Source organism: Necator americanus, chromosome V, assembly GCF_031761385.1.
Source record: "Necator americanus strain Aroian chromosome V, whole genome shotgun sequence".
NCBI classification, from domain to species: domain Eukaryota; kingdom Metazoa; phylum Nematoda; class Chromadorea; order Rhabditida; family Ancylostomatidae; genus Necator; species Necator americanus.
This window is the reverse complement of record NC_087375.1, coordinates 25,707,691-26,545,190: the sequence shown is the minus strand read 5'-3', so window position 1 is coordinate 26,545,190 and position 837,500 is coordinate 25,707,691. Positions and strand designations below refer to the sequence as shown.

The 837,500-nt window shown below is 41.4% G+C and overlaps 109 protein-coding genes across 179 annotated transcripts in view; 55 read left to right on the top strand and 54 right to left on the bottom strand.

The window, feature by feature from the left end:
* Window positions 1-1,670, top strand: part of RB195_015304 (uncharacterized protein) — a gene marked incomplete at both ends in the record, with an annotated part of 22,338 nt that extends 20,668 nt beyond the window's left edge. For 2 of the 3 annotated variants that reach the window (XM_064205952.1, XM_064205954.1), the window contains 5 exons: window positions 639-729; window positions 795-904; window positions 958-1,104; window positions 1,158-1,246; window positions 1,550-1,670. In XM_064205952.1, the coding sequence (XP_064061833.1) occupies window positions 639-729; window positions 795-904; window positions 958-1,104; window positions 1,158-1,246; window positions 1,550-1,670 (558 nt within the window). The remainder of the gene's footprint in view (window positions 1-638; window positions 730-794; window positions 905-957; window positions 1,105-1,157; window positions 1,247-1,549) is intronic. The other variant, XM_064205953.1, reaches the window with a different exon arrangement.
* A 12,643-nt stretch (window positions 1,671-14,313) lies between these two features.
* Window positions 14,314-45,176, top strand: RB195_015303 (uncharacterized protein; the record flags this gene model as incomplete). Its single annotated transcript, XM_064205951.1, has 33 exons — window positions 14,314-14,482; window positions 16,903-16,972; window positions 17,172-17,226; window positions 20,363-20,497; window positions 21,659-21,754; window positions 21,816-21,949; window positions 22,020-22,191; window positions 23,440-23,562; window positions 25,160-25,278; window positions 26,584-26,663; window positions 26,872-26,963; window positions 28,479-28,570; window positions 28,638-28,731; window positions 30,276-30,371; window positions 30,431-30,577; window positions 31,086-31,241; window positions 32,117-32,234; window positions 33,174-33,294; window positions 33,547-33,661; window positions 34,744-34,902; window positions 35,861-35,944; window positions 35,999-36,160; window positions 36,622-36,822; window positions 40,082-40,195; window positions 40,330-40,457; window positions 40,599-40,743; window positions 43,126-43,191; window positions 43,703-43,831; window positions 43,961-44,051; window positions 44,119-44,228; window positions 44,285-44,431; window positions 44,912-45,000; window positions 45,059-45,176. The coding sequence occupies 33 exons, from the start codon at window positions 14,314-14,316 to the stop codon at window positions 45,174-45,176; spliced, it is 3,927 nt and encodes a 1,308-aa protein (XP_064061832.1).
* A 3,215-nt stretch (window positions 45,177-48,391) lies between these two features.
* On the top strand, window positions 48,392-49,416 carry RB195_015302 (uncharacterized protein; the record flags this gene model as incomplete). Its single annotated transcript, XM_064205950.1, has 2 exons — window positions 48,392-49,079; window positions 49,202-49,416. The coding sequence occupies 2 exons, from the start codon at window positions 48,392-48,394 to the stop codon at window positions 49,414-49,416; spliced, it is 903 nt and encodes a 300-aa protein (XP_064061831.1).
* Window positions 48,392-53,825, top strand: RB195_015301 (uncharacterized protein; the record flags this gene model as incomplete). 2 transcript variants are annotated; one of them, XM_064205949.1, is made up of 5 exons in its annotated part: window positions 48,392-49,571; window positions 49,885-50,750; window positions 50,821-51,907; window positions 52,045-53,467; window positions 53,534-53,825. In XM_064205949.1, 5 exons carry the CDS (start codon window positions 48,392-48,394, stop codon window positions 53,823-53,825), a joined length of 4,848 nt encoding a protein of 1,615 aa, XP_064061829.1. The 2 variants fall into 2 exon arrangements, with proteins under 2 accessions (XP_064061829.1, XP_064061830.1); XM_064205948.1 differs by lacking the exon at window positions 48,392-49,571 and having other exon boundaries at window positions 49,803-50,702.
* A 3,246-nt stretch (window positions 53,826-57,071) lies between these two features.
* Window positions 57,072-67,289, bottom strand: RB195_015299 (uncharacterized protein; the record flags this gene model as incomplete). The annotated part of the gene is made up of 8 exons (XM_064205946.1): window positions 57,072-57,116; window positions 57,167-57,257; window positions 57,528-57,583; window positions 60,151-60,200; window positions 61,778-61,792; window positions 61,892-61,936; window positions 67,078-67,135; window positions 67,227-67,289. 8 exons carry the CDS (start codon window positions 67,287-67,289, stop codon window positions 57,072-57,074), a joined length of 423 nt encoding a protein of 140 aa, XP_064061827.1.
* Window positions 64,999-65,592, top strand: RB195_015300 (uncharacterized protein; the record flags this gene model as incomplete). Its single annotated transcript, XM_064205947.1, has 1 exon — window positions 64,999-65,592. The coding sequence occupies one exon, from the start codon at window positions 64,999-65,001 to the stop codon at window positions 65,590-65,592; it is 594 nt and encodes a 197-aa protein (XP_064061828.1).
* A 1,139-nt stretch (window positions 67,290-68,428) lies between the features above and the next one.
* On the bottom strand, window positions 68,429-69,709 carry RB195_015298 (uncharacterized protein; the record flags this gene model as incomplete). 2 transcript variants are annotated; one of them, XM_064205944.1, is made up of 1 exon in its annotated part: window positions 68,429-69,709. In XM_064205944.1, the coding sequence occupies one exon, from the start codon at window positions 69,707-69,709 to the stop codon at window positions 68,429-68,431; it is 1,281 nt and encodes a 426-aa protein (XP_064061825.1). The 2 variants fall into 2 exon arrangements, with proteins under 2 accessions (XP_064061825.1, XP_064061826.1); XM_064205945.1 differs by having other exon boundaries at window positions 68,429-69,700.
* A 193-nt stretch (window positions 69,710-69,902) lies between these two features.
* RB195_015297 (uncharacterized protein) lies at window positions 69,903-70,151 on the bottom strand (the record flags this gene model as incomplete). The annotated part of the gene is made up of 1 exon (XM_064205943.1): window positions 69,903-70,151. One exon carries the CDS (start codon window positions 70,149-70,151, stop codon window positions 69,903-69,905), a length of 249 nt encoding a protein of 82 aa, XP_064061824.1.
* A 98-nt stretch (window positions 70,152-70,249) lies between these two features.
* RB195_015296 (uncharacterized protein) lies at window positions 70,250-70,653 on the bottom strand (the record flags this gene model as incomplete). Its single annotated transcript, XM_064205942.1, has 2 exons — window positions 70,250-70,415; window positions 70,493-70,653. 2 exons carry the CDS (start codon window positions 70,651-70,653, stop codon window positions 70,250-70,252), a joined length of 327 nt encoding a protein of 108 aa, XP_064061823.1.
* Window positions 70,654-71,040: 387 nt separating this feature from the next.
* Window positions 71,041-74,800, top strand: RB195_015295 (uncharacterized protein; the record flags this gene model as incomplete). 3 transcript variants are annotated; one of them, XM_064205940.1, is made up of 8 exons in its annotated part: window positions 71,041-71,090; window positions 71,669-71,718; window positions 72,796-72,879; window positions 72,930-73,051; window positions 73,117-73,210; window positions 73,292-73,371; window positions 74,601-74,678; window positions 74,741-74,800. In XM_064205940.1, the coding sequence occupies 8 exons, from the start codon at window positions 71,041-71,043 to the stop codon at window positions 74,798-74,800; spliced, it is 618 nt and encodes a 205-aa protein (XP_064061820.1). The 3 variants fall into 3 exon arrangements, with proteins under 3 accessions (XP_064061820.1, XP_064061821.1, XP_064061822.1); XM_064205941.1 differs by having other exon boundaries at window positions 71,669-71,733; XM_064205939.1 differs by lacking the exon at window positions 71,041-71,090 and having other exon boundaries at window positions 71,685-71,733.
* Window positions 74,801-75,605: 805 nt separating this feature from the next.
* RB195_015294 (uncharacterized protein) lies at window positions 75,606-76,079 on the bottom strand (the record flags this gene model as incomplete). Of its 2 annotated transcripts, none has more annotated exons than XM_064205938.1 (1): window positions 75,606-76,079. In XM_064205938.1, one exon carries the CDS (start codon window positions 76,077-76,079, stop codon window positions 75,606-75,608), a length of 474 nt encoding a protein of 157 aa, XP_064061818.1. The 2 variants fall into 2 exon arrangements, with proteins under 2 accessions (XP_064061818.1, XP_064061819.1); XM_064205937.1 differs by having other exon boundaries at window positions 75,606-75,950.
* A 2,646-nt stretch (window positions 76,080-78,725) lies between these two features.
* Window positions 78,726-83,369, bottom strand: RB195_015292 (uncharacterized protein; the record flags this gene model as incomplete). Its single annotated transcript, XM_064205935.1, has 4 exons — window positions 78,726-78,860; window positions 78,955-78,976; window positions 79,215-79,297; window positions 83,367-83,369. 4 exons carry the CDS (start codon window positions 83,367-83,369, stop codon window positions 78,726-78,728), a joined length of 243 nt encoding a protein of 80 aa, XP_064061816.1.
* On the top strand, window positions 81,320-81,971 carry RB195_015293 (uncharacterized protein; the record flags this gene model as incomplete). Its single annotated transcript, XM_064205936.1, has 2 exons — window positions 81,320-81,421; window positions 81,840-81,971. 2 exons carry the CDS (start codon window positions 81,320-81,322, stop codon window positions 81,969-81,971), a joined length of 234 nt encoding a protein of 77 aa, XP_064061817.1.
* A 2,182-nt stretch (window positions 83,370-85,551) lies between the features above and the next one.
* RB195_015289 (uncharacterized protein) lies at window positions 85,552-98,425 on the top strand (the record flags this gene model as incomplete). 2 transcript variants are annotated; one of them, XM_064205930.1, is made up of 9 exons in its annotated part: window positions 85,552-85,602; window positions 87,113-87,120; window positions 87,175-87,244; window positions 91,412-91,463; window positions 93,185-93,253; window positions 94,930-95,003; window positions 98,076-98,131; window positions 98,190-98,280; window positions 98,342-98,425. In XM_064205930.1, the coding sequence occupies 9 exons, from the start codon at window positions 85,552-85,554 to the stop codon at window positions 98,423-98,425; spliced, it is 555 nt and encodes a 184-aa protein (XP_064061810.1). The 2 variants fall into 2 exon arrangements, with proteins under 2 accessions (XP_064061810.1, XP_064061811.1); XM_064205929.1 differs by lacking the exons at window positions 85,552-85,602; window positions 87,113-87,120; window positions 87,175-87,244 and adding exons at window positions 90,407-90,449; window positions 90,502-90,584.
* On the bottom strand, window positions 88,271-88,996 carry RB195_015291 (uncharacterized protein; the record flags this gene model as incomplete). 2 transcript variants are annotated; one of them, XM_064205933.1, is made up of 1 exon in its annotated part: window positions 88,271-88,996. In XM_064205933.1, one exon carries the CDS (start codon window positions 88,994-88,996, stop codon window positions 88,271-88,273), a length of 726 nt encoding a protein of 241 aa, XP_064061814.1. The 2 variants fall into 2 exon arrangements, with proteins under 2 accessions (XP_064061814.1, XP_064061815.1); XM_064205934.1 differs by having other exon boundaries at window positions 88,271-88,987.
* Window positions 89,453-90,099, bottom strand: RB195_015290 (uncharacterized protein; the record flags this gene model as incomplete). Of its 2 annotated transcripts, XM_064205932.1 has the most annotated exons (2): window positions 89,453-89,682; window positions 89,733-90,099. In XM_064205932.1, the coding sequence occupies 2 exons, from the start codon at window positions 90,097-90,099 to the stop codon at window positions 89,453-89,455; spliced, it is 597 nt and encodes a 198-aa protein (XP_064061812.1). The 2 variants fall into 2 exon arrangements, with proteins under 2 accessions (XP_064061812.1, XP_064061813.1); XM_064205931.1 differs by having other exon boundaries at window positions 89,647-90,099.
* A 6,142-nt stretch (window positions 98,426-104,567) lies between the features above and the next one.
* Window positions 104,568-120,503, top strand: RB195_015288 (uncharacterized protein; the record flags this gene model as incomplete). 3 transcript variants are annotated; one of them, XM_064205927.1, is made up of 12 exons in its annotated part: window positions 104,568-104,570; window positions 111,039-111,196; window positions 115,455-115,543; window positions 115,610-115,665; window positions 115,722-115,787; window positions 115,978-116,055; window positions 116,425-116,503; window positions 118,416-118,515; window positions 118,579-118,722; window positions 119,278-119,428; window positions 119,494-119,565; window positions 120,306-120,503. In XM_064205927.1, 12 exons carry the CDS (start codon window positions 104,568-104,570, stop codon window positions 120,501-120,503), a joined length of 1,194 nt encoding a protein of 397 aa, XP_064061807.1. The 3 variants fall into 3 exon arrangements, with proteins under 3 accessions (XP_064061807.1, XP_064061808.1, XP_064061809.1); XM_064205928.1 differs by lacking the exon at window positions 104,568-104,570 and adding an exon at window positions 108,466-108,597; XM_064205926.1 differs by lacking the exon at window positions 104,568-104,570 and having other exon boundaries at window positions 111,042-111,196.
* A 9,894-nt stretch (window positions 120,504-130,397) lies between these two features.
* Window positions 130,398-130,760, top strand: RB195_015287 (uncharacterized protein; the record flags this gene model as incomplete). Its single annotated transcript, XM_064205925.1, has 1 exon — window positions 130,398-130,760. One exon carries the CDS (start codon window positions 130,398-130,400, stop codon window positions 130,758-130,760), a length of 363 nt encoding a protein of 120 aa, XP_064061806.1.
* A 7,211-nt stretch (window positions 130,761-137,971) lies between these two features.
* RB195_015282 (uncharacterized protein) lies at window positions 137,972-147,583 on the top strand (the record flags this gene model as incomplete). Its single annotated transcript, XM_013445790.2, has 10 exons — window positions 137,972-138,031; window positions 138,088-138,192; window positions 138,256-138,329; window positions 138,400-138,479; window positions 138,536-138,741; window positions 144,773-144,908; window positions 145,091-145,216; window positions 146,523-146,587; window positions 147,320-147,382; window positions 147,446-147,583. The coding sequence occupies 10 exons, from the start codon at window positions 137,972-137,974 to the stop codon at window positions 147,581-147,583; spliced, it is 1,053 nt and encodes a 350-aa protein (XP_013301244.2).
* Window positions 139,596-139,928, bottom strand: RB195_015286 (uncharacterized protein; the record flags this gene model as incomplete). Its single annotated transcript, XM_064205924.1, has 1 exon — window positions 139,596-139,928. One exon carries the CDS (start codon window positions 139,926-139,928, stop codon window positions 139,596-139,598), a length of 333 nt encoding a protein of 110 aa, XP_064061805.1.
* Window positions 140,138-140,749, bottom strand: RB195_015285 (uncharacterized protein; the record flags this gene model as incomplete). Its single annotated transcript, XM_064205923.1, has 1 exon — window positions 140,138-140,749. The coding sequence occupies one exon, from the start codon at window positions 140,747-140,749 to the stop codon at window positions 140,138-140,140; it is 612 nt and encodes a 203-aa protein (XP_064061804.1).
* RB195_015284 (uncharacterized protein) lies at window positions 140,926-141,144 on the bottom strand (the record flags this gene model as incomplete). The annotated part of the gene is made up of 1 exon (XM_064205922.1): window positions 140,926-141,144. The coding sequence occupies one exon, from the start codon at window positions 141,142-141,144 to the stop codon at window positions 140,926-140,928; it is 219 nt and encodes a 72-aa protein (XP_064061803.1).
* RB195_015283 (uncharacterized protein) lies at window positions 141,259-141,588 on the bottom strand (the record flags this gene model as incomplete). Its single annotated transcript, XM_064205921.1, has 1 exon — window positions 141,259-141,588. One exon carries the CDS (start codon window positions 141,586-141,588, stop codon window positions 141,259-141,261), a length of 330 nt encoding a protein of 109 aa, XP_064061802.1.
* Window positions 147,584-151,019: 3,436 nt separating the features above from the next.
* On the top strand, window positions 151,020-151,772 carry RB195_015281 (uncharacterized protein; the record flags this gene model as incomplete). The annotated part of the gene is made up of 1 exon (XM_064205920.1): window positions 151,020-151,772. The coding sequence occupies one exon, from the start codon at window positions 151,020-151,022 to the stop codon at window positions 151,770-151,772; it is 753 nt and encodes a 250-aa protein (XP_064061801.1).
* A 12-nt stretch (window positions 151,773-151,784) lies between these two features.
* Window positions 151,785-154,034, top strand: RB195_015280 (uncharacterized protein; the record flags this gene model as incomplete). 4 transcript variants are annotated; one of them, XM_064205918.1, is made up of 2 exons in its annotated part: window positions 151,785-153,565; window positions 153,623-154,034. In XM_064205918.1, the coding sequence occupies 2 exons, from the start codon at window positions 151,785-151,787 to the stop codon at window positions 154,032-154,034; spliced, it is 2,193 nt and encodes a 730-aa protein (XP_064061797.1). The 4 variants fall into 4 exon arrangements, with proteins under 4 accessions (XP_064061797.1, XP_064061800.1, XP_064061798.1 ...); XM_064205919.1 differs by having other exon boundaries at window positions 153,045-153,565; XM_064205916.1 differs by lacking the exon at window positions 151,785-153,565 and having other exon boundaries at window positions 153,605-153,663; window positions 153,743-154,034.
* A 7,039-nt stretch (window positions 154,035-161,073) lies between these two features.
* RB195_015279 (uncharacterized protein) lies at window positions 161,074-171,452 on the top strand (the record flags this gene model as incomplete). 2 transcript variants are annotated; one of them, XM_064205915.1, is made up of 11 exons in its annotated part: window positions 161,074-161,133; window positions 161,192-161,293; window positions 161,358-161,431; window positions 161,497-161,579; window positions 161,666-161,871; window positions 164,342-164,477; window positions 164,611-164,736; window positions 169,910-169,974; window positions 170,884-171,018; window positions 171,189-171,251; window positions 171,315-171,452. In XM_064205915.1, 11 exons carry the CDS (start codon window positions 161,074-161,076, stop codon window positions 171,450-171,452), a joined length of 1,188 nt encoding a protein of 395 aa, XP_064061796.1. The 2 variants fall into 2 exon arrangements, with proteins under 2 accessions (XP_064061796.1, XP_064061795.1); XM_064205914.1 differs by lacking the exon at window positions 170,884-171,018.
* A 37,122-nt stretch (window positions 171,453-208,574) lies between these two features.
* RB195_015278 (uncharacterized protein) lies at window positions 208,575-235,604 on the bottom strand (the record flags this gene model as incomplete). Of its 2 annotated transcripts, XM_064205912.1 has the most annotated exons (11): window positions 208,575-208,721; window positions 208,813-208,881; window positions 209,729-209,881; window positions 209,969-210,073; window positions 210,136-210,303; window positions 210,367-210,478; window positions 211,530-211,624; window positions 211,708-211,782; window positions 211,841-212,007; window positions 213,328-213,451; window positions 227,616-227,660. In XM_064205912.1, 11 exons carry the CDS (start codon window positions 227,658-227,660, stop codon window positions 208,575-208,577), a joined length of 1,260 nt encoding a protein of 419 aa, XP_064061794.1. The 2 variants fall into 2 exon arrangements, with proteins under 2 accessions (XP_064061794.1, XP_064061793.1); XM_064205913.1 differs by lacking the exons at window positions 208,575-208,721; window positions 208,813-208,881; window positions 209,729-209,881; ... (5 more) ...; window positions 211,841-212,007; window positions 213,328-213,451 and adding exons at window positions 227,063-227,178; window positions 229,429-229,525; window positions 234,719-234,781; window positions 235,595-235,604 and having other exon boundaries at window positions 227,616-227,704.
* A 34-nt stretch (window positions 235,605-235,638) lies between these two features.
* On the bottom strand, window positions 235,639-247,440 carry RB195_015277 (uncharacterized protein; the record flags this gene model as incomplete). Of its 2 annotated transcripts, XM_064205910.1 has the most annotated exons (22): window positions 235,639-235,727; window positions 236,034-236,124; window positions 236,251-236,321; window positions 236,897-237,009; window positions 237,088-237,203; window positions 238,286-238,345; window positions 238,397-238,498; window positions 239,649-239,741; window positions 240,227-240,373; window positions 240,472-240,591; window positions 240,699-240,791; window positions 240,855-240,986; window positions 241,171-241,306; window positions 241,470-241,588; window positions 241,732-241,861; window positions 241,931-242,001; window positions 242,373-242,502; window positions 242,631-242,777; window positions 242,833-243,002; window positions 243,183-243,279; window positions 246,555-246,597; window positions 247,395-247,440. In XM_064205910.1, 22 exons carry the CDS (start codon window positions 247,438-247,440, stop codon window positions 235,639-235,641), a joined length of 2,316 nt encoding a protein of 771 aa, XP_064061791.1. The 2 variants fall into 2 exon arrangements, with proteins under 2 accessions (XP_064061791.1, XP_064061792.1); XM_064205911.1 differs by lacking the exons at window positions 246,555-246,597; window positions 247,395-247,440 and having other exon boundaries at window positions 243,183-243,260.
* Window positions 247,441-255,562: 8,122 nt separating this feature from the next.
* Window positions 255,563-290,072, top strand: RB195_015276 (uncharacterized protein; the record flags this gene model as incomplete). Of its 2 annotated transcripts, XM_064205908.1 has the most annotated exons (12): window positions 255,563-255,657; window positions 268,401-268,473; window positions 268,551-268,669; window positions 274,927-275,035; window positions 283,885-284,037; window positions 285,480-285,633; window positions 286,876-286,899; window positions 288,648-288,750; window positions 288,810-288,915; window positions 289,661-289,763; window positions 289,845-289,910; window positions 290,044-290,072. In XM_064205908.1, 12 exons carry the CDS (start codon window positions 255,563-255,565, stop codon window positions 290,070-290,072), a joined length of 1,134 nt encoding a protein of 377 aa, XP_064061789.1. The 2 variants fall into 2 exon arrangements, with proteins under 2 accessions (XP_064061789.1, XP_064061790.1); XM_064205909.1 differs by lacking the exon at window positions 286,876-286,899 and having other exon boundaries at window positions 255,575-255,657.
* Window positions 290,073-290,949: 877 nt separating this feature from the next.
* RB195_015275 (uncharacterized protein) lies at window positions 290,950-291,171 on the bottom strand (the record flags this gene model as incomplete). The annotated part of the gene is made up of 1 exon (XM_064205907.1): window positions 290,950-291,171. One exon carries the CDS (start codon window positions 291,169-291,171, stop codon window positions 290,950-290,952), a length of 222 nt encoding a protein of 73 aa, XP_064061788.1.
* Window positions 291,172-291,811: 640 nt separating this feature from the next.
* Window positions 291,812-296,213, bottom strand: RB195_015274 (uncharacterized protein; the record flags this gene model as incomplete). The annotated part of the gene is made up of 9 exons (XM_064205906.1): window positions 291,812-292,019; window positions 292,169-292,283; window positions 292,355-292,487; window positions 292,568-292,724; window positions 293,492-293,615; window positions 293,769-293,932; window positions 293,985-294,133; window positions 295,081-295,204; window positions 296,140-296,213. 9 exons carry the CDS (start codon window positions 296,211-296,213, stop codon window positions 291,812-291,814), a joined length of 1,248 nt encoding a protein of 415 aa, XP_064061787.1.
* A 181-nt stretch (window positions 296,214-296,394) lies between these two features.
* On the top strand, window positions 296,395-302,491 carry RB195_015273 (uncharacterized protein; the record flags this gene model as incomplete). 3 transcript variants are annotated; one of them, XM_064205905.1, is made up of 7 exons in its annotated part: window positions 296,395-296,517; window positions 296,574-296,728; window positions 300,556-300,631; window positions 301,604-301,680; window positions 301,748-301,900; window positions 302,144-302,308; window positions 302,389-302,491. In XM_064205905.1, the coding sequence occupies 7 exons, from the start codon at window positions 296,395-296,397 to the stop codon at window positions 302,489-302,491; spliced, it is 852 nt and encodes a 283-aa protein (XP_064061784.1). The 3 variants fall into 3 exon arrangements, with proteins under 3 accessions (XP_064061784.1, XP_064061786.1, XP_064061785.1); XM_064205903.1 differs by lacking the exons at window positions 296,395-296,517; window positions 296,574-296,728; window positions 300,556-300,631 and adding exons at window positions 301,289-301,326; window positions 301,398-301,509; XM_064205904.1 differs by lacking the exons at window positions 301,604-301,680; window positions 301,748-301,900; window positions 302,144-302,308; window positions 302,389-302,491 and adding an exon at window positions 300,812-300,829.
* Window positions 302,492-317,205: 14,714 nt separating this feature from the next.
* Window positions 317,206-317,529, top strand: RB195_015272 (uncharacterized protein; the record flags this gene model as incomplete). Its single annotated transcript, XM_064205902.1, has 1 exon — window positions 317,206-317,529. The coding sequence occupies one exon, from the start codon at window positions 317,206-317,208 to the stop codon at window positions 317,527-317,529; it is 324 nt and encodes a 107-aa protein (XP_064061783.1).
* Window positions 317,530-317,590: 61 nt separating this feature from the next.
* Window positions 317,591-317,860, bottom strand: RB195_015271 (uncharacterized protein; the record flags this gene model as incomplete). The annotated part of the gene is made up of 1 exon (XM_064205901.1): window positions 317,591-317,860. The coding sequence occupies one exon, from the start codon at window positions 317,858-317,860 to the stop codon at window positions 317,591-317,593; it is 270 nt and encodes an 89-aa protein (XP_064061782.1).
* A 1,401-nt stretch (window positions 317,861-319,261) lies between these two features.
* RB195_015270 (uncharacterized protein) lies at window positions 319,262-332,654 on the top strand (the record flags this gene model as incomplete). 2 transcript variants are annotated; one of them, XM_064205899.1, is made up of 8 exons in its annotated part: window positions 319,262-319,412; window positions 322,409-322,501; window positions 322,585-322,682; window positions 322,742-322,930; window positions 324,354-324,437; window positions 324,499-324,630; window positions 324,693-324,854; window positions 332,502-332,654. In XM_064205899.1, 8 exons carry the CDS (start codon window positions 319,262-319,264, stop codon window positions 332,652-332,654), a joined length of 1,062 nt encoding a protein of 353 aa, XP_064061780.1. The 2 variants fall into 2 exon arrangements, with proteins under 2 accessions (XP_064061780.1, XP_064061781.1); XM_064205900.1 differs by lacking the exon at window positions 332,502-332,654 and adding an exon at window positions 327,344-327,502.
* A 4,278-nt stretch (window positions 332,655-336,932) lies between these two features.
* RB195_015269 (uncharacterized protein) lies at window positions 336,933-341,639 on the top strand (the record flags this gene model as incomplete). 2 transcript variants are annotated; one of them, XM_064205897.1, is made up of 9 exons in its annotated part: window positions 336,933-336,949; window positions 337,007-337,057; window positions 337,112-337,204; window positions 338,966-339,069; window positions 339,136-339,276; window positions 339,330-339,402; window positions 340,819-340,900; window positions 340,974-341,042; window positions 341,580-341,639. In XM_064205897.1, the coding sequence occupies 9 exons, from the start codon at window positions 336,933-336,935 to the stop codon at window positions 341,637-341,639; spliced, it is 690 nt and encodes a 229-aa protein (XP_064061778.1). The 2 variants fall into 2 exon arrangements, with proteins under 2 accessions (XP_064061778.1, XP_064061779.1); XM_064205898.1 differs by lacking the exon at window positions 341,580-341,639 and having other exon boundaries at window positions 340,974-341,066.
* Window positions 341,626-342,240, top strand: RB195_015268 (uncharacterized protein; the record flags this gene model as incomplete). 2 transcript variants are annotated; one of them, XM_064205896.1, is made up of 1 exon in its annotated part: window positions 341,626-342,240. In XM_064205896.1, the coding sequence occupies one exon, from the start codon at window positions 341,626-341,628 to the stop codon at window positions 342,238-342,240; it is 615 nt and encodes a 204-aa protein (XP_064061776.1). The 2 variants fall into 2 exon arrangements, with proteins under 2 accessions (XP_064061776.1, XP_064061777.1); XM_064205895.1 differs by having other exon boundaries at window positions 341,860-342,240.
* Window positions 342,241-342,313: 73 nt separating this feature from the next.
* Window positions 342,314-343,406, top strand: RB195_015267 (uncharacterized protein; the record flags this gene model as incomplete). The annotated part of the gene is made up of 3 exons (XM_064205894.1): window positions 342,314-342,373; window positions 342,458-342,549; window positions 342,605-343,406. 3 exons carry the CDS (start codon window positions 342,314-342,316, stop codon window positions 343,404-343,406), a joined length of 954 nt encoding a protein of 317 aa, XP_064061775.1.
* A 48-nt stretch (window positions 343,407-343,454) lies between these two features.
* Window positions 343,455-344,156, top strand: RB195_015266 (uncharacterized protein; the record flags this gene model as incomplete). Its single annotated transcript, XM_064205893.1, has 1 exon — window positions 343,455-344,156. The coding sequence occupies one exon, from the start codon at window positions 343,455-343,457 to the stop codon at window positions 344,154-344,156; it is 702 nt and encodes a 233-aa protein (XP_064061774.1).
* Window positions 344,157-344,518: 362 nt separating this feature from the next.
* Window positions 344,519-346,152, top strand: RB195_015265 (uncharacterized protein; the record flags this gene model as incomplete). The annotated part of the gene is made up of 4 exons (XM_064205892.1): window positions 344,519-344,578; window positions 345,045-345,136; window positions 345,875-345,941; window positions 346,036-346,152. 4 exons carry the CDS (start codon window positions 344,519-344,521, stop codon window positions 346,150-346,152), a joined length of 336 nt encoding a protein of 111 aa, XP_064061773.1.
* Window positions 346,153-350,029: 3,877 nt separating this feature from the next.
* Window positions 350,030-360,400, top strand: RB195_015264 (uncharacterized protein; the record flags this gene model as incomplete). Of its 2 annotated transcripts, XM_064205890.1 has the most annotated exons (12): window positions 350,030-350,219; window positions 350,287-350,489; window positions 350,920-350,988; window positions 351,047-351,146; window positions 351,768-351,913; window positions 352,056-352,187; window positions 352,962-353,026; window positions 353,539-354,319; window positions 355,141-355,276; window positions 356,044-356,156; window positions 358,785-358,913; window positions 360,134-360,400. In XM_064205890.1, the coding sequence occupies 12 exons, from the start codon at window positions 350,030-350,032 to the stop codon at window positions 360,398-360,400; spliced, it is 2,331 nt and encodes a 776-aa protein (XP_064061771.1). The 2 variants fall into 2 exon arrangements, with proteins under 2 accessions (XP_064061771.1, XP_064061772.1); XM_064205891.1 differs by lacking the exons at window positions 352,962-353,026; window positions 353,539-354,319 and having other exon boundaries at window positions 360,134-360,244; window positions 360,292-360,333.
* A 1,750-nt stretch (window positions 360,401-362,150) lies between these two features.
* Window positions 362,151-372,890, bottom strand: RB195_015263 (uncharacterized protein; the record flags this gene model as incomplete). Of its 2 annotated transcripts, XM_064205888.1 has the most annotated exons (6): window positions 362,151-362,434; window positions 362,494-362,598; window positions 362,659-362,736; window positions 364,112-364,234; window positions 371,596-371,661; window positions 372,821-372,890. In XM_064205888.1, the coding sequence occupies 6 exons, from the start codon at window positions 372,888-372,890 to the stop codon at window positions 362,151-362,153; spliced, it is 726 nt and encodes a 241-aa protein (XP_064061769.1). The 2 variants fall into 2 exon arrangements, with proteins under 2 accessions (XP_064061769.1, XP_064061770.1); XM_064205889.1 differs by lacking the exons at window positions 364,112-364,234; window positions 371,596-371,661; window positions 372,821-372,890 and adding an exon at window positions 363,158-363,176.
* A 2,044-nt stretch (window positions 372,891-374,934) lies between these two features.
* Window positions 374,935-381,451, bottom strand: RB195_015262 (uncharacterized protein; the record flags this gene model as incomplete). Of its 2 annotated transcripts, XM_064205886.1 has the most annotated exons (7): window positions 374,935-375,004; window positions 375,224-375,346; window positions 375,488-375,605; window positions 378,839-378,925; window positions 378,988-379,073; window positions 380,737-380,829; window positions 381,429-381,451. In XM_064205886.1, 7 exons carry the CDS (start codon window positions 381,449-381,451, stop codon window positions 374,935-374,937), a joined length of 600 nt encoding a protein of 199 aa, XP_064061767.1. The 2 variants fall into 2 exon arrangements, with proteins under 2 accessions (XP_064061767.1, XP_064061768.1); XM_064205887.1 differs by lacking the exon at window positions 381,429-381,451 and having other exon boundaries at window positions 380,737-380,801.
* A 162-nt stretch (window positions 381,452-381,613) lies between these two features.
* RB195_015261 (uncharacterized protein) lies at window positions 381,614-382,513 on the top strand (the record flags this gene model as incomplete). 2 transcript variants are annotated; one of them, XM_064205884.1, is made up of 1 exon in its annotated part: window positions 381,614-382,513. In XM_064205884.1, the coding sequence occupies one exon, from the start codon at window positions 381,614-381,616 to the stop codon at window positions 382,511-382,513; it is 900 nt and encodes a 299-aa protein (XP_064061765.1). The 2 variants fall into 2 exon arrangements, with proteins under 2 accessions (XP_064061765.1, XP_064061766.1); XM_064205885.1 differs by having other exon boundaries at window positions 381,686-382,513.
* An 81-nt stretch (window positions 382,514-382,594) lies between these two features.
* RB195_015260 (uncharacterized protein) lies at window positions 382,595-382,869 on the top strand (the record flags this gene model as incomplete). The annotated part of the gene is made up of 2 exons (XM_064205883.1): window positions 382,595-382,659; window positions 382,710-382,869. 2 exons carry the CDS (start codon window positions 382,595-382,597, stop codon window positions 382,867-382,869), a joined length of 225 nt encoding a protein of 74 aa, XP_064061764.1.
* Window positions 382,870-382,943: 74 nt separating this feature from the next.
* On the top strand, window positions 382,944-383,870 carry RB195_015259 (uncharacterized protein; the record flags this gene model as incomplete). Its single annotated transcript, XM_013445807.2, has 1 exon — window positions 382,944-383,870. One exon carries the CDS (start codon window positions 382,944-382,946, stop codon window positions 383,868-383,870), a length of 927 nt encoding a protein of 308 aa, XP_013301261.2.
* Window positions 383,871-383,924: 54 nt separating this feature from the next.
* Window positions 383,925-384,581, top strand: RB195_015257 (uncharacterized protein; the record flags this gene model as incomplete). Its single annotated transcript, XM_064205881.1, has 1 exon — window positions 383,925-384,581. One exon carries the CDS (start codon window positions 383,925-383,927, stop codon window positions 384,579-384,581), a length of 657 nt encoding a protein of 218 aa, XP_064061762.1.
* On the top strand, window positions 384,071-384,328 carry RB195_015258 (uncharacterized protein; the record flags this gene model as incomplete). Its single annotated transcript, XM_064205882.1, has 1 exon — window positions 384,071-384,328. The coding sequence occupies one exon, from the start codon at window positions 384,071-384,073 to the stop codon at window positions 384,326-384,328; it is 258 nt and encodes an 85-aa protein (XP_064061763.1).
* Window positions 384,495-386,391, bottom strand: RB195_015256 (uncharacterized protein; the record flags this gene model as incomplete). 2 transcript variants are annotated; one of them, XM_064205879.1, is made up of 7 exons in its annotated part: window positions 384,495-384,555; window positions 384,621-384,733; window positions 384,792-384,888; window positions 384,975-385,096; window positions 385,607-385,675; window positions 386,034-386,115; window positions 386,267-386,391. In XM_064205879.1, 7 exons carry the CDS (start codon window positions 386,389-386,391, stop codon window positions 384,495-384,497), a joined length of 669 nt encoding a protein of 222 aa, XP_064061760.1. The 2 variants fall into 2 exon arrangements, with proteins under 2 accessions (XP_064061760.1, XP_064061761.1); XM_064205880.1 differs by lacking the exon at window positions 384,495-384,555 and having other exon boundaries at window positions 384,617-384,733.
* A 656-nt stretch (window positions 386,392-387,047) lies between these two features.
* RB195_015255 (uncharacterized protein) lies at window positions 387,048-391,955 on the top strand (the record flags this gene model as incomplete). 3 transcript variants are annotated; one of them, XM_064205877.1, is made up of 18 exons in its annotated part: window positions 387,048-387,219; window positions 387,279-387,398; window positions 387,464-387,594; window positions 387,659-387,811; window positions 388,090-388,217; window positions 389,034-389,130; window positions 389,211-389,270; window positions 389,351-389,514; window positions 389,582-389,684; window positions 390,063-390,136; window positions 390,204-390,389; window positions 390,701-390,847; window positions 390,978-391,103; window positions 391,156-391,279; window positions 391,405-391,497; window positions 391,614-391,691; window positions 391,826-391,869; window positions 391,928-391,955. In XM_064205877.1, 18 exons carry the CDS (start codon window positions 387,048-387,050, stop codon window positions 391,953-391,955), a joined length of 2,028 nt encoding a protein of 675 aa, XP_064061757.1. The 3 variants fall into 3 exon arrangements, with proteins under 3 accessions (XP_064061757.1, XP_064061758.1, XP_064061759.1); XM_064205878.1 differs by lacking the exons at window positions 391,826-391,869; window positions 391,928-391,955 and adding an exon at window positions 391,760-391,825; XM_064205876.1 differs by lacking the exons at window positions 391,826-391,869; window positions 391,928-391,955 and having other exon boundaries at window positions 391,614-391,703.
* A 6,702-nt stretch (window positions 391,956-398,657) lies between these two features.
* RB195_015254 (uncharacterized protein) lies at window positions 398,658-408,166 on the top strand (the record flags this gene model as incomplete). 2 transcript variants are annotated; one of them, XM_064205875.1, is made up of 8 exons in its annotated part: window positions 399,014-399,068; window positions 400,293-400,415; window positions 400,476-400,582; window positions 402,018-402,107; window positions 405,883-406,004; window positions 406,062-406,133; window positions 406,993-407,067; window positions 408,088-408,166. In XM_064205875.1, the coding sequence occupies 8 exons, from the start codon at window positions 399,014-399,016 to the stop codon at window positions 408,164-408,166; spliced, it is 723 nt and encodes a 240-aa protein (XP_064061755.1). The 2 variants fall into 2 exon arrangements, with proteins under 2 accessions (XP_064061756.1, XP_064061755.1); XM_064205874.1 differs by lacking the exons at window positions 400,476-400,582; window positions 402,018-402,107; window positions 405,883-406,004; ... (1 more) ...; window positions 406,993-407,067; window positions 408,088-408,166 and adding an exon at window positions 398,658-398,823 and having other exon boundaries at window positions 398,973-399,068; window positions 400,293-400,456.
* An 83-nt stretch (window positions 408,167-408,249) lies between these two features.
* Window positions 408,250-418,737, top strand: RB195_015253 (uncharacterized protein; the record flags this gene model as incomplete). Of its 2 annotated transcripts, XM_064205873.1 has the most annotated exons (23): window positions 408,259-408,315; window positions 408,704-408,822; window positions 408,911-408,985; window positions 409,043-409,211; window positions 409,263-409,370; window positions 410,924-411,038; window positions 411,097-411,229; window positions 411,985-412,139; window positions 412,214-412,300; window positions 412,361-412,454; window positions 412,890-413,055; window positions 414,035-414,121; window positions 414,210-414,312; window positions 414,367-414,485; window positions 414,884-414,960; window positions 416,195-416,243; window positions 416,310-416,428; window positions 416,481-416,592; window positions 416,647-416,724; window positions 417,228-417,335; window positions 418,323-418,388; window positions 418,451-418,578; window positions 418,695-418,737. In XM_064205873.1, the coding sequence occupies 23 exons, from the start codon at window positions 408,259-408,261 to the stop codon at window positions 418,735-418,737; spliced, it is 2,367 nt and encodes a 788-aa protein (XP_064061753.1). The 2 variants fall into 2 exon arrangements, with proteins under 2 accessions (XP_064061754.1, XP_064061753.1); XM_064205872.1 differs by lacking the exons at window positions 414,884-414,960; window positions 416,195-416,243; window positions 418,695-418,737 and having other exon boundaries at window positions 408,250-408,315; window positions 414,020-414,121; window positions 418,323-418,565.
* A 5,091-nt stretch (window positions 418,738-423,828) lies between these two features.
* On the bottom strand, window positions 423,829-424,071 carry RB195_015252 (uncharacterized protein; the record flags this gene model as incomplete). Its single annotated transcript, XM_064205871.1, has 1 exon — window positions 423,829-424,071. The coding sequence occupies one exon, from the start codon at window positions 424,069-424,071 to the stop codon at window positions 423,829-423,831; it is 243 nt and encodes an 80-aa protein (XP_064061752.1).
* Window positions 424,072-447,976: 23,905 nt separating this feature from the next.
* RB195_015251 (uncharacterized protein) lies at window positions 447,977-454,653 on the top strand (the record flags this gene model as incomplete). Of its 2 annotated transcripts, XM_064205869.1 has the most annotated exons (5): window positions 453,733-453,917; window positions 453,988-454,096; window positions 454,280-454,372; window positions 454,466-454,591; window positions 454,651-454,653. In XM_064205869.1, 5 exons carry the CDS (start codon window positions 453,733-453,735, stop codon window positions 454,651-454,653), a joined length of 516 nt encoding a protein of 171 aa, XP_064061750.1. The 2 variants fall into 2 exon arrangements, with proteins under 2 accessions (XP_064061751.1, XP_064061750.1); XM_064205870.1 differs by lacking the exons at window positions 454,280-454,372; window positions 454,651-454,653 and adding an exon at window positions 447,977-448,195 and having other exon boundaries at window positions 453,727-453,917; window positions 454,466-454,597.
* A 582-nt stretch (window positions 454,654-455,235) lies between these two features.
* RB195_015250 (uncharacterized protein) lies at window positions 455,236-456,030 on the bottom strand (the record flags this gene model as incomplete). The annotated part of the gene is made up of 1 exon (XM_064205868.1): window positions 455,236-456,030. One exon carries the CDS (start codon window positions 456,028-456,030, stop codon window positions 455,236-455,238), a length of 795 nt encoding a protein of 264 aa, XP_064061749.1.
* A 261-nt stretch (window positions 456,031-456,291) lies between these two features.
* RB195_015249 (uncharacterized protein) lies at window positions 456,292-457,020 on the bottom strand (the record flags this gene model as incomplete). Its single annotated transcript, XM_064205867.1, has 1 exon — window positions 456,292-457,020. The coding sequence occupies one exon, from the start codon at window positions 457,018-457,020 to the stop codon at window positions 456,292-456,294; it is 729 nt and encodes a 242-aa protein (XP_064061748.1).
* Window positions 457,021-457,145: 125 nt separating this feature from the next.
* On the bottom strand, window positions 457,146-457,418 carry RB195_015248 (uncharacterized protein; the record flags this gene model as incomplete). Its single annotated transcript, XM_064205866.1, has 1 exon — window positions 457,146-457,418. The coding sequence occupies one exon, from the start codon at window positions 457,416-457,418 to the stop codon at window positions 457,146-457,148; it is 273 nt and encodes a 90-aa protein (XP_064061747.1).
* An 18-nt stretch (window positions 457,419-457,436) lies between these two features.
* Window positions 457,437-457,742, bottom strand: RB195_015247 (uncharacterized protein; the record flags this gene model as incomplete). The annotated part of the gene is made up of 1 exon (XM_064205865.1): window positions 457,437-457,742. The coding sequence occupies one exon, from the start codon at window positions 457,740-457,742 to the stop codon at window positions 457,437-457,439; it is 306 nt and encodes a 101-aa protein (XP_064061746.1).
* Window positions 457,743-457,907: 165 nt separating this feature from the next.
* On the top strand, window positions 457,908-464,202 carry RB195_015246 (uncharacterized protein; the record flags this gene model as incomplete). 2 transcript variants are annotated; one of them, XM_064205864.1, is made up of 9 exons in its annotated part: window positions 457,908-457,982; window positions 458,801-458,952; window positions 461,348-461,467; window positions 461,532-461,625; window positions 461,684-461,787; window positions 462,924-463,086; window positions 463,761-463,829; window positions 463,897-463,989; window positions 464,077-464,202. In XM_064205864.1, the coding sequence occupies 9 exons, from the start codon at window positions 457,908-457,910 to the stop codon at window positions 464,200-464,202; spliced, it is 996 nt and encodes a 331-aa protein (XP_064061745.1). The 2 variants fall into 2 exon arrangements, with proteins under 2 accessions (XP_064061745.1, XP_013301270.2); XM_013445816.2 differs by lacking the exons at window positions 457,908-457,982; window positions 458,801-458,952; window positions 461,348-461,467; window positions 461,532-461,625; window positions 461,684-461,787 and having other exon boundaries at window positions 463,069-463,086.
* An 818-nt stretch (window positions 464,203-465,020) lies between these two features.
* Window positions 465,021-465,590, bottom strand: RB195_015245 (uncharacterized protein; the record flags this gene model as incomplete). The annotated part of the gene is made up of 1 exon (XM_064205863.1): window positions 465,021-465,590. The coding sequence occupies one exon, from the start codon at window positions 465,588-465,590 to the stop codon at window positions 465,021-465,023; it is 570 nt and encodes a 189-aa protein (XP_064061744.1).
* Window positions 465,591-465,616: 26 nt separating this feature from the next.
* RB195_015244 (uncharacterized protein) lies at window positions 465,617-472,587 on the bottom strand (the record flags this gene model as incomplete). 2 transcript variants are annotated; one of them, XM_064205862.1, is made up of 6 exons in its annotated part: window positions 465,617-466,505; window positions 466,872-467,431; window positions 468,911-469,087; window positions 469,141-469,174; window positions 469,861-470,697; window positions 472,454-472,587. In XM_064205862.1, 6 exons carry the CDS (start codon window positions 472,585-472,587, stop codon window positions 465,617-465,619), a joined length of 2,631 nt encoding a protein of 876 aa, XP_064061742.1. The 2 variants fall into 2 exon arrangements, with proteins under 2 accessions (XP_064061742.1, XP_064061743.1); XM_064205861.1 differs by lacking the exons at window positions 469,141-469,174; window positions 472,454-472,587 and having other exon boundaries at window positions 466,872-467,422; window positions 470,232-470,612.
* Window positions 472,588-474,315: 1,728 nt separating this feature from the next.
* RB195_015243 (uncharacterized protein) lies at window positions 474,316-476,424 on the top strand (the record flags this gene model as incomplete). The annotated part of the gene is made up of 7 exons (XM_013445819.2): window positions 474,316-474,379; window positions 474,511-474,598; window positions 474,791-474,873; window positions 474,940-475,032; window positions 475,090-475,220; window positions 475,291-475,368; window positions 476,368-476,424. 7 exons carry the CDS (start codon window positions 474,316-474,318, stop codon window positions 476,422-476,424), a joined length of 594 nt encoding a protein of 197 aa, XP_013301273.2.
* A 3,508-nt stretch (window positions 476,425-479,932) lies between these two features.
* RB195_015242 (uncharacterized protein) lies at window positions 479,933-485,960 on the bottom strand (the record flags this gene model as incomplete). 2 transcript variants are annotated; one of them, XM_064205860.1, is made up of 7 exons in its annotated part: window positions 479,933-480,013; window positions 480,066-480,161; window positions 480,218-480,315; window positions 480,829-480,916; window positions 480,968-481,110; window positions 481,170-481,221; window positions 485,952-485,960. In XM_064205860.1, 7 exons carry the CDS (start codon window positions 485,958-485,960, stop codon window positions 479,933-479,935), a joined length of 567 nt encoding a protein of 188 aa, XP_064061740.1. The 2 variants fall into 2 exon arrangements, with proteins under 2 accessions (XP_064061740.1, XP_064061741.1); XM_064205859.1 differs by lacking the exon at window positions 485,952-485,960 and adding an exon at window positions 484,356-484,526.
* Window positions 485,961-486,833: 873 nt separating this feature from the next.
* On the top strand, window positions 486,834-494,919 carry RB195_015241 (uncharacterized protein; the record flags this gene model as incomplete). Of its 3 annotated transcripts, none has more annotated exons than XM_064205858.1 (15): window positions 486,834-486,921; window positions 487,026-487,096; window positions 487,304-487,441; window positions 487,547-487,639; window positions 489,331-489,399; window positions 489,556-489,637; window positions 490,102-490,232; window positions 490,360-490,482; window positions 491,380-491,498; window positions 492,570-492,679; window positions 492,762-492,880; window positions 494,597-494,609; window positions 494,662-494,732; window positions 494,800-494,825; window positions 494,883-494,919. In XM_064205858.1, the coding sequence occupies 15 exons, from the start codon at window positions 486,834-486,836 to the stop codon at window positions 494,917-494,919; spliced, it is 1,290 nt and encodes a 429-aa protein (XP_064061737.1). The 3 variants fall into 3 exon arrangements, with proteins under 3 accessions (XP_064061737.1, XP_064061738.1, XP_064061739.1); XM_064205857.1 differs by having other exon boundaries at window positions 489,331-489,420; XM_064205856.1 differs by lacking the exons at window positions 494,662-494,732; window positions 494,800-494,825; window positions 494,883-494,919 and adding an exon at window positions 492,954-493,042 and having other exon boundaries at window positions 487,026-487,077; window positions 487,270-487,441; window positions 494,597-494,624.
* Window positions 494,920-497,456: 2,537 nt separating this feature from the next.
* On the top strand, window positions 497,457-506,446 carry RB195_015240 (uncharacterized protein; the record flags this gene model as incomplete). 2 transcript variants are annotated; one of them, XM_064205855.1, is made up of 9 exons in its annotated part: window positions 497,457-497,520; window positions 498,056-498,153; window positions 502,244-502,360; window positions 502,412-502,525; window positions 503,961-504,182; window positions 504,350-504,451; window positions 504,528-504,696; window positions 506,148-506,310; window positions 506,362-506,446. In XM_064205855.1, the coding sequence occupies 9 exons, from the start codon at window positions 497,457-497,459 to the stop codon at window positions 506,444-506,446; spliced, it is 1,134 nt and encodes a 377-aa protein (XP_064061735.1). The 2 variants fall into 2 exon arrangements, with proteins under 2 accessions (XP_064061735.1, XP_064061736.1); XM_064205854.1 differs by lacking the exons at window positions 506,148-506,310; window positions 506,362-506,446 and having other exon boundaries at window positions 504,528-504,740.
* RB195_015239 (uncharacterized protein) lies at window positions 506,256-507,918 on the top strand (the record flags this gene model as incomplete). Of its 2 annotated transcripts, XM_064205853.1 has the most annotated exons (3): window positions 506,860-506,920; window positions 506,988-507,607; window positions 507,724-507,918. In XM_064205853.1, the coding sequence occupies 3 exons, from the start codon at window positions 506,860-506,862 to the stop codon at window positions 507,916-507,918; spliced, it is 876 nt and encodes a 291-aa protein (XP_064061733.1). The 2 variants fall into 2 exon arrangements, with proteins under 2 accessions (XP_064061734.1, XP_064061733.1); XM_064205852.1 differs by lacking the exon at window positions 506,860-506,920 and adding an exon at window positions 506,256-506,310 and having other exon boundaries at window positions 506,988-507,766.
* Window positions 507,919-509,278: 1,360 nt separating this feature from the next.
* Window positions 509,279-510,406, top strand: RB195_015238 (uncharacterized protein; the record flags this gene model as incomplete). Its single annotated transcript, XM_064205851.1, has 2 exons — window positions 509,279-509,489; window positions 510,201-510,406. The coding sequence occupies 2 exons, from the start codon at window positions 509,279-509,281 to the stop codon at window positions 510,404-510,406; spliced, it is 417 nt and encodes a 138-aa protein (XP_064061732.1).
* Window positions 510,407-511,963: 1,557 nt separating this feature from the next.
* Window positions 511,964-532,354, bottom strand: RB195_015237 (uncharacterized protein; the record flags this gene model as incomplete). 2 transcript variants are annotated; one of them, XM_064205850.1, is made up of 13 exons in its annotated part: window positions 511,964-512,079; window positions 515,204-515,339; window positions 516,305-516,433; window positions 522,086-522,183; window positions 522,459-522,594; window positions 522,729-522,860; window positions 523,449-523,591; window positions 527,170-527,269; window positions 527,338-527,406; window positions 528,570-528,781; window positions 529,873-529,903; window positions 531,635-531,736; window positions 531,800-532,354. In XM_064205850.1, the coding sequence occupies 13 exons, from the start codon at window positions 532,352-532,354 to the stop codon at window positions 511,964-511,966; spliced, it is 1,959 nt and encodes a 652-aa protein (XP_064061730.1). The 2 variants fall into 2 exon arrangements, with proteins under 2 accessions (XP_064061730.1, XP_064061731.1); XM_064205849.1 differs by lacking the exons at window positions 511,964-512,079; window positions 529,873-529,903; window positions 531,635-531,736; window positions 531,800-532,354 and having other exon boundaries at window positions 515,073-515,339; window positions 528,570-528,767.
* Window positions 532,355-534,526: 2,172 nt separating this feature from the next.
* Window positions 534,527-541,134, bottom strand: RB195_015236 (uncharacterized protein; the record flags this gene model as incomplete). 2 transcript variants are annotated; one of them, XM_013445825.2, is made up of 9 exons in its annotated part: window positions 534,527-534,787; window positions 535,622-535,750; window positions 537,052-537,164; window positions 537,258-537,393; window positions 537,968-538,099; window positions 538,179-538,321; window positions 540,466-540,565; window positions 540,641-540,709; window positions 540,940-541,134. In XM_013445825.2, 9 exons carry the CDS (start codon window positions 541,132-541,134, stop codon window positions 534,527-534,529), a joined length of 1,278 nt encoding a protein of 425 aa, XP_013301279.2. The 2 variants fall into 2 exon arrangements, with proteins under 2 accessions (XP_013301279.2, XP_064061729.1); XM_064205848.1 differs by having other exon boundaries at window positions 540,940-541,044.
* Window positions 541,135-547,958: 6,824 nt separating this feature from the next.
* RB195_015235 (uncharacterized protein) lies at window positions 547,959-558,878 on the bottom strand (the record flags this gene model as incomplete). 2 transcript variants are annotated; one of them, XM_064205847.1, is made up of 11 exons in its annotated part: window positions 547,959-548,225; window positions 549,549-549,677; window positions 549,838-549,950; window positions 550,125-550,260; window positions 551,586-551,717; window positions 551,838-551,986; window positions 553,434-553,533; window positions 553,625-553,693; window positions 554,323-554,524; window positions 557,474-557,492; window positions 558,770-558,878. In XM_064205847.1, the coding sequence occupies 11 exons, from the start codon at window positions 558,876-558,878 to the stop codon at window positions 547,959-547,961; spliced, it is 1,425 nt and encodes a 474-aa protein (XP_064061728.1). The 2 variants fall into 2 exon arrangements, with proteins under 2 accessions (XP_064061728.1, XP_013301280.2); XM_013445826.2 differs by lacking the exons at window positions 557,474-557,492; window positions 558,770-558,878 and having other exon boundaries at window positions 554,323-554,520.
* Window positions 558,879-559,788: 910 nt separating this feature from the next.
* On the top strand, window positions 559,789-560,193 carry RB195_015234 (uncharacterized protein; the record flags this gene model as incomplete). The annotated part of the gene is made up of 1 exon (XM_064205846.1): window positions 559,789-560,193. One exon carries the CDS (start codon window positions 559,789-559,791, stop codon window positions 560,191-560,193), a length of 405 nt encoding a protein of 134 aa, XP_064061727.1.
* A 279-nt stretch (window positions 560,194-560,472) lies between these two features.
* On the bottom strand, window positions 560,473-560,895 carry RB195_015233 (uncharacterized protein; the record flags this gene model as incomplete). The annotated part of the gene is made up of 1 exon (XM_064205845.1): window positions 560,473-560,895. The coding sequence occupies one exon, from the start codon at window positions 560,893-560,895 to the stop codon at window positions 560,473-560,475; it is 423 nt and encodes a 140-aa protein (XP_064061726.1).
* Window positions 560,896-561,583: 688 nt separating this feature from the next.
* On the top strand, window positions 561,584-562,739 carry RB195_015232 (uncharacterized protein; the record flags this gene model as incomplete). Of its 2 annotated transcripts, none has more annotated exons than XM_064205843.1 (4): window positions 561,584-561,665; window positions 561,773-561,948; window positions 562,246-562,320; window positions 562,659-562,739. In XM_064205843.1, the coding sequence occupies 4 exons, from the start codon at window positions 561,584-561,586 to the stop codon at window positions 562,737-562,739; spliced, it is 414 nt and encodes a 137-aa protein (XP_064061724.1). The 2 variants fall into 2 exon arrangements, with proteins under 2 accessions (XP_064061724.1, XP_064061725.1); XM_064205844.1 differs by having other exon boundaries at window positions 561,593-561,665.
* A 169-nt stretch (window positions 562,740-562,908) lies between these two features.
* On the bottom strand, window positions 562,909-563,554 carry RB195_015231 (uncharacterized protein; the record flags this gene model as incomplete). 2 transcript variants are annotated; one of them, XM_064205841.1, is made up of 3 exons in its annotated part: window positions 562,909-563,053; window positions 563,139-563,251; window positions 563,309-563,554. In XM_064205841.1, 3 exons carry the CDS (start codon window positions 563,552-563,554, stop codon window positions 562,909-562,911), a joined length of 504 nt encoding a protein of 167 aa, XP_064061722.1. The 2 variants fall into 2 exon arrangements, with proteins under 2 accessions (XP_064061722.1, XP_064061723.1); XM_064205842.1 differs by having other exon boundaries at window positions 563,025-563,083; window positions 563,309-563,493.
* A 275-nt stretch (window positions 563,555-563,829) lies between these two features.
* On the bottom strand, window positions 563,830-569,871 carry RB195_015230 (uncharacterized protein; the record flags this gene model as incomplete). Of its 2 annotated transcripts, XM_064205840.1 has the most annotated exons (10): window positions 563,830-563,841; window positions 563,905-563,981; window positions 567,133-567,373; window positions 567,468-567,596; window positions 567,666-567,778; window positions 567,996-568,131; window positions 569,010-569,141; window positions 569,215-569,352; window positions 569,405-569,473; window positions 569,689-569,871. In XM_064205840.1, the coding sequence occupies 10 exons, from the start codon at window positions 569,869-569,871 to the stop codon at window positions 563,830-563,832; spliced, it is 1,230 nt and encodes a 409-aa protein (XP_064061721.1). The 2 variants fall into 2 exon arrangements, with proteins under 2 accessions (XP_064061721.1, XP_013307499.2); XM_013452045.2 differs by lacking the exons at window positions 563,830-563,841; window positions 563,905-563,981 and having other exon boundaries at window positions 567,107-567,373.
* A 2,385-nt stretch (window positions 569,872-572,256) lies between these two features.
* RB195_015229 (uncharacterized protein) lies at window positions 572,257-573,273 on the top strand (the record flags this gene model as incomplete). Its single annotated transcript, XM_064205839.1, has 2 exons — window positions 572,257-572,306; window positions 573,099-573,273. 2 exons carry the CDS (start codon window positions 572,257-572,259, stop codon window positions 573,271-573,273), a joined length of 225 nt encoding a protein of 74 aa, XP_064061720.1.
* A 2,544-nt stretch (window positions 573,274-575,817) lies between these two features.
* Window positions 575,818-576,081, bottom strand: RB195_015228 (uncharacterized protein; the record flags this gene model as incomplete). The annotated part of the gene is made up of 1 exon (XM_064205838.1): window positions 575,818-576,081. The coding sequence occupies one exon, from the start codon at window positions 576,079-576,081 to the stop codon at window positions 575,818-575,820; it is 264 nt and encodes an 87-aa protein (XP_064061719.1).
* Window positions 576,082-580,139: 4,058 nt separating this feature from the next.
* RB195_015227 (uncharacterized protein) lies at window positions 580,140-582,404 on the bottom strand (the record flags this gene model as incomplete). Its single annotated transcript, XM_064205837.1, has 8 exons — window positions 580,140-580,418; window positions 580,499-580,627; window positions 580,681-580,793; window positions 580,909-581,044; window positions 581,648-581,779; window positions 581,847-581,984; window positions 582,037-582,105; window positions 582,225-582,404. The coding sequence occupies 8 exons, from the start codon at window positions 582,402-582,404 to the stop codon at window positions 580,140-580,142; spliced, it is 1,176 nt and encodes a 391-aa protein (XP_064061718.1).
* Window positions 582,405-586,723: 4,319 nt separating this feature from the next.
* On the top strand, window positions 586,724-590,448 carry RB195_015226 (uncharacterized protein; the record flags this gene model as incomplete). The annotated part of the gene is made up of 9 exons (XM_064205836.1): window positions 586,724-586,972; window positions 588,179-588,361; window positions 588,481-588,549; window positions 588,602-588,739; window positions 588,808-588,939; window positions 589,543-589,678; window positions 589,794-589,906; window positions 589,960-590,038; window positions 590,213-590,448. The coding sequence occupies 9 exons, from the start codon at window positions 586,724-586,726 to the stop codon at window positions 590,446-590,448; spliced, it is 1,335 nt and encodes a 444-aa protein (XP_064061717.1).
* A 5,260-nt stretch (window positions 590,449-595,708) lies between these two features.
* Window positions 595,709-596,052, top strand: RB195_015225 (uncharacterized protein; the record flags this gene model as incomplete). The annotated part of the gene is made up of 2 exons (XM_064205835.1): window positions 595,709-595,803; window positions 595,851-596,052. The coding sequence occupies 2 exons, from the start codon at window positions 595,709-595,711 to the stop codon at window positions 596,050-596,052; spliced, it is 297 nt and encodes a 98-aa protein (XP_064061716.1).
* Window positions 596,053-599,022: 2,970 nt separating this feature from the next.
* On the bottom strand, window positions 599,023-599,343 carry RB195_015224 (uncharacterized protein; the record flags this gene model as incomplete). Its single annotated transcript, XM_064205834.1, has 1 exon — window positions 599,023-599,343. One exon carries the CDS (start codon window positions 599,341-599,343, stop codon window positions 599,023-599,025), a length of 321 nt encoding a protein of 106 aa, XP_064061715.1.
* Window positions 599,344-603,689: 4,346 nt separating this feature from the next.
* On the bottom strand, window positions 603,690-607,840 carry RB195_015223 (uncharacterized protein; the record flags this gene model as incomplete). 3 transcript variants are annotated; one of them, XM_013452041.2, is made up of 9 exons in its annotated part: window positions 603,690-603,956; window positions 604,051-604,179; window positions 604,233-604,345; window positions 604,483-604,618; window positions 606,423-606,554; window positions 607,010-607,143; window positions 607,201-607,300; window positions 607,353-607,421; window positions 607,640-607,798. In XM_013452041.2, the coding sequence occupies 9 exons, from the start codon at window positions 607,796-607,798 to the stop codon at window positions 603,690-603,692; spliced, it is 1,239 nt and encodes a 412-aa protein (XP_013307495.2). The 3 variants fall into 3 exon arrangements, with proteins under 3 accessions (XP_013307495.2, XP_064061714.1, XP_064061713.1); XM_064205832.1 differs by lacking the exons at window positions 603,690-603,956; window positions 604,051-604,179 and having other exon boundaries at window positions 604,218-604,345; window positions 607,640-607,840; XM_064205833.1 differs by lacking the exons at window positions 604,233-604,345; window positions 604,483-604,618; window positions 606,423-606,554; ... (2 more) ...; window positions 607,353-607,421; window positions 607,640-607,798 and having other exon boundaries at window positions 604,051-604,104.
* Window positions 607,837-611,358, bottom strand: RB195_015222 (uncharacterized protein; the record flags this gene model as incomplete). The annotated part of the gene is made up of 4 exons (XM_064205831.1): window positions 607,837-607,843; window positions 610,512-610,626; window positions 610,695-610,736; window positions 611,229-611,358. The coding sequence occupies 4 exons, from the start codon at window positions 611,356-611,358 to the stop codon at window positions 607,837-607,839; spliced, it is 294 nt and encodes a 97-aa protein (XP_064061712.1).
* Window positions 611,359-611,486: 128 nt separating this feature from the next.
* Window positions 611,487-612,709, bottom strand: RB195_015221 (uncharacterized protein; the record flags this gene model as incomplete). Its single annotated transcript, XM_064205830.1, has 2 exons — window positions 611,487-611,677; window positions 612,643-612,709. The coding sequence occupies 2 exons, from the start codon at window positions 612,707-612,709 to the stop codon at window positions 611,487-611,489; spliced, it is 258 nt and encodes an 85-aa protein (XP_064061711.1).
* A 545-nt stretch (window positions 612,710-613,254) lies between these two features.
* RB195_015220 (uncharacterized protein) lies at window positions 613,255-627,805 on the bottom strand (the record flags this gene model as incomplete). Of its 2 annotated transcripts, XM_064205829.1 has the most annotated exons (10): window positions 613,255-613,358; window positions 613,458-613,524; window positions 619,075-619,203; window positions 619,264-619,376; window positions 621,084-621,216; window positions 623,456-623,587; window positions 623,676-623,830; window positions 623,945-624,047; window positions 624,120-624,188; window positions 627,614-627,805. In XM_064205829.1, 10 exons carry the CDS (start codon window positions 627,803-627,805, stop codon window positions 613,255-613,257), a joined length of 1,197 nt encoding a protein of 398 aa, XP_064061710.1. The 2 variants fall into 2 exon arrangements, with proteins under 2 accessions (XP_064061710.1, XP_064061709.1); XM_064205828.1 differs by having other exon boundaries at window positions 613,255-613,524.
* Window positions 627,806-628,757: 952 nt separating this feature from the next.
* Window positions 628,758-630,340, top strand: RB195_015219 (uncharacterized protein; the record flags this gene model as incomplete). Its single annotated transcript, XM_064205827.1, has 3 exons — window positions 628,758-628,833; window positions 630,112-630,209; window positions 630,314-630,340. The coding sequence occupies 3 exons, from the start codon at window positions 628,758-628,760 to the stop codon at window positions 630,338-630,340; spliced, it is 201 nt and encodes a 66-aa protein (XP_064061708.1).
* A 766-nt stretch (window positions 630,341-631,106) lies between these two features.
* Window positions 631,107-645,844, bottom strand: RB195_015217 (uncharacterized protein; the record flags this gene model as incomplete). Of its 2 annotated transcripts, XM_013452039.2 has the most annotated exons (9): window positions 631,107-631,203; window positions 631,261-631,344; window positions 633,402-633,574; window positions 638,090-638,174; window positions 638,226-638,320; window positions 641,873-642,040; window positions 642,109-642,203; window positions 642,543-642,656; window positions 645,757-645,844. In XM_013452039.2, 9 exons carry the CDS (start codon window positions 645,842-645,844, stop codon window positions 631,107-631,109), a joined length of 999 nt encoding a protein of 332 aa, XP_013307493.2. The 2 variants fall into 2 exon arrangements, with proteins under 2 accessions (XP_013307493.2, XP_064061706.1); XM_064205825.1 differs by lacking the exons at window positions 631,107-631,203; window positions 631,261-631,344; window positions 633,402-633,574; ... (2 more) ...; window positions 642,543-642,656; window positions 645,757-645,844 and adding an exon at window positions 640,433-640,543 and having other exon boundaries at window positions 642,109-642,159.
* On the top strand, window positions 632,193-636,619 carry RB195_015218 (uncharacterized protein; the record flags this gene model as incomplete). Its single annotated transcript, XM_064205826.1, has 2 exons — window positions 632,193-632,248; window positions 636,436-636,619. 2 exons carry the CDS (start codon window positions 632,193-632,195, stop codon window positions 636,617-636,619), a joined length of 240 nt encoding a protein of 79 aa, XP_064061707.1.
* Window positions 645,845-652,350: 6,506 nt separating the features above from the next.
* RB195_015215 (uncharacterized protein) lies at window positions 652,351-677,688 on the bottom strand (the record flags this gene model as incomplete). 3 transcript variants are annotated; one of them, XM_064205823.1, is made up of 12 exons in its annotated part: window positions 652,351-652,361; window positions 652,414-652,472; window positions 654,778-654,862; window positions 655,123-655,210; window positions 660,671-660,761; window positions 660,883-660,966; window positions 662,652-662,824; window positions 671,722-671,806; window positions 672,025-672,119; window positions 675,946-676,113; window positions 676,178-676,272; window positions 677,538-677,688. In XM_064205823.1, the coding sequence occupies 12 exons, from the start codon at window positions 677,686-677,688 to the stop codon at window positions 652,351-652,353; spliced, it is 1,185 nt and encodes a 394-aa protein (XP_064061702.1). The 3 variants fall into 3 exon arrangements, with proteins under 3 accessions (XP_064061702.1, XP_064061703.1, XP_064061704.1); XM_064205821.1 differs by lacking the exons at window positions 652,351-652,361; window positions 652,414-652,472; window positions 654,778-654,862; window positions 655,123-655,210 and having other exon boundaries at window positions 660,542-660,761; XM_064205822.1 differs by lacking the exons at window positions 652,351-652,361; window positions 652,414-652,472; window positions 654,778-654,862; ... (2 more) ...; window positions 660,883-660,966; window positions 662,652-662,824 and adding exons at window positions 670,747-670,836; window positions 671,634-671,666.
* On the bottom strand, window positions 663,892-665,160 carry RB195_015216 (uncharacterized protein; the record flags this gene model as incomplete). Its single annotated transcript, XM_064205824.1, has 2 exons — window positions 663,892-664,568; window positions 664,980-665,160. 2 exons carry the CDS (start codon window positions 665,158-665,160, stop codon window positions 663,892-663,894), a joined length of 858 nt encoding a protein of 285 aa, XP_064061705.1.
* Window positions 677,689-678,214: 526 nt separating the features above from the next.
* RB195_015214 (uncharacterized protein) lies at window positions 678,215-679,006 on the top strand (the record flags this gene model as incomplete). The annotated part of the gene is made up of 1 exon (XM_064205820.1): window positions 678,215-679,006. The coding sequence occupies one exon, from the start codon at window positions 678,215-678,217 to the stop codon at window positions 679,004-679,006; it is 792 nt and encodes a 263-aa protein (XP_064061701.1).
* A 759-nt stretch (window positions 679,007-679,765) lies between these two features.
* On the top strand, window positions 679,766-680,327 carry RB195_015213 (uncharacterized protein; the record flags this gene model as incomplete). 2 transcript variants are annotated; one of them, XM_064205819.1, is made up of 2 exons in its annotated part: window positions 679,766-679,879; window positions 680,073-680,327. In XM_064205819.1, the coding sequence occupies 2 exons, from the start codon at window positions 679,766-679,768 to the stop codon at window positions 680,325-680,327; spliced, it is 369 nt and encodes a 122-aa protein (XP_064061699.1). The 2 variants fall into 2 exon arrangements, with proteins under 2 accessions (XP_064061699.1, XP_064061700.1); XM_064205818.1 differs by lacking the exon at window positions 680,073-680,327 and having other exon boundaries at window positions 679,766-679,975.
* Window positions 680,328-682,958: 2,631 nt separating this feature from the next.
* RB195_015212 (uncharacterized protein) lies at window positions 682,959-685,466 on the bottom strand (the record flags this gene model as incomplete). 4 transcript variants are annotated; one of them, XM_064205815.1, is made up of 3 exons in its annotated part: window positions 682,959-683,859; window positions 683,932-684,596; window positions 684,657-684,812. In XM_064205815.1, the coding sequence occupies 3 exons, from the start codon at window positions 684,810-684,812 to the stop codon at window positions 682,959-682,961; spliced, it is 1,722 nt and encodes a 573-aa protein (XP_064061697.1). The 4 variants fall into 4 exon arrangements, with proteins under 4 accessions (XP_064061697.1, XP_064061698.1, XP_064061695.1 ...); XM_064205817.1 differs by lacking the exon at window positions 684,657-684,812 and having other exon boundaries at window positions 683,896-684,542; XM_064205816.1 differs by lacking the exons at window positions 682,959-683,859; window positions 683,932-684,596 and adding an exon at window positions 685,063-685,466 and having other exon boundaries at window positions 684,670-684,907.
* Window positions 685,467-687,251: 1,785 nt separating this feature from the next.
* On the bottom strand, window positions 687,252-705,514 carry RB195_015211 (uncharacterized protein; the record flags this gene model as incomplete). Of its 3 annotated transcripts, XM_064205813.1 has the most annotated exons (15): window positions 687,404-687,543; window positions 687,742-687,820; window positions 700,189-700,276; window positions 700,376-700,542; window positions 701,854-701,963; window positions 702,051-702,219; window positions 702,278-702,388; window positions 702,446-702,536; window positions 702,590-702,680; window positions 703,606-703,670; window positions 703,731-703,866; window positions 703,949-704,015; window positions 704,089-704,162; window positions 704,220-704,343; window positions 705,425-705,514. In XM_064205813.1, 15 exons carry the CDS (start codon window positions 705,512-705,514, stop codon window positions 687,404-687,406), a joined length of 1,602 nt encoding a protein of 533 aa, XP_064061692.1. The 3 variants fall into 3 exon arrangements, with proteins under 3 accessions (XP_064061694.1, XP_064061692.1, XP_064061693.1); XM_064205811.1 differs by lacking the exons at window positions 687,404-687,543; window positions 687,742-687,820 and having other exon boundaries at window positions 699,973-700,276; XM_064205812.1 differs by lacking the exons at window positions 700,189-700,276; window positions 700,376-700,542; window positions 701,854-701,963; ... (8 more) ...; window positions 704,220-704,343; window positions 705,425-705,514 and adding exons at window positions 687,252-687,322; window positions 689,358-689,432 and having other exon boundaries at window positions 687,430-687,543.
* Window positions 705,515-711,354: 5,840 nt separating this feature from the next.
* Window positions 711,355-727,430, top strand: RB195_015210 (uncharacterized protein; the record flags this gene model as incomplete). 4 transcript variants are annotated; one of them, XM_064205810.1, is made up of 28 exons in its annotated part: window positions 711,355-711,367; window positions 711,568-711,668; window positions 712,076-712,201; window positions 712,549-712,643; window positions 712,724-712,772; window positions 712,846-712,889; window positions 712,966-713,054; window positions 716,452-716,590; window positions 717,009-717,130; window positions 717,365-717,535; window positions 717,596-717,660; window positions 717,734-717,889; window positions 718,870-718,961; window positions 719,044-719,169; window positions 719,240-719,341; window positions 719,506-719,611; window positions 720,726-720,857; window positions 721,313-721,380; window positions 721,459-721,642; window positions 721,708-721,836; window positions 723,241-723,311; window positions 723,397-723,542; window positions 723,603-723,694; window positions 723,770-723,843; window positions 726,747-726,858; window positions 726,918-727,082; window positions 727,135-727,226; window positions 727,355-727,430. In XM_064205810.1, the coding sequence occupies 28 exons, from the start codon at window positions 711,355-711,357 to the stop codon at window positions 727,428-727,430; spliced, it is 2,937 nt and encodes a 978-aa protein (XP_064061688.1). The 4 variants fall into 4 exon arrangements, with proteins under 4 accessions (XP_064061688.1, XP_064061689.1, XP_064061691.1 ...); XM_064205809.1 differs by lacking the exon at window positions 711,355-711,367 and adding an exon at window positions 711,447-711,510; XM_064205807.1 differs by lacking the exons at window positions 711,355-711,367; window positions 711,568-711,668; window positions 712,076-712,201; ... (4 more) ...; window positions 716,452-716,590; window positions 720,726-720,857 and adding an exon at window positions 715,715-715,860.
* Window positions 727,431-728,726: 1,296 nt separating this feature from the next.
* Window positions 728,727-729,786, bottom strand: RB195_015209 (uncharacterized protein; the record flags this gene model as incomplete). Of its 2 annotated transcripts, none has more annotated exons than XM_064205806.1 (3): window positions 728,727-729,319; window positions 729,388-729,640; window positions 729,730-729,786. In XM_064205806.1, 3 exons carry the CDS (start codon window positions 729,784-729,786, stop codon window positions 728,727-728,729), a joined length of 903 nt encoding a protein of 300 aa, XP_064061687.1. The 2 variants fall into 2 exon arrangements, with proteins under 2 accessions (XP_064061687.1, XP_013307488.2); XM_013452034.2 differs by having other exon boundaries at window positions 729,730-729,753.
* Window positions 729,787-734,246: 4,460 nt separating this feature from the next.
* RB195_015206 (uncharacterized protein) lies at window positions 734,247-741,918 on the bottom strand (the record flags this gene model as incomplete). Of its 3 annotated transcripts, XM_064205801.1 has the most annotated exons (7): window positions 734,247-734,301; window positions 734,790-734,869; window positions 737,582-737,652; window positions 737,807-737,859; window positions 738,931-739,028; window positions 739,408-739,575; window positions 739,676-739,798. In XM_064205801.1, the coding sequence occupies 7 exons, from the start codon at window positions 739,796-739,798 to the stop codon at window positions 734,247-734,249; spliced, it is 648 nt and encodes a 215-aa protein (XP_064061684.1). The 3 variants fall into 3 exon arrangements, with proteins under 3 accessions (XP_064061684.1, XP_064061686.1, XP_064061682.1); XM_064205803.1 differs by lacking the exons at window positions 737,582-737,652; window positions 737,807-737,859; window positions 738,931-739,028; window positions 739,408-739,575; window positions 739,676-739,798 and adding exons at window positions 734,945-735,033; window positions 736,465-736,618; XM_064205802.1 differs by lacking the exons at window positions 734,247-734,301; window positions 734,790-734,869; window positions 737,582-737,652; ... (1 more) ...; window positions 738,931-739,028; window positions 739,676-739,798 and adding exons at window positions 739,224-739,238; window positions 741,334-741,406; window positions 741,755-741,918.
* Window positions 737,469-737,696, top strand: RB195_015208 (uncharacterized protein; the record flags this gene model as incomplete). Its single annotated transcript, XM_064205805.1, has 1 exon — window positions 737,469-737,696. The coding sequence occupies one exon, from the start codon at window positions 737,469-737,471 to the stop codon at window positions 737,694-737,696; it is 228 nt and encodes a 75-aa protein (XP_064061685.1).
* RB195_015207 (uncharacterized protein) lies at window positions 740,958-741,257 on the top strand (the record flags this gene model as incomplete). The annotated part of the gene is made up of 1 exon (XM_064205804.1): window positions 740,958-741,257. The coding sequence occupies one exon, from the start codon at window positions 740,958-740,960 to the stop codon at window positions 741,255-741,257; it is 300 nt and encodes a 99-aa protein (XP_064061683.1).
* A 1,115-nt stretch (window positions 741,919-743,033) lies between the features above and the next one.
* RB195_015205 (uncharacterized protein) lies at window positions 743,034-749,894 on the bottom strand (the record flags this gene model as incomplete). 2 transcript variants are annotated; one of them, XM_064205800.1, is made up of 4 exons in its annotated part: window positions 743,034-743,137; window positions 745,355-745,468; window positions 745,523-745,597; window positions 749,852-749,894. In XM_064205800.1, 4 exons carry the CDS (start codon window positions 749,892-749,894, stop codon window positions 743,034-743,036), a joined length of 336 nt encoding a protein of 111 aa, XP_064061681.1. The 2 variants fall into 2 exon arrangements, with proteins under 2 accessions (XP_064061681.1, XP_013307487.2); XM_013452033.2 differs by lacking the exon at window positions 749,852-749,894 and having other exon boundaries at window positions 745,523-745,586.
* Window positions 749,895-750,376: 482 nt separating this feature from the next.
* On the bottom strand, window positions 750,377-750,961 carry RB195_015204 (uncharacterized protein; the record flags this gene model as incomplete). Its single annotated transcript, XM_064205799.1, has 1 exon — window positions 750,377-750,961. The coding sequence occupies one exon, from the start codon at window positions 750,959-750,961 to the stop codon at window positions 750,377-750,379; it is 585 nt and encodes a 194-aa protein (XP_064061680.1).
* Window positions 750,962-751,437: 476 nt separating this feature from the next.
* RB195_015203 (uncharacterized protein) lies at window positions 751,438-751,812 on the bottom strand (the record flags this gene model as incomplete). The annotated part of the gene is made up of 1 exon (XM_064205798.1): window positions 751,438-751,812. The coding sequence occupies one exon, from the start codon at window positions 751,810-751,812 to the stop codon at window positions 751,438-751,440; it is 375 nt and encodes a 124-aa protein (XP_064061679.1).
* A 26,661-nt stretch (window positions 751,813-778,473) lies between these two features.
* Window positions 778,474-790,226, top strand: RB195_015202 (uncharacterized protein; the record flags this gene model as incomplete). The annotated part of the gene is made up of 3 exons (XM_064205797.1): window positions 778,474-778,533; window positions 789,142-789,243; window positions 789,894-790,226. The coding sequence occupies 3 exons, from the start codon at window positions 778,474-778,476 to the stop codon at window positions 790,224-790,226; spliced, it is 495 nt and encodes a 164-aa protein (XP_064061678.1).
* A 4,965-nt stretch (window positions 790,227-795,191) lies between these two features.
* RB195_015201 (uncharacterized protein) lies at window positions 795,192-800,144 on the bottom strand (the record flags this gene model as incomplete). The annotated part of the gene is made up of 11 exons (XM_013452029.2): window positions 795,192-795,347; window positions 795,461-795,595; window positions 795,735-795,841; window positions 796,505-796,631; window positions 796,792-796,890; window positions 797,093-797,194; window positions 797,490-797,597; window positions 797,651-797,792; window positions 798,247-798,385; window positions 798,533-798,652; window positions 800,084-800,144. 11 exons carry the CDS (start codon window positions 800,142-800,144, stop codon window positions 795,192-795,194), a joined length of 1,296 nt encoding a protein of 431 aa, XP_013307483.2.
* A 521-nt stretch (window positions 800,145-800,665) lies between these two features.
* Window positions 800,666-806,216, bottom strand: RB195_015200 (uncharacterized protein; the record flags this gene model as incomplete). Of its 2 annotated transcripts, XM_064205796.1 has the most annotated exons (19): window positions 800,666-800,675; window positions 800,904-801,001; window positions 801,052-801,174; window positions 802,308-802,406; window positions 802,496-802,653; window positions 802,762-802,858; window positions 803,117-803,223; window positions 803,387-803,497; window positions 803,621-803,771; window positions 803,833-803,968; window positions 804,239-804,306; window positions 804,428-804,523; window positions 804,584-804,730; window positions 804,901-805,016; window positions 805,080-805,181; window positions 805,238-805,383; window positions 805,835-805,952; window positions 806,009-806,107; window positions 806,174-806,216. In XM_064205796.1, 19 exons carry the CDS (start codon window positions 806,214-806,216, stop codon window positions 800,666-800,668), a joined length of 2,025 nt encoding a protein of 674 aa, XP_064061676.1. The 2 variants fall into 2 exon arrangements, with proteins under 2 accessions (XP_064061676.1, XP_064061677.1); XM_064205795.1 differs by lacking the exon at window positions 800,666-800,675 and having other exon boundaries at window positions 800,876-801,001; window positions 806,009-806,216.
* Window positions 806,217-814,170: 7,954 nt separating this feature from the next.
* Window positions 814,171-814,503, bottom strand: RB195_015199 (uncharacterized protein; the record flags this gene model as incomplete). Its single annotated transcript, XM_064205794.1, has 1 exon — window positions 814,171-814,503. The coding sequence occupies one exon, from the start codon at window positions 814,501-814,503 to the stop codon at window positions 814,171-814,173; it is 333 nt and encodes a 110-aa protein (XP_064061675.1).
* A 17-nt stretch (window positions 814,504-814,520) lies between these two features.
* Window positions 814,521-814,805, top strand: RB195_015198 (uncharacterized protein; the record flags this gene model as incomplete). The annotated part of the gene is made up of 1 exon (XM_064205793.1): window positions 814,521-814,805. The coding sequence occupies one exon, from the start codon at window positions 814,521-814,523 to the stop codon at window positions 814,803-814,805; it is 285 nt and encodes a 94-aa protein (XP_064061674.1).
* A 595-nt stretch (window positions 814,806-815,400) lies between these two features.
* On the top strand, window positions 815,401-817,354 carry RB195_015197 (uncharacterized protein; the record flags this gene model as incomplete). 3 transcript variants are annotated; one of them, XM_064205790.1, is made up of 2 exons in its annotated part: window positions 815,401-815,537; window positions 816,703-817,354. In XM_064205790.1, 2 exons carry the CDS (start codon window positions 815,401-815,403, stop codon window positions 817,352-817,354), a joined length of 789 nt encoding a protein of 262 aa, XP_064061671.1. The 3 variants fall into 3 exon arrangements, with proteins under 3 accessions (XP_064061671.1, XP_064061673.1, XP_064061672.1); XM_064205791.1 differs by lacking the exon at window positions 815,401-815,537 and adding an exon at window positions 815,942-816,321; XM_064205792.1 differs by lacking the exon at window positions 816,703-817,354 and having other exon boundaries at window positions 815,401-815,751.
* Window positions 817,355-832,376: 15,022 nt separating this feature from the next.
* RB195_015196 (uncharacterized protein) overlaps window positions 832,377-837,500 on the top strand; it is a gene marked incomplete at both ends in the record, with an annotated part of 45,358 nt that continues 40,234 nt past the window's right edge. For both annotated transcript variants that reach the window (XM_064205788.1, XM_064205789.1), the window contains 6 exons: window positions 832,377-832,536; window positions 834,275-834,478; window positions 834,565-834,673; window positions 834,823-834,925; window positions 837,072-837,188; window positions 837,484-837,500. The exon at window positions 837,484-837,500 is cut by the window's right edge and continues 68 nt beyond it. In XM_064205788.1, coding sequence (XP_064061669.1) covers window positions 832,377-832,536; window positions 834,275-834,478; window positions 834,565-834,673; window positions 834,823-834,925; window positions 837,072-837,188; window positions 837,484-837,500 — 710 coding nt within the window. The remainder of the gene's footprint in view (window positions 832,537-834,274; window positions 834,479-834,564; window positions 834,674-834,822; window positions 834,926-837,071; window positions 837,189-837,483) is intronic.

The window sequence follows — 837,500 nt, the reverse complement described above, 5'->3', positions numbered from 1 at the left end:
ATGCCATAGAGGGGAACCATCGCTAGCTCCACCCATCTCTGAAGTGCAATAGGAATGGTTGCTTCGAGCGCCGCCGGTTACACAACTGTCCACGGTTTCAGACCGTTTGACCCGGATATAAATTTGAATATATAACGTTGGTATAATATGTGTGTACCACGTCATTTTTATCTGACGTACCATTTCATGCAATGCTAGTTCACATTCGGGTCAATATGACCTGGTTTGTTTGCCATTTGCTTAGGCTATTGCTCTCGCAGTCGCACCCTAGTTATGACTGGATTGCAGAGTTGAGCGAGGATCCGATCGTGAAATTCTGAGCGTGTATTATACTGAGGGGTGGGGGTAGTGTAGCAGTTGGGGCTTCCTCTACGATCGATCAGAGGTTCGAATCTCCCTGGTGTTCACCAAGCCCTTCATCCCTCCGGGGTCGATAAATTGGTATCAGACTTGTCTGGGAGGACAAAACACTGACTTGATACGTATCCGCCAGCAACCGCAAGTCATTGTAAAAACTTCAATCGATTCTGAATTGAAGTGAACGTGGGGGCACATCCCAAGCGGATTGATTAACGCCAGACACTTTACCCACTTTATTATAATGAGTTCTGATTATTCTCCAATCTCAACCTTTTCAGAAAATTGACAACAACGAATTAGACAAAATGTGTAGAGTCCATCTTCGAAAGAATATTGCTTTAGTAGGTCAAGAGCCGGTTCTCTTCAAAGGTAAGTTGTCGGGATCACAAATTATTCCTTCTCTGGTTTTATGAATGTTATCTCTGTGAATATAGGATCGATTTACGAAAATATCACGCTTGGAGTGGACAACATTAGTTTGGATGATGTTCGGGAAGTGTGCAAGCAGGCCAATGCCTCCAACTTTATTGAAGCGTTTCCGGAAGTGACAAGCATAACTAATAGAAACATTTAAATATATGTTGTTTCCTACTTAAGGGTTACGAAACTGATGTAGGAGAAAAGGGCGGAAATCTCTCAGGAGGCCAGAAACAACGAATTGCAATAGCTAGGGCGTTAATTCGCAATCCCAGGATCATATTACTCGATGAAGCTACGAGTGCCCTTGATACTGAAAGTGAAAAGGTGCGTTTTGTTTTTCTTAGAATCGGTCGTAGGTTTTCATGAGATCTTTTTAGGTGGTTCAAGCAGCATTAAACGAAGCAAGTCATGGTAGGACTTCGATAACAATAGCCCATCGGTTGAGCACAGTCAGGGACGCAGACAGGTACGAAACTTTGGGCTGACCTAATGTTCAATTGTCCAACACAACAGCTCCAACCCGCCTGGGTTATTAGTAAATCTAAAATATCCTACGCATATAGAAGTATTGATAATTGCTCCACATATATGAAATAAAATCGATTAGTTTCTAACTATGCAATACGAAATATTTCTACTGGAGAGGATAAGATTTCAATATTCCCATCTCTAGATTATTTCTTCTTCGAATTTATTCTCATGATGGATTTCTACATCCTTCTAAGTTTGTGAGACCAGCTATTCTAGTGAAATTCCTCTTTTCTTTCAGAATATACTACATTGAAAATGGCTCAGTTGTGGAGTATGGTACTCATGAAGAACTAATTGAAGCTGAAGGGAAATATGCTTCATTGGTGAAGGCACAACAACTAGCCAGAGCCGAGGAATGATTATCAAATGTGCCTTATTCTGTGTACATCCGGAATAAATCTGTTCTTTAATAATATGTATTGTACACAAAGAGTATCAGATAGACCATAACGGTAAATACGAGAGACGAAATAATTTTGGAGTGCTAGACATTGTAAGTTTTTAATTCGAGTAACGGCTGCGTCGCTAGCATCCTTTAAAATACATATTTCTGGTAAGCAGTATCGTGAAACAAAAAAATAACATTTCAGAAATTTTTGGTAGGAAACAAGAAAAGTCTCCGCATCAAATGTTTGTGGTTAGAAGATGAAAGTGGTGACTTACGATGGTTGTTTCCTATGCTACGAGTGCCAACAAACTATCAATGATATAATTGTGGTATAGAGAGACTTTAAAATGGCTCGATGATGATTACACGTAAGCTTCTTCCTGTTCTGGTCCGACAATCTCCGCACGTGTTCTCGTAAAATACTTTTCTTAAGCTAGAATAGTGTGAGCTTTCAGCGAATCAGTCAATAGCAACTGGATTCCTTGCTAAGGCAGTCAACAGCGACTATTCTGTTCTAGAAGTCGAGAAAAGGAGAAAATCATGGCGTGAGATCCCGGCATTGTGTGTCACTTTAATACATTGAAGATACTTTTCAATCTTCGTGGGATGTGATCAGAAGTGCGGGTGTAGCGCAGTCAACAAGAGGATCTACCGTGAATGCACGATCTGTGGTTAGAGCTCGCCTTAGCGATACACACGGCGGATAACCCCGTGAATGTCTAGGCTGCACATGAGTTCATAAACTCCAAACTGCTCTGAGTTGGAGTCGAACGCGAAGAGGCACCCGCGTAGCGACTGATCAATGCCGTGCACTTTATGCACTTTTTACGTTATTTTTGATCTCTGGCGTATATGGGTAATATTGTTCTCACAGTTTCTCTTTTTTCAGTTTTTTTTTTATTATTCCCACATGGACATCTTTACCTAAGTAACTGCATACCGGCTCACCCACTAAAATACATAGGGCCCATGACTAAGTCACATTGTCATCAATATGTTAAGAAAACACTCTAGCCTAAGTTAAACAAGCATGAAATGCTAAACAATGCTTGAGGATAAGAGAACTCTTTTTTCGATAAGAACGAAAATAGAGTAGAATAACATCAAAGTTTCGCCACACAAACTTCGATTGTTATCGATCTTCATTTTTGCTGACGTTTCGGAGTCGTCGCCTTCTTAGCTTGGAAAATCAAGGACATATGTAATCTACCGACGTACCCCTCCCAAAAGCCTCTTTATCCCACAAGATATGACTTAGCAAACAGATTACTCAAAAACAATGTCTGAGAAGCAGACCAAAGCAGTGGTGACCTTGATAGGCATAAAACCGTGACATTAACGGAAGACAGTTCGGTAGAGTTGTGCCGCTAATGGTAACTTATAACGGTACTCCTTGCACGTGAACCCGGTAGGTCAAAACCCGCAAAAGTCTTAATACAGCGCCAGCTCGTTGGGTGCAACGATGCATTCCTCTTTACGATTAATGATTTGATTTTTGGGTGTTACATAGAACGCTTCACTGTTTTTCGGCCATGATTGTGACTGCTATCCTGAAAGAAGTGTTGCCATGACACTGTCTGCGGTGAGCACCTGAAGGAATTGGCGGTTTTGATTTTAGGAGCCGATCTAGGTGCTCCTTGACCCGGTGCATAGCGACACTGACAGGTGAAAACATAGATAATTCCTGAGACCGCGCAATCCCTTGCTTACGTACAAACGACGCAGTTAGCCGTTTCATAAAGCCTGTCATAGACACGATTGCGGACTAGATGTTTCTGCAAATTCGTAGGTGGTATGTCCACTACTCTGACTGAGTCTTGTAGACACGAATGTCGTAGGTTTGCCCGCCATGCATAGTACATTTTATTCAAAATAAAAGAAAGGAATAAAAGCATCTTTGTTCGTACAATGTGGTACCGAGGCTCTGTTACATGGCTCCGTTTTGAATTGGATACCTTTGCTATGTACCCGTTTGACTAAGCAATGTGGTTAGCCATGTTCACAGAGGCGATACGCCCTTGATTCTCATATGACACCGTTGCGGCTGTTTTAAACATATTTCAATGACTTTTTGGTTTTCCAAAAGGTTGTCGGGTGCGGCGAATGCTAATGAATGAGAACATTCTTACAACTTGGTTTTCGATACCACTTGGTTTTCAAAAAGAAAAGAAAAAGTTTTTTTTTTTCCCCTCTACAGATGAACATGGACATTGAGGAACGGCAGCCAGTTGTCTATAGTTTTTATCCTCGTAAACTGTACCGAGACTGTTTATTCAAGAAATCGAAGCAATTGTCCATTTTGGCTTGCGTTGAGCTACTATAATCTATGTATCGGCAGCACAAAAGAGGTTTACGTTCAAATAGTGGTTTTTCCACCTTAGACATGAAAGCAACGGCTAATGTATGAGCAGCTCTTTGTCCCAAGCCCAAGACTCTAATCTGCTTATGGTATTGCCTAGACCAGCGAAATACTGAACATCTCAGACATTTGCTTAACAGCGCCATTATTTGTTGCATCGCGAACCCGTACATATTCAGAGACCTTTGGTCAGGGTTAAGCGTACTGATGGGCTGAGGCAAATTTTTGCAAAAGAGATAGAAATTTGAAACAACTTCTAAAGAATGAGGATTTTAATTCCACGTAGCATACAGCAGTTTAAAAATGAATTGAACAAAATTGAGTGGCTAAAAAAGCTCAGATTCTGTGCACACTGTGTCATAAGAGGACTAAAACAAAAAGTTTAGATAGTTTCTAGGAGAAGAAAGTCTGCCCTAAAAACGGTAATTTTGCTGTACTTTGTCACCCCTAGTCTTTCTGAAATTTTGATGGGACGAAGTTTGAAATTTTCAGCCTTTTTTTGGATTTGTCCCATCTAAATTTTGAGAAAGCCAGACGGTCCGGAGAAGGGAAATTTTGAAATTCTGCATCTTTTAGAAGTTGTTCCAAATTACTACCTTTTTCGCAAAAAATTGCCTCAGTTGGGAAAATTCGGAACCTGCGAGTATATATCGTCATATTTGAGTACTGTATCATGGCCGGTACGGTACCGTGGGGCGGGTGTAGTGTAGCGGTTGGAGGTTCCGCTTCCTGCACGATCAATCGGAGGTTCGAATCCGCCCTAGTGCTCACCAAGCCCTTCATCCCTCCGGGGTCGATAAATTAGTACCAGGCATCCCAAACGGATTGATTAACGCCAGAAAATTTATCCTTTATCCTTTTATCATGGTCGATTGAAAACTGACCATTCTTCACGCCCTGGGAAACTCTCAACATCTGAAAAGGATGGGAGCCTGATGAAAGAAGTCAAAGATGCCCTCGCCACTTGTGCATTCTGCTCAAAGCTGGACATTTTCTTCTCAACGATTGTTTTCTACTAAAGTGATGTGGATTACTTGTGGATTACTTATGGCTGTATTGGACGTCCGACGATGTAGCATGGGATGGGAGAATCCCATCACACGCTCGACCCTGCCTTTGGTGTTAGAGGAGAATCTCTGATGTTGGTTGCAAAACGGCATCGCTGGAGGAGGAAGGAGGTGTCCTATGAACATGCTTGTTTTCGAGAGATGAGCAGAAACGGGTTGTAGTAGTCGATTGAGAATGGTTATAAAGAAATATTCTGTCGGCGAGACCTCCAATATTGCTTATGATAGGTCTCATCTTATAGTCACATTTGTTGTTTAAACTAAATTCGGCAGCGGAAAGCTTGTGGATCTTGATTAGAACGTAAAGAACTGGACAGCTGGGCCGGTCACATTTTAGGCGCGTGATAGTTGTATTTGGTAGTCCAACTGATTTTGTAGTTTCCGTCGAAATCCTATTCAGGCGGCGGTATTGTCTGCTAAACTCATGTGCAGGTGAAGGGTGGCATGGGCTGTCCTCCCCAAGGTAAAGCTTTTTAATAGCTGTGTCCATTTCACGTGAGATTATTACCAATTCCCATCCATTATCACTGACAGAAATTCTGATCTTATTCTGGAAGCAAATTTCATGTAAATTTGCGCAAACGCTTGCGTTCCGTGGGTATCAGATTTCCTAAAGGCTGTTTGCGACAGTATCGGGAGAGAATTGAGAAAACGGACTTAGCAAGCAAGCGAAACTTAGCAACTCCCACCGAATTTGCCTCCTGCGGCTTGTACAATAGCGCAGGAAAAATAATAGAAGAAAGAATAGAATAAGAATAATAGGAAAACTGCAACTTTACAGTTTTCTTGCCCTCTTTCTTGCTATTCCTCTTCAGCTCTCAATCGCGGACGTTCATGAAGCAATTGTAGGATGCCTAGGATAGCTTGCGCGATGGCATGGGGCGTATTAATTGGGATGGAGCGAAAATGAGGGCTCTGTCAGAAACTGATAGCACGTTCTTAGAAAGAAATACATCACCCATAAGTGACACACGAGGTTGTAAGTGAGCATTTTCTGATGCGGCGTTCGAATTTTGGTGGTTCATACCAGAATGGTTTGTGATAATTGGTAACTACTTTGCCTGACCTTACCTATGATCTACCAGTCTGCTGAATTTCTCCTGCAGTCTTAACCTCGCCTTAGAGCGAATGGAATCACATATGTTCTTTGACTCGTCCACGATTTTCCATCAAAAAAGGTCCGGCATCAAGCGTTGATAAAACTGTTCTTTGAACACAGATTTGGTCAGTATAGAAAACAAATATTCTTGTTTAGTCTTCAATGCCGCTCCCAAATAGTGGTATGGAATACTCATTAGTTTTAGAAAATAAATTATGGATTGATTACTGACTTTTGCATTTTCTCCGTATAAATACAGTTGGTAAGTAATCATCATTCAATGTCCAATTATCATAATGTTTTATTCTTTCTATTTGTCATTATATATCTTCCATTTGTGCTATTTGACGAGCATTCGATATATCTCCACACTCAACAAATCGATGCCTTCAAACACGGCCGTAAAGTCAGCTTAATGATGAATACCTGTTGAACTATCCATAATGTCCCTGTGCCTGCGGTGATACTTTGGTCCCACCAGCAATTTTTCGCACCTTATTTGACGAATAGTAGCAGAAAATCAATTGAAAAAGAATACCTAGTAACTTACTAGTCCATTAATTGTAATATACCAGGAAGTATAAGAAGAATTCAAATGGGAAAATAAGTGTCTGAATAAGAAGTTAAAGAACGAACAAAAGATAACACAAGTATTTCAAACTTCACCCATAGCGGTCAAAACGACATGAACCACGATGCAGTTGCGTAGCGCAGCCTCGGAGCAGCGCTGTGGAGACAACAGTTGGAACCGAGGACCATCCCGAAATGTAATGGTGGAAGTTGCTAGCCGCAGTCGCAACCGCTGACGCAACTGCACCGTTATTCATGTAGTTTTGAACCGACTATAGAAGACGGTGATGTAGAGGAGAAGGTGGGTTCCGATAAATGCGATGCGATCATTATTATGAAAATATTCGGAGGTGACTATATTTCGCACCGTGCGGTCTCTCTCCGTTCTTCCCTGGAGTTTGTGACCAAATAACTGTGAGAGAATTTTTGCTTTTTAAAGGCTTTACCTCAATAACTTTTCCATGACAATCCGCCGCTTTCGTGAGCGTACTTATCTCAACGGAAAATGTTCACATGTCAGCTTGAACTCCCGAAAAATTTCAAAAAACAGAAACTTTGACAATAATGCGATTTATTGCTTTTTCTTACAGGTTCAATAACGAAATTTTGAAAGTTCTCTGAAGTCATTAAGTAACATGCAGATTCGATTTCTGCTCGTTGTTTGCGGATGGATTTTCATCTCTATGCACTAAAAAAAACCCGCTTTCATTGAAAACGTTAGAATTGGTTTGACATAATCTGTTTTAGTGCATAACATCACAGACAATTCATTGCACTCAGGCATAGGCGAGAGTCATTTCAACACTGTGCCGTCACAGTTTTTGCACTGGACTGTTCACTTGACTCTCTCTCTGAGCGATGAGATGGTTTTCTGTTCAGATGTTTTGCTCTCTCGACTTTGTACTTCCGCATTTAACTGCGTTTATTCGCCAAACTTACTCCGAACTCACGCAACGGTAACGAAGAGCAGACAATGACACCATTTTGAAACCGATTTTCCTAGATGCAGTGATGTTTACTTACTTCTTACCAGAACTGTTTGCGTTGCAATCCAGTCTGGTATTTCCTTCAGCTGGTATGTAAACAGTAAAGAGGGCTGCTCATCAGAAAGTTCATTTTCTCGTCTTAAGACATACGTAATGTCATAAATTTTCTATACTCAATCAAGGTTCGACATGCTTTTTGAAATCGGTTCTATTATAAAATATCATTGTATTTGAATTATCTCTTTTCTTCATGTGATTAAATGTTATAACATCTGAGCTTTGGTTTAAGGACAGAAACTAGGTAAAGAGCTTCTTTTTTTCAATGCTTTTCGATCTCACGTTGAGAAATTATCACTATCTTATTCCACGAAGAACGGTTAGCAATTTCCTCACTTTCTCTTCGTATTCCAAGGAAATTTCGGCCCACATAAATCGCTGTGGTTTCTTATCGAATTAGCTTGACGCTTATCTTTATTTTGTGAATAATGCCTCCTCTAGGGCAATACTTTTATCCATTTTATCGTATATCGATTGAGTTGCAGAAAGGCAAACATGTCTAAAGATCGGAAGCGCACTAGTCTACTCTGCTGGGAATGGAAAACAATAAAACCTTGCTCTTGCATTCAACTCCTGCAACGGTTTGACGATCCCTAATGAATTTGCCGCGAAGGCGATTGCATTCGACCGTACATTGCTGGTGATCGAGTTTATCTTTTTGATCGGAAGCTCTGCTCGTCCAAGTCAAAACAAAATCATTGCGTAAAACAGCTGCTAATCCGCTGTAAATAAAGCCACATGATAAAGGGAATTCAGTTTTGAATTCAGTGTTGAATTTTCAGTGTATTGTTATAGAGTTCATGTTGTAGATTGGAATCCAGCGTAGGTCGTCCGGTCATCGTCCCCTAAACGTCCTGAAGAAGCAGGGAATTGCAGCATGCTTCATCTCGTTTTGACCCTACTATAAGTTGAAACGCACCAATCCTTGACCGTGAGCCGCTTCAACGAGCGAGCGGTAAAAGATCAACGATGCCTCCTCATTAGGCTTTTCAAAGAAAATTAATAAATAGTGTGCTGAGGGGACCAGAACGTATACAAGTACAAGTGCTCCAACATGCAAGAACAAACGCCGCTTCTAAACAGTTTTTTTTTACGACGGTTAAAGAAAGTTAAGCGAGCCACCCTTAGTCCCGTAGTCTATGACCCGAACTCTACGGGTTCCCTGGAGCTTCCGTATTACCTTAGTTTCGTGAGACGCTGTCTTTAAAGGCATCACCCCACGAATCTGAGGTAGATTATGGAGAGTAGGGGAACGATAAAGAGGGTCCCGGCGGATTCTCCGCGAATGCCTCCGAGACATAATGTGCCCGGTGGATATGCCGGCGGATACGCGAGTATACCTCGAAGAGGTCACGCTCCAGTAGTTCATGAAGACGCAGACAACCGTCTTAGATATTCTTCTAGCCACAGAGACGCAGAAAACTGCCTAGTTACAAGAAAATATGCAAAGAAGAGTGGTATGAGCTGTCGAAATCACCGTATAAGTCAAAGAATAACAGAGTTTGATAGGAGTATAAGGCATTTTGTATGATGTCTTAATAAAGAAAGGGAGTGAGTTTGTCTTTATATCACCTTCAGAAAGTCTAGAAATCTTACCAAATTTGAACTCTTTTCCTTCCTGTAAGTTCCAAGAAGTCAGAGATACACAAGGTTCCTCTGCCCAGAAATAAATTAGGCTACAAAAAAGCTTGCGAGTTACAGGATAACGATAGTTCTCATTACCGTTACTTTCGAAAGCTGGAATTTTTCGTTTTAACGAAAAATTTTGTGCACGTAATTTGAAGCTATTAGGTACATCCTTAACTCATTTTTTACGTGAGGATTTCTCTTGCTTCTGGTGCGATTACTAAATTGAGTGAATTATATCCTCGCCGGTGATGCAGCGTATGATTAGCGGTAGGTAAGCAGAGTCAGCTATTTAGATGCTAACGAAAGTGAATATCTTTAGGATACGCACCATTGCTGATTGCTCTGACGAGGCATGACCGGGGCATGCTCGAAATTCCGCCGGGACCCTCTTTACACGCACCCAGAATTAGGGAAGAGATCTTCTAAGCTCTTTACCAGTTGATAGACCGTTACCGTGGAATTTTCTACTTGGGTACAGCTTATTTAACACAGAAGACTTCGTCGGAACCGCGATTATAAATAAAAATTGCTATTATTTCAAAATGGGGATCTTTTATCGTCAAACCATCACCTCATAAAAACGTTCTAATAGCTTATCATACCTGATGAAAGATGGAAGAAAAAGCCAAGCAAAGTTAGATGGTAAATTCTCTTCAGATCAACTGATGTGCTCCAACGAAAGGTTGTAGGAGACAAAGACTATTTCCTATTTTTTAGACTATTTTTTTAATATCGTTCTTACGCTTACACATCTCACACTTAAGTCGCAGTTCAAATTCATTCTTATCGATAGTCAAACTCAAGCAACACCCAAGATTGTAAACAAACTTTATTACGGCTAACGTTTCGGCGTTGTCGCCTTCGTCAGAGCCTCAGTAGCCGCTCAGCAGAGCGATTGCACCACGCGGATGTCCGCCAACATCACGGCAACGCGGCTGCTGAGGTCTGACGAAGGCGGCAACACCGAAACGTTAGCCGTAATAAAGTTTCAATTCATTCTATCGTAAAACTTTAATTAGCATCACTGACAAGCTTCTGGAGCTGTAGATAGTTCACATTCACCGTGCTGTTCGGTTCGGTCCCCGCAGTAACCATTATTTCTGCAAAATGGAAAAAACAGCTGGAACCGACGAAGAACACGCTTAATACAGGTGAAAAGAGATTACGGCAGCGCGGTTGAAAAATTTGATGGCATATTCTGATAGAGCATCAAGAAAACTCTTGACTGCAAATTTTGGTTAATAAATTGGTCCTTGTCGGATGAGAAATGTGCTCTCTTAAATCTCGTACACAAAATGCAAGAACACGACTTTTATCAGGAATCGATCCCTGACAGTCGCAATATCTTCAGTGTTCGACCTCTCGCTCTTGGATGCGCTGCAACTGAAATCGTAAAAAACGGCGTCTTCAACGTCGTTTTTTACGACGATCAGGAGGAGATGAGCAGGCCTATCCCCGGATCCCGCAATCTACAACCCCATCTCTAGCTTCTCTCGTGGGTTCCCTCACCATGTCCGATTCGTGGTATGTTGGCTTTAACACAGCGCGTCTCACGGAAACTCCGAGTCCGAAAAAACTTACTCCGAATCCAAGCAGCGAAATCGAAAAAAAATCGGAGGTTTTGTTTTGTAAAACCTTTATGTGACGGAGGAATAGTTCAAAAATTGCTATGGTAAAAGTTTGGTAAGATAAGAAGTCTTTTAATTTTTAGTGACAGACATCAAACTGTTATCAGATATGAAAAAATATGCATATGATATGAGTGGAAATTCAGTGGAACAGATAAGGAGAAAAATCAGTGAAGAAGTGAAATGCGAAATATTGTGCAATCTCTTCTAATTCATGTAGGTCTTGCTAATAATTGGTTTCTGTACGCAACTTTCCTTTTCTTTCTGCTCACAACTTAGTGAGGAGGATAACAGTACAGCTTTGAACAATCTTTTCGAGATGCGCTTAGGTGTTCGTTGTTTTGTTTTGTTTGTTGTTTGTTCCAATTCATAATCGCCTAACTTACTGTCAACCATGAACATCCCTTTTTACTCCGTAATACTTTGTTAGCTACAACGATAATTAATTGCCTTGACACTAGAATAGAAGCGTCTCGAAGTTTGAATTGCATTTAAGAATTCTTAGTAGAATGCGTGGATAGAGGATATAAACTGGCGTGCGAAACTTAAGGAAAGGTAGGGTAAGGTATAGTAACACAAAATTGTATAAACAACTCGGTGCAAATGAGTGGAAGTGTGGGAATATGTTGCTTGAGATCTTCCAGTCGTGCACAGGAAGCTGGATGTCACATGCCATGAGGTTCGTGTGACCGTTGTACGACTATAGAATGCGTCCTACTAAAAGAACTCTTTATCGACTTTGTGGCCATCATGAGGGCCACGTTGTAGAGAATGTTTTGCTTTTTGTGATGATCACACTGCCTATTAAGAACCATGTACAGCCTTTCCCAATGTCATGGGTGGCACTATAAATTGCGCTGACTTCAGGTGTGATTATTGCCTCTGAATAAAAGTGTCATTTCTATTCGTCACAATGCGCATTTCTTCCAGTTACCTTCTGTACTGTGCTCTAACAGTTGTTTCCATGCATGGTCTTCATCCAACTGTGTTTCTTGGCAATGACACACAGTGCGAAAGTTACTTTGGTCCTTAAGTTTTTTTTTTGTTTTACCGCTTTGGAATATTCTCGTGTAGTTTTTATTCCGCTTTCTGTCTTTTGCAAAAGCCGGTAGCATTGATGAATGCCATCGCGTTACTGCAGTGACGATCACGACTCTGAACAATAACTTTGCTAATTTGATTTTGATTTAATCGCCGCGCTTGCAGTTGCACGCATCTTCGCCGAGGCGTAGCGTCTTTGAACATAGTTGTGCCAAACTTTCTCGAACCACAGCAGGAGTTCAAACAGAATCCACCCATTGGTCATTGTGCCATCGCATGAACTGCCTGTCGACACCGAGTGACACTGCGTGCCTAAGATCGACAATATCCGGCATTTCAGCGTAACGAAATGGAGAGTTGTTACCAAAGATTCCACGCTTCTTATTTGACTTATACGGGTTGGGCTTTAGGGGTGTACTGGGAAAAACTTCTGTTTTGTAATATCGGAGTAACTTAAGCCATACAATTCCGTAAGTTATAAAGTTTGTACAAGTCCAGAATGTAGACTTGAATGTCTGATTGCAACTAGTATGAGACAGACCACCGCGAGCACGTAGCAATTAGACACATATACGCTGCCCCGCTGCTTTGATTTTTTTTTTGAAATTAGTCTTCTTTCAATTGTTTCTGTCAAAAACCCCACATAAGATCGACGTTAGTTTGAATTCAATCCGAACTTTTGTAAGAGCATGCATCTATAACAACAACGTGTTGAAAGCCTGGAAGGTCATTGTACTTTTTTCGCAAAATTCCTATCCCGCTGCTTTTGCTATAGAGAGAGCTGTAGCACTGGTGAAATGACAGTACACTAGCAATATATTGATGAAGGGATAAAGGATAAAGTGTATGGCGTTAATCAATCCGCTTGGGATGCGCCCCCACGTTCACTTCAATTCAGAATCGTTTGAGGTTTACGAACGTGTAAGCGGCCTATACACTGACTTGCGGTGGTTGGCCTATGTGCCAAAGTCAGTGTTTTTATCCTCCCAGACTAGTCTGGCACCAATTTATCGATCCCGGAGGGATGAAAGGCTTAGTGAGCACTAGGGGGATTCAAACCTCCCATCGATCGTGCAGGAAGCGGAACCTCTAACTACATCGGCCCTCTCATTGATATATTGAATAATCCTATAAACAGTTCCACCGCATTCAAGGAGTATTTTCCATCAAGTGGATTTTGAAAGAAAAGTATTAAATGTTTGTTAGAAAGATGGAAGTAGATGAGGAAGGAAAGTGTAGATTCTAAATAACCCTTGTTTACGTCGATTTTCAAAGGTGGTCAGTTGGGATCTAACCCTCAGTATCGTTCGGTTTTATTCAGCAAATCATAGTACGAAAGTAAAGAGGAACACCATCAATAAACCCCACACCGCACTCTGATTTCCACTTTCTCACGCGCCTTCCATCATAAAAAGTTTAAGTCCACAGAACAATTACATTATCAGTAGAGGAAAAATGTCCTCAAAAAAGGAATAGCTTCGTTTACTCAAGATATCTAACGGGGACCGAATGCAGAGACACAGGTGGATCCTACTCTATTCCCTTGCGAACTCTCAAAGATTACAAGTTGATCTTCCTTCTGCAAGGAGCTCAGTTTTAAGGATGCTCTAGTTTGGGGTGGCCTTGAATTCGCTAATTCGATGACTGCCTCACACCGTCCTACGCATTCCAGCTCCAAAAGTTAATCGAAAACACTTAAAGGCACCACCCCACGAGTCTGAGGTGGTATAGATTTCAGGTGGAGTATTCGTATACGGGATAGTAGATTATGGAGAGGGGTGTGATTCCGTCCATTCCTTCCTAATTGCCGTAAAAAACGGCCCAGAAGATGCAGTGCCGCACAGGGCTGGCGCGAACTCGTTTTAGAAAATAGCGCGCCGGAACGCTCGAAACCATATCTTCCGGGCCGTTTTCTACGGCAACTAGGAAGAAACGGAATCACTTTCCTCCCCATAGTCTACGACCCCGTATACGAATCCTCCACCGGAAATCCGCACCACTCCAGATTCGTGAGGTGATGCCATTAAGGTGCAACATTCAAGTTCCATCAAATATTCTAAGTGCATCCCTGCTCTACAAAACTATAAAGAAATTCTCAATGATTATAGCAGTGCATGCTATCTCAATTACAGGCCAATGAACAACCTTTATTAGCACCACTCATCGCTGCAGTTCGCGATGATCTTACCTCGATTCCAGCCGTTAGCTCCAGCTCATCGCTTAGAACGCCGTTTATGCAACTGTATCGAGCTTGATATCGTTCGAATCCAACCATGGCACTTCCACTTTGCCAGAGGTTCTGGAAACACCGGAAAAATCTCTCAACAACCAGGAAGGAAAGAACTTAGTAGGTGTGCGTCCCAGCCAACGTAGCGTGTTACATGGCCACTTCTTATACCGTGTATGCTTTTATTAGCCTATGTATAGTAGGGTCAAAACCATACATAGGACAGTCCCATCGTGAAGCACGTGCGCAATTGCGTACGCGGCTTTTTTCGAGGCGCTTCGGTAGAGCGCAGCGGGTAGGAGCGTGGTAAAATCCTTGCTGGCATCACCCATCGCTGCAGTTTGCGACGGTTCCAACACGGTTCCAACTGCTGCCTCCACCGCACCGTTTCGAGTGCGTACGCAAATGCACCGCAACTACACTAGTGATTCATGTCGTTTTGACCCGACTATACCATGATAGTTCCAGAAGCAGGGTGCGTTAAGAGTTTCTCAACAGGGAGTCGTAAGAGGAATGTGGGAAAAGGAGGAGAGCCGTAAGGGTTGTCAGCAGAGAAGAAGAAAATGAAACAGTAAGGAGAAAAAGATGGGGAGATTGTCGATATGGAGTAAACTCATATTAGGGGACGAAAAATGTTAGAAAAATAGATGGCGTGAAGTGTTTTTAAAGATTTTGCTGGTACAATTTCACACTTTTTGGTCCGGGACTAGTTTGGGAAAGTAGCAAATGAATGAAGGACATCCAGATTAACATGAACGCGAGGGGTCATGAGTACGAAGGCAAGCAAAAGAGTGTAAATTCAACAATGTGCTCTGAACGAGAGCTTTGTGGCCTTGCTTTTAAGTGAGTTGTTTTTAAAAAAAGTTTCGCCAAGAAAATATAAATTATTGAGTATGAAAAAAGGAATCAAAGAGTGAGTATCCGGTTCACATAGTCGGCTGAATCTGATTTATTAAGTATTCCTGTAATACTCTTCGGCGCAGCGTTATGTGTCGTCGTTTTTATTGCGACTGTCAGGGATCGATTCCTGATAAAAGTCGTGTTCTTGCATTTTGTGTACGAGATTTAAGAGAGCACATTTCTCATCCGACAAGGACGAATTTATTAACCAAAATTTGCAGTCAAGAGTTTTCTTGATGCTCTATCAGAATATGCCATCAAATTTTTCAACCGCGCTGCCGTAATCTCTTTTCACCTGTATTAAGCGTGTTCTTCGTCGGTTCCAGCTGTTTTTTCCATTTTGCAGAAATAATGGTTACTGCGGGGACCGAACCGAACAGCACTGTAAATGTGAACTATCTACAGCTCCAGAAGCTTGTCAGTGATGCTAATTAAAGTTTTACGATAGAATGAATTGAAACTTTATTACGGCTAACGTTTCGGCGTTGCCGCCTTCGTCAGACCTCAGCAGCCGCATTGTCGTGATGTTGACGGACATCCGCGTGGTGCAATCGCTCTGTTGAGCGGCTACTGAGGCTCTGACGAAGGCGACAACGCCGAAACGTTAGCCGTAATAAAGTTTGTTTACAATCTTGGGTGTTGCTTGAATTTGACTATCGATAAGAATGAATCTGAACTGCGACTTAAGTGTGAGATGTGTAAGCGTAAGAACGATATTGAAAAAAATAGTCTAAAAAAATAGGAAATAGTCGTTGTCTCCTACAACCTTTCGTTGGAGCACATCAGTTGATCTGAAGAGAATTTACCATCTAACATTGCATGGCTTTTTCTTCCATCTTTCATCGGGTATGATAAGCTATTAGAACGTTTTTATGAGGTGATGGTTTGACTTGGTTTGATAAAAGATCCCCATTTTGGAATAATAGCAATTTTTATTTATAACTAATCGCGGTTCCGACGAAATCTTGTGTGTTAAATAAGCTGTACCCAAGTAGAAAATTCCACGGTAACGGACTATCAACTGGTAAAAAGCTTAGAAGATCTCTTCCCTAATTCTAGAACATTTTGAACGATTTGGATGTCCTCTGGTACTGCTAACGAAAAAGCAATATGGATGTTTGCAAAAACGATTAACTGTGAGCGATTGATAACCGACTACTAAGAACGAACTATTTCTTCTTAATCTTCTCGTAAGAAATACTTCACTAACTTTGAAAGTGTTTGAATGAATGTGTTTAACTGGAATGACAAAAACTGCGATAGAGGAAAAAATCACGAAACATTGATTTGAAATTCTTGCAAACTGCATTTCTTTCGTCCTTATGTACTTTTACTACTGTTGTTTCTTCGAATAATAAAAATGGAACGGAATTAGTGTTGAGAATTGTAAAAAGTAGGCGGCATTGCGATTATAATGTCTAGGTTTAAGAGCTATCGTTCTAAGTTCATCAATGCACGGCGGAAGTCTTTGAGGAAATATCTAATCTCCCGTGCCTCATTTAAGGGTAACCTTATCGGTGAAGTATAAGTTACTGCAACTGTTCTTTTGTCATTAGTACAAAAAAAGACGCATCTTATCGCATTTATCGTGTTTTACTATAGATAACTTTAGCACTAAGAGTATTTGTTCTTTTTTTCAGGACCTTTACTCCTTGTCCTTCAAATTTGTACACCCATGGGTACGGGTAAAGATGGAACGGAATCAAAAACGTAAGTTGAAAATACAAGGAATAGTTTCGAATGTAAATTTGCTCTGTCCTTTTTTACCTATTAACTTCAATGATGGTGTGTCCATTGACAGAAAGAAACGGTGAATAGAGACTCTTCTTGAATATAGGGTTTATATTTTGCCGAAATTTTCTTTATTACTGTGTAGACTCCCTGGAGATCGAAGCTTCATGCTTTTCAGAGACAAACAGGACGGAGAAGATTCGGGAAAGGAGCCGGTTTCGTATTCAGAATTGGTATATTTAAACCATCTGTTGAATTTATGAATAGAATTTATAAGGTGATAAAAATAATCCCAAATAGCCTCAATAAACTTTGTTCTCATAATTATAAGCATACATATGATAAGCATAGCAAAGCCTGCATAGTTCTGATTAGTTTAAAGTTAGTATGAAAATCGAAAATGTGATATCTTCACTTCACTTTAGGGCATATTCACACCACCATCCATTTCGATGTAACCTTGTCGGAAGCTAAATTCTGCATAGGTTCTGTGAGAAAGTCTAGCTTCTGCTTATCTCTGAGTTTTGGTTTCAGTCAGCTTTCCGCACTGAAGTCTGTATTTGTTATGAGATACATATGCGAAACGAATGGAAACAGACGAGCACAGATACATACAATCTATTTATTTTATCTATTTACTTTGTTAGTTGTGTTATTATTCACTATAATTCTACGACGACATTAAGTCAGCATATCATTAATTGATGTGGTGAAGCAATCCGCGGGTAAAGCTAGAGACGGGGTTGTAGATTGCAGGGAAAAGTTGTATCTTAGTAGTGTATCCGCGAGTAAAGCTAGAGACGGGGTTGTAGATTGATTGGTTTAGCAATTGGCTAATGTCCTCACAGAAGAGACGTTCACACCTTGATCGACCAGCGCTGCCAGTATTGCATTCGTTTCTACGCTGTCCTAGGCTTTCTCATAGTCGACGAAGGTTAGAACAAGGGACAGGCGGCATCTCCGGCAAATATCTATGACCCTCGACAAGGTCTGGCTGTGGTCCAAGCAGCTTCGGAAGGTCCCCTCGATCAGACCTCGGTCCCCTTTCTTATGGATAAGAACGGTTCGCAAGGTATTCCACTGGTCTGGGATCCTTTTTTTCTGAAGGCAGAATGTCATGTGCGCTGCTAATATTGCATGAAGCGGATGGCCACCAGCCCGAAGAAAGTCGGCTGATATAAAATCTGGTCCGGGGGCTGTGCCAGGTTTTATGCTCTTGATAGTGGCTCGCACTTCCGAAGGGAGAATACGTGTTCACAAGTGGGGATGATCGGGCTTGACACGGGAGTTGATGAACGGAAAAGGTTCGAGTAGAACCTCTCCGTAATGATTTCCATCTCACGACGAGAAGAGGTCCCGTCTTCGCTCAGCAAGGAATATTATATTCGCGGAAATCCCTGCGGCACTTCTTTAGACTCGTTCTTCTTTGTGCTGCTTCCAGAATCTTCTTCTGCCTCTATTTCGAAATATCCTTCTGCAACGCTTTTCTGTAGCTAGTGTTTGCTACCAACCCGTTCAATGAGCGACGCATTTGAATCAAGCCTCCTTCTTCTTTCAACAACTCCTTGGTGGTCTTCGAAATTCAATCCAGTTTTGTCGTGCGCAGCTTCGAGGCACGCTCAGTACAGGGTCGTAATCTTCTGAGCAGCATCTCGCAGTCCACGTTTGGGTCGTCCTCGATGTGCCAGTCTCCTTGGGACACGGAGTCCTCAAGTATGCGATCGTCGTAGACTTTTTTTCTCCTCCGTTGCCGATAGCAAATGTTCTTTTCCATCGTGTGGCTAAGTCGTATTTTCGCACGAAGAAGACGGTGATCAGAACCACTACAAAAGTATAGTACTACTGAGACGTCAAGTAGACACCACCTCCGGTTGGTGAGTATGTGGTCGACCTCCGAACGAGTCGCGCCATTGGGCGATTCCCATTTCCACCGACGATGATGTTTCTTCTTGAAAGAAGAGTTCTCATGGAAGAGGCGAGAGGCGAACAACAGCTCGGTGAGACGATTGCCATTTTCATTCCGGTCCCCTAGTCCAAATTTTCCTATCCTGTATTCCTCTTCTCTGGTCTTTCCTAGTTTTGCGTTGAAGTCTCCGACAACGAATTTCTAGAAGGAATTCTAATTGCGGATTGCTTCCTCCAGCTCCTCATAGAACGCGTCCCACTCGGATTCATCAGCTTCTGATATTGGTGAGTAGCAGCTCATGATACTGATGAGTTTTGGCGCAGAGGGCGGAGGCGAGGAATGGCCAGACGAGGTGACAGGATTTCGTGAGAATCGACAAGATGGACGACAGATGGGTGTAGAGCGAAACCAGCACCGCCTACACTTCGCGACGGAACCTTCCCCCTCGAATGACGAGTGTACGCTCATTCATCTGCCGTATGTCGCTCCTTCTGCACTTGATCTCCTGCAGAGCAATCACGTGAAATTTGATTCTGCAGCTCCGAGAAGGGCATGCGGGTTAGCGTCTGTGGAAACTGTTCTCGCGTTGTAAGTACACAGTCTGAGACAGTCTCCATGGCGAGTCGTGCGTGTGTCGCCTTGGTCCAGTATCAAAGATGTCCTGAGCAACCTAAGATTTGATCGCCTCTCACCGGTCGCCATACCGTCCGACGTCTGAGACGGCAGGGCCCAGTGTGCAGGGTAATGGGGCAGTGGATATGCTGAAGTGGCAAAAAGACTTTTCTTCATACTAAATAGCCCTGCCACGGCGAGCTTAGCTTCCTCACAGGTTGCCGCCCAACCTATATGGATCAGGGAGCCTTGCGACATTTTGCCTAGACAGTGGTGAATCTTAGAAGCCTTCACAACGGTTTACTGCCTCATAATGGCGTGGAGGTGACTCTTAGCGTCGAACTGCAATGCACAGCGTAGGTTCGTCCTCCGGCAGGGTCTCCCAAGCTGAGAAGGAGTTCGACCCATTCGACACTCCGACTTCTCGGAATCGGAAGGCTAGCTAAGAGTAAACCACTGCTAAGATTCACAGCCGTCTAGTACAAATAATGCAGAGTATTATAGTATCAAGTTATGACAGCCAGTATTTTCTCAAAGTATAAGTTGAAGATTGTTAGCACTGCAGAAAGAAATTCTTGGGGTGGACCTGCCTTAGTTGGCCTTATCAAATCCTTTAGAACAACCCTTGAGTAATTTACTCCACCTACGCTCCTTTTATGTGTTCCACTGCTTCTATAGAATAATGGAATGTATAGTGGTCATTTTCAGTCACTTTGATTGGATTCTTATCCCGTAACTTTTTAATCTTCTCCCACTGCAACTAGGAGAAATATCAATAAACGATTTAACAGAAGCAAAACTGCAGGAGTTCTGTGGTTAATGGATCTGTGTGTTTCACCCGCCTTTTTCAGTTTCGGTACGCTACCAAAAAGGACAGATTTTACATTTCTTCTGGATTTATACTATCCATAATGGTTGGAATCCTCTTGCCACTCACCTCTGTTGCTGATGGCTTGTATTCGAACAACTACTTGACCGACAATGACGTAAGTAGAAGTCTCATTAATCAAAGATTTCATAGTAGCACGACCAATATAATTGGTTTATAAATGGGTTGATTATCCTTCCAGAATATTTTAGAGATTGTTCCATCATTGTTGGAAAGCTTGCAAAGACGCGCAAGTCAGAGCGTCTCTAGAATTTAAAAACAAAACGGAGATCTTGCTATAAGAAGAATGTAAGACAGGAATAGGTGTTGCGAAATGAGGCTCCGAAAACAAAGTAGAATAAAGTTGAAGGTGACGTTGTAAGGAGCGCTGACACCGGATTGCGAAAGCTGTCGCCATGTCATGACACGACAGAATGTTTTTTTTTTGGATGGCTGACAACGGTCGAAGAAAAGAGAGTCTGAACGGAAGTCTACAAATCCATCAAGTTTTATTCTGTCATCTCATCGATTTCATAGGCCAGAGAACACTAAGAGATGATACAACGAGTGAAGGAAGTCTTAAATTCAACATTACTTTAAGATTCTGGTGTATGATAAATGTCGGCAGAAACGAGTCATCCTGGAGGGTGTAGACAACAAAAGCTAACTTCCAACAGCGTATTGAAGAGATCCTGAAACAATATCCAGAGTGATAAGTCAGGGGATTGAAGTGTTACCTCAGAACAAGAAGAAGTGCGTCTGTATTGATGGATGTAGATTCAACCTTCACTTGGGAAACTCTCAGGCTTGTTCAAAGAAGAAAACGCATCCCAACGTTCATAGACCAACGATCAAACGACAGCTTTTTCAATAGAAATTTTTATTCCTTACAGATTCAAGTTTTATACGTTTAAAATTCATCTCATCGGATCTATTAGTGAATGGCGCCACCTTGATTCGTTAAAGCGTCCATTTCATTTGATATGAAAATCGTGTATTTGTGTATTTCCAAAATTTGGCACAGCTGACATAGCAATTGTGAGTGACAAAAGCTTGTTGCTCTTTTTATATACATTTATGGTTCTGTCTCATCTATGAGTAGAACAAGAACCCCGTGAGTTATGAAGGCAGGGAGAAAACGCTACATCCCCTTCTAATAAACGTCCATTCTGGAACCAACAGAAAGCCTCAGTGAGCTTCAGTGAAGACAATATCTGACACACTTTCACCACTACAATACAAAAAAAATCAAGCAAAAGAAAAACACCTATATTTCCAGCATATTGGTAATAAAACACTGCTGGCGTATTCCCTATACATTGCCGCTGCTTTCCTCGGCCTAGGAGCATTATTATTTATTTGCTGTTTTCTGCAGGTAAGTTTGTACTTCGAACTATCGCTCATATACTCGTTCGAAATATTTCTGAATGGTTCAGCACTATCTTTTCTCGACTGCCAGTCGAAACATGGCAAATCGAATTAAGAAGGAATTTGTCAAAGCAGTTCTTCGGCAAAACGCCACGTGGTTTGCAGAGAACAATGCTGGGATGATTACAACTAAGTTGTCCGAGTAAGCGTTGCTGCTGCTGGAAAAATAGATGTTTTATTGTCAGAAAATATCCATGAGCTCCTGCTTCCAGAAACATCACACAAATCGAGGATGGAGTAGGCGACAAGATGGGAATGCTTGCAAGAGGAATAACCACATTCATTGCAAGCGCAGTAGTTGCATTCATTTACAGTTGGAGAATCACCCTCCTCTGTGTTGGTGTTGGTCCGATGAGCGCCGCCACTATGATGTTAATGGCGTGGGTATGTGACTTTCAAATCTATCGTAAAAATTTCAGATGCCGGCATTCGGTGTTATCAACGATTAGCAATGGGTTGGTTATAGTATCAGTATCATGGAACAATTTTTTTTCGCTCTATTTTTCTTTTTTTTTACCAATTTCCATTTGAATTTTCATGTATTAGATTTAAATTCTCTTGGTTCAAATATGAAAGTGCTATTTATTTTTTGAAAATCATTTTCTTCAGTTTATCTTGTTAATTTCATGAATGAGAAATGCATGCACTTTTTTTCCTTACAGCTCCACTATCTATTATTTGCAAGTTTGAATGTCCGGGTAAGGTCGGAGATCAGACTTTTTATGATGCTCTTTTCGCCCTCCTTCAGTTATCACTAAAAATTTAGATCTGGGCGCTTCCTGTAACTTCCTGTCATAGAATTAAAATTGTTTTTTCAAATGATGTTTTCTTCGCTCTTTTTTCTAGGAACATGCGCATTGATGGAAGATTTCATCGATTACTCCTTGTAGTCATTTACTATAGGTGTCTGAATGTTCTACATTTGGAGAAAATTCCAGTTTGATTTCACATTTATATTCCTTCGATGCCCTAGCAGTTTGAAAACATACTCGGAGGTATTAAATTCCAACAAAGTACAAAGTAGTACAAAGTTCACGTTTTCCTACTCAGCAATGAATTACGTGAACTGTTAACTGCTACTAAAGCAGCTACTAATGCATGTATCCATTCTTTGAAGAACAAATCCTTCAAATATTTGGAGAGTAACTAAAAGCAGATGTACATACGGAGCAGCAATACGGTGGATGCAGTTATCACGAGAAGGGGTCTCACTTATTTTTCACAAACCTGCTTGGAATTATCATTGAGTCCGCAGTGTCGTGCGGCGCCATTGCACGTGCAGTGCTCCGTGAAACCCGTCTGTCTCCATCCGAACGCCTTTTCGCTCTGGCCCACCATTTCGTCACCGGGGGCCCGTCTCACTGCTTTTTAAAATTTTCTGACACACAGACAAACACACATATACGGACTAAGTCCCTTGTTAGAGAGCATCATCATTTGATGTGGGAAATGGACTGGTACGTCAAGCTGAGATCATGGAAATGCGCGTTATCGTCAAACTGCTGGAGAAGTCCGCCGAAATGTGATTGATGTGGTTGTGAGAATCACTTCAATCAAGTAATATAATCTTGTTTTGTTATTTGCTTATTTACTGCCATTAGCCTTTAAAATCCTTCCTGAATATATTTGCAGTTGTCGTCATCCACAATGAAGAAAATGATGTCGGTTTCGGAAGAGGCTGGGTGTATTGCTGAGGAGGCTATTATGAATGCAAAAACTGTAGCGGCTTGTAATGGACAGGACTACATGGTTAAGGTTAATTGGTTTGCTATACGCGAAACAAACAATTTAAATTAAAGTTCGGAACTCGAACAGGCGGAAATTCAAAGGGTTGGAAAAGTTATTCCAAAGTAGAAAAGCCCGTAGGAAAGTTGCAGCAGAAAAATCACGGCGGGTCGCGTCGTCGCGAATGCTGAAGTTGCAGGCAAGTGTGACGGCGATTTTTTTTTGAGGGTGTGCAGTTTTGAGTGACGCTTCTTAATGTGATGCAATTTAAAGGCATCACCCAAGGAATCTGAGGTGGTACGTATTTCAGGCGGGTAGTGCCTATACGGGGTCGTAGATTGTGGGGCAGACAGTGATTCCGTTTATCTCAATGTATCAATGTAAACGGACAACTCCGGAGCGCTCTTGCTTACGACGGCTTCTTCTGCAATGCACAACCCTTGCGCCACACTCCCATCAGCGATCCGTCGAAAATCCATTAGGACGCCACGATAGGCAATTCATTTCATCCGACGAATCGCGAGCGGGGGCGGGACGCAAGTGCTGTGCATCGCAACAGAAACCGTCTTAATAAACATCGTTCTGGGGTCATCCGTTTACACTGATACAAGGAGAGATGAACGGAGTCACATTCTTCCTCACAATTTACGACCCCCTATAGGCATTACCCGCCTGAAACCCACCCCGGATTCGTGAGGTAATGCCTTTAAGAGGACGTAGCTGAAGAATGCTTTCTTCAATACAGTATATGAGCATAACGTGTGCACTGTGCACGATATGAGATGACAATTGTGATTCCTTTACAGAATTATTTGGAAAATCCCCCTCTTTCCACTGCGAGTGAAAGTAGCTGATTTCAAAGGGCACTCGGCTGTGTTTCGCTGTTTGACTAGAAAGTTATAATAGTGTAACAGAAACAACTCTCTGTATGCATATGCACATACTTTTAGTAGTAAAGAAAGGAAAAAAAAAAACTCCGCAAACTAAAAGTATGCAGCTGTTAGGATTAAAGACATCACTCCACGAATCTGAGGTGGTACGGATTTCAGGTGGAGTATTCGTATACGGCATAGTTGATTATGGGTATTAGAGTGATTCCGTCCAAATCAAATTTTTGAAATGAAAAACGTGGGATTTGAAATTTTTTTTTTTCAAATCGCACGTAAAATCGGCCGTATTCGTTTGGGAGGCACCTCAGGTACAAAAAGGGGGGGGGCGAAAGTTTAGCCTTATCTCACCGAGCTTTCGCTCCAGTTTCTCAGTTTCGAACTTTATATTGTCAAAAATGATGTAAGAAATGCAGTTCTGTTCAAAATGACGAAGACAAAAAAAAGCGGAAAAATTGACGCGCGTTTTCCAGAGCACAGAAGTAACTTCCAAAGAGTTTGGAAAATGGGATTGGTTCTTCCAGAGATCTTTTCACCTCTCCGCATGAGAATGAATGGTTGTCAAACACTCCTTACCGAAAGCATAGCAAAATCCAAAAGTAAGGGAATGCTCATCTCCTCTTCTTCCCTTTAAAAACATTTGAGTGGATCAAGTGAACAAACAAACAGAAGTTAAATGCTTTTGGAATGGACTGGAGCAATTTACCAGGATATACTGATCGAAAACGCTTCATTTTCAGAAGTACGAAAGAAAACGGAAAGGAAACCTGCCATTCGCCATTCAATACAGTTTCATCACTGGATTCTTCGAAGGATTCACCTATTTTCAATTCTACATATTCTACTCCGGTGCTTACCTGTGAGCACTTTAAGAATGAATTAGTATACTTTTTTCCCTTACATTTCTGTACTTCACCAGTTACAACGGCAAGACACTTCTGCGCAGAATCTTGCATCCCCATTACACGAATCTGGGGTGGTGCGGGTTTCAGGTGGGTTATGCCTATACGGGGTCGTAGATTATGGAGAGAAGGGTTATTCCGTCTATTTCTTCCTAATTGCCCTAAAAAATGGCCCGGAAGATGCGACTTTGAGCGTTCCGGCGTGCCATTTTCCACGAGTTCGATTGGAGCGCAGCAGCCCAGACTCGTGGGCTGATGCCTTTAAAAACAAAAGCGAGTGTCGTGAACTTGCCATCTGTAGAAAAGAACAGTTCAGGGGTCATAGCTCCGCCTCATCCGTCTCCTCTCCAAGGACTCTAGGATTATCCGTGTCCCCAACTTTCCCTTCCTTCAAGTGTTGCTGCTAGGCCTTTCCGGCCTAGTGTTTCATGCACTCACAGTGTTTACGGATACTACGAACCTGACGGAGTGAGAAAAATGCTGGAAAAACCAGAGATGAGGTTGTAGAGCCGTTTTTTTCCGGATGATTAGGAAGGTGTGAGCGGAGACACCCCTGATCCCGCATTCTACAGCCCTATCCTTCTGCGCGGATTTCCTCACCACCTCAGATTCGTGGTAAGCTGCCTGGTTCATTGTGGGTGCAAGTGATAAAATAATAGAATAAAATCAATCCAAAAAAACAAAGTTATAATAGATAGTCATATATACAACACGCTCATTTGAGAATGGGGTGTACGATGAAGCGACCTTGGTCGTGGAGGCGGGGAATGAGGACCTCAAACTCGACTGCTCATACCCGTAATGGCAGACATTTCTTTTTGTCCCACTGGTTGCTCAGTAGAATTGATACTTGTGCGATAAGAAAATCAAACCTCAACCCCGGATACTGGCACAAATTAAGCTATACTTTCATTGATTTGCTTGAGCTTCAGCAAAGACTGTTATTGATCTCTACTAACAGGTAAAGTCTCGGCTGTTAATAAAGATTTTAAACTCTTTTAGCTGTTAATAAAGAACTTAAACTAAGTTTATCGAGAACTTTGATATGATGATATAGAAAGAACTAACAAGAAAGAGATCAGTGTAAGGGCCGTGCCAAAAGTTTCAAACAGTCTAGCAGGTCTCATTAATGAAAATACGATCAAGATTTGCCTGTTCACAATTTTAGAGGCATAGACAAGAGGAAACAACACACTCAGTGGATGTTTTCGTTACTAGAATCTCCTCAGTGAAGTTTTTATTTTTCAATGCTGCGTTTTCAGATATGGAGTCATCAGCTACTATAATGGAATCACTTCAAGCCCTGGTGCCGTTTTCATATCGACTGGAGCAGTTTTGATGGGTTGGGAGAAGTTTCTTCGAGAAAACTTTATTTTGTAGCTAAAATGTGCAGTTAAGGAGTAAACCGCAAATGAAAATGTGGTTTTTTTTTTCGGAATTAGAATGTACATAAAGAAAAAATCAATGGTTCAATTTGTTAAACAAAAACGAATGAGTAGAAAGGAAACATTTAATCTTCGTCTCAAAATATACTTCTGAGTTAAATTCAGGGTCATATTTATTTGGGCTCCTTGGTCCTCATATGCTGGCCATATCGAAGGCAAGAGTTGCCGCAGCTGTTATTTACGAAACAATTGATAAGGTAAGTATGTTGAGCTGTTTAGCTTCTATTACGCATGGTCAGTCACAATGTTAAGAACGTCCGCGCGTGAAGTTAAAGTTGATCAAAAATTTGAAAAAAAAAATTATGCAAATTGAAGTTATGGAAAGTTTCAGTTGGTTCGAATGACTGGAAATTTTATAAGTGTATAAGTGCGAGATAAAACTCGCACTTGTACACTTATACAATTGTCCCCGTCACCTACACAGTACACTTAGATACACGCCTGCACATACACAGATGAGATGTTATCATCCGCATTACCTTCACCTATGCTTGGAGTTCACCGATGTGCAGAAATAAAATTCACGTATGAAGTCCACTTTCAGCATATATGTGCCATACCTATTTACGCATTCAGTGGATAAATTGAAATATTACGTTGTGCAACGAGTTTTCGCCCATTTTACTAGTTACTTCATTTTCTTACTCCTCCTTCCTTTGAGTAAGGAGACATAACATTAAAGAAGTGACTTAACTTCTATCTACATTTCTGACATCATCTTCTAATTTTTTGGAAGATGAAATCACCTGAAATTACAGGCTGAGATCGTCTGTCTTTGGGTCTTTAGAAATGTTTGTCCCCTAGAATATCTATATAAAGAGATTGTAGTTACAATAAAATCTAGTTATGAACGAGAAAAAAGATGACAAGGGTAAATGGGCTTTCTTTTCTGAATTTTCTTTTCTTGTTTCGGTGGAACTTTATTTATGGCCCAACGTTTCGACATCTCGTCTTTATCCTGGAAAATCTGAAAATGGTTTTTGTTGTCATGCATATACTATCATCGAACTTCTCCTCCTTCCCTGCCAAGCTATGATACAGTTCTAAGTACGCCACTCAAGAACTCCAAACAACAACAAACAAACAGTCTCACCGACACGCGGGGCTGGTGAACCTCCGCGTTCTTACAAATTGTTACGAAATGGGAATGAGATCTATGCATTATACAGTTTCCTTAAAGGCATCACCTCACGAATCTGAGGTGGTACGGATTTCAGGTGGAATATTTGTATACGGGATAGTAGAGTATGGGGGAGAGGGGTGATTCCGTCCATTTCTCCCTAATTGTCGTAAAAAAAAACGGTTCAGAAGATTCGGCGCGTGCACAAGGCTGGCGCACTCCAATCAGATTCGTGGTAGAAAATAGCGTGCCGGAACGCTCGAAGCCATATCTTTTTCGTTTTTTAGGGTAATTAGGAAGAAATGGACGATACAGCTTGTTTACAACTTGAGGATTTTTCAGAAACTTTCCACATTTGTTAAAAAAAGGGCTCGAATAAAATCACACTGGTCTGTTTGACTCCATGAATCTTGAGGAAGAATTCGTGAGGACAGAAGACGGAAAAGAAAGGCTACTTCCCAAATTCTTCTCATAGAATTGTTTTGCATCAATTTTTTGAACAGCAGTACTGAAAACAACAGCAACAAGGAATTTCGTCTTCATTCGTGTGCAATTTCTCAGATGAGTATTTCTTTAAACTTTATTGACTCAGGGTGAGGAAAACGCCAGAGAGGAAGGGGAAGAGCTAACAGAATGTAAAGGCTATGTAGAATTCAAAGACGTATATTTCAAATATCCGAAGAGGTAAGGAAACTGTTGGGTTGAATAATGGATGATAATGAGTAACCAACGCTCATTGATTTTCTTGTAGAGAATCACCGATCCTGAGAGGAATTAGCTGGATAGCAGAACCTGGTGAAACTGTCGCATTTGTGGGAAAGAGCGGATGTGGAAAGAGTACAAGCGTAAGTGCAGCTTTTCAAACTGTGAGCATTCCCAGAAACACATAAATATGTGTACAATTGTGAAACACTGAACAATTTCACTTCAGATGATTATGACATATACATGGGAAATGCATGCATATGTGTTTTAGTGAATACGTTCATTGCATATTTGGCAAAGAAATTTTCGATCTTGTGGAATAATATTCTGTCGTCCTTGGACAGCTACCATTGTGTCAACATTAGAGGCTTTCCATCGACAATGTTATTGTTTTATGTAGAAATAGTTGATCCCGTACATGAATGGTAGGCATTGCGACTTGGGTCAAAAACGCTGGCCCTGGCGATTTCGGCATCTCATCGCTACTTCTCTTCCTTTCTCACTCTACCGTGGAGGTGCTTGTGCTTGCGTGCTTGAAGAGAGAAGTGAGTGCCGCTTGTCACTTCGCAATCCGGAAGCGTCGCGCTACTTCTTCGTTGCAAGTCGCTCCTCCTCGAAAACTTTGATAGTGAGCACGGGAGTTGCGCTGATGCTCTTAACTGAAATGAGACTGCTTCCGCTCTTTATGCCACATTTGTGTTGACCAAAGGATTTTGTCCTTCAAGCGAATCACTGATACTTGCGTCAAAAACATTGCCCCTGAGGATATCGGAATCTCATCGCTACTACTCTTCCTTCCTCCTCGAAAAAGAGAGAACACCCTCAGATGCTGCATTGACGAAGCCGCACGTAGTTGCAACATATGTGATGAATTGGTGTTTTTTTTATCCTTTGAATACATGATGAAATCATTTCTCTGCACGAGAATGGGAAACGAAGGTACTCCTTGCCAGAACAGAACCGTTTCTTTCGCCCTGATGTTGCTCGCAATAAGATTTTTTTATTTTCTACGTGTTTCTCTTAATTTTTTCTCATTTTTCAAAGTGTATTCTACTTTTTTACTTGGTAAATAAGATGTTCAACGCTGATGAAGGGAATCACTTACTCCCAAAATGAAAGGGACGCTGCAATTATCGCACTTCGCACGCGAAAAGAAAGCCACATAGTTTGCAAATATGCATTTATCAGTGTTTTATATGAGGATCTCTCGTTCTTGGGTAAGTTTTATACCATAGCCAGCTTTCTGCGGCAAACTCCGAATCTCCTATCACTAATGACTTCCCCTGCACACGGTATTTTTTATGCTTCTAATGATACGATTCCATTATGCAGATCTACTTCTGCGCTCACCGATTACTAGTGCTTGTTAAGATCACTGGAACAGTAGGAAAGGTCTCGTCTGATTGTATGAATCACAAATAGGACATACTCATTATTTTTTTATATTTGTTTCTGACGTATTCAGGGCAGAACACTCACTAAACTCCCCCTGCGCCATATCTCGATCATTGTGCAACGATGACAGAATCCCAGCGTCAATACAGTGCAGGAATAAATAAATTTGTGAAATTGCAGACAAAAATTTGTGAACTCATTCAGTACTATAAGTTCTCAAAAATAATTTGAAAGATTGCAGAAAATATGGCAGGTGTCCATCGCTTTTCTCACAACTGCACCTATTCAGATTGCAATACTTACCCGGCTGTATGATTGTGACTCTGAATCCGTATTTTTGGATGGACGCGATATTCGAACGATCAGGAGAAGTAGTCTTAGAAAAGTATTAATCCTTAGAACGTTCACTAAATATGACATGATATTTTCCGTGATATTTTGCAGATGATCGGTATCGTACAGCAAGAACCATGTTTGTTCAACGGCACAATACGAGAAAATATTGATCTCGGACGATCGATAAATGAAGTAAATATTGAAAAGGCAGCTCGAATAGCAAATGCACACGATTTTATTATGAAATTAGAAAAGGTAGGATTGCGTCATTGTCGAGAAACCATTGACAACATTACTGTATACAGCATTCTTCAAATGCAATTATACAGCATTGTTGTTTGCAGTCTTGAACATTAATAGGCAATTAAACTTACGAGAGTCGAAAAAAAAACGGTAGGGAATTGACGGTAGTTCTATCTCATTGGTGTTCCTAGATCCTTAAACCTTTCTTTACAGTACTATGCTTTTAGAAAGAGCCAGTTGAAAAAGAATGGCATCAGAAGAATTTTTTATTCTGTGTGTGTAAATAAGGCTGAAAGTATTAATAATGATAATCTTTCGCGAAGAGAGAAAAGGAATAAAATTTCTTAACGTGCGTCTCTTCAAAACTTTACTGCTTGTGAATCTTACGTTGAAAATTTTAACCAGCCCTACTTCTCGATAACCTAAATTACTATGGTTTTTATTTTTATGGATTCCAAAACGTATGAATGAAGGAAGATAGGAAGAAGATGTCTCACGTTTTTTGCACATACATTGATAGGGTTACGACACACTTATCGGTGCAGGAGGGATTGCATTGTCTGGAGGTCAAAAACAACGTATAGCAATAGCTCGAGCACTTGCAACACAACCGCGGATCCTTCTTCTTGATGAAGCCACCAGTGCATTGGATTCAGAAAGCGAGAAAATAGTGCAGGCGAGTCGATGTTTGAATGCATCACCCTACGAGAAGGGTGATTTGGTCCGTTTCTTTCTAATTGCCAAAAAAAACGGCCCGGAAGATACGGCTTCGAGCGTTCCGGCGCGCTACTTGCGAGTTCGACTGGAGCGCGCCACCTTTGTGCACGCGCCGCATCTTCCGGGCCGTTTTTTACGAGAAAGAATGGGACGGAATCACCATCCTCTCCATAATCTACTATCCCTTAGAAGAATACTCCACATGAAATCCGTACCACCTCAAATTCTGGGGTGATGCCTTTAATAGCTTGAACTAAGTGGACATGAAGAGATTTAGTGATCCACTTGCATCCGATTGACTCAAATAAGACGTTTTCCTAATTATGATGGAAAGAATAAACTAGAAGATGTTTAATACCAAGTTTTTGACTCTCTAGGAATCCACCTCAAAGTATAGAAAATGGTCTATCAAGGGTTGAACTGTTAAAAAAGGGACAACGGGAAAAATCTCATACTCCTATCCAATCTTATTAGTCAAATAATAAAGTACTTCAAGTGCAAGTACAAATTTTTGAATTTCACTCGACACGACTAAACAGCTCAAGCCTTAGGATTCACTCCAAGATGTATTTTTCTTGTTGGAACATCATCATCCTTTCATTATGAAGTTAATATGTAAAATAACTACCACTAAATCCCTATCTAATTTGACTTTGCTATTCTTTTTACACCAAGATTAAAGGAGTGGGAATGTAGTAGTAGTTGTTGTTGTTGTGGAAATGCATGATGAAAGTGCAATGCCCAAACTCTCAAAAAGTTTGTTTGTAGCTTAGAAAAAGTTTTACGTACATAAACCTTACTAAGTCTCGATATTAAATGTTTCATGTTTTCCAGCAAGCACTAAATCAAGCAGCGCATGGGCGAACAACTATTGTGGTTGCTCACCGACTAAGCACTTTGAAGGACGTTCAAAGGATTTACGCAATCGATGAGGGAAGAGTTGTCGAATACGGTGACACTTTTTACCATTTCCATGTTTTGCAAGTATTTCTGCAAACTAGTTCGTAAAAATAAACGTGAGTTTCTCGTGCGAGGAGTTCACAAAACTTCCGATAGTCCTAGTGCAGTTTTTTTTTCTAGTTTTGAAATTCAGTCTCAATGAGGAACCGAAATTTAAATTTGGAGTCAAAATAATACTTCAAAAGTTATTCTAGAAGGAAGCTGACTGTGCACAGTTACACAAAAGGTAGGGTAGAAGTGCAATTCTCACAAACTCATGCCTTTGAGGAAATGCCCTGGATTTAAAAGAGACTGCTGTTGAAGTACGACATCTAAATTCTTAGGGACTCCTCTAGGAGCAAAACAAACCACAAAACCAAAAAAAGAAGGAAAAAGGAAAAAAAAAGGAAGAAAAAGAAAAGAAGAAAAAAAGACATCGCTAGGACTGCGTGGTCCTATTCATGCAGCACAATGCGAAAAAGTAAAAATAGTGAAAACCATAAAAAGCAAGGACAAAGGGAGTCTTGGAAGTTCTCCGTAAGTTGTAGAGGAAGCTCAGTGTACGCCTTTACTGAGGATGCGTCGCGTCATGCCGATGCACCACGTTTCACTCCGACTGCAGCTACACCTTATTCTTAGAAAAAAAATAGAGGTCGATAAACATTTTCAGTAATATGTAGATGATATGCACATAATTATCGTTCGATACAACCCATTTTTGCAGCGCTTGAGGATTCAAGCAGGAAATTTTGCATTTCCTGTGCTCTAATAATGTCAAAAAAAAACGGCAGCAAAATGAAAATGTGTTTTGTTTAAAGCGAAACCACCAACTGAGAACATAGATAAGTATAATTCTTACCAGTACTGCTTGATCTTGAGCATTTAACATGAAATTTTGGGCTTATTCCGTAATTCTTAGAATTTGAGATCTTAGGATCAAACAATACTTTAGGGACACACTTTGACCTACTCAAGAAAGGCGGGCTCTACAGCAGTTTTGCCAAAGCACAGGAAGTTGGGACTGATACAGATGAAAAACGAAAACAAGTCACGGAAACCGAAGCAGTTGAGCGGTAACACTGCACACAATTTCTTGTCTTTACATTATACACCCTTTTTTTTAGTGACAACAACCCTGTGAGACTGTGAGATGTGAGCCACATCCATACGGAAATGTTGTTGACAAGAAAATCTTTTAATCTAGAAAAAAAACGGTGCTGAATGTAAACCAAGCATTTGACGCATACTTGTTGAGCTACTTATCAAACAACATCATGCTTCATAGCTAAGAGCTCAGACCTAAAATCAACGCTCGGCTGTTTCAGCATTCCGCTGATGGTTCGACAGGATGTTAGAACGAGCGGAGTGGTAAGACGATCTGTGACATCTTTGGCTGTACAGCAGATCGAAACCACAGGACAAGTGCTAGAAAGCGATGAGGCAAGCACACGAAAAATTTTTTCACGTTCAGTCATACATGCTTTTCTTGGTTTTTTTTTAAATTTTTTCGCAAACATTGCTTTTTCCTGACTATATGTTGGTAAAAAAAATTATCCTTTGTTTTTTTTTATGAAGAAAGGTGTATTGCGAACCTTTCTCCATTAGTACGTTCAGATAAGATTTTTTTATGAAGTTCCGGTTACTTCGAAAACCGATCTCAAGTCTATCTTGCAAATTTATAGCGAGCCACTTTGGGTTTAACCACGTACGCTTCAGACAGGAAAGTTTTGGTATGTGATTAACACGTCTGGAAGATATAACAGCGCAAAGAAAAGAGTTTTTTAACCCAATATTCCGGGCTCCTATTTGACCAATTTGGGTTGGGCTTTGGTGGTGTGCTTGATGAAATTACCTCTTGCAATATGTAGGTAACTTTTGCCCTATAACTGATCATATTTTTTGCACTATAACTGTATTACATAGCTCGTAAGTGCGGGTGGCGTACTCTTAAATGCATGATTGCACTTGGTGTGCGTTACAGCTGATTGGTGGATCGGTATTAGTAGATCCAAAAATCTTGCATAAAATCTCACGGTTTTATTCGAATAAATGAAAAATTACTAGTCATAGACATCAATCAACAAAATAATGACCATCATGATTCACTACGTATGTACAGCGACGTACTAGACTTTCAATTCCAAATGTTCAGAACTCTGGCGGCTGCGAGTCGAAGAAACTCGGGATCTCACTTATCAATAAGATCATTGAAGTTCTAGAAATTTTCAATGCAACAAGTAGATTATTTACCGTAGGATACCTAAACGTACCAAACAAATTCACTTTCAATTTTAAATTATTTGCATTTTAGCTGGGAAACTATCATGTCACACTCATAATCTAAAGCGAGACCACTTGCGACAAGAAAACTTGAAATAATTTTATTTTACAATCTTCGTTTTGAATTAAATGAACCTAATACGTTGCGAGCATACGAGCGGAACAGTAAACATAGTTTTCCACATCTGTTTTCTTCCCACAGAATTATTCTATTTATTCTTTTTTTGCATATTTACTTTCAGAACGAACAAGGAGCAGGTATACTAAGGGTGTACTGTACGTGCCTACGTTCTCGCGTTGTGTTCTGGATTGCTCTGGTGGCAGGAATTCTAAGAGGAATGGAAATGCCGCTCTCATCATTCTTCGTCGGCTTCATGTTCCGCGCTTTGAATCAGACGAAGGTATTATACATACCACGATTTGGTTGAGATTTCTACTTCTAAATTTGATTTTGTTCAGAAGCTAAAATTTTACGGTTTCTTGAAAGTATTGCTACTGAACGGTGATCAGAGGGGGATTGCATTCGGATTTTATGATATAATAGATAGTTCTATTAACAGGATAACTTCTAGGTCACTGCTAATTTACAACATCATATGAGGTGGTAATTAGAGATATATGAGGTCGCAGATTGTGGGGAAGAGGGTGATCCCGTCCATTTCTTCCGAATTGCCGTAAAAAAACGGCCCAAGGGTTGCGGCGCGTGCGCAACGTTGGTGCACTCCAATAGAACTTGATGTAGAAAATAGCTCCCCGGAACGCTCGAGGCTGCATCTTTCGGGCCGTTTTTACAGCGATTAGGAGGAAATGAGCGAGATCCCATCCGTTTCTGCAATCTACAATACCCGCATAGTCTTTGACCATCGGAAATCCATATCACGTCGGATTTGTGGGATGAAGCCTTTAAATATCACGATGACAAATCAATGCAGAGGGGAATTCTCTATCTAAAGGTGTGTAATGCTGTCTTCTGCCAACGATTCTATTATTATCCTTAGGTAAAGAAATGCTCGTGAGTTATTCCTCAACCATGTACTTGGTGTTGAACAATCTCTATAGAGGAAAAAACTTTAACTGAAAAATTGTAGGGGTTTATGAACACAGACGCGACTGACACGACAACGACGTGACAACGACCTATGATGTCTAGGCAACTGCTTTAGATGAATAATAGCAGTGACCATTTGCTGTCGTTCTACGCTCGTTTGACAACGCGCGGGAAATACTTGAAAAATTTTTTTGAACGTTTTTTTAATGTTTACTTCTAATAATTTACGTTTTTAAAAAGTTGAGTCGTATCTTCCTATTTGATACTCTACCACTCCTCAAATGATTTTACTGTACAAGGGATTGTTTCAGGACACGTACGTGCCAACAATGTGGGTGGCTGTTGCTGTGTTCATTGGCCTTGGAGTTTACTCATGGATTTTTCTATCAACTTCTGTGTGTGTTTATGTTCCGCAGCTGCATGAACATGAGCAACAGTTTTTTGTTCAGGTTTCCTTTGGAGGGTGGACAGGAGAAGTGGTTACATCAGAAATGTGCGTTGGAGTGCTTAAAAGTCTTCTGAGCCAGGATGCCGAATTTTTCGACAGGCCGAAGAGAAGTAATGCTGCATGCGTAGCTGAACTCGTTTCAAAGGCTCAGGATGTTCAAGCTGTGCGTTTCCACAGTAGAATAACTGTAGTGTTTCGTGAGTTGCCGGTCTTGGAGAGGTGTACTTTAAGCTACTTTAAAGGCATCACTCCACGAATCTGAGCTGGTACGGATCTCAGATAGAGTATTCTTATAAGGGACAGTAGATTATGGAGAGGAGGGTGATTCCGTCCATTTCTTCCTAATTGCCGTAAAAACCGGCCCGGAAAGTACGGCTTTAGGCGTCCGCGCACACTATTTTCTACAGGGAGTTCGACTGGAGGGCGCCAGCCTTGTGCGGCGCCGCATCTTCACCCTCCTCTCCATAATCTACTATCCCTTATAACAATACTCCACCTCAGATTTGTGGGATGATGCCTTTAACTGCAAAAAAGGTAGGAGAAACACTGGCTCTGAAAAGTTCTTGCATCTAGAAACTTACAATAGCTTCTGTGAGTCTGCTCCTGGATACTGAATTCTTTCAGTGCCTTGACTACCGTTTCATGCTTATGCTGAACAATCTCGTCGCGCTTATCGCATGCATTATTCTGTCGTTAGTAGCTTGTTGGCCAAGTGGTGTGGCGAACACAATAATGATCGTATTAGTCACCGCCGGCTTATGGGTTGCGGCAAAGACAGTGTCGATGAATCTTATCAAGAAATCGGAACTTGACAAAACGACAGAGGTTGGTTCCTTTCCGTTATACTCGTCCACATCCAGAAACGCTTGTTTATCGCTGCTTCACACATTGAGAATTTGAAGTAAACCCGCAGAAATCCTGATTCTACAACTATAGAATTTTGAGACTTCACTAATGATACGAATAATCTCGGAGAACTTCAGTGTTCCGAACAAAAAACAACGTTTTATGTCTGTCTTACCCGTTAAAAGCGCTCTTTTGCTTTGCTTAAATCCAAAACATTCAATTATTGAATTAGATATCCATTTATTATGTCTATTATTAGCTTGAAAAAAAAATTGAAGAAAAGAAATGTATTTGTGTATGAGGAACGCTACGATATTCAATATTTACTAGAAACGAGAGAAAGGGAAGTGGAGGTTAGTTGGCGTCGAAGAGTAATGACCAGCCGTAGAGCTTCACCCTTCATAGTCATACAGCTAGTGATACCAATTTGAGTGTCCGCAATTAGAACAAATTTTGACCACCATGGCGACGGACTTTGAGGAAAAGGGCTTAGCCAAGCGCAAACCATTGCTAATGAAACAAATTGAGTAAATATCAATACTATCGGGTTGTCTGAAAATTGAGGACGCACTTCCCAACAAATGATGCAAGCGGATTTTTAAAAGAAATAGAGTCATTTGCATGCATTTTATCGTTATGTCATTCGATAACTGACAGTTCCATTTTCATTTTTTAAAAATCAGGTGAGTTTTCCAGATTTTACGGCAAGTTAACTTAAAGACCAAACTGCGCATTTTTGCTATATTCTACTGTCTTATTTCCGTAAAGGGAAAAACGGTGGCCAACCACTTGGAAAGTAACATAAAGTTTACGGTGACAATGCTCTACAGGAACGTCAGTGTCAACAATGTTTCGAAAAATTCCGTGCTAGTGATTTTGATCTCAACGACACTCCTCAGGGAGACCAGCCGAGGTTGATGAGGAGAAAAAAGGGCATTGATAGTGAAAAGCCATGTTACACGACATTAGAGGTTGCAGAAACATTAAACACCCTTTGCTCAAGTGTTTACGACCACCTGAAAGAAATGAGGTACGAGGCAAGCTCGATATCTGAGTTATCGAACAAAACGCACAGCATATCATTGATTCATCTTTGTTCTTTAAACATAAACAAATGACCTTTGGAAAACATGGAAGAACTACGTCGAACGTCTTTATTTTTCCGATAGGGTTTTTCTGATAGTTACCATTAACATTAACATTAAATTACCATTAACATCAACATTAAATTAGCAGTTCGGGTGCGTGAACGAACTAAACTGAGAGAAAAAGTGAAAGTGATGAGCCTTATTTTTACGTGTGTTTGGATGCAACATCTGAAAGAAAAACTGCAACAAGCTATAACCGATCTCAAATTATGTTCATTAAAGGGATCTTCATTCTTTGAGGTGCTTTTCCAGCTTGACACTGAACGTTGCGAAGATCCAGCAACGATTGACGGGAGCTTATTTCATGTTCTTGGAATGGATGAATTGTTGAACTGTTACGTGTGCGCTTTCGGTGAAGTCTCCGTCTTGAACTGATTTCGAAAGAAAAAGTAAAGAGAGCACTTATGTCCTTATCGATATCGCCAAAACAACACATCACAGACGACTTAGGTGAAAGATATATCGTCAAAGTAACAATCTGCCAGTGCTTAAACCCGTTCTTCTAACCCGTAGGGCATTAAAAACAAAATGCCACAAAGTTGACGGTGTTGGAATCTCTCCACAAAATGATTATGTTAGGAGTGTAGGCCTTGATTATCTGCTCTCTAGCCGTTTTGAAAAACGACGTAGAAAAAACCCTTGCCGATCGAATTTTTCTGCGAGGCACTTAACGGCATGTCACATGTGCAGGCATACTCACAAGGTCTGCAGTCTATAGGTGGTGAGCGCCCCCGCAGCCGCGGTGCGCATGTCTGCACACGCCCGCATACGTGATGCGTCGCTAGGAGCCTTGTAGGGAAATTATGCTGATGAAACAACTTTCTACCTCGTCTTCAGGTTAATTAAAAGTAAATGAACGTGATCCATACTCCTAACACTATTTTGTCGTGAAGGGACCTTAACACCATCAATTTTGTAATATGCTACCACCAAAAAGGTACATTGTGAATTGAGAAGGTTGCTTCCAACGGCGATGTGTCCTGCGAACTGCCTCTGAACGTTTTGAATGCACTTTCAGGTTTTTATTCGAAACAAGAAAACAGCAAGCTAGAATCTCCTAATCCTTGCTCAAATTTTTCAAACAATTATTTTGGGTGGGTCAATCGGTACTCGGTGAGAGATTTGGCTTCAACTACACACTCGATTCTTCGGAACCTTCTTAGCCATTCTTCCTTTCAGAATCCTGGCACTAGATTTGTGAACGAAAACAATGACCGATATCGACTGTCCTTCGCAGGTCTTTGTCTAGGCTGTAGAAGCGCCCACAAACCTCAAATGAGTCTCATGCGAAGTCGAACGTATATGCGCATCCCGAAGAGATTGATAAGCGGATCCTTTATGTTTTATGCTTTTATTAGGGCAGCTTTATCCGTTCAAATTCCCAACTCTTGCGAGATGCAATTCTTTACTTTCATTCGGGGACACAGCTCCTCGTATTGCGAATAACTGTGCTCCTGAGTGAAATCTAAAAAAAAAAGAAAACAGCGATACGAAGTGGAGTGGAAGTTGGGATAAATTTCCAAGAGTCCGCGGAACCTTTTTCTGTTTTGTTGGGTTAGCACTCGATGTCGCTGGTTCAGAAAATAAGAAGAAGAAGCTTCGCATTTCAAGTGGAGATATCGCATTCTATCCTTCCCAACTTCTCTATTTTTATTATAGCTGCGACAACAAAGCACCGAAAGTTCCTATAACCTCTCGTCCATCATCCAGAACCGCTAAACTCCCAGTTTGGATAAGCAGAACAAAAATCAACACAGTGTTAGTCACATGGTAGGCTTGAAAATCTCGAGCTGCCTCCAAGATCGCACTACCTCTCGATTTCACTTCACGCATGAGGAGGCCCCTCAGCAAGGTAGATAGAGAGGTAGAAACACAAAGCAGGGAAACAACAACAAAGGGCATAGGTTAAAAAAAATTGGCGGAACATCGGAAACACTTTGAGGCAGTATCTGAATGCATCCTTAGCGGTCGTAAAAAACAAAACACATACTAGAAAAGCCACAAATCCCTCAGGAAATATAATTAATTTATGAAGAGTTTGGATCATTCGCTTTTTCAGTAAACCTAATTTCTACCATATTTTACTTTAGCTTTCTATCGAAATTTTTGAACATGCACAAACAATTCAAGTACTTGCTGCAGAAAATTATTTTGTGGAAAAGTTTGAAGATTACCAGAATGCAGTGAAGTCACAAGAGATAAAGGTATGTTTCGCCATTTTCTGGTCTAACCTTTTTTGGTGTCAGTTACTCTGTAAACCGGCACAAAAAGTATTCCACCATATTTTGGACCCTTTCAATACAGTTGTTTGATTGAATAGATATTACAAGATATTTAGACCGCATTTTATCGAGCCCTGCAGTTCGCTCTTACCCAAAGCTACGTCTATTTTTCAAATATGGCGACTTATGGGTTCGGCGCACTTATGATATACTTTGGGCACGTCCAGGCGCAAGATGCAGTGGTGTGAGTTCGCTCAAGTGGATACTCTTGTCATGCTGTACCACTACTCTTAAATCTTAGCTAACAATTTATGTCATAAACAACTTATGTAGGCAAAAGTTATTGAGGGTCGGAACCTGATATAAGATGGCTAGCTATAACTAGGGCATCCACGAGTGCAAGTCTTGCTGGATGGGCAGTGATTCTGGCCTCGGAGGCTTTCGGAGACTTTGCTCGATCACACGTGGCTGCAAAAGCGCTATATAAGCTCATCGATTGCCTTAAGGAGCATGAGGAGGGAATGAGACAGGTGCGCAAACTTATAGTCTGAGTATAAAAGTCGAATTTTTTAACAGGATTATTATCCATTAGTTGACCGAAATCCCGCTGTGAAGATGTAATTGAAGTTTTGTAAAAGAAATAAGCGCTGGATATTTGTAGCACGCACGAGGTTTTTTTTTAACTTTTCGGGAAGCGCTTTTCTCCTTGGATTGGAGATTGTGCCTGCGTTTGGCAAAAAGATTTACCAGACTCGCATGAAGTAAATATTAGGTTGGACATTGTGTTAATTAGGAGCGACAAAGTTATTATTAGAAAAAGGGTACTTAGCACGAGAAGCAGAACTTAGCATGAGAACTTTGCATAGGACGCACCGTTAATGGTTACGATTAATCGCCAGTGTTTGACGATGCTCGGTGGCTTCTCTTCTTTCGAAGGGCTTGAAGAGCATAACATTTTCTTAGGACTTCACGAAGAAGTCCATCCGAGTCAAACAGGCGGTCTTCCTGCAGTGCGTTCGATACCGCTCATGGCTCTGGTCCAGCGACTTTCGATAAAACACACCACGTGTTCGACTTAACTGATTTTACTTTACTTGTCATATGTGGCATCCTTAACTGTTGTCCTCAAATTTCACTTTCATGTTGTCCCAATTCCATTCCTCGGATGACTTTGTCAAGAGTAGCACTAAATATTTTGTTCGAGATTGTCGTCCTATCGAACCGCTCCTCTCACATCAATTGCGATATCGTTATAGATTGGGGAATAACTAACGATAACTACCTAACTAAACTAAACTAATAACTGTGTGGAGTACGAATGCATTGGTTGTCTAACCCTTATATGACCGCTTCCTTCTCAATTGAGCTGAGGGAGGAAAGACACAGCGTTAGTTTTATTTCATCAAACACGTTTTCAAGCTTGCTACCAATCAATCACTCTTGTAAAGAACCTATAGATGACGGATAGTAGGCAGATTGGGCAATAGTTATCGATGTCATGAGTAAAGAGCCTCGCCAGAGTGTGGACAAAAACTGGCAGGAGGTTCTTCTGATGTTGATAATATCCCGTAGTGACCAGGTGCCATATAATTAGTAATTAATTAGGTGAGATGATAGTTCGTACTACGGAGGGGAGAACCTCTGGAAGGATGTCCGTAAGACCTTCTTCGAAGGAGACTTTGGTTCGATCTTTTGTAGAAGTGTAGTGTTACAACAGCGACATCCGTCAGGCAAAACCTTTTACTGAGGATGATGTGGTCTGTCTGGTTATGGGGGTTTACCACCATAACCAATCCCTCGTTCAGGAGATGAGATCTTTCGAAATTGCGAGTTTCTATGGATGGTTTTGCAGCCGTGATAAATCCGGAAACCTCTCTCCCTTCACATTCCATTGTAGCTCATGGATCTGATGTAAAGTATTTCTTTCAGAGTTTAATTTTGGCGTTAAAATCACTAACAATAACCTTCTTGAAGGTATGACTTCTTCTGTAGAACTTCTCTAAACCGTGTTCGACTTTTCCTTTGCTTCATGATGTTGGCGACGAAGATGTTCAAAGCTGGCGTAGAACCACACCTTCTCATTTGCAGAAGTCTGATTCAGTCTGTAAGTTGGTTGGAAACTTAGGCGTTGTTCTTTGCCATAGTCGTCTTTGACAAGGAAGCAATTCCCCTTCTGTCGCATGCTTCTAAGGAGGCTTTTTCTCCAGCTTGATACATGGCGTTCAATGGGAAGTGTCGCCCGTCTCGATCAGTCCATTGATATCGTGCTTAAGCTTTTTGGTTCTCGCTTTAAGATCTTCTTTGGTCGCTTTCATAGGCACAAGCGTACGTACTTTGTATGGACATCTGTCATCCTACTCCTACTTTTCTGCAGCCTAGTCCTACCTGGCGCTACCAAGCCTCCCTCCAGTGTCAAGAGACCTTTCTCATTAGTGTAGCTTGAGTATAATTTAGGAACTCATAAGCACGGCTAAAGCCTTGACGCTTCAACCCAATAACAAGGGATCCAACTCCTGAATCCGATCGCGTTTCAAGTCGCGCAAAATGTCGTTTTTTCTACGGTTGGTCCTCCCAATCTATCCGCCACCTGAGGACGCGCCACGAAACCTCGCCACTTACCGGCTGTGATTCCTTTAGTGACAAAATCTCTAATGTGGGAGATACGTGGACAATGCTCAATAAGAACCTTTACAAGTCGACAAATTAATTAAAAGATCATGAGAAAAAAACCCCGAGAAGATCCCGAGAAGTATCCGGTTCGGTTTCGGATTTTCGTTCTACCCTCCACAGCAGGGAATGTTTTAACTACTAACTTATTATACTCCACATTATCTGAATAAAAAGTTTCTACTTAAAACTAATTGCGGAGGTCTCTACCAACAAGCTAACAAGTTATTTCAAAATTATTTCAGACAATTAATGGATCAATCAAGGTGGAAAAAGTGAACTTTTGCTATCCTTCACGACCTGAAGTTAAGGTGAATTTGATTATATAGATTCCAAAACTTCCAAAAAGAAATTATCGTTCCAGAACACATCAGATCATTTGTGGATTGATACTGCAGAAATACACATGTACGAAAACGTAGAAGGAAAATCCTAGTGAAAGTGTTTATGCCACTCAGAACATTGAAAAACCACAAGAACTCTGACCATTAAGTCTTGTTCCCTAATTGTAGTAACAGATAGAAGAAAAGCAAGAGAAATTAGAATGCGTTCTTTTCAATCTTTTATGAATTTCTTCTTTTCTTCCCTCAACTAATGGTAAGAAGAGGTTCCCGGCCTCATCGAACGCGTATCACGCTGCAAACGTTTTAATACATCATCGTGTAAGATGCAGGGTGTTACGTTGGTCTTGAATTAGGATTTTGTTCTTCCAAAACTACGCCCAAAAATTATGTTTTGAACGATCAGTAAGTGTATTCTGTTCGTGAAATTTTGATTGAACTTACGAACTTTCAAAGAAAAAAAGCATTGCTGAATTTTAAGGTTGCTCGCAATCTCAACCTTGTTGCTCGAAGTGGAGAAATGATCGCGTTAGTAGGCGCATCTGGCTGTGGAAAGAGCACCGTTGTTCAACTCCTGGAGAGGTTTTACACTCCAAATAGTGGCACTATTGTAAGCTAATAATATTTAGTTGTCAAGATGTAAGCTAAAGAAAAATACGGGTGTAATTCACTTGAAAGATCCAATGAATATATGTATACTAATAGGAATACACTAGAGAGTGCCTCGAGCAAATTTTAGAAAGTTGACGATTACGACATACAGAAGATCAACCTTGCTCATCTAAGAAACAACATTGGTCTTGTCGGACAAGAACCAGTCTTGTTTAGAGGTTTATTTTCTTCTTTTTCAAAAATCGATTTCCTGTCTGACTTTTAATTAGAGTCTCATTTTGAAAGGGACGATTCTGGAGAATATAACACTAGGAATGACTGGTGTCCGTATCGAAGATGTTCGTGAAATATGTAGGAAAGCGAATGCTGCTAGTTTCATCGAAGGCTTTCCAGAGGTGACGACATACGTGCTCGTTGTTAGCTGGCCTCACGTTTTTATAATTATTTACAGGGCTACGAAACTGATGTCGGTGAAAAAGGAAGCAATTTATCAGGCGGCCAGAAACAACGCATAGCGATCGCAAGAGCACTGATTCGGAAACCAAAAATTTTGTTACTTGACGAGGCCACAAGTGCTCTTGACACCGAAAGTGAGAAGGTGACGTTGCGCAAATCTACTCACAATACCAGATATTTCGCTTCCATACATCGACGGCATTCAGCGTTCATTAGTGCAAGGAAGCACAGCGAAAGTTGAGAAAGTAGAAAGAATTTAGAAAAAATTAATAGTATTATGATGTGTGAGAACTTCGGACGAGTTGAGGCTAAAATCAATCTACCACACTTTTCCGCAAACAAACAAACCAGTAATGAAATACTATGATTTAGCAAGTAATATTTTGTTAGATGTGTTTCCGAAATATTTCGCTTTGATTCTCCTTTTTTTCTTCTTCTCACATCACAGGAAGTTTCTGTTTGAAGAGAACTAAAGTTTTACGGTGGGATTGCCTACTAGTCTCTGAAGATCTATCATTGGAAAAGTTAATCTTACATCCTCATTCTGATCAATCGAGAATTATCGATTTACGAAAAATTGATGGACTTGCACTTCGTTTCAGCCGTGAACCTTTCTTTTCAGATCATACAATCAGCACTAAATGAAATTAGTCATGGTAGGGCCACAATATCAATCGCTCATAGGTTAAGCACCATTAGAGACGCAGACAGGTAAGCACAGATTCTCATATTTTGGAAACGTGCGCAGATTTCTGTTTTTTATTTTTAGAATATACTACATTGAAAACGGCTCAGTCGTCGAATACGGAACTCACGAAGAACTAATTGAAGCTGATGGAAAATATGCGGCTCTTGTGAAAGTTCAAACGCTAAGTAAAAACGAGTAGCCCATACTGATATTGTTCTGAAACACTGTAGTGCAAGATTTTATAGTTTTCAACCTATACATACATTTATAACTCATATACATATACATATACTCACAGTGTTCATCTCGTCGATTTGTTGGTGCACACTTCATCCCTGAATCCTTTCTTTTTTTGTGTTGTTCTGGTTAAGCTCTCGAATATTATCACATGTTCCCTCTGCAACCACATTTAAAAGATTTAACTGTTATTTTTAAATATGTTATTGCAGCAAGCCTGCAAAACAATGTTAGAAGAAGCGGTGGCTAGAAATAAATCAAAAACCATAATTTGTTAGCTTTCTGATGCTGCAAGAAAGGAGCTCCACTTTGAAAACCTTCCGAAGAAAGCATTTTGAAAGAGAATGTGATGATTTTATGTTTGCGAATGAGCTAAGCGGAAACGATGAATGATAAAAAATGCGCCTGAAATTTTCAAGCTTTGCTGCAGACAGACAGACAGACATATATCATATTGATAGACATCGCATAGACATATATTTTTCCTATGACGTCCGTCCGTCTTACACACGACTGCTGTCTGTGGCTCAGTAGTAGAGTGCTATGTCGCCGGTCCGAGATCGGGAGCAATTTTCGTTTTTGTTTAGTAGTTTTCTGACACCCTCATTTTGCTATAATAGCAATGTTTATAACAGATTCGTTTCAGTTTCTAGCTATGTTCTTACTTATCTTCATGAAGGTACCAAATTTTCGATAGAAGGAAATCTTATTTCTTAGAAATCGGCTGCTGAACGGAAATAAGTATGTCCTGTAAAGAACGTATGATACATTGAACACAGAGCTCATGAGCAGATTTATTCTCCATTACTAGGAAATAGTTTTCATAGCTCTAACACAGTTGTAAGGGAGCCAGAAACAAACCAATCGTTTTAAAATGACTCAGCAGCGCATTAAGGATGTTGCAGTAACACCCAGACATTATGCAGTAGTACCAGCAAACCTTGGACAACCAACTAGAAGCCGGGATAATCGAGATCATCGCCAACGATCGTCTACGAGAAGGACACACCTTTCATAATATTCCACACCAAGCGGTCATCACATCATCCACGGAAAGAGATGATGATATTACGCATTCTACGTGACGCCTCCTCCCACTTCAAAGAGGCGCCATCGCTTAATGATGTCCTTTATCAAGGACCATTCAAGTTGCCAGAAATTTACGCAGTTTGACCTAGGTTTCGAACAAGTTGTTACGTGGCAACAGCAGACGTGGAGAAAGCATTTCTTCAGGTGCTTTTTCATGAGCTTGATAGAGAACCAGCAAGGTTTTTCTGGGTACGAGACAAAACAAAACCACAAAACTACGGACACATGTTAGCATCATCAGTTACCAAGCGAAGTTCGCGAGAATCTACATGCCAACAACCTTGTTCTCGCCGCTAACTCACATAACTCCGAGATAAGGCACTCCGGTCCCGTCATAGTTTTGCCGATATGAACACGAGCCTTCGACAGTCTCCTACTAACAGTATCGCTTTATCCCGTGAGTTTCCAGAAGAAGCGTACACCCAAAGCTCTTTCTAAGAGATACTCTTAGTGCAGTGGAAGTCAGAGGAAGGCAGCCTCAGTATACACTATTCGGTACAGACGAACCAGACTCTCACGAAAAGAATTGTCGCACGTAGAATCGCTTCGATATACGACCACTTCGGCTGGGTAGTAGCGCTCGCAAAATGCTTCCAGCAGTCACGGTGGAAAGAAAAGTTCCTCTAGTATACGGAACTTTTGCACCGATTGCAAGAGGAGTGGAAAACCATTACGCACTTAGAGGAATACGCAGTTGTCGTGCCCGGCACGACTTTCCCAGCCAGCCGGCCGCGTGGGAAACATTGCCAATGGCAACATATTACGGTAGCGTTCCCACGCGGCCGCCATATATAAGGGCTGGCACCGAGCAGTCGGGGTTCCAGTTTTTTCTTTCGCCACTCTCCCGATTTCGGACCAGTCTCTTATCCGCATTGATCGTGGTGTCGTGTTGCGTCGTGTTGTATTCCGCCTCGTTCGATAGCCGCACCACCACACCACCGCAACAACCCTATCCCTGGCTGGCTGCCCACGGGGTCCGAACCGCAACCCTAATCCATCTGCCGCCGAGAACCACTTAACCATCTAGCCATGACTGGCCCCTTTATTGATCCACCTTTATGTCGTGTATATTTGTGCGTGCCGTGTCGTGTATTGATGTCTTAAGGATAAACCCTATTTGTAAAACCCTTATAACCGCATTGCACCCTAGGAAACATATTGGGGCGTGGGATCAAGGGAGCAGCCGCGAGGCCCCCAAAAGGGGAGTCGGGGCAGGGGGAAGGGACCCTCGGATCGAGTCCGCAGGGTTCGGAGGGGCTAGGCCGCCTCCCGGTGGCTAGCCCAGCGCAGGGCCCCTCCGGATCCGGGCAGTCGGCCCTGAGTCCCCCCACCGATGCCCACTGCTCCTACTCGGAGCGGACCCGGGGCACGACAATGGTGCATCGGCGAACCGAGCCCGTTGTTGTGCGCTGGACGATCCCGTAGGGGCACTCGCTGCCCTACGCTGCTCATGACGTGCCGGGTGCCCATCAACAGTGGGCTGGCACTGCACTCGAGCATGGGGGTTGGGTTTGCGAGTGCGAGGGTTCATGTGCGAGGGTCACGACTGGGGCTATTGCATCCCACATGTAGAGGACTGAACCAGGGTTACCCTTAGGGTTGGTGGCAGCAATCCTAGGGGTATAATCTCCATAGCGGTAGTCGCACTCCTGCGCGCACGCATTTTGGGATGTAGGCTCCTTAAGCGCCTTGCGGTTAGTGCAGCTTGTAGGAAGGAAGGCGTAGTGGGTCCCGGTGGGAACCTAGGATCGGAAGTCGCACACCACTAGCCTATGGCTCTCACAAGCCGCATATCCGCACGCGCCAGACCGATGATCTACCTATGGCCCTTGCATCCGCGGACCCGCATCCTCATCCCCTTGTTTGTAGTGTTGGCACCTTGTTGTTGTGGCATTAGCCACTCTGGGTCCTTGTGAGCCCGTTGACGGGGTTCCTCTCTCCTGTCGCAGATTCCCCGCCTCTGTGCTGTCCGTGCTCCCACTTCCCAACCACACCATCTTTCACCGCATGTCCGCGCATCGTATACCCTACATGGCAACAGCATATTATATACATTTTTAGGTGGTATCACTCTACGATACGGTTATCATGTTTACGCTCCGTGGTTGCAAGGCACGCTTGGCCAACGCGATCAACAATTTGACGCGGCTGGTCAACTCGGCGAACTCCAATTACCCAACCGTCTTCCATTCGGACGCCCACCCGGCAGTACAGCTCCGCACCCTCCAGCGTCGAATCGAGGACATGGGAAACGCCAAGATCTCCATTGAAATAGCATTGGAGACATTCCAACAGCGCCACGAACACGCCATAAGCTTTATCGAAAACCAACCAAACGCCATAGAGCTTATGGATGCCTTTGACATCTACTGGCGTGATCACAAAGGTGACGAAATGGAACCAACCGCAACCGCTACCATCTTTGCCCTCGACGATCTTATCCGCAAGGAAACCGAACTTGCGGATATGCTTCGCACCACCATAAGCGCATCCACCACACCACAATATAACCCTACTAACACCACTAATGAGCCGATGGATGTTACATCCATCACAAACCCTACCCTGACACCACCGCATATGTCCGGAGGCTCATCACCACTATACCCTGCTGCGGATACCATGAATGTACAACTCCGCAAGGTAGAGCTGCCTACCTTTGATAGGGATTTCTCCACCTATTATGATTTCTGGGCCAAATTCAAGACCGCGGTCCACGACAATCCATCCCTATCCACCGCTGCCAAATTTATCCATCTTAGTAGCAGCCTTAAAGGTAGCGCCGCACTTGTTGTACAGGGGTACGACATAACCGATCCCTCCAATTACCACCTAGTCATTGAAGCCCTACGCAGACGGTATGACCGTCCGCAGTTCACCCATAATTTCTTTTTACAGAAATTAGAGAACTTGCCAGCGTCGTCTGCCGCCGCTTCATCGCAGAGGGACACGTTATGCCAGATCCAAGCATGTATCCTGCAGCTCAACCGTTTCGAGGACACGTCAACATCGCTATCGCTCAAGAAGCTCATACGCAGCAAATTCCCACGAGAGACTCAGCTGGAAGTGAACAGGATGGAACACCGGTCAGGTACGATTTGGAAGATGCATGAGTTTCTTGCTGGTATTGATGTGTTTATTCAAGAACTTGAGAAGCTTGACAATAGCCACTGTCCTCCACTTAGCCACGATCAACCCTATTCCGCATTATCCACCACATACCGCAACCGCTCACCATCTCCAGAACCACTTTATGATCCGCATAGATGTAGTTTCTGCGGGTCGAGGAGCCATCGCACGACCCGCTGCACCACATCTATGCAGACCTACGTTCGCCGTATGATAGTGCGGAACCACTGTTGGAAATGTGTCCAACCAGGGCACATGGCCAACTCTTGTCGGGCTCCGAACTGTCGTTACTGCCAACGTAACCACCATACCATACTTTGTTCGTATTCGTCCGTTTCTCGTTTTTCTCGTGATAGGTCTAGGCGTTCCAATGATAATCGTCGTAATAGTCGTAATAGTGTTTGTTATGATCGATATTCTTATCGTTCTCCACGTGGTCGGTACCCTTCTAGGGAATCGTCCCGTGAAAGAAGTTCATCTCGCCATTCCTCTGCATCGTACGATTATCCCTATTCACCATCTAGTCGATTTCATCTATTCACCATATAGGCGCCATTATCGCGACAGAGACTACCACCATCAGTCTCATCGCAACCATTTTCCCTATCGTCGATCTGAACGTGATTCAGAGCGAATGCGCCACCGCAACCAACGCCGCCACTCACCGTCTCCATCTTTACCACCTTACGGGGTCAGATTTCGTGCTAATCCGCGCGATAGTCTCTCGCCCGTACGCCGCAGAAACCATTCCAGCCCAGAATCCAGTAGCCATGTCGCCGACACGGACGACGAGATGCATAACGCTCTTGATTGCCGTCCGGTCGACGACCCCACCACCCTTACCACTTCATCCAACCACCAACGCCCTCTTCTTATGACTGTTAAGGCTCACATTCGCAACCCTAAGACGAAGACCCTTGAAACGGTCAACGTCATGCTGGATTCAGGAGCCCAGAACAGCTTCATAAGTAACGCAGCCACTAAGCGCCTATCCCTTAAACTCTACGACCACAAGCCGCTGACCGTCATCGGATTCGGAGGTCATCGTTCGACCCAAGAATCCGGCACAGTCGACGCCACCCTCTTAGATGCCGCAAACAAACCATTCCCCGTAACCCTACGAACTCAGGAAGTTCTAACTTCCCAGTTCAAACCATATCGTCTTAGTAAAGAAGACAAACACGCACTCCGCACATTCCGCATTAACAGCCTTACCATCAGTCGCCACGTTACGACAGATATCCTGCTGGGTATCGACTACTTCTGGGAGGTCCTGAAAAAGGAGTCACCGAAGCAGTTACCCTCAGGATTGATGCTCGTTAACACGCGATTCGGACCAGTTGTCTCGGGTTCAACCTTTTTTCGTTAATTTACTAAGACAATCGCAGAACCATCTAACCACATCACCATCTACACCACATCGCTCTGAAGACGACATCACCCGCCTATGGGACCTCGGCCGTTTAGGCATAACCGAAGATCCCGATCCCTCTGTCGACAAGGAAGAGGACACACGGATCCTGGAACGTTTTCAGGATACCGCCCAGGTAATTGACGGCTACTTGCACGTTCAATTCCCCTGGAAGTCATCCCACCCTCGCCTTGCCGACAACAAAATGTTAGCCTTTAAGCGTCTTCAGAGCCAGTACCGTTCGTTCCAAACCAAACCTACCCTTTGGAAAACATATACCGCAACCTTTACCGACTACCTGGAGCAGGGCATAATAGAGGAGGTCGACGAGCACCAGTTCGACGACCACAGAGTCTATTATATACCACATCAGGCATTCATAAAGGAAACATCGGCCACCACTAAATTGAGAGTCGTGTTTGATGCGTCCTCCCACTACAGAGGCGCACCGAGCTTAAACGACTGTCTCCACTCTGGCCCCGCAATCCTACCAGACATGGTAGGAATCCTCCTCCGTAGCCGCTCAACACCATATCTCCTTATTGCCGACGTAGAGAAGGCTTTCCTTCAGATTCGTCTACAACGTAATCAACGGGATGCCACTCGTTTCCTTTGGCTTCGCAACCCTAACCTACCACCAACTGCGGATAATCTTCGGATCTTCCGGTTTACCCGCGTACCATTCGGTATAACCGCATCACCATTCCTTTTAGCCGCATCCATACTGTATTACCTCCATCTTGAACCATCGAAGCCACTCCATAAGGAGATCGAGGACAACATCTACGTCGACAACATACTTCTTAGTGCCTCGTCGGAACGACAAGCCATTAAGAAGTACCGCTCTTCCAAATTCCTATTCAACTCCATGCACATGAACCTTCGAGAGTTCTTGTGCAACTCCAACACCGTAAACCAGTCCATAGAGCCATCTGATCGAGTCAGGAATCCATCATCCGTGAAGCTCCTTGGTATTCCCTGGAATTCACGCACCGACACCCTTCTCATACCACTTAAAACCGTATCCGCGAATGTGTACTCGAAGCGCACAGCGCTCACTGCATGTTCATCCACCTTTGATCCACTCGTCTCGTCCACTTAAGCGATTCGTTCAGAATCGAGTGAACAAGATCCGCAATCACTTTCCACAAGACAGACGTTCAGACGAAGTTCTATTATGTGCAGTCAAACTCTAATCCAGCTGACTGTGCAACTCGTGGACTTTCGACCGCTGACGCTGTCTGGTGGCATGGACCATCTTTCCTTTGTTCTCCACAGTCGGATTGGCCTAAGGCCGATACGGACTTTGCCCTACCTCAGGATCTTTGTCCTGAGGCGGAGCACGAGTTTCAGGCCCTTAGTGTCCTTCCGACACAACCATATGAATCACCACTTCGCTTCCGTGCCACTAGTAGTTATATTAAGCTCATCTGCTCAACCGCGTATGTGCTTAAGTTCATCAAAGCCCTATTCCAAAAAACCCGCATCCGCAATTACACCCTCAACCTAGCCACTGTTGTACTGTCCAAGGACGTTTCAGCCTCGGAGATCACCAACGCGGAAACTCTCCTCATCATGGAGCATTACCGCGAGAGTGAATCCACGTTGAAACGACTACCATTGGATAAGTACAACGCTCACCGCGCTGCAGATGGATTGATCCTATGTCCGAATCGATTAGACCATGCTCGGACTTCGTTTCAGTCATCTGCACCAATCCTTCTTATTCCGGAGCACCACTTTGTCCATCTTCTCGTTATGTACCACCACAAGACCAGGTTCCATTCAGGTGTTCATGCCACAATAGCCGCTTTCCGCACATCATATTTTATCCCTTCCATCAAAACCACCATCACCAGAATCCTTCGGCTCTGCACAGTATGTAGAAGAGCCCAAGGACACGCTTACCGCTATCCTGAGATGCCTAGTCTCCCTCCGGAACGAGTCAACCGCTCTAGACCGTTCCAGAAGGTTGGACTAGACTACTTAGGACCACTTTATTATAGAGATCAGCTCCATTCTCAGGCCAAGATTTGGATCTGTCTCTTCACCTGCATGGCAACCCGCACTGTACATCTCGAGTTAGTCCACAACAACACCGCATTCGAGTTTTTACTCGCCTTTCGCCGTTTCATTGCTCGCAGAGGTACTCCGGACCTCATTATCAGCGACAATGCCACCACTTTCCGCTCAGCTAACGACTCCCTACAAAGCACCATCTATAACCGCAAAGCCATAGAAAAGATATCCACTCAACTCGCCAACCGCAAGATCGAGTGGAGGTTCATCACTCCTTTTTCCCCATGGAAAGGAGGATTTTATGAACGTCTAGTCGGTCTCTTCAAATCCGCATTCAAAAAAGCCATCAAACATACCCTATTACCACTCTCCCAATTCCAGACCCTGGTTGCAGAAATTGAAGCAGTGCTCAACTCCAGACCACTTTTATCCATCAGTGACACATCATCTCCACCACACGTCCTTCGACCAATAGATTTCGTCTCACCGCAAGTGGAACTCCAATTACCATCTCCGTACCACAACCCTCTTTACATCCCTCCAAGCCGTCTTTCCGAATGGTACAAGGAGACACTCGCCGTATTGAACAACTTCTGGGAAATCTGGTAAAAGGACTACTTATCCGCAATATCCGCACGTCACCAACACCGTATCCATCAAGGAAGGTCCAGTCCACTCATTCCATCGGTAGGAGACGATAAGAATGTTCCACGTGGACAATGGCCTTTAGCCATCATAACCACTATCCACCGCACTAAATCCAACATACGCAGATCAGCCACTCTCCGCATTGCAAACGGTCATGAATTGCAGAGATCGATCAATCAACTACATCCATTGGAGATTTCTGCAAAGGAAGACCCACGACCGAAGAAGAGCCGCCAACAACTGCAACCCTTACGGATCCAATCGCCACGAGCAGCCAAACGGGTACGATTCGCACTTGGTACCAAGCGAGCGTGAGTATTTACTTGCTTTAGTATTTTGTGCTTTTTGTTTTCTCGTTTGGTGCTTTTTAGCCCTTAGTTTGATGTCTTTTTTGCTTTCGGTGCCATTTCCATTGCATTTTATTCCACTTTACACACCACTTTACCATTTCTTGTATTGTTGTGTTTTATCCTTTATTACCACGTTTAGCCACGTTTTCCCACGTTTTAAAATTTATTTTCACGTTTACCACTTAATTACCACTTTATTCCACTATTTTTTGTCCTTTCCGCACCCTACCGCATCTCTTCGCATCCTTCCGCACCCTACCGCATCCCTCCGCATCCTTCCGCACCCTACCGCACCCTGCCGCATTCTTCCGCATACCAACGCACCCTTCCAAACCCACCGCATCGCGCCGCATTGGTCTGCGTCCTAATCCGCATCTCTATACCCTTTCGGCGACTGTACAGCCATTTCTTACTCACCCTCGAGTTTTTGCGCTCCAATCCACCTTCTCCGTCTAGGACCAGTATTACGGTAGTTAGCGTACCCTTGTCTGCATAGGTTGTGAAATCCATCTTACTCTTTGGCGTCACCGTCGCAAACGCATGTAAGCCACCTTTTTCATGCACCTTTTTACTTTTTCGTGTTCCCTTGTATCGTACTCGTGTTTATCACTCCTTTTACCTTCTCACCATCTATTGCAGCACCTTTATCATTCATCATTTCCTAGATTGTAACCAATCCCTTCCATCCTTTTGTACATTATGTTTTTCTTCCTTTATTTTTATCATTTACTCTTTTCTGTTTTTCTTCCTTCTTTATCATAGTATGTAGTTATATGTTTTCTCGTAGTATATTACTCATTATCTTAGATTTGTAGTCTAACACTCATCTTTTTGAAGTTTTCTCTTATTTCGTAATATCTATAGTTATTGCGCAATAGCGCTCCGCCCTTATTTCCTCACATAGAAGTCATTCTTTTAAGTTTATGTTTGTTACTCTTATCTAACCCTTATCCTTTCCCTCTTCAGTTGCCCTCTCATGCTTGTTAGCGCCACGTAGTTCTTGAATTATGACCTGTCACTCAGACGGGTCAACTCAGATTAACTACGTGGTACTTTCCCCCTTTTTTTCTCTCCTTTCTTTCCTATATCACTAAGGTGCTGCCGCTTATCCATCTACCCTTTATTTGCTCATCCATTTCTTATCCGTTATCACGTCAGTACGATCCATTTCTACCACCTTACCACATACCACACCTTCTTACCATACCATAACCACATACCATCTTACCAAAACATCCTGCCACAAACCACATACCACCTTTACCATCTGCAATCAACCACCACACGGCAACATTCCATCTACCATCTCATCACGACATAATGAACCATCTTCACCACCGCACTTACCACCATACGTATCGCCACCACAGTTGTACGGCCCACCTTTGTGAGGGAAGGGATCAATCAATAACCCCCTTCATTTGCTTGACGCCATCTTTCGACATGGGACTTATACCCCCTTCAGGAAAAACCGCAGTGAGGAAGCTAAATTCTTCCTTACAACTTCACCTTGGCCCTCCCAGGAAAATCCATCAAATTCTTTATGTTTCAGGTACTAGTTGGGTCCCACTGTTCACCATCCATGTATAGCCACAGCCATGTCGAGCCGCTGCCCATGTCGAGCCGCTGAACGCCCTTGTCGAGCCGCCGTCATGTCGAGCCGCTGCCGTCATGGCTCAGCACTGAACCCATGTCGAGCCGCTGCACGTCACCGTCTCCTCCTACTCAACATCGTCCACATGGTCAACCACTTGTCGAGCGAACCAGTACAACGCCACGAGTCGTCTACGTCGTCATCAGGCAAGACCTTTGCCTGCGGGCATACACCTGCCGTCCTGTAGGGTAATCTTAGGTAAGCATGGGCGGCAGCTAGAATCACCCGTAGGTTGTGTTTGTCTGACTCGTAGATGACCGGTTCTCGGCAACCATTGGCCCTTCGGGGTCCCACTTGTGGCCAGTACCATCAGGCCTCCATCTTCGCCCAAGCGGTTCTTTTCGGCCGCCCCCAGTGTCGTGCCCGGCACGACTTTCCCAGCCAGCCGGCCGCAGTTCTCGCGCGCAGCGTGGGAAACATTGCCAATGGCAACGTATTACGGTAGCGTTCCCACGCGGCCGCCATATATAAGGGCTGGCACCGAGCAGTCGGGGTTCCAGTTTTTTCTTTCGCCACTCTCCCGATCTCGGACCAGTCTCTTATCCGCATTGATCGTGGTGTCGTGTTGCGTCGTGTTGTATTCCGCCTCGTTCGATAGCCGCACCACCACACCACCGCAACAACCCTATCCCTGGCTGGCTGCCCACGGGGTCCGAACCGCAACCCTAATCCATCTGCCGCCGAGAACCACTTAACCATCTAGCCATGACTAGCCCCTTTATTGATCCACCTTTATGTCGTGTATATTTGTGCGTGCCGTGTCGTGTATTGATGTCTTAAGGATAACCCTATTTGTAAAACCCTTATAACCGCATTGCACCCTAGCAAACATATTGGGGCGTGGGATCAAGGGAGCAGCCCCGAGGCCCCCAAAGGGGGAGTCGGGGCTGGGGGGAAGGGACACTCGGATCGAGCCGGCAGGGTTTGGAGGGGCTAGGCTGCCTCCCGGTGGCTAGCCCAGCGCAGGGCCCCTCCGGATCCGGGCAGTCGGCCCTGGGTCCCCCCCCCCCCCACCGATGCCCGCTGCTCCTACTTGGAGCGGACCCGGGGCACGACAGCGGAAAAAATTTTTTTTTTTTTTTTTAAAAGTAATTTTTTTTTTTTTTTAGGGGGGTTTTTTTTTTAAAAATTTTTTTTTTTTTTTTTTTTTTTTCTTTTTTTTTTAACTTAAGGGGGGGGGGGGGGGGGGTTAAAAATTTTTTTTTAAAAAATTTTTTTTTTTTTTTTTTTTTTTTTTTTTTTTTTTTTTTTTTTGGGGGGAGAATTTTAAATTTTTGGAGTTGGAATTTTTGGGCCCCCTCTAATTTTTTTTTTCTACCCTATTCTCAGAATTCTGATTCTATAACATAATATTATTCTGTTGTCAGAAGGAATAACTGTCAGCCTTAAATCTACACATTTCTCTTTTTTTTATTCAATCATTGTGCCTTTGGCGGAGTTATAACCTCTACGAATATTAGGCGGAGGGGAACAACCCAACAAACAAACAACCTTCATTCAGAAGCAAAAGTTTATATTAAGACTTGAACATTAGAGCATTTTATTAAAGGATAACGTTTAAACTTCGCCTTTTTTCTCGTCGAGAACTGGGCGGTCCATTTCCTAAAATAAGTGATTTGCATTATTCTATGATACGACGGGAGTGAACGTACATAGAGTGACATTGTTCCACATTTTTCTTCAGGACTGATGAGTGTTTGAACAGCTTTCTCCTTTCGTGTACCCTTTTTCATTTTGACCGCCCTTGAAAACGATCTGCTACAGGACAGAATTTTCAAGATTATCAATGAACATTATATGTCTGCAAGTGATCCCAAAAATTGGCACATGAATCGGAATAGCGAATCATGAACAAAACGTATGTTTGGAAAAGTCACGCCCACCTGGCTTTTCAAACATGCACAGAGTCACTTAAACTTACAGTTTCAAAAAAACCACTTTTTAAATTTCAACCAATAAATTTTGAATGATGACGGAACACTTCTATGCACTTCTGAAGTAGGAGGAACCCACGCCTTAGAAAGTGGATTTTCTTCACGCAAAGAATCCAAATCCGTTTTAGGAGGAGACTGAAAAGCGAGGGAAATTTAAAGCGCTTTGTCCAACCAAAAGCAAGTATTATATGTGTGGAAATCCAAAGCTTCAGCATTTTTATTTTTAATTTCAATTTTTTTTGCCTTTGTCTTACTTTTTATTTTATTTTCCTACTCTTTTTGTCTTTTTATTCTTTTTATTTTATTTTATTTTGCTTTTGTTTTTATTTTATTTTTTAGAGATTTTCCTAAGAAAAAATACTACCTGCCACACCATATTGAATAACTAATAATGGTGCCCCTTACATCTGACCCTGTATGTCAAAATCCGCAAAGGTCTTATTACGTGCTCGGCGCTAACTCGTTGGTCACATCGATGCATTCTTCTTTACGATTTACGATTGGACATTTGGATGTTACATAAAACGCTTGAATGTTTTTCGCGCCAGAACGTCTCTTTTGCGTGCCAAGATCGTGACTGCTACCTTGAAAAAGATGTTGTCATGACGCTATGTCATGTTGTCACACACATTTGAAATGGGAAACCGCTGCTGAATACCCATTAGGCTGAACAATATGGTTAGCCATGTTTATAGAGCCAATGAGCCCTTGGACTTGTGATGAAACCGCTGCAGCTGTCCTAAACATATTTTCAGCAACTGACTTCTTCGTTCTTCAGAGGTGCGATAAATGGTAATGTATTGAAATGTTCTTACAACTGGATTTTCGCTACCACTTTGTTTATAGTTTCCCCTGTACAATTGTACCTAGACATTGAGAATCGGCAACCAATTTTCTTTTGGGTTTCAATCGTGAACTTTATGTATTGGTTATTTGATAAATCGAAGTAAGTGTGCATTTCGGCTTACGTTGGACATTTATTGCAGCAGTCACTTATATATGGCAGTACAAATGAGCTTTGCATTCCGGTAGGGGTTTTTCCACCTAAGACATGAAAGCAACGACTAATGTATGAGCGAGACTTCGTCCTATGACCAAATCTCTACTCTGCTTATAGTATTACCCAGAGCAGAGCCATATAACAGAGCGCCGGTGCCACATGGTAGAAAAGATGGCAATCCTCTTCTGTCTATTCCGGATGACACCGCAGGTGCAACAAGTCGTCGTATATGCTTTTCAAAACTCAACGATTATGAGTTGCAATAAAACGTATTGGCACATCGCACATTCATGCTTGGATTGATGTGCCAAAGACCTTATCCTTTTATTCTTTTATTTCGGATGATATGAGCAATTTAGGGCAGGCAAGTTTACGACAGGCGGAAGCAGGTAGTGCGCAGTCGTATGTATGACAGGGTTTGAAACACCTAACTGTTTCGTTTGTCCGAATGGAAACAAGGGAAGAGGGAGAGCATTATGTGCATGGGACACACAGCACCTGGATCAGCTCCTGAAATCAAAACTATCAACCCTTTCAGATGATAGTGTCATGACAACATCTTTTTCAAGATAGCAGTCACGATCTTGGCGTGCGAACCAGACGCGCAAAAACAAACATTGAAAAATTTTACGTAATAACCAAAAGTCCAATCGTAAAGAAGAATGCATCGCCATGCTCACTAATCAGGTAGCAGGGCGAGCGATCAAATAATCTATTCCTTTGACCTTTCTGTTTTCTTTCTTTCCTCTCTGTTCCTTTTTTCCTGCAGAATAGTTTGTTCCATCTTTGTCACTATTTTTATCAATCATCTTTCCTACAACACTTAGAAAAATAACTTTTATAACGTAAAATTGGGAGCTGCTGTTGCAGTTGCTTGAGTTGCTGGCTTTGATATCGAGAATTCAAAATTGTTGAAAAAATAAATTATGAACTTCTGCTTGTTATCTCTTGCAATTTGCATCTCTTCTCCTAGGATTAGTTGAACATCGATTCTTTCCTTCTCGAGAACCGTTAAAGGAATCACCCCACAAATCTGAGGTGGTACGGATTTCAGGTGGAGTATTCAAATACGGGATGGGAGACTATGGAGAGTGGTGTGATTCCGTTCATTTCTTCCTAATTGCCGTAAAAAACGGTGCGGAAGATGCGACGCGTGCACAAGGCTCACTCCAACCGAACTCGTTGTAGAAAGTAGCGCGCCGGAACGCTCGAAGACGCATCTTCCTGACCGTTTCTGCAATCTACGATCCCGTATAGTCTTTGGCCATCGGAAATCCATATCACGTTCGATTGGAGCGCGCCAGCCTTGTGCACGCGCCGCATCTGCTGGGTCGTTTTTTACGGCAATTAGGAAGAAATGGACGGAATCACCCCTCGCCATAATCTACTATCCCGTATACGAATACTCCACCTGAAATCCGTAGTACCCCAGATTCGTGAGGTGATGCCTTTAATTTAAATTTAATATCGACGGCACAATCGATGAATGAAACATCTTAAAGTACACAAAAGACAGGATACTTGAAGCAGCCGACGTTGAAAGCCCGTAACTTTTTGTTTTTTAAAGAATTTTTGGCATAAAAAAAACCATATTGTGAATAGAGGCAGCATGAATGTAATAAAGTCGCACATCACGTCATGTCACCAATGTAAGAGAAGATGGAAAGTGAAATGTGATGAAAAATGGAAAATTTAGCCATGCCTTTTTGACCGGTTTGTCCAAATTAAACTTTTCTTTTTGTGGCAGGCGACCTGAAATTTTGCGTCTTCAACAAGTATCTTCTCAACGAACGCACAAATTATTAACTCAAGGACATTACTCACTAGCTAGCATGTCGAAATGACTGATGTAGGAAAAAGATGAAAGGCTCTTCTTATTTGGCTATTTTTCCTACGGAACGATTGTTAAAGTGTCACAATTGAGATCCTCATAAGGTGACCTTTGATTTCATGTAGATTTTGCTTCTACTGCAGGAGGAAGTCTACCTCTACATCTTTGAATATTTTGTAGTTTTAGACGGAAACGGGTGAAAAGGAGTTCAATCACATTGTTTCATGTGTATCATAAGATTTGTGAGTCATTATAGCAATTAGGAAGGGGAGGGAACTGTGCAGCTAGTGCTGTTTCTCACGCACATTTCCGATTAAAGGCAATCTGAGGTGGTACGGATTTCAGGTGGAGTATTTTTATACGGATAGTAGATTACGGAGAGGGGGGTGATTCCGTCTGTTTTTTCCTAATTGCTGTAAAAAACGGTCCGGAAGATGCGGCGCGTGCACAAGGCTCGCTTCATTCGAACTCGTTGTAGAAAGTAGCGCGCCGGAACGCTCGAAGCCGTATATTCTGAGCCGTTTTTTGCGCCAATTAGGGAGAAATGGACGGAATCACTTATCTCTCCATAATCTACGATCCCGTATACGATTATTCCACCTGAAATACGTACCACCTCAGATTCGTGGGGTGATGCCTTTTATAACAGGAAACAGGGTCAAGCGTGTGATGGGTCGTAAAGGGAAGGGGGCCGTAAAGGAGTGTGCGGAAGACGTTAGTGAATGAAGGATAACATAATAATAGAGTTGCTGGCGCATCAATCCATTTGGAATGCGCCAACGCATTTTACGGCAAGTGAGTTACGGGGGCAGCCGGGGATCAAGTCAGTGTTTTTATCCTATCAATCCCAGAAGATGATGCGTCACGGCGGTTTCGAACTCTCTGCCATCTGACTACAACGGATCTCTAACCGACTGCGCCACACCGGATGAAATGCTAATAACTATGTATAATTAAACTCTTTTTCTTTTAGGAGTGGTTTCAAGTTTCTAACTATTTTACAAAAATTTGACTCAACGGGAGGTCGGACCTGGGTTGTCCCATTGTCATATTGTAGAGAAAATGTTCTTTTTCTTCGGCTTGTTTTTCGTCATTCCTCTATAAGTCAACTTATGCAGCAGACTGTTCTCTTTTTTCGTCGCATTTTGTCCTTTAATCAGTATTTAAAGGAATTTCATAGATTTCAGAGTAAAAATAGAGTGGAATAAAAATGAAAATATTTTAATATCAATATTTCAACAACATGTCAAGAGGGGGTCGTATTCGAGAGAGTCGTGTCCCATCACAACGCTTGATCCTGGGTAGAATTGAGCGTAATCACGCACATAGTCGTGAACTTAAACCCTTAACCTTCTTTTCATGGAGGGACCCCAACATCGTCGATTCCGTGACATGCTACTTCTATATTCAAACAGGATATGTTTAAATGGACGACTTCAGATTCCAGGAGCGATCTTACCACAATAGAGAAAATAGAAGAAAACCTTGATGAATTTACCTTCTTCACTTGTTTCTATAAAATTCAACACATTGTCGTCTCCGGGGGTTTGCCTAGTGTTCATTCAATTTTTGAAAACAGCGTCAGTTCACTTTTTGAAATAAAAAATCGAACCTTTGTTTTGTTCCTTGTTCTCGTTACTTTGGGAAGCTGAAGCAACTAAAACGTTGGAATTAAGAATTTCAAGTGGAAAATGTTATATAAAAAAAGGTACACCTAGTAAAAGATTGAAGCTCAGTGGAAATTCCACAAAGACAGATTTTTAATTCTATTCGAAGAGCTGCTTCAAATACTACACATATCATTGCATACAAATATGTCCATCCAAAAATGCTCAGATGAATCTAACGCAATTAAACATTATCAAGGAACAGAAAACCTGGAGTTAAGTAACAAGTTTAAACATTATTTTTCTTCCCATCATCATAATAACGCATGTATTTTTATTTCTCAGTGTATTTTTGTCTGTATTTATGTGTGTATACCACGAAAATTCTCCTCAAAGATGAAAACTGCCGGCGGGAATCCCACTAGAGTCGCCCAAATCGCATGCAAGCATTTTACCAGAGCGAGTGTCAAAAACAATACGATGGTGTATGAAAAACGTGATAACACAGAACACCTCCAGTTATGGGCTGTGTGTACGATTCTGATTGCTATCTGCACGTAGTGGCCCTGCTTTAACTAAACGCAATCAAGCGTTCGAGTGTACGCATTGGGAACGTACGAGCTATATAACCTGCACTGTTATATGGCGAAAGCTTCCCATACATTGAAAAAGGTGCTGTCGTCCAGTACGTCGCCAAAGCCTATAACCTGAAAGGTTAAGTGCCTGAAGGGAGCATGGAATCTTTGGCAACAACCTCCAGTTATGAGTTAATGAGACCACATGAACTTTTATAAGCATGTTCACCTCCAACTTTGCAATGCAAAAAGAGTGGCTAGTCCTCTGACTGTACAGATCGATTGAAGGTTTTTGTTTAGTGCATTAGCAAGTCACAAGCTTATCAAAATATTCCTTCATGTTCAACCCTTTCCATCACATCTATCTTCCTTCTGACACTTTCGCATTAATCTCATACCGAAGAATCCGCAACTCCCGTTTTAATATAATACTTCCCAGCGTGGGCGCACTATCTGATCGTCCTTCATTCTCCTTCTGTCTTCTGGTACCTGTGCAGCACTTCGGCATCGTAAATCTCGCCTCCCTGCCTTCTGTCGCCAACATTTGACAAACTCATTATTCAAAAGTTGAAAACTGGTTACTATTTTCAGGATCTTACCGAAAAAAACACGACTAAAGAAAAAAATAGAAACAAAAGTTTGTCGCACCTGTAGTCTACGTAGTTTCTACGCAGTTTTCCTTCACAACAACAGAAAGACGTAGGGTCGGAAACTTTTTAATTTTTAACGAAAAAAGAGCACTAACATACACCGAAAGTAGCGTAGTCGACTTGGAAAAGATCACCAAGGAAACAAAGGAAGTCTTTGTTTAAAGGCATCACCCCACGGATCTGAGGTGGTGCAGATTTCAGAAGGAGTATTCTTATACGGGATTATGGAGAGAAGGGTGATTCCGTCCATTTCTAGTTGCCGTAAAAACGGCCCGGAAGAAGCGGCGCCTCACAAGGCTGGCGCGCTCCAGTCGAACTCCTTGTAGAAAATAGTGCGCCAGAACGCCCGAAGCCGTATCTTCCGGGGCGTTTTTCACGGCAATTAGGAAGAAATGAACGGAATCACCACCCTTCCCGTAGTCTCCCATCCCGTATACGAACACTCCACCTGAAATCCGTACCACCTCAGATTCGTGGAGTGATGCTTTTAAATGTTGGGAAAGTTGAAAGCATAAAAGAAGGAATGGATCTAATTTAACGGGGAGATTGAGCGTATGACAAACTTTTTTTAATTCTCTTTTGTCGTGTTCAAATTCAGCTCCTAAAGATCATTACACATTTTATCTGCAACGGCACCTAGGAGCATAACTGTTATTTTTAAATATTAAGCCACATCTTTGAGGCTGTTAGAATGCAATAAAAACGTTATGCTACGACAAAGTTGTTCGCCCGCAATGTTGGCCGCTCGAGGAGTATTGCCTCACAAAAACGACGCATAACGCTCGAATAATATTCTTCATTCTTCTAGATTTTTTGCTGTATTTTTTCACTTATGTGAAGAATCCAAGAATGAACTTTTGGAAGCTGTCGTCAGCAACCACAACTCACTGACAGCCAGCTCCTCTGTCATTATTTTTAAATAGATGTCAGCAAAGGTTGTGTTAACATATAACGGACACTTACATGTTAATAGGGTTAATCCTTTGATTTTAGAGTAGGTTGAAAACAGTAGAAGAAAAGGTTAAGGAAACATAGTATAGCATTTTCTTGTAGAACTCCATCGCGTTCATTTCAATTCGGAATCGTTTGAAGTTTGCGTAATTAGTCCGTGCAGTGACTTGCGAGGTCTAGTCGATTTGTCATGTGTCAATATTTCAGACAGTTCAGGTAGCAATTCATCGACCCCAGACTTATAAAAGGTATGGTTGGCGCTAGGGCGGAGTCGAACCTCCAATCGATCATACTGCGCAGCGGAACCTCATACTGACTGCGCCTCACCGTCATAGTTCTACTGATGAGATTTAATGTTTGGAATGAAAATTACGTTTCTAGATTTTGTTGCAGAGGAAACATGCCGTGATCTTTAAGAACTTAACTAGAACACGACAAAAAAAAGATTAGTTGTGAATGTCTGTTAACTGCTTAATCCTCGCATTGAATTAGATCCTTGCCTTCACTCATTTTAGATTTCTTTTCTTCTTTTCAGCATTTGCACAAAGAGTTCTCTTGGTTCGTTGGTGAGAAACTTTTCAGTGCTCTGTTCAGTGCCTTTTAGTATTTTGAAAACTATTACTATTACTTTCTATCACTGCTGTTATTATATCACCTGATCACCTTGATCACCGTGACTCCCGTTGATCTTCGAACTGGTCGAGCGGGCGCAGAGTAGAGTAGCCCAGTGGTTTCTCATTTCGCGTGGGACACGAAGAGCATCATATTTTTCTTTCAAGGACTTCGTGAAGAAGTCTGACCATCGGGTCGGCGGTCTTCCTGTAGTGCGCTTAATATCGTGGGGAACCCAATCGCTCACGGCTCTGGTCCAACGGTTGTCGTTAAAGCGCATCACGTATTTCACCCAAAATATTCACAGCCACAATAGAGAACGCAATGCGAAAGTTGGAATGGGACGACATGGGAGTGAAGGTTAATGGTCAGCAGCTACACCATTTGCGCTTTGCTGATGACGTCGTACTGATAACACTTAGCATCAGCCAAGCGGAACGAATGCTGACCGAATTCGACGAAACATGTGGATGCATCGGTCTTCAGCTGAATCTACAAAAGACGATGTTCATGCGAAACGGATGGATCTCGAATGCCCCATTCACGCTCAACGAAACGAACATATCCGAATGCACCAGCTACGTTTATCTGGGCCGAGGACTGAACATGATGAACGACCTGACCCCCGAGCTGGGCAGGAGGAGAAGAGCGGCTTGGGGAGTGTACAAGAGCATCGAGGATGTAGTGAAGAATACCAGGAACACCTGGCTCCGTGCTCACCTTTTCAACACCACCGTACTTCCAGCTTTGACTTATGCTTCGGAAACCTGGGTATTTCGTAAGCAGGAAGAAAACGCGGTGAGCGTCATTGAACGCGCAATTGAGAGAATGATGCTAGGAGTATCCCGTTTCACGCAAGTGAGGGACGAGATTCAAAGTTCTCTCCTACGTCAGCGATCGAAGATTGCTTGCCGTTAGACCCGAGATAGAGACCCCGCCGCGTTTGCCAACGAAAGTAAAATAAGGTGGGCCGGACACGTGATGCGCTATTATTATAGACCACTCTGAATGTCCGGTTAATGCTGGACTCCAGACTTTCTGTGGTGTTCGGGTGTTCGCTTCCCTCGTCTTTGCTGATCAATGAAAATTGATAGTAGTGACATTTTTGGCAAAATTAGAATTGTGTTTTTCTAAAAGTGCTTTTTTTGCAACTATAGGCGAAAGATCTCATAGTTTCATTCTAAACACGTCAGATCTACATTTAGAGAACATTCGAAGTTCAACTATAAACACTCCTTCGATACCAATTTAATATAGACACAATTTGAAAGCGTTGTTCAAACTACGGATTTTCCTCCTATTTTCCCTAGACAGTTGTCGCAGAATGATGTTTTTAACATAAAATGGCGTGAGCCACATCATTGTACTGATAGTGATAACCTTACACGTCAAATTACGTAAACTCTTAGCTACTATTTAAACAAGAGGACAACGTCTCATTTACTTTTGCAGCGTGCACACGAAGTTATTGCTCATCATTTCGATGCCGCGGATCCGTCGCACCCCACGTTATAGCTATCTGCCGTCGGCGCCCCAACTCAACGCCGGTGGATCCGTCGCACCCCGTTTTATAGTTATCTGGGGTTCGCGCATCGACTCGACGCCAGCGTACCCGTCGCTTCCCGTGTCTCTGTTTCCGTTCACGTTTGCCTCAGCCTGGTGTTATGACTTCTTCAGAAAGTGGAAACACGAATGAAACCGGCTGCTTAAATTGTAGCCAACTGATGTGAAACGTTATCATTATCAGTACGATAATGTTGTTTACGTCATTTTATGTTAAAGCGTCATTCTGTGATAACTGTTGGGGGAAATAAGGCAGAACACTCGTAAGTAATGCTTTAAAATTATATCTATATTATACTGGCATCTGAGGAGTGTTGGAAGCTGATGTTTGAACATTCTCCAGATGTAGAACTGACTCGTTTAGCAAGATAACTATGAAATCTTTCGCCTTTGTATATAATAAAAAAAGAAGAAAGCGATGTTCGAAAAACACAAAGCTAATTTCAGAAAATAATACATTATTATTAATTTTCATTAATCAGTGAAGGGAGCAAAGTGAACACCACAGAAAGTCTGAATTCCGGCTTTAGCCGGACGTTTAGACTTTATGCAATAAGCGCTGAAGGGGTTAAACATTATAATAAAAAACTAGCTCAACGAGTTAAAGATGACCTGCAGATCCTGAGTATACAAAAGGAGCGCAACAGAAGGAAGCTGTGAACTACGTAAAAAACGCAAATTTGCAGAAATTGCGTGGATTTATCAAATTCCACTGTTGATGTTTTAGATGTTGCTTTAACTGTCCAACTTGCTTCGCAAGTCTCTTACTGTCTTACAAGTCTTAGTCTCTAAGAGGAATTAAACGCAAACTCTTTGCTCTCTCTTTACCAAAAGACTGACTAGGTTGAGCAGAACCGTTCACTGGAGACCTGCGAATGTACAGTCTTCTAGATTTGCACTGAAAATTATCCAACTTTACCATGATATAAGCAAAAATTTTTGCGAAAATCATGTCAAAGAGTAGTATGAGACAAGATCAACAAATTTACCTTGAACAACGTTGAAATTTCAAGTAATACGATAACTAATCCAAATGTATAGAGCAAATACATTTAGAGTACTGAAAAGTAGAGATAAAATGACGAATCTATATCCTTTGAAGTAAAAGACAGACCACTGTTGCAGACCACTGTTTTGGAACAGAGGAATTACATTTTATTAATTTTTAATTTCTGTTTGTTTGAACATTTACGACGTTAGATGGATATCAATTATGAAGAATGGAAAAGAATGAAGTTCCTTTTGAAATGTCTTGCTAAAGCAGAAGACTAACCAGTATTAAAAGTGTTGGTTTAATTATGAACGTAAAAAGAACAAATAAGATTTAGGGAAGCATTTCGAGAGACAACTGCACCGAATAAGGGAACTGCATACTTGGATTTCTATTTTTTAGAGCAACATTTTTGCAGCTCCCCGTTTTTAAGGAATACCGGTGGAAGTACGACACTATCTTCTGGAATACATAAACCAATTCTACACAAAATGGCTACCCTTCGTTGCTCGAGAGCTCTGGAAAAATGTCTCTAGAACCTTCTTTAGGATTCTACTGATGAACCCATGAACCACGCAAAAATGTTGCTCTAAAAAATAACAACACCCACACGATATGAACCTTAACGGAGGTCCCGCAGGTGGAAGATCAATGAATGAACCCACCTGACATCGATGAACACTGCAAACTATCTGGACGGACAAGTCCAATGTAATTTTTTATATGAATGCATCTGGACTTCAAAACATTGTTTCTTCATATCAACTAAGTATGGTCGGAAAATCGTGACGTTACGTGAACGGATTACAACTTTAGTACCTCTGAAACGCTTCTATCGATACAATTTTATTCCAACAGATTCCTCATGTTTGTCCGTTTGCGCAAACGCAGTGTTGGTCTTCAAACTTTCTACTCGACCTTACTTTCATTGATCAAGAATACTTCTTTGAAATATGTGGATTTTGATGAGAGGTTCTAATGAACAAATATATAATAGCAGCCAAAACCATTAACGTTGGGAAACACTGGCAACCTGGAGCACAAAACATACCTTTTTTCAACTCCATCTCATTATATTCTGCGTACACTTGAACGGCCACATGAACAGTTCATTCGTTGATTTTTGTCTTTAAATTCACAGCTGCTGGACAACGGTATCAATTCTATGTTGTATGACCTGACTTAATCGGCGGGCTGATGTCATCGCCTGACGCGATTACCCGCATCTTCGCCAAGGTGTGCAATCCTTGAACATAGCTCTGCCCAACTTTTTCGATCTTCTGGGAGAGCTTGCACAGAATCAATCCATTTGTCGCTATTCCATATCCTGCGAAACCTTACGTCCCGCCTGACTTGCCTATCCACGCCGAGTGTCCTCAGGTCCTCTTTCACCACCTCAGTCCAGAACTTCCGTTTTCGGCCAGGTGGCTTCTTCCAGCTCGGACCCAACAAACTCCTCAGAACTCGTTGAACAAGGCGATCTGCCGGTCTCCTTAATATATGACCAAAGAAGCGAGGACGATTTACTTCAGCCACTTTCGATGGCGGTGCAAGATGTTGATGTTTTCCACGTGTCATCCGCCGGTATACCACATCAATTTCTGCGTAAAGATTTTCATTGTGACATATCCTAGGCCAAAAGTAGCCAAGTTGCCGTCTAAGCTGCTTTCGTTCCGTGGTCAAGTCAAGCCTCTCCATAACCGCTGATGGTGCTGCCCAAATCTCCGATCCGTACATCATGATGGGGCGAATTGCGGATAGGTAGACTCGCAGCTTGACTTCGTCGGTGATGGAGGTCGACCACAGGCATTTCGTTAAGGAGTTAAATGCAGAAGTGGCCTTAGCGCATCTTTGCTGAATATCTCTCTCGTAGCCGCCGTTGTTCTTTATCGTATATCCCAGGTAACAGACCTCATCGACGAGTTCTATCGGCTGTCCGTCCACCCTGATTCCCGTCCAAAGTCTCGAAAAGATCCACATCTGCTTGCAGTTATCAGGGCGTAGACGTAGTCTATAGGCTGTAACCAGCTTCGATACAAGGTTGACAACATGTTGAAGTTTCGTACTGCTTTCCGCGAATATAACAACATTGTCGGCGTCCTCGAGGTCAGTCAACGGGCACCCTAATGGTGCTAAGACAATGTTGGCAGGACATAGGTCGACTGTTCTTCGCATATTGTCGTCGATGGCGAAATTGAACAAAAAGGGTCCTGCCACTGCCCCTTGTCTTACTCCAGTTACAACTTCAAAAAGTGTTGTACATCCGGCTGGTGTTCGAACTGCAGCAGTTGTTCGTTGATTTATGTCATCAAGCAAATGAACGAACTTTTTTAGTACTCTATCGGCGCAGACCGCGTTGAGAAGACGGCCTCGGTAAGGAGAGTCGAACGCGGCTTCAAAGTTCAGAAACGCTAATTGCATTGGCTTCGAATACCGCTGCCGAATTTTGATCACCCTTCTGACGATGAGCATCTGGTCCATCGTAGATCGTCCAGGACGAAAGCCAACTTGCTCGTCACGCGCTGTTTATTCGCGATATTTAATGAGTGAGTCCAGGATAATCCGCTCTAATACCTTGTACATAGCTCGCAGCAAAGAGATTTCTCGATAATTTCCAGGGTCCGTGGCGGATAACGTCTTGTGGAGGGGAATTATGATAGCGTGTCTCCACTTATCAGGTATCTTTTCGTCTATCCATATCTATCCGCATTTCTGCGCTTATCCTGTCGGCTTCACCAGATTTTCCATTCCTCATTTTTTGAATACAGACTGGAACCTCCGACTCAGTCGGTGGCTCCTCGTTAACCGCATATGTCGGTATATCAACGCGCCCAACCTCAGGAACTGACGATGCTTGCCGGTTCAGCGTAGTCCTGATGTGATCCCTCAATTGGAAAGGTTGCTTCACCGACAGGCACTCCATTGGCAGTGTTAAGGAAAGGAGAACATCTTTTCATTTGGCCGCTATACTGTTTTAGTAGAGCATAGGCTTTCCATGGGTTCCTGTCCTCCCACGACTACTCAAACTCCATCGCTCTTGACGTCCACTTGTTTTTGCGGTCTTGTTGCAGTTGATGTAGCTTGCTCGTCACGCGCTGTTTCTTCGCGATATTTAATGAGTGAGTCCAGGATAATCCGCTCCGGTACGTCGTACATAACACGGAACAAAGAGATTCTTTGATAATTCCTAGAGTCGGTGACGTATAACTTTATGTGGAGGGGAATTATGAGCGTGTCTCCACGAGTCAGGTATCCATCGTCTACCCTATTAAACGGATGATCTTTGTCATCTCACGAATCCCAGGCAGGGAGAGATATTCTAGCATTTCTACGCTTTTCCCGTCATCTCCATCAGATTTTCTTTTTTCATCTTCAGGATACAGACCGGAACTTCTGACTCGGTGGGTTAACGAGGTTAACCCCATATGTCAGTCTACCAACGAGCTCAACTTCAGGAACTGACGGCGCTTGCCGGTTCAGTATAGTCTACGTAATCGTACAAAGGCGCATCTAGATGACGTTGGGCCAAATTCCTGCACCACGTTGTTGTAACCGTTCCTCACAGCTATCGCGCAGCCACCTACTTTGTTCTCATGTTCGCAGTATGTGGTGTAATTTTCGATGCTGCTGTCGGGCTGGTCTCTCATGCGTGTTTCCTGCAATGCAGCAAAGGGCACACAGGAATATCGCAGAAGCCTATACAGGACAGTTTGTTGGAGTTCACTCGACAGTGTTTGACAGTTCAGTGTGACGAAACGAATGGTTGTTGCCAAAGATTCCATGCTCCCTTCAGGCAGTTGACCTTTCAGGTTATGGGATTTGGCGATGTGCTGGACGACACCACCTTTTGCATTTTGCATGTGTGGGAATATTTCGCCATATAACAGTGCGGGTTATATAGCTCGTACGCTCCAACGCCTGACTCCATTCTCAATGTGTACACTCTAACACATAATTGCGTTTTGTTAAATCAAGGCCACCGCGTGCAGGTAGCACCCAGACTCGCATACGCGGCACCTTTTTGTTAGATAATTGTTTTAACGTTTGTTCAAGAAAAGAACTCTCAATTCAAACAATGCTGATGCACTTGAAATATTACAAGGTTGTTCGAACTATCTTACCATAAACGAGCATAGCTTGGTTTAACAAAGCTATGTGCCTTTAGCTTAATAAAATTCGAACATTGAGGAAAAGAACGCACAATACTCTTATACGCCTCATGCACATAGTGTGATTTGATTCTTTCACTATTGCTGTTTGTAGTAGACTATTTTCGGTCCGCGGTGATGGTTGTAAATCTTACCTCTCTACTTCTTTTCTTGAAAAAAAGTCACATGGTTCTTTGTGTTTACATAATTGGGAAGATCACTTAATACATAAGCAGAATATCGCTTTCACCGCCTTCGATCATTAGGACAGTGAAGGAACGTTCATTTTTAGGTTGGACTCATGTGAGATGCTGAACAACTCGATTGGAACTGAAACTGAAGGTGAACAGGGAACGCGTAGGTTATTTCGTTGACTGATAAGGAAAAGACTGCTCTCCTAAAGACAGCATACCACGAGTGTGACGTGATGACTGAATCAGCAGGGAAAGGTAGAGATGAGGTTGTAAATTGCGGGATCAGAGGTGGTTCCACTCACCACTGCTCAATCGCCCTTAAAAACGGCGTGGAAGTTCCTACAAGGAACGTTGGAAGATCCCCTCAGCAACCTATTCATTGGTTCCAGTTGAATAGCCAATCCAGGGGAACTCGCTGGCTTTCGCCCGCTGCGCAGCTGGATGCGGCGCGTTGCAAATGAAATTGTCGTGAAAAACGAAGTCTTTGACGCCGTATTTTAGAACAATTAGGGAGAGATGAGCGGAACCACCCTTGATCCCGCAATCTCTAGCTTATCCAGCAGTTTCTCTCACTACGTCAGAATCGTGGAGTGCTGCTTTTAAGATGTTGTATTACATCTTCGTTTGCTGCCTGGTGTTCAAACAGTGTCTGTCGGACTACAGTTGACATCCGTAAAAACCAAGGCGGTTACCGCAGCCAAGCGTGCTGCCTGCAATATTCAGTTTTTTTTTAAAATTGTTCGGCTTATATCTGTGTGGATGGGTAAAATGGACGCCAAGTTTAAAGGCATCACCCCCGAATCTGAGGCCGTACGGATTTCAGCTGGGATATGCCTACACGGAGTCGTAGATTATAGAGAGAAGGGTGATTCCATCTATTTCCTCTTAATTGCCGTAAAAAAACGGCCCGGAAGATAAGACTTCGAGCGTTCTGGCGCGCTATCTTCTACAACGAGTTCGATTGGAGCGCGCCAGCCTTCTGCACGCGGCGCATCTTCCGGGCCGTTTTTTTTTTAACGGCAATTAGGAAGAAATAGACGGAATCACCCCCCTCTCCATAATCTGCTATCCCGTATACGAATACTCCACTTGAAATCCGCACCACTCCAGATTCGTGGGGTGATGCCTTTATGCGTAATTGTTGTACGAGTGTTCGTCACATTGTTTGTGTCACCTCACCTACGAAAAGTTTTTTCTTGTAATTTACTCAGAGTTACTGTTGCAGATTCTTCATCGACTTTCGGCTGTTTTACAAATAATACAAATTTCCCGAGCTCCATATTGTCGCTCATCACATTGGGATTTACAGGTGAGTTACACATCCTGAAACGGTTACTGAATGATAAGACTGACTTTAAGTTTACTTCGTGAATTGTCTACTGCTCATATCAACATCCACGTGCGGATTCCTAGCTTTCCTCGTTGGAGTTCTCGTACATCATTGGTATTGGCTACACGGAGTAAAACTGACTCGAAAAGAAGTAAGCTGTAAAATTCCAATAGAATTTTCCATGTGATAGCAGTTGCATACGACCACATATTGCAGATGGTATTCTTCGACGAAGCAAATCTGCTTGAAACTTCAAATCTTTTTGAATACACATACGGTCCCTGCACTGAAGGGACAACTCCTATTTCAGGTGTCTTAATCTCATTTCCTAAATTGAAGCGCTTTATTTATACAATTCACCTTGCCATCAGAGCGAGGGATTGATTTCTAGGGCCTGATAAGAATCCGGATGCTCCCACGACGTTATGGCAGGCTTTATTTTGTGACGATAAGCAGTTACAAATGCAGAAAGTATGTGATTCTTTTTTTGTTTCTTTCTGTCACTAAGCAGACAGAACTGCTAGATTTAACAAAAGGGTCAGGACTGAATTCAGTTTTTGAACGACCTGCAAATGCAAAGTTATGGTTCTCTCTGTAAAATACAAAAATCCTTGGGCACTTTTGTAAGCACAACCGAATCAGAGTATGGAATACGTGATTGATGATTTACCTGGACTGTGTTATCCAGCCATAATTGTGGTCAACTTGAGATAGACGCTTATCAAACTATAACATAAGGTGTTATATCGTCAATCCGTCTTGTCCGATGCAAATCCCTACGCAAACCCAAAGATCAAGTGTATCCAGAATTTGGATAATTCTGCCGTTTTGCGTGAAATACTGCCCATCTTTCATGCACTCACGCCGTACATCGTACAAGGAAGATATCGAGACATAACCTATATTTACACTATCGCGTTTGAGCTATGTTACAGTTCAGTGTTCAGTAGCGCTGAAGCGCTTAGAAGGAACGAGGCGAGACAGCTTGAAAACGTAACTGGACGGAACGTGGCCGTTGAGGGTAATGCAAATGAATAACTTGCAAATTTAGCATATTGAGTATTTTGAAGAGGGTTTAACGCAGTTGGAGGAAGGCTCTGCTGTGGCTTCATGATTGATTGGATGTTCGAATCCGCTCCAGCGCCAACCAGGGGTCGAAAAATTGCTACCGGACCTGTCTGGGAGGATAAGAACACTGAATCGATTAACGAGCTTGCGCCCGCAAGTCATTGTAAGGCTACACGCGTGTTCATAAACCTGAAACCATCTTCTCAAGTAAATTCGTAGCGCCCTTTGTAGTGATTGATCGGTGCCGTAAACTTTATCCTTCTTAATCCTTTATCTTTTGTCTTCCTTCTTGTGTCCTCCCAAGAACTGTTTTTTAGCTTTACTTGCTAATTCGCAACTTAGAGTTGATCGAGTCCAACAAAATCTCTTTTCTTATACGCTAACCACAAATCCTGCATATCAAGAAAAGGCTGCAAGAAGATCCAAAAAAAAACCCGACGGAGGGATTTCTCAAATGTGTGTGCCATTTCATCTTCGGTAGCGTTCCTAAGACTGACATTTTTCAAGATTAGTTCAAAACTATCAAAATACGGAGTTAAGATCTGGTGAAACTGGCTCGTAGGTGTTCTTCTCGAACAATCTAACAAGTTCTGCAATTTTTTTTGTGAAGAAGCATAGTTTCATTTTTTCAGTTCTACAAGGAGCATTATGGCCCCGTTTGGGAAACCGCTAGAAGAAGAGAACAAGAATGGAAGGCAATATCGGGAGCGGTTGGTATACCTGAGACCTTTTTGAACATTTATCGTACGCCGCATTAAAGTTTGCTTATCAGAAAAATGATTCTTCGAAGAGTTTGGACAATAACGCGAAGAAGGTCGTTCCCCCTCGTTAAGTATACAGCAGATGTCGAGAGAACACTTGAGTACGATTTTATAATCTCACTATTGATCAATTTGTCTGTACAGTCATACATGAACTGATAAATATATATAAATACTTTTATTACATCTATAATTTTTACAACGATATCTGCAACACCAGAGATATGTGCGCTGCAGCCTCCGAAAAATTCAGGAAGAGCTACGCTTTTTATCACCAGAACTTCGATAAATTGGTTCCAGACTAGTTTGGAAGGATAAAAATGCTGATCTAACCCCTGCATCTGTTGATATCGTTAAGTCATCGTATAGGTGCGCATACGCAAATTAAACATATGTAAAATACACACATACATAACGTGCACGAAATGAAATGAAGCAGGGTGCAATTGCGTAGGCGGCTGCGCTCGAAGATGATCGTGGTGGAATGCCACCTACTAAAAACGAAGGAAAAAAGAGTTCTAATCCGCATCAGATGTTGAAAATTGCAACACTACGATCTTAACCTCAACATTTTAGCAAAGCATGTTCCAACTCATTTCGGCTCGATTCCGTATTTTGGAAACGCAATGAAAAGAGATTTTTTTATTTGTTTTTTCTCTACATCTTATCCTCCCGATATCGATGGCGGGGGAGGCGGAAAGTATGGATTCGGTCCTCAATTCGAGATGTTTAGTTACGAACTTAAGATTAGTTTTAAAATCCCCTTTGTTGTTTCGCTTTTCTTCGGAGTCAAAAAGGAAAGAAATCCGCATATTTTCCGCTGACGACGATGAGCACACACAGCAACGGGAACCCCACAATGTCATGGAACATCACCTATATTTTTACTCTTCCTTCATCACAGAACAAAATGAAGATGAACGACGGGACTCGAGCGCTCTTAGTTGACGTTCCTTTACATGCATTATCACCTTGATCACCTTGACTCCCGTTGATCTTCGAACTGGGGCGCCAGTAATTCTTCCATTTGTCCCGATCGCGTGCCAGAGTAGCCCAGTAGTACCTCGTTTCGCGTGGGACACGAAGAGCATCATATTTTTCTTTGAAGGACTTTGTGAAGAAATCTGACCATCGGGTCGGCGGTCTTCCTGTAGTGCGCTTAATATCGCGGGGAACCCAGTCGCTCACGGCTCTGGTCCAACGGTTGTCGTTAAAGCGCATTACGTGTCCGGCCCACCTTATTTTACTTTCCTTGGCAAACGAGGCGGCCTCTCTAATCTTCGATCGCTGACGTAGGAGAGAACTTCGGATCCCGTCCCTCACTTGCGTGAAACGGGATACTCCTAGCATCGTGTACTACTTTCTTAAGCTGAACCAAGATTGTTATTGATCTTTAAATCATATCTTGTGGGATGACGAGGCGTTTGAGAGAGTAGATTACACGTGTCTTTGATTTTTCCAGGCTCTGAAGAAGGCGACGACGCCGAAACGTTAGCCAGAATAAAGATCAATAACAATCTTGGTTCAGCTTAAGAAAGTAGTACACAATCAAACTCTACGATGCCAAGATTCAAAGAAGGTCGAACTTGGAATTTACTCCTAGCATCACTCTCTCAGTTGCGCGTTCAATGACGCTCACCGTGTTTTCTTTCTGCTTGCGAAATGCCCAGGTTTCTGAAGCATAGGTCAAAGCAGGAAGTACGGTGGTGTTGAAGAAGTGAGCACGGAGCCGGCTGTTCTTGGTCTTCTTCACTACATTCTCGATGCTCTTATACCCTCCACAAGCCGTTCGTCTCCTCCTGCCCAGCTCGGGCGTCAAGACGTTCATTATGTTCATTTCTCGACCCAGATAAACGTAGCTGGTGCATTCGGATATGTTCGTTCCGTTGAGCGTGAATGAATCTTTACATTATACTAGTATAAAATGTATGAGGCACAAATCATCGTTCTGAAGGAGCCACTAACAACTGTCAGCAATTCGGTGTGGAAGAGAATTGATTTGATTTGATTAGCGAATTACGAAGTGTTTCACTTGGTAGAAAGAAGTGCACAATGCAAAGGGAGACATTTACGTTGTTTTATGCTGACATCTGCTAGACTAAGTTGGTCATTAATGCATTGTTAAATGTTATGTTAGTGTTAGTTATGTATCGTGATAATTGCATCTAAAATCTGTGCTAAACTTTCACGCCTAATACTAAGTGAACAACTGATGCATAGTTAATGAAACGTGCTAAGTGGATCGAAAATATGTGCCAAAGTTTTGGATCTGATGAAATACAACAAACGGTACAGTGATGCTACTGTGACGATATTAAGTTTTCAGCATCTTCTGTCATTTGCTGTATGCGAACCTTGAGCACACATTTTAGATTCATTTACCACTCTTCATTAACTATACATTAGTTAACGACGCTTTTGATAAGTGATGCACTGATGTAACATTAGTGATCCAATGAGTATTAGGCGTGACACATTAGCACATATTTTTTAATCATTTAGAACGCTTCACTAACTATGCATTAGTGATCCACTGAGCCTAACAGACGTCAGCATAAGAGGACGCCACCGGCTCTCTTTGCTTTGTGCACTTCGATCTGATAGTTCTACCAGGTGAATGCATAGTTAAATGTTATGTTAGTGTTAGTTAAGTAGCGTGATAAGCTCCTTTGATAATGTTCGTTCATCTTGAATGTAATGTTGTCTCTCCGGAATTTGAATCCTCTCCAAACATAATTGCCAATAGTAGCTAGTAGCTCTTTAAAAACCATGATTTGTAACTCATTCATTATTATACCAATATAATCTGAGGGAGAATCAACTAAGAGAACTCAATTTCCTGACGATAATCTTCATTTTGTTCTGAGATGAAGATGAAGGAAGAGCAAAGGTAGAGAATTCAGCAGAGTTGAGGTACCGACTGCTTTCAGATGACGTCCCATGACGTGGTGGCATTTCTGATGCTGTGTATACTGTGTACCGTTGTCAGCGGAAAGTTTGCAAATTTGCAGAAAAATACTCTTCTTAACTCTGAAGAAAGCGAAACAACCAATTGGATTTCAATGGATCACTAGTGGTAGTGTTTTTTTGATCTGCCAAAGATTGTTAACAAAGCATCTCGAATTCCAGACCGAGTCCATACTTTCCGCTATTTGAGCAGCCAAATTGGGATGGATAGGTTGGATAGAAAGACGTACAGAAAAAGCAAATGAATAAAACTCTTCTCATTGTGTTTCCAAGTCACGGAGTCGATGACAATGAGTTGTAGCATGCATTCTGAGTTTGTGTGTGTGTGTTTGAGTCTGTGTCACGAAATTTCATAAAATAATGGAGACTGGTTGAACTTCGTCGCATTTTTGCGACAGCGCAAGAAGACTATGAAATGAAATAGGACGGCTCCCATAAAAAAGGAGTGATTGACCGGCATCGTAAAGCTGTAAAATGGTGTGACAAAGGCGATTGGTATGCCGGGGTGCAGTTACATCGCACAATAACTTCGTGTTCGTGTCGCAAAAGGTAAATGAGACGTTGCAACCGTTTCATATCGATGACCACTGCACGTTGCAGCCCGTGACTTCTCCGCTCGTCTATTTCCTCGGACGTTGGCCTCAGGTTGGTAACTTTCCTCTTTGGAAAGTGGAAACACATATGCAAACAGTTGCTTAAATAATTGCCAACAGATTACATGATTCGACATATAACAATATCTTGACCAGTACGATGATGTCGTCCGCGTCATTAAAAGATTCTTTAATAACTGTTGGGCGTAAACTGGAAGAAAACCTTCGAGTAATGCTTTCAAATTGCTTCTATATTATACTGGCATCGAAGGAGTGTTTGGAGCTGAAGTTTGAGTATTCTTTAAATGTAGAACTGACCCGTTTAGAAAGAAAAGTACGAAATTTTTTGCCTAAATCTATAAAAAAGAAGAATGCGCTGTTAGAAAAACACAATTCTAATTTTACAGAAAATGGCGCAACTATTAATTTTTATTGATCAGTGGAGGCACATGAACCGAACACCGCAAGAAGTCTGAAGTCCGGCTTTAGCAGGACGCATAGACTGGTATTTGAATAAGTAGACTAACACATAACTCTGCATGAAATAACCAGCAATGTCGGATGGTACAGCCTGTAGTAAGGGTATTTCACTATGGCTGATCAGTCAAAAGACATTCAATTTGCAAATCCTCAGCTCATGGCAAGGAAGCATCAAAAATACCTACCGCATGTTTTTTTAAAGTGAATCTATCGACAACAAACAGCTAACGTTCATAACTAAGTATGTCCATTGCGCATGCCTCTAAGTCACAATATGTCATCATAATGCGATGAGTCATACGCATTTTGCTCCACGAAGATTTGTTATAGAAGCTACAAAATTGTAAAAAAAAAAGAAACACACGCTACCACTTCCAAAACATTCACAAAAGCGCATACAGTTGTGAACAAGGTTAGCCGCTTCGTCTTCAAGGTAAGTTCCTACGAAATAAAGGTTTGAATCATCGTCATATCGTTGCGCTGCTGTTCACTGCTGGCCGAACGAGCAAGCACGAGTAATTGGATGTGCTGTAAACAAAAGAATTTTAGATAACGAGTGATACGCTCCACTAGTAAGTTTGTTTTTAAGAAATGAAATGTAGAGTAATGTCCATTTCTTTAACTGGACTCAGCCGAATAGAATTCGTTGAATTTTCAACAAACAGCAAACCGCACAGGTACTTAGACATAAATCGTTCTGACTTCAACAACTATAACAACAAAAGTGAAAATTGAAATGTTGCTGAATGACACTCAAGCAGTTTTGAAAGTAGTTCAGCGAAGGTAGATTTGTCTTATTTGAACTTTTTTGAACTTAGTGCAACTTGTACTTGCTGTCAAGGTTAGGTCGCACAACATCGTGGCCTCAAGTCACTCATTTCCTTCGTTTCTTAACTAAATGGAGGTGATAGAACATAATAAGATCTGAAAGCTACCGTCTGGTGCCTACTTTGACTTAAGGGGAAAGTGAGTGTTACACCCTAACGCGACTACTAGCATCTTTGGCGGGATCTGTCGTCCTCAGACATATCCGAGCCAATCCCGTTCAATCTTCAACTAGAGCTCACAAAGGATCTATCCATTCGCCGTTATTCTATAATCAGCAGAACATTACGCTTGATTGAACTGGCGGTCACCTGATGTCCTCAGATCCCCTTTACCACTTTTACTATGACAAGAGGTCTTCTCCAGTTTGAACGAACTGGAGAAGACCTCTTGTCATAGTATTATTATACGAACATAATCAGAACAAGTTGGAGAAGACGATCAGATGGTCTCTTTATAACGTGACCAAAGATGCAAATACGGTTTTCTGTTAGGACTTCAGAATTCGGCGCAACATGCGTAAAATTGCGAAAATTTTCTACTGCCCTTGTTTCACTCCGGTTTTTCTTCCACTCCGCTTCGAAAGGTGAAATACACGCGGCTGGTATTCAAAGCACAACACTTGTTGTTCTATTCTATCGTTAATTGAGCGTGCGAACTTTTCTGGAACTCCATCGAAGCGCATCGTGAAGGCAACCTCGATGAGGAAGACCGAAGGCGGCTTCGAAGACTGAAAAAGCTATATCCATTGGCTTCGAATATCGCTGTCACACTTCCATCACTGTCAATACAATGAACGTCCAGTCTGTCGCCGATCCACCTATGCCAATTTTGGCATTTCCATCGCGGATGGCTTCTTCGTGATAATTGATTAGTCGATCCAGAATGATCCGCTCCGAAACTTTCCAAATTATACGCAACAGTAATAAAGTGCAAAGGATAAAGTGTCTGGCGTCAATCAATCCGCATGGGGTGCGTCCCACGTTCAGTTCAATTCAGAATCGTTCAAGGTTTACGAACGTTTATCTGGCCTATGGTGGCTAGCCGACGTGTCAAGTCAGTGTCTTTATACTCCGAGACAAGTCTCGTACCAATTAATCGACTTCGGAGGGATGAAAGGCTTGGTGAGCACTAAAGCGGATTCGAACTTCCGATCGATCGTGCACGAGGCCAAACCTCCTGCCACCACACTACACCGGCCCCGCAACAGTAATATTCCTTAATAATTCCTGCTTCCCAAAACGGATAGTTCCTTCTGGAGGAATTATGATGGCATGTCTCCATAAGTCCTGAATCATTCCGACGATATTGAGCGGATGATTTTCGTCATCAAATTCCAGAAGAAGTGAAAAATTCCGTGCTAATTCTTTCGTGTTCACCAGAATATCAATTTTTTGGAGACTCCGACTACATCGGTGGTTCTGTTCTGTATGGTTTTCGCCGCGGTGTATGTCGGTCATTAGACGTGCACGAATTTAGAGACAGACAGTGCTTACCAGTTAGGCAAGTTTTGGGATGTCACCTCTTAATGGGCAGAGTTGCATCTCCGACAGCTACTCCCATTACAGTGATAAGGATAGACCAACAACTCTTCATCTTACCACTATGCTCTTTTAGCAGAGTAGAGACGTTCTTCAAGTTCTTGTCCTTCCATGCAATTGCAAACTACCTCGCTTTTGACGTGACAAAAGAAGCTCATTCGTTCTCACGACCGCGTTTCAGCTGATGACACAACTTCCATCTCGGACGCTTTTTCTGTTTGAGAACACCGTTGGTGCGGGTGACACATACGTGCTGTACGTGGATCTAGTCTCCACAGATGCAAGGGTAATTTCTCCCTCTATATTAAAACTGAAAGCGTCTATTTTCCAACTCTGAATACATTTATTGAAGGAGCCGGCGACGTCCACTCTCTTCTTGGTGGCTAATCCAATAATGATCACCACCCATCGGCGAAATTTCTTTCTAAATTCGTCATCTCTCAGTCCAGCTGAGTCAAGCGTCGGTTGATATGAAACTGCAGAACTCTACTTCACGTACCATTGAGTTGTAAAGAACTGGACGGTGGTTGGAATCGAATGTGACGTCTCAGACAGCTTTTCGAAAGTCCAGCAAAGGAATCTTCTTTGTTAGAACATTACTGAGCTGAAGCATGGTGTCTTCCGCTTGCACAGCTACTCTGTATTAAACGGATTGTTGCTACCGTTATCTGATGTTTACTTCGTAGAATAATACCATTTTCTAGGCACATATGGTTGCTGTCCGCGTCCCATCATTCGCAGGCATGTGCGTGAGCACTCACGATCCAGAATTTGAGTCCTCTGCGATTCCGCAAGTGTACAAAGGTGTGGCACAAAAATGCATCTTTACAGCTTAGACCCAAACTTCTCCACCAGGTTGTTGCGGTCATTCCTTACTGCTATTGCGCATTTGCCTACTTCCCGCGCAGTAGATGGTGTACTAATCGATATTGATGGTGAGGCGATCCCTTATGCGTGTTTCCAGCAATGAAGCAAACGGTGCATGCGGATAGAATTCACTTGACAGCGATCAGCAGTTCAGCGTGACGAGACGGATAATTGTTGCCAAAGATTCCATATTCCTCTCAAGCATTCGACCCATCAAGGTATGGGCTCTGCCAGAAGACAGCACAATTTTTGCAACATGTGGAACTGAAGACCTCTCAAGTGCCTGATTGCTCTTAATGAAAGCAGGGCCACTACGTGCGGGTAGCAATCGGACTTGTGAATGCTGCCCCAGGTCTGGGTATTACTATTCTCAGCCGTACAACCTCTTAATTATACAATTAATTGTACGTTAATTGTATGTATGAGACAATAACGCTGCAGTCCCGCACTGACGGCTACAAACATCATCCGCGTACATATCATCTGCTTGACAAGAACCTGGCAAACAGGCAACGGATCTATGCCATGATCAGTGCTTTGGTTTATTTCTGCTTTCAACATAAAAGGCTTAGAGGAAACCAGATTTCCATTCTTTTGTTTGCACTTTTCTTCTTCCTTTTCCTTGCATTAATGTCTAGGTGACATCATATCTTTGGCCACTTCTTAGTTCATCAGTAACCATGGCTCCGCCTCTTCAAACTGCGCGCTCTTGATATAACCTTTTATAAGATTTGAGCAAGGACTATAGCTTCTGGACAAAATGTTGGGCACGTGTTTGCCGCTATCACCCCTAGCTCTACGGTGCCCCACTAATTGAAAGACCCCATAGCATAGATCCATGCATGCTTGATAGAAGTTCTCTTTTGATAAGGTACGTTAAGCATGAGCCAGAAGTATTAACATTCTTTGTTACGACCAACGTTTTCTTTTCGTTTACGACCGCTTTCGTAAAAACCTAGAAAGTCAAGAGATTTGCGCAAAAATTTCTTCAAAAGCCTCGTCCAGGACAAGCTATCACTTTATGAAACGAAATAAGACACGAAACCAAGCGCCAATAGTGCCCGAATCACAGTGCCGGACAGCTTCTAGGGCCTCACCACACGTAACTTTCTGAAAATGTTTACAACCAAAAACGCGATTAGATTACATTGATTAGATTTAAAAAGTGCTTGTCACATGTCACGCGAAGCAGAGCCATCGAAGAAAGGAAGGAAAGTGAAAGAAATCACGATGCGTTTGTTGCTGTTTAAAAAAGGGGAATAGAATGAGTAGAGGTCTAGATTTGCTGTGAGGGATAAAAAAAACGATTAAGAAGAGAGAAGGGAATAACTGGAAAGGAATTGAATAAAAGAACATTTCCATACCATTTGAAACTATGAGCGCGGATGATGCAGTAGGTGAACATAAGCGAGCTACATTTATGTGCCGCAGACGCAGCGCGTCGCAGTGCAAAAAGTGCTGCCAGTGCAACTCTAGTGCAAGGACAGTGCTGCAGAGGACAAGGGTAGTGCAAGGTGCAGTACAAGTGCATCAGGACGACGAGTTTATGAATGGCTCTGCTGACTGCACAAAAACGCCGCATGTCGAATCGTCTACAAAAACGTGCACTAGTTGCTGGCTCGTGAAGGGTGGTTGCACCGGGTATTCGGTGGAACGTGCTTATTATATCTAAGAAAAAATGAAGAAAGTGTTGTTCACATATCCTTCTTTTTTCTTTCTCGATTTTTTTCTCGAAAAAAATTTCTCGATCCTTGCTTTTTTGGCTTTCACAGCTGGAGTATACCCGTGTATATATTGTCCGTGTAAACTACTTACGGAAGAAATTTTCGTCCATGTATTTCTTTAATTTGGGCGAAATTGTTCTCTTATTAGGACTGAGGTCACTGTAACCGCTATGGAAACGTTTAACATGCAATAAAAAGTAACAAGACAAAAAAACATCTGTTATGGTTGTCATTTACCTTTTTCTCAAAGCACATACTTTACACAAATCTTAAATAAAACAAGGTTTGGTCGGATCTAGCACAATATAATTCATTGCTATTTGGAACTACTATATGCTACGTCATTTGAGAAAATTTCATGTCAACTATCTCTGGGTGACGGGTGTAGCGCAGTCGGTTAGAGGTTCTGCTGCCTGCACGATCGATAGGAGGTTCGAATCCGCACTAGTGCTCACTAGTCCTTTCATCCCCCCGGGGTCAATAAATCGGTACCAGATTGGTCTGGGGGATAAAAACACTGACCTGATACATCGACTAGCCCTCGCAAGTCATTGTGTAGCCAGTTACACCGTTCGTAAACCTTAAACGATTCTGAGTTGACGTGAGCGTGATAGCGCACCTCAAGCGGATTGATTAAAGGCATCATCTCACGAATCTGGGGTAGTACAGACTTCAGGTAGTGTATTCGTATACGAGATAGTAGATTACGGAGAGAGGGGGGATTCCGCCCATTTCTTCCTAATTGCCGTAAAAAAACGGCCCAAAATATGCGGCGCGTGAACAAGACTGGCGCGCTCCAATCAAACTCCTTGTAGAAAATAGCGCACCGGAACGCCCGAAGCCGTATCTTCCGCACCTTTTTTTACGCTAATTAGGAAGAAATGCACGGGATTATCCTCACCTTCATAATCTACGATCCCGTATACGAATACTCCACCTGAAATCCGTACCACCTCAGATTCGTGGGGTAATGCCTTTAACGCCAGACATTTTATCCTTTATCCTAATGTCTTGGTGAACAAAAATGCGCGCAAAAGTGACTATACCAATAAGATGATTATTTAGGACAATCAAATCTCAGGCTTAAATCGAAACAAAGTAGTTTTTAAGTGATTTCTTTGAGCTGTAGCCAAGATTGGTATTGATCGCCTTTATTAAACAACGGCTAACGTTTCGGCGTTATCGCCTTCGTCAGAGCCTGGAAAATTCAAAGCCATTAGTGATTTATCCCCTCAAGCGTCTCATTACCCTACAGAAAGCATCCAAATGGTAGGAAACTCAAACAGCAACACATTGGCTAGTACTTACCTCATTAGCTAGACTTATTAACGCAGCAGACCACCACGTACCACAACTACGAGTCACAAGGGTTTCATGTAGGGACTGACGGCCCTATATAAAACATTTTTGACTTTGGATAACCGCCAAAAGTCCAAAAATGAACAAGAAGGATGAGTGCATTGCTATCAAGAACGAGTTATCCCCATATCAAGACCAATGCGGGTTTTGATCTACGAAGCGGGCCGTGAGGTCCCTATATAAAACCCTTGTTACTCGTAGTTGTGGTACGTGGTGGTCTGCTGCGTTAACAAGTCTAGCTAATGAGGTAAGTACTTGCCAAGGTGTTGCTATTTGAGTTTGCCTACCGTTTGGATGCCTTCTGTAGGGTGATGAAACGCTTGAGGGGATAAATCACTAATGGCTTTGAATTTTCCTGGCTCTGACGAAGGCGATAACGCAGAAACGTTAGCCGTTGTTTAATAAAGGCGATCAATACTAATCTTGGCTACAGCTCAAGGAAATCAATTAAAAACTACGTTTCAACATGCTGAGATTCAAAGACAGTCGAACATGGGCGAAACAAAGTAGCCATTCGGTGATTAATCGCAACTCGTATAAAAGAAATCTCACACTTTTTTTGAAGCGCTGAGGCAGTGATAACGAGAAAAAACGGAGATGAAGAACATTGCTTCCTTTGCTTCATCCGTAGATGCACTTTATTCGTCCTAACGACTCCAGTTTAAATCAATAGAAGTTTTTGTTAACAAAGATTCACACGCTGTTCATCGGGTCAATGCCTTTATTCTCCTAGATGAGTGCTGTACCAATTTATCAAGCTCAGAATGATGGACACGGGGTTGATATTGTGTGATTTTGATGCGGGCAACTGCCAGCGTTGTGAGGGATCCTACGTCATGCTACATCCGCTTCGATAGAACACTACGAAATACGAAATATATGCCTTTTCATTACCTTTCAATGCAGTAATGCAGCAATTCCGTCAATTTCCGGAGACGCGTTGGAAATTTGAACCCAGATAAGATGTGGGACGTACGGGGTAGGTGGGGTGTTCTGAAACACTTTCTGATTGCGAATACATTGGAGACTTTGTAAAATGTTGTGAAATCTTATGAATACATCTTTCTTCTACGGATATATAAAAGATAAATGATGAAGTGTCTGGCGTTAATCAATCCGCTTGGGTTGCGCTATCACGTTCGCTTCAATTCAGAATTAGTTGAGGTTTACGAACATGTAACTGGCTTATACAAGACTTGCGGGTGTTAGCCGATGTGTCACATCAATGCTTTCGTCCTCCGGGACAAGTCTGGTACCAGCCCAAAAGAACGAAAGCCTTCGTACGCACTAGGGCTGACTCGAACCTCCGACCGATCGTGTTGACAGCGCAACCTCCCACCGACTGCCCTACATCTGCCAGACCATCATAGCTTCGAGCTTCGAGGCGACGGGAGCTTCTAAGAGAAAAAGCGACGATTACGAACACAAACAACAAAAGAACAAACATTATGAGCATCTGCAAACTGATTGTTTTTGCACAAAGCTGGATGTGCTGGCTGCTCGTTTCGACTGTTGTATATAGTTCAAATAAGAGTTCAGCTACATATATTTCAATTGATAGGCGGTGATTCTCAGCTAAAAATTGCTTGTCGTGCTCCTCTTGAAATCTGTTTCAAATTCTTTTAGACTTCTATTGATCTTCGACCAAACTCTATGAATGATTTCGTAGAGACGAAAAACCTAAATCAAAAAAAATTTCTTGAATAGATTCTATGCAGCAACTGTACAGATCTCCGACCGTTTGAAGCTGCTCAGTTATAGTTTTTTTTTACACAAGGTCAGAAGTTAAAAGATTTTTTATTTTGGACACAATATCGTCAGTAGCACGGCATCAAAAAGAATGGGAACTGTTATGATGTTGAGCCATGAATGCTGCTGATGATTAAAGCAACTGTATGACAAGTAGCCAACGAGTTTCGCGGACATTTGGCTCTACACGCTTCTAAAATTAACTGACGACCCAACTTTAAAACAACTCAATCAAACTCAGCTTACTGTTTAGGTTGCTCAAAGTCACTACATGACAGAAGTTTAGGTGAGCTGAACCAATTATCGCTTGCAAGGGCACAAAATATCTCACAATTTCTAGGACTAAAATGCTTACACTCAATATATGTGGATTATTAATTGTCACCATATCTTCTATGTTAATAATTAATGTGAGTGATGTTGATGTTGTTTTAAAAGTCTTTCAAAACCTACCGCTCTTGAGACGATATTTATGTTACACACATCGTTTTCAAACAAATTCCTCATTGAGTGATGATTCCGAGTACAATTATCAGTCTTCAGAGCAAAACAGATTTTTCAATCTCCAATCCAAATCCGAATCTATTCCAATCTTCCGCGAAATTTTCACTTGAACACTTGCTCTATTCTTTTAATGTCTTACCAGACAAAAGTTGTTCTATCGTCGCTTTCAGTGAGTTTAGTTGCTCGTTGCTTGTTCTCTAGTTTATGTACTAAACTCAAGTAATTCATTGAAATGAGTTTCACTTCGTTTGTAGCACGCTTTTTTCTTGACAGCCCAGTTGCTTCCGTCTATAAGTTTTGCTTCCATTTTGTAAACGGCGGTAACCCATGCTTTCTCAAAATTAAAATTAAGGAATAGGTGAAAGAAGGAGTCGTAGCATTCCAAGGAATGAGGAGCTGCAAACTTTCTAGTCAAGTACATTTACTTACTTACTCGACTTAATCGGCGGGCTAATGTCATCACCTGATGCGATTACCCGCATCTTCGCCGAGGTGTGCCGTCCTTGAACACAGCTCTGCCCAACCTCCTCGATCTTCTGCGAGAGCTTGCACAGAATCAATCCATTCATCGCTATTCCATATTCTGGCGAATCTTACGTCTAGCCTGAACTGCCTATCCACGCCGAGTGTCCTCAGGACCTCCTTCACCACTTCAGTCCAGAACTTCCGTTTTCCACGTGGCTCCTTTCAGCTCGAACCCGGCAAACCTCTCAGAACAAGGCGATCTACCGGTTTCGATGGAGGTCCTAGATGTTGACCTCTTCCACGTGTTATCCGTCGATATACCACATCAATTTCTGCGTAAAGATCTTCATTTTGCCATACTCTAGGCCAAAAGTAGTCAAGTAGCCGTCTAAACAGCTTTCAATCAACCGTGCAATCGATCTACCCCGTCACCGTAGATTGTGCCGCCCAAGTCTCCGATTCGTGCATCATGATGAGTCCAATTGCGGATAGGTAGACTCGCAGCTTGACTTCGTTGGTGATGGGGTTAAGGAGTTAAATGCAGAAGTGGCGTTAGCGCATCTTTGTTGAATATCTGTCTCGTAGCCGCCGTTGTTCTTTAGCGTATAGCCCAGGTAACAGAACTCATCGACGAGTTCTATTGGCTGTCCGTCCACCCTGATTCCCGTCCAAAGTCTCGAAGAGATCCACATCTGCTTCCAGTTAACAGGGCGTAGACATAGTCTATAGGCTGCAGCCAGCTTCGATACAAGGTTGACAACATGATGAAGTTTCGTACTGCTTTCCGCGAATATAACAACATCGTCGGCGTACTCGAGGTCAGTCAAGGGGCACCTTAATGGTGCTAAGACAATGTTGGCAGGACATTGGTCGACTGTTCTTCGCATATTGTCGTCGATGGCGAAATTGAACAAAAAGGGTCCTGCCACTGCCCCTTGTCTTACTCTAGTTACAACTTCAAAAGGTGTTGTACATCCGGCTGGTGTTCGAACTGCAGCAGTTGTTCGTTGATTTATGTCATCAAGCAAATGAACGAACTTTTTTAGTACTCTATCGGCGCAGACCGCGTTGAGAAGACGGCTTCGGTAAGGAGAGTCGAACGCGGCTTCAAAGTTCAGAAACGCTAGTTGCATTGGCTTCGAATACCGCTGCCGAATTTTGATCACTCTTCTGACGATGAGCATCTGGTCCATCGTAGATCGTCCAGGACGAAAGCCAACTTGCTCGTCTCGCGCTGTTTATTCGCGATGTTTAATGAGTCGGTCCAGGACAATGCGCTCTAACACCTTGTACATAACTCGCAGCAAAGAGATTTCTCGATAATTTCCAGGGTCCGTGGCGGATAACGTCTTGTGGAGGGGAATTATGATAGCGTGTCTCCACTAATCAGGTATCTTTTTGTCTATCCATATCTATCCGCATTTCTGCGCTTATCCTGTCGTCTTCACCAGATTTTCCATTCCTCATTTGGAACTGACGAGTCCTTGTATCTTGAAGCTGAGAAGAAATGGACGGCGGTCAGAGTCGCTATATGACGTCCCAAACAGCTCTAGATTTTCGGATATCATACTGAGGAATGTTCCTCGCCAAAACGTAGTCGAGTTGAAGCTTAAGAGACCTCATTTTTCGCTTGCGCTGCTCTTCAGGCGTTAAAAGGGTTGACCCCTGCCACGTGAGCTGATGGCGTCGATGATTCCTCTTAAACGTGGAAGCGATGATGAGGCCAGTCTGTTGACAACGGTGACCGTCTGTTCGCAGAAGTCGGCCAGACGGTTACCGTTGTCCGACGTGCGCTCCGCTGGATAATACCATTTTCCTAGCACGTCGGATGGCTGTTCAAGTCTCATCTTCGCATTTGCGTCGATTCCGAAGTGACCACCTGCTGATTTGGTATTTTAGATATCAATGCATTGAAGAAGGCGTCCTTACTGTTGTCCTCATCGGCTTTCGTAGGTGCGTGAGCACTTACGATCGAGAGTTTACGTCCTCTGCGATCCCGCAGTCGTAGAAAGGCGCATCTAGACGACGTTGAACCAAATTCCTTCACCAGGTTCGTGTAATCGTTCCTCACAGCTATCGCGCAGCCACCTACTTTGTTCTCATCAGCATCGCCGCAGTATATGGTGTAATTTTCGATGCTGATGACAGGCCGATCTCTCATGCGTGTTTCCTGCAATGCAGCAAAAGGCATACAGAGATATCGCAGAAGTGTGGATAGAGCGGCTTGTTGGAGTTCACTGGATAGTGTTCGGCAGTTCAGCGTGAGGAAACGAATGGTTGTTGCCAAAGGTTCCATGCTCCCTTCAGGCAGTTGACCTTTCAGGTTTTGGGCTTTGGCGGTGTGCTGGACGACAGCACCTTTTTCAATGTATGGGAAGCTTTCGCCATATAACGGTGCAGGTTATATAGCTCGTACGTTCCCAATGCGTACATTCGATGTTGATTGTGTTTAGTTAAAGCACGGCCACCACGTGCAGGTAGCAATCAGACTCGTATACGCGGCCCCAAGTCTAATACATTGATTTGCAAAGCTGCAAAAAAAACTTGATACACCATAAATTTCCCATGGTGTGACACAACCGAGGAACATAGCTCAAATAAACATGGACTATACAAAGGGAGAATTGCTACAATATATTGCAGAAGGTAACTGAAAGAAATACGCGTTGAGGCAAATAGAAATGACATTTCGATTCAGAGGCAATAAGCACAATGAAGTCATCGCGGTTTATCATTGTTCCCATAAGATTAAAAAGGCCGGGACATGCCTCTAAGCAGGATGTGTGATCGTTACGGACGGCAAAGCATGCTCTGCAATGTGCCATCGCGCTAGCCACAAGATTGGTAAGGAGTTTTTGTGATAGGGCGTTGTAGTATATAGTTGCGCTACAGTCACGTTAACCTCATGCCATGTGACGTCCAGTTTTGTGTGTATGACTGGAAGGCCTGTTACAACATACCCCCGCACTTTTATTCATTTCCTTTCAGTTGCTAACACAATGTCGTGTTACCTTACCTATCTCGCCCGTTTGCAATTCCATTCAAGACTTGAAAGCGAGCATCGGTAACCGAACCACGGTCACGACTGCCCAGATCCAGAAAAATTCGCGCTAAATCTATCGCAAAATATTCGCGTAGCCCTCCGGACCAATATGAACACAGAGGTCTTACCTTGCTCAAGCTCCATCTTCTCTCGCGCCTCTTTGCTGCCGCTGATTCCCTTCTTCTACTTCAAGTGTCATTGCTCTAAGGGAGATCATGTGCCCACACTGGATTTACAGAGGGTTAAAAAAAACCGGGAAGTGTCGATAATGTTCCTTTTTTCAACTTGAACTTCTACTTTAATATTGTGAAGAAATGAGAACCTATTAAATTGAGAACTGGACCACGACCCTCTTATGGAGTAAGGGATTTTCTATCGAATGATGAACAACAATTGGGAAAAACTCCTATTTTTTTTAGCGAACTTTTCACTTTGAAAAAAGCTTACAACTTACTCGTCCACCCATTTTAATCGTATGAACTTTTTTCCTTTCTTTCTAGAGAACGGAACTTTGAAACAGATGAGTTCCCTCTAAGATTAGAATATATCACAATCCTGATTTCAGTGCTCTAAAATCTTCATTTCGAAAACTGGCAGTAAACCTGGCGACTCGAAAGGTATGATTATTTGCTTTAAAATGTAACAGAAAAGATGATAGTTGATGAGAAGAAAAGTCTCGATTGTTAAATTCCGTGAACCTGGAACTGGATGCAAGTTTTGCAAAGTTTAAGTTACGACATATCGGATGAAAACCAAAGATTTCTTTATGTCCAGTTCTCCCAAGAATCACTTGAGTGGAACTGCAAACTCCAATCTGTTGCACTCTCCCTTAAAATGGTTAATACGTTTGCATATAGCAGTATATATGGATAATGATTAGGAATTTACACTCTCTCCTAACAAAACCACATAATTTTTTTGAAGAATTGGTTAAGATGTATAGAACAAAGTTTTCATCTATGTTCTAAACGGCACTGCCTCGGTTTGGGGTAGAGCAGACGAAGGAAAAGTATAGAACAGCTTGGAGAATCAAAGAAATAAAAATTTAGTAAACTCGGCGAAATCGTTGCGTGCTCAGAAGGGCCATCTCCGACATAACAACCAACGAATTTGATATACGTAGCATTAAAGATCTTGTGACTTCATCTACCACTTATACTCTACCATTCCTAAGACATTCAATTATCTCTTACTCGTGAACCTTGGTTTACTCGGACGTTAGCTGCTCTAATTCCATGTCTACGGACCGACTGAGGATATTTCGAGTGCAGACTTCCCTTACAGTTTTAAGACTCTCGGGTTCTGTCTGTCAGGGTTCTTCCGTTATATGCTCGAATTATTGGAGTGATTCCTAATTTTCACAGTCAAAGCGCCTGTTTAATTTCTTAGAGTTGTAATACACAACGGTTATAATGGAGACCGGAGAACACTACTCTACTTTTTCTTTTTTATGCAGCAGACTTATGAGCGGGTGGTTAGATTTCTTTTTATGTTGCTAATTTCATTCACTGGCAGTGCGCTAGTATTCTCTGGAGTAGAATGTGCAGGACTTATCTACCTGAGGCTTACTACCTCTGTCACTCCTTCTGTTGCTGATGGTGCCATTTGATTTCAGATCTTTTCGCGAATCGACTTAGAGACGACAAAATTCATTTATTTCAACATTTCACGCACGAATTCATCAATATGTTAACTAAAAATAGCTGTTTTGTTTCCTATTTATGTGCCCACGATGTTTTTCAGTGAAACTTTCGTTAGCCTAACTTTTGCCTTTCGCTGTCTTCAGAGGCGTAGTGTTCCACAAGACGTGCGATCTTTGGTAGCACGCATTTGTCGCAAACCAATGTTCTAAAGAATGGGAATAGTGAATACAGTAGATTTTTTTCGAAAATTCTTCCTTGTAGTAGTTTATATATGAACCGCTACTGAAAAAAACTTTAAAATGTGTAGTGTTGCTTCGTCGGTTGGCAACCATCTGCTCCTGATCCAGCTGATTTCTGAACTTTCTGAGGGTGGAGGTTCGTGTGTTTTGATGTAATAGTTGCTAAACACTTGTACTTTCCAAAGTCTATCCACTACCAAAGAAAGCCCAACTTTAAAAATGTTTCCCAATATCGCCTTTAAAAAGGTAGTTTAAGAATAACCTACAGGTTTGATGTGATACTTGCTCAATGGTATATGGTAAATGTCTGAAATGCCACATTGCTGCATTTCTTTGACTTATCTTAAAACATTAGTCAGTTACTCGTAAGGTATCCAAAAGGCGTAACCACTAAAAGCAAAATTATTTGTATCTTTTCAAAATATCCAGAGACTGTCGATCCAAGAAAACATTTAGCTTCTCGGAAATCCGGTTCTAGCAATACTGTGACGAGCAGATCATCAGCAAGTCAAGTGGACGTCAGCCGTAAGCTCTTGCTTTCACAAACCTTTCATTTTACACACCTAACAACACCACGAATTTAAAGGTGGTGAACTTGTGTTGATTTTTGGGACCATTGCAAGGTCGTTGTTAGGAGGAAAATAATAAAAAAAAAAACAAAATAGGATAACAAATAAAGCATTTTCACTCGCGTTAACTGTAGGAATGAAGACCTCCTCTCAATCATTGGTTCTTCGAATGTCTTAAGGTCAAAAAAAGGGAAGACGTTGGATATGAGGGTCCGCAGGAAACCCCTCTTTGTGGTTACTGGATTATTGTTATTTGTTGTCGTATTAGAAGATGGTCTAAACTTTAAGAAGTCCAAAAGTAAGTAAATAGGAAGTAGAGATACGAAGAAATGAAATGAAGTGAAATTTGTGGCACTGATCTTCACTTTGTTCAACAAGCGGGTTTTAACTGCCATTTGGAAATACATCATAATTTGAAATAATGTCTGGATAGTGCAGAATCAATTTGAATTATATACGGCAACTTGTATGCATCTCTTAACTGCTTATTCCATTCTCTCATTACGGTGGAATTATGGCCAGGGCCACAATTAGTTGCTCCTGGAAACCATCGGAAGGAAAAGGGCTAGACTGCGGAGACTGTGTTTGCGCGTGTACGAAGTTTTCTGCGCCGAATAGAGCTCAACAGTCGATTCATTTTCATCTGCCGATTTCGCCTAGATATGAATCAGAAGAAGCAAGTGAATCCCATGATGCTCCTAAAATAAGTACGAAATTCAAATTCAGAAGAATTGTTACAAGTTTAATCTATGTCTAATGTATTCCTCTTCGACGCCTAAGAACAGGGAGTTGTCTTAATCACCATCTCTGAAGTGTAATCAGCGCAAGACTTCGCAAAAGGTTTATTATGGGGCATGAGGCCATCAACACGTAGCAAACGATCCGCAGTTCGCCCCATTATGATGTGCGGGTCGGAGAATTGAGCAGCACCGCTTTCGTTGATGAGGAGGCGTGACTGCACGGAAAGGAATTTGTTTAGACGAGTGCTTGACTACTTCTGGCCTAGAGTAAAAATGAACTATATGAACTTACATTACAGCAGATGACACGTGGAAGGTATCAACAAAATGCAGCGCCATCGAAAGTGGCCACAGAAAATCATTTCCGTTTCTTCCGGCACTTTCTAAGGAGAGCGACGTGTTTGAAGAAGCTTGTCGGATTAAAGTTGGAAAAGCCATCTGGCCTAAAACGGAAGTTCTGGACTAATTTGGTGAAAGAGTATTAGGGGACACTCAGCGTGGGTAGGCAAATACCCGGATCCCGCAGTCTACAACCTCATCTCTAGCTTTTCCTGCGGATTCCCTCGACACGCCAGATTCGTGGTTTGCTGCCCCGAAGCTAAGTAAGTAATATGGTGAACATAAGGAGAACGAGCACTTCGTTACAATAACATCTGGTAGTCTCCTGAGAAGTTTGATATAACCAAATTAAGGCCGGTTTAGAGGAAATACTCATCCGAAACAGTTTGGATTTTATTATGCTTGGCGCGCTTAACATAGGCGATTCACTAGTATTTGCGTTGGCAAAATGTTTATTTCAGGAAGTGGCCAAGAAAGCATGAGTTCACCAAAGCTTCATTTGTGTAGCAAAAGTCTGTACTATTTAACTGGGGTATATTTTCACTTTTTTAAGACAAGTTGAAAAAAGATGGAGAAAAGAAGACCAAAATTGTTGAATTTGTCATAAGGAAGAAGAAGTCGAATGAGGTACCTTGCTTATGAAGTTCTTAGTTATTACGCAAAATGCACAGATATGAAAACTGTGTGAAGTATGGACAAATATGATATGGTCATTTGAGATATACATTTGTTTGCACGCAATCGTCATAAGTTGTTCTGGATCTTTGCATCCTTGCTTCAGAGCACTGGTTTTGGTAGATCGTATAGAATGAACAATTTCGAGGTCTTTGAGAGTAATACGGGCAAAATTAAATCAAACATCCGAATATCCTCTGACTTTTGAGACAGGCAACTTTCAGTGTTCTCACCTTAAATTCTAGTACGGAACTTTCGAACTCGCTCCAGGTTTCTGCATTTCTTCTGCAATGATACTTAATTAGGTTATTAATTACATTTACAGGCGTTTTACACCTAGAATTTTGAACGCAGCACCTAAATACACTAGACATGGCAGTTCTTTGCCAAAATGCTGATGCTGACGCATTCTCTTCGTTTTTTGGTCCAAATAACTTAAATCTTTTTGATCTATATCATTAGATGTAGTCATCAGTCGATTTGTGAAAACTATGTAGATCTATCTACCTAGTTAGTTTGAAACTCTGAAAGAACCTTTAAGCTTGCAAAAGCACGGATTTTCTAAGTTACCAGCGGCTCTTGCCTTCCTACTCCTTTTCAAATTCGTTCGCCCTTGACGTCTACTTGTTCTCAGATCGCGTTTCAGCTGAATACGCAACCTGCTTCTACGATTTTCCTCGTAACTGGTGTCACCAGTAATACGCCTACACATACACAAGGATCCATGTCTCTGCGGATGCAAATACGAACTTCTTCCTCAGTTCTAAAACTGGAAGTGTCTTCTCCGCAGCTACTTGAATAAATTTAGAGAAAGAGTCAACATCATCCATTCTCTTGTTGGTCTGTATTCCAGTACTGATCGACAAATATTGGCGGAAATTCCTTCTGCATTCATCGTCTTTAAGATCTGCCATGTCGACCTTCAGTTGATGATGAGCTCCACGACTCCCATTCTGGAACCTTACCTCCAGGCTGAGAGGAAGTGAGCGGTGACAGGACTTGAAGGCGACGTCCCAGACAGCTCTAAATTGTCGGATGTCCAAGAAAAGGATGTGTATTATTAGAATGTAATTGATGAAGCCCAAGAGCAAGCAAATCCTGCTTTCGCTGTTCTTCTGCAGTTAACTGGGTTGTCCCTTGCAACCTAAGTAGATCGCGTTGATGATTTCTTTTAAACATGGATAAAACTATGAGTTTCATCTGCTCGCAAAGATCTACCAGATGATTTCCGTTACATGATGTTTGGATCGTGGGATACTACTACTTTCCAGGCACATTGGATAGTTGTTGTTTAAGGTCCAACTTTGTATTTGCACCAATTCTGACAATTACCGCTGCTGCTAGTTAGGTATCTTAAATATCAAGGTGTTGGTGTATCACAAAAGTCCTTGTTGCAGTCTACAGCGGTTTTCGCAGGTGCGTGAACACTTTGAGTCCTCTACGATCCCACAATCGCACGAAGGCGTACTTTGACGACGTTGATCAAACTCCTGCACCAGGTTGTTGTCGTTCCTCACTGCCGTTTCGCAATCTCTTACTTCCGCTTTGTCAGCTTCGCCGCAGTGGATGAGCTAACCATCAATGCTGATTATGGGGCGATCTCTGATGCACATTCCTTGCGGTACAACAAACGGTGCAGATATCGCAGTAGTCTGGACAGAGTAGTCCGGACTATAATCTGGACCAGACTTTACAGCGCCCTGCAGCTCAGTATTACGAGACGGATGTTTGTTGCCAAAGATTCCATGCTCCTCTCATGCATTCTACTCATCAGAGTATGGGGTCTGACATGGCACTGGACGATAGCACCTTTTGAAAAAGATAGAGAGCCTTCTTAACACTGCGAATGGTGTCGCTGTTTACAAGGCAACCTCGCTTATCTGGAGGGGAGATTTTCACACCGGTATGAGCCGGCAAGCGCCGTCTACCTCTGAACTCGTGCGTGTCCAACAACCGAGATGCACCGCCGTTAACGAGAACCCACCGAACGAGTCGGAGGTTCTGTTCTGCTTCTAAAAGATAAGCTTCTTGTGAAGAGGAATTAAAATAATGTGTCCCCACGGAGAAATGGCAAATCTAGTGGACACAACGGAATCAGCGCAAACATTCTGGAATATTTTCCACCTTCTGAGACTCGTGAGATGACAAAGATTGTCCGTCCGGTATGAAGATGTATTGAAGGAAGGATACCTGACTCGTGGAGACACGTTATCTTGATTCTTCTCCACAAGAAGATATCTGAGGCTTCCTATCCAAGTAAGATCCTTTTGATGTTGCGTGCATCAATTAGTCTTGAAAAACCTTTTTCCAGTCGCTGCTGAAATGGTAAATTAGCTCCTTTTACGTAGCGGTAATGTCGGCTCGCGTCTTTGCCACTGGGTCACGGTTCCGCAGTTTTCTAATTGCAAGTTTGCATTGTCTTCCTTAATTAGTCTCTGTTCTCATCCCGCTCTCAGCTTTTTATGAGTCGTAGCCGCACTTTAACGCTGCCAGCCGTGTAACATAACTATGTTGCAAACTTTATCTTACAGAGACGTAGGTTGTTCCTGCTCAAATCAGTGCCTTAACAGTGTGACTGTTCTAAAAATCAGCGTTGGTAATAGGCTTAGTGGATTCAGTGAAGTTCTATGATCAAACATCTGCAGTCGCTAGTGAATAACGCATTGTTCCATGTGGCAACCCATAGTGGTTAATTCAATCCTTAGAGTCCTCAGAACGTACAGAACAACTTGTCTTCTAAATTTGTCGTTGGCAAATGGTGCTCGGTAATTATTGATTAAACTGCCCTAGAGAAACTGTGATTTTAAATGAGTGGTGTAATCGTTATTTCGCTAAAAACACATTGATGCGATGTCGTTGCTGAGACTGCTAACTATGTTCAAAGCAGCGAACCATGTGTTCCATCCACATGGAATCGAAACATAACAACAACAGCAAAATGTTGTTGGTGCGAGGATTATAGGACATTAAAAACACGTTCAATTGCTTATGATGTATACTAAACAATGCAACTTTTTTTTACAGGAAATTAAGACCGATCTCAAATCTATTACAGATGAAGAAGATCCATTCAAGAAAAGGTAACTTGTATTACCATTCAGGGATTTTTAGCTGATCTTTTGGTAATTTTTATTACAGATATCGGGAAAAACAAGAAGAACAATTGAAGGGGAAAGTTGAGCAGTATTTTTCTAACGTTGGAGAGAAAGAAAAGGACTTATCAGTCTATGTTAGTAAAATCTAATGATGCCAGTTTAATAGCTTTACGCCTCGTTCTTTTTTGTTTTAAGGGTATGGACAGGACACAGCTAAAGAAAGACACGGAAAAAACACAAGGAATGACGAGAACAACAGCAACACAAGCTTTAAAATGAGAGAAAGAAAAATAAGAAGCAGACGACTTGAAAAAAGAAGATTTACGGTGGTGATGTGTAGACGACAGTTCTCTAAAAGCTCTGTGTTAATCAGAAATAAAAAAGATGAATAAATTAAGGTCATGTGTTTCTACGTATTTGACCATCTTAAGGACCAGAGCTCCGCTTTTATATCTAGATCCAATGAAAATCTGTGTGAAGGTTCGTCGTATTTTCAAAATGTGACGTTCTCCATTCAGCTCTCTGTTAAGAAAGCCTTTTATTCCTATGATACTGTCTAGTCAAGCTCAATATCAGAGAGGAAATGAAATCGTACTTAACTTTTCTGCATGGGAGAGTGAGCGAACGAAAGTAATCTCTTGACAGCCTTCGGGATTAGCTCATGATTGCCAATAATATTACAGCTGTCGCTTTGGAGAGAAAGTGAACTTGAATACAGAAGTGTTGCGCTTCGAAACTAACATTGAAATAATCACTAATGTTCCACTGCTGATTCAGCAACCTGGTAGAAATGCAAAACTTGTATTTATCGAAATCATTTGTTTATTTATCTCGCGTCAAAGGATTACTATTACGTCCGGTCTACTCTGCAACCACCACACTCAAACAACACACACACAAACACATTATTATGCTATGAAACATAATTCACTGTTCACCCCAACAAATAACCTATCACTGAAATCCCCTAACATCCTAATCAATCTCCGGAAGCTTTCACAGTTTCCACTCTTAAAAGCAGCAGACTAATGAATGCCTCCACCAATTAGTTGAGCAGCCAGCATACATATATTAAAACGTTTTGTCAGGGTTATTTGTAAAGTCCAGAACTTTCGATTCTTGATCGATACCCATAGAGTTTCATGTCGTATTTGTAGAGAATTCTTGAAGCTTCCCTTCCTTAACTTTAAGCACGCTGTCAATTTCACAAGAGCAGCTTCGCGCCATCCCCAAAGCCATCATCTTCTAAGAATGGACAGTGGAGCGACGACAGCAGTCGCATCGTCGATACCACATTCAAGTAGTGCACCAGTATTAGTGAGACTATCCACCGCTGGTTCTCACACTTTGCAAAGACGAGTGGACACAACTTTTCAAAACAGACCCAGTCGGGACGCCCCCTCGCTCTCTCCCCCACCCATCCACTGTGGAGAACTCCATTCTTAACGTTATCAAAGAGGATTCAGAGGCTACCGCTTGCGGAAGGGGGGGGGGGGAGAACTACGATGATACTCCTACGATGAAAGTAAGTGAAAAATGTAATTAACCAACAGTACTCAGCCGCCTCGAGGCTCCTTGCTGGAGAAAAGTGGTGACTCGATGACCTTCGTACCTTGACTCAGTCTTTAATCCCGCATCGAAAATTGAAGACAGTCACTGAAGATTAGAGTTGGGTACTTTCCGATTCCATTTTACATCATATTGTGTTTATTCCTCGAGGATAAGACCCGCCCACGCAGGCCAAAAGGTACTTGGTTTTTGAGAATGCTCTCCTCTGCTACTTCTGGGATGCGAGGAGAATGCTGTGCCGCGAGCTGCTCCAAAATGATACTCGATAACAACTGTCATTTATGTCACTCAGTCTTAAAAACCGAGACTCAACATAGCTGACGAGTTCCACTAAAAAACAAGAACTAGGCTGGAACGCAGTCCCTCATCCTTGCTATTTCCCTGACATAGCCCCCACTGATTATCACTTATTCTCCGTAAGGGTTTCTTAGGTAGGAAAACTTTCACCAAGTTCGATGAAATTAGTCGGACGGTCGCTGACTTGTTTGACTCCCAGCCTCCCCAGCTCTGCAGAAGTGGTCGGTTTGTCCATTAGGCGGAGTATTGTGGTGACTAACACTAGCAATTATATGATTGACTTATTTCTGCTGTATGTTGAATAGAAAAATAAAGAACAAAAAATTACAAAATGACAACACTTTATTAACAATCTAATACATTTGCAGAGACTTACCATGCTATGTAATAACGGGCTTGTTCTGTCACATGTGTGTGTTTGTTGTGTGTGTGTATATTTGTGTCACAAAATTCGAAAAGGAGGGTGCGACAGGTCCCACGGCGTTGGATTGGTGCTCCGGTGCTCCGGCGCCACAAAGAGGTGAAATGGGGTGACGCGAGTCCAATGGCGTGGGATTGCTGCGTCATATTGCAAAAGCGTCGAGCAGTAATTTTGTACGCGTGAATCGCGAAAGGTGGATGATTTGTTGCAACCGTTTCATGCCCGATGCTACTGCCTGTGTTGCGCTTCACTTCTATGACTCCTTCGCGTCTCTATTTCCTTGCACGTTTGCCTCAGGTTTTAACATGCCTTCCTCAAAAAGTGGAATCACGAGTGGAAACGGCTGCTTTAATAATAGCGAACATGTTTACATGACCTGACTTAGAGCGTTCTCTTTATCAGAACGATGAGTTTGTTCACGTCATTTTATGTTAAACATCATTCCTTGATAACTGTTGGGGACAAGACAAAGGAAGAAAACCCAAACTTCGCGTAATGCTCTCAAATTGTGTCTATATTATGTTGTTATCGGAGGAATGTTTGAAGTTGAAGTTTGAATGTTCTTCAAATGTAGAAATGATGCAAGTGGAAAGAAAACTATGAAGTCCTTGGCCTAAATTTAAAAAAAAGAAGGCGTTGTTAGAGAAGCACAATTCTTATTTTGCAAAAAATGCCACTATTATTAATTTTCATTGATCAGTGATGGCGAGAGAAAGGAACACCACAGAAAGTCATAATTCCGGCTTTAGCCGTTCAGACTGGTATATATATATATATTATATATATATATATATATTATATATATATACATTCTTTTGTCGGAATTTATTTATAAGGATGCCGGCTTTCCTATGACTAGTTGAGTACAGGGGTTAAATCTCTAAAACAACTAAGCTTTTTCTCAACACAACTTGAATAAGTAGATTATCGGAATGCGAAAACATAAGACTTTTTTTTGTTTTTTTGTTTATTAATCTTTTTGTTTTTTTGACGTTTTTTTTTGTTTATTAATCTTTTGTTTGCAACGGAGGTACACTCGACGCCGAATTTTTTTTTCTCACTAGTGATCACATCGCTGGGTTAAAGATAACTGGGGATAGCTGCAGTAATATTTCTTCGTTTGGGTAACACTGATTTATTATTTTTCACCAAAAACTTACAGAAACGGAGTTTTTTTTTTAATGTGTTAACCTCCTCTCGGGGCCGTAGTGCTCTGTGTTGTTAAAAATAGCAACAAAAACCTGCCACTATCCGGACCCAGCAATAATACATACTATCCCTTCCATGCGGAAAGACTTACGCCAAAAGGTTTAAAGATTTAAATCTGAATAGCATTTGTTGTAAAAGTCTGCTTTTCTATTATGCCATAATAACGGCATTCTAAATGAGCGTCCTAAATGAATCGTTCAACGCAAACCACTTTGTTCTTCATTCGTATGTTTGGCAAATGGAATATTGGAAACTTTCCAACGTGGAGTCACCCTAAATAGCTAATCGATAATGGGAAACTCTCTCTGCAATTTCCACCATCCTATGAAAATTGCACATGAACACAGGCAAACAACTCGTTCTTCCATCTCAATTGAAGAGAGGACCTGGGTGGTGGCTCATGCTCATGCACTTGTTTGGTGTGTGTGAGGGCATCGCATCTTTTTTCTTTTTCTCTCAAAATTCTCTTCTCTGAGGATAAATGTACAATTTTCGTTTGAACTGAATTCTTCTTCTTATTGAAACTGGTTTTGAAACGCCCTTTTTTGTAACTTTCATTGAAAAGAGTTAGGAGAATATGCTGTTGTTACAGATGACTCATCTTGTGCAAAAAAAAAAAAAATAAAAATTATTCAGCCGGCTCTCCCTCCCTCTAGTCATTTCAGTTGAACACTCCTTGTTGAGATGCATGAATTTTGATTACTTTTGGAGGAATATTTGCATATGATTCACTAAGTGCACAAAGAACTGGGCATCTTCAATGAAATATATGCATCATTGCATGATTACATGTAAAAAAGTAAAGCAAACAAATAAATCATGTACATATTTACACACTAATATGAGAACAATCTTCAAAGTAAAATATGTTGTTTGATTTATGTCATTGTAAATGTGTACTTTTTCAGTGCAATAAAAAACAGCATTATTCATTTTGAATCGTCTATATAGGAATGAGATTTCCATGTGGGAGATTTTTAAACCGGTTGGATTTCGTATGAGTCAACGACTCGTTCGCCGTGGACTCCGACCACCTCCTCTCACACCAAGCGCTATTCCTCCATTTTTTGCGTCAATGAACGATCGTTTGGCTAAAATTGTTCTTCACAACGTCCTTCATCCATCTTAGGACGTTCTCTTTATAGTGTTTATGTATATTTTATGTTTCATGCTTTTGTCATTATACAAAAATTTTTCATTCAAAACAATGAACAAAGTTAATCGATGCTCTACATCTAAATACGTCGAATTAGTGCATCATTTCTTCTTAGGTCAGGGCCAGGATACGCATAACAGAATTCAGAGATCTATGCTTGTTTGTTTTCATTTATTTATTTATTTATTTATTTATTCATTCATTCATTCAATCATTCATTTATTTATTCATTCATTCATTCATTTATGCATACAGAAAATATCTGCATTATATACCATTTGATACATTTATAACCTTTTCAAAGATTCATCTATAGAAAAAATATATTTGACTTAATCCTGTCTCTTTTTACCTTTTTCACAAAGGTAAAACAAAAAAATAAATGAAGTGAATAACGGATAAATAGCTATCCACAAAGAACAGTACGGATAGAGAATAATATGTAAAATGTGCCTACTTCAACTAACTACGAATTTCTTGAGAGAATGCTCCCTTCGAATTTCTCACGCTATCTCATGATATAAACGTGAAACATAAGTGCAGACATAGATGAAATCCAAGAAATATATGGCGTAGATAAAAAGCGTTCCGCGTACGACAAAGAAAACTCTGTGAATCGATTATCAACACTGTTTTTTGATTTATTTGATTTGATAGGCGGGCTGGTGCTATCGCCTGACGCGGTTGTCCGATTCTTCATCGGGGCGTGCAGTGTTTGAACACAGCACTGCCCAACCTCCTCGATCTACAGTCCGTGTCCGGTACAGAATCCTTCCATTCGTCATTGCTCCATGGGTAGCTAGAATTGACGACTGGCATGAACTGCCTATCGGCACCGAGTGGCTCAAGTTCGTCAGGTCAGGCAGTTGAGCGTAGCGCAAGGGAGAGATGATACCAAAGACTCCACCCTCCTTCCAGGCCTCTCCTATTTAGGTTGGGATCTGACGGTGTACTGGGAAACGCACCTTTTTTGCAACATTCGCATAACTCCTCCCATATAACTTTGCAAATGACTGATTGCATTTACTGTTAGCCGGTCCACCACCACCGGAGCATGTAGCAATCAGACTCGTATACGCGGCTCCATCAACAAGGTATTAACAGCTGGAAGGAAATATTCGAGTGTTGGTTGCGAAAAGGAGTAATTTCAGTTGCCCAAGATTAGGTTCCAATAAATGATCCTTTAATTTAATTGGAGCTCCCATTATTCCACACCACTGATTAGATTCCTTCAAGTACATCATTGTGACAGAGGGACTTTTTCGATGTTGATTAGTAAAAAAATTATCTTGGTAACTTAAACCACGTAAGCAACGCACACGTGAATTACCATCTTGTCTATGTTTTCTCCTAAACGAGTTTCTCACTAAAGTAGAGAATGAGTCATTCTGAACTAAATAATTTTCTAGAATTTCTTCTGAAAAATATGCAGAACCGTAGAACCTCTCAAAGTCGTGATGCGTCCCATAATTCCAGAAATAATCGCTTGAATCTGAACTGTGACCTTGAAATTTAAAACGCGGGCGCACCATAACTGACAACCTTGAAGGTAAAATTGCTATTCAGCTGCGTATCCAAATCTCGATCGAACTCACTTTTGAGATCGTTTGCAAAATTTATCGTTGAAATGAAGAATTCGTGCATATTTTGTTATTGTTTTCAGATCTATCTCATTTACGCATTTTATTTTTTCTTTCATTGTTATTCTCACGCTACCGCTCGTTCATTCACGATCATTGCTGCGTTGTCCACTGAAGGTCCTCGTATGAATGGTGAGTGCGTATGCAGTGTTGTGACAAGTGATCGCGTGAAAATCAAAAACGTTATTTATTTTTGGGACGATGAAATGGTTTTCCTATTGATTTTTCTGCAACTATTATATTAACGGCGTTCGTTTCATTGTATTTCGCACCTTCATCCATTCCTTCTCGCCAAATATCATCCTTGGATGTCTTCGTCAAGATACAGTCCTAAATAGTATATCAATCAATAAGTGGAAGTTGTACTTTTTTTGTTATTTAAGGCTTTGGCGGTCGTAGTTGAGACATGTTTTGAGATTGGGAGAACATTGCTGCTGTTTTCTTTCGAACCCCCCTTTAGAGACGTCAATGTCTGAGTTGACACAAATTCATGTTCAACATTCCCGGTAATTTTTTGGGCACTAATTGATGTGATCCGGTGATCACAAATTCTTGATAAGTGCTCTTAGCATACTAGACACACGGCTAGAAACTTTTGTGTGAAGTGAGTTAAACCGTTTTGTCCCCATTGTGGATTTTGACATATTTCTCTAATCGGTTAGTTCGAAATATGCTGTCGGAATTGAAGTCAGCCTATCTATGGATCAATGCACATAGCGGCCATATGTAAGAAGCGGAAGAAATCAATCTACACATCATATTCCTCGTCTACACACCACACCTACTCGAAAAACACTGTAGTCTTGTCGATAGGCAATTTAGCAACAGCCAGGATTGCTAACAAACTTTATTACGGCTAACGTTTCGGCGTTGTCGCCTTCGTCAGAGCCTAGGTAGCCGCGATGCCGTGAGATTAGCGGACTTCCGCGTGATAAAATCGCTTCACTCGCGAGCGTTGTTTGTTAATTATCTTGGCTGTTGCTAAATTGACTATCGACAAGTTGCAATCTCTATGCCAAGATTCAAGGAACGTCTAACTTTCGAACTACTGTAGTCTTGCTTTCTAAAGTAATTTTTTGTTTAACGTTACTTAATTTAACTAATTCCAACTAATTTCCGTTGATGTTATTTCTCTCTGTTTGCTTCATTACCAAATGCTTAATAGTTTTTCGTTCCGTAGATCGTCCCCCGCTTAATATCCTCTATTGTAAGTGGCCTCAAAACTCCGCAATACAGTAAAACTGGATAGACGAACTCGGACATTCAGAAGAAGAGACATTACGTTTCCAGCGTATGTATGTGTAGAACATGACAACACCGAAATTCTATCAGTTTCAGATAAAAAATTGAGGAGAATTATATAATCGTAGAAGACGAGAAAACTGAAAGATCATATCAAAAATGATTTTAATCCGATAGTAACAGAGAAACAATGTGAAAAAGTAAATGATGGAGAACAAATTTTTTCAGGAAAAAAATCCTTAGTTTTATTATCTACACGTTAATTAGTTGCACTTTGTTTCTGGGATAATTTTAGTCGTTGTTTCCTTTTTTGTTGTTTTCAAACATCAAGGGCTTCGTTACTCCTTTGAGAACAAATCCAGGTCTACAAAGCACAAAGATTTCAGTAACTTTGACGGATTGTGAAGTGACTGGTGTTTTTTTATAGCACTCCTGTTTCTAATTAGTTCCTCTTTATTCTATCCTTATTTTATTTATTTTACTTTATTTTAATTTACATGATTTTCTCTTTGTACTGTTTTATTAAATTCACCTGTTACTAGTGAAATGCAAAGACGTTTGGAGTTGTACTTACCCTTGAACGTATATTACGGCTACCAGAAGCTCAACGAGTTCTTAGCAATATTTTCCAAATGAAAAATATCATCATTCTGCCAGGAATGTTTGTTTATGGTTTGTGGTTTACATTCTACAAAAGCGAAACTACGAAATGTCGACAGCGGCACAAATTTTGTTTGCAGTGGTGAGAAGGCGCTGACTATGCAAATATGAAGATATAAAACTGTTTGTTGCACTTAGAACTTGGAACTTACCGGTCTCTGTAAGGCACGAAGAAAACAGAGAAATCGCCCTCGAAAGAACACCCATTTTCTTGATACTTAAGGAATTTTCTCCGAAAGTACAACTTTTTCTCGCCCTCCTGTTTTATGTTCGGTGATCGGCTCAGAGATGCTTTAGTATTTACATTTCCCTCTTCCGTGTACACTACGATGTGTAACTCTATTTTACACTGACGCTCGCAGATGACTGCTGAGAAAAACACTCACTACTTTAATATAGGGTTCATCTTTAAAAGGTCCATATTATTTGTTGAGACATGGTAGCGCAGATTCCGTATGTTGTTCGGATGCTCGCATATTTAAATGAAGACCGAATTATTTCAAATCACGATTACTTAAGTACTTAATCAATTAATATAATTTAATTTGCAAAATCCAAATTCGTTATTCACTTATTTTCCTCTTGAAAAGGAGATTCAATCTTATTTTATCTTTTCCTCTCTTCTTAATATCAAATCTATGGGTAATACAAATTACAACTAATTTGTTACATTTACAATCTACAATCAATTTTCAATTACAATTTTTCCTCTGCTTTGACTTTAAAAGAAGAGCAAAAAGAACAAAAAAAGGAGAAAAGAAAAACAAGCGAGTCTCCTATTTGTACTTGAAACCAGTCAGAAAAGCAGTTTCGACCTAAGGACACAGACTATCCACAGCAACAATATAGCACACATAGTATAATATTTGTGATTTAGAAATGAAACTTCCTCCTGAATTTGTATACCGGTTCTTATTAATTTCCATCTAACGTCGTTAGTCACAGAGTATATTGCTCGAAGGAAATGTCCTGGTTAGTTGCTGTTCTGAATCGAATATTCTGTATAATAGCAAGTATAACGTGCCAATATAGCACGTTCTACAATATTGTACTGTGATAGCTCTGATTTGTGTAGTCATCAGAAAAAATCCACTCAAGGATCACAGAATAACAAACTTCTGCAAACCATTTGAATTCGATTTTTTGCACATTTAAAACTACTTACTTGATAGGAGATTTTTCTTTGAAACCTTTCTTTTCATTTTTCTCCTGGTTTACTATACATTTATGCTCAAATTAAACTTTTTGTTAAACCGAACACCTTTGAACCCAACATATTCCGGTCGCCTTTAACAATTCCTTTTCCCTCCTAAAAACTTTTATTAGTAGATAAAAAGTAAGAAGAAGGCGCCAGTTCTTCGAATTCTGTAGACTCTCCGACCAAAAATCAGTAATACCTCACACATTGAAGGTAAACATTCAATTATTATCGACTGTCATCTGATTTGTTGATGTTTTCGATCGCAAAACTCAGGCGGAGACTATAGATATTTTTCTATTAGATTATTCCAAATATAGTTAACTTTCCTCTACCTGTCCATCAAAATCTCTAAATTCAGTTATTTAGATAGCATTTCTAACGGAGTTAGTGCTAATGGAATCTATGAAGAATTGTAAATTTCTAGAATATTTACTTTCTTTAATTTCTAATATTCCTAATAGAACCAATAAGCTATCTACTTTTTTTTCAAACAACATTTTTCTTTCGGTATTTTTCAAATTGTAACCCTGAACGTTTTTTTAAAGAATGAAAAATGGCCAATATCGCACCCATAACGTCGGATCATATCACGACTGTGCCACACATGTTTGTTTTACCTGAGTAGACTGTACTGATAGAAGAAAAGTTCCACGCGACATGTCATGCTTTATTTGCACTGGGAACCATAAGCATGTCATGCATCAATAAAAAGGTTTTGATCTCTTTATCTTTACTCGCAATCTGGAATCGTCCACGTTCATCCCACCGTCTACGATTCTTTGCGTATTCCGACAAAGATGGAACAACTCTTTATGGAAATGTTCTATCAGCATATCAGCATTGTGAATGACAAAGAAAGCGGACCTAATTTTTTTTCTGTGTTGATTGACTAAGAGAACGTATTCTCCGCTTGCACTAACAAAGATGATTGATCAGCGTCACGACGGTACCCCGTCACATTTTTCCGGCAACTTCCTACTCCTACGTGTAGCGAAACCGGCAAAATGGAATGTATTAGGTCGGAATGTATTACTCAAAATCATTGCTGAATTTTCGGTAGGTTTTTATTCGAAAATTCGTGTTTTGTTTGATTCATTTAAGAGAAAAATGACCAACTCTTTTCAGCGATGAAAATGCTGTTGAAAATCAAATCCGTATTCAGCATAGTATGTTCCGCCACTTTTTTTCGGCGAAGGTTGGAACGCAGCACAGTCATTTTGCGACCCCAATCATGATTTCCCAGTGGGTGATTCCGCCTCTGTCTCACCACACACACCACGTTGTTTTTTTTTATAAAGGAAGTCTTTCATTGCTCCTTCGAGCAAAACACCTGGGGAGGCACAAATCTTGTTTCTTTGAAGAGAAGCCACGACCACCTTCAGCCACGAGATTCTTCAACAACGGAGTTTGTTCCTTTCACTGCCAACAATAGGGTAAAAATTCGGCTTTGTTGTTGTCGAAGAGCTCGAGAGTACCTATCTAGTCAATTCCCGTACTTTCTCCTGCTTTTTTGAGGGCACAAACGATGGCCAAGTGGTTCATATTAAAGGCTTCGTTTAACATTTGTTTTGTCAAGCTTTCGTCCTCTTCCACGGCGGCCAGAAGTGGTGGTCGGTTTTAATCGGTCGATATAAACTCTGTAAGTTCTCTCAACTTCAGTTTTTCTGGCTGCTCTTCTTCCAAGTTCGTTGAGATCGCGAAATGGCAGTACTGCATTCCAATATTCTTCGAAGTGACAGACTATAGCATGGAGTGATTATGATTTTTGATCGCATTTTCATGAACTGAAAATAAAAGATATTTCTGCACAAAAGATTAAACATTAATCAAAAGATTCAAAAGATCAAAACTCAAATTTTTAAATGAAAAACTCCATAAAAGAGTCGGACTAATAACTAGTTAAAATTAGTTAGCCTAAAATTAATTGACTAATAATGTTGTACATAACTTCACCTATCACCTCACCCAGCACCGTTACATAGTAGTTGTAGTTAAGCGTACTCCCTCATTTCTTATGAATTTTTTTTTGCTAATTTGAAGCTTTATCAGTCAGTTCTTGTCATTATGTAAACTTTGTTAACGAGCATAACTTAAATATGCATCTTAAAACACGACAAATGCGAATCTTTACACAACAATGGACACTTCTACGTATTTACGGATATCATGTCTTATTGTCAAACTTTGTTATTAAATCTATGTTCAGAACAGTAGTACGAATTTTGTTGCTATTTCAGTTCGTTTGAAAACTTGTAGATTTTTTGCATCTAACATTACTCCCATAGTGCAAAAATAAATAAGTAGATGGATAAATAAGTAAGTGGACAGCGTAATAAGTATTGAATTCAGAAGTAATCTAAATAGAACGCAATGAAGTTCTTAGTATAACACTCTTACATTGCTTACATATTCAGTAAGCTAAGGAAAATAAAGTGGACTACAGGGAAAATGCTCATTCACCTTATCATTAGTATGAGGAACTTTTCCAGCCTTTTAAAGGCAGCATACCACGAATGTGAGGTGGTGCGAATTTCAGGTGGAGTATCCGTATACGGGGTCGTAGATTATGGAAACAGGGTGGTTCCGCCCACCTTTCCCTGCATCACTGAAAGAACACCTCCAGAATGCTGTTTTGTACGACGCCATCTTTTGCAACGCTCCACTCCTTGCGCCGCCTCCGCCCTGCTATTCGTCGAAAATCAATTCCGACTGCCCCGATAGGCAGTAAGGGACGCTATGCGTGCAAGGGTGGCGCGCTGCAACAGAAGGCATAGTACAAAACAGCATTCAGGGGTCGGCTGTTTGCAGTGATTCAGGGAGAGATGAGCGGAGCCACGCCGGTCTCCATAATCTACGACCCCGTATAGGGATACTCCATCTGAAATCCGTACTACCCCAGATTCGTGGTATGCTGCCTTTAAGGAACCGTGTCGGTACTACACGACTTCCTAAAAAGGTTGAAGTTTGAAGGGGTCGTAATTTTCAAACAGATATTTTTCTTAACATCTTTTTCTGATAGAGTTTGTGATTTCCCGCCTCCTTCTGCTGAAATTTCTCTCCTTTGTTGACTACTCTGATAGATCGGCTTCTATAGGTAGCAGCAAAAATCTGCAAGACTTTTCTCGCTGGTTTTTTTAGATTTAGCAGTGTTTTTGTTCCGTGAACAGGCTCCATATTTTAGTGATCAAACACGGGAAAAGTTCGATTTCTTGATCATAACAGGCAATAGCTTAACTAAATAAATGAATGGAACATTTTCATACTTTCTTATTCACAATCTGAGACAATTAAGGCAGTTCACAAGGACTGGAGTTTATCATCGCTACATAAATCGTCAACGATAGTGAAACAAAGATATTTCTACATCAATTTCCTATACTTTCATTCTGTTTCGATTTTTCGTTCCTATTTTTCACATTTTTTTCCTTGCGTTTGATCCAACCACTGTTATCACTTCACTTCTCGATTATTTTCTTGACTAGAAGTAAGTATTCCAGGTGATGCACACCCTCTTGTACATATTATTATGTTCTAATTTGGTGCTTGCTCTTCCATTCCTCGGTAAAAAGACAAACTATGACGAAATGACTGCGAGAAAGTTATTGAATATGGCAGCAGGAGCTTATGGGGATCAGCAGCAGGCATGCCTGAACCGGTTTGTATTTTAACGTTTTCGTTGTGTTTGCGTGCAACGTCGCAAAAAAAGGACACCTGATACTCATATTTCCCAGAGATTTGCTGTTGTATTATGTAAAACGTCCGGGGCGCATCCCACGCGGATTGATTAACGCCAGAAACTTTATCCTTTATCCTCTACTATGTAAAACCAGTCTGAACCTCCGGGTGAAGTCCAGCTTCAGACTTTCTATTGTGTTCGTTTCGCTCCCATTCACTGATCAATGAAAATTAATAATAGTGGCATTTTCTGTGAAATTAGCTTTGTGCTATGAAAACGACGCTTTTTCCCCCTTTTGATAACGAATACAGTAAATATTTTACAGTTTCTTTTCTAAACGTGTCAGTTCTACATTTTAAGAACATTCAAACTTCAGTTCCAAACACTCCTTTGATGTCAATATAATATAGACGCGAATTAAACGCATTTCTCGAAGTTCCTCCTGTTTTCTCCGGTAGTTATCGCAGAATGATGTTTTAACGTAGAATGACACGAACTACATTATCGTACTGATAGAGATAAGGTTTCATGTCAAATCACTTGAACTGTTCGCTACTATTTAAACAGCCGTTTGCATGGGTGTTTCCAATTTTTGGAGAAAGCATGCTGCCAAGATGAGGCAGACCTGCAAGGAAATGAATTTGTGGAGGACTCATAGAGGTGAAACGTAACACGGGCAGTGGCACCAGTAATGAAACGATTGTAACACTGTCCACCCTTCGCGGCATGCACACGAGGTTATTGCGCACCAATCTGACCCCGGAGGGACCCGTCACATCCCATTTTATAGCTTTGTGTCGTCGGCACACCAATCCGAAGCCGGGGGGACCTGTCGCACCACCTTTTTCAAATTTCGCGACACACAAACAAACAAACAAACACGCACACACGCGCGAACAAAGCTCGTTATTATTTATCATGATAGCGCTGTTTGGTTCATCAAAAGCGCATGCCATCTGATCTTGCTTTGACAAAGGACAAAGAAATTTTGAAGGAAACAAAACAATCTATACTTAGGCAGTGAAAAACAGCGGGAACACATTCTTCAGAAAAAACTATTCGATGTATGCCCCATGCCCATTTTGTATCTTGGCATTGTAAAGTTGGATCATGTACTACAGAACCAAAGTAGTTATCTATATTTATTCTGGCGAATGTTTTAGCGCCGTCCCCTTCTTTAGAGCTTGGGAAATCAAAGATACGTGTTATCTACCCCCTCAAAAGCCTTGTCCCCCACAAGATGTAACTTAGCAAACAAATTACTGAACACATCGTCAGAGAAACAGGTCAAACAGATCAAAGCAGTGCTACCGTGATACCTACTAAACCGTGACGTTGGCAGACCATCGTCTGTTACGCCGCTACTAGCAACTAATAGCGATCCTTGGTTCTGACCCCATGGACCAACGGTGTTGCGTTCTTCTCACAGCGGTGCCTTCTTCTTTGTGATTTATGGTTGGACTTCTGGATCACTTCAAGGTTTTTTTTTGCGTCAGAACTGGTGCGCGTGCCAAGATCTTCCAAGATCGTGACTGCTATCTTGAAAAGAGTGTCGTCATGAAACTGTCTGTGATGAGCACCCAAAGGGAGTGATGGTTTTGATTTTAGGAGCAGACCCGGGTGCTCTTTGACCTGCGTACATAGTGCTCTCAATGTTTCTCTGTTGTACTCAGCCCCAAATAACTAACACTTGATCAGATAGAGATGACTTCTAATGCAACGCATCCCCCTTCCCTGGAGTTCGGACAAACGACACAGTTAGGTGTCTCACAAAACCTGTCATAGAAGTGATTGCGGACTAGTTGCTTCTTCAGGTTCGCAGATGGTGTGTCCACAATTCTGACCGAGTCCTGCAGACCCGTCTGTTGGGTTTGATGTATAGTGCGGATATGTGTCCAACTTAATGAACGAGTTGCGATGGATAAAAGTAAGAAATGAAGTGTGTGTGTTGCGGCAGACAAGTCAGTAGGACATATTCGTTGACTGATGTTGGCATCGCAACAAGGGAAAAATTACGCATGCGATGAAATCAAAACTCTTTCAATTGTCAAAGAACGAGATAAGTAAAATTAAGTAGAATGATGCTAAAAATGTCCCTAAAGTAGATCCACACCTTCTTCCGTTTCTTTTTGTTAAATATATTGTTTTTTTTATAACTGAACGATTCAATACTCCTATTACATTATATCATAAGTACTTTTAATTCTATAGCTGCATTACAAATAAGCGTTCACTTCACTTGGTAAGAAGTAACTCTTTTAAAAAAGGTCATAAGTGTTTATTTGTTTCTGCCGAAAAAACTTCCACTGCTAATGGCAAATTGGTGACAAATTTTTACAGAAGTTAGTTTAATGCAATTTTTTTGAGACGTGTATGCATCTAGGAGCAAACCTAGAATGTGATTTTAAAAACTACGATAGCCCCTAAAAGATAAAACAGATCATACCCTTCTTCAATTTCATGTGGTGCTAAAAAATCCCATCGATAAAGGGAGCGTGTCACGAAACTGACGATGTTGAGGACTCGACGACGAATAGAGGGGTGTTGTTCACGATCATAGGCGTAGTCACGCTCAATTTTCCTCGGTAGTCCAGAAGATGTTGTGTTTCGCCGATATGAAATCGTTCTTAAAACTGCTAGTTACCAGAACAGTAACTTTTTGTGCAGAGTGCATCGAGCTCAGCTCAGCTCAGCTTATTGAATCCATTCGACCACGATTATTCATTTATTCACATGCACCATTGGTGTAACAGAAAAAAAGAAAGAAAGGAGCACATTTTGCATGAGTCTGAGAATTTAAAAATATAGGAATCAAATTTGTATTCAGTAGAGCCTGATTATGTGAAATGTATGCAGAACACATAAGTAGGTGAATAACAACCAACTGGATTTGGAGGGGATTATGGGTTTAAATGGAGCGTTGTTGTGACGAATTGCGAACCGTGGACTCAAAAAAAAAAACTGAAACGAAGGAACAGATTAATTGTTCAGATTTAAGCGTCATGTTTTGGGTTGAAGTTAATTCTAAGTTTTAGAGGTGCTAATTCTTAGGAGGGTTATTTTTTATTTTATCAATGCCAGAAGGTTTGGAGATGTGAGAAGACGGAAAAAGAACAGTGGAGACACATTCGTGTCACAGTTTTCATCTCCATTGTTCTTCTGAGCAACTAATTATTGTGGGATTATCAGGAATGTGTATGTGGATCTTTTTTAGAACGAAATTTACAGAAACTGCACCTTTTTGGCAATATCTTACTACTCTTATCCTTTATTAATATCGTACCTCTGCCGAAAGTAGTCGATATGCTTGCGCGTCACTCCCATTTCTCAGCGAAATTTTCCGGATTCTTTAGAAATCTTGCGAGGTAATAGAAACCTGTACTTGTGACTCTTAAGCTCCTGATTCCTTATTGCTCTCAAATATTAGTAAGACGGTATAAATTTTTGTCTACTTCATTTTTCGTTTTTTCTTTCTTGAAAACAATGTTTTGCCCACTTTTCGTAGCAATGCGATACTGAGTTGCCACCTCCTCACAATAACAACAGAACTAATTGATGTACTGAGGATTAGAAGTTGTAGGTTTCCAGTCTGGATTGGACGGCTTCGAACTCAATTTGCCTGATAACTAACTCCGGTAGTTAAGCGCTTTTTTCCGTCTGCTCTTTATGACACCGATCTCCCAAAACTGTAACGGACAAATATCTTTTGGGGTTTTCCAAACCGACAATGTTTCGAATGTTCTCAGGAGCGCATGCATTCACAAAAGACGTTCAAGACAAAATCTCTCTTCGTTCAGTATGAGTAAATTTCACCTTAAGGCTGCAGCAAAGAAAATAGTATATTGAGAAGACCGCCACATATTAGGATACTTCGTGTTCCCCTAATTCTTGATTTTAACGTTGATTTACTGATCTTGCGCAAGTGTGGCGCAGTCGGTTAGAGGTCCGTTGTAGCCACTTGGTCGATTGCTCGAAACCGCCCTAGTGCAAACCAAGCCTTTCATTCCTCCGGGGTCGATAAATTGGTACCAGATTTGTCTGGGAAGATAAAAACACTGACTTGAGCATCGGCTGCCCCCCTCAAGTCATTGTATAGGCCAACAGGCCAAAACCTCAACGATTACGAATTCCAGTAAAACGCGTAGGCGCATCCGAAGTAGGTTGATATGCCAGTGACTTTATCCTTTATCCTCACCCATTGATCTTTTGACCAATTTTGATTTTGATTATTGTCCAGAACGTTCCCTGCTCACGATGCACATGTGGTTGTGTCGACGACAAGAGAGGATTGTGACGAACTCGACAACACATGCGAAAGCTACATCGGTTCGTGTAAATATGTATGTCACAGAACTAAAGACTTCATTTCATTCAAAATCCATTTTTTTTCAGCGGCATCAGACGCCGCGAAGCAGCTTATAATCGTTTTCAGAGGAACCAAAACGAAGGTACAGTTATAGACTACAAATATCTGAAACAACATCTAGCTGGATTACGTTTTCAGGGTCAATTACTCTTGGAAGGCCTACAGTCTATTCAACCAGGGGTGGATTTCTTTGACATGGGCAGTGTAAGTAACATATAATCATTGAATATGTAACATTAATTTCAGCTTAGACAAAAGAAATTTGGAATGAAGTGGTAGTTTTTCTTCCGGAAGTTCTGAGCTCAACAATAGCCGAAAAAGGTTGAGGAGCTGGACTGCAGTATCAGAGCCGAGTAACTGAGAATGAGCGGTTGTTTACTTCCTCTTTTTTCAGGTCAATAGGTATTTTATGAATGGCCATCTCGTATTGTGGCCTCAAGTCGAACAAGCTCTCCAGGACCCGAAGTATGCGGTAAGGGAAATGTACACTTAGAGGCACATTTAAGAAATATCTAGGTCTGGTGAAATAAGCAATTTCAATTTTTGCACAACATTTTGTAACGGATTCGCGGGACTGTTACCCTCAAGTTAGCTATTCCACACCCTCAATTTGCCAGTTTGGGGACAGGTGACTGGGATTATCAGAGAGTAATTTGAAATCATACTTTAACTAGCATCTACTGGAATTTAAGGAAAAGAGAAGAGAGAAAATGTGGATTGTTCTGATTTTGCTGAACGGGGTTTACACAAAATTTACAGATTGTCCTCTAACAAAAACTTTGAAATAAAAAAGAGTTTCTGGTAACGATAGTTCATGCTTTTTTCATTCTCTTTCATTCAGAATTACAAAGTCCTGTTTACTGGGCATTCCCTTGGTGGAGCATTAGCAGCTTTGGCAGCTGCACGAACAGCCAAACAAGGTAATTCCCTCCTCATATTCTTGACAAGAGACAATTGTCGCGAAAGTTCAAGATTTTAAATTCTTCTTTATTTTATTTTCTTTATTCTTTATTTATTATTTATCATTATTATTCTTTCTTTATAATTCTTCTCTATTCTTTTCTTCCTTATTCTTTATTTTTTAATTCTTTATTTATTCTTCTTACTTCTTCTTTATTCTTTCACTTTATTTATTCTTTATTTCTTTATTGGCAGTAATAGTGAAGTGTGGTCCATTCTGAAATGTTGTGCTCTGTCACAGTAATTATAGAATGTAACAATAATTATGGAAATAAACAAACTCATGGAAAAAGTAGAAGAAAATCAAATTGTTATGAAAATATTTAAAATCCTTCTCCAAATAACATAATAACATAATAATAGTGACGATAATAAAATAATAATCGAATAGGTTTTTTTTCCTTAATTTTCAGATGAGTCAATCGGTTTTTCGCTTTCAAAGCTCTGCACCCTGCAGTTACCGATGAAAGTTCTTATGCTAAAATCCATCATTGAAGAAACTTTTTTTTACGGTGTGGCACGGGGAATTTTGAAGTAACACTCGCAAAAGTTAGAAAAATAAATTTACAAGATTAATTGTCGAAAGCAAAGATTGAAATACATGCCATCAAGTAATCAAGCGAAAAAAGAAACTCAATTTCTAAAAACAATGTCCGTAAGATGATGCCCATTCGAACGTATGCGTCGCTAGAAGCAAATACTGAGGTTTTGCACGGCAAGTTGAAGCACTTCCATAGAAATTGCAGCCACCTCTTCTCGATTTCTCTTTTTCAACTCAGTGATTGCCGTCGAGGGTGAGGTGTACAGTTTGCTTCTGAGGTGGCCCCATACGAAAAAATCACAAACTGACAAATACAATTGTGAGCAACAGTCGCACCGTCACCGTTTTTGTCAAATTAGTCCACAACAGGCGCACGTTGTGAACCGACTGTACACAGTTGAAATCTAACCACTAACCCATCATTACTAAACGGCAAGTAGTTGTATCCTGAGGGATGCCACTCCCGCCTGTCTTCCAGCTCGTCAGAGTGGCCACCACTACATTCCATTCCAAATTTCTCGTTTCTCTGTGCCATCCTGTATTACCTATCCTAAGGTTGTTTCTTTAATAATCTCCTTAAGCAAATACATATCACATGTTATTTCATTAATTTTGGACACATGTAAAGAACTGGAAAAAACATTAGCTAGTGCCTTCTCCTGCTTCGTTTCCGACATCCCACATGATCTATATATGGAGTCAAAACAACATGAAGCGCTGCGCAGTTGCGTAAGCGGTTGCTCCTGAAGCGGTGCGGTTAGGATCGACCGGGGACCCATGCTAGCACCTCTCGTCGCTGCGGTTCGCTGCAACGGTCCCAGCTCGACTCCAGCCACTATCTGCACCGCACCGCTTCGAACCTAATTGCACCGTGCTTCAAGTCGTTTTGACCCGACTATATTACAAAGAACCGCGAATAAATTTTGTCCTTCTACTGCAAACGTAAGTCTGGATTATGGAATCATCTCACAATTTCAACTGTGTACAGTACACTCTCTATCAACGTCATGCTACATTGAAGCTGAAAACAGAGTTGTGTGAGTATACTATGATGGATAGTACTAAGACCCAAGTGGAAACGAGCGAAAATTAGGATCCATCGTAGAGAGGATGAGTAATGCCTGATGTGCAACAATTTTCAATTGATGTGGAAAATTTGTAAAGTTGGACGCCGCCTCTTTAGCAAGATTGTGCATTTATACTTCGGGAGTTCCGATTGGTTCGTAACTACTCTTTTCCATCTCATTTCTTTTTACTGAGTAATGATCACTTTTTTTTTCTAACACTCGCCACCATAGATGGGGTGAAAATCCAAATATATCAATTTCTAGGATTCCGCCGTGGTGATCAGATCACAATTTACACATTCGGCGAGCCTCGAGTGGGTGATGCAACTTTTGCGGCAAACTTTGATTCAATGATAAAGGACAGGTGAGACTCAAGCAGTGAAGCAATTGCACCTAATCCATCACCCATCCTTCCGACGTTGTTCAGTTATCGTGTCGTGTTTCGTCGTGACATCGTTCCTCATCTGCCCGCTTGCGTGAAAGACGAGAGCTGGTTTGGTGGTGGAGAGATTAGCAGACCATGTGATGCTAACGCTAAGGGAAAGCCGTATCATCATAGCACAGAGATCTGGTGAGCCCTTGTATTTCAACAAAACTTCAGATTGTGCAAAATTAGTCCCTCACGTTGTTCTTCTATTGTCAGCGTACGTTCCAGTGAAATGTGGATACATCCTGATTAACATACCTTTTATTTCATTTGAAATTCTATTCCACCCACATTGCTCACGAACTCTTTCATAGAACTAGTGTGGCACAGTCGGTTAGAGGTCCATTCAAGCCACACGGTCAAGGGTTCGAATCCGCCCTAGTGCTCACCAAGCCTTTCATCCCTCCAGGGTCGATAAATTGGTACCAGACTTGTATGAGAGAATAAAAGCACTGACTTGATCATCTGCTGGCCAAGTCATTGTATAGGCCAACACGCGTTCCAAAACCTCAACGATTACGAATTCCAGTAAAACGCGTTGGCGCATCCCAAGCGGATTGATAAGCCAGTGACTTTATCCTTTTATCCTTTTGTTTCCGTCTCATGCACTGGAGAAATGAAATCTGCAGCTCACTCCCGATCATTTCGTCTCTTTTACTCCGCAATTTATGATCTGTAGTTGACTTACACCTAATCCAGGTACCCAGATTCGATGGAACATGGATCGCACTACGTTGAATGCGTCGGTGAGCCAAAAGGTGAAGATTTCACGTGTTCGGACAAAATAAAATTCCACTACGATCAGTCGAACAGCTATGTCTGGGACCATAGGCATTACTTCACAGTCAAGGTAAGCGCGCATCACATTTCTGAAATTCTCTACAAGGAAAAATTTATCTAACTTTTTACTCCTAGGTTCCCTCGTATGGTAAAACTGGCTGCGACATTACTCAACCAGAAGGAAAACCTGGAGTTCTCGAACAAGTTGTAAATAAACTTAATGTCTTAACTAGAACAATAGGTCTAGAGTGAAAAATTCAATTAGTCACTTGTTTATCAATAAGTTCACTTTATCAACTTGGTGCATTTCGCTTACAAGGCTGCTACTTATATCTCGTTTCGTTCCGCTTGTTTTTATTTTCGGCTATTTGTCACAGATCTGACTAGGTTACGGTTTGTCTTCATTGATAAATTTTCCCATATTTTCTGTGGAAGCTTTCTGGGCTGACATGGCAAATTTAAGGTTGGATACGGTGGAACATTTCGGGACTTTTTGACAACATAACTGTCAGAAGTTGGTGTCACGGTGGACACGGGTCTCGTTGTTCATAATTACATATCTTCACTTTACTTTATATGGTGTAATGACTAATTTTGCATGGATTTTTCTGGACTTCTATAACAGCAGCATGAATTTCGTTTCCTCCAACCGTTCCTGCCATCACTTTGCTTACACGGAAGGCACTGTGAAATTCGCTCTGCGGTGCTCTTGTATTTATCCTACGGATATTTAGCTCCAGCTTCGCTTGAAGTAGTTCTTCCTACTGTCTCCATATGTCTAAAGCGCCTTTTTACAGGACCTCCTTCAGCTTCATTCCCTTTGTTTTCTTCTAAGCATAAATCTATCCGATCGCTAACAAAAACAAATAAAACAAATACTCTGAAAACTAGAGCCACTTGTATTGCTCGCACTGCTTTTCCCCTGTGGTATTACATGTTTTGTTCAGATGTGTTTCTTCACTCGCAGTCCAGATTGTGAAGAGCACAAGCTCTCATTAACTAATCACAGTGAAGTCGTACCAGCTGAAATTCTTAACGCTCCTCCTCCTACTACCACCGAAGCAACGTCAACGACATCAAAATCATCACCTGGATTTATTCCATTCGTTGTCAGTGCTCTAGCATCAATATTCAAAGGAAGATAATGTTTATTCCAGATTTAATGTATTATAGTTCAGTGTGTACGGTGTCATTTAACTGCTTTTTTTCCTTCTAATCTATCCGCTTATTTCTAACAGATTTTCCATTGTTGACAAGGTTACATTGAGTGAACTGCATTGTGTGACATCATCTTACGCTTTAACATATCTTCTAATGCTCATCCATTTTTCCGCCACTAATTGGCAGCACTTTATTTCCTCCGAGTTACTGGTGTCGAAATTCTCTTCGGCCTTACGAACATTCCAATTTCTTCCACTTCCTTTCAACTCTACCGTTTTCTTTCATTCGAATAATATGTTCACTTTCTTTGATTAAATATTACCTATCTGCAGATAATCTCATCAAGAAACCTTAACATTGCACATCACCCCATGTTTCAAGGGAAGTTCCATTTTGAATTAGTTCGTTATTTCACGAACGAGAACCCTTTTTCAAATCGAACGAAACGAGAACCCTTTTTTGAATCGAATCAGAATCGAACCCGGAGCTTAATATAGGGAAATATCTTTCGAATGCAGGTTTTTTTTTAACGAACCGGTTCAGAAGCATGGAGAACAAGTAGCGGGAGGCTATAGGAAAACAATCTTCAATGGCGTGTTGGAAAATAGCCTTTTTTGCTGCAGTAAACCCACAAAACAAAGTGGAAGAAGTTTTAGCTCGTTTAAAGGTTTTAAACTGACGATGCTTGGATTTCTATGGGCAAACATGGGGGTTCTGATGTGTATTACGAGTATGAGCATTTTTTTTCTCTGAATCCCCCTTAATCGTCTTGAAAAACGGCGTGTGAAAGATTTCCCTGCAGGCTTTGCCTGTTTCTCATGCTGGTGACATTGTTTCTCAGACACTAATATTAACATGAAAAGTCGAAGGAATGTATTTTGTTTCTAAGGTGTCCACAAGTTTAATGAATGTTTTTTGGCCTTTGCAGAAACTTTGGGTACTCTATGTTAAAAAAAAACAGCTGTCAATAATTGCATGGACGCACTTTCTAATACACACAGACATCCGTAATCGATTACCCCTGTAGTTTTTGTAGCATTCTAGAAACCCTTATTGGTAGGTCTGTGGCGAAAGCGCAGGAAATTATGAAATCTTTCGTTCCTAAAGGATATCATCTACCACACATATCCGTGATCAGCATCCTCGATTAGCCCTAGGAGGCAAGTTCCAACTAATTCTATTTGATACAAAGGAAGAAACCTAATTATTGCCTGCGGCAATGTTTCACGTCTTCCATGCCTTCTCCCGCTACCCATCGCCGGTCACTACAGCAGTGTTAAACATGCTGCCCCTCCCTACTGTTCACATTGTGTATCGCAAGTTTTATATCACGCTCCAGCTCGAAAGTTATCTGTACGATGTACGGTGAAAACATGGGACCACCACCGACAGCGTGACGAACTGTGCGGTGGTTCTGTTCAATTACCGAACGTTGAGGCCCTTTTGGCCTTAAGTGACCGTGGGAAATCGCATCGATTTTGCGCTTTGTATTTTAGTAGACTATTGTTCTAGAGAAACGATTACGATGCAGGCATAACGAGGCAACTCAATGACAGTTCACTCTACCACATTTATGAACTTTTTACCCTCTACATTTTAAAGTTTTTGAGAAGTTCAACCCACTGTGCAGTTCCGAATGAAAGGAGAACGATTCAAAAACAACTATTGGAACCTCAAAGATCTGAAATTTCAAAGTATTCTTTTTTAAAATTTATTTCACTTTTTATTTTTTTCTAAAAATTAAGCATTGAAGAAATGAGCAAGTGTTCGGACCAATGTTGCCGTCAAATACTTCCTTAGTTTCCCGCGGCACTTCTGTCTCGAAAGTGACTTTTTCAAGGTTTTGATCTCATAAATTACTAATTATGTCGGTGGTTTCAAATCTATCGCTTCTCTTTGCGAATAGATTGGTTCTTTGCGCATAGCATCCAATTTATGAATTATATTTGGATTATATGAGCGTGTTTACTATTATATTTCTTTCTATTCTTTTCATTCAGCATTTCTGAGTTCTACGTCCTCGAGTCGACTCATTTATACAACTCGCTTCTGTTCGCGCAGATGATTCCACGTGGTAATAAAAAATAAAGGATTTCACGCGGTGCTTGACCGCTTTCCAATGTCAAAGAGATCGGTAGTTTTTAGATTATCTGAAACCTCTTTGTGAACGACTTCAATACAAGGATGCTAGGATGTGGAAATTAAAGGCATTACCCCACGAATCTGAGGTGGTACGGATTTCAGGTGGAGTATTCTTACATCGTAGATTTTGTAAAGGAGTGTGATTCCATCTATTTCTTCCTGATTGCCGTAAAAAAAACGGTCCGGAAGATACGGCGCATGCACAAGGCTGGCGCACTCCAGTCGAACTCGTTGTAGAAAATAGCGCGCCGTGTCGTCCGGGCCGTCTTTTACGGCAATTAGGAAGAAATACGCAGGAATCTCTTCATAATCTACAATCCCGTATACGAATACTCCATCTGAAGTCCGTACCACCTCAGATTCGTGGTGGGATGCCTTTAAGACAAACAGTTTTGAGGAGTAATCTCTGAAATACCAGGACTACCTTGAAGCGCTCAGCCGATGCCACTTATAGCGTAAAACGCTGTAAATGACATCACTTGAACGGTCTAAGGCCTTCTAAAGCAGAATCAGCACCTCTGATCAAATTGGAGTTGATAGTTTCTGTAGTTTGAGCGATTTAGTGTTTTAGTTGTACAGCAAACTGCTTATGCATGGAAGCGGAACTATCGCGCCCCGGGTCCGCTACGAGAGGGCAGCCATCATGGGTGTCGCACAGATCCGAAGAGGCTGGTGCTGGAATGAGCCATCGAATAACGACCTAATCCCTTAGGATCCAAATAAGAGCCAGGCTAAGGTCTTACCCCTGTCCCGACTTCTTGGGAGCTGCCCTTCTGCCATGTTTTTTCTCTCCGTGATGTTTCGTGTCTAGTTTGTGGCAGTAGAATAGCGATAGATGGTTTCATAATTGAAAAAACAATACTACAAAGTGGTTACATGGTCACATAACAACTACAACTACGTACGAGCAACATAACTAACAACACGGCTACGGAATAAGTCAGATGGATACGTAGCACTAGGATAAAGATCGCTTTTCCATAATGGATATTTGGTGTAGCGAACGCGCTTTCGAACGCTCGTGGCAGCCCAGCGATTTAGGATTTTTCAATATTGCATTCAAAATCACACAACACGACGAACTCAAGTCCAAATACAAACGGAAATTTGAATGCAAGACCTGCAGAATCAAAAACATGTAATTTAAAACAAAACAATTTCGACCCAGAACCAATGCTCCAAAGTGCTCACCACCGGCACCTATGTATTGATGTCCTATGCATGGGGAAGGTTAAAGGCATTACCCCACGAATCTGGGGTGGTGTGGATTTCAAGTGGAGAGTTCCTATGCGGGGTCGTAGATCATGGACAGGAGGGTGACTCCGTCCATTTCTTCCAATCGAACTCCTCGTAGAAAATGGCACGCCGGAACACCCGAAGCCGTATCTTTCGGGCCGTTTTTTTTAACGGCATTTTGGAAGAAATAGACGGAATCTCCCTTCTTTCCATAATCTACGACTCCGTATAGGCATAACCCACCTGAAACCCGCACCACCCCCGATTCGTGCGGTGATGCATTTAACCAGAGATTCTACGCAGAATTGTCTTGAAATTGCTGTTGTAACTGGTGAAGTGCAGAAATGTTTGATTTTACGAAAAAAGTATACTAATTCATTCTTCAAGTGCTCACAGGTAAGCACCAGAGTGGAATATGTAGAATTGCAAAAAATTCGAAATCTTTTAGGAAATGATGCTGGTATTTTTTGCAAATAGTAGTAGTTTTGCAAAAGTACCAATATCATTTCCTAAAAGTACACCTTGATCAGATTTAAGATATTTTTTCACTCTGACAATAGGTCATATACGGGTCAAAAGTAATAATCGTTGAATCGAATGGTTCAGCTAGTTCCATGCTGTGATGTCCTATTTATAAAAAGTCAAACTAGTTGCCACATTGAAAAACTATAAAATACACAAGCAAAACAACAGAGATTCATGTGTTTTGCAGTTCGACTACAGACAAGAAACGAAGTATTTGGGATGCTAAGCGTACGGGAAGAAATTATGCAGAGATCACGAGTTTTACCTAGCCTTACTTGCATTTCCGTTTGCAAATTGCGCGAATTAACTCAGCTAACACAAGCCTTACGACCTACACTTCCGAGAAGATGTCCCATGTCTTCTTCGGGTAGTAAGCTGGGACTATCTTTCTGAAATCGTGGTCCTATTTTTCACCAGTAAAAAACTCTTCAATTATGATAAAACTGGTCGCTGCGTGAATTTCGCCGTAGCCACATCATGCTTTTTTGTTTAATTAATTACTTATTCATTGGTTGGCAAAAACAATTAATTGATTAATTAGAGTTAATAGAGGCGGAATAATTCATTAGTTTGAGTGGATTTTCAAAAAGTACTTTGGAATGACATTTGGCTAGTTTCGCAACCAAAATGAAGTTTATAGATTATCCAGATGCAGTGATTTTGCTGAAATCTTTACACGCTTATTTTAGCATCTTTGAGACAAATCTCATGGATTTCATCGCATTTCTTCCATTTTTGCGTTCCTGCGCTAGATTTCTACCTGTTAATTATCCCCAATCATTGAGTGATTGCCGGATTCGACCTTCTTTGAATCTTTGACATTTTTGATTTGAATTGTGTACTACTTTTCTGAGCAGAACCAAAATTGTTATCGATCTTTATTCTGCCCAATGTTTCGGAATCTTGACTTTTTCTTTTATCTACTCATTTAAGACTTTCACCTTTCTAGGACATGTTCTCTATGTACTATGTAATATTTTTGGTAGCATCCGCTGCCAAAAAATCTTTCCTTGCGAGGTACGAAGAAGAAAATAGGCAAAATTTCAACTACTGAAAAAAGAGCAAGAAGATGGATTCCTCTGAGAACTTTAGAAGGATCTAAACCATGGAACAACGATATCCTGTTGGGAAATTTATTTGGACATAATCTCGAGTAGGCTCGGAGAAGCACGGGATTTGGACAATCTGGAAATATCAGGGTTAGCTGCAGTCATTCGGGCGAACTTGTACATGTGGAAATTTCTACTTCTTATAGGGAAATTCTCGTCTTCTTCGTGTACTTTAACAACTGGTTCAGAAATTAGTCACACCGTTCCTTGGTAGTGAGCCATTTCTGAGTAAAATAAACGATACGAGTTTTCCCATACGTTGAAAATAATAACGTAACTTTTGAATTTAATCTCATAACGTGTTTATATATGCTTTTGTAGTGTCAGAGATTAGCTCTCTGCTTTTTTTTCGCTCGAAACAAGTAGCAGAGATCAACCATAGAGACCTATGAAAAGATTAAAGCTCTATTTTTACTTCGAAAACAATTATCCATTTGTATGTACCTTGTTTATTGGTTTCATATGACTGAAGTAATCATTGAAACGATTCACAGAGAAAATTTAAAACAATGCGACAATCTCTACGTATTCTCACAAAGCAAACTTGAATATTCAAAAGGATTTTGAAACGATTCAAAGGAACGCAATTATTCCGCTAGTTGTTTTTGTGAAAGGAGAATCCAAGCAAAGCTTGAATTCATGAAAATTCCCACATTCCTCTGCGATTCTTACCTATTCTTTCCACAAATGTCCTTAGGAGACACTGAAGACCTTAGGAGAAATTTTGGCCTCCTAACGGCCGAAATTTAATCAGGCATGATTCTGTTCTAGTCAATTTGTGCTTCTATGAGGTTCGTTAAACGCAGTCTATTAGGATCCGCTCTTCAATGTGCAACTTTCCTAATTATTGTATCCTGTTGTCAGCAGAATTGCGGGTTTGTGTGAAAGGAACTTTTTACTAAGAACCTCTCATAGTTATTCATTAAAAATTTACTACCGTATAGTTGCGCACTTTATACAATATATGTACTGAACACTGTGACTCAATCCTCAAATATCTTGTCGAGAACTCTTGAATCATTCCAAAACATGGTGCTTTTGCTTTTCTCTTCGACCAGCTTTGGTTTTGACGGTTAATTTTCAAATAATTTTATTTTCTAATCATTAAGCTATCTTATGCTCTTCAACATTCACGATAACTTACTTGGAAAACTTCTTATATGTACGGGGAATTTATTTTATGCACTGCTTAAAAAATGTCACTTAATTCAACATCACCTTTAATGCCTTCCAACGTTGCCTTCATGATCATCCCATCATTTCTTCTAAAAAAAATGCGTGACTAGAAATCTTGTAGATAATCTTGTTCTCTGAGTAATTTAATTTTCTATGCCCTCGTCAATTTTTTTGCGATAATACCGAACGTCTTGCATACGCATAGATGTTCTAAGCACGCAGTACTTAAAAAAAGTTTTGGCTGGTTTGATACTTCTTCTACTTCGATTGATTGATTGATTACTTCGATGCTGCTTTGATTGTGGCAAGTGTCGAGGAAGATTAGGTCATGAAGTCTAGGGCATAAAAATAACTCATTCCTGCTCGGACTAGTAAAGTAAAGTGGTCTTCGCTCGAGCATGTGCGTTTAAGTCGTACGAATTTTCCAGGAAGTGAGGCTAGCACCCCACTTCCTGGAAAATTCGTTTTTTGAGGTTGGGAAAGCACTTAGTCTCGTCATACGTCCCACTTCCGTGCCATTCTAGGAGCTTTCTCGAAGTGCGTTACTACAATTGGTTCCGATTAGGCCAACCACTTTGCGGGATGCTGTAGGTAGGCCAGCTGCACTCCCCACTTCATCAACTGTAATCCTCACCTTACGGTCTTGGCTTGGATCAGCTTTTGGATTATTCATTCGTATAATCCAGCGGAAAAACCTCCCCAAACTCCTGTGATTCCCATTTTTGGTGTTTGAGAAATCAATTTTTAAATATTTTCCACATGGGTTTTTTTTTTCAGTTTTGGGGTGTACACACGAAAGAAAGGGCTACGCTGCTATCATCTGTGTATAACTACATAGTGTATAGTGGTCATCAGATTACGATCTGGGGATAACAAATCAATACAAATGAGTGAACAGCAAAGGAGCTGTCTGCACTCCAGCAATGGATTAATTTAGAATCACTTTTGTTTTCCAATAACCACGTTCCTGTAGGTTTTCCACGCTTTTGTTCAACTTTCAATAGTTTACATTTTAAAAAAACTATTCTACACAACCCTGCAAATGCAACTTGACCTCATTTTTACAAAATCAAATCAGAGAAGTCTGAATTTCTTCGGCTACTAATAATCTTACCACCTGCACCTTTTTTTTCAAACGTCCTTCCTTTCTTCTTGTGTCGGCCGCACGGTTTTATTCACTCCCCTGTTTCCAGCGTTTCTCTGGTAATGCTTCTGTTGTCCACTGTTGAAAGGTTACAGATTAAGTAAACATGAGAATTTTGCTCCAATAATAAGAGCTTCAAAAAATAAATCCTGAAAAACATGGTTGTGGAGCGCTGCACTTCTCAATGATGTTGTGTTTTTGTATGCACCAGTGATTCTTCTTACATCTTTCATGCATACCCAATGGCTATGCTTTTGATTCCATATTCTTTTGATGGATAGTTTATGATCATCTAAAGTCATGCTACAAATCACAGAACTTTTTATTGGTTCCATTTCAAAATTGCTTTTATTCAAAGTGAAGGAAGTTTCTGTACGATATTTTACTGCCTGACATTGTTATACTCAGCAGCTGGAGATGAAAGCTTTTTTTATTGGTAGCTGTAGACTTCTTTACAGGATATGAGTCAAAGCAATTTGACTCAAATCATTATCTACCTTCACAGACATTTAATATTCATTTCAGTGAAAATGAGGGAGAAACATACATGAAAATTACATTCGATATTACCTTGGAAATGTTTTGTGAATTTCCATTTAGTTCGTGCAAACCAAGGAAAGAAAACACTTCAAATTTTTCAGATAAGTTACCTTTCTTTGACAGATGCTTATATCAACCATCTAAATGGCGGAGCTAGATAAAAAAATATTCTTTTCTTTTTGAAATAAAAGGATTGCGTATTGGAATGTAGCATAAGAACACACAAAGTCATTCTGTGTTGTGATTAGTTTTGCGCCTCCCTTACGAGCACGCAAATAATCCATGGCTATTTCTGTGGCGATTGCAGTAGTTTTCGCCTGGGAACATGAAACAAATACCAAGATTGTTGACAACCTTTATTGCAATTAATATTTCCGTGTCGTCGCCTTTTCCAGAGCCTGAAAAGTCAGAAATTCTGCAAAATATCCTCTCAGAAACGTCATCCATGTAGAAGAACCTTCCATTCCATAAGAGATCAACTTCGAAACAAAGAACCAGAATGAGCTCAAAACTTGCGGTCACATATATTTGTTCGACAAGCTGCAAAAGTTACGCCAAGATTCGACGAAGGTGGAGCTTACACGCTTTTGCATTGTTATCAGCAGGCTCTTCTGCACCGTTTAGTTCTGAGTACGCCAGCGTAGAAGTCAAGGACCTATGGAAGAGACACAACTTCAAAAAAAAGTTGTTTTGAATTTCGCACTCAAAAACAGATCACACTCCACTCGACCAATTGTCGCTGGTTGAACGAATTGTATTTTACTCCTTTTTTTGAAAGCAAAAAACGACTATAAATTATTTGAGTAGCACGCTCTAAACTGTTGTTTTTCCCATCGTTCTCGTCAACTTCCTCGCAACGTTTAGGACTCTTTTATACTTTTTACTTCTACGCTTTGGTTCTTTCCATAATTTCTTTTACATCCTTTTATGTTTTCAAAGTCTTTTTTGCTCCTCTTTGAACTTCCTGTTTCTCATTCGATGTCCTCCATGCAGAATACAAAGTCTGCCAGCAGATTCAGCAGCCCTATAACCTCGATAAATTGGGGGAAATTGAAGGTATCAAAAATGCTCCCTTTGACAACCTTACAATTTCCCTTGATAGTCTGGAAAATCAAAAATCAATGAAATCAAAAAATCGGAATAGGACTGTCTTGCAGTGCAGAAAGTTCTCTATTAAACGATGGAAATTATTTCGAAAACACTTTTTTATTTATATGCAAATTTCACTTCGTACAAGAAAAAGCTGGCAACTTTGACGACAGTCGGTCGACACAGGCTCGATTTTCCTTCAGAGAGGAGTAGAGCAGGAAGATAGGTTTGATCGTGATACTTTTTTACCGAAATAGCAGGTAATAAGTGACAGTGGGAGTGCTAAAATTTCAAAAAGCACCCGTACTCGCGTAAAGGCACCACTCCACGAATCTGGGGTGGTACGGGTTTCAGATTGGTAATGCCTATAAGGGGCAGTAGATTGTGCGGAAGAGGGTGATTCCGTTCTGTAAAAAGTGTAAACGTTCAGTGTAAACGCACGACCCCGGAATGCTGTGTCCTACGACGGCTTCTGTTGCAATGCGCAACCCTTGCGCCCTCATCTGCGATTCGTCCGAATGGGTATTCGGAAGAAACAGCGTTCTGGGGTGTCCGTTTACACTGATACAGCGAGAGATGAACGGAATCATTCCTTTCCCCACAATCTACTACCACGTATAGGCATTACCCGCCTGAAACCCGTACCTCCCCAGAATCGTGGGGTGATGCCTTTAACCATAACAGGAATGAAGACATGTGGAAAATAGGATTTATTTTTAGAAATATTGGAGGAGACTTTCCTGACAACTTAGTAGTTCTCCTCTGAAGGTTTCTTCGTAAATGTTTATATATCAGGTTGAGTCGAAAGTTTTCGGACAATGTGGTAGTGATGATTTCTAGAGATCGTCACTCAGCAAAGAGCTGACAAAAATGGATTTATTAGCTACCGTTTTATAGAGTATAAAAGGCTCTTCAAAATGTACGTTAACAATTACACTGAGCCAGTTTTTTTCCTGCCACCATGCCGCGCAATTTCAAGTCGTCGTCACTCCACCACCGCAACGTCATACTCTTTCTCTATCTATCTGGCGTCTGAGGGGAGTTTACAAAGAGCACGCCCAGCTAGAAGTACAGTCTACAAGTGGCACTCGAAGCTCGCGTCGGGCGACTATTTCATTGAAGATGAAGACCGTTCGAGACGCCCGATGAAGTTGGGTTTGGTCTTGCTGCGGAGACAGGTGAAAGCTGATCCATTTCAAACCACTCGCGAACTGACAGTTGCTCTTGGGATGAGTCAAACCACAGTTGTTCGCGCATTGAAGTCAATCGGCAAGGTGTGAAAACTAGGTCGATGGGTACCACATGCTCTGAAGCAGTATGAGATGGACTGCCGCGCTGATACAGTACTTTCTCTCCTCACACTCAAGCGCACCCACACGTGGCTTGGACACGCACTTTTTTTTTTTTTTTTTGGGGGGGGGAAAGGGGGGTTAAAGAGGGGGGGGGGGGGAGGGCCCCCAAAAACAAAAAAAAAAATTTATTTTGGGGGGGGGAAAGGGGGGGAAAAATTTGAGTCCCGGGGGGATGTAAGGTGGAGAAATTTTGGGGGGGAAAGGGAATTGAAGACACCACACGCCTGGCGAAGTCTACTTCCAGCACGACAACGCTCAGCCGCACATTGCAAGAACGACCAAAGCCAAACTGATGAAATTCGGTTGAACTATTTTGCCACACCCACCGTATTTCCCAGAATTGGCACCCTCGGACTACCACCTTTTTCCTATCTTGAACGTCATCTGGATGGTCAAGACTTCCAAACCCGCGACGACATCAAAAAGGCAGTTCTTCAAAGGACAGTCCCCAGCGTTCTGGAGCAAAGGCATCTTCGATCTGCCTAAACGTTGGCAGAAGACCATCGATGCCAATGGGGCATACTTCAAATGATTTACGGTAATCGTTTAAAAATTATAAAATAAATAAAAATATTGTCAATTTGTCCGAGAACTTTCGACTCAACCTAATATATATATATATATATATATATATATATAAATTAATGTTCAGGATGTCCTCTGTGATTTGACACTTGAAGTTAGGTTTTTAATTTGGTGCTGAGTAACTCTTACGTTTCATTAATTCGCTCCGCAGCTTTCCATTATTTCCAAATTCTAGAAATCACTTTCCTCCCTACTTCAAAATCCGACGATTTCTGGTTTCTTTGGTTGATTGTGACTGCGGTGCTTGCTCAATATTCAAGAAAAGTTGGGCGTGTTCTAAAGGACTAAGAAACAGCCTTTCGATGCATTATTTGTTTTCTCACTCCCCTACGATAACGTGGATCTGGATTGCTGAATTCTAAGTTGGGATGCAAAATTTCTGCAAAAATCAAGACTTTATTCCGCCGCGTCTCTACTCTTCTGGAAGGTAGAAACAGTACGTCATTTTCCAAAAAAAATCATTTCTATTCAGTAGAAAATTGACATTTTGAACAGCATTTTCCATCGCTTAGCGTAGGCAATTAACTGGAGATAATAAACGGCTGTTTAGCAGCTGATTACACTTCGGTAACATCACGTCTGAAAGTAATTGATGAAAATTGGTTGAAGAAATGCAAGCAAATTTTGCTGTTGTAATACATTATTCTGCTACAATGTATAACAGCGTGTTAAAATATTCATAATGTTCAATTGCTTGCATTCTTAAGAATCCAACTATAGTACTTAATCCAGCTGCAATACCATACACTATATTACTTCTAGTACGAGCAATACGAAAGCGATTTTTAATTTTTTTTTCCTTCTTAGTTTGAACTCATCCACATTTATTCGTTTATTTTACTTGAGCAATTTCTCATTGGCTTATCTTACGAGGATTCACATCTTGTACACATGTATTCGCAAGAAATTGGTTTATTTTCTGTTTTTCTTTTTATGGTTAGCGTACACAAACGCCACTTGTGATTAGGATCCTACTCCATTCAATCAATCGACTGTTCTTATTAATTATTCGCATATTATTTCACGGTTCAACGAATTTAAGATGCGTTCTTTGATGTCATTGTATCTTGTCGCCGTTCTTGTTTGCTTCTGCGCATCATTCACGTTGGATAAACGAGGTTGGTGTTTTAGAGGTTTTTAGATTGCTAATTTTTCGTGGCATCTGGGTGATTTGAAAGAATGACTATAACTTCTCGTAAAAATACTTTTTAATAGAAGGGCAAAGTGTCTGGCATTAATCAATCTACATGAGATGTGCCAACGAGTCCGATTTTAGTTCATAATCGTCAGAATTTTACGAGGGCTAGTACGGCCTACACGGTGAAGTATGGAGTCATACCCAATAACTCATTGTTTAGGCCGAACAGGCCTCAAAAGTGAATAAGGGATGAAGGGACTTGGGAGGATTCGAACAACCGACCGGAGTCGCAGCAGAACCTTTTACCATTCGGCTACACATCAGTTATCGGAAAACTCGTGATTTCTGAGACATCCTCACGTAACTTTATCGATGGAGAAGTGAACTAGGACAAAATAACAACAGCGATAAACATTACGTTCCTCTCAAAACAAAGATCCTAGAAAGAAGATTTTTTAGATAAAAAATGTTAGATGTCCATCCTAGTCATCGTTGGTTGATATGCGGACAGTGAAGATACGTAGAGTAACATGTGTTACGACTTTATTTGCTTTATTTTGTGATTTATTTTGTGATGATTTTAGCTTTTGAATACCATAGCCTAAAATTTTAGCATTCCTGATAGCTGCGGAAACTGGTCCAATCAAAGCAAAGAAAATCAAACTCCTACGACTCGAGAATATCTTATTGAGTTAGAAAACGCGTATTCGCTCCAAAATGAACTTTTGTTCCGGATTATCCTTATTCCATATCATTTCGTTTTAGAGGTCCCTTCTCCACTACACATGTTCTCTGATAACATCTCCAGCTAGAACAGTGGAGCGCAGTAGAAAGGCTATCATCAAAAATCAATTCCACCAAATTTTGAAAAATATTTAAAGTTCTGCTTAATTCTCACAGGTGATTGATATCTTTGTTTTAAAAAAACTTCCGGGGTGTATATAAAAAAAGGTTAGTAGTTGTCCACAGATATCTCAAAAATAACGAGATGTTTTGGAGGTAACAATCACGACCATATTAATAATAATACTAATATCAGAAGAGGTATGGGAGGACAACGACAGACCGAACTTGCTTAATTTTTAATTTCACCTTGCATGTCCTGCTTTCTTGGTATGCACTACGGTTACGGAAGAACATAAGAACCGAGGTATTTTACATGTGTCTGAGCATATCTTCATGAAAATGTGTATTAATATTAATTATTAATTATTAATATTATTAATGAATGAGTGGAAAAATTCAGATGTATAACAAGAATACACCTTCGTAGAACTGTTTAAAAGGCATCACCCCACGAATCTGGGGTGGTGCGGATTTCAGGTGGAGTATTCGTATACGAGATCGTAGATTATGGAAAGGGGGATGATTCTGTCTATTTCTTCCTAATTGCCGTAAAAAAAACGGCCCGGAAGATGCGGCGCGTGCAAGGCTGGTGCGTTCCAATCGAACTCCTTGTAGAAAATAGCGCGCCGGAACGCCCGAAGCTGTATCTGCCGGACCGTTTTTAACGGCAACTAGGAAGAAATGGACGAGAACACCCCTCTCTCCATAATTTACAATCCCGTATACGAATACTCCACCGGAAATCCGTACCACCTCAGATTCGTGGCGTGATGCCTTTAGCTCATAGACTAGACGTCCTAGCAGTTTTTCTATACGCATTTATTCCTGTTGAAGAAATTCACATGTTACATGGATTTATGTATTTGCGTTCATAACATACATGCTCAACTCTAACAAATGTACTACATTTGTGGTTTCGATTCGCTGAATGATTTTTAGCGACAGTTTTGGCTCGAGTAGGATACAAAAGAACGCTTCATGTTTTTTTTTATAGCGTTGAAGTCCCGAACTGATCTCGTCTGACCTAGGAAGTTTGGAATGCTTGACAAAATTTTAGCCAGGCTCCTTTTCGTTTAGAACCGACAGATGTTCGTAAGATAAGCGGGAACGTATTGTTCCACTCCATATTTTCCTGGGACATGGGGAAATATAAGTTCTCTGGATGCCATGTTCATTTTTCTCGCGCTTACTTTTCACTTGCTACACAACACTTTTTTCTTCTCTCCTGATTGTTTCAAGTGAAAGAATTACTTTTTAAAATACCAGTACAATGATTGAGCTTCCAGTGGGACCTTGGTTTATGCGTCCAGCATGGAAGCCGACGGTGAAAAAGCAGTACTACCCTCCTGGCAGTCAGACAGTGCTTGATGAAAACCTCAGCGACTACTTGATTCGATGATGGCGTTATTGCGTGCGTTACTGCTGCGCTTCCTATGTGTATTATGAGTAAAATTTTTAGTTCCAGTGGATCTTTCATCGGTCTTGGTTCTTTTCAATACGGAAATGTTTTTTCTTGTTTGTGAAAATCAGAGTTTATGGACCTAGAATCATTTAACTGCATCTGTTTTATTCTTTGATTCTTATCAGGACCTTGCGGAACCCCCATCAAACAAAATAATTGGTTATTTGTTGATCAACAGATAATTAATATCCGGTAATTTGTTTCAATCTGTTAGTCTTTACGGGACTAAGAGATCGTGTACATGCGACATGTAACTTTCAAACTGGATTTCACTTCGAAACGTCATTATGTGCTCTCATTTCCTAAAGAAATGTGTACGTAGACGTTCAGAGACAATCTTTAAGCTTTCAACAGTAATTGAAATTGGTGTATGTAACAATTATCTATGCCTTAATGTGAGTGCTCTAGCACAATTCATCACACGTTTCACATAATGCGGCAGCAGTTTATGATTGAGGGCTCGGACACACATCATCGACCTTACAAAAAGGACAAAAAGGTCCTCTTCAATCAAACACTTCATTTTACTTGCACTTGTCTATCAACTACTCATCAATTACGGAAGAGATGAAGGCAATATGCAACCCTAAAGACAGCATATCACAAAATTGACAACCTTGGGATTTTGTAAACTTCTTCGGTATTCAGTGTTCCTTGTGTGTAACGCAGTTGTTGGACCACGAACTGCGGTAAAATTCAATGCCTCAAACTTTATTAATTAAACCAAATCAAATTATCAATACAGAAGGGGTAGCACGTACAATTTAAGTACCGAAATAAACAATCTGGAAATGTAGAGGTGTGCAGCGCCAAAACCAAACTGTAGGAGTACTGGAATGCAAAGCAAAACCTTAGACGACTACTCGTCTGAACTTTTATAAAGCTCTTCTTCATGCGCTTCGAACTCCTACAGAAACGTTCAATTCGACAACACTACACTTCCTCTGCATTCTACACTACAAAAGGTTACAATTTACCAAAGTTCACAAGATCACATCCGATATTTTGTCCATTACTACACAAGGAGGGAGTGTAGTCCAGGAGTATGAGTGTGTTCATGTTTAATTCTCTCTAACAATCTAGAGGAAAGCGTGAAACAGCCAAGCGTACCTAACTTATATATTGCGGTGTAATAGAACACTGAATCTGCAATTGCGAGGATGGTGAAGCCTCTGCTACATACTGCGATTATATTAGATGCGACGGAAGTTGAAGGACGACATTGAAGGAACTATTAGTTGAAGGACGACGAAGTTCTTCTAGCCGTACCCGCATTCTGTCTTAAAGGTATCGCTCCACAAATCTGAGATGGTATGGATTTCAGGTGGAATATTCGTATACAGGCTCGTAGATGATGGACATGGGGGTGATTCCGTCTATTTCTTCCTAATTGCCGTAAAAAACGGCCCGGAAAATACGGCTTCGGGCGTTCTGGCGCACTACTTTCTACAAGGAGTTCGACAGGAGCGCGCCAGCCTTGTGCACGTGCCCCATCTACCGGACCGTTTTTTACGACAATTAGGAAGAAATGGACGAGATCACCCCTCTCTCCATAATTTACAATCCCGTATACGAATACTCCACTTGAAATCCGTACCACCTCAGATTCTTAGGGTGATGCCTTTAACGCGTAAAAAGTTGTCTCGTTGAAGAGATGGGACAACACTGCTTAATACATGTCTTCTTTTTATTGTTTGAGAGAATTCATCGTGGTGAGGATCATATTCGTGCCACTCACCACTGTGTATTCGTGCAGAGATCGACAATCAATTTTCTGACACGTTGCTTGTAAGCGAAACGAATACAACAGTGAAGTCCCTCTTAGTTGTGTTCGAATCGAACAATTGACAATCGTGACAATTCCCGAATAAAACCAACAACAATGGGGAATCACTGTACTGAATACGCACGAAATAATGATATGGATAGTGTTCCTGTACTTAAAATAACTGAAGCTCATTGTGACGTGTAAACGTGGCAGATTGAAAAAAAAAACAAGCGGAGCAAAGTTTTTTCTCTTTGGTGCCAGTATTCCGCACACAATGGAGAAATTACTTTCAAATGATTTCCTATATGAATATGGACGATAATGTTCCCGGATATAACACAAAAATACATATGTGTGGCGTCAATCAATCCGCTTGGAAATGCGCCAACGGGTTCACTTCATTTGATAATTGTTAGAGGTTTACGAGCTTGTGTCTAGCCTAAACAATGACTTGCTGGGGATAGCCGATACGTATCAAGCCTGGGTTGTTACCCTCCCAAACAAGTTTGGTAACAGTTTACCGACTACGGAGGAATGAAAGACTTGGTCGGCACCAGGGCGAACTCGAACCTCTGATCGATCATGAAGCCACGTCGCGATCTCTTTCCGACAGCGCTACACTTGCCTTTGGACAATTATGTAACTGATGCTATACATGCTTAGGTCACGCCGATTCTCTTTTCATCGTATCTGTGATGAAACAAGGTAATGCCTTTTTCATCGTACTTTCCAAATTTCCCTAACCTCATCCGACGTGTAGCAAACTGATGGGTTTGGAGAAACTTCTAGAAAACGTATTACACCTTTAAGTGCTATGAAGTAAATCCCGTCAACAGCATATAACTTTTACTGTACACCTTTTCAATATCCATCAAAGTATTTTTCAGGCCAGGTAATTTATAAGAAGTAACATGTTTTCATGCCTAAGAAGAATTGAAAAATTTCCATGTGTTCCATAATCAAGTTATTAAAAAAACGAGAGGGAAAACTGGCACAATCACTTTCTTAGAATCTCTCGGAATCTAAATAATAGATTGAAATGAGTGAAAAGTTACTTTACCAAATCATCAGCTATAAGTGTGCATATAAAAAAAATCTTCTGAATAAACGAAGAGCACATCAAAATCACAAACCAATCGGTTATGAGAATTTGCACGTGTACGAATCAAATGATTTCGAATTTTCCTGTGAAAACGAATCGATGAAAAGTAACAATTATATCCAACACTGTTTTCCATCTAAAATATGCATCTCTTTCATTAAAAAAAAAAACTTAAAAAAAAAGATTGCCACATCACCGATTGAGATGGATTAGTTGTCGACGCTGTAGCCAATACAGCATGACACCTACGTTCACGGGAGTGGCCTCTGTTCTGTATATATTAGCTGCTGTCTTACTGGTACGCTTTTTATGTTCATTTACATTTAAAGCACGAAAATGTAGGCTTGGTAACAGCATATCTTTGTCAATTTTTCCCTATCTGGAAACAAAGATGACAAAACGGAAGCGGAAAATACATTTGGTCCAAGAGATTTACTGGCACAAATTCCCCCTCGTCAGGTATGTAGTTTCACAAAATTTCACGCAACGTACAGTGTACTCCCGTTGAGCACCTCACTGCAGGTTGACGAAATGTGCAGTGAGACAACAAAAAATTGCTACGTAATCATCGAAAACAGTGAGAAAAGGATTGGCAGGTGGAATTTTTTCTTCACCTCTTCTTACAGAAATTTGTAAAATTCAGAAAGCTAACATCATTAAGTTAAGGTTAATGATCTTTCGAGAGCTCCAGATGAAACTAGATCGTCGTCTACGTCTGTCCTGTGCACGAATTTTTATTCCAGAATGTAAGATAACACAGGTCTTCGATTAATGTTAAGCTTAATTCCATTAATTCATTCAGCACTGAGCTATTCGACGCTGTCGGACACCAGATCATGGAGAGTTGATAAAAGCACAGTACTACTCGTATACGCTCGAACAATGATAGCAGGGATCTTCGCAAGCGGCGCTGTAAAGTACAACTCTTCCCGAATTCACAACGTCCTCATTATTGGATTGGGCGGTGGCGTTATTAACAATTACTTAAGTTCTATGCCAAATCAAAAGGTAAGCTAAATGGCCATTGAAAAGAACTTCCCTAATAAACTGTCCTCTTCTCCATGTTCGGTTATGTTTAGCTACTTTTAAAAATAGAGCGTCAGCGGATCAGTCTAAAAATGTTTAATTGAAGCCAATGTCATGATTGCTCTTCTCCATTTGTAAGATTATCCGCTTCCGGATAATTTCCAAGTTTGAAAAATCATTTTCAACATGCTGAGGATGTAAAATTCCACAACTACCAGAATATCACCAGAATACATACACATTTACACTGCTATATATACATGTCCACCTTCACCTTGATTATCCAGACTCCCGTTGATCTGGCTGGTTGAGTGGGCGCCAGTAAATCTTCCATTTGTCCAGATCGCGTGCCAGAGTAGCCCAGTGGTTCCTCCTTTCGCGTGGGACACGAAGAGCATCATATTTTTCTTTCAAGGACTTCGTAAAGAAACCTGACCATCGGGTCGGCGGTCTTCCTGTAGTGCGCTTAATATCGCGGGGAACCCAGTCGCTCACGGCTCTGGTCTAACGGTTGTCATTAAAGCGTATCACGTGTCCGGCCCACCTTATTTTACTTTCTTGGCAAACGCGGGGGTGTCTCTAGTCTTCGATCGCTGACGTTGGGGAGAATTTCGAATCCCGTCCCTCACACGGGATACTCCCAGCATCACTCTCCCAGTTGCGCATTCAATGACGTTCACCGCGTTTTCTTCCTTCTTTTCTTTTTCTTTCTTCCGCGACTTCTTGCGAAATGCCCAGGTTTCCTAAGCATAAGTCAAAGCAGGAAGTACGGTGGTGCTGAAGAGGTGAGCACGAGCCGTGTGTTCTTTTTTTTCTTCACTATATTCTCGATGCTCTTATACATTCCCCAAGGCGCTCGTCTCCTCCTGTCCAGCTCCAAGGGTCAGGTTGTTCATCATGTTCAATTCTCGACCCAGATACACGTAGCTGGCGCATTCGAATATGTTCGTTCCGTTGACGGTCAATGCGGCATCCGAGACCCATCCGTTCCACATGAACATCGTCTTTTGTAGATTCAGCTGAAGACCGATGCATCCACATGTTTCGTCGAATTCGATCAGCATTCGTTCCGCTCGGCTGATGCTAGGTGTAATCAGTACGATGTCATCAGCAAAGCGCAAATGGTGTAGCTGCCGACCATCACAACTTTCATTTCCATGTCGTCCCATTCGAACTTTCGCATTGCGTTCTTGAGGGTGGCCGTGAATATTTCGGGTGAGATTGTATCATCCTGTCGGACCCCCCTCTTTGCGTCAATGATGATGTTCTTGTAGAATGGCGAAATTCCGGTCGTGAAGTTGATGTACAACTCTTGAAGTACCTCTATGTGCTGAGTAGGGAAGCCTTGATTGTCCAAAACTTGCATGCCTGCTTCCACCTACACTGAGTCGAAGGCCTTCTTCAAATTGAAGGTGAGACAAAGCGGCATCTTGTACTCTCGTGATACCTTGATGAGTTTCAAAACAGTGTGAATGTGGTCAATCGTGCTGAATCCTTTTCGAAACCCTGCCTGCTCGCATGGCTGTCCTTCATCCAAGACTTTTTCAATCCTATTAAGGATCACTGTTGTAAAGAGCTTGTAGATGACGGACAGTAAGCAGATTGAGCGATAATTGCCGATGTCATGCGGATCTCCCTTTTTATACAACAATACGGTCTTGCTGGTCTTCCACTGTTTAGGAACCTTGCATTCCGACAGATAACGTGCAAAGAGCCTCGCCAGAGTGTTGATGAGTACCGGGGAAAGCTTCTTCAGGTGTTCAGATCTTATTCTGTCGGGACCGGATGCCATACGATTTCTTACTGACATGATAGCATGTCGTACTTCGAACGGAAGAACCTCTGAAATGACATGTTCGTCTTCCCTCAGATGGTGAGGAGGCAAGTGGACATGGTTGTCGAAAAGATAAGAGTAGAAATGATAGATATATTTCTCCATTTCCCTTCTCGATGTAATGGTTGTCCCCTTCCGGTTCCGGAGAGCAATCATCTTTGTCTTGCGACTGGCGAAGTCTCGACGGGCATAGTGGGTGCTTTTACCCGCCTCTGGAGCTTCAGCCAGCACTCAATTCTTCTCTCTTTAAGATCTTCCTTTATCGCCTCTCTCTCCAAAGCCTTTCGAGCTCGGACGTGAGTTCGTGGCTCGCGTTGCTCCACGCTGGCGTATCAGCCCAAATGTTTCAGGAGACAGGCGTCTCTTGGTGGTTTTAAAACTCTTAGAATCTTCGTGTAGCCGTGAAGGTGTTTAACGAGCCGTTCATATTCATCGTCGATGTTGTCCGTGACGGTATCATCCCAAAAGCCGACAAGCGAGACGAAAAGCTCCCAATCGATGATGGTTCTGGCAGTTTGCTTAATGAATTTCGCGGCTTTTTTCTCCTCCATGTGAAAGAAAATCTTCCTCGAAGAAGGCGATGGCCCGTTCCCGTATAAAACTTTGGTACAACAGCGACATCCGTCAGGCAAAACCTTTCACTGACAATGATGTAGTCTATTTCATTATGGTTCTTCTTCGACCAACTTTGTCGTTGAAATTGCCAGCCATGGCTTTGTAGAAGGCATGAGCGTAAGCGACGAAGATAGTAAAGCTGGTGTTGGACCACATCTTCTCATCCGCAAACGTTCGGTTCGGATCGTAAGTTCTTCGAAAAAGTCGATATTCTTTGCCATACTCGTGTTGACAAGGACGCTAACTCCACCAACATCTCTACTGTCGCATGATCCTAAGAACAGTTCTTCTCCAATATCATATACGGCGTTGAGAGGGTGGCGTCGTCTTCTCTCGGTCAGTCCGATTACGTCGTACTTAATCTTCTTAGCTTGCATCATGCTTCCGATGCAAGTGTACGTGCGTTATAAGTACAGTATAGATCGTCATCCTAATCCTTCTTCGGTAGCCTATATGACTTCTGCAACCCCGTCTTTCCTGGCGCTACCGCACAAGGCTTTCCTGCGAAATCAGGAGACTCTTTTCTATTGCTGTGACACACGCAAAATTTTAAAATCCATGGGCGGGTTACAAGCCTCTAGTCCCATGAGTTTTTGCGAGAAAGTTGCGTCCTCCCGGAGTGGACATGTGGAGCTTATTTGTTGGAGGTATCTCCAAACCGTCTCCCTTGCACCTTTCAGTCACTTGATCGCATGCTTTTTCCGGATCGACATCCGGGATACAAGGATGTCACGAGTCAGTCCTCGCTCAGCAGGAACAGGGAGTCCATGTGGTAAATCCACCCTAGCACCGCAAGCACAAGGTCGCTTTTTGTCCGCGATTAGCCCCTTACCCTCCACCCGGGGTCGCCCCACGTAGTCTCGCGACTAACCGGTTGTGATCCCTCTAGTGAGGGAGGTCCGTGGATATTATATATATATATATATATATATCATGATATATAATGACGAGCTTAGTCCGTGTGTGTGTGTATGTGTGTGTGTGTTTGTCTGTGTGTGTGTGTGTTTGTCTGTGTGTCACGAAATTCGAAAAAAGGGGTGCGACGGGTCCACCCGGCGTCGGATTGGTACGCTGGGGTCAGATAACTATAAAAAGGGTTGCGACGGGTCCCGTGGTGTCGCATTGGCGCACCGGCGCCAGATACCTATAGAAGGGGGTGCGACGGGTCCACCGGCGCCAGATACCTATAGAAGGGGGTGGGATGGGCCCACCGGCGCCAGGTACGTATAGGAGAGGGTGCGACGGGTCCACCGGCGCCAGATGCGTATAGGAAGGGTGCGACGGGTCCACCGGCGCCAGATACAGAAAAATGCAGTAGAAATGCAGTAAATAAATACAATAAATAATAAATACAAATAAATAGATACAGAAAACACCACTACTATTAACCTTCATTGATCAGTGAAGGGGAGCGAAGCTAAAATCACCGAAAGTTTGAAGTCCGGCTTTAGCCGGACATACGGACTGGTATATAACCGTACTCTAAACAGCCCTACTAAGCACCAAGGCTCATTGTCTCACACCGCCTCTCGCAATGCCGGCCCTAGGATTAAGGGGAATGTGAGTGGTTCAAAGTTTATTATTTGAAAGTTTTGAGAAAATTTGCATTACTTATGCCACCATAATACATAGTAGAACAATACCAAGCAAAATCATATCCTTGTCTTCTCAAAAGTTTCGAATTGTTTTTTTTTTTGGTTCAGCTGCACGTTGTGAGTAAATCCATCAACATTCTGAGTGGATAACAATGACGCTAGGTGTGAGACACTCTTTCCTGCAAGACATTAGCTATTAAATAGTTGAGGATTTTGATGGTCGAGATGTTCTTTGCGACCGTTCTTATTCGTACCTGTGTTCATGAGATACTCCTGAAAATTTTAGCAAGGAAAAAATTTTGATAACAAAAGTGTTGACTAGAAGAGAAACTATTGATAGGAAAACAGTTTTGTTGTTCTGCAGTGCGATAGATGGATATTCTGTATCTAGTCTCATTATTAAGGTCAAAGTTAATTTTTTGACACTCTGTACCCCGCACCCTATATTCTTTGCATACCATTCGTTGTGTATATTACCTGTTACCATTAATATATAACTCCGAGCATCTTAACAATTACTTCCACCATTTGGCAAAATTCAGGTCTAACATGAGTTCTGTGGATTGATCCAAGTTCATTAACAATACGAATTAGTAGTAAGTAATAAAGTAAGTAAATAGCTATGAATAATAAGTAGAACAGTACATTATAGTAGCTAAGATCACCATTGGGGCAGAATTCCCAAGTAGCTACGTAAACAATATTTTCTGGTATAAATACAGGTTTTTTCCCTCTTATTTACTGATTTTGATGTGAAATAGAAGTTCTTCGAAGAATATACCTAGTTGAAAACAGCAGAATGAGGACCTGAAGCACTGTTGACAGCATCGCACTGGGACCCGGGTCAGCAAATATAGGGTGCGGAATATTGAAAGTGTCAAAATTAACCCTGAATCATTAGTGAAATTATTGTAGAAAGACACTACTTTCTACTATCCGGTGGAACAACCATGTTTTTTTTTTCAACAATAACTTTATTTTCTTAATATTTTTGTTGCAGTCTTATCTTATCTGGTTGTTCAGATTCACTTTGCCAAAGGTATCTAGTGACCAGTTCAAATGAGGTTTCAATAAGTTTGCCTTAAGGTTCTAAGGAAATGTACAACTGTCTACTCGAGATTTCCCTACACCTACAAGAATCTATCCTATGAATAAATTCATCACTTTTCAGTGCACTAACGAAGGATACACATGAATGCTTCAGCCTAGTAACTAATTCCTTGTAGACCGGTGTGTATCGCTTCTAGACTTCTAGTCATTTGCAGAAATGTCCATAAATTAAAGGCAGCATAAGATGATTCTCACGTAGTATGGATTTCTCATGGAAAGCTTCTATACGTTGTCATAGATTGCGGAAAACCGCGCTTTTACGTACACGTTCCGTCCCCATCAGCACTCTGTTCATTAGTTCAGCTTCAGTACGGTGGTGAGGAGAGCATACTAATCCTCGAAGGTTCGCTCGAAGACGTGGCACGTGCTCAAGGGTGGCGCGTGACAGTGGAAGCCTTCGTAAAAAAAAAACGACGACTTCTGGAGAGATGAGCGGTTTTCCGCAATCAACGGCCTAGTCTAGCAACTTTCCATGGGAAATCCATACCACGTCAGATTCGTGGTATGCTGCCTTTACCCCACGCTTTTGAGAAAAAATATTCAGAATTTAAGAGGTGAAGATATGATTTAGCAGACGGTATTCTTCTACAATTCTGTGATTCTTCTACTATTTCTACTATTCATATTTGCGCTATGACCTGACTATTCAATTTCTAAGTAGAACCATCCCCTTGAAGGAGTTTTGAGTCCCACCAAGTAGAACAGAGCTTTATCAAACTTCCCTACATCTGAGATGAGGAGATTAACAAACAAGAAACAAAAAAAGCAAGAAAGAACAACAAAATCTTCGAGATTCACAAAGTCTGGTCAGCTTTGATGCTCATTGCTGTGAAAAGAGTATCATCGTTGCCGATCTCAGCTGAACATCACCGTTGTCGATATTGACCCTGTGATGAAAAGGATAGCAGAAAAGTGGTACGACTTTGAAGAGACCGATTTCCATCGAATCATCGTTGACGATGGACTCGAGTACGCAAGAAGAGCTTATGAAAAAGGTTGGTGCTAGTAACAAAATGAAGAAACGAGATTTCGTAAGTTGATCTTATGTCCATTTTCGTTCCTTTCCTTTTTATTTCTATCCCCTTTTAAGCTGAATCTTACAACAGGCATTCTGAAATGACGCCAAAATTTCTGCACAAACCTCTTTCCAGCTCAATTTTAAGCCTATTTTTTGAAGGAGAAAAGTTCGACGCTGTACTGTTGGATGTTAACACAGTCGAACGACGTCCTCTTCTCGCTCCAATCAAAGAATTTCTAACAGAAGAGGCACTTGAATGCTGGTCATCAATTCTAGCCGACACCGGTAAGCAAATTTCATTCGTGATTCCGTTTAGCGTGCGTGTTATTGCTAGCGCGTTGGCTGGGTCATCAGCGAGATACAGCACTGCCTCTACTCTTCAAGCAGTGAACTCAAAGGCAGCATACTCCGAATCTGAGGTGGTGCGGACTTCAGGTGGAGTATTAGTACACGGGATAGTAGATTATGGAGAGGAGTGTGATTCCGTCCATTTCTTCCTAATTGCCGTAAAAAACGGCCCGGAAGATGCGGCGCGTGCACAAGGCTGGCGCGCTACAACCGAACTCATTGTAGAAAATAGAGTGCCGGAACGCTCGGAGCCGGACCGTTTTTTTGCCGCAATTAGGAATAAATGGACGGAGTCGCCCCCCTCTCCATAATCTACGATCCCGTATACGAATACTCCACCTGAAATCCGTACCACCTCAGATTCGCGGGGTGATGCCTTTGAACGAAGCGATAAGCAACAAACTAAGCCATTGGTCCGCCTACTTATGAGCAGTAACAACGCAAGCACTTCAACCGGTAGGGCCGCAGTCTCATACGGCGCCCCTTTTGGTACATATTCAACTAAAGCGGAAATTCTGAGTTAGTCATCTTATCTGATTTGAGAGTCAACAACAGTCTCTCAGAAACTTCAATTGGGGTATCTCACTGGTTTAGAAGAAGAAGGCGGAAGAACACAGTGAAATAATTGTTAAAAGTCAACAACAATCTGTCAAAAACATTAATTAAACGATATATTCGGATACAAATATGAAGTATGCGCACTGTAGATGCTATTACAAAGATAGAACATAAGAGAACACACTACAAACACGAAACACCGTAATACAAGCAAACCATGTTTCAAAAACCCAGTTCGCAAAGAAGAGAAAATAAAAAAAAATTGAAAATTGAAATTGAGAAATTGAAGGAGTTTCGTGCAGTCCCACTGAGCGTCACAATGTAACCACTTCAGCAAACACAGAAAAAGACGGAGAAGGTGGACGTAACAGCGTATTATTAAGGACATGTGCTGCGACCACAGTTCAGTCATTCGTCATCCTGGTCAGAAGAATCCTTCTGACCAACGATCACATGGTGCATTTCCTGAAAAGAAAAACGCTTAGAGAATGGTGCGAAACTGTAGATAAGACCTCACGTAATGCTCACGCTCCTAATATTATCCATACTATTGAAAGTTATTATTAAGACTACTAAAAACGTCTTTATTAGAACTGTCTTTTCCCTCAGGAGCGTTTTGTGCAAGAGTTGAGTTCAAATTTTTTAAATAAAAGAACAGCTATGGCTCACTCATTCATTTTTTCAGGAGTTATCATCGTCAACATTTTAACGGGAAGCGAATTCGAAGGAAGCCACAAAGAAGTTAATAAAGCAAGTTTTCTGCTGTTTTCCTTTCTCATTCCTCTAACTCTCTCTGCTGTGTAAGTGTGTATTCCTTCAATTAAGGATCCCATAGTTCACTGAAAACCAGCGATTTGCGTTCGTCTATTTGAGGACGATGAGAAAAAAGAACGCTAAAAGTAGAAGACGCAAGTATAAGCCTGAACGGTAGAACGTATGTACCTCTTGGTTTCAATAGTAGTCTCATTTGTTGCTGTTCAAAGCTTTACGACCCGCAGTTGTAGCGCGTAGCTTTTCTCTATCGCCTCGATCAATCTATTAAACATTCCTTATGGTCAAGACCTTGAAATGCAAAAATTCAGTAAGATGGGCAAGATTATAAAGCTGGTGAAGCTGTTGATGAGAAAAAAGTGATTGAAGTCGTATTTAGTTTGTATCTAGCGCGAAGATTCTTTTCTTGTTCCAACTATCGTATGACATGTGTAAGAATGATGAAATAGTGACATAAAGCAGTGTTTTTCTTCCACCACAATAGTTCTCTATGGTGAGAACAAAAGAAAAGTGTATGGTCAGATAATCTACTTTATCACTATACAAGCCAGCAAAACTACGAGTAGTAACACGTACATCAGCAACACGTACATCTACATCAACAAAACAAGGTAACATTTAAACAACCGAGATTTTGCGGAGAACTTAATCTTTATGCCTCTTCGACACGACAGAAATCTTTGGCACCACCAAGAGCGAAATTTTCTTTAGGTTCGAAAAACATTTGAGAGACACTTCGCAGGTTGTTCTTTGTTGCCCAGAGGAAGTGAAGAAGTAAGTCGTGTCCACTTATATATTAAAGGAATCTACACTAATTAAGGCACTTATAAATCATAGATGTTGTTTTGTTTCCACAAAGTTGAGCCACACGAGAACAGAACGGACACACTTTTGAAAATGGAGACTGCTATAGACAAGGAACTAGGATTTCACCTGTCGGATGGAGAGAACTATCTCGGAAGCGATGTCCAGTAGAAGACGTGCATCGGTTTGCCGCCCGTTCGTTTGCAAAAAGTGTCCACTATTGGTTTAGTTTCAGCATTTTTGTTTTGTTCTTATTTTATGCCCTTCTCCATTACTGAACATTTTCAGCTCGCTGGTAGTTGTGAATGTTTACTTCTGTCGTTGATTTGATGAAATGATGCAAGAAAACATTTTGTCAAACCTTTTATGCATTTTCTCTTAGATTAGGATGATTTAGGTCGTTGTCAGCTAGTAATATTGGTTGTGAAATTATTGCTTAGAACTAACTGGTCAATGGTATTTCATAAAACTAGTATTCTATGCGTTCTCTTATCATTTGCATTATCCGCAAAACACCGATTCATATTCCCTATTCATAAGTTTGAAGGATGGCAAATATTTCTAAAAATCGATAGTGGACAGCGGCAAATTTGTGATGACGTAAGTGCAAAGTTCAAAACACGGTACAGTTAAAGGGATCACCCCACGAATTTGGGCTGGTGCGAGTTTCAGGTGAGTTATGCCTATACGGAGTCGGAGATTATAGAGAGAAGAGTTAGTTAGATTCCGTCTATTTCTTCCTAAGTGCCGTAAAAAAACGGCCCGGAAGATACGACTTCAAGCGTCCCGGCGCGCTATTTTCTACAACGAGTCCGATTGGAGCGCGCCAGCGCTGTGCACGTGCCGCATCATCCGGGCCGTTTTTTTTACGGCAATTAGGAAGAAATGGACGGAATCACCCTCCTCTCAATAATCTACGACCCCGTATAGGAACTCTCCACCAAAAGTCCGCACCAGGATTAAGCACAGTCGGCGTGAAATATATTAAAACATGACGATGCGGCACATCCTCTTGGATCCTTGCACTGCGCTCTCTTCGCTGTATAGGGAACTCTTCTCCTTTTAGTTTTTTTTTTAATTTTTCATTTTTCTGTGTAGTAGAGAATAGAATTACATAGTCCTAAGGAAGTTCTTTATTCATTACATCTATCTGTTGTTTTGCTCCCAGGAGGCTCTAAAGAACTTGGTTCGAGAATTTATTTTTTGTTTGCTTTACTTCCCGTTTTCTGGACGATTTTCATTTTTCGTAGTCCTAACACAAAGAAAGTCTTTTTGCATAGCCCTAAAATTTTCTCCTGATTCCACCTTCCCAAAAAACCTCAGTTTCAGCAATTGAATCTTGACTTTTTTTCTCTAACTGTGCATATTTAATCGTCCTTTAAGAAGAGTTTATGAATTCTACTATGATTCGCATTATAGTAAACACCAAACATGCGCAACAACACAAAAGAAATTATAGAAATTGAATCCTCAGAAACGTAGACCTCAGAAGCACTTCACGCACAACAAAGGAAAAAACTTATTAGGGAGACAGGGAGTTGAGAGGACCACATTGGTTTATTCATGCGTTATTACTCAAAAATGCTAAAAAGATGAAAATCAAGAAGAAAAGAGTTTGGGAGACTTTTCCGTGCGCTGTAGAGAGAACGCCAAAGACCGCAGGCCTGAAATGGGACCGACAAGATAATCAGGAATTTCAAAATATTCAACAGCAAGGAACATACGATACCTCCACAACTCCATACACTGGTGAGGCTCACTACCGTATATAAATAGAGAAATAAAAAAATTTAAACTTAACTAAGATTGGAGTTTTGTGATTGGCGTTTTAAACAACTAGCAGCCTAAAGGCCCGGTTAACGCCGGATTTGAGACTTCTTGTGGTTTTCGCTTCGTTCGCTTCCACTGAATGGTAAAAATTAAAAGTAGTGACATGTTCTGTATATTTTTGACACAGCAATGATATTTCTCTTCCTAAGAACGTTTTTCCGTTCTTTTCTTGAGAAAAAGTCAAGCACTGATGAGAAATATAATAGTTTTCTTCCTAATGGGATTGGTATTTCACTTGGAAACTTAGTTTTACACCTATATTCTTTTGGTACCGCTACAATTTGGGAGCCATATTCGAAGTATCAGATTTCCTCATTCTTTTCTCCAACAATTAGCATAGGTTTATGTGCGAACATGAAATGACGTCAACATCATCGCAATAACAACATTCTTCCCCAGATCAAGTAAACTGGTAAATACTATTTAAACAGCAGTCTGTATGCCTACTATGAAAGAATGTTATCAATCAACATGAGGCAAGCGTTCAAGGGACTAGACATCCGAAAGAATACATAGGAATAAAATGAAACACATGCAGTTATCACGTCCAACGTCTCATTCACTGTTTGATCAAGTCGCTCGGAATTATTCCCGGTACTGCTGTATCCAATAATTGTGCTTGTTATAATTTTTGCGCTGTCTCATCTATGTGCAGTTTCTAGCGCTTTCTGGCGTCGGCACACTATTCTGATACCCAAAAAGCAGAAAGGTTGAGTAGAACCCGTCCCACCACATCTTTCTACCTGCTGACACATGCGCATCTATATGAGTTGGAAGAATCCGTCCCACCACCTCATTACCTTCGAGCATGAGCACACAATCTGACGTTATGGGGCTTGTCCCACCATATCATTCTCTCTTCTAGCGCTGGCGCACCACTTCAGCATCGTGAAAGTCGTCAAACTGAATTTGGAGAACATCCCGTTCATCTGACGCTGTGAGACCCGTCCTACGACATCCTCATCCTTACCTCAGTTCTCCGGGTAAAACGTGTTAAGGACCTTAGCTTAACCCCACAAAAGAAATAGAAACGAATGTTTGTTGGACCTTCAGACTGGGAAATTTCCTTTTCACAACGACATGAAAACTGAAACAATGAGGCTTTGTGATTCATAACAAAAAAAAAACATAAGCACACACACGGAACTAATCAGCAAACATAATCCGCACAGGAGAAATTGTCAAAGAAACTGGATGACTCTTTGTGCAAATAACAAAAAATAATGAAGAAATTCAAGAAAGAAAGAAGGCAAGGATTTATCTACTGCAAGGATTAGACACGCATCGAAGTTTCATATTATATTTTTTTTCAAGTCAAGCTCTTGAACATCATATCGTATTTACTGTGCAACGAACATTTAAGACGTAGTTGTTATTAATGAATATGTTACATGAGGAAAGATGGAAACTTATTGTGAAAAATACCGGCTGAAGGAGAGTGATAAAACACTTTTTTGAGTTCTGCAAAGTAAAGGCACTTCATCTTTGAAAACGTTAAGAAGAAGTAATTCGAAAGAGAATGCGATAAATTAGTGATTTGTTGGTCCATTAAACAATGGATTTTCAATCTAGCTGCGTAATCAAAGGACTGATCACTTTTACTGCTTTGTAAAGGGTGAGGTGAACATGCGCATAAATGTTAATATACTCTCCTCAAGGGGCCGCGTATACGAGTCTGATTGCTACCTGCACGTGGTGGCTCTGCTTTAACTAAACGCAATCAGGTGTTCGAGTGTACGCATTGGGAACGTACGAGCTATATAACCTGCACTGTTATATGGCGAAAGCTTCCCATACATTGCAAAAAAGTGCTGTCGTCCAGCACATCGCCAAAGCCCATAACCTGAAAGGTCAACTGCCTGAAGAATCTGCCAACTGCCTGGAATCGTTAGCAACAACCATTCGTTTCGTGACGCTGAACTGCCGAACACTATCGAGTGAAGTCCAACAAGCCGCTCTATCCAGACTTCTGCGATATCTTTGTGTGGCTTTTGCTGCACTGCAGGAAACACGCATGAGAGACCGGCCCGTCATCAGCATCGAAAATTACACCATATACTGCGGCGATGCTGATGAGAACAAAGTAGGTGGTTGCGCGATAGCTGTGAGGAACGATTACAAGAACCTGGTGGAGGAATTTGGCTCAATGTCGTCTAGATGCGCCTTTTTACGACTGCGGGATCGCGGAGGACGTAAACTCTGGATCGTAAGTGCTCACGCACCTACGGAAACCGCTGAGTACAACAGTAAGAACGCCTTTTATGATGAACTCAATGCGTTGATGTCTAAAATACCAAGCCAGCAGGTGGTCATTGTCGGAATCGACGCAAATGCGAAGATGGGACTCGAACAGCAATCTGATGTGCTAGGAAAATGGTACTATGCAGCGGAGCGCACTTCGGACAACGGTGACCGTCTGGTCGACTTGTGCGAACAGACGAGCCTCATCATCGCTTCCACGTTTAAGAGGAATGATCGACGCCATCAGCTCACGTGGCAGGGGTCAACCCTTTTAACGCCTGAAGAGTAGCGCAAGCGGAAGATGAGGGCTCTTAAACTTCAGCTCGACTACGTTCTGGCGAGGAACATTCCTCAGTCAGATATCCGAAAATCTAGAGCTGTTTGGGATGTCGCGTTCGACTCTGACCACCGTCCAGTTCTTCTCAGCTTCAAGAAACGGTTCCACAACAGAAACCGAGAAGTTCCTCTTCAACCGAAAATCGACATGGCAGGTCTGAAAGACGATGAATGCAGAAGAAAATTCCGCCTACATGTGTCTATTCATATTGGAGTACGGACCAGGAAGAAGCTTAGCGATGCGGATTCCTTCGCAAAGTGCATCCAGGACGCTGCAAGGGAAACGCTCCCGGTTCTATTGTCGCGGAAGAAGTTTGCCTTTGCATCTGCGGAAACAAAATCCACATACAATTCTGTATGTGTCGCGCGCAGCGCTGGTGACTTCAACCAGGAAAAGCGTCTTAGAAGGAAGCTGCGTCGTCAACTGCAACAAGACCGCGATAACGAGTGGACGTCAAGAGCGATGGAGTTTGAGAAGGCGTGGGAGGACAGGAACCCGCGGAAAACCTATGCTCTACTAAAACAGTATAGGGGCAAAATGAAAAGATGTTCCCCTGTCCTCAACACTGCCAGTGGGGTAGCTGTCGGTGAAGCAACCCTTCCAATTTGGAAGGAACACTTCAAGACCTTGCTGAACCGGCTAGCACCGTCAGCTCTTGAACTCGAACACGTTCATAGACCGACATACGCGGTTAACGAGGAGCCACCGACCGTGTCGGAGGTCCTGGTCTGTATTCAAAAAATGAAGAATGGAAAATCTGGCGGAGACAACGGGATTAGCGCAGAAATGCTAAAATATCTTCCTCCGTCTGGGATTCGTGAGATGACAAAGATCATCCGTTCAATATGGAGAGACGAAAGGATAGCTGATTCGTGGAGACACGCTATCATAATTCCCCTCCACAAGAATTTATCCGTCACGGACCCCAGGAATTATCGAGGAGTCTCTTTGCTGCGTGTTATGTACAAGGTATTGGAGCGCATTATCCTGGACCGACTCATTAAACATCGCGAAGAAACAACGCGCGACGAGCAAACTGGCTTTCGTCCTGGCCGATCTACGATTGACCAGGTGTTCATCGTCAGGAGAGTGATCGAAATCTGGCAGCGATGTTCGAAGCCAATGCAACTAGCGTTTCTGGACTTTGAAGCCGCGTTCGACTCTCCTCACCGAGGCCGTCTTCTCAATGGAGTACCAGGAAAGTTCGTTCGCTTGCTTGATGACATGAATCAACGAACAACTGCTGCAGTTCGAACACCAGCCGGATGTACAACACCGTTTGAAGTTGTAACTAGAGTAAGACAAGGGGCAGTGGCAGGACCTTTCCTGTTCAATTTCGCAATCGACGACATTATGCGAAGAACAGTCGACCAGTGTCCTGCCGACATTTTCTTAGCACCATCTGGGTGCCCCTTGACTGACCTCGAGTACGCCGACGATGTTGTTATATTCGCGGAAAGCAGTACGAAACTTCAACATGTTGTCAACCTTGTATCGAAGCTGGCTGCAGCCTGTGGAGTACGCCTACGCCCTGATAAATGCAAGCAGATGTGGATCTCTTCGAGACCACGAACGGGAATCAGGGTGGACGGACAACCGATAGAACTCGTCGATGAGTTCTGTTACTTAGGCTGTACGCTAAAGAACAACGGCAGCTACGAGAAAGATACCCAACAATGCGCTAAGGCCATTTCTGCATTTAACTCCTTAACGAAATGCCTGTGGTCGAAGCCATCACCAACGAAGTGAAGCTGCGAGTCTACCTATCCGCAATTGGCCCCATCATGATGTACGAATCGGAGACTTGGGCAGCACCAGCATGTGGTATACCGGCAGACGACACGTGGAAAACATCAACATCTTGCACCGCCATCGAAAGTGGCTAAAGTAAATCGTCTTCGCTTCTTTGGTCATATATTAAGGAGACCGGCAGATCGCCTTGCTCAACGAGTTCTGAGGAGTTCGTCGGGTTCGAGCTGGAAGAAGCCACCTGGCCGAAAACAGAAGTTCTGGACTGAGGCGGTGAAAGAGGACTTGAGGACACTCGGCATGGATAGGCAGTTCAGGCGAGACGTAAAGTTTCGCAGAGTATGGAATAACGACGAATGGATTGATTCTGTGCAAGCTCTCGCAGAAGATCGAGAAGGTTGGGCAGAACTGTGTTCAAGAACGGCACACCTCGGCGAAGATGCGGGTAATCGCGTCAGGCGATGACATCAGCCCGCCGATTAAGTCAAGTAAGTCAATACTCTCCTCAACACATGATTAAAAGCAACTTGTCCTATCACGTGTTTGATATGCCATCGTATTCTACCCTCTGAACACTCCAATGGATCTAAGAGCAGAAATGTAATCGTACCATAATGTATCCTCTTATAGCGTAATTTGTTCCTTGCATTGCATGAACGTTAGCATGAATTTGTCGCTATTTATTGCCAACTTAGAAGGTCACTTGACAGCTATTAACCGATTATTAACCGATTTTATTGGCTTACGTTTCGGTTAATCACCACCCACGTAGGATTGGAGACCGCTAGCAGGGACCGTTGCTTGAAACAGCAGGAGCATGAGTTTCTCATTTGGATCAGAAGAGCCATCCGAGAACGGGGTTGGAGATTAGTTAGTTACCGCGTTATCGAGAGACATTCGCCCTTGCAGATCATTTTGGGGTTTTTGACGTGAATCTAAAACTGCTCAAACTATTTTTGAGCCAATGTTCCGACGTATTCGTCACCACAGCTCGTGGAAGAAATCAGATACATAGATACCACCGGAGTCACCAAGAAGCTGATTTACCTGTGGGAAAAATAATAGTTTGGTGTTGTGCCGATAGAAACGTGCAAGCGATTCCGAACTATCAGACGCCTCTGAACTGAGATGAGCTTACTTATTTACAGGACCCACAGCATATTTACAGGAGCTGCCTAATTCTGCTCTTTTCAGACACCGCCTAATGGTAGTGCTCATTTCATCGCAAATGTAAAGAAAGCAGAAAGATATCTTACCTGTGTGGTTTCAAACTATCGTACTTGTTCAGTTCACTATCGTCTTATTCTAGGCGTTCGAATTTTGCAACCATTAGAAACAACAGTATCGAACAGTAATTTTACAACAATTAGAAACAACAGGGAGCCAAATTTAACAATCTCTTTCTCTCGTCAGGACCACTAAAACGGTTTTTGCTGTGCGGAAAATGTTGTTGATCACAGGTTTCTTCATTTGACATGGATGAGAGAGAAAGTGAACCAAGATAAGCTCGGAATACCAATTCTTTTGGTAGCTATCGTTTGATATGCCAGCCTGGACGTTAAAAAAGGAAACGAAATGGCCTCTGGTGAGTTTTATGCGTACAGACTGTACTGCACCGCGAGTAGAAGGGACGAAATTCCAGAACAGGTGGTTCAACTTTGACCTTAAAGGAAACAACCAAGGGGTCAATCTCTGCCCCATTGCCAAACGTCTATGTTGTCCAAAAAAGTTTCCAGACTATCTGAGGATATTGCTGTCGAGGTGCGCCTTCAGAATAATCAATTAGGAGATTAAAGATCCGTTTAAACTGATTTTTGATGGTTTTTTTCTTTCAGCGGCTTCAACACAGGGTTATCCTAGAGTTATACTCATTTTTATGCATTGTTTCGTCGTCGAATGATTCCGCGACACAGTCTCTTTTTAGGTGTGCAGCGCGGGAGTCTAGAAACATACCGGTGTTTGTTGAAAGCAACGTATCACGATTTTGACTTGGAGCGAATATCACAGCCAAGCCTAGAGTTAGGGTTGTAAATTACGGAAATCAGCGTGGTTCCGTTCATATTTCGCTAAAAGTAAAAAACAGAGCGGAAGACGCCGCTCTTTCTCGCAAAATCAACTGCAACGCGCCACAGCTGAGCAGGCGGCGCGTCAACGAACGATGATTCGAAGATTGATGAGGATTCCTCAACAGATTATTCAAGTAAAATCAACGACTGTGTTTCGTCCAATGCTTAGGAGAGGATGAACAGAACCACGCTGGTTTCCGAAATCTGAAATTCGAACTCTAATCCTTCGCTATGGTTTCCGCACCACGTCAAAATCGTGATGTGCTGCCTCTAAATGGGCAAGTATGTTGCCCAAAATTTGTGCAAATATTGTGTTCAGGAAACACCCTATCCAGTTATAGGTCTTACTTCGAATGTAGCAACACCCGTGGCTGCCCTATTGCTGTTGGACTGTAGTTTGTGCGTCTTGATGAGGAGACTAAGCACTGGACAGTTCGGCATGTCAATCTTAAGCGAGAAATGGAAGAAGGAGGAAACTCAGCGGATTTTGGAATCCCAACTCAATCACTTTTTGGAGTACGGCATTCTTTCAAAAACTCACTAGCGAAAGATAAACGATATAGTGAGGCATCCTGCAAGTGTCTCTCTGTTATTTTAATATCCAGCTGGCGTTAAATGAGCACAAACTCCCCACCTTTATCACTTTATCACTAATGGATAATCTAGTTCATTTAGAGTTAATCACCTTTCGAATTTCCTTGATTTTGAGCAGGAGAAATGTTAGAAAAAGTTCTCTTCTTACGATATCGAGCTACCATTTTATACACATCGTTTGCAAAGATGGAATTTCGCATCTACACCTGGGTTGACGTCTTGTTTTTAAAAAAACACACGTGGGAAAGGTATCGAGAGGCTCTCTCTGGATTATCTTTGGTTTCCATTCATGTTATCAAAATCTGGCTCCGGAAATTATCCTAAGTTCATAAGGGGCAGAAGTGATTCTGCGCAGAACCACAGTTGAAATGGGCTGCGATGGAGGAAAAGTAGAACCCAACTCCTGAACTAATTGCGCGTCAATCTAAATTCCTAACACGGTACTCGAGAAACATTTGATAACATATTTTCGTTACAATCATTTTCGCATTCACTTCCGCCTGGAAGGGTTATTCCATTTGTTGATTGTGCTTTGTGATCTAGTCAAAGGGCAGTAGAATTTTCTCTTTAGAATTATAATGGTGTTAGATCAATTAGAATTACAAATCGAAATCGACCCATAGTAGTAAACACAGTACTGTTCCTTCGATGTACACTTCTTTATCATTGTACCACACTTCGTCTCGCATCTTCTTCAATACAATGCGGAGGCGTTGCTGTTCAATTGTTCGTACCTAGTGGCTGTCCTCTGGTAATGCGCTCAGATTGTTCAAACGTTTTTGCCCAGTGTTGTTGGGGCCGACAGACAACGGTTAATAAAGTGGATTGACTGTCTGGGTGCTTCTGTCTCAGTGACAGCTCTAAGTTAACAAATCGATAACATTCAGCTGCCACACTGCAAACCAACTGAAATGTTCGACTTTCAGTTAACCTCGGCATCGAACCATGTTGCACTGATTTTTAATCAGCTGGACACAAAGTTGTTGTTAACCGATTTTATTGGCTAACGTCTCGGCTAATCGCTTTTTTTTTTCAGAGCCTGAAATGTGGAATTCAATTCACAATCCAAGCAACCAAATCTCTCTACAACTAAACAAGGACTCTTGCTTTTCAACCACTAACGTAGCGAGCGCACTAAATGTCCACCTTGGATAGGAGACGCTTAGCAAGGACCGGTGACTGGTCCGGCACAAAAGCGAATGATTCGAATGTCTTAAAGGCATCACCCCACGAATCTGAGGTGGTGCAGATTTCAGGTGGAGTATTCGTATACGGGATGGGAGACTACGGAGGTGGAGGTGATTCCGTCCATTTCTTGCTAATTGCCGTAAAAAACGGCCCGGAAGATGCGGCGCCGCACAAGACTGGCGCGCTCCAATCGAACCTCCTGTACAAAATGGTGCGCCAAAACGAATGAAGCCGTATCTTCCGGGCCGTTTTTTACGGCAATTAGGAAGAAATGGACGGAATCACCTCCCTCTCCGTAGTCTCCCATCCCGTATACGAATACTCCACCTGAAATCTGCACCACCTCAGATTCGTGGGGTGATGCCTTTAATCGGAGCAAAAGAGCCATCGGAGATATGTTCTTAATCATTTCCCAATCAACACAACCAATCAGCGCTGTTTAATCCTAGGGGTAAGAGACGTTGGACGTTCGGGGGAATATTTTTATAAATATTTTGCACTTTTCTGAAAATGGAGGTGGATGGATCATTCACAATCATCTACGCAACGGAAAAACATGTAGCGGTACGGCGCAGTCGGTTGGAGGTTCCGCTGTCTGCGCAATCGATCAGAGGTTTGAATAGGCCCTAGTGCTCACCAAGCCTTTCATTAATCCGGAGTCGATAAATTGGTACCAAAAATGTCTGCGAGGACAAAAACGCTGACCTCACACAACGGCTAGCCCCCAGGTCTTTGTGTAGTTACACGTTCGTGAACCTCAAATGATTCTGAATTGACGTGAACGTGATATAACATCCTAAACGGAATGGTTAACCCCAGACACTTTATCCTTTATCCTTTTATCGGCTGAATGAAGTCAATACCATCTAGCTTCTTTTCAATAACAGTTTTCAACACCATGCTCGCTTTTTTCATGCGCCTCAGTCTTTTTGAAACAAAAAAAAAACCTGTGAAATGTTATCGTCGTTATTGATCCGAATTTTGTTAATATATCGAACACGTCCCGAAGTGGTTCTGTAATTTTTAGAACATGAAACTTTTTGCACTCCATGACTGAGGCGGGGAGCAAAAGGTATCACTTATTTGCTCTAGATTGCTTCTGCAGGAAAAGTTTCCTGTGAGATTATGTTTTTATGAGTGCTTCAAAGCAGAACTAACGATCAAATGATTCGTGTTGATTATTCGCTTGACTCAGCCAGGACACCGTGAGGATTGACAGATTGACAGGTCGAAAGTCCTTTTTCGATTTGGTTGTTGGTAGATTTTGGGGGATGATGACGTGCATCACATGAACATCACATGCCACAATCCCATCATTTGGTGACGTATACGCAAATCACAGACAGAATTTTTGACAGATTAACCCAGTGCGAGTGAACAACTCTCGATGGTTCACTCCGAAACCATCTTGCATACGGATACAAAAAAAGCAGTCGGAACATAAAAGCGAAGATAAAAAATCTATTAACTAGCCTCTACTGTTGTAGAATTTGCAGTTAGAATTTTCCTTAAAATAACTGAAGCTATCAGTCCTAAAACTCCGATTTCAGGAAGATAACCGACAAGAACATCGCCGAACTTCTAGTTCTCTACTTTCTGACTAGGTACTTTATCTTTCTACTATGTCTTTTAATGCTAAAAGAGTTGAAAATACTGATGTAAGGAAGAGGAACGAAAGAAATAAAAGAGATGAAAGTTCGCTTTGTTGAGTTTTTGTGACTCTCTTTGAATTCGCTTACTGTATGATGCTGACAATGACGGCACTTGAAGGAACGAATGGTCGTACGCATTCATAGCAATGCTCTCATAACAACATTAATCTTTGTGCGACCGATGACTAATTCTCATTTGCAGCAAATCTACTTCTGAGGAGTACTACACTCGATTTTTCTGTCATCTGCCTGCAAAACTCCTAGAGAAACAAACATCTTTTCGCATCATTAGTAGTTTCTTCACGACTCCTTCATGTAGAATTTCAAAAGACTGACTAAAGAAATCCTCCCTTTCTCTTCTCCAAAGCATCCAATTGAGTACTAGGACTTCCTGATGTCATGACAACAGAGACCGCCAACGGAAACTCTAAGAGTCTTTCTATTCATGACCGATTTTATTTTAAAACGATGAACAGTTCCACAACAAAATAGCGCGGAACGGAACGCTGGCTCTGATGCTTTCCTTTTTTCAAAAAAAAACTGCATGTTTGGTCTTGGGATTTTTCTTTTTTAAACGGGAAGGTGTTAAGGTCTCTATCGTTCTGGACCTTGTTCCAGAAAAATCTGGAGAATTTGGTCGCACACTAATATAGCTGGATCTTCAAACATCGTTACGAGAATGAGAGTTCTTTTGAAAAGCTTTAGGATCTTCCAAGTTGATACATCAATAAATCTACAAAAGCTGGATGTAATCGTAAACTCGACATTATTCGTTACCAAATCCTGCAGAAGAATCTTGAAGGAGAGAAAAAAGGCAACGAAGAAGGGGTTTGGTGATGAGTGAGGCTGCAGCGATTGAAAAGCGAACTTCGATAGGTGACCATGTGTAAAACCGAGGAATCTGATGAGATTGTCTAACTGTTCTCCCATCTTCGGAAAAGGGTTTGATATACTAGTTTTCGTGACATTTTTTTCCAGAAACTTATATGCTGCAAAATCGGAAAGTCCAGATGAACTATTGCGATTCAAATTTCATTACTGTTACAAAACCAGCAGCAGATACTGATGCGGAAGAGAAGAGATGCAGAAGAGGGAGGTGCATGATATTTGCAACTTCCACCAAATCTGTTCACTATCTATATGTTGTTTGTTAACACCAACTATAGAATGTGGACTGCTGGCTGTGTGTTTTCTGCTGTTTCTGTTTTTTAATGTTTTTTTATTTTTTGCGCAACAAAATCGTGGAGATCTTCCGCAGTATTTTTCAGTTTGCATAAGTTAGGGAAGAGATGGACAACGTCCCTTAGATGACGCCTTTAAAGATGTCCATGTTGTGAACAACAGTCATTTGATGTCATTTTTCACCAATGACTCACGACTTTTTTCTGTTGGGCTCTCATTAGAAACTGTGTTAGCCAGTTTTCCAGGATTCAATTGTAAATTACACAGTTCTTCTGTCACATTGTATGCATCAGTCGTCTCCCCATCTTCTTTCGTTTCGGTTCACAACCATAATTCATTTTCGTCAATGGTCATTTGCTGAAGTGGTCTACACAAAAGTGGATGAGGATACGTTTCCGCTTCTGCCATTCGTAACGCCCTCGTTTAAGTATTTCCGGAGTATTTCCGCCTTGGCGGCGGTGACCGCTTCCATCATGAAATATATGTTAGCGTTGCTGTATCCTCTCCCGATGTTCTAATTGATGGGCAATCTGTACCCAGAAAAACCCTTACAAAAAGGTGCACACAGTTATTCCTATGTTGGAGTAACAGGATTTCGTGTCCATTGTATCATCAGTGATTGTTCAGGGAACGAAAAGGGAAAGCATCGAGAACAATAGAAAATATTGACCAACTGTTTTTAAAAAGCAAATGCATTCAACAACCAGGAAAATCATATCTACATGGGGATTCTGGTGAGTGCAACGATGAAAAAACTCGCCGAAATTGCCACATCAGGACGCGCTGTGGATTGGTTGTCGTTGTCGAAGCCAGTACAACGGGATGACACCAACGTTCACAATAGTAGCTTCCCTGTCATATATACTGGTCGCTGTCTTACTGGTACGTCTTTTATATCTATTTGGTTATATCCAGCGTGTAGAGAACGTTTCAATGGCAGCATTTTCTAAACCACGTTTCTTATCCAAAAAACCATAATGAAGAAAAAGCAGAGGACACATTCGGCGCTAGAGATTTGCTCGCACAACTTCCTCCTCGTCAGGTAATCTGAAAAAAATTTCATGCAGCAGAATATGCGGTGTATTCTCTTCTAGTGCTGATTTAAGGTCGACGAAATGTGTAGTGAGACCACTAAATATTGTTTTCTCATCTCTGAGTATGTCCAGAATGTATCAGGAAGGTGAAATTTTTCTTATTTTTTAACTGTGTTTGCAAGGAAAATGCAATGAATTTTCCGCTTTTAAGAGTGTTGGTCTTTCGAGAGCTTCAGCTGAAACAAGATGGTCCGCAATTACGTCTCTCCTATGCTCGAGTTCTTGTGCCAAAACGTGAGATAGTACAAGCGTTTTCTAGAATCAACATTCATCCCAGAATCCGGAAGTGGCAAAATTATTTCCAATATCAAGCATTTCAGAATTGAGCTATCCTATGTTGCTGAACACTAGGTCATGGAAAATTGACAAAACTACAGTACTTCTCACGTATGCCCGAACCATGATAGCAGGAGTGTTTTTCAGTGACGCAGTAAAGTATGACTCTCCCAAAATTCATAATGTCCTCATTATCGGGTTAGGTGGAGGCGTGATTAACAACTATCTAAGCTCTATGCCAAACCAGAAGGTATGTTTCAAATGACTTGACAAATCTTTTTTTTTTGGTTTTTTTTCAGTTTCCTAGTTCTTCTTCTCTGGTTTTGCTTTATTCTTCGTTTCAAAATCCGTGGAAACGTGTTTTGTGGGTCTGGACCGTTGCAAATATACCAGATTGCTTAAAAATGAAACTGAACGTAATCGCAACATCCCCATCATGCGGACATCAGAATGTTATGTTTGCTTGATCATCGCGCGATGCATGCAGTTACAGTAGGGACCAGCGGTATCCGCTTATCTTGCAGGCTTTCATTAAGTGCAAGAGACTGAATCACACCGTCGTACGTGTCATTAGTTCCTCACTGTAATATAGTTGTTACGTGTGTCCGCATGAGCAGCTTGCGAATTATCTCCTTCGCCAAGAACATATCGCTAAGATTATGCTTAATTTCGCAAGATTTCTGACGTCGCGCCAAAATAGGGTGTACTAAGTATACTACTATAGTTTTGCAGATAAACACAAAAGCCAAACAGAAGTTCCAGGATTTTGGGCGCTCATATTCTAAAACCTGAGATTGTTTCGAAAGTAGTAGTTTGATATCACAGTTACAGGTTCAGCAAGGTAACAAAGCAACACAGTTTTTATAACACATGGTAACTGTAAGAAAGTGGTTATGTGGCAAAACGAAGTATTAAGCTGGACAGAAAGTCTTGTTTCCCATTTCGAAATTTCCACAACTTTCAATTTTTGGGCGGATCCCATATTGACCCGGAACCTATGTATCATGTTGTAGTTGTAGAACATTCTCGAAACTTCACCGCAATAGGTATCTATAGCCGAAGGGAAATCCTTAACTTTAATCACGATGTCAATTACGCAGATCACCTTTGAGCTACCATCTTCTATGAATGGCGTGGCGGCCTTGGTGCAACTTCAGCAGCCGACAACATCAACAGCAGACTGGGTACTACTATCACTGTCAAACTCTGGTTTGCTCCCTTCGCAAGCGGAGACACTGACGTCGAAGACATGCCCCGGTCGGGGCGCCCAGACACTGTCAAAGGCTCCGCCATTCTCGAGGCCGTCAAAGAGGATCTGAAGATCAACACCCGCAGCCTTGCGACAAAACTCGGCACCCATTCAACAGTCTTCAGTCGCCTCAAGGCATCGGCTGACAATCTCTCCTTCTTCGCCCGCATCGTAAGGGGTTTCGAGATCTTATTACTAGAGATGAGAGTTGGGTCCTCTATGATTCTAACGTGCACCGTGCTGCGTGGTTGCTTCCGAGATTCGAGGGTGATGCTGTTTTATTAGCTGCTCCAACAAAGCCACACCGTCACTAGGTTCCATGTATGTTAGTCAGCTCCAGAAGCTATCATTGCCCGTTCAAAAAAAAAAACGCCGAGACGAGCTTCGGTGTACTTCCTACACGATAAATCTAGGCCCCATGTAGCTAAGGAGACCCATGAAAAAATGGACACACTGTGCCCCATTCCCCATTTTCCCGAGTTTGCCTCCTATCACTTGGCTCTCCTAGCTAAGAAAATCTTCACCAAGTTTGAAGAAGTCGAACGGGTAGTCGGCGACTCCTTCGACTCCTAGTCTTACCAGTTCTGGGAGAAATGGATCGTTGACCTTCCCATTAGGTGGGATACTGTTGTAACTAATAATGGTGATTATATTACTGATTAATTTCTATTGTAAGCTGAATAAAAAATAAAGCATAAAAATGACAAATGGTGACAAGACTTTCTGCCCAGCCTAATACAATTCTTAACCATCACTGCATATGGACTCCTGTTGTTTGGGAACGATCGTCTCAAGAAACTGTAGGAGTCATGTAGATATTGGCCAAAGAGATTTGTCCACTTCAAGAAACTGGAACAAGATTGCGTAAATGTGAAACAAAAGAACAAAAAGAATAGTGAAGGGATAAGCGACAAAGCAAATTGAAAAATACTGCAAAAAATCAAACGAAAACACTCAGTCAATGCTCCACATTTTATAGTTGAGAACGCAACCATCGTGCGCATAAGAGTAGTGGCTCGATTATGCCAAATCCCACCGTTGTATGTAACCTTTTTCAAGCAGGAAGAATAAAGGATAAAGTGCACCTTGTTGATCAATCCCAACGGGTATGCGCCTACGCGGCCGACTTCAATTCAGAATCGTTCGAAGTTTCATGAACGCGTTTCCAGACTTAAGATTACTTTTTTGCTGGAACGAACCGATGTGTCAGCTCAGTGTTTTATTCCCTCAGATAAGTCTGGTGCTAACTTATTGAATACGAAGTGAAGAAGAACTTGGTTGGCACTAATATGGGACGAAACCATACTAGTGCCAACCAAGTCCTTCTTCACTCGTATAATCCATCGTGCAATCACTCACTGTGCTGCGCCAGACCGTTTTGAGCAGTACAAGACACAATAAGCAACCTATCGGGACCAACGAAGTCTATCAAATCTGGATGCTTACTATTCACTTAAATAAAAGATTTCAGCTGAACATTACCGTTGTTGATATTGATCCTGTGATGAAGAGGGTAGCAGAAAAGTGGTATGGCTTCCAGGAGAGCAATCTCCACCGCATCGTAATTGATGATGGTATCGAGTACTCAAGAAAAGCTTCGGAAAAAGGTGTGCTAGAAACAACTTCAAAAATGACATGATGATTCCAAATATGCCTGGACCATATCCTCGCTTTTCTACACTGAACAGATAGTCCGAGAATTTGCAAAATCTTTCTCACAAGGCATTTTTGTGTTTTAAGGAGAAAAATTCGATGCTATACTGCTTGACCTTTGTACAAACGAGAGACGCCCGCTTCTCTGTCCTATCGAGGAATTCCTAACAGAAACAGCACTGGAGAGCTTGGCATCGATTCTCTCCGATACCGGTCAGACAATATTACTTATATATTAAAAGCTACAGATGTGCTGCTTTTTTCAAGTCATGCATCAGCTTATGCTCTACAAGACTTCTAATAAGCTTAACTTAACATTTGCAAAAGCAATCGAATGTGTTCCTCTTTATCACCTCCTTTTCTTTGGCCCTTGATTTCTTCGGGATGACCCTTATAACATTTACATGTACATTCTCAACCCAAACAGAATTATTCGGCATCGTTGTTCCACTCCATCAACACCGTGGTGGGATATTTTAATCAGATGCTTAAAAAACCACATGCGTTCTAACAGTGTCATATTTCTTAACTGTCCTGTTGTACCTTAAGCCTTTAATCACGCGATATTCTTTTTGAATAACATTGGAGCAACAAACACTTTTCATTTCTTATGAATATTCTATTCTTCAGATGCACATGCAAACCTCAGCTTGATAAATTCGGCTACCATATCTCACATATTTGACGTTCATTGTCATGAAAAAGACTGTTCGGTTTAGAAATAGTGTATACTGTAACTGCAATGTAACTCTTGCCCGTCACGTTCACTCCTATGCTATTTAATCATAGTCTCTGCATTGCATTTTATTAGTGTACTGCTACTTAGTTTGAGGAGAATTTTGTTATTTTACCAAAGTTCTTCTCCATACATCAATGTTCATATTGGCGCACAGGAACGAACTATGTTATTCGCAAAACACATTTGTCCGCTGCAGAAAAATATCTGAAAAAGTAGACCTTATTATGACCGGATAGACAACAACGGAGTAGTGTGCTTCTCAAAGCCAAAGAAACCAGGGTGTGTCGTCAGTCGTACTTAAGCTGTTTCGTGATGTCTTCTTGCATGATTTTTTACTGTATTTGAGGATTAATCATGAGAAAAGATTGTAGACGTGTAACACACAACACATACAACGTGAGTAGCTTACAGATGATAAGCAGGATGAGCAAACGCCAGTACCATGCAGATTCTCCCTTTTCTGTAGTAGCATATTTTGCTATCGTTAAAGGGATTTGCATCCCAACAGTTCAATTGCATCTACTTTGATTTGGAGGCATGTACGATTTCAGAAATGAAGGATATTAAAACGGCAGAGCGTAAAATCTCGACCTTTCTTAAATTATGACCTAATAACTGCAGCTTGTCAATTATAAATGTGCACGTATGCAGGACACGTGCTCATATCGTATCAAAGATTTGTCAGCGCCTCCGTTATCGCCGGTGTAGTCTATCTAATCACGTGCGAAACAGTTGGGAAACAGTACATTTGCGAAACGATGATCACTTTCTATTCGCATAAAAGAACATTCAAATGAGATGAAACACTTGCAACATTCCCTCTCCGAGCTCATCGCAAGCAATGCCATGAAAATGCTCCTGTGTGCATAGCTCTCACGATCCTGTCATACAAGCCTGGAACTGGTGCTCTCCGAATTTTAGAGGCATTTTGGATAGACGCTAACTAACTGAATAGAAAGGAAGAGTGCATATCCATGATCAACAAGCTGGCTTTGTATCAAGTATCTGTGTTTGTATTGTACCTTCGAGGCTCAGGGTCATGAGTACTACAAAAAGAGCGATTCTATCTTATGGCTTTAAAAACTTTCATGCTACAAATCCAATTGAAATTGATGTAGATCCAATTGAACTTTTGAGATGCAAACTTCTTCTCCGACGGAACTACGGCAAAAAGTTCTATTGAAGGATATCTTGATGAAAAAAATGCCAATGCGAAAATCAGCATGGAATAGTATGGGAGTAGAAAATGACGGGAGAGGGCTAGGTCACAATTTTGATGTCGAACTGCCCTTTCCATGACAACTGATTTACTTAACTTCACCGGATGTCATGGCCTAACGCGGTTTATAAGCATTTTCGCCGTGATCATTCCTCCTTCAACATATTAAGACCATCCTGTTCGATCCTTCGCCAGAACACGCATAGGGTCTTTCTATTCATGCTTGCTCCATATGCTGCGGCACGCTATGCCTTCCCTGAACTGCTTGTCAATGCCAAACTTCCTTGGACCTTTTTTAACCGTCCTTCCTCCGTCAAGAACTTTTTTACGACCAGGAAGCTTTTTCGAGTTTGAGATTGGAAGTATCTTTACGACATCTTCGGACAACGTGATTTTGTCATATGGCCAATAAAGCGAAAGCAGTTTGCTGTGACTACTTTAAAGGGCAGGGCAAGATTTTGATATTTTTCTAATGTCAACCATTGGTACACCATACCCACTTCCATGCAAGGGTCTTTATTATGGCATACAATTAGCTAAGAACAGAGACCCGATCGGTCTAACCAGCTTCCTTTTCATGCTTTCGAGCTTGTCCAACACCGTTGACGCCGCTGTCTATGTCTCGAACAACAGCAGCTGATCTTCGATTTTTGCCCTCGATTAGGCAAACAAACTTTCCTGAATCACCCTCGGCGCTAAGCGCATTGAAAAGATGAGTAAGGAGGGACGAAAGCGGCTTTAAAGGCTAATTGCATTGGATTCGAATGTCGCTTCCAGATTTCGATCACACTTCTAACAATAAATGTTTAGTCAATCGTAGATCAACAAGGACGAAATCCAGAATGTTCATAACGTATAGTTTCTTCGCGAAGTTTGATAAGACGATCCGAGATGGTTCACACCTTAGCCTCACACATTACTAGCTACAAAGATATTCATCGGCACTTTTTGAATTCCGTGGCGGATACTTCTTGTGGAGGAAAACTATGACGGCGTGCTTACACGAGCGAGCGCTTCTCCGCAATATATACTAAACGGATCACCTCGTCTCACGAATCCCAGACAGAAGAAGATAGTCCAGCATGTTCGCACTAATTTCATCGTCTCCACCGGATTTTCTTCATTTTCTGAATATATGCCGCAACTTTCGATTCAGTCGATAGTTCCTCGCGAAGCCTTATATAAACTGGTTGTTTGATATGATCGAGTTCACGGTGCCTATCGGTTCAATAAGTATATGTTAAATGTTAAATGTTAAAGTACTCTCTCCAAATATGCTGGGTTGCCTCAGCTCATTCAACTCTATTGGCAGTATTGAGGAGTGAAGAATATCTCTTGGTTTCCCGCATCACAGTCTCAGTAGAGTATAGAGAATCCTCCACTTTTCATGCCCTCAAGCCTTCTCAGACTGCCTCGCTCTTGGTTTTTATTTCTCCCCGCAATCGCGTTCCAGCTGACTGAGAACATCGTCTTTAGGTGCTTTACTTGCCTAAGCAAATCCGGGAACGCTTTTTCTACGGTGTCCACAATACGTTTAATGAAAGAGTCAGCGTCAGTACGCTTCTTTCTGGTTCGCATTCTACATCCTTCACATCTGCCATATCGACTTTCGATAGTAGCGGTCTCGTGAGAGCGGCTTGCTAGCTTTCACTCGACAGCGACCAAGAGTCTTGTGGTACGAGACTGATGATTCCATTTGACTGATTTCCATTTGTTCTCTATAAGCATTGCAGCATTTCTATGAGGGTATTAGCTCTGGCAGTGTGTGGGACACTATATTGATAATGGTATTTGTAAGCGCAGCTCCAAAACATTACATGACAGTGATCGTCACATATTCAAAGCATGGTTTGCGATTTTACCAAACTAGGCTGTTCACAGGTGCATCTGAATAAGACTATGTATATGGAAAATAAAAAGGGATTTGTTGCTTCGGTCACACTCAAAACTATAGACAACTAAATATGGATACGCCATCAGGTCGTCAGCGTCATAAGTTGATATATTGCGACAGAATGTTCAAAATGTGAGGAGAACCAGATGCGCAAGACGAGTTCAGTCGTAAAAACAAGTGGGAAGAAAGTTGCGTGATAAAAGGTTTAAAAGACAACGGGACAGTTAAGAAATATGACACTGCTTGAACGCGTGTAGTTTAAAAAAAACCTGTTCAAAATACCCCAAGATAATATCGTATCGTATCGTACTGCAGATAGAAGAAACCGAGTAACTTTGCTCTGTGTTGAGATCTCGTCCAATGGAAGACTTTCAGAACTTCCATTACGGCCTTTATTGTTATGATAAATTCGATAATTCCCATTCCTCTTGTTGGGTCGACCGCAGACAGTAAATGATGAGCTTTCTTAGGGGAAGGGTGATCGTTAGATACAAGTAGCTGATTGTCTGCAGTCAAATAAGTGCTTGCAGAAGAGGCTGTCAGTAGGCCAGAGCAGAGATACCTTAGGCTAGCTGTGATCACTAAGCCGCGCCCACCCATCACCGCATCACTGAGGTCATACGCCGTGTTTGTATTGCAATTGGTAGGTTTGGCTTCTGAGAGGATTCAAAGAACAAAAATATAATAACGTAGCAGCGTAGGAAGCGAAAAAACTTAAAGAATGAAAAATGAAGCAAAAACGTAAGAAACGAAGCAAAAACGTTTGTGCAAGAACAAAATTCCAGAACAGAAGTTCAGAAGTGTAAAACGAGAATCTGGTCGTTGGAAGACGTAGATTTGTGATTGAAAAAAAAAATGTATAGAAGATATAAATATATTTGTATTTATACAGGGAATTTAATGCACGCATGGTACTGCAATAGTTTGTAAAAGTTTCCATTTCTTTGTTTTACACAAATAAAGCACTATTGCTTTCTATTTCTAGCATTCTGTGTGCAATCTTTTCTTGTATCTCTATACGTAACCGATCGAAGACACAATACAAGTGATAGCGTGCTCCTGCAAAGCACGTTTCGCACCTCATTGGATGATGAAGGCCGAAGATGGACAATGCGATAGGCGGGGCATAAGGCAAACATAGCGCAATGGGCTGACGCTATTAACTGCTGCGCAGCGCAATTAAAGATCGCCGTTGCCAATCGTTTCCCCCAAGCATAGGTTGTCGCGGAGGTTGCGGGAAATTAACGATACGGACATGTTTTTTAGACGTTATCCTTGGAGAAAGCGTAAAAAGATTCCAATAATTGTATTAAAAAGACGCTCATTTCTGTTGGACTTTTTCAGCTGCAACAAGAGTAGCTTCAGGAATTTCTCACTGTTAGTATGATATTTGGGAGTTGGCTGAGTAGATATTAGAGAATATCAAGTGTTTCCATCAAAACTACTTCCACTGAATGATAATAACTATGTCAGCTACATCAAAATTATCGATTGTGTTGTAAGAGCTTTATTGTGAAAGCAATCGTTCGTTTAGGAGCCGTCATCGTGAATATCATAAAAGGAAACGAGTACAAAGATGCCAAGAACGAACCCAAAAAAGTAAGCTTTTCTTGGAGTTTGTTTTTCAGCGTTCTTTGTAAATTGCTAGTGCCTGATGGTAACGTTTAGTTCAAAGAAGCATGACACGGAAGGACATTTAGAATCACTTAGTTCACTAACTAGAGGTAGGTAGTTATAGGTGCCTACCCCCCAGCCGTTGCTAGTGTATCCTCCTACAATGAGAAGTCTATCACCATATCTGTCATAAACGGAACCCTTCGTTCCTCATCCACACGTTTTTTCTTATACCACGAAGATTAACCGATGTGAGAAGGATTATAGGAACAACAAATTCGATCTAGCTTCACTATTGTAGAAGAGAACAACGATAAAAGAAACACTCAGATTTTCACCGATCCTGAGAGCTTGACTACGGTAGGATTAATGTTGACCGCAAACCCTGCATCGGTAATGAAGGCTTTGTAGAAGGACGCTCATTGTTTATCAGCAGACGTGATCTGTATCCCTTTATTCACTTTGAGTTCATCATCTAACGTAATCATGGTCCCCTTACTTTCTCCACTATAATCCCACTACATTTATTATAGCGGAGGTCGCTACAAAAGTAAACATGTCCTGGGGTGAAATCGTAGAGATTTGCAGCATAGGTGATTCCTGCAACCTTGCCCTTTCTAACTCTGCTGTACAGGACATTGCTTCAGAGTTCTTGTGTCGTGCGCTTATTTTTAAAATTCATTGATAGGTTTTAAGGTTTTGATTTCACAGGTTTCTGTGTACATAGACGTCCTCTCGGAAATGACATAGACCTTACTTGTTAAAGGCAACTTCAAACTGCCTTCTTTGCGCCTCTCAGTCTTTTGCAGGCTTCTTCTTGTCATACGGAATACAAAACTGGTACAGTAACAGCACAAACGAAGAGTCCGTCTCACAAATCTACCTCGACCTCAGAGCAGGCACAAGCTTCCTATCCGCCACCTTGGAATGCTACACCTCGCGAATAACCGGCAGCGATTCTTCTCATTAGTGAGAAAGACGCATAGAGATCCTCGCATTTTGCTCGTCAAAATTTTGCTAGATATCAGTGTGAGCCGTTTTACTACTATTCCAAATCACTCGTAGAATTCAAAGTATATAGTAGTATAGTAAATTCTACTGTAGTCTTTAAAAAATAAGCAATATGGACAATAATAAGCAATATGAAATAGCAATATATATGTAATTCGTAAAAAATTCAAAAGTCAAAATCTTTTCAGGTTCAAAAAAGATTTCAGAACCACTTCGCAGCGTGTTCAATGCTGTATAATGGGAACGAAGAAGTAAGGAGTGATTACTTACATGGTGATGAATTTGGAAATAGTCAAAACGATTGTACTCCGCAGATGTTGTTCTGTTTCAACAAAATTGAACCACATGAAAACAGAACGGACTCGCTTTCCAAAATGGAGGCTGTCATAGACAAAAAGCTAGGATTTCACATAACGGATGGAGAGAAGTATCTTGGAAGCGATATTGAGTAGATGACATGCATCGGTTTCACATCCTCTCTCATTCATTCGTGTAGGAGTTGTTAATTCATTTAACCTTAGCATTTCTTGTTCATAGTCCATGCAGTTTTTCACTACTGTATGTTTTCGTTGTGTATTGTTATGTGACATCCGTTTCTCCATTGCACAAAAAAAAATCCAGCATGAAAATAAGATAAAAAGTAAATGAAATTTAAAAAAATCAATAAAGTGTGAATATGGATAAAATGTCTTGCGTCAATCAATCTGTTTGAAATACGACAATGCCTTCACATCAATTCAGAATCGTTTAAGGTTAACGAACGCACGTCTTGGCTATACAAAGACTCGCGGGTCCGACCGATCTATCAGGTTATGTTATGGTTATGATTAGGTCTCTTCATCCTTCCAGAGAGGTCTGGTACTAACTTATCGGTCCTTGGGAAAGAAAAGGCCTGATTGGCTATAGGGCGGTTTTGAAACATTGGATAGCAGCAGTCCAATTAATCTCTTACCATCTGTGTTACACTCTCTTAATAAATGAATGTGTGGAAACAATCCCCTCGAACTTCCAATTCCTCTTTTCACAAGTTTATACGATTAAAGAATTCACCAACTGTTCTTATTGGCTGTGAAATTTTCGACTTAGAGTAACTAATTCGTAATGTTGGGAAAAGTACTCCTGCATTGAACTCTTCTCAGCCAAAAATTGAAATAAGTTATGATAAACGTCTACATCATTGTGCGTGAAAAGTGGTCTGTCTCCCTGCACGTCGATAAGCACAGATGCCGTTCTATCCCTTGTCGGAATCCATAGAAGAGGCAAATACAAGCACGAAAATTTTCTGCAAACAGGAAAGGGTCTAAGTTATTCAATCGTCCACCATTGCCTCTGCTGTGCCTTCGATCAATTGTCGTCAATGCAACATAACGTTGCAGTGTCATTTTTCAAAATATCATAACGAATACAATTTCCAAGATGATAGGTATTTTTACCATTCATTTATTCCCAGAAAACGATGTTCCTTAGCTCCTTTCTCTGCTCATAATCCATGTCATTCTTACCATATGTTTTTGGGTGGAATGCTGTTTGCCCAATTGCCAATATCAGGACTATTTGGGTGTATCATACGAAAAAAATTAATGCAGAACAAAGAACTTCGAAGAACTTATAGCGACTGTGTGAAGCAGTGCACGTCTCTATAAGTACGCACTTCAAAGTCCTTCACACCAGCAACACATATTTTCTCGGTTGCGAAATTTTCACACGGCACATCAACGGAAGATTTGAAACAATGCATTTTAGTTCGTTTGGCATTTCCATCCATCGCTTCTTTTACAGGGGTACTGAACCTGCTAGCATCCTTACACAGAAAATTTCAGTAGTAGTACGTGGATAGGGCAGCATTCGCGCTATGGTTTCTTCAGGGTGTGTACCTGTTTGCACGATAGGCGTGTCTGAGGGCGGAGCCTAGTCGGGGAAAGTTATGCTTTCGGGAAGGCGGCTGTTCTTCCGGGAAAACACAAACGCTTTCGGAAAGCACGACACAGCAAAAGGAAAAAGAACTAGAGAGGAGTTGAAGAATTTATTAGTGAAAAAACAGCGCATAATCAAACCTATACAGCAGTTAAATGCAAAAGGAACTCTTTTGTTAGTACATTGTACTGGTGAATATGGAATGTCTTGTGTTTATTTGTGGCATGCAGTATCAATAGGTAGTCGTTCACCATGTCGCCGTTTTGACTTCGTCACTTTGAATTTGAATCGTAGAGAGCAGTCAGACGCCAGTCGGACAGCAGCCACCTGATATCACTCGGAAAATCCCTCTATATAAAGAGTTCGCAAACAGTCATTGGGTGTGTCACTTCGTCTAGCCTAGAGTTACACTTCGCGGCAGGTGAAGAAACAGTGCAGAATCAAATTTCAACCCCCACTACCGAATATCTTTGTGTATTAGGGATAAAAGGTAGACAGCTAAACATCTTCAATGAAGGTAACCAAGAGAAAAAGGGATCTTCCAACTTCATATTTAAGAGGTGATGAAATATCTCAGTTTCCAATCGATGGAAGGAGTGGCCTAATGGATAAGGCGTCTGACTTCTAATCAGAAGATTGTCGGTTCGATCCCGGCCGTGGGCTCGGTACTTTTGGGCAATTAACAATGCTTACGAGGGAGCGGGTGGAAATTCTCGCTAGTGGAAGTCGAACGCCCGCGTGGCCTAATGGATAAGGCGTCTGACTTCTAATCAGAAGATTGTCGGTTCGAACCCAGCCGTGGGCTTGCTAGTTTTGATCGTTTAACAGTGTTTATAAATGAGCGGGTGGAAATCTTCGCTAGAGGAAGTCGAACGCCCGCGTCGCCTAATGGATAAGGCGTCTGACTTCTAATCAGAAGAATGTCGGTCCGATCCCGGCCGTGGGCTCGGTACTTTTGGGCAATTAACAATGCTTATGAGGGAGCGGGTGGAAATTCTCGCTAGTGGAAGTCGAACGCCCGCGTGGCCTAATGGATAAGGCGTCTGACTTCTAATCAGAAGATTGTCGGTTCGCGTGGGCTCGGTCCTCTTGGGCAATTAACAATGCTTACGAGGGAGCAGGTGGAAATTCTCGCTAGTGGAAGTCGAACGCGCGCGTGGCCTAACGGATAAGGCGTCTGACTTCTAATCAGAAGATTGTCGGTCCGACCCCGGCCGTGGGCTCGGTACTTTTGGGCAATTAACAATGCTTACGGACGGGTGGAAATTCTCGCGAGGAAGTCGAACGCCCGCGTGGCCTAATGGATAAGGCGTCTGACTTCTAATCAGAAGATTGTCGGTCCGATCCCGGCCGTGGGCTCGGTACTTTTGGGCAATTAACAATGCTTACGAGGGAGCGGGTGGAAATTCTCGCTAGTGGAAGTCGAACGCCCGCGTGGCCTAATGGATAAGGCGTCTGACTTCTAATCAGAAGATTGTCGGTTCGATCCCGGCCGTGGGCTCGGTACTTTTGGGCAATTAACAATGCTTACGAGGGAGCAGGTGGAAATTCTCGCTAGTGGAAGTCGAACGCGCGCGTGGCCTAATGGATAAGGCGTCTGACTTCTAATCAGAAGATTGTCGGTTCGATCCCGGCCGTGGGCTCGGTACTTTTGGGCAATTAACAATGCTTACGAGGGAGCGGGTGGAAATTCTCGCTAGTGGAAGTCGAACGCCCGCGTGGCCTAATGGATAAGGCGTCTGACTTCTAATCAGAAGATTGTCGGTTCGAACCCAGCCGTGGGCTTGCTAGTTTTGATCGTTTAACAGTGTTTATAAATGAGCGGGTGGAAATCCTCGCTAGAGAAGTGAAGCAAACGCCCGCGTGGCCTAATGGATAAGGCGTCTGACTTCTAATCAGAAGATTGTCGGTTCGATCCCGGCCGTGGGCTCGGTACTTTTGGGCAATTAACAATGCTTACGAGGGAGCGGGTGGAAATTCTCGCTAGTGGAAGTCGAACGCGCGCGTGGCCTAATGGATAAGGCGTCTGACTTCTAATCAGAAGATTGTCGGTTCGAACCCAGCCGTGGGCTTGCTAGTTTTGATCGTTTAACAGTGTTTATAAATGAGCGGGTGGAAATCCTCGCTAGAGGAAGTCAAACGCCCGCGTGGCCTAATGGATAAGGCGTCTGACTTCTAATCAGAAGATTGTCGGTTCGATCCCGGCCGTGGGCTCGGTACTTTTGGGCAATTAACAATGCTTACGAGGGAGCGGGTGGAAATTCTCGCTAGTGGAAGTCGAACGCGCGCGTGGCCTAATGGATAAGGCGTCTGACTTCTAATCAGAAGATTGTCGGTTCGAATCAGCCAGCCGTGGGCTTGCTAGTTTTGATCGTTTAACAGTGTTTATAAATGAGCGGGTGGAAATCCTCGCTAGAGGAAGTCCAACGCCCGCGTGGCCTAATGGATAAGGCGTCTGACTTCTAATCAGAAGATTGTCGGTTCGATCCCGGCCGTGGGCTCGGTACTTTTGGGCAATTAACAATGCTTACGAGGGAGCGGGTGGAAATTCTCGCTAGTGGAAGTCGAACGCCCGCGTGGCCTAATGGATAAGGCGTCTGACTTCTAATCAGAAGATTGTCGGTTCGATCCCGGCCGTGGGCTCGATACTTTTGGGCAATTAACAATGCTTACGAGGGAGCGGGTGGAAATTCTCGCTAGTGGAAGTCGAACGCCCGCGTGGCCTAATGGATAAGGCGTCTGACTTCTAATCAGAAGATTGTCGGTTCGATCCCGGCCGTGGGCTCGGTACTTTTGGGCAATTAACAATGCTTACGAGGGAGCAGGTGGAAATTCTCGCTAGTGGAAGTCGAACGCGCGCGTGGCCTAATGGATAAGGCGTCTGACTTCTAATCAGAAGATTGTCGGTCCGATCCCGGCCGTGGGCTCGGTACTTTTGGGCAATTAACAATGCTTACGAGGGAGCGGGTGGAAATTCTCGCTAGTGGAAGTCGAACGCCCGCGTGGCCTAATGGATAAGGCGTCTGACTTCTAATCAGAAGATTGTCGGTCCGATCCCGGCCGTGGGCTCGGTACTTTTGGGCAATTAACAATGCTTACGAGGGAGCGGGTGGAAATTCTCGCTAGTGGAAGTCGAACGCCCGCGTGGCCTAATGGATAAGGCGTCTGACTTCTAATCAGAAGATTGTCGGTTCGAACCCGGCCGTGGGCTCGCTAGTTTTGGTCGTTTAACAGTGCTTTATAAATGAGCGGGTGGAAATCCTCGCTAGAGGAAGTCGAACGCCCGCGTGGCCTAATGGATAAGGCGTCTGACTTCTAATCAGAAGATTGTCGGTTCGATCCCGGCCGTGGGCTCGGTACTTTTGGGCAATTAACAATGCTTACGAGGGAGCGGGTGGAAATTCTCGCTAGTGGAAGTCGAACGCGCGCGTGGCCTAATGGATAAGGCGTCTGACTTCTAATCAGAAGATTGTCGGTTCGGATCCCGGCCGTGGGCTTGGCTAGTTTTGATCGTTTAACAGTGTTTATAAAGGAGCGGGTGGAAATCCTCGCTAGAGGAAGTCGAACGCCCGCGTGGCCTAATGGATAAGGCGTCTGACTTCTAATCAGAAGATTGTCGGTTCGATCCCGGCCGTGGGCTCGGTACTTTTGGGCAATTAACAATGCTTACGAGGGAGCGGGTGGAAATTCTCGCTAGTGGAAGTCGAACGCCCGCGTGGCCTAATGGATAAGGCGTCTGACTTCTAATCAGAAGATTGTCGGTTCGATCCCGGCCGTGGGCTCGGTACTTTTGGGCAATTAACAATGCTTACGAGGGAGCGGGTGGAAATTCTCGCTAGTGGAAGTCGAACGCCCGCGTGGCCTAATGGATAAGGCGTCTGACTTCTAATCAGAAGATTGTCGGTTCGAACCCGGCCGTGGGCTTGGTAGTTTTGGTCGTTTAACAGTGTTTATAAAGGAGCGGGTGGAAATCCTCGCTAGTGGAAGTCGAACGCCCGCGTGGCCTAATGGATAAGGCGTCTGACTTCTAATCAGAAGATTGTCGGTTCGATCCCGGCCGTGGGCTCGGTACTTTTGGGCAATTAACAATGCTTACGAGGGAGCGGGTGGAAATTCTCGCTAGTGGAAGTCGAACGCGCGCGTGGCCTAATGGATAAGGCGTCTGACTTCTAATCAGAAGATTGTCGGTTCGATCCCGGCCGTGGGCTCGGTACTTTTGGGCAATTAACAATGCTTACGAGGGAGCGGGTGGAAATTCTCGCTAGTGGAAGTCGAACGCCCGCGTGGCCTAATGGATAAGGCGTCTGACTTCTAATCAGAAGATTGTCGGTTCGATCCCGGCCGTGGGCTCGGTACTTTTGGGCAATTAACAATGCTTACGAGGGAGCAGGTGGAAATTCTCGCTAGTGGAAGTCGAACGCGCGCGTGGCCTAATGGATAAGGCGTCTGACTTCTAATCAGAAGATTGTCGGTCCGATCCCGGCCGTGGGCTCGGTACTTTTGGGCAATTAACAATGCTTACGAGGGAGCGGGTGGAAATTCTCGCTAGTGGAAGTCGAACGCCCGCGTGGCCTAATGGATAAGGCGTCTGACTTCTAATCAGAAGATTGTCGGTCCGAACCCAGCCGTGGGCTCGGTACTTTTGGGCATTTAACAATGCTTACAAATGAGCGGGTGGAAATCCTCGCTAGGGAAGTCGAACGCCCGCGTGGCCTAATGGATAAGGCGTCTGACTTCTAATCAGAAGATTGTCGGTTCGATCCCGGCCGTGGGCTCGGTACTTTTGGGCAATTAACAATGCTTACGAGGGAGCGGGTGGAAATTCTCGCTAGTGGAAGTCGAACGCCCGCGTGGCCTAATGGATAAGGCGTCTGACTTCTAATCAGAAGATTGTCGGTTCGAACCCAGCCGTGGGCTTGCTAGTTTTGGGCAATGAACATCTTACAGAGCGTATTTCTGTATATTTAGTTACATAAAGTTGTCGTTTAACAGTGTTTATAAATGAGCGGGTGGAAATCCTCGCTAGAGGAAGTCGAACGCCCGCGTGGCCTAATGGATAAGGCGTCTGACTTCTAATCAGAAGATTGTCGGTTCGATCCCGGCCGTGGGCTCGGTACTTTTGGGCAATTAACAATGCTTACGAGGGAGCGGGTGGAAATTCTCGCTAGTGGAAGTCGAACGCGCGCGTGGCCTAATGGATAAGGCGTCTGACTTCTAATCAGAAGATTGTCGGTTCGAACCCAGCCGTGGGCTTGCTAGTTTTGATCGTTTAACAGTGTTTATAAATGAGCGGGTGGAAATCCTCGCTAGAGGAAGTCGAACGCCCGCGTGGCCTAATGGATAAGGCGTCTGACTTCTAATCAGAAGATTGTCGGTTCGATCCCGGCCGTGGGCTCGGTACTTTTGGGCAATTAACAATGCTTACGAGGGAGCGGGTGGAAATTCTCGCTAGTGGAAGTCGAACGCCCGCGTGGCCTAATGGATAAGGCGTCTGACTTCTAATCAGAAGATTGTCGGTTCGATCCCGGCCGTGGGCTCGGTACTTTTGGGCAATTAACAATGCTTACGAGGGAGCGGGTGGAAATTCTCGCTAGTGGAAGTCGAACGCCCGCGTGGCCTAATGGATAAGGCGTCTGACTTCTAATCAGAAGATTGTCGGTTCGAACCCAGCCGTGGGTTGCTAGTTTTGATCGTTTAACAGTGTTTATAAATGAGCGGGTGGAAATCCTCGCTAGTGGAAGTCGAACGCCCGCGTGGCCTAATGGATAAGGCGTCTGACTTCTAATCAGAAGATTGTCGGTTCGATCCCGGCCGTGGGCTCGGTACTTTTGGGCAATTAACAATGCTTACGAGGGAGCGGGTGGAAATTCTCGCTAGTGGAAGTCGAACGCGCGCGTGGCCTAATGGATAAGGCGTCTGACTTCTAATCAGAAGATTGTCGGTTCGATCCCGGCCGTGGGCTCGGTACTTTTGGGCAATTAACAATGCTTACGAGGGAGCGGGTGGAAATTCTCGCTAGTGGAAGTCGAACGCCCGCGTGGCCTAATGGATAAGGCGTCTGACTTCTAATCAGAAGATTGTCGGTTCGATCCCGGCCGTGGGCTCGGTCTTTTGGGCACTTAACAATGCTTACAAGGAGCAGGTGGAAATTCTCGCTAGTGGAAGTCGAACGCGCGCGTGGCCTAATGGATAAGGCGTCTGACTTCTAATCAGAAGATTGTCGGTCCGATCCCGGCCGTGGGCTCGGTACTTTTGGGCAATTAACAATGCTTACGAGGGAGCGGGTGGAAATTCTCGCTAGTGGAAGTCGAACGCCCGCGTGGCCTAATGGATAAGGCGTCTGACTTCTAATCAGAAGATTGTCGGTCCGATCCCGGCCGTGGGCTCGGTACTTTTGGGCAATTAACAATGCTTACGAGGGAGCGGGTGGAAATTCTCGCTAGTGGAAGTCGAACGCCCGCGTGGCCTAATGGATAAGGCGTCTGACTTCTAATCAGAAGATTGTCGGTTCGACCCCGGCCGTGGGCTCGGTACTTTTGGGCAATTAACAATGCTTACGAGGGAGCGGGTGGAAATTCTCGCTAGTGGAAGTCGAACGCCCGCGTGGCCTAATGGATAAGGCGTCTGACTTCTAATCAGAAGATTGTCGGTCCGATCCCGGCCGTGGGCTCGGTACTTTTGGGCAATTAACAATGCTTACGAGGGAGCGGGTGGAAATTCTCGCTAGTGGAAGTCGAACGCCCGCGTGGCCTAATGGATAAGGCGTCTGACTTCTAATCAGAAGATTGTCGGTTCGAACCCAGCCGTGGGCTCGGTACTTTTGGGCAATTAACAATGCTTACGAAAGAGCGGGTGGAAATACTCGCTAGTGGAAGTCGAACGCCCGCGTGGCCTAATGGATAAGGCGTCTGACTTCTAATCAGAAGATTGTCGGTTCGATCCCGCGCCGTGGGCTCGGTACTTTTGGGCAATTAACAATGCTTACGAGGGAGCGGGTGGAAATTCTCGCTAGTGGAAGTCGAACGCCCGCGTGGCCTAATGGATAAGGCGTCTGACTTCTAATCAGAAGATTGTCGGTTCGATCCCGGCCGTGGGCTCGATACTTTTGGGCAATTAACAATGCTTACAGCGGGTGGAAATTCTTAAGTACGCCGGCTATGTAAGGCGTCTGACTTAAATTGTTTGATCCCGGCCGTGGGCTCGGTACTTTTGGGCATTAAAACTTACGAGGAGTGGAAATCGCTAGTGGAAGTCGAACGCCCGCGTGGCCTAATGGATAAGGCGTCTGACTTCTAATCAGAAGATTGTCGGTTCGATCCCGGCCGTGGGCTCGGTACTTTTGGGCAATTAACAATGCTTACGAGGGAGCGGGTGGAAATTCTCGCTAGTGGAAGTCGAACGCCCGCGTGGCCTAATGGATAAGGCGTCTGACTTCTAATCAGAAGATTGTCGGTTCGATCCCGGCCGTGGGCTCGGTACTTTTGGGCAATTAACAATGCTTACGAGGAGCGGGTGGAAATTCTCGCTAGTGGAAGTCGAACGCCCGCGTGGCCTAATGGATAAGGCGTCTGACTTCTAATCAGAAGATTGTCGGTCCGATCCCGGCCGTGGGCTCGGTACTTTTGGGCAATTAACAATGCTTACGAGGGAGCGGGTGGAAATTCTCGCTAGTGGAAGTCGAACGCCCGCGTGGCCTAATGGATAAGGCGTCTGACTTCTAATCAGAAGATTGTCGGTTCGATCCCGGCCGTGGGCTCGGCTTACTTTGGGCAATTAACAATGCTTACGAGGGAGCGGGTGGAAATTCTCGCTAGGTGGAAGTCGAACGCCCGCGTGGCCTAATGGATAAGGCGTCTGACTTCTAATCAGAAGATTGTCGGTTCGATCCCGGCCGTGGGCTCGGTACTTTTGGGCAATTAACAATGCTTACGAGGGAGCGGGTGGAAATTCTCGCTAGTGGAAGTCGAACGCCCGCGTGGCCTAATGGATAAGGCGTCTGACTTCTAATCAGAAGATTGTCGGTTCGAACCCGGCCGTGGGCTTGGTACTTTTGGGCATTTAACAATGTTTATAAATGAGCGGGTGGAAATCCTCGCTAGAAGTCTGCGTGGCCTAATGGATAAGGCGTCTTTGGTTGACTTCTAATCAGAAGATTGTCGGTTCGAACCCGGCCGTGGGCTCTTTGGGCATTAACAATGCTTAAGGAGGAGCGGGTGGAAATCCTCGCTAGTGGAAGTCGAACGCCCGCGTGGCCTAATGGATAAGGCGTCTGACTTCTAATCAGAAGATTGTCGGTTCGATCCCGGCCGTGGGCTCGGTACTTTTGGGCAATTAACAATGCTTACGAGGGAGCGGGTGGAAATTCTCGCTAGTGGAAGTCGAACGCCCGCGTGGCCTAATGGATAAGGCGTCTGACTTCTAATCAGAAGATTGTCGGTCCGATCCCGGCCGTGGGCTCGGTACTTTTGGGCAATTAACAATGCTTACGAGGGAGCGGGTGGAAATTCTCGCTAGTGGAAGTCGAACGCCCGCGGTGGCCTAATGGATAAGGCGTCTGACTTCTAATCAGAAGATTGTCGGTTCGATCCCGGCCGTGGGCTCGGTACTTTTGGGCAATTAACAATGCTTACGAGGGAGCGGGTGGAAATTCTCGCTAGTGGAAGTCGAACGCCCGCGTGGCCTAATGGATAAGGCGTCTGACTTCTAATCAGAAGATTGTCGGTTCGATCCCGGCCGTGGGCTCGGTACTTTTGAGCTGTACGGCAATTAACAATGCTTACGAGGGAGCGGGTGGAAATTCTCGCTAGTGGAAGTCGAACGCCCGCGTGGCCTAATGGATAAGGCGTCTGACTTCTAATCAGAAGATTGTCGGTTCGAACCCAGCCGTGGGCTTGGTAGTTTTGATCGTTTAACAGTGTTTATAAAGGAGCGGGTGGAAATTCTCGCTAGTGGAAGTCGAACGCCCGCGTGGCCTAATGGATAAGGCGTCTGACTTCTAATCAGAAGATTGTCGGTTCGATCCCGGCCGTGGGCTCGGTACTTTTGGGCAATTAACAATGCTTACGAGGGAGCGGGTGGAAATTCTCGCTAGTGGAAGTCGAACGCCCGCGTGGCCTAATGGATAAGGCGTCTGACTTCTAATCAGAAGATTGTCGGTTCGATCCCGGCCGTGGGCTCGGTACTTTTGGGCAATTAACAATGCTTACGAGGGAGCGGGTGGAAATTCTCGCTAGTGGAAGTCGAACGCCCGCGTGGCCTAATGGATAAGGCGTCTGACTTCTAATCAGAAGATTGTCGGTTCGATCCCGGCCGTGGGCTCGGTACTTTTGGGCAATTAACAATGCTTACGAGGGAGCGGGTGGAAATTCTCGCTAGTGGAAGTCGAACGCCCGCGTGGCCTAATGGATAAGGCGTCTGACTTCTAATCAGAAGATTGTCGGTTCGATCCCGGCCGTGGGCTCGGTACTTTTGGGCAATTAACAATGCTTACGAGGGAGCGGGTGGAAATTCTCGCTAGTGGAAGTCGAACGCCCGCGTGGCCTAATGGATAAGGCGTCTGACTTCTAATCAGAAGATTGTCGGTTCGATCCCGGCCGTGGGCTGGTACTTTGGCAATTAACAATGCTTACGAGGGAGCGGGTGGAAATTCTCGCTAGTGGAAGTCGAACGCCCGCGTGGCCTAATGGATAAGGCGTCTGACTTCTAATCAGAAGATTGTCGGTTCGAACCCAGCCGTGGGCTTGCTAGTTTTGATCGTTTAACAGTGTTTATAAATGAGCGGGTGGAAATCCTCGCTAGAGGAAGTCGAACGCCCGCGTGGCCTAATGGATAAGGCGTCTGACTTCTAATCAGAAGATTGTCGGTTCGAACCCAGCCGTGGGGTTGCTAGTTTTGATCGTTTAACAGTGTTTATAAATGAGCGGGTGGAAATCCTCGCTAGTGGAAGTCGAACGCCCGCGTGGCCTAATGGATAAGGCGTCTGACTTCTAATCAGAAGATTGTCGGTTCGATCCCGGCCGTGGGCTCGGTACTTTTGGGCAATTAACAATGCTTACGAGGGAGCGGGTGGAAATTCTCGCTAGTGGAAGTCGAACGCCCGCGTGGCCTAATGGATAAGGCGTCTGACTTCTAATCAGAAGATTGTCGGTCCGATCCCGGCCGTGGGCTCGGTACTTTTGGGCAATTAACAATGCTTACGAGGGAGCGGGTGGAAATTCTCGCTAGTGGAAGTCGAACGCCCGCGTGGCCTAATGGATAAGGCGTCTGACTTCTAATCAGAAGATTGTCGGTTCGATCCCGGCCGTGGGCTCGGTACTTTTGGGCAATTAACAATGCTTACGAGGGAGCGGGTGGAAATTCTCGCTAGTGGAAGTCGAACGCCCGCGTGGCCTAATGGATAAGGCGTCTGACTTCTAATCAGAAGATTGTCGGTTCGAACCCAGCCGTGGGCTTGCTAGTTTTGATCGTTTAACAGTGTTTATAAATGAGCGGGTGGAAATCCTCGCTAGTGGAAGTCGAACGCCCGCGTGGCCTAATGGATAAGGCGTCTGACTTCTAATCAGAAGATTGTCGGTTCGAACCCCGGCCGTGGGCTTGCTACTTTTGGTCAATTTAACAATGTTTATAAAGGAGCGGGTGGAAATCCTCGCTAGTGGAAGTCGAACGCCCGCGTGGCCTAATGGATAAGGCGTCTGACTTCTAATCAGAAGATTGTCGGTTCGATCCCGGCCGTGGGCTCGGTACTTTTGGGCAATTAACAATGCTTACGAGGGAGCGGGTGGAAATTCTCGCTAGTGGAAGTCGAACGCCCGCGTGGCCTAATGGATAAGGCGTCTGACTTCTAATCAGAAGATTGTCGGTTCGATCCCGGCCGTGGGCTCGGTACTTTTGGGCAATTAACAATGCTTACGAGGGAGCGGGTGGAAATTCTCGCTAGTGGAAGTCGAACGCCCGCGTGGCCTAATGGATAAGGCGTCTGACTTCTAATCAGAAGATTGTCGGTCCGATCCCGGCCGTGGGCTCGGTACTTTTGGGCAATTAACAATGCTTACGAGGGAGCGGGTGGAAATTCTCGCTAGTGGAAGTCGAACGCCCGCGTGGCCTAATGGATAAGGCGTCTGACTTCTAATCAGAAGATTGTCGGTTCGATCCCGGCCGTGGGCTCGGTACTTTTGGGCAATTAACAATGCTTACGAGGGAGCGGGTGGAAATTCTCGCTAGTGGAAGTCGAACGCCCGCGTGGCCTAATGGATAAGGCGTCTGACTTCTAATCAGAAGATTGTCGGTTCGATCCCGGCCGTGGGCTCGGTACTTTTGAGCAATTAACAATGTTAATAGAAGGAGCGGGTGGAAATTCTCGCTGTGGAAGTCGAACGCCCGCGTGGCCTAATGGATAAGGCGTCTGACTTCTAATCAGAAGATTGTCGGTTCGATCCCGGCCGTGGGCTCGGTACTTTTGGGCAATTAACAATGCTTACGAGGGAGCGGGTGGAAATTCTCGCTAGTGGAAGTCGAACGCCCGCGTGGCCTAATGGATAAGGCGTCTGACTTCTAATCAGAAGATTGTCGGTTCGATCCCGGCCGTGGGCTCGGTACTTTTGGGCAATTAACAATGCTTACGAGGGAGCGGGTGGAAATTCTCGCTAGTGGAAGTCGAACGCCCGCGTGGCCTAATGGATAAGGCGTCTGACTTCTAATCAGAAGATTGTCGGTTCGATCCCGGCCGTGGGCTCGGTACTTTTGGGCAATTAACAATGCTTACGAGGGAGCGGGTGGAAATTCTCGCTAGTGGAAGTCGAACGCCCGCGTGGCCTAATGGATAAGGCGTCTGACTTCTAATCAGAAGATTGTCGGTTCGATCCCGGCCGTGGGCTCGGTACTTTTGGGCAATTAACAATGCTTACGAGGGAGCGGGTGGAAATTCTCGCTAGTGGAAGTCGAACGCCCGCGTGGCCTAATGGATAAGGCGTCTGACTTCTAATCAGAAGATTGTCGGTTCGATCCCGGCCGTGGGCTCGGTACTTTTGGGCAATTAACAATGCTTACGAGGGAGCGGGTGGAAATTCTCGCTAGTGGAAGTCGAACGCCCGCGTGGCCTAATGGATAAGGCGTCTGACTTCTAATCAGAAGATTGTCGGTTCGATCCCGGCCGTGGGCTCGGTACTTTTGGGCAATTAACAATGCTTACGAGGGAGCGGGTGGAAATTCTCGCTAGTGGAAGTCGAACGCCCGCGTGGCCTAATGGATAAGGCGTCTGACTTCTAATCAGAAGATTGTCGGTTCGATCCCGGCCGTGGGCTCGGTACTTTTGGGCAATTAACAATGCTTACGAGGGAGCGGGTGGAAATTCTCGCTAGTGGAAGTCGAACGCCCGCGTGGCCTAATGGATAAGGCGTCTGACTTCTAATCAGAAGATTGTCGGTTCGATCCCGGCCGTGGGCTCGGTACTTTTGGGCAATTAACAATGCTTACGAGGGAGCGGGTGGAAATTCTCGCTAGTGGAAGTCGAACGCCCGCGTGGCCTAATGGATAAGGCGTCTGACTTCTAATCAGAAGATTGTCGGTTCGATCCCGGCCGTGGGCTCGGTACTTTTGGGCAATTAACAATGCTTACAAAGGGAGCGGGTGGAAATTCTCGCTAGTGGAAGTCGAACGCCCGCGTGGCCTAATGGATAAGGCGTCTGACTTCTAATCAGAAGATTGTCGGTTCGATCCCGGCCGTGGGCTCGGTACTTTTGGGCATTTATTAACAATGCTTACGAGGGAGCGGGTGGAAATCCTCGCTAGTGGAAGTCGAACGCCCGCGTGGCCTAATGGATAAGGCGTCTGACTTCTAATCAGAAGATTGTCGGTTCGAGACCCCGCCGTGGGCTCGCTAGTTTTGGTCGTTTAACAATGTTTATAAGGGAGCGGGTGGAAATCCTCGCTAGTGGAAGTCGAACGCCCGCGTGGCCTAATGGATAAGGCGTCTGACTTCTAATCAGAAGATTGTCGGTTCGATCCCGGCCGTGGGCTCGGTACTTTTGGGCAATTAACAATGCTTACGAGGGAGCAGGTGGAAGGAAATTCTCGCTAGTGGAAGTCGAACGCCCGCGTGGCCTAATGGATAAGGCGTCTGACTTCTAATCAGAAGATTGTCGGTCCGATCCCGGCCGTGGGCTCGGTACTTTTGGGCAATTAACAATGCTTACGAGGGAGCGGGTGGAAATTCTCGCTAGTGGAAGTCGAACGCCCGCGTGGCCTAATGGATAAGGCGTCTGACTTCTAATCAGAAGATTGTCGGTTCGATCCCGGCCGTGGGCTCGGTACTTTTGGGCAATTAACAATGCTTACGAGGGAGCGGGTGGAAATTCTCGCTAGTGGAAGTCGAACGCCCGCGTGGCCTAATGGATAAGGCGTCTGACTTCTAATCAGAAGATTGTCGGTTCGATCCCGGCCGTGGGCTCGGTACTTTTGGGCAATTAACAATGCTTACGAGGGAGCGGGTGGAAATCCTCGCTAGTGGAAGTCGAACGCCCGCGTGGCCTAATGGATAAGGCGTCTGACTTCTAATCAGAAGATTGTCGGTTCGATCCCGGCCGTGGGCTCGGTACTTTTGGGCAATTAACAATGCTTACGAAGGAGCGGGTGGAAATTCTCGCTAGTGGAAGTCGAACGCCCGCGTGGCCTAATGGATAAGGCGTCTGACTTCTAATCAGAAGATTGTCGGTTCGATCCCGGCCGTGGGCTCGGTACTTTTGGGCAATTAACAATGCTTACGAGGGAGCGGGTGGAAATTCTCGCTAGTGGAAGTCGAACGCCCGCGTGGCCTAATGGATAAGGCGTCTGACTTCTAATCAGAAGATTGTCGGTCCGATCCCGGCCGTGGGCTCGGTACTTTTGGGCAATTAACAATGCTTACGAGGGAGCGGGTGGAAATTCTCGCTAGTGGAAGTCGAACGCCCGCGTGGCCTAATGGATAAGGCGTCTGACTTCTAATCAGAAGATTGTCGGTTCGATCCCGGCCGTGGGCTCGGTACTTTTGGGCAATTAACAATGCTTACGAGGGAGCGGGTGGAAATTCTCGCTAGTGGAAGTCGAACGCCCGCGTGGCCTAATGGATAAGGCGTCTGACTTCTAATCAGAAGATTGTCGGTTCGATCCCGGCCGTGGGCTCGGTACTTTTGGGCAATTAACAATGCTTACGAGGGAGCGGGTGGAAATTCTCGCTAGTGGAAGTCGAACGCCCGCGTGGCCTAATGGATAAGGCGTCTGACTTCTAATCAGAAGATTGTCGGTTCGAACCCAGCCGTGGGCTTGCTAGTTTTGATCGTTTAACAGTGTTTATAAATGAGCGGGTGGAAATCCTCGCTAGTGGAAGTCGAACGCCCGCGTGGCCTAATGGATAAGGCGTCTGACTTCTAATCAGAAGATTGTCGGTTCGATCCCGGCCGTGGGCTCGGTACTTTTGGGCAATTAACAATGCTTACGAGGGAGCGGGTGGAAATTCTCGCTAGTGGAAGTCGAACGCCCGCGTGGCCTAATGGATAAGGCGTCTGACTTCTAATCAGAAGATTGTCGGTCCGATCCCGGCCGTGGGCTCGGTACTTTTGGGCAATTAACAATGCTTACGAGGGAGCGGGTGGAAATTCTCGCTAGTGGAAGTCGAACGCCCGCGTGGCCTAATGGATAAGGCGTCTGACTTCTAATCAGAAGATTGTCGGTTCGATCCCGGCCGTGGGCTCGGTACTTTTGGGCAATTAACAATGCTTACGAGGGAGCGGGTGGAAATTCTCGCTAGTGGAAGTCGAACGCCCGCGTGGCCTAATGGATAAGGCGTCTGACTTCTAATCAGAAGATTGTCGGTTCGAACACTCGGCGGCTTGCTAGTTTTGATCGTTTAACAGTGTTTATAAATGAGCGGGTGGAAATCCTCGCTAGAGGAAGTCGAACGCCCGCGTGGCCTAATGGATAAGGCGTCTGACTTCTAATCAGAAGATTGTCGGTTCGAACCCAGCCGTGGGGTTGCTAGTTTTGATCGTTTAACAGTGTTTATAAATGAGCGGGTGGAAATCCTCGCTAGTGGAAGTCGAACGCCCGCGTGGCCTAATGGATAAGGCGTCTGACTTCTAATCAGAAGATTGTCGGTTCGATCCCGGCCGTGGGCTCGGTACTTTTGGGCAATTAACAATGCTTACGAGGGAGCGGGTGGAAATTCTCGCTAGTGGAAGTCGAACGCCCGCGTGGCCTAATGGATAAGGCGTCTGACTTCTAATCAGAAGATTGTCGGTCCGATCCCGGCCGTGGGCTCGGTACTTTTGGGCAATTAACAATGCTTACGAGAGGAGCGGGTGGAAATTCTCGCTAGTGGAAGTCGAACGCCCGCGTGGCCTAATGGATAAGGCGTCTGACTTCTAATCAGAAGATTGTCGGTTCGATCCCGGCCGTGGGCTCGGTACTTTTGGGCAATTAACAATGCTTACGAGGGAGCGGGTGGAAATTCTCGCTAGTGGAAGTCGAACGCCCGCGTGGCCTAATGGATAAGGCGTCTGACTTCTAATCAGAAGATTGTCGGTTCGATCCCGGCCGTGGGCTCGGTACTTTTGGGCAATTAACAATGCTTACGAGGGAGCGGGTGGAAATTCTCGCTAGTGGAAGTCGAACGCCCGCGTGGCCTAATGGATAAGGCGTCTGACTTCTAATCAGAAGATTGTCGGTTCGATCCCAGCCGTGGGCTCGGTATGGCTTACACGGCGGGGTCTAGTGATCGTTAACAGTGTTTATAAAGAGCGGGCGCTAGTGGAAGTCGAACGCCCGCGTGGCCTAATGGATAAGGCGTCTGACTTCTAATCAGAAGATTGTCGGTTCGATCCCGGCCGTGGGCTCGGTACTTTTGGGCAATTAACAATGCTTACGAGGGAGCGGGTGGAAATTCTCGCTAGTGGAAGTCGAACGCCCGCGTGGCCTAATGGATAAGGCGTCTGACTTCTAATCAGAAGATTGTCGGTTCGATCCCGGCCGTGGGCTCGGTACTTTTGGGCAATTAACAACTTACGAGGAGCGGGTGGAAATTCTCGCTAGTGGAAGTCGAACGCCCGCGTGGCCTAATGGATAAGGCGTCTGACTTCTAATCAGAAGATTGTCGGTTCGATCCCGGCCGTGGGCTTGCTAGTTTTGGTCGTTTAACAGTGTTTATAAATGAGCGGGTGGAAATCCTCGCTAGTGGAAGTCGAACGCCCGCGTGGCCTAATGGATAAGGCGTCTGACTTCTAATCAGAAGATTGTCGGTTCGAACCCAGCCGTGGGGTTGCTAGTTTTGATCGTTTAACAGTGTTTATAAATGAGCGGGTGGAAATCCTCGCTAGTGGAAGTCGAACGCCCGCGTGGCCTAATGGATAAGGCGTCTGACTTCTAATCAGAAGATTGTCGGTTCGATCCCGGCCGTGGGCTCGGTACTTTTGGGCAATTAACAATGCTTACGAGGGAGCGGGTGGAAATTCTCGCTAGTGGAAGTCGAACGCCCGCGTGGCCTAATGGATAAGGCGTCTGACTTCTAATCAGAAGATTGTCGGTTCGATCCCGGCCGTGGGCTCGGTACTTTTGGGCAATTAACAGTGCTTACGAGGGAGCGGGTGGAAATTCTCGCTAGTGGAAGTCGAACGCCCGCGTGGCCTAATGGATAAGGCGTCTGACTTCTAATCAGAAGATTGTCGGTTCGATCCCGGCCGTGGGCTCGGTACTTTTGGGCAATTAACAATGCTTACGAGGGAGCGGGTGGAAATTCTCGCTAGTGGAAGTCGAACGCCCGCGTGGCCTAATGGATAAGGCGTCTGACTTCTAATCAGAAGATTGTCGGTTCGATCCCGGCCGTGGGCTCGGTACTTTTGGTCAATTAACAATGCTTATAAGGAGCGGGTGAGGGGTGGAAATCCTCGCTAGTGGAAGTCGAACGCCCGCGTGGCCTAATGGATAAGGCGTCTGACTTCTAATCAGAAGATTGTCGGTTCGATCCCGGCCGTGGGCTCGGTATTTTGGGCAATTAACAATGCTTACGGGAGGGGTGGAAATTCCTAGTGGAAGTCGAACGCCCGCGGGCCAATGGATAAGGCGTCTGACTTCTAATCAGAAGATTGTCGGTTCGATCCCGGCCGTGGTCTTGGTTTTTTTAGCGTTTAACAGTTTTTATAAAGAGCGGGTGGAAATCCTCGCTAGTGGAAGTCGAACGCCCGCGTGGCCTAATGGATAAGGCGTCTGACTTCTAATCAGAAGATTGTCGGTTCGAACCCAGCCGTGGGGCTAGTTTTGGTCGTAATTAACAGTGTTTATAAATGAGCGGGTGGAAATCCTCGCTAGTGGAAGTCGAACGCCCGCGTGGCCTAATGGATAAGGCGTCTGACTTCTAATCAGAAGATTGTCGGTTCGATCCCGGCCGTGGGCTCGGTACTTTTGGGCAATTAACAATGCTTACGAGGGAGCGGGTGGAAATTCTCGCTAGTGGAAGTCGAACGCCCGCGTGGCCTAATGGATAAGGCGTCTGACTTCTAATCAGAAGATTGTCGGTTCGATCCCGGCCGTGGGCTCGGTACTTTTGGGCAATTAACAATGCTTACGAGGGAGCGGGTGGAAATTCTCGCTAGTGGAAGTCGAACGCCCGCGTGGCCTAATGGATAAGGCGTCTGACTTCTAATCAGAAGATTGTCGGTTCGATCCCGGCCGTGGGCTCGGTACTTTTGGGCAATTAACAATGCTTACGAGGGAGCGGGTGGAAATTCTCGCTAGTGGAAGTCGAACGCCCGCGTGGCCTAATGGATAAGGCGTCTGACTTCTAATCAGAAGATTGTCGGTTCGAACCCAGCCGTGGGCTTGCTAGTTTTGATCGTTTAACAGTGTTTATAAATGAGCGGGTGGAAATCCTCGCTAGTGGAAGTCGAACGCCCGCGTGGCCTAATGGATAAGGCGTCTGACTTCTAATCAGAAGATTGTCGGTTCGATCCCGGCCGTGGGCTTCGCTACTTTTGGGCGATTAACAATGCTTACAAAGGAGCGGGTGGAAATTCTCGCTAGTGGAAGTCGAACGCCCGCGTGGCCTAATGGATAAGGCGTCTACTTCAACAATTTCGGCTTCTAATCGAAGATTGTCGGTTCGATCCCGGCCGTGGGCTCGGTACTTTTGGGCAATTAACAATGCTTACGAGGGAGCGGGTGGAAATTCTCGCTAGTGGAAGTCGAACGCCCGCGTGGCCTAATGGATAAGGCGTCTGACTTCTAATCAGAAGATTGTCGGTTCGATCCCGGCCGTGGGCTCGGTACTTTTGGGCAATTAACAATGCTTACGAGGGAGCGGGTGGAAATTCTCGCTAGTGGAAGTCGAACGCCCGCGTGGCCTAATGGATAAGGCGTCTGACTTCTAATCAGAAGATTGTCGGTTCGATCCCGGCCGTGGGCTCGGTACTTTTGGGCAATTAACAATGCTTACGAGGAGCGGGTGGAAATTCTCGCTAGTGGAAGTCGAACGCCCGCGTGGCCTAATGGATAAGGCGTCTGACTTCTAATCAGAAGATTGTCGGTTCGATCCCGGCCGTGGGCTCGGTACTTTTGGGCAATTAACAATGCTTACGAGGGAGCGGGTGGAAATTCTCGCTAGTGGAAGTCGAACGCCCGCGTGGCCTAATGGATAAGGCGTCTGACTTCTAATCAGAAGATTGTCGGTTCGATCCCGGCCGTGGGCTCGGTACTTTTGGGCAATTAACAATGCTTACGAGGGAGCGGGTGGAAATTCTCGCTAGTGGAAGTCGAACGCCCGCGTGGCCTAATGGATAAGGCGTCTGACTTCTAATCAGAAGATTGTCGGTTCGATCCCGGCCGTGGGCTCGGTACTTTTGGGCAATTAACAATGCTTACGAGGGAGCGGGTGGAAATTCTCGCTAGTGGAAGTCGAACGCCCGCGTGGCCTAATGGATAAGGCGTCTGACTTCTAATCAGAAGATTGTCGGTTCGATCCCGGCCGTGGGCTCGGTACTTTTGGGCAATTAACAATGCTTACGAGGGAGCGGGTGGAAATTCTCGCTAGTGGAAGTCGAACGCCCGCGTGGCCTAATGGATAAGGCGTCTGACTTCTAATCAGAAGATTGTCGGTTCGACCGCGCCCGGCCGTGGGCTCGGTCTTTTGGGCAATTAACGTTTAACAGTGCTTACGAAGGAGCGGGTGGAAATTCTCGCTAGTGGAAGTCGAACGCCCGCGTGGCCTAATGGATAAGGCGTCTGACTTCTAATCAGAAGATTGTCGGTTCGATCCCGGCCGTGGGCTCGGTACTTTTGGGCAATTAACAATGCTTACGAGGGAGCGGGTGGAAATTCTCGCTAGTGGAAGTCGAACGCCCGCGTGGCCTAATGGATAAGGCGTCTGACTTCTAATCAGAAGATTGTCGGTTCGAACCCAGCCGTGGGCTTGCTAGTTTTGATCGTTTAACAGTGTTTATAAATGAGCGGGTGGAAATCCTCGCTAGAGGAAGTCGAACGCCCGCGTGGCCTAATGGATAAGGCGTCTGACTTCTAATCAGAAGATTGTCGGTTCGAACCCAGCCGTGGGCTTGCTAGTTTTGATCGTTTAACAGTGTTTATAAATGAGCGGGTGGAAATCCTCGCTAGTGGAAGTCGAACGCCCGCGTGGCCTAATGGATAAGGCGTCTGACTTCTAATCAGAAGATTGTCGGTTCGATCCCGGCCGTGGGCTCGGTACTTTTGGGCAATTAACAATGCTTACGAGGGAGCGGGTGGAAATTCTCGCTAGTGGAAGTCGAACGCCCGCGTGGCCTAATGGATAAGGCGTCTGACTTCTAATCAGAAGATTGTCGGTTCGATCCCGGCCGTGGGCTCGGTACTTTTGGGCAATTAACAATGCTTACGAGGGAGCGGGTGGAAATTCTCGCTAGTGGAAGTCGAACGCCCGCGTGGCCTAATGGATAAGGCGTCTGACTTCTAATCAGAAGATTGTCGGTTCGAACCCAGCCGTGGGCTTGCTAGTTTTGGTCAATTAACAGTGTTTATAAATGAGCGGGTGGAAATCCTCGCTAGTGGAAGTCGAACGCCCGCGTGGCCTAATGGATAAGGCGTCTGACTTCTAATCAGAAGATTGTCGGTTCGATCCCGGCCGTGGGCTCGGTACTTTTGGGCAATTAACAATGCTTACGAGGGAGCGGGTGGAAATTCTCGCTAGTGGAAGTCGAACGCCCGCGTGGCCTAATGGATAAGGCGTCTGACTTCTAATCAGAAGATTGTCGGTTCGATCCCGGCCGTGGGCTCGGTACTTTTGGGCAATTAACAATGCTTACGAGGGAGCGGGTGGAAATTCTCGCTAGTGGAAGTCGAACGCCCGCGTGGCCTAATGGATAAGGCGTCTGACTTCTAATCAGAAGATTGTCGGTTCGATCCCGGCCGTGGGCTCGGTACTTTTGGGCAATTAACAATGCTTACGAGGGAGCGGGTGGAAATTCTCGCTAGTGGAAGTCGAACGCCCGCGTGGCCTAATGGATAAGGCGTCTGACTTCTAATCAGAAGATTGTCGGTTCGATCCCGGCCGTGGGCTCGGTACTTTTGGGCAATTAACAATGCTTACGAGGGAGCGGGTGGAAATTCTCGCTAGTGGAAGTCGAACGCCCGCGTGGCCTAATGGATAAGGCGTCTGACTTCTAATCAGAAGATTGTCGGTTCGATCCCGGCCGTGGGCTCGGTACTTTTGGGCAATTAACAATGCTTACGAGGGAGCGGGTGGAAATTCTCGCTAGTGGAAGTCGAACGCCCGCGTGGCCTAATGGATAAGGCGTCTGACTTCTAATCAGAAGATTGTCGGTTCGATCCCGGCCGTGGGCTCGGTACTTTTGGGCAATTAACAATGCTTACGAGGGAGCGGGTGGAAATTCTCGCTAGTGGAAGTCGAACGCCCGCGTGGCCTAATGGATAAGGCGTCTGACTTCTAATCAGAAGATTGTCGGTTCGATCCCGGCCGTGGGCTCGGTACTTTTGGGCAATTAACAATGCTTACGAGGGAGCGGGTGGAAATTCTCGCTAGTGGAAGTCGAACGCCCGCGTGGCCTAATGGATAAGGCGTCTGACTTCTAATCAGAAGATTGTCGGTTCGAACCCAGCCGTGGGCTTGCTAGTTTTGATCGTTTAACAGTGTTTATAAATGAGCGGGTGGAAATCCTCGCTAGTGGAAGTCGAACGCCCGCGTGGCCTAATGGATAAGGCGTCTGACTTCTAATCAGAAGATTGTCGGTTCGATCCCGGCCGTGGGCTCGGTACTTTTGGGCAATTAACAATGCTTACGAGGGAGCGGGTGGAAATTCTCGCTAGTGGAAGTCGAACGCCCGCGTGGCCTAATGGATAAGGCGTCTGACTTCTAATCAGAAGATTGTCGGTTCGATCCCGGCCGTGGGCTCGGTACTTTTGGTCGATTAACAATGCTTACAAGGGAGCGGGTGGAAATTCTCGCTAGTGGAAGTCGAACGCCCGCGTGGCCTAATGGATAAGGCGTCTGACTTCTAATCAGAAGATTGTCGGTTCGATCCCGGCCGTGGGCTCGGTACTTTTGGGCAATTAACAATGCTTACGAGGGAGCGGGTGGAAATTCTCGCTAGTGGAAGTCGAACGCCCGCGTGGCCTAATGGATAAGGCGTCTGACTTCTAATCAGAAGATTGTCGGTTCGAACCCAGCCGTGGGCTTGCTAGTTTTGATCGTTTAACAGTGTTTATAAATGAGCGGGTGGAAATCCTCGCTAGTGGAAGTCGAACGCCCGCGTGGCCTAATGGATAAGGCGTCTGACTTCTAATCAGAAGATTGTCGGTTCGATCCCGGCCGTGGGCTCGGTACTTTTGGGCAATTAACAATGCTTACGAGGGAGCGGGTGGAAATTCTCGCTAGTGGAAGTCGAACGCCCGCGTGGCCTAATGGATAAGGCGTCTGACTTCTAATCAGAAGATTGTCGGTTCGATCCCGGCCGTGGGCTCGGTAGTTTTGGGCGTTTAACACTGCTTATGATGGAGCGGGTGGAAATTCTCGCTAGTGGAAGTCGAACGCCCGCGTGGCCTAATGGATAAGGCGTCTGACTTCTAATCAGAAGATTGTCGGTTCGATCCCGGCCGTGGGCTCGGTACTTTTGGGCAATTAACAATGCTTACGAGGGAGCGGGTGGAAATTCTCGCTAGTGGAAGTCGAACGCCCGCGTGGCCTAATGGATAAGGCGTCTGACTTCTAATCAGAAGATTGTCGGTTCGATCCCGGCCGTGGGCTCGGTACTTTTGGGCAATTAACAATGCTTACGAGGGAGCGGGTGGAAATTCTCGCTAGTGGAAGTCGAACGCCCGCGTGGCCTAATGGATAAGGCGTCTGACTTCTAATCAGAAGATTGTCGGTTCGATCCCGGCCGTGGGCTCGGTACTTTTGGGCAATTAACAATGCTTACGAGGGAGCGGGTGGAAATTCTCGCTAGTGGAAGTCGAACGCCCGCGTGGCCTAATGGATAAGGCGTCTGACTTCTAATCAGAAGATTGTCGGTCCGATCCCGGCCGTGGGCTCGGTACTTTTGGGCAATTAACAATGCTTACGAGGGAGCGGGTGGAAATTCTCGCTAGTGGAAGTCGAACGCCCGCGTGGCCTAATGGATAAGGCGTCTGACTTCTAATCAGAAGATTGTCGGTTCGATCCCGGCCGTGGGCTCGGTACTTTTGGGCAATTAACAATGCTTACGAGGGAGCGGGTGGAAATTCTCGCTAGTGGAAGTCGAACGCCCGCGTGGCCTAATGGATAAGGCGTCTGACTTCTAATCAGAAGATTGTCGGTTCGAACCCAGCCGTGGGCTTGCTAGTTTTGGTCGTTTAACAGTGTTTATAAATGAGCGGGTGGAAATCCTCGCTAGTGGAAGTCGAACGCCCGCGTGGCCTAATGGATAAGGCGTCTGACTTCTAATCAGAAGATTGTCGGTTCGAACCCAGCCGTGGGGTTGCTAGTTTTGATCGTTTAACAGTGTTTATAAATGAGCGGGTGGAAATCCTCGCTAGGGGAAGTCGAACGCCCGCGTGGCCTAATGGATAAGGCGTCTGACTTCTAATCAGAAGATTGTCGGTTCGATCCCGGCCGTGGGCTCGGTACTTTTGGGCAATTAACAATGCTTACGAGGGAGCGGGTGGAAATTCTCGCTAGTGGAAGTCGAACGCCCGCGTGGCCTAATGGATAAGGCGTCTGACTTCTAATCAGAAGATTGTCGGTCCGATCCCGGCCGTGGGCTCGGTACTTTTGGGCAATTAACAATGCTTACGAGGGAGCGGGTGGAAATTCTCGCTAGTGGAAGTCGAACGCCCGCGTGGCCTAATGGATAAGGCGTCTGACTTCTAATCAGAAGATTGTCGGTTCGATCCCGGCCGTGGGCTCGGTACTTTTGGGCAATTAACAATGCTTACGAGGGAGCGGGTGGAAATTCTCGCTAGTGGAAGTCGAACGCCCGCGTGGCCTAATGGATAAGGCGTCTGACTTCTAATCAGAAGATTGTCGGTTCGATCCCGGCCGTGGGCTCGGTACTTTTGGGCAATTAACAATGCTTACGAAGGGAGCGGGTGGAAATTCTCGCTAGTGGAAGTCGAACGCCCGCGTGGCCTAATGGATAAGGCGTCTGACTTCTAATCAGAAGATTGTCGGTTCGAACCCAGCCGTGGGCTTGCTAGTTTTGATCGTTTAACAGTGTTTATAAATGAGCGGGTGGAAATCCTCGCTAGAGGAAGTCGAACGCCCGCGTGGCCTAATGGATAAGGCGTCTGACTTCTAATCAGAAGATTGTCGGTTCGAACCCAGCCGTGGGGTTGCTAGTTTTGATCGTTTAACAGTGTTTATAAATGAGCGGGTGGAAATCCTCGCTAGTGGAAGTCGAACGCCCGCGTGGCCTAATGGATAAGGCGTCTGACTTCTAATCAGAAGATTGTCGGTTCGATCCCGGCCGTGGGCTCGGTACTTTTGGGCAATTAACAATGCTTACGAGGGAGCGGGTGGAAATTCTCGCTAGTGGAAGTCGAACGCCCGCGTGGCCTAATGGATAAGGCGTCTGACTTCTAATCAGAAGATTGTCGGTCCGATCCCGGCCGTGGGCTCGGTACTTTTGGGCAATTAACAATGCTTACGAGGGAGCGGGTGGAAATTCTCGCTAGTGGAAGTCGAACGCCCGCGTGGCCTAATGGATAAGGCGTCTGACTTCTAATCAGAAGATTGTCGGTTCGATCCCGGCCGTGGGCTCGGTACTTTTGGGCAATTAACAATGCTTACGAGGGAGCGGGTGGAAATTCTCGCTAGTGGAAGTCGAACGCCCGCGTGGCCTAATGGATAAGGCGTCTGACTTCTAATCAGAAGATTGTCGGTTCGAACCCAGCCGTGGGCTTGCTAGTTTTGATCGTTTAACAGTGTTTATAAATGAGCGGGTGGAAATCCTCGCTAGAGGAAGTCGAACGCCCGCGTGGCCTAATGGATAAGGCGTCTGACTTCTAATCAGAAGATTGTCGGTTCGAACCCAGCCGTGGGGTTGCTAGTTTTGATCGTTTAACAGTGTTTATAAATGAGCGGGTGGAAATCCTCGCTAGTGGAAGTCGAACGCCCGCGTGGCCTAATGGATAAGGCGTCTGACTTCTAATCAGAAGATTGTCGGTTCGATCCCGGCCGTGGGCTCGGTACTTTTGGGCAATTAACAATGCTTACGAGGGAGCGGGTGGAAATTCTCGCTAGTGGAAGTCGAACGCCCGCGTGGCCTAATGGATAAGGCGTCTGACTTCTAATCAGAAGATTGTCGGTTCGATCCCGGCCGTGGGCTCGGTACTTTTGGGCAATTAACAATGCTTACGAGGGAGCGGGTGGAAATTCTCGCTAGTGGAAGTCGAACGCCCGCGTGGCCTAATGGATAAGGCGTCTGACTTCTAATCAGAAGATTGTCGGTTCGATCCGGCCGTGGGCTCGGTACTTTTGGGCAATTAACAATGCTTACGAGGGAGCGGGTGGAAATTCTCGCTAGTGGAAGTCGAACGCCCGCGTGGCCTAATGGATAAGGCGTCTGACTTCTAATCAGAAGATTGTCGGTCCGATCCCGGCCGTGGGCTCGGTACTTTTGGGCAATTAACAGTGCTTACGAGGGAGCGGGTGGAAATTCTCGCTAGTGGAAGTCGAACGCCCGCGTGGCCTAATGGATAAGGCGTCTGACTTCTAATCAGAAGATTGTCGGTTCGATCGGCCGTGGGCTCGGTACTTTTGGGCAATTAACAATGCTTACGAGGGAGCGGGTGGAAATTCTCGCTAGTGGAAGTCGAACGCCCGCGTGGCCTAATGGATAAGGCGTCTGACTTCTAATCAGAAGATTGTCGGTTCGAACCCAGCCGTGGGCTTGCTAGTTTTGATCGTTTAACAGTGTTTATAAATGAGCGGGTGGAAATCCTCGCTAGAGGAAGTCGAACGCCCGCGTGGCCTAATGGATAAGGCGTCTGACTTCTAATCAGAAGATTGTCGGTTCGAACCCAGCCGTGGGGTTGCTAGTTTTGATCGTTTAACAGTGTTTATAAATGAGCGGGTGGAAATCCTCGCTAGTGGAAGTCGAACGCCCGCGTGGCCTAATGGATAAGGCGTCTGACTTCTAATCAGAAGATTGTCGGTTCGATCCCGGCCGTGGGCTCGGTACTTTTGGGCAATTAACAATGCTTACGAGGGAGCGGGTGGAAATTCTCGCTAGTGGAAGTCGAACGCCCGCGTGGCCTAATGGATAAGGCGTCTGACTTCTAATCAGAAGATTGTCGGTCCGATCCCGGCCGTGGGCTCGGTACTTTTGGGCAATTAACAATGCTTACGAGGGAGCGGGTGGAAATTCTCGCTAGTGGAAGTCGAACGCCCGCGTGGCCTAATGGATAAGGCGTCTGACTTCTAATCAGAAGATTGTCGGTTCGATCCCGGCCGTGGGCTCGGTACTTTTGGGCAATTAACAATGCTTACGAGGGAGCGGGTGGAAATTCTCGCTAGTGGAAGTCGAACGCCCGCGTGGCCTAATGGATAAGGCGTCTGACTTCTAATCAGAAGATTGTCGGTTCGATCCCGGCCGTGGGCTCGGTACTTTTGGGCAATTAACAATGCTTATGAGGGAGCGGGTGGAAATTCTCGCTAGTGGAAGTCGAACGCCCGCGTGGCCTAATGGATAAGGCGTCTGACTTCTAATCAGAAGATTGTCGGTTCGAACCCAGCCGTGGGGTTGCTAGTTTTGATCGTTTAACAGTGTTTATAAATGAGCGGGTGGTTTGTTTGGTGGGGTGGTGGTACTTTGGCATTAAAATGTTAGACGGGTGGAAATCCTCGCTAGTGGAAGTCGAACGCCCGCGTGGCCTAATGGATAAGGCGTCTGACTTCTAATCAGAAGATTGTCGGTTCGATCCCGGCCGTGGGCTCGGTACTTTTGGGCAATTAACAATGCTTACGAGGGAGCGGGTGGAAATTCTCGCTAGTGGAAGTCGAACGCCCGCGTGGCCTAATGGATAAGGCGTCTGACTTCTAATCAGAAGATTGTCGGTTCGATCCCGGCCGTGGGCTCGGTACTTTTGGGCAATTAACAATGCTTACGAGGGAGCGGGTGGAAATTCTCGCTAGTGGAAGTCGAACGCCCGCGTGGCCTAATGGATAAGGCGTCTGACTTCTAATCAGAAGATTGTCGGTTCGATCCCGGCCGTGGGCTCGGTACTTTTGGGCAATTAACAATGCTTACGAGGGAGCGGGTGGAAATTCTCGCTAGTGGAAGTCGAACGCCCGCGTGGCCTAATGGATAAGGCGTCTGACTTCTAATCAGAAGATTGTCGGTTCGATCCCGGCCGTGGGCTCGGTACTTTTGGGCAATTAACAATGCTTACGAGGGAGCGGGTGGAAATTCTCGCTAGTGGAAGTCGAACGCCCGCGTGGCCTAATGGATAAGGCGTCTGACTTCTAATCAGAAGATTGTCGGTTCGATCCCGGCCGTGGGCTCGGTACTTTTGGGCAATTAACAATGCTTATGAGGGAGCGGGTGGAAATTCTCGCTAGTGGAAGTCGAACGCCCGCGTGGCCTAATGGATAAGGCGTCTGACTTCTAATCAGAAGATTGTCGGTTCGATCCCGGCCGTGGGCTCGGTACTTTTGGGCAATTAACAATGCTTACGAGGGAGCGGGTGGAAATTCTCGCTAGTGGAAGTCGAACGCCCGCGTGGCCTAATGGATAAGGCGTCTGACTTCTAATCAGAAGATTGTCGGTTCGATCCCGGCCGTGGGCTCGGTACTTTTGGGCAATTAACAATGCTTACGAGGGAGCGGGTGGAAATTCTCGCTAGTGGAAGTCGAACGCCCGCGTGGCCTAATGGATAAGGCGTCTGACTTCTAATCAGAAGATTGTCGGTTCGATCCCGGCCGTGGGCTCGGTACTTTTGGGCAATTAACAATGCTTACGAGGGAGCGGGTGGAAATTCTCGCTAGTGGAAGTCGAACGCCCGCGTGGCCTAATGGATAAGGCGTCTGACTTCTAATCAGAAGATTGTCGGTTCGAACCCAGCCGTGGGCTTGCTAGTTTTGATCGTTTAACAGTGTTTATAAATGAGCGGGTGGAAATCCTCGCTAGTGGAAGTCGAACGCCCGCGTGGCCTAATGGATAAGGCGTCTGACTTCTAATCAGAAGATTGTCGGTTCGATCCCGGCCGTGGGCTCGGTACTTTTGGGCAATTAACAATGCTTACGAGGGAGCGGGTGGAAATTCTCGCTAGTGGAAGTCGAACGCCCGCGTGGCCTAATGGATAAGGCGTCTGACTTCTAATCAGAAGATTGTCGGTTCCCGGCCGTGGGCTCGGTACTTTTGGGCTTTTAACAGTGTTTATTAGGGAGCGGGTGGAAATTCTCGCTAGTGGAAGTCGAACGCCCGCGTGGCCTAATGGATAAGGCGTCTGACTTCTAATCAGAAGATTGTCGGTTCGATCCCGGCCGTGGGCTCGGTACTTTTGGGCAATTAACAATGCTTACGAGGGAGCGGGTGGAAATTCTCGCTAGTGGAAGTCGAACGCCCGCGTGGCCTAATGGATAAGGCGTCTGACTTCTAATCAGAAGATTGTCGGTTCGATCCCGGCCGTGGGCTCGGTACTTTTGGGCAATTAACAATGCTTACGAGGGAGCGGGTGGAAATTCTCGCTAGTGGAAGTCGAACGCCCGCGTGGCCTAATGGATAAGGCGTCTGACTTCTAATCAGAAGATTGTCGGTTCGATCCCGGCCGTGGGCTCGGTACTTTTGGGCAATTAACAATGCTTACGAGGGAGCGGGTGGAAATTCTCGCTAGTGGAAGTCGAACGCCCGCGTGGCCTAATGGATAAGGCGTCTGACTTCTAATCAGAAGATTGTCGGTTCGATCCCGGCCGTGGGCTCGGTACTTTTGGGCAATTAACAATGCTTATGAGGGAGCGGGTGGAAATTCTCGCTAGTGGAAGTCGAACGCCCGCGTGGCCTAATGGATAAGGCGTCTGACTTCTAATCAGAAGATTGTCGGTTCGATCCCGGCCGTGGGCTCGGTACTTTTGGGCAATTAACAATGCTTACGAGGGAGCGGGTGGAAATTCTCGCTAGTGGAAGTCGAACGCCCGCGTGGCCTAATGGATAAGGCGTCTGACTTCTAATCAGAAGATTGTCGGTTCGATCCCGGCCGTGGGCTCGGTACTTTTGGGCAATTAACAATGCTTACGAGGGAGCGGGTGGAAATTCTCGCTAGTGGAAGTCGAACGCCCGCGTGGCCTAATGGATAAGGCGTCTGACTTCTAATCAGAAGATTGTCGGTTCGATCCCGGCCGTGGGCTCGGTACTTTTGGGCAATTAACAATGCTTACGAGGGAGCGGGTGGAAATTCTCGCTAGTGGAAGTCGAACGCCCGCGTGGCCTAATGGATAAGGCGTCTGACTTCTAATCAGAAGATTGTCGGTTCGATCCCGGCCGTGGGCTCGGTACTTTTGGGCAATTAACAATGCTTACGAGGGAGCGGGTGGAAATTCTCGCTAGTGGAAGTCGAACGCCCGCGTGGCCTAATGGATAAGGCGTCTGACTTCTAATCAGAAGATTGTCGGTTCGATCCCGGCCGTGGGCTCGGTACTTTTGGGCAATTAACAATGCTTACGAGGGAGCGGGTGGAAATTCTCGCTAGTGGAAGTCGAACGCCCGCGTGGCCTAATGGATAAGGCGTCTGACTTCTAATCAGAAGATTGTCGGTTCGATCCCGGCCGTGGGCTCGGTACTTTTGGTCGTTTAACAGTGTTTATGAGGGAGCGGGTGGAAATTCTCGCTAGTGGAAGTCGAACGCCCGCGTGGCCTAATGGATAAGGCGTCTGACTTCTAATCAGAAGATTGTCGGTTCGATCCCGGCCGTGGGCTCGGTACTTTTGGGCAATTAACAATGCTTACGAGGGAGCGGGTGGAAATTCTCGCTAGTGGAAGTCGAACGCCCGCGTGGCCTAATGGATAAGGCGTCTGACTTCTAATCAGAAGATTGTCGGTTCGATCCCGGCCGTGGGCTCGGTACTTTTGGGCAATTAACAATGCTTACGAGGGAGCGGGTGGAAATTCTCGCTAGTGGAAGTCGAACGCCCGCGTGGCCTAATGGATAAGGCGTCTGACTTCTAATCAGAAGATTGTCGGTTCGATCCCGGCCGTGGGCTCGGTACTTTTGGGCAATTAACAATGCTTACGAGGGAGCGGGTGGAAATTCTCGCTAGTGGAAGTCGAACGCCCGCGTGGCCTAATGGATAAGGCGTCTGACTTCTAATCAGAAGATTGTCGGTTCGATCCCGGCCGTGGGCTTGCGGTTAACGTTTTGGGCAATTAACAGTGTTTATAAATGAGCGGGTGGAAATTCTCGCTAGTGGAAGTCGAACGCCCGCGTGGCCTAATGGATAAGGCGTCTGACTTCTAATCAGAAGATTGTCGGTTCGATCCCGGCCGTGGGCTCGGTACTTTTGGGCAATTAACAATGCTTACGAGGGAGCGGGTGGAAATTCTCGCTAGTGGAAGTCGAACGCCCGCGTGGCCTAATGGATAAGGCGTCTGACTTCTAATCAGAAGATTGTCGGTTCGACCGTGGGCTCGGTACTTTTGGGCAATTAACAATGCTTACGAGGGAGCGGGTGGAAATTCTCGCTAGTGGAAGTCGAACGCCCGCGTGGCCTAATGGATAAGGCGTCTGACTTCTAATCAGAAGATTGTCGGTTCGATCCCGGCCGTGGGCTCGGTACTTTTGGGCAATTAACAGTGTTTACGAGGGATAAATGAGCGGGTGGAAATTCTCGCTAGTGGAAGTCGAACGCCCGCGTGGCCTAATGGATAAGGCGTCTGACTTCTAATCAGAAGATTGCGCTCGGTTAACCCGGAAGGGGGTTTGTTAGTTTTGATCGTTTAACAGTGCTTATAAATGAGCGGGTGGAAATCCTCGCTAGTGGAAGTCACAAACGCCGCGTGGCCTAATGGATAAGGCGTCTGACTTCTAAATCAGAAGATTGTCGGTTCGATCCCGGCCGTGTTTGGGTCCCCCCCAGTTTAATGCGTTTAACAGTTTATGAATGGGAGCGGGTGGAAATTCTCGCTAGTGGAAGTCGAACGCCCGCGTGGCCTAATGGATAAGGCGTCTGACTTCTAATCAGAAGATTGTCGGTTCGATCCCGGCCGTGGGCTCGGTACTTTTGGGCAATTAACAGTGCTTATGAGGGAGCGGGTGGAAATTCTCGCTAGTGGAAGTCGAACGCCCGCGTGGCCTAATGGATAAGGCGTCTGACTTCTAATCAGAAGATTGTCGGTTCGATCCCGGCCGTGGGCTCGGTACTTTTGGGCAATTAACAATGCTTACGAGGGAGCGGGTGGAAATTCTCGCTAGTGGAAGTCGAACGCCCGCGTGGCCTAATGGATAAGGCGTCTGACTTCTAATCAGAAGATTGTCGGTTCGATCCCGGCCGTGGGCTTGCTAGTTTTGGTCGTTTAACAGTGTTTATAAATGAGCGGGTGGAAATTCTCGCTAGTGGAAGTCGAACGCCCGCGTGGCCTAATGGATAAGGCGTCTGACTTCTAATCAGAAGATTGTCGGTTCGATCCCGGCCGTGGGCTCGCTAGTTTTGATCGTTTAACAGTGTTTATAAATGAGCGGGTGGAAATTCTCGCTAGTGGAAGTCGAACGCCCGCGTGGCCTAATGGATAAGGCGTCTGACTTCTAATCAGAAGATTGTCGGTTCGATCCCGGCCGTGGGCTCGGTACTTTTGGGCAATTAACAATGCTTGCGAGGGAGCGGGTGGAAATTCTCGCTAGTGGAAGTCGAACGCCCGCGTGGCCTAATGGATAAGGCGTCTGACTTCTAATCAGAAGATTGTCGGTTCGATCCCGGCCGTGGGCTCGGTACTTTTGGGCAATTAACAGTGCTTATGAGGGAGCGGGTGGAAATTCTCGCTAGTGGAAGTCGAACGCCCGCGTGGCCTAATGGATAAGGCGTCTGACTTCTAATCAGAAGATTGTCGGTTCGATCCCGGCCGTGGGCTCGGTACTTTTGGGCAATTAACAGTGCTTATGAGGGAGCGGGTGGAAATTCTCGCTAGTGGAAGTCGAACGCCCGCGTGGCCTAATGGATAAGGCGTCTGACTTCTAATCAGAAGATTGTCGGTTCGATCCCGGCCGTGGGCTTGCTAGTTTTGATCGTTTAACAGTGTTTATAAATGAGCGGGTGGAAATTCTCGCTAGTGGAAGTCGAACGCCCGCGTGGCCTAATGGATAAGGCGTCTGACTTCTAATCAGAAGATTGTCGGTTCGATCCCGGCCGTGGGCTCGGTACTTTTGGGCAATTAACACTGCTTATGAGGGAGCGGGTGGAAATTCTCGCTAGTGGAAGTCGAACGCCCGCGTGGCCTAATGGATAAGGCGTCTGACTTCTAATCAGAAGATTGTCGGTTCGATCCCGGCCGTGGGCTTGCTAGTTTTGGTCGTTTAACAGTGTTTATAAATGAGCGGGTGGAAATTCTCGCTAGTGGAAGTCGAACGCCCGCGTGGCCTAATGGATAAGGCGTCTGACTTCTAATCAGAAGATTGTCGGTTCGATCCCGGCCGTGGGCTTGCTACTTTTGGTCGTTTAACAGTGCTTATAAATGAGGGAGCGGGTGGAAATTCTCGCTAGTGGAAGTCGAACGCCCGCGTGGCCTAATGGATAAGGCGTCTGACTTCTAATCAGAAGATTGTCGGTTCGATCCCGGCCGTGGGCTCGGTACTTTTGGGCAATTAACAGTGCTTATAAGGGAGCGGGTGGAAATTCTCGCTAGTGGAAGTCGAACGCCCGCGTGGCCTAATGGATAAGGCGTCTGACTTCTAATCAGAAGATTGTCGGTTCGATCCCGGCCGTGGGCTCGGTACTTTTGGGCAATTAACAGTGCTTATGAGGGAGCGGGGTGGAAATTCTCGCTAGTGGAAGTCGAACGCCCGCGTGGCCTAATGGATAAGGCGTCTGACTTCTAATCAGAAGATTGTCGGTTCGATCCCGGCCGTGGGCTCGGTACTTTTGGGCAATTAACAGTGCTTATGAGGGAGCGGGTGGAAATTCTCGCTAGTGGAAGTCGAACGCCCGCGTGGCCTAATGGATAAGGCGTCTGACTTCTAATCAGAAGATTGTCGGTTCGATTCCCGGGGGCTCGGTAAGTGGGCATGCTAGTTTTTGATCATTTAACAGTGTTTATAAATGAGCGGGTGGAAATTCTCGCTAGTGGAAGTCGAACGCCCGCGTGGCCTAATGGATAAGGCGTCTGACTTCTAATCAGAAGATTGTCGGTTCGATCCCGGCCGTGGGCTCGGTACTTTTGGGCAATTAACAGTGCTTATGAGGGAGCGGGTGGAAATTCTCGCTAGTGGAAGTCGAACGCCCGCGTGGCCTAATGGATAAGGCGTCTGACTTCTAATCAGAAGATTGTCGGTTCGATCCCGGCCGTGGGCTCGGTACTTTTGGGCAATTAACAGTGCTTATGAGGGAGCGGGTGGAAATTCTCGCTAGTGGAAGTCGAACGCCCGCGTGGCCTAATGGATAAGGCGTCTGACTTCTAATCAGAAGATTGTCGGTTCGATCCCGGCCGTGGGCTCGGTACTTTTGGGCAATTAACAGTGCTTATGAGGGAGCGGGTGGAAATTCTCGCTAGTGGAAGTCGAACGCCCGCGTGGCCTAATGGATAAGGCGTCTGACTTCTAATCAGAAGATTGTCGGTTCGATCCCGGCCGTGGGCTTGCTAGTTTTGATCGTTTAACAGTGTTTATAAATGAGCGGGTGGAAATTCTCGCTAATGGGAGTCGAACGCCCGCGTGGCCTAATGGATAAGGCGTCTGACTTCTAATCAGAAGATTGTCGGTTCGATCCCGGCCGTGGGCTCGGTACTTTTGGGCAATTAACAGTGCTTATGAGGGAGCGGGTGGAAATTCTCGCTAGTGGAAGTCGAACGCCCGCGTGGCCTAATGGATAAGGCGTCTGACTTCTAATCAGAAGATTGTCGGTTCGATCCCGGAAGTGGGCTTGCTAGTTTTGATCGTTTAACAGTGTTTATAAATGAGCGGGTGGAAATTCTCGCTAATGGGAGTCGAACGCCCGCGTGGCCTAATGGATAAGGCGTCTGACTTCTAATCAGAAGATTGTCGGTTCGATCCCGGCCGTGGGCTCGGTACTTTTGGGCAATTAACAGTGCTTATGAGGGAGCGGGTGGAAATTCTCGCTAGTGGAAGTCGAACGCCCGCGTGGCCTAATGGATAAGGCGTCTGACTTCTAATCAGAAGATTGTCGGTTCGATCCCGGCCGTGGGCTCGGTACTTTTGGGCAATTAACAGGGCTTATGAGGGAGCGGGTGGAAATTCTCGCTAGTGGAAGTCGAACGCCCGCGTGGCCTAATGGATAAGGCGTCTGACTTCTAATCAGAAGATTGTCGGTTCGATCCCGGCCGTGGGCTCGGTACTTTTGGGCAATTAACAGTGCTTATGAGGGAGCGGCTGGAAATCCTCGCTAGTGGAAGTCGAACGCCCGCGTGGCCTAATGGATAAGGCGTCTGACTTCTAATCAGAAGATTGTCGGTTCGATCCCGGCCGTGGGCTCGGTACTTTTGGGCAATTAACAGTGCTTATGAGGGAGCGGCTGGAAATCCTCGCTAGTGGAAGTCGAACGCCCGCGTGGCCTAATGGATAAGGCGTCTGACTTCTAATCAGAAGATTGTCGGTTCGATCCCGGCCGTGGGCTCGGTACTTTTGGGCAATTAACAATGCTTACGAGGGAGCGGGTGGAAATTCTCGCTAGTGGAAGTCGAACGCCCGCGTGGCCTAATGGATAAGGCGTCTGACTTCTAATCAGAAGATTGTCGGTTCGAACCCAGCCGTGGGCTTGCTAGTTTTGATCGTTTAACAGTGTTTATAAATGAGCGGGTGGAAATCCTCGCTAGTGGAAGTCGAACGCCCGCGTGGCCTAATGGATAAGGCGTCTGACTTCTAATCAGAAGATTGTCGGTTCGATCCCGGCCGTGGGCTCGGTACTTTTGGGGAAGGAATTCTCATTGCTGGTAATCGTAGAACTATCTACTGTGAAATGTTTCTATAGACAGATTCTATAATGTCCATATGATTTTGTATTTTACGGTAATTCTTAGGTATTCAACCGCGAGACATTGTGGGAAATCAAACACTTTTTGCCACTCCGTGTTGAAAATACGCCATGAATTCCTACCCGGCCAGTTAAGAATACTGGGTCGGCATAACCAGATTCTATGATTTATTAATCTGAAAAAGTGTTAAAGGATCCTTTCAAGTAAATAAATAGATAGGAAATTTTCTTCTTGTTCTTTGTAATTAACTCTTGGATTGCCTTTTTTGCAAAGTTCTCGAGTATTTTCCCTACATTTTTTACATGGGTTTCAATGAATGAAATAGGCATATCTTTTTTTATTGTTTATTCGGTCAGTTTCCGTGATTGTGCGTAAACTATCACGCACAATTGCGATTGCACTACTTCGAATGTTCACGCTGTGGAGATGTTACTTTCTGACACCCCAGTTTTCTATACTTCAGCTCGTGTTTTGTACAAACTTGAAATATGAGTATCAAGTACAAGAAGATGTTAGGATTAGAAAAGTTGAGCAGGATTTGCAAACATGCATTCAGAATGGGAAATTATAGGAAACGAATTGCATTCATCACATAACATTAAACCCGCATAACATTATCGATTCGACAACATGAGTGTTCATAGAGGCACGTAGCAGTTAAGCTTAACGGATTGCGTGGTCAAAAATTAGAACAATCAAGAAATGAGGTTCATGACATAAAATAGTAGTTAGTTAGCAATATGCTGCAAGTAGGTTATGCCTAAGCAATGGTTTGCAGAACGGACTAGAATTGTATAGAAAGAGAATTAAAATTGAAAATCTACCTACGACTCGATTCTAGCAGGGCAAACATAATATTTTGCAAGGTGTTCTGTACAGTTATGCAGGAATTTGTCAAATAACATTGTGCGAAATGCAACAAAACCAGAATTGTTAACAAATGGCTTGTAATACATTACTGAAATTACTGGGCTAAGGAATCCTAAAAAAGGGCGATGATCAGATAACAATCATATATTATACTATACTATACTACTGCCTGATCGTTGCTCGTCTCCTCTCGAAATATCGCCTGTATATGTCCAGGAAAATCGCGGAAAACACGATGGCGAACCCTACCAAAGACCAGCTTGATAGAGAGTGACCGTAGTAGAACGATGATAACAGAATCGATAACATCTGCAATAACTCATCATAGCGTTATAGCAAATGAAAGAGTAATGCAGTCTTCACGAGGTAGGGAACGAATTGATAATTGAGATTCCCTTACTTGTCGTATAGTCATCATTACTGCGAAGACGATAGGGCCAAATTTTTCAATTGTAGAATAAATGAAGAGCTGTAATAAACTCTATATTATAATGATAAGATAATCTTTGCGAAAAACAATCTACGTTTAGCTTAGAGTACATGTGAAAACAATCCAGAACACTTCCCTTTTCTGTAGTTGATGAAAAGTATTCCCTCACAGAAATTTCCATTGCTACAACTTCAGAAAAAGTTAAGTTCTCTAAAATAGCATAGTCTCATAGCTGACAATCTCGGCTATATTGATGTTCGTGACGATACTATATCGATTATAAACAGTTATAACTGTTTCAATTTCAGTTACGAAAAATCAAGTATTTTGTGAAGAAACGTAAAATTATATTAGTTAATCAGTCAAAAACACTGGAAAAAACAATTGCAATTTTATCAGTGATTTTCCATGTGGTAGTTCTATTTCATTTTTTTTGTCTAGAAAAGAAATTTAGAAACAACAGAAGTATTAAAAGCACGAAGAAACACACTACAACAATTCACAACTTCAATCCCTATAAGTGAACGTCATGCAAGAAACATGTATTTGCATCTTCTTTTCGTTTCTGCAGAATAATTTCCGTAATTATTGGGTAGTCACTTTTAACAGAAACATCTCCAAATATTGCCATCTTCAATGGGCAATCATTGGAAAATCAGTAAATCCTATTATCGCGCCTAAGTATGTCTGAGATCACAAATATTCGATTTCGCAGAGGTACGTCGGCAGTCAGTTAAACAAAAAAGCGAGGTTGTGCCTTCCTGAAGCGAATTTACCTAGTTAATCTTAGAGTTTCTGCGAATTTGCGTTAGTGGTTATGGTAGCTGGGCTCAAGGGTCCAGGTGAAAATAGAAAGATACGATTTAAAAAAGTCATTAAAACATACCTGTCCTGTGGCTCCTGATAAACTAAGGAAGAATGCGTCTCGAGCAAAGTTTTCGTGATGCAGCGCAAATTCTATGGATGAGAAAAGAGTTCCCTGTTCAATGAGAGAAACAGCGCAGAGAATCGCTGAGAAGACGTTCACACCCATCATCATCTGAGTTACGCAACAGCAATAGTAAATGTCACCTCCGCAGCACTATTAATCTGACTAAATCTGGAGTCAGTGCTTGCAACTACATACCTGATACTTAGAGATCTTCGGCTTCTTGTCAAACAACTTTTTTTGGTAGTTCAATGTGTACGAGTCGAACAGTAAGTACCCAATCATTAAGAGCATTCCTGAGATCTAAAGGAAGAAATCGAAATTATAAAATCGCGCCAAAGTTTCCTATCTCGTGGTATACCCACCGACGTTACAACACCTTCGGCACGACTTCGACCACTGCTCAGAAGAAAGAGACTGGCACCTAGGCCTACAGCTCCACCGCAACTCCACTCTTGATATGAATAGCGTTGACCGCGTAGTATTAAACCCATCAACATTGTCACAACCACTTTTGAAGTCTTGCAAATAGTCTAAACACAAAATATTGATGTAGGTAGAAAATTTGTGAGACAGATTAATTAGTCAAGTCGCACCTGAGTAGGGAAAGAGACGTATTTGAGTGCTTCGTACTGACACCAAGTGGACATCGTATTCGAAATTGAAGTATACGAGTGAACATACAATGGTTGCACATGAGGTGGCTGCCTAAAACATTCAGTTTCACATCCTACAAAGTACGTTGTTGTCACAAAGGTTGCTTTATTTATATAACAAATAGTGTATTTTCCGATGCAGTTATATCGCCAACTTTTACGAAAATTTTTGTTAGCACGAAAGGTCTTAGTAGCAGATTTTGTCTCATTCCAAATGAGAAGAACCGTCATATCTCACAGTGGACTGAAGACGGCACGGATAACCCGATTTTAGAAGTGCTTATCGTCAGCGCAGATCAGAAACTAGCGTTTCTGAAATACAGACCATTGTGCGGATGAAACTATCAGAAATGAACACTAGCGCCATTGAAAATCGATGCAATATTAAATGAATGTCTGAATTTCAAAACTTTTACATCGCATTTGCGTAACCGTCCCTGGTTATTTGTAAATGTTAATTGCTGGCGTAGAAAGATCAAATGTGGACGTCTCACGAGGATGTTCCGCATCCATTACTGGATGGATAGTCTTTAAGTCTTTAGTCTTGATAAAAGCGTGAATAACTGGTGTTCATTGAAAATATGTTCTTGAATCAAATGTTGAATGCGCATCACGTTCACGAGGCACCTTGTTCAAACACAGATGAATAGTTCTGATTGAGCTTGTGACTTGATCCTATATGCAATAAGATTTGTTCTCAAATTTCATCACAAATCATCGAATAATATTGAAATGAAACAAAGCATAATATGATTTAAACTCCGGAACAGCAAATAACTGCAGCTTGGAACCTTCCACAAGTACATCAGCAGTGTATGTCCAGCTCGATTGTAAAAATGGCTCAATTCGACAAAGGAATTATGTGCTCTGTCATCCACTGTGAGTTCCTCAGACGCCAAGATACGAGACAAGTTAATAACTCTCAAACGTCTACGCTACTAAATGGAACCGAAACGGAAAAAGGACAGAAGCTAAACGAGGTTGGAGGTAAAAATCTCCAAAAGATCTATATCTTAGATCTATTTGTTTATTGATACTCGGCTATCCGAGTCGAACCAGGATGTTTGTATTTCGTAGATGTACACTCGCACAAATTCGCTAACCTTCTCCATGTGATCATCAAGACAATTGTGCATACGAATATGGCTACAACACGATTGCAGAACACCAGAAATTGTGCGTCGCCAAATTGGTCCACCTTAAAATGCACTGTTTCATGGAGATACTTGATAGAAAAGTTGAACAGCAAGCAGTAAATATCATTGAAACCGGGCGACTCACCACCAAAGAATTGTGGACCGTATAACCTCTTGTTATGATACGTTCTTGCAAAAAACCCATCATCACCAAAGTACACTACAACGTACAAAACCAGTTCTATATCGCTAAAATGGTAACGCAGAAAAAACCTTACCTGAATACCAGAAAAGAAAAACAGCAACATAATTGCGTCTTTTAAAAGATTTCGCATTTCCGGTGTCGTGGATTGTTTCCCAGTAGTTGTCTCCAATAATTGATAATTCTCATTTCCAATTGCAAATGACCGGAGAAATCTTCCAAACGTATTCCTTGGCTCTGATGCTGAAAGACATTTTTTCAAGAAGGAGCGCTTCAATGAAATGACTGTAGATGAGCACATCTATATAAGGTTCAAAACGCTAACATACATAGCAAAATCACAACTCCCAAAAGTACAGCTTTTGAGAAAAGTGTAGACATCGGTAAAGCAAGGGAGTAGGAATGGAGGGAGCAGCTCAGTCGATAAGAGGTTCCACTGTGGCTACAATCGAGATTCAAATCAGCCCTAGCCCAAACCAAACCTTTCATTCCTCTGTGGTCGATAAATAGGTTCCAGACCAGACTAGTCTGGGAGTACAAAAATACTGATGTGGCACATCGGTTAGCCCCGTCATTGCGTTCATAAACCTCAAACGAAGTCTGAGTTGAAGTTGAACGTGTAGGCGCATCTTCAGAGGGATTGATCTCGCTGCGCTCTTTATCCTTTACCCTTTGTTGGCAAAGCTCGCTGCTGTTAACTTGAGCTCAAAAATCCGCTTCTGGTGGATTAATTCTCGAAAACCGTCTTAGTCCTATGGGCAGGGCAAAACTAACCGCCAAAAACACCATTCCAAAGCACATGATTTGGTTCGGACAAAAGTGTGTACGAATATAAATTGACGTGTTTCATCGTAAAGCGTAACTCTCAAACTTAACTAACGTAACTAAAGCGCGTCCAAATCCACAGCTTTGTTCTCTCCCATCAACCCACCGTTTTGCGTCGTGCCCCATTATGTCACTGTTATCCGAAATAAATAATGCAAATAAAGTGCCGAAACTCCTACGGTAGTTATATGCTGTCCTATGTGCTCGAAAGGTGGATAGAAAAGACCAGAGACCATTTCACGCTCAAACTCATATAAAACTCATCATAAGTGTTTTTACTGAAACGGTGTATTTGATCGTCGTTGAATTCGAACAAACTTCCGGAAAAGTTTCCGAAGTCATGGCCATTTTTTCTCGAGCGCCCTCGGTGATATCGCCGACTGAATACATGAACAATTTTCCGTGAATGAACCAAAACTTTTGAACATCCGTGAGGATAGCTTTTTCCTCGCTAAGTATCCGAGCAGACGATGAAATTCGGACGATTGCCACAGCCAATCTAATACTCGAACATATCAGATCAGTTTTTTGTAAAATAAAGTCTATCCTTTCGATAAAAAATGTTTCTCACCATTAGAGGAATGTACATTTCTTGCAAATAGATTTCATGGACTCAATCCTTGCAATCGCAGGAACCCTAATGTTTCTTATTGTATTTTATACTTTTTACAGTAAATCGTTGAAATCCTTGCGATTAACACCCTGAAACGAATGTCAACTTCCTGAAAACTTTCATACCTGCATATTTCCGTCGGATGAAGCAGATGAGAAGAAAAGTTGGTACGATCACGCTTGCATATCCAAGCAGTATTATTAACAGTTTGATCACCCAGGGCTGCTCGTCTGGTGACATCTCCCGTGCCTAAATCCAGACATTGACATGCATAACGCGAAGGAATCCGGACACCGTAAAACTTCATTCCGTTTCTATAAACCCTTTTAAATTCAAAAGACTACCACCCAGCTCGATTCCATCATACAAAAGAGTACATGGTATGTAAGGAGTACCCGTGTATATCTATTTGATGTCACCAATGTGTGAATCTCACTATATGTTACTCCGAAACTGTAATAATGAATTAATGAATAATGAGCTGCAACAATGTAATAATGAATAAGAAATATAAAGGTTTTCTATGGTAATAATAAACACAGTGCAGCAGGCACACGGTAAGGTCTGTGTAATTGCTCGACTCAGTAATACAACAAGATCTGTGCAAAATATGGACGCATTGTTAAAACCATGGCTCAAAATGGTGTAATCTTGAAAAAGCGCGTGCATTGACGATTCTCAATTCGTGATGGAACAGCTGGACTACGTGTAGACTTTTTGGAACCTTTACATTATTTACGAGTTCACAAAATTGCTCTGATGGCATGCGGAAAAATCCGAAGTTACAGGATATGGTCTCTATCATTACTTTTATTGACGGTTTATAGTTTGTATGAATCCTTGCCATTTTGAACCAACATAAGCTTATTGTCATTGATGAGATTGTTAGGGTAGATTGAAACGAGTGCATAATTTTAGAAATCCTAGAAAGAACATAAAATTGCGTTCTTCGTGCCCTGTACCTAAATTCTTGTTTTTCTACTTCTGGCAATAAATCAAGGTCTGGCTCTCAAATGGATTTTATCCTGATTAACTTGAACAACACAATCATAATATTCTTCAACATATTTTCATCATTTTATAAGAAAAGTGCACTGTACTCCTGTCCAACCTATAAACATTGATCATTCATATAGTTTACAGGGCATGTCTCCCACAAATTTTTTCGTTACTGTCGCCTACTCCACCAACTTACTGATTGCATCAACTTCCACAGCATCATCGAGTATACGTATACATCTATCATGGACACGGGCGAACGTAATGAGTCCGTTAAAGAGGTGGAGTTCATCCTGGCACAATTCTGGTACAAACACAGTATTTATCTATCCAAAAGGTCTTGATGTTTGGAAGTGTCCTCGTATAATCAAGAATGAATGATAGGAAGGGAAATATCTGAGATTACTGTAACAGACATAATTGTAGATTGTTGCAAACGTTATCACTATGCACGTGCAAATTCGCGAGCAAAACAAATGGGAAGACAAAGCAGCATTGGGTGTATACGATCAAATTCGCATAGTTTAGATCCGGATGATTTCTGGAACTGCAACATGGGCGACAGGGAACGGTCCGCGAGAGTACAGAGATGAAGCGAAGCGATAAAAGCTGGTCGTGTTAGCGAATGTTCTAGCACATAATGAATATGGTCAGCCTTTGTTCAACAATACACAACTTATAAAATCTAGTGGATCGCATAAGAGTTTTTTCAAATGCAACCACTAGCAAATAAATCCTTATGGAGCAATGTTCTGACACCATCGCTGTTCTATATTTTAATCAAAATTCAAAACCAAGAAATTTACCACACTCCAATTTTAACCACAATAGTTTCATAAACAAGAAACAATTTCGCGTGAAAATTGAGAAACTGATGGGAAGAAAATGTAATGTACTATCTATCTTCTAGAGAGGACTTCACATTGAAAACCCATAAGGTTTTTGAAGCTCTATTGAGTAAAACCTCAAACATATATTCATGTGGATAGTTCGAGTAAAATAAGTAGAAAAATAAGATCAAAGAAGAGGAAGAAGAGAATTGATCAACACTGCGAAAGGCCTGGGGGGGGGGGGAATGCTGTGCCATTGTAATCATACAAAATGTAGCTATCATCGAAATCACAAAATGTTTAATATTCTAGAAAGATGATATAAAAGAACAGAAAAAAGTCTACGTATGTAGCTCTATCAACTATATGGCTCTAAGATAGAAACGGCGGCGTTTTCGGAAACGGAAAAAGACAAAGGTAAAATTAAGCGGTCAATGCTTCTGCAAAACCATTGCGCAAATCAAAAAGGGACAAAAACAAAAACAAAAAACAAAAAAATGTACTTAGCATAAGAGTAATAGAGTACCACAAAAGACCCATCAGAAAAAAAATAGGAATTAAAATATTTCATAGATCAACGACTTTCGCCGCTCCATTTCTAGGCAGTTCATACTCGGAGGAAAAGAGAAAATGTAAAGATTTACTTGTGTTGCTGGTAAAAAGTTCTTTTCGGAAGGGATACTGATGGGAGGCGCCCCGTTAAAGCCATCACCCCACGAATCTGAGGTGGTACGGATTTCAGGTGGAGTATTTCCATACGGGATCGTAGATTATGGAGAGAAGGGTGATTCCGTCCATTTCTTCCTAATTGTTGTAAAAAACGGCCCGGACAAAACGGCTTCGAGCGATCCAGCGCGCTATTTTCTACAACGGGGTCGACTGGAGCGCACCAGCCTTGTGCACGCACCGCATCTTCCGGACCGTTTTTTACGGCAATTAGGAAGAAATGGACGGAATCATCCCCTCTCCATAATCTACTATCCCGTATACGAATACTCCACCTAAAGTCCGTACTACCTCAGATTCGTGGGGTGATGCCTTTAGTGCTTCCATCTAAATAGCAAGAGCCGTTCGCTAGAGAGGAAATCGACTATTGTTCAGAAGATTTATATATGTTCGTAACCAAGTTCTTGTCAACTATGTATGTTGAATACGTAGCTTTTTATTGGGTTGCTTGAGCTGCAGTTAAGATTGGTATCCACCTTTTTTTACTAACAGCTAACGTTTCGTTTAGCATTTACGTTTTAAAGTTACTTCAAAAACACTTGAAAAAATGGACGTACATGCTAATGCTATTCTCATCCTGAACACGTAGAAGCTCTCCATACGCATAGAACAAAATCAATTCTATATAACTATGCAACACTATGCAATTTTAGCAAAATAAACAATGTTTAATAGAATTTTGAGAGCTCAAAGTCTATAATAATGATTAGAAGCCACTGAACAGCTAAATTATTGGGGGAATTGCAAAATTAACAATTTCGAAGAGAAATCTACGTTCTATGCCAATTTGCTTAATTATTTGTTCATTTGGTAAATATAAAAATACTATAATTAGTTCACATACAAAAACAATCTTAGAGTCAGGTAAGATTTGAAAATGAGAATCAAGTAGAGATCAGAGTATTGGAGGGAATGGGGAGATCAACGGTATAGGAAGACTGGATTGTTAAGGAAGACTCGTGATCACGTATTTAGTATGCGATATATGAACCGCATGGGCATATCAGGGGAATCGATCGAGGAACGAAGGTGTTAACTCGTAATTAGACTAAGGGATTCCAGACATTATTTATAAATTTATTCATGTTCGTAGAATGCTGATTGATGCATTTTCAGTGCATCCAACGCGCTTGCCAACTTGCTCAAGTTCGTGAAAATCCACATAGATATGTTGAGTTCGTGATTTTAATTTGGTTTTTTGGATTTAGGCTTTTCACCATCAATCATTCACCATTCATTAATCACCATTCATCTGCTGCTTGTGCACCTCACATGAACTCCGCATTAAGGGACTCCAACATCCCTTAATGAATCAAATAAAGTGGATCTTTATTTTGCCGGCAAACATTCCGAAGGCATACGGATACGTGCATCACAAGATTCAACCCTTTAATGAATCTATTTAAATTATTTCACTTTATTTTTTGAATTTGTTGTTCTATTGGTCATTCTTCATTTCTGGTTTTCTAAACTCTCTAAAATACTTTTTACAAGTGCTCTCGTGCTCGGTAATTACCACAACAGAAATTCCTCAAAAATTCCCTAGTCAAAATTCTGCACTAAATGTTTTCTCAACAGCGATAATAGTGGATACACAAAATATGTTTGATTGGTGACGAAGTTTTGATTGAAAACTCTGGGTGCTGCTACAGGTTTGTGTGAAAATCTCTAAGTTCAGTTAACATGGAAGGCTGTAGTTTCCAACATGTACTTGATTATGACCCTGTTATCCCCTTCAAACATTGCGTCACCAGATTTAGCAAATGAGGTTATCACCACCCGATGACAGTTCTCTGAGCTTGCCTATCGTTTGAATGTTTTCTGTAGGATGATGAGGCACCTGAGAGGACACGTCACTGATGATTTTGATTTTCCAGCTCTGACAAAAGAGATAACGCCAAAACGTTAACTGTCAGTTGAAGGTATCACCCCACGAATCTGGGGTGGTGCGGATTTCAGGTAGAGAGTTCCTATACGGGGTCCTAGACTATGGAGAGCAGGGTGATTCCATCCATTTCTTCCCAATTGCCGTAAAAAACGGCCGGAAGATGTGGCACATGCACAGTGCTGGGGTTGTAGAAAAAAGCGCGCCGGATTGCTCGAAGTCGTATCTTCCGGGTCTTTTTTTTTACGGCAATTAGGAAGAAATGAACGGAATCACCCTTCTCTCAATAATCTACGATCCCGTATACGAATACTTCACCTGAAATCCGCACCATCTCAGCTTCGTGGGGTGATGCCTTCAATGGAGAAGGATTACTACTAATCTTGACTACAGCTCAAGCAAATCAATAAAAACTTTCCAACGTTATTAGGAAGGGAGCAATCCAAACAAAAAAATGTGTGATGTAATTCTTCGAAAGAATTGAGGAACTTCCTGGGATTCGTCTAGCAAAGACCTAAAACTAGACATGATACATCTCCAACGAATAGGTAATCATTTCAGAAACTTCACTTTTTCGCAAGTATAAGCAAAACTGCACTTTCACATCATTCCCTTGACTTCGTTAAATATAATGTGATGCATACCTCACGTAGAATGATCCGAGTGTGAATCACTCAGAGAGAAACAGAGAGTACACATTATATACTAGATCAGAAGGTGTTACTATTGGAATCATCCTCTCTTCTTTCCTTCTCAGTAGCAGTTTGCCCTTCTTCATAGTTGGATTAAATTACATAACGTCTGGATCAATATAAAATCTTGGCGGATATTAATTGGTAGCGGCCGGAGGATAAATGAGATTGTAAATTACCAGGCCCCACTTCTTAGCTAATAAAAAAACATCGTTGAAAGATCGAAGGCCTCGCCAGATCGAAAATTCACGTTATTGCTATAAAAACATGGCGGCGATACTATCTGTAACAGACCCGGCGTTGATTTCATTTACAGAGTTACGCACGATTACAGAAATGCGAGATCTGTAGATGTAGATAGCACCTGTGCAAAAACACAGATCAACACCTTCCTTACGAAATAAAGGTGTGCATGAGCTAATCAACAAACATCACTTTGAAAAATTCTTACAGATTTCGTTCCAGATCAAAATCATCTACACAACTCAGTTATAGAAGTGTAATACGACGTATAAAAATGTTTTGGAGTCTTTTGTATGACTAAATATCTCTATTGATGCATACGATTAATTATCTCTTTGATCTCTTTGTGAACTACAATTACTACAACCAGAATAACTAGTTATATCTAAATAGACGAGAAATAAAAAAATAAAGCTAGATAAGAAAGAAAACTGTTGTAAATCTCACTGAAAATTCCTGTGAAAAAGACGCGAAAATGCAGGAGACCTTAGAACAGAACGTTAGCGAGCCAACGTCATTCCTATATGTACTCGTACATTGCAGCTTTTGTAAGAACTGTATTTTAAACAATGTATCTTCCAAAATCTCATTCAATACTGGCTTGTTTGCTTAGCTGATGTCTGGATCCCATTTTGATCATTAAATCGCTTCATATTAAATTGAATTCTAAAGAAATTAGCCTAAAGAAAGAAATTAGGAAATTAAATTAATTAAATTCCCTATTCTTATCATGTTATTTTAAAATCTAGATCCAACAGCCAGTTTGAGCACACAATTTAGAAGAGAACTCATTATGTGTTATTTATGTATTCTCAGTCTCAAAGGGATGTTTTTTTTTCTCCTGGAATGGGTTTTTTCTCCTGGAATGGGGGAAGTATTTTCCTCATAGAATTTGAATACGTAAATAGTTTCGCCAAAGGCACCCAACATGGAGAAATTAATACTGCAGTTACGTATACCGTACCTACACAAATTCCGTTACATTGCGAACACCGCAGCAGTAATAGCACTGATTCTGTCATAACACAGAAAAGGTTTAATTGTGCAAAAATTTTGTTATATTCGTGATTAACAATTGCAGCAACGTTTTCTCCTCCCGTGTCTACGCGATTTTTCAATAGAACCTTAGTTGCCTGCTCTGACCTCAACGAATGAGTTTGTTTTTGAGTTTTTGGCATACTGGCAGCGGCAAGTGGGAGCTACCAGCAGCGATACACGGCCGTGGAATACTGCACCTGCGAAGACCACGAAAAATCTAAACGACCGGCGAATAAAGGTTCCATCTAAAAACCTCGCAGACAGGCTCATAGAAAATATGGACGGAAGTATGCCGCAGTTCCAAAACACAAGAGAGAATTTTAACTGTAGCTCCATTTGTAAGGAAATTCTCACAGAAACCCTTATCTTCAAGTTTGGGATCCAACATCGGTGCGCTGACGCTCAAAAACAACGCTTCCAAAATACGAAGATTGCTCCCTATTTATTATTGGACCGTTTCAAGTGTAGCATTCTCCTTCGGGTGTTTCAGTTAACTTTTTATAATCTAATCTATAATTACTTAAATATATTCTTCATGTGTTCCTCAGGGCATGAAGAAAGAAGAAGGATCGAAACGGTGAGAAATCGATGTAGTTATACTGCTATAGGGAATGATGATAAAAAAAATAAACGGATTTTCGAGAACTCAGAAGATCAGCTTTAAAATTCGCAGTAAACCAAGAACATCCCTACTGATCAGTCCCATGGAAGGATTATGAGGGATTTGCGGGATCATTGATGCAGCAATCAAAAAATCAAATATTTCGAACATTTTCGTACGTCATACGTCAAAGACGTTATCAAATTGTTTTAAGTTTCTAACTAGCTTAGTATTAATTTCACGTTTATTATTAGCTCACTACAAAAACAATTATTATCCTGACTACGTCCGGTTTAAGAATGAGGATTATTTTAAGGCAACAATGTGGTAGCATTCCGTATTAAGTCAACTTTGTAAGAATACTCGCAACTGAACTCCTGAAAGAAGCACATGGCGCATGCTGATGCACTGCTAGAAGAAATAGGCGAATCGGATAGATCAAAAATGAAGAATTCTTCCGAAATATTACGAATAACAAAACAGATGGGAAGCAGAGATCATCAAGACGTTTGAACGGACTGAAAATTTTTCTTTCTGAAGTTTTAGTTTTGCGGGTATTTGTATCTTCACCATATTAGGATCAAATGGACTGCGCCTGGACTCAGCCACAGCACACTTAGTTTCAATGGAAACTCATTCATCTCTTACAACCCTCCAAGACACAGACCACAGACAAAAATGTTGATAGACATCGCAATTTTGTATTCGACAAAAGTAAAATGGTTAGGGGAAAAATGACACAAAGTCTATCTATAGCCTTTGTGGTTTCTTCACATGATTCCTATCTAACAACGATAGTAGGATTTGCTTTTTTTTAAATTATTTCCTCAACATTTGTTTCCACTGTCTTCCCTTAATATTTTTATTCATCCTACTTATTTCCAACTTCACGCTGACCACAGCCACTGAGGTTTCCAGTACTTTTGAGATCTCTTATTCTCGGATTTAGACTAACATTAGCATTCCTAGTTATTTTTACATATGACTTCCAATTCCATATTTTATTAAAAGCGGCTTTCGGGAGATTTTCTATGCTGAGCTCTTTCCAGCAGTAATGAGCTTTGGGACGAAGTTTGCAATTACCAGAGTAAGAAAAAGACAAAACACTAAATTCAGGAATCAGAGACCTCAAGAATACTAGAGACTTTTCGACAAAGCAACTCATAATACCCGTACTAGTGATGGAATTTAATCCTATGCACATACATATACAGGGTCGACGGAGCACAGTCACGGATGTCATGTGTGTCCGAGACAACAGTGATATTCGAAACCTCGAAATGCCTAGTATTAGAGACCTTTTACGCAACGATGCACATGGAAATGAAAAATAAAAAAATGTGAATCCATTAAACCACTAGTCATCCAGAACTACAAATCGATTGCTGTTATGCATTGATTTAGGTGTTCATTAAATCGAAGAAGGTCAAAGCGGTCACGGTAAACAGTTGTTGTTATCGCAACATTGCAAAAACTCTGTTAAAACACGGACTAATCAGAAAAAAATCCATTCGGACAATTTTGAAAACAGGTATCAACAAACGGAACAAAAGCCTAAAAAATTGTAACCTTTGGGAACTAAAGGACTACATATTTGCAGCAAAATGATGGATTTAGGGAATTTAGGGCCTAAATAATGTCAAGCGAACTTTTGCGAGTCTTTAACAATGTTTAATAGCCACACAACACCTTTTTACAAATAACAGAAAAACGTAGAAACAGCGATTATAATAACAAAGGCAAATGCGGGAATTCCACAAAGGAGACGAAAAGGAAACGCTCAGACATAGAGAAACATGAACGTACGAGTTGTTTCGATTTATCAGCTTATAATTATACGCTATAAGGCTCTTAGACACCTCGATGGAGATTCAAGTCCTTCTTTTCAAAGAAACCGTGGTTTTTTATCTTCCCCCCGTTGTACGCATTTATTTTGTAACCAAAATTGGAAAATACAAGTTCTCTTTTCTCTAAAAGTGTATTTGAGGTCACTGATAGCAAAAAAAAGAATACGCTGCAGCATTCGGAAAATCACAATCCCTTTCAAGAGGATCCTGAATTCGTATGGCAAATTTGTCTGAAACAAAGTACTCTAAATTATGGTTTGGCCAAAACAACATCTACGAACCTTTATACCCCTTTGCAAAACACCTTTAACTACATGGAAACTCTTTAAAAGCTGAGAAAGTTAAGAAAGAGGAGCGAATTAAATAAGGGAATTCCTAGACGGTCTTGTAAAATGAGCATGCTCACGAAGAGAACTCGAAGGAAATTCCCACATTCTCAAGGATTAATTTGCAACGAGTTTCTCCAAAATTGTGCTAATCCGTTCGCTCTTGTGCCGGTTTTAATGTGCAGAAATGATGATGATGCGATATCGCGTCACAGCGTTTCCATGGCGTGTAGCCCAACTTCTACGTACCTACATGTATATCGTCTTCTGAGGTTTGTCGTTTTCCTGCTGCTTTTCCCTTCATATTTGAAAATCCAAAGTCGGAAAATACGTACCTAACTTAGGAACTACTACTTCTGATCAGGTTGGATTAAGCGCAGAGGTTTGCTATCATAACAGTGAGCATTTCGCTCGAATTAAATGCAAAAAAGATGTTCGGTTCAAGGTACATCATCAACGAATAGAACAGCTAATGGTCATAAGATTTGGAAAAAAAAACTGAATACTTCCTGGATGCTATACGTGGACATAAAACGTCACGACTTTTTACCATTGACTATAGTAAGAAATATATGTACTACTGAGAAAACGTCAAAGTAATCCATACACTCACCGCATTCCCATGCCATATCGACATGAGGGCAGAATCAGTTAAATTGCTCGTGAAAGCAGGTGCTGACAGCAAAAGCATGTCGTGGATACCGGCTAAAAACTGAAATCCACGAGAAGTCACGCCCAACGGTCGGATCTGCGAGTACATCTACACTTTCGGACAACAGTGAGCCAAAATTTCTTTACAGCGCAAAATTTATTTATTATTTTCTAAGCTCAAACATGCATCGGTAAAACACAACAAAGATCGTATTGGTTCTTTACGGAATTTACGCTGCAAGTATTTCGATCTATTTGAAAACAATTATTATAGCTAATAAGTGAGAATCTGCGCCCATAGCTGCTAATTGAAGCGAGAGTGCGAGCAGAATGGAAAGAAAACTATGGAAAAAAATTACTACGTTTCATATTTCTCGTTCTTGCTGCAATATAAGAGATTAAAAACGCTCATTATGAATACAAAAAAGGCTTTGCATAAAACTACACTGTAGAAGCTTAAAGCGTTAGTCGTCTGCGATATAGAATGCAAATATCCAAGAATAATGAACAATGTGTTTGGCTACAGGATATCAGAGCAAACTAGTTTTATGTTGAATTGTACTAACTCACCGATATTTTATTTTGCAGCGCTTTCAAAAAACATTCGGCAGTGTACTAAATGTTAGTTTTAGATTTAAATTTTTTAGATTTAAATTGCAACCATTTTTCAATCCTCTTCGTCTTATCATTAGAGTTCGATTCAGTTAATTATCGCACTTGAGTAGCGGCATCGTAGGTCACAACTAACCCAAATAAAAAAGAATGAAGCAAGAAGAGAGTTATTAGGTTGATGTATAAGAAACGGTGTTTATTATTTAAACTCGCGCACCACAAAAAAATTTTAGCGTTATGTAACATGCTATTTGAAAGAATACTTCTGCCGCTACAAGATAGTTGTTTTAGTTTTTCATGCTGAATTAAGTTTTGTCAACTTTTAGAACTTTTATGGTACACATATAGTGGTAATACCACAAATTGTTTGTAACTACCCCATTTGAGCAGAATACCCTTGAGATGATCCAACGCATTCAATTTCAATTCGGAACGTAGAGGTTAGTAAATGCGTGTGTGGTCTATGTAATGACTGGCTTATTAAGCATTCGTAGTGTCGAACCTCGATCTTTAAACAAAATGGTGATTCTCTACCACTGTGCTATACCGGCGCTATACATGTATAAGCTTCTACTTTATCCTTCGCAAAGGCGTTATGAGTTGCTTCGTTGAGTCCTGTAGTAGTTTTGAGGTCTCTAATTCCTGGACTTAAAAGGAAGTGCTATGTACATACTTCCGCTGTGACTTTCATACTAGCCCGCACACTTGAATGATCAATAATTCTGCTACTAGAAACAAAAAACTATAAAGAGCTGCTGTAGTCGGGTCAAAAAGACCTGAATATCGGTGCGGTTGCGTAAGTGGTTGCGCTCGATGCGCTCCGGTGGAGCGTAGCAGTTAGGATGGAGCAGGGACTTTTGGTAGCACCACTGCAGTTCACCATAGTCCCACCTCGTCCCAGAACGGTTAGCTCCGCTGTGCGCTTCAAGCACAGCCAATTACAATTGTAAGTAATTGCACCAAGTTTCATGTGGTTTTGACGCGACTATACTACTGGAAAGAAGTGAAAAGTGAAAAATGAACACTGCCCCTGAGAAAGCATTGAATTGTAAACCATCCGTAATAAAGGACAAGTGAAATTGATGTTAACAAGACAAGCAATCAACACTATAGCAGATGAAATGAGCTTCCTTGAGATTACCAGAGTGAATCGAAGCGAATTATTTAAAGCTAAGTGAAGCACGATGATGATTTAGAAGGCACAATATGGGATTGTTTTAAAATCTTCGAGGAAGGGGATTTAATGTTGGCACGGAAATCCTTTCCTAGTGGCCAAATAGTTATCTAGTATGGTCCTAATCAAAGCATATTAAATGCAACAAAAACATGACACTATCAATATTTTTATTACCTATTTTATTATCTTATTATCCATTTTGTCATCTATTTTTACATCCATTTCTTTTCTTCAATTTACGACATTAAGCGTTTCCTAGTGAATTATTTAGCAGTTTTTTAAAGCTGGCTGGGTATCCTCAATGCAAACTCAAATGCTCCTGCTGTAAAAAGCCACAAATATGTGCTCCATAACCAACAGTGTACACTAGAATGAAACATCACTTCTAAATACGTTCGGTACATCTTACTCTTCCGTAGACGTGTGAATAATACTTCTTTCCCAACTACTCTGTACTTCTAATCACTCTTGTACCCTCCGACTACAAAAGTAGTCTTCAAATCCTACGATAGCGCTCACGATAAACAAAACGTATGGGATTAAAACGAACGCAGTAGCATTCTTTTCGCACACCTTTGAAAATCCTTTTGTTTCAACTATTCCAATAAACTCACACGATCGAAATACCAACATGCATACTGCCACAGTGTTTCCGATGTCGGTAACATTACTATTACAATGCTCTGCAAATTTCAACGATCAATTTCAATTTCAGAAGGAAAGAGACATATAAAATCTAATCAGAATTCATGCAAAGACAAAATAGTGCACAGAGAGTGGAGCAGGAACGTGCGGAACTCAGAGCATATAAACCTGGACCTTTCCAAAGACATCTGAAGTTAAATAACGTGATCGAGAAGTGCCAAGACTTAGTCTTAAAGCAATTTTCCATTGTTTTCTATGGTGTGTTACACTAATATGGGCATGCAACGTTTGAAAGCAGTGCTCGACTCGTTCTCAAGAGTGGTAAATAGCATGAAAGTCAAGTAAAACACCCACTTCCCCAAATTCCTTCCATTCTTTCACACTTCCTTCTCTTTCTCTTAAAAGAGACAGAAAATCTACCTACAAAGCTGCCCTGTATGTAAATATGTAGATCGCACAGCTGCGATATGGCACTAGAATGTTCTTCACAAGATTAGTCACAAAAATAGTAGCGAATGATCATTCGTAGAGAAAATTCTATTTAAAGGAAGAGACGTAGAAAATCCCTGCCCCTATGGAAGCAAAAGCTCACAAAATTAGCAATATGAACGGGAAAAAACAGGAGGCTTAGGTTTCTACCCACAACTGATGCACTTCTCGATCATTATAACTTCACTCAACCAAAGGACGAGTTCCAGCCAGTAAGGAGTTCTAGAATTCCAATGCCAGAGATGAAGGAAGTGAAAAAATAAAAAAATCTAGAAAGCGAACTCTCCATCAATGCACAGAAATTGCAGGGACGTTAATTACAGTTTAACTGCAGTTCTTGCCGCAGTCGCTATAAACAAGCACTTTTGCTGTTCTACTCAATACTGAGTTTCCCGAAGGTAACAACCAAATTGGTGACAGTCACTCATTGATTCGGTTATTCTGATTCGGAACGATCAAATCAGTGAGTATTTAAAAATCGAAGCTAGTGAAAGTTATATCACTGTGCATTACCAGTACTACCTCAGAGAAACTCAGTGAAAATAGTCAGAGATCAAACAAAAACTGTCTAGAACACATGCTGCGCTTAATTTTGACAGCTTTAGAAAAGAGACGATTTAGCGGCCAAGCAAACATACCATCACATCATCCAACAGAGACAGCGATGATTCAATAGCTAATCAAATAAATTGACATGAAACCTACAAGTACTAAAATAGCAGCAGGTGCTTTTGTTTTCCAGATGACCTGTAAGAACTTTCTAAGATCTTGGCAAAACCGAGCGGCTCTCTATCCACTTTTTAATGTTTACGTTGACAAATTGATGTGGCACATACATAAACGTTACTACTATCGCCTAATTAAAACTACTATAAAAATGAGCACAAATAAAATTGATGAATAAATTGCAGGAATAGGTAAGAAACGCTGTACTTGGTCTTTGACCATGAACATATCGTTAATGTGAAGAACGTAGCAATCCAATTAAACGGAATGTAAATTCTTGAATAATTATTAGCTATCGATACAATTCTAATGCAAATCCTTTGTTCTGCCACCATTTGGAAACTCACGTTGGTTTCTTAGTTACCGTGTAAATTTATGGAATGCACACAGGTTGTTCGACTGACATAAACACAAGATCTTTGTCTATAGTCAATACACTGTCCTCAGCAGCAATCACACGCCTTCTTCTGCCTTTCCTTGCCACAGCATCTGGACAAGCAACGTTCGTCGTCACTTTTCGTTATTAAAAAGCAGGTGTCATTCGTTGATGGAGTTTCCCTCTTTATGTCACAAATCTCCTCCACGACGCAGTGCGAAATACATCTGCTAATTGCTTTTGGAGGATTTCTTAGTATATTTTTTAAACTAAACCTATGATAAAAAGCTATAACATTCATAGAAAAATACCGAATAAAAATGTCCACGCCAAAGCTTCCTTAATAGCTGTTTCAAAGAAAACCTTCACCGCTTTGAAATCTCTAAAAATAGCAAAAATGGCAAATATTTTGCGATAGGGAACGGTACCCCCAGTGACAAAGTCCACCTACTCTCATATGTAAATCCCCTCAGAGGGAGTAAAACATTATGTCAATCTCAACAACAAACCAGTAAAATAACTCGCGTAAAAGCAATAAAACGACACTCACAGGTAACCCATAGCGTATATGGGTTCGGACGTCCTGAGACGACATCTTTTATACGTCCTCTTAGATCTTCAGATACTCTGTCGTTGAACCTAAAAATACCTGTTTATTGGATCCACAACGTATACAGTTAAGCGAGAGCTAACAAAGCGAGAAGACTGGAAAAAAGCGGGCGTGTTTCGAGAGAACCCGGAACTGCGCTCTTTAGAGATGCTAATCTACGAGGAAAAAATAATGCACGCGCTTTTTCAGCCTGAACACCTCTCCCAACAAAACTTCAAATGAAGAAAGAGAGAGAATCCCCCTAAACAAAATGCGATATAAATGCGTAGGCCAAAAAACTGAATGCGTAGAAAAGCTGTATTAGGAAAACTTACTGGTGTACACAAATATCAAAAATGTTACCGTTAAAGACAATACAAATGCTAACGTCAACTGAGAAAAATTTTTAGCGAAAATAAGGATGGTACAACCGTGTCAATATCTTTAAACTGAATCTAAGACGATTTCTTTCTAAAAAAAAACAGGACAGAAGCTGAAGAGGAAGAAGAAGAAGGAGAGGTTTATGACAAAACGAAAGGGAGTAGACTAAATTGCTATACACATATTAAAGAGAGAAGGTACTTTTTTTCTTTATCTTAAAGGAACACCTAGAATGTCTGAATAAATAGTTACACGTGAGGCTGTTCGGGAGAGTGACATTGCCGGCTACTATTCAGAGTTGCCCATGTGGCCTTGAACCTACAGGCCGCACACAGACATCATAACTCTATCACTAAGCGACGAAAAGGATACTGTAAACTCTTGGCGTAACGGTATCTCGTCCAGACAGTCACAGTTCACAAAAAATTCGAATTTGAATGCCCGTCGATTGTTCTGCTTATCGTGTGTTATGATTTAATACAGTCGAAACTTTATGGATATATTCATTATTCGTCTGTTTTCATTCATGCATATTATCATACGTGAGTTCGAAAAAAATAGAAGTGGAAACGAACTAACAACCATCAAATGCTCATTGTTTATTTCAGAAACCTTTCGCTTTCACTATTTAGGATTTGGGTTTGTGTATTACAAATTCCACTCAAATGAAAGAAAAAATTGTTCCTGAGCTGCTGAAAAGTAAATGTTGAGGAGACGGCAAAAAGGTTACTACTTCTATTAGTAAGATTTGCTTCTTTTTCAAAAATATGTTTATTCCTGCGAGTTGTTGAGCTATAGAGGTTCTTTCAACAACAGAAACTAAGGAACAAAGCAGGATCTCTAACCAAGGATTAGAGATTGAGAGAAGACATGCTCCTAGCAAATACAGAATAATACAAAACGGCTCCTGGCAAAGTGGTCATCTCGAAAGTCTTTTTCGAGCGAAAAACAACTGGATCAATGTAAAAAATTTTATTATGTAAATGTAAAAAAACGTAAAACCGAGTGAGATGAAATATAAGAAAGAGGGTTTTGTTCCCCCACGGGGAGATAATAAGATCTAAAAAGAACAAATATCTGATAGACGTTCAGAAGACTAACGACCTTTCACAATACCAGAAAAAGATAATGTAAATAAAGCAATGTAAAGCACACAAATACTATCACTACTGCCTGATTGAACTTCTGCAAATTGCAGAGTGCTGCAAATCTGAGGGTTCGTTCTCAATAAAACTCTTTCAACGAATCAGCTAACCAAATTGTTTTTAGGCCCTTCCAAAATCGGATATCCTCAGAATTTTGAACCCCTGATCGTTGGTTGTTCATATGTGATCGCCTATGCACAACTCTGCACGTAGAATAAACAGAAACATTTCCTTTCTCAGGATCCTACCTGAAAAGACAGTTGTTCCTTCCGAAAGATCGCAGAAATGAAATCCGCCTCACGAAACAGTGACACATTTTTGCACAATAATGTGTGAGAAATCTCACTAAAATAATAATTCCTTATTAAAAACGAAAAGCGACGAATGAGAGAGAAGTGAAAGCCAAACTCAAATACAGCATTCATACTTGTAATGTTTGCACAAATTTGCGTACACAGATGTGATATTAAGCAAGTAGTACACCCCATTGTTCCCGCTCATAACCGTTGTTCATGTTAAATCATTACAAAAGATAAGGGATAAAGTATCTGGCGTTAATCAATCCGCTTAGGATGCACCAACGCTTTACCAATTTGTCGAAGGGATGAAAAGCATGGTTGACTCTAGGGGGGTTTCTAACCATCGATCGAATGTGCAGTCACAGCGGAACCCCTTACCGACTGCGTTACTCATGCCTTATCAGTCATTATTAAATTCATAATAATAGCTTCAAAAAAAATCTCACTGAACAACGAGGCTAATGATTAAATAAGGTTTTGAGCGAAATGCCTGCTAGAATTTCTGGATAGTAATTAAAGTGCTCGGCGTTGATAAACTCCTCTAGGATACGCCATGAGTGTGACTTCAATTCAAAATCACCGAGGATTATGAACACACATGCGGCTTGTACGATGACTTGCGCCGGCTAACCGCCGGCTGTACCAAGTTGCATATCCTCTAAGAAAATTGAATTTGATACCACTTTATCCATACTGAAAAGCCTAGTCGATCTCAAAAGGCTTTGAACCACCAAGCTGTAGAGGTGCAGCAGAACCTCTTATACAACTGCGCTAACTGCTATAAGCGAGGGCAAAAGCAAAAGGATGAGATGAGATAAAATTTCAAAAAAAAAACTATAGGGTAAGGAAACTAGCCAAAAACGTGAAAATACACAACTCGTTTAGGTATGCTGCAATCATGTTTGCTTTTTCTTGTAGTTGGGATCCTTAGGACAACAGGAAAAATTGTGGACATGGTAACGTATCGATGAATCATGGCTGGGTGGCTAAAATTGATGGGCGACAACCAATTTGCAACCACAGCCTTTCAGAACTTTTTCGAGCCTGTCTGTGATGTTCGAAAAGTCTAAACAAATTCAATTAATTCTTTTCTTTTCCTTGGAAACTGCAGATATTGGCTTCAAGGGCTTTTCTCCGTTTTCTTTTCTACAGCATCGAGCGGGTGTAAGGTCTGGGTGAATCTTTTGGAGAATTCCAAGCGAATGTTCAGACCAAGATAAAAACAGATGTGAAGATGAGACCGTAGCTATTACTTCACCCGTTCTCACTTTATGGTACTTCTAAGTTTCTTGGTGCTTTCTTGACATATCAATGTAGTACCACAAAAAAAACAAGCATCATTTATCCTTAGTACACTTGGTATGATTTTTAGCGAAATCCTGCTTTAGGAAACATTGCACGAAAACGTAGGCAATATCGACCGATACGGATAGGTATTAGAGTAAAAACACTTAATCGGGATTTTGCGGTGGTATTCTCATGACATTCGCGGGATATCATTGGAACAAATCGAGCTGTTTACACAACTCAGGGAGGTAGTCAATCAGGTTTATGAAACGTATTCCAAAATTACTCTGACCGATATCTGGTTGACAAAACGACTGCCTATTTTTCGTCCACTTCTGCACAGGACCGCACACAGTGACTCGATATCCAATCTTTGAGACAACTGTTCAAGAAAATACGAATTGATCTAAGAAGAAAAAAACTAAGATTTTATTGAGAAGTGAGATCACAGAATATATACTGACAAAGGACAGTACATTTTGAGTTCTTAAATACTTCTTCAACCATAACCTCTGGGAATGTTAGGTTTTCGGCGAATAGTTGGCGTCATTACGCTCCCTTCTCAACGTTATTTCGATAGACTAGAACAGATTTTTCATAGAGGAGAGAAATCTAATAATATATAAATTGTTTTGAAATTTCCATTTTTTTGACAAAGAGCGAGCGGTGGTCGACTGGGCCACACCGGTGTCAGAGACACGAAATCCACAAATGCAATGATACAGAGCAGTTGAAAAATCCATGTTTCAATTTTTCAAGCGCTCTAGTTTCTTCTCGACATTTCAATAGTGATATTACATAGAAATTAAAGAAGCTAACTTGTTTTAAAGCTTTCCTTAATCTTTGCTTCTCAAATTTCAATTCCAGGCAAAAAAAATTGCAGAACAGAAGTCATTTTCCTAGAGAAAATACCCCCGCAGAGGAAAACAACACAATGGCTCACAAGGCTGGAAGAGAATCTGCAAAAGAAATTCTACAGTATGTAAACGGTAACTTTATAGAAGTGACTTAAAAAATACCTACCGTGACACAACGAAAGCATTATGCAGCAAATTAACTTTGTATTTCTACTACGTTAAACAACGTACATAGAATTGCCGTCTGCCAAAGAACAGAACAGAAATTTGCGTATATTTTGCGTTGCATACGCAAAAATGTGAGCACTCATTAATGTTTCAAATAATTAGCTCAAACTCAAATAAAAAAGGGGAGAAAGAGCAAGGAGCAGGACATCCACTCTCAGTGTGGATCTTTAAAAAAAAAGTAGGACAACAATAATTAAAAACATGAAGTCGACGAATTTCAAGGATTTTTTTTTCAAAACGTAATGAAAAAGTTCCCACTCTCATAGGAAATTGCAGTGAAATGCAGAAAGATTAGAAGGCATAGTAGTTATACGTCATCAATGAAAATGGTGCACTCGATTTCAAAACATATTTTGCCCTGCGACAAAGTGCTAGTGTGCGTACTAAGTTTTCTAGCTTTTGTGCCAAAAAATGTGCACTTAAATGCAGCATACCACGAAACTGGTGTGCTACGGATTTCAGATCGAGTATCCGTATATGGGTTCGTAGATTATGGAGACCGAGGTGGTTCCGCTCAACTCTCCCTGAATCACTGCAAGCAACCGGCCCCTGAATGTTTTTTGTACGATACCTTCTATTGCAGCGCGCCACCCTTGCACGCGAAGCGTTCCTTACTGCCTATCGGGGCAGTCCGAATTGATTTTCGACGAATCGCAGGGCGGAGGCGGCGCAAGGGGTGGAGCGTTGCAATAGTTGGCGTCGTGCAAAACAGAATTATATAGGCGGCTGTTTGCAATGATGCAGGGAGAGATGAGCGGAACTACCCCCGTCTCCATAATCTACGACCCCGTATACGGATACTCCACCTGAAATCCGCACCACCTCAGATTCGTGGTATGCTGGCTATAAGGTGATTCTGTCACTAACGTCAGATTTTTTTGATTGTTTCCACCACACTTCTTAGAAAACCATGCATTAAAACAGGAGATATTTACAGCAGCATTTCTTTCAGTTCTTTTCCAAGCATAAACGCCGAGCAACGCTTGCGCTTTGTATGTCTCATCTTGGATCACAAGCACAGAAGGATGATCGAAACGGTAACTGCATTAGATGTAACAATTGCTGCAAATTCTTCCGTTTCCCCATATAGTAAAAGTTTTCTCTCGCATACCTCATAGAATTCTTATTATAAGCTCCAACTACACAGATAAAAACCAGAAATGACCACCCAGAAGACATCTAACATACCTACTTTTCAAACGGAAATTTTGCCAAGGTAAAGTAGAGGAAATAATGATCTAGCAATGTGGATCGGTACATTTAAATGTACGAAGGAAGGGTGTCCAGAGCAATACAAGTCGATAGAATTTCAGCTTCCAAATTCTCTGGTTTGCAATCGAAAATAAAAGAAACAAAGATTCAGGAAGAGCATCAGTCCTTTGACGAAAAGGAGACGGGATTTAGAGTAGATTCATAAGTGGTATCCACCTATTCCAGAAGAATGAACCTCACACGCAAGCAAAATTTCATTGTGCAACGAATGTTAGAGCCCCATATCAGGCGAAAATCTCATCTTCGTAGGCAAGATCGTAGAGGTGTAGTAAAAATCACCTCAGCAGCGACAGATAGAGATCGAGGCCGTTCGGTGTAATTAGTAAGGAGATTGCAACTCCTATACTTTTGAATGTAAAAAAAATCAACTGCAAACATCATTTTAAAGTCAAATGCGTTTGACTGCAATTTGGTATCATTGAATTTCTATGAAACATGTTGGCTTATACAATGACTTGCGGGGCTGGTCGATGCCACTGGAACTTTCCGCAACTTTGCACTGAAGAATCAAAAGTGTAAAGTGGCTTGGGAAAGAGGAAGAGAATAACATTCCAAAAGTAATTATCTATTGAAAACAAAAACGACGACTAAGGTGAATGATTAACCTTAAAACATGAAACAAGGTATTCGACGAACGTTTTACAAAAACTTTCCAAGAGAAGTTCCAGGAATACGAAACTTCTCAGTGAGGCATAGAATGCGAATAAATAGGTTTTTAGAAGGGACACCAATCTGGGTTAATTTCCAGATTTTTTCTCGGAGATAGTCTCCTTAAATAAAGATTATTTCTCAAAATATATACATGAAGAGCATTATGAACTGTCATAATTAAGAAAAGAACTTCATCAATGAATTTAACAAAATACAAAAGACGAACTGCGAACACAGCAATAAGAAGACAAGGACAGTTTTTTAATTAATAAAAACTACTAACCAACAAAGACGAGACCTTACAAACAGGTTGACTTTACGAGCACAATTGAAATCAATTATAGAACTATCTGAACTTTAGTGGCACCAGAACTGCAATAGTGATTGAAATATGGAACACTTTCTCTCGCCTGCTAGGCATTATAACCACTTACCTCATCTCTCAATTTGCCGAAACGAAGGATTTCTAAACAATGAGAAGCCTAAGCTGCAGCTAACGGTTCCAACATTTGTTTAAAATCATCTTAAGCGATTACAATCAAAACAACAATATGAGATGTCTTACATGATGCGCTCGCAGAATCCAGCTAAAGTGTGTTGTCGCAAATCTTTCCTTGATATCGATTCAAAACCAGCTATCGCACCCTTGGCATTTCTCAGACTCACTGATCGCTTCATAAGACATCTTAAATTTTGGACTCGACTATATACATTGAAACCTCTGATCACTCAGAGAATGAATCAAGTAGGCTTGAGTGGTACCGAACAACAAATAAAACATCTACCCACTACGATAATGAAGAGTACAGTAGAAAAAGCAAGATTGTAGATTCAAGATGATCTCCGTCGGAATCTAGTCAGCACTATTTTATCCAAGATAAAATCTACACAAAGGTTCAACGAATAATAGATCTGTTTTCAAAGAAAAAAGTCTCACAGCATACCGTCTTTTAATTTGGAGTCTGAGATACACTCATGGATAGTTTCAGGTAAGCTCGTTGAAACTCCTGAACAAAATTGTATCTGATTCTTTTCAATATACCAGTTAATGTTTGTTACATAACTGTAGTTCTGAATTCATAAAAGAGAAGGCTATGACTCGCGATAAACGTCTTCGAAGAAAAAAAAGTATGTATCCTTCCAATTTCCAATTCAGACGGGACACATTCAGACAAATTTATTACACACCAACTCCATCTAGAAATCCTATGCATTAACTAAACGTTTGAAACGGCTAGAGCATTAGCTGCTAGTTGCAGTAAGTCGGCTACTGTAAATTAGTCAGTAGCCGCCGCAGACACCCTTCATGCGCCTTCATGCAGTTTGTTTCGTAGTATTTTCTGCTTTTTACTTTCATTTCATCTTCATACAGTACTACTAGAACATTCATTTCGTTTTTCAGCTTCATATCTTGTTCTAATAATCTCTTTACTACACACTACTCTTCAACTACGTGCCCTATTGCCCATATAAATAATTTTGCAGCAACATTGAGCAACATTCTTAAGAATACCACTCGAACTTATCCGTTTAATTTTCGGATACTTATCAACGAAAACGAGTGAAAGTGAAGTAAAGTAAAAAGAAGGGTACACTCCTATAATACGTGACAAAAATATCTCATTTGATTTCAATATTCATTCAAATTGTGATGTGCAAATAATCTCAACGTTCCCAAGAATTAATTCGAACATCGATTTGAATTTCAACAGACAACAAATATTTACACAGTCAAGCGGATGGGAGAACCTACTTAAAATGCGTGATCTCCCAGAGACAAAATTCAACAGAGACCAGTATATCAAACCATGGGGGCTCACCAATAGACATGACTGGGTGTTAGAACTTTAAATCACAACTTTTGCTAGGTTGAGCCTTCGGAGTCTGAAGAACTTGACGTACTGTCGGAATCCGAATCTGTACTGCTGCTTCCTATGTCCGTATCACTGTCACCTGAAGTATAGTAGCGGTACGATTTACTGCATGACTGATAAAACAGCTCAACATTTTCAAAAAGAAAATCGAATAAATGACTAAAGGAGTACAGGAGCAAGAGAGGAGGATGAGAACAGAAGCAGCTAAAAAGTGTCATTAACATCCTCATCGTTATAAACTGTACAGTGCACATCAACGGATTCAAATGGTATTTTTTAATACAGTAACTTTAGGACGTGTGGTATAATGGACTGTACCTTTCATTTGCAGCTTAGCAGCTTGCGTAATGACCCAGAAATGACTGCCTAAATAAAAACATCATACCTTCTCTGACTTTATCTGGCCTTTCGTCATCAGATTCATCATTAACGGCTGCCCTTTCCACGTCTCTATCATCCGTTAATGACTGGGCCTCCTAAAAGAGCAAGCAAAAAGTGATCTACAAATTCAGCGTGATCGTAACTTTTCCTTCTCATTTCTACTTCCAACACAACTCATGAGTCACTACCGCGAGTGATGTTATAATAGCAACAATAGCTACCTTCGCCATAAGTTCCCGTTGTTGCTTCCACCGAGCTGCAGCTTCAAGTAGCTTGAAAGAACCTTTCGCTGCTGAAAAACAAAAAGTGTTGAAAAGTCCCTTTTCGGAAGCATGTTTTTTCGTCTAACTATCCAGCGGAGCGTAAGAAACGTGGACAAAAACTAAGGAAGACGAAAACTTAGAGAATTGGTACAAGAAAAAAAAAACTTTTGGTAATAAGCCTATGTGGCCGACCTACACTAAGCCGTAAGAATATAAGAAAATTTTGAACATGTGGAATGCGAACATTCAACACGTAGATGCACCGCTGTTGCTGATAGCGCTGCAGCCAACGGAAAATACTGTTTGCATGACTTCGGAAGTCTTTAATAGAACACCGCAGAAGAAAAATCGCAAGAGGAGAAGGCCAATAATTTACAAAAGGGATAAATTCGAGAAAAAAAAACTAACATTTGGGAACAATAAAAAAAGACGAATTTTGATTTTAGAGACACGAAAAAACAAAGAAAGCACAACAGGAGAAGGGAAAAGTTTCTTTTTTTCCACAACTACAATTACTATCTTTACTATTAGATGAAAATAGTCTGCGTGGAATGCAAATTTCTCAGTGTAGTTCCCAAAAAAGAGCTGTAGAAAAAAGACGTACCCTGATCTTGGGGGAAGATATAGTCGTAATACTCCTCCCAACCAGCATCCACACCATCTTCCGTCTGGATCTGCCGCCTCTTCTTCACCCGTCTGGGCATCATATTCTCCACTCTAAGCGAATAGATTAGTGGATAGTGATGTCAAGAGGAATTCAACAAAAAATGTATCATACTTATGTATCATACTTACTTATGAATAGCATTAATATCACCAATTTTCTTCTCTGCTTCAAGCCAGGCTTCCAGCAACATGAGTCGCTCTTCTTTCTCTGCACTTTCAAGCGCATTGTTTGCACGATCATACACCTAAACAAAACGCGCAAGATGACAACCTAAAAAGTAGTTATAACCACAACCTATCCTTGAGTGTCAGTTTATTTATGCGCGCCTTACCCGGCTCATCCACAATTTGAATATCAGATGTGACTTATGTCTTCAAAAACGTATATATGATCGTGAAGAATTGAGGCATCATGTTGAAAATTAGCAAATTTTCGAACATGGATGAATTAAAAGGTTATTTGTATTTCACTGCTGCATTTAACACAACGAAACTTTTGTTCCTATTAACTTTAAACTATTACCTTCACAACAACTCCGACGAGGTAGAAGCGGACGTTTGGATTGCTTTCAAAGGAATGGATAGTACAGGGGACGGAAGGATAGATGAGGAGAGAAGAGGAGGAAGAGTGAGGAAGGAAGAAAAAGAACGAAACTTGATAGAGGGCACATCGTCTAGGGGAAAAACATATTCGTTGTTCAAAAACATGTTTGTTCTACAAATATGACAGCAGAACCTGAGTATCCGTTGCGCCTCCATTCCCTATGATTTTGCAGTTTCGCGGGGAAGGGCAGAGCAAGGTGGGATTCTTTTTCGCGGGTCCCTGCCCGATCAACTGCCCTGAATGGCCTGGCCCTAGCTCAAACTTATCAGCTTACAAATTCGTAACCAGAATCGTTAATGCTTAAAAGATCTTATTACTATTCGAGATAAAAGAGACTGATATAATTTGAAACAAAGCAAGACGCAACCGCCATAGTCGCGATAGTCGGAGCCGGTGATCCGACACCCTTCACTTTTGAACGGTTGACGAAAGGACTCTCCTCAGTTTTGGACGGTTGGCGAAAGGACTCCTTTCACTTTTCGACGGTTGGTGAAGAGATCCTCATCACTTTGGCTGCACCCCACGAGCTAGACTTTCTTCACCTCAAGGGGGGTCCGGCTCCTCTCTATCGCAGCTATGACAACCGGTATTACAATAGTTCACGCATTAGTAACTTTAAAAAAAAGAGAAATAAAGAGAACGACGTACATAATGAAACAGATACATTGGTGATGTATGTTACTAACTAGCTACTTTTCGTTCTGTTTAAAAAAAAGATCCAACCTTTCTCGCTCCATCTAGGTTCCCAATAGAGAGCTCGAATTCCGCTAAAGATATCCATACCTGCAATAAAAGCTATAATATGTAGAAAAATGTTGACAAAGTGAATGGAACCTTGATGTGGTTTGTACGTTGCAACAACGCTTCGTATAGATCACGAGCTTTCTCATATTCCTCTGCATTGACTTCGAAATCAATGTACGCTTTCCACAAAATCTGAAAATTTACGAAACTTTCAGAGTGAAGTAGAGATCACTTCTGTGCAAAAATAGAGTTAAAAAACACCCATCCACAGCTACATTTGTAAAACTAGTTTCTGTTTCTCTGATGGGATGATTTCCATAATTGTTACGAAGAACTTGAAAACCAGTTGAGCAATAATTCACTTCTGTAGTTATTCTATGGACGTGAAAAGAACATGGGTGAATAAGTGCTAGTGTTCGCGTTTTTCTAAAGGTCATTCCTGGTGTTTCGAGAGTACTTAGTCAACGCAACCTGAATTAAAAAGCGTTGGGGACTGAACTAAAAACTAATCAATAAGTTAATGGTATTTCAACATCGGGGAAACAAAGGCTGAAATATGGGGATCCTTACGAAACAAGGTATCTATTAACAGAAACAATATCGAAATTATTGTAGTTGGTGACACTGTTCAATATTCTTCACAGTACGAGTACGACTTTTGGATTTGATACATTTCTTTTACAAAGAAAAGGAAAGGCCTCCAAGAATTAGTAATAAGCAACATAGGAGAAAGTTTCTACCGTTGCCATCAAAGACCGACTTCTTGTAAACGACAACCGTATAACAGCACGGCCTCCTTTTCAGATTTTTGAGAAGATTGTGAAAAGAGAGAAGTCTCGAAGGCAATCAAAATTTGAAGTTCATGAGGAAAACAACAACAATGAAGTGGATGAAAAAACTGTAAATGCAACAGTTGGGGTTACTTCGATTGAAAAACATGCAAAGGAATAACTGCTCAACGCTAATCAATAATTTTAAAGGAAAAAAAAAGAAGTAGGAAAGAGTCTCGAAAACAGCAAAAATCAGTGCACCCCAGATTTTCCCAAATGTATATTAAGTACGATGATAGGAAAAATTGCTATTCAAAAGATACCGTCGCTTCTTGAAGCGAAATAGAATTGCACAACCGCGTCATAAACCCGAATGAGACGAAAATTTGTACTATAACTATGGAAAGTAGGTGATATTAGTAAACACCATGAAATAAAACTGAAAACCAAGAGGTAGCAAACTTCTTTGGTCTTCGAGTCTACTTTCGAAAAATTTTGTTTTGATATTCAGTTTAACTATTCACTCCATAAGCTAAAGGTCGCAAGATGGAACAGTGGAAACTTGTACATACCTCGGGCATATCTAACGCAGATTGTTGGATTGCAATGTCGAAAATTGCTCTCGCTCGATCAACATCTCCAAGGAGGGTTTCGAGCTCGGCGAACTGAATGCAGAACAAATAGAGGTGAATGAGGAGTAATTATCATTAAATAATACTGTATGAGCACCTGGATTAAAGATAGAACATCTTTTAGCTGCAACATTCTTTTTGCTCATCAAAGAAACTTAGTTTAGAATTAGATTGAAGAGGCTTAGATGCAACACATTGCGACAATTTGTCTTATATCGTTGTTTCGAGAGCAGCAAATGAGCACATAGTACCGATAAGCAGAATGATCATCGGCTTTGTGAATCAACAGAGGAAAGGAAAAACGTACAAATGAAGATTTTAACACATTTTTTGGCTCTTCAGAAAAACTGCGATGGAAGCCTCCTACAAACATTAACGAAGTCAGCCACAATGCGTGAGAACAAAATGCTTTGAATGGAAATTTGCTCAAGTCACCATCCACATCCATCCTCAATGCTCATGTATAAGGAATGAATTTTTTTTCAAAGCTACATGCTATGTGACAAATGTATACCTACCTTTATCCATGTATTGCTATTTTCAGAAGAATATTCCAAAAATTTTTCGTAAAGTTTCCGACATCTATCGAACTCTCGCAATTGCAGCTCAAGATCAATATAAGCACGGAACAGCTTCTCTTTAGGACATTTTCCGATTGAAACTCCCTAAAATTGGTTAAGAATACTCAAAACCAATTTATAATGCCAAAAATAAGAGCAGTAAAGAAGTGAACATTGAAGAAGCGAGAGAAGAACATCCGCACCAGAATTTTCCTTGCTGCAGTCAGATCCATCTGCCTGATTTCGAATTGCGCAAACATGATCCAAATCTTCGCAAACGTGAATTTCTTGTGAGGAATAACATCGAGACATGCTTTGTACACCTTAGAACACAGAATATAACATAAAGTGAGTTTCAAAAACTTGTGCTTAAACTTACAGAACCATAAAATATAGTTGACTAGCTCTATTAAATAAATCCAACCCCAACCTGTCTTGTTCTCTCCATATCCTGAGCTGTTAACTCCTCATAGAGTGCGTAGTTTATCCAGAGATAAATATACCTTCTCCAATACCGCTTCTCCTGCAGGGAACAAATCGGCTTAACAACACTGTAGTTTCACGGGCACAAAGGCGAAAAGGTTACCTCATGTGGTGGAATATTAGCTATGGCTCTTTCATACAGATCCTCAACCTCCTCTTTGGGACATTCTTCATTTTCTAGCAACCTCAGATAATCGAACCATGCATCGTAGTTGAATGCGTTCTCAGTAATTTGCTTAAAAAGGATTTCCTTGGAGTATGCCGACATTCACGACCGTAGAATTTTGATGAAAACGAATTCAAGAGGAAATTGAAGTCGTCATTCATTTAGCAGCAAAGTCATGCAGTGAATAATGGCAGCGAATAACTACTATTGAAACAGAAGATATGAATAATTGACTGCTATAATTAAAAAGAACCTTTTCGTATTGGGTCCGTCGTTTACTGACAATCACGTCTTCTATACCGGCACGTTCTCCATACTTTTTCTCGTGTACTGTATAATGTTTGAAAATGTCAGCAGTTCGATCAGGTGGGAGGTGGTCTAACCCATATCTAAAATTGATTCAACATAGAAGAGATTTCCGTGAGATTATTAGCACAATGAATGACATAGAAAATTGACAAACAAAATTTAAACTCGAGAATAAAACCCATTCCAAGGTTAAAAAAAGGGGTGCAGAAGCAACGTCGAGCCTCTTGGCTCTGTTATTCTCACTTGTATATAACGCGAGCTCGTTCGTGTTCTTTTTGCCGTTCTTCGAACAGAGCAAATGCTACGAGAAGTTTTTCTTGGATATTTTCTTCGCCGAAGTACTCCATTCCGCGCTCGAAAACCTAGAACGAAAAAGCACAATCTTGCCGTAAGGTGAGGTTATGACATATGGATTTTTCTGGAGATAACGTCAAGAACTAGGTTCGAGATTATTTCCTGTAAGAAAGAAGGATAGATGAGGCCAACTAAAAATCTAATTACTTACCGCTCTTGCATTTCCGACATAACCGTGCTTCTCTTCAAACCGCGCATACTTAATCCAGTTATTGACATTTGTCCCGTGTATATGCAGGAACCTTTGATATATTGAACGGGCACGGTCCACTTCCTTGTACCTTAAACATACACTCCACTGAAAAATCTTTCTTCATCTTTCTTCAAATAATTATACCATCAAAGCCTACCTCAATTCAAAGTTGATATAGGTCTGCCAACCCTGCTCATCTGGTTCCCATTCCATCCAGCGCTCGTATATCTTAAATCATCAATTGAATTGAAGAGTTACAAATATGTACATCTCTAACAGAAATTCTAGCTCCAATCACATATATAAAAAATCGATTATTAGTAAGAACGAAGAAGACAAATTCCCTATTCACATTCCCTATGACCGCAATTCAATGTCCCCTTTAAAAAAAGGCAAAAACAGAAGGCAGTTTACAATATGTCAAGCACATACCTATAGAATAAGACCTTTTCAGTTTAGCATTGCAGTCACACATTTTCACAACTTATAATAATAGCAGTCTATAGAATAATAGAATTGTAGAAGCAGGATGATAGCAAGAGAAAACGGAAAAGATCCACCTAATATGGAAATGTCAGGTTGAAAAAATGAACACCAACCTGACGAGCACCTGGTACATTTTCTATCACTTCCTCCATATAAGAATACTTCAGCCAGAATTGTGTAGCTCTTGGCAAGATCGTGACGGCACGATCGAATATGTTCCGTGCATGATTGATCTGTTTACTCCTTAAGAAATTTACTAAGAACAAAAAGAAAAAATCCAGATATAAGGTGATAAAACATTTAAGATGAAGACAGCTATGAAAACATTAAGGAGATCAAAGAGTGTTGCAAGAACGTGGCTGTGAATGTACCTCATCTCCATTTCCGCATACTGCAACCAAACAGTGATTGAACGATGATCTACATCAAGGGCACGTTCAAAAACCGATCGCGACCGTTGAATTTCACCAATAGATTCTTCCCACTTTCCATATTTAATCCAGTTGGCGATTTGCATTCTGAACTTGACTACATTGATAGATTATGAGCTATCTGGAACATTTCTCAAGTAACCTGTTTTTCCTGATTCCATCCTCGAACTCTTTTCTTTTCCGCCTTTGGAATTCGAGCAGCTCATCAGGGTCAGTGATTTTGGTTTTCGGAGGCAGGGGAATTAGCTCAAGTTCTCGTTCCTTGGCCTCACGAAGAAGCTGTTCAGCGGTAATTTGAAGTTGAGCCGGAGCCTAAAATCAGAACGGTTGGAAAAGCGCATGGTCACAATCAGGTAGCCCAAAGCGATACTTTCAGCATAATTCTTAGAACACAAATGAACAGAGACTGTAAAGTTTGCCAGTGAGAAACACACAGTAAAAGAACATAAATATAGAGGAAAGTTTTCAAATTTGAAAGATGGAGACACATACCTTGTTTTTGACCTTGGCTGCTTTTTTCGGCAAGCGCAAAGGCTTGTTACCGGGCACCGGCTCCTCATCGTCGCTCATTTTCAGAGAGGTATAGCCTCTGAATAGAAACGTTAACAGAAGATAAATAACTGCATCTCACTGCGACAATTTTTCAATCGAACGAAATGAAAGCCCTATAAATGGTATTCGGAAGAACAGGTTCTTTAGTTTCTTTAAAAAAAAAATAAAGTATAGAAATGTAATGGAAGAACATTGTGCAGGTGCAAATATGAGAAGAGAAACGAAAAATATATTTGCCACAATGTAAGGCTGAAAGAAACAACAAAGTACTTCAGAGAAATAAGAAACACCTAAAATGAGAAATTAGCTACTCCTTACTCATATTCGAAAATGACTGAGAACAAAACGGAAGTTCTCCATGAGTAAATCCAGAGATTGAACACAGGTGGATACGCTCAAAAGAAGAAAGATCGTTGCAAAACAAACATGGAAATTGCGGTACCCCCGCCAAACTTCTCCAGCTTCTTATTTTCTCAAAATTTGAAATTAGTTGGACCAATGAATGAGGCCGTGACGCAATATTGCACAAATTTCGGTTACTATAGCGTGCAATATCACGTCAGTAGCTTTGAAGTTGTCCATTGTTTATCAACTCAAGTCACGAGGGTTGTAGAGTTAAAATGAGGGATTCAGTGTGAGTCAGACACTCTCTAGGGGTTGTGTACTAATATATGATGAACCGCTGCGTAAATCCAGAAGAAACCGAATGTTTCATGATCAGGTTAACGTCTGCTCATTGACCACCACAAGAATGTACTTTCCGACTATCGATGGAGGTTCTCGATAACATCTCAGAAAGAACTTTCAATAGCTCACTATCCAGAAGTTTCCCAACTTCCATGGGCTCCCATCTCCAAGTGTAAAGAAAAATATGGTGCAAACCGCTAGCCAAGGAAAGCAGCACTCTCAATCCGTGAGCTCACCGTAATTTCTGTGCCAATGCTATTACTCGTCCGGTCAGTATGATTAGGTGTATATGAATGATAGTGTGCAGAATTACCCTCCCTCCTCGTTAGCAAACCGAGATTTCCTCGACTTTACGGTATATATTGTGACATTGTTTGACTGTAAAGTCGCATGTGACATTTTTATCTTAAAGGATAAAGTTTCTGTCGTTAATCAATCCGCTTGGGATGCGCCCCCTCGTTCACTTCAATTCAGAATCGTTTGAGGTTTACGAACGTGTAACTGGCCTATACAATGACTTGCGGTGGCCGATGTGTCAAGTCAGTGTTTTTATCCTCCCATACAAGTCTGGTACCAATTTATTTTTTTATCGAATTTATCGACCCCGGAAGGATGAAGGGCTTGGTGAGCACTAGGGCGGATTCGAACCTCCGATCGATCGTGCAGGAAGCGGAACCTTTAACCGCTACACTACACCCGCCCATATTTTTATCTTATCATTGAATTTTGAGTGACTGATTTACATTATTTGTAAAACTACAAGGCTTGTAAAAAAATGAAAGGAAGTGTCAACGCCGCTTTGCTGATTTGTCTGTTCACTATTTCTCATCAACGAATGCATCATACAAATCTTGTCGGTTACTTCATTTGGTATTTGGGTATCTAAACTTTATAATCAAATGCTTTTCCAAAAATTTTATTCGCGAACTGATCCCATTCTTTTTGATTACGTAAAATTAAGAAGGGAACGTAGCAACAATAGATTCTTGGTGAGAATGTTTTCCAGGTACAATAAGGATTTAATAATCTGTTTTCTGTGAGTGGTGTTTTCTTAGAACCGACAAAATCCAGTACCAATTTCGACCCACAGGAGCTCATGATAATAAATCACGTGTAATTTTTTCTTAAACAACAACTCAGCACCTTGTGATAGTGGTATTAACTCGGTCAGTGGCTCCGAACCGCCTTGGTGCCAACCAAATCTTCCTCCCCCATGGTTCGATAAACTGGCACCAGACTTGTCTGGGAGGATAAAAACACTGCGTTGAATCCGTCGGATGACTTCAGCAGTACCGTTCATGGACCTCAATGATTCCGAATTGCAGTTGGTGCACTTGATTGATACACCAGAGACTAGGCTTTTGAACATATTAAGATCCTAAGATTATGTATTGGGGCCGACTTCTTGCCATATGAGGATCGAGGCGCTGATTTGGCACATCAGCTCCCCCCACCCTTCCTCCCCCCCAAAAAAAGTCATTGTAAGTCTGCAGACGAGTTCAGAAGCGTGAAAGAATTAAAATCAACCGCGTGGGCGCATTTTTGTAGGGATTGATCAACGCTGTGCAATTTCCCCCTTAGATAACAACATGCATCCAAACTTTTAGGTGTTTAAAGCATGCTTTACTTACTTACTTACGCCCGCGCTCCAACAGAACTTCGGTGGTGGTGTTATCGTCTGACGCAGCTATCCGCTTACTCGCCGAGGTGTGTGAACATAGCTCTGCCCAGCCTTTCCAATCTACAGCAAGAGCTCAGAGCAAGAGTTCGCGCAGATTCCACCCACTCATCGCTGTTCCATATCTTGCGAGACTTGAGGTATCATGAACTGCTTTTCAACACCGAGTGACTCGAGCACCTCAGGTCGGCAGTGTCCAGCAGTTCAGCGGAATGAAGAGGGGAGTTGTTGCCGAGGATTGCACGTTCCCTCTAGGTGTTTTGCCTATTTAGGTTGGTGTTTGACGGTTTACTGGAGGACCCACCTTTTGCAAGATGTGGATGCCTCTCTGTCTGCAACTGTACAAGTGATATAACTCGTACGTGCTGAGCGTATAGTCAAAAGTCTTATTGTATTTCGTGCAGTCATGCCACCGCGAGCAGGCAGCAATCAGATTCGTATCCGTAGCCTCGTGAAGTATTTTAGAAGTAATTTAGAAGTTACTACCATATTCGTGTACAAATCACCACTTGAAGCAGAACCATGTGAACTGTCGAGGGAATGAAGGGTACGATTTCATAAGTTTTGCAGGATATCTCCAAGATAACCTGAAACTGAGATGACAGTTCAGCTTGAGTGTATTGTATCATCAAGGGATACCCAGTGTAGCTCTGCAAAACCCCGAAACACTACGACGAACAAAACAAAGTGTTGGCTTCATCCTCGTTGTGTTTCTCTCATTCGCTTTGGGTGACAATCTGTAAGAACTCGGTGGTTCAGCAACTATTGGTCGGTGAGACTAGTCAGTTTGTCTTCCTTTTGTAGCTTTTGCACAGGGTGCTTAGAAGGATATCGAGCTTGGCAAGGAGAGGGAAGCTTGATGGGATATGCGCAGCATCAAAAACTTCAAACCATTTTTGGTCCTGTCGATTGTCAAATCAAAGCAAGAGCCAAGATTGTTAACAAACCTCATTATGGCTAACTTTTTGGTGTCGTCGCCTTCGTCAGAGCCTGGAAAATGAGATCGTTTGTAATATATCCTCTCAAATGCCTCAGCCACCACGAGTCATTATTGCTAAGATGCTACATCAAAAATCGAAACCAAAAGATCCCAAATCGTGGTGCTTACTCAAGTAGCCGCGTTGCCGTGATATTAGCGGACATCCGCGTGATAAGATCGCACCACTAATACTAATTAGGATGCCAACCGCATATGACCCCGTAGATCAAAATCCGCCAAGCGCTTGACCCAGGGCCAGCTCGTTGGTCACGACTATGCACAGTTCTTTTCTATTCATTTCTGGACTTTCAGCGTTTATCCAGATCACCTCCAAAGTAGTGGGAGCCATAATTTCGGGTTCAACGATAGGATCGTTTCAGCTCTGCAGAAAGGGGCATTTTCACGACATTTTCTGCAATAAGTTCCAAGAAGGGTTGCTGCGTTTGAATGTTTCATCCCATCTAGATGTTCTTTAATGCGAACACAAACAAGTCGCCCTGTTTCGCCAATATATTCTTCGCCGCATGTTTTGCACAAAATTAAATAAACTACACCAGAGACCATGCAGTTTCCTGCCTTACCGAATGGGCATATTACAAAGTTTGGGGTCAGGAAAACGCGATCGTTTATTCTGTTTCGGATTAACTGCTTCTTGAGATTTCTGGGAGGTACTTCCACAACTCTCACTTTGTCATAGAGACGACACCTAGCCAGACTGTCCCTTTTCGCCTTACTCAGGTCGTTGGTTCTAAAGAAATTGATCTTTTCGAGTCATCCAATGTGGCGTAATTTCGCTGCGCAATAATACCTGGCCTCCGCGGTACATTAGCAGTGTAACCATTAGAAGTTGCCATCCGCTGCTCTAGGTCAAGCGTATCGATCCATCGATCCGCTCCTCGACATCAGATGTCATCCTTACCCCTGTCCTAAACATGTTCCGAATGACTGATTTCGTGGTTTTCCAAGGGTGAGCGGAAAGACAGTGGATGTTGTCGTGTTCGTCGTGTCTTCCACTCACCGTTGGACGACTGTATTCCCACATTAAGGAAGGACAGCCAATTTTCTTTGGGTTTTTTCTGTGTAAACCGTATGTAAGGGGTTTGCTTGTTTAGAAGCTCGATACAATTGTCGATCTCGTCTTGAGTGGGATATATAATGCAACACTCGTCAATGTAACGACAGCACAGGAAAGGTTTTCGTTCTAGGTTGGGTTGTTCTATTTTGGACAGGAATGCAATGGCTAGTGTGGGAGCTAGTCTTTGCTCCATGGCCAAATCCCTGACCTGTATGTGGTAGGCTCTAACGAAGGCGACAACGCCGAAACGTTAGCCGCAATAAAGTTTGTTAACAATCCTGGCTCTTGCTTCAATTTGACAATCGACAAGCTGTAGTCTCTATGACAACATTCAAGCCAGGTCGAACTTTCGCGCTTCATTGTTAAACCTTTGACAACAACAAGTTTATCGAAACTTCAGGCCAATAATAAATGGTTAGTGTTCTTTTACATGTGATTTTACGAAGGTGCAGCATCACGTTGAGCTTTACCACTATATGCGGCTTCTTCTAGTTTCCCTCAAGGCGAAACGTGCTATGCAGATATTAATCATTCTAAGTGCCTCTTCAAAACACTCTCCAGGGTTGTGCAAAAAACCAGCAGCAAGCAACTCTTCAACTACACGTCTGTTCCATTAACAACGGTGCATTTTCTAGAAAGTTGGTCTATGACCAGTGTTAAAGTGCAAAAGACGATCTTCTTCAGCGACTACATCAAACACTTCATATCCAGAGCTCCGAACTCATATGATCTCTGGATTTCCAATAGTGTCTGGCGTTTTTGCCGTTAAACTTGCATAATAAAATGCGAACTGCATCTATCATTCTATCCATTATATCATTGTATAGAGTACCATGATGAAACATCACCCTTGTGCTCCGCGCCGCATCCGCGCGCGAGCGGTCGAAGGTCAGTGATGTTCTCTCATCAGTCTATCTAAGTGAAACTAGGAATAGGCTGCTGAGAGACCGGAACATACAGGAGCGTTCTGGTGTACCTCGTTGGAATTAAAGCGCTTCCCACGGCATTTTTACGACGATTGGGAGGAGATGAGCTTAACTATCCCGGATCTAGCAGTCTACAACGACGTCTCTAGCTTATGCCGTGGATTCCCTCACCACGTCAGATTCGTGGTATGCCGGCTTTAAATGACTAACTTTATCACCGACGAGGTGGTACAGTGTTCAACAGATAAGGAGAAGTCTTTCAGTTACTCTTCACGCCTTTTCGTGGATTTTAACGAGTGCAATAACATAAGGATAGTTTCGTGTTCTTCAGTAAGGTGACTTGATGAATTTGTAATCTAACATGCAGTGCATTGTAATTCAATAGGTTCACCTAAGCGAGAAATGCCTTTCCAATTCAGAGCCAGGAGGTGACGGAAGGGCTTCGTGGACGCGACGTCCCTTCGCAGGTTCCACTGAAGCATGCGAAATTGATTCCGTAATTGACCGGTTTCTACTGCCTAACACGTTATTCCTCTTTTTTCAGCGTGCCTAACACTTTGTCCCTCTTTTTCGTTGTCTACACACCATATCAGAAATAATTTGACAGGAAAGTGCAATCTCAGCAGTTCTGTCCTTTAGTAATGAAATTTGGTGGTCTAAAACCATGGAAGAATCATCGAACGAGAGCCTATCTTTTGGCGGGTAGGATTTCTGGAAATGTGATTAGAAATGAGCGATGCCCCTTTTGATGCTTGTGGATGCTCACGATGTGGTTCGAATGACCCAGATGGAATGCATTTTCTGTAAGAACACAACAGTAAACATAAGAGATAAAATTAAGAGTAAAAAAATTCAAAAATCTATCAAAAGAGCTACTTTTCGACTTCTCCGTGTAACAAATATCTGCTGGAATGTGTTGATACGAAAAGATAGAAGAATTTGTGGCTTTTGGAGCCGAGAAAAAAATTAAGTTCAATTTTTCGAACGATCAAGACCTTGCGATCTTCCGATCACCCGGATAAGGGTTTTCTTGGCTCTGCCGAGTTTCGAATGGGAGCGTATTCGGAAATCCACATTTCGACTTAATCCGGTTTCGATCTTTTCTGAATATTCAAGCATTCTGAAGTACCATTTTATCGGACATGTGCCATTCACCATGCAACAGCTTGATTCGTCTTGACTAGGTCAACCCTCTCATTGAGGAAAACTTTGAGGAATATCCACTCATTTGAAAGCGAGTGCAATGGAGGTCACCGTCTAACACCTTTACGATACACTAGAAATACAAACCATCGTCCTTGTTTACATCCGTTGTGCATTTATTTATTTATCTATTTTTTAACCTGACAAGGGCTGCATTACGTCTCATTTAAAAACACTTGATTGGTGAAACTTTTCGTGGACACAATTCCTTCCTGGTTCTCAGACGGACAGTAGCAATGGGACAAATGCGGTGACTTATTGTATTTAGGAACCGATCGCCATTATCAAACTATAATCATATAGAAGTATAATAATAATGTAATCAGCTACGAAAAAATATTTCTACTTTAGGCAGGAATATTTTTAGCTGACTACATAACATTGCACCATTTTCACAAACACCATCAATCTCTTTTCAACCTGCAAGCCCTTGATCCCCAGCTCATTACGCGATCGGACTATAAACGCATATATAACGCATAGAGAATCACATACCTGCTCTCCTTCCTCTTCCCTTTTACTGCTCTCTTTCATTCTCTCTTCCCCTTCCCTCCTCCTACATACTTTCTGTCTCTCTCTTTCCGGCTCTCTTTTGGAATAGTGATGAGCTTCTCTGTGAGTTTGCACAGCTGCCAGAAGCAAACAAATTTCAAAAATAACCCAGAATAAAACTTCAAAAATACTAATGACCGAATGTAATTATGGAAACGACGGGGTAAAAATATGTTGATTCTATAATTCTCTCCTATTTTAGCCTATGAGCGTAAAAAATTGAGGATTATGACTGAGAAAGGACTTGGAAAGTTGAAGAAAAGTTGTATTAATCATCTATTGTACCTTACAGGTAACTATGTAGTTCGGAAAATAGTAAAAATTACAGGATTGAGACTGACTACGGCTCCATGGAGCATAATTTTTGATCGTAAATAAATTGGTAGTTGAATGCTATTCTAGCTCATGCAGATCTCCACGGACTACAGGAGATCTGAAACTGTTCTCTTTAAAACCACTTTTACCACTGATTCATTTCTTTTCCTTATTCCCGCTAATTATTATTAACTATCCATTAATTATTCCCTACTTTCACTATGATTATACTTGTTTCTGTTAAACTAATGAACCCGATGTGCAGGAGATGATGTGCCACTTGCGTTATTGGAAAAAATATTCGAAGAAAGAACTTCGGATTGTCGAAGTGTATCTTCCAGTGATGTTGCACCTACAATACATACTTCGCGCGGATTTCGTAAAAACGACGGTATGTCTACGTATTTTTTATCTTGAATAACTTAAAGGCATCACCCCACGAATCTGAGGTGGTGCAGATTTCAGGTGGAGTATTCGTATACAGGATGGGAGACTACGGAGAGGGGGGTAGTTCAGTCCATTTCTTCCTGATTGCCGTAAAAAACGACCCGGAAGATACGGCTTCATTCGTTTTGGCGCACCATTTTGTACAAGAGGTTCGATTGGAGCGCGCCAGTCTTGTGCGGCGCCGCATCTTCTGGGCCGTTTTTTACGGCAATTAGCAAGAAATGGACGGAATCACCCACCTCTCCATAGTCTCCCATCCCGTATACGAATACTCCACCTGAAATCTGCACCACCTCAGATTCATGGGGTGATGCCTTTAAACGATCTAATTTATTTAAAATATAGAATGGTCGTACCGAAAATGTATTTGAAATGTAGAATGGTCTTACTAGAAATGTTCAAATAAGAATATTTCGTATGTCTCTTGTTATATCATGGTACGGATAAACTAGTTTTTATGTAGTCTATTTTATTTAAAATATAGTATGGTAATACTAAAAATATTGGAAGAAGAGTGCTTCGTATGCTACCTGTTTGAAAATTTTGGCATGTTTTTCAGGTCTGCATTCATTTCGGATGCAGGAGTACCTTAGGAATATATTAAGGTGGTCTAGGCATAATGAATGTCTACTCGAGCAATTTTGTGAGTGGAATGAATTTTACCCTGGAGCACATTTTCAAAAGGTGCCATCAGGAGAGCTATCTCCTAGTATTTTAAAGAAAACAGGATAAAGTCACTGGCGTATCAATCCACTTGGGATGCGCCAACTCGGATTACTGGAATTCGTAACCGTTGAGGTTTTCGAATACGTATTGGCCGTTACAATTATTTATGAGGGCCAGGCGATGATCAAGTCAGTGTTCTCATCCTCCCGGATAAGTCTGGTACCAATGTATCGACTCCGAAGGCGATGAAAGGGTTGGTGAGCACTGGGGCGGATCCGAACCCTCCACCATGTGGCTACAACGGACCTCTAACCGACTGCGCCACACTCGCCCGTCGCCCATTAGTATTTTTCATTCTTCAAATAGTCATCGTCGAAGAAATTGAAAAAAAAGGCGACGGTAGACGACAATGGCATCTGCGGCCATGCTGTTGTTTGTATTAAGCACGGTAGTATGACCACCAAGTGAATTTATTATAATATAGTTAATACAGTATATACTAACTACCAGTTATTACAATGTATACCAATTTATTTCTATTTTCTAAAACACATCAACCAATAATCTACGCCAGTTATAATAATGCATACATAGCAAATCTGCTAATGGTCATTTTCTTTTTTGCGTACGATGGAAAAAATGCATCACCTACGAGATTGCGGAATATATGCGTAGCAGACTATCGCCTCCAATCATATTGCTATGAAATTTTATACCTATACCATATTTGTTTCATTCCAATTTATTTGTATCATATTTCTAGGATACATGTATTATCTCAAACTTAAACTTGATTTTAACATTGCACTGATTACCTGATTAGTCTCCACTGCGTAATTATTCATTTCTACAAACTCTTTATTTTTCAAAAAAATATGTATATATATATATATATATATATATATATATATATATATATATATATACGTGCCGAGGCACTTTTTCTTTCAGTTATTTACACATCCACACTTTTTTTGATGTCGCGAAGAATTAGTCGTTCCCCTAAGTTCATTGAAAGAGAGACGGGAGAAAAAATTTGAAAGAATGAAGTTTCTTGATAGGTGTTGAGCGACGATGAATCACGAATGGATATTCTACGTGCATTCGAAGCCATTACGCGTTTTTCATGTAATTTCCGACATCTTTGACCATTTCAAACGCAAACAAATTGCTTCACTTTTTGCTTTTGCTGATTTTACTCATTCTTTGGGAAAGTGTTTCCTGTTTCCATTCTAAGATTGGAAACGTCATGCTTCATCTCCCTCCTAGAACACGTTGGAATTGCAATAGAATGACAATTTACGTCGCTACATTGCAAGAAGTTCCAGTTTACGCGCGCGTTCACATTCCACTTTACGCCTTGTTGGCAAGTAATAAAGCAGCTGATCGTATTCAATACGAAGAAAAATAACGAGAAGATTTCCAAGCGGAAGTCCATCCTTCTTTTTTTTCTTTCTCTGCATTCTCATACTAATGCCAAACGTTGACGCAGCTGATGACAACATTTGTGACCATTCACACCAATGAATGATAAGGATAATTGTGACTAAGTCCGATTTTTCGATCATTCGAGGCTGCATTTCATAGAATTTCATGTAAAGCGATACTGTATGTGAAGTGATGAAGCATACCGAAGTGAATTCTTTACGCTGCTATGAATAACTGTGAATTCGAAAACAACCGTGGCCAAACAAAAGCATATTATGCAGAGCAGAGGAGGAAATTTATGCGTAGGTGTCGGAACAAAAGTTCTGGAAGAAAGGAAGTTTTGGAGGAGAGAAAGTATCCTGTAAGTGGAACACAGTCTGTTCTTCAATGGATTTTCCAAGTTTCACTTAAGCACTTAATGAAAACACCCACTATACCATATAATCTTCTAGGATTCTTTCATTCTAATTGGAAAAAAAATAGAATAAATATGAATTACCAGTAGAAAGTATAGATAGGTATATGCTTTTTGTATATGAATATGGAATAATAAATAATAAGAATGAAAAAAAGAATTTTAAAAAATTAATTAAAATTAATTAATCAGAAAACAAAAAAAAATTAATTAAAAGTTAAAAAAGTATAAATTAGGACAAACACCTGCAAAATTCTCAAAATTAATAAAGGATCAACGAAATGGCTGTCAGAGTTAGATTAGGTTCAGCAGAGTTAGTTCAGAGCTGCACGGACGAGTTTTCTCGACTGCATTCTATCACATTAACACGTCTGTACATGTAGATTTCCGTGTTTTCGAGCACTTGTCGCGATGTTGTAGTTCTGCAAACTCGTACGGTGAGTATACCTGTGATGTGGTACGGTGTGTATCTGTAATGTGGATCAAATAAAATTAGAATGGAATGAAGAATTAAATGATAAATAATAAATAGTTAGTATAATAAATGAAAGAAGAGTCTAAATAAACAAGTAAAAGAGAATTTAAAATTAAACTAATTTAATCAATTTCTTTCCACCTTCCTAAGGGTATTAAGAGTAAGTTCTCCTTCTGCTTTTCGTCAAACGGAAAGAGGTAAAAAGGTAAAAGAAGGTGGACGGAGGTAAACGAATAGTGTAAGATTGTCGATTTTTCCTTTCAAGACTATTATGCATACTTCTAACATACACATATTTGTCAGAGGTGCTTTTTCTTCAGAAGAAAGTGTGGTAAGCAGAAATCATTGCAATGTAGAATGTATCCAGAACACATTCTCCAAATCTCCTTATTTCTATAAATCTTGGATACTGTTTTAATGATTCATATGCACACCAATATATGCCCTGAGAACTAACTAACTCTGCGGGATTCAAAGTGTATTTTCAAAATTGTTGCCTGGAATCATGACGGATACTTGGGCAGAGAAGAAAAACCAGTTCAATCTTTAAAAGTGGATTTAATACAGCTATTAGATCCAAAATTCAGCGTTGTAGTGGACTCCCATTCTAAGTGGAAACCATCAGAACCTTCCTGATTGCTTGGATTCTACATATTTCAACATGATAGCGGAGAAGTTTTTTTTTTTAACTTCGTTTTAACTATTCACAAAATCTTGGCATAATTTATTCTTAAATTTAAATGGAACTGATGAAATTGTTCAGCGACGACAAATTGAATTGAGAAATACAGTAAAAAGTATTGGAGTTGAGAATTAAGGTATCCATTGGACTCGAAAACATTTAGTTGGGCGAAGTCCAACAGACCCAGCACACCAAATGAAAGGAGACTTTTTTCTAAAGTCTCAAGAGCACCAGAGGTCCATAGGTGTGCTCAAATATATCCTTTTAACGTTGAATTTCATCCCAGTGTTGTATGCTGTGGTTTTTCTCCTATTTTGTGCATATTTGTGCAGTAGAGGAATCCGTTCTCCTGACAACTGATGGTGATTTCAATTTCTGATATCGTTGTGTCGTATTAAGTACTCTTTTTTCGCTCTTATCCTCGAATACGCAGGATATCCTCTAGCCGAACATCAAGCGTAGACCCCCACCCCCTTTGTTCCACAGGGGACGTATGTCACTTGACCTTAAATGCCATCCCTTAGGGCAGATTTCCTCGGGGGATCTCGGATCTCGCCTCGACCGCCTCCAGTGCTTTGCTCGTCGATCCACCTCGCACCCTCCTTTTCTACCTCTCTGAGGGCGGTCCGCATCTGCCGTCTGCGTGTCCAACTAGGGGCCCGTTTCTCGAGTCTCGTCAACTCGTCCGGCACGCTCCGTCCGGACTGTGTTCTCTCGCTTGTAGCTGAGCGCGGGAGCCCCTCGCCGACCACAGCAAGGCAGCCGGCAGTCAGCCAGCCGGAGCGCAGTGCTATGCGGGTAGCGATGGAGGCAGGCGACCTACGAGTGCCTGAAATCCCGTTAGCTCCTGGTGAAGACGATCTGGACAGCAACAAGAATTCACAACAGTGCGTAACCAGTATTTTCTTTTCTTTTTACTATTTTTCGTACTTTTAAATATTGCAACACCACTTTGAGTTATATTCTTTCTCTCTATTTCCGCTCACTCTCTTCATTGGCGGAGGTTTTTGCTCGCGCTGACCTCTGTGAGGGTTGCGGCATTGTTGTGACATTTTCGCAGTCTCTTGCGCAACGCAGCAACTCCTTACACCCGTTTTCCTCCAATATTGCCTTCAATTTCAGCGTTGCATTGCGATTATTTTCCATCATTTACCACGTAAATGTTATGGATTTCCACCGAATCGTAATAATAACAGTTATCGGCTGCTTTCATTGATGACGAAGGGTGAAACGCCAGGATATCAATCATCTAACGACGCCCTTTTGCGCGTTATAGTTGTCCTTCGTAGGTCATTTGGTGTTTTCCGGTGAAAAGAGCCGATTTGTAGACTTTCTAGTCGATGGTTCTACCTTCTGAGAATAGCTGAGTGCATTCAAATTTTCTTTTAAGCTCCGTCTTATTTGATTTCCCGGTGAATTTTCGTATTGGTTTTCTTCGGGTTTACAGTGGGCGGTGCAAATTTTTTTCTTTAATCAGTTCTGTTTCTAATGCTCATCGTTCACTGTCTCTCTTTCTACTGGTCATATTTTTTGTGTTAATTTTAAACTGTTCACAAACAGGTTCCGATTCCAGACTTTATCGAAAAACAATCCTTGACTCTGTTTGCAAACAGTAGCCGAATCAAAATGGAATTTGTGTGACTTTCGGTTTCGAGATTTTTTTTTCGAGAGATGAGGAGAGAAAAATTTGTAAAATTGTGGACAATATTAAGCCCTTTATTCCAACTCGTGTCATTCCTCTCCTCTTTCACATCTACGTTCACTTCCCTTATCGACTGTTTTTGCAGATCACTTGATCCACTGACCCAACGGCGTGAACTCGCAACTTTTTGTTCGGTAAATATTGGCAGATTAGGCATTTTCTCATGGATTTTGAAGATTTTCGTAGACCACTTACTACTTTCTTCCTCCCAGTTCCTACATATGTATCCTGTCACAGGATTTCACAGAATGATTGACAGCCGTCGCGGGGAGAAGCGACCTGAACTGGAGAGCATATTTTCAAACTAGTTGGTTTATATTTAATCTGCACATTTGATCCTGTATACATTCCGTCACTTTTGGGATATGAGGATATGACGAATGAGGGTTTGGATATGCACCGCTTATGCCTGTAGCTGAAGCTGAGTTCCTGGATTTCTTGTAAATACCGCTAGTAAATTTGGGTCTCACACAGATCAAAAACAAGTTCCCCGAATTTTCGTCGTCTTCATTCTTTCTAAATTCGGGTAACTACAAAAATTCAGCAAATAGTTCGTCCCAAAAGTGCTTTCGTATAAAGGAAATTTACTCTTATTCGATTTCTAACTGGATCAGATCAATTTCACCACCTTGGCTGTATTACATTGCCAAGAATCGATCGATTTAAGATCAAACACACTGTCGAGTCAGCGTATAGCTCCACGTTTCTGATTCTGAAGTCGGTACTAGTTTTCTTCCTCAATGTTTTATATTTTGCTTAGAAAAACGTGAAAATATAGACGTGATTTTTTTCTGGAATATCAAGTTTATTGTCGTGTAATATCACACAACAGTTCAATGCGCAGAAAAAAAAGAAGGCATAATACCTGCATTATTTCTGCGTCTTTTTTGCAATGAGCTTATCAACATTTTTTGATCCACTAGGCAAGAACGTTCTAGGTATGAGTTAGAGAATGACTGCTGAAGGATTTTGTGTCAGTTGTTGCCCTCTGCATATTTTCTTTACTCTTTTTCCCTCTTTTTACTTCTAAGCAAAATTTCCCGTTTCATTACTTCTACAAATGGACCAGTTAAAGGCATCACCCCAAGAATCTGAAGTGGTACCGATTTAAGGTGGAGTATTCGTATACAGGACTATTCGTAGATTATGGACAGAAGGGTGGTTCTGTCCATTTCTTCCTAATTGCCGTAAAAAAAGGCCCGGAAGATATGGCTTCAGGCGTTCCGGCGCGCTACTTCCTACAACGAGTTCGATTCGGGCGCGCCAGCCTTGTGCGGCGTGGCATCTTTGGGCCGTTTTTTACGGCAATTAGGAATAAATGGGCGGAATCACCCTCCTCTCCATAATCTATCCCGCATAAGAATACTTCACCTGAAATTCGTACCACCTCAGATTCGTGGGGTGATGCCTTTAAGGAAATCACCACAGTGCATCCCCATACAAAGCTTAACTTCTTTGCATTGTGAGTCCGTCACGGTCGCGCTTAACTCATCCGAATCCTGGTACCATAACAGTAATCGCATCCTATTATCCGCATCCATACCGGTTTCGTTGCAACCATGGGGCCCATGAGTATAATTCATTTTTAGTTCATGCTATTATTTTATGGATTTTTGTCGTTCACGAGTTCTGATGTCCTGAAAACTGAGGACGTTGCACTTTCACTGCCCAAGACCGATGTAAAATCCTCCTCATTGCTGCATCTAACCGCTATAATTCATCGATCTCAAACCTCATTCATTTTGCATCTCGGTCGTTTTGCGTTTCTGTTAGCGTGCATAAGTGCAGTCTTTTGTTTTAATTTCTTCGGAACGAATCCAGAATTTTTTTTGCTCTTTTTGTTGATGACAAAAACATTTAAAGAACCGTCTTTCGCTCGTCGTTATCTTGCGCTGTAAGATAATATGTAAGATCCCTTAATTCTGGCTACAAAACGAACTCTTTATACTGATTGATATGTCAGTCAAATCATTCGATGAGTATTAAACGGCCAATTTTCGCCGCTTATTAATAATCGTGAAATTCATCTCAGTGCAGCGCATCGGAGACCTTTTCTCGTGATCTTATTCGCCTCGTCAATGACCTCGTCTTTCCCGATAGATAGGATAGGACGAAGATATGAAAAGGGTGGTTGCCAGGTTACATGATGATTTGTGCGTGAATCACATCGCCCGCCAATGAGTTTTTATTGTGCCTGTGTAAACATTGCTGGAACATCACAGGAGAGGTGTGTTCTTGTTTTCTAGACGAGTGCTCAAAGCGTACCATGAGCCCACCTTAATCCTAGGTTTTATTTGTGATCTCAGTATACGACAGGAATTACGATTAGAGGTCCCACGATTAAACAAGGTGTTCCACATAGCAATGAATATTCATTTTCTCTGTTTAACTCTACTCCAAGCAAGAATTTCTCGCCTTTTCCACCAGCGGGATGTATTTACAAGTACTCGAAGTGATCTTTGTCCCGAACAAGTCGTCAGAACTTTAGTAAAATTACTTTTATTCCAAGAAAAAAGATTGAGTTGGCCACATATCACAAGAAAAAGAGAAGTTGAAAATTCATAAATTAGACCAGTTGTACAAAAATAGCTCTTCTGATTTCCTCTTCGATTAAAAACACGACGAATCCATGGGACTTTGAGGGAGCAAAAAAAAAAATTCAAATGGCCACATTAAAGCTCGACACAGAAAATTGCCTTAATAATCTCCAAAACTTTTGAAAATAAGGATCATTTTCAGCTTAGCAATTGGATTTCTTGGCGAATGTAATTTTGTTTTGCCGCTTGTGCTTGTATACTTCTTCATTTCTCTGCTTTTTCAGTTTGGATTCAGTTATCCTTCTAATCTGTATTCCAAGTGTAGTTCCTTGTCGTGTTTTTCTCCGATTGATTTATACCTAACGTCTTTTTCCTAAAGCAAGACCCATTTATTTTCTTGCCAAGACCACTTTGACGTTACGTTTTTCGACGTTAGGCTAATGTTCGGTGTTTTTGATCCGTAAGAATGACATTTAGTACAAGTTTTTCTTCTACGATGACGATTAATTGTGTAAACGGACAAGTTTTTGTGATCATTGCAAATGTTCGGTTTCTAGCTCGCGCACCCTTTAGAGTGCTGCGATATTTCGATGGAACTGCTTTTGTGAGCAAGTTGCCATCCTTGCGATATGATAATATATGAATAGAATCCCGGAAAAAATCTGGAAGTTCTGCTCTTTGAAGTTACAGGATCGGTTACTTAGGAATTCGTTTGGCAGATGAACGTAACGTATTCTTATCTTGTGTAATAGGAGATTAGAATGAAATTTTCTGCATTTTCATTAATTTTCCCTCACTTAAACGTCTATTAATTAATCTTGCAAGAATTGAGACTTTCAATTAGGTAGATCTCAAAAATGACTTTCAATTAGGTAGATCTCAAAAATATATGCTATGCACTTATAATTGGACAGTTTTCAACAATATTCGCGATTTCTGTGGTTACAGGTAATCGAATTCCTCTTAATAACGTTTATTTCCTCTCAATAACGTTTGTAAATTTTTATGTAGCGTAGGGGAGTGGCTGTAAGTTGTTTAGCAGGATTGTTCACTTTTTTTTTTGGAAATACGCGCTCGCACACACTTCCAGTACGAATCAAAATTGTAGCATTGTGGCGCCGAAATAAGTCCTTGACTCAGCGTACTGAATCCAGAGTTACATTACGGATTACGTTGTTTGTACAAGCGATTATTCCGCACGGAATCCGTTATTACCATTTCCGTTCCACTGCTGGTAAATGCTCGATGCTGCTGCTGCTGCGGGTGGGATTTCCACTTCGGAGACCAACGATCGTCGTAGCATTCTTGCAGAACTAAATTATCTCTGCAATCGATGTCGAATGAGGTGTGAAACATGATAAGGGGAGGTGACGGATGCTGTGGGGGACCCGTCCAGAAAGGACGAACGCATTTCGAAATGTCCCAGTAAGTTCGTGGAGGGCGTATTTCGAAATGCTAGGGGTACGTACGGGGGCTTGTTTTTAGGAATATGCTAGATTTAACATTTGCCCAGAGACTCAGAGACACGACCAAGATAGTGGATTGTTCCAGCCATAGAACGGTTCTCAATCTAAACGAATGGTTTTAATTGGTTTCACTACCGGTTCAAATAACACACACACAAAAATGACTTCCGCTAAAATCTGCAATATTCCCTCCAAAACAGCTCTAATCGGAAAGAGTCATTTTCAGCATGAAAATCGGGAGCTTTTTTGGCTAAACGCTGAAAGTAAGCGAGAAAATGTGAGATGTGTAATATTCTTGACATTGGAAACAGAAGTGCTACTACATCGGAACATTTTCCCATGGAAAACGAATAAATCAGGTAGCGATGAGTCACGTTTACCTTCTGAAAGCGACCATATCGATTCGTGAACATTTTATTCTAGCTGTTCTTTTACACCTTGCCAGGTCAGCTGCTAAGAGGGGGCGGACGTTTTTTTCCTGCATGACTGACATGGAAGAACTCATCCCACCGTATTTCTCCTAGCTATCTTTACCTCTCCCCCTCATTTCTTAATAGGCATTGACTAGAATTTCTAAGGTGTTGTAAAAAAATATGGGAAAGCCCCTTGGAAATCCCAAGAGTAATCGAAATCGAAGTAGGATTAGAGGAAGCATGTTCATGGGGTGTGTCTTCGTTGTAGGATCTTCGTCCTTCACCAAAACCGACCAACAATTGAGCATTTTATCCCTAATTTTCCCATGATTTACCACTGCTGCGGCTCGTTTTCCCTCCTCACTCACAAAGTAAAGGCTTGACAACATTTTTCCATTCGAAAATAACGATCCAACGATCAAAAAAACGCTTTCGGAGCCGTTCACGGCCTACGAAGTACATTACACTGCACCGAAGCGATGGCGACAGCGCCTAAGTTTTCATCATGCGCTCCGAGCGCTTTTTGGGGACATCAGATGGACGCGAAAAATGGGTTATCGATTCTGCTGCTCCATTTTGCTCACACACACACGCACTCAGATATAAAGCCGCCCATGGAAGCCGTAGATTGCAAGCGTTTGTCCTTCGCTCGAGCATAAGAAGCTATTGGTGGTTGCTCGCCGGCCTATAACTACGACGAAAATCGTAGTTTAGGGGAAGAGAGTTGCTCGAGCGAGAAAGTGAGAGGTATGCTTGAGGTGAATTCAAAAGTGTGGGAGTATCATAGTCATTGCATAGAGCGTTACGCTCACGAAGGTGATCTCTGGATGCGCTGTTCCCGCTTGGAAGCGATCAGTATCAACAACTGACCTCAACTTCTAAGCAAAGCCATGAAAACACGTTAAATTCTCTCGTGAATGCGTTACATTGTGTTAGTGTTGACATATTCAACCTAGCAGTCCTCCTCTTCCTGGGGAAGTTGGCTTAAACAATGAGGACTCGTGTTTGATCATATTTATATGAATTTATGATCTTGGCAGCGTTCTCCGTGCTGAGTTACCAGTTTCGAAATGTTCACTGAATCAGAGATACCTATCTAATTGTCTGGTGCAGGTCTTTAACTTATGATTAATCGCATTTCATTCGATGGTGGTTTTTACCTTTTCCAGGAACGTATCACCAAGTAGGTATTAATTTGCGTATTTGGTAATTTGTGGCGCAAAGGCTAAAAACCGTGAATATTTGCCGCACGAAACTTCCCCCCATATCCAACTTAACCTCAGTCCTTCAACTAAAGACATTCTGAACGGGAATAAAGCGTTTAACGTTGATTAATCCACTTGAGATGTGTCAGCGCGGCCGACTTCAATTCAGAATCATGGAGCTTTTTTATGTTGACCGAAATCGCGGTGGCCTCATTCTACTGCGCTATATCCGCGCTTATATTCTGATATAAACAAGAAATCTGTCTTTAAAATTGCGCAGAGCTCTTTTTCCGAGACTTCTGAACAATCTAAAAATCGATCGTTTCCGGGTTTCTGGAATCCTAGAGTCACTTATAAGGGTTCCGAAAAATCTGCCGTATCGTTTCGCTCTGGATTTTGTTTCGCGAATTCCTCAAACGTTCCGACACTTGGATACTCGCAAAACCTCATAGAAAAAAAGGAGAAAAACTTACACAGACCCTCATTGCTTATGCATACACGAATATTCTGACTTAATCGCTACGAGTGTTGCTTCTTTCGTTACTGCATGCGATGAATCTCATTATTCTTGGGAGGTTGCTCACATTGGCTAAATCTCAGTAACGTTATGAGGAAAAACATCCAGTGACTCGTTTCTTCGCTGGATGCAGAATGATCGCCACTTTACGATAAGAAAAGTTGACTTGTCATGGCATCCGTCACGACGTTCCAGTGACATCGTTCCTTCCATCAAAAAATGCTAATTAACCTTTATGGCGGCGCCCGAGGAAAAAGTCGCAGTCAATAGTCGTGCAAAGAAGTGTCGAAAGCGTTACGGGACACCACGAACTCCTGTTTTGAAAAATCGTAGAAAAATTACGCTTTGGTAGCGCTGCTACAGAGAACTGCGTAGACCTGCGTTTGTGCACCGCAAGCAGGTACTGGCAGATCTCAGGAACTTACCGTTGAAGTGGATAACCCAATTCTGTAAAACAAACCTCCTATCTTTGACATCTGGTGAATTTCTGAGAGATTTATGCTACTGTATGTGAACATGTAGCAAACGACGTTTCCAAGAGTTTAAACTAATGGTCCTGGTGGGAAGGAGATTCTAGAGGACAAAAAGCAAACTCCGCAGTTTTCTTTTATTTATTGCCCCTGTAGAAATCGACTCGGCGGAAGAGTTTTAGCAGGCACTCATTTTTTCTCCTGTCTCGCTTGTCAGATGACAGCTGGCCCACGTTTTAGTGCTTCAGAAGTTCGATCAGATAAAGGTGTCAAGATTGACGTACATACATAGATGACGTTTCGTTCCATCAGCTAAAGATAAAGAAATCTCGTACTCTATGGGCTTCTCGTCGAATTTCTTCTGCGAAAACGCAGTACGCAGAGATGGCAATGATGGGACTGAACACTGTTGGGAAGAGATAGGCGTCCATGAAGATGATCCGCTGATTCAGGATTTTGCAAATGTTGAAGCAACAATTACGATAAATGTGCACTTATTCTGATGACAATCTGAAAAAGCACACACATAAGATTGGCAAGCGTTCGTGTTGTCAACGCTTCTTCCTTGATCCCAGAGCCTGTTTCGGGACAACATGTTGCCGTGGTGTTTTTGTGGCAAACCGCCGGAAAATAGTTGAAATTTCCACAGAAAAAAAAACTAGCAACGAGCTGGTCGTTGCACAATTTCGAAGCCAGCATTCTTGACGCTGCAAAAATGTTGCTATTGTGAGAAATGGGTGTTTTATTCAGATTGGTGCTATTATTTGAGCGACGATTAATCGAATTATTCAAGTGATTTATTCTTCGTTCAATTTTTTGATGAGGATCTGTAAACCTCTCGATGTCTAGTCAGGTTTTGTTTTAGACTTTGAGACCCATGAAAGGAAGAAGCGCAGTATTATATTGCATACTTTAATATTCTTCGCATTTTCATACCTATGTTGCAGTTCTTTCACAGATTTTGTAGACGTTGAAAAAAACACGCAGAAAAGCTCTGACGAATCCCTTCATTCTCATAACGATTTAGAACCAATTCTGAATTATGGATGTTGTCGCCTCGTCGAAGAAGAACTAATACGGGGCTTGTTTTTCTCTGAATTTTTCATTACATATCACCGTCAATATCCGCCGTACGTCCACTTGAAAATCTCCGAGTGGCTGAGGTCACGCTTCGGCCTCCGCCACTCACGAGTCAGCGGGAATCATCATCGGGGCGAAATATGTCCATATGGAAAGGTCACATGAGCTATTGTCGAGGGGGAAACAGCAATAGAACGGACGTAATGTGTTCATCTTCACACCTATGCATAGAAAAGACACTCGGGAAAAACTAATCTTCGCGGGAGCAATACGCAAAAGCTAATCTTCCAGAACGATTGTTGAATACATGCTCGTGCATCGAGCAAACAACGGCATTTTCTCCTTCGAATAAGCTAAACAATAGCTGAAAGCAGCAGCGTCGGCACATTCAATACATACTGGACGTTGTTGACGTTTGAACAGACGGTGTGAAGAGGAAACGGACGCAAAAACGCGTCCCTCCAGAGATTAAAGTCCGAATGCGCGTGCCGGGGCACTCACAAACCGGTACACGGCTCTCTTGAGAAAATTATTCCCGCAAGCAGCAACGGAAGCTCAATAGGTCCAAGGATAGAGTTGTTTCCTTTCGATGAACCAGCTTCGATCATGGAGGGTGAACGAGTGCTTGCCTTTCTTCTTGGTATTAGTTCTAAGAGGGAAAGCTCCAGGAAGGCACTTGGTCACATTTCAATCTCGTTGCTATAATCTGTTCCAGTGCAGAAGCTGAAGTATTTTTAGGAGTCATTGTAAAAGAGCTCAGGATTTAAATACGGTAGACTGCCATAGATCGTTCGCAGATAAGTAATCACGTCATTGAATAGATGAAATGCGGTGCGTCACTTCAAAAACCTGATGAATTTCGTAAATTATTGCTCCGTTCTGAGTGAAGATGTGTGGGATTCAATCGCTTGATGGCTCGATGCCGACCAAGCCCAACCAAACCCTCCGTCCCTAAATAGACCTGTCTGAGAAGATAAGAACACTTAGTTAAGTGGTTGGTCCTTCATGTCATTGTATGGTGAGGTCAAAACGACACAAAGTTCGGCGCAGCTACGTAAGCGGCTGCGGTGTGAAGCCGGTGGTTAGGATCGAGGTGGGGCGATGAGTGCTCATAGAGAGGGTCCCCTCTCGGTCCTCACCGCCACGCTCTAACGCACCGCTCGCAACGCAAAACCGAACTTCACCTGGTTTTGAGCTGACCATATCTGCGCAGTCCGCACACGCCTTCATTAAGCGCTACGATTCTGAATTGAAGTCGAATACGTTGGCGCATACTAAAAATATTGATCAACGGTAAACTCTTTATTCTTCATTTATTATCTCACTTCCTTCTACCTTAAATTTTGATTCTCTTTTTGAGAAATAATCATATTTTTCCCATGAATTCCAGAGAACTCTTCTCTCTTTTCTAGTGCATACCGTTGTGAAAGCGTCAATGATTCAGCGCTGTTGTCGAGTTCGAAGAATGTTCTTCTGTTCTGTTATAATCGTTTCACAAGGCCACGTTTTTGTTTTAATTCAATGGTATTACTTTTAATTATGTGTTCGTAACCTCTCTTGACTATTGTTTGTAGTTGTACAAAAACGATATTTAACGGGGCACTAATTATCGTGTTATTTTTGTGTGCTGAGTGAGGCGATGTATGTTTTAGGACGATCTTCCTTTAGAATTTTGCGATGATCTCGGTAGGATCGATCCTTGGATCTTGATTAATCTTGACTGATCTTTTTCCAGCAGTAGCAAAGTGAGAAAAAAATATCATGATATTTTTGAAATGCCTTTTGAGAGGTCTATTCAAGGCATGTATTTAGTGCCTCGTACAAAAGAACGGAAAATGTGACTTCGTTTCTCCATTAAGATTATTTGCATCCCAGATTATTTCATCGCCTAAAATACGCATCATTTTTATCTCTGCGGTATTATTTTTAAAGCGGTCTGTTAGTTACCGTAACTTTTGAAATTTGGGGGTGAAAAGCCAATCATATCTCTCCTGCTATTTTCGCAGAGCAGAATATTTTTAAATAATAGTGAATTTAAGAACATTTATTTGTACTAATATATTTAGCATGATTTGCGACGATTTAGAGAAGATAAAATTATATTGATGTTTTTTTTGTTCTTTGAAGACACAATTTGCGTTCTTTGAAACGAATAAGTTGATAAGACAAAGTCGGATATTCTGGTCTCAAGACTCCATCAGCTTATTACTTCATCACTGGTCAACTGATTACTGTATGTATTGATTCCGTATCTTCACATCTTTGCTGCTACTAACCCCTCATATGCATAATATAGTCAGCATATCGAACTTTCCCATATCATCCCGTCGCTAACATATGGCAATGGTCATCTCTCGGTCGTAAAGGAATGCAACGGCAGTTTACAAGCGCGTCCGCCACATGTTCAACTAGTGTCGCGATGTGACTGCTGCGAAATTTGTGTAATTGCGGACAGTTGGGGACTGCTGGCGTGCGTCTGAACCACAATTCTGTAGGTGTCAATGCATAGCTGGCAATTTGCGCGGTTCCGTGGTGTCCTACCTCGTTGTCACTTGCACGAAAGCGGAATATCGGAATTGAGACTTTGCACTTATGTGTATTCCATGGTATTTCGAGAATGCGGAAGGATAACGGTCTTCAATTTTGCATAGCGATTCATGTAATTCAGAATAATATAATTGGGTAGATGATATGTTTGGCTACTGTAGTTTAGGCTTTCTGCAGCATAATTACCGCCAATTGCTGATTGCGTCTGGAGCGTTTTATGTCAGAAAAAAGATGCCTCGATTTTGCAGTTTGTTTCAGAAGCGAGAAAATTATGCAAGATACTAAAAGAACCCAAATCGTATAGTTTTCTGATGCACGAACATTCGTAGGTTATAAATAAACGCTTCACACGACGGTTCGGAATTTTCCTAACCTGCTCACGTTTACGGGGAATTCCCTACGGTTGAGGATATGGGAGATTTTGTACAATTCAAGGCTTAGAACTAACGGATGAGCGGACCTGCGATTTCGCATCAAAACCTCGAATCATTCTCAGGTCTTCGGTAGAGTCGAGGTTCTGGAAACGTAAGGCCATAAATAAAGTTGAGTCACCAAAACCTCGTTTGCAAAATAAGAAAACATAAATCCAATTCACAATGCCGAGGTTCCAAGAAGACTTGGAAATAGTTGGACCTTCAAGTTTTGTCCGCAAGCTTACGTTTGGAGTTATGCTTCGATATTCTGGAATTCCTATCAGCTTAGCAGGAAATGATGGAAAGCTTTACGCTCCTCCCATTTACTGCCAATGCATCGATCGATACTTCGAAAAAGTTTCGTGAACAACACTATCTATCCGTTAATTATCGTTCGCTATCGTTGCAGCATATGATGCATTTATGACCAGTCTTCGAAGTATTATCAAATTATCCTTGTTGTCATTTTTATAGGGTAAATTTTACACATTTATTCATATTATTAATATTATGAGTTCAAACTGTTATTCTTATGCTCATAGATTACTGTATGTTAGGTTACGGTAGCTTTATAAGGCCTCTTACACGCTTAATTGCACGTTTTCATTGAATTTAGTCAGCTTTGTTAACTGGGAAAATTTTCGAAGTCGCATTCCAGTCTCTAATAGTATTCCGCCATCGGTCTTATTTTCTAAGCTTTGCTTACATATTGATTTTTGGAGAAAATGGTTTTATGGTGTTTTTTCTTGAGAATATGATTTTATGCTGCAGAGTGCTTATCTTTACAACCAAGTTTTTTTTTCGAGATTTTTCTTTGAGTCGACATGGATTTCCAGATAAATTCATCGATATTCACTACTTTGACGTAGCTTTTGAGGTAATTATATGCTATGAACGGTAGTTATTTAAAAGCGCTCTTTTTCGGATCTTTTTAGGGAAATTCCACTGAAATTGTAAATTTGTTTACATATTTGATAGTAGGAAACTAACCATTTCCTACCATCAAATATGTTTACCATCGTAAAGCTTCAGATTCAAACTTCTAAAATAAAATCATCTTCAGTTTCCCGCTTAATAACTCCTTTTCCTAGTGCGGATTGGATTTTTTAATATGACAGGTGCTAAATATTAAAAATAGATCTCAATTACCATGAATAATTCCTCTTCACGGCTTCCTTAGGTCCTCAAAATAAGACTTATATATTCAGATTTGAAAGATTCATAAAGTTTCTTCAATTCTGCATAAGCAGTCTTTTCATTTCTCTAATTTTTCTTTTCAGAGAGGAGGAAATCAATCATGCATTGTCAGGCGAAGAGGCCCGACTCAACGAAGACTTGTCCAGCTCGCTTGAGGTCGATACTCATTTTAAACATAATGCATGAAGATTTTATTCATGCAGTACATAGGATGTTAACGTGCAGGATTTTAGGATTTGGTTGGGAACTTTGACGAGAGAATCAGTTCGTGCCTGAAAAATCCTGATGTGAACACAGAAGATATCGCTCCGGTGCAAGTGCGAACACAAGATGAAGTGATGGCTGAGAGCCAGTGAGTTCTTAGTTCACCTGAACAGATTAGAGAAGGCCTCATAGAAGTGTTCTCATCTAGCCAAGTTGGAAAATTGAGTTTTGTTGAACTCTACGTGTACATGTACGAAAATCCGACAGAGCTCTCTCTCTCGTTACTCTGGAACTCCTCAGACTAGCAACAGAATATCAAGCGAAACACAACCAATTAATGGCTACAGAATGAATATTATGCTCTGTTAATGGTCCCTATGGCTCAAACTGCAATACCTCACTAACTCCTTCTGATCGCTCTGATTGTGGATCTGTACTCCCAACAGTTTTATTAGGTTGGCGCGTTTGATGCGACCAAAATTTATTTTTCGATCCACAATTTTAGAGCTCTTGAATTGAAATTTCTGGCATTTGAATTTGGTAGAGTATTCTAGAAACTCACACCAGCGGGGTATACAAGGGCGCTGCAAGACCAAAACGGAGTCGATGCCATTGCGCATATCTGTGTTGGAGATAAAGAGAGACGCAGTAACCCACTGGACTGTGGCCCTTTTGTTCCAACGGTTCGAGTCAGGAGATATTTCGCTTGAAGATCGAATCCGCCCTAGTCGCCCGACTAACTGGAAAGATGAAGCTCTGGGTGACGCCCTCAGAGACATCCTCCCTTCCACTACACGTGAACTGTCGAGGACATTTGGGTGCGGTCGTGCAACAATCATCAGATGTCTTCAATCAAGCTGTCGGTTGCAGAAAAGCGATTTCGATTTGCGGCAACCACGATGTGAGTGCTGTGCAGCTGACGACAGGAGTGAGTTTGTGTCGGTCTTTGCTTCTGTGCTCGCACAGGCAGGGCTTTCTCCACGAAGCCATTACAGGAGATGAGAGCAGGGTGTTGCTTTTTAATCGAACACAACAGAAAAGTTGGCGCCCCGTGGAGAACCACCTCCATAGGAGTCAAAAGAAAGATCGAACGAAACGAACATCTTGTTGTGTTTTTGGTGGGATTCTAAGAGAATGCTGCACTATGAACTGCTTCTTTTGCATACATCGTGACCGCTCAAGTCTATCCTTCTCAAATACAGAAATTAGCAGACGTAATTCTCCTAAAGCGTAAGAAAATTGGCCACGTTCCTCTACTTCATGATATGTCCCACCTCACGTGCCAAAACTTACTCCCCAGGAAATTGCTTAGCTTGAGAAATCCTACCGCACCCCGCTTATTCTCCTGACTTGGTCCCGTCTCACTACCGTTTCGAGCACTGTTGTTGCATCTACGAGGGGAAAAACTCGATGCTCAGGAAAAGCTGGAAAATGAGATTTCGGGCTTCTTCGACTTCGGCCTCCAGAGTTCTGGACTTCTGATTAGATAGTCTATTGAAAGGTTGTACATAAGGAGTGGATCCCGATGATAATTATTTTGTGGATTGATATCTATGAGTAATAAAGTTGTAATTGGTTGAAAAAAAAGTGTGAATTTAGGTACTAGACTTTCGGACCAACCTAATATAACTTTTCCTTTGTGTCTCCAACTCCTGTCTGCTCCTCTTATTGCTCTTAACTATGTTATAGGCTTTGATAGTGAGAGGCTAACATAATCCAAATATTTTTTTGGTCGTCGTTAGTAAATAGAAGTTGTAGTTATTGAGAGCTACACTGACCTCATTTGATCCACACATCGCTATTTTTACCTCGACGCCCTGCATTGATATGGAGGACATTGCTAGTGAGGGAGACTTTAAAAAGTTTATGGGATGGCGTGTCCACAAAAAAACTCTGTTAGGACAAACTTTTGTGCGGCTCTGTGCTCATAAACTAATGTCTCCTGGAGACCTGCTTTTCCTTATTAAAAGAAGGAATGATCTGGTCGGCTTCTGCATCTGAGTATTTTCTCCGATAACATTGCTTGGAATTTTAAGAAGATGTTTGTCGATTGCGCAAGCATCCATATACTGCTTGGGATAAGGGAAATTGATTTTAAAAAAATATCCACAGGTATTACGTAAACACTGGATGTGTACATTTGTTTTGATGAAAAAGAGGTCTCTCGAAAAAAAAAGTCGCTTTATGTTGTTTCTCCTCGATGCCTTCTTCTCAAAATACCCAATTTTACCATCCGGTACTTAAAACTTGTTGATACTGAATTTCTCGAGACTGGATCAACGCAACTGTTGTTACTTTGCAACGGATTGTGCCATTCGATGAGCGATGGTAAACAAAAACTGCTGTCTGGGATTGGAGCGCCACCGTTTTTTCCACGACTTTAGCAAACGCCATCGGAAGCGCATAAAATCCAAGTCGGCTCATCACTGCAGATGTCTTCGTGCCTTGTGCCATGCACTTCTTTTGAGTCGTGCATTTCAAACGGAAAAAGTAGTTCGGTCGTCGTCTAAAGATACAACAATCATTTTCCGTAATGGAAAGAAGAAGGATTAGGTGTCAGAAAGTGTTAGAAGTACTGATTTAAAGGCACTTTCTGGACCCGTGTGGTTGCAGCGAATATTTTCGTGAATTACTACACTTCCATAAAACTAACGGCTTTACAGCGTTTGTCTGATAACACTGTCGTTCAAAAAGTACTAAGCGTTTTTTTTTTGCTCACGATTGGTTACGGCTGAGCAAATTTCCGTTTTCCCTCGACTACAGCTATGATCACACTGTAGTTTTTAAAATTCACACAAATTTGCCTTCGGTTGCACTTCGGAAGGAAGGGTTTTGAAAGTAACGGAAGTTACAGAATTTAGAAAACCCAGTAAATTTGTTCACAAAATATTCTTGTAAAAAAATTCCTCAGCGGGCTACCTGCTCCATCGTATATGCTATTCATGCTTTTTCTGCCAATTTCACGGATTTAATCCGTATTTCTTTTTTATGTAGTGCATAGTCATTACGGGTGTAGCGCAGTTGATGAGAATTTCCGCTCCAACTGGACGGTTGATACCCAGTAAATTTGGTTGATGGTTCGAAACCTCTTCGTCCCAACCAAAGTCTTCATCCCTCCGCGATAGATAAATTAGAATAGGATTCGTCGGCGAGGAGAAAGGTACTGACTTGATACATCGGCTCTTTGCAGTAAGTCATTACAAGTCATACAGCACAGGTAACTAACTCTAACTTTAATACAACATTCTTTGTCCAGTTACTATTAGAGGGACATGGACTACTTGGAGCTACACCTTAATCTGCTGAGAGGAGAGGCCTAAGATCGAAAGAAAGTAAGTATAGGTAGATCCATAATTTCCTTATAGCATAAATCTATACCCGTGGTTAGTATAAGCCAACAGTCAATATTATTTCTCGTAATAGCTGAAAGAATTCTTGACAGAAATGCATTTTCTCGTTCCACTATCATCGTATCAAAATCCTGAACGATATCCCGTTGTTGACTAGGTCGAAGAGGACATATCAATGTAGTGAAATGCCAGTTGAGTTGAAGTTTAGACGGAAAAGGTGTAACAGCCAGTTGTTCTATTTACAGTATTCACCTATGGCTTCAGGTAGAGGTGGACATGGGAAAACAACCGTTTTGATTATTGTTTTCCAGACTCGTAGTGGAAATCCTATTGGAATAAGTGAATAATCCAGATTATCTTGCTCCCATATTGCTTCAGCACTCCAGACAATAAATACGTTGTTTCGTATACGTATAGTTTAATCTTGGGGAAAATACATGAGAACCTCATTTTCCACATTCGAAACCTCACGGGAACAGAAAATGGATTTTTGACGGTCGACCGTAATTTTTAATAGTGCTATGGCTTTTTTGTTACTCGCATATGGCCATAGCCGAATTCCAGCGCGCATGGATCTCCTGGGAATGTACATCGTCCTAGTAGTGCGCAATTGGGAAGTGTATAATAGTGGCATTAGTCGAATCCCGATGCGAAATCCAATTGTTCTGTGTTTCTGGCGGAGTCCTGGCAGCAGCTCAGCTCGCTCGTGGTCCATTAACATGAGACGAGGTCAACTGGATTACTGGGGCGGGCGGAGGGGATCGGCTGGGATTATTGGGAACAGAATTCATGCGTGTGTGTGTGTTTTGCTGATTCATAGCTACGATGGGCCACATATGGGTCTGCGATAATATTTGTGAGAGATTTCGTTGCTATTCGTGTCTCACCACCAAAGAACCGAATGACACGCGAAGTAACAAGAAGTTTTCAGGTTTTGCGTCTGTATGTAATGCCTGATTACTGGTAAAAAAATCTACGATTCCTTCTTCCACAAAAGCACTTCAGAAGAAGTTTAGGAGTGGTTTCTGTTCCCAAATGTTTAGCCTCTCTCAATAATTGTTTATCATAATGCATGGAAAGGAATTGTTTATAATAATCCGACAACGAACTAGAAGCGCAGCCTTCTAAGACTACCGCTTAGCGGCTGGTTTTAGTGGATATATCGTGGACCATTAAGTGGTTATCGTGTAGCACATTTGTTGACGGAGGGAATATGTCCGTCTGAAAAAAGAATTAACTGGATATTACTAATCAGTCGCAGCTAAAAATTCATTTGTTACAGCATGACTCTATCTGTTATGAAAATAGTGCACAATGGATAAAAGTTCGTGAAGTCCCATGTCGCAGGCAATTTCAATGAATATTGAATTATTTTTCCAGTCATTTACTTCAGTTGAATTGAAAATTTGAAATTCAAGTAATTGTCAAAATTCATGCTTTTCAGATGGACGAAGAAAGCTTTTCAAATGAGAAACGAACTTAAAATTTTACACCATATGGTTATATCAAATATCCAATGCATACCAAAACAAAGAAAAAATATGTAAAGAGCCGAGAAGAATAGTCTAAAAAACCAATACCAGAATCTTCCAACTAATTAATTAATGTAGATTTCTTTTCGAAATATCCCATGGAGAAGAAATGAAAAAGGTGGAAGATTTCCTGATCTAATTTTTTTATGCCATGGAAATGGTAAATAGGATAGCTGATACTACAGCTAGCCTCACCAAATAAATCGAGAAAGAGTCGAGAAAAAAGACCCACAAACATCATTCTCTTCCATATTTTTTATCTCCCATTTTACATTTTTAGTACTTTTAAATTAATTAACCAGCTTAATAATTTTTAGTGTATTTTTTCCGAAGTTGTTTTTTTGCGAGGTGCACTCATTTCCTATGCTACTACCTTTTCTCATACTTTTCATAGTTCTATCATGCCCTTGTTCTATAGAAATTTTGTTAAATTTATCTAATAGAATTCTATTCCCTCCCAAAAATTTCATTTACAAGAATTCCATCATTGTGGTGAAAGCCTTCTTCAAATAACAACACAACAAAAAGGGCATTAATTGTGCTGGAACATTTTAATGGATCCATATATGTACGTAGCTGTATCCTCGCAGATCTTCACTTACTTGTAGGTAGTCGTTCTGTAAAGTACTCCATGTTTTTGTTAAGAATGTGGCCTGATCAGCTTTTTGGAGCAAGCACACCGGGTGAGGATCAGCGTTCGTCTACGAGTTCATTTATATTTCGTGCTGCGGTGCTTTTTTAAACATCGGGAAATCTACTGAATCCAGTGGAAGGGTAACAACATAGCTCAGCTTTCCGGGCACTTAATGTGATTTCATGGCAATGAGACTCAAAATGCCCCCACTCTGGTTTGTTGACAACGTCCTCATGGGACAATTGTAGATTCGTTGTTTAAAATCAGTCTTTTATACTTCAACATCAACAATATTCTCAAATATGAGAACGATCACTGTCTACTCGTCTAGAATTTTTCAGGGAATTGGTCGTCCCTACCTAAGAATTTTTACCCGGCAATCGTACACTTGGCTTTACCTTTATCGTTCGAGAAAAAAGTCGTAAATTCTTTCCCGCATCGTTATTATCGGCTGTAAAGTGCATCATGGCACTAAAGACAACTATAGAGTTTGCCCTAGCAAAATTTTTAGTGTTCTTTTGTATATAATTGAGTTATTTGACATTTCGAAGCTCTCCAGTTTAAAGAGTGACAAAAATATTACGACGGAGCACAGTGTTGAATGCTGTTTTTGACTATTTTTACGATGTAAACATCCACACCGATGGAAATGGAGATGATTTACGTCCGGTTGCGTTCAAAGACTACACAGCATGTGTCATCCGTCTGCATAGTGGATACCTGCTACATACGTAGGGGGATTGAGGAGGACACACAACGTCCGTGTACGCTTTCTGTTTAGGATTTTGTCGTCATACTTATTATTTGCCCATAACCTATCCATCAATTGGGGACAATTGAAGTTTTTCATTCATTTCAAGCTCGATGACACAGATTCTTATCGTTTTAGGACTTGGTGGACACTAACATGCAATTTCGGGAACATTCAACCACTTGACTTCGACAAATCGGCTATTCGACGACGCATGATGCCGGCCCTGGATTTGAAGGAAAGAAAGGTATGATTACGGTATTTGTATTTGATCCTCGTCGCACATTTGTCACCTTCTTTTACGAGGTATTCTCGATCGTGCTATCTTTGTGTGCTTATGAATGGCTCTCCGCACTTTCTTCGCCACACTGTGTTTTTCGTGGTCATACGGATCACCTCATTGACACTATTTATTCCATGTTTTTTTTTTGCGAAAGAGGACAAATTTTTGATTAACCCAATTCGTATGTTGACTGCATAGAAATTAACTGTCATTCTCGCCGAAGAAAATCCCATAGATTCTGCCATTCATGTAAATGAAACTTTTTCACGCGATTCGTTCCCCTCATCACGTCGTTTCTCATTAATTCGGCACGAGATTCCGCGCAAACAACTGCCAGTTAATTGCGACGAAAATGATATCGAACGAGGCGTGGACGCTGGATGTTTAGGATCATACTTTAAGGAGCTGAAGGAAGGGTTTGAAAAACGAATGGAAGGACTTGAGAAATTTTGCCTAGTACTAACGACTATTTGGTTAATCGAACCGTTTTTCATCGTAGACTCGAATTCACCTCTATAAACAGGGTTTTCATTCATTTGAATGTTTACCAAATCCAAGCTTATCGAATCCTGAATTTCCTTCTTTTTTCATCGTTTTTTTTTCTTAGCTGAAGTAGACGGGTACCCTTAGTGAAATGAGTGAGTTCAGTTCTTTTTACGAGCAACCGAGCACACATCCGCTCATCACCTCAACTGAACGTGCCCTCCCTGTCTCAAAGTTCTCTCATTGCTATGAAAATGTAGTGAGCAGCTAGTTTTCTTTTTTTTTAACGCGCCTGTCTCTTAAAAAAGTGCAATTTGGGATAAAATATACGTTTGTGCGGAATTCCACAGATTGTGTTGCTTGTCATGTTTATTTATTCCTTTTTGGTCACTGAGAGGTACCTTCTTCTATTTCCAGAAATACCCTTAAATTCTCCTTATGGGACATCTTCGGAGCTGAAATGACTTGATAATCACCAGCGTCGCTTGTTCCTATTAGTGCTACGTTCTAGTCCGTCACTATAATTTTTTTTTCTGAAAATCTCGTCTAAAACAATCCAAAAATAGGTTAGAGATCACGGATTATTGCTGATATAAAGTTCTTGGTGAAAATCTTCTGGCAATTTGTAGTTTATAGAGCCGTCCATGCAGGACTATGCTGTGTTAATACTTAGGATTTTACGATTCACTGCAGCCCTTTTTTGAAGAATCCTCAAATTTCTATAACTCTGGCAAATCCTTCTATCTCACACTTCCAATTCATTAAATTTAACAATTACCCCGTGCATATCGAAGCATTTACTAATCCTTATCTTTTTTATGTCGAGGTGTAATTCTACCTAGAATGTGCAGCAATAAATTGCAGGCATTTGCTGAGGCGCTGAGGTATTTCCGTAAAAAACAGTCATTTGTTTCTTTGGGATTTTTCGCTTCCTCGAGATCAAACTTCCGCGTTCCGTCGCGAATTTTGTATAGTTACGTAGTGTTGGGAGTGACCTCTGTTGTGGTGATTCGCTCAGTGATGAAGTCCATTAGCCGGAATCAGCTGGCGCTTATAATTGTTATTTATCGCCCGTTTTGTCTACTGTTTACTCGCATCCTCATGGGGTATCTGAATGGATGATGTCGCCTTCCGTCAATCTTCTCTTAGGGATGCACTTTACGGTTCATGTTTCTTGAAAATGAGATTATTCTGAAAAATAAGGGTGAGATAGCGGGAGTTTTTTATAATGGGCAGAGAAGAAAATATCTGGCGTTAATCAATCCGCTTGGGATGCACCCCCACGTTCACTTCAGTTCAGAATCGTTTGAGGTTTACGAACGCGTGACTAGCCTATAGAATCACTTGCGGGGCAGCCGATGTGTCAAGTCACTGTTTTTATCCTCCCAGACAAATCTGGTACCAATTTAGCGACCCCGGAGGGATGAAAGGCTTGATAGAGACTAGGGCTTTTTCGAATAATGGATCGATCGTGAGGACGTAACGGAACCTTTTACCGACCGCTTGGGATGCGCCCCCACGTTCACTTCAATTCCACACCTCCTCCTTCATAATGGATATAAGCGCTTAAAAAAGATCTATAAATATTCTAGTAACATGGTCCCGACCTCTGCTTCTCCGTTTACCTAGAATTATCTCTTTTGGGACTATGGTTGAGATTTTGTATTTATTATCATGTTGTGAAATTTTCGCCGGAAGTAATGCTATGATAAATTCTCGCCTTTTTCGAAACCGCTCGAATTCATCCAAGCCTTTGAACCCCTCGTATCTATAAATCGGTTCCAGATTTGTGTGGTAGGATAAGTACAATGACTTGATACATTAGATGACCTCAGCGGTCAAGGCTTTGTACGCGTTCGTGTCAAATCAGAACCGCAGAACTTCTGCGGTTCTGATTTGAAATCGGAAGCACTGACGTGTCCCAATGCGGTTGATCAACAACGAACACTTTATACTTTCATTCTTCACGGAGTGGTTGTATTCAGTTTTGGCGAGGCATGCGGGAGCGATGATGCGAGCAGAGTAGATAAAAAAAAAACCTTTCATAGAAGTTGAGTCCTGGGGCTATGAGCTGTGTGCTGAGTGTATGTATGTATGTGTGTGCATGTGTGTGTGTCTACTTCAATCGATCCCATCCACTTCTGTCTGACTCGCACCTCAGAAGCACCTTCTTTCACGCCCACGGTCATTCACAGCAGTAATTTTTATTCGTTATTCATTCACCATTACTTCATTTGTACGGAATCAGACGATTTTGAGGAAGTCACTTCGAAGTGACGCTTGAGTCGGCTAGAATCCATTACCTGAGAATCCTAGTGATAGGCATTATGTATTTCCTGAGCACATTTCTTGCACCTCGCTGTTTCATCCTCTCATTTTCTGTTATGTTAATCTTGATGTAATACGATACGCGCACCTCTGAGCGAAAATTGTTGATGGATCAGATGAATAATTCACTAAAAAAAGAACACACACATAGGGGGAAATGTTATCGTTTGGGTATTCGCGCTTATATTTTGATTTTTGAGAAATGAATTGAAGTCGAGGGTATTCATATGGGCAATGTTTCTTCTCAGCGTAGCCATCGGCACAAAAATTACTAAATAATTAAATTAACTAAATTTTAATTGAAATTCTTATCATTCGCTTTAAGAAGTAATGTCGCGGTCTTTTTTCCCTTTCCGCATTTTTTAAAACTCGTTTTTTGCTGCCTGCAAAAAATTCATGCTACTACTTTGATCACATTTTAACCCCGTTCAATTACCTAATTAACTTCTGGCACATTTAATGATAATGATCATATTCAATCCTTATTAATATCAACATAAATATCATTTTTGCTATTTCCACTATTATTATTAACCTTCACTATCACCATTTATGTTATTATCGATATTTTTGTTATTATTAATATTCACTCATCTTTTATGCTTATTAGTGGCTCACACTGAAAAAATGAGAAATGCTACTAGTAGCGATAGTGTTACGATAGTGTTATTGTTATTAGTATTGATCACATGATTATTTGCGAATAAAAATACAAAAATCGAAATTTTACTTAACGACGGTTACAATTCTTAAAAAGATTCTAAAAATAAATTCTTTCAAATTCTAAAAAAATTCTAGTTCCAAAAAACTAAAATAAAATTCCTCCTCGCCCTTTCATACTGGTTTGTTTCATAGAATGAATGCAGATAATCTGGAAAATTGTTAGGAATTTGGTGGCGCCACTTATGCCAAAGCCAGACGAAAGGAAAGAAGGAATTCTTGAGTATGTATTTCTCTGGATTCTAGAATTTCTTAAGCACTTCTGTTGATTTCGCTTGTCCATGTGTGTTCTTCCATTCAGTTCACCATTTCAAATGATCTTCTGTCGTTTTACCTACATAGTTGATTCAATCCTTATAATCTTGGGCTTTTGCCTTCCTTCGTTTCTTCCTCTACATTCTCCATCGATTACTGGTTCTCTACGTATTTTTGTTAGCATAGTATTGTATGTCTCATGCACCTCACTTGTGATTCGGCTCGATTATATGGGACTGAAAAATGTAAGGTGCAAAAGATATTAGTGGAACGTCAAGTTCTTTGGAGAGTTCTTCATCTAATTTGTGCATTTTGGTCTTAGAGAATGCATAAGGATCAGTAAAATAGCCTTATGCCCCAACAACTGCGTGCAATGTGCTTAATGTCTCAAAAACTCAGAGGGCAGATCAGCTGACATGCCGCTTTTCCGATAATTTAAGTTGAAGGCGGTATCTGCCCCTCCCATAATGTTTGTTTGTTTTAATACTTACGGCTAGGTAAAACTCGATAAAAACTACAATTAAGTAAAGCTGAAACTATCGAAAACTTTTAGAAAATTTTTAGAAAATCAAAAAAAAATTGAAATAGGACTAAATGTTCCAGCGAAGAACACAGTGTGAACGAGTTCACTACGCTACTTGCTTACATTACTTCGCTTGCTTACAAATGCATACAGTGGCTACATTTTTATACTTGTATTTATATATTTATATACATATTTTCTTTATTTACTTATGTTTTATATTTTATATTTTGTATAGTTTTGTATTTTTGTTTCTCAGTCCATTAATGAAAAATGAGAATGTCAACCCGCCATTTATTCATTTTCACATTTATCAGGCGTTTCTATGCAGATATCTCAGGATTCTTGAGGAAAAAGTGGCAATCCTGGTAAAGTTAGACAGAGGAGAAGGAGAAATTCTCGTGTATTCATTTTCCCCGGATTCCAGAATTTCTTAAGCACTTTTTATCCGCTTCGCTTGTCCATGTATGTGTGTTCTTCCCTTCCATTCGCCATTTCAAAAGGCAGTCCCGTGAGAGGATATTTTCTTCATCCTTCTGAACAGTTGCGAAACTCCAGTGATTCATGCTGTGGCTTCAGTGGATGTTCTCATTCTATCCTATTTTTTCGGTTTTTTAGGTGCTTCTTAGTTATAATTTAGTCAATATGCATTAATTGTATATGCGTGCAGAAATGTAAGCGTGTCTATTCATTAGTGAGTCGTCCAGAATTCAATTATCCGCATCAGTCGCAACCACTCAACATTTATGGCCTAAAGGGACCATCCGGCTCTTCGATTGTTTATGCTCGAACGGATCACATCACGGCGGTGCGCTTGGAACAAAATATTATACATCCAGATTCGGGGACACGCAAAAATATTCTTAAATATACAGACTAAGTGCATTTATCGGATTTTTAGGCAAGTATGCAGCTGAATTAACTAACTTATTCTTTATTCGAACGATTATGGTAGAAATAAATTACTGTACTTTTGCAGTATTACTGCCAGGATCCATCAGAAATTTGCGGCTTCTGAAATTCCACCTTTTTGAATATATTCCTTATAATTTTGCAAAGAGCTGCTAGGCGTCTTTTAAACCGATTTTTGTTTTGATATTTTTAATAACGTTAAGTGTCTTGTACCTTGCCCAGCTAAGCTTTACTAAGATTAATTCAGAAAAATAGTTACTGTCCAGAAAAGCATGGAAATAGTCCAGAAAAACAATGGCTGCTGCATAAGGGAGCATATCCTCTGCTTTCCCCTAATGCAATGGATGTACTTGAGCCTATCCATTGACGGATATGCAAATAAAAAGTATACAAATGTACATATAGTGTGAACTTTTCCAATCCGACTTCACTACCACTGAAAATAATGCAGGATGTGGTCGCAACAGGAATTAGACGCCCTATAAGGGTAGTAAGTTCAATCCACATCCAAATCTCAAAAGCGGTGCCAGACCATGCACGTAGAATTCAACCAGTATAAGGAGGTTTCCAAACTCTAAGAACTTCTATGCGAAATCTCTCCAGGTGGACCAAGTTCTTTATGCGTCCGGGGTCGAGGAGGTGGGGTGGTAACACGCTTTTCTGAGCGTACATGTGAAAACTTAAACGTGGTCCAGGATCTACTGATCCTTGCAAGCCATTGCGTAGGTCAATAGATCTTGGACCATGTCACATGCTTTCATAAACAAAACAATTCCTAACAGAAGTAGATCCTGTTTGAGCGCCTCCAGCAGATTTAATACTGTATTCGTCCATTCCTTATCCTTATACGTGTATCTGTCAATAATAACGTTTGAACAATTGCTGCTGTAGCACCTTATGGGTTCCGTACATGTGAGTTTAGTGTATTTTTCATCTGGAGAGATCGTCAGCAGCTTATGGAGCCCGGTTAAGTAGATAAGACATCAGAGGATGTTTCTAGTAATAGATTAGTTTCGCCTTCCACGTGATCTCGGCAATTCTGCCCATTCCACTCGAGGATTTCACGAACACCCACTAATCTTTCCTAAAATCCCATCGGTATTTATTCTGTTTATTCGATTTTATACGAATCGTCCTCCTCGCGGGGCCATGAGAAGTTTTGGAAACAAAAAGTGAGTCATTCGGTTATTCAAGCTATCTGTTCAACGTAATTGCTTCATTAAAGCGGTCGATTCTGTAAAATTTTCTGGATGTGCTTTCCTGCTCCGATTACGTGGTTTCAATTCATTTCGCAATTTTCCTTGCACCTACATGCATGTGTCAATCTCACTTTCGTTAGCAAATTTCTGCAAACTCTCTTTTTCGAAGCAAAAACACCAGAACTAGCGAAGTGTTCAGAAGTTCTGAGCCATCTGTTTCGGAATGCTTTTGAATGCTTAATGCATATTCGTTGTGCGACGGCTGTTTGTCTCCAGGCGTCCTCTAATCCCTCACAGCCATCCATCGTCGTTCTTCATCGATCCACAAAAGGAGGAGAGTTCGATGAACGCGGAAAATCGGATGTGGAAACACAGCAAAGAATGCGCATGTTTGTTCGATTCTCTGGCCAATACATGCGAGGGAAAGAGAAATATAACACTATGGTTTTATTTGAAATGTAAATGGGCGAGGAGTTCCCGTGTACAATTACAAGCTTCCCCGAAGACATTGGGAGACGTTATTTCCAGTCAATTACGCCGTTATTTCGTTCGAAATTTGAGAACTATAGCCTTTTAAGCACAACAGCGATTTTAGCTGCTTTTATGCATATGAAGTACACTTGAAGAGCAGTAGCACTGAGGAGGAGGACCACTACCTTACAAAGCTAAAGGCTTACATCCTTGACTACAGAATTTTCTAGCAGCATTCACTTTCCTGGCTTTTTTCTTTTTCCTTGCAAGCGTTCCTGAGAATTTTTGCTATCTCATCGTAATCATGATGGTTTATCTTTTCAATTTCTCCTGACATTTTTTTAAATCGAGAAATTAGGAGGAGTGATGTAATTTGATCGGCCGCAGCTTTCAGTTATTAAACGAGTGGTTTTCAAGAAATAGAATAACTTTGGGAAGGCTCTTTCGACGGAATCTTTTTGAAAGAAGAAACAACCATAGAAATGTAGGCTGGACTGATTTGTATACAGTCTTTATCTTCCACTCCGGATTGGCCAAGCCGGACTGACTTAGCTCTGCAGAGGTTCCAGTTTTTGCAAATCAAATTGTTTCGCTTCTTGAAAACCCTTCATTTACTAAGGGTTTGTTTGGAGTTTCTACGTGTCCAAAACAAAACGATGGACAGAAATCCGTGCTTTCTCCAGAATCAGGACGCTTAAAACGCTCATAATTGTCTAATATGAGCATGAGTTACGGTCGACATCATCCATAAACATATACTTCATTATTTGTTGGCTTATTTAATGAGTAAATAATCGATGAGGTTGTAATTTGGTGCTCGAATATGGTCATTTCCTTCTTCAGCAAATGTTGAACCATTGGGTCATCGCTAAATTAAAACGTTTTTTTTTTCAATGGCACTGAATGAGTGTTCTTTTTCGGCAAAGATGCGTTGAAAGTCTTTTGAAAAGATCGAAGGATATTGTAGAAAATGAAGAATATATTGTAGATTCCGAGAAAAGTTTTGTCCATCTCAGTTTTAAAAATTGGGAGAAATATGGAATTTTGTATAGTACTCATGAGATGATCCACAACAAAATGCACTGAAAAAGTGAACACCTCTGCAGCTCGTACTCAGCACTTAGTGTGTGCTCCTTACCTAGTTCTGAGGTCGCCAGCAGATGATGTCTGGAACAAATCCTTTTTTTTTTCCTTTGGCACCCCGACATTGACAAATATCTTACGATTTTTGTGATTACGATTGCATTTGCGGGCCAATTGGTCTAAACGGGCTATACTCTACACAAAATGTGTTCTGTTGGACGCATTGCATCTGGGCAGGTAAGAAAGAACGGAGGCTGTTTGTCCAGGAGAGAAAGTTGTGAGTTGCAGCGACCGCGTAACGTGCGGACGGATGAACACGATTCTAGTCGTCAATATCCTCGCCATATTGTTTTGCGTCATGAAACTATAAGGAGTCAGCGGATATACCGTATACCATCTCTAAATATTTCCAGTTGTACAAAAGACCTCATTTTTGAGACTATCGTTCATTTATCCAATGTAGATTAGTTCTGGTTTCGATAAAACCTTCCGAAGCATTTGTCTCTCTGAAAAATTATCTCATCTCGAGCAGAAGCGTTCCTTAGCCGAAGAGGCGGATTAACGATGTTAATCTAGCTTTCGCAAACGCTTCTTCAAAACGTTTGCTTTCAATCACAAGCATATGCTGATTGTTAGGGAGATTTCTCGTTACAGTAGTACTTTGACTAGGAAAGAAATCATTCCTGCTCATTTTTAGTCCATAAAACTGTTTACATCACCTTAACCTTGTCCTTTTATCTATTTCTCCTGGTCTTTTCTGACTGCTTCACTTGCAATTTCCCTCTCTAAAATGCCTTTTCATTCGAGAAAAATGGGTGTCTGTAACGTTTCCGTTTCAGCTGAGCGACGATGGTGGAGTCTCGCTATCAGATGAAGAGGATCTAAGGGCAAGAATGGATATGCATCAGTTGGTTGCACATGGATCAATTGGCGGTGATTCACCGCCTCAGACAGCTGATCAAGTGATTGAGGAGATCGATGAGATGCTGCAGGTAATCCATTCCAGTCACACGCACAGACTTTCATCCAGGTGTTATCCACACTACAGAGATGCAGAAGTGTGAAAGTAATTAATGAGGGTTTGGGGAACTTCGCTTGTTTTCAGATAACAAATTTGTCAAAACTGAATTCTGGGAGTACACTTGAAGTCAGCGGCTCAATTGTTTTCGAGTGGTATTTTCAAAATTTTTATCACTCCAGGAGATTCCGACAGATTAGTCGAAAAGTCGGAAACGAGATTAGCCGGGAACAGGAAGGATTTTGGGACAGAAATTAGTGGCGGTGTTGTACTTCCAGAGAGACCATTATTTGTGGTCATAATTCGTTACGAGCGTAACGAGCACCACTTACTTGATATATGACTAGTCCAATCACATTTATCTGACTTATTCAGTAGATTACCATCTTCGGTGCTTTTTTTAAATGTACAGTAAATGTACTGCATCCTAGGATATTTCGTAGTCGCTGGAGTGGGCGTGCCATCTCTTTGTTGTATACAATTGTATCATCAGTAAAGCAGTCGCGTCGTAAACAAACAAGTCTTTGAAATGTGTTTGGGTATGCACAACGTGATTAATCGCTTATTGTTTTCTTGACAGATGTGCTGCTTACGTTGTGTTTATAGTTGCTTCTCCACAATGTTACGTGAATTCTTTCAGTTACACAGCTCACAAGGGTGTGCCTTGCAAATAATGACCAGAAACAATGTCTTTTTTTACCCACTGACGACAGCGCACTTTTTTATGTATCGGGCCATGGACCACTATTATTATAGTACTATAATAAATTGAGAATATCATTCGACAGTAATAAGCCCATTAAATACATAGAGAGTCTTAAAAAATTATGCAAAAATCATGCAAAATAACAGCTGAGAAGTTTGTCTGGCACAGGTGAGGTCACTGCCGTCAAATCGTAAAAGGTCCTTACAGTAACAGGTCCTATGTAAGGTACTGATACGATATTTTGGAATTGTAGCGAACATCAATCAACAAATAACGTGTGTCCCGACTTCTCCTGTAGTATATTGTAATTGCCAACGATGCGGAGCATCTATAAGGTTCAAGACCACCTCAGAATAAAAGGCTTGCGGCAAAAAGAAAAAATAGCGGGTAGACGAGTGTGAAAACTGCCATGCTTTACAGTATGACATCGACTGTGCTTCATTCGATGAGTCTGCACTTTTTTGTTGACCACAATTATAAACTCTTCCTACTTCAACAGCTTTCCAAGCATTTTCTAAAATTAAACTGTTCAGGAATAGTTATGACTTCTTAAATGTGGATTGGAGTGTGTATATTCAAGAATCCCCAAAAATTTTATTTCGCAAAAAATTCATGAGTTTGAGCTTGAATAATAAATAAGTAAAATTAAATCAAATTAAATTTAAGCAGTTAAATTCTCAACAGCAGTTCAAGGACGACATCCTTTTCAGTCATGTGACTTCACTGGCTCCATGATGACCGATCGAACTATGGAATCAGTAGATAGCATGTACTCATCGATGCGATCTCCTCTACCATCAGGACATTCCAGCGACGCTGACATGAAACTACGTCAGGCACAAGCGCTTGCAGCTAATCCAGAAAGTAGGTCTCGTACATATCTCCTCATTTTCGATAGTCAAACATATGTAGTGTGTAAAGAAACAAAAGATCGTTCCTCGTTGGAGGATCCCAGAATAGAATTCTAGAGAGTTGGTGAGGTCCCGAAAGAAATGCATGAATTTCTGGTGAAGGAATGAAGAGATACGGAAAAGGTCCTCAATTTCTTATAAGCAGAATTTTCAAAATAATAAATAATGGACAGAATAATTTTCGCTCGCTGACTACGGTCGACTCAAATCAAATGAATGAATCATATCATCATATCAATCAAATTTGGAATCATATGAGACAAAACATTTAGCAGTGAACGCGTCTTGAGTGCGTTGAACCACCGAATTGAAGGAAGAGGGAAATTTTCAATTCCCGAAAAAACTGTACTTTTTCAATTAATCTTTACGTTCGCCACGGAAAAGGATATGTGGGAACGAGAATATTTTAACATTGCTCAGTAGAGCAGTTCATGTTTCGTTTTATTCTAAATCAGTTGAAAAATCAAAATTCACACGACGCAAGGTGAAGCTTTCTTTCTGGAAAATCCTTTTGAAGACGTCCATTCAGGAAGGAGGGATAGTAGTAGTTTTCGCACCAAAAATATAGTACAATTCATTCATGGATAGGAACGTAATATATGAAGAACTGGAGCCTCGTTAGCTCAGTTGGTAGAGCGTTAGACTTTTAATCTAACGGTCAGGGGTTCGAGTCCCCTACGGGGCTTAAGTTTTGTTATTAGAAGTTGTGATGTATCTAAGATGATGTTGTGTTTCTGTGAAGTACAACATTAAAACTTGAATACAACCATGCCGGTTTTTTACTTCTTTAAAATAAAAATGAAGGAAGGTTTCTTTTTTCTTAAATGCTATTGCAATTGTGTGTTCTCCAATACTTGAACTTTTCGAAGTCGATTTCACTTGATTTGACTCCTGCGAGATAAGCATGCATTCCTTTTGGGACGCAGAGCGAACATTCATACCTTGATTTGGAAAGCTTTGAGCTCTTATGGTATGGGATTTTCTGTTTTCGTTCTTAGGAAAAAAAAGTATATTCTTATGCAACTTTGCTTAGTAGATGTTAATCCTTCACTTTTGTCGAAAATTTCATGTTGGTTTGCCTTGTAGCCACGTAGATGATCACAGGCTGCTGCACCGTTGGGTTTCTTTGATGATTGTTCACTTTTTTATTCTTAAAAAAACCTACAACTATGCTCAAATCCGAACTTTCTTACAGGACTCAACAATGATGTCCTAGCCGGTAATCATTGAATAATATTTTCTTACGTTTTAAAAATGTTTTCATATGAAATGTACCGAAATATGAAAGCATTTCTCGGTTGACGATGTTGCAGCATTCACCATGACTGTATTTTACTGTCGGTTCATAATGCAAAAGCACATTTGAAGCTATGATACATGAGGAGGGAAATATAAATGTGGGAAATGCTGCACTGGTCAATTGTACATTGTACTGTGGTAGTGTATTGTTGATAGATACGCTATGCTTCCGGCACCATATGCACTTTTTCATTAGGTGGCAGCTAGTAGACGTGATTTTATACCTTTGTCACAGACCATATAGAGACGAGATCCGACGTGGTCCGGTGTGATTCATTTCGTGTGGTAGAATTGTCGTCGAAGGTCTTTTTATTTACTAATTTCCAACTACGTATTTTAATCCTCGAAACTCCTCATATCTCGGAATCAGTTCCCAACGACTGAACTGTCCACGAGATAAGGGTTGGATCAATTTGTATTCTCCAGTCTAAAGCTATTTGTATCCTCTAATCCGAAGCTTTCTATGAAGGTGATGAGACTCATTTAATCTCTAAACAGCAAAGCAAAAGCTTACGGCATCTATAGTAAGGTCAAAACGGCTTGAATCGCGGTGTAGTTGCGTAAGCGGCCGAGCCCTCAAATCTGCGCAGTGGAGATAGCGGTTGGAATTAAAGGCATCACTCCACGAATCTGAGGTGATGCAGATTTCAGATGGAGTATTCGTATACGGGATGGGAGACTATGGAGAGGGGGGGGGGGGGGTGATTCTGTCCATTTCTTCCTAATTGCCGTAAAAAGAGCCTTGAAGATACGGCTTCAGACATTCTGGCGCATTATTTTCTACAGGGAATTCGACTGGAGCGCGCCAGCCTTGTGCGGCGCCGCATCTTCCGGGCCGTTTTTTTATTACAATTTGGAAGAAATGGACGGAATCACCCCCTCCCCCCTCTCCATAGCCTCCCATCCCGTATACGAATACTCCACCTGAAATCTGCACCACCTCAGATTCGTGGGGTGATGCCTTTAAGATGGGACAGTCACGAACTACAGCAAAGAATGGTTTCAGCAAGGGTCCCACCTAGATTCTAACCGCTGCGATCTCTAACGCTCAATCTTCAAGCGCAACCGCTGACGCAACTGTGAGTCTCAAGTCGTTTTGACCCCTACCTGTAGTTGCCAGTTTCGTAATCTTAGACAACATTGCTATGTAACTTGATGCAAGGCATCGATACAGCAAAACGATAGCGAAACACTATGTCGTTCAAGCATTTGTCATAGAGTTTTTAGACATAAGACATGCTAATAACGCTTTCCACTGTCATCAACCATTCTGATCGTAAACGAGATAAAACGTCTACTATTCACCAAATCGGAAACATTTTCACTGGAAATCTAGGTGCTTTTTCTGCTTCCTGCAGGGTTAAACTTAACGATAAATTCAGAAGGAGTTCATTTTTCTATGGTCATCTTCTAGTACTGTGCTCTACGATTAACACGCATGATGTCAAGCTCGCTCCATCTGTCTATGATTTTTTTCCAAGACATCCTAACTTGGAACTCCCAAAAAGTAGCCTTCACCTACTTCCTGGTTTTCTTTCATTAACATTTTTAGATTGCTTAAATTTTCGCCTATACCATCTCAGCACAAACCTTAGTTCAATCTGTATGAAGCTTTCTGCCTTGCTGCACAAACTCGCCCTATTGACTGCTATTAATGCATGATTTCAGATCTAAACGAGCTCTCCTACTCGAAACTCGTTACGTTGAATGCAGAAATGGAACAACTCATTCAGGTTTACAACGAAAGCCTTGTGGATGAGCTCGCTCACAGGTACGTCCTCTAAACTGCACCTAGCACACAATTCATTAGGAGTAGTTCTTCATTTATAGGGATGAATTAGAATATGAGAAAGAGATGAAGAACACATTCATTTCGCTGCTATTATCGATCCAAAACAAACGACGCCAGTTTGCCAATGAACGAAAAAGGAAAGGGGTGGGTCCCATATATTCTGCTACAGTGTTAAAACTTTAACACATCTGTGAAACGGCCGACCAAATAGAAGTTGTGAGCAGGGCCTTCGCACGCTGTCCACTTATTATCTCTTGGTAAGCACTCTCTATTTTTGGCAAGCACTCAGTGATGTGGTGGTTATCACTTTATGGTGTGGTGGTCAGCCGCGGGTGTTCGTCATCGTTGTGTTTATCGTGTTTTAGGGTAGCTGCCTTTTTCACAGTCACATGGAATTGATCATTCTTATCCTAATGAGTCGTAACGCTCCGGAACCGGAAACTCCGTGGATGTTAGACGTTTCGTCTCGGCATGGAGCAAAGCGTGAAAATATGTCCGGCTACTCTGCGTTTACAGTTGTTGCGTTGTAATGACCAAGAGCACTAAGATATCATTCCAAACTTAAAAAAAAAAGAAGCAAAAGATGTGTACAGCTGCCGATAAACGACCCGAATTTGTTGTTACATTCCCGCAATGTACAGTATACACGGAATGCTTGTTAGGGTGCAAGCAGAGATCGCAGCCGAAATTCCGGCGTGTACTTGCAGCTCTGCAAATTTGGTGGCTATGGACACCAAATGCGTAGTCCCGCGAGTGCCCGTTGGAATTCAGGCTGCAAACTCTGCCAGGAGTTTTAGAGGCAGATGCGATCTGTTCTATCAACTTCACAAAGCTATTGAGAAGATGTACTGTAGTTCGCCTTATATCAACGCGATTTCCGCAGTTCCAGACCAGAATCGATCCCTCGCAATTGCCCCAATATATGACGGCTAGTATTCCGTACAATGATCATCAGCACATGGATAATGCCACGCTTTCCTCGCTGATAAAAAGTTGGTTTTTTTTTTTCGTAACATATCGTATCCGATTACATTGGGAATTTCCGCATAACGAGAACGTTTTTGAAATTTCAGTTCTAAGAGCAATCAACGATGACAGCTCCGCAGTGCCTACACTACTGACCGATTACATTCTAACAGGTGAGCCCGAAGATGACAGTTTATTTCAGTGTTTTCTGTTTTTTTTTTGTCAAGCCGATTTTCTCACGAAGAAGCGGCTAGTCCGGTACAATAAGAGTTACAACTATGCTGATCGCATTCATTTCTTTTTCAGTGGTGTGTCCAAAGACCGTAGTCTGCTAGCCCGGTGCTTCATGATCTCCACAGATCTCTATCGCCTTGTGCAAACTTAACCCACCATATGGCGAAAATCTTTGAACTGCCCAGATACCGTATCCTTCTACGTCTTATTGCTAGCTTGGTGTTGTTTACTGCTCGTTTTATCATTCATAACAAATAATCAGAAATGCTGCTGCAGCTCTTCAATGTGACATTGTTTCTGTAAAATGTGGGCATCGTACGAGAATTCGCCATTTATCTAAACAGTAGCTATTAAATATGCGAGCTCTTCTGTCTACGCACCGCTTCAAGTATTGACACATCACGTTCCTTTCGTTTTGTTTTCCCCTGCTAGATCTGAATATCTCAAATCCCCTAGATGTCTTCTGTGAAAAACGCTGAAAATCCTAGGTCCGATTCTAACTAGGCCTGACACGGTTACAGGATAGAAAGCGTGAGATGTAGACAAACCCTACCATTGGTTGAGTACCACTGATCGTTGGGTGTAGAAGTAAAATGTGATGAAAGCCGGCACCTATCAGAGCAAAACGCTTAGTATCCGATACACAACCGTTGATTCATGTTCCCGATGAGTTTCAGCCACCCCTCTTGCTCTTTTGCATAGGCACTGTGAATGTTTAAGCTCTTTTTCAAGGTCGTTTATGTGTGTGGATGTCTATGTGTGTTTGACATACTTTTGAACTTATATCATAGTGAATTCTTGAAACTGAAGCTGATGACTTCGAATCTCTTCCGAATCTGCAGAGTTGTAAGATTCCATCGAAACAGCAAGCCTTTCCTTCGCATGCATCCATTTTGTGTTGTTTCTGCACAAGTTTAGTACCTATTCTACTATTTGTTAAGATTTGAAGTGATGCCGGACTACACAGCATATTTTCAGTCATATTCTAGCCATACTTCTACGTTGTTGCAATCGTTTTCTATGCATCACTGTCATTGTACATTTTTCGGAATGAATATATCGCAGCTTTACATCAAGAACGAAGATTAAACATGAAAACAACAAAGAACAAGTATTACAACAATTTGCTAAAGACATTCTAACGGGTTCTACTGATGCACGATCACAGTGTGCCTGCCGCAGAACGTCCAGTACGAGCATAAGATGTTACACTTGGAACTTCAAGCTTCTGGACAAATTTTGCGTTTTTGCATTCCACTACAGACGGTACCCAAATAAAAAGGCAAACAGTGCGTTGTAACTACACTTATTCGGACAAGTGCTACTACGCACTACGCATATCTTTATTTCGAAATTTTACATGTTATGTGGAAACCTCAACGAAAGTAGTACTATAGAGATTTTTTGGACTTCATAAAAGAGTACTCTATGGTCGAGCCAACGGCATTCTTAAACAACCAGCACGAAAGAAGCTAATTTTGGTCGTCAAAAAAGAACAAAAAAAAAAAGATAAAAACCAAAAAATAGTCTAAAATTTTCGTCCGAAAGCTGCCGGTACATCGTGGGATAATGGAAAGCGAGAGAGCTTCAGCGCACCATGAAGAATACCATGTTGGTCAAAATTAGCGTAGAGCAAAATCTGCTAAAACATCTTAGAAAAAAGATCTACTATCTCTTCCGCTTACTGTATGTTCACACCATGTAATGAACGTACAAACATGAACTCGTATCGAAGCTAAATAAAGACCCGCATTCGACAAAACAGCAGGTTCACTTTTCTATGAAAGTTGCAACTGCTAACCTATGTATATTATGTATATAACACTCTCAAGCTTTGTGTTCAACGAACAGCAGATGCTGATTCGTGTTCTCGCCTTAGTTGATCCTTATCGAACACCTTCAACGGCAAATCCCCATGCACTGTCGTTATTCCGAGCTTTCTTCTGGGTTTCGATGGTACCAGTGCGCGCGAACAACTGCCGATATGAAATCGGGCATGTGCATAAACGGATTCTGGTATTTCGGGATAACGATGGACATCCGGGGAGCTGAAAGGAGATAGACCAACGAGTGCTCGTTTAGGATTTGACAAGTCAAAAAGTGTGAGCCTACAAAAGACTGTTAACCCTAGATAAAAACTATTTAAAATAATACCACCTGAACAAACGTATAATAAAGAAGAGCAGCAAATACTGACTTTTCTCTAAGACAGAGTATGCCGTTCCAGGCAACCATCTCAGCATTATCTGTGCATAGACGGGAAGGAAGTCGAACTACTTCTATGCCATGAAAGTTAGCAAGTTTTGAAATACCTTAACAGGACCAGCGTCCATTTATCTTTTATTTTGACAATTATCAATTACAATTGAATTTTACACCTCACCATTGCATATGTACGCATTTGCTGCGACTCCGCCGCTTATAACAATATGTTTTATCTCGGAGAAACGATTTGAGGAAAGCAAAAACTCCAGACAGTTATGCACCTTCGAAACCAAGTGTCGAGTCAAGTGATGCTGAGCAGATCAGAATTAGGAAATTATGAAGGGAAATGTTGGATAAGTTGCAAAATGATCTACTTAGTAATGAAACAGACCTGGACACTTGCGCAGAAGTCTTCCACGCTAAAATCTTCGTCCCCCGCATGTCTTCTGGCAAGGTTTAAGTATGAAGACTTTAATTGTGAAAAGTTCATGTCCGCTCCGGATGTATGCGGACCGGTCACGGAATACCGCAAATGACCATTAGAAGATCTGAAGTTGATGAAAACATGAAGATCCCCGAGCTGGATTCTCTAGTTTTTTTGTGTTCTTTTGCTGTGCAATTGTGTACGACTACGATGATTTCATAGTTGCCAGGAAATTTTTCCTGTGACAGAGTGCGTTCGGCGGTTACTGTCACTCCTTCTCCCGTCTTCTTAAGGAGTCTATCACAATATTACCGCAGAGTCAAAACCTGTTAGGAAACAGGAAGTTGGCTCTGTAGATTACGAATGTGAAAGTAGCCCTGCTCACTTTCCCCTGTTCGTTCTGAAAATGCCCATGAGAACTTCTCACCAGGCTATTCAAAAAAACCAAAAATAAGCTGGTGGGGAGAAATAAACGTGTAAAAGGGGCGTGTTCTAACATACCTCGTAGGAACGAACGTCGTTCCCACGCCGTTTCACAAGACCATTAGGGGAGATTGAGCGTGAGCACGCTAATATTCGTAATATCTGCAGCCCGAACTCTACCTTTTCCATTAGGTTTCAACACTACTTCAATTTTGCGATGCGACGAATTCAATGCATTTCCTTCTTCCTAAGCTTCACTAGCTGAACGAGTTCCTACTACTGTTTTCATCTTCTCATTTTCTTGGTGAAGAAATTTTTGTCCACTGTCTTCTTTCATGAACCAAAATTTTGCTAATGCAATATATTTGAAAAAAAGGCATGTAAAAAATTCGAGATATTTTAAACGAATTATGTCTTTATGCAACAAAATCGGGAGAGTAATTTCGTAATAAATGCGGAAAATATTACCTACTCGCCAACCGCTCTACAGCAGCTCCTGGATGTATATCTAGAAATTCTTGCATTTCGTTTATTCGTAGCTCCCTAGCTATCTTGTCCAGGCACTCCCCTGGACTACCCGAGGTGCTCTCACCTAAAACTAATGGCTTGATTCAAGTGCTCCAGAAAATTCTGCATGAAGAATTACATACGCTATAGTCCCTTTCGACGTCTCAAATTACACACATGTGTAAAAAGAATGAATAAAGTGAGCTGTTGTCCGCTATGACTGCGCAGTAAAACTTACCTAATAGAGTAAAATCGTTTGCCGAACGGACGAGAACGATGAGTGCATGACCACCAGAGATCAGCACAGAGAGAAATGGAAAAGATAGAACATTGCACACAAGAAAAGCAGACAATGCGTGTGCTCGCATGTGATGAACAGAGATAAAATCCTTCTTGTACACCCTGAAAATTAGTGACTAAATGTGGATTGCATAATATTCTCGTTGTATATTACCTTGAGAGTTCAAGACCTTTACGGATCCCTTCTTTTAGAGCTATAACAAGTCCGGGCTTAGTAGTGACGGCTACGGCATCTACATCAGCCACACCAAGACCAGCTTCTTTAACACATTCGTCTAATAGTCGAGGAAGATGTTCCTTGTGCTGAATTCACCGGTGTAAATGAGAATGAGATGTGAGAACACGTATTGAAAAATAGTAGCTGGTAGTAGGCTGATGTGTCGCTGGGAGCGACACCTGAGTTTCTAGACCTGACCTTCGTGAAACGCCACCTTTTTCAAGGACCCTCTAACATTTAACATGACTGCGCCAAACATACTCAGAGATTTTACTCATGGATCATATCCGACTTCATCCTTTCATCCTCCGCTGCAGTCAACTTACTGGAGAGCCAGGAGAAAGTGGTTTAGCAAACATCTTAGGCAAAAAGAGCGTACTATAAGACAATACAAAATCATCTCTTTTCCGGGATCGTCTAAAAAAAGGAGAAAAGCCACCATTACTCCTGCTATAATTCTAAACCTTCTTTTTTGCCACTTAGCGGCTCATCTGTATACGAGGCTTTCATCTTAGGTTGAGAAATTGTGTAACGAAATTTACGATGTTAGAAACTTTCCACGAACAGATAGGTGTTGATGTATAGTTTGCGACGATGAGCAGGATCACGCTCAACTCCCCTAGTGATCCAGAAGAAAGGTATACGGAAGAGTTTTGTGCGTATCGTCTCACATACATACGATAGTACGGTTGGCGAAGAGATACTCATCACTTGAGCTGCACCACTTATGCAATGAGCTAGACCCCTTTAGCCGAAGAGGATCCGGATCCTCTATAATTGCTATAATTCTAAACCGCACTTATGCAAACAGATCTGCTTTGTTTTTCTGGATCCGTGGGATAGAGAGTGAATTGAGCATGACCACAATCATTTCCGTGAACTACACCCCTACCCTTTACCATCTTTTCTATCTTTTCGCAAACAAATTCCAGCGTCGCCAATAAACTGATCTGTCGGCCTTAAGTACATGTGCGGATACACCAGAAATGAACCAGACGAAACGAAAACGACGGAACGAAACTAGTAAAATCACCTGCAATGCTACTTCACACGGCGAAATCCCACCCAGCCTCCGCTGTGTCTCTCTGTCCGCAAATCTTCTTGAAGACAGTACTTTTCGATCATCTTGCACAAATGCAACTGCCGTATCGTCACAGCTAAACCGAGACCTTTTGGAGAAGGAAAGGAGAACAAGAAGAACAAAAAAACGTGACGTAAAATACCACAGGTTTTAGGGAATATAATTTTTCACTATTATATGAATACATTCGGCAACCCGCTTGGAACAAGAGACAGAATGTATTTTTATGGCGCATCAAGAAAAAAAAAAAACTAAAGACAGAGCTTGGTAACGTTCGATCTTGTCCTATTGGCTCGTTCACACTTATTGTCTGACAATTAATAAACTCGTTCATGAAAGTCTTCAAGTGTTCTCTCCTCTAAAACCTCGGAAGTGTATTTATGTCTTCTTGTTATGTCAACGAGGTTCCAGTCGGTGAGAGTGGTCAGTTTGTTTTCCTTTTGAATGTCTTGCGCGCGTACTTAGAACAATATCGAGACTCAGCAAGGAGAGAGGAGGAGTTTGATGGGATATGCATGACATCACAGACTTCGAACCACTTCCATTCGACAAACTCGTCTTTATAAATTCTTTATAAATAAAGTTTCGCCTAAACCTCCTTGACATAACAAGAAAACATAAATAAACTTGTTTCTGGTCTATTGAACCGAAGAAAGTTAAACAGAAATAATTTGTTTCTGGATAATAATTTTACCTTTTTACATAGGCTGGTAAAAAAGAGAAGAGCCTACGCTTAATGACTGCACATGATCACACCGTCGTATTTATGTTTGCTATGAAGTTGTATGGTCTAAAAACAAATCTACTTTTTTCCGTCCTCGAAATGGAAAAAAATCCAACGGAAACGGGGACTTCACAACGGGGGAAACCTTACCGGAATAAGGCTTCCAGTACGGAAATTGCTCAAAACAGCAGTTCTTAAGACTGGCACTTCCTACTGGATAAACTTGAATTTTTGAACCCATCCGTAAATGAAAAGAACAGAAGGTAACAACCAACAACTCCACATACCTAGTTTCAATTCCCAAAACCACAATTCTTCTTCGAACGACTACGACACTTCGAAATAAACGTCGGAGAATCATCTCCAAAAAGAGAGCTTAGAACTTTGGCAAAGTTCCAGTGGGTGCTTAGCTACAGTAAAACGATTGTGAATAATCCAGTTGCAGGACCGCATAGCCATTTCGAAACTGGGCGGGCGGGCGCGCGCGGTCATCGCGCGGCGTTCGTTCATTTCGCTCGTCGCGGTCGTAGTGATAACTTGTCATGGCTACAAGAGTTTATATTGGACGTTTGTCTTATCGTGCTTCTGAGCGTGATATCGAGCACTTCTTTCGTGGATACGGCCGTATCCGCGATATAGTGCTGAAGAATGGGTTCGGATTTGTGGTGAGTTTTAAGGTGTTCTTTATGAATAAGGTGGTTCTAAAATCCTCCAATTGTAGGAATTTGATGAACCGCGTGATGCGGATGATGCTGTTTATGACTTGAATGGAAAGGAGTTGGCTGGTGAACGCGTGATGTTGGAGTTTTCGAAGCGTGGACCGAGGACCGGTGGACGCGGATATGACCGATATCCGCCACAGAGAAGAGAGGCTAGGTCGGTTATGCTTGCATTTTAGAAGGTTAATTTTACGTGGGTAAGATTAGACAGATCAGTTGCATGGGTTTAGGTATGTGTTTCGGAATAATTGTACACTACGGGGCTGACCTAAAATCGAACTGAATCAAGCTGGTCATTTGTCAATGTTCGAGCAGTGGTAAAATTGACGGCTATTTCTAGTTCAGCAGCGTTAGCGATAACACACACACACACCTAAACAAGGTGACCTCCCAAACTTTGTTGCAAGTTTTAAATTTTGTCGGTATCACCTACCAGGAAATCTATCGAAGACAGTCAAGTCATACGCTCTGTGAAGGTTCACAAAAATTAATCATGAGAATTTAGATACGTGAGAACAGACAGCAGAGGTGAAGGCTCTCAGAGATTCTCGAGCTTTTCTCTGGTTCTTGACAACGATATCATTTTTTCAAGGTTTTTCAACGAGCAAACATAACATGACATGAGCAAGTATTGGTAACTTCTATGCTCTTATGCTAGCAACTAGCTTTAGAAGCTTTCTTTTGTTTCATACTACTTGGTTTTTAAATGCACAGATCTGCTCTGTTGTCGAACTCACAAGTAGTAGAAGGAAGATTCCTCAAGTTGTTCAGAAAGAAATTAGAAACCTATCTTCTCTATCTTCGAGGCGAATTCACGACGAATTTTCGCAATAACAGTCTTTGACGCGTGTTATGGATCCGCAGACATAAGAGCTAGCGACGAGCCAGTGTGCCGCTACGCGACCGCCCGCGCAGACGTTTAAGTAGATTTGGATGGGGCCTGCAGGTTGCTGTCTAACAATATGCGGTTTTTTTTATAGATAGGTCCTTGGTAAAGATTGCAGAGCAACCCTGTGAGAGGAATAGCGGTGTATCTACCGTCATATGGGGATAACGCACGCACTCGCGTCGGGCCTTACTCGGTCAGGCAGTGGATATGCTACAGCGCGACTGCATATGTGTGGTTGAGGTCCCAAAAAGAATTCAAGTAGTGTTAGCACAACGATAATAAGAATGTTCACTTTTCTGTTATTACTACTCTTAGTTATTCGTATATGATGTCCACTAAACACTATGAACTTTGACTCATCTAAACACGTAACAAACTTTATTACTAACAGCCTAAACATCCGGCTAAAGCCGGACTTCAGGTTTTTTTTTGGTGTTCGCTCCGCTCGCCTTCACCGATCAAAAAGAAATAACAGTAGCGACATTTTCTGTAATATTAGAATTGCTTTTTTCTATCAACGCTTTCTTCAATTTTTTTTGCCCAAAGTTAAGAATAGGTGGAAGATTTTATAGTTTTTCCTTAAACGATCAGTTCTATAATTGGAGAACAATCAAACTTGATTTTATATCTATTTTCCTTTCAAACCTCTACAATTTGGAAACATTATTCGAATATGAGTTCCCATCTTTTCAACTGTTAGCAAAGAACGATGTACTAACATGAAATGACGTGAATATCACTATCGCAGTCATTCAAAATAACGTTCTGCCTCAGATCGCGTAAATCGTTGGCTACAATGGTATTGTATTTTATAAGCCGTTCGCACGCCTGTTTCTTCTTTTTGAAAAAGGATGTTAGCAGCATCAGGAGACATACTGAGAAATGGACATGTGAAGGGACCACAGAATCCCATTCTACTGCGTTGGAGCTCCCGCGCACCAATCGGGCGCAGCGGAAACCGTCTCTCCTCACTCTATAACCTTCTGGCACCGGTGCACCATTCCGACCCCATGGGACCCGTCGCACCCCATTTTACAGCTATCTGGCTCCGGGGCACCAAAACGACTCCGTCTCACCCAATTTTGCCGCGTTGAGGCTCTAGCGCACCAAACCGACGTCATGGTATCCGTCTCCCTCTCTTTTTGGAATTTCTTGACTCAGACACAGACACACACACGTGACAGAATAAGCCCGTTATTATACAGCATGATAGTTTGCAAGTTTGGGAGTATACACTCACATAAAAGTTTATTTATCCTCACTAACATATAAGAGAGACTAACTTGCCTTATCAAAGCCAACATACATCCTCGCATATCTTTGCACAATGAATAAAACGTAAAGTGCTCGTTTATCAGGTGTATGGCGATGGTTCGGCATCTCACCGGTGCAGAGTTTTGCATCATTATGGGGTATTTTCGTGACACACCGGCAAACACACACACACACACACACACATACACACGGACTAAGCGCGTTATTATACAGCATGATTGCTATTATAGCTATTCATAATTGATTTAATTTATTCTAAGTTGAACTTTTGAGCGCGAAAACCGTCCTTTAAAGGCATCACCCCACGAATCTGAGGTGATGCAGATTTCAGGTGGAGTGTTGTTATAAGGCATAGAGGATTGTGGAGAGGAGGGTGATTCCGTCCATTTCTTCCTAACTGCCGTAAAAAACCCGGTAGATGCGGCGCCGCACAAGGCTGGCGCGCTCCAGTCGAACTCTGTGTAGAAAATAGTGCGCTAGAACGCCTGTAGCCGTATTTTTCGGGCCGTTTTTTACAGCAATTAGGAAGATATGGACGGAATCACCCTCCTCTTCATAATCTACTATCCCTTGTAAGAATCCTCCACCTGAAATCCGTACCACCTCAGATTCGTGGAGTGATGCCTTTAAGTGTCAAATGACTGACTATGACTAAATGACTTTCTTCTGTGTTACTTAAGAACTTCCAATTTTACACATGAGAGGATGATAGTTCATCAATCGACTGGTAATCACTGGTAGTGGGTAGCTGACTCAATTGAGGACCTAAAACCTAAGGGATTAGTCTCCGACGATCCATGACATATAAGCTAAAGCTACTAAGAGAACAAGGAAGGTAGAGCTGTAACTACTGCTGCTTTAACCTCATTTATCTTCACCAAACTCCAAGCAGGCTTACTCGACATGAGTAGCTAGGTAAAATCATGTAGTTACTTCCTACAAAATTGAAAATGAACTGAGAGATGGCTTCGACCATTTTAATTTTTGGTAACGAAGTACCATCGCAAGTGAACATCATATACAATGTAATATACATCTATAGTTATCAAAAGAATGGATTTTGTGACTTGGACATACACGTGCACTAAGTGCAGAGATGAAAGGCGCTTAAAGGCACGTATTTAAAGGCAAATGGTGCGCCAGAACGCCCGAAGCCATATCTTCTGGGCCGTTTTTTACAGCACTTAAGAAGAAATTGACGGAATCACCCCCTCTCCATAATCTACTATCCCGTATACGAATCACCTGAAATCCGTACCACCTCAGATTCGTGGATTGAAGCCTTTAAGGACAGCGCTTCAGCGAGTTGACATGGTCAGTCCACGCCAGGTCTTGAAGTTGATACGGCTGAAGACGATATGTAATGAATGAAGTATATCGAGCATTTAAACAATGTCCAGCTTTTTTAAATAAGAAGCAGGAGTTTTTAGCAATACAGCCAGAAATGTAACCTGGAATACGATCTTCTAGGAGAATTTAACAATGGACCAAAGTATCATCGTGCTCAAGAACAAGTAGTTGCGATATTTTCAGCCTGTTTCTCAACAGCTCTTGTGAGCATTCTCCCACACACTTGGATAATATCAAATAAGTTGTAATATTCAGAAAGTAATGGTTTACTTTTTTGTAGCCTTCTGCTATAAGAATGGCCTCCTAAACACTTGGGAAGGTGCTGGTTTGAGGCTGAGCGTAACATTAAGCATGCACCATTTAATGGGAAACGATTTTATTTGTATAAGTATGTGTATGAATATATGTTGTTATTGATTTGATTTTATTTGTATAAGTATGTGTATGAATATATGTTGTTCTATTTTTAGCTCACGCTATGGTCCTCCTACGCAAACTCGGCACCGCATGATTGTTGAAAATTTGTCAACGCGGATCTCGTGGCAGGTGAATTGGTTTTTTCGCGACACGTTTTTCTAATGTTTCAGGTTATCCCATGTGATGTCTGCGTGTTGACGAGTAGCGTCGTCACTTCCGTATGGCGGGGCGCTGGGACACGACTTTTTCATATTTTTGACTTGTTTGGGTCGTATTGACCCTAAACTAATCACTAAAACTAAATCTTAGCTCGTTGACGTACGGTGAGCGAGCCACTCGGTGCATGACGGCGTGATCGGTCGCGAATGTCGGTCTGGCAGTGGTGAGGGCGCCGGAGGTAGCGCAGCGCGTGGCAGTGTTATGGCTGGCGGTTGCCGTCCGACGGTTTCGTGCCGCTTGAGCGCCGGCGGCGTCTCCAACAAGACAATGATTTCGCGTTGTGTCCGAGTTGTGTACGCCGCTCTGGGTGTTCTCGAGGGTGTGACGTGTTCTCCTGTTGAGACGTGACGGTGCCCTTTCGATATCGAACTATAAACGGTTAGTGTCATGCCCATGAAAACTAGTGATGCGATCAAAGTGAAAATTTAACATTAGAACACTCGTGACTTTTCTCTTTTGCCGTGCGATATTTACTTTCTCAAAGTGACATCCGCTGCGAATAGTTTTTTTATTGTTGAGTTTGACACCGTGATCTTGCTATTATGTGAATCGTGTCCTAGTACGCCAATGGGTGAATTTGATTGGTTGCTTGTGACTAGTTGTAGGTATGTGATTATCAATGAAATACTCGCTTAGCAGATAGATGCCTATTTTGAGAATTTTCTGTTTTTTGTAGTCATGAGGAAGGATATTTTGAGGATATGTTGAAATTTTTGTCATGTGAACTTCTTACCGAAACTTCTATGTCTTTCTGCAATGTTTATGATGCTAAGGTTGCGGTGTCAAAAGTCAGCACTTCATGTTTATTAGTATACCCAGTTGTGTAGGGCTGTATGTTGGTTCTCTCACATAGGCTTTTAATTGAGTGTCAATTATTTGTAGGATTTGAAAGATCTAATGCGCAAAGCAGGATGTGAAGTCACTTTTGCCGACGCACACAAAAATGAAAGGAACGAGGGGTAGGCGTTATTCGTTTTTATTTTCCTGAAACCTTTTTTTTATTAGTGTCACAGTTTTCTTTTTTAGAGTAGTCTGCTTTGCAACACGTGAGGATTTGGAACGTGCTTTGGATAAGCTACAAGGAGAGGAAATTAATGGGCGCAAATTGAAGCTAATTGATGATTCTGAGAAAAGAAGCCGCAGCCATTCTCGTGACAGGAAGCGATCGAGGAGCCGCAGGTTAGCACACTTGTAATTATGTGCAATAAAAGCGTGTGGTAATGGCTCTTTGGAACTTTGCATGTGTGGCAGCTGAGAGAGCATAGACATATCGACAAAAATGCAAGGAAAGGTAAAGAGAGCGTAGTTGATTCTAAACTTATATGAAGCTATCCACACAAGATTTAGTCTATTTTGCTTCTGTTCGGTTGTTCCTCCAGTGTTTCCTACATCAACAGCATCGTAGAAAATCTATTATTTTAGTCGTAGCCGCTCACGATCTCGTTCTGGGAGCAGATCGCGTTCAAGGAGTGCCAGTAAGTCGCGTTCACGGTCTCGCTCTCACTCACGTTCGCGCTCACGCAGTGCGTCACCAAAGAAGGAGGAGAATGGAAGCAGATCGAAATCTAGGTCCCGGTCAAGGAGCCAGTAAGTTTTTTCTTTGCTTTTCATGATTTTATTCCATTTTCGGCACTGTATGTACGTATGATATTTGATGCTCTCTGCAGATCTCGTGATGGTTCCCCACGTCGCTCTGCCTCGCCCATTGGAAACGGCAATGGAGAAGCTGAAATGCGATCACGCAGCCCCACACCTCCTAATGATGACTGACCATTTCGACCTATTGATTTTGTTCTCTGATTCGTCCTAAATTTGAAAACGTTATAAGTTGTTACTGTTTCTAATGCGAGTAGTTGTGTCCTTGTGAATTCAAAACATTTTGTGGTGCGCTGTGAGTTTTTTTTTTGTTCATTTTATACATCTATCATAGATCTCCGCAGTGTTCATGTTCAGTTTTTCTTATAAATATTGTTATGTGTTGTTCTAGAAGATTGATTCTACATAATAAGCAGAGAAGGATGCGAAATTGTCTTAGAGGATCGGCAAGTGAGCGAGTGTTTCTGCTAGCCTGGGTGCCTATTATCATGTTATCGGTAGGCTGGTTGTTATCAAGTTGTGAAAATTATTGACGAAGCATTAGTATGAGCGTTGCGAAGGCATAATAAGTTCAAAGAACAGCAGTAGCTAGCAGGCGTATCATGGGTAAGTTGAGATGCTAAGTATATTTTTGTCATATTCAGTTACACTAACGTTGAGAATGAGCATTTTCATCGGCTAGTGTGCCGAGATAGAAGCGGAAGGTGAGATTGGTATTCTGATAAATTCGTTGTGTTTAGTTGTCTTGTAAGGTAGGGTTTACACATTGCACCATATTTTCTGGACGGTAGTAAGGGTACAGTGAGTCGATTTGAAGTGCACAACGAAAAGTGGCTTCTTTGTGCAATCAAATACAATCCTAATCGCGCCACTTCAAATGTAAGCGCTAGTGCGATTGCACCACAAGTCAGATCGTTTTGATCCCACCGTACAATTAATGACAAAGAAATGCATTTTCAGCAGCAAACATACGCTTGAGGATATGATGAGTGAAATTTAGCAAGCAATTGAGCTTTAAAATGCGGAGTTGGTCTCCGTAATCGACGTTGTGGTCGGGTCAAAACGCCGGAAGCTAGCTGGAATGGGTTCTCAGTGGCGCGGTTGCTATCGAGGCGTTTCTCGCTTGCCGCAGGCGGACTGTAGTGATAAGTAATGGTCTCACCTCGACTGCAGCCGCTAGCTCTGCTACGAAAAACACACCTTCAGTAGCGAGAACTATTGCTGCAACGGAAAAAGAAATGAAATTTCGCTTCAGCTGCAACATTAAGGTACAGTGCTTTGGAGGTCTACATTCCCGGTATCTGGGCCAAAGACTGCGTGTACACAGTCTCTCGAAAGGCTTTGATTTGTTGTGTAAAATCACGTAAGCTGTAGAGGTAGGGCCGATTTTTGATTACAACCGATCCCAAATGACCACGGTATCATTGTAGCGCAGCTGATGTGTAGGTCACCATGGTCGACTTAAAAGGCAACATACAACAAAATTGATTATATAGGGACCTCTCCACGAGTAGGATTACGGTTGCAGATCACGACGACGGTGCACATCGCTCAATGCCCCATAATACGGCACACGAAGACGTGGCTAAACAACTCCGTTACTACATAGTTAGGTGAGAGACGCCCTCGTCGCACTGGATCCTCCTGTACCACTTCTGCGAAAACGAGCAATTACGCTGCGTAATTACGAGTGGGAGTGATGACGACAGCAGTCCTTTGACTGTTCGGTCGCTCGCTTGCAGCTTGACTGACTTAAACGGCGGACGGATGTAATGGCCTAACGCAACTTATCCGCACCTTCGCCGAGGTGAGTCGCCCTCAAACATTGTTGAGCCTATCCTGTTCGGTGTTATGGAGATAAACTTCTCACATAAATCGTCCATCCTTCGCAGTTCCATATTCTGCGAAATTTTACGTCTCCCCTGAACAGCCTATCAATCCCAAGTTTCTTCAGAACTTCTTTCACCACTTCCGTCCAGAACTTTCTTTTACGTACAGGTAGTCTTCTCCACTTTAGGTCTGGATTCCTCAAGGCAACTTGGACAAGGCGTTCCTATGGTCCCTCACATTGCGACCAAGAAAGCGAAGTCGGTTCTCTATGTCACCTTAGACAGCGGACAAGATTTTGATGTTTTCCTCCCATCATCCACCAGTACACCATATCCACTTTCGAGTAAAGTTCTTCTTTACGGCATACCATTGGCCAAAATTAGCCGAGCATCCGTTTTCCAGCAGCTTCTTTTCCATGCAGTCGAGCTAATCTGGTCTTAGCACATCTCTTCTGAATATCGTTCTGGCAGCCGCCGTCGTTTTTCTGCATGCAGCTCAAATAACAGAACTTGTCCGCAAGTTCAACAGTTGTCCGTCCGTTCTGATTCCGGCGTAATCGACTAACTAAGGAACTGTGGAAGAACCACATCAACGAGACATGTTCATGTTGACATGTGGTCAACTGTTTTCTGCATGAAACCATCAACGGTAAACTTGAACACGAAAGCTCCCGCGACAGTCGCTTGCCTTATCCCTGTTTCCATTTCGAACTGTGAATTAAATCCTCCTTTTATTCGAACAGCAGCAGTTGTTCCTCCATTCATGTCCTCGATTTAATGAAGGAACTTCCCTGGAATACCGTCGGTGCGAAGCATATTGAAGAGACGGCCTCGATGAGGAGAGTTGGAAACGCATTCGAAGTCTAGGAGGGTTTACTTCATAGGCTTCCAGTACCGCTGCCACATTCCGATCACTCTCTTGGCAATAGGCACCTTTGCAGTCGTAAGTCGACCGTCTTGTTCACAACGGTTGGTTTCTTCGCGATGTTTGATAAGTCAATCCACCAAGCCTACTTTCGTCCGTTTAGGACACCATCCAGGAGATCACCATCGACATACTGCTATAGAAAGAATGAAACAGAAGAAGCGTCAAGATAGTGTGGGAGCAGAACTGTGGCAAATATGATGCGAGAATCCGGCAGGCTGCTGAAGAAGTTTCTCAGCCATTTTGCCGCAAGAACACCTGTGAGCCAACAGCAAATCACAACAATAAATATCTGTAAGGAAGGTAATTGATGTCTCAAAACTCAAACAAAACACACAAAACTCTTCGCACGCATCGTCCACTGTGCATCCAATATTATACTTTTGTATACTAAGCACGGGATCTCCATCGCTAAGACTTGAGGAAAGCTGTGTTTTGGATGCTATTCTTTAACGATGATACTATAATAATCTGGCGTGGTGAGGGAATCCTCGAGAAGAATGCTGTTGTAGATTACGGGATCCAGGGTGGTTCCGCTCATCTCACCCTAATTGTCTTAAAAAACTATGTTCAAGACGCCCTTTCAAATTCAACGCGCCACCCCTGTACACGCGCTGCATCCAAGTCTGGACGGTGAAAGATCAGTGATGTATTTTCATCGGTCTTTTTAAAAGAAACCAATAAATAAGTCGCTGGGAGAACCGGAATATGTTCATAGAGGTTTGCTCTAATGTTCCTCATTAGAACAAAAGCGGTTCCCACGCCGTTTTTCATGACGACTAGGGAGAATTGAGGGGAACCACCCCGGATCCAACAATCTGCAACCACATCTCTAGTTTTTCCCGCGGATTCTCTCATCACGTCAGATTCATGGTATGCCCTTTAATCTTCTACCGCGGCTCGCGCACAGAAGTGGTGGTAGCAACTGATTTCGTAGGAAAGAACGTTACGTTAACCTTGTTGTTTTTCTACCTCGTTAATTTCGTGATGCACTGCCTCTACCCTCTCGCATGCTTTTTTTTTCTGTAGGAAAAAAGTGCATTTGCGGAGACAACAGCACGCTACATTATTCCAACGCGACATGAACCATGAAGAATAAAAAAATGAAGTGATGGTGTTAATCAGTCCCTCTGGATCGTCAACATATCATAATTTTGATTTCTGTTCAGAATTCTTTCATCTGCTGATTGAATCCTAAACGCAAGAATTCTCAATAGATATCGAAGCAAGAAAGGAACTCCACAAATGTCCATGGCAAACGATTACTACTACTTACTGAAATCAATATGAATCATATAGCCAAATACCGTCGTTCTTTCTGTAAATTCCAACGAAATAAAATGTTTGCTGATACTTTCGATTTTCTCAGGAGACGAAAATAAGTATGGACACACACTGCTTTCTCTTTCTCTTCAGACTTCTCAAAGTTTCTTCCTAGTAGATCACATTGAAGCGATGCAGTTCTATTGTTGCATTCCACGTTATTTTGTTGATGTGAACGTATTTGTTTCCTTCTTTCGCCATACTTATGAGTGTCTTTGGTCGAGTTTTTACTCTGTTTAGGTGGTTCGGTGGTAATAATACTTTTATTACCAGAATGATCACATCTACCTGCTTGGATCGACAAAAACAGGAGTGAGATTAATACACCGCCCTTTCGATAAGATATAGTTTGGTCGAAACAACATGAAACACGGTGCATTTGTGTAGGCACTCGAAACGACGCGGTGGAGGAAGCAGTTAGAACCGAGGTGGGACCATGGCAAACTGTGGCGATGGGTGCTGCCAATAAGGGTTCCAGTACGTTCCTAATCGCTACACTCCACAGCTCCGGTTCGAGAAAAGCCGTGTTTCATGTCGTTTTGACCATGCTATACCTTCCCAGTGTATGTGTAATGTGTCTGTGCAATGAAGAATGAACGAGTAATTGTAGCTGAAGCTAAGGTTGTTGTAGGAGCACTGCTGACTAAGGAAAGGCGCATAAAGAGCACTCTATGCAGTTTAGAAAATAACTCTGGTGGAACCCATCTGAATTATACAGAATGTGTAGTCATCATTCTTGGATTTTAAAGGCTTCACCCCACGAATCTAGGTGGTACGGATTTCAGGTGGAATATTCGTATACGAGGTCGTAGATTATGGAGAGGGGGGTGATCTCGTCCATTTCTTCCTAATTGCAGCAAGAAACGGCCCGGAAGATACGGCTTCGAGCGTTCCGGCGCGCTATTTTCTACAAGGAGTTCGGTTTGAGCGCGCCAGCCTTGTGCACGGGCAGCATCTTCCGGGACGTTTTTTACAGCAATTAGGAAGAAATGGGCGGTTTGACGATTTGTTCCCAAGGCATTTATTACGATTTCGGCAAAGTATATATACATGTCTTTAACTCAATCATACAATTCGGCTTCGGCTTAGACAAAACATTAGACGTTATTGAAATCGATGGTTAAGGTTTTAGACATTCGTTTTGGCCTGTGATTCATTTCGGGAAACTTCAGAATCCTTTAAAGGCACCACTCCAAGAATCTGAGGTGGTGCAGATTTCAGGTAGAGTATTCTTGTAAGGGATAGTAAATTATGGAGAGGAGGGTATTCGACTGGAGCGCGCAAGCCTTGTGCGGCACCGCATCTTCCGGGCAGTTTTTTACGGCAATTAGGAAGAAATGGGCGGAGTCATCCTCCTCTCCATAATTTACTATCCCTTATAAGAATACTCCACCTGAAATCTGCACCACCTCAGATTCGTGGGGTGATGCCTTTCATTTCATTTTTCTAGCTCTCTATGGCTGAGTTATTGGCGGAAGATTTCTGCAGCACCACACAAACTGATTATAGAATGAAGAAATTCTTTTCATTCTTCCACTTTCTCTTTGGGATCATCTTATTCATCCTGCTGCTCTATAGTTGTGTCCACTACGTTCCAACTGAATTACGGTTGCAATTACAAACAATGACTTATTTTGCAGCATAGTTAGTCTGGAGTATTCCAGTCCCTATTTATAACACTGGGATCCGTCCTCAGTCAAATTTCTACTCTCTTCCAGGATATTTCTCGTATTTATTCTGAATTACATCAGATGTTTATTTACAGTAGAATGAAAACGACATGAAGCACGGTGCAGTTGCGTAAGCGGTGCGGTGGAGAAAGCGAGGCGGGGCCTTCGCGAGCTGCAACAATGAACGGTGGTAACTGGAAAATGTCACAGTACAGGGAAGCCCATTTCGCTATAAAAACAAATTGCAGCAAAGCAAACTCTGTACCTCACTATGCAGAATATTGAAGTATAGAAACTTTGAACACTACATGTAGTCAGGTCAAAAGGACATGAAGCACAGGGGTCCTCACTCGATCCGAACTGCGTCGCTCCACCGCACCGCTTCAGCGCAACCGGTTACGCAAGAGAACCGTGCTTCATGTCGTTTTGACCCGACTATATGTAGTGTACAAAGTTTCTATACTTCAATATTCTGCATCGTGATCGTGCATTTGCTTTGCTGCAGTTGTTTTCATAGCGAAATGGGCTTTCCCGTACTGCGACATTTTCCAAATGTTTGTCCAAGGAATATGCTGCGCATATATGCCAAAATAGTATTTGCAATTCACGGGATAGAAAGCCGAGTAAACAATTTCGGCAATGAATCATGGACTGGAAATATCCGTCTCTGTACAAATATTGCCAGCACCGATGTTTTTGTAATACATTTTTAGACATTGAAATATGCTATGAGATTTTCATATCCATAGAAACGTTAACGGATGCATTGCGCGTCGCCTAGGAGAACGCAGAACTAAGTACACATTTCGTCGTTCAGATTTCTGATGAATGACCGTTTCGTTCTCTATGGGTACGAAATCTTTTGAAGAACAGAATTTTGGAAGATTTTATGCCGTTCTCAATTAGCTCTACAGTAGCTTGGATCTTCTTTTATAATGTTAGATACTGAAAAATATTTTTCTATTTATATTGTTTCTGTAGCAAAATATTCTGCCGGATAAGGCAACACATGTGAACTTTTTTTTCGTCGTTAGATGCTTGATCAACACTTATTTTCCTCTTCTATAACAGTCCAGTGTTTTATTTCTTTTGTGGTACGGGTTTCCAATCACAAGCGTTGTTATTTATTCAAATGCAATGTTATCGGTCCTAAGCTGCTTCCATTAGTTTGACAACACTCATACTGCCGGATAAAAATAGGTTACCGTACACTAAAGGAATCGCTCTCGCTTACTAAAAAGAAAAGATCTATGTTGCCAATGGAACTGCAACAAAATTTGAATCTTATCTTCGGAAATCGATCGCATGAATTTGGTACAGGCTCTTATGTATTCACTGGAAAAAGACGCCTTTTTTCTATTCTCCTTCTCATTCGATTTCTTTCAGAATAAATTTTCTTTATTTGATGACGGTTTTCTTCTACTGAGTCACCAGATATGCTCTTTTCATTTTTTTTTCATTTAATTTCCCCTTTCGCTATTATGACTGAATGACTATTTGAGAACAAGAAAAGTTCGCATACATCATTCAGACAACAAAAGGACCATTTTGTTATCGAGGAATTCGAGTTTAATTCTAAAAATTACATGATGATTAGTCAACTAAATAAGAAATATTAATGGGGCCACGTATACAAGTGTGATTGCTATCTGGTGCTCCTGGTGACCCTGCTTTTAATCAACACAATCAGGCATCTGAGTATACTCTTTGGGAGCGTACGAGATATATATCCTGTACTGTTTTATGGCGAAAGATTCCCATACATTGCGAAAAAGAGCTGTCGTCTAGCACATCACCGGAGTCCGTAATCTGAAAGATATACTCTCTGTCTGAAAAGAACGGAATCTTTGGCAACAACCATTCGTTTCGTCACGCTGAACTGCCGAACATTGTCGACGTAACTACAACATCTAGGTGTCTTCTGCGGTGTCTCTGTATGTCGTCCGGTGCTCTGCAGCAAACACCCATCAGAGATAGTATCGGAAACTAAACTATTTATCGCAGGGATGCTGATGAAAAGAAGGTATGAGGTTGCGCGATAGTAATGACGAACGACTACAACAGCCTAATGGAGGAATTTGGCGCGTCATCCAGATTTGTACTATTGCGGGATCGCAGAGGACGTAAACTCTGGGTGGTAAGTGCCCTACGGAAGCCGGTGAGAACAACAATAAAGATGCCTTCTATGATGAACTCAATCCGTTGATCAATCTAAACAGACGGGCCTCACCATCGTTTTCACGTTTAAGATGAATCATCAGCTTACGTGACAAGGATTAAGTCCCTTTAAAGGTATCACCCCACGAATCTGAGGTAGTACGGATTTCAGGTGGAGTATTCGTATACGGGATGTGAGACTATGGAGAGGGGGGTGATTCCGTCAATTTCTTCCTAATTGCCGTAAAAAACGGCCCGGAATATGCGGCGCCGTACAAAGCTGGCGCGCTCCAGTCGAACTCCCTGTAGAAAATAGTGCGCCAGAACGCCTGAAGCCGTATCTTCCGGGCCGTTTTTTACGGCAGTTAGGAAGAAATGGACGGAATCACCCACCTCTCCATAATCTACGATCCCGTATACGAATACTCCACCTGAAATCCGTACCAGGTTCGTGGGGTGATGCCTTTAATTTTAAACTTTAACTTTAAAGTCTGAAGAGAAGCGCAAGCGGAAGAAGAGAACTCTCAAACTTCAGTTCGACTTTGTTCTGACGAGGAACATTCCTCAGGATGAGGTCAACTAGCTATTCGGGACCTAGAAGCCTCTCCTCATGGAGACCGCCTTTTCAACGTGAAAATTCCTTCGTCTACTTGATGACGTCAGTCAACGAACTACTGCTGCAGTGCGATCACCTGCCAGATATACAACACTGTTTGAAGTGGCCCTTCTTGTTCAACTTTGCATTCGATGACATAATGCGAACAGTGGATCATTGTCGATAGCTTCTTCACACCATCAGGGTGCCCATTCATTGACCGATCTGGAGGACGCTGACGATTCTGTTATATTCGTGGGAAGCATCAGAAAGAAATTTCATCATGTTGTTAATCTTGTATCGAAGTTAACTACAGCCCATGTACCACGTCTACTCCCTGATAAGTGCAAGGGGGTGCGGGTCTCTTCGAGACCTCGAACAAGAATTAGGATGGACGGAGTGCAGACAGAACTTGTCGATGAGTTCTATTATTTGAGCTGTATGCTGAACAACAATACCAGCTACGAGAAAGATATTAAGCAAAGATGTAAAAGATCGAGAAGGTGGTGCTGAGGTATTCAAGAACACCTCGGCGAAGATGCGGATAATCGCGTCAGGCGGTGACATCAGCCCGCCGATTGAGTCAGGTAAATCACTAGTCCTAATTATTTACCTAATCAAACAACTAATACTGGTTTATTTTCGCATTATCATCCCTTCATGAGGTCTGCAATCATGTTCGCCCAGATTTCCCTGGATTTTGTTGGTGTTTCAGTTATATATAGAAATGTCACCTATTGAAAGCGTTCTAGACTTGGAGAATATATCTTTTAGGAAGACGTTTCATCTTCTTTGAAATGATCTGGAGAACAACATGTTTTATTCGCTACGAGGAAAAGAAAATTCCAGCACTGTTGTTTGTTCCAAGAATCTCAATTAGAACAATCCTGCTTTGGCTCTGATATAATACGGAATTCCCATCATTTCTTTTGGTTCACATGAAAAAGGACAGATGAATAAACAACCCTTCACAAACTTCGAGGTGTGCACATATAGCGATGTGTTCTCAAGAATTTCATTGGTTGTTGCAAAGTGAAGTGCTTGATAATGTGTCACCAGCTTAGAAGACATCATTGAACGCGGCAGGTCTTACATTTCTGTGTAGGCTTTCAAGTAGAACTCTTCCTGCTTTCTTCTACATTTGCAGTTGGTTCCGATTCTGCTCAGTTGACTGATCGCGGCGCCTCCGCGATAGCGATTGGCTAGAGGAAAGACAGAGTGCGTATCAAGCAGAGAAAGCGCAATTGTTGCGGCAGATGCGTTGCGGTCACTCGGTTGAACACATTTGGTGGCGATTATAAATCCAACTTCATGATGGGCAAAGATGCCTTCATAAATACGAGTTCACTATTGTGCAGCTCTCTAGAGGGAAAGAGCACTGCTTTCACTAGATTAATTCTATGTATTCGGTAGGTCAAGTTTTCTCTTCTTAGCAAAGGTATAAAAGAATGTAGAGAACAGTTTTCACTTCGTTCACCTCAGTATGCAAATAAAAACTTCTAAGTTTACAGTAGTAAATGGATGTCTCCCTTTTACTGTTGTCACATCAAAATAAAAGCGTATTTCATATGAATGACCCTAAAACAGCACTGGAATACTCAAAGGTTTCCTGAATCAGATGTTTATCTCCTTTGTACACGTAGGGTTCTGGCTGTGCGTCATTGTATTGATCATTTCGTACGCACTGCTATTCCTCTTTGCAGCAGAGTCTGCCTTTGTCTGCATCAAAACAACCAGAATTGGCAGCTGGTGGTTCATCTGTTGTAGCTCCATGAAAATATTTGGGCGTTTATAGAGGTTAACATCTAGTTGAGAAAGTTAAATTAGTGGGAGTACTGTAGCAATGACGACATTTGCTTCCTCTTGCCACTGTGAGAACACCGTCTCAAAATTGTGAACTATATTTGAACCCTAAACTTACTCTATGAGAAATTGAACAGACACGAGATCAGTTTAATCGCGATTCCTGGTAGCAATACCCACTACCTGCGCATACATGCACGAATTCCGTGGAGATAAGAAACACCTTAGATGAAATCCATTCCTATCCTTGCGTTATTCATCCGAACGGCAAATTTAAATAGGATTTAATTACTGCTCATCCTTTTTCTTCGGCGATTTTCGTTAAGATGTTTTCGGTTACGTTTAATTTCCATGTTTCGCAGTGCTTTTATGTGCATTTGTTTCACTGTTTTCGTTATTTCACTGTCATTTCGCATAACAACGGTTACCTACACATGTATGTATGAACAGATGGAACCCGCATCGAAGCACCGCTTCCTCTCAATCATTCATTTGGTACGCGGTAGTAGGTCTGTCTACCTTCGATCATCCGCTACTGTTGGCAAAAGAAAAACGAATCTATGATATTTTCGATTTTTGCCTGAATGAATTGACATTGAATTCTGCCTGAAAGTCTTGAATATCATCATTTTTACTTTTCAGTACTGTAGATGTAGTTGATATATATACATATATATATATATATACATATATATATATATATATATATATATATATGCGGGTGTAGCGCAATCGGTAAGAGGTTCTGTTGTGACTGCTTGATCGACGACGCCTTAGCGCCAACCAAGGCCCCATCCCTCCGGGTCCAATAAATTGGTACCAGACTTGTCTGAGAAGATAAAACCACTGACTTGACATATCGGGTAGCTGAGGCTAAGTAAAGCTTCACACGCGTTCACACACCTCAAGCAGTCACCTCTAAGGTGAAGTCGAACCCCATTCCCATAGAGTTCGATCAATGCCGTTCACTTTATCCTCTATCCTTTATTGCACATGTTGCACTAGGAAATAACAGAACAGTAATGGAAATAAGCGTAAATTGGCAGCGAGTGGAGGAATCATATAGAGACCAGACCTCTCCAACGCTCAATTTCTCGACTGGATCACAGATCGGATGAGATGTGAGACTGGTCGGAACCGTCATTACTTAAATTGCGAATATTTATGTGAACAGCTGCTTTTTCTGCGGCTGCTGCGAACACTGATTTATTCAGCAAAGAAAGGAGACAAAAATTTTAGGCAATCTGAGTAAGATGATGAGGAACTATGTAGAAGAAAAAAAGACAAATTACAACTTACACCAAACTTTCAATGATGCACAAAAAAGAACTCCTCGACAACCCTCTGGCTGCGTGCCGTCTGCAGACGCACACTTTTCTTGCTCAACCTCTCTGAGGGACTGCTCTCTTATCGAAAAACCACTTTCGTTTTGTGACTCGTACGCTCCGTACACGTTTTTCCAGTGCTTACACTTAGTTCCTCAGTCAGTGTTTATTTCAACGGATGCCGTGAATTTTATGACAATGTTAGACGGTAGGTAAGATAATGTAAGTCGAAATAACAGAAAAAAGATCAAACACACAATATTTTGAAACTATTGAAGTGGAAAGTGTTTGACAACCGTCTGGCTGAATGGAGTCCGTTTTTCTCCTTTTTTCTAGTCACGGATCCTTTTTTCTGCATAGCATCGGTGAAAAACTCTATCCACAGAAAATCTTATTTTCGCCACTAAAGTACACATTCCTCGTATGACTCATCCGGGCATTGCAAAAATATGTTTTTTCAATGATACATGCGATGACTCACAGCTGAAATCGATTCGCTCCTGGCTATTTTTATCGCCAATGCAATGTTCTCTCGTCAATATTATGTAGCTATGTGAGAAGCGATAAAAATTGTTTATTCGGCAGAACATTCAAGATAACAGGTACTTAATGGTGCCTGAATAACAATTTCCGTTTGATACAAAACCTCAAAACCCTTCCAAAGAGAGTGATTGATGCTTCTATGCGCTCTGGGAATTTTCCCTTTAAATTTTTTGCTGATTGTCCTTTTTTTTCGACAATTGGCCTGTGCTTTATGGCTCTTTTTTGCTGCTGTTCCAGCGGCTGTTTCCTCTGTTTTCACAGAAAATGAGTACTGACTATGCCTCTTTTGTAAAGTTATATAGTTTGTTTTCTAAACACTTGTTGATCTGGTGGTCGATCCGGTGATCACTGTATATCTACTACATCTGGATCTGGCCTGGTGATCGCTGCATAATTCAGTCCTTGCTTTTCTTTTGAACCTGTTTTTCTCTGTTTCCCGAATCTCTTCATTTTTTTAATACCTGCAAGCAGAATATCCTTATAAATTATTCTGTCTCTTCTCGTAATTTTCGTAAGCTCTTACTGTCGCGGTTTTCTCCTCATATGCTTCCTTTTTCCGTTCACCTACCTGTTTCAGAAAGTTCCGCTTCGTATCATACTTCATTTCTTACTTTGCTTCTTTCACGCTACTCAGTTCTCTAGCATTATTCTTTAGATTTCTGTGTTTTTGCGCAATAAGTGATCCAAGAATGTTTACTTTCTATGCGTCGACCATTATATGTATAAACAACTATTCAGACAACGCTAATGTCTAAACTCTTTCAGCAATCTTATTTTTGCAGTGGTTGAAAATGTTGAAAAAAAGAAAAAAAAATACATTGCTGTTGAAAAGTATCTCAGCGTCCGGTCGTGAGTGGACCGGATTTTTGTACCTATTGTATTTTCGCTAATTCCTATTTTACCTTAGTACGATAGCGTTGGGCCGGGGCTACACAACCGATGTACACAGTATGCACACATATATAGAAAGAAAAACACATGTAAGAAGTGCTGAGACAAATTTCAATTTCTTAAAAACTTCAAGTGTTTTTTTCTTACGATAAGGTCTCAATCAGTGATATAGCTTCTATCATGATCTATAACGTGTGTTCCACGATTTAGCAGCTTTTCAAATCCCGCTGCCCAGAACTGCGGCTGCTGCTAGTGATATGGGGCAGTATATGTTTCGCCCGATCGTTAAATTTATTCACGCGAATGCTACGCTTCACGGCACGAATCAAACGGTGTTTGGAATCGGGGATGTTCGGAAAATAATTCGCATAGAGTACTGTTTCCATTGCTGGGCTGCAATCTTCTGTCGGATCAACTTCACGGCATAAGTATGTGAGGATGTCGTGAAGTAGACATACATTGTCGCGGCTCGGGCGCTTTCTGGCGAATAACGTCTGCCAACTTCTGGGACTGTGTAGCGTGAAGCATTCGTTCCCACCAACAACAAAGGAGCGTCTTATTCTGGTGAAAGGTTACTTTTGAGCTCTTCTTGAGGTGGTTTGCAGCAGGGCAACTGGCGGTGGTACATGCCGCTGTGGCTTGGATCTCTGGCTCTTGTTCCCAATTAAAGGCGTCACTCGACGAATCTGGGGTGGTAAGGGTTTCAGGTGGGTTATGCCTACACGGGGTCGTATATTGTGGGGAAGAGGGTGATTCTGTCCATTTCTACCTAATTAAAAAATTCCTAATTCCTTATTAAAATCCTAATTAAAAAGGGCACAGAAGATGCGGTGCGTGCACAAGGCTGGCACGCAACGGGATCCCACCCGTTTCTGCATTCTTCGATCCCGTATAGTCTTTGCCCATCGGAAATCCGTATCACGTCAGATTCGTGGGGTGATACCTTCAAGATATTCCTGAGATAGTCCTTCATTTGTGGGTGGAGAAGAAACTATTCACGGACACTGGTTTTTGACGCCTTATTCTACTCATGTAGCTCGTGCGTTACTCGTGCCAAGACAACTTTTTTGCAGCCAAAATCTTGAAAGTGTTTTGACGATGATTTTCTGGTCACATCCAAGTGTCGTCGACAATTCGCGAATATTGTCGTTGGGCTTCGCTTTTAAAGCATTGCGCAGAATCTCGTTGTCCAAGGTAGTGTGGGGTCCAGATGGAGGTCCGACTTTGAACGATATTGTTCATGACTGGAGGCACTAATACCAACAATGAACCACGGTATGCCCCTCTCAAATGCTGTCCAGATATCGGCTGGCAGTTGTCGCGCTATGCAGCGTAAAACTCATAGTAGAACTCACTGTCTTCGGTGTCTCTGTCTTCAGTCGATCCGAGTTACGGTTGCTTTACACTGATAGAATTAAATACACCTTGAGGTCAGGTTTCGAGAACCTTCTACCATATTTTAGTATGGAATTATTCTATCAGTTTGGCTACTTATTTTTTGTTCAAGCATGCATATCCTCTATAATTTATTAGTTTCTTAGCCACAAATTGATTATTCGTCCATCGATGTATTTACCATGAGTGTCTATCACAGTGCTCCATCTTTCTGAGAGGATTGCAATTCTCTGGGACAAGAAAGTGGGGGGCTGAGACTCAAAGAACAACTCAATAGCGTATATGTGAGCAAGGAAACAATTGAAGAATATTCGCTTCAGGGGATCTCCAAGGTGCTGAAACAATTGTTAGTGAAATGGGACGGTATATACGGAATAGAGTGGATGGGTCCCAACCAGTGCTCTGAAGTTGGCGACGAGTGGCCTAATCAATATGCGGCCGGGCGGGGCTGTGGAGGAGATGAACAGTAGCACGTCTGGGTCCCTTTTCTCGGACAACAACGGCCAACACGGAGAGCTGACGCATGTAGACATAACCGTCAAAACTCTGCTTATTTTGCAGCATATCATTCTCTGCGAGTCCCAGAAGAGGTTAAACTCTTTGGGTGATCCAGTAGGGACATCTACAATCGTTATCACAAAGAGGCCAGCTCTCCTCCTTGTGACGACATTCTACAGAACATTTTTCGACACGGTCGCAGCAGCAATAATTGACCGATGCTCAGCAGGCATGAACCGCGTTGATCTCCGCGCATGAGGTACCCATCTCGACAGAACTTTCTGATAGCTTAGGGCGTGAGGGAATCTCGATGGCGCATTTAGCAATGTTGAGCTATGCAAAAATCGTTCGCATCAGAGCATTTGGGAACCGCTCGAAGAGACTGCGCGAATCGTCGTCGATTTTGACGCACGGATGTACCATATGTGACAAGTTGGCGAAAAAGAAGTTTCTCTAGTCGGAATTGCGGGATTGGTTGACGACCGTAATGGTCCCTCGCCTTGATGAGGTCGCCGGTCGCCTGAAGTGTCGTATGTCGTTGCTTCCACTCGTAGAAGATAACCCGAAGATGACGTCGATCCATTTGCATTGCAATGATGGCGCTACAGAGAGGTATCCTTACACACCTTTGGAAGGAAGCTTCTAAAACCAGCTTTATCAGATCTTCAGGAAAAAAGGCGCCCTAGTTTTGAAATGTCAATTTTTCAGACTGGAAAGAAAAGTTAAGTAGCCAACATAATAAAAAAAAAGAAAATTTTAAAGCTAAATATACATTAAAAGCAACTGCGATTGACTCGAATATTTTTTTCAGAAGTACTAAAGAAAATCAACATTTTTATCGCAAAGCAGAAATAAGTAGCAACCCAATAATTATATTTTTAGAAGCTTCTAGAAGAAAAGAATATTATGTTCTAGAATTTTCTTCAACCTCAAGTACTCCAAACTCAAATAAATAAAGCCACACACATATTAACACGTACATGTAGACATGCATATTACATATACATGCGTATATATGTATTACATATACACGCACATTCATGCATATACACATACACATACGTACACACATATACATCATATATGTACACATAGATGCGCTCTTACAACACGGCCGTTGTACTATCGTGCCTTATGTGTGACAGGGAACGTTACGGTTGTGTAGCCAAATCCAGAGAACCTGCAAGCTGTCATTATCAGCCTACACGAATGAACCATAATCGTTTCCTGTGAAACTAACCGCGAGAACAACCGCATTTTCAAACTCGCCACTTTTTTCAGTCGCAGACGGATGTGACGAGAAATCCAAGTGCAGTTGTTAGATTACTTGTAAGCTTTTGCATTCTGTTGCGTACATTGTGTGTCATCACCCTGTTGCTTCTTACTCACGATGTTCCCCACCCTTTGGGTGATTGCCGTACTATCTATCATTGACCAAATGTGTACAGATAAGCCCTGTTCTTTGTTCAATGGTCAATAAGTCGTTTTTTTTTGCAGACAGATGAAGAGATTTTGTGGTGCAGCGTCATTTGTGAGTTGCCTTTCTGTCGAATTACCGGTCTCTTCTGTTCGTCGCATGTTCTAAAATCTATTTCATCTTTCTGGAGAGGTTTTTTTTTGAATTGAGCATTGTTTTTGATCTTGATCTTGGTTTTTTTTTTTGAATTGAGCATTGTTTCTACTTCAGGTGAATCGAGACCAATTCTCTGGTCAAACTCCTAGAACCAATTCATGGAAAAAAGTATGGTAATATCGTTAAATAACACTAATCCCAACATTTTTATCCTGGGACTGTCAAAAAATTGCCTTGAAATTTTTCCTTTTTCTCTTCTTTTCCTTTTTCTCGCTGACAACTTGTAACTTCTCTGAATAAAATTATGCATGTGTGTTTCAATTTTTTTGGTGTTTGCCGTTTCCGCTTGCTAAATGTTGTTTCATCTCATCGTGATATTTTTTTATTTACTTAATTTCTACCTTTTGTAGGTGAAATATGGCTGATTTCGCGATCGAGCTCCTGAAACTCATTCCACTGGAGCAGAGCGTGGTAATGTCGCCACTGTCTCTCGTAGCTGCATTGTCTGTTCTCGAAAGAGGAGCTGGCGGTGCAACGAAGAGCGAAATTGTTGACGCACTAAAGAGAAGTAGGCTTTAAATGAATTTCTCTCGATTTCTCTCGCATTTAAGTCATTGTTTCTTCTGAGCAATGGATTTATCCGAGAATTTCCTGAGAAAATTGCCTGAGAAAATTAACGTATTCCACACAAATAAAGTCAGAATGGTTTGTAGTAGTAGTAGTAGTAGTTCGATTTCTCAATGTGATTTTCCATTACCTACTACGCAGTAAACGAATATACCTCTCCGTTTCAGAAAAAAGAGAAAAAGAAACTAAACTCGTCTTGTCGTAATCTAAAATGTAAAGCTATCCCACAGTTGTCCTAGTTAGTGCAATTTGAAGTCACAGTAAATTAAGCTTCGTTATAGAAAAGCTATAAAGGGTCTACAAGGAATGTAGAATCAAATGTTGCAGTAAACATTAGTCTGGATGAATGCCACTTTGTTAAGCAAGGACCCACCTCGTTTCGTTCTAGCCCTACTATAAAATCCCTACTATCAAATTGCACTAACTAGGACAACCTTCCTTCTGGAGCGTTACTTAACTCTCACTGTCGCATCTAACTACAGAACTTCAAGGTGTAATACAAAGAGCTATCCCACAGTTTTTTTAGATTTTATAGATTTTTATTGCTTCGATAACGAAAGTCATTTCTTTTTTCAGAACAATTAAATACTTGTTTTTAAACGTGCATGCGTAGAAAGGATGACTAATGTACTTAGAGTTAAAAAATATCAGTTACACGTAAAACAATCTATCATTCTTTTGAAGAAATTTTCCTTTTTATTTTCAACGTTTTGGATTGCTTGATTTTTTCACACTGTTTTCTTGCATAGCATATGTACTGCATTAAAACAACCAAAATTCATTGTCTGAAGTAGGAATAAAACATGATTTCCCTGAGTGTATACGTGATTGGCTTCAATTTCCCAGCCTTCTCGAGAAGAAAAACTCTCAGCAGTGAGATCAAGAAGCGGAAGAACATTGTAAACTCGTGACATTCCTAGAACATTTCTTTAAATCCAGAAATTCCACAGAGTGTAGGCATCATCATAACATTCTATGACCCAAGTTCCCGAGTTTTCTTGTAGTTTTTTCAAAGACTTCCTCCATCACTCTATCAATAGTCATAACCAGGAGAGTTGTTTTTCAAACAAATCCAGTGCACTGTCTACGAATAGGTCAGTTTTCTAGAGTTAATTCTTGACGGTAACCTTAGCGTCTTGAGAAGAAAAAGACGTGTTCTTCGACCAGATAACTAATACGTTGAAGTTTCAGTAATTAATGGGAAATTTTGTGAAAATGTTTCATTTTACAAGTGATGCCCAGCTGCGTTTCAGCCAGTCTTCACGCGAAGCAGATCCCTGTGTGGTCGGAACGGTTGACTGGATTCAGCGCATCACGAAATAGACGATATTAACTTCTAAGATCACCCTCAATTCTCCTCAGCAATCTGGGAAGAGGCTAATGAAGCAGCGTTAGTTGCACCCTGTGTCCCCGACGATGTAACTCATTACGGGCAGCAGGCCCACTGCTATCTGGAATGCAACCGCAGTTGTGCAGGTTTGCTGACGTTGGGCGGTGACGGGTTTGTTTGGCTCTATTGCGTAACAAGTTGCATCGTAGGAATACAACTGCAACCAACGCCGTTTTTCACGCTGTTTTCTGGATCACGAGGGAGATTGCAATTCAGAACTCTGAACTGAAGAACGTGATCACCGTCAATTTCATGATGCGTGCTGCCTTTAGCGCATTACGGTGAATGAATTGAACAAACAAAGTTTCGAAATTAGCTGAACTTACATAAAGTAGCTATCACTAAAGAAAGTAAAGTAGCTATATAAAGTAGATAATATTGTCAACCTACGCAAGTGATCAAATCCTACAGCACCTCGTAACGTGATCTCCGCCATAAGTTGGGACTTGGCGTACTAAGTAGCTGTGTCACCCACTTGGAGCATATGTACAGCAGAAATGAAGCGAAATAGAAAACAATTCTGAAAATAATAATTCCCTGTTTTTACTCCTAAAGGCAGCATACCACGAATCTGAGGTGGCGCGGATTTCAGGTGGAGTATTCGTATACGGGATCGTAGATTATTGAGAGAAAAGTGATTCCGTTTATTTCTTCCTAATTGCCGTAGAAAACGGCCCGGAAGATACGGCTTCGAGCATTCCGGCCCACTATTTTCTACAAGGAGTTTGATTGGAGCGCGCCAGCCTTCTAAACGCGCCGCATCTTTCGGACCGTTTCTTACGGCAATTAGGAAGAAATGGACGGAATCACATCCCTCTCCATAGCCTACTATCCCGTATACGAATACTCCACCTGAAATCCGTACCACCTCAGATTCGTGAGGTGATGCCTTTAATACATTTAAGGAACCAGCGATGTAACCATCAAACATTGCAAGTCGAGTGAGTGTAACATAAGAACTCCTACAATGAAAATGAGGATAAAGGATAAAGTTTCTGACGTTAGTCAATCTCCTTTGGATGCGCCACCACGTTCACTTCAATTCAGAATCGCTTGCGGTTTACGAACGTGTATCTGGCCTATACAATGACTTGCGGGGCCAGCCAATGATCAATATGGGTCAAGTCAGTGTTTTTATCCTCCCAGACAAGTCTGGTACCAATTTATCGACCCCGGAGGGATGAAAGACTTGGTGTGCACTAGGGCGGATTCGAACCTCCGATCGATCGTGCAGACAGTGGAATCTCTTACCCACTGCGCCACATCCGCCTCTAACATAACATAACAGAAAGAAGCTTCCTCCATTCTCATATACTTCTCTTAATGGAGACACAGTTGACCGTTTTAGATTACTTTCTGGCATCTCTAGTATATTTAGACAGTACGAAATAACATTTCCTTTTGAAAAATGAACATTCTACTTTTAACTAACGACGTATCCACGATTTCTGGAAGTTAGTTATTAGAGGAGATTTCTTATAAATTCCAAGGAAATAGATATTCTCATATTTTTCAGTTTTTCTTGCATCTTTCATCAGCTATTTTAGATTCTCAAGAGGATGTTCCGGAGTTACTTCGTAAATTGGCGGCAGCTGATGGAGTAGCAATGGCGGTGGCAACCAAGTTTTTCCTTGCGAAAGGTTTGTTTTTGCAGAGAAAAATAGATTATTCTTAGGGTTATCCAACATCTCTTGTAAGCAAATATTCCACGTCCGTATTTTAGATTTGGAAATCTGTGAGCAGTATAACGACACCATTACAAAAGATTTTGCGGTCAGCGCTGAACAACTCAATTTCCATGATCAGGCTTTGACGGTTCAGGTACCTTTAAGCACATGCTACTGTGTAGCGTCCAGGGAACATAGTCATTATTATTTCAGACCGTTAACAATTTCGTGTCGGATGCTACCCGTCGAATGATTCCACAACTTTTGCCTAATGATTTTCACAAACCGGACATGAGAGCTTTTCTTGTGAATGCTGTGTACTTCAAAGGACAATGGGGTAATCGCTTCGAACCTGAACTCACGCATCCAGATACATTCCATGGTGTTAATGGAGATCGTGAGGTGAAGCGTTCTCTTGCGTGATTACTTCTTAAAAGTGCCTGTGAGCACGAATTATTAAAATAGGTCAGAATCCAACTCCGGTCACTTAGAAATTTGAGCGCACATTTACCGCACTAATAATAGCACATGGCTGATACGGGCATCCATAAGTGGTTTTTGAAGGTTTTCGTGGAAATAATGCTATAATCTGTGGAAGTTCGAAGTTTGCAATGACTCCTAGGTGCGGAGACAAATAAAGCACTCAGTCGAATACATGGAGTGGCCGGTTCTGATGATGGGACCAACTTACGAAGTTTCGTAGTTAGCCGTCTCTTACAAGGAATTTATTTAAAAAAAGCCTTGTCTCGTCATTCCGCCAGTATGTAAGCCAGCATAAATAGTTAAGCATAGTAGTACGCGTACGTGTGTACTATCCTTGACAGTACCTTATCCTCAACTATTGATGTTACTTACACTCATAAAGGTGCCAACGAGAAGCTGCATACGTGTCCGTTCTCGCGCCCTTACTGAAATTTGTTGGTCCATTATCGTTAGAAGTGACTTTATCTTGAAGGCAAGGAAGGAAAAATTGCAACACCACCATTTTATGGAGTCGGAATTTCTTTATCAAAAAGAATGAAATTTTCGCCAAGCTTTGAATGAATTCTCTTATTTTTTTATTCGAAAAACAAATAAGGTTTTCTTGCAGTTTTCTGCCCGCTTACCGTTTAGGTTCGCTTCAACGATTTTTTCAAACTCATTTGCAACAATTTCTTAACACATTTTCACGAACGCATTTTTACGGAACGAAATACGGCCCCTCGTCGTCCCCCAAAATCCACACTTTGCTAACGTTGGAAAGGAATACAACAGGAGCTCACATCATGGTGTTCTCGCGTTTCTTCCAATTCATGGGACGAGAACTGGTCCTCTTCCATACTTTCTTTAGTCCAAACTTTAAAAATTGAAAAGAATCTATTAATAACTCAGACATATTTCAAATTAATTTTCTTGAGCTGTAGCCAAGATTGGTATTGATCTTCTTTATTAAACGGCAGCTAACTTTTTGGCGTTATCGCCTTCGTCAGAGCCGGGAAAAAAATCAAAGCCTTTAGTGATTTATCTTCTCAAGCGCCTCATCACCCTACAGAAAGCGTCCAAACGGTAGGCAAACTCAAACATCTCAAATACACACATGGGCAATACTCAGACATATGTTATTCGGTTACTCGACGTGTTCAATAAGAAACAAAAAGGCCAATTTTTTTACTATATTTTTATTTAGTTTATTTTTTTACTTTTTACTATACTATTTTTCTTTTTACCACATTAATATTTATTTTCTAATAAGTCAAAACCTTGGGAAGAACCAGCACAGAAGTGGAAACATGTTAAAGGTTTCAAATGTCATTTGAATGAGATAAATACGGTCTAATTTTTGTAGGAGTCGTTTATGGCGTATCATGCCCTCAAGGACTGCCGTTTCGCTATTGACCATGGAACACAAGTCCTAGCACTGCCATATATGGTATACAGAATTTTACATAGTTCGCCTTTATTGCCAAAGAAACCATAAATTCTAATTTCAGGACAAAGAGTACGAGTTTGTCATCTTTTTACCACTTGAAAGTGTGGATTTCAAAGAGTTCCGTGCAAATTTGACCGGCGAAGTGATGAGAGAGCTGTTAGAGAATGCCAGCAAGGATCCAGCAGGTGTAAATGTGAGTCTTGTGCTAAGAAGGAGTAATTTTCCGTCCGCCATTGCATATGCACCTAAATTTAGGTCACTATTCCGAAATTTAAAGTGACATCGCAGCCGGACATGAAGAAGATGCTGCAAAATCTTGGCATCAGTCATCTTTTCCACGAGGGTTGTGATTTGAAGGGTGTAACCAAGACGGAGGATCTCTATGTCGACGACGTGATTCACAAGGCTGTTGTGGAGGTTCGTTCACGCCTGTGATTTTATTCCGTTTGACCCTACCAGTAGTAGTTTAAAGAGAAGGTTTCGTAGATTTTACATTCTGAGCTCGTTGCACACATCTACAGTAGTGTTTGGAAAACTTTGGAAAACTCGTGAAGAAAGCGACAGTCTCCTAAGGCGATTTGTTCATACCATGTATTTGAAAAAAGTAAAGAAGCCATAGTCGGAGGTGAATATCTCCAGCTGAGTGAATGCGATGAGTCTTTGATTGGGCAAGAGGTATGTCAAGCGGAGAAAGAGCGTATGCTGTGGTGGATGCGGGTCGCTCTCGTGATTAAGAACACTTTTTGCCGGACATTTGAACCCAATCTTCCAAAAATATGCATTAGATTTCACCAGAACCCGTTTTGAATTATTTTTCCGAAAATTCGTGATCAATCATAAGCACTATGGAGATGTTCAGAAAAAAAGTTGTGGTATGAGCATAATTTCGGCGTCGAAACATCGGCGTCATCTTGAATTTGTCTAAAAAAATTCTCCTTCCGCGATGAACCGTAGAATTGATGGAGGTGATGACCACACATCAAAATACGCGATTCGGCTGACTTCTAGTCATTCGAACCCGATAGAAAACGTCAGAAGAATAAAATGAAGGAAAGTTAGAATGAGAAGTAGGACTAAAAACGCAAATTGATGCAATCCCAACCCTGCAAGATTTTCATATATTGTAATTGATCGATTGAGATATCCTAATCGTTACTGGAATCCATGAAATTCTAGTAAGAGTTAACAATGAGAACTACGACTAATTAGCGTCATAAGCAACGACAGCAGAAGGTCCACAACGAAATTTGGGCTAAGCGGACAGTGGACAAGGGACTTCAAATATTACGTTGTATTAATACAAGTGAAATGATAGCTCTGGGCTCATTACTACAATTACGCCAGCAGTTACTTATCTGTAACTGACACAAATCGGGCATGTTGTTTAATTGCCCTAAAATATGTTAAGACTTTGTCGAAGCAATACCCTCATCTTTTCTCTTTCTGGATGGTAGATGCGGTACCGGTCTTCTTCTTGTTACACTTTGTTCGTTTTATTTTGTTTTCCAGCAATATTTGTTGTAGAGGATTTCGGTTTGCTTTGTGGCGCTTGACCTAATCATCTAAAACCGTATTCAACTTGCACCAAGAATTGCAGTGCACTGTTTCTATGAGTCCTATAATGCTAAGCAAAATTAATCCTAACATCCTAACTACAGGTCAGCGAAGAGGGCACAAAAGCAGCTGCAGCAACTGGAATGATGATTAACCGCCGTCGTCCTATGCCTCAGCTAGATCCTCCTACTTTCCGTGCCGATCATTCTTTTGTCTACGGGATCTTTTTCCACAGAGAGCCAATTTTTGTTGGACAATTTTGTTGAAATAGGCTTTTTTGTACTGAGGAAATTGTTTAGTAAATTATGGTTTCGCTATCAGTCTCGACCGTTCTTTGCTGTTAGGGTTCGTTTGTTTTTCAATGGTTTCGAACTACACTGGTGTGCAAAACAAGAAATACTCAATGAGACGAATAGATACGGCACTTTTGTTCAAAAACAATAATTACATTGAAGCCGGAGGTCTGCAACGTGCTCCCATGCTGGTCACAAAGTTGGCGAGGAGTTCCTGTGGTAGGGCGCTGTAGTCTATAGTCGTGCTATAGCCACTGTGACATCACGGGATCTGACGTCCAGCTTTCTGTGCACAACTGGAAGATCTCTGGCGACATTCTCCCGCATTTTCATTAATTTCTTTCGAGTTGTTAGTCGATTCTTATGTTACCTTACCTATCTCGTCCAAAATCTGGGCCGTTTTTTTTACGACAGTTAGGAAGAAATGAGCGTTATCCAACCCGTTTCTGCAGACTGCCACCCCGTATAGTCATTAACCATCGCAAATCCATACCACCCCATGTTCGTGGGGTGATGCCTTTAAATGTTGCACACCAGTGTATATTTCTCGATTAGGTACAGCAAATGCAGAATGTTTTTAGCCCGAAAAAACGCGTCTTCAACTGAGGCAAAGCGGAAGGATAAAGTAGTGTGTTTCAATCAGACAAGAAGAAATTTTTGCTGCAAACGTGTAGCGTCCATCCTTGCTGAACACATTCGACACCGGTTATGCCCTAATAGTTTCAAGTTATGCGCGCTTTTTGCGGGGAATGTGATTATAAGTGCCGATAGAACCTGAAGATATCGACATTAAATTTACTGCTTTGGATAATAATCAATCATACGGTGGACTTTTATAGAATTGATACATGTGCCACTCAAAACTGGTCTACCAGGGCTCTGATTGTAATCCATCCTAGTCTTTACAGTCCTAGAGCATTGGTAGTCTTTTGAAAAACGCTTTCCTGTTCAAATATTGATGAACAGGGTGTTGTTACCGTCTCTGCTATTATTGTTATTACCGTCTGTTGTTACCGGCACTAGATAACTTAAACAGAACCTACAACCGATTCACTCCAGGTCAATGAGGAGGGAAGAGAGCTTGATGCTCTTGGAAAGAAGTTGAAGGGAATGGTTCGAACCCTTCGTGACATCTATCCTGTCTTCCACGCCAATCACCCATTTGTTTACGGAATCTTCCGAGGACATCAACCGATTCTCATCGGGCAACACTGCTGAACTTGATACTTTTGTGCATTTCTTTTCTATTGCCAGTAAATATTCGGTGCCTTACGATTCTGTTTTCACCTGATTTTCGTCTGCGAATCCCTAACAGTGACATTTGCGATGCTATTCACCTATTTCTTTGCTAACCTCATCTAACATCTGTGTCTCGTCTTGCTGCTGTCCTGTGCAGTTCTATATGTCTGTTTGTCGTCCGTCCTTTGAATGTCATGGGTGCGAGTAGAATTTTCTGGGTGATCAACGTAACGTTTCCACACAGATGCTGTCGTGGGCACATCACATGCCTGTGGAAGTCCGTCGTCATCACCATTCCACTGCTTTGAGTCAGTGTCTTCAATCACAAATTAACACAACTACCATCGTACCGTCTCGTTTTTACGTCACGTTTATCCCTGATGCAAACATAGATTATTTTAACTCTTTTAGAAGAGAAAGTATTTATTTTCACCACTCAAAGAGGTTAAAAGGCGGAATCTGTGCGACACTAGAAATGAATGACATTATCTAACACCCTAAGAATACTTAACGAGCAAAGGGCTTTTGTGAAGAAAACATAAAAACTGTTGGGATTAGTTAGAATTTTCTCGTCGAAGTAGCATTAGAGATAAGAAGATAAGTAATTGATTGGCCATGTTAGGATCTCTCTACGAGAGGATAAGGAAAAAGATGTAGCTCATAGATGTGAACGAGAGGACGCTCAGTTTTTCTTAGTAATATAGAAAAAGACAAGTCAAACAGACTTATGTAATGCCCTCGCCTCAAACCTCTTCCCGGTGTAATCGGGTCATGAAGCTTTGTGCAGTTGCACAAGCGGCTACTCTCGAAGCGGTGCGTTGAAGATAGCGGTTGGGATCGTGATGGGACAATCGCGAACAGCATCGGTGGATGGTGCTAGCCAGGGTCCCCTTCGATCATAACCGCTATGCTCCACCGCATTGCTTAGAACGCAGCCGCTTACGCAACTACGCAGAATTTCAGTTCATTTTAACGACACTATAATAAAAAGATTCGTGTATCTTCTACTGATTCACTGGTCACATTTGTTGGATTGCGGAAGTTGGATGACGACGATTTGTTTGATTGCTGACCTCGTTTTATCGCGTAATAAATCGCTCGATCGTTTTGGAGACGATTCCACACATGACTGCTGTTTACGCCTTCTCCTGAACTGCGAGAAAGAAATGAGCGTGATGATGCTCACATTTTTAAATCCGTAATCACAACTGATCGAGGAGGGACCTCAAGATCGTCAATTTTGTGACGCACTGCCTTTAATGCCTTCTAGTAGACGTCTTCGCATACCACAAGAAGTCATCAATCCAGCTTTAGCTCTGTAACTTGCCGGGAAGTTTCTGGAAATTTCCTGAGCCTTCGCTGGTCCTCAGCGATTTCTCTGAGGCCGGTCAACCACTGTCATGGTGTTGAGCTTCGTTGATAGTAGCCATGCTGACTCAACCTACAGTAATCTATTTGATTTCCTAGTACAACACAGCGGGCTGCGTTCATAATATTTCTTGTGGACTTTCCAAGTTGTGTCATCTTGTCTTCGGTGCTGTGATCATATAGCTGAAAAGAAGCAGGAGGAGTTTGTTCCGTCAATAACGCAAGTGTTACTTATGAATGTTAAGAATGGTGAATCTTCCCTCTTATACTTAAACTTTGAGCAAGCAGTCTTTGTTAATAGGAATGCAGACGTTGAACTCCCGGCTATAACGGCAACACCGCGATTCTACCCAGTATTATATGTATGACATACACACAAAGCATAGCTGAGGTCACTTGTGACACACACATGTATTTGTGTGTGCGTGTGTCACAATGATCTCAGCTATGGTCTCTTATGTATAGACGGTTAAAAATGACATGTTGGTCAGTGCAGTTTCGTGAACACCTGTGTGCTCGAAGCAGCGCGGTGGAGCTAGCGGTTAGGATCGAGGTAGAATCACCGGGAACTGCAAGTGTAGTTTCTGGTACATCTTCCAGAAGTGCGAAAGTTCGGCTTTCCTTGAATCTTTGCCTAGAGATTGCAAATAGTCGATAGTTCAATTTATAGGCATTACCCCACGAATCTGAGGTGGCACGGATTTCAGGTGGAGTATTCGTATACGGGATCGTAAATTATGGAGAGAAGGGTGATTCCGTTCATTTCTTCCTAATTGTCGTAGAAAACGGCCCGGAAGATACGGCTTCGAGCGTTCCGGCGCACCATTCTCTACAAGGAGTTCGATTGGAGCGCGCCATAACGCTCGAAGCCATATCTTCCGAATCACTCTCTTCCACACAATCTACGACCCCGCATACGGACTCCACCTGAAATCCGTACCACCCCAGATTTGTGGTGTGCTGCCTTTAATATAAAAAAAGTGCCTATCGATTACAAGTAATTTTATGCCGTTCGCAAGGTTTTGTTAGCTTAAGATTGTCGCATCAGCAGTTTCCTACAGCTACATACAGTCATTACTGTTTAATGATATGGTAGAATATGTAGATCTTACTCGATTTGGGTGCACTTCGCTAGTCTGTGAGACTCTCAGTTTGTTTCTTGTTTGAGGGCTCTCGCGTAGTGAGGATATCGAAGGATTTAGAAGTAAATCGTAGATTAACGAAGGGAGCAGTGGTTTTGTGGGACATCATAGTACTGGAGTACCTCAAACCACTTTCAGGTCTTTCATAGCGACGACAAATTCGAAACGTCAGGCTAAGGTCTCATTAAAAGAAACTCATTGAAAAAACGAAACAGCAGAGAATTAATCATAATGCAGGGGTCTGAAAAAAAAATGATTCGAAGACTAGTATTAGAATTAGTATTAGTATTAATTAAAAGCTCTTGCCTAGTCCCTAACCGATCAAGAATGAATAATTTGTTGGAAATGACTTTCTGTTCGATGCAAAAAGTCTAAATTGCTGACCTATCCTTCTTAGTTCATCGGGCAGCATCTATTTAAAACTTCACATGAGAAGTTATCTTTATTATATGTTCTTCTCGTGTTTACTTCACGTATTGATGTCAAGGGAATTATTCACTTCAGTTTTTATTTGTTTTCCACCATCTTGTAATGTTTGAAGGGTGCAATAGTTGCCAGTGAACAAGGATGGCAGGAATTTTGCGTAAACTTTTCCTAGAACGTTACGCGCGGTGTTTAATGACTCCCACTGGCACATGGATCATCGACTCTTGCAGGGATTTCTCAGCATGGATTTTCAAATCTTGTGATAGTTTTTCGCAATTAGGCCAAGTTCAGAATTTGAAAAGGTTAAGTCGAGAGAGATCTATGAAAGGAATTCTGTTACTGCACTACAAGGGAAGTTCTAACTTTACTTTCCGGGCGTAGTGTAGAAAAGTGTTACTCAGACTTAAGAGAAATAAAGGAGCTGCACCACTATAGTAAACACTATAGTAGAATAGTAAACAACAATTTTGAATAGGAAAGGTGTTCTATGCTATAAAAAGGTATTTTTTCAAAGAAACTCGATAAAGTATTCGATGTTGCATTGTCACCACTAGTGAATGGAGATCTGGACGTAGGTCAAAGGCACCGCCCCACAAATCTGGGATGGAACGGGTTTCAGGTGGGTAATGCCTGTACGTGGTCGAAGATTATGAAGGGTGAAGAGAGTGATTCCGTCCTTTTCTCTCTGTATCAGTGGAAACGGACGACTCCAGAATGCTGTTTCTTATGACTGCTTATGTTGCAATGCGCACTTTTTGCGCTTCGCCCAACCCCGCTCCCCCTGCGATTCGTCAAAAACGCATTCGCACGAATCGCAGGCCGGGGGGCGGCGAAATGGTGGTGCGATGCAATTGAGTACGTTCCGGGGTTGTCCGTTTCCGCTGACAAATGGAGAATTGGACTTGATCACCTTCCTCTCCATAGTCTACGACCCCTACGAGTACTACACCTGAAGTCCGTACCACCTCATGTTCGTGGGATGATGCCTTTAAAGGATGAAAAATAAAGTGCACTTCGTTAACGGATCCCTGTCGGGATGCACCTACGCGTTCGACTTCAACTCAGACTTCGTTTGAAGTTTATGAACGCGCCTTACAATGATTTGTGAGGGGTAGCCGATGTACCAAGTCAGTGCTTTTATCCTTCCACACGAGTGTGGTACCAATTTTTGGCCCCGGAGGGATGAAGGGCTTGGTGAGCACTAGGGCGGATTCGAACCTCCGATAGATCGTGCAGCCACAGCGGAATCTCTTACCGGTTGGATTACTGCTCCCCTGGGTTACAGGTATCATAATGAAAACGAGGAGATCCCGAAGAATATAAGAAAAGAGTAATTAAAAGCGCCAGACTGAACAGTTTGCCCGACGGAGAAACTCAATGTACTTTAAGACTGACCGAATAAAACTGCATGAAGAATTGTGGGGTGAAATGAGGGATGAAATTACTTCGTTGAAAAACTCTTTTTACACCCGCACTAGTAATGAAATCTACTTTAAAGCAGTTTCACTTCTTCAATTTTATATGAGTGGAGGGCTGCTGTGTCGGGTAAACGTATCAATCTTATGCTTCTGATCTCCATTCCTTCCTCGGACTTGTAGAGGACGTACAACATTTTGCCATGAAATTTGGAAACTGTGTCGTGAGCACGATCTACTAGTGGAGAAAACTCAATTTGGAAATTTTCACTGCGTTTAAAACGCAGTTTTAGGTCTTTGTTCTGGATCTGCATGCATTTGCAAGTTCATTGCTAAAATGACTAACCACTAAAAAGAGATCATCCGCAAGACAAGCCACGGCTCTGTCCATTAACTATATCCTTGAACCCGACATGATCAGGATCACAAATGAAACGTATTGAAGGGGTTTTTTTTAAGATGCAGACTTTGTAGTGACGTGCAATTATAACGCAATTCCATGCACTTCTTACTAACAAGGTGAATATGAAAATGGCATCAGGAAAGATAAGAAATCCTCAAGACCTTTTCAAGGTTTTAGGACCTTTGACCCTTTACCGCGTTCTAAGATGATTCATATCCTTGCAGGTTAGCGAAGAAGGCACCGAAGCAGCTGCTGCAACAGGAATGGTGATGATGATGCGTTCTAGACCGATCAGTCCAGATTTCTTCGCCGATCAGCCATTTGTGTACGGGATTTTCCACGGCGAAGAACCGATCTTTATTGGTCAATTTTGCTAACAATTTGGATCGGATTGGCAGTTTCCTTTTGTTTTGCACAGTACCCTCAAGTAAGGAGCATGTGATTTATACAATGAAGCCTTCCTCTTCTCAGAGAAAGACATCGTACAGTAAACGACAAACGTGATGCTATTTAGCTTACAGTTGCTACATGCTTAATCCGTACAGTTCTGCATGTTTCTGCATGCAACAAGAATAAGGCAGTTGACAACAATTTTAGCCATTTTTAGTTCAGCTATTTCTTGCGGTTAAAGGCATCACCTCACGAATCTGAGGTGGAACGGATTTCAGGTGGAGTATTCGTATACGGGTTTGGGAGACTACGGGGAGGGGGTGATTCCGTCCATTTCTTCCTAATTGCCGTAAAAAACGGCCCGGAAGACACGGCTTCAGGCGTTTTGGCGCACTATTTTGTACAGGGAGTTCGACTGGAGCGCGCCAGCCTTGTGCGGCTTCATGCGTTTTGGCGCACTATTTTGTACAGGGGTTCGACTGGAGCGCGCCAGCCTTGTGCGGCGCCGCATCTTCCAGGCCGTCTTTTTAACGGCAATTAGGGAGAAATGGACGGAATCACCCCCTCCCCGTAGTCTCCCAAACCCGTATACGAATACTCCATCTGAAATCTGCACCACCTCAGATTCGTAGGGTGATGCCTTTAATTCAATGATAGGGTCAAAAATTACGTTGCAGGGAAGAAAACAGCAGTAGGTAATGGGAAAGAAAAGATATAGTCGGGTCAGAACGACATGAAGCACGGCGCATTGCACTCGATGAGGTGCGGTGGATCCAGCGGTTGGAGTCGAAACTACAGCGATGAGTAGTGGCAGCAAGGGTCTCTTCTCGATCCTCACCGTTACACTTCACCAGACCGCTTCGAGAGCTCCCACCTGCGCAACCGCATAGATCGTTTTGACTCCACCATAGTGTATATTACACTCAAGATGCGCGCCAATCTTGCATACAAACGTTTAGGAAAACGACAAACAAAAAAAACAGTAAATTACGGTAGCACATGAGAACTGTCAATTTGTTCTTCTACTAGGTGGCTTTGCTTTGCGCGTCAGTGCGCAAGAATGGAACAAGATCTCTAAAGAAACCAGCGCTAGAGTGAGTGACAGAGGCTAAAAGAAGAGTTGAAAAGAGGCGAATACAAAGCTCATGGTATTTTAGTCTACTTCATATCTTATTATATATAAATTATTTTCCTGAGATTTCATTCATGTCCCATTCGAAGACTGCAATCTTTCTAATAGCAACCACTATTAGTGACGTTTGGAGGAAACCAACAGAAGAATGGATTTTAAAAAAAATCAACGTATCGTTGAGAGCTACCCTTTCCACTACCTCTCGAATGGATTGCTTGATGATATTAGTTCTTCAAAGCTCTAAAATGTTGAGATCATTGAAGCGCATGTCAAGACAGTAAGGTGATTCTGTCAGCAGTGAAAGTGGGACTTGGTGTTCATTGTCTACTTTAATGTATTCTCTTTATTTTATATGCTTTACTCTCATTCTCAGTACCATTTCGATAACTCTGGAGTCAGCCAGTTGAACAAGCTGACTTTCTGAGATATAGCAGAGAGATATAGCTTGAGGAGGTGGATATTTTCGCTTCCTTTTTTGTGAATAGGGATCAGCTATGACTTGCTTGCTGAAGTCAAAATGGCTTATCATAACTTAGCTTTCCAAACCCTTTCATTTCAATGTAAGCATCACACTGTTGAAGATGGAGCTGAACAGTCCAAGTGAAAATGAGTTATAATGTCGAGGAGGGAGGAATCTTTTGGTTGCCCAAGGCTTCTACCGACGAACGCTGCTCAGCTGACTTGAATGCCTTCTTTAGGTCTGTGAAAAAAAGACGTAACTGCATCTTGTACTCGCATGATGCTTCACTAATTTTTAAAACAGTGTACATGTGGGGATAATACTTTTTGCAAACCCTACTTGCTCCCATGGCTGTAGTTTATTTGGTGCTCTTTTAGTCCTTTGTTCTGTACGTGTATTGAACATTTGGACGACAGAGAGTGAGCTTGGAGGGTGACAGTTACCGCCTCCTCTTCTCATACAACAACGTGGCTTTGCTTGTCTTAATTTCTTCTTCACTGGATAGGAGCCTTACGTTCCGTCAACTAATATATGAAACGGCTTTCCAAGCTGTTGATGAGGGTCTGTGATACTTCTCTTTCATCGAACTCGAATCAGATCTTTTTGAAAACGGATGTCGTCGGCCCTTTATAGACGCGACTAAACATATCATTGAGATAGAAAAGACCTTTTACGTATCTACAGTCGGACCAACCCACGATCTTCGGTGCGGTTGCGTAAGCGGCTGCAGTCCGAGCGAATCTAGGAAAATGTGAATTTGAAGCCAGCCACATTGACTTCGTTACCATTAGGTGCTGTCTTTTTTGTAAATTTTCTCCAGGTCCAGATAGTATTTTTCGAGTTCTCCTTCGTTCCATTTTCACGTTTTCGTAGGCATGGGGCGAGTGTAGTGTAGCGGCTAGAGGTGCCGCTTCCTGCACGATCGATCGGAGGTTCAAATCTGCCCTAGTGCTCACCAAGCCTTTCATCGTTCCGGGATCGATAAATTGGTACTAGACTTGCCTGGGAGGATAAAAAAACACTTACTTGACAAATAGGGTAGCCCCCGCAAGTCATTGTGTAGGCCAGTTACACGTTTGTAAACCGCAACGATTCTGAATTGAAGTGAACGTGGGGGCGCATCTCAAGTGGATTGATTAACGCCAGACACTATCCTTTATCCTTTATAATGCCTAGAAATGCCACGAAAGTCCTAACGCAGTCATGTTCATTCGACAGAACACATGCAGTGTTAGAGATCGAATTAGAGACCGTTCATATTCTTCCCCTGTCAACCACTGCAGCAGGCACTACATTATTGTGAACATGTTCGTCTCCTCTAGTAGAGTTCGTCGAAGTGAAATCACGTGAACTTACTAGTGCCTTTTGACAGTAGTTGACGTTGCACGTAGAGCTGTTCATCCGACAACGCCCCTTCGCAAAATCGGTAGCAAAATGTAGACAAAGTACATTTTCCGAATGAGACGTTTCTGCGTCTCATAACGCGATGCTTTTTCGTACGGCCTGGACAATCAATCATTATTTCGTTTCGAACACAATGTATGCACAACACGAAACCGATGTCGGGATCTCTGTGCGCAAATATAGAGTTCGGAGTGTACTTTACTAATATGCGCGTGATTCCAATCATTCGCCTCTCTGTACACGTTCTGGTTACCCCAGCTGTATTCTCATTGGTTTCACTTGGATAGGCTGCTGAGGAGACCTTACTGATTTTCGACTACTTGCTCGTGGATGTGGTGCACAAGGGTGGGGCGTTTTAACGTACATCGTAGGAACAAACGCCATTTCTCACGGTATTTTTCAGGACGATCAAGGGAAATTGAGCGGAACCACGCACGCACTCGTAAACTACACTTCTAGCTATACATATGCCCACAGAGATCCAAACATCGTCTTTTCTTCTTTCAAAAGAAAAAAATGGTATGGGGACCTGTTTTTCATTCTATGTTCACGATAATAGTCATCTTCGATCAAGTTGCTACTATCCCAGATATCTTTTTCGAATTTGATGTGATATGAATTTCACAGAGCCAAAGATAATACGGGGACGTAGCTTGCAAAAACGGGTCTGATCTCGCTCTTCTCTCCCTGGATTGCTGTAAACAGACAGCTTTGGAATGCGCTTCCTTACGACGTCCTCTATTACGTGCCACCCATGCTCCCCACCCCGCCTGGTATTCGTCGAAAATCCATTCAGAAGCCCAATGGACAATTCATTTCATTTCAAACGGTAATAGGCTGTTGGAAAGCGAGCCGATACCGAAGCCGAAGAGGAATTTCCAATGGACACTCCTACACTATCATACGGTAGGGCATGACCGCATACATTGCGGCTCATAAACGCAAGAATATCCTAATGCAGCCAGTCGTGCCCGAAACGAAGTCATCGATATCCGCTACCCCTTCGAGAGGCTCTCAATAAAAGGCAGGAGTCGATGCCTTATTTTTATAGTTTACCAAAATCTGGAAATTTGGCCGATGTTGAGAATCTCGTGTTATTATCCACTTATGATCCACAATGAAGAACAAATGAGGACCCGATATACAAGATTTGTACTGCACCACTATACTGTTACACTTGTTTTTCTCAAAGTCTTTCCAATGGTGATAATTTCTAGAGCATGATGATAACTCGGTAAGGTTCATTCGCTTAAGTTGCTACTATAATTTATGTCTGTCATCCTAAGGTGAGATCTTTGAGAAGAATGTCTCTTTTCATGATATCAAAATACGCTCGCTTGCAGCAGCAGAACAATGCCAGATGAGAACAAATTCGAACCAAATATGGGAAATACGTTTGTTATTTTTATTCTGCTGGGCCAAGTGCTCACTAATGGCGGTGTTTCTAGACGCGAGTACGAACATCTCCCGAATTTTGTTGATAAATGTTCTACTATTCGCCTTTTGGGAGTTGGTGTTCGGTGTGGAACTGACAACGGAAAGTAAGCAAAAGCAACAGACAACTGAGGCTCCTTTAAGCATAACCAGCAATTCTATCAATAATAGCTAAGCAGTTACTGTATCAGTGTATCACTGCTTTACTTTGTTGCTTTGTACAGTTCGAGGGTTGCTGGAAGACTGTTGGCTCATTACTCAAGCTTCAGTTAGAATCATTCGGTATAGTTATAGCGAAGAATATCTAACATTCTAATATGTAAGCGTGAACTGCATGTGAAAACGATTTTTTAACGAACAATTTTTTTTTATGTAACAATGATGACCACCACCCCATACTTTCCAAACTGTTCCATGGTGAAAAAAGCATACTTTCAAAAAAAAAAATTAATTAAATTTGATCAGTCGAGATTCGCTGACAAAGTTTAGGATTTCTTGGAATGTTCGCGTTGATTGTGCGATCCCCTTAGATTTTCTGTCACAGAGAAAGACACTTGTTATTTACCAGAATGAACGTCCGGCTAAAGCCGGACTTCAGGCTTTTTTTTTTGCTGTTCGCTTCGTTCGTCTTCATCGACCAATAAGAAATAACAGTGGCGACATTTTTGTAAAATTAGAATTGCTTTTTTCTATTAACGCTTTCTTCAATTTTTTACCCGAAAATTTAAGATTTTTTAAGCATAGATGAAAGATTTTCCCTAAACGCTCAGCTCTATATTTGGAGAACAATCAAATTTGATTTTACATCTATGTTTCTCTCGAACCTCCGCAGTTTGGAAACGTCATTCGAAGTATGAGTTTCTTCCATTCTTAGCCATTAGCAAAGGATGATGTGCTAACATGAAGACGTGAAGAACACCACTGTACTGATAAAAATAACGTTCTACATCAGGTCGCGCAAACTGTTGGCTACTATGTGTTGCATTTAAGCAGTCGTTCGCACGTGCGTTTCCTTTTTTCGAGGAAATTATGTCAGCAGCATCAGGAAGACATGCTGGGAAATAGAAATGCGAAGGAATAACAAAAACCCATTCTACCGCGTTGTGGATTCCGCGCACCATTCCGACCGCGTGGGACTCGTCTCACCCGATTTTATCGCCATGAGGCTTTAGCGCACCAAACTGACGTCATGGTCTCCGTCTCCCTCTCTTTTTGGAATTTCTTGACTGAAACATACACATACAAAGACGCACAGTCGTGACGGAATAAGCTCGTTATTATACAACATGATATAATGATATGATAATTTGCAAATTTGCGAGTATACATTCACATAGAAGGTCGTTTACCCTCACCAACATATGAGAGAAACTATCTTGGCCTATCAAAGCCAACATCGATGGCTAAATAAATTTGAACAATGGATAAAAGGTAGAGTGTTCCCCTATCAGGTGCATGGCGATGGTTCGGCACCTCACTGGTGTAGAGTTTGCACCATTATGGAGTATTTTCGTGACACACACATACACATACATATACACATACATATACACGTACACACATACACATACACATACACATGTATAAACACAAGGACTAAGCGCGTAACTATATAGTCGCTAGGAGCGTGGTGAAACCCTCGCTTGCACCACCCATCGGTGCAGTTTGCGGTCCTAACTCGTTTCCAATTGCTGCCTCCGCCGCGCCGTTTCGAGCGCAAATGTACCGCAACTACCCACGCGAATCATGTCGTTTTCACCCGACTATAAGGCTGAAGTTCCAGAATAATGTTTGTGAATGCAGTGAAATGCATCTAGACAGCTACTGACCAGTGTTGGCTGTACGGCTGTTGCTGAAATCGTTTTTAGACAAGTGATCACACTAACGGTTCGATGGCTTGACACTACCACCGATGCGCGTGACAAATGGGCGAGGATCAACAATTCGGTCACGCATCACGCTACCACGAGTCGTACGCTTACTCCTTTTCGGATAATTTCCACGGATTAGTACTTAATCAACCGCTTCTCGTTTCTAGCCTCCTTGCATGGCATGCTAATCTGTGATGGTCCATGTCACAGTATTGTGGACTACACAAAAATGGTGGAATATCCGGATTGTGGTCATAAAATATGTAGAAGGTGTCAGTTCAATGAACTCAGCGTTCCGAATGCGGACGGTGATTTCTTCCTAAGTTATTCTCTATATCTGCAGCGAAGAATTCTGTTCAAGGATCGCCAGGATGTTGCGTGCCCATGTGTGTTCGGCAAACGCTGATAAACAGAGTGCCACTGGGAAAATATCGGTGTGTTTTTATAATCAATTTAACTTCGCTGCAGAGCCATGTCAAATGCACATACCACGAATATGAGGTGGTGCGGATTTCAGATGGAGTATCCGTATACGGAGTCGTAGACTATGGAGACAGGGTAGTTCTGCTGATCCCTCCCCGCATCACTGCAAACAGCCGCCTCCAGAATCCTGTTTTGTACGACGCCATCTATTGCAACGCTCTACCCCTTGCGCCTCCTCCACCCTCCGATTCGTCGAGAATCAATTCGGACTGCCTCGATAGGCAGTAAAGGACGCTACAGGTGCAAGGTTGGCGCGCTGCAATAGAAGGCATCGTACAAAACAGCATTCAGGAGTCGGCTGGTTGCAGTGATTCAGGGGGAGGTGAGCGGAACCATCCCGGTCTCCATAATCTACGACCCCGCATACGGATACTCCACCTGGGAATTCGTACCACCCCAGATTCTTGGTATGCCGCCTTTAAAGATAATCCTTATATTTTCTACGTGCTACTCATCCGATAAAGAAAGGTAGCATTCACAACTCATTTTCGTGGACAAGAGTCCTCGGATTTACACAAATATCAGCAATGTTCTTACCTCTTTTCATCAAAATTTCTGAAGGATTGTTCAAAGATCTATTCAAAGTGAGCGAACGTAGTCACAAACAAAAAAAAAAGAACAAGAAAGAAAGTAGTGATCGAGTATCTGTTGTTTGTTAGAGAGGTGGATAGAGTGAGATTGGATTCGAAGTCCACTAACTCAGCCTATGCGATATCAATACTAAAAGACCAGACGACAGATTGGTTGATGTTGGCCCAATTTGTGAATTTCAATTCAAGAAGCTCAAGTTCAATTCTGGGTTGTAGAGATATAATGATAGAGGTTTATAATTGCGTATGCAGCCTATACCATAACTTGAGTACAACGATTTCTTGACGGTGTGCCCCCACCCCTGGAAAATTCTTGTACTTGATTATCGAGTATGCGGGTCGATAAGAAGCTAATTGGCTCGAGTGGGACGGTTTCGAAGCATCGACCTTTGGACCATTCATTATCGTCCACAGTTTCGGGAGGTTATATGAATTTTTTTTTGTAATCAATCTTATTTCTTCCTAGGCAATAAAAAGAGAATCCTAATCCTTTGCTGAGCCGCGCTTGCATCTACACTTCGTCGAACGGTTTTGGTTACCTGAACAGACTGGGATTGTGGGAACATGGCCTGCGTACGTAACCGCAACGTGGAGAAAGTGACGCTAAGCATGACTACTCGCACTGCATTTCTACGTACTCTTATTAAGACAGCCTTATGAGCTAGTCGCAGTATTTCCCATCGAGATTTCGAAGCTCCCAAAAATCATCTCAATCATTCGGAAATTTAATTTTCAAGTGTACAAAATGTGCTTTGTTCTTGAAGCTCATTTTTAAAGTCGTGAAGCTCGACAACAAGGAACACCATTTCTTGGAGTGAAACAGTCAGCGACTAACATGTCCTCACCTCAAACGTCTGAGGTAATTTTGGGATTTCCTCCTTCGCCTACAAAACCTTTTTTATCTATATTTCGCTGAAAAGTTTTGCTTACAGAGGAATCAACCTTCAAGTACGATGGTACCAACGGAACTCCTACATGTGAAGATTTTCATATTGGAAAAGGTGAGCAGACAGCGACACGGTTAGGTACAAGATGTCAACTCGTATAGGACCATCTCATGGGATTTCGTATTAATTTGCCACTGGTGTTTCATATTGGGATTGAATTCGAGTTTGGTGTGCAAAGTTGTACCATGGATAGGAACTGTTATGTGCATCTTTCAAATACGCCACGAAGTATTTCTAAGAACTTTGACAGTAACTTGAATATTTTGGTTTTATCCTCGAAACCTCCACAACGGTTTACCGCCTCATAGTGGAGTGGAGGTGACTCTGGGCGCTGAACTGCGATGCACAGCGGAGGTTCGTCCTCCGGCAGGGTTTCCCAAGCTGAGAAGGAGTTCGACACATCCGACATTCCGACTTTTCGGAATCGGAAGCCTAGCTAAGAGTAAACCACTGCTAAGATTCACCACCGCCTTTGCAAAATGTAGCAAGGTGGCTCCCTGATCCATATAGGTTGGGCGACGACCTGTGGTGAAAGCTAAGCTCGCCGTGGCATGACTGCTTAGTTTGGGAAAAGTCTTTTTGCCACTTCAGCATATGCACTGCACATTGGGCCCAGCCGTCTCAGACGTCGGACGGTATGGCGACTGGTGAAAGGCGATCAAATCTCAGGTTGCTCAGGACGTCATTGATTCTGGACGAAGGCGACACGCGCACGACCCGCCATGGAGACTGTCTCAGACTGCGTACTTACGAAGCGGGAACAGTGTTCAGGGGCGCTGACCTGCATCCCCTTCTCGGAACTGCAGAGCGCATCAAATTTCGCGTGATTGCTCTGCAGGAGACCAAGTGCAGAAGGAGCGACGCACGACAGATGAATGACGGTACACTCGTCATTTGTGGAGAGAAGGTTCCGTCGCGAAATGTAGGCGGTGTTGGTTTTGTTGTGCACCCATCTGCCGTCCATCTCGTCGATTCTCACGAGATCCTGTCACCTCGTCTGGCCATTCTTCGCCTCCGCCCTCTGCCCAAAAAATCCATCAGTATCATCAACTGCAACTCACCAACATCAGCAGCTGATGATTCCGAATTGGACACGTTTTACGAGGAGCTGGAGGAAGTAATCCGCAACAAGAAGTCCTTTTACAAATTCGTTGTCGGAGACTTCAACGCAAAACTAGGAAAGGCCACAGAAAAGGAATACAGGATCGGAAGATTTGGACTTGGGACCGGAATGAAAATGGCAATCGTGTAGCCGGGCTGTTGTCCGCCGCTCGCCTCTTTTATGGGAACTCTCTTTTCATGAAGAAAGATCATCGTCGGTGGACATGGGAATAGCCCAATGGCGCGACTCGTGCGAAGATCGACCACATACTCACCAGCCGGAGGTGGTGTCTACTTGACGTCTCATTAGTACCACCCTTTTGGAGTGGTTCTGATCACCGCCTCCTTCCTGCGGAAATACGACTTAGCCACATGATGAAAAGGAACATCTGCTATTGACAACGAAGGAGAAAAGAAGTCGTTTACGACGATTGCGTACTCGAGGACTCCTTGCTCCAAGGTAGGTCCTGGCACATCGAGGAGGACCCAAAAGTGGACTACGAGATACTGCTTAGAGAATTACGAGCCTGTGCTGAGCGTGCCTCGAAGCCGTGCACGACAAACTTGGATCGAATTTCGAAGACCACCAAGGAATTGTTGGAAAGAAGAAGGGCTTTAAGGCTTGATCCGAATGCATCGCACATTGGGCGGTTATTAACAAACACTAGCTGCAGAAAAGCGTTGCAGGAGGATCTTTTGAAGTACAGGCAGAAGATTCTAGAAGCAGCACAAAGAAGAACGAGTCGAAAGAAGTGCCGCAAGGATCTCCGCGAATATATTCCGCTAGCAGCCTTGCTGAGCGAAGACGGGACTCGCACGTCTTCTCGTCGAGAGATGGAAATCATTACGGAGAAGTTCTACTCGAACCTTTTCCGTCCATCAACTCCTGTGTCAAGCCCAATCATCCCCACTGGCGAAGCTTCACCACGGATTCTCCCTTCGGAAGTACGAGTCGCTATCAAGAGCATGAAACCTGGCACAGCCCCCGGACCTGATTTTATATCAGCAGACTTTCTTCGGGCTGGTGGCCATCCGCTTCATATAATCTTAGCAGCGTACATGACATCCTATCTTCAGAAAGAAAGGATCCCAGACCAGTGGAAGACCTCGCGAACCGTTCTTATCCATAAGAAAGGTGACCGAGAGGACCTTCGAAACTACTGTCCGATATGGTTGCTGAGCGTGTTATACAAAGTATTCACCAAGATCATCCTCACACGCATAGGACGCTGGATGAAGCCCAGCCTCAAGAACAAGCTGGATTCCGCCAGGGGTTCAGCTGCTTGGACCACATCCAGACCGTGTCGAGGGTCATAGAGGTTTGCCGGGAATACCGCCTGCCCCTTGTTCTAACCTTCGTCGACTATGAGAAGACCTTTGACAGCGAATACAATACTGTCAGCGCTGGTCGATCAAGGTGTGGACGCGTCGTTTGTGAGGACATTGGCCAATTGCTACGATCGATGTACGACTAGGATACAGCTTTTCCACCGCCCTCTCACCATACCCATTGGAAAGGGGGTACGACAAAGCGATACTATATCGCCAAAGCTGTTCACGGCTGCATTGCAATGGATAATGAAATCACTTTCCTGGGAAGAAAGGGGCATACGTGTTGATGGAAGATTTCTTTCGAACCTTCGTTTTGCGGACGACATCGTTCTCTTTTCGAGCAGTACCAGTGAAGCAGAAACGATGCTCAACGAATTGAACGAAGCAGGGAAGAGAATAGGACTACGAATAAACAGAAAGAAGACACAGTTCATGAAGAACGCCCACTGCGAGGACGGAAGAGTACAACTTGAAGGCACCCAAATCGTGGAAACTTCGTCATACGTATACCTCAGGCATTCTATGAACATGGAAAACGACTTGAAGGAAGAACTGAATAGAAGAATGAGAGCAGCATGGGCAGCATTCGCAGCCGTCAGGGAAGCTACGGACCAACTGACGGACCAAGATCTTCGTGCCCATCTGTTCAGGGAAGAGAATAGGACTACGAATAAACAGAAAGAAGACACAGTTCATGAAGAACGCCCACTGCGAGGACGGAAGAGTGCAACTTGAAGGCACCCAAATCGTGGAAACTTCGTCATACGTATACCTCAGGCGTTCTATGAACATGGAAAACGACTCGACAGTTCTTCCACTTTCCAATTCTCTTACGCAACGGAGACGTGGGACACAGACACCATTGCCACGTCTAGGAAGCTACTTACTTCCCACAGAGCCCTTGAGAGATGTCTTCTGATGTTTAACCCGCGCACACAACATCTAGCCGGTCTTCGCACCTCCGATTTAAGAGGAATGTCCCGTCTTCGCGACCCAGCGGAATATGTATCGAGAGCAAAACATAGATGGGCTGGTCACATCATGAGAAGAATCGACGATAGATAGACTAAAAGAACGCTAGAGTGGTGCTAAACGCCATGGATACGGCTCAAGGACCTCGTCAACGTCACTCACGAAACATGAGAACACCTTGGATGGTAATGGCGAGGGAACGAAACGAGTGGAAGAGGCCCCCCCCCCGGAAGGGGGGCCCCCCAATTTTTTAAAAAATTTTCCCCAAAAAAAAAAAAAAAAAAAAAAAAAAGGTTTTTTTAAGGATATTTTTTCCTTGTGGGTTCCCGTCACATCCACTGATAACATTGCTCAACCCAGAATTACTTTTACTGTACTTCTGGGCCTCTTATTCTCTTGAATGGGAGAGTCTCTTCATTCCAATTGACGGCAACACGTCGCGGCGGTGTTGTTCGAGAAAGGAAACTTTCTTTAAAGACCGTACTGTCTATGTTCGTCATCCTTGATCAAGGGAAAACATTAACAGAATACCTGATTATATCTGCGGCGCCGTTCTTCAGTCCTCGTAAGTACAAGAACAGCCCAATTACAGCGGAAAATTCCTTTGGGTTTTCATTTTTTTTTAAATTAAAATTAGATCTTTTTTTCAAGATCAAATCAAGGATAGTGAGAGAGAAACTGGAAAAGGAATTACCTTCGGACTACACTCTTGACTATGTTCTCGATGTTATCAGAGAAAGGATGTGAGTATTCTTCCGCGCTCAAGTAGTCTTAATAATTAGTTTTGGCTTTTGAAAATTAAACACCTCTAACAAAAAAAAAAAGTGAACAAAGGTAAGATAGAACGAGATGCGGCGCTGCACATGAGCGAATTCGTTAGATTACTACAACCTTCAGAATCGTTAAAAAAAAATTTAAATTGTGTCCAAGCGGCGCTTCCGCTCCTCCATTCATCAAATGGAGACGCTGTTACATGTACATTTCAAACGCAAAGGTAAACTTCAAACGCAAACACAATAACTTCACCTGTCCTTCTATTACCACTCATGGAAGAGGAAAAATAACGGGACTGACCATTCCCAACAGCCTCTTTTATCCACCATGGGTGAGTTCGAAGAACACCAGAATCGAGTAGGACCGGGAGCGGGTTTTTGTTTATATAGCAATAGGAGTAATAGTCGGGTCGGACAGCAACGGACATGAAGCACGATACGGTTGCGTATGCGGCTGCCCTCAAAGCGGGGTGGTGGAGCGTAGCAGTTGGAATCGAGGTGGGACCACCGCGAACTGCAGCGACAAATGGTCCCAGCAATGGTCCTCCCCAATCCTAACCGCCGCGCCGCTCCCAGCGCCGCCGCTAACGCAGCTGCACCGTGCTTCACGTCGTTTTGACTCTACTACTATGATATAGCTGGGCCACTTCTTTTCTTTTTAGAACTTTACATGATGAACAAAATTTCTCCTTAATTTCGTTGCTTTAGTGGTTTTCTCGAAGGAATTAGGACGTACTATACGACGGCAAGCTCCATTCGTGATAGAGAGGAACTGGTTAGTTCTTGGTTCTCGTTATTAAAGTGGATGCATTTTGTAATTTTTTCCGTATGGTTATCACCTTCAGTTCTCAAAGTATTTATCGGTTTAGGTTACGCTAAACTTTGAAAACAGCCAGAAAAGAACCTTGTCAAGTCTGGCAGGTGGTCGCAGCAGTATTTGCTTTGTGGTTACAAAACCTGGTGTACATATATTCAAAGAAGAATAAGTGACAATAGAGAAAATATGTGTCAAATTTGCCTAGCTAACGCCTTTATTCTCCCGGTTTCATACTTGCCGAAATAAAGTATTAATATACATTACTTCTGCCATAAATCTCATTTAAATTAAATTCCCACACCTTTTGGGGGTTACGCAAAACCCGAAAAGGTGTAGAGGTTTAGCCTCACCTCTAATTTTTCTTTCTTTGCACACTTTTTGTCGTTGAGTTTTTTAGATCTTTCGCTCTAGCTCGTATGATCCACAATTATAATATATATAGACTATAATTATTGTGGTAGTATCTGTTGGTAGTTTAAGCTATATTATCGGATCGCCCAAGTTGGACCACAACATAGTTACCCACGTTCTGTAGCAAGCTGTCGCGTAACAAGCTGCATCGTTGGGGAGGCGCGACCACACCACCACTTTCTTCCTCTTTCTTTCTGATTCATATTTTGAAAGAAGCACGAGTTTAAGCTTCTTTCGGACTTCTATTGCACTTTTCACGCAGAAGTCCAAATATTTCAAAACCAAACACAAACCCGTTATCACACAACATGATTATTTCGAAACATTTTTTCCTTCTCTTTTTGCACAGAAAAACTTTCTTTTTGTGTCGCTTGACTAGATAAGATAAGTGAAGCTAGCAAACCGCATGCATCGATAAATGGCGTTAACACAAAATACGTCTAAATGATAAATTTATTTCACTGCATGTTTTATTCTCTTCCAGTACGGCCTCGTTGCATTCATAGAACGTCAATGTTTCAGTCTGCTATTTTGTTTATCTATTTTCACCTACTTTTGTATTAGTATGGTACCCACTAGTATGGGTGCATTGCAAATCTGTGATACAGAAATGAACTGATAGTAAATTTATACTAAAAACTACGCTTGAAAACGACGCCTATTATGAAATGTGGGCTTCACAACATTGTGATCAATGCCCACTGTGAAGTGTTTTTTCAGTTATTTCTAGATGCATTTTACTGCATTCGCAAACATTATTCTGGGACTTCAGCCTTATAGACGGGTCAAAACGCCGTGATTCACGTGTTTAGTTGCGGTGCATTTGTGCTCGAAGCGGCGCGGCGGATTGGAACCGAGCTGGGAACGTCGCAAGCGAGGGTTTCACCACGCCCCTAGCCGCCACGCTCCATCGAAGCGCCTCGAGAGAAGCCGCGTACGCAATTGCGTACGTGCTTCACGTCGTTTTGACCCTACTATATTTTATTATATCTGCACAATTAGAGTAGTTTTCTGCTCGAGCTAACAACCTTTTCGCAAACAACGTAGGAAAAAATTCGGCAGATTCCTGCTGGACGCCTATAATCCTGCAAGATTTAGAGAGAACGAAACCATAGGATTATGAGCAACAAGAAGTAGAAGCATTGGTTTTGATGCAAACTCCTATTCTTGTATTCCTATAGACTCGAACAAATTTGAAATAAGGAAATTCAGATTCCATTATGCACTTCACCTTTCTCCATCTTTCATGTCTCTGTTACCTTATTCAAAAGAGCATAAAAGTCACTAAGAGCAGCACTAATTCTAAACTAACTCTTGTATCCACCTTTTGCAAATTTTGAGAGAAAAATAGTGGAGCAAATTGTAAATTTAGCAGATGATATACATACCTTAGATTAAATCTCACTGCAGTATTAGAAAGAAGAAGAAATTTTTTTGAGAAAAGATATCTAGGGTAGTGGTAACCTGATCGAAAATGACTGTTATCGTGAACTTAAAAAGCCGAACAGGTTCCCATAGCATTTTTTTTCTTTTGAAAGAAGAAATGCTTCTCAGTTGCATCGAAGTACGGAAATTACACGTTGTCAAGCTTCTGCTTAAAAGCAGTCTATCACGAGACCGACGATGTTGGATCTCTGTGGGCAAATATGTAGTTCGAAGTGTAGATTGCGAAAGGGTGTGTGGTTCCGCTCAATTCCCCTTAATCGTCCTGAACAATTCCGTGAGAAATGGCGTTTGTTCCTACGAGGTACGTGAAAACGTCCAACCCTTGTGCATGCGCCGCATCCACAAGCGAGTAGTCGAAAATCAGTAAGGTCTCCTCAACAGCCTATTGAACTGAAACCAATGAGAAAACAGCTGGGGTAACCAGAACGTGTACAGAGAGGCGAATGATTGGAATCACGCGCATATTAGTAAAGTACACTCCGAACTCTATATTTGTGCACAGAGATCCCGACATCGGTTTCTTGTTGTGCATACATTGTGTTCGAAACGAAATAATGATTGATTGTCCAGGCCGTGCGAAAAAACATCGCGTTGTGAGACGCAAAAACGTCTCATTCGGAAAATGTACTTTGTCTACATTTTGCTACCGATTTTGCGAAGGGCTGTTATCGGATAAACAACTCTACGTGCTTTATCAAGAACTGTCAAAAGGCACTAGTTCACGTGATTTTACTTCGACGAACCCTGCTAGAGGAGACGAACATAGTGTAGTACACAATAGTGTAGTGCCTGCTGCAGTGGTTATCAAGGGAAGAATATGAATAATATGGTTCGATCTCTAATGGTGCGTGTGTCCTGTCGAATGAACACAACTACGTTAGGACTTCCCTGGCATTTCTAGGCAATATATAACGATTAGTTAACCATTTTCTCCTTATTTGAGAAATGATGCTGGCAATAGGCTAATAACATTGGCGCCAAATAGTTCCTTTCAACCAGAAAACTACCACTCAATACAACCTTTAGTGGAGTCAACATGAAGAACAGTGCATTTGCGTAGGCGGTTGCGCTCAAAGCGGTGCGGTGAAGCGTAGCAATTAGATCGAGTGAGGAGCCTTTTCATCACCACTCATTGCTGCATTTCGGGATGGTCTCACCTCGATTCCAATTCTCCACCGCGTCGCTTCGGGCGCAACCGTAGACGCATCTGCACCGTCCTTTAAGTCGTTTTGACCCGAATATAAATGATTAGAACTGAACATGTTATCTTGATCTAATTGTTAACATACGCACACTTATGCTACCAAAGGATGTGCAACTAAAACTGTCAACCATTAATCAATTGGTCGTCCACTACAATAACTGTCTAGGACGATAGCTGTATTCATAAATACTTAAGTTGCCGAAAATTGGAATTTGCTCTAATTCTGTTTACGAAATACCACGAGTTTGACGTAGTGGAGGAATCCATGGGAGAAGCTAAAGATGGGGTTGTGGACTGCTCGCACGTGTGCGTGGCGCGTGCGCAAGGGTAGCGCGTTGCAACGAAAACCATAAAAAACGACGTCTTTTTTAAAGCTGATTGGAGAGAAATGAGCGGAACCGCCTGGGATCCCGGAGTCTGGAACCCCATCTCCAGCGTTTTATCACCTTTGAGGATGATGATATAAATCACGTCATTTCATCTTACCACATCATTCTGTGTTAAAGGCTGGGGAAAGCAGTAGGACAAATACATACCTCGAATAATGCTTTCGAATTGTTGCGGTATCGGAGGGAAATTGGCGCGGATCGAGTTTTAATATTTCTTAGATGTATTGCTGACATCTTTATGAAGACCACTATAAAGATTTATTTATTATATTATATTTTATATTTTATAATTTATTATATTTCTCACAAGAAGAGCGAAAAAAGCTTTGCACGAAAAACGGTGGATGTTAATTTGTTTTAATTCTGTCGCAGAAATTAGTAGGAGGTGCCCTTATTCAATAGTTCTATTGGCCACTGAAGGTGCGCTAAGGGAGCAGATGTAATGTAAGGTTTGGGAATTCTGAATTGGGGTGTTAGCCGCTCGTTCAGACTCCTTGCATCCTATATAATATTACATGTGGTCAATTATACCATAGGACGTTTATGCCCAAAATCTGTGGCGTAACATCGCATAACATTTCACATTAGTTCTCAGTATGGGAAGGAAACGGAACTGGATTCGATCAATCTCAGTAGATTCTGAAGGAAACGTCGGTATTTTCCCTCCGTTTCTTAGAGAAAGAGACAAACTTGCACGGCTGCTTTTGTTTGTTTCTTCCAAAGGATTAGATGGACCGTGCGGAACCATGGAATCAGAACCTTTGAACTTGTCCAAATTAATTTATTGTGTGTTGTTGTTTATACCTGAAAAATCAAAGTTGTCCATATATGACACATGAATTCAGATATTCAGATATGACATCCTTTCCTCTTCTCCTGTTCTGCTTGGCCGCTGTCACGGTGGCTAAAGTATATAAGCTTCCTCTCATAAAAGTTGAATCAAAAATGATTCAAATGATGCGCAAAGGAACGTGGAGAGCGTATGTGAAGGAAATGGAAAAAAGACGTGTGGAGATGATGAAGGACTTGGACGGTATCAACAAATATTCTCATGAAGTGAGTCTAAAATTTACCAACTGATAACTGCAGCAGAACTTTTGGATTATAAGGGTCTCCGTGACATAAAAAAATGGTTCGTTTTTCGTTTTGTTCCTCTGAAAAGATGGAGTGGATTAACTTAAATCTACACACGTATGGTCGCGGCGGATGCGATTCATCCGCAGTGGCGCTCATGCTACAGGAACCCCTGGATAGTGTGCACCTTGCGACCGCATCTGGAGCCAAATGTCCTTCTTCAATCTTGGATCATTATGGTATAAAGAAGTGAGAAAAACAGATATCGAGCGCTGCTGTACAAGTGCACGGCGAACATGAAAATAAAGAAATTTCTTTCAATGGTAACTGTTAGTAAAGTTGCTAGAAAATTTGTGTAATCACACTATCAACTGATGACTTATGGAATTACGTGATCAACGCGATTTTTAAGGCGTACAACTACTTTGACATGGAGTTCCTCGCAGTTATTACAGTAGGCAATCCGGAGCAAAAATTCCTGGTTTGTTTTTGTGATGTTGCTCCGCTTGGAAATTGTTACATTGAGTTTGTAAATATAGATGATTCCTGACACTGGATCTTCGGCCTTCTGGGTTCCTGATATCACATGCATGCCTCGAAAAAGGCCAGGATGTGAGGCAGCCGAGTGTGATTTTGGATGTAAATCGTTCTTTCTTGAACAAATTCAATTTGAATCGAAAATGAAAAAAAAAAAAAATAAAATTTATTTAAAATTTCAATTACTTTGAGTTGTCTTGCATCAATTTTATTTATGAAATCTGCACAAAAGTTCCAACCAGAAACTATTAGTGCGAGCTAACGTAAAGAAAAAGGATTTAACGTAGAAGTAAATCTGAAATCAGCGATCTCAGGAATATGCAGTGCAGAATTCTTTCCACCATTCCCACTATTCGGCACAGCTCTTGATTCAGTTTTCACAAATCAGAACGAGAGCACAGAACACCGATTCTAATAAAGCGAAGTGTATCAGTGAAAGTGATGAAATCAAAGCGCGTTGAGTGGATTTTATCATTCATAAGGTTGTAAAGAGTTGTTTCGGTTAAGCTGAAAACTCAGTCCTTGGTGGATGGAAGGTGCTTCCCATTTCCGCTTGTACTCTTAATAACTGAGTCGTGAACATTACATACTAGTGGAAAGAACGCAGCATCAAATTTCACCTGTGCTTGTACTACCTTTAGATAGCATTATCTGTTCGAACATACCTAGAAGGGCAAAATATACAGGCATGTGGTTCCGTATTCTAACTTTTTATGTCTGAAGTGATATGCGACATTTTCTGCCACGAGAAATCGTGTTGCGTGATCCAAGAATACAAAAAGGAAGGATATGGGTGCAGTGGCAAACATTACTTCGAAGCAGCAAAATCAAAAACCTTCATTCCAATGGAAGGACGCTGGTTCATTGGGGTGAGATTTCAATCTTTAAAACTTCAAGCACTAAAAGCGTAATTTTTTCTTTTTATTAAGTTGTTTCGGTGCAAAGAAAAAGATAATTTCTTTCTCTTTTTTATATGTGTTATTTCTGTTATTATATATGTGCTATTTTTAGTATGGAACTGGAAGTGCGGGAGGTTTCTACGGAAACGACACAGTACGCTTCGGTGAATCTGGGGACAATCGTCTTACCGTTCCCGGTAGTCAAATTGGCTTAGCTTTCGAAGTCGCGGAATTCTTTGCCGACGTAAGCAATAAGTTATGGTCACATGAGAAAATTCTTATCAACATGCGATTCTGTCCACTGTTCTATGTCCCCTGTTCGATGTCGACATTTAAAAAAAAATCCACGAGGTTGAAAACAGGACATCACGAAACTGACGATATTGAGGTCTCGATGGGCAAGTATATAGTTGGGGTGTAGATTACGAGTATTAGCGTGACCTGTTCGGCTCTCCCTTATCGCCCTTAAAAACAACGTGGGAATCCCGTTAGTTATTACGAGGTGCGTTAGAAAGCGCCTCTATGTGCACGTTCTAGTCCCCTCAGCTGTTGTCTATTCATTGATGTCGCTTGAACGATGCTGAGAAGATCTCACTAATTCTCGACCACTCGTTTGTGGATGCAGCTCGTGCACAAATGTGTTGCGTACTTCGTGGGGGAAACCGTCCTTCCCATGCCGTTTTTCAGGACGACTGGGGGAATCGAAAGGAGCTAAGCCCACACCCGTAATCCATACTCCGAACTCCATACGCTGCTTTTAAATTAAGAGCAGCCTGTGCGATGTTAACCAGATAAACCAAGAAAATGCAAGCAGAAAAGTTTTTAGGGCAGAGTTTTTAGTAAGGGATGTAATGTCTCTGCTATACTGACCAACTCCCAGTCATTAAGGATATCGTCGTCATTAACTTCAGCCATTGTTTGTTTTTTCATTGTTTTAACACCGAATAGTGATTGAGTCAACTCTCTGAGGAACTTCTTTGATATAGTAGCTTTTGTTTTGTGATAATGAGGTGCTTAGGTGCTTATCGTGCAGACAACTCCAGAATGTTTCCGCAATGCTCCACTACAGCGAACAATTCACAGGTGTTGTAGACAACGTGATGTAAAATCTAAAGATTTATGTCTTTTCTTTAAGCCTATGACTTTAGTACAATACGTTTGCATCACCCAGCGGATTTTTGGAACTCCTTCTTAAGCTTTTTCTGAGCTTTCCATGCATTGATTGTACTCATGAAATTTTTATCAGACTCTTGCCTCGCGAATGAAATCCTCTTGATGAAAGGCAAAGAAAGCACAGAAAAAGTACAGAAATGCAGATAAAAGAAAAATACATAACTTCGAATAGTAGTGAGTATGCAGTTACGTGCATCAACTGCACTCGAGAATACACGCAACGAAAGAGAAAGATAGGGAGTGCAGTCAAAATGACATTGTTGTAAATGCATGGAGCAATTTTGCTACCGAGTTTTTCCTGACAGTAGTAAATTGACTTTTCAAGAAGTTTTTCTTTGGTGATCTTCAACGCTTAAACCAAAGTCAGCAAAGGTGTTACTCAATTCAGCTGTCCCATGTTCCATGTTTCGAAAAGGATTCAGCACGATTGACCACATTCACACTGTTTCGAAACTCATCGAGGTATCACGAGAGTACAAGATGCCGCTCTGTCTCACCTTCATCGACTTGAAGAAGTCCTTCGACTCAGTTGGAACGAAAGCGGTCGTGGGACTCTTGGACAACCAAGGCGTCCCTACTCAGTGCATAAAGGTACCTCGAGAGTTGTACAGTAACTTCACGACCGGAATTTCGTCATTCTACAAGAACATCATCTTCGACGTGAAGAGGGGGGTCCGACAGGGTGATACAATTTCACCAAAAATATTCACACCCACCCTCGAGAACGCAATGCGAAAGTTGGAATGGGACGGCATGGGAGTGAAGGTTGATGGTCGGCAGCTGCACCATTTGTGCTTTGCTGATGACATCGTACTAAGAACACCTAGCATCAGACAAACGCAACGAATGCTGACCGAATTCGACGAAACATGTGGATGCATCGGTCTTCAGCTGAACCTACAAAAGACGATGTTCATGCGGAACGGATGGGTCTCGGATGCTCCATTCACGCTCATCGGAACGAACATACCCGAATGCACCAGCTACATTTATCTGGGTCGGGAATTGAACATGATGAACGACCTGACCCCCGAGCTGGGCAGGAAGAGACGAGCAGCTTGGGGAGCGTACAAGAGCATCGAGGATGTAGTGAAGAAGACCAGGAATACCCGGCTCCGTGCTCATCTCTTCAACACCACCGTACTCCCTGCTTTGACCTATGCTTCGGAAACCTGGGCATTGCGCAAGCAGGAAGAAAACGCGGTGAGCGTCAATGAACGCGCAATTGAGAGGGTGATGCTAGTATCCCGTTTCACGCAAGTGAGGGACGGGATTCGAAGTTCTCTCCTACGTCAGCGATCGCAGATTAGAGACGCCGCCGCGTTTGCCAAGGAATGTAAAATAAGGTGGGCCGGACACGTGATGCGCTTTAACGACAACTGTTGGACCAGAGCCGTGAGCGACTGGGTTCCCCGCGGTATTAAGCGCGCTACAGGAAGACCGCCGACCCAATGCTCAGATTTCTTCACGATATCCTTCAAAAAAAAATTATGATGCTCTTCGTGTGCCATGCGAAAGGAGCAACCACTGGGCTACTCTGGCACTCGATCAGGACAAATGGAAGAATTACTAGCGCCCGCTCGCTCAGCTCAAAGATCAACGGGAGTCAAGTCAAGGGAATGTTAAGGTGATAGAATATCACTATGAAATAACTTGAAAGCTAAGTGAAAATGCCAATTATTAACTTATTTGTGGTTAGTAGAGAAAGCTTGCAAGACATTTCTCCTCACACTTATAGAAATTGTTTCAAAACGTTGAATGATGAACACTCTCTAGTGAATATCTTGGCTATATTTTTCTTTAACTTTTTGAACTGAAACTTAACGCTTTCTTTCATTGGATTTCTACGCTTTCTTTCTAAGAGAAAGCCTTCCAAAGTAATTTTGCTTCCGGATAAGCTTCAACCCTTTCAAATGAAAGCAATTGTTCCACACAACATGGACAGAATGGGTGGACAGAGATTCTATTTTCCTGTACGGTCTGAAGTGTCTCAAGTATTCCCAAGACAAATTTTCATCTTCCAGCACCCAATCGAAGGAATCTTTGGGATGTCATTTTCTGGGCTCTCCAATACCGGTGCTGTGCCAATTTTTGAGCGGGCTTATAAGCTCGGCCTAGTAGAACCTGTATTCACTGTTTATCTGAAAGGAGGGTCATTTGGTACGTTTCCTACTTCTTCAATGTTAACATCGATTTCATAAATGCTAAATCAAAAATCTTCCAAAGAATAAACATTTAAACTCTGGGATTATGAGAGCTTCTACAAATATAAGCGAGGCTCTCCTCCACAAGTAAAGTTCGAAAGCTTATCACGAAACTAACAATGTTAGGGTCTCTGCGTGCAAATATACAGTTCGGAGTGTAGGCTACGAGGATGAGCATTTTCACGCTCGATTCTCCCAAAAATTCTGAAAAACGGCAGGGGGACCGCTTTAGTTCCTTCGGGCGAGGTGAGAACGGGCAACCCTTGTTCACACTCCGGTTCCTTCACAATATTCATTGTCTTTTCTTGATTAGGCTGTTGAGGAGAACTCACTAATCTTTGATCGTTCGCCTGTCGACCCTGGGCTTGCACAAAGGTGGTGAGTTCTCACGTACGTCGTGGGAGCAAATGCCGTTTTCCACGCTATTTTTCAGGACAAATCGGAGGAATTGATTGGGACCACGCTCATACTCGTAATATATCCGTATATCCCGATTACACCTACGTCCATACACATACATCTCGAACCCTATATTCGTCCACACAGACGCCAACATTGTCAGTGTCGTGATATGCTACCGACAATGACACGACACTCACCTTGCCTATAAGTGAACAAGTATAATCCGCGGCTGAGAATATTTACGTGACTATGATGTAAAAAGTACTTATTGACTGCGAATATGTTCAAGAAAATGGAAGCAGTCTACACTGCTGTTTTTAGAATCAAATGGTGAATTCGGAGGTGTATACACTTACGGTGGACTAGATCCAGAGCACTGCGAAGATGACATTCACTACGTGCCCATCATCAAAGCAGCATATTGGGAGTTCCGGGTACTGTTGCTGGCAAATCTTGCTTCGAGATTGTTATTCTTCTGAACTGACAACGTCATCTCCTACTTTAACGATGAGTTTTTGAAAGGCGTCACACTCGTTGCAAATTGTATTGTATCGGAGTGACGCATTGACTTCTCGATAGAGGTGCGCATTCACCACCTTCCATAGGAGCAGCACAAGACAGGACTTCTACGAAGTTCTTCACTCCTTGTTTCCCATAGTTTTACTTTCTCTTTTCCATGCAATAGCCCAGAAATGGGACTACGTAGAGTTGCCAGTGTCCTTCTTCTGGCCTTTGTTCTGCCCTATGGACACCTTTAAAGTCTAACTAAGATGGACTTTCATAAGATAGCGATGTGATCCGAAGAAAATTCTTTTTAGCCAGTTATACTGGCATTTGGACGAGTTCACAAGGAGAAAAACCATCGCGAAACTGGAAGAAGGAATAGATAGATTTGGCGGTGATCCAAAATGTCTCTAGTGTTCTGGGTGCTATGATCTCGGACTCTAACGATAGTATAGTAACCTCTACCTCTATTTGGGATTTTAGACGGCTTATTCTACGGTGTGCTCCGAGCGGGGTGGAGAGGTTAGATTTCGTAAGTCCATTTGGATGCTCCTTGACTCGAACACACAGTGGGCGTCCCGTTTCCCCTATATATTGTTTTCTATATTCGTTGGCGAAGATCGCTGTGTCTAGTTCAGCAGTTCCATCCATTGTGAAGCGGGCAGGAAAGAACCCACGTCTGTTGGCGCTGTTCGATGCGGTTGCGCATTGACATCCATAAAAATGAACTCAAGAGTGAATGCACCCTCGAAAAAACGCACATGGGGAAGTTACACGATATAGCGGCTATTTGCTGCTGTGGCTGAACGTGACCGACCACTTCTTCTTCGGATAGCAGATACTTTGGTTTGAAATACTCTCTATGCACGGAAAACAATGCTGTGAGCAATAAAAATCTCCTTGGCTACACTTATCTACACCACGTCCTTCTTCCAGTTTTCCCATGGTTCTTTCTCTGAGAGGTCATCCAAATATTCTCCACAGATCATGTTGTAATAAAAAACACTACCACAGTTCACCGTAACTGCTTGCTGACTGAGTTTTTTTCAATTCCTTCAACTGGTTCATGTGGCGGGACCAGCCCCATTTGGTGGTGTAGTCAAGCTGATCTCATGCCATGTGAAGTCCAGATTTCTGTGATTTCGACTGAGAACCTCCTGGCAACATGCATGTTAAATAAGCTGCCAACAACTTTCAGATGAGACATTGTAGTCGGTTCAAAATACGGTTCCATTTTAAAAAGTCACATTATTTGTCGCAGAAAGGCGTAGTTTTGCTGCCTCACCCTTCACTAAAAATATTGGATTCGCTACTCCTTCGTGGAAGCTGGTACATTGAAAATCATTTGTAGTTCCTCGATGTGGCTTCCAGTTTCCATCATTATATGATCAAGTAATCAAATGTTGTCCAATAACACGAGTTCATATTTTTATAACAAGGATATTACCGAAGTTCCCAAAGAGGAAAAAGTGATGGTCGTTTGCTGCCGAATTCAAGTCTCTTTTATCAGATCATTATTTTTTGCTGTTGGTTACCTCTATAACCATTGGCCCATTCGCTCTCACATTGTTACTATACTACGTTGGCTACTTTTTTTTTTACACTGTATATCCTTTACAATTTCAAAGTTTCTTAATCATACATAGAAGATAATCTGTCGATGTATTTTGCCACAAGTGTCTCTCAGAGCGCTCTATCTTTCTGGAAGGGTTACAGTTCCCTAAAATCCTCAAGGTAAATAACAACTCAACAGCGAATTTCGAGTGAAATAATTCAAGTTTTTGTTTTAGGGAATACTTAAGGACACGGAGCTGGAGGTAGACTGATGTAGCGTGATCTGAGGAACAAAGAGGATGGGGGACTGTCTTCCAACCAACCCTCAAGTTGGCTGCGAGTGTTAAAAGCGACATACTGCCGCGCGTCATCGTGGAAAAGAGGCTAACGGCGGCACGTCTCGATCGCTTTTCTCGGATTGCGGCGGGCAAGTCGCGGAACTGCCGCGTGAAGACTCATGCGTCGACCGTCTGGTTGTCGGGGAGCAGCTTTCAACAGAACATTCCCCGAGTCCCAGAAGCAGTGGAGGAGAATCTTCCGTTTTTGTTGATTTGGTTGCCCTCGCGGAGCTCGGAAGCCTCGGGGGAGCAGGTAGAGCCGACGACTATCGTAATTATACGGCTCTCGTCTCCCATGATGATATATTAGGTTGGGTCGAAAGTTCTCGGACAAATTGACAATATTTTAATTTATTTTGCAATTCTCAAACGATAACTGTAAATTATTGTAATTTCTCTTGAGCACCCAAAAAAAGGCGTTCCGAGTTCAAAATGTCGATTTTTAAGAGATGAGAGATAAGGAGCCAGTCTTATACAAAATGAGCCTTTTGAAGCTAAAGAAACCACTAAAAACTAATTGTGATTAACTTGAGTAACTTTCTCAGAACTACTAAGTAAAATCAACATACATTATCACCAAGTAGTAAGTCAACAAGAACTATTGTATGTTGATAGCTGAAGGAATTGATTTTGAAGCAATCTTCTTTTGAAACATTTAAATTAAAGATGGAACGATACACAATCGGGCAACAAACAAATGACTATGGATGGAATGTCATCTCCGACACAGGATCATCTTTCATCGGAGTTATGGAATATGTTTCCCAGCAAGTAGCGAAAGAAGTAAACGCAACCGTAAGTTTTACTTTCAAGCTATGTGCCTCTAATCTGATTTCCCGTGGGGAATGTGGTGTACGTGGGAGACACAGTTGTCTGTTTGTTCAAGTGAAGGATCACCGGGATATCAGAAGGAAATCATGGTGATTCCACAGCATTAGGTACCTACAGTATACGATGCCATAGTGAAACCGAAGCTAGATCCGCGCCGAAATTTCAAAAATAAACTGTGAGGAGGAATGGTTTTGAAAAACGCGAAAACTGCCTCCTTATGTGAGGCTGTTGTTCGATTTCGCGCGCAACCACAGGTACATAAGGCGGATGAAAAATACATTCAGATCATAGGGTACGAATTGCTCCTTCACTCCTAACTATGAGATCTGGAAGCACATAATTACATGGTTAACCTACAGCAGATATGGAAAAATCCAATGAAGCGTAACGTTTCTGTGTCGATACCAAGTGCAATGCAACTGTACAACTTTAGCAATTTTTGTTAGCAAGAGATGATTTAACAGAAAAATCCAAATGGAGTTATGTGCTCTTCAAATATAAGCAAAGGTTTTTGGTGTGGAAGAAAAATTAGGGAAAAAAGAAGATAAGGAAGTAGATAGTACGAAAAATACGCTGGATTTCTTTTTGAAGTTCTGCTGACGGAAATTGCTATCGATGTTCGGCAGCCTGACGTTTGGTATCAACAAACAGATGTTGCGTTTTAAAAAAATACCTCTGGATTAAGTTATATCGGCATAATTCAATTGTTCAGAGATATATCCGTATTTACACCCTCTTAGTACATAGTCATTTTTAGAGGATCATTCAAAGCAGGTATAAAGTGTCTGGCGTTAATCAATCCGCTTAAGATCCGTCACCGCGTTCGCTAGAATTCAGAATCGTTTGAGGTTTACGAACGCGTAACTGGACCATACAATGACTTCAGGGGGCTAGCAGATGGGTCAAGTCGGTGTTTTTAGCCTCCCAGACAAGTCTGATACCAATTTATCGACCCCGGAGGGATGAGAGACTTGGTGAGCACTAGGGCGGATTCGAACCTCTGATTGATCGTGCAGGCAGCGGAAGCGCATCCTAAGCGCATTGATAAACACCAGACACTTTATTCACTTTATCCTTTACCCATTCAAAGTAAGTTGTCATGGAGTATTTAGTCGAATTTTTTCGCTGGACTTTTTATTTCAAATCTGAAATATCCGAATGTATAAATACGATTTTGATTGCAGTATTTTCCTGAGGAAAATCGCTTCTACATCGACTGCAATGCGAAAGTGAACATGACGCTCACTATTGGAGGACGTGACTACACGATTGAGACGAAAAACCTCATTATGGAAGTTAAGGAAGGGAAATGCCTTATAGCAATGTATCCAGTGTATTTTAGCATGTTCACTCCCTTATGGATACTAGGAGATCCATTCATTAAACAATATTGCAATATCCATGATATGGGCGCACAACGCATTGGATTCGCCAGAGCTAAATCCGTGTAGGAAAATGTTGCTGAGTTTCAGAACCCATCACCGTTTGAATAAAAATAAACTCGAAAGGAAAGTTATGGTTGCTTGACCCTACACTACTTTATTAACTTCAAAGGACATCAGGAATTCGCATTCTTTCTCATTTTCGTGTAAATGTGCATGGTTAGCATTCCTCTAGCGAATCTTAAGATCTCCAAACGACTACAACTGTAAAGAACGTTAATCATTCATAATTACGCGACGAAATGAAAAAAAGGTTCCTACTAACCAAAATTCCAGAGGTTCTCCAGGAACAAATCGAAGACCGAAACTGAAAGATAAGGGTTTGGTAAGGGTACGTAGCCAAGTTCATGAGTTATTACACAAGAAATCAACTATGAACAGGAAGAAAAAGCTGAGATTAGCTTGTCGCGTTCTGTGGAGACCGGTTTCAGGATACAAGGCCCCATATCGTTGCATTTTTTTTTTTTTTTTTTTTTTTTTTTTTTTTTTTTTTTTTTTTTTTTTTTTCTTCCCAAATTTACCTAACCCCAAAACCAGAAAATACAGAGTTCGGGTGCACATTTTGAGTACAGGCGTTGCTCCACCTAATTCCGCCTAATCGTCCTAAAAAACGGCATGGGAACGACGTTTGTCCTTACGAAGTACGTTGGAACGCGCCTTCTTGCACGTGTTGCCGTTCCCCTCAGCAGCCTATTATGACGGCTTCACTTGGAAAGGGTGATGAGGAGACCCCATTGATTTTCGACCGCTTGCTCGTGGACGGGGCGCGTGCCCAAGGTCGGAGCGTCTTCACGTACCTCATGGGAACGAACGGCGTTGTCCACACTGTTTTTCATTTTCAGGACGATTGAGGGAAATTGAAAAGGACAACAATCGTACTCGTGATTTACACCCAAACTCTACATTTTCGCTTTCCTTCCCAGTTACATCAACTCCTTGATACGTTGCCTTTAATAAAAGAATGAAAGGAAGAAGGTGAAAGAACGTTCCATAATTTATTCGTTCCTCTTCTGCGCTTTTCTCAGGAACACGTTAGAAAACCATTTTTGCCATTTTTTTTCGTTCCGAAGAAAATCTGTTAATATTATGTGTTGTATTTGGTTCTGTGCATAAGCACTAATAAAAAAAGGATAAAGGATAAATTCACTGGCGTATCAATCCACTTGGGATGCGCCAACGCGTTTTACTGGAATTCGTAATCGTTGAGGTTTTTGGAACGCGTGTTGGCCTATACAATGACTTGCGGGGGCCAGCCGATGATCAAGTCAGTGTTTTTATCCTCCCAGACAAGTCGGTACCAATTTATCGACCCCGGAGAGATGAAAGGTTTGGTTTACACTAGGGTGGTTTCGAACCCTCGACCGTGTGGCTACAACCGACCTCTAACCATTGCGCCACACCCGCCCCTAAATACTAATAAATTCAAACATTTCATTAAAAAAATAGTTTGACATAGGTAACACATACACATACAGCTGAGAGGAATAAAATGTTATAAGCATGTTTCGAGTGAGCCAATATTTTTGTCTTTTATCTTACAACAGAAATTCGCTGTGCTTCCGCTGATTCTCCTGCTTGCGACAACTGGATCAGGAAAAAAACTAACAAATTGACAAAAAAACCCAAGACAAGAGTAGATTCACAATTTCCGGTTAAGAAGAGAAAATTGGTGAAATTTTTTCTCCGAAGCAATTATTTACAGCAATATTTTAAAAGAATGATTGACAATTGGGAACAGGTAGAAGTTCTGATGCTTTCGTCATAGAACACGTCGTCTCTTTGTGCGAAGCTTCAAATGCTTCAGTACCCGTTCCTTTCTCGCTATTCGTCGTGTTCTGAAAAACACTACAGGAGTGATCCCTGGCGGTCCGAAATGTAGTGGTCGAGCCGCTGGAGGTCCTCTTTTTTTAGGCTTTAATTTGTGTGGAGCTGCTGATGGAGGTAATGGGCCAGTTTTTCCATCCTTAGATGCTTTCTTCGATTTCTGCGACTGTGCGGTCTTGGTCTTAGAAACGTGCTGAGCAGAAACTGGAGGTATTGGTCCTATAATGGTTGCATTATATGCTCGTGTTGAATGCTGGATCAAGTGGACATGAATTTACCTTTGCTACCTTTGTCAGTTTTTGCAACTTCTTTGGTCTTCTTAGAACCAAATTTCTGCCTTATTCGTTTCGACACAGAGAGCTGTCGTGATTTTTTGATGCCACCTTAGACGAACTCCATGATTTTTTTGAGACTCTTGAACTTCGAATGTGAAAATATCCCACCTAATTTCCGTACGCTTTTCGTGTCTGTCTTTACTCCTCTTGCAAGAGGTTGAACCTTAGCAATGCTTTTTGTGGAACCTTAAATGTAAAAAAAAAGAATCTAAGAAAAGGTTTACAAATTTTAAATGTTAGCTACCACGCTACGTTACAGCCACGAATGAGAAAGAGAGACTTCGAACTCGTTATATCTCAGGACGTCATACGTTAAAGACGTATGTATTACGTAGGAGTATTACAAAACTGACGATGTTGGGATATCTGTGAGCAAATATGGAGTTCGGGGTGGAGATTACGAGTATGATCGTGGCCCGTTCAGTTGTTTGCAATCGTCATCGGAAACGCCGTGGGAACCGCTCTAGTTACTACTAGGTGCCACCTTTGTACACGCTCCCGTTCCCCAGCATGCTCACTCGTTTTCCTTAGATAGACTGCCGAGGAGGCCTCTTTGGTCTTTTTTCGTGGGCGTGTGCGTGCAGAAGTTTTGAGCGTTTTCACCTACCTCGAGGGACAAACGCCATTTCCTACGCCGTTTGTCAGGGCGACTAGAAGGAAGTGAGTGGGACCACGCTCATACCCCGAACTTCCAACTCACACCACGAGCTCTACAATTGTCCATCGAGCCACCGAGAACTCAACATTGTCAGTTTCGCAAAACGCTGCGTTTAAGCAAGTTGAGTTTTCGCTCAACAGGGGTAGATGTATATGTAATAGCGCATAGGGTAGAAGGGTCATGGTCGTCAAACTATTTGCTTAATTTTAGTCAGCTGCTTTTCTTTGTAAAATGTGCAGAAACAACTCCAGGCGACATCTTCGAATGTTATACATATTACATAGGTATAGTCGAGTCGAAACGACATGAAGCAAGCTGCAGTTGCATAAGCGCCAGCGCTCGAAGCGGTGCGTAGGAGCGAAGCGGTTGCAGTAGAACATGTTGCAAAAGATATTCACATTATATTTAATTATTCAGATTTGTAATACTTTCACAAATCAGCGTCAAAAAGTGTATGTATTGTATACAGATTTAGATAAATATATAAATATATAAGAGAGATATCAACATTACTACGCCACTGGATGGCCATGGACCTAATCAGGATCAACGTCTGCGAAATCGCTGCCGAAGAATACTTCATATACTTCCCTCTTTCCCAGAGTTCATTTGAGGGAAATTTGAAGCGGAGAAGTAGAAGTTACTGACCTGTCGTTTCCCCTCCATGGTGCGGAGAAGTAACCGCCCGTTTAGATGTTGAACTGAACACCACCGTAGCCGTTGGTTTCTGGAGGAGATCTTTAAGTACTGCAGTCCGCAGTTAACAAGTATAATTACGGACTTTTGAAGGGCGAGGAAGTGGGCAGTCACGAAATAGTACGCAGATCCCCTCATCATTCCGAACATGATGAAGAAAACAACCACAGCCGGATGAACATGAATGGCACGTCTAAACAGAACAACCTAAAGCAACAGTCAAAAATATGATTTTACCATTGGAGTCGCTACTGCGAAAGTCCTGTACTTTGCTTTCGGTGCAAGTTGCATCGCAGACGCAGCGAGTAAACTGCTGTCCTTGACCACAATCTAAAAACGTCAAAAAGAAGTAGAATTTTTAATTCCTTTTCCAGTACTTGTCTGTTTCCATACAACAATCTTAAGCTTATTTTGAGGCAAGATAAGGGTAAGGGAGGACCTAAAACGCTGCTAGAATCTAAAAGTATTCCTTTTTATCGCCAAAGTTGAGAACTGACGCTGTACGCAATTTCCTCCTACATGAAAAGTAACCAGGTTTCTGAGGCATAGCTCAAGACAGAAAGAATATACAAACCATGTGATCATAAAGCCGAATGTTTTTTGTTCTCCTCACTAAATCCTTAACGCTTTCATAGGTTCCACCGAACCGCTCGTTTGTCCCTGTCCAGCTCGGTCATTCAGCATGTTAAAGGCATCACCTTACGAATCTGGGGTGATGCGCGTTTCAGGGGTTATGGGTTATGCCTATACGGAGTCGTAGATTATGGAGAGAAGGGTGGTTCCGTCCATTTATTCCTAATTGCCGTAAAAAACGGCCGAAGGTACGACTTCCAGCGTTCCGGCGCGCTATTTTCCACAAAGAGTTCAATTGGAGCGCGCCAGCCTTGTGCATGCGCCGCATCTTTTTGGCCGTTTTCCGCGCCTTTGGATGTCTGTAGGTACCCGACCTAGATATACATAGCTAGAACTTTCGGATATATTCGTTTCGGTGAGCATGAATGAGGCGTCAGAATCCCATCCGTGCTTCAGTAACATCGTCTCTTTGAGGTCCAAGTGAAAAACAGACTTTTATCGCGTTTCATCAACTTCGATCACCTCTCCTTCCTCTTGATTGATGCTACATGCCATCAGAACGTATCATTAGCAAAATAGACGTGTATCCAGCTGTGAACTTTCACCATCACGTTTTTCGCTCTATTTGGAATAAATCTTTAAGAGTGGGATATTTACCATACGGGAACCATTTCTTCCGAAACATTGCCAATTAACCGTAAAGTGAGGAAATTTTTGTCGCTGCTACACTTTTCATAAGAAAACTTTAGAGACGCCCTAATGATCTAATTTTTACATGAGCGCGATAATTCGACGAGTTTCAAAGCAGTGTGTATGTGGTTAATCGTGCTAAATCCTTTTTAAAACCCTGCTCACATGCCCGTCCCTCACCTAGTGATTTCCAATACTCCTTGCTATGAGCATGAGATAAGGGGAAATTGGGATATGGTTGTTGATGTCACGTGAATCTCCCTTCATGTACAAAAAAGGCTGCCCTGCTGATCTTGCTCTGGTTGAGACCTTGTCTTACGACAGGAACGCATGAAGAGCCCCGCCACATGCTAAGGAGGGCTGCTGGTGGTTTCCGGATGATCGGATTTGATTCTGTACGGACCAAGTATCGCACGATCCTTCTCCGTCGTGGTAGCGTATAGGATTTCAAGAAGGAGGGACTCTGAGATGATATTTCCATCTTCCCACAGATGCTGAGGAAACAAGTTTATGACTTCAGAGTAGAAATCTTGACCTTCCCCATTTTCCTTCTTCGTGCTGTTATTTTTCAATTTGGATTCAGGAAGATTCTCTTCTCTGTTTCGCCATTCTCGAAGCAGCGAATATTTATTTCCGCTTTGCAGCATCAGGCAACTGTGCTGCTTTGCTCTCGCTCTCTCCACAATATTTTTTCACTTCTCTGCTAATTGTAGGAATGTTGAACGTGAGTCCGCTGCCGCCTTCGGCTTGTGTAGCTCAACGATGAAGTATCAGCTCAAGAGTTATGGGTGACTGAGTCGTAGTTTAGAACTCCTTGCGTTGCTCGTACAGTCGTGAAAATGTTCTACGATTCTTTCGTATTCATTTTCGATGTTATCCAGTGTCCCAAAATCCTTCCAACGATTTGAGATGCCTCATGATAACGATAGTCTGGGGACATCGTTTTGTGGACATCGTTGTTTCCGCTGAATTCCGTGAGAAGAAAATCTTCTTTAAAGAATACAATGATCCGACTCCGTGTAAAACGTTGGTTCAATACCTAACTTCTGTTTCTTTCAATCCTTCAACTGATAATGATGTGAACGAAGGCTTTAAATTTAATGGATGGTCATAGGTCTCATGACAAATTCGGAAATAATCTTCCTCTGTCTGTTCCATTGTATACGACCGTGCGTAGCGATGTGAGTCATGTCAGGCCCTTCAGATCTTGCTCTTTTGAGGCTAGTTTTGTAGCGTTCAAATCTCGAGCAGAAATCTTGTAGGAGGTATTGATTCATATCTTATTCATAGACACTCAATCTGGTTCGCTAATTGTTTCAAAGAATCAGATTTCCCCATTCGTATCAGCGAGAACCAATCCATTTACTATTATACTTTGGCAAGTTCTTAAGAACAGTTCTTCTCCGTTAAATAGATGATGTTACACAGCGTTCAGTTGACGATGTTTTCTCGTATTACTTAGTCCGCTGATGTTGCCTTTTTGATCGCATCATCAGATCTTCACTGCTTCCTTTCAATGGAGGACTACGCGCGTCGTATGTATGGTTGGTCATCTTAGCACCTTTTCGTTTCGCACCCTCTACGGCTTCTGCAGGCTGATCCTTCCAGAGGCTGTCGTACTGGGCGCTTCTCTAGAGTCAGAATGTTCTCTCTTCAACTGCTGCAATGAGCGACTAGTTTTAAAAACCAGTGGGTAGCTTGTGTGGCTCTGGCCCCCACGAATTCGCTACTTGAACGTAGCGTCTGGAAGTGCAAGCCTGGGGGCTAAACGTTCTAGACCGTCTCTCCTACACGCCCCAATCACTTGGTTGCACTCTTTTTTCGGACCACGTTTTGATAATATATTATAATGATACTGCTATAATATGAGTTGATTCTGATACAACAGAAACAGAGAGTGCGTATTCTGACTGGGTTATTCCCTTCGCTGTCATGAGACCAATCGTTAACTGATGCTCGAATAGTGAACCAGCAGCTGAACCAACTCCTGTCCAAATGCACAAAAGACAACACAACTAACTTCCTGTAGTCTATCTAGAGAGGAAGATTTGTTGATGAGTAGTCACTTCGTATAGGATTTTGTTGTGCCATCTACTGAAACTAAACGAGAGGAACTCAATGTGTTACTCATTTATTCTAAATTTCTTGTAATTGATCTTAAGATGCCCCTCTCTCCTCTCAAGCTTTTTCAAGTAAATTGGAATTTATAAAGTTCAAATTTAAGGAAACAACAAAACAAACTCGGTGGAGGGCGAAGCGGTCGATTGAGAACGGCTGTGTCAGAAGTTTTGCTAGGTAGTGTACGACTTGAAGAAGAGATGCTTACTTTTGCCTTTGCTAGAAAATCGATTCCCTTAAAAAACTGTACAAGTAAAATGCGTGCAATATTGAATCAAACACACACGAAACCTTCTTTGGTATGGGTTCTAAATCGAAGAATTTACATGCAGACATCGGGATGCACATTCCAGACTGACGGACAAACCCACGTTGACACATGCACACAGCCAAACTACAGGTGGCAGCGCAGCTCTCAAATAGTTGCATCTGTATGGTGTGAAAATGTTATAATATGTTATCAACACTTACTGGATGGAGTTCAGCGCACGACGGTTCACACATGGGCCTACAGAATCGTAGTTCTTCGCTGAGTCCGCATTCTGAAAAGTGCACGATCCCCCAAATCAAAGTACAGGTGGAATATCCTTAGGCAACGAACTCAGCAAAAATCACTATGTACAAATAGGGGCACAAACTATTCTAGACACCATCTATGATCTTTCTCCAACTTTTCTTTGGAAAAAATGTGACCAGTTCTGCAATTCTCAGGTAAGAACTTCACACTATAGATGGAAATTAGCCAAGAAGACTTGTGGGCAAGCTGTAGAACAACACAGCTCCAAAAGAGAAAAAGCTCGCGTTCTCTAGAAATAGTTGCTCCGCTGTTTTTTGATCCTAACTCTAAAAGCTGAGTCATTTTCATTCTACTTCCGCTATTATTTAAAGGCATCACTTCACGAATCTAAGGTGGTATGGATTTCAGGTGGAGTATTCGTGTACGAGATCGTAGAGTAAGGAGAGGGGCGTGATTCCGTCCATTTCTTCCTAATTGCCGTAAAAAACGGCTAGGAAGATACGGCTTCGGGCGTTCTGGAGCACTATTTTCTACGAGGAGTTCGATTGGAGCGCGCCAGCCTTGTGCACCAGCCGCATCTTCCGGGCCGTTTTTTACGGCAATTAGGAAGAAATTCACGGAATCACCCCCCTCTCCATAATCTACGATCCCGTATACGAATACTCCACCTGAAATCCGTACCACCTCAGATTCGTGGGGTGATGCCTTTAACGTAGATCAGTTTTAAAAAAGTACAACTAACTACTAGGTTGCCAGAAAGGTCATGACGTTTGTTTTCTGTTTTTCAAATGTCATTTTTTTCATAGAAAGAACAGAGATCAATCAGCGATATGTTGCCTGTTTTGTTCGATAAATTTGATTGAAGTTTGATTTGATCAAACGAGTATGGTGAGTGTGGCAACACATCCCTCCAAGCTCCAATAATTTTTAACGGGTGATTAAGTGTGCGTTTGCGTTGTCGTTATGGAACATAATTCCTGAAACTCATTAGATTTCCACTTGTTTCGATCTCTTCAAAACTCCTTGCAAGGTATGACCTTCAATTCGGATGAGGCTCCAAATCGGCACCTTAGTCAGTTTTTCGCCTACAAAGACAAATCCTCCTACGATCGAAGAGTTTTGAAGCTCACTCAAATATGGCAGAATTTCAAGCTAAATAAATGACTTTTGAAAAACATAGGAAAAATACGTCATGGCTTTTCCGACAACCTAATAATTATATCACGAGGACAACAGTGGCGCATCGCGATGAATTTGAATTATTTTTCTCGACGTGGTCTCAAAAACGTTGGACTCTTTCAATATGCGAGTGGATTACCACATTGCTATGCTTGTGGAAGAAATGCAAACGACTCAAAAACAAGAACAATAATGACAATAATGATTATACTAAAAGATACTTGCGCTTCTAATCTGATAAAGGTCATTACTACACAATACAATATTTTGCCGTGTATATTCTCATTTTGAAACACCAAACGAAACTTTAGAGAACAACCACTACTTAGCGCATAAGGTGAGAAATTCCCTTAAGATAACTAACGGCTTGGTACTATGAGATCTTTGCGGCACATACCGAGAGCAATCTATTTCCCTCTATCTATAGGAATCCATGAAAATAGAGCAATATGGGCACTAGTTTATCAGTGACACTATGTCCCTAATGCTCAATGAGTACAGGTTCAATGAAGCGTGGTGTCGCGTGAGCAGTTGCTGAACAGCTTGCATCGTAACGTCGTTTGAAACGTTCGTATAGAGCGACGTAACGTCAAACGAGTCTATAACACATTCACGTTCGAACCAGGTACTCGAAGATGTTAGAGGAAGCTGTTTGAGCTACTGAGGTGGGCAGAGATATATCTGAGCAGCTGGCTTAGAACTATGTTCAGCAGCCAAGAAATTCCATCTGTGAGGTCCCCAGTACCACTTATGAAGGGTAAAATTCTTAACGTATTCCGCGAAGAAGGTTCATTCGCAGAAACCTCAAAATCTTAAACTTGCGCTCAAAAGCATCAATTAACGCGAAGGAAGAGAAAAGAAGTCAGTGAACTAAATCAGATACTTTGTGGCGTCAATATATTGAGCAGCACCATCCCATCCTCTTGCATCTCGTACAGTCAAAATTAGAACAAGAATAAAGATGACTGGGAAACCCCATCTATGACTGACTAAGCATCTGGAACAAATCTGGGTTTCTATCACCTTTCAACCGTGTTCGAATTCCGGACAACTGCAATTTTTCAAAGTTTTAAGGTGTGGAGATGTGAACATCCTTAGTGATTTTGGTCATAACCTGATTTTGCCTCTTTTTTTTTTGAAGGATTGAATTTATCTTGTGCTTTAGTTTACTTAATAACACGATTTTACAACCGCGGCGGGTGTAGCGCAGACGGTAAGAGGTCTCTGCACGATCGATCTGAGGTTCGAATTCGCCACGGTGCTCAACAAGCACTTCATCCCTTCGGGTCAGTAAATTGGTGCCAGAATTGGAGGATAAAAGATTGTGAGGATAAAAACACTGACTTGGCACATCGGCCAGGCCCGCTAGTCACTGTACAGGCCAATTAGGCGTTCGTAAAGCAAACGATTCTGGTGGCGCATTCCAAGCGGTTTGCTCAAAGGCAGACACTTTATCTTTTTATCCTTTTGCAAGATAAGGCAATATCGGACATCTTGTTCCGCCTAATGTTTCCTCGAGTCTATCGTAGTGGTTCCCATATGTGAGATTGTCTTAGCATCCGATGAATGTCTACGATCGGGCAAAGGTGACCCTATCTGCAGTGCATTATGGAATGAGCGATTGTACCCATCTCCAGAAGAACTGTATTTATGCAAACCTATCTTCCAATGTCATTGGAGAATAACGCCTGCAATCCTGTGATATTCGATGCATCACCGCGACCATGCCAGCCTCATAAAATCCAATGAAAGAATTGAATTGTGTCAATGGCTAGGTTTTTCTCCCATTTTTTCGTGATTCCTTACGAAATATTGAGCAGTTATTGCAAAAGAAGTAGGAGATTGGTTTCAAGTGCAGGTTCTTGCTTATGTAATCATGCGCATGCAATCACAACTAGAACAAGGAGCAGTACTCCAGAAAAAAAATTACTTCAACTTGTAATTGTTACTGCAGCACTTAAAATGTTTCAAGGTACAGAACTTTCAAATGGTCCGAAAATTTCACAGTAAACTCTAGTAATATGAACTCTTACTCCGATAATAATGAGAGGAATAGACAACTAATTTTAACATTCTTCTAATCTCCGCCTAAAACGGGTATAGCGATTTGAGGAAGCAAAAAAAGAGGATTATCTGATACGCATTGTCACATCTGATCTACTAGATCACCTAGCCAGGACTGACTACATATGACACTGTATCCTCGATAAAAAAAAAGATTAGATAGCAAGTTTCTCAGTAAAAAATGACACCACGAGAATTTGGGCCAGTTCATTCAACCAGTAATTCCGCACAACAGTTCCTATTCAAAGCAACTCACAATTCAGTTAATGACCATCTTCAATAAACCCACTACTATACTAGGGAACAATAGCTGACCGCACTTCTCTTAATCTCTACTGAATGCAATCACTATAAGCACCACATCAATCAAAAATCCGCACACGGCCGCAATCTTCTCAAGACGCATGTAAATCAGCTTTGGACCGGTCCAATGCAGCAATTAGAATCTCGTGGATTTCTTTTTTCCTATGAAAATTCACAGGGTGCAAGGGTTATTGAAAACTGGCCATAATCCAACAAATTCTCACGGCAAAGTCAAACTTGCACTAACTTCCATTATCCGGTGGGCTAAATGTTCGTAGGCCGTGCATTCGACGTTTCAATGGTGACATCAAACCTGAAGCAGACTTTTATGAATCCAACAATGATTAACTGTACATCATCGCACTTCAAAACTGTGTGCATCGACTAAAACTACTTCATCAAGAAGTCCCATTTAAATACTGTAGTCACAAATTTTGTCAGTATGAATAATAGCTGTAACGAAGAGAAGCTCAATCCTAAAATGGCTAAAGTTGTCATGTGCTCGATTGTCACTAATGATCACAACCAAAACGGGGACCGTCAATTCTGGAAAATTCTAACACACAAATGGTTTTATTCAATAGAAAGGAAAGGAGAAAAGTAGATATGGAAAAAAATTTTTGAACAAGAAAATGGTCTTCGAAATTTATAGAGATGAATAATTTCATTAGCAACTGGAACCATTGGAAAACTGCTACGATCATTACTAACTTGCCATTCTCGACATTAAAGTGCTTAACTTCAATTGGTTCATAAGAAATGCGGTGAGCATGAACATTTTTTTCGAACAAGAAAAACACTGCCAAATCTTTTCAGGACCACGAAAAGTAAGAAAGGAAACTAGGGAATAAAAGGAAATTCACATCGAAATTCGCGAAATTTTGAAAATGCTAACGTTCAGCTGTTCAGAAGTCCTCAGTGATTTTGATATTCTCTGAAACAACACTAAATAGCGTGGAAATACGGTTGACTCGATCGATCTGTACAATTAATTGGACACAATCTTACAATAATTCGCAGGACTTGGCAAGGAACATTTCAATTCTAGTCTTTCTTTCATTTTTCAGTTTTCAAAAAAAATCAGAGAAAATGCTTGAGGAGTAGTCTGCGACTGTCGGTTGTCTAGACGAAAAACGTTTAAACTAAGAAGTTACAAATACAATAACGCATTCGTCGGAATCTGCTGCCAGTTGGATGGGACACATGTAGAAAACAGCAACTTTTTCGAGAAAAAAAAAATACCGTGAATGTCAGGGTCAAGCGACAAAAGAAAATATGGAAAATTATTCTATTCAAGATGGCACAGAGCTGTCAATGACAGGAGGACTCCACAATTGCAAGAAAAAGAGATTCTAGAAGCTTTCATACTTTTTTTTCATAAATTGGAAAAAAATCAGCCTCTAATAGGAGAAGAACTCTTGCGCTGGAAAAGCTTGTTTATTTCTCAACTCTTTGATAACATCACAACCTACCTTGTATACGTGACATCAGTTCACGCATACGGGTGTGGTTACTGCGTGCTTCCAGTTCAATTAGGGACATCAAGATGAGAACCTGTAAATGTGGACCGCGTTCGTGATATGTACGAGTTTGAGGGGATAAAATGCATGTTCTGGCTTCATAATGAGAAGTAGATGAGACTGTAGGAGGCAGAATTACTGTATTCGTAAGCGTAGAGGGACCGCTTCGTTCTGAATGTGAACGAGCCATAGATAAACGTAGAGAAGAATTAATCTGATCTTCAAGAAAGATGAAGAGCAACTTCAAAAAACTTAGAAAAAAAAACTTACGTGCCAACGCATCGCTGCGTTGTGAAGATAAATCACAAAAATAGTACGACTTCCAGCGCAGATCGCCACTTATGAATTCGCTGACCGAACTGCCCACGGTGACGTTGCTGCAACTGCATCGCTGACGCCCCATTGACTACTGGTTTCGAACAGGCTCATTACCCCCGACTACGGACTTCCCGGACATGAAATGTTATTTTTTTAATGGAACTTCACCGTTAATTGCACTAGGCAACGAGTTCTAGAATTTCTTGCTTTCCCTTAATTTTTTTTTCGACTAAAATAGGAATGCACATAGATATTTGTTTGATATTATTCGTCTCCTCTTTACGTCACTTTTAAACCCCTTCCCAAAATGCTGTTAGCACGACATTTCAATAGAAAATACATTATTTTTTTGATGCGCAGAATCACTTACGTAGCTTAAAGTAATAGAATATGTCACTACATACCACATATGTCACCACACATAACATATATATATATATATATATATATATATATATATATATATATATATATATATATATATCTATATATATATATAATTTAAAATTTGCAAATATCTAGATTTTATTTCGATCACTATTTTTCGATGACAGTTATATTTCACTGAGAGTATTTGAATGAACGTCTCTAGTTTACAATGAGGTAACAATCGTATTTATCATGAATATCGACAATCTCCGGGTCCTCTCTTCTTGGAAGCTCGGCATTGTGGACTGGATTTAGGTTTTCTTATTGTCCCAACGGGGTTTTGGTGAAACTTTGCCCGTGGCCTGAAGTTTCGGCAACTTCGTCTTTGTCAAAAGCCTGGAAAATGTTCGAGGACTCTGATGCTTTTGCATATCTCATGTAACATCTCCTTTCTCCTTCCCAAACTTCGACATCGTTGTAAGTATACGTAAGTTGATCGACTAGCGGGGCTGGTGAACCATCATTCGTAGGTCACCCAAGACAAATGAGATCCAAATACAGCGCGGTATCCTTAGGTAACGGGGTATGGATAGTTGATAATTGACTAAAGGACAATCTTATAGCTCACAGAGAGCGAAACAAATGAATATCGGCACTTTTACTACAAATTCTCATCCGTAGATCTTCACCGCTAGTGAGATACAAAGTTCTTACGGCTGACGGGCAGCAGATAGATGGATAAGGGTGGAACATCACATTTTTCTGATCCCGGATGAAGAAAAAGCTCAGAGAATTTGAATAATAAAATATAACCTGTCTTGCTTTCAATTATTCACACTTCCAAAGATTTATTCATATTCTTCGTGTAAAGGCAAAAATTATACTGATGACAATAACTTTACATCTCAACAGCTCATCCATAGCAAGCAAAGATAAATAAACTATAAACAAAGTTGAATAAAGTACAACAAATCTTTTAAAAGCATCAGATCAATTAGCTAAGGCGCGACAGACATGTTAAGTGATAAATCTTCCCGACGTATTCATGGGGCAACATCAGAACTGCACACGTGTGGTCAGAAATCACAAAATGGACTTTCAATAGAAGGAGCACGACTAAGACATTCTGCAAGGCATATTCAAGGAGAGAAGCAAAAATGACCTGACATTTCATATTAAATGCTGTTGTTAAAATGAAGCCTAAAACAAAGTGAACTAAAGCTCTGACAGAAAACCCAAACAATCGAAACGAGAAATGTATACTTTGTAGAGTTAAAAAAAACGAAAGGAAATACTATGCTTTGCAATACTTCACTTCAGATCAATTTCCAATTCCATGAACTTCAAAATCCAGTACTTTGACAGAGATGAGAAGATAATTATACAGCAGTGAGTATATCGGAAAGCTTTGGAAACCTTTGAGAAACCGTGAAAAGATCCAAAGCAGCCCTAAAATCAGCTCTATTACAGTTCCGGATTTCTATTTCTTTACCAGTTTATGCTATATCATACTATTCTACTATCAGACTAAATAGAGAATTAGACGTAGAATAGTTCGCGAAATTTCTGAAATTACATTTCAACACCATCAATTAATAAGTGAGAGAAGGGCAACATTTCAAGAATCGGAGCGGGCGGCTGAGAATTGAACGTCGAACGGTTACTCACCTCATTTTCTTCTGCAAATAGGCCACATCTCTCACTGTTCTTCCTGGATTATGATCGTCCATAGGATCTCTGATAAAAACGGTGAAAAGATCGCTGATTGATCCTGATCCACCACGTCCATCCCTGAATCTTATCCAAAAAAGTGACAATTTTATTTTCACATATTTGTACAGATCCGACGATCAAATATGGGTAATTTATTCGTGCTGCAATCGGAGACGTCATCATCTGCGATTAGTAGAAAAAAGAAGAAAAATATCCAACCTCCACTTTATTGCTGCGTCACGAAGGCAAATATAACGAGACTTGAAATCAAATCTGCTATAGTAGTCGAGAAAAAGCATGAAGAGCTGCGCTACGTTCAGCGAATTCTTTTCTATTTCTGAAACACACATACAATACAAGGAAAACAAAAGGTTTTGAGGATAATCTAGTTTGAAGCATTAGTGGTGGTAAAATGCATCGGAGACGTCTTGGCCCAAGTAATTACACTTTCGTGCTTTTTCACATCGAGTGCGAGATTAATTTTCGGAAATTTGACCTCTGATAGAGTTTTTCACGTTTGACATGGCTCTCAGTCCTGGGAGTCATTACAGCCTTAGTGATTACATTGGCATTACAAGGAGAAAGGAACGAGAAAGTTTAGCAGGAAAAGATGCGCATGACCATGAATAAAAAAAAATGTTCAATAGATGATTAAGGAAAGCATACCACGAAACTGATGATGATGGGATTTCTCCACGAATAGGGGGGATAGTAGTGTATTACTCACAAGTATGCGCGTTATCCGCTAGTCTGAGCGCTCAATTCCCATCAGTAATTCAGCAAAAGACGTGTGAAATAGTCTTTTATGATCCCGTCCCTCCAACGATGCAACTTACTATAGGGATTAGGATGAGCGCAATCCACAACACGTCTACGATGTGTTATTATGCTGCTGGGACAGCTCCTTTGCTTATCAGAGTTACATTAATTGGATTGCCGGAGCTATGTAGAACCTGTTCTCGTTTTATAGCTTAAAACGTTGCATTGTTGAGAGGAAGGGAACACGCAATGGTTTTTCCCACGCCTCTTTCTAGACTATTGGGGAGAAGTGAGCGTGTGAACTACACCTCAACTTCTACTTTATGAGGAGGTGCAATCCCAACATCACCAATTTCGTGATACTCCGCCTTTAACGTTACCCTTGTTACTGTCGTTCACTTATTCTTTCACGACAAGGAAACCACAGGCGGAAAACTTGTGTGAAACTAGAATAAAATCCACGTTTTCAATGAATAGATACTCTAATAATAACAAGGCTTTATTTGTAAATTTATATATAATTATAACTCTAATAAAATAAATAATTCTAAGTAATCGCGGCACATATTATAGCAACAGGTCAAATAAATTCATAATATAACAATAATATAATATTAGCGATATTGCACGGGAGAATCAGTGAAGCAATCAGAGCTATTATTTCTGAGTTTGGTGCTAGACATAAGCAAGCTCTGGTCACGTTTCTAGATTACTTTTGCAACTACAAGTGACTTCAAAAAAAAAAAAAACAGAAAAAACGACACAACAGCATTGACTGATAAGAACATTGGTAGGAACATAAGAGTATTGATAGCCAGTTGGAGCACCTGCCTTATACCAGAGACTAAAATTCTGAGAGAATTATTCACGCATTTCTGGTTCCTATAATTACTTAGTCGTAACTCTAGAAAGTTACAGTTAAAGATAGGGGAAAGAAATGGGGAGAGAGCGAGTGAATAGAGGGCATCTATGAGAAGATTTCGTAGATGTCTTGCATTGTTTACCCACGGAAAAGAATTCTTCAATTTTTTTCTTTCAGGAAACATCATACTAACCTACTTAAAGGCATCACCCCACGAATCTGAGGTGGTGCAGATTTCAGGTGGAGTATTCGTATACGGGATGGGAGACTACGGAGAGGGAGGTGATTCCGACCATTTCCTTCTAATTGCCGTAAAAAACGGCCCGGAAGATGCGGCGCCGCACAAGACTGGCGCGCTCCAATCGAACCTCTTGTACAAAATGGTGCGCCAAAACGAATGAAACCGTATCTTCCGGGCCGTTTTTTACGGCAATTAGAAAGAAATGGTCGGAATCACCTCCCTCTCCGTAGTCTCCCATCCCGTATACGAATACTCCACCGGAAATCCGTACCACTCCAGATTCGTGGGGTGATGCCTTTAAGCGTACTCTAATTGCAAGAATTCGAAAGCGTTGACATGTAAGGGCTCCCTAAAATGAATAGAATTTTAACAAAAGTTTGGTAAAAACGCAAATAAAACTGCAACAAAACGCAATAGTAAATAACATGCTATAGATGGGACGATGAATTTCACGCTGCAAACTGTTTATGAGACACAATGTGAAGATTTGAAACTGGATAACACTAATATACAATTAGATGTATTTTGGAACTTCAACATGTAAATGTCTGTTAGAAAGTTAGATATCATATATTTGCGACGATGAATTTGGAAACAACGAAAAACAAGCGTCTGAATGAAATTTACATCAAATACTTTTACGACACTTTTTTTCACGCTTCTTCTTCCTCCACGTAAAAAAGTGGAGGAAAAAAGAAAAGAAAACTTGTTTAGAACACTAGATTCTTCGTGTACGTTCCAAAATTCAACTTATCAAATATATTCATAGAATCGTACGTTGCCACGATGTCACCCGATTTTTTTTAAATGATCACTTGAATTGCATTGCAGTACGTTTCCGGTATTATCGCATTCTAATGATAACGAAAGATCTGCGAGCTGGAAGAACAGTTACTGCAGAGAGATCTTGAGAAAAAAAAACATTGCAACCGAGTAATATTTGTAATGAGTTAAACTACATCAAACAAGGGGTTCTGTCAGGCATTGTAGGAGTCCGCAGACAAACATCTGTGGATAATTGAATTTGAGAAGTTCGAAATGGCACTCATATTGACAAATGGAACCAAATTGTGCGACAAAGAACTAGCTCATTTCAACCTCTTAAAAAAAGTTCTTAAAAAATAGTAAACCACAAGGTAAACAAGACAGTTTCAATAATTTAAAAAAATACACAGTATGCAGAACCACTATGCTGACAAATGACTGCCAAAATGAGACGCATCAGGAACAAGCACAATCCCTGTTAGTTATCTTTCGTGAACTGGGAGGATTGAAATCAAATCAACTTGGACACTCCAATAATACAGTTTCATGAAGACTTTCTATTCATTTTAACGTTCTAGGCTCCTCGAATGTATTTGAAAGATTACTTCGGAATGTTCGAATAATCACATGTATCGCTGTGTATCGACATACATAGAATCGCAAGAGTTAAATACCCCGGATAAACTCAGACTTTAATTATCATACTTTATGATTTAAAACTCCCCCTACTATTCAGAGCATATCTTTGATCTTCAGATACTTTGTTAATACAGAACATTGAAAACTACTGAGCAAGCGATAATCAAATAATAACAATAAGCATAATAAGAGATAAAAGTTGCAGCTACTAATTAGATCAAAGAAGATGTTGAAGACAAGAGCTCCTAAAAGCTGACTGTGATCTGCACAGTTTTCATCATGCAGAACAGCAGATGTAACTAACCTTTATGTTCACGATAGAACATATCGTCATCGAAATCCAGTGAAAGAGGGAAACGAACCGTACCGTTAATATTACGCGCATACCTCTCTGAAAGTACATAAAAATGAAAAGAGAGAACTATGCTGGAAGTTAGAGCGACGTTCACCGACCCGGAAACAACTTCTGCAAGTTTGGCAGGATAGGTGGACGGACTCCGCATTGCAAAAAATGGACAACTAGTAAAACAATTGCGTAACTGTAAAGGAAAAGGTGAAAATGCTCAAAAATAGACTATTTTTATTTAAGAAATCCTAATAAAGATGAGGAAGCAAAATGATAAGTTCTCAGCATCAATATTCTTGCGTTCTGTTTTCGCAGAAAGAGAACAACCCAAAGAACAACATGTACGAACTTTCGAGGCTGTCATTGTTATGGAAATCATCGCCGCATAGGAACAGACCGAGATAATTGTTTGAAAATGAGACCACTGTCTGGTACAAGAACAGCTGGAGAGACATAATTGGAGTCCAGGCCAGCCTTTCGAAATTTACTGTTATTTAAGCACAGGATACGAACTTCAAAGAGTTACCGGTGCCTAGGAGCGTCGTCAATGGTAAATTTGGCGTTTGGAGCTGCTCACAAACAAAAACATGGAAAACAATGTAGATAACTATAGATCGTGGTCACCATCGGTTGGCGAGAAGAGACAAGGTGAAAATCGTCAGAGAATTAGGGGTGTGCGAGAAGAAAATGAGCAGAAGAGATCCCTTCACAACAATCAGAAGATATTTTCGAATTTCGACAACGAGACAGAGTTGGTCTAAAAACCAGCAGCTTTGGTGGCTTCTCTCGAAATTTTAGCAACTTTCAAGATACTGATATAAGATAGCAAGCAGATGGAGATACTTGAACTTGCGTTCCTTCTGAATCAGACGTATTTTTAAAATGTTATTTGATATGAGCGGCCGCGTATACGAGTCCAAATGTTCCTTGCTCGCGGTGGCTCTTCTTATATTACTAAATGCATATTGCTCTTATTATATTACTTAACTGGGTACTTGAATATACGCTCTGCGCATGTGAGACCTACGTACCTTCCTTAGTTATATGACGGAAGTTACCTGGATCTTACAAAAAAAGTATTGTTGTCTAGTACACTCCCAAACCCAACCTAAATAGGTCCAATATTGAGGGGTAGTGTGGAATCTCTGTCAACAACTCCCCATTTCGTAGTATTGGACAATAGGACATTGATGATATGAGGTACTCGGGTCACTTGGTGTCGACAGACAGTCTACGCGGGACGCCATATCTCTCAGGATATGGAACAGTGACGAATGGATAGATTCTGTGCGAGCTCTTGTTGCAGGTCAAAAAGGTTGTGCAGAGCTGTCTTCAAGTACAACATGTTTCAGCGAAGACCTCAACCGCGTTAGGCAATAATATGTCTGTAAAACGACGTAAGGGACGTCCTTCGAATTTTCCAACGAAGCACCTTGCAACGCCACCTTTGCATATGTGGCGGTTCTCTCACCAGTCAATTTATTGGTTTTATTTCAGCAGGGTGCTAGAGAAACCTCGCTCGCTCGCTGACGTGGCACGGTGCAGTGCAGGGGTGGCGCGTTACGAGGTGTCTCGTCGGGAAATTCGAACTTGGAGTCCGCTTCCCACGTCGTTATGCAGAACTTTTAGAGGGAATTGCGCGTGAACACGTTCATATTCGTAATCTACGGATTTAATCCTATCTTTTCGTTGAGAGACAGCATCAACCCCGTGGTATGCTGCCTTTATCTCTGTGAAAGAATTGGTCCGCAAAAAGCTACAGAACCGTATTCCAATTTTTTTGGATCCGATGTAGAAGGGACGATTACTTTTACTGAAACGGTTAAAATGAAAAGAATAAAAGGGTATTTGATTACCTGTTAAATCCACCAAGCTTCGGGCTCTTCACCTCATTACGACCTGCCCAATCTTTTACTAGCATGCATAAAGGAGCAAACCTGCTATCCCACCTTAAAGCAATGAGTTTTGAACTATCAAATACACTGTAGAAAAAATTGGATATCTATATAAGAATCATAACTGTATAGCACAATTGCTCAACTTTGCACCGAACCATTAGGTTAGAGAGTAGCTTGCGAGCGTTTTCTTCAAAGTCAGAAATGCACAAAAAAAATGAAGAAGGAGAAGAAGCATACCGCCTTCCGTTTGCCTTTGAGGTTCAAAAGTAGAAATTCGTACTTCCAAAACCGACCATACATATGCCGACCAGCTGTTAAGGGTGATAGAAAATTCTTTAAAAATTTTTTCAGAAAATTGACTACCACAATTTTACCACTAGTATACTCGCCAATGCTGGTATCTTTATCATTTACTGCCTATTCACTTTGAAAAAATAGAGGAACGATCACGACATACTCCTAACTGCAATACATATTGTATTGCGATGCCCTTTTTCTCAAGCAGCAAACGGTAAATAACGGAACTTCATTATTGAATGAGGTAATAATTTGCTTGGAATAACGTGACAAAATGCTGCTGCAAATGCTACCTCACGCCTCAAAGCGGCGCAGCGGTGGCCCTGGCCGTCGGGCAGCTATGGTGGCGAGACTTCGCCTCGGCAGGTTCAACCATGCCAGAAAGGTGTCCGGCTAGTAGCCTGGTCCTTGGGCCAAGGCTACAGGCTAGCTAAGTGAGGGGGTAGTACGACGATTCCGGTGCCAGGCTGATAGCTTGCTAGTGCGACAAGCCGAGCGAGGACAACACCCCCGTCGCGTCATACTGCTAATGTCTAATATGTGTTCTTCAGAAGCTAGGGCGTACCCCAGAAGCGACGCGCATTGTCCTCGCCCGGACAATGTGGCAAATATGCGAGAGCTACCGGCTAGAGGAAGGAGCCGGCCAAGGAAGTTAGTCCGCCATCGCCAGCAACATCCACTGCACTTGGCAACACTTAACGTTGGGACGCTTACTGGAAGAAGTCGTGAACTGACAGACAGTCTCAGAAAACGCCGCGTTGACATATGTTGTGTACAAGAGACTCGATGGGAAGGCTCCAAGTCAAGGGAATTAGGCAATGGCTACAAGCTCATCTACCATGGCACATCAAATCGCAATGGCGTTGGTACCATATTGAACGAGTCGTTTAGAAATAGCGTCACAGCGGTGGATCGACTATCGGATCGCTTGATGGCTGTAAAAGTAGAAACAGGAGAAGTGGAATTGCGAGTCGTCTCTGCTTATGCGCCACGGATGGGCTGTAGTGAAGAAGAGAAGGCGTGCTTTTGGGAAGATCTGGAGCAGTACGTCCAACCTCTGGAAGGCGAAGAAGTACTTCTAATCCTAGGAGACTTCAACGGACATGCCGGTTCTCGGAAAGAAGGGTTCGAGAGTAGTCATGGTGGATACGGTTTTGGAGCTCGCAACGACGACGGGTTGCGAATCCTGGAGTATGTTGTTGACTTGATCATTGCTAACACGCAGCATCGGAAAAGAAAATCGCATTTGATCACATACACCAGCGGCGGTCGTGAAACACACACAGATTTGTGGACGTTACGCCGACTTGTGCAGGATTCAAAAGTCATCCCTGCAGACCACGTCGCTGCCCAACACCATCTGCTCATTATGGACTTGAAAATCTCCCGTCCAAGGAAGAGACATCCAAGAACTGAAACAAAACGCATCAAATGGTAGAATTTGAAGGATCGAAAGGAGGTATTTTTTGCGTCCGTAGCTCCATCTGCATTTCCCCACCCTACTCGTAGTGTGGAGGAAATGTGGTCATCTACTTCCAGCGTTATACGCTTGACCGCGGAGACCTCTGGGAAAGACGACCCTAGGTAAGCCCAAAGTAAAAAAGGCTACGTGGTTTTGGAACGAGGCAGTTCAGGCGATCGAGGGTCCGTGTGGCAATTCGTGAGAAGAAGTCCAAGTATAAGCTCTGGTGGAGGACACGTCAGCTTGAAGATCGAGATGCTTACCTAGCGGCGAAGAGGGAGGCTAAGAAAGCAGTCTCCAAGGCGAAGTCGGACCGCTACAAGGCTGTGTAGGACATGCTTGATACCAGAGAAAGCGAGCGGGCTTGTATCGTCTAGTCACAGCGCGACATCACTCAACGTTGGATATGGAACACACCAAGATCGTTAAGGGAGCTGATGGAGCCGTTCTGCGCAGCTCTGGTCAGATCCTGGAGAGGTGGCGAGAGTACTACAATCACTTGTGTAACGAAGAATTCTGTCATCCTCCGATCCCAACTGTTCCCAGCATCGAGCGTCCTGTTCTACCAATTACTGCCGTCGAAATCAGTGCTGCCCTCGCAAAAATGAAGTCGAGCAAGGCAACCGGTCCTGATGACATACTTGTTGATGTCTGGAAGCTGCTAGGAGATCGAGGGTCCGTGTGGCTCGCAACTCTATTTATCAAGATCGTTGCAGAAGGACGGACTCCAGACGTCTGGCAAACTTTCGTGACCGTGCCTGTCTGGAAAGGGAAAGGAGACATTGCTGACTGCACTTCGTACAGGCCTATACGACTGCTGTGCCATACGATGAAGGTTTTTGAGCGTGTCCTAGAGGCTCGTCTGAGGAAAATTGTCAGCGTTTCACTCAACCAGTGCGGTTTTGTGAAGAACTGCAGCATTATAGATGCTATCTATGCTGTCCGTATCCTTCTGGAGAAACATCGAGAGAAGAACCGCAGTGTGCATCTTGCTTTTCTCGATCTCGAGAAAGCTTTCGACCGTGTCCCACATGAGCTGTTATGGATGTCCATGAGGTCGCATAGAGTACCAGAAGAATATATGCGGTGGACAGAGCTGCTTTATGCGAAGCCTACCAGCGCTGTCCGATGTGCTGCTGGAACAAGCAGGCCATTCTCTGTACAAGTAGGGGTTCACCAGGGTTCATCCCTCTCACCCCTGCTGTTCATACTGTGCATGGATACGATAACGAAGGAAATCCAGAAGCAGCATCCGTGGACTCTACTCTTTGCCGATGATGTCATGCTCGCGTCGGAGTCTCGAGGTGATCTTCAGAAACAAGTACAGTCTTGAAAGGATCGGCTGCAGAAATATGGATTGCGCCTCAATACATCAAAAACTGAGTACATGGAGCGCGGACCAAGGATAGAGGATGGTTCAATTCGTGTCGATGGCACCGAATTAAACAAGGTGAACTGTTTCAAGTACCTTGGATCCAAAGTGACTTCCACAAGCGACATTGATCAAGAAGATCGAGCACGTGTTAATGCGGCATGGATGAAATGGAAAATGGCAACAGGCGTACTGTGCGACAAGAAAGTCCCCGTTCGAATGAAGTCGAAGATCTACAGGACGGTTGTGCGTCCTGTTGCCCTTTACGGATGCGAGTGCTGGCCGACGACGAAAGCCTTGGAAAGAGTGCTGCACGCTATGGAGATGCGGATGTTAAGGTGGACGATAGATGTAACGCTAAGAGAGAAAGTATCCAACGACACTGTGCGCTCCATCTTCGGCGTCGTCCCGATAACTGAGAAGATGAAGGAGGCCCGACTGAGATGGTTCGGTCACGTCTTGCGGCGAGAGGAAGATTCTGTTGTCAAAACCGCACTGAAGCTCGACGTTTCAGGAGTGAGGCCGCGTGGGAGGCCAAAGATTCGCTGGTTAGACCGTATGAAGCTGGATATGATAGATGCGCGTTTATGTGCGGTTAATGCAATGGATAGAACCAAATGGAAGACAAGAAGCAGAAAGCCGCAACCTGCAACAACGCGGGACAAACGCTAGGAAGAAGAAGAAGAACGTGACAAAATGCGGAAGACTTACGAAACGAATCCTCGAATGAGGTAGCTGTTTTGAATTCCCGAGACAAATGATTCGGTACAGGAGCTAAGATCAACTTCTAAGCCTGATTTGCATTTGATTCGTAGAACGGGCACCTAAAATAAAACAAAATCATCGGCAAAACTAGAATAAGCGCCGATGCACAAAAATTACCTTCGCCTCAACATAGTCAAGGTGGTCAATCTCGCTCATGATTGAGGGATCAGTAAGCAAGAAGTGCCGAATCCACTGCAAAATATGGAAGGCAGCTCTAAAATGAAGGAAACACTCTCTCAAAGGAAGAAAAAAGCTCTTCTTAGGTTGTTCTATGCAACAAATAACAATATAAACGCCTACTCAGATTCACTTGGAAAAGACTGACGTGCATCCGGACACCAGAAAGCAATATCGAGGTCACTCCCTTTTGAAGCTAAGCGGGTCATAGTCGAGCCGGAGGGGAACAATTTGAAACGCCAATCCTTCGGAAAAGAACATAATTCTCAATCCTAGTCATAAGAGAAACAGAAACAACTGATTAGCATAAACAATTCCCACATCTGAAGCGGTTAAGGCGCAGAAGAACTACACAGACGGAGGAAAGGTACTAACGGCATCACCCTACGAATCTGAGGTGGTACAGATTTCAGGTGAATTATTCGTATACGGGATCGTAGATTATGGAGAAGGGGGTGATTCCGTCTATTTCTTCCTAATTGCTGTAGAAAACGGTCCGCAAGATGCGGCGCGCGCACAAGGCTGGCGCGCTCCAATCGGACCCTTTGTAGAAAATAGCGCGCCGCAACGCTCGAAGCCGCATCTTCTAGATAGTTTTTTTACGGCAATTAGGAAGAGATAGACGGAATCAGAGAGAGAGATTGCGTTCTGTAAATCATTTCGTGTGTTTTTTATTGCCTTTCCAGATCTGGGAGTTATCAGGCAGAATGTATAAGGAAGATAAATGAGAAAAAAATAATCAAACTAAGCGGTACCTTTCGTTTCCGAATGACCCGTTCTATAGCCTCCATAAAGGACATCTTTGCCAAGAACTCTTCCCGTGTCTGAAAGTTGGAGGTACAGGATGAAATCCGAATTAAAAGGAAAAGTTTGAGAAAAAAAGAGGATAGCAGGAATAAAACAGTGTTGAGATAACGCTAACTAACTAATTCACCTCGAACGTATAGATCATTCCTGCCCTAAGAGGACCTTCTTAAAGCAATAAAACTCCACCCAAAACCAAAGGAACTCAACAGAAACCTATGTCAGATGATTTTCATTAAATGTAGAATTCTGAGCTATCATCTCACGGACTGCAGTCTCAAAACCCAAAATTCCAAAAAAAAAAAAAAAAAAGCCAGAAAAATGGATAGGAAAATTAGGAACTAAAAAGAAGTCAATGCAAATAGGAAGACAGTTCACCTCAAGATTATCCGCGTAGTACCTATAGATATCTTCTGAAAGACGATCCAACATTCTAGCGTAGTTGGCGTTGTTGAAAAACCTTAAATTAACACATGTATAACCATTCGAACCATTTAACGGGCAGCGAAACAAAAGCTCAAAATCTAAGATTTAAGAGGCAGAAACTAGATAATTGAAGTCAATTCTAAACGGCGTAATAATTGTACAATGTATCCTCGTGACCGTCTCACTTCGAGAAATCCTTCGTGCTCCGTTCGATGAATTTCTCATTCGGCTCCACGAAGTATTTCATGTGACCTTCACTTTCTTGTCGTTCCCTTGCAGCATCCTCCTCCAAATCACTATCCTGGATCATGCCTGGGGTTGCTTCGGACAGACTAACGATTATGGATCGCGGCAGACACTTTGAATGTTCTTTCTAGACGTCTAGTAAACTGCAGCGGTGTTAATTACGTACAAGTACACTCATTTTGGATTCTCTCTGTATTTTGTTGCTGTGTTGTTTTATCCGTACTAAATTTATACTTAAATTTCCTTCAAGCAGTACATTTCTTCTGAATTACGAGGATATATAATAAGTGGTCTACAGAGCAGTTACCTTTGCGCCTATATGCCTTCCTTTGTGGGGTTTCATGCACTCTAATATTCGAATGTCCCGTGGTTATGATTTTTCCAAATATTCGCAGCTGCGTATAAATTTTATTCCAGCATTTTGTTTTATTTGACCAACTAGCGTGGTTGGATGTTTGTTCAATTTTTTGCTTGGTACAAAGTCAACCCTCCGCCATTGTTCTTGAAATAAGGAGGTAGTATTTGGGTGTCTCGTGGAAGAGCAAACAAATAATGGTAGAGTAGTGGGCAGAAGTGTTTTATAATGCAGTTTGGTCATTGTGTTGGTTTTCGAATTGTCGTGGCCTTGATGACCGTCTGGCGTGTCCCTGATAATAAGGATAATAAGATAATAAGGATAATGAGGATAATAAGGCTGATAGTGAAGTGTTTAGTGAACAGATGGATAAAAAGAAGGATCGACATTTAAGAAAGATGAAGAAGAAAATCAATGAGCTTTTTCTTATGGGCAGTATCTCGGAAGAAGAAGCCCATGTAATTGATTTGGCAGAATCGAATATGGCAGCACGTTCGTCATGTTCTACGGATTCGGCAGAACCAACTGTTAACAATGGTTGGTTTTCTTTTGTTTGGATGAGTATTTTGGAATCAGGGCTTTATTTGCTTGACTAGGTCTCGATTCTTCAATGAAGATCTCACGTAAACTCGCAGCGGCTCGTTATCAGCGGCAGCCAGGCCCTCAGCTATCCCTCAATCTAGAACGATTGGGTGGTGCTTATATGTCGAATGCCGGTGCGTTGCAATTTTAAGCAAAAGAAAAAGACAAATTCTATGAACTTCTTTTCATATTTTTTCAGAAGTCAGAGAGTTGATTCAATACTCCGTTATTGGTCCAGTAGTGAACAAACCGAAATGGGCTCACTTTCGTCCGTGGAAAAGCACATCGCAGACAATCCTCATTCGAATAAACTGTCCAGACGATTATATAGCAAGTATTTACTCTTTCTTCTATGTTTTCATTTCTCTTTCATTTGTTTAAAACTTTACTTCAGGAAAACAATGAGTTTTCATTCTCATTTATCGACAATTTCTTTGACAAGCGTTGGATTCGTATGGATTCTGCGGTCGGCGACCGTGAAACGTTTTGGAATCACATAATGCAGGTTCCTGTAAGCTTCCAGGAGCAGATTCGCGAGCGTGTGTTGGTTGGTCTTGGAATCGTAGTTTTCTCGTTCTTACCTCATACCTTTTTCCCTCTTTTTCGTAGGATTTGTGAGATCTCTCGAAATTGTTCTGGTGATCTTTAGGCACCATCCTATTATTTTGTTGCAAATCTTGCAGCTTTTTGTTCGTGTTGTGGGAGTGATTTATTCAATTCTTTTTTGTTTGAAGCTCAAAATCATCATTTTGCAACCATAATATTCCAAAGTTGACGTTTTAGTCTCTCATCGTTAGAGTTAACATTCAAAAAAAAAAAATGCAGAAAATGGATCCATTGGAAGGGCTTGCGAGAGGCCAAGAAATGAGAACCGAAATGTTGCTTACAACAGCAGAGATGGTGGACAATAATTATCCGTTTCCTGATGGAGTTCATATCGCCACTAAAGAAAGGTGATGTTTTGTTCCCTTCATTGTTCGCAGTTTTCACAGTCTTGGAAGAATTTGTGTCGGTTACTTTACTTCAATGTGAATTGAATTTAATTTAACTGGAGTATGCTGTGTTTCTTCTTCCCAAATGATGGTGGCATTGAAACAAAGAGGAAACTTTGTAATTGAGAATAATTAGGCGGAAGAAATTTTGTGGCGGTCGAAGGTGGCAATGGTTTCTGCAGTTTTCTTGTTAATTTTAGGAAAAAGTTATAGTTTATCACTTACGTGCAGCCCTAAGAAAATATTGTAAGAACTGCATATCATTAGTCTGGTGCATCTCGAAGCTTTAATGAATCTAAGACACATGGTTTCATTTATTGACCTTTTTAATAAAGGCATTACCTGCGGGTAGAGGGGTGAGGAATTTAGTGCACAGTTGTATCTCCCTATGAAGACTAAATTCTTCTTATTTTTCTTGTTACAGTGGTATATGTTGCAGTGACGAGTAGGATTTTGCGATAGTTGTGTCTAGCTTTCGACTTTCTGTTTGGGGAAAATAAAAATTAAGCTGACAGAAATATGACTTTTTTAAAATAGTTCTATCACCTATTGTGGATAGCATGAAATTAAAGCCTTTCTTTAATCATAAAGTTGTATAAAATGCCGTAAACATTGCATTAAGTGTTGTAACCAATGTTATATGGCAACTTGTATATGTATATGTACTTGGCGCGATAATTCTATTTGATCTCATTACATTCTCGTTTTCGCTGGCTTTCCACTCTCGTCATTAAACTTTACATCCGACAACTAGGCAACACATTGTCTCCTATTTAGATACGCTCCTGTAACAAAGGATTCCCCTATTTTTGCTCTGGATTGTGAGATGTGTGTGACCTCAGTGTCCGAACATGAGCTGACACGGATATCCCTGGTAAATTCTGTGCCTGCTATACTTCAACTTCGCTAAAAAAGTCTTCTTTAATGAATGATCTCGATGACTTACATTTCCAGATTAGAGAGGATGGAAGCGTTGTTCTCGATACGTTGGTAAAGCCGAAGAACGAAATCACGGTGAGAGAATAGGACCAATAGGCTGCTTGTGATAAAGGAAAAGGGAAGGTGTGTGTGTGTGTGAAAGCCCATTTGTTCAGGATTATTTGACGAAATTCTCTGGAATAACACCAAAGTTGATGGAACCGGTCACAACAACATTGGAAGACGTACAAGCAGCGATTTGTGCTGTTCTCCCACCTGATGCAATTTTGTGCGGACATTCGTTGGAATTCGATCTGCGCGCTATGCAGATGGCGCATCCGTAAGTTTCTCATACTTTTTTTGCGTGCAGCCCTCTTAATCAAGCGTATGAATCATTGTTGTTTCAGGTACTGCATCGATATTAGTCTTATATACAACCTTTCGGGCACTGGGAGAATAAAAACAAGTTTGAAGAATTTGATGTCTCTGTTTTTTGATGAGGATATTCAGGTATATAGTGACCAATTCTATTCTTTCCTAGCACATCATGTCTTAGAGCATTACATAGTAGTTCCGAACAGGGCAATATAAGTCATGCAGTTGTAGATCACTGTAAATGCCGGATATATCTATTATTTTTTTAATCACATGATGATTTTTCGAAGTCCTAACCATGCGGTTCCCATACAGAGTTCTTTCTTTTCTCCCAAAAGTCTTGTTTTTTTTTCCCCGCGGTAATAGAGATGACTGACAAATCGCAGTCTCCTTGTAAAATTTTTGAGACAATTTATTTCACTCTATGGATCTTCCTTCAAACTTAGTTTTGTATGACTGGTTAACATCTTTGGGAAGTCCATTCATCGAAAATCTATACCTTTTCATTTGTAGAACTCACATGGACATTGTTCGGTAGAGGATGCGTGGTCGGCCATGCGACTACTTAAAATGAAACTTGAAAATGGGTAAAATTTCCCTTCTTTATAACATCATGTCATATTCCGAATTGGGAAGTGCGAGTTGCTTCTTCAGACTAGTTTATGGGAATTGTCGATATGGTTGGCATTACGACAATTTCATGAAGGAAAAACACGCCCAAGATGCACAGAAGGAATTCCATTCCTTCCGAGGTGAAGCTGAAATTGTTTGTGGGACAACAGATCTTTCCCCGCCAGAGGATTTTGAGCCGGCCGCTAAGAGGTCTCGCGTGCAATCAAGGTATGTATCCTCTCATACGTAGTTTTCTGGACTGTATTAGGGTGTAAACGACATGAAACTCAGTGCGGTTGCGTGAGCGGCTGCGCTCCAAGCCTGACAGCAGGGAAAGCGGTTGAAATGAAGGTGAGACCAACAGGAACTGCAACGAAGAATGGTGCTAGCAAATTCTAACAGCTACATACTGCCGCTCTGCTTCGAGCGCAATTCCTTGGGCAACTGGACCGTGCTCCATATCGTTTTTGTCCTAGTGCATTTCATTTGGTAGTTCATGAGCTAAGACGACTCAGATTCTCCTTGAAAGAGAATTGCAGAGAAAGAAGGATATGTGGTTGTGGTGAAACTATTGGTGTTGATTGTATTCTCGAGGATTGTCAGTGTCATGCATCACCTCCTCCGGAATGCCTCAAATGCTTGGTCAGAAATGCGGTCCCTTTTTCTGAAGGGGATTTTGATTGGAGGTATGTACGTTAACATCGCATGCAAGTAGGATATAATTTATTATACTGAGAAATAAGTGTTTTGTTGTGTTGTTTTTGATTTGTTAACTGAACGTGAAGGAAGAAAATATTGAATAAAATCGAATTCTAGCAAAGCACTTCGTGCTGAGTACTGCAGCTCGTTCCGACCACTTTCTTACTACCTTGTTGACTCGAAGAAGACCGTAATGTGTGGATTCGCCGACGTCAGAGAATTAAACATTCAGAAGAACAAAGTGTAAGTATTTTCATTGTCTTATAAGTAGATGAGTCTAAAAGATTTCTTACAGGTTCACCCTCCGGAGACCAACTTCGTTCAATTCAATTTCTGACTATGTTGACGAAGTTAGCTGCGATTTACTGGAATATGGGCTAGCCTTGGTTGAAATAGATTACATGAGAAGACAAGAGGAGGTTAGTTTAGGATGTTTCTTAGTGCTGTTTGCAAATAGTTTTGCATGTTTTATATGCGAAGCAACAAAAACTGTAGTTTTCTCAATTTTTGTTTTCTTTACATGCATATGGAACAATATTTGCAGTACTCCTCCGAGGAAGACGAAGAGGGTGAAGTTTGCGATGGCCGCTGGCGAATGCAACGTGCAGTTCATGAACTTGATGGACATATTGAAAGGGTTCGTTAGTGTTCTATCGTAGTTGTTCAACCAGTAATAGTATGTTCACATTTCTATGGAGAATGCTGTGAATAATGTTATTCGAGATTTAAGTTTAAGCACTTCTTGTCTTACAGGTCGTACGTGCAGCTGCTCGCTATAGTCTTGTTATGGTGGTTATGGCTAGTGAGAAATCTTCTGTGTGCTACCTCAAAGTGAAGCCCTAAACAGAGTTTTGGAATTGGTGTTTCTATTCATCTAGATCTGTTATTGTTTTGTTTAGCTGTACAGTCAGCAAATATCTGTTGATCTTCTTTTCGTACGGGTACCTTCAGGCCACAGTTTTTAGAAAGGGCCACCTGTCTCTTCTTGCAGTTCTTCATTGAAGGCGAGGTCCAAGCTTACTTCTTTTGCCACGTATTCATTCCTATCTGAAAAGCAGTTATTTTAGTATTAAGTGCACGGTACTATATCGATAGTCATGCAGAACCTTGGTTTACAACACTGTCCTTGGATCAAACATTTAAGTTACATTCAAAAGTTATAACAGTCCAAACTTTTGCAACATACATAATTAGCGAATAATAATTTACCTCTGATTTTCTTGCTGTTTATTTCGTAGAACTCACTTAACTCTCAAGTAGGGAGCTTATCACATGTGGTAATCTTGGAACTCAGCGAGAAACTCTTTTTTCGATCGAACGTGGCTTTCTCAGCCTTTTTCTCAAGCTTGAGCTACTTTCTTTTCTATGTTTCTTAATATCCGCTAGGAATGGTAGAGCAATGCATGTGAACCTGCAGTCTATTTAAATCTGTCATTCACTTATTTGATGCCGTCCTGACATGTCGTCGTAGGTCGTAGGCGTTTAAATGTTAAAACTGTTTGAAACCCAAAATTGAACCCAATTACTGTAATGGGGCTTCACTGGTGTTGTATGCGACCTTGTATTGCCCCTTCTAGAAGCAATTTGATAATTTATGTATGACGTAACTTATAGTAGGGCCTTATACTAATAATTCCTCAGATTTTTTCATAATATATTTAAGGGGATTAGTTGATTCTTGAAGATGTTGAAAACGCAAGAAAGTATTTGTAGGTAGTTATTAAGACAAACGTGTCAAGTGTTGAGCTACGAGGATGAGTTTACCACAATTGCTTTGTTTTTATGGATGTACGTAGGCATGAGTGTACATCTTGAATAGTTGTGGAAAAGTGGTGACAACATCGCACATATGGGAACTGGCTTATGTTTCCAAAGTCTGTCTACATTGAAGAAACGAGATTTCCTTTACTATTTAGGTAATTTTTCTCTCGAGAAGTGTAGAGTTGTGTTCTACATTACTATAGATAAGAAGACAACAGGCTCGTAATTTGTTTTCATGGAGAAAGAAGAATTTATACAAAAATTATCATGAATTCGTAGACTGCACGGATCGTACAACTCTAACAATATGCACAGGTTGTTGCGTTGCTTCTTTCCCTTCAAAATCATACTTCATCTCTTCTTTCTACTTCAGAGAATTATGATTAAATTATGATTGCATTTAGATTATGAACTAGTATGTGCAAGTGTTCTAGGTTATACTGAAATCTACCAGCATTTGTCTGTGACTGTTAAGAAGGATTTTTTTTATATGCGCATATTGTTCATGTTATGTTTAACTCATTATTGTTCCTCATTTCTTCCAAACCATTCAAATTGTTCATTGTTCCAAATTCTATTCACTATAAAAGTTGTTGAATCAATCATTGTTTTCTGTACTTTGCACTTGGTGATCTAACTTACCACTCTGAACGCTGATATCAGACGTTGATACTTCCTGTGGTACTTGCTTCGCCCGCCTTAATTAATCAGTAACAATTTAAATTACGAGCACTTTCCTTAAATTTCTGTCGCAGAAGCCACATTGTTTTGTTAACAGCAACGCTTTTTTCGTCATTAATGTTGCATTGATGAAAGGAGTCGGTTTTTCTCATTTTCTTGGCAGAAGTGCCAGCAGCACATTGAAAATATTCGAACATGACTTCACATCTGTGGTCTAGTCACCATCAAATTTTAGAGGCCTCACTCTAAGCACTGTGTTCTCTTTTTCTTCAACAACTAACGTGAAATCTATACCTTATCCATTTTGTGTTAGCAGAAAACAGAGAAGATAGAGGATAAAGGGTCCGGCGTTGTTGTTTGCCAATGTTTTTGTTTTCCAGACAAACGTGCTACCAATTCATTGACCCCGGAAGAATGAAAGGCTTGGTCGGCTCCAGAGCGGTTTGGAGCCATAGACCCTGCACTCGAAGCGGAACATAAAATAATGTAAATATCATCATCATAGTGCTAAAGGTACTGGATCAAATCAGGGCAACGAAAAGAAGAAAAGAGAAAAGCGGAAAAAGAAGAAAAAAAAAGAAACAAAGAACAGTTTAAAACCTATTTATTTTTATTTAACAATATTTAGTGAACAGCATGCTTGTCTATATCCAGTTTCTGAGTGTGTGTGAAGCACGTTAACATATCGTACAGACGATTAGCTTTTCGGAAAAGTTGTGTAGGGTAAGAGGCACACATGCAGCAGTCACCACCAATGCAATAATTTCTAAATTGTACTTTTTTCTTGGAAAAATCATTTAGAGTTATGGTGCGGTAGCGATGAACCACTAACCGTAGTTGTCTGATTTTTAATTCACCAAAAATTCCACATGGCGCTCTTCTTACCCCATTTAACTAATTACTGGAGCGCCATTCACCGATGAGGGACCCGTCACTGGGGGCGTATAAAAAAAGAAATGTATGTTGAAGAGGAAAAGTACCATTGGGCTGTTGTTAATAGTGGTTACATACCGTTCTTCTCTTATATGTCCCGGCTATTCATAGAAATGCATTGTGATACGCTGTTGTTTTTTTGTAATTGATGAAATTGGCACATATGTGATTATCTCGTTATAATCGCGCGTATCCGAGTGACGGAGGATAATCTAGCGCTCAAGTCGATTGACTGTTGCTATGGGTCTTCGCATCTGCATAAAACACCTCTTGTAGTGTCTTATCTGTGCTTCAAGTCAATTTTGAGGTGTTACTGCAGTTAGTTTCTAGTATCCGTTAGTTCTGTATAAATAAAGAAAAGAGAACTGTTGGGTTTAGTTGGATTGGTTGGTTTTGCTTTATTTCTTCTTTTATCTCTCTTTTGTTTCTCTTTTCTACTTCTTTTATCCTCGTTTCAATCAGGATGGGGTGAAGGAAATGCCACATTCATCTCCATTCGTTGCCGTCAAGAGCTAGAGCGTTCTTTTCTTAGACAGTTCAGTTCCTCAGAGAATTACGTCCACTGTTTCAACTTTTGACGCGAGTACAATAAACAGTACTATACAATTTTGCATCCAGCATTCATCTAGACATTTTTTATCGCGTAGAACGAACTAAAACACTGATTAATCAGTGTCGTGTCCACAGTGTCGTGTCCACAGTGTCCATGGAGGTCTCCGACTTTCATGGTATGATTTCAACAAGAAATTGAAAAGTTCAGTGCATTTTTCGAATATGCTTCTCTGAAAATACAACGAAAAACTACCATACGCAGTGAATTTGTGAGAAACTTGTCGGACTTTTCAGAGATTCTTCCGAAGAATCCCTTAAAATTTCATTAGTTTGTTAATAAAACAGCTTATCTGATGATGCCAAAGGAAACAGAATTGGGAGTACATACAATACTCATGAAACGTTCATATCAACATCAACAACTAACTCGCGCTTACTATATGAAATGCTGTAGATTTGTTTGAATTAGAAATACTTCGTACTGCAACAGCGTTGTTTTTTTTTGAAAAAAAAGATAGGAGAAAGTGACATTTATCCTTTGAAAAGGAAAAAAATTATCTAATTTAACGGTACGGTTTGAGCGAGCTCTGAATCTACAGGACTAAGATACAACAAGAAAACCATTTGCTTCCTACACGAGTGCTATATACGGTATCTGTGACTTTTCATCTCATATGGCATCAATACACTACTGACAACAAAATTTCACATAAAATGATTCCGGTTATCCATCATAACCTTAGGGAAAACTAATAAAAAATATGCGAAATATAGTTTTTACTATGACATTCTAGAATACTTCCTGCTGCTACCATTCGTTGACAATTTCTAATCGTTTCCATGGTTTCTATTATTTTCTATCAATAATGCACGTAGTTCTCAGGGCTTGATATTTTGTAACATGAGAATAGCAGGGACTGTATTGTTTTTTATACATTACATTACCTTGGGTTAATGAAAAGACGTTGTTACTTGAACAGTTGGACATGAAGCAGCTTTTGACCGATTTGCTTCAGCTGTAGCCAGGATGGGTATTTCTTCATTAACTGACAGCTAACGTTTCGGTGTTATCGCCTTCGTCAGAGCCTGGAAATATCACAACCATCAGTGCCACGTCCTCTCAAGCGCTTCATCACGCTACGGATTGTATTGAAACGATAGGCAAACTCAAAGGACATCGGCTGGCGCTTACCTCATTCGCTGAAACTGGTAACGTAACAGACCACGTGCCACAACTATGAATCAAAAGGGTTTTTTATAGAGACCTAATGGCCAACTCCGTGAAACCTTTACAGATCTTGGTATGGGGCTAGCTCGTTCGTGATCGCAATGCACTCGTCCTTCCTGTTCATTTTTGGACTTTTGGCGGTGATCCAAAATGCCTCTAGTGTTCTGCGAGCTACGATCTTGGACTCGAAGGATGGCGTCTACCTCGAAATTTTGATAACGTATTCTACAGTGTGCTCAGAATGGGCAGAGAGTTTAAATTTTGCGAGTCCATCTAGATGCTCCTTGATCCGAATACATTTTGGGTGTCCCCTATATAATCGTCACCACACGACCCGCATGCGATACGATCTAACACTCCTGATACCATTTAATCACCCCCTCTTCCATATCGACAAACCATGCAGCTGAGAGTTGTGCAGAGTCGTCTTACGAGCGATTACGTACCAGCTGACCCTTGAGGTTTGCTGGTGGTATCTCTACAACCCTCACGTCGTTCTGCAGACCCGCTTTTCGTAGGCAGCTTCGTACCAAATTGCTCACATTATCAGATATGTAAGGCAGACAGAACGAATCTTTTCTGGTCTGTGCACGACGTTTGGCCTTCGGTAGGGAAGTCGTGCCTGTCAAGTGACACACTATCCAGTCGGGTACCTATTGGATAAACCCACTTCGTGAGCCAGGTTTACATACCATGTTTTTTTCTGGTTGCTCAATGAGACTCTTTCCTCCGTCCTGTACCTGTTACCTGTAATAGAGTTTTTCATTTTGCTGAGGTACGCGGAAAAATAGTGGACTAAGATATGTTTGCTGGATTGTTTTCGATAACAATTAATCTTCCGCATCTCATTCCGGAAAAAGATTCAAGATTCCCAACCAGTGGTGTATTGGTTTCTTCGTGGTGAACTTCATGCAAAGACACTTAGATTTTTTCGTTCGATTTTTCATTTCCGACACAAACGATTCAGAATTGAAATGAACGTGGTGGGGCATCTTGCCGATTGATTAACGCCATAGTGCAAGCGAAGTCTTTCAGCAGCTTTTTGTTCGCGTCTCATGTTGAACAAACATGTAGTTACTGTGTATTTTTCCCCAACTGTAACTAAGTGAGGCTTTGGCTACTTAGCATTTAGGCGAGTACCCTAATAGGTGAGCTTTCGAAAGATCTATAAGTTCGAAGTATCACCGATCTTGTTAGTTTGTGATGCGAAAAATTTTGCCAACGAATAATGTCGAATGAAATACAACCTGACGTATTGGTGAAACACGGAGACTTGGTCTGTAGACTTCAAAGAGGTGAAAAAATAAATTCTGTCCGAATCCTACAGCGTCGGAGCTCTGCGTTTCATGAAAAACACGTGGGAGTTTTTTTCTTCATGTCCATATAATACATGTTCTCCTCCTTATGCCTCATCGCGTTGGCTCACCTCTTACCGGCTTGAGATCGCTCAGGCATAGGAAATCCGTAGATTAAGATTTGCGCAAGACCTGGTCCACCGCAGTGCTTCCGTTTCCTTACCGTAAACTTAACTCGATATCTATTGATCTCGTTATTATTTATAACAAAATCCATCTTTCTGTGAGAAAATAGCTTCAAAAAATCTTCTTCTGGTTTCAAAAAGAAACAAAAAAATTGCAAAGAATTCGAGACGTGAATCTCAACAGAATAACATAGTACACCGTTTCTCGTGCGAGAATTTCACTCATATCAGCAAGATTTTGTGAAAGATTTAGGCATTTAGTGAGACAAAAAAACAACAACAGATTTCTTGTATCTCCACAGTCATGTTCATTAAAACAGTAAACCAGACTTGTGGCGATATTTTAATAGTGTGGTTGTAAAGTAAATGAGCCGTCAAATGAAAACATCTGGAGACTCTTCGAAATTGACAAAAACTCTCTATTGAGCGTAATCCGTTGGATATCACCACTGCGTCAAAGGAATCTCTGAACTAATAATATTTGTGGGCTACTCCAGGGCCGTTTTGAGAGGTCCCGCAGAGTCAGTGCGGTCAAAGTTTGGGCTAACCATCAATTTGGTGCACCAGACCCGTTTGGAAGGACAGAAACACTAATCTGATGCACTAGTAGTTCTATAGTTTATATTTTATTTTATTTTATATGTTACACATTGTACTTGATTTTCATATTTAATTTTATTTGGCATTTTTTTCAATAGAGCACGTGACCCCGCAGGTCATTATATAGAGCGCACTGCTTCATAAACCTCTGGGATTCTGTATTCAAGAAGAACAAGCAGACGCATCGTTCGGGGATTGAACAATGGTGAACATCTTGTCACTAATCCATTAGTATATTCCTTAAGAATCCCATTTTTTTATTCCTGGGAAAAGGATACAGCTGGAATCGGAAGTCGGATAACTCCTTAGTGCATTTGTCCTCGACCAGATGGGAAAAATGCTGGTAAAAGTTCCTGTAGCCTTACCGTATTCTTCTGCTTGTTTTTTTTTTGTTTCAGCTCTTTCTCCGTTTTCGTCTGTCGAGAATAATTTTCGCTTTTTATAATAAAAACTATAATTGTTCCGCGGAATCTCTAACTGTCCCGGGAAAAAAGCCGCAGATTGCTGTGACGTCCGTTTCTAATTCAGCATGCATGTTATTTCTTCTTTTTCAGCTTTTCAAATGGATGCTAACATCGCAGCGCTGGTGACGTCATTTTGCGCAAGTTTAGTAGCAATGTCTTGCGGTGTACGTTATCTGCTGCGTCGATGCTGTTATCCACGTAAAGGACATTCAGTGCCTAACTATACTACACAATATTACATTCATACATCAAATTCCACACAGTGTAAGTTTGGTGCTTATGAAACAATTTCTTTGTAACTACTTAATGGGTTATTGAAGAGTATCGAAAAACGTGCTTACAATTCAAAAAAATAGTTTGGTGTATGAAAAAGAGATAAGTGCATTAATTGAGCTTCAGTGATATTTTTACAGGCAGTCGATTTTATTTCGATGAACGAAATCAGATACGGAGCATGGTGATAACTGCAAGTATACAGCCTAATAATGATCAAGGCCCACAATTTGTTGGTAAGTTTGTTTGAAATATCTGAAAAGTGAGCAACAATCACTCAAACATTCGTCAACCCGCATTCGTGAAGTTAGGAGGCCTACATGTTGGTCAAAACGGCTTAATTCATGTTGCGAATTCGCAAGAATGGTGCTCTTACTTTGGGACTACCGTCGGTTACGGTGCTCCCCTTCAAGTACCGTAACCGGCCGAGGTCTGTTCTTTCGAGGTTGCATCAGGAGGCAACCATCCTCAAAAATCTTCTTGACGCGTCTTCAAACTGCATTTCGTCCTGCTACTGGCGGAGTGAGAGTTGACGTCAGACGACGTGGGCTATCGACACCTACGTAACTCCCCGACAGGTAGAAACCACCCATTAGTTGCGCTGGACTCCTAGTCATTTGCGAGCGGTTAAAGACTCCGACTTCTCGAACCCAACCGCTTTCACGAGCTTTCACCACAGGCTGTGTGGTTTCGAGCAGATTCCACATAAAGTGAGTAGCATTAAGTCAGATCTAAGCGCATACTCTACAATGTGTATGCATCTTATGTGCTGAGTGATCACTCAAGGAAAGCTTAGAGCACGGTCAATCCCAAATATAAGACAGCTTCACGATTGCATTTGTCTTGGATTATACACGTGTGTTTGCGAACTCAAACAAGCATGATCGGAAGCACTCGCAGAAGAACAGAAGCAGAGAAATATATCAGAATAGTTTGAAGAAAAACAATTTGATGGGAGATTTAGAATCGCATCAGTCCGTAGGCTGCGAAAATGTGGCCGCATGATTTTTCCTCAAAACCTGATCGTTGTCGTTTTGGTATTACTGATTTTATTACGGTATATCACCTCATAAGAATCAACTGTCGCGTATAGAAATTGACAAAACGAGTACGTTAGAAAAACACAAAGAATTTGGTGAGGTTTTTTTTCGTAAAGGATGAATTTGCTGTTGTGAAGATAGCACATCTAAGACTAATGAAAAGTAATAAAATGGGGAGATAGTGCAGATTTTATTGATTTGAAAAATTATTTCGAAACATTAGTGGTTGCATTAAATGCTTACGTATCTAGCGATTCTTTGACTTAACAAATAGGCAAATACTCAATATTTATCTCCCAATATTACTCATCGGGAACTAAAACCCAATGATTAGACAAAGAGATCCTCCAACGTCCTAAGAATCAGCTAAAATCCGATGTTTTTTGTGGAGATTTACACTGGATTATTCGATCAATTCAGGCTTCGTTCTGGAACCATCTGTACTGGATCCTGAACATCAGCAACCACCGAGTCCACCACGCTACGAAGATGCTCTAAAACCAATTAGCGCCCCACCGCGGTACGAGGAACAATCCACTGGATGTGAGATGTTTATTCAGATGACCATGCCCCTCTTTAGTTAAGCTCAACTGATTCTTTCAGCGAGCTCTCCGGTCAGAAGTATAGATTTGCCACCTAGTGGCAGAACCACCGCCAGAATCGAATCTTCAGTTGATGAGGTGTCGTCATGCGACGGTGAAGTAGAGGAGGTTACGTCGCCAAGACCTTCGCGATCCCTCCGACGGGAACGCTGATTCGAATTTCCAATGCCGTTATGGTGTGATGCTGAATGCTGAATATCTGAAAAACTGTGATGATTGTTTTATAAGTTAGTTACAGTACATCAGAGAAAGAACGAAAAGGAATCCAGTGGCAGTAGTTGTCTACCTTCACAATAATAGAACAAGTAGGAAGCTGGAGAAGTATACCCTGCAGTTCTAAGTCAGTCGTGTCAAAATGATTTGAAGCCTGGTGCAGTTACTTATGCGGTTCTGATCGAGGTGGGACCCTCGTTAGCTCCAATACGACTGCAGAAATGAGGAAATGGATAGCCATGTAACTGCGACTTGTGGCTTCAGGTCGTTTTGACCAGCAGTAATCTTTACAGTTGTAATTATTTATTGTTTGCATTGAACAAATAAAAGTTTATCCATGTATCCATCATTCAGTCTACGAAATGAACAAACGCTGTTGGTAAAATAGAAAGCATAACGGAATTTTCAGTGAAGTCGAGTTTGAAATTAAGTGAAAGAAATTGTTGGGTTTTTGGAAAAATCATAATGCATTGTTTTTTTTCGCAACAAATGATGCGAAATAGTGTATTTTTAGAAGAAGTCATTTTTTTTTGAAGTCATTTGCATCTACGTTATTTTTTTAAACTCACTTGATAGCTTACAGTTCTAAATTAATTCTTTTAAAAAAATTAGTGATTTGGATCCTGCAAATTTTGCAGTAAGTTGAAGACAAAAGGCCAAAAATGCATTTTCGCTTCATTTAACTCTTTCATTTCCGTAAAACGAAGAATGTGCGTCAAAACAGCCGCAAAGTTACGGCCACAATTTTTTTTACAAGAGGGTAGGTCAAATGAGGGCGTAAATCAGCACCTTATTCAGTTTTTCGCCGATAGAGACAAATATGAACGAGAAATTTCGAAGCGAATTAAAAATTAGCAACAGGTTATCGAACAAAATTGGAAATATGTGACTGATCACTTTTCAAGCGACTATCATAGGTGCATAACACCAGCAAATGGAATAATTAATTCGAACTTTAAACTTGGCGTTTGTGGTTTTTCTTTTTTTGAAATTTGATTAGGTGTATTCTAATTTTGAAAAGTATGATATTACGAGTAATAACCTAATATTGAAGTAATTCTATGAATTCTATGATTTTTAGGTAACCATTAGTGTACATGTTGTACATTATGTACAAACCAATAATCTAGCATGAATAAAATTCGTTTTTCCCGAAAAAGAAGAAAAAAAAACTCTGTTCCATTTCTGGACAAACAACGATCCGATCACAAGTGTGCAGCTATTTTGATAGCGTTGGTCGGGTGTTCCTTATCAGTGAGGTGAATCGAATTATCGAATCGCTGGCGGCAACAGCAGCTGAAAAGTGCCATCGATGCGATGTCGATTACAGATCGTTGGCCTGATTCTGTGCATATTTATTTCAATCGAATATACCGTATCTACATCACGTTCAATTGAGCCGCCGCGATTCCTCAGCAAGGTTCGTTTTCTACGGCCTCTTGGAGCAGAATTCTGTTCTTTTTTTTCTGCTTTGGCTCACTGTACTTGCACAGGAAAACGTGCACACTAGAATTCCATTAGTATGATAAGAAACAGCTTCTTTGTCATATTCCACACATCTTTGTATATCTAGTATCAAATCCATAGCAATCTACCCTCTCTCTTTCTCCCTCACAGCCTTTATTTTTCACTTTAAGTAAGAAGTATAAAATAAACTATCATCTTTGTGGTAAGAATTCTTTTGTACCGACACCCATCGCCCGTGAATTGTGTGCATGGTGAGTGTGCTTCTGAATATTGTGATACGTAGCAGTCAGGCGCTCGTCTAGAACCTTCTCGTCGGAACTCGTCCATTTTTGTGTCAGCTGCTGTTCAGATCACACCCTACCTTGCTCCTTTTATCAACTGTCGATACTGATATGTATTTAATACGTATTTAATGACACTGATATGTATTTAATGCGCGTAGCAAAATTTTCCCCACGGTTAGTTGCACTCACGACCGAAGCAACAGAAACTGCACTTATAGTCGGTGTCAAATATGTTCAACTGGATGTGTGCGACTTCTCTGCTGCGACGTGTGCTTTCTCTGCTTGGCGTACACTTTTTCTATGTGCCTAGTAGTGATCGAGAGCGCATCACGCTCGCCCGCCTCAATTCTTTCGGCGCCGATAGTGTATGTAACTTGAAGTTGGTTTTCGGTAATGAACTGTAATGAACGAAATTCGCTGACCGCAACGCGGTAATTCAAAGGACGATTTGCGTTGAAAAAAGGAAATATAACAATGTCGTATCATACTGCGAGAATTACTTAAATACTTAGACGGCCGATCTTAGCGTGCGTGCGGGGACCAGCATCTCTTCCAGTCGTTCCTTCTCCTGGCCACCGTCATCTGAGGTGTCCACATGTTTTGTGAGTGACGTTCACGAGGTCCTTGAGACGTATCCGGTTGAGTTCTCAGTTGGTCCATCCTTGCAGCGAACACATCACCCCATCTCGTTGGCGGTCTTCCTCGAGAGCGTTTAGCATCTCTGGAGTTTCGGCGTGGCATCAAAATAGATGTTTATCATCTATAGGTATTTTCATTTTGAAAAGTCAATAAATTAATGTAAATAGAACAGCTAGTACAGAAAAACAGCCAAGAACCCTTCTGAAACTCCTTCTTAAGCAAATATCTGTTGTATGCAACAAATGTGTGTGTATCCATGCTGTTATCCTCTAAAATATCATTTTTTTTTCACCTGTTCTCGAAAGCCAGTTGGCTGTTTATCATTAAAGACGTTGTTTTCTTCTCCTTCTTCAGTCACTAGTAAAAAACAAAAGTTCCTTCCATCTCGCCCTCCTGTGAATAACAAAAAACAGAATAGAGTGCATTGCTGGGTTCCTAAGAAGGTTGCATTCCTTCTTCAACGTTTCTGACATATTTTTCTGCCTTAGCATCCTTCTGCGAGCATCTTCGATCATGTTTGTTTGCGTTCCGTAATCAGACCAACACAATACAAAACAAATCCGATCGTGAAATTGCCATGTATTCAAGATTTATTTATAACTCAAATCTGCTGCCCACATTACCGTTATCAGCGTTCACAACCAATCGTTCAATGTAGTCATAAGATTTTTCAACGCGGATCATGAGCCTCTACACGTCACTGACCTTTGCACATGGCAATGTTTTTTTGACGACTAATTAATGTTTTTGTAAACTGAAAGGTGCAAGAATGTGACTCTCAATTCACGCGACCCCTATGATCTTCGCTATCACAAGTGCAGCAGAGAATATTTGTTTTTTCTAAGAACTAAGTCGAGAAATGAACACAAATACAAACACAAACAATGGCCTGACATCCGAAACGAGTCGGGCTGGATAGAACGAGCAGTTTGAACTATCGAAAGTATCCGGCTCCGTTCTCACTTTTTAATGCCAACGTTCTTCCAGCTTTGACTTACGCCACAGAAACCTAGACGTTTTTGAAATAAGGAAAGAATAAGGTCAACGTCATTGAATTCTCTATCGAAAAGGTGATGATAGGAGCATTCCGCTTCGTACTACTGAAAAAAAAAGATCCCAAGACTTATATCGTCAATGATTGAGGATCAGAGATGCTACCGCATAAGTCAAGGAAAATAAAATAAGGTGTCGTATTGATTTCTGATGAGTTGTACCTCAGATTGTTGATTGATTTTCAGCTAATCAAAAATCAGTCAACATGTTATGTATCAATACTATCCCGAAGTTCATTCAAAATCAAACATTTCGATCTTTTTAAAATGTTGTGGCCTATTCTGTGATGTGTTTCGACCGCAGTTGTTCGAAGTTGTTGAAAAAGCAGAACAGAGTGAGACAAGGTTGTTGATATTAAGCGTTGAAAAAAATCTTGAGATGATGGATAGATCTTTATTTCAAAGAAAGAATAATTTGATGCTCTTTGTCTCGCCGGTTTAAAAAGAATAGCCACTAGACTACTCTTGCGCAGGATCAGGACAGACAGAAGTATTTATTATAAGGGTTTCGTTTGGGGAAGGCAAAGATATAGGCGATGAACTGGAACGAACAGAATCGTTCCATCTCCACTCTCACATATATGCGTGTACAGTCCACTTCAGAGGTGCGCTTGAAGTAGAGAAAACCCATGATTCTTTGAAGGGACATCTTTGCATCATGCCTTCACCGTTCAGTTATGATTGCCACCTGATCCGTCTTCCGAGGAGAGAAAGAAAGAAATAGAGTAAGTCTACTGCTTCTGAGTGACGATTGTGTGAAATAGATCTTCGCGAAGATGTTTGAATATCGAAATAGTCATTGCTTTTGCCAATCAATTAAATATTGCATTTTTCCATATTTTTTCCACTTTTGGGAGAAATTTAAAACTTTCTTTCTATTTCATTGATGGAGACCAAGGATTTAAAAATACAATTATCATAATTATAAGCAACGTGTTGTCACCTAACGGGCACAGTCCCAATGCCCTTCTTAGAAAAGAAATACAAAAGGAACTGCAACGATAAAACTCACTGAGCACGGTTTCGAGGTCACCGAAGTCCCTGAAAGTTTTCCTTTTCACGCAAATGCTGCCTCAGATCCCGGAGCAGGTGATACTCGGATGGCGCAAAGTCTGGAGCAAGCTAGAGATAAGGTGGAGCATGATTGTCCATATCAGGCCCTCCAAAAAATTCTTCGTAACCTTTGTCGCGTCGATCTCGCATTCTCATGTAGCAGTGCGACTTCGAGGCGTCTCGGGCGTTTTTCGCGCTCCGGATCGCCCAGTTTCTGCAGTTGGTTCATGCAGAGATTAGTTTTGGTTGCCTGATTGTCCTCCCGCAGCTCCAAGAATTCAGGTTACTGCGAATTCAAAAAAATGTTGACGAGAAGCAGCAGGAAGCTTATAGGAAGCGCAATTCTGGAACTGTTTTTTTTTTCGCTTTAGCTCTTTGTATGGAAAAAGTTTACTTCATTTGCTAGAAGAACTGCTAGAAGACGCACTGTTAAAGAAAAGACGTGCTGCAAACATATGTGGATGGGCCCCACGTGGTTTCGAACTAAAACTAGCTTGGAAGTAGTTCTCCCATCATTTGGTTGAAGGTAACCCTAATAGGTAGCAATCGCTTAGTCGGAGTGTCTCTGCAGGGACAAAAATATCACTTAGCTGTAAAACGTGCATACTAAGGGTCCCCATTTTATTGCATTATTCATTCGAAATTTAAAAGTAATTATGTACTAACTGTAAAAACTGTATCAACATACTAATCATATCAGAAGTCATGTCGTTTTAATGGAGGAGGTTGCCACTGTATTGTTCGTGTACGTGGCGAGTGCTGCTGTAAAGGAGATGAGGTGACAGCGCTACCAACTAATCTTACAACAACCGTTAAAGTACTGTAAGTAGATTACATGAGCACTATGTTTCCATTCAGGACTTCTATTTATCATTACAGGGTTATGTTCAATGTCAGCATCACCACGATCGATTCAACATTCTTCCACCAGTATGCAAATCTTGAAGAAATGTGAGTTTACTTGAAAAACTGTTTCACTGGAAGTTGCTCATAATAGGGATAAAGGATATGGATTGGATAATTCCTTCCTATAGACTGACATAAAAGATCTGAGGCGAAACTATGGCGAAAAGCATTATGGAAAGACATTTGTGTATTTCTGTAGTAATACTTTGTCTTGACCATTAAATGCTTCATTACTGGGGCAAGGATCTGAACAGTGACGCGTTTAAGGGTTAAAGGCATCACTCCACAAATCGCGGTATTCGTACACGGGGTCGTAGATTATGGGAAGGAGGGTGATTCTGTTCATTTCTTCCTAATTTCCGTAGATAACGGCCCGGAAGATACGGCTTTGAGCGTTCCGGCGCACTATTTTCTACGAGGAGTTCGAATGCAGTGCGCCAGCGCTGTGCGGCGCCGCATCTTCCGGGCCGTTTTTTACGGCAGTAGGGAAGAAATGGACAGAATCACATCCCTCTCCATAATCTACGACCCCGTACACGAATACTCCGCCTGAAATCCGTACCACATCAGATTCGTGGGGTGATGCCTTGTAGGTGCAAAGAATTCTGCGTCTTCTGAGTCACACTAGCAGGTAAGATAGTGCAAACTGATGTGTGGATAATGTTGTGGAAGACCCGCATTCCCTATCTCAACCCGACTCTCACCTATAAACTGTAACACGTACGAATAGAAGCGCGGGAAACACTGGGTTATCAAAAACATTGGGACAAACTTATGTGGCAATCCAGTATAAGGGTGAACTAGTATCCGGATGAATTTTGAAGAACTCAAAAAGTCACTGTACTTCTTTTCAAATCAATACAACATTGCGTTTTTTCTTTTTCTAAAATTACAGTTGTTCCAGAGAAATCTATGAATCTAATCATCTGCATTCGTTTGATGGGAACTCGTTACGTCACCTTGCAAATCTCCGTAAATTGTAAGTTCACTTAATACAGTTGTTAGTTAGAAGAGTCTTATCACAATGAAGTGGGCAAGATGTGGCGAAAGATTCTCTCGGCAGCGCCACCAACATCGTTAGCACCGGGTAGCTGAAAAAACCAATGAATGGTATTTTTAGGATTTTCTGATCACGGATAGCGATCTATTTTCGCTTCTAGCTAAAAATTAGCTAGGATTTTGACGTGCTAAATTCAAAAAAGTTTCAAAAATTTTAACTGAATTAGAAACTGTGTACATTTGCTCATTCAAAAGCTTCAATTTATAAAATATTCCAACCGCTGATAACTCGTAACGCGATTATCAGTTTTGTTCTTCCTTCTATTGAATTTTCAGCTTAAAACGCTTTAACTTCTGGAAAACACCTATCTTATGCAACCGGAGATCCCACTTAGAATAAGTCTTTAAAAAAAGAAATGGATAATGTGCTTCGAGTAAGGGCTATAATAGAACTCCTACTGATCAAAGAATGCAAAGAAACTTTGTTCCTCTTCCGTTCAAAAAAGAGCTTTCCGGAGGTTTTTTCTAGAGGGAACTGATTCCCAGACGTTCCTTGATAACAAAAAGATAACCAGAGCGACGGGTAACCCTTATCTATCAGACAGTTATTGGGTGGTGAAAGACTTGAAGTGTGCTTGGACGCACTTAAGAAAGCACAGGAATAAAATGCATAATCTGACTGTATTCTTGACCAAGAAACAATTTTACTATTTATTTTTATTTATTTTATTTTTATTTATTTTGATCAATTTTTCGAACACATTCCGTTATGTATTAACAAAGGATAACGTTGTGGGCAGCTGGGCAAATGTTGCACGCTCTTCAAGTCCTTTCTTCTTGAAACTTTGACATTGTAGACTTAAATTAAATATAAATATTAAATTAATAATTTAAATTAAATAAAAGTACTTAAATTAAGAAGCTCAACACTCATCGTATAGACCCTTTATCAAATGATGTGTAACACACTGTTAAGAATAGCCAGTTCAGAATATTTCAGCTCGATAACGTGGTGTCGAAAGCTGGAAGAAATTTCAGAAGTGTTGCTGCAGGGCAATCTGAAGATACAATCTTTGTGAGCTGCAATAGTTCATATGACTCGGAAAATTAAAGAAAATAAAATATTCGTTTCCGAATTTTACGCGACAATGGTTTAAAACGTATGCCGAGCATGGAAATGACCGAAGCTCACAAAATGGATGTCGAAGTTGATCTATCCGGAAATCAGGTACATTCTTGGAATAATGAGTGCGAATGGAATCCTAGCAAATTGATGTGTGCAAGTGTTATTATTTATCTACCTATTTGTACATTCTTCTTGTCAACTCCTTTTCATAGTATTCAACCTACAGAAGACTGAAGTAACTTGGTTTTAGGTTTTATTTAAAGTAAAAATAAAAATTTCCTGAAGCTTCCAAAGTCCTTTGGATATTTGACGATTTGATCCGCTAAAGTTCGTGCGTAGTTGATCTGTGTGAAGTGTAAATTAGCGGTAGTATGAAATCATAGAAATAAAAATAATTGTTCGCAGGAACGATCTATTAAATATGAATTCCTAATATGTAGAATAATAGCAAAAATAATTTTATATAACAAAGAAAATAACTATTTTATAGATTCAATACATAGGAGATGGTCGAGTTAGGTCTGTTCGTGCTCGAAGTTTACGACTGAGCAACAACAAGATTAAAGAGATCGCTGGCTATGCATTCACTGGGAGCACTTTTCTAAAACTGTGAGTTCGTGTCGTTACAGCTATAAATTTACAGGGATGGAATAAGCATTTTTATTTCTGACTATTAATAAATTTCTGAAGTTTCTAGAGCGCTAAACGGGAATGAAGAACTCACTGATCTCTCCACAGATGCCTTCAAGGGAATTACAGAACTACATCATTTGTAATTTTGAAAACATACGTAATTCTGTTATTCACATTTTATCTTATTTCTTTTCAGGGATCTTTCCGACACCTCAATTAGTCAACTGCCAATTATTGGTTTAAAGAATCTCAAGACACTTACACTTAAACATGTACCAACACTGAAGAAACTGCCACCAGTTTTGAGTTTTACGCATCTGGAAACTGCTCACTTCACTTATCCGCATCATTGCTGTTTGTTCAAGGTAAGTCGTTGATGTTCTGCGCAAGAAACCATTCAATCACATCGTTCTCAGTACGTTGACGACGTAGTGGAAGGAGAAAATGGACTATATAAAAACAATGCGAAGGAGATTCATCATAGGATATGCAAACAAAGAGAAACACTCAGATCACGACGGCAGGTCAGTATATTTTAGAATATTCCTCACAGCTTGTTTCCGAGTATATATTCCAAAAATTGGAGAGTTCTTGAACTATATCAACCTAGATAGGAGAAATACGAACTTTTTTCTAACAGTATTTTTAATCCGAGCGTTCATCTCATGGTAAGCTTCTTCTTACCGCCCTTTCTGCAGGATTTTCACGGCAAAGTGTAACTTCGGGAACCATTTAACATCTCTCTCAATGAGCTGAATTTTTGAGCTGAAAAACGTTCATAAAGCACAAAAAACGTCCTTAATTGACAAGTTGCTTTCACATTAGAGAAAGCGATAGTCCATCGATCGACGGCTCATCACTGGAAGTGAATAGTTGAGTAAGTCCGCGCCGTAAAACCTAAGCATTATTCTTAGATGATCTACGATATGTAGGCTAAAGCTATTAAGGGAAAAGAAGGAAGATAGAGATGGATCTGCTAATGCTTTAACGTCAACAAAGTCTGAAAAAAGGCTTACTGGAAGCGCACAGCTAACTCATATCATGTAGTACTTTCAACAAAGCCGAAAATGGTCTGAGAGACGGCCACACAGCAATCAACGTTCCCTTCCGTTTAACAGTTAAGAACGACTTTTGAGCTCCAGGAACGATTTTTTTTTGCGCTCCGAGTGCAGTTCGGGTATAGTATAGTATCAACTAGAGAAGCTACACTAAATTTTATCCACGATTTCATACTGAATGGGAGGAATAGTTAGCTTACAATAGCATAGCATTTGAAACATTTTGCACCAATTCTGCTGCAAGGCTTTTGATCTCCCCGAGGCTGATAAATTAGCAATTGGCTTTTGAGAAGATAAAACGCTGATTTGATATAGTCGGGCCAAAATCACCCGAAACTCGTTGCAGTTGCGTAAGCGGCTGCGCTCGAAGCGGAACGGTCTAGTGCAGCGGTTAGAATCGAGAAGAACTTCTTCATAGCACCAATCACTGCTGCACTTCGCGATGGTTTCACCTCGATCCCAGCCGCTAACCGGAGAGCACATTTTGGTACCTCACCTGAAGAATTTCCTTGCAGTTGACTAAGCACAGAGTTGCTCCACCGCACCGCTTCGAGCGTAGCCGCTTACATAACTTCACCGAGCTTCATGTAGTTTTAACCTGACACTAATACTGTGCTAATTGATTGATCTTCGCAAAAATTGTGCAGAACAAAATAGAGACTTCAACTCGAAACAGCAAATAAAGAACCGTGGAGTTGTTTTCATATATTCTTCCTTGAATGTATCAGATCCTTCCGTGAATTCTGCTTGGGAATCCTTCAACCGGCAGAGGTGTGAACGGGGGCTCATGGAATTGTAGGTTTCGACTTCCGTTCACTGTACACGATCATGTGTCATGATATGCAATGAACGTTAATGTGCCTTAAAAAAACCAGCAACTTTAGTCTCGTAGATTTATCGACGTTACATGAAGAACTTAAAACTTTTCATTATACTGCGTTATACATTTTGCTACATATTTTTTAAAATTTATTTCCTCACAGTTATATTTCGAGGACTGTCCGATTTTATTTTGACAGGTATCCATTACACCTACTCTTGCGCCCTCAAACAGTGATCTATGGTCAAATTTATTTGAGCAATGGCTGCGAGACACCGACGAGCTCCTCGACAACGACGACGAGGACCTTCCCGGTTTGAAGCTTCATTCATCAACACTCCTTTTTTTTAGCTAATGATCCCATGTTCGCAGCCTTCGATCCATCTGAAATCGGCGCCACTCGTTGCCTGGCGGTCGAGGAAGTGGCCACTGTGCAGGGATTCTATCAGAACATCACTTGTACTCCACAACCTGATGCATTCAATCCATGCGAGAACATTGTAGGGTGGGTGGAAGATCGGAGGAAGTATGAAGTATTGTTATGAAAGTTTCATTTATGCAATAGAATTGTAAAAATGAAGAAGTAGGGATTTGAATAAATCTCCGTTTTGAGTGTACTCTTAGGTGAAGGGAAGAATAGAAGCCACAATGTGAATTGATAGAGAGAAATAAATAAGAATACTTCACTAGCGATGAATCAGGAGTGAATAAGAATCCGTCGACTGTTTGTCGAGACGCCTTCTAGGTTTTTGCGGTTTGATCTATTTTTTGGGAACAGCTTTCTCGGTGTAGGATTGACTAAAACTGTTCGGATCCAGGCGTAGGCTTGTTAAAAAACGCTGACAGAAAACCAAGATTCCAGAAGGTGCTTGAACATTTTCTGATCAGACTTTCAAATTCCTTATCAAAAGGAGTGAAGGATTAGACTGAGCTGATTAAAGAATAAATTTTTGATTCATTATTATTCCTCCTTCCGGTTTTGAGTATGGAATAGTGGCGGGTTGAAGTTCACAACTCGATCATTAACTTAGATTTTTTAAAGTAACAGTATATTATAAACAGTAATATCTACAAAATTGAATAGTTTCACTGAACAGAATTGAATTCCTACCGTATCGATTGTTGCTATAATTTCTGCGGCCAAATTGCCAAAAATCTTTTAACATGCTCCATCTTTTCCGCTATAGGAAAAATGAAAGGAAAAACAAAAGATTAGGCTACCAAATATCCTTCTAAAGAGAACTCATGATCTTTATTTAGTTTGTGGTTTCTTCGCCGAGCTATCTGGGCAGTATGTACAGCTGCTATCGTTGGCAACGTACTCGTATGGGTAATTCTGGCACTGGCATTCGAGAAGCGAATGCGTGTTCATTACTTGTTCATGATTAATTTAGCTATTGCAGATTTTATAACAGGTAACCAATTTACCAATTCACCAATTTTACTCCCGTATAACCGCCATCTACGCACACAATTCAGATTTTCTTAGGTGTGTATTTGGCAGTGTTAGCTGTTCAGGATGTACGTACGGGCGATGAGTACTATAGACATGCGGTTGGCTGGCAAACCAGCTGGGGTTCGTGAACCATGGAACATCCAGAATTTTTCTGTTTAGATGTATCCTGACCTCGTTTAGGTTGCAGTATGGCCGGCTTTTTTGCTGTTTTATCAAGCGAATTGAGCATTACATCGATGTTTTTCATCGCGTTTGAAATGGCCTATAATACGAGGTAAATAGTCATAAATAAGTCAGATTTTTCCGAAAGATAACGAGAAGTGAATACGTGCAAAGCATTATATTTTAACTCAATAGAATTGACTTCCCTCAAAACATTGATTCTTTTTTTAAAATGTTTTAAAACTAATTAATTTTTATTTATCTATTCTATTTGTTTCTATCATTCCAGCCTCACAGTTTTCGGGTGTCCAGAAAATAGTCAGTAAACTAGGAATTTTATCTGGCATTGTTCTCTCTGCATACCTCTAGGAACTTGTTTTTAATTTTAATCCTTTAACTTCATCACGATCAATCAATGCTTGATCTGCTCGACTTGCATGACTTGAGGATTCAAGTCCTCTAGGATTATTTCGCTAAGCCTCTTCCTTCGATTGAAAATTAGGATTGAACATCAGATGATCTAAGCATTACTTCGGAGTTCCTTTAGGAACGCATTCTACGGACAACGACTGCGTTTCTCGATCGCATGCGCTATGATGGCTGGAGGATGGACATTTGCTATAATCATGGCCAGCTTTCCTCTGCTGGGAGTGTCCAGCTACACAACAGCCAGTATATGTCTACCGCTTAGGCTTCACAATTTTGCAGATAGGGTCAATTTTCAGCTTATTGAAAGTTTCCTTAAATTTCTTTATGCGATTGAGATTTGAAGTGGTGAGGAAGTCAGAAAGTTAGATTTTTCTTATCTAGATTTTGAATCTTCTACTAAGCCACAGAAATATGCACGGTGATGCACTGACTAAAGAATCTGATTATTTAAAAGCGGCATACTACCAACCCGACGTGGTGAAGGAGTCCGCGGCAAAAGAGAGATGAGGTTGTAGGTTGTGGGTGGTTCCGGTCATCCCAAACCGTCGTGAAAAATGAGGCCGGGAACAGCGTTTGTTCTAATGAGGGCGTTAGAGCGTGCCAATCTCCGGTTCCCTCAGCTCCCTGTTAAATGGTTTTACTTGAATACGCTGGTGCGAAGACATCACCGATCACCGCTCGCACGTGGATGTGGCGCGTGCGCAAGGGTGGCGCGCTGCATCTGAAATCCGCGCCATTCTTTTATGATGCTTAGGGAGAGCTGAGCGGAACCAAATCAGGTCCCGCAATCTACAACCCCATCTCTAACTTTACCCGCGGATTCTCTCACCACTTCAGATTTGTTGTGGGCTGCCCTTAAAAAAGCGAAAGACTGTTTTTCCTGTGTGGTTGCGTTGGCTTTCGAAACTTCAGCCTGAATTTAGATCTCACTGAAAAGATTTTTGTACCTAAATAGTGAAGGTGAAAAACAACAAAATTAATTTCTTGTTTCGACGATTTTATCATTATTAACCTATTAGTTATTATTATCAATTATTAATTAATATTAACTTAATTTACTACTATATTATTTCGACGAAAATCTTCCTAAAACCAACTTGGAGGGACACTTTGAGTGGATTTGAAGTTCGTTAACAGGGTACGGCGTAGCCTTAATGTACTGTTGTCCATTTTCATAGATTCAACTATATTTTTCAAGTTAATGCTCTTCTCCTTTGATCACAATTACATCTCATGTTCCTGGTTCAGGACGAGATTTTTCAGGCATATCTTATCTTCCTACTACTGTTCAATCTGCTGGCTTTCATCGCTATGGTTGTGTGCTATGGATTTTTGATGTTCATGCTGAAGGTGCATCACGTGCTTCTGTCATGTTCTAATAATTCACACATTCTGGTTTGAAAAAAAAAAACTTCGTTGAATTCCATAGCATTTCTAGGATCCTAGCACACCATCTCGAGCAGAGGACAATCTAATCATCAAGAAAATGGTTTGGTTAGTGGGAGCTGATTTTCTTTGCTGGTTCCCTACACTTTTCTTCGGTGAGCCTGTCGTTGTGGATATTTCCTTAATAGTGCATTAAATCGGAAATTTAGGACTTTCCGCTGCAATGAACTATCCGTTAATTTCTCTGAGTAGCGCGAAATTTCTGCTTGTTTTCTTCTTCCCCATAAATGCCTCCGCGAATCCGTTCCTGTACGTGTTTTTCACCAAGGTGGGTTGTTTTAAATAAAATAAAGCGTCTCTTTCTTTACATCACTTTGAAACGCTACTGTATTCATTGTTTATGTACGCAACGAATGACCGCTTTCCATTGATATACCAATAATTCCTTGTCAGAAAACGAAAACAGAAAACGAAAGAAGGCGGATGCATGTATTTTTGATTCTCGTTTTTTTTTCCTTTGTAACTTGATTATTTTTGCTCCATGTGACTGCACGTTCTCATCAGTCGATTTTTAATTATGAGATCCATTTACCAAGCTTGTTTTGAACGTTGAAAACTTTTTACAAAAGCGCTTACTTTATAAGTTACCAGCGGTTACTGCAATGATATTTGGATGACATATGTATGATAAAAAATTAAGTACATTGATGTAATTACCAGTTATAGATAATTCAGCGGAATGTCCGGACTAAAGCGATGCCAATGATAAGACGGATAACGAGCACCTCCGGTGTGGCTTTGAAGTAGGTTCTGTTTCATTGATTTTATAGTGCTTAGCTAATTTTCAAGCGTTAAAGACAGCATACCACGAATCTGGGGTAGTACGGATTTCAGGTGGAGTATTCGTATGCGAAGTAGTAGTAGATTATGGAGACCGGCATGGTTCCGCTCATCTCCCCCTGAATCAGTGTAACAAGCCTGCTGTTTTGAACGATGCCTTTTATTGCAGCGCGCCACCTTTGCACGCGTAGTGCCCTTACCGCCCATCGGGGCAGTCCGAATTGATTTTCGACGAATCGCAGAGCGGAGGCGGCGGAAGGGGTGGAGGGCGTTGCAAAAGATGGCGTCGTACAAAACAGCATTCTGGAGCCGGCTGCTTTCAGTGATTCAGGGAGAGTCGAGCGGAACTACCCCAGTCTCCATAATCTACGACCCCGTATACGGATACTCCACCTGAAATCCGCACCACCTCAGATTCGTGGTATGTGCCTTTAACCAAGAAATACAAATATGAATAAAACGCGGAATACTTGAACTTGAACATATGTACGTTAAGTAAATCTCGATGCTTGAAGAAATGAAGGCAGCGTTCAGAAAGATATTTTCTTTTCGCAGTGATAGATAGAATTTCTGACGTATTTCGTAAAGACCGTGATGAAAACTGGATAAATACTCTACAGAAATACAGTAACCATGGAGCAGAGAGGGCCTAGAGGTTTTAGTTTGACCGACAAAGCAACCAAAAAATTCCGCAAAAGATGACTTGAGATGACAAAGGCGGGGGCGTCTTCTTTTTTTCCTTCTCAGATAGTGTGTACTATTTGAGAAAACTACTCCTAACTACTCTTGCCAAGTGATGAAGAATGGTCTGTTAATTAAATATTGTGCGATACATGCTCCGACGGATAGATCCTTCTTAATCTCACCATATGCTCACCAAGATTCTGAACAGAACAGAATGCTCATACTGATCCTAACAGTACACGGATCTCCGAAAAGGGAACAAATGACGTCATCTGTTCGACAGCATTTCATTTTGTAGAACATTTCAAATAATTTGTGAAACTCAAGATGCGTTTGCAGAACTTATGAGGAGACCACCTGGAAAGAATTCCGATGTAGCTCTTTCTTGAAAATTTCTCAGTTAATTCTAGTAAATGTTTTCAAGCAGTGAATTTACATACAAGCTACAGTGTTGGGTTGTTTACCATACTATCATGTTAATCGTACGCTCCAAAATCCTTCTATTTATTTCAGCACTCTATCCAACTTCTATCACTCGCAGCCTCCAGGAAGACGCGATGAGGTCCGCTTACATTTTACATAGGAGGTTTCTTTCTCTGCAACGGTTTCTCACTCCTTTCATCCACAGGTGGGCAGCCCAACTCGATTAGGTGTTAGTCAAATGACGTCGTTGAACAGTACTCCTCGTGGATCAAATTGTTCCACAATGCCGACTACGGAGACCGATATGCCGGACACGCCACGAAGGTGAGGAGCTCCCCAATTTTCCCGAACCTGTTCGAAAACGATGAATCCACAGGTCTTCTCCACGGGTTTCGTTCCAAGACAACATTTCTTATTCGTCTCGGCCATCATCGGATTCCACAAGGCCATCGTTCGGGTGGTCCAAGAGGATCTCATCAATTCCCGAGGTACCACATGGACCATACCTTCAATCAATTTTCATTTTTGGGTCGACTTTTCAGGTGTCTGACTTGTCTGAACATTCCAGTGAGAGTCATCATGAGCATGTTCCGACACAGAAGAACACTTTCACATCTGAGGTTTGCGTAGATGAATTCTCCGTTATTTATAGTTGTACAAAATTCTAGAAAATAGAAGATTATCCCCACAAAACGCTAGAAAATAGAAGATTAACCATGATTTTTCCGAAGGCTTCGGTTGGGGAATCGCTCTTCAAAAATATCGTTAGACCAATGAGGGGTGGTTTAGAGCAATTTCTAACCTTTCTAAATTAAAAATTCTTCAATATCTATTTTCAGTCTGTGCCATCCATTTATTCAATAATACTAGTCCTAAATCCAAACCAACTCCACATGTTTCTGTTATATTTTAGGGGTTGTTCTATTATTTAAAATGGCTTCTTTGGTTTCGTTTCACGTTTTGTTTCACGCTCCAAAAGTAGATGATCACTTTAGAAACTAGAAGCATACTCTTTAAAGCAAATCTTGCAACTCTCTACCATATCGGTAGCAGGTTTATATGAACGCTCATCTTTCTTTTTTTCTCCCTAAATGTTTCATAAAATGTAAAATGTTGAACTCAGAGTCGGCCTCGCTTCGGCCTGAGCTTGAATCGTTTCGGCTTCGGGGGTCATCGGCAAAGTAGCGGTGGAATGGATTCCGGAAGAGGAAGCATGGCCTCTGTATCCACGGTATGTTTTCAATTTTTAGTTAAAATTTTAAAAATTTCCACTGATTGCCAAGCTACGAAAGTAGCTTGCATTCTAAGCTGTTGAGGCGATGGGGAGAATATTTATTGACCAACCTCTATTTGTTAAATACTGAACAGATTACTACACTTGACGCTGCTCAGTTGTTTTGGAATGCGACTTCAATTCAGAATCGTGGAGCTTTATCTGTCAACACGATCGATCGGAGGTTCGAATCCGCCATAGTGCTTACCAAACCTTTCATCCCTCCGGGGTCGGCACCAGACTTGTCTGGGAAGATAAAAATTGACCTGACACATCGGCTAGCCTTCCCTAGTCATTGTATAGGGCAGCTACACGTTCGTGAACCTAAAACGATTCTGAATTGAAGTGAACGTGAGGGCGCATCCCTTTATCCTTTATAAGTAGTATATGGTAATCTGAAGAGCTCTTCTCAAGCCAGTATCTTTCTTTTACTAAATAATTATGACAACAGCTGGCTGGATGAAAAGCATGATCGCTCTAAGGCGCCGGCAGAATCCATGAGGAAACAAAGGGTGACCTCTTACCAATGTACACCTTCCTCAACGTTATTTAACAAAAAGAGTAAAGTTGTGGGCTTTAGTCACTCCACCTGAAAAGCGCCACGACAATAACATCAATTCGGAACCGTTTGAGATTTACGAACGTACTTTGGCCGATAGGCCAATACAGTGACTTGCGCGGGGGGGGGGAATGAATCTAATTCAGTGTTTTTACCCTCTCAGACAAGTCTTGAGATGTGTGATTCGCCGATCTGTAACTGAAGAAGGGCTTGATTGAGGCTAGATTGGCTTCAAATTATCGACAGTGCAGTCCCAGAAAAACCACCAACTTACTACTCAACGTTATTTACTGGCGGAAAAATTTACTTACTTCCAGCTTACTTTTTTCAATGTGATCCACTAGTTGATCCACAATCCAATACATTTTCCACTGTAAGTTTTTCAGCGTGATACTGGTGAACGGTCTTCACTGGCTAGTCGTGATGGAGGATCCATCGACACCGACTCCAGTGTGACAGCGAAACTTTTGTTTCCACCATCCTCGCAACCGACCTCCGTTTCTCCTACTACAAGGCGCTCGTCGTGGATGCCGCGTTTACTGAGTCGTCAGCGGACCAGCTCATTAATACGACCACAACTTGTGGTATCCGACTACACACAGATGGAGAACATTACCTCCACCAGCTAGATGCGCTGACAAGGTGATGTGGTACAGTTCAAAGATCAAGTTCTTTCTTAATAAGGCTCGCTTAACACTTTTCGATTTCTAAACATGAGCATGGATCGGCATGTTGATTTTAATACCACATTTTTGCAGAAAACGAGTATACTCCAGAATGAAACCATTCAAAAAGCGATAATCCTAGAAAAAAGACCCGGTGTCCGCAGTTTTTCCCCACGCTATTCCTTTCTTTGAATGAATTAAAATGTTCATTTTCGTCCACCTACTGTGGGTTGGTTTATTTTAAAGCAACTTCTTGGGGTGTTAGAATAAGACAGCGGAAAAATCCTTGAATTATGACTTTATTTGATGATTTTTAGTGCCATATACAATGTCATTTCTCGCTATGTTTTTTCTCTGAGTTAGAAAAGTTGTCGTTTCGTAATTTTGTATTTCCAAGCTACGCTTTGTCCATTATTTATCCGAAATTTTTCGAGATAATTTTGATCTGGTCAAGTGCGTCTCATCGTCCAACACATATCTTCAGCTCACGGTTTGCGTATTGGTCTTAGATTTCCACCTACTATTAAAATTAATTTGTTTATTTTTCTTATACTACATATGTGCAGATTTTATGTGTATATAAGCGCATCATATCAAGTTTGTAAGAGTCTCATGTGTTGTTCCTGCCTGAATTTATGTGCCCTGTTTAGCTCAGTGCTCTCAGCTCATTCAAGTCTTGCCCTCTGAGATTCGAGTTTTATCCTTGATATTTTAACAACAAGAGCTTCACAGGTACCTCTCAGAGTCAAATTTTTATAGATGCCAAATTCTGTAAATAAATATTTTGTTGGTGTTTTTTTTTCTCGCAAATCGTTGATAGCGTTATGTGGGGGTTATGGTTCGCCTCATAAATTTATGGCAGCCTTTGTGAGGCCGCTCGGAACATGAGTGAAATCTCATAAAAGTCGTCGACTATGTTTTGCTCAATTAGCGAGAGGAAGAAGGGTTAGCTCTTATCTTTGCTTGCTTCACAAACAAATTTTAGGCAAAGAATCACTTCTCGTGAGAGATCAATGACCGAGGAGTGCCTAAATCTGGTCGTTTCTTGTTAACACCGAGGTATTTTAACTTTAACAAGAACACAAGACGACCAGATTGTGCAACTTAAATTCAAACTTTATTTGAACCGATCATAAATTTTGATTCTTTATGTATTTATGTGTGAAGGAAAATAATACGGTAACAGCATTTGCTTTAATCTTTTTGCAAGCATTTCACATCAAAGTAGTCCAGAGAGACTAAGAGAGACTCTGGTGTTCACGAAAATCTTTATGAACTTCTGGATTTTCGTAGAGATGTTCATAATTCATAAAAAAAAATTGGTGTGGACAAAAGCAGTCAGCTCATTCTTACATATCTCACAATTAGAGGCATCACCCCATGAATTTATTTGGGGTGGTGCCGGTTTGATGTGGGTTATGCCGATACGGAGCCGTAGATTATGGAGAGAAGGGCGATTCCGTGCATTTATTCCTAATTGCTGTAAAAAAACGGCCCCGAAGATACGGCCTCAAGCTTTCCGGCGCGCTATTTTCTACAATGAGTTCGATTGGAGCGCGCCAACCTTGTGCACGCGCTGCATCTTCTGGGGCTTTTTTTACGGCAATTAGGAAGAAATGGACAGAATCACCCTCCTCCCCATAATTTACCTCTCCGTATAGGAACTCTCCAAACTCTGAAATCCGTACCATCCTAGATTCATGGAGTGATGCCTCTAAGTACAAATTTTCCTTAAAAGCAGCTCTCCTGAGATATACCATGTCCATTTGAACATTTCAGAAAGATCACTTCCCTTGTCATTTGTAATTTTTTCCAAGAGAAACCTTCGTGAATCCCTACAAATGCAGCTTTATTCAAAAGTTTTTCATTGATTTCCCAATTTATGCATCGTGCGTTCATCGGCGTTAAAACAGCATGAACTCTGCTGTGCGTGCGAAATTTCCCACGGGGATTCGGGCATCGTTTCAGGCTATCACAACCTATCCATTTTTTGCGGCTCATGGATTACGCAAAGCTGAGCTGAAACCAAAAAGCAAAACTCTAATGCGGAAGTGTCGCACAATCGGCAGCACGTGGAAGAATGTCATTATTGGAAAGAAAAATTTTCAAAGCAGTTTTTTCATTTACCAAACATTCTCAGAAAACTTGAAGAGAAAAAGGTGTAATTTTTTTAATCTACAAAACCCATGTCCCGGACGAGGCTGACAATATTCCATTGCGTTCCTTTTCATAATGATCGTACAGGATTGACCTATATCTTGTTCACAGAAGATCTCCACATAGGCCCTATGTGACTTATTAAAGACTTTTTTTCTTAAATGTGTTAAATGTGGCTGAGATAGGATATGGAAGAGAAGAGAAAGAGTTGGTATAGGATGTAACGTTATTTTTAACATTGACCATGACTATTTTCGAAGCATTTCCTCCTAATCTCCTATTATTTTCCGTAATACGGACTGTGTCCTTAAATGGCCATAAATATCAGGTTGATGAACAAGTAATGTCGTTTTTTTCGTGAAATTTAAACTAATAAGTCAAGCTAATTTGAACTAATTTTAACAGAAAAAAGAGTTTAGGGTTTGTAACACGTTGTTTGAAAGAGCTTTTTTTTTCTCTACAATACTGTTTTTGGTTCCTTCTCTTTGCCTAAATTTCTTCCAATTTAGATCAATATTATGTGCATGGTAAAAATTAGCAAATTTTGAGTGAATAGGGCGAAATACTGGCTGGGCAGTAGCATCCTAATCACTTCTTTCAAAACTCTCAAGACGTCATTCAGCGTAATTTAGTTGACATCATCGAGAAGCATTCAACGCTTCACTTAATTACGACTTTATGCGAATTTCCGATGCACGACGTTCATCAAACTCAGCTACATTTGGACTAAAAGATTTGTAGACTATCCAGATCAACTTTTAGACGGCGGCCACGCCCACTCCAGCGAGTGCGAGCATACGGAGATGATTTGTGAGATTATTCGCAACATTATTAGCTCGGATTATTTCCACAGCAACATTTTCTACCAACTTCGACTCCCTTCTTAGCGTTTTTTAAGGTAGGGGTTCATATATAGCTTTTTTTTCTTGTTGGCACTGCTGCAAAAAAAAATCAGCACTTATATATATACGTACTATACCTATATGGGGCGGGTGTGGCGCAGTCGGTTAGAGGTCCGTTGTAGCCACACGGTCGAGGGTTCGAATCCGCCCCAGTGCTCACCAAGCCTTTCATCCCTCCGGGGTCGATAAATTGGTACCAGACTTGTCTGGAGGATAAAAACACTGACTTGATCATCGGCTGGCCCCGCAAGTCATTGTATAGGCCAACACGCGTTCTAAAACCTCAACGATCATGAATTCCAGTAAAACGCGTTGGCGCATCCCAAGTGGATTGATACGCCAGTGACTTTATCCTTTATCCTTTTTTATACCTATATACTTATAATAGTTTGTCGAATTTTCCTGCCCACACCACAACTCACTCATTAGTAGAATTGCATGCAAGATTTTTTTTTGACTTCAGCGTGTGCATCTAGGCGCTAAAAACCGTGCAAGAAAGTAATTCCTGCATTTTTCCTCTATTTTTTTAAAAGCGTTTCTAAATTAATCCAGTAGAAAACTCCATAAGAAATCGTAATATGTGAAATCTTTCCTGCGATTGGTTGAGAATATGTATTGGGTTTGCTTCAAAATACTGTATTATTGGTAATTGTATTATAATACAAAATCATTAGTATTATTATTGCATCAAAATAATTCTTTACAGGAGGGTCGTTTGAGCTCTTCTCACAAAAATTCTATTTTCTGACACAAATTGTGTAATGTAATTCGTTATTCTATGCACATTTTTCAACAATTAACTATTAACTTAACGCCTGACCTTAGACTAAGGCCTAGGTTCTAGGAAACAGTAATATCAAAATCTAAAACTATTCTGTAGACAAACTCTGTTCTGGAAATTAATACGGAAAATCTATACGCCTCCATTTTTTTCTCTAGTCATTTCGATCAACAGAAACATTCATTAGGCGGTTTATGTACTGCCAGTAGCCATCGCTTCTTGTTATGCGTAGTGAATAGAGTTTCGTTCTGATCTGACGGTTCAAAAAATGTATATTACCGAAAAAGATTGTTTTTATGGGTATAAAAAATCATTTGGAAGCTTTTTTGGCAGGTGAAATGGTAGAAAATTTCTGTTCACACATGTTCTCTTTTTTTCTTTAAACGGTTTTACAAGGTCTCAAACCCCTTTTCCCGTACTTTTAATGTCGATGGAGAGACGGACTCGCTAATAACTATAACTCGCTAATAATGTCCAGTGTAATTTAGAAAGTTTCCTCTTTAATTCCATAACTCATTTTCGTTCGCTGACAAATAATGACTATAAAAAAGCGTTAGGTCAAATAATTTTTGCAGTTTTGCGTGTCTATGCCCATTTGACTTTTAGATGATTCTCATTTGATTTTATAGTGGATTGAACTAAATCACGTGAGAGGAAAAGGACTAATATGGTCCTTTTCAAAATTATGCTGATCATTTACGAAGTATTCTTTTTAAGTGCATATTTTGTTATGGATAACTGCGTCCGATTATTCTGCACGAATAAACACATTTTTGCAAGAAAAACATCATAGAGGTGTGTTCCAAAGGACATTCCGGCAACAAAGTCCTACGTTGTGCGGTTCATCCGGTATCTAACTGCAAATTCGTTGTTTACGCTAGTATTGCATTGTTTACTTAGACTACTTTTCTATGAGCAAAAATGTAAAACCACTCCTTTTTAGCTTTCATTATTTAAGGAAGCAGTTACCTCAAGCGTTTTTTTTTTCTATTTTATATTATATTTTTATATTTATATTTATATTCATATTTATTTTTATTTCATATTTTTTTCTGACTACATCCGACTCATCATTGTTCGATTAAGCTGAACGCTTGTGCAACACTAAGGATTTTTTGTGGAGTTGCGAGTAAGTGATTTTTCTTGGATAGAAATCAGCAATATCTATCTACTTAATGGGCAAGGTCTCAATCCCCTTGAAGGAGAGGGGCTTTGACGACAAAAAGTCGTTGAATATATTTTTGAGGTCAACGCGGTCTCTGAAGATTTTTTCTCGCGCTGTGCTGTGATTATAGGACAAGTAATTCACAATGTATGATGAGCGAAGAAAAGGTGTTTTTTGCGGCAAGCGCGTCGCGCTCGTCATGGTCAACAAATTCGGTTCCGACTATGTTTTCTTTGTGTAGATTATTGTTGCTACCTTTAATAATAATAATAATAATAATAATAATAATAATAATAATAATAATAATAATAATAATAATAATAATAATAATAATAATAATAATAATAATAATAATAATAATAATAATAATAACAATAATAATAATAATAATAATAATAATAATAATAATAATAATAATAATAATAATAATGAGTTACTTGACTTAATCGGCGGGCTGATGCTCATCGCCTGACGCGATTACCCCCATCTTCGCCGAGGTGTGCCGTCCTTGAACGCAGCTCTGCCCAACCTTCTCGATCTTCTGCGAGAGCTTGCACAGAATCAATACATTCGTCGCTATTCCATATTCTGCGAAACCTTACGTCTCGCCTGAACTGCCTATCCACGCCGAGTTTCCTCAGGTCCTCTTTCACCACCTCAGTCCAGAACTTCCGTTTTCGGCCAGTGGCTTCTTCCAACCCGAACCCGACGAACTCCTCAGAACTCGTTGAACAAGGCGATCTGCCGGACCCCTTAATATATGACCAAAGAAGCGAAGACGATTTACTTTAGCCATTTTCAATGGAGGTGCAAGATGTCGATATTTTCCACGTCTTATCCGCCGGTAAACCACATCAATTTCTGCGTAATGATCTTCATTGTGGGATACCCTAGGCCAAAAGTAGCCAAGTAGCCATCTAAGCAGCTTTCGTTCCGTGCAGTCAAGCCTCAATAATAATGATAATAATAACAATGGTAATAATAATAACAATAATAACAATTGAAGAATCTATTGCGCCATGTATTCGGACGTCCAACGTTAAAGGAAGCGCTACCAAAGTTCACGTTTTTGAAATGGAACCTTAACCTAAAAGATTTTTTCACTGTATATCAAGTGCAGAGCTACTTGTAATCTGCAAATAACTCAGAATGATGTGGACATGCAAAGTTGAACCTGCTGATTTTAGCCTTTTCTCTATTAGATCCATCTCTTCATTCTTAAAAGAAAGTTCAACTCGTGTTGACATGGGGGGGGGGGGTGAAAACCACATCTTCACAAGAAGAGAGGTTTAAAACAAAAACAGAGACTGAGCCAAAAATCAGGGACGCCTAAAAATATGATTGGTGGCCGGTGGAGCGTGCATCTTGACCGTCATTAGTACGCGCCAATAAGCGCTGCGAGGCTAAGTGGTTTGGACTAAAAATGAAGTCGATTCCATCGTTGGATGAGTAGTGGGCGACGTTTTCACGTAGCAGCTCACGAAGTTTAGTAGGCAGTAGTAGTAAGTCTTTATGCAATACCTTAAGTAATAGCAACTTTTGAATCAAAGCCTAAAATCATCTCATATTCTGTCATAATTAATATTTTGGGGAACGCTACAAACTTTCTTTCCTACTTTAAGACTCCTTCTTTCAAATTGTTGTTTTCTTTTGTATCTCTTTTCTCTTCGTTCTCCTTCCTATTATTTTTCCATATTTTTTTAAAGCTACAGAATTCTGCCTACTCGTTGTAGAATTGATCTGGTCTCAATGGTAAGTAACCAAATATTTTTGCGTCAAGAATGTTTGCAACAAATTAAAAGTAAACTTGAGGCAGTATTACTGCTCGATTTCGTATTTTCCTGATTTTTATCTTTCCTCACTCCATTAATATTCAATTATCTACCTTCCTTTTTTCAATCAACTCTAGTAAAAGGAACTTAAAAGTGCATAGTTGTTCATCTAACTGTTTAAAAGTACACATTTTTTTGCGTTACTCATCTGACGACAGAAAATTGTATGAAATTCCTTTGTTTTGACGAGGAATGGGAATGTATACGGTATGAACGTTGCCAAAACTAGCAAAGTCCACCTAATAAACTGTGTTCTTGAATTTCGTTAGAGGTCATGGAATGGAACTACAGAATTGCCACCGTAAAAACATCCCTATGGGCTCTGTTTCTTCATTGTCTGTGTCTGGAAACTCATCTGCCTTGTTCAGGTTTTAACATCCAGAAATCTGTGCACTGCTCTACTGTACTTCATCAATTTTTATCTAAATTACAGATAATTTCTTACAGGATCTTTTTTTCTTTTTTTATCACATCACCAGAAAGACCACATTTCTGTTTTTTTTTTAATTTCAATAATCCTCGAATAGATATAAATGACCGTCCATGGAAGCATCCATACTCAACGATGGACATATACATTGTAGTACGTCATATGTTTTTGAGTGATGTTAGCTCAGAGTGCACTGCAGCCAGTATGTGAATAAAGGTTATTCGGCACGACAAAAAGCTCGAAAAAGATTGCTGTGTATCAGAGATTGAGCTATAATTAAAAACATATATCAGCGAAAAAAAATCCGCTCAATCCGTCCAATTTCTCACGTGGAAACGGAAGACAATGCGAGCTACATATATTCTGAAGGTCTAGGAATAAACAGCAGAAAAATTGTTGCTGTGCTTCGAATCCTGTCGATGTGGCTATGCATTCCGCGAAAAAAGGTCAACCACCACAAACTTCCTTTCTCTAAAGCACTTTACTCAACAATAATTATATTGCAAAAAAGAGACAAACCACGATTGCTGTAGGCGAATGTGCAGAAAAAAAAAAGATTTTGCTTGCTTTCGAGTCGTTAGCATTTCTTCACATTCTACCAAAGGTATATGGTAGCCGGAATGCTAATTCATCCGCATGTCGAGAAAGTGCAACGTTTTTGAGTCCACGTCGAGCCAAGTAATTTAAATTCGGCCCGATGCGCTTCTGTTGTCCTTGCGATGCAATTATTAGGTTGTCGGAAAAGTCATGCGGTATTTTTTCTGTATTTTTCAAAGGTATTTTATTCATGTCAAAAACAAACATCCGTCAGTGATGTACTTCTCTTCTGTTGCCATATTTGAGTGAGCTTCAAAACTCTTCGATCGTAGGAGGATTTGTCTTTGTAGGTGAAAAACTGACTAAGGTACCGATTTGGGGCTTCATCTGAAACTGAAGGTTATACCTGCAAGGAGTTTTGAAGAGAGCGAAACAAGTGGAAGTCTAATGAGTTTTAGGAACTGTGATCCATAACGACAACGCGAGCGCACACTTAAGTTTGATCACCCGTTAAGAATTATCGGAGCTTGTATGGGATGCGTTGCCACACTCACCATACTCGTTTTATCAAAAGATTATTGAACAAAACGGTACCACTAACCATTGTGATGTCGGAAAAGTCATGACGTTTATTTTGTATTTTCCAAAGGTCACTTGTTCATGTAAAGAATAGAGATCAATCAATGATAGTGCCCGTTTTGTTCGATGATCTTCTGCCATCTTCCAATGAGCTTCATAATCCTTCGATCATGAAAGGATCTGTGTTTATCGACAAAAACTGAGTTGGGTGCCGATTTACAACCTCAATGAACTAAATACGAAAGAAGTTCTGAAGAGAGGGAAACAAGCGGAAATCTGATCGGATGAGGTCAAGCGGGAATAGTAAGATTGGCAACAACACCCAGGCAAGCCCAAATAAATTTTAGACGGGTGATCAGACTTATGTGTGGTCCCGCATTGCCATGTTGCAACACTACTCCTTCACGATTAACAAGCTCTAGACGTTCCTGGATGACGGATTCCTTCAAAGTGTTCAACTGCCGACAGTACATACACGAAGTGATTGCTTGGTTCCTTGATATACGACACCTTTAAAAAAGCAACCTTCATCTGATGAATATCTGCTTTCGATATCGTTCGCTACAAATCATTACGTCGGGATCAAACCGTTTTCGCACGGGATTATTGAAAATGATCCAGGTCTTATTACCAGTTATCAGTCGCTTTAAAAAAGGATCGTTCTCCCAAATTTAATGAGCGCATCGCATGCGTCATGACCTCTGACATCACAACAGAATCAGTTAAGAGCATCATCCCACGGATTTGAGGTGGTACGGATTTCAGGTGGAGTACTTGTGTACGGGATCGTGGATTATGGAGAGGGGTGTGATTCCGTCTATTTCTTCCTAATTGCCGTAAAAAACGGCACGGAAGATGCGGCGCGCTCCAATCGAACTCCTTGTAGGAAATAGTGCTCGAAGCCGTATCTTCCGGGCCGTTTTCTACGGCAATTAAGAAGAAACGAACGGAATTACCCTTCTTTCAATAATCTGTTGCACAGTGGGTTACTGGACAGTGGAATTTATGTGATTTCCTCTCGAATGGGGAATGCTGAAGGATTGGAGTGAGTAGGTACTGAGATATTTCAACATTTGCTCGGAGCCGAATGTGTTCAACTAGACGGACGCGGCGCAGCTGCCGCAACGCGTGCAGTTTCTCTGCTTGGCACATGTCACCACTTCTCTCTGCTCTCTGCAGTACTCCGAGGAAAGAACTTTGCTCCTTAAGGCACCTACAAAGAAGAAAGTGTTTGGAATCGATGAGTTTCCTCGGACTGAGCCAGCCAAATCAACATTTGTCAGGCCAATGTCTTTCTAAAAAAAAGTCTGGTATTAATTTTCCCTTCGTTTCCAGAGTGAGTTACGAACCGTGGGCCATGCAGATGTTGCAAATGTTCCATCGCACTGCACTCAATTCTCGAGGAAAATATTTAGTACTTATTTGCGTATTTAAATTTTGAAAAATCAGTTAGTAAAAAAGCTGTTAAATTAGGAAAAGATAAATCAGGCTAGCTTGATTCATACCCACTCCGCCTCAACTGTGTAATTAGAACATTTTTGTCACGCAAAGATAACTCCATCTAAATTAAATTTTAATGCTGTTTTTTTAGAAACAACCTAAATAAGTTAATAATCGATAACTGTGACTCTTACTGCTTATTCTTTCGATTTCCTATTGTACCAAAAAGTATTTAGAATGGTTTATTAGAGCAGTGTTCCAGTAAATGAACACTTTTCATCCGGAAAAAAATCTAAAAACCAAAACGTTACCTAATAATCAAGTGCCTTCCAGGTCTCTAGAGATTTCCCATCAAAGTTTTCTGGTAAACATCTCTTCGAATCTGTTTTTTTCTCAGATATTCAAGTGGAAACACTCATCGAAATATTTTTGATGAGACCTCATATACATATCCTTCAATTTCTAGGTGTATAGCTGAGGGATTTATTTTTCCTGGATTTATTTTCTTGTTTTCGCTGTTCTACAGCGACATAGTTAGGTTTCCCCGCCAATTGTTTCTTCTCCGGGTACATATCAGCTTTCGTGATGTCTCCGTAGAGCTGGCGACAGCTCTCAATTTCAGCGCAGTCAACCAAAACCTCCTGCAAATGAGTAACAGGAACAGTCACAGAAGTTAATTATCTTTTGCACCTCTCATCAAATTTTTAGTCTTTTTTGTGCCGGTATACCCAGTCCATTTTCTTTTTCTTTTTTCTTTTCTTCAGTCTATTCTCCTATCATCCGTATCGAACTGGTGTTTTATATCAGCGAGTTCCTATTGTTTGGTCTTTCCCCAGATATTAAATTCTAGAAAATTTTTTTAGAAAAATAACTATAAAATTGCTGCACAATATCACAATGCTTGGGTAATGATCTTTTATTAGTTTTTAAAATTAAAAATAAAATTAAAAATTTCACGGTATTCAAACTTGAAGAACATATTCTTGCCCTCAAATACATGCAACTATAAATAGCAATTAACGATCTAGGAAGATGAAGGACTTTTCTAAACATCTTTAATATATTTTTAGTCCTAGAATTCTGCAGAATCCTTGCATTAAATGCACCAAATGTTTCAGAAGTTTTGATGAACATATGTACACACGGAGAAAATGCAAAATTTTCATTTAGTTTCGAAAAAAAACGAGACAAGAGACAATAATAATAAGGCTCTAATTACTCACTCATAATTCCTTCAATATGCAAATCTGAGTCGATCATTTGCTGGATTCTCCTATGTTTCATGGATTAAAAAGTTGTTGTTGTTGTGGTTCGAATTGATTCTCAAATTGTTGTTGATCAGTATAGATCGTACCTTCTGTGGCAACGCTTTTTAGCACTCAGTTTTCTCTCAACATTTCTGCAGCTGTTCTCTGTGTTTTTTTTTTATCAACATTACCTATTGGAAATTGGGAGGCCAAATTAACTTCCTATTTCAACGGAACATCCAGCGTGTTAATAAACTCACAAATGGCATCCGCCCTTTTTCCCTTCAGCGCTGCTGATTAATTTATTACCAAGCTAGCGAAATGTGAAATGATGTAGTGTGCGTTCCTATTTCCTATCATTATGTGTTGTATCGTTGGGACTCAAAGAAGCATCTTCGGACCATTGAGAGTTCAGAAAAAACAAAAAAAAAATTACAAGCCCTACACAAAAAACGAACGCTAAATGTTATTATTCAACTCAAATTCACATTCGTTTTGCCATAAAGTAAAAGAACAGTCCAATAATATAATTTGTGACTACTACGTTATGGTCTGGCGTTACTAGGTTACTGGAACTTACTCACACTACATTTCTTTATATTTGTTCCAGTGACATTCCAGGCTGCACAGCTTAAAACGTGCGTTGCATTCGAATACATTTACTCTCAGTACTGTAATCCTTCACAAAATGCCATCTATACTCTCAGGTCTCTTTTCACTGTCCTTGTTTCTTGATGCTAAGTTTTTTTTCGCAAACAGCAACATCTAACAGTCACGAGAATCATAGTAAGAATCTTCAACAAATTACCACTTCAATTTTTCTTGTTATTTGTTTTGCATTTGAAGTTCCCTTCAACAGTTCTGCTCATATCTCAGCTCCTATAGTTTGTATTGAAGGTGCCGTCAATTATTTGTGCAATCAGAATAATAATAAGAATTATAATTTTAGGAAATCGTTTGTGCTTTTTCTTTGCTGCAAATGTAAAATTCTCTCTACTTCGTGAAAAAGTCGGTTATCAAAGTTGTCATAAGAAGAAAAAATGTCATAATACGTCATAGTACATGTCTGTAATACACTTTAATGGTTTGCTATTTTCACGTGTTCAGAACACTATTCCGGATTCGAAGAGTGCTCATGCATGACATCAGCTCAACTGCACCTTTGAAAGGAATGCAGAGTTATTTCTCTTGAATTATTCGTAAGCACCACTCATTTTAAAGACAATCTGTCTGCCTTTTTCGACTTTGTATTCGATGTATGTGGATATATTCTTTTCTGTTTTCTTTCAATGTTTTCCTCTAAAGTGACATATTCACTGAAAATTTTAGCTGACTTTAAAAGCGTTATCCACAAAGATTTACAGGAGAAAATTCTCTGCGCGTTTCCTTTGATCCGCCAGCGCTTCCTTTTGTAGTCATAGTGTACGTAAAGGCGAAAATATATCTAAGAGAGTATAGAATACATGTAGAATGTTGAAGGAAGACGGAGTCTGTGATGATGAGAGAGGTTCATTCTTACAAGTGAGACAAAAAAGTGGAAGAAAAATATCTATTTAAAGGCATCACTCCACGAATCTGAGGTGTTACGGATTTCAGGTGGAGTATTCGTATACGGGATGGGAGACTATGGAGAGGGGGTGATTCCGTCCATTTCTTCCTAATTGCCGTAAAAAACGGCCCAGAAGATACGGCTTCAGGCGTTCTGGCGCACTATTTTCTACAACGAGTTCTACTGGAGCGCGCCAGCGTGTTTTACGGCAGTTAGGAAGAAATGGACGGAATCACCCCCCTCTCCATAGTCTCCCATCCCGTATACGAATACTCCACCTGAAATCCGTACCACCTCAGATTCGTGAAGTGATGTCTTTAAGCTCGCATTCATTTAAACATCCGTTCATCTTAAGTTTCCATAAATCTATCCACTCTTCGATCGGTTTATTTAAAAAAAAAATCAGCCAGTGCAGAGGAATCCATCAAAAGTCGGATGCGATGCTTATTATTTCATGTCTTGACCTTACAAATCTAATTATATCGTCGTTGAAATGGAAAAAAAAGAATGCATTTTGCCTCTCCGGCCAGGTGATGTTACCTGGTCCCATTTGATCGGTAAAGGATGTGTTTTAAGTGATGATCTAGTATAAGTCTTCATTTGTTTCGGCGAATTTTATCACAGATACATTACGAGATTAAAGCAGCGCGATCAATTTTGCTATTAACAAAAAAAAAGAAGAGAATCAGGCATTTTTATTGTATTTGTGTTCACCGTATAAATTTGCACAGTAACCGAATGGAAATAGATAAATCTGTAGTTGTATCTCGGAAAAAGAATGATTGCAAGAGTTATTAGGAATTTGTTCTAAATTTTTAATTAATTTTGTAATATTACAATTTATTCATAATGAATGGAGCAATCTTCAAAATCATTCTTTATAAACCAAAATGAATGATTGCTTATAAGTTCCTGATTAATCACTTATTATTTTTGAAAAACTGCTCATAAACGATTTTTTTCCCAGACATCTCACGTTTTACAGCTTCTTTAAGTCCGCTCCCGTAAGTTTAATAAGAAAAGGATTTGCGAATAAAGTCGAATGATAAATTGCTTTGGCTACAAACTACAAATATAATATTAGCTGAGCTGTAAAATGTTAAAGGCATTTTTTTTTTGCTCAACAGCATTAATTCATCATTTATTGACCAGTTCATTACCTAATTCATTAACTCTTGCTTTCTCTGAAGGACTAATTAGAGCACGCAACGTTATTGTGCTTATTCTCAGTCGGAAACCAACCAATAAACATTTTCGAGAATGCTTCTCCCCAACCTAATTCCTGGTTTCGAATTTTCTTTGATTTTTTCTGCTATTGGTGAAAGTTCTCAGCAAAAGAGAATTAGGGTTGTTGTAATCATAATATCATGACCTGATCCAATTTTATATGGTGTTTTGCATAGGATTCTTACACAAATAATGTTTTTGGCAGGATTTACATTTTATCCTAACTCCATTTGAATTTCATTACATAAAACATTATTCTTCTGGAAAACATGAAAAAGCGAACATAACTGGAGGAGCATTACGTTTTATGAGTTCGTTTTATGCGTCATGGAATAATGTGTGTTTCAAGGGCACTGTCAGATTAATGGTCTTGTAGTATCTTCGATGAAGTACGTGGGAGTCCGCATCCCTAGTAGTCACTAAATTCATGGAGCTCTTTATGTATGTAGTGAAGGAAAAAAGAGTGGTCCTAGAATTTGTGACAGAGCTCCTGATCTATTTTTTGAGTAAAACAATGACACCTTTTTAAATGAAATTTTGACATTGTTTTGATGGCTTATTATTTATTATTATTTATTATTATTATTATTATTATTATTATTGTCTGCACGTCCTTTACCAAAAATTACCCAAAAATCGTGAATTCCATGTCCTCCATCACAGTCTATATGAGTTATTTTTCATTTCCTCCTTATCGATTACACATTCCAATATAATAGTAAGCAAAACTTGCATATTTCGAAGATTCACGTCTCACTTGAGAATCTTAAAATATAAATTCATAAAATGGATTCTAGTGGAGGGAAGAAATTTTTAGATTCTATTAAATAAACACAAAGATGACCAAATTCCTAAAACTCTTTGAAAAATGACATGACCAGCTGCCCACTTCTTCTTCCAACCACGTTGTTCCTTGTGTGTTGTATAGGAGTTAGAAAGTTAAACAATGCGAAACGTTGACTTTATACTACACCAGCGCTGCCGCGATTATTCTCTGGAATTGCCCTGCTTATTCTCTTCCCTTCTATAGGTTTTCAAATGTGGACACATGCAGGTTTTCTTTGTTCACGTGTTTTTTGCCGAGAACATGTGATCCATTGGTTTCTTGGTGGTGTGTTGCTGGAAAATTTCAACAAAAAAAACAATCAGTATCTCATTCCACTTCCCAAGATTTCCAAAATGTTGGGTTGTCTCATATATACGTTTCTTTCCACGGTTATCAATTCACAAATTCGCAGTAAAGAGTCAACTGCCTATCAGATCGATAGATGAAATGTGCTGATTCTCCTGATATTGTTGATGGAATAACTTTGCTACTCAATAAAAAGAATAAGAATTTCAGAAAAGCCGTAAGGAAACTTATGGGACAACCCCCCTGCATTTAGTTGTGGTGATATGCTTTAGGATTATTTAAAACTTCTTCCCAGTTATGGTTTCTTTATTAAAAATTAATTTGTTTCTCCGTGTTTTGTTTTAATGTTGGAAGTAATGAGATTCGAAAATAAAATTAATAGATTCAAAAATAAAAACAATACGAATAAAATGAAATATTTATTAAATAACATTTTTAATTATTTTTTCTTGAATATGTTTCTTCTCAGATAATTAGTCGAATAATCGCTTTGAATAATGGCAACGTACCAATATATTCCCATTTTTTTTATTAAAAGCAAGGATAAAATAAAGCAAAAAACGAGTGATGCGCTTAGAGACTCCGGAAATGAGCTGAACCATGAAGGATGTAGGCTTTTGAGAATGTATCATACACGTTGGAAAACTACATTTTTTGAAACGGATCTTACTTTGAAGGAGAGGAAATTTTTTCTCTAGTAAAAAATGTTTTGTATTCTTCTTGGCTTTTTCATTCTCGTAAACACGTATTACGAATTGGGATCAAGTGTTTCACTTCTATCATTTCTTACGCTAACTTTCTTTACCGTATCCTTTCTTTTCCGCTGCTGAGCTAAAGTTTTGCTAAGTTATTCCATCACGCGTTCCAAAACCTCATCAATTACGAATTCCAGTAAAACGCGTCGGCACATCCCAAGTGGATTGATGCACCAGTGACTTTATCCTTTTTATTCCCATGAGTTAGATGCAAAAACTCCGCAACACAGCAGATCGTGAATTTGTCAAACTTGTTATTCATTTTGTGCTACATTTCAGTTTTTTCAACCCAAACTACATCCGTTAAATTTGTTATTGAACTGTTATCAAATTCTTATCAAAACTATTTCGCTACGAAAAATTCCTGAATTGTGAAGACCGCTGATCTGTAAAATTAGTATGCAATAATAATTAGCTGTAAAAACGTAAGTTTTGAGTTCGAATTTGAACTTTGATTTTTTTTGTCGCTGAAAAAAACACCATGGTATGCTTCCGAAACGCTGGTCAACCTTTGGTGTTTATAAAAACGAGAATCTTCATTTAAAGAAACACATTTTTATTTGAAGTAAATGACAAATAATTGGACTGAAATAAACGTCAAATAAAATTAAGAAAAAGAAATTAAATTGATGAACGAATTAATTAAATAAACGTTTTGACGCGACAGTATTATTAAAGGCTTTAATGATATTTAACCGAGAATCACTGACTGTAATTAAAAGAAAAGTTAATTTTCATACGAAAAATTTAGTACGAGTGTGTGTGATGTGCACAGCGCTACTACTATACGAATAGGATAAAAATGTAGTCACAGAGAAAGAGAACAAACATAGACGGAGAGTATTTCTTAAAATATGTAACGTGAATCCTATATCAGTTTTGGGGTAAACAACAAAATTTTATGAAAAACTGGATTTTCCACTAGCAATTCACAATAAAAGCTTGTAGAATAAAGCAATAAAGCAATGGAAATCAATAAAAGCTTGTATGCGTAAACTGCTAGTACAGTAGGTAAATGTGTACTCAGTCCACCTTTATCTTTCAGTGACGTCGTTCATTGAAAGGATTGATTGAGCTCGTAGCGATTTGTTTCATACTGTACGTACAAGCCATGCAAATTTTAAGATGAGCGTTTGAAGAAGTTATTTCTGCATGAATCTTCATGCATGCGCATACTGTAGCGCAGTGTCCAACAGGGACAAAGTCAACAGCTCACAAGCCAGCCAGAAAAATTATATAACACCAGCGTATCACGTAGCTGACGAAGTTGGGGTCTCCCATGGGAGAATATGGGGTTCAGATTGTAGATTACAACTATAAACGTAGCCGCGCTCCTTACCTAAACGTCCTGAAAACGAACTGAAAATCGCCTCAGTTGCTGTTAGTTCCTACGGAGCACATTGGAAAGCGCCACTTCTGCACATGCTCCGAAACCATCAGCAGCCTGTGCATTGCTTCCACTTGGACAAACAGTTGTGGAGACCTCATTGATTTTTGACCGCTCGCTCGTGGGTGCGACGCGTTCAATCGGAGGTGCCGTATCATAATGCATCTCGTAGGAACCAAGATCATTTCTCACACAACTTTTCAGGAATATTAGGGAGAATTAAGCGCAGTTGTGCTAATACGTGTAATTTATAATCCGAATTCTACATTTTTTTCCAGAGACTCCAAGATCGTCAATTCCATGATATGCTACTTTCCAGGAGGTTCTTTTACACTTCGTAATCTTTCTCAAAATTCGATGCTCATTCAAGCGGCATTACCCAACGACAAACTTTTCTTTCAAATGGAATTTTAAAAGCACCAGGAAGACTATCAACTGCTAAATTGATACATTCCCCTCATCCTCGCTCTTACTTTCTCGAATTTCCGTCGTAGTTGCATAACAGCTAATCCCGTCAGTTGCTATCTGACGTAAGACATAAAGTGACATTAATTCACACCAGTGGCTGTTTCTATCTTCAGGTCCCCAGCCATCATTTTTTCATTCCTTGTTTTATCGTCCTTATATTCTACAAATATTATCACACCTTCTTTGAAGAGAATCACTATGAAATTTTTTTTTTCTTGAAATAACACGAGGCTACAAAATTTTCTATCTTATACCTTCCATTTTATATTTTTTTTCTCATTTTCTTCATCTTTCTTTTCTTTGTCTCTCATCTTCTTACCTTCATAAAGATATGCTTTGTCTAAAAAATATTTTTCATAACTTTTCAATCCACAGTGCGAACATTCCTTAATTGCAAAAAAACATTGCATTACAGCTGGACACATATTTTAACGATTTTTCAGGCGAAATCTAGAATAATTCTATACTGGGACCATTTAGTGTGGTGGTATAAATGGTGGCATAAATCTTACCATAACGCTCTGGAGAAAGATGCTTCGCTTTTGTTCGCGGTTCCATCGTACCGAAAAAAGTTCTCGAAGCACAATTTCAGAGGGTTTCTTCAGCTGAGCATGGAATGGCGCTCCCATATGAGAGTTGTCTCTCGCGCCTGCACCACCTCGGTCTTCATACAGTAGGAGGAAAATATCCTTACTTTCATTGGAATTGTTCAGATGTCTTTCGATAACCACCTCAGTTGCGATTTTTGGTCGGCGTATCCAATGTTTTGACTTAAAAACACCTGCATATGTGGGAGTAATGTATAAAGCTCAATTTTTAACTACAAACCAGCAGTAGGATATTTCGTCTCCGATGAGAATGCGTCGTGTTTCGGCAGTGATAAGCATCAACTCGGTCGAAATTGAAGAGGTAATTTCCTTTCAGACTTTTGATTCGATTCAAAGCGCAAAACTGATTCAATTGAATCCCCGCTTTCCTAACTCAATTCTGTCATGTGAGCTTCTAACAACAAAAGTGCTATGCATGTTCATCAAAGGGTAAAGGATCAAGTGTTTGACGTTAATAAATCCGCTTGGAGTCGTCTCAATCGGCTCTAACGCTTTCTTCGTAATTGAAGAGAGAGAATAATCCTGTAGAAAGATAAAGGATAAAAAGATGAAGTGTCTGGCGTTAATCATTCCAATTGGGATGCACCAATGCCTTCACTTCAATTCAGAATCGTTTGGATCGTTTACGAACGCAAGTCTAGCCTATAAAATGGCTTACGGGGCTAGCCGATGTATCAGGTCAGTGTTTTTATCCTCGCAGACACGTCTTTTACCAATTTATTGCCTGTACAGATGGAGGGCTTGGTTGGCTCTAAGTGGTTTTGAACCATCGATCGTTCGTGCACAATTATGGCAGAACCTGTTACCGAATACGCTTCCCCAAGTTTAGGAAATATATGGATAATTAGCAGATAATTGCAGATTTCCTGGCTAACGTTAACATTTTTTTCTTCTTATTACATAAATGTACCACGAAGAGCACATTATTTTTCAAACACACATATCAATGTGAGAAATATGATAATAATGCTTAAAAAAACTTATATCCCCGGTCAGAAGAGTCTATTATAGATTGTACAGAAGCACATAGATTACCTTAGAAAATGCAAAAGTTTCCTATAGTAGGTAAAAATTGTGATTAACGTGTGAAAAAAAAACATTAGCGTCACCTTTTCACCATCCACGAAAACAAGAACAGGTAAATGTCGATAATTACCTGATGGCGCTTTACACGACATACGTACCGTAATCGAATATCCCACTCAGTTCTCGATGCCTCCGCAAACCATAAGTGGTAGATTTGCACCGGAAGCGCTGAAAAAAATTTATGGAACGACGTTGTTTACGGAACACACATATCCGTAATCAACACCGCCGATTACCTCAAATCTCCTCATCACCGCTGTCTTTAGCAATATTGGATATATTCCGCCATCTCCTTATCTCAAACGTTGTCTCGCAAATTTTACCACGTATTCCAATTCGAATCCCCTGCGCCCGATCCACGGTGCAAATCTGTGGCCGTTAGTAGTACCCTTGAGAGCTCGGCAAAGTTTCAAAAGAAAGGGTTGCTTTAGCTATCCAAGTTTCGACCTTGAGTGTCCATTCGAGTCGGTCGAGGGGTGTATGGCTAAAAAAAGGTGTTTCCAAAATATAGTAATAAATAATTCATGGAGAAGCATCGAATTCGGTTTTATGTCCGTATAAACCTTTACTTAGAAATCTGTCGCAACTTTTTTTCAAACAAATTAACGAGAATCCTCAATAGCTGGTGTAGCAAAGTCAGCGAGGGGTTCTACACTATGGGAATCCTCGTTGCGCCTCGCGGGTGCTTATTGCTCTGAGGCCTGATGTCGATATTCAAATTTATCTATCTTTATTATTTATTTTATCTTTATTATTTTTATTATATTATATTTTTATTATTTTATCCTTTATTTATCTTTATCTTTTTATTTACTTAATCAAATTTATCTGAAAGGTTCAAAACATTGGCCTGATATTTCAGTTGGCCCTCGTAAGTCATTCTTCAGGCAGCACATGAGTTCATAAACCTCAAACGATTCTGAATTGAACACCCACTGTCTAAAACATCTCCCTACCAGTTTATCCTTTGTGAGAATCCAGGCAGCTCCGCTTGACTAGAGAACGATATCTCTTATTCACGATCATTCTCTACATCCAATGCAGCCACCATCCAATTGTTGAGGATATTGGAGTAACGGGGTATTATATATCATAAACAATAATTTTCTTGTGTTTTGCCTTGGTTATGGTAGCGGCCCTATGATCCTCTGTTATTAGATGGATTTTTTATGTCCACTTAATTGCATCGCTTCTCTCCCATTTTCCTCTTTCAATGTAAAAACTTTCTTCCACACTTCAAAGAATAAATTATGTATTTACTGGAGCGAAAAATTAATAATGGAGGGAATCGTTTATATAAGAGAGTTCCTTTGTTTAAGGAGCTTAAAGGAACTAAGGCTGCATTGCACGTTCCTAGATGTTGTGTACACTCTTCTTCAATGTATCTCCCCGGAAACAGCATCTTCTAGACTTTCAGGATTGGAGTTATAAAATAGAAGACTAATACGTATGTAATAGACAAACTATAATAATATTAATTGTAATAAATAAATAAATAAATAAATAATGAATTATGATTTAGTATAATAGATGAAGATGGGCAAATGGGAATAAAGTAAGGTTTCATTTTTGTTCAGGTAAAATGTACGAAAGAATTGAAAAGTTTTCGGCAAAACTGAAATAACAACGTCATTATGAAAGTTAGACATAGGGCCAAAGTAACTTTCCGAAGAATCTGTGTATTGTATAATATACATTGTGGTATGTACAATAGTTGTTATATTTAATTCAATTTATTTCTAGTGATTTAATTATTCCTACAGTTACAGTATTTCTGTAGCGTGAGTTCTGTCCACGTAAAGCAACGTTTTATTGTGAATGCTTTCACTCGATCGTGAATACTGACGTATAAAAATATGTGTCAAATGGAGATACTTTCATGACCATTATTTACCATCGTCCTGATCGCTCTTGGATTTTCAGGGTTGAGAAACGTTCAACTAAAGGACTTAAAGGATACGTTCAGACTTTATGGCCAAAACAAATTTCACATTCACTTAAATTCATGAAATGGTTAGCACTCACATCGATTCAAGCATTGTTCTCCCGCTACAAAGTACTAAAACTCATATATTTTCCTAATTAACTAAAGAAACTCACTCGTATTCACTTCTTCTTTAAGAATACACGGTTTATGATTGTGATGGAGAAAGAGGAGTTCAAAAGTCACGTTTTGAATAATTCAATTTAAGGGAATTTCATTTCTGGCAACGGTTAATTACGTTTGCCATTCATGACAGCGAACTCTGCTCCCACATAATATGTTTATCCTCTAGGAAATAACTAAAAACGTGCACCCTCAGCGCATTTGATTCCACTCAAATCTTTTGTTACCTATGTAGATCGATGTACATCGATATTAAACCATGTAAACAATCTATTCATTCCCTAACAAGTACAGTTGAGTTACAGAGGCACGAGGTTATCAATCCTAAACCATGGGTTATAAAAATTCATCTGAGCTCTATAGCTCATTCTAAAGCTCTTTTGAAAAAGGTGTTTTCTCTGTTCTTGTCAGTGTTCCTCCCTTTCTCTCCCCCCCCCCCCCCACCCCCTCAGAAAACAACCTAATCAGCGTGCTACGAGAACTTCATTTTTGCAACATTTCTTAAAGGCATCACCCCACGAATCTGAGGTGGTACGGATTTCAGGTGGAGTATTCTTATAAGGGTTAGTAGATTATGGAGAGGGGAGTGATTCTGTCCATTTCTTCCTAATTGCCGTAAAAAACTACCCGGAAGATGCGGCGCCGCACAAGGCTGGCGCGCTCCAGTAGAACTCCTTGTAGAAAATAGTGCGCCAGAACGCCTGAAGCCGTATCTTCCGGGCCGTTTTTTACGGCAGTTAGGAAGAAATAGACGTAATCACCCTCCTCTCCATAATATACTATCCCTTATAAGAACACTCCACCTGAAATCCGAAGCATCTCAGATTCGTGGAGTGATGCCTTTAAACAGATGAACAAAACGAGCATATCTTTGTGAGTTGAATTCGAAGTGTTGATAAATCCTCGTAAATAAGATGAAGAAAGTTTTCCTGTTGCACTTCCACATACGTGAAAAGTGAAGCACAAAGTCCTCGAAACTGATACGTACTAACCTTCCGAGTACGGGAGGATAAAAGTTTTTATTGGCCTAGTGCGATATTGAACCATTGACCCTAGGCACGCGCAGTGAAGACCTCTAACCTCTACTCGATGTTCGTACCGCTTGTCAAACAATTCTCTAAACCACAATTAGTCCAAAATAATTTGGGTAGTGAGTGACCTAGTAATAAGTAATAAGTAAAATATAAACTGTAATAGTAACAAATAAAAATTGTAGACAAACAAATATTTTTTGAATATGAATAATCTTGGGCGAATATCGTGGACTAAAAAATATATATCATAGACTGATGTGTAAAAGATCTTTAGATTCAACAAATTGAAGCAACTAGAGTAGTTTGTAGTTGTGCGTAAGGTCCAACGCAGTCGGCACTGAATTACCTATCCTGAAAGACCGAATGTACATAGCTATCGATCCGACGTGACCGTAAACATTTTGGAGACGATTGCACGGAATTCTAACGATGCCAAGCCACCAGCGTTGTCTACATTTCCGGCGCTTTCGACACGGAAGCTACGCCCTCGTCTGCTCTATTAAAAAGTACCAGTGTGCAACCCCGCCACTGTTTCTTTCACTTCCACAAAATTCATGCTTCATTTTAAATTGGCAAAAAATTCTACATTCAGCAATCGTTATCAGTTTACTGTGTGTAGCCAGCCGAAGCAGTCACTGTTTGTACAACAATATTTCTTGCAGCTTATTTTTTCAGATTCCCTGAGTATTCGAAAAAATGGAAGAGAGGCTTTCCCCTCCCGTGAATCGGGAGGGGAAAGTTTCTCCCGATTCACGGGGTGATACCTTTAAGTGAAAATCTACTGTAACACTTTTTTTTGGTTTTTGATCACGAATCGTCTCATATTACAAGCCTCTCTTCCATTTTTTCGAATACTCAGGAAATCTGAACCAAATGAGATCATTTTGGAAAGAGTAACTCTAGTTTCAATAACATACTCTTCCCATAAATTGTCGTGGATTTTCTGGACATCCAGAGAATTTCTCATCAAGCGCAGCTTGAACGTTTAAGTTCATTAAAAGAAGAGGATAGGAGGAGATCAATGAACATTTCCAAGTTCATTGAGACTGTGAACTCTATGTAGCTCCTTACCGTACCTACGCTAATAATTTCTAAGCAATTCATATTTCAAACGAAGTTATCTTTATAATTATTCTTCCATAGAGCTACTGAAACGGCAGATCCCTCACTAGCCGTAAATTTTTTTGCTTACGTACGTGGCTATTCACATGCAAGAAGGTGTACATGTTGGCCGTATTAAAAGAACGTCCTCGAAACAGAAACAAAAACAGAAAGAACAGTAATTACAGCACAAAAACCACCTACACCAGGCTTAAGGTCGTTTTCACAACATCGAATGCCTCGAAAGCTTCAAAACATTTATAGCAATCCGAAGATTCATGATATTCAATCCTGAAAAAGGCGAGCCGACTAGGATGATCGTTTCCTCTACGAACCAAAAAAAAACCCCTGCCCTGCTTCGATTCCTACTAATGCTTTCTTTCTTGAAACGTTAAATTTTAGGTTAGGAAAACATGTATTTCTAGAGTGACCGGTGTAGCGCAACCGTTTAGAAGTCCCCCTGTGACAGCTCGATCGATTGATGGCTCGAAACCGCACTAGTGCCGCCCAAGCCGTTCATCCCTCCAGGTTGGAGGATTAAATATGTCATATCATAAATCATAAGTCAAAAATGTCTAGGAGGATAAAAATGCTGAGTTCATTATTTGGCTAATCTCCGGTAGCGTAAAAAATTCAAACGATTCTGAGTTGAAGTGAAGGCGTTGATGCATCCAAGCGGATTGATTATGGCCATACATTTTATCTTTCTATTCTTTATCCTACTAGAGGATTATACTTCCTGCGAAGATTCGTGACTTAATCATGAGAAAAGCTTGATAGCCGATTAGGATGGTCGTTGCTTACTTACCTCGTTTCTTACTATTGAAGGTTTCTATTTGGGTCCCTAGCGCTTTGCTATGGTGATGACTCTCGATATTTGGATCAGTTGTATTCACTCTCAATTTCCGCTTCAGACTCAAATTAAGATGTTTTGAGTCTAAAGTTAACATTGGAAAAAAATTTAAGTGCACGTCGGTCGAGTTGTTTTAAACAAGAATGGTTAAGAAGTTATGGTGGCATCATAAAATATACATAGGCGTTTTTGCCAATTTATAATAGGTGCTCCTCATTTGTTGTCAAGTTGAGATTCGAATAATGCCTTAACTTTCGGCTGATGTTTTCCTGACCAAAAAGGTTCTGCCGATGGCACAGAAAACAAAGGTGAGGATATTATATGCAGATGTGCAAAGGATATTTGTAACAATACCAAACTAACTGATTCTGGTGATCGATCAAATTTTATTGAATTTTATCCCTCTAAATCTCCCACTAGGCAGGGCGCTTTCAGTTTCTCAGAAAAGCTTCCAATCCGCTTATCGTATCTGCAATTCCGGGATTAAGTGGAGTTTCAGGGATGCAGAGAAGAAGTAGCCTCGCCTCAGCCAGAGCGCAAACGATTTCATGTGACCGTCCTAGTAGCGTTGTATGGAAGAAAATCCATGTTTCTTATGGCCATAGTCGTTTTATCGTTTTGGATAGGGCATGCTCAGTTGTTTGCAGATGGAGTCTGTCATACACGTCACATTTTACAGATCCCTGTGGAAAAATCTTCTTCCAAGATAAAATGAGCAGCTAGCTCTGCAGAAGAACATTGTCCTATGTCCCAAAGTTGATATGCGACCTCTCATGAAAAAAACGAGCCGAAGCATTCAGAAATGAGACGTCAATGGGAAATCTTCTAAGGTCTCCCAGTGCGGTAAAAACAAGCATAAATAAATCCGGCATCCTTCTTGACCTCCTCATGATTTAAAAATTAACAATGTTTGCCTCTGTCATTGTGCTTCGAGAAATAATTGTAAAACATCTTTGGAAACTGTAGGTAAAGCGAAGAACAAAAACAATTCTCAGTATAATTCTCAGAAACCAGTTATCACTAAAATGAGCACAGTTTACATTTGTATTTGAAGCCTTCTTTCACATTCGATTAAAGGCATCACCCCACGAATCTGAAGTGGTGCAGATTTCAGGTGGAGTATTCGTATACGGGATGGGAGACTACGGAGAGGGAGGTGATTCCGCCCATTTCTTCCTAATTGCCGTAAAAAACGGCCCGGAAGATGCGGCGCCGCACAAGACTGGCGCGCTCCAATCGAACCTCTTGTACAAAATGGTGCGCCAAAACGAATAAAGCCGTATCTTCCGGGCCGTTTTTTACGGCAATTAGGAAGAAATGGACAGAATCACCCCCTCTCCGTAGTCTCCCATCCTGTATACGAATACTCCACCTGAAACCTGCACCACCTCAGATTCGTGGAGTGATGCCTTTAAATACATGAACATTTTGAACGATAGCACTTGTGGCTTAAGCACAAGTAAGGGTCAAAAGTTAAGGCTGTCATACTGCATCAATTTTCTATGTAAAACAATCATAATATGCGGTTGTGAACTCAGCACATTCTTCTTCCCGTTCACAGCATTCGATTTGTTTCCAAATCCTGTTCTCTTTTTATCCCGCTAGAAAGTCATCCCTATCAAATTTCTGCCGATTGAATTAAATTAAGGTAGGGGCTTGAGCAAATATTAAGCTTGAGAGTTTGAAATTGAAAAAATCGTAAATGAAACCAAAATTATTTGCAAGACAATTGTTCTAAGCTATACTGACGCGCACAAAAGAACAGAAACAGTCAGATCCATTTAAAAAAATATTTTTGTTCTAATTAATATCTCTTCCTCTTTCTTTCATTTCTTTTTCTTGCCTTTCTCATGGTTTTTTCTAATCTGAAGTGCACCGAACGAGATTGCCATCCTCTGCTTTGATAGCAACATTAAAAAAGACATCAGACCTCATTAACGCACCTGACTTAATATAAAATATCCATGTACAGTATCAATGTTCCATTAAATGTGTTCCTCTGTGTGCGCTGCCTACGCATTCACTGCCATGGGAATGTACTTGTTCCTCATTTCCGTAACTTCCGATGAACAGTGACGTCTTCAATTTGCAATCGTTCAAAAAATTTCCGACAAATACATATCGATTTTGCTGTTTAACGTGGATTGCAGAAATAAGACAGTACCGATCACTAGTTTTATTTGTTCATCTAGATTTTCTCTACTTCAGGTGCATACGGTACCTGGCATGTGCTACGCAGTTCAATTTCTGTGTGTGTCATCACTTTTTTCTCGTTTTTCATTGTGTCTTTTTCCTTCTATTTTATTTTTTTCTTTATGTCAAGAATCAGCCACACCTAGGAAAGTCATATGAACCTGCGCTTGAATAATCGACAAACAGTGTGCGGTTTTCCCAAGCTTTCTTAAAGTTCAGTGGGATTTTTCTGAAAATGATTTTCAGAATTAATTATTCGTTCTTCAGTTTTCCTGCACCCTTCTATGTTACTTAATTGCGTTCGTCAAATTTGAGGCGGAACCTTCGGTGGTGGTAAAGAAAGGGAGGTACGTAAGTTGCACACGAACCGCCGCGCTCCCACTGGCAGCAGAACTGAATCTGTCTTTGCTTATCCTGGAACAGCTACGCATGAACAACTTTTAAACAGCTACGTCGTTTAGCCGTTTTTAGAATGTTTTCTCTTTCATTGCGTCAGAGACGTCATCAAGAAATTTCACATCTTTATTGATTTATATGCAAATTTTTCCAATCTTTCCATATGTTCATGACTGTGTGCTGCACCGGTGTAACACAAAGTACTTATCGCTTCGAGTGTGGAAGTCCCATTGCAATTGTAGCTTACATCGAAATTCTAACCTATTATGACTGTCTCGCATATTACCGTAATGAATCGTTATTTTTTTCCGTTCACGAGGAAAACCGATTTAAGCCGGCAAAAGAAGGCAGCTGCGTAAGTGGAAGCGTTACGTTAAGCGCGTTATGATCAGGAGAGGATTTCGTTTGTGATCACTTAGAACAACATCCTCAGATATTCTGTCGTTCATATCATATAAGAAAAAAACAGTCACGAATAAACCTTTAATCTTACATAAGTTCGAATAGTAAGAACTGGAAACGTTTTCATAGCAACAGCTTTTCAATTTTTCTATGTAAACTTCTGCTACGTAAGAGGTTTTTGCAATCCTTTCCGGACCCAAAACAATTCTGTGAACTTTCTTCTTTGCTTTATAATTTTCTCTTGTAAGAAAAGTGAACCTTCTTGATCAACTTTTAGGCCTCCAAACTCAATTAAGGTCAACGATCATCTTTAGCTGTAATCTACTTTGAATGCAATTATCCCCATCCTCAAACGTGACAAGAATTGAATTCCCACCAGCCAATTTGCGCAATATATGGATGGATTGTCGCTTTCAACCACGCAACGATCCATCCGAATATCCACCTTTTCTTTTTCACTATTCTATGTTCTATTAAAAACGCTAAAAGAAGATATCATATAAGCTCTGAGAAAAATTCTGAACACGTTTATATAACTATGAAATAGGTAGTAAGTAGATTACATCTCTTTCTCTCGGAAAATTCATTATTTTCTGCTTTGATTTGACCACTTCTAGTATCAGAATGTAGACAAATTATTTCCAGAGGGTTGAATTTGTGGAAATCAAACGAACATATCAAAATGCTGCTAAAATACAGTGCTCAACGCTGAATAATCTCCTTAATATTTGAATCCTAATTCAATCTTAAAGGCTTCTTAACGTGTATTCGTATTTAAAATATCGTGCGGACAAACCGTAGTATCGGATCACTGTACGTATCCTAGCCGACAGATCCAGTTTCAATTTAACGAGCTGAACGGGTGAAAAACTTCGTTGGCTTTGGGAAACATTGAACCTGTGAGTGCGCCACCGCAATGGTGACTTCTTATGTTCACATCCGCCCATGTTCGCCGTTTATACCCCCTTGAGTACTCGGGGAATTTTTTGATAAAGTTTCAGAATTGTTACATCTTTTTTGTGTCGTAAATAAAATCACCCACTAGGATCATCGCTGTTAAAAATTGTACGTACACTTTCGATGTCAGAATTACGGCTGGTAATGCTGTCTGCGTTCCGTTTAGCGAAACTTTTGGATTAGTCGGTGATCTCTCCGGAGGTGCTCTTTGCGTTTTCAGCTGGAAGAGCGAATTCACCTTCGTCACCGAACAGAACTAACAGCCAACTTTGGCATTATGGGGTCCATCGGCTCATTGCAGGTTCATTTCCGGGTTAGCGACGAACACTGTGCTGCTCCATCTGAATTCTTTTTTGAAAGGGAGCAATACAGATGAATATTTTCAAAAAAACGATTTATTGTTTGCTCACCGTGTGTATCCCTGTATCAAATCCGTAGCCATGTGCTAATGACACTCTTTTGCGCCATAAAAGCACGCCAATTTGTTCCCCATTTGCGAGATGTCCTTTTTCCGGACGACATCAAAAAAAGCAGCATTGCATCTTCGTAGAGCTAAGCGAAACGTTTCTGATCACATTTTTGAGGGTTATTCGCATGTACTCGTGCAAAATCTTGAAAAGCCACGATAATTGTACTGCTGCTGCAAAAATATGTCCACTTTAACATCTTAACTTTCTTTGACGCTTAAAGGAATCACCCCACGAATCTGAGGTGGTACAGATTTCAGGTGGAGTATTCGTGTACGGGATGGGAGACTACGGAGAGGGGGTGATTCCGTCCATTTCTTCCTAATTGCCGTAAAAAACGGCCCGGGAGATGCGGCGTCGCACAAGGCTGGCGCGCTCCAGTCGAACTCCTTGTAGAAAATAGTGCGCCGGAACGCTTGAAGAAGTACCCTCCGGGCCGTTTTTTACGACAATTAGGAAGAAATGGCCGGAATCACCCCTCTCTCCATAGTCTTCCATCCCTTATATTCCACTACTCCACCTGAAATCCGTACCCCTCCGTTCGTGGGGTGATGCCTTTAAACATTGCTCATGTGCCACGACGATGCTAATACTACCTGGTTTGAAAAACTTCACAACAACAGGACTATTATTATTATTATTATTATTATTATTATTATTATTATTATTATTATTATTATTATTATTATTATTATTATTATTATTATTACTATTATTATTATTATTATTATTATTATTATTATTATTATTATTATTATTATTATTATTACTATTATTATTCGTTGACCACCTTTACAAAAATGTTTATTATCACGGTGTTATTCGTAGTAGAAGGTCTTCAGAGTATCGAAAAATCAGCTGTATCCCTCCTGCTTTTTTTTTTTTAAAGAAATTCTCTGAAAACATCCATTTGCTAGAAATGTGTTCACTTGTAATGCAGTTTAAGTCGTGAGTTTGATATTCCGTTGAGATTCCTGTAGTTGATCCAAAGCGCCACAAAGTACACTTAAGGGAAACGAGCGCCACCAGCGCACTTTTCACCCCAAGAAGCAAACAAAATGTAGTTTTCTAAGAGAAAAAATGGCTACGGTAAAATATTTATGACAGGTTTCTTTAAATATGTTGGACTCTATGTCCATTCACGGTATTGTTGGGAACCATGCGTATTTGTAGAACTCTTCTTTTCAAGATATTTTTAAGAAAAACGTCATAGGAGTGCAGTATTTTTTTTTCGTGTGTGTAGCACTGAGCTAACGAGTCACATTCAAAAAATGTCTACTGTAGTAACGAAACGCATTCAAAAGATAATTTTTTTGAAGTTTTTTCCACATTGTTTAGAATGTCCTCTGCAATAGCTCAAATTTCCCAAGGAAGGACATAAGACATTCTACGACTCATACGAATCCTTCCCCGAAAATTTGTTGTTCTAATGTGGCCACCACCTTCACGACTTTTTTATTCGATTGGGTCGATTATAGGGGAGCAACGATATCAGCAACAACAATATCTGCTATTTGTCATCAGTGTCATATGTGTGGGGTCGCCTTCGAAAAAGAGTTATGCGAGGATGAGAATTGTCCCAAGAGGATGATTTAGAGCATAAAACGTGCCCTCCCAGTGCTGTGCATTCCTTGAGAGAACATCTTTTAAACTGCTTTGACACTTTGTTTTTCTTTCGCACCTGCTGTTGTGATTGCGCTGGAAGCACTAACTTTCAGAAACACCACAAAATATACCTTCTCCCTCGCCACCATGAGAGTTTTAATTTTTACACTAAAAGTTCCAATTCTAAATTCTGATTACAATGAAGCATAGTGAACTACAACCGTCTAACAAAGACCACTCAAAATCCACTTACAACCTTTCTTCTTAGCATGGCCAATAAGGTCTAGTTTTTTTTTTTCAAATTTAGGTTTCCACAAAAATAAACAAGAAATAAACAACAACAAGTACAACAGCACAAAAAAAAACTTAACGCACTATTTTGTAGAGCACACAATTCTCTCTCGAATAGCCATAACGCACTGCAGAAACATTTTGTTTTTCACGTAAATTTTTCACCGTAACAAAAACGCGGTCAAGCATTTTTTAAATGGCCAACATAAAAAATGGGTCCAGCTCAAATAAGAAAACTGCAAAACTTCTGCAAAATAAGAAAACTCCCACACGCTCATTAGTTGATTCGCTCCATTCCTCATTTCATCTTTAAAAAAGAGGCACCGCCTAATTTTAATAAAATCCAAAAAATTCAATTTAATTTTGATATAAACGGACATTTTACTGCCCACATTCTGGCCATTCAATTGGATTTCGGGGTTTTGTGGGTAGAGGTTCAGAGGATTTTTAGCGAGTACTCTTAGTCTCTTGAATATCGCTTCATAACTCTGCTTTCTTTCTTCTGAAACTTCGTCGGCAATCATCCCATTTTTTTGTTTCATTGCTCAGCAATCTCTACAACGAAGATTTCACCGAAATCCGAACAGGATTTGAACCTTAGAGGGGACAGTCCAATTGATTTCAAGTCAATCTCCTCAGAAACTCGGTCGCCACTGCATGTCATTATCAAAGTGAATAGGTCTCTTGAACTTATAAAGACCTCAAATTTTATTTACACGCAACAACCTCTACAGAAAGTCACAGGGGTTTGTTCCCCGTTGATTCTAATGGCGTATGCAGAGGTTGGTTGGAACTAGAAATTAGTAAACTCAGAGAATGTTTCTGTTCCTGCTCCTGTTTCTTTGTAATTTTACCAAATAGAAGAAATCGAATTGAAAAAAGAAGAAATTAACCGGAACAGAAACTACGTTCTCATAAATTCTTTGTTTTAATCTTTCACTAAGCTTTCGTGCTCTCGAAATACAATAAAATAAGAAAAATTCCGAGAGGAAACACCACTCGCAGACTCCAGAAAACTTTCCTCGCACAGTTTTCTAGAGTCTAAAATTCACTGCTAAACTTGAATTTTTTTCTAATGGAATGGAATTATAAGTTTAGGATTACGCACGCAGTAAGATGAAGTTGTTTGTGGAAAATTGGTAATTTCCCCCGTAAAATTATTCTTAAATGATAAAGAACATCCAAATGTGTTTGCTTCAATGCAGATACATATGCTACCTCTTATCTTTCACTCTTCGAGTTGGAATAATCCTTCCAAATATTTATTCCTCTATAAGAAAACCTTAGAAAGTTGGACTTCTTCTGTCTTCCACGATTTCTCGTTGCACTTAAGGCTGTGATGGTGCAGCCACTCACTGTGCTTGTTTCTATGGTCTATAACCCAACATGGAAAATTGGAAGACTCAAAAAGATCGGCACCTTTCATCCTGACAACAAATCCTACGAATTTATGCTCTCTTGTTATCCCAACGAGGTTTTGGTGAAACTTTATTATTGGCTTGACGTTTCGACAAATTCGTCTTTAAAAAGGCCTGAAAATGGTTCGAAGTCTTTGATGCTACGCATATCTCATCGAACTCGTCCCTTCTCCTTGCGAAGCCTCGATGTCGTTCTAAGCACACTAGAAGAACTCCAAGAAGAAAAATAAACTGACCAGTCTCGTTGACAAGCGGATCTGGTTAACCACCGCGTTCTTACAGATTTTCACCGAGGGAAAATGCACTGTACAGTACTCATAAGCCTTGGGGTCTGGGTAGTGTTATAGAACTGCATGTGGGACAATCTTGTAGCTCTGCTGAGTGTCACGAATAGAATAAAGTCATAAGCAATAGATGAGCATTCATTTTCGTTCTCGTGGATGGATTCTTGACGGAAATCCAGACCTAGCAGATACTTCGCACCAGGGATAATATCGTACATTTCATTTCAAACTCATTTTCACCATGCTTCTCATTCGTGAGGCGCCCTAATGGTGCCATCGATACACGCCTTCTATCCATTCTACCTTTTCTCCCATACAAATTGCATCGCGCGTTAAGCACTCTAACTCGCACATTACCCACGATTCTCAGTGCAATCCTCAGCTTATACGGATGTTGAACATGCAAAAAATGTGAATCGTTTGTAGCTTGGACCATATGTTGCTCGACGTCTGATTTAATTATCAAAAGGGAAAACGAAGAAATATAGCGATACCAAAGATCATTGTCGTGACTACATTTCGATCCAGCGCTTCAAATATCACAGGAGATAGCATTAGCATTTTATTGCCATCTGCACATGGCTTTTTTCACGTGCTGTTATCTTTCACAAAATTTATTCTCCACTGGAAGAGATGATCACGTAAAAAAGCTATGTGTCTCCGCTCCGGCTTTCTCCTGTCAACGTTTTTCGATGTTTACGGATCAAGGGCTTTAGACAGCTTTGACATTCGTTAACTTGGCCCTTTTGAAGAAAAAAAAAAACTTATAAGCAGCCGCTGCATTTGTGCAAACAGAATACAATCAAAATATTTGCTTTTTCTCACTGCAATGCTCCTCCTGCCCCGCATGGTTCAATCCAGAAAATTGGACCTACGGTTTTCGTTAATCTCATTTGAAGGACATAAGGTGTTGACTCTTAGCGTTTTTAATTATCACCTAAAATATACATTTATAGGGCGGGTGCAGTGCAGTCGGTTAGAAATCCACTGTGGCCGCACGGTCAATGGTTCGTAACCTAGCTCTAGTGCCAACTAAGCCTTTCATCGATAGGGGTTGAGAAATTTATAACGTTAATAACCTCTATAAAGTTACACAACGTGCTAACCAAACTCTGATGTTGTTACCCAACAATCCCCAACAATAAAAAAAATGGAATTGTTTAATAGATGGCATAATTTCACACTATCACGTAGTATTTCTAAAGGATGTGTTTTGATACACCTATACATGACAAGCACAAGAAAACACAAGCAAAAATAAAATTCGATTTAACTTGAAATGAAGTAAGCTGTCCAGCAATATTCGAGTCCTCCCTTCTTTAAACCTCGGGTTTAGAACTGGGTTTGTGTTTTTTTTCCTTGTTTGTCAACATGACTTTGGTGGAAAATTTTTAATGTCCTCTTTCGGGTCCTTAGTGCAGCGTACTTAAGACAATATCAAGGATTGGCTCTGGAGAAAGGAGGAGTTTGATGGGGTATGTCAAACATCAAAACCTCAAACCATTTCTGAGGCCCTCGATAAGGACGAGGTTGTGGACACGTCATGTTATAAATGAAGTTTCTTTAAAACCTTGTTGGCACGAAAAGAAAGCATTGATGAGGAAAACTCTTCTTTTAAATCACTGGGTGTGGAAGTTTACCTTTGCTTCTAACAAAAAAAAAATATATAAATATAAAGCAGAGACCTAATGTATTCAACCATCCTCTTGCGACACTTTTACGGCGTCTATGTGAGTTCAGGTCAACGTCGGTCTGTGGTACATTTTTACAGCTGACAGACAGCTTTCTCGGTTCGCCCATAACATCTTCGACGCGGACGCCTCGCGTAATCCGGGCCGAAAATCTGTAAATGCGGCTATGAATGAAGTGTTAATAACGATTTTGTGCATTCCCAAACCACTGAAAGCTTTCCTTCCTGGTGAAATTAGAAAGCTAATAACACAAATAATAACAAAATTCCCACTGAACTTCTCAATGTCTTCATTCGGGTCTCAAAAAAAAAGTTATTTAAAGGCATCACCCCACGAATCTGAGGTGGTACGGATTTCAGGTGGAGTATTCGTATACGGGATGGGAGACTATGGAGAAGGGGGGGGGGGGGGGGGTGATTCCGTCCATTTCTTCCTTACTGCCGTAGAAAACGGCACAGAAGATACGGCTTCAAGCATTCCGGCCCGCTATTTTCTACGATTCCGATTGGAGCGCGCCAGCCGTATGTACACGCCGCATCTTCCTGGCCGTTTTTTACGGCAATTAGGAATAAATGGACGGAATCATCCCTCCCCTTCTCCATAATCTACTATCCCGTATACGAATACTCCACCTGAAATCCGTATCACCTCAGATTCGTGGGGTGTTGCCTTTAAAAAACTTTTAGCCGTGGAAACTGCAAGTCCTTCCATATTTTTTCCCTTTTTTTCTGGAGTTCCACTTCTTTCATTCATTGTATTCATATCGCAGAAGAAAAATTCAGGCAAATATGCGATAGGGACGCGATGATTCTTAAGCGAACAAAGCCTTTAAATTTTCGTGAGCAATGAGAGCTTCATGAAAGATAACAAAAACCTGGAAGTTTTCAAATCACCGCATTCATTCTTTTATGTACCTACTCCTGCTGTTTTTTTCCCCATGTTAATCCCTTTCTCTTTGTACTCCACCGTAATATGACCAACTAACGTTCGAAATCCACCTTAATTTGACCAACCATATGGTTACCTTCCATGAAAGTTCTTTAGGCGCCGATGTACCCTTTCCATCCATTGTCAATAAGAAGAGACCAATCGGATTTATCATCAGAACCAGAAAATTCGCAGAGCACCTCATCCAGAAAAAGCGCACACAGCAAGGAAAATCTAGAACCGAACGGTAATGTGACGGATGCGGAGCAGCAGAAATTACAACCACAACGCTCAGGATCACTATGGAGGTGAACTTTCAAAGTTTAAGAATAATTCCTGGATTTTCATAAACGTAAGCAAAATGAGGTGTAATTAAAGGAGTGGTTGCGTGTCGCGGTCATTGCATCCAGTGTTTATGACACTACAAATCCTTGCTTTGTTCCCGAATCCGAACTCCAAACGGAAACATCGCTGGAGGCGTGTTACGGTAAGACATTTTTTGCGTATCTTCTTGGAACAAGTAATAGCGTTGGTGAGAAAGAAGCACAATATTTCGGACAAATAAACATATTTTATTCTTTTCCACAAATTAAAACTTTGAAACTTTGGGAAACTACAATAGGTACACAACAATAAGTACACGCACATACAGCTGTATTTCTTTTTCCAGCGCTTGATCCTAATGCTCAACTATTCCGCTCTTGCACTTCTGTTCAATTCGTACCTTCTCAATAAAAATATGTGGCTTATAACGGCTTACAAGGTGAATTACTTGCAAAGTTGTGGATTTTTCTTTGTGTATTTGTTTTTCCTTTGTTTTGGTAACTTCCACAATGTGTCTTTTGTTTTCCTTCAGGAACGATTCGGTTTAATGCACGCTTCTACAGTATCATGTATAATCACTGGTATTAAACCAATGATTAACATCTTCATTATTGGTCTCTTTGCCATTCGGGTACGACAGCATTTACGCCTCATTAAGGTATGAACATAACATTTTATATCATGCAAATAAATCCATTTAATCCCATTGCTGTTTAGTGAAAATGTCAGGTCTCTTTTTATAGTGATTCTTATTGTTTAAGTAATTTAGCGCCTTTTTTCTTTTCATTAACTCTTTTTGCATCAAAAAAGAAAAATAGAGAATTGGGACAAATAAAATGGCATTTATGTAATAGACTAAATACAACAGGAACATTTTTTTCTGAGGTGACTTATTTGACTTAATTGGCCGGCTGATGCTCATCGCCTGACGCGATTACCCCCATCTTCGCCGAGGTGTGCCGTCCTTGAACGCAGCTCTGCCCAACCTTCTCGATCTTCTGCGGGAGCTTGCACAGAATCAGTCCATTCGTCGCTGTTCCATAATCTGCAAAACCTTACGTCTCGCTTGAACTGCCTGACCACGCCGAGTGTCCTCAAGTCCTCTTTCACCACCTCAGTCCAGGAATTCCGTTTTCGGCTAGGGGGCTTCTTCCAGCTCGAACCCGACAAACTCCTCAGAACTCGTTGAACAAGGCGATCTGCCGGTCTCCTTAATATATGACCAAAGAAGCGAAGACTATTTACTTTAGCCACTTTCGATGGCGGTGCAAGATGTTGATGTTTTCCACGTGTCGTCCGCCGTTATACCACATCAATTTCTGCGTAAAGATCTTCATTGTGACATACCCTAGGCCAAAAGTAGCCAAGTAACCATCTAAGCAGCCTTCGTTCCGTGCAATCAAGCTTCTCCATAACCGTTGATGGTGCTGCCCAAGTCTCCGATCCGTACATCATGATAGGGCGAATTGCGGATAGGTAGACTCGCAGCTTGACTTCGTTGGTGATGGGGGTCGACCACAGGCATTCCGTTAAGGAGTTAAATGCAGAAGTGGCTTTAGCGTATCTTTGCTGAATATCTCTCTCGTAGTTGCCGTTGTTCTTCAGCGTACAGCCCAGATAACAGAACTCATCGACGAGTACTATTGGTTGTTTTTCCACCCTGATTCCCGTTCGAGGTCTCGAAGAGATCCACATCTGTTTGCATTTATCAGGGCGTAGACGTATTCCATAGGCTGCGGTCAACTTCGATACAAGGTTGACAACATGTTGAATTTTCGTACAGTTTTCCGCGAATATAACAACATCGGCATACTCGAAATCAGTCAAGGGAACCCTGACGATGAACACCTTGTCAATCGTAGATCGGCCAGGAGGAAAGCCAGCTTGCTCGTCGCGCGTAGTTTCTTCGCGATATTTAATGAGTCGGTCCAGGATAATGCGCTCCAATACCCTGTACGTAACACGCAGCAAAGAGATTCTTCGATGATTTCTGGGGTCCGTGACGGATAACTTCTTGTGGAAGGGAATTATGATAGCGTGTCTCCACGAATCAGGTATCCTTTTGTCTATGCATATTGAACGGATGGTCTTGGTCATCTCACGAATCCCAGAGGAAGATATTTTAGCATATTTGCGCTAATCCCGTCGCCTCCACCAGATTTTCCTTTTTTCATTTTTTGAATACAGATTAGAACCTCTGACTCGGTCGGTGGCTCCTCGATAACCGCATTCGCCTCCACCAGATTTTCCTTTTTTCATTTTTTGAATACAGACTAGAACCTCTGACTCGGTCGGTGGCTCCTCGATAACCGCATTCGCCTCCACCAGATTTTCCTTTTTTCATTTTTTGAATACAGGCTAGAACCTCTGACTCGGTCGGTGGCTCCTCGATAACCGCATTCGCCTCCACCAGATTTTCCTTTTTTCATTTTTTGAATACAGACTAGAACCTCTGACTCGGTCGGTGGCTCCTCGATAACCGCATTCGCCTCCACCAGATTTTCCTTTTTTCATTTTTTGAATACAGGCTAGAACCTCTGACTCCGTCGGTGGCTCCTCGATAACCGCATATGTCGGTCTATGAACCTGCTCGAGTTCAGGAGCTGACGGTGCTAGCCGGTGCAGCAAGGTCTTGAAGTGTTCCTTCCAAATTGGAAGGGTTGCTTCACCGACAGCTACCCCATTGGCAGTGTTGAGGACAGGGGAACATCTTTTCATTTTGCCCCTATACTGTTTTAGTAGAGCATAGGTTTTCCGCGGGTTCCTGTCCTCCCACGCCTTCTCAAACTCCATCGCTCTTGACGTCCACTCGTTATCGCGGTCTTGTTGCAGTTGACGAGCACGCAGCTTCCTTCCAAGACGTTCTTCCTGGTTGAAGTAACCAGCTCTGCGCGCGACACATACAGAATTGTATGTGGATTTTGTTTCCGCAGCTGCAACGGCAAACTTCTTCCGCGGCAAAAGAACCGGGAGCGTTTCCCTTGCAGCGTTCTGGATGCACTTTGTGAAGGAATCCGCATCGCTTCTTCCTGGTCCGTACTCCAACATGAGAAGAAACACGTTGGCGAAATTTTGTTCTACATTCATCGTGTTTCAGACCTGCCATGTCGATGTTCGGTTGAAGAGGAACTCGCTTTCTCTTGTGGAACCGTATCTTGAAGCTGAGAAGAAGTGGACGGTGGTCAGAGGCGAACGCGACGTCCCAAACAGCTCTAGATTTCCGGATATCCGACTGAGGAATGTTCCGGAACGTAGTCGAACTGAAGCTTAAGAGTCCTCATCTTCCGCTTGCGCTGCTCTTCAGGCGTTAAAAGGGTTGACCACTGCCACGTGAGCTGATGGCGTCGATGATTCCTCTTAAACGTGGAAGCGATGATGAGGACCGTCTGTTCGCACAAGTCGACCAGACGGTCACCGTTGACCGTTGTGCGCTCCGCTGGATAATACCATTTTCCTAGCACATCGGATTGCTGTTCAAGTCCCATCTTCGCATTTGCGCCGATTCAGACAGTGACCACCTGCTGGCTTGGTATTTTAGACATCAACGCATTGAGTTCATCATAGAAGGCGTCCTTACTTTTGTCCTCAGCGGTTTCCGTAGGTGCATGAACGCTTACGATGCAGAGTTTACGTCCTCTGCGATCCCGCAGTCGTAGAAAGGCGCACCTAGCCGACGTTGAGCCAAAGTCCTCCACCAGGTTCTTGTAATCGTTCCTCACAGCTATCGCGCAGCCACCTACTTTGTTCTCATCAGCATCGCCACAGTATATAGTGTAATTTTCGATGCTGATGACAGGCCGATATCTCATGCGTGTTTCCTGCAGAGCATCGAAAGGCACACAGAGGTATCGCAGAAGTCTGGATAGAGCGGCTTGTTGGAGTTAATTCGATATTGTTCGGCAGTTCAGCGTGACGAAACAAATGGTTGTTGCCAAAGATTCCATGCTCCCTTCAGGCAGTTGACCTTTCAGGTTATGGGCTTTGGCGGTATGCTGGACGACAGCACCTTTTTGCAATGTATGGGAATCTTTCGCCATACAACAGTGCAGGTTATATAGCTCGTACGTTCCCAATGCGTACACTCGAACGTCTGATTGCGTTTGTTAAAGCAGGACCACCACGTGCAGGTAGTCGTATACGCGGCCCCAGGTTACCTATACTTGACGTATAGCCTACTATACTTGACATTACCTCAGAAAATAAGGTAATGTCAAGTATAGTCGGTTTCGTAAGCGGCTCTGTTTGAAGCGGTGCGGGGGAGACAACGGTTGAAATCGTGATGGGACCATGGTGAACTGCAGAGATGGTTTGCGGTAGCGAGGATACTTACAGGATCCTAACCGCTACCCTCCACCGCGCCGCTTCGAACGCAGCAGCTCACGCAACTGTACGTGCTTCATGTCGTTTTGGCCGAACTACACACGTATTATGTCGAGTCTCAACGTCTCCGTGGGTACTAAGTAACTTTCTGGACGTGGTACCGGTGCCTACTCACGTCTCCACTGCGTAACAGAGCATAACAGGGCGATCGAACAGATGGGCATGGATATTTCTTCAGTGGTTCCGTAGCATGTAGTCTCATAATATCGTCATCGAAAGTCGTCATGTCCACGAATTGGTCTAAGTATAACACCGCGTCTACTGTAGCACATGTATTTTCTCTGTTCAACACAGACTCAACACGTCTATCCTTCTGTAATCGATGAAATGTGTTTACGAATAGTGCGGTTGCGAAGGTTAGGCATGAGAGAAGGTTCAGGAACATTTCTGAAATAAATAAATAATAAATAATAATGAATTTATTACTTTCAAAGGTTAGCCATAGTTTGAATAATGAGCTTATCCATCTGCAAACTTCTGAGTTTAGACTCTCGATGGAATTGACGTCTGCTTCCGCAGTGCTTTTCATCTGACACCACCAATTAACTGCTACATGGCCATCTTTTTCGTAATCGTTTCATTCTTCACGCTTGTTCCCTTCACATTTAAAGTTGTGGAGTTCATCTATACAGATCAGAAGTAAGTTCGGGATCCTCAGAATTTTGAACAACATAGTAAAAATAAGCATTTTTCTGCTTGACAACTGATGTTTGATATGACGCTTGAAGTTGTATTACAATGTTTATTATGAATTGTTATGTTTTTGTAGCTACGATTTTGAAAACAGATGTTTTATCGGCTACTTCGACGGAAATACTCAGAATTTACACCTGCGTCTCAAGAGAATAACAGAAAGTCTCGTTCTATGCAACAGTCGCACCTTTCATCTGCATGAAGCAGATTTCTTGCATGGAATATTATTTTTTGCTTACACCAAATTCGAGGGGAGCAGATTTGTAAGGGACTATAACTTTATAGCAGAAATGTATTTTTAACTCTAATAATAGTAAATATATGGTTTTTTCATCAAAAATAAGAACTAATTTCAATCTATCAATCAAGAAGACATTTTTGCTCACATCTTTCGACGTTTCTGAGCAATTCAAGAAACTTGAGCTGGAGAAAAAACCTGTAGGGATATTTCTATTGATGCGAGGGTAACAAGAGGCAGGAAGAGTCAAAATTTCATTTCATTTCGAAAGCAACAAGAGTCAAAATTTCATTCGATTTCATTTGAAAAGAAAAAATTTGTTATTTTTTCAAATGAAATCTCGATATTTTGTAACCATTCTGAGTGTCCAGCTGATGCCAGACTTCACACTTCTTGTGCTTCTCTCTTTGGTCACTTTCAGGCGTCAGTAAAACTTTAAAGGAGGAACAATTTCCGTACATTTCTGCCATAGGCCATCTTCAAGGGAAGCTTTTTTTGCTCTTTTTTTAGAGGAACCAAACGCATTGACAGAAGATTTTATCGATGTCTTCTTGCAGTCAAGTTACTGTTCATGTTTGACTATTTTATATTAAGAGCAAATGTGAAGTTGATTTTACATCTAAATTCGTTCGAAACCTCAGCAATTTCAAAACATACTCCGAAGCATAAGACAGAGTTACTCTTTTTGTTCAGCAATTAAGATAGTATGAAGTGCAAACGTGAAATGACATGAACGCCATCATCATTTTCATAAAGATAAAGATGATGATGATAAGATAAGGTGATAAGATAAAGATGATAAAGATGTTATGTCAAATGATGTAAACTGCTTGCTAGTATTTAAGCAGCTGTATGCATGCATTTATCCAATCTCTGAGAAAAGGGTCCGACAAACAATGGCGAGGGTTACCACAGGGAAGTAGGCGTGCGAAAACGTACATTAGAGTGCAAGGAGTTGATACAGTCGTATAACGACATCCAGTGCCCCATTTACATTTCAACAGCACCACTTGAAACTGTTGATTGTGCTGATGCAAAATAATCCCGCTGTTTCGAATTTCGGGCGTTGTCGCACCAATCCCGTTATCCACCAAGAGGAGTTCTTCTCAGTGTTTTTTTTTTGGTACCTGCGCACGAGTTCGACGCTATGGGACCCGTCTCGCTGCTTTCTGGAATTTCGTCTCACACACACACACACACACACACACACACACACACACACACACACACACACACACACACACACACACACACACACACACACACACACACACACACACACACACACACACACACACACACACACACACACACACACACACACACACACACACACACACACACACACACACACACACACACACACACACACACACACACACACACACACACACACACACACACACACACACACACACACACACACACACACACACACTTAAATATATATGTATATATAATAAATAATAATATGTATATAGAAAACAAAAAAGGAAAAAAATAGAAGAATAAGGGGATAACTTCTTGGAATGGTTCATTAAACTGATTTTTAACGAATTTTCATTAATTCTGTTCAACTGTTTGAATGGTTAATATATTGAAGTTGTAAGTTTCGATGAAACAAATAAGGTTAAATATATAATAATATATATTTTCCTCCAGGTTAGGTGATGTTTTTTGTAAATAAATGAGCTAAGAAGGACCACAGAAGTTACCTCTATTCTCGGAAATTATATCATGTATCGCTGCTAAAAACCTTCCGACGAAAAATTGACTTCTAACAAAATTAATGTTTTTTTTTGTTTGTATTTCACAATATAGCAAACAAAGATAGTAAGCAGATTATGGATTGAGGTTGTTTATACGGCTATCACTAATAGGCCATAGACTTATCCCATTTAGTGCGTTGTGGGTATGCGTAACTGACGACGAGCTGACATGACTCATTATTTTATTCGCTTATTAGTTGGAAGTTATTATTAAATTTGAATTAAAATTTAAAACTTGAAATATGGTTAAGTGTGGAGCAATTTTATTACATATAAATGCATATGAGTTAGTGATGCTTTAGTCCTGCAAAATTATACTGTTCTCCTTCTTCAGACTGGGTTCTAGTGTGATCCAAGATACAGCGTTTATCATCGTCCCTACGTTGACGCTATGGAATTTAATCCCACTGCTGTATTATGATCTCTATAACCGTATCGTACGCTTCTATTGCAGGTGAGTCCACACAAGTCTCACCGAGACCCTTTCCGAAAGTTATTTCTATGGTTTTACGCTTTAGAACTTTAATCAAGTCTCTAAACTTGGAACATCGCAAACGACGTTTTGGTCTTAAGTTCTATTATGAACAATTTCTCAGGATCACAAATGTTCAGGTACTTGGCTAATTGCTGCAGTCAAACGAGAATTCGTTGTTAATTTCGATTATTCCAGGAAGCCGTAGGTAGCCTTTTCAATCCGTTCGTGTTGTTCTCGTTAGCGTGGTCAATGTTAGTGCTGTGCCTGACCATATATTTTATCACACAGCCACATTCGAGGTGATTCGCTTTTTGAATTTATTGATGCTTGTGGCAGCAGTTGCAAGATCATAATAATAAATAAACAAGTAGTTATAATTAATCCCCAGGGGCCGTGTAGAGAAGTCTGTAAAAGGGTTCCTCTGTGTCTGCACGATCAGAGGTTCGAATCCGCCCTCGTGCTCACCAAGCCTTTCATCCATCGGGGTCGATAAGTTGGTACCAGACTTGTCTGGGAGGATAAACACACTGACTTGACACATCTGCTAGCCACCGCAAGTCATTGTATAGGTCAGTTACACGTTCGCAAACCTCAAACGATAGTGAATTGAAGTGAACGTGGAGGCGCATCCCAAGCGCATTGATTGACGTCAGACACTTTATCCTTCATGAATAACCCTTGATTGATTTTCTTGAACATGACAGAAGTTATCTATGACTTGTAAGTGGTTTTCTTACTAGTCGTGACGAAGTCTTGAGTTATACTCGTCTCTCACGTCTCGTATGTGTAGTTCGCGCGAACGATCCTTTCAAATATTTTTAATGTCTTCCGCCGTCGCTCCCGTGTACCAAACCCCTCAATTCGTCCTTGAGAACAGCATAACTACAGCGCATTGGACATCAAGGTTTCATGAACTTACGGAATTGATGGATTTGATGAATTGAAAATAGTCGAGAGTAACTGCTGGTGTGGTCTAGAGCTCAGCATACCAAATCATATTTTTGTTCTATGACACAGTTATAGCTACATATTCGTCCTCGTTATTTCCGTATCTGGTTTTTTTCTCAATTTTTAAGAAGTTTTACGGCAGAATCTGCGAATGTTTAGGAAATTAGCGAACTTAGAATTCCAATAAAGTGCTCTGCGAATGCGCTAACAAGTCGGAACTACTCTAAGGGATTGCGCAAAATCAGTCATAGCTGGAAAAGTCTTTCAAAATACCTTTGAGCAATCAAATCTAGCATATTATTAGTGCATCGGTTAGTACCAAAAACCTACTCGTTTCTAAAACCTACAACTTTGTTTTTTCAAATTATAATTCACAAAACATCTAATTCGGGTTAAAATGCACTTCTAACTACCTTCATACCTCGATCCATCTTGCTAGAGCGGTCATAAAATAATTAAAATCAATTCATTGTGTGTTTACTTTCAGTCTCCTCGAGCCCATAACACCCGAACAGATTACGGTGCCGGATATAAGGCGACGACTAACACGAAGCGTACATTTCACGATATGCTGGGCTGCACTACAAGTGATTGTTGCGTTAATGAACATTTGCTTAATATGTCATACAGGAATGAACACAAACGAAACGGTGAGTATCCAACTGGAGCAAAAACAAATCCTCTGTTTTTGTACCTTTACTATGATCGCCTCATCTGGCATAAATTCGGCAAAATCTTTTAATTTTTGGAAGGAGGTTGCGTAACCGACTCCCAACAACTGTAGTTTTCACTTGCTCGAAGTTGACTGGGACCTTATCAGAGCTTGCGACAAGTTTAAAGTAGCATACCACGAATTTAACGATGTTGCGTGGCCACGCTCCATTCCCCGTAACAGTCCTTAAAAGGCGGTGTGGGAACCGCCTTACTTAATATGAGGTATGTCAGAATGCGCTATCGTCCTACACGCTTCGGTTCCCTCAGCAGCCTACTCATTGATTTTACTTCAATTGGCCGCTGAGGAGACCTCATTGATTGTCGACCGCTCGCTCGTGGACGCGGGGAGTGCACAACGACAACCCCTTTTCGACACCTCGTAGGAACTAGGCTTCTTTTTTCAGGACGATTAGGGGAACATAGGTGTTCCCATGCTCGTACTCGTAGTCTAGAACTGCGCTAGAAGACGAAGGTAGATCACAGTGAAAAAAGTCTACTGAAGTTCTGTCGAAAGCACAATTGAAGGCAGAACGCAGATTGCAAATTTCTGTTGAACGGTGAAATCAGAAGTCGGAAATCTGGTATCATTTTTTTAAAGATTATTGTTTAGACTCGAGGTATCGTCAACGCTGTGCTACGGATTGTGCCGGATGCGAATGCAGATCTCGATCGTTTCCAGGTTGACTCTTCTCAACCATTTTTATTCTTTTTAGTGATAGATAAATGTTTGCACCGTATGCTTCCAGATCTCCTGCTTCGTACATAAAATGTCCACGCAGTTCATGTGGGGAATGACTGTTTGGCGAGCTTTCCCTCTAGAAAGAACCACATTCTTCACAGTAAGTCTATCTTTTCTGATTGATGCTTTTTCAGCCAAGTCTAAACTTTTTTCCACATGTACCTCATAAAATACAGTTTTCTTACAGCTCGTGTCTGTGATCGTCACCTATGCCTTCCTACTGCTAAAACTAAAAGAAAATCCAGCTATGACTCCGATTATTCGTTCTTTTGTAATCCACAATGGGACTGCGTTCACCACAGCGTCACCTTAGAGCAAGTCCTTGGATTTCTAATGAGCATATCTTATGAATGAGCTAGCTTTTACTGCTACAGTAATTGCAAATCTGAATCAGAAAATGTACGGTTATTGATGTACGGTGATGTGAAAATTGTGGAAGTGGTGTGCTGGTAGACAGAATGTTAGTTCCTTTCAATGACAACATTACCATCATAAAGGAGATTGACCCTAATTGTGGTGATTGTTTATGTTTTCGAATAAAATTGTATTGATTCCTCTATGGTGATATTGTACACAATGACCTCAATTATAGCATTTAAATTCAATTCATTTTTTTTCAACTCTAAATACGACAGAGGATTCTAGACTGAATCTAAAATAACACAACATTTTCCATTCCATTATCACACCTAAAAGCGCATAATAAAAGGTGCACGCCCACTTTAATGCTCCAAGTGAACTGTTATTATTATTTTGTTTTAAAAACAAACAAAAATTAAACCAGCATCACCTTGATCACCTTGATCACCTTGATCACCTTGACTCCCTTTGATCTTCGAACTGGTTGAGCGGGCGCCAGTAATTCTTCCATTTGTCCTGATCGCGTGCCAGAGTAGCCCAGTGGTTTTTCCTTTCGCGTGGGACACGAAATGCATCATATTTTTCTTTGAAGGACTTCGTGAAGAAATCTGATCATCGGGTCGGCGGTCTTCCTGTAGTGCGCTTAATATCGCGGGGAACCCAGTCGTTCACGGCTCTGGTCCAACGGTTGTCATTAAAGCGCATCACGTGTCCGGCCCACCTTATTTTACTTTCCTTGGCAAACGCGGCAGCATCTCTAATCTTCGATCGCTAACGTAGGAGAGAACTTCGAATCCCGTCCCTCACTTGCGTGAAACGTGATACTCCTATCATCACTCTCTCAATTGCGCGTTCAATGACGCTCACCGCGTTTTCTTCCTGCTTGCGAAATGCCCAGGTTTCCGAAGCATACGTCAAAGCAGGAAGTACGGTGGTGTTGAAGAGGTGAGCACGGAGCCGGGTGTTCCTGGTCTTCTTCACTACATCCTCGATGCTCTTATACCCTCCCCAAGCCGCTCGTCTCCTCCTGCCCAGCTTGGGGGTCAGGCCGTTCATCATGTTCAATTCCCGACCCAGATAAACGTAGCTGGTGCATTCGGTTATGTTCGTTCCGTTGAGCGTGAATGGAACATCCGAGACCCACCCGTTCTGCATGAACATCTTCTTTTGTAGGTTCAGCTGAAGACCGATGCATCCACATGTTTCGTCGAATTCGGTCAGCATTCGTTGCGTTTGTCTGATGCTAGGTGTTGTCAGTACGATGTCATCAGCAAAACACAAATGGTGCAGTTGCCGACCATCAACCTTCACTCCCATGCCGTCCCATTCCAACTTTCGCATTGCGTTCTCGAGGGTGGGTGTGAATATTAAATTGTATCACCCTGTCGGACACCCCTCTTCACGTCGATGATGATGTTCTTGTAGAATGGCGAAATTCCGGTCATGAAGTTACTGTACAACTCTCGAAGTACCTTTATGTACTGAGTAGGGACGCCTTGCTTGTCCAAGACTTTCACGATCGCTTCCGTCTCAACTGAGTCGAAGGACTTCTTTAAGTCGATGAAGGTGAGAATGAGCGGCATCTTGTACTCTCGTGATACCTCGATGAGTTTCGAAACAGTGTGGATGTGGTAAATCGTGCTGAATCCTTTTCGAAACCCTGCTTGCTCGCATGGCTGTCCTTCATCCAAGACTTTTTCAATCCTATTAAGGATTACTTTTGTAAAGAGCTTGTAGATGACGGACAGTAGGCAGATTGGACAATAGTTGCCGATGTCATGTGGATCTCCCTTTTTATACAACAGCACGCTCTTGTTGGTCTTCCACTGTTTAGGAACCTTGCATTCCGACAGATAACGTTTAAACAGCCTCGCCAGGGTGTTGAGTACTGGCGGAAGGCTCTTCAGGTGTTCTGGTCTTATTCTGTCGGGACCGGGTGCCGTACGATTTCTTACCGACATGATAGCATGTCGTATTTCGGACGGGAGAACCTCTGGAATGACTTGTCCGTCTTCCCTCAGATGGTGAAGAGGCAAGTGGACATGGCTGTCGAAGAGATCAGAGTAGAAGTCGTAGATGATTTTTTTCATCCCCCTTCTCGATGCAATGGCTGTTCCCTTTGGGTTCCGGAGAGCAGTCATCCTCGTCTTGTGACTGGCGAAGTCTCGACGGGCATAGCGGATGCTTTTTCCCGCCTCTGCAGCTTCAGCCAGCACTTCTGCTCTTCTCTCTTTAAGGTCTTCCTTTACCGCCTCTCTGCAAAGCCTTGCGAGCTCAGACGTGAGTTATTGGTTCCCTGCGGCTCGGGCTGCTCCACGCTGGCGTATCAGCTCAAGAGTTTCAAGAGACTTGGTGGTTTTAAAGCTCTCAGCCTCCTTCGCGCAGTTGTTAAGGTGTTCAACAAGCCGGTCATATTCCTCGTCGATGTTGTCCATTGCGGAATCTTCCCAAAAGCCGGCTAGCGTAACGAAGAGATCCCAGCTGATGGTAGTCCTGGGATTTCTCTCTCTGAACTTGGCGGCTTTCTCTGCTCTCCTTGTGAATTAAAATCTTCCTCGGAGGAGGCGATGGTCCGATCCCGTATAGAACTTTGGTACAACAGCGACGTCCGTCAGGCAGCACCTTTTATTGACGACGATGTACCCTCCACTGGGTGACTCCCACGTCCAGCGTAGAGAGGAGGGCTTCTGGAATTGCGAGTTCCCATGGATGGTCTTAGTCGTCATGATGAAGTCGGAGAGCCTCTCCCCCTGGTCGTTCCATTGTAGGCCGTGGGTCCCGATGTGAAGTTCCTCCGGCGTTCTTCTTGGACCAACCTTGGCGGTGAAATCGCCAATCATGACCTTGCAGCAGGCATGATCTTCTCTGTAGAACTTCTCCAGGTCCATGTAGAAAGCTTCGACTTCTTCTTCTTCGTAGCTTAATGTTGGAGCGTAAGCGACGAAGATAGTCAAAGCTGGTGTAGGGCCACATCTTGTCATCCGCAGACGTCCGATTCGGGTCGTAAGTTGTTCGAAAGAGTCGATGTTCTTTGCCGTTCTCGTGTTGACGAGGACGCCAACTCCACCAACACCTCTACTGTCGCATGTTCCTAAGAACAGTTCTTCTCCAGTTTCATATACGGCGTTGAGAGGGTGACGTCGTCTCGTCTCAGTCAGTCCGATGATGTCGTACTTGATCTTCTTGGATCAGATCAGATCTTCGATGGCCGCTTCCGATGCAAGCGTACGTGCGTTATAAGTACAGATCGCCATCCTAGTCCTTTTCCGTTTTGGTAGCCTACATGACTCCTGCAACCCCGTTTTACCTGGCGCTACCGTACCAGGCTTTCCTCCAGAATCAGGAGACTCTTTTCTATTACTGTATTTTGCGTAAAAATTTTAAAACTCATGGGCGGGTTGCAAGCCTCTAGTCCCATGAGTTTCTGGGAGAACTTTCGTTCTCCCGGAGTGGACATGTGGAGCTTATTTGTTGGAGGCGACTCCAAACCGCCTCCCTTGCACCTCCCAGTCACTTGATTGCAGGCTTTTGGCCGGACCGACGTGCAGGATACAAGGATGTCATGAGTCAGTCCTGGCTCAGCAGAAACAGGGCGTCCATCCCCTGAATCCACCTGCATCTCTGGGCAAGCACAAGGTCGCTTTTGGTCCGCGATTAGCCCGCTATGCGCCACCCGGGGACGCGCCACGTAGCCTCGCGACTAACCGGCTGTGATCCCTCTAGTGAGGGAGATACATGGGTAAGCACATTACGACGGAATATTTCTAGAAGTAGAGCAACAAATTTCCATTTTTGTTCATAAAATAAATTTTTTAAACTGATTTCAGAAAGAAGTGAACGGCAGATTAGATTAACGTAATGTTCGACTGCTCGTTTTCGTGACGTACGACTTTTCACATGTTTTATTGAATCCATTCAGCTCACCAGCAATTACTTAAACTCCTCGACAAATCTAAAACTCCTCTAGTTTTTTTTCTGAAAGGAATGGAAGAGAAAGATAGAAAGAACACTTCCAAGTTCCTAAAGATATTAGTTTTGCAACATAGTTGTTATTTTGCTTTCTGCGCACCATTCGAGGTTGAGAAATACAGAAATCGTTCGAGAGAAGGAATACACGAAGTGTTGTAAATATGCTCACTCGATAAAAGGCGAATTATTAGCTCAAAATTGATCAGGAGACAGTAAAATTTTGACAGTAATCATTATCATCATGCTATATAATAACGCGCTTAGTCCATGTGTGTGTATGTGTTTGTTTGTTTGTTTGTTTGTCTGTCTGTCTGTCACGAAAATACTCCATAATGATGCAAAACTCTGCAGCGGTGCGGTGCTGAACCAGCGCCATGCACCTTACATGCGAGAATTTTACCATTCATCCATTGTCCAAAACTATATAGAAATGTAGTTTACCCGAAAATGTAAGCATAGATGAGGGATTTTATGGTTTTCCCCTAAACGCTCAGTTCTATATTTGGAGAACAATCAAACTTGATTTTACGTCTATGTTTCTCTCAAACTACCACAACTTGGAAACATTACTGGAAGTACGAGTCTCCTCCATTTTCAAATTAGCACAGAATGATGAGCTAACATGGAATGACATGTGTCTCCTGTTCCGAATAGAACAAAAAATGGAGTTAGTTGAAGTTTCACACACTTACGATATCGATTGATTGAGTTGCGTACTGCAAGATTCCAGTATAAAGTTGATCTCTTATGCTACTATCATTCAAGGCGTATTTGTCCACTCCAACCATAACGAACCCTTCCAGCTTGGAGCATTCGGGGGCTTTCTTCAAATTGGTCTCCGAAAAAGAGACTGCCAGAACGAGAAATTCCTAAACTTTTCTGATAAATGAAGAACTACAACGTTTAAATGGGAACAACTTACGAAAAATAGTGTTCGATGGAACATTTGTGGGCGCCTGCAAATACTCGTAAAGTAAAATAAAACGAATGTACCATGTTTGATGAGACCAAAGCAAATGAAATATATAAAACTACACATATAATGGATCTCATTAACGAAATTGAGCGAGAGTAATCTAAATGTGCAGTAACCATGGTTCCCTAAACTAGCGTAGAAATGTTTCGCATACAATTTCTCTACTTTCTTATCCTGGAGAAGATTTTCTACTCCTCATGATATTAAGTCATTTTGAACGCTCTTTATCGATCGACAACGAGATGAGGTAAGTGAAAGCTTCTGACGAACAAAACTATCAACTGAAGGCTTGTTTCAAAGTGATGTGAGGCAAAATCTTCAGACCGTCTTATCTGAAAAAAAACTTTCTGACAAATTTTCTAGATTAATGTGAATTTTATACTGCAGAAAAAGTGTAAGCAGACATTTTTTCGTTCTATCTTCAAAACGAAATGAAGGAAAACTAAGCAATTAAGATATATTGGAGAGAAAAAAAGATTTTTTTCTCTGACAGGTTCTGACAGATCGAAGTGAGTAGAAGTGATATGATTACAATAATTTTTGCTACTAACACCAGTTAAAATGCTCGATACTGTATTTTCTATCACAACAAAAAGTCAGCTTTTTTTCTTTCAAAAAACTTCCTGTGAATTACAACCTGTTCTTAGACTCCAAAAGCCTGCTAACGTAGCGAAGAAGTCCCAGTTGATGATAGTTCTGGGATTTCTTCCTCTGAACATGGCTGCTTTCTCTGCTCTCCTTGTGAAAGAAAATCTTCCTCGGAGGAGGCGATGGTCCGATCCCGTATAGAACTTTGGTACAACAGCGACGTCCTTCAGGCAGAACCTTCTATTGACGATGATGTGGTCTATTTCATTACGGTACCCTCCACTGGGTGACTCCCACGTCCAGCGTAGAGAGGAGGGCTTCTGGAATTGCGAGTTCCCATGGATGGTCTTAGTCGTCATGATGAAGTCGGAGAGCCTCTCCCCCTGATCGTTCCACTGTAGGCCGTGGGCCCCGATGTGAAGTTCCTCCGGCGTTCTTCTTGGACCAACCTTGGCGGTGAAATCGCCAATCATGACCTTGCAGCAGGCATGATCTTCTCTGTAGAACTTCTCCAGGTCCATGTAGAAAGCTTCGACTTCTTCTTCTTCGTAGCTTAATGTTGGAGCGTAAGCGACGAAGATAGTCAAAGCTGGTGTAGGGCCACATCTTGTCATCCGCAGACGTCCGATTCGGGTCGTAAGTTGTTCGAAAGAGTCGATGTTCTTTGCCGTTCTCGTGTTGACGAGGACGCCAACTCCACCAACACCTCTACTGTCGCATGTTCCTAAGAACAGTTCTTCTCCAGTTTCATATACGGCGTTGAGAGGGTGACGTCGTCTCGTCTCAGTCAGTCCGATGACGTCGTACTTGATCTTCCTGGCTTGCATCATCAGATCTTCGATGGCCGCTTCCGATGCAAGCGTACATGCGTTATATGTACAGATCGTTATTCTAGTCCTTTTCCGTTTCGGTAGCCTATATAACTCCCGCAACCCCGCGCTACCGTACCGGGCTTTCCTCTGGAGTCAGGAGACTTTTTTCTATTGCTGTGACATGCAAAAAAAAATTTAAAACCCATGGGCAAGGCTTTAGTCTCAAGAGTTTTTGGGAAAACTTCCGTTCTCCCGGAGTGGACATGTGGAGCTTATTTGTTAGAGGCGACTCCAAACCGCCTCCATGCACCTCCCAGTCACTTGATTGCAGGCTTTTGGCCGGACCGACGTGCGGGATACAAGGATGTCATGAGTCAGTCCTGGCTCAGCAGAGACAGGGAGTCCATTCCCTGAATCCACCTGCGTCTCTGGGCAAGCACAAGGTCGCTTTTGGTCCGCGATTAGCCCCCTATCGGCCACCCGGGGACGCGCCACGTAGCCTCGCGACTAACCGGCTGCGATCCCTCTAGTGAGGGAGATCCGTGGAAATCAGCATAAAAATCAAAATACTACTCTGTAGGGAAAAGATTACTCTTTCAAATGACGTGTTTCGTAACGCTTAAAGGCATCACCCCACGAATCTGAGGTGGTACGGATCAGGTGGAATATTTGTATACGGCATAGTAGATTATGGAGAGGGAGGTGCGGCGCGTGCACAAGGCTCTAATCGAACTCGTTGTAGAAAGTAGCGCGCCGGAACGCTCGAAGCCGCATCTCCCGTGCCTTTTTTTACGGCAATTAGGAAAAAATGGACGAAATCACACCCCTGAAATCCGTACCACCTCAGATTCGTGGGGTGATGGTTTTAACTCTTTTTTTGGTTCACGAACTGAAATTCGACAAATACGGCGATACTTATGTGTCAACCTAATACATTAACATAAGTTGTCTAAGGCATCCAGTTGTAGATTCATATGATGGGTTACCACTAGGAAATATTCGAGAATACGATGCAAGGAGAGAGACACCCGAGAGCGGAATCAATCAAACAATCGGAATCACACTCTTCTAATCTAGTGAAAGTGTCCGCATACTGTTACATTCCTCAGGAATTTACTTGTGGTTTCCGCAGAATAAAACAAGATAAGTTTAAACCTTTGACAATTTCTCACTCAATGATTCGGAAGCCTTATGTTGGAGGTATCCACGAAGTCCTAGATCTTTTGCTTCTGACTTTCTGAGAAAAAACGCTGCGAAATATGTTGGGCTAACTTCATTAATTTGTGGCCTTGAATATTTACGTTCAATAGCTATAATTGTAAAGTGCAAAAAAACCTGGTAGGTTGTTTGGCAAAGTTTAGTACCCTGAAGAGTTTTTTCTTCTAGAAAAAAAAACGTGTCAAATTGCAGAGAAGTCTGTGTAAGTAATTTGGAGATGCTTTATGCGCTTGGAAAGTTATGAGTTCCGACAGATACTGGTTATATCAAAGAGAATATTAAAATAGTATATTTAAGAGAAAACTTCTTTGTGTTATGTTCTTTATGTTCAAACACCAGCCACAATATGGCTTCTGTTCATGCAGTATTCATCGAATTCCCGTAATGCAGCATTTATCAAACTTATCAAATTTTTTCAGAGTGAAGCCATGTACCAGGGTTTACTGTGAAAAGTTTTGGTTCATGATTGAAAAAGCTCTCTTTGTTTCATAGAATTTGAGTATTTACCATATTCTACTACACAATATTACACGACCCTACTTTGCTTTACTACTTGAATTACTTGGCTCTACGCCCACGTAGAAACATTTGTATGTACGTACACACTATATAGTAGGCTCAAAACGACATGAAACACGTACGCAATTGCGTGCGCGGCTTCTCTCGAGGCACTTCGGTTGAGCGTAGCGGCTGGGAGCGTGATGAAACCCTTGCTGGCACCACCGATCGCTTCAGTTTGCGACGGTCCCATCTTGGTTCCAAGTGCTGCCTCCATCGAGCTGTTTCGAGCGCGTCCGCAAATGCACAGCAACTACACCCCCGATTCATATCTTTCTGACCTGACTATAACTTGTCACATGTCGCACTACATTTACTATGTAATTTACTGGCTGTTGGGGCATATGTGGTCGACGCTAAATATGTCCACGCAGGTGAGTGCTTACGTCGCAGCGCAGAAGAAGGCTCACCACGGCCTTTCTTCCGCTTGACTCATTCTCTTTCTCTTCCTTTACCCCTGCGTCAATCGAAGCCGTGTTGCTGTCAAATGGTTGCGTACATACAGAAGTAACTTTATAAATCGGGTCAAAACGGCATGAAGCACAGTGCAGCTCCGTAAGCGGTTGCACTCAAAGCAGCGCAGCGGAGATAGCAGTTGGAATCGAGGTAGGACCATCGCGAACCGTAGCCATGAGCGGTGGTAGCAATGGTCCTCACTCGATCCTAACTGCTGCGCTCCACCGCAGCGCTTACGCAACTGCATCTTGTAGTTTTGACTCTACTGTATGTATGTATATACATCGATGGCGATTATAGCATCCTATCAAAAGAATGTTGAATTTAAAAAAAAACTCCTAGAAATTGCTTAATTTTTTCCAAAGGTTATTTTATTGTTCCATTCGAAGCGGGTGCGAGGGTCTCGGCAGAATTTCGACCCGGTCAAGCCAGCAATTAGCGATGGTGCGTATCCCAAAGAGATTCACTTTCGTTGGCACCTAAACCCTGACTCTGCTTACCTACCGCTAATCATACGCTGCATCACCAGCGAGGGGTGAGGATGTTGATTGTGTGATGTGAGGTGAACCTATAATTGTACTAAGAGAAAAACGAAATCTTCACGTGAAAAGATGCATCTAATAGCTTCAAATTGCGTATGTAAAAATTTTTGTTAAAACGGAACATTCCAGCTTCCAAAAGTAACGGTGATCAGAATTACCGTTATCCTGTAACTCCTAAGCTTTTTTGTAGCCTAATTTACTTCCGGACAGATTGACCTTCTGTATCTCTGACTTCTTGAAACTTACAGGAAGAAGAAGAGTTCAAATTTGATAAGATTTCTAGACTTTCTGAACGTGATATAAAGACAAACTCACTCCCTTTCTTTACTAGAACACCATAGAAAATCCCATCATCTAACTTTATCATTCTTTGACTTATTCGCTAATTTCAACAACTCGTACCACTCTTCTTTGCATATTTCCTTGTAACTGGGCAGTTCTTTGCATCTCTGTGGCCAGAAGAACATCTATAACACTTGTTTGCGTCTCTATGAACGACTGGAGCGTGACGTCGTCAAGGTATGTTCGCGTATCCGCCGGCATATCCACTGGGCACGCTATGTCCCGGAGGCATTCGTGTAGAATTCGCCGGGACCTTTTTTCGGGAAGCATTGTAATCTACGATGCATACAATTGATCCAAAAGATAAAGTGATGATAATATTCCTCGGTTATCTGGGAAGTTTCCCCCCTGATACGAAGCACAAAGTTTGAAAGGAGAGAAGGAGACATATCTAGAGCGATTAACTTCCACCATGCCGGAGGAGTCCTGATAGCATAAGTACTGATAATTGCGCACTCTTCAGCTGCTAGACCATAATTCAAAACCTCAAGGCTTTTCGAATCTATTCCTTGTTTAGCAAAACCTTTCTTTTGCCCAAAAGGAAATCGTGGATCTATACCACTTTTAAAGTGAAATCAGCTTGAGTAATGACTTCACGATTTCAGATGAAACAGATAGTGATCTTAATTGCAGTTTTAACTGGGATCTTTGCACAGAGCGGTGATGTCAGTGAGTTCAATTTCAATGTTGCGTGCTACTTTTTTTCTACTAAACGGGAACGAGAACATAGTTTGATGCGCACTCTACGAAAATTCCAAGAAAAACCGGTTAGTGCGACAGTAATTTATTTTGATTTTTAGCATGTGATTATCGACCAACAGGCGATGAAATAGTGGAAAGTGCTGTCCCTATTGCAACGTTCCGCACCTCTGGAGCAGATTTCGTCAGGTGATCGAATAAAAATAATTGCTGATTCAGATTCTTCGTTTGCTACAAAATTCTCCTGTTTTTTCTCCTCCATCCTTGATATTCATGGACTTCGTTTTGCGGAGCATCCGGAGGAATGACGACTGAATCTTTTTTTTGTCCGCTGAACAGATCAAAAATCATTAGTCATTTAAGATCCATAATGTTTTGCAGGGCGAACTGGTGTATCACTCACTGCAAAGATCGAAAATCTATTAAAGCTGCAATGAATTTCCAACCAAGCAATGGCACAACTCGTTAGTCTTCTATCTCACCTTCTCCTTCTCCTTTTTAACATTTCGACATTAAGAACATTATTTCAGCTGGATTCACCGTCAAAAGTTACCGTATGGCACAGGGGAAACGTATATTCAAGGTTTTCGGCGTTACGAAACAAATCGACGATGGCGATAATAGTAAATATAGGCAACAAATCTTTCGCATGAAACTAAATATGCCATTTTCTATTACAGCATTTTGTGTGGATGACAATGTAGCTGCAACGGCTGACAGTGTTTTCCAAAAATATAGCGACGTGGAGACAATCACCGAAGCGCTCAACTACTACATCAACAAACCAGGATGGGCTTATTTGGTCTATCAGGTACATCCTCCGGCAGCAAAATAAACGAAAGAAATAAGAAAAGGAAAAGAAAAAAAACTAAGTATTTCAGATGGGGCCGCCACCTTCAATTATCAGCACTTCAAATGTTTATATGAATTCCAACTTTTGCATGAAAACATACAATAAGGTACGTTTCAGGCATGGTTGTATCGACGAAAATGTTCGCTCATTCATCCCATGAACACCCATTATAATCTAACTGCCCAAGCCAAAAGAACTGCAACACCCATCCCTGCTACGCCCTGGCAGCTATGACTTTGCATATTTTTCTCCCTCCCAGTTACTGTATTTAGGTCAACGGTTAAGAGCTCAGTGCCTAACATTAACGACTTTTTGGAAACCTGCTGGGCATTTTTAATTTGGTTGTAAACGCCGAAGTGTGGATACGATACTATTACGCTGTTTCAAAAAACCAAAATCAATAACAACATAAATGAAGCATCGACTTTTGCAAACACGCACACGGCGCTCGAGAATGTGCCATCTATCATACTGTCACATCGCTGATTTAACGGATAAACAATAGATGTGTTCAGGATTAGAACTGCTTTAACTCTGCTGGCAGCCACCCATTATAGTCGGGTCGAACGACCTGAACGCTGGTGCATCGTCACCGTTCGCTGGCAGACGCGTTGCGTACGCTTGTAAATGTGACACCAAGACTGTTTTCCACACCATCTTTCTTCTTCAGAGAGAATTGAACGCGGCTGGGTCCTTACTCGCTTCACCTCATCTTTTTGTTGGGAGATCACAACATCGTCAAATTCATGGTTTGCAGTACAAAACCACTGTAGACTCACAGTTCGCGCAAATTAAGGACAAAACAGTAAAAATTTCAAAATCAATTGCATGCGAGTTCATTTAATGGACTCGACTTTCAGATCATGGCAGCACGTAATGATTAAGGTACAACACAAACAAAGTATTTTGACTCCTGAAGGCAACGCAAGAATCTCTACCTATGCTAGCTAATGTAATCTCTTCTCCTTCAAAAAGCGTCAAGAGATGTAGTGGGCGCCGAATGTACCCAACCTCACGACCGCGGTGCGCCTTCGTTTGGGGCAAGGCAGGGGAAATCATGGCGCTCGTAAGATTAAAGCAGTACATAATTGTCGAGAATTTTCAGGTTATCAATGGACAATACGCCGAGTTCCAGATGTTTGCAGGATTGGTTCAAAATTAGAAAAGCATGCGATAAAATTCGAAATAAATTCTTTATTATTTTGTGTACAATTGATCACATCAATAGTTCATTCACACTGATCTGCCCACTTGCACAGCTTTTAATACCATAATAAACCCGGAAGAGGGTTGCTCACTTTCTCTGTGATCTCATGATTATCACAGACAAATGTTGAAAACTGGCCAATTGGAGAAATTTATGAAAGATTTCCCCCTAATTAAATTGATTGGTTCCACCTCTGAAATACAAAACAAATGTTGCTCGACGCTGACGCTTTTCCAACATTTATGGACATGTAGAAGAGCCACGGCAGCGTTCTATCACAATGACCACCATAATTGTCGTTGTTTGAAGCACCTTTCTGAAACTTGGAGTTTCTCTAAAACGTTAGAATTTCATTGTGTAGAACAAATGATTCTGCCCAGACATTTTTCCCAAAGAATGAAATTGCTTTTTTTGAGCGTTTGTAATAGTGTAGTCGGTAGATTTAACAAAGATGTAGAAGATTTTCATTGTCATTTTCATACTGGGCACTCGTTACACACTACTTCTGACTTGCAGATGAGGTAGATGTTCCATTTCCGATGGGTATTGATTAGAAATTTCGCCTATTTTACTTATTTTATTATTCTTTATTTTATTTTATTTTATTTCATCAATTTCGGTCATCGTCATCAGCGACAGAGAAGCGCTGAGCAGAATTGAAAGTACGTTGCTGTGGTGCTTTTAGCGCAATATATGTCAGTTATTTACTTAAACGAACAATTAACGCCGTTACTTCGAAGACAAATGTCATTCCTCTACCAAGGACCACTTCAACGACGTACGTAGGAGGTGGATGAAGCTCCGCATGCAGCACTTGTCCTCGCTCACTTCGACGTAGAATGACGTAAAAATAATTTTTTTCAACTAAAGGGAACTTATCTAGCTCAATAATAGATGGTATTGGGAGTGGGTGTGAGGAATTCACCAGTTTGTTAGTCCATTTATCACCAATAGTGTAGCCCTTTAAATCATAATGAGAAGATCGCGTAGTAAGAAAAGAATTTAGAAAAAGTCCAAACGACTAAAAATAACGAAGGTACCTAAGTAGTAGTAAGGCCAAAAATTATCTCGTCAAATAACCTCAACGTAAACGTATCAGTTAAATGCATCACTCCACAAATCTGAGGTGGTACGGATTTCAGGTGGAGCATATTCGTATACAGGATGGGAGACTATGGAGAGGGAGGTGATTCCGTCCATTTCTTCCTAATTGCCGTAAAAAAACGGCCTGGAAGATACGGCGCGTGCACAAGGTTGGCGCGCTCCAGTCGAACTCCTTGTAGAAAATAGTGGGGCAGAACGCCCGAAGCCGTATCTTCCGGACCGTTTTTTACGGCAATTAGGAAGAAATGGACGGTATCACCCAACTCTCCGTAATCTCCTATCCCGTATACGAACACTCCACCTGAAATCCGTACCACCTAAGATTCGTGGAGTGGCGCCTTTAATATGATATTAGAGGGAAACCACCTCCAACATTTAGAAAGGACCCTCTAGATTCGTGAAAAAGGTCAAATGTTTGGACCATTAACAGCTCACAACGGAGGAAAAATCCACTGGTTGGACACGAGTTTGATTTTTTTTTTGTTATCGCTGAAATTTACATCTACAAAATTAGTGCGTAGCCTCAAAAGTGATATAAATCAGAGCTGGCGATAAATTTATAAGCATAGTGACACAATGTACTTTGTTGACAATGAGCGTATGTTTTTATTTACAGTGGAAATAATTGTGTTCTGTGGTATTCCAACAAACGAGTTTCAGCGCACCATTTGTTGCATTGTTCTAAGGTGGCTGCGAGTCCTTCAGCAATTGTAAACATCTAAGTACCAGTGGCCCCAGAGAATAGTGGAGCAGTTTTATCAGTTTTATGTAAGAAAACAACCAACAATGTAATAGAAACTAATCTGCATGCTCACCGTTACAAAGGTGTGTCTCTTCCAATGGCTCTATTTAAAAACAGCCCAATCATTCGAAAAGCACAGTTTCATTAATCGTGCTCAAACTTATTAGTGCGACTGTTAGCTGATAGGTTATCTAATGATATAACAAACGACGAAAAAACATTTCCATGCAAGAGGTAATGTAGGAGGTATCATGTGCTTTATTAGCAACCAACATTTTATCACTGAGTTCTTCAGTTTATCAGTTCTCCTCTTCCTCATCGTTGCCGGATGAAAAAAGTTGAAGGTCGAAATTGCCTGTTACTCTTACTAAGCTATAGTCGTTCCAACCGTTAGCTTTACTGCGTCACTTAAAGGCATCACCCCACGAATCTGGGGTGGCACGGGTTTTATGTGGGTTATGCCTGCACGGGGTCATAGATTATGATTATGGGGAAGAGGATGATTACATCCATATCTTCCTAACCCCCGTAAAAAAAACGACCCGGAAGATGCGGCGCGTGCACAAGGCTGGCGCGCTCCAATCGAACTCGTTGTAGGAAATAGCGCGCTGGAATGCTCGAAACCGCATCTTCCGGGCCGTTTTTTTTTACGCCAATTAGGAAGCAATGGACAATGGAAGCAATGGAGAATCACCTTCTTCTCCACAATCTACGACCCCGTACAGGCATAACCCACCTGAAACCCGTACCATCCCAGATTCGTGGGGTGATATTTTTTTATTTTTTATTTTTTTTTATTTTTAAAGCGCATCCGCTTACGCAACTGCGTCCATTTCGTTTTGATCCGGCTATACTTACGTGCAAGAAGAAAGTCGGGTGAATCCATTTAGCAATAGCGGGGCTACAAAGGAGAAACACTGTCTGAACAGCTTTCATACTTTAGGAAGAGCAAGACCTTAGAAATTAACTACGCACCTCTCATCTTCTGCAATCGAGCTAGACTTCGAGCGCAGCTTGTTACGAAAATACACCTGCTCCATCTCGTTTTAACCCGGCTATGTCACTTCCAGTGACTAATTGTCGTAGTTTCAATTACAGTAAGATGAACGAAACGAACGAGGGAACCAGAAAGAAGGGAAGCAAAAAACTCGTCTTTAAGGAAGTAAAATTAATAGAGCTCTGGATCATGGAACACATGGAATTTACTAAGCAGTACGCAGAGTTCAGTTGTCTCTAAGGGAATGTGTTTACATGAATGGTGCCTGCACCTACGCAATTCTACAACAAGTCAAATCGTTTTGATCCGGTTATGCAAATGGTCGGCGACGATTGTGATCTGCTGAATGAACCTTATCTACCTTCGCTTCGTTTAAAACATAAGGAAGAACGAGTGTGTGTTCAGTCGTGAATGTGTGTTCAGTTCAGAAAATGAGTGTGTTGCAGCACACTCATAGAAGTTCTTCGCATCATGAGATTTAGTAACCATTTGATGATTACATTGAGTGAATCGATTGATGCCATTTAAGTCGACATTGAATGGAAACGTTGTGAGCAAGAATCTTTAATGAAATTTGATGAATAGAAATAATATCGGATGACATTTGTCATCGAGTTCTCCTATGACATGTCAATTTTTCCAAGTCGAATGTCAAAGATAAGTGGTGGCACGATACCAGTGTATGCACAGAAGTTGAGATCCTGAAAAAATGAACATTATGGTTGTTTCAGCGCCCCGACATGTGTAATATACCTCAACAATGCCATCGAGACTCATCTCGTCGAAATCTACACAATTCACAGCCCATCCAGGTCGATTTAGGTTGAACAGCAGAGTTTTCACAATCCCCTAATGTACTGCGATTGAGATCAGTAAAAAGGTAGTCATTGAGGTTCCTGACTAACTTTGCACGAGTGATCCACGACCTTATTCAGAGCATTAGCAATGTCAGTACGCAGCACTGGATCTATGCACGAGTCGGCATTTGGGTCGTCGCCATCATCTAAAAATACTCTTAAAATCACATTATCTACCCAAAGTCCGGGTGGTGTAGGTAGCGCAGTCGGTAATAGGAGTAAGAGGTTCCGCAATGGGTGCACGATTGATCGGAGGTTCGAATCCTGCCTTTTACCAACCGGACCTTTCAAATTGGTACGAGGCTTGTCTAGGAGGATAAAAACACTGACTTCATTGATTGGATAGTCCCCGCAAGTCATTAGCCAGTAACGTGTTTAAATTGAAGTCGAACGCATGTTCGTATCCCCATGGGGATGATCAACGCCGTGCACTTTATCCTCCATAGGCAGGGAATGAGGCTTCGCGCAGACGCGTCGCGCTCACCTGACTGAGTCCATACGGCGACACTTGCGGGCAAGAGGAAAACATTTACAAGAGAAGAACTTTGAATACATTTAAAAATAGCGGCAAATGGGAGCACTATTAGAACAGCCCTTAGAACTAAGGAGGAGAAAAGGAATTTAAAGAAGTCCGTACCATCAGAAAGTGAACTACCCACCTCTCATCTTCTGTAATCGAGCTAGGCGTTCAGCCTTCGTACCCAGTTTTCGTTCCTTCAACACAGCAGTGCTACCATTTAAGGCTACCTAGAAATTAATAAGGCAGAGTTTGAACCATAAACAACTGGATGCATCTACCTTGAAATTTTGAACAGCTGTACCAGTGGCTAGACAACCTTCGAAACAGTTGAAACTTTTGTTGAGCGGTACACCACCGTGCGCAAAATCAGTGACGCCTTCAGCGATTGCGAAGGTCCATGTGCCGGTGTCATCAGTGCATACTGAAGCAGTTTAGAAGGAGAGAACGTCCGGGTCTAGTAAAATTAATCTACATGCTTACTGTTGCCGGCTGCAATTCCCACGACGGCAGTAATTAAAACTTGCTTTATCATCTGAAAAACATGATTAAATAGATGTTTGAGCACAAACTCCTACATGCGAACTTGTGGATCGCCTAGTAATAGAACAAACAACAAAGAAACTTTTTCATAAAAGTAGTAATGCGCGAAGTCATGCATCTTACCATCAACTAATCTTTTATCACTGCCGGCCAGCTCCTCTGTTTCTCATCATTGCCAGATGTCAAAGCTTAAGAGATTAAACATGCTCGCTGATAAGCTATCATTTCCAATGTGCAATCTTCCGATCTTCCAATATTTCGATTACGGTAGGACGTCAGTACAGGGAGGAAAAGGGAGCGGGGGCATATTTTCAAAAAGCACCAGTAGTAAGAAGTATATGAGTAACACTATACATGTGCTGTATACTTATGCGATTATCCTAGTAAACGCTTGCGTTTTGGTAACTGTGATTCAGTGAATTATGAGTCAGTGGATTCAGTGAGAGTAATGGGCCTTTGTTGAAACAGTGTAAAGCCGCAAAGGATCTAGTAGTACTGCTTAGTTCCTTTCTGAATTTTTCTAGTCGCATCGACTCGATAACATGGTAGAGAAAGCTTACACGGTATTAATTACCGCAATATTTGCTGGAATGATCAAAAAATCCTGACGTTGTATGCTCACAAATTGGGATTCCTTAAACCAAAAGGTACATAGTTAAGCTTGAGAAGCTTCAAGGAACTTCTTCAAGACTAGTTTCCCTTATTTGATATACGCATCATAATATGCCCGGTTACAATACCCGATTAAAGGCATCACCCCACGAATCTGAGGTGGTACGGATTTCAGGTGGAGTATTCGTATAGAGGTGATCCCGTCCATTTCTTGCTAATTGGCGTAAAAAACGGCCCGGAAGATGCGTCGTGTGCACACGGCTGGCGCGCTCCAATCGAACTCCCTGCAGAAAGTAGCGTGCCGGAACGCTAGAAGCCGAGCCGTTTTTTTACGGCAATGAGGAAGAAATGGACGGACCTTCTCTCCATAATCTATGGTCCCGTATACGAATAGTCCACCTGAAATCCGTACCACCTCAGATACGTAAGGTGATGCCTTTAAAGATGCTTCTGTGAACTCCTTTGTTTTGTAGGAGATTTGGTTCAGAATTGATGTTTTCTTTCTTCTTCCCGAAGCTTATTGAGACAGCTGGCTGCCACGATCTGGATCGTCACTAAAGGACATAAAGGATGAAAAGATAAAGTGTTAATCAGTCCATTTGGGATGCGCCACCATGTTCACTTCAATTCAGAATCGTTTGAGGTTCACCAACGTAGAACTGGCCTATACAGTGCCTTGCAGAGGCTAGTCGATGCCAAGTCAATGTTTTTACCCTCCCAGACAAGTCGGGTACCAAACCCTCGACCCCGGAGGGATGAAAGGCTTGGTGAACATTGAGGCGGATTCGAACCTCCGATCGATCGTACAGGAGGCAGAACCTGTAATCGCTACACTACTCCAGCCCCGTACACTAAACATAAGTTTTGAAACAATTATAGTCTCACCTCTTTATCGGATGCTTACCTGAAGAGTTTCCTGGTAAATATTGCTGGGTTAGTGACGAAATTATTAGAATAAAGTCTCTTAAAGCTGAACTTTCACTCCTTTCCTTTAGACAGGACTGGAAAAAGGGCCTCGATGAAATCATCACGAGCAATTAAATCCATTATACGGGGTTTCATGTCATCAATCGTATGAATCTAAAAATTGATTCTTTGGTAAACTGATAGCTCCGCTGTTTTTTGTTCCTCGGAGGAACTAAAGCGGTTTCCACGCTTTTTTTAACGACGATTAGGGAAAGATGAGCGGAGACACCCCGGATCCCTCAATCCACAACACAGCCTTTCTCGCGAATTTCCTCTATACGTCGGATTTGCGGTATCCTTAAATGCCGGAAGAGACCAACTAATGGAAAGAAACTAATAGATAAAATTCTTTTCTCTTTAGATTCCTTTAGGAGATAATAGAGGCTCTCGATGCTCGTCATCTGCCGTCGCAAATTTCTAACCAATGCACAGCGAGCGGTGTTCCACACGTTCCTTCTACCTATATAGCGCAAAATAGTCTGGTTAAGCGCAGTTTCTAGTACGCTCTAGTTCATTTTGGCTATTCAAAATCAACCAATTTTGGGATCAGTTTAATTGTGATGACAGCTCTGTGATTACCGAAACTTCCGAAAAAAAAACCGGCTCAAAAAACTTCATCGTCGCTTCACTTACAGTAGTCGTGAAACGTGTTCCATCGGTACAACCCGTTGAGCGCTCGGTAGAGGCTGCCACTGGTCGATCTCCACGGACAGCAACAAGGTCCTCGGGGCTTTTTCTAATTTCTCCATATTCGACTACCCTTTAATCTTGGTATATTGGATACGTAGCTTTTTCATTTGTTTGAGTTGTGGCCAAGATTGGTATTGATCTTTATTAACAGCTAATGTTTCGGCGTTATCGCCATCGTCGGAGCCTGGAAATTCAAAGCCATTAGTGGTTTATCCTCTCAAGCGTCTCATCAATCTACAGAAAACATTCAAACGATAGCCAAACTCAAAGGACGGTCCTCCCCGCAGATAAAAGCCCGCACAGATCTTGAAATGGAACTAATTCGTTTGTGTTCGCAATGAACTCATCCTTTCTACTCATTTTTGAACTTCTGGCAGTTATCAAAAATGCATCTAGTGTTCTGCTTGCTATGATCTCAGAAAGATAGTATCTTAGCTTCTACTTCTATTTCGGAGTTTTCATTACGTATTCTGCGATGTGCTCCGAGTAGTGTGGATAGTTTAGAGTTTGTGAGCCCACCTAGATGCTTCCTTACCCGAATACATATTGGGTTTTCCCTATGTAATCTTCACCTGCACGTGATACGATTACCACCTCTCCTGATGCCATGCAAGTACCGTCTCTGCCATGTGGACAAACCACGCAGCTGGGAGCTGGGAGTTGCACAGATTCGCTCATATGCACGATTACGTACCATCTGACATTTGAGGTTCGCTTGTGGTATTTCCACAACCCTCACGTCGTTCTCATGACCCGCTCTGATGATACGTAAGGAATCTTTTCCCGGCCTCCACTATCTTCGTGAGGGTTGACGTCCTTGTCGAGCAGCACAGTCTAAGTACTTTCTGTCCCACTTACTCTTCCATATATCGGTTGCTCCCTTGTGAACTTAATGTGCGGATACTGCTGATTGAGAAGTTTGAAGCACGTGTACAATTCTGCCTGTACTGGGCAGATGGCGCAACAATCATCAATGTAACGACAGTACAGCGGTTTACACTCTATTATAGGCTTTTCGATTCTAGACATGAAAACAATCGAATAGTGCCTATAGGTATAGTAAGGTGAAAACGACATGAAGGACGATGCTGTCGCATAAGCGACTGCGCTCGAAGCGGTGCGGTAGAGCGTAGGGGTTAGAATCGAGCGGGAACCCCTGTTAGCACCGCTCATCGCAGCAGTTCCCAATGGTCCCTCTGTTCGATCCCAACCGTTAGTTCAACCGTGCCGCTTCGAGCGTAGCTGCTTATTTAGATGCACCGCGCTTCACATAGTTTTGACCCCACTATATGAGCATACTGTAGAGGAAGCGCAGTCGGCGTCTCCACCGAGGACGCATCGCGTCGTCGTGTTACAACACGTTTTACGCCGAATTTAATCCTTTCGTGTAGTAGTGCGTAGATAGGAGTACGCCTTAACAATGTGCTGTCTTCAATAGTACCATTGGAATTGCTGATGGGGTCCCTATATTTCAGTTCGTAGGGATTGAACTTTTCTTCCTTTTCTTCTTATAGTTATGTATGATTACCTTTTTTATAATCGTAGTCATAGTAGGATCCCTAAATCCGTCTTGGAAGAACGCCAACTATGCACAATTTCACGAAAAATGGGGCACAGATCCAATTCCTACAATTCAGTGAAAAAACTGAAAACGTGGGATTCGGGTTGTAGATTAAGGAAACTTGCTCCCCTAATCATCATTTAAAAAAAAACGGTGCGTAAGACGGCACTCTTCCCTACGAGATCAGTTGCCAGCGTGCCAGCCTTGTGCCACGAGCCGCGTTCACGAGCGAGCAGTCGAAAATTGATGAGGTGTCCACAACAGCCTATTCAAGAAAAATGGGGCACAATTCCAATTCCTACAATTCAGTGTCGCTCTCTCTGAATAAAAAAAAACAAAGAATGTGCTGCTGAGGGGACCGGTACGTGTACAAGGGTGCGCGTTCTAGTGTACCTTGTAAGAGCTAAAGAAGTTTGTTTTTTGCTTTGGTGTTGTTTTTAAGACGAGACTTTGAGGAATTGAGAGGAGCTACGGCCCATTCCACGCAATCTGCAAGCCGAACTTTACGCACCACATCAATTTCGTGCTAGGTACGCCGCCTTCACCTGAAACGCACGCGTCACCCGACACAACACGTTTATGCCGGCTGCATCTGCTGGAGACTTCTTCCAAACACAACATTCAAGTTAAAATGCAGTGTTGTTTTCTGGGCAATCTTAGACAGTTAGATTGGTCTATGTGTGTGGCTGTGGAATTCAAGCAAGTTAATGCCGGCACCATCTCGACCCGGCCCGGACTGATGGATACATTTCCGCGTTTTGGATGTTTAGGGTAAGTGGGCGGCTCGATGAGGACGGTTCTGCTCGTCTTCACAACAACAAGGTCGATGTTTCGAAACGTGCTGCTACCAGATTTTTTTAAGAGAAGGAAAACCAAAAAAACAAACCACTGACTCGACACATAGGTTAGCTCTCTCCCTCTTCTTAATATAGAAGAGCGTACTTCGAGTAAGACCATAGGTGCGATAGGTAGAAGCCGGACCCTCCTCAGGTGAAGGGAGTTTAGCTCATGGGGTGCAGCTCAAGTGAAGGGGGTCATTCGGCAAATGCCCAGAAGTGAAAGGGGTCAGAGCACCGGCTCCGACCATCGCATCTACGAGTAAGACTAGTGAGTATAACACGTTATTGTGAACGTCAAGTGAAATGGGTAGCGGCATAAGTACTAACTAAAGGCCCGCTCAAGTAAAAGCAGTTTGGGAGAAAGTGGTGTCAACAGGTATCGAAAAGTTGATGAAGTCCAAGTCATGTTATGGACATTTTACAATGTATTGGACCAATACTTATGTTTCTAGTTGGTTGTTAATGTTCGCTCTTGTTTATCTGTCTTTATATGTCATTGAGCAAATGTTATCATCTATTTCGTCTCTCGACAGTGTTTGAATTTTCTTTTTAAAAATAGTCCAGCTTTTACTCATGAAAATTGGATGCCTTGATACGTTATTTCAGATCGTCGTTGGAATGCAGTTCTACGTTTCGTGCAAATTTACACACGCATTCAAGAATTAGATCGAAAAAGAGGTTTCTTGGGGGCCCATTCAGGGACATTCAAACCTTCCCTACCCACTTGTCACTTTCGAATATCCACTAAGGATTCTTCGATATCCTGTAAGAACGACTGACATTCGTTCGTTTATTCATCTTTTCGACACTCAGTAACAAACGTCCTTATAGTTTAACAGTTGCGCCGTGTGTTTCTCTGAGCTGTCTCTTCTGAGGGATTCGACGAATGATTTTGTCCTTGGATAGCTTAGTTGAGCAGAAAATAGAGACGGAAGAATGAAGAGAAAGACACTCAGGGTAAACCAGAACCAATTCACAAAAAGACAAAAATTGTGCAGATATAATCAAAGAGAAAGGAAGAAAGGTAAGATTTTTGACTAGATCTTGAGATGGCTCACTTTCCACCTATGATGCTCCTAAGGATTTACAAATCAGTCTTCGTAACAGAAATGACGTTAACACTTCCAGCCCAACAAACCTCAACTCCTCCGTTCCCGAGTAGTCAGTCACTGATCGAGGGGTACGACATGGGTCATGTCGTCTGTTGGTCCCACCCATCTCGTCCGAGTTAACCGCCGATCAGCTGGGGTCGCGTGGGTTTCGAGCGCATTTCACTGTTTGTTTCCATTCCTCTTTCTCAGGAGCCGTACTGCGTTGTTGTTCACTTTCAGTCTGGAAATTGTTGATGATCGCATATAATCCTCTGTATTAGGGACCCCAATATATCAGATCAAATATGTCTTCAGATGGGGCCGAAAAAAGATACGAAGAAGTACGAATTGAACGAGAAGGTGCTTTGCAAGCATGGTCAGTATTACTACGAAGCAAAAATCACCGAGATTGCTGAGGAAGATGGAGAGACTGTGTACATTGTTCATTATCAGGTACCTGAGAACTTCTGAGTACAGGAACCTTATAATTTTGCTAAGTTTTCTTGTGGAATCATGTGTGCGTGTGTATTTGTTGGTGTTGTCTACAAAGAGCTTTAGGGTTGGCACAAGAGATACGATGAAAGGATTACGTTAAGCGAGACGGCAGAAATGTTCTTGCCTTTCACAGAAGAGAATGTGGCGAGGTGCAAGGTGAGAGAACAAATTTTTCAATGTAACAGTTATATTTATTTTTCAATTCTACCTCTTCGTTCTTCTTTTCTGACCTTTTTTTCTTTTTTCCCTGTGAAAAGAAAAAAATTGAGTGAGGATTACTCAGTGAGATGAATAAAACAAGTTAGAGGATGAAAGTACGTATTGTGACGGTAACATCATCAACATTAATCTGAAGTAATAGTTAGCAAAACAAACGTACACCTTTTAATAATAAAGAATTTAAATTTGTTGGTCTAATTTCAACTCAGTCAATCATTTGTAGTGCTGTGGAAGACTGCAGCATGTTCCATCTCTTAAATGGCATTATTTTTTAAATTTCATCGGAAGTGTAACGCCAGACAGAGTCTTTAAAATAAGTAACAACAGCTGCATGTACAGTATTTCATTCAAAGACCTTAAAGTAGGTAAGGAGATATCGCATACAGATGTTTTTCTTTGCATTGCAACAATCTGCTTATCTTGAAGTTGGCAGCAAAACCAATGTGCTGAAATAGTCTACGAATTAGAGCTGGAGTGCTTCACACGACAAGAATCAAGTGCTCAAGGATTTACGAGTGAGGATCGAGAGGAAAAAGGCGAGATCTGTCGCACAGGAACTAGCATTGAAAATGGGTAGAAGTGTAGTCAGTAGCAGAATGTCTAGTGTCTAGCGCAGTTTTGGAGCTTGTTGACTTTGTATTGGATGAAGATATGGTTGTATTTCTCAACCTAGACGTTTGGTTCTCTCCTGCGAAGTGTCGGACTGAAAAAGAAAAAGAAAAGTTAGCATTGTTTAATTCTGGTTTACAAGGAGTACATTCGGAATGTACTGAACATTTATTCTGGACTTCTTTTTTCTTCATACGAGGAAACGCAACTTCATCGAACATTTTTCGGTCAGGAGTAATTACATTTTCACATCAGGAACTACTGCTTTAATCAGGGACAAGATACTGTGTAGACAAGTCGTCGATTTTGATTTATTCATCTGGAGATACCTATGCATGCATCCACCGTGAACGGTTCCTGCTTCCCGTAATCACTTCTCATCAATAGCTTAGACCGGCTAACGCTGCACTTCCTGTTCACTATGCTGATCCTCTATATTGCTATGACCAACCATCCCATTTACCACAAGAGAATGGCTACGATGAAAGAAGAAGCTACAGAGAAGTTGAAGAAATATTCTTGTTTCTCCTTAATCTGGATAGATGAACGGCGCTCACTGCTGCCATTCATCTATCCAGATTAAAGAGAAACATGCAACGGCACGTTGCAAAGATAATGTAGTTCACTAGAAAAATATTAATATGTGCGTATTCACGGACGAAAATGTCCACAAATCTCTCATTTTATTCAGTTGCTTTTATTTTTTTATGACTACTTTTTTGAATCTCAGCCTTAGTGCTACTATATACAAAGGAAAATGAAACGGCAGGTACCAATCTTTGGCTAAGCGGCACTAATGCATTTTCGATTGGGGCAGAGTTTGAATGAAGATAGTATAAGTCAAACAAAGAATGTGCGTACGTTCCCAGAGACACGCTGCGGTTTTCCTTTCAGAACTTGCTACCGACGACTTTGTTGAAGTAAAGTTTGCAAACGGGAAACATCCTAGTTACTGAATGTCCATATCCGTGAACATGACACTTTGTTTTGACGACGTAAACTATGGTGCCTCATTTCAGAAGGAGATCCAGGATGCGTCTTCGTCAAAGAATAAGAAGAGGAAGACAAAGGATCCCAACGAAGAAGAAGTGCTTTATTCCTTCTCCGATGTAAAAAGAAGCTCTAGAAATTACATACTTTATATGAAGATTGTCCTTTTGTTCATATCTCTTTCGTCTGCTCTCATAACTGAGTTAGAAACCCGAGAAAATTTAAAAATTTGGTTAACGAATACATCGCTCTAGACTCGAAGAAGTGACGCAGGTAGCCGTGCATCTACTCCAAACAGTGTCGCTCGATCAGCTTCTGTGTCCACTCCATTACGTGGTATGATTACTTCTTCACTAATATTGCCATTCTTTGCAGCCATTAATACAATGTATTTTTTGAGGGCAGAGTTGACAGAGTTATCTTGGATCATTTTAAAACTCAGACCACGCTTTGAATATTACTCTGTCTTCTACTGAGTAGATGTTAAATGTTGGCGGTTGAGGCAAAACAGATAACATTACCTGAAATGATGAGATAAAATTCAAATTTCTGAGAGCGAAGTCCTTGCTTCCGGAGATTTCTAGTAAACATCCGTCCAGTCTGAGATTATTGAACTAAAAAAGACGCATTTTGCTCGCATATTTTAGATGAGGATTTACATCTAAGGTGGGGTTTGTTAACATTACGATTCAGAATCATGTTATAATTCTACGTTTTTGAACTTTCTCTGGCTAGTAGTATCCTCTAGTGTTGCTAAATCATTCCATGTTCCTCGGAGAAATGTTCTTCTTTCCCCTCAGCCAAGATCGCAAAGAAAAGAGCTGAGGCTGGATCGGATGCGCCCGCAGCTACGTCAACTACAACCACAAATGAGGTCGAAAATGTGTTGTCAATTCGTGAGCGAGACCCAGCTTTACTTCAAGAACTAGATGTAAGTTTTCAACCGTCACGAAAATCTTCTTCCTCTTTCCCAAGAATCGCTCCTACATTCTGTGGTTAAGGGGTTCGCTCCACAACTCTTCTGAAATGATTTCACAAATGGTATTCGTTTATTTCAGAAACTTAACGACATGCCAGGATGCCTCCTACAAATTCTTGTTGACGACAGTGATATTATGACCCGTCAGCGCATGGTCTCTCGTCTACCTGCTCGTCACACAGTCGATTCGATAATCGATGATGTTGGTTTAGAATCTAGACTGTTGGATACCTTCACTTCCCGAAAACTTATATGGTTACAAACGCTCATTAACAGAATATTATCCAATCAGCCACAATGCGGTCAATGCGATATCGCAGCTGATCTTATTGATTGTTTGTACATGCTGGTATCGCGAGGAAATCTTTTCTCAAACGGACTTTAGCATCTTAGTAAAAGCTTGTTAAACAGTCAAAGGATAAGCATCAAGCTACCTTCTAAAGTCTAGCACAAATTCATTGTTTTGAAATGAATGCATAAGTTCTTGAACTCTGCCTTTGCTGTGAAAGCTGTGGTTGTGTATTGTGGGATCAGATGTGCTTCCTCTCACCTCTCCCTAATCGTCCTACTGCTTAGTTCCTACTTTTCCTTCAGGGAACTGATTTAGTTCCTACGAGAAACGTTAGAACGATCCTCTACGCATACGTTCTGGTCCCCACAGGAACCTATTCACTGGTTTCACTTGGATAGGAAGTCGATGAGATTTCATTGGCTTTGCGCAACTGGGTACGGCGCGTGTACAAGGGTGGTGCGTTGCGACTGCAACGCGTTGGAATCGTCGTGAAAAACGGACTCTTTCACGCCGTTTTTTTTTTACAACGATTAGATAGAGATGAGCTGAACCACGTCTAATCCCGCAACCTACAACCCTCTAGCTTTTCCAGCGGTTTCACTCACTACGTCATATTCGGGGGATGCTTCCTTTAAAACTTCCACCTTTTAGCGTAATCATCAAAGTCTTTTTTGTTCGTAGGTTAATTAGTTGTAGGTTAATATGTACTTGTTTCATCTTAGAATTCCGCTATTTTTACTTCTTGTTTCTTTCCCTGTTTTTCTTTTTTCTACAAAGTTCTTGTACGTGTATTTCCTTGTATTGCAGTATTGCGCAGAAATTGGATTTTTACCCAAGGAAGGAGAAGACAGTTCTATAGCTGACTCCCCTGCTGGACTAGGAAGTAGTGCTATAGGATTACGAGATTTCTTCAATGGAGTTCTAGGGTGAGTAGTCGGCTTTTTTTTTCGTCATTTTCACTCGAATACTCGTTCCTTTTGAGCTGAGACAAAGATTGACTAAGACTGTGTGATAGGTTACTTAGAAATCTTGAGAGCGTGAAGAGAAAGATGGTGAGGAAAAAGCAATTTTGTTCTCCTTGATGATGGCAGTAGACGAAAGGCAAAGCCGCTCCCATTTTTTAGCGAAAAGGAGATGTTTCTCCACAGGCTAACTATTCAACACTGAAGATAACTCACCACCACATCTTTTTTTGCGTCGACTATCACATAAAGCACTGCATATCTTTAGTAAGGTGAAATCTCCTGACAGCAAGTGTTAAATCAAATTCCAAACAACTAATATATAACCACATTGTATAAAGCTCAAGTATTAAATTCGAAATTAGCAATATTGGTGGAGTTATTCCCTGAGGCTCTTTTTCACTCATCAAAACAAACAAATATTCCTCTAGCAAATCTAATCACGAGTTTTGTTCGTTTTTTATTCCAGAAGTGATGACAGCGTTCGTAGTAAACCCCTTTATTAGTTCAGTATTTGGCTATTCCGTTACTCAAAAAATATGTGTTTCAAGATTCGATAAATTCTTCGCACTCTTCCATAGGTACATCTTACATAGGGGTAATAAAATTTACGATAACCTCAATATCGGACTGGAAAGTGTTTATGAATTTTTGAAGACTCATTCAAATATAGCTGTAACCCAGCAGTTGTTATTCCTGATTTCTTTAATGAGTTATTTTGAGTATTCCAGTAACTTGTATAGTTGATTGCTGAATCCAATAGTACTGCTTTTCGTTGACCAATGTTGCTGCCACGTCATCGCTCATTCAAATTTAGCAGAAGTAATGATTCTAAATAATCTAAGTCATGGATGCCAGAGGCCAGAAGACTGCATGAATTTAGAGGATCTTGTCTCAATCGCTTTTTTAAAATGGTATTTGGAGAATTCCGTACATCAGTTTCAAAGCCAACCTGGACATCTTCTTAGACCTAACGACTGCAACTTCTTGGCGTTCAGAATGGAGAAGACTAGGATTTGTTTTTCTTATTTTCAGGTTCCAACTTCTGTACAAATTCGAACGTCCACAGTATGCTGCCGAACTTGAAAAGGCGGTTGGGTCCAGTGACACTGTCTCACGGAAACGAAAAGCGAATGCATCGCCAGGTTATCATTCAAGATCACTATAAGAATTTTTCTTTCCATAGCTATTCTTCTGTGCTTTGGTTGGTAACGAATATTCACACAGAAGATAATGGTAGTGCACTGGTTCCCTCAAAGCTATATGGACTTCCACATTTACTTCGATTGATTGTTCGATTAGCGAGCCTACTACGAGACGTCCCCTGGAACGATACTGTGTTCCGGGTAGGTTTTCGTTTTCACCTTTTCTTAAAAGATTAGATGCATTGTTGACGTTGTCGTTTGGGGAACGGTAAAGAGGGTTCCGGCGGATTCTTCACAAATGCCTCCGAGACATTACGTGTCCGGTGGATATGCCGTGGAGATACGCGAGCATACCTCAACGAGGTCACCCTCGAGTCGTTTCATAGAGACGCAGAGAGGTGTCATAGTTGCTCTTCTGGCAATAGAGACGCAAAGAACTACGCAGTTATAAGGATATATGTGAAGAAGAATGGTGTGATTTGTTGAAACTTTCGAATAAATTAAAGAACAATGTAGTTAAAAGTACATGTCATTTTGTGTGGTGTTCTAATAAGAAAACAGGAGCGAGTTGTATTTAGATCTCACCGATCTCACCATCAGGAAGTCTAGAAATCTTATCAAATGTGCTCTTTTTCCTCCAAGAGGTCAGGGATACAGAAGGTCTCTGTTTTAGGAAACAAATTAGGCAACAGAAAAGCTTAGGGGGATAACGGTAATCTGCATTCCCTTTACTTTTGAAAGCTGGAATGTTCCGTTTTGACAAAAATTTTCATATAAGTAATTTAGAGCTATTATATGCATCTTCCTCTCATGTTTCACGTGAGGATTTCTCTTGCTTCTGGTACGGTTACAAATTTGAGATCATCTCACATCACAAAATTCCAGTGGATGTGTCTGATTCTCCAAAACAATCTAGTAGCTCGTAAATTACATATATAGCTGTTGACGTAGCGGGTAGGTAAGCAGACTCGGTTGTTTAGGTAACAACGAAGGTGGATCTCTCTAAGATACGCATCGTCGCTAATTATCAGCCGAGGCATGCGATCTGATCTGCGATTTCGATCATGCGCATGCTCGAAAATCCGCCAGAGCCCTCTTTACATGCAGCCATAATCACTGGTAAGGACGTAAGAACCACTTAGTGAAAACCAAAATCAATTTTTTTCGAAAAGTTGACTAACTCTCGCTAGCGGCGATTTCACTTTCCCAGGTAAGATCCTACCGACTGTGGGAGGATGCGACTGAAAGCGGGGAAACGAAGCAGATGCAAAGGAATTCTAACTTCATATCAGAAAACAAGGGTGGGGAGAGTTAGTTAGTTTTTCGAAAAAAAATTATTTTGGTTTTCACCAAGTAGGTCTTACGTCCTTAGCAGTGATTATAGGTTGAGTGTTACGGCCCTTAGTCCAACAAGATATCTGAATAGAGTGTGACACCGCGGCTCATTCACGAGTAACTTGGTCACGTGAAAAGAATCAGAGTCTACAATTCTAAAGAACGTCATAGCGGCATGTGTCACTCTGTGTTATGTGTTCAAAATGTAGCTGGAAAGCGAAAGAATGCCTTATTGTGTCGATTTGTGTTTGGCATAATCAGATAATGTCTATAACGTTGGTAAGAGAATTAGTAATGACACTAGATAGAGTTCCACGTTTGAAGTCCACGCATTTGTTTTGCAAAGCTTTCTAAGGCTACAGTTTCCGCTGCAATTCGTCACATGGAGAAGTACCTATCCAGATGAGATCGACTGAGATGAGCACCTCTCCTATTTTCGTAGATCAGATTTGGGCTCGATCTGGGTTGTTCTTGTATCTGCTATCTACAAGCACTTTGTGTGGTTTGGAGGAAACCATCATTTACGTGGCACAGTTTTCGTAACTTTTGTAATGCTAACCTATGTTAAACATTCATATTTAGGACATCATCAAGTGTACTCAACATTTGATAAGCTTCCTAGAGAGGAACTACCAGAAGTACTATAGTATTGAGAAGGATTATGAGAACACGACACCCGAATATCAAAAAACAGCGTGGGCGTCCACGTCTTGAGCGGGTATGCAATATTTTACTGAGACAAGTCATTTTCATTTGTCCATTTCTTCACCTTCATTTTAATCTAGGTCATCTCTCCTTCGCCAGCACAATGGTCTCACTTGTATGCAAACCAGTAACATAGAGGGATTTGTCATAATTTTTTTTGTAGTGCATACACGCAGACACTCCTTAAATTGGCGCTGTGACTTCCACTTACGACGTTTGGACTCATATACAAGCGTTTCAGTGAGGCTACAGTAGTTTACTTCTCTACTTTGAAGGTTTCCTCTTTTTGCTTTTAACGCAGGAGTAGATCATACCGATGCACTAGTCACCTCAAAAGATACGGCGAGGTAGGTGGTACAATCTTAAGATCTTTCAAAAAAACTTACGAAATTCCTACATCATGCGCTCTAAATGCCTAATCTAATGAGATGCTCGGTGCATCGAAATGGGCTACATTCACAATGAACTCTTCTAACATTGTGTTACCGAGCTGTACAATGTTTCGTTTCATTTCTTTTCGTTTGTTTTATAGTCCTGTATAGTCATTGTTGTATAATTCATACCGTCATTATCCATTTACCTGTTAGATGGATGTGAAGTAACAATAAAATGTATTGACAGTACCGTTCATCCTTATATTCGTACAGTCGCCGTGCGTATTTCGATTAGCGCAGAAGTTGGGGATTCATTGTGACATGTTTGTAGAAAAATACGTAGGTTTAGATTTGTTTCATGAATATGATGATTATTCACTTCAACTGTTGGGGCTAAAACGATTTCTAGACTTCTCTGTAGACATTTTATTTCGTTCGGAACTCTGATTAGTTACTGTTCTCTTTGTTTGTTCCGATTGTTATGTGCGAGGCCTGCACAGTTTAGAGCTCTCTAATTCTGTAGAGTACTTTAATCACTTCGTCTTTATTATCGGTGTCAGCGCTTCTCGTGCTGTTCACAAATATCCACAACTATTTTATAACAAGCCTCCTGTACAAGAAAATTGAGTGTAATTGTGAGACTTCTGGTCTTATTAATGTGGCATCTGTTGGAAGGGTGCTGACAGTGAGGTTTGAATAATTTATTACGGGCGGTTACCGTATGTCGGACTAGAAATCCAAGTGAACGTAATTCTGAGTCAGTTATCGCTGAGCTGGACCACACTGCTTGTTGCTGAATATTTGTACCGTCAGATTCACGCTGGTTATTCGCACCAACCATAGAGTCTTTGAGTCGGGTGTTCTTTGGACGAGGAAATGACTGTGTTGTGTTGAGAACAATACTACTTACTTACTCTTGGACTTGGCTTGCCTTCCCCCTATCCTTACCGGATCTATTTTAACACATTCCATCGCTAGGAAAATTTCTTTGTATGCGTAACTTTTACCGAACTGCACACCATTATTGAAACATGTGCATTATTGTTGAGAACAAGTGCAAAATTAAGTGAACATTATCGCACATCGAAAGTCGTCTTGGTAGAAACGGGGTGTACGACAGACGCTGCATCTGTTGAAGATGTATTATTTGTCCTTATGGACGATGATTCAACTGCAATGAAGTTAGTACAGTGATTAATTTAAGGAACAAAGGACATCAGCATCTGTGAGACAGTATGAAGGATTTTTCTGCATTTGTATCTTCATAACAGGGCTTCATGAGTACTGTAAACTATTTATGAGTAGTGTAAACTGATTGATATTGAGTGCATGGATTAGATAGTTTGTCTTCATTGGTAATCCTCGGTCCGTTCTTGTAATATTTTCTCTTACCTCCGCCGCCTCCTAGTTGTCGTTCGTAGATTCACATTCCCTCTTCTACCAGTTCAGTCGCTATGTTAGCCGCAAAAGATCGTCATGAAGTCCATCTGAGGGAACTCGTTAATTGCATAAAGAACATAAGGTTGGTCAATTCTTAGATGCTGATGTGAATGCAGTTGCGCCTTCGAGAACCGTTTGTGGTTCGTGAACGCGCGCGTGCGTAGCCTTACAGTGACTTGTGATGGGGAGCTGATGTGGCAAGACAGTGTCTTTATCCTGGTAGCAAGACTGGCATCAATTTATCGTCAATTTATCGGACTCGGAGGGATTAAAGACTTATCACATTGGGCGATTCCGACACATCTATCGTGCAGTTACAGCCAAACATCTTACCTACTGCGCTACATCCGTCCGTCCATTGGATACGCAGTGATCTTCGAATACAAATTCGTCGAAGAATGCGAGTAGATGGTACGCAGAGTGGCAGGTGACATACGTGATTCAGACAAGTCATGAGCGACCACTTTGCGTTCATCAATTTGGGTGTTTTCTTCCAACTTTGAATTGTACTCTGCACTAGAATTTTTATGGTAAATAAGACATCTCAGTTGTTATTAGGAATGTTACTCGCCGTCATACCTTGCCCTCATCATGGGACATCGGCAAGCACATCTCGCCTCCGAAGTCTGAGTGTCTGAGTTGAGACCCTCATAAGGATCGCACTCGTAGCCAGACCCTCATAAGGATTGATCAACGGCGTGCTCTTTATCCTTTTGCCTTTCACTCTCTAACTTTAGCAGCGATTGGAACCAAATCAGAGACATTTGATTGAAACGGTGAAAGAAGTGGTACTTCGCTTGAACTCCCTTCATAAGTTCGTTGCTGGAGGTTTTAATTCGAGGATACGCTGTAGACCCAGTGCTTGTAGTTGTGCATAGGTATTTGGTTGAGTTAATAAGCTTTTTTCAGACGTTGTAATAGTAATGTCCGGCCCACTAAAGAAGCGGAAACAAACGGAGGAGTGGGGTGTAACAAAGAAAGAGAGAGGTGCGGTCAAGTGCAGTTGTTTTGCTTTCAGCAAGTATGTGAAGTATTAAATGTAGTGCGTTCATCCGATTGAGCGCTATCCGTCTTTTACTGGGACAGGACAAAAAGAAGGAGTGTCTGCTAAGAAGAGATATAATGGGGTCAGAAAGTGACTATGCTCGAAGTGGCGCAGTGGAGCTAGTGGATGGGATCGAGGCGGGACCCTCATCCATCTCTGCAGTCCATTCAAAACGACCTCAAGCCAGTTGCTGCGCTCGAAGTGAGTGGTGACTCGAGGAGCTAGTGATGCGATAGTGAAACCTTGTTCGCCGGAAGCCTCGTTTGCTGCAACCGGACTGCAGAGGAAGATGAAGGTCTCATTTCGATCACAACCAGTAGATATACTGCACCACTTCGAGCGTGGCTCCCAAAACACAACGACACCGCCTATATGTCGCCTCTTGATATTACAGTAATTTACTGCTTTCGCTTGCTTATTGATATGATCGGTAGATCTATTGGTTTTAATCCAGTTTTTACGTAATATTCAACACAGGGTCACAAGAAGAGGACCAACATGTGGAGGATGGTTGTTCCAAGTTATTCCCATTTTCTCTCCTATCACTTGAAATGCAGCTGGAAGTCTTATGTTATGTGAGTCATTTCGTTACCATGATTTCAAATGTTGCTTTTCTACACTGAAGAAGCTCTTACTTTTTTTTTGTCAAAATAGAATTTTTTTTCGTCAAAAATGTTGAATCATAATAGACTCAAAAGAATCTTTACTCATCTCTGCATTAAAGACCGCGTATCCCGAAACTAATATAGTTGGGAACCTGTGGGAAAATTAAGTTTGAGGTGAACGTTACTAGCATGCGCGTGCCCTAACGAATTCCTCCTCATCGTCCTGAAAAAGGCTGTGGGAAACGGCTTTGGTTCCTACGAGGTACGATTAGGACGCACCACCCATGGGCACGCTCCAGTCCCTTTAGCAACCTAATCATTAGTTTCGCTTGAACAGGCTGGTGAGGAGACCTGTTGAACTTCGGAGGCCACGCTCATACTCATAATTTACGCTTGGAACTCTATATAGAGTTTCCCAACTACGTCAATTCTATTATACTTTGCCTTCAAAGGAACTCAACCTTTTCCATGACCACATTTCGAGGGCAGCCGATTACTCACATGCACCAGACTTCAGGTCATGCTACGCCAGTAACTGGACAGATTAGGGCGGTGTTTCTACAGGGTGGCGTGTTTTTCACGCGCAGTTTTCTTCGGCTTTAAATGTGTGTATAATTGTGAATTGTGGAATAATGTTACCTCTACAAATGGAAACACTTTACCACCCGCTACTTTCGCCACCAAATCTGTGAAAAAAATGACGACAAGAGTACAACAGCTGTATAAAAGTACTGAACCATTGCAGGTGCATATTGGGCTAAGTTTTAGGCGTTGAATGCTGCACCGTAGTTGGAAATGAAGTGAATCTTCAATTTTTTTTTCGGAAATTGTTTCCGCAAAGCTGTTCTCTTGTGGATCAAGTGGAGGACGCGCGAAGAGTCGCATCCAAGCGTGGCGACAAACTTGCTGTGCCAACTTTTTGCTTGCGCGCCTCTCTTGACCCCTAATCTATGTTCCTGCAGAACCTGTAGTTTTTCTGTTTCATTATTTCAGTAGAATAAAGTCATTGTTTGCGAAGCTGGAACGATCCTGTTCTCTCTCTCTCAAAAAAAAAAGAGACAGACAGGCAAACAAATGATCGGCAGTTTAGTTTGCCGAAAATTATACTTGAAAGCTGTCATATTACGCAACGGAGTACTGCAAGGTTTGTTGAAAAAATCTTCGAGGTAGTCTGCTTTCAAATTCATTGAAAAGTAAAGGTGAATGAACCTAATTGACTTAAACGGCAGGCGGATTTTACCGCCTAACGCGGCTTATCCTCATCTTCGTCGAGATGAGTCGTTCTCGAACACGTTTGAGTCCATCTTTTTCGATCTTCCGCTGGAGCTCGCACAGAGTCTGTCCATCTGTCACTGTTCGTTATTCTGCGAAACGTTATGTCTCGCCTAAATGCCTACCGATGACAAGTTTCTTCAGATCCTCCTTCACAATTTCCGTCCAGAACTTTCTTTCGTGTCCAGATGGCCTTCCCTAACTTAGGTCTGGTATCATCCTCAAGGCAACTTGGACTAGGTGATCTAGTGGTCTCCTTATAATATGGCCAAGAAAGCGAAGACTTTTTCTTTTAGGAAGAGTTTTCTTCGACAGCTTTAGGGCAAGATGTTGGTGTCTTCCTCGTGTCATCCGCCGGTACACCATATCCACTCCTGAGTAAAGCGGTTCACTATGGCACACTATTGACCAAAAGTAGCCAAGCATCCATCTTTTCAGCTTCATTCCCACGAAGTCGTGCTTATCGCATCTTTGCTGAATATCTCTTCTGCACCTGCCGTCATTTTTCGGCATGAACCCGAATAAGAGAACTCGTCCACGTATAGTTAGTTGTCTCTTTACCCTGTTGAGGGTCTCGCGAAGACCCCTTACATTTATCAGGGCCAATTCGTAAATCGTAGGCTGCGGCCCATTCCATAGGACCAAAACAAATATCGCTTAAGGCATCACCCCACGAATCTGGGGTGGTACGGGTTTCAGGTGGGTAATGCCTATACTGGGTCGTAGATTGTGGGGAGGAGGGTGATTCTCTTCATCTCTCCCTGTATCAATGTAAACGGAAGACCGGAAAGCTCTTTCTTACAACGGCCTCTGTTGCAATGCGCAAAGATTGCGCCCCGCCCCGCCTGCGATTTGTTCGAATGGGTTTTCGACGAATCGAAGGCGGGGCGCAAACGTTGCACACTGCAACAGACGTCATCGTAAGGTACAGCTTTCCGGTCGTCCGTTTACGTTGATACAGGTAGGGATAGAGAGGATCACCCTGTTCCCCACAATCTACGACCCCGTATAGTAGGTTAAAAACGACAAGAAGCGCGTAGACATTTGCGTACACGGCTTCTCTCAAGGCGCTTCAGTGGAGCGTAGAGGCTATGAGTGTGGTGAAACCCTTGCTTGCACCACCCATCCTGCAGTGTACGACGGTCCCACTTCGGTTCCAATCGCAGCTTCTGCCGCGCCGTTTCGAGCGCGCACGCAAATGCACCGCAACTACACTCGTGATTCATGTATTTTTGACACGACTACATAGGCATTACTGGCCTGAGTCCCGTAACACCCCAGATTCGTGAGGTGATGCCTTTAAACAACCGCCAAGGTTATTAAATGTCTTTGTAGTGCAATTGCAGTTGTTAACATATTTGCTTCACACAGGTAATCAAAATGTTGACAAGTTGTGGAAACATTCGAACAATACCACAAATTCAGGGTTTTGAAAAACAACAGTTATTAAGACATCGCTGTGCTTGTCCTTCAGACGTTTCTTACGGGTGCGGTCGTTTGCAGCTTTCAAACTGAAAGAATAATTTCATAATTTAAAGAGTTCCACAGATTGATTTTTCACACTGTACTATGTGAAAGTGTCGTTGGAAAAATTTAACAAAGCTATTCTTACACCAATTCTTACAAACACCTAGCTATTATCCAGGCAAGTCGATGTGTGTGTGTGTGGATCGTTTCTGAAAGCAAAGATGTTGGAAAACGCGACAGAAGAAAAGAATACGGTAGTACATAATAGAAATACATAATAATACATACATAATAGAAATACACAAAGTTACATAACTACACACTCACGTTACAGATAAGTCAGTTCAGTGTCTCTATCCCCACTCACAAATTGAAGAATGAATATCCTGGCTAATCTTGGGTGATTTCGAACCATTGATCGCGCTAAAAACGTGGTGAGTTTTCATCCTGAACTACCCAAAGCTAGTTTTAACTTTGCGACACCCTCTCAATATAGATACAGTGCATGCAAATTCGACCACCACTGCTCCCGCGTGGTCAACTGTTCGACTGCGCTGTGAATTGCTACTAGTCTTTTGAGGAAGATACAGACACAAGACGTCACACCCTCTTCACAAGAATGTTCCTAACTCCACTTATGCTATTACATAGCTAGAAGAAACATTCTAGACCGTTCTTCTCAGAGTTTATGAGACTTGCCCAACTGCTGCCAGTCAACTTGATAGTTGTATTTTTAGGAACTTTGAGTAGCAACCTTATAGAATGATAGAGCTCTCAACATCGAGAGCATTCGCCGTAAAATTTCATTCCATTTCATCTTCAGATAATTTTTGGGTTTCTGGAATGTGTACAAAATGCCTGAAAGACATTGAACTTATGATTTGATTTCTTTTTGCGCCAATATATCATCCTTCATAACATCATGGAAGCAACCTTTGGGGGTATTCTTGAAGATATTGCGACGTTGCTTTTAAGAATGCTAACAACATCTCAAAAATCTAGAAATTAGAAGGTTCTGGAGCATTATTGGCTTCAGTATACTCTGGCAGTCGCTCTTTGCACTCACAGGAGCAGAATTTTATGAACAAATAAGACATTTAGGTTTCCATTTGTTAGATTTTGTGTTCTGTGCTGATTTTGACGCTCGAAGTATGTTCTCACGAGCGACATTTTGATCTTGTGAAATGTTTGTAAAAAAGCAAACTTTTCACTGTCGTTCCAGATTAGGTAGATCTACCCGGATAATGGAGTGCATTGCAATGAAATTTTCTTTCTTTGACCTTCATTCCATTTACAGCTTTGGTATTTGAGTTTATTTTAGCTGCCATCAAAAGAGTTGTTGACATTTCGTCTCGTGTGCCGTGCTATGAATGCATTAATAGTGAAGAATGCATTATCTCTTCACCGACTTAAGATGAAAATGATTATTGCTGGCAAGGTAATCTTCTGTTGTTTCTCTCTTACTGGTTATCATTTGAAGTTGTTTTAGCCAAGTCGCGTAACCAAGTGTTTGATGGATTTGCCTATTCACAGTTGTGAATCTGTGGAGGAAATTCTGCGTCACGCTCCCACACGATCAATTCCTTGTTTAGCATTGAACTTTGTAAGTTGGAGTTATAGTCGGGTGAGAACGACATGGAGCACGGTCCAGTTGCGTAAGCGGCTGCACCTGAAGCAGCGCGTGGAGCGCAACCGTGGTGGAGCTCTTGATAGCACCAACCGTCGTTAGTTCGCTTTAGCCCCACCTCGATTTCAACCGCTGTCTCCGCTGCGGCGCTTCGAGCACAGCCGTTTACGTAACTGCACCGTCCTTTATGTCATTTTGAACCGACTATGGGAACCCCATCTTGAGAATATTGAAAATATTGAAAACTAGTATTAGAAAACAAATTTTCAGTGCATGAGATGAATTTGGCGCATGATATTGATAGTTAAAGGGAGCGTATCACGAAGTTGACGAAGTGTGGAAACCTCAAGGGAAATATGGAGTTTGAGGCAAAGATTGCAAGTATAAGCGTGCTCACATCAACTCCCTCTATTTGTCCTGAAAAACGGTCTGAAAAAGACGTTTTTTCTCACGAGATACGTTAGAACACGTACCTTCGTACACACATTGGTCCCCTCCGCAACCTATTCTTTGGTTACAGTTGACTAGGTTGCGGGGGGGACCTCATCGGTATTTTCGCGTACCTCGCAGAAGCGAACGCTTTTTCTACTTCGTTCTTATTTAGGACGATCAGGGGCTAGACCACGCTCAGCTTCGTAATTTATACTCCGAACTCTATATTCTCCTCCTGGTTTGAATCCTCAGTTTCGTGATATGCTGCATTTAACTTGACCTTTGTGATTTCAAGAATTTATTGGCGTGTAGCTGTTCGCTTGGTACTCGTGTCTGGGGCGGAGCCTGATCGGGCAAACTGCTGCGAAGAACCATGGATAAAGAGAGAAATTGTCTGAATTGAGGCGGAAAAGTATTTATTACTATACAAGCAGTTTTTAACAGTTAGGATTTCTAATAAGGTCAGCATTGACCGCATAATTTCGATAGACTACTACTAATACTTTCACTTTGCCTGTTTATTTTATGCTGCCTCTCGGTTTTCCCTGAGTTGTAGTTAGGAATTTATAAAATAAATTACTTTTTTCTCTCCCACAAGCTTTATGAATTTTGTTGTACTTTGTCGTGCACTGTCTGTTCATTAATTCGTTTCTCCCTCAACTGCGGTTATATTTCTCTTGTTGCATAGTTTTTCTCAAGAGCGTAGCGGTTTCCCCGGTTAAGCTAATCCTATGGGGTGCCCACCATGCAGAGAACTGGGACCAGAATTTATTGTGGGTAACGTTATTTACTTTAATATTTATTTGTAGACTTCAAAGTCAAATTGGTTGGGACCTAATTATTTCATTAATCTAATTTTTAGTTGAAAGGAATTGAATGATGATGAAGAAACATGACAAATTTCCTACGTTCTTGTTTCATTTCAGGAGAAATTGTAAGCAAAATCGCAATCCAGAAGCAAAAAAACTTGCCGTTTTAGGTCCACGTCTCCTCGAAACTACTGAGAAGACTTTCCGCGGCTGTTACACAGTCACGAGTAAAAATAGATGAGTGTCACTTAACGTTCTGCAAAATTTCATGTCAGCAGGAGCAGTTTCTGGACTTTCTGAGACTGTCTCACGCTCGGAAATTGGTACTGATCGCCTTTGCAGTCGATGTTCACGCTTCTCAGACTCTGGCAAAAAGCTTAATTTTACAAGAGGTGAGCGTGTACGCCTCGAGCTAACAGTGCTCTGTGAGAGCTACATGATAGTCGGAAAGTAGTGAAATTCAAGAATGCCTTAGCTGAGGTACTGCGCCTAACAAGCAGTGTGTTCAAGGTCTCTCATCTGGGTAGGTTTCTTACTACCTGAAGAGAATCAATTACAGCTGGAAATAGTCGTTGTATGCGCTGATCTGTTCTCAGGATTCGAACTCAGTTTTCTTCCCATGGTACAGCTGTCCACAAACTCCTTGCGAACACTCCTACTGGTTCGTGGTTTTCCCTATTTTTTGTTGTTGCTGCTGAAATTATGAGTTGATGGGTAAACATTAGTTCCTTTTTTAGAAGTGGTTGGAATCGAGAGGGACAATCTTCTTTTTATTTATGCGAATGAGTGCTCCGTTTCCCTCAGAAGAGGCTATTCTCGACGGCCTAACTTTTTCAGTTGTGGATGGGCGTTATTTGTTGATGCGTCCCAATTCCATTGAAAAAGCGGAAATTAGATGCATAAATGGTACTGTTTATATCAATCCCGCTTGTGAGCCGGATTTACACTAGCGACTGACTATACTATAGATCCTCTCGTATAGTCAGTCTTCGTCATATGATCAACTATCTAAATGAGCTTTCAGTAGTGTCGTTCTCACTTTGTCAGCGCTTCGTCATCTTCAGTAACCCCAAGATCATCCTTTATGTTATCATCCTACATCATCTTTGTTTCTCCCACTTTTTACTGATGTGCGGATAATTAACGCTGCACCGTTGCTTAAAGGGATCTGTATATGGTGAGAATAGTGAGCTTATTCTGCTGCGTGACCTATTGGAAGTCTCGAACTTTGAGTAAGTCTTCTTTGGATAAACAGTAAATTTCGGAATATCTTTTTTTCAGTGGTTTTAGATGTTAGTAACGCTCATCATTTTTTACTTTGTCCGCAAAGCTGAAAAATCTTCACGGTTGAGGCCTAATGATCTTGTAGTCATCTATCTACACTATGCAGTTGCGAAATGATAATTACTCATTTCAATTGCGTACTGTAGTGCAATATTGGTGTAAAAGCGTTGGGTACAATAAGAAATAGTTTTTTTTAGTTGTTAGAAACACTACCAATATTACCAGATCGCTCCAGATGAATTGGAATATTGTTACTGGTTTTTCATTTTCATGTGCTGCACATGTATTTGAGAATTCAGATGTAATTTTTCTTGTATATTCCGTCTTATTTTGTACGGTTCTGGTCTTCATCTTGCCTTATCTTCTAGTTTGATATATCTTACGTTCTCTTATCACTGACCCGGCCTCTTTTAGAGTGCAACCATCCATGGCCAGTATAATCTTGTAGATGTTTTCGAGTTCGTTAGAAGCACCTTTGCGCCCGGCACGATGTGAATTGGAAAGTCTTAGAGTATCTAACCCTCATTTTCAGTAACCAGTACCGCGTGCATCCGTAAAGGTATGAAGGACACATCGAGTCAGCACTTTTCTGTAGCTGAGATTCTGGAAGCGATGAGGACTGTTCTTTGGCTGCACCCAAGTCTCATAGCAAAAGTGGTGCTAACTTCCGGTTTTGACAAAGTCGAGAGTGGCGGAGACTTCTGCGGAGTGGGAACGTCCCATCCGGGGCTTGTCTTTGAAGATAGTATCCCTTCTTGCGAAACGAGCAAACTAACGGTGGACAATCCTTAAGGAAGTGGTGTCCTACTTTTGATGTTGCGTCCGGTGCCGTTGCTCCACTGGAGCGGCGTCATTCTTAGAAGATGTTGCTTGGGAGGTGCCAAATAAAGTTCACCAATTCAACGTACCAATTTAGGTCGGTCATATCGGACACCTGAAGTCAAGAAGACTTTGTCGTCAACCTGTTTGTCTTCACTTGAATTCACGATTTTGCAGCTAATTGTTTCTTTGAAGTGTCTGACCAAGTCGTGCAAGAAAGAAAGAGAGAATGTGGAATGTACTGAACCTCGCAGATGTTATACTGGCAGTGAAACAGGCACCTGCGAATAATCTCAATAATCTCAATAATTTATGGGGATCGTCTCATAATCAGATTGAAAATTTGTATTTTGAGGTGTTTTATGCGTATCCACGTAACAGATGTCATGGTTCAATTCTCAACGGTGTTAAACAGAAGTGAGTGTATCAATGCTTCCCATGTACTGTCTAGACCATAAAATCTTTTAGCATTTCTTGGGTGGCTGAAGCTCTTTTGTCCTTTGAATTTAGACCTTTGAAAAGGAAATATATGGAGAAAATTGGACCATCATAGGTGAATGTTTTGGAGATGAAAAAGGTGAAAGATTCGTAATATTTACGGTCGTACTTATGGTACGCTGGGTGCTCGAATGAAGAGAATGTGGCGGATTTTTTTAAACAATAAAAAATTTACTTTAAAGTTCATAAAGACTTTATGTGATAGTTTCAAAAGTGCTGCTCAGCTAATTTGTCATACATGTGATTAATAGAGTGGCAAAATGCCTCAAGGTGGCTGGCTCCCTGATCCATATAGGTTGGGCGACGGCCTGTGGTCAAAGCTAAGTTCGCCGTGGCAGGGCCGCTTGATTTGTTTTTGCCACTCCAGCATATTCACTGCCTCAGTGCCCCGCACACTGGGCCTTGACATCTCAGACGTTGAACGCTATGGCGACCGGTGAGAGGCGATCAAATCTCAGGTTGCTCAGGATGTCACTGATTGATGGACCAAGGCGACACACACACGGCCCGCCATGGAGACTGTCTCAGAGTGTGTACTTACAACGCGAGAACAGTGTCCACAGACGCTGACCTGCATGCTCTTCTCTAAGCTGCAGAGCGTATCAAATTTCACGTGATTGCTCTGCAGGAGAACAATGGCGGAAGGAGAGGTGTACGACTGAAGAATGACGGTACACTCGTCATTCGTGGAGAGAAAGTTCCGTCCGAGAAAGCGAAACGTAGGCGGTGCTGGTTTTGCTGTGCACCCATCTGTCGTCTTGTCGATTCTCACGAGATCCTGTCACCTCTTCTGGCCATTCCTCGCCCTCTGCGCCAAAAACCCATCAGTATCATCAACTGCTACTCACCAACATCAACAGCTGATGAATCCGAATTGGACGCGTTTTATGAGGAGCTGGAGGAAGTGATCCGCAACGAGAAGTCCTTCTACAAATTTGTTGTCGGAGACTTCAACGCAAAACTAGGAAAGGCCACAGAAGAGGAATACAGGATTGGAAGATTTAAACTAGGGGACAAGAATGAAAATGGCAATCGTCTCGCTGGGCTGTTGTCCGTCGCTCGCCTCTTTCATGGGAACTCTCTTCTCATAAAGAAAGATTATTATCGGTGGACACGGGAATCGCCCAATGGCGCGACTCGTGCGGAGAACGACCACATACTCACCAACCGAAGGTGGTGTCTACTTGACATCTCAGTAGTGCCACCTTTTGTATTGGTTCTGATCACCGTCTCCTTCGTGCGAAAAAACGACTTAGCCACCCGATGGAAAAGAACATCTGCTATCGGCAATGAAGGAGAAAAGAAGTTATCTAAGACGATTGCGTTTTCTAGGATTCCTTGTCCCAAGGTGACTGGCACATTGAGCAGGAACTAAACGAGGACTACGAGATGCTGCTCAGAGGATTACGAGCCTGTGTTGAGCATGCCTCGAAGCCGCGCACGACAAACTCGGATTTCGAAGACCACCAAGGAGTTGTTGGAAAGAAGAAGACTTTGAGGCTTGATCCAAATGCATCGCACATTTAGGGGTTAGTAGCAAACACTAGCTGCAGAAAAGCGTCTCTCGAAATACATGCAGAAGAAGATTCTGGAAGCAGCACAAAGAAGAACGAGTTTAAAGAAGTGCCGCAGGGTTCTCCGCGAATATAATATTCAGTTAGCAGCCTTGCTGAGCGAAAGCGAAAGCGGGACTCGTTCCTCTTCTCGGCGTGAGATAGAAATCATTACGGAGAGGTTCTACTCGAAGCTTTTCCATCGATTAACTCCTGTGTGAAGCCCGATCATCCTCACTGGTGAAGCTCCATCACGGTTTCTCCCTTCGGAAGTACGAGCCGCTATCAAGAGTGTGAAACCTGGCACAGCCTCCAGACCTGATTATATATCAGCAGACTTTTTTCGGGCTGGTGGCCATCCACTTCATGTAATCTTAGCAGCGCACATGACATCCTACCTTCAGAAAGAAAGGACCCTAGATCAGTGGAAGACCTTGCGAACCGTTCTTATTCATAAAAAAGGTGACCGAGAGACCTTCGGAAACACCGTCCGATATGCTTGCTGAGCGTGTTATACAAAGTATTCACCAATAGAGGGTTCATAGAGGTTTGCCGGGCTTTTCCACCGCCCCTTCACCATACCCATTGGAATTGGAAAGGGGGTGCGACAAGGCGATACTATATCGCCGAAGCTGTTCACGGCTGCACTGCAATGGATAATAAAATCACTTTCCTTGGAATAAAGGGGCATACGTGTTGATGAAAGATTTCTCTCGAACCTTCGTTTTGCGAGCGACATCGTTCTCTTTTCGAGCAGTACTAATGAAGCAGAAACGATGCTCAACGAACTGAACGAAGCAGGGAAGAAAATAGGAGTACGAATAAACAGAAAGAGGACATAGTTCATGAAGAACGCCTACTGCGAGAACGGAGGAGTACAACTTGAAGGCACCCAAATCGTGGAAGCTTCGTCATACGTGCTATGAATATGGAAAACGACATGAAAAAAGAAATGAATAGATGAATGAGAGCAGCATGAGCAGCATTCGCACCCGTCAAGGAAGCTACGGACCAACTGACGGTCTAAGATCTTCGTGCCCATCTGTTCGACTCGACAGTTCTTCCAGCGCTCTGTTACGCACCGGAGACGTGGGCAGACACTGCCGCCACGTCTAGGAAACTACTTACTACCCACAGAGCCCTTGAGAGATGTCTTCTGAAGTTTAACCGGCGCACACAACACCTAGCCGGTCTTCGCAGCTCCAATTTAAGAGGAATATCCCGTCTTCGCGATCCAGCGGAATATATATCGAAAGCAAATCATAGATGGGCCGGTCACATTATGAGGAGAACGACGATAGATGGACTAATAGAACGCCAGAGGGATCCCAAGAATGCTAAACGCCCTCGAGAGGAACGCCAACGAATGGGGTACGTGTTCTCTACACGATGGACCAGGTGAGAGCTCAGTTGGACACGGCTCAATGGCCTCGTCAACGTCACCCACGAAACTTGAGAGCATTTTGGATGACAATGGCGAGGGAGCGAGTGGAAGAGATGCTGGGGCCCGCACTTCCAGTGAAGGCAGTCCATCTAAGTATCTAAGTAAGTAAGTATCTAAGTAAGTGTATAATCCAGTAATAGCACGGAATTTACCCATCCAGACCACTCCAGACTCGTGGGGTGATGCCTTTAAGTAGTCACGCCTTCATTACTACACTAAAATTGATAAGAGTGAGAAGAATAAAAAGCATCCATTAATTAAAATTAAATTGAATGATGAAAAAGGATAATCTATTCACTACCACTTCACACATACTTTTTTTTAGGAGATAGAGATAAAGCGGTGGACTCTGAGAAAAATATTTAGAATTAAAAGTAAAAGGATAAAGTTTCTGGCGTTAATCAATCCGCTTGGGATGCGCCCCCACGTTCACTTCAATTCAGAATCGTTTGAGGTTTACGAACGTGTATCTGGCCTATACAATGACTTGCAGTGGCTAGCCGATGTGTCACGTTAGTGTTTATATCCTCCCAGACAAGTCTGGTACTAATTTATCGACCCCGGAGGGATGAAACGCTTCGTGAGCACTGGGGGAATTCGAACCTCCGACCGATTGTGCAGTAAGCGGAACCTCTAACCGCTACACTACACCCGCCCCATATTAAGAATTAGTCACAAATAATGAAATGGATTTACACATTGTTGCTCTGTCTAAGTCATCTTTCTCCTTCATTTTATATTCTTACACATCCCACTTGTATTTTCACTTTCCTTCAGATGAAAACATTTGTCGGCCCCGGCATCCAATCTAGAAGCCGGTCACATTATGAGGAGAATCGACTCTATATGGGCTAAAAGAACGCTAGAGTGGATCCCTAGAGATGCTGAACGCCCTCAAGGGAGACCGCCAACGAGATGGGGTGAGGTGTTCGCTACACGGGTGGACCGGCTGAGAGCTCATCTGGACACGAATGAAGGACCTTGTCAACGTCACTCACGAAACTTGAGAGCATCTTGACTGTTCTTGACAGAGCGAGGGAATGAAACGAGTGGAAGATATCCTGACGGCTGCACTTCCAGTGAGGACAGCCCATCTAAGTATCTAAGTAAGTAAATAATAGAGTGGCTATGTTACGAACACGATTTGACTGATTTGCAGGGATAATTTTGCATTTTTTGGCTCTTCTAACTTCGCGCTGCTTCACCGATCTGAATTTGCGGTAGTTTTAATTGGTTATCCATTGTATTCAACTTTTGAACATCTGGGGAACCTGTGCAAATGTGTGCGTGATGTAGACCTTAACAAAAATTGAGGGAATTTTGGAAAATGAGAGCGGAATAACTATTGTATAGCGGGATTTAATTACTCGAATGAACTTTAAATGTATAAATTTAATGCAATTCATTTTTCTAGTCACTGTGAATGTTCCAAAAGCCTCTTTTAATGTAGAACTGCTGGTCAGTACACAACCGCTTAGAACGGAAATATCATGGAGAAGTGATGACGTCACCTGCTTTATGAGTACACCTAGTACGTACACCTTGTATAGATATGCTTTTTTGTTTTTATTTTATTTTTTTAAAATGAAAAGCAGGATTTTGTTCTAGAAATGTGTACTGTCACATTGATATAGTGTGATAGAAAGAATCGAAGAAAGTGTAACTGGAAGAGATTTATGTACATATCTCTTAGAAGTCCGAGTTTTCTTTTTTTTAAATTTTTTTTTTCAATCGTTGTGGAATATCCATTCTGATATCATTTAGTTTTCACAAAGAATTCTATTATCGGTTGCCATTGAGGGAGATCATTCTGATGGAGCTGCACTCAGAAACGTGAAGAATTGAGGAAGTATTTGCTAGTTTAAAGGCATCACCTCACGAAACTAACTGCAGCAATTTATATTCTTACTGGTTTTACTCTTAATCTAGGTTTTACATTTGTTTGCTTCACTTCTCAAGCGAAATTCTGTTCATCTTCATTGATTAGGTGCTGTGCTGTCCCACAGGTTTTGCACAAGTGTAAGCTTCAGGTTGACAAATATTTTCTAAGAGTAGCGAAAAACATAGTTACCGGATTTTGTTATCGGTGAAAAATTTTGTATGGCCTCGGTCTGACTAGGAGAAAACTATCGTTTTGTCACTATCTTTTTTATTTTTTCAATGAGTTTTCTGCTGTAGCTGATACTGTAGAGCTGTCAATAGCGATAAGCTGCTTATAACAATGCAAGAGCTACACGTGATAATATCAGCCCATCGATACCAAACATTCTTTCACAACAACAACGACTTATCGAAGCTTTTTTTCGTTTTTTTTTGTTACTTTAGTCTCAAGTCAAGCTTTCTTCAAAAACTCGATACGTGTTTCTTCCACTCATTCCTTGCCTTATACAACACCCGACATAGGTTCTTATCTGTCCGCAAAAGAAGAAATGACCGTTTCCAAGATGGTTTTTTATGACCTTTCTAAATCTACCGAGAGTTGAACAGTCTTATGCAAAGAATGCCCGAAACCTAGTGAGATTCGTTTGGCAGAAATCGGATTATTGAACATTTTCGCGAATATTGTTAATAGTCTTCAAAGTAGGCTCGTTGCATATCGATGCACCGTTTCCGTTAGTTCTGCCACTGTTCGGAGTACTCTTCGAAGTCCTCCGGAATGTCTTCTGAGGCTCGTGTTATAGTCGTTTAAATCTGAGAAACGAACTCACTTTTCTTTGCAAGGAATATGTAACATCTGTAACAACATAGAAAATAACACTGACGCTCTTTGTTCAAACTTTTTGTGAACAGAGTTTTCCCTTCGAGGAAAAGCGACAAAAAGCATGGTTCTCATTTTTTTATTTGTGACACCTAAAACTTTGAGTACGGGACAGAGTATCATCCCAGTAAGCGTAGGTCATAATTCTGAATGTCTCCTTAGCGAATTTGTCGAATTTAACGCAAAATTTGCTACCATAAAGTTGTTCCAAACTTCCTTCCATTTTAAATCGTGACACGATGCAAAAACAGCCTTCGGCGCGTGCGATCCAGACCCTCTCAGATCTATGTAGAGAGCTACAATGTCAACTGCCATTCTATTCATAAGTCTTCTGCCACACTCTCCCCCTAAGAACACGCTTAGGTACACTGGGGAAACTTTAAAAAAATCAGTCTCATTACTTTTGGAACGTACCCATACTTCTGCAATGGAATATCGTGAAATTGTAAGATTTGGAAATAAAAGTTCCCCTCAGGCACGTATCGTGAAATTTGGAAAACTACTTCTTTCATTTCTTTCATTCATTGTAGGTTTATTACTGAGATCTTGCCTTACACCCATGCAAATCTATTATTAACTAATATTAGTCATGTTTCCTTTCACGTTTGCTAGTCCCTCGCAATCCTTAGTGTTCTCGTGAGCCTATTAGTGATAGGAAATTAATCAGTAGTTGATAACAAGATCAATGAAGGTGTTTCTGTCATTTTTGAGACAGAATCTTCTGTCACCATAGGAACCTCTGCGGTCTCGTCATCTCACTCAAAGGCCCATCAGATAAAGGCCGCAGTCCCAGCGAAGGATGATGCGATGGAGCTTTTTGCGAATTATTGAATTACGGGTGAAACCTTAGAATTTGCTACCGCGTTCACTTCAATTCAGATTCATCCGAGGCTCATGAACGCGCAACTGGCTCGTAAAATTACCTGCGGCAGCATTATCGAATCAATGTTTCATCCCCTCAGACAAGTCTGGTACCAATTTATTAACCCAGAGGGATTAAAGGTTTGGTTGGCACTAGGACTCGAACCTTCGATCGACCAGCGGAACCTCTTACCGACCACGCTACACCGCCCGTAATTAATACGGGCTAATAGTCATTGATGGGATCCCATCAAATACTCCTGTCAAGATTCAACCTGAGTGAGAGGAGAATCCGAATGCCGGAATGAGCACCGTTGATAGGTTTGAGGAAGTAAGTCATAAATCTTGTTGGTGAAGAGCGACTATTACAAGTTTGCTGTTTTCGACGTCTGGATTTTCGATATAGGACAATACCAATAAAATAAAAGAGATAGCGGACACAATCACACTGGTGTGTAACAATTAAAGACGAAAGTAATTTCCGCATTCGTGACTGCCAAGCAGGACAGCTCGATGAATCATAGGTCGGAGGAACTACTACGTTATCGTATATATACAGAAAGCAGCTGAAAGAAATACGCATTGAGCCAAACACGAATGACCCTTTTATTCCAAGACAGTAATCACGCTGAAGTCACCGTAGTTTATGGTGGTCGTCTAGAGATTACAAAAAGCGGGACATAGTTCTTAATGGGCCGTGGTGTCCGATCACCACGCACGGCAAAGCATACTCTGGAGTTTGCTCCCACGCTGGCCACAAGGTTTCTAAGGAGTTGTTGAGGTAGGACGCTATTGTGTATAGTCGCGGTACAGTCACACTGACCTCACGCCATCTGACGTCCAGCATTCCGTGCACAACTGGAAAACCCCTCGTAACATCGTCCCACACTTTCATTCATTTCCACCGAGTTGTTTATACAACTTCTTACTACTTACTTACTTTAATAATTCATATCACTTTACCCATCCGTACTCAAGTTTTGGACACCAGTGTTGGTGGTACATATATCGCCACTATCATTACCTTGCTTACGAACTCAGTTCTTAGTGAAAAGGTAAACACTATCAGCTTCAAAATTACGATTGAAAGCCATCCGTTTGAAGTAGTTGGAGACCACAGGCTCAATGAAATTGTAAAAACTGCTGAGTGGTACATTGCGGAGTATTCGGTAATGCATACATCTAATGAATAGTGCTGTTGTCAATTCTCTGAGCATTGCTGTTTATTTGCATTGATTATTTCATGCTAACATAGAATGGTCTAACACTCCATTGTTCTTTACCTGTACCATCGAAGCGGCAATTCCGAGGAAGTTTCCAATTTACCTCTACCGAAGACCGACAACCAGAGAATGCGATCTAACAATTGATGTCCCGTCCATTCAATCTCTCTTTGCCATTTATCCTCATTGGTTGGCATAAGCAAAGACGATTTTCGGCGTCATGCTGATGTAAAATTCTATTTTTGCAAACGTTTGATATCGATTCCTACTCTTCTCAATCTCTTTCCTCGTTTCTACGTTGGAGCGGGTGTAGTGTAGCGGTTAAAGGTTCCGCTTCCTGGACGATAGATCGGAGGTTCAGTCCGCCCTTGTGCTACCAAGCCTTTCATCCGTCTGGGGTAGATGAATTGGTACCAGACTTGTCTGGGAGGATAAAACATTGATTTGACACATCTGCTAGGCCCCGTAATTCATTGTATAGGCCACTTACACGTTCGTAAACCTCACACGATTCTGAATTGAAGTGAACGTGGGACGCATCCCAAGCGGATTGATTAACGTTGGACAGTTTATCCTTTATTCTTTTCTACGTTTCCATCTATTTCCTTCTTCTTATAGAAAGCCATCATTACTCACCTGTTTGTTCGTTCTTGTTGTGTAAATCTTGCACTTTTTTTTAAGGGTGCAGTTTAGAAAATTCACTATGAATGCAAAGTGAGGAAGAAGGCATAGGTACTGAACTGATAGAGCATTCTTTTGGTGGAGGATACTTTTTAGTATTTCTTTCATTCGTACGATTGCAACCCAGATTTGTCAATAGTAAGAACATCAACAAAATAAATCTACTTGTTTAGTGAAGGGGCAAAGCCAATTTGTCGTTTTTTCATATCGAATATGTTACAGAACTGCCTAATGAAGGGACTTCCTAGGATAAATTCAGGTCCAAAAACAGTTTTCGCCTGTGCATATATACTTAAAATACATTCGCCATCTTCGACTTCTCTAATGAGGTTTTTTGAGTCGACGGTGTAGTTGTGGTTTCCAATGCCGAACTCAAATGTAAATTTCGTATTGCAGTCGACATAATAAACATCTTCTTCTTCATCGTGCTGCAAATAAAACCACATAAGAAAGAATATTCGTCCGGAGAATTTAGCCTTTTGTAAAATATTCCAGAATTTCTAGAATAAATATGCCTTTAAAAAACAAAAAATAAAACAAAATACATACTACTGAACTGGAATAGCTGCCTATGAAGGCGTAGCCGCGTCAAAACGATATGAAGTACGGTTGCACTTGAAGCGATGCGGTGAAGCGTAGTAGTGAGGATTTTCTAATTTGAACCTATGATTGGTACCAGCTAAGGTCCCGTCAATCGTAACCGCTATGCTCTACCGCACCGCTCCGAGCCGCTTATGCAACCTCCTCGCGATTCATTTTGACCCGACTGGGAACCTTACCTTAAGAACCTCGGTAGATTTAAAAAAGAAAAGGTGAATACGAATGAGTAAAGCGTTGTCTTTATCATTGTGGTCAATAATAGCTTAGTTTAGCACATCACCTACTGTGCATCTGTCGACAGGCTTCTCAGGAACATTAAACCCCAAATGACCAAATTTAGCAATTCAGTGATAAGTGAAGTGGTAGTGGAAAATATTTCTATCTTAATACTTACTCCTACGAAATCCGAACTCAAATGTACCTCATAAACTCATTTCAAAAATGTGTGTTCATTTTCCCCGTATTCGTACTTGCCTTTATAGCTGCGAGCACAACTTAAATGTATCATAACGTCCAATTTTTAATCTAAAATCCAACTTGCTTTATATCGTATTTCTCGATGGGAATTTTGGATTCATTATTGTCGCTGACCCATCCTGAAGTGCCTCCAACGTCTCAAAGGGTCGTGTTGTACATCTGATTATGGAACAGCAAGCACATTAAAGATGTGTTCTTGTAAGTACGCTGTGTTTTCTTGTGGTCCAGCGTTTGGTTTTCGAATAGCTGCTTATGCGAAGAAACAAAGAGTGTGAAAAAGTATTGAAGCAAGAACTAATTTTTTTCTAAGCGTTACCTTAGCAGCTGTTTCTCTAGCGATGAGGCGTCTAAAAAAATCCGGCATGCCGATAGAGGGATTGTTGTTTTCGACTGCAATTTCCCATCCATTTCTAGATTGGATGCCGGGGCCGACAAATGTTTTCATCTGAAGGAAAGTGAAAATACAAGTGGGATGTGTAAGAATATAAAACAAAATGAATGAACAAAATGAAGGAGAAAGATGACTTAGACAGAGCAACAATGTGTAAATCCATTTCATTATTTGTGACTAATTCTTAATACGGGGCGGGTGTAGTGTAGCGGTTAGAGGTTCCGCTTACTGCACAATCGGTCGGAGGTTCGAATTCCCCCTAGTGCTCACGAAGCGTTTCATCCCTCCGGGGTCGATAAATTAGTACCAGACTTGTCTGGGAGGATATAAACACTAACGTGACACATCGGCTAGCCACTGCAAGTCATTGTATAGGCCAGATACACGTTCGTAAACCTCAAACGATTCTGAATTGAAGTGAACGTGGGGGCGCATCCCAAGCGGATTGATTAACGCCAGAAACTTTATCCTTTTACTTTTAATTCTAAATATTTTTCTCAGAGTCCACCGCTTTATCTCTATCTCCTAAAAAAAAGTATGTGTGAAGTGGTAGTGAATAGATTATCCTTTTTCATCATTCAATTTAATTTTAATTAATGGATGCTTTTTATTCTTCTCACTCTTATCAATTTTAGTGTAGTAATGAAGGCGTGACTACTTAAAGGCATCACCCCACGAGTCTGGAGTGGTCTGGATGGGTAAATTCCGTGCTATTACTGGATTATACACTTACTTAGATACTTAGATGGACTGCCTTCACTGGAAGTGCGGGCCCCAGCATCTCTTCCACTCGCTCCCTCGCCATTGTCATCCAAAATGCTCTCAAGTTTCGTGGGTGACGTTGACGAGGCCATTGAGCCGTGTCCAACTGAGCTCTCACCTGGTCCATCCGTGTAGAGAACACGTCACCCCACCTCGTTGGCGGTCTCCCTCGAGGGCGTTTAGCATCTCTTCGGATCCACTCTGGCGTTCTATTAGTCCATCTATCGTCGATTCTTCTCATGATGTGACCTGCCCATCTATGTTTTGCTTTCCATATACATATATTCCGCTGGATCGCGAAGACGGGACATTCCTCTTAAGTCGGAGCTGCGAAGACCGTCTGGGTGTTGTGTGCGCCGGTTAAACTTCAGAAGACATCTCTCAAGGGCTCTGTGGGTAGTAAGTAGCTTCCTAGACGTGGCGGTAGTGTCTGTCCACGTCTCCAATGCGTAACAGAGCGCTGGAAGAACTGTCGAGTCGAACAGTGGGTACGAAGATCTCGGACGGTCCGTAGCTTCCCTGACGGGTGCGAATGCTGCTCATGCTGCTCTCATTCTTCTATTCAGTTCTTCCTTTAATTCGTTTTCCATGTTCATAGAACGTCCGAGGTATACGTATGACGAAATTTCCACGATTTGGGTGCCTTCAAGTTGTACTTCTCCGTTCTCGCAGTAGGCGTTCTTCATGAACTATGTCTTCTTTCTGTTTATTCGTACTCCTATTTTCTTCTCTGCTTCGTTCAATTCGTTGAGCATCGTTTCTGCTTCATTGGTACTGCTCGAAAAGACAAGATGTCGTTCGCAAAACGAAGGTTCGAGAGAAATCTTTCATCAACACGTATGCCCTTTTATTCCAAGGAAAGTGATTTCATTATCCATTGCAGTGCAGCCGTGAACAGCTTCGGCGATATAGTATCGCCTTGTCGTACTCCCTTTCCAATTCCAATGGGTATGATGAGGGGGTGGTGGAAAAGCTGAATCTTAGTGGTGCATCGATCGTAGCAATTGGCTAATGTCCTCGTATACGACGCGTCCACACCCTGATCGACCAGCGCTGATAGTATTGCATTCGTTTCTACGCTGTCAAAGGCTTTCTCATAGTCCACGAAAGTTAGAACAAAGGCAGGCGGTACTTCCGGCAAACTTCTATTACACGGTCTGGATGTGGTTCAAGCAACTGAACTCCTGAAGGAATTCCCAGCGTGTCTTGAAGCTGGGCTTCGTCCAGCGTTCTGGATATGCGCGTGAGGATGATCTTGATGAATACTTTGTATAACACGCTAAGCAAGCATATCGGACGGTAGTTCCGAAGGTCCTCTCGATCAAATTTTTTATGAATGAGAACGGTTCGCGAGGTCTTCCACTGGTCTGGTAACCTTTCCTTCTGAAGGTAGGATGTCATATGCGCTGAAAAGATTACATGAAGTGGATGGTCACCAGGCCGGAGAAAGTCTGCTGATATGTAATCAGGTCCGGGAGCTGTGCCAGGTTTCATGCTCTTGATAACGACTCGTACTTCCGAAGGGAGAATCCGTGGTGGAGCTTCATCAGTGGGGACGATCAGGCTTGACACAGGAGTTGATGAACGGAAAAGGTTCGAGTTGAACCTCTCCGTAATGATTTCCATCTCACAACAAGAAGACGTGCGAGTCCCGTCTTTGTTCAACAAGGCTGTTAGCGGAATATTATATTCGCGGAAATCCCCGCGGCACTTCTTTAGACTCGTTCTTCTTTGTGCTGCTTCCAGAATCTTCTTCTGCCTGTATTTCGAGAGATGCTCCTGCAACTCTTTTCTGCAGCTAGTGTTTGCTATTAACCGCTCAATTTGCGATGCATTTGGATCAAGCCTCAAAGTCCTTCTTCTTTCCAACAACTCCTTGGTGGTCTTCAAAATCCGATCCAAGTTTGTCGTGCGCGGCTACGAGGTACGCTCAGCACAAGCTCGTAATCCTCTGAGCAGCATCTTGTAGTCCACGCTTGGGTCCTCCTCGATGTGCCAGTCACCTTAGGACAAGGAGACCTCGAGAGCACAATCATTGTAGACGACTTCTCTTCTCCTTGGTTGCCGATAGCAGATGTTCTTTTCCATCGCGTGGCTAAGTCGTATTTTCGCGCGAATCCATGTAATCGTTCCCATGTACACCGACGATGATCTTTCTTCATGAAAAGAGATTTCCCTTGAAAGAGGCGAGCGACGAACAACAGCCCGGCGAGACGATTGCTATTTTCATTCCGGTTTCCCAGTCCAAACCTTCCGATCCTGTATTCCTCTTCTATATCATTTCCCAGTTTTGCGCTGTAGTCTCCGACAACGAATTTGTAGAAAGACTCCTCGTTACGGATCACTTCCTCCAGCTCCTCATAAAACGCGTCCAATTCGGATTCATTGCTGTTGATGTTGGTGAGTAGCAGTTGATGATACTGATGGGTTTTTGGCGCAGAGGGCGAGGAATGGCCAGAAGAGGTGACAGGATCTCGTGAGAATCGACAAGACGACAGATGGGTGCACAGCAAAACCAGCACCGCCTACATTTTGCGACGAAACCTTCTCTCCAGAGTGTACCGTCATTCATCTGTCGTACGCCGCTCCTTCTGCGCTTGTTCTCCTGCAGAGCAATAACGCGAAATTTGATACGCTCTGCAGCTCTGAGGAGGGCATGCAAGTCAGCATCTGTAGACACTGTTCTCGCATTGTAAGTACACAGTCTGAATCAGTCTTTATGACGAGTCGTGTCTGTGTCGCCTTGATCCAGAATCAGTGACGTCCTGAACAACCTGAGATTTGAGCGCTTCGGAGGAGAAACCTACGATGTGCATCGCAGTGCGGCTCCCAGAGTCACCTCCACGCCACTATGAGGCGGTTAATCGTTGTGGAGGGGATTATATACTATCTTGCGGAAACGGATGGAATAACTCATATTTCTTCCTAATTGTCGTAAAAACGTCCCAGAAGATGCGACTCGTGCACAAGGGTGGCGCGCTCCAATAGAACTCGTTGTAGAAAACACCCCGAACGCTAGATGTTCTCTTTGAGCCCTTGTTCATGCGCCGGATCTTCCGGGCCGTTTCTTATGGCAATTAGGAAGAAATAAGAGTTATCTCACCCGTTTCTGCAATCTACGACCCAGTATAGTATTTAGCCACCGGGAATCCATACCATCCCACATTTGGGGGGTGATGGCTTTAAACCAAAATTCAAAATTATGAGCAGTTCACGAGGGATATTCACACAGCTATTTTTACAGTAGCTACCGTAACTGTAAGAACTCCTTCCTTTAAAGGCATCACTGCACGAATCTGAGGTGGTACGGATTTCAGGTGAAGTATTCGTATGCGGCATAGTAGATTATGTGGAGGAGAATGATTCCGTCCATTTCTTCCTAATTGCCGTAAAAAACAGCCCGGAAGATACGGTTTCGGGCATTCTGGCGCACTTTTTTGTACAGGCAGTTCGACTGGAGCGCGCCAGCCTTGTGCTGCGCGGCATCTTTGGGCCGTTTTTTACGGCAATTAGGAATAAATGGACGGAATCACTCTCCTCTCCATAATCTATCCCTTATAAGAATACTCCATCTGAAATCTGCACCACCTCAGATTCGTGGGGTGATGCCTTTAACAAGTGAATCACGAGGCGAGAGTTATCGATTTTGGAACTGCATCTACGGAACTCTAATTGAGAGTTGTTCCATGGGATCCTTGCACAAAACCGTCTTCGAGCTGGTCTTTCAAAACGAGCTGTACCATATTATGGCTACGTCCGAGAGATTGGAATTAACCACTTTTTCGTTCCCTCCTTCCATCTAAGCAGATTCGCTTATCGCAGGATTGCTCATCTACACATCTGTATTTTTTCAATATGAAAGATATAATGATGATAATGATGGAAATCGCGTACGTCATTCCCAAAACAATCTATTTATTTATTTTGCGACGCACTCTTTTTGAAACGCTACATAAAAGTAAACTCCAGGCGATCTCAGAGCTATACAACCATTTTGGTCGTTATTCTGCCATTTCTGTCCGATTATTGCCTCAGATGGCGCCTTTTTTAAAGAACATTTTCCATGTCTCATCAGTACCTATCTTGACCAGTGTCTATCACCTTCAGAGGCAGCGTATACCGACCTTGACGTAGGTGGAAAAGCTGTGGGAGAACATAGAGTTTAGTTTATAGATTACTAGTACGAGCAACTAAAGAATAAGTTGCTGAGAAGGACATGCACAATGGGGCGCATTCTTCCGTAGTACGTACTAAAAACCCTCACGCGTTTCTTAAAACCATCCGGGGGATTCGAGCTGAGCCACACTCATAGTCGTAATCCACATCTCCAAGTCTACATTTTCGCACAGGTTTCCCAACTATATCAATTTCGTGACACGCTGCCTTTGAACTGAATCGCCAGTTTAGGTGATTTCGGTTTTCGGTGAGCGACGCCACATTCTGCAGTGTATTAGTATGCAGCCTATGTAGTACAGGGTAGTGATAATGATGGGGTAATGGAAATCGGTTGTTCGGAGTAGGATCCAGTGCTTCCATCCTGGCTAACCGCTCAACGTCCAATCGAGCTCTTAATAGAACTCTTTATAGAAGACTGTGACCTACATAGAATCTTTAATCTAGAACATTCGTAATTTTAATGCGCAAGTCACTAAATTTTTACTTAAGTTACGGGAAGTGGTAAAGGTTCGGAAAGCCAAATATGATCAAATTTTAATCGAAACAATTTTTAAAACTCTACCTTCATCTGCTGTTTTAGTTATAATTACGGAAGTATGATTAATCTTAAAGTGGATAGTTACCAACTAGGACTAGATAGCATAATGAATTTTTTCTACCTATTTTATTCTTATGCACAATGGTGATGCATTTCATTAATTTTTGGGTCATATGACGGGAAGAATGACATTACGATAAGATATATGAAGAACGATAGGTAAATTTGACCTTGAACTGCCAACCAGCTGGACCGTCTACTAACTTCTCGTATTCAAGGAGATCTCCGCAATGCTGCTTGTCTGGTCCTCCAAATGTAATCACTCCACCTGAGATATTGTATTGCAATTTATTGCCTCCTTGCGTACTCGCCTGACCATGGACGCTATTTTTATTTAAAATAATAGAAAATTGCTTAAAAAATAATAAAATTGAGTTACTGCGTGGACAACGTTCTATTTAGTTATAGTTCCCGCTAATCGTGTGAAGTGAGTACGATCGAGGAAGAAAGGAAAGAGGGAGCGTGTCTGACGCAGCGTATGAGAGCAACAGAAAACGTAACAATTGAACACTTTCGGTGGTGATTCTATACAAGATTATTTACCTTCGCTGTTTTGCTTTAAGAATAATGTGAACACGGGATCCACTATTTCACGCTTGTAGGCTTGTTCAAATGCAGACACAAAATTCTCTTTTGACAGTGTCGAAAATCCCAAGCCGAGAACGCCATCAAAAGGAGTCTAGAAACGTACACGTTAGTGATTTTCCGTTATTGTTCCTAAAGAGGAGTCAACAACCAAACTACATTAAAAACTGACAGATTTCCGTACGCCGACTAGCGACGTTTTTCTCTATAGAAGTAAGTGCTTCTCACCCAAGCATAGTTCACACCGAGTTCCTTAACCTGACCAAACGTAGCAGCTGGGATGACCAGGCTATCTGGTCCTTTCTCGCCCAGTTGAACAGTGTCTTGTCCGATGAAACCAAGGATTGCGTTTTCACCTGACTGAAAAAGAAACAGAATATTACATTCAAATTCCAAGCTCAATTAGATCGCTACAATCTGAATTTAGCCAAAAAAATCATAGGTTTTTTCCAGAACAATCTGCTGGGTTTTTTTTTTTTTCAGAATTGCAGTCAAATCTCAGAGCTAAAGCGATCTTTTAGAATTAACTATTATACGTATGTAGGTGAAAGCTCAGCGGAGTAAATGTTAAGAATAACTCTCATTCTGGTTGTATTTTGAGGGTTTTCTAGATGGGGCTTTTATAGAGAAAATGAATTCAAAGTGCATTTAACGTCATCAGAACGTTGTTTTTTTCTTTTTGACGTAAACAGCAAGATCTTATTTCAGTGACAAAAATAAACTATATGTGTTATGAGAGTTTTGCAGTATAATTTCTAAATTTTATTACAGTCGAAGGGAAGTGAAGATAGAGAAACTGAGAACAGGAGAGAAACATGTAGCAACAGTAGTGATTTTCTGGTACTTTCGTCAGGAGAACTAGCACGACAAATAAGAACAAATAGTGTAAGTGCTGCCACCAATTTGCAGGTGAGATACGAATTTTCTAAAATAAGTCGTTTCACTTACTCGGTTAAACTGTTTATCCATTACCACATACGAATCTGATTGCCTCTGATTGAAATATCGTTTTCCTCTGCAAGGATTCAACTTTCTTGGCATTGGATTCTCCTCACAGCACGTCATGTCAGGACAAAAAATGCTGCACGCTTCTAGAAAAACAAAGTCTATCCATCACTGAAAAACTTCAATTATCTCTATGTCCAAAGCAAGCAAAAAATAAATCATTATTGAAGAACAGAATAAAATCTACACGACTAATGTCTTCTGAAAGCAACAGTATGTTTCCGAAAACTGTTTGATAAACATGACCTTGAAGCCTGGTCAGAATTTAATCCTATTAAAAAGAACCAAAAGCTTTTCAACATTTTTATCACATTTAACAGATGCTTGCGTAGAAACTAAGATGGCCCGTCTTTACTGGACGTGTGGGCCTCACACTCTTTTCTTGTCGTTTCATTATCTCACCATTGTCATCCAAAATATTCTCAAGTTTCGCGAGTGATGCTGGCGAAGTTCTTAAGCTGTATCTAGCTGAGCATCCGTGCAGTGAATACATCACCCCATTTTGTTGAAAGTCTCCTTTGAGGGCGCTTAGCGGACTCTTTTAGGATTCATTCTAGCGTTCTACTAGTCCATCCGTTGTCGATTTTTTTAAGCTTTCGATATGTATTTCGCTAGGTCGCGAACAAGGGACACTGCTTCCAAGTCGAAGCTGCGAAGACAGATTAGGTGTTGTGCACCGACTTAACTTCAAAAAACGTCTATCAAGGGCTCTGTGGGTGGTTAGTGGCTTCCTAAACGTGGCACCGGTGTCTGCCCACGTCTTTGCCGGTTAACAGAGCACTAGACGAACTGTCGAGTCGAACAGATGAGCACGAGGCTCTTGGTCCGTTGTTGGTCTGTAGCTTCCGTGACGGGCCTGAATGCTGCCCACGCTGCTCTCATACTTGTATTCAGTTCTTCCTTCAAGTCTTTCTCGATATTCAAAGAAAGTCCAAAGTAGATGTATGATGAAGCTTCCACGAGCCTTCAAGTTGTCTCGTCCTTGCAGCAGACTTCATGAACTGTATCTTCCTTCGGTTTATTTGCAATCCTATTCTCTTCCTTGTTTTGAATTCCTTGAGAATCGTCTCTGCTCTTGGAAAGAGGACAATATCGTCCGCAAAACGAAGGTTCGAGAGAAATCTTTCATCAACACGTATGCCTCTTTATTCCAAGGAAAGTGATTTCATTATCCATTGCAGTGCAGCCGTGAACAGCTTCTGCGATATAGTATCGCTTTGTCGTACCCCCTCTCCAGTGGGTATGGTGAGAGGGCGGTGGAAAGCTGTATCCTAGTCGTGCATCGATCGGAGCAATTGGCTATTGTCTTTACATACGAGGCGTCTACACCTTGATCGATCAGCGCTGACAGTATTGTATTCGTTTCTACGCTGTCGAGGGCTCTATCAATGCCTACGAAGGTTGGGACAAGGGGAAGGAAGAATTCCCGGGAAACATCCATGACTCTTAAGTCTGGATCTGGTCTATGCAGGTAAACCCGTGACGGAATCTAGGTTGTTCTTGAGGTTGGGCCTTATCCTGTGGCCTGAATATGTGCATGATCTTGGTGAACACTGTGTATTACTCGCTCAGCAAGCATATCGGACGTTAGTTTCGAAGATCCTCTCGGTCATCATTTTTATGGATAAGAAAGGTTCGTGATATCTTCCACTAGTCTAGGTTCCTTTCTTTCTGAAGATAGAACGTCATGTGCATCGCTAAAATTACTTGAAGCGAGTGGCCACCAGCCCTAAGAAAATGCTGATACATAATCGAGTCCGGGTTGTAAAAGGTTTCCTGCTCTTGGTAGCGACTCGTACTTCCGAAGGGAGAATCCATGGCGGAACTTCACCAGCGGAAGTGGTCGTGGTTGACGCAGGAGACGAAACGGAGAAGGTTCGAGTAGAAACTTTCCGTAGTAATCTATACCTCACGAAAGGAAGAGGTGCGAATACTGTCTTGGTTATGCGCGGCTCCTGCACGGGCTCGCACTCCTTTGAGCAGCAGGTAGTAATCCACGTTTAGGTCCTCCTCGTGCCAGTCACCGTGGAACAAGGAGTTCTAGAGTATGAGTTGTGGTATACGACTTCTTTCCTCCTTCGTTGCCAATAGCAGGTGTTCTTCTCCGTCGTGTGACTATGTCGTATTTTCGATCGAAATAAGCGGTGATCAGAACCACCACAAAAGGATGGCGTTGCCGATACCTTAAGTGGAAAACGCTCCCAGTTGATAAGTATGTGGTCGATGTCCGTAAAAGTCGTGCCATCAGGCGATTCCAGTGTACACCGACGATGATCTCTCTTCCTGAAGAGAGAATTCTCGGGAACGAGGTGAGCGTTGAACAACAATCCGGCGATACCACTACCGTTTTCATTCCGATCGCTCAATCCAAATCCTCTGATTCTGTATTCCTCTTCTATTTCCTTTCCCAGTTTTGTACTGTAGTCTCCGACAACGAATTTGTTGGATTCTTGTTGCAGAGCACATCCCCCATTTCCTTATAACGTGTCTAATTCGGATTCATCAGCTGTTGATGTTGGTGAGTAGCAGTCGATGATGTTAATGGGTTTTTGGCTCAGAGGATGGAGTCGAAGAAAGACCAGACGAGGTGGCAAGAATTCGACGGGAAAAGTAGCATATCCGTTCAAGTAAGAAGTTTTTCATCGTCATCTTTGTTTTATGTGGAGGGCGGATTTTTTTACCGCTTGAAATGGTAGTTCGGGTGGCATGTGAGCTCCGCAAAACTCAGCAACGAAGAGGGGTCGATGTATTGGCGAAGATTCGGCTACAAATGTTGACGAAAACAGTCTACTATTAGTAGTAAGAAAAGGTTCAATTCGGGAGTGGAAACCTTAATTTCTGAAATGGGCCTCAGGAAATATCCGATCAGATGTCGGTTATAGTTGAGGACTTCAGTGGAAACCAAGCTTTTCAAAGTGCGTGTAGAACACACAAATAGCTTCGATTTTTGGATATCTGAGCTCATAGTCCCAATATAGTTGGGTGATAGAAACTAAAAGTTGAACAGATGGATGTTCTACGAGCTCAGAGATGATACATTATCGAATATGAAAGATCGCACTGGGGAAAAGTGGAGGAACTGCAGTTGAGAATACATCTCGATACACATCAGATTTTGCCCAACTGACAGGATTATTTTCCAAAGTGCGACATTTAAAGTGGGGAGATATCACAAATAGAAAACAGGTTTGCCATCACTTCGTTCACCGAGTTTCTCATTCTGATTTTTTATGCTACCGGAAATAAATTAATCATCGGTATAATGACAATGATACACAGAGCTAGGACACACACATACTTTAGCTAAAATTAAAGAAGTCTTCCCCGAGAAACGTATAAGATTAAAATTTACTTTGAAAAATACTTTACAACACAATATATTCGAAAACTAAGCTCTTAACGTCCATGGCCCGGGGAAGCTTATGGGAGACCATTTTGGACCTCTCAACTTCGCGGAATTATTTAGCATTAGAAATCTTGTTTGGAACTCGTTGGTTGAAAAAGCAATTGTGCTAAAATTCACTAAAAAAATCTCAGTGAATATCTAATGCATAATTCCGAGAGTCTTCAATATTCTAGACTTACTCGCCTCAGAATTCACTTTCTTCGTCTAACGTTATGACTCTAGAATTTTAACTGAGGTCTGAGAAATAGTTGCACTTACTTCCAGTGTCGCAGACGGCAAGTTCACATGTTGGATTTTTGGATTCTGCACATGTGTAATCGGGTACCCAGAACTCTGCTGTTGCAGTGTCAAATAATACCTGAGAACACAAATTTATGTTTTGATCTTACTTATGTTCTCTTTTAAAGCATCCATTGATGAACATACGTTGAATGTCTGCGGTGGAGTGCCGATCCTGATCTCACCAATCCATCCTACGCCGAGGTGTGTCTTCACCTTGAACATTGCATTACTGTGGAAAACGTAATCTGTCAGCGATTGATGCCAGATTAAAGGAAAAAAAATTGAAAAAAACAACAATATATATATATTGTTTCAATATTTTGGATTGATGATATATTGGATTTTAGAAGAAAATAATGTTGGGCCATTACCACTGATTCTGAGCCATCTGCAATATTCTTGCGCACAGCCTACTTGAATTCTGCATTCTTTTACCATAACTTCGAAATGTATGAGAAATACTGGCGCAAACTGCTGTTATTCATGTAAGATTGGCTGTTTTTGATTTTTTTCTTCTACTTTCACACTCTCTTTTGATGTAAGTAAAATTGTTAAAATAAAAATAAAAAATAAAATTGTGGAATTGCTTCCGAGCCAAATACGAAACGCTTCCACGTCCAAATTTGCATCTGCACGTGTTCCATGTAGTTAAACCTCAACAATCACTGTAAATGCCCCTCTCTGTTTGTGTTTGTTCATAAAATCTTCTGATTCATTCACACATTTCACATGCTTAAGTACAACTTCTTACAAGTTGAATACTGTCTGCGCTATTGCTGGAGAATATACTGATAAGAATTGGACCCTCAAGAATTTGTTCTCAGCTTCTGCGACCTGCCAGGACCGAAACACATAACTTATTATTGATAATAGAGCACTTGAACACCTATTGTTACAAAGACGCTTTATTTCATTTGCCGAATTATCAGCTGGAAAAGATTCTGGAACACATCCATTTGTTCCCAGAGGTTTTTATCCTCATTTTTGTAGTCTTTTACAAGTCATCTCTCATAAAATTACCGCGCAAGAGCATAACATGTTAACATATGTTCATCTTCAGAGGATTTTGCTTCTATTCTAAGATGAATCGAACAAAGAAGAAAACAAAGAATAAGAAAACTTTATTTTTTCGAACATTCCTTTAGAGTGTAGTTTTTAGAAAAAAGCCAGGAAGATGAGAAAAGTAGGGTGCTGAAGAAAACTCAAAATAATCTTCTTAATAGCTTTCGCATTATCTGTGAGTCAGAGTCTAAAATAATTAAGAAGCAGACCAAAGCCGGGAAATGGTTTGGTATATAATTTGGCTGTGGTTACTTTTTGGATCAACGAATTTCGTGCTCAGCACAGCATGTAAATGAAAAATTTCGATGACTTACATTTTGAGGATACGATTTTTCCTCGGCGAAGTTTCCCATTTCTTCCTTTTGTCTGACTTTCATCCCGCTGAGCTGTGCTGCTTGTGTTCCCTTCCAAATCGTCCTTGTCATTTCAGCCACATCATGTACTAGCGGAATTTGAAAAACCCGCGCAAATGAGTAGCTCACAATAAAAGTTAAAAGAAGTGCTACACGCATTCTTCGCGTGTACGCTGAAATATACTTAAAAAATACCAGTAATATACCTAATACACCTACGCAAATATATAGAATGTAATGTCTAGTGTGTCTAATGGACTAGTGATGCGTAACAGTTACATTTACATACATACATATGCTCGGAAAGGAGAGATGTACAGAAGCAATAAGAAACACTTCTGCTTAGCTCTCTGCGCACTTGTTTTCTGGACAAACTATTCCGTTTTTCACCAATTTCGTGGCTGAAACATGAAAGTGCCCGGACGGGATTGAAGCCCTGACATTGAGTTGGATAAAAGAAGGGACTTTCATCAAGATTGAAGCTCTGCGCTGCGTATTGAAGAATTTGTCATGCGTGCTGTCGATTGTGATTTTTTAGATGTTGGGGCATACATAAAATAACAACTCTAAAAGTTATTAATAAGAAAGTTGTACCAATCTGTTGATCAGAACGCATAGCTGAAAATTATTAGGAGTTCCTGCATCCATGTAAAATACTTTCCTTTTTAGTCCAATGCCAAGAGATGAAGTTCTGATGCTTGAAAATCTTATGAATCTAATTAGGGTTTCTGTGTTCTGAAGTGGTCATGAAAATTAAACATTTTGTTGCATCGTGCACCAAACGTTCTTTCATAGAATATGTTAAAAGTTTCAACAACCAACCAGATTCTTTTCAGATAGATTTCGGATATTTTATTGATCTATTGCAGAAATTTGCAAGTTTCCATAATTTGCATAAGCGAAACTGATACCATCATTTTTCAGCGAAAGCTTCAAATTTATCGAGATTCAGATCATTTACGCAGAATGGCAATAGGGGATGCTTCCGAATTTTCATGGATAAGCAGTAACTTCACAAACCTGTTGCGTTCTAAAATCTATCGCAGCGAAAAAGAAATGACTGCTCCAACTTTAATGGATGTTTTGCGTGACTCACAACAATAAAACTGATTTCTTTATTACGTGGAAAGATTATGATGAATGATTGACGATGAATAAATGATTAAACCAATGGGTTTTGCCAACTGATCGTGGTGAACCAATAATTTCTGTTTATTGATTCATGTAGTGAAAGAATCAAATATAACCTGGAAATAAAACTGACTTGGAGTGCTGACAGCTAGGGTGTGGTGACTCTAATGAAAGCTGTCACAGTAATGAATCATTTTTATCAGACAAGGATAATCTTCGATGGTCACCGATAACGGGTTTGCTGCTTTCACTCTCCCTTTGAAAATGTTCTTAAGAAAGAATATGCACAGATAGCGGAATTAAAAGGAGAAAAAAGCAAAGTAAAGGACTTCCAAAAGTACACTCTGTGATAAGTTGAAAGCACGTGTGTCATTGAAGCGAAAATTTTCACGTTTTTTGTTTTGAAGTACAATGGATCACAAATTCAAGGAGTCCGTTGGAACACAGAACTGTACAGAACCAGAAGTGTCATATTTTCTACTTCAGATGTTATACTTTCTTTTTATTTTGTTCTCTTATGGGGAGAACGTGGTTGCCTACGACCACCAAAATCCAACGTGACAATTCTATTTGTGCTGCGCTTTAGGAGTTCTGCTAAATCACATACAGTGAAACCGACGCAACACTTAGCGTGGCGTTGCAGTTTTATTTTTTATTTGAAAACAAAACCTAAATGGTTTGTTAGAAAAAAACGTCAGAAAATATTCGAAAAAGTTATTTAAAATTCGACTACGTTTTAATTACGTTTTTTTTCTGCTCTTTTCGATTCACTTAAACTTAACCTCACGTCATCTAATGTGAAAAGCAAACAGAAAGAGAGAATAGGATCTGTTGCGCTCCTGGACTTCTGGTGTCACTTTTATGCCTTCACAAAAAGTTCCTTATAGCCAGGTCAAAACGACACGAAGCACAATGCATTTGCGTACGCGTTCGAAACGGCGCGGCGGCGGCAGCAATTGGAACAGAGGTGGGACCATCGCAAACTGTAGCGATGGGGTGATGCCAGCAAAGATTCCATTACGCTCCTAACCGCTGTGCTCCACCGCACCGCCTCAAGAGAAGCCACGTACGCAATTGCACCGTGCTTCATGTCCTTTTAGGACTACTATACTTTTGCAGTTATGAACGGAAGGGCAATGGATAGTCAGTGCGCGATCGCTTAAAGGGGGTCTGATCTCTTCAGATTCAATCAAACCCAATTTATTGTAATTCATTCAAATTAAGATTCAACTTCTGTTATGTCTAAGATGAAATTATGTAAAAAAAAATTGGTGCAATCTGTAGTCTAATGGTGGATGCAGCGGAGCGTAACAATGTGGTGAATCTGTCACAACAGATCGCAAATTTCAAGATCTGTAGTGGGGTGAGAATGACTTGAAGCGCGGCGTAGTTACGTAAATGACTGCGCTCGAAATGGTGCGGTGGAACGTGGGGATCGAGGGGACCTTTGTTAGCACCACTCATCACTGCAGTTCGTGGTGGTCCCAACCACTAGCTCCACCGGGCCAATTCGAGTGCACAGATTTACGCATCTGCATGAGACTTCAAGTAGTTTTAACCTGACCTTACATTACTAACAAATCGTGGTGACTAGGTTCTGCTGTGCACCTTGAACAGTAAATAATTTGAGAGAAAATCAATTTCTGGTGGCCTTCCGCATCAGATTATGCTGGTGTGACGAAACATGGGAGCTACGCAAGGTGAATTTTCTAAGATGTAGGGACAGTTGTGTGTGAAAGTACCAATCACAAATCTCAAGGAACGGTTAATTGGCAATAGAGTGCAATATTGCTTCTTCGTAACTGCTTAGTATGCAATGGATATGACTACGTCATCCCTGGCTTAGTTTACTCAACATCCTGCCAGGAAGGATATTTAGCCAAGGACGGAATCACCTTGATCACCTTGACTCCCGCTTTTCTTCGAACTGGTCGAGCGGGCGCCAGTAATTCTTCCATTTGTCCCGATCGCGTACCGGAGTAGCCTAGTGGTTCCTCCTTTGGCGTGGGAAATGAAGAGCATCATAATTTTCTTTGAAGGACTTTGTGAAAAAATCTGACCATCGTGTCGGCGGTCTTCCTGTAGTCGCTCACGGCTCTGGTCCAACGGTTGTCGTTGAAGCGTATCACGTGTCCGGCCCACCTTATTTTATCTTCCTTGGCAAACGTGGCGGCGTCTCTAATCTTCGACCGCCGACGTAGGAGAGAACTTCGAATCCCGTCCCTCACTTGCGTGAAACAGGATACTCCTAGCATCACTCTCTCAATTGCGCGTTCAATGACGCTCACCGCGTTTTCTTCCTGTTTGCGAAATGCCCACGTTTGCGAAGCATAGGTCAAAGTAGGAAGTACAGTGGTGTTGAAGGAGTGAGCACGGAGCCGAGTGTTCCTGGTCTTCTTCACTACATCCTCGATGCTCTTGTGCGCTCCCCAGGCCGCTCGCCTCCTCCTGCCCAGCTCAGGGTCAGGTCGTTCATCATGTTCAGTTCCCGACCCAGACAAACGCAGCTGGTGCATTCGGATATGTTCGTTCCGTTGAGCGTGAATGGAGCATCCGAGACCCATCCGTTGCGCATGAACATCATTTTTTGGAGATTCAGCTGAAGGCCGATGCATCCACATGTTTCATCGAATCCGATTAGCATTCGTTCCGCCTGGGTGATGCTAAGTATTAAGGATGGAATACGTTGGCAGAACAGACCAGCTAAGTTTTTAGTTGATTTTGTTGAGCTGTAACCAAGATTGGTATTGATTTTCTTTAGGTTTGAGTTTACCTTTCTGTATGGTGATGAGGCGCTTTAAAGGATAAATCACTAATGGCCCTGACTTTTTTCAGGCTCTGACGAAAGCGATAACGCCAAAACGTTAGCTGTTGTTTAATAAGATCAATACCATTTTTGGCTACGGCTCAAGAAAATCAATTAAAAAAACTACGTTTCAACATGCCAAGATTCAAAGACAGTCGAACATGGGCAAGACCAGCTAAGTTTGTGTTCGAATACGAACATCAACGTAATATAACAAATTTTGAACACCGTAAATCCTCCCAGAGTTAATCGCAGACAGTGTCGTTATGAAATCGTTATTTTAAGCATAGCTGTTACTATCATTACAACATGAAATTGTGGCTTTCAAAACATAGGATGCGTTTTGGATAGGAACCAAAAATTCAAAAATAGTAGAGGAGAGTATCGCGTGAGTGTGTAAAGAAGTGAGTGGTGGCTAACAAAGTGACACTGTATCATAAACATTTGTATCAGGGTTTTGATCGGAATTATATGTGGGCATTACTATTTATTGCAGTAACAATTTACTCGCAGTAATATTACCGCGGCTACTGGGATAAGCTCGACGATTTAGGCTCTATTCTTCTTATTTTGGGATGCACCTGCATGATGGATCCCTTATGGGAGAGACCGCAAGGAACTTTTAAACCATGCTCAGAAATGCTCTAGGCTTTCTACATGGTGTTAGAATTGCTTGTCTATCTTATACATACAATGATCTATACGGACTAATCGATGCTTCAAGACCATGTTTTTATCCTCCTAGACAAGTTAAGTGCCAATTTACCGACCCTGGAGCGACGAAAGGCTTCGTTGGCACCGAGACAGTATCCAACTGTCGACCTTTGCTATCACCAGTCATTAACGCAGTTGCAGTGCAGTTACAGTCGGACCACTAACTGCACTATACTCCCCCCCCCCCCTTTGAAGAATAAAGAATAATGTTAATAAAAGAATTTAAATCGTCAAACATTCGCATCCCTATTAGAGGGATCAGTGTTTGCCGGCATACGAGACATATAAGCTAACTTGAAGCTTATCTCATTGTTTATTTTATAAGCGCCACGGCTCGAAAAGTCACTCGCGAGTCCAGTTTCAGAAGTTTCTTTTGACGTGCGCCAGGAAGTTGTAATCACATTTGTTGCTTGAGAGCTCGTACAAGGAATAACTGTTAGACATTGCGAGGTTTCGTTGCGTCCAGTTGTTTCTTCTTCATCCTTCATCATACGATACGTCGCGACAAAGCTACGAAAACAGCTTAATGACGGGTGACATTTTTTGTTTCCAAATGCATTTATTATGAGATTCTTAAGATTGTAATTTTTATTTCTTTTTCTTTGTGAAACTTTAGAATTCCCAATGACAAGTCTTTTCTAGTAGCGTCCAGGTTTCTGGATGTAATTTGCAATTATCGCAGCGTTAGCGCAAAACACTCTCTGTAGACCCAATAAATAGAGGTTATCTGCACCTGAAGCATCAATCTACTTTACAAGGCACCACTTTGCACTCGGAGGGAGTATATGAATCGTGTAAGTCGGTTCTCATTGCTCCCAGAGAGTGTGAAGAGGTGTTTTAAGGTCTTCCTGTGCCTGTGCGTTTCATGGACCGAGGCCAAGCAATCCTTTCATGTTTTCGGAATAGACAAAGTTGGAACCACATTCGTTCTGGGCGGTAAAAGCACTTACCGTGCGCCTCCAAGTCACTCTGCAAGTTGCATTCGCTTCCATAAACCTGCGATAACTCTACGATTCCGAATTAAGACTGAGCGCATTTAAAAAAAAAGATTAGCAAACACTCTATCCTTTTCTATTACTTCTCAGGTGGCAATTCGACCTACTCTCACTATTTTTGTGCGGAGCCCCTCTTCAGTACAGGTTTATTTGGTTTATTATACATGATTTTTATACTCCTACTCGTGATAAAATGAACAAAGTGACAATAGAGGAACCTTTTTTCTCGAGAAGTATCAATTTTGACTGTAAGTTATACTCTTAACAATTCATTACTTCTTCGCTTTGGCAAATCCGATAGCCTTTTGTCCCATGTCGTGAATATTACAGTACTGTCTAATAAAGGGGTCACTAAGGACCCATGTCGGACCAATGAAAGGAGCGAAATCGAACAATGCTAAAAGACATCTGTCTTCGTTGATCTTTATAACAAGGTTTTCTGCTTCAATGGTGTAGTCGTTTTCTCCGATGGTGAGAGTAATACTCGGTTTCGAATAGCAGTTGACATAGTAGAGCTCCGTATCGGGATTATACTGGAATTAATAGAGTATTTAATAATCATAGTACAAAAGAACTCCACTGGAAGGACCTCAAAAAATACTGGCGTTAATTCTAACCAGAGTGACATTTTTGGGAACGGTGATCAAAGTCGTTCAAGTGATTTTTTTATTTTGAACAGGCATGCCTTGTTTTCCAGAGGTGTTGTGTATGCTCTGTTTTACCCCGTATCTGTTCAGCACAACGTGCCCTGAGCTCATTACTGCAGTTAAATTGTAAAGAAATCTACTGCCTAATGCAAGGGCTATTCCCACAATTATCATCTAGTAAGACTCCTCTAGTAAGGATCAGCGACTGAACGTCGTCTTACTTCTAGCTGCAAGCGCATGATTACTGTCATCTAGCAAACCAGCTAGTACTTTTTTAGTACCTCCAGCTAGTACTTTCTTTGGATCGTCGAAAAAATTTTTTCGCGCTATCTTCCCACATTGCTCCAATACTGATATTCCTTTGCGCATCACACCTCCCACTCACCTTCGTTCCAATTTAAGCGACATTTTACATCAGCGAACTCTTGTTGTGCATCAACAACTTTGAAGGTACTCTTCAATGTAGATTGGCTTGCATTACATGGTTACAGGTGCACTAAAGTGAAGAGTAGGGAGGCTAAGAAGAACTATCCTGGATCTTTAGAGAAGTGCGGCATGCCTGTTCATCATAACCTTCATTTCTTCTGCTGACGTCCTTAACTTGTTCGTTAATAATTGCGTACCTTCTCAGCGAGATGAGTTTCTGCGCACTTATTAAGAACTAAACGTTGACGATCTATGCGAATATTTGCTATTCTTTGTCATTAAACTCTACTTTACCGTCGCATTAAGTTCCTTGGTGATCCTGTTTGCAACCTCCACTGGTGCAGCAATAAGTGATGCACCTGTGTCGGAAAAGACTTCCCATCCAACTTGGCTTGAGAATTGGCCTGCTTTGACGCCTCTCAGCTGAAAGAAGAAAACACCATTAGGAAAGAGCAGTCTGACTTTTTAATTTTTTTTCGTGTTATAGTCCACACTGTTCTAGGGAATTTGGAAGTTATTGAAAAGTTCGACTTTCAATGAATATTAATATTTATTATTATATTACAAAAATAATATAAATATAATAATTATATTTAACAACCTCGTGTACAGTTTATCAAAACCAATTCGAAATCAGGAAGTTGAAAAAATTCCCTTGCCAATGAGAAAATTGTACAAAAATCATTTTTTAGATGGTGACACCTTAAAACTTGCTTCATTTCGGACACTTAATACATAATGATGTGATTCATATTATTATTTACATTTTATAGACAGCGCAATTCAACCTCAAGTTGTCTTTAGTTCAAAATTCCTAAAACTACTACGTATACACACCAAAACACCTTTTAAGGCCTCAAAAATATTCGTCAAAGTTTGCTAGATAGAAACCTTTTCCTTGATACTTTCCTTTTTTTTACAGAAAACATTCACACATTTAGTCATGTATTCTTCCTTGTTTCTCGCTCCCTTTCATCTCTCTGATGTTTCTTGTGTCAAATTTCCGCAAAACGTGTAGCGTTAACTACAAAATGCTAGTGGAGTTCAAGAGTGGAGAAATAAAATTCCGAAATAATAACTTACATTAAAATGCCTTACTTGTTGATTATGTTGCAATTCCTTTTCTCATCTCCAGCAGAACTAGAAACTAGAAAAACAAAGCTAAAAACTAGAAAAAAAAAGTCTTGGAAACCTAGTGCACATTAAGAAAAAAAGAAACGAAGAAGAACCCTTCAAAGTTGAGGAAAAGTCAGAATATCTAGTTTGACTAGTTTATCCAATAGCAGGTAAGTTATTCAAAGATATCCGTCGTTTGGTGGATTCATGTTTTTTTTTTATCAAGTGGAAGTTTTATATAAACCAGACCAAATTTCTCGCACACGGGTTCGATTCGAGATAGAATCCTGGAATGTATAATACAAAAACGAAAAAAAAAAACTTTTGGGAAACGAGAGTGACCACAGCTAGAAGCTTGTAATTTAGGATTTGTTCGTGATTTATCCTTGTAAATATTCAAATATTCGTAGGAGTTCATTGTAAAAAATATGTTCTATTGATTTTTATGAGCGCTTTTGTTGTTGTTGTTTGTTGATGTGGCTGTGGTTCTTATTAGGAATAGAGTCGTCTTAGCTCACATTGCTGCATAGCGACCAGGTCGGTATAATGGTTTTCCTTACTATCTAATTCTAAATATTAATGGAAGTAAAAAACGATACAATCATAACCTTGAACTGCCAAAACGACGTTTGAGTGAGTTTTTCGTATGCGATTACGTCACCGCAGTGCTCTGTGTCTAGTCCTCCGAATGTGAATACGCCGCCGACATCACCATTTGATTCTTAAAACAAAAACCGTTGTCAATCTAATTTCACATTCTCAAATTTGTTCAGAAGTCTTAAATAATAACTACCCTCAAAAGATTGAAACGTACGGTATCCCATGCTCTTAAAGTAGACGGTGAACACAGGATCGACTAAGCCAAGCGTAAAAGCTCGTTCGAAAACTGGAGCTACAGGATTTGAGGAAAGTTTGGAAAATGCCAGTCCAAGGACTCCTTCAGTTTTGTGCTATAAAATGTTTTTTTTTTGTCTGGTGAAATAGAATGAAATTCTACTCATAACGAAGATGGATCCGTTTTTAGAATAACGTATTTTTTTTTTAGTACGTATTGTCAAAACTGTGGATGACAACTCAGATAAGATCAGATCATTTCAAACAGTGAAGAAAGAAATATAGTGTTTGCTTCCTTTCAATCTCTCCAGATAAAACGCAGTGTATTAACCGAATGGCAAGAAATTAATACTTCTAGTACTTCTTCCCATACTTCTCTTGAGTGCTGAACCTCATAGTTCTAAAATTCGTCCACTTTTTTTAAGCTGCATTATTATTTTTTGTTATATGCTCTGTCCACGTTCCATTCACCGGTGATGTTGTCTTTATTATGAATCAGAGTATTTCATTACCAGTTCTAAAAAAGTCTGCGGAGAAGTCCTAAATAAAAAAAAGAAAAATGGGACATGAAAATGCGTTCGACAGAAGGTCAACGGAGGAAAAATGAAAGCAAAGCATTAGCAGCAATAGGAGCAACGCGTCATTTTCCTAGAGATAAGTTTAGCTTTTTGAGAAGTCTTAAACACTTACTGTAGCAAAAAATGGCGCTATTACTTCGGCTTGACCAATTTTACAGCCAGGAATGGTAAGGCGATCGTCACCACTGCCGCCAATCCTTACTGTGTCGTTCCCATAAAACCCCGTAGCATCTCCAGTTCCGTACTAGAAAACAGCCAGAAGCAGAATACAACAACAGGATGACGTAAGCTACATACATACGTTCGAACGGAAATCAACTTACAAAAATGCTCCACCTTCCGGGTATTTCAGAATAAGTTGTGGATTTACGTTCATCGAAGAAGTGTTTCCCTTTGCAAGCCTCCCCGGGTCCCACTCTTTTCCTCTTGCAACACGATTTATCAGGACAAAAGGCCGTGCATACCTCTTCAACATGAAAGCTTCAGAGCACTCAGAGTACTTTCTGTGTGAAGAAAAACGAAAATGCCTGCTTTCATACGTATATAAATAGGCATACATACAAAGCGATTACAAGGAATTTGAGCAGAGAGCTCAAAAGTTATGCATGCATGTGTCGACTGAGTGAGAAATTCCTTATAACGAATCTAATTCTTTGGTAGTGAACCTTACTGAAGTGAGCTGAACTGAGGTCAAAGAACTTTTTCCGGGGTGAACATAAATTTAGGGTAATTGGGTGTATACACACGTGAAGATCAGTTCTGTGTTGATGTCTTTGTCAGGAAAGTTGAATTGAAAAATAAAGTCCAATTAAGGATGCAACACAACTCGGGAATAGGGTGCTCAACAAAAATTTTTGTCAATACGTAATGAGGTTAAAATAAGTAGTATTCAGCTTCCAACTGTAGAAATTAGAAAATTTGATTATTTTTGAAGCTCTCTGTTTTCGAAAAGATTAGCAAGGCTGTGTAGATTACGAGTATGATCAGGTTCACGGTCAATTTTCCCTCATCGTTCCGAAAAATGTGGTAGGAAAAGTCAAAATTTTCCTACGGGGTATCCTATGACCCTATCCAAGTAAAATAATGGATAGGCTGCTGAATGAACCGACACCTAAACGAAGGTTGTGTGGTAAGAAGAGGAAAATTTAAAATCGTCGGCCTTCTTCATGCCGTTTTCAGAACGAGGAAAGGGTAAGTAGGCGTAAACGCGTTCATACTCATAATCGATTTCGAATCATTAAACTGGTTAGCTGATATTGCATAAGACGGCGAAAAATTACGCGCGCCATAAACAACGTTTTAAGTTAATTTTTTGAAACAAAAACATCAAAAAATTACTTCTATAAGACAACAAGCCAAAACATTTTATAATTGGAAATAATTTTCGAGATGACCGCCTTCAGCTTTGATGGGTGTAAGTTCGTTCCTTCATCGAATTGATGGTGTGGCGAAGGAAGTTAACATCCTAATTGTTCCAAATTTCTGTCGGTTCGTTTCGCAAATTAGAGTTTTTTTTTACGTTTCTCTCCATTTTCCATTTTCTTTTCTTTCCATTTTCCTTTTCTTTTCATAGTTCTTCTTCCATAAACCCCATAGGGAGACGTTTAATGAACTAAGATCCGGACTATTCGTAGGCAACAAATCCTTCGTCAAAAACGAGTCGATTTTGATCTCGAGGAAGTCGGTAGCTGTTTTGGCTTTATGGGCTGGAGCTCAATCCCATTCAAAAATAAAATTGGTGTCCACGGCACCACAGGTCACTTTAGAACCTCTTCTTGAATGACCTTCGCATTAATTCGCATTTTCATCTATAAAAAGGAACGGAGTCTTGCTCGAAGCACTGTTACTACCCCAAACCATTATACTTTCATGGAACAGACTTCCTGTGGCAATTTTTTCTTTGCTCTTTCTGTTTTTGAGAGCGGGTTAAAAATTCAGTGATTCGATTCCAGGAGTTTTCAGTCACTTCAACGGTAAACTTTTTTCGTCAGACCAAAAGACGTCCTCAATTCGCCACACAATGAAAAAATCCTTTAATTTCTTGCATTTTTCCTTCCGATTCTGGTTTCCTTGCTCGTTAAGAACTTCTCCGTTTGACAGACGATAACATCGGAATTCAAGCTCATTTTCTACTATCATTTGAACAATTCTTCGAGAAATTTTGAGCTGTTTGGCCTCGTCCTTCGAGCTCCGCTCATCTTTTCGATCAGTCATTCTGTAAATGATCCCGCACATCAGTCGCGTGTTAACAGTCCGTCTATGCCCTTCCCAGAGTTTGGTTTGGACGTGTCCTTGCTCTTTCCACTCCTTTGTAGTCTTCTGCACGGTTCTTAGAGGAATTCCGAGGCTCGGAAAAATCGCTGACTTCTTTATCCCGCACTTTGGTAGCGGTGAAATGGTGATAAAGAACTTTTTTCTTGAAACCAATAATTAGCTACAAATAAATATTTTGAAAGAAAAAGTACGCATTAATATATAATGTTCAAAACGAAGTCAAATATCACGCGGGCATAATTTCTCGCCACCCTGTAATTATAACAATACTATTTTAATTCTTCGCTTGGCAACTGCTACCCATTGCTAGAAGTAGAAGGGGAAATAAAAACTCACTTCCGGGATCACATTTGGACTGTAGGCATACTGGTGGTGATCCTGCACTGCACAGATGATCAATCACCCAAAAATCCGCGGATCCTGTGTCGGGTACGACCTATGTCCAAAACTGTCAAACGCAAGAAAGTATCAAATACAGTTAAATGACAAGTATGACATATTTCTGACACACCAGGAAACTCTGCTCGGGGTTACCTATCGTGATGTTTGCCATGTACTCCATGTCGTGAATGTCGTACGCCTACAAATATGTCCAACATTATGTTATATCTGCATTTATTAATATCTTGTTGATATTGTACCTCAAGAAATCATAAGTTGGACTAAAGAGACTTCTTTAAAACAATCATCCATCTATTTGTTTCTCTTAGATCTGTTTTCTCCAACAATATTCTGCGACTTATCATACATTTTTTATAGTATCCAGAATATTTTTTCATTAAGGATATTTACAATATAAACCACACCCACATCTGTGTGATATGTTCCCTTCCCGTCTAGGTTCAAATCCAATCGTCTTGCATTCATCTTCCTGAGATATGCTGGCCATGTTCCTTTGCGAATCATTTGAACCATATTTGATTCAACTTTTACAAGTGGAACTTGAAACACTTTGGCCACTGTGAGGCCAGAAAGGGTGAGCAGAACAAGGAGCAAAAATTTCATGCCTTAATAATGCAGACATTACGGTTGCGAACGGAAAGAGAAGAGAAATGTTCGGGGTTGAGACTTTTCTATCAGTTGCGAAGACATAGAATACAGTTTGCAATACATTAAAGGTCATTGTACTGGCTAGACACGCGTTCGTAAACCTCAAACGATCCTGAATTGAACGTGGTGGCGTAACCTGAGCGGATTGATTAGGGTCGGATACTTTGTCCTTATCCTTATTATCTCACTGCTACGGTTCATGGAATGATGTCTACCGCTGCAAACTTTATACAAGCCAAAGGCACATGTTCTTTCAAATCAAAATACTTCATTTCTTCACAAAAGGTTATGATCTCTGCACATAAATTACTGTCCTTCATTCTCAATCAAATGCCTCGCCTCGTAATCGATACTGGGTTTAAGAAGCGGAATTCTGTTAGGCTCTCAATGAGAACTCTGTGTTTGCGCGAACGGGAAGCTTTAACATTGGAGATAAGCGAACGAGATGATCTGAAGAATGATTAGAAGGAGCATGTACCACTTTTTGGGTACTACCACGCCTACTTACGGAGATCCTAAGAAAACCAAACTCGCAGTTTTCGTCAAAACATTTGTAATCTGTAATACACACCATTTGTTATGAAGGTTTTGCCTTCATTAACACTGGTTCAAAGTTGAAAAATATAAGGTGTCTACATTTGAAGAGGTACGCACGTAACGGACAGCGTATAATGTCAGTTGAAAATGATTGTAATAAGGGTTGGGTCTTCACCGTGATTAATCATCTGCTCACCTTATCTCGTCAATTGATATAAGGAAAAATTCCAGAAAGACAAAAAATGAACAGAAAGTTCTTTTTTTTTATTGAAACACTGCTGCTCGAAACGCAAGCAGCTTAAGTTTTTTTTTAGTGCAGCAAGCATTAGCAATTATCAGACGGTCCTAACTCTTCTAACCGGGAAAAATACTACCTCCATTAATGGTAACAGTCTCATTCTCATTTTAGTGGTTGTAGATCAGAAACAGACGGGAAAATTCCACATTTCACTCACATTTGCTATCGGACCTGTGTTTGCATGGTGGGAATACATATAACACAAAGAACAACTGCGTTTATCATTTTGATGGTGATGTCGGTGTTTTGTTCCACGCTTGAAGAACAGTTTCGTGGACTGTTCTTCAAGGATATAAGAGTCTTGGAGATGGATGACTCAGCATTTTCTTGTTTCTCTAAGCTCGCTTCGCTGGCTCAAGCCGTGCAAGATCGTATTCGGTATTTACAGCCAGCTGTCAGTACCGTCGAGGACATGGAACATTTGAATAAATATGATGATGCATTGTAAATGGCGTGATAAAATATGTGGAGATAGTGAAATGGAAAATATATCGTTCAAAATGCACGTAACGCTCTAAAAATCGTTGTCCTTTCGAAACGTTAACTCACAATAACAACTATCGAAAAAGCACTACACATTTAAAGTAAAAAGATAAAGTCACTGGCGTATCAATCCACTTGGGATGCGCCAACGCGTTTTACTGGAATTCGTGATCGTTGAGGTTTTGGAACGCGTGTTGGCCTATACAATGACGTGCGGGGGCCAGCCGATGATCAAGTCAGTGTTTTTATCCTCCCAGACAAGTCCGGTACCAATTTATCGACCCCGGAGGTATGAAAGGCTTGGTGAGCACTGGGGCGGATTCGAACCCTCGCCCGTGTGGCTACAACGGACCTCTAACCGACTGCGCCACACCCGCCCCGCACTACACATTTTTGTGCAATTATTCTAGTTAGGAGAAATGAGCCTCAAATGTCTTCATCCTGAATACTCAGAAACTGTAGGAGGCAAACATCACCTCCTTCATGACGTGCACATTGCTTTTGCAGTCCTTCGTTACGGGAAATTCAAAATATGATAAGATCAGCCTATTTGTTAAGATAGTTAACCCCTACTTTGCTGAGAGGCGCATGACAATTACAACATCAACAGCGACAACGTTTATTAAAACGGTCGGAGATCAGTGACTGGCAGAAGCTAGATTTTGGTATTCACCGTAAAAGAGGTAAGTAACAATATTTCTCATCCAGTAATAATGACTTTTCCAATAATCGCTCGAAAAAGGAATTCCGACGTCATGACAATGCCAAAAAACCTTGAAAGGCATCATCCCACGAATCTGACTGACGTGGTACGGATTTCAATAGGAATATTCGTATACGGAGCCGTAGATTATGGAGAGGGGGTGATTCCGTCCATTTCTCCCATCAGTGGAAACGGACAACTCCGGAACGCTGTTTCTTACGACGTCCTCAATTGACGTCCCTCGCAACCCTTGCGCCGCTCCCCGCCCGTCGGAATGGATTTTCGACGAGCGCATTGCAACATAAGCGGTCATAAGAAACAGCATTCCAGGTCCGTTTCCACTGATACAGAGAGAAACGGGCGGAATCAGTCTCTTCCACACAATCTACGACCCCGTATAGGCATAACCCATCTGAAACCCGTGCCACCCCAGATTCGTTGGGTGATTCCTCTAAACCTAATTCCTCTAAACCTGGATATAATGGTACAGTTGACCCAAAATAGGGTACACACTAATTACTAAATAACGACGTTCGCAATGAGCATTTTTATTGCAATAAATTTTTAGATTAAAAAAATAATCAACATTGTGGAGTGAGAGTTTCTCCGTATTTATGCGAACTTGGCTTTTCTAACTTCCCGAGTTTTTTTTTTACACCAATTGAGTAAAATAGTGATCTTTTCTCCTATTTTTCGGTTTCTCCCTGCTAAACTTACAAGAACATCTATTCTAATGAAAGTTTGTGGTCAAAAGTTTTCTTTGATGGTCCATCGAATGATGGCATCGATTTTTTCAATCGCGCTACCGTTTTCTCCTAGCTCCTATCTTGCAAGAGCTAATCCAATTTGAAATATGGTTTAGAATTTTCCTACAACAATCTTGCTTTAAACTTGAGGAAAAAAAATGGGAAATTTTCAAAATTTCAAACGTTTCTCAACTTTCAAAATAAAATCCGAAGAGCCTCTAGAAAAGTCAATTTAGCTATTTGACAACGTAAACATTCTTTGCAAAGCGCACCGTCATATGCTTCTCTATGGTTTTGGGAGTTAGGGGGTCGGGTCTAGGGCCTGTTTTCATTGCTATAATCTGTTACAAATTGCACACAAGTGCCGTAAACTTATTTTTATTCATCCGTGTTCGATTCACCTATTGTTCATTATAGTTTTCCACTTCTATTCTAATCCACATACTATTTTTTTATTTTTCTTAAGGTTATGCTTTGTTTTTAATTATACACAGGTGAGGTATGGGTCCCGACTACACACTTGACCCCGTCATCACATAAACTACGTTTCAATTGCAAGGATTTTGCGTATTTCAGAAATTTTGCGTTAATCAGTGGCACTACAGTCTTATCTGTTTGATGAACATTTCATGTGGAAATCTGACAGATTCCGACTTCTTCGTTTTTTTTTTATGATCGCTCGTCAGTGCTTACGTGTTGAATGTTCTTTTACCAGGGCGGGATTGCTCCTAAAGGAGGTTGCTGCTTCTATGACACCATCATATATTGCAACTGTCTCCTATCAGTTTCATATCTAAGCGACGTCACCACCTGGCCTTAACTGAAGCAATCGCCTTAACAATACTTTGCGGTGTGGTGTGTACGCGGGGACTACCTTTGCTGAAACACTCCGCTTTGCTCCAACAAATTCAAATACGCTTCACCTCAATTCTAATGCCTGGATTTCACCTAACAAAATTTGGACTAACCTTCAAGGATTTGCTACAATGTATGAATGAATGACTTTGTATTACCCTGATTGTTCAGTGATAGTGCCTAAAACCGACAGTGGAATCTCAGACGGAGGTGGTACTCTATCCAATACTTCGATTCCCTCATCTTTTAATGATTTTTCCTCACGCAAGATATATTCTTTGAGCATCTCGATATACTTCTCCACACTGGTCTTTAGATTCCATTCATATTTCAAAAAATGAAGTAATTTCTGCCAGCTACACGATATCCCATATGATGTTCTTCAACACTATTCAGGCGCCAAAATCTAAAGCTGCTGCACAGTGTATAGATCTCATCAACTTTGAGTGACAATCTGTGAGAGTGGTTCATCAGCAACGTTAATTGGCGAGACTGGTCAATTTGCATTATCGTTTGGGGTTCTTGCGTGGTGTTTTTAGAACGATACCGAGCCTTCGCAAGGAGAGAAGAGGAGCATCATTTGGTATGCATAACATCAGAAACCTCGATCCATTTTCAAGAACTTGATAAAGACGACATTGTCGAAACATCAGGCCATGAATAAACCTTCAGCAAAAGTTCGCTGGCAAAAAAAAAGAAAACAGATCCAGTTTACAAGACTGAGGTTTCAAGAATAGAAGAGGAGCAGATGACTTCATTTTCCGACAGATCCTCGCAACCTGACTACAAATCTCTCAAGAGCAAAGATATACATTTTATCAACCTCATTCATGGCGAAGCCTTTTCTCCGAAGCTAAAGAGGTTTGGGCAGAAACAGAAATCACCTTTGTTTGCATTAGAATTTCTCGTAAATCAAGAAATAAGGAGTTGAAACGTGGTTTTGAAGAGTACCTTTGTCTGAAACAACAAAACATTTAGTTTCTAATCGAACGATACTAATCTACGTAGTGAGGATTCTCGCAAGTGGCAAACAACGGACGAAACTGGCCTCCCTCGCCATTTTCTTCAACAGCAAACGCAATAGCTGCATTCTAATGTTTCCAACATCGTTTTTTACTATCATTGATATGAACTGAGCAGCAGTTCAGTCAGTCTGGACAAGCGTTTCATCAGCTGATCAACTTTGAATCGTATGAAAAATTTCAGCACCCCATTCTGCATCACGTTTCCGAGTATAGAAGTGTTTCGTAACCACATTTTTTGAACTCAAAAAAAGGAAAAAGTGGAAAATAAGGTTCTTAAGCATTACAGTCGTTGGAATTCTAATTGAAGGGTTTTATTGAGATATCACTTTACGACATGGGAGTGAAGGTTGATGGTCGGCAGCTATACCGTTTGCACTTTGCTGATGACTTCGTACATTCTGTCTGGCAGATTACTCCGACCTTCGTGTAATCTACTATTTTACCGCACGGACAAACAACGCAACGGTACGATACACCTTGCTTATTACAGAGCCTGTTACGAACCAACTGTCGCTCGATACTGTCGTTCGGAGTGTTCACTCAAGATCATCTTGCAGCTGTGCTCGCAAAAGAACCCACTCCATTAAGTTTTTTAAGAACTCCAAAAGGAAGAGAAACTGACTAGTCGATGCGACTGGTCAGTTTGTCTTCCTTTTGGAGTTCCTAAAAAACAAGATTGAGCTGCTACAGCTTTAGGAAAGGATACGTTCAGGATATACGCAGGATTTGTGTGTCAAAATTTTGTTAGGGTGTTGCACAGGTGTAACTCTAGGAAATTTGTGCAACACCATACGTTCGACCTTCTCCACCTGAGTTCCAAACAACCTGACTGCTACAGGGCTGTCGAAGTAACAAATTGTGTTCATCGTTTTTCAAAAGGAGGTCGGACTGATTTTAAGCCTGACCGATGAGATGTTGATTTACTGTTACTGCTACTATCGTGTCGGACCTGTTATCCGTAATGAGAAAGGACTGTACCAGATTCCTAAGACCACAAATTAGGCTACAATTTTTTGAAAATGTTCCGACAAAGACAAAATGTGTTTTTTTTGTTTATATGAATGAATGAAGATCACCAGTAGTTGTTGCAATAAATTCTTTCCTGATGACAACTTGCTGAACAGAGTTTTTCCGGAAATGTTATTAATGTAGGAAAGACGAAGTTGAACCGGCATAATTTGACCTGCACCTCCACAGTTAACTTGTAATAGTTGAGAAAGGCAGGAAAAGAAACTGAATTCAGGGTTGTTTTCTTGATCCTATCATGTCGTATCGGACCGTGTAGTGATCGAGGTTCTATCAAGACTAGCAAATAAACTTAAAAGCAGCGTGTCAAAATCTGTTGGTGAGGGAATCCGGACGAAAAGTTAGAGATGGGGTTGTAGGTGCCTGAATCTGCGGTGGTTCCGGTCTTCTCTCAGTAACTGTCGTAAAAAGCGTCATGGAACAAGTCGATTCTACGACGACTTCAGCTGCACTTCGCTATCCTTGTGCACGCGTCGCGTCGGACGAGCGGACAAAGATCAGCGATGTTTTCGCTCTAAATGATGCCCTCAAGTGAAATCAATGAACAGGCTCCTGAAGTTAGGAACGTTTACATAGAGGAACATTCCAGGACCTCGTAGAAACGCCGTTCCCATGCCGTTTTTTACGGCGATTGGGAGGAGATAAGCGGAACCACGCCGGATCCTGCAATCTACAACCCCATCTATAGCTTCTCCCCCAAATTCCCTCATCACGACAGATTCGTGGTATGCTGCCTCTAATACGACTTGAAACTCTTTGAAGAAGAGTGCTACCAAACGTACATTCAAGGTGGTTGTCATAACGACAATCTTCAGTGATTATAAGAGAGGATGCAAAGTAAAATTCTGAAAAGTTTGTGATACAAGTCTTATTTTGAATGGAACAACATCAAAATTAGAGAAATGAAGGAATGACTTATGGAAGGATTCACAAATGAAGTAATAATGAAAAAAAGTCTGATTATGGAAATGTAGCACGAGTTCAAGTGAATAGGAGTACATAAATATGACTTATCTCTACTCAAGACCTAGGTATAAACATTCTTAGTCAATATTTTAGAATTCTTCTATCACAACATCTACCGCTATCCACGCAGAACACCAAGGTTATTTCTGAAGCGATTCCGCAAACCCAATTTTTTTCTTCCCCATATCATGAATGTTACAGTACTGTCTAGTAAAAGGAGAACCAAGAATCCAGCTCGGAAAAAATGCTAAAGTGTTATCAGGGTGAATCATGAATATGCACACATTTTCCTTGACTTCTTTAATTAGATTGACTGCTTTGATGGTGTAGTTGTGGTCTCCAATACCGAACACAATCTTTGCGTCTTCCTTGCAATCGATGTAAAACACGTCCTCATTTTCATGGTACTGCAAATATTTGAAAGAAAAGAACGAGTAAATGTATGTCTTCAGTTCTATATCATAGACATTTTATTGTACCAAAATAAATGTTGAAATAATTATGAAGAACGAGAAAGAAGTAGTTATGCTTGCAGAAACAATGGAGCAGAGTTATCAAAAAATAGCAGGAAAAATCCGCGTTTTTGGTGGCCACCTAATGGGTCATAGATGAGTACGTATAAAAGTAGACTGCAGCACTACTTCTCCGTATAAGTTTGTAGAACGTTCCAAGCTGTTGACGACTTGAAGACTACTTTCGGACTTCCTCCAACACTTTTTCAAGCGATTCCCAAAAACTCATCAGTTTGAAACGAGTTTCCCTTCACTAATATGGATTAGTAACGGATACGTTTTGATTAGTACTGTAATTCCACTAAGGTTACTCAAAGCGAAGCACAGTGTAAATAAAGACGACAAAACTAAATGTGCGTAGTAAATTTAATTTAAACGCATCACCACACGAATCCAGGGTGGTACGGGTTTCAGCCGGATAATGCCTATACTGGGTGGTGGGTTGTGAAGAAGAGGATGATTCCGTCCGTTTCTCCCTGTATCAGTGGAAACCCCGAAACGCGGTTTCTTAAGACTTCTTCCGTTGCAATGCGCAACGTTTGCGCCCCGCCCAACCCGTCCTGCATGCGATTCGACGAAAACCCATTCGGACGAATCGCAGGTGGAGGCGGCGCAAGTGTGGAGCACTGCAGTTGAGGACGTCGTAAGAAACAGCACCCCGGGGTGGTTCGCTTCCGCTGATACAGCATGCAAAAATAAATTAATTTTTGATATTTTATAACGCACAAAAAAGTCTGAATTTTTCTTGGTGACATTTACTTTTATGTCTCCTCAACATTTCGATCCATATCCTCAGTGACATAAGTTTTTTTTTAAATTGTCTCCTGCTTATGAGGCGCGTTTTTCTGGTTAGTGCAATGTTTAGATCGGAAAGTCATCTATCTTTTTATCACATTTTGCTTAAAAAAATCTCATTATCCTAACTCACGTTGTAAGAAAGGTTTTCCGTTTTCCGCAACAAATTAGAAGATATAAGTGAATAGCAGATCGCAGAGATTTTATTGTTTGCAAAAAAAATCTCTTATTTTAAACATTGTATGAATTATCCAAAATAACAGATATTATGACACAGAGGACAATAAAAAATTCTAAAGGAACTATTACATTCGGTAATCACTTAGGATAATTTTTTTAAACTATTTTCTCTTTAACACTACAAACTATCATGCTAAAAATCCAGTCATTTATAGATAAATAATTGTAAACTATAAAACTTACTACTGCATTGAGAGCTTCAGCTAACTTGAATACAATCGCGCTTGGTGCGTAAATGAATGATGTTCCCGTATCCGATATAACTTCCCATCCATTTGTTGATTTGTAACTTCCAGCAGATACGCTTTGCATCTAACATCAAAACTGATTTATTGTGGAAATTGCATAGATCAGAAAAAATCATGGAACCCATTCAAATTTTTTCAGCATTCAATCTCAGCAACTAGATGCATTTCTTGACTTTATAGTAGTTTTAGCGTATTTTCATGCAAGTACGCAAGTAAAGAATTACCTTGAACTTCCAATACATTGCTGTCGTTACCTTCTGGTATGCAATCACTTGTCCACAGTGTATCTCATCTAATCCTCCATATGTTATTACCCCACCGAAGTCATTTTGTCGAGCTGAATGAAAGAAAAACCTTCAGAACTCTCTCTTCATTAATGCTTTGCTCGCTCCTTATTTAAAATAACTTGAGGGAAGAGCGAACAAAGCACTCACTTTTGTCACACTTTTGTCCCGCACCAAAAGACGATTAAGAACTAACAGGTAAGGGCAAAAAGCCAGCAAATTCTCACCTGCCGTTTTGTGTTCCATGTAAACCGTGAAGATAGGATCAACAAGTCCCAGTTCCGCAGCGTATTGGAATGGTGGTGTAGTGAAAGAGTTGGCGAGAGTGTAAAATGCTAGGCCGAGAATTCCGTCAAAATGGGTCTAGGAAATGTAGCCACTTCATGAAGACAAAGTAAATATTGCATTAAAACAAAACTTTCTCTGCCAAAAATGTATGTGCGATTGCAACGTTCTCTCCAGGAATTAAGAACAAGTAATTAAAAGATGAGGACAAGACATTGTCGAAAGTAGTGAATATTTAACAATAAGCCTAGTTTTCTTGGGTTTTCTTGAGCGGGGTTGATTTTCCTACTATCATTTCTTGACTTCAGACACTTCTGCCTTCTGCATCTCAAATTTTCGCACACAATCTTTACTATGAATGTTTTCAAGGTCAGCGGCGCGAAATATTCCTGTTCCGTCAGTCTCGAAAACAAAAAAAAATTAAAAAAAGGACCAAAAAATCGTAAAAAAAAGAACATAACATGCACAATCATTCGCAAATAAAAATAAAGCGAACATATTTGATACTCAGAAAAGGATATTTAAAATCACTTGTGAAAATACAGTATTGAAAACGAGTGATACACAAGCTCTTAACTAGTCTATCAAAACGATTTTCATGCTCCCAACTCATTGTGGATCTCCCTCCCTCCTATTTTATGATAGATTTTCGACCTTTACAGGATTTTCTTTCGAAAAAATCCGCACAGATCTTCTTTCCTTACTTCTATGTATTGCGTAAAGGTGGAGATGTTTGTCTGTCAAGGGTTTGTTTAGGAAAGTAGAACGACAAGCATTCAACACAGCTTATGTGCATAAATTCTAGGAAAACAAGGTTTACATACAGATCAAACCAGAATCAATTAATACTAACTCAGTATTGTTAAGATTACTTTACTTCTAGTATTATTGATCCATTTATTATCTATTATTCTGATCTATTACTATCCCACTTTTCACCTCCAAAGTTATTTAGATAGTAGCTAGAGGAGCAAAACAAACTAAAACAGCTACACATTGCAATGATAAAAAACAATTGAGTAGATTCAAAGCAGCACACCACGAATCGAGGATGTTTTAAGATCTTTCAACGAGGAGATGAGATCGGAGGTGTAGTTCACCTGTATGGGAGTAATGATGGTGGTCAGTTCCCTCTAATAATGCAAAAATACTGCCCAGGAAGCGGTCTCGTTGCACCGGACTCCGCTACAAAGCACCTAGTAACGTCCCACTTTGTGAGGCATACGGACCACGAACTACCAACGAGCAGTCTATCATTGGGCTGTTAACACCGTCTTCAGGGCTAAAAAGAACTGAGCGTGATCGCGTCCATACTCGTGAACAATGTCCTTGTCCTCTCTATTCGTGGAGAGATTCCAACACCTTCAATCAAGTCCCATGCTGCCATTAAAAGAATTACTTACTCCCGCAAATGTTTCAGAAATCTCATCCGCTTGGCCAAACTTCGTTCCTTTTATCACCAGCTGGTTCGTCTCAGGACCTCCGAATCGTACAGTGTCGTTACCATAGAAGCCTTTAGCACTTCCAATCAAATACTGTAGGGATTTGCATCAATGTAGAAATAAGCTCTTGTTTATAACTTTCACATCTACGTTGTATCTCCACACATTACAGGTAAAAGAGGCAGCGTACTCTAAGTTTCAACAAACGCTTACTTTTGTTTTCCATTGGCCAGATTGTTTGATGTAAGTGTCGGAATTTTTAGAATCAAAGTAGCGCTTTCCTCTGCATGGGTTTCTCTTTCCCCGTTTCGAACCTTGCCGTTTACAGCACGTTTGAATAGGGCAGAAAATTTCACATGCCACTGAAAACATCATTACAAGCGTCAAGTAATGTGATCTGTGATCGATGTTTGAGAAGAAAGCAAGAAAAAAATGGACTGGAACGAGTTTAGAAACGAAATATTGGGGAAACTTCAATCTACACCACAGAGCCTCCATTTTCAACCAGGTTTCCACACTACGCGAATTTCCTAATACACTGCCTTTGAGTTGGGTAAACTCATTCGCTAAAATACCTAGAGAAACTACTTCCGAGAAACTGGAGTTTCTGATACCTAACATCATCAAGGGAAACATTCGTTCTGTTCTATACATAAAACTTATTTCTTAATTGCCTCTCCCAGAAAATCTGAGGCATTAATGAAGACAAGGCCTACGTTGCATGTTTATTCGTAACTAAACCACACAGGGATGCCTTGGACTTCGTTTTTAATTTCAAATTAAGACACTAAGGATGTGAAGAGGTAGAGTATTTCTGAAGGATTTGCGAAATTTTCCACTACCCTAAATCTCCAACTTTTGCTGCACTCCCGTCGCGTTCTCGCCTCACAAACGTCGTGGGGATTGGAGGGGACTGGAGAGTAACTACCAGATACAGAAGCCGCGCAGGAGCTCAGCACTTCATACCACTTCACATCTTGCTGTGGCGGTCCTGAGGGTCGGAAAGACTTTCCCCATTTTCTCATACCTCTTAGTAATGGTTGAGACATATACTTTACGAAAACCACATAAGAATGGTTCGTAATGTTCTTCGGAGTGTGTTGATAAACGTAGAAGACAGAAGAAGACAAACTGATCCCGTTTTAGTACAATCGGAATAGTACAGTGTGGTTAAAACAAGTTGCTCCTGCCGCGAGGTGTCTGCCATTGCCACGCCCAATACCGTAATCTGACTGGCTGCCGGCTGCGCTCCTCCAACTGCTGCAGATGGATCACTATGGGGTATGATTTTGTATGTTTGGCTTATCGGAGCGATTTTCGCCAAGCTTTTCCACTACTGGTTTTTTTATGATACCAAAACTTTTACCTGTACCTGTACGTAAGGTTTTCAAATCTTTTGTCGTCATGTTTCCAACCAAATGACAGAATCACGATGCTCAACGGTTCCTGCCAGTTCCATCATAGAATGTAAAATTCTTGTCAATGCACGTAACTTCAGGGGACCGATGTTTTCGGTGTTTTTCTACACTTTGAATAGACTCGAGTGAAGTTTTTTTAATGGAAATTTCAAAATCTTCAGATTGTTTTGTAATGTAAACCAATAACTAATCTAGGGACTGAAAATCGGGACACTATGTAATCCCTTTTGTTCTAGTCCTTCAAGGCTTGAAAAGGCCGGAAACTGGCGGATTTAGTTATTTTTCTAACAAACAAATTCACAATTTGGTATGAAGAAAAATTACCTTTTTTGTTGTGATCAGATTTGAACAAGAAGAGTGGAGTGATTACTACGTGAGGAGAATGACTCACATCCTTCATCACATGTTGATGGCTCGCATTCTTCTGGATCATTTGGTACACAACTGACGTCGATGACCCAAAAATCTGCCGATCCAGTACTCATCAACACCTGAAGTTTCATATTACTTATTTTTTACTTCATGGTTTGCTCGAGTGCTGTTGTCGACGTATTCGTCAAAGCGAAAAAAGAAAAAAAAAACCTGGAATGTCTGCTCGGGATTTCCTATTGTAATGTTCCCCACGTACTCGCTATCATAGTAGGCATTCAGCTTAAAAATAAAAACGCTTTTTCCTTCAAAACTTTTAGAAGAATCTTAATTTGAAATATCTCATACACTGTGGAGTTTTGCCCGACATATCCACCATTCGATTCGTATTTCGTGGGTTACAACGTTTCACCACCAGGTCTACTTGCAAAGTTTGAAATCACTTTCTTATATTTGTTTAAAACTGCACCGTTTGCAATAAGGGCAACATGCGGTCAGCTCATGAACAGTAATTATCAAAATCATTTCAATAGAATAATTCGGCTTATATTAGGCCTCATAGTGACTTTGAGAAGTAATTTTTCCTAACTTCATGTTAAGAGCTGTGGCTCACAAAAAATGCTCCTCATACTTGTTACAAACGTGAGGATACCACAATATTATGACACCAGAGCAAAAACTTAAAGTTTCTGACGATGTTTTTTTTTTGCCCTAAGGAGTTCTGCAGTAGCATTGCACGCCATTTTTTTGTACGTGCATTTAATTTCTACTTCTTTCTTCCTACAATTTTAGACTAAAAATGGACGGTGGCCATTTTAATTGTGTGATTGTATGTAGAAGATATGAGGTTTCACCAATAGGATACAATAAATTTATGTACAAACTACTGACGACGAATTTTGTTTTCTTACGTTTTGCGAATGGATGCTATTATCCGGTACTTCTTTCATACTTTTCTGACGCCATGCATTCATCACATCGGTATGCGCTGCCCAAGTTCCTTCGCGCATCATTTGAATCATTTTCGATTCGACATGTAGAAGTGGCACGTGATACACTTCAGATGCAGTGAGGCCAGTAAATATGAGTAGTGAGAACGGTAACAGCATTTTCCTTAAATAAATCCAAGTCTTTCCATGTAATTGATTCACTAAATATGATATACGCAAGGAAAGAGATAATTAGGTAGAATGATAATCACAAGCAAAGAATTTACAGGCTGTAAAAAGCATTGATCACCGTTTCTTTCCAAAAACGGGTGTCCATTTCATTTTAGGAAAATGTTGTCGTTAAGTTACAGTTATTGATAGATTGCACACACAAAAAAAACACACTAGCTCTTAACTTCAAAAAGGTAAGTGCTAAATACAAATGAACAAATTTGACCCTGCTGGCCAAAACTGTGAGAAAGTGAATGTGATAGAAATTCAACAACGAAATAAAACACGAGAAAAGACTTCTTAGAAGAGGATAAGAATTCTCATTCTGAATGCTTGCAAGTCCGATTGCTCACAACTCCTTGTTTCAATTATACCCACATACTTGAAAGTATTTGGTTAACTATTTTGAAATGGGCGAGTGTACGAAGCGATGAAGGGTTCCACTACATCTGCTCTGTCGATTATTCGAAGTCGGCATCAACAAACCTGGTCTTTTATCACTCTGGCTTCGATAATTAGGTCCTAGACGCGTCGAGGATGATAACAGCGCTGAAAAATCATCTGACCTTTGTTAGTCTACTGGAAAAGCTGCATACGCGTTAACTTGCGTGGGAAAATTCAAATGCGGCGCATATCTGAGAGATTTGATTTGACAACGCTGGGCGGTGTAACCTCACTCCTCTACAAGTCACCTACGCTGCTGGCTCCTGATTGCCGCGTTGTCACTCTACAAAAAATTTTCCTTGAATTTTCCAGTCAACGCGACCAATTTTGTAGGATATGGTCTCTGGAAGAGATGCTGCTTTGATATTAAAATTCTGCAGCGCTGCTCATCACAAATCGAAAGTTTTGTAAGCAAAGCAGTTATAATCCTGCTATATAAGGCATTTGTGATTATGTGTTACGAAAACGCTTCGCAGAGGGGAAATCGGTGCAACCAAGACCAGATCAAGCCGACGAGCATTCCAGAAATTAACCAGTGACTTCAGCAGCACTAAGACGCACGAAACCTTTGAAAAGATGGGTTACTTTTAGTCATATGTTAAGAAAAGAGGTTGCTTTATATGTATGTCTACGTTTACGCAATATTTTCTTCTAACGTTTTTCAAAAGTGGAATTCTCTTTCTGCACACTCTAAAGAGCTTCTGAAATCATTCTGTTATTTGCGAATTTTTAAACAAAAACGTTCAGGCTATCTATACAATTGAAGCTTTGTGAGGAATTATGTCCTACGATTCTTTTAAGTAACATGTAATAATGTTCAAGAGCTCAACGTGAACACAAAAAAGGAGGAATTAAATGTATTAGAAGTTTGTTATGCCTTTAGTCTTAGAATTACCTTATAAAGAGATGAAAAGAAAGATCTGGAAGTGACCGCACTGGGTTTCATCCAGTAAGATCAATTTGGGATAAATGAAGGTGCGAATGCATGTTCCACTGTATCACTTTTGTCTGAATTTTCCCACCTTTTCCAGCTTTTGCTCGCAGAATTTGTTTGTTTATTTGACATATTTGCTGCTTTCTTCGTGTGTGTATTCCAAAGATTCGGTGTTTTGTGCTTTTTTGTGCTTCGGTTTTTTGCATGCTGCTATAAAACGCTAAAATTAAAGGTGTTCATGTTAAGTTCACCAACGTCATAATTTCTTCGCCAGAAAGTAGAAGTGTGGAGTGAAATGGATCACACAGCGTCAGATCAGTACACCTGCTCTAAAAAGCTATACGGCGGATGGAACGGGTGCCAGAATATGAGCGCTTACATCAGAAAATGGCCAGGTAAGGTGATACAGGTTCCAAGGTACCAATTAAGCGTGCAAACGCAGTAGGGTGGGGTGCAGATTCACCAGCTATATGAGCCAGCGCCAGAAAATATGTGTAGTGAGGTACCACCGCGGCAAATTGGTGCAAAGACACCAAACTAAAGCTGCAAAATGAAGAAAGCAGATATTATGGCTCTGAAATGGTTTGTCGGCGTCAGAGAGCAATAGGATGGGTGGAATGGGCCCCACGGCGTCAAATGAGTGCGCTGGAATCAGAATACACTAGCGTGGGGTGAGAGGATCCTACGTGATCATTTAGCTGCGCTGGCACCACCATGGGGTAAGACGGCTGGTCCCACAGCGTCGAGTAAATGTGGTGACGCTCCACAACAGTAAAAGGGGTGATAAAAATTGCTTGCATTTCACCGACGTCCACGCCTCCGTATACCCACTTCTCCACGCGTCACTCACTATCAACATGTTTCTCAGAAATTAGGTGCACGCAGTCAGTCAGCTTTTCAAAACCGTAGCTAATAGTTTACGCGATCTGATGTAAGGCTCTTACCTCTATCAGTATAAGTAGGAAGTTTGGTGTTTTTATGCTAGCACCTCATTCTCGGCTGACTGTTGAGAAAGAAGAAAGGTTTTGATGTTGCAATGGTGTGGAAGGAGTAAAGGATAAAGGTTAGAATATCCGGCGTTAATCAATCTTCTCGGGAAGCGCCACCACGTTCACTTCGGTTCAGAATAGTTTGAGTGTTTGCGAACGTGTAATTGGCCTACACAATCACTTACGGGCGCCAGCCGACGTGTCAAACCAGTGTTTTTATCCTCCCAGACAAGTATGGCACCAATTTATCGATCCTGAAGGGATGAAAGGCTCGGTGAGCACTAGGGTGGGTTCGAACCCAATCGTGCAGACAAGAGAACCTCTTACCGACTGCGCTACACCTTCCCTGTCGAAAGAATATACATAGATGTAAAATCAATTTGAATATTATTCAAATGTTGTACTGAAACCATTACAGGAAGACTGCAAAATCTTTTAACAATGTTTTCACCTCCGAAGAAGAGATAAAAAAAAATGTTGTTAACAGAAAGAAACAGGTTTAGTTCCGTGGCAGAAGTTTATAAAAAGCACTTACTTTAAAGTTCTATTGAGCACTGAAGGCTAGTGAATCCAAAACTGTTAGCCGGACGCTAAGACTAGTACTTATGAAAAGAATGTTAACGTTCTTTCATCGGTGAGATTTGATAAAGTTCAAAGACATATGCCAGTAAGTCGATAAAATGTTTTTCTTCGAACAGAGCGGTTATTATTTTCGTGATTAGCATGTCGTATACGTGCAGATTTTCTACTTTACATATAGATCGTGAAAAAAGGAGAACCGCTAGAAGGCTTATTGCAAAGATTTAGAAAAAATTGCGCACCAATACAATATCTTCATTGGTAGTCCAAGGAAAACCTGAATCAGAAGGAAGAATTGAGATACAAAGAAAGAGAGGTGAAAGAATGGACATACTATCGGAAGAAACAATATTGTATTTTTGTAAAATAGTAGTCAGAACAACTTTTTCCACTCCTTTTCGACAAACACTTGTATCTTTTGTAATTACGGGTGACTGTTGAAGAAACGCGGGTAGATACATGGACCAGTATGTCGTTTTATACAAATAACATAAATGAGACCGTGTTCTTTATCATTGGCAGCAACTTGAGGCTCTATCTCGTTATCGAGAACGTTAATTGGGATACGTGCTTTCTAACGTGAGACTCTTCCTTCAAGTGCTCATCAGCGCATTGCTTTAAGGATGACTTCGTGCTAGATACGATCACGAAGGAAAAATATCGATTAGAAGAAAGACTGCTTTCTCTTTTTCCAAAGTCTTTATACTCAAGCGAAAGAATTCTATTGATAATGACTGGTGATATCGACTAGTTAGTTCGTTTATGAGCAAAGGAACACTTTTTAGAAAATAGTTTATTTTTTCCTCGTTAGTGACGCACACTGTTACGAGTCTTCTTCGCTTCTAGTTGTCATTGACAGGGGAAAGGGCAAACTTTACGAGATAGGAAGCTGCAACAGCTGATCTTATTGTCTCTGTCTTGTTTCTGCTCCTTCGGAAGCCATCAAACACAAGTGCAGTTCTCTGTTTCTGCTCTTTGGTAACATAAGCTAAGATGTGAAATCCTTCATAAATGAAACCACCAACATTTGCAAGAATCTAACGTGGTTAGTTTTCTAAGGTCTAGAAAAAAGAATACTAAATAGGGAAGCAGGTGCCCGTACTTCAAGAAGTTCAAGATGCCTAATTTTTCGAGGAGAAAGCTGTGCTTGAGTTTATAAACTGCCCATTGTCAGCGTTATCCGGATCTACATAATGTTGAAATTGGCAGTCATTTCAATGTTTTGCAAAAGTACGCATAAAATTCCGTCCACCCGTCGCTGTTCCGTATTCCGCGAAACGTAACTTGAGTGCCTGTTGACACCCGGTTTTTTCAAGTATCCCCTTATCACTTCGTTCTTTCTGATAAACTTTCTTTTGCATTGAGCAACCCCAAGACAACTTGGACAAGGCGATTAGCTCTTATAATGTAGCCAAGAAAGCAGTTAAGATATTGAGGAAGACGTGGCCGTCTCCCGCAGGTCATCAGCCGGTACCCCCATTTACCTCGCGTAAAATTCTTCTTTATGGCGTATCATTGGCGAAAAGTAGCCATGCATCCGCCCTACTGCGACAACCTTTTGAATACTTGGCAGGCAAGCTGTTTTTGAATAAAATCATGATTTCTTATTTAGCCTTCAATTTATTTAGAAAATAGCTTCCAGTGGTAACGAAAATAGGGCTATTTGTTAATTTCATAATGATAAATGATTCTGTAACATACCTACTGTGAATTATTCAGTTCAATAGATACATCCTTTCTAGTGTTCTGGTAGTAATTTCTACTATACTATTTCATATCAAGGTAATCAGTATCATGATATGTGCTCGGCTCATCAAGTTTTTTTTTTTTAAATGATATATTGAAATTGAAAGCTGAACATTTCGATTGCATGAGAGTACGCTTGTTTGTTATGCTAAACCTCCAAATTTTGCAAATTAGAGTATTATATCTGAGAATCAACTAACAACTTTGGACGTATTACATGACGGCCGAAGGTCTTAAAAAGAGTAAATATTTGGAAAGGAAATTTCTAAGTGGATGTGACAATGGACGTTTCCTCATCTTTGAATGAGACATCTAATAATATTGCATTTTTGTTAAATGATCTTAAGCTGATAAAGTATGTAGGGACACATCCCATGTATCCCATCGATGGAATTACTACTCAGTTATCAATTTACTACTCAAGAGATACCAAGCATATGTATTTTAGAAGTATAAAAAGAAACTTATCAGCAGTTTTGAGTGAAGGTTATCCCGGGGACCTCTGGAATGATAGTGTTGCAATTCATGGAAAGGCTCTATATATTATTATTATTATTATTATTATTATTATTATTATTATTATTGTTATTATTATTGTTATTATTATTATTATTATTATTATTATTACTATTATTATTATTATTATTATTATTATTATTATTATTATTATTATTATTATTATTATTATCATTATTATTATTATTATTATTATTATTATTATTATTATTATTATTATTATTATTATTATTATTATTATTATTATTATTATTATTATTATTATTATTATTATTATTATTATTATTATTATTATTATTATTATTATTATTATTATTATTATTATTATTATTATTATTATTATTATTATTATTATATATTCATGGAAAGGCTTTATATAGGGTATGGCTTTGTCAGTATCTTCGACACTGTTAGCAGTCAACTGATCTACAACTGTTGAACGAATCACGTTATCAGTTTCCATTTCACGCCTTATGCATCCGTCCAGACTTTCCATGCACTTGCTAGAAGTCCGATGAAAAACATGCTTTCTAAGAGTTATCAGGGTCGTGCAGTTATAGATATACGAGTCTGACTATACTCCCCGAGCTTCGTAGGTGCTATATAACTTACGCTGTTATATGGCGAAAACTACCCAGATATTTTGAAAAGGTGCGCTCGTTCAACACATTCATAAAGCCCTACTCAAACAGTTTAAATGAGAAGGAGAGGATATGGAATCTTTTTTGTAGCATTCTCATTTTCGGCACCTCTCTTTCTTTGCATATGGGAATGAGAATCTAGAATTGCAATGGTTCCGTTCTCTCTTTCGTGAATGATTAAAACAGCCCTTTTAACTATGATCAACACGAAAAATAGCGAAAGTAGATGAGCGATAAATTCACTATCAATAGCATACTGGATGCGCTGAGGTAGGAGTTTCCATGTGATTCCACTCACTCTTCTGTAATCGATTTCGTGGATTACTCCACCAAGAGCCTCAATCCCTTGAGGAATAGGGAATGTGTCACGTGCAGGAACAATTGATACTCGCGAGGCCTGTCTCTTCGATACTGGAATGATGACCTCATTGTTGCTATTTCCTTCTCTCGACAGCGGCATTGACGGCAATCGCATTCCTGACCTGTGATATACTTCAGCCATCGCTAAAGCAGTAATGGTGCATGCGCACGAAGGTTTTTGCCTACCGCCAAATTTTGATTGTGAAATGTGCTGCGGCAGTGTCCACTCATGGATCCAATTGTCATATACTTGTGCTACAGACCAGTGCTTGTTAATAGATGGATTACTAAAATTGGATGAATCTGAGTCGGAGCTTAGTGGAACGATTTCACATATTACCAACTTGCGTCCGTTTACATCTTTTGTTTGTCATTCCCATTTTGTTACGCTGAACTGCTGGACATTCTCGACCTGATGGTACTCTGGTCTCCCGGTATCGATAGGCCGTGAACGCGACCCGCGTTTCTTCTTTTAGCCTAATTTATTTCTGAACTTCTGTATCTTGACTTCTTGGAACTTACAGGAAGAAAAAGAGTTCAAATTTGGTAAGATGTCTAGACTTACTGAAGGTGATATAAAGACAAACTCACTTTCTTTCTTTATTAGAACACCATACAAATCCCATGTACTTCTATCTAACACTGTTATTCTTTGACTTATTCGGTAATTTTGACAGCTCGCACCACTCTTCTTTGCATATTTCTTTGCAATTGCGCAGTTTCCTGCGTTTCTGTGGCTAGAAGAACATCTATGACGGTTGTCTGCGTCTTCATGAACGACTGGAGCGTGACCTCGTCGAGGTATGCTAGGTATGCGGTCTCGCAGACTATGGAACTATGACGAAGGGAAGAACTCTGTACGAGATCTTGGTGTAGATCAAGAAGGTTTGGACAGAACTGTATTCGAAGCTATTGGGTCAAAGTAAGCCAGTCAATGTCGTATCGAGCCACCTATGACTATTTACATCTAAAATTTCTATGAAGAGGTTAAGGGGTGCGTGTAAAGAGGGTCCCTGCGGATTTTCGAGCATGCCTCGATCATGGCTCGGCAGAGCAATTGGCGAGGAATCGTATCCCTAAGGAGTTATCTTTCGCTGCTGCCCAACTGTGTGGCTCCGCCCATCGCTCCGCCCACTTATTCCCCGTCATATGCGACATCGCAAGCGTGGTGAATACGTGTGCGTTCGCGACAACCGCGAAATCGAAATAGTGGAACAAACAGAACGGTTGGACGAGAACACACAGGGAGATTTGAAATTCAGGGAGACTGGCGCGAACGCAAAGCATTTGAGAACAATTATCATTGTTCTTTGCGCTATTCTTTATTTTTGTTTGGATGTGTCCGGTCTTTTCTCTTTCGTTTTCGGTTTTTTTTTGCTTCTTGCTTGGTTAGTTGCTTCTTTGTTGATTCAGTCTTAATGTATAGATGTAAGAACGCGAATTTATAGCTATACCAATTTTGTAGGCTCGTATTTCGATATGGATCAAGGAAAAGAGGAAGAAGGAGAGAGGAAAAGTTGAACAAAACTTCGATGGATTGGTTAGTCCTATTTTCCAAGTCCAGTCATCACAACGTATGAGTAAGAGTTAAATTGCGTACTTAGGAATTGTTGTGCTATATATTTAGAATCCTTTGTCTGATTAAGCAAATCAAATCTGCACTCTACCTGTGGTTTCTACTAGTAGTATCCATCCAGAGCAATATTGTCTACTTTCTTTACTGCGTTCTTCTTTATGTTACAAGAAATTATGTGTTATTATGTTCTTATGTTTAAAGTTGTTGTCATTTGAGAGATATTTTTTTCTGTTATTAAGTGACAGTAGAAGATTGTTATTGAACGAAACTCTAATCGATAGGCGATGACATGACCTTTATAGGTGCGAGGCGTTGGACGCATAGCTCAAGGTGATGATTGGCGCAAAAAGAAGAAAAAGAAGCAGGAGACAAAGATTTTGTAAATGTTGAAATAGTTGTAATTTGAATAAATATTCAAAGGGGGTAGGGGATGGGAAGGGTTGGGAGAGGAGGATGGGTGGGGAGTTGAAAAAAATAAATCTGAATAAAATAAAAAAAAATTTATCTGTAGAACATTTGAACATATGTGCATTTGTATTTACAATATGTGATCTATACAGCCTTGTCAGATGTGTAACGTGACATCTTGCGGCAATATCTTTCAATTTCGGCCATGCTTGGATTTTGTCCTCCTTGAATGGTGGCCTCGAATGTGGACATAGCCGCTTCTATTTTTTCTCGGCGCACTCTGTCTTTCCTTCGGAGTTTTTTTCATTTCGTTCAGAAACTGAAATGAGAAATTTTGGCGACGATGTTCGGTTTTCCTTTGACGCCGAATCAACCTATAGTTTCCATCCTCGAGAGAGTTGCCTTCGCAACCGCAACTACACTTCGAAGAACTAGAATAAGTTCTGTTAGCGGTGGATGGTACTTCCCTATCATTTGTCTTAGGCGCCTGAAATCTGACATCCATTAACAACGCGACAACGTGAAGTGAAATGCAGGAAATTACATGTGGTAGTTCTCGACTACATTTGCTGTCCGTTGTTCGTGTACCATGTATTTGCACCACATCTTCTCGAAAGGCTCTCGTAACCAAGTTGATTGCAAGTAGTTGAGGAACTTCTTGCATGGCAGGTACGCAGGGTGGGATGCAGGAACGGGTGTTCTTCTTAGTGCGTTCACGAGATGGAACATCTCCCGTGGAAGGAAGGGAAGTCCCTTCAATGTTCTCCACCATCGTGCAACGCGCCCGCATTTCCCTCTCCCCTTGAGGAATTTAAGAATTCCAAGCGTGTTCCTCCTGCGAACCCTGCTGGCCCCGGTTGTGGTGCTAAGAAGGAATAGGAGGCTTGTATATGTTCGGTTCTCTCCTCATGCGGAACCTATAAAATACACTTCACGGAAGAGTTGAATGCCGAAAATCTTCTCGTTTACCTCCACACGATGTGAGGGTAATTCCACACATGACTGGTTCAACCTTCGCTCTCTCCTCGCAGCATAGGATCGTGATGCTTGAGGGTAGGCAGTCACTCAATAGGGAACCTGAAGTGTCGGAGGTAAAACAATAATTCTTTTCTTTTATACTAATCTTTTATAGCTTCATACCTGTCCACTAGATCCTTGCAGTTGTTGCTGGGGTTGCTGTTGTGGTGGTGCAACAGAGGATGATGCACCACGCGATGCTTGAGGGTGTAAGCTTACCAGTACGGAACCGTTGTAAAAGTGAAATGTTCGTCGTAGGACATCGTGCTACTTTACAAGCTTTTGCGTGCGCACACATTTTGTACTGTTTCCTACATTCCTGGGGGTGATATTTAGCAATCCACTCTCCTTGCCATTGGAAGGTCTTTCTCACATTTCTTGTTAACACCTTCATTGCTATCACATTCGTCATCAATGTTGTCATGGGTGTCAATTTCTACAGACCAACTTCATGTATCCAATTTGAGTATGGAGCACACTACGCAATTATAAAATTGTGTGATGTTTTCTACATTCCTGCTGATGATACTTCGCTGTATTCACTCTCGTTGAATCAAGCAGAGCATAATGAACGAGTTATGTAGTGTAAGCATGTAGTATACTTAAATCAAATACTACCCATTTTTCGCACAAACACTGTGCATAATTCCTAGTTTTTCATGCTCCTTTTCATCCTACACTTTTTAAAACCCTGCTTTTCATAATTACTTTCTACTACACTATCCTGTCATGTTCTATTCGATTCAGTAATTTCAATAACCTTTATTTTCAAATTTTGTTCCTTCTATTTTCTTGCAACTACGTAGTTGTCTGGGTCTCTTATTAGATCTTCTTCTTTCCTTGCAACTGTGTCGCTGTCTGTGCTTCTATAGCCAAGAAACCATCTAGTAAAGTGGTCGTCTCGGTCTCCATAGGGCGTGGCCTTGTCGAGGCATGCTGGCGTATCTCCCGGCATATCCTCTGGACACTTAATGTCTCGGAGGCATTCGCGAAGAATCGGCTGGGACCCTCTTTACCGTTCCCCAGGTTAAGAATCATCAGGAAGAACGGCTTATTCTGTGCACATGCACTGTACCTCAGATTTTTCGGTACTTAGTGGACGTTAATGACAGGTTCACTGCTACGCGATAGAACGCAAGGAATTCCGTCGTCGTCCAACATCCGGTTGCACTCCAATCAATGTAACTCAAATAAACAGCAGAAGCTGCCTCACTCATATAATCACAGAGTAGTTTCCCATTAGTGTGCTATTCATGCTAAATTGCATTCCTGGAAAGAGCGATATAGCCAGAGCTGCTTCAAACTGCTTTCTCTTGACTTCTAATTGAAATTGAGCGTAATTGCGCTTATACTAGTAGGCGCGACCCTTAGCGAACCCTTCTGCTTGAGGTCCCACCATCTGTTCGCCTCTTTCAGATTCGTTCGTTCTGAGTTGAGTTGGTCACCCGAACCCTCGCAACCGTTTATCTACTCTTACATTCTAGGTTTGGAAAAAAGATCTCGCCTGAGTATTTCTTACCATCTGTAGCAGGAGAATGACCTTTGAACCCGCCAGACAATGTGCTGTGAAGGGCCAACCTTGCTGTACAAAACTTAAGCGAAATTCTAGTGAGCTCTGTTTCTTTCCGTTTTAAGGGACACCTGTAGGTGTTTTTAAGTAAATAAGTGAATAACCTACTCTTCTGTCCCTATCCCAACATTATCAATTTCGCTGCAGGCTGCTTTCCAATAGGCCCTGTCACGGAAAACAATGAATCAGAACTATGCGATCAGAATGAGTGTTTTCAGAAGTGCCGTATTTTTCTTTGCAAAGGAGTAAGGGATAAATTAAATCCTCCCACAGGAATGTCTGGTCATTCCTCTTGTTTTGGTAGTGGTAATCTCTCCAGATAGATCTTCTACAGCAGTTCAAAACCATAAATGATTCGGCATTCTCCTTGTACAACTATTAAGGATATTGCTGAATGTGTTGCTACGCAACAATATGTTGGAAAAAATGCCCTGTTCTTGATAGATTTTCGAACTCAATGTTGTGAGGCAGAGCTGTTTTCAGCGACTCGTAAGGACCACTAAGTCTGAGTTTTCCTTCACTCAATTATTTCATGTCTGCAATGTGTGAAATCGAATTCGTGTTTTTGTTATATGGCAGTCTCTATGACTCTGACAACAATATGTATGTATGTCCGTATGTCAAACGTATGTCAAAACAAATATCTACCAGTAAGAAAACTTGTCGGTGGATTAGCTGAAGAGGTATGCAGAGGATGAAAAAATGACGAGAATGTTTCTATCCTATCATTTTTTGGTTCCAGAGAAGATAACTTTACGCACGGTGAAATGACCTTATTTAACATCTAAAACATGTGAGTTATATCTGCATAAACTAGGCGTTGGTGTTAGTCACCTACACTGCCAGCATTTCTCCTTCACAAAACCGATGACAAGGATGTGTGTACAAAATCCACCCATTTCTGTAAAGTCTGAAAATATGATAATTGTCAAACAAATCAGTGCAATGATTATAACGAATGTGGTTTAATGGCATTACCCATAATTATTCCGGCAAAGCGAAAGATAGAGGAGCATGTTTTTAGATTAGGTGATCTCACCAATGCGATGAACCTAACAGGCGAACTGTACTCGTAAAGAATATGATAGAGGTATTTGGAAAAGCCGACGCTGCTTCTCAGACCTGGATGTTAGCTGCGCTTGAATGTCTCCACAAATGCGAATGAGCAAAATTTGAATGATAGTAGGCTTTTGAGGCCCCAGCTTAAAAACGTGACATCATACAAAAGTTGCATTCCGCTTCCGCTGTCAAAAATGTTGCCTCAACAAAATTTCACGCTGTGCAAGAGGTTAGGGAATCTGATAATAAAATACTATCATTTTCCGTTCTGAATTCATCTATCTGATTCCACCGAATTCAGAGAAATGACGGTAAGACTTCGCTGTCCCTGGAAATTTGGGTATAAGTTGTACTTGAACTATTAAAAGTGGTAAAAAAAAAAGCTTTGTGTGGCTGTGCAGTTCCGATGTGATTGGTAGGATAAAGGCTGAAAAGAAAAGCAAGGTTTTACTCTGAAAACAACCTCGACTGACAAAATGGCAGCTGCTCAGTGTCCCATCTCAGTGAATTGAACTTGACCGACTTTTTCAGTTGGAACATTCTCACTTGCTTAATAGTTCTCATAATATTGATCGATATCAATACATATGCCTGTTTACATGATACAGTTAACCTTCACTTGTTAAAGAACTCTTTCAAAAACAACAAGGACAAAAAATCTTTATTTGCTAAAAAGTAAAGCAGCAGTTCAGTTACTTATTGCTGCTTCGATTCAGCAAAACCGATTTGCTTTTTCTCAATATCATGAATGTTACAAAATTGACGAATAAATGGATCGCCCAGTACCCATGCAGGACCGAATCCCATTGCGTCCTTGCCGAAGAGGGGTAGCATGCAGAAGTGACCATCTCCATAGAGGAGAAGATTCTCTGCTTTAATTGAGTATGTCTTACCACCAATAATGAAATCAAGGTTTGGATCAGCGTCGCAGGGCATGTAGAAGACACCAGTCCTGCTGTCGTACTGAAAAACGTCTCCTTGGTTGTGATTTTCAACTCAGTTCCTGTTGATTTACAGTGTTTTTATGGGCGCATCAAACTTAGAAAGAAGTATCTACCTGAGCACCCAACCCTCGAATCAGCGGTCTAAGCAACGCGTCAGCAACACCCATGAACGAGGTTCCAGTATCCGACATACCTTCAGTACGTTGATTTGTGGAAAATGAACCGGCACCGTAGCCTTCTATCTAAAAATAACTGTTTATTAATCATGTGTCTCTCATTATAATTTGCAGTTTACATTAAAAATTGCTCACATTGAACTGCCAATATGTAGCAGAAGACAAAGGTTCGTAGGCAATCACTTCTCCGCAATTTTCGTTGTCCAAGCCTCCATACGTATAGACTCCGCCAGGGACATTTACCTGGTCTGAAAGCGGCTACTATGCAGTTGGCATTTCAAAGAATTCGGAGATTTACTTCTGGAATTTTTCAGGTGTCCAAGAATTCAGCAACGCTTTTTGCAAATGGAATTTCTAACCACAATTCTTTAATTTACATGATTGGGCTTCAGAGAATTGAACATGATGTGTATGATCAGCTAGATTGAAATCTTCAGACGTATAATTAAATGACAAAAATCTTACTTCCAACATGCTTGAGGAACACGGTGAAGATTGGTTGGTCGAGAAGCCCTTGCTTCACTGCTCTATGGAAAGGAGGCAAGACACCGTTCACTGCAAGTTCGGGAAATCCTAATCCAAGGATGCCGTCTAAGGGTTGCTGAAAGTTCACTGACTGTCTTCAGCAGATAATCATTCTTTCATACTCAATAACTATTCTTACTTATTATTCTCGCATCGCGACACTGCGCATAAACTGAGATTATCATCTTCCATATTAGAAAGCTGTATTCCCTTTATGCTTGAGAGGATTAAAGCTTTGATCTTGTATGTATTTTATTACATGTTGTTGTTGAATGATTACTAAGGTAACGGCGAAGTAGTGAAAAACCAAATTTACAGTAACTTTGGTGATTTATTCAGACCGGAATTTGTATCGTTCTTTTTCTTTATACGACAGAGAGGAAAGAATTTTTTAACGCAACAAACTTGGACACGTGGCCGAGATCACCTTGAAAAGAGACTCCAATATGCAGGTGTTTGCCACCACGCTAGTTCCTTGGACTAAAATTTATTTAAAATGCCTTTCAAAAATGATATGCTCTTTTCTCGATCTGCTTTTGTGTAATACTAATTAAAAATGTTATGTAATGTTATTGGTCTCGCCACAGTGAAAGACCAGTGTCATGCTTTACTCATGACTTTTTTAGAGCACTAAAATCCATTCTAATCTTAACAGAAAGCACAAGTTTCATTTGCGTTCTGTCTTAGTGGTCGCTTTTTAAAAAGTATCATTGAAAATTTCAGCGCTGGTTGTGGTGAAGGTGACTTTAATAGATTAGGTATCGTTGTCGTTGAACTAGAATTGCACCCCCACTCCCCTCAAACTGCAACAAAAATTGCTCTCGAGAATTGGATTCAAATTGTGCTGCTCGTGGGCTTGAATCATGTGATTCATTTTTCAAACTTCTCAAATTCATTATTTATACTAAATAGCAAATTAGAGCGTATGAAAGTTTGGAGTTGTAATTGGCTTACAGTGTTGAAAAAGGGAGCAAGCATTTGAGCTTGACCGAATACTGTCTCCGGAACAACTAACTGCTGAGTGCCCTGGTCACCGAATCTTAAAGTCTCTTCTGCAAGAATTCCTGCTGCTGAACCGGTACCGTACTGGAAAGAACAAGTTGGCTCTAATGGAATTTTTATAAAGTTTTCGAGAACTACAACTCAAGCTTTCACTCACCCGGATCTCCCATCGTTCGCCATTCTCCTTGTATGTTGAAGACCCTGATTGGTCAAATTTATTCTTCTTTGAGCAGACCGGAACATGGCAAGAAGCGTCAGGGACCCACAAATTTGAGGATCCAGTGTCAAGAACGACCTAAGATATTAACATCCGATGATGAATTGCATGAAATGTTGTTATTAATTACCGTAAATGTTTGCTCTGGTGTGCCAAGTGTAATATTTCCAACATACGTTACGTCATTGTAGTCGTGCGCCTGAATTAATAAAGAAATATGCGAAACCTCTGTCACCAAGCGATGCCTGTAACAATATATTGGCCTGTTTAGTTCCACAGGAGATAAAGTTTTGCTCTTTATTACCACTTGCATTCCAAATGATGTCTCTTACTATTTCAACTAACAGTTAAGGGGTGAGTTTGTTCTGTTTAGAAATAAAATGGAACTGTTCTCTTGAATGATGTAGAACCAACAACTTGAGGTATGACGTCGCCGCGCATTGCAGTCCGGTAAGCGTCCCTCTTCTTGACATACTCAGACCAGGTTCCTTCTCGTATCATTCTCATACGCGCAGATTCGATTTTTGTGACGTGAGACTTATACACTGCAGCCATGGTGCATCCCACAAGGGCTAACAAAGCCAACGTCAACTTCATTGCCTGAAAACATCAATGTTGTCTGTTTTTCTCACTGAGTTGCGCATCCCGAACCGCGTAGTCTTGTTTATCTAACACAGATTATGCTGAAAACGTAAGTTAAAGAAAAATAAAAGAACGTATATATATATATATATATATATACTACAATAATTCGTGTATTTCCTCAGACGACCTGAGACAAGTAGGAACCTCTTCAAAGCATGGCGAAGAAACCACCCTACTTATTTTTTCCTCTACAGATCCATTTTATAGAGCTTTGTTGTTAACGAATTTCACCAGTGACTAATATGTTTCTATGACATGATTTTATATAATAGTATGTACTTTCAGCAAAAGTTCTTTGAACGCAGAAAACGCCAAGAATCAAAAAGATTTCATAAATTCTAGACTCTAGTTCCAATGACATCCGTCGTAGCTAACGTGGATAAAGGATAAAGGATAAAGTTTCTGGCGTTAATCAATCCGCTTGGGATGTTCACTTCAATTCAGAATCGTTTGAGGTTTACGAACGTGTATCTGGCCTATACAATGACTTGCGGTGGCTAGACGATGTGTCAAGTCAGTGCTCTTATCCTCCCAGACAAGTCTGGTACCAATTTATCGACCCCGGAGGGATGAAAGGCTTGGTGAGCACTAGGACGGATTCGAACCTCCGATCGATCGTGCAGGAAGCGGAACCTCTAACCGCTACACCACACCCGCCTAGCTAACGTGATGGATCATATATTCATTTATTCTATTGCTTGCTTCATTACTTGAAATCAAGCCTTTTGAGTCTTCGCAAATAAGACTAATGCACATAATTTCCACGTTTTTGAAGCGAGTTCAAGTAAAAGGGTGAAATGAAATCAATAGCTGCATTGGTTGAAATTAGAATTGTAAAGTTCTCCGGGCACAATCCTGTTTATTTCAAGGACTGTTCCTCGTTGTCAGTGGCAGAAAAAGAAGGATGCTTATGAGCTTAATGTTAATATCTCAGTTATTTCATCTCTCATTTTTTTTTCATTCTCTCTTCTTAGATTTCTTAGAAATAAGTAACAGTTAAAGAATAATAGCAGAGGTTTAAACAGACAAATTATGTTGATGACATTACAAGCAAAAACCACGAATATTTATACCGAAATGTTATCAGCATAAACATAACATGTTTACAGTATAGGATATTATCAGATGATGATAAGAGTATAATGTTTTGCTTTTCATTTGAAAACAATAAAAAAGAACGATTTATCTTGACGAAAACAAAATCACAATTGAGAGAGTTAATTATTGAGTTCACCAGTATCATCACAGATCACCGGTGTCGTTGAAATCCACTACATCTCCTCTTGTAAACAGAACAGAATCCAAAATATTATGTCATAGTGCAACTGTGATATGCCTCACGTAAAATATCTTCCTGACAATGATGCTGTCAACTTCGGCACCATCATTATCGCTTACCATCATGGCGGATTCCTTCAAGTTTTAGCTATTCCTAGGTCCACCGAAGTGAGGATAACACTTCTTATTATTGTTTTTTTGCTGTATATTCATTCTAGAACATCAAAACTTATAATGGACGGGTATTCTTCAGTGCCATGGGTTTCATGGAAGGATGTCACGTTCTTCCAAAGGGGACACCGATCTTATTTGAATCCGTTTCCAAATCCACATCTACCAGTCAACTTGTTCCAAGATTTGCCCCGAGCAAAGTGCTGCACAGATAGCACGCGATGGTCATAGTAGAACAGACACGGAGGTCGTTATGAAGATAAACCGTTTCTTCACAGCATCCACAAAGTCGCTCTTGGTCTTCCTTTAGTCTCCTATTCGCCAAATGAGACTCTCTACTGGCCTTGCGCGTAACAGGCTGTGATCCGTGCAGTGAAGGATAAACGAATCATTCGTTAGGAAAAGTGAGTGACTGCAGTGGCATGGAGAACGGAAATTTCAAGCTGACCATACGTTTTACATCTTGCAAAATATGTTGGCGTGTAATCAAATTATCTGCTTTGAGAGAAGTTTAGCCACCACAACGAATTTCAATGATTAAACGATTGCCTTCCACGACGGTTTGTTGCCTCATAGTGGCATGGAGGTGACTCTGAGGGTCGAACTGCAATGCACAGCGGAGGTTCGTCCTTCGGCAGCGTCTCCCAAGCTGAGAAGGAGTTCAACACATCCGACATTCCGACTTCTCGGAATCGGAAGCCTAGCTAAGAGTAAACCACTGCTAAAACTTACCATCGTCTTTGCAAAATGTCGCAAAGTGGCTCCTTGATCCAGATGGGATCCGCGACTCTGTGGAGAAAGTTAAGCTCGCCGTGGCAAGGCTGCCGTGGTCTACTTAGTTTGGAAAAAGTCTTTTTGCAAGTCTAGCATATTGACTGCCTCAGCAGCATGCACAGCCTGAGCCCTGCCGTCTCAGACGTTGGACAGTATGGCGACCGGTGAGAAACGATCAAATCTCAGATTGCTCAGGACGTCTTTGATTTTGGACCAAATAACACATGCACGACTCGCCATGGAGACTGTCTCAGACTGTGTAGTTATAACGCGAGAACAGTGTCCACAGACGCTGACCTGCATGCCCTTCTCGGTGATGCAGAGCGTATCAAATTTCACGTTATTGCTCTGCAGGAGACCACAGAAAGGGTGACGTACGACAGATGAATGACGGTACACTCATCATTCGTGAAGAGGAGGTTACGCTGCGAAATGTAGGCGGTGTTAGTTTTGTTGTGCACCTGTCTGTCATCAATGTTGTCGATTCTTGCGAGAACCTGCTACCTCATCTGGCCATTCTTCGCCTAAGACCACTGCGCGAAAAGCCCATCCTTTTGTAGTTTTCCTGATCACTGTCTCCTTCGTGCGAAGATACGACTTAGCCACACGATGAGAAAGGCAACTATGGAGAAAAGTAGTCGTCCATTGTGTAATCGAGAACTCCCTGTCTCAAGGTAACTGGCACATCGAAGACGACTCAAGCGTGAGTTGAAAATTCGGAGACCACCAAGGAATTCCTAGAAAGAAGGAAGACTTTGAGGCCTGATCCAAATCCAAATGCACATTGAGCGGTTAGTAGCAAACGCTAGCTGCGGAAAAGCGTTGCTTTCGAGATATAGGCGGAAGAAGATTATAGAAGCAGCAAAAAAAGAAAGAGTCTAAGGAAGCGCTGCAGGGATCTTTGCGAATATAATATTCCCTAGCAGCATAGCTGAGCGGACTCGCACCATTTCTAGGCGTGAGATGGAAATCATTACGGAGAAGTTCTACTCAAACCTTTTCTATTCATCACCTGTATCAAGCCCGATCATCCCCACTGGTAAAGCTCCACATGGAATTCTCCCTTCGGAAGTTCGAGTCGCAATCAAGAGCATGAAACCTGGCGCAGCTTCGGAAGCTGATTTTATATAAGAAGACTTCCTTCGGGCCGCCTTCATTTCATTTAATCTTAATGGCGCACATGACGTCCTACATTCAGAAAGGAAGGATCTCAGACCAGTTAAAGACCACGTGAACCGTTCTTAACCATAAGAAAGATAACTGAGAGCACCTTCGGAACTACTGTTCGATATGCTTGTTGAGCGTGTTATACAAAGTATTCATTAAGTTGATCCTCACGCGCATAGCTAGCTGTGGACGTCGTATGTGAGGACATTAACCAATTGTTACGATCGATGCAGCACTAGGATACAGCTTTCCACCGTCCCCTCAGCATGTCCATTGGAAAGAGAGTACTGTAAGGCAGCACAATATCGCCGAAGATGTTCACGGCTGCATTGTAATGGAAAATGAAATCACTTTATTGGGAAGGAAGGGGCATATATGTCGATTGAAAATTCCTCTCCAACCTTCGTTTTGCGGACAACAACGCTCTCTTTTCGAGAAGTACCAATTAAGCAGAAACGATGCTCAAGGAATGGAGCAGGAAAGCAAGGGGATAGGACTGCGAATAAACAGAAAGAGGACACTTCTTCATGAAGAATTCCTGCTGCGAGGACAGAGGAGTACCACTTGAATGATCCCAAATCGTGAAAACTGACAGACAAAGATCTCCGTGCCCATCTGTTTGACTCGACAGTTTTTCCAGCTTTCTGCTACACAGCACAGACGTGGGCAGACACCGCTGCCACATCTAGGAAACTATTCACTACCCACAAAGCCCTTGAGAAATGTCTTCTGAAGTTTAACCGGCGCACACAACACTTAGCCGGCCTTCGTAGCTCTGACTCAACTAACAATACCCCGTCTTTAGAAAAATTGGCGCTAGGTGGTCTAGAAGAACGTAACAGTGAATCCCAAGAAATGCTAAAATCCTTTGAAGGAGACGTCGGCAAGATGGGGTGATGTGTCCGCTGCACCGGCAGACCAGCTGAGAGGTCAGCTGGATACGGGTCAGGTACCTCGTAAGCGTTACTCACGAAACTTGAGAACATCTTGGATGACGAGTAGAAGAGATACTGGGGCCGCACGTTGAGTGAAGACGAGCTATCTAAGTATGTAAGTAAGTAACGATTCTATCATAGAAGACACAAATATACGGTGTTGCGAGTCTAATAAAGACTTCTTTCAAAATCATATATATATATATATATATATATATATATATATATATATATATATATATATATATATATACAAGTCTGAACGTCCAGCTAAAGCCGGACTTCAGACTTTTAGTAGTGTTCGATTCGCTCGCCTTCACCGATCAATAAGAAATAACAGTAGTGACTTTTATTGCAAAAATACAATTGTTTTTCATCAATTTTTTCTTCAATTTTTTTCCACAAAAATTTAGGCATTGATGAGAGATTTCATGATTTTCTTCCTAAACGCGTCAGTACTATATTTGGAGAACAATAAAATTTGATTTTACATCTATATTTCTCTGAATCCTTAACAATTCGGAAACATTATTCGGAGTATGAGTTTTCTACGCTCTCAACTACCAGGACAGAATGATGTGCTAACATGAAATGAGGTGAATATCGTCATCGTAGTGATGAAGATAAAGGTCTACGTCAGACCACGTTAACGTGTGTTGGCTTGAATTGTATCTAAGCAGTCGTTTGTGTATGGGTTTCCATTTTGTGAAAAAAGGATGTTAGCAGCATCTGGAAAATATGCTTGGAAAGAGACGCGAATGAGTCATGTAAATCCATTCTGCCGTTGGGGGTCCTGCGCAGTAATCCGAGGCAGTGGGACCCGTCTCACCCCACTACATGATTTTCTGGGTCAGGGGCACCTCTGGAAAATGGTGGAAATGTGGAGTGCTCCCCGATCAGGTGCATGGCGATGGTTCGGCACCCCACCAGTGGAGAGTTTTGCATCATTATGGAGTATTTTCATGACACGCAGACAAACACATACACACAAAGACAAAGCGCGTTATTATATAGCATGATATATATGTATATATATATATATACTTGACTTTATCGGCGGGCGGGCTGATGTCATCGCCTGACGCGATTACCCGCATCTTCGCCTAGGTGCGCTGTCCTTGAACACAGCTCTGCCCAACCTTCTCGATCTTCTGCGAGAGCTTGCACAAAATCAATCCATCCGTCACTATTCCATCCGTATTCCGATACGTACATCAGGATGGACCGAATTGCGGATAGGTAGACTCGCAGCCTGACTTCCTTGGTGATGGGGGCCGACCACAGGCATTTCGTTAAAGAGTTAAATGCAGAAGTGGCCTTAACACATCTTTGCGAACATCTCTCTCATGGCTGCCGTTGTTCTTCAGCGTACAGCGCAGGTAACAGAACTCATCGACGAGTTCAATTCGTTGTCCCTCCACCCTGATTCCTTCCTGTTCGGGGTCTCGAAGAGGTCCACATCTGCTTGCATTTATAAGGGCGTAGACGTAGTCCATAGGCTGCAGCCAGCTTCGATACAAGGTTGGCAACACGATAAAGTTTCGTTCTGCTTTCCGAGAATATAAAAAGAACGTCAGCGTACTCGAGATCGGTCAAGGGACGTCCTGATGGTGTTAGTATGATATCGGCAAGGCACTGATCTACTGTTCTTCGCTGGTGTTTGAACTGCAGCAGTTGTTCGCTGATTCATGTCATCAGGCAAGCGAACGAACTTTCCTGGTACTCGATCGGGGCGGGATGCGTTGAGAAGACGGCCTCGGTGAGGAAAGTCGAACGCGGCTTCAAAGTCCAGGAACGATAATTGCATTGGCTTCGAATACCGCTGCCAGATCTCCATCACTCTCCTGACGATGAACACCTGGTCAATCGCAGACCGCCAATGTCAATGGAGTAGCTGTCGGTGAAGCAACCCTTCCACTTTGGAGGTAACACTTCAAAACCTTGCTAAACCGCCAAGCACCTTAACTCGAGCGCGTTCATAGGCCTACACATGCGGTTAACGGGGAGCCACCAACCGAGTCGAAGGTTCTAGTCTGTACTCAAAAATGAAGAATGGAAAATCTGGTGGAGACGACAGGATTAGCGCAGAAATTCAGGTGGATATGAATAGAAGGAAGGGTACCTGACTCGTGGATAAGCGCTATCATAATTCCGCTTCACAAGAAGTTATCCGTCACGGACCCTAGGAATTATAGAGGAATCTCTTTACCGAGTGTTATGTACAAGGTATTGGAGCGCATTATCCTGGACCGACTCATTAAACATCGCGAAGAAACAACGCGCGAACGCAACGAACGTGGGGGCGCATCCCGAGCGGACTGGTCAAAGCCAGAAACTTTATCCTTTTTATAATCCAGTGACCTACATTCCTATGTGTAAACACAGCCGTGCTCTGTAATTCTGAGGTTTGCGAAAAAAAGAAGTCTCCAAACTTTATCTTACTGCTTACTTTATCATTACTTGACTTCAACGACGAATAAAGGTCGGGTACCACTAGTGCTAGTCGAATGTCCACATACGACCAAATTCTCTCAAAAGTAAAAAAAAAAAACTTTTCCAATTTCACTGTTCATTTACCAGTGTTTCTTAAACAAACCAACTTTTCCGAAATCATCAACTTCTTTGTTGGTTATGTTTCTACCACTTTCAGTAATAATACACATTTTTATATTTCTTCTCCTCTCAGTAAATGGTGTAGCAGAAATAACTGCCACATTTCGATAAATTGTTGTGGCCACCCCAAAGCAGACTAGGAGTGCGATCCATTCCGTTATGTAGGGGAGGTGATAAACTTTTCACTGGTTATCTGGTTATCGTCGAAGCTTTGCAGAAGAAGTTTGTCTTTAAAAAGTACCGAATTCGTAACCCGTAAACACGACGCAGAGAGCGTTTTGCACGCGGATCGGTTTACGTGCTAATGAAAGTGTTAGTAAAAGTGATGAAGAACTTCCAAGAACGGCTCCAAATAATATTTAGATTTAGTTTCTAAAACTTGAAGTAGAGCATTTAATACGTACATTCGGAAAACTTGACGAAAAAATAAATAAGTTGATATGTGAGAGTTATTCCTGGCGTTCCATGTATGTTCTCAAAGAACTGACACGGATCTTGATAATAACTAAATTATCCAAACACATGGTGTTCGAATGCCGCTGCCATCTTTTGATCACTTTCCTAACAATGAACATCTGGCCAGCAGTAGATAGACTCGGGTGGTTTTTTCACGAAGTCTTGGTAAGCCGATCCAGGAAAAACTGCTCTCGGACACAATAAATTACACCCAGAAAAGATATTCCTAGGTAGTTCTTAAGTTTCATGGGAGGCCGCTACTTTTACAGGCGAATTGTGATAGAATTATGATGTCTGTACGAGTCAGGTATCCTTCGTCAGTCCAATTCAAATCCCATACGGAGGCAGAGATCTTAGCATTTCACTGCAAAATCTATTTTTTTTTTCTCCCTTCATTTTCTGGACATTAACCAGATCTTGCGAATCGATGGTCTTTCGACAGTCGATGGTTCCTCGCTGATCGTGTTGTACTTTGGTCGCTGAACATGCTCAAGTTCAGAGATTGATGACGATTGTCGGTTTAGCAAGACCTTAAAATACTCTCTCCAAATTGGTAAAATTGTCTCACTCTGCCTGTAGTGTTAAGCACAAGCAAAGACCTCCTCTTCATTTTGGTGCTGTACTGTTTGAGTGCAACAAAGGCATTCCTCGGTCTCCTGTCCCTCTACTTCCGTTCAGTCTCTTAGTCTGTTTTCGCCATTCGTTCTCGGGATCACGTTTTAGCTGATGACGTCACTTTCTCCTCAAAGGTTTCTCCTGGCCCAGGTTTGCAGTAACGCGGGAAATACATACAGAATTATATAGTAAATAATTATACGTGGATCTTGTGAGCAGATGCAAAGACGAATTTCTTCCACGACATTAAAACTGGGAGCGTTTCCTTGCAGCGTTCTGAATACAATTTTTAGAGAGTCGGTGTCATTAAGCTTCGTTTTCTTTTCCTATTGCAATATTTATCCAAACTCGCGGGTAGAATTTCTTTCTTCATTCTACTTCCTTCACAATTGCCACGTCCACTTTCAGTTGAGATGGAATCGATTCTTAACTCCCTCTCCCAAACCGTACCTCCAAGGTGAAAAAAATTGGACGGTGGTCGGAATCGTGTGTGACGTCCCACATAGCTCTAAGTATTCTAAGGAGATGTTCTTGGTCAAAACGTGGTCGCGCTGCCGTTTAAGAGTTCTCATCTTCCCCTGTCCTCAGACTAAAATAGTTCCGACTCCAGCTACGAAATCTCATAGACTGGTTAATTCCTCTTGAATGTGGAAGCAACGACTAAATTCCTGTGCTTTCCTCTAGACGACTTCTGACGTTTCTTTCGCGAGATAATACCATTTTCCAAGCACAAAAACGTCGAAAAATGTGAAAACAAAAACCTCCTTGCTTTGCAGTGGTTTCCGTAGGCGAGGGAGCAGTTACGACTCAGAGTTTGATGCCTCTGCGATCCCAGAGTCGTACAAACGCTCATGCTGACGACGTTAAGCCAATGTCCTCCACAAAATTATTGTTGTCGTTAATCGCAGCTACTGTGCGGCCTCCTTTCATTAACATTCATATATAGTGTAGTTATCGATCCCGATGATAGAGAGATGTCTGGTAGGTGTTTCATGATATACAGCAAAACGTGCATGCATATATCGCAGTAGTCTGAACAGAGTTCAGGAGCTCACGGGACAGCAGTTCAGCGTTACGAACGAAGATGGTTGTTCCCAAAGATCCCATGTTCTTCTTGGTCCAAGACATACACTCAGATGCCTGATTACGTTTAGTGAAAGCAGGGCCAACGAAGGTAACAATTGAACTTGTATATGACAATTTGCGACAAATAAAAACTACTACATTATATGTTCTGTATATTTCATGTTATAGCATTGCTTTATGGTAGATGTACAATATAATTGTGGCATTACTTATACTGCACTTCCACCCACGAAGTCTTTGATTCACATTTTCATAAATTTCTGTCGCGGAAAGGGTTGGACGAGTTCTCTAGCTTCTGAAGCACTGCTATTTTGCATCTCTTACTCATTTTCTCAATCGCTGTAAGGTCCTCCTCTAATAGAAAATTAGTTTAATGAGTAGTTCTCGAAATTATAGCATGTTATTATCATACTCCCGAGTCTTTATTGTCACTTTCGTAAGAGCTGGTACATGTATTTGCAACCTATTACAGGCACTCCCCCTGCCCTACTCTTACATTTCTATTTGCAGCCTCTTACATGCACTCCTCTCTCTTACTCTTACATGCAAATTGCGTAAGCATTTATACTTCTAAACTCATCATTTGAGTTTTCACGTTTAGGAACGTTGCTGGAGCTCTTACGCGCTCCAGTTCCCTCAGCAGTCTATCCATTGATTTTAGTTGAATAGTTTGCAGAGGAAATCTCATTGATTTTCGACCGTTCTCTTGCTAATGCGGCGCATGCAAAAGAGTAGTGCGCTTTGGAATAACTCGTATGAACTAAGGCTGTTTTCGCGCTGTCTTCAAGACGATCAGGCGGAATTGATCTTCGCTCCTCAGGCTTGTACACCGATGAACTTCCACTCGTTTTCTGAACCGTCAGGCATTTGAAAATGCAGGATGTGAGGCGCAGGTCAAAGAGGGAGAGAATTAAAAACTTTGACAAAAGAAAAGAAAACTTTCTTTAAACATGTCTGCCAGTTAGGACGTCATTTTTTGATTAAATGTCCAGATAATATTAAGTGATGACATTACAACCGTACTCGAACCACTTTCCTTATCACCTTCACGTTGCTGTAAAGAATTTATGCTCACAAACAACAGAGAGAAGCATTTTTTTATTCATTTAAAAGTAAAGCAGTAATTCAGTCCTGTTGCTTCGACTCTGCAAAACCGATTTGCTTCTTCTCAAAATCGTGAATGTTGCAGTACTGACGAATGAATGGATCGCCCAGGAGCCACTGAGGACCGAATCCCATTGAATCCTTGCCGAAGAAGGGTAGTACGCAAATTTCGTCATTTCCTTTAACTGCGTGAACGGCGAGATTTCGTCCTTTGATTGTGTACGATTTACCACCAATAACCAAGTCGAGACTCAGATCTGCGTCGCAGGGTACGAGGTAAACATCACTCCTATGGTCATGCTGGAAAATGTGTTACTCTGAGAAAGTGCTTGTTCAGTTACAATGTTAGCGGTGTATTTGTGATAGTAAAGAGTGTTTACCTTAGCCCTAAAAGCTTCACCTATCCCTCTTAGGATAGGGTTAGGAGCACCTATAAATGAGGTTCCAGTGTCCGACATAACTTCCCAGCCATTCTTGTTGCTAAAGTAGCCGGCCTTGATTCCCTCCATCTAAAATTGGTTGTCTATTAAGGATATAGACTTCATGGTTATAAACTACTCACCTTAAACTGCCAGTATGTTGCGGACGTCAGAGGTTCGTAGGCAATCACTTCTCCGCAATTTTCCTTATCCAAGCCTCCATACGTATAAACTCCACCAGGGACGTTTTCTTCACCTGAAGAAGCCATCACCGGTTGGGCACTTGTAAAATCAGAGAACATTGCATATGACGTGTAGAACCAGCCAGGTGATTGCAATTTTCACGTACAGTTAAATGTCAAAAATCTTACCTCCAACATACTTGAGGAACACAGTGAAAATTGGCTGATCGAGGAGGCCTTGTTTAATTGCATTATTTAATGGAGGTACCACATCCTCCACTGCAAGTTCAGGAAATCCTAATCCAAGGATCCCATCGAGGTGTACCTAAAGCTTCACTAGTGGCACATTTCCTTCGATCTCGGTGAATATTCTAACAAGTAACCAAACTCTCACAGATGGCGCTGATATTTTTATGCACTTCCGCACATACAATTCATAAAAATTAGTTATTTAGATGATTTTTGAAAGTCGCTTGCACTAATTCCTCAATTCCGAGCACGTATATAACTCAAAAAATGTTGGTTTTGCCCTATGCAACACCAAGCAGTGCCTTTTCTCCGTCGGTGTCAATGTACAGACTTAATTTTCACTTTGGAAAATGCTAAAATTGTTCAATTCTAAACACAGGGCAATGATATTGTGTTCATGATTCTTTCTTATGAGAAGTCATTTCAGGAGACTGCCGTTAATAATTCCAAAGCGTGAAGTGCTGAAGGCGAGGATTACATAGCAGGTGGCGTAGTTGTAGGCCTGAAACCTAGCTGTAGGCTTGGGCTTGCACACGAATACGCTCTCACAATACATTACGAACTTATTTTTGAGAACAAGATTCAAACTCTGAGGATAATGAGTTTCAACAGTATGTACTGAATTCCCCTAAGCAGCAATAGTGAATTCTGTGAGAAATTCAGGTTTTAACTAGCTTACGTGAGTAAAGAAAGGAGCAAGATGGCTAGCTTGACCGAATCCACATTCCGGAACGACCAGTTGCTCAGTACCTTGGTCACCAAATCTTACAGTCTCTTCTCCAAGAATTCCTTGAGCTGCGCCAGTTCCGTACTGTAAAAAAAGGAGTTTATCTCAAAAAAGAAGAACCTTGAATGATTCATAGTTCGAAAGCACCCACCTGGATAGACCATGGGTGGCCATTCTTCTTGTATGTTGAGGATTCTGATGCTTTGAATTTACGTTTGTTTTTGCAAGCAAGATTGTTGCAAGAGCTGTCAGGAATCCACAAATTCGCGGATCCAGTGTCCAGGACAACCTAACGTACTAAGATTCACAGACGAACTGTTTGAGATAATACCATTTACTACCGTGAATGCCTGCTCTGGTGTGCCTAGTGTAACATTCCCAAGGTACTGCACGTCTGTAAAGTCGTTTACCTAAATGATCCACATATAAAAAGCGAACATGTGTAATTCCTTTTCGTTTCAAACAATCCAGATGTGTGTTCTCTTTAGATAGGACATTGAGATGTTGTGTTGAATGAAATACAACTAACAGCTTGCGGAACGACATTTCCCATTGCAATCCTGATAGCGTTTCTCTCTTCGACAAACTTAGTCCACGTTCCTTCTCGCATCATTCTCAAACGCGGAGACTCGACTTTTAAGACCTGAGTCTTATACACCCCAGCCATGGTGCATCCCACAAGGGCTAACAAAGTCAACGTCAACCTCATTGCCTGAAAGCAAAAGTTTTGCTTGAAGGTACAATCTATCTGATCTTTTAAATTGAGATTCGCGTCAGGACCGGTATTGCCGGAAAGAAAGCTTGAAAAAAAAACCCGCCCGAAAAAAGTACGCTGACAACTTTTGCGTTTCGCCATCTAAATTCACACACCTAGGAATACTTTCAGTGTTTTTTGTTTCAGTGTACTTTACTAACCCTCTAATTTTTTACTCCAAGGAACCATTCTGTAGGTACAAAGCTTAGCTTAGTTTAGCTCATGAATTTCAGTAGTGACTGCAAATATCGTCCTATCTATTTGACAGCGACCAATTCTATTAAGTATTACATTATTGCGGGAATGATATTTAGATGAGAATACCTCGCCGATAGTCAAGAGAGTCCTAAAGAAAGTAATTTGCGCGCATACATACATCCTGCAGCGTAATCGGCATGCATTCCTTTATTTCATCCTTTGCTTTACCTGTGACAAGGCTCGAACCACCATGTCTTTGCAAACCGAGAGGAAAAGTATGATTGATCAATGTTTTGGTATTGAATTACACTTTTTTTATATTTTATATTGTATTGAATTACAATTTTTATTTCATTAATTCTTGTCTAGTCTTTAAAAGTATAATTTCAGCAACTAATCTATGCTAAGAAAACAGCGAAACATATCATATAACATTCGTTTTTGTTCATCTTTTAGAGCATAACCCTGTTTCGTCGAGGAGCACACAAAAAATTAGGTCGTTTTTTTTAAACTAAGTACTAGCAGAAGAAGGATAACGCTGGTAAGTTGGTCTTACTTATTCCGTGGTTGGTTTCTCTGAATATAATAATTTCCTCTTTTGGATGCTAAATAGAGAGGAGTTGTTAGAAAATGAGCTTGAGCACAAACAACTATCCAAATATCAAAGTGTTTAACAAAGCAAAAAGGAGATGTCAATTAACAACCACCAGTAGTGTTGACGGCATTATGCGCACGGACCACAATTATTTATACCGAATCGGTATCTACAGAAGCTCTACATGTTTGCGGTACGATAGAGCGTTATCAAGTGATGATAGCTTTATTACGTTTTGCTTCTCATCTCAAAACAACAAGGGAGAACCACTCAACAACAACAACATCAAACAAAGTCGCCAGTCATAGGAAGTATACGTGTTCGTAATGAACGAAGTCATGCGCATTACCTGAACTCCCATCTGGAAGACATGAGCAGCATGTCTTCGGTCCTGTCGAGAAATCTACCAGCAAGCTAGCAAAGCCGCGTTCTCCGCACTCATCTCTTCTGTACTACAATTTTTCAAACATGCTGCCGCTAAAGGACGCAAGGGTAGCTTTGCGACTGCCAAGTTCAGGAAGTTCCTCACCACCTGTTCCTGCGTTAGACCCATGTTCTCTGTAGTTTAACAGTTGTGCTCCACATTTTCCTTTTTCCACCAACTCAAAGTAAATTTCTGTAATTTTGAATCCAAACATGTGTCGAAAGCATATATATATATATATATATATATATATATATATATATATATATATATATATATAATATATATATATATATATATATATATATATATACCGATATATATATATATCGGTAACTATAACTGAACAAAGTATGCATTGTAAGGGATTTAAAGTGTAAGATACACAGGTGAAAAGCTCGAATGAGATGGCTGTGTCCGCACACAGAAACATAACACTGATGGTACACATAGATGCCATTCTCTAAGCAGTTTTTTCTTTCAGTATCACTTGTAGGTTACACGCTCTGTGAAATTTTAGCGCATCAGCACATACATAAACTTCGCAGTCGTTGAAGTGATGCAGTTTGTGATTCCAACATTCCAAAGTTAATCCAAAATCCAAAGTTAAGGTAGGTTCGAATCACCGTGCGAGTTATGAGATCGTAAGTTAGAAGATTATTTACAACTCTGATCTGCCGTATCACTTTTTGGAACCTAAGCATATCAGAATGAACAACTTTTCTCACAACAATACGATACTAAAACTAGATATCCTAGTACTTCCTCACTTGTGGAATCCTAAACGATAGACAACATATTCCTCACATGAGGCATAACATAATTAAGACGTTATTTTACTGGATACTTCATGAAGTTTCATGCACTTCCTCGCAAGACCCCTAATTTTTCTAGATTTTCTAACACAGCAGACTTCCAGAATCATTTTTCTCATTTCTATAGCGATCTGAGGTGAATTAGTTATTTCATGAATCTCGTTATAAGTTTTCTTGATCCAAACCACCCCGTTTTCTAGTCTTAACGTTACCTCTCCCGTGCACTGTTGTCGCGATATCAAGTTTTTTTGGAAATGTTTCTGAGTTCCTGCGACCATTTTTAGGTTTCGAAACCAAGTTCTTAGTATTGAATTGTTCATTACATTTCATTCATTACAATTCATAGTTTAATGGACTAATACTCCATTAAACTCTGAAATGTGTCGCCAACTTTCGCGGATTGCCTCAGTAATCTTCATGTCTCATCCGCTTCGTCAAACATCTTCCAGCGGATAAGTTATCATTATATTTTCCAATATTTCCTGCCACCAGAAAAGAGATAAATGTGATTTCAGCTGATTTTTCATTCTGTGGACACAGCCATCTCATTCGAGCTTTTCACCTGCGTATTTTACCCCTCCTAATTCATCCTCATACCACTCTGAAGCCCTTACAATGCGTACTTTGTTCAGTTATAGTTATCGATATGCTTTTGACACATGTTTGGCTTCACAATTACAGAAATTTACTTTGAGTTGGTGGAAAAAGGAAAATGTGGAGCACAGCTGTTAAACTACTGAGAACATGGGTCGAACGCAGGAACAGGTGATGAGGAACTTCCTGAACTTGGCAGTCGCAAAGCTACCCTTGCGTCCTTTAGCGGCAGCATGTTTGAAAAATTGTAGTACAGAAGAGATGAGTGCGGAAAACGCGGCTTTGCTAGCTTGCTGGTAGATTTCTCGACAGGACCGAAGACATGCTGCTCATGTCTTCCAGATGGGAGTTCAGGTAATGCGCATGACTTCGTTCATTACGAACACGTATACTTCCTATGACTGGCGACTTTGTTTGATGTTGTTGTTGTTGAGTGGTTCTCCCTTGTTGTTTTGAGATGAGAAGCAAAACGTAATAAAACTATCATCACTTGATAACGCTCTATCGTACCGCAAACATGTAGAGCTTCTGTAGATACCGATTCGGTATAAATAATTGTGGTCCGTGCGCATAATGCCGCCAACACTACTAGTGGTTGTGAATTGACATCTACTGTTTGCTTTGTTAAACACTTTGATATTTGAATAGTTGTTTGTGCTCAAGCTCATTTTCTAACAACTCCTCTCTATTTAGCATCCAAAAGAGGAAATTACTATATTCAGAGAAACCAGCTACGGAATAAGTAAGACCAACTTACCAGCGTCGTCCTTCTTCTGCTAGTACTTAGTTAAAAAAAAGAACGACCTAATTTTTTGTGTGCTCCCCGATGAAACAGGGTTATGCTCTAAAAGATGAACAAAACCGAATTATATTTCGCTGTTTTCTTAGCATAGATTACTTGCTGAAGTTATACTCTTAAAGACCAGACAAAAATTAATGAAATAAAAATTTAATTAAAAAAGTGTAATCAATGCCAAAACATTGGTCGTTTAGAAGTGCGAAAGTTCGACTTTTCTTGAATCTTGGCATAGAGATTGTAACTTGTCGATAGTCGAATTTAAGCAACATACTTGGGCTTTTGAACGCTATACTTGCACCATTGCTCAAGTATGCTCCCGCGCATCTATCCAACGCCAACATGTTCCTTGAACAGCTTAAAAGAGCGCGTTCAGAAAAAGAATGTGTCATCGAATCTTTCGATGTCACATCGCTTTATACAAATGTTTCCAACGGCGCTGCAATGCAAGCTGTGTTCGAGCTACTCGTAGAAAATCGGGACACCTTAGACTTGCACGGGTTTTCCATAAGGCAGTTTATGACGCTCCTGGATGAATGCTCAAAGTGCTCCATTTTTCGTTGGGCCGGCAACTACTATAGACAGGTCAGGGGATTGGTCATGGGACAAAGACTAGCTCCCACACTAGCCATTGCATTCATGTCCAAAATGTCCAAAATGTCCCATGTCCTTTACATACGATTCAGAAGGGAGAAAGCCAAAGAAAATTAGCTGTCCTTCCTTGATGTAGAAATACAGTGGTCCAATGGTGAATGGAAGACACGATGGTTCCGAAAACCTAGCAACGAAAACATTTTAGTTCATTGTCTTTCCGCTCACCCTTGAAAAACTAAGAAATCTGTGGTTAAAAACATGTTTAGGACAGCCGTAAGGGTGACATCAGATGTCCAGGAGTGGATCGATGCGATCAACCTAGCGCAACGCATCGCGAATTCTAACGGTTACACTGATAATGTAACACGTATGCCAGATCTTGGTGAGCAGCGAGAATATGCCACAGTAGTTGAGTCAATTAAGATCAATTTCTGCCTGCCCTTCATAACCGACGACTTGAGTAAAGCTATACGGGCTAGTCTGGTGAAATGCGGTCTCGATGACCAAGTGAGAATTTTGGAGATACCTCCAGCAAATCTCAAAAAGCAACTAGTTTGAAATAGAATGTACGATCGCTTCTGTCTCACTCCAGACTGTGCAATATGCCCATTCGGGAAGGAAGGGGACTGCATGGTCTCTGGTGTAGTCTATCTAATTTCGTGCAAAACATGTGGGAACCAATACATTGGCGAAACAGGGCGCCCCCTTTGTGTTCGCATTAAAGAACATCTAAGGGGGATGAAACAATCGAATGCAGCAACCCCCCTCGGAGTTCACCGCAGACAATGTCATGAAAACGTTCCTTTCTGCATAGCTGTCACAATTCTATCGTACGAACCCGAAATTATAGCTCGCAGAACTTTAGGAGCGTTTTGAATAAATGCAAAAGGTCCAAAAATGAATAGAAAGGAAGAGCGCTTAGCCGTGACCAACGAGCTGGCTCTGTATCAAGACCTTTGCGGGTTTGATCTACGGGGTCATATGCGGGTCGCATCCTAGTTAGTGTCAGCGGAGCAATTGCACCACCGGATTTCCGTTAACATCACGGCAACGCGGCTACTGAGGTAGGCACAACGATTTGGGCTTTTTTGGTTTTTGTTTCCGGGTGTAATATCCTAGGGGATGATGACTTGTTTTGGAGGAGGCATATGAGAAGATATATTCCAAATGTTCTTACTTTCCAGGCTCTGACGAAGACGACAACGCCGAAACGTTAGCCGTAATAAATTTTGTTAACAATCTTGGCTGTTGCTTAAATTCGACTATCAACAAATTGATCGTTTATACTTTTTCTCTCGGTTTGCAAAGACACGGTGGTTCGAGCCTTCCTAGGTGTCTGAATTTACATGGCGAAACGCAAAAACTGTCACTGTACTTTTTTTGGATTTTTTTTTCCAAACTTTCTTTCCGTCAAGTACGACAAGACCGTTCCCTACACGAATCTCAATTTAAAAGATTATATAGTGTTATGTCCTTGCTTTAGTTGTAAAGATGGTTCATTTGACCGCGTACTTACCCACAGCTAAACCAAAATCGGGTAACTGCACCAAGCATTGCTATGTACATTGAGATGGTGAATAAGAATCTCTCAACACATGGTAATTACATACAATGGCAATAACACAAGATATACAACTACATAAACTAACATAGTTAACATCTCTACGGCTCCAACAGATAGATTGTACCTTCAAGCAAAACCTTTGCTTTCAGGCAATGAGGTTGACGTTGGCTTTCTTAACCCTTGTGGGATGCACCATGGCTGGGGTGTATAAGACTCAGGTCTTGAAAGTCGAATCTCCGCGTTTGAGAATGATGCGAGAAGGAACGTGGACTAAGTTTGTCGAAGAGAGAAACGCTATCAGGATTGCAATGGGAAATGTCGTTCCGCAAGCTGTTAGTTGTATTTCATTCAACACAACATCTCAATGTCCTATCTAAAGAGAACACACATCTGGATTGTTTGAAACGAAAAGGAATTACACATGTTCGCTTTTTATATGTGGATCATTTAGGTAAACGACTTTACAGACGTGCAGTACCTTGGGAATGTTACACTAGGCACACCAGAGCAGGCATTCACGGTAGTAAATGGTATTATCTCAAACAGTTCGTCTGTGAATCTTAGTACGTTAGGTTGTCCTGGACACTGGATCCGCGAATTTGTGGATTCCTGACAGCTCTTGCAACAATCTTGCTTGCAAAAACAAACGTAAATTCAAAGCATCAGAATCCTCAACATACAAGAAGAATGGCCACCCATGGTCTATCCAGGTGGGTGCTTTCGAACTATGAATCATTCAAGGTTCTTCTTTTTTGAGATAAACTCCTTTTTTTTACAGTACGGAACTGGCGCAGCTCAAGGAATTCTTGGAGAAGAGACTGTAAGATTTGGTGACCAAGGTACTGAGCAACTGGTCGTTCCGGAATGTGGATTCGGTCAAGCTAGCCATCTTGCTCCTTTCTTTACTCACGTAAGCTAGTTAAAACCTGAATTTCTCACAGAATTCACTATTGCTGCTTAGGGGAATTCAGTACATACTGTTGAAACTCATTATCCTCAGAGTTTGAATCTTGTTCTCAAAAATAAGTTCGTAATGTATTGTGAGAGCGTATTCGTGTGCAAGCCCAAGCCTACAGCTAGGTTTCAGGCCTACAACTACGCCACCTGCTATGTAATCCTCGCCTTCAGCACTTCACGCTTTGGAATTATTAACGGCAGTCTCCTGAAATGACTTCTCATAAGAAAGAATCATGAACACAATATCATTGCCCTGTGTTTAGAATTGAACAATTTTAGCATTTTCCAAAGTGAAAATTAAGTCTGTACATTGACACCGACGGAGAAAAGGCACTGCTTGGTGTTGCATAGGGCAAAACCAACATTTTTTGAGTTATATACGTGCTCGGAATTGAGGAATTAGTGCAAGCGACTTTCAAAAATCATCTAAATAACTAATTTTTATGAATTGTATGTGCGGAAGTGCATAAAAATATCAGCGCCATCTGTGAGAGTTTGGTTACTTGTTAGAATATTCACCGAGATCGAAGGAAATGTGCCACTAGTGAAGCTTTAGGTACACCTCGATGGGATCCTTGGATTAGGATTTCCTGAACTTGCAGTGGAGGATGTGGTACCTCCATTAAATAATGCAATTAAACAAGGCCTCCTCGATCAGCCAATTTTCACTGTGTTCCTCAAGTATGTTGGAGGTAAGATTTTTGACATTTAACTGTACGTGAAAATTGCAATCACCTGGCTGGTTCTACACGTCATATGCAATGTTCTCTGATTTTACAAGTGCCCAACCGGTGATGGCTTCTTCAGGTGAAGAAAACGTCCCTGGTGGAGTTTATACGTATGGAGGCTTGGATAAGGAAAATTGCGGAGAAGTGATTGCCTACGAACCTCTGACGTCCGCAACATACTGGCAGTTTAAGGTGAGTAGTTTATAACCATGAAGTCTATATCCTTAATAGACAACCAATTTTAGATGGAGGGAATCAAGGCCGGCTACTTTAGCAACAAGAATGGCTGGGAAGTTATGTCGGACACTGGAACCTCATTTATAGGTGCTCCCTAACCCTATCCTAAGAGGGATAGGTGAAGCTTTTAGGGCTAAGGTAAACACTCTTTACTATCACAAATACACCGCTAACATTGTAACTGAACAAGCACTTTCTCAGAGTAACACATTTTCCAGCATGACCATAGGAGTGATGTTTACCTCGTACCCTGCGACGCAGATCTGAGTCTCGACTTGGTTATTGGTGGTAAATCGTACACAATCAAAGGACGAAATCTCGCCGTTCACGCAGTTAAAGGAAATGACGAAATTTGCGTACTACCTTTCTTCGGCAAGGATTCAATGGGATTCGGTCCTCAGTGGCTCCTGGGCGATCCATTCATTCGTCAGTACTGCAACATTCACGATTTTGAGAAGAAGCAAATCGGTTTTGCAGAGTCGAAGCAACAGGACTGAATTACTGCTTTACTTTTAAATGAATAAAAAAAATGCTTCTATCTGTTGTTTGTGAACATAAATTCTTTACAGCAACGTGAAGGTGATAAGGAAAGTGGTTCGAGTACGGTTGTAATGTCATCACTTAATATTATCTGGACATTTAATCAAAAAATGACGTCCTAACTGGCAGACATGTTTAAAGAAAGTTTTCTTTTCTTTTGTCAAAGTTTTTAATTCTCTCCCTCTTTGACCTGCGCCTCACATCCTGCATTTTCAAATGCCTGACGGTTCAGAAAACGAGTGGAAGTTCATCGGTGTACAAGCCTGAGGAGCGAAGATCAATTCCGCCTGATCGTCTTGAAGACAGCGCGAAAACAGCCTTAGTTCATACGAGTTATTCCAAAGCGCACTACTCTTCTGCATGCGCCGCATTAGCAAGAGAACGGTCAAAAATCAATGAGATTTCCTCTGCAAACTATTCAACTAAAATCAATGGATAGACTGCTGAGGGAACTGGAGCGCGTAAGAGCTCCAGCAACGTTCCTAAACAAGAAAACTCAAATGATGAAGTGTCTGAATCCGCATGGGATGCGCCACCACGTTCACTTTTTCAGAAACTTTTGAGCCTCGCGAACGTGCAGCTAATCTATACAATGACTTGCAAGGCTTTGCCGATGTATCAATCAGTGTTTTTATCCTCTCGGACTATCCTGATACCAATTTGTCCGCCTCACAGGGACGGAAGGCTTGATGAACAGAAATTTATGAAAAAGTGAAGCAAAATCTTCGTGGGCGGAAGTGCACTATAAGTGCCGCCACAATTATATTGTACATCTACCATAAAGCAATGCTATAACATGAAATATGCAGAACATATAATGTAATAGTTTTTATTCGTCGCAAATTGTCATATACAAGTTCAATTATTACCTTCGTTGGCCCTGCTTTCACTAAACGTAATCAGGCATCTGAGTGTATGTCTTGGACCAAGAAGAACATGGGATCTTTGGGAACAATCATCTTTGTTCGTAACGCTGAACTGCTGTCCCGTGATCTCCTGAACTCTGTTCGGACTACTGCGATATATGCATGCACGTTTTGCTGTATATCATGAAACACCTGCTTGGAAAATGGTATTATCTCGCGAAAGAAGCGTCAGAAGTCGTCTGGAAGACCTTTGCAAGCACACGAAATTCGTCGTTGCTCCCACATTCAAGAGGAATTAACCAGTCTATGAGATTTCATAGCTGGGGTCGGAACGATTTTAGTCTGAGGACAGGGGAAGATGACAACTCTTAAACGGCAGCGCGACCACGATTTGACCAACATCTCCTTCGAATACTTAGGGTGATGTGGGACGTCACACACGATTCTGACCACCGTCCAATTTCGCTCACCTTGCAGGTACGGTTCAGGAGAAGGATTGGGGAAACGATTTCATCTCAACTAAAAGTGGACATGGCAATTGTGAAGGAAATAGAATGAAGAAAGAGATTCCATCCGCGGGTTTCGATAAATAATGGAGTACGAAATGAAAACGAAGCTTAATGACAAAGACTTTCTCACAAATTGTATTCAGAACACGCTGCAAGGAAACGCTCCCAGTTCTAATGTCGTGGAAGAAATTCGTCTTTGCATCTGCTCACAAGATCCACGTATAATTATTTACTATATAATTCTGTATGTATTTCCCGCGTTACTGCAAACCTGGGCCAGGAGAAACCTTTGAGGAGAAAGTGACGTCATCAGCTAAAACGTGATCTCGAGAACGAATGGCGATAACAGCCTAAGAGACTGAACGGAAGAGCATGTTCAGCGACCAAAGTACAACACGATCAGCGAGGAACCATCGACTGTCGAAAGACCATCGAGTCGCAAGATCTGGTTAATGTCCAGAAAATGAAGGGAGAAAAAAAAAATAGATTTTGCAGTGAAATGCTAAGATCTCTGCCTCCGTATGGGATTTGAATTGGACTGACGAAGGATACCTGACTCGTACAGACATCATAATTCTATCACAATTCGCCTGTAAAAGTAGCGGCCTCCCATGAAACTTAAGAACTACCTAGGAATATCTTTTCTGGGTGTAATTTATTGTGTCCGAGAGCAGTTTTTCCTGGATCGGCTTACCAAGACTTCGTGAAAAAACCACCCGAGTCTATCTACTGCTGGCCAGGTGTTCATTGTTAGGAAAGTGATCAAAAGATGGCAGCGGCATTCGAACACCATGTGTTTGGATAATTTAGTTATTATCAAGATCCGTGTCAGTTCTTTGAGAACATACATGGAACGCCAGGAATAACTCTCACATATCAACTTATTTATTTTTTCGTCAAGTTTTCCGAATGTACGTATTAAATGCTCTACTTCAAGTTTTAGAAACTAAATCTAAATATTATTTGGAGCCGTTCTTGGAAGTTCTTCATCACTTTTACTAACACTTTCATTAGCACGTAAACCGATCCGCGTGCAAAACGCTCTCTGCGTCGTGTTTACGGGTTACGAATTCGGTACTTTTTAAAGACAAACTTCTTCTGCAAAGCTTCGACGATAACCAGATAACCAGTGAAATGTTTATCACCTCCCCTACATAACGGAATGGATCGCACTCCTAGTCTGCTTTGGGGTGGCCACAACAATTTATCGAAATGTGGCAGTTATTTCTGCTACACCATTTACTGAGAGGAGAAGAAATATAAAAATGTGTATTATTACTGAAAGTGGTAAAAACATAACCAACAGAGAAGTTCAAGATGTCGGAAAAGTTGGTTTGTCGAAGATACCCTAGTAAATGGTCAGTGAAAAAATTTAAACAGTTTTTTACTTTCGAGAGAATTTGGTCGTATGTGGTCATTACACTAGCACTAGTGGTGCTCGACCTTTATTCGTCGTTGAAGTCAAGTAATAATAAAGTAAGCAGTAAGTTAAAGTTTGTAGACTTAGCACACCTCAGAATTACAGAGCACAGCTGTTTTTACACATAGAAATGTAGGTTATTGGATTACCAAAAGGATAAACTTTCTGGCATCCCGAGCGGATTGATCAAATGGATAAACCTTTTGATCAATCCGCTCGGGATGCGCCCCCACGTTCACTTCAATTCAGAATCGTTTGAGGTTTACGAACGTGTAACTGGCCTATACAATGACTTGCTGTGGCTAGCCGATGTGTCGAGTCAGTGTTTTTATCCTCTCAGGGAAAGCCAATTCATCGACCCCGGAGGGATGAAAGGCTTTGCGAGCACTAGGACGGATTCGAACCTCCGATCGATCGCGCATGGAGCGGAACCTCTAACCGCTACACTACACCCGCCCTAGGTTATTGGATTAGAGGGCATAAAAAAGCTTGTTCTACCCCTACATAACACAGTAGCTTAAAATTTTAATATCGGAAAGGTATTGACTTGTGTGCCAGCAAATTTAGATCTTCAGAAATGTTAGTGCAATCGATCCTAATGTTCATGAAAAGTTTTGATCTAAACACAAATCAATACGATAAAAATTGTTATAAGTATAGTAATATTGGATGATGTCGCTCTGCAAGAAGTAACGAAGAAACTAATAAATGAAATTTCCTTTACAATATGCGTGTCTTATTGCAAGTAAGGTACTCACCATTTATAGTAGTTTCCAAATCATGCCTTAATATATGCACATAATCTGAAAGGTCAACAGTCTGAAGGGAGCATGGAATCTCTGGCAACAACCATTCCTTTCGTCACGCTAAACTGCCGAACACTATCGAGTGAACTCCAACAAGCCGCTCTATCCAGACTTCTGCGTTATCTATGTGTGCTTTTTGCTGCACTGCAGAAAACACTCGTGAGAGCCGGCCCGTCATCAAAATCGAAAATTACACCATATACTGTGGCGACGCTGATGAGAACAAAGTAGGTGGCTGCGCGATAGATGTGAGGAACGATTACAAGAACCTGGTAGAGGAATTTGGCTCAACGTCGTCTGGATACGCCTTTGTACGACGGCGAAATGGCAGAAGACGTAAACCCTGGACTGTAGGTGCTCACGCACCTACAGTAACCGCTGAGGGCAACAGTTAGGACGCCTTCTATGGTGAACTCAATGCGCTGATGTCTAAAATACCAAGAAGGCAGGTAGTCACTGTCGGAATCGACGCAAATGCGAAGATAGGACTCAAACAGCAATCCAATGTTTTAGGAAAATGGTATTATCCAGCGGAGCGCACGTCGGACAACGGTGACCGTCTGGTAGACTTGTGCGAACAGACGGGCCTCATCATCGCTTCCACGTTTAAGAGGAATCATCGGCGCCATCAGCTGGGACGTGGCAGGGGTCAACCCTTTTAACGCCTGAAGAGCAGTGTAAGTGGAAGATGAGGACTCTTAAGCTAAGCTCGACTATTTCTGGCGGGGAACATTTCTCAGTCAGATATCCGAGAATCTAGTGTTGCTTAGGACGTCGCGTTCGACTCTTACCACCGTCCAGTTCTTCTGAGCTTAAAGATACAGTTTCTCAAGAGAAACCGAAGGGTTCCTCTTCAACCGAAAATCGACATAGCAGGTCTGAAAGACGATGAATGCAGAATTCCGCCAACGTGTGTCTACTCATGTTGGAGTACGGACCAGGAAGAAGCTTCTTTCAGATGCAGATGCAGATTCTTTCACAAAGTGCATCCAGTACGCTGCAAGGGAAACGCTCCCTGTTCTATTGCCGCGGAAGAAGATTGGCTTTGCATCTGCGAAAACAAAATCCACGTACAATTCTGTATGTTTCGCGAGCAGCACTGGTGATTTCAACCAGGGAAAGCGTCTTAGAAGTGAGCTGCATTGTCAACTGCAACAAAACCGCGATAACGAGTGGACAAGACCTTGCTGAACCACCAAGCTCCTGTACTCGAACACGTTCATAGACCGACATATACGGTTAACGAGGACCACTGTCCGAATTGGAGGTTCTTGTCTGTATTCAAAAAATAAAGTATGGAAAATCTGGTGAAGACGACAGGATTAGCGCAGAAATGCGGATGGATATGGATAGACGAAATGATACCTGATTAGTGGAGACACGCAATCATAATTCCACGCCACAAGAAGTTATCCGTCACAGACCCTAGGAATGATCGAGGAATCTCTTTGCTGTGTGTTATGTACAAGGTATTGGAGCGCATTATCCTGGATCGACTCATTAAAAATCACGAAGAAACAACGCGCGAAGAGCACGGCTTTCGCCGTGGCCGATCTACGATTGACCAGGTGTTCATCGTCAGGAGGGTGATCGAAATCTAGCGGTATTCGACTCCAATGCAATTATCGTTCCTGGACTTTGAAGTCGAGTTCGACTTTCCTCACCGAGGCCGTCTTCTCACCACGTTCCGCGTCGATGGAGTACCAAAAAAGTTCGTTCGCTTGCTTGATGACATAAATCAGCGAACAACTGCTGCAGTTCGAAAAGAACAGTAGATCAGTGCCTTGCCGATATCATACTAACACCATCAGGATGCCCTTTGACCGATCTCGAGTACGCTGACGATCTTTTTATATTCTCGGAAAGCAGAACAAAACTTCATCGTGTTGCCAACCTTGTATTGAAGCTGGCTGCAGCCTATGGACTACGTCTACACCCTTATAAATGCAAGCAGATGTAGACCTCTTCGAGACCCCGAACAGGAAGGAATCAGGATGGAGGGACAACGAATTGAACTCGTCGATGAGTTCTGTTACCTGCGCTGTACGCTGAAGAACAACGGCAGCCATGAGAGAGATGTTCGCAAAGATGTGTTAAGGCCACTTCTGCATTTAACTCTTTAACGAAATGCCTGTGGTCGGCCCCCATCACCAAGGAAGTCAGACTGCGAGTCTACCTATCCGCAATTCGGTCCATCCTGATGTACGTATCGGAATACGGATGGAATAGTGACGGATGGATTGATTCTGTGCAAGCTCTCGCGGAAGATCGAGAAGGTTGGGCAGAGCTGTGTTCAAGGACAGCGCACCTCGGCGAAGATGCGAGTAATTACGTCAGGTGATGACATCAGCCCGCCGATAAAGTCAAGTATATATATATATATATATATATATATATAAAAGGGCGGGCGTGGCGCAGTCCGTTAGAGGTCCGTTGTAGCCACACGGTCGAGGGTTCGAAACCGCCCTAGTGCAAACCAAGCCTTTCATCCGGGTCGGTAAATTGGTACCAGACTTGCCTAGGAGGATAAAAACACTGACTTGATCATCGGCAGGACCCCGCAAGTCATTGTATGGGCCAACACGCGTTCCAGAAACCTCATCGATTACGAATTCCAGTAAAGCGAGTTGGCGCATCCCAAGTGGATTGATACGCCAATGACTTTTTGACTTATATATATATATATATATATATATATATATATATATATATATATATATATAGATTTTGAAAAAAGTCTTCATTAGACTCGCAACAACGTATATTTGTGTCTTCTATGATACAATCGTTACTTACATAATTAGATGGCCCGTCTTCACTTAACGTGCGGCCCCAGGATCTCTTCCACTCGTTATCCAAGATGTTCTCAAGTTTCGTGAGTGACGTTTACGAGGTACTTGAGCCGCACTCAGCTGACCTCTCAGCTGGTCTGGTGCAGCGAACACATCAGCCCTCACATTCACATTCTAGACCATCTGCCGTCAATTTTTCTTGTAACGTGACCGGCTCATCTATGCTTCGCTTTCGATATATACTCCGCTGGGCCGCAAAGACGGGACATTGCTGAGCCACGAATTCTGACTAGGTGTTGTGTGCGCCGGTTAAACTTCAGAAGACATCTCTCAAGGGCTCTCTGGGTAGAAAATAGTTTCCTAGACGTGGTAGCGGTGTCTGCCCATGTCTGTGCTGTGTAGCAGAAAGCTGGAAGAACTGTCGAGTCATACAGATGGTCACGGGGATCTTTTGTCTGTCATTAGGTTCTCTTTCGTTTGCGTATGCTGCTCACGCTGCTCTCATCCTTCTATTCTCTTCTTCCTTCAAGTCGTTTTTCATCTTCATAGAACGTCCGAGGTATGGGAGGTATGGGTAGAGGTATGACGAAGTTTCCACGATTTGGGATCCTTCAAGTAGTACTCCTCTGTCCTCGCAGCAGGAATTCTTCACGAACAGTGTCTTCTTTCTGTTTATTCGCAGTCCTGTTTTCTTCCCTGCTTCGTTCAATTCGTTGAGCATCGTTTCTGCTTCATTGGTACTTATCGAAAAGAGAGCGTTGTCGTCCGCAAAACGAAGGTTGGAGAGGAATTTTCAATCAACATATATGCCCCTTCCTTCCCAATAAAGTGATTTCATTTTCCATTACAATGCAGCCGTGAACATCTTCGGCGATATTGTGCTGCCTTACAGTACTCTCTTTCCAATGGACATGCTGAGGGGACGGTGGAAAGCTGTATCCTAGTGCTGCATCGATCGTAACAATTGGTTAATGTCCTCACATACGACGTCCACAGCTAGCTATGCGCGTGAGGATCAACTTAATGAATACTTTGTATAACACGCTCAACAAGCATATCGAACAGTAGTTCCGAAGGTGCTCTCAGTTATCTTTCTTATGGTTAAGAACGGTTCACGTGGTCTTTAACTGGTCTGAGATCCTTCCTTTCTGAAGGACGTCATGTGCGCCATTAAGATTACATGAAATGAAGGCGGCCCGAAGGAAGTCTGCTTATATAAAATCAGCTTCCGAAGCTGCGCCAGGTTTCATACTCTTGATTGCGACTCGAACTTCCGAAGGGAGAATTCCATGTGGAGCTTTACCAGTGGGGATGATCGGGCTTGATACAGGTGATGAACGGAAAAGGTTTGAGTAGAACTTCTCCGTAATGATTTCCATCTCACGCCTAGAAATGGTGCGAGCCCGCTCAGCTATGCTGCTAGGGAATATTATATTTGCGGAGATCCCTGCAGCACTTCCTTAGACTCCTTCTTTTTTTGGTGCTTCTATAATCTTCTTCCTCCTATATCTCGAAAGCAACGCTTTTCCGCAGCTAGCGTTTGCTACTAACCGCTCAATGTGCGATGCATTCGGAACAGGCCTCAAAGTCTTCCTTCTTTCTAGGAATTCCTTGGTGGTCTCCGAATTTTCAACTCACGCTTGAGTCGTCTTCGATGTGCCAGTTACCTTGAGACAGGGAGTTCTCGAGCACCTAGTGGACTTCTTTTATCGATAGTTGCCAATAGCAGATGTTCTTTCTCATCGTGTGGCTAAGTCGTATCTTCGCACGAAGGATGCAGTTATCAGAACCAAGAAACTACAAAAGGATGGTACTACTGAGACGTCAAGTAGACAGCACCTCCGGTTGGTGAGTATGTGGTCGATCTCCAAGAGTTGAGATCTCTGGCAAGAGTAGCGCCATTGGGTGATTCTCATTTACACCGATGATGATCTTTCTTAAAGAAAAGAGAATTCCAAGGCGAAACGATTGGTATTTTCATCCTTGTCTTCTAGTCCAAATCTTTCGGACCTGTATTCCTCTTCTGTAGCCTAGTTTTGCATTGAAGTCTTCGACAACGAACTTGTAGAAAAACAGTTTTGTTCTCGCTGCGAATCCGTTCCTCCAGCTCGTCGTAAAACGCGTCCAATTTGGATTCATCAGCTGCTGATGCTGATGGGCTTTTGACGCAGTGGTCGTAGGCGAAGAATGGCTAGATGAGGTGGCAGGATCTCGCGAGAATCGACAACATTGATGACAGACAGGTGCACAACAAAACTAACACCGCCTACATTTCGCAGCGTAACCTCCTCTTCACGAATGATGAGTGTACCGTCATTCATCTGTCGTACGTCACCCTTTCTGTGGTCTCCTGCAGAGCAATCACGTGAAATTTGATACGCTCTGCAGCTCAGGGCATGTAGGTCAGCGTCTGTGGAAACTGTTCTCGCGTTGCAAATATTGTCTGAGACAGTCTCCATGGCGAGCTTATTGTGTTTGCATTCGTCTTTTAGAAAAAGCCAAGTATTTTATTCTTGGTCCGATAGCTCGTTTTTCCGCCTCAGCAGCAGCTTATCGCCGTTTGATAACTCCCTATCATACCGTCTACGTGTCGCCGAAAGTAATTTCGTATAAATCCTCCCTATCTTTTGGTGATAACGTCATAAATTTGATTAATTGTTTCAAATTTGTGTTCACCGCATTCCTCCTCCGTATGCCTCATCGCATTAGCATTAAACTCCTGGCGCTGTCAGTACTGAGATACTTACCGAAAAAGTAAAAGCTAAAGTACTTGTTTTTCAGTACGACTCCGAGGACGAAGTTTATTTCATTGACTGCTACGCAAAAGCGAGCCTTGTTCTGGTTATTGGTGGTAAATACTTACACAATCAACACCGCAAATCTTATCATTCCTTCGGGAGACGGGCGCTGTTCGCTGGCCATCTTCGGAATGAACACATTCGGCTTCGGGCCTGCATGGATCCTAGGCGATCCATTTATTCGTCAGTATTGCGACATATACGATGTTGGACAGGAGCGAGTCGGTTTTGCAAACTCGCTGCAAGAATGAGTTGTGAAAATCCACAATATTATTGTGCTTTATTTTTAGGCAAATGAATAAATGATCACCATTGTCTCAGAGGATACCTTTTGAGGAACACAACAAAGCAAATTCATTGCAAGGAGCTAGCGGTCTCAGTTGTGTTGTGATTAACTAGCACTGTAGAAGAGGAGACTTCAATGCAAAACTAGGCTACAGAAGAGGAATACAGGTCCGAAAGATTTGGACTAGAAGACAAGGATGAAAATACCAATCGTTTCGCCTTGGAATTCTCTTTTCTTTAAGAAAGATCATCATCGGTGTAAATGAGAATCACCCAATGGCGCTACTCTTGCCAGAGATCTCAACTCTTGGAGATCGACCACATACTCACCAACCGGAGGTGCTGTCTACTTGACGTCTCGGTAGTACCATCCTTTTGTAGTTTCTTGGTTCTGATAACTGCATCCTTCGTGCGAAGATACGACTTAGCCACACGATGAGAAAGAACATCTGCTATTGGCAACTATCGATAAAAGAAGTCCACTAGGTGCTCGAGAACTCCCTGTCTCAAGGTAACTGGCACATCGAAGACGACTCAAGCGTGAGTTGAAAATTCGGAGACCACCAAGGAATTCCTAGAAAGAAGGAAGACTTTGAGGCCTGTTCCGAATGCATCGCACATTGAGCGGTTAGTAGCAAACGCTAGCTGCGGAAAAGCGTTGCTTTCGAGATATAGGAGGAAGAAGATTATAGAAGCACCAAAAAAAGAAGGAGTCTAAGGAAGTGCTGCAGGGATCTCCGCAAATATAATATTCCCTAGCAGCATAGCTGAGCGGGCTCGCACCATTTCTAGGCGTGAGATGGAAATCATTACGGAGAAGTTCTACTCAAACCTTTTCCGTTCATCACCTGTATCAAGCCCGATCATCCCCACTGGTAAAGCTCCACATGGAATTCTCCCTTCGGAAGTTCGAGTCGCAATCAAGAGCATGAAACCTATCGTAGCTTCGGAAGCTGATTTTATATAAGCGGAGTTTCTTCGGGCTGGTAGCCACCCACTTCATGTAATCTTAATGGCGCACATGACGTCCTTCAGAAAGGAAGGATCTCAGACCAGTTAAAGACCACGTGAACCGTTCTTAACCATAAGAAAGATAACTGAGAGCACCTTCGGAACTACTGTTCGATATGCTTGTTGAGCGTGTTATACAAAGTATTCATTAAGTTGATCCTCACGCGCATAGCTAGCTGTGGACGTCGTATGTGAGGACATTAACCAATTGTTACGATCGATGCAGCACTAGGATACAGCTTTCCACCGTCCCCTCAGCATGTCCATTGGAAAGAGAGTACTCTAAGGCAACACAGCGGAAGAGCTCACTGAAGCTAGGACAACCGTGGCGTCCCTATTCGGCACATCAGGGTACACAAGAGTTATATAACAATTATAACAACCAAAAGTTTCCTATTCTACGATAAAGACACAGTCGAAATAAGGAGAGCTGTTTGACAGGGCTACAGTATCTCACCCAAAGTATTCAGTGTCACACTAGAGAACGTAATACGAAGTGTGGAACAGAACAACGTGGTTCAGTCTGGGAGAAAGAATGCTGGTCAAATTTGATGAAATGCCAGGAAACCGCTGTTGCTGTCGTTTCTCGTCATTTTGTTCGAAGAGGCGACAGCAAAACCTCTACTTGTTCTCACCTGCAAAATTTGCCCAAAGGTTCCTACATTTAAGAGGAAACTCACTACGTCTTAACATCACAGCACCACGGTGAAGAGTTCCAAGAAGTTCAGCATTCAAAATTAGATTCATCAGTGTATATAGCTGTTAGCGTGCACTACCTCCAGGCATGTCGTCTCGTTTCTCCGAACATACTCGAAAAAACTCGGGTAAGGTGCTGTGATGCAAGGCAAAGTCTAGATGGAGAAACTGAGAAAAGAAACCGAGAGTGGGAGTTTTTCAAAAATACTTTTTTGTCGAGAAATGATAGATATCTAGACCTGCTAATCAGCTTTTCTTATTTTGGTTTTGGGAGGGCTTGCTGAGGGGAGGCGATTTCTGCAGTTTTTTACAGATGCGATCAAAATGTGGCGTTGTTGAACCGAGATCTACCAATGTTATGAGCGGCGATAGGTTTCAAATCCTGTTTCACTTTGCTTTTTATGACGACAACATGCGCTATCAGAATTACATTCCTATCATATGACAGCTTCCATGAATTAGGTGAAATGTTGCCGCAAGCGTAGCTGAATGCCTACTAGTTCATAAGAAAAACCCCACTGGTGGGTTTATCGAAGATGTATCCAGTAGATGCGAAGAAAAATATCAGTACTGTTGCCTTTTACGAACATTCTTGATTGCAGGTGAAACTAATGTTCTCCTTAGGTTAACTATGTTTTCAAAACACGTCGAAGATGCTAACGTAGGCAAATGAGGCATCAATACAGGTCAAACCGGTTTCATTCCTTTCCTAATCGTTAATAGCACGAATACGTGTCGATAAAGGTAATTAGTCGCGTGTAATTTCGTAAGGATTCCAATTCCTGGTGATGAATGTAGCTAACAGGAAGAGAAAACAAAAAGGATTTGATCACTGTATTGAGAATCAACGACAACACAGTCTGCACTCTTTGCTTCTTTCTTTCTATTTCCTTCAACAGAAATCTTCCAACTCCATGGAAGAAATGTAGAGATTGTTGCGCGAAGTTTCTCGTCCCTGAAGATTTCGTACCTTTCTATCACGAACGTGATAATGCTTAATTAGCTCAATTGTTGCTTTTCGTGTCTTATAGCAATTTCTGTCTGTCGATGATTCATGATGTAACTTGAGTTAACGCCGTCTGGCGGCCGAATTTTGTAGTTCTTAGGCTCGCAGCTGCAAAAAAATGATTCATTTGGACAAAAACGATTACGGGCCAATCGAGTGTTTCCTGGCGTTAGCATGTGCAGGACATCATAACAGTCTACTTCGCCATCAATGTACCGTATAAACAGCCGCAGAAAGTTCATTGTGCCATTTTTCTTGCTCTTCATGTTGTTTGTCCTTTGCTCTTCTTTGCTTTCATGTATTACTTGCAATTGTTATTGTTACTATTCGTACCTTTCAATGTTGTCAATCACTATCGCAACATCTTTGACTGGATAAGGAAAGATAAGAAATTATCTTTCAGTTTTTTTTTGCCATTGCTTGATTATGCGTTGTCTCTCATCCGATCGCGGTAAAGGATTACTACATTATTTGTTTCGGGTCCCAAGTAAACTCAAATGAAAAGTACGGCCTTCCATAAAGCGATCGTTTTTTAAGCTTTGAGAAGGAACAAACAGAATGCTGTGGTGTAACAACACCAAAGAAAGAAAGGATCAAAGGATTTGTTGGTGCCACATTTAGCATCTTCCGAACATGCAAGCTAAAGCATCGGGAGATGAGGAGGGAAATGAACGGCCCTTTATTACTTCTCTTCTAGAAAAGTACAATCTTCTAGACATCCGCTTCCAAACCGGGAGGCAAAAACTGTGCGCTTTCAGAGTGACTTCTTCAAATTCAATAAACGGAAACTCGTTCATGTGGAACATTAAAGACAGACTTCTCCAGATGGAACAGTTTAATCTGTTCACTTGCTTCTACAGTGTTGATTAATCACAACACAACTGAGACCGCTAGCTCCTTGCAATGAATTTGCCTTGTTGTTTTCCTCAGAAGGTATCCTCCGAGACAATGGTGATCATTTATTCATTTGCTTAAAAATAAAGTACAATAATATTGTGGAATTCACAACTCATTCTTGCAACGAGTTTGCAAAACCGACTCGCTCCTGTCCAACATCGTATATGTTGCAATACTGGCGAATAAATGGATCGCCCAGGATCCATGCAGGCCCGAAGCCGAATGTGTTCATTCCGAAGATGGCCAGCAGGCAGCGTCCGTCTCCCGAAGGAATGATAAGATTTGCAGTGTTGATTGTGTAAGTATTACCACCAATGACCAGAACAAGGCTCGCTTTTGCGTTGCAGTCGATGAAATAAACTTCGTCCTCGGAGTCGTACTGAAAAACAAGTACTTTAGCTTTTACTTTTTCGGTAAGTATCTCTATACTGACAGCGCCAGGAATTTAATGCTAAAAAATGACAACTGATCACCGTTGCACCGTTAGCTTCGGCTATTGAACTAGCGATAGAAGATGGGGCAGCCATAAGTGAGGTTCCTGTGTCTGAAATGGCTTGCCAACTTTTGCTCGAAGAGTATGTACTGGATGAAACGGAATCAAGCTAAAAAAATCGGTATTACAAGAAAATTGCTACCGTTATTATTCATTTTTCACTTTAAACTGGTAATATGTGGCAGAGGACAAAGGTTGGTAGGCAAGCACGGGACCACAGTTTTGATCGTCTAAGCCTCCATACGTATAAACTCCACCGGGAACGTTGTCCTGATCTGAAACACGATAAAAATATTAAAGCTTTCTGGGTTCATCAATAACTGTAATTTGAAAAAAGTTTTTTAGTCAGAATGAGGTTACCTAACCTAGTTGAACACTGAAGTCTTTTTACATCCAAATGAGAGAAGATTACCTCCGACATGCCTGAGGAATACGGTGAAAATTGGTTGATCGACGAGACCTTGCTGAACTGCGTTGTAGAATGGAGGTGTTACTCCGTCTACTGCAATGGAGGGAAACGCCAACCCAAGAATGCCGTCTATTGGTTGCTAAAAAATTGTGCAAAAAGCTGCTTTAAAATGTTAAAAATTCGCTGAAAAAATCTCTGAAATAATAAAAAACATTAGTACTATGGTATTTCCTTAAATAGTAACAATGTTTGCATCGGGTTGGGTTGAGGAAGAATATAAATCTCTTTCATTTCGAGCACTCATATTCTCGTTACAACGGGATCTCACTCATTGAGATAGTGTTCATCTTGGTCTTTAACATCTCTTCAATGATAGGACAGCGTATTGATTTGGTGGCCCAAAACAGTGGCTACGGGCCAAAGAAGAGGACAACCTCCGACCAATGGTTGAACTTCTCTTCGATGCTTTAGCGCAGAGAGCAGACGGTAGTCGGAAGGACCAACCCGGGTAAATAACCAGTTCTTTCCGAGTTCGGCAGTTCTCTGGCGGGTCACCACCGAAGGTTGAGGACAGTAGGTAGCGTGCAACAGACAGAAGCATTTCTTAGTAATAGTGCATGTCAACCTTTGGAATGTTATTAGCACCTGGGAACGCATTAGCGTCTATTCCGAGTCCTGAGGAAGAAAGTCTAGTCGCAGCATTTCTTGAGAACTCCACTAACAATTAAACTAATTCTTTTTGGGGTGGGGAATCTTTAGCATCTTTTTGCGGTAGTTCCTTGCAGGGCACCCACAAGTGATGTAGCGTTTAGGTGAGGTATAGCTGCACCCAACTGTCCTTCGCAGCAGCGATATCTTCGAGAAAATCCTACCTGTGCAGACGGAAAAGCAACTATTCAGAGACCCTGATAATTGGGGCTTTGTCCAAGTCACGTAATTCGAATGGTACATAAGGCAAGACACCTTTCAATCATCAAGACAAAGAAGCGAAAATCGTGAAGGTAATCGGTGACCTTCTGGCTGCACCTAAGTGCCGTCGCCGAAGGTATTGAACCTTACTTTCAAGGCATCGTGCAGAGTTTCGTTGTACAAGACAGTAAGACGTCGAGAACCAGGTCGGTCATAAAATGAGATTTTTGCTTACCATAAGCGATAAAACCAACGATGAACCGTGGCTTGGGAGATGATGTCCTCGTTCTACGCAGCGCAGAAGTTGTCGGACTCCTTGGGCCTCCTTGTTGGAAATCACAGAAAGACACGCAGATGATTTTCGTCATGGTTGTTCTACACCGAAAGGTCCGCACATACAAAGTCCTCAAACTGAAGCTCTGAGAAGACTCTTCCATAATCTCGCATGAGATTATTCTAATTGGGCTTCTAACAAATTCTTGAGAAAGGTTTGTCCAAGACTGTTCCTCAACCCAGTATTCCCCCAACGGTACGCATAAGTAAAATCACCGCTTCCTGTACCACAGACTTGCTTTTTTGAAGCAGAGGCGGTGGCAGTTCTAGCATTTATGCAATATGCCCATAAGCAGTTTTTATCCTCGAGATAACAAATTTAGGGATAATAATTTAAAATATAGTGAAACAATTGCTAAGGCAAACGTCTTAGATCTCCCACGACTTTCGATAAATTGATAAAGTAAGAAAATTATTAGCTTTTTTTTCTTAACACATAAGAGGAACTTGGATCATTTCTAGAAAATGTCAGAAACAGTTCCAATCGAGCAAATTGGTGAACACGAGGCTTGCACAAAACTACATCGTTTTTGGCGCAGAGCTGTGAACGTATACGTCCTCACACAATTCTCAGCAGTTATGCAACCGTTTTTTAAAACCACATTTAAACTCTGAGCGGCCGCCGAACCCTGTGCGCTGACTAGCACCAAATGGCAAAATCTTAAATCCTTGAAAAGTGTGAGTGCTATTAACGGTCTTACATCTGCGAAGAAAGCAGCAAGGCTGGTAGCTTGACCGAATACGGTGTTTGGTACAGAGAGTTGCTGAGAACCGATACCACCGAATCTCACTGTATCTTGTCCGAGAAATCCAACTGCTGAACCTGTGCCGTACTAAAAGAAAGAGCAAATCAGCCACAACGTCTGTGCAGTGTCCTACAGTGAGGTAAAAGTGACCTGAACTTCGGTGCAGTTGCTTAAAGGCATCTTCCCACGAATCTGGCGTTGTATGGATTTGATACAGGGAGAGATAAGCCCTATATTCATAATCTACGACCCGAAATAGGTATACTCCAAAGAAAATCCATACCACGCGAGATTCTTGGGGCAATGTCTTTAAGCGGCCGCGGAAGCGGCGCGGTGGAGCGGAGCACTTGGGATAAAAGTGGAAAGTGGAGCCATTGCGAACCACAGCGATGAGTGGTGACTATAACGCTCTTGATCCCAACCACTACGCCCCACTGTACCGCTGCGAGCGCAGCTGCTTTAGCAATTGCACCAAGCTTTAGATCGGTTTTACCCGACTATAGAACCTTTTGAATGGATATCTCATTCAAAAGCACGCCTACTTGAATTGAAAAATGTTGTCCATTTGCTTTGTATGTTGAGGATTTTGATGAGTTGAAGGAATTCTTTCCTTGGCAAGCGTTTACGTTTCCACCTCCACAGCACGATTGGTCGTTACACAAAGCCTCACAAATAACTGCAAAAACATATCAGAGTCTACATTTCCGTCAAATGTTATACATAAAATACGGACTTCCTCCTCCTTTACAGTTTAAATCATTGCAGTTTTCGTGAATTTGCCCACACGTCATGTCGGGAATCCACAGATTCGAAGAACCAGTGTCGAGGATAACCTGAAGCGCTGACTGATGTTATCGAACTGATTGGAATGTTGTTCTTAACTACCTGAAATTGCTGCTCTGGTGTGCCGATTGTAATGTTTCCAATGTACTCTTCGTCTTCATAGTCATTCACCTGAATGATTCGCTAGTACTTATAACATAACATAATAAATATATGTTAGCAATCAGTGCTCAAAAAAAAGTGACTCTGTTTTGTTCTACAGTTGCGAATGTCTGCTGTTATTTATCACAACTTGCATTTCATCCCATAATATTTCAATTTTCACGACAAATGCAGACCATTTTTTTAAAGAAATAATATAGTGTTATGCTAGATATACTACGACTGACATTTTGGGGGATCACTTTGGCAAGACCGCCCATTTTGCGTTCCATTGCAATTCGTTTAACGTTCTTCATTTTGATGTAACGAGACCACAGTCCTTTTCGCATCATTTTCGTTCGCTGGGATTCGATCTTAGTGAGGTGAACTTGATACAGTGCAGCCATGGTGGAACCCACCAGGAGTAATAAGCACAACGTCAGTTTCATTGCCTGAAAACAAAACAACAAATATGTTTGAGGGTCATCTGGTTTTCCTATTCTTTATTTTAGAACAACATCTCAGCGTAATAGTTCAGCAAAAACTTCTTATAAGTGAAGAAGAAAAACATCTTCTGTTGAAATAGAAAAAAAAACGTTCTAGTGGTACTACTTAGCTGCCATCAGATGGAACATCGAATACGCATGAAAATTTAAAAGTAACAAAAAAGATTCAATTATCAAAGAAGATAAACTGTGGAATGGAAATCTTTTGTACTCCCTTTGCCGCTGTTGACTGGATCTGTGGGGATCGTTATGGATAGTTAAGTTGTTGAGTTATTAGAGTGAGCATACTTTGCAACATTTACTAAATTCACTGTTTTTAACATTCGAAACAACTATTGCAGACCAAAACTTGGGCAGTATTGATGTCAGAAAGGGGAAAATCTTTATGCTATATTCCCTCTCAGTAAAGTAATCTTCTTAGCCAGATGTTGCGCAGAGCGGTGTTTCTTAAGAAGAGCTAAGAATGAACTTGAAAATGAGACGTAGTTCGCGCAGCTGAGGTGGAACCGTGCGATAAGGTATACGGAGGAGTAATGCGATGAACACGAATTTGAAACAATTAATCAAATTTATGACGTTATCACCAAAAAAGGGAAGATTTATACGAAATTGCATTCGGCGACACGTGGACCGTATGATAGCGCGTTGTGAAACGGCGATAAGCTGCTGCTGAAGCGGAAAAACGAGCTATCGGGCAAAGAATAAAATATTTGGCTTTTCCGAAAAGACGAATGCAAACACAATAACCTGAGTATTTGAAATTCCGAGATGGTCTCTTCACTTATAATAAAGGGATCTGATCACCTTTGTCTGGTTAGAAACACTTTGCTGTAGGGAAGAAGTGATGGTGTGATAGAATTTAAATAAAAAGAGTAGAGAGAATGCACACTGATCAGTTACGGATATATCGTGAAAGGATATCTCTCCACTATTTCATGTTCCAAGCCCAAAATTTTCCATCATGAAATGTTTGAGATCACGTTCATCGTTTCATCAAAAAGTTTGATGAAGAGGAATCTAGCACACATTCAGTGTGGTTTATGACAAACACACATACATTGAATAAAACAGGAAGTTTGTGAAGCCGGATTTTGTCAGCTTCGTCGTTACCAAATACGGTCACCTCTTCTCACTAGTCAATGACTTTTTTCTCTGTTATTTCATCGGGTAGAAAGTAAGCTAACTCCTGTCCCACGTTGACTCCAATTTTCACCTGAGAAAACAACGATTCCAGTTGCATTGTTGGATTTTTCTCGCATGTGTGACACTACCATTCAAAACATCAACTTAGCATTTAACAGTGAAAACATATGAGTGATGACTCAAAAATCACCAAATAATAACCTCAGATCTGTTTGATGTCTACCGTGGGCTACAATGTAACGAACAGCGGGAGAGGCTTTCAGAGTTTATTACGAGTTTCATGACGGGACCGACCATGGAAATTCGCAATTCCACACGTCCTCCTCTCTTTGCTGGACGTCGGATTCACCCGGTCGAAGGCGTGGTAATGAAATCGACCATGTCGTCGTTAATAGAAGATTTTGTCTGGCAGACCCCAATGAAGGTTCTGCACGGAATCGGACCACTGCCTCCCCCAGAAATATTATCCTTCACACGTAAAAGGGAGAAAGCTGTAAATTTTTCAGAGCAAAGCACCAAAACCATCGTTATCGCGGACCTCAGTGCTTCGGTAGTCGACTTTCGGAAGATACCGAGTGGACAACACTGACGACAAATTTAATCAGCCTTCAGGACATCTTCGCGACTGTACGAGGGAAGAAAACTCTAGAGCTATTACGTAAGCGTAAAGTTGCACGAGCTGGGATCATTGACTGGAATCTTTTTGCCGCGCTAGTCGGCTCTTGGTAAGATACCGCAATGGACAACATCGACGAGGAATACCACCGCTAAACATCTGCACGACGGCCTGAGGAAGGATGACAGTTTCAAAACCATGAAAAGACACCTGCTTCCGGGAGCTCTTAAGCTACTACACTTGCGTTGAGCAGCACGGGCCATAAACCACCAGGAACTCACGTCAGAGCTCACAAGTCCTCAAAATAAGGCGATAAAAGATCTTATAGAGAGAAGATCAGAAGTGCTGGCTATGGCTGCGGAGGCAGGTGAAACCCCAACCAACAGAGACAAGAAATTATTTCAAATTCAGAATTGCAAAGGCTGACTTGATGTTGAATACGGCCCTCGAACTGAAAAGGACGACCTTCAACTGGAGTCACAATGACCACAACAAGGGAAGGATAAAGTGTGCGGCGTTGATCAGCCCCTATTAAGATGAGCATATGCGTCCGACTTCAATTCAGCACCGTTTGAGGTTTGAGAGAGGGAGCCTGGCAACGAACTGCGGGCGCTAGCTGATGTGTGATGTCAGTGTTTCTATCACCCAGCCAAGTCTGGGACCAATTTATCGAGCCCCAATTGTTGAAAGGATCAGCTGGGAGCGGTACCACAGCCCTTGTCTGGCCGTACTACCCCGCTGCTGACCGTCTGAACTTCCGGGCGGCACTCAGCATCCTCACACTTTCCATCTACCAGTACATCATAGTGCACCACATCAAATCTCACTTGAAAATCTCGAAAATCTAGAGCATACCCTTTGTCACAAGTAGTCGAAAGGACGCTTATGCTCGAAAAAACGCCCCCAGGGTTGTGAACGCTGCGGACAGCCTTAGACAACCGCCCACAATTCACTCGATCTTCACCATCACCTGTAAGGCGCTGTCCAAATCTTCAATCGTAAATCATGATAGGATAAAATACGGCAAACTCGACTTACATTCGCTCGATGCAGATAAATAGCCGAGGAACGTGTTTGTGTCTGTAACAAAATCCAGAAAGCAGTAAGACGGGACCAACGGCGTTACACAGGAGGGCTGGCGCTGGTAAGTGATAAGATGGAGTGGGACAGGTTCTACGACGTCACATAGGTGCGCCGGTGCTAGAAATCGGTGAAATAAAGTAGGATGGGTTTCACGACATCAGATAGGAGTGTTGCCGCAAAGCGATAAAAGGTGGAGTGAAACAAGTTCCACGGCATCGAATCGGGTGCTACAGTAGAGTGGTGCCACGTAATAGAAAAGGAATATAGGTGCAAAATCATGTTCATATATGTCATATACTTACTTACTTAGATACTTAGATGGCCCGTCTTCACTGGACGTGCGGGCCCCAGCATCTTTTCCACTCGTTTCGTTCTCTCGCCATTGTCATCCAAGATGTTCTCAAGTTTCGTGAGTGACGTTGACGAGGTCCTTGAGCCATAACCAACTGAGCTCTCAGCTGGTCCTTCCGTGTAGCGAACACGTCACACTATCTCGTTGGCGGTCTCCCTCGAGGGCGTTTAGCATGTCTTGAGATCCACTATAGCGTTCTTTTAGTCCATCTATCGTCGATTCTTCCCATGATGTGACCGGCCCATCTATGTTTAGCTTTCGATACATATTCCGCTGGGTCGCGAAGACGGGACATTCTTCTCAAGTCGGAGCTGCGAAGACCGGCTAGGTGTTGTGTGCGCCGGTTAAACTTCAGAAGACATCTCTCAAGGGCTCTGTGGGTAGTAAGTAACTTCCTAGGCAGCGGTGTCTGCCCACGTCTCCGCTGCGTAACAGAGCGCTGGAAGAACTGTCGACTCGAACAGGTGGGCACGGAGATCTTGGTCCGTCAGTTGGTCCGTAGCTTCCCTGACGGCTGAGAATGCTACCCATGCTGCTCTCATTCTTCTATTCAGTTCTTCCTTCATTTCCTCTTCCTTTTCTATGTCTATAATTACAAATTATATGCCATGCTATATAGCAACGGGCTTATTATGTCTCTTATTATATGTATTTGTATGTAAATGTTTATCTTTGTAACAAAATTCCAGAAAGCAGTATACTGGCCCCAAAGCGTTGGGTTGGAGCATCTGCATCCGAAAAGGATTATATTGGGTAAGGGAGATTCTATGGCGTCGAACTGGTACACCGACGACAGAATGCTAGTGAACCGTTTTGTGCCTGTAAGAGTCGCATAACTTATGCTTCCGTACGTCTACTAATCTCTAACTAGCCCAAACATGTTCTCCAGATCCTTCCTTCTATTATTCGATGTGTGAAAGCACAGAGCTGTTTTAATAGTAGTAAGCAGTTTACTTCCTTCTATTATTCGATGTGTGCAAGCACAGAGCTGTTTTAATAGTAGTAAGCAGTTTACTTCATCTAACGTAGCACTCTTAAATTTTATCAGTATGATGAAGTTCATGTCGTTTCGTATTTGTGTATAATTCTGTGTTAATTGCTGGGTAGAAAAATAAGGACTTTGTTTAATATATCGGAATATCTTTTTAAGCTGCTGGAGTATTAAGAATTCAGATGTAAAGTTAAGTTAGAATGTTTTCTGAATGAATGTAAATGCAGAATATTCGGACACAAATGACAAAATGACTACAGGAAGATATCGATGAAATCTTCCAAATATGCATGTTTAAAAAAAGAATTCATGACAGAAACTTACGGTGAGTGCCCTGAGTTGTGCTTAAAATTTTTATTGATAGCTGGAGGCGTGCGAAGAGAGCATCACAAGAAGAGTTCTGTAGCGTATAGTCGAGGAGCGAGTGTAACTCAGCGGTAAGAGGTTCCGCCGCAATTGCATTGTCGACAGTTTCGAGGAGTCTTAATCTAATCAAGCCTTTCATCCCTCGAAGCCAAGAATTTGAAGCCAACCCTGTTCAGAAGAATTAAATCAATGACCATTCGGCCGTGTCAACAGCGTAATGTACTTGGCTTCTGCGAGGTCAAATACGGGTTGAAAAGCCATAATCGATTCTGATTTGAAGTGAAACGAGTTGACGCATTCTAAGTGGACTGACGAACGGCAGACACTTTACCTTTCGTATACTTTCACTATTCATGTCGTCACATATGCGGTAAGCAACAGATAAATTTCTATGTAAAACATTAGCAGAAAATTGCACAACCAATACAATAGAGCAGGTCTTCTTTATTAGACTAGTATTGAAGTATTAGCTCTTGTGTTCAAGTAATAAGATTCTTTGTGCTGGCAATCAATTTTAACCACACTTCGCTAAGATGATAATTCTCTGCACAAAGTTTTCTGTGAGCGTTGAATAGAAAAACCCCATCACGAACGGCGGTTCCTCTAGTACACACATTATATTAGATCCAAAATCAAGAGCTTTGTTGTCTCTTTTTCCGAGAGAATAAGTGCTTTATTCGCATTCGCAATATTTACGTAACATTTTAGGAGCTACTACTAAAAATGATAAAGTAAAAAGGATAAAGTCATTGTATGTAAGGATAAAGTCACGTAGGGAGTGATTACTATTAGTCAAAATAATCAAGTTATTCTTCTTGGAGCGAATTAGCAAATCCAATTCGAAACATCTTCATATCGAAAATGGTACAGTACTGCCTCATGAACGGAGCACCGAAAATCCAACTTGGTCCTAAGAAAACGCTATCCATTGCATAAATAGGCAGAATACATTTGTACTCTTCCAGTGTCAGCTTGAAATTATCTCCCTTGACTGTATATATGTTTTCACCAATGCCAAACTGCAGTTTCGGGTATCCATCGCAGTCAACAAAGTAGGCGTCCTCCTCTGGGCTGTACTATAAATATTATCATTTACTATCATATAAGATAGATTGATATTGACTACCGAAAAAGGTTTTAAAAAAGCCTATATATTGTAATATTCAAGTATTTAGACGAGCATTATAGTGCATAAGTATTGCTTCAGGGTGCCGAAAAAAAACCGTGCATAGGTAACAGTCAATTTTTTCAATCTGATCAATGTGTCTGCCACAGAGAAAAATTCTTCTCTGCTGTATTCTCCCCTAACTTAGATCGAAGACTAGTCGGAAGCGTGGTTAAATACATTCCACGCCAACAATTTATGTGTTATATAGAACTGCTATATACATGGGTTTAAATCAGGGTCAGGCGTGTGAAGGGATTTTTCCATCAGGAATTCGTAAAGGGAGGAGAGCGTAAGGAAAGAGATCGTAAGGGGGTGAGTAGTGGGGCAGTAGGTGAATGAAGCATATCATGATAATCAGGACAAAATGCTGCGTAGCAGTAAACAATCACATTACATCAAATTGCATTACAAAAATAAATAATTGCATTACTACAGAATGTTACATTAAGTTTCAGGTTTAGGTCAGTAACATGGAAGTATCAATATTTTCTTCTGACACTGTTCAATGTGTTGACAATGTGAAAATGGAATAAATGAGGCTCGACACCCCGCTGTGTTAAACGCGAAAAGGTAGAAACTTGAAACTTATATAAGAAACTATATAAGAAACAGAAAGGTAAAAACTATAAACTTATATAACTACTTATAGAAGAGGAAGTTTAATATTACATAGTTTCTAGCAGTTTCAGATAGATTAAGTAGAACTTAATGGCTAAAAAAAATCAGATCCTGTGCATATTGCCAGGCTTTGATGATCGCAAATAACCTTCCTGATAAGACCTCGTTGAGAAATGCTTTTCGTAGTGCTTTATAGAAAAGGCTCCCTTCACAAAATAGTCATACCACTTTTTTCTGGGCCTTCCTGTTTTCTTTTTGGAGTTTATGAGGGAATTTTATTAATTGTTAATATAAAAATCTTACGTTTTTTTATCTTTCCATCTAAATTTTAAGAGAATGAGACGATCTGAAAATGAGAAATTCTGCGCACGAGGTTTTATTATGCCTTCTATAGAAATATAATACTGATTTTTTAAAGAACAGTTCCATTTTCAGGAATGGGAAAACATGCCAGAAACCCGATTTTTCTTGCGCCGTGAAGAAGCTTATGATTTCGAGAAAGGTCTATTGATAACTTGCTCACCGTTCCCTATATCCTGTGATTGCCAAGGTTTTGCAGTTTTCTAATTATTTGAGAACTTCTACATCTGGCAACGTGCGCATAATTTGATCTCTTTTGGTCACTAAGTTATAATGAATCTATGTTTAAATTGCTGAATTGCCACCAAACTCTTCGTTTTTAGGAGTAGTTCATATCTCTTCTGTGAAAATTGGGCCCAGTTGGGTGTCAAAGATATAAACATCTTCGCTTCTGTAAGCTACCGAATTTCACATTTGCCATTTGTTCTTCTGCTAATCTCGGATGCTGCGTTTTTAAAGCGCAGAAAGTTTCCAGTGTATCGAAGTGACAGTAACGGAGAAGTCAAAATCGAGTAAAAATGGTTGTGGATGTATCGGCAGATTTTTCCAACTGCATCGGCTTGCATCAGGGATAAGCCTTCTCCCCGTTATTCTTCATAACTGCCATGGAAGTCATGACGCGAGGCCTTCCAAATGCCTGCGCCATGTATAATGAATACACTACGCCGATGACGTTATGGTAGTTTCTCAAGAAAGGAAACTGGAGCACCAAAGTCAAATGTGCTCTGATAGACTAGCAAGGTTTGCTCTACGTCTCAATATCAAAAGGTCATTTACATGACAATTGTGTTGCTGTTTGAGTTCAGCATAAAAAAAAATGTGTTGCTGTTTAACTTTGCCTACCGTTTGAATACTTTCTGTAGGTGATAAGGCGCTTGAGAGAATAATTTACTAATGGCTTTGATTTTTCCAGGCTCTGACGAAGGCGATAGCGTCGAAAGGTTAGCTGTTAGGTGTTAGGCCATAGCTCAAGCAAATCAACAAAAAAGCTACGTATTCAACATGCCAAGATTCAAGGACAGTCGAGAATGGGCAAAAACGAGACTAGCACCACCAGAATCGGCGGAATACACCTTTTGGGGACCAAGCTTCCAAATATCTCAATTCGAAGATCACATGCAATAGCAGCTTCAAGCGTGAGGTTACCGTTCGTGTAATCCTAACGTAATTAGAGTGATGAGCCACCACGATCGTGTTACATGGCAAGGGGGGGGGGGGGCCTGATAGTTCCTACAGGAATCTAGAACCGTCATTCGACCAGCGCTCAATGACTACTATAGGTCGAATGTCGGCGCTGGACCGCAACAAAGGGAATGGAACATCTCGAAGTGATAAAAATGAAATTATAGAGTAAACTACCGTAACTCAATTATGTTTACACAAATTGGGTCACGTAAGCTTGCATTTTTGGTTATATGCCCCAACGTTGTCATGTCGTGTATGTCATGTTAAGCTCGCTTACATGGGTTAAAGGTTAAGGCACAGGTTGAAGCTTTTTAGTTCAGGCTAAATGCACTAAGATTTGATGCCAAGACTACCAAGCTCAGTCTAATGCTACTGGGCCCAGAAGTAAAGCTATTAAGCCTAAGTTAGAATTAACGTCTGAGGTCAGAGCTACTCAAAGCTGCTGCTTCCGGCTAAGTCTACTGTCTTGCCAAAAACTAAAAAGGTCGAGACACCAACACCCGAGCACAAGTCTTGGTAGCCAAAGTATTAAACTAAATATTAAACTATTAAAGGCGAACGTTCCTAGGGTCGAGGTCAAAGTCACTAACGTTCAGGACCTAAAACTTCTACCTTGACCAAGCAGCGTCCACTGGCCTCCTTCCTTCCTTAAGTACAGTGGGCCCAGAGCAGCGTACCCAATGGATATTGCAATGTAGAGAAGTTAGCGCCCAAATCAAAAAATGGTTACTAGGACATTAATATTGATGTCGATATATTATGATAATGTCGACCATTGATATTTCATACGGTACTATTTTGTTTTTAGTTTTTTAGAGGCAGTTTGTATGCAAACGTCTCAATATCTCTTCTAAATCTTCGCGGGATGCAGTATCTCACTTTTGTTACTTTCATTTACATTTTTCCTACATTCCGTTACAAAATACTAGTTCACCTCATGAAACACGACAAGAAATTTCATTATCTGAGATTTTCTCATTCATATTTATTAATCAAATATTAAACGAATTTTGATGTCAAAGCATAGATAATTTTAAATGGAAGCTATCCTTTCTAAGAGCAACCAAATTATATGCTCACTTCAAATTCCATGTTTTAGATGAAGATACATTTCGTTGCATTCTTTCTACTATGGTCTCTTCCTATCTTTTCTATTCATGTGGTCGTTTAAGAAAGCAGAGTGGAAACGATATCTTATTGGTTATGAAAACATCCCGAATCAAAACTCTCAAACGAATTAGATAGAAAACAGCGAGATTGCAGACAGTTGTGTCAGAATCCAACATGCAATATTTGCAATTATGAAAAATAGTTTCAATCGTATAAGAAGCATTGCGTATGAAAACGGTAAAATGGGTCTCGGCGAATTCTCCACGAATATCTCCGAGACATTACGTGTTCAGAGGGAAATATGCCGGGGAAATACGCGAACATAGTTTAACGAAGCCACGCTCTAGTCGTTCATGAAGACACGTACAACCGTCTTGGGTGATCTTCTGGCCAAAGAGACGCAAAGAACTCACCGTTGTAAGGTAATGTGCAAAGAAGAATGGTATAAGTCGAAATGTCGAAATTACCAAATAAATCAAAGAACAAGGAGGTTAAAAGCACATGGCCTCTTGTGTGAGTCCTAATATGAGAACAGGAGCCAGTATTGTCTAGATATCATCTAAATAGCAGCGGATTGGTAGGTTCTAGGCGAACTCTAGCTCTAGCCGCCTGTCATGTGTAAGTCAATTACCTTCAAAAAGTCAATCTTATCAAATGAACTCTTTTTCCTCCGGTAGGTCAGAGATATAGAAGGTCTCTCTGCCTGAAAATAAATTAGGTTGCACGCTTGGGACTTCCAGGATAACAATAATCCTCATTCCCGTCACTTTTGAAAGCAGCAGTGTTCCTGTTTTCGATAAAAATCTTCACATACTTAATTTGAAGCGACTAGATGCATTTTTCTTCCATATTTCACGTGAGGATTTATTCTGCTTCTGGTAGATTACAAATTTGAGATCACCTCACATCACAAAATCCCAGTGAATTTGTAAAATTCTCCAAAACAATACAGTAACTCTTGAATCATATCCTGACCAGTGATGCAGCGTATCATTAGCGGTAGGTAGGGAGAGTCAGTTATTTAGGTAGCAACGAAAGTGAATCTCTTCAGGATACGCACCATCACTAAGTGCTCTGCCGACGCATAACCGGGCATGCTTGCAAACTCTACACGCACACTCGCACGCAAAACACCGAAAACAAACGCAAGCACCGATATCACATACGACCTTGCGAGGGATGACCACGAGTACTAGAATATTTTCTTTAATTAGTTATCAGTTCAAACATTCAGTTTTGAAAAGAGCCTGGTTACTAGCGCATACACGTCTTTCAATAATACGTCAGCCTGATTATCTTTCACAAACAAGTTTTTTTTCATTGTTATGAACAATGGTTTTTAAATCCATCCTCCCCTATCTGACACTCGTCACCAATTTGAGTCATTTCATCAGCATGGAGTTGCGTCAACTAAAGAGCAAATTTCTGATTGAAATTCGTGGAATTCGGTGATACTCAGACTAGAACTCAGTACTAGAGTGATTATGAACGCAGTGTTAGTCTTTTTTTTCTGCAAATAAGCCTCGCACTGTTAGTGGAATTAGGAGTTGCTCGTATGACGACACGCGTACCACTTTCCGCTAGAAGGTTTGGATGATCACAAAATGTTTTAAAATCCTAATCACTTATTACATCTACGAAGTTGTTGGCTGCACACGGAACTCCGTTTTTTTTTTCCCAGCCTCGTCGTTATCCACTCCAATTCGTTTGAATTGTTTAATTTTTTCTCATAATCAATGGGAATTCAGTTTCGGTCCTTTTTATATGAGGGACAATAAAATTAAAAAGCAGATAAAAATAGAACACGAAGCCAAGTAAACATGAAAATATGCCACCGGCTGAGACATGAAATTTGTAAACGTATTTTCTCACTTCCAAAAAGAAAGAGGTCACCTCCAAAAAAAATTATGCTGTAATACCGAAACAAGGTGTTGAGCAGCAGTTACACTTTAAGGTTTTCTAAGACGCTGAACTTGCAGTTACACGAATTAGCAGCCCACATATGGCAAAATCTTGCAAAATCTCATATGGCAAAATCTTAAGTTAAATGGAGGTGAACATGTTTTTTCGTTGTGCACTGCAGTAGTGAGTTTAGCTGTTAGTTGAGAATCAACAACTGACAAACAACTTGCAAATAAGAACTAGAGTGATGCAGAATTTGATATGAATACAAACACTACATCACCTCTGCATCGAGCGCCTTTGCTATTCCCTTAACCACACTATGTGGTGCACCGATAAAAGCTGATGCTGTATCCAACGCAACGTCCCAGCCAGTGTTTGAGACGTAACTTCCGACAGAAACATTCCTCAGCTAAAATCTGTTGGTTACAAAATTCGAGGCATTATTTTCAAAAAAAGGTACATCCCTCACCCTGAACTGCCAGAACCAGACTAGTGATACCTCTTGGTAAGCTATTAAATTGCCACAGTTTTCAGTGTCGATGCCACCCCATGTGAAGGCACCACCATAAACATTGTCGGCTACTAAACAGAAGAACCATCGAAATGAATTTCAGAAATGCTACATTCGAAAGAGAAGGCAACGAAAACAATAGGAAATGTTAAGGAGAAGTACCACTTTACTCTTCGAAGTTCAAAATTCATCAACGCAAAAAAAAACAAAACGCACAGCATAGATTGACATCTTTGAAGTAAAAGTGAAAGGATCATGTGTTCGGAATTGTACATTTAAAGGCATCACCCCACGAATCTGAGGTGGCACAGATTTCAGGTGGAGTATTCGTATACGGGATGAGAGACTACGGAGTGGGAGGTAATTCCGTCCATTTCTTCCTAATTGCCGTAAAAAACGGCCCGAAAGATGCGACGCCGCACAAAACTGGCGCGCTCCAGTCGAACTCCTTGTGTAAAATAGCACGCTAGAACGCTCGAAGTCGTATTCATACTTTTTCTACTATCCCATACGAATACTCCACCTGAAATCCGTACTACCTCAGATTCGTGGAGTGATGCCTTTAATGAGTTATAGAATATACAGTGAGCGTTTTAAACTAAAGTTGAAAAAGTAGACAGAAATTTGAGGAAATTGGCAAGAAGTTGTACCACACTGGTGAAGATTATCTTACTTTACACGACAGTGCTGCTCTTCATTTTTACTGATTCTGGATCTTACGGCCTGTTTATATATATATATATATATATATATATATATATATATATATATATATATATATATATATTGTATAACTTACATATACATTGTATTGCGATTGAAGGTAGTACGATATTTATTGTAATTCTTCACTGTGGATTTTTCGAAGATTTCCATAGCACTACTAGGACTAGGTCACATAAATGATAGAATATTCTACGTCTCCTTCAATTTTAAAAATTGAGATTTTCTGAAAATTTTTGTCTTAAAACATGCTCTCCTTTGTTTTCTAAAATCCTCTTCCATATTTTTTTGAGCTTTTTAACAATCTCTTATGAGATAATGCACCAGACTCCGATTTACGAGATTGAAAAAAATCACATTTGCAAGATGTCTTAATGTTCGCAATCAATTCTCTCTGGAAAAAGTACTTCTTCAACCGGTAGAAACAGCTTTTTGCGGATTATCAACTACGAATTTGCACTACTCTCATATTCATATACTTCAAGAAGAAAAAAGAAAGACGTTGGTGATTTTTTCCTGAGCAGCAGTACCGTAAATGTTGAAAACTCTTTGCAACAAAAACAGCAAAGGGAGACGATGAGCAGCATTGGTTTAAAGGCATCACTCCACGAATCTGAGGTGGTACGGATTTCAGGTGGAGTATTCGTATACGGGAAGGGGGACTACGGAGAGGGGGGCGATTCCGTCCATTTCTTCCTAATTGCCGTAAAAAACGGAAGATACGGCTTCACGCGCACTATTTTCTACAAGGAGTTGGACTGGAGCGCGCCAGCCTTGTGCGGCGCCGCATCTTCCAGGCCGTTTTTTACGGCAATTAGGAAGAAATTGACGGAATCACTCCCCTCTCCATAGTCTCCCATCTCATATACGAGTACTCCACCTGAAATCTGCACCACCTCAGATTCGTGGGGTGATGCCTTTAAATGTGTCGATCTAAAGGTGCATTAGGCAATCGCAGATAGGTACCCAGATAACAACTAGTTACGAATTCAAACAAATTCTGTGTTTAGTGGATATTTTTTAAAGAAAGGTATGAGAAAGATGGCTTGCCTCACCTCCTACTTGCCTCATGTGCACGGTAAAAATAGGCTCAACGAGACCAAGCCGATGTGCACGCACAAATGGTTGGATGGTCTCAGTCAGAGCCAGTGATGTGAATCCCAATCCTAGAACGCCATCGAATCGACTCTGCAAAATTTATGTTCACTTACTGAAGGAATCCCACATTTATGAGAACTTCATTCAAAATTATCAGTTTGCCGCTGTGATTAAACAAAAAGTCTATCTATCTATAGCTCAAATCGTTTTCATATCATGGTTCGAACAACTACATATATACCAGATGGTCCTAACACGCAAATGAGATTGTAATGAACAGCAATAAAATAGTTTACGATCTTTCGAAGGTAATCTTCGAACGGACAAGAAAAGTAATCGTTCTTTTGATGGTTTTTGTGCCACGTGGTGAAAAGGCTACTCCGCTGGAAAAATATGCGACTGTTTTCTAAAAATTAGCGGAAAAAGGAGTTTTCTCAAGTTGGTCCGGACGGTACGATGCAAAATATAGTAGGGTCAACACGACACTGAGCACGATGCAGTTGATTAGGCGGCTGCGCTCGCTCGGTGGAGCAAAGCAGTTAGGATGGACGAGCAGGTAGGACCCTTGCTAGCACCATTCTTCGCTGCAGTTCGCGACGGTCCCACGTCGACTCCAACCGCTTCCTCGACCGTTCGCGCCTCTTCTAATGCAGCCGTTCACGCAAGTGCACCGTGCCTCATGTCGTTTTGAGAGGACTATAGAAATTCTCGGTCCTACAAATTCATAAACAAAACAACCTCAGGGTTATAGAAGACCGCCTTTCACAGAGCCAAGAGGTCCTCTTCAATTTTCCATGTCTGGGGCACTGTTAAAATAAAATGTCGTCCTGCCGGCTTAGTTGCATATTCTATCGTTATTTCGATTGCACGGTACTCTTTGTGAGTAGCAAGCAACTTCCCGAAGCGCTAGTCTCCCCAAATTTAAGGAATAGAATCAACGAGAGTGAGGGCACTTTCAACGGATTCTGACTGCTGCATATAACATTATAGTCGTAAGCTACGTGGTCAGCAACTCCACAAAACGCCAGCACTTCCTTTCACTCAAAATTCCCGATTAAGTATGAATCGAAAGTACGTAGGGTGCTTTTCGGAATCCTTTGAATCAGACTACATATGTAACAGTTCTTTCATGGAAGACGGAGAAAATCATTTGTCTCTGACTATCCTAACCATCGTAGATATTCGTCGTCGTCGAAGGATCCAGTAAACTTTCACTGGTGCGTTTACTATTTCAGAAACATCAGAACATTTTTCAGGAACACCATACTTCTGCATTTTGCCCAAACTTCGAGGACAAAATTGTTTTCGACATTCATTGATTCATTGGAAAACCTTTTAAAGACGTCTTTGCAACAGGCATGTCCTTATGCGTATCAACAACACGGTTCTGCTGTCGCTCGTGAGTTTTTTGAAGCCTATAATCACAGATCCACAGATACAAAACTAGCTGAGATAGAGTGAATAACTGAGCCACTCTTCCAAATTCTCTTAAATTTTCCTTTTCCTGTAGTAGCAGTGTTCAATCTGTAGGGAAAACTGTTATTCAGAAGAAGTAAAATAAAGCTTGTAAAATGGGACGAAAATTCCCAAACACTTCTTCAGTATATTTCTGTCGTTTGACATCAGCAGTTTGTATTGCAAAAGAATGTTGGGGAGGACTTTTTCTTAGCATGTTCTCAGTTCTTAGCTACTTCTGGAAAATAATTCGATGCTATTAGTAAAATCTGATATGCGGTAGTGGTATAGTCTTGTCAAAACGATCTTACGTTCGGTACAGTTTCGTAAGCGGCTACGCTAGAAGCGATGCGGTTGAACTGACGACTACTGGTAACTCGGAATACACCGACAAGTAGAACTAGGAATGGTCCCACTCAGATTCCAAGTGGTCACCACCTGAGCAGCATCGAGCGGAACTGCTTTCGCAACAGCACCGAGCTTCAGCGTTTTGATCCGACTATACTGGCAAAAAGTAATCCCTTCACTTCCTTCCTAACCTGAAAAATCATTGTTTTCCTGGAGTAAAATGATGAGAGTATGAGTGCACCTGTAGCTAATTCCTGTTACAGTTGCTTAGATCTGCACAGTTGGGAACCTCTTCATAACACAAACTGGCAATTCATTAGCTAGAGGTGTATTTTGTTGCGTATTTAGCTCCAGATCACGATTAAAATTTTCCCATGTCCAGCTAAAAGTTCCTCACTTTTTAAACAGCTCCTCCGCACATCATTCAAATATAGTAGCACTAGAACGAAGGCAAAGGCACACGACCCTTATTATGCACATATCAGGCGTCCATAATAAGATACGATGGAAACAAGGAAACACTCACATTCATCAAATATTTGGATATTCGAACGGCTCTGCCAAACCCAGTTCCTGGAACTGTTAGTCGATGCTCACCTTCAGTACCAAATCGTACAGTATCATTCGCATAAAGTCCTTGTACAAAACCATTGTTATACTAAAATTCTGTTCGCAATAAGTTGCATTCAAAAAAGCCTTCCTATTGTATCAATGTGGGAGAAACATTGTTCTGGTATACAACTTACTTCAAACAACCAGCTTCCCTCCATCTTGACGTATGTTGCGGACTTCGTTGGATCGTAGACATTTTTTCCAGTGCATGTGTATTTCCTTTCTGCCAGCATCCCTCCAGGTCCACCGCAACATAGCTCCACTTTAGGGCAGAAGATTTTGCATGTTGCTAAAATGAAAGAGACTCATATTCTGAAAGTTAGGTTGTGATTCATTATAGAATCTACACGGTCACACTCGAGCTGCTTTATTCAGTTATACCATTTCGCTAAAGTTGACCTACCGCCAGCGTCACATTCAGATTCGTCGCAGCCTTTAATCCTGGGAGGCGGAGCGCAAGACGCGTCTGGTACCCAAAAATCTGCGGTGCCGGTCTCGAGCAGTACCTGAAGTAATGCGGTTTTGAATCTTGTACATATAGATGAGCTATGTATTTAGTCTGAAGTTGGTCGACCCACTTGAAATATCTTCTCTGGTGTTCCGATAGTTATGTTTCCAATGTATTCCACATCATGATAACCCGTTAACTAAAGCATGTTTGCGATTATGACTCCTTATCCTTTCTACTAATGTCAATGAAAATTCTCTAAAATCTTAAATTTTAAGAAGTTTTAAAATCTTAAAATTCTTCAATTTTTCAAAAGATTCTTTCTTTCTCATTTTTATTAGTGCTACATGCTAGCTTGACTTATCTCAGGAGTAATATAAGATTTACGATCACCGAAATTTAGAAGAAATTTCGGAGTGACTCAGAGATTGATTTGCTTTGTTCGCCATGAATCAGGCATCCGTGTTCTTAATTATGAAACGTTTCCAACAACAACTACGGTGATTCTGTAGGTGCTTCAACTTCAACTGCTTCAGGGCAACTTCAAAGCATTGATCAATTTTGCAGTTAGCGGCTAGGAGGTGAAACCTTTGCTGGCATCACCCATCGCTGCAGTTCGCGACGGTCCCACCTCGGTTCCAACTGCTGACACCATCGCGCCGTTTCGAGTGCGTACGCATATGCACCGCAACTACACTCGTGATTCATGTCGTTCTGACCCGACTATAACTCGCTGAAGCTGACTTTGTAGATAATTGTTCGTCTTCATGGAAAATAATGCATATCCACTGCTCCACTGCTCGACTTTGTCTCTCGATTGCTTATTACGTGAAGAATGTGTATCTGTCCACTGGCGTAAGATCAAGGCTACTCTTTAGTTTGGCAGAATTTCCCTGTTAAGCGTTGAAGCAACAGTAAGACGGAAACGAACAAACGCCTTCGCTATTGTCGATAGAACGTGAAGTTCCTCTTAGCTCAGGTCGGTCCAACCTAAAATTTAGAGCAAATGTTTTTGGGCACTTTGCACGTATTCTCAGCATGTTTGCACTCTTACTTACTACTCACATATTACTGAATAAGTTTTATAGATTTGATCCGAAAGACAACGGTTGCACAAGGGTTTCCAATCTTCAATTTGGAATTGTTTTTAGCAAGGGTAATTTTGTGTAAGGACCGTTATTATTCTTTCCATGGTGCTAGGACTGTTCTCTACTTACTACCTGCTATTCACTACTCAAACGATAAGAGGATAAAGTGTCTGACGTTAATCAATTGAGAAGTGCCACCACATTCACTTCAATTCAGAATCATTTGATGTTTACGAACTGGCCTATACAATTACTTGCGGGGTCTAGCCGGTGTAGCAAGTCAGTGTTTTCTCTCCCCCAGACAAGGCTAGTACCAATTTATTGTCTACGGAGGGAAGAAAGGCTTGGTGAGCACTATGGCGAATTCGAACCTCCGATCGATCGCCGTAGCGGGTACATCACATATCAGCCAGTATATCACACACTATTCATTACTTACCAAGTTTCTTGACAACCATTCATATATTTGTGCCAAAATCAATAGATTGGTGAACGTTACTTTTCTTTGTTGTAGAAGTACATTGAAATTTTATGCATTTGGTGCATAACACCAGCACTTCGTATCTTGACTGCCAAATTTGTTAATTAAAGGCATCACTTTACGAATCTGAGGTGGAGTATTCGTGGTGGAGCATACGGGATCGTAGATTAATGAGAGGGGGATGATTTCGTCCATTTCTTCCTAATTGCCGTAAAAAAACGGCCCGGAAGATGCGTTCCGGCGCGCTATTTTCTACAACGAGTTCGATTGGAGCGCGTCAGCCGTGTGCACATGTTGAGAAGACCCATGCGAGCATACAGGTTTTTAAGGGACTCAGGACAACAAATGATTAGACCACATTTGCACTGCTTCGAAACTTATCGAAGTACCGCGAGAGTACAAGATGCTGCTATGTCTCACCTTTATTGACTTGAAAAAAAGGGCTTCGATCCAGTTGAGGCAGAAGCGGATATGAAAGACTTGGGAAACCATGGTGTCCCTACTCATTACAGAAAGATACTTCGTGAGTTGTATAGCAACTTCACGACCAAAATTTCGCCATTCTACAATAATGTCACAATCGACGTGGAGGGATGACGTCAGGGTGACACCATCTCACCTAATACATTCAGTGTTACTATCGAGAAGGCGACGCTAAGATTGGAATGAAATAACATGGGAGTGAAAGTTGAAGGCCGGCATTTACACCTTCTTCATCTCACTGATGAAGAAGTTTTTATAACATCAAGCATCAATCAAGCGTTACGGATGCTGGCCGAATTTGATGAAACGTATAAAAGGATCGCTCTTCAGCTGAACCCGGACGAGATGAGGATGTTCACGCGTAACCGATGGGATTCTGATGCCCTACGCACGCTCAACAGAACGAATATATCCGAATGCTCCAGCTATGCATATCACGAAATCGGGAAATCAACATACTGAACGACTTGACCTCCGAGCTGAGCAGAGAGTAGTGAAAAAGATGTAGTAAAAAAGACCAGATCTTCAACACCACGTATTTCCTGCTTTAACATATCCTTCAGAAACATGGGCATTTCGGAAACAGGAGGAAAATGCGATCAGCACCATAGAGCGCGGAATTGGAAGGATGATGCTGGGAGTAACTCGCACCACGCAAGTGAAGGGAGGGATTCGAAGTTCTCTCCTACGTCACTGATCCAAGATCAGAGACGCTGCCGGTTATGCCAGGGAAAGGAGAACTGGGTGGGCCGGTCAGGCGATGCGTTTCAACGACAATCATTGGAGCAGAGCCGTAAGCGAGTGGATACCACGCGACATCAAACGGACCGCAGGAAAACCGCCAACCCGATGATCAGACGTCTTTACGAAGTCCTTCAAAGAAAAATACGATGCCCTTCGAGTCCCTCGCGAGAATAGATGCCACTGGGCAATACTTGCGCCTGATCGGGACAAATGGAAGCACTACTGGTGCCGCTCGAGCAAATCTTTGAACAACGGGAGTAGAGGATCACAGGATCACTTAATCTCCAGATTAATTACACTCGGTTCTGAACTCGCTGTCTATGTACATTTCGCTTAGTTCAGACTTCAACATGTTTTATTACGAATCAAAAATATTTTTATCATAGTGAATAAGAAAGCTTAGTAACATTAAACTCTTCTTCATAAGTTTTTTGCACGACATGTCATGGTTTGCTCCTCTCAGTTCTTAGAATCTCTCTTCTCAGAAGAGGACCATGCACAGAACTTATACGCAGTCACATATTGTCAATTAATTGACTACATGAAATTGCTCGGCGAAAAGAGTTTTGGAAGCCTGCTAAGATAAACATGATTATATTTCTCGTAGTTCATAACGCTATCATAACCAAACTATTTGCGTGGCAAATTATGGCATATAAATTGCATGATCCAGTGTCATAGTCAAGCAAAATATTGCTGCAAAATGCACAAATTGAGTTTGGTAAATGTATTCCGAATTTGGGACTTTTCTTGGAAGATCAAAATAAAAGAAAATCAGATTTTTTATAGCGTAATTTTTAGTGGAGGATTGTTGATGCAAACACTTACACTCTGGTTGTACACAGCTCCAGCGGATGCTTTTCTCATCAATCTTTCAGCATTCATCTGTTCTAGAGCCATTGCCCATTTCCCCTCGCGCATCATTTGGATTCTTTGTGGTTCTACTCTTACAAGAGGCATTTTATACACATACCCCATGGTGAGGCTCACTAAAGTGAGCAAGAAGAGTGGAGTCAGCATTCCGCCTGAAACTTTTTTTTTATCCTGAAGAACTGAATCAATGATTGTTGGAATAAGAAATGCTACTTACAGTGTGATAATTACGTGAGAATGAGATGAAATATAAGAAGATCACGATAGATACGCTATGATTACTATGATCTCGATTACAATTTAAGAGTTTATGAAAAAATCTGACTTTGAGACCTAAGTTACTCTAAGTCTAATTTTAAACAAATTTCTTTTATACATTAAAGAATTGATGGAACTTTTAATGATATATCTCACATGCTAGATGATGAAATAAACGGCAATGAGCGAATAAATTTAGTGATAAGAAAGAGACAGTTGAAATATCACGTATGGAACATTGATAAACGGAAAGAAATAAAAAATATTGGTTATCTGGCATCTTTGTACGTGCTTTCAAGGATCTATTCTTTCCGTGTAGTTACGAATTCTGTGTGCTGTAACTTCCATGTAGACCTCATCGCCTGAAAATTGTTCTAATCGAAAATCAGATCGCAGGGTTTTCTCGTTGAGAAACCTAGTTTGAGGAGTAAGAAACAACATTGTCCTAAGAAACGTAGGAAAATAAAACATTGTAAATGCCTGTCAGAAGGCAGACTCACTGCATATTTCAAAGTGTCGATGATAATTTAGTAATAATATTTTTTCATACGTGCTGGAAAAATGGATATTTCTACAGTATCGGAAAAATAAAGGACCTAGTGCATTAATGTATAAATCCCTTAATAGAAATACTTCTCTATGTGGACATCAATGTTTGGCCTTATATGTTGTGTAACTTCCTTATTGCAAGTTTTTCTGGATGGACTTCAAATTGATATGAGTGAGCCAACAAAAAAGAAGAAACATTGTCAGTGTCTGTTAAAAGCTGAATTTTTCTTGCAATTTTTTACAGCATCCAACAATGAGGCCAGTTTTAGAACGAACAATGGACACTTCATAAATGTGTTGTTGCACCACCAATTTAGTTGTTTTGCCTCCTGTTTTTCCCCTTAGGAAGGTTTTGGATAACCAATCCAGTAAGTTGCATTGACCATTTGCGTCGTTATTTTTTGCTCAAAAACAACTGCCGCTCAAAATTTTCGTTTTTTCTGTTCCTTCTTGTAATAACAATTATTCTAGGTTCTTTTCAGCAAGAGAATCAATTTGAGAATAGTTTAATTATTTGTATTTGCTGCTGATAATCTCTTGCATCTTCCGAGTCTTTGTTCCACTCCTCTTCCCTTCGCTTACAACACTTCTATTTTTTGAATCCTTACCATTTTTAAAGATTTAATTTCCCATTTTCAAGATCAGTATTGAGATGAAGGTTGAAACGTAACGTGTGGTCGTTCTACCATCAATTCGAGTCTGAGAAAAAGGCTCCAATCCTGTCACAAAAATTTAGAGAGAATCTATATGATAGTTCCTTTATTGTTTGTGCCTCAACTTTAAAGTTTTCTCGTTTAGAAAGTAAGAGATTTTTAAATATTATCGACTGGGAGAAAGTGAGAAGTGAAGGAACTTAAAAACTGCTACTAGATAACAGTTTTTTTCGGACGGACAGCTGACTAGGTCAAGCAAAATATGAATAAGCACTGTTACCTTTTCATAAAATTGTCCAATATTCTCGATAATAGAGATTTTTCGAAAAATTGCATAATTACATGTCAAAGAAAAGCAAAATGCAGGATTATAACCGTGATACACATAGTGATAGCTCTTACGATCGCAATCAGCATCACATGCAGCTTTAGTCACCCAAATGCGCCGGTGTCACTACAGCCTTAGGTTACTAACAATAACTACATTAGAGAATCATGAAGTTCGAGAGCTAAGGTGCTCCAATTAAAAGGACTGCTCACATATGTGGATCACTATGTATTTACAGTTTTCTTTGAAAATTAGGTCTTCCTACATGAAAATACAGTGTGTCACTTCTGTGGGTTATCTTCTCAGGCAGCTTTATTTGTTGGTGTTTATTTGCTACGTGCTTATCTTTGAGTGCAAACAATCAAATATGTGTGCATCGAAGAGCAGAGGTGATGACACCAGCATAGCAGCAGCTAGCATTGTCATCAGACGTTTTAATTATCACAAAAAAGAGATATTTCTTCCTGGAGCACTTCAAATATGCTAGATATCATTTAACATAGCTTTCAGTGAGTTATGGGTCCATGTTCGACAAGCTTGCCTGCTCCATAAAAGTTATGAATATTTGAGAAGTGGTAGTAATCGAGGCGAAATTGGCTATCTAATCCCAACACTAATATCTACTAATGCCGAATTCAGACTTCGAATAACAGGATAAAGTTCAGCTTATCGTTGCACAAGGATAACGTGGATGAAGTGTCTGGCGTTAATCAAACCGCTTTGGATGCGCCAACGCTTTTACTTCAATTCAGAATTGTGTGAGGTTCGTTTTCCTAGCCTATACAATAAATTGGGGAGGATAGCCGATGAATCAAGTCACTGTTTTTATCCTCATAGTCATCTCTATTACCGATCTATCGATCCCAGGAGGATGAAAGCACTGGTCAGCACTAGGGCGGTTTTGAGCCATCGACCAATGGTGCAGACAAAGCGAAACCTCTTACTGACTGCCCTATACCCGTCTCATCACATATTGCTAGAAATACCAAATACAGAAGATTAAATTCTTCATCACTAAAATGAGTGCCAGCGCAGCAGATACCGTACCATAAACGTTTTCTTTAACGACTGCAAGTAGATTTCACAGAAGCAATTTCACGCAAACGTATTACTGCCCTCAGATGATCACTGATCAAACCCCATAAGATTGGTGGTGCTCATTCAATAACGGCCATCTTCGAAGTGCAAAATGGGCTCAGAGTGCATGCTGCAAATGAAAAAGTGTGGTTTCTGCCTCTCATCACGGTAATGCTTTTTTGCGCGCTCTTAATAAAAAATGGAATGTTAATTACTCAGCAGGTAAACCGCTCGTATGCGCTGTATCGAAAATTTAAACAAAAATGTAACTAAGTTGCGTTTAGCTCCTAATTTTCACTTTAAACTTTTTCCGTACTGATCTGCTTCTTAAAAGCTGTTTTAATTAATTATTTTTGACACTTAAATGACATTTTAAATTCGGGCATAGTGCCCAATTTCGAAGTAGCCAAGTTTCTATTTTTCCAGGTATGATAATCTCAATTTCAATGCGAGTAACTACATATATCCACTTATAAGTAAGAAACAATGAATATTCAATGAATGAATAATGAACAATGAATACAATAACAATGAGCAATGAACAATGAATATTCCAGAAGGTCAATATTGGATCCAAATATTCTTAACGTTGATTCTCTTCAGTAATAGTACGAACACTATGTAATATTTTATGTGAATCATGTCGCGGAACGATAGTTACGATACCAACTTCCGACAAACTGGAGTAAAAGTATCATTCATAAGATGACATTAAAAAAATACATTGAAAAACTAACTGTGATCTGACGCAGGAAATAAAGTGCTTCCGGAACTGATCGTGAAATATGAAGTTCATAAGAGTATTCGCGATAGAAAGGAAACTGAAAGTGTTTGCCGTTAAATAGTGCTGATGGATTTTCGAATACCTCTCTAAATTGCTCTCTAAATTTCATTCTAAAAAGATGGTAATGATGAAAATTCTCCTTGAAGTTAATCATAGTAGGGTCAAAACGACATGGAGCGCGTACGCAATTGCGTACGCGGATTCTCTCGAGGCGCTTCGATGTGGCGTACCGGCTAGAAGTACGTTGAAACCCCTGCTGGCACCACCCATCGCTGCAATTTGCGACGGTTCCCCCTCGGTTCCAACTGCTGCCTCCACCACGTACGCAAATGCACCGCAGCTACACTCGTGATTCATGTCGTTTTTACCCGACTATATCTCTCACTTTGTCCGAATACTGCATGCAATAAAAACGCGATGTGTATATGTCCTGCGCGTTTGTTCAGGTTGCAATTCGCTTAAATTTAGACAGAAGTGGATCTAATTATGCCTACAAAGCTTACATTGTGCAGAACCTAAGAAATTTTTGGACGTATTGATTCGCTAATCGACCACATCGATTTGATTGATACTTGCCTGCTTTCGGTTTACAGACAGCTCAAATCTCTCAACTGAGGTGTTAGCATGTTCTGATTACGAATATGGCAATGATTTTGAGCAAAGCTATGGATTTATTCATTTTTCTTCTATGCATTCACTTTCTAAAACTTACGTTTATTTAACTCGGAATTAACATATATTAGATGCGAATATGATAGCCATTTTGAAAATACTAATTCTTCCTGTTCATTTGTCTTCTGCACTCGCCTGACAGCTCGCGTTGACTACGGGACACGAGAGGTGTCTGATGACATCATTGCTCTTCAAAAGTTATAACTAGGGCACATGGATAGCGGCCAGATCCCGACAAAAGGATTCTACACATTATCGCCCGTCTTTGAGTTAGTATTGACTTTACTACTTTATCATTCTTTCTTTTTTCTCATCCCAGCTATCTTCTTTTATTTGTCCTAAAGTGATGCGGTTTGTCAGATTAAGTCTCGTCTCCGCCATCGGACAAACAGCTGTACAAGCTTGAATTAGGTTATGAAAAAACTTGGAACGTACATGATAACGATAATCCCCATTTCCATTATTTTTGAAAGCTGCAGTGTTTTCAAAAAAAAAACTTCACATACTTAATTTGAAGCTACTGGATGCATTTCCTACCGGTAGATTACAAACGTGAGATCACCTCACACACAATTCCACTGGACATATCTGATTCTCAAAAACAATTAAGTAGCTCGTGAATTATATCCTAGCCGGTGATGCAACGTATGATTACCGGTATAGTAGGGTCAGAACGACATGAAACACGGTGCAGTTTCGTGAGCGGTCACGCTCGAAGCAATGCGGTGGAGCGCCGCGGTTATTATCAAGAGAGGACCTTTGCTAGAACCATTCCTCGTTGCAGTTTGCAATTTTCCTATCTCGATTCGACCGCTTTCTTACACTTAGAGTGCTAACGCAACTGCACTGTACTTCATTTCTTTTTGACTCCACTTTAAGCAGAGTCAGCTACTTAGATAGCAACGAAGGCGAATCTCTCTAGGATACGCTGACTGCTCGAGGCAGGACATGCTCAAAAACCTGCCGGATCCATTTTTACACACACCCCCAACTATCAGCGTGAATCAGTGGCGTCATGTGGGATTCTAAGGTGGTAGATGATGTACATGAAGGTGTATAAGACATTGTCCATAAGTTGGCATCAATAAAATTGACACTAAAGTCAAGTTTGAAAAAGCGTTAGGTGATTGTTAACTGTGCATACAAGCAACATTTTTGTCGAATCTTAATCACAGTATTATCACTATGTGTTATCACCTTTATCTGGAAACTAATAAACGCTGGGACGCGGACGCATTGCTCTGTCGTGGCGCAAAAAGCTCCTGTAAACCTCCATACAGGACTTTCGTGCCACATGATGATGTTCTCTTTACGTAGCAATTAGCAGCAGTGTGTCACAATGAAAAGAAAATTATATAATTTTTTGCAGTCGAATTTTCGTTAGTTACTTGCATATCGTGTAGTAAAATACGAATCTCTTACCCGGGTGCTGCATAAGTTATAGCGATAATGACATCGCTAAACTCAATGGAAGTCCACAACTTAAATATCATTACGATGGATGGCTGAAGCATTAGAAGCGTGGATGATGCTGATATCGCCATCCAAAGTCCTAAATCATGGTTCTTCCCCACTACATCAGCATTGGCGAGCCTCTGAAACATGTAAATAAATACATGTGTAAAGTCGATCAAACAGGTGGATCTAACTTTTGGTGCATGAGTAAGCGACTGCGTTGAAACTCTATACCTTAGGAAAAAACGCGCGGTCAGTCTAAAACTAAATAATAACTGTGCTGCGAAGATACGCAGATAAGATAAGTCACATGTGAGCATTGGAGAACCGTGTAACTTAGAAACAGTGGCTTGCACTACAAGTCCATTTTGTTCTTAACAAGTATTGGGTTGGTGCAAAAATAATTCGCGTTTTCACACATTCACTTCGAAACGCTATAACTCGCCTCAAAATCAACTCTATCAGTCGAAATGAAAACCATTACTGTCTATGCATCTTTGCGCAAAGCACAAGTTTGATTACGCCTGCTACGTAAAAATTAGAACTTTTGGAGTCCACGAATCTCCGGAAGTCGTTTTCAGCATTACCTTGGTTTTGGAAGATCTTACCTCCTAGGCAGATGTGTAGAAGTTTGTAAAAGTGATAGTGTTGTGAAACGTCTGGCGCATGTGGTGGGTGAGGCAGAGTCTCGTAGCCTAACTCGTTCAAATGTGTCAAATGGCCGGGCATTGTCGTATAGGAGAATCGTACTCTTTCTGTTCACTAACGCCGGGAGAAGAAGTTGGAGATTCCGGTGCATTTCGTCTAGTTCTTTGCACTACTTCTCTGTGGTGACGGTCTCACCAGGTTTCATGATGCTGTATATCTGTACGACACCACGACAAAGTCGCCATGGTCTTCGGGTGCATTTCTAGCTTCGAGAAGTTCTTGTGAGTTACACTCTTGTCCATCCATTGAGCAGGAGGCTCCCTGTTGTAGTAAATGATACATTTATTATTGTACGTAACAATACGGTCGAAAAGTGAATCGCTCTTGTTGCGTAACAGGAGTTGAGCAGATCTCTCAGCGGTTTCTTTGCTACTTGCTCAGTTCATGGTGCCCCCAATTATTCATCTATTTTACCTTTTCAATTTTTTTCGAATGATGAACTACTGTTGAATAGTCAACGCCTAGTTTTTGAGCAACATCTCGCGTTGTTTTTAGCTGATCATCTTCGATGATTGTGTCCAGCAGATGGTCAACTTCAAAAGGCGGCCGCTATGCTCCTTATCTCATATCACCACAATGAAACCTCTGGAGCTGACGCCGTCAGGAGAGGAGGAAACATTCGGTGGTGCTTCCTTCCCTCCAAACAGCGTTAATATTCCGAGCTGTATACGGCCAAAGGAGCGGATGTAGTGTAGCGGTTAGAGGTTCCGCTTCCTGCACGATCGATCGGAGGTTCAAATCCGTCCTAGTGCTCACCAAGCCTTTCATCCTTTCGGGGTCGATAAATTGGTACCAGACTTGTCTGGAAGGATAAGAACATTGACTTGACACATCGACTAGTGACCGCAAGTCATTGTATAGGCCAGTTACACGTTCGTGAACCTCAAACGATTCTGAATTGAAGTGAACGTGGGCGCGCATCCCAAGCGGATTGATTAACACCAGAAACTTTGCCTTTTATACTTTATACGGCTATACGCTGTACGGCTTCTAATATTATAGATGAGCATAACCGGAAAAAAATTTGTCGTGAACATAAGGGAAGGAAAAACGCGCATTATTTCTGCAGCAACCTACTATTACGTTCATAACATTGACTTGGAGCGGGTGTGCTGCTGCCGGTTAGAGGTCTTTCGTATCCACACGATAGAGGGTTTGAAAAAAAACGCCGTGAAAACCAAACCTTTCATCCTTCCAGGGTCGATAAATTGGGACCAGACTTGTATGAAAGAATAAAAGCACTGACTTGATCATCTGCTGACCAAGTCATTGTATAGGGCACCACGCGTTCCAAAACCTCAAATATTACGAATTCCACTAAAACGCGTTGGTACAACCCAAGTGGATTGATACGTCAGTGACTTTATTTCTATCTTCTTTACATTGACCTTTGCACTATGTTTAAAATCTTATTTTTAATGATTAGTTGTGTCATGTCGTGAATGCTGCTCATCTTCCTTAGTCTATGCTCCTTCCCTGTGTGACATATAGTATATTCAAACGACATCCAGCATAATGTAGTTGGTTGCGCTCAAAGCTGTGCAGGAGAGCTCTTTCCACCGCCGCTGCTTACGCAACTGTCCTGTTCTTCCTACACTTACACTACACTCAGCCTCTTTCCTCTGTGAAATTTATGGACTACACAATGACTTTCTGGAGCCAGTCAATCTAACCGTTATATTTCGCTTTGATTTGGCGGCAAATGAAACTAACTTCTCTATTCTTAACCGGAGCTTTGACGACTGTGATCTCAACCTGATAGAATTTGCTACAGAATAGTTCTTCCCGTATACACAGAACATAGAACACAGAAAAACAAGGTACAAAAGATAGAACCACAAAAAACAAAGAAAGAAGAGCGTCAAAGTCACAAAGCACATAGTTTGAACAGCTGTCACGTCAAGTTTAGTTAAAACTCGAACACAGTGGCTGTCAACTCACTGTTTTCACTGCACCAGACAATTCTGATTTTGGGCCATTTCTTGTTGGTCTAATGAAGTCAGTAACCGTTACAGTGGATTTTTAAACCAATGAAAGTATCCAACTAATAGTTGAAAGAAAGTGGGTGTTTCATATAAGTTCCTAGCAAACAGGGATTGCTCGGCGGGAAAACAAAATTCTTGTTTCACATAGTTGTTGTTCTACTTTTGCTGCCATTGATTCTATTTGTTTGGGCTTTCAAAAAAGTACTTTTAAAGAACTTTGAAGTGGAGTAGTACCTTTCTGGTCGCAGTTCCCTTCATGTCTAGTAGCACGCAATAATTCCAAATGAATTTGTTGAAAAGCTGTTAAGACTTTATGGACCGCTTCATGGCCGTGGCGACTGCATGCGTTGCTTTTCACCCACGTGGATCCGTATGCCTACTCCTTGCAGATCATTCGATGTGAATTGCTGCGAAGAAAAGACGGGAAGAGTTTGGATTAACACCACAGATAACGTTTTCAAATTGTGCCTGTATAGTGATAATAAATGCTGATTTAAAATAAACTTTAAATTTTTTAGAAATGATGCAGCACTGATGCATTTACCACAAGGTGCAGTCTTTCATCAATGTTTTCGTTTCTATAGGAAGAGCAAAATAAAAGCCTTGCTATCAACAAAACTACTTTAATTCTGTGGCAAACGTTTACTAAAAGCTCCTACATCTAACGGTTTTAATCCCCAAGGCCTGCAAAGCACAAAAAACCATAAGGACTCTGAAAGTGTAAGCCGGACATTCAATCTTTTGTTTATAAAATATTTATTTATTTTTCTTTTATCTATTTCTTCAATTTATTTATTTACAATTTACAAAAATGTTGCCATGTCCTGCCTATCAGTGATGTTCCGAAGCGAATTATAGTACTTATTTCGCCCCTATGTAAGTGTATGTATATGTATATGTATATGTATATGTAACTATATCAAAATTCTGGAAAAGGACAAGAGGTTCTACCTTTTTACGTTACTCAAATCTTTCTATCTTTCTCACCGAACAACTGAAGGCTTTATTTATAATATGATGGCTGTTTAATTACACCGGCTGCTTCCGAACGCGAATGATCCCCCTATATTTCAAGCACATTTGAAAGTAGCATATCAAAAACTTGACGATTCTTAGGATCGCTCCGCGAATAGATAGGGATAGGGGCGGGTGCGAGCATGATAATTTTTCATTCTGTTTAGTTATCTAGAAAGAGGTGTGAGGAATAGCCTTCGTTGCACCTATGCCTCTTACGATGTAAATTCTTATGAGATGGAACCATTAGGAAATTCCAACCATTTCGTCTAACGTTCGCAATCCAACTAACACAACTCAAATGAGCAGAAGAATCTACACAGATCGCCCAAGATGCTTTGCGGATTGCAACCGTTCTACTATCCCTAATAAGTTACATCGATGAGGAAGCGGATACAACCAAAGTTGTTTCACACCTTTCTTCCTCGACAGCTAGGAGAACTGAGCATCACGGTCATTTTGACTACGCCTCTGTCCCTGTTCTTTCTTTTGAAAATCTCATATTTCAAATTCCGTGCTACGAAGCCCTCAAACACGAAATATTGCTAGCCACTCCTCCTTTACATGGATAAAGTAAGTTAATAGGAGGTTTTTAGTTCTTGCACTACAAATTTCATTGACAGAGCATTGTTCTTCCAAGACATTTTCAAATCACAAAAAACTGTCCCTTTTGATAGTCAGCGAAGAGAAATAATTCTTTGTTCTCTTTGTTGCAGTGTTAAAGTGCATATGAAGCGTTGATATTAAAGTTACAAGATGCTGCTACGGCACTTCTTTCTCAAGAATAAAAATAAGTCCAGCGCAAAATAAACGAAATGGAATGAGCCTACTCTCAACGTGAAGGATGAGATACATTCACCATTTCATGATAGCGATTTGAAAACCTCAACTTTTTTAGTGAGTGTGCAGTGCTTGAATTCACCAAGCGTATTTCTTTAACATACATACCCTGCTGATCTTCCACGCTGCAACAAACGACATGAACGATGCGAAATAAGCAACCACAACGATGACAAAATGGAAGGTGGAGTACCTAAAGTATAAACACAATTTGCTATTTCAAAAAAAAAGCCTATGAGGTTACCAATGTGCTGTACTATCAATGATGAAGCAATAGCGTGAACTGACAGTTCGTTCTCCTTCGTAGTACACCGAAAGATATGCAACCAGAATGGAAATCTAAGAGGAACGAAAGTCATTGATCAGTTCATGTGTGGTATTGAAACGAATCTATTTATAAGAATATTGAGCTAACGTGTTCAAGACAAAATTCTTAATAAATTCTTCCTCTAACGGCTGTTAATACGACGAGCAACTTGGACAGATTGTCAGTCAGCAGATTCTTAGTGCGAACGATTGTAAGAGGGACCAAAAATAAGGGTTCACGTCGAAATTGCGCTGATTTAAGAACATTGTTGACCTTGCTTTGTACAAAAGAGTATTTAACAGGTTTTTAAGCATCTTGAAAGACTTGATTGAAATATAAAGTTTCTACGACACTTAAAACGGATAAAGTCACTGGCGTATCGATTCCCTTGGGATGCGTCAACGCGGCTTACTGCGATTCGTAATCGTTGAGGTTTTGGAACGCGCGTTGTCCTATACAATGACTTGCGGGGGCCAGCCTATGATTAGCTCAGTGTTCTTACCCTCCCTGAAAAGTCTGGTACCAATTTGTCGACCCCAAAGGTATGAAGGGCTTGCTTGGTACTAGTTCTATTTCGAAGTATCAACCATGTAACCACTGCGGACCTCTAACCGACTTCGCTACACCTTTCCCTAGTCATTCATTCAAGAATGATTCTACAGAATAGGCGACTTCGGTTATTGCACATTAGCATGAGAAAATCAATTTTATCGATAAGCTTTATTTTTGTAGGGCGTAGGCGAGCCGAATATGAGTCGTTATCGACGAAGGGAGGTTCTACAGAGAAGACCACACCTACAAAGTCATTGTTCGTGATTTGAACGCCAGTATTAGCCCCAGAAGAACGCCTGAGGGTTTTTCACATGAGGACCTGTGTCCTGCAATGGAACGAGCAGGGGAAGATTTCGGATTTTATCACAGCAGCAAAAATCATTCGTTAAAAACCACAAATTCAAAAGCAATCTACTCTACGCTGGACCTGGAACCGCTTGGTGGAGGGTGTTATAACGAAATAGACCACATCATCGTTGGTAGAAGATTTCTCCTAATGATGTCGCTGTTGTATCAATGTTCTACACAGGATCGGACCACCGTCCCCTTCAAGGAAGATTTCTCTTTACCTGGAGAGAGATAAAGGCCGACAAGTTAGATTGATAAGGAAAATGATTGGTATGCTGAATTCCGTCACAAATGCGCGAGTACGGGAGAGTTTTAAAACCACTAAGAGGCGCCTTTGCCCAAAAACTCCGCGCTAGCGTAGAGCTGCAGAAGCAGCTAGCAACCAAGAGCTCACGCTTTAGCTCGTAAGGCATTGCAGAGAGGCGATAAAAGAAACCGTCAAAAAGGGAAGAGCAGTAGTGTTGGCTGGAGCTGCAGAGGTGAGAAAGAGCGATCGTTAAGCGAGGCTTCGGAATCGCAAGGTGATGACTGCTCTCCCGAACACATACAACAGTCATTGCATCAAAAAGAAGAATGGAAATTATCCACAACTTCTACTCTGATCTTTTTGAGAGAAATGTCCATCCATATCCAGCCATACCTCTTCACCATCTGAGGACAGATACTCATTTAATCTCTGAGATCTTTCCGTCCGAGGTGCAACGTGGTATCAGGCCGGTAAGCAAACGTATTCTCGACAGGGTAAGATCTGATCAACTGAAGAATCTTCCGCCAGTTCCTATCAACACTCTGGTGAAGCTCTTTACACCTGTAGGAACGCATAATTCCTAGACAATTCTTGTAGAAGGAGAAGGACCCACAAAACGTGGGCAAATGAAGACTTACCAAGTATTAGAGGAAGAGCAGCCAGGCGAGCAAGCGGAGCTGAATGAAGGATTCAAAACGATAGAACACATTTACACTCTTTCAAGACTCATCGATGTATCACAAGAGTACAGGATGGCGCTTTTCTTATCCTTCATCGACTTGAAAAAGGCCTTTAACTCAATTGAGATGGAAGCGATCATGGAAACCGATCACGGAGAGTAGCGACGCCTTAGACAACCAACGCCCCTATCTAGTATTTACAGGTGATTTCATATACAATACATATACATCCTCACCTGTAATATTCACTGTCACTCTCGAGAATGGAATGCGAAAGCTGGAATGGAGAAATGAGTTAAAGTTTATCGTCGGCACCTTCATTTAGCCTCGCTGATGACATCGTTCTCACAACATCTACCATCAGTCAAGCAGAACAAAAGCTGACCGAACTCGACAAACCATGTGGATACATCAATCTTCAGCTGAATCTACAGAAGATGATATTCAAGAAACGAATGAGTCTTCATTTACGCTCAACAAAACCAAATCCGAAGACACCAAGTACATTTATTTGGGTCGGGAGATGATTATAAAAATTAACCTACCTCGAAGCTGGGCAGAAGGAGATGGGTAAAGCATATAAGAGCATCGAGTGTATAGTGAAGAGGATTAGGAACATCTAGCTCCGTTCTCACCACCGTTCTTCTTGCCTAGATGTCCCCCTCGGTATGCTAGACGTTTCGCAAGCAGGAAGGAAATGCGATCAACGCGATAGAACGCTTAATCGAAAGGATGATTCTGGGAGTACCTTGCAACGCAGAAGTGAGGGAGAGGATTTGCAGTTCCATCTTACGTCAGCGATCGAAGATTAGAGACAAAGAAAAACAAAGGAAAACCAAATAAGATAGGCTGGACACATGCGTTGAAACGACATCCGATGAGTCAAAACCACGAACGATTAAGCTCCAGCTCTTCTTAAATGCACTACAGGAGGATCATCGACCCAATCGTCATAATTCCTCGAAAAGTCTTTTGAAATAAAAATTTGATGCATTAAGTGTCTCTTGCGAAAAAAGAAACCACTGGTCGATCCTCCGATCAGAACGAATGACGCCCGCTCGAGGAAATCGACAAACAACGCGAGTGAAGATGATCAAGTTGATATGATCCTTCACAATTTATGATTTTTTACAATAACAGTTTTTTTTCACTCACTTTAGATTAGATTGTCTGTTCGAATTCCAGATTCTGCCGTTGACTCCCCACTTCCTGAGATGTAAACTGCGCGTTTAGGTCTTATATTTTGCAAAAACGAGTTTTTTGAAGCTTGCTTTTTAGTAGAAATACGCATTGCTTTCATGCGCTCTTCCCATAAAACGTCGGAATGTTGAGAACATATCTTACGTGAGCATATTATATTGTTCTCCAAACCACTTTTAAAGTTTAAGGGTCTTAAAAAACCTTTCCTAAATCTGTGTATCTTCGTACTTGTTGCTGCTGGATCTCATTAAAGTTATTGGTAGCTGAATTAACATCTTTTTTTAATTATATTATATTACTACATTATCATATTCCCTCAGACGTTGCTATCAAGCCATAGCGGTGCAGCTTGGCTCTTTGTTCATGTTAATGAGCCAAAACATTTTCTTTTAACTCCGATTAAGTTAGCGATTTGAAAGTATATTGCTTCTTCGACAAGCGTGATAGAACAATTCATTATTACATTAACTTATTAGTTTACCCTCTATTACACAGACGTTTTCTCCGCCTTCATCGAAATATTATTGAACGTTTTGAAAAGCAGAGAGGAAACATACCGATCCCATTAGGGGAACAAGGAGCAGTAGCAAAAGCTTCTGTTTTTGATGGAAGAACATTCTGTACTTCATGGGTCGAAGTACAGCCAAAAATCGTTCGTATGAAGTTAAAATCATTGTGTATGCAGGTAGTTCCCTACCGATTATCATTGCGTGTGGCCAAAATTTCTGCAAATCATATGCATACACAAAACCACTGTTTTGCCGGCAATAAAAAAGATAGCTACGGTATCAACCTCCGTGAAACACTCGGTCACAGTAGCGCTTGTGAATAAAGTGCCTCGCATAAGTTCTCCTCTACGTCCGAATCCAACAAGAATGTAACTGATAGCTGAAATGTGTTAAATTAGTGTCACTGGCGAGAAGAAATACATCGAATTCGAGTACCCTCCACTTACTGGAATATATTCATATTCGATGTATTTCTTTTCGTTTGCATTTCATGATGTTTGAATGTGCTACTTAATGAAATCCAATTCTGCAGTAATGGTCTGACTTTAGGTATCTGAATAAATTTCCAAAAAATTCCGACTAACTACCTATTTGAAATGCTGAATATTTAGAATTTCAGAACATTTGACTTAAATATTCTCAGAGCTTAATGAATTTCCACACAGTCGAATTATCCAAACCTTCGCTGAGACCACACTAGATTAATTTCTAAATTTACCACCGATTAGTTCTCCAACATTCACAGCAGCGAGATATACAAATTTCTTCCTGAGCAATCTGCTTGAAAATATTACGATGAGATTGACGATGTTGCATGCAGCCGAGGTGAACCCTGAATGTCCTTTCTATGAACCTCTTATGCAAACGTACTATGTAGACTTAGGGATTTTCTTACAATGCTCATACAAACACTAAAATTTAGAAAATAGATTTTTCGTTGAGTGACTATGAATCTAATATGATTCAGATATAAAATTCCGTCAGACCAATTAGTTTTCTCTTATTCTTAAGATAATACTGCGTCCGAAGCACCGCACACACTTGGTTGAACATATCTGGCACCGACTATCTTGATAACCACGTTGTACAATCAAAACCTAAGAGCATTAAAGGCATCACTCCACGAATCTGAGGTGGTGCAGATTTCAGGTGGAGTACTCCTATACGGGATGGGAGACTACGGAGAGGGAGGTGATTCCGTCCATTTCCTGCTAATTGCCGTAAAAAACGGCCCGGAAGATGCGGCGCCGCACAAGACTGGCGCGCTCCAATCGAACCTCTTGTACAAAATGGTGCGCCAAAACAAATGAAGCCGTATCTTCCGGGCCGTTTTTTACGGCAATTAGAAAGAAATGGACGGAATCACTCCCCTCTCCGTAGTCTCCCATCCCGTATACGAATACTCCACCTGAAATCTGCACCACCTCAGATTCGTGGGGTGATGCCTTTAACTCAAAAAAGGATTGGGGTATTACGACTTTCATGAAGGTCTACTCCATTCACATCATTTTAAATCACTTTAAAGGAAATAAGAATTTTTTTAGAGCTGTCAATACGAAATTTAATGTCAAAAAAGGACTGAAATCAACATACCAACACTAGCTCAACCATTTTGAGAAATATGTAGGTGTGTATGTATGTTAAATAATAATAGTAATATAATAATACTATAACGTAATACTGCATATAGAATAGGAAGAATATGTATGCGTATGTGTACATAGAATAGGAAGATATTGTATATAGAATAGAAAGGGTTGCGTGTGGGGGAATCTTAGCTCATAAAGTGTTACGAAATGTTATAATTGATACAACTCATTTTTTCAGATTTCTAACAGAAATCCAGGGTGGTTATAAAGTCGTAGCAGATATTTCCTTTTCGTGCCATACATTTGCACTTTATTTCAAACTCATTTTCATCATGTTCCCCATTCTTTTGCTCCCTAATCTTTGCTATCGTGTAACTAATGCTCCTTTTACCACCTGAATGTGTTTTGATACGCAAGCTCGCATCCTTTCAGTTTCTCCAAGATAAATGACATTGCACGTAATGCGACATCCCGACATACGCTTCCTATCGTAGTATCTATCTACCATGTCACTTGATGCTGTCATTCAGGATGCTTTCCAAAGCAATATAATCTTGCAACTATTCTTGCAAAAGAACCCTGTGTATCGCAGCAGTCAAGGAATCGACGAGACGACAGGAAGACGAGGATGCGCAGAGGATCTCTACTTCAAGTGGGATTTTCGTTCTTTCGGAGTTAGAGATTGGTCGCTATATTTCAACCCCGTCTAAACGTTCAAACTAGCTATCTTATTATAGCTGTAGCTTCAGCTAGTTGTTGTGATTCCTCGCATTCTCTATCTCCGGTGGACATTATTAGAATGTTGCCGAAGTTTGGCAAAAAGAGAATGGCTTATATATAGCATCAGAATCAGATTGAGAGCACTGATAAAGACGAGGTTGTCAAAATGTCAATCTAAGTAATAAGGTTTTGCCAAAACCTCGTTGACACAACAAGAAGACATAAATCCACTTCACAGTGCCGAGATTTTAAGTTAGGATGACTTGGAAATCATTAAAGACTGTACTTCTGTGTATCTAGCCAATTCTACTGCTATTTGAGGAGCTCCTGTAAGTGTTCAACGTAGTAACCAGGCTTTCGTTACCAGAGGTCTGAAGGAAGTTTATCATTTGCCATCTTTGTTTTAGAGGGATCGAGCTCATCGCAACATCACTATTTCGACAGCGCTCTCGAGCCTAACATGGTAACACTTAGAAAAGAGAATAAACAACTACTTTACATGTATTTATACATACCCATTTCACAAATACACGTACATTTCTTCTATGATTCATAAAATCACTGACGTATCTATCCACTTGGGAAGCGCCAGCGCGTTTTGGTGCACTTCGCAACCGTTCAGGTTCTGGAACGCGTGTTGGCCTAAACAATGACTTGCGGAGGCCAATCGATGATAAAGACAGTCTTTTTATCTCTCTGGACAATGTATCCTACGATCTGTTACCTATTTATACCGGAAGGACGAAAGGCTTGGTTGGCGCTAGAGCTGTTTCGAACCATCGACCATGTGGTCACAGAGGATCTCTAATCGCCTGCTACGCGCACCTGCGCAACCACCGCGTGTGGAATCACCTGATTCTGTACAACAGTACGTATTCTCTAGTCACATTGCCACGTGCAGTGTGACTGGGAAATATGTATTGTTGCGCAGAATCACTAGCGGTGGCTTAATATTTGATCTACTCTTGCAATATCAAGCTGTAGTTCACATTCAATTCTCCAACTTCTCTCAATCACGAAGAAGTTTTTTGTTTTAAGACTCAGAACATCTTCAATGTCATTCCGGTGAATATTTCTACTTCGTGAGCTAGTAGTAGAAAATACTAGTTATAAACATTTCTACTGTGTGCCACATCTGTTTCATCCTGGAGGTTAAGCCAGCCTATTGATCCTCCTACCAGTTCCTCCAACTTAGATTGCATTCCATGTCTGGCATCGAGTACCGCTCACGCTTTTAGTCCTGCAACGCGAATCGCACAAGCAGAATTTCGATCAGAGCGTGCGATTTGAATCAGCGATTGAACATTTGAACAAGGAAATAGAGTGACATTTTAAGTAGCTGTTTTTTTTTAGCATTTTCACTGGAATTTTGTGGAATGTGCCTTGAGCAGTAGTCGGGATTATTGGTGAAGACTTATTTTTAGCCATATAAATCAAGGAATCATGACAACTGCTTTTCAAACTGCACAGATCACTATCTGTGATTGAAAAACAGTGCATACAGTGCGAGAGGCTGGCCAAATTGGCTCAGATCCTTATTTTGAAAACAAGACTTATTGAGAAAGCAACTCATTAAGATTTAAGTGCTTATCTTTTACAGAAATGTTGTACCAAAACGTTTACCTAAGATTATGTAAAAGGTGCACATGAAAGAAGCATCATCGTATTTGTCTCTGTAGATAAGATCGAGTGTAGAATCTGATGTGCTCATAAACGAAATCGTTCCAGATTTGTATACCTTCGAAAAAGTTAGTACGGTGAATCTGAAACAAGGAAAATAAATAAAGCAAAAAGGTAAGCAGAAATTTCAAATAACTACGAGTTGTCGTAGAATGTATCTAGGCTTTATACATGTGAGTGTATACAAAAAGGATGGTATGAAGTGAACAAAATAACAAAATCAATAGCCATCCATTTCAAAAGATACTTTTAGTGATGTGTCAGCAATTTATAGAAAATGTTGGGCATCTTCAACTCCTATCACATGATTGAGTATTTTTTTTACTTTTTTTTGCTCCGTATACTTCAACACTTTGAAAGATGTCAATACATTTGGATAATGCACACGAATATCATTGTCTCAAGCTCAAGAATTCAAAAACACATTATTAGGCAACAACTATGCAATGCAAGCATATACGTACTGCAACTGCGTGATTGAATCAGATCGAAAGCTCAAGTTAAGCTTGCCAATTCTGTTTATGCTCTGAAAAATTTAAATGTTTCGAGTGACTGCTTGTGGAAAAAATCCATAATAATATTCTCCAACGACAAAGCTGGGTAATTCCTAATAGTCATTGTATTTTTATACATCATATGCATTAAGACGGTTGTGAAAAAGTATTTCACATTTTACGCAGAAATATTAATTTGTGGAAACATCTACCAATATGTATGTCTAAACAATACATTTGAGAATACATCACTGTAACATGACAATTACCAGTTCTCAATTGTTCGCTGTTGGGCAATTTTGGAACAACTTCCAACAGCTGATCCGAAATGTACTGAACTACAGTACATCAAAATTCCAGCGTTGCATAGTTGAGCATAGAACGCAAATGCAAGGAAAATAACTTTGATTTATAAGTCTTTAGCCTAGAGAGAAATCTGCGACGAATGCGATTTGACGATATGGACATTTCTTGTTACTGCCCTCCATTCGCACTAACCTACTAGTTAAAACAGCCTTCTGTTTTTGGTAAAAGATTAACTCGTTCCAAAATCGAGATGGAAATAAAGATGGTAAACAGGCGCAAGGTCGGCCCGATATACTGTAACAGTATCCTGTAAATACATCACAGCTGTTGGATTTGGGCAATTTCACCTCATCTTGAAACTTACAACGCTATGAACTCAACATTCATGCTCATTTGAGAAGAATATGTACTTCACTTTTTTTTGGGAGAAAAGAAAATCTGAATCTAAGAAAGCCGCTGAATTTGCATGAACATGAGAAATAATTATTTGAAGGAGGAATGATCGAAGAGACTGGATCATGTAGAAGCAGCTATTAATATTTAAGTAATCAGGCTGCGGATAATGGATATAAATGGATAAGTCCGCATGAGAGAAAATGAACTAAAATTATCATTTGCATTTTTAACGTACACGTAATACACAAGTGTAGTCATCACATAGATAAGCGAGTTTCTCTAGATTCTCTTGTATCTTTCAACTAACGAATATTAATATTACAGCAACAGCTAAGCCAGTATAGGATCCACAACAGAAAGCGAATACTTGTCAACGTACATTAGCCTATAATTTCCTTTTCATTCCTTCTAGCGAAGGGACCTCATCCAACTTGATTCTTTTAGCGCTGGCGTTCTACTGCTTCACTTATCTATGCGAATAGTTAAGATTTATCAACACCATTAGACGGAGCTGCAAATTTATGGCGCTCTATAAAATATGAATATAGGAAGAAGCTCCGTTTTTTTTATTGCTTTATCAGCATCGCAAAAGCTTGTAAAGAATTGCGCCAAATATTGGAGAAAAAGAAGAGGACTTTAGAAAGTAGACACAACTCAAGGATTTCCTTTCGTTCGCTATTTGACCTTACTATTCTCTTCTATTATTAAATCTATGGCATCCATATTTCGACGCATCAATTGACCTACTTTTCGCTGATTTTAGAACGTCTAGTGAAGGACCATCAAGATGACTGTCCTAACAGTGTTGTTAGTAATGTCGAAAATCACTAGGATAGTCATGGAGAATTTCTAAGCGGCAAGGAAAGACATCTGACAGCATTCGCTCACAGGAACGATACTATGAATACAGCATTCCAAGTGAGGAAGTGCAAACCTTCTTCAAAAGCTCCTCCCCTTGCAAAATAAGAAATAAATCTGTGCAAGTGGATAGGTAATGATAATGATTGAAATGTTAATCATTCCAATAATTCAGACTTCTCATTTTTACTCATCTGTACATGATGTACATAACGTAAACTGATGATGTCACGTATATCTAACCTGAACGGTACTTTCTAGACTACCCGCCATTTAATTTTCTTTGATTTTTCAATTCCGCATTTTGCTGTAAATCTGAGTTCTGCCGCATAAGGTACACACAGTTCATCAAACGAAAAATCTTCCTCTATAGAGAAAAGATTCTATTGAAAGAAATATGAACTGTATAAAGAGAAGGTGAAACAAAAACTAAACTTGAACTGTATAAGCTGCAAAACAATGACAGAATGTGATCCCCTTGGAAGTAAAACCGATATTTCTCGGAAGATTTATGTTTCCATCGTAGGATATATCATGGTGTAAACCAAGGATTTCTAGTAAAGAGTCAATGAAGGTTCAGAAGGATAAGAACAGAATTTGTAGTGTTCACAGGCCGCTACTCAAGACAGCAAAGCCAACATTCTGTTATGCTCTTTGTTTTGGTCCTGCGAAGTCGTCTGGGAGAAAAGGTGGATATATAAGAGTTTTCTTGAGCTCTTAGAATAACTCTTTCTAAAAAATTCCAGTTTCATCAGTACGCCAGATATCTTACAGCTCTTAATGATTTAACATTTTTACTGGAAATTTCTAGGCTAACCGCTATTGTCAGAAATTTAATTTGGTTCAATTATTTATTTATTTACTTATTACGCTCAAAAGCGTGCGAAGAGTAAGAGGCAATGAATGAACACAAGTAAACAATAGAACATCTAGGAATAAGAAAAGAATAGAATGAGAATAAGCAGGGATTAGTCATGCGGACGGTAAAGGCAAGGGTCAATTTAGAAATAAAAAAAACACATAAACTCAAATAATTGGGAACTAAGATTCTCGGAAAATGTGAAAGCGTAGGTAGGCTATAAAAATTAGTGGCTTCCATTCACATCAGCCAGCAAGATGCCCATTTACAAGAATTAGTAGGTCCGGCAAACAGGGATACTGGCTCACTTCGCTCAACCGGTGCTCAATCATACCAGTACTGCACAGGAAAAGTTCAAACAAAAGGTTAAAGGAACTATGTACGTATTAGACTGATTCTTGATTTCAAAAAAAAGTAGAAGCAAATAGGAGAAGAACGTAAGGTTAGAAAGAAGAACCAATCAAGCTACTAGGTACACGAATAGCAAAACAATGCAACACCGAAGAGGAAAGAACAAGACGAAACAAAGGCACCGAAAGGCTAATATAAAGACGAAATCGAAAGAAAGGAAAGAAAATCGAAAGCAAGGAGCAGGTGGTCGAACTTAGGACGCTATACAAACAAGCATTGTTACTTAGGAGGATGAGGAAGACTTCCATCAGGAGGAGCTGAAAAAGGAAAGGCAAGTTTAGGTAATTGTGAAGTTAAAAAGTTGAACTCAATCAATTTCACTCAGCCTTAGTTCAGAAATCCTGCTGCTTTCGGCGTAAATGGGTATGTTTTAGTACACAAAAACAATTCTAACGAAAACTAGCCTCGTGAAGTTTTTTTGGACCTTCTCAATCTTAGTAATGTATTTTTTGGCATAGGGACTCCAGATCTGATAGCAGTACTGTAAATGAGGTAAGACAAAAGTTTTATACAACAAGATAAGGATTTTAGGATCATTGGAACGAATATTGCAAAGGATTGTGAATAGAACTGTGAAAGCTCTCTTTAATATATTGTCAGTGTCAGTGGAAAACTTTATCGAAGAACTGAACAATATAGATCCTAGATCTTTAGTCGTATCCACTTTTTCAACATTTCCCGTTTATTATATAGTTTAGTGGGTTGCCAAGATGCACTATGCAACACTTGCTAGAACTAATTGCGAGACCCCATTTGTATGCCCAGAGAACAGCATTATCCACGATAGACTGTAACTGGGAGCGCATTGCACACCGGTTTTCTGAGCTGTAGATATAATAAATTTTAATATTATCAGCATACAATTGTAATGTGATATTAAGAGGAGCTCTAAGAAAAGTTGCCAAATTTTACAATGGAATTTTTCAGAACATGCATGTCCAAGTTTAACAGTCATGCACCCATTGTTTGGTAACATCTGATCCAAGGTAACATATTACCACGAATCCCAACAGTTTCCATTCATTAACAGTAAGTTCTGATAAAGTTCACATCGACAAAATTTCCTTTGCTTAAAGTAGTGCTTCAGTCATGGGGGAATCAATTGAGCTAGAAGTTGTTGAGGCACGGGGTAGAAAACCATGTTGTTCCCTAGGAATAACAACCCCTTTTGTTCCTCAACATTCTTTCCATAACTTTAAGAGATGCTGATTGAGCGAAAATCAGGTGATAAACCTGAGAAGGGTGTTTTGGGAGTAACTATAGCTTTCTCTCAGAGTCCAGGAACTTCACCAAGTAGCATGAAAACATAGAAGAGGTGAGCTAATGGGTGAGATAAAATTTTGGCGCATTTTTTGGCTTGGCTAGTTGGCAAAACAGAAAAATAAGCTGATCAATCTGATTGACTAGTGGCCTTGGTAAGCCACACTACATTCTTACTGATTGTTGCATAAGGTGGATGAGATCTACACAATTTGCAGCTTCCGCAAGTATTGGTGTTCGGATAATGTTAAGTAACTTCATTTGGGACAATCTTATAGCTCACAGGATGTTATGAACGGCATAAAGTCATTTGTAATAGGAGATTACACATTTTAGTTATCCTCGGCTGGACTCTTGATGGAAACATAAAGTGCTCCTAATATCTCATTGGCGACAGAAAAACTGGAACTTCTGCTGATTGTGAAACTATCTGCTCTGCTCTATATATCATGACTTTTGTTACTGTTTAGTTGAAAAGAAAACCGTTGTGGCTTCTACAATAATGTGAAACTCCGTGCGGATGAGCAACAGAAATGAAGAAATGGAAAGAAATTTCTGAATAAAGATGAAGAATAAAACAGTAATTTAAATTCATGTTAGAACTCAAGAATTTTCAAATTTAATCTGCGTTGCCATCATGAGCAGGTATCAAGCAAAGGATTGGAGAACAGATCAGCACTAACAAAGACCTAAGCATCGAAATGAGAAAAACATATAAAAATACACCTAATAAATACTACACATATGCATACAATACCATATTCTCATCCATCTCAATGATGACACTCGCTGAAACTTGCATCCACGAATTTTTAGCATTCTTTAGAATGAATAACTTTAGGATTCTTACATATATTTGAAAAAAATTGAATATTCCGTGCATGCAAAAGGGAGAAGGAGCCAGGAGTGAGAAAAGCTGGTAGCTGGTTGTAGTGCTTGAGATAGTCTTTTGTCACAAACTTCAAAGTCAGAATCAGTAGTTGGTTGAGCATTGTCACAATCCTTCGCACACAAGAAATCCAATGATTTATGAACCACTTTTTGTGGAACTCATCAGGTTTTCATTTTATGTACAAGGAAAAGCTACTAATAATGCATTATCGTCAAATGTGCAAATAGGTGAGCGTTAGAATAACAACGTATTCTCAATTACCTAGATCTTTCTTGCAGGAAAATAAGGATGAAAAGGAAAAAAGAAAATTTTTCCAGCAAATGGGAAGCAACACCGCAAAAGACCAATGCAAAGAAAATCTAATTTTAACGAGCAAAACATTGCAAGAAGCTCAGCACACAGAAAAGTGTTTGCATCGTTGCCGAAAGACCGCACATACCAATGCTGAGTGGGGAGAATTTTAATTTATTTAGCCCTCCACTTTTGCAATTTTCAAATCCTTTAGGACGAATGGATCTTGTGAATAAGTCTAAATCCACTCTTATCACCACGGAGGGCGCTCTTCTTGACCCTTTACAAGCTCTACAAAGTCTCTCATGATCGAAAGCTGCCATGGGTTCTAGAAAGGGAAGCTCTAGGAATTGAAAATAGGTCAAAAGAAAGAGAATGAAAAGAAGTACAAGTGGACTTTCTTTCCAACTTTTAAAATGAAGTTCATTCTAACAAGCAATAATGCGCAACGTAGTGAGTAATCAAACCTATTCACGCAAACACGGAGATCATCAGTAGAGGTTCAAGAGGCGAGGAACATCAAGGGTGACAACACAAGTAGTGCTTGATTCTAAAGGCAGTCACGAGTCACATTATGTTCATTGCTACATGTACGCAGTTGCTGTTAGTATCGGACGTACGGTGAAGCAGATATGCAGATATGGAAACAAATGCGACTTTGAAAAAAAATGAAACAGCTGAAATTTGATTCTTCTTCTTGACCGAAATTGTTTGAAAGGAGAACACGGAAGGAGGACACTGATGAGCAAACACGTGTTCTTGCATGCTTTTCAAGGAACACCTGAATCACTTGAAGTTGTTCAGCGCAGATTACATAGTCTAGCTTTCCTTACTTTTGAAATTACATTCACAAACACTTTTAGGGAACAATAGAAGCTTTGAGTCCGACGTCCTGTAAATCTTCTATATGATCAATTTTTGCCAACCTGTTGAGCATATTGCGTCCACAGTTCTTGTTCTATTATAGAAGTCTCTAAAAGTTAGATTTATTTTTTTATTTCTCTTTGATTTTGAATGGGGTAATCTCTCATTTTGCCTCTATTAGCAGGAGTTAATGAAGCGAGTCAGCGGTCTAAGAGTTTTGTAAGCTTAAAGGCATCACCCCACGAATCTGAGGTGGTGCGGGTTTCAGGAGGAGAGTTCCTATGCGGGGTAGTAGATTATGGAGAGGAAGGTGATTTCGTCCATTTCTTCTTAATTGCCGTAAAAAAAAACGGCCGGAAGAGCGCTCCAATCGAACTCCTGATGGAAAATAATGTGCCGGAACGCTCGAAAGCGTATCTTCCGGGCCGTTTTTTACGGCAATTAGGAAGAAATGGACGGAATCACCCTTCTCTCCATAATCCAAGACCCCGTCTAGGCATAACCCACCTGGAACCTGCACCACCCTACATTCGTGGGGTGATGCCCTTAAGCACTGCACAAATGTAGTCTATTTGAAAATGAAAGGTCCAATACAGTAAATGCTGATGTGAGTTAATTTGAAAATTGGACAATTTGAAAATGATTAAAGAAGCTGACTAATAAGTAATACGACAATTTCAAATTATCTCACCAACTCCACAGTGCCTCAAGTTCAAAGAAATAGAGTAAGTTTTTTTTCGGTAAAATAGATATACAGAATACTACAAAATATGAGTTACTGTTGCTGACGCAAAAAAAAAGTTTCAAAATATCATAGGAAGTATATTTGCAATAGATAATTCCAAGAATAGGTGTAATAGTAGATATGTCGTACCACGATCTATAAATAATCGATTTTTTATCTTCGCGTATTATCTTTTTGTCAACTGGTAGAAATGTTTAGAATGTCAAATTGGAATGACACTCATATTCGGCTGCAACCTCTCTTTTTTTGTAGTTATCGCAGTCTGTGTCCGCTGGTAATTTAGATATTGCAAATTGTTTTTTGCAAAGTTGTTCGAATTAAGCTAGATAAATTGATTCGCGTCATTACTTTAATAATCTTTTCGCTCCTTAATACCATTACATTGTTGTTTACATTTAACTGGAACGAAAAAGATCTGTATCAGTGATGCAATCATGCAAGTTTCTTGTTGTACCCAATCCACCCAAAGTACGGAGCGCAGTAACGTAGCACGTTATAAAAATTAACCTTAATATTGTACCTTGTGTTGTGTTTCTTATAATCCATTATCATAGTAAGAAATAATGGGAAGTTGAATGAGGAAGCAATTAGAAGCATTTCCTTTAGAATCATAAAGACTACAATTGCAACTTGTTCCTTCGCTACGCCTCACTACGTTTATCAAAAAAAGTAAACAAATCAAACTCAGGAAAGCGCTTCACTGCGGTTAGATAGGGAGCACAAAAGCTGAACAAGATTGATATCGCGCAAACTTGTCTTCAACGTCTATGATAGGACCAACTGCTTGGGAAATCAACGATGCTCCTAACTTGACGATTTTCGTCCGTTAAATCACATCATATGTAACTCCTTGGTTTTGTCTGATCAGGCACATACCTACCAAGAATACAGAATCGAAAAGTACCCATACGGCTAGTCCGAAAAAGCGTATGGTTTAGATCACTGGTTCGGCTTAGGTTACTTCTTTGGAATACCAAGGACGAGAATGGGAGTGAATCAGAGAAAAAAAAAGGAAAGGAAAGGTTTTCTACGGCACTTCGAATTTTTGGTCTTTAAGTCAAGTTTTGGATAAAAAAATTCGAATATCAGATTTATCCATTGAATTCTAGTAACATTCTTCTATGAGAAATCACAGAGTTTTGTAGTCGTTCCTGCGTTAGTTCGATGCTTTCACCTCGCAGCAAAAACTTAAAAATGTTCAAAATAATCACAAATTTCCCCTACAATGGTGGGATTAACTAGCGGTTCAGTCATTTAGTTTGTAAAATAGAATTTCTAAACAAAACCAATGCAAACGGAACAAAGACAACAATGTTTTCGGTAAATAAAAAAACTAGAGAGGATTTGGTTGCGTTGGTTGCGTTCACTGTTTTGTTATGGTCATTTCTCTGAAAATTGTCGTCTTTAAAATATAGCCATCACAGCAATTCGACTTATTTGAAATTATATTGTAAAATTACCAACTGGATAGCAGGAAAAAGGTTTTCATAAGTACATTTTACCCAAATTTATCGTTTTGTTATGCAGAGGTTATTGTTGGCATATTTCTGGCGTGAATTTGAGGAGAGACAACTATTGGTTTTTGCACCACGATAATGCACTGTCTCGCACTGCATTGATTGAGCGTGACCGTATGACCAAGATCTCGTCCCGTATGGCTTCATTGCTTTCGCCTAAATGAGCTCGGTGTGGCCTTTGGCTACTCAACAAATTGAAAAACAACTGCGGTGACACCGTTTCAAACTCATAAAAGAAATTCAACGTGAATCGCTTTGTGAACTGAACGGCACTTTATAAATAAAGTTGAACAACCGATTCGACAATTTTAAAAAATGTTGACATAAGTGGGTTTTGTCGGAGAGCATTACTTTGAAGGGGGCGAAATGGATTTGGAAGAGTAAATAAGGACTGTAAAATTTGCAAACAAAGTCACCTTCCAATTTGATCGCAGTGGTATAATCGTCACAGACACTCACTGTAAAGATCAGATGTGTGCCATTGCATATGTGGACACATACAGTCTGAAACATGAAGAAGTTATCTGCTTGTATTCAACGACAACAACGATGATAATCGCAGAAAGCACGTTCTAAAATGTATTTTCAGCTGTTTTCTACTACGTGCATATAATTTACTCTCTGAGAATGATTACAAACGGCAATTAGATCTATACTTCCTAAAATCTAACGTTTTTGCAGAACGAGAAAAACTTCTGAGGGTAACACTTCACCAGCAATTTGCCTAAAATTGCGATATTTACAGCACTTAGACGCGATGTGGGGGTGATTTTAGCGATTAGCACAGGCTCTTATTGTAAATGATCGTGGTCGGATTTTGTTGGGTTGAAATAAACAAGAGTAACATAGCCCGGAAGAAACAAGAAGGATAGATAAGTGTGCGTTTTGTAGAGGAAGATTTGTTGTAAATTACGTTCTCCACAGACTGCCTGTTTTTTTTAAAAGTTGCTTTGAAAAAGTTGTGAATTTTAGCAATTTTTCAACCTTCTCTCTACTAGCTATTGAGAAGACGAAAAAAACTTGAAAGAATGTTGAGGTTGGGACGTTTTATCCCGGCTTTAAAAAATGATGGAGGAACTCCTTGTCCCTTCATTCTCTTCACTATGCGCAATGTATCCGGCTAACGGGTATACTTTATACACAAATAGAGTTGGAGAGCTTAGAAGTATAGAAGTATAGTATAAGTATAAGCGTTTTGTAGAGGAAGATTTGTTGCAGAAGACATAAATTACATTCTTCACAGACTGTCTATTTTTTCTATAGTTGCTTTAAAGAAGTTGTGAATTTTAGCAATTTTTTCAACCTTCTCTCAACAAGCTGTTGAGAGAACGAAAAAAAAAAACTTGAAAGAATGTTGAGATTGAGGCGTTTTATCCCGACTTTAAGTAATGATACAGGAACTTCTCATTCTCTTCACTATGCGCAATGTAGCCGGCTAACGTGTATCCTTTATACACAAATACAGTTAGAGGGTTTAGAAGTATAAGTGGGCAATCACGCCCAATCTCCCACTTGGCTTTCCCTCCGGCGTCTTGTCTGATGCAGCGCTACCGCTCCGAATGGTTCTGTAGCTTTGCGTTGTGTGCAGCTACTACTGCATCAATCGCTCTGGTGCCACGCACGCCTTTTCAACCGCTTACGCTTGGGTCCTCCCGCTGGACAAACTTGGGTGCGTATAATTAGATACCCGCAGCCTCCCCGACAACCTATCTTTAAGGTAAACGACTGGCAACGACGGTCGTTAACTGCTTTACGCAGCAGTTATTAGCGTCAGCAAAGCATTGTCCCGCGTTTGTCTTATGATATCGTTTTCGTCAGTTTCCCACATCGTGTAATGAAGTGCGAAACATGTCTCACAGGAGCATGCTGTCTCTGCTATTGTCTCTGGACGGAGTATCAATCGTTTCCATATGGAGTAATATCTAACGATTGCACACGAAATGCCAGAAACTGGAGAAAATTATATGTTTTATTTGCGTGCTATATTGCTGCTAAAGATGTAAGGCTTGCAAGGTGAAGAGATTATTGTGATAAGAAAACGACAATCTAGCTGGCAAACGACGTTAGGGTCACCTCTTGTATTTTTAAGAAGCGGTGTGAAAATGATTAACTCGTTAAATTGGCCATGACCTCATCTCACCTTTACTGAGACTATTTGGAAGCATTGAATAACACCATTTTAAAAAGCGGAAGCCGTGGAGCACTTCAACTGCTGATTGACACTTTTCGTGAAATCAACGGAGGTCAAGACTCACGTACCTTTCTGTTCTCTTAAATATGCGGTCAATATTTGCTTTATTTTTTAATCCAAAAATTCTCTTCATCTTCCAACAACTCGGTTCTCATTTTCACGCTTTTTTTTGAACGCTTTTTAACTTTTATTTTGGAACGTTGTCAGCTCCATTTATGTTTTCTGATGCCCTCTTGTTCCTGTACAAATTTGCTATGCTTTTGCTTCATTTTTAAAATTTTCAGTTTCTACGTTCTGTTCCGTATTCTACTTGGCTACATTGTTGCCTTTATGTTCTTTGAACCTTCCTATAACCCAACTCTATCACGTAATTGCAATATAAACACGGTTCATGACCTGAGCGATGGGTGGCCATGGCTTAATGGTCACACCTAACCTAAGGTATGCTTGCTCTGGCCTACCGGCAGTCTCTTCTGCAGGCACCTATCCGACTGCACATAATCGGCTGCGGGTACCTAACGACCACACCTCGAGGCGCTTTCTTCTCCACCGCAATGTACTAGTGCTTAAACCCTGCCTTCAGGTCGAGTGGCTTTCCCTTAGGTGTCGCACTGAATTAACGAACCGACAGAGTGACTTTATTGTGAGCGAGCTCCTTATATTATTACTATTTCCCGGCTGGTATCACGTGGCAGCCGCGCACATGACTGTCCAGTACAATTCGTATTCAAACATACGAAATCCAAAGTGCAACATTATGAAACGATTGCATACAGTAACAGAATTTAACAAGTAAATAACATTCTATACACACCAGTACAGGGTACTGACAAGATGTGAAAATTGAATTCTGATGAAAAATCTTTCTCTGAATGATAATTTGCACTGAATTATATTTTATGAACTATGAGCTGAGTTACTGAACTTTGCTCGAACTCTAGCACATTTCGACGCGATATTTTGATGCGATCTGAAATTTCGCACTCTTCTGGCTGCGAGGGAGGTCTCGGTAGGTCTTCCGGTTCTCTCGACAACTAGTTGAGAGGAATTCGAAGGTGAGAGAAAAATTCTGAGTTTATTCTCAACTACATTTCAAAAGGAAACATAGAAAGTTAAAACACGAAATTTTGCTCAAACGTAGGTAGACAGTGCAATAGCGTATGACATGAGATTTACTGTGAGCTTCGTTATTCAGCAACTCGTGGAGCCTACTTTGCAGAAATCTTATCCTTATTTCCAGCTGTACATATCCTTTTCCGCTTACTAAGAGCGAAATAGCTTCTTCGACTGGTAATATAAAAATCGTGATAATTAAATAAGAAATTTTATCATTGAATACTTTAACGCTAATGCAAAAACCTCACTTCTGTCAGAGGGATTGGTACTTGACCATTCAATAAAAACAACGCTGAACTATTATTCTCTATCCGCTAACCCTGTCTGTTGGCATCACTCCTCTTACCAAAGTACGCTTTAGAGGTGCGTATCTTTAGGTTCCGCCCCAAGTAGGTGAGAAAAAAGTTTTTGCTTGCTTAAAAGCATCATCCCACGAATACGAACTGGTACGGATTTCAGGTGGAGTATTCGTATACGGGATCATAGATTATGGAGAGAAGGGTGATTCCGTCTATTTCTTCCTAATTGCCGCAAAAAAAACAGCTCTGAAGATACGACTTCGAACGTTCTGGCCCGCTGTTTTCCACATGGAGTTCGATTGGAGCGCGGCATCCTTGTGCACGAGCCGCATCTTCCGTGCCGTTTTTTACGGAAATTAGGAAGAAATGGACAGAATCACCTCTTCATAATCTACTTTGGCGTATACGAATACTCCACCTGAAATCCGTACCACCTCAGATTTGTGGGGTGATGAATTTAAGAGAGTGACAGGCAAAGGCGACCGTTAATTGCGCAGCTGTTATAGCAGCAGAGCATTGCGCTGCAGATTCAGCTTATGCTCCGCCGATCTCGCGTTCGTAGTCGCTAAAGTAATATAAGGGAACAAGTTTGAACACTCATTAATGATTAATTATAACAAATTCAAATTCAAAAAAAAAATTGAAAACAAGTGTTTAGTGAAGTGAACTTTGGGTAGACTCCAACGGTTGAAGATTCAACACTTGGATATTTTTGTTCGTCACTTTACTTTTTCAGATCCTTATTTTCCATTCTGAATTCTTATTTTACTTTTTGGTATATTAAGACTAATAAGTCAATAAGCTGCAGTTTATGTTTTACAGTTTTACACGTTTACAGTTTTATGTTTTTTTAGGGGCGAGTGTAATGTAGCGGTTGGTGGTTTCGCTTCCTGCACAATCGATCGGAGGTTCGAATCCGTCCTAGTACTCACCAGGTCTTTCATCCCTCCGGGGTCGATAAATTAGTACCAGACTTGTCTGGGAGGATGGAAACACTGACTTGACATGTCGGCTGGCCACCGGAAGTCATTGTATAGGCCAGCTACACGTTTGTAATCCTCAAAAGATTCTGAATTGTAGGGGTGCATCCCAAGCGGATTGATTAACGCCAGAATCTTTGTCTTTTATCCTTTTTTCTTTATTTTCTTAGGAGCAAGTTTTGCCATATCATTGCATCAAACAGAACCTACCTCACTGGGATGAGTGGATCTAGGTGATCACAGCGGATACAGAATATACTTGCTCTTTCATACCGCCAGCTTCTTTTCCAGGCACTTATTCGGCTGGACAAAATCGGCTGTGGTTACCTAACGACGGCACTCCTACACTTTAGATTATTAGAATTGAATTCCTCACCCCTTCATACAAGTTTAACTAACAACGACTACCCTCTTCTTCTTTCCTCTTTGCTCGCTTTACTTTTCTCCTCTCCTTCTGTTCTCACACCTCGTACGACTCTGTTGAGAAAATCCCAACGTACTCTTTACCCTAACTATAAGAATTAGAACAAAATGAGAAAGAGTTGCAAATATCTCTTCTTTTCTAGAGGTTAGTAAAATAGCTAAAGATCATAATATTGCTTATAAGCAAACAGCAAACAAAATTGTGGTTCTCGAAGAAGCATTGTGATTAACGTGTGGATGACACAAGAAACTGTACTGGTCCTTCTGAGCGGTGAATATGGAGTAAGGCAGAATTGAAAGGTACGATTACAAGGGCTCTCGCGTACAAAGTGAGACAGAGAGAAAAAAGGAACACTAGGAATGTTTAATTTACGGACACAACTTTACTAGTATGCTAGAAATCATTAAAACTATCGGGAGAAACAGCTTCCGAAGAGACACTCTGTAATTGTACACTCCCACTGCAGGCTCTTCTGTGGCGAGCTTCCCTACAATTTGCGGGTGTTGCACATTGACAATGTCCCTCCCTAACCAGCAAAACAAGACAAACATATTCATCTCATCAGCAGAGGAAGGTGAGGTACTCGGAAGGAACGTATATGTATGCCTGCAAGGGCGGTGATGCAGAAGGGAAACAGCACCAAAGCAGAGACATCCGACAACAGCTTCTAGTAAGAGTAGCACCCGCTCTTCTTCTACGATTTATTTTAAGCATAATCCATCGCTTAGATTCGTCTCCAAAACCCTTGTGAAAAAGAAATGAAAGAGGAAAGAAAAAAGGAAAGAGATTTAATAACCAAATTAAAACAAATATGTCCAAACATATTCATGTTAGAACATCATTAATTGGCACAGAAATTAAACAAGGACAATGTACAAGGCGATATCTAGCTAAAATAGTGTAATTAATATCACTTGTGCACATAGACCAACATGTTACATGCATCAAGTTTACTCTTAGCTGAACTCCCCAAGGTGTAATTTTGTAGTAAAATTGCTTGCCTATGGGTGGCTTATCCAAGCGGAGCATATCCAGATTTGATCGTCTAAAATTGAAGTCATTACTAATTCGGTTGTAGATACAAACTCTTTCCTCCTAGTCCATTCATAACCACCGAAGCGAATTGTAAACAACAAGTCTAGCATTTAGGAATCTTCAAAACGCACTTGAAACCGAACAGTGCCAAAAGCTGGCCACGAAACTCCTTGTGTAGGGTAAAATTAACCATCGTGTTCAAGATAGAAAGAAAGCTGAAATAAAAGTGAAAGTTTTGCCATATGCTGTCTACATTGGAAAACAACAGAATCATTTGTTTGTCGCTAGTATATTAATATAATAAGATTTTCTAGATTCAACGAAGAAATAACTGAAATCTGGAACCAACAAATGGTTGGAAAAAAAAAGAAAAAGTGTTTGTTAGAGTGAAGCGTATCTGAACCTTTCATTTTCAAATACACCACACTTGCGCAGTGCTTAAAGGCATCACCCCACAAATGTGTGGTGGTGGGGGTTCCAGGTGTGTTATGCCTATACGGAGTCTTAGATTATGGGGAGGAGGGTCCGTCCATTTCTCCCTAATTGCCGTATAAGCAGCCCTTAAGATGTGACTTCGAGCGTTCTGGGGCGCTATTTTCTACAACGAATTCGATTGGACCGCGCCAGCCTTGTGCACGCGCTGCATATTCCGGGCCGTTTTTTACGGCAATTAGGAAGAGATGGACGGAACCACCCTCCTCCCCATGATCTACGATCCTGTATACGAATACTCCACCTGAAACCCGCACCAGTTCGTGGGATGATGCTTTTAAGCAAGCAAAAACTTTTTTCTCACCTACATTCGATTCTTTCTTTTCAATATAATATCAAACAAAAATATTTTCGCCGTGGAAGTCAGCCACGATGGCTCATCTCTCAGGGAAAGCTACAAGTCCATACGTTTAAAAATGGTAGGATGAAGTACAAAGAAAATTGGTGTTTGTTTCCAAGGCGTAAAGAGAAGAATTATTTAACTAGTAGAAGATCTTCTTAATGATCTAAAGCAGGTGGTGTTAAGATGAGCAAGGCAAGAAGAAAACAGCGGATGAGGAACAATTCATTTAGCTGAACTACTCAATCAAAGATGGGAGGCAGAAGTGAAGTAAATATGTCGTGCGGCAGATGGACTGCGACCTTCACGTTGGCTTTTCTTTGCGAGTTGCAGTATCTATGTATCCAGTGTAGTGTACAGTGTTATTGCCGACATACACAAGCTCCATCAGACCAGACCAGATGACAACAGATCCGTAATGGAGTGTCGGTGTATTGCGGCTGCAGAGGAGCTTCTCCCAGCAGGGGAGTAGTCTATTCTACGAGGTTTTGCAGTTGGTGGCCGCCACCGCTCCTTGGCTGGGATCGTAAAAAGAAATCCTCGAAAGATATCATTTATCCCTCCTAGAGCAGCAGGAAGCATTCCTCAGAGCGTAGTGCTCTTTTATGGAATGATGAAGGAATTTTCTAAAATACCTCAGTGGTATTGGGGAACCAATGTCTAAAGAAACAAAGAATTTTAGAACTTTGAAGAAGGACTCTTTTGCACTCCAATACTTCTCAAAATTTAGATGCCAGATGATCCTTAGACGCACAACTCAAAAAATTTCTTCTCTAAGAGTTAGGTTTTGTGGAATTCAGTGCTTACGTGTCTCTTCTCTGTCAGTAAAGTTCTCATTTAGAAAATATAATAGCAATCCTCCCACTCTATCTTTTCAGCACTGTTCAATTGTCATACGGGAATGTGCCCGGTATTTCAAGACGCGAATAAAATAATTGTTTATCATTTGCTTCATTTGTCGAAGAAAAGATGGGAATGGTGAGTGAAGGTTTTTGGCTTGTGCATTACCAGTTCCGAAGCGTTAAAAGAATGAGAGTAATACGTACACGTTCAAACAATGAGACTCACCCTGGGATTGCATAAGCTATGGCCACTGTAACATCACTCATATCTGCTCCTATCCACAGCTTACCGAGCATCACTGCAGAAGGTAGCGATACGAGCAACGCTGATATTGCAGAGATAGTCAACCAGGTCCCAATATAAGATGTTTTCATAATGTGTCTTCCATGTACACGTCTCTGTAAAAGCACTACTGTACAGAAATTTTCCTTTAAAATTATGCACATTATTTTTTGTATAAGCTGCCATGGTTTGACCATGGTTCCGATATAAAACGTGAAGGAACTTCTCCAACAGGGTACTGATAAGCTCCCTGCACTCCATAGAAGTCCTCATGGTAACTGAGTTAAAGTAATGAACGCGTAGCTGACACTTTGTGAACAACAGCAATTTGTTTTTGAAAAGCGTTCCTGAGTTTTTCCACTGATTTGAATAAGTGGATAATGAAAACTGAGTTGAAGCACGGTGTAGCATTCATATCGCACAAGTGACAGTTATACAGAGATGATACAACAAAAACAGATAAAGTCCTACAGTTACACACTTAGAATACACTAGATTCGACTCTTATTCGAGGAGCACAATCATAAGTGCGGAAGTTCTTCTTCGGTGCCAGTGTTGAGGAAAATGAATGCGCTCTTAAAAACAGTAGCTGAGTTAGAAGTAAAATGAAGTTACTGGAACAACTGGAATGGCATCGAACATAGAGAAGAAAACTCTGATAGTCATAACATAGAGAAGAAAACGTGTCGGGACGTCGCACGATTCCTTGCCGACATGATAGCATGTCGTACTTCGGAAGGGAGAACCTCTGCAGTGACATGCCCGTCTTCCCTCAGATGGTGAGAAGGCAAGTGGGCATGATTGTCGAAGAGAACAGAGTAGAAGTCGTAGATTATTTTCTGCACTTCCCTTCTCGATGCAATGATTGTTCCCTTCGGGTTTCGGAGGGCAGTCATCCTTGTCTTGCGACTGGCGAAGCCTCGACGGGCATTTCTCGCCTCTGCAGCTTCAGCCAGCACTTCTCGTCTTCTCTCTTTAAGGTGTTCCTTTATCGCCTTTCTGCAAAGCAAGTACACACATGAGTTCTTGGTTCCCTGCGACTCGTGCCGCTCCGTGCTGGCGTATCAGCTCAAGAGTTTCAAGTGACAGTTTCAAGTGTTTGATTGACAGTGACAAGTGACAGTGTCTCTTGGTGGTTTTAAAACTCTCAGCCGTCTTCGTGAAGGTGTTCACAGAGCCGGTCTCATTCCTCGTCAATGTTGTCCATTGCGGAATCTTGCCAAAAGCCGGCTAGCGTACCGAAGAGATCCCAGTTGATGGTAGTCCTGGGATTTCTCTCTCTGAACTTGGCGGCTTTCTCTGCTCTCCTTATGAAGGAAAATCTTTCTCGGAGGAGGGTATGGTCCGATCCCGTATAGAACTTTGGTACAACAGCGATGTCCGTCGGGTAGAACCTTTTACTGGCGATGATGTAGTCTACTTCATTACGGTACCCTCCATCGGGTGACTCCAACGTACATAGAGAAAAGGGCTTGTGGAATTGCTCATGTTCTGAAGTTCTCATATATGGTCGTAGTCGTAATGAAGAACTCGGAGAGCCTCTCCTCCTGTTCATTCCATTGAAGGCCGTGAGTCCCGATGTGAAATTCCTCAGGCGTTCTTCTTGGACCAATTTTGGCGTTGAAATCGCATGAAGGCATGATCTTCTTGACAGAACTTCTCCAGGTCCATATAGAAAGCTTCGACTTCTTCTTCGTAGCTTGATGTTGGAGCGTAAGCGACGAAAATAGTCAAACCCTGCGTTGGACCACATCTTCTCATACGCAGATGTCCGATTCTGTCGTAAGTTGTTCGAAAGAGTCGATGTTCTTTGCAGTACTGACGAGGACGCCAACTCCACCAACACCTCTACTCTTCTTTCTAAGAATCGAATCTTTCTAAGAACAGTTCTTCTCCAGTTTTATATACGGCTTAGAGAGGGTGACGTCGTTTCGTCTCGGTCAGTCCGACGACGCCGTACTTAATCTTCTTGGCTTGCTTCATCAGATCTTCGCCGCTTCCGATGCAAGTGTACGTGCGTTATAAGTACAGATCGTCATCCTAGTCCTTTTCCGTTTCGGTACCCCATATAACTCCTGCAACCCGATTTTTCCTGGCGCCACCGTAGTAGTCTTTCCTTAAGAATCAGGAGGCTCTTTTCTGTTGCTGTGACATGCTTAAAATTTAAGAGCCCGTGGTCAGGCTGCAAACCTCTAGTCCCGTGAGTTTTTGGGAGCACGTTGCGTTCTCCCGGACAGTGGCGCTGTGGAGCTTATTAGTTGGACTCCAAACCTCCAAACCATCTCCCAGTCACTTGATTGCAGGCTTTTGGCGAGACTGACGTGCGGGATACAAGGATGTCATGAGCCGGTCCAGGCTCAGCAGAAACAGGGAGTCCATTCACTGAATCCACCCGCATCTTTGTGCAAGCACAAGGTCGTCTTTGGTCCGCGATTAGCCTCCTATCCGCCATCTGGTGACGCGCTACTTAGCCTTGTGACTAACCGGCCGTGATCCCTTTAGCGAGGGAGATCCGTGGACAGTGTTCCATCTTTCTGGAAATGTTACAATTCCTTAGGGTTTAAAGCAGGAAGCAGCGAGATTCAAAGAGCAACTCAACAGTTAGTTTGATATCTCTGGAAGAATTAATCGGTTTTTGTTTCAGGAAGCGGAAACGAGCGTGGCTCCGCTCATCTTCTCGTTGGAATGGTCTCATCTGTTCTCATCTCCTTGGAATGTTGGATGACAAAAGTGAACATTAGAAGGAAATGTACGACAGAGACGACAAGAACTTTGTCAGAGAAGAGGACCAGCGACCCCAAAATATCGCAGGGTCTCGAAAATATCCAACAGATGACCAGCAATAATAGAAAATAAACGAACTGCGAACAAATTAATTTTGATTAAACTGGAGCACAGTTGTAAATATGTGTAGTAGTAACGTTTTTCTATCAGAACCGCTCAACGAATGAAAAAAGAAGAGCACATAATGGTTTCAAAGTACAAAGATGAATTGTTGGTAACAAATCAAAATGGTAATATTTCAGAGCAGGAACGAAACGAAGTGAGATTCTTATAATCAAGGAATGAGGCCGTTCTCATTGATTTCTAACTTGGATGACCGTTTGTACGTGGATGCAGCGCGAAGGGTAGCGCGTTGCAACTGAAATTGTAGGATAAAACGACGCCCTACGTTTCTCACGAGGATTAGGGATAGGGATACAAAAGATAGGGGAGTGATGCCAAAGTCAAATTTTGTAGTGTTTCAGGTTCGCGAGAGAGCAGCTGACATTGTTGGCCAGAACCTAGTAATGACTGTAGCTTATATAGGTCGCGTATATGAGTCTGATTGCTATCTGCACGTGGTGGCCCTGCTTTAACTGAAATGCAATCAGGTGTTAGAGTGTACGCATTGGGAACGAACGAGCTAACATACACACATACGACAACATAACATACGACATAACACACACTGTTGTATGGAGAAAGATTCCCATTGCAAAAAGGTGCTGTCGTCCAGCACACCGCGCAGCCCAACGAACCGCCCTGTCTAGGCTTCTGTAAGAATGCCTTCTATGATGAACTCAATGCTTTGATGTCTAAGATATCAAGCTAGCAAGTGATCGTTGTCATCATCGACACAAATGCAAAAATGGGACTCGAACAACAATCTGGTGCGCTTGAAAAATGGTATTATCCAGCGAAGCGCAAGCAAGTGTGTCTGTGTCGGTGTCCGTCTGGTCGGCTTGTTTGAACATACGTACCTCATCATCGCTTCCACGTTTAGGAGGAATCATAGACACCATCAGCTCATGTGACAGGTGTCAACCCTTTTAACGCCTGAAGAGCAGCACAAACGGAAGATGAGGACTCTCAAACTTCGGCGCGGCTATGTTCTGTTGAGGGAAATTCCTCAGTCAAATATCAGACGATCTAGAGCTGCTTGGGACGTCAAGAAACACAGGGAAGTTCCTCTTCAACCGAAACTCGACATGGCAGGTCTGAGAGACAAAGAATGCAGAACGAAATTCTGCAAACGTGTGTCCATTCATGTTGGAGCACGGAACTAGAAGAAGATTAGCGACGCGAATTCCTTCACAAAGTGCATCTGAGACGCTGCAATGGAAACGCTCCCGGTTCTATTGCCACGAAAGAAGTTTCTCCTCCGCGGAAGAAGAGGAACCAAATCCCACGCATAATTCGTTATGCGCCGTCCGCTGTACTGGAGATTTCAGCCCAGGAAAGCCTGCAGGGGAAATCGCAAAAAGATCACGGAAACGAATGGAAGTCAAGAACAAAGTAGTTGCAAAAGGCGTGGAAGGACAAGAACCCGCAAAAAGCTTAGGCTTTACTAAACCGAATAGAAGAAAATGAAAAGATGCTCTCCAGCCCTTAACACTGCCAATGGAGTGGCTGGAAGGAACACTTCAAGACCTTGCTGAACCGGCTAGCACTGTCAGCTCCTGAACTCGAACACATTCATAGACCGGCATATGCGGTTAAAGAGGTACCACAGTCCGAATCGGAGGTTCTGGTCTACATCCAAAAAATGAAAAATGGAAAGTCTGGTGGAGACGACAGGATTAGCGCAAAAAATGCAGAAATATCTTTCTCCGTCTGGGATTCGTGAAATGACAAAGATCATCCACTCAATATGTATAGACGAAAGGATACCTGACTCTGGAGACACGCCATCATAATTCCTCTCCACAAGAAGTTATCCGCAATGGACCCAAGGAATTATCGCCGAATCTCCTTGCTGCGTGTTATGTTCGAGGTTGTGGAGAGGATTATTCTGGACTAACTTATTAAGCGAAAAAACAACGCACGACGAGCGAGCTGGCTTTCGTCCTGGGTGATCTACGATTGACCAGCTGTTGATCGTCAGGAGAGTAATCGAAATCTGGCGCAGTATTCGAAGCCAATGCAATTAGCGTTTCTGAACTTTAAAGCTCCTTTCGACTCTCTTCATTGAGGTCTTCTCAAAGCGCTCGGCGCCGATGGAGTACCAGCTATATTCGCGGAAAGCAGGACGAAACTTCAACATGTTGTCAAACTTGGGCCGAGGCAGGCCGCAGCCTGCTTCGGCGCAAGGTTAAGCAAGCCTGGACTACCTCTACGCCCTAATAAATACAAGCAGATATGGGTCTTTTCGAGACCTCAATCGAGATTATAAGGGTGGATGGACAACTCATCGAGGAAAACGAGGATGGACAACGGCAGCTACGAGAATGATATTCAGCAAAGATGCGCCAAGGGCATTTCTGCATATAACTCCTTAACGAAATGCCGCCTGTCGAACCCAAGTGTCTACAGATCTTCCTAAGTTACCTCCGTTCAGAATTTTCTTTTACGACATAGAAGCATTTCCATCTCGAACCCGACAATTCCCGAACAAGGCGATCTGCTGGTCTCATTAATATATGACCATGGAAGCGAAGACGATTTTCAGTAGCCATTTTCAATAGAGGTGCAAGATGTTGATGTCTCCCACGTGCCATCTGCCAGTATACCACATCAATTTCCGCGTAACACGTTCATTGTGGCGTACCCCAACCTAAAACTAGCTAAGCAGCTTTCCCTTCGTTGCTCTCTGTGACCGCTTCAAAAGATCGAGCAAGATGTTTACGTTTTCTTCCTTCTGAATAAAGTTCCGAATAAAGTTCTTTGATATGGCACACCATCGGCCAAAAGTTGCTCAACAGTCAGTATAAACAACAGTCAGTATCATGATCATGAAATATAATAACGGGCTTATTCTGTCACGTGTGTGTGTTTGTGTGTGTGTCAGTCACGAAATTCGAAAAGGGGGGTGCGACGGGTCCGCCGGCGTCAGATTGGTGCGCAATAACTTCGTGTGCATGATGCAAGAGATAGATGGTTGCAGCCGTTTCATAGCAGTGCCACTGGGCGCTTTGCTTTTCACCTTTATGACTCCTCCGCTTGCCTATTTCCTTCTTCGTTCGCCTCAAGTCTGTAGCATGCCGTTTTCAGAAAGTGGAAACGCCCATGAAAACGGTCTTTATCAGTAAGATGATGTCTTTCACGTCATTTTATGCCAAAACACCATTCTTTGATAACCGTTTATAGAAAACAGGAGAAAAAACCCATATTTCGCGTGATACTTTTAAATATTGTCTATAATCATGATCATGATATATAATAACGAGCTTAGTCTGTGTGTGTGTTTGTCTGTGTGCAAACGCGCGCTTAAATAGTAACAAGATGTTCACGTGATCTGACGTGGAACGTTATCTTTATCAGTAGGATGATGTCTTTCACGTCATTTTCTGCCAAAACATCTTTCTTTGATAACTGTTTATAGGAAACAGGAGAAACTTGAATTTTGTCTATAATGTATTGATAAGGAGTGTTTGAAGCTGAAGCTGGAATGTTCTCCAAATGTAGAACTGACGCGTTTGGAAAAAAGACTATGAAATTTTTCACTTTTAGTTATACATAAAAAAGGAAGAAAGATTGTTGGAGATACACAAGTGCAATTTCATAGAACTAATAACACTAATATTAATTTTCGTTGATCAGTGAAGGTGAGCGAAGCAAAAACCACAGAAAGTCTGAAGTCCCGCTTTAGCAGGACGCTCAGACTGGTATACAGTATAAACAGCTTCTTCCACATGGCGTCATACTTTTCCATCACCGTTTACGGCGTTGCATCAGTCTCCGATCCGTACGTCATGGAGAATTGTGGATGGATGTAGTCCCAGCTTGACTTCGCTAACGATGGGGGTCGACCACAGGCACTGCGTTGAAAGTCGAATAGGCCTTATCCAATCTTTGCTAAACTTCTTCTCATCTGTACCTGATATCGTAAACCCTAATTTCCGTTGAGGGTTTCGAAGAGACACTCATCTGCTTGCAGTTGTCAGGGCGGAGTCGCAATATATAAAGTGCTCTTAGTTTTTATGCATAGTCAAAAACATGTCGCAACTTTACGCTGTTTAGAGCGGACTTTACAACATTGTCGGGGTACTCGCGGCCGACCAAAGAAGATGCAGAGTGTGCTAAAACGATATCGGCCAAACACATCTCAATTGTTCTTCGCATGATGTTATCGACGGCAAAGTTGAACAGAAAGGGCTCCGTCACAGTCCCTCGTCTCACGCTAGTTATCACTTCGGGCGATGCAGTACATCCAGCTGGTGTTTAAATAGCAGCAGTTGTTCTTCGATTCTCGATTTTTTTCCCGATTTCATGTCTCTGATTACGGGTATGAATTTTCCTTCGCTTCGCGCCGATCGACTTTCAAGAAAATTGATAGGCTAATCAGGAATTAAGGTAGCAACTGAGAAGACGACCTTGATGAGAACGGTCGAAGGCGGCTTCGAACTCGAGCGCTAACTCCAAAGACATCGAATACCGCTGCCACACTCCGATCGCTCTCCCCACAGTAAACACCAGGTCAATCGTCGATCGGATTAGTCTAGGATGTTTCGCTCCAAAACCTTGCACATTACACACCGTAGTGATATTTCTGGATAATTTATGGGTGCAGTGGCGGATAGCTTCTTGCGGAGAGTAATTATAATAGCATTTTTCCATGAGACCTTTATATCCTATCGTCTATATCCTCCTATCCTATCCTATCCTTTCTGGCATCCTTTCTTCAATCCATTTTGCAGGAATGATCTTCCCAAGTTTTTGTATTCCAGATGGAAAAAGAGATCCCAGCATTTCTGCTTCTAATTGAATTATCTTCGCCAGACTTTCCATTATTCACTTTTTGGATACAGATCAGATCCTCTGGCTCAGTCGGTGTTCTTCGCTGACCGCAGTGTATGTCGGTCGTTGGGCGCGCACAAGTTTGAGGGCAGACGGTGCTTATTGGTTCAGCAAAGTGTTAAAATGTTCCCTCCAGATGGGAAAGGTTACCTCCTCGACAGCGACTCCGTTGACAGTGTTGAGGGCAGGCGAATACCACTTCATCTTGCCACTATACCTTTGTAGCAAAGTGTTGTTTTTTGTTATGTTTTTCCCGGGTTCTTTTCTTCACCGAACCTTTTCAAACTCCCTTTCTCTCAACGCCCATTCGTTCTCACTATCAGCTTTCAGCTGACGACGCGACTTCCTTCTCTGAAGCTTTCAGGCTGAAGTCACCACTAGTGTAGGTGTACGCACGTGGATCTTGTCGCTGCAAATGCAAAAGCAAACTTTTTCTTCAGTTCGAAAGAAGCCATTTCTTTGCAGCATCGTGAGTATATTCAGTGAACTGGTCCGTATTCCAATAATGATTTACACCCTTTGGAAGAACTTCTTTCTGCATTCATCGTCTCTTAAGCCTGCCACGTCGAGTATTGGTTGATTTTGAACTCTACAACCCCTTTTCTGGAACCGTACCATCATACTGAGAAGGAGTGGGCAGTGGTCGGAATCGAAAGCGACGTCCAACACAGCTCTAGATTTTCGGATATCTGACAAAGGGATGTTCTCTGTCAGAACGTAATCGAGTTGAAGCTTAAGAGTCAGCATCTTCACCTTTGAGTACCTTTGTGGTGTCATTGGGTTGTCCCTTACCACGTAAGCTGATGGCATGGATGATTGCTCTCAAACGTGAATACAGTGATAAGGTTCGTCTGCTCGCACAGGTCTACCAGACGACTTCCGTTATCCGTTCTGCCTCTGATGTTTCAATTTCATACATTTGTAGGGAATGCTGCGCATTTTCTCCGTGGAAAGTAATTATTGTGCATTTGAATCTCTACCCACAGGTAAAAAGTGTCCAAGTTAGCTAAATACCCCGATACAATCAGCCGTCTACAAAAATCGCTACAATTACTATGACGGTCTTCTTAATCAATATATAATCAGTTTGGACGACGAAATCGTCATTGTCATGGTGGATCATCAACGAAAACAAAAGCAACAACAACATCAAAAGAGTCATGTAGAAGAAAAGTCATTGGAATTAGATTATTCAAAAATCCTTACCAGTCTATTTCTAGAACGCATCCTCATCTTGTGCTAAAATTGCATTTTTTTTCATTACTAAAACTAGAGCTGACTCTAAGGTGCTTACCACGAGAATTCGCCAGGTGACGAGGAAGGATATAAAGGATACGACGAATGCAGCAACAACGATAAGAAAATGAAAACTTGCGAACCTGAGAAAGGCAGAAGTGAGCCAATGTTAAGCATTTTCTAAATTTTCGAATTTTTAATTAGTTTTCATGGAATATAGATTTCATTTTGACAGAAATAGATCTCTATCTGCTAAACCAAAGCTTCAGTATAGACTAGGCTGATTTTTATTGTGGGAAATTTGTGCCTTTCAGAGTTAAAAAAATCAAAAATGAATCTTCTACATGTGGAATGAACTCACCATGCAGCTGTACTGTCAATAATGAAGCAATGTTGAGTTTCGACAGTCCTATCGCCATCTAGATGAGCAGAAAAACAGGCAGCCATAAGAGATATCTGTGAAGCCCAGCCTTTGTATGATATTTCATAGGCCTTATTGTAAAGTAACCAATGTGAAGGGTCTTGCATTACGAGAACTCTTCAAGTTTTCTGAATATTCTTAAGCTGCAGGGATAGTAAATAAATGATTGTGTTCTTCTCTCTTAACAATATGGCTCACATTTCGATACGAATTTGTTGCAGTTAGTCCAAAAACCACAGCGGTTCGTACTGTTTGATCTGATCTTTTTCGTAACATGCTCAATTTCGGGCATTTCTTGATGAGAAATTTTGAAAGACCAACGATTAATTTTTGATTGGAAGGAGGAGGACAAACGTTATTCCTATAAATGTTGCTGTAGAGACAACTATGCTCAAGAACAAGAGGTACCCGCGAAAATCGGTTGACCGCTGCATACCTGCTCGCAGCGCCGCGTTTCTCCGCTCAACCAGCTAGGCAGCCCCACGACCGCCTGGGACCATCCAACCCCCGCCTGTCATTGCCCTCAACTAACGTGCAACAACTTGCAACAAGTTCTGATATGCGATTAATTGAAAGTGTGCGCATAATAACGGAAAAGAAGGAATAGATTCTTCTATCCTATTGCAACATCTATTAGGGTGTTCGGAAGGTATCTGCCGAAATACGGCAAAATTTCAAATCAACACAAGTTTTTAACAAAATTTTATTATTTGACGAAATAGTCTATATCAACAATAACATCCTTCTGCCAACGTCTCACAAGATCACGGATTCCTTTGGCGTAGAACTCCGGCGACTTGGAGGCGAAGAAAGCCCGAAGTACATTTTCGAGATGGTCGCGACGAAAGGATCCGGCATTTCATCGCCGGCGCACCACGCACGTTTGTGGGTGTGGTTGACGTAGAGGACGCATTTTTCATCTCCAGTGACAATGGTGTCCAGCCAGTCGAATCTGCGGCATCTGGAGAGCAGCTGAGTGCAGATGTCCAGGCGTCTTTGGCGATTACCGTCGCCCAATGCATGCGGGAGCCAATGACCGAGCTTTTTCGCCATTCTGAGAGATCGTAGTCCACTGCTCACGGTGGACAGCAAACTGCGAAAATTTCGACAGGCTTTCCGAACACCCTAATATAATCAAAGGTATATCAAACTGTGGGATGCTGTTATAGCGGCGTCAGATTGGTGCGCCGGCACCGGATACCTATAGAATGGGTTGCGACGGGTCCCCCGGCGTCAGACACCTATAGAATGAGGTGCGACGGGTCCAGCGGCGTCAGATTGGTGCGCCGGCGCCACATACCTATGGAAGGGGTTGCGACGAATCCACCGGCGTCGAAATGGTGCGTGACTTCGTGTGCAAGACGCAAAAAATAGATGGTCGCAGCCGTTTCATAGCCGTGGCGACTGGGTGCTTTGCTTTTCACTCCTTTACCACTCCTCCGCGTGTTTATGTCCTTCTTCGTTCGCCTCAAGTTGATAGCATGCCGTTCTCAGGAAGTGGAAAGCCGCGTGCAAACGGCTGCTTAAATAGTAGCAAGATGTTTATGTGATCTGACATGGAACTTTATCTTTATCGGTAGGAAGATGTCTTACACGTCATTTTTTGCTAAAACATCCTTCTCTGATAACTATTTGGGGAAAACAGGAGGAAAACCCATTATTTCGAATGATATTTTTGAATTTTATCTGTAAGATTGATAAGGAGTGTTTCGAAAGAAGAAAAGAAGAAGTTCGCATGTTCTCCAAATGTAGAAATGACGCGTTTAGAAAGAAGAGTATGAAATCTTTCGCTTTTAGTTATAATATAAGAAGGAAGAAAGATTGTTGGAGATACACAAGTCCAATTTCATTGAACTAATAACACTAATATTAATTTTCGTTGATCAGTGAAGGCGAGCGAAGCAAACATCACAGAAAGTCTGAAGTATGGCTTTAGCCGGACGTTCAAACTGGTATGATAATGACTCGTAACATGTCCACTTGATTAACCAAAAAATGTTATTCGGATCAATGGTCTTTCTCTATGAAGATGTAAGATATATGGACACACGATGTTTATCTAGAGCGTATTTTAATCATTTCAATAATTTTTCTTGCTTGTACGTTTTGTTCAACATAACTTTATACAATTCTCCAAACTTCTTTTAATTTTCTACGGCGCTTTATAGCTTCATTTCTATCTATTCTCTGCCAATATGACCGCAAAGGCGTATGAATGGCGAAGTCACATCTCCATCTTTGAGATAAGGTGCAATGTTGGGTCTGTGAGCCATAAGACGTTGGATGCCAATCTGGCTTTGCTAGATTTGCAAAAACAAATCCCTAAAAAGCAAGAAAAGTGAAGAATATGGCAAAACGCCCGTCAGTGGAACATTTTTCAACCCACCATATGCATTTAAATAGATGGATGGGTGGCTTCCATTTAAAAATTCAGAGCAAGAAGCAAACACTTTCCTTCACATTTCTAAACTGCATTTTAACTTGTATAAACCACTTCTACTTTATCTAAAGATTCGAACAACTTCTTTCACTATGCCTATTTTTTCGTTGTTCGATTCAAGAAGCGCATCATAGGAGCTGCAGATACGACGAAGTTGCGGTGAAGTACGGTCTGGGCGGGGAGCCAGCAAGAACGCAAGAGGAGTTACGAAGAGCTGCAGCGGTTACGACGTTGTCCGGAGCCGCGCGGGACAATTATCGACGCTCACTGGTCTTACGGGTACCTCTTGACCGTTCCTCATACTCCACATATTTTTCCCCTTCAACGAATTTGTGTACTTTTTGTACTATCATTTCTGCCTTTGGGTAAACATGTTGTTCTCTTATTGTGGATGTTTTCTTATGTGGTGTTACCTCAGATGAAACGATACAAATTTAACGATACTGACCTCGACCACAACTATAGAGGTGATTATGGCATCTCAAAAATAAAGTACATTCAGTCTTCATGCCTGAACAAAATGGGCAATTTCAGCGTGAACATACTTTGAATTAATACATCCAGAAGTTAGCAACTCATTCTCAAATGAGTTGTACAAAAACGAGGATGTGAAGTTTGAGAAAGCACTGGAGATGAAGAGCACACGTACGATGTAGTGGAATAATTAAGAAATAATCATGAAGGCAAGGATTTTCAGCTTACGAGACTTAAGGAACTGTACAAGACAAGCACTCACTTAAAATCAATCTTGTTTTTTTGCATCGTCTTGTTTATTGTCTGCTTTACTGCTATGAAGGCGACCGTATTGTCGCATATCATTTTTTCATTTCTTGACTAAAGTCAGTCGCAAAAGTTTATTGATGACACCAAAACCATTATGTGTAGGTGAGACAAATGTCGTGATTTCGGTTACGCGGAGAGCCGTCACTACACAATTGTTGGTAAAAACTGCCCTAGAGCCGACCTATCCCTGTGGTTGACAAATTTCAACAAGGTATGCCGTCAAAGATAGAAACAGTGACTTGACACATCGAATAAAACTGACTAAAATCTAAGATTTTCTTTAAAAAGGGCAAGCTATCGGAAGATTCTTGTTTTTTTTTTAAGGCACACTTCTAAGCATCCTTGAATGTAAAGCAAATAAATAAAGAATTTATCATTCTGACTAGCATTGCATAGTCTTTCAGACAGTTTTTCACCACTCAAAAAACGCTATGACATTTTGGCTTAATTTTGTACAGCGGAGATATCGCCTGAAGGGGAATGCCATGCTACTAATCAAACCACTATCTTTTTTTTGTTCCACACTGAAGGAAGCAGTGGAAGTGCGAGGCAGAAAATGCGAATTCACCGAGAGCGCATTATTTCTGAATAAGGTAGCGCCCCTGTTCTAGACTAAAATGACGGCTTTTAGCGCTTACCGTTCCCGCCAGAGGCACAAATAGAAGAAGCTGACACTTAGATATCTCTCCAAAATATCTGCTATAATCCAGTGGTCGAAGCACTACCAGAAGCCGTTCACAAGAAACTACTAATAAGCAGTACGATGGCAACTCCGTTCCAAGGATAAGAGCATGAGGCCAGTACTTCTGAAGCGATACAGCCGAAATTCAATGGGTATCTGATTTGCTCTCAACTTATGTAAGAACTTACAGTAACAAAGCACCCATGTACTGTAGTCCTTGTGAACAAAACACCGCGTTCAATTTCATCGGCTCGTCCACGCCCGACCAAAATGTAGCTTATCGCTAAAATCGATATTTTTAAAGATGTTAGTGATGAATGAGGTAAGGGGGCGGGTGTATCCCAATCGGTAAGAGATCCACTGTGGGCAAACGATCGATGGTTTGAAGCAGAATTAGTGTCTACCAAGTCTTTCAACCCTCCGGTGTCGATAAATTCGTACAAGTTTTGTCTGGGAAGATAAAAATGCAGACTGGATCATCGGATGGCCTCTGCTAAGCATTGTATAGGCTAACACTTATTCCAAAACCTGAACGAATACGAATTGCGCTCCCCAAGTGGATTGCTACGCCAGACACTTTATCCTTCTTATCCTTCCAACTAGGTAATGGTTTCTGGCAGGGTGTGAAGTAACAATATTGATCTAACGCGCCCTCACTGGAGACGTACTCGAAGCTTTCTCGACGCTATAGGAAATACTCCCTGGAGCTTTTTTCTTTTTCCCCTGATTTTTCTTTTTCTTTGTGTAATAGTTCATAAATAGCATTTAGGGGTCTTAACAAGAAAATTTCCATCAGTTTCATCGTTTGCTGTTTTGGTTCTAGGGTGAGGGATGATTAAATTTCTATTCGATTTCTTTGTAAGAAAGAGAAATTGAACCTCCACCAACTAGGTTTTTAGAAGCGCCTTAGGCCCAAACAAAACGAGGGGCAAGTAATGGGAAGTGATTTTACTAATGCTATGTAATCCCACTTATGCACTCTTATATGCAGAGGAAAAACGAACTATAAAAAGCAAAAAGAAAAGAAGTCTCGAAAGTTTCCCACAAACTGTAGAAATAGCTCAGTGTATGTCTTCATATAGGATACGTAGCGCCTACCCTTTACAACACCTCTTACGAAGACACTACCTATAGATACCTTAATGAACTCATATAATACAGATTAGGTCTGCCTTACTCCAAATCATACGAATGCAAAAACTGCGCTGGAAGATAGCAATTAAGGAAAATTAAGAATCAAAATTGACAGAGTATCTTGAAAGCAGACTTATACAAACTCCGGACCTCTAAACTTCGAACTTTCCTCGCCCAACATAGACTAAGAGGAACCTGCATATCAAGAAATTGACGATGTTGAGATCTCACTATGAACAGATTATGGTGAATTGTGATTCACGAGTGTTTGCGCGATTACGCTCAACTCCCTTAGTCCCGTTCAGTAATTCTTCCTTTGCCCCGAATGCGTGGCATAGTCGGAATTGTGGCTTTTCTTTCGACGTGGGACACGAAGCGCATCGAAATTCCCTTTGAAGGGCTTTGTGAGGAAACCTGACAGTGTGAATGTGGTTTTATCGCGCTGAATCCTTTTAACTGCTTGCTGCTGCACTTCATCTAACACTTCAATCACGATAATGCTCAGTCTTGTAAAGGGATTAGATGACGGATAGTAAGCAGATTGGGAAATAGTGGCCGATGCCATGTGGACCTCTCTTCTTATGCGACAACACGGTCTTGCTGGTATTATATTGCTAAGGAATTTTGCATTCCTACAAGTAACGTGCCTCCACAACGATTTACCGCCTCATAGTGGCGTGAAGGTGACCCTGGGCGTCGAACTGCGATGCGCAGCGGACGTTCATCCTGCGGCAGGGTCTCCCAAGCTGGGAAAGAGTTCGACACATTCGACATTCCGACTTCTCGGAATCATAGCTAAGAGTAAACCACTGCTAAGATTCACCACAGTCTTGGCAAAATGTCGTAAGGTGGCTCTCTGAACATATAGGTTGGGCGACGACTTATAGTGAGAGCTAATCTCGCGTCAGGGCTGTTCAGTTTGGGGAAAAGTCTTTTTGCCACTCCAGCATATCCTCTGCTTCAGTACCCTGCACACCGGGCCCTGCCGTCTCAGACGTCGGACGGTATGGCGACCGGTGAGAGGCGATCAAATCTCAGGTTGTTCAGGACGTCATTGATTCTGGACCAAGGCGACACACTCACGACTCGCTATGGAGACTGTCTCAGACTATATTTGCAATGCGAGAACAGTGTTCAAAGACGTTGACCTGCATGCCCTTCTCGGAGCTGCAGAGCGTATCAAATTTAACGTGATTGCTCTGCGGGAGACCGAGTGCAGAAGGAGCGACGTGCGACAGATGAATGACGGTACACTCGTCATTACACTCGTCGTCACTCGTCGAAATGTAGGCGGTGTTGGTTTTTTTGTGCACCAATCTGTCGTCCATCTTGTCGATTCTCACGAGATCCTGTCACCTGGTCTGGCCATTCTTCGGCTCCTTCCTCTGCAAGAATCCAAATTGGACGCGTTTTACGAGGAGCTGGAGGAAGTAATTCACAACGAGAAGTCCTTCTACAAATTCGTTGTCGGAGACTTCAACGCAAAACGAAGAAAGGCCACAGAAGAGGAATACAGGATAGAAAGATTTGAAGTAGGAGACCGGGATGAAAATGACAATCGTCTCGCCGCGCTGTTGTCCGCCTCTCGCCTCTTTCATGGGAACTCTCTTTTCATGAAAAAAGATCATCGTTGGTGGACATGGGAATCGCCCAATGGCGCGACTCGTGCGGAGATCGACCACATACTCGCCAACCGGAGGTGGTGTCTACTTGACGTCTCAGTAGTACCATCCTTTTGTAGTGGTTCTGATCACCGTCTCCTTCGTGCGAAAATACGACTTAACCACACGATGGAAAAGAACATCTGCTATCGGCAACGAAGGAGAAAAGAAGTCGTCTACGACGATAGCGTACTCGAGGACTCCCTGTCCCAAGGTGACTGACACATCGAGGAGGACTCAAACGTGGACTACGAGATGCTGCTCAGAGGATTACGAGCCTGTGCTGAACGTGCCTCGAAGTCGCGCACGACAAACTTGGATCGAATTTCGAAGATCACCAAAGAATTGTTAGGAAGAAGAAGGGCGGCTTGATCCGGCTGCATCGCACATTGAGCGGTTAGTAGCAAACACTAGCTGCAGAAAAGCGTTGCAGGAGGATCTTTTGAAGTACGGGCAGAAGAAGATTCTAGAAGCAGCACAAAGAAGAACGAGTCTAAAGGAGTGCCGGTGGGATCTCAGCGAATATAATATTCCGCTAGCAGCCTTGCTGAGCGAAGACGGGACTCGCACGTCTTCTCGTCGTGAGATGGAAATCATTACGAAGAGGTTCTACCCCAACTTTTTCCGCTCATCAACTCCTTTGTCAAGCCCGATCATCCCCACTGATGAAGCCCCACCACGAATTCTTCCTTCGGAAGCACGAGTCGCTATCAAGAGCATGAAACATAGCACAGCCTAATTTTATATCAGCAGACTTTCTTTCTGCTGGTGGCCATCCGCTTCATGTAATCTTAACAGCGCACATGACATGCTGCCTTCAGAAAGAAAGGATCCCAGACCAGTGGAAGATCTCGCCAACCGTTCTTATCCATAAGAAAGGTGACAGAGAGGACCTTTGGAACTACCGTCGGATATGCTTGCTCAGCGTGTTATACAAAGTCTTCACCAAGATCATTCTCAGGCGCATATCCAGAACGCTGGATGAATCCCAGCCTCAAGACAAGCTGGATGCCGTCAGTTGTTCAGCTGCTTGGACCACATCCAGACCGTGTCGAGCGGCATAGAAGTTTGCCGGGAATACCGCTTGCCACTTGGGTACGACAAGGCGATACTATATCGCTGAAGCTGTTCACTTCTCTCGAACCTTGGTTTTGCGAACGACATCGTTCTCTTTTCGAGCAGTACCAATGAAGCAGAAATGCTCAGCGGATTGAACGAAGCGAGAAAGAGAATAGGACTGCGAATAAACAGAAAGAAGACGCAGTTCATTAAGAATGCCTACTGCTAGAACGGAGGAGTACAGCTTGAAGGCTCCCAAATCGTGGGAACTTCGTCATACGTATATCTCGGACGTTCTATGAACATGGAAAACGACTTGAAGGAAGAACTGAATAGAAGAATGAGAGCAGCATGGGCAGCATTCACAGCCGTCAGGGAAGCTACAGACCAACTGACGGACCAAGATCTTCGTGCCCATCTGTTCGACTCGACAGTCCTTCCAGCGCTCTGTTACGCAGCGGAGACGTGGGACATTGCTTCCTAGACGTAGCAACGGGCAGACACCGTTGCCACGTCTAGGAAGCAACCTACTACCCACAGAGCCCTTGATGGATGCCTTTGAAGTTTGACCGGCGCACACAACACCTAGCCGGTCTTCGCAGCTTCGACTTAAGAGGAATGTCTCGTCTTTGCGACCCAGCGGAATATGTACCGAAAGCAAAACATAGATGGGTCGTTCACATCATGAGAAGAATCGGCGATAGATGGACTAAAAGAACGCTATAGTGGATCCCAAGAAATGCTAAACGCCCTCGAGGGATACCGCCAGCGAGATGGGGTGACGTGTTCGCTACACGGATGGACCAGCTGAGAGCTCAGCTGGATGCAACTCAAGGACCTCGTCAACGTCACTCACGAAACTTGAAAAGATCTTGAATGACAATGGCGAGGAAACGAAAGGAGTGGAAGAGATGCTGGGGCCCGCACGTCCAGTGACGGGCCATCTAAGTATCTAAGATGATGACATTTCTGCTTTCCTTCGGATGGAGAGGAAGCAAGTGGACATGACTGTTGAAGAGATCAGAGTATAAGTCCTGGATAATCTTCCCCATCCATTCTTCTTCTCGATGCAGTCGTTGTTCCATTCGGGTATGCGGGCATTTTCATTTTGGAATTGGCGAAGTCTCGATGAGCTTAGCGGATGATTTTTCCCGCCTGTGCAGCTTCACCTAATACCTCTGATACTCTTCTCTCTTTGAGGCCTTCTTTTATCCCATATTTGGAAAGTCTTGTGAACTCAATCTGAAAATCCTGCTCGTGCAGCTCTACGCTATCGTATTGGTTCAAGAGGAGTTCCTTCAGAACAAAGATGTCTCCTTGTGATTTTAAAACTGTCAGGTGTCCTCATGCAGTCGTGAAAGTGTTTAAGAAGCTAGACATATTCCTCGTAAATTTGTGGGATCTTTCCCATAGCCGACAAAATAAGCAAAGAGCTTCCAGTCGATTGTGGTTAAGAGAGTTCGCGGCTCTTTCACTTCTTCGTGTGGAAGAAAATCTTCCTCGAAGAACCCCGTATAAAACTTTTGTACAATAGCGAAATCCGTCAAGCAAAATGTTTTACTGACGATTACGTGGTCAATTTCTTTATGATACCCTCCATCGGGTCACTCCCACATCCATCGTGGAGAGTAGGGCTTCTGGAATTGTGAGTTTCTATGGGTAGTTTTATTAAACATGACAAACTCTGAACGCCTCTCCCTTTGTTAATTCCACTGTAGGCAGTGAGTCCCAATGTGTATCAGGGTTTTTTTTTATTCATTTTGTTCTTTTGATTTTTTTGATTCCAGCGCCAATTTTGGCGCTGAAATCACCAGCGATGACCTTAAGAGGGCAATGTCTTCTCTGTAGAACTTCTCTATGTCCGTAAATATCGACTAGTCAAGGGTAGGTAGGATTTGTATGGTAGTTTATGAACGCATATCATACATCTGTATATCCCTATATCCACGCCTGCAACTAGCAGAGCTAGTGGAGTCGTTGTAAGTACCATCGCCATCATAGTCCTTTTCCGTTTCTGTAGTTTAGATGATTCATGCAGCTTCCTCTTTCTTGGCGCTACCGAACCAACCAGAAACAGTAGTCCTTTCCCTGAATATACCCGCGTCTCAGGTCACAAGCATGCTTTCGGTCCGCTGTGAGTTGCCTATCTGCCACATAGCGGTGCGACTAAGCGGATGCGATCCCTCCAATGAGGAAGATCCGTGGGATTTCCTTAGTAATCTGAAAAAAGCATCCAAAACGGAGTTGTGCGACCCCGCCTCCCCAACAATGCAATTTATTGCGCGATATAACGCGTGCAAACCCCTCGAAGTCCGACCATTCAAACCAGTTAACGTTACTCAAGTCCACTCGCACAATTGCGAATGCGTTGCAGATCGCTATCGATTCTATTAGACCTAATAAGTTACGTCTTTGAGAAAAAGTGATCACAGAACGCTTTACTTTGGATTACTAGTTATTGCCGTGTTGTCTATTAGTGACTCGCAATAATTTTTCCATGATTATTTGTCCTATTTAGTTAACGTTAGTCCCTTGTATTGTGGTTAGTACTGTTCAGAGTTATTTCATGGTTGACCATCTTACTTTACAATATGATTATCTACTTGCATTATGATATCAAAGATAAGATTCAGTAACCCGGATGGCAGACCACGTAATATACCCGACCCGCAGAATTCGAAATCGACACTGGGAGATGATAATGTTGAGAGCCGTGATGTCCGCATGTGAGAACAAAAGCAGGCGGAGACAGGATCCCTGAGCATGTTTTTATGGGTCTAGAAGGGATTGGTCATGAAAATGGTTCATTATAGCGTAATCTTCACTTGACTTACTTTGACTTAGTCGGCGGGCTGATGTCATCGCCTGACGCGATTACCCGCATCTTCGCCGAGGTGTGCCGTCCTTGAACACAGCTCTGCCCAACCTTCTCGATCTTCTGCGAGAGCTTGCACAGAATCAATTCATTCGTCGCTATTCCATATTCTGCGAAACTTTACGTCTCGTCTGAACTGCCTATCCATGCTGAGTGTCCTCAGGTCCTCTTTCACCACCTCAGTCTAGAACTTCCGTTTTCGACCAGGTCGCTTCTTCCAGCTCGAACCCGGCGAACTCCTCAGAACTCGTTGAATAAGGCGATCTGTCGGTCCCTTAATATATGACCAAAGAAGCAAAGACGATTTACTCTAGCCACTTTCGATGGTGGTGCAAGATGCTGATGTCTTCCACGTGTCATCCGCCGGTATACCACATCAATTTCTGCGTAAAGATCTTCATTGTGGTATACCTTAGGCCAAAAGTAGCCAAGTAGCCGTCTAAGCAACTTTCCTACCGTGCAGTCAAGCCTTTCCATAACTGTTGATGGTGCTGCCCAAGTCTCCGATCCGTACATTATGATGGGGCGAATTGCGGATAGGTAGACTCGCTGCTTGACTTCGTTTTTGATGGGGGTGGACCACAGGCATTTCGTTAAGGAGTTAAATGCAGAAGTAGCCTTAACGCATCTTTGCTGAACATCTCTCTCGTAGCTGCCGTTGTTCTTCAACGTACAGCCCAAGTAACAGAGCTCATCGACGAGTTCTATCGGTTGTCCGTCCACCCCGATTCCCGTTCGAGGTCTCGAAGAGATCCACATCTGCTTGCATTTATCAGGGCGTAGACGTAGTCCATAGGCTGCAGCCAGCTTCGATACAAGGTTGACAACATGCTGAAGTTTCGTACTGCTTTTCGCGAATATAACAACATAGTCGGCGTATTCGAGGTCAGTCAAGAGGCACCCTGGTGGTGCTAAGACAATGTGGGCAGGACACTGGTCGACTGTTCTTCGCATAATGTCGTCGATGGCGAATTTGAACAGGAAGGGTCCTACCACCGCCCCTTGTCTTACTCCAGTTACCACTTCAAACGGTGTTGTACATCCGGCTGGTGTTCGAACTGCAGCAGTTGTTCGTTGATTCATGTCATCAAGCATGCGAACGAACTTTCCTGGTACTCCATCGGCGCGAAGCGCGTTGAGTCTAGAAACGCTAGTTGCATTGGCTTCGAATACCTACCGCTGCCTGATTTCGATTACTCTTCTGACGATGAACACCTGGTCAATCGTAGATCGGCCAGGACGAAAGCCAGCTTGCTCGTCGCGCGTTGTTTCTTCGCGATGTTTAATGAGTCGGTCCAGGATAATGCGCTTTAATACCTTGTACATAACACGCAGCAAAGAGATTCCTCGATAATTCCTTGGGTCCATTGCTGATAACTTCTTGTGGAGAGGAATTATGATAGCGTGTCTCCACGAATCAGGTATCCTTTCGTTTATCCATATTGAACGGATGATCTTTGTCATCTCACGAATCCCAGACGGAGGAAGATATTTTAGCATTTTTGCGCTAATCCCGTCGTCTCCACCAGATTTTCCATTCTTCATTTTCTGAGTACAGACCAGGATCTCCGACTCAGTCGGTGGCTCCTCGTTAACCGCATATATCGGTCTATGAACGTGTTCGAGTTCAGGAGCTGACGGTGCTAGCCGGTTCAGCAAGGTTTTGAAGTGTTCCCTCCAAATTGGAAGGGTTGCTTCACCGACAGCTACTCCATTAGCAGTGTTGAGGACATGGGAACATCTTTTCATTTTGCCGCTATACTGTTTTAGTAGAGCGTAGGCTTTCCGCGGGTCCCTGTTCTCCCACGCCTTCTCAAACTCCATCGCTCTTGACGTCCATTCGTTACTGCGTGTTGCAGTTGACGACGCAGCTTGCTTCTAAGACGCTTTTCCTGGTTGAAGTCACCAGCGCTGCGCGCGACACATACAGAATTGTACCTGGGTTTTTGTTTCATGCAAAGGCAAACTTCTTCTGCGTTTCCCTTGCAGCGTCCTGAATGCACTTTGTGAAGGAATCCGCATCGCTAAGCTTCTTCCTGGTCCGTACTCCAACATGAATAGACACACGTTGGCGGAATTTTCTTCTGCATTCATCGTCTTTCAGACCTGCCATGTCGATTTTCGGTTGAAGAGGAGCTCCTCGGTTTCTCTTGTGGAATCGTATCGTTCCTCGACAGAACGTAGTCGAGCTGAAGTTTAAAAGTCCTCATCTCCCGCTTGCGCTGCTCTTCAGGCGTTAAAAGGGTTGACCCCTGCCACGTGAGCTGATGGCGTCGAGGATTCCTCTTGAACGTGGAAGCGATGATGAGGCCCGTCTGTTCGCACAAGTCGACCAGACGATCACCGTTGTCCGACGTGCGCTCCGCTGCATAGTCCCATTTTCCTAGCACATCGGATTGCTGTTCGAGTCCCATCTTCGTATTTGCGTCGATTCCATGTCGGTTCGTCGATGACCACCTGCTGGCTTGGTATTTTAGACATCAACGCATTGAGTTCATCATAGAAGGCGTCCTTACTGTTGTCCTCAGCGGTTTCCGTAGGTGCGTGAGCACTTACGATCCAGAGTTTACGTCCTCTGCGATCCCACAGTCGTAGAAAGGCGCATCTAGACGACGTTGAGCCAAATTCCTCCACCAGGTTCTTGTAATCGTTCCTCACAGCTATCGCGCAGCCACCTACTTTGTTCTCATCAGCATCGCCGCAGTATATGGTGTTATTTTTGATGCTGATGACGAGCCGATCTCTCATGCGTGTTTCCTGCAGTGCAGCAAAAAGCACACAGAGATATCGCAGAAGTCTGGATATAGCGGCTCACTGGAGTTCACTCGATAGCGTTCAGCAGTTCAGCGTGAAGAAATGAATGGTTGTTGCTAAAGTTTCCATGCTCCCTTCAGGGAGTTGACCTTTCAGGTTATGGGCTTTGGCGGTGTGCTGGACGCCAGCACCTTTTTGCAATGTATGGGAAGCTTTCGCCATATAACAGTGCAGGTTATATAGCTACACGTTCCCAATGCGTACACTGGAACGCCTTATTGCGTTTAGTTAAAGCAGGGCCACCACGTGCAGGTAGCAGTCAGACTCGTATACGCGGCCTCCTCGTATATTCTAAACGAAACAGTTATTACTAGGTTCTGGCCAACAATGTCGGCTGCTCTCTCGCGAACCTGAAACACTACAAAATTTGACTTTAACATCACTCCATTGTCCCCTATCTTTTGCCACAATACTGTTGCAAGTATCAGAGAAAGGATTTCTTTTCTAATTCATTTTAATGTAGAATTATATGAACCAGCATATTTATGCACACGAAGCCTTACATCACATCACGTAAACTGCTGCGTCACTGTTGGAACTGTTTGCTTTTTTTCTGGCGGCTCGCTAGTCCAGCGATTCACCTATTTAACCTCATCTAAGCTTCTTCATTAATCTGATCCCAATTACTGCCACACTAAGAACAACACCAATCTCACCACGTTGGATTCGTTACAATCCCTTCTGACGCGAACGAACCGTGGTTAAGTCGACTCCGTTGCACTGCGCAGAATACTTTTGTGGCACATGAACGCACAAACACACACGAATCCATTATTATAAAGCGCTACTGTTGAGAAGCAGTGTTCTGTTACCTATCATTCCTTTGCTTATTCGTCATAATTTCTGGCGGCGGTTTTTATTATAACTCCCAAACTAACACCCTAATCCACCAGTTCAAGTCTTTCGCTGCACTACGTTTAACAACTTTTTTCAGTAATTAAGAAATGGAAAGAAGAAGAAAAAAATGCTATCGACAATGTGGCGCCTAGAATTTTTTCTTCTTAAAAGCTTTGCCGGACGAATTTATGCTAGAAACATCCTAACTACAACAGTTCATTTTGGTCGTTCGAAGCAGAAGCTTGCTCGCTTCGCTATAATGATTCAAAAAATGACACGTAAAACGCAAAACTATACCGACTTCTCATCTAATGTCTTCCACATTTGATGAGACCCTTTGATAATTCTCGTCATAAACAATCCTTCACCTCAATATATAGCCACTGGTATTTGTGTTGTTTACCACAACCGCATTGCACACATGTTTTTGTCAAGTGAGAAAATAAAAGGATTGCGTCTAGAAAAAATAATGTTCGAGTCTCGTCTTTTTTCATATCAGTGTTTGCTTAATGCGATGCGATTGCGGAACAACATACCGGTTGTTCCCTCCCTTATCCGCACCCCTCTTAAAGGCATCACCCCACGAATCTGAGGTGGTACGGATTTCAGGCGGAGTATTCGTACACGGCATAGTAGATTATGGAGAGGGGGGTGATTCCGTCCATTTCTTCCTAATTGCCGTAAAAACGGCCCCGAAAATGCGGCGCGTGCACAAGGCTGGCGCGCTCCAATCGAACACGTGGAGAATAGCGCGCTGAAACGCTCGAAGTCATATCTTTCGGGCCGTTTTTTACTGCAGTTAGGAAGAAATGGACGGAATCACTCTTCTCTCAATAATCTACGATCCCGTATACGAATACTCCACCTGAAATCCGTATCACCTCAGATTCGTGGGGTGATGCCTTTAACGAGAAGGAAACAATTAAAAGAGGCTGCACCTTCTTGTTTTCCACCTAAAATTGCATTTTACAAGATGATTACAAGAGATGTCTTGGTGCTGACGTAAGCGACAATGTTGTAGATGCACGAAAACTTTAGCTTCCACCAATTATAAGCTCACCATTGAACAATTCGCAGATGTTGAAGGCAATAAGGTAGGTACATCTCTCCCTCAGACCGGTGTTTGACATCATTGTTATTATGTTGACAATGTTGCAAACAGCCGAAATGAAACCTTAAGATAGTTACATTTTAAATGACACTTCCGTTCCTATTAATATCTTCAATAGACGAACTTTCCTACTCAATGTAGGTATATGTAACTATTGGTAGTGCTACATATTCTACGAAAGTCTCTTCGTGAAAACATGATCGGCGAGGTATGACTGTGAAAATGACTGTACTTTAACTGGTCATCTAGTGATACTCTTACCTAAGTAAATATAGATATTACACATAACAGCTGCATTCTTCCTTATATCATCATCAGAGGCGTTGTACATGACACGTTTCTGGAAAAAATATTCTTACGTTGTGTAGAAGCATTAAATTTTTTACATAGGTCTTCCATATCTTCCAAACAATAAGAAACCAGGAGTGATTTATGAGTACAAGCGCTAGATGGATTGGCCTTGATTGTGTGCAACGAAAGAGGCTAAAATCTGTTGGTCATAAGGAATGCAACCTTTCCAGTTGTGCAAAGGTGTGCATTTTATCGAATATTTTGCTAGTTGAAATTATTACTACTAATTAAGTACTATACTAAGTTATATCCTTCTATGTGGAGCGCAAAATTGTTCGTCTATACGTGCGAAGCGAATTCCCATGGATACTAAGCAGTGAAGGAGTGTCCAAAGGTGGGTAAGGGAGGTCCGCGTTCCGTAGCCTAATAAGACACCGCTTCGCATGGTTCATTGAGCAGGAGATTTTTGAGTCAGAGTCCGCCACAAAATTTGTGAGAGAACATTTGAACGAAGCGAACAACATGTTCAACAGTACCATGGTGATAGTAGCGATGAGTAAGTGGGGACATGGAGCTGTGTCTCAGACCGGTCATGTTAGTCGGATTTATCATTTTGTATCGTACTGAATGGAGCAGAATTCGAAGCTTAGGGGTAATTGATTACTGTTACAAGTCCATCGAGAGTGGTTTAGGGATTGCGACCAAATCTGCATGGATCTTTGATTACGGGTATCGTGCATGTCGTGGAAAGCGCCTCTAAGCAATTGTTGGAATTATTGATATTGACATGGGATGGCACCCTGTAGGAATCCTTGTACTGGACGTACCCAGCACTGCGACCTTCCCTTTTGCGTTTTTATTTGGGTTTCCATATTTGGTTTATTCTTTCCTCTTATATTATATTTTTACACTTTGAAAAAGATTACGTCGCACAAACAATACGTACTTAAAAATACTTCCCACCGTTGCTGTTTGAAAACTAGAACTCGTCCATTTTCCTGGTAGCGCAGGCAAAAGTTAGGCGGTTCTAGAAGATTCCTAGCCAAAGGTACATAAGAGCGCCGCTTCCCTGTTGTCCCACCGTTGTAGTGCCAATGAATTGACGTCATCTCCGAGTGGTCTTGTTTTACGAGTCGAAGCACCCCCAAATGGCATGTCAGGCTTCAACAAACAACAAGGCGTGGGCCACTAACAACGCTTCAGTCAAGAACTGGTTCCTTCGCATTCACAACGGAAACTTATCTTTCGAGACTTGCCACAGATGTGGGGTCCAACATCGACGGAAATTTGCGCAGCCTTTTGAGGAGGTTTCCAATTCTCACGACTCGGACAATCGCCTCCCAACTCGGTGTTGGTGACCACACAATTGAGGCTCACCCACACACTCTACGCTACCAGAAAGTTCTGTAGTGGAGGGCACCCCACGCGCTGACCGAGACCAACCACAAATCACAAGTGGCTAGTTGTACATATTCGCGTCAAATAGTTTAGATTGGTCACATAGTAAACCTTTTGTTTCCAATCTCTGTAATTACTTCCCGACCAAAGATTTAGCGTTCAGTTTATCGGACCTACATAAATTTTACCAATCCATGAGTAATATCTGGTGTGTTGTTCTTGATTGCTAGCAATCTCACTTCTTTCGTTTCGATAACGAACATGTCAAGCAATAAAATGCACGAATGTTTTCGTGGACATATGGATGCCTGGTTTCTGGAATAATTACCTCACCACCAAAACAACATAAAGAGCCCTCATCCTTGTGGTCCGTTCCAACCTGTTCTAAATCTCATAAAACGAACATAAAGCAGCACCGCTTGCTACTATTTGGTTTGTTTTGTTATTGCGCTGGAGCGAGCAAGCACCGATTTTGTCCAAGAAAATCACAGCAGTACATATGTTTTCTGATTACTATTACCCTTACTTTTTTGTATGCGGCTTTTTGTGAAACGATACAAAACTGAGTTTTATAGAAATTCGGGAAAACTGAAAACAAACAAATTTTTAAAAAACCTACAAGTTAGCTATTAATGATAGTTGGCTATTAAAGTAATAATAATAATAATATTAATATTAATTTTTTTTTGTATACGGCTTTGTGTGAACCGATACAAAACTGAGTTTTATAGAAATGCGGAAGAACTGAAAACAAACAAATTTTTAAAAAAATCTACAAGTTAGCTATTAATGTCAACTTCATGTTTCGAATAACAAGATAATGGTTGCATAATCGTGGAATATTACAAGAAATAAAAAATGCAAGACAAATGCACATTTGGAGATCTGTCCCTTCATCCATACACCATAACCGTACGCGTTCGTTCCGTTAGCAAATCCCAGTAGGGTTCACCGAAGTGATAATATCACGAGAAGGGTGTTACTACCCGCAAATGATTAATGGTCAACCTATATGACGTGGCGGTTTTAATTTGATAACAGTCATCAAAATCAGGTGCAAAATTACTCAAGTACATTTCGCAAATTAAGATGGGAGGTCTCGCCATCGCGCATGCTATTTCTCGGCGCTCTAGGTAACGAACGGTCACGCCATTTTGAGCAGCAGCTTGAAAACACGTGGGCGCAAAGTCTGGACACAAAATCTGGAGCAAAGATGGATCTGAAGCACTAGCTAACTGCTAGTTTTCACTTTGAATTTTACCTTACTTACCTGCCTCACAGCAGCATTTTTCAGAAATTTGATATTGGCACTGATACTACTTAAGCACTCACTAGAATAGTCTCTCAGATAGGCATTTGGTCCTGAGATGAGACCATAATTATGCCAGACCTTCTGTTTAATGTATGTGCAATGCGTTGAAACTAACCGCTAAAGTGGGGTTTGAATAGAGAAGGAAGACGTTGGAGGTGGGAAAAACGACGTAAGGTAGTTATCTGTGGTATTTGGGTCATTAGTTTTCCACACAGTGCATTTAAACTGAACATAATTTATAACGTGGTTAGAGTCTCAAGTTTTGATCTGATACCGACTTGGAAAATTTCTACGGTCGGAAAAGTGGAATAATGATCGTCGAGAAAACTAAAATCGCCTTCCTCAATCGTTGGCTCGCAAAACTTTCTCCGAGTAGGTCAGTAGTAATGACAAGTATGTCGAAGAATAGAGAGGTCATAATCATTCCCAGAGAACTACTAACGGGCTTGCAGGAGAGCAGACGTATAATGTACTGTATTATACATTATATTGCTAGTTACATGAAATGATAAACCATAAGGAAAAATCCGGCAAGCACAGGAAATCCCCTAAATCTGTGTGGAAAAAGGAACATGTCTCTGTGATTCTATCAAATAAAAATAACACATGAAGATTACTCATAAGGTTTTTCGCGAGAACGCCTTCCCTACGTGAATTTCTTGACATTATTTGAAAAATTTAGCACGTACTGCAAGGAAGAAGATAACAAACATCATGTATGACGCAGCCAGAAAGCGGTACCGGTAACCTTTTGAGAAGCACGCAGTCGAATTTTTGCGAAAATGTATAAAAACCAGAAATGTCACATTGACGGCATCAACGAAATGAGAAAATGAAACGATCTGTAGCGAAAGATCAGGAGTGGATTTTTAAAGGAGTCGTACACGTAAGAAAATATTGTTTGAGTTGTTGAAGTTGGGTGGGTAGAGGGAAGTCCTCTCATACAGAAACCTCTTGATGCAGAACCAATTTCCACCAACACTCATAATGGCTAGAGAAGAGGAATTCGTCGGGAAATAGTGATCCGGGGAAGTTAAAAATTGAACTCTAAACGAGACTAAGTGTCGAAGCATAAAGAATGTCAAAATCTGCAAGAAAAGTTTCCGCGAGGATAAAGCCTGAGTTAGGAAACAAAATGTTCTCGAAGCTTTTGAAGAACTACCATTTTTGAATCAAAAACCATGTAAAAGCTGTTATAAATCTGTTGATAAGCAGCGCAAAGGAACAAGCCCAATATACACAGTAGAAACAGGAAAAACGTTCGCTACAAAAAACTGCGTTTTTGCATTCTTCAAAGATGTTGAATAGAACATAATGTTGTGTTAAGGAACGCCATATAATAAAAATTTAAGAATTAATAAGGAACCTATTTTTCTTTTTCTTTTTTTTTCTGAGAAAAAGCGGTCTCGCAGTAGTTGGCTGCGGGGGCCAGTTGATTAACGGTTTTGATCTATATATCTGTCTATCTATATTGGCGCTTGTCAGGAAACTGATCTCGGCTCTAGGGTTATGTTATGTGGAGGTTAAGCCCTAATTCTGGATTAAAAGCAGCATACCAGGAATCTGAGGATTTCAGGAGGGGTATCGGTATAGGGGGTCGTAGATTATGGAGACGGGGGTAGTTCCGCCCATCTTTCCCTGCATCACTGAAAGAACACCTCCAGAATGCTGTTTTGTACGACGCCATCTTTTGCAACCCTCCACTCCTTGCGCCGCCTCCGCCCTGCTATTCGTCGAAAATCAATTCCGACTGCCCCGATAGGCAGTAAGGGACGCTATGCGTGCAAGGGTGGCGCGCTGCAATAGAAGGCATCGTACAAAACAGCATTCAGGGGCCGGCTGTTTGCAGTGATTCAGGGAGAGATGAGCGGAACCACTCCAGTCTCCATAATCTACGACCCCGTATACGGATACTCCACTTGAAATCCGTACCACCCCAGATTCGTGGTATGCTGCCTTTAAGGTGCAACGTAACAGTGGTCGTTTTCTAATGTAAAAACTTATCAAATTAAACCGGACATATGAATCTTTGCATCAAAAAGCTTAATTTCTCTCAGGAAGAATGACCTTTAGTTCTATTCAATTATGGTGCTCGCAATTCTAGGTTCTTGTTTGCAGATATTACAGTGTTGTTATCAGAAGTTCTGAAGCTTTGCCAGAAAAAAATCGCACTGAAACAAAAAAAGTTGCTTATTTCATGAGTTTACACCTTAGGATAAACCTTACCTTAGAACGAATTGTGAATGAATCGGTGAAATTGCAATATTCAAGTTTATTTGTATTAAACATTGCTAAGGTGCTTTTAAAATCTACCTACAGTTAACAATATTAGTTTTTTTGTGTAGCAGTAACACCACTTATTATTGTTATAGTGTTCTTGTGGGCCTGCTTGAGTAAGGAGCTGTTTGCTAATAACCATCACGACTATACACGGACATTTTCACTGTATCAGCATGGTCTCCAAACCAAGCGTGTCAACCAGATTTTAGATTTACATTTTCCTGATATTGTTTGTGGCACTAGAGAATGCTTGAAGACATCAACTATTGCTCCTAGTATGTGATGCAAATGTAAAGCACTGTTTTTCGGATTTTTACATTTTGAAATTGCTAGTTTTCTCCTTTTCTAAAATCACAAATTGCAGTCTCACGAAAATTGATAAATTGGAATTGATAACAACTCGTGAGAGAGATAATAAGAATAAAAAACCTTCATGAAGGCAATTACGAGCATCTTGTTATCATGATAACTGGTCCTTTGACAACAACAATGTCTTAGTTAATTTACCTAGTACGATCTAAAAGTTGAGACCCGATTATCAAAGAATCATCAGAAACTCATTTCTGAACAACTCAATGTCTCCCTAAAGCGACACTGTCTTTTTTCCTTCAGGTTAAAAAATGAAGTCGTGCAGAGAGTACCGGTGCAATCATCGTATTCATACTTTAAATTCATTTTGAGAAACGCAACGTACACAAGGTAATATCACCAAATTAAAATCATAACCAAACTGACTTTTTTCTAAAGAACTGTTTGTAAGGCTTGCATTGAAGTCATTATTTTTTACGGCTAATAAATCACTGTATTATTCATATCGTCTTCATTCTTCTTCATCATTGATATGTAATGTCTACTTCTACCTCAAAGTCAAGTTACAAAACGATCCGGTGCAAATTTTTAATATTAAGTACTGTGGCTGTTTCAAAATCCTGAATTTATGAAGCAGTTATTTGTTTTCATCGTTTGGGAAATACATCCCGGCCACCGCCTGATCCTAACTTCATAAATTTCCTCGAACATTGTCTTCAACATTTAGTACTGAGATGAGATATGCAACTTTCTGGAGACCTTTGATCGTATGTAGTACAGAATTTCATGCTTTCCAAATAGGTTCTGAGTTACGACTTTATTTATGCCGAAGGAGGCAATATTTCTGCATTACTGAACAAAATCAGGTTTACTTCTTTTTCTACTTCGGTAACAACAAATCGCCCTAGTGAGCACATTACACTTCTTACGTTAACAAAATTCTAGAAGGTGATCACTGTTGGTAGCAAGAAAAAAGACCAAGCTATCCTATGATGGAGTAGGCCAAACAAAGGCGGAATGGCAAATTTCTGAAGCTTTTTCAAGCATTACAACATTGTTGACCACTGGCTTGAAAAAGGTAGCTGGATTCAAGAAACTTTGTTAAAAAAAAAAAACTTTTAAATCACTGAATCAGTTTCACTTCGAATGTTTCTTTGGAGGACTTTGTGAAGAAGTCTGATTATCGAGTCAGCAGTCTGTATGTGGTGCGTTTATTATCAAGTGGAAACCAGGTTCAAAGTTGAAGCACACCACGTGTCTGGCCCACCTCATTCTACTTTCTTTATAAAACGCAGCGGCGTCTCTAATCTCCGATCGCTGACGTAGGAAAGAACTTCGAATCCCGTCCCTCACTTGCATGAAACGGGATACTCCTAGCATTACTCTCTCAATTGCGCGTTCAATGAAGCTCACCGCGTTTTCTTACTGCTTGCGAACTGCCCAAGTTTCAGAACTATAGGTCAAAGCAACAAGAATGGTGATGTTAAAGAGGTGAGCACGGAGCCTAGTGATCTTGATCTTCTCTACCTTTCTAGCTCGAGGCTTAGGCCATTCTTCATTTTCATTTCTTCACCTAAATAAGCGTAGCTGGTGCATTGTAATATGTTCGCTCCATTGAGTGCAAATGGGGAATACCAGAACAACCGTTTTCATAAACATCTTTCGTAGATTCAGCTCAATACCCACGCTCCCACGTGTTTCGTCAAAGTCGGCCAACATTTATTCCGCTGGACTGATGCTAGACAATATCACAGAGACGTCATCAGCAAAGTGCAGATGGTGTACCTACCGACCATCAACCTTCACTCCAATTTCGTCTTATTCCGGCCTTCGCATCGCGTTCTTGATAGTGACCGTTCACATTTTAGGTGAAATTGTTGATCACTCTGTTGTCGCCTTAGTTGTTCCCATGGTCGCATTCGTCTCAGCTTGTCGAAGGTTTTCTTTAGGTTGAGAAAGGTAATACATACGGCATCTTGTACACCGTGAGTGTGGTCTATCGTGCTGAATCATTTTCGAAATTTTGCTTGCTAGCAAGCTTGTCGTTCATATAACACTTTTATAATCGTGTTAAACATCACTCTCCTCCTTTTCGTACAACAATACTTCCTGCTGGTCTTCCACTATTTAAGAGCCTTGCATTCCGACAGACGTGTAGAGATCTACGCCAGATATTGGCGGAAGACTCTTTAGATGCTTAGCTCTTATCCTGCTGTGACCAGGTGCTTTGCGATTTCCTACCGACATGATAGCATGTCTATTTCGGACGGGGAAACCTCCTGAATGTCCGTTTTCGCTCACATGGTGATACAGCAAGTGAAAATGGCTGTTGAGAAGATCAAAGTAGAAGTCGAGATGATTTTTTCCGCTCCTTGCTCGGCGTAATGGTTGTTCCATTTTTCAGAGAAGAGTCATTTTTGTCTTGCGATTGGCTAAATCTCGTCGGACATAGCCAATGCTCCTAGCCGCTTCTCCAGCCTTTGCTTTTGTCTTTAATGCCTTCTTTCATCGCATCTCTGTAAAGATTTGCGAGCTCGGACTTGACTTTTCTGATGGCCTACTATTCGTATAGCTCCACACTGAAGTATTAGCTCACTTTCTAGAGATTTTGAAACGGTGGTTGGTTTTGGTGGTTTTGAAACGTAAAAAAAAACATGTTTTGAAACCGATTGTTTTTCTTGTCCGTTGTGGTACCTTCCCACAAGCCGGCTAGCGTAGCGTCCCCAGTTGATGATAGTTCTGGAACTTCGCTCTCTGACCTTTTTCTTCTCTAGCATACGAGCAACATCATTAAACGAAACTTTGTATTGACGATAATGTGGTCTATTTCGATATGGTCCCTTCACTAATACAACTCTCACGACTACTATTCGACTCCAACATAGAAAAGAAAATTTTGGGGCTTTCCGGGGCCAATTTTGGCGGTGAAACGACCAGCAAAGATCTTGTAAAAATGCATGGTCTTCTTTGTAGAATTTCTCTAGGTCCACACCTAGAATTTCTTATGTTCATTATCTCAAGATATTGATGTTGGACCGCAAACAACGAAGAAAATTGAAAGTGTCGTCGTCTTTTCCGATTCGGGTCGCCAGTTGTTCGAAAGAGTCAATATTCTCTGTCATACTTGTCGCGTGTTACTAAGAACAGTTCTTCTCCAGTTTCATATGTTGAGTTGAGTGGGTGGCGTCGTCTCGTCTCGGTTATCGTGCTTAATCTTCTTGCCTTTCATCATCAGATCTTCCCAAAAGTCTTTTTTCCGTTTTGCTAGCTAAGAAAACTCCTGGTAATCCAGTCCTACCTAGCTCTAGCGTACCAGGCTTCCTCCAGAGTGTGGACGCTTTCTTGTTACTGCATCTTGAGTATTATTTTTAAACCCATGGCATTTTGCAGTGGTTCAGTCTCAGCGGTTTGTGGAAGAAAGCTGCATCTCCATGGTTAAAAACTGAGTCTAATTTGTTGGAGGCGACTTATATCGGTCGACGGTCTCAGGGCAGTCAGCAAGCTGCCCTTAGTTCGCGATTAGTCATCTGTCGGCCACCAGGGGACGCGCCACGTAGCTTTATGACCGGACTGACCGGCTGTGATCTTCATAGTGAGAAATTGGAGAATGTACTGCTATCGGTACGTCATGGCTGCGATCGATCAATGGTTCAAAGACCTGCAGCCTACCCAGCCTTTCATCATTGCGGAGTCGGCAAATTGGTGTCACATTTATTTTGGAGAGCAAAAGCACTGGCTTGACACATCAGCATTTTCGGTCCAAGTTTCGTCGCCTTACACACGCAGCGGTGCTGCTTGTAGATGAACTCACATATAGAAAATACATCACCTTGTGACGGCACTGATGCAAGGCGCTTGTGGTACTGCCGCTGTCACTTCATTATTTGAGACAAATCGTTTTGCGAGGAATTGTGATGAGCACATTCTAAATCCCACATTCGCTGAAGCAGAGAAAAATCCCACCAGGTTTCGAGGTTAAGAAATGGTTAAGAAATGGTCTATTGCAGCATCTTCAGAAGTTGAAAACTATCGACTAATCTGAGCGACCTATCCTTCCTTCTTTTCTGTCTCGGAATGTCGTTGACAGATCTCATTTAACAATAACAGGAATTAAAAGGAGTGAGAGCGAGTCTATTCAACTCTCGACGCTCCATAAAAGAAGGACGACTGGTTAATGAATCGCAAAGTAAATAGCAACAAATTGTCGATATTCATTTTGTGACTTATGACCGTACTTACATTCGTCCAACCCCACACAATTATTTCAATATTATTCGATTAATATTCGATATTTGCTGCATCCAAATACTACGTTTGTTTGCATGCAGCAAATGTACTTTTTCTTTCTTGCAAAAGGAATTTGGGAGTTTAGTGTCCTTCTTTATAAGCAGATTACGAACACTACATTCCTTTTTTGTACCGGCTGAAGCTTCGTTGCCCTCTTCAGAGCCTGACAAATCAAAGACGCATGTCGCACACTTTCTTAAACGCCTCGTTACTCTTTAACCCGACCGAGAACAATGTCGAAAAACAACTGACAACACCAATGCTCACTTCAAGGCGCCTTCAGCTTGCATCAGTGAGGTTAGTGAACCACCTACTGTTAGTAGTTAAATCGTTAGTAGTAGCTAAGGAGGGTGCACCCTGCATCTGAGCATGTAGGCCAAAAGTGAAAAAGTTCTAGGAACGGTGGAAGCTCGTTGGTCATAGAAAGGCATCTTTTTACGATTTAAAGCATGGTTTCTGTTAGCTGTATCTGTCAACGAAGCCTTGGGCTGGAATTAATTAGAGAAGGTGTAGTTGTTTGACCTCATGTTCAGCTGCAGACAGGAGCATATTTCCCTCAGATATTAGAACGAGCTTTTAACGAGCTCTAATTTAACCATATAAATAAAGACATATAAATAAAGTCACTGGCCTATCAATCCACTTGGGATGCGCCAACGCCTCTGCTGCAATTCGTAACTGTTGAGGTTTTTGGAACATGTGTTGGCCTATACATTGACTTTCGGGGGCCAGCCGATGATCAACTCAGTCTTTATATCCTCTCAGACAATTTAGAATTCTGGGCCGTGTGCCTACAACGGACCTCTAACCGAATGCGCCACACCCGCCCCATATGATAAAGGTTTTTGCCCAGTGATCAAGGCTATGATCGAGGTAGTTTTTGAACCTTTACCTTGGCTATCGTTTTGGCGTCACACCCTTCATCAGAGATTGGTAAGAAAAAATACGCGTTCACCTCTCAAACCTCTTCTCATTTCATAAAGTATTTGTTAACAGACAAATAGCCCAAAAACAAAATGAGAAAGGCAGACTACAGAACATAACATGACGTCCACCTTGTTAATCGTGTATAAATAATGTTAGCGGAGCACCGGTTGTTAGGGTGGCCTCATTAATTCAGCTTGTCCCCACAGCTTTGGATTCATTCTTTCATACGTTTCTGATACGTCCTTCAGCTGTGATCTTCCAGAGTTTTGGACACAAGAATATTCAGATTGAATAAGAGAACTGTTGGCGCTATGCTGAAGGGTTTATCATGACGCTGCTCTGCTTGGTGATCGCACCGACAAATCCTCGTACAATGTAGTCACCTTGCCTTTCGTCCCAAAAAAACGACACAGTCTGGTGCTTCAATAAGCTTGTCATCTTCAGTTGTCCATTACTGGAAACTACTTAAATCTTACAGATCATATAGACTACAATCTTACAGATTCACAGGGCTAGGCTGGCTCGCATTGCGCTTTCCATACCATCAGAAATGAAAAGAATGCAGAAGAGGATCATTGCTATCGTTTTCTCCGACATTTTTTATGATACTGTGTTTTCCGCGAGTGTGCATAAGTGCTATGGTTTAGGGATCCGCAAAATGCATCCTTTGGACTTTCACCACACTCACTACTACGCATCAATATTCTTCATAAATGTAGCATGTTACGCATGTCAGGCAACCCCATGTGCCTGGAGCTCATCAACAATGAACTTACTACTTTCAACTATTACTAACATACAAGGCAAACTTCATCCCCCCGCCAAGCTGGTGGCTATGGCAGGCTAATTATAGCCTAGTCTTTGATCCCTCCGATTACTGGCTCTTCAGCCACTTCTAGCGCTTTTTGGATGGAAAGAAGTTCAAAACTGAGAACAAGATCAGGAGAGCACTAGTCGACTTCTTCAAATCCAAAATCAGCCTTAGGAGTAGGGAACCGACAAGTTGGTGCATGGAGATGATGAGTTCCTCCGATGTCCAGATCTTTTTGCTTTGAAGCATTCACAACAGAGTGTCATTCTTTTGAAAAATTAAACTGAAAAAAATTTTGGGGACTCATGCGAGAACCTATTATGTGACACCGACGTTCTGTCGTAGTCACATTTTAAATAAATTCTCCACAATTTCTCCTAGTCAAATAAACCTGAACACTGAGAAGAGCCAACAAATTATCGTCAAGTTTTTTTCTCCTTGTGAACTCTATCAGCTCTAGTTGTCTGTTCAAACAATTTCAGTTTGCTTTCATCAGACGTCCATGCGCGCAAAACGTTACGAGCGTTTTTTGGGTAAGTGTAGAAACCATGCCAAGAATCGTAAAAAAAAATGCCTTTCTGTGATCAACGAGCTGGCACTGTTCCTAGACTTTTTTTTGGCTTTTGGCCTATATGCTCAGATGCAGGGAGCACCGGCCTTAGCTACTACACTGCTCAACGTTCTTTTGGTTCAAATCATTTTGAAAGAAGAAGATAATGCGAATAAGTAGTCAAAAACACAGGTATTTAGGGGCTGTTATGAGAAGAAAGTAGATCCATGATGAATATACATTATATTAGAACTTTTATGGGTGCAAACTCAAAATGTCAATGAAAAGTGTATGCAAATAAAGAAGAGAAAAGAAACTATTATTACATTACATTGTTTTTTGCTTTTCTGATCTAAATGAAGGCCACAACATTACAAGTGCAAAAGTTCCGCGGATAGCAAGCTTGAATAAGAAACGAATAAGCGCTAGAATGAGTATCACAAGGAGGAAAAGGCAGAAAATAACGTCAAGAGAGTGATATTGAATAAAGTTCAATTTGGTCCCTGCTGGAACTAGATTATCAAGAGTCTGAAACTCAGCGACGAACTCGGACCACTTCACAAGAAGCTGAGTGGGAGTGACAGGCTTGTTGCCCACCATCCTTGAAAGCCTTCTCGCTTCCTTTTTGTACCTAAGCAAATTGGAGTGACAGTACTGTACAAATCAAAGCCGAATTCCAGTAGTAGTGCAGCTGTTATTACCATAAATGATTAAATGGAAAGCTACTGACCTTGTATTCGTGATGACTTCTTCGATAGCCCTGGATACGACACTCACAGACAGCTCGCCCTTGTTGAGAACAACGCCGATGCCAAGGTGTTCAGCTGAAGCGGCATTTTTTGGCTGATCACCAACCAGCGGAATGGCGATGAGAGGCACACCGGTGAGTATTGCTTCCTGTACTGCTACTATTTATCTTTTTCCAATATTTTGTCTAGGAAAATTTCAACTACTTCTTTGTTTTTATCCTGTTCGTATTGCTTCGATTACTGAGGAAAAAGGAATGTTTTTTCTACAGAAACATAGAATATAAATGAATGTGAAGAAATTACCAAATGTCACTATAAACAAGACCAAAAAAGATTGCGCTACTGCCATGACTACAACCGCAACTGAAATCGAGTCATTCAATTAATTAGGAATTTTAGAAATTTAGGTGATCTTGGAAGAAGGTGTCACGAATCTCGCACTCTCTGTTGTTGTTACGCAAAGAAACAGCTGCTGCGACCGCTACGGTCGGGGCCCAACACTATTGCATCGAACTGAAGCATTAGGTCACGGGGACTGTACACATCATTACAAATCATGGCAAACTCCTCAGAGGTTTTTCCTTCGCCCCGAAATCTCCCTGGCTTTGAATAGTTCTTAACTTCTTGCTTATACAGGGGTGATTTGATAGGTTTACGTAATCTTATCCAGATCCTCTTCGTGTTGTCGTTTGTGTTGCTCCTAGGATGCTCAGAGGTCTTAGTTTGTAAAGTTTAAATTTTTCTCCATTTTCTAATTTAATTGTGTACAACTTATATTATTCGCAATTCCAAGCTTGGAAAAATCCTTTCTCGCTAGTTTAACAGGTTTTTTTGCCTCTCCAAAATCTTTATTTTGATTTTCACGACTAGCTTTTCTAAACAATATAATGGGATTTACCTAAGATTACAAATACAGACAAAGGCCAACACTGAGTAAAGAAGGAAGAAATGGACCAGAAATCCAATGCTTACAAACTAAGATGTTAGTGGCTATGTGAGACCAGAACAACAATAGAATTAATTGCGCCGGATATTTGTAAGACCTAATAACCCCATCCGCGCACTTTCGGAAGAAAAACGAGCGACGAAAACAAGCAAAAACGAGAACTAAACGAGCTCGGGAGAACTTTTCTTGCTTGACGATCACAAAAATTGTTCCCGGCTGGAGTAACACATCACACCGATACATCAAAATCAAAATAAAATCAACACTTGCTGCACGTATCTCATAATTTTGTTACTTCCAAAAAGTCCGATTTTGGTTTATTTGTCACATTAGTGATAACAAAATGCAGCGAAAATCCTACTACAGACGTCAACTTATGCGCCTAGAGATATAAGAGGCACTGCCTCTGCCTTTCTCATGTTCCTAAACTGCACTGATATTTTGATAGTACTCAAAGCTTTTGTCAAAGAATCTACGAACCACAAAGATAGACATCCTGAAGTGTCAAATTACCTGGAAACTATTGTATCCTGCATGCGTGATAAAAGCTTTTGTTCTTGGGTGACGGAGGAGATCGACTTGTGGCAACCACTTGAAGAGGTGAACATTTGTCGGCAACATATCTACAATTTGACTACTTTTTTTTTTTGAGGTACGTGTGCTTAGCACCTCTTAAAAACAGCAAGCGACTCTAAGAGACTAGACGCTACCTTTAATGTCATCTTCTTCGTATCTCCACAAGAATTGATACTTTGGAAACCTTCTGAAAGTATCCAGAAAGATCTTTTTCCACTCGAGAGGCATTTTATATGAGGCAACGACAGAGCCGAAGGAGAAAAATATGGTACCATCTCCACTGTCAACTATTTCTGCTATATGCTGAAATGTGTTCACACTGAAATATTGGTTATTTGGGAAAAAAATAAGAAAGAGCGACATTGGGAAGAGGCTTCTGATCCTTAATTTCCACTCCGACTCCTCCGATGTTCACCACCTTGGCGAGCGTTGGTCTTGGCATATCGTAAAGTTCATTGGTATTCGCCATAACCTTCAATTTTCTACATAAACTCGATTCATGTCGTTATATTCTGATACATTAATGTACCAGTGGACATTTTGCAGCTAAATCCATGAGATCCGGGAACTCAGGAGAGATATGGGTGCGGAAAAGCTGAGTCTCAGGATCGGCAATGAGCCTGGAAAATTCATCTATATGGAGTCAAACACGAACGCAACAAGATAATTTTACCTTCTCCAGAAAAGCTTCATCATTCCATGTCCGATTAGACTCTTAACTCTTTGCAGGAAGTTCATCTCTCCCACGGCTGCCATCATTATAGCTAAAAAGTAGGGGATACATTTACGGGCTACCGGCTACAAAATGGCAATTTTCAAGGCAACGTGTGAACTGCTGGTGGAGTCCCTCTTCAAAGCGGTTCATAAAAGCGCAATGCATAGTTTTACAGAAATCAATGAATGTTGTAAGCGTTCATTCACATTCAAGAGATTCTCATTAAGAGATTGAACTGACAAGTTGTGGCTATCTATTTTACTCGCTGAAGAGTTGGACAGCTTTGGAGTCCTACTGAATTAGCAGTGAATTTTGACTCAATAGAATTTCTTAGTAAGAGGGAATTGATTCCAGTCTGTTTTGAACCGTTCAGTAATTGCTACGTATCTTACAATCTGCAATTGTTTAGTATTTTCGGTTATGGCGGAGTGGAAACCAATACGAAGATAGAATGATCATCCGATCACGCTTGGTTTTTGAATTATTCCGACGATAGTATACGTACCCGTACTAGTTACCGCTTAATGATGATGTTCCTCTCTGAAAAACCAAACCAGAGTAAGGAAATGTGCGACCAGAAGTCTTCTTGGCAGTAGTTAAGTTCTGAGTAAGAGGAGTGCGATGTTCTTTATATCCAGCTTAACGCTGTTAAACGGCGATGGAAACCGCTTTAGTTCCCACGAGATACGTTAGAGCGAGCCACCTTCGTACACACCTGTCTCCTCACCAGCTCATTTACTGGTTTTATGGACTAGGTTGGTAAGGACTTTCTTCTACCTTTTCATTCTTCTACCGCTCGCTCGTAGACGCAGTTCGTGTAGAAGAGCGACGCGCTGCAACTGATTTCGTAGGAAAGAACGGCGTCTTCTACGCTGCTTTCCGTAATCTACAGCTCAGACTTATGTTTTCGCTGTTGCTTCCGCAACTCAAAATCGAGATACGCTGCCTTTAAAGATATAATGGAAAACGCTTACGCGGTGTATAACTTGGTATGATTGGTAATCCGATGAGATAGGCGACATAGTCGATCACTGGACCACTGTAAAAGAGCCACAAATTATGATAATCACAGAGAATTTACAGCACAGGAGTACGGGACCTGTTCAGCCAAATCCAGCTGGGAATTTCAGCTGCATGAACCAATCCGACAGTACACACATCAAACATATGAGCGAACGCCAAGTCAAAATGTTGTTCCTTCAACCATCGAAGCAGCTGTTTATTCTCCAGTGTTGCTAAACTTAATCGTGCTCATCACAGCATATCGCTAATCAATAGAATATACAGATTAGAATGTTTTGGAATGATACCAGGTACCTCTACACGTGTCCACGATCATGGAGGTTTGGGCGGATAATCTTGACACCATATTGTAAGTAGATGGCTAAAATGTACGGGAATACAGTACTTTTTTGATGTGTCCCGTCATTGCTTCATTATTTCTATTCTAAACAGACCTTAAATGTGAGTTCCTCTTGTCGTTTTTCCATCTCTTTTCTGGTGAAGTTAATTGGAGCATTAACTACATGAACTGAAAAAAGCACTGACGTAAGGAACGCCTACATATTTCTGAACGGTATAAACTCACGTTTTACATTACTCTTTATTTTGATATCGCTGTTGTCACGATCAGACTGTGAAATAATCATCACCAACGTCACGTCATGGCCAGCTTCTGCCAACGTCTCGGCAACGCGTTCATTGAAAAGCAACTAAGAAATCAGTCTCGAGAATAAAAAAATCGGTGTGTACAATATTTTAAAATTAAAGATTACCGGTGAGAACTTTTTTGAAATATTTCAAAATTTATGTGTTAATTGAAAGTTAATATCCTTTTCTTCAAAAAATGTTCCTCTTCTTCATTTGCGTTACAGATTTCTTGTTGAATAAGAACTGTCGTTTTTTCGCTCAAAGACATCACCCACGAATCTGAGCTGCTACGGATTTCAGGTGGAGTATTCGTATACGGGATCGTAGATTAAGGAGAGAGGGGTGATTCTGTCCATTTCTCCCTAATTACCGTAAAAAACGGCCCGAAAGATACGGCTTCGGAGGTTCCGGCGCGCTATTTTCTACAATGAGTTCGATTGGAGCGCGCTAGCCCTGTGCGGCGCCGCATCTTCTGAGCAGTTTTTTACGGCAATTAGGAGGAAATGGAGGGAATCATCTCCCTCTCCATAGTCTACTGTCCCGTATACGAATACTCCACCTGAAATCCGTACCACCTCAGATTCGTGGGGTGATGCCAATAAGTAGTATGGTTTCTTGAAAAGTATTCCTATGCAGTTTTATGCGAAAGCTTACATTTCAGCTTGGAAAATACGCTTATTATGCTTTTCAAGAAGTAGTGAGTTAACAACAGTTCGTGATTTTTCAGTTCTTAATTCTAGAAAATTATAACTACAATAGAATTACTGCTTGCGCATGAGTATAAACAAAAAAGTAGTGGTAGCAAGTCACAGTAGCTTTGAGTAATCACATAACTAATCATAAAGAATAATACTTTTTGATAATGAATTTGTTTGCGGTGAGTAGTGGTTCTATAAGTCGATTGTTCTAGAATAGCGATTCATTGATTTTATCTGTTATATACATGTGTATTGAATCATTTGTCCACCTTTACCATAGCACCGCTTTGCAAAAGCATTTAGAACTAAGATGTAATATGTTGTTGTTGGGGTAAAATACGTCGCTTTTATGACATGAAAAGACATGGACACGCTGAAATTTGTAAAAATCTTAAAAATAGAAGACAAAAATCCCAGTGCCTGCTTTCCATAGTTTTATACTCACCTGACTATTAGACAGATCCAGAACGAATATAGCCATTTTGTAACCGAACGTCGAATAGACTGTGAATAACAGCGTTAACAACGTGATCATCTGCAATTTCCAGAGAAAGCTAACGAGAATTTATTCCTAATATACTGTTTATAATGCAGTATTTTCGAAAATTGTTCAACGTTAAAAGGGATTTAATGGAAACAATGGGTACAACAAGAAAAATGTAGAGATGATTTGTCACTGAAATCAAAGGAAGTGATCAAGGATATTTCAGAATGTTTGGAAAGAAAAAATAGTGATGGAAATCCTAGCCATTCAGTGGATGGTTTTCAATCAGAGGTATGAAAAAAAGTGTCCAGACTTGTCTATATTTATTTATTTCGCATCTGCAAGAAGCTTAGCATCATATTTTTTCCAACCCACGTAAGCATGGACGGTTAATAAAAGTGGCACAAAGCTCAAAGGCAGAGTGTCAAAAAATTTTTGGTTGGTCATCTCACGCACAATGTGGAGGTTAAGGATATATTAAGAGTTTGAGCGTGGTCACGCTCAACTTCCCCTGTCTTGAAAAACGACGTGGGAAACGGCACATTTGTTCCTACGAGGCACGTTAGAAGGCGCTACCTGTGTAGGCGCGCTACACCTGTGTACTAGTGTGAGGTCGAAAATCAACGAGTTCTCCTCAGTAGCTTATTCAAGTGAAACCAATGGACCAGGCTGCTGTGGGGACAAGAGTGTGTACAAAGGTGGCACTTTCTAAGGTACTTCCTGGGAAAGGCCGCTTCCTATTCTGTTTCTCAGTATGATTAGGGGGAGACAAGGACATGTTTGTAGTCTACTTTCTGAGCTAAATGTTCGTGAGAGAATCGAGCATCGAAAATTTAATGAAGCGCTACCTTTAACATAACCTTAGTGCAGAATTACATGTGCAATTATCTACCAACATCAAATTCAACAGTAGTAAGCCTAATGTCATGGAAAGATTGTACTAAAGGCAAGCATGAAATATGGATAACATTGTATTATTTTGGTCCGAAAAGCTTGCGCAAAATTTTCTATTTTTTCTCCAAACAATTGAAGATTTATTATCCATAAGTATCAATAAATAAAATAATGATCGTAATGATTCCCAAGTTAAAGTTGTTTGAAATCTGCTGATAGACTTTTGGGACCAACCTAATACTGATGTCAACTCAAAAAATGCAAAGAAAAACGAACACGTGTTTGTATCATGGTGTAACATTGTGATTCTCCGATAAGAAAACTTTATCGAAACCATACCTCACCAAAACGTATCAACTACGAAAAAGAAACAAGTAGTTCTAATCAATATACGAGATTACTGCTCTTGATTATTGTTCGAAAGAAAAACCACAGAACTAAGATTTGTTGAAAGTGGAGATCATTAAATGTTCATGTGGTAACAAGGTTTTTTACTGTTGAAGAAAGCAAACAAATAAATTCTGACTAAACGACCATTTTTCTCGAAAAAGCAGCCGGACCTGTTGTTTACGCAGAACGGGTGAGTACAAAAATTTTGAAGAACAGAAAAAGAACAGTCAAAACAGATTGGACAAGAATTTAATGGATATTTTACGAATCCACAATTCAGACTAGTTCATAACAAAAATCAGGCTAATGAACTATTAGCTGGTTCTTTAATTTGAAGTATAGGTACAATAGTCCAGCACAAGCTGTTATACTGATAGTTTTGCTTTTTCAAAAACTAACTATAACATCATCTCCGAAGAGTTATTTACATCCAACGGTCCAATATGTCCAATTTACTAGAATTACTTCTACTCTATTATTTTTTAGAAATTTCTTCTGCTTCCATGTTCATTTATCTAATCAGAAAATGAAGAATATCATTGCATTTCCTCCAGGATCTACACACTCATTTTTGATCAACTAACATTCAGTGTTTCGTTTTCAGACACTAATTGTTGACAAAAAAAATTACATGTGATATCCTCGTACAATTAACAAAAAGCTGGAAATGACGGCGAAAAAGTTAAGAACACATGAACAAAACCTTAACTCAACTGCTCTACAACTATATGGTCCAACGGCAGCGCAAACGAGTCTTATTGCTATCTGCTTGCGGTGACACTGCTTATACTAAATGCAATGAGGCATTTGAGCATACGCTCTAGACGCGCACGAGCAAACTTGCACATTTATATGACGCAAGATACCCAGATGTTTCAGAAAGAAAGCACCCCACTAAAGTACAGCCCAAGTAGAAGAGTTGACTAGAGGGAGCGTGAAATCTTTGGTATCAACGCTCTGTTTTGTTACGCCGAACTGTCGAGTTTTGTAGGTGTAAGGTAGTCGAGTCGCTCGGAGCTGGTAGGCTGACTACGCCAGATGGCAAGTCTTACCAACTATGGAAAAGTAGCTTACAAGTGGTGCCGATTAAGTCAACTAAGTCATGGTGCAGCTAACGTTTTCCATCGTATCAGTTTCGAAATGGCTTTATCGGAAAACAAACTGACCAACAGATACGAAGAAACACTGTGATAAGAAGAATAAGTGAAGCGATTTCCTAAGAGGACTGAATTTCTCTCGCTTTAGTAGGAAAGGATACGAGATGTTGTATGAAAGAAAAAAGACAAAAATTAAGGATTGAAACAAGTGCTTCTTCGACGCTGGAGAGCAGCAGAACGGAAGTTAGGATAAGCAAGAGAGCAACATACACTGTTGAAAGAAATTCATTTGACTTGTTCGCTTGATTATCAGGATTTCAACTTTTCAGAATAGAAATTTTGTCTTTCAGATTTCTGTTTGGCCTGTTATTTATAATGTGTTTAGCCAAAAAAATTCCGTTTAATTCATGCAGGGTCGCAACTGTTTTTTGCTCTTCTGATTGATTTGCATGAGCTGTAGCCAAGATTGGTACTTCTTTATTAACTAACAGCCAACGCTTCATCGTCATCGCCTACGTCAGAACCTATTTTTCTCTCTTTGAAATAAATCACCGTAGATCTGCGGCGGGTGTAGAGCAACGTGTAAGAGGAGCGGCTGTGACTGCACGATCACCGGCACGGCAATAAGCCAATACGCGCTGATTAAAGGCATCACTCCACGAATCTAAGGTGGTACGGATTTAAGGTGGAGTATTCGTATAAAGGATAGTAGATTATAGGGAGGAGAGTGATTCCGTCCATTTCTTCCTAATTGCCGCAAAAAGCGTCTCGGAGGATACGGCTTCGGGCGTTCTGGCACACTTTTTTCTACAAGAAATTCGACTGGAGCGCGCCAGCCTTGTGCGGCGCCGCATCTTTCGAGCCGTTTTTTACGGCAATTATGAAGAAATGGACGGAATCACCCTCCTCTCCATAATCTACTATCCCTTATAAGAATACTCCACCTGAAATCTGCACCACCTCATATTCGTGGGGTGATGCCTTTAAGGGATGCATGTCACAAAATTGACATATTGTGGAGACCTCAATGAAAGTACAGAGTTTGCGGTGCAGATCGCGAGTGTAGTATCGCCCAATTTCCCCTAATCCCCCTAAAAACAGGCGTGGGAAGCGGCGTTTGTTCCTACGAAGCCACTTCACAATATGTCGCCCCAGTACACGGGCTGCGTTTAGCGAACCGAGGTCTCTCCAGAAACCTTGTAAAAAAAAAGCGCGCCGGAATGCTGGAAGTCGTATCTTCAGGGGAATTTTTACGGCAATTAGGAAGAAATAGACGGAATCGCCCTTCTCTCCATAATCTACGACTCTGTATAAGCATAACACACCTGAAACCCGCAGCACCCCAGATTCGTGGAGTGATGCCTTTAAACGTTAGCGATTCCGAGTGAATGTCAAACGTTTTTTTCGCATTCGGAGCGGATCAATACACCAGAGATTATCTTTTTTTTATTTAGATCCTTTGTTATTTTTTCAGAAAGTAGTCATTAGAAAATTCCAAGTTAACTAATCTAGAGAAGAACATTCGAACCTTCCGAACACGGTCACTATCAGTTTCGAAGTAGTGTTATCAACCAGGTGAACTGAACAGGTGACACGAAGAAGGTTACTCTCTGTGATAGCTCTCTGTGATAAGAAACGTGTAGTAAATAGAGAATCAGCAACTCACTACAAGTATCAACGCATCCCTTTATTTTAGTATTAAATTGAGTCAATGGTGTTGGACATCGAAACTTTGAGAAGACGCATTCTTAAACTTTATGGGTTTGTTTTAAAATCACCCCACGAATCTGAGGTTTCGTTCCGGCGCGTTGTTTTCTACAACGAGTTCGATTGGAGAGAGCCACCCGTGTGCACACGCCGCATCTTCCGGGCCGTTTTTAGCCGCAATTAGGAAGAAATGGACGGAATCACCCCCCCCCCCCCCCCTCCATAATCTACGATCCCGTTCACAAATACCCCACTTGAAATCCGTACCACCTCAGATTCGTGGTGCGATGCCTTTAAAGCGCGCCTTTCCGCTTCGCGGTCATGAACTCACTTCCAACTAAAACAAACCGGGAAAATATTGGGCCATGTCCATTACGCGGTCGGTTAACTTGCACCCAAAGCCTATCACCTACTTCACTTACAAAAGCGGTACCAGATGGTCATTGATAAGGCTACGGCCGTCTATAAGCTTTGCGAAACTTGGTAACTCTTTCTCTTCCCAATAATATTCAAAAGGATATTAAACAAGACGTTCCTAAGTATCTAAGTGCTGCAACCTGCATATTGAATCAGTGGTACACCTGATACGAACCTAATATGCAAGATGCGACAATACAGACTGCTCGAATAAGCATGGGCGAAGCATGAAATACACGAGTAGAAATAATAAAGTAATACATGAATAGTAAAAAAACACAAGTTTCATGCGAAAAGATGGAAACTAACCCTTAGCTCACGCTTTATCACTCAAACTCGATGCGGCCACTTTTGGCACCAACACATTGCCGCAGACGGCGAAGTAGGCCGGAGGTAGTTGTCGTCTAATCAGTGTGGGGCTTTCATCAAACCTGCCTTCAGCTAATTTGTTGGATTGCGAGGAAAAGCGCAGGGGTCGCTCTCTGAGACGCTCCAAACGGAATAGTCCGAAGGGTGAAGATCCGGGTTGTTTGAAGGTCATGGATTAGATTTCATTTCGTGTACAATCCGTACGTCTTCCAGCAGCACTCATCGTCTGCAAATGTGGCGGGATCGGTGCAACAATGGTGCCAGAACAACCTTCGCCACTTCACCACAGCGCTGCAATGGCCTCTAAGCAGCTCGTATATTGATCCCTTGGACTATTTTTGGAGAGTATCGAAAAGCAAAACCTGCGCTACTCCTCTTAACTCGACAAAGTAGCTGAGGGCAGCTTTGAAAAAAGCTTTCTTCACCGGAGATGTGGAAAAAAAACCAGTAGAAAATTGTCAGTTGATTTTGTAGTCTTACAGAGAAGCCGAATATAGCTTTTCTCATTTCCTCACAACAAAACTTTACTCAACTTACGCACGATCGATCGATGACTTGAAACTGCTCCAATCCCTACCAAGTTCTTCATCTCTCTGCAGTCGACTAGTGTCATCTGCTGAAATTTGTAGGTCATTGTAAGGCTGCACACGCCTTCAAAAACTTCAAATGATTCTGGAATAAAATGGAACACGGAGGCGATCAATCATCGTCGTGCACTGTATCGTTTATCCTGCTAGAAGTTAAGAAGAACAAAATTTCCTTGTGTAAAATATGCCCTCCTCCATCTCACAGCTTTATCCCATCTTTCAATGCGCTTTCAGCGCCCCTCTTACAAAACCCAATTGTATAAAACGGGAAATACTCCTTCGACGCAATTTAAAAACCTCAACATTTATGGGCCGGGTCAATAGAATACTCCGACCTAGCTATCAAATTCCCACTAAGGATAAAATCGGGTGATAGTTTTCTCAGGATCTGTTCGTTATTATGTCAGTCAACAACATTTTGTAAGCAGCCATGTCGTATGACGGTTGGTTTGCTCTCACATCGTTTCGAACTCGCCTTTAGACATTATTAGAGCGCATTCACATTTTGGTTATTCCCTTAGAATGACATTCCGTGTAACGATACTTGGAAATTCAACATTGAAGCAAATTTTACGGAGTTTGCGCCGTCCGTAAATGTTTTGGTTTCTAATTTTATTTGATTTATTTTCATCAGATTGTTTAGATTTGGTTTATCCAATGGGTTATAGTGCTGTCTTCTTCAGTACATTGGTGGTAGTAGTGTGCATCTACCTGTTGCTGTATCTCATGGCAGCCACTGCTAATGTAATATTTTGATTCCTATGATGATATTGTTGATTTTTCCAGATTTTCTCACTTGCTTTCGTTAGTTTTTGTGAAGGAATTTTTTTGTGGAGTTCAAATTCTCAAAATGAGACCGAGAATGCAAATCAGTCATCAACATCGTTTTTTTTCTATTTACTTCTCACTAACAAAATCTGGAAATATCGAGGAAAAGCTATTCCAGTGCCCCATAATATACAGAAAAAATAAAATTGCCATCACAAGCGTTTGCAACGAAGATTTGCTTGTGATAGGTATTGATCATGTGCGAGATCATAATAGCAATCACCACGATTGTCGCAATCACAATCAATACTATTCAAAAACGAAATTGTTACTAATGGAGGAGCACAGCAGGAGGAAAGGAAGTAAACGTTGTTTCTCTTAAGGCAGTGCTGGATGTTGGAGATGCCATCATACCTTGCTCTGAAGTAATAAAAAATGTTCAACCAACAGCATGGTATGCGATACCTGTGGCAGTTATTTCATCCCTATATCGAATAAGTCAAGATGAAGTAAGATATTTGTAAGGAATCTGATATTTAAATTAAATAGGAATTACTTAACGCTCATAAGGGAAGTGTCAAAGGGAATTAATCTTTACTAAATCATTTTTATACGAAACGACGCAAAAAGTTGACGCTTTTGCATCACTTACTGACATTTCCTCACCTTTATTTTACGAAATGTGAAAAACATAGGCCAGAAATTGTTAAAACTTAAAGCTCGTTCTTCGTTGAGAACGTCTCCCATCTTCCTTCTTGAAAATCCCTCGAATCCTTAAAAACAAAGCTCACTGGTTAAGAAAATGGAACATCAAAAACTCACTCGAATGTGTCTTTCAATCCATAATTTACTCCAGGTAATGAGCGAATACACGCGTGATATTGATGCAAGGACATGGATCGTTCGTCACAGTTTTCCACCAAATAGATTAACAAAACTCTTTCTCAGTAAGTGAGTGCAATGATCGGTGCTTTCACCTTCTCTTGAACTCCTATTTTGACTTATCATTTTGGATGACAAATTTTACTTAGATTTTCATCAAGATTTCTGTCAAATGGTTACGACATTAATCCAACTGTGGTACGTAGCAAACTTTTACCTCTTTATAATTCAGAAAAACTTGCTCAAGTGAATAATTTGCGCGTCATTGCAGACAACCACTGCCCTCACTGTACGGGCGACGTCTGAACGACAGAAGTGAATTTGAAATATTAACTCAAGATTTGAAACGGTCTCTATACATTTTATAGTTCAAAAATATACAGATATTCAGCAACTGCGTCGTATTTGTTAGTGTTATATCTGCTGTCCATCTGATTTTCTGTCCTACTTTGCTATGCAAAATTTTGGAACAAAGGACAGGTTCGGTAACGAACAGAGTATAGTAGAAATATACAAGTACCAGTCAGAATGTCCGGCCAAAGCCGGACTTCAGACTTTTTTGTGATGTTCTCTTCGCTCGCCTTCACTGATCAATTAATCAAAATTAATCGATAATTAATGGTAGCGACATTTTCTGTAAAATCAGAAATCTCTTTTTTTAACAACCTTTTCTTCTTTCTTTTCTACCATAAATAAAGGCGAAAGATTTTATAGCTTTCTTTCTAACGCCTCAGTTCTACATTCTGAGAATATTCAAACTTCAGCTTCAATCACTTCTTCGGTTCCAATATAATATAGACACAATTTTAAAGCATTATTCGAAGTATGCATGTTCTTCCTGTTTCCCCCAACAGCTAACAAAGAATGATGTTCAACATAAAATGATGTGAACGACATCATCGTACTGATAAAGATGACCTCCCTCACCACATCATGTAAACTGTTCTACTATTTGACCAGCCGTTTGAGACAAATTGAGGCAAACGTACAAGGAAATAGATACGTAGAGGATTCATAGAGGTGCAATGCAACACGTGCAGTGGCCATGAATATGAAACGGTTGCAGAGATTAGTGGCTGTTTTGATATGCACATATTATGGATGTGGTCTAATTTACCTTTCGCGACATCCACACGAAGTTATTGCGCACCGATTCGATGCCGTGGGACCCGTCCCACCCCATTTTACTGCATACTGGCGCCGGCGCGCCAGGCCGACGCCGTTGGATCCGTATCTCCCCAACACGACGTGGGTAAACCTGTTGCACCCCCTTTTCGAATTTCGTGACACACACACACACACACACACACACACACACACACACACACACACACACACACACACACACACACACACACACACACACACACACACACACACACACACACACGTGACAGAATAAGCCCTTATTATATATCATGGTACTCAAGCAAATTACAATGAGAAAAATTTAAGACTGCGCCGTCATTACATATATGCAAATAATTCTAAGACCCGTAATATTTTTCTGAAATTTCTCATAGTTCCTGAAAACTAATCAATGCCTGTGCCATCTGGCCATCAGTTCGAAAGGTTGACTATGAGAGAACTCTGTGGAATTCTGAATGATTCTATTCTGAAAATCACAATTCCAATCACAATGAACATGAGGGACTCTGAATATCGTTAGTTCAACGGGTCCATCAGTGAGCAAATGCCAAATCATCCTGTATCAGGAGAAAAATTCAACGAAAGCTCTTGTTGCATAGGGATACAGATGGAAGTCAGTAACTCTATTAAAAAGAAAATGCTTACCCTACCATCCCTACCATCAACAAGAAATTTACGACACTACTGTGTTTATTGGTGGCGATTATTTCTTTTTCGCCAATGGCGCTCTTTCCTCCGATATCGCTCATTTCCAGAAAAAAAAAAACTTATTAGAAATCTAAAGTCAACTGATCGCAATTGATATCAAATCAATTTGTTATTCACGAATCAGGCAAGGAATAGCACTTCTAGCCACTTAAGAGCGCAAGAAATCCTTTTTCCAATATCTAGAATGTGGAACAGAAACGCAAAGTGAAATAACAGAAAAACAAATGATAACTAAAAATAGCCACTTACAAATTTTCAACTTTGTTTGTACAGTTAGGAAGGTAACACCTTGTCATCCAATGGATACTGGTGCTAACGAAACAATCCTTAAAAGTTTTAAACAATAAAAGAGAACGAACTTAGCGAGGTGGACAAACTACATTGTTGACGATGTGAGCCGTCGAAACAAAGAAGAATTGTTCTAATAATTTCATCAAAATTGAAAAAGGAATTAGTTTCGGATACCAATCAGTCTGAGGAAACCCGTAGAGTGCCGTGCCTTTTCCGCGAAGATATCAAAAACTTGATGTTTAGATTTTACTTATCTTACTACTTATTCTTACTTGAAAATTCAATTAACTATCAAAATCTTGACTTTTTTGATGGAGCAAGCACGGCGAACAACAACCGTGATCTCGGGACTTTACAAAGCCTCAGTGGTTTTCGAACAACCCAGACCACCACCCAAATTCAACTTCTATGTATGAGTATACTTCAACGAAAAACTTATAGAAAATCATTACCCTGAATTTAAACTTGGATTGAAATCTTCAGTAGATTGGAATATTCAATAATATTGGAAATATTGGAATTAGCACGCTGTTCTACGTCGATTTCGTGCTTCTCCTTTGGATCCTCTTATACAAGCAGAAGATAACTATTTCAGCAGCTTCTTTGAATATTGTCATTTGTAATTTTTTTGTTTATATTGTAATAGGAAATTAGCATTAACTCTTGTATTTTTGAGGAGTCAGAGCTATTACGCACCCCCCCCCCCCCTTTTTTTTCACCCATCCTGTATGCTTCGGTTCTCACTGTTCAACACTCGATTTCCCTCCTCGAAAAGTTTTATTCTTGCTCATTACTTGATCGGTGCTTAATGTCATTACTAAACTTAGACGAGTCGGTTACTGTAGATCCTGTTATTAGCTGTTATCTTTCACATGTGGATCTGATTGGCACTCTTGGAGGGCACTGCTTCTTCAGCGAAGCGTCAACCGAGTAACCATGACAACCGCTATTCGGACCGACCACCTCATGGCTTACCTTACACAGTTTCCATAATGGTAATATTACTTACAACTGTTCTGTTAATTTCTTCTATTGGAGTACAATTATGTCGTGGACAGTATGCTCAGACACTAGCCGTGCCGTACCTAACCGAACGGAACTGTAGCGAAACGCAGTACTTTAATCCCCGTACGATAAGGTGAGGTCCCTCATTTCACTTTTTTTTATTTACAGCAGCTTTTCGTGTGAATGTCTAAGGGATAAAAAATTTTATTAGTCACGAAATCACCATATAATCACCTAAACTGATTTTCTTAAGTTCTTTCTTTACCGGTAACTTAGCAAAAGAAGACGACTAGGATGATAACTTATCATAAAACTGTGGGTTTCTTTATAATAATAATACAATGCACTAAAAAGATCAACATTGATTTATAAAACTTAGGCGAAATTCCAGTGAACTCTGTTCTTTCTTGTTTTTGTTTCATGGCACACCTATATATGGGTGTTTTGAAATGAACAAATAAATAACTAGCAAAAAAGACAACTAGTTTAAATATTAGTTGCTTGCAATGCTTATCTGAAATAATTGTTTTACTTTGAGATTTTACAGGGATGACAATGTTTCTCCTTTGAAGTTAATTTTATTTATTTAAGTGTTTGAGAAAGATTCTGTAATTAAATACTAGAGAATAAAGAAACAAGAGTAATAGCGTCTTTAAAGATTTTACAATAATAATTTTGGCAAACTGTATTATAGTTATTCTACATCGAAATATGTTGTATTAAGGACAAAACGATATGAGGCACGCTGCAGTTGCGCGAGCTGCTGCTTTCGAAGCGGTGCGAGCGGTCGAGAAATCAATTGAAGTCGGAGTGGGACCCAAACAGCCAACTGCAGCGAAGAATGCTGCTTGGAAGGGTCCTTCGTCGATCCTAACCGCTACGCTCCATCGCACCGCTTCGAGCGCAGCAGCTTACACAATTGCACCGCGTTTCATGTCGTTTTGACCTTGTATGATTTTACGCAGTGAGTATAACAAATCGACTTCTGAAAAATTTGCTAAAACTGCAACAGACACCTAAATTATCTCCACAAGTGCCCTTACCGGTCGCTGCTAGCTGACGTGTTTTTAGTGTTGTAAGTATGGCAAGATCTGGAATGGATCCATTTGACCAAGTGCCGCTGGTCCACTTTAATGATAATTATCTGCTTAATATTTCCGCCCTTTGCTATATTACACTTCCCATCATTTCCGGAGTAATCCAACTTGGGGAACTTACAAAATTGATTCTTGTGGAGTATATCTTACAATTATATTACGCAAATGTATAGTTTTTGTTCAGCTGCCAGACTTGCACGGATGGTACGGTGCCAGACGCTTCAAAACGCAGATGTCGATGCCCCACGGGCTCAGTTATCCGAAACATCACTCCCTCAACTATTGTGTGCCAAGTGTGCCCGCAAGGTGAGTGCTCATTCCGAGCAGAACGCCATCTTCTATTTGAACTCATTGATTAGTTTCCACTAGTGTTCCTCGTAATTAACTTAGGGAGCTAATTCCTCACATCCAATAAACTGCAAGTGTTGAGGCCCACCTTCCATCGTTCCACGGGAACAGGATTTGCTTCCTGCACAAAATGATATTTTCCAAAGTATTTTGGATGCACAGAGGTAGCGCTTTCGGATCAAGAATTTTCAGGGTTTTATTCTTCTCCATCTGGTCTTGAATGCATCATTTGCCCGTCACCTCCATGTTGTCCTGGAGGTTCGATCTATATTAGCCATCACGGCGGCGAATCTCTAACAGAGTCGATCACGAAAGCACAGAATGATACAGATTCGTCCAGTCAGTGCAAAAAATGTGGGAAAGGTAATGAAAGCAACCTTTTTACTCACTACTTCGGATGTCCAGAATTTTCGTAGTTCTCAGGAACAATGCCAAACCGGGAAGAAAATGCATGCGAATTATGTGGGACATTAGAGTGTTACTGTAAGGTACGTGAAGTGCTCCTCCATGTCAGAAATTACAAACCGTTTGCATTTGCATGCATTATGCATTTGTTTGCAGATGAATCGTTCTCTCTGCGCGTCTGCAGCCGTAACACCGGTCATAACCACCACTATTCATCTAAGTTCTGGCACTGTTGTACGTTCAGCGCTTTTGGATGAAATCCTGGAAGGAGTATCATCAAGATGTAGTGTTGGAAGCGAGCAAGACTGTCAGGTACTCATGTCCATTTTTACGTTTTTTTTTTTTGTTCCTAGTGCGGAAAAGGTTAACTGCAATTCAACAATACAAAACAAAAAATAAGCGTGATGTAAGTTGTTGATGACATAAATAAACCGTCGAGTTAGAAACAAAACTTGAGTACTCAACAGATTAGACCGGAATCATACACGAAACTGATCCCTGCTCGTTATATCCCTTTTTCTGTCTTTTCACCTTGTATTCATAGCACTTGTTCTGTATTTTGTATTCCCACATCCTCTTTGACGCACCATTGAGCGTAATAAATAAGAGGACAAACTCCAGGAACACAAAAACCAAGGGAACAATTCGCTAAAAATTAAAACAAAGCAAAGTGCAAAGCATAGAAAGCGTATTCCTTGTTGACAGGAAGTGTAGTTCTATTGAACTCCACGTTTTCTTCATTTTCGCACGACTGATACCTGATCATTATCAATCTAGAATTATAACACCATGAATATTTTTGGATTAGTAGATCTTCAATTTCTGGTAGGATGAGGGAGAAACTACTGCCAAGATATCTCAGAGTATTTATCCCTGTATTAATCACACTCAGCGTTCCGGTACAAATCTATTCGTTATCGGAGTGGTCTGTATTTGGGGGAATGCCTGGAAAAACTGCATTTTTAATGTTACTTCAGGCAAAAAATGAAATAAGAGACTTTAAAAACATGTAATTTTTAGAAGCGCCATCTTACAGACATAATTTTAGAAAAAAATGAAAAGAAAGGTCTCAGAGACAGAGAAGAAAGGTCAAGATGTGCCACTGTTAATAACTACTGTATTTAGAGTTAATAGATCAGTTACGGTCTGGAAAAAAAGCACGTTGTCTGCTCTAATTCCAATCATTTCCAGTCTCTTAAACCCACAAGCCTTTCATTTTCTTAATTTTGATTTCCTGAAGTAGAGGGGAAAAGCGTTAACTACTTTATATTTTGATGTAATGTTATTTTAAGACTCTCGCTAATCTCTGTGTTCTTCAAAATTACGACACTTCTGCCGGGACTGCATGCGACATCATAGAAAAATTGAGACATCAACGTGCAGAGTGAGTTTACTCGGAAGTGAACCGTTTGGTTCTCTACTCCTGCGAGAGTACATATTTGGAATTATCGATTGTTTAATTTAAGAAATGTGCTACCGCTTTTGTTCTTTTCCAACGACGCTGACACAGAATTGTACAGAGAAACCGCTATTCCTCAGCTATTCATGTTCGATAGTGGTTTTGCCGGTCATTTACATATCATATTATTCAGGTGAAGATCATTTTTGAATTAGAAAATTTTGTAATTCGTACTACTTCGCATTCGATTTCTTAAATTATAGATATGCTCTGAACGGTTCGTTTTTGGGAATAACTCGAGCAGAGAAGGTTCTACAGCCATGTGCCGCGATGGAAACTTCTTATTTATTTGAATTTGGACGAAGGTACTGTGGAAGAAGGAGTATGAAAGCTTCGAGTTCGAATAAGTTTTTAGAAAACGAGTTCGTGAAGGGAATTTTGAGAATGCGAATGAATGAATGCACGATATTCTAGCCATCAAAGTTAAAACTATCAAAAGTGCCCTCTACCGATATCACTACTGTTATAGATACAACTTGGATTGTTCCATGGCAACAGATCGAGTGGTTTTCGACAAGGATGCGTCATTTTTTGAAGCCTATTTGAAATTTTTCGACGAAAAAGGAATGGCGCAGGTAAGGGAGCTCATCAAGTCGTTCAAAAGGACATCAAAAATACTTAGACAATGAACTTAGTATCATGTTGTTAGTGACTGTGTACCAATTTTCTTCGACACTGATCATTTGCACAAAACATTTGTATGTTTTTTTAAAAGCTGTACTCTGGTAAAGGTTCACTTAACTGCAACTGAAGGACTTGTAGGGTTGAAAGCATGTCTGAAAACGGTCTTGATCATTATTTTACATTTGCGAGTAATCCAGAAAGGAAGGAAATATGTTATAAACTACAGGTGGCTTCAAATTAGAATTTACTACTGCCTTATGGAACGCTAACTAACTTGCTAATGCTTAGTGATGACCTTAGCGATGTCTTTCGAGTGCCGTAACTTGCTTAATAACAAGTTACGGCATGACCTTAGCGATGTCTTTCGAGTGCCGTAACTTGCTTAATAACAAGTTACGGCACTCGAAAGACATCGCTGAGGTCTCTACTAAAAATGACGATCTTCTCAGGCTTTCATGCTGCACCCTTTAGAAATGTGTTACCGCGATATTTTTTTTTGCAATTTTCTGAGCTCGAATTACATTCTGAAGCACAGTCAACATCACGCCCGTTCGAAAACAAAACGATGAAGTTACGTCGTGCGTAAGTTTGCATTAGAAACCTCATAGGGCCCTAGCCAGTTACTCAACCTAAACAAATGAAGTTGTGAAAGTTTACAAATGTTCCACATTCATATTGTGATGTTTTGTAAAACTAAGAACAAGCAGTATAAAAATCGAATAATCCAACTACTGCTTGCAGCTCTATCCGATCCCAATTATAAACAACATGATTCGTTCCTCTAGTGGAACGTTTCTTAACCAACTGGCGAGGGAAACCAATCGTTGGGTGCCCACGCGGAGATTTTTCCTCAGTGATGATCTCAGTTTGGTTACACAAAATTCCACGCCGATTCTACGATACGCAAGAAATATACATCTCCATGTGGAATCACAAGTAAGTGCCTCCACTATGATAACAACATCTTACATTATATCTGTATGGTGACTGACTGTTCAAAAAAAAAATAAACTGACTCGATAATAAATTGAATAAATGATCCCGTGAGTTTTGATCTTTTTCTAGCGTTCTCGAGATGGTCTTATATTTCCACCATATTTATGGATTGAATATTCGGAGGTGAACACTAGCCAAAGTGACGCGGTACCGACGAAGTTGTCAGTCACCTACGAAATCGATCCATCACGTCATGATCGGGCACGTTATTTACATATTTGTGACTGTTTATGGTATTTTTTAAAGAGTCAAGCATACAAGCATTAGTTACATCTGCCAAGGATTTCGTAGTGAAAAAACAAATTATCATGGCTTATACACAATGTTTCTGTAATTTTCAGTCTTCGGTTCCGCAGTTTTTCAAATTTAAACTTTTCGAATTTAACCTTAAAAAACGTATAGTTAACCTGCAGTGCCCGGCTTCAGAAGAAGTTAGAAAATGAGTTCTAACCTCCTTACAGCAACCCATTACAGGGTGTTCTAAGGATTTTGCCTGATAAGATCAGGAGGCTCTTCCTAGTTTATCCCATCGGATAGAAATCGCTGATATCTTTTCGTCAAAACCCAAAAAACTTTGTTCTGCAGTATTTTCCATACTAAAATACCCCATTTCTGCTACTTGTACGTGAGTAGTCGTTTAAGCTAAAGTAATTCAGGAACTGGAAATCTCCATGGCTGTGCTAGGACCACTCTCTGTCTTATGGGCTGCAATGAAAGCGTACAGGTTCATAGATTCGGTTTCGTTCGGCGGATTAACCCTACTTCCGATCTCCTGCGGAAATCAGACCAGTTGAGATTTCAGCTGGGGACGACGCAGCGGCAAAGCTTCTCTTCTCGACGCTTCAACTGTTCTTCAATTCCTATTGTATGAATGCGCTGCGCTTGGAGAAGTGTTTTTTGTTGTGATAACGGCGATGTCGTGTTGGATCACATTTGCCTATAAATCACAAAAATATCCATTTTATTCCACTCTCAACGAGAATCAGGTTTGCTTCAGATTAGAAAAATTAAAAACAACTTACTTTCTGTTAAAATAATACGGTTCTTTCAGGAATGGGTCCTTATGGCGTACCTAGTAACTACGTTATGTCTAAAACTCATTGCACTTGTGCATACTATACTAGAAATGGTTCTCCAAGAGACGTTTTTCATCGATTGGGAAAGACCACGAGTTGTTGAGGTCAACCTTTATTGTTATTCCTACAGTAGTTTTGTGTGTTTACAGATCTACAGAAGAAACATGGTCTTATATCAATTATGCTTTGAATTAGGCCCCTTAATTTTGGTGAAATTGAAGTGCGTTCAAAATAAGGCTCTCTGCAACTTTCTTCTACTTCGTACTATTTAATAAGTTATCATTACCACTTTTAGTCATAATTTATAGATTAAGGTATTATTGTTAGGTAATTGTTGCTATGATTATTACTATTACTATAGCCGCTAGCCACATTTTTTCACTAGACGAGGAACAAGCAAAAGGTTCAAATAAGAGCAACTTCTATGCCTGGAGGTATCCTCTATGCACTGTAGTGAAATGCGCAAAGACACTCGCACCTATAGCTTGAGGTACGGTAAGCTTGCAAAGATAGTTTACAACATTCGGATGTAAATGTGATAGCTGAAACACATGCATATCCACGTATATTTATTTATTTATTTATTTATTTATTACGTTTAATGGCGTGCCAAAGGGATATGGCAAGGATGAATACAAACAAATGCAGAAAATAAATACTAAAAAACGGCAGGAAGAATATAGCGAGTAGGAACTAGTCTCGAGTACGATTCCGTCCAAGATGATTTGGCATTTGAGCAGACCCAAAAACCAGGAGGTTAAGTATTAGGACCTGAGGGGACCATCAAAGTGTAAACACGCTATAGATCTTTGTGGCATGCATCCATCCACATCACCCAGCAAGATGTCCTCTCTGTAGAAATCATAGGTACAGCAGCGAGAGTTCGGCAGACGGGTAAATCGATCTGTAGAGATGGAAGCACAAGCACTATAGGCTTGACTTTTTGAAAAGTAGGAGGAAATACCAACAATGCTAGACAAACAATTTTAGCGTAAGGTTTTAGAGAACTATCTTACTTGTCTGATCTCTGATAATAAAGTAGAAGACTCATAATTTGATCCAAAAGGGTTAAAGTGCGAAAATAAAGAGTTTGTAAATGAAATTTTGCAAGGTGTAATAGAGAGTAGTTGCCAGGCTAATACGCTCATGTATGTAAATGTGTTATCAAAAAGAAAAACCTAAAAGCCGTACTGCACATTTTCTTTGTTGAACTTCTCGAATTCTCTATCACTATCACGAGCGTTGCGCCATTACCGTAAACATGAGGTGCTCCAGATAAATTGATGTTCTTACCACTCTGAACCACAAAGCAGGGTGACAGCATTGCTGGAATATTTACATGTGAATGTCACATTTCGATGAATGAGCTGGTTAGTACCTTCCACGAAAATTTAACCTTGACGTGACTGCACCAAGAGTATACCATTGTTGATATAACCACTATGACTAGAGTATAAGTAAAACCTGTCCACTACGTAACGTTATAGAGTACAGCTTAGCTATTTCAGGACACCCAACAACATCGACCTATCTCTAGAGATGTATCCAAGGATAGAATGGAGCTGCCAGTCGTTGTATGGTAAATATTTAAACTCCAGAGCTACTCTGGAGTACTACTACTAGTACTTAAAGTACGCTTATTGCAACTGTGAATATTTATTCAGGCGAACATATCTAGTCGCTAATGAATGGGCAGAACTTCGATGTGTTCGTGCTACTTCTGTTGGATTACAACTGGTTTTAGTTATGGTGTTACTAGAAACTTTCAATTTTATTAGATTCAGCATTGTTCAACCCGGATTTGGCGATGGTAATGATGAAAAAAGATGGTGAAAAAACATGAAGATATTGAGATAGTGGCATTCCTTAGGCTCCGCCTCTACCGATTCAACATTCATGACAAGATTCGCTGTGGTTGTTTCTTGCTATCTTTTTGTTGGATTCTTACAATGGGTTGTACAGGTAAACGGAATAGCTTTCACAGCAACTACATTATGTTTTTTTAATCTCAGCTTTTTTATAGTGCTGTTTGTTTAGGTTGTGGTGGTAGAGCGCATGATTCTAGATCCATTTCATAACTTCATTGATCTGTGCTCAATTGCTAACATAAGGTGAGGAATCGATGTTCATTCCTCTGGCAAACCAACTCAGAATCAACCACCGAGATCTTTGGCCGCATTTTTGCTGCAATCAAACATAACGCTACGATAGAGCACTGCGTGCTCTATCGTAGGCCACGGAACGGAAATGGAAGATGCATGAGAACTTACAATCCAAAATGTGTGTCCTCTGATATTCTGTGTTGTCCTACTTGACGACGTCGAACCAAATTCCCCTCCATGTTATAATAGTCGTTCCTCACATCTACCGCGCAGCCTCTTACTTTTTTCTCATCAACATCGCCGCTTCATATGGTGTTTTTTCGATGCTGGTGACGGGACCTTATCGGTCATCATCCGCTTGCCCGTGGATGCAGGGCGTGCTCAAGAGGTGGTGTGTTTCCATGTGCCTCGTAGGAACAAACGATGCTTCCCACGTCATAATTCAGAACGATTAAAAGGACAGTCCACGTTCATACCCGTAATGTACATTCCGAACTCTGTGTTTGCTCACAGCTAATACAGTTAGTTTCGTGACACGCTACCCCTTATTCATGTCAGAATATGGCGGAAGTGGTCGCGTGTAAATAAGAGTGTGGGTTTTGAGGATAATGTGATTTTGAGAACATGTGGTGCGAATTCAGGCATTCGGTGCATAAGAGTACGCCGAGTTTTTGCGAGTACCAATACTTTGGAAACGGTTATATAGGAACTTTCATAGTTTCGTTGCCTATGTAAAACTAGAAAACAACAAGAAATTGTCTCATTAATAGTTACGAGTTGTCGACAGCGCAATAAACCTGTGAATTTCTAAATCCACGTTTCTTGTCCGTGAATGGACAAGTGGGTACACATTTAACAAATATGAAACAGCGACAATTCAAATTCAATGCATTGTGTCACTACAAATCTCTCAGCTGTCACATTATTTACGACAAAAAGTTAATGCAAAGCGTAAAGGGCTAGTTTTGGCAGAAATGCATTTACCTAAATCGAGTTAATAGCTTATTGGTTCCTTCTTTCTAACGTAATTCTCTTTTCTAGATGTAGCTCTCACGAATTTTATTGTGCCAAAATCCAACAGCACACTGATCACACTTCGAACATATCCTGACGCAAATTGCTAAAACATCGACCTTAGAAATAATTAAACGGTTCTTTCTTGAAATAATCTGTATACGTCGCTCTCAGCACTTGCAATTTCAGCAGGGAAAAGCGTCCGAGGAAGTTGCGTCGCCAGTTGCAAAAAAGGGTGGGGAGGGGTTTTTTAAGACGTTGTCATAATGGTTACCTAATCATGTTTCTTGAGGTTTGAGCTGCAGAACAGGATTGCTTGATTTAGCAATTACGTTAATAGCATAATTAGTTAGGATGACACCGGCGTTTGTTGCATACGAACTTCCATCGCGCACCTTCGCTGTTCGCGTTCGCAATCATTTTCGCAGTTGGGGTCAGATTGTTCCTTCCATTGCAATCCACGATCAGCAAGCAATTCCTCAAATTCTTCATTGGATTTTGATGCAAGCTCCAGCTACACAGTACTTAGAGTGAAATTACGATGAGTCGGCAGCTGTCACATTTGAAGTCAAGTCTTCAAGTGGAAGACGGCTTCCCGTTGATTCGGCCTCACATACGGAGGTTTTCGAAAGAATTTTGTTAACTTCTAGCCATTGGGAAGCCACAACGACTTTTGAACGATTTTTTTAAGCTTGGTTAGGTTAGCTGTTAGATTTCCAGACGGAGGATTAGAAAGCCAATACGACGAATTTCGACACCAGTGATGATTGGTCAATTAAATTGACCATGTTAATGGAAGTAATTACTTAACCAGTTAACTCTGTTTAGACTCAGACCTCAAGAAACCTTTTGAGTGGTCATGACGAGCACTTTTTGGGTGCCATCTCCACCCCCACCCCCAAGTTTGTAAAGGTTACGGCGTCGTTCCCATCGTACTTGTACCTCCATCGACGAATCTTTAGAGCTGCAGTCCTAGAAACCCTCTCCCTTCTGAAGATTAAGTTTCATAAAATGGAATGCAAGAGTTTTTTTTTTCATTTACCGTTGCAAATTAATCTATCCTTCTTACCATACATGCTTTACATTTGATTAAATGATTTGATTAAAAGATTATTTGACTAAAAAAAGAAAAGGAAGTGATCCAGTGAATTAATGGCAGTATCGAGCAGCTCTTAAAGGGCGATGGAATAGGGCAGCGGTAATAGGACGCGACTGCACTGTCAGTGGTTCGAATTCCCAAAAAAGACGAATAAACTCAAACCCACACAGACCGTCTCTCATACAAGAAATTCGACTTCAGCACTGGCCGATAAGCTCAAGAAAGCTTCAAGCGCCCAACAGCATATCATAGTTGAAGAAAAAAATCGAACTTAAAAGCAGCATACCACGAATCTGAGGTGGTGCGGATTTCAGGTGGAGTATCCGTATACACGGGGTCGTAGATTATGGAGACCGGAGTGGTTCCGTCCATCTCTCCCTGCATCACTGCAAACAGCCGCCTCCAGAATGCTGTTTTGTACGAGGCCATCTACTGCAACGCTACACCTCTTGCGCCGCCTCCGCCCTGCGATTCGTCGAAAATCGATTCGGACTCCCACGATGGGCAGTAAGGGAGCTATGCGTGCAAGGGTGGCGCGCTGCAATAGAAGGCATCGTAAAAAACAGCAGGGGTCGGCTGCTTGCAGTGATTCAGGGAGAGATGAGTGGAACCACCCCGGTCTCCATAATCTACGACCCCGTATACCGACACTCCACCTGAAATCGGTACCACCCCAGACTGGTGGTATGCTACCTTTAAGTCGTGGGCGTTGATGCACCCCAAGTAGATGGCCTGACCCGAAGCACTTTATCACACTTCGTAGAGCACATAATTTCTATATGATATTCAGCTTTTGCAGCGTACTTTCCCTAACACATCCTCTTCATGGACACTACATTCATGGCCGCTCCGTACATGGACGAGCCGATACCAATATGGCAGAGATGAATGAATTCCTAAAGAAAGAAAGAGTAAGGTTTTTTTTTGAAGGAATAGCACAAATCTGCCGGCTATTGGCATGTCATTCAAGGATGATCTATGCGGTTTTCGTGGTCTAGAACCCACTTCTCATCTACAAACCTTCACAGTTTGTTTACCGTCAGGATTTCGGAAACGCTACGATGAAATTATGAATACGGCAAAAAATTCAACGGCCCAAACAAGGTTAAGTGGACTTGATCAAACTACTGCGAAGGTAGAAATACATCATCATTTTCACTTGCTCGTGAAAATAGTTGCTTGCTCAGATGACTGCTACCGTTCGAGCTCATCAACAAATGAATATTTTTCTCCAAGAGATGATTGATCACTCATCCAATGATGTTGACTATATAATCAGGTAATTAAATTAATTAGAAATATTTTCGACATAGATTTTACACTAAAGGGGCACTGAGCTACGGTTAAAATGGTCTTCTCAAATTTGATCAAGAGCCTGCATACATAGTATACGATTCGGATTTACAGAGATCGTTCGTTTGCTGAAGCTATTCTTGATGCGGAGCTCACCGATACCAGTCAAAATGGAAATTTTTTAAGTTAAGTGTTCTCCTTTTTCGAAACTTTTTCAGAAACTTCTCTTGCACTGCGGTTAACTTGAAAAAAGGCGAACTAGCCGTCTTATACGATTTGATGAGGTGTGAATGATTAATTGAATTCAGTAATTTTTCCTTAATGGTGTCTTAGGATTTCATAACTAGTCCACGACTACTTTTTTTCAGGGATCCTTCGGAAATTGGATTCAGCAGTTGTTTCCTGTATGGTCATGAATGGGCACATTTCTCCTTCGAAACTACTCTTCTATGCACAATATATTTGCTACTAAATTCGCTTCCCTTGGCCGCTGTTGTAGTTTTTTGTGTTTCGAATGGGATAAGTGCAGTGACTTCATTGCTTTGTACCAATCATTTAGTTAAAAGTAGTTTAGTAGATCACCGTTTCTTAATATGATTGTGCCGAATTTCTGTTATGATCTGAAATGGATGGGAAATAGAACGACAGGTAAACATACGTTGTGGTTGTTCCATTACTACGAGGCCTTTAAAAAATCTGAAACATATAACATTTGACAGCTTGACCGAAGTTGCATAGAACTCCCAATTCTCTCTGTCTCTGTCTCTCTCTCTCTGTTAGTGTAAAATGGGATACGCTTGGCGTAATCCTCCCGATAGAGTCCTAAATGATGCGCTGATCACAATTTACTTCTGTTTCCGAAGTGTTTCTCACTACAGACAGGAAAAAGCACATGGCGTTTAACTCAGTGTTTTCCTCTTTCTCTGAGCTGCATCAGAGCTTTTGTGAACTCCACACCGCTTTTTTCCTCCTGTTCCACTTTGGGGACTTATGTCGGTCATCCTAGCATTTTCACATACATGGCTAGAGCACTTGAATGTATTGGTACTATAGAGTGTGAATGATACGTGAGCAATCTATCCTTCTTTGATTAAAAACGCGCAAACCATAGGTACAAGGATACCTCATCTTCTGAAATTATGGATCAAACAGCCTGAATCTGAGACGATATAAAGCTGGAATTCAGTAACTTTTTTATTTCTCAGGTTCACTTTAGCTACATGCTTGTTTGACTGATGCACCACGTAGTCACTTCGTCGCATGGACTACTTCAACCGAAAAATGACTTTTAAGATTTTTTTTCGGAAATATCCTGAAGAATACAAAACTTTAAACTTCCAGTAAGAGTTAACTTCTTTATTCCACGCTCTCGACAACAAAATCTGCTTCTTACTAAGGACAAGATAGGAGATAGAATGCGTATATTTATCTACTCCCTACACCGCAATACTTCAAAGCTACTATGCTTCGGCGACAGTGCGAGTGCTTAACGCCTTGTTCCATCCTCAAAAAAGATTCCGCCGTCGAGTGAGCAGTACTTCGGACATACACCGCGATGTCCAGGCATACCATCCAATCCAGGAGGCCCTGGTGGTCCATTTTCGCCGTCCATTCCAGGTTTGCCAGGAATTCCGTCCGGTCCTTTTTCGCCATCTGCGCCAGGCTCCCCATCTTTTCCTGGTGGACCCATTGGTCCCTGTGCTCCCGGTGGTCCAGGCGGTCCTTTTTCACCAGGTGTTCCAGGTTTCTGCTCATCACTCTTTCCAGCTTCTCCTGGTTCTCCCATAGCGCCAGAATTCCCTGGTGGTCCAGCTGGACCTTGCATTCCCTTCATTCCCGGAGGTCCTTTCGGTCCATCAGGTCCTTTCTCACCACCCGGTCCTTGCGAGCCGCTGTTTCCCATCGGTCCTATAGGTCCTGGCTTTCCTGCTGGTCCAGGAGGGCACGGTGGGCAGGGCGGGGGAGTTACAGGCTCGCAGGGTTCCTGTGGAGGTTTCCCTGGATTTCCCGGTGCTCCCGGTGCACCATCCTTTCCTGGACGACCGGGCTTGCCAGCTGGCCCTGGTGGTCCCGTTGGTCCTAAAAACAACAGCAACTGATATTGTAAAGGATTCAGGAGATGTGAAAAATAAATTACTAAAAGATACCTGGAAGACAGCAACCTTTACAGTAGTCTTCACTGCCAAGCGTTTGTCGAGTTGTTCGATTACGCGGTAGATCGGGAATAATGTTGACGTCCTGGAAGATCATATTAGCTTCCTGGCGGCATTCCATCAGCTCGTGATGGACGCTGGCACGGACATGGTGGATGTAATTGTAGACCATTGGCAATGTAACACAAACGGACAACACCGCAATCGCCGAAAACGTCAGCGCTGTATAACCAACAAAGCGGTACGCCTGAACGATGTCAACTTGCGGATACGGGAGGCAAATTGTGAGTAGTTCCTCAAAGCAATCTTCAATTACTGAGAAAATAGTTGACCTACCGCCGCTTTAGTGTCATCTCCCATGTTGGCACAAAATGGGCTGTTGTAGGAGGGCATTTATAGCGTAACCCTCCAAGAACCGGTCTTGATCTTTTTCATTAGCAAATCCTCAAGATTTCCCATTACAGGGCGTAACACCTAGTGAAGAACAGCTTTGCGGTTACGCTTTTCTTCTCCGCCATGGTAGAAATTGATCCATTGATTGCAATGTCAGAATATGTCCCCGTTTCATTTTTTCTTTCGTATTTCCGTGCGGAGTTTATACACATATATTCCATATCGCCACATCTTGTAACTCCATACGTTTAAAGTAGAGTATGAAGAATAGCGTAGTTATTACAAAGATGAGAACATCCACAAAGTTCGAGCCCCTCATACAATTTCTATCATTTGTCTTTCAAATTTTCTTCTCAGGATATGCCCACTGCACTAGTTTTTTGGAAAGGGGGAAAGTAGGGCGGAACAAAGATCCAGAACGAAATCTTTATTAGAAATTTCAGTAAAAAAAATTCTGAAAAGTTAGTTGGATCTTTTGCATGAAAAAAGTGGTGGGCTTCCAATTTTATTTGGAGAATCATGTCCAAGCAAGGAACATCAGAATTAAGTTACATAAAATTTTTATATTATTGCTTCCTTCCTCAGGGCAAATTAGTGAAAAGCCGTTAACTATATTTTAAGTACCAGGTGTCAGGAAACTAAAGAGGATTATCACCTTTGGAGAAGTAAGCCAGAATAAGACAACACTCTAAATAACGGGTCTACGGTTCGTTGGCTTTCCACCCATCGAGTTCCCAGACTTTTCCACCCGATTCCCCTAAACTGTTTTCATATTCAGTAATCAACTAATACTGCACTCGAATGCGTTAAGAATTCAAGATTTCAATAGTGTGAGTAATTAATTTCTGCTTTATCAGACAGAGCGTTAGAATCGTCGCGTCTATATCACCCGCGCAAACTTCGGGAATTCTCAATTCTTACAGCATTCGTTTTTTGACTACCTAGAAAAATCCAGTAAAGCACTTGCTATCTGTAACACATTTTCGGGGTTTTAGCATTCCGTGGAAGTCTGGAACCGATTGTTAATCATTTTCTTTCTTTTACTGCATTCAAAATATTACACAAATGCCGACTAAATACTTTCTGAGTTAATACGAATTTCTTCACTTTTTGCACGGTCATGGTCAAGAACACTTAATATTATAACACTTCTTCTCTCATCTGGATTATATAAGTGCAAGAACAACAGAAGATGATCATTTCTTAGGACGAACTGTTCAAGATTCGACGAAGAATTTTTCGAGGAAATACCGAGAAACTCTGCTTTCAAAGACAGTATCATAAATTTTCTTACTTTTATTCAAATCGAGCATTTTGAAGGCAATTGATATTTCGATTTATTATTTTAAGATTTGAGATTTAAGGTTTTTAAACTTCTCTCGTTTTCCTACAAATATTGTAGCAGTATACCAAAAATACGCATACATATAGGGGGGATCTTTTCTAAATTGCAGATTTCAGGTTCAAACACCTTGATTTTTCCATTGTTCGCAGAGATAACATCGTAACTTCTACAATTTCAAGTAAGAATTGACATCTTTTGTATAGCACAGAGGACACAGATTGCTATTAATCTGTGAAGTACGAGGTTAGGTTTATATCAAAGATATTAAAACATTACAGATACGGCGATTCGTAAGTCAGCAGTCTTTCATGACTCTTGGCATGCGACCACGAAAACGATACACATCTACTTTTCTGCAGTGTCGCTCACTGCATAGCGAATAAAAAAATCTGACCACAGATGTTCACCAAAATCCCGAAAATTTTAGTTCAGGTGTTCGTTTCATCCTTTTTAACCTGAATCCTAGATTGTTTCCTGAACTGCTTAAAGTAAAAGGATAAATAAATAAAGTGACTGGGGTTAATCATTCCGCTTGGGATGCGCCACCACGTTCACTTCAATTCAACATCGTTTGTTGTTTACGAACTTGTAACTGGCCCATACAATGACTTGTAGAAGCTAGCCGACGTAGCCTAAACTATTTGGAACAGTTACAACAACGAAAGTTCTAGAAAAAGATACTTTCTAAAAGGTAAAAGGGTAAGGCAAAGAATTTGATCTCAAAGAGTGATCGTTAATGGGATTCATTAATAAGCTGCAAAAAAACTCTGCAACTATTAGAGAAAGTTGACAACCACATTAAATTAGCAGGTGTTACATTTCTTAAAGGGTATTGTGTGCAATACATATGTACTTCATGCAAGTTTTCTCCTCTAATTTAAACAATCTTTACAGAACACTGACAATCTGTAAGTTTGAAAATGTTTCGTTGCTACACAAATGAGGTTTCGGTGGGACAGCAACAAAACATTTCGAAAAACTTTATTTGTGGCCTTACATTCTGACAAATTCGTCCTTATCAAAGGAGTAAAAATGATTAGAGATTTTTGATGCTATGCATATTCCCTCAAAGGCTTCCTCTCCCCTTGCCAAGCCTCGATATCGCCCTACAACACAAGAACTCCGCGGAGAAAAACAATCTGACCAGTCTCACCGACCAGCCGCGCCGGAAAACCACCGCGTTCTCACAGATTGTCACCCAAGGAGAATGAGATCCATGCACTGTGGACTATCCTTAAGTTCTGATGTCTGGAGCTGCAGGTGGGCCAGGTGGGGCAGTCTCATAGCTTAGAGAGTGCTACAAACCGCCCTGTCAGAAGAAAAAAGAGTAAGAATTTCAAAAGTACTCATTCTTGGGATTCATTGATGAATTTCTGATGGAAATTCTTCTTTTTGTCAATAACGATTGTTTGCGATTCCAAACGCTTTCACAGTATGCGTTTTCTACAGTAGTTGCAGTTCCACGCACCCATTAAGATGTACTGCAAAGACATTTTTTACGGCACCTCCTATGGTGATAAATGATACAATTATGCAATGCTTTTTAGAATATCATCTGAAACTCTAACCTCAAATTCTTGAGTGCAGGAGCGACGGAGTGGTTTTGATGAAGTTTGCGGTGCTTTCTACTATTTTCTCTGAAGCCAGAGTTGAGAGTTACTAAGAGATGGAACCTGACTTACTTTTGACCAATCCTGATATCATGCGGTTGCCTCACACCTTCACTAAGATGTTTTGCCCTGAAACTAGGCTAAATCCAACCTCTTTGATCGATCCACACAAGGGTCCGAGCAGCATCCATCTATTCAAAGTACCCTTATACTTTTCGAGACTTGCTGTCTAGGCTAGGCCGAGAGCTGACTCCTGGCGCCCCCAGGTTCCTCACTCGACACTGTCTGACAATTCTTGAAAAAGATTCCCTCTTCCCGTTGTCATCTCCGCTTATGAAAATATAGAGGAACGCAGCATATCTGCTTCCTTAAGCGGTCGATGGTATTTTTACCTAAGTTATTGTTCGGAAACTTCCTTGTTGTTCAAAACCATTTACCTCTGCAATCGTTTGGTTTCATTTTTCAGGTAATTTGCGAAGTAATACTGGAGAGAGAACCTACTTTGTACCTGCCGTTCTATTTTAATTGGGTTAGAGTATTGGTGTTAAGAAGACTTGGCACAAACGGAATAAGTCTTAGGGGGAAATACACACACTTTTGTTTGACAAGGGATCCGTCTTTCTATGCTTAGAGCATATGCAAGTTACAGCGGGTTCTGCAACTCCCTAATAACGACATTGTTGGCCAATTTATCGAGAGTGAATATTACAGGCAAGAAGTTCTTGCAATACGAACAGAGAAGAAAAACTCCAAAATCCCCTAGTTACGGTGATCTCAGAGTTTTATACTCATAGGCAAATGCTCTCTGACCTGACTCGTAGCAAAGGTGCATTTTTCTGTCAAGACGACTCGTTAAGAATATATGCATACAAATATTATTACGAGTTTGAATGGATGTCAGAGTATTCAAATAAATTAAAACGTTTCTACAGATAATAATACGTGTGTACTTATGAACGATAAAAAATGATAGCACAGTATCAGATGACGATGTAGATGCACACATATCTTCTTTGAATACCCTTCAGGTGAAGGCACTGTTGCTGCTTTGGGTGACGGCTCCAGAAGTTCTCATCATCTCATCTTCGTTCGCGTTCGCGATGACGTAGTAGTAAGAGGCATCTTGCTTTGAATTGGATTAACCCACGTCGTCTGGACAGCCAGTGAGGGATCTCTGCAAAGCACTGCATAAGGCTACAGTAAGATTCAAAACTATAATTTATGAACATTAATCTCACCTCGCACCAATAATTGTAAAGAACTGTCTTCTGAATTCCGGGCGGAACAAAATGTTTATTATCGTATTGAAAATCGACAAAAACCTTAACACTCACAAATAATTACGAATTTTCAAAATAGGATCACACTGTAGAACTGCTTAACAACTCACCCAGGCATTGCATATGTAAGAGCAACTACTAAGTCACTGAAAGTGCAGACGTTCCAGCGTATAAAAAGCATCACAATAGACTCGGATGCAACAAGAATTATGGAGGAACCAGTAATTAAGAGCATGATTCCGAGTCGATTATCCTTACCGACTCTTCCTCGAGCGAATTTCTGAACGTTTCACTGACAACTGACTTTGGACTTGGTAATTTTTGTTCACCAGAAATTAATTATTACTGATTCAGCTACTCTTATCTACGTTCTATAGCTCAATTAATAAAGAAAAGAGAGGTGCGTGACTGAGACTATGTGAAAGCCTCGACCCATCGAATAATCGAATAGATCGAATGACAGCTTGCAGTTCCCCAATGGCCGTCCTAACATTTACAGTCGGCGGGGAATGTGGTCAACTGAGTGAGCGAGATGCATCCTCGATTAAAAACGTTCGATGCGTGCTATGTGTGGACCGCCTTACTTTCACGTGCCTATACATTTAGCTATGCAAGATTTATTCCTGCAAACTCTCTTGTAACCCGTTAGTCTAATTGGAGTACCAGGAACAGCTGTCAGGTTGAGTCATTAGTGAAGTGAAAGTCATTCCGTTTTGTTTTCCACGCATTTCTCTGGGGCAAACAGCTGATTGCGACGTACTGACGTACCGTAATTCTGTCTCTGCTGACTCTCTCGTTGTTGACTCAAACTTCATCTCAATAATAATTTCAAAATACGTCCTCGAAGTCTGAAGTACGATACCCTTTGGTTCGTCTTTCAAGGTCACATCTCCAGAACGGAATTTCACGAATAAATTTCTAACCGTTCGACTGGTTGTCACTTCTTCACAACACGCAGTATATTTTTTGAGACGTGGTCGCAGAACTGTTCGGAACCGCAGGACTTCGGCAACTTACCTAGTTCAAATTGCCGAAGCATTACATGGGGTGTATTTTTCGACTGTTCATTTGCGACGTGAACAAAAAAACGTAACGTGGAGAACAGTAAATGGCTGCCTAAAGAATAACTGAAGTTCCGCCTGAGTAGAAATAACAAAAATATTGTCTGCATAGACAACAATAATAGGTAACATGTAGCTTGGCGGAAGTTATTCATGGCTCAACCTAATATATTTACCATAGAAGCCCATCATACTTCTCATTTCATGCAACAACGAGTTAAAGGAATTTTGAAAAGTCTGATCACAACACTTTGACCTACCGGTTATTTTTGAAGCATTAACCGTGAACAATGTTTCAGTTATGACCTATATTCCATACACTACGTTTAAATTATGATCTTTCAAAATTCGTCTACTTCATTTTGTGATTCGGGATAATCAGTTTTCTTTTTCGATACATTCCCTATCCGTGAAAAGAGCAAACGTGGTTTTGTGAATTACGGAACTTTTTCAAAGTTCTAAGGCTTCTATGCTTCATCTTGCAAAATCTTAGTAAAATGAAGGGATTAACATCAGTTTAAGAACACTCCTAATTGAAAAGAGAAAAAGTTGATAAAGTAGTTTTGCACAGTAGATCGAGATTGAACTTCACACATGACAAACAGCCCAAACATCTTCAAACTTACCGATGATATTCTCCATACAACGAAGATTGATATAAAAGATATTACATAAGCAAAAACAATAAATACAAAGTGAAATGTCGAATACCTAAACAGGAACTGCAATGTTGGAGACAATTTGCTGTTTCCACAGCCACTACGTCACTGAATTAATTGTCAAAAAAGGAAGTTCCTTAGTAATATAAAGTAGCACTCGTTATCAAATCACATTACAAAATTTAAGAACAATATTAATCCGGGTTTATACTGGTAAAAATTTCAGCTTCCGGAGTTTTATTGTGTTTTGGGATCTTCAAATCCCAAACAGTATCCCAAACCCCGAACATGTGGCATCAATTAACTTTTAATCTTGATCATGATTGATTCTTAATTGTGAATCCCTTCCCTCAAAACTTAAAAAAACGTTTCAGTAACAGGTCAGACAACGAGCATGACGAATTTCTTGCCATTTATCAGCAGACGCTATTTCTTTTTTTTTTATTGAGGAAGTGAAATAGAGTGCAGATGTGCTTGGAACAACAGAATAAAATTTTGAAGAGAGGAAAATAGAAAAACAACCAAACAAATAAACTTTGGAACAATAAATACCTAGAAGAATTAAACGGAGTATGAATTGCAAATCATTAACGCGTACTGTTGATATACCATATTTCTCCGAAAAATCACTAGCAAAATTCCACAAAATAGAAAATCATGTCAGATAATAAAAGAAATAGTTAAACGAGAAAAATAATGACACAATGAACATTAGGTTTTTACGTGAGTATACCAAGAAGCCAACACCAGGAGAAAGTGTGGGTTCAGCTTCGAACAACTCTGGATATTCGGCACATGACTTGTTGTGAGCGCTTTTATTCGAGTTCTTGTTTGGCGGTTTACAAGGACCACGGGGATCTACAATAGGCGTACACATCTAATCCTACTTGCAATGCATTGTTGGTTGTCGGAGCTATAAGCGAGCAGAAAAGAAGTAATGGCAAAACCGAGACCGTGTGTGGAACCTAGCGAAAGAAAGCCTCGCTTCAGAAACTATCAAATTAGGTACTTGTTTTTTTTTACACACGCGCACTCCTAACAATTTCCCTTTCTTAAACACTCGTTGTTGGTCATCCATCGATGTATTCTTCACGATTTTCTGCTACAATGCTTCATCTTTCTGGGAAGGTTTCATTTCAAAAAAGACCAGAAGCTGGAGACTGAGACTCATAAACAACTCAACAACGGATCTGAGGTCACTGAGAGAACTGAGCAGTTTTTGCTCCATGAAATGCTTAAAGGCATCACCTCACGAACCTGGGGTGGTACGGGTTCCAGGCGGGTAATGCCTATACGGGTTCGTAGATTGTGGAGAAGAGGATCCGTTCCGTTCATCTTTCTTTGTATCAGTGTAAACGGACGATCCCGGAACGCTGTTTCTTACGACGTCTTCTATGGCCGCGCGTCACCCTTGTGCTTCTCTGCCTACGATTCCTCGAAAAACCACCAACCACGAATCGCAAGCGGGGGCGGGTGCAATGATTGGGCATTGCAACAGAAGCCGTCATAGCCGTCATAAGAAAAAGTTCCGGGGTCGTCCGTTTACCATTGATACAGGGAGAGGTGAACGGAATCACCCTCTTCCTCACAATCTACGACCTCGTGTAGGCATTACCCGCTTGAAACCCGTACCACCCCAGGTTTGTGGGGTGATGTCTTTAAGGAACCAAAGCAAGTGGTAGTCTGACAAAGTCTGAGGAGTAGGATGGATGGAGAAGGGTTTCCCGATGCAGGGTCTCAAGTTGGTGGCAAGACTGCGAAGCGACATGCGGCAGCGCGTTGACGTGGAAGGTAAATACCAGCACATTTCGATCGCTTTTCTTGGACTAAGGCCACCAACCAACCGAGCTGTGGACTTTGGCATCGACAACTGTCGGCCAGCAGCTCCCTTCACATCATTCTCTGCGATTCCTAGAACCAGCAGAGAAGAACCTTCCAATATGCAGAGTCAGTAGACATGCTCACTATCGTTATCATAGAGGACCCAGGTCTCTTCTACGACGACCGTACTCAGTAAAAATTCCGAGCGGCGCGGATGAAACGACAATGACTCTGAGATGCTAACCTTGCTTGCTATTAGGGCACGCGGTACCCTTCTCGAGAAAACTTTCCGGTAGCCTGAAGCTTTTAGGTGAGCTTCGATGGTGCGCGCATCAAAACCGTTTTGAGAGGTCATCGTCCGCGTCGTGCCGTTCGGGAACGCCTCGAAGAGACCAGGGCAAGTCGTTTTTGAAATTAGCACGGATGTCTTTGTGTGTGACAGGTCGTCAAAAATTAAGTTTTCCTCGTCGAAGCCGAGTAAGCAGCGTTTATGATAGCGTGAGTGGTTCCCTTACGCAATGCCCAGTTGACTCTGACGGCAGACTGATGTACCGTGTGACCCTGCTTACACTCACTAGAAGAATTCGGAGATAATGTGGATCCATTTGCATTACACTGGTGACACAAAAGAGAAGCGGCAGTCTTATTGTACATACGTTTGACTGGGCAGCTTCGAGAATCTCTTAGTTTTAACTTTTTCTCTTTATTCTGAATTATGATGGAGTCCATCAAGATCTGAAATAAACGTTTTGGGATTCTTTCTTCCTAGATGAACCGGGTAAACGAATAATTCATATTCGACAATAGTCAAATAGTAGTCTTCCAACACTCGTATAATCCGACTACACAAGGTCATTTATATGAAAATATATTCGAAAAGTTAAATAAACTTTTAAGCTTGCTGGTACATCTCTTAGAATTGCCCACGTTCAAGTGTCCTTGAGTCTTGGCATGAATATGTAGTTTTTTTATTGACTTGCCGAAACGTTAGCTGTCAATAAATATCAATACCACTTTTGGCCACAGCTCAAGCAAATCAATGAAAAAGAGTTTTAAGCATTTTTTCGTTCTGTCAGCGCTGCAGTGAAATTTCAAATGATAAAAAATAAGTGAACTCTAGAAATGACTGTACAAAGTTCGTTGTAATATTCTCCAATATGCGAACCTCTAAGGAACTATATACGACGGATGTTACTACAATTTTATCTACAGCTATGAGGAAAACGTCACCCTGAAAGATCAATTTTCTTGCAATTGATCTTTGAAATATTTCTTCATCTAGTGAAATAAAGATAAAATTCGACTTTATTCCACGTGCTTTGCTTCTTGTAGCATTTGTTTCTGCATGCGAACACAAACAACACTTACCAGATAGCTGTACTAGCAATGATTGCACAGTGTTGAGTAGCAGCAATGAGATTCCCAGCATCACCCAAAGTGCTCAACCCAGCGATCGCAACCGATATCTGAAATTGGCGGCTGACCTTTGTTCCTCTCATCTGAACTGTGGCAAACTTAAAGCACCCTTAATAATGTTCCTACAAAGGAACGAGCTAGAAAACTTCTGCGAAACGGTGAAAGTAAGTCGACTATTAGAGCGATCTTTTCGGTAACAGCTGTTCTTCATTTTGGGCATCTAGGATTTGACCCTTTCAATCATGTTATTCGTGCTTATACTGAAAGCATATTTGGAAATGATCGAGTAACAGAGTTTAGGTAATGTTTGAAGGTGTACGCCCACCAAAAGAAAAAAAAAACGTTTGAAGAACGGATGCAAACATGTCCGCAATGGTTGTTTAGATCACATTTTAGTCGAGTGAATAGAGAAAAATGGTAAAAACTCACTATGCCGGCCAAAGGAACCGTAAGAAGAAGAGCGACTTTGAATTTCCCCATGAATATTCGATTGTAGGCAGCAGGACGAAGCACGGCACACAATCGTTCACAGGAGATGAGAATGATCCCAAAAGACGGAAGCTCCGTCCCGAGAATAAGTGAATGTGGCCAGTATATCTGAACAACATAAAGTTGATAAAGTAGGTTTGTTACACCTGTTAAGTCAATAATAGTATGATCTCCTTAGCAAAACACTCAGTAGTTTTCTTCTGGTTACCTTGCGGAAGTAGCACACCTCGCCCTTTAATTGGAATAAGGAACCTGCTCTCTGACTGTTCCTTTCTGTGAATAAACACGCTGAACCACATATATCACCTTCCTGGAGAATCGATGCGGACATTACATCCCAATAACACAGCACAACACACCTGCTTTTTACAATTATATGAATGGCACTTATACGGATTCTTATATTTCACCAATCTTAATGTGCTAACATACCTCCTCAATACAAATGAGTCGTAACTATCCGTGAAAGGTTAACTCGTTCACTTCTGCTTTCTCTCTAATCCACGTGTTGAACTGATGTATAGAGAAGTCACATCAGCAAGCCCATCTGCCTTTTCTGCGCGACATACATAGTCAGCGCGGCGACGGAAAAAGTCCTACGGGTAACCTCCTACTGCAATTCTTCCAAGGCCAGCCTAAATATAAAGGCCGGCACCCAGCTCGCTGGGTTCTGGTTAGATTTCATCACCTTTTGCATGCCAATCCAGTCGGCGTTTGAATTCTCGCGTCAAATTTAAATTGCTTTTTCAATATGACTCTAAAGCACAGTATCTGTTGCTTGACCACAGACTGAAAGGATGCTCAGCACATCATCATTCGATCTAGGGGAGCGGGGCCCGAGCCAAAAAACATCTACGACGTAATCATCTACCCATCCCGGTTGTGTCGAACTCTGTACTCCACTTGTATCGTTTGCCATAGAGCCATCTTGTAGTCACGTCATTACCATAAACCACATTATATTTCTCCGTGTTCGGCTTTCTACAAACCTCCATATGGCGGTGTTTCAGTACTTGGTTTCTCTAATTGAGCCGAACACGAGGTCAAACGATTATGAATTTATCTGGTCAAACGTCGTTTCCGCTCAACAAAGAAAGTCCTAAATTTACTGTTGGATCTCATAACTACAAGTAGAAGAGAACATCGTACCTTACGATCAGATGACTATCCTGCCACTGCTAGATACCTGTTGTGAGGTGACAAGCGTAATCAAATATCAGCTTTAAAATTGCGCGAGTCCTGCGTAATGCAGAAGCTTTCCTCTTTGCGGCATATTTGGGCGCTTGGAGTAGATCCAAAAAGCCTCAAGAACCTTGCGCGCTGCAGTACTATTAGGGTGTTCGGAAAGTATCCGCCGAAAATTTCGCAGATAGCGCAGATTTTTTGAGATGTTCTGGAAGTTCCCGTTTTAAATATATTATATAAGGACACTACCGTTTGTATACACATAACATATCTGGGTCCTTCTTCCTTGCCTATTTCATCCTATAATGGCCGAAGATTCCACCCATATTCGACGCGTACTCCTTTACGAATTCGAATCTGGCCACCCCGCTGCTGAAGCCCATCGAAACTTAAGTCAAGTATTCGGCACCGAAGCCCCTTTTGAGCGATCTGTGTGCGCCTGGTTCCAGCGCTTCAAAGCCGGAAACAAGAAACTCGATGATGAGCCTCGCTCTGGTCGACCGACTGCAATATCGTTCGACGAACTGAAGAATCTGGCGGAGCAGCATCCATATGAAGCTGTGCGGTATTTGCTGCAAGTCTTGGCTGTTCGCTGTCTACCGTGAGCAACGGACTGCGATCTCTCGGAATGGTGAAAAAGCTCGGTAGGGGCTCCTACATGCATTTAGCGACTGCAACCACCAAAGACGCCTGGACATCTGCACTCAGCTGCTCTCCAAAAGCCGCAGATTCGACTGGCTGGACACCATTGTCACTAGAGATGAAAAATTGGTCCTCTACGTCAACCACACCCACAGACGCGCATGGTGCGCTGGCGATGAAATGCCGGATCCTTTCGTGAAAGGTGAAATCCATGAGGAGAAGGTCATTCTGAGCGTCTATTGAGGAGTTCGTGGAATCTACCGTTCCAAACTGCTGCCGGACAACACGACAGTTACTGCCGAGGTCTACTGCGCTCAACTGTCAAGACTGGCCGACAAGATCCGTAAGCATCCGAAGCTCGACTACGTTCGCCTGCTGCACGATAACGCGCGCCCTCACATCACGAAGAAGGCTTTCTAGAAAATTCTGGAGCTCGGATGGGAAGTTCTACCGCACCCACCGTACAGCCCAGATCTGGCCGCGAGCGAACACCACCTCTTCCGAACGCTTCAGCATCACCTGGAAGAGAAGCGCTACGATGATCGTGACCATCTCGAAAATGACCTTCGGGCTTTCTTCGCCTCCAGGTGGCCGGAGTTCTGCGCCAAAGGAATCCGTGATCATGTGAGATGTTGGCAGAGGTAGTCGATGTTGATGGAGATTAGTTCGTCGAATAATATAATGTCGTTAAAAAGTTGTGTTTTTCCAAAATTTTGCCGTATTTCTGCAGATACTTTCCGAACACCTTTGTAGTTTTGAGCGCCAATATCGCGATCTTTACATCAAAATCTTCTCCATTATTACGATGCATTCTGTGACCATCTAATGCAGTGGAGTCACATAATCTCCTTTTGCAGTCCAGGTATTCTTTGATGCGAATACATAGTGGTCTAGCACTTTTTTTTCTAAATATTCGTCACCTCAGTGCACACAGAAAATCAGATAAACAACACATGAATTCGTGCAATCGCACTCGTTGTTGTTGTTAGGATATATTTTGCACTCCCGTGTAGTGCAAATAAGATCATACAGGCGATTGCGTACAAGCCCTTGCCTAAGATTACTAAAGGGAGCTCCATGATAGCAACAGATTGTTTAGGAATTGCTTTATACAGGCGCCGCCAGATGGGCCAGCCGATGTATTAGATCACTCTCCTATCCTCCCAGGCTAGTAATATCATCTACTCTTGAGAGATGAAAGGCTTTAGTCGCAGTGGAATCTCAAAAAAAATTATGGTTGCACAAATAATGTGGAGACGGTCCGTTTCAAAAATATACTGTTGCAGATTTCGGTACTCCAGGGTAACGCGGAAATACTCATGTAACTTTCTCACACATACATCTCACGGTATGAGTCAATACGGACAACATAAACGTAATGTGAGCTAGCGAAGATTGAACTGAGATTGTTATCGCACTGGATTCCGAATTTAAAATCATTACCATCCCAAAACACTAACTCTTCAAACATTCAAAGCCACCCACAATAGGTGCCCTTCTACCACAACAATTTAGGAATGATTTCTGTGAAATATAGTACAATACAATGTTAGCCATGGTGGATCATAGCGAATTCTGAGTATATTAGCACGATAAGTGTTACTTATACGACAAAATTATGGTTAAATTTTTGCATCCAGTGCAATCTTCCGCGCTATATGCGAGTAACTGCTATCTAACTCCTTTTGCAAGTACTACTTGACTAGGACACTGTAATTGTTTAAAAGTAGTAGGAAAAATCAGCCCACATCGAAAAAACAGGCCCGAACAGTGATAGGTTGCGATAGATAGCCTCCAATCAACGCAGTTCCTCTTCCAGTTCCAACAAGTACGTAACTGATACCTTAAAGGGTAAATTTATTCGTTACGCTTCCTAGAGACACTATTTCTCATTTGTATCATTTGTAAACATCTAGCATGAGAGATAACATCTCCGGTAATTTCAGCTTTTTAGTTGTCATTTTTTCTCTCTGCAGAGCTGATGCCAAAAACCTGTTTCATTGCACAATTTACCATAAATGCAGTACCAATTTACTGTTCTTTAGCATCAGTGTGCCAATCAGAGGGTGGTGTGGCGGTGATGCGAAGAAAGTACGGTGATTCATGAGATTTAGCTACAGCTATGAAGGACAACTAAAAAAATTTTAGAGACACCTGTCTTAACATCGTCTAAGTAGGATGAACAGCTGAATCACAGGGAATGCACACTCTGAATAGTAGGTATTCAGCCAGTAGACGGTCATTGTCGGAAGTGCAAACTCAAACAACATAACGATTTCCTCGGAATTATTGGAAGCCCGCAAAGCAAATGTCAGATAGTTGCAGCGGTTAGGAAGACCTCTACGTGTGGCCGTACGTTGTCATCACCTCCTCTAAGAAATGTACGCAGACGTGGACCTCTTCGAGATCTTCAACGGCATAGAGGTAAACGCACAATTGCATGGACCTGTGGATGGATGCTACTCAGGCTGTATGCTAACGAACATCAGTACATGAAATATACTATGGAAACATGTGCTAAAGTCGGCCATAAAACGCCCTAGCGAAGTGGTTTTGGTCGGTCACACACACTGTCAACATAATTTAGTCCTGTTGTAAGTCTGCTTATCCACTGACACCCGACGTATGTTTAAAAGGAAACATGTGCAGCATTCTGTGTTGATACCCATTTGGACAACGGCGGACGAACTCTTGCCAAAAGGAACGCCAAAAATTGCAAAGAAGGAATGCTACGCGGAAGCGAAAATAATGTGAAGTCGGGTGGCATGCAAAAATACTAAGCTCCGTCTTTCTCTTTCGAAATAATCACGGAAAACCATCTTCGCTTCTATTCTCACATTTGAAAAGGACAGTATTTTGTTCTAGCTGCCTTGGAGAAGCTTATAGGTCAGATTCAATCTAGAAAATGCCGCATGGCAATAAAAGGAAGATTTAGGTGGAAATAGCGAAAAAAGGAAATCAAGACAGTTGACATTGATGTTCAGATGATGCATCCGCAAAGTTTTGCAGAGTGTAGAAGACCGGCAAATGGAGTCAATGAAAGATCTTGCTGGAGATCGAGCAGGATGACATCAGTTTTGAAACAACTACGTGAGGACGCAAACGTTATGTCGTAACGAAGACTAATGCTAACACTAACGTAAGACAAATACTTTGGTCCTGCAGCCCCGAATGATCTAGTTATTTACTTACAGAAATGAGGGCGCCACTGAGTGCCAAACCCCTAACCCTCCAACTACATTTTACCCCCAGATCTTATGACATTAGAATAATCTATTAGGTTGAGTCAAAAATAACTTCCGTCCAGGTACATGTTACCTATTATTGTTGCCTACGCAAACAATGGATCACCTAAACAAGGGATTTTTGTTATCGCTACGCAGGCAGAGCTTCGGTTAGTGTTTAGACAGAAGTCTGGTGTTGTGCACGTTACGTTTCAAAAAACATACTAACGCCGTGTGATGCTCTGGCAATTAAAACAAGGTAATAGTGTGGCATGCGCGGCTCAAAAACTATGCAGTGTGTAAGGCGAAGGTGTGGTAGCTGATCTGGTGGTTAGAAATTTGTTTCTCAAATTCCGTTCTGAATAAGAGACTTTTAAAGACGAACCAAGCGGTGAATCGAATCTTTCAGACTTCGATGACGATTTTAAAGTCAATATTGCAACAAAATTCATTTTAAACAACGAGATAGTTACTAGAGAAGCTCATTACGTCGTAATCTACTGTTTGCCCCCACCTGGGGAAATGTATGAAAAAGAAAGGTCGGGACGTATGACCAGACGTAACAGAAACAACGGTGACAACGTTAAATGAGGAACGGGACCGAATATTGATCCTTAATTGTGAAAAACCAAAGAATAAAGGGTACAGCTGATTCGCTTTTTCAGTCCACTGTTGGTTGAACTCTGTTACTACGCTATTGGAAAGACAGCATCATGAACCACACAAGCCACATACAAGTTTGTTTGGTGCTGACCACACGTAGAGCACTTGTGTTTCAAGAGGACAAGTGTATAGGGTGAATTTCTAGTTAAGCAGTATAAAGTTTGAAAACTTACCATTAACAAGTTCTCCAGCATCTAAGGCCATTAAATAAATGTACTTTTGTCTCAGGTGCTGGTCTGACAACCATATTAACAGATTGAAAGAATTACATACTATCGATAGGGTGCCTGAATAATCATTTTTCGCAAATATTCATCAACTGCTTTCAGAAGAACGATCACCTAATGAAACGTAAAGAATGCACATAAAAGTCGTCGCTCCAACGTTGACGGTAAGGTCGCCCATATTCGGCAGTACTGAATGCACAAAGGTTAATTCAAGCTCAGCAAATATTTCAATGTAAAATTTCAAGTATGACTACGGGAAATTGCAGATATGTCAATAGAACGAGATACACAAATGACTACTGTAAATCTAAGAAAAGAAGCAATAAAAAAAAGAAATCATCAAAGTTGTTATTAGTGAGGTTTTGTGAGAAGTGTATTGAGGGAAGTTTTGTGGGAAGCTAAAAAAAAATAAGCGGAGATTAAGACTTGCAACCTGTCAAATAAATAACTTAGCCTATTGCAACTGCAACAATCAACATTATTTTTCTTGTTGTCACCGTCGCAAATTCTACGGAACTCTGATTCGCTCTGTAGTTATTCTCAGAGTTTTCTCCATTTTCACGAATCTACTGGTTATTTTTCAAGAGACTTCTGTGAAAGTAGACTACCTTTGATTTATTACTACACTATATTACGAGCATTCTGAAACACAACGAACAATTTTGTTAATTCAATTAATTCGACAAAGCATAAATTGTCCTTAAAGAAGGTCATTCTAGAGTTTAATAATAAAACTATTACTTATAATAATGATAATAAGTAATAGGTTTCAAAAGCATTCAACTCGGGACACCGGAAATTGGTTCTAAAAATTCACAGTAATTATAAATTCAAGCTTGTCCTTCAAACTATCTTGGATGTTTTAATTTAAAGAAAAACGGGTACGCTAAAATCGAATCTCGAAGGCAGTTACACAGGTATGTTACTCTAAGTAAATCTTACTTATGCATGATTGATAAAAGTCAACGGAGAATCTGGTCATCGAATTTTACATTTTTGACCTATCGTACTAGTTATTCTACGACATCATTCCAAAAACGGTACTGCTATCTGTAGGTCTCAGCACCGGGTACCATTCCTAGAACCAAACACTCAGATGTCGATGGCGATAGCTGTCGGAGCTTCGACATTGAAGAACATCAACCTTCTTCAGTAGCTACGATTTTTGTCATGCAAAGTGCGTAGAACATGAAATGTGCTAATCCTATGTCATGAATCAAAAAAAATTCTTATTGACTTTGTTACGAAGAACTGTTAATATTCACTTTCAAAAGCTCAATCTATGGGGAAATGAACAGTGACGGTAATTGCGGAACACTAATAGTCTCTTAAACATGATTTCATCCCAAAAAAATCCCAGAAACATTCATGATGGTTGACATTAAAATCTTCAAAACAATGTGAGCGTCACAATGTGAGAAATGAATAGAGAAGGACGAAGAGCATTCTCGATGCTGACAAAAACTAAGAGTAGTGTAAATGAAACCGTGTTGGACAGGCGTTCCGAGCTTCAGATGAAGAGCATCCTAGACTACTTAAGAATATATAATTAACGAAGTTTATTTTAGTTGTTGGTGAAACATAAGCAACCATATACAGTCGTACCGTGTTTTCTCTCAATTTTAGCAAATAAACTTATGAGACCCACATTCTAAGATAATGTCGTTACGGTAGACTTATTATGCTCGATCGGCTGACACCATATCAAATCTGGTATATTTTTAGAACTGGGCTGATAGGTGATGTTGCATAAACAGCCCGTGCACCATTCTCAGATCCCGAACAGAAATAAAATCAAGAAATAAAGAGAGAAAGTATGAAAACTCGTCATATCCGTTTTCTTTCCGGTGCATGACACCGTTTTAAAAATGGCATTCATGTGTGTCGCACAGAGAAAACCCTGTAAAGATAATCCAACGTACAACTAAGCTGAATATTTCCATTTAAAGGATCTCCTGATGAACTAATTGGCACAGGATGATTCATCCACTGAAAAATGAAGTTGCGTTGAAAATATCACTTTTTACAGAAAATTCATAGCAAACTTCATCTTAATTCGCTTAATTTTATGCTACTAATATATGCTGTTAATGTTATACTGTGTTAAGTATAACGTACCAGTTTTGTGGTTGGCGAAGCTAAAGTACATCTCAAATATTGGAAATTAATAAATCTTAGGAAACTTTTTGTGCTCTTTTCAAAAGACTGACAATGATTTCTTTTATCTAAAATTCATGTATTTCCACGGTGCCCATCCCGACCATTCAAAGTCCGCTCCTCTTCCCATTCGCCAATTTCGAAAATACGCAATGGTAATAGATTTAGAATATGAACTATACTCTGACTCTGCGCGATGCCTGGAAATACACCGTTTTCTAGTTAAAATTATACAGAACTTATAAGTTCCAGAAGAGAATAGTACATTATTACGATATTAAACAAACAACAACAAGAAAACTCTAGTACATCGTAATATAAAGTTTAGGGTTTCCTTTTGAAAAGCAGACTTACACAAGGGATTAATTAAGTTTGCTGCAATTCACTCACGTGGTTGGTAGCAACAAACAAAATACTAAGTCTGCATTAAGTATCCCACGATGTAATAAGTTGACATGGAATGAACACAACTGCAAACAATCACTGGCAAATAAGAAAGTGACTAAATCCAATCAACTGATAGTGTTAAGAGAAAAAGAGGAAAGGCAGAAGTATTTGTTTGGCGAGAAAAAGAAGAAGTTTCTAGCTGTTCGAAGTCGCTCATAGCTGCCTAAATAAATTCGCAACAACCTTAAAAACGTAGCTATTGCTGCTTATAGCATTGCACGTCAATAATAACTTACTGAGCTTTTGATAGTGCGAACGAGAATCATCCGAAGCACTGACAGTGTATTGAATATCTGTCCAAATATATTCAACACAGTTTCAGTGCTTCGGATCCACGGAAAAGAACAGTAAACATGAGAGCAGTTCCATCTCAAGATCTCTGCTGGCTTTGAACTGAGGGATGAGCCGCTGGTATTCATCAAGAAAAACTTCGTGGTTCGTAGCTACACTGTGGGATTATTTTCCATGATTCTATCCTAATCCCTTAAGTGGGGCGCTTGAACAATAAGTACACTTCACTTACACGTACATATACGTCACAAGGGTTGAAGGGGTTACGTATAGTAAGATTCAAAGGCAGCATTGTGTTAGCGGCTGCGTTCGAAGCGGTACAGTTGGAACAGCGATTGGAATCGAGGTGGGACCGTGGTGAACTAGAAGGAGACAGCAAGGAGTGATGTAAGCAATGGCCTTCCATAGATTCTAACCGCTAAGCCTCGCCGCACAACTCCAAATGCAGTAGCTTGCGCCCTAAGTCTTGTTCGTAGAGTATATAAATGTATGAATACTCCATATACGACCTTCAGTAATCCTCAGCATGATGATTCCATATTTGTCTTCTTAAGTTGATCTGGACACGAGGTTGTAATCCTGTGTTTTCGGCTAATGCCTCGGCGATCTCGTCTTCTTCAGAGCCTTGAAGGTGAACTCGAATTAGAAAGTGATATTTATCCGATCAAACATTCCAACAAAGAAAGTCTTAAGTCTACTGCTAGATCGTATAGCTACAACTGGAAATGTAAACCGTAACATATGTTTAGAGAACTTTCCTGCTACTGCTAGTTACCCGTGGTGAGAAGATTTTCGGAACCAAATCACCTTGATCACCTTGACCCTCGTTGATGTTTGAACTGGTCGAATGGGCGCCAGTAATTCTTCCATTTGTTTCGATCGCGCGCAAGTGCTGCTCAGTGGCATCTCTTCTCTCTAGGGGTACCAAAGAGCGTCGCACTTTTCTTTGAATGACTTCGTAAAGAGAGCTGACCATTGGATCGGCGGTGTTCCTGAGGTCCGTTTTGATGTCGCGTGGTATCCAATCGCTTACGGCTCTGGCCCAACAGTTGTCGTTAAAGCACATCACGTGTTCGGGCCCCCCTTATTTTACTTTCCTTGGCGAACGCGGCGGCGTCTCTAATCCTCGATCGCTGATGTAGAAGAGAACTTTGAATCCTGTCCCTCACTTGCGTGAAACAGGATACTTCTAGCATCACCCTCTCAATTGCGCGTTCAATGATGCTCACTGTGTTTTCTTCCTGCTTGCGAAATGCACAGGTTTCGGAAGCATTGGTCAAAGCATTAAGTACGGTGGTGTTGAAGAGGTGAGCACGGAGCAGGGTGTTCCTGGTCTTCTTCACTACATCCTACGACCCAAATAAACGTAGCTGGTCCATTCGGATATGTCCGTTCCGTTGCGCATGAACATCGTCTTTTTCAGATTCAGCTGAAGACCGATGCATCCACATGTTTCGTCGAATTCGGTCAGCATTCGTTTTGATTGGTTGATGTTAGATGTTATCAGTACAGTGTCACTGGCAAAGCCCAAATGGTGTAGCTACCGACCATCAACCTTCACTTCCATGTCGTCCCATTCCAACTTTCGCATTGAGCTCTTGAGAGTGGCTGTGAATATTTTGGATAAGACTGAATCACCCTGTCGGACCCTTTTCTTCACGTCAATGATGATATTCTTGTAGAATGGCGAAATCCGTGAAGTTACTGTACAACTCTCGAAGTACCTTTATGTACTGAGTAGGGACGCTTTAGTTGTCCAAGGCTTCCATGACCACTTCCGTTTCAACTGAGTCGAAAGCCTTCTTCAAGTCGATGGAGGTGAGACAGAGCGGCATCTTGTACTCTCGTGATACCTCGATGAGTTTCGAAACAGTGTGAATGTGGTCAACCGTGCTGAATCCTTTTCGAAACCCTGCTTGCTCTTATGGCTGTCCTTCATCCAGGACTTTTTCAATCCTGTTAAGGTTCACTCTTGTAAAGAGCTTGTAGATGACGGATAGTAAGCAGATTGAGCGATAGTTGCCGATGTCATGTGGATTCCCCTTTTTATATAACAACACGGTCTTCCACTGTTTAGGCACCTTGCATTCCAACAGGTAACGTGTGAAGAGCATTGCCAGGGTGTTGATGTTGAAGGTTATTCAGGTGTTCTGGTCTTATTCTGTCGGGACCGGGTGCCGTACGATTTCTTACCGACATGATAGCATGTCGTATTTCGGACGGGAGAACCTCTGGAATGACTTGTCCATCTTCCCTCAGGTGGTGAGGAGGCAAGTGGACATGGCTGTCGAAGAGATCAGAGTAGAAGTCGTAGATGATTTTCTCCGTCCCCCTTCTCGATGCAATGGCTGTTCCCTTTGGGTTCCGGAGAGCAGTCATCCTCGTCTTGCGACTGGCGAAGTCTCGACGGGCATAGCGGATGCTTTTCCCCGCCTCTGCAGCTTCAGCCAGCACTTCTGCTCTTCTCTCTTTAAGGTCTTCCTTTATCGCCTCTTTGCAAAGCCTTGCGAGCTCGGACGTGAGTTCTTGGTTCCCTGCGGCTCGTACTGCTCCACGCTGGCGTATCAGCTCAAGAGTTTCAAGAGACAAGCGTCTCTTGGTGGTTTGAAAACTCAGCTTTCTTCGCGCAGTCGTGAAGGTGTTCAACGAGCCGGTCATATTCCTCGTCGATGTTGTCCATTGCGGAATCTTTCCAAAAGCCGGCTAGCGTAGCGAAGAGATCCCAGTTGATGATAGTCTTGGGATTTCTCTCTCTGAACTTGGCGGCTCTTCTTGTGAAGGAAAATCTTCCTCGGAGAAGGCGATGGTCCGATCCCGTATAGAATTTTGGCACAACAGCGACGTCCGTCAGGCAGAACCTTTTAATGACGATAATGTGGTCTATTTCATTACGGTACCCTCGATCGGGTGACCCCCACGTCCAGCGTAGAGAGGAGGGCTCCTGGAATTGCGAGTTCCCATGGATGGTCGTAGTCGTCATGATGAAATCGGGGAGCCTCTCCCCCCGCTCGTTCCATTGTAGGCCGTGTCCCGATGTGAAGTTCCTCAGGCGTTTTTCTTGGGTCAACTTTAGCATTGAAACCGCTGATTATGACCTTGTAGAAGGCATGATCGTCTCGGTAGAACTTCTCCAGTCACATATAGAAAGCTTCGACTTCTTCTTCTTCGTAGCTTGATGTTGGAGCGTAAGCGACGAAGATAGTCAAAGCTGGTGATGGACCACATCTTCTCATCCGCAGACGTCCGATTTGGGTCGTAAACTGTTTGAAAGAGTCGATGTTCTTTGCCATACTCGTGTTGACGAGGACATCAACTCCACCAACACCTCTACTGCCGCATATTCCTAAGAACAGTTCTTCTCCAGTTTCAAATACACCATTGAGAGGGTGACGTCGTCTCGTCTCGGTCAGTCCGATGACGTCGTTCTTAATCTTCTTGGCTTGCATCATCAGATCTTCGATGGCCGCTTCCGAAGCAAGCATACGTGCGTTATAAGTACAGATCTTCATCCTAGTCCTTCTCCGTTTCGGTAGCCTATATGACCCCTGCAACCCCGTCTTTCCTGGCGCTACCGTACCACATTTTCCTTCTGAATCAGGGGACTTTTTTCTATTACTGTGACATGTGTGAAATTTTAAAACCCATGGGCAGGTTGCTAGCCTCTACTCCAATGAGTATTAAGAAGAACTTGCGTTCTCCCGGAGTGAACATGTGGAGCTTCTTTGTCTCTCTTCTTCTCTCTTCTTCCTCTCTTCTTCTTCTAATCATCGTTAAAAAAAATAGTATGAGAACCGCTTTAGTTCCTACGAGCTACGTTAGAACGCTCTTATACGTACACGTTCTGCTCTCCACAGCAGCCTGTCCATTGGTTTTACCTGAATAGGACAATGAGGAGACCTTATCACCCTTTAACCGTTCGCTCGTGGACGTGGCACGGTGGTACGTTCCAACTGATTTCGTATTCTACGTTGTTTTCAAAGATTAGTAGGTAGAGATGAGGGGGGCCGCTACGGATTCCGCAATCTACAACCCCAGTTCTAGCTTTTCCACCCGACTCCCTCACCATATCAGATTCGTATTATGCTGCCTTCAACTCGAAGAAATAATGGTCTAGCCGTTTCCTTCATGATGAGACAACAGGAAACTAAGCACGTGGAAAAGATTAGTCTTTGTCTTTTTGCAGGTGAACTAATCAAAATTTTGCGTAGCTAAAAATTAAGAAAGTATCACCCAAACATCGCACTAGAAGCTCCATCTATCGCTCTTCTACTGTCGAAGAATTTCCAGTGCAACACCGCAGACTAGATCGGGTATGGATAAATCCAGAAAATCAGCGCTTTCACCCCTCTCGGCTACAATGCAGCTTCTGAAGCACAGGTTGAGTTCTGACAGCGGGTTTACCTCTCAGCGTCCTTCAACCTTTAAGGTAAGACTTATGAAAAGGCGCGTAGGGGACTCTATAGACAGGATCGCATGGACTTTAAAGGCACCACCCCAGGAATCTAGGGTGGTACGGATTTCAGGGGGGTTATGCCTATACGGGATTGTAAATTATGGGGAGGAAGGTGATTCCATCCATTTCTTCCTAATTGCCGTAAAAAACGACCCGAAAAGATGCGGCTTAGAGCGTTCCGTGGCGCTATTTTCTACGAGTTCGACTGGAGCGTCCTAGGCTTGTGCACGCGCCGCATCTTCCGGCCCGTTTTTTAGGGCGATTGGGACGAAAAGGATTGAATCACCCTCCTCCCCATAATCTGCGACCTCGTGTAGGCATAACCCACCCGAAACCCGCACCACTCCAGATTCGTTGGGTGATGCCTTTAAATATAGTTTTGGTTAAGCGTTTCTTGTAAATGACGATTGACGAAATTGACGATTTATCTGCTTTCAGTAGAATTTTCAAAACAAATCAACATACACCTGTTTTGTAGAGTAAGACATTTCTAATCTAACATTACACCACATCTCGTCGTGCGATTTAAGATCCAGAAAAAACATAATTTATTTGAAAACTATTTACGTCTGGTGCCTCTCATTTGACTCAGATCTCATTCCATGGTCGGAATGTTTCTTGATCCCCTTTTTCAACTCTATCAACAGGCTGCACAAATAAATTCGTAATGCTTGAGATCAGCTGACTGCAGTCATCTTCAAAACAGACCACTGAATGCATGCAACGATGAAAATCGAGATGGAGCTGATGTGATTGAAATGAGCAGCTTATTAGCGATTGAGCGTCATTGTCAACATGATTAGTAAATCAAAACACTTATTTCATTAAGAACGTGTTATAAGAGGAGCTTTCAAAAAATAGTGCTCCACATTTTACTTACACAACGGGGCGCAGTCGGTTAGAGGTCCGTTGTAGCCACACGGTCGAGGGTTCGAAACCGCCCTAGAGCAAACCAAGCTTTCATCCCTCCAGGGTCGATAAATTGGTACCAGACATGTTTGGGAGGATAAAAACGCTGACTTAGCCATCGAGTGGCACCCGCAAGTCATTGTATAGGCCAACACGCGTTCCAAAACCTCAACGATCACGAATTCCAGTAAAACGCGTTGGCGCATCCCAAGTGGATTGATACGCCAGTGACTTTTTTATCCTTTTTATTGAGAATTTAAAAACAACTGAGCAACACAAACTCTTTGACAAACAAGAAAAAACTAGTAGTTTTACAACTTTCGAACAAGAAATAAATACTCTTAAAGGAAGTAGGTCCTTGCAAACGTTTCGAGAATCATAGCGAATCGCCCACACCTACCTCGAGTTTATGAATTTCGTGACTTAGGAGGGGAATGCTAGAAAACTCACTAGAAAACCCAACGAGAAAACTCTTAACACCCAAAGTATCAAAGAAATGAAACTAGGCAAAAAGGATGAACGGTGAAATCAAATTGAATTTGGTGGCTGAAATGACTCTTTAGTACTTTAATGGTGATGAGATTCGTACTTTGTTAAGTGTAATAAGTTGTATCGTAGGAGGAACAAGTGCCTCTGATGCTTCCAAGGTCTTCTAGTCCTGAATTTCTAGTAGATACTTTTTGTTTTCATTGCAGTCTTGCAAACCAGAAAAACTTCTCGAACCCTAACCAATATTTTAAAGAGTTCAAAAGTGGGAATCTTCCTGAAAGACGCCCTTATTCAAGTAACCCCATATACGAGAGATATTAAAAGTAGATTTTTTACTTTTTTTCCCATTATTTTATGTGTGTTACACTTTCCTTTATACTACATTTTACTTTTCTTTGTATTATATTTTCTTTATTACTATTGAACAGTCGCTACAATATGACAACGGCAGAGTAGAACGAGGTTAGATAATTTGAAAAAGCGTTGCTTCTTCCAATCCTCAAAAGTCCAGCTCCGAGAGCCATACTCCAAAGTGTAACTACGTTTTTTCGCTTTTTTTTTTTGCAATGTCGAATAAAAAAATTTTCTCTCGTAATAAATATGGGAACGAAAAAGCTGATTCAATCCATGAAATTTTTTATCAAATTAAGTTTGTTTTTTTTTCCTGTTACAGTAGCAATATTTGAAAGGGACACGGAGGTCGCCTGTAGTTGTCGTCATCAGGTCACTCAAAAATTAGGGCAGTAAGTGGTGAGTTTCGTTCATCCATGTAGACAGACTTTCGGAGCATGTTTCTGCATCATTTTTTTTCACAATCTCTTAGTATTGCGCAAAACATTTGCGCTTCTGCATCATTTATCTCAATTTCATGCCGAACCTTCAACATTACTTCCTAAATTCATTCCACTCACTTTTGGTTGTATCAAAGAGTGAAACGTCATTATACAGACTTCTAAAACGAGTATCAAATTAGTTTCAAGGTTGGTGATTTGTGCTTAATATTACGCACAACAACGGTTATGTAGAGTTTTTAATCCGGCTTGGTTGAACACATTTACCAGTCAAGCAGAAACCTTTTGTTGTCTACGCTTTTTTTTCGCAGTGTTTACTAAGACCACCGATGCAGCATCATTGGGGATCAGAAACGTTGATGGAAAAACTACTGCTTCTTAAAAATAAACCAAATTAAAGAATAAAGTAAGGATAAAGAATATAGTGTCTGGCGTTAATCAATCCGCTTAGGATGCGCCCCACGTTCACTTTAATTCAGAATCGTTTGAGGTTTACGAACGTGTATCTGGCCTATACAATGACTTGCGGCGGCTAGCCGATAAGTCAAGTCAGCGTTTTTATCCTCCCAGACAAGTCTGGTACCAATTTATCGACCCCGGAGGGATGAAAGGCTTGGTGAGCACTAGGGCGGACTCGAACCTCCGATAGATCGTGCAGGAAGCGGAACCTCTAACTGCTACACTTCACCCGCCCCAAATTAAAGAATAGTATACAATAAGTAAAAAAAATTGGGAAATAAATGTATAGGTAACATCAGTGTGGAAGTAAATTTGTTTCTGTTATGTTTTATGATTGTGCTTTGTATATTTTTCAGCACGGACTGGAATTACATCTTGATTCCCCGACGTACAAACGGCGCTATTCCTGCTCTAGTTCTAGTTTATCGCTCGCTTGTGAGACGAAAAAAAAACGACAGAACTTCCATTTTTCTTTCCTTCGGTCTTCTTGGAATGTTTTGCAAATATTTGCATAAGAATAGATGGGATCAAGAGTGGGTGCAAATGCATACGTGGGACAGCTCGTATTGTGAGATAGTAATGCGGTTCAAGACCTCAGATGAAGAGGAGAGTTGTAGAAACCTTCCCAGCTTGTTGGTTAAACTAGGACTCTTGTTTACTTAGAAAAAGTAGTAATATATAATATTTATATTATGTATAGACTCTTAGAATATTTGGCCCCGAATGCATTAAACGATGCAGCACTGCATTTTCTTTCTCTTGCTTGACACATATTTCTATTCCCTGTGTTTTGCCTCAATGGACAACAGAACCCTAACTCGGTTTAATACATTCGCCGACGACTGTACTTGTATATAATTTCTCTGCCAGTGCGTCTCATCACAAAACCATGAACATTTGTCTAATAACAATCCCACTGTTAGATAGCGCTTGTTTTAGTACGCGAATGAATGACTTACGACTTTTATCTCTGTCTTGTGACGCTTGTAGATGATCCATTCCAATGAACGCGACTGCGTCTGAGCTCTGGAGCTGCGATCGGAAGAGGAGGAGTATTAAGATCTTTCTCACTCACTGGCGATCAGGCCTGAAAAAAAGGAGCTAAGCGAGCTTTGCATGTCTACAAGAAAAGTTGGTTCTTGTTCCCGTATACAAATTGTAGTTTTTGCTCATAAATCTACAACAAATCATTATCTTTATGAATCTAATGGAATGAATCTCGGATGGAAAAGTTAGTATTGACGTTATGTGCACCATTCTTCTAAATCGACTATTCCTGCGCCGGAAATTTTAGGAAGAATTAGAGTATTTTTACTGTCCTAGCAAATTTTCTCGCGTGTCGTTTCAAAATTTGCTAAATTCTGTCTTTACATGCCAAGTGATGCACTTAGAAACTCATGAATCTTTAGCACGCTGGAGATTCTTCGGAAAGAAAATATATTTAATTTTCAGACCTATATGCATATACCATCGAAGAATGCGGCCTATTGCTTAGATTGCACCTATTTTAACCCACTAAAACTTTGCCCTATTTAATCGCTTAATACATGTTAACATATGACGGCGTGAAGAGGTTATTAATCCTCATCAAATAATTATACGAGAATAATAAGTTATACTATCCAATAAAAATTAACAAAGAATAATAAGTTATATTAACGCGTAAGCGCGCTCAATGAGCAAAAAGCACCCACGTAACAAAATTATTATGTCGATATGATTTCAATTCACATTCAGTTCATTAATCCGTTGTTTTACCCGTGGAAGTTGGAAACATTTCCCAACTATTTTTTCCAATCTGCTAAAAATGTGTAGCTTTTAGAGAAAGGACTCGGTACGGCAACTACAATATTTCGCGGAATATTCCATTACATGTACATTTTTCTCAGCGAGGCGCTATTTGTGGTATTGGGAGGTGAATTTTTCACCAAAGCACACGTTTTCAACGATGAATATGTTCATCTTGTTGAGCACGACCTTTCTGGTGCAACGCACCTTCTTCACTGATTAGAACAAACACTCTCTTCCCTACTTTATTCCGCAATCAAAATCACAAATCGTACACAAAAACCTGGACGTCACATGGCGTACGTTCGGCATCACTATGGCGCCAAGTGGGGCTGGTCCCGAAACACGGAGTTGAAGGAAGGGGAAAAGACGGCGTATATCAATTAGCGAGCACATTCTAGAGCACGTTTTACCGTCTGTGGTGATCACACACGCACTTTATTAAAAACCATGTCCAGGGATGTCCAGGGTTTCATCACAAATTGCGGTGACTTCAGCGCAATTATTGTCATTGAGTAAACATGTCATTTCTGCTCGTCTCGTGGCGCTCTTCTTTCAGTTACTTTCTCACTACATTGTGGCAGTTCTTTCTGACAGGTGGAGAACGTCAACATCTTGCCCGACCTTGTGAAGTAGTCAGGGAAAACCGTCTTCGCTTCTTTGGTCTCGTTATGAGAAGACCGTCCGATCGTGTTGTTCAAGTTGTCCTGCGGATGCTTCCAGATCTTAATTGAAAATGGGCCCTTGGTCGTAAAAGAAAATTCCGAACGGAGGAGGTGAAGGAAGTTCTGAGGATACTTGGTGTTGATAGGCGGTTCAGTCGAGACGTAAAATTCCGTCGTTTATGGAATAGCGACAGATGGGTAGATTCCACACGAACTCTCGCTGAATATCGAACAGGTTGGGCTCGGATATGTTCAAGGACGATGCACCTCAGCGGAGATGCCGATGGCCACGTAAGGTCGTAACACCCGCCGGCCGATCAGGTCAAATAAGTCAGCAGTTGGTTCTTTCTATGCATGGTCCATGGTTTCACTGAGCTATGTCGATTTACAGTGACTCATCATGCGAAAATTATTTTCGTCCCTAAATTTTGCACACCAGTTTATTTGGCGTTCGACGTTTGTAATCAATTTAGGGAGAGGAGGATTGTTCAAGATAAGAATGTAGATATTGTGCATAGTGTTCCTAAAGGGTCAGTACATATGAAGAAGGTTAGAATATGAGAGTTTCCGAGTGGAAAAACAGAGGAGTATGGAGGTTGTGTATTCTGTCGAAAGAAATTTCTCAAAAAATGAACGATGGAGCTACCATTTCTTGCCAGGACTTGAAGCAGTATATACGTCGAACTACATAACCATAGTCTACTACAAAAAAAACTGATAGAAATACAAACCACCGTTAGTTTTCTAAAATTCTATCGATGACCTATTCCATTACACAAATACTATGGTTCGATCAGGGGTTCATTTACTTATTTATGTTCTCGTTACTGGCAAATGCATTAATCAATGAGAAACAATGGAATATATGAATAAATAGGTAATTTCGCGATTATCAAATTCTCATAGAAGGAGAAGAAGAAAATTGATTAATCGGCACAGAAGTGGCACGGTAACATCGCAATTCATAGATGTTCACAGAATAATCCGAAAACCAACTTGCTAGATCAAATAAGTCATATACAGCTTTATCATAGCTATTGGCAATGAATGAAATTTTGTAATTATAGTTTTTTTATTATTTGCGGCTTGGCTCATTTCATTATATAAGCCCTAATCGAAGAACTTTCTTTCTCACGTAATTTACGTATTTATGCATTTTATTCGGATTGAAAGTAGGAAATGAACCGCAGTCGCCGAAGATGACATTCTCTCAAGATTTTTAATAGAATTAAATTCACAGTATAAAAGGTGCTCTGCTGTAGCTCAACAAAACTCCGTTAATCAGAGATTTAATGAATCTAGTAATTTAATTCTCTCGTGTGCCTATTTGTTCACTTCGTGCTGTAGTAAAACATAGTGGGATGGAAATTACGGAAAGGAGAAGAAAAACGATTAGAAAAAGGATGATGAAGTCGCAGATTAACAAGATGCTCGAAAACCAACATTTCTTCGATTTACTACACCTTAATCATTGTCGAGAATTGTTACGATAAACAGGTCCATGTTTTCTTGGTCTGATAACAAGGTTTTGATGAAACTTCATTAATGGACTGCAAAACAAGAAAACATTAAACATTAATCCAGTCCATAATACCGAGGTTTCAGGAAGAGAGGATTTTACGATTGATCAGTGGATGGTCAAACGCCGCACTATTACATTATTTCATTTTTATTTTATATTGTATTACCAATTATTTCAAATAATCTAATTTAAAAAATCAAAATTTCTAAACAATTTACTCTCTGGCGGAGGGGATCTACATCAAAGCAGTTTCATGGGGGTGGATCGTTCTGCTGTCATAGGGGAGGCGGTGCTTTCGCTCACTGAAGATTAATTTAAACGCTTCTTTGATTTTTTAACCCCTTAGACTATGTATGAAGGGTGATTTTTTCATAGTTGGGCTTTTCTTTCATTTCCTTTCATCTATCGCTTATAGGGTGTAGCAAAACCACTGAAACTGTTTGTTGCTAGGACTATCAATACAAATTTCTATAAACTTTTTCATAAATAACTTTAAAGATTGCTTTTCACATGCTTCAACCAAAAATGTGGAGGGTGAACTGATCCCTTTCAAATTAACCGCATAACGTCATAGTTAATCGAAACATTTCATCAAGTAATCTCTCTTTTCTACGGAACATTCCATATTATTTTGATTATTTTGCTTCTAATGGCTAAGACGATATCTATTTAGCATAAAAAATAAGTTGAACAAACAAAACTTCCTCCTCTCTCATCGTAAAGGTCCGAAAAACCAAACGAAGAACTTTTGGAATCAATAAAACGATTACGAAAATAGACTAATCATGGAATCGAAGGGAACTGAGGCCTCAACATTCATTAATGGTGCATTACCACGAAATGAGATTCATAGATTGCTGCTGCTAGATTGTTTCGAAGCACTCATGGCACTAAATCTAATAGGTGTATTCTAGCCTGATCCCAGCGTTGAACGAATCCCTACAGACGCATCAACTGCAGATTGCAGTACCCTCCAAGGGGCACAGACATAGTGATCTTTGAGAGAAATTCGTCCAAATTTGACAGGATTTAGTTGCGTACAAGATTAAAACCACCTAGTCCAGGGGTTCGAAATAAAAACGGTTTAGCATATAATATAATACAATCACATTATTTTTCCCAGCAAAGAATACCTTTGGACTTCAAAAACCCCTAACGCTGTAATAGTGATGAATAATGATAGTATGTAACAAATAAATAATATGTATGCATGTATGTAAATAAAATGCGATAGTAATAACTGCACTTATAAATTCACAAAGACGAAGGTGTCATAAAAAGTGTCCGTGGAGGCGAAACCAGAGCTAAAATTCCAAAGTCCACAATTGCGCCGAATGAATTGACTTCCACCTGGATAAAAAATTCGATATGTGACAACATGAAATGCCTGATTGATCTGTGCAACACTCGACAAGCAAAATTTCTAAAAATATCGTTTAATTTGCTTTTACTTGTACCAAGACAACTAATGTGTAAATTTGATTTGTTATAGCTACTGTTAAAAAAGAGCATTCAATTTTCCGTTGGGAATGGCTTAACAGAACTTATGTGCTTCTAGATTGACCCATGCTAATTTTTCGCGCCTGTTTAGCTTCAGACATTATAAATGAAATAATCAAATTACACACACTGGCGGCAAAATCAAAACCATTAGAAACGAATCCGAGTAATCGCAAGTCAAAAATGACCTAATCCGTTCTATTGATCCTCTCGTCTTCATCGTATGATCTCCGGAACCTCTGCCGTGCCGCTTCGAACGTTCTTCGATTCACTTGTTCCCACATGGTCAGCAAACAGCCGCTCTATTCACTCGTCTCGTATTTCATTTGCTATTGATGGGCGTCTACGAGTCATGAGCTCTTGTTCAAAGCTTCTCCTCTCTGAATGCACCTCCTTCATATGTAAGCTTTTCATATTTCGTGCTTTGGTCTCCTAAATTCTGATTCAGAAATACCTAGAAAAAATTCAGATTCAGAAATACCTACATAGGAATGAGAAGAACTGAATTTCATTTTGTTTGGTCAAATGTCGCATGCTTTACTGTTCGTCAAAAAACGCGCGAATGATCTGACTTCGAGAATCCATGTGTAAAACTCTGTGATTCGGTAAAAACTAGACACTGATCCCAGTGATCTTTCAGTAGAGAGTCCATCTTCTTAAAAGTCGGATAAGCGCACATTCCTGACGTGAAGCGTTGCAAAAGAGCTCTTCTTTTACAGCGCTAGTCGCATTCATGTGGGCGACCTCGCCCTAACCTTTGCGATATGACTCAGGCCTCTTTGAAGACATGTGATCGTCAGTATTGCAGTTATTTCGGTAATACATATGCTATCACAAAGATGTTCGTCTAAGCATCCATTACTTCTGTGTCAGCAATTTTTTTGGATTTCATTTCAGAGATTTCAACATCACTGGGCATAGTCATATTGTTCTCAGTTGGGGCTAGCTGTCCTGAAAGTATAAATGTCATGTCAATTTTGCCCGCGTCAAAATTGACATTCGAGGCTTGCGCCAACGCAGCTATAAACTCTAAAATCATTTCTTTCCCTCCAGAATTGAAGCAACTAGCACTAGGGAGTGTTGTTAACAATTCTTTAGTTGCAGCTTTTAAGCCTTTTGTTTACGTTTGCATTATTTTTAACATCTTACTGATGACGAACCTGCGAGCTTCTAAGGTACTCTTACCACTCTTACTTAGCAGATACACCTCTCATTTAGTTAGTAACCTCTGAGGTTGATGAATGATTTCTTACCATTTTCTAAACTTTACTCTTGAACATAAATTTTCCAGAAAAAACTACCACTTGATTTCCATTACTTTTCACGAACCATTCACATAGTACATAGATACACATATAGTACATATCCAGCTTCTCTTCGCATTTCGGGCGGCTTCGACAGCGTTTTTTTTGCTTTGACGGCGACGGGGAAAAGACTGCGATATGGAGGATGTTGATTTTAGTCATTTTTGCACGCTATTATTTCGATTCCAAAGTTGGATTTTTGTTCGAAAAAAAGAAATGATAAAGAGCTCTCAAGTTGTGCATATCCTGCATGGAACTTGGTCAGAGATAAGCCATCTGTTAAGAGGAAGTTTTACTCGGGAAACTTGGCAGAGTTTATTCCGTAAATCATTCAGCCAGACAGATCAAAGTATCTACAATTTTTCAATCGATTACTTGGATGAGTATGCAGTGCTTTTACATTTCTGAATTTCATTTTGTGAAAACGTTTTTTTTTTCGAAAGCAAAGTATTCGTATTATTTGCTGTTGATCATTAAGGAAAATTGGAAATACGAGTTCCAAGAAAAACTGGAAACACTTTCGAGAATGAGTTCGCGTATTTGATGGAGATACAGTTTCTAGGCTGCTTACAACCAAATCAAAGTCACCAGTGAGATGGTGCAGGAGAGACGGCAGTTATTGTTCGTTCGTCACGTTTCACTTTCATCTACGCGCTGACATGGTTTTTCATTTTCTCTGCGGGACACCTTTTAGACAAGTGTCTCCACTCTCGCATTCAAAATTCTACACCGCCTTTCTTCCCATCAATCATTTCTTTGGTCGAGACTTAGACGTTATTTCGAACAACCGTGCTGGATTCTCGTTAACGAACATCCATCTCTCAGAATTTTTTATTTCATATTTTTATGAAATAAAAAATTCTGAGAGATGTATGTTTTTACATGCCCAGTGTTGGTCTTTGTGATACCATGGAATTCAAAAGTGCGAACAGACGCGTAGAAATTTACTGTTCTTTATCACTATAAACAAAACAGGGATGAGAAATTTCACCCCCAAATTCTTAAGAAAATGTGCACAGGATCGATGTGCATCATTCTAGCCCGGATTATTATTTCTAATTTATACCTTGTTTTGTGAACAGGGCCAGAGTTTTCCTTTAGCTGAAAAATACAACGTTTTGTTCTATGTGCTTAGCAAGCTGAATAAATAGATAATAAGATAGGAAAATACAATATGAACAAAAGAGCCTTGCTTATCCGCTTTTGCCCAATAAATTATCTGTATAGTTCCACATAAGCAGTTATTCTACGCAAATGTTCTAAGGCGCAGAGAAAGTCGATGATGAACTGTCTCTTTTGATTTATTCTAGCCCATTAATATCCAATAACTCCAAACGCGGCAAATTAGTCTTCTTCTCATTGACGAACTGGGACGATTAGGAAAAGGAAATGATCTGAATACCCCTTTGGGATTAGTTTTTCGAAGTGTACCAGATATTCGCTTCCATCAAAAGTAGATGATTCTTTCTTCTTCTTCATTTCTGGTATTCTGAGAGCACAACTCCCAGTGATGTAAAATCTCCAGAAATATCTTCTTAGATAATGTATCCCTAATATCAGTTCAGTAGTGCAAATTTCTTTTTAATTTGTCATCCTCCTATGTACTTTCTGGTAAGGTTGGATGTGGAATCGCCAATTTCTATATACATTTTGAAAAACTAAAATCTTACATATTTTTATTATGAATAATATGTTTAACCGCATTTGGCCGCAGCAAGGAGAATATCCGGGAATATCTGAGAAGTCCTCCTCCTTTCCCACTTTTCCGTAGAAGTGAGTAAGAATTGTCACATTTTAAACATTTTTTGTAACTGCTTCTTCGCTGATGAAAAGTACTCCCTGCAAACATCCATTCAGAAGAGATTTTTAGTTTTGAAGTGTTTCCGCATGAACAAAAAGGTAACAAACCTTGATATTTCTTTTTGTTGTATAAAAATTGTCCTTATCAGCCAAAAAAAAACCAAACTTTCAGGTACTAAAACAACATTAAAACATTAGAACATTAACATTCGAATCAATTTTATTATAGTTGGGGCAGCGTAGCGCAGTCGGTAGCAGGCTCCGCTATGGCAGCAGTGTGATCGATCGGAAGTTCAAATCCGCCCTAGTGCCCATCAAGCCTTTCATCCCTCCGAGGTCGATAAATTGGTTCAAAATTTGTCTGGGGGGATAAAAACACTGATATGAAACCCCGCAAGTTGTCTAGGCTCTTTTCGCATTCGTAAACCTCAAAAGATTCTGAATTGAAGTGAACGCGGTGATGCATCCGAATCGGATTGATCAACGCCAGGCACATTGAACATACTTTATCGACTATACCTTACAAGAACCAGGTCATTTAGGTCCTCATCCACACGTTTTCCTCTTTTTTCTCTTAGGTATTCCTCCAGCTTCAAACATTTCTTTTTTTTTTTTTGACTGATTATGACAGCAGAAAGATTTTGAGCATTAGTGTCGCGTTAACAAAGGCCACTCGGCGAGTTGACGGCTAGCGGATGGAATTAGAGAAAAGCAAGGGTTCCTGGGGTTCTTTGTGCATCCGATGGTGATTATTCTTTATCAGTCAGTCATCATAAGCAAAAATTAATGACTGCCGCTATATTTAGATGTTTTTATAAAATAGGAGTTCAATCAATTTATTTTACTTTTTGGAACATACAAAAAAATAGAATACTGAATTTCTACCGCTTCTTTCTGATCAACGGCACTGATCTGAAATAAATAACTGTCAATTGTGGAACGCGCACGCTGCACTCAGCTGCTATTACAAACTCGGTTCCGGGTCGTCGCTGTCTGCGATGGATCAAATGAACACCTGCGAAACGCTGTCGTTACCTCTCATAGCGAAGCCTGTTCGCCTCCGAAAAAACTATCTGGTGTTTATGTTTCATAATTTGAATTAATTAATTCAATTTTTCCTAGTTTTTAATTAGTAAGTTCACAAAAAAATGGCTGCGTATATATATATATATATATATATATATATATATATATATATATATATGTTTATAAAAGTGACGAAAATTCGGGGACGACCTACAATTTTCACTAATTTAAAAATACAGGAGAGGGCAAAGATCTATTCATTTTAGCGATTTGAAATCACCAAATTTTCAAAACAAACTTTTTCTAGTATGCATATTTTTACGCCAAAGAAATAAATCAGTTTTTATGCTTGGAAAAACCGTTAGTTTCATCGCTGTTCAGTGTAGCCGATCCGATGAAGACGTAAAGCACGTGCCTTAAATTGAAAAGAAAAACTTATTTTTAGAGTGAATTCTTAAGTTAAATAACGTATCTCTTGACCCTTCCCTTGATCTATAGATCGATTTTGCTACGATTTTATTTGCTGAAATTTAGTGGTAATCAAAATGCACGGCGAATTGTTAAATAGAGCGAATGCAGCACAGTTGGTAAGAGGATCGATGCGACTGAATGGTGGATGGTTCAAAAATGCCGTGATTCCAACCAAACCTTTCATCCCACAGAGTCGATAAATTGGTAACAGACTTCCGCTACTTATTCCTTGGGCTGTACACGCTTTCATAAATCTCAAACCGTTCTGAAGTCGACCAAGTTGGAATCTGGAAGATTCTGGAAGACTGATGCTTAAGCCTGCTACCAAATTTTTGCTTTCTAACTTTCTATTCAAATTATTTAAAAATAATAATTTGAACTGATCGACGAGGTTGTACTAATAGTTTGTAGCAGAAACAACCGAAAATCATAATAAGTCTGAAATAAGGTGTGTTTAAAATTACGCTGAACTCGATCTACAGTACTCTCCCTCCGAACACATTTCACATCTCTTCACGGATTATGAAGTCGGAGTTTTTGACACAACCCTCTGAGACCCAATTCATGTCGATTTGAGCCAAATCTAGTTGTTCTCCGATATCCCACTTTCCACTTCTTTTTTTTCGCCCACTTGTTCGTTGCGTTTCTGTGTCTGTCTACATTTTGCATTTTGCGGTCAAAACCGTAACGTTTCTAGCAATTTCCTTCTTCTACTGTTGAGATAGTCATTACTGTTTTCTTGTACAATCCGTATAAAACCTCAGAACATCTAACGTTTTCCCACAGTATTCAGTTTTCCTTGAACTGCTATGTTTGATGTTACTACCGCGTTTAGCTGCATAGCGGTGTGATCATTGGCGTTGGTTCAACCAGCGGTGTACACGAAGAACCCGATTCGGGACGAATTCCACCAGATCACCATCACTCGTTCGCCTACTGCGCTTTTGTTTTTAGACTAGTTCTAGCACCGTTCGCCGAAACTTGTATCCGGTGATGTGTTTACGTGTACATGCTGCACCATAAGCGACATTTGTTCCTCAGAACTTAACTGGTGCAGTTGTTTAGTCAGTTTCTAAATCTTTTGGTCGATGCTATGCTGAGGCTACAGCATTCTGCACATCTCTATATATGGGGAAGAAGGGTCATTTCGCTGTACTTGCTCTCTCTTAAAATAAGAAGAATTCGTGCTTGAAGTTGCACTACATGCGACTGTTTGAGTGGAAAACTTTTTTCTGCACCTGTTATGTGTTTCGTTTGGACTTCGCTTCTTTCGCGGCATTCCCCTGAATCATGCAGTTAGTCACTGTTTCTACTAGTGAAATGCTAGAAGAAGCTTCTCCTCGAGCTGAACTGCTTCTTCTCGCTCTCCCTTATGAATACATTTCATTTTGATCTAAGAATAGGAACTACAACTTCTCAACCTCCTCATTACTTATTTCGAGTAGTTGTGGCGCCAGCTGTTTTTTTAGCGATTGCATCCTCACCACTCTCTCGTTCTGTCCGGAAACACTGACACCGTCAGTTTCCCGTTCTGAAAGACCTACGCCGTACGATGAGAGATAATTATCCCTTCAATCGCCGAACCGTTTCATAAATCTTAGTAAACAGCCTCAATCCCGGGAATATAGTAAAAGGGTAGGTGATAGTCGCTTCGTCACTGTATTATACCAGTTCATGGTTCCAGGAAAATTCCAGAGTCCATTTTAGTCGGGTAGCCAATTCACCTATAGGGGGGAGGGGAGCCTAACAGAGTAGAACACTCTTTCCCAGCTACTAGCTCCCACTCTCACTTCGGGACAGGGTTTTTCACTTGTTCCTCCTCCACTCTTGGGTTCTCGTCAATTTGTGTTCTATTACGGACCACTGTTTGGAAACTGTTCGCGAACAAGTGATTGATATTGATTAATTTTTCTTTGGCAGCTCAGAGATTGGGCAAAACCGTACTAGAACTTCGCTAGCGATGCGTATCCGAAACGGAAAGAATTTGAAGGAAAATTAACAGGACGTGCACGTTGAATGTTTGCCTATCAAGCAGGATTCGGAGACTTCCAAAAAATGTTGTTTACACTTTTCTGGCTTAGCAGCTTGAAAGAAGTTGGAGATCGGCTACACCTTACCTTTGTGCCACAACATACTTCCTGGCCTTTATTTATTTTTCATCGCAAACACCATATCCAAGGGTTTCATGACAAACACTTTGTTCGAGTCCCTTAAATGAAACGAACAACGGAGAATTGGTCCATATATCTTGTTACGTCTGCTCTCATGTCAATTTCTGTGTGTGTGGGCAGCTGTCCTTCCGAGTCAGTCAACCAGTCGCCGATGAATATGTCAAAGACTACATAAACACTAATGAGAGAGCGTGCTTAACCTACCCCTCGAGTTTTCCTCAGCAAAAATGGACATATTACAATATTTTCTAGCTTATTAATAATTGATCCTTTTCGGCTCATCACTGCTTTATGTACTTATCCATGTTTTTTTATCGCATTGCTACACCAATCAAAGCAATAAATCAGCTGAACTATGTGGCAAAAGTGAGTGATTTCTCAAAATTGCTGCAGTTTTTTTGGATTTTTCTTTTTCTTAATTTTCTATTTCGTTTTGGGTTCTGCAAATGGTTGTTCTGTATACAAAATTGTGTTCGCATATGAGCATTTCCCATATACAAAACGATATCATGGACGATTTGAAGACGTTTGCAGAATTGAAATTTAGTTCAAACTTAAGGAGCGTTATTTACAAAATTTCTACCGATTTACGGGGTTTTTAAGTTTTTTTTTTTTATTTTTTCCTGTGTGTGGAGCAGTCCTTCCTCTGAAGAGATCTCAGCGACAGGTACTAAAGGTTCTTTTCACCATAATTCATACCACAGGAATACAGAAATCAGGTGAACTCAAAAATATCCTTTAAATTTATTAAAATGTACACCAATGTGTTTTTTCATAGTGACTCCCATTGACATTGGATATTCTTCTTTTCGTGTCATTCCAGAGGTGTGTTTTTTAGCGCGATACTATTTCATCTGTACTTCTTTTCAAATCGCAGTTGAAATCTTGAATCGAGTCGTGAATCCTGAGGAGAACCGGATGTGGAGCCATAGTGCTAAACATCTTTAGCATCTTCAGGAAGATTCATTACAGGAATGAAATCACTTATTGCTTGCTGTCTGCCGACTACGCTAACGCAAGAACGGGAATAAACTTTTATTGCCATAATGCCGAATTTTTGTCCAATATTCGATTTGTGATCCATATACGCGCATAATTTCCTACTTTGTAACTTATGCTTCGTTTGAAAATTTTGTACATAAAAATGGTAATCAGAGAGGAAAATTTTTGAAGGGCTCCGCTTGATGACTTTTCCTTTTACACCATTTTTTCATCACAACGTTTTTTCACAAAGAGCTAGCGGCTTCGATGAGAATTTCTGTTTTTTTTTTCTTGCGAACAGATGGTTTGTAGCGATGCTGCGACGTTTCTTTGCAGCTTCATAGTGAAAATCAATTTCTGTCCTGGTCTCATCAGTTTGCGTAGAAGTTTCTTCTCCTCGCTTCATCTCTATTATAAATACCCGTTACGACTAATATTACTGTCACTATTACTGCTGCTAGCAAAATTACCTTTACTTTCGTTTTTTTTTTCGCTCTTTTCTTCGAGAGTACTGAGATTTGAACTTTTGAAGTTGTTTGCAAGCATTTTCCATCAACACTCACTTTTGATCTCTTTTTTTCAAAGTTTTTTTTTGTGTTTCTGCTTTTGTCCTCCACTTCACAGCCAATAGCCTTGACTTAAAATAACCGAAAGAAAAAGTGTATCTGATTTGAAGCTGTGCTCCTCTCCAAGGCCACATCCCACTAACACTCGTTCATCATTTTGACTGGCATTCCAGCCGAAATTTTCGAAAACGTATCTATAAATCTAGACCCAAACTCATTTTTGATTCAGCTCATTCTACTGGTCATCGTTACCTTCTTCAGCTCCTTTGGGTTTCGTCGGTTTTGCCTGAAAGGATCAGCTAAGCAAAGAATGTGGTTCGACTTCAGCTGTTACGTTGTTGTTTAAACAAAGACGGCCGCGGTAGCGGTCAAAACTGACATTCCAACTGATATTTTACATCTTGGGGAATACTTCTGCAGTCCTCTTCAATACAACTTTGTAATCATTAGTATAAATTCAATAAAATACAAAAAGGTGGAAAAATAATGTGAGATAGAAAATGCATTCTTTGATTATTGGTAGATAGAATTGTGTTCTGTTTGAGACACATGACTTTAACGAACTTGTTCTTCACTCTGATGGAATACTTTAGAAAATTAACAACATTTGTTTTTTACATTTCATACAAAGCTTACTGAAAATTCTTTACTTTCATTAATTCTACCATTTCTGCTACTCACACTACTATTCACGAAGAAATGAAATGTTGTTGGGGAAAATTAAGGGAGGGCAGAAGGAGACAGGCGTTGTGACTCAAAATCCTCACCTCCTTAATGACAACTCGTTCTTTCGCACACTGTTTGCATTGAAGCGTGTATTCCACTCTATTCTAACCATATCTTTTGGAGGATACGGACGAGTTTACTCGAGAATGCTTTCCACATATCAGAGCTCTTTTATTTTCTCAGTTAAAAAAATCTATAGCGTTTGTATCTCCGTTGCACTTACGAATCCTGCTGCTTTTAAGTCTTATCCATATTATTTACTAACTAAGAAAGAAAAGAAATTATCGTGTTGATGAATCTTCAGCCGGACCTCTTCGTTCTAGTCTACGACTGCTCCTTTATTAGCATAGCTATCAAGTAGATCTGCGGATGTTCCCTCGTCATTGATCACCAAGATTTTCTGCTCTTAAGCTTCTTATGTCGTCAAATTGCTATCAGTTTACACACTTCCAGACTAGCGAAGGCGTCGTTTATTACCCAATTGATGGATTGTTTTAAACTAGCACAGTGTGGAGAGATGTCAAAAATTTTTTGCAACAAGTTGTTTCTTCACTCGAGCAAAAGAACGCCGCCGTTTTCAGATCACATTTTCATTATTCTCTAAAATCGAGAGACTTTATAATAGAGTAATGACAATATAATATAGTAAAGTAAAATACATAGAATAGCAAAGCTTGAAAATTAGTCGTTTGCTAGGTTAATTGTCCATGTAACCTACATAAAAGGAAGATGAATACTCCCAGAATGAATCTGGCCTTGTTTTTTTTTCTAATTTCATATTTCATGTTTTGCAAGATTTCTTCAAGAATAGCTATGTAGAGTGTCGAAAAACTCGAGAACACCAACTAACCTACACTACCGTCTAGTTCTGAGCTGCAAAACCGGTTTAGCGTGAAATACTCACTTTTTTTGCATACATGTACGCTATCACACTCTAAACTCGCCCAAAAAAGAATATTACAACATGTTCTCTATTTATTCTCAATGAAAATCAAATATGTTTCTATTTATGATGCAGTAACAGCGTATTTTCTTTCATTTCTTTGTGAATCAAATCAAAAATTTGCACTTTGTGTATAGTGCACGTCATTTTTAAATTTTTATGTTATGAACATTTACTGTAGTTTCCACACTTTCACTTCGATGCAAAGCGAATTTTATCGCCGTTCGCGTTCTTCGTTAATTTTCTTCTCTCCGCAACGTAATGGAAAGTGACGATGACCGGACCGGTTCAGCGCATGTGTTCGCCATTAGCACCTTTGCGACCGCGCAATCATCAAAATAGCTCAAACCTACCCGAAAAAGAAATAAAAACATTCGAATTTGAAAGCCCCGATGTTTTCGTTCATATTTCCCAACTTTCGAATTGTTTCAAAAATCGATCAAGAGATCTCCTATCTTAAGGCAAGAAAAATCTTATCGAAAAGTTGGCAGAGGCCGCAAAACTTTTACAAGGTGAATTAAAAACCATAAATGAATGACGTCTGATTTCGTCATTCCATAACACTTTTTGCAAGGTTTTTGTTTCGCAATTTGTTCGTTTTCCCCTAGGAAATTGAATTATGTGCTAAATTATAGCATTATTTCTGTTGGAAAACGTTTCTATCTAGCGAACGATCTTGCTTTCTAATGTTTCCCATACGGCTTAGAGATCTTAGGTTTTGTTGAGTGGCCGGTTTTGCGCTGCTGTAAAGTACTCGGCCGTTCGCTTTTTATTGCTGAAGTTAAGATTCTGACGAAAGAGCTCGTTTTCTTCTCGAAAAAAACGCTGCATCAGCCGCCTAAACTTGCTGATTCTTCAGCAAGTTTAGGCCTTCCACCAGAAAGGCGAGGTGATTATCTCCGCTGAAGAAATTTCTTGGTTGCATCCACAAGAACGATTGTGCAGCTGAAAATCCGTTTTTCGTCTTCTTGGGATGTACGGATAAAATTGACGAACGAAAAGAAGGATTTTAGCTTCATTTACTCAGACAGTATGATCTTGACTACTAGCTGCGCCTGCCTGCTATTACATTAGGAGCAAAGAGCTTACTAAAAAAATAAGAAAAAATCATTTACCTTTCTTTTCCTTTGTGAACATTGAACAAAAGAAAAAACAATATTAGTGCTCCCTTTTCTTTCCGTTTACTTGTTTTCTCCTTTCTTATTCTTTTTTCTTTTCTTTCTTACATTCATCAGTAACATAGAATAGCATAGAAACTTATTTTTATGCTTATAGGATTGAAATGTTAACCATTTAACTAAGCTAGGACTTTTCATAAAGCGGAATCTTAGGCAAAAGACAAGCTCTTTTGGAAATATTTCGTAATTGTTTTTTCATTTGTTTCATTTCATTTCGCGACTTAACATTTTTCGATCGCTAGATTAATACTCTGAATGGTCCGATCACAATTTGTTTTGTTGATGATTGTGATTGAATACAATTTGAATTTGAATTTGTGATTGAAAACGGTGTGGTTTGGAAAATCAACTAAATAACTTCTCTCAACTGCTATGTATACGGATTGATAGCTGGTAGAATATTTCCTTCGAATTTTATCCCTTTCTTGTACTTCTTATTCCCAGCAACGTTAGTTGTTATTCAAAGGCCGCTTCACATAAAGTAATTTATGTGCGGCCATCGGGTTCCCTAAACAATAACAGCGCAATTGTATGATGAAGCAGATGACTTCCGGATAAATTACGCTCATAAGCCGTTGGCGACCACTGCGATTAGCATTCGTTCGGTGTGTGACGGGGTCATTAGCAACTACCTCTGGCAGATCTTAAACCGAAGCAAAAAGGTTATTCCAGCGTAGTTCCTGAGTATTTTCCCTGCTTTTATTGATTTATTTATGACGGGAATGATTAACTATAGATACTATGGTAACTATGGTATTACTATCATGCTACTTATACGTATTACGACATGATTTAGTCGATTGATTAAATATTATAAAAATAACGAAAATGTCCGAGTCGAATTCTAACTATTGATTGGAACGACTCTTTACTCCTTTTCAATGACTATAGTGTTATTTATTTGGCAATTCATTTTTATTCTCTCAACGACGTAATGATGCGAAAAGGAATACGACAACCAAAAAATTAGTTAGGTGGAACAAGTCGTGAAAAAGAGGGAATAGTCACTAAGATCAGAGTTTCTAAGACGAAATGCGGAATCTACGTATATCAGATGTCCATGCTGAGGTACTAGTAAAGTCATAGCCATTCGCAGACTTCCATCTCCTGTGAGTTTCGCCGCTGCGTTCGCCGACTTTGCACTGGCACAGTTGTTGTTCTCGTTTTTGCGTGGCCATCAAAAGCAGTACAAATCTCGTGCCGGACTAGTGTTAGCGCTTAGTGTTTGAACTACAAAGGAATGAGAGCATTTCTAGCTTTCCCTCGGAATCGTTCCTCTTCCTTTTCATAGCCATAGCTAGGATCATCAACGTGGCATTTTCTCCCAGAGGAAATGGTGTTAAGCTCCTCGACAACGCGGCGATTAACCCGAACCACCAATTTAGTCGCTCCTCATTTGAATATCATTTGCTGCATTGTCTACGAGCTAGTGGACTCCATCCACAAACAACAGATCGATAACTATGGAATAAAGTGTGGCTTTCTATGCAGTGCATTTAGTTAGGCTTACAGCTTATGTCGACTACCTTTTCTACCGCGCTTAGAGTACGGGCATTGTCCAACGTCCCTGCTCTAAATATATTACGTTTTCGGTAAAGCGGGAGCTTTTCTGATTTCGGGACCAACACTTCTTTTACCATGAACAACTTCACTCTCTTCTTTGAAAGTTTCTTTATTCTAGAGTTAATTTTTTTTTGAACAATACTAGTTAGTTTTGTGATGGAAATTTTTTTCTGCGCATTTTCCAGAATTTTTAAACTTGTCACACTCACGCAGTCGAAGTTAGTCTTTCACATTCTCTAAAGTTTTGCTTTTCACGATTGCTTTCCGGTTGGGTGCCCTTCACTTCCTTTTCCGTAGGGCAGTGGATAGAGATCTACTATACATCATTGCAAATATGCAAATTACCAAAAATACATTGATTGTGTCACTTTTTAGTTAATAAAATGATTTCCCTTCAATATCTTTGTACAAGGTACTCCTATAAAATAGGTCCAGAAAAGAGTGGACTTTCTGGCTCTTCAGTGAAAGAGTGACAGTATGTTCATCGTTCTTTCTAATTCTCCCATTTTCTGGAGATTTCCGAAATAAGAATCTACATTGTATGGAAAATATATAGTGAATATCATTATTCCACCGCTTCCTACAATATCTGCAGTATTTTTTACAATTTATATGATAAAAACGATTTAAGAGCGACCATAGACTTCCCACTTTTTCCAGAAAAATTGACGAAATTGAATACATATTTGTTCCACGGGCTTTTATCTCCACTGCATCACGAACGCTTCGCTGGCACAAAAGGTTTTCATTACGATAATACACCTGCATTGATTAGTACGAACAGGTGTAGTTTCTCTTTCACAATGCCGCAGTGCAAGGATTTTAGTTGAGGTCACAATATTATTCCCAATGAACCGTAACTTGAAAGTTTGGAGAAATTTCCAATGCAGGACTCTACCCTTGAGCAGACGGGGCTTGGAACTCAGTTCGTAAGTGTTATAGCGAAGAGGTGCGATACCCCTACAATTCCCGTAATCAGAAGCATCAGAAAAAAAAAACAGGAGGCTAAGGATCACTAGAGGAATCAGTTCAAAATAGAACTGAGTTCTTTCCACCCATAGTGTTGAAAAAACAAAACATTCGGAGAAAAAAATGCAATAAAACAGACCTAATTCTCCGTACAAGTGTGAATAGTTGTATTATTGAAGAATTTCCGCCTGGCCCACTTTAGTTTCGGTTCGTCAATCCTGTGAGTGTAAAGACTTGCTTCGTCGAGTAAATTAAAGTTTTTTATTTTTGGATTTATAAAGCACGTTTCACATTTTTACTGTCGTCTTAGAAAACAGAGTCCTGAACGCTCTCTGGGTGGCTCTATAGGGGACCGAACATCAAGAAATTTTCTTAAAGTTTTTTTAAAGGTCATAAGTTGCACTGCAGATTAGAGCCACGTATTTTGCAACTCCCCCTTTCAAACAGGTTCACCAGAGTACACTGAGTACAAATGAAACTAGCAATGTGATAGGATGGATGTCTGGACTAGATGTTTGCCGGATGAAAACAACCAGTATGTACTCTAAAAAAGGAACAGGTTCCTGCAGCGCAAATCATGGCTCTCTCAGCTATTCGTTGAAGCCGCTATTCGTCTTTCCTCCGACGCCCGCAAAACAATTTCTGAACACCCAATTTGTTCGTGAATGCATTGCGTTTTGCGTGCTGTGTATAGTTGTTGTGGCTGTTGACGACGCCTCGTTTGTGACAATCTCTGGTCGTTTAGCTCATGTCGTCGACTACGCTAGAAGTCCTAAACTGGAATGTCATTCATTCTTTCCTTGTCCTCCTCCCTCTTTCTTCTTCCCATTCCCCCATACCCTTGTGTCTCCTTCTTCTTTATCCTCACACTTCCGTTTATCTGTTCTGCTCATTCTGTCCGGATTGTTCGCCCAATAAATTTTTAACTACCACGAATCTGCTCACATTTCGTTTCCCAGATGCACGAGATGCAAAGTTGAGTTATTTGTTTACTCCTCTCTCAAAGTCTATGAAATTGTATCTATCAAGACATGATGTTGAAAGACTGCAAATTCTCTCTACAAAAATGCAAGAATTACTCGAAATATCATCGGAAAATATGAGAGTTAATAAGCAATTTGGAGAACATATCAAAAAATAGTTTCTCTTTCTCTTATTGCTCAGACTTGAAAGCAAGAACAGTGGTCCTGACAATACACTGAAAGATATTCAGAAAGTAAAATAACGTACAATAAAAAAAACATCTGTCGCGGACGTTTGGCTCATCGATCAAGGTCATATTATTTTAACGTGTCCTCAGTCAGTAGTTAACTATGCTGAGGTCACCATAATTATGTTCAATTTGCGACACTGATCATCTATTTTAGTTGAGGATACCGTTAAGTGATCTCTGAACATAAAATGTTTGCAGAAGGTGTTTGCTTACGAACACCTCCTTTTTTGCAGAGTTAACATCTTTATGTTCCCTTCTTTTTTTCTTTTAACTTTTTTGTTTTCAAATTGAACTCCCATGTCAGTTCTGCTCAGTTCTTGCATTTTTTCTAACTTCAATTTTTCTTTGAAAACTTCACAATACCGTTCACATTTTGCGTGAATATCGTCAATTTATAGTTATTCTAGTGCTGTATTTAATCGCTTATATAGAACGTCAACTTATATACTCTGTCAACTTACATAGAATTATGAGGAATGAAATCCATTTGCACTTGTACGAGTTGTGTGATTCAATTAATGTGTTTTCTAATGCTAAAAATTTGAAGAGTTATACCGTCTGATCAGTCTGATGCTCTTTATCCATTTCTTTTCTGGATTCGTGGAAAGTGTTTTGTGTTTTCCCTATGATACGTGCAGTCTATGTACATGTCTATGCCTATGTCACATTATCAAGTACTTGAAGGAATACCGGAACGTTCCACGTATCTTACTTCCACATAACGACCATTACCGTGCCATAGCAATTACGAAAACAGACAGAAGTTTTTTATTTTATTTCATTGAAATCTGTTGAAATCTTGTTTTATGACGACTAACGTCTGCGCGTCTGGCCTGTGTCAGTGCATTAGTGCGCTGCTTTTAATTAAAAGATACAGGAGAGAAAAGAAAAATTTGAGTAGAAATGCTCTGTTAAGAGAAACTAAAAAAGATGGTGCTGGAAAACTAAAGAACAACTTAAATTAAAAATAAATAAATGAAATATCAAAATGAACTAATAAAATGTCGTTGTTCCATGAAAATCTCTACTCTTTCTCCTTATTTCATCTTTTATACGTTACATTTCACGCTACTGTATTTTCTTATCCTCATGATAGCTCAGAGTATCCTCATTCTCGAAATCCACCCTAGACTACACTTTTCTGTAACTTTCCACTATTCAGTAGCTCTCTCTCTCCACTCAAGGTTACTGTAGCAGGCGATCTACTGCGATCGTTGTTGAATGATTATAGACCGCTTGTTGCATCATTTGTGGTGCTCTTATGTTCGAATGGGCAGCAGCAGTGTGTTGTTTTCATTCCCACAATGACCTCATACCACCTTAAATGTCCTTCAGTTGAAGCACGGATGTTTTTCAGCGCGTAGATGTCACATTGGACCTTCGTAGATGATCCATGGACCATTCGTGACATTTCATGAATTTAATCCATGATCACAATAAAATTATCCCGGAATCGTTGTCTTATTAGAACTCACCTCGTCTGGATAGGAAAGATCTATGCTTACCAAAGCGGATTCTTCGGAATACGTTGTAGTAAAGCGAACATCTGGTCGGGTGCATCGTTTATGCGATGATTATATCATTTGCTATTGTGTATAGCCTACCGCTGACCTTCATTATTAAGGCTCTGGAGTGGTCGTTCCTCGGACGACCTCAATGAATAGGCCCTCATTGAGAAGTAGCGACTAGTGGATTTGGTCATTCTTCGCGCTGAGAGAGTTATTCGGATGACTCCGGAATCTTGTTTTGATTAGGTCTGATCTGTTCTGTTCTTAGTACGCTATAAATAGTTTCATTCATTCAAATCTTTCGACAAATATTACATCCTTTTCTATTTCGTGACTTCCGATAGTTCTTTGAAATTTGTAAATAGTTCTATTCTATTATAAAAAATATTTCTTATCCATACTGTTCCGCAAGCGTTCTCGGCTATTTCCTGTTGGTGTAGAACGAATCCGGCAAAAATGTTTTCTTATCTATTGTAAAGTGGCGATGATTTCGGTTGGAAGAAAAAATTAACAAAAACAAATCTAAAATTCTGAATTTCTAAAAAAAAAATCTGAAATTCTAGCAAAACCTAATCTTCGAAGACTCTGTCAAGTTAAATATCATCGATTCTGTGCTTGCATCAGTGCAGCTATCAACTTTTCCGCGGATGTTTTTTTTTCAATTTTTTACGCCTCTACAATCCTGTTCACGCCAAATTCCATGTAATTCCAATCCAGGCTTTTTTCTGAACTGGAGTGTTCAGATAAGAGAGCAATTGACAGTAATGATACATAGGTAGATGCTAGTGTACGATTTTTTTGAAATGAAAATATCTCACCTCTTCTCCGTTCCTCTCAACCTGTGCATGTTCTCCTATGAATCATTTCATAATAATAACGTTTCATAATAACGACCTCGTGTCCGGCTCAATTAATTAACCATTTCATATTCTTAAAATTATTTATTTCCCATGCCTTCTCTTTCCTGCGTGTTCCTTTTACAACCATGCATCAACAACATTTTTTCTTGCTCCTTGAAAAAATCCTAGCCTCCAGTTTTTGTTACCTTCTCCAGGATATTTTCTCTAGAACTGTTCTGTATGGATGTTGAATAAGATCGTATACCTAGTCGATGATGAGTGCCTGGGAAAAGTGCGCTGTTATCCGAACTTTTTATTTAATTTTCAGAATTCAGAATGGCCGAAGAGCGGGTAATTGTATCCTGGCGAGATAATCCAGCAACTTCCGCGAAAATGGTGAGTGCTTTTCTCAGATTGCTCATGACATTTCAGCTATTGTTATCTTCTTCGATATTCTCCTCGGATATGTAGTGGCGGATAACCAGATCCGATTTAACGCCACTATTTGCCAGCGGTGGTCATTTAACATTCTATGCATCGTTATAATTACCCGCAATCTCTCGTCGCTACATAAGCTCATCAGACGACATCTGTGCGCTCGATTCTGTCTGCGTCTCTTGATGTAGCACACATTCTCCGTCTTCTTAAAGAGGTTCCGAGGCTACACAGGAACACATACACACGCACTTGCGCCTTATTTGCATAATCGTTTCTGACGGATCACGGTTTGTGATGCGACGGGTCATCTCATTGCTGCGTTATCGCGTAGAAGTGTTGCTAACAGCTAGATTTACAACCTTATTTTAAGGACTTCGCCAAAATTTAACAAATGTAGTCTTTTAGGAAAAGAAAGCCTTCACCTCTTCATCAAACGTTGAACCATTAATAATTTTGTGTTAAGCAGATCATTCTTTGATATTATTTCGGTGCAGCTAAAAGTGATTGGTCTAAAATACTAAAAAAAAAAACCAAGTGCTGTAAAGCACATGCTTACAAGATTTCTTCTGCATGATCCATCTCATACACGCTCTCCGACTTCATCTAATAATGATTCCATTCCTGTTAGTTTAAACGTAGAAACGTGTGCGAGTAAATGCGTTGGCTAATCCTTTTTCCCTTGATTTTATTTTCATTTTGAAAAAGGAAGCACAATTCAATAAGAAGCTTTTTTAAATAGGTGAATTCTCTCATGCATTTTGCGTTTGTAAAGAACATTCTTCTTATAAAAGTCACACGTAACGTAAGCAACTTTCTTTCCCTGTTTTCTTCTTTCATATCTGCTTGATGTTTAGATTACAAACGAAATCATCATCAATTTACAATGGATAAAAGAAATACATTTTCGCCACTAAAAAGCGAAAAGTTCGTTAATGAAGTGAAAGTGTATGTAAAAATCAAGAAAATAAGGAACCTGAAGCATGATTTTATGACTAGGATCGTTCCTAGATTGGGTGACCACCATATGGTCCTTCTCCGCCTCCGAGTCGAAGTTGTTTGCTCACATACATACTTGAGCTTACAGTGGATCATCTTGCACAGCGTTGACCTTGTGAGCTTCTATTTTCCAGAGGATTTTTGTTCAAAGGAAGTCCCAATGTTTCCTGGACAGGTTCCTCAATTTGGAGTCTCTCTAATCAGCACAGCTTCCCTCTCCAAGATCTTAAGAGCTTTTTTTTGCCGGTGGTGTCATAAAGATACCGCCATAATCCAGTCTTCAGTTCTGATTCGTAGGCTGTCCACTTTTTCCAAGTTCACTGGCTCGTCCATACTTGACATCGTTTCCAACATTCGCATATAACTGGAGCAACCAAACCTGGCACATTCTGGTTTTCTGTCCTTTTCGGTCTCGGTACTCGTAATTTCGCGCGAAAATCGTTCATTTATTGTATGTCGGCTGAGGCGGTTTACCCTTTTCGGAGACGACCTTCGTGGGTTGTTCGCGCCGATCGCAGCTGCCCCTACTTGATTTCTCGATTAACATAGCCACTCTTCTTCGTGTATGGGTTTCGTTTCGCAACAAATCGAACCCCACTCAGTTATGATTCGTTTGCAAAAAACTCGTGAATTAAGTTTATTTCGCTTTTTTTAACGTTCTTTCATGTTTCATAGAAACTAACACGCGTTCCGAAGCCTTCATTTTTAAAGTGTTTATATTTCATCCTTCAGTAAACGCTGTTATTTGCTACAAAAACTGCTAGAATGGTTTTATCGTACAGTAAAAGCTGCGTCGTGAAATGTCCCGATGAACTAGAAATCCCGAGTTATTCATACATCCCGAAGCAGTCCCAAAAGCTGTTCCTTTTCAATGTAAACCGGGAAAAGTCTCTCAGGTATGTTCGATTCGCAAAAGAACAGTTGTGCAGGCTACATGAAACAGGTTTCGTGGCCGTTCTTGCTGTACAATGCAATTTACTGGCCAACCGTATAACATTAAATTGAATTTTCTACAACTCACATAGCTACGGTTTTCTGTGTAAGTTATGTGCAGGAAGTAAGACTTTTTTTTTACAAGAATTAACTAACAAAGGCTAATGCTTTATTTTGGAGTTTAAGAAATGTGGGTTCTGGTATTTTTGATTTGAACATTAGATATTCGCCGTGGAATGAAAAGCATTACCTTAAAGAGAGCGTATCGTGAAATTTTCGATGTTTGGATCTCCCGTGGACTATACAAAGTTCAGGGTGTGAATTACGAGAATGAGCGTGACTACGCTTGTTCTACCGAAATCGACCTGAGAAACGGCACGGGAAACGGCGTTAGTTTCTACGAGGTAGTTAGAACGCGCCACCACACGCGCCACGTTCACAAGCGAGCAGTCGAAAACCGATGAAGTCTTCTCGGAAGCCTATCCAAGGAAAAACCGTTGAATAGGGTGCTGAGGGAACCGAAGTGTTAACAAGAGTGACGTTTTCTAACTTGCCCCGCAAGAACTAATGTCCTTTTCCACGTATTAGACGGGCCTGGGTGCGTGCCCCCAGCTCTAGTGGTCTACGTTTCAATCGCTTTGCTCAATCCAAAACTAAGAGTGAATTCTTCACAGTGAGCTTCTCACGGCGTTCTGTGTACCACCATATCGTACCATTCGTTACCTTACATCCATATATCGAGAGTCGTAAAAATAGGCATTAGATACGTTGTATTGCCGTGAAAGGGAGTTTGTTTTTGCGGTTTGGCAATGCGTAATTATTTCCTGCTATCTAGATATGCATTAATTGCAATTAAAGCGCGCTTTTGTTGCACATTTTTTATAGCATTGAAAGTTTTAAATTGGTTTGATTAGGTTAGTAATTCATTCGCAAGGTTCCATTAATGTTTATCGGCTGAAGGAGAAATATACCAATATGAATTCCCGAAAGTGCTGAAGTGTACACTTGCACTTTCATGCTTTCCTCGAATCAAATTCAAAATGAGGTCTTCTTTCACGTTCTTCTCCTCCTGTTGATTCCTCTTTTTAGTTGACATGAAAGTTTTTCACTTCGTATTTATTTCCTAAATTATTTCAAATTAATGATGGACCGTAAATAATTCTAATAAACAATCAATAATTCTATTAATTTCAATAAATAGTGAAATATTTTGACACTTTTGAAGCCGTTACCGTTCTAAATTCATGTCTTTCTCATGCCGGCATAGGATGAAAGAAAAACGCTGACGCGACCTCGAAATGCGGTATGCGTGCTATCGCTTTTATTTCGAATTTTCCCATTTCGCGCGCCTTGGCGATCGTATGCATTTGTGCACTTTTAAGTGCTACTTTTCCTTACTTTGCGAATGTTTGACATTTTTTTAGTGGATCCTTAGTTTATAAAAGGTTTAACTAGTGACAAATGGTTAGTGATTTAGGTGTGAATGCTTTTGAATGTGATTCGGCATCTTATGAAGGGCTGGGAAGGCTGTTTATACTGTAGATAATTCTTGAACTTAAATTCTTAACCTATGAGGCACAGAATAATTTGATTCTTTTCTGATAATCACCTAATCAACGAAGGAATTATTAGTAATTCAGCATTTCCACTAATTGTTGACAAGGCGGGATGGTAGTTATCTTATTAGTTTGTGCACGGGACTCGAATGCCCGCATAGGAGTTATAGCAGAAGTGTGTGGTACTATTTATTTTTAGTCAGATTTATCCGTATTAATATTATTCTAATAGTCTTTTTACGTCACTTTATCTGCATCGCACTTTGTGGGAGGCCTTCCCAAGTCTGGGCAATTAGTTCATCAAATGATGCGACTTTAAGAAGATCCCAAGTCATGAGATGAAATCTTCATGACCCTGGGATTTATGTGACAACCTGGATCGGTTTTGAAGGATTTGGAGCGGTTTAAACCCCAAATCGTCTCATAGGTTTTTTACGCTTTCGTCATATTTATGCGTGACAACTGACTTTAATTTGTGTAACAAACTGGAGAACACAGTTGCTAACTTCCAACTATCGCGGAGTATCATCTTCTCCACCGACTGCTACAGAACTGCCTAGAAAGCGGCTGTGAAATTATGCACCTGTGTACGGACGCTACGGAAATAACCTAGAGTTGTTATCTCCGCCTATCGTCTAAGTTTGCATTTGCGTTTCGTTTCGTTGCGGCGCTGTTTTTCGCCGACACTTTCGCCTCGTCCGTTCGTTCGACTCCACTCGACGGTTCCACCACCATTCGTCAGCAGCAATGTCGTCCAAGTATGTATAGGTGGCGGGAATCACCGCCTTCGCCCGACTTTGCTCGACAACACAAACATTCCACTTCGGCGCCATAGCTCCCATTTGCCGTTGCCGTCCTCGTTGTTCTTTCAGCATTCCAATAAACTCCTCAAACTGTCAACAACTGCATTGTTTATTGCAGGCCGCGGAGCTTCAATGTTTAGTTTAGTCCTCATCGCGATGTTGATAAATCGAATTGGGTTGTCCTCCATGTGCGCGTTTCTTTAGCTCTACTCTTTTCTTTTCTGAAAATCCCGTTTACTGCAGTCATACAGACGTTCAGTGAAACTTGAGCGAACCTCCGCGGACTAAAACATCTCTGCAAGAGTTCTAATTCCATAGCTTTGTTTCGTTCTCGACTCAACTGATCTCATTACTTCTCTGTTTTCTGGATTTTTCAATTACTTACCTACGACTTTTATCTAAGTAGGCTCTGAGCTCCTCCCTAACAAAAATTTTACCAGAAGAACAACATTTTATAGAAGAACAGATTCTGCATAGTGTCAAATCATAACCGTTGCAAGGGAATGGATGTAATGAAGTCGTTCCATCCTTTAACTGAAGCCCGAATAGAACACGTTTCCCTGATGTTCTCCAATTTGCAGTGCAATTGTGAGAAAACGAAACCTGTTTGTGCAAGAAACGCAGCATTTCTAAATCTTTTTCTTTCTCCATTGAAAAGCGTCGTATGCAAACGTCTTTTGGTGAAGAGAACATGACGATTGACTAATTCAACTGTGATATTACACATTCCTAAAAATAAGGCCTTTTCTTGTTAGATGAAAAAGTTTAACATATTATTCGTGAAATTTTCTAATATACTATTTATTATCTTTTCCCATTCACTGACGAAATCAAACAATTAAAAATTACCTATGGCCATCTTATGAGCAAATTTTCAATTTTCTGGCTCTATAGAACAATGGTGGTCTTTTCCAGAAATTTTGAAACTGACATATGTGAACACGATATTATTCAGATGCTCCTAATAGGTCAAGATTAAGTTCTCTTTAGAGGAACTCTCAAATCACAATCTATAGGCAGTTACTTGTTTCCAGCATCCGTATAGGGCGAAATTCATTCATTTTAAAGGCGGTGTATCACGAAACTGAATTAACGCAGTTCTCATCCCGTTTTTTTTTAGGACGATTAGGGGGAATTGAGCGGAGCCACGCTCATACTCGTGATCTACGCCAGAAACTCTATACTTCTCCACAGAGACTCCAATATCGTCAATTTCGTGATACACTGCCCTTTAAGCCTGATGACAACAGTGCAACATTTCATTACGTGACGGGAAATTTATAGCCTTCGGGCCGTGTCGCTCCGATGTTGTTCATCGCTTCATCGCCCAAGCCCTAGTAATGACTAAGCTATAGCTACATAGCTGTTGCTTGTGGCGTAGTTCTTTCGAGCTCAGCTGCACACAATTTGCACACTGATCGAGTCAGATGAGTTTTTGAGCATCTTCCGCGACGATATGCACAAAAACAATGTCCAAAACTAGTTTTGTAACCGCTGTCACCGCAAGCGATTAGCTCTTGCTGTAGCGTAGTAGCTATGTAGTGAATGATCCAATATCTTTGCGAATTTGCTTGGCAATGGTAGGTTTCCTTAGCGTTTTCAAAAGAATATGTACTGCATAGGATTCCTCTTTGCATTACCAAACGCATTTAACAGGAAGTGGCCTATATGGGATGTCTTATATGGAGTACCCTCTTTTTTTCTTGCACTTCTGCCTATCACATAATTATCTAATGGAATGACTAGAGTGCGTGAGACATAGGGGCGGTCTCGTTCTCAGTTCTCGTAATGAATCAGCATGGCTAGATGGGGATTATGTTAATTACATCGTTCGGTTGTGCCTTTCCTTGCTTTATCTCGGGGTTACGCTGTTTCACATTATTTTACTAAAAATTAGTTATGTATTATTCTTACTATACATTTTCTATCTATTCAAAAATGAACACCGACTCCGAAGAGCTATAGAGCTTTAAAAAACCCCTAGAAAATCGGTCTAGCATCGTATTTCTACAGCCTCTTTTTTTTCTTTTGTCCTTGTTTCCCGAAGGAAACTCCTCAAGATAATACTACTTTGTGCTTTAGACTATTTCTTGTTGTATTAAATTATTATCTCTCATTTCTTTCTTCAAGGTTTTATATTCGCAAACGTTTTTTTTTCTTCTACGCGATTCTTACTGTGTATACTGTACATTTACCAGTTAGTCGTTGTAAAGTTTTTCTTAAGGAAGGGTTTCGTTGAGCATAGTCTCGATAGTAACCTTGACGACGTCCTCGACAATGACAAGCACATACTACCTGAGAGATCGGCATTTATCTTGTTGTTCATACCTCATTTCACACTGTTGATGAGATTCCTGCGATGTTTGCAGAAATCGAGTTGTAGTCAACAATATATTCGCTGCAGAAACCACTGGAACTATCCTCGACCTCTCTAGATTTGATTTCTTTTCTCCTTGTTCTTCTGCGGTCTTACTGTGAGAAGTTGCTCTTTGAAAACCCCTAGTAATCCCGTAAAATATGCTGCTAATCAAGCCAATCGAACTCCTGCAGATTCCTGCCCCTCTGTAAAAACAATCCGAGGCTGATAATGAATTGCTCTGAATTTGCAAAAACCTCAAATTTGAGTCTCTAGTAGCTGCGACGTAACACCATTCTATGGCCATCGTGTCATGCGTATATAATTAGTAGCAGTCGCTAGGGTTTCATTGACCCTTGCGGCCCTTAGCGGTCAGTCGCTGGTGCCCTTGTCTTTGAAGTGACGAGCTGTATACACAATGATCACTTGAGCAGACGCTTATCTGTAACCTGGTACTTGGTAGGCTCAGCACTCTCTTCTTCAGCTGTTTTTGTCCGACAATTGATGGCGATTCCAGATTTCAAAACGATTTCTATTGTCCATAATATCACAGTACATGGCTATTCCCCATAATTCTTCTTCTGCTAAGCTACTGCGGTTTCAATCTTTCTCAAGCGTAGAGATGAGGTTTTTTTTTTCGTTCGCATATTCCAGCTGTGTTGATTTAACAACAAACGGCGTGAGCTGTTCGAGGTTTATTGTTGGTATGTGCTAGAAAAGGCGGAATTTCGTGGTCGTCGTGTGTATGCATGCGCATCTTTTTATGACTACGCACTACACACGCTTTTCGATACGCTGCCCTCCTCTTCGTTGCTCTTTAAATCGTCCGCGAATCGTCCTTGTATAGGCTACTTTTAGTCCTCGACGACATTAAAACCATTCATTTGGTTCAGTCGCCTCTGTCGTCCTCTTCGTACACATCATCAAGGTAAGGCAGTGAAAATAACCGATGATATCATGCATGCAAGAAAGATCGAGGTACTTATTCGTTATTTCTACGAGCAAATGAACTTCATTTAAGGGTTACAAAGCTCTCTTGCGTCTAGGCAGTAGATGTAGCCTTGCATCCATCTACTTCTTACCTTTTTTCTCACTGTCCGCAAGCATTTGCGTTGTGGTATTCGCGTTACGGTCGCATGGCCAAAGATAAGTGCCACTGGGCATAAATTCGGATGTACACTTCCAGATGATGTGAACATTCTCTATTTCGGGGATTGTCCATAATTGTAAAGTTTTCCGTGGCTTCCTAAACTTCCGAAGTTATCTGACCGTGCTGACGGTTTCTCAACGAACCAACTCAAGACTTTTTGTCGCAGTTAACTTCACATTACCTTGTCCTTATTCCTTCTAGGTCGTAATAATTGCCGTAAAAAACGACCTTGAAATAGAGATGTTCGAATGTGTACTACTTTTTCGCGATACTGGATTTAAAGTCAATACAACGAAACAGAGCATCTCAATGAATTAACCGTACTGTGGTCCGTTTTCTTTTGCTTCATGAAGGTATTGACGTTCTTCTTATCCTAGATAGGATTCCCAAATCTTTTGTGACTACGCTTTCCTCCTCAAAGGTATCGTAAACCAACTCAACATCAGGGGTTTTATAGCTTTGGGGACGTCAGTTATGTCATATATTATTCTTCGGCTCATAGCCTGCAATTCTACACATATGGTTCAGTGTGTTTGTTCAGTTGTGTGGAAGAGGAGAGGCCGGGCTGAGTTGATTTTAGACATGACAGCAAATAATATTTCGCTTTTGAAGCCTACTGTGGTTGCTGTCTCGCTAAGTCATAAAAAGCCGCAATTCGTCATCTGATCTGTGTATTTGTTCCGGTTATCAGTACATTGACGCGTGACGATATCAGTTGACTCTGAACTGTTTTCTCAGATGACCTCTGTTCAGCTCTTTAACTGTCTGCTATGTCTGATACTGGTTTTATTCTCTCCACACGCACATTCATCGGCCGCTAACAATACCCCGTAAATATGTCATCTGTCCCGGCAGACCAGAAGGCAAGCAGGCCTAGCGAGCACCGGCGATGAATACCCGCCTACAAATGCCATTTACAAATCTCCGATCGCACCACACATGTGCGCTGCTACATGTCTGCTTTCAGTGATTCAATTATTCCACTGCTAATGAATCATATTCATTTGAACAAATTTGCTGATTCCTGGAGAGTTCCTAATTAGCCCTTTACTCTCTAGTCGCAATTTATCACAGCATTGCTGTCGTTTCTGCTGAATCGTGTTGTCCTCTCTTCTTTTCGTGTGATTTCAATTCATCTTCTTATCGTTCATTCCACTTCTTTTTTCTCCTGAGATTTTCGGGTGTCAGGCGCCAAGCAACAGGTGCATCTGCGACATCTGAAACTCTTTCCATTGACGTCATTGTCATTCAACGTTGGAAATTGCCAGAAATTTGGGATATTGTCGTGCCTGGTTATTTGAACGCTAGACCAAGATTGTTATCGCTATGTGAGAGCTCTGGGCGCTCTGTCTCTGTGGCAAGCCAACATCACCACCATGTGGCAATCGAAATCGTGAAGAAGTTAACAGAAGTTGAGATCAGCAGCAAACTTCCTCCATTTCCTGGAACTGCCTTCAAAAAAAACTACAACTTATAGTGCCAAAGTTGGAAAGGGTTTTTTTCCAATAATTCATGTGTTCATTGTGGCCGTTTTGTAAATGCTCTTTCTTGAATCTTGATATCTACAATAATTGAGCTGCATTATGATTATTGTTCTAAAAATACCTGTAATTTTTAGTACCTCCTCCATTTACTGTAAAGTTTTAACGAAACCTTTAAGAATATCGAATGCAAGGCATGCGCTGTTTGGCCTTGATTGCGTTACTGTAACCTATCTGTTTCGCTTTCCAACTTTTCTTTTGTGAAATCTACAAATGTCTAAAATATCACATCGCCACAAACTATATCATTTCACATGACCGCACGTCCGCATCTTTGAGAACGTGACGATAGACGAATGGTGAGTTGCTACAGTGCAACATGTGGCTTGCACCAATGAGTTCCTAAATTTATATAGGGATGATTATATTAATTTAAGTAGGATGGAATCAAATCAAAATTGAATGGAAGGTCTTTGCCGGGAAGATCTTTGAAACATCTCTTGAAAGTAATAGCATAAATAGCCAGCCCTTTATCCCCTTTATCTTTCCCTTCTTTTCAGCAATTATTGTACAATTATAATTATACAATAAGTAAAATAGGATCAACTATCCCAAAACATGGCATCATGGGGGAAAGAAAACGAGGACTCAACTCAGCTTTCTTTTCAAACAAACTTATCTCAGATAGTCAGAGATTATCAATTATTCTTACCTATGATGATCATACCTCTCTGAATGGAATCATTGCAGGTTCAAAAAGTCCACTTTGTTCACCTTAACACAATTCACGTGATTTTTTCACTGATTTTGATTGATTTGACCAAATATATTAATTGTAATGTAATAATAGTATACTAGTTGTTCAATATTAATCCTAACCAGATTCTCGTTTGCTCATAAGTTTCCTTGCAGTTTTTATACCTTGAAAATTACCAGACTTTCTGTTGTTTGCAATTGCTCCAATTGACTAAGTGTCCGTGTGGCGTAACATCACAGCGTTGTATTGTAAGTGTGACCTAATAGCGCAATATGCGCGACGCATACTTGACGTCAAAAAACTTGTCACTTGTCGTTCACGTCGACCTATTATAGGCCACCATTGTTGTAGAAAAGAGAACGTGAAAGGAGAGCCGATGTTAGGAAATCTTTTAAAATTCACATCCGATGTCAATTCGATTTTTATCCTTTCCTCCTCCTCTCGAACTCTTTCAACAGTCGAAATGAGCTATATTCGTTTTTAATTCTTTTAATTCTCATTTATTACTACAATCGAGCATTCGCTTCTTTCCAGATGAACAAGCAAAAATCCACCGAACCGATCCGACTAAAGCCGATTCTACTGCCGTCACCACCACAAATATCTAATCATCAGGCAACGCAAAGCAGCCATTTGGTCAGTTCGTACTCTATTGGGATTTCCTTAATTACTTACTAATCCAGTGACGAATCTCGCCACGAAAACATCAGTAAGCATCGATTGTCGAACCAGTTCTCTTGCGCCTTACGATGCCACTTGAAAGCTTGTGCTAGGCCAATTTTTCAACGTTTTGGGCTATCTGCGCTGAGGTGCGGATCTTCCTGCTCGTACACCTTCACCACCTCCAAGGAGACTTTTTTCGGATCCAATTTGCTTTTTTATCTCTGTTAGGGGACGCATATGTCCCCTGAAGTGCTAATTTGCTGCATGAATAAGTCGCGGAGCTTTCTTTTCGACAATCTTCACAAGGAACCGTCAGTTACCGTGCGATCCGACTAAAGCGTCGGAAAATAATAGGTAATTACCAGAGAGTTCAGAGGAGTTTTTCGGATCAAACAGCGTCACCAAAATTATCATCGCAATAGAATGAAGAGAGCGCCATCAAATGATGATTAGTCGCTACGGCTCGTTTAAGTGTATGGGTGGTTCCATGAATATCCCATGACGATTTATCCGCCGCACTTGCCTAGTATCTAATTTTTGAGACATGCACAAAGCTAGACTGATCTCTTCTTTCCGCTAAAATGTAATCTTTTCATAGAAATAGTGATCCCATTTTATTTCAGATGAAATCCTCATCACCACGCTATTGTCCGTACGGAAAACCGGGCACATCATCTCCAATCTCATTGCCATCCATCAATACCGTACTTCCTCCAACATCACCGTATTCGACGCCAATCTCGCCGGCATCAAATTACTGTACTTTCTCGCCCGAATCCGGCACTGTTACACCATTATCGCAACCTTTATTCATACAAACTGATGACTCCTATTGGTATGGTAATTCGACACCGTATCCTTATGATGTGTGTAAATTCGGTTCTCCACCAATTATCTCAATACCGTATCCCTATTCACAATTACCAAATGGTCAAGTATTTTCTTCATGTTACTAATAATATGCATTTTGTAACTTTTTTGTGCAATACCGTGTTGTGTTACGAGTACTTTGTTTTATGAATGTTTAATAACTGGCAGAATTCTGAAGAGGGTATTATCGAATGAACCTGGGCGATTCAGTTCAGCGGCCTGTGACTCCGTTTTAGAATCACCCAAGGGTAAATGGTGTGAGTTCGCGTGGATCCAGAGGCTTCCCTCACACAACACTCATTAATTTAAGAAAACAAATCCAAATAATAAAATTGTTTGTTTTTCATTCAAAAACCTTTGCAGGTTAAATATGCACATTACGACAAAAATGAAGCAGTTATGACCATTTCACGAAAGAACGTTACTGGAGCTCCTTTTGGTCCATGACCGAGAAGTACTCGGATGCCAGCTTCGCCACTCAGAGCACAGTATTTGCAATGCTACCTCAGAGTATGTGGTAACCAGCTCACCACCTTGCAAGGAAGCTAACTAGTTTCGAGTCATAGAACGGCAGCAGAAGTTTGTTCAGCGTCAACAGTCAAACATTTACACGCGCGTTACGGTAGCGACAGGGAATGTATGTACTCCTTCTAATAACAACTCAGTTAAAATTACTGTTCCAGAGCTCCAAGGAAACATGAGGAATTAGCGGACTTGAGAGTGGTACTCTCAAGTCCGCTAATTCCTCATATTTCATTGGGATCGAAATAGGAGATCAAACTGAGCATTCCATAATATTAACTGCTTTCTACTCGGAGTTAAGCCTCCTTCTGAGTTTTAGATTTTTCTTGGATGAATTGAGCTTTTTAATTCGAAAGATTCATAAGTGTTAATAAAATTTCATTCAAAAGATGGAGAAATACATTTTGCTTATCCTATATTTGAGACCTAACAACTATTTTCAAAAAAAAAAGACGCCTACCTGAGCCAATTTTTTCAGTCAGAATCGTGTGAGGTTCTATGTACACCACCTCCAGATTTATGAAAAAAAAGATGGTGGAAGGTCATATTTTTCTAAAATAGTCGAAAACAGAACAATTCAACTCGCTTTTTGCATATGGTACCAAATCTAAGGTTGGGAACATTCTTCAAAAAATTGACCTTCAGAAATAAGGTGAAGAAGACAGCCTGATGGCTTAGATTAAAACAATAAACAACCGTAACCAACCACAGCAAAACGAAAAAAGGTTTCACTTTGGCTCCTGCTTAGGAAAATATCCCAACTTAGCCAAGGAGATCTCGTGTCACTTCATCCCAAGGAAATCATTGAAGTTATTTTCATCCCAGATGTACTGACAGGTATACAAGAGCGGAGGTTTTTTTTTGAAGATCAAATCATGCAAACTGACAAATGACCAGTATGAATCCTTCCCTTTTTCATACATAGTTCATGAGTCATGTTACTAACAGAATATCGTATTTTCGAGCACATGTGCTTCCGCTTTCACAAAAAAGTAATCACTAGGGTTTTGCAAAGTTATTTTCGAGAAATGCATTTGTTTTATCCTTCCGGTTCTTCACAGAATAAAACAAAAAATTGAAGAAGAGGAAAATCCTGCATCTAATTACTATACAGATTTTATGTACTTCATTGCTGTACACAAAATTACGTTAAACAGAGACTTTCTCTATATATGGAATCTTCTTTATGTCGAGCGACATTGCGTGTCGTTCATCTTTTCCACTTTCACCAACCTTATACTTACGGTCGGAGCTCTTCGCTCCATAACTGGACACACTCTCAACCAGAAAATAAGCGACGAACAATGGCTGTCGGATTTGAATGACTTCGGGAAGTAACCAGTTGGGAAAGGAGTCGTGAACGAGTAGACCGACCAAGAGCACGACCTCCAGAACACCTGCCGCTCTTTCTTTGAATTAACCATTGATTGTGATAGGTAGGAAAAAAAAACCATGGCAGACTGACATTTCACACCTATGCCTGATAAACACACTATGTTCCCGAAATCTTTAATACATAACAAAAAAAAAGGAAATTCACAACGGATCAATAAATCACCACTCTTGGATATCTATCGTTGCAGCATTAGTGTTTGTGAAGGTAGTCTGACGAAACTTCCGAAGATTCTGACCGGTTCTTGAAGGCTAATTAATGGTAAGCATCGTAGGGGAAGCCGTATCCTCAGCTAGAATAAGAATAGGATTCATTTCATTATTCCAAGGAAGCTATGGCCTAACTTCTCTATTCCTGGATTTCAAGGAGACTCATGGGTACAAATTAAGAGATAAAAACACGCACATTTGTGTCAGTTTACTAGTTTTGCCATTACCACATAGCTTTTTTTCATGGTCGAAAATTGCAGCTTGAGTCAAACGTAAATGAAATAAATCATTCTCTTTTGGCTCACCACGAGAGAGTTAAAGAAAGAGATTGAAATGGAATCGCATTATAATATTAATTTACAAAAGTTAGGATCTTTACAACAGTCCTTCCTTAAAGAAAAGGACACGAAAAAGATGACTTGGTGCTTATTTTGGAGCTCCTAAACAATTTGAAAAACGGAGAAAGTCCTCGATCCACACAATAATGGAGTTTGTGATGTGAGCGTGCGCAAATAACCTCATGAAACCTGAGTAACTGAATTTGACTGGATTTACTCGATTAGGATCCTCACTGGCGCCAGAAAGCACACTGTAATTATCATTGTCAATTGATTGTCAACCATAACATCGAAATTTTGGTTAATTACAAGTTTCTTTCTTTCGAACACTTACAATCAAACAAAGCGAAGGAAGTATCTCTCCACTTTTTTAATCTTGAGTTCACTTTACAGTACTTTTTTTTACTTAAACACGTTTAAATTATGCATTACAAGAGTTGCATTGGGGAATACACGTTTTTTCTTCTCTCCATAATGCCTCTTTAAACGCCTGCCTTGCCCGATATTGCTAGCAGCATTTCTATCGAGGACAACACAGCTCATTACCGCGGATTTTGTCTTCAAATTTCAATTGCGCATTGTTCCGTGGAAGCATAGTGATGGACGCACAGGCGCACACATCATAAATACAGATGCCAGGTGCTCAAACCATCATCTCAACAGGGTGCCTATTGGCTAAACATTAGATGAGTGAAAAAAGAGAGAGAGGAACAGAGTGCACGCAAATACCAGCACTTTTATACATATTAATTTGATATAATTTATTTTTTAGCACCAAACTTTTTTTAGCGGAACAGCTCCTGTAAACAGTCCCCAAAGGGTCAGCTGTGAAAGGGAAAATGAAACTGGAAATGGACTGAACTGTACGATGACGTTTTGAGTGAAGTTCATCTGATCTATGACGTATTTCCTTTGCAGTGAAAAGGAACTTTTAACTTATTAATAACTACTATATAACTAGACTTCAACAAGAGCTTTTTTCCTCATCTGCGCAACACACCAACTGTATAATAACTTTGACTGCAGTATTAGCCGAGGATTCTTCTCAGAGCACTTACACTCTTTGATAAATCAAACAGTGACCGGTTAAAATCTGTAAATTATTAGGATCGGCTCCTGTTAAAGACTTAGACGCTATTTTAACCCTCTTGCTTGGACACCTGGTGCAGCCCTTCAGTCGAAATCTACCTTCCGGATAGAATGGCTCTTCAAGTATAGATATCATGTATGAAAAACTAAGGGGGAACTCAAAGAGTCTTAAACCCTCAGATAGAAACAGGTAGAAACAACCACCACTTTTCCAAGAATCTTGATTGGTGAAGGCTTGTGGAATGAGATAACCAGGCAGTGACTTTCACCTTCTACACATATGGAAGTTTAATAACTCTGAAGTTTTGATCGATGAATAACAAGGTTTCACCGGCAAAGCGTACTTGATGAATGGTCGAAGTTACACGTGGACACAACGCGAATTTCGCTTATATTTTCATCTTCCGTCTTTGATCCTAGGTATTAAAACAATTTGTATTTGGGCCGATAGCCTGCAAGCAACAGATCAAACGACATAAGGGGTTGGTAGTGAGAAGGGTGCTAGAACAAAATTAATAAATAAAACACGACACAAATGTAGGCGAATTTCGCGTTGACCCGATATGTATAGTAGGGTCAAAACGACATGAAGCAGCTTCTGTCGAGACGCTTCAAAGGAGCGTAGCGGTTAGAAGCGTACTGGAACCCTTGCTGGCACCATCCATCGCTGCAGTTTGCGACCGTCTCAGTACGGTTCCAGCTGCTGCCTTCGCCACGCTTTTTCGAGCGCGTACGCAAATGCACAGCAACTACACTTGTGATTCATGTCGTTTTGACCCGACTATAACTTCGACCACTTGTTAAATACGCTCCAAACCGTGAAACCTTGTTGTTCAGCGGTGCAGCACACATGATGATTGCAAAATCCAGGTGCGCAGCACATGAAAGTCACTGCCTAATTACTTCACAAAACAGACCACCACCAAACAAGATTATTACAGAAGTGCGGTTTGAGGGCTCCGCTTAGTAGAGGTGCAAATCCCGGCTACCGAGATTACCTCTTCCAAAACAGCGGATCAACTATGTGTGATGATGTACCTAGCGTGATGTGTGAAAATCACGGTAAAAAAAAGTCCTCTGATATAAATAAATTCAGCATAACACTTCGAACTTTTCGCTACTTCTTTAAAAGCACTCTACCAATCGTTAAGTGATTAGTATGTAGCTTAAGTAGCGTAGAATTTCATTACAATTTAACAATATTTAACATTCAAATCCGTCAAAAAAGTTCAACAAAGAGAAAATTGAAACCGTTCCTTTAAGCTAGTTTACAAATCTAATAAAAAAGCACACAATAAGAATAAGTTTCCATACCAAATCAACTAATCCTAAAAAACTAGATTCTCTGAAACAAATGATCCACTATGTCGTAAGCAATGCAATGAGATAATAACTAGGATGTACATAACATATCCATGGTCAAATTACTTTCTGGAAACCTGAGAATATCAGAAACTGCAGAAAAAAGAGAGGCGGTTCAACTGATAACTGAAAAGGGGGCTACTCCTTCTTTGGAATCACATCTGAAAGGCCAATACCAGTAGGTAGCGGCACTACTCCGGCTGTTGCCTGTTCGTGACGTTCTTCTGCCCATTTACTACGTGCATCTCGAGTCCATCGAGAAACAACTCCATCAGCCAGGAGTCGAATCATAACCTATATCTTCGGTTTAAAATTAGTAGTTTGAAAGTCTCAAGAAAATGCTCGCTAGAAACATTCAAGATCGGTTACACGTGCAGGAATAGTAGAAGAAATGAATTAAACGACACCTCTTCGTGATTTCTAAACGGATGTTTTCGCCACTCTGCCTCTTTGTGCTCTGGTAAGTCAGCATAGAACGGCAAACGTTTAGGTTTCCTCAATGGATACCTTCCTTCCCCATAGAAATCATCCAAATTCAGACGCTGAACATATAATAATATGTTACGGCAAAGAACACAGGCAGGTGATTAATAACTACTTTCTAATTTTAGCTGCGGCAGTCTGCAGCTGCACAATCTGTCTGAGTCATGAGTTGTTAAAGAAAAATCCGTCACAGCTCACATCAATGTCCTCGAGTTCGTCCTCCTCTTTGAGTGGAGTGAGAATCGGCGAAGCTACAACTTGCGGAAGGAAATGCCTCGACGGCGACATTTCAACCACATGAAGACCTTCAAAAAAGGAACAATCTCCAATCCATTAGATAAGACGCAGATAGATCACAATGCCAACCAATAAACTCTTTCTATTACTCAATACTGTGCAAAAATCCTCCAAGACCCAGAACCGTATAGAAAGTCAACTTTACTCATTTTGATAATAGTATAACAATAATATAATACTTTTTTATAGTTGTTTTTTAGCCAAATCTCTGCAAAAAAAATAAATAAAAGAGATTCGTCATTTGATTCGTTATTTCAAAACTTCGGAATTCCAAACAGTTGTTCTTGATTTAAATAAAACTATTACGAGTCTCTACTACTACTGTTACTCGTCCTCTGAGTATTTACACAATCTCTGTTCGAACAAAAAACTTAATATCGACATTTGTTCCAGAATAGTACACTTACAAGTGCCAAGTGCGCATAATGCCTGCTGTGGAGAACATTCAGGCATTTCGCTTCCCTAGTTTTGATTCAGGTTGTTCATTTACCAAAACTGAGTGTTAGATGTGTGATCAAATTACAGCAGTTTTATGCAGATCATTTTCAACAAACTACCCTATTATCTTCTGCTCTCGTAAAGAGTAAAGTAAAGTCAGTAGCAAAGACAAGTGCGACAAGACTTTGAAACTAACTAAGATTAAAAAGGTTCTATTATTATTTAAACCGCACCTTTTCGTTCGGCTAATTGTTGGTGGGTCTCCTGATTCAACAATCCTGTCACAAACGCATGAGTTAGTGCAAGGTAGTTTTTGGTCGAACCTTCAACCTTTACGTAAATGTCCTTGATTCCAATTGCCTATAAGGAGAAAAATGGGTGGGATGGATACACTTTGCCGCATCAGAAGCTACAGAAAAAACTAAAGAAAAAAATAAGAAGGAGATAATGAACTGCAATCATTCAGAACAATCATAATTCATATTCTAATAATTTGAATTTGAATGTCACCACAACACACCTCGCAGATCTTTATCAATCTCGGGTGACAGGTCAGTCCATAACCCCGAGGTCGTCTTTGAGCGAATACCCTTGTGTTACGGCATTCAGCATAAAAGTCCTTAAAAACAATATACGAGAATCGTCCATGACATACGTTTCGCTGCTTTACCTATTGCTAGTTGCGCTTGTGCATAGAGAATCGGAATAGTTGTTTCGACTACTTGATAGTATGTAATATGTTAAAAAGTGGCAATTGACCTCGAACCATCTTACGATACACGATGTTCACTCAGTGTTCAGTGGTAAATAGTAAAATTTACTTGAAAGATTGTTCTTCCCTCTAAAAGATCGACAAAAAACAGCTTTCTTGCCGCCATATTCATGCCATTCACAATTGCTGTGGTCGTTCTATGAAGAGGTGCCTGAATAAGGTTGGTTTACGATACATACGCAGAAAAAAAACCTTGACATGGATGGAAACTAAACAAAAAGAGTCTATGGTTCAACTGTTTAATATACTTCGAAAAAAAGTACGGCGGATCCTGGGAAAGGAAAAAGTTAGATGGTTAATATCTTCGAAGTTGAATCTACAATTCAGACACTGCACTAAAAGGAGAGCAATCCCAACAATCCTTTTTTCAGAAAGGTTTATCGTTCCAAAGAAGACAAGTACATGAAAAAAAAAACAGATGAAAAGAAGAAAATAACATATCACACCTTTCCAACAGCATATCCAGCAAGTCCTTTGCCATTTCCAGTAATTACGAGAGCAGCCATGGTATGAACTCGACCGAATACTCCTGTCATATTCGATGTCCTTTTGACCTTTAAATCGGAACGATCATATTCATAAAAGTTCAGAAGAAAAACTGGAACACCTCAAGACAATATGTTTGGAAATCTTCAAACGACGCGCCATCAACTGGTGCTGGTGGTCCAAGCTTCTGACCAACTAATTGAGTACCGCTGAACCCTCGTTCAAGTGGGTGCAGCTTTTCTCGAAACCGCCTCTTTCCAATGCTGAATGGAGCCAAATAAAGATAAGAATATGAACTAAGAAGCAAGCGAACAAGAATTTAATGATTGCTATTGAAATTTTTATGGTGACGAAGTCCCTACTGAACTTTCAACTTCAAAATGCACGGTTTTAATGAGATGCCAGAGCACTTAACGTGAGTAAATGTAGCTGATGCAAAATTTGCCATCGTGTTCTTCGTTTTTTAGAAAATCATCATATTTCGAAAGTTATGAATAGAGTAAGGAATAGTTTCAGTGTTAGAGGTTCAATCTGAATTAAATACTAGAAAAATGATAATCAGCAGTTATCAACCACTGAATTGTAGTCGCTAGCGTGGCAAAAACTACTCTTCTTTTAGTTCACACTTATATTAACAAAGATTGAATAAATGAGCCTTACCTAGACACAGTTATGCGAATTCATAGTATTCGAAAACAGCAGAAGAATTAGACTCACTCCTTCTGCTCCTCTAAAGTCTTCCTAACATTTAGTTGGCCCTCTCTTATCTCTTCGTCGGATTGCTCGACAATTTTTACATCTGGGTCTTTCGTGCTCAGAGGAGCATTCAGACCAGGGAATTGTACCTTCATGGGACCTGAAGTAGAAACGTACAAGCGGTATTAGCGAACAAAACCGAAAATAACCTAAAACAATGAGACTTTATTACGCTTCTGAAGGTTAGCACAAACTTTTCAAAGGATTGAAAAGCTTCTCTAGGAAATGTTTTGAAAAGATCACTAACTTGATCCAATCCGATAGAACCTGTTTAGAGCACGAACAGGTTGTCTTGTGTTCATACGCCCTTTCTTTTGACCTGCTTTTGATACACTGGTAACAGTTTTCCATAATTCCCCAGAAGTCCCTAAAAATATCTCGATTGTTTAGACGCACTTTCATAAATCTTTTTAATGACGTGTTTAATATCTTCATATGTCGCGTAAAAGGTACAACGAAGTAGCATTTCAGGGTTACGTCCAGCATCTCACTTTCATCTACCTATTCGTTTTGCCACACCTCCACTGAAAATCCTATGGTCAGTGTTGTGACGGTTGCGAGTACGGCAAAAATGGACGCCGAATTCGTGAATTCCGCATTCAGGGAAATTAAAAAAATCTTGGAAACTGAAAGCGAAGCTAACTGTACAGAAGCAAATAGAACTTTCGCTTTTTTGGCTTAGCTAAATCGCATCTAATCGAAGTCGTTAGGACTGTATTCAGATAAAGTGATCCCAAAATACACTTTAGGGGGATAGCGGGTTTTATAGAGGATGAAAGGAGATAGTTGTCTGCAGCAAGCTGAGAAGTAAATCACCTGATATATAACGTCACTTAATAAGAATCTAATCCGAACACACGGAAAATGTTAGCTAACCCCAAATAATGCCTTTTCTACTTTTCTAGTTTCGCAAACTGTCACCTCATGTCCACTGACCAAGAATAGAAAAAGAAAGAATAGTGATGACAGTACCAAAAAAGCCTCAAAGTTTTCTTATATCTCTTTGAAAATGTATTTCTTATCCTCACACAAATCCATGCACTTGTCATCATGTGTCATCATGCGATGACACATTCGTATTCAGCATCTCAGATGATTCCCAACTGTTCCGAGAATATTTCAAAATAATAGTACAAAAATCTTAGTTATTGCTGGCTTAGATTTCCTTCACCTGTTCTGCCCAAAAACTGTTTAGCTCAATTACACGCATTTCATTCATTTTTACACGCAGGTTTATAAACATGAGGCATTAGATACGACCATGTTGCATAGCATCGAAGGGGTGCTGTAGTAGGGATTAAGTTGAAAACTGGAGAAGGGAAATAAGGTGATAAGTGGAGAAAAGAGGAAATAAAGAAATAAGTAGTACACAGTACACATTACACACGACTCAACTACCTAAACAGTGATTCGATAGCCAAAAATAGATCAAAGGAACGTCACCTACAAGCATATCTACCCATAAATATGGTATAGTTTTGGATCGTGGTGGAACACTTACTAACACCTACCTCCACCCCCCCCCCCCCCCCGCATATACAACTGGACCGTGCTTCATGTCGTTTTGACGTTTTGAATAAGCGGACTGGACTAGTTTGCTCATCTTTCCATCATCATGTTCCTCTCCTTTCCATCTCATCATGTTCCTCACTTTATCGACCATTCGCATACTTCTCATGAGGATTTTTAGTTAGAACTTTTGAAAGAATCTTGTACTTCTACAAGGTCAAGCAATCTGATTTATAATGAACCAGATGAAAGAAAAAATAACAAAAAAAAAAGAAAACAAAAAGCTTACTTCTCATGAAGAAGTTAACAGTATTGCCACGAATTTGCGTAAATGGCAAAAGTGAAGTCATCTTCTTCTGTAAAGTTGAAATCAAATATAGAAAACAATAAGGCCAGACAGCAATAGAATCGTATAAAAGCGGCGGTGCAATTTTAGAGAAGAAACTCATCAATAAGGCAATTTATTACAGTTAAGAAACGCGCAATCGACAACCCCAAACTCGGTCATAACCGTAAAAAGACATCATCTCAAGCATCAAAAAGGGGCAATAAAACCATCGAATACAAGCCAAACGATTCAAATATCACAGATTCGTACCATAGAGGATTAAAACAAATAAAAATAGTTACCAATCTCCAGAGAGTAGAAAACAAGAAAATACCGAAAACAATTAGTTCAAACATACAACAGAACGTTTACCTTAGTAGTAACAACGGAACAAAAAAGACTTGGAAGAATGTCAATATTTGCACTCGATTTTCTTCCTCACTCAAACATAGGTTCTGAATTGCCAAAAACTATAAATTGTCATCAAAAAAGCAGGACCACGACGTTCGGAACCTGTAGTGGGCGGTGAAAATCTGCGATTAGCTACTTATGCCTAAAGTGAGCGAGTGAATGTTTTAATAGACAGTGGCCTACATGACCCCGTCCGAAGGTCCGAACTCCCTCTTTTTTGAAATAATTACACCCATATTATGATTTCTAAGAAGCTACTTTATGAGTTTATCACTAGTTAGCGGAATGAAAGAAGTCTCAAATGGCAAATTCAAATAAGATACAGAATCTTAATTAATCAGCTTAAAATAGTGGATGGCCGCGCCTCCACCTTGCAATAAGAATCAACGGTACACCGGCGAAAATCGTCATGGCCATCACATCCCAATTCGGGCCAAGGTACTGCTCCAGAAGTTGAACAACAGGGTTCTATAAAGAAAAATTGTACAAAAACATATGCAACATTGCTTCGCTCTCACCTTGTTGATCTTCTCTAACAAGAATAAAACAGCCAATTTTGCAAGAGCCAGAGCAACAGGAACGGCTGCATCAGAACTTTGCTCAGCAGCCATGTCATAGAAACGTTTAGCCAGATGAAGGTCCTAAACAGTACATACGAGGTAAAAATTGGAAGTTTTAGTAAATATGATAAACAGACTAGAATAATAAAAAAAGGATGGGCAATTGTACATCGTAAATAGGAAGGTGTCTTCTGTTTCATGTTCTTATTATGTACTAAATTAAAAACGGTGTGATATTTTCAAGGGTGTGTGTATCGTTAGATACCCGCAGCCTCCGAGACAACCTATCGTTAGGGGAAACGACCGGGAACGGCTATCGTTAATTGCTCTACGTAGTAGTTAATAGCGTCAGCAGAGCATTGCGCTACGTTTGCCATCTTCGTGCCCGTCCGTTCGACTCGACAGTTCTTCCAGCGCTCTGTTACGCAGCGGTGACGTGGGCAGACACCGCGGCCACGGAATATGTATCGAAAGCAAAACATAGATGAGCCGGTCACATCATAAGAAGAATCGACGATAGATGGACTAAAAGAACGCTAGAGTGGATCCCAAGGGACGCTAAACGCGCTCGAGGGAGACCGCCAACGAGATGGGGTGACGTGTTCGCTACACGGATGGACCAGTTGAGAGCTTAGCTGGATACGGCTCAAGGACTTCGTCAACGTCACTCACGGAACTTGAGAAGATCTTGGATGGTAATGGCGAGGGAACAAAACGAGTGGAAGAGATGCTGAGACCCGCACGTGCAGTGAAGACGGGCCATCTGAGTATCTAAGTAAGTAAACACGGCACATGACCTCAGGGAGGTGGTGATGGATGGAGTGATCATAGGCGAACTAAGATATGCATACTTTGGCCTACTGACAGCCTCTTCTGCAAGCACTTATTCGGTTGCGGGTACCTAACGAACGCTCCCCATTTTCAAGTCCTTTACTCAAAATAGGCATTCTAGCTGCATTTTTACTAAATTTCTCAAACTAAATCACTTCATAGTGCATAATGGTTCGTGATGCAACTGAGCATAAAAACGAACAAAAAACTAAAACTGAGAAGACTGTCAACCAAGCTTAAAAAATATTATTTCAAATCCTGTTGCCACAAAAACTACAAACATAAAAAACTTCTAACTGACAGAATAAATATGATGCAAATAACTATAACGATGGAAAGAATATTACAGAAAAAGGAACCGCGACAAAAAAAAAAAATTGTACCCGAGTAATCCCAAGGCCCTGTTCATGCATAAGACCCAAATTAAACATTGCTTGCGCAGTAGCATGACGTTCCACTGCCAATTTGTAATGCTGTGCAGCCTATGAAAAAAAAAACATTAGTTAAAAGTGAGGTATGAAACGAAAATTCTCTGCGACTAGAAACTCCATCTACTAAGCAAAAGACTAGCCTGTTCATAATCAGCAGGAGTGCCCCATCCATAATAGTGATAGTCCCCTAGCTTAATTCTGGCCAGAGGATATTCTTGGTTGGCTGCACGTTGCCATTGAACTATGGCTCTCTCAAGTACATTTTCTTTGGAAGATGGGAAAAGAGAATCAGCTTCGCCTAAAAGTGGTGAATTGTACCAGATATCATCTGGAAAACTATTTCGAAAATTAGACGTAAAACCAAACATTTCTCACAAGGAAAGAAAACAACAAAATCATCTGTCACCTCTATCGAGAATATAGGCTATGTTAGTCTGTGCAGGCTCGTATCCAAGTTCAGCTAAGAACAAGTACTTTATAGCAGCTTCATCTCGTCGTCCTTCCTGAGACAAACATAACAGGTGAAAAAATATATAAAAGCGCAGAATTACTTGTTAAACGAATAATCTTAAATGTGGCACTAGTAGAAAAAAAGTGCAAGGATTTTTAAGCAGACAGACATTAAAAGTTTCTAGAGAAAATAGGGTTAACCAATGAACACTTGTGTAAGTTGTGTCAAACTTACGCAATACGCCGACAGCAGAAAATACTTCAAAGTCCCAAAAACTAGCAGAAAAAAGAGACGGTTAAAATCGACTAACTTTGTAAGCTGTATAAGCTTCCATCAGTTTCTCGCTCCATCGACCTCGCTCGGCCACGTTTTTGTAAAATTCGACTGCGGTATTGCAGGATCTCAGCACCCCGATTCCTTAAGACACGGGTCAGTAGGAAAATGATAGAAAAATTGCGGAAAGCATGTGATAGATATAACACTGGGACAAAGTGATACCTTAAATAACTAGCAACCAAATTAGAACGAAGCAAAGGTATTTGAAATGGCTGTACAGTTGCAATAATAGAAAACGACACACCCAAAGAATGCATTCGCGCAAGATTGTACGAAGCCAACACATGTCCATTTTGTGTTGCCATCTGATAGTACTTCAAAGCAGCTTTGTAGTCCCTTTTCACACCGAGACCTTCTGAAACGAAGAGAATAATCTTTTTATGGGAAAAAAACTGTTGAGTAAGGCCACAGCTCTTTCATATTCACGAAGAAGCAAAAATTAAAGAATAGTAATAATAAAATGAAACGTTAAACATACTAAAGAACATTTCTCCAAGATACAATTGCGCATCAACCCAGCCTTGTTCAGCTGCGAGTGAAAATAGACGATAGGCCTTTTCATAATCTCTACGAACACCGCGCCCTTGCATATACATTACGCCGAGTCCAGCCTGACCATTCTGGTTTCCCTAAAACTAACTTATTTGCCTACCTACAGACTGTGAGAAAGTACTTGCTGTTCACGCTGACTTTGTCTGCGCTGCGAAGGAAAAAATTAAAAGCGGTGGTATTGTCTTGCGGAGTTATATGGGTTCCATCGAGGTACATTTTGCCTAGAAATGCGAACGCACCGGCATGTCCCGCTTCAGCAGCAGATGAGAAGTACCTGAATCAGTGGTGAAAAAGAACACGGTGGTGAAGTATTTCTTTCTCTGATGAAATTTTCAACAAAAACCGTTGCAATCAAAACCAAATCTAGTCAGGAGACGGACGAAAAGCGAGCACAGGTGCGGCAGGGAGGAACTGGGCCTTCCTCAGGTAAAGGGAGTCTAACTCATGGAGTGCAGCTCAAGTGATGAGGATCCCTTCGCCAACAATTTGTTGTCGGAGAACTATCAATTCTCTGCGCATCTTCTTAAAGACCTATAAAACATACTTGTTTGCTAGCTCAAAGTTTTGCTCGACACCTCGTCCACCAGTGAGATACAACTGTCCTAGCCCAACCTGAAAGATTCACTTTCATACTCACAAATAACAAGAGTATTTTCAGTGAAGAATAAATCATGATAATGAAGAAAATGCAAAATGAGAAAACTGCAGAGAACAACAAATTGAAAACAATCACCTGTGCGGAGACGTCGCCTTTCTCAGCAAGAAAACGATAGTATTCTATAAGGTTTTGATCCATAGGTGTAGTAACCGTATTTGTTGACGAAGGCTCCTATCGCAATGACAAGATTAAGGACGATAACAACCACAACTCAAGAAAAATTAACTTTACCATTTCATCAGTCAATCTGATCCTCTGTATAGCGAGTCCAGTTGAAAATCTAAAACCTTCAGCTACTCTTTCAGCAGCCTTTTCATAGTAAGATAAGGCGCTCTCGCAATTTTGAGGGACAGCTATTCCAGCATAGTAGCGATAACCCTAAACATCAAATTTTAAAAAATGCATGGGCACACCAAAAAGGTAGTTTTCGGACGGATCTTCTATATAAATGAACGCTATGAATGAAGGCGGTTGATATAAAAAAGTAATGGGATAGAATAAGAATTGAAGAATCTTCAACGAAAAGTAGAAAAATATCGCAACCTTACCATTGCCATTTGCGCAAGAGGATTTCCGCCGAGTGCCGAGAACATGTAGTATACAAGTGCTTTCGCTTGGCTTGACTTTGATACACCTAAGCCGGTAGCATGCATAAATGCAAGACCTAAATTCATGGCGTAAAAAATTAAGAATCATAGCACAATACGAACAGAACAACAACGCTAACCAAGCTGAGCGTCCGGTGATCCACTATCGGCGAGTTCCTCAAAAATCTTTTTCGCCTCATCAATGGACCAACGGGCTCGATCTCCAAACAGGTGGGCAAACCCTAGAATAAACATCATTGATGTCCGTATATACATGAACGATAAGATTACATCGTACCCATTAGTTTCATCGCATCTGTGTGCCCAGATTGAGCGGCTTGGTCAAGCAGTCGATAAGCTGCTTTTCTACCCTCTATGCCATGACCGCGGCCACGCTCCAGGAACTTCAGGGCTTGTTGGTAAATAGCCTCTAAGTGTTCATCGCTGAAACAAAATGTTATCTAATCGTTTCGCAGTATGATAATAGCGTTCTAGAATTATCCCAATGCTATCGAAAGGAAATTTAAACAAAAGTTGCCAAAACTAAAGCTCTTACTGCATCTTCCCCAAGTTCACTAAAGCTAGAAAATCTACTGAAAAATGTGGACACTTATCGCAATCATCAGCCATTACATACAGTTTTGCTAACGAAGGTCTGTATCTAATTTTAATATAAACCTTTGATGATTTTATCGAGTTGCATCCAAATTTACCCTGCCAAACCTATAAAGCAAAGCCAGGATGGTGCGCATCAAAGTGAACAATGGTCGTCGGTGTGACTGAGGACAAACATATGGAAGTTAGATGGACACTACAGAAATCAGAAATGTGGATTAAGAGGAGAAACATCACCGTTATGACAAAATATTTGGTATTTTAACACATAGTAAAGTACCTTTGAGGAGATGGTTTTTCTGGCATGTACTCGTCTCCGGGTGTGAGGGGTTGAGGTGTTGGAGGAGCAGGTTCATCGTCATAGTGTTCAATATCATCATGAGAAATTGACAAATCAGCTGCAAGATATGGATGAAGATGAACCGCAAACGGGAATTGAATAAGAATGATTCACCAATGGTGGTCTTTGTGGCTTTTTCTGCTGTCCCACTTTCTGCTTCACTGTTGAGCGCCACCACTTTCCGCTCTCGCTGTTGGCGTTCTGCTTCCCTGTCTTGAGCTATCGTCGTTGACAGTATGGCTAGTATTCCAGCACATATTCGTAGGTCTAACCACATACCTAACCAAGCAGATAAGCAATTACGTCGTCTAAATTCAGTCATTAAAAAAAAAACGAATGGAAACAATTAAGATAGCCATCACCGCCAGAGCAAAAGACATTGAACGACGAAGGGGAATTAAAAAGAGGGGTGTACGCAAAAATGCGCTGGGCATTTAGCCAAAATGACGACCACTCACTTAACGAGAAACTACGGACTTTTAGGACGCATACTCTATGCTGATAGCAACGACCGGTGGGAGTCGTATGGGATATGAGTGGGGCGACGTTACTACTTGACGTCGTTTGCCTAGGATTCTTCCTTCATACTCGAGAGCACGTGCGGTTGCTATGAACTCCAAGATGTTCGACTGAGAACACTTCTGATGTTGGTGTTCTCAACTCAAAATGTGTTTTTATCAAGAAGCCCTCCAAATTACAGAGTAGAAAGGTTGGGCCATATTTATTTCAGAACCCAGGATCGTCCGGAGAGAAGTCGTGTACTCCACTTGCCTAATAGGAGGAATAATTCTAATGTTATTGTATCGCCTCCAGAACTATATCATTTTAATATTTCTGTGTATAAAGAAGTAAATAGTCCTCAATAAGGGGGAGACAGAGCTCCCTCTACATTATCTGAGGACAGCATGTTTTTTTTTTGCTTTTCATGGTTTTCAGATAGTTTTTCCTCATAGTAGCGCATGAATAAGTCTAATAAGCCTGAGTAGCCCTAATAAGTCTCATCAAAGTCCTTTTCTATTTGCTTCGTTGTTTGTTTTTGCTTTTAGGACACGTCTAAGATCTCAGTTACGGTGGAGATCCAAATTCTTCCCTCTTTTTTGTACGGTTGGATGACTAGCGTTTTGTTGTAATCGAAATCATAGTAAAATCCCAAAATCTCCCCTAGAAGAATTCTAACCAGGCACAGTTACAGAAAGTCAAGCAGAAATCTTATGCCTGCAAATTGATTACCTTGGGTAGCTGCCCTGGAATTAGCATGAACTTTTGAAAAAAAAAACGAAAAGTGGTTGCCTCTATATTATGAGTACAAAAGTTGAGAATCGTGTGAAATTCGTGAATCGAGAACAAAAAGTAGCACAAATCAACTCCGAAAACAGAAAACAGATCAAGATCTCAGAGGCGTCCAAGGAACAAAATAGACTATAAAACTAGTGGAAAAGTACTTCATCAAAATTATGTAATATTATCAAGGTACCATTATGCTAAGAAAAAATGAAAAACCACAAAAAAAGCCATGAAAGGCAAAAAGAAGGGAGGAGGACGTGTTGCGTCATCGTGTCACAGCACGTTTTACGCCGACTGTAGCTGCGAACATCCTGCACGCAATGCAGTGGGAATACGTTGCGGTCATGCAGATGGTGGAGCCTTACACTTATGGTTGTGGCTTTGATTAGTGTAGCCTCAACCATCTATCTCATACTAATGTTAAAACATTCCGTAGTAAATTCTCTTTTCAATTCCAAAACCTCGTTAGCACAACAAGAAAACATAGATCAAGCTCACGATGCCGAGATTTCACGAAGAGAGGACTTGGAGACCCGTGGTAAGTTTTTTCTTCATCTGCAGTAAGGCTGTCTGACATGAACTCATAATATACATGATGTGGAACTCTTCTTACTTGCTGTTTTGATTTAGTAACATGCTCTTCAGTGAAAGATTTAAGCCACGGTCGGAACGCACAGTAAGGTCAGCTGATGGGGATACACAATGCATTGTTCAGTTTCTAAACCTTTTCTTCTTCTTCCTTTTTTCACTTTGGACGGTTGGCGAAGGAAAAACCTTCACTTTCGGATGGTTGAAGATGGGTTCCTCATCACTTGAGCCTACACCGCGTGAGTTAGTCCCCCCTTCAAGGATGGTCGAAAGCAATCAACCAGTCGAGCCAAATTATAATATGAGGCTATGTCAATACCTGAACTGGTTGCATGGAATGGGGACTTTTCTATAAGCAGGATACTGAGAGTTTTCGTCGAGAAAACAGAAATCAGATCCTGCTGACCACCTTGAAGCTACAACAAGCTTTTCCGTCGCATCGCATGTAATTGATCAAGATCAGCATCCAGGAGACAGAGAACAATTCACGCTCTGCAGTGACCCTTATTCTGTTGAGTGTTCGGTGTTGGGCTTGATACTGTCAGAGAACCGCATACTGTTCGAATTTCCGAATTGCAATTGTGCCTTGATTGTCCTCTTGGAGTTGCAATTGCTCAGCGTAGCTCTAGATTTCTAAATGTTTGCATTGCTTAATGTTTTGAACTGTGAAATGCGAACAGAGGAAACAGTAGTGATATTTAAAACCAGCGGATCACAAAGTTGTCACAATGTGGAAACATCATATGAAAAATGGAGTTCAGGATGTAGATTACGAGTATGAGAGTGACTCTTCTAACTGTCTTAGAAAAACCGCGTGGGAAACGGTGCTCGACCTTACGAGGCAAGTTGGAACGTGCCACCTCTGTGCACATCCGCCGCATCTATGCGTCGAAGAAAAAACTCCGTTCCCACGCAGTTTCTTAGGACGATCAGAGGAAACTGAGCCGGGCCACGCTCACATTCGTAATCTACACCTCGAACTCTACTATATTTTCCATTAGGTGTCCACACTACTTATATTTTGTGATACGCTGCCTCTAAGACGAATGACATACGAACTGAGGAAAGCTTAACGCAAGTTTCTGATATATTATTTTGACCTGTAGCTTCTCTCCTGCATCAAACACGACACTCTGGCCTCTTGCGACTGTTCTATGATTCTATAAAATTAAAACATCGTTTATTTAATGCGCGCATCCTTATCGCTAACTTTCATCTTTCGTGTATATATCTTAGCAGATGCAAATCTGTACAAGCCGTCACCACCTATACCTAAACCACTAATATTTGGGATTTTGATCTTGCTGGGAACTCTAGATCTTTTCTTATCGCCAACCGTTCAGATCGATCCTAACTCTTATCACTGCTGCTCTAATATCTGCAAAACTATTTGACAGTGTCTTTGAATCCAGCTTGGTTAGTAGTGAAGTTGGATCGGTAATTTTGAATCACACTAGCCTGTCGAAAGCGTTTAGTAAAACCTACCACTCCAAATTAATTGCGAAGCTGACTCTTTTGAGTAGACTACGGGACTTCTTACCTTCGCACTTGGAGCTGGCAGGAAACACAAATACAGATTCCCTTCTGCAAAAGGAGAACTACAAAAGAGAGCTCTCTTCAACGTCTCAGTTCCCTTCTTTACATAATCGAGAGCCAAATGTACCCGCAGCTCTTTTCGCACACGGCAATCCATGCGTACGTTGGTGGTGTCAAAACTAATAGAGCACACCTGTGGTCTCATTACTGGTATGATGTCTTTTTCTAAACTCTAGCTAGGATCTCCATCTTAATTTTCAGAAATCTCTAGTTATTCCCGCGGAAGATAGAGATATAGCAGTAAAAGAGTACAATAGAAGAGAATACGGTACAATGTGAATGGTTATCAAAACTTGTGAATCTGCGAAAGAACACGAAATTCCTGTTGGCGCCTAGAAGGAGAAAATCATTGGACTAAAATAATGCTTTGGTTTACATAATGCAGAATCTAAAAAAAGAGTTTCTCACATTTCTCCTGGTAATTTCGCGAGAATGGAGCTAGGTGGTTCAAACACCGTAATATTCTTTAACTCGGTCTCTAACCTTCTCTCTTCCATTGCTATGCTTCAACCATATTACGATACGTCATATGGTGAACAGCGTTTGTTCCTACACCGTTTGTACCGTCTGGTTCGAAATCCCCCAAGACCAGCAAAGCCTTTCATTCTGCAGTGGAAGAATTGGTACTAGACTGGCCAGGAAGAATAAATGCACTAACTTGGTATATCATCTAGCCTCTGAAATCCACTGAATGTGCTGCATACACATTTATAGATCTCAAACGATTCTGAATGAGATCGAACCGCGTTAACGAATCTCGAAGGGATTAAACGGTGCCTATTTGCATCACATTTGTATCTTTGACTTAATAACTGATACTTTAAAAAAATTAAACCTTCGTAAAAAGGTGGATTCGTACTTATGAACATGGGAACCTAAATCTGTATTACAATCTTTTCCAAGGCTCTCATGGTTTTCTTCTCCAATCCCTATCTTATTCCCAGCAGATCGCATACCAGTCTAGCGATCCCAGCTCTTAAAGGCATCACCCCACGAATCTGAGGTGGTACGGATTTCAGGTGGAGTATTCGTATACGGGATGGAAGACTACGGAGAGGAGGGGGGGGGGGGGGTGATTCCGTCCATTTCTTCCCATTGCCCGTAAAAAAAGGCCCGGAAGATACGGCTTCAGGCGTTTTAGCGCACTATTTTGTACAGGGAGTTTGACTGGAGCGCGCCAGCCTTGTGCGGCGCCGCATCTTCCGGGCCGTTTTTTACGGCAATTAGGAAGAAATTGACGGAATCACCCCCCTCTCCGTAGTTTCCCGTCCCGTACACGAATACTCCACCTAAAATCCGTACCACCTCAGATTCGTGGGGTGATGCCTTTAATCCAATCATCCTCCTTTTTTAGTTTAACCTTCTTTTTTGTTTTTGGTTTCTCCTCTGTGTATGCCTTCCCGGATGTGACCTACGACGCGTAAATTGTCCCGTGGGGTGGTACGGATTTCAGGTGTTGAGTGTTCGTATACGGGATAGTAGGTTATGGAGCAGGAGGGTGATTCCGTCTATTTCTTCCTAATTGCCGTAAAAAGCGGCCCGGAAGATACGGCTTCGGGCGTTCTGGCGCACTATTTTCGACAAGGAGTTCGACTGGTGCACGCCAGCCTTCTGTACCCACCGCATCGTCCGGGCCGTTTTTTTACGGCAATTAGGAAGAAATGGACGGAAGCAGCCTCCCCTCCATAATCTACATTCCCCTATAAGAATACTCCACCTGAAATCCGTACCACCTCAGATTCGTGGAGCGATGCCTTTAAGTATACGCTCTGGAAAACGTTCGAGCTACAGGCACTTGCGCAGTGACATCGGTTCCCCAAATATTGTAAGAAGGTGCTGCCGGCCTACACCCCACACCTAAACTCAAATAGGTTAAATGCCTGGAAAGAGGTCTTTGGTAACAACTCCATGCTGCCAACTATTACTAATCTGAGGGGTACGAGGGTCACTCGGTGACGATACGCCGATTCAAGGGACACACCAACTCTCTAGAAGATGTAATAGTGACGAATGGATGGATACTGTGCGAGCGCTTGCTACAGATCGAAAAATTTGGGCAATGCGATATTCATGGAAGACACGCATTGGCGAAAATAGGGACACCCGCGTTGCGATATTATCAGAATGCGGATTAGGTCAAGTCAAGTATGTCATACATGCTAACATTCTGTATTAGAGATGTGTACACTCACATTTACTTAGGTATGACAGTTGCGGATGTACAATGTGCGGGGTGGATTTCATAGGTTCCGAACTTTAATAATATCTAAAGAAATAAAGATGCATAAGTAACAGCTCTATTTCCCAAAAATACATTAAATGACATTGTGATTCAAGAAGTTTTGAAAACCATATCACTTAACTAAGGACATAGGTGGCGCAATCGGTAAGAGGTTCGGTTACGACTGCACGGTCGATGGAAAGACAGAAAGACTTGATTGTTGACAGAGCCAGCCAAGATTTCATCACCTCATGATCAACAAACTGGTACCAAACTTGTCTGAGAGGACAAAGACGCAGATTTCATACATTGGCTGGCGGCACGCATAAGCCGGACGCGGGTTTATAAGACCTAAACTATTTTGAATCGAATCCATTGCTCTGACGCATCCGTGGCGTTGCGTGTTTATCAACACCCTACTCTCATTATTCACACTAATCGGATTGTTGTTTGTTCTTTATTACCCAAGTGGCGATTACCTATGTCGATTTCCTTAGCTACTGATGCCGTTGGATCTTCCAAAGTCGATTATCAGTGTTGATACATTCATGACTAAAATGCAGCATAGCATCAGAAGGGGCGGGCGTGGCGCAGTCGGTTAGAGGTCCGTTGTAGCCACACGGTCGAGGGTTCGAATCGGCCCTAGCGCTGCGCTCACCAAGCCTTTCGACCCTCCGGGGTCGATAAATTGGTACCAGACTTGCCTGGGAAGATAAAAACACTGACTTGATCATCGGCTGGCCCGCGCAAGTCATTGTATAGGCCAACACGCGTTCCAAAAAAACCTCAACGATTACGAATTCTAGTAAAACGCGTTGGCGCATCCCGAGTGGATTGAGACGCCATTGACTTTGACCTTTATCATTTATAGCATCAGAAAACTGAGATTCCTCCGCGAATATGTAGTAGTGTAGTTTACGAGTATAGGTATTATCACGATCAACTTCCGCTAGAAACTCAGACGAACTGTAAGAGCCAAGCTCGGTCACACTAAACCTATCGGTGCAACTCGTTACGCGACAGAACACGTGCGAGTATTTCATCTTCCGCAGTTCAATTAATGTACCCCAAATAAGCAGAAAAAGCTCAACAATCTGCATAATCGCGGATTCGTTGTGGATTACCCTTGCTCTGTTACCATGATAAGTTTCATCGTTTGGAACAAAAGTGCAATCGAGACTGTTTCATACGCCTTCTGCTGGATTAGTAGTCGGAGGTAATCACGCTCGGGTTCGTTAAATACACATGTACCAGTACCTATTTGTGGTGAGATTCCAACAACGTCAAACTTCGTAGTGGGATTTTTTTTACGGTATGCCACCAAAGAAAAAATTATGCAAAGTCAAATCCTCTAAGCATAGGAACTACCTGGTACAGGTACAGAAAAAAGATTTCCTTTCCTATTGGAAACCAGTTTGGTGGTTTACTGGAGATGAAACCCAAAGACGGATTGTTTTTCTCGCTCGTTACATGAACGCGTCAACCAAAAGGAAAATGTGTCTGGAGGCGTCATCACTCAAGCTTGAAGGATTATATGGTTTTAATTTGTTTTAAGAAATTTCGCAGTCTTCAGAGATCGTCCGAAATGCGTGAACTTTTACGAGTAGCTTTGCATGTACGGTATTTTAGACACATAATTTGCACTGGATGAGTTCAAGTGGCTGAACGTGTTGCTCCTTCGAATGAGAAAGGTTAGGGAAGAGAGAGCACGAGTGAAGCAGAGGAAGAGTATGCGCTGCGATTGAACGCATTCGACGATGAAAACAGATAGCGGTTCTAGTTGGCTAATTCATTCACACCATTAATGTGACCACGAATCTCCCTCACTGGAGGGATAACATCCTGTTAATCGAGAGGCTATGTAGCGCGTCCCCAGAACGCAGATAGGAGCTAAACGCGAACCAGAAGTAACCTTGTGTTGACCGAATCCGACGAAACGTACGTAAGCATCGATCTTGAATTGAATCTGTGAAGGACAATGTTAATTAGAAACGAGCGAGTCTCGAGCAGCCCCAATAACGCTCACGGGACGAATATTTCCGGATGTACTAGTTGTATTTGTCTTGGCCGGGAAATGAACATGAAGAACGACTTGGAAAGAACGAGGAAGAAACGAGCGGTTTGGAGAGCTAGTAAAAGCATCGAGGATATCATGAAGAAGAGGTATACATGGCTCCGTGCTCACCTTGTTAGTACCAGTGTAATTATTGCTTTGATCTGTGCTTCAGAAACTGTAGCATTTCCGAAGCAGGAAGAAAATACGGTCAGTTTCATTGAATGTTCAATGAAGCTTCAAAGGGTTATGCTAGGAGTGTTTGGTTCCACGCAATATAGGAACAGGATTCAAAGTTCTACAATGCTTAGCTACTAAATAAGCGAAAACAAGTTGGGACGGACACGTGATACATTTCAGTGACAATCACAATAGCTGTGTGCGATTGGTTTCCACGCAGTATTTTACGCGCTCCAGGGAGACTCCCGACCCACTTATCGGACTTTCTTGCTTTTTGTAAGGAATAGAAAAATTTTCCTTCATAGAAAAACTTGATGCTCTATTAAAAGAAAACCTCCACAACGGTTTACTATCTCATAGTGGCGTGGAGGTGACACTGGGCGTCGAACTGCGATGCACAGCGGAGGTTCGTCCTCCGACAGGGTTTCCCAAGCTGAGAAGGAGTTCGACACATTCGACATTCCGACTTCTCGGAATCGGAAGCCTAGCTAAGAGTAAACCACTGCTAAGATTCACCACCGTCATGGCAAAATGTCGCAAGGTGGCTTCCTGATCCATATAGGTCGGGCGACGACCTGTGGTGAAAGCTAAGCTCGCCGTGGCATGGCTGCTTAGTTTGGGGAAAAAGTCCTTTTGCCACTCCAGCATATACACTGCCTCACTACCCTGCACACTGGGCCGTGCCATCTCAGACGTCGGACGGTATGGCGACCGGTGAGAAGCGATCAAATCTCAGGTTGCTCAGGACGTCATTGATTCTGGACCAAGGCGACACACGCACGACTCGCCATGGAGACTGTCTCAGACTGCGTACTTACAAAGCGACAACACTGTCTGACCTGCAAGCCTTTCTCGGAGCTGCAGAGCGTGTCAAGTTTCATGTGATTGCTCTGCAGGAGACCAAGTACAGAAGGAGTGACGTACGACAGATGAATGACGGTACACTCGTCATTCGTGGAGAGAAGGTTCCGTCGCGAAATGAAATGTAGGCGCTGTTGGTTTTGATGCACCAAAAAACCCATCAGTGTCATCAACTGCTACTTACCAACATCAGCAACTGATGAAACCGAATTGGACGCAATTTACGAGGAGCTGGAGGAAGTAATCTGCAGCGAGAAGTCCTTCTGCAGATTCGTTTTCGGAGACTTCAGACGAGACAAAACTAGGAAAGGCCACGGAAGAGGAATACAGGGTTGGAAGATTAGGACTAGGGAACCGGAATAAAAATGGCAATCGTCTCGTCGGGCTGTTGTCCGCCGCTCGCCTCTTTCATGGGAACTCTCTTTTCATGAAAAAAGATCATCGTCGATGGACATGGTAATCGCCCAATGGCGCGACTCGTGCGGAGATCGACCACATACTCACCAACCGGAGGTGCTGTCTACTTGACGTCTCAGTAGTACCGTCCTTTTGTGGTGGTTCTGATCACCGTCTCTTTCGTGCGAAAATACGACATAGCCACACTGTGGAAAAGAACGTCTCCTATAGGCAACGAAGGAGAAAAGAAATCGTCTACGACGATTGCGTACTCGAGGACTCCTTGTCTCAACAAGGTGACAGGAGGACCCAAACGTGGACTACGAGATGCTGCTCAGAGGATTACGAGTTCGTGCTGAGCGTGCCTCGAAGCCGCGCACGACAAACTTGGATCGGATTTCGAAGACCACCAGGGAATTGTTGGAAAGAAGAAGGCTTGATCCGAATGCATCGCATATTGAGCGGTTAGTAGCAAACACTAGCAGCAGAAAAGCGTTGCAGGAGGATCTTTTGAAGTACAGGAAGAAGAAGATTCTAGAAGCAGCACAAAGAAGAACGAGTCGAAAGAAGTGCCGCAAGGATCTCTGCGAATATAATATTCCGCTAACAGCCTTGCTGAGCGAAGACCGGACTCGCACGTCTTCTCGTCGTGAGATGGAAATCATTACGGAGATCTAGTCGAACCTTTTCCGCTCATCAACTCCTGTGTCAGGCCCGATCATCCCCACTGGTTAAGCTCCACCACGGATTCTCCCTTCGTAAGTGAGAGTCGCTATCAAGGAAACCTGGCACAGCCCCCGTACCTGATTTTATATCAGCAGGCTTTCTTCGGGCTGGCCATCCGCTTCATGCAATCTTAGCAGCGCACATGACATCCTACCTTCAGAAAGAAAGAATCCCACACCAGTGGAAAACCTCGCGAACCATTCTTATGCATAACAAAGGTGACCGAGAGGACGTTCGGAACTACCGTCCGATATGCTTGCTGAGCGTGTTATACAAAATATTCACCAAGATCTTCCTCACGCGCATATCTAGGACCCTGGATGAAGCCCAGCCTCAAGAACAAGCTGGATTCCGCCAAGGATTCAGCTGCTTGGACCACATCCAGACCGTGTCGATGGTCATAGAGGTTTGCCGGGAATACCGCCTGCCTCTTGTTCTAATCTTCGTCGACTATGAGAAAGCCTTTGACAGCGTAGAAACGAATGCAATACTGTCAGCGCTAGTCGATCAAGGTGTGGACGCGTCCTATGTGAGGACATTAGCCAAATGCTACGATCGATGCACGACTAGGATACAGCTTTTCCAGCGCCCTCTCACCATACCCATTGGAAAGGGGGTACAACAAGGCGATACTATATCGCCGAGGCTGTTCACGGCTGCATTGCAATGAAATCACTATCCTAGGAAGAAATTGGCAAACGTGTTGATGGAGGATTTCTCTCGAACCTTCGTTTTGCGGACGACATCGTTCTCTTTTCGAGCAGTACCAGTGAAGCAGAAACTATGCTCAACGAATAGAAGTGAAGAGAATTGAAGGGAAGAGAATAGGACTGCGAGTAAACAGAAAGAAAAGACAGTTCATGAAGAACGAATGCTGCGAGTACGGAGGAGTACAACTTGAAGGCTCCCAAATCGTGAAAACTTCGTCATACGTATACCTCGGGCGTTCTGTGAACATGGAAAGAAGGAAGAACTGAGTAGAAAAACGAGAGCAGCATGGGCAACATCCGCAGCCGTGAGGGAGGCTACGGACCAACTGACGGACCAAGATCTTCGTGCCCATCTGTTCGACTCGACAGTTCTTCCAGCGCTCTATTACGCAGTGGAGACGTGGGCAGACAGCGCAGCCACGTCTAGGAAGCTACTTACTACCCACAGAGCCCTTGAGAGATGTCTTCTGAAGTTTAATCGGCGCACACAACACCTAGCTGGTCTTCGCAGCTCCGACTTAAAAGAAATGTACCGTCTTCGCGACCCAGCGGAATATGTATCGAAAGCAAAACATAGATGGGCCGGTCCCATCATGAGAAGAATCGACGATAGTTGGACTAACAGAACGCTGGAGTGGATCCCAAAAGATGCTAAACGCCCTGGAGGGAGACCGCCAACGAGATGGGGTGACGTGTTCGGTGCACGGATGGACCAACTGAGAGCTCAGCTGGATACGGCTCAAGGACCTCGTCAACGTCACTCACGAAACTTGAGAAGATCTTGGATGGTAATGGCGAGGGAACAAAACGAGTGGAAGAGATGCTGGTGCCCGCACGCCCAGTGAAGACGGGCCATCTAAGTATCTAAGTATTAAAAGAAAAAAGGGCGGGTGTGGCGCAGTCAGTTAGAGGTCCGTTGTAGCCACACGGTCGAGAGATCGAAACCGCCCTAGTGCAAACCAAGCCTTTCACCCCGATAAATTGGTACCAAACTTGTCTGTGAGAATAAAAACGCTGACTTGACCGACTAGCTCCCGCAAGTCATTGTATACACCAACACGGCTTCCAAAACTTCAACGATTACGAATTCTAGCAAAACGAGTCGGTGCATCCTAAGTGGTTTGATACGCCAGTAACTTTATCCTTCTTATAAGAATAAACCACCGGGAAACTATCGCTCGCTATCGGGATAAACTGAGAAGTTACTGGCATCGGCTCAATCAATTCGAAAAACAAGGGTAGTCAAAGTGATCAAGGTGAATAAAGGGAGTAAATTCCAACGAGGTCTGAACCATAGCTTCAAATATTTTCGTTATTTGAAGCTATTGTTCAAACTATCGCTCGCTATCGGGATAAACTGAGAAGTTACTGGTATCGGCTCAATCCGAAAAACAAGGTGAATAAAGGGAGTAAATTCCAACGAGGTCTAAACCATATTTTCGATCAGCTTATTGCAGAAAGAAATTGGTCATTGGAACATAAATTCCAAGGTTGTATTCAGCGTGCATGCACTCTCCTTTTTCACACATATCGCTGGAGATTTCTCAATTCTGCAAATTCTTGTAGGAGATGCATTTTATTTTGTCTTTCCCTTCCAAATTCGCTAAGTGTGCTATACGAGAAGTAATGGTGCTTGGAAATAATCAAGGATATTTCTAAACTTCTAAACATTTGAAAGCTCGTGCACAATGATTTGCGCGCGTGGAAAGGACGAAAAAGATCTATATGTTAGGACAGGTGCCACTTTTTAGCGCTGCAAAAAAGCTCGGTCAACTTTACCAATGCGATGTAGTCTTCAAATCTTTGTTGTCGCTTCTTCTAGTCGGTTTAAAACTGCCCTCACTGGCTCCACTCATCTCCGCGTGTTGTTTGGGGGTAGCGATAGTCCCACCTCGACCGTATCCGCTGACTCCACCGCACCGCTTCGAACGCAACCGCTTACACAATTCCATCATGCTTCAGGACCTTTTGACCTCAATATGACAAGATTCTTACTTGATGATCTGCTCTAGCCTTCTGATGAAAGACAATTTACTTGCTTTGCTTTGCTTAAACTTTCAAATTTTTAAGAAAATGGTGTTGATGACCTTTATCAGAAAAATTAGGAGAATAATTCAAACACTTCAGCTACTAATTCGCGTTTATTGAGATGGAAATACCGTGGTGTCATCGCAATGATTCTCACAATTTTCCGCTGATTGATAGATCTCATCAGAGTGTCAAGGGATGTTCTCTAGAAACCAGTTCCTCGTTCACCACACACCGCGCGAACAAAACTATTAACCAACTTCCTTTGCTTCTTTGTGGAAATGTTCTTTGATCTTGACCACACCATTTTGTCGTGGTTCACGAAAAGGGATTTTCGTACCATTTTCGACATACCGTTTGAATACTAGTGGATGCTTAGTGCATTAGTGTAAGATCTAGGAAAAATACATTCTCACGACAAAAAATACCAAACTATTTCTTTCTTGATGTTGTATGAGCGTTCACATACACCGAGGATTTTACCAATACAAATAAAAGTAATAGTGATTTGTGTTTTGCTCCAACTTTGCTTCTTAATTATTGTTTTCTGGGAAGAAGATCAAAGAACTGTGGTCATATCTCCTCAAAGTGTTTTTTTTTCTTGAAACACACAGCAGCAGTTGCATCCACAGTTTTGTACTAGTTCTTTGCTGCATCGGTCACTCTGGCATCCTTCACTTTCTTCGTTTTTCATCCCGCAGAATTAAAGCTTCCTTCATCTTTAGTGGATCATTTCAGAACTCTGTTGTCTTTCTCTAGAAGAAACTCAAGTGTACAAGATTGAATCTACAATTTCTCACAGAAAATCTCATTGCTTTGTTGTGCGTGAATCGATCATAAGTGAAAATATCGTTTGTTTGCAATGCACTCCGATGACGTTGCATTTTTTCTGAGGTTGACACAATGGAGCAATCTCATGGTAAAACTACTTCATTGTGTGAAAGATTTGCTCGCAACGTTTTTTACTAAGCCGCGCAATGGTCGGTAAATCGTATACACATGTGTCGTCCTTTCAAAAGAGCAAGTCTCACTTCGCTAGGATAATATGACTCATCCCGCAAAATTGCAATAATTTCAAACTAGTCACTTCATGTGTTTATTGAGCCTCAAGTCTGTTCAACAAGATGATCGAGGTGTGCCTTGGAATAGAGTACGGCTGGAGGAGGGGATGTCAGCGAAGCAGAGAAGCAGAGTGCGACAAACGACAAACTGGTTGCGTTCACTCGGTTGAGCATATCCACAGACGACCATATCACTTCTCTTTGTTAAGGAAATTATTCCGAACACATTCCTGTGAGACGTATTTTTGTCAACAGAAACTCCAACTTCAAATACTTGTGAGCTGTGATGAATATCCGTTTTTCCAGATATCTAGAACAGAAATCTAACCCAACTAGCAATGTTTCATGCATGTTCGCATAGCCCGATTGGAAATGGCCAACCATATGTCATACTAGGAACGCCTTTCATCGTCTAAAATCTACGCCATGCTCTTGATTGATGTGGGTGAGAATTCGCCACGATCGTCCGCAGAATATTTTCGGTATCTTGAAGAGACTCCTTCTGATATCCATGATCAAGATAACCCAGGGAAAAGGGTGGATTTACCGCGGTCAGTAAGAGGATCGGTTATGACTGCACCATCGGTAGGTGGTTTGAATACACACTAGTGCCAACAAAGCCATTCAAATCTTCGGCAAGGAAAAATTGGTAACAATCTTGTCTGGGAGGATAAAAGCCCTGACTTTTTACATCAACCCCCGCAGGTTATAACATTACAACACACCATCATAAACCTCAAAATAGCGAGCTAGCGAACTAGCGAGAACTCCTGAGCTGAAGGCAAACACGTTGGTGGATCTTTGTAGAGAACGTCGCGCACCTTACCCCTTATCCTTTGTGCATGATCAGCTGAGACAGAACTTGGAAAATGTCCCTCCTTTACACAAATACAATAGTGTGGGTTCATTGAAGTGCTTGGATCAGCAACTTCCTATTTAGATTTTCCATCCTAGAAAAGCTCGAGGAAGAACTTAAACATTAATATAGCGAAGCAGGAGATCAGCAATTACTCTTCTTTGTTCAATGTTGCACGTTGAAATATGGTGTCTTCGTTTTTTGTGAGTCATAGGTATACGTTACACTGGAGAAACAATTGTTTGTTTTTGCCGGTCTGTGGTTTTTTCGTTCCATTATTGATTTCCTAGGTTCGGCAAATTTCATTCATGTTCATTTTCTTTATTCATGTTTGCCTGAAAACACCCCAGCTTCTTTTTTGTTACAAGTACGAGATTTTTGAAAGGTTCTCCGCAGTCTGAACTCACTTAGTCCATGCGTACACGTTTCAGTTAAAAAAATGCGACCAAAGATGGGATGTTACACAATTCTGAATGCACTAGTTGTATTTATCTTGGCCGAGAAACGAAGATGAAGAACGGCGTGACTCTCGAGCAGGGTAGTAGAAAGCCAGCGGCTTGGGGAGCTAACAAGAGCATCGGAGATATAATAATGAAATAATACAATGAAGAGAGACATTTGGCTCCGTGCTCACCCTTTCAACACCTCTTTAACACAGACACTTGATGCGTTTAAAGGCATCACCCCATGAATCTGGGTGGTGCGGAGTTCAGGTGGAGAGTTCCTATATGGGGTCGTAGATTATGGAGAGGAGGGTGATTCCGTCCGTTTCTCCCTAGTTGCCGTAAAAAACGGCCCGGACGATGCGGCGCGTGCACAAGGCTGGTGCGCTCCAATCGAACTCATTGTAGAACGTAGCGCGCCGGAACGCTCGAAGTCGTATCTTCCGGGCCGTTTTTTACGGCAATTAGGAAGGAATGGACGGAATCGCCCTTCTCTCAATAATCTACATTCCCCTATAAGAATACTCCACCTGAAACCCGCACCACCCCAGATTCGTGGGGTGATGCCTTTAAATGACAACCACGGAACCATTGCTGTGAGCGACTGGTTTCCACGCATTATGCGGTATTATGCGCACTCCAAGAAGACCGCCGATCCAATGGTCAGACTTCCTTACAAAACTCTTTAGAGAGAAATTTTATGTTCTCTGGGAGGAAGAAACCACTGCGGAACTATCGCTCGCGATTGGGATAAATGAAAGAAGTACTGGCGTCTGCTTAATCAGTTCGAAAACAACGGGAGTTAAGGTGATAAAGGTGAATAAATGATTTAATCGAAACGTGTTCTGAACAATAGCTTTGAATACGTTTGAACAGGTGATTATGACGATGAATGGCATCGGAATTTTCTTCGGAGCACTTCGCGAAGGAATCAGAACATTTGGTCGGCCGATTTCCTGTTTTGGCGATGTAAATAGTAGCTCCTCAAAGATGATAGTGATTTGTGTTAATAATGGTAACAACTCGTACTGGTTAAAATTCACGCCACTTATTGCTTGGAATCCACGTGGTTGAGAATCTTGAATGCGCTATTGACTAGAAGGATTGTGCTAGAAAGTTCAGTTTATTGATCGAAACCTCGGTTTGTTCTTCTTCCTTTTCCTTTAGTGCAGATGTAGATTTTGCCCACTAGTGCCATCACACCTCTATGTTTCATGCGAGGATCGATTTGAGAAAAAGTTATTGGAGAAAAGATCGAACAGATCAAAACTTCGAGTACTGATCGGTAGTTATGAAGTGTCATGTGTTCTCTCAAAATTTTTGGAGCTTCTGCGCAAAAGTTATATAATGGCGCATGTTCTTCTTTGACTTTACTAACGATACAAATCACAAAAGGGCAGCTTTGAGTCGCCTTCTAGAAATGGCGCAATGGGACTGCAGTCTCGTAGTTAGGAATGTTAAAGACACATTTGAGGAGGTCATCAGTACCATTTCCACTACACACCGCTGGATCTTGCTTTGAAGAAGGAGAACAACGATTTTGGAGATAAAAGTCGGTCGAGGACGTCCGGGCGGATGTGAAGCAGTCGGTGGTTCCCCTGTGTACACGATCGATCGGAACTCCGAATCTGCCCCAGTGCAAACCAACCCTTTCATCCCTCCATGGCCGGTAATTTGGTACCAGACTTGTTCAGGAAGATAAAAAAGAAGAATTATTTGACACATCTAGTCGGCGCACATGCATTTACAAACCTGGAACGATTCTGTAATGAAGGGGAGCGCGTAGCGCCTTGTACAGCATCCTTATCCTGTGGAGTCTGCTTCTGGCACTAGTGAGAAATGGCTTTCCACCGCTCTGATCATTACTACCATTCACACTATTCACCTTCAGAAACTCGCAAGAGTTGTTGTTCCTCAGGGGCGAATTCTAGTGTTACTTCTTCAAGACAACGCTCACTCTTATAGTCTTGTCAAAACGACATGAAGCACGGACATTTGCGCATGCAGCTGCGCTCGAAGCGGAGAGGAGCTGCTTCGAGCGTTCGAGCGCGCGATTTTCTACGAGTTCGATTGGAGCGCGTCAGCCCTGCGCACACGCCGCATCTTCCGGGCCGTTTTTTACGCCAATTAGCAAGAAATGGATGGAATCGTCCACCTCTCCATAATCTACGATCCCGTATACGAATACTCCACCTGAAATCCGTACCACCTCAGATTCGTGGGGTGATGCCTTTAACCACTCGCAGCGTTCTGTGAGCGGTCTGCTTCACAAGTTGCAAGTGAAGTGAGGTCATCCGGATCGATATTGTTCTTGTTGTTTCCACTCTTTTTGCTGTTCTTTCTAGTCTTTTTTTTCGTATTTTTGTTATGTCTGCTCTATTTACTTTTGTTATGTAGATACATGTTGTATCTGTATTGCTCTTAAGCTATTGTATTGTTTTTGTTTGTGTATTTAGATGGATGTTAATGTTCTTTTTTGTTTGCGAACGAGGGAGGGTAGCCGAAGAAACAAAAAAAGAACATTAACATAGAACTAAATATAATTGAACAACAACAACAACGAACCAATTTTCAAAAGCAAAACATGACCAAACGCAATAGAATAACTCAAGAACAATACAGCTACGATATAGATCTACACAATAAAAACAAATACAGCCGACGTAACTACAAAACTAAGAAAAATATAGACGACCAATATAGACCCACTCCACGTTACTTTGGCAGACTGCCAAGCAGACCGTTCGCAGGATGCTGCGTGCGGTTAAAAACTGCGTTGCTCCAGCGCGACCGCTCCTGTGACTACACTCCTGCGTCATGTGGTTTTGACCCGACTATAGTGAAGGAGACATGTTAGAAAATTGGAGAGTTGGACTGGAGCACTGTACTGCGCCCACCCTACTCTCCTGACTTAGCTCCCTCTGATTTCAGCTTGTTCCCCCGCTAACAGGTTTTTTCGAGAAGAGACGTGGCCCACTGTAAAGTCGAAAAATGATATCATATTGTTATAAATCTTGACTATTTTCCCCACTTTGTCTTGGCAGCGAAGTGGAGAACCGCACTGTAACGTAACGGAAAGTGTTGTTGCTTTGTCCGATAGATATTACATCTCATCTTGTGTTATGAATTGACTAATCGGATCTCCAATATTTGATTTGGTTCAAGTTTCTTTTTTTTCGTTTATGAACACATGCAACTGATGGTTCCTACCTCGCTATGTTTCACCTCTCTCCCTCTTCCCTCCTATGAAGCCAATACAAGAGTAGTCAGTAAAAAGATGAAGGAATATTAAAAGCAGGGTTCGGAGAATCTTTAAATAATGATATCTCTTCACTAGTAGGTAGTTTTCAGGGTGTAGTTTGTAGATTTGGCGATGAAAATGTGAATCACCACAGGTCCAGAAATCGGAGGTAATAAAAGCAAACGAGGCATCAGTTCGCACTACGAATTAACACTGTTCTCCCATCTCTTCTTCGTTAATTCGTTGGGTGTAAGGAATTGTCTCTTGAGCTCAACTAGAAAACAAGTGAATGCCCCATTAAACACTAAACCTACTGGGTAAAATATAGTTGGAAGGCGCCAATCACAACGGCACCAGTCAGGGATCTAAGACATAAGCATTGGTCTTAGGGGATCTATGACATGTTAGGCTGTCCGCAGAGTTCAAAGCCGCGCATGCGCGCGGTTTGGCGGCTCTGCTGCTTTGGTGGTTATTGAGCGCACTGTTGTGAATAGTCAATAACCACTAAAACCGCAGAGCCGCCGAACCGCGTGCCAGGCGCGGCTCTGAACTCTGCGGGCAGCCTAACCTAAAATTACTAAGTGAAGAAAGGAATGTAGAGCCTCTAGAATTAGGAGAGCGACTGATTCCCCATAACCCAACTACATTTTCGCCAACCTACTGTTATAGAGAACACAACGTTCTTTCACCTTTGGAAAAGTTGTTGTATTTGGGAGTTGAGAGCGCTCAGTGTTAGGGAGCTTAAGCGAGACAGTAATCGGAAAGAAATGAACAGGTAAAAGCAACAAATTGTGGAGAAGAACCGATGTTAGGGCGGATTTTATCAATAGGATCAAATAGGCTAAGCAGAATTCTGTGCTTTAGTACCCACGTTAATGATCGGACGATGTCCTATGCAAAATTTATACTCCGTCGCTAGACTGCCGCAGCAAGGCACAAGATAGACGTAACGGCTCCACCAGGACGAGGAAGCTGTTCCTGTATTTCTACGGGCTTCGAGAGAACGGCGAACGTAATACTCGTTTTCTGTCCTTTAACGGTTAGCGGGTGCAGATCGTGTGTCAATATGAAATATGGGTCCTTCTAAGGCGTTCGTCGCCTCTAAGGGGTCATCTGGCGTCTCTCTCATTGACCAGCTGCCGTATGTCCTATTCCATGTGTGTCTCTGTCCGTGTGTGTGTGTGCACGCGGTGCATCGATTTTGTGCCAGACTGGCGTCGAGTGTTCACGCTTCTATGGTCATCTTTTCCCAGGGAAACGTGTCAACACTTATTTTTATTGCCGACAATCTGTTATTGGCACCTTTATAGCGTTAGAATATTTCTAGCTGTATGTTTTATTGATCGTTCACGCGTCTTGTTTACATTTCGGCAATGTTTTGCGTGCAACGTGCAATGTTTCCACGCTCGTACATTTAAACATTTATCTGGGCTATAGTTTGAAATGTGTTTTTATTCCAGTTTTTCGTCATTCGCGTGCTGGTCTGCATCCCCCCTAATCTCATTCATCATACAGTACATATAACTTATTATCCAGCGTACGGTCGTAATTGACCAACTATGCAGAAGCAGGTTTGCCTCACATTCTGTCACATTATTGATTCTTGTAACTGGTTCCTGTCAATGTTTTCTGCTGCGTTTACATTGGAATGCGTGACAAATGAATGTTCCTCTTATGTACATACGATTTCTTGACGTTTCTTCCAACGCATTTGCACCTACCGAAGTCTTTCATTCTTTTTTTTTTTGTTTTCTGGAAATAAATTGTGCTGGACTGTAAAATGATCGATAGTGTTGTGATTCCCCATAATTACAAAATTTTGCCAAGCTGTTACATATTTTTGAATTTGTTCGTTGTATCACTATTACAGTACCGCTTCACTCTCCTACAACAGCTGCCAACAGCTGAAATTCAAATATCAATGTTAATAAGAAGGAGCAAAGTAGAAATCGCTTTCTTGTAATTCCACCACGAAGTAATTTTATTGCGCTACAAAGCAGTACAACTACATAAGGCGTATGTTATGTTATGTTAAATAATGTACTGTATTACAAAACATTACTTCAATTTTCTGGCTGGTGTATTCGAGTGAAACTGTTTGTTCATTTTAATCTTGTTTGGATCGAAACATTTACTCTCATCAGATCTCATAGGGATTTCTTGTATCTGCACACCGTTGAAATTTAGTTGAAATTAGCAGGAGATTGCGTGACTTTTTTTTGCTAGGCATTTTACTTTTCCCTAGTATTTGCAATTGTTTCTTGGTTTTGCAACCTTGCACCAATTATTGTAAGACCTTTTGTAGTGAGAAATCCCGGGGAAAATGTCTTTGGAGGGGGGGAGTATCATCATTTTCATTATGGAGTATTTTCGAGAGAGAGAGAGAGAGAGAGAGAGAGAGAGAGAGAGAGAGAGAGACACACACACACACACACACACGCGCGCGAGGAGTGTTATTATACTGCATGATGGCATGATGCTTTCCTTTTATGGTTAATTGCCTTGAATTTTAGATCAACTTAGTGACTTCCGCGGCTTTAACTTCTTCAGAAATTCCATATTTCAAGTATAGTTCCCGCTTTAGTGCTCTCAAAAGTTGTTTGCAGCATTTATTGATCCCATTTATCGACTGGTCTATCAGGTGGTCAGAACACGGCCACTGAATAATTACTCTTCGCCGTTCAACTTTAAAATATAATTTAAAATTTAAAATATACTTTAAATGCTAATATATTACATTCACACAGCATTCCGTTTAACTCTTAAACTCTTGACTCTTGTATCAAAGACTCATGAAAACATACATTGGTATACGAAATGGGAATTTTTTAAGTTTAAATTATCTAAACATTCAGCTAGAAGTTTTCCTCTCTTTTCGTTTCGTTTTCGTTCATAGCACAAACTTTTATTGTAAACTTTCTCATGACATTATGGCTGGTTTCCGTCAAATATTCGCACATGCTCGGTTTTTTCTATTCTAGCTAGCAAAGATGATCATTCTTCTTTTTTTTAATGGCACAAACTTGGTGGCTTGTATGACGGAAAATCAATTTTGTGAACAACTTTTTTTCTTTCCGGGACTCATTCAAAGGCAATTATTGTCCTGCTCTTCTGGTTACCACAAGCTTTTGTTAAGGCTATTTAGAGAAAGAAAAACAAATTCACTCTTTAGGCTCTCGATATTGCAGGAACTTTATCGATTTAAGAAATGTCAGTAAGTCAGAAAGGGGGAATTGGGAGGAGGGGCTGTTTAATCCACAACCCTTCGATTATGATAATGATTTCTTTCGGAATATGCGATTTTCAACAAACTTCTGGATGATAAAATCAAGTACTGACCTTTGGTGGGGTCTACAGCTTGTTAACTTTTTTTTTCTTCTGGAATTGCCTTCCTCAGAACCTTAAATCAACAATTCGATCCACAGTTTAACCGACTACTCTGATGGTTTTTCTGTTGGATTAGTTTTTTTGTTGTTGTTATATCATTTGTCTTCCGGTACGCAATTGAATTTCCAACATGATATGGAATTTTATATTTTATTTTTTGTTAGCATCCCTCCGACATGTGTACTAGCACGCAAAGTTTTCTTTTACTTCTCAAGGCTACTTGTTAGTCATTGTTGTGCCAAATAATGTGGTAGTTTTTAGAACATAAGAACACGCAATCTTTCTATTTTGCTCTGTAGTGGACTTTTTATATTTGATCGGCCTTGAAACCTTTGTACAGTTCTTCTTCCACGAATCTGTTCTAACCACGAATCATTTTTCCTATGTAAACGTCGCGTTCTGTTGTGCTCGGTGTCCTCTACGAAGGTTTATTCTTACGCGCCTTTCAGAAATACAACCTCGCATCAAATCCTTCCATTGATATTTATTTTTATATTGTGAGCTGGTTGTTCGTAGATGTTGCTGCTTGTTATTTGCCTTCTTTTGTTACTTGTTGATGTTCCGTACAATTTTTTTGGTTCCGTCTTTCTTTCAACCCATTGACTGCTTCGGTTTCGACTACTTTTTGGCAGAGTCTGTGCACCTGTACATGTAGTAATCCAGGTGGGCTGGGGATAATATTCGAAACTCCGAAAGTGAAGGTTGTGGACGATTCGTGCTCAAAGAGTGATTGTTGAGCAGGAATTAAGAAGTCAGTGGGAGGGTATATTTAGAAATGCTGAGAGTAAGGGGAAAAAGTCGGGGTAGTTCCCCTCTTACGTGAAATTGACCGTAATTCTCAAGGTCGGCCAAAAATTGAATGCGTTGGGGTGTACTTCTGGCTGAAAAACCACCTACCTATTCCACTCTCTTTATTAATCTTCTATTGAGATGTTGTTGTTTGCTTCGTTATTTTTTGAATGTCACAACAATATTTCCTACATGTCCTTACCTCCTCGTTGCTGCGAGATATGTGTATGGAACTTAGAAGGTTGCAGCAATGGCAAATGACACCTGAAATTATCACCCGTTTGGCTTGCTCCGTTCTGTATTTGGCAGATTGCGTTGCTGGGTATTTCTCATGGTATGCTGGTGTAGAAACTTTCTGAAAAGCATTCACTTTTGCGAAGATGTTAGGAATCGACCCAATTACCTTTGTTTCTAAATTTATTGTTTTGCTTAGAAATTCCTCCAACATCAAGTGCGTCTTAAACTCGACGATGTGCAGGGGCAGTCAGCTACTCAATTATTCGTTGAAGTCTCGGCCTTCTTGAGCGTGCTAAGATTGTGAACAGGGGACCGTCTGCGTCGCTGTCAACGCATTACTTTTGCAGCACTTGTTTCCGCATGAGGACTTCTATCTAAAATTGGTGGATGTAGCAGATAGTTCAGCTTGTGTATTATCACAGTGGAGAATGTATACAGTAATAAATCATACGGTCCGGTCCAAATAAGCTGAAGTCCAGTGGTACGTAAACGGTTAGGCTAGAGTTAGGGCTCCCAGTCGTTTGAACGGGACTTACCCATCGCTGCAGTCGAATCAGAGTTTGGTTAGAGTTAGACTAGGAGCTGTCAGCTAGCTACCTGTTTACGCGGTTGATCCTCATTTCCGGTGGTTTTGATGCTCATGTATTTATTCTAGAATCTATTCTTTTCCAGTGATTTTTGTATCTGCTTGCCATCATATGTGTTTGGATCGGACCAAACACGAGCATGTAACTCGAATCTCGTAGAATGGTTTAAGAAACTACTGGAAATTATTAGCAACTGGAAGTCCAAGTATTCCTATCTCGAGTTTATCTCCAAAAATACAGAAAAGCAAAAAAAACACACACAAAAAACAACATTGATTAAAAAACTTTATATTGAAAAAAATAAGATCCTAAACTTTTGACATTTGAGTCTTTGCAGATGCAGTTCTGGCAGTATGCAAAACCTAACCAGTCTGTTGGACTAGGACTGTTGGACCGTTTGATTACTAATTACGAAAGCATGGTTGACATACAAAAAAAAAATCCCGATAAAGATCCGCGTCTTCTTCCGTCGAAGAATTACATTTGACGGAAGATCAAAAATTATTATATAACATTATACACCTGGAAATTTGCGTATCTACGTTATCCGTAGGTTATAACGCAGTTTTGTGCTCTCTGCCAGGGTATGTTCCGTTCTAAAAACATACGCTCGTGTCACGCGTTCTTTAGTAAGATCTAGACGAAAATCCTGCATCTGCCTGTTAAACGCTACTTCGAATCTGGAAGGAAAATAATTACCTCACTGAGATATGCACTAAGTGCTGTGACGTGCCCGATTTTTTTTTTTATTAGGAAAATACCTTTCAGGCTCAGACAGTCACTTAATGTTGTGCCAGGGCCGAAACTTTATTTTTTTTAGTTGCATAACAAGTGTGTATTTTCTCCTCTTGGTTTTTTTTTTTTTTGCTTGTGACGCTTTTTTTTTGATCGTGAAGGTTTACAAAGTGCCAAGTATGCGCCTTCTTTTCTAGTTTAATTCTTCCCACTTGTGTAGTAAGTAGTCGTCTAAATGCATAACATAAATGACAAAATATGCGGAGAGGTCTCGTCGTCTTAGTCGATCCTTCTTCGAAGCGATGAGATCGTGGATAATCATTTGGGTCATGTTCTTCCACATTTCTCCTTTCGAATCGCGAAATTTGCTGTGGTCGCTCAAAAAACCGTTTTACCTTCACTCTGTTTAATTGGAAAATGTATGCTTTTGTGTCAAGTATCATTGTATGTTTCTATAGGATTGTATTGAGTCGAGAGATGAGAGAGTTGCATATCTGAAGTCGGTATAAACACTGTGTAAGATACGATGGCAATCGAGCGCACGAAAAACACGTGCACGTGGTAGAGTTTCCGCAAGCTTCCTCAGTATTACACAACTAACTATCTGTAGAAAGAATTTCACGTGTTTAGAACTTTTATACATCAATACAAATTACTATTTACGCTACTCACTGTGTGCCGCTTGGAATCATTTTCACTATGGAAGAATTCTTCGTCGTTGCCCACCTAACACAGCGGATATCTTATTCAAAATCAAGATGTCTTCTACTTTTGTAGTGTATACGTCTCAGACTGCTTTGTGACAACCAAACAGTGTTTTTTTGTAGGTAAAGGTAAACAGCCTCTAGCATTGTTTGAAGGTGACCCGTTCCTAATATTTGCCCATGACCGATTTATGAAATTGGGGAGGTCATTGGGAATTTTTGTACTACTTTTTGGAATCGCATATTAGCCGTTACTTAGGGGAATAGTCACGCCATTTCAAGCTTACAGTACTTCTCTATGAATCTCTGATATTGCTGTCAAGAGCAAATGAATAGGCTTCTGTATGAATAAACTTCTGATTCGTTTTTGGCATGTGTGACGCAGTGCTATGTCGAACGGGCTTGAAAGGAATTCTTCTTCAAATTCTCGATGTACACCTGAGAAGAGTTGTCAGAGTACCAATGACCTCTATGCACCTCTGCACACCTACAAAATCATACAGCCCACAAAATGGGATTACAGTGGTTCAAAAGCTGCTCAGGTATCGATACCATCCAACGGATATCATTGCTTTTGATTTATTTAGAAAGCTCTCAAACACATTTTCTAAGACATTTTAAGAATTTTTCCCCGAAAATCATGAAGCATAGTCGCCTGAACTGTATCTTCAGTTCCGAGTTGTTGCAGGCTACATCTTCAAATTAGCACTTTTATTTGTTATATATATTTTTATTTCTGTCTCTTTAATTTTTGTTCGTTTATTTTCTATATTTGTAATGAATTATGTAGTATGTAACATTATTTCCGTATTTTTGTAGTAAATATTAGTTGAGTTGGTTTCTTCTTATTTTAAGCTCCCTTGTGTGCAAATGTTATTATATATCCATTTTGCTCTTAACAGCAGTACTTTTGTGCGTTATTATACAGACAATGTGGATTGACTAGTGTTACAGCAAGAAGCTAGTTAATGTTCTGGAAATTCTATAATAAGTGGAGCGCTGTGGATTTTCGGCAGTTTTGCAGCGAAAAACAGCGACCAGTCATAATCGTGTGAAAATATGGCCTCATTACTCCCTCTTGCGCTTTGATGAGGAGTGCGCATAAGAAATTGTGCACTATAACCCTCATTGATCCTCATCCTTCAAACCGCACGCATTCAACAAGAGTCCGCTTGCATTGCAGCTCTACATTGCTCATACCATGTCATATTCAATAATCCCTCAACAAGAGACGGGCGAACCAGTCTTACGTTATGTATATTTTCTATATTCTACTTTTTTGAATGTCGGTTAAATTAAGTTGGTAAACGGTTTTTAGAAAAAAAATGAAATCAGCAAGAACTATAGTTGGATCCAAACGACGTGAAGCATGGACAAGCGCAAGCGACTGCGCTCAAAGCGGTGCGGTAGAGCGTAGCGGTTGTAATCGTGGAGGGATCCTCGTTGCCGTCACCCGTCTCTGCTGTTCGCCACGGTGCCACCTCGATTCCAACCGCTGTCTTCGAGCGCGCGGCCACTTACGAAGCAGTTCGTGCATCATGTCGTTTTGACTCGACCATACCTCTGGGCGCTAAATTAAGCCATCACAGAATAGAGAGACGCAAGAATTCGGATTACACAACACTGACGTACCGTAGAACGTAAAAAAATATGACCACAGTAAAAAAAAAAGGTTTGAGCCACAAATTACATGGAAGACATTGTCGAAATTGTTTTCAAGTGGTCCCCAGCAGGTTCCGAAAATACTGCCTTCAGATTTACATTTTACAATATGTCGGTTCATATTCATATTTTACAGTATGTTTGTGTTCTACATCCAAAATTACCCTAACGGAAGCCAGAAGCCAGAACCTGATGATGAGACCTCACCAACCTTAAAGGCATCACCCCACGAATCTGGAGTGGTACGGATTTCCGGTGGAGTATTCGTATACGGGGTCGTAGATTATGGAGAGGATGGTGATTCCATCCATTTCTTCCTAATTGCCGTAAAAACGGCCGGGAAGATACGGCTTCGGGCGTTCTGGAGCACTACTTTCTACAAGGAGCTCGATTGGAGCGCGCCAGCCTTGTGCGGCGCCGCATCTTCCGGGCCGTTTTTTACGGCAATTAGGAAGGAATGGACGGAATCGCCCTTCTCTCAATAATCTACGATCCTGTGTACGGATATTCCACCTGAAATCTGCACCACCTCAGATTCGTGGGGTGATGCCTTTAACAAGGGTTTCCATCTTCGGGCCTCCTCCAACCACTTTAGCAGTTGAAAATCGATGGTTTTTCAGAATTGCAAGTCTTGCCAGCGCGATTGTAGATGCCCCTTCTGATGATGTTTTATTTACGTCTATGTCTGTTATCATTCTGACCAGATGGGAAAGAATGAATTTGTGCTAGTTTTCCATTTTTTCCACCACTAGTACATTCTGCACATTTTTTAAGAAATCCTCTGGTGGTGCACTTTCGCCTATTAGAATTTCCTTGTATACTTTTAATTTTTTTTCGCCATACATTAGCAGGCCAAGCTGCAGTTCTTTTATTTTTCCTCGCGAAGGTCGTTGTCGTATTTTTGCAGCATTTATGAACAAAGGTTTGGTTGCACTCTTCGTTGAAAGGGTCATCAAACAGGTAGTTTTCCAACATTGTTATGATCTATGGTTTATTAACAGTCGAGATTACTAGCTTTCTTACATTGTCCGATTTGCGGTCAATATATGTGTTTCATTCTAAAATTCTAAGCATTCTAAAATAGATGCGCATTAGTTGTTTCGCGGCTGCTTTTGATCGTAAAGAAATAAGAAATTTACTATGGGTGACGATCCAACAGTGCGATGTTTTTTCGTTATGTTAGCATCGTTTGTATTTCTTGGAATGGAGAAAGTCGAAGATGGCAAATACAAAAGTCTACTTCTTCGTTAAAATTAAAGACTCGTTTTTTTCATGCAAAATGAATGAGTATGGAAAAAGTATGAAGCGTCTTTGGTGCATTCTATTGTTTACAACGCACGAATTTTCCAATAACCATATTAAATTCCTGTACCACATGAATAAAAAAGTAGGTACGTTGTCTAAGAGATGCAAGTCGTAACTCGATGGCTTTTAACTTCAGAAACTTTCATTTCGTTTATTTTCTTTTTGCATTTCTCTTTCTTTGTATTATCATTAATATCCCAATAATTGTGTTGTGCCCAAATACGAACAATAACAGGAATACTTCACAGAATGAGGGTGTGAGACTGTTACGGATGACAATCGTATTTCTTCTTTTGAAATCAAAGGTCAAAGTCTTTCTCGAACCAATTTGTTTTTAGTAGACGAGTTTCTAAGAGATGAACCTTACTCTTTCTCCTCACACCTCATGACAAAGAATTTTGGAAAGGGGTCGTGCAAAGCGTACATCACACATTCATGTATGTCATTAATCTTCTATGTCTCTTAGCTCGTCAGATAAAATATATCTTCTCGTAAACATCGCAATAGCGAAGCACTTTACGCGACAAATCCCACGAAAATCTTCTCCTTAATCTGGAATGGAAATGTCATGCGACGAGTTATTGTATATTGCATTAAATCTGTGTAAACACTGTCTTACATTTCCCTTCCCATTTCTTTCGTGTGCGGAAATTCACTTATATTGGAATATATAATCAGAATCATATATGTAGTTGTTACATTCAATTCAAACTGATCCTTTTTATTCCAGATGATATAGATTCCATTATTATGTCGTATTTTCTTCGTGAACTCGTCCCTCGTGACAACTCGCCCTCCACGTCAAGTGAACAATCACCATCACAATTAGTTTCTGAACAGTATGGCCAGCTCATTAAAAAGTATTATCCTGTGCGAACAAAGGGCAGTGTGCTGCGGATACCGTCGTCCAGGGAAACAGAGGAGTCACAGCAAGGTAGTGTACTATATAGTTTGTTTGGGACTCTCTTCTCTTTATCTAGGGTAAAAAAAATCGAATGTTCAAAGCAGAGCTTCCTTCAGAAATCGTACAGTTACCACAATTATCTTCGGAACTGTGTGCAGCATTACATGTTGTCGGGCCTCCATCATCATTTGCGACCGTTGCAATTGCGAAAACGCTGCTCGCAAAGTAAGGAATCAGTGAATATCTGCATATCGCGTGTTTGAATATTTATCCTTTCTTTTTCTTTGAGAAAGAATAGCTCTTCCTGGATTTCCTTTGAAATTTATTTTTTTAAATTCTCATTTGTTTCCATTCCTTCACATATGATTTTTAAGATACAGCGATTTGCTGGAAAAGAAAGAGACGATGGAAGCTGTGGACGATTCGCACCATGTTGACAATGCTCGCGAGAGAATAGATCGTAGTGAGAACGCGAAGGTGATTACTTGAATTTGTGCCCACTGATTATCTATATTTCTAAGCAGATGCCGAAGCACTGATACTCCGGGGAAGGGCGTCTTGATTTGCGTGATAGATTGAACGCATGACTTTCTATCCGAATAAAAACGTCTTAAATTGTTGGTAGAAACGTCTAGGGAGCTGAGTTACTTATTCTCGTTTTTGTTTCACACCTTTCATATCGTCAGAAAGTCCTCGTAAGAACACTGTCCATCCAGAGGAACGAAGAATAGCACAGAGAGTAGAGAAGATAGGACATGAGAGGCTGACACAATCATGATGTTTTACATCAACAGCCACTGTTTATATTGTTTAACTTCAAGTGCTACAGTCATGCGAAAACTTGCATGAAAAGTCAGATTGCAAGAGTAGAAAGAGGTTCTCCTCAGGGAGTGAATAACAAGAAATATTTTGCCTTTCGTTTGTTGCTGCTGATGAGGCAATTTGAAACCAAAGCTGAAATACTGACCAGGCATTTACGGTAGTCAAATCATGAAGGAAGCTGTGTGGATAAAGTGTCTGGCGTTAATCAATCCCCCACGTTCACTTCAATTCAGAACCGTTTGAGGTTTAGTGGTGTAGTGAGGTGTAGTGTAGCGTTTAGAGGTTCCTCTTACTGCACATTTGATCGGAGGTTCGAATCCGCCCTAGTGCTCACCAAGCCTTTCATCCCTCCGGGGTCGATAAATTGGTACCAGACTTGTCTGGGAGGATAAAAACACTGACTTGACACATTGGCTAGCCACCGCAAGTCATTGTATACGCCAGATACACGTTCGTAAACCTCAAACGATTCTGAATTGAAATGAACGTGGGGGAGCATTTCAAGCGGATTGATTAACGCCAGAAACTTTATCCTTTAACTTTACTTATCCAGATATCTACCGCTGTACAAAGCGGAAAACTGTCCTACCGTGCGTCCGTCCGAAGCAAATTTCCATGGACATTCAACAGGACTCATCACGGAAAAGAATTTTGAGCTAGGATGCATGATAGAAATTGCGGACAACACTTAAACGAGCTATTTTCTACAATGAGTTCGACTGGAGCGCGCCAGCCTTGTGCACGCGCTGCATCTTCCGGGCCGTTCTTTACGGCAGTTAGGAAGAAATGGACGGAATCATCATCCTCCCCATAATCTACGACCTCGTATGGGCATTGCCCACCTGAAACCCATACTACCCCAGATTCGTGGGATGATGCCTTTAACATTCCAACACTGCTGTAATGAACGCTGATGAGGATCAAGACAAGGAAGATGTTTAACTATGCTTAGAGAATGATAGCGTTACTTCTTTTGTGTCGTATAGAACTGAACGAAACTTGGCTCCAAGAACTAATCCACGGATGTGCGTACTCTGTAGAAGATATCTTTTAGCAATGATCTGTTTCATTTTTTCTTTGCGCTTTCGCTCGGACCTACAACTTATTGTTTGAGGATTGCCAAGACTGCTGGAATATTTGGTCGCGTACATCGACATGTTGTAGAAAGTGCGTTTGGGGAATCTTCGAAATTATTTATATTGACCTATTTGGACGATGGAAACGTTTAACGTCAATATAAATAATAACTGCGACTGTTTTTTTTTTACATATAGGTGGGTTCAAAACGACGTGAAGCGGTACGGTAGAGCGTTGCGGTTAGAATCGAGGGAGAACCCTTGACGGCACTACTCTTCGCTGCATTTCACGATGGTCCCACTTCGATTCCAACCACTTTCTCGACCGCAGAGCTTCGTGCGCAGTCGCTTACACAACTGCCTTTCATTCCTTTTTGATTATACGATACACTGATCACATTTTTAAGTATACCAAGAAGCTTAAGCGATTTATGAGGTAATCTTTAGACTCCTTGATAATCTATAGGAAGACATTTTTGACCTGGTACCGATATCTTTATTTGAAAAACAGTGTTATAATCAAGTTAAAACGACCCGAAACAACAGCAGACAACATCTTTCGCAACTGCTGCAGCACTGCTTCGGACTGCAGTTTCGGAAAAGGAAATTTCCCAATAATCTTAAAAACTACTTAATAGGCTAGCAGTCTAATACCACCATTCCAACAAAATATTGACATCCGTTCACTTTCTATTTCAAATGATTTACGCTTGCTTTTTCTTCAGACCGATCAACTGGTATGTGTCGGCATGTCATGTGTGTTTGACATATTGCGGCAACTAAGCCGAAGGGATCCGGAGTTATGTGTTCAAGCGCTAAACTCACTAATGGCTCTTCTACAGGTTAGAAGAGATGTTTTCCATTCTTTAGCATAGTACTAAATTTTTAAACTATTTCTTCAGTCAAGATTTCTTCTCGTTTTTCACAGTATTTGACTGTGAAAAAGGAGAAGAAATCTTGACTGAAGAAATAGTTCAAAAATTCTTTGCGGGTTGAAGAGAAACCAGATTCAAAGCCAACGAAAAAAAAACAGTTTAGCTAAAACGAAAAATGATGTAATACGTCTTCTTCTTTGTAAACGTCTCTTTAAAACGTTCTCTTTATAAACGTGCGTCTTCTTTATAAAGTTTGTTCTAGAATTTGCCAGTAGATAG